This window comes from Phalangium opilio, unplaced genomic scaffold, assembly GCF_054372755.1.
Source record: "Phalangium opilio isolate 3A_F unplaced genomic scaffold, DU_Popi_V2 ptg000003l_1, whole genome shotgun sequence".
NCBI classification, from domain to species: Eukaryota; Metazoa; Arthropoda; class Arachnida; order Opiliones; family Phalangiidae; genus Phalangium; species Phalangium opilio.
The window spans coordinates 12,002,709-12,951,842 of record NW_028324145.1 but is presented as its reverse complement, the minus strand read 5'-3'; the positions used below and the strand labels follow the sequence as shown (position 1 = coordinate 12,951,842).

Genomic DNA, 949,134 nt, shown 5'->3' with positions numbered 1-949,134 from the left:
CACAATTTCAATAGGGTGCTATTTCGCTGGGAAGTTTCATCGTGTTTAGGCTTAGAAGGTGGCACACTCCCGCCTATAAAGCTAATGCATACTCTCCTTGAAATGAACCTCAGAGAAGGATGTATTCCAACAGACAATTTCGACTTGAGCCATCAGCAAAGTTTCTGGTTGCCTTTGGACCATTTTACCAAGTTAGTCAAACGATGCATAGGAATGTGAGGTCGTATTTTTGATCAGAATTGCACCTGATCTTGTTTCGCGACTGTTTTCCAAGGTTGTTGTTGTGTCTTTGATTTCCAACAACAACTTCTACAACTTTATCCTTTTCCACCTTTATACCTTGAATGTCAACAGGAAATTAGAGCTTATACTATGCTCTAATCCTTCAGATCATTTAAGATGTTTACTAGTATTATATATATAGATAATTAGTTGAATAAATGACTTAATCGCTTCCAAAATAATGCGCCTGAATTAATAGGATTCTCTTGTGGGGCAACGTATTCTATTCGTGGACGGTATGTACGTATAAACTGCAATCCGAGCTAAAGTAACCGAAGTTGTCTATAGAGAACATCCTTAGTACGAATCGGGATGTGGGAAGAGATAGTCTAGCTGCGTGGAAATTCCATTTTTAATAAGAAGGAAGCGGAGCATGATAAAGAAATTGGCTTTCCACGCTCCGACGACTAACGGAAAACGTTCTTGACTTTTTCTCCCCATCATAGCTACTACGGATGGCTCTTCAACTTCTCTATCCCATTTTCCTTCATCCTTCTCGATGCTTTCTCGCGAGCTTTTAGCTTTGCCTTTTACACGTTACGCCCAACTTGGCCCTACCCGAAAAACGTCATCGCTGCCCACCCATGTATACTCATTTTCGATTCCCAAAAATTTTATCTTTTCCTCCTGTCACCGGAAAACTTTTATATCTAGGTAGTTTGCCACCTAGTTATCTATAAGCGTTCGCCTCTAAAGGGTGAATACATTGCAAAGGGACTCAGTTACCCTCCTTACCACACTTACCCGACTTAGTAAACGCGTATCTACCTATTGCAGCATCGTACTCGAACACAAAAGTTCATCTTTGGTAGGCCTAAAACCCACGCATTTACTTTGGTGATTCCACTCTTATTCTTTCATCACGCATTTCCCAGTCGTTTAACGAATCAACTAAAGAAAAATCTTCGCTCATATAATCAGAAGATGATGTTTAACTCAAGAACTTACTCTACAAAACTAAATTCTCTCTAGGCCTACATGCTTCAGGTAAAAATGAGTTACACTCTTTACAATGCTTTTAAAGGGATGTTGCGGGATCTATTTCGTTGCGTAAAAACGTCTAAAAAACCCCATACAATTCGTCTATTTTACTTTCCCTTTCGTTTAGTGAAACTTAAGTCTGGAAAGAAGTCAAAAATACGAGTCTAAATGAAGCTGAAAATTGTTGGAATTGCGAGAAACGAGGGTAAGTAAATACGAATAGAGCGTACGTCGTTTCTTTAATTTCCAAAAATTTTTCTCCGGTATAAGAGAACTTTTGGTGCATAACAATCAGCAGGTATAAAGCGGATTAAAACTTCTCGAGGGTACTGGGCGCTATATATTGTAATGGGGATTCGACGCTAAAAATTTCCTCAGCCGATTTTCTAATCAATTCAAAGAATGTTTCGACGCTCAGAAATCTGCACAGGATAAAAATTATGAGCGAGGAACGGAGAGCTCAGTGTTTCATTTTGACTCATCTCGAACGTACAGTATTTTTTTACGAGGAATCTCGACTACAGTCAAAAGAATAATCAAAATTTCCTAAGGAAATATTAGCAGCGTAACAACAGAAGTCCATAATATCAACCGGAATTGCATTTAAAATTGAACGGATAATCAAAACCTCTGTTTATGCGCCATAGTTTTTACCAAATAATTCTAGTTCATTTTAAACATGTACAAAATCAAAGGGGGTCACAAATTGACGTGGATATTGTATATTTCAGACAAGGTTTGTTCAAGAACTTTCTCAATTTGTAAGAGTTTCGTCAACTACTTTGAGATACGTTTCTCAAATGGGGCAATTAACACTTTAGCGTTATGACCTTCACGCGATACTCGGGGCTTGGAACAGTGGTAAAATCTAATCTTGAAAAGCTATAGTGTCTAGACTCCATCGGGCGGCAATCATCGAAGGGAGTGCGTGGGATGGGAGGACGGAGAGGAGTTTTAGTAAGAAGAAAGAAAGGCAAGGTTTGTTTGGAAGCGACGGCTCAACAAGATTAAGTCGAGATTTCCGTTCATTCTTTCTATCGAGTGAGGCCTCGAAATTGCTTCTTCCAGTCAGCGGGAAAATTTTCTTCTCGAACCATCCTCCATTCCTCCTCCTTTACTCGGCAGCGCAACCATTCTCATTGAGCCCGAGCTTAAGTCTAGAGTGTTTCATTTTTACCCTAGCACCTCCTCCCCTAACGTCTTCCGGTTCATCGAGGCGCGAAAACACTAAAAGACGCCCGGCTCTTTCACCCTCAAAAATTAAAAAAAAGAAGGTAAGATCGGAAAAAGGTGAAGAAGGTTCCGATTTTAACGGATTTTTCTTATAACCCGACCTATCCATATCAGCTAGGCTCTCGAAAAAGATTGAACCGAAAGAAAATCCGTAAATGGGCTTATATATTTCTTGACATTCGAGTATCGGAGGGTAGTACATAGACTAAAGAACGTCTGTTACGTGGACGAGTAACTGTTGGTAGCTTATTGTGAAACAAGGCGTAACTGCAATTTTGCCACAGCATGAGACGAGAGTGGTTACTACCAAAAACGGAAAATGCGTCCATATCCACGTGAAAACTTAGAACTAATCATTTCCGAATCAAAATCCAAAGACTCAATCCAAAACATACATAGCAATTAATTTCAGTTTCAATCTAATTAGGTTCGGCACACAAAGCTCCTAACCAAAATCGCGTTATAATTAAATCATAATTAAAATGGGCGTGTCTCTCTTGCGCACTAATTCTAAATATATATAAACGCAACAACAGTCCGCGCGCGCGTTCGAACACTAGAGAGATTGATGAGATAACTCGCTTATAAAGATTCTCACTAATTAATAGAGAAATTAGCCCCCCGGAACCCGTGCTTCGAGTATTACGAATTCCGGAGGAAGTATACCGTATACCACGTTGAAGGTTAGGTATAGAGAAAAGAACTAGACCCATATACAGAAATCTAGCGATATAAAAGACGGAGGAACGATTTCGGGGACATAGAGGACTAAAGGAAAAGCGTGCAAAAGATGAGACCGGAGTGAGTGAGTGAATCAGAGCGAACACACCGGGATGGATAGATAAAAGTATGGAGAAAGAGTAGAAACCGCATCGTATTTCAAGCTGTTGCAAAGAGAGAGAGAGAAAGGGCGCTCGCGGAGCTGTCAAAGAGAAAACTCCAGCAGCACCACGCGCTATTTGGTCCGTACCCGTCAAACAAGCGCCGGTAATTAGCGGAAGATAGAGGTGGAATGGGAGGGGGTGAAACGAAGGAAAATATAGGGGTAAACACGAGGGAAGCTCGCGCATACTGCAGTTTGTAAGGGCGGTTTTAATTAAAATTCCCCCGTTTTCACCCCTTTTATATATATATTGGGGCGACCGCCGTTTCGACCCCAACGTTTACGACATCCTCTTTTATATAAACCAAAAGATCCCATCCTCATCTTTTTTCGGAGCTCATCGAATAGAAAAGGTACTTTCGGCAGGCCGGGGCTAAATCGAGCTTCAATTTGAAAGCTATTTAGAAACTAGGCGACCTAGGTAAAGGAAGAGGAACAGAGAGAGAGAGTCTTAATTGGAAAATCAATCTTGGGGGTGGGAGGAAAAAGGACAAGCGAGCTCCGCCAGCGCTGAAAGAACCCGGTCCCAACATTACCAACTCCCAATAATTTCACCTTCATCGGTTTTTCTTTTGTTTTCCAACAAACTCGTTCGTTCGTTCGTTCCCCAAACCCCGCTCGCCTCGACGACTTTCTCTTTTCCTTAATAGAAAACAGAAACTTCCTCCTCCTCTTCCTTATCCCATACACCCTAACCAACATTGTTCATTTAAACTCCTCTTCCCAGAAGGTATAAGTACGCGTTTATCAATGAAAATTACGGTATTCTATTTCGACAATACGGTGTCGCGTCTGAACTAAACCAAAATAAATTATGCTAAGAATAAAAAAAATTTACAGAACTTTTATAAAGTTTTATCCTGATACTCGCAACTTGAAACCTTTAAGCATCAAAAAATAGATACTATAATGGAGAGGCGGATCAAGTTAAAGTGATTTTACCAAAAAATGTTTCAAGTTTGATGAAATCCTATAAGAACTTCCATCTTTATTTTTTCATCGCTATATAGTGTTGGGTCATATTTTTTTTTTTTTTTGGGTATATAGGCCAGAAAATTGGCTCTTTCTTCTGGGAGATGACACGACTCGAAAGAACTTTAGAGACACAGGGAGAGAAAATGACATATCCTACTTATTTTCTCAATACGCGTCCGAGACGTCCGAACAAAGTTGACACTTGTCCGCGGCGACTTCCCTCCGGGGAGGTAGCGTCAAAAAAGGGAAAAACTCTGGACAAATAAATCTCTCGGACGCGAGCGGACAACCAAACCCTCTCGCTCTCGTCATACCATCGTCGTAGAAGGAGTTTTTCTAGTCGAGAGTGACGCCATATTTATCTCCTATCTTTAACACCCTGGAGTATTAACCCCCACCCCCTTTCCCAGAATCCCTCGAGTCGCGCTTATTAACAAGGACGATGTGTTGAAAACTTTCCATCCCAGCTTTTCCAAAACATTTTTTTTCGGTCACCCTTCGCTTGTCTACACCCGATCGTTTCCTTATTTGACACCTTAGACGCATTTACTTTTAATAAAAATTAAATTCAGGTTTAAATTAATTTACAATAATGCGCAGTACTCAAATTAAATTTACCGTTCGGGACAAGTTGTTATATTTATCCAAGAGTTTAAGAGGAAAAAACATTAAACCCCTTTTGAAAAATTCATAAACAGTAAAACCCCGACACAAAAAAAAAACTAATCAAAAAAGATGAGAGAAAAAAATAAAGAATGACGTCTACAAAGAATTAAAATTACTCGGAAGAAATTAAACTTTTTCCATTATTAATTCTTTCCTTTAAAAAATTAAAGAAGAGAACATCATTACACATTTTTTTTCATCTAGAGGAAAAGCTAACCATGGACGCTGAATTAAACAGGACCAGAATTCACTACGCTTTAAGAATACAAAACATTCAGTTAGAGGGAGGGTAGGCACGGAGTTTTGGGGGAAAAAGGGTCATGGTCCAAAGTCCTTGGTACTACCACTTTATGTTAGGACTTTTTCAAACTCTCTTCAACCCTTAGCATCTAATATACGACCACCATTATGATATTTGTTTGGTGGGCCTTGTACGACAATATTGCCTGATGCGGGGATAAATTTGCAACTTTCCTCGTCCTCTATGGTTCAAAGTCCATGAACCAACCGGAAAAGAAAAAAAAGAATATTCTCTAGACTCCATCCTCCAAAACCAAGTTTATATTCGGCTATAGGAGAAGAGAGGGTATACGCCATGTTTTTGACAAGCTAAATACTACGGAGTTAATACTTCAACATTTTCGTTTAAAAAAGTTGAAAAAGGAAAAGAAAGGAAGAAAAAAATTATAAAATAAAATAAAAATGAGTTTTATTATTTCCTCCGAGGAATCATATTCAATTTCTTTTTTTAACGCGTTGATAAGTTTTTTCTCCTTTCGTTTAAAGCATCTAGATACGCTAGAACCCCCCTCTCATTTTTCCTACCCAAAAGAGAATAACACGGTTATTGAATAGAAGCCCTAGACGTAGACATAGAAGAGTAGATGGGGGAGAACTCCTTTATCTTCTATCTTTTCCTCGACGTAGTTTTCCCGAACTAATTTTGGGATCGCGCGAGCGCGCGAGTCCCCAAAGCTCTTTCTCAACTCTTTTGCCAAATTTTCAAGGGAACTAGGGAATAGTAGATAAAGCGGTTGAGGAATTCCCTTTCCTCGATTTAATCCGTTACATCCAAGAAATAAGATATTCCGACGACCCAACCCATCCTATCTACTAACCAAGAACGGAGGAGGAGGAAAGATGGAGGGAAGAAGTGGAAAAGCGAATTAAAACTAGGAGCGAAAAACTTCCAGATATAGAATTAAGACAATTTTCCATTTCGCGTATCTCGTTTAGGTTATCTGAAAGAGGGGGGGGGGGTGCTTGAATCCCCGAGAGGAGAGCCATCTATCTTTAAAAAGGGGATGGAAAAGGAGGATCAAGAGAAGAGAAAAGCCGTGCAGCTCCGCACGCGCGCCAAAGGGATTCGTGCATGGAAGAAATTAGAAAAATTTTCATTTCACGCGTCATGAAAAGAAAAGATATTAAAGCTTCCTATAACACTCCTCCTCCTCCTTCTAGACGTTTTTTATCTTTCTTTCTTTCTTTTCTAGCCCAGAAGCAAGCTCTTTACGATACGGTTATTAGAAGCAGCAGAAATAAATTAACCCAAAACCCCCCTAAATACTTCCTCCATTAAATACTTACTGATTATAACCAGAATTTAATTTTAATTTTGCGTTAATTTACTTTAAAAAAAGCCTCATAATGAAATATTTTCTTTCATAAAAATAAAATAAAAATTAGACGCTTGAGAGATGAGATGAAGAAGAAAAAAAAAAAGAAACTTTTAGAAATTCATCACAGTCATAAGCGATCCAAACTTCTCTTTAAATAAAACTTGAAAATTTCACAGCGAAAAAATAAAAAATAAATTCCTTTCTCGAATCTTTAGGGAAATACGAAACTAAACTATTATTTTTTTCCCCTCGAATTAAGTAGGTAAATACTTTAAATAGTTTGACAGTTAAAAATGAGTTAAATAAATCATAGCAGCGAGATATAAAACTCTTCTTGATTAATGAGTTATTTAATCCTAAATATATAAAGCTTTTAAAATATAATTCTTAAACTTATCCCAAACTTAAATTAGCGACGTAAATTGGATCGATAAATATATATCTCTTTCCCTTACACCTTAAGGAAGAATTCTAACCCATTAAAAGTATATATATATATAGATATATATATATACAGGCGAGCGTAGGGCAAAAGCAAATAAATCAAAGGCCCAGTCCGAAACGGCTCATTCCGCCTCTTTGAGTGCTCTCTTTCCTTTTATCATCGGACTCACGGGGGTGCTATACTAACCCCCCCTTCAACCATCATCCGGGAAAGGCAATACATTTCAGGTTAAATCTTCAATACGGCGTTACTCTATCATTTCATATAATACATAAGATACAAAAGTAAACACTGAAGTAATAACGAATTGTAAAATGAAGCTGAGACGATCTGTAGCTTCCATCTCATTTTGAGTATCTAGCAACGATGCCCCGCTGAAATTTAGTTCCGAAACGGAGCGGGAAGTACAGGGTGTGGCTGATTATGTTACTTGGGTCAAAATGAGTTAAAAAGTTCCCAAGGTCTGCAACGGAGATATGGGCTCTCAATTATTGATTAGCCCCTAAACATGTGGAGAAATTAGACAGTGTACTCATCCTGAAGTACAATGAAGATTGGTATGTTTACATCAGTCTTTTTGGGGCCCAATCATTGTTTGGGAGCCCATATCTACGTAACTAAATGACATTGTGCCCCCAGCATGTTCTTTGACACTTTCCACACAGTTTGACCCTACGAACGCATCCTTCAATTTAAGACAGCCTTATCATAAACACCCTGTACAGGATTGTTTCTTCTCTCTCAGGGTTGATCTTAGAGACAATTTAGCTCTCCGGGCAAAGAAATCTTTGGGATGCCCAAGCGATCACCGTCGCTTATTAACTTTTCTCCTTTACTAAAAAAAAAGAAGGAGACTCGTTAGGTTTAACGGCTTTGTTAAGCCCAGAACGAAAACGAGGCTAGCTTGCCCTCTACTCGTCCGAGGACGAAAGCTTAGCTTTTATTAGGTATTAAGAGAAAAAGCGGAGCACAGTGGAGAGAAGGGAGGGTGGAAAAATACACACCGTTCCCAACTGGCGATCTTACCGGGAAATCGTGCCTGACCAGAATCGAGCCCCCAAAATGAATCAGAGTATTAGAGAGTAGGATGCGACTGGTCAAGCCGCCTATATCTGGGGAAGGAGACCCAATTCACCCGTGTACAATCTTGTATATATTGCTATATACAGGGTGTTTGTGAAAAGTCCATCAATAATGAAAGGGCGTATTTACTGGGCCATTTTGAGTCGAAAATGTTCTATGACATTTTGCCGTCCGAGCCACGGTTTTCGAGTTATGATTTGAATATTTTAGGGATGACCCCTTCATTAAATTAGCGCTGTCTTAAAATTTCTTAATTAAATTTAAGGGGTCATCCGTAAATTACTCCAATCATAACTTGAAAACAGTGGCCCGGACGGAAAAATGCCATTGAACATTTTCGACTCAAAATGGCCCAATAAACACGCCCTTTCATTATTGATGGACCTTTCAGAAACACCCTGTATACTCTCGTCAGGGGGCCGAACATAAATTACACTTGGTGATATTACTTCAATCAAAATTAATTAAAACTCTTAAAAATAATTATTTTTACCCCTATGACCTCTTTCATAGTACTTATCCCCAAAACGAATCGAGTGACATTACATGGAAAACGTTTTAAACGCGTTCCAAATTTTAATGAATGTTTTAATTTATAGGGCCCAATATTATGAGTTCGCAAAAACAAAAGTAATAAACAAATGAATATTATGACCGAACCCTTTACGTTTTATGATACATAAAAAAATCTGTATTTCTCAGAGAGAGAGAAAGAGAGAAGTATCTTATATGAAAGAATGAGAGAGTGAATATGGTGTTTATACCCTTACGGTACGAGGTAGTAAGAACGGTAAAAAGGAGATGGACGCGGATCCCCTAGATACCAGTGGCCCCTTGGCCCCCTTACGCGGCTAAAAGGACCCTTAATAAAACGTAGACGTGCTCGATGACTACTATATTCCTAACGCCTCATCCTCTCTCTCTCTCTTAACCATCGTACTGGAATATCTCCTCCGAAGTCTATATATATATATATATGGGTTTCGTGGGGATACTTTTATTGCCGCAGTATAAAAAGAACTAATTTTCGCTCGCAATTATTTCGCAGTCTTCGGAAGCAGCGTGTTGGCCTGGCCTTCCTTTTTTCTTTTACGAGCGATAAATTATTATCTGAACCCCTTTTTGATATAAAAGTTTTAATTTAGAATCATTCTCGGGCGTAAACTCGATTTTTACGAGCAGAGGTTATCGTAAAAAAAAGAAGAAGAATGAAGACAATAGAAAGAGGAAAAAAGATATCAAGAGGAAATTGGAAATCGAACCAGAAGAAGCATCGTCGAAAATTCGTTTACATTTCGCAGGTCTTTTTTATTTCTGGCATTAAAAATAAACCTGCCTTTTCTTTTTAAGCACCTTTGATTTTTCTGATAAAACAATTGCCTATTTATGGCCTATAAATTAGGGATATTAACATAAAAAATGTTTGGACTTTTTAAAAAAAACTATATTATACTGCCCCTGGTAGTGCTCTTCTCTAAAACTCCAAGTGTTCAACGGGTAAGTATCAATGTAGGGGCTATTCATTTTATTACGTAGAGTCGAAGCAAGCTTCGAGGTTGTACATTGATTACTCGAATCGTCAATTAGTATCCAATGACCCTGACACGCTTCTAATAATTACTGCATCGGCGTTTTAATTAAGTGATCAATTAATTCCCAAGGTAAAATTGGGAACAAATAAAAGGAGAAACAATAACGTTAAGAACATTAACAAAGAAATAAGTAAAAAGAATTGGGGGAATGTCTAAAGAAAAGAGATTATATTAAAAGGTTCCCATTAAAATAATTAGTGGCGTGCCGCGTTTCTTAACAATTCATTTTGTTCGGCATGAAAAAAGGCGCGGTAATAATCGAAAAGATCACCCTCCCATTTTGGCGGGAAAAATGTATTTCCTAAGAAGTACAAGAGGAAGCGTGTGCCAGCCACACAAGAGGGTCCGACCCGCAACACAAAAAGAGCCCTTTATTTCAATTTTTTATCTTTCAGAAGTACGCGTTAAGCAAGATTATGGCAATTAACTCCCTATTATTCTGGACAACAAAAGACTTTCAATCAAAAGTCCCAAGAATCTTCAGCTGTAAGTTTTTTCCATCGAAAGACAGAGAAATACCTAATTTAAAAGCGAGAGAAAAATAGGTACATTAAGTGACCAAAGATAATTTAATTGCGTAGCGATACTCTTTCTTTAAGAATGTATAAAAGAAAACGATGGTCAAGATGCAGAATGGAGAATGACACGGAAGATCGAGTTATCCCCAATTGACGTCGCGCTTGAGAGACGGGCTTGATTGACCAAGGGTCACTCGGTTTCCCTCTTTATATATAAATGTATATATTTGTATAAAGAATAAGAAAAAAGCTTCACAAATCAAGCTAGGAGTAAAGAAGAGAAAAAAAATGCTGCGAGGAATGGCTGACCATAACCGCCGCGGTACACTTTTACCCAGTAATATATTCCCATGCAGTATTTCTTGTTTATGTTCATCGTTTATCTTTAAGCTAGTAGTTCCTGTATTCTGTTTCGATACAAAGTTTATTCTAATATCGTCACGCAAAAGAAAATTTGCAAAGGAGAGATTCGAAAGAGTTTAGGGGAGTACAAGAAAAAAAAACCGCGGTAATTTCAATATTCAAAAACGTTTAATCACTGGCCGAAGGTTCTAAGGAAGGTCTCATGAATTATGTAAACAAATTAGGCCCGGGGGAATTCGAGCGAAGAAGGAGCTAGTGTGTGTGTGTCCTAACCTCCCAAAACCTTCATCCGAATGACAGATTAGCCGCCCTTCTAGTAAACTCATTTTCCTCCGCAAGCACGAGAGTTAGGGTTAGGGTTAACGAAAATTGAAAACTGGTCCCCACCCTGGTCCAATTTTTAGTCTATATCGGTGTCATTAACTATTCTTTTTGGCATGACCCTTTAAATAAAGAATAAAAAAAAAATAAATGAGATCCAGTTTAAGAAATGAAGGTTAATTACCATACTGATATTAAATACAGTCTAACATCTACAGGAATTCAGGCTGTGATTAATTTATTGAGATGTAACTCCATCTTTCTAGATCTAATTAAGATTCAAAATTATTGATAATTAGAAAGAATAATATTTTAGGAGTAAATTCAGGCCCATCATCTTTATAACCCATCTTAAATCTCTCTCTTACGTGTAAAGAATATTTTTATACCCAAGCTATATCTTTGATGGGTCTTATATTACCACCGAGTCTGCATGGCGGTGCTAAAGTGGGCGCTTTTCTCCAGCTCTCTTCTAATCACGTTAGATGGAGACACTTTCTTCTTCATCTCTCCCCTCCTCCTCCCGTTCTATCCTCTTCCAACCCATTTTGGACCAAACTTATCCCTCCCCGCATCTCTTTTCTCCAGTCTACACTGAAGGAGTCTCATCTCACGAGTCCGCCCACAGAAGGGAAAAATCTCCCGCCAAATTGAATCAAATTTCCAGGTGTCGTTTAACATATCAGCCCAAGCCTGGAAGAGAGTGTAGGTGGATGGGATGGGATGAGAATGGAGAACTATAGCTAAAGTATTACATCCAACCCAAGGAGAAGGAAGCTAAAAAGGATGATGGGAAGGATGCTCTCGGATGAAAAAGGAAAAAAAAATCGCTATCCTTGCAAAAAGAGCGGGAAGATAGGCAGCTTTGGGTAAAAGGGTTGATGTAGAGTAACGAAGGAAGAGGATGGGAGATCTAAATATTTTCGGGATCTTTTCACCTGGAGCGAATGAGGTTTTTTTTACCGACCTATACCTTCTCTCTTCGCCCTACCATTTCTATTTTTTCAAACCACTGAGATTTTGGGGTTCTTTGGCATATTGATTTGAGAAAATTTGGGACGGTCTTAATAAATTTGAGAAAGGAGTAACCAGCATCTTTGAATCAGACCACCTTAATTCGGCTTATTAACTATCAAAACTAGAAGGGCTTTTTGGAATTTGTAACACCAAATTATGCTCTTTTTCTTCTAAAAACCCTTTCCGGCAGTTTCAAGACTTCAAAACTTAAAACAGTATAAATTTATAACTTCATGAGTTTTTAAGTTTGCTGGCTACTCTTGTTTTCCTTTCTTTCACGTTACATGGACGATGGGAAAAAGAGGTGCGTGTGGGGCGAAGATGGGGGATCGTTTAAGACATTCAACTACCTTTCAAGACGGAAGGTTACCTTCTTAATGGAGTCAAAGCTCGTGCCAGGAACAGCGAGAAGAGGAAGACGAGATTTAGGAGTTTAAGAGCTAGCGCGCGAACGCGAATGAATAGAAAAAGAGGCTCGAATAGAGAGAGAGAGAAAGAGAAAAAAGAACCTTGCCTAGAGAAGATAGGCAGGCAAAAGAATACCGGAGGCTGAAGAGAAAGGGATGGGATGGGATAGGAGTGAGAGAGAGAGAGAGAAGCAAAATTGATTGATGAGCTCGTCGTTCGAATATCGATCATCGAAAACTTCCCTGTGTTTTCCAAGCAGTTCCACTTTGATAAGGATTTCCAAAAGTTTGTACGATCGAGAGGGTAGTGGGCCGCGAAGATCGAGTAAAAAGTTCCGAGCAGACGAGATCGTCCATCCAGAGAGAGAACCGAACAGTGCAAGATAAAAATCCCTCCCCCACTTTCCACTTCTCCCAAACATAGTCGAAATTATTCCATCCATATAAAGAAAAGACTTAAAAAGGGTAGCTTGTTCCGTCCCCTCAGTTACGCGAGTTCAAAGTTCAAAGTTTAGCAAAGAAACTGTTCTAGGAATTATTTAAAACAATTTTATCGGACCATCCCCAGCCCAGCATCTTCCAAACTCTAGATCATAAGTTGTGCTCCTATTCAAAGTATTTCTGGAAATTCTTCCATTCTTATGGTCAACTTATGGCAGACTTATCAGGAAACTAATTATATAAAAACCCACTTTTAAACAATTTTAAATATTACAACCAAGTCAGCGCAATTTCTCTTCTGAAGAAAAATTTCTTTAAAGACTCAAACTTCAGGATATCGCTTACACACGCGTTAACTTTCTTCTATCAAATTCTAGCACGGATTACGGTAATAACTTTAAGGGTTACTTCCAGGAAAAGAGGATTCTGAGCCTCACTGGTTTCCTTTTCCTTTTTTTATCCGGCCACAATTTCCTTATATCAACTCTACATTGGGGGGAAGGGGGGGTCCCTTTCCGCCTTCTTATTGATACCCTAACGTATATACATATAAAAAAAATTCCATTTGGGAATTCGAAAAGAGTTTTAGAAAGATAGAGAGAGAGAGAAAGGTTGGAATCATTAATTTCCTTAATGGTTCTTGGTCTGGAGCACCCACTAACACCACCACTGACTATTTCACCCCTATTCGTGGTCCACAAAACCATCTTAAAGACATGGAAATATATTAAATAAAAGTGGCCCAAGTAGAGGTTATATATTCCACGACAATGCTCGATACGGAAAATGTTAGTCCATCGATAACTATTGTTTAATCTACTTTAGTTACTACAAGTATCAAGGGGTCTTTTCGCTGGGTTTAGCACCAGAGAAGGAGCTGAATCGAGGAGGGACACTGGGGGTTTGCATTTCTAATCAATATAGCAAACGGAGCAACGGCGAGGGATGTGCGCTGAAGTGAAACTCTCGACTATCTGAATAATTACCTCGAATAAAAACTTTGGGAACCGGAACCAACCGCGCAAAAGACAAAAAAAAAGGGGAAGAATAAGAAAGCTAGGACATTTACCCACTTACTTCCAGAGAAGAAAAAAATTAAGAATTAAAAGAAGCAAAGGAGAGCTAGAGAGAGAAGAAAAAAATCGGATCCCAATAGGGATTTCAGAGTCACGAAAAGTAGCCGCAAAGAATTAGCGCCTCTGATAAGGCCTTTAATGGAAGAATTCTGAAGTAACTATCCAAGGAGTGTTTAGGTTAGGTTATGGGGTCAAGGCCGAATTTGTAATCCCTAACATTTAAAACTTATCTTACATAATTGTGACTTGGGGCGCTTTATGTAGATCTAAAATACATCCCGATTACATTAGCATTCATCCTCCTTGCTTTTGAGGCATCTAAATCATTGCCATCAAATCGTTTTTAGGAATAAAACTTTTCCCTTTTGCTCGTTCGAGTGTATCGAAGGGCACCGTGGATAAAAAAGTCTGTCGAGGGAGTCAGGGATGTTAATAGCGAGATGGGGGTGGAGAAGGCTAGTTCCTTCTTAATCTTGACCTCGAGCCTTCGACCCTGGAAGGTCAATCCGTCAAATCAACGAGCCGCCAAGCGCCCCTTCTTTTTTTTTCTCTCTCTCTCTAGATCTTTTTCTTTACCATAAAACCCATAGAGGCTTTATTTTTCTGTCCATAGTAACGTGGTATAACTCAACAAGGAAGTCTTTCCGATTGACCGCTTCTTTTCCCTTCTTATCGCTTCAATTCTGGTGGCCACAGTCACTGGTCAATACATAAACTAAAATAGGCCTTTAGATAAAAGACGGTTGTTGAAGAGGAGGAGAAGACTGAAGAAAAGAAAACAGTATACCACCGTGCATTGCGGTCTCTCCACAAATCAAAAGAGCGCGCGCGCCGCGTTATGTTCGATCTTAATCGAATAATCGATTACAGGAATGTATACGGCTTAAGGTGTCGGAATTTGGGACGCGTTCACACATCATCAATGAAATTTATTTCGGATAATCTCACTTATTTCCCCCCAAGTTTCTCCAATGAAGACCAACCCGTCCCATTATGATCCTTAAAAAAGAAGCCCAAGAGCGAAAAGAGAAGGAAAAGAAAGGAAAAAAAAATTTGATCCCACACGTTGGTTTGCTGACCATAAATTAGGTAGTTCCCTAGAAAATAGTCTGCAACACGGAGGAAGGTGGTAGGTAAGTGTGGAAGGGGTAATACAACCACCCAGTCGTTACTTTAGGTTAGCCACAGCCTAACAACTATTAGGCGCACGTAAAAAAATCTCTACGGGCAAAAGTTTCCCGACTACGTTTCTTTACCTTGAAGAAAATATATATACGTTCAAGTAATGATGCTAAATTTACACCAAATGCAATTACGGTAAGAATTGTTATTTTTCACCTTCATGATTTGAATAAAAATTCCAGAGTTGCAAGTAAGAAAATTAGAAAACATTACGAATTCTCACTTTCCAATAGAGAGACAAGTGTTATCGAACATCACCACTTGTTGACAAAGATTATTAGTCTATAGCCTTTTAAACAGGAAATTTCCAAGCAGACCCCTCATTCTTCTAGAACATCATTCATCAGAAAAGATGGTGGAAGAGGAAAAAGAAGACACGAAAAAAGAAAAATTGGATAATTTTTTTTTCTTCATCCCCAAACTCCCTCTTGTTCGAGATACCGAGTTACTGCCCGTGGTGGATGAAAGTGATGCATGGAGAAAGAAAGAAAGAAAGCCAGCCACGCACCGCCAAAAATAGGCCAATTATTTTATTAATTTCAGGCAATATTGTTAGGAAAAAGAGCCAAGGGGGTGAAGGCGAATTTTGGGCAAACTCAACCCTTCCCTCCCTTCTTGGTTGTCTGCGTGGAAGATTCGCAAAACGCCAAGTTCATGAAGTTATCAATCATATTTCACCGAAGGGAGAAAAAAAATAAATGTAGAAAAATAGGGTTAGCTGAATGCTTTTAACCGATGGTTTTTCGAATATACTGAGATGTAGAGAGCAGAAGAAGGTAAAGACTAGTATAACAGCTAAGCCTAGTTCTTCCTTAACCCATATCGTCAATATAATGATCAGATTGAAATTTGGAGATGTAGTTTTCAATCAACGAAGCTATAGTAGACGTATTTATTTATATGTCATCCAATTAATTAACCTTTGCAATTAGAATTGTTTTGGTTTATATTATTTTCTATAGGAAATACAACTGTTGTATTTCCGTTGGATAAAAATTAAGCATCATTCTTTAGAGTGAAAGCCCTTTGGCAATTTAAATTTTCAAAAATCCATCAATCAAAATGAAATCGAAGATTGGAAAGACCCCATAACCAGCAATCCCCCTTACTTGTAAACCAGTTTATATACCAGAAAATGCTATTAAAGGATGAAGCTTTTTCTCCGAAAGGATATACTCTTGACTTAACTTACAAGGGGCATAATCGAACACTCTGAAAGAATAATGATTACAGTGCTGAACAACATAGCTCGTATCGTACGAGGCGTGCATCTTAGAAAAAAATTCACTCTGAGATCCGTTAAGGCCAGATTTGATAGCAAGAAAAGGGTCGAAAAAATGTATACTTATTACGGAAATTATTTTTAACTCAACGATACAATCAGTATATGTAAACGATAACTCGACCCGCGACTCTGTACGTGTTTAGTAAATGAATGAATGATGTAAAAACTAACTTAAGTTAGAGTACAGCCCAAGTACTAAAGCCTTCAACTCTTTTAACTAAATTCACTCGGATAACGGACGTTTCATCTTTTCGTAGCAGAAACTTCCGCCAGAATCAGAAGAGAGTGAAAGAGAGAAAGAAAAAATAAAAATATGGAGTGTGAAGTGAAATAGAAATATTTTAAAAAAGGTTTCGTTCACATTTGAAACCACGGAAAAATTTAGAGCATGTCCTCCTGGTTTCGCTATATAGTCTTTGATCAAGTACGCGTCCAATAACTGGTTTGACTATCTTGGAAATATCCGAATGTCTAACCATTTCCTCAAAAGGGTTTAATTTCAAATGAGAACGCGACCAATTGGTATAGAACGTATACTTTTCCATTCCAAAATTTTTATTTCTTTGGGAGATCCCTTTCCTATTTTCTCTTGGCTCATCAATATGTAATTTATGGAAAAATATCTCGCCATCATCTCCCGGTAAGAAGTGGGGGAATTTTTTGACGTTCATCCCACTTTCCCACGCACCTAACCGTGTTTCTTTTCAAAGTATTTGGGTGGGAGGGAGGTGAAGTGAGGGTAGGCGATTACTGTCTCCTCTAACTCACTCGATTCCTCCCTGACAAACACCGCACCACCTTGGGGCTACAATCTCCTAATGCTTTCTAGATATTGCAAGGTTTTTTTTCTCCTTTACACACCGCCTCTACAACTACTGGCATTTTTATATGGACATCATACGAGGGAGGAAATATCGGAGGCTCAGACTTTTATCATAGAAAATAGTGCGCGGGAATAGAAGGCTGTTGGTACTTCCACGTGTTCAATACTAAAGTTTAACGAAAAAGAGATAAGCCTGTAACCAAAGGGGAACCAAAGAGAGAGTGAAAACCATTCAATGATACACGCGATGCCTGTACCAAGATAGGGTCTCCTATTCCCAGTACGATTGTATGTTGAATATTATTTTTTAAATCCTAGAAAACTCCAACAAGATAGTTTGAACATCAGTGAGATAGGGTTGTTGGAAAATCGTAACAGTGATTTTTGAAATTGACTAACTTAAGTAGATTAACGAAAGATTTTCCTTTCAAATTAAATACAATAATACCACGTGAAAAATATCTATAAAACTATGCCTATTTTATTATACTACACTTAGCACAGTATGGATTTTAAGAAGGGAAAGTTAAGGATATCACTACAACCAATAGCAGCAGTGTAGGACAGGAGACCGAGAAAGGATTTTCTTGGTTATCTTATCCAGTAGATGACAACGGCTTCGTTTAAAAACAAGAGACTGTAGCGAAGATATCCCCTTCTCATTTCGAGAACGTGTCACGAACAGACAATACTTCCAAGTATCCCCATAAACAACCCATCCCGAATACGGAGATAGCCTGAGAACTAACTGAACAGAAGCCTCTTAAAAATATAGTTTTAAACCTTAAACTCTATTCGGCGTAACCCTATGAACGATAAGATAGGACATGGTTGGCAAAAATAAACCAAGATTTATAGGTGAAAAAAAGAAAACGGGGATTGCTATAGGGTATAGAACTTGTAAAGGTACAAAAACTGAAGTTTCTCGTATAGCGCGCCAGTAGTTTACGGGCAGATGTAATCCGTCAAAACTCCGTAAAGATAGACCAACGGTCGAAAAACGGGAAGTACATACTGGGAGGATGGAGAGCGAGAGGGAGAAGGATCTAGAGAAGAAAACGCGTCCATCCTCTTCCCTTTTTCCTTCATTATAAGAATCCCTTCGAGACACCAACTTATAAATCATATTTTTTCTTCTTCTTCATCTTCTTCCCCAAAAACCCACCTCCTCCTCCTCCCTGTTTTTTATAGGCTCCGGGAAGTGTATCTTAACGGAATAGCATCTCCTAAAAGAAAGATGAGGGGAAGAGCAAGAGCAAGCGCCAGAGGAAGGGATGTTGGAAAAGAGATTTTTTTTCTTCTCATGCCACGTTTGTTTAACAGGATTGTAGCAGTAGGTTCAAAGGCTATATAACTTGGAATTGGTTTGGTTAAAGGGGGATAAGTTGATATACGTGGGTTTGGACAAAAAGTAAGTAGAAAAAACTAAATTGTGTTTGATTCAAATTATTGTAGTTAATATGCCTCTCGCGGAACAAATATACCAAGAAGTAGTTCGATTTCGAACCACCTTTATCAAATACCTGAGTGGATTTCCAATCGCTACATCACGTGTCCCTCGATGGAAAACAATACCAACCTCGCTATTGGCTGCATTTCCAAAAAAGACTCACCGAAAAATATGAAATTCTCAATTATTTACTCTCATACCAACCATACTCCGAAGAACTGCAAGCTTCACACCACAAGATACGTGGTTTTGGTTCTAAAAACCACGAAGACACCTTTTTCTTCATTGGTTACGTTTTGGAAGAGCAAAGTACCATACCACCACTAGGATCAGATTTTCTAGTGGCGTAAAAAGTTATCTCATAAGCTGAAGCGTTACACCGAAGGATGTATAACGCATCTACCCTTATTCAATGTTTGTACCCTGAATCTAAGAACGGTATATGGACGTAATTTTTCATCAAAATGATGTTTAAAAATTTTAGGGGGTTAGACGTACGAAACCAGAAATTTTTCAGTCGATTAGCCTCAAAAAACTGTACCGCATTTTTTTTTTGTTACGCGTGTATAATGTAAAATATGGGATATTACGAAAAGATTTATTTAGTATTTTTTTTATAGACAATTCAAACATTATCAATATTATTTTTAATAATGATCCCTAACCCAAAAAAATCTAAAGGAATTAAACGAAGGAAAATTAACCAAAAAAACTAACCCTTATGACACAAAAAATGTCATTTAAACCGGTAAGCTGTACATTAATTAATAACAATTAAGGGAAAAACAACTAAGTATAAACGATTTTTTTACACCCCTAATAACTAAAATTTGTACAATTAAACTTAATTCTCACTTTTTTAAATCACGAAGAAACTTCATTAACTTCGTTGGAGGGGGTAGATAAACGGAAATTTAAATCTTAATAAATTAACCATAAATCATATTATGTTGCGTTCGCCAAAAAAAAAATTAATTTTCTTCCAAATTTCAAAATATTCAACGATCGTTTGACGCGCACATTTCATTCCGAAGACAACAATGTCATATAAATACGTCACTTCCTGTCAGTTCTAGCCCCTCCCCCCAGCGCAAATCATTAATTATAAAAACACTTCATTAGCGTCTACTAAAATTGTAGATAGAAAGTTTGGTAAATTTGAGATTTCGCGTTTTGTAAAAAAAAAAAAAAATCACTTTGTTACGGTCATGTCGTCGTTGAACCGGAAGCGGCATTATCAAATTCCGGTTTGACTATTTGGTACGTTATGAGATATTCGGGGTATGCCTAGAATAAAGTTAGCCCTATTAGAATTTTGGAAAAAAAAAAACGAAAAAAGGAGAGGGTTTAGGAACCATGGATACCACAAAGAAAAGAAGGTAATTTTCGTACTTGTTCGCCTCGATAGACAACGTATTCTGGATAGGACAATCCTCCGACGCTGGGTCTTCCGATAACGGAATGGTGACCCGGAGGTGCGTGAGCCATTTTCATGGCCGAGAACTGGAGGAAACATTTGCCTAAGGCCACTCGGCATAATAGCAGTTGCCTGAGAGTTTAAAAACACCCAAAATACTTAAGTACTTCGTTGGAAAAAATAAATGGATAAAAGGTGCCAAAGGGGTATTCCGTCGAAGCCACGTGATACCAACCAAGTAAACCAACTTTAGTGCGTAAGGATTTCTCAAATATGTGCGTGGAAAAAGAATGAAATTGCTAACTACTATTGGACCACTACTAAGCAAGCAAACAACCAACTAACTGACCAATGGAGACAAGGCATAAAAAATATTGAACAGTTGAACCAACGTCTATAATCGACTTAAATTAGGCCGCAACCATTTTATGTTAGGAAGCAAGGCAAAAAATGGAAACCGATGGATTGGATTGGATTATGGAAGGTTTAGGAGACGATTATTATTGATGGAGATTATTCATTGGTTAGGAAATATGGATGAAAACATCAACACCAATATGCAGTACCAATAGCGAAACATAGCTGGTAAGCTATATCTTCGCGCAAATCAACTAACTACTAGCGTGCACAGTGCAAAAAACAATTCAAAAATAAAATAATATCAACACTCACCGTTGGCAGACGTAACAGGACCGGTCCTTATGACTGGGACATCCAGTTCCACCACCAATTCCATAAACGTACTGGTTACTTTTCGAGGAGTTCTCGGCGAAGTAAATACCTATGAAGGAAAAGAAAAAAAAAATAACAAAAACCATCATCAATAAACAATTTGAAATAAATTCTAAACTTAATGTATTAACTATTATATCACGTATAAATATCTGGGTCAACGAACGAACCACCACCTATAGAAGTCCGTCTACGTACATATTTAGACAAAGTGGTCAAGTTTCTCAATTTTCCACGCTCGAATAATTTCGGGTGCGAGAGAGAGAGAGAGAAATGTTTTAGGAATATTTTACTATGCGCATCGCGTTTTATAATGATCATAGGAGCGAGGCGAAAAATGGGCCAAGAGTTTGTTGGCATGACTGGGGCTTCGAAAGGTCGCCATTAGGCGTGAAACCTCGGAGTTTTAATGGCTTTGGCGGACGGTGAGAGAACTCGTCGATAAACTTTGAACATTAGAGGAAATGTAGGCCTTTTCAGAGAGAGACGTAGCTTTGACTATATTTGCCCAAGCAAACCTATTAGGTTTTAATGAGAAAAGCTCCAGCGTCCATCAAAATCAGAGTGAAAAAACCCCTGATAATAGTAGACCATTCTAATTAAGGTACTGACCACCATCTTTGACAACAATAATATCTCATAGAAGTGCAAAAGATGGACTCAAAACAGCCCAAACACCAGAGACGAGGGAGCCCTAAGAGGTAAAAATGAACTGGTGATGGTGCTTGACGGTAATTAAGACAAGGAGCTCATTGGATGTCTTCCCCTCCTTTCGTCATGCCCTTAAGGCATCCCCGCAAAGGACCGCATCAGCCCGGAGAAGAAGAGAAGCTCGGAGAAAGAAAGAAAGGAAGGAAGGAGGAGAAAGAGGTCTTTTCTTATCTCGAAACGATGAATAATAATTAGGAAAAGCCTGGTCCAACAGTCAGGAAGGAGTTTTAATATTGAATCTTTGCCCTTTACCAGTCTGCATGCTTCCAGTCATTACTTAACACCTAACGCTTTACCAAAGAACTGAGCCTCGAGCAATTAAAAAAAAAAAGGAACTGATCATGATTACGTTCCTTTAGTAGACACGTAAAGCGTGTCTAACGTCAAAACGTGAATTTTCCCCTAAATTTAAGACCAAATAAACACCCAGGAAAATATTTTTAACGAAGGAAAATCCACCACAAGCTTAAGGAAAAATTCAATTAAAACTTTCATCAGGAATAAACTTTTTCGAATCAGTCTCTTGTCGTAAACAAATCCTTAGGCGAATCTTTTTGCTCGGCATTTTCCGAAAGGTCAATCCATCGTTGCACAAATATACGCGTCAAAGAATAGTTTATTCCAGAGAAAGAAGAAAGAAGGAAAAAGATTTAGAGAGAAAAAGGAAAATCGGACAGTGATGTTTTTCCCAGGCTTCTTTTACTATAACTGCCTGCTGCTAGAGTTTCTTCCGATTTGCATTCCGCTATTACACCTGAAAACGGTAGTTTTTCCATCCTCTTTTTTATTCTTATCCCGGAAAAATTCGCTTCCTTCGCTTTTGTCGATAGAAATCGGAAAAAGTGTTGGCGCGAATAAGTGAATAGTTTGCGAAGTTTTTCGCTGTCTGTTCGAGTTATTTGAGCAAATGTGTAAAGGAAACCAGAAAAAGGGAAGAGAAACGAGATTGGTAAATTAACCCAACTGTACATTCGTTCGCATTGGTTTCATTCTGTCGAACACGAATTGAACTAAGGAGGAGGGAAGGCGTGGAATAGAATCCTCGTTATTTAAATAACGTTTCACCCATATACGCACCCCCAAAACGATTTCCTTTTGTCTCCGTTCTCTAAATCTCGGACATTTTTCTTCGCCGTAAAGTCAAGACTATCTACAAAAATCCATTCTATCCGTTTTTCTTGGCGAGATTTCTTTCGGGGTGGCATACTATACTATCTCTACGCCAGAGTCTCCGTCCGCTCTTAAGGAAAAGAAGGAAAAAGGAAAAAGGAAAAAGGGAAGAAAACAGAGGCGTGAATCGGGTGTAAAACAAGGGGGGAGGAAAAGCCCCTTAAATGGACAACCAACGACATCTAACCATACTTTGAGTAAATCAAATAAAATAACTAAAAAATATCGGATCAGATCCAGGTTAGAGAGGTGAAGAAAAAAGATGATCTAAATAAGTTTAAACTTAAATTAACGGAGCATTGAACAGAGATGGGCCTAATTTCGAATATGGTTCCTTCCATAATACACTGATATTTTTCACCAACAAATATGATGTAGTCCTCTTAAGGAACTACAATTTAAAACCACAAAAATATTTTAAGAAAAATTCATCTACATAAAAGGTCCCCGTCTGATTCAAAACAAAAGAACCACATATATTTACAAAAGATATATATAAAACCATACGTATAATAGGTATATGAAAGATAAAATATATAAATCTAGTCCATGCACCGCTTATAATTTAGTTTAGAACAACACGGCTAGAGGGACTATTAGAGAGTTAGGGTAAGGTATTTTATTCCTTGAGGATAATAATAATAATAATGAAAACATCTTTCCGCGCTGAAATAAAAGGAGGAAGCGGAATTGGTACAAGCTTAATGAAGGAAGCACACGTAGGGGAAGTAAGTAGGAGAAGGGAATCGTTATAACTTCAAAACAATAACAAGGACTTCCACGGGGACAAACTTTGGAGGAGTAACCCGAACCTTCCATTTACGTATCGTATACTCCACCATCCCATATTGGGTAAACACGGAACTTAGTTTGCAGCAACTATACAGGAAACGTCGTTGCCCTATACGGCATTGCAAGTACAGGGAGTACATAATCGCGATACTCCTCGCCTTTTGGGACAGTGTCGAGTAAGACCGAAAGGGGTGTACGTGTACCTATGGGAAGCTTGAGTCTAGACAACTGTACACTTTCAGCAAGCTTATACTGAACGAGTGGGGAAACAAGCCGGGAATCCAATTTGAACTCCTTCGCCACATACTCCCGCCGTCTCGCTTTGTTTACGGAGCTCTCACTAGGTGGTTATCGCCAGCTGCGCTACTATATACCACGTACGACAAGTTTCAATCTATCCAATGTGTAAAACGGAATAGAACGGAGAGCTGGACATTCACCAATCCAATGAGGTTCGCCATCAGTCCAGTTATAACTGGACAACGATTTCGGATGGAGACTCTATATACTCATGCCCCAAAAAACCAACAGAAATTGAGGGGAGTTTGCTTATTTTTTGAGGGGCAATGCTTTAAAAAACAGCAAGTATTTAACAGCATTGGATCAGTCGCAAGTAATTCCCCCGAATTCCAAAGTAGAATTGGGTGGTTCAACTATTCGGGACTCTGAATGATACAAACAATAGATTCCCGATTCGATCTATTAAACAACACCAACTTCAATACCCTAGAAACCAAAAGCCCCCTCCCCTCTCACCCTTTCCCTTGGCCATTTTCTCTTTTGACAAAGATTAAAGAAAATAAAACAACTTCGGAAACAAATCCCAAAACTGAATGCAGCCTGCAGCATTGCTTGAAACGGGTAATCTTTCGGTATCGGATAGGAAAGTTAGAATTTGATCAGGAGGGGGGGGGCGGGTGTTATTTTATATATCGATTTCGGATTTCCCCGTAGATTTTTCCCAGCTTAAACTTTGAAAGGAATTTAAGCAAAACCAACTGCCAAATATTTCCAAAAGGAGAGAGATTTATAACGTAACAACAAGCGATACAAAACGCTACACAATACACGGGGACATTTATCGAAATTAGGAAAAAGCGTGGTAGACGCTTGTATCTTGAAGTTAAAGCAGTTTCCACTCCAAGCAAAATCTTCCTTTGCTCAACCCTTTATTACCTTTTCACACACACTTGTTCCCAAGCCCTTAAATATATTCATTCCTCGGTTCTCTTACGGAACATACTAATTTTCCTATCATAATGAACCTCCTACATTTATAGCGTTCTCCTTTATGGCGGTATTCAAACCTTTTAACGACTTTTGTCCAAGGCCTTAAATTATTAAATTCAAACCAGACAATAGAGAGATTAGTGCACTGAAGTTTTAAAAGCCAACTAACGTAATGACGTAAACGAATCCTTTAAAAGCGTACATTTTTTTGGGACCGTCATAAAGAAAACTCTTTAACCATCCTTGGTGAATTTAAGTACGTACATCAGGCGAGGAATTTCGGACACGACAAATCTTATTTAAATTACATATCGTCCTATTCCGGTTGACACAAAATTTAGGTCGAGCTCGGGAAAGATTTTGGGGAGAATAAATCACGCGCGTTGGAGAATTCGAGCAGCTAGCAGCAGCCCAATTTATGTAGGAAGCTTGAAGTCAATACCCAAGCAACGGTATTATAGAGAAACTGGCGCGAAAGAGAGAATGGAAATGGAGTAAGAGTTTAGAGAGTAAATAGAGAAGGCATTAATCATATTTAAAGGCGAATGCCAGTAAATAGGAGAAATGAAGGAGAGGGGAAGAGGAAGAGAAGGGTTTTGGCTAAAGACGGAACGGAATATGATCAAAGACAAAATATGCAAAAGATATATTGAAGCGCATCGCGTATAGTCAACTGAAAAATGCACTTTCGTTTTCCATGACAATTAAATCCGTCAAAACTAGAAACTTTAAAACCCGAGAATTTACAATAATCATCAGAAATTCATAATACTGAAGTTGAAACTATAATCCTCGGGCGAACTTGAACAACGTTTCTCTACAATATTACAAGGTATGGGCTTCCAGAATGACTGACTATACCAAAGAGAGAAGGTACATGCCCTTTCCTAATCCAAAGATACAACGAAATACGCCCACTGAGAAGAGCAGGAAAATTTCCCGCGCCTATACACTTTATCATTTATCCGTTTATCCAGAATTTCCTGGAACGCACCCTATAGTATAACTGCCCCTCTTTGTTGCATACACCCTTACGTTTCTCTTCTCAGGGGAGACTTCCCTACCTCGTTACAAAACGGAAACAAAATTCCGGAGGAGGAAGGGTTGGCGGAACCTCGATCAGAGACAGACAGAGGCATTTTCCTCTTAGTAATTAAGTTAAAGAATGAGCTAAGATGCATAATTATCCCAGGCGTCTATGAGATCTTCAAGACATTCGGGACTGGAATTAAGTTTCGACTTATGACCAATAAAACTTGAGGTGCGCTAACTTAAATAATTTTAAACAGTCCAACATTAGGGTTCATAAAACCCTTGATAAAACGATTTCCCTGAATTTTTAGCCCGACAACTTATTTCCCTGATATTTCCAGGTTTGTACGAGCCCTGGTAACAAACCTTACGAAAAAAAAAACGTTCCCATTCCAATATTTTAAACGCATCCCTTGGAAAAGAAGAACGAGAAAAAAATCTTAGAGAGGGTGCAACACGACAGATTTATAGTCTTAATAAAAAGCCGATCAAAACTTATTTTTCATATTGAAGGAAATACAAATTGGATTCCGAGGTGATGTATTAGAGAGGTATCCAGCCAGAGAAACAGAGAGAGACCCTCCCCCGCTTCACGACCTTTGGTTGGAAATTTTCGACATATTCTCTCCCTCTCTCTTCTCAAAATAAAAAGGTGGAAATATCGAAAGAGAAAAGATTTCTTCCGTTCCAATGAATCGGAAAAGTAGTAAGTGGCTAAAGGCTTAAAAGAGAGCAACCCTTTAGATCTTTAAAGCGGATGAAATATTTGAAAACCAAATAAACCATATTTGAAATTTCTTGTCAAGAAAAGTTAAGGAGGTCCAAAAAGAGTTTCTACCTTATTACTATTCCCAACACGGATTGCGGTGGTTAAATTATTGGGATAAGAGCATTTATTCGCGCCATTTGCCTTGAAGACTAAAAAAAACCATCAGATTTTCGAGGTCTATTTATAACAATTTAAAATAAATTCCCTTAACAAATCAAATGGAAATTTTGCCTGAATTATGACGACTTAAACTCCAAGTAAATATAAAGTTGATAAACTGGAGCTAATCCCCTTAAGTAACGAATCGTGATAATTATAAAGGTTAATTAACAAAATGAATTTATATTGATAACGCGACATATCAAGAAAAACTAATGAAAACCGAAAAGAAAGCAAAAATATAGAGAAAGTAGAGAAAGTTTTAGAGAATATCAAAGAGGTTTCTTTCCATCGTTGCCGCTAGACCCTGAGGTTAAATCACTCTCTCTCTTCTTGGGAAAGGTTTTTTTTCTTCATCCCCCCATTTTTTGCTTTCAAATGACAGTCGGGACCGTATTAAGAGTGACCAGGGACCCATATCTTTAAACAGAAGGAAGGACAGTATGGGACAGTATTCTCAAAATCGGCGCGCACGATAAGATTGTCAATTGAGACAGGACAAACTTCAGCCAGCGACGGAAGAAAAAAATATTCCTTCCTTTTATTTCAAGATAGGCGGTTCCCTGTTGTGACTGATTCGTAGCTGTCAAACGAGGAAACCCAAAAATCTAGATTCATTCTTCTAGAAAGTATAAAAGCGGATATGGGCCAAATGGGATTGAAAGTATGACAGCCTGGGGGTGATGCTCTGCTGGTGGGGGTGGTGGTAGACGAGAATGGAAGTCGTATCAAAGAGAATTATAGAAACTAAGACAAAAAGATCAAGACTCCAGAGGAAGAAGATCAAGTTAGATATTCCAAGCTGATGGCTAAGTCCGGATAAAAAATGGAATAGGATTGGATCAAAAATGTAAAAGAAGAGAGAGAAAGAGCGCCCAGGGGGTTTAAAACGGCTACCGTTAATGGTAACGTAAAAATGAACCGGGGGCACACAGCGTCAAACAATTTTTAACTGACAACATTTCATAGACGTTTTCCCAAAAAATTTACCAAAGTTATTTGGCACAAATTTCTTCCCCCCCCCCCCTCCAAATTAGTTTCAGTTTGCACGCGATCACGTCTTTATCACGTGGTACTACGTCACAAACGCGGCATTCATTGTATTTCTAAATCCCGTATTATTTAATCCGTATTTTTAAACGTCAAACGTTTATTGTGATAAACACCCCCAAAATATACTGTTGATTTCATATCCAAAATAAAATATGCTTCTAGGCCTAATAATGTAAATTGCTTCTTAAAAATAAAAAACCCGCATCATTTCTTTAAAAATGAAAATATGAGATGAGGGCTAATGGCTTCGAGCATTAGCAAGTATTTGTAAGAAAAAAAACCAAAAAAAATCTAATAATTTTTAAAATTTAAAACAAAAGATAGACAAAGCTACAGTACCTAAGATTAATTTTGGAACAAGGAAGGAACGTCTTCAGGGTAATAACAAATAAACGGTGTAAATAACTCACCAGCTCCAAACATTCCGCCAATATAAGCGTGTCGTTCATCGAAGCCCTTCTGTACAATTGCATTAATAAAAGGTGATCCATGGAAAAGCATTCTTTCATTCGCTTGATTATGATTTTCTTCCGACACTTGTCGTCTTCGGTGACAGTAACGCTCCCATAGTTTTCTATTACGAACTTTCTGAATCTGATACAATAAAAAAAAAGAAAAAAAAACCATAATTTAATACTAAAACCTTCCTTCAAACAAAAGTCTAAATCCTTTTCGACCAAACACATTATATTTCAAAGGGTTAAATATTTTTTTCCAAGTCCACAAGCAACTCAATATCAGGGTTAATGTAAATACAAATAAAAAAAGGGTCTAACTCGTGATAGGGGCCCCCGTAAAATTGCTTTGGTTGGCATGTGAACTTCAAGAAGAAGAAAAAAAGAGACAAAATTTTCTTAACGAGTTTTCACTTTAATCAAGAAATCTAGGGTGGGAGTTTGAATGAAAAAAAAAATGCAATCATACGAAAAAAAAACCCCGGATGAAGAGGGGAGGGGGAAATAGTGAAATAAAACTAGCGAAGTAGGAGGAGTTTACGTAGATTAAAGGATGAGAAAATTCATTCCGATTACCAAACAAACTTTTCTTTCCTAGGAAGAATTTGCCCATTATAATCGCCAGAAGAGAGAAAGCCATTCTCTTTCTCTCTCGCTCGATATCCAAAGTACCAAGGGTTAGGTTTAAGAACGGCCGGGGTCTAGTTCTAAGCTTCGGACGTTGCCAGAGGTATACGAAAAAGGGATGAATCTTAGGGAAAAAGAATGATTTGGGGAATTCGAGAGAGAGAAAGAGAAGAGAGAGAGAGAGAGGAAAAAGAAAGAGTATAGTAAGGGATGCGGGGATGAGACGGAATGAGGAAGAAGAGGAGTGAATTTAGCTAGCAGAGAAGAGAGATCAAATGTAATTTCCCGACTTTTTGGAAAGAAAATTGAGGAGAACGGAAAACGAAGGCCGCAAATGCGATTTCACTCCAACAGAATTAAAGCGCCAGAACAAAAAAAAAAAGGGGAAAATTTAACCGAGCCAGTGATTATGCTAAAATTATTGGATGTTGCCTATTCTTAAATTGAAGTTGTTCTAAATACACGCTTCTTTCTCATCTTAAGTTAGCTAAATTTCTTTAGTAACCATGAATGGAAACGTAGTGCAACTGATATAGAACCATTCCCCAAATAATTATGTTTGCGTTCAACTGGTCAATAATCCCAATTTGTTATAAAGATAAGTTAAGTATTTTCTACACCAGATTTACTACCATTTAGACACTTCTACGGAAATTACCATCGACACTCGATGGGTCCTTTGCCTAAAATAAGAGGAGAAGGAAGATGAGAGCGCGAGGGAAGGAAGGAAGGAAAAAAAGGCTACGTGAAGAGACAAACTACAAGCGAAAAAAAAAGGAAAAAAGAAACAAACTGCCCTTCTAAAAATAACCTATAATCCGTTAGTATGGAAAACAAAGGACCTTTCTATAGAGGAACCCCTATGCCTATGCCTATAGTATAGCGTGTTTTCGTATTTAGCGAGAGAGAGGGGGGGGCGAAGTTAGGAGAAGAATAATGCATGGGCCATCCCTATTGGTCCTATAGCGAAAGAAGAGAAAAAGAACGAAAAAATAATGGGAGCTTTTGCATTTTAGAACTTTTAGTACCATTTCGTGAGGCCATAAAGGGAGATGAACGAGCCGCCTTCGACTCGTACCAAACGAGAAAAGAGAGTTTGCCTAAAAAGAATGGACGCCGAGGCCCGTTTGGCTATGATGGGGGGGGGGGGGCTTCTAGTCAGGACATACATAACCTTTACTATAAGGAAAGGGGAAAAAAGGGGTTAACCGGGGGTAGGGGGCCCATCGCTAGCGTGGTCTGGAATGGATAAAAGAGCCCATATATACTGTAAAAAGGAGAATACAAGATTAAGGACAAAAACTAGGACAAACAAATCAAAAAGACAATATTGTACGCGTATCAAGACGATTTCCAATAATTTACAGAATAGCCATACAGCATTATCATAAAATCTTCGGTACTTTTATTGGCCTATTCCTCCGCTCTAAATCAATGCGGGTACCCGGAATTCAGATGGTACTACAACCTTTAAGGCCCTTGGTTTATCCGAAGAACTAAGCCACTCAAACACTACCTAAGTATAATTCCTTAAGAAATATTTCTCAAGAAAAGTTTGAAAAAAAAAAAAATCAAAATGAAATGTTTCTAATAATAAATTTCGAAGTAAAATTTTGCTCGAATGTAAAAATATGCAAATTTAAACGATTCTATTTTAAACTTTTAAACAAATCAAACATATTCCTTCCCTCCTCCTCCATTCAACTACACTCTCCTTGTCTTTTGCTTTTCTTAACATCCAATACCCTTTTGTCAAACGCGAGTGAATAAAATCCGTTAGTCTCGCGTAAAAAAAAGTGCAGCTTTTCTTGTTGAACTAAACTCCAATATTGGTGACGGTGGGAAGTAAAGGAACCCTTGTTATTCGATTTCAGATTCCATTCAAACGTTACAACAATAAAAGGAAAAGAAAAAAGATACGGAAGTGAAAAAGTTACTTCCTTCCGTGGCTTGTCAACGAGAGAGAAGAAAAAAAGGGGATAAAAAAAATTCTTAATACCTTTTAAAAATCTCGTAGTAAAAACTAAGATTAGAAAACTAAAAAAAAAAGAATCCCTAACATTCTACGTTACGTTCTTTTTAATTCAAATTCCATCATTTTAAAAATTCTTTTAATTTCCAAGCGAAAAAGGGGGGGGGGGGAATTGAGCCTTAGGTCTTGAGAAATTCGTGAATTACGGTTTTAAAATATAAGAAAAAATAAATTTCTTACAATTTAAGTTTGTTGACAAATTAATAAACGATAAATTATATCTCGCGTAAATAGCACTCGATTTATAAATTGGATGATCTCAAAGGAAGAACAACATTGCCCAAGCATTTTTAGCTTCAAAGGGCCTATTTTAATCCCTTTTCTCGGAGATGAAAGGCAAAAGAAGAAATATATCCCATCCATTCAAAGGAAAGAAATATAAAATGAGGAAAATAAAATAAAACTAAAAAGGTGTCGATTCTGTCTCTCTCTCTCTCTCTCTCTCTCTCTCTCTCTCTCTCTCTCTCTCTCTCCCACTCCCACTCCCACTCTCCTGTCTCGCTGGTAACAAGATGGAGGACAAAAGAAAAACGAACGGAACGGAGAAATAAAATTTTCGTTAGCGTTTATGGGATCAGCTCGGATATAAACATAAAAGAAGGAAGAGAGAGCGAGAGAGCAAGAGAGAGAGAGAGAGAGGGAGAGAGAGAAGCACCTGTAAGGAAAGAAATATTTCCAACGTGCCTTCTCTTTATCGAAAAAGAAGAACTAGATTTAGCCAATGAGAGAAGAAGCTCGGGATCAAATAGAGGATGAGGAGGAGGAGGAAAGAAGAAGAAAAAAAAGAGACGCTAGCTGTTGGGGAGAGAAAGAAAAGAGACGATGGAAGAAAAGTGGGTGACAAAAAATCCTTTTTAATCCGCTTCAAGGAAGAATTCCCTCCGCCGCCGCATCCTTCCATTCTCCATCCTCCTCATGGCATCGGGGGACAAAAGAAGCTCGGGAGCAGTGATGGAGGGAAGAGAGATTGTTAAACACGCTTAAAGGCAAACTTTTCTCGTGTTTTTAAATTCCGAAGCTATTATACCCCCATCCCCCTGTTCTTCTTCCATCACCTTTCTTCTAGAGAGGGAGAGAGAGAGAGAGAGGCTCTAAAAGTCTCTGCATCTGGTGATCCCATATATTTCCCTCTCCCGTTGTAAGATAAACGTTTCGGTACATCAGGTACCTTCGACTAACGCTCCGGCTGGACCACCACCACCCACCTTTCCCCGCAACTATTGATCCATTTTGCTCATCGGAGCTTGCAACATGAAATATAAAGGGAAATAAGGCCCGGGGGATGGGGATGGGCAGGAAAGGCAAAGCCTTCTTTCGCTCGACCAGGGACGGTATTGGCCATACTATTTTAACTCCCGCACCAGTCAACCTCGTAGTACTAGCTTTTAGATATGATGTCCGAAACAACAAAGTTGGGGTGAAGGTACGAATCAAATCACAAGGAGAGGAGAAAAAAAATCTATCATTTCTTGCGGTACCAGACTACAAATGCAACAGAAAACATTTCCTTCCGTTTATAGCAAATTTCCTAAAGTGATAGTAGGCCTATATTCATTAAAATATGGTTCTGTAATAAAATATTACCAATATCTGAATAATATAGCGGTCAGTAACACTTTAAAAGTGACCATAACGTAAAAACAGCAAATTATTTTCAAACTTCAACATAATGACACTATCCCTTTAATATTACACTAAGAAATCAGCCCTAACGTGTCTAGAATAAAATAACCGAACGATATAAGGCCATCGCATCACCTTTACTAAAGAAATTTAAAAACCTGTGAATTCCAAACATTGTAAAAGGAAAAAGTGTGCTAAAACCAACATATATATATTTAGTCTAGCCATTATTCCTTTGAAAGTTCCTGAATCTTTCTCTAACATACCTATTAAGCGGCTTGGTTTCCCAGGAGAAAAACCAATATTACGTGGATTTTATCTGGCAAAACAAACGGCTCAAAGACTACGGAATACTATTTTCCAAAACACACGCTAGCCAGAAAGAGAGAGAATACATTTCTTCTTTTCTAACCGGAATTTTTCCTTATAACGTTACTTTGAAAATGAAATTCCTGGTATTTTTAAACGGAGGAAGAGAGGGAGGAAGCTTAAGGGGAGGAAGCAGAGAAAATAGAGGAGGAAGTAGGGAAAAGATGGGAAATGTTCCGTTGCATGGGTGCGGGGGTGCTTCTTTTACCAATTTCGTTTCAACTTGGCATTCTTTTCGGTTATCTCCCTCCCATTCTCTCTATATCTCTTTGGACCTTCCTTTTTAATGAAAAGGGATTCGGACCAGAAAAATTTACAAAATTTCCTCTTCTACCCACCCATCTAACATACCAAAAAAAAAAAAAAAAAATTGGTAAAAATATATAAAATACCATCTTAGATTAGAAAAAGCGTGGTTCGAATATCTCAGTGGTATAAAGAACAAAAGAAGTAAAAGAAGAAAAAAAGGTACCATGGGAGGAAAGTTGAGAAACAATTTTTGTTACTAACCGCCATTTAAAAAAAACAAAAAATTCTGGAGGATATTAAAGTTTATGGGTGGAAAACAATTCGTGGAATTTACATTAGCATATTCAAGGTTCTTAAGAAATTTAGAAAAAAATAATTCCATGGTTTAAAAGATACTTATTATTAAAAATTTCTAGGCTTGTCATTTCAAATTGAAGACGTGTTATAACCCTTAAAATAATCTTAACTCGAAGGATTAACAAGGTAAATATTGAGAAATTGCTAAATTCTAAAAATTAATAAAAATTAAACAACGAGTAGGTCTATAATTACTTCAAAATTAATTAGAGCAAACTTGCAGGGAAATCAGCAATGCAAAATAGGAAATTCCCGAGTTCCTGGTGTCCCCCCTCCCCCCCTTTAATTTTCAATGTTTTAAGCTAATAAATTTCAGGTTAGTGGAGGTGAACTTTAATCAATGGATAAACTTGGGCTGATCCTCCAAAACTAACTTTAAACTTGGGATCTAACTAAAGGAGAAGAGGGGGGGAGGAAACACGATAATAGACCTATTTATAACCATAGACGTATATACCTAAACTTAATTGGTTTTGTCGCTAAATTATCTTCCTCTAGAGAGAGAAAGGATGAGATAAAAGAGACGGGGGGGGGGCAAGTTAAACGAATACTTCCAAAACTCTGAAGTAGAGATCTCGGGGCGCACGATGCGATGCGGCTTTAAATTTAAAGGAGAATAGACACGGATGGAATCGAGTTACAGCGGCTTAAAATGTACGCTGTTATTTCAGAAATTAATTTACACTTAACGACAGTTCCCCTTCGAAAATTAAAACGCATTAAGGGAAGAGTGGATTTTAAGGAAAACAAAATTAGTTCGAGATGGAAGAGAGAGCGAGCGAGAGAGCTAGCTCGAGAATGAGCGATTTTAATTTTCATAATAGAGCCAAGCAGCGACTCTTGGAACGTTAATGGCGCGATCTCCATTGGCAAAACCCTTCCCTCACTCTTTCACCTATCGCAGGCCAGTATCCCTAATAAAGAGTTGTAGCGCTAATGAGAGAAGTCCCTTTAGGCTGGAATTAATTACTGCAAAACCCTCCCCGTCTCCTATTTTCCCAATGGCTATTAATTTCCAGAGGGGGTTAAAGGGGGGGGGGTTAAAGCGGTCCTGATTGAAAAAACAAACCCCCCTCCTACATCCCTTCATCCATACATCTATCCATTCCAGCGCAATAGGACTCGTTAACCCTCTCCCAAAGCTCAACAAAGATCGCAACTTTTCCTGGCCCCAAAATGGATCAACATCATTAAAGGACTAATGCGAGCTAAATTTCCATGGGAAACTTCATTAATTACCACCACAGTTTCCAATGTCTGCAAATATCGCTACTACTTTTCCATAAATAAAAACTCGCATTTTCCATGTTTTCCTTGACCCATAGCAACCCAGCAGTAAACATAGGGACTTAGTTTAAATATAAAATTAGCTGCAACGCAACCTTTAGAATGAATGACAATTTCCTATTATGTAGGCGCGAGATCAAAGCACCGCCGAACTCGTATAAGTCAAAGGGAGATGGGATGAGATGAGATGATTCTCATCCAGAAATATCTTAATGACAACCTTTAACGCCATTCTGACCATCGTTACTAATCGATGTTTATGGACTGAGCCATATAGTTCAACGAGCTCTAATGGTAGATTTAGGATCTAGAAATTTAGGCCGATTACACCCGGTTATTGTTCTAAAACTGGCTGTATGCACCGACAAACAGTTAAGGAATAGAATTACCATCCTCTCCTAAAATTGACTAACACTGTCGAGGGGGCAAATGAAACGGTCCTTCGCCTAACCCTTCCATTCCTTAAGTTAATTGTTTAGGGTTTACGATGTAAGTGAGAAAGAGAGCGGGGGGGGGGGGGTCTTCCACTTCGTCAACGCCGATATTATTAGCATATATCGCGACGGTATAGAACTTACTGGGCAAAATCTGAATAACGGTAACGGTGTGTCGCGTAATGGGCACGATTTAAACAAGCCAGCATTTGGGGGGATTATTAAGCGAATCCTCAATAATAGGACTTTGAACAAACGGCAAACGCCTCCCAATATACATATATACATTTCTCGGGCATCGGGCATCGTAAGGATAAGTTGCGTATAATAGGGGCCCGCCAGTTTTAGAAGCGCGCGCCTATGGATTTAACAATGGACTCTTATCCTTTAAGCGAACAAGTGGACACGACATATTTAAAGGAAGTGACACGATCCAACTAAGGACAGACTAGTTCTTTGAGAGGGGAGGATTTCAACTTATATCCGCGAGTAATTATTAATTTATTCACTGGTCACTTCAAATAAATATAATATTATCGTAAGAATGAATAAATTTAACAATAGGTGTTAATAAATATCTCTAAAGCGCATGCATTTAAATTCATCACGACTTTTTCTTTGTCCTAGATAAATTTTCCCATTTGAGAATAGACCATTTCTATGTAACGAAGAGGGAAAGACATAGAGGTGAAACTTTGCCCTCCATTTTGCTTTTTGGCGCATGCACTGTTATCTTTTTGTATCACGAGAGTGGGCAGAGACGCCAAGGTATCAACCCCAATACCGATGGTTGTCTATACCTACCACCGTTTTTTTACGTCTATTTTAGGCCTATTCTCAAACAGATTAAATAGTAGGTACATCGCGCGTCCCATTGTCACGACTAAGACCATGCATTAGACCTAGAAAATAGGCCTAAAGAGCGGGGGGGGGTACGCGTAACGTAACATAACACCAACACCGCTTGCTTAAGCTTAAATAGATTCAGTTAGTTGGGTCGCTTTAGAGAAGTGAAACTGTTCTCGGGGAGTTTAAAGGTAATTTCCTCCAACTAATGGTTAATTCGGGCTGGCGCCCCCCTCCCCCCCGGTAATACCGTAACTCCCTAATACTCGTTAGGGGCTTTCGCCTGGCCACGATTCATTATCTCTTTTATTCAATTAACCAGAAAGTAATTTGAAAGAATGAGCTTCATAATTTAGAAAATTCAGTCATTTTTCAGTGGGGGGGGGGTTCGGAGTTGGTAAGGAGAGCGAGAGCGAGCGAGAGCGAGAGAGAGAGAGAGAGAGAGAGAGAGAGAGAGAGAGAGAGAGAGAGAATCGCAATCAAAGGAGGAATAAAATTTGAATAAAAACGAAAAAGCGTGACGGGCAATGAGCTTAAAAAAAAAAGAAAACCCCCTTTACCTCCTTAGGACTACCATGGATCGTTAAAACACCCCTAAATTTAATAGCTAACATTATAAAGATGAACCATTAATATCGAAACCTAACACACACGAGCGCAACCAACGTTTAAAAGTAAGGAATGAACGCGGCAGAGATTTCTAAATGTCCTTTCCTTCAAGCAAGTAACCCCATCATACTTGAAGGCGGGGTCGGGGAGGGGGGGAGGAACATTGGGAAGGGGACGGGGTTGTTTTGGGGGAACTAATAACCCACTAGAATAGGAAATGAGGCTTGCGCTCACCTTTAAGACGTTATATCTAGTGAAGACTCCTCCAGCGTGCCCGTTGTCTCTATGTTCCCTGATTGTTCCTTGCATCTGGAAGACGTTAAGTCATTACATTAGTTCCTTTGCATGGCCCATGAATTTAAAGCTGCTGGCTGGCTGCTCTATTTAAAACTAGCTGGGGGACGGGCGTAATTTCTACCGCAAAATCTAATGACCGTTTTCCCCTCAATCGCCGCCGCCGCTTTCGTTTCAGAAATAATTATAAATTAACCGGCGTTAAATTAAGGATAAAAAGGGTTATATTTCCTAAACCGCGTGTACAATAATATAATAGGCACTCCTGCTCTTCAAACTACAATTTTATATAATTTTCAGTATTTTTTGGCATAAATTAGGCCTAGTACTATAGAGTAGTGTCGGTAGAGAGGGGAGTAGACTGTTTATCCCTCCCTCTAGGCGCGCTTTTGTAAGAGGGGATACTGTACGCGCCTGGTAGGGGGGGATGACACTGAGCTGGAGCTAGATGTCAGTTCTACGTATGCAAACGTCATACCCTTCTATCTCTTAGCTAAGTGTCATCCCCCCTACCAGGCGCGTACAGTATCCCCTCTTACAAAAGCGCGCCTAGAGGGAGGGATACACAGTCTACTCCCCCCCCTCTACCGACACTACTCTATGGTATGACGTTTGCATAGTAGAACTGACATTACTCTATAGTTTTCACATATTTTAAAATTCATTTTGTTACTGTAGAATTTTTAAATGTTTGGGGATATTCACGGAAAAGAATCGTTTGGTGAACTTTAAACTTTTGAGAAGCGGATATGTTTATTTTGTCATAACCGAGGGGCTACTAACTCGTCGTAATCGCAGAAATTGAACAGTACTAAGAGGTTTACGCGTATAACCATTTAATGACCTACCCTTTATAGGGTTAAATAATCATATGTAACCCTAAACAGCATACACTGAATCTGATAGTGGTTAGTCCCTCGGCCATAACCCATAACCAACAAAAAAGAACCCCCTAAAAGCTGAGTCACGTTTTAAAATTGCAGCACTTTAAAAGCACTCAACTATTATAAAACTGTGGGGGGGGGGGGCTTATAAATTCTTAATTATTCCTTAAACTTCTCCTCTGATTGAAATTTAAAAATTAACAACGAAAAAAAAAGCCCCCAAATTAAAATTAAAAAAAAAAAAAAATCTAAGAAATTCCTCTTAAGCACTTAAAACGCGATCACTTTTTTTAACTAACTTATTCCAGATTAGATTTAGATAACTTGGAAAATTTGTTTAAAATGACAGTAATCTATCATTTTTACAATTAAAAACTTTGAAATCCCAGAAAAAATATTGAAAACAAAGAAAAAAATTGTAATAATTACCTCTTCTTCGACAGCCAAGTACTCTTTGTCATCGAGTAACAAATCAATAAGCACCGTGCCAGCACTTGCAGGCATAAACGAATTTGGAGCTGCAATTACATAAATAATATATCTTAATAAGGGTCTATAAGGCCTACAGCAGCTGCTAGAAACATATTAACTACTAGAAACGCAGAAATTAAATCATGATTAAATATTAACAAACTTACTATAAATTAAAATGGTACTCAACTATACCTCCGTTACTAGAAATACCTCTCAAGGTATCATTACATTTTAACAAAAATATAAAGCTAAAAACTGGCTAAAAATACTCAAACTACGTGGTGAAACTATTAAATAATTAAAATTAACCAAAAATACGGTTAAATAAATCATATAAATTACATTTTTCCCAATTTTTAATTGACAAAATTGGCGAGCCTCTCTTGCCCACCAAAAACCGTTATTTTTAACCCTAACTTGAATTTCTTTAAAATCACGGTTGCCTAGCAACCAGAAAAAGATTGGCCAATCAGAGCGCGCTCTAGTTGTATAGCGTAACAACAATAAGGTCAAGACCAGAATAATACAAAAATTTCTTTTTAAGGCCGTAATTTCGAATGTTTTAAAATGAGAAAATAATAATTTTAATTCGTTATTGTTCTTTAAATATGGGGAATTGTTGGTTGAAAAATAACTACCGAGTCTAATATATGATTTTAGTTACAATATTATCAAAGTTTTCACCCAGCATGTGATAACCCTAGCGAGACGGTGTTTTTTTACCGAACATATGAAAAATATAGGTTCTTATAGGATAAATTCATGAATTATTGGTTTTTATAGGATAAAAATATGAATTATAGGTTTTTATAGGACAATCTCGTAATTATAGGTACATTGGGAACCCTGCACACGTTCCTTCCCACTCTCAACTGCCCAATTAGCGGTCTTATTCCTGATCAGCGCCATCTACCCATAGCGGTGACTTTGAGAACTACTGTAAGCGGCAAGCCAATCAGATGTCGCTAAAATCTGGTGACGTCATTTTTGGTAAGACCCGAGAGTGCCAGTCAGTGACGTCACCAGATTTTAGCGACATCTGATTGGCTTGCCGATTACAGTAGTTCTCAAAGTCGCCGCTATGGGTAGGTGGCGCTGATCAGGATTAAGGCTAATTCAGTTCCCGAAAATCCAATTAAACTTAACTAATTAATTAATTTAACTGAATTAAAATGAAAAGTTCAGAAAGAAACTTACAAGAACAAGAAAAGAGCTTTTCAATTCCTTTAATGAGTTTATGTCGATGTCCATAGGCATTAACGCCAATTTGTTTCAACTCTTCGTGACCCATCTCCGCCAAAATATCCAAAGTGATCTAGAAATAAGTTAAAGAGAAAGAAAAAGGAAAGACAGCTTTAAAAAAAGTTAAAAAACCTTAACTAAATTAAATAATAAACATTAATTAACATTAAAAGCCACCACCACCACAAGAATAATAATAATAAGAATAGTACTAACTTGCTCTTTTTCAAAGAGATCCCGTAACTGATCCAAACCAACGGAGACCAAAAACGACGGAACACTCATATTAGAGTTGACAGTTGGATCAGGGGCTTCATTGGTATCAAAATCTATACATCCATCTCCGTGTTGGGAAGTTCCAATGGGATGGTTAGCGCCAGATGGCATGGAAGGAGGCGAACATCCCATGGGGGAAGTAGGATAACTTAATCGGGTGACGGGTGCACCCGCTGGTGGACTGGAAATTGCTTTCCCGCAATCCGGATTCGGAGAAACGCTCAAGGAAGATGAACCGCTGACCAAACTAAGGGAATTATTGTTCTTCTGGGTACTTAATAGTCCAATGGCCAATGGAATGTCACCGTCTATTTTTAAAGGCGAAAGAGGAGCCAAGGAACTTGGTGAGAGTTGAGATGGAAGGCTATTGAATTAAAAACGAGTTAATTATACTTAAATATTAATGGTTTTAAAGTAATTAATTTATTTACCACGGAGAGGTTAAAGGAGAGGCCGCATTCGCGTTGCTCGCAGTCGCTTTTGTCGCTGGTAGAGATTGAGGCGGCATGGCGTCTGATAACAAACATTTTACATCTTCAGCTGTAGCCAAATCTAAGGGGGTTTGACCTTCGTGATTCTTTGTTGTCGGGTCAGCTCCGTGAGCCAGCTGTGATCGGATTAAACACAAATTGAACAACGTTGAACGCCCGCAGAGACGCGACTCAAGAGCGGAACTTACCAAGAGAGCGCAAAGCTGTGTCCTTCCCTTTTGAGCCGCTTCATGCAGAGGAGTGAATCCCCAACGATCAGTGGCATTGACAACTGTGTTGAATTTAATCAGCAAAGCGGCAATATCCAAATGCTGAGAGGAAATGGGTAGCGAGATTAAACTATTTTCCGTGATGATTCGTCAACATTCCCCGTGACGAATCGTCATCATTCTCCGTGACGAATCGTCATCATTCTCCGTGACGAATCGTCATCATTCCCCGTGACGATTCGTCAACATTCCCCGTGACGAATCGTCAACATTCTCCGTGACGAATCTTCACCATTCTCAATGACGAATCGTCAACATTCTCCGTGACAATTCGTCAACATTCCCCGTGACGATTCGTCAACATTCCCTGTGACGATTCGTCAACATTCCCCGTGACGAATCGTCATCATTCTCCGTGACGAATCGTCATCATTCCCCGTGACGATTCGTCAACATTCCCCGTGACGAATCGTCAACATTCTCCGTGACGAATCTTCACCATTCTCAATGACGATTCGTCAACATTCCCCGTGACGAATCGTCAACATTCTCCGTGACGAATCGTCATCATTCTCCGTGACGAATCGTCATCATTCTCCGTGAAGATTTGTCAACATTCTCCGTGACGAATCGTCATCATTCTCCGTGAAGATTCGTCATCATTCTCCGTGAAGATTTGTCAACATTCTCCGTGACGAATCGTCATCATTCTCCGTGACGAATCGTCATCATTCTCTGTGAAGATTTGTCAACATTCTCCGTGACGAATCGTCATCAATCTCCGTGACGATTCGTCATCATTCTCAATAACAAGAATAAAAAATAAATTACTCCATAAGAAGACGCATTGTGTAAAGGAATGAGTCCCCCTTTATCAATTGCATTAACATCAGCGCCATTTTCCAGAAGAAATTCGGCTACTTCCAAATTATTGTAACCAGCTGGTGACAATAAATCAATTAAGTTAACGTTAATCTAAATTAAATTAACCTTTCAACTTACCAGCTAAATGCAAAGGCGTTGAATTTCTTCCCTGGGAATCCCTGCAATTAATATTCTCTGGTGAAACTAGCTTGACAATTCGGGCTAAATTCCCCTTTTTGGCCGCGTCCAGAAGGGCCGAGTCTCCTTTGAGTAAGTCAGCCACATCCTGGTCACCTTCTCGAACCAAATCCAAGGGCGCGTGTCCGTCTCTATTCTTCTTGGCGGGATCGGCCCCGTGCTTAATAAGTAGTTTCACGATTTCGTACTTCCCTTTTGCCGACGCCTCGTGAAGTGGAGTGAATTTCCAGAGATCGGAGACATTGACATTGGCTCCGTGTTGCACCAGGAGTTCAGCCACGTCGTAATGACCGTAAGAGCAAGCGTTATGAAGCGGAACTAAACCCCTTTAGAATAAAATAAGAGTGAATTAAAGTAAAATGATGAGATTTTTAAAGAAATAAAATGATTATACCCTTTATCTTTAGCGTGAACATCAGCTCCGTGTTGTAACAAGTATTCTACCACACTAACTCTATTATAACCTGCTGCAAAATGTAATGGAGTGGATTGTCTTCCGTCTACATCCCGACAGTTGACAACGTGCGAGTGTGTGGATAAAATTCTCTGTAAAATAAACAGAATATTAACTAGAAATTAAAATTAACTATCATTGAACCTTCCTTACTTTGACTACTTCCAAATCTCCAGCTTTGGCAGCTTCTAGAATTTGATACTCCGCATCAGCAACACCTAATGGCGGATCTAAAACCAAAAAATTAAATTAAATTAAATATACCCCCAATTTAAATTAATTATAATTAGTTTTTGTAAAAAATACCAGAGAGCATTTTTTGAACTCCTTCACTGGCAACTTGGGCGGCGGTGTAACCTTGAAGACTAACGATTGAGGGGTCAACTCCGTAAGAGAGTAAGAGTCTACAAGCTTGGACATTTCCATCCCTGGCGCATCTATGAAGGGCAGTTTGACCTAATCCATCGAGAGCGTTAACTTTGGCTCCGTGTTTAAGAACAACATCCATTATATCAAAATTGGAACGATCAGCGGCTGAATGTAATGGTGTTAGGAACCTTAAGTTAAAACATAATGGAATTAAAATTATTTAAAAATCAAATTAAGATAAATCAAAAATAATTAAATTAAATTATAAGTAATTAATTACTCTTTATTTTTGTCATTAAGATTGGCACCTTTCCGGATTAAAGCTTCAGTTACTTGCTTTCTTTTTGGATAAGGAGATGTCACCGCGCAATGCTATTAAGATAATTGTTAATTAAATTAAATTAAATTGAAATTAAAAAAAAAAACCAATTAAAACTAATTAAATTAACAACGGACCAATGGTGTATCACCACTAAATGGATGTTTAAAATTGACCACGTCTAAGGAAAGATATTTCTTAACTCTTGTTGGGTCAGTTAACCTCGAGGCTTCCAATAAACAATGTCCTTTATATTCATCTATAAATTTAAATTAAATTAAATTAATTAGCACAATTATTTGGTTTTAATTGCGATTAAATTGAATAGAATAGAATAGAAAATGAATAAATAATTTAAAATATTATTTAATTACACTGGAGTCTTTCTTGAAGTTCTCTGGATGGAGCAACATCAACGGCACTTTTGGAGTGACAATTGAGCAAAGTAGGATCAGCGCCGTGACAAAGTAATAGAGAACAAACTTCAACTCGAGATTTAGAGGCAGCCTCGTGAAGAGGAGTAAATTGCCACAAGTCCATGGCATTTACATTAGCTCCGTGTTTAATTAAGAGTTCGGTCACTTCAAAATGACCGTAAGAACAAGCGTTGTGCAGAGGAACCAAACCCCTTTGTTTCATAAAGAAACAAATGAAATTAAAACGAGAGTTTCTTTTCATTAACAATTACATACAAAATCTTAAATCTCACCCTTTATCTTTGGCTCCAACATCAGCTCCGTGTTGCAACAAGAGTTGAACAACTCGAAGTCTATTGTAACCAGCAGCCAGATGTAAAGGAGTTGACTATAAGTTCAAAATAGGCCAAATTTTTAGACCAAATTTAATTAAATAATGATCTTTGCCATTCTTTGGCCTAATTAAGGAATTTTTACCTTTCTGCCATCACTAGCGTGACAATTAACATTAAGGATTGTTAGCAAAGACATTAGTTTTTCTTCATTCCCACTCCTAGCCGCTTCTAATAACTCGTCTTTACGATATTCTCCCGTTAAAACTGTTCTGGCTGAAGGATCAGCCATTTCTAAAGGAGTTTTGTTGTCCGTATTTCTTATTAATGGATCAGCACCATGTTGAAGTAAAACTAAATAATGAAAGACCAATTTTTAAACTACTTTTCATTTTGGGGACAAGAATGACGACTTTGGGTTAAAAGGATGTTAAGGATGTTCACCTATGCAGACATCTATTTTTCCTTTAATGGCTGCTTCATGAAGAGGAGTATAGTTCCAATTATCCCTGGCATTAGGCTGGGCTCCGTGTTTGAGTAACAACTGTACAACTTCAGCGTGTCCAAAAGAGCATGCATTATGAAGGGGAATCAATCCTCCGTCATCTCTCGCGTGTACATTTGCTCCATTTTGTAAAAGATGTTCAACAACATCTCGACGGCCAAATCCTGCAAATATAACAGCAATTATATAATTAGTTTACTGTTACTAAGCGCTATTACCATTGTGTTGTAATTTATTTAACATAAACTAGACCATTTGTCACTATAACCCTACGTACCTAAATGGAAAGTGGAGGATATTGGATAGTGGGGACTTACCCGCTGCAAAATGAAGAGGTGTCGATTTTCTGCCTGCAGTATCACGAGAATTTACGCTGTGAGAGTTGACTAGCTTCTTGACTCTGGCTATGTCCCCATTCCTACAGGCTTCAAATAGCTCCCGTCCAACGATATCGGAAATATCAGCGGTTGGTATGGCGCGTCTTGTAGCCATCATTCATACATATTCGAGTCTTGTTTCTAACCTCATTTACGATCTGTGTACTTGCATTTGGCTTAATTAAATAATAAAAACATTGAAATCATGATTGATTTAAAAAACAGTATATATTAATTCAGTACTTGGCTTCTGTCTTCATGCAATAAGCCAAGGCTTAACGAAATAGAAAAAAGTCAAACTACCTTGGACGAAAGTATACAAATTAAAAATTACCTTTAAAAGCAACTTATAGAGTCTTATTTCATTTTTGAATGATTTATTTTAACAAATTTAATTATTTACGTAAATAATAACCAAAACTCCTTAATTATTAATAAAATGGCGGACTTTACTGCTCCCAATCTCACTCCAACAAAATTACTCCATGCAATTTTGGAAAAAGTGGAGTAATATACATTTAGATACTGGAGTGCATATTGAGTTGAGAAAAGTACCACTAGAGTGGCCTTTCATCGCTAGGATATAAGACCCAACTATTAACTGATCACGCGCTTGTGGCGCCATCCCAGTGCCGCCATAAGACCCACTTAATTATATCACGTGCTTGTGGCGCCATCCCAATGCAACCATAAGATCCACTTAATTATATCACACGCTTGTGGCGCCATCTCAGTGCAACTAAGGGAACTAAAAGAAGAGGCGGGAAATTTGACTGATTTCAAGAATACATGTAAATATAGATTTCTTATCTAGGTTTCGAGATGGCGACACCATCGAGTGATAAAATTGTATTATATCACCCGTTTGTGGCGCCATCCCAGTGCAATTATAAGACCCACTTAATTATATCACGCGCTTGTGGCGCCATCTAAGTGCAACTAAGGTTGACTGATTTCAAAATATAGATTTCTTATCAAGGTTTCTTTATTGCCGTATAAAAAATACACCCTATTTGTATCAGGGCGGCTCCCTCTAGAGACAGGGGAGCTCAGCAATTAAAATATCTAGGCTTCGAGATGGCGACACCATCGCGTGATAAACTTGGTAGCTGTCCGTTCGTCCCAGTGTTTTCTAGCGCCGTATTTCTCTTCCAGGCTCTAGGGTCATGACCTCTTTGATGATAGAAATTACGCAACAACGTACCGCTTGCAGTTTACCATAGCCCCACGTGCGAGTTGTAAATTTAATTTTAATGAAAGAAAACTAAGTTTAATTAAATTAAATTAATATAAATTACACGTAATTAATGAGCCAATCAGCTAAAGTAGGGGGAAGACAATTTTCTATATTCAAACATGTAAAATACGAACATTTAGTAGCCGGAGTTAGTGGCGGTGTAGCTTCAACAATAGTTCTTCACCCTTTAGATCTGTTAAAAATTCGTTTTGCAGGTAAGTTACCCCACTAATTACGCGTATTATTATTACGAGTAACTTAAATTTGCCACAGTTCACGATGGTCAAGTTACAACTCGACCCCAGTACCATAGCATATCAGATGCTGTGAGAAAAATCATCCGTAGCGAAGGTTTTAGTGGCCTTTATAAAGGGGTGACGCCTAATTGTTGGGGTGCCGGAGCGGCATGGGGTTTCTACTTCCTTTTGTGCGTAAAATTACACCATTTTGGTGGTTCCATCATAATCATAATTTAAATTAAATCATTTTAGTTACAATACAATAAAACAATGGATGTTAGAGGACAATGTTCGAGGCTTTTTAGGTCCTAGTCAACACATGCTTGCCGCGGCTGAATCTGGTAAAATATACCTGATGATAACCTTTAAAGAAATATGTAAAAATATTTTTATTTCAGGTGCCATGACATTAATCATAACTAATCCATTATGGGTTGTAAAAACGAGGTTGTGTTTGCAATACATGAATGATAATTCAGTTCCTAGTACTATGAGATATACAGGAATGGTAGATGCTCTGAAGAAAGTTTATAAATATGAAGGTGTTCGCGGCTTGTACAAAGTAATTAAATTATTTCTGTTATTTTTATCACATAAACATTGCATAATTATAATTAACATAAATTTTATCGTTAAAGGGTTTTCTACCCGGTGTTTTTGGGATTTCACACGGAGCCTTACAATTTATGGCTTATGAAGAAATGAAACATAAATATACGCAACATTATGGCTTAGCGAACAATACTAAATTAGTAATATAAGTTAAAATTAAAATTAAGATCTTGACAGAATTAATTAATTAATTAATTAATCTAAATTCACTTTTAGGGAACTTTGGAATATTTGTCATTTGCGGCAGTTTCAAAATTATTTGCGGCTGGCGCTACTTATCCTTATCAAGTTGTCAGAGCTCGTCTACAAGACCAACATAGACAGTACAATGGGATATTAGACGTCATATCCTCCACTTGGAAGTGAGTATGACTCTTTTGTTAATAGACATTAATTAAGTAAGTTAAGGAATTAGTTTACACTTGAAGAGAATTTAGGTGGTAAGAAAATAAGTAAATGTGAAGAAGTTAGTAGTTTTTCTTCTATCTGGACCATATTTTCCACCATTCTTGTAGGTTTGAAGGTCTTAGAGGCTTTTACAAAGGCTTATCAGCCTATTTACTTCATGTCTTGCCCAACATTTGCATCGTCTTCCTCATTTACGAGAAACTTTCTCCCGATAATCTCTCAACAACAAAAAAAACTAAGAAGGAAGCCCTTTCTATTCCCTAACATTTTTCGCGCTGCTTTTAATTAAGTAAATTAATTAATTAGTTTTCCCTCCATTTTCATCGTGTAAATAAAAGAACTATTTATAAAAGTTATGTAAATCAGGAAAAAAAACAAGAATTTCATTTTGTAAATAATATTTGCAGCAATTTATTTTCAAGCACGATGCAAAATATATGCAATATATTCAAATTAGACACGTACTTTAAAATAATAATTTTTAAATTTTTTTGGGGCAAAGTGTTTATTGAAAACGTCTTCCATTTCAAACCCTGACTTTATTTTTTAGTTTTAATCGGAATTAATCGGTAATTAGCCTTATTCCTGATCAGCGCCACCTACCCATAGCGGCGACTTTGAGAACTACCGTAAACGGCAAGCCAATCAGATGTCGCTAAAATCTGGTGACGTCATTTTTGGTAAGACCCGAGACGAGAGTGCCCGGGTAGGTGGCGCTGATCAGGAATAAGGCTAATTAAGAGAGTTAAAGAAAGAAAGAGAGTTAAGAGACATTTTTTTGTCTTGTAGGTTTGAAGGCCTTAAAGGTTTTTACAAAGGCCTAGTTCCCAGCTTGTTACGCGTTGTTCCAACAACGGCAATAACCTTCATTGTTTATGAAAATGTCTCGCATTTTATGTTGACTCGAAATGCAACAACACAATGAAATAAAACATAATTAATGAATGAATTAGCCTTTTTAATTGCTTCTCATTAGATTATGATGATTTAGGGTTAGTCAAGGGTTAGTGAGGCTTTGTTAAAATTAAATATTAAATTAGGTAGGAATACGATACTAGACCTAGGATTTACATTAAATACTCCTTAGATTTTAGTTTTAAAAATTTTTTTTTTCAAGTACAAAAATTAAATTTAATTGGGAAAAACTTTTAGGAATTGTTAAATCAAGTACTTAAGCAGCAATTCTAGTCAATTGTAGGAAGTAAAAAAAGAACACTAATTATTATAATGGCCTTACAAGGATGTATGTCACATTCCCTTAACAATAAATTCATTAATTGTTGATTACGGATGAAATTAAAATTAAATGTTACGCAAAAATAAATTCATTTTAATTTTATATAAAAAAGAAAAAGAAATGAAGCCGCTTTTGCAAAAAAAGTGATCAAAAATATTTGTTTCTTGGATAATATTAATGAATGAATAAAATGAATGATTTTGTTAAAAAGTAATTAATAATTTCACATTATTATTTATTTAATAACATGAAATACAAAATATATTATTAATTATTATAAATCAATAATTATAGATAATTATCCATAATTGAGCATTTTATTTTGGCAGTTAATATTAATTAGAGTAATAGAAATTTATCTTCTTCATCTGTTTCCTCTTTGACTATAATTATGATTAAAAACAGCTTTAATTAATAGGTCTATTTAATTTCTATTTAGGCCTATTTTTTCTTACCAATTTTACCATCTTTAACTAATTTACTCAAATGATGACTAACATTATAAGCAGCAGCTGCGTGCAATTGCGCAGGAGTTTCCTAGGAAGCCAATGAAAATAATTTAACATAACTATTAATTTAATTTAATTTTTTTCCAAGCAATTTAATTAATTAATTTTTTCACGTACCAGGTAGACTAGTTTGACTATATCCATGGCACTCAAAGCTTCATCCTTCTTTAAAACCGCCAAAATCTGTTGTTCTCTTTGCAATCTATGGTCAATATAAGCCTGAATCTTTGGCAAAGGATCATTGATATCCGGTCCGTGACCGGGATAGATTTTAGATGGTTTTAATTCCAGTATTTTGTTAAGGGATAACATATAAGAATGTAGATCTTCAAAGACCTAAAAATGTTCTTGTTAAGTGAATCAAAATCTTTCATGTAATGAAAATTACCGCAGTTCCTTCCCCTAAAATACAGTCTCCGCTGAAAAGAGTGTTTTCTTCTTCCAACAAGACTACCATATGATCAGTTGTATGTCCAGGAGTATGGAAAACCCTATTTTAAGTTAAAACCTCATTCTATCTTTACACCAAAATGTTATTTACTTTAAAGTAGCACCCTCAGTCTTTACGACATCCTCGTTACTAAGATAGTTGTATTCTTTATTGGCTAATTTCTCCTCCGTTTCCTTCCTTGGCAATTTGGAAACCTTGCAATCTTTAAGAGATTTTCGTAGTAGTAACGTATCATCTACACTATTTAAGCTTAATACCTATCTTAAGGCTTGATAAAATATCGGAAATTCCACCAGTGTGATCATGGTGCCAATGAGTGACCAAAATCTCTTGCAATTCAATTTTATTATCCCCCAAAACACGCTGTAAGTTATTAAGGTAATCTGGAACATTTTCATCCCCCGTGTCCAACAATATTCTCCTTTAAATTACATAACGTGATTTTACAATTATTTAATTAATAAGACGCCCCCCCCCTTTTTTTCTGTCCAAGTCTTACTTTGACCCTGTTCCTATTAAATATGTATTTGTTCCTTGAAGGGTCATAGGACCTGGATTGCAACCTAGTAATCTAATTACTTTTTCACTGAGTTTAGAAACAGTGGGAATTTTTGTTGTCATTTTTGAAAAACGTTTGCAAATGCAATGGCAATGTAGCTCGATAACACTCGGTATGGGTCAATAACCCAATTGTAGCAGACGACAGAATTTTAAGTTTCTAATTTTTGCCGCGCGGTACACGTGACTCAAGCGGCAGCTTCAAAACAGACGAATCAACGGGTTCTAGGACCGTTACCATGGTAACGGATTGAATCGGCACCGTTTTGTATTTTTTAACTCGGCAGCGGATGTGAGTTGAATCAAGGAAGCAGTTTATTTTTTAAATATTAGTTTTTTAAGTGAGAAAACTGTTCGTAAGTTTTTTTTAAAATCGTTAAAAAATGTTTACAAATTAACAGAAGTTCATCATGTGGATGGTTGCGGGAGTGAATAAAAAATTGGATGGGTAAAGATTTATGTTTTATTTTCAATTTCGCATGCATATAAGCCTTGTTCACTTTTGAGTTTTGAGCGGTTAAATGAATGCAAGTTTGAAAACTTCAACGGCCAAGTTCTTAAGCCTTGGTTTTTGGATTTACCGCCAATATTTTAGACACAGTTTTGAATATGTGCTTTTAATTGTATTAGTTCATTGTCATTCTTGGCAATTCACAAGTTATTGTAATGCCTTGATCACCTAAGCTGAAAAGTAGACTTCAATATGTTTATTTAAGGGTTGTGCAGTAATTATCAATTATTAATTGGCGCAATCTTGTTTTAATTTCAAAACCACTTACAATCCTATATGTCTGGAAACAGTTCGGGCATATGCGAGTCTATTTACATTTTTATTGGGGAAAAACCCAAACAAACAATTATAATAATAATAAATTTGATATTTGATTTTAATGTTTTAAGTTGTAAACTTGATGGAGGTCACTTTTAATAATAGCATAAATCGGTTATGTACTATAATATTTGGGGGTCTAGTTTGACATGACCTTTTGACCTTCACTAAGCATTTGGCCATTTTGGCGGTGATATTTTGCCATTTTGTGAAAACACCGGGTTGCACCCTTAAAACAGCGTTGTTTTCTTATCTGAAATCGGTAATTTGCTATGAACCATAGAAGGCTGCAATCCAAATTTTGTCACTTCCGGTTTCACTCGAGTTTATGAAACTCTACTGTAGCTGTGTATTGGGAGCACATACGTTTTACGTTCCTAACCTCGTTTGTTTTTATTTTTTACTTGTAAATACAATAACACTATATTGTTTTATCACATGATGATTGTTGGGTGTTGTTATTTACTTATTGACTTTGGAAAAATGTCTTCACTGTTGAAATGAATTACACTGTAAATCCTATAATTAAGAAAACCTAATTACACCCAAGTTTGGCTTACTAGTTTTATGTCGCGCACATCACATTTGAATATAAACCGCGTGTCACTGCATTTTGGTTTAGTTTAGAGGAATGAAAGCTTTGTTTAGTATAGCTTCCTCGCACCGTTTAAATTTAACCCTTTTTCCGTGGAATATTGAACAAAATATTCGTTAAAAATCTCTTAGGCCTCTCGGGGCTTATACGGTCTTAACCGATCGCTATTTGAGCCACTATTTCAAAAATCCCGCTATTAAACATCATCTAATTGGCATGGGATTGGTAATTATTTTAATTATTGTTATTAATTTAACCGAGGAACACTTTGTTCTAAGTTAAAACACACTTTTAGATAAGAAAAGACGGGAGTATTATTCCCGAAAGTGTTTATAGACGTAAACATCAAGATCGTTTACGTAAAAGAGTCGCGAATGAAGCTTTAGCTTCGGCCATTGTTAAAAAAACAATTGACCTTGAAAAACTGAGAAAATCCGAGATTGAAAAATATCTCGATGATTTAGCTAAAGTTGAAACTGTCGAAAGAGTTAGAGTAAGTACCTATAGGTTTCGTTTGAAAAGTTCAGGCTTGTTGAATTTAAATAAAATGGCGGGAATTTAGAGTGCACGTCACAGAAAACGTAACTCGAGCGCTCCCGCCAGATACTCGCAAAATTATCGTCAAAACGAATCGGATAAATCAAACCAACGATTTAAAAGAGGAAAGAGCGCGCCTCCTTCTCGAAGAAAATTGGATAAAAAGGAAACGAAACGAACCACAAAGAAAATTTATTCACCTAGGCCTTACAGCGCGCCTAATTTGAATGTGGAATTTTACGAAGATAATTTCGATGATGTAATTTCATTCATAATTAACGTTCCAGTTGAGAATGACGTCAATTTCTTCCAAGGTTCCTAAAAACGACGATGGGGCCTCGCTTATCAGCGATTCCTCCGAAATATACCAAATTTCAAATTACAAAGCGTCCAGACCTAAATCGGCCCACCCTAGAAAAAGAACGAAACCCAACAACAACGCGACTGTTGGTTCCATTCTGATCCCAATTTGAATCCAATCTAATTTCTTTCAATATTTCTTCTTTCTTACATTTTCCAGTCAAATAATTTCGAAGCTATTGAGAGATACTACGCTCAATCGAGCAACGCTCTCTTGATCAAAGCCGTCTCTCCTTACCTACAACCCTTACTTTCAGTTAGCATGGAAAACGTTTCGAAGAAACGTAAAAATTTTAGCGCCAGAGGTCAAAGATCTCAACCCATTACCATAAGAGATTTGTTGGAATTTAGTAGCGATAACGAGAAATATCAGACTCGTAAAAAGAAAGTGGTCAAGAAAAATAAAGCGCCACTCTCGCATCCACAAGTACAGTGACCATTATTTAAGCCCTTACAGAGAAACCAACACACAGGGGCGGGAGGCTGCCCTCTTAGGTTGACCTCCCCCGCCCCTGTATTGTTTGCTTCTCCTCTGCAAGTTACGGAAGGCCTATTTTACGAAAATAGGCCAAAACAAGAGAAAGGAAAATAAGTTTCTCTCTCTTCATACGAGTTTCCATTACTATTTACTCGCATTTAGAATCTTTCTAACACTAAACGATCCAAAACCCTGTGTTACGTAACACTGAAATACTTGGGTTCAAACCTCCTTCAAAAAATTGACCCTTCCGGTTCAAATAAACGAAGGCGAGAGATAATAGTAAAACAACAACATTGCGGAGGTACTTCTATCCCAATTTACAAAGCCTACCACGTTTCAGGAGGTATATTAAATACCACCCCCGAAAATTTACATACAGGCTTATTTACCTATATGAATCATTGACAGATCTTTTCACGTTTCCTTCACGACGCCATCGTACTTTCACTTTTAGCGTGACGGTATTTGTCGATGGTATTTCTGATTTAAGATTGAGCGCTTGTTGCGAGTATCGCTATCAAATCGGAGCCAAATTGGGCGGGGCTAGAGGACATTTTAGTCTTAATAAGATTGAAGGTGGTTCTCCTTGTATTAAGTACGAATTGCAATTCTTTTTATCGCCGCGAGTTATTACCTAACTGGTAAATTATTATACTAATTAAATAAAGATGTCAAGCTGAAAAACAACTGGGAATCGATAGACCTAAACATCCTCAACCCGTTATAAAACGGAAAGAGGTTGAAGGTCAATCGAGTAATAAAGAGACACCAAAAATGCGGGCTGTTAGCGCCCTTCCACATAAACGAAACATACCACCAGCGTTTCACGCATCTACACCCAATTTATTCTCAATTAAATCCGAAACTCAAAATTCTCCAATGCCTATTGTTGAAGGTAGGCAATTATTTGCCTTTAAAAACGGCGAATTTTTGCATTTGGTTTGAGACTTATTATCTTGATTAAAGATAAACCTATTGTTGAGATTGAAGAAAACTCCACGAAAAATTTGAATGAGAATTTGAGACGTATTAGTCTCGAATCTGAAGTTGAATCTGACAAGGTTAGATTGTGGTTTCTAATTGTTTTTACAAGCCATTCTGTAATTGTTCTGGCTTTTAATTGGCTACCAGCTTTCGGAAAATGATATTTCCGAAGAAGAACAGGAGGAAACTGACAACGATTCTTCGGTTGAAGAGGAAATTATGAATTCCTCTTACATTATTGGTAAATGAGTCGCTGATCATAATTTTTATCAGGATTCGTATTATAAGGGAACGCGTTGCTATTTTCAAAGTTTTTCTTTGATTTTAAAATACTTGAAACATCAGGGCAACCAGATTCGACAAGGGCCGATTCCCCCGAAGACGCTATTCCAGGAGATTACGAAACAGCGGAATTTACGCATGATTTCAGTGAGGAGGAAGATGAGGATGATTTAGAGGAAGATGTCGGTAATGACTTCAAGGACGTTGATGATAATGTCCAAACGAAAGTAGCCGAAAGTGTCCCGAATGAAATCATTAGAGGGAAAACGACCACGGTCGTAATACGACCTGATTCCGCCTTGAATCGAATTAGCCTACCCAAGAGTCATTGGGGCGCTAGAGACCCCAGTTTAGAGCCACCTAGTTATTCATCCGATGATGAAGATTCGAGGAATAGAGAGGGAAAAGTAACCCTCGTCACTGTTGACGTTCACGCCAACCCTAGTCGACCTAATAGTCAATTTGAAAACCCCGCACAGACTATCAACTGACCACGCGAGTCTCAGGGTCATCACTCATTCCCTATTAATCAGAGAAATGTTTTGAAAATAACCCTGATAGAGAGAAGTAATAGATTATTCATTGGTCACTTGTATTTTTTCAATTGCCATTGCCATTGGAGAAATACTGTGAATAAAGGAAAGCCCTATTTTGTTTCTACTCCTCAGTTTCACCCTTTCTCTTCTGTGATATTTTCTTGTTATACAATTTATATTTAACGTAATAAATGTCTGGATTTACACCTGAAACTAATGTATGATCGTCTTAATTATTTATCATTTAAGCAATATCGTTTTTTTTTGAAAAGTAAAAGTTTTGAAATTTTTATTGCGTATATTTTCTACAGTGTATAATAGATTAATATGGGCCCAAAAGTGGAATCCCTAAGTTATATTTACATTTTAAAAGGTTTTTTTAAAGGGTATATTTATGAACTAGAACAGACTAAAGAATAAATTTCTTCGTTTACGACCGTTAATAACTGAGGCTGAGTCGCTGCTAGTAGCGGGACCACCAGCCATTCCACCTGCTGTCGAAAATACCTGTTGAGGGCTTGAAGGAGGGGGTGGTGGTGCCGCAGTAGTTGGGGCACTAGACGGGGCTGGTGCCGCTGTAGTTGGGGCACTAGACGGGGCTGGTGCCGCAGTAGTTGGGGCACTAGACGGGGCTGGTGCCGCAGTAGTTGGGGCACTAGACGGAGCTGGTGCCGCTGTAGTTGGGGCACTAGACGGGGCTGGTGCCGCTGTAGTCGGGGCACTAGACGGGGCTGGTGCCGCTGTAGTTGGGGCACTAGACGGGGCTGGTGCCGCTGTAGTTGGGGCACTAGACGGGGCTGGTGCCGCTGTAGTTGGGGCACTAGACGGGGCTGGTGCCGCTGTAGTTGGGGCACTAGACGGGGCTGGTGCCGCTGTAGTTGGGGCACTAGATGGGGCTGGTGCCGCTGTAGTTGTAGGTGCCGCCGTCGTAGTAGGAGCCGCAGTCGTGGTAGGGGCCGCGGTAGTTGTAGGTGCCGCTGTCGTAGTAGGGGCCGCTGTCGTGGTAGGTGCCGCCGTCGTTGTAGGAGCCGCTGTCGTGGTAGGTGCCGCTGTCGTAGTAGGGGCCGCTGTCGTGGCAGGTGCTGCTGGCGTAGTTGCTGGTGCTGGCGCAAGACTGCCTCCACCACCTCCGTCTGCTCCCGCGGTTGACGCGCCTAAAATGAATCGTTTGATTATCGACAAGTTCATTGGCTAATAGTCCCGAATAAGTTATTATACCATTGGCAGAACTGGAACTTCCAGAACCCTTTCCGGTACCGAAAGCCTATTGAGATTAAAACAAAATATTCAATTTTACCCACAAAATATTAAAGGAAGCTATTAATGTTCTAGAAATGTTTACCGTAACGCCACTACTTTGAACACCTCCTGATCCTTCACCATCTGCTTTGGCAGTAGCTGAATCATCGCGAATGTAATTAAAATTAATTAATCATAATAATTAGTACCGCCATCCTAATGTACATCCTTCTATGTACACCTAAGTTACCACTCGCTTACAAAACTCCCGTATAGATCCTTGTATAGAGTACTAACTACGAACTAAGAGTAGGGCTTTAATTAACATTTTTAATTACCATCTTTGCCAGTAGACGAGGCTGTGCCACTACCATTACCACTACCGGCTTGACCATAAACTGAAAGTATAATAGAATAATTTCAGTAAATCATTACAAATAGTAAATTCCCTTCTTTACTTACCGCTTTCCGACCCCAAAAGGAAAACTCCCATGATCAACAAAGTTAGACGAATAACGTTCATTTTGACAGAGTGTGAGTTTGTTTAACTCGAGAGTTAGCGTTGAATAAAATTAATTCCAAGTTCTCAGAACTATATTATCGCCGAGTTCGTTTAAAGGTATGATAGTTTGTCTTTGGATCGTTTCCCTTTTTATACCTAGAAATTCACCTTTGGAAAGAGTGCTAGTAGGTTGAATACGAAACCTATCATGTAGTTTTTGTCCTTGTTCGATTTTGTCCTCGTTATTACTGAATACATAGCGTGTTAAGTCGAGAAATTGACGGTCGTATCTCATTGCCCCGACCTTTTTGTCAATGACACCATCTCTCTCGCGCTCGTTTTCACTCTCATATACTCCATAAAATAATATCAAATGATTGGAATAAACGCCATAACTTAGATACCTCGATTTGAAACGCCAAGTTTTATAACGTAAGCTTTTGGAAATGTGGAGCACTGAACTCTATTCCTTTTCCATATGAATTTATATCATTTTTGGTCAACTTTAATGAAATATTTCTCAACGAGAAGTATACGCTTTGTTTTGTTGAGTTTAGGTTTGAATCTTAGGAACTTTATTATGTTTAACTATTTCAATATTTATGTTATAGTTCCCACTCGGTTCCACCCTTTCTTTGAGTTTTAATTGTATTATTATCGTCAATATACTTTTCCCCATGCCTTACCATCCCTAAAATCACTTTTTAAATACCCAAGCGTTGAAAATTTAATTAAATCGAAATATTTTAAACTTTAAACTATTAATTTTAATTGATGCGGAAAGTATGAAGTTACATTTTTTATTGTTAAAGCGTAGAGATTTTTAGCGACCAGTAGCAGCAGCTCCATTACCCGCACCGACGCCGGCAGCGGTACCATTGCTTGACGAGCCTCCTCCCACCCCCGAACCTGAACCGGAAGCGGTGCTATTACCATCGGAGACAGCTCCATTACCCATTCCAGCACCTTGAGCGGCTATTATAACGTGAATGTAACAAAAAAGATGGTTAAACGCGGTTATACGTGAAAAATCTTACCGACTAAGGATAATTATTACTGTAAAGAATTATTTGGGGTTGATGCAATGCTTTATAGCATCTTTAAAACTGTTCGGTATGATTTCTATACTGTACATAGTTTTTAGACAAGAAGGATAGATACCATTTACACCGGAAAGCCAGGCTAATTGGCGGACAAAGTTCAGTACCACGTAGCCTGGCTTCCTGGTGTTAAAAGTGTCAATCCTCCTGGTCTGAAAACTATGTGTATGGTGATTTTAGTTTCACTAGACTAGGGTTGCCACTAATTGAAGTATCTTATGGTTCCAAAGTTTATTTCTTACCCGCGTCAGGTCCATTAGCAGTACCTTCCCCTCATCCTGATCCTGATCCTACACCGGCATTGCCTGATCCACCGGTACTGGTTTGGCATTCTCCGTTAACTAAATAAATTAATAGAAAAAATCTTTTAAGTATATTGCTAAACATAATTTAATTGCCGCGGTATTGCGGTTCTTTAACGAAATTGTAAACTTTTACCGAGAGCTTTGCGTAAAAAGATGGCTCCTGCAATAGCCAAAACGATCAGGGTCTTTGAGGAAGTAGAAAGCATAATGGTATCCCTTGAATTCTCGCAGCGTTTTTGATTGATGTATGGCTTGTGATTTAACTATAATATGCTGAATATGTCCTTTTATATTGAAGACTTATTTCTGTCGAATGCGTTGGAAATGTATAGGCATATCGAAATTTCAAACCACCTGTCAAATATAAGACATCACGTTCTCAACTCGCGTCAAGTCTATTTTTCTATTGGCCACTTTTCTAACCAATCACACAGGGTTTCGTAGGTTTTTGGGATGGGTATAGCCAAAAGTAAATTTACTTTTGGTATAGCCTTGACTCTTTCGAAGGTTTTTGGCAACTGAAATGGAAAATTTTTTACGTCTTGTTTTCCAAATACTTCAGAAAACGTGACCAGGTGAAGGTTGCTGTTAGAAATACGCGTCATATGGCGGAATATTTTTAAAATTATCTTTTCATGTTTTTTTACAATCTTAGTTGGAATTATATGACCAATCCAGACAGTACTAACGAATAACAGTATTTGTGTAATTTTATAGTTTAAGAACATGGCATACAGACAGAATGGTTGTAGATTTTAACTGTCTAGGCCTAGACTTATCCAGAACTAAGGGAATATTTCAATATAAATTGTCATATATGTGAGGCAAAATTCTTTCTGTAATTTCTTATAACTCTCCTTGCCCAACTGGGAGCCGTTGAGGTTGTTCCGTGCCACCAACGGACTGTAAGCCTATGATTAAAGCCTGACCAACTTCTCTAGAAATATGGCTAAATTAATAATAAAAATAATTAACAAATAATCCTTCCTCTGAATCTTTTTCAATACTTATGGTATATTTCCGACCCTTTGTTTCACTTTCTCTTTAATTATATGTTATAGGTAGAAAATAGGAATAAGTTTCTTTTTCCCATGTTTCTCCATATCTTCCATTTCTTTTTAAATATCTACCATTTGAAAAAGAATGAAACTGCAAAATATTACGCTTTCACATTTTATTTTTATTGATAAGCAAAGTATGAAGTTACATTTCCTATTGTTAAAGCTTAGATATTTTTAGGGACGCTAACGCCACCTCCACCACCACCTTGACCCGTTGCCATAATGCTACCATTCCCACTTGACCCGCTTCCATTTCCACTACCTGAGCCGGAAGAAGCGCCATCGCCTTGGGTGGCAGCTCCCGTACCTCCTCCACTAGCGGTAGCGTCTATTACCAAGTGAATATAACAAAAAGGTGATTAGAAACGGTTAGGCATGACAAATAGTACCAAAGACAAGGCGAAAAGCGGGTTTCACGATTTTCCCACCCGATTTTCAAAACTGAACAACTTAAATCTATTACTTACTCGCGTTAGTTCCGTTGGATGACGCATCCCCACATCCCGCTCCCGAACCGGCGGTGCCTGTTGTACCGGTACCAGTTTCACAGTCCCCGTTAACTATAAATAAATATATTACGTTAATTTACCATTAACCAATCATGGTATGGCAATTCTTAAACGAAATTTTAAACCTCTTACCAAGAGCTTTGCATAAAAAGATGGCTCCAATAGCCAAGATGATCAGTTTCTTTGACGTAGTAGAAAGCATAATGGTACTCGATGTCTGGCGTTGATTCGGTAGAGTGATTTAACTATGCCGCATATCTCTTTATATAGCGAAAAATTCCTTTATGTAGACTAAATGAATTGGGAAATCATCGTAGGTAGTGTGACTGTAAAGAAGGATCGTCACGTTGCAAACCACGTGTCAAATCGCGTTCCCGGCTCAATTTTTCTATTGGTTGGTAACGGCGACTTTTCTAACCAATAACACTGGGTTTCGGGGGTTTTTCGGATGGATATTTGTTTGGCATAGCCTTGACTCTTTCCAAGGTTTTTGACAGCTGAGATGGAAATTTTTAGATGTTGTGTTTTCCAAGTACTTTAGAAACGTGACGAGTTGTGAAGGTTGCTTATAAAGTTGATATTAGTGTGCGTCATATTGTGAAACATTATTCAAGTCTACTTTCAATTTTTTTTTATGGAAATATAGACGTAAGAAAAACTACGGCTAAAGATTTGCAATATTTGTAAAAACATTTTTAATGTTTTGAGTGAGAAAAATGGTATACAGACAGTAATGCTTATATATTTTAACGACGACCAGCGCTAGCACTACCACCACCTCCTCCGTTTGCTGTAACAATGCCCTTAACAGCCGAAGCACCACCTGACCCTAATCCTCCACCGGATGTACCATTTTTATTGGCAACTCCACCTCCAGCTCCACTACCAACCACCACTACAAAAAGAAAGCTTAAAGTTCAAAGTAGATACTGAAATTATGTTTAGTTTGACCAACCATAATACCTAGGGTTTGTACTTACCGGGCTTTTCTCCATTTGCTGTTCCTAAACCGCATCCCGAACCCCCAGCGGCGTTACCTTTCGTAGATGTACCTGTTGTGCAAGCGCTGTCCACTGAAAATATAATCAAATTAATAGTATTTAACCAGTTGGTTACCAAAAGCTTGCATACTATTATTATACTTACCAAGAGCATGGATTAGTAAAATCGCTACAATATATAGAACGCATAAATTCTTGCCTGCAGTGGAAAACATGGTGGTTGTTTTTGGTTCTCCTAAGGCGCCTTTGGTTGAGATTTAGACAATGTTAGTTTCCAATATGTTTTTCTACTTAGCCGAGCCTCAGTTTTATACACAAAATATTTCTCTTTCGATTGCAATTCTTTCCATCCATAGTAATTAACTTTTATAAATATTTTTTTCACATCTGTTACAAAAATCACGCAATTGTAGGTGTATGACCTAAGATTAACTAGTCTTTCACCTCAACCGTGAAATCATTTGTTTAAAGCGAATGACACAAAAAGAGTGACGTCATTACATTTAATTCTTACTCCAGTTAATGAACTGTAAGCCTATAATTAGAGCGAGACCAATTGTTAGTTCTAGAAATTTCACTTAAATAATGATAACAATTAAAGAAAATATCAACAGGGTGTAACAAAAACACTTTCTTTATGCCTAAGAATTTTATTGCTCAGAAACAAGGTTTTAAAATAATATTTGTTATTCTCAATATTCTACCACCTGTCACCTGAAACACGGGGCAAAACACGTGAATTGCCAACACACGTCCCTGTACCGCTAACTATCGCTCTATCCTTAGCAATATCACGTTGCTTTTCAAGGTTTATTATTGCGTTAGTGAAGCCTGCTGTTATCATATTTTATCAACACGTGATACACGGGCTAAACCCAAAATTTTCTTTGTCAAAACAACCTTGGTTAATTCAATGGTACATGCCAGTTACCTTTGCCTTGGTTTAATTGCCTTTCTCAGGCAAAGTTGAAATAGCGAAAGGAAATTTTGCTTTCTTTGTCGTCGTTTGGCCATACAAAGGGGTTTTTTTATTCTTGGACAAGCTCATTTTCGATTCTTGTCCGAAACCAGGGACTAAATAAATACCATAGGCACGATGAAGGAAAGCTTACGATTCAGTTATATCACGATGATTCGAAATTGTTGTTCATTACTGAAATCTTACAAGAAAATAAAGAGCGCAAAGTTCCTGCTCAAACTGTTGTCCGGTTCCTAAAAGCTCTTGTCCAGACACACTCGCTTATACTTTCAATATTTTATCAAAGTCATTATGTATCTTAGTCTTCTAATGGAAGAATCTTAATGACTATAGGCAAAGCTGCTATTTGAAAGTTTCTTTATTTTCACCGTAAGTCATGCGGCTCGCTCAGTCTCATCTTGATTTTGTACCCAAAATTTATAAGTAAGAGAGAACTCTGTTTTTTCCAAGTTCCTTGATAATTTGCTTCTCTGTGTTGGCTTAAATATTAAAACTTTATTAATAAAAATTTAGGTTTAAAAAGTAAAATTTATTGTTTATGATACATTTCCAAAATACATTGAATAATGTTTTTTTTTTATTTTATATTATATTAAAATGGCTTTGATATATGAACAAGGGAAGGGAGAAAATAGGAAGAATAAAAGATATTTTTATAATATTGAGATTTAAGAGGTCAATTGTTTATTCTTCAGTAGCGCAACCTTGTTGTCTCAATTGGGTTAATAACTCGAGAAGCTTCTGAAAATTCGCTGTGTCTGACGATGCAGTATCAGTTGATGTATTCGAACCACTTTCATCAGTATCGGTTCCCGTTTCACTTGACGCGGGGGTTGTGCTGGAATCCATATCTGTCGACGCTGGGGTGGTCGAAGCCGTTTCTTCACCGGCGGGGGTGGTCGAAGCCATTTCTTCACCGGCGGGGGTGGTCGAAGCCGTTTCTTCACCGGCGGGGGTGGTCGAAGCCATTTCTTCACCGGCGGGGGTGGTCGAAGCCATTTCTTCACCGGCGGGGGTGGTCGAAGCCGTTTCTTCACCGGCGGGGGTGGTCGAAGCCGTTTCTTCACCGGCGGGGGTGGTCGAAGCCGTTTCTTCACCGGCGGGGGTGGTCGAAGCCATTTCTTCACCGGCGGGGGTGGTCGAAGCCGTTTCTTCACCGGCGGGGGTGGTCGAAGCCGTTTCTTCACCGGCGGGGGTGGTCGAAGCCGTTTCTTCACCGGCGGGGGTGGTCGAAGCCGTTTCTTCACCGGCAGGGGTGCTCGAAGCCATTTCTTCACCGGCGGGGGTGGTCGAAGCCATTTCATCACCGGCGGGGGTGGTCGAAGCCATTTCTTCACCGGCAGGGGTGGTCGAAGCCATTTCTTCACCGGCGGGGGTGGTCGAAGCCATTTCATCACCGGCGGGGGTGGTCGAAGCCATTTCTTCACCGGCGGGGGTGGTCGAAGCTGTATCTCCACCAGTTGGCCCGGTGTCGGTGCTGGGGGCACTCGTATCTCCACCGGTTGACCCGGTGTCGGTGCTGCTGGTATCACCTCCAGCTGGCTGTTCGCTGCCTATACTTCCACCTCCACCGCCGCCTCCTTCGCTTTGAGCGGTTCCGTCGTTGGTACTGGCTTGTCCGAATCCTGAACCGGAACCGGAAGATGAAGTTTGCCCACTCGAGGTACCTCCTCCTCCCCCTCCACCTGCGTTAGTGTCTTGGAGAAGGAAAAACAAATATTACCCTCTTCGTAACGTGGATATTTATTAGCATTTTTAACACTTACTCGCGCCAGGTCCACTAGCCATACCCTGCCCACTTCCAGAACCCGAACCTGCCGTACCAGAGCCTTGCGACATTGAAGTTGAGGCTCCTTTAGGCGAAAATACAAAATTGTTTAGATATCCGCTCCAATGTTCCCTTCCGTCCAATGGTTCCGGGAACGTTGAAACTTACCGAAGGCATGGCTCAGCAAGAAAGATCCCAGTAAAAGGGCCAAAAGGCTTTTGGAAGCCATCGAAGTACGCATGGTTCTCGTTTGAATTCTGGTGATGACTGGTTCTGGATGCTGCAAGTTCTTCAAGTGGACTGGATGGGTGGAGGATCCGGTGTGTTCTTTCGTTCCCCGGTATTCCTTATTTATACAATTTGAAGCCGTATTGTCATCAAGGCTTGCCAGAGTATTTTCCAAGGGGAAGGCTGGTTATTTTCGCGATTAACACGTGCATGACACGACTTGCGTCAATGGAAAATCCGTCCGCCATTGGCTGATCTTGGTAGATTTTTCAAAGCCGTGCTCCAATCAAGGTTTTCGAGCAACTGTTTTACGACTAACGTCAAAATCTTCACGTCAACACGTGTATTGGTTTTACGCTTCGAAATATACATTTGCTTCGAACATTTTTCTCATTGCAATGTAGAGGATTCTCGATACATTTATTCCTTTTTAAAATACGCCCTTGTCACATAAATCACCTTGGGGATTAATACCAGTACCGCTTGATATTTTCCATAGAATAAGAGTAAATGATGTCCGTTCTCTGACCAGGGCTAGTGGAGGAAAAGGGAGGGGATAAGGGAGTTATACTGAAAGTTTGAAACTAATTTCTTGTGTAATTATTGTAAGTAGAGTAGAGAATTCAGCGTGGTGAACATACTTTCATCGTTGCTCCTTTAAGTTGGCTGACCGAAAAGTCCGTACGCATGGAGGGTAAAACAACATATAGGGGTATCATTATTTTTTATGAACGCTCAACTTTTATAGGGGTTACCATAGTACCTAGAATGCCTGGAAAAGTCTGAAAATTTGAAAATAAGTGTGAAAGATCAGGGATTAATTGTTTAACGGTGTACTGTGTTTATAATATTTAAAGTTTTTATTATTTATAATCCAATGAATTTCTATAACTCTTAGCTTTTCGAAAATACGTTATTGACAGATGGTAAATGTTTGCTTGTTATTGCTATAACCTCCAAGCCTGGAAGCTACATGATGGCAATCATAACCTTCGTATTTTAATAGCGAACTTATATTATAAATCGACTAAAACACTTTTAGACTTAAATAAACGATGTTTTTTGAATCTGAAATTAAAATTTTTATTGAATATTTCAACGTTTCTGGAATTTAGACTAAGGCAACAAGTTTCATCCTATCCTTCTTGAGCTAATGGAAATAGGCCAAATTTAGACCATTACTTTTACGCCTAAAAATATAAACCTTAAGTCAGGTCGTAGCCTACTTCTTTCTGAGCCTGTCTGCTTGTCGTTAATTGTCTAGTTTCTAATGGAGCAACCAAGGAAGGCCTATACCTATACCGGATGTTTAGACGACCCCCTAGATGACCATCGAAGAGTCATTGGCGCCTATTTAGAGCCGTGCCTTAATAACTCTTCTTTTTTCTTTTGACTCTCTCTCTCTCTGTTTTTAAGCCTTGGTCGAGTGGGGAAAAGCCGAGGAGAAAACTCTGGAAACCTCAATTCTCTTTTTACTGGTCGAGGTTTATTGGAGGATGGGGGGGGGGGACGGCGGTCCTCTTTTCACCTTTTGTCTTTCGATGTCTCTTCATTGTCCATTGGGGGTCGTTTTGCGAACCCCAGAATGTCCCCGCAATCCAAGGGGAACCACGTCCTAACGGAGATACGGGTCTTGGTTGGGTTATAAAGAAAAAGAAGTACCTTGTTTTGTTTTATCGGGGCTGTAGGCATTTCTCATCAACTTTCATTTAACAATGGTATACGCTTCATTTAGCAGAGCCTCCCTTTTAAGAGTAGTTCCGCAACTGTCAAGCTCTCTACCCTTAAAAGACTGGGGCAATTATAATGATTTGCTGGATGCGTTTTTAAAACTATACGTTGAGCGTAATGGCTTGGCTTAAATATTCAGTTTTTGAAATAGAGTTTGAAGCAAACCAAATATCTTCAAGAATTTACTCTAAAAGTTTAAAACTAAACTATGCAAAGCAATTAATTCAAAACAATATTTCTTTAACAATTATTCCTGAATTGTCCCTTAAGCTTTTACAAATAAATATTTTTTAATAGGCATATATTGTTTTCAGCCAACTCTTTAGAAGAATCGTTAAAAATTCGTAACATTCTTATAAATAGTCTTATTTAGACAATACTTGTCATTCTGCGTACAAACCATTAACCAGCTAAGGTTCCTCCTTTCCCACATAAACTTGATTAAGAGGTTTATTTTCCTTTTTTTGGTGTGGGGGGCAGGGGGTATCATCGTAAAAAGATAGGCGTGGTGCCTTATTGCCGGATAAAAAATTGCTTCCACTATATCCCTTCTCATATATAGTTTACCGTTGCGTTGCCTTTTGTAGTCGTGGCGTGGGTCAGCGAGCTATTTGGGCGCGGGAAAGAATCTATTGGCTAGTATTTATAAAGGACCTAATTGAGATGTTGGTAAGCCGTGGTTATACCATGCAGGACCCCGAGTTTATCATTAAATACGACCCTCTATTTATCATCTTAAATATCCCTGGCTAAAAAAAGACAAGTCGAGCTATGATCTCCCCCCGGTTTTTGTCGTATCATGCATGCGAGAAAAACGAGGGCGGAGATGCAAACGTTATTAATTTGCTTTAGAACGAGGGTATGTCAGGTAATTTCTGAATCAAAATGAAACTTGGTAACGTTTTTATTAATGCGCTGAAACCGTAAGAATGTTTTCAACAATCGCTCTTATTTCCATATTTTCTTCTATTTTCACTTTGAACACTGGGAGAATTTTAACTCAAAAAGAGGAAGAACCTCTAGGATAATCATTTTAGACAGACAGTTTAACCTTTAACCTTTTCAAATTGTGGTTTTCATTGCATCATGAACTGATTTTTGCTTGAATTGAGAGAAAGCCGAGAAAAATTGTCTTCCTTTTTCCTTACTAGTAGGCCTATTTTTTAATTGTTACTTAATATAAGTTGATCAACTTCGTCTCTTCAATTGGGATTATTTTTTGGGGAACCAATATGTGTCAAAGATAAACGAATTGGAACCAGGGTAGATTTACACATCTAATATTTGGTGAAAAATTATAACCTCGAAATAATGGTTCCAAGGCGAAACAAAATGATTTATGTAATATACCCATCGATTTTCCTGTCTAGTTCGAAGATTATTATCAATTAATGTAACCTCTTTTCACCTGGTATTCCAATGTTCGATACATTTTTTTTTGCACGCTATGAAATTTGGGAAAATTTTAGGTTAGATGAAACCGTAAGTTAGACGTTGGTGGTTATTGAGAACTCGTGTGGGAAAATCCCAGCAATTATTAGGGATATTGGGTTTTTGGGAAAACTTGGGGAACTTAAAATGATACCGTTTTATCAATCATGAGTATGAAAAAACCTGGAAATATGAGTATTTTCTATAAAATATTTGAAATTGATCATTTTGTAAATGAATTAGCAATATGTCACGTTGAATTTCAACGTGACTCGGCAACGTGCAATTGAAAGCGACTGTTTTTTCGTATATTTCAACGTATTTCATCATACGCCGTTAGACGTACATTCTGTAGATAACATCTTGCCAATAATATATCTATATTTATATTTAACCTTGATTCTAGAACATTCTACACCTTCAAAACCGTTGATGGATCCCTAGGGGAAATCCAAAATCACCTACAGTGAAATAGGGCGTTTTGTCTGAAATACAACAGCAGTTCTATATATCCGTTTTCATGTAGCGGTGTGAACGAGAAATATTTTTAAAACTGCCAGTTTATTCTATGTTAATGTTATGGGAACTTGAAATGTCGGGGCGATACGCCTAGCTGATTTCAAATATCGAAATTTAAGGTGTACTTTTTGGAAAGGGGAGATTGGAAATTCCAAATTGTTCTTTATGTTTATTTTAGACCATTTTTAGTACCAATTGTTTTATGTATGGTATTTTCACGGGCAGTTGGTTTCCGCTGTTAGTAAATATTTTTGTCTTCCTTCCAAGGGCAGTTTTGTGCAGTACAGAAGTACTCCACCAATTATAGCTTACTTCCACAAGTGCAATGAGACCTTACCTTGGTGTACACTTAATTATACCGCGCGTGAAACAGGAAAACAATAACAACTTTATTTCTGCTCCACCAAGTACACAAAATAACCCTCATAATCTAGGCCTAATATCTATTCAAAATTGCATTTAATTTTATGATACGGAGTTTAATTGAAAAATATGAAATATACGAAATATGTATGCTTACATGTGTTACTCTATCAAAAAATAAAACGCTTCAAAGCTCGAACTAATATTTCTATGAACTATTTAGAACTTTAGTCCTTGGGAAACTTTTGAAATAGTACAAAATTATCAACTATTTAATTATAATGATTGCGTTATTATAACCACTTTAAATTATCAAAAAGTATATCATGGTTACCTTTTAAAGAAATAATCTAGCTTGATATTTTAGTAAAGTAAGGCGGGCTGTAGTACGCAATTCGTTTTATGAGAATATTCAAATGAACGGTTAATCCCTAGAAAGAAGTAACCGAGGAAAGGAAGGAAAAAAATATATTCTAGAAAAGGTGGTTGAAAAAAAAAATTTCGGTGAAGGGGGATTGAATCTTTTTAGAGTCTCACTCACTCCTAATGAGTTTGGAGCGAAAACTAATTAACTCTTTGGTTCGGGATAATAATGAAAGCGCGCTTTGGTAAAAGAGCCTAGCCTCTCTCCAGGAGGAAGGGGAGGAGGATGTGGGGAAGTTGAGATTTGGATGGGAGGAGTGGGCCGGAACTTACTTCCCCTGTATGCCTAAGAAAATTCCTACACGTCATAAAGGGGCTTCTTAGGGGAGCTTTAGAAATTAGCCCAACTCACTAGCGCCCCATCAACGGGAGAGAGCCCGAAATCTTTATGGCGTTGGAAGGGATGGGCTATTTCAATAGAAAAACGTTTCTCTTTCAATTTCCCTGTTGAAATACCTTGCCAAAGGTAGACCGAAATTATCGCTAGACTTAAATAGGAAAGGTCTTAGCTGTTCCTTGGGAGAAAAGAGTCGCGTTTCGTAGGATAAAAAAAAAGATCAATTAAAAACCTTTTTCCAGGGCGAGCGATAAAGAATTAAAGGGGGATGAGGATGGGAGAAGGTTTTAGAGGAAGGAGAAGGGAAACGTTTTTATTTTATTTTTTTAATTCTAAATCGGGGGGACTAAAGTTTTAATGACTTGGAAATTAGGCATACTTTTTTAATTTTTATGCTGAAACTGAAAAATATTTCGTTAAGCAAAATTATCACTTGAATTCATCTCCCCCTTGTGGCGTTTTAGAATATTATTGCTTTTTAGGGAAGTTATACTTGGTCTGATACGTCTCAAGTTATAATAGGCCTAATGGAATTGAATTAATGAAGGGAAATTTGGTTAGATAGAATTAAACTCCTTTAGTTATTAAAATACTAAACAATTTTTGATATTTTTGTGATTTCTCGAATTTTTATTTTAAACTGTTGTTATTTACTTTTATGTTTATAAATTTTGCGTTTTTCTTTTGTTTATAGATTATCTTGAGTGTAAACAAGGCATAATACTTCTCCCCCAAGAAACGGTCCTCGTCACGAGTGGAATTAACTTGGATGTGTAAAAGTAAGTTCAAATTTCTTTTTCATATATTTCCTCTTGAAGGAATTATCGTCTACGATATGAATTCGCGACTATTCATTTCGCAATCTCACCCCAAATCTACTTAAAACTCGAACCCGGTGAAACGAAAGGGAGAGATCCCAAATGAAAGGAAAGAATTACTGCAGTTTATTACGTTACGTTATTACAATTAGATAAAGAGTTAAAGAAAAAAATCAACAAAACACTAATTGGTTCGCAGTCGTCTCGAGAACCATTCCAATAGTCCACTTGAAGATCTTCCTTTTGCATTAATCTGTTCGTGAAAAGTTTTCCTTCTCATCATCATCGTTGTTTTTTTTGGGTGCTTGCCCCATCCGGAGCTTCCTTTTCTAAAACGTCTTGGGCTTCTTTTGTGGAGTATTTACATTCGAGGCCAAGTTTAAAGGAGAGACTGCTTAAAAAGGGATGGGGATGATGAAGTTCGCTTTTCTTTTTGGGATGAGGAAGCCGGGAGAAAAGTCTCGAGATGATGAGCTCCCCTTTTTTGCCGAAATTTTGCGCAACTGTCAACCCTTTTCTTTCAAGTTCCGTAGAAAAGCGAGGGAGTCCAGCTTAGAAAGGGCAGAAAATTCTTAAAGTCCTTTTTTCCCCTAACATGGGATGTCTGCTCCGTCCTTGCCACTTGAGTAGCCACGCCTACTCCATCTTTTCAGTAAAGTTTTCATACTGTATTTCACGGGGAAAGGACTGTAACAAACTCCTACGAATTTTAATAGAGTGATTCACTCGTATTTAGTATTAATACTACTACTTAATTTAGAATGCATTCAGAATCTTTCTTCGCAAAGCCAAGGGGAATGAAATAGTTCAATATTCGCAGTAATAACGCTTATTATATTAATAATTTATACATTTTGAATAAGGTATTAAAATTACTCGCAACAGAACTGAAAATTCAACTATAAAAATCAATATTTAACATTCAATAAGGGAAGCTCCCATTTAAAAAAAAATCTGTATAAAAATTTTAAATAATTTGAGCAATCGCTGTACTCTCCGTATGAGATGAACCCTAGATAAGATAGAAGAAGTGGTGAAGAGTTGAGAGGGAATTTTTGGAAACGCGCTAGTCAGTTTTCCACTAATTAAATAAAACGAGGCCAATTAACGAGGAGACCTTTTTCAGGAGCTGCCTTTTTTCATTCCTTCCTTCGCCTCCCTCTCTCTTCTCTTGGTCTCGCATCCGCCTCTCACACACACACTTTATCCTTAAGTCTGTCTAATTAGGGAATCGCGATGAGAACTTCTTCCTCTCTTTCTCTATAGTCTCTCCCGCTCTTCCCAGCAGTCTTTTTAAGTAGAACCCAAACATACCCCATCCGCTTTCCTTTATTTTTAGCCCCCCCCCCCTCCGTCTTTCTTTTCTACCCTTCATCTCCCAAAGAACGAGAGATGACTTCTTTTCTTCTCTCCTAAGGACTCCCCCGGCTTAAGGTTGTATTGAAATTATGAAAAAGGTTTTAGCTACTTCACTTCAAATACCCCGTTTCATCCAAAAAATTCTCCCTCCTTTGGTTTATATCGCGTAATTTATACAGAATGTAGGGATAACGCCTTTGGCACCGGTATTGAATCGAAAATGTCTATAATTTTTCTCTATATCCTAAAGATGGAAAAGTTGCACGAGACCCTTCCTTCCTTATAAGGATGTTTTTACGAAAGTCTCGCGCTAGCCTTAATCTCTCGTGACTTAATGAAAATTATACGAGCTTGCGAAAGTTTTAAGCTAACCGACGTTGGGTTTCAATCAAAATAGTCGATTATATTTCAACCAGAAGAAGAAAGTGGGAGGCTATTTTTAATAAAGAGTCGATTTGTTTAATTCGTGGAAAGTGTTTTAAGTGCTTTTCGTCTTCTTTTTTTCTTTTTGGTTCCCTTATCTGACCCCTCTTTACCCCTTCAACTCTGTTAGGTATACTTTTCTAGTTTCTTTAGCAGCCGCTAATTTTGGCCTTCCGTTTTTCCAACTTATTAAACTAATACGGGATTGGACCCCTTAATGACTCTAGTATTTCCCCAACTCCCTTCTACGGACGGTACCCAGCTTGTTCCGTTGACTTTAACCATGCACCTTTACCTCGTACAATTATGATGATAATTTGACGAAGCTAAGGCTTAATTACTCTATCCTTGTCCAGTTCAGTACCGTATTTAGTAGTTAATAATATTTAACCTAAAAAATACACCTATAGACGAAAACAAAATATTTTTGACCTATAATGTAAAGTAGGAAAATTTTTTTTCAAATTCAAATTTAATTGTGATGAAATCAACTCATTCTAAGTGTAAGTTGTTGTGAAAGGGCGATTGGTAAAAATAGCACAAAATCTTTAACGTATATTGACACGTTATAAATAACTTAAGATTTAAGAGATGACCAGCGCTAAATTGGGGTTAAACAAAATCTAAATGACATATGAGTTCGCCCCCATCCTCTCACTCTCTTTCTCGCAATTAAAATGGATTTCTTATTAGAGGATCGTTCTCGCTCATCAAATATCAGTTTTCGTTTAAGGAAGATGATGGCGTAAGAGAGTTATTGGGGTTACGAAAGAGTTGTACCCCTTCCCCGTAGCGATCCCCCTTTAAAGATGTTCCAGTGGGAGCGTTAGCGTTCGATGTTTTTATTCCTTTTGGATAAATGGCACGAGTTAGCCCCCCCCCCTAATAGAGTGTCATTCGTTTTCCCCTTGATCTGATTTTCATTGTTTCTTTCCTTCTTGATCGTTGACTCGAGCACCGAGATCTCAATTGGGACTTTTGGGAAGTCAAAAAGAATTTTAAAGGACCCTAGCTCTCTTTAAAATTCAAAACCATGCCGTTATTATTCGATTAAACTAATATTTCCCTTCTTGAGTTAGTTTCGAGTCAGTTTTACTTTGCTCCGTTGTTAAAGTCGTATTTACTCTTATTAAGAAACTCGTAGCTATGGTTAATCTACGATTGGAATAGCGTAGTTTGAAAGGGATTTTAGAAAAGAGATGTAATTTCCGACAATTGAAAACAAAAAAGCGTTTATTTTTATTCCGGAAATTTCTTTTTATCATCTTCGAAGAAATTGCTCGTTTTAATTTACATAATGACTTCCATTTATGTACCAAAGTTTATAGATTTTCTTTTGCATTTTGCGTTCTCCCTGATATTTTGGAAAATCGCTTAAAAATCAGTGCTTTCTGATTTAAATGTACTACCCATTTTTTTTTTGCTGGTGAATTTATAGTTTTCTAATTATGTCGGCAAATTATATTCAACGACAAAATTAAAGTTTCGAGTTAGGCTGCTGGCGGGAGTTTCGTTCCTAATTGTTAATTAATGAGGTGAGGGATATTACTTTTAAATTGTTAGCGCGCCGGTATAGAAAGGAGGGGGGTCGATGAGGGCTGATCGAAAATGACCTAAATACGTCACAAGCGGGTAGATGTCTCTAGTACTAATACTTCTTTCGACTGGGTAGGATGGAGGATGGAGAAAATATCATCCCTTCTCTCCTCTCGCGCTTCCTCCCTCCGCTTCTCCTCTTCTTATTCGGACAATCGTTTTTACGCGTCGACGCTTTTGCCTGAAGGGATAGAGAGGAGGGGTCAATGTTGGCAGGCTTTTTTTTTCTCTCTCTCCCACTCCCATCTTGGTTGGGTTCTCTTGCTCAGTCTTCATTGTTTTCTCTTTAGCCTCGGCGATAATAGGAGATCGGCGCGCGTGATGACTGTATCGGTTTTTGGTCGCTACTCTCCTTCTCTTTCTCTTCTCTTCTCTTCTCTTTCCTTCGCAACAAGCGTGTGATAGAGTCTTAGTTGAAAGGAAGTGACACTTGTAGTTTCAGGTTTTTCTAAGACAAAATTTCTCAGGAATTAGGTGATTTTCAAAATTATTTTTAGAAAAATGTTTCAAACGTTTTTTATTCAGATAAATTTTCTAATTTTTTTGTTTAGTTACGTTTAGTTTGATACAAAATTTGATAGCAGTTTGATAAATAAAACTTTATTTACTCAAATTGTGATTTATCCAACCGTATAAGACATGTTTTTGATAATTTAAACTTGGGCACTTCGTAGGAAATTTAGCATAAGTATTTGTTGTTGCATATCCTGTAGCACGGTGCTCTCGCCGGCCGTTAGCTTAATGTAGGACGTTCGCACGGTTGCCAGATAAATAGGGAGACCCTGGCTAACCTCGCAACAAAACGCCCGCAAGAAGGTTCGCTTTAATCTCTCTCCTAATGAATGTTTTCCCCTGATTGGCCTCGACTCAATTACAGAGTGCCCTTTTAAGAGACTCGTCTGAACTACGCTCAATCCTGCTTCCCTACGATTTCTCTCTTTAAAGATTGCTCGTTTATTTTCTTGAAGACTCTTACGGTATACTGTGTCCCTAGTACAGTTATACCGAAACTAATACCACTTGTTTATATATATATATAGCAATGAACATCGAGTTGCTCCATGGTATGACCTCACGTAAGACAAATTTATAGGACCAATTTAGGTTTTTTTATAAAAAGATTGCAGAAGATAAACAACTCTACCACACCAGCTTAACACACCTATTTTCAATGCCATTTTTTTATCATGAGCGTGTTCTAATTTATACATCTTTTTTTAGACCATAGACAAGGTAACAAAAAATAGGCCATGTGACATTTTCCCAAGCTGTAATATTTGTATGCCAAGCTATTTTAGTAAAAGGTTTCAAGGAAAGGTTAGCTACATTTTACATGTACGATCCAAAAAAAAGTCGTAAAGGAAATTAGGGCCTATTTGGTTTTAATATTCAATTTTCGAATTAATGAGGTCCCATTATCTAATTGGTTTAAAACCAAAGAGGAAGTAAAACATTAAGAGAGATCAAATAGCAAAATTTCGTTTATTCCGGAGGCTGAATTTCACGAATTTTATCGCTATTTTTACTACAAATACATCCAGCTTCGGAAAACTTTTTCTCTCTGGGACATTATTCGCCCCCCCCCTTTTAAAACAATGGAAAAATTAAACTTGGAAACTATTTTGGTTGAATAGTCGAGACCATTATCAGCTGGGAATAAATGAAAAGGGAGGGGAATCGCCAGCGCTTTTTGAAAAGTAAGCTTCAAGCGAGCCATTGTTCCTATTTTGCAATAAAAGTTCCAATAGGAAACTAGTGACTACTCGATTGATCATTGTTCGCTTCCCCCTTTAAACCCCCAACGAGCTAAAAACCATTAAAAGAGAGATTTCATACTGATTTTAACTAGCGAAAAATTTCGGATTTCCCTGCCCAAATATCACGCGCGGTGAGGGACGGAAGAGTAGATTTTAATTTTATTGCAACTGCTTCTCTTTTGAAAAATTTCTCTCTAATTTCGTTTCTGTCCCTTTTCCGTAATTCTACTAATTGAGTATATGAATCCATCCCACCGTGGAGGCAATAAATAAGGCTGTTTAACGCATCTTGCACTCCCGGCGTTTGTCTTTTGGTAGAGTTACAATTTTAATGTCATTCAAATTGGGCAGCATATGATTTAGATTTATGTGATCGAGAAGGCAAAGATCTAAGAGTTGTCTGCCAAAAACTAAACTTCTTTGCTTCATTTTTCCAATATTCCGATATAAAAGTCCCTGAAGCCAAACCATCGTAATTTTTCGATAAACGACCTTGATGAACTTGGGGTATTTGGGGGTTACTCTATCAGAAAAATCACTTTTTTAACGAAACTATAGCAAAATGAGAGAGGCAAGCGAGCTAGCGAGCAACCGGAAGTAGTGTTTTATATCCGCTAAATAGGTCCGGGCACCAACGGCGGCCGGAAGTTGAAACAGTTTTCCCGGAGCAGTTTAATAGTTGATCCTCTCTTTCTCTTTCTCTCTTCACGGTGCGCATTTTTAAAGGGCAAGTGTTATGGAAAAATTTACTTCAATTCCAAGGTTTTATAGAGGGCGCCTAGTATCAGAGGCGAAAACTAGGCGAGAGAATGCGAGGAGGAGAAAAAGCCAAACGGAGGGAGCTATTAGATATAACAAGGTCGTTGCTTTCCAATATCGACACTTCGATTAAACGCTTTGGTTGCCGCCGCTCATCTTGAATGAAACAGATGGCGTCACTATCGTCGAAAATGGATCGCATTTTTGCGTGGTGGAAAAGAGAGATGATGTTATATATATTTGGGAATGGAACGACGTAACCGGAGGCTTGGAAATAAGCTCGGAAACGGAGTGTTCTCTGTGATTGGGTCGTATTGCGGATGTTGGTCAAGTGACGCCTTGGAGAGAGAGAGAGAAAATACAATGATGCTTGGAAAAGCTGATAAATAACACCTTTTTTTTAAAAGCCCTCCAGAAAAAAGATAACGAGAAACTTCGCAGAGGGAGAAAAGTTAGATCTAAAGATAGATTTTTTTGTTTTCTTCAAATTCTGTATTTGTTTTGATACTAAGGGGCTTTTTCTATGTTATTTACGCTTATATTTGTATATTAGTAGTTAAAAGGTATTTAGAATCAATTTAGTGCTTCTTAAACACCATATCTTAGCCTTAAATATTGACTTTTCTAATAAAGTTAATATTGGTGTATAGCGGGAAAAACATTTCTACAGGGGCTATGGCAAAATACATTGACTTTTTCCGCCTGTAAGATGGCTTATCCTTAGAACAGCAATGCACGGCAGGTGAAACCCTTTCCAGGCGTTTATTTTAGAAAAATCATATAGGTATATTTTTTTTTAATCTATTTTTCTTCAAGTCGTTTAAATTCAACTCTCGTTACGTAAGCCCCTCGAATTAGTAATTTTAGCAAAAAAAAAATATTAAGTACAAGCATCCTAAAAAGAATTATAAGATCGAAATCGCCGGTTGAATTAACAACAAAGACGAGGAGTTATAGGGTAATGGGGGGGGGGAAAGAAGCCTGGATAACCTGGAGAGATCCATTTAAGAATGGCGGGCACGGTAATTAGGCTTAACGTTCTCACGCGTCCCGAAACGCATTAAAAAGTCATCAATCCTTTTATCATTTCCGTTGGCGCAACGCCCTTTGATGATATAATATATATATACAGTATATACAGTATATATATAACCGAACAACGATGAGTTAAGCCTTGCCACGCAACTCTGAAAGGAAGGAACGGCGTAGAGTACTTAACAAAAAAAAAATTAGACTGACGTCTTCTAAATAAAAATCTCGCGCTCTAGTCTAGTTCATTTCTTTTCTTTTATACTAAAGTTAAAATTATTTGCTCCTTCTTCGCTCTCTTTAAACGGGGCCAGAACCCTCTTTAGTTACTCTTCGCGCTCCGGGGGAAAAGATACAGGGTTTTTCGGGGGGAGGGGAGGGGGATAGGAAATATAAATTGTCAATTCAAACCTCGTTTTCGCGTGTTAAAGGGCGAACCGGAATCGATTGCGCCGCTCCAGAAATTGGCACGCTCTTCTCTACTCTTTTTTCTTCTTTTTTCCTATCCTTTTTCTTGGATTTTCTTTTCTCGCGCGCGCATCCAATAAAAAAGTCTTTATTGGCAATTTCTATGACGTTATGGTGGTGCATAAGGCGCGTTATATAGTTCGTGTCTGTCAATGCTACTACACCTTTTTCATTGGTAGTTTTACTTCAATCAAGGCTTATTGGTTAAATTAATATGACATTTTAGAGTTGTCATGGAGAACGTTTGAAGTCAGGCAATTTTAAAATAGGCCAAAACGTCAATTAATGAAAGAAATAAATGACAATTCTTTTAAGCCGCGTTTACACGGCACAATTTTAAACCGTTTTAGAGCATAGAGTTGCCACAAGTCAGGGAGTACGTTTGAAGTCAGGCAATTTTAAAATAGGTCAAAATGTCAATTAATGAAAGAAATAAAAGGAAATTCTTTTAAGCCCCGTTTACATGGCACAATTTTAAACCGTTTTAAAAAAGTCAAATTAATTTTTTTAATAATAAGTACATTTTCTCATAATTGATCTCTATGATTAACAGCGTAATTTTATATTTCGACGTTTATGTAACTGTTTCAACTTGTCTGGTGGAAACGCGGCTTTAGTCTTTTATCTTTGCGTATTTCAAGATATAATATTAAATACTATACTAATGAAGCGAAGAATAAGGGTCTCTCCGGTTGCATTTATTTTGGGCTTCGAGAGTTAAATGTCGTCCACGTTGCACGACTATTAAAAATAAGCGCCGTCCGTTTATTTCATGGAAATACGAATATTGTTATTATAAATAAATGATGATATTCTAATCTCGTTTTACGTCGGAATAAAAAAAGAAAAAAAGAAAGAAAAAAAAATGGTTTATAACGGGGTATAAAAATTGATACGTCCTTTCACGTTTTCGAAACCTCCCATTTAATAATATCTTGCTTTATAATTATCCTAAAGGACAGGCTATTATTTCGAGATAGTTTTTTTGCGTAGGTATTTTTATTCTTATATACAGAAAACGGTCTCTCTAATTGAGAGATTAGAATTTATATAAAGCGGAATACTCAATTGGGTCATTTTTGTTAAGGGCTTTCATTGCGAAATTTGTAAAATTGTATACTGTAGAAGTACATAATTAGAAGCAAATGAATGATCAACGCAAGTTGTTCATAAACGGTTCAGTGGGTTTGTTCTTTTAGCGGTTTTGAGTGGAATATGTTCTATTACATTTTTCCCTAAGGGCCTCCGAGTGTTTTACTTATGACCCCTTAAATTTTAAGTAAGAAATTGAAAGATAATAGACCTCAAAACAATAACAAATCCACCCGTAAACCTACCAAAATCTAATTAACTTTAATTAGTCCTAATAAATACACTACCAAAAATACTAAACTTCAAATTACAATCTTCTTGTTGTGTTTACAATATAACGAACGATTTAAGGACTAAAATAATTCAACCGACGTGATCTATTTAATTCGATTTCGTAGAATTTCTGTTCGACCCCAACAGAACCAAAATAATAATATCAGTAAAAAGGAAGAAAAAAATAGTTTGTTGGGTAAGGCACGTTCCTCGAAGATATTAAATTCATCGCTGCGAATTTCTCCTTCGTTTAATATCGAAAGGAAGAGGGAATGAATTGAAGAGACGATATTTTTCGATGACGATGCGAGAATCTTCTTCTACGAACTAAGTCGTACTATCATCGTTCTGGTATTACATAAAGAGTGATACCTAGAGAGAGAGAGAGAGAGATTTCAACGTAATCCCGCGAGTCATTAAAGGAGCTAGCGTTTGAGTGGTCACGCGCGCGTGCCATTTTGGCCGAGCAGAACTTTTAGGGGGGTGACTTTTAAGGCCAGAATCGATTCCATCACCATCTTCTTATCCCCTGGTCTCTTCCCTCCCCCTCCCTTAGACACCACGGGGAGCCAACTCATTCCTCCCCCTCCCCCCATCTGCCTCCGTCTCTCTCCATCCTCAGTTCAGTTTCTAGATCGTGATCTAGTCATCAAACGCTTCCAAATAATAATTAAGTAAAAGACCCTAGGCGCTAGCGGAAATTTATTCCCTAAAGGGATGGCGAAACGAAACACAGACCAACTCATCTGATAAGTTGATCTGATTATTTTTGAGTTACTTTTTTTTTTTTTGCTTTCAGTAAGGCCTAATGAATGAGGATTAATTAATTTGGACTGTTATGTAAATGTTTTTAATTGCAGGAAATTTAATTCAGTTGTTGCGATACTCCAAAAGCTATTTTATAATTAAGTGACGCAAAATGTTAGTTTTTTTTCAAAATAATTACGTCAAAAACGGGCTTAAGTCATTCATAATAGACAATAATTACTATGCATTACCAAAGCTCAGGAATCCTTCAATTTGAAAAGGTAGATGAACTTAATCTCAAGAATTTGTTTCACCGTCCCTTTGAATCTGATGATTTAAAGGGAACACACAGGATGGTCATGTGACTCGACAATTATTCCCCCATTTCTGTTTTTTTCATCTTCATACATATATTGATAATTTTCCGCACGATTGCGCAAAACTGATTAATTCCAGTTACGCGGTAAACATTTTTATTTTAGTTTTATCATCATCGTCGTCTACTCTTCCCAATTTATCTACTTCCCCCGCGCGCTAATAACAGCACCAATCCCATTATCTGAACCAAAACTCAATTAAGAGGGAGGCTGAAAAGGAAAATCAAGTGATAATTTTTTTTATCGATTCTTCTAATAATTATAAGACCAATCTGCATAGGAAATACCTCCAAATGAGTTTTAAATTAAAATTAGGTTGAGATTTTATGGATTGTTTGAAATATGCACCTCTGACCAATCGCGTAACGTCCTGCTTTCTTGTTAACAAAATTCTCGTGGCAAGCTCTATATCTCGTGCATTTTTTTAAAAAATCTCGTGCAATTATTATAAAATCTCGCGCTAAATTTCAATTTTTAAATCACTCGGATAGAATCGATTAAAAATCACACTATTTTCCTTTTCAATCTCCCTTTAAGAGAGAAAGGGACAAGACTAAGACTTCAATACTTCGAAATGATTATCCAAAACCCATTTAGGCCAATGCTCTCTTTTTTACAGAATATTTCATAAAATAGTTTTCTTGTTAACCCCTACTTTTACCTAAAATCAACTCTGTGGTTTTCCATAACATCGATATACTATAATATTTATAACTTCCCCCAATAGAATGAACGATTTTTCGATTAGAAACTAATAAAGGTTTTATATTACTCTAGAAGTCAGTAAAGGTTAAGTAAGGTAGCTTTGGCTTTTTTTTATTATGTTACTGTGGAATTCCCGGGGTCGAACGAACAAATCATTCTTTGAATCTATTAAATAAAATTTATAGGAGAGAACTTGAAATAGATTCAAAAATTCTGCGCAAGTTCATAAGTTGAAGTAAATTATTATTTAAAGTTGCATTTAAAATAATTATTTTTCAAAACGCTTCGACCGTATTGAAAATGGTCAATATTGTTAGAACAAAAAAAAATGATTTACTTTAAATTATAAACTTCTGATATCTTTCACGTTATACTTGTAATCAAGTAGAATTTACAATGCTGTATTATTAGTACTCCATTTTATTTTTGTTTAAAATACTTTTATATGGTCATTACGTAACTTTCTACTATATTGAATTTTAAGAGTGGAATGAACTCGTACAGCGTTACGCTCCATTCTGATTATAAAAACCTTATTTTGGAAGGCATCCGGTAAATGGAAGGTAATCCTCGTTCTACTAAAGAGGTTTTTATAATAGGAGAAAGGGGGGGGGGCTCTATTGATTAAGTAATTTTTGAGGAAGCCCAAAGTGTTTAAGCGGTCCTGGTCCCATTCTTGGCGGGTACTATATAATGGAATATTGGCGGGAACCTCCCTAATTTAGGAAGTCATCAAATATTCATAAAATGATCGACGGGCTAACTTTTTTTTTAAAAAAAAAATTAATGTATCCGATATTTTCTATGGAAAAACGTTTATTGTTAACCAGCTAATAGCTTTCGTTGTATGCGCCCTTTTTACACAGTTACTAAATAGAGCGACTTAAAGTTTACTGTTTTTCCCATTTTTAGAGGACTTCTATAAAGATACAGGGTGTTTCTGATAAGTCTGCTGTGTTAATTTCCCAAAGAAGCTCATATTTGAAACCTAAACTTTATAACTACATTAAAATTCTTAGCCTTTTTTTTTTGAGTAGTAAAAAGATTTTTTAAATTGTAAAGACATTATTTATAATAGTATTGGCGCAATTATAAACTTAACTTTAACCTATAACCTTAAAACAAATTGAATAAATTCAGTATATTTATGGATCCGTCCGATAAATTTCCCGGGGTATACCTTATTTAATATATAAACGTTAATATAAATTGCCAGTAATAGGAAAAGTTTTATATTAACTAGGTTGAGCAAAGTAAAACGGTATACATATATGCGTGTATATATGGTTTGCCTTTATATTTCTCGAAAACATTTGACGCCGCGGCATGCAGCCAGCAGTATAGCAGTATAGCAGTCTCTCTTGTACGATTCTTATATAGATTTGAACTCAGTTTCATAAAGTGGTTCAATTTTGTCGGCGTCACGCGAACTTCTAGTTGGGGAAGAGAATTTTCCTCCGCATACTCGTGTTACGATACAGAGGCGAGAGCAACGCTGAACTACACGTTCCCAATTCCACCCCCCCATCCCCCACTTTATTTTATTTCCAACTTCGATATCGTTCTTTAATTAGAGAGCTCGTTTGCGCAATTGCTTTTAGGAAAAGCGTATAACCAGACCCGGACCCGTAATTTAGCCATTATAAATCCATGATAGCCCTTGGAATAAGGCTATTTTGAGGGAATCGAGGACCAAAAGGGACTAGGCCTAAAGGGAGAAAATTGAGAGGAGGAGAGAAAAGAGGTACAAAATCGCGTGCGTTAACTTAATCGTCTAATCGAAATTTTTTTAGTTTAACTTATACTTTAATATATAGTAAAACACGTCATATATGGGAGTTATAAATTTTTGTAAATTACTTGTTTGCTGTTCGAGTATACGTATTCTAAAAGGGTAGTTTAAAGAGATAGTATAATATAAAAGCGTATGCTTTGAACGAATTTTGTTTATCATTAGATTCACCTTGGGCTAAGGTTGTTTTGATTTGATGTTTGTTAGAAATTGGTATACCAACAACGAACGAATGTCCGTTTGAACGAAGGCAAAGGTCGAACGTAATGTGCACGGCGTTCAGTAGGTCTCTAAGACCCGCGGCAAGGCAAGCTTGTCAGGCAAGAATGTATTTCCCTTGATTGAAATAGAATGAGAAATGGTGGGGGGGGGGGTAGGTAGGTGGATTAGTACGCACTGCCTTTTGTTTAATCGATACGTGGCGTCAGAGCTAGTTGGTTGCATTAATAAGATGGAAGGGGGGGGGGTCGAATGCGTTCCGTTTGTCGACCGAGTCTTGTTAGGCCATATAATATTATAAAGAGAGAAAAGAGAAGAGAGGAGAAACGTCGAGATATTAACGCTAACTAGAGAGAAGTAGGGAGTTAAAGAGTTTTAGTTACTGCATAGGAGAAAGGATCGAAATTACCTCTGAATAGATTCTCCCTGAACACGCGTGGTTAACGCGCCGTGCCGCCAGACTCGTTTCGATTTATATTACTTTTTATTCCCTCACTTCAGTTTAAAAATTAAATCCATATCCTATTTATGCTACCGCCGCCTGCTTCCACTTCCCGTCGTTTTGCTACAGTTAACTTATCGAGGTGACTGCCGCCTATTAAAATTATGAAGGCCAAGCTTGAGATTAAAAACTAATTACTTTCGAATTTGGCGCTAGAAATCAATATTTCTTCCATACAAACGCGCGTTGTAACTTCTACCCCTGGTAGTTGTTTTTATGGATATATACTTGGACTTTTAGGACAGCCGACTTTACGGGGAACAAGCTCTGCTGATAGACTAATACAATACGGAATTATTAATCAGAATTTAAGGAGCGTATTTAATGGCAAGATTCCTTGAATTAAAATTAAACACCCTTCCAAAACTTGGGGGAAAGAAAACGAAAAACTTAATTCCTTTTTAGTTTAAATAATCCAATTCAATCTTATTGGGACAACCGGGTTCGCGTTAATCTTTCCCAAGTCCGATTAATTCCTAGAAAGGAATGAAGGGGGGGGGGAGTGAAATTAAACCTCACGAACCTTCTGCGATTGTTTAATTGAAAAGGACATTTATATCTGAGTTGTACTCACTGTCCGTTCGCCGTTCGACCGTATAAATGGAATTTAAACTTTAAACTAGTGAAAAATTTATTAGCTTCCCTAAAGAGGGGGAAACGCTATATGAGTTAGAAAAAAAGAAAGAAAGGGAATTGGATCAACGGGGGGTCGGAATATTTGAACTTTTAATTAAAAGAGAGCGAGAAGCGTTTTAAAACATTAACGCCTTAAATTATCGTTTAGCTTGGCGGCCTCCCTTAATTAGATAACCGAGCTTTTAAACGAGGGGATGTGATTCGATTCGACCGTCGGCTAGCTTTGAACCATAGACTATTTCTGTTAAAGATTATTTCATACCCTTTTTAACACAAAGGGTAATACCCTCGTTAAAAGCGGGGACTTATTTTGAACGGGAATTCAATCGAAATGGGCTATATCATTCGATGCTCTTTATTCGAGCGGACGTTTATTTTCGCTAGATCTTTTCTCCATGGAGAACGTAGATACTGGAAGAATCTATCTGGATATACTCCTCTTTTTCCGAAACAAACTTGTTTGAAACAAAACCAATTCCGTCGGGGGGAGGGGAGGGGGTCATATCCCTGCCGCCTTTCCTATACTTCATCCCTCCCTCGTGTAAAAGGCATTGAAGTCTCTAATTTAACGCGCCTTCTATATACGACTTCTCGGCTCAATTCCTCGCTCAAACCATGGCTCTCCTTTCACCCACCGCTTTCCCTCTCTTGTTTTCGATACAACTAGTGTTAAAAGGTGGATTTAAACGAAGTAAGAACCTTCAAGTTTTCTTAGCCTATTTTCTAAGAGAATGATTCACTACCTAGGTCACAATGTCCGCTGCTCAATCGTCCGTACAACTTTTACTTCTGTTTTGTATGTTTTTGGGTTCACGCCACTTCGAAGCATTTAAACGTTTATCACTAGCTCCTTCACTCTATCAGCTATTTTCTCTCTTTGCTTTGGGTACTCCGGATCCTATAGGAAAAGCTATCTTTCCCCCTTCCCCTCCTCTCTCTCTAGCTCGCGCGGTTTCTACTTTAAGTCCGATTGGCGGGAAATGTCTCGTTTTCTTGTTGGCGAGCGTAATCTCGAATCGATTTGGCGGTCCACGAGAAAGAGAAGCTGGCGCGCGCTTTTGGCGTAACTCGGTGTTAAGGGACGTGTAGCTCGTGCTTAGTTAACAAAGAGAAGCCTAGGCTCGCGCGCACCGACGATAAAAGAAGGGATCTTAACGGATGGAGAGAAAGAGAGGATGTAGAGGGGATGACGTTCATTGTCGCCAAGCGCGTTTCTAAGCACGCTCCAGCTACCTCCATCTCGCTTTTCCACCCGCGCGACCACAATGGGAACGAGATATTTTTTTTAGAAAATGGCACCGAGGAAATAGTGCCTAAGCTTTTGAGAGTTTGAAGGTAGAGAGAGAGAGGGAGAGAGTACGAAGCGATCCTTCGCTATTTATCGGAAGTTGATGACGACGTTATTCCCTTGTTTGAAATTCTCTAGCTTAAAACCATCCCACTCCATCCTCTCTCGACTTCCACCTCTCCGCGTTTCCTCGAAACGTTTCCGAATAGCTATTCTCATCCGTATATACGTCATCTATAGACAAGCAATTCCTTCGCGGTAGTAACCGATCTGCTAATAGAAAATGGAGATCTATTTTTAGACTTTAAACCTGAATTTAATTAACGAATAATTGTTTTATTATTGGAGTTTAAGTTGTCTGAAATTAGACGTTAGGGATTGAACTATTTCATACACAATAATCAAATGACATTTTTCGTACTCGATAGCTTAAGATCTTTATTTCGATTTAAACGCAGTTTGATAACAACTCTTTTCCCCCCCCCCTTCAACAAAAATTATCTTCTCGATTAATCATCATCAGTTGTTGATCCGTGTATACGTTGAGTTTGAATTAGTTTTTCGTTATTGATTTAGCCGTTCCGATTTCCAGATATACTTTTTGGCTCTCTTTTGCCAATAGAATCAATCTTTCAGATCTCTTCTCTTTTCTCTGTCTCTCTTGAGTTCTAACTTCTAGAAGGTACTGTACAACGGTAGAGATGGTGGAAGAGGGGGAAAGAGGCGTCGAAATGGCGCTTTTCCTAGACAAGCAATGATGAGAGATGGACTCTAGATACGGGGCCAATTTTAGTACATCCCATCTCCCGTCTTCATCTCCATCCTCCTTCGTAAAGCCCTACAGGGATAGGATTCCGGGGAGATGGATTTGCCAACTTTTCTCGGTATCTCGAATCTTTTGTAGTTTGGGACAACCTTCTCTTTCTCGAGGACTTAGCCAGAGTTGTTTTTTTTTGTCTTCCTACGTTTAGCTTTCTCCTTTCTTTTATACGCTTCGCGTGACCATTCCGAACCACGGATCCGCGGTATATTATCAATAAGGAAGAAAAAAAAGAAGGTTAAGGGTCAAGTTACATTATAGTCTAACTAAAAATAGATCAGTTATTCTTGTTTTGCCTAATATTTTTCTGTGTCATTTTATCAATAGATTATTTTCCAATGATGCCATCCATGTTTTTTTTATCCTTTATATAGGTTTTAATTTGGACTTTAAAAACAGTTATGTTTTAGCTATAATCTCCAATACTTAATTACTTGGAAAGATCAATTTTAGCCGTGATTTACGGACAAAGTTAGTTGTTTATAAGCTGTATATGACTGGTTTGAATTTGAGATAGCGTTTTGGCGCTGCATTTAATCCCGCTATTCAGTTTGATCTAGTTTAGGTATCGTACAGTATTTAATGACGAATCCCGAATAGCCGATAAACTGGAAGTTCATTGATTGGCAAAGTCAGTGCGGCGATTGGGACGCTATTTCAATTATTTAGAGACAATCGTTAGATATTTCCTCCCCGCGCCAATACGTAACCCCATTTCCCCTCCGCCGCTTTAAGTTTAAGACCGGCATCTAGTTCGGTAACTAAAGCTAACTGGACGTATAGTTTGACTCGGACGTTTGGTAATTCTCCGTCTCCTATTAGCCTCGATTCTCAACTCCATTAACGGCCTACTCCATCTTCGCCGCTTCCCATATCCTTTCCCTCCGGGCTATACTCAGACGATGGTCTATGGGCTAATTTAGGACGCGATCCCGTCGCCATTTTCTCGCTAAGAGACGGGTATAACAAACTTGGAACCCAAGTCTCACTCTCCTTTTATCTCTCCATCTATTTTAATAGATAGAGTTAACTAGGATAGAGAAGAGACTGTCCTAGTACGTGCTGGGATGTATAGCCGCAATCCCCGGGATGCCTGCATGCCCTGGAACTACTCTACTCCTTGATTTCCTTTTTCGAGAGTTCTTCAGCAATTGATGATGATATATCAAAGGGATGTTTGTGATTGGTACTGCGTAGTAGCCATATCACGCCTTTTGAAAGTCGAATATTTCAAATGAGAATCATAGTTATTCCACGTTTCATCTTGGAGCGTTTGTTTGTTAGTATAAATTAGTTCTTAGCTTACTCTCTTGACTCTGAAAGGTTCTGGCACTTTTTCTTAAAATAATTTCTTTAATTACGCTCGAACTTCGTTTAAACGCGTCATTATTCCCCGCTTGTCATTATCATCTCATTGGAGAAGGAGTATCACGCAGCATCTTCCAGAACCGGACGGACCTTTTCCTCAGTTGAGCTGCCTCCCACTATCCTTCTACCATACCATACCATCCGCATCTCAGTTTTATTCCTTTTGGTCGCTCTCTCTCTCTCTCTCTCCTCCGAGTCCTCTCGATCAAGGGACAAGGAATGGGCGGTTCGCGGGATGATAGACCCAAAGTTTATCCCCATCCTGATCCCCCTTTCCCCCAGCAGCGGCAGCGTCATTTCGTAGAGAAGGGTCTGACTGACGTTTATATATATTAGATAGAACCATAGAACATTGAATCCTTGCCGCGGCCCCGATTTTAAACTTATAGGATTCTGACATATTGGAAAAGGCGAACCGGACGGGTACAGTTTATATAGAATCCATTTTCAATAGCTTCGTCGCGAACCGACAAAGATGAAGGAAGGACGGACTTGGGCACGCAACCGTCCCTCTTACCAAGGATTTATAAAATGCTTTACGACGGGAAACTAATAATTCAAATACGTCCATTATAAGCTTTAATAACCTAATAATGGTTTCGGGTCTAAATTATCTCGGGATGTTTATATTTTCCCCGCGTCATATTAAAATTAAGGGAAGATGAAAGAGATCCGAAAATTAATTACAAATCCGAATAAATAATGAATTTATTCAGTTGTTCCGTGTAAGTGCATTTAGAAACTAAGCTCTGATTAAAGCAAAATCTTAGTTAAAAGCCAGCGAGGTTATCCAAAAAATGTTACCCGAAGGTTGATAAAAATAAAATATAACCATATTAAAACATTCTTACACCCACGACTGCAGACGATTTGGCCTATTTTTGACCTAATACTTAGAATAACAACACATTAATTTGTAGATGTATTTTTTTCCTTTTCGTTTAGATTAGAAAACTCTTGATTTGAAGCGAGTTTCTAGTAGTAATTTCTCGAGCCTCAAAAGAGCTAGCTCGAATCCTTTAGGCCATAACCGTGAGGCGAAATGGGTAATAGAAAGAAGCGTTATTGCCCGCAGCCTTTGAAGGCGCCTGGCTATCTTTTTTTACTAGATGTGACCAGGAAACTGGACCGGGTGATTCGAGGTATAGAGTATATGGGTTTATATATCGGAGGAAGTTGGGATCAGTCTAGACTGCTTCGTATTCGATGGTCATAACCGTTTCTATCACAGTCAGCGGGACGAGGTAGGGGGCACATAATATAGGCCGACTGTAATGGGAGGAATATAGATCAGGGATTGCCAAAGACCCCCCAAATACCCGGCTCACTCCCTTCCGTAACGAATCAGTTCAATGCGATAAAATTGTAACTCTCGTTTTCCACGAATACCCAATAAAAAGATTTGAGGCTTTTAAAATAAATAATTCTGAAACTAAATGGAAAAGTGATGTTGCTTTAGATTTAAACAGAAAAACCGCTCTGTTGAATTATGTTAAAGTGTGCTAATAATATTTAATTATTGGTAGTTAACGCGCTACCAATTTTTTAAGAAACCATCTCGATAAGTTGAAGTATTGGTATTTTTTTAAGAACTTAAAGTCGAAGGCTCGTATGTTTTTTCACGCGTAATTCTTCAGACACCAAAAATGAAATAATTTTGACTTGCAATCTTTTTACACAATGGTTAGTGGATATAGGCTTCTGTCAATAACAGGGAGAAACGTCTCCACGCGCGTGTCGTCCAATGCCTGCCGGGAATGATTGCGCTACGGCCAACTTTGTCCGAACGTTTCTCCAACTGCATCTTCAATCCCCCTTTCAGTCCCGCCGCCTTTTAGCCTTTCCATCTTCCAGAGAGGAGAGGAGAGGTAGAGAGCGGGGTCTTTGGGATTAGAGACTCCAGCTCCGACTTTATGCCCCCATCCTCTCGCGCCTCCCTCTTCTCCGTTCTCCGTTTTCTCCTCTCCATGCAGCATCTAGCAGAGCGCTTAGATTCTCGGTCGTATTACTGGAGCGACAATTTAACCTGATGGCTAGGATCGAAACGATAGGATATAGGCGCTCGTGGCATGGCGTAACTATTTAGGGGGCTCCGTTCGCGCTTCGAATAACACTCCATCACTTTGTGACGCGACGAATATAGATTAACCGGCTAAGGGAACATTTGCGGGCTATTGATCCCAAAGTCTTTTGTTTGTAGCGCCGAATAAATCCGCGCCATCCCCTCGCTCCCTCCCTCCCTCCCCTCTTGTCAAGCCCTTATAACGAGGCTTCCAATTATTAAATTCCAGGAAGGCTTGCTGGCGCTTCGACGTGTTTTTATAGCTCCTATTAGTTTTTACCTATTAAGACTTGTTCCTTCATTACAATTTAACTATCATATTCTATTCTAAATTCTGTATTTCTGGAATTTTATTTAGCACATAATCTTTTATGTTAAGTTTCACTCTCCACGCATTGTTGTCGTACCGTGAAAATTAAATACTGGTAGTAAAAATAAGTCGTAAATGCGAACAAGTTATCGATATATTATCTTTTTCTTCCTTCTTAAGAGTAAGCACGCGGAGGTGGGAGGGGGGGGGGTTGTATAGTCAAACGTCGGGCCTAGAAAAAGGGAACGCTTAACTTTTTGTCATCCCTTCTTTTTTCTACCGTATATGTCCTCCATATACACTCTTTTTTTCATGGGGGAGGGCATTCTATCCGTTTTCCTTTCGGCCAATAAAGCTAGGAATCATCCTTCGCTTCTCCTATAGAGTTCCCCCATCTTCCTCTTCCATCCTCTTCCACGTGAAGGGGAAAAAAGGGTGCTTGGATATCCAGCAGTCGACAAGCGATGGGGGTCGCGGGGAAAAAAACTCTGCACGGCTAGCAATTGCGAGAAGGACTCGCTATGGCGGCCGCGCTCTATTTTGGTATCGAGGACCTATATTAAGGGATATATTCCATTCCCTTCTCCTACATCCATCCAACGACTCTCTCTCTCTCGTATAAGTCCAAAGAGATCTTACCCTCTCTCCCTCTCTCTCTCTCTCTCTCTCTCTCTCTCTCTCTCTCTACCATCGCCCCCATTTTTGTTCCCTTAAAGATGAAAACTAGAGAGAAGGGATCTAGGAGTTGTGTCCTCAGGGGAAAATAAGATAGAGATGGAGCTAGCTGCGAGAAAAAAAAGAAGTCAAAAAACCTTTTGGATCGCTCGGTGCATGCTGCTTGCTTCGCGACCGAACGAAATGTCAGGGCCCGTGGAAAAAAGATTTTCCCCCGATTTTCGACTCTATTTGAGGAAATACGTGTCCTTACGTGGAAGAGTGTAATTTCGTTCAAAATTCGAATATAATGGCTGCCGTATGGTTTTAGGAAGTATACTTTGTATTTTGTAACGCGTGTCCAAATATACCTTAAAACCTTAATGTTACTGGTAGGGGGTTTAAAAATATTTTTGCTTATTTATACCTTGTAGAAATGTCTTTCGTTTCTGACCGCGTTACAATATTTAAAACCCTTCTGACTCGCTCGCTGAGTGTAACTAAAGGGAAACTTTTTTGTATCAGTATATTTCCAACCCAGCTTTCTATACTAAATATTTCACATTTATGGCGCGAGTTATGTCGTTGCGTTTATATAGACCAAATACGCATTCTCCCTGGGAAAAAGTAATATTAATAATAGAAATGTGTTATGAAACATCTTCAAATATTTATTTTGCTAAGTAATTCCGGAGAGATTTGAAAGTAAAGCTTGATTATGAAACAGATATTAATGAGTTTTATCTATGCTGAGGTTGGAAAGTCTTATTTCGGTTTTTGTCAATTTCTTTTAAACTTGAACTTCCGGTGAATATTCTAGTCTATTTAGAGTAAAAAGAAATAATTCATTTTCTATTTTGCAAAAAAACGTATTTAATCTGGTGACAAATCGAAATGTGGGGATCGTCCCTGTAAGAGTTTATTGGTTGGATCTCGAGAGGTTAGATTGTACGTTAGAGGAAGAGAGAGAGAGAAAAAAACGAAGAAAAACGCTTTTTATAGCGGCGTATTAGAGGGTCAAAACGGAGTCGCGACTGCGGAGCATCTATAGTCCAGGGGATGGAAGAAGCTGCGCTGCCTGAAGGATTTTATCCGCCGCCCCACTTTCCTTTCCCTGCCATCCTCATCCCTCGTTCATCCTCAATACTCGGCATTTTGGTCCTCATTCGCCTCCCGTTTTTCTCTGGCAGCCTCTTCTTTCATCTCTGCTATTTTTTTTCCAAGGGATGGAAGAGGATGCGGAGACGGGTAAAGAGCGGGGCATTCGCGTCTCAATAAAATCGGGACGCGGAAATCAACTCCTCCCTGGACGCGAGTTCAATTTGCGGCGGGGCGGAAACGTTGGAGGGCAAAAGCGACTCTCTTTCCTCCCCGACGTTTTTCTCTCTCCATCCCTCAGCCTCTTCCAACATCCAAGCTTCTTTTTTTTCTTTCTTTCTCCGGCTCTAACTTTTTTCCTCGGTGTTACCTCCTTTTCCCCCCTGTTTTGTACGAGTCACCGGCAGCCCCTGAAGCGTCTAGTGACGGTGTGTGTGGAGAGGAAGAGGAAGGTAAAATTGCGGGAGGAGGGAAGTGAAGCGAGTGGTACCTTAACTTCCAGGGATTAGGGATGAGGGGATGTGAAAGAAAATAAATTAGAACTTAATGTTTTTATCTTGAGACTAAGGGGTATTTGTAAGGGGTATTTTAAGGTTTAAAACGTGGGTTTTTAAGTTTCGATAAAGGAATTTTATGAATAACGTTTTGCCATGAAAACACGCCTGTAAGTGGGCTTGCCTAAAAGTCAAAGTGTATTGCGGTGAAGCAAAATTAGGGCGCTTGTTTACATTTGTTGCCCGGGATCTTATTACATTTACCGAAAGCTAAAAATACTTTAGTCCATCGCAACTTGCCCTAATTTTAGACACGTTTATTTTATATTGGAGAGTTCTTTAGTAAGGATCCCCTATTACTTTTTAGGGCGTTAGTAACCCGCGAGTGCCCGATTTTGAGGGTCCAAGCCTCAATTCTCTTCTTCGTTGATTCCTTTCCTACCCTTTCCTCTTCCATCCTGGCCACTAGCTCTTTCGGATCCGTTTGCTCTCTCGATCTCTCGGCTGGTTCCCCCCTCTTAGAATCCTCATCCCTATCATCTCGCTCCCTTTTTCGTTCCCCCCCCCAGTCCGTTCTATCCGTGTATGAAAGCTTAAAGGGCTTTACTTCGCTATCTTTAATACTGGTCGCTCTCGAAGTCTACTCTCCGATCTCTCTCTCTCTCTCTCTCGCACGATTTCAATTCTTTTTCCTTCTTTTTATCTCGATTCCGACTCTCCCCATCCTCCTTTTCACATATATTTTTTTAGCTCAAACTGTAGAAAAGGGAAGGGAGATTTTTTCTTTAGCTTAGGATTTTTGCAATCCCACGACTACATTCCCCAAAATTCAATCGGAGTTTGCCAAACCTTGAATGAAACACTTCAATTGGGAGATATCAAACTTAACTTAAATCTTAGGCGAGCTAGTGTTAGTGCGGTTTTTACTGTTGAAGTGGATATACAAATGTTTATACGTAGATGAAAATCAGAAGATCCAAATACTTCTATTCAGTTTAACTTTAGTGTTTTCCCTCTGTCCCAAATTCATTCCGAGTCGTTCCACTTCGTTTCAATTCGATATCTATCGCATGATCGCCAATTTAGGTCTACTCCATTGAATCTAAGCCTTGGTGAATACTCTACACTAGAAATGTATGATTTTACTTTACTTTTTTCACTGCCAGTTAGAAACCAATGGAACAACCTCGGTAGTAGAGTAAAGAGTGAGTCTAGGCCTACATTAGTTTTTGGAGTGAGCCTTCTTTCTCCGTCTTTCTCTTTTTATTTTCCACTTAATATAATATGTTATGTTGCTTCTTTGGTGTGTCGCTTACTCGCTTTCGCTCGGTTTGAGAAGAAGACTGGACGGCTAGTTCAGTAGCGAAGGAGGAAATCTATCTAGAGCGAAAAGAGGTTATACGGAAGGAGGGGAAAGTATTAGATAGATCTTTTTTCAAACCCTCCCCTCTCTCTCCTCTCTCTTTGCTTATTCTTCCACTTTCTCTTTAGTTCTAAGTACCCGCAATTTGTGCCGTCGACATCTATATTCTTGGATCCTTCTAGAGACCCGAATTTATTCAATTCAATCCAGAATATTAAATAAAATTATAATATGTCGTTGAAATTAATTATCTGGTTAAAATTATCATGCCTTTAGGGCATACTTAATTCTGTTGTGGTCTCAAACGTGTACTTAAGTATTCATTCGACAACTGAATCAATTCAAGCCCTATTATATTTGGGGCATCGTTGTTTAACAAAATTTGTTTTATTGATTCTGATTGTTTTATATTCCGAGTTTGAAGTAGGGCGGATTTTATTTTGCTTTGTCGTGTAGGATTTTTGGTGGAGATAGCTTAAATTTGTGTCGAAATCTTAAATCGATAGGTGTTAAATTATCTTGAATTATATTAAATTCCGTTTTAATATAAAGATATTTATAAATGAAACCCTGTATAATCGACACAATTTTAATTGAAGATGAAGCTCTAGATTCTCTTTTAATATTTCGGTGCTAAATCGTGTTTAAATTCATTTTCAAACATCAAACGGGATATTTTCAAATTGAAATAAAATTAAATTTCTAAGCTTCATTGAGAAAATTCTTAAATACTCTGAAGAGTGCGGACCTTTTATCGCCGATTCCATGGGGTTTGATAATTAAACCGGTAAATCGTTAATTAGGTGTGGATTCATCATTGAAATCTCCTTTTAGAAAACCTAAAAAAACCCAGACACCGCAATGGCAGTTAAAGAAAAATTATCCCAAGAGTTTAAAAACTCTTTTCTAAGAAAAAGTTCTTAAAACCTATAAATGTAAACAAGAAAAATCTTGAAAATTTCTTTTGAAGTCATTTTATTAAAAGAAGAAGAAATTTTTAAAGATGCGTAGGATAGTTTTTCGAGAAACGTCTCTTTATGATGAGATATTTTATAAAAGAAAAAGGCCCGGTGGTGGTTTTTCACTTCTCTCTCCCACCCATAAATCTACGCCCATTTTCTTCAAGTATACTCTCGCGCGCCACTTCAACTTAAAAACTATAGACCTTTTCTTGGGTGGAACGCTCTTTTAAGCACGATTTTCTTAGCTGTTGGCCCTTTTTTTCTCTCCCTCCACTCTCGTAGAGCGTTCCAACCGATGAATTCTTTTCAAACAAGCCTACTGTGAAGTAAAAAGGAATTGAGGAAGCTGAGGAGATGTTAGGCTAAGCGGTCTCTCTTTTCCACAATCTCCAGAATGGCGGTAGAAAATGTCCAAAAGCACGTTTTTGGTCGCGTCTTTTTTTTTCTTCTCTTCTTCTCTTCTCTTTTTGATTCTTTCCATCCTCGATCCGCAGCCTCTTCCACGCATCTCGATCCGCTGTCTCTTTTATTTCTCATTCCTTCCCTGCCTCTTTCTTCTTCCTCTTTCCCTCCCCCTCCCCAGCACATTGCATTCAGAATGAAATGGATGGAATCGAGAAAACTACATACTGGGGGATTTTATACTTGTATTTTTTCTTCTTTTATGGTCAAGTTAACTGCTCACCGCGGACTTCCAATTTTTGTCCTCCTATTCCTGTTTATTTCAAGGTAAAGTGTAAGATCTACCCTTTTTTTTCTTTTAAGTAAATGGGATTTTAGTACTTTTTAATCGTATGGATAAAGAGATAAAGGATAAACTCCCAAGTAGAGATGGTTTTTGACATCCAAATAATATGTTCGATCTCTAATTTACTTTCGTCACGGATTGAAAATAACTTACTTTAGTTAAACAATAAAGGTTTAAAATAACAGCTGCAAAACTTTAAACATCTTCCTCCTCCGAGTTGGATGTTTCAGAGACGATCTCTCTTTGGATGACAAAGTTACAAATGATGGAGAACCTAAGGATATAAAAAAGGAAAAACAGCGTGCTTTTCTTCTTTCTAGCGCTCTTTATTCGATGCCAAATTAGTTTGTCGTTGAATCCTTACCAACGTACCCCTATTCCACTCTGTTCCGTTTTTTGAAATAGAACTACTCGATTGAGGAGCTTCATTCTCCATCGTGACATTGCTTTTTTAAACGCGAATTCCCGTTTAAGGATGCGGGGGAATAAGTCCGGATCGAGAAGTGGTAGATTTATTTCAAAAAACGGAGGATCTTTTTCTCCTCTCTCATTCTCCTATAGAATGATCCCGTTGCCATGACAACGATGGATGTGCTCGTATTTATATCTTTGATTCTTTTAAAACGGAAAAATTGATTTTTTTTATTCCGCCGCGCGCGTTTTTCTACTTTGTGGCGTAGGTAAAATAATAAGAATAAATATGACAATTGATAAAACGGAATGGGTAACGCTATATCCATATTACTCCTTGGTGTGTTAGTTGTACTTCACCAGAAGGGGTCGTATGATACGGCGCAAATTAAATGCGTATTGAAGAACAAGGAAGATCCGAGTATACTTTATACTTACCCAATTTTCGCGTTATGTTTACTTAGTTGGGGGTTGGGAATACACGATATGCTTATAGAGAATTATAGAAATGATTTATATAGCGTCTGTTATGATTGCTTTTTAATGTTGACCAAAAACATATAGCTATCAATCTATTTTATATAATAATATATTCAATATACTCTCACTCAATGACGACTCCATTTGTTTTTGTTATTTTTTTCTTGTTTGTTTTTTACCATTTGTATTTATCTTACAGAACGTGTTTTCGCGCCACTTTATCCTTTCTTTTCTTCGCTTTAAAGTTCTTTTACCCTTTCTCGTATCATCCGGAAGAATGAGTTTATTTAAGGAAAAAGGAAATATAATTCAATCCATTAATTAACTTACGATTAATTAAAAGGATCACTATAATAAGCCATTAAATAAATTATAATATTTTAAATAATTTTAAGAATATTGAATTTATATATTTTTTTTCTTCTTTTAACTTTCGTGAAAGCCATGGCAGAAAGTTCAAATTTAATTTTAATTTTTAATTAATATAATTAAGAGGAAGAAATACCATATCGGAAATTAAAAAAACACAAAGTTTAACTTCTCTTCCCTGAACCATTCTCACCTACTAATAAATATTTTTCTTGTTGAAATTTTTGTTTTAAAATAGGATATATATACATTTTATAATAACTTTTATTTAAAAAAAACGTTTTATACCCTGTTTAGGTCTACTTTATAGGTCAGATCTGTCTCTCTCTCTCTCTACCCATAAAATGAAACATTCTTTCTGCTAAGCTCTAGAAAAAAAACTCCACGAATTTAACATTTCGCGATACGATTATTGGCCTAAAAAGAGACAAAAGTCACGAATACGTCGTAGCTTGGACTCCATAATTTTTTTGTCGTCACATTTTTAGAGTAGCAGTTTCAATTTTTAAAAGCAAACTCATTTCCGACATATTAATTAATAATTTACAAAGCGTTTATTCCCATCGCTAAGCCTAACGACGAAATGAACTCTTAACCCTTATCACTATTTTAATTTGACCAAATCCATCGAGTCCGAGATTCTAGAATTATTTTTCATTTTCACCCCACTAACAATTGTTTATCAGACTATTCTGAATTTGTTTTGTTTTTTCTTTCTCGGGTTTAATGGATTGTTTTTATATTAGGGTCACTTTGGGGGTCACTGTTCTCCGGTTGCGTCCGCGGGTGCATCGTCTGTTTCCATGGGTATTGTCGCGTTTTGCGATTCCGAATTATTTTCCCCTTCTGTCCTAGCGTCGGAATCCTTATCTTCGATCTCGTTATCTTCTCCGTCTTCATCTTCCACCGTTCTTTCCATCTTTTCCGCCACCGTCGCGTTTCTGTCTAGCTCCATTTCCGCGTCCTCCGCGGAGGAATCTTCGACACAATCCCCGGCTAACTCCGTCCCATCCCTATCTTGATTGTTAAAATCCGTCGTATTTCCTTGACTTTCCTCCGGCGGTTTACTTGCTACTCTCGATTCTAATGTTTTTTCCGTCTCCCCATTCGCCCCAGTGTAAACCGAAGTTGTCCCGAGTGACCCGGAAGCCCGTTCAACCACCTTTTCCAAATTATTGGTGGGATTGTCGCCCGAATATGGTTGCTGCGAAGGTCGATTTGTTTCATCACCGTTATCGTTTAGTTTGACCAGTAACGAAGTCATTGTTGGGGTGGCCATATTACTGTTGTTGTTTGGGGGGGTTGTTGGGTTTATTCCGGTGGGGTTAGGAGTGGGATTTTTGGCTGTTACCCCGCTTTTGGATCCCTTTGACGAGGACCCACTCTTGGAGCCGCTTTTGGTCGTCGATTTGTCCGTGTTGGTCACTTTGTGCTCGGCCGCCTCCGCGTTCGTTATGCCGTCTTGCTTTTTCCATTTTGTACGACGGTTTTGAAACCAGATCTTGACCTGTAGAATTAGAAATTTGATAGGATTAATTATGGATTAAAATATAAATAACTATTTAATAATTTGTTTGTACTAATTGGTATTTTTTTTGTTTGTTTACTTTCAGACGATTGACATCTTAAAAAATTGTACCTCTCAATTCAAAATTACTGTATGCCGAATAGAGCACGAGGTAAGTTATTAATTAAAAATAATTGAGAAATGTGCTTGGTGATCTGCACCGATTAAAATGGTTTGAACTGGGTATTATTCATCAGTCACTCAGTTAAACCCTACTGGAGTAAACCTATGAATTACTATATTTAAATCTAACCCATACATAAATTTGTTTGAAGATTCAATTTTAACCCCGAAACATTTTTACTTTTTTTGTGTGTGTGCTTTGCCCCGTCTCATTTCCGAACAAAGCGGGGGGGGGGGATCGAGTCAGGGACTCGGATTTTTATACGCTTTTGAAAGCTCCTTTCAATGAAAAATTTAGAGCACGCGCCTTCCCAGTAATAAATGCTTGGCGCGCCTCCCCCAATATCATTTTCTGTTTAAGTTAGGAGTAAAAGCTTCGGCACGTTCGAGCTGAATCGACAATTTTTTTCTTCTTTCTTCTTCACCCTCTTTCGGATAATAATAAGGATGGCTAAAGCGATACCCTAGCCGCCCACGCGCCAGACTTGTAATACCCATGGCACGCGCCTATTTTCCCAGAAAAACCTCCTCTGATATAGTCTCTCTGCCATGCGCGAACTCGGCCCCTTAGATACCTTGAAGCCACACTCTGTTTATCATTTTCTTACGAGGCGCAGTAACAAACCCCAAACTTTAGCAAATATGTGACCCGAGATAAATGGATGCCTAACAACTAAATTAATCTTATAGCTCACTTTATGATAAAAGATAACAACATATATTTTAAGGAGTTATATATATGGACACTAAATAGGTTTAGCGTAGGTTGCGATGATACAAAGGGCTCTTATTTGACCTTTGGTGGTTCATTAAATATAAGTCACAAAGCCAGTGCCCTGTCCCTCAATTTTTTTTATATTTATTTTTATCTAACAAACAACGTGACCAAATTAGACCATAAAATAGTGGTGTATATATACGCCACAATGGCGGTACAATAAAGAATTATCGAATAGAAACGTCATGCCCTTTCGGATATCCCAGCGAGTATTCTTTAAAAGATCAGAACGGGGGAACGAATGAAGATAAAAATCGTTTTATTTCTGCGTGGTGCGGTCGCTAGCTGAGACCTTAATAGAGAATCCGCGGGGCCCGCTTCCTTATACAAAAGAGAGAGGAAAAATCTAGAAAGGAAGAATAGGACAATAGACCAGAGAAGAGAGCGAGCGAGAGAGAGAGAAGAAAAAGAGAATATAAGCAATTTCTTTTCGGTGTAGGGCGAAAACAGTCTGGGGGTGATCAGGCCGCAACAACTTTTAACGAGTGTGGATAGTATGGTGGTGGTGCGGCTACCTCGAACCAATTGGAAACGATCCACTCCATTCTTCTCGCTCCGAACACTCTTTTTTTCTATTCGCCTCTTCCCCAAAACCTTCTATATATACGTCGCGTCTTTATCGGCTAGCTATGGCGCACTTTGCTTTTATCGTCCGACTTTCTCTATTTCTCTCTTCTCCTCAGTAAACCTAAAGATTCCAGCCTCCTTTGCCCTTTTCCTTCTTCTTTCCAACGGTACTCGGGCCTCGGTCCAATTGCGTGTGACAGGTGGTGATGCTAAATTTTTGGCAAAGTGGTACTAAATTAAATTAAGAACTTCCCGTTGAAGCAATAGGTACGATCCAATCAAAGCTCACGTGAAATTCAAAACACGTGATTTTTAATTTTATTCCTTTCCCCTTTCAGTAAAAATCTAGAAGCATTTAGTTTGATTTTCAATGATCTCTAATTAGTTTTGATTGATTAATTGAGATCCTTTCTGTAATTGTTGATAAACGTTAATTCAATCACTTCATGGAAGGTTAACATTATCATTGGCATTCCATCACTAGATCTTTGAGAATAAAGGACTGAATTGTAGGGGGTGAAAATAGCTGGCCTCTCGGTAATTTGCGCTCGACCCCGATCAAAATATATCGCTCTCTCTCTCCCCCCTTTCGCGATCCCGCCTTTTCTTTTTCTCCGCCGGTTAGCTCCATTTTTTTTCCCCTGCTCTCTATTCTTCCAGCTCTAGTCCTATATATATACTTTTCCGCTAGAAGTTTTTCTCTCTCCGCTACTTAGAAGCTTTAGCTTTTTCGAGTATCCGACGGAGGAAGGAGAGGATCGAGGAGGAAGTAGGAAGTGGGAGACCAATTGAACGCTTACGCTTTTGCTCCGAGAAATCGACAAGAGGTCTATATAGGTATAATAGAGTAGAGCTTCAATTTCAGCCCTAGAATGCCGTGATAAAAATACTTCCTCCTTAGCGCGTATTTGTTTCAGAAAAAAACTGTAGTACTGTAGGGATTTCTTGTTTATCTGTTGCAAACTTGAGTTGAGGTGTAACAGGCTTATGGTGTGCGAATGAGACCAATGAAAGAGAATAGATTTTATATGGTTCAACATCCTCACTTGTCACTAAAGGTAGTAATACTTTAAAAATGTTGTATTACTGTTAATTTTCTTGTTGGTTTTTTAATTATGTTTACTGTGGTTAATTTTCCCCCTAAAAATAAGATAATTAATTTAAAACAAATTCTAAATTTCAATCTGTAATTAATGTCGCAAACCCTTTAACAAACTATATCCTATATACCCCTAAAAAATTTAGTTGGCCACCAATACGGATGGTGGCGTTTGGGAGAGGTATCGCTTTGGGCGAACGTTGTGTCCGGGACATTATCTTTATCTTAGAATCGCCGCCTTATTATAGGACCCCGATGGGACTTGACTTCCTCCCTCATTCTTTGCCTCTCTCTTCTCTTAACTTACTCTCATTTACTCTTTACTCGGAGGCCGTGTTTTTTCTTCTTCTTCTCAGTAACCCTTTCCTATGCCGTCATTCTTCTGTTTTGCCAAAGAGAGAGAGAGAAAGGTTTTCTCTATTGGGAGCGAATGAGCTCGCGATTAAAGGGTCTCTGGGATCGTTTTTCTTTCCTCGCTCAATCCTCCCTCTCCTTACTCCCAAGGAAGAAGAGAGAAAGAGTTGGTGGTGGTATATGTAGGCCTAGATCGAAGAAGAGTTAAGAAAACGGTGAGAATCATTTAACAAGACCGCCGTCGCCTCAACGGACTAATTAGGCCTAAGGGTTAAGAAGAACAGAACCAGATCTTATACTACCCGCTCCTTTGTTATAGTGTAAAACTAGATCTTTCTACCAAGCTCCTTAACACAATAAAATCTTGAATCCACTCCCCATCCACCCAATCTCCTTCCTTTCGAGGAATTTAAATTTTCAAGGAAAAGTATCACTATATTAGAATTTTTCAATTTGCCCCTGGTGGGTGGCTGACCGAAAAGTCCTGGTGTATTGAGTTGAAGCTAAACCAGTAGGGGCTTAAAACTAGAATTTTTTGTTTTTTCTTTACCAATTTATTCTTAAAAATAAATATTTAAGATTTTCAATGAAAATAAATTACCCCTAGATGATTAAGATTATATTTTGGTGTTAATTGGTGTAGTTTACGAAGGCGTAAATTATTTTTAGTAAAATCAAGAAAGAAAGATAGGAACTTTACCATAGAATTTATTGGGGATTTTTATTTTTTTCCTGGAAATCTTTTAAATTAGGGTTAGCAAGTATTACTTTTTATTCTGAAATTTAAAATCGATATGTTCTAGAGAGGGAATGAAGGGGGGAAGCTCTAAAAACGTCACCATTTTTCCCCTGGCGTCGACATGTCGTCGGTAACTTAGTTTTCCCCAGGTGATATTCCTTCTCACTCTCAATTCCTTTTTAAACCCTTTTTTCCAGAACAAAAAAACCTCCCCTTACTTTTCTAGTATTACCAGGATATCTCCCGCAAAACTAAAATGTGGGGAAGGGGGTTCTTTGAAGCGCGATGAAGTTAACGGGGTTTGCGTACTTTTTTATACCATCTTGAGATACGACCAAAGTGGAAGCCCGCATAAAGCATTTTAAATTAGATTTAAATAGTATCATCACGCCTTTTGTGTACAGTATAAATTCCCTGCTGAAACGTTATATAACAGGAAGGGAGATTTTTACTCTTAACGCTTTAATTACGTTGCACGTGCCCGCGCGCGTTTCTCCTCGTGCTTTTTTTATTGCGATGGATGTTTGGTGTGTCATTCTTAGTTTGCAATACGGATAATGCTATCATCCCTTCTAAATCTACCTTCGTATATCGACTACTAGAGGCGCACCATGCATTACAACTTACTGTAATCTGGTTATGAAATTAATAGATCTTTCCTTTTCTAGTTCAATTAAAGACCGCGTGGGGGAGCCGCGCAGTATAAATTTTTTTCATCCTATATGAATTGCTTGAATGAGATCTAGTTTCCCATCCTCTATTTCGGTTAATGTTAAATTCGGCTACAGGGACCTAGGCCTTCAATTCTTTATCTACAAGGGAATATAATTCGCTTTTACTAGCATTCGCCCTCTTTCTACGAATTCGGCTAATTTGCGTGGACAACCTTTACCACAAGAAACGAGGGATTTTCAGAGTCGATCCCAAAATTTTCGAGAGGCAAATCACTCCCTTCATCTTTATTAAACAGATTGCTTTTATTGAATAACGTAAATGAAGAATAAATCGAGAGTGAAACGCCCCTTGGAGCTGGGCCTTACCGGGAATCGATATTTAATTACGTAATAACCGCGTTCCCTTGATTTATTCCCAAAACTGGAATGCCCTGAAGAGTACAGCGGGATAGAAAATGCTTGGGATTCGAAAGGGATGGATGGATTTGGGGGTAGGGGAAATTTATATTATCAGAAAATGATCTTTTATATTTCGTTTCGCCCGCGTTTTCAAATTTGGAAACGATTAGGAAGCTAACTAACAGCCATTATAATAATAATAATCCGCATCATAAACAATTCCTCGTTTTCAATGTTTTTTTTTAATTACAAATTTTAAAAGAGAATTAAGAAATGATTATAGTTTATGTTAAATGGAAAAATTTATTATTTGAACCCTTGACCTTTATGCGGGCGTAGACTATAACCTTTTTATTATTACCCCTGTCTTTGAAATCTATGGTATACCACCTTAAAAATAAATATGGCTTCAAGTTAAATATCATTTATTCTGACTGCGAAACTTTTGAAATATATTAATTGTTCTTTTCTCTCTATGACTCTCGAAGCAGCCATTACCCAGTAAGTCAAACATAAACTATAAAGTCAAAATAGTTCTCTCGTATTTGGGGCGAGTAAACATCGGGTTTAAGAAGGAAATATATTCTACGTAAAGAGTTCAACTTCTAATATAAATTAAAACACGAAAACGCGCGGAAATTGCAGTTGAGATTCGGCGTTAACCGCGAACTTAATTAATGTTTATTCAATTTCGGGTATATACGTTGGAAGCCGGCCGTCAGCTACAAGACGAATGATTGTTAAAACGAGCCGCTTTTACTAAATCATTAATCTTCTCGCTCCCCCCCCCCTCCCGAAGAAGTTAGCCCCGTACGTTTCACTCTCGGTTAGTTAAGAATACCCAGAAGCAAAAAGAGAAAATAGAAAAACAGCCCCTAATGGTTGCTCTTCGTCGCCTAACACGCGAGAATACTGTTCGAGCGCTTTTACAGGCGCGACATGCGCAATCGCTACAAATACTAAGCCTTAAAAAAATACGTGATCGGCCTTGTCAATTACTTTTTAAATTAAGATATATTCATGTAAATGAGTTTACATTGCCGTAATAGTCACGCTACACTGTTTTTCCAGACCAATAGACGTTAATCAAAGCTAATCTACTCCAATTTCGAATTGAATTTTAAATTAAATGGTTAATGGCAGTAACTTTATTTATAACTGAAATAATTTAAACTAAAGATAGGCTGTACTTCTCGTATACTTTAATATTTGCTTCCTTCCAAACACAACCTGTTTTTAATTTTTAACAACTCTTAAAACTCAAATGAACACACACACATTCAGGCCCAAAAATGTTCAATTAGCAATTGACATAGAATTTAGACAGAAGAGAGGGCTAGTCATTAAAATGCCCCGGTGCTATACACGCATGCAGGAACCGACCGAGCTTTGATATATATATAAAATAAAATAAAAATAAATAGTTAATTAAGCGAAAGTAGCCCTAGCTTGATGACGATGGTTTAAAGAGAACGAGGCGTAAAAGGGGTAAAAGGGTATACGTTGGTGGTATTATATTAATAAGGCTCGCTCCACGATTGAAATTGGCTAGGGCTATAAAAGAACCATTAAGGCCGTCGGCTAGCTAGCTAGCCCGCCAAAATGAGCCAGGCTCCGCTAGGGCGCGTATATACTGTTTGCGCGCGCTAGCGTCTCGAGATCCTCCGCTCGTGCCCTGCCCTCCTGCCCACCCTCGGGCCCCACCACGTGCCTCATTTCCCTTTCTCCTTTCAGTCTTTTCTCCTCGCGCAACCGGGGCTCTTTTAATCTGCGAGGCATAAGCGCTGAGCTGTCTGCGCTCCAAACGAGACCGATGTTAAAAGAGCTTGCCACTGGAATAGCTAGTCTTGAAAGAAAAAGGCTTAGTGGATATTGGAATGTGTTTTACCAGTAAAGATGAATACAGTCACTCTTTAGGCGGAGGAACGGGTTTATACCTGGATTCTTCTCTTCCCCTAATATTTGTTAATTCATTCAACACTCGCGAATGAGGGTCAAAAAGAGATTAGGCGTCTCTTCTCTTTCCTGAATGGTCCGTACTGTGGGAGGGGAATGGAGCTTACGTCAACGTGTTTTGGAAAAGGACTAGCTCTAGTACTTGCCCTAGATAATGTTCATTAAGCCGTGCAGTACAATGAAACTCGCTCATACACCTTTGAGTAGGTTAAATTGGGAACACTAATGAAGTAAACCGAAATTATAAAATGCTCTTAATCTTTTCATGGGAATTACTATTGTTGATCATGACACATATAATTTGTTCTTATACACCTGGGTTGAAATCATCTATTGAAAAATGTTACGCGATGCTTGCTTTAACGTCTGGTTAATATATTTCCGCTTCAGACGCGTATGGAATACTGTGACTGACACAGACTTTCGGTTGTAAGTCCGACCGATTTCGACATTCGAGCTTTTACATAAAATCCCTCACTCTTTTTCTTTCGCCCTCTCTCGGAAAACCAAGTTAAGTTGAGATCGTATAGAACAGAAGCGTTTATTGGTCGAATAACACGCTATAAAGCTTCATCCACCATCATCAAAGCTATAATCGGTTACAACCTACGAAAGGACAATCTTCCGCAATGAAAAACGCCTTCCAATACCGACATTTCAGGTCTATTTTAGGGTGTAAACGAGTGTCGTATTTTCACTCCATACTAACCCTCCGTAAAGTCGGCTATTCAGGATAAGTTGCCTTCCTAATATTGAAGCTTCCTGTATTTATCGGAGGGATACTTATTTCATTCCGAGAGTACAATACGTTGAACGTTACACTCTGTAACATCCGAGTGTAAATATATTAGGGTACAACTTTGTGCCTGTTACAAACTAAAGGCGAAATAAACTAGCCTATCCGTTGCCGAAATTGTTGGGGAAGTAAAGCGGAAAGAGGGATAGACTTATATAGCCAATTTTCAAGTGGAATTTACAATACAGGGGAATGGTAAAGCAGTATACAAGAAATACCTTCGATTCCGCTTATGTTTACCTTTCTACGCGCTAGGCATTCCGTATGGAATCAACTTGGGGGATTTTTCTCTCCGGTTACTCGCTGGTTGGGTGGAAAACGAAGTTGGGTTTGTCAGAAAGGTTCGTTGTACGTTTGGGAGAAGGGATTGCGCTATTTGGGGTAAAAGCTGATCGGAGTGTAACCTTCCTCTTTCTGCTTTTGGCGGGATTAAGAGCCCCGTGTAGGCTTAATGGTCCTTCTCGAACTACTACTAGTTAGGCCTAGCTCCATAGTCGCCGACGTCCATCGTATTTGCTCTAACTTATTCCCTAGCTCGTATTACTTACTGCACCCCGAGCTTAGTTCTAATGAACGACCTGCAGAGGAAAACCAAAGGCGGAACCGAATAACAACTCCCTCTTAAATTTATTTCTAAACCAATGACCATTAAAGAAATTCAGTCTATTTTACATCAATTTAAACCGCATCCATATCGGGAATAAAACTCTTATATATATATAAAGAACTTTTAAACCTTCAATTAGTTATAAAGAAAATCAATTTCCTTTTTAAGCTTATACTACCCTAAATGGTTGGAAGATATTCCAATATACCGTTTGAAAAACCGTTAGTGGAGCGCAGTCAAGTTCTTTTATACGTACATAATAGGTTGGCACCGAGTACTTAGTTCTCGGTCGCTTGAACTGATAAAATATTCACGAAGTCCCTCCTCTTTAAAAACTATCTAAAGTAAAAAAAAAAGAAAAAACGCTTCTTAAAATAATGGGGGTTAGCGATCCGAGCTCGGAAGTTTCTAAGTTCAGGCGCCAATATAATACATCTTCCCTTTTACACCTGTCGACACCAATTAAAGCGTTAATCCCACCCCCACAGAGTGCGCGCTTCACTCACTTTTTCGTCCAGGCATCGATTTTCTTTTTTTCTTTTTTGGGAAGGAAATTTTTAAGGCGTAATTGTCAAGACTTTAATAGAAGCGGAGTTTAGGCTAACCGATGCCTTCTTTAATAGGAAGCGGGTTTTGGGATTAAAGACCCTACGAACAACGTTTCAAGTCAAGATTGCAACACTAAGGCTCATTTTTAGCGGAGTAATACTTTGCTTTGCTTGGGCTATTTAACCGCGGAGTATATTGCACGTGCCCTTTTTCAACGAGACGCGACGGGAGATGGCCCACCCACCCGTAAGAGAAGCTTATAGGAAGTTGGGGATATATATTGTCAATCAGTATTACTTAAGGATTGGGAATTCAAATTACAAAGACTCCCTTGCCTTTATTAGCGGTGTAAAGTGACATTGATTTGTAGTTATGAAAAAAAAAGAGGAAGAAATTTTCATCCCGTGGCTAGCTAGCTAGCTTCAAAGTGAAATTTTTCCCTCCACTTCTCCCCTAATCGCTTTTGTATTAAAACTGGCGGGCTTGTGGAAGCTGTACGTTAGATTGGGGAAACTAGGATGGGAAAGAGGGATAGGAAGAGGAAGGAGAGAGTCATAATTTTATCAACCCTATATCCCCGTTTTCTGTCCTTTCTCATTTTTGGCGGAGAGGATTCGCCTTCATTAGCATAACTCTGAAAGGATACTCCCCGCCTACTTTTCATTCAAGTCTGTTCTCTTCTCTTCTCTTCCTCTCTCAACTCTACCCCCCCTCCCCGTCCGCCTTTTGCTCCCATTTCCGAAGTTTTTTTTATTATTATTTAAAACCATTCATGGCGATGCTTCCTTTATTTTTATCCGTAGATGTGGTAGTCGTACTATGTTTGAAAGCGTTTTGTTAAGTATATTAGAACAAGACTGATTTTCTATAATGTTAAATATGTTTATTTTTTTAACTTAATCAAAAGTATTTTCTCTTAAAATTGCGCGATTGTTTGTAAGAAATTCGTCCCAGTTTTTACCATTTCATTTTTTAGAATATTTTTAATGCCCCTGGAAGTTAGCTTCTCTAAAAGTCCAGATGTATTGAGAAAAGCCTAACTCGCAGGCCCCTCCATATTCCATTACAATCTTTTATAATCATTTTCTATAATGTTAAATATATATATTTTTATTTTCAACTAAATTTTAAATATTTTACTCTAAAAATTGCATTGTTATTTGAAAGAAATTCATCCTAGTTTTTCTTTTTTCGAATATTTTGAATGCCCCTGGAAGTTAGCTTCTCTAAAAGTCAAGATGTATTGTGGAAAGCCCTACTCTCAGGCGCTTCCAAAAAATATGAACTTTAATTTTAGATTCTTAAGTTGATGGACAAAATTACTCTCATATAACGCGTATGAACTATAAGTGGATTGAAATCCAGAGTGCAGTTTCCTCCGAGTCTTGACCATTCTTGTTTCTAATTCCCAAAAGCGCTGTCATCTTTCTCTCTCTCCCTCTCCTTTTTTATTCTTTATTTCTTTTTGTCAATCCCTTCCTCTTTCATCCCCGGGTTTTTTTATTTCTTTCCAAGCGGTAGTTTGCTCGAGCCAAATCACTGTCTCCGTTTGCCTTCTATCTCTTTCTCCCGCGGTCTCTCCTCTCCTCCACTCTCTCTCTCTCTCTTTCGCTCTCCCTCTCGTTCTCGACAAATTCGAAATAGTTATAAAAGCTACGCAGTCCCGTTCTAAATTTAGAAATAGCATTTGGAACGTCAGTCTTGGACTAATTTCGAGCGTAAGGGAATATCGCATCGGCAAAAACTAAAAATGAAATAAGATGAAAAAAAAGGTACTCGGGAGAAAAATAGCCAAATTAGCGACTCCATCAGTATTAAAGATAATGTTTCCTACTTAAATATAGCTATAAGTCTTGAAAAAAGGTTCAAGAACTTTATTCTTTAAGTACCTTTGTCAATAAAAACATTGAATTTATTACTAGGCCTACAACATGCCAATATGGTATTGAAAAGTTGATCGAAACTCTGTCGTGAGTGAGATTTCATCCATAATGTATAGGGATGGAATTAATTCGTTCATTTCTCCACGCATAAACATTCGGAAATTCCACATCCTTCCAAAATTAACATCATCTCCTGCGCATATACATCTTTCGAGAAGAGGGGGGGAGAGACTATAAAATGGAGTAGTGTAGAAAAACCATCTCTTTTGAATTCGCCGACGCATGGTGAAGTATATTAGCCAATACTGAGAAACGAAAGCGACTATAAAATCCTAAAAGTAGCGACTAAAAGATGTGGGAGGAAGATGGAAAACTCGCGCCAGAGGAGAAGGAGGAAAGGGAAGGGATTGTAAGAGGCTGGAAAAAAAGACTATACCGGAATGGATGGGAAGCTCTTCTCTCTCTCTCTCTCTTCTCTCTAACTCTCTCTTGGAAATGTAAATAAACGATTAAAGCAAGAGGGGGAACTTGTTTATTATCCGGAGAGTGGTGCTGCGCCACCGCTACTATACTCGGTTATTTGGGATCAGTGTTTATCTTCTAATTCTTTTTGATGCTAACTCTTAATCGGTAGCTTTTTTATCTTCCCCGTCTCTATATAAGCAGTCTCTTTACAGAAAGTGATGTAACGGATTACTATCTCTCCTTTTTTTAAGTCAAATTGAACCGTTGAATGATGATATTTATTTAAAATAAATATTACGAGTCACTAGACTGTAAATTAATTAAATTAGTTAATTGACTCGTGAATTAAACAACTTGATAAAAGTTTGTAGTAAAGCAATTTAACAAATTCTTCTTAAAAACTTTAGAACTACGATAGAGTATGATACGTACAACGTTCTGATATTTTTCAAAGTGCAAAATCTAGAAACATTTTGTCCTTATATAGCCTAACATTGGCACGCAGTAAAAGGGGTGCGTGTCGATTTTGGCTCAATCGATTTAGGCCTTTGAGAGGGAAGTGAAATCCGTCTTTAAGCCTTTTTACTCGTATAACAGGAGCGGCGGAAAAGATGGCCCTATTACTCGGCCGACATTCGTCTTTCTTCGCATCCCAGTCCTATATCATCATCTTAGTTTCTTTTCCTTTCCCCTTTCTCCATCCATAGTGTACGCTCCGCTTCACCCATCAATCCGAGCGTGCTGTACGTTACCAAATCTATATAGTTAAGGCATCAGGCCTAATAGCTTTCACCGTATAGTTCACTCTTGCGCTACGCACGTTCAAAATGTTGCCTCGCGTCCATAACGTAATAGTCGCAATTCGCTCCTTGACTGTCGATCGACGCTCTATTCCCGGCCGAATACATCTCCGGAGAGAGAGAGAGAGCGAGAGCGTAAGAGCCATTCCCTATAGGGACTAGAGTATAGTTTGAAGATTCAGCTCAACGTACCATTTCAACGATACGCCTGAAACGTCTCGCATCTTACCCTCTCTCCTATTAAAATCCTGCTTAAATCAGTGGCAGTATGGCGCCACCTTGGAATGGTTGATCGGAATAAGGGCAATATCGAATGGACCGTTTCTATGGTGGTATATCCGCGCCTTTGATATCGGTATCCCGTTATGAAATGTCGATGAGTTTCAATGTAAACCTCGTACTTACGGAGGTTTCCATAGAAACGGTACGTTTTAGGGATGAGTGTGGGCGCGATGAGGAGGAAACGAGAACACGCCATGGGAGTCTACCGATCAAATGGGGATATATAACGGAGATGGAATAGTGATGGTGATGGTTTACTGAAAGTCAACGCGTCTTTGGGTCGTATCAATTCGGACTTGGAAGGGTCCCTCCGCCTTTTACAACGCTGTCAAGTAACGTGGAATGAGGTAAATCGACTCGCGACCGATATTGGCGCCAAATTAGCTGTCGGCTGCCCCCGATTCCCAAGTTTCTTACTTACCCCCTTTCCCGCTCCATCCCTTCTTTAGATTGCGAGATTTCACTTATGCACGCGACAAAGTAAAGTAGGCCTACGCCCCAGACTGCTTTTCTTCATTTAATATGAAAAGAGAAGGGTATTAAATGAACTAAAACTATACTCACTCCTCCTCCTCCATTAACTTAATCGTATTATACTTACCGAGGAATATCCGCTTGTTAAGTATTGCGTAACCGAAATTGACCTTAGCTAGAACGATTTTCCCTGGAAATTTGCCTTCTTTTTTTTTATCAATTTAGGAGAAAAATATGCTCCTTTGATTTAATAGATCGTAATTCACCCTTATTAATGTCTTCGGTTCAGTTCAGATCAGATCTTCTCGCGAAAAAGAAATGGGACTAGTAGCAGATCACGATAGCATACGGTACAGCAATTTTTAAAATCGTTGTACGAAATGAACTGAACTGAACCATGGTGTAAGTTTTAAACTGCCGATTTTACTTCACAAAGAAGTCCTTTTTTATCTGAGCGAAACCTTGTCAATTGAGCCCCCATTTTGGTAAGCTCAGTCCTTCGGTAAACGTTAAACCCCTGCACTCAAAGATGTTCCAATATAGTTGATCTCTTTTTTCAAGATGTGTATATATATATATATATATACATATATGTACGCGAGTATATCTATTTCATCGAGCAGTATAGTTACTAGTCCTCTTTCCCATTCATATCGCGATGTTTCCATCTCCATCTCTGTCTCCATCTTCCTTCTTTGCTCAGATGCTCTAGTCAATTTCATCTCGGTCTTCCCAAACGTGCACCCACCACCATACACCATCTTTAAAAGCGAGGAATGGAAGTTGAGCTCGCGGATCTGGCTAAAGAAGCCCTACACCATCCCAAGAGAAACTAAAAAGGGAGGGTTTGTCAGAGGTTGGGAAAACGAAAAAAATCTGGATGCTGGAAGAAAGTTGGGAGGGAAGAAAAAGGGGGGATCCAGAAGAAGAGAGACATCCCGTTAACTCGAAACGCGAAGTGGTCGGGAAAAGATGTTCTACAGTAAGAAGAGGATTTTCGGGATAGAAAAAGATGCCACCATCCATTCCCTCATCCCTCTCTCTCTCTCTCTTCCTCTCTCCGCATCCTTTCCCTAGGCCTATATAGATTCGTTTTATAAGCGAGGAGGAAATAAAAAGGCGACCTTTTTTTACTCGGCAGTTTATACGACGAGAGTTAGCTAGATAGAAGGAGGGAACTATATCTTGGAAAAGTTCAAATGATGTCTCGCTGCTGAATTTAAGATTTGAATTCTGTTATATATATTTTTTTGTCGAGATGACTCTGTACGATAAGAATTCGCCTAGTTGGCGTTTATAACGGTTGCGGGGGCGTTCTTTATGATAGATATACTGAAAGCTATAAAGTCTCGTTCACATTCAAAATAATATTCAGAATATAATTACTCTCTTTGCACTTTTTTTACCGAAGAAAAGATTACAAAACCGGAGGTTTCGTAAGAATTATGCGGGTGTTTTGTACAAGAGCCCTTAAAAAACCAAGTAGCGGGGGACGTGGAATAGGGGAAAAACAAATGAGTTTGTAGTTAAACTCTTCAAATACCTTTTAAACGAAAAACTAAGTCAGGCAGCTAGCTATCTTCTCTAGAGAGATTTGCTCTGCGTTTTTTTTTCTAGTCGCTTTTTTTGGTAGGACTTTTTCTCCGTCCTTTTTACGTCGTAAATCTACTCGGTACGTTTAACAAATTTGATGCAGTGAAATGAAGTAGTAATGTTATATAAGGAACATTTCTAAAATTCACTGGTTTGAGCTTTGAAACGTATTTGCTCAATTTGATTGAATGGACTGAAGAGTTTCCTTTTTTTTCTCCTTCTTTCGAATGACGATGGCAATGAGGTTAAGCTATTTCTCTCTTCTTCGTCTCACTCTCTTCTCTCTTTTTTTTTTTACGGCCTCTTGGGCCTCCGAAATTGTTTACTCAAAAGCCCCGATTCGGATTATTGGAAGATACTGCAGGAGTTCTTTTTCTTCTTGGTGGTTTTTTCTCCCCAATCGTCCTATACCCTTCCTAGCAACAGCTAACTCGTGTTTTATACACACTATTTGACCCTTTCTTAGCTCGAGACTCGAATGAGTTTATTTAAAGAAACATTAGGAATGGAGAATGCTTCACAAATGGACTTGCAACCAAAGAAAAATTTAGGCTGCTATTAGACCCGATTTTAATATCAGTATAAAAAATAATTAACTGAAGGTTACCGAGAGTTTAAAGTGAAAGATTAAATAAAAATTAAACTGGAAAGCTAGTTTTAAAGGTTTTCAACTCGCCCGTGATTCAACAAAATACGAGAGTATAATTATCATCTTTGTATTCCAATGAATAGATCTGAAATAGAGGGAAAGCCCTAGCACCTTTTTGGCAAGCAAAGTAGAGTAGCGACTCTACATCTTTATACAAATTAACATTTCCTCTGATGAGAAGGGATGAAGATGGGGAGGGGAGGGAGACGAGTGGAAGATGCTGCGGGATCGTCTTAATTAAAGAGACGAATAAATCTTAAGAGCTTTGGAATCCAAAGTCGTTTTGGCTGGCTGCGTATTAACAGCACCACCACCATCCCTCGGCTTCCGCGTATCCGTCCTTTTAAAATTATCTTCGTTGCTTTGACGGTGGGCAATTTCCCTATCCGCGACTTTTCCAACAGGAAACGAGTAAACGACCGCCTCTATATATTACAACTGCGGGATTTTCTTCTTTGTAAAAAAAGGAAATTTCTTTTACGCAATCAACAGTGTCTCGCTCTCTTTAACTTGCACGGAATTATAACCGGCAGCGCGCCATGCACTACCGATAAATACGCAAAATAGAATAACAGCGTCGAGAATATTTCAATTTTGCCATCTCTCGTCTAAACATTCCCAAAGGAATTAACGCTAGTGAATTTAATAAAATTAAAATAATTAATTTGAGCTTGACACTCGAGCCCCGAATTACTTTAGACTCGTCTCGTGGCGGCAGCGGAATGCGGGGCGGGGATTCGCTCTTTAATAGACTGTATAGTCGGTAATTTAAATGGAGATCTAAATTTAGTTTCTCCATTTCTATTCCGAAACTAAATTCCTAAGTGGGCTTAAAGAATCTTCCACGAAGGATGAAGTCTCAGTCCGACTAGAGATTTTAGTCCAAATGTTTTTTTTTCTCTCTTCTTTCATAGCTCGAATATTATTTATATATCATCTTTAGGCTTAAGAAAGTGTGTAAGACTCCATCAGAAAACATCTCAGTTCTCCAGAGAGATGAAGAAGGAAGAAGGGTCTATTTATATTTTTATAAATGACGCCGCTAAACGATTGAGGCCATACGTATAACCGCGCGCGCTTATACTTACTGCCAGTAAAGTAATAAGCGTTTCTAAGTATTATAGCCATTAAAACGATTAGCGCCCTTAAATGAAGGGCGGTTTCGGTCTCTGTGATCTAAAGAGATGGAGCTGATAGATAAGGAAAATATCCTCAGCTCCGTCTTTCCTCGGAATACTTCCCTTCTAAATAGTTAAAGGGCGCGCAGCTATTTCTCTAAGGGAGCTTTGTATTCCGACTGTTAAACCGTATACATTCGGGGCTCATTTCGATGCCGCGCTGCTTTTAAATCCCTTTCACTGTATACAAGTTCTTTAATTAGAAAGTTAAAAGTATACGTATTAGTACCTATAACAACCATTATTATAATTAAATAAATTTCCTATTATAATTCAATTTACGATTTATATTTTAAATTTTACTATTTGAAAAGTAGAATTTCTATTGGGTAGACCAAGGACGTTGTAGGCCAATTAAATCGACACCACCTAATTATCATTTCAAAACGTTTGGTGCAAACAAAACCCAGACCCGCGGCTTAGATATGTCAGTAATAAACAGGTCGTCGTTTAAAACTGGCTGGTTTTCTCTTAAACACGGCGCAAATCGCTTTAACGTACACCTTTTTGTAAACGTCGAGGCGTTGGATACCTTTAACGTGTTATAAATACGCTAATATCGTGCTAGGCTAGCTGGAGAGCTATTAGGGAAACGAGCTGCAGGAGGAAGAGGTGCTTTGGGAGAAAGGAGAATTTAAGCGAGCATTTGGCAGCAGCGATAGGATTGTTGGAGGTAGAAGGCTAACTAAAGAGTAAGAAGGAGCGAGGCGCTTTTCTCGGAGCGAAAGACGAATGACTCTATAAGCGGTGCGGCGACTGGAATTTTTTTCTTCGTCTGAGAATGTTGATGAGTTAAAAACTGTGCCGACCTTTTCTCCATTCTCTACCGTTTCTTTAAAGTTCACTCGCAATCGCTTCGAAAACTCAATTCAAATTCAGACCTGAATTGAATAATTGCGAAAGGGGGAAAATATTTTGCATTTTTACGAATTTTATTGGGGAAACGATGCAAATGTGAAATTATTTTGGCATACAAATTAATAACCCTGTTTCGAATTTATTTTTTTTTTCTAAATTATGAAGTGTCACTGTTACCTAAGGACGCTCAAAGAACCAAGTCTAATTCAACTCATCAGTTTCGAATTCCATTTCGGTTTGTCACCAAAAATCAACCAATAGGTAAGCGATAACCTTACGTAACCTTTGTCAATTAAACGTCACACGTATAGTTAAGCATAAGTAAGTTTAGTGACTGTTAACAACTGTCGCTATCACATTGAAACCCATCAACAACTCATTCATCCCGAAATTCCTTGATATAATTCGCAACAAACAAGTCATCAGTCCTGATGCGAGCGTAAATCGTTCTTCAACGTAAATCTTTTGTGTTTTATCCCATGATGCGACGACTACTTAGGAGGAGTGTCCGAGGGACAAATTGCCGTTTCATTTATATTAATCGTTTCGCGACCTTAGCATCTTCTTAACTTAGCTGATATTTTCCAACTACATCAATCTCTTTTTTGCCTGCAGAGGCGTTTATGGCTTTTAAAATCCCCGAGAGAGAGATGACTCGGATAAAAAAATTAGACTCGTGATATTTCCTAGTAGAAACGATTACCCATACATCAAGTTAGCTATTTTTAAACGCCATTCCAGTTAGAAGACATTTCGAGTTTGTTTCATTTGGATTGAGCAACGCGAATGAAGCTACGATGCCATGATACTAATATCTTAGACAGCAATATCTAATTTCTAAATATTTGACTGACATTTCAAAAATAGATTAATCAGAAAATGATAGTATCGAAAGCATTAAATGGTTCTAAACATCTTCTATTATTTACAACTTTGGATTAATTTGCTACTGTTGTGAGAGGTTTAGGAGCGAATGTTTTTTTTTTTTCATCTTCTCTTTCGAGACATAGCTACAGTCGTCTTTGACTCTTGTTGTATATTTGCCGTTAAGTCGAGTGTTTTTATGTAAGCGAGTTTTTATCTCGCTATTTGTGGAAGCGGAACGAAATTTTACAAATGATGGTTGATGTAGCGTCGTTAGGAAGTCATTTAAGCTTGAAACTATTCCTTCCTCCGCCCCAAATTCGCGGTGCGCTTCGCTTTTCGGTTATTTCGAGGGCTAGAAAGGTTTTTGGGAAAACCTCATTTAGCTTTCAAGGTTTGTTAGAGGGAAATATCAAATAGGACTGCTTCCGAAATCCCGCAAATATATATATACCCTTGGATACCGTGACGCGATGTTTCCGACCATCGCAAATAGGCCATCTACGGCCCACAAAATGGTGGCAGTTATATTTATTGGCCTACACCGTTTGTCACTTTTGGTTGAGTATCCATTTGGTAATAGATTTAGTTAAGAAAATATTTCTTACCTGCGTTTCCGTAACATTGAGTAATTTGGCCATGTCCGCTCGTTCGCTGGAGGACAAGTACTTTTTGATTTCGAACTGTTTTTCCAACTCGAATATTTGACGGCCCGTGAAGGTTGTCCTGGCCTTCTTCTTCTTGGCCTTTTCGGCGGCCGCTGCAGCAGCCGCGGCGGCGGCCGAGTTGGGTGAAACATTCCCATCAACCACCGCCGTTCCAGGGACACCACCGGCTCCGATGCTAGAATTACTGTTTTCACTGCAGATGGACGGCACTCCGCTGCTCCCTGCCCCGAGTGTGGCTGACCCAACACCACCATTTTGGTGTAAAGATGTTGGCTGGACGTGGGCTGGCGGTGGTTGAACGGGTCTCTGGAGTCCAGTTACCGAATTGGGGTTGTTCGGGTTGATAGGATCTGGAACCAAGGGTGTGGCGCCGCTTAGGCCGTTTTGATTCAAGGCAATGACTGGGGAAACTTTCTCCTTTTTTCGTTTCGTCCCTTTTGGCCGCTCTGTTCCTGCAAGAAATTAAAAAGAAATATTTAAATATCTCTTTCTGGGGAAACAGCTCATCTGCAAAGTTATTTATCCCAAGTATGCGCTTAATATTCTGGATTTTGTTATTCCTTGACCTATAGTCTATCCCATAAATCAGTTTTCCGTATCTTCCTGCATAGATAATGCAATGCTAAGCCAAAGTTCAAATTGGCCTACTTTGACCAATTAACTAAAACATTGCGAACATCAATTATTCAAGAAGTCTAAACTTATAAATAGGTCACGCTTCAGTCGCTCTCTATTAAGGACAATGCTTTAAAAGATTTTTCTGATTTTTGCGTTAAAGAACTTCAAGTTCTCAGACTTCAATAAGAAAGGAAAGAATACGCAACAAACGACGAGACCTCGTTTATTACTTCTTTATAAATCATTAATTTTCTTCCATTTCCTTTTCTCTCTCTCTCTCATTCTTTTCTTTGGCGTCCGGGAAGGACCTAAAGGCTAGTTTCGCGACTAGAGAAATTATTCCCATCTCGTTGTTGCTTGCTTTCTCTTTCTCCTTTGTTGAAAAAGAATGAAAGAACCGCGACTTTTCGACCGACCATCTTCCCGAGAAAATATAAAAGCTGCAGCGGAAAGCGGGATCGAAAGGTGGCACTGCTTGGTTTCCCAACAAAATGGAATGGATAGAAGGATTTGATACGCCTTGGGATTGACGATAGGGACGGAGAATCATTGTTAACATCTGTGTCTTTGGCGTCACAAAAGCTCGAGGATATTTAGCCTTATATCTACCCCTCTATATATAGCGGCTTCTATGGCCTTTAGCGATTGCTTTTGAGCCTTCCATCCTATTCGATTTCTTATCCACCAACTCGGACCATCTCCCATCAAGTTCATCTCCTTTAAAGAGATCTCTTAAGCACGTTCTAGTTTTAAGATGTTGGGACTATTTTCCATGCCATGGTGTCTAATTTTGAACCCATTCTATATACATTTATTGTTAATTGTCATTAAGAGTAATCCACGTGGGTATGTCCAAGAAAGATATATTAATGAGTTTGGTCGTGAAATATCTAATATTCTTCCATTGTGTCCTGCTCAAGATAGAGTGAACTCTATGAGCGGAATGAACTCAAATTCTCTTTTCCGATCTCGAGGTAGTACCCCCTAGTATCCATTGCCCCGTTTTATAAATGCCGGCCCTTCTCTGTTATATCGAGTCCGTTTGATCACGGTTGAACGATTTCAATCGCTCCCGCTTTGTTCCATCTATCCTCAGCGCGTTTCATCCCCCTCTCGCTCCCGAGCTTCCCTTCTTTCTTCATCCTCGTCCTCCCATCGCTTTTCCGCCGTTTGTCCTCCGCATCCATCCCTCTCTTTCTCTCATCATTCTTTTCTGTTTCTCGGCTAACTTCCTCTCCTTCTAAGGTTACAGAGGGGCTTTTGGGCCCCTATGGGCTCTAGTCGTCGTCGCCCGATAATCAACTACCCTTTTATCGAAACGCTCCAGTTCGAATTTCATGGCCCGGGAACTAATTTGCTCTTATGTCTAACTGGTTAACTCGTTTAAATCGCGTAATTGATGTATCATGGAGTTTTAATCGTTCTTCTTGATTGAAGTTTTCGCCCCTACGCCTACAATACGCTATCATTTTCAGCAGTACCAATATATGACCACTGAAAACACTCTAAAGACCAAGAAGTTTTATTTTGGTCAGGTTGTACGGTGTCTAAATTTAGATAAGTACGTCTTAATATGGTATGAACGGATCCCCGGCCCGAGTACCTTGGTCAAAATGAAATATTAAAACAGGGGGTTCATTCTCTTTATATTAGACAAGGCTTAACCAATAACACACAGTATCGAGTATATTGTAAAAGACGTATGGAAGGAAGATGAGTTTTATTATATACGTGGAAACAACAAGCCGAGAATGTTGTCTTAAATGCTTAGTAGATGGCTCGGCTTCCGACTTTTATTTCCCGTCTTTTGTCCTCCTTTCTCTATAGTCCTCTATAGTCTATCGAAATGATGGGGAGTTACTCTCTCTTCACTCGCTTCGGGATTTACGAATTCCCAAAGTCGGAAATATTGTTGTGTACCGTCTCTTTCCTTTCGTAGGAATCAAGTCTAGCGTATACGGTGATTCGGGGTTTCATTGTATAGTTGTTTAACCAATTACCTCGTGAATATTGACTTTACAAAGAAAGTGAAACGGTTTTCTCACTAGATATGCATGGAGGAGTTACACGTCTCTCTAATGATCAAGTTGTATCTCTAACTATAAGAACCATACTAATCCTACCGTCGTTCTAAGATGACGTAGGAAATTTTGCAAAATTCACGAGACTATTTATATCTCTTCTCTTCATCCACAGTTCAGTGAATTTTGAGAGTAAAATACTTGGGTGGTTATAATTCGGTTTTATTTCATCTCCCCCGCACCCATTCTCCCCCTCCCTAAGGAGGACCATTTTCACTCGTGAAACAGCTTCAATTTTGGTTTCCGAGATCTTGGGATTTTGAGCTGCGTATATAGATAAAGGGGATGGTGGCTGCTCAATGGCTGGGATTTGAGGGGAGGGATTTTGAGCCTGGATTAAATGGTCGCGTATCCGGCGATTTAGATCGCAATCGTTTGAGCTTCCTCATCCATGCCGCGACTTTTCCCGCCAAGAACAAACCGTTTCCCGCTACTATTGTAAGACGTAAACTTAAGTTTATAGCGCGTTTGATAATAAAATGTAATAAGAAATTTGTAATAGGGGTTGAAAACACATAAGTATCTTTTGATTTCATATTTCTAACGATTCAATTTGGGACACCAAATATAGACCACGTTCCTTGACGACTCTTTAATCCTCCTAACGTGGTATTTGATGTAGTATTTTTATACCACAATCTACAGGGTATTTATTTCTATATCGCAGCTACTCTTTCGTATATATATATAGAAAGCTATAGAATGAAGCGTAAATAGCCCTCGCGCTTATCTGGTCAGTTCCGTCTAATGGTTTATACTCGCTTTACCCTGATTTTTTAGTTTTATACTATAGAAATGTTACAGCTAGCTATATAGGAAAGATTGGTTGGTCATCTTTACTGGTGTAGGGCATTTTAGACCCCGCCGACGGCAACGGAGACCCATAACGGAAATGACATTGTCATTTCCGCTTCTCTTTAACGCGTTTTCTAACTCTCCCCGTTGCTATAACACCAAAAGATAGGATTCTGTCCATACAAGTATGACATAATCCTAAAAAACAAGTTTCGTCTAGTTTGAGAAGTTAAAAATTCTAAATTCCATTCCAGACTTTCAACCAATTTTGAGGAACTGAAATAAATTTTTAAATAGTCCCAAAGGTGGCTTGCTACCTTTAAATTATACGTAATTCCTATAATAGTATACTTTATTTCTTTTGAAGTCCTAGATAATTTTACAAAATGTTTCGAATCTCTGTTCTTGAAGTTTTCGGTTAATTTTATCAACATTTTCTTTTAATTCGAAGTTTGGTCTTTGAATCATCCCTTCGCTGACTTTTAAATTGGGAAAGAAGATGTTAGAAAGTTTAGAATGGGAAAGGGGAAACGAGGACAGATCAATTTAATGGATTTTAGAAAGAATTTAAAAATCGCGTCTCGCCAATTACGTTTTGCGCGAGGAAACATTTTTTATTTCACTTCCTACAATCTAAAACCTTTTTTCTTTCCGAGTGTCATACCCGAATAGAGTTAAGTACATTCCACTTTATTATCTATCCAATTTACCCCCCTTTTCTGTCAATTCGGCGTATCTCCATGGACGAACCGTTCTTTTATTTTTCATATTATTTTGTTCTTTTCATCGAGAATGGGAAGAAAAGAGTTTAGAGAGTTCGCCCAATTTCTAAGCAAGTTTTCAACAGCGTCAGAACCTTCTTTCTCCTATTTTGAAGCCCGAGTTTTACCTTTTTAATCGCGGAATCCTTAGAAAGAAACGAACTTTAAGCATCGAAGGTTGGAATGGGGCCAATAAACTGTTAAGAAGTCAATTGCTACAAAAAGAAGAAGCTCGGTTATCTTTTCGGCGAGAGCCAACTTCGAAATAAAGCCATCTCATTTTTATTTTATTTTATTTTTTTTTCTTCTTCTCTTCTTCTTAGCTTAGCTGTCTCTGTTCGGCCGTATTTCTCTTTTTTTTCTTCTCTCCTAGCTCTCTTTTCGAATTGAGAAGTGGGATTGTAGGAGGCTGGGGATGGAAGATGCTGAGGATTGGAGACGCGAAGGGAAGAAGCCTAATTTTTTTATTCCCCCAATTTTTTCAATTTCTTTTCTTTTTATTCTCCGAGAAACTCTGGCTGGCAGTTTACGTTGATGTTTCCTTTGCTTTTTCCTCCTTCCTCATCCCTCTCTTTTATTTTCTTCTTTTTCCAAGCTTCGAGCTTAAATCTTTGGGCACCGTTTTGCCTCGTAAACGTTGAATCTAATCGTTTCTTGAAAGCCGAAACTTTCTCTTTTCGCTCCGAGAATGGGAGGGAGGATGATAAAAAATGATAAGGAGATACTGTATAAAGGGATGAGGAAGATGCTGAGGGAGGAAGATGGATAAAAGCCACCATCATCCTTTTTTCTTTTTTCTTTTCCACTAGAAGCCGATGGATATACAGGGTGTTTCTGATAAAGTAAAGGGTGTTTTCTGAGTGAAAAGTCTTAATAGCCAGCCACAGGGCGTAAATTTTGAGAGCAGTCAGTAATAATAAATTCCGTTGCATATTTTAACATGTTGCTTGTTTAACCCTTAAGACCTTTAGAGGACGATAAGTTCTGATGGTTATCTCACTCGTAACTTTTATTTATTTCTTTTTCTTCCTTCTGAAAGCTTTATTTTCTAAATCGTCCCAACATTTTTTGGCAAAGCGCCTCAATTTAAGGCGAACAATCGTAGCTCGTCGAAGATTCCTCATACACCCTTTTTTCCCATTTCTTCTTTTTTGACTCCCCGAGTCGTGTTAGTGTTAGTGTTAGTAGCTGTCTAGCTATATACTTTTCATGGCTGTCTAAAACTCTACGAGAAACTGGCTCGAAATATAAAAGAAAAAGTACTATTTACTCGAATTATTGCCCGAGATATTTTCTTTTCCCTGTTATCCCTTATTTTCCAGAGAAACTTTTAAAGAAACGGCTCTATGTAGGGAAAGTGACTTCCTCTGACATCAGAGAATTCGGAGAGATATATCTTGTTTTTTTTTTCCTCCAAAGGACATTACTTACGCTATAGAGCGTCGAACGTGAATCCTAATAATAGGAGTCTACTCTTATAGAGAGAGAAAGAGCGAAATTGATTGTACAGCGATGTCGATTTATCGACTATACTCTATACAGGGTGTTTTTGAAAGGTCCATCACAAATTAAGGAGCGTGATTATTGGACCAAACTGAGTGAAACGTATCAAAGAACATGGGGTCTACAACATTTAGTTTCGGAGATATGGCCCCCCAAACATTTGCCCCAAAAACGAAAAAATATCCCAAAATGTGGAGTAAGGGTTATTGCTATTACCCAACTTGTTTCGAAGTCATAGAGAATTTCAATAGCCTTGAATTTGAGAAACACTAATGTAACTTTAGATAGCAGAAGGGTATAAATGGGTAGAAGTACGCGTACGGCGGTAATGTTAAACTAATACCAAGTGTCATAGTGTTTTAACATTTCTCAGCACCCAGTAAAATGGTTGCGATTGAAGGTTGAGTTTGTTCATTACGTTAGTGTTTGATGTGTCACAGAGAAAACGCCATGATACGATCCCAATGTAAATGTATTTTTTATTAGTTCTTCATTCTTAATCTGTAACAAATAACTACTACAAGAATTGTTCGAAGTGTTCACCACCCGCGTTAAGGCAAACTTGAACACGCCTTACAAACGATTCCCTAACACGTTGCAAAATGCCTGGAGTATCGCGAATAGTTTGACAGGCATTAACGATTCGTCGACGAAGCTCTTCCACATCAGGTACTTCACTCTGATAAACTATGTCCTTCAAGTGGCCCCAAAGGTAGAAATCGCACGGGTTAAGGTCGGGTGATCGAGCAGGCCATTTCACGGGTCCACCTCGACCTATCCACCGAAAAGAGAACGTCGCGTTAAGGTGAGCTCGGACAGCGAGACTGAAATGTGGTGGTGCACCGTCATGCATGAACTACATTCTGCGCACCAAACCTAAGGGCACGTCGTCAAGTAATTCCGGTAAAACGTCTTGTAAGAATTGTAGGTACGCCTCACCGTTTAACCTGGGCTGTAGAAAATAAGATCCAATTAAATTGTCACCTACAATACCGCACCACACGTTTAAACTAAATTGTACTTGGTGAGATTTAACGAGCGTTGCGTGAGGGTTTCTTTGGGACCATTGATGCTTATTATGCAGGTTAATAATACCATCTTGCGAAAAATTAGCTTCGTCTGTGACTAACAGACTACGCGGGAAATCAATGGCGTTTATCAATGCGTCGTGGGTAGTCCGCGGAATTCAAACCTTGAACCTTTTGAAAATGGTAAGAATGAAACTGGTGACTTTTGAGGATTTTCCACACGAGCACGTGACCAACGCCTAATCGCTTACTCACCTGGCGGGTACTTGCTTCTGGTTCGTCCTCGAAAATAGTAAGGACTTCGTCTTCTACGGCCTCTGGGACTTCTTGCCCTCTAGGTTGAGGTCCACCATTTTACTGGGTGCTGAGAAATCTTAAAACACTATGACACTTGGCATTAGCTTTACATTACCGCCGTACGCGTACTTCTACCCATTTATACCCTTCTGCTATCTAAAGTTACAGTAGTGTTTCTCAAATTCAAGGCTATTGAAATTGTCTATGACTTCGAAACAAGTTGAGTAATGGCAATAACCCTTACTCCACATTTTGGGATATTTTCTCGTTTTTGGGGCAAATGTTTGGGGGGCCATATCTCCGAAACTAAATGTTGTAGACCCCATGTTCTTTGGTACTTTCCGCTCAGTTTGGTCCCATAAACACGCCCCTTAATTTGTGATGGACTTTTCAGAAACACCCTGTATAAGCTTTAACCCTTTTGTTATATTTTTAGAGATGTAGTTTAAATTGGGTTGAAAATGTTTAAGAGATGGAGTTCAGCATCTATAGTTAAATGGTTTGACTATGCTACAAAGTGGTAGTTATACTTCCGGTTGGAAAACGTTTGTTTGTAGCTTCGTCGGTTGTACAGGAACAGTTATATTCCCTTTAACAATGTTTACAAATTAACTAAGATTTCTACTTAAATCATAGACATTCAACAAAAGTTTAAAATTGATAAATTAAGCATCTTAAGCGTCTATAATCTCATATCACACTTTTCCAACGAAACTATGACCTGATACAACTGAAGTATCTCTTTTAAAACTTGGGAAGAGGAACTTAACGGAATTATATCCACTTTATAAAAACTAAATAAATAAATGAGTATTAAAGGCAGGCGGCCATCTCTGAAACGAGTCCGCATCACTTGACTCCTCCAGAGCTTTTGACAATTTCATTGTTGAAAGATAAAATAAAGAAGGTATATCCTAAAAGGGTGCGAGAAAAGAACTTTATAGGGTTATAAAAGAAGGTACTCACACTTTTATAAAAAATACATCGTGGAATAGGCGCTATTTTTTTTTTTTACTAAAAAAGGTTATGATGGGATATTATTTTACTCCTCTTCAGAAAAAGCGCGTCTGCTAAAGAGAGCAAAAATAAATGGGATGCTGAGGGATGAGGATGATGGGGAGATTGAGAGAGAGAGAGAGAGGGGGGGAGAGAGAGAGACGGTCGAGGACGCAATTAGTAACAGTGTGTCGAATAACGCCATGCCTCTCAAATAAAGAGGAAGAAAAATAGGACATCCATCGGATAATAAAACCTAGCCTACTTTTTATCTTCATCTTCGACATTTAAGTTTCGAAACGTCAGTGAGGTGTTTTTTTTTGTTATTGTGTTTTGAACTAGGCTATTTTATTTAAAACTGTGAATCATTCTTAATTTAGAAGATTCAGTTATAACTTTATGCGGTTGATTCATACAAAATGACTTTTACGTGTGTCTATATTTAAATCTACCTAGACAGCGTTTATACGGCCTTAGAACACTATTTAAAATGGTTTTTTTTTTCAACCCTTTAGATTTAAATGAGAGAGTAAAAACTAAAAAAAAGTTCTAAACGTTGTAGAGTAGAAAGAAAATTAAGCGAATCTCTTGTCAGTTTGTTACGAGCTAAAACCTGATTAATTATTCAGAGTTTCGCATCTCAAAATGAGGCAAATGAACCCCTTTTTTTTCGTCCGACTGTGGTGTAGTTTAGAAACCTATGGAATTGGCTCGTAGAAAAATGGCGCGCTTAACAAAAAAAAAATAAAAATGGCGGGAAAAGGAAGACAATAGTCTGGCGATGTAACGTCTCCAGGCGCGCGCTATCTCGATGGAACATTTGCCACCTTTTTTTCACGCGCGGTGGGGAAACAAAGGCCAGGTTTTCACTGAAGCGCGTGCCACGGGTCGAAATAACACACACACAGTGACAAAGCAAAAAAAAAAAAAAAGGCGGGAATTCCAGAGGGGAAACAGAAGTCTCACTATTTTACAACGGAGCGAGCTAGCGAGAGCCTCAATGTATATTTAGAGTTTCTGGCTTTTAAAAACAAAATTCTATCCGCCCGAGCTACTAGTCTTTTTTACCACACAAGAGATCGTAGAAAAATCAAGATTATAAAGCAAAAAGGCCATTTCTAGAAGTAAATCCTTGGCTTTCCCAACATACGTAATTAAAGTACAATGAAACAAATCACTTATGATAATCATAACTGTCAGGAGAATTTAACACAACACAATTTTAAATGTTCTTTCAACTGTTGCAATGGTTTAGTTTTAAACGGTTATTCCATGGTGTCCTTCGAGACACTTTTGAAAGCCTGCCGGAAGTGTTCTACATCAATTAATGAGTTTTCTTTGTTGATTTTAAGAAAAGAATAGGCTTACACTCGTTATATAACCTTACTATCTAAAACAAGAGATGGTGATATAGAAGAAAAGAAGGCTCCGGGTAAAGTTTTTCTTCTTCTCTGCTCTTCTTATTTTTGGGGTTGCCAATGTTATTGTTCAGGATGGAGGGGACTGATCTCCAACTAAAAAAGAAAAAACCTCCCACGATTGACAACTTAAAGGGAGGTCGTTACTCGGGCTGCCCCTTTACTAGTTCAATTTGCACTCTAGTGTGTCGCCATGGATCTGGGAAGATCATTCCTGCCTTTGGGAACGATGTTAAGTAGTATGGTTTTCCCGGTATAGGTTTGCTTTTAGGCCTAGCACCTGTCATTCGACGCCAGCCCCGTAGGACGGGTGGGAATTGAGGTTGAAGCAGCTAGCGAAGGGAGACGATAGTCTGCTGCGAGAAGAATGTATCCCTAACCCTAACGGAGCAATAGAGCTAGAGCTAGAAGAGAGGGAAGGATTTTTTTTTGGGTCCATTCTTTCCACTTTGTTGGGTAAAAATGTCAAAGCTTCTTCTTTGCAATGCCGTAAAACGTTACTACGCTCCAAAGATTGTCGATTAGTAAACACTATCGAGTTACCTTGTGTCAGTTAAGAAGACTTAATTAAAGTACGACTAGAATAGGTATTAATTTCAGTTGTAGTTTACACTAAATAGGTCGTTAAGTTGCAGACGACGCGATATTCTGATCTACAGTTTATTTGAGCTAAATGCCCCAGTTAATTGTTCCCGAGGAAGAACAAAAACTCGCAATATTTCCCCGCCTATAATCCCGTTCTACCCGCTGCACATTCCTGTTCAGGGCAAAGCCGACTACCAGGCGTTTCCAATTAGAAGATGTCTTTAAAGGTTTCAAAGGCTCTAAACCAAAGCAAACTTTACCGTATGACTAATGTGTTAAAAAATAGTTTATTCCTTCCCCCCTCCTCGGTTATTTTATATCTATAAGTATATAGCTTAAGTATATGATCTATAAAAACCTTTTTGGTTTGAGGGAGGTCGAATAATCTCTGTTGGTTTCTTTCAAAACGGGCGAAATAAGCCGTGTGCGTCAAAAGTGGATGAGTTAGAAAACCTGCGTGCGGGCGGCCGGGTGGCCTCTCCCTTCCTTAAGCTGGTCCACCCGGCTAACAATAACCACCCTGTTAACCAATAACGAACTACATCGTACTTTTCCCTTAATTCGTCCGCGTTCCTTGAACGAAACTTTACCAGTGGGTGGCAAAAATATGGGATTCAGTCTTACCCACGACGACAACGACTTTGTTCGTCCCAACCGGAGTTTGCTTTTAAACTTAAAACGAAAACCAGCTACATTTATAGGTGATTATATTACTGAAACGATATTGACGGAGTTAGCTTTCTTAGTTAAGCAATCTCGGGATGAAACGGATTCAAGCGTCCCCTCCGGAAAGGAAAAAGGGAAAAAGGAAGAGAATCGAGGGATCACGGAGAGCAGCGGAGAAACTGAGAGAGAGAGAAAAAGCTGCTGTGTTATATGGGAGAATCATAGGGGAAGGGAGAGGAAAAAAAAATACTCGGAGCAGCCTGTACCGCCCTGGTGTAGATCTGGAGTAAGCTCGGGGCGAATATCGTGAGGAGGATGAATGTGGGTGGTAAGTCTTTTGAGGAAAACCAAAACGGGAAAATATTGGTTCGCCGTTTCGCTTATAAGGGGGTCATCTCGAAACCCATAAAAATATGGGCAGTCATATAAGAAAAAGAACTCTTCTCCCTTCATCCTCTCTCCATCCTCCCACTCACTCCTTCCAAACTTTTCGATACGGATCTAATAAGGATGTTGCGAAATTGCTTGTACCTGAAATATATTTAACAGTACCTTTTTGTGTTGCTATGGTCTGTGGTTATTAATTGTAAAAGGATGCTATAGACAATATTAGGAAAATAAGTGTTCTTAAATACTATAATATATGTAGGCCTAGATTCCGGATATTTGGATGACAAGATAAACAAACACAAGGAGACGAGTAGTTGTTCTTCAAATAACAATTAGTGATATTTTTAAACCAACCATCAATGAAATGAATCAACTTTGTTTACTTTGGATAAACCTTTAGGCACGTACAAATTGGCAATCGTAAAAACTCAAACGTTATCTATTTAGTTTCAAAAATAACTCGGCTATTAATGAATCAAAAATTCCATCTCACACTTAACCACAAACTTAACTTAACCGAATGGTTTCAATCAAACGGTAGAAATGTTTTTTCTTTCTTTTTTTTTCCTCGCAAACAACTCATCGCTTTCGCGGGTCACGCATTCTTTAGGAAAGTTCCCTGTCACCTTTTTTGTGTTGGGAACAACGTCTCCCAATTCATTCCCTTCCATCTCCCTTCTCTACTTCCAGTCCCCCCCCCACCCATTTCAATCTCTCTCTTTTTTTTCCTTCCCGTCACTTTTCCCCTCTTTTCCATGCCTCCATCCATCTACCTCTCCTGGTATATATCCTCTATGTGTGTGTATGTGTGTGTGTGTGTGTCTCTGCTCTCCTCTCCCATCTCTCTCTCTCTTTCCCCCGTCTCTTCCGATCATTCTTCCCAGCGTTTGCTTTTGAGTGACAGGTGCAAATTTGAACGAGCCGGATGTGGGTAACGAATATTCCTCGCGCGTTGCCGCACGAGCTATCTTCTATTCCCCCCTCCCCCATCCACACCCCCACTTCTCAAAATACATAAATTTACTTCATTCTATCAGGAGTATTGTTATTGGTTTTTCTTCTTGACTCTGGCGTTGTTGCATATTCAACAACTTACAAAAGATATAAACAACACTTTCGATGGATTCAACTTACCCAAATTTGTATTTAAGTGGGACTATTTCATAGTATCTGTACTTACGACTCTACCCTACTTCATGAAACGATATTATCCTAAAGGTTTTCCCATGACTTTATTTGCTATGAATCATCAAGGTGCAAAAGTAATAATTACAAGTTTGAGTAACTTCAATATTCGTTAGATAATTTGATGAATTCATTCGTAAACCTTTTTCCCGCCCTTTCAGCTCGCGTTTCTCCATATTCTATTCTTCTGGCTGGCGAGCTCGTGCTCGCAAATCCCCCCAACATCACATAGACTATACGTATTACGGCGCTCGAGCTGTGTAAGCGAAAATACGTTACGTACGTTTTCCTTCTTTCCAAATGTATGTGGTAGTGCGGGTCTTATCACGTTCCTATAACCACTATGCACCGTAGTTGCGGTAAATTTTATTGTTCCAATCAAAAAGCAACTCCCGTTATCAATTCGTATTTGGGTGCCCGCTTAGTCTATAAAGGGGAAGCTGTTAGTAAATGGGTCTCAGTGTTATAAATACCGTCAGCTCTATAGGAGAAAAAGACTTTACCCTCGTCCCCTCTTTTACCGTAATTCATTAGGGTATATTCCGTCGATCTGATTGGAGGGTTGGTTTCACATTTCCTATTCTTTCGTTGTCGGTCCATTAGATTCCATTTCCACCCTTTTCCCCTTTCATAACCTCCGTTTTTAAAGGGATATTGAAAGGCATAATGGGTTCTATGGATAATTTTTAGTTTAAAATGTAATTTCTATTACCCCTTAATGCTTCATTCTCTATTTAGTAATAATTTAAAAAAATAACATGTAAAAGAAAGGGGAAACCAATGATTATCGTATAACAAAAGGAGTCAATTTCAGATATTAAATTCAACGCGGTTATTTTTAGCTGAAAAAATTGGAATAAAAACGTTACGCGTTATATTTCTTTAGGACCAAGGCTTAGGAAACGAGTTTTACCGACTCCGACTCCCCAAGGTAACAATCTACTTATAAACGAATTAAGGTAAAAATGTTCGTATAGGGGAACGAAAAATAAAGCGTATACAGGGTGTTTGTGAAAGGTCTATCAATAATGAAAGGGCGTATTTATTGGGCCATTTTGAGTCGAAAATGTTCTATGACATTTTGCCGTCCGAGCCACTGTTTTCAAGTTATGATTGGAGTAATTTACGGATGACCCCTTAAATTTAATTAAGAAATTGAAAGACAGCGCTAATTTAATGAAGGGGTCATCCCTAAAATATTCAAATCATAACTCGAAAACCGTGGCTCGGACGGCAAAATGTCATAGAACATTTTCGACTCAAAATGGCCCAATAAATACGCTCTTTCATTATTGATGGACTTTTCACAAACACCCTGTATAGTATAATATTTCGACCATTGTCGGGGAGCTAAGAGCTAGCTAGGGCCATTCCAACGAAAGCGGTAATGTTTTCCCCATGCCACCAAAGGCCTTGTACGCTCGTCTCGTGGTGTGTGTGATTCTGTCAAAACGAGCTACGCTAAGCCTAACGTCTCTAAATTATACATTTGGAATGGAGAAAACCATAGAAACCTATTATATCGCGTGCGAGCAAAATTTTACGCGCTAAAACTTTTGGCGCGAGACCCTTCTGTAATAACACATACCAAATCCACCGCTACCACCACTACCACCACCTCGTTTATGAATGTTTAAAAATGGGGAGAAAAGTACCGTGGAATTATTATATGCCATTCCATATATTCTTTATTCATTTTTTAAGGGTTAAAGAGAAGGTAAAACAATTGTAGTAGAGCGTGGGATGTTTTATTACATAATACTAACTTAGCCTTAAATATTATTCAGTACACCTTTAAGGTAAAGTTTTTATTTTATTTCGGGATTTAAACATAAAATATCCTTTACGATAAAAAATATTTATATATAAATAATGCGCTTAAAAAGACCAATATAGAAACTAGGTTCGTTTCGTAACGTTTCTGGTGTATAAATTTGAAAGAAAGAAAAATAAGTTTTCGGCGAAATTTCTTATGGATAAGCAGTTTTTTTATATTAGGTAAAATATTCTTATTTTCTATATAGCTAAGGTAAAAACAAAAGGTCATCCGGTCCCTTGGGAAGAATCCTAACGGCGAATAAGGGAAAATATAAATAGATAACCTCGTTGGAAAAGAGAGCTTAAACGTATAAAGAGATCTGCATTGCTCGCGGCGGTAAGACCCAACCTCTCGTATTATTATATATATATATATATATATATATGAAAAAAAACCTAAATATATATATATTTCTCTCCGGCTTCTCTCTCCTCTTTCTCTTCCTAGCTTCCCCTTCAATATTTTTCCATCGCTTTCGCAGCTGGATATAGAGGGAGAGAGAACGGCGCGCGCTCGCTTTTTGGTCTATTTTTGTAGACCAACCATTTCTATACTGGCTCTCGCGCGCGCGAGCGTTTTTCTCTACTTCTCTTTCAGCCCTGAACTTAGCTGCGAGGAGTATAGTCCATTTATTGGGTCACGTTCTTCTCCGGAGCATCACGCGCTGCTACGTTCTGGCCGGATTTTCGCTTTCTCTCTATTATTGGCACGCACGAGAACTTTCCCGCCTTTTCCCCCTTCCTATATACCCAACCGTCTCGCGCTCGCTTCATCCTATATTTTCCCTACTTGGAAATTGCGTGCGTAAAAGAGCTCGAGCTCCGCTGGAAGGATGGGAAAGAAACTAGAGACGCTCCTCGTGAAGGGAAGCCTACTATACATTATATAGCTAGCTCCTTTTTTTATTTCATCTTTCGTAAGCCATTCTGGGGGTGCGTATATTCCGCTCGTATATCGCTTCTGGGCTGCTAAAGAAACTCAATTCGACGGTGCTGCCCACACCGACACCGTTTTCTAACGTTTCTATTATACTTCTTTTTCATCCCATTTTCGACCAAGTCGAGCCGCCGTTGATGATGCTAAAACGTTACGTTGCACCAAAGTGCTATAAAGATGATTTTCTGATTGACTGGTTCTAAATATTTATTCAGAACTTTACTAAGGACGTTCAGATGCTTTGTCAATTTGAACTTGAAATTATAAAATAGTTTATTTATTTTGTCACAATTGAAATTAAATCGAATTACCACTTCTCAATATTACACCATCAACACTCGTTTATGAATTTCACCTTCTTCATCCACCACATTTAGGAATAAAGCTTCCTCGATTTTTGGGTTTCTTCTTTTTCTTATGCCCAGCCAAGTTATCCCTCTCGACGAAAAGACGAGACCTTCATCCAATAGACGTTGAATTATTTATTTATATATATCTATCGCGTATCCCAGCTCTTATCCTTGGTATTCTTCTCCAACCACAGTTTACAATTGTATTAAAACTATGATAAATGTTCCGAAGCCATTTTAAGGCGATATAACTCTGACTATGGAGCATATTACGACTGGAATTAAACGTGAAATACGCTCACCAAAAAGCTTATATTCAACGAACCGACTATCCATAATATTGTACTTTTTTTGGTTCTCGCTTATTATAAGATAGAGAGAGAATAAGCGGTTGAAAAATCTGTATGCTTTTTTATACTCAAACTTGACTTTTTAAAAAGAAATATGGAGTGAGTCGGAATTTGCCGAAGGAAATACGATAACAGATTGAGAGTATATTACCCTCTTTAGTATTCGAGCTTTAATTTGTTTTTAAACAATGAAATTTCTTTAAAATTCTGATTTATTATGATTTTTCTACATTGCCCCTAACTCGAAACTTCTCCGCTTAACATTTGGACTTTTAGAGAAGCCAACTTCCAGGGGTAAAAAAATACCAAAATCGAAATTTTCAGAGAAATAAATTATTTTATACTAATTATACAAATAAATATACCATAAGTTAATGAATATTCTTCATAAGTATGACATAAGTTGTAAAATATTATTTTCGAAATTTATCAATTGCAAACTGGGGTTGAAAAACCTTTTCCTCCGCATATCGCAGGCAAGGTTGAATTTGAAAATTTTTATCCAATTCTTTCCTCCCAAGTTTTCCTCCATTTTGCCCGCAACGACCGATAGACCTTTTCGACGAAATTTTACTTTTTTTACAGCAAAGCTCCCATATTTGAAACGCGTTTAAATAAATAAAGGCAATGGCGATTTCGCGCTAATATTTGAGTGAAATGATGGATACAGATTCACCGTAGGGTTTCCGCATTGCTATAGGATATGCGTTGCCGCTTCTTATGGACCGTTATTTTTTATATATTCATAGACATTGCCCATTCAGCCAACTTATTTATTCAGGTGGAAACTTTTTTAAGATACACTTTTATTCGTTCGTTCCTCTTCTAGCTGTTTCAGATTCCTCTTTTTCTTTATTTCTTCTTCCGCTTCTTTTTAGTTCGTTCCAAGAGATCTTTTCTCTCAAAAACCATCCCTATTTTTATTATTATTCTAAAAAGTATACCCTATAGTTTTTATTCCATCTTCGTTTATGCAATGTTTCATAGAATTGGAAAGAATGTATTAATAAAATGGTGATAGATTATACATTTATTTTTCAATCCTTAAGGCGTTTATATACGAGATACTATTGCCGAATATGTTAATTACAAACTCTCATTTTAAGTAATTAATAATTTGGTCCAACCTCGTTTTGCTTGACACGATATTACGTAGAATACTAATCCAGATTTGTACTAAATCTATTATTTAACCCTTTTCCTAAGCCCATTGAAATAAGGCTATTTTTAGCGCGGCATTTAGCTTTGAGAATTTTTAAACAATCGTTTTATGTGAAAAACGAGGGTACTTTTTCACCGCGCCATTTAAGAAAATGAGGGTATAAATAGTCTTTTTATCGTTCCCTCGTTCTTAGATTAGATTAATCATTCAACACACGAGAGAACCCGCTAACTGTGTTTAGATTTCGCTTAAGAAGTTGTCGCTGTTTTGGGGGTCCAACCTTAGAAGACAAACCAGACCAGAGCGCGCAATCTTGACTTAAAAGTTTAGAGTAGATAAAGATACGCCAAGAGCTTCTCTAAAATAAAGAAAAGAATAAAACTTATTTGCTCGCTCGTAAAGCTATACGACGACAACTTAGTCTCTCTTACTTTCTCTCTCTCTCTCTCTCTGTTCCGTAATCCCATTAAACGAGTCTTTAAAATAAAGAACAATTCTCAAGAGGCATTAACTCTCTCAGTACCTCTCTCTTTCTCTCTTTACTCTTGCTCAAAAACCTCAGCTCTTCTTCCCCCCCCCCAAAGAAAGTGATGTAAAAGCAAGAAGCTATATACAGTTGTATTGTAGTTATTTCACGATAAAAACCGTAATAATAATGTTACCTTTAATTATTAAAATCATCCATTAATATATTGTTATATTTAACAAGCTCTCTATCAGGTCCGTGTTGTTGTTTTTTCCTTCAATGGTTTTTATTATTTTTCGCCGCAGTGCATGGTTTGTTTCGTTCCCAAGGATAATCTGATATTCTATATAGTCGTTGTAATAAAGATGTCCGCTTCAGAATAAAGTCGCTTGCAGGCAAGTTATCCCATCTAAACAACGGGAGAAGTATATATACGCCGTCGGGAAGAGAAGCTAGGGATTTTGAGGGGTTTGTTAGAAAACGTGCCAAGAGCACCGAGGAAGGATTTGCGCCAACTCGAGGATGGCAAGAACATACTAAAGCAGAGGAGAGGAGAGAGAGAGCTGTATATATGGTGCTGTAGTCAAAGGATTTTTATATCCTTAAAAAGCCTTTTATAAAAAGCTGCTCCTATTTTTGCTACAGATATATAGGCTTTTTGGAATTGTCGCTCTTGCCCACGCCGACATTTTTTTTTTCGTAATGTTTAGGTCTAGCTTATTCTTACTGATAGCAACTAGTGGTCAAGTTCCCATTTGGTCAGTTATTCAAAATGACCAGAGAAGTTAATTGGCTTCAATTATTATTTATTAAAGACAGAAATGGAAGAAACCAAAGCTGTAACTGAGTATGGTAGTTTAAGTCTTAGAGGCTAAAGTGTTTTTGGTTTTCAAATGTGAACCAAACTTATATCTATTTTGAATGCATGCTTTAACAACCCAGTTACTCTGTTACTTTTGTATATCGGCGACGCGCACGGCAAAGCTCGCTTTCCGTAGACTTTTTCTTCTTCTCCTCCTCCTTCATCCTCAGCCTCTTTCAATCCCTTTATCTCTCACCCCCTCCCTCCCACGCTCACTCAATCCCATATAGATATTCTGGCGCGTCTGCAGTACTGGCTCCTCTCTCTCTCTCCTTATTATAAGCCCTCTATTTTTTTACGCACTCTTTTTTCCGGACTTAAACGACGGGCCCGTAGAACCCACGCGGTCCAACGAAAGAAGATAGCCGATTTAACGGGAGCGAGAGAGGATCTTCAACTTACAAGCCTTATAGGCCGTTTCCGTATGGTAAAGAGGCCATTAGGCGCGCCAAAAAAAGGATGGGGTCATCAAAAGCGAACTATTTTCGCGGGAAAAGCAAAAACAATATCTCTCTCTCTCTCTCGCACGCGTTTTCACGAGAAGAACATCGGAAGGATATATGAATCCCGATCCCTTAGTTACTACCCTTATTCCGTTATCGACTGTTTTGATTCGGAGAAGGCGCCGCTTCGTGCTAGACTTTGATAAGGCAATCATTTTTTTAAAATGAGAAATGCTTTGTCGTTGCGTCGAAAAGGTCTATACTTTTTTTTCCCACTGATCTCGCGCGTGTATCCCACCCAACTCCCTCTCTGATGCATTTCTCAAGTGGTTTCAAGCACGCGCCCCCGATTTTGCGCGCTTTTCTTCCTTCTTTCCCGCTCTCTTATTGCTCGAGCAAAAAATCGGATCTTTTCTCTTGAAGAAATCTTTTATTTTTTTCTCTTTCTCTTTTCGGTCTTCTACTTTATTATTTCGTTTCCTTCTTTTCCTCAATTCAAGACGAGATTTCAGTTAAGCGGAAATGGTCCTCCCCTGATACGTTGAGGCGCTTTGACTATAACGGCGGAGATTTAACTTCAAACTCGCTAACGCGGCCACGTGAGATACGAATGTTTTCTTTCCATTTGCTGGCGCGTAACTGTAACCAAATAGAGAATTCAACAACCTTAAGCCTAATCCCCCTTGAATATAATACTAGTTTTATCTTGTAAACAGTATCAAAGTATGCCTGACGTAAATTGTTTTACGCGTATTGAATATTCAAATTGAGACGCGGGAAAAGAGGACTCTAATGGGCGTCCCTTATTTCTTTCGTCGAATCGTATTTTTTTTTCTTTCTTTATTTCTTTCTTTTTCCCTAAATTTTTATTTTTTGTTACTAGGATCCTTTCTGTTCGTTAAATCGTGAATTTGAATTTGTTCCTCTTTTAAGAAGGAGGGGGGGGTATACTATACTGCCCCGAGCCTAACACGAAATATTTTCCTTTTTATATTTTCTTGGTCCGCTCGATTGAGTCTTCCTTTTTATGGTTAGATAAATGAAAAGAGCCGGGATTGTAGCCAAGGAGTTTAGGGATCATATATACCGTTTACATTCCCATGTGAATTTTATAAGGCAAGAAACATTTTTTGTACAATAAAGAAAATAAGGTGTACGCTTTGTTTGAAATTCACCTTGAAGAAGATAAATATTAATGGGGGAAAAATTGTATCTGTTGAGTGCCTTGGTTCAAATTTAACTCTCATTTGATAATAGCTCAAACGTATCACATTCAATCCTGAAACATTTTTTCCTTAATTTAATAGTAGGCAATCTGTAATCAAGATCGCGTCAAATTCTTTATGGTCAGTCCCTCATCTATGTTGAAAATGGGCTATCCTATTTCTCTGTAATCGTAGTCGCTGTACACCTAAGCCATATAACCTCCATTTATGCCTCTCCATTCCCTATCCCCAACACGCCTAGCTTCGAGTCGCTCTCTGGGATAACGCGAAAGAGTTCTCTCTCTTTCTCTCCCATCCTCATCCCTGGGTATCTTTCTCCTCGCGCTCTGCTCTTCAGCTATATTCCCGCATCTCTCTCTCTCTCTCTCGCTCTTGCGCTTCTTCCATCTCTTTGGCAGTCGGGCCAGCGTCCTCGTCGTTTTAGGATGGTTTGCACGTGCTCTAAATCTCTACCTCCTGAGAGAAACTCTTACTCCTCCCTCCCTCCCTCCCTCTCTGACTGGGTGATCAATAGCCTTTTAGTCCGGCAATGGAAGAGGGAGAGAGAGAGTACTTCCTAAAGATGGATGTAGCAAAGAGATAGATCAATGTCGTCATATATGATGATGGTTTATTGGAAGGGATGTTTAGAGGATTATTATCGTGCTTTGATACTCTAAAGGTTTATAATTTTAATCTGATATTATAAATACTATTTCCTTTCAATTTCCAACTTAAAATCTCAAGAATTTTATAAATGAAATTATATATAGCAGTTCATCCCATCCTTAATGCCAATGTAGGTTTAAGTAACGTTTAATTACTACGCGTGTTTAGTATTAAATATGTTGAATTCCCATCTTGTGTAGCGTCAGAAAAAAGGGGCTGGGAGTCCTGTAGAAAGGGGGGGGTGAATTATCCCATGGGGGTTGCTCCCCTTCATAGTGGGAAAGAGGGAAAGTGGTAGCAAACTAGTCGGATGAAGGGAATGGAGCGGAGTTTGAAGCTCAGTAATTACAAGGCGTTAGCTGAAATGGCGCGCACAGCTCTGGGAAAAGGGATCAGAAAACGGGCTGTAGACCCAACGACCAGCCATATAGCGAGATTAGAAGTAGTATAGTTCAAAGTTACCATTCAAAACTAATATTTGGGAGGGATATTAGGCTTTTAATACAAATGGGAAATTTCAATATCCTCAAACTTATCTACTTTTTGGAAGGGTTCAGGGGCTAGGGTGCTTGCTGCTCTCGGGAGGAAGCTTGTGAAGGAAACTATTTCCACTCTATTTCGATACTCTTTAATGTTTAAGCTGACGAAATTTGAAATTTCATTCCTCGATCCACGCATGCATTTCCTCCCATTCATTTTATTAAGAAGCTAGCTATATGACCTGATCCCTGATTTTCAGTTTCCTTCGGTAAATAAGGTTCACTAGGAAACGAGTCGACCCTTAGGCTCAGGGAAAATTCAAACAATTTTGTAATATTAACTAACTACAGTCAGTTGACCCCAATATAACAGTTAATAAACTTTAATATTTTGAATATATTAGCCTATATTCGCGAAATTGCAATATTTTCCTATTTATGCCCTTTAATATTGGTTTCTATCTGAACAGCGATGCAATGAGAGAAGCGAACATCCTGTAATTGTTATCTTTAAATTTTCAAATGCATTAATTTTTAAATTATCTTATTAAGTACATTAGCGAGAAGAAAAAAAAATAATAAGCGATATCCGTTATTTCAAATGTTTATAAATTCAGCGAAGGTTATGACGTCTGTACACCCTTATTTTCATTTCTAAATAATCATTGATTAATAGCTGCTGGTAGGAACAGTTTCAAATTAAACGTAAGCAACCTCTACTCTATACATCCGATCCGTGTTTAAAATAAAACTAATTTTTGGCATGAGTAGGGGGGGTGGAAATCGACGCCATGTGGGCTCTCAGAAACAAAACAATTAAAACGATTAGCGATAAAATTAACCCGTATTCGTAGACTCAACTACTCCACAACTGAGATAATATACACACAAGGGCCTCTCTTTTTTTTTCAATTTTACAACAAAGTAGGCTACTTAAGAGTTAGATTTCGTGCAGACCTTTAGTTAGTGTATAAAACCGAGTTTAAAAAAATTAGAAAAGTGGTTTTAAATCAAAAGTTTTATTTCTAACTCATCGAACCAAATTAACTGGAGGTTCTTAAATTTATTTTAAGCCTTGTGTTTCATCAGGAATTATTATATTTAAACGACACAAGTATAAACATTAGTTAACTAGTACTTTGAGACTAAAATGTTAATATTCTTGACTTTAATGTTGAGATTTGAATATTCTTTCGAGGGATTCTGGGAAATGAATCACGGTCTTTGGAGGAAGCTGGTTTCTACATATAATTTTAGCTTTATCTACTTCCGATACAGTAAGACTTCTTTTCCAAAAATGAGTACAATAATAATCGCAAAGGAAAAAAAGTCCTTTATATTTTTCCGAAATAAGAGGTTCTCTTTTCAAAGGATCCTTTATTCCAAAGCTAGTGGTTCTCTCCAGAAAAAAAATTAGGGAAAAAAATAGCAGACGATTTTCTTCTCCTCCTCCCCCTTCCTCTTTCATAGGGTTTTTTATTCTCGTCGGCTCAGCGAAACAAAAGATCGTTTCAAATTCCTATTTCAATAATATACACACACGGAGCTTGCTGTTAGGGATTTCTCCATAGAAACGAGAGGGGCTAACCGGAGTAAGAGACTCTAATATCCATTTCGCCGTCCATTTAAATGAGGGAGAGCGCATGCGTCAGGGTTTCCTATTACCCGTGGAATATCCTATTCTCGGGTATCGTTGTTCTCTGTTCGCCAAAAACGCTTTGTTTGGCTGCCTTGTTAAATGTCGCTCTATAATATCAGAACTTTTCGCGCCGAAAAGAAAAGAACTCGGTGCAAAAGGGATGTTGAAATTCGTTTGGTTCTTTTTAAATGCTTTGCCAAGATTATAATGTTAGAGTTCGAGAGTATTGTTTGAGAAATTATTTTCTAAGAGGTCTATTTTTATAAGGTATTATTTTATTTTTTGATTAGCTCTAATTCTAAGAAGCTATCTTCATTTAAATTAGTTCTAATTTTTAGAAGAATTTTTCCTGTTAAAAGTAGATCTAATTTTAGGACCCCTTTACAACTAATATTAGGAGTTACTTCCCAGAATAGGTCTGTCTAATTGGGTCGAAGGTTTTTTGACCATATTTTTTTTTTCCTTTTTTTATAATACAGGGTTTAAATAGTTAAAAAAATAATAATATTAGTTCTTTTGGAATTTTCAGTAGGCATAAATTTAGAAAGAATATATGGCTATTTTTAAAAACCTCTTTTCCAATATTCCATGCAAGAAATGATCCGAGTCCTTTCGAAAAGTATAGGAGCTCTTTAGAGTTATTGAGGCTTTAATCTTTGTACAGATAATTAACAAGAGAAGAGGCAAATCCCCTTTTATTGTATTACAGAATCGTTTTAAAACCGTTTGCAGTTTCCTTAATTTGGCTTCCCTTTAAAACTCGGTAAAGATTTCGGCGGCGAAATGTAGTTTTCCTCCGCTGGCCAATCCACTCCTCCCTATTCGTGGTCTTTCGCCACGCACCCCCTCGGGACTCGTTAAATTCCCATCAAGTTAAAGAGAACGCGTGCGAGCCATGCAGCTTCGGCTTAAACTTCCAGCGGATCCAGCCAAATTTCTGTACCAGAAAACCCTCTGTTTTACCGTAAAGCTCGGAATATATACCTTTTCCGTAAGGGGAACGCTTATAAAATGTCTCCTAACTATATAGGAAACTCTACAGTATAAAGAGTGTTATTTTCATATTTTTCTTTTCTTCTGGAGCTCATTTTTAACGCCGTTTTAAAGAATTTTTTTTTTTATTATTATTTTTATAAAGATCCATTTAGAAAAATATTACAGTCCAAAGCTTTTTATATAAAAACACTAGCTTTGATAGGCGGTAAATAAAGGATTTCTTATATTATATATATGCCTTAATCGCTTGTTTTCTAGCGCCTTAAAGTTTGCGGAGGTGGTAATCTCTTTTTTTTTCTATACCCAGAAAGGACTCTTTTAAAAGGTGTATGAGTTATAAACACTCCGTTTTTGTTTTTCCATTTTTATATTTTTTTTTTTTATATTTCGCCTGTGCATGACTCTTTTTCGCGCCCTTTTTCAAATCTCGCGCGGGCGTATGACTGTTACGGGGTATGGCCCTAAGTTATGTTAGTATTTGGGGGCGAAACAAAGCGAAAAACCTCTACCATAAACGTTATTAAAGCTTAAATGAGACTATTCAATCAATTAAAATTATAGAAAAGTATATTTTAGGGTAATTCTTAACTCAAAATATAACATACATTGTTTATGCCAATCCATTTTCAAATTGATTAAATACTCCATGGTTTTAGACGTAAATTAATAGGTCATTTACCTTTACCAGTGCATCGTTTAAAAGTAAAATAAAATTAATGGTTATCACTGATCGTAACAACAACATCCAAATTGATTAAATACTCCATGGTTTGACATATAAATTAAATTAATAGGACATATACCGGTGTCGCTTTCAAACCAAAACAAATCGTTTAGGCGTGCAGGAAATATATTTCTAAATAATATCGGTAAGGGCAAGCAAGATCAAAACGAAAAGGTTAAATTTGCAATAACGAATTAAAAGCCCATTTAACATTTGTCGTAAATACAGTTTAAGAGAGGTATATAGTCAGCTGGCTCCATTTGTCCCAAGGCTATAATTCGAATCTTTATTTTCAAGCCTAAGTACACGTATACATACATACACGTAGCTTCCTGGCCGCTTATATTAGCTCTAGAGCTAGCGGGGGTAATCAATGAAAGCATTACTGCATTAGCCATTATAGTTAGAACCACGTTAACGCGGGAATTGCGAGAGAGAGAGAGAGAGAAGGCGGGATCGAATGGATATATCCCAATTTCGAAGGAGAGGATGTTTTTCTAAGGGTCGTTTATGATCAATAAAGCGCCTGATTAATTCGGTCACGTACGGACCTACCAGGGTCAAAATAAAATGCTTGTTGTCCCCCCCCCCACTTCCTCCTCTTGGCCGAAATATCTCCTGTGCAATTGTGAACCGCCCCTTATGCTGGCAATCAATTTATGTAACTGCAATTTACGTAGACTAAACGATTTAACGCACTTATATAACCTTAATTTCTAACTTATTTATGGAATTATTGAAGCATTTTATGGAAGGTATATAGGAAGAAATGAGGTATAACTAAAGATTATGGAATGTTTTGCGATGATTAATTTAAACGGTATTTTATTTAATATTTTAAATAGCTCATTTGCTTCATAAAACACTATATAAAATTATTTAAAGGGTGTATACAAGTATAAGTGTGCCGTTGGTTATTACTTTAAGAAGCAACGCGTCATGTTTATTCCACATTTTCTTTTAGATTAGCTTCATACTCCCTTTAAAATTACATTTATAATTCGAGAAAAAAAAACCAAAAGAGAGATTAGCGAAAATTTTCTAACGTTAGTACAAATTACGCAACTAAATAATTGTAAAGTTAAAAGTAGCAGTATATAAAATGATTCGAACAAGCAAAATTTAAATGAAAAATGTCACGCAAATTTGTCTTTAAATCCTTAAATGTCCTAAACAGCTGAAAACACTTTTGGATACAAAATCAAAATTCCATATCCGTAATATTCATTTTTTTCTTCTTCTTTCTTCTCTTTTCACCTTTTGAAGCAATTTCTGTTATTCCGCTATAATTAGGGGGGCTTAATAGTAACTGACACTCCCCTCCCCCTTTAAAGGTATTTCCCCTTTTCCAAAAATGTATAAAGAAAAAAAGCGTACTTATCATCAGTTATAGGGGATAAAAATAATATATATTTCCGCCTTCCTCGTTAAGGTCCAGAAATATAGCGCTCCGGATCAAAAACAAGCTAATGTCCAGCAGGGTGTATGGTCATTTTAATGGGATGAGGTGGACCCCGAGATACGTAGGCGGGGCTAATTTCTTCCGTGTTAACAATGAAAAGCTCTTTTTCACATTGCTGCCTCGCTCGCTCGCTAGCTCGGAATACTTCACTCTTAAATCATAAATGATAAAGAGATACCATTCTGTATACAACGAGGGGTAATTTTCACTCTGATATATCATTTCTCTTTTTCTTTTTATTTGAAATCACCCCGTCACTCTTTCCATATAAATTACTTTTAGAGTGTTGGAAAGAAGGTTCATTTCGTGAATAATAAGTTGCATTGTAAGGTTAGTTTGATTTTCGTTTGAAAATTGACCAGAATTTTGCGAAATTTGAAAATTGGATTTATGGAGAGGAATTGAAATATATATTTAATTACGTTTTTATCTCGTTTATAACCCGGTAATTTTTTTAATATTAAGCCAATTAGTAACGCAGAATTTGGTTAATTTAATTAACTAATTCCAATTTATTGTTTATAAAAAAAACCCTATGTTAAAAGTTGCTCAAATTTATCCAAATATCACCGTATTTTCTGACCCAAGTCCCGTCAGACCATGTTGTTTACCAATTTTAAATAATAATAATACTCAATTTAAAAAATCCTAAAGGTAAACAGTATATCCATTTGACTGGGATGTACCCTTTAACCCCTTGTTATTCATAATTAAGCGTTGATTTTACATTATTATAATCTGGCCTTGCATGTCCTTTTCCGCGTGGTTTTGCTAGCAACGAGCAAGTATGAAGGGGTCAGTCAGGCTATCATTGTCTCGGAAACGCTCCATGATGGATAATAAACTCACTTCCCCCTTTAATATGTAATAAGGGATAAGACTCTGCTCCAATTGGGGGCGAGTCGGGAGAAAGGAGCTGTTTATTTCCGCGTCGTCCATTTGCTCCAAAACCTAATCGCTAAGATAATTTCCACTGACAGATTCCTTCGTAAAGGGGGGGGAGAAGAGACCGAATTGAGAGACGTGACGTCGTCCATTCCCTTATATTAATTGTCCGACGTTAACGTGACCAGTTGGTCGCCACCATTTCGGTCAAATTAGGCGACTAGATAGACAAATTAAGGTGAAACAGAAGGGGGAGGCAGCGATAGTATACGTGGAACGGATTTTAATAGGAGGGATAATGGGGCAAGATGGGGGGGGAGAAAATTCTAACTAGCCCAATATAGGTTGTCATGGCAACTCGATTTTGGCGCGAGGTATGGTATGTATATGTATACGTGTTCTCATATGGATAGCACGCGCTCTAGTAGCACGCGCTCTTCAACTGCGACTAGCTTCATTCTAGAATATCAATTTAGACGTCAAAGATACGCTCAGAATCGTATGAACGCCTGTGATAATGATAAATTTCAACGATGTATACTAATTGTTATAAAAGGGTATAGTGTTTATAATGATTTCCTGACTTACGGTGTCATAAACACTAATTACTTTTTCAAATAGATGCTAATAAAAATAGAATACTTCGATATAATTTAACAATAACACTCTGGGTATTTGATATAGTGCGTCTCGAGGTAGCTAGCTAGCTAGGCAGCGAATGTCGGGAATATCGGGAGAGCATTGGTGGTGCGGGCTAGCGAAGTCAATATTGTATCTGTTCCGAGATAATTACGGGGTTTACGCCTTAATATATGGCATGGATCGCGGCCCATAAACGCAATAACGATCCTTTACTTAATCCGGGCCTCCGACAACGAGCTACGTACGACTTTAGTTCCCCTCCCCCCTTTTATTCAAAACCCCCCCTCTCTCTCTTCGGTGTCGAGGGGATATGGCAAAAACACATTAGCGACTAAATACTAAACATTTAACGCCACCGCTATGACTATACACTACGATACCAGTATGCCTGCTCCATATATACGGAAGTATACCAGATAATTGGATCCCGGATACCCCCTTCCTCCCCCCAGGGTCGCTTTAAAAGCTTACCTATATAATATTCTCAGATTATCCAATGCCTCTTACCCTAAAATGAATATCGGGTCTAATCCCTTCATGTTATCACAGAATTAATTTATGTTAGATAATTGTGAATATGTTGAGTGAATTAATAATACTTCACAGAATTTTTGAAGTTTAAAATTTTTTTCAACGTTAGGTTTTTCGTGACACTATCCCTTTAAAATAAGTCTTTATTTATACCTTAAAATATTTTTGTCGTCTTGTAAAGTATTTTATAAGTAATCACTGAACTATATTAAACCAAAGTTAAACTTTTTTCATAATTTTTAACATGTTTATAAATGGTCTCCAGTGAAATTCAAAACTGTCAGTAAAATAATAGCTACGTTATTAACTTCTAGTTGATCTACAAACGATAGAACGACAGGAACTCAATCGATATTTCAAATTTCTCCTAAACGTTTTTCGCCCCCCTTGAGAGAAAAGTTGTTTCCATTTTGTGTTTTATATTTCCGAAAAGGCGGAGTTATTGAGTTATTCATATACTAATTCCGTGATAGCAGTCCCTTCCTTCGCCTGTATAAAATTCAACTGGTAAATTATGTCCGTTGCCATTTCAATTCGTAGTCAATACTTCGATATAGTTTGCGTAAAAACTGTTTTCTGTATTTTCTATCTGTGATTTCTTTCCTAAAGAGAAAAGGAAACCGATAAATAATTGGCTGTAGTTCAACGTCTCACCCTAAGGTTTTACCGTAGATCCGAACTACTGATGGTTGTTATACTTCGTAATTGAAATTATATACGGTTCACGCGTTTGTCTTTGGTACGCTTTCCCGTTGAGACGTTACAGTCCAATGACAAAATCACGCAAAAATTCGATAGGGGAGGTTTGAGCTAAATGGAACAGTGATTAGGTTGGACCCAGCAGATTTTAGGCCTACATGTCCTTATATATCGTATCATTGGACAAAACGCGATCACCCAATATGTTTGTAGACGCTTTAAGAGGCTATGAACCTCTTTGGGTTTGTTTACATTCACAGGTTTGAATATGAACTATAAATAAACGAAAGTTAAAGAATTTCTTATTCATGGGTTCAAAGGTTGTTGGTTATAAAATCGCTCCTTCGTCACTTGACGCTCAGTAATTCTCAAAGATTAATACCAAAGAGAAATAGAATTAATAGAAAGTGTCCAGTATGATTTTATATCACTTGTCTCGTTATAAAATTAAAAAACAACACGTGCTTCGTTGAATTGTCAACTTGGCGACTCCATTACCTTCTGAGATTGGCATGAACTCTTGTAACGGAGCAAGGGGGACCGATAAAACTTTTATATTTGGTCATATAGAACAAAAAAGGGGGAAGAATGTTGAGAAGTAGCTATAGCTATAGGGGCTCTGGAAGCTGGATGGATGACACGAGAAATATAGTTAGTCTATAAGGTGGATGGGGCACGCTGTCGGAGTTAGGCTTGGGAGAGGCAATTGAGGGTCGGTTACCCTTAGCAACAGGCGCTCACTTGGTCTAGCTGAGTCACCACCGTTTTAAGGAGTAAAGCCCTCTCTTTTGGGTGCAGGCGTCACGAGTGAAGTGACGTACGGCGTGGTGCTGCTGATGCTGGCTGCCATGGATGGCTCACCCCCACCCTTTTCTCTAGTTAGTTTCCTTTGTGTCGCGGCTACTCGCGCCCATATCAGGGTGGCTTCCCCGTAAAATTTAACGAATCTCGCGCTCTTTCGGCCCACTTTTTGCCCGAAAAGCGCGCGCCAACGAAAGAGCACGTGGGGGAAGGAGACGAAGCCCGCGAGAAGTGATGTCATTCCCGACTTTTCTAATTTCCACTCACCTTATCAATCCGAAGATGCAACGCGCCCAAAGACATCCCCCGTCTTTCAAAAACGATTAAATCTACCTTTACACTTAGAGCATACTTCGATTGACTCGGACTATTACTTAATCTCCAATGTCAGTGTTGATACGTAGTAGTCCATAATTTGAAGTAAAATCTTTAGCAAACTTCTGACTTGTAATGTTGACTTGTCTCTCGGTTTTATTAATGACGGAATTAATTCGCTGCCTTTGTCTTTACTGCGTAATGAAATAGTAATGAGGTATAGGTCCGAGATGAGTGCGATGAAAAAGGAACTCTGCTACTAGTAGTTCGTTATTTTTAACAGCGGGGGGACAACGAATTAAACCAAGCGAATCTGGAATTTTCGGGGTGGGGGAGAAAAGGGCGCGAATTATTGGCATTGAAGCGTACGTGTTCCCGCCTGATTTTACTCTATATTCGACCAACGACTTAGTAACAGTTGACGCCTGCGCACATTCTACGAATACTAATTTTGTTCAAGTTGATTTATAGTTAAATTTATAATTTCCGAAATTCATGGAATTTTCACGGACTATCTTAAATTATTAACACTGTTAGATGTAAAATAACAGATGAATGTAAACGATGCCAAATAGATCATTAGACACTTTTAAATGTAAATAGACGAAATTAGACCTTTGTTTTGGCCTTAAGAAACGTTTTGATCTATTGAGTCTTGATTTAGTTAAAATATGTCGCGATAAACTGTAATATTTTCCAATTACTAAATACAATAATTACTTTTATTTATTTCAGATTTGAGCTGAACATTCTAATCTAAATCAAAATCAAACAAAGCTATCCATAAAGAAAACCACGATGCACGGTAAGTCAAAACTAATTATTAAATACCGGTGTATTTATACAGTATAAGAAACTCTTTGAACATATACATAAGAACCTCGCTACATGATTGAAAATCAAACACACGTTATACAACTGGTATTAAACCAAACCAGTTCGTAAACAATAGCTTAATAAATACGGAATGGTTGCTAATAAAAAATAAAAATCCCTGGCTATTATGAGCCCATCAAAAGTTAAATCCAAATCAAAAGCGAAGCGCTCGGCCAAACCCTAATCTTAATGAACAATATACAGTAGTAGTTCAATCCATATATATATATATATAATAAATAAAAATCCTGCATGCGGCTATTTAACGAAGTGACAAGATATATTTAGAAACACTTTTGTACTTTCTCCTTCTTCATCTTCTGTATATCGGAATCAATCAATCGTTAAGACGACGTTTAAAAGAATCTAATTTAAAGAGGAGCCCATATAGAGAGAGGCAGCAAGCAGGCGTCTTGCTTGCCTTTTCACAAACGATCATTTGATAGGTGTTCGCCCTCTCTTAAGAGATATAAAGTTGAAGAGTGAAGAGAGAGAGAGAGAAATTCTTCGAAACCATCCATTTCCATCTAATCCCTCACCCTTAGAGATGAAAAAAAAAAGAACTCTATCAACTTTGATTTGGAACTGCTTAAGTTTTTTTTTATCAGGTCTCAAAAATCTAGATCCAATATTAAGAGGAAAAGATAGTCTAGCTCTATAAATATCGGCCTTAATAAAAACTAGCCGCCCCGATCTGGATTCCCTGTTTTTTATATATCTTAGCTAACTCAGTTGGTTCATTTCTCTTTTTTTTTTCTTTCCTATACCGGCCGTCTGTCAATTACACTAAAATCATTTAAAAGCTCGTACATTAACTCCCTTTACTTCTTATTTTTTTGAGCTTCCCGACTTGGTTTTCAAGGGAAGATGAAACCATGAATTCATATATCCAATTAGGCGGGCGCTCTCCTGTTTATAATTTTAACTTCTCCAGTTATAATTAATATTTAAACTATGTTTATAATATCACGGAGGTTTTAATTAGGCTTATTATTCCATTCCGTAATTAAGGGCTTAGTTATCTATAATTAAGTCTTGAATTACGTCTAAAAATAGTAAATAATGTTTACATTTTAAGTCACGTTTCCATATTAAAACTTTTAGGGGCGGAATGGATTTTAGACTTAACTACGTAACAACACGTAAAACCCAGACCAGTTTAGCGTCACTTTAAACATATTTTCCGCAAAGTTAAGAAGGAAAAAAATGAGGGGAGGGGAACGTGTTAGGGTATTTCTTTTTGGGCAATTCTCGTCCTCGCCTAGAAGAGAGAAATTACATTGGCCGATCCAGTGTTTATAAAAACCGCTTTAGATGACTTCCTATATGTTTTATTCTTAAAGAGTGTTAAGTCTGCGAAATAGAGAGAAAGAGAGAGAGAGGGGTATGGTATGTATGTAAGTATATATGATGTAAGTAGGTAGGCTTTTCTCTCTCTCTCTCTCGGCTCGCGCGCGGGCGCTCGCTTTAAAAGAGACTAATAGCTAGTGGCGCCAGACTCCTTGACAGGACCCTAGTAGCCCCACCACTAGCTGAGCTCAGTCAGCTCGCTCTGTATGTCTTTTAAAAAGGAGGAGACGGACGTCTATTTAACTTTGTTGGCTTCTAATACACGGGCGGACCGACGGGTGCGTGGTGGTGCGAAAGCGACGTCATGATGCGGGAGAAACTATACTATTCCAAAAGTATTATATTCAAACCCCTATAATACATCAGCTGCAAATCCCTATAACGTCCCAATGGCTGACTTTTATACCCTCAAAAAAAGAACGCGCTCAGGGCACGCTTAAAACATTGCCTTACTTCCCATCTATAACTCGTTCTAAACCTAAAGTTCTTGTCCAGTGTCGCCAGTCTGCTACAAACAAGAACCGCTTGATTTCCTTGGTTACTGCGCCATCTTGAAAAACTGTTTACTTGTATGACGTAAATAAACAGGTTCATAGTTTAGGTGCAACTTTTTCAATTCATTTAATACTGGTCAAAATATACCTCTGATTTTTGCGTTTTCACTAAGAAATTTAAAGGGAATATCGTCTCAAATAGAAGCTGGCGTTTCACTTCTAAAACTGAAAGGGTTAAGTAACCAAAATATTTCGTTATGTAAGAGCCTTTTATACGCGTTACAGGAAAATATTATTTTACGTAATTAGTTCACCCCTTTAACACCAAATCAGGTTTCTCTAATCTCAAAGTTGTTCGCATTTGGGAAATTGGTAAAGACTTTCGAGTATACCGTTTGCTGACCCATTATAACGAAACAAAGAATTGTTTTGGCGAATTTCTTGACTTATTCCCGAGAAAGTCGACTGTGAGAGAAAGAACCCAAGTTCCCATGCAGCTCCAAAATGGAAAACTCTCTCTCTCTTCTCTTTTCTCCGCAGTTCCAAGCTTTTCCCGGAAGAATTCCGACTTTGAATTCGATCATTCAGTTCCCAGCAGCACCCTCTTCGTAGAAACTAGGCCGGCCAGAATTACCGTAACGTTTTAGAGCTCGAATCTTTCGCGAATTCTTTGCGATCCTTTTTTTCTTCTTTCCGTTTTGTAATAAATCTAAGACCTAGCGGATAAAGGACTAAAAGCTATAAATCTCTACTGTCGCCAGTGCGAACGGATCTCTCGGATATATTTTATTTTTTTTTTCTTTATTTTATATTTATTTTTTAAACTCTCCGGGAATCTGTTTTTCTGGGTATCCACCCAAAAGGCGAGCTATACAGCGCCTATATGATGATGCTAGTGACCCCGTACGAGCTCTGACCCCCGCAGATATCGTTTGCCCCTTTTACCGCCTATATCTTATTGACGTTTAAGTGGTAATGTATATTTTTAACGGAAGTGGCTATGCAAATTAGATTTGAGTGCATATATCGCGGTAGAATTGTCGGTATTCAATTTATAATTTATTATTAACACATTTTCTACAAGCGCAAAGATATTACCCCAATTCTCCTAGACAATGTATACCGATTCACCTTCGTCCTCATTACGAAACATTTACACTTTCCCATAATTTAACATAAACATTCTTTCATACTTTTTAAAGGCCACGCGCGCCAAGTATAATGACATAGCGTGCGTCTATTTTTCTTTTTTTTTTCTTTTTAAATCTTATGTATGTATGTATACTTGGGTAATACTTGTACGCTTATTATTTTTGTAGTATATACATGCCACCCTCGCGCGTCTTTTCAAAAAAGATTGCGTCTTGCTCTTGTATGTACAGTAATATTTGGCGGGATAAAATGAGCGCGTGTCTCCTCAACTTTGGTGCATGCTTTTTCTATTAAAGAAGAAAAAAACAACCTCGTGTGTGTATAGGGTATAAAGAAACAAATTTCGGTTGCCCCCTTCTCTTCATCAGGCGTAAGTTTTTTTTTTCATATGCATGTTTATTGCTGTAAAAAACGCGCCTCTGCCCATTTCAATAGGAGGCGTACTTAAACATTGCAACTATAGTGGGTAACAAAATAAAGACAACGAGTTTTTCCCATTACACGCGATTTAAAACCATATTATCAGCGTATAAGCTATACCAGAGATATTACACAAAACTTTTGTAGAATAAATTAGTATTTTAAATTCTGAGCCGTTTCGCCGCGACTATAACCTATGAACCATTCCCCGTAAGATTGGAGAAATGTTTTCGTATCTTAAACGTTGGTTTCAATAATTGACCTATGAACCCTTTTGGGGAATTTATCATATACGTAACCCTTTCACGCTTTAGTCTGGGAAATTTATTAATATTACTAAAATTCTCTTGGTAAAGAATAATGAAATTTAGCTCGCGAGTTAAATCTTTCCGTTTTAACCGCGGCGGAATCAGTGACGACTTCATCGGGCGTAAAAGAGAGCTTCTCTTTTCAAAATCTTCGCAAGTAATAAACCCGCCTTGGAATAGCGTGCTTAACTTAATTGGGATTTTCTTTCTTTCTTTCTTTCTTTTCTCCATTTTTACTTATCTCGTAATCTCTTAATTTTCACGAGATAATTGAAAAATAAGCAGCACAAAATTAAAATTAAAATTAAACGATGTTAAGGTCACCAGTTCTTTGTTAAAATATTATAATTTTACTACAAACATTTCTATTTAGTTGTTAATATAATTTTGCTTCGTATTATTTACAAAATCATGTATGTCCTAGACCGAAATCGCCGTCAAATTTTCGTTGTCAAAGTATGTAAAACTTAACTGGTTTTTAGAAACAAAAGTACCTACGATTAAAGATTACGAATATTTCTTTGGGAGTCTTTAGGGTGGATACCGTTTAAGAATAATAATAATAATACATAGGCTTTTTGGCGTAAAGACTCGGGCGCGAGGCGGATAGCCCTTAAACGTAAATATAACGATAAGAATAGGAAAGGGAGATTTTAAAAGGCTTTGAAATTAAATAGAAAAGGGCTATCACATCATTCTTTACCTTTTAAAGTTATACAATCTGTAAAGTCGGTAAAAAGCAATAACGGGCTTTGGGTTCGAGCTTCCCACGTGAGGTAAATTTGAAATCAAAAGAACATCATTCTTTTATCGCGCGCGAGCTTCAAGGGGAGAAATTTATCAAATGGTCGGATACTTTCTGCCCAAACATTGCGAATTTAAAATATAGTATACTGAAATTACAAAGTATCCGACCTCTTGTATATCATTCTATACTCGTTTAACTTATAGCTTGAACTATTATATCGGGGAACCGATTGATTTATAAGCGGGTCAATAGGGACTCCGAAGCAAGCAAGCACGCACGTGGGCTATAAGGGCAAGGCGGGATCGAGATTTTGGCGGGAATCAATTTTGCTTGGGCACTTTTATATTGGCGTTTTTACCCTAACCCCCCCTTTCCCCCTTCAACCATTCTATAATATTATATTGGTTCAGTTCGTGTCAGCCCCGAAAACAATAACGGTTTCTTAATAGTTAAACAATAGCCCCGCTGCGGCGGAACCCGAATCTCCGGGAGCGAGCGTGTTATGAAACCCAAAATATGGAGGCAGCTTTTTGGTTATGAGCTATGATTTTAATGTTGCCTGAAGAGACATCCAAAACAAGTATAAATTTCACCGTTCATTGATTTATATGTAATGTTATATGTATTTTGCCGCGATTGCGGAACTGATAGGCTTAAAGTTGTCGCTTATCTTGTTAGCAATTCAATTTCGTAATCACTTCATAACGGTGAAATTTTGCGTAATCTTGTAAATATTGATTCTTAATAATCATTAGCCCAGATAACTTACGCGTCGCTACTAAATTTCATACTCTTATTTAACATAATTACGTTTGAAACAATAACATTAACAATTTAATTGATAACCAAAATATAATAGTCAAAATCATGCAAAAAATTGTTCATAACTGAAGTTTGAAAAAACAAAACAAAATTTGAAAACTTATGAAAACGAATATGATAAAGGTAGTTTATTATTTACCTTTGGCGTTGGGAGCGTGTATGAGTCCAGGCTGGTTAACGACGTTGTTGGATGGCGCGTGAACGACGGCGGGACTTCCGACGACGCTCGCGGATTTGTTAGCTGTTTTTAGTGAGAAATCGGCCACGACGGGCTGCGGATCGTTCGTGGTTCCGACTTGATGATGAAGTCCATGATGATTGTTTCCCTGATGGGGATAAACTGGCGAAGACGAGGACGAGGATGGCGGAGGGGTTTCGGCCACGGGTGAACCGTAAGGCGATGACCCCTGAGGCGCCGGGTGCGCTACCCGACGAGAAGGTACCACGGATACCGCCGGATTCCTCGTACCCCCGACGTGTTGGACAGATTTAGACTGATGATGGAGTAAACTGGGTATCTGATGGTGCGCTCCGCTGTACGGGCGACAATGTTGTACCGGGGGCGCTTCGAATCCTCCACTACGGTGCAAAGAGGGTGGCGTGTCCGGCGTCCGAACCGGGGTCGGAGAAGGCGTACTCGTCGACACCGGCGTTAAACTCGGACTCAGTTCCGAATTGCGATGGTGATGATTGTAATAATGTCCCGCCTCATTGTCCGGCGAGACGACGGACCTTTTTGTGTCCTGGCACGATAGGTTCAAAGGTTGCGGACTATCGATAGGTTGAGGTATCGTCCGAGGGTCGTTGGGTGGTAGGTAGTGTCTGTCACGCGCCGCGCGTGGCACCACGTGATGAAAAGACGACGATGATGTCGAATCGTGAACTTCGTACGAGCGCGAATAGTCCTGGTCAACACTGTCTTCGTGGGAGCCTTCACCTTCGTAACTCGAACCGTTAATCGCGGTCGTCAACTGGGGTGGAGGGGGCGAACTATACGAAGGCGAAGTACAACAACTGTTGCTTCGGTTATGGTTGTTGTTGTTGTTGATATTATTGTTGTTGTTTAAATTGTTCCTCAAACCCAAGATGTCCAGTATAAAGTGAGGGGTTGGTTGTTTGGGTGGTTTACCGTACACGTGGGGATGCCACGTTCGAAATTCCCCGGTCGCGTTGGCGTCCATTCCAGCCAATAAGGGTAAGGTCGGAGTGGTTGAATTGATGCCCTGATTAGTCTGCGGACTTTGGGCGCTGTTGGGGGTGGCCGGACTGGGGCGATGACCTTCGTGGGCGTTTTGGGTATGCGGATGGGGTTGGGGATGCATCATGGTGTCCGGAGAATTGAGATGTCCATATGGTTTGGTACGCTCGTCCAATTAATAGCGTAACGAGTTAAGGTTATCCGCCCATTTTAAATTAGAATTTGGCCTTAATGAAGACGTGGCTATAGGCTAGCGGTCGGCTCGACTTGTCTCGTTATCGGCATGGAAATCTCTGGGCATAAAGAGCTCGTGGTCCGAGCAATTTTGCTTGGCGCGCGGACGGCTGGCTCTCTTTGGTTTTAGCGGTTCGATACGATCCAGCGATTTCGCTCCTGAGTGGCGCGCGCGCGCGCGTTCTAGGATCTCGCGGTCCCTTGTTTACTAGTCGATCGCCGTTTAGGAGCGGACGAAGAGAGATTCCGCTCGGAGAAACCTGTTAAAAGAGACTTTTAAAGGGATCTCCTAATAGCGCGCGCCGTTTCAGACTGCTGCTTCACTCGCCTCGTTTCTCGGCTCGAGAACGCGCGGCGGAAGGAGAGAAGCTAGAAGAGACTGCTCTGGCTCGCCAGCCGACAATTCACTGACTGCCTAGCCTTTTCTCTCGCTCTCTCTCACACACACACTGCTCCTCTGTGGTATAAACGGCGGATCACTCCCTCCGTTCTCTCGTCTTAGCCAGGCGGCCAGCGAGCTCTTAAAGGGGTTCTCCATAAATCAGAAAACCGTTTTCTCTCTCTCTCTTCCCATTCTCGCCAGATCCTCTTTGCTCTTAAACGCCAGCGAATCTTCCTAAAACGATTGATAGCTCGTTTATTTTGGGCGCAGACTTTAATAGACCTTTTCGATTCAATTCGCGCGCTGCCCTCTCCATTTTGGATACTTAAATATAAATAAAATGTTTAATTAGAGATACGTAATAGGTATTGTTAAAGGTGCTAGCTTAAAGTTAATAGCGTTTGCTAAAAATGAAAGCCTGATTGCTTAATAAAACTGTAAATGTTGGAATCCGATACAACTGGAAACTCCGATGTTTACTAAAATAATTTTCACATAAAACTTGTTGAAACTGTATAAAATTTAGAGTTTACTAATTTTTCAAATTTACAAAAAAATTGTTTAAAACTTTATATCGCAATTGGACGGACTTTTTCCTTTTTAAGTAATTCAGATGAGGAATTGCGGCGTAAATACCCGTTTTCGAAGTTTACGCGATTTGTTAAAAAGTGATACATCGATTCTTTGGTCACAAAAAGGAAAAACGACCCTAGGATGATGGTCCCTAAAAGGGGGGGGGAGTAAAAGGGGATAGGAATCAAGCGATGGGGGATTCAATATAGATGGTAACGTACGTACGTACATATATATAGGGATGGATGCGTTTGGCAAGTATACAACGCCAGTCCCGAGCAGAAAAGCGTCTACGCGAAAGGCAGACACTGTCGGAGCGATCTCTCTCCTGTCCTCTCCTCCGCTCTCTCTCTCTCCTTTCTGCAGGGATCCCTAGGACCGAGGATGATGGGAAGACTAGTATATAGGGATGAAAGCGTGTTGGGAACGCCAACTGCGCAACAGTACTCTCGCTATAGAAATGGGAGGAAATTTAGCGCTAGAAAGACGTAACTTGAAATTACCTTGTTTTAAGATAAATGAATCGGAGTTCTCATTGACAGTAGATCAATCTTAAATCGTGTTTGCAACTCGAGAATTATCGCCCTATCATTCTGTCAAGTTAGCATTTTACAAGTTTTCAAATTACATTTCCCTTCGGAGAGAGGTTTCCAAGGGACACGAGAAGTAGTATCTGTTCTTATCAGCTTTATAATTTCAACCTAATTCAATGTATTTGGTTTGTTCTGTTCTTGTAATGAAGAATCAAAAATAGCTCGAAATTTATGATGACACTATAACGCGTGTGAACCATCATTTTGTCCAGGAGATACTTACCTAGACTGATGAGTTTAACGATTTAAAATCTCGAAGATACGACATTGTGATCCTAAAAACACTAAGAAACGAAAGAGATGGAAGAGGCTGGTAAGAGCGTTTTGGGGAGAATAGGATTGAGGGGAAAAAGGGGGAAGAGAGAGTCGCCACGTTCCTCTTTCTCTCTCTCTCTCTCTTCTCATCCCGTTTTGAGTGAACGAAATTGAAGCGGGGACGCGACTGAGAAGGGATGCTGTGTGGGAGGAAAATCGGGAAGAAGCTGAAGAGAAAGCTCGGGATGGGGATAAAGATGGAGGGGGGAGGCGATTCCTAGGGGGGAAGGAAAGGAAACAACGAGGAGCGAAGAAATAGAGTCGGGTAGCTTTATATAAGGGCCGCGGGATACGAAAAGATAGATTGGGAAAAGCTAGTAATAGGGATGATAGTTGTAAGGATGCTGGGAAGAGAGGAGGAGGATGTGGATGAAACAGCGCATGCCCCGTCCTTCTCGAGAGAAAACCCCCGGTGGATAGAGAGACGCAATTACGGCGAATTAAACGGCTCGCAGTCTTATACGGCCGCTTCGGCTACCGATACACCGATACCCTATATTCCGTCCTGACGTTACTCGACACTATGGTCAAAGGGGTAAAATGGATTTTACTCTGTCGTTATCAATGACAGTTGATTTCTGGGCTTCGTATAGCGAAAAGGGTTGTACGAGATGAAGAGAAAAGGGATCAAGATTGGAGAATGGATGTGTTTAAAGAAGTTTCCTTATAAGATAATAGACCTTTTCGATAGAGATACGAGTTGGCTCGTGATTGCCTTTGATCTGTTTGAATACGTTCCTTAGCGGATAGTCTAAATGGGCGGGCTCAAGGTTTACATTGAATTGCTCCAAACGCCTACTCGGAAGAGATAATAGACTATTTTTATTGAACGCTCAAGCATGTCTCGCTTTACCCTGATGTAAACCTTTTCACTTTTAACCAACTTAGTTCTTTGAAACGTAGCTCGAAATGGTCGGTTTATTGGTAGGTAAGGTCGAGAGAGAGAGAGAGGGGGAATGTTAGGCCCTCTAGCGAATAAGCGTTGTTCTAACTGATGGCACGGAATGAATTGTTTCCTTTTGTAAACAATTACGGAGTCAATTTGTGCAAAGACTTACTCGGCGCACGCTTGAGACGTTTAAAACTAACTCGCGAGGTTAGGAATTAGGGAACAAGGGTACGGGAAAGAGCTGCGAATCGGTTTCATTTGCTGGAACCGTCTACTACACACTCGCCGCCGCTGTTTCGAATTTATTTCCACAGTAGTTAAAGGAGTTAACGAAGAGAAATAACGTTTCTGCCTGAACTGAACGAGGAAAGCTGGCTATAGCCAAAATTTGGAAATTCCCTTTTGCCCATGCATATACTGTAAATTCTGTGTAACTTTTATTCCTCCGCTCGTTGCCCGAGATTGGGTTGAGAGAGAAGCTAGTGCCAGCGAGAATTGAACTGAGCTAGCTGACTGGGGCATGTATGGGGCGCCCCCGCTTTCCCATTTCTCCGGGGAGAAAACTTGATTTAAAATCCGACTACTTTTCCCGCCGTTTTCTACTATTTCCCGCTCTTTTCTCTACACACAGAGAGACCCTCATTCCGCGTTATTTCGTCCTCCCCTCGTGCAAAGAGCGCGTCAGGGAGCTATAAAGGTTTATATATTTAAATGCTCTTTATTCCGCGAACTATATATACGCCCTGCCCTGCCTTACATTGCCTATACGCGCTTGCAGCTCTTATTAACTTCCCCGAAAATGAATAACTGCGGGGAAATTACTTTTACTCTAAGCTTAGATCGTTTTAAAACTGCTCCAACTGCATGCCATACGAACTGGGCTGGTGGAAATTTTGCCTTAGTTCATGGAATTTCAGTTGGAGAAATTCAGGGTTAGCAATCGTGGAAGACAAGTAAAAATTATTACACGGAAAATAATGATGGTATTAATTAAAATGATGATCAGTAGTTGGTTGTATTTAAACATACATAAGTTTTAATATCATTGTCGTTTAAGATATGATACCGACTTTGATAGTTTTGATTTTAGTTTATTAATTTTATTTAACTTATTTTGAAAATTACAAAGAACTACAATCAGAGTCCTTTGATAGTTTTGATTTGATATAACTATTTTCATATTCTGTTTACTATTTTGAAAAAAATTACAACGAACTACAATCAAAGTCCTTAATTTACGCTTGAAATATCAAAGAGAAACTATATAATTAGTTTATTTTATAAAAGAAAAATAATAACACTTTTTCCATAAAAATGTTCAAATCTTAATCCACCTGTATTTCCTTTGTTTTTTATATTTATATAGATAAATTCAGCTGGATCTTTATACTGTGGACCTTCCTCCAAAATTATGAAAAAAAAACCCCATCCATGGCCACCTGTACTACAACAACACCCTACGGAAAACGGGTAAGTCCATATTTTTATTATTAAACATTATTATCCGGATCGTTTCTTGGTTGGATGTGCATGTATCCTCTTTTTTTGGGGAGTATATACGAAACTTGTTACGCTGTTAAAGATTATATTCGAAGTGCACGATTTTGTTTCGGGTCCGCGTAAAGAGAGACCGGGGGATGTGAAAAAGGAACTACGGATAGATTAAGGGCTAACTTTGACCAGCATAAAAGGGAGGAGGGTATTATACGTGGATCGAGAAGATACAATTTTATGATCGTGGTTTTGAAATTTGCCGGATTCATGATCCTACCACCAATTTCTTAAGTTAATTGAAAATTACAAGTATCTTTTTTTTTCTTAAATTATTTTTCGCGTTTAACGTTTTGACCCGCTGGTAACGATAAGATTTAATTTTTATTATTTTCACGCTTTTTTTTTCTTGCCCCCAAAAAGGGAGTGATCGCGATTTTCTCTCCATCGCGTGCATGCGTTTAGTTTTTAATGAGGATTTTGAATAATTGGCTTCTAATTACCGAGGTTACAAAATATAATTTAGAATTAATTTTTTTCTTTCTTCGTTAAAGGGTTAGCTTTTCGTCTAGGGCAAACTCTAGGCTTAGTATCGTACATTATTTAAAATTTAGAAATCGGTAATTTAGTTTTGAATGTAAAATGCAATTTTGAGGATATTATTTATTGACAAGGACTTCTTAAATTTTTCGATTCTATACTCCTTGCTTATCAATTGATTGATTTACTCTGATCATAGTTAAACACCCAAACATTCCTAAACCTTCAAAACTTTTGAGTATTTGATGGGCTGTTAAATTTACTCTTTTTCTTGTGGCTTCCTTTTTATTTGGCGAGCGTAATTTTAAGTTGATGGTCACCCGGGCCATCCATCCAATTTTTTTTTTGCCTTTCTTTCTTCCCCCCTTTTTTTCTGCTCTCTCGGAGCTTCCGTGTGTAGAATCCGGGTTAGATTCCGTAACAGCTCGCCGCATCGAGCGTCGAATCCAAAATTCCGTCCCACCCTTTATACCATTTTTTAAACCCCTTAAAAATAAAACGTTTCCTTGGTTTATTTACTCCTGAAAGAAATGGAGGAAGTGAACTAAGAGATTGTTTATTTTTGGAGTAAAAAGGTTAGGGAAGTAATGGGAAATTATCAAGGGAAAATACGGGAATTTGTCAAGGGGAAATCAGCGGAATTTATCAGGGAAAATCACAGGAAATTATCAGTGGAAAATAACGGGATATGATGAGTGGAAAATTACGTGAAATGATCAGGGAAAATCAAGGGAAATGGTCCAGAAAAGTCTAATGAAATTATCAGGGAAAATCATGGGAAATGATCAATGGAAAATAACGGAAAATGACCTGGGGAAATAACGTGAAATGATCAGGGAAAATCACGGGAAATGGCCATAAAATTTGAATCTGAATTTTGTTTTTTGTCTTTCCAAAGGGAGTTAAGTTGCTCTTTGAATCTTGTTTGATTTTTTTTCCGTCGCGTTTTCGTTTTAATCCCATTCGATCCTCTTTTGCCAGCTTCACAATTTTTGTAAGAGGCTTTCTCCGATTTCTTTTCCTTTGGAAGGTTAACCGGGCGCGCTTACCGACACCCGACTCGAAGTATTTGCTCCATTCCCTTACCCCCTCCCTTCCCCCCTTCCTTTATATAAAGTATGGTACTTAGGAGATTTTTTTCTTTTTACAAAATATCCTCTACACCGCACCAATGTGTTTCTTCAACTCTTCATCTTTCATTGGGGGATTTCTCTTCTCCCTTTGCCACCCTCCTCCTCCTCCCCCTCTTATCCTAGCTCTCAAATTCTCGTGTTTAAGTTTTAGTACGTGTGTAGGCAACTATATTGAAAGACTTAAGCCTCCGAAGGGGGATCCTAGAGGGGGGTACTGGGAAAAAAAGCTTAAAAAAAGTCCTCTAGAACTTAAACGCACGCTTTTAATGGACGGACTTTCCAGCCCATTTATCAGGTTTAGTTTACACTCGTTTTCACAAATTAGCGAATCTTTTTCAAGAGGCCTTCCTTGTTGTTGCCTTTGTTGTAGTATAAGACCGAAATTACAGCTTTAATTATCAAGTTCGTAAGTTTGAATTAATTTTGATGAGATAATAATTCAGGGTTTTTAGTATTTACATTAGGTTAAATACTCAAGTCTACTACAAAAATTAGTTATTTAAATTTAATAAATTAATTGTAATTCAGTTCAATCTTGATCTTCTCTAGTTCTGTATGGGTTTGAATTTGAAATACCTTGGGTATATACGAACGGGATCTTTTTTCGAAACGCGAAAAAATATAAACGCAATAATCCAACGTAAAAATGTGGTCCGAAATTGGCGCGCTGGTCGTCACGAGCGATATCGTGAGTGTTGGGTCCTCCGCCCGTGAGAAGCGCACGCGCTCACTCTAGCTATTACAGTGCAACAGCGTTTATAGTAAACAAGATGGCCCAAGGGCTGGGCCTTAATAGTAATTTTACACGGCTCACGTGACCCCCCCCGTATAGTTGACAACTAAAAACATTTCTGAAACACAATCGTGTATCCCTTTAATTTCTAATAACGTCACATTTCAAATAATATTAATGAAACTAAATTGTGAACCCCACTAAAGTATAATTTTTAAAAACCATACGAATCAAATAATGTATTTAAACAAAATCCTGGATCCCCTAAACCAGAAATCACTATGACCGTAAGGCGTCCCCTCTATTTTACGAAACCTAACCTAACCATCCAGCATAATCTCTGATGTATCACGCGCACAAAGTGCAGTAGTGCACGAAAATTATCATCTTGTTTCCCTTCACTCAAAAAAGCCCGCGAGATTTAAACTACCTTTCTTTCCTCTCTCTCCGAGCGGGATGCCCCCTCTCCCTCTTCCCCCTCTCACTAATACACGGCTCACGTGACCCCCCGTATAGTTGATTTCCAATAAATCGTACAACTAAAAACATTTCTGAAACACAATCGTGTATCCCTTTAATTTCTAATAACGTCACATTTCAAATAATATTAATGAAACTAAATTGTGCACCCCACTAAAGTATAATTTTTAAAAACCATACGAATCAAATAATGTATTTAAACAAAATCCTGCATCCCCTAAACCAGAAATCACTATGACCGTAAAGCGTCCCCTCTATTTTACGAAACCTAACCTAACCATCCAGCATAATCTCTGATGTATCACGCGCACAAAGTGCAGTAGTGCACGAAAATTATCATCTTGTTTCCCGCGAGATTTAAACTACCTTTCTTTCCTCTCTCTCCGAGCGGGATGCCCCCTCTCCCTCTTCCCCCTCTCACTAATATACCAGGCAGGCAGTTCTCTCTCTACGCGGAGCTTCGTATCGCCACCGCGTACGCTAGCGATCTCTCTCTCTCATCGTAAGCGTACGTTTCGCGGACGCGACCGGTTTCCCTCTCTCTCTCATCGTAAGCGTTCGTTTCGCGGACGCGTCCGGGACAGGGACAGGGACAGGGACAGGGGTTTTGGTGCCGTTTCTTAAATTTTACCGTAATTAAAATTACGTGTAAAATTAAAAAGGGCGCGGAATGGCTCGCGTTCAATCACGAGAAAACGAAATTGGCTGCGCAGACCCTTCTCGTGAAACACGCCGCGCGCCTAATTTCTCTATTTTACCCTCCCAAGAGAATCCACTTTTTTTTTCGAGGCTAAAAAGATTTAGGAAACGCTGCCTAGATATCTCCGCAGTTAGCCCTTTTTAAAAATGGCGCTAGGGCCAGTTTTATTCTTAATTGATTCGATTCGAGACGACAGCTTTGGCGCCATTTGTCAGATTTAGGCGCGAGAGGCAAAGGGATGGAGATGAGAGTTTAATTTTTAATTTCACGAATTTTTCAGAACATCGTGCAATTTTAAATTATAGCTATCTATGTGGGTAGACACTGAGATAACATAACCTAGGGATAATACAGATTGGATTTTGAATATATTTTTATATTGGGGTATTTAATTTATTAACCAAAAATTAGTAATTGTACTGGCAGTATAAAAATTAGCAAATTTTTTTTCTTATCATTTCGATTATTGTGAAATTTTATAATTTGACGCGGTTTAAGTGGTTTGGAATTCCCTTAACGCTCATGGTTAATTTTTTTTCATTTAGAAAACCCAATTTGAAATATACAATTTTTAGAATAACTTTGTACGTAAAAAAAATAGAAGATAGATTCCATATTAATTTTAAGGGTATAGATTAGCTTTAACAGTACGGAATTCTCCAATTGAAATGAGTGCTAAATAAAAGGGGGCCAATGCTTTACAGATGGCACAAACACACACGCGTCTGCCATGCCTAGGAAATTACCCGTATAGAATTATCGAATTAAAAAACTGAAAAGAGTAAAAGAGAGCGAGAGAAAAAAATTCCCCGCACCCTGTCAAAAAGCGATCAAGAACAATTTTTATTCAAACATTTTTTCTTTCTTTCTTTGCCACTCTGTTAAAACTATAATCTATAGCCTTTTTAAGTTCATAATTCCGAGTAAAGAAAAAAAAATAGTTTTTAAGAAAGTGTAATCAATTAACAGGGGCATCTGGCGAAGTATATACAGAGGGTAAGGTCAAAGGGTAGAGAGAAAAATAGTGGGTGGAAGCTAAAGAGAAGGAGTTTAAATGACTAATGAGATAGGCCTGTTCATCTACCGACAAATGTTAGAAACCCCCCCCCCCCCTCTTCAGATAAGGTTTTAGACTAAGGAATAACTTCAAAAGTAAACTTTGCTCAATCGTGGGGGTTTGCCCCTGGTGGTAGGCTGACCGAAAAGTCACCGTGTACAACTATGAAGCGATACTACAAGGGGTTTAGGGAAAAAATAGGCCATTTTCGTCTACTGATTGATTTTATTTAAATACGTGGTCCAAATGCCTTGCAATTTTTAACATCCCTTGATAAATTTGTCTATCAGTGGCATTTATGATGGTTTTAAAATACCAATGAATTGAAAATAAAAGGGACATTATAAAGAGATACGATAAATATTAAAAACAATCCTTCGGCTTAAAACTTTTGGATTATTTTACTAATTATTAAATTTCCTTTGCTATAAAAGCGTATTAAATTACTAAAATATATTTTCTCTTTAAGTTTATATACAGTCGCTAATGAGATATTTTAAAAATAATTGAATAAATTTTAAACTGACACCGTTATGAAATATGATTAGAGAAAATATTCAAAGCCGCGATGATCTTCCCCATCCTTTATTTTAAAAGTAGCCAAATTATCAAGAGCTAATTATCGAAAGAGAGAAGTCAAATCATCTCCGTTCGCTCGCGGCATCCGTAACTAATTCGATCCTATATACTAGCTAAGGGAGAGAGAGAGAGAGAGAGAGAGAGAGAGAGAGAGAGAGAGAGAGAGAGAGAGAGAGAGAGAGAGAGAGAGAGAGCAGCTCTTTTGGGGGATGGCCACCATCGAGTTTATTTGAGAAAAGGAGAGAGGCTATAAGTTAGGGAACGCTATCGGGATTTTAAGTATTCTTGCCGAGTATCCCCGGTTTTCGTTAATTAGACCTGCCTGCTACGTATCCTTATTAATCAAAACGCGTCTTGGATTTAACCAAGACCTAAAAAGTATCGATAAGAACAAGGTTAATCACTTGACTGAATGCGCAGATATTGAAACTTTTTTTTTAATTAAAACTTACATGCTTAAGAAAGTATGTTCCATCACCCTATTCCATTGAATAAACTTACTTTACTGGTAGTAAATTTTTTCCCTCTCAATAATTTGAAAAATTTACTTATCTCGGGTTTTCGAGCACAATTCCATTCCCCGAAAACATTTTATAACTACATTTATTATCACTTTTAAGAGAGTACGTGTATGACATTGTGTCGTTAATAGCTTGCTAACATATCCCCTTTCATGCCCTGAACGCTCCATAGTGAAACCTTTTGTTAATTTTAGTGCAAATTTCAACAATGGCAGCACATTCAACATGGACGTTATGATTTTTACTCTTGGTTAAACTGACTTATGTTAATAGACCACTTCGACATGGAAAGACACGGGGGTAAAACTTTGCCTTCCATCTCGCTCGAGTGAGTCGAGTCGATGGAAATATCATAAATAGAGCAGAGACGGCGAGGGGTCAAACCCCCCCCCCCCTCCCATATGTCCCGATACTAAGGATTGACATCTCTTTTTTACGTAAAAAGGGTCTATAGCAACGGTACGACAGACAATGGTCAAACGGTTCTGCCATGGCGTTTCTATGGTTCGCAAGCAGTAGGGGCGTGCATGATATTCGTTATTTTTTTGATTTTCTTTGTTGTAATTGTTAAGTTAAGCGTGGTCGTAGCCTGAAAATTATGACTTGGTTATTTTGAAAAATAGCCCGCGTTCACCGAGTCGCGTGATCAACGACGCTGTGGCTCGACTCTGCTACTTAGTCTGTATATCTTCAGGAACAAGGATAATGCATTAACGGTTTTTAAAGGAATATGGGATTTTTAAACTTGTCGCTGCGAATCTTCCTATGGTAAATGTTGTATTTCTAGTAGCCCCAGAGACTTCTGGTAGCACTCTTTATGCATTTGGTAGAACAGTTTTATAGAAATTGAAATGGTAGAAGATATTTATAAAATAACATTTGTTCGAATATTTAAACTTCAATTTGGTCTAATTATTTCGTAGTTGTCCTATTTCAAGGCGAGGAGTGCTCTCAAAAACAATTACTATTTGCTGACGAATACCTTAAAAAGTAATTCACACAGAATTCTCGAGCAGCTTAACGCGTAATTGAGTGGGCTACTGCCTTGGTGACGAGGCCAGCGAAAGACAAGGCATGAGAATGGCACAAGGCGTACTTCTATCAAGGGGGGCATACAACTATACATCCTCCTTGTTCGTATCGGGCGCAGCAGAAGCTAAAGCAGACTACCCTAAATCGTTTTGTCATTGTTACGTGTAGTTACTAGTTATAAGGTATTTTTCCACACGAAAACTCTTAAAAGTGATAATAAATGTAGTTATAAAATGTTTTCGGGGAATGGAATTGTGCTCGAAAACCCGAGATAAGTAAATTTTTCAAATTATTGAGAGGGAAAAAATTTACTACCAGTAAAGTAAGTTTATTCAATGGAATAGGGTGATGGAACATACTTTCTTAAGCATGTAAGTTTTAATTAAAAAAAAAGTTTCAATATCTGCGCATTCAGTCAAGTGATTAACCTTGTTCTTATCGATACTTTTTAGGTCTTGGTTAAATCCAAGACGCGTTTTGATTAATATCTGTTACTTCGGTCTTAATTTTTATTAATTTTGCGTACATGTGGTGGTAAATTTATTTCAGTGCTCATTCCCGCATGCTGCAGAAAAGGAAATAGTTTGTCATTCAATAGTAGCTAATAGGACGTCACATCAATATTTTTAATCTTAATTTGAGCTGATGAAGTAAGATATACGAGGGTGTGATGTCATGACAAAGATTGACTATTTGTGATGAACCCAGACCAGAATATACCAGTTGCTTTCAGGCAAATTTTGAACCCCATTTCCAATGTCATTGTGTCAACAACATCTTATTCAGAACGGATATTTCTCTTAACCTTTACACAAGATTCAACATATAGAATACCATCTTTTGTGGTGCTCTAACTTTAACCTAATTTAAGAAAATAAAATGGTAAATTTTTTTGTTAAAAATGACATGATTAAATAAGACAACTAGCAATAATTTGGCAATATAATATTTTGTAGTATTTTGGAAAAGATGGCAATTTCATAATAACTTGATATACAATAACAGGAATACATTTAGCCATTCAGTTTTAATGCAAAGGGCCCCTCCTTTGGCGCGTCTTAAAAAGATTTTCTCTTCTGTATAGTGTGGTAGTTTGGCATATTTTAATTTTAGCTATGTCCTTAAGTACAATCTTAATTGGATTTAGCCATTGGGATAGATGATAAATGATTAGCCAGCGTACTAGGGGAGTCTGGCAATGGAACTGTGCTTAGATTTATCATTGAATATAGGAAATACCAGGACCAACAAATTATTTACTAGTATTTATGAAACTAATGGTAACTATTTTACCTTTGATAAATAAAGTCAAATGAGAGTTACAGTAGTTTATTGATGACAAAAGTTAGGGTTAATAATATTATTTATTTTATATAATAGTTAAAATATAAATTGTAATTTTTTAAAGTTATGGCTGTTCAGTAATTGCTTTAAGAATATTTTGGTTCAACTTTTTGTTAAGGTTTAAACACGCATGATTATTTTATTGGAATGTGCTAAAGATTTATTTTAAAAACACATTTGGATTGATAATTGCTACGTTTATTTATAGCACGCAATTTGGAATTGAATTTCCCTGGTTGTTATTTATTTATGGTATTCATTATAATTATTTTCCAGTAAATAAAAATTTTGTTTTCACGTTCAAAGCTAATAGTTGCGTTTTTTTTTTAAGGGTTTCATTCATAACTTTAGAAAGAAAATTATTTTTGACACCAGAAAGGCTTTTGAGAATAATTAGTGATTGCGTCCTGGCTGGCAAAAAATAGACCTTAACAGGGAAAAGCTATGAATAGCTATAATTAATTTTAACTGAATCTAAAATGTAAGCTTCACTATGAATACATGAGAGGGATTAAAAAAATGTTCAAAGACAGTCATACGTGAAGGTTGGACTTAAAAAGTGTGAAAAGTTCAACATTAACGTTAGAGCACCAATAATCATTTTGTTAATCTCTCAAGTGAATAATTCAATGATGAAAAAATATTTATACACATTTAATCCTAGGACTGTAAAATTGAGAATATATAATAGCCAGAAAAATAGTAAGCATGGGTTTTAATGTTAAATTATTTTAGGTATAAAAAAGGGAAGGGGGAGTTTGTTAAAATACTGCTAATATACTCAAAGATGCTTTTTAAAAAGGGTAGTGATTTGTTGGTGTAGAATCTGCAGTTTAGCTCAGAGAGTTAATGAAGCGTCTTGTATTTCGTTAGTGACATCTTCAATCCAGTTGATTTTTATTTTTTCAATATTTAATACTATTGAACTAAGATGGCGTTAGTGGTTAATGTCATAAATTGGTAGCTTTTTTTGCTGGTTCCATCATGCTTGGTTTTGTTTTATTGATGTAGAGTCTGCAGTTTAGTTCACAGTTAATGAGGAGCCTTGTGCTTCACTATTGAACTAAGATGGCGTTAGTGGTTAATGTCATTAATCGGTAGCTTTTTACTAGCTCCATCGCGCGTGATTTTGTTTTGTTAGCGACGTCTCCAGTCCATTTTATTTTTTTATATATTTTTTACTTTTGAACTCAGATAGCATTACTGCTTAACGTCATTAATTGGCAGCTTTATTTTACTAATTCCATCAAGCTTGTTTTGTTTGGTAAACGTCCGTAAAATAACGTTCATAAGGCGTTTCGATGGAGTCCAAGATGATTATGCGGTTAATCACAGTTGGGTTTTTTAGAGTTACGAGTGAAGTACTTGAGGTTTAATCGGGTGGTGAAGGAGGGGGGATTTGGGGTATTTCACCACCCGCGGACACGGGGTAGTCAGTTCCTGTAGGGTAGGCATGCTGACAAGTCCCTTATTCCCTCAAAACTTTGTCGCCCAGAAGCTTGGCTTACAGGAGTGCGCCCAAACTCCCAACATAGTAAAGTACATAATTTTAGTAACAAACCATTGCTGTTCTAAATTTTAATAACGTTGAAGCAACTTTTGTTCAAAAAAGTTTTTTAGCGAATTCATATCTGTTATGAACTTCTATTGTGTTGATGAACTTGAAGGCAAGGCTTGCCAAGCCGTTGTATAATTATGCAGGGAAACCAAATAATTGACATGTATTGTTAGGCCTTGGTACAGCTTGACGTTCTATAGACACTCGCTCAACCAATACGAAGGTTATTTCTTTGATATCTTTGCTTTTTTTTAATCCAAAGTCGCTCTCATTCTTTGAACACGCCAGTCTAAAGTGTCTGTTGTTTCGGCATAGAAGTTGAATATTTATATTTCTTGATCTGTCTATCGAAGCCTTGTGGTGTTGTTTTTTATAATGATGATGATCATATTTTTAGCTGTGTAGTTTTAACCTTTTATTATACTGGTAAAGGCTATGATGAATTATCTTTCTGTTGAAGCTTAGCAGCTGGCACGTGTTGATACAATACGCTTATAATTGTACGAAAATAGTCTTTAAATTGCATGTTTCAAAGTTGAAAATATGCACTGCTTGTAGCATTTATGTCGAAATAATTTTGTTCTTCGTTATATTAGTTATGTAAAGGGGGGGGAGGGGGAGGAGGCGAAAGAAAACTTTACTATTTACTGGCTATTATATGTTAATTTAAAAATAGATTTTGAGGGTCAATTTTTTAAAATTTTGTTAGGCAACTCTTAGCTTTAAGATTGGAAACAGTGCTGCTAGGACATGAGAATTATTGTTTTGCGCGTGGGTTACCAAAGGGACAATGAAAAGGTTATAAAATTTTGAAGAAAAAAAATTATTCCAAAAGGCTTTGCAAATTCTACCCCTGTTGGTTTTAATCAATGGCACCCGTCACTCAGACTACTCCAGCTGGTGAGAAACACAAAGAGAATATGCAAAACTTCCTGGAATATTAATTGAAAAAAAAAATGTTTTAGTTATTTTATTTACACGGGTAATGTAATATATATATATATTTTTTGGTAACCGCAATTGGGGAAATAATTCTCAAACTTTATAAAAACAAATTCTCCAACAATAGTAGGATATTAGTTAGTGGGACAAATTAATTAGTTCATATGGCCATTAAATAGTTTAAAAATGGATTTTTGTAAGTGGTATTAGATTGGGTCGGGTACACATTATTGATAAGTTATACAAAGAAAAGGTTATATTAATAAATAATATTTAAACACAAAATCTTCGCTACAGGGGGTTGAAATTAAAACAGTATAATATTAGATTAAATTAATTTAGTTCATAAAATCTCGTGGATTTTTTTGGAACGGTTTGAAATTGTTAATGCAAAAAAATTTATAAGCGTCTTAATGTAAAAAAAATATAGCGCGCTTAAAAGAGAAAATATGGTAGTTGCGAAACTGATATTTAGAGAACTCTTCGAATATATTAATTTTAATCAGTATTTATTTAATATTTGGTTACGAGTGTCTAAATCTCAGTTCCAAAAATCTGTTCAATGTTAACTAATAATATGAGTTTGTCTCAATAGTTTCACCAGCTTATTAAAGAATTATATTTAATCACATAGCATTACCAAAAGGAGATGATCTAAAAGGACATAGCTTTCCAGCCTAGGAATGAGGGTATTGTGTGTCAGGTTCTCTCTAACGAACGTCTCATCTCGAGTGTTCCTAAAACTTGATATCCCAAGGCTAGGCCGAATGTATTTACTGTAGAGTAAATGGTAGTTGAACACCCAAAGTTTTTCTCTCCTAACATTTTTTCTCGGCGCCAACTAACATCAGCCGCGGAAAGCTGGGTCTCACTAAAAAAAATTCCACCCCCCTTGCTTGAACTTACTCGGATAAATAAATTAACCCCGCCTGTTTAACTTCACTCTCCACCGCTGTGGAGCGCTGCTTCAAAAGCTCGTTCTCGGTCGTGGCCAATATTTTAGAAATTTTATCTCTCCATTCACGCGAGCTCCGTTGGGAACTTTAAAAAGCTTAACGTCAGAACTTTCAGACCCAGAGGCTACGGCAAAAAATCTTACATAGGAACTTGGTGTAAGATTATTCTACTTGTGGCATTACCAACAGGGGCTACGTTTTTAACTTGTTTTTACATAAAATACCATTGGGGCAAAACTAACACAGAGTATTAAAAACCCTTCACTAGAAAATTTAAAAATTAATGCAAGAATCATCGCCTTTTTTCATAACAATAGCATGGCCCTACAATCCTCCCTCCTCTCCCATTCACGGTTATTATAGTCTGGGCAACATCAAAATTAATCTCTAACCATTGTAAACCTTAAACATGCTCGAGGGCCAACAATCTTACCCAAGCATAAATTACTTAAAAGGGAATATGAAACTATTAGAATATCTTCGACAGATATGATGCTCCTCTCTGGTACGATTATTGAAATTTTAGGCTTTACTCGGGGTAAATTTAATATGGACTTCAGGCACGTTAGTTCCCCTTTAAAGTGTTTAGACTCTTTCCAAGAGCAAAACAGTGACGTCAGTCAAGCTACTGACGAATCTCTCCTTTTTTCTGATCATTGCATCGCTGACCTCGTACCAGCCGTTGTCTTTTCTCACAAAGTTCACATAATGTCCCTCGGCCAACGATTGACCTTTATGAATAATCACCCCTTTAGTTTTAAAGAGAATCTTGCTCAAAGTGACATTTTGATTTTCAAAATTTGATATTTTAGTCGAAATCTTAATTGGTCGACCATCTCTGTAATCGCCCCGTAGAAGGCACAGAAAAACGTACTTTCCGCTGGATATCAATACATCACGCTCTTGTATTGTTGGATTATTACAATAAACGCACCGCATCTCTGTTAATCTCATCCTTTTTTCTAGAGATTTCCAATCAATTTTATCTCGGTTTTCTAGTGGAAGATTGAAAATGTTGCTTTCAACAATATTTTCCGAATTTTGTTCAACTTGACATTTGGGGCATTTGGTAACGTTTCGCGACTTTGACCAAAAAAGTTCTTTTAGAACCTTAGAGTAATCGGCTTCCATTTCTTGGCTTAGTGTCGTCAAGAGGACCATCAAAAATTCACTGGCGTCCTGTTGATCGTTTTGCGTAAAATGATTTCCAACAGCCATTCTCAGTTCCAACCCTTTACGACTGAAACTTCCTTGAGAACTCTCGATGTCGTTTATCGTGTTATGAAGGCACCGTAAAACTGGTTTTTCAACGAACGATCCATTGTAAGACTTAACCAATTCTCTTAATTCCGGCACTAATAAGAGCAGTTGCAAAACGCTATTAGAATAGCACGTTACTTGATCATCGTTAGCTAAACCCTTCAAGGGAAAACTATCCAAACTCTGTTGGGCTTTCCTTTTCTTCTTCGGTGTTTCTTCACATCTCTCTTCCTCGCCTTCTAAAAGGCTTTTAGATAGTGTAGGCGCACTTCTTTTCCCACCTCGCCTTTCTTTCGACTCCGTTATTTTCAAAACAGGCAGATCTGGCCTATATTTTTTGCGAAGCCTGTTATACTCCATTATGGCTCGTCCATCCGCCTTAATTTTAGTCGGATCGAACTGTAATAGATGAAGTCCGGCTAAGGACGTCACTCTCGATAAAGCGACGTACGCCATGCCCGTTCCAAATAAATTCGGACCCAAATCCATAATGGCGCATTTTAAACTCATTCCTTGGCTTTTGTGTATCGTGATAGCGTACGCCAGGATGACGGGAAACTGCGAGCGCTTAACGTAAATGTTTGTCATGAGCAAAAATTTGACGCAAATTTTCTCAACTAAAAAGTCAGTGTTAGCGTCGTCGTTATTCGGTTCGCGATCTACTCTGAGAAAAATGCCAACAACGTTTCCTTGTTCGTCCTTCTTGAATCCAGTTACGAAACCCATCGTACCATTTACAACGCCTTTTTCAAAACTAATATTCCTTCTGACCATTATACGGCAGCCAACGCAAAGAATTAACTCGCTCTCCAAACCGCCAGTTTTGGACGGTTCGTTTTGTAGGCTTTGCAGTCTCCTGAGAATGTTTTTATTCATTTTTTTGCCGTAGTCAGCGAGTCTATCCTGGCAAGGAATGACTTCAACTTTCTCGCCGTTTTTTCGCAGCATTTCACAGTTGAATTTTTCGCACATCGCTAATTTTGGCATCAAACAAATTGGGTGAAACCCTTCATTGGACAGCTTAATGAAAAGATCCATAGCCACCTCGATGTGTTGTCCGTCAGCAACCAATCTACTTTTTAAGGTTGCAACATCAGCTTCGGAAATATTTCCAATTCTAACTCTGCTTAAAATGTCGCCGTAACTTTGGTCGTTGGCTTGTCTAACATTTTGCGTTAGTTCATCGTATTTAAAAAACTTCCAAAGATCACTTCCTCCGATGCAATTGAATCTAAGTCTGGCTTCTTCGGAAGTGATTTTGATAAACGCGGGATTCCCTTGAACCGGAGGCAATTGGAAAAAGTCTCCCAAAACAAGGATAGAGACCACTCCACCAAATGGTTGGTTCATTTCCCAAAATTCGTTCAGTCTCAAGTGAACGTGAGTCAGTAAAACCGATGAGACCATAGAAATTTCATCAATAATTAACAGTTTTAAGTTTCCCAAAGTTTCTTTCATAATGCTCATATTGTCTGAACTCAGGGAATGGTATTCGGCGATACGCCCATGATCTACCGGTAGCATTAGTAATCTGTGTAACGTTACGCCATTAACATTCAGAGCTGCCAAACCCGTTGGCGCGGCAATGGCTACGCTAGCAGGATTTTGAAAGCGACGCCTTACGGCATTGGCGAGAGTGTCTATGAGAAACGATTTCCCAGTGCCACCAGGTCCTGACACAAAAAGGCACTTGTTTCCAGATTTTTCTCCCTTTTGGGAGAAGTGATCCATGATGTTATCATAAATTCTCTTTTGATCCGAGTTTAGTGACGCCACATTGTCAACATCAGCCTCGAAATTCATTTCCATGGCAGCTTCCACATCAGCCATTGCATGCTCGGTTTCGATAACAATTTCTTTCCCTTGCAGAGCATTTTCATCGTCGTCGCTTTCCACATCCGAAATGATGGTTTCTGACTCTTTCGCCTTTTTAGAAGCCTTCCGTTTCTTTTCAACTTCTTTGGAAACAGAGAGCTTCGCGTGATATTCTCTCATTTCTTTTAACACTGAAAGAGAGTTTTCGAAAGCATCGGCGTAGGTTTCAAACTCGCCCAATAACTCAGTTTCGTCACGCCACGGTTTGAACAGGATCAGTAGGGCGTGACAATACTGTTCTTTCTCCTCTATCGGGTCGTGAATAAAGTGCTCTATTATGTACGGCTTAATTCTCTTTCTCATGAAACCCAGATTGTTTTTCAACTGGATTACATTCGCATTTTTCTCGACACCCTCAGAGCGCATCGCATAATCGTAAAACTGACCAAATTCCCGCAAACTTAGATTTTCCAAGCTGTCAGGACGATTCGGATATTTGTCGTCGACGAACCCTTTTAGGCAAGTGTCCTTGCTTTCGGGGTCAGTTTCCCTCAAACGAGCGAGTTCCTTGAAACCTTTCAAAATTCTCGATCGGTTTTCTTTCAAGTTAGTGTTTATAAATTTAGTGCTGTCAGACTTGTTGTAAAGGTCTTGGCCCAGCATCATATCGAGAGCTTCATAAATTCCTATTTGCTTGCACGTCAAAGATTTCAATCTATAGGCAAATAATTTTTTGGACAAACTTTCGTTGCCTAACTCGGCAAAAGTTTGGTCCATGTCAGCCCGGTCTCCCTTTGTCACGTAAGCCGTGACATAGTTTGCCACTATTTCCGATTTGTCAGCGACAAATTGCAAATCCATGTTGGCTTTGGAAGCCAAAAGTAGCGTGGGATTGTAATCATTGATTAAAACTTCGTGCTGTTTTCTCGGCAAGTCGTACAGTCGTTTCTGCACCTTTTTCATTTTACGGTGACGAGTAACTGATCTAACAGAATTCATAGTGGCAATGTTTGTTACGTTTCGAGGGAAACCGTAACGACACACTTTCAATCCTTTTTTAGAATTTTTCACCTTCTTATAACAACTGGAGGTGCATTTGTGAGTTTGGAATTTTTTTACCAGCCGGTGTAGTTCCGGACTTACCGATGCTCTTGGCATCGAACACGTGACGTGTTTTTGCACGTAATCCAAAATAGTCTCGGTCGAAGAAGTTCCAATCTTTGGAGCGTCCTTGGCCCACAAAAGCATATGGTAGTGAGGTAAACCTCGAGATTGGTATTCAACCCTCCAAAAATGATGTTCTATCATGCCAAGAACTGGATTTTGCTTACACAAGACAAAGTTGTTTAACAGCGACCGCACTTTGTTGTGAAAGTGCAAATTGACGCTAAGTGGGTCTAAATTCAACAATTCAGCCACCGTCATCGACTCTACTCCTGGAACGTCTGAATTCACTTTTCTCAAGTGATCGTGCAGTTCCATATCATCGTACTCGGCCGGATTAAAAGTTAAAAGCCAGGTTGGAGGACCGAATTCCCGAATCATCGCTAGAACGTCCCTAAGAACTTTATACCAGTAGTCCTTCGTTCCTCGAATATGACCCAAGAAAGTAGCTAAATTACTCTCAAGTTCTTTATCGCCAGATTCAACTCGATTGAGCAAATTTTCAACACCAATTGGCATGGGTTTTTTAACACGAAGAACGTAGTTCAAACTGCTAGAAATCGCTTTCATTTCGCATTCTTGATAAGAATGGAACAAATAGGCGTAATCTCGTCTAAAAATTGGACTTTTGTTCAAAAGACGGGATAAACGATACTCGGTTTCCGTTATTTTCCCAAATGGTCTATCATCGTGCTTGCCAAAGCGACCCCGAGGGAACAAATGAACGAAGCTCATGTATTCCAGTTTTTTGTCCCAAGTGCTAACCGGCTCGGCCTCGACGCGCTTCATTTGGTAAGCACCCAATAAATCCTTCGGTGGTTGAACGTTCACTGGATGAATAGAGTAATGATCGTACAGATCATTGGCTTCACCCTCAGATAGTTTTCGCAACAAAGCCTCGGGCTGTGTTAGGATTTTGTAGGCGTCGACTGGTGCAAGACTAGACTGATTTTCATCCTGCTTCTGCATGTTCGAAGCGTTTTGGTCAACTTGGACGTCGTGACTACTATCCGCTGGTCCTTCTGTTGGAAGCGCAGCGGAAGCACGTGTCAACGCATCAGATCCATCATTAATTAACGCAAGTGGATCTGTTACGCTCAGTAATTCTTCGGGAGTCAATGAATTTTCATTTCCATCAATTTCTTGCGTGCCACAAATATATTCCTCATTCATTGTCGAAATATCAATGTCTTTGTAAAAAGGGTTTATCTTTTTCAGCACACTGAACGCTTTCAACACTTTTTCCAGGCAAACAACCTGCTGCCAAACCTTTTTGTCCGCTGTGGGAACGCCATTCACCAAGATATGCAGTTCGTGGTTTTTAGGCAACGTCTTGGGAATCATTTTCAAATTTTTTTCCACTGGTATTGGAAGATAAATTACTCTTCCCTTTAAAGCTTTAACAGTACCAAACTTCACGTTCGAATTGGTTTTAGTGCCTAACCGCACCACAGTGTGGAAGGGCTTCACAAGTTGAATTAAAACTTTCTCGAACATGTTTAAATTAGTGACATCTGGCGGAGGATTGTCAACCGCCAAGTTGTTCAAAAAACATCTAATGGGAACTTTACCCTTTCTCAAATCCGTAGCGCAGTAACGACATAGAAGCATGTCCGCTTCTCTAGCGTCCGAATTATTCATTATCCAGCCAGCTCTTAAAATCAGATAGGCCTCGTTATCAAAAACAGCACTGTTAACTAGTTTTTCTACAGCTCTTAAATCAGTTTTTTTCAGTAATCTAAAACAGCAGTCGCAGGGCGTGTCGTGAAACTCGTTGGTGTTTAGCATTGCCCGAGCGAATTGATTCTCGTAAAGACTCAAGATTTCACTTTCATCGAGAGTCGGTCGAGGAGCGTTAATGCTTCCTGTGGGAGCATTATTTTGTTCGTTATTTAAATTTTTCCCACGTGTGGCCAAGATTTTTCTCGACTTCGCCATGACAGTTGTCAGAGAATCGTAATCACCACTTTCAATTTCAGTTGAAATTTTAGTTAACGCGTTGAGCAACGCTTTGATTTGATAGATCTTATTCAGAATACTTCTAATTCCCGAATAATGTGGAGCCAATTCAGCGAAAGAACGCAAATTACTTTGGCACTCTTCGCTATCAGCGCAGTAATAGGTGTGTCCTAGGAACGGAACTATTCTCACCACTATTTCGTCTCCATCTGGTGGTATAAACACGTTTGATTTTTTGCAAAATTCTTTTCTTAATTCGCAAAGGTCCAAATCAGACTCAAAAATTTTAGTCAAAGATTTTTCATTAGCATTGGCAACTGTGTTTATGAAAGCTAGTACTTTTGCAATGGCTCGAGTTCGAACATTACAAATATCACTGCATTCCCAATAAACTGTTTTGGGTTGGGTTTCAATGAACCCATCTTCGTTGATAACTAAATTTGCTTTGGGGTTCTTCTCCTCATTCTCAACAACGTTGAAAAGATTCGTAACAACCCCCGACTCATTAATTTGTAAGACTCGTTCAATGACATGAGTTTTGTCATTGTTTCTTATTTCAACGAAATTTCCCATTTCATCAACAAACAGTTCTTTAGTCGAATTGGAAGCACGGTCTCTCAGAACCTTCCGTACACTACCATCAGAATTCAATTGAAAAATTTTGGTATAGCGTGACTCTTCGTCATTTTTCAGTATTCTGCCATTATTCCCAATTGCATAATAGGTAATTTCATGAAAATAGGCTTCTTTTAGGCTACTGTGAAGCCTTTTCCCACCCACAACTTCCGTCAAATTGTCACAAGTGACTGACCCAATTTCTTTGATTTTTTTGACAAAATCCTTAAATTCGCTAACCATCCCTGATAGTTGGGCGTGGTATGCCGAATACATTTGCCTTTTCAAATGCAATATTTTACCAGCTAACAATTGGCATTTTAGCTTGTAAGAAACAAATTTGGTGCATCTTTTACTAGTCTCACCGTCAAAAGACTTCAATACTGCCAGCCTTTCAGTTAAACGTGTGACTAGAAACCGTTTGTAACTTTCGGCTATAAATTTTTTGTTTTTCGTCTTGAAAATCCCCGCATTAAGGAGTCTTTTCGCAAAGACAAATTTATCCCGTTTGTTTGGTTTTCTATTTTTTGAGCGCAAATTAGCGTCTCCACCTGGCGGCATAGTTCTCTTAGGTTTTTTCCCTGTCTCAAGTAGAGATTTACGCTCCACATAGTTTCTCTTAAACAACGCCTTGTTTTTAAGATAGTACCGTTTACACTTAAGTTTGTTAGTTTTATCATCTTTCAATGATTTACTCTGAACTTGCGATTTTAACTTGGCTTCCGCTCTTCTTTTTTGCATTACTAAGCGCATATATATTTTCTTTTGCTGTTTTCGAGAAACCATTTCGAATATTCGTAAAGAAATATAACACAGTTCTGTATTTTTGAAACAGTTCTTAATTCCACACAGCAATTTTCAACTTGTGTTTGCAAAGAACCCGAATTAGCTATTGCACAAAGAACACCTTTGATCCGGAAAGAAATCCAATATAGCGTTGCACAAAGAACGCTTTGGAACCACAAAGCTATCCGGAAAGAAATCCAATATAGCGTTGCACAAAGAACGCTTTGGAACCACAAAGCTATCCGGAAAGAAATCCAATATAGCGTTGCACAAAGAACGCTTTGGAACCACAAAGCTATCCAATAAAGCGTTGCACAAAGAACACTTTGGAACCACAAAGCTATCCAATAAAGCGTTGCACAAAGAACACTTTGGAACCACAAAGAAGTACAATTATATACACTCTTAAATAAAAACAACATACAGTGAAATGTAATAAAAAGTAATAGGCTTAACGTGAAGGGAAAAAAAGAGTAAAAATTAAACAAGGGAAAAAATGTAAATAATTTAATACAGACGTTGTAAAGTAATGGGACTAATAAAAGCAGCTATTAACCCTTAAAAGATTAATTAGAAATGAAATTAATTGTAAGTCTTAGTAGTAGCAGAGGAAAATGTGTTGGAGAATACGTACCAAAACACCGAAAGGCGCCCGAAAACGTGGCGCTTAACATAAAAAAGGCTTAGTTAAAAAGTCAAAGTTGTGTACAGGACCGAAAATAAGCACAAGAACATTTATAGGCTGGGCCGGAAATAAGCACAGGACACTGGACATTGTCCAATAAAATTTTAAAATGTCCCATAATAGTTTTAAAAACACAGGGCGGCTCCTTTATGGAGCTCAGCATTCACACAAATATTTAAATTTTTAATTATTATTATTATTCCTCTCTTTTATTTAACACTATCAGTGCTTAGCCCACTCGATCACGCGCTCCACGACGGTGGAGTGCGTGATCGAGTGGGCTATAGTCAGTGTCTCAACATTCAAATTTTAAGGAACGAAAGTGAGTTCTATGCCAAAATTTATTTAAGAATTATTTTGTTTTTAATTTGTTTTTAAGCTAAGTCATATATTTAACAACTTAAAAGTTTATTTATATGATCTAGTTTGAAAATTGATAGGGAGCACTTTTTGTTGTTAAATTGTGATTTTTTTAATTCCTTGTTAACCGGCCAAGGCTTAGAAAATGGACAACTGGAAGATAGGCGGTAACGTTTATGTAACAAACAATGGAATTCGAGGTGGACGCGGCGGTCGAGGTGGTAAAGGCGGTCGCGGCGGTCGTGGTGGTCGAGGAGGTGTTGAAAAACGTGGGGGGAGGCGTCCGCGAGTGTGTTACTCGTGTAAAAAACCAGGGCATTTTATAAGGGATTGCCCTGCTCTCAAAGGTACGGGATCCTTTTTATAGAAGCTGTTAGTGTGACCATGGATAAAGAATGCGCGTGAGGAAATTAGTTTTCACGCTATAGAATAGGCAACTCCCTATCTCGAACGACAGCTAATACACCACTTCGACATTCTGTTGTGCGCATGCCCGATGCCCCGCGCTCGAAGCGCCTCAAGGGGAAAGACTGGAAACTGCTCTTTGTTACCCCTACTAGCAAAAGCGCAACCCCACGCGGTTTTTTCCCTGCCCATCTTAATAAGTACTAGTTCGCAGTAGCCCGCTGTGGCGCCCTAGGTAATGTCAAAGTGGTGTATTCTGTATATACTCTGTTACAACATCGGTTGTCAGCAACCGCAAAGCTTGGTCTCTATGTAACGTAGCTTTGTACGTGCTTTCAAGAGACAAAAAACTTCAGGATCTTCAGAATTTAAAATATCCGCGAGTTTTTTAGCTCGAGTGCACGGCCCTCTAGGCCTTATAGCGTTTTCCTTTGGGTCCTCGCGGAGCGCTCCCATGGAGGAATAAAACTTGGAGATCCTATTCTTCAAAACAGTCTTTAACGAAGCTGAAAACTACTACTACCATTTTTATTGCTCCTTGGGAGCGCTCCGCGAGGACCCAAAGGAAAACGCTATTAGCTGGCGATCTTTAAACGGAAGCTCCGACTCCACCTGATCTAACTACAAAAAACTGGCTATATGGCACCAAGCCCTAGCCTTGTCCCGGACCCAGAGCAAAAAAAAAAAAAAAAAAAAAAATAGCCTCAAATACGTGTAAAATTGCCACAGCCTACTGCACGTATTTGAAACTAAGACCTAGAGGTCCGTGCACTCGAGCTAAAGATACTCGCGGATCCTGAAGATCCTGAAGGTTTTCGTCTCTTGACAGCACGTACAAAGCTACGTTACATAGAGACCAAGCTTTGCGGTTGCTGACAACCGATGTTGTAACAGAGTATATACAGAATAGGCTGTCGTCCGAGGCATGGAGTTAATTATTTGCCCTATATGTGTCGTTTAAATATTATAACAAGTTAGAGCCAACTAATCAATATGAACAATTCACTCTTGATACTTCCACGGAGATGTATTTTAAGAAATGATACAACTCCGTGGTTGCAAGACTGGCAGCATAACACTTTTTATCCCGTCCTCTACTCTCTCATGACTAGTTAATTCTAAACACCCGGCCTTTTTCTATCCAAAGTCTAGTCCCTAAACTATATTTAGTTTTCACAAATGGAGGATTTACACCATTTTCGCCAGGAGGCCTGGCTACTTGGAAGACAAAAAGCCCTTTCGCTTTTTTTCTCTACATAGCTCTTTGCCTTCTGGTGTAATGGTATGAATCCTCCATGTGTGTAATAATTGTTAAACCAAATCAATGGCTTAACAAACAAGCAGATAGTCTAAATTCATTAAAGATAGTTAATAGCCTATTTATATTATTGGAAAAGAAAAAAAGGAGGAGAAAACGCCTGAGGGCATGGAGGTCGGTGAGGGGGCGCAACCAAAGCCCCCACAAGATGTCGTCATCGATATCGATGACGATAAAAAGGATGCGCCAGTGACAGTTTAATTTTTATTTTGTAAGTAAGATAAATAATTAAAGTTATTACAAAAATGTGATGAATTATATTAAACCCGGGGCACAGGAAAAAATGTTAACAGTTTTAATGTGTTAGACATGAATACCATATAACATGGTAAAATTTGGGAACAAATATAATTAATGACGAAATATAGATAGTTTTCACACATGGAGAATTCAAACCATTTACTACAGGAGGCCGGGCTACCTGGAGGACAAAAACCTGTCTGCTTTTGTCCTCCAGGTAGCCTGGCTTCCTGGTGTAAATGGTATGAATCCTCCATGTGTGAAAACTATCTATAGTTCCTTAAAGGGAGCCATCGGAGGGTTTGCATTTCCCTCCCGCGGATTTCCGAGCCCTCTTCTAGCTACGAGGGGAGTGAATAGAAAGTATCCCCGCATGGCCACCTAGAACCAGGCTTCTCCCACAGAAAACTGAAACAAAGTTGGACGTGCAGATTCAGCGCCACAAAAGTGCAGCGTCGAAATTTGAAACGAATAGGCAGACTGGCTAGCATACCCTCCGGTGGCTCCCTTTAAGCATAAGGAACTTACATTGGCGCCCTATAAATATGAGCAAAGTATACATAGTTTACACGCAAGGAGGATTCATACCATTTGCACAAGGAGACCACGCAACTTAGAGTGTAAAATAACAGACGATTTGACACTCTAGGTGGCTTGGTCTCCCTGTGTTAATGGTAGGAAGCCTCCATGCTTGTAGTTTCCAAGTTAAATTGGTGGGTTATAGATTAGTAGCCTTATTATGTATTTGTTACTTGCTTTTCTGCCGGTATTGTATAGTTAAATTAATTTTTCTGTGTTCCAATAACATTCTTATTAGAGTATAATTTTGTCATTTTGTTTCATATAGCATCATCACAATTATCTTTTCTCGTTTTTTTTTTATGTAGATTTTTTCTTTTTTTTTATGTAACTAACATAAATAATTTTTTGTAAAAATCATTATTTTCTTTTTTTAAAATCATAACTTCATTACCTAAAAATAATAAATATTTCATTTTTTAAAAATCATAATTTCATTTTGTAAAAATCAATTATTTCATTCCCTAAAAATAATAAATAAAACATTTTGCGAAAATCATTAAAATCCAAATATCACTTTTTATTTATCATTTAAATCTTGTCTATCTGCATGCCATTTTTTAATTCATACAAAGGGGGGGGGGATTTTTCAAGATTTAATGTGTTTTTTAAGTGCCGTTAAAATTCTATTTAATATGTTAAAATTCTATTTAAAATAAAATTAATTTATTTGGTTTGATCCCGGGTGGTAGCACTGAGTTCATCAAACTTGCAACAAACCCTTGTAGAGTAGAACTCTACGGTTGATTGCTGACTTAATGTTTATTACTTCTATGCGACTTAGCTGTGGTACTTATTTGACATAAACCAAAATTAATACCATTTAATTAAGCAAAATAGTGTTATAAACGTCTTTAAAAAACGCAACCTCAAATTCAATCTATACGGTTACAGTTGTGTTGAAATGAGATTTTTGGTAAGGTCAGGTAACGTACATTTGCATCTAAAAAACATTTTTTCCCAATATTTTCAGAATAAATTAATAAATTATTTATAAATTTGCGTTAACAATTTTGTCCACATAATTAATTTCCACACATATCAAAGCAAAATATCTGTTAGGGTTAATTTAACCCGACGGCACTAGATGGTCCTGTAATGGAGTAGTTTATTTCCCCGCAAACCTTGGCAAAATAAACAGTTTTTCTGGAAATCAATAATTTTACAACAGTAGGAACATTGGTTTTTTTAAAACTGAGTTATAAACAGTGACTGGACACGCAAACAATTTAATTATAATTCAATTTTTACCTAATAACAAATGTTGGGCATTAAATACTGATTTCAACATCCCATTATTCGATGTTCAGAAAACTATGTTAACGCTAAAGGTCAATTTTCTCCCCCAAACTGATGCAAGTATTTTATGTTGAAATAAAAGAAAAATACTTTTAGCATTCTAGGAAATTATTTACTTTAATTGATTTACTCACAATAGTCTATTTAGTTAGAAGCCATTGTTTGTTGGTTGGCTCACGTAAAGTGGCATCGTAACAAACTGAGCTTCATCGATCAAACGAACATTTATATTACCACAATTAATAAAACTTGTTAAAAGCGTGTCAATTATAGCACTTCGAGCTAAAATTATAATAAATGAGGACTATTAGCTAACAAAATAAGGTGTGCAGTCATTACTTATTTCATTGGAAAATCACCGTTAAAGGCAGTGCTATTTCTTGTGTTTAATAGTTTACAATGTAAACAAAGATGTTACGTTGGTTGTTCTGTAGTAAGCGTGGCCTTCCATAAAGTATTACCTAATTAAATATTTCAATTATTTGGGTAGAAATGCTATTTTTTAATTAATACAATGGAGATATGGAAATAGCGGTAACGGACTACATTGTTTTTTACCCTGATTTGAGCAAATTAGATAACGGTATCCAGAATTAACTAGCGCTACTGTTACCCATGTTAAAGAGATAAACAAAGCATAAAATCATAGCATAATTACGACTTCGAAGTTAAGAACAGAGGATTTGAGGAAACCTGGGTAATAATAAGCACCGTGCTTGTTTAGCCTTGCTACTAACTGAAATTGTTTTGACCAAGGCTTAGTGAAATGAAATAGATTAATTTACAATAATTTTCAAATTTAATGATAATCCTTACCTTAAGCGTTTAATATTTAAATAATATTAAGTTTTAGCAACTAAAAATACTAAAATTAGACCAAATTACTTTCCAAAAGCTTCATAAAGTTCATAAACGCTATTTAAGGCGACGATTTAGACTCGAGTATTTGATGGCGCCGCCGACTATCGCCGTTTCAACGTCACGGGACTCACGGCGGCTGCGCGGAATTATTAAAGCCGTCTTATCGCGCTCTCTATAGGCCATTTCATCCATAAAGCATTATGAAGAAACTCTCAAATTATTATGAGGCAACTAAACGTTAAAATACCCCAATTTTGGTCGCGCTGATATTTTCTAGTAAATTAGTGTATCCATGATATAAAATCGCAAATCGAGTTATGTTCTAAATGTTATCAAAATTAATACTTAAACTTAATTATTTTCCATGAAAATCGCTTAGCGCCATGAGAAATGTTGTACCTTTCATTTAAGAGCGTTCCCAAAACTAACAAACGTATAGTTTTTCTAACATCGAATTAACCGGACGGTTCTTTTCAAAAAATTTCCCATGTTATTTCTATGGGAAAAATTCCTGTTTTTCATAAAAAGGTGTGAAAAATTTTATGGAAATGAAAACCACCCTTAGCAACTTTATTCTTTATAAAAAAAACTAATGGATGGATCTTTTTGAAATTTTAACCACACATTAAGGGCCCAAATTGTAGTTCTGGGGTATATTTTCAAAACAGTTAACGTAATACAAAAAAAGTTACATCCAATCAAAAAACCACCCTTATACATTAAGGGCAGTATGAAGTCTTATCTAAGAGAGCTACCGCTCTCTCAGAATTTGCCTTTAACGTATATACCTTATCCTCTTAACGAGCCAAACCTTTAACTTAATGCCTGATAGACCTATCAAAAGGAAAAGGGGTGCTGCACGCGCCACCATTACGCGGGAAAACCATTTTCCCGCCTTTACCCCCCCCCACGTGTATACACACATATATATATATATATATATACATTTTTTTTCCCATCATTAGAAATAAATTAAATCGAAATTATCAATCAGCAGTCATAAAATGAATTGGACCCTGTAAAACAATAGTTAATAGATTAATATCACCCTAATTGGCAACGATTCAGTTCAATTAAATACCTTAATTTATGTTGTGTACCAATCCATTTAATTTATATTACAAAAAAGAAGTCTGAGTTTGATAATTTCGGTTTAATTTACATATATATCTTGGATGAGAAGCTCGAGCTCTTTCATCCGTAAAATCACGAGCATCCTCCGCGCCCCCAATGGAATATCCTTCTCCTATTTTTTTTTACGTAACATATTTTTATGTCGATTATAATGCGCGAGCTTGAAGCAACCACGCTCCCTGTATCATTTAATTTTTTTTTTTCTTGGAGGAATTTTTTTTCCCTCGTCTGAAGGAATGACTCGAACATTTCTTTTTTTTTTTACTTAACAATTTTACTGGTAAAGCAACGTAACGATTGCCGCTCACTTCTAGACAAGCATTAGCGGGATCGCACGTGCGTGTAATAATGCTTAAAATAAAATAAGAAGAAAAAAGAAAGAAACAATAAATGACCACGGAGAAATAACGAAATAAAAAGTATACACCAATTTTGATAGCGGGCTTCAGCTTCGGTATAAAGCTTGGAAAAAAGGATGGGGAGTTATAACTGGCGCTATCTTTTTACCTTAATTGTTTCCTTTCCTACCATTTCATTTTTAAAGTTGTTCTTTTTTATTCTTTGAAGGGGAGGTCTTGTTTATATTTGAAACTATTAATCGGTTCAAATTTTGAAATTTATTTAAAATTGTCCAGAGTCTGACTAAGACTTAGTCTTAACTGATAATACTGACCCCATAGAATTGAAGGTCTGTAACGAGGGAATATGGTGTTTAAAATTATAAATTATAAAAAAATTTTGTTATTTATTTTTCAAATGTAAATGCGAACAAGCCTCAAAAGGAATTCCTGGTGCAGGTACATACCGGACCTTCTGAATTATAGAAAAGGCTATAATTTAACGTTTTACGCGTAATAGCTTTAAGCGGTGGCGCATTTTGGAGGAGGGATCACAACGGGGAAAACATTTAAAACTGTAGAAATAAAATTATTCCCTTTTTTTTGGTATTAGAAATAAGGAGAAAGGTTGGCTGCTTTGTACGGTCCGTTGCTTCGACTTCTCAAAACGTTACACGGCGATTTAGCCAGCAGTTCTGAACCCAATTAAGGAGCTAGCTGTTTAAAAATGCCCCCCCCCCCTACCCACCCGCCCGCCTATAGCATATAGATTCTTTATTTTACGCTATAAGTAAATTTCCTCGTATTAATTTACGATCGTGTTTAAGTTACCAAACAGTAGACCCGCCTGTAAGCGAAATATTTTTGTCGTAATTAGCCATAAATATACAGTGCCCGCCTTTAACTACGGTTCAATCTTAGGTTGAAAAGAATGTAAACTTAATCATTGTAGATTTAGTCTTTATAAAACCCGTTGGTTTTTTAATCGCTTTGAGAAATCTATACTCTTGTTACTAATTAAAATGATTGATACGGGGGTTCATTTTTTCTTTTTTTTTGTAAACACCTTCGGGGGCTGACTCGAAAAAAGGAAACCGATTCCTTCAATTAACGAAAGAGGACCCTGTTAAATATCTTAATAGAAATGCCACGGTGTAATTTTTTCCCCCTTAAATTCTCTTATCTGCATGATTATGATTATGTGAAGAACTAGTGTGTTTTTTTTTTTTAATTTTTATCGTGTTTTCTAAGTCGAAGGTCAAACTGGTTTTAATTTCGTTAAAGAAAGAGTGAAATAATATTATATCGTTTACCATTAGCTGCCACCATGGAGAAATATCAAAGGAGACATAGATGCGTTTAATGCAATTTTAAAGTAACTTCAGTCTCACTCCAATAAAATTACTCCATGGAAAATAAAAATGGAAAATAGCATTAATTGCAAAATATGGAATGCGGTACAAAAAGTGTTGTATCACGTGACACAAATAATATTAATCAATCTACCACGTGATATCCTGATTTTATCAATTTAAATCGATTTGAAATTGGTTAATTGTACGCTTATTCATTTCATTCTCACTTTAAGGGTGTATGTTATTTTGTTGCGTTGCATTTTAAAACTGTGGGTAGCTTATACTTCAAAGTCGCGGCTTTAAAGAGTAAAATTTTGACAATAATCGTGTTTACTAACCGCCCTAAAACAGGTTTTTAATGTTTTTTTAAAAAGACAAAACCTTTTAAATACGGCCGCTGTTCTCTTGTTATTAAGTCTCGACTTAAAATGACTCCCGAATACATCATTTTTTTAAATAAAGAGGCCGCTTAGAGAATATAGTTAAATCAAATTTTCTTTTTTTTTTTTGTAAATTCTTGTTTCAAGTATAATTGCTACTGGGAGATATTCTCTTGGTGGTTTTCCTTGGGCATTATTTTTTTCATGAAAAAACTTTATTATTTTCAACTCTATCTCAGCCGGATATTGGGCAGCCTCGTGTTGTTCGGGATAATGAATAAGTAGAAGAAAATAACAGGCGGTAGCCGCGATCTTCTACTCGATCGTGAATCGTGATTAACTAATTACGCTTCTTTACTCTAAAATTCCCCCCGAGTTACACATACACATGCGCAGCAGCACCGCCGTAATATAGTTTACGTAATATCTATCTAGGTTTTCCCCCTTGAGTGTAATAACTACAAACAATATCGAGCTCGTACTCTTAAAACTCGATTGGATTCTTGTCAGGGGTCAATCGACCGGCCTCTTACGAAACGAGTCGCCCGGTCAACTCGTGAACCTTAAAAGATATACGCTTATATATAGTTGACTATATACTTTGTAAAGAGAAAGAAGAAGCTAGGGGTATATATTGAATTTTTGAGTAGAAACGTTTATTTATTTATTTATTTTTTCTTTCGCGTATCTTAGACTACATTTGATAAGATTTAACGAAAGAATGCTCTATTTATTTTGTCTAGAACAAGGTTTTAGAGCAGAAATGGACCTCGGAACTAGTAAATTGATGAGTTACTGGTTCTAAGGCTTCACTCTCTATTTGTCCCAAAATTAATTTGAATCATGAAAAAGCAATTTTCATCTTTCTTTCTTTTCTTTTTAATATATAGACTATAATGGTCTAACTATAAATTATTAGTTAGTATATTAAACTCCGCGGGCGTATAGTTGATTCAGGTGGGGGCACCCACCCGTATTTCGATGACCGATTAATTTTGGGTCTATACATTAAAAGGCAATTTAGCACGTCAGCTGGCCTCAGAAACCATAAACCAAAATTCTTCACTCTTTAAACGCCTCTTCTAACCATCATCCATCTCGAACAGCCTTACATAGGGGATATAATACATGGAGGGAGGGGGGTAAAAATACGCCTGCCCCATCACCCGACTCTTGAGCTTCCCCTACGAGGACCACTGCAGTGCATGGGCCGTCACGGTCTTTCACCCCAGCAGCTCTAGCATCCCTTGATATTTATTGTGTTGGGAAATATTTCCGCCATCCGCTCTCCTTGTTTACGAGATCGTTCTCTTCTCTTTACGAGAGAAGCTCAGGATGAGGATGAGGATGCTGGGGATGAAGAGAAAATCCTGGTTTACTCTCTCTTCTCTGGCGGCGGCGGCGGCTTCGCGTTTGTCCGTTATTTCAAATTAGGCTGCTGCCGTCGGTATTAACGCGTCGTTAAATTAAGCCCGCAACATCTCATTTTAAAAGCGCACTCTATACTCTTGTTTTGGCTATTTAGTTTCTCTATTAGAGGGAAAGACCAATGAACAGATTAATTATTTAGGAATTTATTTTACAAGTTACAAAATAAGGGATTGCGCGTTGTGAAATAACGGATTGCGGGTTACAATTAAAATAAGGAATTGCGAGTTACAAAATAAGGATTGCAGGAACCAAAATAAGGAAATGCGGGTTACAAAATAAGGATTTCGAGTTACTAAATAAGGATTGCAGGAACCAAAATAAGGAAATGCGAGTTACAAAATAAGTTATTGCAGGTTACAAAATAAGGAATTTCGGGTTACAATATAAGGAATTCTTATTATGACTTTAAACCGATTGAAACATTTTCTTGCACCTGGTGTTAAGCAAAATAAAGATTGGGGATTTCTTTTTTTATATATTGTTCGGTAGCTAGCCACGATTGACCAACCAAAACCGGTCAATATCTTTAAACATAAAAAAAAATTGTTAAAAATCGAAGTAAGATTTCGTTATTGGCTCTTTAAAGCTTAATTCGTTTTCTCGCTACCGTAACAAAATCGTTTCGCTCGCTCTCTCTTAAAAATCGAGCTCCATCAAACTAATAGTTTCCCTCTAGGTTCAAGTCGTTTGTAAAAAAAATTTAAAGAAAACCTTTCAGGGTGGGTTTTACAGGCTGCAATAGATGATTTTTTATGTATTACATGAAAACGGAACGGGCGCAGGCAAAAGCGTGATTTAGCTACCGCGTTCGAAAGCGCCCGGAATCCATTCGTTCTAACTTCGGATATTGGACACGAATTATCGTGATCGACTCCCTATAAATTCTATATATTCCTCCCCCCTCCCTTCTACCCATGTTACTCCGTATTTCAGAACAGGCCAATTTTGAAAATTATTCCAAACTACCTGATAGAAGTTTATAATTTGAAGAAGGAAATTATTTCCACCTTAAATAACGTTCAATTTAACATAAAAATTTGTGGTTTCAAGTTGAACGAAGCATTCTTAGGAATAATCTTTGTTATATTATCATTATTTGACTTGGAGTAATTTATTAAGGTTGCTAAATTTATTTCCTAACTACAAATGAGGAATTTTGGTCAATACCTAACCTTTTTTTCTTTACTTATTAATTTGGCGTGATTTTCAATAATTATTTTTAAACGTTTTGCTTTCCCTCCCTCAATCCTCGATGCCAGCGGCGGCTTGCAGCTCTTATTTTTAATTTTTAAGATACATTATTGGCGCGTGAGTTCTCTTTAAACCGTTCTTATTTCGGACCTTTTTCAATAAAAATCTAAATCTCCCATACGCAGCGTGCAGCTCGTCCTTTTGAATTGGAAATACTCGATCCCTTCGGGGCACTTTTCAATCCCTTCCTGTTACGATGGTATATAAAGAGGGAAATCAGCTTTTACGTAAATAGTAACGAGTGCTAGCGAACATTTTTCCACTTGCTTAAATTCGAATTGCGCCTGCCGCAATACCAAATCGAACGCTACGCTGTTTAGGCAAATCTGCGTAGGTAGCGGATGTTTATAAAGTTATTTTGGGTTCTAGAGATTAATTTTAAAGGATTCTTGTTACTTTCAAGAGAAGTGGCTCAAAATATCTTTAGGCACTTATTGTTTTTAACCTTATATGTCCAGAATTAAATACTTCGGTTCGTTTAACTTAGTTTCTATTTGAATATAATTTATGCTTAGATGACTAATTCACTTCCTTTTTTGGTCCTCGCACTCTTATTGCCTTCCATAAATTAGTATATATCTATTGAGCGACAAAGAAGCGGCCACCAAACCAGGCCCCACCATGGTCCCTTCCAAATGTCCCTACTAGCTCCCACCTCCGTAATTCTCCCGTCGAAATTAAAACGTTGCCTCCTGATTTAAGCGAAAAGCGAGAGCGGGAAAATTTTGCTCCGGCAACCTTTAACGTCCAAAAGCGAGAGAGAGAGAGAGAGCTATATGTTGTCCTCCGACCATGTCACGAGATTGAATTTTGCCAGGGGCTGGTAATAAGGAATATTTTTCCCTGTTTTCCCACCTTTTAATGTCTTCCTCGGTATTCAGTTTAATATCGTGAATAGAACCATCAGAGAAGTCTCCGTAATTAGCGCTAAAGTCCCGTCACTCGCTCGCTTATACAATAGAGTCCGCGCTCCGCTTCCTTTCTCAGTTCTGGGAAGAAAAAAAAGAGAAAATGTTAGATTGTTATTTTCCATATTGGCTACGGAACGAGTCTACGGAAACAACCAGGCTTGCACGCGCCTTCCAAAGCGGAAAAATGAGGCGGCAAGAAGAACGACGGACGGAATTGCCTAGAAGAGTCGTACGTCCCATTCTTTTAAGCGATTCTCTCTCTCCCTCTCCCTCTCTCTCCCTCTCTCTCTCTCTCTCTCTCTCTCTCTCTCTCTCTCTCTCTCTCTCTCTCTCTCTTTTATTTCCCAAATATTCCTCCTCGTGGCGTTATTTCCTAAACTTCCAAAGACAATTGCAGAAAGCCGCTTCAATGTAAAAATGCATTAAGTTGAATCCACGATGTTCATTTTTGATTATCTTTCAATTTTCTCCACTGGAAATCTCTAAAAAGGGAAATTACAACATTATGACCCCAAAACGAATTTTAGTTTTCCATCCTTTGGCGAAACCCTCTTCTCTTTTCTAATTCTTTTTCCGTTTTGTGGAGGTCGCCTCGAACGTCGAGAGTCGAATTCTCGGCACGCGCTAGATTTTAATCCAAAACGAGAAACATTTGCATAATATGATAATATCAAGACCCTTCACCCTCTTATACCTTTCCTTGCCTCAATTGTTTAAGGGGGGGGGTCGCGGTGGAAAGTAAAGTCGAGGAGATATGGACTGCATCGCTTCTATTAAACCTTATTTCCTAATATAGGTACGAAGTCGGTTTTCGTGAATCACTGAATATCAGGGTGGGGGGAGGGGGGGCAAGGTAGAGGGGAACTCATTCGAAGGAATTTTGACGAGCGGGAATGTCGCCGCGGACGCTATGCATCGAAGAACGTTTTGTTTATTTATGAGGAAAACGCCGGGATAACTAATTAAACGGTGGATGCCTCTCAAATCCCTCCCCCATCCACCCACCCACGCACCAGTCTATTCTATCTTCATCAAGACGTATAGTTGTTAATGATATATTTTGGTGAAGTTAGTGGTACGTTCTGCCATGAGATTTTTGAATTCCAGGAAATTTTAATATTCTTTTTATACCAACTTTAATATTAATCTGAGCTGTACAAACATAGCATCATTTTATTTGCTTATACCTAAGTCGAAATATGTTCTCAAATTACGTTTCAAGTATTTTAATTAGCTTTTTTTAGTACATAGTTCTGTGAAATTTGAACATATTTTCGAAGCTAATTCAGGTCTATCAAATTAGCCTGACATGAAATTATATCATTTCAAATTTCCCAGAATTTTTTAAAAAAAGGGGTTGGTATGACCAAAGTAAAAGTACATGGGTCGAAAATTTTCTTTCGCATTTTCTCTAAGGGTCCACCGTTTTTGAGTTATATTTAGTGTGTTTTACTGATGATAGCATTCTAAATATCACCTCTCTGACGTTGGATATCATCACCGAGTTGGTCGCAGTCGCAATCTCGTTGGAACGCTTCATCTTCTTCATTATTAGCTGTTAGATATTCAGACGTCAATTACGGTATAGACGAAGCGGCGCAACGCGTTCGTTCCCAATAATCTTAAACCGAAAAGCTGATTTCTATCGCATCCCGTTCATGTGGTAAAATTGAATTTTATACTTATCGACCCTAGCCAATGGTCGCCCGCCGTGATTTTAAACAATGGAAATAATTAAAGGCGTTACGTCTTACTAAACTCCACCCCACCCCTCCTCCCAAATTCTCCACTCCTCCTCCTCCAACTCCGAAAGGGTTTATTTAATTGATCGTTTCATTATAATCGACGATAATAGAAGCGTAGAAGCGCCACCACACTGAATTGTTATCCCTTTTCAGCTTGCGTATACCCCCTCTTTAATTCTTATTCAACTCCCCCATCCTTGTTACGAAATCAACTAATAACGATTTCGATTGACTTTGAGATAAAAATTTATTTGCAAGATGAACACAAAGTGACGCTCTAGTTTAATTTAGATAAAGTTGACGTAATTATAGGCAACTCGAAACAATTATTTAAATAATATACAATTTCAAACGTTAATTTGAACTATTTTCTAAACGAACTGAATGTCGTTATTATATTATTGATATAATAAATACTTTGAAAAAAGCGACGCGAATTGTTTAGCCACCATATATGTCTAAATCCAGTTTAGCTGAACCTTTATATTTTTGACTTATACCGAACCATATGAGCATCCTTTCTTCCATCTCCATCTATATTATCTTCTTTTTTTCTCTCTCGACTCTCTCCGGCCCTGTACGTTACTCTTTATACCTCTCATGGTTCGTGGAAAAGAAACATAGAGAACCAAAGCACCAAGAGGTGGAACACTAAGATAAAATCACCCCATTTTGTAAGGTGATTGGAATTAAATAAGATTCTCTTTGAAGGGGAAAGTGTTCATCACCTCGAGAGAGAGAGAGCGGGTTAGGTTATATATAAAAAGACTTTATAAAGTAAAAAGAGTAAGTCGACACAAAAAGGGGGTCAACTCGAACGATGCCCGCCGGGGGAAAAAGGATACCAAAAAAGGATAGAAGATGAGGGAGGATGAGGATGCGGAGGAAGGAGTGACACACGATCCTGGTGATCGATGGTTATTGCTCTTTTTTTTTCTTCTCGTTGTCGATCCCGGGTGCGCAAACAATATCACCCGACCGAGCCTTGATAGAGAGAGACAGCGCCCGAACCGACCATCCAATGAACGACAGATCTTACCGTACCGTATAACCTGAAAATTCTGAAAGTAAGGATGCTGGGGGATGAGGAAGAAAGGGATGAAAAGATACGAGTGTACGTTAAAACCACTAAACCCCCTTTTTTCGCGTTCACCTTTTATAAAGTTAAAGGAGCTTTAAACCTTGCTTGATGTTAGCTGAATATACCCAAGGTTGTTTTCGTGATTGTGGTGCAAAAGAGGGATCATAGCTATTTTGGGATTGTTTTATAAGCGGAAGGAATATTTAAAGGGGTAATGAAATGTTTGTACAGACGTCAATTTTAATTATGTTGGAAGGGAAGTTGCAAACCACAATTGGATGGATTTGGGATGATCGGTATGACGGTATCTCTCAACGATAGGTATTTTGGGGAATAAGAAGCACTGAGAGAAATTTCTGTAGTTTGAACAGAAGTATTTTACAGTATTGAAATGTAAAAAATATTAACGGAGTTTTTCTGCAGAAATAGAAACACAGTAAAATCGTTTCTACTATTTTACGGAAAACATCTGTATATTTCACTGATTGAACTGGTATTTCTAATTCTAACTGTAAAAATTACACATTCGTTTCTGTAATTTTGGATTCTCAGTTTTGATCGGTGAATTCCACAGAAATGTTTTACAGGGTGACTGCTCGATAGGCATTGCAGGCATTTACTGTATATTTTACAAAAAATATTTTATAGAAGTATCTGTGAAAAATACAGCTTTACTTATTTGATTGGTAAAACAGATGCATTCTGTAAATTTTGCAAAAAAATTACACAGAATGACTGTTTTGTAGGTATTGCAGATATTTTCTGTACCTTCATGGTATTATCTGTTAGTTTTAGTCCGAAATTGTGAATATGACAGATTTGCGTATTTGACTGGTAAAACAGATGCCGTTTGTAAATTTTACAGATATTGTGCTACCATTACTTTGTTAACGTTACTAGCAAACTGTGAAAACTACAGTTTATTGGCGATTAAACAAGCAAAGTATGTTCTATGTATAATTTTCAGATACGTGTGTTACCGGAAACCTTTAATAATGTTCAAAACTGCAAAAACTAAAAGATTTGATTCTTTAATGTTTCATTCACTTTTTCCCCCAAATTTTACGGTATCTATTTTGGGAAAATTACAGGTAAACCCATATAATTTCTACATTAATTTTGACAGACTATTTTCTGTAATTTTTAATTGCTCCCACTTCTTTAACCAATGGTGAACTCAAAAATAATCGACCTCTGTTTGACAGTAAAAATACTAGACCTAATTTTAAAATAGCTCCTATCATTTATGGTTTAACTAATATATAATTTTCGAGTTGCAAATCTTCAAATTCCACCTTGTCGGTTTATGTGTAATAAATATAGCTTTGTGAACGGGTATAGCTTTTAAATATAAAGTCTAAACCCAAAGTTTCGACGAGATGCAAATCAATGCATATAATTGAAGTAACAGGTGAAAAATGCATCATTTTTTAGTCAATTTAATTTTTTAACTCATCGTGTAGGGGACTAGACTATACATTTTTGGTTCATGAGATGTTTATATTTAGAGTGCATTTTCTATAAGATTTAGTAAATATTCTACAAATTAGTAAATTTTTATATTAGCCCATTTGGTCCCGAGAGATAAAGTGTAAGAACTTAATAATGCTAAAAAACGAGTGCACGTGGATTCGAGAGAGAGTTCACCGGCCCCCACCTTTAGAATGGAAAATAACCGCAACCCCAGGAGGGGGAAATTCTTTGGAAAAAACTAGGAGGCTCCGCTGGGTCAAGAGAGAGACTTTAACCCTTTTTTGTCACTTCCCTCTGGGCTACAAAGTTTCCATTGTGCGCGGTCGAGTTCGGGTTTTTTTGGACAGGTTCGATATCTACGGTCTCCACGCGGGTAATGCAGGTGTGGTTCTTAGAGCCAGAAATGAAACACGACTTACTGAGTATTATATTACCTCGTTTACCAGCGCCCATTAAGTGAGATTCCACAATTTGAACAAGTAAGTTAAATACATTTCAGCATTATGTATGATAAATGATCTAGTTATAAAAGGTGAATTTTGCTGTTTATTTTTAATAGAAGACAATTGAAAATCCATAAATCGGTTACTTATCTTTGGAGTTAAATAAACAGTTTTTCTTTAAAAATAAGGAGATAAAGCCTAGATCATTTATATATTGAATTTATTATAGAACCAAAACGCAAATTTATGTTTATGTTTGTTTACAGACTATGATTAATATAGAAATACCACCTTGATTATTGCGTCATAACGAGTGCCAACTAAACAAGTAAGTTATACATATTTGCATTGTTTATATTAAAATAGACCCTAATATTGCAACCCCTTGGCCAGATAGGTTTTTCTTTACTTTTTACGGAAATTCAAATGCCTCTTAAAAAATATCAGCCATTATTGCCTTACATTGGCCCTTAAAGGGAGAATGAAATAGTCAGAACAGGTCAAGTGAAAGTCTAGGAAGCTGAAACCAAAATTTTTTGTCCGTCTTCAAAATGTCGTGAATTATTACACCTAACAACGAGAATTTTACCGTTCTTTGGATTGTATTTCGTTTTAAATATCGAGTATCCAGAAAAAGCGAGCACAGATAAGGAATTAATCCAAAGGTATAAAATCGTCTTTCTCATATTTTCCCCTTATTGTGTATTGAAATCCATGTTAATATAGTTTTTAAAAAGGTAGAAAACCAAAAATCTCACATTGAAAACCTGTTTTTCTGCAAGATTTCTCTTTTTTGGCACTCAGAGTTTGTAGTTAAAAGCTGTTGTTAATTTAATATTAATCATTTAATTATTTTTCCTTTAGATGCACCGCGAAGATTAACCCAGAAAATCGCAAAGGGTGTAAGTCCAAAAATTATGTTTTTGATTAAAAAATATTTTCGAGTTTGGCTGGCTTTGAAGGATTTTAAAGTCATTGTAATTTTTAAAAGTTTGGCCTTTACTTTTATTAAAATTTTGCATATATTAAAAAAAAAATTAATTTATAAAATAATGAATCGTTATCAAAGGGAACTCGTTTTCAAAAATGACTTTTACCGAAATTCACGGAATCAATGAATAAGTTCCCACATCACAGGATATAATCAGGCTACAATCGGTATGTCTTTAATTCTTTGGGTGTAATGTTCTTAGATAAAAATTTTGAATTTTATAGCCCTACAAGTAATAAAAACAATGTTTCTGCAAATATTGGAGACATTAATCTTGCATTGAATGATGCAAATTGAGTTAACGTGCAAAACAGTGATTTTGATCTGACATTTCTGTGAAATTTACAGGTTCAACACTGAATAATTCTGTTAAATATATCATATCATCTGTTTAAAGTACTGATATTGAACGCACCCCAAAAAAGTAATATACAAATGTTTCTGTAAAATCATCAGATTTTTAACACCAATAAAACGATGGACTTTACACGGGTTTCTGTAATTATTACACATTTTAAAAGCTGACATATACTGTTATTTCTGAAAAAACCACAGACATTAGTTTTAGATCAGAACAGTTATTTCTGAGAATTTTACAGATTTTGAAAGCAGATCTATACAGTTATTTCTGTAAAAACCACAGTACTTAATTCCACATAAAAACAGTTATATCTGTAAATAATGCAGATTTTCAAAACCGATCTACACAGTTATTTCTGTAAAAACCACAGACCATTATTTCAGATCAAAACAGTTTTTCTGTAAGAATTACAGATTTTCAATACAGATCAAAACTGTTGCATTCATAGTTATTTCTGTAAAAACTACAGAATATGGTTACAGTTTTAACTTGTAAAATTGACATAAAAACTTCTGTTTTGGAGAAAAACGAATAACCTATAATTTTTACAGAACCGTTCTGAAAATCGAGAAAACCGTAGTTGCTGTTATTTTTACTGATATTTTCTGGCATCACGTGCTGCCAGAAGTTTTCTGTTTTTTTCACTGAACATATTTTTCTCAGTGAGGGTTGGAAGGTATACTCCTGCAACTTCAGAACACCTTTACGCTTACCATTAAGATGCACGCGCCTCCCGAACTGATTTGAAAACGATTTTTTTCTTTATTTCTGGAAGAGGAGAGAAAAAAAGATGCGAGGAATCCTTTATGATGAACAAAATAAGAATAAGGGAATGAAATACGTATTTCTATCTTTAGCATCCCAGCTCAATCTATATTTTCCCCTTCGTCCATCTTTTTCCATTTCTATTATCCCTAACTCCTCCCTGCGTACCTTCTCTGGCCGCCTTCCCTTCCCACCCATCAGCAACGCGATACTCTATATGGTGGTATCGTAGTATATAGTTGCTTATAACTGGATCGTTTCGACGTATACCCCCAGCATCCGCCAAAGCGTATACTTGGAAAGAGGAGAATAGGATAGAGAGATGAAGGTATAGTTGAAGAGGATGGAGGAAAACACGGAGGAGAAAGATGGAATGTATAGGAGAGAGGATAAATAGGGAAGATTCTGTCCGACTACTGTTTCCTCCGCGCTTGGTCGAATTTTTCCGGGAGTTTTCTCTTCTCTTTTCTCTCTTCATCCCGCGCTATCCGAGTTTCATATTCTCATTGCCAACGAAGCGTGTGATGTACCTCGCGCTCCGTGGAATCTCATACCATCCTCTTCCTCCTCCTCATCCTTTCCCCAACCACCCTTCAGCTTTCCCTAAAGTCCATTCGCGACGAAAAATGCAATTGAAGGATTGTACTCCCCATTCTTGTTTACCCATTTTACGTATTTTCTTCCATTCGTTAAATTATAAAGATGTTTTAAGTCTAGAAAGATATTCCGTAAACAGACACGTAACACTACGGAAGTTAGCTTAATGTATACTTCTTTCTATTATTCAGCGTTTTCACTTCATTAAAGCGGTTAACGCGTATATTGTAAGAATAGTTTTAGATGAGTGTTACGCTTGGCTATTGGCGATGAGAGTGTGTCAATTTTACTTGATACCGTTACCAAAGTTACGGGGACCTTCTTACACGATGGTTAACGGTCTTAGGGGAAATTGTGAAAAGGTTCTGCGCTGAACCTACTCGCCCTTTAATAATCTAACGTTATTACTTCAAAAGACTTTTAAAACTCGGTTTTGAATATCGCTTTATTCATCTATTTGCCGTCTGCGTTCTTATTGTTATTTTCTCTAAACTATATTTTAATATTTAGTGTACCTTGTACGCTATTAACAGATCAGATATACCTATTATTTCTCAGAACGAAATATTATGGAACGTTAAAGCTAGTATAATTAAAGGCTACTTAATTTTAGTCCAAAAACCAGAAAATTATTCTAATAATTAATTAGGTATACGTCTTAAGTTTCTTCAGTTAAAAATGTCTGTAATTAAAAGTTGTCTTTTGAAAATCTGGGTTTGAAACCAAATAGAATAACTTTTACGCTTGTAATGAATGATTAAACCATGATATTTAATTTAGATAAATTAGAAAACTCAAAATTATATAAAAGGTATAACGTAATATCCAGTTTTATAATATAAATTCTTCTTTAACCCGCTTAACAAAGGGGAATACCTCTCAAATTGTATTTTCCAAGTATCCCATTCCATTTCCCTAACTTTCATTTGATTCACTATTGAACCGCGAACGCAACTCTAGTAAAAGGAGAGGACAGGGCCCACCGGTGGTAAGCCGAGTTTCGATATAAGAGCGAGATTAAAATAATAATAATACGTAAAAGTCCCGTCATCCTCGTTTATTAGAGGCCTGCCCTCTTTCGTCTCTCTCTCTCTCTCTCTCTCTCTCTCTCTCTCTCTCTCTCTCTCTCTCTCTCTCTCTCTCTCTCTCTCTCTCTCTCTCTCTCTCTCTCTCTCTCTCTCTCTCTCTCTCTCTCTCTCTCTCTCTCTCTCTCTCTCTCTCTCTCTCTCTCTCTCTCTCTCTCTCTCTCTCTCTCTCTCTCTCTCTCTCTCTCTCTCTCTCTCTCTGTGTGTGTAACTTACTAGAGTAGCCCTGGAGTGAGTCATGACTGTTAGGGCCCCAGACATTGCATCCCCTTCCAACTTTTAGAATCAAAAGTGCTCGGGGTGAGAAGGAGAGTAGGGATGATTTAGAAAAGGATCCGAGAAACTTTTCATAGAGAATGAGGTAGAGATCTACAGAGAACGGATAATAAGGGCGGGAAGATCTTTCCGCTCGTGCAGTGTTTAAAAGAGATAGAAATGAGAAAAGGGTGGTGAGCCTCATGGTTTCTCCGCTGTATACTCCGCCGCAGTCCGGATATCTCAATTTCCCCGCCAATAATACACGCTCTTCCATCTACCGGAGATATTAACGTCATCACTTTTAACTCAACCTTAGGATCTCGAGTTTTACCTTCGTTCAACTTCAAAATGAAAATCTGAATTAAGATAAAACACACACAGATCTTAGACAAATAATACTTATATTAGGACGCGAGTGGTTATTTTTCTTATACTGTTATGGGTAGCCCCTGTGGAACGTGCGATCCGCAATACATTCGCGTTCAGGGAAAGGCCCAAGAACAGGCGGTTTAAGGGCAAGGGTTTTTTTTTACTTTTAAACAGTCCACGTGGAATAGTTTGTCTTTCAACGGTGACACAAAGAAGCCACTCCTTCCCGCCTTCCGTAATATTACTCTTCTCCCAGTTGAATAACGAAACGAAGTAGGAGAAAAGTAGAAAAGGGAGCTAGACAGATACAGCGTTTCAAATCTTAGGCATTGCTAGCTACGAATGCGTTTTAATTGAATTTGCTGTCATAGATTCCTAGTTTCGCCCCCTTAAAGAGTTTCCCTTTCTGGTACCCTTTTCCTACTCTTAAAATTGGATGGAAAATAAGGCGGGAGAAGAGAGAGAGAGAGAGAGAGAGAGAGAGAGAGAGAGAGAGAGAGAGAGAGAGAGAGAGAGAGAGAGAGAGAGAGAGAGAGAGAGAGAGAGAGAGAGAGAAAGCGCGCCAAATAGAAGAAGGGGTAAAAGTGGTCCAGGCGGATGGAGCGAAGATCGGAACTCGTTTTCGACGCGGGGTAGTATAGAGAGATGAAGGAAAAGAGGTAAGAACGTAGTTTCTGGGGAGGGAGGAGGGAAGGAAGGGGGGAAAACAGCTTGGCCGTGAAGCGTCGCTTTTAAAAGCTTCTCTTAATTAAGGCACCCGAAATGGAAGTCTTTTGTTTTATAGGGATGAAGGTCTTTGCTAGCTGCTAGCCGCGTGCTTGCTTAGCTCTCTTTACATATATTCGAATAAGGAAAAGGGCGGGAAAGCGACGGGGGGGAGTGAGATATAGGCTTATACATCGGAGAGTAGAAAAGAGCGCGTGGTGTTTGGCGGGGAAATCGCGCGAAGCCGGCTGTCGCGAGCTAAAACCTCCCCCATCCCACCCCACAACTCTCTACTGGCCTTATAATACCCGAGCTCGCGCGATATTTAAAGAGAACTAGGAAAAGGGACACGGGGTAGGATGGGGGAGGGGTCTGGTCGCCTGCCCGTGACAAGCCCTGACAATTGCGCCGCGCGCGCGAGCTGCGGAATAGCTCGCGCTCGCTCGCTTATTCTCTGTTTATAAGCGAGAGTCAGCGCGAGCTTTAAATGGGAGGAAGAAAACGCCAGGGGCGAGTTTCCGAAAACTCCGTTTCAAAGTTTCAAAGCTACAGACCCTCGTGTAAACGCTAGCCATAGCTATTACTGAACTGCAGCGCAAATGTGTACACAGAAGGAAACGAAACGAGAAACTATCAAAAGGACTTCTTAAATATTGCGACACGTATTTCATCCTAAATCAGATAAGCTAGTCTAATTCAAAAATATATCCCCATTTGTGATATATCCATCGCCAGATAATACCTCTAAGACGAAGAGGTTGTGGATTATACGCCAACGATTGAATACAACTTCGAATTAACCGACTAAACTGAGGCATCCGAAAGAGAAAGCTAGGTTTCGCAACAATAAAAGAGGCAAAAGCGAGGGGATCCGAAAGTATAAAAGATTGGTAAAGGAGGATAGAGGGGACGATAATCATCAGCTTCCTCACCCCCCCCCTTGTTTTCCCTTTGATATCGTATCAAGTCACTTAACAGCACTGTCAAAGGCCAGATGACCCTTAATAATCCCTAATAACCATTCCCTAGTCAGATTGATACCGATATACATTTAAGGAAATAGAAAGTCTCCCCCTTTTAGTTTTAGTCAGAGACATATTCGTTACAGCAACACTTTCTAGGGATTATGTCTAGATCCGCGATTCATTTTTGGAGAGAGAGAAAGAATTTCTCCTCCCACTTACGAGTTAAGAACGCAGATGTGGATGGGACGACGCGGGCTTAAGATTTTTTTTTTGAAAAACGCCGAGAAAGGGGGAAGATGAGAACTCTAATTAAAAATTGACTCAATCGATAAGGAAAAGGAAGGAATATAAGCTAAAGCGTACAAAGATTTCAATCCCCTCGGAAACATAAAAGAATAGGCCTTTATAGAAAGTTCTAAAGGAATTATGGGTACTTGTCCCCTCTTGTAGTTCAAACTGAGTCAGTTCAGTTCAGCCAGTTTTGTGTTATAAAAAACACGAACTGGAGGCAAGATTTGGAGAGATAAAGCCGACTGATAAAATGGTGGGCTTTTTTTAACGCGTTTGTTCTTCGTTTGTGTTTATCTACTTTAAGCCAGCAAATCTTATTCATATTTTGCCGAACTATTCTAATGTTGATATTTGATACTCGTATGAATTTATAATGATTAGATCTAACGTAAAGTATATTTATTTAAGAATTTTGATCTAAGCCTTGGTTGTTGAGTTTAGTGACGTCACTTCCGAGAGAATTTTGGTGACGTATGGCTGTTATAATGCGCAGGCGCGGCGGGACAAATCAACAAGGTGCGCAAGCCGTAAAAACTTTCTATAAAGGCCTATTCTTTGACGTTTTCTCTTGAACGACCAAAAAGACTCAAACTCCCTTTAGTCTCTTCTCTTCCTCAAAACTTTAGCTATCATCATTCGCCTAGAATTTCTTTAAGGAACAAAGATACGGATCCTAAACGTCATCAAGTTTCTTATTAAAAATTAGAAGTTTTCAACACTAGGGAAAAGCCAACATATAGGGTTAGAAAGGCTAATGTATTTCCTACCTGCCCCTGTAGAAATGTTTAACCCGCAATACACCAGCATCAAAAATATTTTATTTTTCCAATTTGTTTATTTATATAAAAAGTGAATTTATTTCAAACTTAAAATAACGCTCGTTGGTTTAAAAGTTTAAAAGAACTATAGACATAATTTATAACCATTTCAAGATGAAATATTTTAAAAACATTTAACTTTTGTATACACAAACTTAACGGAGCTCGAAAGGGCCCTTAACGACGAGGTTTACTTTCATAAAACCACGTTGTCTAGCTTTTAATTTTCAAGATACACTCTTAAATACTGCTTAGAACTTCCCACCGTATCTTCCCGTAGTCATCGTAGACTCAATTTTCTCAAGCGGGAGACGTAGTATAACAAAACTGGGTGGAAAAGGGGTCATTTATAATTTCGAAAACTGAATTTCTAAAACCGGCCGGGGCTTCCCTTTATTTATACCTTAGACCTTACAAACTCGGGAAACAGGGGGAGAGAAGTTAGGCTTAATTGCCGCTTAATAATATAACAAGCTTCTCTTTAATATATTATCTCGTGGCGTGGCCCATCGCTATGAAATTAAACTTTCTTCCGCAATAATTCATTCCTTCCGCTCGCCCAACTTAAAAGTTGATATTGAATATTTAATGACCGAGGGCGATTTCCGCGCGATCCCCCTCCTGTCTTCAATCCCCCCCTTTTCCATTGTTTTCGGACATCTTCACATTTCCAACCCTTTCCCGCTTTCTCCTTCAACGCCAAAGTCCCTTTTCCGATCATCTCCCTTAGCGCTGGCGCTCCTAGAGACCAAAATCCGTGGCACGTTCGCTTTGGCGCGAGCGACAACGAGCTAGCTGGTATTAAGGTTAAAAGGGTTGGGGGATTGGAGATGGTTGGCGGGAAACTTACGCGCCAATCCGCTATTAGCATAGTGGATGAGCTTAATTAAGGGACAAGCACGGTCCGAGAGAGACGAACGCGGCTAAAGCAAACTTTCGCTTCCCCCTTCTACCCTCATCTCCCACACCGATTTCCCGCCTTGGCAGGCTTTGTATGGGTATATCGTCTTAAAGCTATACCTCTTCAGCCTTCAACCCTGTTTCTGAGCGTATATATTCTCTTCTAGTGTCTTGGCGATTAGGGTTAGAGTGTGGGGGTTGTAGGAGAGAGAGGAAAGCTGGACCAATCTAGTATTAGTAAGACCTCTTCCACCCACTCCCATCTTTCCAATCGAAGGCCTATTATCTTAGCTTTTCCGACTCGGTTTGACCGAGCTTTCTAATCTAAAAGAGATTCGAGGCACCCACTAAGTCCTCCTACAAATGAGGCCACGAGTGACTATGTTCTGTTTGTTTCGAAGTGCCGGGTACAACCAGAGTTTGGTCACCGTGATTAGTTGTATAACTGAACGTCTCAATTCAACCCGAAGGAACATTGGGACAGAGTCTTAATTAGCAATGCGATAGAGGAAGAAGCTACCTTAATATATAGTTAATGGTGCATTACGCGCAAAATTTTGTTTAAAAAACCGTAAACTTTCTTTGAATATAAAAAATTGGCAAGATTAAGTCATAGTAAAATAATAATGAGTTTTAAATTATAAATTAAACTGATTGTTGATTTTGTTAATTTCTCCACTTCTTAAAAACGTAACATATTCGTTTGTCTTAAGTAATGAGCCCTTTCCTTTCCTTTTCTCGGATAGATCTCAATAAATTCGTAGAGATACATTTCGGAAGCGAGTGGAGGGGAAGTCGGGGGATGCGCGAATTACGATTGAGAAAAGTCATCGGTCCGGAAAAGTTGGGTTGGGTTGGGCGACGCGAGTTCGGTAGGGCTAGGTTGGGCGGGAATTCTTCCCGCGCCCAATTTCACGGCGCCAATGGACGCGCGTGCGGTGGCGAAAAACGAATCGGCGCGTGTTTAATACGTCCACACGCGGCTGCGGAAAATATATAGTGTTCTATCATCAAGCTCTATCATTCAGTTCCAAATCGCGCGCTTCCCTTGTTTATAGATCTCTTCGTAATACGCGTGAGCGAGAAGACAATACCGCACCAGCGGTTTATATTTCGATGATGGGACACCGCCCCAACCCCACCACACCCCTTCTCTTTCAACATTTTGTCTCTGTCCCCTTTTGCCGCCGCAAAACTGTCGGCGCTGATGCGCGTCAACGAATCCCTTGTTAATGGGACTCGCTTTTCCCTATACCCATACCCTCTTGTTCTACCGTCTCGTTTATGCGTGAAATTTTCAGATAGATGCTAAAGGATTCTAGCTTGGGGGTTTAGTTCGCATACGCCATTACGCCCTTCTTAATCCATTTCTGAAAGGTACATTAGAATGCCCCAGTGTTTTAGTTTTTAAACAGATCACGGATAAGCTCGAGGAAAATCCAAAGATATAGAACAGAAATTTCTTTTGAAAATTGTTGTAGTTGTTGCTACTTCTTTAGGTTACACGAAACAAGACAAAGAGCAATAACAAACTCCAATTCAATTGACAAGTTACCGTATTCTATAACTTCAACTAAATAACTTAATTAACCCTGGTAAAGTAGGATATGTACTTTGAGAAAATGCTTAATCTTCATAAATCAGTCTTGTCCTACTCGGGACTATCGAGTCATTCATTGAAATATGGCAGAAACTTGTTGGACATTATTACAACACGATGCGCGTCTGTCATAGGAAAGAGTGCGTCAAATTTTGACATTGGAGCTGCCGGTTCATTTTAATCCCCGCTCGCGCGCCTTGACAATGGTGCGGGTCTTAATGCAGCCTATTTACTTCGAACGTAGGTATATATCTTCTCCTAAGAGATTGGCGCGACACACCTGAATGCCCAACACCAACTTCGCCCACCCAAAATTGCCCAATCGATGAGAAGGAGCGGAGCAAAGTCTCCCCTTGTTGTTGGAACCAAAGTCCCGCTTGCTAGTTCATCAAAAGTGACTGCTTATAAATTACTTCCCCATCCACGCGTCTCTCTCTCTCTCTCTCTCGCTCTCTCCTCTAACAATCCTCGCGCAGTTCTCGGTTGAGGGAAAATGAGGATGACGAGAATAATCGGTGCTTGGGTAACCGCAAATGGCCGCACCACGCGTGTCTCGTATCCTTTAAGACAATACTTAGAACGTTGTTACTTTCGACTCGTTGACCGCCCATCATTTGGAGTTCTGGACATGGTATAAATTATTCGCGTTACGTAATTATTTTAATTGAACTTTAAAATGAATTATATAGCGAAAAATAGAAATGTTTCAACCTTATGCTGTCCGCGTATTGTTTCAATTTAAAATCCAGAAAATAGGTTAAACCAAGCTTGAAAATCGGTTTTAAATATTCTTATTTTCAATTATTAAAGACGTAAAGATGTTTAAAATTTATTACGTTCGATTTTCCACGTTATTATCATATATTTCCAACGCTGTTTGGCATTCCGGCGCCTATTTTTAGCTTCTCTCCTTTTATATTTAAAAGGAGTGAGTTATTATATGGAGAGAAACACGCGGATTAAAGCCGACGCGCTGGAGGGGGGGGGTGGCAGAGAAGGGAAAGGGGGGGACGGACCATCCTTATTGGCAATAATTAGCCGGGGCCCCATTATCGACCCCAATTTGCCAAGCAGCGAGAAGAATCGCGTTTTCCTAAAACGCTTAGACGAACTCGAGAATCGTTAATAATTTTAGTTAAAAGGGGCCACGAGAAAACGGGTTAAAAATTGCCCTAGCAAGTAATGATGTTAAATTTGGAAGATAGGTTTATTTTATCCTATATAGGCCTATATGTCTTCGTTTTAGATTGGAAACTTTTAACATGCCTTAACCTTACTACACTTCACGTTAGCTCGTTTTGAAGCTTTGAAAAATCGCGCCCAAGCTGCCTCATAGGCCTGTACGTTCATAGTGACATCTGACGGGGAATTACTTTAAGTAATTAACGACGGTTATTGAAATTAAACAACTACTTAAAAATTGAACATTATCACTTGATTAAGTATAAAAATTTTGCTTTGACCGAGCTAGAACTTCTCTATTAATCACGAATTAAAGCAGCGTAATTGCTGATTTATGTAAAATTTATTTCGCCCTTTCTAACAATTACGAACACAACACACCACCGTAAATAGAATATTTCCTCCCATTCTCCTCCTATTTCGCCGCGGCTCTTCATTCTATCCGCACTGGCCTTTTAATTATTCTCCTTGAATTATATTTCCTAGGAACGATTGGCCGCGCCGCTAGTTAGAGAGAGAGAATCTAAATTGGAAGATGGGAAGCGCGGGCCGCGAAGGAGGAAAGACTCTAATAATAACGTTATAATCGAGAGACAAACCTAAGGGTTTAGGGTTAACGGGTGGATGGATAAACTGTTGTTGGCCAAGTTTGGGTTTAGGAGATGTTGACTGGCGCGCGAGGATGCCAAGTGTGTTTACGCCAACTTGATGTTTATCCCTTACCTCCCAAAATCCCCTCTTGTTACTACCTATACAAATGTTTAATGTTAGTAATAAAGACCGTCAACTTCGGCGCAAAGACCACTTATCGCCTAAACCGACCTATAAGAAGAACCAGTCAAAAATAAAAATCCCATATCACCCATAAACTTTACAATTTTCCACCCAGGTCTCCTGAAAAATTCGAAATTTTAAATATGGTAGTCTCAAATTCAAATTATCCTTTAAATATAAAATGTATAACCTATAATCTCGTATATAAATTTTTTACAAAAATTCCTACTACCTACAAGCTGTAGAAAGATCATCCCATCTCTAGTTTCATCTCTTTCAAAAAACCTTCCGTTAAAAACTACCTCTACAGTATGAAGCTCCTATTACAGTAGGCTACCCCCAATTTTTTCCCCCCTTCTTCACGAAATTATTATGAATCTGACGGCTCCTTGTCAATGAGTTAAGGCCGTAATTTATGATAAAATTTAATTTCAATTTAAGTTGCGTTTAAATTGTCGTTTATGATCTCAATTTTGAAGCAAAATACGCGTAAAGAGTCCAGGAATGTGGCACGACATAATTTAGAGTCGAACTTTTAGATTAGTTTAGGAAAAAGTCGTGTTTTTTAGCCATATCGTAGTATACGATAGGCTCTTAGTTTGACCCGAGCCGTAGTAACAGTAGTAACAGTAGTGGCCGGAGTTTTCGCTATCGTTATCGTCAGAATTTAGCTTAAAATGAACTTTATATTACCACAACCCACCCATAGGGGTAACTGGGCTCGGTTAGAAATTTAATTTTAATTAAAATTTTTTTGAGATCGCAGTCGGGATTTGAACCCGGGTCGCTCACGTAGTAGCCGGAAATTCTACCACTGAGCTATAGAGACTTGATTGAAACCCCGAGTTTTTTATTATTTATTTTTATCTCTAAAATGTCAGGGTGATGTGGGGTGGGGTGCCTCTTAATCTGTGGGGTCGGATACTTTTGAATTTTTATCTGTGGGGTCGGATACTTATGAATTTGTATGTTTGGGGTTTTTATATTTATTTCCTTTTTATTTATGTGCTAATTAAATAGATAACGATTTTCCCCGTTTCATGTGTTTCGTTCTCGTTCGGTAGCTATTCGGTAGCTATCGTCATCTATGTTATGTTTGACTGGAACGTTTTGGCGGTTAATTCAAATGTGGGTTTAGATAGAGCTAACATAGTGTTAAATGAGCGTTATGCGTTTGATCATTTTAGCATTGCTAAAGGTAATTCGAGGGGATAATCACTAAATGCGTAATCACTATAACTAAACTTTCTCTTTCAAAAGTTTCTGGGCATAAGTCCTTGTTTGAAATTTATAAGATGCGATAAGTGTGCATCGGCATAAGTCTATGTTGTAAACTCATCGAGGGGATTATCACTAAAAACTATCTGTTCTTCGATTCGCCGGAATATTAGAATTACAGCATAAGTAAATTTATACGGTTATAATTTAATCACTGTTTAGACTTTAGAGTAGGGAATCGAGGGGCTATTCACTCTGATTTTATGCACGGTAAATCATTTAAGCATTGAAAAAGATAGCGCTATTCACTCATTAGGGTAAGGTATAGAGGGGTTATCCACTCATTAGGGTAGGGTATAGAGGGGCTATTCACTCGTACGATATGGCTACTATTACGAGCCCTTGGGCCGTCTTGTTTTATTTCTGAAGTGATGCGTTAGGCTTAGCAAAGCGAAGCATCGAAGCTCGGAAGTTTCGCCCAGGACCGCCTGGGACGGGGTGGGTGATCGCCCCTCCGGTTTCTTCATCGCCGGTCTTTTTTTTCTACGCGCCAACCATAGAGAAACAGCGCGGAGATAACTTCTTTTTATCAGTGAGCCCCGTGTTTAATTTTAATTATCAAATTAGATTAAATATACATAATATTATAATATTAAATAATAATAAATGGTTGTTAATAAATTAATAATCATATATTAATTGCATTTAATTCTTAGGTAACCTGAACCGGACGGATGAGTGAGTGGATGACTCGAGAAAATTTCTTAAGCCTTGGACTACGACGGAACATTCGGAATATGGCGGAAAAGATGAACTACGAGGGAAAAGTTGGACTACGATGGAAATTCAAGGGTCTTTGCTGAAATGTAAGTTTTTTAATTTATTTACTAGTTTTTTTTTGGGGGATTTTTTTTGCGTGTTGCTATTTATTGTCAAGCATACATAATCATATCGTTATACCATAAACCACGTCATCGTGCATCAATATCCATCCTTATAAACTTAATCAAGGTTGAAGTTAGGCGCTTTTTGCAGTCAAGTAGGGAATGTTTAATGTTAGTAATAACGAGGAAAGTGTCACATTAAGAGATGAGAAGTGTTAACTCCCTCCCGCCATATACTAAGAGGCAAATTAAGAGTCGTTCGTCAGTTGAAATCTACCCCCCCCCCCCCGCTTATTAAACGAATGCCTAATAATAATAGCAGATACGTTTATTAGTCCTAACTCTTGACGTATTCCGCGCCTTTGGAGTTATTGGGGTGATGAATTTCTAACCCTTTTCTACAATCTCATCGCGTTCCCTCGTTGTAGATGAGATTATTTCCCTTAAAATAATACGCGTTATTGCCGGCAGATGTCACCCTAGATATTTGCGCTTAGAGCTAGGCCTTATATCCACTCCCACAGCTGACGTAGTTCCACCCCCCAGCCTATAAGCATCAGGCGCCATCTAGTGTATTTTCGCGGTACTATTTAAGCTTTTACTACCGCCTTAACCACCTCGTGTATTAAGGCGCGTTTGAAACATCCTTATCGTGGAACGTAGGCTTGTCTTTCCACCTTCACCTTGTCCGGCGTCTCTTTAGTAGCTCTTTGCGCAGTTAATAAGTATATTAGCCAAGCTAAATCGGCTATTGGATCGAAGGCAGCTAGGGCCTCTAGGCCTTCCCCCCCCCCATTAGTAGGATATCGATTACCACCCCCTCGCAACCCACCCACCCGCTTGGTCCTTTCTATTGGGCTGCAGCGACCTTAGGATTGCTTTGTAAATGTTATCGAGTGACGTCTAGTGTATTATCGCTGGCGTTACCCGACCAATAATATCGGTGTTAATTAAGGCGATACGCTCTGACGAGTTTATCGCCGCCTAAACTCGCTAAAACTACTACGTAGTAACTATATAACCGATTAAATACGAAAAGACCCTGCAAAGAAAATTAACTAATCGTAATTTGATTTTAACGCGAAATTTATTTAACTTAATTAAGAAGAATAGTGCGCGAAATATTATTGAGTAGATGAAACGTTACTTACTTACTTCCAAGTTTAATTTACTTCCCCCGTAAATAGAAACAAAAAAAAAAAAAAAAAAAAATTCCGGGAACATATTTTTTTAAAGAATTTCTATGAATTGTTTTATTTGATCGTGGCCATAAACGTTGGGGCGCTTATAGTTTAGGCGAAAACTATTTATATTCATAAGAGGATCGTATAGACCCTAGCAGGCCTGAAAGATGAGAAATGGAAAGTAGACTTTGACGAATTAGAGGTCACGTGGGAAAAGCCTTACAATAGAGTGGTGGCTACAGTTTAGCGCTAGATCGACGAGAGTATGATGCGCCCGCGTATAGCGTATATAGGGAAGAGAAGTGCTGCTGGTGGTGGTGGGTCAAGTGTCAGCTTGAATGTGATGGATGACCCCGTTATTTTTTGGGCATTTTTGACGAGACCTGGCCATTCCGCGATAACGTCAGACTCTTTTTAGGCGCCGTCACGTTTATTTTTCCCGCTCTTTTTCTCGCCACGAGATGATTTTTCTAGCCCACCCACGCGTGAATGGGATATTTTGTTAAAAGGCGCGATTCGAGCTCGCGCTGAATTTTTGAAGGGCGTGATATTTTTTCGTAGTTCTAACCCGTGACAAACGTGGTGACAATGCCCAAAAATGCTTAAAGATATAACAATATTTGGTGAAGCCATTATTTGGCGGCAGGAAAGTACCTCTCTTTTGGACGGACGGTCAATGGCGTTAGCTTGTTTAACTTCCTCTCTCTCTCTTTCCCGTTTAAAAATGCATTCTTCTCTTTTTCTTTCCCCGGGATTTTCTCTTCACTGTGAAAAACTAGATACCCATGTAATGTAGTTTTTATTGACCCACCCGAGATGCGAGAGACCAACCTGCGGGCTAAACCGCGTATGGCTCTTCTCTCCTTCCGCGATATCTTACCATGCACTTCCTCGATTCGTTTAGTTCCTATCATCATCGTCTTTCTCACCTTCAAGAGAGAGTGAACGAAAAATGACAAGTTAATTCAGGGTCGAGAAGATCTCTTTCGCTATAGTTATCTTTCTCTACCTCATCCTCCCTTTAAATTGGGTTTTAGCTCCAGCTTCCGAAGTTTACGCGTTTCGCCCAAGGAAATTCTCCTGTTTATAATTAAATGGAAGGAAAATCTTAAGATAATTTTATAAGGTAATCATTCCCAAACAAAGAATTGGGCTATCGATGCCCTTCCAAGACGATTTAGTCTATCAATATCGTATCGATAATATGAGAACACCAATTTTCTACTCTTTTTGGTTAGGTTTAGCCCCGATTTAATCTACTTTTTCTTTGTGGATTTAAATAGTTGATTAACAGTCAGTTCTAAAACTCCAGACAGACTGGTGTAAAGATTGAGTTTCAGTTCGGCTTCCTTGGTTTTCCTTGTAGGCTAATAAAGATCTAGTAACTACCTCTTAACTCTTTCGCTCCTTCATCCCTCATCCTTTGGCTCTTAGTTTTCGTTTTATCCCTCTGATCGTAACTTTCCTCTCTCATCTTGAAGTTAGTTTTTAATTCAAATAAGATTTAGTCGAACGGTACGCATTTGTAAATGTATCTGCTGTGTAGTGGTTATCTCACTCGCTTCATACGCGGAAGGCCCCAGGTTCGAGACCACGTGGGTACGGAGAAATTCTTTTAAGGTCGTTAGTTTAAATTCACAACTAAATTGGCTCAAAGAGGTTCCAACATCGTGTATCATGGCTCAGTTGGTAGAGCCCTTGAATGCCAATGCCTAAAAGATCAATCTTCGAAGTTGGTTAGTGCCCGAAGTGGTCAGTATCCCTCAGTGGATCAGTACTCGAAGTGGTCAGTATCCCTCAGTGGATCAGTACTCGAAGTGGTCAGTATCCCTCAGTGGATCAATACTCGAAGTGGTCAGTATCCCTCAGTGGATCAATACTCGAAGTGGTCAGTATCCCTCAGTGGATCAATACTCGAAGTGGTCAGTATCCCTCAGTGGATCAATACTCGAAGTGGTCAGTATCCCTCAGTGGATCAGTACTCGTGGTCAGTGCCCGATGAAGTCGTGTCTTATGAAGGTTCGTGCTCAGATACCGTAGTTATTTTTTATAGTTTGTTTTTAATTCAAATAAGATTTAGTCAAACGGTGCGCATTTGCATATGTATCTGCTGTGTAGTGGTTATCTCACCCGCTTCATACGCGGAAGGCCCCAGGGTCGAGACCACGTGGGTGCGGAGAAATTCTTTTAAGCTCGTTAGTTTAAATTCACAACTAAATTAGCTCAAAGAGGTTCCAACATCGTGTATCATGGCTCAGTTGGTAGAGCCGTTGAATGCCAATACCTAAAAGATCAATCTTCGAAGGTGGTCAGTGCCCAAAGTGTTTAGTATCCCACAGTGGATCAGTACCCGAAGTGGTCAGTGCCCGGTGAAGTCGTGTCTAATGAAGGTTCGTGCTAAAATACCGTAGTTGTTTTTTTATAGTTTGAGCCTCACTTTTAGCTTAGTCCAGCCATCAAAAGAGCGTCCACTAAAAATGAACCCCCGCTTGAAGTGGTTTGGAATCGTAGCCACTATAGCGCCATCTAAAGTTAAAATAATGAAATGTCTCGCAAGATGTTTATTAACTGCATTTTAATTACGGTGAAATCAGTAGGGTTAGCCATATTTGTCAAATAAGCAATCACATGATCACCTATTTAATCGGTAGTCAGGTAATCAGGCCTCATACGCAGACAGTGAAAAATTCACGTAGGCAAGATTGATTGTTACGCAATTTTCAATCACCTAAAACGTGTATCACCATTCCTCCATTAGTTTCGTTTTTCTAGACGACGAATATCGCTCAGTATCTTTAGTATGTATCACTGTCCAGGAAGTTAGTTTTTCCCAGGGTATCGACTCGAGTGTTTGCTGACTCGTCGCTAATGGAATAAAAAAGAGAGAACGAGAGGAGAGTGGCGACTTCAACCTCTCTCATTCATCCTTAATAATGGGGAAGATGGGGATGAAGGTGGAACGAATAAAAACAGATCCCTATATATATATTCAGGGTTCCTACAAACCTGGAAAACTCGGGGAAATAAATAGTTGACAAAAACACAGGGAAAACTCAGGGATTATTAGTAAAATTCAGGGAAATCAGGGTTAATCTTGTGAGGTTTGAGTAAGTTTGCTCTGAAGGGGTTGCTTCATCTATAACAAAAACACTCCCGTTGTTATTATTACTCCATATATGTGGGAAAAACATGGAAAACTCATGCGCGTATTTACTTTTAGTTTAATGTAATTATTATTCTGATGTTTAGCTAAATTTTAGGAATTTTATTTCAATTTCAGATTTTTTCTTTTTGACCGAATGACGTCACGATGGACATTTTCTTGGAAGGATGACTGACGTTTGGCCATCAACGAGGGATCAAGGTTTAGGCGGTCTAGTGCACGACTGAGCTGCACGGAGGATCGCGGGAACCAAAACGTACTATTCTAAACATTTAAAATGACGTCACTATGGTTCCCGAACGCGTTAGTTTTTCGCGGTATTTTTATATCGGGTTGCGTGAACTTTGACTTTTGTGGTGCGGTTACATTTGAACTTATCTCCAATCTACGAGTCCTTCGGGATGCCGAAAATAGTGGGTGAGTACATAAGTACATAAGCAAACAAAGTCAGAGCGCCGCGTCCCTTAGACCCTTTCCCAGCTGTCAGGCCAATTTTAACTATAGCGAGCAGTGCCAAAATGTTGCGCGCGCATTAACAAATTTTCAGGTCAAAGCGCAGCGTCCCATAGTCCCTTTCCCTATAACGCGCACATCTGGAAGTCACGTGATCAGCATGTCATCTAGAAGAGGCTGATCAAGTTCATCGCAGTACTACCTGGAGGATGGCGTAAAACCTACAAACTGTCAATCGTGAACTTACTATTGAACGTCAAAATGCGTCCGAAACTGTTAAAAACAAAATAGACACTTTTAAGTCGCGTCGCGGGTTTAGTTTTTAAAAGCAAGTTTAGATTTGTGAACTTTTCGCGTTCGTTTTTGAGTCACATTTTTCACCGTCTTTGGATTCGATCGTCGTTAAAATGTAAGTACCTGTTTTATTATAAGGTGTTTTTTGTCGCTCGCTTTGTTACGTCCTTGTGCTTTTTGCGTTATTTAGTTATTAATGACGTCGGACATCGAAGCCCCGCCTATGATAAATGTAGTATAGACTGTACAGCGTGTTTCAGTGCAGGAATTTGTAAAATAGATGATGCGTCAGTAATAGGTTATAGGGATTTCATTATGTTTATCAAACCACGCGTCGAGCAATTCAAAAATAAAGGTCGAAGGTCATCGAGTGGACTATGCTTAGCACCTAAACGTTGTTAGGGATTTTCAATTAAATAATTTTATGATTCGTCCCAATTTAAACCATGAGTAAGCTATCATTACAGCACTTTAAAATCATGCCTACCATTATCCAAAGTTGAAGTAAAATCTAAAACAAACTTAGTTCCTTATAGAGGTTTGATTTCGGTCTACGCTCAGTTAGACAGAGTCGAAATAGCTTCTTTGTTGGTTGGGGGTCATGTCTCCCGCTGTTTCTTCGGTCCGTTTAAAGTTTTCGCCTTAATGAGTGGGTGGTGTCCATCTACGTTGTCTAGTTAGTCAAGGTTTCCTTAGACCTTATCGATTGACTTTTAAAGTAAAAGAATTTTACCTTCCAAGCTTTAGGGAAATGTTTGGACTTCATCCCGAGTATGCTTCAATGTTTAAGCTCCCTGACGAAATTAATCACTGGGGTTGGTTAGCTTCTTTTTCGCTGCTAGAAACCCCTAACTCGCAATTGTAAAAGAGAACTATTACTCTTTCCTGCAAGCCTTGAAAAGACGCGCGTCTCCTAAGTAACCAAGGATGACGTTTACTCTGTAGTACCTTGGAGATGTAATTCTGGGTTTTATTAAAATGTTCAAATTTCGTTCGGTGCACTTACAGGCGGTTCGACCAGTAATTCGTAAATATTTCCCCTCAACAACTTTTTAATTAATCAAATCATAATTTTGCGACAAACTCGCTATAGACGCACGTATTAAAATCCCGGGTACTATATAGGGTTAAGTACTTCATCCTTGGACTGAATGACAAGTTTTAAAAGTTTTCTCGTAGTTTTCTACTGACGTGTACGCCTATATAGGTATAGCCACCACCGCATTGGGGGGTTCTCCGAATCTTTTTATTTCTGTACCGTCTTTTCTCTCTATTCAATTAGATTCATTTCACCAGCTGCCGTTTTTGATATCTCTCATTCTGTTTGGCTTTCTCTTTTCTCTCTTTCTCTCGCATCATTTCAGTATACTTGGAGCGAATTAAGTTAGGAGAAACGTCCACGATTTCGCATGCAGTTAGGCTATCCGTTTAAACAACGACTTTTCTTCTTTTAAAAACCTCGAAAACTCCTTGCTTAAATTCATCACGATTTTAGGCGCGTTACTAACGTCTCTTGATGAGCGAAAATTTCACTAAAAAGAATTATAAGCGGTGATGTATATAGCGTTTTAACTGCGCGATGATAAAATGTCAAATTTTTCTCTCTCTCGCTCTCTTTCAGTAATTTCCGGAAAAATCTTCACCCTCCATATTTTCCTGGCAAATAATTTTCCAATTGGGATATTAGCGTTAGTTTGACACTTGGCCCCCTCCCCTCCTTCTTTATTAGCAGTACCCAGGTTTTAACCCTTCCACTCTCTCTCTCTCTCTCTGATGCCCCTCATTTTGAAACTATTGCCGAAAGAGATGATGTGTAATTAGTTTCTAATACCCGCGTCTCTCTCATATTTAATCTTTATGCCCTGATACGCGATGCTTTTCGAGTTTTAATTACGTAAGGGGTTATTTTAGGGGCCGCGGGGTACTTGTATGTCCCCCCTCGCAAATTGACGGCAAGCAAATACCCCTGAAAATTAATTTTTACATCCCTGAAGTTTTATTTGTTTGTTATTTTCGGAAGTTGATTCGTTTCAAAGTTATAGGAAATGCTAAAGATTTTACGCTTTTTCTTTGGGTAAAAATTCTGTTATATCTTAGTCGCGAAGTTAAAATGACTTCCATTTGATTTACTTTCGGTGTTTACGTATATTTTTCGGGATTTTGTGACATTTGGGACTCGTATTGGTATTATTGTACATTGTTTGAATTCAATTTATCCCGGGTTTTGTGGGTACAAGTCAGACTTTTAAAAATAACTCTTAGGTCAAGCTTCAACTTAAAACAAAATCTGTAGAAAAATAATCTCTTGACGTTTTATTTCGTTAAAAATTAAAAGAGTTTTCCGACTTTTCGGATTTACAAAATAATTTATTAAACAATATCAACTCCCCCTTCTTTTTTGGCGGTCCATCCAATCTGTTAGTGTCAATACGTATAATGGCAGGGAGTAAGTAATATAGGAGTCGCATCGACACACCTTTTTCCTTAAGTACTCCTTTTACGAGGGCAGACGGGAAAGACTTGTAGCTTTAATCTTTAACGTAAATTTTTTAAGGTTTCTTCCTGCTGGAAAAAAAACATACATTTCCCAATAGAAATCTAATCTTTCCGAAAACTTCCCCGAAAACGTGAACTCTAGAAATCCGATCAATGCCTTATGCTAAGCTACCAAATCGGTCATAGGTCAAAGTTTAACGCGATATTTTATGGGTTTTTCCGCTGCTATATCCGATTTATATCGAGTTAACAATTTCAATTGAACCTTGCTTGGCGAATTTCGTAAAAAAAATTATTTTAATTCATTTCAGTGTCCCTTTAGAAAAAGTATAAAATTAAATATTTAGAATATTGAATTATTTCTCGTAATTACCCCCTATTATCCAATTATTAGCGTTTTTCCCGGTGTAAAAATGCGAGAGACGAAAAATGATGATAATATTTCCATCCCCTCACCCGGGTTTCTGTTTTCTGCATCTCAACAAAGTAATCTTAGAAAATTCGTTAAGACGTTTTAAGGGCAGAATTAGGTTTTATACATTTTGCCATTAAGCCCCTTTTTGGGAGCTGCACGGCAAGAAGATAGTTTTCCTTCATTTTTTATAAGAAGAAGCCGATTAGGCAACATCTTCGTTCCTTCTTAACTAATTCCCACCTCTTTTTTTCTCTCTTTCAGTCTCTCTCTCTCTCTCTCTTTGCTCTGTATCTTTTCCCAACTATACTTTGCTGCGAGCTCTTGAAGCGTTCCGTTTTTGATGGAAATTGTTTTTGCTCTATCTCTCTCTTATCGGCCATTTAGGACCTTCCTTCTCTAGCCTAAAGATCGTTAATTTTTTTTTCCTTCTCTTTCACCCTATTCCTTCATTCATTCTTTGTCTCAGTTCTCACACAATTTCCTCCACCGAAGAGTATTTAAAGGGTATTAAGATGTGATAGTGTTTAATTTGAGTGAAGTGGAACATTAAGTTAGAGTGAAATAATTACTGTTTTAATCGTTTGTTGCGTAACACCGTAATGTTGTTTCCAATTATTTTTTGCTACTTCTTAAAATTCTTTACCTGAACCTTAGACTCGCCTTTGGTTATAGTAGAGCGGTGAATGAATTTCTGATATAATTAAAGCATTTTTGAGCGTTGCTCGGTTTCAATCCCCGGCGCATTTTTGGGGGTCCTTTTTTGATGAGGGAGAAAATGAAGAGTAGGCTGGGATGTGGGGGAGTAAGAGAATGAAGCTTTTCGATAAGGAACAGATCCCTGGCTCCCAATTCGCTACTTAAAAGGCTGACTCGCTCGGGGGGGTACCTTCTTTTAAACGCCCAAAAACTTTCTTAATCAGCGACTAATTAAATTTTAGCTAAGAGATACGCGTCGGAAGCACACTTAGAAAAGGCCGACCGAGAGAGAAAGAAAAAAATAATAATTCTAGTGACCCTCTTAATTTGATTGTTTGCTAGCGTTATTGCCAAAAGCTTCCATATTTTTTTTTCTTTTTTTGAAACCCTTCGCTTAGGGGTATGATAAATGTTATTTCAAAAGGGTTGTAACTTTCGATTATGTAATGTAATTTTATTGAGAATTGATTTTTAATCGTTAATCAACGCCTTTCAAAATGCTTTACCCTCTAAACGACCGAGTTTTAGGAAAAGCCATCTTGCAGGCGTTTTGTAGCCCATGTATTATCTACCTGCCCCTGTAAAAATGTTTATCCCACGGTGCAGCCGAGTTTTAGGAAAAGCCATCTTGCAGGCGTTTCGTAGCCCATGTATTATCTACCTGCCCCTGTAGAAATGTTTATCCCGCTTAGCAGCGGCGTTCAAGGAAAAGCCATATTGTATGGTGGAGAAAAAAGATAGCTTTGAAACGGCCTGGTTGCCTATTTATGAGTTTGTGGTTTGTCGACTGGCTCCACTATTACTGAGTCTATAATAGAAGGGAGGCATACGTGATTTGGGGGTGAAATAGGCGGATAGAGGTCGCCAATTGAAGCCCTAATATTGTTGTTGCGTCGATTGGGGGAAGACTTTCAATCTCGGAAAGAACCCAAAGCTTTTCGCTAAAACGGTGTACGATCGCCTTCCTTCCACTACTATTAGCCATTACTTCCAACCAATAAAACAATACGACAAAGATGTAACGAAATAAATTCTCCCACCCATTCTGAACCGGGCTTAATTTCGCAATTGAATATTTCACATAATCGTAAGTGACTTGGACCGGTCCTAAATTTCCATTGAAAATCCTGTTTTTTTTTCTTAAAAAAAATCTAAAAAGGTTAGGCTTTGCATTTCAACTTATTTTTGGTTAATTTCCATAATGATTTTGCTGCTCTTACGTTAGTCTAAATTGTTTTTCTGGGCATTTTATCCTCCCTTTTGAATAGCGTAACCTTACACCCCTCTACAAAATACAGTATTTTCCCCTTTTTCCTGTAACGGAGTGGGCCTAAAAATCGTCGAAAACTATAAGAAGAGAAGCTATTAATCAATGGTAGTTAACGAATGGGGAAAGAGAGAAGCCTAAGCCGTAAGCTATATCGGCGCCACCCACGAATCAGGGGCCAGACTGCGCTCTGTAACCTTCTAAAGTCGCCTGATAGTCTATACCTTTCCTCCTAAACGACTCCGTAGAACTCTAAATTAATTCCAGCATGAAAAAAAATATTTATCGTTCGGATAAACGGTCAAGTCATAATTATAAAAACTAGCAAAAATAAGATTCAAGAATTTACTAAAATTAATGATAATATGATTTAATTTTGAATGGAACTAGAAATATTATTTTTTTTAGTTATAATCTTAGTATTATTTTTATTAAATAACCCTTTTACGTTTTTACTCAATATTCCGTGCAAATACGACTTTAAATATACAGTATACAAATCGCCCCTTCCAAAATTTCTAAAAAAAAGAACAAAAAACTTTCGTGACTTTACTAGCTAATTAGTCATGACATTTAACTAACCTTCTCCCCCCTCCCTCCTTCCCTCTCTCTCTTATAAAACTCCCAAAAGATTAATTACGACCCCGAGTTTTAATACCTTTTATAAAATTCGGCTATTTCTCGTTAACTTTTACGACGCATTAAAGCGAGAAAAAGGAGAAGATAGCTCTCTCCTTCTCTACTCGAAAGAAAAACCGAAAGAGAAAAGACGAAGCTTGAGGTATAAAAAAATAAAATAACAAAATTCGGGGAATCTTAGAACTATACTCCTAGGCTGAATATTGAATGAACCATTTTTGTCAGGGTCCCGCGCTAGATTTTGGCCTACTTTGAGCTCATTAATTTATTAATTTTGGTAAAGGTTGTCCCGATATAGCGTCTCGCTTATATGAACTAAGACTATATGGATGAAGGCTAAGAGATCCTAGAAAGAAAAGAAAAGAAAAGAAAAGAAATATTATCTTAGGCCCGAAGAATGATAAAGATCCTCAGTCATAGATATTGGAAATACGACTAATTCTTAATCATACTTGGATAACAAATTAGCAACTACCAAAACTTTAGAGAACATGTTCCAAATTGATCTGGTAGATATGTCCATTTACTGATCATATCTATGATTTTGTATGGTATAGCGAGAGTGGATTGTTGCTGGCACAAAAAAAGAAGAGCCATAAACACAATGTGCTAGCGAATAATGTCGGCTATTGGTCGTTAGGGTGCGCCACAGTTTCCCTTAACGAGCCCACAATGCCACTAAAAACGCTAAAACAAAACATTAACGGCAACCAGGGTAGAGTGAAACTAGTAACGGAAAAAACAATACCAGTATAAACCCCCTCTGAAATGGAGTCCTAACACTAATATCAAGGGTCACTTTAAGTTCGTTCAGCGATTGTTAATAACATTTGGTACAATAACATGATTTCAAATGGGGAATTTCGTAAAATCCTAATTATGTAAACATATTAAACGAGGTTAGAGTTCAGACAGTTCAGTCGAAAGAAAAACAATCACGTGACCAAAAGACTATAATTGCACCGCCATTATCTCTTAAATTGGCTCGTGACTGTATCGTTTCTGACCGGGAGGTATAATAATATTCTTTCCTTAATTTTCGACGAGGTTCTTTCGCGTTAACTTACTTACTCCTATCGTCACTTGGGAGCGCTCTCAAAGGGGGAACGGCCCCTTTTCTGGCCATTCTTTTATAGTCAGGGGACATTGGAGGCTACCACGCGAATGTTTTGATTAAGGGTTTAATTAGGTCCCCGTTATTTTTGCAGCTAGGAACAGAGAGAGAGAGAGAGAGAGAGAGAGAGAATTAGGATCCCCTCCCCAGAATGGCGAAAGTTCTTAATAGAAAAAAGGGGGCTATATAGTTTTGACCCTTTTCTATCTTCTTCTATACTGTGGTGCGCCGTGTATGGTGGGGGGGGGGGCTATAAAGGGAAGTGTAGAGAGGCTATCAAGGCGCGGATATATGAAAGGAGGATCACTCGCTTATTGGGAAATCCATCTCTATACGAGGTCTTGTTGCGGAAAGCTCTTAAGTAAACATTTCTTCTCTTCTTTTTCTTCTGCTCGCTCGTCCTCTCCTCATCTCGTATCTTCTAAGAGAAAGACCAGAAGACTGTGAATGGGAGTAAAATTAGTTTAGGACCACTTTCTCTGGCGCTTAATACAACCTTCTAGCATCTTTGTAATGCTTCCTCAATATTGAACTGGGATTTAGGAATTCATAAACGTCAGACGCTAAGGCCTGCCTTTAGAGCTTATCTCTCTATTCTCCAAAGCTGCTTGTCTATCGCGGAAGCTTTTGGAGAGAAAGTAGATGTAAAATGTATACTTGAGATCCAATTCTAGTTAGGGGTGCTGCTGCAGTGCTGGTCTTTGAAATCCATTCTAAATTAGCGCTCATCTCTCCATCTCTTCTCCAAAGCTTCATTTACTCTTTGCAGTACTAAAACATCTAATCTCGTAGTTCACGAACCCTTTACTTCGATAATTGGACGTCTGGAGCCCGTGATCGTTCTCGTTCTTGCACGCGCTACGTCGTGGAAAAGAATGAAATGTGATGGTAGACTAGTAGTAGACATCCCTAGGATGAAGACTTTATTACGAAAAAGGAGAAGGAAGAGGAGGTCGGATGAAATGGGGTGTAGGCGGGGGATGAAGGGGGATGGGGGCGGAAGAAATAATAAAGAGAGCGAGAGGAAAGAATTAGGATCGTCCCACGAGAATTGTTATTGTAAGAAAAGAATGGAGCCGAACCGCCGAGTCGAGCGCCTGTATGGATGATGGGAGGAAAGAATAGGGGATGGTGGGGGAGGGGTAGTCTTTCTCTAATTAGCTAAAAGACGAAATTGAAATAAAAGTTCTTCTTTTAAGCGAAAGGGGGCGATGGATATCCTCGGAAGAATGTTAGAAAGGGGAGAACGAAATGAAACGAGTTTGGGGAGAAAAAATTCCTTACGCAAATAATACTCCGGCTATACCGAGAAAGGGTTAAATTTTTCAAACGCGAGGTAATGACGAGAGTATACTCCTATTTTTTTTATTTCTCCTTTATTACTTATTTAAATGAAGGGTCGTGCGAGAAAAACTTTATTTGCTCAGCCTCTCGTTGTCCTAGCTCCCCCCTCTCCAGCTTCATTTTTAGGCAGGGTTAGAGATAGTAAAATCTAGGTTTATTCAAATGATTTTTAAGTAATTGTAATCTATATTTCGTGATTAATATTATTAATTGGGTTCCATGGCTATTTACATCACAGTAAGGTTTGAGGTTCAGAAACTGCTAGGATTTTTTGAGTATGTAAGGTCCATTTTCTCATCTTTTTAATTATACTAAATACTTGAAGTTACAACAGTCAGGACCCCAGTAAATGGTCCGCAATTTTCTCTTCGTAGGATTGACATTTTCTCCAATGTTACATGTTCCTCCTAGTCAAAGCAAACTGCGCATGATTTAGGCGCGTTTGAGAGTAGAAGCTCTAGTTGGGGTAAAGAAGGATGCGCCATCTAAGCATTACAAATAGAGTTTCTTAACTTTTAATTTCAGTTTCATTAAATTTAAGTTAGAAATTATGGTTTAAGGTCTTTGAAATTTACAATAAATATTTTATGTTACTTTGAAACGAAAGATAGATTAAATTTTAATCGCCTTTGATCAAATTAATCGCTATCGATTTATTTTTTAATCGTTGATTTATTGGGAAAATTTAATTTAAAATTACTCTTGGATAAATTAGAAAACATTATTTTTTAATATGTAATTACATTTAACCCAGAACCCATTAAACATGTTTGCTGAATTTAAGTATGGAGTTTACGTAATAGATGGCGCTAGATCCTCTTTCCCTCAACATTTCCCGCCTAATCGAATCTCAGCAAAAGAAGTCTATACAAGGTCTAGGGGATATGGGTGACATCAACACCAAGAACCCATAATAACACCCGAGAACGTGAGCCAAAGTTATCTTTGAAGGTTCTCAGTTCTTAAATAGGTTCTTGATGACTAAAACATTTTCTGTAATTAGCACAAAATGAAAACTTCTAGATTTGAAAAAAAAAACCTAAAAACAATTCGGGCATTTTAAGTAAATTACGTATAAAGTTCATTAACTTAGGAATGATGACGTTGACATCAGTTAGTGTTGAGATCATTTAGCTTTAATGTTTTATCCTGGTTTTTAACACCCCTTTGAACCCCTTAGGCCAAACGCATTATGACTAAAAAGAACGAGTCCCTAAGATAAGAAAAAACATTCGTTTCCATTTATTATGCCGCATGGTGAAATATGTTATTAATAATTAAAATTGCTCACGGTAATATTTTTAAACGCGATTCGTTTGAACTCTGGGTTGTGATATGTAACTTAAAGGGGTATTCCCAGCTGAAACTTTAATAGTTTTTTTTATTATTATATGAAATATCAAGCTCTGCATGACCGCGTTTAGTTTGCAAATTATGGATAATTTAGAATTGGATAACGTTAGCTTACCAGTAGTAAAGATTACTTAATTAAATTTATAAATATTTTCAATTAAAAAGGAGCGAGACTTATCAGCCAATCAGAATTATCGATCTAGTCTTAGACCAGGCGTCATCATAAATAATTCTCATATTTCCATAAATTAGGGATACTTTTCCACTTGCCAATTTGTAATATTATTTACGACTAAATCGAGTACATCTTTCGTCTCTTATTTTTCCTTTAAAGATAATTTATTTCTTTTTTATTATTTAGAACTAATTTTTTTATTTTAACTTACCTTACGTACGTTTTCAACTTCTAAGTTTCCTTACGAAATAAAAGAAATTCAATTACACGCTTCAGGGGTGGCATTGGGTGGTCCGGACTTCAATTCCACCAGATCAAATCTTACTCGATTCTGAAGCCAAGGGCGGATATTTCATTCAGAAAGATACAGGGATGATGTGGGACTCGAAGTGAAAAATAATGCATATAAGCGAGCGCGGGCGAAATTTCATTTTAAAAAGAAAAAATTAAGTATTTTTTTGACACGAATTAGAAAAATTGAAATACGAAATAATCCTGCAATCGTATATATATATCTTAATTCTTGCACAAAAAGGAGGGTGGTAGGTATGTTCTTTGAGTCAAAAATGTTCCGTAACATTTTACCCTAAGCGACACCTTTATCAAGTTATGATTGGGCACTGTTTAAATTTAGTTCATTTTTAATCTTCGATTCTGATTTAATTTCTCTACTAGCGCCTGAATATCCCTAAAAAAGGGAACCATCTAGATTTGTCGTCTGCTTAGGTTTCCCTACCCTGTTACAGGGCTTAAATTATTTCCAAGAATAATTAGTAATTTCTCGGAATTTAATTTAACTTTCCCCGAAAGTTATTTAAATTAGCTAGAAGATTAGATCAGATCAGAATAAAAAAAAGTAATGTTTCTTGTCATCCTCTTTCTATAAATCGTTATATCAAGTTTATTGGGAGGGTTTTAACTTAGAGTTGGCCGGGGAGACTCCCGAAAAGTTATTTTTTATCTTTGGTCGTATCTCGGTGTTGGGCCACCTTATCATTTTCACACCTGTCGCCGCTGGTGGGCCGTTGCCGATGCTAGAACGTGCCTTGTAATCAAATTTGGCCCGCCGTCGCTCCCATTTTCAAAAAGGTCTCGCTTCGAGTTCGGATTCGCGACTCTACCAGTAATATACACCCCCTCTATCTTCTTTAACATTGCTATTCTATCCCAAAGAAATTCTTTAGCGGGCCATGAGAACTTTGCTGCTTAGAAAACAACCCCAAAAAAAACCATTTCTTGTTTCCCTTAGAAGGGTCGATTACCCCCTTTTATTTCTTCATTTTTAACTTATTTTTTTTCTCCCTTTATTTGAGAAACCTCTCATCGCGCGTAATATCTCGCTGTTATGATGATTCTTTAATTAAAACACTTTTATTAAAATTGTGGTCAGTTGAATACAAATTAAAATAGATTAGCCCTGGAAGATTTGAAATACCTTTGAAAATTTGTTTGTTTCGTATCAAAGGATAAACGAGACGTCGGTGGGGCAAATATATAGCAGACGACGCGATGTATAGGGTCTGTGCTGGTGACGTCACTAAGGGTCAGACTAGTTTTGTCTCGTAATTGTTCGTAACCTCGGAATTACCAAAAATGTATATGACTTTGATGTGTTCAAATATACACCTTTTAGTTCCAAACCATTATTGGGAAATTATATGAGGAACTCGCGTTGATAACTTCCGAGTTTATTTACTTCCGTTATTACGATACCCTTCCCTCCAGCGCTAATTAAGGATTTTTGGAATGAATACTTGTTTGTATGAGAAACGAGGTATTTTTATATCAACTTAATAATATACTTCTGGGTTATTATTATTATTTTTAAATCTATACGAGTAGGGAGGGTTTTCCCATGTTTATTTCAATTATTTGCGTAGGATGAAATGTTAAATTAATTACATACATATATCAGGTTTAAAAGAGCTTGACTCGAGTTTTCGTAGATGGCGATAAGGAAACGTTGAAGCTTTAAAGTTCCCAGAAAATGGTCGATGTTGGTATCGATTTTTCAGTTGTAATTTTAATTTTACTCCCTGGCAAGCCGCTCAAAGAGTAGAGAGACATGGAGTATTGTTATTTTATATGGAAACGTAACTACAAGGAAATATTTTGAGAAAATAAAATAGATTCTCAAAATATGTACATATGTATATATATAAACAATGAAATTTCGAAATTGAATTTTCAAAATTCATCCAATATATCATTAATTTTTTTTATATATTTATAATGAACAAATTACACGGCGCAATAATTTCTCTAAAACTAACGTATTAAATCCATATTTAATAACAGCTCCAAATTGTTACAGTTAATTAGAAAATACTAATGAATATCTTTGATATTTTCAAATAACATTTTTCTTTTCATTCATCTTTCTCTTATACGATGATTTGTATAGTAAATTACCTTACTGCTAAACCTAATGCGTTTACTATAGTATTCTGGCTAATTTGCCACGCACTCTTAATTCTCTAATAAACTGCGAGCTAAAGCGGATGCGTTAATACCTATAGTTGTCGATGCGCAACCAATATTTGTTAGAAATATATTCCGTGGGATCAGATTCAATGTCTTTTAACGCTTTACTTGCGACATAATAAAAATATACCATTTCAGGGTTAAGCATGCAATTCTGGAAAAATCACGAGACAAGTTCATGATCGAATTCAGGCGGAACGCACGTTGTAGTTGTAGGCCTTGCTTAGAGCGCGCTTCAAAAACCATTTGGCGCTAGATCATATTGACTGGTAATAGACGATGTAAATTACAGGGCCTGAAATGCCGCTCACACTCAATAGGTTTAAAACTCTATGGTGTTAAACTTATAACGAAATTCACCCGCATGCATGTATAAATGCAATAGCGGAAGAAATCAAGGCAATTTACGAATAACGGGTGGTCTAAGCATACCTATACGAAATAACTCAATTTTCTTACCAATGCAATAATGGAATTTAAGCTTAATGTTTAAAAATATAGTGATGAGGAAAGGTTTGAAATACTTTGATGATTGCAGTCTGTGCATGGGGTTTTTTATTTTTTATTTTTCATTATTGTTATACGTCTATATTTAGGCTATAGTGTTTTATCATCATTATTATTTTTAATTAAATTAAAGTAATGTAGACGTGTATGTATGTTGCCTTAATGATATCTTGATCGTTCTGTTTTCGAGCTTCGCTAACCGAAAAACAGACTAAAATTGCGTGTGGCTATGTTAAAAATATCACACAAGGTATAAGTAATATTAATCAAGTTAAGTTCAAGAAAATCGAGAATGCAAAATCGAGGGAATGACTATGTATACATTTTCCAATATTTTTGACGAACAATATATCTATACAAATTTAGTATATCCGCGTCTAAAACTTAGCTGAGTTGTTGATGACGCGTATGACTTAAAAAAGTGTTATATCATATACGGATAAGACACGAAACCTCGTTAATATAAGTATATAGATGTTCCTTGTTTGTAATATATGCGGGGACATTTCATTTTTTTTTTTTGAACGCGCTGATTGAAATTCCTCCTCCGGAGAAAGGGAATGATTCTTTTTCTAACTCACTCAGCCTCTCTCTCTCTCTCTCTCTCTCTCTCTCTCACTCGCTCTCTCGTCAGATGAAGAAGGTTTGTTGTTAGAGAAAGGGCTCGTTTAGTTTCTAATAAGGAGCGGGCAAGAAAATTCATTCTTTCGTTACCGGATCGGAAAGAAGAAGAAGAAGAAAAAAGAGAGAGAGAGCTCGCTAAGAAGTCTTAACTCTTAAAGAGCGAAAGGCGACGCTCTGCAGACGTCGAGTCGCCCTTCTACCCGCTCTCGTTTTTCGGGAGTTCGCCGACGCGTGACCCCCATCAGCTCACCATCCCGACCGAGGCCCGAGTCATGCCAAAATTCATCCTCATAGCGTCCCTGTCCCCTATCCCGAATAGCAGCTACAACAAAAAAAAATAAATGATATATTCTCCCCTAATTCGCCGCATCTTCTCGAAGAGCGCGAGATTTTCCGCGTGGAACCTTTATAGATGAAAAACTAATGAAAATCATCTGGGATGAGAGAGGAGAGAAGGATCATGACTTTCGGCCAAGGATGAGGATGCTGGCTGCGTGCTTAGAGAGAGAAGGTTACAAATCCCGTGGGGTCGGATAGGCGACTCGTATAATATTAGCAATTTATTTTGGGGAAAAGTCGAGAGGCCACCATTGAATGGTCGGCCATAAGAGGTTCAATCGCCTTTGAAGAAGAAAATCCATGTGTCTAATATCATTCCTACATTTTCTTTCTTAAATCGGGATGCGTCTGTCCATCCCCTCACTTCCATCCTTTTAACGTGATGGCGTTTTTAGCACGGCGTTGATGACTTCGTTTAGACACGGCCTCTCGTTCCAATCATCCTCTTCCCCCATAAACAATTTTTACGCAACATTCGAGCTAATTCCTTTTCTCCTTATTCTGGATTGCGCTGTTTAAGAAGCTATTGGCTCGGTCTTAGGCTAGGCGATTGTTTTCCCCAAACCTTGTATTGGAATGGTCTATTTGAGTATAGTAGATAGTAGATGCTCGCTGGGCGCTCACCGAGACGGTTTCTGGCGCCAGTGGGTCCCGATCAGCCACCGAATAACCGGGGTGATGTCCTTCCCTATAGCTCCCACGACACTCTTTACCATGCAGTACTATACGCGTCGATTGATTTGTTTGATCTTTTAAACGTTTCTCCACGACGTTTTCTTCCGGCCTCGAATAAGGTTCGATTTTCAAAGAGGATAACCGCGACTCGCAATATGCGAGCCCAGAATCTAAGCAGTCATCCAATTACCAGTTTGACCCCCGTATATAGTTCTTCTTTTGACCTCGTCTGTCCTTCCAAAAACATTAATAGACCTGTGTGAGGTCCAGTAAAGAGTAAATAATTTACTCTTTTTATTCATGATTCAAACAAATATGACAATTTTTAGGAAATATGTATAATTTTTGGAATCGAGTCTGAATACATACATTACTTTAAAATATTCATTTTCATGAAAATGTCTCGTGACGTTCTATAAATAAATTTACCAAATCGGAGCGGGCCTAATTTTAAAGACATTGTATATAAATAAATTGTTTTAAGTTGATTGTTGAAGAGGTTAACGATTCCAGATAAGGAATCTCGAATTATTATTTTTCTTTTTTTTATTTCTCGGAGCGAGTACCTCATTAGATTGGATAACTTAGAGAAGAATAAAGACTATGGAGTCTTTAAAACAATACAACAGGCAGTGCATGGTGTCTATCGCGAGCTATAGCAGCTCGGTCTTGCTTCTAATTGGAGGGGAACACGCAAAAAGAGCTAACCTTTTCGGTGATAATAATATAAAGAAGCCAGATAGATATATAGATGGCGCCTTTCAACTAATAACAGCGTCCGACGCTTAAAATATATATATTATAAGAATATGTAACTGAAGGAGATTAAACCGAAGTTCAGATTAAATGAAAAATTCAGGATCTATAATAGGTACCTTTACTGTATACCAAAGGGTAAAATCAAAATAGGTAATTTAGTAGTAACAATTACGGTTATTTATTGGTAAAAATTACGGTAATTTCTCAAATATATTAGCGCCCCTAGGAAAGGGGAATAAGTTCTAAAGTTAATTTTGATAGCCTTTGTTTAATCTACTTCTATTTTTTACACTATATCTTATATATCAAAAATGTATAATTTATAATATAAAAACTTTACCCTCCCTCTTAGTTGTAGTTTGCGTGCAAAAAGTCGCTGAAATTAGTTAGATGAAAAGGCGCCGCCAAGACCCACCAGAAAATCTAGAGGTCCCCCTAGGAAAAAAAACGTCATTTCATTATTAACATGGGGATAAAATATTCCATTGCTTCTCTCTCTCTTCTCAAAAATTATTGGTAGCTGTAAAATTTAATGATAAAACGGGGCCAATATAAATTAATCGAATAGTTTGCCCCGTATGATTCATATTTTTGTGGTTTTAGAGCGTTATGTTCTTCACCCTTGAGTCAACGGATTAATTTAACATATTTGGCAAAGTATATTCAACAGATAAACAGTGATACGCTTTTTTCATCAGGCGATTAATACTGTTAATTTAATTTTTTTTTTAATTTGGAATATATTTTGTTTAAAGAACCCAAAAATTAAATCAAAATATTTAAATAAGTGATACAAAATGATGAGTTTTCCTTTATTGAAGTCATGGACTTGAGTTAGATTAGTAGAAATATTTGAAAATTAGATACACATCTTCTGTTAAAGTTCAAAAAACATTTTTGCTCAACTCTAAATGCTTAGAAAATCCTGAAATTCGATTGGAATATGGCACTTAGTAAACAGTCATTGTACTTTGTCTAATTAACAAAATTCATTACAAAATCCAGACAAATTTCTTTACGAAAACTAAGAAAAAAAAGAGAGGGAAAATTCCTTTTGAGCGAATGAAAAACGTTCGGCAAATTTTAGGGGGCAAGGGGGAAAGGAGAATGGAATTAACCTTGGAGAATTACAGTACTGGTAAAGTAAACGAGCACCGTAATTAGAGGACTCACGCGCGCTCTTTTCAGGCCCTAATTAGCAAGAAACCCAGAAATTGATATTTACATTTACGTAATAGTCTAAAAGAAAATTAATCCGGCATCACTCTCGGGCGCCAACCGAACCCGGGAAAAATGAATTCTGGGAAAAGAAAAAAACGCGCGCCAAAAGACCGCCCATCGCGCGCTCGAATCCCATCAACAAACCGCCCCCGCACACTCTTAAAACCATCCTTCGTCTCCTCCGCTCCATCCGAGTTAAGAAAACCTTATAGAGAACTCGCCTTGTTTTTTGCCAACGCCACGCTCAGGCACGCGCCAATTAGCTTTATTAATTAGCGAAACGTTTTTCGTAAACACTGCAGTATACGCGAAATGACTCCGCAGCCAAGAAACAATTAACGTATATAAGACTGCGCAGACTTAAGAGTTAAAACCTAATTAATGTTTTTTTCGCCCAGAAATGCGAAATAATATTTCGTAAGAGGGAATTTAAAAAATGTCAAGAAGATTCGGAGAAGTTGGTCAGTCAAGTATACATGAACATGGTTTTAACTTTGTAGATTTTTCGGACCAATTTTTGGGGAGATACAGATTGGTTGGTAAAGTTCTTTCTTAACAAGGGTTGTTCGTTGTTCGCGACTTAACCATGGGCCGGGACTATCGAGACTCGAAACTTTGCCATATCTTTACACCCGGAATTGACAAGCGGCGGTAGAGTTTGATCCTAGCTACATGTAGCATCCAGGGAGGGTATTTTGGTTTTGTAGACCAGATAGACCTAAAGATGGAGATGAATCGGGGGTGTCAGTGAATAGCTCGTTTGTTTTCAATCGCGCGGGGAATCGCTGTAATATATATTGGTAATATCTTGACACTGCCATGGCATGGTCCTCGTCAAAATTGAAAGGTACCTAGAAAGAGAAACTAGATCATCCTTGGATTAATATGACCTTTGACCCTGAAATACCTCCTTCTGGAAATCAGTGAAACATAATTACGTAATTAGTAACGTTTATCTTCAAAGAGATGAAGTGACACTCGCGTAAAGACTCATTTAACATCTTGAGATTATCAATGAATTTGATAATAGAAATTAAGTTTTGTAGCGGGTCTGTTAATTTTTTAGATAGAAAGTATATGTATGGATGGGAGAATTAGATGCATGGGGGGGAGGGGATGTATAGGTGTGTATAAAAACAGATTAAGAGAGATTAGGTTAAACGAGCTGCGAGCGAGGGATTTTATTTTCGTCTTGAAAAGTCGTTTCTCCGAATGTCAAATTAAGAGTTCGTCAGCGGGGAATTTTCCAGAGGCGCTTTTTCTTGGGCGCGCGACAGCTCGCGCTGTTCGTTCCTCGCTGCCGCCGAACAATTTTAAAAATAAACCGTATCTCCCTCTCGACTAATTCCTCGACAGCCATTTGTTAAAAGATTCTGAGCGAAACGCCGGAAAGACAGCTATTTAGAATCCGACCAAGAGGCCATCCAGAAACTAGAGTACTTCCCAGCTAATTCTCTATTTAAAAACTCTTCTTCTCAGTATACTAAAGTCGAAATTAATTATTTAGATTAAATGACGCGCGCGCGTTGAATCCCTTGAAAAATACAGGGACGATATTCTGTAGAAAAACGTCATGGCCAATTGAAGATAGACTCGGAAGAGCTAAGATACACCCTGTATACTTGACTCCATCTCCGAGAACAACCTAGTTTCGTTTTTCTTGGTTTCCTTACACGCGTTTTATCAGGAAAGACAGCGAAAGACTAGTTCGCGCGTGTGTGTCTGTGTACATACGTTTTTTCCCTTTTTCTTTCTTGTGGATTTTAATCTTTTTGGCAAAGCGAGGGATGTTTTTAGTTTCGGTTCGCTCTTTCGCTGCGGGTGATGCTAGGGAGCTTTTTATCAGGGAAGGGATCATCATCCAGTCATCCGCTTCATCAGCATCCATCTATCCTCTACCGCCACCTCTCTAGAAGAGTCAGAGTGGAGTTTCTTCTTCCCCGCGCATCTTTTCGCTCTTGAGCTTCTTTTTCTTCCTCCATCTTCCTTCTATCGTTCTTATCAGAGACGATGAGCCGACGAGACTCGCTCGCTCGTGTTTATTTTTAGATTTAACACATGTCACATTTGTGTTTTCCTATAATTCCACTTTGAATATATATATAAATATACAAAAAATATATAATGATTATATTTTAAAAATATTATAATTTAAGGGGAGGTACGATTGAGATTGACGCGGTTAAATTATTCCGCAATTCGATTGTCAGTAAGAGAAATGACTGTTTTTATGCTAAATTTCACCCAATTAAATTTTTTTTAAACTAGATCATATCGTTATATTTTTTTCTTTGAAATACGAGGCGGCTCATTGGCGAGCTGTGTTCCGGGTAAATTTATTCGACAACAGAGAGACACAGAGAGAGAGGATACTTCTTAATAATTACTTTCGAAGTACCAACTGAATTAATATAGTTTTAATAATGAAATGTTCTGGAAACTATAGCTATAGTCGTTACCCTTTGTAAATTATACATTTTTGAAAAAACTTAAAGGGGGGATAATTAGGAAACAGATGGCCCTTTTCGTATAATTAATGAAATGAATAATGAGGAACAATTAACTCTTAATGTATTTAGATTTAATTTTAATCTCCTTTAACTTACCGGCAAATAAATGACGCGTTCAACAATGATTTAATTATGCTAAGTTTAACCTTTAACTTCCTGTTTAAGTCAAATCAGGTTAGGAAGGGTTAAGGAAGCTCAAGATGTCAGGCAGCCAGAACGTCTCCGGCGCAAAAGTCGGCGGCAAGGTTACTGATGGGGGTTTGAAGCTAATTTGTTGACGTTTTAAAACGTAAAGAGCGCTATAGAAGATTGAGGTGGTGTTAGATATCAATGCAGTTTCGCCGCACCGAGAGAAAAAAACGGGAGTCGCAAGCCGTCCATGTTTTGTGACATGTCTAATTTCTGAGCAATCCGTCTCCAGGGCCTTTCGCCCGCCGTACGCGGTTATGGGCGGACGGGAAGGAGGTGGGATCATGGGTAACGTCTCATCCCCGGTTATTAAGAGCAAAAACCCAAACAAAATATCGTTTTTAGTTACTCTGATATTTTTTCCCGTTTACCACCATGCGTAGTTGGTTCTAAGCGATGATGCAGGGTCGTACTGGAAGGAAATCTGTCGGGAATTGGAAGCTAGGCGACGGTCGTCGTCGGCGGGTTCTTTTGAGTCTTCGTGTCGTTGTCGTGTCTTGGCAACGGGAACGGGACCAACATCAGTTCCCGGGATCTTCTTTCTCCTTCGGGACAGGAGGATACCCGCCCCTCCGCCATGTCTCTCAATATCCAGTCGCACCCGCCCAATTCACTTCATCTTTTCGCCGAAATCTACAATACACGTGACTGTTTGCCGCACTTGCGTGATGTCGTACTAACTTAGTGAAATCTTAGCGTTGGTGAAGTTGCATGGGTTGTCATCCTGTTCTGGGATAAAACTATGCTGCACACCAATTTCACTAAAAGTGTACGACATATGTACACGTCTCGAGATATACTGGGATGAACTGTGTAGGGATGTAAACTTTACTAGTGACATATCCAGGGTTAAGAGTTCGCCAATATACGACGGGAGAGAGTCAAGAAACTGAAAGATGGCGGCTTTTAGTCTCATCATCGTTGACCCCAGATGACCCCTCGTTTTTCAAACTCCCCTTCCCCCATAAGCTTCGAATGTTTGATACAATTTCGTATAAATGAAGACTCTTTGATCGGTCTTTGAAACTGGAGTCTTTTGCAAGCTTGTCAGAAAAATCAGTTCGTCTTTCTAAATTATTTTCAAGGAATTATATTATTAGCCTCGGGGTTGACTAACAATTTTAATCTAATTAGCACGGCTAATTAGGGAGCGAAAAAATTTGTCATTTCCGTATGGAATTATAAACACTCGAGAATTAACAATTAAGGAAAAAGTTATTTTATTAAATTTTTTATGGTTAAACCGCTTTGAATAAAATTATCCGCCTTATTATTAATTCTAAAATTATCCTCATTAAAAATTAACCTTTTGACGTTAATTTTTTCTTTTTTTTTTTCGCTATCAAGATCGGGAAGTATTTTATTTTTTTATAATAAAATCAATTTTCCATCTAAGTCTTTGTAGGGTTAATAAATTATAATTTGGTATCCTTAATTATAAATCGGATAAAAATGTCATAAAATTCAACGTATAGTTAATCATTTTAAACCATTTTGTTTCCATATTTCCTTTTAAATATCTCTTTAACTATATCGTTTTTAAAAACAATCAAAACGATGCAGTATTTTTCATGACGGTTTCAAACGACCTTCTAGTTAGCGGAGCTAAATGATATGGATGCAGTATAAACAGTAAACAGATATTTCCTTGTTTGCCAATCAGGAATTCAAGTTGAATATATAATTTGAATAATTTTCAGGTTTAATTTTCGTAAACGTCTTTTTCGCGTGTTATCCCTTAAATGCAGTCTTTGAAGGAACGTATTTGTATCATGATCAGGCCTTATTTTTCCCAATTCGCGGTCTTACCTAGAGTGAATATTATTTAGGCGTTATTAGCATTATTACATAATCATTATATTAAATATATACGCCGTACTTAATTCAGTTTTGGGCGGGTCGCGTATAGTTTTTTAAATAGGTCTCGTTCGGATTTGTAAATCGGTTTTCATTTTCGTCGTTGTTGTTCTGAGGTTTTTGCTAATGTAAATTTTTTTCCGTGTTCAACGTGTGAGGTTTGATACGCTCATGAAAACCAAATTAAATCGACTTTAAGAGGAAATCAATTTTTTCTTTTATTATTTTCTTTCAAGTTGATTATACTTATATGTATGTAAACCGTAAACTTTAGAATACAAATGGGATTCTTATATACATAGATTTTAAACAAATACTATAATCGTGAAGTACAATGAATGAAAGACACGCCATTCCCACCGCGTGTACTGTAGATATATACAATTTAACCTGCACGCGAAATATTTTGTTTGCGAAAAGATTATATGAATTTGAAGTTTTTAGATATTATAAAGTAACTGGATACTTCGCTAAATATTCAAGTAGACTTAATCTTAATTTTTAAATTGAACATTTTATCAATATTTCTTTTCATAAAAATAAAAATTCACTTTGAATTTAGCGTAAAATTTTAATTTTTTTACTATAAATATTGGAATATTTTACACAAACATTTTCTCAAGTGTCCAACCCCTCCGTATGAGTCTAGAAAACTACAAATTATTTTAGTATTAAATATTTGAAAGTGGTGGTCCAAATCTTCACAATGCGAAATTGAAAAAAAATTCTACACCACGTGATTTTGTCGCCTTAAAAATAAATTTTTTTTGTGAAATGTGAGGTTTGAACATTTTATAAACCCGTGATTTTGACGCCTGGTAGTTATAAAACTAACGTTAATGCGAATATTAACACGCGTGAATTCACGTTGCAACAATTTTAACGTCTTGACGATAAAGGTCACGACGAAAGGTCATCTCGCATTGAGAACTACCTTAATGTCTCTTGACCCGGGTATGACCCCGTTCTTTATACTTTAATGATTATCTTGTACAAAGATTTACAAAGTGTTTGTCCATTATTACCGCGATTTTGTAGTTTTCCCATAGGTGTTTGAATGGGAATTTGAAATTTGTAAAACGTGTTCGTCTGTCTACACGCGTTAGATTATATATTGAAATCGTGAAGAAATCTTTGTAAATATTTTCTACAAGCTAATAATTAAGTGAAAATCACAAATTGTTTGGTGGAATTTTGGTCAACAATGCGAGTAATCAAAAACTCGTTGAAAATTTCATTTTTGTGTTACAAAATTCAACATAATCGTGTGATGATCTAATATTTTTGATACTTGCCTCTATTGTTTCACCGTAGCCCTAGCAATTCCCCCAAATCTTTTCGAGTAAAATTTGACCTTTAATTTTAAACTAACCCTTAAAAATCTCTATTTAAAAAATCAAAATTATAAAAAAAAATATTTCAAATCTCAATTTCTCTTCACAAAGTAATTTGACGCTTCATGGAATGTTCTCTGCGATATTACTGTAGTGATAGAAAGATCAACCGTCCTTATCGGTAATTGAGTTTTCCGACAATCTTTATAAAGAAATGGTTTTTCGATTAAGTGAGAAAACTTAATTTTCTATGGCATAAAAAAATGTAGAGAAAAAACTACAATTTCATGGTTTAAGAATTTTCTTAACAGATCTATATTACCTTTGAAGTAAAATTTAAACTAAGAAAAAAATCGTCAACGTCCGCTAAGGATAACTTAAATTTAAATCTCAAACTTAATTATTATGAAGAACTTAATAATCCCTTTCATTTTGGAAGAAATATTAATTTTTCTTAAGGCGAATTTGTTAGATTTTAGAATTTACAAAATAGAAGAATAAGTTAATGTATTCATTTCATGTTTGTAGAATACATCTACAAACCGGATTGTAAACATTTAAGGTGCGGGCATTTTTGAAACCAGTGGTAAATCAAAGAATTGAGCGCCTATAACTTCCTTAACCTTTAACCCGGAGCTGCACAATTTAGTTACTAGACACAAGAGTCATTTAGAACGAGTTACCTCTCTCTTTACAAAACCAAACAATCCCATAAATGCTCGTAACTAACCTTTGAACCGCGTTTTTAAAAACTTAAAACGAGAACGGAAACCGAAAAACAACATTTTCAAATTGAATCAGGGAAAAATATTTACAAAGTATGTCATTTATGTAAAAATCAAACAAAAAAGATAATTTTGGGAATTTATAAATGGCGCCACCCTTGTTGACGCCATACCATTTCTTCCGTATTACCTGAACTGTAAATATTACTTCATCTTATAAACTTCTGACAAAATTGAATCGCCGCGAGTTTGAAAAAGTAAAAAAGGTCCGGTGTATACTTTAATAATACGTTAGCGTTTGAAAACTCAATTCCAATAATGAGTGGTTGGACCTGATGTACGAACGTACGTACGCCTGTATCCACATAAACATCGACGGATGCCTCCTTCTATAGACAAATTATAACAGTGTAACTATATAAACCTATAGAAAAACGTATATACATATATATATTTCCCTTCTACACTCTTCAGGGCGATAATAATATAATAATAATAAAATATATAGAAAAGACACACACATACACAACATTCAATTTGACGAAATTGAACAAACGCCATCAACCATACACGCGAAATAGGATACGTATTATCTTCTCTTCTTTTTCCTTTCCTCTGTGTCAATTCGTAATTTTCAATTTTCTTCCCGTGAGGTCCTTCCACCCTGAAGGCCCACCAGCCCGCCGTAACTCGGCTCGGACTCTACCCCAATATTCTCCATACGCCCACTATGCAACACATTTTTTATATCTACTTCAAGTCTTCAACGTAGCTTATGGAAACAGAATTTTGTTTGTGGTCTGCATGACTTAGGACTGACTTTATGTTTGAAGTTTTGAACCCAAACCAATATTAGTTAAAGAACAAGGCGATTCCTTTACTAAACTGGTTAAGAAGACATTGGGTGCATAAAAAGGTTAATTACAATCTCTATGAGATTTAATTAACATTATGACTCGAGGTTAGCACACGTAGATATTACCATTCTCCTAATCGTATTTGGTTCTTGTTTTGTTTTCCGTTATTAAAGGTTGACACCCACTACGAAAACGAATATTGAATATGGTAATGGATGTATCTATCTCATTAAATATTGATATCTTCCTATATGGGATTGGTTTTGGTTTTAATTGAAATTGAGGTCTTTTTTTTTTTCCTATGGGAGGGTATTGCGTTTTTTCTCGCGAAAAAAAGAGTTGTTACAACATAGTTTGAATTTATAGTTAATTTCATCAACTTGGGGGTTGTTCCCGTGGTTTTAATATCCTTAATATCGTCTTCTAATCAAATTATTTTTCGTAGAACTATTGATAGACTTTTATGATACTTTACCCGATGCGATAACAAATTTAAAACTAATTTTAAATTGAACTTTAGTAGTACTTTACGGAAATTATTATAAACAAGAGATTTAGGTTACGTGGTTCTGAGAATCATTCGTAAATTTCCTCTCCATAACGCTATAGTTTAAAAAAAAATATGAAAATAAGGTCCTTTATTAGCATGTATACGATAACGAATCAACCGAAAGTCGTTTCATATTCGTTCGTATTGTAATTTGACCCTTTGGGAAATATCCTCATTTTCAAATCGGGTAAACAATGTTTTGAGGAAATTCGACCTTTTTGATACGACGGTATGGCTAAATGTTAGGGATGTGCAATAGCCTGGTTTTTTTTAATTTAATCTAATCGGCCTCTTTCTTAATTGATTATAATTAACGCACGAATAAAATTAATTTTGTCAAATTTTCGCGCACACCCCTATTGTACCATGGTATAAGAAAGCTAATTAAAAATCCAGTAAATCCCCGGTTGGTTGATACGATAGAGAAATTGGATTGCGCGTAATGAAAAAAAAATGTCGGGATGGCGCAAATTACCTGGGCCGGCGGCTAGATCAAAGAAGATGTTTCTTTTTTCTTCTTCTTCTTATATTCAAAAAAGCGGGTATCCCCCTTAGCTGGTCTATCTTTTCTCTACCTAATAATGTATCTTTAAAGAACGTTTCTTGGTCATTTTTCGCAGTCGCTTTCTTCATTGGCTATTAATATTTCGGCAATAAAGAACTTAATAATAAGACTTATCCTTCGCGAGTTGATATTTAGGCCTAGGCGAAGCGCTTTTCCTACCCCCCCCCTACCAAAAAAATAAGAAAATTGTATAATGAAAATACAATTTTTTATCGTATAAGCTGCTGGGAATAAATTGAGCTTCGCTTCACTAATGAGTTTTCGCCCCCTCCCCTTCTTATTTTCTCTTAAAATTTCTTCCTTTTCAAATATTTTTTTATTATTATTATTAGGCTTAGGAACTATTGATATGTACAGCCCTATTTACATGCCAGTACAGTTTTCAGTTTTGTGAAGTTCATATATATTACCAGCTTAATCAAATAGAGGGTATGTATGACGTCACGAAAGAGCTAGATTTCTTCGAATTACGATGCGACGTGTTTATTATTATGATAACGTATTATTTAACGCCAAAAATAAAATACCTGAAACTTAAATCAATTTTAGATTCATGCCATGAGAGTAGAAGAAAAATAATTATTTCTCCGTACTAATTAAGTTTAAATTTTATAGTATTAACTGGTATCGTTTAATGTTAAATACCTTTTTCCTTATATCGTATTGAGTTATTTAAGTAATTAAAATCCTGATGGTGGTGGCTGTTTATGTAATTATCCCGCCGTGGGGTGGTAATTTAAGTGTATCGTAAATATTGTTTCCTAGAAAAATAAGAGGACGTCTATTTATTATTTGTTGTCTCATTATCTATTCGAGTTAGCCTGCCATGTAAAACTATGGACAACGACGTGGGGTGGGACGCAATGTGAGACGACACTCCAATGAGTTTATCTATACCAGGAAAGAAAAATGAATCCAAAATGAGCTCCGTTCGTACTCTTATTTCTTTATTTTTTAAAAATATATGAAGCTCTCCCGGGTTTCGGCACCAATATTTGAGAATTTAAACCCAGCTTTTCCCAAATAGACAGAGCCCAAATTAGTATGTTTTACAATGGAAATACGTAATTACGTAGCGTTTTGGGCTCTTTATATTTTGCAAAACGTTAGCCGAATGCTAGTGCGAACGGACACTGGTGGACAAATTCAGGTAGATTTAGGGATGGTTTTATAATAGGAAGAATATATCGAATGAGAACCGGTTTTCTATTAGGCTGGCGTTTTGTGGCGGGAGGGAGGGTTGTCAGTGAGCGCGGCAATCTCTTTTTAATTAAAGGAGCTGGCTGGTTGTTCGGCATCCTTTCATGTCCGCTTCGTCTTCTTCTTCGATTGTTTCTTCTTCGGAATGTAATTTATTAAGGGTGGGCGCTGCTGCTCCTGCCGCGACTACCTCGTATATTATTACGTCTTTCAAATAGGCCAAAATTTGTCGGGTGTTCTAGCTATAACGCCATAAAAACGCGTCGCGTTTCTCGCCTCGATCTTACGTAACCTGACTATATATAAAAGCCCGTAGCTTCTCCTAATTGCCCAGTCCTTCTCTTCTCCCTCCTTCGTTAGTGCCAAAACACAGTATCTCCCAGGTTTCTGAAAATAGAAATAATTTCATTGTCAGAACGGAAAAAATTAATTTTAGAGCTTTTAATCAAGACCTAAAATGCGGAGGGTTTGAAAATTAAAATTTTTAAGTTTTTCTACAAAATTTAAAAGGTCTTTTTTGTTAGAATATGCGAGCAATTGCAGTATAAACAACGCAAATAAGAGTTGAGATTGGAAGGATAGATAGTTTTCACCAAAGTTGCTTCAGAAAATTCCTCCACCTCTCTCTCTCGGCTTAAACCTCGGTACAGTGTTGTCAGACCATTCTGTGAGTCAAGTATTTTTAAGTACTGATTGAAACTGAACTGCCATAGGCTTTATCTTGACTTACCAACCGTCTGGCAACACTAGTGGAAAGGCAGAAAGCCCTTCTTTTTCTTCGCTAGAGGATATAAGAGTGTGTTCGTGACCGGCGTACCGGATGAGTCGGCTTTCACTAATTATTCAAATGAAAAGCGAAAAATAATGATCTAGCGAGCAAAGCGGCCGGTTAATGAAAGAAAGGCGTTCGCCATTCCGCGCCGTGGTGCAGCCTGCCGTGGTTTATCCCTGCAACTAACGTTTGTTACGGTTTTACCAAGGAATGCGCTACCGTTTTCGAACTTAAGAGCGCCTTGGGGCTTGATAAGAAAAAAGCGCTGCTTGAACGATAAAATTTAACCCTCCATTTTTCATTAGAACAATTATAGTGATTTAAAGATGGCCGCTATACCACTGCACTTTTGTTTTTTGTTTGTTTCTTTTTAGTGTACTTTAAATTGAGATACACGTCATCCGGAAATGATCATTATGATATCCGATTTTTATCTTGATTTACTTTAACAATTGTTATTTATAAATAAGCTTACGTTGAGGGATTAAATTGTCAAGGGATAATCGTTGTTGTTAAGATAAGAGCGGGCTGTTCCCCCCCCCATCCACCTTGGTCTCTTTTTAAAATAACGAGACAGTTAAATTAAGTTGAACCGCGCTGTCGCTTATACCACCAGCCTAAAAAGACCATTAAATCTTTCTTCGAGAAAATTGAAGGGAAATTTTAAAGTGAGGATGAAGTCAGTACGAAATTCATCCAAGAATTTTGCATATCTTCAAAGAAACCATAACTATCTTTCATTTTACGACGAAGTTTACAACCTCCCAAGGAATTCGATTTCAACCAATAGGTTAGCTTTCTTTCCCAGCAAACTTAAGTTCAACTTCATTTGTTTTTTCAATTATTACGCAGTATTTTCGTAGCACTTCATCTTCTCTTTCTTTGCCAAAATCTTAAATACGCGCCACCTATCGCGAAATTGAGGCGTATATCTTTTTAGGAGTATGCGTGGATATATTATAATGGGACAGGAGTGGAATTGGTGAGTGGGTTTCGCTTTTAATGAGTCGCGATGGGACGGTTTTTTCTCTTCTTCTCTCTAAGCTAGGCCTTAGACGCGAAAAGGTCATCGGCAATTTCTCCACCACTTTCAAAAATATGTGAAAGAGAAGATGACGCCGGGATCTTTCTTTCTCATCCCATTTCTGAAAAAGCGCGAGCGCGCGCGTGATTATCCTCCCCACGTGCCGGAAATTGAGGATGCCACCTAAGAAAAGATGGCGGGAAGAAAGACGCGCGCGCATGGAGGTAAACCATCCTCCGTTCAAGCCAAGAAAGGGAATGAAGAGAAAGGCATACACGTGTTTATTACTCGCATACCTTCTCGGGACTTTTACCTTATTCACCTATTTTCCCTGAACGTCTTTACAAGTATGGCGGTATCTTCAAAGAAACATCGCGTCTATTTAGCGTTCCCGATCACGTCCCCATCTTATCTTTTTGCGCTCTCACTCTCTTAAGGTGTAAAGAAAGAACCCTATTTCCCTTCTTTTCAACTGTTGCCATAGTAAATGGCTGAAATTCCCGCGTAATATTCCTTAAAAATCTCTAGAAAAAACGCCAAAACTACTTGGTTAGTAGGCGAGTCTCCTCCTAAAGATAGGGCCGCGTGTTTAAATTTTGAAATTTTCCGCGTTCACTCATGGGCCAAACATTTTTTTACCCAAGCCCATAGCTGGAAGACTCTCTCGCAAAGGTTAAAATGAGATTGAATTTTTATTAGCTGTTTAAAAATATATAATCAGGGAGGAAAATGACTTTATCTAGCCGCGGTGACCACCTAACGAGTATAAGCTAAGTTTCAATTTGAATGAAATTGCTATACTGGTAAAAAAGAAAAAAAAAAAAAAAGAGAAAATAGAGAATTATTGAAAATTTTGGTCTTTAGACGGAATACGAAAGTTTTAAGGAACGATTTTGATCGTAAACATTTGATTATTTAATAATCTTTGCGAAACGCTCTAGAATACACTGAGAAAAAGTAGTTCGAGAATATTCTGACTTCATCTGTTTACAGGAAATAGCGTAATTAGGGTAGAATTAAGTTCATCTTGTTTTTCCTCTTCTACTTCACCATCTGTTGACACCTAACGACTGTTTTTCATCTTCGCAAATATGTCTCAACACCCATGGGTGCGATAATTATTTTGTTTTACCCAGAAGATCCGCCGCTTATAAGGTGTCATCTTCAAATTAGACTCGGGTAATAGCGTTTCCTAGTCCTATAAAGACATTCTGGGGCCTCTGCATGCGGTAACGCTCCATTTTTGGGTAATTCTGTCCCTTTTTTTATTTTTCACTGCCGGTCTGCGAAGAAAGCGTAATTTCAAGCTAATTTGAGCCATTTCGGACAATGAAAGCCTGACTAATTCGCTGATTAGAAACAGACTCGCGTGTTTCACTGATGGCCCACGTTATTCCTAAGTTGATTCCACGAAGCGGTGCGGTGCGGAGGTTACAGGGAAGAACCGAAACTTTTTCATCTGTTAGAAAAATAATATTCTTACATTTTTTTTTATTTTTGGCGGGAAAGAACACGTGCGTGCATAAGATTGAGAAGTTGCGCGTCGTCTTCATCAATGCCGATTCGATACGGTCCTTGCTTGGGCTCATAGGTCTTTCCATATATTTTCTTACTAGTTAGTCCCTGTTTAAAGTCTGATTGGTTTTTCTAAAGAACACTCCCTTTTCTTTAGCATCCCACGCCAAGTGCCTAAATTTACCCATCTCAAGCATTTATTTACCAAGAAAAATACCTTAAAGCTTGCTATAGTCAATTACCGTCTTAAAATCCAATTGGTTGCTAAGATTTATAGAATATTTTGAAGCCAGTCGCCCAAATAACTCGAAACTGAGTGCTGGTGTTACACGTCGTTTACTCTACTTGAATATTTCGGAATCGAAATTCCAGCACCCTTTTTTTTCCTTCCCGTCTCCAGAGTGAAACGGAATACATTCTTTTAAAGTAAGCGATGTTTCAACCGCGATAAATATCTAGAAGGGAAATATACGCCTCCTTGGGCATGCTCCCGAAATTACTCCTCATGCTGCAGCATCTCGAGAACATTCAGCATCTTCCGTTTATCTTATCTCTCTGTCTCTCTTAGTTTTCCCTCCACTGCAGTGTTAAAACCAGAGTGTAACTAACGAATTAAACTATATCCACGTTCGTTACTAACCCGATAGATGGAGTTCTTAGAGATAAGACGTCGCTTCGCCTTTTCTTTTCGTCCGTCTTGAGAATTTCTGTGAAAGTCTGAGCATACGCTTGCAGGCAATGGCATATCCGGTGTATCTATTCCCCGCTAAAGGAATCGTATTACGTCAATCTGATGTTTCAAAATGAGTGCCGAAGTTTGCTTATTTTTGGTTGAATGTTAACTGTTAATAATGGGTGAACCTTCGAAATTGAACTGAATTAGTTTCTTAATTATTTTCATTTGCAACGTCCTATTCGGAATTCTTTCATTCGTAACGACTATCGACTTTCTATTCCAGAAGTACAGTTTTCTCTGATCATATTTGTATATATTCCCATAGTTTAATATTAAATCTCGGGTGCTGGTACGTAATTAGACCCCTAGTGGTGGATGGTATAAGTATATAACTAGAACCATGCAGGGCAGGAGGCCTGGTTGATTATATTAAGGAGATCCGCGAAGTCTACATTAGTTTCATTAGTCGATAATTGCATACGAGCTTTAGGCCTTGGCCTCCTCGTAATTAATAGCCAGCGGGGCGAGATCAGCAATATATATGTATATATATACGTAGGTTTTGTTAGTGTTACTATCTCTCGCTTGTTTGAGTCGTCGTTTCTACGCGGGGGTCTTCGAGTTAACATATGCTCGAGTGTAACCCCTACGACATAAGCTTCTCGATTCCTAGCTCGAACCTAACACTATAATGACTTAACAGTTTGTTAGACAAAGTCAACGGTACACGGTATTTGAGAAGATGCTAGTCGAAAGAGCATATAGGATGGGGAAAGGAGCGGGGGTTTCAGCTTATCCAGTCTCCAACGATCCGTCCTCTCTCTCTCTCTCTCTCTCTCTCTCTCTCTCTCTGGTGTACGTATCTCGTTTCAAACTATCCTCTTTCCTCTATACTCCGCAGCCTCTTATCGACCATGATCCCATTCTCCCAACTCTCTCTCTCTCATCTCGATCTTCTCTAGCCAATCTTATTACATTCTGGAACTCAGTTAAGCCTAGGTTAGGGTCTTTGAGAAAATGTTGCTTGGTTTCTGGAATCAGCCAAGGCGGCCCTGATGGGATTTAAGGAGGAGAATTTCGATGGGGTGTTTAGGTTCGGGGAATGTTCTAGAGGATGATGGGGGGAACCGCAATAATTTTACCCCCATCCTCCTTACTTGGTTATGGTTATCCCTGATACTCCCTCTCTCTTGTTTCTACTAATGAGTCTCGGTTAATACCAAAGGTGGTGGGTGCATGGGTACAAGCTGAAGGGGAATACCGGTGTAAGATTGCGGGAAAAGTTTTCTATATATTTATAAATTTATGCAAAACTATTGAAAATTCGCTCTGGAGTATTTTTAAGGTATAAATTTCCAAGGCCTTGTTCACACCGCCAGTTATCTAATTCTAGTCGCCAAAAATACCTTCCTACTAAACATGGGGAAACTTGTCTGTAGGGGTTTTAAAAATTTCCCAAAATATTAGACCTATTTCAAGCTCTACTGAGAATTAAAAATACTTAAACTGAAAGCTATTAAAATTCCGGCTAGATATCATGCGGGTTTTTAATTAGAATAAAGATCTATTAAGGTTTTTGGTACAGCACGAAAAGAAAGAAAGAAAGAAAGTCGCTACCGTCGCAGAGTCACTACCGGAAATACGATTTAATGAGTGCTAATAAATTTTCGCGTCGAATCGCTTCCGAATGAAAGAAGGTCTTTCAAGATTTCTATGGGATTCTCCCCAGGAGATCATCTTTGAGAGGTCTCTCTCTCTCTCCGTGAGATGTAGAGGGCATGCTTAGAAGAAAAAGAGAGCGTGCGAATCGTGGTCCAATTACTACTTCTGCCTTTTTAAAAAGAAGATAAGCTAAGCCTTGGTCTTGGTCTCGTGTGCCAACTCAACAAACGTAATATTCCGGCTGTCTCGAGTCCGAACAATCGTCCTCAATGTTTCTTTCAAAGCTCTTTCTGCGCCCCTCGGATTCTCTCGTTACAAACTATTTGGAATTAGGCTTAGCCGCATAGGATGCTACGAGAAGAGGAGGCTGAAGAGGACTAAGAGAGAAGGATCTAGAGATGATTGAAGAAAAAGTGTACGAGGCGCACTTTTAACGCGGCACCCGCTATACTGTATACATACATGTGAATCTTAAAGGGAGGGTCAAATGTAGAACTCTATATCGAGAACCATGAAGTCCAACGGGAACAATTTTAGGATATATTTGAGCTATCATATTTGAAACTAAATATCTGCATTTGATTATATTATACCATTATTTCTACCAAATGAAAGCGAATTTTCAGTAATAGACGCCTTAAATTTTGCAATCAACAATATTGGCTACAGTGTTGAACTTTCGATATTGCTTGAATGAACTTGTGTTTGGAATTTTTTTATTTCAAAATTAACGAATGCATAAATTCTATCGATGCACTCTCTCTTTAACTCTGAACCTTTCTTTTCCTTCGCTGAAATCAAAACACGTGCTTGGCGTGTTCAACATATGAAGAGCTTAACAATGCTTGCAGTTCTTAAGTACTGTTTGGCCAAGTTCCTTCCCCTCAGATCCCCCCTCTTATTCCTTCCATCTTCTAGTTTCTTAAGTTTCTACGAATGTGCGGGAAAAAAATAGCTCTTTACCCTCTTGAGTCTTGCCGCCATCAGCAGCCACAAGGTAATGGTATACACCGTATATATCGTCGACATATACTAAGCCTAGCTCTAATTGCTAAGAATATTTTAGATCTTAGTTTAAGAAGAGCGAGAGAACGAGAGAGATCCGCGCTTGTTCATTCTTCTTTTTCTATATACTTTGCCCTCTTAGCGAGATAAAATTTCGTCTGAATCTTGCGTAAGAGAAACACTTTCATTCGGACGAAGTTGATTAACTTTGAAATATTAAAATATATTTTAACTAATAATGTATCTTTTACCTATAAGAGATTCTTTACTGTATTAAGTTAATTAACTAATATTCTGATTTTAACTGCACCCCAAAAGAGCTGGACAAAAACAGTATGCTAATTAGGTAAAATTGGAATATATTACGCAAGACGTTACCTTCAATAACTTTCAGGGTTCATCTACTTTTGGCGCGAAGTAAAAAGATCAGAGACGTTAATTCTTTTTCGCTTTGATCTTATATCGAATTCATCTCTTTCTTTACGCTTAATTGTGAGGTAAATTAGTCTGGATCGCAGTTTGCGTTTACTGTCAAGTTACTAATGTTGGGAACATAAATAGAGAAGCGTTATATTAAGGGGATAGTTCTAACTAGGAATCGCGTGGTTGCCCACGGATTTTCCTATGTTAATAAATTGAAAACAAGGCCACTCTCTGTGTACGAAGTGAGTGTAGTATACTCCGTACCGTTTCTTTCGCCCGCTGCTTGCTTTGCTCGTTTCCTCGCTATATGGCGCCCTTTTAGAATTTCATAGCCGCAATCTCTATGTTTGACTTGCAACCTTCTTACGAATCGAATTCGACATGGAACGTTGTGTTTGAGCATGGGAAACTTTTGCCTTTCTAACACTGAAAATGTGTAAACGTAGCCTTATCTAGAGTACGTTCTCACGGTGATATTCCGCCTTGCTAGAGACCAACTGAAATTCCGCTGAATTCTACACGGACACGACTATATATTTGTACAATTTCCAAATTTGTTTAAACTCAATACTATAAATTTGAAAAATCACAGCGCCGTTATCTGATTGCAATTTTAACATAATTCAAATTCAGACTTCGACTATGGTATATTTTCTAGTTGAAAATTATTTTAGTATTCAAGGGGGGAGATATATTAAAGAGATTCGTATGTATAGTTAAGTGTATAAGAGTTCTTAATTCGGAGAGACGAAGAGCTTGCTTTCTTTTCATCAAGACCGACGCCGTGTGGTATGCTGTGCCGACGTTTTTATTATACTGCAGCTAGGAAAGAAAAGGAAGCTTGTTGTTTCGAAGCTTTTGCTTATGACTTAGCTTTTAAGAACTGATGGCAAACAACTTTTAATGAATATTAATGAGGCGAGCCCTATTTAACCTCCCTTGACGTGGACGCGACGGCCCAAAACGCCTCCAAACACCCCCGAAACGTTACTCTTTCGTTTCTTTTTTAACCACAACGCATCTCGTATAATATGATGCGCGCATGCACTATGACATTTTTAACGTTGCCAAGATAGGCCTATATCAATGCTGACATCATGGGAAAATTATTACATTACAATTTTTATTTTCTCGTGAATTAATGACTTGGGTATCAGTTACGTCTTGAGTATAGTTTGGCCCTGGACATTTTTGCCTTGATATATTTAAAAACCCTCCAGCCTTTGGCTGATGTCACCTTTACGCATCATAGTAGGTCTGACCCAGCACGGACTTCTATTTTTCTTTATTATTTGAAATAAATTAGTAATTTCGAGCATACACCTATATATTGTAGGAAAATAAGAAAATTATATATTTCGTCTGTGCATGTGGAAATACGGTGGTTAATTCTCAATTTCTCGCTTGAAATACTCGATTCGAAGAATTAAACAATTTTCTTATAATTATAACGTATTAAAAAACACATATTATTATTTCCATTCGTTTGTTAATAGCAAAGGTGTGTCCGGAAATGAATTAAAGAGCATGGATTCAATTCATTGTAAGTCCAAAATTAATGATAAACGTTAAACGTGACTTTTTCTAATTTAACATATGTATAGTTGACAGACAGCGTAGCTAAAATGATACAGTAAATTTAAGAGTGATTAGCCCCTCGACTATGATGAACTTCTTTAGAAATAAACTTCGAATATCTAAAAATAATTCGCGAATTGGTAATCAATACGCACTTATCGAAAAAGGAAATCTAACTTATTGAAATTACAGTTAATATTAGGGTTGGTTTGGAAAATGACAGCTTTCGCGTCAGATATTCCCCAAACATATTTTAATGTTAGGTTAAATACGATATCTGGGTGGTCGCTACACGTGTTTTTTATATTTCCTAGTATATACTCTCTCCCGTCTTTCTACATCGACAGTTAAATTGAATTGTCTGGAAAAGGAAACACATTTTTCCAAAAGCTCTTTGTTTTTCATTTATACGATATGACGTTCAAATAGCTTTCTCTTATTGGTTTTTCTATTAAAGCCGTCTGCTCTCTTTGATTGGGCCACTTTTAGACCAATCCTCTAACGGCGCCCCAGCTAAAATAATCGATTTTTACTTCCGTTCCCCTCCTTCCTCCCCCCGTTGACGTTTCGTATATCCCCCTTCCGCCACCGGACACCCCCGACAAACTTCCACATACTCATTTCCCCTTGTCCTATAATCTAAACTTCTGTTTCCAGATTACCCCACCATTTTTTTTGGAAATTAGGACTTCAATTTTGCCCCTCAAACTGCAATGAGAAAAGTTATGTTGAAAAAAACGAGTCTAGAAAATTTGGCTCCACTATAAGCTAACTAACTTGCACCCCAAACCAAGCTCAACCTATAACTAAAAGATTAAAATCTCCTGGAAATTTATTTAGTTAACGTTTCCTGTTTTGTTCCGTTTGCCGAAACGTTTTGTCTTTTTTTAACAATTAGTGTTATTTAGAGGAAAGTTTGATTTAGTTTTGAAAATTTTTTCTTGGGTCAACTATAATTCGTAAAGGTTTCATCGTTAATTTAGATTAATTACAATAAAAATTGTACCCGGAACTTCAAAAAATGTTTTTAATTTTTATACCACGACGTAAGCGTGTACGAAATAATTTTTCATCGTGAATTAATTAAGGTACATGAGCAACGACCTTCAAACATATTCATTACGTCAATTTTCCTAAATCAAACTTATAATTATCCCAAACCCTTTTGATACATCCCTAGTAATTACGATAGCTGCATCATTAATTTTTATTTAATATATTATAAAAAAAACAGTGATTCATTAATAATTCTATAAGATGTAAAACGAACCAGTAAATTTTTATTCAGCTTCAATTCTTCCCCATTTTAACCACAAATTAAACTAAAATACCTACGTTCCTATTGAAAACATTTAACAGGATAAATTACGATATAAATTACTGATTTTAAGATATATTTTTTTCTAGTTCATAAAAAGGTTTCTGCACGGTAAAATTTAAGCGTTGAAAAAATTTAAGAGAAGGGGGCTTAGTTAAGTAATTTCTTTACGGCCAATTAAGTTTTCTCGCGGTATTTTCCTTGAAAATGAGTTACTCCATATTTTTGCGCCTTTATACCCCTGAGTTAACACCGTATCATTTACACCCCTAAATGTATCAGAAGCCCAAGAAGACACAAATACCAAAAAGAGCTATGTGTGTATGCATGATGACTGCAATAAAACATTTTTTGGGGTCCCTTAAAGGGGCATGGGACACGAGAACACCCTTTGCCCTTGGGAATTTCCTGCTGCTAGATTTATATAGTTACAATATATTATATTCCGAAATATTTCTGGCGCCTGGACCAAAAAAAGTGTACGCTTTTATGCTAACAAAGTACAATTTGTTGTCAACCTTGTAGGATTATTACAATATATAAATTCGGCGTTGTAATGACTTTTATCACGTCAACAATCGATCTATAAACATTCGATATTCATGATAAAATTTCAAATATTAGTGTAACCAAAAACAACAGTGCAAAAAATGTGTCTTTCGCACTCTTTTTGAGGTTAATATTTCTTAAACATATTTTCCCTCATTTTTTTAACTGAGCTTGAGACATTCGAGAAGACTAGCTGCGAAGACGCGGCGGCGATGCCAATTGCCACTTGGGTAATTGCTGGCCTCTTAGAATTGAGGAGAATTAGAGAGAAGGGGGATGGTTTTTCGGAGCTTAATTTATGTAAACAACGTCGTAGAAAGAGAGAGAGTGTAAGGAGATTTAAATTAATTTTTTTTAATAAAGTAATATATAGATTGGGGTTGTATTATATTCATGACGGTTTAGAATTAACCCACGTGGTGGTTGATAGTCTCCCTACAAAGGTTTTAATAAAAGCCCGGGTAACCGCTAAGTTTTCACTATTGGGACTTGCGGGGTAGATATAAATTGTCTAGGGGATGATTTTGTTTGATTAATAGATATAGTGAGAGAAATAACTAAGAAGTTTTAGGGTTGCCAAATAACATAAAATTTTAATACTAAGGATTAGCATACTCAAATAAACAAAACTAACGTACGTACGTGTCTAAAAAATATACACATGGTATTACTCGAACCTTAAGGATCCGGAGTAAACAAATATAAAATAATGGTAATAAGTGATAATTAAGAAAATAATAAAATAAACCCGCGAACGGGGAGGTACTCAATGTTTTTTGGAGTTGAGAGTCATCTCTACGGTTTTGTCCACGTTTTGGCCCATGACGCATCCTAGGTTTTATTTACGCGCACCAAGAGATAATTTCCCGCGCACAGAAAGATATTTTCGCGCATCAATAGAGGTTTCTCGCGCACAAAAAGATAATTAAATTAATCTTTTAAAATAGAGGGTTTTCGTCTATTTCCCATCGACGCGGGACGGTACGTAACTCGGACTGGCGGGTATACGGCGCGAGAGCCCAACGGACGAAGTCCGGGGCTTGGTTTTAACGTAGAATTAACTTAGAAAGCATAGTTTGACCATCGTCGCGAGACTGCGCTTGGTTCTGACCTTCGTCCTTCGCGTCCAAAAAGAGAATCTCTTCTAAATAGTTTTTTCGGCCTGGTCCCTTTTTGGGTTCTCGTCCTCTGGGCCTTTCCATTCCATTGACCTCATGAACTCTTTCTTGACTTCGTGCGTCATGGGTTTATTTTCGCGTACGTCAGAGGTCAAAGATTTACCTCTTTTAAAATTATGTTTACACCTTTTCAAGAGTGCAGGTGTTTTCTTAAACTTACATCTATACAAAGTGGTTCAGGTTTGGCAACCCTATTTTCTAGTTATTATAATGGGCAGGTATTGATAAACGGGGGAGAGAGGGGTAAAGTTTAAGGAACTACTGCCGTAGTATCCCAATAGATGAACTGCGGAACAAATGGGTAACCTCTGCAGCAGGTCAACCACGCCCGTTGAGTAAAAGAATTCAATAGATATTGTTCAGCTTAAGATCCCAAACGACCAGCATCAGGGACCCCGTGACTAAACAATACTATTGGAGTTCTTTGAGCTTTAAATTTAACTTATGGAATTTAAGAATAGTGTTTTTGAAATAATTTGAGTGCGTGAATTTTGAATTTGGAAGAATTTTAAGTCATACCAACATGAATATTTATTAAATTTGGAAAGTAATTAATTTGGACGTTACACTCTCCCCCCACTGAAAGTCCATGTCCTCATGAGACTCAATGTTAACGCATAATTAAAGGGGAAAATTTTGAATAAGTAAAGAAAAACAATTGTGAAATAATCATAAAGAGCTCAATATATTTACATGGTACCAGAAAAATTTATACAAGGTCAAAAATAAAATTGGGACTGATGTCCTAGAGAGAGATATACTGGACTCACCGATCACGCCATAGCGCAACCGTCCAGAAAAAAAAATTAGTCCGCTCTGGGTTTGGGACCTCTTGAGGGCAAAAATATATTGGGACAAAAAAATTAAGGCCGCTCTGGGTTTGGGAACCTCTTGAGGGCAAAAATATATTGGGACAAAAAAAACTAAGGCCGCTCTGGGTTTGGGAACCTCTTGAGGGCAAAAAGATATTGGGAAATATACCTTAACAAGTCTTAATGACTTACAAAAAAAAACTACCTGGGGCAGGGGCTATTCAATTGCGATTGACCCTCCCAGTCGTACCTCTTGGCCTTAGATTATGACCTCCGTAGGGCTTGGGATCTGTGGCATTTGTACTAGAGATATCGGAGTCGACAATATTGTCGGCTAAATCTGACTCTTGTAAGACAAGGTCATTGCGAGCCACACAGGGCTTCAAGTCTCGTATGTGGTACGTGCCTTTTAATGGTCGACCTCTTTGGGTTTCCAACCGATAAGTGAGGCTTGATAGCTTTTGCTTTATTATAAATGGGCCATCATAACGAGGGGCTAATTTCGCAGAAAATGCATCTGGGGCACTAGAGAGATAATGTGATTTCTTATAAACAAGGTCGCCTACTTCAAACTCGATGTCCCTATGACGCTTATCGTAGGCCGCCTTCTGAGAGGCTTGGGCCTTACGTATATTTTCTTGCGCAAATTTAAGGGCGTCCTGAATTTTTGATTGAATAGTTAACCCGTATACTTTTGAGGTTTCCCCGTTATCGTAATAATCAGGGTCTTGTTGAGAGAGAGGGGTCGCGGCTGTTTTCAGTTCTCGACCAAACATGAGATAGGCCGGGGTGAACCCGGTGGTATCTTGGACCGCGGATCGTATAGCCATTGCGAATTGCTGTAGGCCACGATCCCAGTTTTGTTGGTTACCAGATATATATGAAGAAATCATTGTCCCTATTGTTCGATTAAATCGTTCCGTAGGATTCGATTGGGGAGAATAAACCGAGGTACATCGGTGTTTAACTTGGAGTTTTGCAAAGACGTCTTCAAATAAGTTGCTTATGAATTGACTCCCATTATCACTGACTACCGTATCCGGTAGTCCGTACCTTGTAAAAACGTCGTCCACCAAATGGCGAACAATAGGTGGGGTCGTAGCTTTCCGAAGCGGGAAGATTTCCACCCATTTAGAGAGGTAGTCTGTCACCACTAAAATATACTTAAATCCGCTTTTTGAGCGGGGGAACGGACCTTTAAGGTCGAGAGAAATAACTGACCAGGGGGTTCCTATTTCACTAGATTTCATTAATCCTGGGGGTGCCTGGTTAGGAGCTTTTCGTGTTTGACAAATTGGACAAGAACGCACGTAATTGACAATGTCTAATGTCATTCTGTCCCACGTATACTGGCTTTGAATTCGGCGGAGGGTTTTCTTAATACCAAAATGTCCAGAGGACGGGATATCATGACTGATATGTAAGAGCCGAGCCTTAAGGGCGGAGGGAAGGAGGATTTTAAAATTATCCCATCCATATAAGTCAATTGTGCCAGTGTCTTTATATAAAATATCGTTTCTTATGTCGCATTGAGGAGCCAGTTGCTCCACTTTGGCACGAATGTCACTATCCTGTGGTATTTCATTGTTCTCTAAATATCTAATTAACGGGCCTAGTTTTGCGTCGGCGCGCTGGGCGTCTATCAGCTCTTGGTTGTCAAATTTAACTAGGCGCGGGGGCGCGTCATTTGCGGCTAGGGCAGAAATATGACCTTCTTCTAGGCTTTCGGGGATTCTAGATAGGGTGTCAGCTACAACATTGCTGCTGCCTGGTACGTGAAAAATACTAAAATCAAAAACCTGTAAGCGCGCGTTCCAACGGGCAAATTTCCCAGTTGGATCAGGAGCTTTGTGAAGCCATTTCAACGCGCTGTTGTCTGTATAAAGATCGAAGTGGGTACCCTCTATATAGGGCCTAAAAGTTTCAACGGCGAATAACACTCCCAGTGCCTCGCGTTCTACGGCAGAATATTTCCTTTCCGTGTCATTTAAGGACGTGCTTGCATATTGTATGACGCACTTTTGTCCATTAATCTTTTGGCTAAGGACAGCTCCTAAACCAACGTTAGACGCGTCAGTATGTATAGAGAATGGGTAGTTATAATCGGGTGTACAAAGTATTGGGGCTGAACCAAGTTTAGCTTTCAAGATATTAAAGGCGGTTTCTTGCGCCGTGGTCCACTCCCATTTTGCATCTTTTCTTAATAAACTATTTAAGGGGTTTGCAACTTTTGCGAAGTTTTCGACGAATCTCCTATAGTAAGAAGCCATACCTAAGAAGCGCCGCAGTTGACGGACGTTCTTAGGGGCTGGAAAACTGCGAATAGTCTCAGTTTTGTCGGGGTCTACACTTATTCCTGATTCAGACACAATGTGTCCTAAAATCTTGGCTTCAGTCTGACAAAAATTGGTTTTGGAAGCTTTGATTGTTAATCCGGCTTTTAATAGTCGGTCGAATACTTCGCCTAAAGTTTGTAGGTGGCTTTCAAAATCGGAAGAAGCGATTATAAGATCGTCAAGATAAGCGCACACACCACGTTCCGAAAGGTCTAAAAATAATGCGTTTACCATTCGTTGGAACGTAGCGGGAGCGTTCGTCAAGCCGAACATTAACACCTTTGGGCGAAAAAGTCCTTTATGCGTAACGAACGCGGCCATATCTCGATGCGCTTCATGCAGCGGAACCTGCCAATAGCCGGCGCGCATGTCAAGGGTCGTTATAAATTTTGGATTATGCAACGATTCCAAAATATCGTCAATTCTGGGCAATGGGTACACATCTCTACGTGTAACCTGGTTTAATTTGCGATAGTCAATGCAAAGTCTGGATCCCCCATCCTTTTTAGGAATGATTATAATTGGGCTAGCCCAGGGACCATTAGCGGGCTCGACGATATCTTGTTCAAGCATTTCATTTATTGTTTCTTCAATTAAAATACGCTTAGGAGGGGATACGCGATAAGGGGGCGCAGAAATTGGCCTACTGTCAGTTAAGTCTATATAATGTTCGACGGAGGAGGTTCTTCCAGGTACCGTAGAAAATATTTGTTTATATTGCTCCACTAGATTTTCTAGAGCATGTTTTTGATCAGATGGCAAATTTGCCGTTTTAAGAGCCTGAGAAATACCTTCCTCGTCGATTAAATGCTTAGGATCGTGATAAACTTGTTCCTCAAGGAGTAAACTATTTATGGCGGCTAGTCTACAAACACTACCATGACTAAAAGCTGCGAAGCCCTGTTGAAACGAGGACCGCTGGTTTAACGAATCGCTAAAATAGTAGCTATTAGTCCCATAATCGACTATCATACCTAATTGGTTAAGAATATCTTTTCCTAAAATGCATGGGTACTTTAAATTAGAAACGTATACAGCTTGAAATTCAATCTGCTTTCTTGGGAGACAAAATGGAAGCTTAACTGCTCCTTGTGTAGCTAAGAGACTGCCGTCAGGTTGGTGCAAGGCCAACAAGCCGGTAGTCAGGGTAGGGTATCCTAATCCTTCCAATATCGGTTGTAAATCAGTATTCAAAATTGTATGGGTGGAACCTGGGTCAATCAAAGCCAAACACGGTAAGGTTCCTAAAAATATGTCAAGGAAATCTTGAGATTCCTTGGGAAAATTCCCTGAATCCAAGGATGGCTCCGTGTTGGCGAGGGTTGTACTATTTAAGGACGAGCAGGCGGACCTCCCACCCTGGGGGCGGCCGCCTCTAGCGAGTTTCCCGAACTAGAAGAGTTCGTGGGGGCTGTTGAATTTTGGGTATGATTAGGCTGGTGATTGCCATTGTTTAAAGGTCTTGAGGGATACCTATTTGGGCACCCTGGACTGAGATGCCCCTCTCTTCCACAAAGGTGGCAAGTGGGAACAAAACGTCTTTGGGTATTTTGATTTGAAAAGGTTTGGTTGGTTTGTTGAGGTCTGGTATTGTTTCCAGTTACTTGATTATTAGGATTAACTGAGGGCCTTGAATTCCCTCTGTTTACATTTTGACTTGCATTGTGAGAAATAGAATTATTTTGGGCCACTCTAGTGTCTACTACCTTAACTTCGCTACGCTTTTGTTTGTTTAAGGACCTTTCAATACATGCTGCATCATCTAATAAATCCCTAAGCGTGTCGAAAGTTTTTGTTTCTAGATATGGCTTAATATCCTCACGAAGGTTTTGAAAAACTTTTTTAATTTGTTTCCTCTCTGGTAAGGGTTTAATTAGTTGGCTAAATAATTTTAATTGGGCTTCCGCGTACTCGTGGACTGTTTCATGGGCCCTATGAATTCTGTCGCTAATTTTGCTTTTGACGTGTTCGTCATTTTCACGTCTTTCGAACCTAGTTCTAAGAGCGTTTTCAATTGGGCAAAATTAACAAAATCAGGCTGCGAGAAAAACCACTCTTGGGCCGGACCAGTTAGAAGAGTCGGGACCCATTGTTGTACAAATACGGTTTCCGGTATATTATACGTTTGCCGCATTTGGTTTACCCTTCTAAGAAACATTTTTGGGCCGGGATCCGTAGGATTCCCGGAATAGGTAGGCGCTGGCAGCGGGTTCGAATACATAAAGGGCATAGTAGGGGGACAATACGCAGGTGGATTTTGCGCGGGCGCGCTCATGCTGGGCCCTATTGTATTGTTCGAAAAACTACTCGTTGCGGTTGAAGGAGCGAAATTAAACTGAGGGGCATTGACTGTTGAGCCTGAATTAGGTAATTGCGTCATATTCCCTTGGCTAAGAGGTATTGGCGGTGCAGTACTTTGCACTTGAGATCCCATATTGGGGTGGTTAGCAGCAACTGCAGAAAACGTGTTTGGTGGTGTTTGATTTACCACTGGAGGAGCTAAATTGGTGTTTTGCAAGGTGGCTAATTGTGTTTGGACTTGCTGATATTGCAGAGATAAAAATGATAATTGGTTCATTATCTGCGTCAAAACATCACCTGGTACAGTTACGGGAGCTGAGCTCGTAGAAACTAAGGGGGCGCTTGGAACAGAGTTAGGCCCTTGGTTAGTGGTTACAGTACCGGCGGGAATTTGAAGATTAGGGGCATTGTTGTTAACACCTGTGGGTGCGATATTCCCTGTGGGTGCGATATTCGCAGAGCTCGTGGGGTTTCCCAAGTTAAACCCTGGTAAAATAGGATTGTGGACGCTAGGGGGTTGCGTTGTGGGAGAGCTAGCACGGGACGAACTATTACTGTTAGTGGCCATGTTTACGTTTCTAGTACTCTTACGAGAAATAGTTCGCTTTTTGGGTAGATATTTTGGTAAAGTTTCACGTCTTTCTAGACGTGCTTTGCGTAATTTATTGCAATAAACTATATATTTGGGATCTGGCTTATTACTCATTAGATAAAAACACTAGGTAAAAATTTAGTCACTAAAAGATTTGCTAAAAGAGAAAATGCGGTCTCTATTCCAAAAATGGGCAAAGAAAGCTAAAAACAATGAGAGAGGTGTGAGACTTTTTATCCTGGGATGGCCAAAAACGCAATTTAAGCGAGATAAATAAAAACAACTGGGTTTGAGAGAGAAAAATACTGCACAATTGTGCTTAACTGGCAAACCATGGATATATTTAGGTACTCTAACACTCTAACACTACTTCACAGATAGAATTTAGTAATTAAAAATGGAACAAATAGGTTCATTAACTTCGTTTAACATTGAAATATCCCGGACGGACCCCCAATTTGTAAGGAGATTTAAATTAATTTTTTTTAATAAAGTAATATATAGATTGGGGTTGTATTATATTCATGACGGTTTAGAATTAACCCACGTGGTGGTTGATAGTCTCCCTACAAAGGTTTTAATAAAAGCCCGGGTAACCGCTAAGTTTTCACTATTGGGACTTGCGGGGTAGATATAAATTGTCTAGGGGATGATTTTGTTTGATTAATAGATATAGTGAGAGAAATAACTAAGAAGTTTTAGGGTTGCCAAATAACATAAAATTTTAATACTAAGGATTAGCATACTCAAATAAACAAAACTAACGTACGTACGTGTCTAAAAAATATACACATGGTATTACTCGAACCTTAAGGATCCGGAGTAAACAAATATAAAATAATGGTAATAAGTGATAATTAAGAAAATAATAAAATAAACCCGCGAACGGGGAGGTACTCAATGTTTTTTGGAGTTGAGAGTCATCTCTACGGTTTTGTCCACGTTTTGGCCCATGACGCATCCTAGGTTTTATTTACGCGCACCAAGAGATAATTTCCCGCGCACAGAAAGATATTTTCGCGCATCAATAGAGGTTTCTCGCGCACAAAAAGATAATTAAATTAATCTTTTAAAATAGAGGGTTTTCGTCTATTTCCCATCGACGCGGGACGGTACGTAACTCGGACTGGCGGGTATACGGCGCGAGAGCCCAACGGACGAAGTCCGGGGCTTGGTTTTAACGTAGAATTAACTTAGAAAGCATAGTTTGACCATCGTCGCGAGACTGCGCTTGGTTCTGACCTTCGTCCTTCGCGTCCAAAAAGAGAATCTCTTCTAAATAGTTTTTTCGGCCTGGTCCCTTTTTGGGTTCTCGTCCTCTGGGCCTTTCCATTCCATTGACCTCATGAACTCTTTCTTGACTTCGTGCGTCATGGGTTTATTTTCGCGTACGTCAGAGGTCAAAGATTTACCTCTTTTAAAATTATGTTTACACCTTTTCAAGAGTGCAGGTGTTTTCTTAAACTTACATCTATACAAAGTGGTTCAGGTTTGGCAACCCTATTTTCTAGTTATTATAATGGGCAGGTATTGATAAACGGGGGAGAGAGGGGTAAAGTTTAAGGAACTACTGCCGTAGTATCCCAATAGATGAACTGCGGAACAAATGGGTAACCTCTGCAGCAGGTCAACCACGCCCGTTGAGTAAAAGAATTCAATAGATATTGTTCAGCTTAAGATCCCAAACGACCAGCATCAGGGACCCCGTGACTAAACAATACTATTGGAGTTCTTTGAGCTTTAAATTTAACTTATGGAATTTAAGAATAGTGTTTTTGAAATAATTTGAGTGCGTGAATTTTGAATTTGGAAGAATTTTAAGTCATACCAACATGAATATTTATTAAATTTGGAAAGTAATTAATTTGGACGTTACAAGAGACGATGCTTTGCTTAAAGGTTGAGGGGCGGGACACGGGGGGGGGGCGAAACTAAGACCGAGAAGTTATCTAAGCAAGCCATGAGGGTAATTAGCTTTAGCTTTCGAACGACCTCGGTGCGGCAACGGCCAACGCGGGGGAGTTGTTGAAGAAAAGTTTGGTTTTCTTTTCCTTTTTTTTTGTTCTTGCGTTTTCAAAGATTCTTTAGCAAGAACAAAAAAGAAAAAAAAAATGGCAACGAAAATTAGTTTGAAAAGAAGAAGAGTGATGCGTGCACTGAGCCTTTAACGAAACGCCCTTTTTTAAAACGTAGAAAATGAGAATTTAGTTTCGGTCCTATAGTTTATAATTGTATGCCGGGGTTAAAATGTATATATATGTATAAATAAAAATTTTCTCTACCTACGTAACCCTTATTAAGCTTAGCCCACTTGTACCCATTTTAGTTTAACAAGACAGCAACTGATCATATTTGGCAAAGAAAAAAAAACAGTATTTTTCAAGATTGGATAATTAGACAATAATTTACTCTGAACTTTTTTCATGCTTTCTATAATGCAAATTAACCGCGTTGTGAATTGCGAAGGATTTTCAATTAACTGATCAAGCCATAACTAAGCATGTTAAAAATTCACCTATTTGTTACTAGACTAATTAGGCTTTCGTATCTCATCAAAATCCAGTTGATTCTATTTTTTCCCCCATCAGCATCAGAACTGAAAAATAACCATGTCATCCTTTCATTCCTTTGAATAAATGGCCGCCGCCATTTTTGCCTTTAACATCTGGTTAATTTCATCTGAAATTTCCTCCCTCTTAAGCGGAGAACTAATTAGGCCCTTCGTTAGATGTTTCGAGTCGATATCGGTAAACGAATTCTCGGCGCGTAGCGAGGCACGAATTTTACGTCGACTGCTTATACGTTGGCCTACGACGCGGCTGCTCACCGATTAGACTTAAACCAAGGCCCATTGAAAGCTTTGGGAAAAACGGAAATCCATGCACCTTCTGGCTAAATTTTCCATCTTTCGTAACGTTAAACCTTGACGTAAAAGTTAGGCAATCTACACCCTAACTAATTCTCCTTTGAGGAAAAGAGCGTGGAAGAGCCAGCGGGATGGGATGGGATGCAGTGAAGGAGATGGAGAGGGGGTGAAGAAAAGACTCATTACAAAAACTAGCTGAGAATGGAATGCCGAAGAAGGGGCGATGTTAGACTTGAGGGAGGATAGGAGACTGCATGGAAGATGGAGAGAAGAGGAAGATGAAAGGTTTTTTTTGTGTCCCGTTTAGGAGCAAACTATGCAGGGAGTCATCCATCAGAACAGCGCGCCTTGGGGTTTCTACGTAGCTAAGCCTAACCAAGGCCTAACTCGAGAGTAACTCTCACGCATCCGGGCATCCAAGAAGCGAGTTTCATTCAAATGAAGCGATTTATGCGCCGTTTTTAGCGGGCCAACCTCATTTTGCTCCTCCTCCCTCGTCATCTTTCGCGACATCATTTTTGCTTTCTCCATATACTCTCATACATTTGGCTTTTTAAAAGGAATGATGAAATGCCTTAGTAAAGGACGGTTTAAGTAAATTAAGAAGTACATATTGTATTCCAAAAATCCATCGTAATTGAAGTAAAAGTAGATTTTAGGCAACCGATTATGGAAAGGAAATAACTGTATCGTAAATTTTGATTACCGTTTCATTAGCTCTTTGATAAATCTCTGTGTACATTTATATATCTGAAGCTAGTTTCGGTCGTCAGCTGCCTACTGCTATAGGGATGTGGATGAGGCGCGCTTAGCTTTTTAGTTCCGCGCTATATGGCAGAGCTCATCTTATCCCGGCCGCACTTGGGAATCTATTTTTTGTCTCAGTAACTTGGAAGGGCGACACTCCGTGACGCGGGAAGTGCCACTAAATTTTGGCAACTTTTTTCGCCTCGACGATGATCCGGCCCCGTAACACCAACCTCCTCCTCCTTCAAAACTAACATCTTTTCCGCGTATAGAGTATTTTATAATTCATCTTTCAATATAATACCATTGGCAAAACATAGTATTTACTAACCCAATTACACTTTTGGGTAAGATATTTGGTACAATTATCACGTAGGTAATGTTAGTGGTCATGTTTAAGTATATGACAAATGTTTTTTCCTAAATGACTTGTACGATACGATGTCTGCAGCTGCGTTTTGTACCTGCATGGGGTCGCGCGAAATATTATCATTTGCCTTATGAATAAAAATATTATAGCATTGTTTAACTATTTAACAAAATTGTCGACGATGAAATGGTTTTTGTCACGTATCTCTTTAAAGAGAACACGAAATGCACTGGGTAACGAAAGCCACTAGGTAATTACTCGTTGCTATAGTATAAACAGATCATAATCCCTTTATAACTGAAAGATGATCTTGGAAATTAAGAAATGTAAAACTTCGTCGAGATGATGCTGATCGAGTTACGATTTAATTTTTGACGAAACACAAATGGTATATTAAGGCTTCTTAACAACAGTAAGACTAATTATCGGAGTTGTAAACACGACCGGGTGTTAAAGAGTGCTTAATTACCTTAGCTATTTATCCTCGAGAAACTTTGAGCCATTGGAATTGCGTGTCTCCTCCTAATTCAAACTTTTTAAAAGCAAGGACATTTTTTGTTTCGTGCATATATGAGTACACGCATGGAATAGCTAGGTATTTAGAGTAAAATAAACCCGAAATTTTCAAAACTATATGAATTGTTATTGGAATGTGGGTCCTGCGCAAGCAGACGACGCGTTTATTTGGGCTTGGTTTCCGAGGAGGGATGCCAGAAGTGTCGCGATGACTTTTAAATTATCCTACTTTTGTTTGTATCCGTTGAAGCGACTCAAGATGTCAACCTCTTCTAGTTTCCCGCCTTCGCTTATATAAAAAAAGGGCCAAGCGACATTAGCGCGTGCGAAAATGCTAAAAATAATGACGGAACCCCGGCGTAAAAAATTATCCCGCCAGGATTTTTTCAAGTGGAGAATTGATCACTGACAAGTATACTCCACCGTATCTTTATTTCTATCTCGAAGAATGCGGAATACACGGTTTCCCGCCTTGTAACGCGGTTGATTCTCAACTTGAAAAAAAAAATAACGAAAGATGTTCGTCGCATCTTGACTGGCAGACTAATGTTTCGGGCGACGATGTCGTTCTGTTTTTCGCCTATGTATATATACAGGGGGTCATGGTCAAATTGGAAGCGGAACGCCTCTGGAACTGCAAAGTTGACTTTACTTATTACTACGCCAAAACAGACTCGAGGCAACCGTAGTAGACTGGCCCCAATTTCTACTTTCTAGGCATATACTTCCCATGTTTTTCTTTTTGCCATTTCACGATGATGCTCCGTAGAATTTTCATATCAACATGGTTTTATCATAAAAAAAACTTCATACTTTTTGCCACTGAAGGTTTAGCGAGCCCATGCGGTAATTCGAGCTAATTAAGAGTATTGAATAAAATACATTAACCCATGCCTTGCCGTATTTTTAAACTGATTTATGCGAATTTTAGTAAATTTATTCGGGTTTTTTATGTTCTTGATAGTAAATAGACATTTCGGCAAGTTAAATTTCTTTTTCTTCAATCTAATTTTCGCGGAGCTATTTTTAAAATTCTCTCGCTCGACTTAAGTGATTTACGGTTGGCTCCGAGCGTGCCAAACTCAATTTGTTTCTCTTCTACTACAAAATCATCCAAATCTTCTTTTTTTCCGTAATTTAAAGAGAGATTTTTCCCGGGCTAAATCTTTTTGGTTTTGTTTCGGAGGTCTAGCTATAGCTTTCAAGCACTCAATTATACATTTTATAAACCAACCGTATGTCGACTCGAATTGCTAGAGAGCATGCAGCCTTAGCTTAGCTATAGGCGAGACTCTGAGGCCAAACACTATCTAGAAGCTAATATCCTCGCCGAGTTTTGTAACCGCGGGCTAACACCGTTAAAAACACTAATATAACATTCGAGTCTCCGATGTATAACGAATTCAAAGCGAAGCAGTCTCGGCTCTCAGCCAAAATTATAATGTATATACACTCTCGTGTACTTTTACCTTTTAATACTGCGAATTTTATCAGTTTTAACAAGAATATTGAAAAGTATAAACCTTGTTCCACAGTTCTGTTTATTTTGGAGAAATTCCAAAATACTGCGTGTAAATAGACTTAGTTGCGTGTTTTTTGTTTTCAGTAAACACCTTGTTTATTCTTCAATTTAACACCAGGAAAACATGGCTTAATTTGAAAATATTCTTTCCGAAGAGATAGGTTATAATTTTATAATGTAAAATGTTACTTTTTCGAAGCCTAATTGCTTTCAAATTAGGCCTCTTTCATGCTGTTGTTTTCACTTAAGAGTTCATGCATAAAATCCCAAACTCAATTCAAATATGCGTACATAATACCAGAAAGTATCAAAAACCTTTTCGAAATCGTCTAAAATATAAATTTTTCCTTAATAATTTTTATTTAATCATTTATTTACATGCAGTGTATACGTGTCTTCTAAATTCCACTTTAATATACAAAGGTCACTAAACACGTTCTGTTCTCCTCAACCAAGGGTCGTCTTTTATTAGTCATTAGTAGGAGGTGACTAGCTATACCTTACTGGCTGGACATTACGCGTTATTGACTCGTGTGTGTCGTTGTCCGTTACGGCTAGCGAATGGACCGGACCACCGGATATTAGAAGCACTTTATCAGCGAGTTTAGTCCTCACCATGTACCTATAGTAATAATCCTCCACACTATATAGCTGCTCTTAAACCCAAATAGCCGTTCGCTGCATGTATAAAACTCTTTGGCCATTAAAAATATTTATGTGTCGCTACGGGTCGCAGCTAACTATAATACTGTAACAGTTATATATTATAGCCAGCTTATATTCGCTTTATTTATAATATAAAAGCCCATGCAGTAGTTGCGTGGCCGTAATTAGTGAAGCCCCTAACTAAATTCGTAAGTAAGGGGGATTAATCCCCATAAAGCGCGGCGAAAACTCCCTGGTCCATTCTTTTAACGTTTAACTTGTATAACGATCGACAGGGGGCACTACCTACTTTAGGAGGCTATAATGAGGTGCATATATTGAACATTACACGGTACTAAACCTTATGGTCATTTTGGGGTAGGGCCCATTTTTTATACATTATCTTATAGGTCATGAATAATTAAAATTAAAATTAAAATTGTACTTAGCACATATCGTATACTGAATCTCTGATATTTATGCGTGGAATACAAATTAGTGTTAACCAATATCAAGCTTCTATCTTAACTGCACTTTGGTATACTAGCTTGACACAAACCTATCGAGCTGGACATTACGGTTCAGTCATAACGGCTTATAATGAATATTGGACTTTGGTTTCATTGCCCTTTGTTTCAGATCAATGTTTAGACCTATTTACTCTAATGGAAATATATATAAATTTTTGGTTACAATGCGAACCGGCCTGTGGGGTCATTAATAGCAGGAGCTGACCAAAATGACCATCGAGAATGAATTCTCTTAAAGCGTCCCCTTGAGAGACGGACGGGGGGGTAGCTTTCCCTTATACTCATTTACTCCTACATTGGTCCCATTTATTTCCTTGACCGTTGTCCGAGTAAGGCCCTATTAATCTCCTAAACGCGACCCGAGGGACCCGGCAGCGGCGGGTCAGCGGCCATAAGACCCCCTATATATCCGGTCCAAACAATTGGCCACTTTTTTACGCCGAAAATAAAAATCCCCCTAGTCGCGCGGTAAATCCGCTTCTTGTACATGGAGTAAATTTCACCTCGAAGTTATACCACAGATGAAAGGCAAATTCCATAAAAATCCAGTTAGGTTAGGAAAACGCTAAAAGAGCCTTGACTGTAATTGAATCTTACGGGGTGAATGGTATTATATTTTGTTTGCCCATCGTATAACACGGGATAGCCAGTGTCCAGTCTGTCCTGGATGACGATAGGAAATAATAAGGATGAGGGAACCCGACGCTATTCGTCTCTATTAAGTGAGATACCCCAACACGTAATTTCTTGCTTGGGATTATTGGAAACCATTAACCTTTGCCTTATAATGAAAATACCAGTATATAGCTATTTACCATCGTGATACCTCGAAACTATCAATATCTTTAAAGTTCTCTAACGTTTTGCCAAGTTTAAAATAGTATTTATTTATTCCATCCATCTGTAGGACAGGAAAAACAATTTACAGGCGCTATGGGATTTAACATGGATGGATTGCGCCTGTAGAAATGTTTACCCTGCCGAACACCACTATGCTTTAAATTGTATTATTTTATGAAATATGCCTGCTCGTAGCAAATAAATTGCGACTTAAACTTACATTTATATAATAGACTTATGTTGATATTCACGCGCGATAAAGGTTATCAGGGCACACGTGTATGTCCTCAAAATCTGTTGATAAACCGCGGGGGAAGCTGAGCGTATTAATATAACACATAGAGAGAAATATGTATAATAACCAAGCTTAAGATGGGCAACAATGTTTTCAACACGTGTCGTCGTTTTGACTCGTAGCATATGCTTAGATATTTGATCGGATGGGGATACGATCCCTCTCCGGTTTACGCTGGAGATGAGAGGAAGATGAGGGATGCGGAGCGGGATCGAACGAAGATGGCGAGAAGAGGAGAGAGAGAGAGCAAGGGGGCCCCCGCATGCGCGCTTCTCCGCATTTTCCGCGGCAATGCTTCCATGATATTCCCGCCTCAATTTTGCCCGCGTTCTTGCCTCGTGACGTTTGATGCGTAACCGGTGTGGGTATTAGTACGCGCCAATAACCCGCACTCGCACCGACCTCAGAAAAAAAATGAATCAGAAACACAATGCGAAGAGTGGCACTCCATAAAATGTTTTATACTTCATAGATTGAAATTATTTTGTTCATGTATGAATGTGATAATTTAAATTTGGGTGAACTTTTTTTAGAGATCGAGTATACCTTTCCTTCCCTCTTTATGCAAATTAAAGCTGATATATCGATTCATTTTGAAAAGTTATTTCCAATCAAATAATTTCAGAGAAGCTCTGAAGTGAACTAAATTTTCCATCATTTAGAAACATACTTTTTTATTATTTAACTGCTTACTAAGTCAATGCTTTATGTGGTTAATTTTATTTATTACATTAATTTGTGTTAAAAAATTAATGTCAAATATGTTATAAATCGTATAGTTTTTAACGGTTTCCTTTTTCTTTTAGGAAGACGTTTTTTCAATTCAACTCGGACCAGGATGAATGGAGACGTTTATAGGATTTGGGTAAGCGTCAAATTTTTCCATCATAAGGGGGGCTTCTTTTAAGATAAGTCGGGTGGTCTATATAATATCAAAGGTGGTCTTGGGAAAAGAACTTGGCTGAAAAAATGTACGAGCGTCTTTTGCTCGCAGCATGGGCCATTTTTTTTTCTTCTTCTGTACTTAGGGGTCAAGCTCGCATCGCGTCCAGGGGCGTGGAAACGGAACTATGCCGTTTCCTCATCCATCTAAATTCTAAGGACACTATATACAATAGTATACCGTGCCAACGTTACATAAAAAATATTTCGCGTTTCGCCAGACCGCGCTTCTACATATAATATTGCATTCCTATTTTTATAAATCTCTTTTAGGCTTATATTTTAAAATAATTCCCTTTTCCAGTATAAGGTGCCCCATGAAACCCCACTTAAGTTAAGGTTACGTGTATAATTTTGGTTTCTTCCTGCCGCTTTAAGAGTATATAGTGTTTAACTAAATATACTAAAGAACTTATATATATTTGTTCCAAATATATATCATTATTACTTCATTTAGGAAGAGTTTTCCATAAATGCGAAAACTAATTTCTGAGTAATTATGAAAAACATTATTCGGGTGGGAAAAATTTGTTTTTGTGCCTTCTTATTTCTCATATCATCGACAAAATTGGAAAATTATTAAGTCAGGCATATTTAGCCTCGTAAACTGTAGCGGTCGCGGCGTCAGAGGCAATTACGAAGTTCGTATGTCATTAGGCAAGGCGAAATTTAATGAGGTTTGTTATTTACCATCTGAGCAAATGAGTGGCTGCTCGTATAGAAGGAGGAGAGATGGTAGTGGTGGGTGGTTTTCAGCCTTCGAACCACGATAATACTGTATAATATATTCGTTCTCATTTAATCGTTGATTTCGTGCTATAATGGCATCAACGATTTCCGTTTTGCATCAACTATCCGCGGGCATATACGTAAACAACCGATTTTCTAGACCTATAACCGCGACATTACCCAATATCGACCATGGCATAATTGGCTCTGTGAAATATGTATATACCGTATTTCTTTTTTTTTTTTTATGTCAATATTGAACTTTCGCCTTATGAACTAATCTTAGGGTTGAAGAAAAATAATAATCTTTACCTTATGATTGAGTCTTTATCGATAATGCGAATCGAACTTAAGGATGACTGCAATTACTGGCTTTGCTATTTAAAAAGTCAATCGATAATTTTTCATCCCCGATACTGATTACTGAAAAGCATTTTCGCCGCGATATCATTTTTCTTACCTCGAAATAATTGGTTTTGAGGATGAGAAAATCATGGAGGCAGGTAAGGAGGGACGGTGCACTCTCTAGCGTGGGTACCCGGGAGCCACCGCGTTTTTCCGTTAAATATTACTAGATGGCGCCACGCGATAACGTAATTGTTTTTTGGCCTTCCTTCCACCACCGCCACCACCACTAGGGTAACTACGTTTCACCTTTTTAACGATATTTCATTGCCTCTCCCTTAATCTCCTTATAGCTCGGTATCTTTTGGCGGTGGCACCCCGACATATTTCGACCCCCTTTTTAATTCGTTAGGTAAAAGGGGGATGATAGATTTGGCTTTTCGCAGTCCGCTTTCGTTTACTACTTACCTCGGAATATATATCGTGACGTTTACGTAATTTTCCGGCCGCTGACACCGTCCCACCGACCAATCGGCAGCCTCCGTTCGAGGGACGCCTTCTTTTCCACAAAGGAGAGTCCGCGAAGCCCGAGTAGTTACAACTCGGCGTTTGCTGTATCCCTACAAACTTGGTAAACGAGGAGAGACGCGATACTAACTGAGGCAACTTGGGTTCTCGGAGAGAATCCTCCAGAACCTTTCCGGGTGTGGGGATACTAGGTTTCAGCCTCTTCCTTTTAGGCGCCACCCATTTCGGCCATTTCGAACCCACCCAATTCATCCCCTTAATTTCACCCTCCCCGTGGTTGGTAATCACCCAACCTCCCTATCAACGAAATTTCACCCCCTTTTCGTTCCCCCTGACGACATTTCTGTTGGGTTTTTTCGTTTATCGTGGCTTCGAGTTTAGGCTGACTTCGGTAGTGAGCCAACTTAGCACCGCCGTTTTTTCTCGTTGCCAGCACTAGGCACTCAGGCCTTCGAAGAACTTGGTACGTCTTTAGCTCAGGCATTCGCTTCATCGCTAAACAAGTTCTCCCCCTAAATTTAAGTCCACCTTCGAGCAGTCCCCCTTCCGTACCTCTCCTTTTGTTCGGTTTGTAGCATCCCCTTCATTCTTTTCGCAACGATACAATCCTTCGAAGCCCCTCTGCCTCGTTGTCGGCATTCTACAAAGCTCCGTCGTCCCCCCCCCCTTATTCGCCGCTAACTAAAACCCCCCTTCTCTGGCCGAGGCGGTGTCCAGCCCACACGAGGTTGTTTTGACCGTTTTTTATCCATCAAGTTTTTGCTAACTTCTGTCGCGCTTGGCAACGTCTCAGGCGCGTGAGGTCTTGGGGTAATACGCGTACGCTGGCGTTTTTGCGGCTGAAGAGGTACGAGGACTCGTGTCAAGCGTTGACAGTAGCGGTCCATAACTCAAACCAGAGCGCCTCGTTTGCCACTAGCAACACTCGAGCGCGCTCTCGCGATCGACGTCCGGGACTTCGACCGGTGGTTAAGCCTAGTTGTTGTTACATCGCGTTAACTTCTCCGTGGACAAGCCTCGGTTCAGGACGCCGCTCGCCTCCGAGCTCATGTTATCCGTTGACTTCGGTTTATTTCGACGGAAAATATTCAAAGAGTAAAATCGCACCGAGTTGATTGAGTCTCCAAACACGCGGTAAGTTTCCAAATCCTCGTCTCTCGAGGGAGCGAATCGCTTTTATTTTCTTGACCATTTATTAATGGACCCTAGAAGCGAATTGCCTCTTAAACCTAAAATAAATATTGCTGGCAACGTTATACTGACTCGTTATTAATATTTTCTAGATTCGAAGACTAGTACCATTTGGTGCGATATTGATATTTAGAGATTGTTCGAAGGAAACTTTGCAATTTTCGTTGTCGCGCGCGAAAGATCGAGGAGGTTGGGAGGGGGGTTGTCATGACCCCCGTTCCAAACCGACACTGAGTCCCGGTCTCTCGAGTATGTCAGCGTCTTCCCCTACGAGGTCGCCTTCCGCTTCCCCCTCCTCCCGGCAATCGGGATCCCTCTCGTCGCCTTGTTGCGCCGACGAAGTTCCTACCGACCGACAGAACATGAGTCCCCGGTCATCGGCCGGGTCTACCGCGGGACTCCGCTTGGTCCGAGACGATAATAGAACTCCTTCTCCGGGCCAAGCGTCTGGGGGCCATCGCGTCAGGGGTCCCGAACGAGCCTCGACCCCTCGCGACCTCGGAGAACTCGAAGACGAGGACGAAGACGTCCGAATGAGCGAGGACGAGGAAGACGAGATTGACGTCACGTCCACCGCGGACGATAATACCACTTCCGGTTCTTGCGGATTGACCCCTTCGGCCGGTGATTGCTCCAGCTCGCTGGACGACGAATATTTCAAGCCCATAAAGAAACTTTGCATGGTGCAACCCAGAATGAGGGCCCCGGTGGTCCCTCCGCCACCACCCCCGCCTTCGGGACCAGGGGGACCGGCCACCACCAAACCCTTGACTTCCTTCTTCATCAAAGACATTTTGAGCCACAAACCGCCGTCAACGACGCGATGTAGAACGAACAATCACCATCACGCTAGCCATAACGGCAATCACCATCACGTTTCGGCGGCCGTAGCGGCTGCCGTCGCTGCTCACGCGGCCGCCGCTGCAGCGGCGGAACCGCGAGGAATCGTTCGACCCTGGGACTGCGGAAGCTCCTCTTTGGGACGACGGAGGCCTCGCTCGGCCGACGACGATTCCAGGTCGGAGAAATCCGCCGAGAGCGATTCTCCCGAGAGTCCCGCTGGCTCTTTGACGCTCAACGGCGCCGCGGGTGGTGGTGGTGGTGGCCACGGTGGAAACGCCGGCAATGCCAACTCCTCGCCTCTGGACGCTCTCTTTGAGATGACCAGTAAAGCCTTCGAAGGCCTGGAAGCCAACGAAAAGAGCTCAGGTAAGAAAAAATACAATACATTACTGCCCCCAAAAACAATCCCTCGTGCACTGTTGATGTACAAACAAACACGTGTGAGCCGCAAAATATACCTACTAGATAAGTATTAGTATACGCTGGAGTAGTGATTCTGTAGGTTGGTCGTTTAAGTTATAACGCCATCATCAAAAGTCCATTTTCTTGGCGTATCGCACGCTTGTATCTTCAGAGAAGGAGAGACTCTCTTCTCCATAATATTGAAATCTTACCATTTCTCTGTACGTAATAACAATGATAAAGAGAGATAGAATATAGAGAAGACCTTCGCGATAAAGCGTTAAAGACCTCCATTTACCTTTAAATATTTCCTTAAGTACCCTTTAAATCCCTTGTTTAAGAGCGCAAATGTAGAGACATAAATATAACTATTCACGAATTTTCAATTGTATCATCTCGTGATGTTTCAAACCCCAAAATGTTATATTTGGAAAAGAGGAAAACTTATTAGGGTAAATGTTTAATAACCATAGCTTCATATCCTTACCTACACTTAAATTTATTACTCCTAGTCGATAAATTTAGCTAGAATGAATATTCAGAAATTCCTCTTAATTTGAATATTAAACGTGTAGAAACACCTTTTTAAATTTTGCTTCCTTTAAATTAAAAGGTTTTGCAAATTTTTGCAATGATAAAACTTTTTAAGAAACCTTTCTAGCCCTTAAAGCAATTATCAGAGCATTTTAGCCCCAATTATATCGTAATTATAATTTAGAATTTAATAATATGAATTTCAAAATATATTTCATTAGATAATTACGTCAGTAAATTTTAAGCTTGGCCAGTATTTAAAAATTATAACTGTATAGAATTTAATTCGTAATTTCACGGTTCATTTGACGATATGGGAAGTCCATTATATACGGAAATATTTTTAATTTCCAAAGTTCTAACTTCTCCGCGCTACAGTCATGAATGCCGTGTGTAACCAAAATTAAAAACCCACGAGGATTTTTTCAGGTTAAAATCAGATAAATTAACTTTAAATTTACATTTTTCCAATTTACCAATAAAAATATATAGTAAAACCAAATCCCATGAATATGAATATTTAGAAGCGTGTCAAATTGGCCAATTACAAATCACGCGCGAGTCATTTACTCCCCCCCCTTGATTTACTAATTGAATATAGTAATTTTATCCACGAATATGATTTTTAGAAATGCTTTTTAACTCTCACCTTTAGTTTTAATCATACGCGCATCAATGAACTTAAACTAATATTTTAAAACTCTTAGAAGAATTAAATCAATTCCTGTAACCCCCTTGGTACATTACCAAATAATTAGGCCCCATCTTCGTTCTTGTAGATGGAGATATTAAATCAGCCGTTTCTACGTAAGACGTGTTCAACCTTGATCTCGCCTTTGCTAAGGTTAAACGACATTCAAAGTTCCATTTACGTAAAAGGCAGTAGTATATCGCTTACTAAGCTAACGTCGAAAAGGCCTATTAGTTTCTTCTCCTCCAGACTTAAGCGTGCAAAAGAGTGAGTGAGTCAGGGAGAAAGAGAGAGTGATACAGTCGGACATGGTAAATAGAAAAGCGAAAACACGGGGGTCGTGCGACTATATTTACACGCCAATTATTTGTACAAACCGAATTTTAAGAAAATAATTCAATGAATTAAAATGTTCATGCAACCTTCTCCCCCTTTTTAAGATGTAAGGGCACATAGTCTTGTTTACAAAGAGCGTATAAAATACACCGCGCGACTCTAACGGCTTGACTGATTTTCATATGTTTAAAAATTTCGAACCGTGTTATAAATTTCGGTTTTCAAATGTTTATATATTGTCGTACATAAAGGATTTGCACACTTCGTGATCACATTCTTAAGGAATATATATCCAAGCAAATTTGCTTAAATTTATCCACGCGAAATTTAAATTAAGTATTAAATTTGAGAATAATGCACTCTTGAGTGAAAGCATTTAAATTAGGGTTGAACATTTTAAATATTAAATTGGTTTAAAGAAATATAGGAAAAATACAATCTGAAGAAATTAGTATAAATCAGGGTAGCCTTCGACACAGCAAACTTTTGCCTTTGACGCATGCAGTTATGCCTTAGAGAAAGCATGCAGGCTCTTTGAATGTCCTTAAAACTGCTATCCTTCCGTTAGTGATGACGTTACTTTACTCTTTAAACATGTCAGCTGACCATTTCAAGGAAGTAACTATCACTTAAATGACAAACACTCCTTGTCATTACTCTATCGTGGTGTTGAAGATATCTTGTTCCGCTCTACGTATCCTTTTCTATCGACGCTACACTTAAAAAACCCGAGAGTGTCCTCGTATGTGTGGCTAAAAACAGTTATTTGACCCCAAACGCCCCTTTTCCGAAACCATCCTTATAATCTTTGAGTTCCCTACTTGAACCTGTCGACACTTTCAGACATGGAGTGCCGCTTGCACAGAACGGAGATGTTTTCGTTATAGCTGCAGGAAACTGCGTCTTACTGCTCTTTCAAAATATAGACCTAGTTGAAGAGTATATTGCAATTTGCACCGTCCATTTGTCCCCTTGGTACGGTTGCTTCAATGTCCCGCTGAGAAATAGAACAGCTCGAACTGTTCAGACCCCGTGACCTTTGCTGCTATGAAAGGCAGTAAGTACTAAGGGCCATCCAACGCTGTTACACAGGGATATGGATAAATCACTAGAGCCCTCGATAGGGGGTTGGTTAACTTGATTGTGCACGTCATACCGGAAGTAGAGATACACACTTAAATAATCCAATATTCGTTTTTCTATAATTAATCAAAATTTATTTTTAATAATATAATCTTCAAAACTCAAATTAGCTTGTAACAAGTTTTACATCTGATAATATAAACATCGTACAGTTAGAATTCCCCCTAATAAGCCTTTTTTTAACATAACATAACGAAACGTGATAAGGTGACACGTAACGTGTCGTGTAGACAAGGCGACAAGACAATAGCGAAATAAATTTTCAACACGCTCTCTCCTAGTCTAGGCCTAGCTTTCAGTTTTGATCAAGTTTAAAAACATTGATTATTTTTTTATATGTGTCCGTTAATTTGGTTGACGAAGGATAGGCGATGCGTGAATAAGCCGGGTTCGAGTTAGTGGTCGGTAATTTAGCTCGTCAAACTTTGATTTGACATATTTCAAAGGGGAGGGTCATCAACTTAAGGGGAGGAAGTGTCCGTGTTAGGCTATAAAAGGAATGAAACCTCGAAGTTAAAGGGAGTTTCCTCTTGTATAATTATGACGCTTGATGAGTGAATGGCAAAAATTATCAATAACACCCTTTTTCCCGCGTCTTGTAGCTAGCTTTACGTATACACAGGCTACCATATTGCAAAGTAGCTAAAAAGTGGCGGCAACCATATAAAAAAAATTATTTTATTTTTTATTTAATATTTTTTATCAAATTAAAATGCGCTCTTCTTTTGAAATGTAATGACTAGTTTGGAAGATTTTTGACGATTTCCGTGTCTAACTCTCGAATACATTTACGAGCCAGTGTTAATATCGAATTTTGAAAAATATGAAGAAGTATTTCATGAGACAAAACTTTTTTTACATAGAATTTAATGATAACCCAACCAACGTCTTTAGTGACTTTCACCATAAACGCTTTGACTTGGAGAATGGAGAGTATATTCTTTCACGAAACATTAATGTCAATTAAGAATTTTAATTGTTGAACGAATTAAACTTCTTCTTAAGTTATCACGAGAATGTGTTTGTCACGGGTATACACGAGGTAGCTTTTGGTAATTATTGTCACAGTCAAGTTGGCCGTGCGGCTTCACGCGTGGGAATCGCAGTTTCCTCGACGCACGGCCAATTAAGCTCGCCTGGACTGACCAAGCGTGAAGCGTTTCGGAGCTTATGCTCAGCACGGCCTGCGAGCCTGCAGCACCGTAGATTGTCGGCTCTTTTTATCTTCTCCTTCGTCTCCTCCAAACGATATAAAAGGACCCCCACTTAATATTAACAACTCTCTACCCCCCTCTTTCAATCTTTATATAATATAACTTAAAAAGGGCCCAAATTGGCCAGGCCAGCGTAATCCGCTAAGATCGTATCGACATAGCTATAGCGCCAATCGAATGATAGCTTTCGTTTTCTGTGCCAGAGTGTTCCACCTTCCCCCTGCATCTTGGATATCTTATTCGTTAAAGGATAGATTATTTTTCTTCTCATTTCTTTTCACGGTGCGGAGTGATGACGATCTTGAATGACGCGATGAAAAAATGATGAAATTAATCATCTTATAGCGAAACAAAACACTTCGCACATCGTGGATTCGTTTCCGCCGGCCCAACTTCTTCTTCTTCGTCTTTCTTTTCATTTACTGTTTCCTCTCCCCGGCCTTCATTTTTGACTTTTAATCATTCTTTTTAAAACCCAAATGTTACAGCGCTGCCTTCTTTTTTTTCTTTCTTGGCTAGGGACTGAGTTGCGCCAAATTGAATTGACTTTGCTCAGGGTTGCTACTGTATCTGGAAAGGTCGGAGGTTTTTAAAATGTATCGGGGAAACGTTAGAGAAAATCATTTTAAAAGTCAAGGAATCTGCGTTGTCTAATATATTTCAGACCGTTCAAGCAGTGCATTGATAAGACGTAGTCGGTTCTAAGCAGACTTCATCTTCCTTATCTAGTAAAATATCTCAACAGCCGTCTTGTAGCCTTGCCTACTCTTAGCAAATTGAAATGGCAACATTTTCGTTGTCGTAAGCGCCCGGGTCGAGACTCTAGAGCTGTTTAACTTACATGCCCTGCTTATTGTCATTCGCTCCCAGTGCTGTAGGATTTTTTTCTTCTACCCTCTTCACCCATCTTCCCCTTGGAAAAGAGAGACGATTGAGAGAATGTTTGTTGTCCTAGCAGTTTTCTCCCCGCTTATACAACCAAGGTACAACTGATGCGCCATCGCTTACATCTCGCTCCCCCCTTAGCTAAACTTGTTTATTTTCCAAAGATGGGACCCGCGAACTTAGGGGTGGGGGCACGCTTTTGGTACAACCCTTATACCAAGATTAGTTTGCCTACTAGAGAAAGCTGAGGCGGATGAATCTCTTGTGCTAAACATAGTATGTAATCGATGAAAACCGCGCTTGAACAGTAGAGTATTTATATACGCGTTTCGTTTAGCGTAACGGATCAACGATGACGTGATATATCGCGCGCCACCACGAGACCCGTGCTTAAAAAATAAGGAATATTTGCAACACGTGCTAAAACGTATTGATAGGCTAATCCCCAATGGCCACGCGCGAGAAAACACGTGTTTATTAAAATACCGATAGACCATTTTGATACTAAGCACGCGCGGTACATCTCTAATTAAAATTAAGCGTGTACCGAAGCCAGGCGGGAACTTACTCCAGTTGTTTCGTTAAATTCGTCTATCTGTTGAGTTATTTAGCGCCGTACAATTTCGGTTCAATGTAACGGATTGTTTATGTTGCAAGTTTTTTTGAATTGACGCGTTTCTTTTTTCTGTTTCGTGTCTAACTACTTAAATAGCAGCCTACACGGACGGGTTAGGTATAATGAGTAGAAAGAGATCTATCATGCTCACACCGTTCTGAATCTCAATTATACACCGTTCTTCTTACATAATAACGCTTATACAGCTAACGTCGCGATGTTGAGGTTCAAGGTGTTTAATATTATGAAAAGATATTAGCCTGTCTTTTTTACTCCCCACTCCCAGTCCGTGTGGGAAGAATGCATGGCCATACCCAAAGAGTTACAACTTTTTAAAGGTATTCTGAAATGTTTCAAGTATTAGATGTTCTGAATTTGAAGGGATAGATATATTTCAAGAAGAACTTTGCCTAATTTAAAAGTTTTCACTATGATAAGTGTAAAAAAAATGGAAGTTCAAACGCCACACAAGATACAATGTAAAAAAAATTTAACTAATAGATTTCGAGTTCGGCTGCAATATTAGCATTTTCTTTTTACTTTCTTTAATTATTTAATTTTCGAGTTTCACAATTCGTTTTTAAAAATCCCCAATAAAAAAATTAACGCTTTACAATTTTTTTTTAAACTAGATTTCTCATAACTCGAAGAAAAATGTTCTGATATAAACGTGGGTTAGTCGAAACGTTTTTTGCAGGAACATTTCTCGATCGTATACTAACTTCTAAGGTACCGGTATATAGACGCGTAATTATAAGCTGTAGGGGTGTATAGTCGTCCCACACTCTAATGTTGAAAAACCATAGACTAACAACGCGTACCAGCAACTTGGTATAGAGAGTTTTGCAAAATGCAAACGCGTACGAGAAGGTTGATAATATACACGCGTCAAGGCAGGTTATACCCGTCCGTCGTTCACGTTCAAACGTTAAAAGAGGGAGGGTTTACTTGGTCGACTAACAGAGTGTACCAACACCTCGGTAAACTCGTACGTGAACGTTGGTAAAATGCACACGTCAAGGTACTGTGTGCCGACGTTCGCGTTACAAGGGTCTCCTTCGACGCGAACAGTTACTTCTTCCTGTCTAGGTTAGTTTAGTCTATGGTAGAGTTTTCCACGTTAAAATTAAGTACATATCACATAGTATAGAGAAAAAGTGGTTGAAGAATTATTATTACAAGGTGGCTTCCATGGCTGCACGTACTTGAATGTAGTAATTGAATTGTCTCGTTTTAATTTCCTAATTACGCGTGACATAACAGATGACCAGTTGGGGAGAAATTTAAGCAAGCACACCCATCAGTAAAAGAAATAAGCGCGCTGCGCCCATTTTTCGCGCGTCATATAACCATGGCACCCGTACGCTTTTCCCCATAGAGTTAGGGCGAAGGAAAAGAGAAGGAATGCTGTTAGTCGAGATAACCGTCATTTGGCCCTATTACACTACTCATTCGCTACCAATTACTTTGAACGTAATTAGGAACGTGTTTTTTTCGTTGCAAAATGAGTGTTTATTTTTGAATAATTCCCCGTTTAAAAACTAGTGACATTAGCCCTGGAGAATTTAAATAATTTATGACGTGTCGGTTTTTTTAACTCTAAAATTAAGGGAGATTGAAGCATTGTTCTTCATTTTTAATTGAAATAACTTTAAATATAATGAATATTTCAATTTGAAATTATTTATCCATCTCTAATAATATTAAAAATGATAAAAACAATTACAATCACGTTTTCTTATAAAAGCCCACACCTTAAGCCTTATTGCCACGGAGATGACGTCATTGGGTTAAGGTTTCCAATGCAGTTGCTATAGCCCGATGACGTCATCTGCTTCATTAACATTGAGACGTCATTTAATTAAATGATAACAAACACAAATATTTTGAACTTTAAAGCAAAAAAAAAGTTCGAAAACTGAAAATTCAGAATCCAATTTTGATTGAGGCGTGAAAAATATCAAATTCAAAGGTTATTTAGAGACTTGACTGGAATTTGATGACTTTTTTTCAGAGGCTTAATTTACATCGTCGCTTCAGGCGTAACCTCTGTATTAACGAGCTAGCAATATATTTAGTAGAATGAAAAAAATATTACGTCGAAAATTTATAATTTGGCGTCAAAAATATCGTAAATTTTTAACAGAGTAGTCAGACTAACTTGAAAGTACGTTGTTAAGTTAACCGTCAGTTAGGTTATCATCTATTACAGTCGCTCAAGTTAACTTGTACTCGCTAAGTAGGATACGCTTGTCTAATTAAGACGTACCCGAGGCGACGGTCCATCAGTATTTTATCTATAGATTATTTCAATCGAAACTCGCGAAATATTTCACGCTTGCCTTTAACAGTATTAAATATAATTAAACATTCATTCAATACGCACGCGCGGCATACCTTACGAAAGGCTAGACTCCACGCGACATATTTTGAAATAAAATTGCACTAGATATTTTCTCGAGGACCGATTCGCGTGACAGATCAAAGCTAAGCAAAAAAATGTGTAATTCTGAACCAAGAAAAAAAGAAAAAAAAATAGGACTTTTTTATATTAAATTCAATATAATAATAAATATTTTTCTCGCACGAATTAATATTCGACAGTAATACTTAAATTGGAACATTGATGGTGATTTAAACGATTCAGAAACGCACCCATTTAATGCCGTTAAATTAAGGTGAACTGTCGTAATTTGTTAAATTCTTTGGATATAATTGTGTAGATAATTATGGGCGTTGTAAAAAAACCTCTTTCCCCATGCCAAGGGTAGTAATTAAATTTTACGACGAATTAAAATTTAATTTCTTGATTAAAAATTATAATTTATAGAATAGCTAGATCTATACCTCTAATTTCTTTGTAGAATTTTTATTTTTAATAATGGGGACAGATTTATAGTTAATTATATAGGTTTAGAAATAAGGAATATAATTAGTTTAATTTAATTTATCCTGTACTTTTAAAATAATCTTAATTCAATTTATTTTTTAATTACGACAAGTCTCTATTGAAATATAATTGTTTCTTTTATTATTCTTCGAGATGCTCTCTTTAAAATATATAGATAAAGGATCAATTAACTAAATTATTTATTATTTTAGCACTAATAGTAATAGTAATAGCAAGTTATTTTTGTTGAGAATTCGAAACGATTAGCTATAGGGCATCGCATCATCCATGGTTAGTTAGAAGTTCAGGGCATCGCGGATTCAATCGGCAAATCAATTGTTACATTGCAGAAGCAGGCGGACACGAAGTATACCCCTACCCCTACCATACTCTCTCGCATCCTTTTATAGCGGTAAACCGAGAAGGGATCAATAACCAAGAATTTCCCATCCGTTCTTTAGTAGCTAGAGAAGATCGGGCGCGCAGCGAAGCGTCCAGTAGTGGGGCAGGCGCGTTGTAAATAGTGACTTCCCATTCTCACATTGTAAATCAAAATAATATATAAATTTTTGTTATTTTATAAAATTTATAATTGCGCTTAAAAATATTAAGTTTAATCATAAGTTCATGATATATGTTCCCCATAAGTTTGTCACTGGTTAAAAATTGGAGCTTGTCATGAAGTGACGTTGGTAGTAGATTCGAGGTAAAACGACGCCTGGTGAAGCGCTGTCAAAGGCTTAATAGCTCACTTGTCGCTTACGAACTAGCTCGAGCTGTAAGTCTATACTTATTGAACATATCTTATAAACTTATGGTTTAATGAAATGTTAAATTAACCTCGAAATTAATTATGGGAAAAACTAAAAAATATATTTACTGAGGTACCAATTGAATTCCAGTTAGGCTGTGATGAAATACTTCTTTCTAATTGAGAGAATGAATTGATAAAGATTGAGGAGGGTGTTTCATTGTCCCTTTAAAGATATTAGAAGTTTTAGGAGGTCGTCAGCGATGGTAATAACAAGTTGGCGAGTGTGAATTTTGTTGGGCCCGAGGCGTAATAAGACGTTTCATCCCAGCAAAGCTCGACTGCAGTGGCGGCGGCGGCGTCTTTTGAATGGATCTTCGCGTGATGTCAGACGCTCGTTAGAAAAGAATATATATTTCCCGAATATATAACTTTTATACCAATCTACACCTATAAGCTCTTATAAGCCGATTGCCCTGAACTCGAGACAGATGTCTAAGCGGAGTCGTTTAAGCTCCGAAAACGGAAATCATTCTACTGTACAATTGTTACATAGAAAAAAATTGATTTCTATTTAAAAATCGCTTAATTCTGCGCATGGGATTGCTTACAATAATATACCGTAGGGAAGGGGCTGTAGAAACAGAAGCGGTTTCAGAATTTAAGTGATAAATTATTAAATATTATTATTATTATTCTAGGATAAAAAAATAACCTTTAAAATTTAAATATTTCATATTTTACCCTCTCGAACTTTAAAAGGATTTAAATAAATCTTTGTCTGGTAAACTAACTGAAAATTAAATCTTTTTGAGACATAATAGATATTTAAATAAAATAAAAAATGTACTCGGTATAGCTCAGACGTTTAGGGAAATGTAAAATTTTCTATGGTTTTTTTTCTCTTTTCATTTTGTTGAACAAGAAAAAAAAATCAAAGTTAATATTATGAGCGATCAAGCGTGAATGCGTGATTTGCTTCTTATAGAGTTAGTAGAGCCATTATATCAAAGTATAACCTATAACGAGAATTAATTTTAGTTACTAAGAATATTTGGACTGTAACGTGCTTCGTCACGTTGGTCTGCTTAATCTTTTGCAATCTTAAATTCGCTGCATATTCTTAGTAACACGAATGAGTTCTTACATGCCAATAACGTCAATGGGGTAATTTGTTTTATATTGGTACGTGTATACGAAAAAAAATTTCTTTTTGCTAAATGGCGCCGACTAAATGCGGGCGCCGCCTCACGGTTAATTTAGTTCAGGGCAAATTGGCCGATGAAAAATGTGGTTTTAAATGTTTTGCTCCATATTGACAGTTTATTGGCGTATGCTTACGAAATATTATAGGACGAGAAATTAAATTGGGAAAAGCACATCGAAAGAGAATTAAAAAAAAACACACACATATATATATATATAATTAATTTTATTTAAAAAATGAATTTTGTCCGGTTGACAAGTACAGATACTATAATTGCAATAGAGCTATGTCACGAGTTTAGCTTTGGCAGTAGGCGCCGGCCATGTTTGGTGACGTCGCATTAAGGCTTCTGAGATAGCTATATTGCACGTGACAAATTTGTGAAGATAGAAAACCTTATTAAGCTATATATAAATTTTATTTAGAGTTAAATACTTGGATGAAAAAGGGTCTTTAGTATTTAAAAAGGTAATTCCGTGGATAGGTAAATTCAATTCCTTAAATACCGGTATGGTATCGTTTTATATATATATATATATATATTTTCCTCATAAATATTTAACGCGGTATAACTCCAACTCACGACCTCCCTCCAATTCCGCACAATTCGAGTTTGCGTGTAGAGGATACAAAAAAAGTCTAAATTTTTCTATTATATCATGGTTTGGCGCGCGAGGCTCTTCCATCAGAGTGCTGTCATTGCCCATTCCATTGTAGAACCTCGAATCTCTTTCATCTTAGCGCCACCATACCTGAGCCAGGTATATAAAAATATATATAGGAACCCCCCCTTACCTACCAAATTGTTTTCATCCCCTACCTAATAGGTGTTAAGAATAGGGGGTTTGGGAAAGACCTAATCTACCGGAGAAAGGCCATACTACCTCGCGTAAGGACTATGAAATCTTACCTTTGTTAGTGTGGTAAACTTAGAATGGAATTTAGTACATTTATATCGGAAGAAGCTGATTTTTAGCTTGAAATTCAACACCTGCAAGAGACGAATTCATGCGAGTTCAAATTGACTATTTCGGTAACGGTGTTCCTAAGTGACGGTCCTCTAACCATTATTAAAGAACTCCTGGTTAAAGGACTATACATTGAAAATAGGTTTAGGAAGTGATATGTAATGGTTATATCCTCAAGTACTTGGGACCCGTTTGTATATAGAATTGCGTTTGAAAAACCCTTTGAAACTTAATTTCTACTCGAAAAAATTATAGTAATTTATCTCCAAGTGATGGTCTTTCTATTCAAATTTTAATTTTATGCCAGAATGTCTCCAATTAACGGTTCTTTATCATAAGATTAATTCTTCGAGAGCCCACAGTTGGAAAACTGGCTTGTTATTCTACTATTTTTGATTCGGAATTGCAGGGAAAAATGAGTAAATGAGGGTTTTACTATAAAACATCTTGCGCTGGTTGTAGAGTTGCTGGTTTCCTGGACCGCTTACGATAATTCCTCTTAGTGTTTTCGGGCTTGAACTCGGATAAATCTTCTAGCTATTAATCGAGAAAGATGAATGAGTATTTTTAGGGGGTCATAAGAGGACAAGCGGGGTTAATAATATTCTCCCAAGTTATATCTTCCCCATTTTCATCTTTATGATTTAAGTGTAGGAGGAAATCTTACCTATCCAAGAACGTAAATTAATTTTCATATTATTTTTTTTTATATTACCTTTAACCCAAAAAGAAAACCCTCGTGTTTTCAATTTGTCTAGCAGGTTGAGACTTGTTTATTATTATGATGGGATTAAGTATTTAACAAGAAACGTAGCTTCAAATCGCGTTTATATATATATAGTAAATTCAGTTATATTATAGGTTATTTAAATTGCTAGAAGAAATAGAATTTAATACAATACAATAGTAATGAGGTTTCTTCTTCAGTCTATACATGCACCTGTCTATTTATCATTTGTTTAACTGCTCATTAAAAAATTATATTTAAAAAACAAAGAAAATTATTCAGTTAAGGACACGCCTTGTGAGACAAAATATTTAACTTCGACTTTCAAGATTTGAAATGAATTTTATTATCTCGTGAAAGAATTTATATACTAAAAATTTCTTTAGGAAAAAAAAGAGAATAAAAGTACCTGGCGTGTTCAAACCTCAATTGAAAACGCATTAGACTAAAACCGCCTTAAAATCCAATATTATCACGTGCTAAAACGCGCGCCACAAAAGTTATTTAAAAATTGCACGCGAAATTTATTCATCTGTTTATCTGTTGTCTGCGTAGACAGATAAGTCACGAAGAGACCGACGCTGCTAAGGGGCGGGAATAGATTTAAATATTGACCCGATGGGGCGGTTATTTAACCGAAGACAAAAGCCCGAGGGAATATCACCTCCTAAACGTATATTATAGAAATGATAGAAGTTAAATTTAACGATTTAGAAATGAAAAAATATAAAAAACAATCCAATGTCGCCTCGAGCCTTAATTATATCTTTGAAACAATTCATCTTATATATATATATATATATATATATATATATATATATATATATTCATTTTTATTTTCTTTAATAAGCTAATCAAATTTTAGGTGTCATTAATGACGATTAAATGGTCCACGCCATGAACCATTAAAATCTAAGAAACATGGAAAAAGCGTCACCCGTTTAAATAACTTAAATTATCATTAATTGGACAATCGTCATTAAGACAGCCTTTTTCTAACACCCGCGCCGCATATCGTAGTTCTAATTTAAAGAAGAAAAAGATTACCGCCAACAAAGAAAATGATCCGATCAAGTCGTCGGAATACTTTAAAGTTTTAGTTTTAAAATTAAATGTTAATCAAACCTTAAAGAAAAAGAAAAATATCTCACGAGGCGTTAAATAAAAATTTATCATAAATTTATAATTGAAGATGACACCCTTAAAGAAATATTTTTTATATATATAAATGAATTAACGATTTAAGTTTTTAAGAATGCTTAATAATAAAATCCGGATCCAATGACACGAATGACTTTAAAGCGTTAAACTAGATTGAGAAATTTTTAATTGAAGAAACTCACGTAAGAAAGCTATCAGTATTTAGTCACTTGATCGAATTCCATCGGGGGGGGGGGGTTTGTTACTAAATTATTAGATTAAGTATATAGCTTCGATTAATTTTATTGATTGATCATTTAAGAACATAAATTAAACCTAAGAATATTGAAATTCTAATACCAGATCTTATTTAGTTTCTTGGGGTTTGACCAATTAGGTAATTCCGGAAGTTGCTTGTCTATATTAGATCCAAGAAAACCCTGATGGAGTTGAAACACAAACTGTTTATACCAGCTTCACCCTTATTGCCTCGTAAACAACGGACACTCACAACCGCAAAACATGAAGTCGATTCATCACCCCAATATTAAAAATAAATAATTAGAGCGATATGCCAAAAGACATACATTAAAAAGAAATGTCTCTTTAGTCATGTCCCAAAAAATGAAAAACATCGACCGATAAACATAAAGCAGACATACTGCATCAGCGCGGCAATAAGTATAATTGATGACTCAAAGGGGGCAGAAAAGAAACACACATTCATTTAGGTTAACAAAAAATATATATCGTCAGTAGTACTTATGTCGCCAGTATATACCGACAAGTCTTCACTATATAAAGGCATTGTAATTGGATATCGTATATACGAAAGACCATTTTGCATTTTCTTATTTTAATTAATAAGAAAATCGTGGGAAATAATATTAAACCAAACTATATGGGTTCAGGCTCTCGAGGAACAGAGAGAGAGAGAAATAAAACTGGTTTATTTGCCGCCCTATAATATATACCACTGGTAATAACATCGTATACGCTACTAAATGGCCGAATGTCATCGGTATGGAGCTATACCCAGAACGAGCCGCCTCGTTAGAAACAATATGGCCATACCACTGACCAGTCCCAGAATTCTCTATAGAAAATGGTACCAACGCGTGCATTTTCTATCCAGGTAAAAAATACATTAAGTCTGGTTTAAAAACGCCATGCAAACTAATAACATTATCGACTATATAATTTATACGGTCGGCTCTCTTTCAAATTCATAAACTATAGATAGAAATGCGTTTAATTCTACCACGAATATTGACTTGAAAAAGATCGTTGTCGAAATGATTTATTCACGAATTGAAAATTGAAATACCTAAGACTCGTACCTTTTTCACCACTAGTAAACATTCGAGGTGAATTTTAATTTTTTCATGATGTATAGCCAAATAGGTAGAAATTTAGCCCCAAAAAGGTGTCGGCCTTAGGGAGGGTAGGGAAACGTAACAGGGGTTTTGATGGGGGGTAAAATAATGCCCGAGGCGATTTTAATTCGTACACTTTCAGTTAATACTGTTGAAGGTTGTAATACCTCGATTTACTTCAAACTTTATCTCCTCTTTCCTCGCGTATATTCATTCGGGACTGGGATCTTCCCTCGTTCTTCGAATTAATCATTTTCTTAGCTAGAAAGTAATCAGGCTCTGATAATTTTCCCTCGTATTGCGTGATTTTATAGCGCCTTATTATATAATACTCGGTATAAAACTCCTAAACTACAAAGGAAAGCCGACATCCACAGAAATACTAAAAAGAGGAGGGCAATATTTAGGCCTAGGGCCATTTTATGACCCCCAAGAATCCCTCCTTAATAGACTTTATTAAGTAAGACGAGGACGATTAGAGACTTCAGAAGACCCGCACCCGAAGTCTATTGTCTTCAACGGTAATAAGCCTAGTAAATCATTAAACAATTTATATTTTTTTTGCCTAGAATTTGTTTGCACGCAGGACTACACAACATTTGACCTTTACCCTTTTGCTTACCTTATATCAGACCCTATACCTAGGCGCCTTTTGGTTACACTATCTGTGAGAAAAGAGAGACCATCTTTAAATTTGATAACCATTTATTTTACTTTAAGTTATGGACCTCCGAATCCCCTTAGTAATTCCTCTCTTGCTGAATTGACTCGTCGGAGTATGGTATATACTTATTAAGGAATTCATTAGCGGTAGTAATGAACACCTCTTGAGCGTCGTCGATCGACCACGCGTTCTCGCGTCCCCCCCCTTCCCATAATAGCGAGGCCCCCCCTTTTTTTTAACTAATTCGTCTTCCCCAAAAACTCTAGATGAACATTTTCATTTATTTCTTCTGCTAGCTTCTTATATGGTATTCATTTTTAATTTTATATTGAAATAACAATAATCTATTTCTACCTTTCAGAGGTAATGAAATGTGACCTAAAGTAGGCCCAGATGTCCTATAAATGTTGCTCTATTTGATCTCTTTTTAACTAGCTGTTTTTATGATGTTTTAAAGTTGGTTTTATAGCAAAAGTATGTCCAATATTTTCTGATCTTGAACAACAACAATTCAGCTCGTAAGGTATTCAAATAGCGTAGTTAGGCCTTGGTTAGGCTTAGGCAAAAACGTCAAAAAAATGACTTCATTATCTCTCTCATAAATAAGGCAAGTTAACTAGAGTCGATTATCATAAATGTACGATAAAAAAAAAAGAGAAACAACATAATATACATAGGCCTACGGCATACTAAAAGGATATATAGTAACACCTTTACCCTTACTCACCATATATTGCCTAAATCACGTGTATTTCATCACTCACGTCCCCCCAGAAATATGAATAAATGACTGAATTAAATGACAATAGAATCAAACAAGGAAAGCCGTAGAAGCGGGGGATGCAATACATAGGGGGGAAGGAAGAGTTAGTGTGTAAGCAAGAGTGGCTGATATAATTGGCTTTGCAACACTGAACGCTCAAAAATATATACATATATATATTTTTAACATATTCGGCACCGAAGTAAGCCAGCTATTATAAAATTTGAATTTTCTCAACTAGAAAATTTTTATTTTTGGCAGTTTGAACTTAGCTCCATTATGATTCGACCTCTGGTGCCATTCTAGGGGTCACCCCGGGTCAAGGCATTTTAAAATTAATCTCTGAATAAAATAAGTTCAAAAAGGTCATTCAAATTCCGCTATCTAATCTTAGAGTTACTTCTGTGCCGAATTTTGAGAACAACCTACCTATCTCGCATGACTTTAGGTTTTTGGTGTTAAAAATATTATGCTAGCACGCGTGGTGTGTTGCGTACGACTAGCTCTCTCTCTAACCGTGTCTATTCCCTCATCGAGTTTATAAATCATTCCTAAATGACGGCTACAGCCTCTATAACGTTAACATAGTCCGCAAAATAAATGTCACCCCCTTTTCATACATCAATTTTGTATATAAATAAAAAAAATCTATAAAATTCGACGTTTCACGATCAGAATGCTGCATGTTCTCTTAAATAAAGACATCAGTTTTGAATTTGAAATATTTTTCGAAAAAGAGCAGGTAAAATAGCCGGTTAGAGAGAATTGAGAGTACAAATTCCATGATAAAAAATTAAAAACCAAAGCTCCTTTAAGTTTCGACTCCTTTTCGTAAAATTCTCTCTACTAACACTGAAGCCTCCATGCATTATGGCAATTTATCGTTAACCTCTGTCTTTTTTTTTTAAATGCATGATCTTCCACGATTAGGCTATTTCACCTTCTCTTTAATTTTCATATTTACTCGCAGTAAACTCTAAATGAAACAAACTAGATATTTCATCGAACCGTTTGCATTTTTTTGTCGCAACGATTGAAAAGAATTGGGGGGGGGGTTAGAAATTAAGCTCCGTTAAGGCTATTATAACTTATCCACAAACCGGATACGCGTCAAATAAGTCAAATGTGACAAATAAATGGTAGACACGCCTCCCCGTCAGAGACAATTTAAGTTGAAACTTGATTTTTTAAAGCCTATATAGGTACAACCATACATTGGATTAAGAAGCCACGACCAAACCTATTTTATGGATTATTTTAAGAAAGAATTCTTTTTGGTCTCGCGACAATAGCTTCGCGCGACATATATATTTTTTATATTTTTGCAAGGGGTTGGATAAACGTAAAAAGTTCTGTATTATTTGCGAAACTTTTTCACTAGAATTGAAGAAACTGTCCAACACCTTAATATGTTTTCTTTTCTATGTGCCTGTCTATAACGTTTATATATACGTTATTAATTTATAAACGTCAAATAATCTATCAATTTTAGTTAATACCCTCGTTCAACATTACTTATTTTCAGTTTTTCATTTATTATTCTTTATAGTAATGCCAACTTTGCCGTTCTCCGCATGTAGTGAGTGTTGTTAATGTTTCAGAATTATTATATGAAAGATTGTAAAAATATACCCGTCAGTTTAGACCTAGTTTACAAGTTAAATATATTAGAAATAATCACCAAGTTTGAATGAAAGGGTTAAACTTGTTTTATTTAGTCCCTATTAAAATTAGAATAAGGTAATGTTATTTTAAATAAATTCAATCATTAATTGTAACGTCAATTTGTCAAATATGAGAAGAAGGCGATTTTCGCAATCACTTCATACTCTCATTAAAGGTGAAAACCACGCTTATATTAATGATTTTTATTTTTAAATCCTTCTTCTCTAATTCAGTTTCCTTTAGCAATTAATTCAAAATATAAAATCACCATTAAGGATATCTAGTTTGAACACGCAAATAAGCTTATGTTAATGTGGATTTGCGATGAATAATTTTGTGAAAGTCTATTGGCACACGCGTCATGCGCAAACACCTTTAAAACTAAACGAGTATAATAACAGGTGCCTTTAGAGCAAACGAAAAAAAGTCATACTCTTATTTTGACTCTACTAAACCAACCCACTTTGTAATTGTAACGGTGTTGAAGGGCTGTCAACCTATCAACTTCCAATGAATTTATCGAAGGGGAATTACATAATAAAGCCAAGTCTTCATATTTCAAAAATGAATAAAAATAAAACTAGCTATTAAATGAATACAGGCCATAATTTTATTTTTATTATTTTTTTTTTTAAATGAAAGGAGACAAGAGTTTAAATTAATCAAAGATTTTAACGTTCAAATCGTATTACATTACATAAAAAAAGAAAGAAAAAAAAGAAAAACCACCATGAGGCCCTCGTTACATTACGTTTCCTCTCTCGTTCCTAGTTTTTCAATTAGACTTTACGTAATTTATTTTAGTTTTTACGAGACGGGCATTTTTATGTCATTTTTGCTTTGCCGTTATTTAGAAGAGGCACGGAGCCTTATTTAGACATTGACGCTGGGACGGTTAAAGATAAAGGTCTGCCATTAGTTTATAAAAAGCAATTTCTCGCAACGCGTTACGTTATTAGCAGCAGTTTCGCTTTTATGAAAAGAGAAACTTCCCACCTCTGCCCGCCGCCGCCGTCATATATTTTTTTTATATTATTATTATAATATATTTATTCGTAAACCGGTCGTTCGCTTTTTTTTTGCACTTTGAAAGCTCGCCAGGGGTCAAACATAAAGTATCTTAAAATTGATTTAAATCGCCTTGAAATTAAACTGATGGACGATAAAATAATTGAAATCTGTGACGTACAATTATACTCATCATAAGCCTTCTCAAGCCAGAACAAGAGCTGAAGGAATTACCTGTAAATAAAGTCTCTAATGAGAATCCAAATTTTATTCAAAATTGGGCCTATTACGTCATCATTTTATAGACGATCCCCCCTCTTTTTGCGCTATGTCCGTTGTCGATGTTGTAAGGCTCCGCGCGACTGACTGGACTAAGAGAGTGAGAGAAAAGCATGGTAAATGATTTGCACCTCTCGCGTTTAATTATACAGCGGCGCGTCTAGAATCCCGCGTCACGCGCGTTTTCAGTCCGCTTTCGAAGCCATGGCCATTTTTACAGCGTGGCTTAGTTCGTACACTACACGTTAAACGCCTGATCTTTTTTGCCCCCCCCCTCTCTTCTTCCTCCAACTACGTAGGCTTTGGGTTTTGCCCCTTGGGCAGTCCGGATGTGTCGACCCCCCCGTTCTTACCGGGCGGCGGTTCCTTTGATGTTGGCCGCTCCCGGTCCATCCAGGTAATAGAGGGGAAAACTGTAGAACCGAATGTGAAAGGGAGAAATAGAGAAAATTTTCAGCGGCTATCATTAGAACGGTAGGGAGCGCCCTGCGCGCTGAAATATACCAAACTTATGTCCATTCCTAGACGTTTTACCAATCTATCTCGAAACTAACGACTTGCTTGAAATGAAATAGCCATTGTTAAAAAGTAGGCGATTTAGGCCAAAATTTGGTCTACTTGTATATTTCGTTCGTATACAGACGTCAATTCTATAATGGCCGATTAACATTGGGATGGGCTAGTTGACCGGACCTTCTAACCCCTCGAGGCTAATTCATTCGTAGCTGCAAGGTGGCCTTGCAAATTTGTTTGGATCATGGAAGTAGGCTCGTAAGAGTCACGTGACCTCAACCTAAAGAAAGAAACGCTTCAAGCTTGTCTTCCCTTGGTCTATTGGTGTCAAAGGTTAACTAGATTTAGGACATTATAGATATCAATAGTCGAATAGCTAGTTTTGTGTTTTTATTTAATTACGCAATCAAAACTGGAAAATTTTAAATGGTGCCGAAACCCGGGAATTTCATAGACAGTTCAACCGGAATCCATAATGCATCAAATATATCTGGTATACATTGAGGACTTCAAAATTAACATATTTAAATCCCCGGGCATGCATGGGCTTTATTTAACGAACAGTATATAATTTAACATAATTTTAAATATAAACTTGAACGGACTAATTTCATATAGCACTCGGCTCTGTTACAAGAAGAGATTTAAAACAATTATCTATAATGGGCTCGCCATTAGGAACAGGGAAATTAAGAAAGTCCCTTCGTTTTCCCCTTTAGTTATCTATAGCTTACGTAGTGTTGGCTTAATTGCCTCTTTCCCCCCTCCCTTCCTCCCTTCCCTGGAAGGCATTTTAAAATTACCCCGTTAATTTTATTAATAAAAATTAGTGTTTGCAGTTAAAACGCGCTTTTGTATTACGAAATATAATAATTTCTCGAGGACTCGGGGTCGCGCCTTTTAATAGACTAAACCTCTGCTTGGATAATTTAATAACAGAGACAGTAGTGCAGCGGTGGCGCTCGAGACGAGACTTCCTAGTTCTAAATAACTACGCGGGAAAAGACTGAAAGCGCGCGCTAGCTCGTTCCTAATTACTCGGTGGTGGTTTCTCATTATAAGTCGTCGAAAGAGGCGGGAGGGAGGGAGGGATGCCTACAGACTGGGAGAACAGAAAAGGCGGGAAAAGTTTAAGTTTAGGAGCGCGCGCTCTCTCCGAGTCTCTCTCTTTCTCTCTCTCTTGCATCCAAGCCTTCCATTATCATTAGCGAATGGCTTCGACCGATACATTATTTAAATTAAGCAGATTGGGGATATCCTAAAGCTCGCTAAAAGAGGGACGGGGGAAGAGAGGTCGGGGAAAAGCTTATTTCGTTAATTTTACTGCATGGGAAAGCCACTAGAGTTATATTTCGTTTGTGCAAGTTTGGAGAGATTTTAAAATGGAAAAGAGCTAGGCCCCTATATAATAACTAATGAATTTAAAGGAAAAGTGAATGAATACGGTTATAATGAATTGGTATTAGCACTGGTTTTAATTTGAAATTAGTTTTAGCAGTTTCCATACCACCTTTAGGTTAGATTAGGTTAGGTATTGCGTTACTTTAACAGGGATATCGTTAGAAAAGATAATAAAATTACCGAAAATCATCAGATTTTAAACAAACTAGTTTAACCATTCCTTTATAACTAGGGAAATATTTTCACCCATTAAAATTTGTTGGCTCCCTGAATAGTCTGTCATTTTGCTTTTGATTCTATATTCCCCCGTTTTCCAGCGCGTTTTCCCGCGCTTTTAAGGGGGGGGAGAAGATTTCCCAAAATTGTAATCTACCATTTCAATTTTATTTATTTTTAAATTTTTAACAAAATTTCAAAACGGTGGAAGACATGGAAATGAATTTTAAAACCATAGAAGGGAGGGGGGCAAATAGGAGGCTCTCTTATAGCCATAAAGGTTAAATCATTTTATGGCTTATATGATCCCTTTTGCGGAAGCCGTGAAGCTTTGAGATGATTTACACTCGTCTATCTAATGGTAATGACTCGTTCTCCACCCCTCTCTCCCCGTCCCCTACTTCGTGTTCTTCTTCCATTCTCCTCTCCTTCACTCGAGGCCTTCCTTTTCAAACATCAACTTTGCTATGCGCTGAAACAGCGGTATTACTGAAGCTCGTGTCAAGACATTTGCCTATCGATTACCCTAACCCCGCTTAAAACCTTGTAAAGTATCTCCGAGGCAAGTAGAGTTAGCAATAAAGGTAAAACTACACTCACGTTATCTCAATTCTAGGTGTAGAAGTTTCAAGTTATAAGCGAGTAACTTGAGAAGTTTTAGTATTTGAAGCATTTTTCTAATGATAATAAAAATACGTTCGAAGGGGCAATTGATAATACACGCACTCTTGGGCGGCTTCTCCCTGAGCACTGGTGTGCGGCAGGGTAAACATTTCTACAGGCGTACCAACCTAATGTTAATTCCCATAGCCCCTGCAGATGTCTTTCCTGTCGTTCACTAACGTATTTTTTCTTATGTTTGTTTGAAAATTGAGTTAAGGTTTTTTCTTAATCTTATAAAACTACTGTAGTAAAACAGTTTTGCCTTTGAATAGCTTAGCAAACTGAGCATGAAATCTTCTAAGGAGAAGGAGAAGATATCCTTGTTTAAAGAGATGAGGGGGGTTGGAATAAAATGCCCCCAAAACATACCCCCCCCCCCTCCGTTTTACATCGTTTATTTGATAAGACTTTTGGACCCTGGAGATGAGATGGAATGTACCGCGCACGCTCCACACCATTCTTCCAAATCCTATCCGCCCGCAAAATTTCTCCAAGCGCGTTAAATCCTTACGCCTGCGCAGTTACGGATTTAAAAAGGGAGGGGGGGGGGTCCAGGCGGTACTCAGCGTCAACTAGAGTAGAAAAGGCCCTCAGAATTAATCGCCCGCTCATATATCGCGGCCCGAAATCCTTTTAAACTGGCGTGTAACTCTGTAACCTACACTCTAGTACCAGGCTAGTCTAGGACGATCCGTAAGCCTTGGTCTTCCAACTCTTCTCTACTGTACAATGAGCCTCCATTACCGATGGGGCTTCATTCTTGGCGTTCCGGGTTTAATTGGGTTTCCCGCGCTTTCCCCCTGCTATCCCCCCCTCTCTCTAACTCTTATCCGCACTAAGGTCCTCCTAAAAGTCGATTTTTCCGCCAGCCTCTAGCTTTCTCTTAGAAATCGACTCCTAGCTTAGCTGTGCACGCTCCTGAGTTCTCCTTTGGAAAAAGGGCTCTCTCTCACGTACAAGACTAGACGGACGCTCGTGTAGGCTCTCTCGCGGGTTTTCTTCCGCGTGGATGAATCTTGTTGAAAAGTCGCGTGGTGAGAGAAAGTAGATTCGATTTAGTCCAACATCCTTCTTCACTCCTCCTTCTCCTAGACTTCTTTATCCGAAGATGGGAACCTTCGTCTGTCCACGGATGGCGCTTCTTCACAAGCTTACTTTAGTTTCTGGACTTCTTGGTGGTATCTGGCGCGAGCACTGGGCTAATGGGGAAGGCGGGAAAAGAATCTCGGACGCGGAAAATGGCGCGAAAAAGTATCGCCTGGCTTGATAGCCGACCGGGGATCAAAAGAGGAAGGGTCGTTTAAAGTGGATAGATCATGGTGGTGGGTCCAACGCGTCCGCTCTCTCACTCTCTCTCTATTCAACCGCCGTGTTATTTTTTGAGGCCCGTTTTACTCGGACGGGGTAATGTTACGTAACAAAATGGTGCCAGAGAAGAAAAAAAAAGAATGATGGAACGCCATCTATTGTCCGAGTTTTCTAGCGTCACTAGAGTTCCACCGGAGCGTGTAACGAACGGTCCCAGTGTTAGTCTAGAGTAATTCTAGTGTAAAGAGGGTGGAGGTTTTAGCCCTTATATAGCACCTGCGTTATACCACTCATCATAATTTATAATATGCCTACTCTCAAAAGCATAAATAGTTTTCCAAGGGGGAGGGCCACCACGAATTTGAAACTCAGCTGCTTGCAATTTTTTGTTATTTATTTTTAAACTTAACCAAGTTACGTGATAGGAAATTTTATTTTTCTATTTACAACTTTGATATTAAATTAAAAAAATAAATAAAAAATGATTGCAGCCTTATTATAAGTAATTGGTCTAAAATAGACCAAACCGTTAAATTATTTACCCTATTTCCACCGGAGTAAAGCAGTTGAGCCTAACTTTTTTTGAAGTTTTCGGGATTTAAAATTCCAGACACGACTTGAAAAGGGAGGGAAACCTTGGACTTTTTCAATTAAACAAAGTTAAGAGTCTAATTTCCGATTAAAACCCTTGATAATGTGTATAGTTAGGATGGAGTATATAACTCGAAGTAAAACTGCCAAAAATCTTACTTACAATAGCTGATAAATCCGCAATGTTACGTCAGTTTATCAGCTTCTGATATGATAAAAACGATTGGAATGTTTTCAAACGAATCTCCTTAATAGAGCTTTGGTCTCTCTCTTTTTGAGAAGAGGAGCAAGAGCATTCGGGGATCGTTATTATAAGGGGTGTTGAGAGGAAGGGTGGGGGGAGATTCATCCCAAACCTTTGCTCCCTCCCTCCATCCCTCTCTCCATCAACCCTCTTGTCTGGGGTCTATCGAAATTCGTTTCGGGTCTCGTAGCTTTTCATCGACCCTCGATCCTATAAAAGGTTTTTAGTAAAAGGGGATAAACTCTGGGATGCTTGTATAGTGCATCGGCGGGATAAAAAAGGCGCATTTTTGCGCGTGATTTTCTGTCGCGAGACTACACGTGACTGAGCAATGAGTGGCGGGAAAAAGACTTTTTCTTTCTTAGCCGATCAAGTAACTTTTTCTGAAAGGGCGCGCGCGCGCGATTGCGAATTGGTTTTGAAAAGCGTAACAAAGGATGGTATCCAATATTTTGATGGTAGTCGATACCCCTGGCCTTTACTTACGGTTGACACGTTTAAAATTGCAGCGTTGCGAAAGGCGGAAATGATATTGCGCTCTTTTAAAAGTTAAATACTCCATAAAGTCGAGGTGGATATGACACAATGGAGGTAGGGCTATGCCAATAAAAAAAACTTTATAGATTTATAGCTGGTAACGATATACCATGCGAGAAGGTGATTTCTTTATGGACCACTTCAACTCTAGCTCTGAGCAATCTCGTAGTTACTTTTCACAGAGTATAATGTTGGGTCTTTGGTGAAACCGCGCACGATTTCGCGTCGGAATGGTCTAGCTATAGGAAAGAGAGAAAGTTTTAAAAAGAAATCGTTTAAAGAGGGAAAAGAGAAGACCGTGTACCGTCGGAGGAACACGTACAATGAGTTTGGCTCGCCAAAATTAGCCGAGCAGGCGCGAGGCGAGTGAGCGAGTAAAACGTTGGTTTCAATGAGGGGATTCGCACGTGCGGAATGAGGGCCCTCTTTTTTCCGCCACCTAAGCCTAAACTAAAGCCAGTGTGCTCAACCGATCGAAGTTACGCGAGAACACACTTCTAAAAGAGTGGCTGGGGCTAAAAATGACCCTAAATTGCCTTTTTCCAATGATGTATAGCGTCCGCTTTTTCCCTAAATTCGACTACAACTTTTCAATCATCCCTTTCTAGCGCGGGAAATATTTCCACCACATATTTTGGAATGGAAATTGTTATTATTTGCTTAAGTTTAGGTTAAAATCTGAAACTCCCTTCCTAATCACGTGGTGTTACTATAAACAACTGTTAACGCGCGCGAAATTTAAAATAAGGCTTAAATAATTTGCAAAACACGTGACATAATCTCACGAGACGAATTTTTAAAGCGCACGAGAAATTTCAAAAATATAGACGAGGCTTAAGGAATTGATTATTTAATCTTTGACAAAATCGCGTGCTAATAGTTTCCAATTCGATTAAAAGACGCGTTGAAAATACCCGTACACTCAGAACTTCAATTTTCATAAATTGAGTCATATTCCTTCTATTAGGGCTACGAAATCTACAGACCATATAGATAATAGATAGATCTGGAGCCTATGAATAATGTAACCGTATAATTTAAGTGTTTCATGAACAAAAAAATTTAAATGATACTAGTGGCGTCTTTATGGATCGGTTTAGGCTATACACCATTAGCCTACACACGCGGGTTTTCGAAATTTCCAAGTATATTAAACAGATAAATAGACAGGCCGCTTACATGTATAGAGATACTGTCATTTTGTATGTTCTTTTTAAGTTTCTCTGACCAAAGCTCGTGGAGTTGAAATCACGTTAGATTGAACTATCCATGAATATTCATTCCATGTAACTTTAAAAGAGAAATTGTATAGCAAACGTTAGCTTATCCGTGCAATATTCCAGCTAAAGTTTTCGTTAATTCAAGTGGACTCGCTTTCTTTTAATGATCAGCGTATAGAACCTTTATTTATTTATTTTTATATGTATTTGTTTTAATGATGTTTCGGACATATAGCTAAACATTCAACGCTTATAAGTGTTACTGGTAGGAGTGCCTTGGGCAAGCCTATTTATCATTAAGGTATATAGTTAAATATTAATGATTTTTGTATGTACCACCGTTATTAAAACCAAAAAATGGAAGACACCGCCTTGAATCCAAGCTAGCATATAGTTTTTTATTTATTTATTAAATTTAATGTTGCGTGTTATGGGCTGGATATTCTTGATTATTTAACAAATAACGGATTTGAGATTTATTTTGAGTTAATGCCAAAATCGATAATGAATGTGGGAAGGTTTCGCCCTTTGCTTAGATTTGTGATTTTAATTAAAAATTGAAATAAAACAAATGGCAGCGGTGTTATAAAACGCGATAGCTCTATTTCGTCTTAGCATGGTAACCTTGTTTAACGCAATAAAAGCTGCTGTCAGATATGTTACTTTTAGTAATTTTAGCTCTGCAAGACTTTTAACAGTTACGTGTAACCCTTTACAATGAGTAATTACCCTCTCTAGCTATACCTTAAAATGCATGCATGCATAATGAAGAGCCCATATCTAAACTCGACAATCAACGCCATATACGTTTTTTATTACAAAACTGTGTTACTTTGTAAAGTATATTATCAACAAAACGTTTTGTCTGTAGCAAAAGTATTTTTAATGTTCTTTTTTTCCAACATCGTAATCCTGAATTTTAGCCAATGTTTCTGAATAATTAATATGAACACCTCAGAATATAACCATATTTTTCTTCCCTTTAATTTACAACGGATTCAGGTTGTATCTCCCGCGCGTCAAAGATTAAAAATTCATTGCTGATTTACGACGATTTTGTTGGTAAAACTATACCTTATATAACCCGCATGTAGTCTTGTTGTATTTACAATACGCACAGTATAATATATATTTTTTTCGTATTTTATTTGAGAATTTGTTTCGCTTGGAAAACCGATATAATTAAAAGCGAAAACCAGCCTAAAGCTCGTAAAGTACTCAAGGGGAGGGTCCCCTCTGTATTTTTCAATTACACCTTGGCATAGAAAGACCGTACGTGTTTATTGAACACTATGAATAGCGTAACAGTGTTAAGTACATATTCAATACCTGTTCTGGGAACTTCAAATAACAGAATTAGGTTGAAATTTTGGCATAAATTTAAGTTTTAAAAACGTGCAGTGTTATTTTTGGCGCCTTGTTATTGGCTCGCGAATTAAAATCTTGAAAGGAACCTAAATTCCATAGAAAACAGGTTAAAATAGAGACACTTTTCAAAATTGTAATTAGGTTTAAGTTTTTTTCGTTAATATTCTGCCATATAAGTATAACTCAAGATCTGCAATTAAATCTCTTAAATAGCTGCGTAATTTCAAGTTAAATTTTCACCATAAGTTCATAAGATATGTTCCCCATAAGTTTGTCACCGGTTACAAACTGGAGCTTGTCATGAAGTGATTGAAGTAGGTCATAGCGACGCCTATTGAGGCTCTGTCAAAGGCTTAGCTAAATAGGAAGATGGAAGTCCTGCAAAATTAACCACCGAGTGTAGTACTTCAATTCTCGCTTCCGTCGTTCTCGAACTGTAAGTCTCTAACATTACAAAGTATAGGTAGTGTCATACTTATGGTAGGAACATATCTTATAAACTTATGGTTATCGCGTTACTCGTGGCAACACCTTAATGTCGTTTTGGCACAGCTCCGAGTGTAATTCCGCCCTGGAATCATTATTTATTAGTTAACTAAACTAAAACCCATAAGAGAAGCAGCTCGCTCATGCAGGTAGCGTTGATCCGTGCGCTCTCCCGGCGTCCAGGCGGGGATTCCCCGTCGAGTTGCTCAACTACCGAGTGCTCGGCAGATCGACTCGTTCCTAAAGAGCTTCCTGAATCCCGCGACCTGGAAATATTAAATATTTCACAGAATATACGATCCAGTCTGTTTTGCAAGATATTAATAGTGGGGAAACGGTTTACGATTATGGTATGCAGTTACCTTGGCGTCTAGTCTATGTATATATACATATTTTTTTAGGTCTATAATGCGAATGTAACTCTAGTTAAAGGTTCGAGAATAATTCTTTCCTGCCATGGAACCATATTTCTATTTCTATAATGTTGTTTTCCCGCAGCTCACCCTAAATTAAGCTTCATTATCATTTCAAAAAGGCCTAATTTTATACGCTCAAGTCACGATAGCTAAGGTTATGTTTATGTGTATAAAGTGCGCGCTTTAAAGGGTTTAGTTTTGAAAACTATATATGGTAATGATTTTAAAACGGTATAATGTAAGTTGTGTTTGGCTAACCTCTCTGTATATTGACAACATAAACGTTTGAATGTAGAATCAATCATCAAAATTGTATCCTTATTTTTTAAAGAATTGTTTGAATGGGAATTAAACCTTCGAAAGCTATTTATAAAAACATTATTTTTCATGGGTTGTTTTGGTATATAGGGGCCTTTGTTATGTTTACGTGAGAAATATATCCTTAACCTAACGTAGTGTTTTATAAATTTAAAGTAGCCCGTTTCATTACTATTATTTTCTCTTCAAAGGACTCTTTATCTATCAGGAGAGAAAATAGATTTAAAAAACGCGTAACACTCCACCACATTATCGTCTTTAAAATGCTTAGTGCAGCGCAGGGTATAATGTTGCCAGGACAAGTTTTTTACTCGAATCTTTTTGGAGAAATCTCGGATGATGTTGAAATTTTCATCCTCTCTCTTTTTTGGAAGATTAGGCGTTTTATGTACCGCCAAAACACATGCCTGACGTGCGAAGACAACAATTGATGTAAGATAGGGCCAGATTGCGTGGACCCCCATAGTTATCGAGTTAAGACCATCCTAGCTTTTAGTATACCATCTGAAAGGGAGGGGTGACACTGGGGTCATAGTATGCCGAGCGATCAATTCTTTTTTTTTCTGTATATAGTCGAGCTTGCTGAAATTCGCCAAACTATATACGAGAAAAAAAAAATGTATTTTTTATAACAAGAATTCAGTCAAGTATGGTTTTCTTTTGCAAAGGGAGAGTAAAGAAGAATTTTTTGATCAATAGATAAAAAGGTTGCTGGTTTCGATAAATAACTTTGGATAAAATATTTCTGTTTATGGCGAGTTGGCAAATATTTGTTTATAAAAAGTTGAAAAATATATATTTCTGTTAAGGCTAGTTAAAAGCTGGAAGACTGCAGTGAGAAGAGCTTAGTATTTATTTCACTCTCTCTTTAATCACTGGAGACGAATTTCCTTTTCTTCCTTCTTCCAAGTTCTCGATGTAAACTACATGAATCTCAGATCATCTTATCCTTAAATAGGCGTAGGTATATTATGAACTGCAATCTATGGTTGTTGTTGTTACTAGATTGGTTCTCTTTTTTCATACATATTTTTTGTCGGCCCATGCGTTATAGATAGATTATTATAGGCTTAGCTCGTTATAGGAAGAACTTGTCACGATCTATTAAAGACGGTTGCAGCCGCATTATCTTTTCTTTCTTGCAAAAGATCACCTACATCTTATCCCCCTTTACCTTGATAATACAAGATGTTCAGACACTAGAGAGTAGAGTGACGACGGCATGTTTAACACCGCACATAAACCATTCTTCTCTCCTCAATCGTGATGAGCTATTTTTATTATTACAAGCTTCCACGATACCACTACTTTAAAAAACCTAATTCTTTCCATTTAGCTAGTAGCTCTTTGGCCACGTATACACTGACTCTGGTGTACGTATCTCACCTCGTTTCAAATATTTGTCTTGGCAGTTAAGATTAAAATGATTAGTTAAAGGTATAAAGAGTATAGCAGACGACGCAATTCTTTTTTTTCTTTCAAGCCTGCGAAAGAACCAACGATATAGAACTAAACATTATGTCGTGTGTAAATATTAATTATATTTATTCAAGTATATATATATGTATATGGATTTCACACGTTTCCTGTCAAAATTTCTGACACCTAATCGATCATGATCAGTCGATGGAAGGTCGTTATATACTTTACACCTTGCGTTAGTAAAACAAAGTTTGTTAAAAATTCAATTTAACTGATTGCCTCAGCTCAGCTGAACTGGGTATGCTGTCTTGGTTTCAACTGCAAGGACAATTGAAAAGAAAATTTATTAACTAAAGCTAGGCAGGCTTATAACAATCAATTACCACACGTAATATTAATATTTTAACGAAAGCTGATTTTGATTTTGATTTTAGTTGGCCGCTTCTAATGTCGAGTTTATATAATAAACATGGGAATTTAAAATCTTCCCTTCGTAAGTATACGATTTCAATTAGATTTAGAAATGGGCGCGAAGTTCTAGTTGAAAAACGCTTAGCGCCAGACAAATTATAGCGTAGGCTTTCCGCGTGAAGATCTCTTTCTTGGGAGTGAAATTTCCTTCAAAAAGGTAACGAGGCTTTGGCGTTTTGGGACTATTTTCGGCCCCAACCAACGCGATATGTATGTATTCACCGCGATGCCAGGCGATTTTCGATCCGTCAAAAGTTTGGACCTTACATAAATCCCGAGCCGAGCTGCCTGCATGTTAGAGGAGAAGAAAATCCTTCACGCTATACTGCGGACGTTCACGATTTGACGGGTATTCCCGAAATGGCGGACTGGTTTATAGGATAAAAACTGTTATTAGACGTTGGACGCCATTTTGGTGACAATTTAGTCCTGAAAAAATAGAATAGAAACTAAAATAAAATTTAGAGTCGACGATACAAGGTGGCTATTAGAGAAGGCGCGGCGTCCTTTAACGTCGTCAAACCAAGCGTATCTTTTAAATAACTCGAATTTAAATTAATTTTCCCACTTCAATAGCGAGCCGGCCGGTCCTCCGATTGATGATTTGGAAAACATTTCTCGTATTTTTTATTTTATTTCTTTTTTATAAATATATTTCTGCTAATTTTTCTTTCATTGAAGTTTACGTTGTTTTTGAATTAACGATTTATTACTTTTTATGTGGCGGGATAATTAATCGGTTAGTTTCGCCGCGCGTGCAAAAAAAGAAACACGCGTGTAATCTTTAAAACCGATCCGATTGGATAAATATTTAATGACCCGTTTAGTGGTTTTTGCATTTATTAGACGTCGTCGTCGTCATTATCAACACGTTGAAAAATTAAAGCTGTCAGTCCTGATAAGTATTAATTTAGTTCACGACCTGATGTTTCTATAAGACGAATGGATCGAGGTTTATAAAATTGATCGCGACGTTGTTGTGTTTTTGCGACACAGACTCCGATATTACGGAATTATATTGGGTTGATGACTCTAATTTTATTTAGCAAAACGAAAGTTACCCAAGGATATTTTTGAACTATTTTTTTTTCTCGTTTCGCAATGAAATACTGTATAACTGACCGTTTGACCAATTCAAAGCCATTATTATTACTGTATTGCATTTGGCATCGTGGCTTCAACGCGTTTGATCTGTCCTTATTTTGTAAACTGCTCATGAACACATGAAAGAACAAGTTGAGGAATCGTATATTTATTTGAGGCAACAGATATAGCTTACGAATTACAAATAAGCCGAATCAATGCAATGCCTGGAAGCGAAGCACGTTTTTCACCCTTATGCTAAATCTCACCTGCTTAAATTAACGTTTGTAAAATTAATAAAAAAAAAAGAAAAGGATCCTAACCTAACGTGTACACACACATATCTAAAATCGACGATATTCCATAGACATCTTTATTATTATTCGAGGAGGTTTGTTCAAAAGGTCGATAGCACCACGTGTGCATGCATGTTGGGATGGCGCACGCCCGCCGTCTTATGAGTAATGGTCCTCTCTTTAAAGAAATAAGAAAAAATAAGCACGCTTTTCTAACGCGTTAGAGGATTAAGACATACGTACGTACACCCAGCTGTTTTTCTCAAACAACGATAAGAAACCTTTTGGTCGAGGCCCGCGCTTCAAAAGTTTAAAATGTTTTGTATTAAATAAGAAGATGACGCCAGTTTTTTAAGAGCATTAAACGAGCAGCGAGCATGAAAAGGACAGTTTTCTTAAACGCGTGATTTATGAAGTGTCTTAGCCACAAGACGCAAACGCGATTGTCCCGGATTTAGACTTAAAGTCATCTTGGAGAAGAATAGAGCATCCAATGCATGCTGGAGAAGGGGGAACGAAACGTCTCTTAACACTGAACAGATTAATTTTTTTATCCGATTCGCCACGAGGTCGCGTGCACGTAGTTTTCCGTGTAAATTGTTAGATGAAAAGGTCCGATGGAAAGAATGCATGATCCAAGTTGTATAGTGAAATAGAAACTATCACAAATAGCTTGCAGCCATGAGCAACGGTGTAGGTATAAGATGCGGTCAGTCCTCAACCTGCGAAGAAAGTTAAAGTCGTTTTCTCTTGATCTGTCTTTAAGGAAAGGTCTATAAACGTTTCTGGATTATTTTAACCACATCATTGCCTATCGCTAAACAAATACAATTTAACTTACCTTGCAATGTCTCTAAATATAACCTACTCATTGGTAAAATCCATTTAAATCCTGTAACACACACAATTTGTGTAAGAATCTAGCCATAGAATCCCCCCGGCGTCTGTCACCACCGGATTAGTCGATAAATCGTTAGGTAATCCCGCAGACTGGCAGTACCTATGGCGAGCGCCATCCTAGGAAGACGAACGAGCGGGGGAAAGAAATCTGGCGCGAGAAATTTTGATAGCCACTGAGAAATATGGCTCTTAACGCTATTTCGTTTTTTTTATTATTAAACGTGTATCTAAGATTGGCGGTCTCTTTGATATAAAGAACTCTGTAGCGTATACCTGGGATTGAAGCGAAAACCTGTTTTACATTTTTTTTAACTTCACTTCTCCACGCGGCCTGTTATACGTCATTCTTTATATTCAGCAAGAAAATGGTGATTTCTCCGTCGCGCGACGACTTTTTTTGGGTTAAAAGATGCTCGCCCGCATATACTGGTACCTTTTTTGGGTAGCATTTGCAGTCGTGGCGGCGATATATTTGCCAATAATTAGGTGTTACTATTTTCTCTACGAGGTCGCGCTGTTCGTCTCTGTCGAAATGGATTTTGTCACCTGAGACACTAGACGGTGCTCAGCCGCACCGGACTTAGAGACATAACTGACATTTTTTTGTTAAATATTGAGGTTAACCCGCCCGCATTGACATTATATTCAAGGTTGATTACCTGTAACTTTGAAACGGTATTGTTTTGACATTTAGAAATAGAAATAGTTTTAGGTGTTTTGGGGAGACGCGAAGTTTTTCAAATTTCACTCCAATTTTAATACTCCTTGCTTAAACCTAAATATTCATTGTAAAATGGCTATGAATTCTCTCTTTAATCAAAACTCTCGCATTCATATAAACCAGTCCCAATTATAAGGCGCGTCTGTATAATAATAATAATAATAATGTATGATAAAAAGCATCGTGCGCATGATTTATTTATCTTTTGCAAGAAACCTTGATTTTTGCTTAACAAAGAGTATATAAGCGAGTTAGGAAGTGTAGGAGGGAGGAAGTTGGCTCCATTGAGTACTAGCTATTCAGAAAGAGAAAAACTTGACGGTATATGCATGGAGATTCTCATTAAAAAGTCATCTTTTGATAAAGAGAGGAGAACAAGACTGGAAAGCCAAGAAGATGTGAGAGTTACTTAGGATTAAGGATGATATTCTTTTAAGCTCCCAAAGCCACCGTAATCGTGCCTTGTAAATTGCTAAATTAGTATATCATAAACTGTGATAATCTCAGCAAGAGATTAAGCTAAATCTTGTTTACATAATGAAATCCATGATCCTAGAGCCACCTTTCTACTTCAAAACATCTTCTCAGATACTGACGTAGCATCCATTATTTATCTACATTTGTTGCACATTGAAAAGTTGGAATTCTTCGAGTATCGCTTCAATCATATGATATGAGAATTATGTTCAATGGTTAAAATGGGGGTGTTCACTCTTTGTTGCCACTTCTCAACTATTTTAACACATTCACTACCTCGCCTTTCATTACGAGATAAGTGTAACTCCCATACAGTGCTGGCGTGCTATGCTAAAAGATGCCATGCAAGTGATGAGATGCCTCCTGAAGAAATGAGAAGAGGGCTCATCTCATCATCTCGGGTGACTCCGCCAATGGAATTCAACAACCGATGATGGGAAATTTTTCTACACCACCTTAAGAAGGACGGGGAAATATTTAGGGAGTTTGATATAAAAAAATTAATATCAGAATAAAGATGGGGGTTTATTCTCTCTCCAGAGAGAGAGAGGAGAGAGAGAGAGCTAAGCTCGTCATCCCAGGAGAGACTGCGCTGGGAGTTTTGGGGGTGGGGTGAAGGGGGGGGGGGTCTTACGACGCTTGACCCCTCCGGGCGATAGTTACCAGCCACCTCGGGTGTAACTAATTAACGGAGCGGTCTTTCTTTGAGCCTCCGACCGACGAAACTTTTTGATAAAAGCCGCCGACTTTGGCGAGAAGAAATGTTTTTACGGAATTTTCGCCTAACTTGAAGAATACAGAGGATTCTTAGATTTTTATACCGTAGAATACAAAGTATACCAACGTAAAGTTATCAGATGCCCCTTGCAAAGCTCCAGTATAATGGTTGTTAGAGACGATTAACTCTTAATATCGTGTTAATTTGTTTCTTTAAAAAGACATTACGTAGTGTTCTTGCCTCGTTCCTTCCTCTCGGATCGAGCTCGAGTTATTCTTTATAACGAATTAAAGAGATGGAGATGGAGAGGAGGGTAGGGGGGGTTTCCCCATTTTGGAATTAGGCTATAGCAAGGAGTTTTAGATGAGGTGGTGAAACTGAGGCCTTTAATTATGACTGACGTATTATACGCGCTCTCTTTTAGTAAGTAGTAAGAAAATGTGGGCGCTGCACCCATTAAGTCGTTTTGCGAGATATGGTTCAGCCTGATTGCCATGTTCCCCATATGACGGACTTTGTGCCATAATGGCGATCGGCTATAGTAGCTTACAATTACACTTGGTAATGAATGATCATAGAAATTCTGAGGTTTAATTTTTGTTATTGCAAATAATCTACGCTATGTTTATCTACGTGACAGTTTGTACGTTTTCCTGATGGAATTATATGGAGGGCAAATGTTTGCTAAATGAGCAACTATGTACTATAAGTATATAGTTATAGAATTATTTTTGTATTCAAAATATATTAAGTATAACTTCCGCGTATTTACTTAACATTGTGTTGGGTTAGTACCAAAGGTCAATACCTACGGGAGATAAGGATTGATAAGATATAGACCTTTGGTGCTACCGAACATATAAAAAGAGAGTGTAACGCTGCAGGCGGCGAGTCTTGATTTAGTCACAATAAAGTTAACATTGTCAACCAACATGGTGTCAGAAGTCGGGTACGCGGAAACTTAACGTTCTCGCGTTTTTAACCCATACCTAAGTTCGGAATTATACCTGCCGCCACGAATATGGCTGCCTCCAGTGTACCGGCGCCTAAGCCTGTAGAATGTGCCGTGGATGCCGCCGAGAATTTTGCCACCTTTCAAGAAGCTTTTGCTGACTACCGGATTGCCACGGGCCTCAACACAAAAACGGATGCCGTTCAGGTTGCAACACTTCGCTCATTACTGGGAGACGAATGTCGGAAGGTACTCAAAACTCTAAATCTCTCAGCCGAATCTCAATCCACTACTGAGGGTATCCTTACCGCCTTAACCAACCACTTTACGTCGAGAAAAAACACGCTTTACCCCAGATTCTTGTTCCGTGCCGCTACGCAACAACCCTCCGAAACAATGGATCAATTTTACATCCGACTGAGAACTCTAGTCAAGGCTTGCAAGTATCGAAGTACTGAAATGGAAAACGACCTTGTCACCGATCAACTTGTTCTCGGTAGCCGCGATAAACAGACGAGGGCTGAACTCTTTCGAGCAGCCGATCTACCAACATTGACCGAAGCACTGGATGCACTACGAATCAGCGAAAGCGCCAACACCGAATTAAAACATGTCGAAGCGGAAAACACACACGCGTCATCCGAATCAGACAACATAAATTACGTACATCACCGACCACGGGCCCAAAGTTTGCCGTATCGACGTCCAGGTCATCAATACAAACGATATCCATCAACGAGAAGCAATTTTCGACATCGATCAAACTCCATCGAGAGTTCTTCTTGTCAGTACTGTGGAACACAGCATTCAAGGGGAAGCTCCTGTCCCGCTTATGGGCAACGTTGCAACTTCTGCCAACGTCTTCACCATTTCGAATCCGTTTGTCGGACGAAGGGACGACGATCAGTCAACTGTCTCGAAGACCACCAGCTGCGTCAGTCACCTGAAAGCGCATACAACGACCAAGAGCTTCTCCACTACGTACAAGAGCCAGTGTTGTCTGGTCACCATCAACTTGCCACAACGAGCCACGATAACCGGACGGAAGAAAATCGATACGATTCAGAAGAACTGTTTCACATAGAGGACATATCCCTCGGTTTAAAGAAACCTTGTTCGAACGATGAAGTGCATGCCGTGCAGACACAGGGCACCCGAAGAAAACTCTTCTGCGACCTTCAGATCCACGAGGTGAACCGACAGCCCCAAACGCTACACTGCCAGCTTGATACTGGGGCCACATGCAACGTAATGAATCTGGCCGTCTTTCAAACTATTCAGCGCACTTCATCGGTATTCACCCCGACATCGTCCAAAGGCCTTACACTGTATGACAACTCAGTCATGCACCTTGTTGGAGAAACCACACTAACATGTTCCGTGGGGGAAAGGAAACAAAACCTGAATTTCAAAATCATCGAAGGGCCTCATAAACCGCCGCTGCTTTCAGCGACAACCTGTGTGGAGCTGGGACTAATTACGGTCAATGAGGTCTGTCACGTAGATGTACAGTCACGAGAGTCATCGATCATGACACAAGCCGCGATGACGGGCAGATCAATAATAACCGAGTACATTGACGTATTCGAAGGTCTGGGTGAATTTCCGGGAGTCTATACGATTGAAATTGATAAGTCAGTGCCACCGGTTCAACACTTGCCACGCCGAGTGCCAGTCGCTCTTTTAAATCCTCTCAAGCAAAAATTGGACGAATTGGAAAGCAGAGGAATCATAGCCAAAGTAACAACACCTACGGACTGGATCAGTAGTCTTGTGATAGTACAAAAGAAGCAGAAGACAAAGATTCCTGGTGGACAAGCCAAGAACTCGATAAGAATATGTATAGACCCTAAGGATCTAAATAAAGCCATCAAACGGGCAAAATATCCAATGCCAGTTTTGGACGACATCTTACCAAGCCTAACAAATGCTAAAGTGTTCTCAGTACTGGACGCCAAAGACGGATTTTATCAGATTCGGTTGTCGGAGGAAAGTTCTTACCTCACCACATTTTGGACACCGTTTGGACGATTCCGATACCTACGTATGCCGTTCGGAATATCGTCCGCGCCTGAGGAGTTCCAACGGCAAGTGCTGGAACTACTAGAAGGCCTACGAGGCGTATACGACATCCACGACGATATCCTAGTCGTAGGGTGTGGATCATCCATCGAAGATGCAATAACCGATCATCACCGGAACTTGAAAGCCTTACTGGCCCGAGCCAGGGAGCGGAAGTTGAAACTAAATAAAGATAAAGTGCGCCTAGCACTTACGACTGTCACGTACATGGGCCATCAAATCACCCAGAGTGGAATCAAACCAGACCCCGCAAAAATTCAAGCGATTGTCGAGATGCCGGCACCGAAGGACAAAAAAGCCCTCCAGAGGTTTTTGGGAAGCGTCAATTACGTTAGTCGTTTCCTCCCAGCGATGTCCACTGTAAGTGAGCCGCTCAGACAACTGCTAGAGAAGGACACGTTGTTTGCCTGGCAGGGTAGGCAAGAGTCTTCGTTCAAACAACTGAAGAAGATGTTAACGGAAGCACCAATTTTAGCGTATTACAATAACGGAACGGATGTCACGATTCAATGCGATGCTTCGGAATCGGGCCTAGGAGCCGTACTGTTGCAAGAAGGCCGTCCAGTGGCTTATGCCTCCAGAGCTTTGACGTCGAGCGAAACAAACTACGCTCAAATAGAAAAGGAATGTCTCGGAATAGTGTTCGCCTGTGGCCGCTTTGAACATTACATAGGAGGCTGTAACAGAGTAGTAGTTGAAACGGACCACAAGCCTTTGATACCCATATTTACGAAACCACTACGTTTAGCGCCCAAGCGTCTGCAACGGATGTTATTACAACTACAGTCACGAAGCTTACACGTCCAATACAAACCGGGGCCAACTCTTCACATAGCGGATATGCTAAGTCGAAGTTTTCTGCCATACACGGGTCAATCGCAATCTCCAAACATTGACATTTACAACGTGGAAGAAGAAAATTTTCAAGATATAGCCTCTGTAGAGCCAGAACGGTATTTGCCTGTAAGCTCCACCACACTGGAAGAGATACGAGCCGCTACGCAGAAAGATGACGTTCTACAGAAGCTCAAACAAGTCATCCTAAAAGGTTGGCCACAGGGACAAAAGGAACTTCCCGTCGAACTGCGATGTTTCTGGCACACAAGAGACGAGTATACAACTGATCAAGGAATCCTGTATAAAGGGCAAAGACTGATAGTTCCGGAAGCCGTTAGACAAACCATTTTGGAAAGACTCCACTACAGTCACCTGGGCTCAGCTGCGACCATTAGGAAAGCACGAGAAACCGTTTACTGGCCGGGAATCGAGAAGGAGATTGAAAACTATGTAGGCCGATGTAGCCCTTGCCAAACATTCTTAACGAAGCAGTATCGAGAACCACTGAAACCTTTCGAAATTCCAACACTCCCATGGCAAATGGTAGCGCAAGACATATTTACACTAAACGACGTCAACTATCTGGTCACCGTCGACTACTACAGTGGTTTCTGGGAACTCGACATCCTGAAAAACATGACGGCCGCGACATTAGTCAACAACACCAGAGCTCATTTTGCTAGACACGGCGTCCCACAGGTGTTGATAACCGATAATGGAACGAACTTCGTCGGAAAAGAATATGCGGATTTCGCCGCAAAATGGGGTTTCATTCACGTAACAACGTCCCCGTACCATAGTAAATCTAATGGGAAAGCAGAATCAACTGTCAAAATAGTGAAAAACCTTCTTAAGAAGGTCGAATTCGCGAAACAAGATGTAATGTTAGCGATTCTGGTATGGAGAAATACGCCGCAAAAAGACGGATCGACGCCAGCACAGAAGCTTTTTTCACGCCAAGTAAAAACACCAATACCAATGGCTCCAGAAAAACTACAACCAGCCGTCATAAGGAACGTCTCCCGAGTCATAGCGGAAAGACAGAGGAACATGAAGCGTTGGTATGACAAGGGCACACGAGCATTGCCAACGATTACAAAAGGTCAAAGTGTCAAAATGGATCCAAGGAAACGGCATACACCATGGATAACTGCCACCTGCGAAGCTAAAGTTGGATCCAGGTCCTATCTTCTACGAACAGACAAAGGGTCTATTTTTAGACGAAACCGCCAAGACATTCGGATTGCCAAGTCACCTGTTCAGTCGATACAACTAAAAGACCAAAATGAACCGAACCGGAGTCACATAAGGAATCCATACTATGGATTTAGACCAAGAACAGTTTTAAGCAACTATCGACGAGCCACATATCCCAAAAACCCAGTCTTTGATCCCGACGTTCGAGCAAATGTTCCTGACGACCAAGTCACTTTCCCTGAGGTTCGAGTTAATATTCCTGACAACCAAACCATTGATCCTGACGTTCGAGTTGATGACCAAATCACTGACCCCATTGTTCGAATCAATGTATCTGACGATGCCGCCCATCCTCATGGCCAAACCAATTTGCCAGATGACAGTCATGACTGTCCTAGGACGGAGATGGACAAGCAGCTGGCAGAGTCGGCCACCGAAACAAGACATTGTCTCCGGGACCGTAATAAAATCAAGTTACCCCAAAGGTATCAAGGAGGGACGGCAGAATATGAAAAGTGGACTTTTAAGAAAACTAAAATGTAGTGGACTTTCGGTGTTATAAATGTATACTATTTTGATTTGAAGTTTTAACTATAATGCTAATGTTACGTTAATTGAAATAATACTATGTTAGTTTAGTTGAAGTAATCCTGCTTTAGTTGCATTTTTAATAATTTTGGATTAACTAAATTTAAATGTTTTGCTTGTATCAATGTTAGTTAAGCAAAGAGTTTTATTATAAAAAAGGGAGATGTTGGGTTAGTACCAAAGGTCAATACCTACGGGAGTCTTTTGTAAAAGGAGATTTAGGTTGGGGAGAAATTTTTGGAGGATCAGGAGTTGAAAAATTTTTATGTTTATGGGGGGGTGTTTTTCAGCGAATATATTATAATACTCTATTTGTTCAAATTCTTTTACTTTTATTAGGTTTAATTTTTTTATTAAGTTTTTATTTAAGAAGGATTGATAAGATATAGACCTTTGGTGCTACCGAACATATAAAAAGAGAGTGTAACGCTGCAGGCGGCGAGTCTTGATTTAGTCACAATAAAGTTAACATTGTCAACCAACACATTGAAAGAAACATCCCATTTTATATCAAACAATTTAACTATTCACATTAATTTGTATCAGATGATGGGATGTACCATACGTAGACCATTAAAGTTCGATTCTCATTTTAAAATAATTTGGTTTGAAGAAGTGCAGATTTCGTGAGAATAGCTACACATGGATCACAGTCAGTGTTTGTCTATAATCGGAGCTCTCACGACCGAATCACCGCTACCTTTTTTTTTTTTTTCAAACTCAAAAATCCCGTGAGATTACCGTCAGCTTACCGTTTCAAGGTAACTACTATTACGAGGAAAAAAAACCGCGAGGTTTTTTTTCTTTTTCGGGTCTACAAGAGCATGTTGTAAGCGATAGATGCGGCATGGACCGCGTTACAATTAAAGATCACGCCTGATTTAGTTTGGCCGCTTTCCCAAGGGACTTCACTCGTAATTTCCAAAGTTATCGGTATATATACATTCTCACGCGTTAAATCGTGCAGCCTCGTTAAACCCCAAGTGTAAATAAAAGTAAAATGCCCCGGTCTTTTTAAGCTTTTTATCTGAATTATTGAAACAACTACCTAATTAATGGGATGCACAATGTGGTGTTATCTCTACGGGGCACTTAGCATTGACCAATCACTACTCCAGAAAATACTAATACTTCAAATATAGTTCTTGACATACCCTTTCCTTTATCCCTTGAATCAATTGAAATAAACCATGGATCGAACCAAACCGTTTGTACATCAACCACCACGAGTGTTGAAGCCCTTATCAACCCTGTTATTAAACGTGTGCAAAAATGTTTAATGTTTGATTTTGTTTGCTGTATAGACGGTAGCCGAGATCATTTGAACTTGTTTAGCAATCGACAACAGCCAAAGAAGAAGCGAAAAAGTCGCACGGCATTTACGAATCATCAAATCTTTGAATTGGAGAAGAGATTCCTGTACCAAAAGTATTTATCTCCCGCCGATCGGGACGAGATCGCGCAGTCTCTGGGACTGACCAACGCGCAGGTCATTACTTGGTTTCAGAACCGGCGAGCCAAGTTGAAACGGGACATGGAAGAGTTGAAGAAGGACGTTGACGCCACGACCAAAGTGGTGCACACGACCCTTCAAGTGCCCGCCATTCTCGAGAACATCCAAGACCTCAGCCTGCTCAAAAAGGACACTCCTCCACCGCATTTGCAGCTACATAAAGCCAAACAGATATGAACGAAATTAAATTAAATAATTCAAATTTCATCATTTGACTCTCGGACTACTACAAGAGGCAATATTTATACAAAATGATTATAAACACTCTGAATTGAATTGAAGAAGTTCATCAGATTACGTGTCGAATCCTCCCCCCCCCCCTCTCCTTGCGAAGGACAACTTTTCTCCCTAGGTAAAATGATCGGAATTTTTTTAGAATACTCATGATTTAATATAACTGATAAATTTGATCATATTACGGTCTTTTAATCGTGATTATAACTTATATCCCAGTTAAATTATGAATTAAATAATTAATAGGAAATTTTAAATCGTGATTAACCACGATTAAGTTACGATTAATCGGATTAAATCCCGATTTAAAATTAATATTAAAATATGAAATTTTGATAAATTCGTTCAGTTTTACACGCGGAGAATTTTGTCCTTTGTCCCGAACCAAGCCTATCATCGCCATCACAAACCAACAACCCAGAAAATTTGTGAGAAACAAACTGATATTCAATTTGCGAATCAAGAAAATGTTCAAAGAAAAATGAAAATGTTTATTATTTTTAACCTCAATGGAATAAAAAACGAAACCGCTTGCTGCTGCCGAAAACATTTTCTACGAGTCAAGATCCAAGATCTTAAAAAGACAAGAAATGAATGAGAAGCTTTTGTTCTTGGCTTCTTTGAGGAGAAGTTTTGAATATAAACTTTATATGTAAAAAAAATAATCTGAAGAAAAACAAAATTGAACTTTGCGCTCCGAAATAAAATGAAAATGGTTGCGAATGATGGGAGGGCCTATTTTTAATTTACACTGTGATATTTTAATTGAAGTTATTATTATAATATAGGTCAAAGTTGGTTTTATTTCTTTCATAATTTCAGTTCGCAATATTTACCGTTGAATACTCGTTTAAACGAAAATGGTATTAAAAATAGTTAAAACATTTCTCGTATTAAGAAAGTTATATACCGTCGTTCTGATTAATTGGAATGCAATTAAAATACTAAGAATTCTTCTCAAACGAAGTAAATTTCTTAATATTTAAACACACCACTAAATGAAATTGGTGATTGTCAAGTGCCCTTGCGCATGCGCGTAACCTATAACTCATTAAACTATACTCTTTTAGCGGCTGGACTAAAATTCCTATTGAAAACCACCGAATTTTAATTGTAATTTTAGTCCAAGACTTATGAAATTTGAACAAGACCCAATTTTAATTTTCCAACTACGACGAATGACAATCTATTTTTGTATATAACAAATTAGTTATCAACGGTACTCCTTTTTAATTTTTAAGTATAATTAATTATTATTTATTAGTAACCTCGTAATTAGAGGAAACAAAAAAATCTACATACAACCAATATCACTTGAGATTTTTTTTTAAATTTTGGTTTAAGTATTAATTCCCCATAATTGTCTCTAATTAAGAAATTAATTAGCGCCAAAGATTATAATTTGGGGAAATATGGTTCGGTGCCCGCCATCTTGTAGCCAATACAGTGATGGAATAAAAAACTATGAGAAATATACATTACATAGCGTGCAATATAAGCAAATTGTGTAAATAATAAAGAAAATGAAATGAAACTAAACTAAACCAGCCCCTTATATATTCCCCCTCCCCTTCTCTCCTCCCCCCCCCCCGCCTTGAGGTCGACAAACAAAAAGGTATAGATAATGTTTCCTTTCGTATTTCTTATCTAAACCTTTTTATTTACAAAAAGAAATTTAACATTGCGAAAACGACAGGTGAAGTTAATTACGATTAAGAATGATCATTTATCATTTATTTAACTTGTGATCGTCAGTAAGGAAATTATACATTGAATCAAATGATATTATTTTAATTTTCTTACTCCCGTTTTACTTTTAATTGGACTAAAATCTTTCCCTGTATTTTTAATTAAACTTATATATCTTTGTGCGGCCCGGCGAATTTTATTTTAAAAACATGTAAATACTTTGTAAGATAGTTAAATACAAATTAAAAAAAATACCGAAAATTAAAAGTTCTTTTTTTTTTCAAAATCGAAAATTAAAATTTTTTTGCAAATCGAATTATTTATTTATTTTTATTATTATTCAGAATTGCAATATTATAGTTATAGTTTAAATTCATAAACTATACTACCATTATGAATTCATTCCATAGAAAGTTTTATTTAATTTTTTTTATAAGCTTACTGAATCGCTTACGTGAACCTTTGTTTCATGAGTCATTGTATCCAAGATCGTTTCCCCCTTTTCAAAGCCCTCTGTTTTATGCATATTTAGTAATTTTTCGTTTAACGATGCGTTATGTTCAGTCGCGGCATATTCGCGATCGAGCTTGATTCCTCGTACATTTACGCTACGGACCAAGGGTTAGGGGTTTTCAATTCTAGTTATTAAGTGTTTTAATTTAAATTTGTGTCCGAAATAGGATATTGGTGCGTATTTATGAAGACCTAAGACACGGAATTAACAAAAGGATTTGGTGGAACACTATTCACGCTTCTAGATCAACTTGAAAATAAAATCATGAATGGATTTCACTACAAGTAAGTCTAGTTTTTATTATAATTAATCAACATTAAGTTAAGTTAGATATTATATAATTTCAAACTTGCAAAATTGCAAGTTTTGACGCGAAACATTACTAAATAATAAATATACAATCTTAAAGTAGAGAAAATGCATGCTCATCCACTACTACTTCTATGACCATGAAACGTGTCACGTGACCAAAGTAGATATAAATACGTCACTCTCAAGGAGAAAAGCTTACAAACCCCTTTATAAATACATCCATTGTTATTTTAATTGCTAAGCAATTAACTAAGGTAAAAAATAGAGCCAACCCCATAATGTCTGAAGTATACCACGACGGTGGCGCCCTCATTCTGTATAAATGAGGAACTATTATAATTTCTCCTTCCTCTCTCTCACTCGCTCCTGAGAGAGTAAATTTTAATTTGGGGGGCGGAGAGAAAAAGGGGAAGTCGAAAGTAGAAAGCCGACCCACCATTTTGCCTCGCCTGCAAAAAAAAAACGAATTAACTTCGGTCGCAAGCAGCATTATATTACGGAATTTCCGAGATATTATTTTTTGTCGTCTTTTCAAGAATTTTACGAGCTAAGGAATTAAGTATTGCTTTTCGGGGAAAAAAGGCTACGAAAAATAATGGTATTTTAAACGAGGTCAACATTTTTTGTTCCCCTAAAGTGCGGAGCTTAACGTAATTAGTACTTGGTTGAAAGAAAATTATTAAGCTCGCTAGCGGCTATGCTAATTGGATTGTTTTCATAATTCATTTAGAGCGTAATTATCATTAGTGTTAGGCTTTAATTTGCTATTTTATTCCGAGATTTTTATCTGAAATTAAGGTCATTGTTGCATTAGTGAATTAATGCTCAAATTAAACGTAATTAACGCGGGCATAAATTTAGTTTAACAAAATTATACGAAATTCTTTTGGAGCGATATGGCCGTGTAGGTATGACGTTTAGCTACGTCATCATAAATGTTACACCCTAAAATGGTGGCCATGCAAAGCTAAAAAGTGATAATATGCAATTGCAAATCCACTGAAAATGAAAATTGCAGTGTTAAATAGGTAATGCGTAATAGGTAATAGATTGGAGATGGAGCTAGAATTTTAACCCCTTTAAAATCCCTGGAAGTAAGGACCCCTTAACCAAGTTGTGGCCCTAAGACTAGTCAACACGAATCTAAACTGGTCGAATCAACTCATACTTCTAACATATCTCGTGTAAAACCGAATTAGGCTTAACGCTAAGCCTCTGTCTTTCTTAACGCTTTTAAAAGTGGGTGGCAAAAGATTTGAAAAATAAATCAAGTAGGCCTAGGTACAGGTAGAAGAACGCGGAGAAGAATTTAAGTATTTATTCCCGTGTATTTCCAATTAGTTTTGCCTCGTAAAAGTGAATTTCAGCCTGCACTAAGAAATATTTCAACTTTTAACGCCTTTAAGATGTTGTGTTATTGCTTAACTTAACTGGCGTCTTATATAGAAGAGGGAGCTGGAATCAACCAGTTACAGGGGCCCCTTTTTTACCTCACAAGACGATCGGTAGGGGGCGAGCCGAGCGACCGAACCAGTTGGTTCAAAACCAAAAACGCGCCATAGCCAAAAGGAAACAATAAATTTACTAGTAATTAAAATGACCTTTTGCAACTCTATATAAGACCCGAAAAAAGATATAAAAAAATTCTTCGAATTTCGCTGGAGGGATCATTCTCGCTTCTGCTAATAATCCGCAGATTTTTTTAATTGTTTTTAAACGTCCCTGCAATTTCGTGCGGTGAATTTTTACTGCTAATACATATTACGGTCGGCTATAGGTGAAACAAGTTGAGAATGGCATTAAAAATGTCTAGAATAATTCGATATCCATCTTGGTGCCATAGTTTTGGGTAGTGTTAGGATTTTATTTAAAGGGGCTGACAAGTTTAAAATTTTAACTAAATTTTTGATTTCATTATCCCTTTAAAACAAAATTCAATAATTTCAACAATTTAAGGTATATAAACCAAAGAATCCGTCTCGTTCTGATTCAGTAGAATTTAAATTATTATTACACAAGAAATAATTACGGTTTTTGATATGATACGAGTATTAGAAAAATGTTTCTCGTGACATTCATTTTTATGACGCTGCATTCGGCGGAAATGGCCCCGGGGGGGATGGAATGGGTTAGGGGGGGTTAGCTTATGAGAGCAATGTTAAGGGTGTCTGTTTCGGGGGTAATAACGGGTTATAATAATTCTCCATCTCCTTTACACACTCTCGTGGTCTCCTTAGCCCATCATGAAAGGAGCCGACAATCTCCAAAGGTGCTAAAGGGGCGTGTAAGAAACTAGGGCCTGCGGATCGAGGTGGCTCTCTTAAAACCCCTACTAAATCCCCCTCGTAAAAAAATATCCTCTAATGGCGTACCAGTCATTTTCTCCTAGACCTTTAATACACCCTGACGTAAACCATTGCCATTAGTCTGGATCGCGTATCAAAGTTACCTCGTAGTATCGCGTAACTGGGGGAACACTTACCGGGGACCTTTTGTTAGTCTCAGGTTTAAGATGAAAACGTATAGAATTTTGAATAAATTCTTAAAACTTAAAGAAGGGGGTATTCTGGATGCGTGTAATCTGGGCAGAAGAAGAGTCTATACTAAATCGTGATCGTTTTAACAAAGAGATGCCGACGCTTGCCTTTAAATTTAGCTCTAGCTCGCTTCGTTGGCATGCGCATTAACGTTACGTTAAAACAGGGGAAACCGACCGACCACCGTGCCGTGCACCCCTTTCAGTTTTACTTGTACTATTACAGACGTTAGAATGCCTACCACTCGCTCAGCAGCTCTCGTGCTAACTGCGCTTCAGAAACAATAAGACCATGTTAATCCATTGGAGATGATGTTTACCAACATTTTGGTTAATTACTCGGTCGCTGATCGTTGTAACCCCAAGTTTTTAGTATCCTTTGGAAAGTGGAGAAATAGTACTATAACATACTCAAAGGGCTTCCCTGTATCTCTTACAGAACAGCAGTTAAAAGGTTTTAATCACACGTAGAGGACTTTTATTCGAAGTTGACATTCAATAAGTTGGACCCTTGAATTACCATTACATGCCTTAACAAAATAAGCAATGATACTGCGCATTCATCGGAATTGATAAGAGAAATATTTTTACAATTAGTCTTTCCGATCACGTATTTATGACTTCAAGTTTCGTTATGTCTAATTTGCATATATCATTGGGACGTGACTTGATTTTATCCTAATTTTATTATACTCTGTATATCCATGTTGGGTATAGTTTCTGCTAGGCGCCACCTTCCACCTCTTTGTGTTATAATAGTAATTGGAATAATACCACCCATTGAAGCGTATTTGAGCAGTCAGCTGACATGGGCGGCCCCTGCAGGAAGTTTTATATTAATCGCTGCAAGGAGTATCTATGTCCTCCCTTTTTAACACAATGCCCAAATTTAAATCATTTGTAAGACATCTCCTAAAACATAAAAGAAAATAATAACGACCAAAATGATTAAAGCGTGCGAAATTGAGAATGCTTAAACGAATTAGTTACGGACCGAGTATTATGGTTTTCACGTACCGTACGACTTAGAAATAGAACATGAATACATTTTTCCAAGAACACGTAACAACATTCTTTGTTTGTTAAGGTCGCCAAAGGAGCTCAGGTTGCTTCAAAATACACTCCTTGATCATTTTTGTTCAAAACGTTCAAATTTAATAATACATTTAATTCGTCAAAATTTAAATTACTTTGTATCGGTATCTCCGGACGATTTTAATTGGGCGATTGCAAAAATATTACGAAATCAGTTTCAATTTTCATCGAGGTATCGTTAAATTTCGTTTCTACGTGACTGTAATTAATGTTTTCAATATAAGGAAAGGGTTAAATACGCTTCAGTGGGTCACGAAAATTAATTATGTTGCCTGGAATATTTAAATTATGAAAGTTACAAAAAAAATATTAACCATAAATTTCAACAACATCGCGCGGTGCTAGTTTAATCGCTAACGATGTAGATTTTGCATGTTTCTTTGATCTCTGTAATGTTTCTTGAAATACTCGTTTTGAATGTGGTGCTGGACAATATTTAAAATTTTTACCGTATCGGTTTCCGGCATCTTTCGTAAGATTTCATATAAGATTTTGGGGTTAAAATATCCGACACCTCGATTTTAAGTATGTCATAGCCAGCCAGATCTGCGTCCGAGATAACACCAATTAATTCCGACCTCTTAATCGACTTTATAATTTATTTCAATGAAAAATTAATCAAATCCTACTTAATTTCTCCCTTTCAACCTGATTTTAATTTAATTATTTCTATATAAAAAAAAAGATATTTAATTCAATATCGCTAGTCCAAAAAAAAGGAAATTAGAATTTCTATTGATACGCAAATTTCGTATCAATACGTGTTTAATTTTTGAGGTTAATTTTAATTAGACGTCGTAATTAAGATATATTTTTTCCTCAACTTATACGGCTAAATAGCTCCTGTAAATTTTTAATAATTATATTATTTCATTTTGAATTTAAATTTAATACCATTTTAAGTATATACCTTATCAAATTACCTCAATTCAGGATATGTTTAAGTACTTTAAATGTACATAAGATTCGTGACTTTCAATTACAAAAACAATTTAACGTTCTCGTTTCCTTAAGCCATTTATTATACTAAGATATATATTTAAAAAATATTTGCGGTTATTACTAGTGGCCGTCTCTAACATCTGGCCCGTTAAATAGGAGGGCAGCAAACATTATAGCTATATAGATGTCTTAATTTCGAATAGGCATACCGTCATTTAGACAGTTCCTTCGTAGCTATCCCAGAATCCATCGCGGTGTATGGAAGTCCTTGTGGAAAAATCTTTCTAATGGAGTTTTCATTTATTATACACCAAAAGAAGGTGATTTTTTTCTCGCGTACAACATTGATATTCATGACGATAGCCTTTCACTCTATGTAACCGGACAAAGCGAATGAAATTAGTTTTAGGCCTAACTTCAAAAAGGAAAACGCCGCCGTAACGTAGACCTTTTAGGATAGGGAGGGGGGAAGGTAGATCTTCTATAACCCGCAATTAACGTCCATCGATTCTCGCGCACGTCTCCTTGGTATATATATAGTATAGTATCTTCAGAGTGGCAGCTAGCAAATTCAACCACAGCCAGCTAGAGCTATGGCTAGCTATAGCTATAAGGCCATTTTCTCTACGAGATCTCTGACAGGCGTAAAAAAGAAACTCCATTTACTTTGGCCCATTATATATTAGTTAAAAAATGGCAGTAATTCCTCTCCTTCACATGGGATGCTAGAGATCTTACACGCCTCCCCGCCTATTTGCCGCTGCCAAACCCGAGTTCCTTCAATTTCTCAAGGAATATTCTGCCGAAATACATCCTTTGGAGATGCGTTTTATCAAGGATGTGAAGTGAGGTGTACTTATAGTGAATATCAGCCTGGAAATAGGCCTAGACATGCGGGATAAATGTACTTCGGAAAAAATATATAGAGATGCTGGATCGAATTAGCTAAAGTTGAATGGTAGAATTCATGGGAGAATGAATTGGGTTCTTGTTGGGAAGGCTATATGGCGTCCCCCTCTCGCCTCACTACTATACGTCTTGTATGTCATTATAAGACAAATTCGAGTTTCGCCGTGGGAAAAGCGGCCGTAATTGATTTGTCAAATGATTCGGAAAGAGATAGCCCTAATTAGGCCGCTTTTAGTCTCAATTTAAGAAGTTTTGGCAAGGCCCTAGCTGGATCCTCCGCGGCACGCTGCGTGCCACTTTCCTTGTACACTATATAGCGTGGGTAAGGAGAAGGAAATCTAGAAGGTTGTACGAGGAGAGCTCACGTTCTCGCCCTTTGCCATTATGGGCTGATCGCTCATTTCTTGGCACATCTTTCTTTTCGCTTCTTAAAATGCACGGGCACCTCTGCAGAGACAGGAGGAGATATGTGTGCCAATGACGTCCGTCTAAAGAATAATCGAATCAAATTAGTCCCCCCTAATTAAATTCCTATATAGAAATTGAATGATATGTATAAATTTTTTAGAATTCATAATTAATATATTTTCTTTCAATGTCATGAGTCAGGAGACTTACGCGCATGCTCAGTAACTATAGTCGAGACGAGTTCGTATTTATAAAATTATTTATTTAGCCTAAATCTGCTGTGGGTTATCTTAAGAGTAAATTTAAATTTAGATATTTTTATTATTGTAAAATCACGAACTCCAGAATTCTCGAATTTAAAACTATTCGTGATTTATGACCGCACGAGCTTAAGTAAGTTCTCAACTCAAACTCTATAGCTAGATATCAATTTGAGGAGTTGCTCGCGGTCAATTTCTGGAGTATAGAGGTAAAGTATAAGGGGAGACCCATGCATGGCATGCAGGGTGTATATGACTACAGCCAGGTATAAGCCTAACCTTTTAAGGTGGGCGGAGTGGATTTTTGGAAAAGAGCAGCTGATGGACGACCATCTATTTAAGTGCCGTAATAAAGTGTTCTCTTTTTCGACTATATATACCTATAACCATACGCCTTCGACAGACACTGTACATGGTATCAGTGCAGGTTTGTTCCTTCTCTATATGAGCGCAGGGTTTTTGCAGATATAATCAATCAGCTCCAAATAACAGAGGAGGAGCTGAAGGGGTCTTGATTTTCCCTGCCCCCCTCCCCTCACTCCATTTTGATTCCTGGTTACTTACAATACTGCATCACGCGGGGGTCACGAACAAAATCGAATGAGAAATTGGTACCGAGGTTAGAGGTGATTGTAATGAACTTTAGGAAGGACCCCCTGGTATTTTTACGTGAAATCCTGACACCGGGGAGGTATAGGGAGAGAGAGAGGCCTGATCAGGGACAGGTGAGAAGATCAAAAAAAGATGAAGAAGAGGATCTAGAGAAATATGAGTCGGGACATTTTGATCCCCACCATATCTCCCTGGGTGGCGAATTATTATTTGAGGCCACCTTTTTTATCTATTGATCTGTTTTATTATGTCTCAATTCAATTCAATTCCCGTTGTAAATTGAAACTTATGAACCGAAAGTAACTATAGATGAGCTTGATATACTTCAACCCTTAGGGACCAAAGCCAGTCTTGGTAAATCAAAAACCCTTAACCCTTAATAAGTAATTTGCATCGTCTGCTATTTTTTAAGTTCCTGGCGTCGCTGCTAGATACGCTGTTCGTAATACTGAAGCGGTGAATTTTTATTGAGCAACTTATATTTAACCTTTGAACTTTGGTCTTTATCCGCGTGTCAAATTTGAATAAATCGGCCATTTTAATTATCATAATATACTCTCCCTTGGCGTCCGCTTACTTGGAAAATTACTCTTTAATTAATCAAGCTAAAGCTTAACGTCTTTTCGTAAATAGTTCCCTTAATTAATAAAGGCTAAAAGCGTCGTTGAAGTCAGAAAAAAAATTAATACACTCTGCTTATATGTATATATTCAAGCCTCTCTTTCAATCAATAAAGAGTTAAATACACCGTAATTAATTCACGTAAAGTCACGCAAAGATCTGAGATATTACCTCTCTCTCTCTCTCTCTCTCCAGTGCGCCATTTCAGATAAACCTTAAGGCGGAGCTACGTCCAACCAAATTATAATGTTAGGCAATCGGGACTCTTCATATAAGAAGAAATATATTAATCCAAAGTTTCATCAAAACATTCTTGAACCTTACTAACAGCAAAGACAACCGGTGTTACATTTTTATTAATTTTTAGGCCGCCATTTTACAAGATGGCGGTGGATTGCTAAAATCTTTCTTAGTGCGTACCTATACTACTTAAGAACAACGTCCCTGCTAAATTTTAGCCTTCTAGGTAAAGTGGTTTGGACTGACGAGTTGATTATCATCATCTTCTTCAAGGAAGTAATGGTAACTTTGGGGAAGGAAGTATTTGGTAACTTTGGGGTTAATTCATTTCTGATATGACCATTTTTAAAATACATTTTCTTCTCATTGATGAGCTTCATATTCTGGTCGTTTAATCGCGTCGGCATTAGTCGGAATAAAAAAGAAAGAAATTTATGTATATAATAAACGGTCGGTTAAGTTACTTAGGTATATAATTTAAAAGGACTTCGTGCCGCGCGTCCCCAAAAGAAATTGCCATAAATATTATTTCTTTATATCTGGAAGGGAGCGAACTCGTACTCTGCTATTAAAATCACCTCTCTCATTCCTTTTTCGTAACTTTGATTCTATCCAGTTTTGGGTCCGCGACGTCTCTATCTTACGTAAGGAGACGAGTGATGAGAACGTTTTGATTGTTTAATTTAATTTTTTGTTTTTAATTCTGATCCGAATTCTAGGTCATTTTCCAAATTGAAACCATTAGCGGAGAGACAATGAACATTGTCCAATTGAATTATTATATTTAAAAAGTATTTAACTATAATTGAACAAATTTTTTTTATTTCGAGGTAACATTTTTGTTCAGCAGTCAGTTTAGAGGTGTTTCGGTGTAATTTAGAATCCTTAATGTTTTATCTCGAGGTTTTCAGCGGAGACACGAATCTGTGTTCGATATATTAGCTACATGTCCAAATTCTCTTCCAATATGCCACCCGCAAGCGATAGATGTTAAATTTGAGTCATATACTGGGAAAAAGCATTTAGTTTGGAACTTTTCAGGGTCACGAGTTTCACACTGCACTTCTCACCCTGTTGACAATTTAGTTGTTACATGAAGATGCTGGGAAAATTGTTTCCATCGTCATTGCAGGTTGTTTTTCTTTAAAGAGAGTGTCATAAATTTAACAAAGATTAAAGAAAATCGTTCAAAAAGCCGCGTTTGTCCCAAAATAGCGCCAAATTTCTAGGAAGTAGTGCTTTGGAAAGCGTCGACATTGCTTTAGTAAAGATAACAATGACCGTTCCTAACAGTGACGCACGTGCAGATTTTTTAACAACGTTCAAACTCCATGAGAATCGGAAGATAAAATGTTTAACTCCTAAAACTAATGTTTGAAAGAACGTTTTCCCGAAAGCTTTTCACACAACCATAAAACTCTATTACCAAACGAACGAAATCCCTCGTGTCCCCTATAGCTTGTAACTAGCCTTCGATAAATAGGACTATACGTATTTCGAAAGTTTCTCAAAAGTGAGCCATAAGACTGTTCCATTTATTTACCAATATTTTGAGAATATTTATAACCGATTTTCTCTAAAAAAGAAGTCCATGGCTACTTCAATCTATCTTACCATTAGGTTTCCATAGACTATTTCGTCAGTATAATCGAGCTTTTTCACGTTTTGCTTAACATGCTTGCGAAACAAATTTATACATCACCAAAACTGGCTTCTTTAGACCTAACGTTTTCCAAGCTACCGTGATTTTCCTTTGTTTTGTTTTCTGGTTCGCATTGGGGAAGTTGAGGCACCCACCACCATTCAAGATCCCTTAATGGTGGTAAGACCTTTTAGGAAATAGAGGTCAGAGAGCTCTTCTACGGAGGGATATCCTATTAAGTCATTACCCGAATAGAGTAATTTCTCAAGTTTCCCCGGCCTTACCACGCATGTGGCTCAGCTAGGGACGCTATAGCGAGGGAACGCGCTCGCGTTAAAAATGCTTAATTGGCTGATAGGAATCGAATCTGGGTTCCTTAATCCTCTAGGTGGAGCTAAATTTGGCAGCTGTTGCGACCGCGATATAGAAGTTTCCCGCCAGCACCTTTTTTCCCGCGCGTTTCCTTGGCCCCTCGTGCGAAAAGAAGTTGCCATCGATACCCCGGGGCACCCCAATCAGGGAGAAAACAGTTCAGGGTGAGAGAGAGACCACCCGAGTGGTGGTGGTGCGGCACCCCTGTAATATAAGTTCCTTTGTAATAACCTAAACTGTTTCCTCGTAAATTTCGTAAATTGTTGTTGCAGGCGGAAAAAATACGTCATTTCTTTTCGTTTTGTTGTTATTTTAATCCTCCTTCTTTGGACGCGAGAGGACAATTAAGTGGATATTAATTCAGACCCTACACACGTTTGTTTTGACTTGTGTCCCAATGTTTTCAGATCTGATCAAACTGAAATGATTAATCGTAAACTCGAGAGTATTTATAAAATTACACTTTTTGTTATGTGGATACGTGAATAATACGATGACTCTTTGTTTCATTTGATATCTATATAGACAACTGTTGATCCCATAAGTCTAGAACGATTTAGGCCTAATACTTTGTTGAGATTTTTCATTATTTAAATTAAACGCGTCACCTTTCTTTTACTTTAATGGACTGGCAAATGGTATAAACCAACTGATAATGGTCATTCAAGATCAAAATTACTAACACTAACACCGTAAAGTACACTTTTACTAATGATGCGGTTAATGGGGGCTTTCCTAATTTAACATATTTCAACTATCACTTATTAGATAAAACCTTAGATACGAGGGAAAAAAATGTAGCTCCAGATGCAAAGTACCTCATTGGGCAACGATTACATATATAAACATATACGATATCCGTGTTTAAAATCATAAGTTTTGATCTTTAGTAAAAATACTATGATTTTAATCGTAAAAAAAATGGTATTATAAAAAATAGTGGGTGTATCCTGAGTGCGCCGCGGAGCGATCTCTAATGGTCTTTCCCTCTTATTAAAATGGCCAAGCAGTTGGCATAATGGGAATTAAAAGGTCCCGCAGAATGTCAGGCTGCCAAATTGAGGGTTGGTACGTGAAGGCGGGCTATACCTACCTCCTCACGCCCTACCTCCTGCCCACCTACTCAATAAAAGCAGGTAAAAAAAGAGAGAAACGAATGGCGTGTCCGAAGCACGCTCAACTACCCTTATCGTTATAAAAAATAATAAAAGGGTCCAGCTCCAGTGGCCGGGGAACTGTATAGGATATACACCATCTAGCGACGGGAACACGCAGCGTCACGCGAAACGATAATTAAATTCGTTTTCCCCCTCAAGAACAATTTATTCTTCCACCCCACCGCCCTTTTAAGACTCCTTTATACAAGTAACTTTTACTCGACGACTCTACGTTTCAACACGATGGCGTATAGTCTTTTGGCACGCCACTATATCGCTGCTACCAAGCTCTTGACAATATACCAAGCGCAGCTCGGAGCCAAATGTTGGTATTGTTTAAATATCGTGTATTTTATATAACCATGTTGATCCAGCGGACGTTTGAGACGCAAATGGATGTCGCTAAGGACATGGTGACGTTAGTAACAAGAGGCCATCTCGCTCGCATTTCATAAGTATCATAGCTATAACGATTCTCTGTCCCTGTACGTCTTCTATCTATGTTGATCTAACATTGCTTAACTTGTAGAGAAGAACGACCCTTAAACCATGGTGACGTGAAAAAAGGGTTACCATGCACTTCTCATAGGTATCATCGTGGTTCCATTAGGCTTCATGCGAAGTTTCTTTTTTCCTAAAAGTTAGAACGATTGAACTGAAATGAACTGAACTTAACAATGGAAGAAATTGTAAACGATATCATGTGTCCAAATATTCGAAAGACTTCAGTTATTAATTGAGCTACGTCATTTTTGCATTGACTATTGGGTACATGGGAACATTTCGTGTTTGTAAAAGCCTTAACCCGAGTCTAGTGAATCGCGTGATGCATTCTGCTTATATTCATTCTCCTTGGCATGCTAACGACCTAAATTGTATTACATTCCCGATATCGGCTCGTTTTATCTTCCGCCACTTTATTATAAAAAGGAGTCAAATTATTTTTCTCTATCCGCGTACGGCTTCTAACGAGATTCTAGTTGAACATTTTAACAACATGCCTAAATACTTAAATCATTTTCGTTAACGGGGAAACTTAATTCGTATACCGATATGAATCTTTGCCTTGCCAAAGATCAAGGTCCCTGGATGGATGGTTAATTTCCTTTCAATGTTTTCTAGCGGATAATCTTCTAATCTATATCTAACCTTTTTTTTTTGAAAGGAGAAGGCGGGGAGAGGAGGAGGGTAATTTAAGGGGATGAAGCGGAAAGAACCGTAATTTAGTTAATTACCGACCGGGAAGGAGCTAGGCTCTATTTTTTAGTGTTTAGTCGAGCGATTATTCTCGCTTTAAATCGGCTTTCGTTTAATGTTCCATCGTATTTTTTTTTCTTTCATTGTGCATGGGCCTCGTTATTTGCATATTAAGAGATTTCAAGGGGACCGCCCTATCAATAAAATTGCGAACAATAACTAGAGTATATACTTGGGAATTTTTGAACTCCAATGAATATTGTTGCATTGCCACAAAGTGCACTCACATGTCCACTTTTACCACCAAGTTGTTTATATTCAATAATTATATGCACTTCATTTATTTATACGTCTAATGACGCTATCTTTAATATTTTAAAAACTGTAGGACGGACTAGGCTATAATACGCTCCTTATTGAACCCAAGTTTATTTGTTTCCAATCTGCAGCGGTGATCTCATTTCGTGACTCAATAAATACAACAGTATAAAAAACTAAATGAAAGAGCGTAAAAAAATGTTTAGCTTTCAAATTCAAATGTATACATATAGGGTATAATTTATTATCAACAATAATAATTCGAATTTCAACATCATCATGCGAGGATTTTCGGAGGGAAAGATATTAAAAAAAATGTTTGCCCAAAAAGCTATATAAAACTACGTAGAATTCACAAATGGATTTTCAAGGTTTTATAAATGAAACTGTTAATTTTCGTATTTTTCCGGAATACATTAAAACATGTTCGTACTCGAACCGGTAATGAAGGGAGAGTCGGGTTGTTGATAGATATGTCATTGAAGTAACGATATCTCCGGGTTAAAATTGAATTCCCGTTTGAGACACAAACGATTCGTAAAAGTCAATTCGAGTAACTGGGAGAAGGACCAACCCACTACACCGTAAATACCTAAAGTCAATTATTGGAACCCATGCAATTCAACGAAATGTTTAGATAAAAAAATAAAACTTACAAGAGAGATTGGGAACTAGAGCCTTAAATACGTTAAGGCGACTTTACATCGTTACCAAAGCTTTCAAGACGTTTACTTCACTATATAACTAATGTTAAACGACTTGGTTAACTTGTGTATACTTATTCCCTAATGCCCGTTAACGATTATTCCACTGGGAAGTTTGAATATATATATTTCTGCTTTTTTTTAGCTTAGATTATCGTGGCTGCGTTGAAGTATATTATAAGCTGCCATATATAGTGGTGAGACTTGAGGCGTGCAATAAGGAGTAGCGCGTCGCCTATTTAATGTATCTAATATGCAAATTACGGAGCCCGTAATCGTTTTCCTTTTCTACTGCCTATTACGGTCCCGACACAACATATATTACGGGCTAAGTGTGGGGGAGGCCCGAATCGCTCAAAACGAACCAGCTAGCCATGCACCTATTCCTGTTTTCATAATAAAATATTTCTTTCGATCACCCATGCCCCTTTTTTTCCCCTTCTCCCCTTTTTTGGCCGGACGTCACTGGTCAACGCCTTCTACTAATATATCACGGGGTTACTTAGTTGAATCGATATTCAAAGTTAGCCTGGTTTTATTTTTATTATTATTCTAAAGATGTGTACCAAATATTCTTGTATTTATGTTGGTTTAGATGCAACATTTTATGTTCGGACTATTATTTGTTAACGCTATATTACACGTTGTGTCCAGTGTGCTATGTTTTCTGCGCGAGCTGTAAATATCACGAATGCTGCATGGTTTATATAAAACAGTAACAGTATATTCCCTGCAGAATTGAAAGTATACATTTGCACACGTGTATTTGCGTAAATTGTAAAAGCATTCTGGATAATGGAAGAGATCTCGCGCGCGCGTACGTCACGTGTCTGTCGATCTCGTGCTCGCCTTTCAGTCCTTTAAAGGGAGATTGATAGTTTTTGGCGCGCGAAGAGTCTATTTAACATGAATATTTGAAGATGTTAGAAGGGTTGGGTCTTAAAGATATTGCCTATGGAGTGTTAGTGTTACGCTGGTTGTATTTGATTGGTCAGTGACGTCTGCGGGTAAAAAGAGGTCTTCCATTGCAGTGCGCGGGTTATACGGGCCTATGTTGCACCCTAGCTCGCCCACTTTACACGGCGTTTTAAACGCTAGACACGCGATTTCGTATTCCGCGTGGTGTTTGTATCTCGGTTGCTAAGGAAACGGAGACTCAAAATTCACGCTCCGAAGAATAATCATCCATAGGTTCTCCACCCCCAAAAATTGCTATACATACATGACGTTGACTATAAATAGGCCCTATAGGCCTTCACAATTCATTTATTAAGATTACCGCATGCCTTTTCAGTTAGTTTTATTTATTTCTAAATAGGTTTTACGGATTTTTCATTCATAATGATTACGGAATTGATGTAGCAGCTTTTGCATTTAATGTAATAATTCAAGGCTGCCTTGATCCTATTTACGGCTGACAAGATCTTACTTAAAGGAATAGCGACGTGATTTAAAAATGATCTCAAATCTAAAGAAAACCTTACTTTTTTGAGAGTTTAAACTCTTCTGATTCCTAAAATATGCTTAATAAATATTTAATTATGAGGGAAAACACAGAAAAAACACTTTGAAAACTTGAAATTTTGGGGACAAAGGCAAATTTGCGGAGAAGATTTTTGGCGGGTTTTTCTCCTTGATACGTCACTCACGGCATCTCGCGGAAAAGCCAAGCGCGAGGCTCCCGAGTCTACTAATGCGGCGCGCGCGCGAATCTGAATAAATTAGGCTTAACGCGGCGCGGCGACACTAACAGGCGCGTCACGTGAGCGACATCCAGAGTGAAAATTTCTCCTCACTACGTCATCAAACGAAACAAAATTTCAACTAGGCCTTTTCCAAACACAAAACTTTGATTGCAATTTAATAAATTGCTACGAAACCAAATAAAAAAGTAAACATATCATAATAAATTAGATTTTTCAGGGATTTTTTTCGCATTTTAAGTTTGAGGATGACGAAAATTATGTCACTAACACTTTAAGATACATTTTCTAAAGAGGGGAGGTTATAATTTTACGGGCGGTATTCAATGTAAATAAGCTCCGAGAAAAGAAAGTACTTGAAAAATTTGAGCCCCGGATTCATTTCGGATTCCAACTCCGATGAAAACAATCACCGCCGAGTTCCATCCATAGTTTGGTTTTACTATTCAAGAAAACGGGCTGGGTTTGAAAGAAGCTGGGACTCTCGAAATAATCTTGAATAGCTGCTGCGCCCGCTTACGAAATGCCCTCGGGCGCTCGCTTCTCTTGGAGGTGTTGCCTCCTAGAACTTTCTTTTCTAAACTTGGATAATCGTTTCTTCTTTAAAGATGCCGCCAATTTCTTTCCCCTTCTTACTTCCCTCCCCCCTTTTCTTCAAGACCCGGGGATGAGAAGTAAAATTGTTTTATCACCGTGAACGATTTGAACTTGGTGATACAGCCTTTGTAGACGAACCCTGGGTTCTCTGATACTGATTTTAATTTGAAGTCTTGAATGCGCTATAACCTCCTATCTTTATTTTTTTGGACACGATGATTGTGTAAGTGCAGGTTATACAATGTATCGACCTCATGCTTATCCAAGCCTCCACCTGAATGCTCCCATTCCAATATCTTATCCAAGCCTCCTTCTCCTAAAATCTCTCATTCCCATAGCTTATCCAAGCCTCCTCCTCTTCAATTCTCTCATTCCCATAACTAACTTATCCAAGCCTCCTCCTCTTCAAATTTCTCATTCCCATAACTAACTTATCCAATCCTCCTCCTCTTCAAATCTCTCATTCCCATAGCTTATCCAAACCTCCTCCTCCTCTTCAAATCTCTCATTCCCATAGCTTATCCAAACCTCCTCCTGCTCTTCAAATCTCTCATTCCCATAACTAACTTATCCAAGCCTCCTCCTCTTCAAATCTCTCATTCCCATGGCTTATCCAAACCTCCTCCTGCTCTTCAAATCCCTCATTCCCATAGCTAACTTATCCAAGCCTCCTCCTCCTCCTCCTAAAATCTCTCATTCCCATAGCTTATCCAAATCAATCACTTAGTCTTTTCTCAACACCTTCTGACTTAAAGCATTTCTGCACAATTGGACAACCGTATTTTCTCCCATAGCGATACTGGCGCAAGCCAAGTGAAGACGAAGAACTTTCTTATAGGAAAGATAAGAAATAGGTATGGGGGGGGGGTGTTATGGGGCGGGCGGTAGCTCTCGCGGCGAGGTGTAAAAATCGGTGTTTTGCCCTGCCATCTGGCAATTCGTAGCCCTCCTATTAAGCGTTGCCGCTCTCTAATAAACTACTCCGGCGCTAAACTTCGCCGTCAAAACTTGACCCTCGGGCAATAAGCGGCTCCTCTGATCGCCCGAGTTTTCTTTTTCTTGCCCCTTCTTCTATCAGGGGCAAGCGAGAGATTGGGGTGGGGAGTCGCGGATCGAGGAGCGAGCCAGCTATACTCGGATTATTTCCTCGTATATTTATCCCAGCCGTGCATGCTCCTATAATATACAGGATAGGTATGAACGATCCCGGCAATCATATCGCCGCTTTATATTATACATTTTTTTTTAACTTCATAAACATTTCTTTAAAAGACCTGTTTAAGAATTTATTTTTTTGGATATTCATCTTTAAAGAGAGAGTGAAAGCTTCTTGGATCTTCCAATTTATGGATAAAATTGAGGAGAAATGTACAAAACCAGCAAAAATGGAAAAAATTAAGCTCCCTTCCTCTGTACTGTCCTAGAATTTAACTTAGAAAACCGATTTTCTACAGGAAGAATTTTAGTATCATTGAAAGTTCTATACGCCAATTTCTTTCCCATGACATTTGACTTATCGTCGTCTGCTTTTTTCCTCCCAATGAATTTCGTCTTCAAATCTCTAGACCTAAAAATAGCTAATACAGCGCCTGTAGAAATGTTTCAACCTCTGAACACCAAAGTCCACGGAGAAGCCAACGTTTAGGCTGGTCTACTATTAACGATATTGCACCAAAATAACTTATTTCATCCTCACTTTTAAGAATATAACGAAAACTGTATAATACTTAGGTACACGAAAGATGGTTGGGATATCTTTCAGAGGAGCCCAGTCTTTAAAGAAGTTTATCTCGGTTTATCCGTCGATCCCTTGTTGGAGAAAATTGTATTATACAATTCAGATCTCTCTTAAGACTTCTTACATACAACTTTGCGAAGGGGAGGGGTTCCATTCCGGGGGGATGGGGTATATTATTATATACTATACAGGTAATAATATTTCCAAGATATTATATGGATGCCTTCCCCCTCGTACTCCCTCCCCCCTTTTCTACTCATTTTTGATGGGAGAAATATTTGATTGAAGGGCCAACTTCTTAATTGACTTCTTTTAGGCAATCGCTTTCTTTTTCCTTGACATTTTTAACATTTTAACGATACTCGATACTTGCCAAGGTCTTTTGAAGTTACGCTTTATTAGGGAGTTGTCAAAAACAAATTAAGAAATCTAACCAGGATCCACTTATGACTTTGGAAATTATTCTACGCATGTCATTCAAGAGCTGTGGCTGCCGTGTTATTAAAATATTATAAATTTCTTTAAATTTTAAATTACCTTTTCGTCCACCTGGACTCCTAAAAAAGAAATATTATTAAATGCCAAGCGAGCGAACCTTAAAATGAGTTTTGGTTCTTAGATACGTGGAAAACCATGGTAGAAAATATTATACGTGTTTTGTTTTTATAAAGATTATAAATTTACAAAATAATTTAGTATTTCTCGCCAAATATTAATGTTTAATTTTTTAAATTTTATGAAATATTCGTGAAAAATAATAATATTTATGGATTATATTAGAAAATTCACTTGAAAATACAGCAATATTATGGATAGGCTCCTATTACTTAACACCCTAGAGTATATTTAAATATTTCTTCATTTAGTTATTTTTCAAACTGTATTTATAATATTTTTAATAACTGTTAATCTCGGTATAGCGAGACTATTTAATCTTAGAAACACGAATGTTAACGCGGTTAACGAGGTAAAGCCTAAACCATAGCTCGTTAATGGTAGTTAGTATAATCTATTATTAGTAAACAGTAAAACCCGTATATAAAATATAAGCGGATTATCTAGGGAACGTGATCGCAATTTCAAACGTGAAATCGTATAGCAGAAACTGAACATTCGCCTTTAAGAGCGTGGTAGCTAATAAGGTTTATTTAATTCGTATATATATTTTGTTCCTCGAATTGGAAACAATATTGTACGTTATAACTACAATAGCGGTGAAAATTAATTCCCCCTTCATTACCTATTAGTTCAAATACCTTAAACTTTTGCTCACGCGCGAAAATGTTTTGTCACGCACAATATGACTTCGGCATACCAATGAATAAATATAATATAAAATTTATTCCTTCTTATAAAATAGAGTAGGCTTGAGTATTAATGTCGCTAAGCCTAACTGCGCAACTTCCGCGACTGCGCCAAAATACTCTACAGTGTATCGCGCGGCTCGGTCCCAATAATTTCTGAAATTACAAGGCGGCTTTAGAGCTCTTCACTTTAAACGGATTATTCATTGGGAAATAAACAGGCGAGAGACGCTTTTTTCTTCTACTCTCCTATGTAACCGGATTTAAAAGTTCTCATTTCATGTTATTTATTTTTTTTTTTTATTTAACACTACGCGATCAATTACCAGCCAATGAATAGAAAGCCAAGTGTCGAAGACGTACTCGCGTACTGGCCATTTCTTCGACATTTTTTAGGCGCCCGGAAAAGTTCACGCTAATTTTTGTGCCTTTTTTTGGTACACACTATTTGGCCCCGTAATAGCCAATAGTCTTTCATATTTATACATTCTTAAAGGGACAATGAAGCGATTAAAAAAGGGGTCTTCGAAAGACATGGAGGGATAAAGTGCCGGGTCATTTCAATTTCCCTTTACTAGAATTCTTAAAGGGATACTGAAACAAATTAAAAAAATTGCCATTGCAGCTTTATATTCAAGGAGTGTGTATGCTACTTGTAATACCCCTCTAGATATTGGTGGACTTAAGTTTATTGAAAATAATAGGGGTGCTTTCATATTCCCTTTACGAGATCCCCGTACACTTGAGAATCGCTATGGCTACGTTAAGTTATGAAAAAATTAGCCTATTATAATTCGGTCCGAAAAGAATCCGTCAAAAAAGTGTTTTCTTTTTTCTTCATCTTAGCTTTTTCTTGTATAAAAAGCTTTTCATGGAGCGAATCTCGCTGCTTCCTTCCAAGTCTTCTGACTTTATTTCTTTACGGGTTCACAGTGCTGGCGGTCGGCGCCTTTGTAGTTGAAGTGTTCGCTGACAGAGGGAGCCCTTTGTAGCTTTTCTTATTTCGTGTTGAGGGCGGGAGATGCGGTTTTTTTTTCTTCTTCTTCTCCTTCTTCCATCTTTCTTTAGGCTGGAGAGTTCGAATCTTTCTTTTCATAACGTTCTTCATTCTTTCTACCTTCCCCCCTTTCAATCTTACACCCCCGCAGTCCCACTCTGGACCACTTTGATTCAAAATCCAAGTTTTGAAGACGTATCTCATCTACCCTTGACCATACCCCTAAATTGAGAGAAGTGATATGTAGCGTTAAAGTTGGGGATGAACTGGCTCGGATTTTAGATCGAATTTGCCCTTACTAATTTTAGGGTTTTTTTTTAACTTTTCCATCTCCAGAAGTTCGTGTAGCTAAGATGCGGGTACTTTGGTTTGGTTTCTGTATCACTTTGAGAGTTCAATTGGTGTATAGCTTTGCCACACGTTTCTTAAATGATAGGTTAAGTAAATATGAAGCAGGCTTGCGTTTTATGGAATTATCCCGAATGGGATGAAACTAGTTTAGGTTAGACTAAAGTTTCGTTCCCATACGTCATTTTCTTAATTAAGTGGTTTTTTGGTGGGCCACCAACATTTTTTCCACTTTTCTTTAAATCGGGGTTTCATGGTTTCAATCTTTAAATTTTTTAACAAATTGAATTCCGCCTAAGGGGTAACCTTTGACCTCAAATATCTCAATCCATACATAGAAGTTTTTGAAATCGAACTTCTTAATCTCTGATACAGATCTTTAAAATTTCTTTAACCTAAAATTAATCGGTTAAGCTAAGCTGTGTTGACCTTTCACCCCTTAGTAAAATCGCTCCGAATGGTTTTTCCTCTTTTTTTTTTAGTTTTTGGCTATTACTAAAATTAACCACAAATATATTAGCTGGTGCTCTGGAATAATTTCAAAAGAAAATTATATTTATAAAATTAAAAAAATAGAACCACTTTTTAAGCGAACCATTACAACAATTAAAATAATTAAATCCTTAATATAAATTTAATGGTAATTGCGTATACTTTACCTTGATGAGGAGGGGGGAGAGAATCTAACCAAGGCTATACGTATTGTTAAAATACATCATTTTCAACCGCAGACTGTAGTAAACTCGGTGGCAGGATCATCAATTGTCTTTGAATGTCTGGTCCGGACCACTCCCACCTTTTGGCAGCGTTATTATTTTTAAAAAAAGCGCTGGGTCCTTAGTATAGGTACGAAGCTGCGCAATAATTTATACCGCAATAAGTCACGCCTACGCGTTCTTGCTGGGCGGTAGGTAGTTCAGGGTGGAAATGAAATTTCGCGTGATAACGCGTTTCGGGGCATTTATTCGAACACGACAGTTTCGGTAATCGGGCCTGGCCGCTTCGTGAAAACTTCGACTTAAGCCCAAGCTGACCCCAACTATTTATAACATCCGTTTTAAGAAACAAAAGAAATGGTGGTGGTACTTAGGGAGGGGGGTGTGGGGTGTAATTAGACACGCCTCTATTAATGACAAGTATTGACGAAGTGTCAATTAGCGTAGAGCGTCTTGTTTTCCAGAGAATCTCTCCCTTCTGTTCTAATAAACAATTAAGTTTTGAGGGATGAACTTATTACCTTTAATAGTGATACCCTTAAGAAAGCGATAACTTCGATATAATTTAACATTACCTATTAATTGCGTAATATTTGGATATAGCGCTCGTCATTAAGCTAGCTGATGAACGAACAAAACGAGGGACCATTCGGGGACGGAGCTTGGTTTCGAATGTTAATGTCAAAATGGCCTTTTATGACCTCTCTCGGAGCTGCTTCGTCTACAGCCCAGTAAATTAGCGCTAAGTGGCTGTACTTAATTTCCTTTCCTTGGAAACATGGCTGGCTGGCGTTGCGGGCGGCAGTAGATTTGACTCTGAGCTCGACCCCGGGGCCAGCCGGGATTGGACTATTCTCGGCGGCGGCGTTTATTTTCAGTTATATTAATGGCTCTTGAATGGTCGTTACTCGGTGGAATATTAATTCGACTTTGGTTCCAGCGCAGCGGACCTCGTTTCCGTTTTTTTTTTTTCAGGCCTGTTTTATTACTCTCACTGCCCAAAATAGTTCCTAACCATGAAGTTTCATTTATAAAAATCTAACATTAAAATAATTACTTAGCGTTTTGAGTTACATTTGCTTTGTTCCCCTTCTTCGTTTGCTCCTTGAGAAAATGATTGTCATAAAAGGTGTGGTATAGCGCTAAGTACTAATAGTGCTTTGTATAGGGAAATGGTTTTCAATATCTTAAGAAACGTTTTCTTCTGACGAATATTATAGGCTTATAGTTACGTTGTTTTAGTATAAATTTGAGTAAGAGTAGGCTTAGATTATTTTCTGTTGTAAACGTATTTAAATGGACGTGTTTGTTTTGAATTTTATTTGAACTTTATTCTGATATTACGTCCATAAATGTAAATAGACTGTTTTGAAGGCATAAGTATAGATCTGTTTGTTTGTTCCATTGAAATGGAATAGTCATTTGTAAAACCAGAAGTGGTATGATACTAGAAGTATTGAGCTAACCAAATTCTTCACTCGGCATTAGTGAAAAGACTTGATAAAACACACAAACGGTTGGCCCTCTAGTGGCGGTTTCAGAATTTTCCCTCCAAAACGTGAGACGCTCGCGGTGGTAGACGGCCGAACTAGATTCAAGGAGCCGGGTCCGTGTTCTGCGGCTTTAGGTTGAGGGGAAGGGGGTGGGAAATGTTTTTGGAACTCGACCAATTTTTCTCTCTCTAGTTTTAGCTCGTGGGAAGCGGCATAAAATCCTCAAATTTGTTCACTAGTGCCAGGATCTATTACCAATGCTAGAGCCCTTCACTTCTAGTCTCATACCACTTCTGGTAAAACTAATGTCCATTATATTTATATATAGATACAAATTTAAATAATGTTTCATTTTGTACCGCTACAAACTACAATGTATTTTGCAAAATTTCTAGCAAAAACAATAGGCCTTTTCAAAAAGTCCCCTATACAAAATATGTAGCCGGGGGAAAAAGCAGAGATGGAAGGCATTTTTTCCCTCCCTAATTTCTGCGCGCGCACCTGTGAAACGTCATTTTTAAAATCGCCTATTCCTAAGTATGAGCGGCTTGCCCAGCTCAGGATTCCCTCGGGGTGCTAGTGCCATGCTAGTGCTAACGATCGAACCTTTGAGACTATGTCGCTCTCTGTCGGTCTACTTCGAAAGCTTTCAATGAAACGGTCATACCGACATCTATAAGTAAAATTTAGCTCAGTATTAGATGTAATTAACTCTTAATTACATCTTATACTAGGTTATAATTATAAACTTGACCCGGCTAGAATTTTTCAAAGAGGAAAATTATATATCAAATCGATATCTATTTTTTATGCCCGATCGATTTTGAAGTAACTAGCACCATCTAAAACAGTTCAATTTAGAGTATTTAAATTAGTTGGTTAATTTATTTAACCCCTTAAAATTAAGTTAGGCCCACAGAAATTTAAGTATCAAGGAAAATGTTTATTTGAAATAGGAATGTTTAATTCGTATAATTTTTTACTTTTAAACTTGGTGGCAGGTTTTACATAGTCTTAATTGTTTAAGAGAAGCGGGTCGATTTTAAGATTATGCTAAGGAGATTTAATGAGAAAATACGGGAAAAGATTAAAGAGAAAGAAAGAGAGAGGGAAAAAAATACTTGGGCGCCAAATTACTCTAACGTTTTTCCTTTGATGTTTTTATAATCGCGTAGTAAAATTTTAATGGCGTTATTAACTGCCGTAATTTATTGAGGTTCAAACTTTGATCGTAATGGTATTAACCCTTCAAGTATTTTCGTCTTTAAATAAGCTATAAAGAATCAGTTGAATTTGAAAGAGGTAAAGAGCGTATGTGGGAAGATAATCTATGCAAAATTGGGTAGCCCCTGTAGAAGTGTTCCACCCGCTGCACACCGGTGTTCAGGGAGAAGCTGGCTTCCAGGGGCATAACTATTATTAACATAAGGGTTGGATTTGTTTTTGGAAATTTTGAACATCATATCATAAATGGTTTTCAAGCTCTCTGTGTAAATTCTTCTCTAGTTGGATAAATGAACTAACCACAAGCTCATTTTTTAATCCATAATTCTGAATTTTATTTTAAAATCCATGAAAATAAATCTGACCCCAATATTTCCTTCAAAAATCCCCAGTCAAATACTGAAAATGTTGGAACCTCCAGTCATGGAAATGTACGTAACAGGAGAGGTAGAGAAAACCCAGAAACCTAGTGATTGCTCGCATCCAGGAGGAGCGAGACTGGTCTCAATATATTTCTCGCGTATTTTTTTAAGGCCACAGTCGCTCGCAACACTGTCAGTGTCCTCAGTTTCTCTCTCTGGACGGTTGCTTGGAAACTAAAGATCCCAGGAAGGTCTCTAGGAGGGAATGGGTAGTTGCGACGGTGGTGGCAGCGGGGCAAAGGCAACGTAACGTTCTCTAGTGTTCGAACGAAGGAAGGCGTAGCGCGGCCTGCTATTACGTTACGGATATATGCCTCTTTATAATCTATACTTGGAAATAGCGGCGAGGGGTTTTTGAGTTTGCGCAGTTTGCTCTTCTCTCTGGAAAAGGCTCCGCGCGTTTCTCGACATATTCTCGGATTTAACGCGAACCTCGACACCAGGCTTTTCGGAAAACTCCCTCGCCAAATAATTATATTTTTCTCTCGCGTAATATCTATCGGACGAGTCGCGAAAACGTCTCCACGTTCAAATCACCGAGTAATCGAAATAGTGCGAATAATTCAATCATTCCAATGTTACCATCGTGAACGAAAAGAAAAATCTTCAATTTTTACTACGCATTTTTAATAAAATAGTTTTCGACCATCATCCTTCGAAGTTTTGATATCAATTATTTTTTAATACTGAATTAAAACTCTCCCCCGTCCCCCCAGTTTTAGTAGATTTAGGAAATTCGTTTTATTATGTATAACTCGTCGGATATCAAAGCGTTTCCTAGTTTAAAAAATGCCACGAAAATGATCAGCGAATCTCGCAATCTCCGGGTTGCTCGTTCAAAATGGTGCTTTTCACGAGGCAGTTAAGACTACTCATTTCGACCCTTAATTATTTCCCTAAAAACTGTTTGTTAATTAAACGAACGACAATGTACGACCTCGAACACTGCGCTTAAATTATCTACAATATAAAACGACTTCTTTCCGGAACTGTATCTTAAAGTGGAATTTGGATTTTGTGGAAAAGGAACGGTACGTTTGTTGGTATTATAGTCTTTGAGGAATAATCGAAGGAAAAAAAGCGCGGGAAAAATCAGTGTGGTTGTTTGACGGAGTCTAAGCCTAAGCCGCGGTGCGGCGGGTTCCGTGTCCTGGAGCTGTGGGACGGGACGGGGACAAGGCTTAGGTCGTAATGCCCGTTTCAACTAGGATCGTGGTGTTTTGGTCAGACTCTGTCGGAAGAGAGAATTCGAGGAACGGGGCTCGCGCGTCGGTCCACGCGGGACGAGATTCTCATCAGTGAGAAAAGAGGCGGATAGATCCGGCGGCCGGTGGCGGAGCGAGGGCGGTCAGGCATCACGGAGGAGGACGTTTCCAGAAAAAGATTCGCCGTCGGACGCTACTCGAAGACGACGGGGAAACCGGCCTTACCACCCGGAAAAGGATGGAAATGGTGCGCGACGCGCGTCAAACGGATTAACGCGTCAAGCGCGAATGGCGATCGGAAAGTCGCGGAAGCCAAAACGGAGAGAGAGAATTCCAATTACTACGATTCTATAACTTCTCCTCCTTTCTAACTCTTAACACGAAGATACCAGCGAAAGGTTCGGACTCGCGCGAAATTCAGCGTTTTTAATTTTGCATCACGCGCGCCGGGATAGTCTTTGCCGCCGCGGGCTCAACATAGCGGTCCGACTATCCATTTAGATTGACGTCAATCATATATTCGAATCGCCGTTCTAATCAGGTCGTGGTTTCAAAATTGAGAGGGTCGTGGTTCGAATTCGTAGCCAGGAAAAGATCGTTCCTGAGCGAGTTCAGATGGCGTCTTCGAGAGGAGGCGATTCGGGTTCGGCTCCTTCCGGAAGCAGCAACGTCGCCGCCTCCGCCGGGGGAGGGGAGCGAGGAGGAGGGGGTGGGGGCCCCGCCACGGCGCCCGGCGTCGGAGGGGCCCGAGTCAAGAGCTTCGCCTTCACCAAGATGCCCGAACGACACGAGGACCACGAAGGTAAAGCAAACACAATCCTTCTGATCCGTCTATAGACGGAGAATCTTTTGATGGCTAGCTCATAAACCCAAATTAATCCCTCCAAATTGAGTCTCTCTAAACATACTGCCAGGTAAATAAATAAGCCAGTAAACCTGCCGGTCACAACTGCGTCAGTTGCAGTGGCAAAAACTATGTACTTGTCTATAATGGGCTATGTTGGGCAGTCACTAGTCTTGCCCAAGATTATCTCAAATTAAGCGTTGTGGGTTGGATGAGAAAGACAAAGCTCAGAAACCTGGTTAATATTCTCTGCAACTACATTCCTTCGTAGCCATTCCTATAAAGTATTTGAAGCCATAATTAAGTCGAATAATCGTTAATGGTTTTTAACGATAATTTTCTTTAATCTGCTTAAGATGGGTGCGCGCCACCGTGGTAAAAAGAGTAATCTGTCTCGTTTATCCGTCAAGTGTCCCGTATAGTTTTGCTCTAAGGTTGTTTTAGGTGTCACTTGGCTTCTTGCCTATATACCCCCTCAACAACATCCAAGCAGTCTCGTGAGCTCGTTCTTTCTCCCAGGGAACTCTCTCTCTCACACAGTCTTTGTATCATACTCCCGTCGTTGTAGCTCTTTTAGCTTAGGTTAACTGCCATGAAAAGGCTTCTTTTAGTGTCTCCCTTCTTCTTCTACAGTCTCACTTTATTCACGGGCTATTCTTTATATTTTTCTTCTTTCTTTTTTGGCTGCTGCCTCATCCACTCTGAAAGAGCGCGGCGCCACGCGAGACTTGAGAATCTAAATTGAAAATTTTGCTAGCGTGAAATATCCCAAATCGCGTCTAACGTAACGCTCACGACATTTTGACGGCCAAGAATGTGTCATCTTCTTTAAGAAGATATACCCCACCTTGAAGCCTTTCTTAAAAAATAGCATCTTTGGCATAATCCCTTTTAACTTTATAAATTATTTAAGAAGATCAGGTGAAGGTGATAATTCACCTCACGTTATGAACTTCTGAAGTGTAATATTTTACGACCCTAGGTAATCTTTAAATTAGGTGTACTATACACGTAATAAAATTTAAATATACAATTAGTATACCCAAGCCCGCGTGTGTTAGTAATAATAATTTTGGGCGTAAACCCTTTAATTAGTTTTAAATTAGGTCTGGCGTCGAGTTGATGACCAAAATTTCGGAGTTTGGTAATTGTTTAATAAGTATACGAGTATTGGTAATGTGCAGCGGGATATGGCGTTGTCCACCTTAATTTGTCCAAGCTGTCTGTCCTAGATCCGTGTGTGGTCAAAATTAAGTCCAAGCACCCCTCCCTTTAATTAGAAAAGTTTCAATTTGGGGTGTTATAGGTGTGAGAGATACCGTTTCTTTCTTGTTCAATTTCATTTCAACTCCCATGTTCTATAGCGCACAGGGAAAATACAACTGGGGTCACACCATACCATAGGGTCCTAGATTAGCTATAGATATAATACCCACTAAGGTTGGTTGTGTTTTTTTCTTCTTTAGAAGTTCATAACCTAAAGTTTATTATCGCGTATCAGAGAGAGAGAGAGAGATACTTCAGGTTGATTTCTTTCCTGCAGCGACTGTTATTTCTTTCGAATTAAGGACTTCGGTCATTCCTTATACGACCATACTGAAAGGGTTAGGATATATTGGAAAGGAAAAAAGAGTGGTGGTGGTGGTGGGATATATAGTTTGAAGTCTCTCGAGGGAAACCACGTACTCAATTTAGTAGATTAAAAACTCGAACGTAAACGAATTTGCTTGACGGTATTATGACCTCAGAACGCGCGACCTCGCGCGCCAAAGTCCCAGACAAAAGAACGCGTCCGCCCCCGCGCTAATAAAATAAGAAAAAAAATTAGGCTTAACGAAAATAAAGAAAACTCCGTGGCAATTTTAGTTTGCGCCACGGCTTAAAAGGGGGCCCCCATTCGATTATTAGATCACGAGGCGATGAGTCGGGTAGGATAAAGGGAATATTACACTATTAGTGAGAGTACAGAATCGAGTTATATTCACTCTACGTTCGCCTCGCGCCCAGCAACTCCGATGCGTTCCGTTATTGATTGTAAACAGAACTAGAAACGATCAGTTGAGAAACAGCCGGCGATAAAATATGAAATATAGACAAAGTTAATTAAGATTAATTCAATTAAAACGCCCATTCGTAATTAATTAATTTCCACCATATATACACAGTAGAGCTTATACACCAAAGTTTTGCAAAGTCACGTCCAAATGGTATTATATATAGTAAAGGAATAGTAAATAGCTTTAGGCCCCAACGCCAAAACTCAAATTGTGATGAATTGAAATACATCTTATTCTGACAGCTTAAACCAATAAGTTTTATAGGCTTTACTTTATAATTTCCAATTTTAATCTTTAATAATACGCAAACATTTGAAAGGCAAATATTTTAAATCGTGTTCCCTAACGTCGAAAACTCTACTTGGTACACGTATTAGACTGTTTACTCTATCGTGGGTTGATTCGAAAACATGTATATATATATATATAAATATATTTTAATATATCAAAGATGCCGAATTTATAATATATTATTATAGACAACGGCGGAGTATGTCGTATTCAAATAAAATGAAAAATAGCCAAAGGGCGAAATGATAAAATCGAGTATAAGATAAAGAAATTTTGTTAAACCTTCGAGATGAATACGTGGTGGTACAGTACAAATCGGAAGTAGATAAACTCGAAGTTATCGATCTATTTTAATTGATTAGAGATTGCTAGCAAAATCATACCTAATCGTAAAATAGGATAGGATGAACGAATACTAATATATTAATATTTTTGAATACACTTTGCGTTAATATACTTCTTCTACAAATCGATAAACGAAGTTGTATTAAGACCCGTCTTGTTATTCCTGGGTTGTCTGCCGATGGGCAATTGGCGGGCTTCTATCGAGTCGAGCGTGTATAACATAAGGTTATATTCCAACCAAGAGTCTATAATATTTTCGAATAGCGTACCTACGTACCTGGCTAGCTCCGTGCCCTGGAACGACTACTAAATAGCTCCGCGCGCGCTAACAATCTTCCGAGAGGTCGGTCCGGCCTTGCTAACATTTTTATCGACTTTTAGTGGGGAAAAGGGGAAGGCCAAGGGAGGAAAAGACTCTTATATATCCATAGCAGGTTTGCCAAAGAAAACAGTTTGCACCCTTGCTCGCAATAACCCCCCCTCCTCTCTCTCTCTTCTCCGCGAATAAAGCCTTTTAAACTCTCATCCATTCTCGATAGCCTCACGATATTGTTATTCCTATTTATTTCTTTTTCGTTTTGAGCGCTTATTTCCCACGACTCTCTAGCTAATGCTCATTGTTTAGAGGAAACGTTTGCTTACGTTTACATGCATATTTGATTGACCCAATATTCACCTGTACACTTTCACGACATGTACTAACTGTACAGGGTGTTTAAAAAAGGGATGATTCTATGGGAAATCAATTTTGAACCGAAAATGTAACTTATGACCGATTTTCGCCATAAGCAATACCGTAAACAAGTTATGAATTTAGTGTTTTGTGGATTACCCCTTAAATTAAAATAAGAAACTCATAAAGGCAATGCTAATTTAATTAAGGGGCATCCTTAAAACACTCTAGGTGGCCGCTAGGGTAAAATGTTCTAGAACACCCTGTAAATTCCATACCTTTACCAAATTGCCAGTGCAAAGTAATTTGATATCGTGGACAAGTCAGGGAATTTCTTATTGGTTCGATAATTTTTGTAGTAAAATAATATCATGAACTAATATATTTATAAGTTATTTTTATAGACTTAAAGTAGTTTTCTACATTTACCCTAAACTGAACTGAACTTAACTTTATTTAAATACTAAACCACGTTAAATTTTTTTTACCCCTTTAATCCCTTATAGCGTAATTATAGATTTTCTTTTCCTCAAGGCAATGGTACTTAGCTCAAATAATAAAAATACCCAATGTTGATGTTTGTATCACACGCAATTTTTTATATATGTTATAATTCTTATTTTTAGTAAAAGAAAGGTAAAAGTTCCTAAGTCTTTATATATATATAAAAAAGGAATGTTAAGTCTATATATTTAACGTGTGGTCCTTAATAAACGAACCAAAATATTTGCGGACCCCGCCTTGAAAACGCCATAAAACCATTACAATATCCTAAATTACCTAAATAATTTTTTGTGTGTGTCTGTATACACAATCATGCATTACGTCGCCATAATAATATATTAAACTATGGTGGTCAGATGTTAAGAATATTCTAAGAAATATTTTATCAACTCTACATCTACCAAAACGTGTATATTATATTAACTCAAAGTTATCAAAAATTAATATACAATTTTCCTCATTCCGACACCCCCCCCCCTCTTGTACAAAACGTACAATATCTTTCATACGTTCTCAGTTCTTAAATTGGTAACTTCAACTTAATATACTTTTGCTAAAGGTAATGAGGTTCCGTGGTAAAATTTGCCCCACCATGTTTAATATATTAACGAAAAAAAAACATTCGAAATAAGAACGCACGTTGTAATTAAGAGTGCAGCGTGATTAACCTTGGGGATGAAAAAGTTCACGTATCCCCCCACGTTTAAATTAAATAAAAAATGTAGAAAGGTGGGTGGGTGGTCCAAATTGTAATTATCACAAAAACTCCCGCAGTTTCATTTAGATTATAACTTTATTTGCTAATGAGAGAGAGAGAGGAATAAAAAGAATAAAAAAAGGATAATTCAGCTGCAGCCAAAGGCCCTTTTTGGAAACCGAAACAAACTTCGCGACTATTTATCGTTACTTATCCTTAGCCCATATATATTTTTTTTCTTCGTGCAAAATTAATAGGGCTCTGTTTTTTATTCTCAGCCAATAAGCCGCCTTTTATTGATCCGTTGCTAGGAAGAAGGAGACTCCGTTTTAATTGGTTCGCTAGTGTATCTTGCCTTTATGTTTTTACGCGCCATTTAGGCTTTGAAATCGCCATAGTCGTTAAAGGCAATGCGAACTTAATTTTTTCTTTTCTAAATGGTTATAGTTTATTTTATTTTTAATTATTTTTGGTGTATTGCACGGAAATAGTGAAACACTTTTACAGGGGCTATGGGATTTAACATTATGTTTTTGCGCCTGTAGAAATGTTTAACCCGCAATACACCAATGCGCGCAGGAGAAGCCGTACTTTGACTGCGTGTATATTCAATTGCCCCTGCGAATCATAATGCGCCGATATCCTAATACAAAATGTTTGGATTTTTTTTAAATTATAATGCTTTATGGAAAAATCGGGAGAAAACTCAGTTCACTATCCCTTCAAAGTTAGGCGTCCTTTAAGATATTATCCGAAAATATAAAAAATAAATTACAGTTTATGAGTAATACTCTGTTGGGTGGGTGTTGGACGCGGCTAAAAAGAGTTAAGTAATTTTCTCGGGCCATCAGTTGGCCTTCGTATTAAGAGTGCTTTTTTAGAGGACGAAGAGATGGAATGGGAGGATGAAAGATGCGGCGGGAGCGTTAAACTAGACGCTCCAAAGAAAGATAGAGGGATGAGGTCGGTGGGCGGGGGTCCAGCATCGATCTCGTCACTATAGTTATCTCTGGCGACCATCGCCATTCGTGGAGAGGTTTCCCGCGACGCGCCACCTGCCGCTATCCCTAATACTCGACTCGTTGTTTGCTAACCCTAACTCGCTGACGTTTCTCTCCATCCTTTCCTCTTCTCTCCTCTCCTCTCTCTACGCTCTCAGGACGACAAAATGCTCATTTCCAACTCATTCCTTTTTCTATACTATATCCCTGGTATATCTTTATGCCTGAAATTAGTAAATTTTCACACGAGTATGGGACTACTAAAATTAGACCAAATTTAGTTAAATTTATTTTGAAATTATAATTATTTTTTCCTTGGAAAAATGTTCCTTTTGAAAAGAAAAAAATTCATTTAGTTCGGGCTTTGTATACGCGTAAATATTCATTGTAGATATGAATTAACTCTTATCACTCGTATCTCTTTCTGGCTCTCGTCTCTAATGGCAAACGGCTGAACAACATCAAAAAAGCATTCGTCATCTTTCCCAACTCCCCACACTGACTACGTCCCTGCACATCTGCCGATTCCACAGAGACGGAAAAAGTTTCTATCCGCATACTCTCTCTCTCTCTCTCTCTCTCTCTCTCTCTCTCTCTCTCTCTCTCTCTCTCTCTCTCTCTCCTCTGAAAATTTTGATGGGTTATTTTGGAGAGTAGACTGGCATTGACGCCTATAGACTGTGGATAGGTATAATCACCTGACTCGAAGAGCTGTGTTTGGCAGACTTAAATCAAACTTTCACTTTAGTGACGAGTGACAACGGGGGGTATTTTACATTTCAACCTGTGAAAACGGTATCGTTCCTTTCAACCGAATTCCCAATGGACCGAAATCCCATTCGACCGAATATCCCGCAATGATTTTAGATTTCCCGCCCAATGGCTATATTCCCGATGGACCGAAATCCCAATCGTCCGAATATGCCCCTAAAAAATACATGAATATAACTTGAAACACTGCAGACGTCAGCGATTCGGTGGTGTAGTGGATACGAAGTTGGACTGCGAAGCGATAGGTTGTTGGTTCGAATCTCCGAAAGGTATGTTAATAATATTAACAGTAAATGTTTCGTGATGCTAATTAAAACGCTCACTTTCATTCCTTTCAAGGCAAGAGATATATAGAATTAATAAACAAATTGTGCTTAAAATGAAGTGCAGTCTTAATGGTAGTTCCATCAATGTCTTTAAATTTTAAATTAAAATTTTAATATTTTGGTTTCGGGTGGGTTAGGTTAGGTTAGGTTAGGTTAGCTTAGGTTAGGTTAGCTTAGCTTAGGTTAGCTTAGGTTAGGTTAGGTTAGGTTAGGTTAGGTTAGGTTAGGTTAGGTTAGCTTAGGTTAGGTTAGGTTAGGTTAGCTTAGGTTAGGTTAGGTTAGGTTAGGTTAGGTTAGCTTAGGTTAGGTTAGGTTAGGTTAGGTTAGCTTAGGTTCCAATAAAACGTTGACACCTTTTCCAAAATATGCTCCTTTTAATTAGCTACCACCTTTTGCAAAATATTCTCCCATTAAATAGCTACCACCTTTTCCAAAACATTCTCTTATTAATTAGCTGCCACCTTTTCCAAAAGATTTTCCTATTAAATAGCTCCCACCTTTTTCAAAATATTCTCCTATTAATTAGCTACCACCTTTTTCAAAACATTCTCCTATTAATTAGCTGCAACCTTTTCCAAAACATTCTCCTACTAATTAGCTGCCACATTTTCCAAAATATTCTCCTTTTAATTAGCTACCACCTTTTCTAAAATATTCTCCTATTAATTATCTGCCACCTTTTCCAAAAGATTTTCCTATTAATTAGCTGCCACCTTTTCCAAAATATTCTCCTATTAATTTGCTGCCACCTTTTCCAAAATATTCTCCTATTAATTAGCTGCCACCTTTTCCAAAATATTCTCCAATTAATTATCTGACATCTTTTCCAAAATATTTCTATTATTGCTAATAAATTGTTTTAATACTCATATAAATAATCTTTTTACCTCCAAACAAGGTTGGGTTGGGTTAGGTTAGGTTAGGTTAGGTTACGTTTGGTTAGGTTAGGTTAGGTTAGGTTAGGTTAGGCTAGGGTAGGTGAGGTGAGGAGTGCAGTAATACATTTTCAACTCACATTTATTTTAACAATAATAAGTTTTGAAATTAAAAATATATTTAATGCAAAACCACACAGTATGTCTTCTTCCAGTTCAATAGAATTTTGGTCCAATGGGACTATAATAAAATCGCACCTTTGGCTACGTTCGATCGAATGGGACCCCAAAAAAAACCCCCTTCTGTCGAATGGGAATTCGGTTCAATGGGACGAAAGCGTGAAAACTTACTAAAATAAGCGATGAAAGGCCTGGTTCGATTCGAATGCTATTTTTAAAGTTATTCGATATACTTGGCTAGCATATATTTATCTCACTAAGTCTCCATCGGTGAATGGATAGAGATAAAAAACCCTAGTGCATGTAGCACCTAGGACAAATATTCCGTGTGCTCCAATTGCATTATTTGCCGTGTTATTTTAACATTTAGCTCGCCTTTCCCCGTTCTACCATGATGTCTACAAAGTAGACCGTAAAATGCCATTTTAACCGCATCAGTGCGGATTGGGCTGTAGGACAAACGATCAGCGTCGGAAGCTCCCGCTTTTAATTGCTTGGGTAGCTCGCATAATGAGTCAATCCCCATTTGCCTGAAAGATAAGAGAACGGGACCATATCTCATTAATGATTTCTAGACCTTTTTTTTTTAAATGTCGCGGCGACCACCTGTCATTTAAAATACCAAAGCCATTTGACAAGATGGATGCTTAATTGACCTGTTTAAATGACCAATTAAAGTGGAACGAAGTAGTTGAACCATGGCGTTAGGTAGAACTGAACTGAATTGAAAAATAATTACAAGGACCCATACGAAATATATCTAATACGTATACCATAAGTCTATAAGATATATATGTAAGATAAGTATGACACTTCAATTATGCTAAAACTCCTGTAGCTATGCTCCAACTGCTTGCAATAATGTTTGCTAACTGAGAACAAATTTATGTCGCAGACTGAAAAAATATTTTTTTTTCTTAGGGTAAGATTTAATATAAGGGTTAATGTTTCACCCGCTAAGCATTAACAAAGAAAGGTCATTCTATTCACGAATTTGAAGGTTAACGGACTAAAACATTTCTTTCTTTTTTATTCGCGTCTAATGGCGCATTATTATTTTTTTTATCTAAAAGAAGGATGCAAAAGTTTGAAAACGTCTTCTCTTATGGAGGCTGAGTCTCGGTTCGCTCGAGCAATTAATTCTACCATCCTGCATGCTCTCTTTCGTTCTTTTTTAAGTCAAAATGGTTCGGACTATTCTTTTTTAAAAAGGGATAGTGAAATAGAGTTCAGATAAAGGGATGGTGAAATGGCATTCATTTAACATCTACCCTTTGAATATTGATGATTATGGCATCAAGGTTTCTTGAAATAACTATTAATAATTAATACAGGCTTAGAAACGTCTATTTCTACGTTCACAAGGTACGAGCGGTATCATTTTGAAATCGCAGAACCTACGCAAAGCCATTTAGTCTAGCTCTTATCGCTTTTAGACCAAATTCACTGATTAGATACGTTTTGTATCTATCCGCTAGAAACTGGACTTATCACTCTTGTCATACTGAAGGCTTTTAGCATTAGTAATAATCTGTTGAATAAACCGTGAAGCTTTACCATTCAGCACCACCTGAGACAGAATGGAATTAATTAGGCTTAACGATTACTCCCCTTAAAAATGGAGCCTTCGTTTAGAAATGAACGTTTCATTCACCCTTGGTATGGGTTTGAATTAGGGTCTTTTTCCTCGCCTAGCCAGCTTATCGGAGGAAAAATATTGGGGCCTTAATGTAGCCGGGTCCATAGGGGCAACGGGGCGAAACGGCGAAAGGGCCCCCATTCCGGGGGGCACCCGGACACGGTTAGTTTTTAAAGGCAACTGCACGCGTAAGATTTAAGTTTAGCGTTGGGCAAATTTCCGGCCAGGCCCATGCAGCTCGAGAAGAAAAATTCTTTGACCAAAAAGGAGCTTGTTAATGAGGCGCCTAGCTCGCGAGCCCAATGCTTATATGAGGCTTATGAATTGGAACGTTAACAATGTTTGTGGAAACTCGACCATTAGTCTAGCTAGGCTCGGCCGCGCGCCCACTTTGGGGTTGACGAAATGGGCCTAATTTCTAATTATAATGTTAAATAACCCCGCGAATGAACGCTACGATGAACAAGCTTTATTATGACAATTCTTAACTTAACCACTGCAAAACAAGGCCTAAAACGTGTCGTAAAAGCCTTATTACAGGCAATGTATTTGTCAGGTTCACCGCGGTTTATGAAAAAGGGGAGTTTGTAAATCAATGTTTGACATAAATGTTGTGGAATTTCATATTGGTTTGGGAAGTACAATATCATGAATGAATACCAATTTGACAAAGTAGAGAGAACACGCATTGTGTTACTTCATGTAATATACACCTGATAGTGTTCCTTATACCGAATTCATCGCAATTCCTAATAAATATGTAAATGATCCGAGTAAATATCAAGTATGATAAATAGGATATGAAACTGTAATATAATACGGTAACGAAATCTAATTATAAAATGTGTATCAGTCTTTGTTTACATCCCTCTTCTCCTTCTAGACTAAACGCGCGTAATGCGTGTGTCGAGAAGATTATAAAGGGAGCCCCGATGGTGGTGCAGTGTTGTTGGTTTGAGCCTAAAATTTATGATTCAATTTTCATTCGTTACAACGGTGCGCACGGCACTCCACTACAGAATGCCAAACGCGTGCGAATAAGCTTACTGTTTTCTCCTTTAATTACAAACGTAGAATGGAGTCAGGGAGAGTTCGCAAAGCGAGAGAAATACCTCCCTTATTTCCGTCGAATCAAGTGGGTAGTTACAGAAGGGAGTCTCTTGATGTGAACACATTCGCGGTATTCACTTGTTTTTTTCGTGTTATTTTGTAATTCAACACAAATGGAAAGTGTAATTTCTCTCTTACCATGCTGAAGACCAAGACCGCTTAGATAATCTGTTTTTCACTCTAGAAAAGATGGAGAAGTGTGATTTTACTAGAAATATTTTGACCAAGGCCTAAATAGTAGAGTTTTAATGGGACAGGGAATTTAAGATGTCAGAGAATTAGGGAAAATTTCAACGTTGCACGTATAGTTTTGAATTTTCATCGGATATTTACCCAAATCAAATACGTGCGCCTATTTATTACTTCGATTAATAAACCTCTAGTGGAATTAAGGTTTTGTTCCTGATTTTTGGGTCATTCAACAGTTTGATAAGAGTATGTATACAGTGAGTAGGAAACCCGGGAAATGTGGGTGGTGGAAAAGAGAGAGAGAGTTCGGTGCGCGCAATCCCATTTTAATTCTTGCCCACCTCCGTTTACCATCCATGTTTTAATTTATTCTTTCGTTTAAACGGCTTTCCCTTATTCCGCTGCTGGCTTCGCGTGTCTACGCGCTTGAATCTCTTACTAAGCGGGGGAGGAACGGTGAAACCTTTTCCCGACCGACCACGTCCCGACCATTTTTTAGCCCCAAAAGTAAAACGCACCTAGAGAAACCCCAGCCAGATATGTGTAGAATATATTCCAGGCCACGATCGCGGGAACTTATCCTTCCTAGCTCCCCAAATTAATTAACGGTTCCTTCCCACCCACTCATCCACCACCGAGACTTAGAGAAAGTAAATAAGGCTCGTTTTCAATTAGTTACAAACACTCCAAGGACTAGCTCGCTTGGAACCATTTTTAAGACGTTTTGATGAAAACATTAAATGATAAATTGGGTTATAAAATTCATTAAACGTTTCATTCTAACGTGAAGTTGATTAACTATAACAAAGAGTCTAGATAATCTCTAGGGAGACAATGTTTTCTGATATTTCGTCTCTAAGTCTGTTAAAATTCGCTGTAGTTGGTTTGAAGGGGTGCTTTTTGTTTCAACTTCCTTTACTCGTGTATTTAAATATTCATTGGATAAATTGGTAAAGTCCCGCTTTCGCTTTAGCGGAATGGACGAAACCATTCCCGCCAAATCTTTATCCTTCGCTTGGTAGGATGGGTGCTGCTGGATGTTTAAATCTTGGAAGAAGAAACTCGATCGAGTAAAGGTTACGTTGACTCTATTTCCTCAACCTTCCCCTTACTACGCTATAGATCCATTACCAGAGAATTCGCCGTAGAGGGAGTAGAAATAGCCAGGAACAACAACAAAAAAAAATTCTTTCCTCCCGGGCAAGCCAAGGCCTAGCCTCCCATGTTTCCTGGGTTCTTTTGAGCCTCTATACTCTAGGCTATGCCTCGGTGTCTCTCGAGCGAGGCCTATGTTTACATTTTGCGCCCGTATCCCTAACGTTATAACGAAGTACAGAGCCTCCACTTCCGAATAGTTACGAGAAAGAGTAGAAATAGAGAGAAGGAGGAATGGGGGTGGGGAGGGGGTAGAAAAGAGTGTAACCCGTAGCAACGTGACGTCACCAGTCGATATTCACCCCAACTAGAGTTTTCCTACGCTTTAGAATACTACACGGTTGGCTAGGGTACACTAGGGCACGTTAGGGCAACCTAGGGCTTTTGGGAGCATCAGAGCCGCACTCGCCCGTTTCTATCGGTTCATCCTGGATCCTCTTTCTCCACTTTTCTAGTATCACTCGTAGAAAGAACAAAGAAAAAGAGTAGTAGGCAATCGTTTCTAAATTTCAATTCAAAACAAGCTTCAAATTGTTTCGTAACTCTTCGAATTTCAAGTGTTACATAATTAATTTGGTGTTTTACTACCAACGTATTTACTTTATAATTAAACTAATTAACGGAGTAACCTCCCACATGCATCAAAATAAAATAAAAATTCCTCTTAACATTAGCGACTTCTTTCCTCTACTCTTTCTGTTTTGGATTTCCTTTATTTTTTTGTTTTAGTTAGGAAAGGCTAGGGATGTTTCCTTACGGATATTTCAATGGTGAGAGAAGACCAGCGGCTTCCTTAGACTAGAGTCCCTGAAGCGCCGTTGGTCTTGGCGCCCCAAGTTTTTTCTTTCCTTCTTCTTCTCTTTACTAGATATAGTTGTTAAAAATTCCACCACCTAGCTTCCAGTGTTCTGGTCAGACTCTGGATTCCAGCAAGTAGCAATGAACAAGAATTGTAATTGTGTAAAATTGTCGTACCGCTAATTTTCGCTTTTATACTAGAGAGGTTAAGAAATTCGAAAATGTCAACTGTGAAATTTACCTAACATTCTTTTCTTAACCTTACTATTTTAAAGGTATTTTTTTCAAAGGAAAGAAATGCAGAAACGCACTAAGGCAATCCCAAAAAAAAAGGTTTTTTCTTCCAATCCTTGATTTTCGTAGCGGATTTGGTTGCCGTAGAAAGGAACGAAAATTCGATTTACCAAGTTTTTCCATTTTCATTCAATTTTCAAATATAGAATATAGGCCTATAGGCTGTATATTTTTGTGACAATATTTTCCCGTATTTTGTATTCGGAAGGCGTAACTATATTTACTTCAGAAACAAAAAGTTTAAAATAGTAAAGTAATATTTTAAAAAAATAATAAAACATAAATTTAAATATTCCGAAAAGGCCTGCATGGAATTGTAAATGATGACCTTATGTGTTGGGGATCCTTAATAAATTTCAATCGGGGTTGAATTGTTGATAATTAATCAAGGATTCTCGAAACCCCTTTTCCATCCTCCTCCTCCTGCTCTTGAGCTTCCAAAAGTTCCGCGTTCAATGTGTAGAGGTTTGGAGCCGGAGATATTTTATCCGTTATATCGGAAACAATATTGGAGTCGATCCTTTTAAATCCCAGGTCTAATAGGCTGGCCGGCCGCGTCAAAGGCCCTCGCACCCTCCCTCTCTGATCGCTCGCTCGAGTGCGCGGAGCTCTAGAACTAGGTTGAACTGTTTATTTATAATCGAATCCCCCGACTATGCTGGGCAGCTCCTTCGATAAGAGTTTATGGATAGCCGGAGAAATGAAGGGCAAATGATCCAAAATTATACAAAACCTAGGCCTAGTTTTCGCGCGCTTCTCACGTGATATAACCTATAATCTTGTTTAGAGTTTCACTTAAAATCTAGCAGTACAGTAAATGAAGTATTAGAATATATGTTGAAGTAATTTTTTCTTCCTAACGAGTCAGTTCAAACCTTTTAAGAATATTGAACTGGTTATTTTCGTGAAGGTATAAGGCAACCTAAAATAATTAGGCCATTATGCGGTACGTGTTTGAATACATTCATAACAGCGAGTCTTAGCTTTGAATAAAATTAGGCTTAAGTAAACCCTCATGGTTCTGTTCCCGAATTTTCTCCAGATTCTTTCTATATGCCCGTATACTTTTACGGTATATTTTAAATGGAAATTTAAGGGTAGTCATTAGTCTCGGCATTCAACGTTGCTCCAAACACAATAGCTGCTTATTTAAACTGTTGCTCCGCTTTACGTTCGAAGCATGGCCGGTGTTTTAGGGTTAGCGAGTGAAAGAAGAGAGAGAGAGAGAAAGAGGAAGTTGGTCTAGCTGGCCAGGAAATCGACCCGTCGATGGAAGCCCCTACCTCATAATCGTTTTACCGATAGACCCCCGCAATAGGAAACGTTGTTGAAAACACTTCTGAAGCTCAAAAGAGGTATATAGAAAAAGGAGTGAAAATTGGAGTAGCATCTCGCCCCAACCTCTCTCTCTCTCTCTCCTTAGTTTTCTTTCACACTTCAGTTCCTCAATTATATCTCAGTGGCACACAAATCCAAGTAAATCATTATTCGAAACCACGTGTTTGTGACGTGAATTATGCCCATGCCCAACCAATATCGATAACACCGAAATTTCCCAACAATTTAAGAGAATTTATATCAAACCCCTTTCTCCGTACGCTGTATAGCTCATTTTCAACTTCCGTTTATTATTAATTTGAATCCTTCTTAAAAGGTCGGAAACAAAGGTGGAGTTATGGGGTCTAGTATTAGGAAGTGCTTTTTCTTCGTTTCCGAATTTTTTTATTCTTTTACAATTCCGCCCACTCTAAGGGCGTGAATTATTACTACCGGAACAAGTACAAGCCCCCATGGAGTACGTGTATGTTTGCTCAATGGATTTATTACGCGTTTAAACCTTGAAAGAGATCGTATTTTAAACAGAACGGTGATACTTTCGCGGTTTTTTTTTGGGCAAACGTCAATTTAAATTAATTTATTTTCTTTGGGACAGTTTATAAACGTTTATTGAATCGTAGTTTTAATAATGGTTGAATAACTGTGTCTCTGCAATGACAATGGTATTCCACTAAGGAATTTAGCAAAAATCAATCACTTTACAAAGATCAGGCATTCCTCTTTCAGTAGAACAACGTTTATTCTCCTCAAATTGTAATAAATAAACATTTTTAACGTAATATTAGTTTTTTGGCTCGACCGAGCGTTGAAATCAGCGGGGAAAACGTTCACACTCGCGTCAAGTTATAATTTACGACCTTACGGAAAAGTTTCTAATTTGTTCACGGGACTTTAAACGCGTATGTTAATGGCGAGTGAGCATTAGCTTCGAATATGTGAAAACGCTAAAGGTTTTTTTATTCCAAACCCTAAATTTGGCATCTGCTCTTTTCTGATAACTCGAGCCTCTAAAATAGAATGAGAAAAAAAAGAGTCACGTGGGCAGATGGGCACGAGAAACATTCCAATTCTAAAATTGCGCGCGCGCAAAAATGTAATCATATATTCCAAGGACTAAAAATGATAGCGAAAAGCGCTGTTGTCAACAAATTGTGGTTACATTTCGGTTACCAACTTTTTTTCTTTTTACGTAACCCAAGCCAAAAATTATTAGATTTACGAGATGCATTTTAGAATCGTGGATGGAAGGTAAATAAAATTAGGTTTAACTACCGAGAGGCGATAAGAGATTTTTGGAAAGATGGTTATGATGGTGACGATGATGGAATGAGGGTTGCTTTTGCCGAGATGAGGATAACGTTTGCTTAAAGCCATCTCTTTATAGACCAAAATAGAAGCGCGGGATGTTGGTTAGATGAGAGGGATCGAGGAAGGAGAGAGTTAAAGAGTCATTAAACGCGGCGGTTTTTTGGGGATGACGAAAACGTTTTCCAATAAGCGATTATTTTAACAGTTTTGCCGCATAATTTTCTTTTTATTTTTATACTCAAAATGTGTTTTTAATTAATCAACATAAGCAAATAGGCTCAAGGGTTATCAGGCTATAAAAGTCTACCTTATAGATAAGAAAAAGCATGCAACCCTTTACCTTATCTTCCATCCTTTCATAATATTTCTGGATCGAAATGAACTTTGACTTCACTCAAATAGCTGTTCAAATTTCCAATGATAACTTGATGCTTCATCCCAACAACGTTCCTAAAATTCTTAGCTGGTTTCTGTAACTGTTTCATTTAACGATCCGATGAAAGAAGCCAGACTAGGCTAGGATGGGAATTAGATGTCTACCTATATAGGTTTATCGTTACGATTTAGGCAAATCTGCATGCGGCGAAGAAAAACCAGGAATCCATCTCGAAAAAATCCGAAATGTTGCGTTGAAGTCTAGGGGACAGACGCCAATATTTGACAGGTGTCACGGGTTATTTAGAGTAGATCTTTCTCCCTTCACCAACCTCTAAACACAATATACGTAAGGGTTTTTTTCTGGTGGCCCAAGTTTCGTGGGTATATAACGGCGGCCGGTGATGCCAGAACTTCCTTCCGAACCATTACCCCGATTCAAATTCTGCTGAAGCTTACAGGGAATTTGCGAACCAGAACTCTTTCATACGCAGACGAGTCTAGTGCAGTAACAGCTCATTTCAGGCTGGGTTTGCCATTCACCTTATGGTATTTTATCCTGATTAACCTATATATTTGTTACAAACAGAAGGTGAAATTTAGTTCCGATATCGTGCATGAGCACTTTAAAAAGGAATTCCCATCCACGTGGGTTGAGTGTACGATGGTCGTTGGTCTCAAAGCCTCAGAATCAGGACTAATTGAGAGTATTGTTGAGGCTCCAATTTGAAATAACAATTACGTATAGTTTCTTCAAGGTAAAAAAACCTCGGAGCACATCACTCAACCATATCATTTATTAATCCTGAACGTAACATAGTAAATTCTTCACCAAAAACCCAATTTTTTTTATAAATTTTTGAGCTTTTTAACTTACAGGATACTCACAAAGTGTTTTTCTTCTTCTTCTTCTTCTTCTTTTTCTTCACTTTTTAAGCGGGTCCATTGTTCGCCTGTTTTACTTTTTGTGGGCGCTAACAGGGCCAAAGAGAGGGCATCCCCTGTTAAAAGCACTCACCCCCTTTATTCCCCCCCCCACTATTTTTGGCGGGAGATTAATGGCTGTAGACTAGTTTTGTCGGCTTCCAAAGAATGACTGACCTATTTCTTTTCTTAACCTTTATCCCCCAAAAGAAATTTAAAAACACTTTAGATATAGGAGAATATCTCATTTGTAATTCATCAGAGCATATGTCAGCTTGACGGTCTTCAATTTTAACGTAGTTTTAACGCAATAACTGATTGGTTAACGAAGTCAGTAGAAATTTTGTATCATTTTATAACTTAGGTTTAATATATTTTTTTGATTTCATTGAGTTAGAAAGAAAATGAAGAAAAACTGTCTTAATTAAAGGAAAAGGCTGTTTTTTTTTATTTTTTTCGCCCTTTCATATTCCGTTCCTAGAAACATTATTTTTTCAGTAGAAACAAACCCCAAGATCCCCAAGCCCCGGAAAAGAACCTTTCTATCGATTTCCGGCTTCTTTTATTACGCCTTCAAACTACACAGTCACTTCTACGAATCTAGGGCCGCAAACCAAACGTAAACCTACTTTTTTTCCCCCTCACTAAAATAAGTGGTATCCATCCAAGCCTTTTTCCTTTCTCTTGCAGAACTCGCTAGCTTAGAATCAGTCCTTAACTTTAATAATTAACACACTGATTTTAACGTGGTCTCTGGTTTTAATTTCTATTCGGTATTTTACGTCCCATTAGTTGTTTTTCCAAAAAAAAAAATCAATTGTTAATCTTTGATAAGTGATATCGAAAGAGAACAGGGACAGCGGAATGGAATGAATGAAAAGTTTCATGTCCCGTGTCCTCTGGGACATAGAAGCGAGTGGGAGGGGGGGGGGTTGGCAACCTGTTGGGAATGGCGCGAATATAATATATGGATCTTGTCCTTGTGAAAGTCGTTTCTCTCTCCCTCCTTCTTTTGAAACACGTGTAAAGATCGGATAAAAGGCGGATTCTTGACCCCTCGTTTTTCCGATTTTTCTCCTGGAGCTCCCATTTTCAGACCTCTTTCATACCTCTTTTAGTCCATCAGTCTACTGACTATCTTCGTTGCTCTGCAACTCCATTTCTCTTTCATGTCGCCGCGCGGATTCCCTTCGATCTGTTTTCTCCGTGTGAGAAACACTCTAGTTTTAGTTGTATTTCAAATTCCGTGGGGACGTCAAGGGAAATTTAGTACTTAGTTAATTAATGCGAGGTTATTAAAGAACTGGTTGTGTTAGTAAGCTTGTCGTATCGTTGGTTTTTGCAGCGAAACTTTAACCCTTATTGCAATTCGTATTCAAAAGTTGAGATAATTTATGATTTATTCATTTCCTCGCTCCAATTTTAGTCTAATTTAGTTTTAATCAAATTAACTATGTTCTTATTTCCTTCAAGTCCCATTTCCGCCTAACAAAAGACCTATAGTTAACCAAGCAATTGTGTACTAAACATTTTTATCGTTCTGTCGACCCAGTTAGGCCTAACAATATTCACGAAAGTATACAAAACGCAAAACAAGGTCCCAACCAACTAATCTAGCGCTAAGCCCCTAATTAGTGCCAGGAGTGCCCAACTAGCAAGGATATCTAAATAGTTTTTTCATATATGGGCACTAACTCCCATGGCAGGCGTACTTATACTCTGTCTTAGAATAGACCAAATCTTTCCTCTCCAATCCCCTGCACCATGCACGAGTAATCTTTCCTCTCCAATCCCCTGCACCATGCACGAGTAATAAGTATCTCTTGATCATCAGCAGGCCCTCATTTGCTCTGGCTATCTATCGGTGGTGGTTACGGAATATATCCTAAATTGCTTGGCCCTTTCTCCATCCTCCTGCGTATCTTCCATAGTCTCTCTCTCTATCATCATCCTTTGCCGGCGTCGCTTTCACGATTATCGTTATAAGGGGGTTGTGCAAGCCCAAAACGGATTTTGGCTGCGCTGAGGTTTTTTTTCTTCTTCCTCCTCAGTTGCTGCTTCCTTTTCCGCGGTATTTCGTGATAAATGGGGACACTCGATCGCCCCCCCCCTCGTGCAACTCCTTATCGCCAACCCACTTCACTGATGATCCTTCAACTTTGACCTCTTTTTGGGGGGAAATGGTATAGTGAAGGGTTTCCGACTGATTGCTTATAGATATGTCCCCAAAATCCTTCCGCCAAATTACAGGTATACGGCAACCTGAAAACCCAAGGGTTTAGTGTGGAATTTTTCCCTTATAGTTAGGGTTAGTTAGCTAGTTATGAAATTGCAAATTGTTTTGATGTCTGATTAGAATATTAAATTTTCAGACAAGACTTAATTACTTATTGCCCATCATAATTTTAATTTTTCTATTTATTTTACGTCGTAATTTCGTAATTAATGACCATTATTTAGTAGTCTGACGTTTAAAATTAACTCAATCAATCAATGTCCGAATCAGTTATCGGTTCTCGCCCCTCTTAAAAATCTAAACAAAGTCTAGCGTAATTAGGATTACGGATAAATTAATGTGCTATAGCGATACACAAACCGGAATATTTTACAAAAATAATTAAGGTACATTTATAGTCTTAAGCCTCGGTTGATACAACTAAAACAAAGGGCCGCCGCCGCCGCGTGACACTGTTCATTTGAACTAAACATTACCGGAAACTGTTCCATTTCTGTAAAAGGATTCTTTTTGCTGGGAAGTTTTTAAAAGGAGGTGAAATGTTGCAATTTACTACATTGCTCCATATAAGCCTAAATTGCCGTTTATACTTCAATATATCCCAATGCTTCTACTTCTTCAGGAACGCGTGTTCACTTTCCATTTGTGACCGCACAGCGCGGACGGCTTTCCAAAGCTTTTATTTCAGATTGCCTTATTTCCGCCCCCCCCTCCCCTGAAAAGCCAAAAGGAAAAAAAAACTGCATTCCGGTTGCCTTATTCTTAAATATTTGATACCATAACCCATGAACAAGGCCCTCTTTCGTAATAAAACTAGTATAGTTACGTGTCACTCTTGGGATGCATCAAATTTCCTAGCTTAAATAGAAGTGTTTTCTAAAAGAAATTTGATACATTCCGAGGATGTCACTCTCTAACGTTAACCTGGATATTTAGTTTACTTTGAAAAGACGCAACTCGGTACTCTGTAGCTAGCGACTCAGTTCTCCAATTTCTCAACCAACATATAATTTTTTTTTCTAAGCAAAAATATTTCAACAATTTTAAGAATTTTGACTTTGATACGGAGAGCGGGTTTTAAATTGTTAATTCCACTTAGTTATTTTTTGCGTTTCTTAGCTTAATTGTTGCTGTTTTATTCTTGGGACATTTAAAAGGAAATTAATTGGATGTTAAAGAGAAGATGAACATTTTTCAGAAATATTCAGATTATAGGCCTACAGTTTAATATAGTTCATTTATTTATTTTATTATATTCCAAAACATTATTTATTGTTTAAATTTCGGGTTTTTAAGAAAATGCAATAATTTCTCTAAATCGATCAACGATTAGGACTGACTTCCCTTGATCCCTGGTCATTATTTCGACTCTACCACGCGAGATCAGGGATTTCGGGAATCGGGATCTCAAGAGACAGCGAAGAAGGAAAAAAATAGTGATCTTCTCCTTGGGTTTAAGCGAAGCTCGCCCTTGCAACGGAAAAATATCTCGCGATGGTCTCTGTGGGTTTGATCCCATCACGTTGCGATTCCGATTTCCTAATCGATATATTTCGCTGCCCGCGTCCCTTAGTGACTGTAGGAGTTAGGGTTAGGAGAGAATTTACTCCGAAGCATGCGGCAAACTAAAGTGTTAGTCTTCGACGTGTGCGTTGTCTGGCGTGGCAACGGCCTTCGAAGGACTCTCTAGACTCACCAATGACGTAGACATAAGAGTCCTTGTGGTCCTCTTAAAACCTACACATCCCCCGCTCCAAAAAAGAAACCCCGACAATATTTGAATAGCTGACTATAGTACCAGAAGTAAACAATCCTCTGGTTTTTGGGCCACGAAACACTTTTGATAACTTCCGTTGCCTTATAGTACAAAGTTAAATCCACGAAAGGTTTTATAGTTTTTATCCATAAGCTATCATCCGGCCTTTATTAACGGTTTTGGCTTATTCTATCGGTAAATTGCAGTCCATGCTATGACGCGATTCTCCGAAAGTGGAAAAGGTAACTCATACATAATCCATCTTTATCCAGCATTCATGATGTATATGGAAGTTGAGATAGCTGTTAGGAATATCCCTCTAAATACATTCGTTCATCCATGATATAATCGGCTTAGAACTTTCTTCGCTTAAAGGATTTTCTTTTGCGATAAATCTGATATTAATTTTTAAGTAGAAATCCCCAAAAGTTCTGAAATGATAAAAATAAAAATTGAACCATTTTCGAAATAAATACTTTATGAAAGACACGGATGTATTGGCGCGTGACGTCAAAGGACCTATGACCTTAGTTACTGTAGGCCTATATGAAATGGGAAAGTTTTGATTCTCTCTTATAAGTTTTTGGAAGGAACGATATACGAAACACGCCTTGTCATATTTTTGTACGCCTGCCGGAAGTGGTTATAGTAACTTCCGGTATCTATGATGAAATCTGATGTCTTCTAGTTCCGTTCCGTTCCATTCCGTGTGTCATTCGCATCCCAGTCGGCTCACTAATGGTCAAGAGAATGTTTTTGCAATTTGTTTTCTATTACAAATTGACCAAGTTATGGAATGAACATATATAAACTCTGGATTTTAGTTTATAGAAAATTCTTTATATATTTTATATATAAATTTCTTATATTTTTTGTTCCGATAAGAGTTGGAAATCCCTTCCATAAAGGTTGATAGGTATTTCGTATATTTATCTTTAAAAATGACCCAGACTGTCTAGCCCTATTATGGCTGTATAATGGCGTGCTATGTCCATACTAAGAGTAGTATTTTACCAGAACCTTTCGTGCAAGTAAAAAGGTACCCAACCCATTACTTAAACATTTTTGTTAGAAGGTAGAACACCCCTAAAAATAAAATGTCCCTTAAAATCCCGTTATATGGATGGAGATAAAGGCTAAACCCTTCCCATCATCCCATCCTATCTCTTTCACCCTCTTTTAGGCATTTTGACTGCAACGCCCAAATTCCCTTATAACTAAATTGTTCAAGACGCCCAGGAATATATATACCAGAATTGTATAATCCACCCTAAAATGACCTGGGCAATATCTTCAGGAATAATTCAATATTCTTTTGTTAAAAGAATTAATTCAAGCATACAACCTTAACTTATAAAAAAAAACCCAATAAACTTAAAACGACTTATATATAACCAAGCGTCTATAGAGAATATACCTCCAACTTTGACCCTGTACACTCTTAGATCATAGTTGAAACTAAACACGTCTGACGTATGCGTGAATGATAAATAACAATGTAACATTCAAAACGGTTAAAAAAATGCCTCCGCCAGCTATCTCCCATTCATCTGAAAAATAAATTCATTAGTTGGAATGGACTTAAAGGCGCTCTGGATTTTCTTTCATACAAGGAAAAACCAACCAAAAAGAGATTGTTTCCATTTTCTCGATCGATTCCTTTCGGCCGAACAGAATCGTAAATTTCTCGATTCGGTGCCCTTCCTTTCTTTCTCTTTCTTCTTCTTCTTCTTCTTCTCTCCGAATATATTGCCGTCCCAAAGGCAGACAAGGGGAGCTTGAGACCAACCAGACCCCTCGGAACCCAAAAAAAGAATATTTCTAACCCTTTTTTCTATTCTTGAGGGAGTTTTGATACGAAGCCTTTGTGGGAAATAGTACGCGCGAGACCCGATGGTGATAAAAATTCTCGTGCAATGAAAAGAAGACTGGAGTTATATTTTAAGAAGAAATCGATTCTTCGACAATGTTTTGTCTACTTAAACTTACTTATTCGATATGCCCCCGCCCGCAATTGACGCGAAAGATATTTTAATGTCTTTGGAATTATACGTCTCACGAATGAACGGGTAAGGGGTTAAGAGTTAATTTGATTTTTGAAGAGAAAATCCAATTTTTCCATATCCAAGTGCATGCGCCTTTATGTCGGCTTGTTCTCCCAACACTGGTAAACTGCGAATGAGTGAAACAACCGAAAATCATTGAACCTTGATAAATATTTAAAGGACGCAATTCCGAATCCTTTTTTCAGGAATTTGTTTCTGAATTTAAAACACGAGTGAAGTTGAACTATACGTCACACTCCGGTTACTATCAGCGACAAGTAAAGGGTTGTTTCGATATAGACACGCGAGTAACTAACTAGAAGATGAATAGACGTTAAGGCTTAGTGTACAAAGAGCATCATCCCCTGACTCCTGTCTCTAACCTAACCGACAGTATAATATGTCTGTATCAGCGATCTTTAGGCGCGAGAGAGAGGAACTATATCTACTTCCCCTTATCTACCTACCTATAGTCGAGATAGGTTTTTTCTTCGTCTTTCTTCCGTGTGTCTAAAGGAGAAGCTTCTCCTAGCGTTCCTAGTTTCTTCTCCTTCCCAGTTTACGCTTTAAGGGTTTAGCGAAAGAGAGGAGGGGGAAGGTAAGGTGGAGAACGGAGATGGCAGCGCGAGATTGTCTGACGTGTGAGGGTCGAGAGAGAGCTCTCTGGTGCGAGGGACACTATTCTCGCACCCGCGTCGGTTTTGGATGATGTCCAAGAAAAATAATCCCGTCTGATTCTTTCTTTTTTATCCCCCCCCCCCTTCGGATCTTCTTGCTTTAAGACTCGGCTGGTTTCGTTTCATCTCGTCCGTATATTCGCGGGGAGAACGCAGCTCCTCTATTCTTTCTTTCTCTTTAGAAATAAAGGATTTGAAGTCGCATTCTTCAAATATGTTGGTATAGTTAGACCATTCACTAAAACAACGCGAGTGTTCCGCTCATTTGAAACTCGGCGTCTGGATAAGATTAGGGCGCAATGACCTCTCGGCTCGGGTCAACGATGAAATTGGCTATATTTGACCACAGGTCATAATTAAAAATGTTCCAACACTTCTCATTTTAATCGCCATTGCACTATTTCTTTAGTAGGCCTAAAAGCAATTAAATTTGGCGTAAATCCGACTGACCAAATTAAACTTTAGAGTTACAGTGTTACGCGGTTACCTTCTTTCTAGTTGAACGAACCAAATTTCGTAATAGGAAATAACTGGAATTCCACTGAACCGCCTTTCTTATTTATTTCCACACACGATGGTTGTCGGAATTTCTTCTTTTTAGCACGGATTTTTATCTATACCACCACCACCACTACCGGTATTGCTTTGTTTCCTCACACTGTTTTCTTGTAGAACAAAAAAGATACGATCGCTTTATTTTTAGGCTTAGATCTTTCGACGTTGCGCTAGAAACTAAAACTTTTTTCGTTAGTTTTTATTTTCTGTGAAACCGTAAAGTTCGGAGACCCCCCGCTGATTTAAAACCGGAAGTGACGAAAAGCGCTGCTTAAGAGTAAGTCATTGAATACGGCATGGGATTGGGTTGGGTTGGGTTGGGAGAGGCGCCGTATTTACGCTTAGTACAAAAATCGCTGGTGTGAAAGTACCACGTCGTTTAAATTTCCTCCTTAGAAATATACAGTCGTGAAAATTTTCTATCTGTATTCGGGTTTGCCTTTTTTCTTTCTAGAAAATGGGTAAGATTATTTATTTAATTTAATTAATTAATTATTATTATTTCACGATTGAAAAGAATTTCTGGGATGAATTAACTGAAGGTAAATGAGTTTTCTTCTTGGTGCAAAATATTAACCTTAATAATTGACCTTAAACTTAATTAATGGTAAAGGTAAATTAGTTTTCTTCTTGGTGCAAAATGTTAACCCTAATAATTGACCTTAAACTGAGTGAAATTGAAATAATTAAATTCACTCCGTGGGGAATGGCACTGACTTTTAATAGGCGTAATCGGCATGAAGGTGAAGCTAGGATGAAAAATAAGAAATGATAAAAAGGGTGGTTTCCTTCTATGGTTTTGTCGGGACGCTATAAAATAAAACTTGCGTCTAATATTACGTTTCAATGTGTCGTGCAAGCCAAGATGACAATGGGCGGCGCAAAATGTCGTGTTGGCATTATGGACGACACTCGCTCAAACCCTTTCTCGTGACAACCTCAAAACGAGAATAAAAAGTTCGGACGCAAAGTGTTGTTATACCCAAAACCCATCAAACCCAAACAAAGTTGTCAAAGCCATCTTCAACCCTCATAAAAAACCTACAACATCAGTTCTTAGGTGTTGACAAAGATAGTAAAATATTTCTGAAGAAATCCAATTTTAAAATGTATACGTTTAATTAACCTAATATCAATCTGAAACAAGGACAGCATTTTTTAATTAAACCCACTACACCGTACTAATTACAAACAGGAAATTATCCGGAATTAACATTTGTTTCAAGAAGTTGGAAATTTAAATGACACAATTTCGAATTAAGTATGCGGTTTACATTTGTTAAACAGGTAATTTTCCGACACATATTTATTTAATCCTCTTGTACATCAAGAAACCTACAAACCCTAGCAATCCCAAGATGATAAAAAACTGGGAGGGGTTCCCCGGATACGGATATGTTGTCGCGAGAGAGAGAGCGAGCGGGGCCGTGGTCCCTGGAAAAATCGGGTACAGGTCTATCTGACTGCGAGTCTCTCTCACCTGGATGCTTTTCTCGCTACGCACGAAGGTGAAGTTAGCTCTATCGATCCGAAAACTCCCTTTACCTTTTATCCCTGAAAACGCCGAGTCCAAAACGAGTTCCGAGGGATGGAGAGAAAGAGACTCTCTCAAAGTTTACCAAAACTGAGGGTAGAAGATGCGCTGGAAAGAACGGTTTATTACATAGCCTTAAACAATTTACCTGTTATTGGAGATACTACGAGCTACGAAGAAATATGTCAAACTGAGTGTTCCCTAATTACCGTGACCCATACCAAGTAGAAACTTCAACCTGATTAACCTTATTGAATTCAGACCGAGTTGGATTTTTACTTCAAATAATGAACTGTCGTTGTTTCCAGTTTGGTTTGCAGTCTGTGGAGACACTGGATTCTTTCCCCCCAATTGCTATATTAGAAAAGTTAATGGTAGAACGAGACCCTAGTGGCCGAGCGCTAATCATCTCGCGGCCGGCGGTGACCAGTTCAATGAGGCCTAACCTCTATTCCCGCCTTTTCCTAGGCTCAATTGAGCGAGTTTAGCGCGCGCGCTTTTAAACTACACTCTCGCGAATTCTTAAAATACTTCCGCCGTTTCAACTTTCGTCTAAGTTTTGAAGAGTTTTGTAGCTACATAAAGTTGAATCTCTAAAAATCTCTTCGGAACGTTTGTGGGAACGAAATTACAAATGACAATTATATAACCACATCATAATGACTGTTAGCGTATCTTAAAGCACTGCACAATTAAGACTGCAATGTTTAAATACGATATTAATTGCGATTATCTCCAAAATCCCCAAAAAAAACAAACATACCGTGTTTCTTTTTTCAAACTACAATAATCAATAATCATAACGTAGATAATGAGTCAATTCAATTTTACACCATTTGAAAATGAAGGCGTCTTAATAGAGTCCATTAGTGGAGGAGAAACGATTATATATAAGGAAAAATATAGCATTCATATTTAATTGGCCCAGAAACCCCTAATCTTGGCACGTTTTCCTAATGATGAAATATTTATGAATAACGCGGTATGCATGGTATCGTGCGGTGACCACCCTAGCATCAAAATATTCACCTGAGACCCTTGCCAATACCTCATAAACCTTCCCCGGTTCCCTTCTTCTACTCGCGAGTATAAACTGACCACGAAAATATATATAGAAAATACACCTAGAAATTGCTCTAGTCTCGATATTACGACAAGGTTATTCGAAGTATGAAAGGAAGGTTGCCGATGCTCTTAGTTTTGGATAAATTTAAACCAACTATGTATAACTTGACCTTCCAGGAATCTAATTCCCACAGTATTCTAAATAATCCTTTATTTCCACCGCGCACTTAATCATCCTTAGCTGCCAGACAGATTAATCACCGTAGTACGTCCTTTGCGTAGAAGGTATTAAACTTATTACATGTGTCAAGTTTGTGGCTGTTCTCTTGTCTTAAAGTCTAGACGAAAGTTTACTTCCGGTGAAGCAACACTGGGTGTCCAACCTCCGCATTGGTCACTCTATTAACCTTGATTCCGCCGTTAGTTTTCTTCCCTGCCCAACTTTCGCCTCTGACCGCCGCTTCTTATTTTCCAGCCATTGGAACTTTAATAACCCCCTTTTTGAAGATTTATGAGAGAATAACTGTACTCGGAGTGAGAGCGAGTTGTAGGTTGGCTCAGCTTTTCTTGATATTCCCTCTAGAGTTAGCTGAACTTAATGACCCCCGAGGGCGGGGTCCTTTACACCGCGCGGCCGGCGCACCACGCCAAATGACACCAAATCTTTTTAAGAAAACTTTCTTACATTATTGATTGTTGAGAGAAGCAAAGATTCCTTAGAACTAGGAGCCGCTGCATGGTTGAGAAAGACCACAGACCTATATTTGTAAAACTAGGAGATTGAACGTTGCTTGCGGAAAATGCTTTAACTTAACGGAATACGTAATTTGTTAGTGGTAAACAAAGTCGGGAGAGCGAGAGAGAGAGAGAGAGAGAGAGAGAGAGAGAGAGAGAGAGAGAGAGAGAGAGAGAGAGAGAGAGAGAGAGAGAGAGAGAGAGAGAAATGTGTATGTAGAGGTATTATAGACTAAACATAAGGGGGCCAGTGATTAACGGCCTTTAAATCGCGAAATTCATTAGACTGAACTTGTACTCGTTCCGTATCATTCCTTCCTTGGTGAATAAACTTTCTTAAGAACTTTCAATCTCGGATTAGAAACCGGAACGCGTGTCTATCTCAGTTTATACCTTAAGGAATTTGACTTACTGGTGTTTGGTTACATTTTGGCGGATTTAAATATAAGGAAATATATTTTTGCCGCGCTGAGACTAAGTTTAAAACGAATATTATTACCAAAAGCAAATAGGATGAAATGCCAATAGTAGTAGTGCATGTTTACGACGTACTCCGAGTCTTATATAACTTATTTGGTCGACCAATCAACGCTCTACTTTGATATTACGTTATCTTAAAGTAGTGCAATGTAATTATTTTTGCCTCAGTTTTCGTCTACTCAAAATTGGCTAAATATAATATATCCTCCTCTCTTTCAACCAAAAATCTAATAGAATTTCGAAATTAATTCTTTTAAACCTTTAGAATTTTATTCAAATTTTGCGTTTTGCGCTAACCCATACGAAAAAATGGGAATGCTTCCGGTATCGTGACAAAGAATGTAAAAAATTCGTCGTGTAACGCTTATTCGCTATGGCATTTTCATAGAGCGTGGAATTCAATTCGAGATATAATACTACATTTGAGAGAGACATATAAAGAAAAAGAACGTACAGCAAGTAAAAATGTCTCAAAAATTTCTGTTAAGCCTATATCTTTTTTAACAAAAACAAATATCATGGCTAACAAAAATGTATAAACTATGGTTTTTCATACAGAGCTTCTACTGTCTGTCTGCTATACAGGGTGTTTGTGAAAAGTCCATCAATAATGAAAGGGCGTATTTATTGGGCCATTTTGAGTCGAAAATGTTCTATGACATTTTGCCGTCCGAGCCACGGTTTTCGAGTTATGATTTGAATATTTTAGGGATGACCCCTTCATTAAATTAGCGCTGTCTTTCAATTTCTTAATTAAATTTAAGGGGTCATCCGTAAATTACTCCAATCATAACTTGAAAACAGTGGCCCAAACGGAAAAATGTCATAGAACATTTTCGACTCAAAATGGCCCAATAAATACGCCCTTTCATTATTGATGGACCTTTCACAAACACCCTGTATATGAAAACTGTGATTTTTCTTTTAAATCTTTTAAAGATACGTCTCAGTATGAATATTCATTTGTACGTTGTTTATTATTCTTAGTTAATATCTAAACCGCGGTTAATGTTCTGTGGTGCTACGAATGCATTCTTGAAAACAGGTCAAATATTTTCCAGTTGGTAATAGCGTGGGAGCTTAGCGTAGTGTTTTTCATCTCTCTCTCTCTCAACCACGTTTATCCCGAACCATTTTAAATATATCTTTAATACTGCCCCGAGTTGAAGGCGAAATTGCAGTCGCGTCTGGTAAATAAAGTCCATAACTTCGCTTATCTGAAAAACTTGGGATATACACTATTTCTTTCCGCTCATCCTATTCGTGCTCTTGGAACATTTATTTCCAGGATTTTTTAGAGATGGAGAAAGACTCGGGTCATTTCAGTTTAAGAATGCCGTAGGTTGTGTTGTTATACGCCATTATGCGTTTTAGTAAGCGGTTACTCTTTTGAAGTATATAGTATATTAAGATTGGGACGAACCGTATTTTGCATTCAGTCACGGTGGAATTATTTCTCCGTGTCTGAGCTATATTCCGGTATACGTGATGTCATTAAAATGGTTTATTTCTTTGTAGGGTTTTTTATAGTAGTCTGGGATGCATCACCAATAATGCATACGTAAAGCCGTGTTCGGTTTGAATTATTTCACATATAGAGTTTACAAAAAATAGATCTTCTCCATTTGAAAAATTAATCCTTTTTACACCTTTAATATCAAGAATTTTTTCGATCCTATTAATAAATTATTAAAGCAAAAGTATTAGGTACATATTTTTAGCTCTCTCTCTCTCTCTCGCTCGCTCTCTCGCTCTCTCTCTCTCGCTCTCTCTCTCTCTCTCACTCTCTCTTAAAATATGTCGAGTGGCTTCTACCGGGGGGAGGGGGGGGGTTTCGGGAGTAAGAGGACCTAGCGCGAGGTCAGGGCTAAAAATTATTTTTAGAAAACCAAAAAATGTATCATCCCTGCGGAGCGAAGGATGAAGAAAGTAAGAAAAGAGCGTGGTGGTGCACGGGGATCGGAGAGTGGAGATATTTGGGGGAAGGATGAGGGGTGGACATTTTTGATAAATCGCCGTATATAGGGAGGCTAGTCGACGCTCGCGTCCTTGCACTTCCAGCATCCCCCCCCCCCCCGCGACCAGACGACGACTCAGAGTCGCGAGGGATGGGATGATGGAGGAAGATGGGGAATGAAGAAGCGAGGGAGGCAATTAAAGTTTTCCTAATTCGAAAACTAGTTACATTAAGGCAGAAGTTAATAACGTGAAGTAAGTCATTCGGGTCTCAAAATAATTTCCCTCATATACTATTTACTTTCTTATCCAAACTTATTTTATGTAATGGACTTTTGAGTAATACTGCGTAACATACTTTAGAAACGCGTGTACCCTCTTTTTGCCTTCGTTTTCTTTTTAAGGTTAGGCTACAGAGTATATACGCGCCCTTTGGACGAAGATCAAAATTAAAAGAGAGTGTTAAAAACCCGCGACCTTAAACTTCTTTAGAATCATAACTCCCTCCAGACATCCACAGTTGGCCGACTTAGAGATAAATAACCTAGCTGATATGTACCGATGGCATATTTGCAAATAGATAACTTTTTACTTTTAAACGTATCTTTTCCAAAGTAATTACGAGGGCAATTATTTCATTAGATTTAGTGAATTTTAAATCAACAGACAATAATATGTACTGCACATTTTTGTACAATACGTCATTATATGAATCATAAGGTTATCATAGTCGTTGTAAGTTTGGTTGAAAGTTTATTTCATACGAGAATGCATGTGTAGAGAGGTGTAATTTTTCATAGATAAGCGCGTTCCTGGTGGTAGAAACCATTGCCTACTATGACACTATCTGTACCCATGCATAACCCATCTCGGCAAGGATGCAAATCACAGCAGCTCATTTTCTCTATACTATGTTGCGAACTTTATTCTTTTTATTTTCTCGTTACACACTAACGATACGCCAAGGCCTATAAACTTAGTGGCATTCCTGCTGGCTGGCTGCATGGCGAGTGTATAAAGCCTTAACGGCGCCGCATATTTTAAAGTTAAGTTTATTTGGACACCACCACCATCACCAAAAAGAAACAGTTTACAAAATAAATCCTTGGTAAAAATCAGGAGAAGGCTTAACAGGCAGGCAGGCCTATAGCTATTCCGTATAGTAAACTAGGCTCGTTTGCGTCGAAAACACGCCACACCTTGTTTTATAGCGGCCCATAAAAAGTCGGTGGGAACGGGTTCAAGCAACGAGGAAAGATATATATATGAAACGGGCTCGTCATCGATTATACAGTCAATTCATTTTTTATTCTCTTTTTGCCTTGAAAAAGAAAACAGCTCGAGAGAGAGAAGGAAAAATCGATAAGAAAAATGTTTTTGTAATGCGCCCAAGAAATGCTTTCCCTGTTATACTTTCTTCTTTTCGTTCATCAGTGAACTGATAAATAGCGTAACCCCCAACAAAACTACTTGCGCGAAAACATTTCATCAATGAGTTAGGAATGGGACTTAAGTTTACTATGAGTATTAAAGTAGAAAGCGCGACACATTCTGCGCTATTGAAGAAAATGATTTAGTCCCATTTCCCCCCCAAAATAGTTCTTCCAAACGCTACTTATCCCAATCCCAGTTTACCCAAAATTATTTCTCCCAATAATTTTTAACCCAATTATTTATTTCTCTCAAAATTAAAATCGTATACAATTTACTATTCTAAATTAAAACCAAATTTCCGAAAATGGGTATCTTATCTTCGTCGCCTTCGTTGAATAACAGAAAATTATGCTCAGATATAGTCCTTGTCCACTGACCGACGAGTTCGATAGCTCCACGAGTTAATGGGTTGTTAATATTATTTTCAGCACGTTTCCGATATAAAGATGACTCGCACTGATAATGACTAGGGAAAGCTTGACGAACTATATCTTCATTCTCGGCTCCATTAATTGACTCTGCCCGAACTTCACTGTGAATCTGTTGAATCATGGAGATTAATAATAATATTGCTAATACAGGCAAAAACAGTTCATACCTCCAAAACAGATTTCAATGGGTTGTCCGCGACTTCTTTCTCCAACTTCTGTAGGACCCGTTTTTTCGCAACTTCCAAATGATTAACTCCATGGTTATGCTGGTTTTTCACATAAAGAATAGTCTGATCATCGCTACCTGCCGTAACCTTGCACTCGCTAAAAGGGCAACGCCAGTATTTTCTACCATTATCGGTGTTCTTCAACATCATCGTTTGCCCACCAATAACCGGAACAAGTCCATCCTTCGAGGTTCTAACCCACTCCATGACGAAATCAAACACGAATACAACAATCGCACATTTGTAACCCCATTATATACGAAAACTAAAAAGATTAATTAATCTAATCATTTTTTGTGCCCTTCTAAAAAATTTACAAATTTTTAACTCAAGAAATAAAAAAGAAAGGTATAATTATTTTATACTTAAAAAACGCTAGATTTAGAAAGTTTTTGGGTTAAGTGAGAATTGGGAGAAATGGTTTTGGGTTAATTGGGATAGCCAAGACGTTCTCATTATCAATCTTTCTTTGAGGGAATACCAAGATAAGTGACATAGAGTGTGTTGGAAAAGTTAGCTAAAGAATATTGTCCCAGTGTGGTGGCGGATAATATGTTGAATTACCACATTTCGAACATTTGTTGACTTCGCATTTAATCTTCTTCCTGTTTTGTGTAAGGATGGAGAGGCAGCGCGAAAAGACACTCTTTCGATTTTCTTGAAATATTCTTTCTTTTTTCTTCTGTTGGACTTGTGGATAGTATAGCCTCTATAGAATTGGATTTTTCATTCGTCTTGAAGATGAGTAGTAGGCTGGCGACCAGGGCCGGTTTCGCCCCTCTCTTTATTCGCTCGTTCGATGAAATATTTTTACAAGAATTTTCTCTAGCCGATTTTTGAAATACGTTTTTACAAGCCAAGCAAAGAATGGCTCTCTAGAGAGTTCAAGTTTTTCTCATCTATTTCTGGATATATAGATTCGAGAGGAAACAAGGTGCCCCTTCCTAAACACTCTGTAAACATCGAGTGGTATCGCTTCGATTTGAAAGGATTCTTCTTGGATGATTTTGGCGGGAAATTTAGCGTGAAATGGGGGTCAAGTAGATATCCTCGGATTATTGGCTGGTCCAACTGTGACGTTTATCCCTTAGCAATTTTTTTCGGTAGTTACGTAGAGTGAATGAATACATTGCGTTATGATGTTATTTACGCTTAGTATTTTTTGAATTATGAAAAGGGGAGATTTGTTTTATTGTATACATCAAGATATATTTATATTTTCGTTGCATTGTCCCTTTAAAGCGGAATTTTCGGCCCAAAAACCAAGAGTTAATATTAGCGTTGTTTCGTCGTCCGTGATAAAATGCCGCCCCTTCGTTTTCTGGGGACTTAATCCATTTGAGAGACTCGCAAATCCCTCGTGATTAGGATAAAGGCGTAACACCGCCTTATTTATAAAGAAAATGAAGCCAGCAAGCGCGAGGAGGCCATCTCCTTTTTCCCGCTTTTCTCCGAAGCTCGCGCTATCTTTTGGCGGGAATCAAGCGCTTAATTCTAATTTACTGTCGCGTGGAAACGAGGCGTTCTTCGTTGGGGTCTTTTCCCGCTCTTTTCCCCTCCTAACACTCTGACAAGAAGCCCATTAAAAGTCTTGTCTGAGAAATAAGTTAACTCTCAAATGTCCAAAAGCAAACTCTATAATACGGGAGAGGAGACGACGGGTAGATGCGGTGTGTAAAATGGGAGACGAAATAACCTTTTTATCTCCGGTTTATCTAACGGATAACGGTTTCCGAGTTTTCATCCCTTATTATCTTACGTGACTCTGCCAATTTAAAAACCATTTTCAAAGTGATCGACTCAAAACTTAAAAGGGGTGCTGAAAGTGTCTCAAATCAAAGCTCAAGTACACATTACGTTGGCTTTTCCCTGAACACCGGAACGAAGCGGGTGAAACACTTTTACAGGCGCAGCCCTGATTTTTCCTTTCTGGTAAAAAATAAATGTGATCCCTGCAGGCTGGTTGGGTTAGTTCTTGAGTTACGACTAAAGCTGGAAACATATTTATTTCTTGCAACGTCTGGACATGTTCCGTGTTTAATCGAGCAGAGTTAATCCGTTATTAAGTGATTTATGGAGAAATAGTAAGCAACCAACCGTGATTGAATTGAAAGTGAAGTAGAAATGGACAGACACATTTGTTTCCATCATTAGCCACCCGGAAACTTTTTTTCGTTCCTCTAGTCAGATTAATGTTCAAACGTAAATAATAATTTTCAAGTAACTTATGATAACAAGTTAGCCCTAGAAATACTTAAATTACAATTTAACTGATGAAGGTTTTGGTTCCCAACCTCATCTCGCTCTGATTTTATATTTTTTCTTAACCCTAATTATTATTAAAACTCCATCTTTAATTTATTAGAGGTTTCCTCATTCTCAACTACTAGTGTATTCTATCTCTTTGGTTTTAGTGGGGGGGGAGGGGGTAGTAGCTATTGATTGGATGCTGGCGTCAAACAGACGGCTACTCTCATTTGTCATTGGTTCTTTTTTTAACATACGCGAGGAAAAGATCAATTTCGATCTTTTGTTTGGTACTTTCCCGCCGCTGTCTATAGTCACGTGATCTTTTTATTATACTTATAGACATCAAAAAGTAAAAATAAAAGAGGGAGGAATATAAAGAGGTGTTTGAGGTCGAAAAGACTAAAATAAGGTTGTGTCCTGGCGCAACAGGCGCGTGTTAACGCTGTCAAGTGACACGATGAAGCTCCGGGGAGAGCGGCGTGTTGTTTGACTTTTTATTTTAGAGTGGTTATGGACGTAACGCGAATTTTGTTGTCCGCTGTTTTTGAATCGTAAAAATACTCAATCCCCCTTCTCCGTAAGCGATAAATTATTCATAGAAATGAATGGTAGTACCAGCCAGGTCTATTTCAAAGTATAATGCTTTCTTGTTCATGGACGAATGATAGAGTCGCGCAGCTTATGCGTCCTCAGCGGGATTATGTCGTTGGAGGGTTGGGTAGATTCGTGTTTTCGGTATACAATGTGTTCTTTTATTATTACGTAACACTTAGAAAGCAACAAAAATTGATCAGTGTAGGAAAGAGGGAGATAGAAATGGGTTATAACCTATTGCTTCTATGCTGGTAGACGTATTACGCGATGCAACATGGCTAATGAATCAATTTACTTCCGTGTTTGTATGAAGGCGAGCTAAAATGTTAGGTCTGTTTAGGGAGACTCGATGTCCTATTTGTTGCACTTTTGCACACAATTTGTATAATATTTGAATGTATTGCGTATCACGAATGGTGGCCCTCGGCCTACTGACCTACTTGCAGTCTGCCCTTTACTTTCAGAGTCGGTGGCTATCGTCAAGATGAGCCCAAGGAAGGGCGACGAAGAAGACGTTACGCAGCCTTCACCGAGAGAGGTCAAGAACATCAAATACTGGGTCACCAAAAGTGAGTACGCTACCTATCTACCCGATCTCTCTCTCGTATATGCTTCTCTATAAGCTTAAGCCCGTGACATTCAATATACTGTAGACTATGGTATGGACTAGGATAAGGCTTAACTTTTACCAAAGGGATTTTCCCCTATGCACGCGGGCTTACGTGCCAACCGGGATTGAGAAGCCAGATTTGATTAAATAAGGGATTATTTTTACCTATATAGACTATATAATCTTCAGGCTTGGATTAAATTAGGTTTAGGGACGCCCTATATCGAGGATTATATTTCTATTATTTCAAGGACAGCTTGCAAAAATTCTATCGAAATTTGACGAGGTATTTCGCGTTCTTTTTCAGTCGGCACAGTCTTCCGAAGAGTTAGACAGGTCAAGAAGCGGAGGAAAAGTAGTTTTGGATCAGGATTTTCATCGTTAGGTGAGTCCATCGTCTAAAATGATTTAGTTTGTCATGGTTTGGAGTGTTTTACTTATCCGAGGTAATTAAGTGTCCATCGCTAAAAACTATTAAGAATATTGCGTGGGAGAGTTTTGTAACTTTGCGTTGACGAACTTGTTTGAACATTTATCGAGAAGTACTAATAATATCTCGATTTTAAGTACGTTCATCTTCCGATCTAACTTTGACAAAAAGGATATAAAGTAAGAAAAATTATGGCTCCGTAATGGCGCCAAGTATTGATAACCCCCTTATTGAAAAGGAGGGGGGGTTAGGACATCGATATCAGAAAGGAGCCAATAAGAATCATTGAAATCTTCGATACAATTGATGTTGTCGGTCCATCTAAGCTATACGCCAAAAAGCTAATCGGCAATTTTGTTTCTTTATTTTTTGGCGCCGTCTGCCTTTTCTTTTGGGCCGGGGAGTCTAAATGACAAGTTGTTTCGTAACTGTTGTCGACCTTTGTCGGGGATTAACAAAAGCCCTCGTTCACAAAGTCGTTCGTCGTTTTCTATATGAAACTTCCTTCTCCTCTGACAATCCTCCTCCTTCGCTCCTCATCCACCTGCCCGAGTGCTTCTCCGTTCGCGATGCGATGATGGGCCGCGCGACTCGCGTTCAACTTGATTCAAGGACAAGAAGGGAAAGGCTAAAAATAGCTTTCGCCAATCGATGACATTATATCAAAGATGTTTAGAGCTCGGAGGAGAGTAAGACAGTCGCGATGATGATTTCTCCTTACCACTCACTGACAGACATCATCCTTAACCCGATGTTGCTCGATCCGATCGCTTTCAACTTCCAGTTATTGCCTTTTGATTCGAAATAATCGAGCATATATATCTAAGATAAAGTATATTCCAGTTTTTAGGTTATTTGACAATCCTTTGTAGATCAGTGGTTCGCTCGGTTCGTTCGATGGAAGGTTTAGATTTCCGTATTGTTTCCTTCCCTTATGTAAAGGGTTATTTTTTTTATACTTCTACTTCTCTTCCCGAAAGGAAATAGATCCGTAATCTATCGATTTCCAATTTCAATGTTAATGGAAATAGGTTCGGGTGATTTCCATGATGTGAATCTGCTTTCTGTTTTTTTTATATACGAAATTGGCGATACTATTACGGATATAATAAATTGCGTTTTAAAGAGAAGAGATTCCAAATTGATTCGGAAGGCGAGTTCCCTTTCTCCTCTTTCTACGTCCAATTTTAGATAGAACTACCTAGTTTTTTTTCTTCTCTCTTCTTTACTTCTCACCCTTCTTCGCTTCCATTGATCAATCTTTCACCCTCCTCATTCTCCTCCTTTCGACAACTTTTCCAAACCTTTTTATTGAAAGATATATCTATTCTTAAGTCGGGTGCATGCCTAGCTAACCAAGTCCCTATATACACCCTTTCTTAAAGCGATTTTCCTTTCGAACCACGCTTTCATCATCCATCGGCTTAGGCCTAAAACGGAAGTACACAACTTAAAGTCAAACATCCGTTAAATCAATTTTATACACCGGAAGTGGCTTTAGGATTGATAATTACTTACACGCGAAATCCATTATCGTTGTGACGGATCCATTTTCTTCAACTTCTGACCATTATTTTTCCAATCTTTACCCCAATTTTTTTGTTAAGCCTAACGTACTACTCTGAATCCTTTTCCCCTACACTCCCACCCCTGCTCCTTTCATCGTAAGATCCATCCAAAGCAAAGTTAGTCTTCGGTAAATATTTTAGTTCCGGAAGACGTAGCTGAGCGTCAAAAAAAGACAAACTCAGTTTTCAGATATATTTTGCTTTTCAAGCTGTAAGTGTGATTCACCGGTAAACATTTGAGTTACTAAAGTTCAATGTCTCTATTTGCGCAACGACTTTCGTTTTCTTAAATAATATCTAAGACTTTTTGGGAAGGAAGAATGAGGAAACCCTTAAAGTGGGCGAAGTAACTCTTTGAAGTATAGAAGTTAGGTGTTTTTACAAAACCTTAATATCATGATTGGTCTGGAAGGTGGGGGGGGGGGAGGTCCTTTGACAAGTGTCTACGCACTTCTCTGATGTTTACACTTAATTTAATCACTCAAGGTGAGAGAGTAATGAAGATAATCCCATTCACTTCCCTTAAATTGAACATAACTGTCCCAAACTACCGTATAGTGTTTTTGTAAAAAGAAACAGTACCACACGCTTGGCTTAGGAAATTTATCGACTCTTTATCTCTATGGGAGAAAACGTATGTTCTTCTGCCAGTCTTCTTTTAATCGATAGATGGCGGATGGAGAGTGTACGTACACTTTGCTCACGACCGTCGCTCCTATTGTTACGTAACAACTGGTGTAAAAATGTCATTTGAGTCTTTTTTTCCCGCCTTCACCCCGGTCGTTGGAGTTTCTCCATTCCTATCTGCTACCCTTTTCCAGTAACGGCACTGAAGATAACACTCCAAACTCTAATGGCTTCGAATGCTTCTCTCTCTCTCTCTCTCTCTCTCTCTCTCTCTCTCTCTCTCTCTCTCTCTCTCTCGCGTCCATACCGACCACATTTTTTTGTTGCTAGAATTTTTACCTTCTTTTTCCGGTTTTCCTTCCTACATCTTCCAATTCGAGGGGGGGTGGGAGAGAGAGAAACTCTTTGCTTATTTCTGTTATTCTATTTTTGGGAATTGGAATTGCGATAAGAACTTTATTATTTCATAGGGGCAACATCAGAAATTCCGTCAGCCTAGCCTCAATATATATCATTTTGCTCTGGCTTCGTTGTTTTTGTGCCTTTTTACGGGATTTCTTTTTTTGTTCGCGCGTACTTTCTAGTTGAGATGGTTGAGAATCCTGGGTATTTAAAATGAAATACTGTTACCAGAATCATTTGGAATGCTTGCTTTTCTTACCAACTTCAGAAACCGAAAGAGAATTTTAAACAATTAGCAGTTCGAATCTTAATTAAGTTACACCTTGCTTCCAGTTTTATCTGAAGTTCAATAACAATCTCATCTATAGAGAATCTTCGCTTTGTTTCTCGTGCCCCTCCCCCATTTTCTTTTTCATCTTATGTTGTCGACGTCATTGCATCTTTGTTATCTTTATCGAGGAGAAAGTGTAGTATTTTTTCTACCATCTTCCTCGAGTCGCGCGAGGCAAGCGAGCGATGCAATCGTTTAAGAGCTGGATAGACTGCAATAAAAAATAAGAGAGAAGGGATAGCGAACCATTGTCGAAATTATATATATATAATGGTTGCAGAACCTCGAAATAATAGTTTTCTTTCCCCCAGTTTTTACGTTAACGTTACACCATTATCGATCAAAAAGATTTAAAGTTTTAATATCGTGGCTTTCATTTTCTTTGAAAAGTTTCCCCTATTTAGAAAAGTATAAGGCCTATCAATTTGTCAACACCGCCAGGAAAATTTGCGTAATCAATACACGCGCGCTTTTAAGCAATTTCCTGCGACCAGACGTCGCTGCTTTCTTAGCAAATTCCACGTAAAATTCGAGCGAGTTTGTCCCTAACCTTCCTTTAGTTTATTTCTTACTTAAAATATTAGTACGAAGAAACCCGAGGAGCAGAGTGAAATATCGCAATCTTAAAATAGCCCATAGAAATTCTCAAAGAAATTTTATTTATTTATTTCTAGAAAAGCAATCCATTTAGACTAAATTTTTTATCGCTATTTACGACGTGAGACTTTGAGAAAAAAAAAATAAGAAAATAATCGTATATCAAAAGAAATCTCATATTTTATATATGAGGCTTAATATAAAATATCCACATTTTATTTTGGGTAAGATACATATTATATAATTCGTCGTATTTGCCTCCGTCAGACCGAAATATATATCAAAGTTAAGTTTTTTTATTTATGCTAATTTCTAGAGGAATATTAAATTATGTTTTGCAGCTTTGGGCTGTTATAATATTTATTTTCTATTACTTGAGACGAATGTAAACTCGGTAAAATAGGACTTCAATTCTTTTTTCGTTTAAAAGTTGTTTGCATGACGTAGGGAAATTAGAAATTGTCAATTTTGTTTGTTTTTTGGTTTTTTATTTCGTGTTATTGACGTTTAATTCAAATTATTCCAATCTATTTTCGTTGAAATCCCTGGGATAAGTCCCTGAATTTACGAAACTGAGTTTGTAATCAATAAATGGATTGCTTTTTACGGCATCGATCGGAAAACTTAGCTGAATAGCGCCACCGCGTGTTTTAACCGAAATTAAATATAATTCAATACTTCAATTAAATTTAACCGTAAATATTAACGCCCAATTATACTAATTAAGGTAATTAATAGTAATGTTTAGTTCAGTTTATTTAAATAGTTAAACCAAGCGTAACGCTTCAACACTAATTTAACCATTTTAAAATACGTGAAATTAAACTAACAAAATTTTTAAGTAATGAATTTACAAAATTTAAGGCACGTAATTAAATATGAATTTAGTTTATATTTTTAACGACCGCTAGACGGTGCTTCTTCCCTATCTTACCATATGATAAATCCACTTTCCTTAACCCAATCGATTTCTTAAGACTGTTGCTGGAAAAACTAACCTCGCGCTCCTGCTCAAAGTTCACGTCAAATTTTAAACATATCCAAGAGTTATCCATTCAATTTTAACGTCGCAATAAAAGATTTACAATAAGTATTTATTCCCCAATGGCTACGTCATAAGACAGTTACGTGCCATTCTAAATTCTTCATGTACCCAAACTTTATACTCCCTTTACTAAACAGAACTCGCTTAAGCTCGAGTTGGTATAGCTAAAATCAGAATTTATCTACTTCGGCGTACGTAGGCTTTAGGTTAATCTACTTTTGATTTTTATTGATTTGAAATCTCTATTTTCATCCACTGAGAGGAAACTTGAAAAGAAAACATTCTGTTGATGACAATAGAGCTGAAGAAACTCTCTTAGTAGTAGTAGTACGCTTACTTAAGTAATAGCTAATAATAACACGAAACTAAAATGCTAACGTTGTGGTTTCGAACAAAATCAATCGATGATCCAAGAGAAAAGTGAATTTATTAAATTCCTTCGCAAATATTGACCTCGCTCCCTTAAATTAAACGTATGTTTCAAAGATCTACAGTATAATATAATTGTAGGTCAAATCTAAGCCATACTTATTACTTCATCGTAGCCTTAGTTACGGTTCAATATTAATGTGAAAATTTAACGAATTCCCAATAAAACTCCAGAAATAAAGTCCGGTTCGATTATATCAAGAAATGGAGATAAAAAGGGACCACTATTTCTAGGATAGATAAAAAGCGGGAATAAAAAAACACGTGAAAGGCGGGACCCTTCACTTCCCGTACTCTAAAAAAAACTTTTGTCCAATCTTGGAATGGTCCAGGATTATTACCGATTACCAGGAGTTTTCTTAAATTCTAAACGTATATTAAGATTGAATGAATCTATATCAAATCCTATTAAGACTCTAGTTCCATTACTCTTTTAAGAACATCCTTAAACAACTTACGCTGAACTTAATAGAGCGGTTCATCTTTTAAATTCACGTTGAACATTGTTTTCCCAACTTATTTCTTCTTATTTTTCTTTTATAATAAAACGGGCGCCGTCGTATAAGTTTGAAAAATTAAGCCTATTTTTGAATTTCGAGATTTCGCGCGCTTAAACAATTCACGTGATTAGTGGCGCGTGATGAAGAACTTTCTAGCAGATTTCGCAAAACTATAGACTTATACATACAACCTTTTTGTATCCTTCCGCCTTATTAAAAGAGTCACAATGGATAGTTCAGATCGTATCTCCATGACGACAGAAAGGGGATTGTCCAAAAAGTTTTTTTTCTCTCTCTCCCTTTCTCTCTTAAGCTTTCTTCCCCTATACTTTCTTTCTCGTTGATAGTCTGTTATGTACCACTTTTATTATTAATAGAGATCCGGGTGAGGAGAGCCACGCCCTTTTTCTAATGCACTATATAGTACGAAATAGAACACACACCAAAAAAAAAAAAAAAAAAAGAATTAGGCCTAGCTGGCTAGCGAGCCGCCAACCAAGGCTTAGGACTTTAGAAGTTCCCCCAACCGGATATCCTCTTTACCACCAGGATAATATTATTTTTCGCTCGGGGGTTCTTAAGGCGCGGTATTACGTAATGGTCGGATGACTGTTGCTTCTATGGCTTGAACTACTTAATTTATTAATTATTCCGAAGTGGGTCACGTCACCTTCGTTTTGATTCCCCGTTGAAAGTTGACTTTAAGTACGGAGCTTTGAACCCCTGCGCCTGGAAGTGGGCTGGCCGAAAAGTCCAAGTGTAAAGCGGTGAAACTCGCTTGTAGGCGTGTACCCTAAAAATAATATTTCGAAAAAAAATAATTCTCAATCAAATTAAATCAACAAACGATATTTTTTTTTAATTAATACCTTAATTTAAAATGGTTTGTTATATAGAAAACATAGGCTTAATTAAGTCAAACTTTAAAAGTCACTTTAACATTTTTAAAAATAAGTGTTTCGCAGTTAATATAAGGTACTTTCTACTATACCATATAGTTTCCTTTTATTATTTTCTGGGTTAATTCTTGCAAAGCGACCTTCAAAAATATGTGAAGTGTTCTATATGAGAGTGTCAGCAATTTTGATCAATTGGATTTGGGATTTTTCTGGTATCCCCATCGTGTTGCAAGGCAACAAACCTATTTTGACATATTTCCTAGCAGGCCGGGCTATTCTGTCTCTCGTAATACAGCGATTTGAAAGGGAAGAAAGAGACCGTGGGGTGGGGGGGCAAGGGGGAGGAGCGGAACTTCACTTAGTGTGGGTGGAATATTGACCGGTGGCTCTCTCGCTATTAATCACTTGGCCAGCGACTTTTCCTACCTATGTAACGATCGTATAAATATGTTTTGTTCGCGAAAGGTCCCGCTTTTACCCTATAAAAGGGTTGTCAAGGTAACGACAACCTCGCTCGCGCACCCCACCATACAAGTACGAAACCCCGAGAGTTCAGTTTTGGCGCGAAAAAAAAAATTGCGTATCAACCTTGTACAGTACCTATAATAGTATTAATAACCTTACGATATAAACTAACTATTCAACTGTTTGCAATCTGAACTTGGTCTGAATAATAGTTAAATTATTTTATAACTTTTTTGAAAATAGCAGTTGGAAAATGATTTCAAATGGGGGGTTTATTTTTTGGGTGAAAGTTTTACTTGAGCGTTTTTAATTCCATTATTGAGTCCTGATAACGCGCCTGCTCCGTAACCTAAATAAGCGAGCAACTTGAAGCGAGAACAATTGCTCAATCTCCTTAATATATGCATTAACTTTTATCGAAAGCCATGCATTTTCTCTCTCTTATAGCTTAGCTGATTTCCTAACCCTAATCCAATTGCAAATGATATTGAACTTTTTTCTTCCGATATAACAGTTTTAATATCAAGGCGCGCGCGAGCGTTTTCCCGCGCAATCCCATTTCATTTTCTATCGCGCGCGCGTGGGAGGAGGAGGGACGTTCACCCCCCCCCCTTTTTTTTCCTGCGGTGCGGAAAGTTCATTTCTAAATCCCTCCGTCCGTCAGTCGGATTCAACCCTGCATAGAGTGAAGTTTCTCTCATCTTGTTTTTAATAAAAGAGCTGGGGAAAAAAAGCAGAGAGAGAGAGTGACATAAGCCTTTGTCCATAGTCACATCGAGGAAGCGGAGTTCTGTATGACTCTTCTAGGGGTGATATGGGATACGAAGCTAGTACTCCCTCAACTCTCACGTTATACGCACGTCCATGGAGAGAATAGCTTCCGCTTTTGATAGGACAACTGGAGAAGTTGGGTGTTGAGAAAAAAAATGAAATACAGGCTTAGGCTTAGCTGTTCGTGAGTAAGGCCCCGGTTTCAACTCGAAGTTTGGCGTCTGTTTTCGCGCGTTTTATGCCAGATCTACTCTTGGTACTAAGAGAAGAAAATGAAAGCAAAGTAATGCAAAGGGTGAACCCGCTTATAATTGCATCTGTGACGTAGAAGAGTTTCTGACGACGCTATACTCAATTACCCTGACCGGGGCCTGATAGGGCTCGAGACTGAAGTCGAGGCGCTGCTGTCGTAGATTTTATTGGGGAGAATATTCGGTCTCCTCAACACTACAGTGATTGAATAGCGGCGAGGCCGAGCCTGAGAGGAGAAGAGAAGAGAATTTAGCGTGTTCCGCTCCCGTAAGGCCAAGAAATAAGGCCCCCGAAGAAAGAAACCTTAGGTATATAGCAGCAGCGTCGCAACAAGTGGTTCCTTTTGCCTCCGATACCTTGTTACCTTCTTCGATATTTTTTTTGGGAAGTTCTACTTCGACACCTTCTTTCGCGTTTAACAGCGTGTTAATAGCCAGTCGGTTCTGCTTTTGGCACCTTTCCTAATTGTTCCCGCTGGCGGATTTAAACGTCCAAAAATTCAAAATCAAGGAGCAGTCTCGTAATTGTAAAGCGTGGTAATCGAATAGCCATAAAAATGAAGGCGGTTAGGTCAAAATCGCTTCAAAAGTTATGATTCTCTAAATGGAATTGTCGATGATGGTGACACGATGGAATACTTATTTATAAATACTGTAGTTTCAAGGTAAGCTTACGTCCGTATCGTAACGTTGACGTCACTTTTATACCATTAGACAGAAAAGATCTAAAATGTGATCAGTTCTACTTCGTAAACTTTCTATCAAAATTTTATGAACTTTTGTTAAGAAGAGACGATTAAAAATATTAGAAATACCTTTGTTTTTGGTATTTTATCAAAAACAACGCTTTACGTACCGTGATACTTATCCTTTAAAGTTAGCAAAAATCGATAAACAATATTCTTGGAAGAAATCATTAACTTTTGACTTAATTTTTGGGGTTTTTTCCCCTCAAAGTTCCGGATGAGAATCGTAAAAATTGAGATTTTTTTCCCTTAGCCTCGGGAAATGAAGTTTCTAAAGCGCAGTTGGTATTTTGTCGGTCGACCAGCGCGGTCATTTGAGTCACGCGTCTTCGAGAGGAAGTGAAAGCGCGTGCAGTTTTACAACTCGCGACGTCCGGGATCGCGAATTGTGGTGTGTCGACGTACAACTACTACAGGGCGAGGCTGGCGCGAGTAAATCGCCTCCGGCTAGAACGTCGGTGACCACGGAGTCCCGTCAAAGTCGCGGGTCCGTAAGCCTAATTCCCGTTGGTCCCGGCCGCCGCTTTAACCCTCCTCGTTCACCATGTACGGTATGGTGTCCTCGCACTCGACGGCCCCGACCAAGTCCATCCGGCCGTACAACCTATCGAACGTTCATTCGAGTAACGTTAACCAGCCTTCAGTTAGTGCCTCGAAACAATCTTCATCCGGTGGTGAACGTGGTGGTAAAAACGCCTCATCTTCCTCGGTGGCCCAATCCAACCTTAACAGACACATTTCCATTCGCGGTAGACTTTGGAAGTACTTACGGGGAGCCTGGTCCGGGATTAAGGAACCCGAATGTAAGAATTTCCTTTATAGTTTATCAGCTTCCCTTTTTAAAGGGAGTAACTATATCGTTTAAGCTATTTACACTCTGATACCCTTAAAGCTAAAGCTACTACTACCGATACGCGCTGGTTTACATTTACTTATAATAGTTCTGTTTACGACTTTGAGTCAGCCCAAGTATAGGGAACATGTAAGGTTTTTGTATCGAAGGTTAAAATATACCATTTGAAAGGTTTCGGATTATATCGGCCAAGTCTAAACACGCGAAACTACTTGATGCAGTCCAATAATTTTGGGTGGCAACTTTAACTCGCCAGTCTCTTTCTGATTATTTTTTTTTAGAAAAAAAAACATAATGCATATAGCGTGTTTAAAATTATACGCGTAAGTACCAAAACGCCAAGGTTTAGTTAGGCACATTGTTTCGAATGCTTTTAAAAATCCAATAACTCTAGTATAACTCGTTATAGAGGTTAAGTATATCCTTTTCTAAGAATTACGTCTATTTTTGTTCGGTTATCGTTAAGTTTTGTTATGAAAGAAGGCGATAGTTTTCTTAGCAAGTCATGTTTCAAAACCCTATCTTTTATTGACATTTTATTATTTCTCAAAATAATACAACAATCACCAATGGCGGACACGAGGAAGTCGGCACCTACAGGTTAAAATGTCTGATTGGTGTTATATTCCCTTAAATTTTGTCGCCCAGAAGCTTGGCTTACAAGAGTGCGCCACAGTGCGCCACACTCCTGTTAAATTATGTGTGAATAATATTAATATTGTGTTCTGTTTCAAATTTAAACCTCTATCCCAAGTTCCTGAAATCAAGTACCTAACTCTGTCCCATTTCCCCCAAAATAGTTCTCCCAAACGCTACTTATCCCAGTTTACCCAAAATTATTTCTCCCAATGATTTTTAACCCAAATATTTATTTCTCCCAAAATTAAAATAAGTATCGTATACATTTTTACTATTCAAAATTAAAACCAAATTTCCGAAAATGAGTATCTTATCTTCGTCGCCTTCGTTGAATAACAGAAAATTACGCTCAGATGTAGTCCTTGTCCACTGACCGACGAGTTCGATAGCTCCACGAGTTAATGGGTTGTTAGGATGATTTTCAGCACGTTTCCGATTTAAAGATGACTCGCACTGATAATGACTAGGGAAAGCTTGACGAACTATATCTTCATTCTCGGCTCCATTAATTGACTCTGCCCGAACTTCACTGTGAATCTGTTGAATCATGGAGATTAATACAGGCAAAAACAGTTCATACCTCCAAAACAGATTTCAATGGGTTGTCCGCGACTTCTTTCTTCAACTTCTTGAGGACCCGTTTTTTCGCAACTTCCAAATGATTAATTCCATGGTAATGCTGGTTTTTCGCTTAAAAGAATAGTCTGATCATCGCTACCTGCCGTAACCTTGCACTCGCTAAAAGGGCAACGCCAGTATTCTTCAACATCATCGTTCGCCCACCAATAACCGGAACAAGTCGATCCTTCGAGGTTCTAACCCACTCCTGTGACGAAATCAAACACGAATACAACAATCGCATGTTTGTAACCCCATTATATACGAAAACTAAAAAGATTAATTAGTCTAATCATTTTTTGCGCCCTTCTAAAAAATTTACAAATTTTTAACGGTTTTACACTTAAGAATCACAAAAGAAAGGTATAATCATTTTATACTTAAAAAACGCTAGATTTAGAAAGTTTTTGGGTTAAGTGGCAATTGGGAGAAACGCGTTTCGTTTAAATGGGAACCAAAATATTTTTGAGTTAAGTGAGAATTGGGAGAAATGGTTTTGGGTTAATTGGGAGCATACCCTTGAAACATTTCTTGTTCTTTAAGAAAACCTTGAATTTTACCAAAAATAGATAGCCAAATCCAATATTAGCAATGTAAAGCCGCACCACCAAAATCCCACCACGTTAAGAAGGTCTTAAACGCTTTCAGAACCTTTCCACCACAATGATTAATCCAAAAGACGACACCGGTGTACTTTTAGATGACAGGCAGGAATAATAAAAAAATATATATATAAAATGAGAGAGGTGTTATGAAGGAGTTAACGGGGTTTTTACACTTTTTTCCCAAAAGTTCTTCTAAGAAAAATTGATCATCGATATACTATACGTATATAAGAGCTTTGGGATGAAGTTGGGGGTGTCCTTTTATTACTGAGCAATAGAGTGTGTCCCAATGGTAAAGTTCAACGTGTCTAAAGGTAAAAACGCCTTTGGGATATGTTAGGGTTAACTGTTCATTACCAGTGAGATAGTTGATCCCCGGGGGCCCACATTGTTCAAGATTAACAAAGGATAGGGACAGCGGTAAATAAGGCGAGCGTGACTCCGCATCAACCTAAGCGATTTTTCAACCCTTAGTTTCTACCAAAGTCAAAGGTAGCTTAAGCCTATTTCTTAATGAGCTTCCCTGGCTTTCGCTAAGCTAAAATCTCAATATGAAACAAAAACACTATAGACCATTTCAGGCCCATACGCGAGCTACCTTTCCTTAGCGTCTAACTTTAAACTCTGTTCATAGAGGGGCGCGATTCAGCTCGAACCTTTCGTAGAAAAAGCTCATCCCTAAGAGAATTAAGGAGGTCATGGATAGAAAAAATATATATCTATAAAGGATGACTTTTTTTGTGTGTGTGTGGAAGCTTAAGTTGGTGAGCCGGGAAGACTCAGACATAGGGGCGCCCCCTAACGATATCTCCCCCTTGTACGAGGCTCTTTTCATAGCTGGACAATTCTGGGGACACTTTTTTTTTCGGGATAGCTCAACTTGTTGATTGAGTCCCGGGACGAGTTCTTACTCGGAGAGAAAATTTATAGGTTTATAGATAGAGACTTTTATATTTAGGAGAAGCAATCGGCAATCGGCCCGAAATGACTGAAATAAAATGATGCTATATTTCTGGGATAAGAAATGTATCCCCTGTTTATGGGGAGGTGAAATTAATGTTTTCTACAAAAGGGTAGAGCTCTTGTGTATTGAGGATATTTACATTACATATTTTTGTTTTTGTTAATTTGTGTTATTGTACTCTTTCTCTAACTCCCAATGTAGTTCTTAGTGTTGTTGGTGCAACGCTGCGAGTTTTAATTTAGGTTTAACATTATAAGGTGTTATTTATGCCAATCTCTGTAGCCAATCACGAGCGAGGGGAGATTAAGATTTCTTGTTTATTTTAAGCTAAACTTTATTTAAGAAAATCGAAAAAGGCCTGCACTTTGTATATTGAGGTCCTCAGTCGTAAAAGTGACGGAAACCAAAACCACCATATATATATATTTATGGCAAGAAACGAAAAATGCAACACCCCCCCCCCTTTGCAGTATATATTTGCATTAGAATTTATGTATCCCTGTTGAAATTCAAATGAGAAAAATTCTGAAAATATATTACAAATTTTGACCCGATGTAACTTAGGTCTCGGCCTTTTTCACGCCCCCTTTTTGACGCCTATGACGTATGAACACGCGAAACTAATTATACGTAAAACCACTGCTGAAAAATTGTGAGTTTATCGCTCCATTAACTCATCAAATACTAAACTATATAATTTACTTTTCGTGATACTTATCATTTAATATTAAAATGAGGTTTCAAAGGTTAATCGGTGTTAAACTCTTATTTCATTTTCTAAATTGCTTTAGATCAAGAGGACTAGACAGCCTTTCTGCTATTTTTATATCATTAAATTTTCTTGTTTATTTTTCGTTTCGTTTCGTTTTGCTCACGTAACTGAATGGTATTGTTTTCACCATTGCTCGGGGTGGGTCAGATTGTATCGTCCAAACTCAACTCTGGAACCTGTCATTTTGGTTTTTCTCCAAAAAAAATTGCATTTTTGGTTGTTACACCCTTAATGATTTTAGGTCACGTAATATAAATTCCATTCACAGTTTCATATGTAATATATGTAGAAAGAGCTACATAGAGACGCGGAAAAAACGTTACTAAACACTTTCTTTACCCGGCCTGCCTTTCTGTATATTATCTTTGACCTCGTATTTAAGGGCAGCGCGTCCATAAGCTTTCTTGTCGTTCCCATGGTAACCTCGACGCTAATAATATCCCCGCACCTCTTATATACCAATATTAATTCAGAAAGAACGTATAACGTATCTGGGTAATTCTAGAATTGATTCGTAATGAGATTATTGTAGTTAATTTTAATTATATTTCTTAATAAACAGGTACTCTGGTTATCAGAGACACCTTGACATACCTCGTAACACTTTTTCAAAAAGCCAAGACATCAGAATCTTATCTTTAAAAAGGCCGGGTCCCCCCTAGCAAGGTTCAAGTAATTGGCATACGTAAGTGCTTACTTGATAGGTATAAACTGCAAGGTGATGATGGGTACGCGTTGGTGTGGGTGGAATAATACAATTTAGCGTAACTGGCGATGGACATAGTCAGCGATAATTTTGAATGAGGGTAACATCTTCAAGGTTCTCGGGGAGTAAGAAAATGGGACTGCTGCTGAGCAAGAATAAACGCAACCGTCAGGTGAAATCGTTCGCTCCGCTTTGGATGAACCAAAAAATATTTCATAGGGATATTTGACGTGAACTTCAAAGTCTTCCACAATTAGTATACAATTAGCTTAACCGAGAACCCGTATAAGACATCTTTGGTTTGCCTTAGAACTGTTTTACTTTGAGTTCTAGTTGACGTACTCTCGCTATATGTAAAACGGAACTTCCAATTTTAAGCTCATTATCGACTTTACTCTATGAATTTTTAATTGTCTACGCCGGATCTTAGTTCCAGATAATCTAAGGGTCTTCTATAACGTTCCCAATCCCCGCAATTGGCTTTTGAACAATGTTCGGTCAAAACCTAGATTTCTCTTCCCACCATCGGTGAAATTGTGTCCAAGTTTTTTAGGTTCGCTGGTGAAAATTTGGGTATTTCTACTCTTTAATCATTTCTAGTTTAATCCCGGTTTGTATTTTGATTTAAGACAAAGTTAGGTAAGATCTTGGTGCGTTATTAATCGCGGCGAAGAAACAATGTTAAAAGCTTGAGGAGCTGCTGTTTATTTAATTGGCGATACTAATCTTCGCGAGAGTGCGTTTTGAGGAGTGTTCTAATTAAACGATCTCTAGACAACGTATCAAACAAACTCTTTTGTGACGCGGTCTCTCATCTCACCCCATGAAGAACTTTGCCAAGTTTATGTCATGTGGAAAGACAACTAACCTTTCTCTGTTAAAGAAGAAAACCCTTTAAAAAAAAAACCTCCCAGCTCGTTATTACCACCCCAACTTTCTCATCAATTCCTGAAATTTGCGAGAGGCGAATTACTCTGTATACACATGGCAGCTTTCGGGAATACGTTTCATAACTATAATCGTGAGATTTCAATTTATATTATTTACTCCAGTCCATTTTTTCCGTTGAAGTTGATAGTAAACAGGGCAAGTATCAGAATACCTGAAACAACAAAATTTCAAGTCATGTTTTTCTCGATTCAACCATTTTTAACATATCTTAGTTGGTGAATTATTTATGTTTACTTTAAGGAATGACCAAATCCTACGTTAGGTGAATAACAAATTTAATTGGTCACTCCTAAGTTATTATCTCCTGAAAAATACTATGGTAATTAAACGAACAAACAATAACAAAAAATTCTGTTAAGTTAGAAACTGACCTCGTTAAACTAAACTTAGTGGTTGCCTTGTCCTTTGTCCGGAGTACATTAGACTCGTGAAATATCTCAACCACAGCCTTCTTAAGTATAGTTTTTTTTCTTTCTTGCTTATAATTACGAAATACCCTTATACTAGTTTGTGTTTTTCGGGATTTGTTCCAAGAAGCTTTTTAGCATAGATGAAGGGAAAAATTCTGTACACTACATAAGCAATATATATACTAAAGGATAAAGGACCAGTCCTAAATTTGGCGCTTGTTCAAAATCGCTAACGTTATACTTCGTAGCCTCATTTCTTAATAAAACACTAAGAGACGAAGGTCGGTAGAATCTAGTTCTTTCATTCGCTCCATCCAGTACAAGTACCAAAACCTAGGAGGGCTTCCTTAACTTACAAACTTTTAAACTATAACCGAGTCGATTGTTATCGTGGCGTGGAAGACGGTTACGGAACAGCCTGTTTAGATTCTCTCCGATTTTCTTTAAAGAGGTCGTACGTCGGTACTGCGAGATAAGAATTAAATTCATCTGCCCTAAAATAATTTTTAATTCAGTCTTTGAGCTAGTCACATCGGGACGCGTTCCTTAATCAGTGTAAAACCGTGGGTTATCGCGTCCTAACGTTACCGAATCAGTTCCGCTAGTCGCGGCGTCCTAAACCTAATTTTGATTAAAAGATTGGGTTGGAATCTTTTTTTTTAAAGAAAAACGTGGATATAGCTAGTAAGATCGTATCGGCTTCTCGAAGATTGTACGTTATTTGACTCGAGAACTATGCAAACGGTCAGGACTACCGCGGGTTCGGGTGGAGGAGGACTTGGAAGGACAGGCAAGAAAGGTGTCTTTTATATTTTTGTTGGTTTGCGGTTTTAGAAATGTACCAAGTTACAGCCAAGTTAAAAAAAGAAACCAAACTTTGGTCTTATAGTTTTTGTGGATAATTTGGTCAATTCTAAGGTTGTGGCTAACGGTAGGTTAAGCCCCAGGTATTATTTGGGAATTTACTATCAGGCTTAAGTATCGCGACTTCATTTTTTTATTGTTTCACCAGCCTTTCAATTCCGAAGAAGTTAAGTATTTAAGTACGTTTTGTACGTACTATTTCTGGCCAAAAACTTTGTATTGGCGAGGATATGGGGGGGGGAGTCTTTGTGAATATATTTAATATAATTGTGGGCGACGATGTCTTTCTCCCCAAATGATACCACGTGACACGCATTCCTAGGCCAAAATGCGTGTCGTAGGTCTTAAATATAGACACAGAAGGCTCCGGCGCTCTTTGGAATGTCTCTTCTTGAAAAGCCATCTCTACTACTCGCCGAATGATGGTGCGAACATCATAAACAACCTACTTTTCTTAACTTTCAAACAAACCTTAGTGCCATTACCTCTTTCGCTCCCTTCGGAATTCATCCTTATTCTTTATACGTATATATATAGATCCTTCCGAGATGATGGGAGCGCCTACGCCCTCCTTCTAGGGTTGGGGGAAATCTTTATTAAAAATCGTACAAAGATTCCCCGACCGGATTCCTAAAAATTCTTTCCCTCGCTGAGGCTTAGTCATAAGGCAAAGTTCAAAAGGCTTAACCCTAACCGACATTTGAAAGGATATGAGGCCTAATTTTTTTCATTACTCTAAGACAAGAATATTAAAGCTTATAAGACCACCCTTCAATAGCCAATCATTTCGGTTTGAGCCCCTCAAGGAACCGAAATTAAACTTTGCCGCAATGTTTCTCTTTGGTTATTAAGATTATAACCTTTTACAAGAACACGCGGGCATAAAGTTAGTTCATTAGTGCTATTTGGGGGTGGGGGCTCGCTTTAGTGACAACAAGAATCATTATTTCAAAAAATTGTTTGCTCAGTCAAGGGGTGTACCTCAACTTCAGTATGATTTTCTGTACTTTTCCCGCGTTAATTACGACGCTTAATGATAAATTTTTCTTTTTTTTCTTCTCGTAATTAGCGGAATGCGATATTGATGAGATGACGGGGGACACAGTCCACTATAAGCCCGAAGCGATCGACACGCTCTGCGAGTTGACTAAATTCAACAAGAGAGAGTTGCAGTTGATGTACCGCGGCTTCAAACAGGAGTGTCCGTCCGGGATGGTAAGAGAAGATACCTTTAAAGGTATTTACGCCCAGTTCTTCCCACGTGGCGCCGATACCAGTCAGTACGCTCATTTTGTATTCAACACATTCGACCAAGATCACACCGGTGGCATCACCTTCACGGTAAGCGAAAAAAAATGTCTTATATCTTACTTCGTACCCCGGTCTGACGGTTAAGTACTGGCGTCCAGGACTTCGTAATAGGAATGTCCGTGTTGGCGCGTGGCAGTCTTCAAGAGAAACTCCGTTGGGCTTTCAACTTGTACGACATAAACGGCGACGGTTTCATCACCAAGGACGAAATGACCCGAATAGTGATGGCGATCTACGACATCGTGGGCAGGACGTGCGAACCAATAGTTGAAGAGAATACGACGAGGGACCACGTTGAAAGGGTCTTCCAGGTAAGAAACTCGTCATTCCACTCTTCGTACGGAACCTGAATAAGTCAGGGATTTGGAAAATGTGGGAGTAAGTCAAGGATTAGAATTTTTTCTTACAAAGTTATGGAAAGGTCAGGGATTTAGTTTGGTATATCAAACCATGATTGTTTCGAGCAATGCTAAAAAATGGGCTGCAAGTGTTATCATGAAGTGGGCTCTGGTAAACACCTTAAAATGGTCCCAGGGATATTCGGAAAATTTGGTCAGAGATAAGCTGGAGAGGTCAAGGATTTTCAATATAGAAATTTCTCGATCACAAATATTTTACTGTCCCGACAGAAATTGGACCTCAACAAAGACGGAGTAGTGACCATTGACGAATTCCTGGATTCTTGTTCCAGGGTAAGTAACAAATACTTTGTCCCGTTTAACCCCCGAATTAACCATGGTTTAATTCTAATTAATGGACCTGGTTAATTCTATCTAATTCACTGGTAGGATGAAAACATTAAGCACTCAATGACGGTTTTCAACACCGAGTTGTGACTGGTGGTCATCTTCTCTTGACGTCGAGTAGCCCAATCGAGAAAAAGGGGGTACGAGGGGTCCGAGGACCCCCGTTTCCCCCCGCGCGGACTACCCCCCCCCTCCCCGAGAACTCCCAACGACGCGATAGAAAAGTAATCCCGTGAGATTTCCTACTTTTTCGCTAAGTAATCACTATAAAACAAAATGGCCGCCTCATTTTTAGATAAAAACATAAACTAATCCAACTTAAACAAAATATTTAAAAACCAAAAAAAAGGTGCTGCTGAGAAGAGGCGCGAAAAACATTTCGTTCACCCCCCAATTAATCTAAGGACTAATGAAAACGACTCGTAATTAACAATTTCTGCCTAATTTTAATAATTCTCTATTCATTAATTCATTCATTCATTCCCGGCTGTAAAAAATTTAGGCTTCAAGGGTTTTCTAAAAGTTCAGACGTGAAAATTTTTCAGCTTTTTTTTTTTTCTAAGTTTTTTGGGTTAATTACCGGTGGTAATAATTACTTTAAAGGACGTTAATTAATAAGGAAAAGGAAAGGCGTCGCGTATACATCCCTGAAATTCGAAATCAACCAAAAACGCGAGTGCCAAATTGAAAAAATAGTGGCGAAATTGCGAAAAATAACGATTCGAGCCAAGGGAAAAATGAATTTGCAAAAATAGTCGCGACAACAAACACTGAAAATAAACTTTTAAAAGTTGAATTCCAAAAAAAAAAAAAAAAAATGCACACAACGACGACTAATTAAGTACAACATATTATTAAAAATCCCTTCATTAACCCCTTCACTTTAATTAACTCTTTTTTATTATTATTCTTAATGAAAGAATTAACCGAAAAGTATTATAAATTATAAGTGAGAGAGAATAAGCATTTCTGAACTATTTTAATCTTCGAAACAAGAAACGTTCGAAATTTAATGAAAACGGTGAAAATTTTTCATTCACTGTTTCAATCGCGGTGAAATTTTGCTGAAAAAGGGGAAACCAAAAAAATTCCAACAAAAAAAAAAAACACGGAAAAAGAACTTTGAAAATAATATATAAATGAAAATCAATCAAATTTAACTTCACAGTAGGCCTAGCTATTTAAAATAATTAAAAATATTTCGCGCGCTTTCGACTACAAGATAAACTTTTAAGCGAGATACTCGACAACCTACAAAAAAAAATTAAAAATAAAAGATCGTAAAATACAAAAATCGAAATTAATAAGTCAAAATACAAAATGGCTAAAAAATAAATAAATAAATAAATAATTTAGGTTTCTCTCGCGTAATTTTAGTAATACCGATGAAATAAAACAAAATACGACGAAAAATTCGTGAAAAAAAAGGTGTTATTATAAAATCGGGGAACGATTTTTCTAGGAATTCTAATATTCCGATTTCTTATATAAAAAAAATATGGTCTTTTTTCCTACTTTTGTTACTGAACTGATAAATTATTTAATAATTAAATGAAACTTTCCGCGTTTTAACCTAAACATGAAAAAAAGGAAACAATCAATTAACCGATTAAATAATTTCTTCGTGGCAATTTTTTCTAAAGAAAAAGAGAAACAAATACGATGATTTACAAGCAATGTTTTTTTTTTTTTTAAAAAAGCAAAAGCCAATCTTAACGCGAAACAGAAAACAATAATGTATATAAGATACTTAAAATTATTTATTTTTAGGGGTATTAAAAAAAAAGAAAAGAAAGAAAAGGGATATAATTCGGTTTGATATTGACGAAGTTGGTTGATTAATATTGCCTTGAAATTGGTATTTAAAATTCAAAAATACCAAAGTCAATACAATAATTACTACGAGCCTCTATGCAATATCAAACGGAATTTCAATTTGGTTTTGTTTTAATTTTCAAAATGAATTGCCTAATATTAGAAGCATCAGGAAAGGTAATTAAAAACTCTTAATATTATTAGTCTGGGGTTCAGATATTAAGGTAAGAAAATATTTAAAAATTTGTTTAAAATCTTGTACAAGTCTCAAATATTGGTTTTAAAATCCGTAGAAACATCAATGTTTTTGTTTAAAATCTAGTACAAATCTTTATCTAAAATCTGTTTAAAATCCTGTTAAAAAATGTCTAAAATCTGTTTAAAGTCTTAAATAATCTCTAAGCTTGAATCCGAGCACTAGAGAACGTGGCGAATTACTAATTGAAAATGCATTTTAATTACTTTACTAACGAGCAGTAATTAAACTAAATTAAACGTACCGAATATCTGACCCCTGGACTAAAATATAGTGAAAATTTTTAACTGTAAACAAAAGTAAAATTGTTCATTCAGAAGTAATTTGATACTAACTAGAAATTACGAAAAAAAAAAAAAAAAAAAAAATAGGCGAATGTCATTCGGTCATGGAAAATTAACAACCAAAATATATCTGGTTATATAACTTTACTTCTGATTAAAATTAAAATATAGCTAATAGCGATATCGCTTACTAAAACTAAAAAAAAAAATCTAAATTCAATCATAAACCAAAATAGATAACAATAAAGGTGTTTTTTCGGATGCAAACCGTAAAATGTTTTACTAAACATAATTTGATTGTAAAATAGGTAAATAATATAAAAATAAAATACCAAAAAACAGTTAAAATAATTCAAATTAACTCTTAATAAGAGAGAAAATAAATTTAAAAACAAAAAAGTTAAAATACTCGAGAATAAGCTATTATAAGAATCGTTAGAATACAAGAAATAAAAACAAGTTTAAAATTTAAAAAAAAAATAAATAAAAAACCCCCAAAAAATTAAATTATACCAAAATAATTCCCTTATTAATACTAAGAACCAACCCAAAGATGGCGCTCCTAAAATAATTAGATAAAATCTACTAAACTTAAATACCCAACTCCCATCTAGGAAACTGCGCCCTCTTCTCGAACCCCCCCCCCCACCCCTTCAGAAAATAAAAAAACCAAATCTTTACTCGATATTGCGCAATCGATAAATATATATAACTCTATTAAAATTATAATAATATCTATAGATTTGACTCTTCTTTAATAAATGAAAAAAATAATAAATAATTCAGAGAAGAATTAATTAAAATAAATAAACAAGAAAAATAATAATACCCCATTGATTGAAAATAGGGAATATGTTTAGAAGTTGTCGGGGAGCGTTCCGAATGAAGAGTTTTAATGCCTTGGACAAAAATTTTGAAATATCTAGATAACCCTAATTAAGTTAATTACAATTTAAAAAACAGGAAAAAAAATCATTTTAAATTATAACAAATTCAATTTAAATATTTAGGTAAAATGTTTCTTAGTTCTCAAAGTCCGTCACTCGTAATTAACGAACCAAGAACATATATAAGATCTGAGAATCTTAATTAGCTTTCCATAAGTTCACACTTTAGGCAATATGGCGACGACGGTGCGTGAGGGATCCAACCAGAACCAGAAAATAGTGTGGGGGAGGGGAATAGCCCAACTCTTATCTTTGAACGTACGTTCTCGGGTCTTAAATAGGTTCTTAATTCAACCAAAGGTTAACTAGAACGATGCACTTTTTAATGGCGGCACTTCTATTGCCATACTTTGTTTTGATTATGGCTTTGGTTCGACAGTTCATTGGTTATTTCAAATGAGCTGTCAAAGCCAAGCAATGGTCAAAGACACGTAGACCCTTGAAGTGCCGCCGGCAGTTGCCATTTTTCTATTTAGTGACGAAATGACGAATTAATAAACGGGAATTGGAAAAAAAAAAAAGGAAATTTTCTAAATCTCTAGTTTAAATTAAATTGAAAAATAGGTTAAAATGTTTTATTTAAAGACACGAAAGATGGATGGCGTGGAACACTTTTTGAAACGCGTCACTGATGTTTTCCAATTGGATTCTCGCCTTCCCCATACATTTACGCGTCTCTAGAAAACTTAATAGACTAATTCTAGCATAAACCACTAATTATTAAAGTCTGTACGATAGATTTAATGAAGATTTAAAGTTTTAATTAACGTTTAAATATAAATCTGTAAATGCAAACAAACTTAATCCAAAGCAAAAAAACCTTCGATTAATTTTTAAAAAGTGGTGGGTTCGAAATTGAAAAAAAAAAAAAAAAAAAAGAAAATAAGAAACCACTCAGCCTAAAACGTTTGGAAAGAAATAAGCTAATTTCTTCTCTATATAAATAAATATAAAATAAAAATAAAAAATGCTCAAAAAACGTTTTTCACACGTCATTCGGTTAAAAATCGCGTAACTTTTTTCAGTTTGAAAAAAAAAAAAGAGTATAATACAATTCATTTCATTTGTTTGTTTTCTGGTTGTTTTTTTAAAAATACGAAAACTTTAAAAACAAAAATACCCCATAAAAAATAAAATGTTATTTGTAAATATTTTTTTCTTTAAAAATCGACAAACTCGACTAAAACTGTTGATACGGAGAGAACGTTCTCTAGAAAATAATCTTGACTTTAGGAGGTTTTTGTCATTAAATGGGGACGTGATATAAAATTTTACGACAATAATAAAAATATTGTTCCATGTTTCTGACCGTTTTCTTTCATTTTTAAAAAACTATCTAAGCTAACGACGGGTGTTGCCCGGCAAACCGAAAAGAGTTTCCTGTTTGTGTAGACACTATCAAAAGTTCATTATTACTATTAAGTCATAAAGTATACTTCACTCAATGGAGCTTTAATATGGACCAACCCGTCTTGTTTAATCTCATCTGCCGTAACTGCTGGACCAGCTTCTGTAAAGTATGCCATTTATTGATTTTTATGATGTTTTATGGTGTGTTTACGCTGTTATACTGTTTTTTTTGTGTTTTAGTATAAGTAAGAGTTTCAGTTTTAGTTTGAACTGTGTGTTTTATTGTAGTTTCTGTGCGTTTTATTGTAGTTTTTGTGCGTTTTATTGTAGTTTCTGTGCGTTTTATTGTAGTTCTTGTGTGTTTTATTGTAGTTTCTGTGCGTTTTATTGTAGTTTCTGTGCGTTTTATTGAAGTTTTTGTGTGTTTTATTGTAGTTTCTGTGCGTTTTATTGTAGTTTCTGTGCGTTTTATTGTGGTTTCTGTGCGTTTTATTGTGGTTTCTGTGTGTTTTATTGTAGTTTTTGTGTGTTTTATTGTAGTTTTTGTGTGTTTTATTGTAGTTTCTGTGCTTTTTATTGCAGTTTTTGTGTTTTATTGTAGTTTTTGTGTTTTATTGTAGTTTCTGTGTGTTTTATTGTATTAACCCAAAAACTTTCTAAATCTAGCGTTTTTTAAGTATAAAATAATTATACCTTTCTTTTGTGATTCTTAAGTGTATAACCGTTAAAAATTTGTAAATTTTTCAGAAGGGCGCAAAAAATGATTAGACTAATTAATCTTTTTAGTTTTCGTATATAATGGGGTTACAAACATGCGATTGTTGTATTCGTGTTTGATTTCGTCACTAGCAAGATGGAGTGCAGGGTTAGAACCGCGAAGGATCGACTTATTCGGGTTATTGGTGGGCGAACGATGATGTTGAAGAACACCGCTAAATAGTCTGGTGATGATCAGACTATTCCTAATGCGAAAAACCAGCATAACCATGGAGTTAATCATATGGAAGTTGCGAAAAAAACGGATCCTACAGAAGTTGAAGAAAGAAGTCGCGGACAACCCATTGAAATCTGTTTTGGAGGTATGAACTGTTTTTGCCTGTATTAATCTCCATGATTCAACAGATTCACAGTGAAGTTCGGGCAGAGTCAATTAATGGAGCCGAGAATGAAGATATAGTTCGTCAAGCTTTCCCTAGTCATTATCAGTGCGAGTCATCTTTAAATCGGAAACGTGCTGAAAATCATCCTAACAACCCATTAACTCGTGGAGCTATCGAACTCGTCGGTCAGTGGACAAGGACTATATCTGAGCATAATTTTCTGTTATTCAACGCAGGCGACGAAGATAAGATACTCATTTTCGGAACTGATCGGATGGTTGGGAGAATCTGTTCTGCTCAACGCGTATGCGTGGATGGAACATTCAAAGCTTCACCGGCACTATTTTATCAACTCTTTACATTGCACTGTCTCGACGATCTTGAGAACAAACGGAATATTCTAAGAGAACAATTGGACACCGGCGCTAAAACACCCGAAGAGTTTTTGGAGGCAATAAAATTTGGTTTTAATTTAGAATAGTAAAATGTATACGATACTTATTTTAATTTTGTGAGAAATAAATATTTGGGTTAAAAATCATTGGGAGAAATAATTTTGGGTAAACTGGCATTGGGATAAGTAGCGTTTGGGAGAACTATTTTGGGGGAAATGGGGCTAAATCAAATAGTTCCCTCATCATTACTCTATTAGTGCTGAACTATTTGGCAAGACGCGCTCGTGTATTTTGTGTCCCACCCTAAGACGAGGTTTGTGGTTTGATTGCTGGGGATTTAGTGCCGAACAATTATAGAATTCATCTTACGTTTAGATGAGCGGGAAAGCAAACCAAAAGGGTGAGCCTTTGAAGAATGACATTTACATACACCTTCTGCCATGGCCCTCCCTCTCCAAAATGGTTACGTGAGAGGTACTTAAAACAGTACTTACAGTATTTACCATTTTGAACAGATGACTACGAATTGCCACTTTGTTGATCTGAAGGAGCCACACGTTGATTAAGAAAAATTTGCATCACTGTAAAAAAATAATAATTTTTAAGTTCAAAAAATTCTTTTAAATCCAAAAATATTTCTAATTATCTGAAAATAACAACCTAATTTTGCTACATTTTTATTCAGAATTAGTGTATCTAACTATTATTTACGCTATTCAACATTTAATCGCGATCCACCTTCTTGGCTTCTTCCCATTCGCCGGAAGTTAGGCTTATCTCGGAATTCGTGGAGGAGGGTGACGGGAAGAAATTCGTCTGTCGTCTGGCCTTTGTAACAGACGATTTTCTTCCGTTACTCCCCTCCACGAATCCTGAGATAAGCCTAACTTCCGGCGAATGGGAATAAGGTGGATTAAAAGCTATTTTAAGTGCTCAATGTAATGTTAGATTGAAAAAAAAAAATTATTCCAAAAATATTTCTAAATATTCGAAAATAGTTACCTAATTTTGCTCTATTTCTATTCATAACCAGTTAATCAAACTATTATTTAAGTGATCCAACAATTAATTGCAATAGGGACTTGGCAGTACTACGTCATGCAACGTCAGGCTACCTTCCACTAGTGCTAAAAAACATACCAGGAGGAGGGGCTTATATAGCTTTCATTCTGTTAAAAAAACATACCATAATGGCGCTGGGGGCGGAGTTAAGCCTGAATTGCCAAGTCCCTATTAAACCCGATTTCAATTGCTTAATTAGATGATAGGGCTACAATTCTTTAGCGCAATTCCTTAAGCCTAGTTTTGAAAGTGTAAAAACCGTTTAATATGCGTGAATAGTTGCGCAGAAAGCTAACTTTCGTTCAAGTGTTCGGAAAAATATTCTACCCCCTCCATCTACCGGCGAATGTTGATTGATTCTCGAGACTCGACTTGGAGTTTGAGACTGTTTGACCCTGAGAAGGACGGTGATAGAGGAAAGTTAATTCGAACTTTAAATTTGCGAGTTTTAATTGTAAAGCTACATTCTACGATGGTTCGTCTTACCAGATTGTTGATGGGTAATTATACATATTAGTTACATTTTGATTATAATACCTAGAATTTTTGTATATTGTTTGTCGATTTGACCAAGGCTTACGTAGAGTACTATCTAGAATTAGTAAAATAGTAAATAATTGTTGATATATTAATTAACGCGTCACTTTAGGCCCCTCGCCTTTAAAAAAGTGGATGTATAACATGGCAGGATTCAACAAATACGGTAAAAGCGATATTAAAACGCATCTTTTAACAGGGACAAGATTTTAACGGATAAATTTACCCTATAAACAGGCCTAATGCACGATGATTGCCTGTATGAAAACGAGATTGTAGAAAAAGCCTTGAAACGCGTTCCTGCCAAACTAATTGACGAACGAAACTTTCGTATGACTCGCGCGTTTCAATTAAGTTTAAGTCACAGTATCTTACCCAAAGAGCAATGGACAAAATACGAAGAGGCAAGTTTGATAAAAACTATTAAATTGAAAGAAAAACACTAATCTTACCATCATTACAGGATGTCCGATATTTGCAGCCATATATCGAACAAGTTCAGAAAGAATTGGAAGAAAAAGCTAAATGGGAAGCTACACACAATTAAATCAATCAATAGATAAAAAGTTTCACTGTATTATGTATGTTATAATAAATTAAAGATAGTTATATCGTAATATTGTAATTTATTTTCATTTTTTCACGGCTATTTTAACACTTGGCATCAATAATCACATTTACTAGGATTGGAGTGTTTTTTATTAAAAAAAAATTGTTCTCTGATCCAAGATTAAAAGGAAATTAACCCGGGAAATGTCTTTAATAATTAAAATTTTACACTGGGGGGGGGAAGGGGGACAACTTAAAAACTATACGCATTTATATGCACTTTTCCATCAGGATTACCAATTTGTAGTCTTTTAATGTGATTATAGATTTTGAGGGCGGGTCCTAATCTTAATGACATTCCCGTCAATACATCGGAACGTTTCATTAATAACAATGACTTTCCATCAATTTCCTACCCATGAAAATGAAAACCAAAAAGTTATTCCGTAACTTTCAGCCTGACTTTCTGTCCGTAACTTTTACCTGATCCCGAAATATGGCAGCTTGTTCGGGGAATCCAATCTCAAACAAAAATTTATAGACATCCTCCATTGACCAATCTTTGGCATCAGGAACCGTTTGTGGATAGCCTATTTGTTTGGACACGTCATTTGACGATGTCCCTCGTGAAAGGAGAGACTTTGAATCAGAATCGTTGCTTTCCACCGAAGCTGGTGAATCGCACGGAGTTGGAAGACCAGACAATACCGTGCTTGGAGCATTCTCTTTAGAGAAAAAATTCAACCAGAGCTCCAAGAAGAACGTTACTTACGCTTACTACTCTTCTTACCTTTAGCTTGAGCTTGAGCTTGAGCTTGATCTAAGGCTTTACTTCTACAACTAGTAAGATTTTCAGATTTTTCCAAACCACCAGATACTCTGGGTTGATGAGGCTGATCGAAGCATTGAAAACAAACCCATTTCCCTTGAGGTTTCTCGACAATTTTAGGTTTGTGACAACTCATATGGTATCCTTTATCGCAAGAATCGCAAAACAACATGCATTCACCATCTTCAGCATCCTCGCAAACGGTACAAATTTTACAATCCATACACTGCCAAGCGTATAAACGAGATTTTCTGGCTAATTCCGGGCTATAATCCATGCACGTAGGATGGGCTAAGAGTAACATTTTTAAATTATATTTAAATTGGATATTTAAGTTTTAAATCTTACCTTTCGCGTTGCAATCTTTACAGATTAAAAGGTCTTCTTGTACTCCCGAAGGGTTTGAGGATGCTGGCATCAAACAATAATCACATTTTATGATCTCTTCTTCTACGATAATTGGGTCGGGTTCGTCAATGCAATCTAAAGACGGCAAACTCGAAGTTTCGAGGAAATCAGGACCATGGTACTTCTTAAATCTCTGTTAATTTTTTTTAGTACTAATTAATATTTATTTCCTAAACTTAAAAATACTAAAAAAAAAAAAAAAAAATAACCTTTCTAGGCTGGCAATTAGGCCTAGGCATATTATAAAGTTACTACTTTAAAAACAGGATCAAAATAAATATTTCACGCAATCAATTTAATTATGTATCAATTTCTAGTTAATTAAGATAAATATTAACTACATTACTCTATATAGAAATTTATATTATACCTCGCTAAATGTATATATTTTTTTTATTTCGTAATTTCAAAATCTAACGCCAGGTGGCGGCCCATAACCAAGGAAGTTGACATTTGGCGCCAAATATAATTACGGACGCGCGCGCGCGCCCCACTTCCCGCCATTTTTGAAGCCAAGGCTTAGTACTAATCTTAAAACTGGCTATTTTCACGTCTAATTAAACTTTTTAAGCCTAATTTTCCTTACCTTTCTTTGACTAGGCGGACGAGCACGTTTTTTGAGGTAGTCTTCGGATAAATGCGGCTTTTTACTTTGGCTGAAGATGTGAGGTATCATCCACTTGCGCGTAACCGCCTTAGAAAATTGAAAATTCTTTTTAGCCTTAGCTTTTTTTCTCTTGGTAGGAATTTTCTTCGGTTTCAAATCAGCCATTTCAACTTGACTTTGTTTCGGTTCTACTAGAGGTATTTGTAGATTTGGCGGTGAACTTTGAACTACGTTAATATCTAAACCTGAACCAGTTGAACTTCGCGACAGATTCTGAAAAGTTTTGTTTCATAAGATCAAATTCTCTCGCGCGCATCTTCTTCCGTTGATCCCGGAGTTTTTTACCTCGTCATTTGAGGATGTAAGGTAACAATTGGTGGTTTTAGCATTTGTGGTGGTATAATTTCCGTTACTTAGGCGGCGAATTCGATTTCCATAGTCCACTTCCTGGTCCAAGGCTTCCTTCAAATTCCTACGGTTCAGTAGGGTGGTAACGCTGTACTTCATTGATTGAAGTTCGATGCTACTTAAAGAAGCTCCAGTCTCTTCCTCTAAACCATCTAAATATTTCCAAAACCCTTTGTTTTAAACTGAAAAAGTCGCTAGGAAACCTATTTAATATAACCGGGCCAAGGCTTAGCGTCTTACAATTGTTTTTGTTGTTAGCGATTGCCTCTTGGACTAGGTTTTCTAATGTACCAGAAACGTCGCTAGAAACGACCATTTGTGATTCGGAAGACATTACTCTTCGTGAAATGTCGGCATTCCGATAGCTAGCGCTTCCTTTGTAATCAACCTTGATAATATCTTCCGATTTTATCAATTTTTCCAAGTATTGTTTTACTTGCTTCTCATCAAATCCGCACCTACAATTTTTTTTTTTTTTCGGAAAACTTGAGTGCCACATTCTTGCGCAGCGTGAAAATTTTCGTCATTCCCACCCTATGCCATAGATCTTATAGGTCTTTTGTAGACCACCGAGGGGCAAAATGACATAAGTACGCCCTTTGCTAGCGAGATAGCGTGGAACAAACTAAGTACTAGGGGTTCCGTGGGGATAGCCACAAATTTCGTATGTTGGTCGGGTTTGTGGATTTGACAAAACGTGGAAATGCATTTCAGGGGTATTTTGACGAATAAGTAAATGAAAAAAAAAACACCACTCACGGCCTATGGGTCACGTGACTTGTTTTTAAAGGGGCGAACAATCACTAACGCTATAATAAGCAATTTTACTGGCTTCCATTTTTACTCTAATTATCATTACTTAGGACATACGCGATTTTACCACAGTAACTAATTAATTTAACTCTCAGACTTACCGCCTTTCCAAAAAGTTCGATATATTGTTGAAATTTGGTCTTGATTTTCTTCTTCTGATCGTTTCGATGGCGTTCAGAAATTCCACCTTTACGTCCAAATTTGGATTCATCTTATTACTTATCTTACTAAGTTAAAATATTAAAAGCGTGATAACACCCCACGCGGTTCCGGGAGTTTTGAGTCTGGTCCGGTCGCGGGACCCCTTGAATAGTGGAAGACTCGAAGCGGGAGGAGAGTGGAAGGTATGGCAAGCAACGTCGGCAGCGTGACAAGGCCTAAACGATAAAAGTCGCGCGGCGACCGGCCGACGAAAGTACGAATTTCATTCAAAGCCGATAGAAACTTCTAAATTTGCGAAATATTAATGCAAAATTCGATAAAACGATAACGTTCGTTAAAATTTATCCTTTTTCCTCGCGAAAATTGTGATTAAACAGATTTTTCTGTTAAAAAAACGCCCGCGAAAACTAAACTTTTTCCTCCCTACGGTCCTTCCCGTCGAGCGTGAAGGCGGCAAAGTTGCAAACTTTACGCGCGGATTTTTTTTCTCATTTCGCACGCGGTCTGAAAAATCCTTTCCGCGCATGCTCTAAAAACACTGGGTATAAATTTTAACCGATGGCAATGAAACGCTTCAACGCGCCTTCCGTTCTACTCTCAAGTATCGTTGATATCGTTGATAAAACTGCCTAGAAATTAAATATATTTATATAATTTTCTCTTTCCGGATGTCCTCGAGTAAAAACGATTAAGTATGGTCCTTGAAATTAATTAAGTTACCATTTAAAACTGAGAAGGAAGTCCCAAAAGGACCAAAACCGATAAAACGCTAATCTCAAAACAATTAAAACGTCATATCCGATTTGAACCAGATAAAATTATAATATCGTTTCCACTCGCCTTAAAAAACTAGAAAAAAATTCTTTCGATTTATTATTTCTTCAATTCTAACGCTTAAACTACGATTTTAGTAAACGGGTAATCATTGAAAGGCTATGTCCGATTCGGAGAGCGAAGAAAAGGAGCAAATGGTCATTCAGTCCATAGAAATGATGACCAAGAGAAAGGGTCAACCGGGAATTATACGAATTTGTCGTTTCGCGCGTAGGAAATTCAGATATCCGTATAAACTAACTCGACGACTGGTCAAGAAATTGGTCCTCGATGGAAAGATTGTGAAAGAAAACCTTCTGGGTAAGTTAGATCAATTCCATTTAGGCCTAGCACGATGATAACGCTTAATTTAGGTGAGGATTGCTACAGAACCGCTATAAAACTTCGCGTCACTAAAGTCTCGCCCCACCAAAATGACCTTGGAGAAACTCCGGATGAATATAAAGTGGTTCCACCAGTGATTCCTTCGCAAGTGGTCGATTCGGAAGCCACAGACCAGCAGACCCGAGAGCCAACGATTTTGCCCAATATTTACGAGGACGAGGCTATGTCCGCCACCATTGATCGGGATAACATTCCCACGTCGTGTTTGTTGGAATACTCGATGGCTTTAAAAGATTGTACGGGTGAAACTGATCCCTTTGAGGACCGGTACCCGGAAGATTGGAACCAATATCGGGAAGCCGTAGCGGCCAGTTTGATAAATTTAGGTGATGGACGCGACTTTTTTGACGTTGCTCGCTTCGACCAGCCGGATGGACTGTTTCGCTTCATACCAGAGGCATTCTTCCCTCTCGAAATGTGCAAGGATTTAAGGGTGAGAATCTTATAACTAATCGCACCGAGGGGCCACTCACTCAGCGTATAATTGTGACTGTGCTTAAATGATTACGCGTAATCCGTAATTGGTGCACAGCGACTCTGAGAGTGATTAGCCCCTCGAATCACACCCGTATTGACCCCAGCCGGTCCTGTTAAAATAACAAAGTCCACGCTTCAACGTGAATTTATTCGTATACACCCCTGAAAAATGGGACTCTTTTAACGTTAACTTTGAGTAGAAAAACACGTGGCGATTTAAAAACCCTACAATTTGGCGCTTTAAAGATTTTGCGAGTTTAAGGCGGAGCCATTTAGAAATAAGGCGCGTGACGGGGCGGGGACACGGTTCTAAGTAAACGTAGTATAAAACTAGAAATAATACGCTTCTGCTTTTGATAAAACGCTGAGAGAGAGAGAGGGAGCGACAACGCTAGCTAGCCGCGTGCCGTGCTGTTTTCGTCACGTTGTCTTTGTATCTTTGCAAAACAGCATTATGGGAAATATTTAGTTAAGTACTGATATCAAATTCGGGAGTTTTCCGAATGGGAAATAGTTAACTAATAAAAATAATCGTCACAATTTAAAAAAAACTAAACATTCAACATTATATAATAGCGCGCTACCCTATGCAAAGCTCAAAATTGAAAAAAACTCGTTTCACGAGCAAGGTAAAGGCTTTCTATATTACAGAATTAATTTTCGACTCTTTTATTTTAATTAGAATTAAAGTTGGGGAAGGCGAAGAAATATCGATATTTTCAAAAGAATCGATCTTTTTCGCCTTAAATCGAGACGCGTACGTAGATTACTTCAGCCAACACCTCTCCCATAAATTATTTGACCCAAATAATCGTTTTTGAACGTTTTGCAATGCAGATGTCAGGGTATTCGCGTAATATTCGCGTATTTGAATCAATTCAAATCAAATCATAATAACAAGCGTGGTAATAAAATTACGCGACTATATTTATAAGCAAATAATAAGAGATCTACACGTCAACATTATGAGCTTTTGATATAAACCAATGATCGCTACACCAATTACATTAACACCATCGAGGCCTATAACCCTTTAGCTCCAAAATGATAGAAAACGTACCCTATACCGTTTAGTATCAAGAGTAGATGTTAGATTATTGGTGATACCTAAGATAAAAAGTGGGCGTTTCCTACTTACGCCCTCCCTTCATCTTTGGTGACGCTTCTTTGAAATCTTTTGTAGCGCCCAAAAAGGGGTAAATACGCGTCTACGTTAGAAAGAGGAGAAAGTTGTAATAAATTCCCGAATGAAGAAGAGAATAATTTAAACGTAGATGAAGAAGAAAAATGCGATTTTTGTCAGAAAGGAAATTCATCCAATAAGATTGGAGAACCGGAAGATTTGCTGAAATGCAAAGATTGCCACGCGAAAGGTAGTGTCGAGAAAATCCTGATCTAATAAAGATTTTTAAGTACTTTTTTACGATTGGTTTTCGTTTTGATTCAATAAGCCCACCCTACATGCATGGATTACGGACCAGAGTTGGCAATTAGATCTCGATTGTCCCCGTGGCAATGCATCAACTGCAAAACATGCACAGTGTGTGGAGATTCGGGAAATCCAGTAAGTACGCGTGGCAAAGAAAAACACGTTCGCGCAAAAAATAAGAACTTAAAAAAAATTGCAGGAAACGATGCTCTTTTGCGACTGTTGCGATAAAGGTTATCACATGACGTGTCATACCCCAAAGGTTATGGAACAACCTATAGGTAAAGAACTTGTCGCTTTAAAGGGAGGAGGACTTACAAGTACTTAATAAGTCATTGACGATTGCCAGGTAAATGGGCTTGTCAATCATGTACCACGGAACTCTCACTATCCCAAGAAACGATTACGCAAGTTGAGGGAAATGTCACGGTAAAACATTTAACCACGGACACGAACCCCAGCGTTACGAATAAGAAAAGAAACATCGAAGAAGACGATGAACAGTGTCTTACACCTGATGGGTAAGCCAATAATAATAACAACCACCACTCTTTTGTAGCATAAAAACCCCCGTGGGTGGTATGGTGATTTATGTATGGGTTCTACAGATTCTTAGAAAACTATCCTCACGTCATTCCTGACGCTACAAATTGGTCCGTCAAGGACGTTGAGAGATTTATAGCCAAAGTCGGATTCCCCGAACAAGCTACCATCTTCAGGGAGCAAGTAATTATCTAATTACTTTTTATAGGTTTAATTAAAGGTCAAGAAACTAAAAAATGTTTTCAAAGGAAATAGATGGTAAATCTCTATTGCTTTTGAAACGCAGTGACGTTCTCACCGCCCTTTCATTAAGATTAGGACCAGCCCTTAAAATCTACAAACACGTTGAACGATTGCAGTTATTTTTGGGCTCTGGTTTACAAACGTGATTATCATATAATTTTGTGATATATATTCTTTAAAATTTTGTATATACATTATGTCCTCTCCCAAATCAACTGTGCCATAACGAGCGTAATGGCACCTTTGTAGCCCTAGCGATAATCAACGCTATTTGGGTACCAAAGAAATGAAAACTTAATCATAAACATTTCAAGCCTTAATTGTTAAAAGAAAATAAAACGAAGAGTTATTAAAAATAAAGAGTACCTGATATTGATCGTTAGATATTGCAAAAAATAAATAATAATTATTTACTTAAAAAAAAATGTTATATAACATTGTTATAGCACAGTGCCTTGTATAAAATGTTAAATATTCAGAAATAAAATAAATCAATTCATCACCTACTTATATTTATTAACAAAGGGTAATTTTACGCGTATTCCTTGATCAAATAGATATAAAACGGTTAAGCTTATTACCAGTAAGTAAGTGTACAGTATAAAAATGGCCACGTACTCTCCTACCATTAAAGTATTTACGGATATGTTGATTAAACCAGTTAAAATATTAGCGAGTAAAAAATAAAATAGACCATTTTGGTTTATGGCCCGAAATAATTTCGAGTCATTACCAGTTAAATGATGGCTTACGTAATGAAATGCTAAATGAAAACTACCAAGGGAAATCTGAAAGAAAGGAAGGAAGGAAGGAAGGATAGGTACTTGGTACTTATTTAAAAGTGGGGGGGGGGGGCTTGTCAATATTCTTACCATCCAAAGAACGTATCCAAGATTGACTAATCTTCTGGATACTGGTTGGATGTAATAATGGGCTCCGTACATTAACAAATGGCAAGAAAAGCCCAAAAACATCAAAAGGGATACGTTCTTCCATTGGGAAATTCCGTTTTTCATTCTATCGTGGAATTACAACCCAGATTGAAAACCGTAATCGCACTAAGTTAATAACGCGAGCTAAAAGATTCGCAAAACTCCTTGAAAAGTCATTAGGAGATACCAGTACTTATTCTAGAACTGGACAAAGCCACAGCATAAGTTTATAAGATATGTTCCATAAGTATGTCACTACCCATACTTCGTAATGTTAGAGGCTTAATGAGAGCTAGTCCAAGAACGACGTGAGAATTGACTACACTCGGTTTTGCAGTCCATCCTCCTCTTTAGTCTGTACTAAGCCTTTGACAAGGCCTCACTACGCGTCGCTTTACAAGAATCTATGACGTTTCACCTACGTCACTTCATGACAAGCTCTCATTAACGAGTGACACACTATTTATAAACTTATGGCCACAGTAATAGGCTAAAATATTAGACTAAGAGAGGATTTTGAAGTCAATTAGCTCGCGCTAATTAAAAAAATATATATTTATACCTCTGATGAATCAGGGTTCCTAAATTAATTCCAATAAGATACAGGCTGACATATCCAATTAAAGATATTAAACCCTCTTTATTCGCGATTATTATATTTTCCCTATTCTCATTAATAATATAATTAGTCAAACCAAAGTTTAGGCTTAACTGATATATTAAAATTAAAATGAAGGAAAATAAAATAGACGAAAATGTTGAGCAATATTGCTTCACTTTAGCTCCAATTATCTAGAATTGAATGGTAAATTTAGGGGATTTTATAACCCGTGGGGTTACAATTCATACCCTAGTAAAGGCCATGGTCAGGAAAAAATTCCAGTGACTTCCGTATTCGGAGACATGTTTCTGATAGTTAATCATTTCAACTAATAGTGCCCTAACAATTCCGATGATTAGAACAGGCAAGGAGTTGATAATCTCTCTTTTCATAACTCCTTTGGACAAAAGTGGTGTGTCTACCCTAGCTTCTTTAGCTACTATTCCAGCAGTTAAAATAAACGCTCCTACACCAGCGTCCATATAACCCCAACCATATAGTTCTGTTTTAGCTAAACGACGTGGGTAAACTAGGAAGTCAACGGCTAATATTGATACGGCAGTATCAAGTAATAAATGGCTTCGATAATTGGTTAAAAACTGAAGATACGATGAAGATCTTAAATTAATAATAACGAGTAAGGTTTATATTTCACGTACTAAACGCTCGACTTAAACTTACTCCTTTTCCGGTAGTAAATTAGGGACTTTGAATGTTATTTTTAACAAAACAAGTAGAATGATTATGATTAATATTAAATACATCAAATAATCACTTAGAATAGTTGAGGTAAGTAATATTGGAATGACAACTAACGTAGATTCCAGAATATTAAATCCCCTATGATAATTTTTATTTAAATTAACGGTAATTCCATGCCATTTAGATAAATTTTAATATTCACCAAGATCCGGTTTCTATTCCTTGCCTCGTTTTCTTTGGAGCACGTGTTGTTGGCTTCCGTACACATTTCTGACCGAGGCTTAAAACTGACGTTGTCAACAACGTTACGCAACTTATAAACAATATTTCTTCCGCACTCGTACCGCTTAAATTACTAACTGATTGTTCTTTTAACTTTTTATATTCGTTATCCATTATTAAATATAATTCAAATGTAATAACTTTACTTAAATTTAATTAACTGACACGCCGATAAAAGCACATCGACCACACACGAAACTGTAATTTGACATTATGTTATGTCGTCTGCTACTCGCGGGAAAACTGAGACCATAGAGTAGAGTGGTCTTCCATCCGCGCTTGTAACGCCATCTCGGTGCAACTCAATGACCGGTTATAGTACTTATGCGCAGCCTTACTCTATGCGCCGGTAAAGTTTGTAAACAGAAAACGCACGTGGTTAAATAAATGGCGGGAAATGTTAATTGTCAATTTCATATTATTTTATAAATAAAACTACATTAACTAGAATTTCAGTTTCATTTTAAAATGGATAAGGTACCTATAATTGACGTAAACAATGAGAATTTATCTCAGTTATACCCAAGTATATTATACGCTATTAAGACGTCTAGTTTTATAGCTATAGATTTGGTAAACGTTTAATTTAATTTGCATTTAAATGTTCACTGACTAAAATTGTCATTTAATTTCAGGAATTAAGTGGAATTGGTGATCGAAAGAAGATAATGGCAAAGTAAAAACCCATCAATTGATGTAGAAACTCACAAAAATTCATTAAATTCAATCTATAGGTCCCTTGAGGATCGTTTTAACGCATTAGTTGAAGTTGCGAAAACCAGAGCTATCCTATCAATCGGCATATCATGTTACACTCTGAGAAATAATGATATAAATGACGAGAAAGTTAAAAAATTCATGGTTCAAACCTTCAACCTTTTAGTACTATGTTCAGAAGATTACGTTGTTGAACCTGATTCATTGGGTTTCTTAGTTAGTCATGGGTTTGACTTCAACCGACAGTATTCTTCAGGCTTACCTTATTACCGTGGGAATGATAAGGTGATTTTTAGCTTTCATTAATCATTTATACTGTACTCTTATCACATTTCTTTCACAGACACAAAAAGGAGAGGATACAGCTTCAGTTAGAAATCTTTTGAGTGAAATTTTAAAATCACATCACCCTGTTGTTCTTCATAACGGTCTCGTGGATCTGATATTTCTCTATCACAATCTTTACGCCGATGTACCTACCGCGCTTTCCACTTTTTTGGCAGACACGGCGGAAATGTTTACAGGCGGAATCTATGATACAAAATATTTCTCAGAATTTAAAGCCAGAATTCCCGCCTCCTATTTGGAATATGTCTTTAGGAAACAGTTAATTAATCTAAAAACTAAATGAAGAATTAGTTCTTAACTTTAATCGAAACAAATTATGATTTCCAGACAACGAATCAACTCCGAGAATCAAACCAATGGAAAAGAATTCGTACACCTTCAATTTCCAAACTATCCTAAAAAAATTGATGTTGAATATCGTAACTGTTCAGTCAGAAAGAAAAAGTACACTGTGGAAAGTTCCGCTGTTTGTCAAAATTACGCGGTACTAAAAATATATTATTAACTTACCAATTAGCCTTATTCCTGATCAGCGCCACCTACCCATAGCGGCGACTTTGAGAACTACTGTAAGCGGCAAGCCAATCAGATGTCGCTAAAATCTGGTGACGTCATTTTTGGTAAGACCCGAGAGTGCCAGTCAGTGACGTCACCAGATTTTAGCGACATCTGATTGGCTTGCCGCTTACAGTAGTTCTCAAAGTCGCCGCTATGGGTAGGTGGCGCTGATCAGGAATAAGGCTAATTTACTAATCAAGGCGTGATAATTAATCTTAATCTAACTTAACAGACATTTGGTTGGTGTAGCAAAAGCAAAACATGCGCGTTGTCTCATGATATTGATGTTATTCTTGATGCTGAGGCTACAAAACAAATGAGAAAGAGAAAACGGAATAAATCAGAGGCGGAAAAAACTATTACCACCGAAGATACGCCAATTCCACTTGAACAAGATTTGGAAATTCCCGAAGAGAAAGAAATAATTCAACCTCCAGGAGGACATAGAGCCGGTTATGACGCTTTCATGACTGGTTTCTCCTTCGCTACTTTCTGGCTTAAGTTCAAAGACGCTGAAGACAGTATAGAAATTGCTGAAGAGAAGAATAAAGTCTTTCTATGCGGGAAAGATCATCCTTTACTAATAATGAAAAGCCAGTTTAGTAAAAACAGTTCCGAACACGCTAAAAAATGGCGTAAATTGTGTACAGCTTGAATATTTTGAACAATAAATAAATATTTGTCTTACTTCTCCGCAGTCATTTTCAATAAACAAGAAAAAATAAAACAAACAATAGATTAGAAGACAAAAATTGTAAAAAGGAGTTTTATTTTTTAATGAGTCTTGGTTGGCGTTTTACAAATTTTTATTCATTCCTTTGGAACACCTTGACAACTCGGAAAACACTTAGTAGTTTTTTTCTTTAGTAAAAAATTAACTTAAGGAACATTTTAATAAGACCACAAACGAAAGAATGAATGAAAGAACAATATAAAAAAAAAACAAAAGCCGCATGCGCAGATTAAAATGCACTTTCATTTATATACAGCTAGAAAGCTCTCTAGCGTCACGTTTGTTAAAAATGGCTCCTCTCTTCAACATTTCAAAATATTTTGGTTTGTTTAACTTCTCAAACAATCGAAAAACACCATTTACTACTTTATGGAATTTGTGGTCGATTTGTTTGTTTGTTTGTTTGTTTAGAAAAAGTATTAAAGAAAGAAAAAAAGAAAAAACATGTTAACGGGACAAGAATGACAATGACGGGGTTTGTAAAAAAAATAGGATTTTCAGTTCACTTTATGTACAGTCAGAAAGAATCTTAATCTTTCTTTTGCTTTACGAAAAAATGGGTTTTCGGGATTTAAAAAGTGAGTGACCTAAGAGGCGTTAACCTCCACAGTTGACGCTTCCATTTTTTGTTCCCCATTCATTTTGTTACCATTAGTTATTTGTTCGGGTACAACATTGTCTACGTCAGATTTTGACTTCTTAATCTCATCCTTGGAATCATTTCCAACATCCTCTTCGGGTTTCCTCTGATTTAAATAAATTTAAAAAAGGGTTAGAAGAAGAAACTTAACCTTAGCGAATATTAAATTAGGCTAAAAAGTAAATAGTACTAATTTGTAAGTTTGTATTTAATAATGTTTAATTTACTCTAAGGTTTAACAATAACTAATAATTATATTTTACTAAGATAGAGGAGAGTTCAAAGTTCATGCAAAAGCTTTATCTAAATTAGAATGTATAAACAATTACTTTTCTTTTGACTAAATGCGAAACATCGGAAGTTGGTTTGCTGGGAGAAGCTTGAATTGAGGTAGAAACATCTCCACCAGAATCACCACTCAAATTCTAAATTAACAAATTTTAACATATATTTAACTTTAATTATAATTATTAAATTAAGGCGCAGGTGTTGACGACCTCTTTTTTAAAATGAGCTAGCGCCTCTTCTTTCATGGCTTCGGTAGTAGTTTTCTTCATATCTTCCGTATCTTCAATTTTGGTTTTAATATCGGGTATGAGAGCTTCTAATTCTTCAATTTCTCTTTTGGCAATATCAAGAGGATCTTCAACCATGGAATCATTATCTCCCTCCGAGGTCTCTTTCTTTCCTCTTTCGATAATTTGTCTACAATTGGCAATTCTCTCTTCCAAAACTCTAATGGCATTAGTGAAATGTTCGACAGCGTTGTCAAATTGGTTATCTAATGAAAATGCTAATCCTAATTGGTAATACCTATAAAAAAATAATTAAAAACCCATTATAATAATTCTAAATTAAATTAATTAATCTTATTGAAGAATATTAATTACGTTTCAGCCACTGTTCTATCATCAGTTGTCAAAATCTTCTTTTGGATATCGAGACAAGAGTTGAGATCTTCAATGGCTTGGGTATAATTTTCGGACTCTATACTGACTTCTCCCAATTTAAGTAATACTTCGGCGGATTGTAGCTTCAACTTATCATCCTTATCAGCCTGTCTATCAAAAATGACTTTGGCCAATTCTAATACTTCCCAAGCTAATTGCAAGTTGGTTACTTCATCCTATTAAATCGAAACAAGTTTGTAAATTGAGTTAACTCAACAATTTCATCTCTGGTTATTATTAATTTACTTCTTTTTCTTTGGTTTCGGAAGGTCCAGAATCAGAAGGTCCGGCAGCTTCATCATCATCAGCTACAGCTTCTTCATCTTGAGACTTTTCATCAATACTTTCACTTTCATCTCCGTCTCCGTCTGAAATAATGGTTTATTTTCAACTTAAATTATTTTAAAAAGTTAAACATTTAAAAGTAAGTGTTTAGTAAAAAGGGGAATGGGTAGATTGATTGATCAAAAGGTAAAGGGAGTGCGTAGCCAAGCTGTGCCAAACTGATCAAAAAAAGGGAGAAGAATCAATTTAAAACAAGTGCCAGTGCTAATAAAACGGAAATGAAAAAGAGAGAGTGAGAATTAGAATTAGCCGAAACTAACCTTGATCCTCTCCTTGCGTCTTACTTTCAGGGAGAGATGTTTCAATTTCCATTGGTTCTTCGTCTTGGGCAATTTTAGTATCATTCTCTTTAGTTTGAGCTGAATCGGAGGAACTTTGAGCCTTTGGAAGGTTAGTTTCAGTTTCCATCTTGCAGGAACCTTTTTCTTTGGCGTCAGTTTCAGCATTAGTGGAAATTTTGGCATCTTTGGAATCATTATCATCTTTCTTGGAATTAGGAAGACTATGGGTGCCACTAGGAACTTTCATTTCAGATTTGGCATCGTCAATGTCTTTAGGAATGTTTTCTTCGAGCTTTGGCACAGATTTATCATCTTTGGTTGTACTTTCAACTTCAAGTACTTCCATTTCTTCAACATCAGTCTTGACATCTTTCTTGTCATCAGAATCTCCAGCAGGAATGTTCTTAGCATCAGATTTGGAATTATCTTCAGACTTTGCTTCGCCTTTATTAGTAGTAACTTCAGTTAGATTGGAATCAGCGGATTTTTCTTCATCAGATTTGAGATCAGAAGTGGGTTTCTTCTCCGTATCAGGTTTGAGATCAGATGAGGGCTTTTCCTCATCAGGTTTGGGTTTATCTTCATCAGATTTGAGATCAGATGCAGGCTCTCCATCAGTTTTGGGTTTCTCTTCATCAGATTTAAGCTCTTCTTTCTCAGGTTTGGGTTTTTCTTCATCAGATTTAAGCTCTTCTTTCTCAGGTTCAGGCTTATCTCCATCAGATTTGGGTTTTTCTTCATCAGTTTTGATATCAGATGCGGGTTTTTCTCCATCAGAAGTGGGCTTTTCTCCATCAGAAGTGGGCTTTTCTTCATCAGGTTTGATATCAGAGACTAATTTTTCCTCAGACTTGAGATCAGATGTGGGTTTTTCATCATTGGTTTCTTCAGATGAGAGCTTTTCTTCAGATTTAATATCAGATCCAGGTTTTTCTTCAGGTTTAATATCAGATGCAAGTACGATATCAGACACTGGTTTTTCTTCCTCAGATTTGATATCAGAAGCGGGTTTCTCATCATCAGATTTGAGATCAGTAGTAGGTTTTTCTCCATCAGGTTTCTCATCCATTTGGACCTCCGATTTATCTTTGGACTTTTGAGCTTCAGAATTCTGGGGCTTCTCATCCTCAGTTTTATCTTTGGAAGGTTGACCTTCAACCTCATCTAATTTCTCAATGTCATCCTGAGATTCAGCTTTCTTGGGCATAATTGGAATGTCTTTAGAGTCGGTAGAGGTAGTTTCTATCTCCGTGGATTCAGTTTTGCTATTAGAGAGATTGGAAGCTGATCCGTTAACTTCTAAATTTCCAGACTTGTCTCCCTTCAACTCTGTCATTTTCTTCTCCAATTCGCAAGCATTTTCTAAGAGAGCTTCTCCAACTTGTTGTATGATCAGCTCACGTTCCTCACCTACTTTTCCAAAGCAAAAAATAAAAGCGTATCCCATGCGTAACGATAGATTTGCCCCCAAAAACGTAAAATAAATCTACACCAAGCCTACGCTATGACTAAACTAACTGTGAAGGGGGTAAAAACTAACAAAATAAAGCGTTTAATATAAAGTTAGTTGCAAAAGACCAGGTTTAGCAAAGGGTTTATGTGTTAATCAGCAAAACACGGACCGCTTTCGTCACCTGTCACATTATCAGGGTTTTCTACTTGATCATCGGAGTCTTTAGAATCTTTGTCATCACTTTCAGCCTCTTCTTCATCCTCATCTTCTTCAGATTCAACTAAAATATTAAAAACATTAAAAAAATCCAGGTTGCCTATAAACTAAAGTCCAATATACCTCCTTGTAAGGCATGCCCTAAAACTCCAGTTTCCATTCTCGATAACTCCAATAAAGCCTTGCCATAATGTAAGTAAGGATCACCGCACTCTTTGGCTGTTTCTCCATAATGATCAGCGAAAAGTTTGCAAGCTTTTTCTAAACTACTGACAGCTGAGACGTAATCTTGAACGAGCATGTGTCTTTTACCCTGAACAAGATGGTTTACCGCTTCGGAAATATCACTAAAATAAAAATGTAGGAAATCTCACAAAGAGAGTAAGACAATGAAAATTGGGGCCTGAAAAATTTATATTTCACGACTTGTCATTAAAAATACCAAGTAACGGGTTTAACTCTATTCCTCCCGATATCAAAAAAGACGAGACGAGACTGGCAGTAGGCCATTTTGGTCAAAATTTCAGAGGCCATGCTGACCAGTGGAAACGCACTTCAACACTTTAAAAGTTCAAAGGCTAAGTATTTACCCTTGTTTGGTAGCTGTTTTCGTTGTTTCCTCCGTAACTTCCATCGCTTCTGTAGCAGCCATGATAACGAATTTACAATAATTTTAATTTAATTTCAAAAAGGCGCGAGAATAAACGTTTTAAAACAAAGCGCGCCAAGTGAAAATGCCTCGCGTAACGTTCCCACGTTCAAAAGCGAACCTACTCTGTAACGCCGGTTGCCCAGGCCGGTGGGTAAATCTATGAGAAAATAAAGAAAGCGGCGCGCTTAAGCCCCCTCACTTTCACAATATCATCCAAAACCGAAAGAGTGACGTCACATCCCAAAAGTCGCGAAATTGTCTATTATTTTTTTAAATAGCGATAGAATATATATTTTTTGTGACAACTAAACTTTTTTAAATTTATAAAATAATATTAATATGGAAAAATTTCTAATTTTAAATCTACATTTTAATTTTAGACATGACAATAAACGTAATAAACCTACTAAAAACTCTAAAAATGACCGGAACAGCGGGATTATTTGGAAGGAAAAGTACCAACTTTACTACTATACGATAGGCCTTTCCTTCCGCCGTGGTTAGCAGCGTGTTCCTCGTGTTTGATAGTGAGGTGTAAATCGATTTACCTATCAAAGAAATTGTAAAAAAGGTAATTAATTTTTTGTAATTACTATAAATTTTTATTGTTTAGACATATTTGGGTTTGAGAATGTGAAAACTTTGCGAATTAAACATTAATTTCTTTAAAAAACTAAAGTTTCCTTAAGCCTAACGCGGTGCACCACACGCCTTTGGATTTGATCCAAGGCCTTTGACAAAATCATAAGATTGGGCCTAGGACTACAAAGAAAATTAAGAAACAAAAAAAGATAGGCCTAATTAATTTGTCTTGGCAATTATAATTGATAATTACAGTCATAGAGTGAAACCGGTTCTTTATAAGAAAACGTTTCGCGTTAGTTTCTTCAAGAAGTTTATTAACATTTTACAGTCCTATTCATTTACATTAAACCCTTTGTTCGTAGTCTCCCACATTCTAAACCAACAATGAATGCTGAAAAATTAACCAAACTTCAACAACAAGTCAGGATTGGCGGAAAGGTAAGATAAGGCTTGACTAATTAAGAAAAACAACTGTTATTAGTTATTAATTATTACTTATATTATTTAGGGTACAGCCAGGAGAAAGAAGAAAGTTGTCCACCGTACAGCCACCACAGATGACAAAAAATTACAGAGTTCTCTGAAAAAATTAGCCGTCAACAATATCCCTGGTATCGAAGAAGTAAGATACTTAAATAAATCCATAGAGACACACACCCTAATTTAACAATACCATTTAATTTAAATTAAATTAAATTACAAGGTCAACATGATCAAAGATGACGGAACTGTCATTCACTTCAATAACCCCAAAGTTCAAGCTTCCTTACCAGCCAACACCTTTGCCATTACGGGCCATGCAGAATCCAAACGTAATAAACTTAAACTTTTAACTCAAAAAATGAATAATTAAACTAAACTTTTAATTTAAAATCTAGAAATCACAGACATGTTACCTGGCATCTTAAATCAACTGGGAACAGAAAGCTTAACACATCTGAAGCGATTAGCCAGTGTACATAGTGCAGCTGGAATTTCTGGAGATCAGCCTCATACCATTTTTGAAGATGATGATGATGTCCCAGGTTTGTTTTCCCCCCCCCTCCCCATCCCTTATTATCCCTCCTATCATCTGTTTAATTAAAGCTCCCTAATTAATGATACCAACTTAAAATATTACAGATTTAGTGGAGAACTTTGATGAACCATCTAAAGCTGAAGGAGTTTAAAAGAAAATTGCGAGTGCAATAAAAAAATAAAAAAAAAACTAAGACTGCGAATTACAATTTGAATTTTTGAAGACCTAAAAAGAAAAATTGTTAAATAATTGTAAAACAACCAAACTCGCAATTGTGTATAGTTAAAAAAATAATAATAATAAAAGAAAAAGAAAAATAAAATTTGTTGGTGCAACATTTACATTTTGTACGCGTGAAAAAAGTTTTTCTGAAAAAAAAAAGAATAATTATAATTAAATCTAATTGTTGACTACATTTTTTTTTGTTTGTTTTTGTTTTTTTTAGGCATTGTTTTCTTTCCCTCCGTTTTTTCCAATTCAAATTGTTGCTTTAAGTTTTTCCTTAATAAATAATTAAAAATTGAATGTAAAATAAAGATTAACTACATTAAATCTGAACCACAAATTGAACTGATTTCTTAAACATATCTCTAGCAACGCAACTTTAAAAACTCATTCAGGACGCCTAAGAACTTGTTTATTCTGTCAAAAACCCATTTAAGTCTCCCAAGAACTCATCTACACAACCTAAACAGGTCTTTGTGTATCAAGAACCCATTTAAGTCTCCCAAGAACGTCTTTCTATAACAAGAACCCATTTAAGTCTCCCAAGAACGTCTTTCTGTAACAAGAACCCATTTAAGTCTCCCAAGAACGTCTTTCTATAACAAGAACCCATTTAAGTCTCCCAAGAACGTCTTTGTGTATCAAGAACCCATTTAAGTCTCCCAAGAACGTCTTTCTATAACAAGAACCCATTTAAGTCTCCCAAGAACGTCTTTCTATAACAAGAACACATTTGAGTCTCCCAAGAACGTCTTTCTGTAACAAGAACCCATTTAAGTCTCCCAAGAACGTCTTTCTGTAACAAGAACCCATTTAAGTCTCCCAAGAACGTCTTTCTGTAACAAGAACCCATTTAAGTCTCCCAAGAACGTCTTTGTGTAACAAGAACCCATTTACACAACCTAAGAACCCATTTAAGCCACTTTAGAACTTCCTTAAAGCAAAGGACAACTGAAATGTATTTCCCAAAGCCAGGTTTTATCTTATTTGAGACTTCCACATTTTTACAATTACAAATGGTGCATATTTCATTTCACAAAGGTCATAATAATAGTTAAACATATTAATTAATAAAAATAGACAGATCAGAAATAAATTGATGGAGTTTGTTATAACATCACCCTATCACAGTAAAAAAAAATTTATCAAGCTTATCACAAATGAAGAATGCAGAAAAGTTACAAATAGAACGTATTAATTTCTTTTCTAAAAATTTTAACTACAAGTGGTCAAAAATTTGGCAGACTTTTCTCTATTGGTTGTTGTTGATCTGGTCAGATTAAAATGCAGTATCAATTTTAAACTTTTATAGTTTATTTTAGTACTACTACATGGCTTCCTCCATCGCGTATCGTAGTATGATAAAACTATCATTGATCCTTTCTATTACATCATTAAGTCTATTTTTTTTTTAATTGGGAAAGGGAGGGGGGGGGGGAGAAATAATTAATAATTAGAAATATCATATTGGTTGGAAAAAGTTACAGTACGGTTTAATTAACAACAAGTCCTTACCGCTTTTTAAGTTCCTTAACTTCCATTGGTCCCTCAATAAAATTGGGTTGGTCAATTACAATCTGTTTTGCCAAATGCAGCTTAGCAGTCTGTAATGTTATAAAATTTTAAATTTCTAAACCTCCATTTTACTTTAAATTATTCATTTAATTATGAAATAAATAGGCGGGAATGCAAAATAAAGTGAATTGAAATTGCATTAATTCAAGATGATTAAACTATAAAAAATATTGCATTCATATTTGCCCAAAAAAAATAATAAAGACTAACAATAAACTAAACTAAGTGGTTCCTTTTATAAATTGACTGGGAATTCAAATAGACATAAATTTAGTTTAATATTGTATAAAACTAAACATTGCACTCTTAATTGCAACAACAAAAAATATACCCCCATATAATCAATGGCCTCTATTGAATCAAAGGCTATTTGATATTACACTTCAATCAAATCAGTATTTTTATCACTAGAAGTTGCGCAATTTAAATTTAAGCTTAAAGGGTTAGAGACACATTCATGAAAAAAAAGAAAAAACTTCACTTTATCTTAAGAGGAACTTTTGAAGCACATTGTTTAATGAATGATATAAAAAATGTGTCTGTATCCCTTTAAAATAAACCGGATTTCTTCCTAGAGCTGATAATTTTGTAAATAGTACTAGCTGTAATCTTATCATAGGACATAGGTGTGTATTTGATATATTGGTGTTAAAAACCTCAATATAGAATATTAGTGACTAATTTTAATCACCCTGATAAAAATAAAAATAAAAATACAATTTCAGTTCTTAATCTTTTGGGGCAATGGAAATTTCCTAGAGTATGTCCCATCCCTATTGCAAGAGCGTTAACAAGTTGTAATAATAATTACCAATTCTAATTTGAGTTTCTCATCCTCTTGAATTTGTAATAGAACATCAGCCAGTTCAGGCTGTTTAAATTCCGTTCTAAGTCTTTTCTCCAAAACAATTACATCTTGGGAAACTCTCTTAAATTCTTGCGTCAATTCGTGGACTAATTTACGAAATCTAATGAAGTCATAGTTGGGGGTTGTCTTGAGGTAGATTTTATGGCCCCTGATTTATACAAAGATGCAAGAAGAATATTACTCAGAGAGGCCTAAAAAAGGGGACACGGAGATTTGTTCTGTTCAAGTCTCTCAAAATTATTTCAACCTTGGAAATTAAAAAAAAAAATACAGGGTACTGGTAGTCGTGGTTGTAGTCTAGTCTAGCATCAAAGGGATTGTATTTCACGATGAAAGTTTTGGAAAACTTTCTCAGTGTTAACTTCAAACAATTTTGTTTTGAAATTCGATTTAAAATTAAAACAATAATTGTTTGAGTTCACTATCATTGATGACATTCTCTTATGTCAAAACATAAAAGTTCAAAATATCTTTGAAAATTAAATTAAACAATTTTTATTACAATAATTTGAAGAAAAAAAACGTGTTGAAGAACTAATTTTGAAACAAAAAATAATAATATTTCGTAATTATCAAGGATTCTGGTAATTAGTACTTAGCACCTCCCAGTGAGTCAAGGTTTTCTTGAATACACGTTTTGAACAGGTACTAATTAAGGACTGGGGAAGCTAAAACTTAAGCTAACTAGATTTTTTATATATATATATACATATATATATAAAACGAAACAACCATTGCAAGGCTGGATATAAGCTTTACTTAAAATTATACTTGTACACTAGCAAGGGCTGGACTTGCCTTGCTAGTAAAATGCAAATGTCAATGAACTCTACCCTAGCATTAGCCCTTTTTTTATGCTAGCTCATTTATTAAAGCCGAGAATAACTTATATATTGAAATTAGCCTCTAGCTAAGGATATAAGATTAAAGAAAATTATTTCATTGCGCGTTTTAAAATCTATCTGTTAATAAATGTTTTGTAAAAAGACACATGACCCATTTAGACTCAATGGCATTATTTAGGCAAAATTGTATACCTCTATCAGGTTTTAAGCGTGAACATTAAGTAGGTTTACCCAAACATACAGCCTCTAGGCCTATATTCAAATTGGGGTTTGTAGAATAAAATATAACACAAAATTCCCGTATTAAAGTATATCAATTACAATTGATTAAATTGTATATTAAGGGTTACATATGGTTACCATCATAAGCCTTGTAATTTGTAAGCCCGTATGATTTTAAGGTAAATTTAGTGAATTTTAATGGGAGAAATAATGAACTATGCTTAATTTTCTAAACATAAAATTAAAATAAGAAATATACTTACTCTTCTAGCATTCTATAAGTGTAAGCTCTCTCAGTTTCCAGAGCGCAAAATTTCTTTAATAGTCCATAAGTGTCAAAAACAGTTTCAGCCTAAAAGAAATTTAATAAATTTAAATTAAATTAATACGCTATTAATTAAATACGATCTCTAAGCCATTTGAGTTTTGCGGAAAAGCGAAGCTTTCAGCTCCATTTCTTAGAACAAAAGCGTGCATGCAGCCAAGGCTTACTACTAAATCACTAATTAAACTAGTAAAATTATAGAAATTATTACCATTTTGGTCAAATTGTTGTTGGAAATTAGTGTTCTAACTATGGAAATTTAACTGGAATGAACTGAACTCGACTAATTACTCTAATTGAGCTTAAGACCACGACTGTTTTCTTAGTAAGACAATTCCTCCATCAGCTGCAAAGCCAAAATGAACGAGTTTCTGGGAAAGCCTGCCTTGTATAGTATAATGAGGTCGTCATACGTCAAATTAACTTGACAACGTGGCTAGACCGGTACATTCGTTCATAGGCCGCCAGAGAGCGTTTGCCATCCTAGTGACAACCAATCAGATCTTCCTCCATTTAGGCGGGAAATTTAAATACCCTTAGCAGCGTGTTTCGAGTTTTCGACGCGCAAATTCCGATTTATTTTATAAATAGTTGTAAAACAATGCAAAAGGAAATATTTTTAGGAATTCTCTATATTTCACCAGACAAACAATGTCAGATACACTTCTTTTTTAAATACACAACATTCATAAAAAGTTCGCTTTATGTCCAACACTGACTATATTAATAATAATCAATCAACAACTTTTTAACAATAAAATCCAGTTTGATAATTCTTCAAGCACCAATATTAAAAAAAATGTTGAAGAAAATTATAATAAACGAATAAGAAACACTGTAAAAAAAATTATTCGATAAATATAAAGAGCTGCACCTGGATTCTTTTTCTTTGCTTTCTCATTTTTTATTTACAATTTTCTTTTTTAAAGAGGAAGAAAGCGAGAAATTTTGGTTTTTTTTTTTCAAATTTAACTATCGAGAATATTTACAGTTTCGACGCTTAAACGTAAAACAAATTAGTATTTACACATTTAATTCACTAAAGACTAACCAAAAGTCGGTTGCGAACGTAAAAGGGTTAAAGAATCCACTAATAAACCGCGTTTTCAGTGTCATAACTAATACCTTTCAATCCCGCAACTAACTAAATATAAACCATTATATTTAATTGATGGAAAAACTTAATTGGAACTAAAAATTTTAAGAAATTAACCCAAAATGGATAATCGCGTGTTTTCTTACCACGTGTTTTCATTATTTTGTTTAGAACTATACATTTTATTAAATATATACAGATTAGGAAACAAATTCGATCCTTTCCACAGTGTTTTATACGCAAAATATCGTTCTCTCCCACTCTCTCTTCCTCATTCCTTCTGTTTCCGATCATTCTATAATGAACCACCCCAAAAACGTTTTCCGCTAATAATATAACTTCCTTCTTAATTATCATTTTGTTTTTAATACGAGACAAATTTATATTTTCAAAAATTTGTTTTGGCTTAGTTGTATTTTGTTTTTTTCTTCGATATACATTAAAAATTTAATTGTTTAACACTGAATATTAGTTCGTAATTTACTTTAAAAAATTAAACACTTTTAAACGTAAAAGAAAAAAAAAGAAAAAAAGGTACAATTTGTTTTGTCTTTCGTTAGCCAATCATGATCGCGATAATGTAACAACTTTTTCTATAAATATTATTTACTCGTAGAAGATTATTTACGTTTCTTTTTTAAACAAAAAGAGTTCTATAATAGCATTAGGGACTATGGCAACCCAAAAACAAAGTTAAAATAGATCGTTTAGTACGCGCGGGACTGTTTCTATATACATATGGTATATAAAAAAATAAGCGATAGAAAAAATAAAAATTGCGTCATAGCAAAATAAATCAGATACTGAAAAACGAGAATAGTTATTGGGTAAACTAAATTAATTAATTAACTAACGTATATTAAGTAAACTATATTTCAGAAAATATCAATTCTAATTGACGTTGTTCAACCCACACTGTAGAATTAGAACTATTTTGTACCGCAACTAGTTAATCGTAAGAAAAGTATACTTAAATTATTTTAAAAGTTAATGTAGTTTATAAAAAGTATAAAAACAACTACGCAAAAATTTAACTACAGCATAATTGAGAAAGAAAAAACCCATCAAAACTTTCAAAAGTGTAAAAATGATGTTTGGGTTACGCGATTAATTAGGATTAGGGCTTTGAGAGACAGATCTTTAAAGGTTATGAAATTAACGTTAGGCTATGGAAAATAAATTTTGACGGTTGCCAAAAATGTATATTTAATATTATTTACTATTTATAAAACTGTTAGTTAAATGTCGTACTATTTGAAGGGGATATTAATTTCATTAGCTATATTAATTAGCATAAATCCTTTTTAATAAATTTATAAAGACCAAAACTCACTTTAAACTTGAAAGTACCTTTTACAATTCACTAATCCTTATATTGGTAATAATCCCGAACTATTTATCACGAATTATTACCGCCGCTTTTACCATCCGTACCAGATCCTCTCCCGCTTTGTTTGGATGACTGTTGCCCCACGGGTTGAGGCACTCCGTCAGTTAAGCTATCTTTCTTCTGGTTCGAAGGCGGAGCTTCGCTTTTGGAACTTTTAGAGGTTCCGGCATGGTCTCTTTTCTTATCAGATCTAACGGTGCAAACCACCAAGGTGGTTGAAACTTGTACGCTAGCGGGTGGCGATTCGATGTCAGTTGGGGTTGATAAATCTGATAAATTGGAGGAATCGGTCACTTCGTCAAAACCTCCTCCACCTCCTCCCGACCCAGTAACAGCCGTAAATGCCGAGTTATCACTAGCACTAAGTTTAATTTTCGAGCTTTCTTTAGAAGTCTTTAACATTGATGATAATTTAGTCGCGGCTGAGGTACTAGTGGAAGAGCTAGAGTTTACCGAACTATAGCTTTTCTTTTTTTCCAGTTTGTCCTTAACTTCCGCGGAATTCTTACCAGAAGGCGATTGCTGAGATTTGGCGGAACTAGCGGGGTTTTTTTCCGAAACGTTTAGGGATGGATTAATGGTGGCAGTCGGAAGCATGGTAGAATCCATCGAAGATGAAGAGCTAGACGTTGATGACGACGCTGTAGAATTATTAATCGAATTGATGGAACTATCCATTTTGTCGCTTATTGACAAAGGTTCGCTATTTATGGCACTGGACCTTTTATGTTCTTTCTCCGTGACGGGAGTCGATTTTGAAAGTGGGGAAGAAGATAAATTTGATAATGACGAACTCGGGGAGGGAGAAGAAGACTTGCGTCCCTCAGCGGCTTTACAAATAATGGACAACGGTTTAAAAAGCTTGGAACTAGTTTTCAAAGCCATAATATTCATGGCTTGAGACGGAGTCGACCCGGAAACTGAATGAGACCTGCTCGTAGTTGAAGGGGAAGAGGTAAGGGCTAAGGGAGAAGCTTGACCGGCGTAAGACTCTCTTTTACATTTATTCTCCGCCGATTTAGGATGTAACCTATCCGGGGATAATGCCCGCCTCAATAAAGGAGATCCAGGCTCGGCACTTTTAGGCCTCATGAAGGATTTCTTTGATGAACTTGACGGTGTTAAAGTTCCAGCCGAAGCTCCTTTAAGAATGGGGAAAGATTGGGTCATTTGAGAGCTCCCAGGGTGATGAACTAACGGGAAAGCCAGTGGAGACGGGGAGCGAGTAGGAGACGTCGATGGCAAAGGGGAAGGGGACGGTGTACGCGCCAGGGGAGAGAGTGGAATGTGTCCCACAGACTTTCTTCTTGGAGACCTAAATGTTTGAGCTAGTTTATGTTTCAGACCATGTAGAGTGCTCGGTCTTTGAAAGTGTGGCATGTGAGTTGACCCAGCTGGTGAATTTGGAACGCTAGAACCGGGGGAACTACTCTGTGACGAATTCCCTGGTGAATGAGACGATTCGGAAGGAGAACAAAGCCTGGCTGCTGTAGGAGGTGATCGCGGACTTTTCGTTCTAGTTGGTGAACCTGGTAAACTGTCTTTGCTCGTAGAACCCAAAGTACGACTTAAGGATTGCAAACTTCGACTGGGAGTCAGGCAAGGTGGAGACCCGGAAGAACTGGCTAACTGCTGCATTTCCGCGCTGGCTCTTTTACTGCTCAGTCTTCTCAAGAGAGAGGCTCGTCTCTTCTTATCAGAATCCCTTTTGGATTGAGCTCCCGCTAATCTACGATGTCTCGAAAGTGGTCTCTTGGCCATTTTACTTAGGGATGGGTTGCGTTTCCGACCTCCCGTTTTGATGGTAGTACTTTCCAAAGGCGTTGTTCTAATATTAATTCGATCACCACCCGACAGGACCAACTGAAGAACTTGAGGGTGAAGCAGTCCTTGAACAGGCTCGCCATTTATGTGCGTGATTAAGTCACCCGGTCTCAAACCAGCTTCAAAAGCGGGACTGCTCGTTTCCACAGCCTTGAGAGAAAGTTTAAACAATTATTAATTAAACTAGGGCACTTGATTATCAAATAATAACAGCGCTTCACTTACCATAACAAGATGTTGAACAGTGTAGACATCAGTGTCACCAAAATAAACCCTAATGGCTCTTATTGTGAAGCCAAATCCTCTAGGTCCTCTTCGTATGATGATTGGCGGTTTTAATTGAGTTACGAGAGGATTCAATTCCCGACTAGGAGAAGTGTCTCTCGAGCTTGTACTAGAACCACCGGGAGAATTCAAAGGTTGAGGCGCCCTATCTTCCGCCGGAATGATTAAAGAGAGTCCCGAAGCCGACGCTGATTTAATTACTGATCTGTTCCTGACTCCCGCTGGAAGGATACTTATTCTAGTTGCCAGGGATGGCGTCGTTTCTTGACTGGACCGTCCACTACTAGTTCCGCTACTACTGCTGCTAACTGGGGTAAAACTACCACTAACAACGGTGGTCGATGAACTTTTCCTTTCTTGCTTTTGCCTAAAAGAGAACCCAAAGAATGTTATAATTTTTAAATGGAATTAACTTTCCCGCGATTGTCAACTTACTTGTTATATTCTCTTTCATCTACGGGTGATAACTCTTTATGCTGTTCGGTTGGTGTCCCCAAATAAGGCGTCGTTGCCAAATAGGAAGCCCTTTCATCCTCCATACTTATAGAGAATCGAGGCAGAACGTCTTTAACGGGTGGTCGCCTTCTGCGCGTAATTTGTGGCGAAACTTCTTCAGACTCGGTTTGAGAACTATCGGGAGTCGATTGAGCGGCGGGTCCTTGTTTGATCAATCGGCCGCTATCAATGGACGTGAAAGGATCTTTCAAACCTCCACTACCACTACCACCGCCACCGCTATCTTCCGGCGTTTCTGACAAACTTCCCATCCTTGGCAAGGGACTATCGGAATGCTCCGACTGAAGAGAGTCATTACGAGTGAAACTCATTTTACGATGCGCTTCTTCCTTGGCTAACTGCTTAAAGAAAAACGTTAAACACGATGCTCAAAGAAAATTTAACGCGTCTTTAAAATATACAATCGAAATCTTACTCTTAGCATGTTTTCCTCTTCGAGTTCTTTCTCAACTCGCGAATAGACCTTCCTATAACGCGGAGAACAAGATGAAAAACTTCCAAAAATGGAACTATCATCGGTATCTTCCAATTCCGAATCGTCAATCTCGTGATTGTAACGTTCAATTCGAGCTAAACAATGAGATACAGGATGTCACACGCGCGTAACAATAGGTTAAAAATAACTATAATAGTATACACTTACTATCAAAATAACTAGTATCTTCATCATTTTCCAAATCAGGAACGAACTCGGCCTTTTGCCTGAGCAAGGAATCCCAATCAATATCATGGAAGAAGGGGTGATCCTTGATTTCGTGAGGTCCTCCTGTTCCTAATCTCTCAATCGGATGATATTTTAACAATCCAGTAATTAGATCCTTCGCGTCTTCAGGCACCGGCCATTCTTCTTCATCTGGCCACTCAATTTCCGCGTCTAAATAAACAAATTACGCGTAAGAGTAAGAGTAAGATACAATCAAATCACAGAGACACTGTTTTATTAACAAACTTACCATTGACAACGTGACTAAAAAGTTCTTCGGGTGTTTCTCCAAAGAAAGGAACGCAACCAATTAGGAATTGATATAAAATGATCCCCATGGACCACCAATCAACGGGTTTTCCTGTAATTATAAATGAGTAATTAAGATAATTAATACGATAATAATAATGGTAATTTATTTTTCTACTAACCATAGCCTTGTCTAAGGATCACTTCCGGAGCAATGTACTCTGGAGTTCCGTAGATTTGCTTGTCTGTAAATTGCTTAGTTTCTCTATCTAAATATCCTTCGTACAGATTTGTCGCCACTGTTATAAAATTACGCGATTAAAAACCATAATTAACATTAATTAAATCCAAGTATGTCTTACAGTTCATTAGTCCAACTTTAGAGAGTCCAAAATCAGTAAGTTTTATGTGTCCCATGCCAGTAATCAGAAGACTAATTAAAGTATAATATAGATTAAATTACACTTTGAAATAATATAAACATTAAGTCTCCGAGTCTTACTTGTCAGGTTTCAAATCTCTATGAACTATTCCGTAACTATGTAGATATTCCACAGCCAAAATTGTTTCGGCAAAATAGAATTTGGACATATCAACTGGTAAAGGACCCATATTCTTCAGCAGCGTGGCGCAATCTCCTCCTTCAACGTACTCCATCACTAAACACAGATGTTTCTGAATAAAAAAAGTAAAAACTGTTCGTCACGTTCAATTCCCAATTAGTCCCAAAAACAAAATTAACGAACCTTTGTCTCAAAACTGCAGAACATACTAACAACAAAAGGATTATCGGTAAAACTAAGAATATCCCTTTCAGCAAAAACTTGCTCCATTTGATTTCTTAGCACCAAATTTTGTTTGTTAATTTTTTTCATAGCGTAACGTTGGTAAGTTTCTCGATGACGAACTAAATATACAGCCCTGCGCGTATCATTAATTAAATTTACATTAAACATAAATAAAGATACGTATAAATAGAAACTACAAATTCCATACCCATAAGCACCATTACTGATGAGTTTTATGTTGTCAAAATCATCTTCGCAAGGCTGTTTAGTTTTAGAATGCGTTTGATTCTCCTAAAACAACAAAAAAGAAGAAGAAGAAGAAGAAGAAAGAGTTAAGTCAAGGTTAAGCTGTCACTTTTCCCCAACTGTAAACAAGTGTAGTTAATCAGTTTAAGAAGAAAATGTCAGAAAACGTTACTTACTTCCGATTTATCTTCACCGCCTTCTTGTTGTTCCGAATCTGCCAAAAGTCCTTCGCAAGATAGTTCTAAAACGTCAAGAAACGCGGCGCGGTTATAGTTAACAAACACGAACTAGAGCCAAATATATTTTTCGTAGCTAATGACGAATAAGATAGATAGACACAAAGAAATGAAATGTTTGTAAAAACCTTCTAAAGGATCACGGTTTAATCCCAATTTGGCAATGATATATTGTGGGATATCAGCCGTGGCTCCTTGCGTAATCTTAGCTTGTCCTTCCGCTTCTTCTAGTAGTCTATAAAACTCTTCAGGGTCAAACTCCTAAAAATAGACGTAAGAAACAGTTAGAATATAGGCCTAGTGGTGGATATCAGTCTAAAAGTAGCTTACCAAGCATTCGAGAAGACGCGCGGGTCTCGAAATGATGACTAAAAGTCTCTTGACTAGTTTCCTTAGATAACCAGCGGCTTCGGGAGACTTTTCACGACACTCTAGCACCAATTTCTCTAAGCTTTCGGACATTTCGTGAAAATAATCCAAAGTAATTAATTGATCTTGAGACTTTTGAAGGCAGTCCCGAGCTAATTCTACGATTTGATGATGGGCAAAGCGAGCTACGGCGTCCGACGCTTGATTATGATCAATGTCTTTGTTTTCCAGTACAAATCTATCTAGTCTTTCTTCCATTTGTTGCGTCGCCTTTGAAATTTAAACTCATCAGACTAAAATACTTAAAACTCTTATAAAGCCTCGCTCGAAAATACCTTTGGAAATCTTTCTTTATAAACACTATTCATCATAATTATTTCGCTGTCAATACCAGGAGATCGCATCGGGCTACTAAAAAAATTAAGATAAAATTAAAATCGTTAAACTAATAAGGTTATATTAAAAAAAATTATAATTATAATCTGTGAAACGGGTACACCCAATATATGTGCGGAACTATATATAACAAACAGACGTCAAATATTTTATTGTACAAAAAAAAATCAACCTAAACCATTTAAAAATAACGTGAAAAATTATAAAACTTTGAAAAAACTTCGGAAAAACCCCGGAAAAACCCCAATAAACACCCGGAAAAACCCCAATAAACACCCGGAAAAACCCCAATAAACACTCTGAAATAATTGAAGGGATCATATACGTCATCATATGTCACAATAATATTCACTTAAATACCTTCACAAATAACAAATTCTTTGAACAAAACGACTTTCACGCTAATTATACATAATTTTCAGACGTGCATTGCAATTTTTAAAAAGAAAAATCGCAATTAAACGAAAAAAAATAAATAAATAAAAAATTACATGCAATTTCTGAAAATTCAACATTGGTTAAATGGTGTTATTGTTTAAAGATCGGTACCAAAACAGATTAAGGGAGTGTGTTATAGTTATATTAATTATGTTATATATTAAAGGAAAAGATTAGCCTTACTCTAATGGAGCAAGACAGAGCCAAGCCAGGCTGTTGCCATTGATTTTCGAAACCCCAAAATTGTGAAGAAGCACGAGAGAGAGAAAAAGAGAAGAAAAATATGGCCAGAAGATTCAAAACAGGCAAAAAAGGAGCCAAAAAATATATAAAAAGAAAATAATTGTTAAAAAATATAAAAATAAATAATAAACATTCCTATATCAGTACGCGCGTTGTTAGTGGTTAGTTAAACAAAATTAAATTAAATTAAAATACAAATTAAAATTTGGGGTGGGCGTAAAGAAGATTAAAATTAAAATAATACGAAAGCCCCCTTTTTGATGGACAAACTAACGAAAATTGCGTCACGTGACTCTATATCTAAGTACGTCTTCTTTAAAAAATTAACTATATTTAAAGTTTTCTACCGAGACACTCAAAATAGAAACTAAGTGGTGAGAAAACGAAAGAAAACGAAAAAACATTTTCTACCTCAAACTTCTGGACCTGGGCCTAATGAGGGGTGATTTTCTTCCTTCAACCTCGCTAGCTTCCAAACCAGGATTACTTTCATTGCTGCTGAATTGTTTGACGGCGTTATTAGCTTGATTAGTCGAGGCGGCGTTGGCGGAATGAGGAAAACTTCCGCAAGTGGCGAGCGGTGAGGCACCCAACGAGGCGAGGTCGGAGGTGGCCTGGTGGGGTAGAGGATGGAGGCGCTCTTGTGAGGAACATTGAGACTGACAAAATATTAAGAAAAGAAAGAAAAAAAAAACAATATTGTGATTTTTGTAAAAATTAAAAAGCGGGGGACGGTGCTAATTTAAAGTGCAATTAATTTTAACAATTAACTCTCGTATCTTTGATATTAACTTAGAATTAACTTTTCAGGTTGTGTAGGACGAAATAATAAATATCAGCCAATATTTTTTTAAAAAAATAATAAATTAATTAAAGAATAAAGAAATTAACACTAACAGAAACGTTTGAACTTCCTGGTGTATTCGTCCCATAACCAGAAGAAGGTAGTGAGGCGACGGACCACCTTCTACCATCCCCTCTTTTGATACCAGAAGCAACGAAAGCAAAGTGTTGACTGGGTGACATGTTTCTTGGACTGTCAAGCGGGCTACCTGAAATTGTAAAGGTATACAGCGTGTCAGTACCTATTTTATTTGTCCCAAAAACCTGTTTCAACAAAGAAAAAATAAATGTAATTATTGTTTAATTACCTTGGGAAATAGGTGAATGGCATCGGGGATGTGTTGGCGAAGTGTTGCAAATTAAACTTTTTCGAGCCGAGCACCGACTATAATTTGTAATTAACAATATTGTGATTAATAGACTTAATTAAGATTGCATAATTTGAAGAAACTTTCTAAGGCGGTGCCCCTTAAAGTTATCTTCACCCTAAGTGCCTCTCAAATAAAAATAATATAGAAATAGCAGCTACTGCCTATAACTGTATCGGCTCTATACGAATATAAAATGGAGTGCCAATACCCCATAAAATAAACTACATTAGCGGAGAAGATATCTTTCGGTATAAAACGAATTAAAATTAAATATTAGAGCAATTTCTTACCTTCCCCTTCTTGATATGCTTAGTTCTTTCTGCAAAAAAACATAATTAAATAACAATTAACACTCGCAAAATAAAAAATAACGCGATAAAACAAAACATGGATCGAATGTTATTACAATTACTACAACACTAAGTAATATCTAAAATATAAGAGGGCAAGACCTAAGAGACGCTGGTCTCACCTTGAGCTGCGAAACGGGTGAATACCCAAAGGGCAACGCTAAGGTCAAACTGCGCTTCCTGAGTACACTTTCACTGGCGCTTCGCCGAATTCCTCCGGGTTGTACGCCCACATCGACGCTCAGTAGGTGACTACTATCACCGGAGGTAGAATTCGTCGAGTTTGACGACGTGGTCATCGCGTGATTGGGACGATTCACGTCGACCTCCCGTGGCGGTTGAGCTTGGCTTGCCAAGACCGCCGACAGACGAGACACGCGATCATCCGCCTCCATAATTATCCTCGACCCCAATCCCGAGGGTCGCTCGGCAAAATATACTTCGATTTCCGATAGACGTAATGTATTCCTCTCTTTCTTTACAAGAAATCATCGACGTGCGCGACCATGGTGCAGTTCGGCCCATCAATACTACGGCCGTCTTCCGATTCCCAACTTCCGTCCATCTTTAATACTCCCCCGCAGAGATAATCCGCGTAGGGCAAAACCCTAAACTTCATCACCAACTTCTTTCCGTTTCACGAATAACGCCGGTCGGACGAACTAAATACGAGAGATAACCTTCTTACCAACGAAAGGGTGGATGAAACTCCTAAAGCCATTCGTTTAAAACGATACTCAATTGTCAAAACTTTATGGTTTCACCCTCCCTTAAGAAACCGAACGCGTTAAGGAGAGTAAAATTTTTGGCTCGGATATCGAAAATCAATATATTAAAAGATCTTTTTTTATTATTTTTCACACCCATATCTACTTAAGTCTAGCCTGAAGCGGGGTCATAGTATCCGTTATAAATTACGATGGTTACTGATTGGAAGTGACGCGATATTGGTTCAATAAACTAACTAAGACCCCCAAAGAGCGGGCGGAAATCAGTAACGGCATTACTAACGCCTAACAACTAGAAGTCTGACAACATGATTATCGACAACGCAACGTATTATATGTCACGTCTCTCGTAGAAGCAGCCCAGGAATTTAAAACCACCTATCACGGGAACAAGGATAAAACGCCAGAATGGCAAGTCAAACTTAATGTTAATAGGTTACTTCTGGTAAAGGATAAAAAATGAAAAACTTGGTCGGATATCCTTGACCCAAACGAGATCCTGAAATAATTAATCGGGCGACAGAAAAGTGTACGGAGAGGCGCGCGAGCCCAAAAGAAAAACCGATACCGATATTATCACGCTTTCATCAAGGCCTGATGTCTAGTATACACACTATCTCTTGTCAAAATTTATATATTTGACACACGGTTGAGGGGACACGGAGAACGAAAATACTCCCGGACAATGTCACGTTTCTCTCAAAAGCATTCTTCTCCTCAGTGTTTTTATTTCTGGCCAGCCAAAGGCCAAGCGAGTGAGTATATACGCTCAACAACACTGGTGGGGAAAATCGGGCTATTGATTAGCTAGCCAAGTTGGAAGGAAACAAGGTTGGGAAGACCGCCTTCTACTATGGCAGAAACACTGTTTCAGTGCGAGTGACAACTTGGAAACTTCGAGTCATTATAAATGACATTTATTTATAGTTTTATTTTCGCTCATTTTAACTTACTGGTCAGGGACAAGTTAAATGTATGGAATCGTGCTGATTTTGGTTTAAAAAACACAAAGCAAAATATTCTTAAATTAGACTATGTATTTGCCTATTTGGTACAGTTTCTCCATTCAAACGAATTTCCAGGTCTTTCCTTTATTCGACATTCTTCGGAGGCCTTCAGGGACACATTTTGAAATGGATAAAATAATTTCTAGTTTCTATACAGCTTGTTCCGTAACAAACAAGAGTGATTTTATTCGGGACACCAAAATCTAATAAACTTCCAACTAAAAGACAAGCTTTATCTTTCAATAGGAGAAGAAAAAACCCTTTCTCTCTCTCTCTCTCTCTCTCTTCTCTCTCGTCATGCTCTGATCTCTCCTCTATAACACAATCTTAACAACATTTTCCTCTTCTCTGAAGCTAAGTATATATAACTTTTATCTGGCTCTTCTTTTATTGGGTTCATCTTTTATCGGAAGAAGCATTTTCTTTAAACAGGAAAAAAAAAAATAATAATGTGGGAAGTGATGGATATCTATATACAGGATAAAAAAAATAACGGAGCATATCTCTAGTTCCTCTATAACGCCCACGCATAGAGGTACCGTTTCCCCTCCGTCTACGTCAGACGTAAATAAACACGAAGTAATCAAAACAAACACCTTTCTTCAATAAAAGTCCCTAAGTAAAAATCTCAGGGCTTATCGTTACTACTTCACGACTGATCTACTTTCAAAATAATCTATTGTTTAGGTCCGTAGTACATTCTTCATCCTCTTAAACGCGAGAGAAGAAGCAAGACCGATTAAGTTTTCAATCGATAATCAATATAATTATCATGGTAGAGAAACCGCGAGCGTTAAAGTTAAGTTACTGGAGTATTGGCGCCTTTTCTTTATAAAGACTCTACAAACTCTGATATTGAACCCATGGCCTTCAAGAATTAGTCTTAACGATGGTATATTGCTTGAAGAATCTCAAGAATTTTTTATACCCCAAAAAGAGGCGCGAGAAAAATTACCCTAGGAAGAATTTATCATATAAAATTTCAGTCGCTCATGAAGCATAGCTTGCCAATGTATGACTATCAAGCTGTTTGTGTAAACAGGCGTATTGTTTATTGTCAATAGACGTTCGGAGCTACTGACAGTCTCTTCTTGGTCAGGATTATGGCATAAAAAAGGTTTTTTATTTCTCTTCTACACCTAACTTTAAGATAAATTCAAAGAAAAAACGATAAAGAGCTATTAATTTCTTTGGGTGTGAGTGGATGGATTATTAACGAACTAGAAAACACGCGATTTTATCTGATAAAGCGTGCTTCCACCTTGTAAAGTTCTAATTCCAGCAAAAAAAAGGGCCCTGCCCTTTATTTTTAAAGATGGAGGTTCGGAGATAAAATTGTTTTAGTGGTTTTAGTGTCGCCTATAAACATTAGAAACTGACGGCTTTTACGATCAAGGGGAAACTTTCGAAGCTGATAAGGCCCTTTAAGTGGTCATCCTTATTCTTTTCTAATACTGCAATTTATCCATGGTATCGACCAACCCATAGGGAGAAATGACCTCTAGCAGTAACCGATAAAACACACTGGGCAGGCTAAATAAAATTACAAATTCATCCTCAACCCCATAAACCTCCGCTCCCCTTAATCAAGGGCATACGGACGTACTTTACTCTCGTTTGACGTAACAGTAATTCCCGCATATCGGGAGCGGATTAAAAGGCGGGGGTGGATAAATGAAAAATATCCTCCTTGGCAACGAGCGTGCGGGGTTAATTTCCCGCTCTTTGCTAGACGCCGGGCTTATTTCATAGATATCCCAAATTTATACAACAAAAAACTAAAACCTCCCATGTTTCCGCTTACACATAGTACTATAAATACGTGATTACGATATCTATGAAGTTTACTTAACCTCCCCCACGTAGTCTCGCGCCACGAGATAAAGACGAACCTCGGAAACGTTAGTCTGTCGTCATGGCAACGAAGAGAAGCTCGGGAGGATGAAGGCGCGAGCTGAGAGCGCGCGCGCTTTACTATCTTATACCCGCCCAAAGTAAAGAGTAGAAATTAATAGGGGGCACTTTCCATTATATTCCGGAAGGGTAAGGAGCTTAGAGTTCTAAATTACGATTTTTAAAAGTCCAATAATGTCTGAGTGAACGATTTAATTTTGAGGTTAATAATCGGTCCACGGAAAATTTAAAAAAAAAAACGTTTCATTTATTCAAAGAGCGTACTCCAAATTAAGCGGAAAGGATAATATCTTATGGGGCGAAATTCCGGTTATTTTTCTTTAAAGGGAATTTAAAATTAGTCAGTTTATAACCCCCTTTTCCGGTTGGTTCGGTAGTACTCGGAATTTAATTGAGGTAAAAAAAAATAAATCGTAGACTGAAACACCAGAAGCTTACGGAACTTCTGCCGAATTTACGTATTGGTAAAAAAAAATTCCAACTCTAACCTTCAAGAACACTCTTCAAAGAGTAACTCCCAGGAAAAATACGATTTTTTTAGGGCAAATATCGATATATTAGTCCTATTCGCCTCTTGAGCCTCTCTTCCATCAGTTAGACGGGAAAAAATGCAGCGAAGAACAAATTTGGTAGACGAGATTTGGTTATTCCATGCATTGCCAATCTCCCCGTGTTTCAGGATTTTTCTCAATACCAGTTTAGACCGTAGTTCGAAGCTACCTTCCATTAAAACAACAACGGTAAAATTAACAGTACGTTCGCCTTGGCGCGTGGTACCATCTCAGAGTAAAACTCTCCATAGCACTGGGAAAGCGGGGTTACCATGACAACGCTTTTTTACGAAGAGACGCGAGAGGAGGATCGGAGGACGCAAAGAGAGATGGGGGACGAGTTCGTTCATTTAAATTGAACCAATACGTGCACTGAAGAAATGATGTATTTTCTAGCTATCTTCCCTGACCTTAACTCTACTGACTCAAAGAAGTTGAACAATTTTTGTGTGGGAATCGAAAGCTAGGAGCGACATATTTTGAAGATGAGGAAGAGCCGTTTCTCCTTCTCTTTTCGCACGTCTCTTCCTCTAACCTCCCTCCCTCTCTCGGGTTCGGGTTCAGCTTCACCCTCTCAGAGAGGATGATGTCGGAAGAAAAACAGTATCCTAGATTGGGTGAAATATTTTCCCGCGTTTGATCTCGGGAGCTAAGAATTTATCTGTCCCCCTTCTTCCCCCCCACCCTTCCTTGTATAAAAATAAAATTTGACGAGCGGAACAAATAAACACAGAGAAGGAAGGAATTTCCCCCCAAAAACTTTTGTTGTCGTGTTTTTCTTTCTTTAAGTGCATAATGTACTTTTATGACGTGAAAACCTTGAAATACCTAAATAAGCCCAGCCTGCAAACATCATTGTATAGTTAGATACGTCTCTAAAGATAACTAATAGTCAATTCATTAGAATTCAGAAATTGTCACGTTAAAAATTACTTCAAAAAACCACTCCTTTCAATCACTAAACAAAATATTGGATAAGTTTTTTGTTTGTGTTAACTTATCTTCAAGAACATGAAATTTATTGAATTAACTAGGACTTTTTCTCAACAGGGAAAATAGGCCTACACTCGGGCCTAATTTTCCTTGAATTTCGTTGTAACATTCACGATCCATGACGTAACGAAAAATGAACAAAATCTCGGTTTACATAAATAAGTAAGGAAGTTATTAAAAAAAATATATGAAAATCAAATTAAGAGCGACTGGAGAGCAGCAGTCTGGGCCTAGTTCGTGCAGGAGGAACAAGGTCTTTGGATTAAAAAGGTTAGACTGCGGTACGAGTATATCTTAAGGAGTCAAAAATAAAACTTAGTGAGTACGACTCGCATCTCACTCACACACACACAAGAGAAGAGAAAGAAAACTAATTAAAATCAACGGGGAATAAATCTTGAATGAGTTTCATTATGCTCAAGGAGAGAGCCCTGATGTCTAAATGTTAATGTAAACCCAAAGTATAGTAGCTCGAAGTTACTAAAAATATTTCAGTTTAAAACATATTTGGAACTCTGTGACGCTACATATCTTTTACATTTCAAATTAATTTATTTCTTCTTGCAAAGTTATATATATATATAAAAAAATAACCGCAAACTGCGCTCCAGGTACGGGTTACCTTGAATCATGTATTATTAATTGTTGGAAATTAACATTAGACTTGGTAATTCCACATAGCTTTATCTTCAGTGCAAACTAACAAACGTTTGAAACTCGTATTCCACGCGCTTAAACTATGTTTAATATTATAATTTAGCTACATATATAATTTATGCAAAAAGATAACGGTCCAATCGTTTATCTAGTTAAGAAAAAATAAATTAAAAAGCACGTGTGAATTATTCATAATTCTCGTGCGTTGGGGGAGGTTGATTTTTTTTATTATAATTTCTTTCTAAAGGATTATTTTGTATTTTGTCATTTGAATAAAAAGTAATAAATTTGGTTGTGGTCGATAATAAATATTTCTACGTTTTGAGGCCTTCGGATTATTGACGTACAATCTTCAAGGTGGAATGATTAATGATGGAATGAATTTACGATATTGTTTAAATGACGTATTTTTAGCGTGTAAGAAAAAAACTTTACTACCGCTTACAGGAAGCGAGGTATCTATCTGAATATTTTGAATTAATATCCCTTGCTATATAGTTTTACAGACGAGGTCGTAAATTAGCATACAATCAAGGTACATTTTAAAAATATACACAATAACTAGTTTATCAACAATATAATGGCAATTTAATCAAATGACATCGATTTTCTCGCGTTTTCCCAAGTAGGTTTTTATAATAACGATCATTAAACATTCCTAACCCGTTACGCTAAAAAAACCTCCCTCGCACTATAAAAATAATAAAAGTCAATTATTTCAAATCTTGAAAAACAAGTTTTTTTTTTCAAACAAGGGCTAACTTTTTTGACCAGTAAATAAATTGCGGTCCACCAAACCCAACACCGCAGTCTTTAAAAAAAAAACCTTTACAGCGTCATTAAGAGTTTGAAGTTACGTCACGGCCACAATAATTACCCCAAAAACCCTTCAGGGGCCCCCCTTCTCCAAAAAGTGTTTTAATAAAGAAAGAAGTGAAATAGAAAACCACCCAGAATTTTTCCTATAGAGTATTTCGATGTTTGGCACGTGCGAATTTAAATTCCGTTTTACTACGAATAAGATTGGCAATGTACCCTAAAGGCAAACGCGTTATAGCTCGAGTTATCTAGTGGAATGGTATATCATAACATTTCGCTAAATTGGTTTGACCGCTCATGCTTACTCCATAGAGATATTGATATAAATCTTTAACTATAGAATAAATGTTGCAATAGGCCAGTTTTTGGCCTACAAAATTAAAAAAAAGATAGTCTATAGTATCCGTCAAGTAACGTTAAGTTTTCTCCGAGGATTCCATAACCCAAAATAATGCGCTAGGGTCTAAAAATAATTTCAGAGAGTTGGAAAAGAAAAAATAAAGAAAGCGTTTTTTGAAAAGCATGTTACTGGGAGATAAGTTAGTTATAGGTCGACCCTATTTTTCCTTGAGCAAATTCACGCTTTAACGAGTTAAGTTTTATTAAAAGGCATCACACGCCTCCCTAGTAAAGTTGCCAAAAGCTTAAAAATCAGTAGACACACACGTAATAACTATCTAGGGGTGTAATTGAGAGAATTCGTGACGTTGTAATTATATTTAAAAGGGGTTTTAAAACGTATCCTATTTATTTGATAAGAAAGCCATGTAGTCGGGTCGTGGAAAAAATCTTACACCTAATTTCACGTGTCAAGGATAATTCAAAACATACTATACTTTAGAGTATCTACACTTTTAACATTATTTTTTAAAACCATTCTCTATGTATTTACATTCTAAGTACTAATATTGGTTCAGATTGACTTCCCTTCCGTGCAAGGCTTGTGATTTTTAATGGTATCGCTTCCCATTGAACAAGTTTTACCGTTTTTCGTTTTAGGAAACCCAAGAGGATAGAGGTTTGCCCTTTTGCCCTTTCTAAACGATTAACCGATAGGCAATCAGGATAAAATGGTTGAAATTGACCACAAGGAGGTCAAGCGAGTTTCGAGTTACACTGTATTCCAAGCCAAAACTTCTAATCGATTTTGATTAACTCTCCATTAACAGTTACGGTAAATAAACTACCGCAAATTCAAAATACGAATTCGTACGAAAAGGGAAACTAACCTTTTCCGCACAAACAGAGGATCAAAACAAATCTTTCAATCGATCGGTAAATGTAAAAACTCTGAAATTCCTCTCAGAGGTTTCGAATCTTCAATCCATAAATGTGGAGAACGTCTATGAGCGGAGAATCCGAACCGGGAAACGTGAAACGTGGGAAACTGTAGGATGAACTCTAACGAGGTCTATTTTGAACGGCGGGAATGATAGGGACACATATTTAGCGTTCGCGCGCGCAACCTTTTAGGATTTGTGAAACGAGTGTAGTGGAAACTACAGTGCCTCCGGCTAAGCCTAAACCCTAAGTTGTACTACGGAAACTAACGAAAAACGTCACTGGATAGACCGGGCCGCGTTGGAAAGACACGTCTCTACACTGACTCTATATTTCGTACTCTGCTAGGCTAGCTGCTAGCTAACTGCAAAAGCGAGAGTCGCGTAACTTGCGCGCGCTCACGCTACGTCGGAGTTGAAATTCTTATCCGAACGAAAAAGCGGGAAAAAAAGAATAAAGGGGTCTCCCCCGAAAACTAACCAAGCGCGAAAAAAGAACCGGGGACATGCGGAGAAAGAGAAATTGTAGGGGTCGCTATCCAGGAGTATACGCGCTAACGTTAGCGATATTGCCTTCCAGAGAACTGCACGTGATCAATATACAGTCTGCGGAATCCACGAGAGTACCCGAGACTCTGGTCTCTGGATAGAATTCGGGAAGAGGAGAGTAGTAACGACAAGTACACCCCCGCGCCAAGGATTAACGTGGACCGTTCGTAAAGTTCCACTTTCATCGATAGATTCTGATTTAAGCCGTGTAACGCTAAGGGGGCTGTACGCGAGAGGGTGCCTCTGAAATCTCTGAACAGACCCCTTTCCCCAATCAAACATAATACCTTTACCCTGAGAAAGTAGACCATCTATATAATTCCTGATAGATCTAGACTAGAGTTTGGCCTAAAAACCGAAAAGAAAGATTGCGACCCAATTATTAACAATAAATTGGTTCCCACTCAACTTCTGCCTATACCTCGATAAAGAAACTTGAAGATAAGAAATAATTAATATTTATTCCGGTAAAAATATTCAGGTACGAGTTGAGAGGGTGATATCACCGGGGTACTTTGAATAACAGACAAAAATAACCCGTAGAGAGCCACTCCGCTATTATGTAAAAAAAGGCTAAAACTGATATGATCATAATTACTCAGACTCTACAATGTTCAAAAGAAACGCTGATAATTCGAGAGAAAACGCCCTCGTGATCTTAATCTAGACGTGGGATGATTTAGGATTGATCCCTCTGGTTCTTTAAACGCTTCACCCCCATCACGCGAAGGCGATGGAAGATGCGGAGGAAGATGGGATCTTCCACCCCATAGTCATTTCGTTAATAAAGGTTCATAAATGAAATGATATAGCTATAGTTCCGGGCTCTGTGGAATACCACGTATGAAATCACTCTCTGGAAGATATTTACGAGCATCGCAGTACGTAGTGGGTTTTAAGCTAGCTAAAGAGAGGATGAGGTACACGATTTTAAGGAATCATTCGGAACCTGCAATTTAGGATCGCAGTTCTAGGCGTTTCATCTACACTTTAAGATACAGAAAAAAAAGTGAAACTAGAGAAGATCAATGGAAAGAATTTACACTATGGTGTATTAACATCTGTTCTAAACCGGATATGACGCGGTTAATGGCCGTGTTTTCATCAGAGAGGAATAGTTATCATATTCTGTAATTATACTATCTTAGCCAATTGATTAGCAAATCACTCAGAAAAATTACTACGAGACAGCTCTGTGCTAAGAGGATATACTATAGAAATTCTTCAGCTTCCAATGGTGAATTTTCATATGAAATTTCAACGTTAGAAAGGAATTCCCGTACCTTGTCAACAGTAACAGCTGGTTTAGTATAGAAAACCCAAGTTGAACCGAAATAAATCGGAAGGGGGTTATTCTTCGGGCTAGCTAGCAAAAGCAGCCTTGTCTGAATATTAATGTATGGCGCAGGTATAGGGAGAGAAATAACGGAGGTGCAGAGGGGGGAGTCAAAAGACGCGGAATAGTAGATGGCCGAAAGGCGTTGTTCGATAAAAATGAAAAATAGCGCCACCATTCGGGTTAAAGAGGAAACACCCAAGAGCCGCATCCTTTTCCATAGCAGTAAGGACGTTCCAAACGCGAGCTTAACGTATCAGGAAAGAAAATTTTACACTTTAGCTTTGGCTTTGTTGGATCTTCAAGGTGGTGGTACTGGATATGGGTGTGGGTGTGGGAAAATATTGACGTATAGCGTCAAAATGACGTCACAATTGCTCAATATTAAGAAGGTAGTAATTTAGATTTCCAGAACTTGAAATCTTATAAGTGCAAATGGGTTTTTATTTTTCTTTGGGATGTTCATCGTTTAATTTTTTAAATTTAACGATCTTCCATACTAGATTTTAGCCAATTAAATTTCTTCTCAAGCGCAAGTAGCTCGAAACGAGTAAATTTAAGGATAGGTAATCCAAAATCTATCGGCACGAGGGGCCGCCAAAAAATCGGGGCGTCGAAGCGGAAAGCGAAACTCTTTTTTAAAAAGAGCATGTCGACCTAAATTGGCGTTCGCCTAAATCGAGAGTTCATTTAAAAAGAAAAAGATAAAACGTATCACCGTATCGGTATTCGGTATAAATAAAAGGTTCCAGCCAATTTCTACTCCCGTTACTTTGTCCCCAAATGGAAGAAGAAGAAGATTCAATAAGAAAAATCGTGTCCTTTTTGACAACAAAAAATAAAAAAAAAACCCTTAATTTCTTCTACCTACCTCAATTTAAAATTGAATTGAAATATATTTCCTTAAATTACTAGTGTACTTACTACACGGTGCATTTGAATTAAATCCCCATAAAATAAAATGAAACGACTTCAACATTTCCTTGTAGGTTTAGCGCGTTCTTAAGGAAAATTAAAGTTCAAAACACGCCTCATTTAATTTTGTAAATAACAACCTTATTACGGGAATTATTTGAAAACAAAGATTTTATATTTCTATTAATGAATTTGAATAAATCATTAACATTGCTTTATCGTATAGATTATGAAGTTCTACAAGGTAGGCGAAATTCAATAAATTTGGGAAATATTTAAATGGTTATTTTACGTTTAAGCTTTCCTGTCAAATAATTTGAGGATAAATCTAGCTTACTCATTTGATTATTTACCATTTTTTCAAAACATAACTATAACAACCTCGAGGGTTTATTGGGTACAAATTCCCAACTGAATCACATTATAATAATAAAGCACCTTAGTCATAACTCATAAAAACGAGATACCCTGGAGAGACTTTAAAATCGAGCCCATAAAATATTATCTTATTTCGAAAAATATTTTTAATATCATTTACTAAGTTTAAGAGAGATAGGTCAAAGGTTGGAAAATTGAAACTTCAGAAAAAAAAAGAAAAAAATGTTAAAGTGCGTAGCTTGCAAACAACATCTATCTCATGTTTACTCAGCTTATCTCGATTAAACTTAAAATATGTTTCACGATGAAATTGATCCCAAACGGATAACCTAATACATCACTAAGCACGAGGAGTAAAAAAAATGCGGGAAAAAACAGGATGTGGAGGGCTCGAGCGCGCGAAAAATTATATACCAACAACTATAAATGAAAGTTCATAAGTTGAAGTAGGTCAAAGTCCCCCTCTGATGTTTTAATCATCCTTTAGAGGGCGGAACTCACTTGAACCGCAATAATTTGAACTCGAGGTGTCACAAGGGAGGGGTCATATATATTTAATCTCCCTAAAAATGTGAGAAAGTTGGTGACGTTTCGTCATTGGGTTTGCAAATGTATGGAATAAGACACCCTCTAGAGTGTTAGTAACAGTCAGTAGGGGAAGAAAGTTTTCTTAATTTAAAACGCGAGTTGAGAAAATATTTATCTAAGAGGTATTAGCCGCTAGCTGCGAGTGAGAACCGAGCCAGCTTCGTTTATATCTCGTGTGAAACGATCGAACGAAAAGCTCCAAAGCAAATATTTTCCTTGGAATTAAAAGTAGCAGCATCGATTTTAATGAAACAGCGCCACCGTCAGGTGTATTTTAGTATGTAAAAAAACAATGTCTACTCATTTGCATAAACACTCGATAACAGCGTAACGTATTTGCCCTTAACTATAGCTTGAAAAGGGTAATAACGAAGAAGGGTTATCAATTAACAAATGACCAAAAATTATCCAACCAATAAATTCTCATAATTTCCACGAACGTTTTGATTAAATTAAACAAGGGAATATTTCCTAATACAGTGCTCTTGTTGATTAGTATCTGTTATTTAGTTTTGGCGCATTTTTGCATTTACTAAAAACGCAGGCTGTCAATCGATAAGTCGATAATACCACAGAATCCAATCTTAGAATGGGTAAATCCCCTTCGAGAAAACCCTATTTTATAAAAGTTAAACTCGGGCTCATTCTAAGTCTGGAATCCTTCATCGATCCTCAAAGAAGAAGTTAACTCAAACCGGCGCAAAGTTCCACCGAGCGGCCAAAATTTCTTTACCAATCCAAATATCAATTATAGATTATTTTTCTCGATGCACGAAATTACTACACACATTATCGAAATCTCCAGATAAAAATAGAAATTCTCTTTAGCAACTAGATAATTTGTATAAGCACTACTTGCTTATTTACAAGACGGTTTTTTTATCTTTTCCTGTTTTGTTAAAACATCACTCAGTCAATCGATAATACGAAACAAGATTCGCGTAATCTCAATGCTCATATTGTTATTATTAGTCAAGTAAAAGTTGAGAGGGGGAAAACATTACCGTAGTTACCGAATAAAGCTTTCGATAATCTCAATTGAGGATAAACTTTTCGCGAGTTTTTCATCAATAGTAATAGTAAAAAACATTCGATCCATTTTCGAGTACGATTTCAAATAACGATATAAAGATAAAATGGACTTACCATACTCGCGGAGAGCGATGGTGCCGATTGTCCCAAGACCGAACTTCGCATTCGAACTAAATTGGATGTTTCAGATGACCCTATTTAACGACAATAAAAGAAAAAGAAACTAGTTAGTTAACTTTTAAAGTCCAAAGAAGAAAATGCACGGCGAGAACAATTGGAAATAAATATTATAAACATCTTATAGGCCCAAGTTATTTGATACTAACGATAATTTAAACTGTTAAAATACTCTGACGTCGGTAGGCGTATCGTTTACGGGTATTTTAAAATACAAAGCACGAACTAAACGAATTATTAAATGTCGTTAACTATTAATATACTAATTTCGGAAATTCCTATTAACCTATTAGAGTTAGAAGTAAGTTCAATTGATACTGACCTTGTCCAGTGACCCCAGCAGCTGCCGATGGGTTAGTCATCATCAAATGACCGTAGCAAGCGGAACCGGAAGAAGGTGAAGAAAAAGCGGCGAAACTCTCTCTCCGTTTCTTCAAATCCTCGGAGCACTGTCGCGAAAATTGTCCCCGCGTCTTCCGGAATAATTGTACAAGAGGCAGATCATCGTGATGAGGATGATGATGGTGATGGTGACTGGACAAAAGGTGCGTAGAGTCGCTATGGTGCAAAAGGGAGCGTCGAGGCGAAACGGGGGTCATCCCGGGCAAAGGCGAAGACGGGTTGACCGCTGAAGCTCCGCTTGGCGGATAAGGATGGTGCTGTATCGAGGATCCAGAGGGCGGAGGAACTCCCGCCGAGGACAGAGAAGAGAGAGTTTGATGATACTGATGATGGTGGTGATGGTGATGATGGTGCGCCGGTTGGTGTTGTTGCTCCGACTAAAATTATACGTGAAATTGCTATTGGATGACCCGTTAACCAAGTCACACCTTCAAAGAATACAGTTACTTAACAAAAGGGTCATGATAAATTGGCTCGATGTTTTTAAATAATTTAAATTTAAATTGTATAGAAAATCAAATATATTCTAAGAATTTAAAACTGTGGTAATCAAAATTGTTCACCTAAATTATACGCTATTACCATAAATTTTACGTAATTTACCGAAATTTATATATCATTATGAGAATCAGAAAAAAATAAAATATGAACAAAAATATATTTTACCAGACATATTCCTACATTCTACCAAATAAATCAAACTAAAGAATTTAAAAACTTACCAGCGGCCATTCGTCAATCTTAAAATCTAAGGGCAAATTCAACCTCGCGATTTTTCGCTCGCGTTTCATATTAATTAAGAACTTTGTCTTGCGACCTTCGGGAGGCAAACTAAGCATTGATATGAATCATCGTTGGATTTCTTACCTATAACGATAAAAAAGAGAGAGAAGCAAAAATTAGTTAGATAAATAAAAATCAACTGTCATAAAACTTATCTAATCTTAGTAGACCTATTACGAAAAAAATTAATTAACCGGCATAAAATAAATTGGCCCCTCACTAAAACGTTTCAAAAGAGTACTCCAAAATTATTCCCACAATTTAAGCTTCTTAACTTTTATCATTGAACAAAAAACTGACGATTTATATGGTTTCACGTAATGTACCGTCGCAAAAACATAAACATGCCCTAAACCAAAGACGACTCAAGATCCATTGACGTCGTTTTCGGGATATCATCTCTCAATGTAAATATTTATCAGTTTTAAATATTAATACGGGGTAATTTAGATTAGAAAAACATATCGGTTTAAACAGAATATTTTATTACTTGGTGTATGGAAAATTTTCTCCATCGTGATTAAAACCGTTTCTAATTTACGTAGAAATTCGTGCTTAACGACAAAGCCAACTTCACACAAATAGAAAAAAATCGAAGTCGTGTTTTTTTCAGTACGAAAACAATTGAACTTCTGAATTTTCAAACTATAGAATTGGTTGGACTTTCATTTGATTAAAACTGAAGAAAACAATACCGTTATCATCTTGAAATATGATAAATTATCGTTGAGATTTTCCCTTTAAGTATATCTTAAACATAGCGAAACCTCCAACGATTTGAGAAATAGGAAAAGGCAATCTTAAAATAGAGCTTCACCGAATGAGCGAAGAATTTCGACCAGTCGACAAATTTTCCAGCGAGTGAGAGAGAGAAAGAGAGAGTGAGAGAAAAGAGGGAGTAAAAACAACACAAAACAACCCAAACCCATTGTTATACACACTCCACCGCAACAACATAAGTGAGGAAGATAATCAAGGCATTAAGCTCCCCACTCCGTTAATAAAGGTATTAGGTCAAAAGAAAACACAGAACATCCCCCCTTGAGATTTCGATACCTAGATAAACAAAAGTCCCCCCCCCCCTGTCCTGTTTCAACCTTGCATCGACCTAGATTTCGCGAAGGTTCCCTTAGAAACTTGGCTCCTTTTAGGATTGCAACGAAAGTCTATAGAAACGCATGGTGCGCTTGTACTAAACACCCAAAAGCTAAAGAACTAAGTGTCGGGTAACAAACAACGCGTTCTTGGAGAAAGTAACAACTTTCGAAAGAATGTATTGTATAAAACAATTAACAAAACGGCTTTGTATGAATTATAGAGTGCGGATTTTAGCAAATGGATCATTTCTGAAAGAAACCCAGCCTCCCGTATAACAAAAGATGGGGCTTACGCTACGATCCAATTAACAGTTTAAACTTAGTAGTAAAGATTAATCTCCAGTTCCACGAAATTACGCCTGACTTAAAGAGGGCACGTCATTCTCATTTCTTTCCGGAATCAATTTAAAAATTCCTACAAAACTCATCTCCGATTACATAACGTCCCCTAATTCATTTTAAACAATACCAAATTGGATATGTTTCACCGGCTTCGTGGAATCACGCAGTTCACTGACTTTTCCTGACATATTGCAAATCTCAGGAAGAAAATCGTGTCAGTGGATCCTATCTAAGACCTGGTTCACTCTCGCTCACTCTGGGATCGCGTAGCAAAAGAGAGATAAAGAGAGAGATCAAGAGAGGGGCCTGATTTGACCCGGTAACACACTTTCCTCTATTTCGGGGTGATAGGAGAGGAGACTAATAATCCTTTTCCGCGAGCTCAACGCGGTTTAGGTTAGGGATCGGATAAAATGTCACGGAGAGATCTTTCTTTCTTTTAGCTTGTGTGTGTTTGTATGCGCCTTTATCCATCACGTCGTTGTGTTTATGTAAAAGCACAGGCAGCGTACCATGTTTGAATGACAGGGCGAAAGTTTATCTCTACCTCTTTTTTTTGTAAGGTAAATATTATAACGGTGTGGTCGAAAAATTGTCGAGACATCAAGGACGGTGAATTTGTTTTGACATAAGTATTATAATATGTCCCGAGTTAAATTAGGTCGAAATGCCATGCCATACCCTCATCAACCGATTCAAATGGGAAACAAACTGGTTAGTGATGCGATTGGTGAGGTCTATTGGACTTTTGTGACAAAGTACGTAATTTTAAAGAGAGGGAAGTTCATTTTCTCCAAATTACACTAATCTATTTAAATAATCAAGGCCTAAAGAGTTTTTAATCAGACTGAGGCACGTCTGAATAATAAAATAATTATTTCAAAATGAATAAAAAGAATTAAAAATTTCCAATCAACTATTTCAGGCGATTATATAACAGATGAAAATTATTATCGGTTGAGCGGCCCTGGGGGCTGACGGGGTGTCTGTTCTTGAACGCTTTAAAACTATTTAATTGGAGTCAATGTTTAAATAAATTGTAGTCGATTTTATATTACGTTTCAAACTAGGTTATCGGAAAATAAAAAAATTGTTTTCAAACCCCAATTTCACCCAGTCAGACTTCTTCTGTAAATTTTAGAAAAATGTTTATAGAATCAATACGTTTATTTCTCTTACCGATACGGTAGATTGATTTTAACAAGTTCTTAAAAGGATTCTCAAAGCCTAAATAGATGCTAATGCTAATCCTAGCCTGGGTGTTTAGAAAAACATATTATTATTGGATTGAAACCGAAAGGGGAAAGGGGGATGATACCAACAATTATTACAAAATATACGATCACCGTATAAACAAAACTTTCCTTGTAATTTTTTTATTTCATTTAATAAATTTATGGCAAAAGGCCTAAAGGCGTATTTAACCGTTCAAATTTGGGTTTCACGATTGGTGTTAGACACAGTCCGGGATTACTAATCATACGTACAGTTCAAGGACCCTAGATACACGCGATATTACATGTTTCTAAGCGTATAAACAGTACCAGACTATTGACTAAATTGAAAGAAAACTATTATTCCAAACACTTCATTCATTTCTTAAAGAAATTATTCATAGTTCAAATTGAAACCTCAGCCCTTAGCTTTCTGACCCACGTGACATATCATCCCAGTTAATACGCAAGACATACCGGTTCAGAAATACATCAGGTTCACCTTCACTGTAGAAGAAACCGTACCGGACAGAAGTATAACGAATTTCTTACGAAACATTTTAAAGTTACTAGTAAACACTCCGCCGATGTTTAAGACAGACCGTACAAAAATTATCCACATACTGAAAAATTCAGACCAACTAATACCTATTACTAATCATAATTAGAACCACCAAATTGCCTAAACATCAATTTCAAAATCAGACATGAAATACACTTACCAAAATGGTGCCACATAAATTTATATCATCCGAAATTAATTCCAAACTAAGCTTAAATATTAATTGGCGTCAACATGCCGGCCGTTTTAACCACAAATTAAAAAAAATTGGGATCGTATGACACGAAATTTACTCTTCAAGAAAGCTGAACCGTCATTCAGCAAAAACAGCGGACTGAAAACGGCAACCAGCACACTCACGCGCTTGGCAAGAAGAAAAAGAACTAAAATAGTTCGATAAGATATTTATTCGAAACAGAACTTTAGATCCCACAATCGCAACCGAATGTCATAACACGATAACGCGCGATATAAAAATAAAGAACAACATAAAAGCGTTTTTATCCTCGCTTGATTCTCCACAGTTTCCAAAACCTCGAATCAGAAGGAAGAGAAAGCGATATAGCGTTTTCTAGAGCACCGAGAGCGCGGTGTAAGGGACAAACACCACTAAAGATCCTTTGCTAGAACTGAATCAACAGCGGAAAACTTATAAGAGATCTCCCTTTCTCAATAAGTGCAGCGAAGAAAGCACCGAAGCCAACTTCTTACAACGACGACGATCTTGGCTAAGCCTATCTTCTATAGTCTTAGGGGTTAATTTCAGTTCTCTTTGAGAGCGAGAGGAAGAAGATTGAATGGTTATACAAGCCTTGTTAATGGTCTTAGGAGACACGGTGACAGTAACTTCCAGTGTATATATATATTTTCATCTAAGCTTAACTTTGGAAGAAGCGCTACAGACCAGGGGAAAAATCAAGCAAGCCTATAAAAGGATCTGGCCCTCGTCCCTACCATTTTTTGGCAAAGGTTCTAATATAAACTGTACGGAACAGAACGGTGGTGGTACGTACACTGCGGCAGAAAAGAGGTATTGGTTTTGCTAGACTAACGGGCAGACCCCGAGATGACTTCCAAGTGGAAGGTATACGGTAATAGCTCTCTTCCTATCTGAAGATAGGGAACAATGAATCAATATTATTGTAAATGTACAAACAACGTATTAAATAGTCGAGTACATTGTTAACTATTAAATATTTACGTAATTGTGTCTATAGGGGATTGATACAAACATAAAACTTATCTAAATTAATTAGTAAAAACCCTATGTTATCTGAGAGCCTTGCCTGGAATAGATCAATACAGAAACCCCCATTTTCCAACGTAAACTTTTGCATTTTAAATGCAAGGCAATTGCAATTCATCGTTGTTATTTTGTACGCAATCATGTCGTTTCGATTTCCAACAAATTTCAATAGAAAATTCGCAATAAATTTCCATTTCGTATTGACAACTAAAGCTAAATTGCCAACTCCGAGCATGGTAAAAGTTTGTTTACATCTACGCAGCTATACCAACTAAAATAAACTGAATAATATTAAACGAGACCATATAGTTTGGATCATATTTATAGCGTATCATATTGAATAAGAGAGCGGTATATAGCAAAGCCCTTTACATTTTTTTCTTCTATTATTGGATCAAACCCAGAAAACAACTCCGGGAGTGAGTGAGAGAGAGAAAGAGCCTTGGCGGTTAATTCCGGGTTAAAGACCGACGCCAAGCGTACTGCGGAAAAAACATTGAACGCGAGCGACATTGGGAATGGGACTTGCTTAATCACGAGGTTTCGTTATATTGGCTTTTTTATACTCTGCCCTACGCTGTTTCCGATTCGCAGAGAGACCAAGGACCCAAATCATCATTGTTACCACACGGACTCTAAATAGGTTCAGCGTCACGAGGATTTGTCAATTCCGAGGAACTTCCAAACTCTCATCCCACCACCATTTTAACGATGACGTTCTTAGAGACACATTTTCTGGCTTACAAATAATGATTGATTAGATGGTACTTCGCTGCTGCTCCATTGTCAGTGTATCGGAGATTAATTAGTTTTTTTTTACTAAAAGAACTCCGTGCACTGAAAGACTTCAAATAAAGATTTAGATTTCACTGGTGACTTAAAATTGGACACCGTGTTGTCATCAGCAGCTTCTATTGTTGTTGGCTGGCTTACCCAACAAGGACCTTGGAAAACCCTTTTTAACGCCTACCGCGAGGTCTTGGGTTTCAGGAGTACGATAAAAAATTGTATGTTTAGCAATTTAAGTAATACCAATAGTCCAGCAAACTTTGAATAAATTTGAAACCAAATTTAATCTATTGACACATTAAACTGCAATCCCAGAACGAGACAGTCACTATAAAAATTGACCATATCAGAAAAAAATTTAAAAGATAATTTTCGGAAATAAGCCGATGGCTTTCAACATCAACCACGATCTTATCCGGGTAACCCTATAGCTAGCTCCTAATCGAAAATATATAGCAATAAAATGAAAGGGGATAAATTGGTAAGCCGAGATGAGTGGCAGATTAAAATAGCCACTGAGACAGTCCACTCTCGAAGGTTGGCCAAACCACTTAAAGAGCTACTACCTACATTGAATGGTGTCGGACACTTCCTAAAAAAGAACTATTTATAGTCTCTTCAATATTCCTTGCTAGAAAATAACCAAATGTCCGACAACCCGCATGGTTTGAGCCTAAAATCAGTGCACAGGCGTACATGGTATTATCGAGTTTTCCATTTCCAGGTTCGGGGAGACTGTAATTCCTTTACTTGTCGACGGGGGCGCTTCTCTTATAAATATATAGGCAGCTAAGCAAAACCCTAGGGGAAAATGGCGTAACCAACGTCATTTTTAAAAGCCTTTTATAATTAGTTTTCGTTTTGGGAGAGAGAGAGCGGGCCTTTTAAGCGAACCCAGCACGCTCAACGCCCGCCCGAACTCTTGCAAGTTGCAACAAGGCATCTTTTCCTAATAGCTCCTATTTTTTGTCGAGGGCCGGATAACCCCGAATGAGCAAGCCAAACTGCAATTCTTTCTCTCTTTGTGAAAATTGAAAAAACGTTTTTCTTTTCTTCCTAAATTTATTACGAAGCCTTTCTTTGAAGGATGAATTTTTTTTTTAATTCTCCCACAACTTATTCTCGAGAAATTAAAATTAATGGCCGCTAACACACAGTCTCTTGAGAATGTTGCTTGCGGAAGTTCATTTTCGGTACTGATTTTTCCAAGTCCCCGAATTTTATTTAGGGCTGAAGATCTTAACTTAGAAGATCAGCCGCATTCTTGACCATTCTACCTGTAGGGAAAAAAATTATTGCGGATACACTGCTAAAGTGATGAAAAATTGTAGGCCAATCGTGAAAAATCGGAACTACGCGCGGTACTTGTGGGTTCTGGATTAGACAGTGGAGAGAAACCCCCTTACCACGGAGAGTTCCTTACTATAAACTCAGGCGAGACATAACCCTTAAGTTTGTATTTGAACGTCTAGAGTACTTAGTTAATATTTCTAATGGAGTATATTTATGATAGAGAAGGACTGACATTGTAGTCTGGTACGTAACACCGGTAAACTGTCTGGGAAAGAGATATGGGACCAAATTCTGTCTGGGACCCAAGGGTCATTAGTAAACTTACTAATGAGGGTAAGCCTCGTCTCGACACAGACCAACTGATAAAATTTTAAATGAAGAAGGAATGTTTCGCGCTAAAACCATGCACATCTATAGTCGAATCACACACACACACACACACACACCACCCCACTTTATGGTCTTAACATAAACACAACCTTGACTAAACATACACAATTCCCGGATCGACGGCTGGGCTTTATACCTTAGTAACTCTAATGGCGTTCATCAATGACGTCAAAGACGAGTGGTTGTACTTTTTAGAGCAATTTGGATTCAACAGCACGCGCCAATAAACACACTGGCCTTTGACTTAAAAATAGTAGCGCGAGATGTACACTATAAGTTACGTTAAAAGATCTTCAGAGACGGTCACGTGCACATAAGGGTCAAATTTGATACTTGGCACGCGCAAAGTAAAACACGAATGGTCGACTATAGAACTCGGCTTCAAACACAAGATAGAATGCTTCAAGATTTGACAAACAGTCCTATTTCATGAAAGAGCTTTCTCTTCGACAGAACCAAACAACGGGGAAAGTAATGAGCAATAAAACAAATAAATAGTCGTCTGAATAAACGAACAAACTTTAGTTTACAGACAGTCTTTCTTTTCGGGGGAAAACTGTTTAAACTTTCTGACTCTTAAAAGTTTTCACTTGGTATATCTGTTGTCGATTGCTTCCATCGAAACACCTCTTTCCCAATTTAAGCAAATACTCCGCATTAGGGCAATCAATGCATGCCTAATTACATACACTCAATAACTAAGAGGTAAGAGAGAATTTTCTCACCCATCGTCAGAATTATTATTCCTAACCCAACAGTACATGGCAGCTTGCCTTAATTCCACCTCTCTCAGAGCAGCGCGGCTCAAGCCAATAGCAATTGCCAATCTGGTAAATTAAATTAAACATTTTCCCTCCGATATCCGGAATATAGAGTTAAAACAGGGTTCGTCTCATGAAGATAATATCTTATTAGTTAAGGCCGGGAACCCAAGAAAACTCTGGAACCTTACGAATAGTTCATGTTTCCACGATCTCATATTGGTAGCCTAGAACGTTATCACGTTTAAAATTGTTCTTGGTTAAGCTTAACTTCAACCGTGTCCCGGATACTAACACGGTACAATACGCTTGAGACGAACTAAAATTTATCGTAATTAGAGTCCTTGGCACGGACGGACGGTTGTAGTTTACAAAATTTTGAGTGCCTATTTCGTGATTTAAATTTCAAAGGGTACTATGACCAGCTGCAGAGCTCCCCTCCAACTCTACATCGCACTCTAGCTACCAACTCCTTTCTATACACGCCCAACAACCAACTTCATCTCGAGGGTTGATTTAACGAAGCCCAGTGGTGTTCAATGGGGATAACCAAGGATAACTTACATAATATAAGAGTAAGAAGTATACTAACCCAAAGTTATCATCAATGATTTCAATACATTATACCGCTAATTCCCCGACACGCATTGGGACGACCTTTAATAATAACTTCCGTAGTTTGTTTCCTACAGGGATTTTTCTTAATCCAATCAGCGGATGAAAAGAATCTCTCGAATGACTGATTAAAAGAAGGACCAGGCTTCTTTATCCAAAATTCTCGAACTGATAAATGCCTTCAGTGCACTCAGTTCTTCGCGTAATCTCGAGTATGGGAGACGGTCGCCGCGGTGAAGGATGCCAGGCTATTATTTCCCCCTTCAGTTATATAGCGCGTTTAACAATAGATAGAAGATTGTACAGTTTCCAATTTCCCTCGCATATGGGACATTTATTGCAAAGATAAATAATGTCATCATCAATATTTAAGGCGACACTTAAGGACGGTTACAAACGATGAAATATTGCGTTAAGGTTTGAAGGGAAATGATGAGGAAAACATAACAGAAAATAATAAAGTTTTTACGAAATTGGATGGATAAATTTCATGTATTGCGTATCCAATAATGTAAGGATACTTTTACAATTATTATAACTAGGGAAACAGAAATAGTTAAAAACAGTAGTCAATATTCTCAAGCTTTCTTCACTCTCATCGTTAGTTTTAATCGTTTTAAAAACCTTGAGACCAATAAAAACAGGACCATGAACATAAAAAGGACACATTGTAATTCAATTCCAACCTGAGTTGAAGACGGCGACTCATCATCAACACTGACAATCCTAACCCTCATGGTCAAACCTCGCCTTCTCATAATGACCGGTAAGTCTTCCTCGTAAATAGTCGATTCAACTTGACCACCGGCACAGCGAACAACAGTGGGACTTCCAGAAGTAGTAAAATGCGTCGAAGTCAAACCACCACTATCCAGGGAATTGTCCGAACTATCCGAATATCTTAAGGAATCGCCGCTGGACGTACTGTCCGCGCTTGAACTTTGAAACATGATTGAAACGTTCCTCGATTGTCGAAGGTATACGTGTACTTTTAACTGTTTCCACCGCCTCAAACTTTACAGAGTGAAGAAATGAAAAAGGGGGTTACCGGAACATTTCTATAATTAAGTTTTAAGGTAGATGATTGCGAAGATTTTACAAAATCAGGCCGAGTTTCTTGAAAAGTAAATAACTAGAAGCCGAGCTATCTAAACTACGCCAGCGAGCACCTAGGAAACGGAATCAAGCCAGCCAAAAGCGGAATAAAACAGACTACTATCTGAAAGACTAAGAAGCGTCTACTATAGTGAGCGCAGGAACTTCTAGAGGATTAGGAAGATCGTTCTTCCCCATCGCACGCAGCGCGTGCATGGAAAGACGTGTTCGCGCAGACGCCATCCACAAGTGGGATCATAGATAGAGGATAGCGTTAAGGCTAGCCCCCGGATAGAGACAACGATGGTTTAATGTGGACCATACACATACCATGCCATAGTCCGTGCGGATAACGCGATGGGCAGAGCCAACAGAGGGGGCGCGAACTACAAAAAGCAACTAGCGGAAATGGGATCATTTCTTGCATCCCTGGAAACTCTGCCTTGCCTGCCAGAAGAGAGTTCATGGTATACAGTATAAAAAAAAGAAAGACAAAAGAAAAACTCTTAACGTCCGTGCTTTTTTACCTGGAGCCATCTTCATCTTCAGATGTAAATAAACTGAAGGAAGCGTTTTCCCTGAAGTCATAATAAGATTTCATTCAAGTACTAGGCTAGAACATTTCGACGGTAAACAGCCATGGATATCTGATCTGAGACGGATTTATACACTTCAGAATATGAGCATCTACCACGGCTTACAACTTTGGAGTTATTACAGAAGTAGCTTGCTGGAAAATGGGAAAACGGTGCGACCAACCAGGTACACAGACCCGGCGAGTAATATCCAAAAAAAAAAACCGGATGTTAGGGCTAAGGTCTTCCCTTATTCTTTTTAACCCAAAAATTGAGCAACAGCGAGAACTCTAGCTTGAGAAAGTAAGCGAGCGAGTCTGGAAACTTTATTCCCCAATTTAATTTTGCAATAAGATAGACGCTACGTTCCTTTGGCAATCCACTTGGATACGTGAGCTTAGGGGGGTCTAGGTTACGAATAGGTTCGGATATACTGGGGATGAAACAGCGATACCGAGGACTACTCGGGAGTTATCTTTCCCCGGTGAATTACGATGGAAGACGGCAACGTGCTCTTTGATTGAATGAAAATGTCTGCGTGGGACTCCCAGAAAACTAGCTGCATGCTGCATGTGGCCCTTATACAAAACTTAATCCAATTGATCTAGCCCTGTCACAAACACTAAGATACACCAGAAACTGTATATATACGAAAAGAACAGCGGCGTAAGGGGATTTTCAAACAGTTTCCTTACACCATGAGCCTATCTTTGACCATGGTCAAAGATAATATATTTTCACTTGGTGTTCTTGCGTCCCCGCTAACTTCAAAACAATGAAAATCGAAACGGAGAAAGATTTACGCGTAATAATGTCTATTCTTCCTAATTTTGACTCTGAAATGTGGACAAACTTTGTCAACTCGGCGCTCAGTAAATTAAAACTGGGGAACTCTAAAAAATTTGGTTAATACAAACGAAACCTTTCACATAATAATAATTATAATAATAATAATAATAATAATATGTCGTTCACAGCCTGCTCCCTGTATAGTTAAGCCTTTTTGACCTTTAAATGTCAATCGAATTCGATTAATATCTCGGGCATATGTTGGAGAGGGGGGAATTAGATAATAGAGATGTCCATAAGGATGTGAGAGCACGAGCCTATGTCTATAAGAGAATCAAGGATCGAAAGCAATTTTCCGAATAAAACGATGTACGAGGGGGGTTGGGACGAAGGAGATTGCTCGCGGGGTAACTAGGGATCATAGGAAGACGAGGATGAGGAAAATTATATCAAGAAATAGATAAGGAAGAGCAAGAGGAAGAGAGAGAAAAGATCACGTTTTTCGTGGAACGCGTCGATTCCAAAACTTCTCGGAGAATCATCCATCCCCTACTCTCCATCCTCTCTTTCTCTCTCAATTTCTTGGCAATTCAATACGCGAGCATCTTGACACACGGCACGTGAGGTTTTTTACAGGAGCGGAAAATGAGATCCGAATTTCAATTCGTCTTATATATATATATATATATATATATATAGAATACTTTACAAGCCAGTGATATCCTTAAATATTTTACAAGTAGACAAGAGAAGATGTCATTTACATACAAGACGCGGATTACACCTTTTAAATAAAAGATTACTAAACCCATTGCGCTGCAAAAAAATACAGCAAAGTAAGCGATAAAAGTTTGAAGGAAAAAAATGAGGCAAAAAATATTAAACTAGACACTCGGGAAATCCTCCCTGCAACCTCACGTAAAAGACTAGATCCTCAAAAGATGAGTCCAAAGTAGGCCTATAACGAAAGAGAAAAAAGTTTATGAAATATACCAACCAAGAGATATCTTTGGTCCGAACTCCGAACTGAGAAAAAGTCCAGAAACACAAATGGACAAGTTGGGAATAGATATAAACAAAAGTATAATAACTCAAAGTAAATCGCAACAGCCTGAAACCATTTCCTTCGTCATAGCAAACTTAGCCAGGGTTCATTTGAAAACTTCACGCCATGAAGACGGATAAGTTTATTTCCTTTCATGTTCGGAAAACGTAGGAGGAAATGAGCTAACTTTCCAAAGAAGAAGACCAAGAGAAGATCTCGGACCTTTCTCGTACGCAGACTGCGGGGCAATCTCTACGGAGTAAGAAGGTACTTGCGCATAGCCTACAACCGAAAGAAGTCTTAAATTATTAAAGACGAGAAAACCATAACGGGGTTTGCAGCAGCTTCCTTCCATTTTCAAGAGTAAGTCGTAAAAACCAAGGTGAAAAACTAAAGTATTTTATATCAGTTCAAATATTCCTCAGAAAAACAAACTAAGAAAATCAGTAAACGCATTTGTAACCAAGGAAGACAGACATAGGGTAGTCAAGAACACGTATCAATACATTGGAAAACATTATAAAGAGTGTTGAACACTCCCGTGTATCTAAGGAATGTTGCCAAGATCAAAAAGACATAAAGAAAACTCTTACAGTTCCTCCCAAATAAACTTAAACCTTGAATGTTTCATTACGACGAAAACTTTCTCATAAAAAAAACCCATGGAATCTCTGGAGGCAAGAAGAGTCAGTCACTTCTCATTCGTAAGAAAAAGGTGCCCCGAAGCGACTACACACTTTTAGCAGTATATCACTGAAAATCTAAGAGATCTTCCCCTTCAAGAGATATAACCTTTACTACAGTATAAACCAATAATAATAGGCTTCTAATAACTTCGAAATCATCTACTTCTAACGCCAAGCAGAGATGGGAGTGGTCTCTACTCACATATTCGAAAGATTGTACGGGTAGAATTCCATATATTATAATGGAGATCCTCGAAATAGTTGCGTATATTTCCTCTTACTAAGTCGAAATTTGTGAATAAATTAAGGGTAATGATGAATTATCAATAGTATTAGAATAATTAACAGGCTCGTCACGTTAACATCGGAACTTGCCAAATCGAAATGGAGCTATTTTAATGATACCTAAAGTTCATTACACAATTAAAAAAAAAAATAATAATAAATCAATTTAGTAGCTAGCTAGGTAGGCAATAAGCTACAATAACAATTATCTTGTACTATTAACTTCCCTTGGATTATTTGAGAATTAAAACTAGAAAAAGAATATCTTGATTAAAAAGTCACTGACGAAGAGAGAGAGAGAAGAGAAAAAAACCGAACGCGGGGCAATAATGAACCCATAGGAAATTAGAATGAAACGAGGTTGGTGCACCCTTAAAGTAATTAAGTTAAAGACTATGGTTGTGGGAGTATAGTAATGGAACAGCAGTAAGTTACCAACCGCTAGCTTAGGGTTAAAGAGGATGAAGGGTTATAGTTGTTAAGTACAAAGAGCGCCGAGAAGGAATCGAGGAGGCGGAAACTTTAGTACTTAATTAAATCCTCGTGGCTTTAGCCTCCCTTTTCTTTTCACACGCCTGTAAGGTTTCTCGCGCGCAGTACACGAGCGCGCGTGGAGGCAAAAAGAAAGAATAAAAGGAGAGACGCCGTTGCCATGGTTACCGTGATACGGGATTAAGGAAGAAGAAGACGAAGAAAAATAATCCCCCAAAAGTTGGAATGGATGTTGTCACCGAGGCTTTTTCAAAAGTAAAAGAAAAAAAAAAAGGATGGAAAGGTTTTTGAACGAAGATGATTAGCTAGAGCTTCCGCTTCATCCACGATGGTTTTGAATTTTTAAAACGTTTCAAGCTAGCCTAGACCCATCCAAAATATTAAAATATTTTCTACGAGCATCAACCTTTACCTTAATTGGAAGTTTTTGAACTTTTAAGGTGTCTCTCAACTCTAAGTCGATAATTAGCTAAAATGTACTATCCCTCTAATTTAAATGGCATAAAGTGACGTGAAGTAGCCTTGGTAAGCCACCATTCACGTCATCGACGTCCTTGCAAATTAGAAATTAATCTAATTAATATTTTGAACTACGTCAATACGAGAAAACATAAAATTCCGCAGAAACGCGATGGAAAACTAATGCAACTGTGGAAACTCATTAAAAATTCAAACTTTGGCAATATATAAAATGAGTTTTGAAATGAAATTACTAAAATATTTACAATATTTTTCATATATATGTTTTAAATTTACAATAAAACTGAAAATGGTTTGAAATTGCCCTCAATCTATGCCTTAAAATAACTTCAGTATTGGTTTGATTGCCTAAAATATTTAAAACTTTTTTCAATAAGTTATACAGTAAAGCCAGACTGTAAACCTTTACTTATTGTAAAACTAATTTAATATTAAAAGTGTACCCTAATCACTTTTCTTATCCCTTAGTTCCCTCGTTAAATCGTAAAATGTCTAGCCGAAAATAAAAAGGAAAAGCTTTCAGCTATTCTGAGGTAGCCAGGGGCCTTCCTTACAAAACAGAGAAGATAATAAAGAACAAAAAGAAAAGAAAAACGCAATCTTCCCAGAGTTGAAATACCTTTCGAAAGAGCAAGCCCTTTAAATAATGAATCATTTACCATTACCTTTCCCAACCTGAGAGCTAGTACCTGGGCTAAAGCTTAGCGAGCAATGGATTTCAATCAGAACAGCGGGGAAGGAAGGAGCAATGTACCAAAATGAACGAAATTTCCAAAGGAAATCAAATTTTCAGAGAAAACAGGTATGGGAAGATTGCAGAATCTGAAACTGGGGTTGAGGTTGGTAGGGCGGTGAATGGAGGAGTTAAGGGCGAACAACATTTCAGGGTCCTGAAAAAGGGGCATTAAATTCATTCCCTCCATTTCGTTACCAACGTATAGACTCTTCTACAAAGAGCAGGGCTTAGCGAGACTTTTGAAATTTATTCCCAACATTAAACTAACCGTTTCTCTACCCAGTCTTCGCTACCAAGGTCTAGGATGTAACTATAAGATTGTTTACTAGAACGGATTCAATTGAATTGAAGGACAGAAAATAACGTCAGCGTTCGATTCATAGACCTTTTCGACGTGTGGTTAATACATTGCCGTCTCTGCGCACTCTCATGATACAAAAAGCGAGATGGAAAGCTATAGCTCTTATTTACATCGAAATGGTCTATAGCAGGGATAAATTTATTTTGAATGAAAGGTCAAGTTTGTTTACCGAAGTAGATTGCGATAGATTGGAAAATTTCGCAACCCATTATCTCGAAGCATTTCGGAACTAAAACTTCAATCATCCGAACTAGACCATCGTACTAAAGCTTGTACATCTTTATGATAATACCGGATAATTTAATAAACTACCATTTAAACTAATTACGGGAGGGGGAGGGGTTTATCTCTAACCGCCAAACATTACTAAATTATACTTAACTCTTAAAACTTGTAATTCTCCTCCTTAATGGAAGCTCTAAGGAAGAAAGGAAAACAAATGCAGGAAGGATAAATTCGCAGCGCGAGATTGAGAGCTAAGATCTTGCTTGATCTGGTTGTCATAGCAACAATCCTTTGTTCAGGTACTGTTCTACAAAGCACCGTCGCAAATTGCATCCCTGGCACATAAAAAGAAACTCTACAGGTGCTCCTTCCCCCACGATAGAAACCAAGAGAGCCAAAAAAAAAAAAAAAAAAAGAATCCTTTATATCCGAATCAAAAGTAGACTAAGCCCCGAGGTCATGAATTTTGGGGTGCGATCAGCCATGCCATTATAGACCTATCGTTACGCGGCTGTGGAGTGTGGTACGCGAGGGAGAGGAAGACGAATTAAGAGTGACTGACCACAGTGTGTGTGGTCATCAATCAGACGCGTGGGAAAGGCAGGAAATTAAGGGAGACCAAGCTGTTTATCAAATAAAAAAATGTAATATGTTTTCCGTGAGATAGTCTCTTAAGCTCATACATAAAGCCAAGGGTATCGTAAAATTTCAGGAATGTGGTTAATATATTTTTACGGTGAATTTATACGTCAAATTTGGGGGTCCCAACCAACGTAATTAAGCTTACGATCGGGGTTGAAAAAAAAAAAAGTTGGGACCCTTTTTAAACGATTTAGTGGTCAGTAAACCGAACAGTACTTATCGTAAAAAATACAGCTGGGCACGTGTTTATTTTAGGGGCTTTTTTTGGCAACTAAATAAGCTTCGAGATGGAAGCCTCTTTCTATTCTAAACGGTTTCTTTGAGTAAGATTAATTAAAGGGATACTCAAACGCTAAGCGAGCGATTAAGTTCCTTCTTTAACCAAATGAGCTCGAGTTTGTACGAGGATAAGAATCATGCTCCACTTCCAAGAACTCAAGGACAGTGATAGAAAAATTCACTCGGAGCGCGTCTAATGAAACTAATTCATTCCACTACTCAATTAAAACTAGTCATAACATATTTTTATCATTCGTCACGGTGACTAAGGTTTTCGAGTACCCTCTCTTTCGCCTTCTCTTCATTATATTCATCATAACACAACCCGCTCTACAGCTTAAATCCATTCGAATCTAGCACATATCATATCCCACTACGAGCAACGATAATATAAATATCGTTACAATTTCAATCGTCCCGAGAAATGGGTTGACTTTAAGCCTAATTAGGGTTAACTTTTGGCCCCAGCTCCATTTGAAATTAATTACTAGGTCGAACATTTACGGTAATTATAACGCCGGAATCCCTACAAATTATAGCAACAGAAACAAGTTTGAAAAAAAAAACTTACAAATCCATTTTGAAAATTGAAATTCTATATATATCGCCAACATGCAGTACTTTATAATATACTTTAGGAAACGTTTTAAAAATACGTCAGAACCTTTAGACCGATTGCAATTTTATGCAAATGGTCCAGCCGTCGAAATTTTATATCACATAAAATTCGTAATTTAGTCAAATCATTAATTCCTTTCGAAAAAATATTAATTTAATCAGAAGTAAATTAACCCCGAAGCTATAGTAAAATATGTCTCTCGTAATACCTCTCTTTTATTAGCTTGGGGCATTTAATCTATATCTATATAAATCAAAGTCCTGACTGACTGACTGACTGACTGACTGACTGACAGACTGACTGATAATCAACGCCCAGCCCAAACCGCTTGCCCTAGAAGGCTGAAAATTTGCAGGAACGTTACTCATAATTAGTAGGCGCGTACTAAGAAAGATTTTTCCAATCCGCCGCCATCTTAAAAAATGGCGCCCAGAAATGTAAAAAATCTTCTCTATGCAATTAAGTACGCGCGTTTCAACCGATTTCACAAATATTTAGTACACTGGTTTGCTTTAACCTTAAGACGGGCTTAATGGTCTTTCGGGTTCGAGTTTTCGCCATCTTTTAAAATGGCGCCCAGAAATGTAAGAAAATATTCTCTATGCAATAAAGTCCGCGCGTTTCAACCTATTTCACAAATATTTAGTACAATGGTTTCCTTTAACCTATAGAGACGGGCTGAATGGTATTTTGGGTTCAATTTGTTGCCATCTTTTTAAATGGCGTCCAAAAACTTAAAAACCCTTCTTTATGGAATAATGTCCGCGTGAAAAGTAATAAAAAGTATCCCGACGGGCTGACGGACTGTGCCGAGTGCCTTCGCTCCTAGGGTGCTAAAAAAATATTAGTCATCAGTAAAATCTACACATTCTTTATATCATTTTAGATGAAAGTTCTTATTACACGCGAGCGACGCCGCGGGTAACGGCTAGTAATAATATAGTTTAAAATCAACTTCCAGTAAAATTAAATAGGTTAGGCTCAAATGAAATTTTCGATTTCAAACTTTTAACAAAACTCGACGTTGCACCTTTGACACCGCTCTCATTTTTTTCTTTTTAAAAACTATTAACAATTAAAAGACAATATCGCCAACGGCGTACGCAGAAAAGGGTATATTACAGGGGCTTTCGAACAAAATGGTTACGTTCCACATATAACATGGTCAAAACTCATTAGTACCGACTAAAAAAGATGGTACACCTCCTACTTAGGCTATAGAGTCCTAGACTTATTTTAGTCGTCGTCGCAGTCTTGCGCCAAAGGCCTTTTAAAGTACTTTTAAACACGCCTTACCTTTAATAATTTCAAACGAAAGATACCTGCAGCACGATAGGACAGCTTTGATATCTATCTCCAGCTCGCGAAACAACCAGTTAAACTAGATATCGTTCTCTCAGAATTTTAAAAAGGTTCGCGTGGTTACGAGTTAACGTTGCTACGCGGTTTTTACGGATATCAATAATGGTAAGGGTACACTGTCTCCCCAAATATTTCGAAAAAATAAAAAATAACTCCGTCGTATGCAGCGACCCTAAGACGCCAAAAACGCGCGCGCGAGATATAATTAAGTTATTGGATTGAATTTCAATCAGATCTATTCGGAGGAATTTCAAAGATATTGGGCGGGATATCAGAACTATGGTTTATTTATTGGTTCCCAGATAAAGCGAAATATTGGCACCCAAAAATAGTTTCAAGATAATGATCAACACCAATATGTAAATACTTCAAGAATGTTATTCGAAGATGGGTTGGGTTGTTTTCAAAAGATTTAAGATAATACTTGTTTAAATGGTTTGGGTACAAGGAATTAAAATTATATTTCAGATAACCCCGAGATGACCTTATGAAATTGCGCACCCTCAATTACTGGCCTACAGATTTATCTCGCCACTGGTCATGACGTCACTCACCCAGTATTACTGACACAACAGTGTCTTACCATCACTAAAACCCAAACCGACTAGTATTTTCCCTTGGTCCTAAGATTGACCAGCCCCAAACACCAAAGCCTACCCTAAACTAGACAAAAACAAGAGAAATTTCATCTACCTGAGTATCCTTGTCCAGACTCTTGGCCAAATGTACGACGCTCATAATCCTGGCACGGACATCCGGACTCTTGACTCCGTAGTTCCTGATGAGATCCGTATCAGTCAGGGCCCGGAATTGATCAAAGGGTAGATCGGAAGGCACCACTCCGGCCAAACACGTCATGGAGGCCACATTGACGTTGTTGTTGTTATTATTGTTGCTGCTACAACCGCTACTGGTGCTATCCCCGCTGGATGACGTCGAGGAAGCCAAGAAATTGTAGCGGGCTCTTTCGGCAACAAAGGCTCCCACGGTGGCCGGTAACGTCGATGTCGTGGCCAGAGCCGAGATACCTCGTGGCGGGTTAACGGGAACCGTCGCCGAGCGAGTAATGAAGGCCTCGCGACGTGAACGACGTAAATTGGCACCACCATCGCCTTGGCTATTTTGGCTCATTGATTCCCCGTTGAGATTCTTATTACGTTTTTAATTAATCCACAATCACCGAACGCATCGCGTTAATCTGTTAACGACGAAATTACCATATTTAATTAAGATTCCAACCATGATTAACGACAGGAATATCTTTAATTTTTCTAAGAGTAAGTTCCGATCGAAACTTCCTACGTATTCTTTAAACTTAGCTAGAGCGTGGAGGAAGTACAAAAAAAAGGAATATCTAAATTACCACTACACGACACGACACGCTCTGGGGTTTATTGTTCAGCTGGTAAGCTGTGTGTCCGCGTTCAACGTTCAAACAATAATAATGAAAGAGGCAAGAAAGAAAAAAAAATCATGGAGAAAACGACCAATTTTTTTTGCAACGATAACATAAAATGACCTCATTCCGTATACCACTTTTCATGATTTGAGAAAAACATCTCCAGCTAGTAAAAAAAATTTCCTTTCTATACCTCCTGTTTAAAAAGAATTCCAGTTAGCCAGCCCTTTTTCCTATTGGTTGAAAAAAAAAAAACATTTCCTCTTGGTTGAACCTAAATTTCGCAAGATTTCCAATTGTAAGAAAGTTGGAAATATTCTCCCCCTTTAATTGAAATAATTTCACACGCGTTTTTCCTAAACACCCTTGTTATTTAATTAAAGATTAAGGTTTTAATTAATTTCACAATTAAAACTTCAACTTGGACGTGGCAAGAACACTAGTTAGTCGCGATACCCTAGTTCATAATATTTTCATAAGGGTTTAACCGCGCGACTCGTAAAAGAAAAACTCGGAGAGAATTATCATAATATTTGAAGTTTAAAAAGTTATTTTGAAGGATACGAAGGTCACGGTATAGTTGTCAAGATTCTAAAGGGCCAGTTACAAAACTGTCAAGCTCTCTAAAAATTCCTATATTCGCGCAAAAATAAATACCTCCTAATCAATTCCTGCAATATAAATTTTTAATACAACCCCGGCTTTGAAATTTAAATTCACGATATCATCGTATCGTGATATTACACCTTTAAGATATTGCTAGGCCTAATTTAATCTATAAAAAAACTCTTAAAAACCTGCATGAGAAAGTCCTTGGAAAAAGGCGAGAAAAATATTTTAGACAACTACACGGATCGTATGATTAAATAAAAAAATAAACCAATTACCAATCTCATACCTTTTTCCAATAATTTTATCAGATGGACGGACGTAAAATTGATAGTTTAAAATTAATAGCGTGACGTTATCAAACTTTCAAAGGCGGAAAGAATTGAACCTTAACCTATCACGTAATTAAGTCTATAATCATTAATTGGCTTCCATAATTAAAAATTAACCAGCATTGAAGAGCGCGAGTCGTTTAAAATCCACCAAAGCGTGGGGTCTTAATCCCCCTCCTACTATGAGCAAATACTTTCTATGATGACTAGCCCGGACTGCTCAACGCTAGCCTCTTTGGCGACTTCTCTCTTCATCTGCCGGACCAAGGGGGTTTGCGGGTAAAGGGTGCCAAGTAAAAATCGATTAACAGGGAGTATTGATATTGCCTACACTGGAACTGAATGCGCCTAGCTCGTAACTTAGTGAGGAAAGGAGTACCCGCTTGGAAGAAATAACTTAGGGAGGTTGGACGTTAGCTTTTAGTCTTTTCTTAGAAATTTCTGGAGAAGCGCAGTTGTGACGTCAGTTCTCCCCAAAATTAAGCGCGTAAGTCAATAAAAGGGGTACCCTACACTTGTTTATTTTTCTCTAAACTAAAATCTTTTGAGAGCTTGGGTTCAAACCTAATGAAATATCAACAACAACTTCATACATTATTTTATCCAAGAAGAAGCCATTCTTTAACGACAGCTTAACTGCTTGATACTACACCCTCTATGCTTATTACGCTATTATTCATCCTTTTTATCAAAGCCATTTTATAGAGAAAATAGATGCTTATTTTATTGCCTCTACATTGATTTGTCCCTGTATATGGTTTGTTATTTAGATATAAAGGTTTTTGCCAATACCCAGTACATAGTAGGCCTACTTGCTCTCTTTATGGGTCATAATAATTTTTGCCACTATTGTTTTAAGTCAATTTAATGGACTTATGATTGGATGCATTAACTTATCTATTATAATTTAAAATTGTTTCATAACAAAAAAAGTTAAATACCAAAAACTCATGCATTTAGATATTTAATTTTAATATCCCGATTTATAAGTAAGAAGAAATGGATTTTAATAGAGGTCATTGATTTGAATTGGACAATGACATTAGCTAATGACAAACGTTTTAAGAAAATCTTACAAGCCCCTGGGGAACAGAAAGGTTAATGTTCCACCCCCTTAATAAAATAACAAAGACAGATTCGCCTTTAGAATTATAATTTAAATTCAAATTAACTTAACTGAGACCATAAATGAAAAAATATTGAAACTTACCCACTAATTTCCATCTCCTTAATTTGATAATAATTTAATTCCATTGTTGTCACTAAAATTTTGTTATGTTGACAAAAGATGACGAATCCTTGCTAAGCCTAGGCTTCAAATATACCGTAATTTTGTTTGGCGACTTAGCCGGTTGTAAATTTAAAACACCCGTTTATAAACGCGATAAAGATGTAAACAACATTATATAAACATTAATGAACAAATTTAACAAGATAATTTTACCCGAACATTTTAAAAACCCGGGAAAACCAACAGACCAACGTGTACCGTCGTCGCCTAAAAACTTTTAATGGCGTTTCTCACATATGGATTTTCCTCTGTCAGCCACTGATAGGGCTTTTCGATAAACACGCCTTCACGCTTTGAACAAGGCCTTTACTTTTAAAAATAGAAGCGTTGTCAAAGCTAAGAAGGGGTGTCTCTCAATCCTTTGGTCGATAAGGACTATCCGCTATGAGGTAATAGGGGGTGAAAACGCGCGTAAAAGGGGGAACACGTGGTCAAATGCAAATAATGCATTTATTGCGCGAGTTGTGGCTGGGGACTCGGCACGCGTTTGAAGTCTCCAAGTATTTTTCAAAGCGCGGAAATGTCTTAAATGCAACTAATTTTATTTTTAATTGTAGTTTAATTAACCCTCGACCTATCAGTCATCTGATAACCCGAATTTCCTTATTTCCAGCTAGCGGAGAGAGTGGAAAACCATCATTTAGGCCATTATTGCCTATAATGAGTGTGCCTAATTTTAACAGGTCATCTAATAAATATCGCTGGGTCAACCAAAATTTTCAAAAACCAATGGATCAAGATAGATTAGTTTGGGTCGATTTAGAAATGACTGGTTTGGATATTGAAGTCTGCCACATTATAGGTTTGTAAACATGTTAGATAAAGTGTAGTGTGTCAAAATTGGACAAAGCATCACCATTAATTTATTTTTTTTATTTTTAGAAATAGCGTGTATTATCACAGACGGTCAACTTAATATAATAGAAGAAGGTCCCAACATAGTAATCCACCAACCTGACGAAGTTCTTGAATCCATGAATGAATGGTGTGTAGATCACCATGGCAAATCAGGATTGACGGAAGCCTCTAGGAAGAGTTCAGTATCACTCAAAGCAGCCGAAATGGAGGTCTTATCCTTTGTTCGGAAGCATACTCCGGCTAAAAAATGTCCTTTAGCTGGTAACACGGTCCACGCTGATAAAGAATTTCTGGTAAAATATATGCCTGACCTTATGGAGCACCTCCACTATAGAATTGTTGATGTCAGTACTGTCAAAGAACTTTGTCGAAGATGGTATCCAGCTGAATATAAAGACGCCTTTACAAAAAAATCATCTCATAGAGCTTTAGATGATATCAAAGAGAGCATAGAAGAATTAAAGCATTATAGAAAAACTATATTTAAATAGTTAAATATAGTTAAGAACAAAATTTAGGATTAAACCGGTGTAAATTCAAAATTTGGTGTTAAACATTTTTCTCCCTTATTTTTTATTAATTAAAAGTGTCAAGAAAAAAATGTTTTAACTCGGCGTCCTCCCTGAAACTCTTATTATGAATAAAATGTGCCTAAATAAAAATTCTGTAAAAGTTACGCAAAAAGGTTTTATACAATACAAGCCTTGGACTATTTACAATTACAACAAAATAATAATAAAAAACAAATGAAATTTTGATGAGAAAAACGTGTTAAAATGATTTTTTTTTTCTTTTTTCACAATTATTAAAGAAGAAACACATTTTTTCTTTAAATTACTCAATATTAGTTACTTTAGTCACGGAAAAGAGTTGACAAATTCATTTCATTTATGTCAATAATCTAAAAATTTCAATTTCATCTCGAGAAATTCATTATTCAAATGATCAAAAAAAAAAAAAAAATGTTTGAGAAGGTTTTTAAACGGGCATTTTTTTTATGAAATGTAAAATGTTTTAATACCCTTTTTCGCCTTTTCTATATAAATAATTATAATTATACTCACGCAATTTCCTTAAAAAAAGAAAATTCAATAATTCAACTATTACTTCACGATAAGTTTTTAGTCTTACACACGTTTAAAATTAAAATCCAGCCGAGCATTAGAACAAATTTTATCATCAGTTTATACATAAATTAAGAAACCCTCTACAAGCTTAGTTGATGGAACCGGAGCTAAGCGTCAAATAATAATAATAATAAAATAGTCAATTGGAAGGGAAGGTTATAAAGAACCACATTTCGACCATCCACCCATTATTGCCTCTTTGATTACGGGAGCTCTTGTTGGAAGCGATAAATTACAATCACTGGTATTACCTTTCGTTAAAAAGACCTCTCTGCCATTTAAATTCATCAACTATGGCTTAGAAAATTGTCAAATTTTATCGGTTTCGCGTTTACGTTAACGTTAACTTCAGTGTCAACAACTTAGCCGGAGGGGTAATTCATTTTTTTTTTTTTTTTTACAATTTTAACTTTTTCAGTTGCAAATTTTTTATAATTGATAAAGGTTATTAATTAGTTTCGTGAATGATAAATTTCCAAAGGGGGGTGGGGCCTAGTCCATATTTTAATAAACGCAAAAATTTAGACGCGAAAGTGTCATTTCATTTCAATGTTTTTTAAACTCTAACGCGGGAGGAAGCATCGATCAATCTCACCTATTTAATTTTAGGTGAAAGTACAAAAGAAACCGTGATTTCATGAAGAAAAAAATTACAATTGATGATTAAATTTAACAATACAATTAATTATCTAACAGGATTATTTATGGAGAGTGTAAATATTCCGACGGGGGGGGGGAAAGGGGTAATTATTTGGTTTTTCGTAAGTGTCTTTACATATTACCGTTTATGTTTAATGTTTCTCTTATTTTTGTTGGCTGACTTTGGGCTGCGTTTCTTAACTGAAAATTCTTCTCGAAAGAAATCAGTGTGTCGACAATCAGTCGCTTTAGACTGCAAAGATTTTATTTCACATTCATCTTTTAGTAACCTTGGGTGCATTAGATAAACATTCATTAAATAAAGTGTGTGTAGCGTGTCGAAATAATTAAAGCGTTTCAAATATTAATATTACATCGTTACTAGGTACATGGCCATTTGGTTTTTATCAACAGTCGCTTAGTAAAAGAACGGCAGACTACTTACTACTTTGGTTTGAATCCTTTTAGGAATTTTTTCTTTCTGGCTGTAAAATTCTTCTCTTTGTAATTGTTTTTCATTTCCGTCTTCAAATTCCACCTAAAACAAGTTTATTTCCATAAAATTAAATCTAATTTAATTGAAAGTGTGACCGCAAGGCGTACAGTGTAGGTAATTTCTTCTCTAGCTCCTTTGTAAATGGCTTTGTAAATTTTGTTGTCGGTCCATCTGACTTTAATGCAATCACCAATTCTTATTGGTTTCTTATTTTTGTTTTTCTTCCCACGATCCTAATTAAAAATATTATAAAACAAATTTGAAATTTACATTTCAGAAAATAAGAATTGAGAGAAAACTCACGACAATATCAACTTCGAGAAGATTTTCGCTGTAAGAACCATCTTCAAAATCGACTGAGATCAATTTGACTTTCTCGATAGAAAGTACATCGCACAAATAATATCTTCCATTATGATTTTTGGCCAAAACTTGGTCTCCAACTTCAACGGGACATAAATTTCTCTTCTCCTAAGTTCGGTTAAAGAAAATTGATCGAAAACAAACACAAACATAAAGAAATGACCCTAAATTAAGTTCAGAAAGTGGAAATTACGTCATTTAAGGCTGGATTAGGATGTTTGGTGCAATGAATACTGATTGTGGCGGGCCAATCAGCCAATTTAAAAGTAACTCCAGCCGCGTGACCACACGTGACGTGAAAAGCTTGATAACATTTCCCCATGGTACACTGAATACATATCTTTCTTCTACCACCGGCTGGTGGGATATAGATTTGATTGCAAAACATGCAAATCTACGTAAAAAAAATTCCGCTCTGTTGAATTTAAAAGAGCCTAAAAACACTTAAAACTAATTAAATATAATTACGAGGCTTTGCTGTTTAGATGAAATATTAGCCATATCAATGGGGCCTTTCTTTAAAACGTCAATAAATAACAAATTTGGGGTCAAAACGGCGCAAAGGACGTGTACCCAAAGTCCCACTTGATTGGCTCTTTTCAAAGCGCCCGCTTTTAAAGGGCATAGAGCGCATTTCTATAAAGATTTTTGTTTTTTTTTTAATCAACTGTCCGTCTTAACCTTCTTTTAAACTCTTATACTAACAGCGTCAGTGTCATCTTCGTCACATCTATCACATAACCAGGAATTATCATCCGGTATATTGGAGACGCCATAGCAAACCGCGTGAACGCAAACTTTGCAATGAAAGCATTGTAATAAGGGTGAATTGCCCATGGAATCTGAAAATCCAGAGCCATCAAAGAGGGGCGCGGTTGGTTCAACCTTTTTCTCGGCAAATAACGACTCGGGCATCAGCACCGGACTATTCTGGGGTAATTTAGAGGCTAAGGAACTATCAGGGACCTGCAAAACACGCGCTATGAGTTTTGCGAAAAAACTATGAAAAAAATTATAGTTTTTCTTACAGAAAAAGGTTTAAAAACACTGCAAACTGAGCAATAAGGAGGAACCATGGCTCTTTTCGCGTTAAAGGATCTAATTTTCTCAAAAGAGCAATTTTTATGTTGCCATATACTATTTAGAGGTAAAGCCCATTCCGGGATGTTATCATTGGCTCCATCATCAACATCCTCAGTTTCACTGGCGGATGTAACGGTCTCGTCGCTATCAATAACTGATTCGGAAGTATGTTCCGCGGAAGCCCCACCATTATTATCCGAAGAATTTGTACTACAATTAAGCGAAGAAGGGGCTTTCGCGTGTCTTTGGGTTGTTGGAAAACGTCTATTTTGAATCCAAGGAGGTGTAGGATTAGCCTTTCTTGTTGGACTGATATCTCGAGGAAAATCGGGATTTTTAGAAGCCTATAATTAAAAATTACGGGAGAATCCAAAAATAATGAAATATAAAACAAAATTTACAGCAAAAAAATTTTTTGTTAAAAGCCAATGATTAACAAACAAAACCTTTCCTTTTTCAATTCAATTAAATTAAATTAAATTAAATTAAAAATCCCAATTTTTCCGAGTTAGGGTTTAGTTCCAATTATAATAATAATAATAATAATAATAAGAGACCCAAACTGTGACTCTCAGTTTCACTAAATGAAGTTTATTCTCCATAAATGAGTCACACTTTTCAGGGGAAAATAAATAATTCATTAATAAGATATACACAAAACTGAGAAAGAGCTAATTTCACTCTGTATTATAAATTTATAAACAATTAAGTTAAATTCTTAGTTAATTATATTAAAATTTTAGGGAGGTTTTGTTTGAGATCAAAGACATTTTAACAACAAAAATGACTAAAATAAATAAAACAAGTTTTAAACAACATTTGAAAGAACCGTCACATTTTCACACAGAGAATTGTTGAAGTTTCACGCGCAAATACAATTTTTACGACTCGTAGTTTGAAGTAATTATTGGTAGCTTGAACCAATAATTAAAAATAGAGGGTGTTAAAGAGGCATACCTTATCCAATGGATTATCTTGCATTTGATTATTATAAACAGCTTGATTATAAATGTAGCTGGGAGCCTGATGAGTTTCAACAAGATAATTCTTCGAACTTGACGTGGTAGTTTGGTTTAAACTCCTTTTCCTTTCTTCTTCCAAGAGACACTCCGTTAACGAGGGTTTACTATCATTTTGTTTCGGGTCGGTGGATGATGAGTTCCCAACTGCTTTGGCAGCCGCTTCCCCTAAAGAAATTACGTCAGAACAAGCTTGGCTGGGTGGCAAATGATCACTTCCAGCGGTAATTATACTATTACCACTTTGTTGTAGATCAACTGTAGGATAAGGTATACCTTTGGAGACTGTTAGAGGATTATAGCGATGATTTCCCGCGGACTGTGGTGTGGCACTGGGTGCTGGGTAAAAAATCATGGTAGTTGAAGACAGATTAGTAGCAGTAGTAGTAGAAGATGGAATTCGTTGCGCCATACTGGCAGAATTCACTCTGGCGCTCTCCGACTTCATTCTGCACTGATTTTGAAAAACCATGGTGGCTTTCTTGCACTTTTCAATGGCCGCGTGTTGAAGTGGGAAAAGAGACGAGTTAGAGTTTCTCTTTTCATATTCCGGATTGACCTTTTGTCCTTGATGACGCGCGTATTCTAGTTTCATATTTTCCACTTGACTATGCTCACTACCGGAGTTTTGTTTGCTGATGATCAATTTTAAAGGTCCTTCTTGGCTAACCAATGAGCTGTAACCGCGTTCTTTCGCGAGTTCACCGCGATTACTAGCCACCACCAAATTACCAGCGGTATTGTTTATAATCTGTTCATCTCCCGCGAAAAATGGTTGTAAAGTAGGGGGATAATTTCCATTCAATTGGTCAGCCCCTTTTTTAATATTGTCCAGGGCAATGATACAATCATTCATATCTAAAGGCGACGTTGTAACCTTTTGTTCTTCATTGGCGACACTTAAAGTCGCGCCACCATTGTCCTCCAGTTTGTATTTTTTGGCAGAATTACCAAACTCGGACTCTCCTAACTCCTTACTCTTGCGTTTTTTCTTCTTCGGTCTATTTAAACCCCCAAAGACGTCATCATCCGCGTAAACTTCAGTGTCACTGGAACCCCCACTTCCCGATTCACTATCACTGCTGTCACTCTCGTCAGAACTGGAATCCTCGGAATCTGAACAATTAACATCTTCCAATCCTTCACTGACTGGATGTCTTTTGGAACCCGATAACTGGTTTTCAAGTTGACTATACTGTCTTTTGCCTTCCCTAAAATACAAACAAACCGTAAAATAATTATTAGCCATCTCTAAATCCGACTTAAAAACGTTGTAATCAAGAACTAAAACTGACGATCTATAGAATGAAAGTTCCGCTTTTGAAGGTGGAGGCGCGGGTGTTGATCTTGAAGGATCCTCGGGATGATACCCATTATCCTTCCCTATCCTCCATAAAGCGTATCTATCAGGCTGAAACGTTTTTACAAAAACGTCCATGCCAATTTTGACCCCATCTTTGCGACACGTGCACTAAAATGCAAACAAACGGTCAAAAATAAATGATTACCACTCGGAGTTTGACTAATTTTACTTGTAAAGCTCTTTTTCCATATTCCACCCATCTAACAGAAGCAAAATTTGTGGACTCGGCGCAATTGAATCCGTGGTTAAAACCAGCGTGATATCCAAATGGAAAGGTAATCATAAACTCTCCAGGTTCTTGGGTAATTTTGTTAAAAGGGATTGAATACTGTCTTAGAATTTGGGGGGAAATGAGGGTCATTTTGTGTCTTAAAAATGCGGCACAGTCTTGAAAACTTCCCGGGAAAAAGCCTAACAAACAAATTATAGTTTAATGAAATATTTCAACTCGTTAATTAATCCATTAAGAATACCAGTGGCTAATCTTTCTAATCTTCTTCCGTGTTCAGGCGGGATCGCGTACCATGATTTAGGAGCGCCAAAATGAAGGTAATTGATACTGTAGAGATCCATATCCTCAGTGTGCCAAGGGAATGTGGTTTTCCACATCCCAAAATAGAGATACGCGGTGTTAACTCCTTCAATTTTGATGCCATAATCACTGCCAACCATATCAAGAATGGTATTAAGGTTGTTAATGTTAAACTCCTAAGGGGGGAAAATGTATTCATTGGTATAAAAGAAGTTATGGAATTAAACACTCGTAATAGAGCAAGAGGAGTTTACTTTGACACCAGGATCGTATAAACTTCCAGAGACATCAGCACCGTAAATTGGAGGGTTGAAACAAATATTCTTCCAATATTTTCTTTCTAGGTCTTCATAGTCAAAATGTTCCGGAGTTCTATACCTATTAGTCTCTGCTAATTTCTTAAAATCCGCGACTTTCATTGATTTCTTTTGCATATTGAACTGCTGATACAACCCTTGCCTCCCATGAACTACTTGTTCAATGGGGGCAGGGATGGTTACGTCAATATTATCATAACCACTTTTACGTGGAACCCACTCTTTTGGAGGAATAACCTAAGATAATAATTATAATTGGTCTAATCATTAAGGTCCTTTAGAAATAAATAATTTATTCTATAATACCTTAGCTAAACCAGCTTTATGAGCCCCCATTGACTCCATTTTCTCTATATACCCTGAAAAGTCTTTCATTTCTTCGTATGTTGGCCTGAAGACCATAATACGCGGTACACCACCAGTGCTTGAACCCATTTTCACTCTCAAATTTCAAGAATTTAAATCGTTTCCCAAACTATCAATAAAATAAAAATATTCAAGTTCCAATCAATGCCATTAAAGTTTTCCAGTCCCTTTAGTTTATAGAGGTTTCTGTCAATGGTCAACATGCCCTGGCAAGACCCCTTCCCTCATCAATAAACAACACATTGGCTTTAGTCCATAAGGTCACTTAGGCCTAAGATTGCATCACTCTCAAATTTCAAGAATTTAAACAGTTTCCCAAACTATCAATAAAACAAATATTCAAGTTCCAATCAATGCCATTAAAATTTTCCAGTCCCTTTAGTTTATAGAGGTTTCTGTCAATGGTCAACATGCCCTGGCAAGAAACTTGACCCTCAATGACCCCTTCCCTCATCAATAAACAACACATTGGCTTTAGTCCATAAGGTCACTTAGGCCTAAGATCGCATCACTCTCAAATTTCAAGAATTTAAACAGTTTCCCAAACTATCAATAAAACAAAAATTCAAGTTCCAATCAATGCCATTAAAATTTTCCAGTCCCTTTAGTTTATAGAGTTTCTGTCAACATGCCCTGGCAAGAAACTTGGCCCTCAATGACCCCTTCCCTCATCAATAAACAACACATTGGCTTTAGTCCTTAAGGTCACTTAGGCCTAAGATTGCATCTTTATTTATGGAAACTGAATTATACAAATTAATTCATAATATTTGTAACGTAATATACATTGCTGTGTACTAAGTCAAACACGACGTTCCTCAAGACATCACCTAACAAGTTCGCATTTTAGGCCTACTGACCTACTGTTATTATTAAAAACAGGTTTTGTCAACAAATTTAACTAAGTATTGAGAATGATTTTATGAATTTAATTTAAAAACCAATATTATGTGCTAATCAAATTCGATCGGCATGACTAAACAAAACCAAAGCGCCTCCCCTCAAAAACAGAAGGGGAAAAAAACCTCCCAAAACAAAACTCCGCCATTGCCCCTCTCGGTTTTTGCACGTAGGTCAAAACCGAACCCCAAACAAGTCCCGAACTGAAATACTGACCAAGGCCTAACAACTACGATACTTTGCAACCGTTAAAAACCCTTTATTACCAAAATTTCGCGGATAAGGATGCAAATTTTGAAATATTTACTCACGCAAGTAGACGAATCTCTCACAAATTTAGTTGTCTTTGCTTAAATTTCGTTATGATATCAATTTTCATCATGAGGCCTAAAACTTCGGGATAAAAATTACACACAGGAAAAATGAACTACTCCTCTCCTCGAGTAGCGCGTCACTTAAACGTCACGTGATTTAAAGAGACCAATGACGTCACCGGAAAGCTAACCAATAGTAAAAGTTGGCGCTCAAATTCAATTTTAAGAAAAACCACGTGTTTATTTATTTACATATTAAAACATATTCCCGTTTGAAGAGCATTGGTCATAACATTAAAAAACTAAAAATTAAAAAAATGACATTAATTTCTTCTTAAAGCGTAATTAACATCATCTACACTAACATTAAGCCTAATTCTTTGAAGTATATCTCCTTTTCCATGTTCAATTAAGAGAATGCTAAGACTATGAAGTCTGGCTAATAATTCCGACACTTGGGAATGATTTAAGGTTTTAACCTCGTTAACGCGACAAAAATCTACAAATTGATTATAAACTGGTCCAAAGGTTGATTCTTCCAATCCGGTTCTTAGAAATTCCGCCACAATAGCTTGTAAAAGAGTCTTTTCGCACGAGGAAGCCGATCTAATGGCCAGAATTTTGGGCGCGCAAAACATTTCTTGGAAAGCTTTATCAACGTGCGATAACTCCAACATTTTATTATCACTACTAGCTAATTCTTTGGCCCTTTTCCAAATTTCTAAGGCTCTTCTAGCGTCCCCAGAAACTGCGGCAACTTTTCTGGAAACCAGTTGTATGGCATCAGGATTGTACTTGACTTTTTCTTTCTCCATGGTACTTTTTACAATCTCTTGTAATTGTTGATGATTATAAGGATGAAACGTTTTTCTCGTTAAACCCTAAAATATAAAATAATTAAAAACAGAAGTTGACCTTTTTCAATTTTAACAGATTTTAATAAATAAAATATATTGACCAATCGACTCGAAACTCTATTCATCATTAATCTTTCGGGCAAATCCATGGTATTTGCAATGGCCAAGACAATCAGCTTGGAATTGATCATATTGGGCCAATCAAAAAGGGAATACATCACGTCTTGTCGTTTTGTCCAAAGTAAATCAAGTTCATCTATAACCATAACAATGGCTTCCCCGGAATTAGCGAAGGTCTTTTGAATAATTTGTAAAGCTTGATCAGGGCTGGCTTTTTTTCCCGTTAACTGCTTTAAGATTTGAACGTAGCATTGATGAGGGGCGGTCAAATTCATGGCGTTCACTTCCACAAGTTTAAATTCGGGTATAAGTTTGCTATCAACTTTCTCTCTCAGATAGTTTAGAACTCTTCTAATGGAAGCTGTTTTCCCTGTCCCTGGGACACCCGATATGTACATACAGCTGTGAAAAAAAGGGGAGAAACACTTGGATTAAATTAAATGGTGAAAGATGTCTTAGAACTAACTAGTAACTAGTACTAACCCTCCAGTTTCCTCAACAAGTTTCCCTTCAATAAATGAATAAATATCATCAAACTCCGTTTCCCGACAAGGAAGATAATTTGGTGTTATATTGAGTTTCTTTTTTGGAGTTTTTGTGGCGGTTCTAAAAAGAAGACAAATTTAGATTCCATAGTTGAATAATGTCATTAATTATATTTTACTTTTTAACTGGAGATGCTGCAGCTGCAAGACGTTTAGTTCTAGAAGCCTTAGAGTTATTTGGTTGTTTTATTTCATCTTCAGATGTTTCAGAATCAATAACGACTCTGCCCTTCTTTTTTGTCAAGATGAAACTAGATTTCTCTTTGTCTTTGAGTATCTTTAGCGGAGTTACAACTGGCGTCTTTTTAGGAGGAGAAATCTGTTTGACAGGAGTTTGAGCAGCTTTCTTTGAAGGGGTGGCTTTGACTGGAGTTTGAGCGACTTTCTTTGAAGGGGTGGCTTTGACTGGCGTTCTTAGGTTCCTAGAAGGATTAAGAGAAATAAGTTTGACAGTGCCACTTGAAGAGACAGACTTTTCTGAGTGGTGATCATCATCTGAAAATCAATTAATGAAGATTTATTTTGATTTAATTAAAATCACTTTATAATTAATGTTACCGGAAGAATCTTCATCAAATAGTAAATGACTAATTTCATCAGGTTTCTGAGTTAGGTTTGTTAGCCTCGTATTTCTACGTTTAGGTTTATCTAAACTTTCTATCAAGGAAAATACAACTATGAATTTATTATGATTCTACGATATTTCAATTAAAACTAAAGTTTACCTAAGAACTCCTTGTCAGAAGATGAACTTTCACTATCATATTTTAGGGATTTTACCGGTGTCTTTCTAGTTTTACGTGTTTTAGAAGGTTTTGAGACTTTAATATTTTTGGCATTAGGTTTTTGGACGCTTTTCCCTTTACGTTTCAATGTAAAATCATCATCAGATGAAAAGTCATTTTCTTCATCCAAGAATTTGGAGTTTTTGGAAGTACTTCTAAGAGATTTCTTTACATTGTTCAGCTTTTCTTTAACTTGAGAAGCCCCATTGACCTTCTTAGTAATTTTTCCCATATTAGGAGATTGGTAACCCTTAACTGGTTTTATATTTGCAGTGCCATTATATATCCAACGGCAGAAAAAAACAGGGTTTCCATCAGCATCCCGGGTATCAAGGAACATACTACCATTTAAATGATGATCTATTAATATAACCTATAAAATAATTTGGATGAATTGACGCGAGTTTAAATTATTCGCGATGGATGTCTTACGGAACATTTAGCAAAAATGGTTTCTACATCAATAACATTGTCATGGTTTCTATGGTCTTGAAGTAATTCCTGTTCGTAATCCGCATCTATCTGAATGCCCCAAATAACCACGTATAAGGTGTTTGACAACAAAAAGGCTTTAATCGAGACTAACCACTAGTTTTTGATGACTTTCACAAATATCTGTCAATCTAGAGTACCATTGTACTTCCGCGAAACACTCTGCCTCATCAGAATCCTTGAAATCCCCGTCTAAAGAACTTTATTGAATTATATTCACCTTTTTTTAACCCCTAAACTTAGCGGTTGAATTTTACCTCTTTCAAATAGCTTTTTAACACGAGCAATGTAACAAAAGTCTACACTTTCTGGCTGACCAGAATCATCATTTCTAACAAGAACATAATCGTCTACATTGACTGTCAGTTTTAATTCTAAATTGTTGTATCCCCTTTAAACAAATAAACAAAGTTAGTTACACATATGACATATATGCAAAAATGACAATTTTTCGTCAATGTGGCCAGATTACCAAGGCTTAAATATCTTTGTACATGCTTAATAAAAGGCTTAACAATAACAATAAGTTTACTTACGCGTAATTAGTTTCTTTACTTCTTCTGTCAATTTTATAACTCTTACCTATCCAACTTATGGGCTTATGAATTAAAACCATTATAATTTTTCCAAAATTTACATTTAATTGAGGTTAAAAACTTAAAATTAAGAGGGAATTGAACCGTCCATATGCGTTTGTTGCGGGAAGAAAAATGTCAATTTTGGCGGGAAAAATAACCAATTAGAAAGTGATTTAAAAGACCACGTGGATTATTTTCGTCTGCTTCCTTGAGCACGTGTATCCAAAGGTGGTGACGTTAAGTGAGATCTATTTGATGATATTTTAAGTTAATTTTCGATTTTAAATCAAATGAAGATGACTGAAAGTGAGAATTCCGATGCTGAGTTTCAATCGGACGTCGACTCAGACAGTGATACTGAGGTAAATATATTAAAGTACCTAGTTTAAATGAAATTTTTTGTTAAGCCTACATTTTTCTAGCTTCAAAACGCATTTCAAAGAGGTGATCTCAAGCCGGGATTACACGCGTTAGTTCCTTTAATAAAAAAAGAACATATTAATGATGTGGTAAGTTTAAACTACGGTAAATAAAGAAAACATTAACTTAATGAATTATTTAAATAGGATGGAATGAAGCAAAAACTTTCCCAGTTCAAAAATACACTTGATTGGAATGAAAGGTTAGATTTGACTAACAAGCCAGTCCCCGCAGCTTTACACAATACCACGGAACTTGGAGATTTAGAGGTTAAAATAACCAAGAAAGGGAAACCAATTAACGAAGAAGATGATGTACATAATGACTTCAAAAGAGAAATGATGTTTTATCGGCAAGCACAAGCTGCTGTTCTTCAAGGAATTCCCAAATTACACAAGCTTGGAATAACTACAAAAAGGCCGGAAGATTATTTTGCTCAGATGGCCAAATCCGATGAACACATGCAAAAGATCAGAGAGACTTTGCTGAGCAAAGAAAAAGCTCTCGAAAGATCTGAAAAAGCTAAAAAATTAAGAGAGTTAAAGAAATATGGTAAACAGATACAAAGGGAAGTCTTGCAACAACGACAGAAAGAAAAGAAACAAATGATGGACTCTGTTAAGAAATATAAAAAGGGTATAAAATATAAAAGGCCCAATAATTTAGGGGATATTAATTATTAATGATTTTAAATTTTAGGACAGAAAGATTCGTTAGATTTTGCTGATGCTAACAAAAATCCCAAAGGAAACAAAAAGAAAATGGATAATAAGAATAAAAACAGGTTAATAAATGATCTTTTCAATTTTAAAGGGTTTGTAAAATAATAAATAATACTTTACATCCAATTTAGCAAATCTAATTTGAAGAGGGAACATAAAGTAAGCAAGTACGGATATGGAGGCCAGAAAAAGAGAACCAAGTATAACACGGCTGAAAGTGCCGCTGATGTATCATCAACCTTTAGAAAAGGAAAATCAAAAGGAAATGGACCATCAAAAGTAATTTAATAATAATAATTTATAATATTTATAATTAAAAATTAATCATTTCTTTTCAGAATCGACCGGGAAAAGCCAGAAGACAAAAAATGGTTAATCGAAAACGACGATAATTATTCTAAAATTGTATTTTTCTCAATAATAAATATGCTAATTTGTAAAAAAAAAGTGTCTCTTCCTTATTTTATTTTCATATTAACAGACTGACAAATAGCGCTATACTCATAAGCCCTCTTACTAAAGTTCTTTAACCTTCGGTAGGCCTAATGACGTTTCTCCGGGCCAACCAATCAGAAGCCCGCATTAAATTATTGTTCTGCTTTTCAAAACAAATCGAATAAGCAGTTTTTTAGGCTTAAAACTTCCTTCGTAAAATCGTAACGTAACCTTTTTTAGATTCAAAAAACAGTTGGGGTGTTGTCTATTGTTCTTTAAAAAAATTTGAAGATTAATTAATCAACGGCCGCTTTTTAAATTCAAAATTATCGAGAACACATGGTAAGTTTTCCATATAATCAAGATAAAGTGTGTAAAATAAAATTAAAGAAATGGAACGCGAGTTGGAGTGATTGATAGTTATCAGGAAGGGATGATGAGGAGAGTTGATAAGGTTGGGAAGTGGGAAACTCAAAACAGTTAACTAGGGAATTGGGATCAAGAAGTTTTATCAACTTTTAGAGTTATTATTCCCTTTTTTTGAACAACTTACACTTATTTAGTGTTAGCCCCTCTAAAATATGATAAACCAAGAATATGAAAAACGGCTTTTAAGGCAACAAAATGGACAATTCAGTCCTCCACCGGCATTGGTATGTTTATATTACAAAATATTACTGACATACGGATAGATTTGCGTAAAATTCGGTTACTTTAAGCAGCAGGAATCTCATTCCCATCCTGTAACACCATTCAGTTCCCCAAATAAAGAAAAATATGGTGATCGTTTCATACCCAGTAGAGCTGGTGCTAATTGGCAGGTTAATTTCTCCATGATCCAAGTAAATTGGATTATTCAATTATAATAACCCTTTAGCTGATAATATTAACGCTATATTTAACTTAGGACAATGCCAAAACCTCCCTACAAACTAAAAAAGCAAAAGACGCTAGTTCTGATAGTGGAAAAGATGGTGTGGCGTATTCTTGTTTGTTAAGAAATGAACTATTAGGTGCCAGCATTGAAGATGCTAAAGTATATAAAAAAATTGCAAAATAATTAGACATAAACTTATTTTTACAAGTAACGGATTAAATGTTTCTGTCAGGAACAGAGTGAAGAAAAGAAAATATTTTCACCTTCAGAAGGTCGAAATCTCTTCCATGTAAGATTTATAATCGTATAATTTAGTCTAATTTAATTTAATTAATAATTATTTCTAAAGTATCAAGTTCACCATAATAACAATCTGAATGAGCCGTCTTCCCCATATTCCTTATCACCAGTTAGCAGTAAAAGTCAAAAATTATTAAGATCACCCAGAAAAGTAAATGTTATTTAATGTTAAATTACATTATTGTAATATTATTTTAACAATTAATTAATTAAAAAAAAAGGCAGCTAGAAAAATATCCAAAATCCCTTTCAAAGTTTTGGATGCTCCCGAGCTCCAAGATGATTTTTACCTAAATTTGGTTGATTGGTCATCCACAAATGTCCTCAGTGTTGGTTTAGGCACTTGCGTCTATCTCTGGAGTGCCTGTACCTCCCAGGTGACGCGTCTGTGTGATTTATCATCAGATAGTGACTCTGTAACCTCAGTTTCATGGGCTGAAAGGGTAATATACGGTTGAAATTTAATAGCCATTAATTTATTTTTAATTTTAAATAAAATTTGTCTTGACCCAGGGTCATTTAGTGGCAGTTGGCACTCATAAAGGTTACGTTCAAGTTTGGGATGTAACGGTAAACAAGAGTATATCAGTTTTAGAAGGTCATTCAGCTAGAGTCGGGGCTTTAGCCTGGAATGGAGATATTTTATCATCTGGGAGTAGAGACAGATTAATTTTACAAAGAGATGTTAGAACACCTTGCGTTGTACCTGAAAGAAAATTAGTTGGACATCGACAAGAAGTATATAATAATTACTTTTTTTTAACAATTTCCGTTAGTTTAGCTAAGTAATTTGAATTGTTCAAATTAATAGGTTTGTGGATTGAAATGGTCTCCCGATAACCAACATCTCGCGTCGGGTGGCAATGATAATAAACTCTTTGTTTGGAATTTGAGCAACTTATCACCCGCTCAAACCTATACTGAACACATAGCAGCTGTCAAAGCCATCGCTTGGTCCCCTCACCATCATGGACTCTTAGCGAGTGGTGGGGGAACCGCGGACAGATGTATTCGTTTTTGGAATACCCTTACTGGACAACCAATGCAATGCGTCGATACCGGGTCCCAAGTTTGCAACCTAGCCTGGTCAAAACACGCTTCAGAGTTGGTTAGCACTCACGGGTATTCTCAGAATCAAATTTTAGTTTGGAAATATCCATCCTTGACTCAAGTGGCCAAATTAACTGGTCATTCCTATAGAGTACTCTATTTGGTAAGAGAATTATGAAGACTTTTTTTAAAGAAGTTGTAGGTTGATTGTACCACTTGTTTCAATTCAAGGCAATGTCACCTGATGGGGAATCAATTGTAACCGGTGCCGGAGATGAAACGCTTCGTTTTTGGAATGTTTTCAGTAAAGCTCGCTCGCAGAAAGAGGCAAAATCAGCCCTGAATCTTTTTACAAGCATACGTTAAATTGAAACCACGGAAAAATTAAAATATACAAGTCTTAGAGGACAACAATTATCGGGAGCTATATTTTTTTATATTCTCTCTTCTCTTCTTTTTTTTTTTTTGTGGCTTCAAACTGAACTCTTGTTTGGATTTTTTTATCATTTAATTCGTATCCAATAACTATTGTGTAAGCCAAGAAAAAAAATTAGCTGTAGGACTCTTTTATATACGAAATTTTTGGTGTATAATGTGACCCCTCTGACCCCCCCAACACTAAATCACACTTTAACAGCCTTTCCCTCAAAAAACAAAAGGACACTTCTTTTGTTAACACGCAAAATAAATAAAAATTGGTATCAAAAAGACTTTGTTCATTTTCTTTTTACATTTTTTTAAGTATTTATTAACAGAAACATTTCCCCCCATAAACTTTGACCTTTGAATATAGTGGAATGTGGATTAATAATGGCTGCTCGATTGGGCCTTGGCTAAATATATATATATATTCACATTTTTCACCAAGGTTACTTAATTTTTTACATTATTATAATTAGTTTATAAAGTATTATGAACTAATTATAATAAATTTCCATATTATACTACGGGATGCCTTTGTTGACATTTCCTCTTAGAGGTCAGAACATGGCGCTCCTAAGCCTAATCAGAAGAAGTCCTGTTCCCTGTATGATATTGATGGAGACATTTTTCTCCGAGTAGTGTTTCATCTTTATTATTAATTGAATTAATTATTGGTCTTAATTAGGTTTAAATAGAAGTGTGTCTTCTACATTTTTGGTCAAAAGGGTCCGGAAGAAGTATCGTTATATTTACACAAACACAGGGGGGGGGGGGGGGCTAGAAAATATGACTTAATGTTTTAATACCCGTTTATGGTAGTAAAACACCCAAACAAAAAAGGAATGTTAATTAAACTCAAAAAGATTAATTGACCAAATCTAATGTTTTTTTTTTCAAAATTAATAAAACAAAATGGCGGAAAGTAAATGATGGCACATAATCAGGGTTGGTTATAATCTATAATACGCACAGGGGAAGGGGAGGGAATATATATATTGGTGATGTATATATACAATTTTTCTTTCAAATCTTTTACAAATATTAATATAACTGGCAATTACCAAAACAAATAATCATTCACTCCCAAAAATTCATAAAACGGACTTCCATCAATCACGTGATTTACTTTTAGGGCGCGCTTTTTGAATCGATCGCCGACACGTGGTAGTTACAACGGTAACTTCTCCACGATATTGGTCGAAAAAAAAAACATGGCTGAAAATTCGTAGCAATAAACGCCATTCGAGTTCAATTTTCACCTAAAATTAGGCTTAGTTACTCTGAGAGATAAGAGTAACAACACTTTACCTTTAGGCCGCCCGCTTATCCTAAGCCTATCTTGATCTCTCATAACCTTAACTTAAGCCTAATCTCCAAAAACGCAATAAGGTCAATTAGTTGATAAAATTAAAAATTGCCTAATAATATTTTGAGCATTAAGGCGAAAGTTAATTAAATATAATTAAATTTAGCGCCTTGTAGTTTTAGAATCGACCTGATTCAAGCGAGAGTTTTTTTTTTTTTAATTTGCACAACTCTTTGGACCGGTCAAGTTCATAGTCTTATTTTGTTCAGTGTTTCAACCATCTAAATGTTCATTTTTTTAAAGGTATAGCTTAACTTTCTATTTTTCAGAAACTTACTATTTGTTATTAGCGTTTTCCGGGTTGTTATAATCTACATAGACCCTGACAACTTCACCCGAATAGCGCCGCTGATGGGGCATGAAGTAAAAATCAGGGGTCAGTTCAAGTTCGGGTTTTCTACCCGAGCGAGCCGACCTATCGTGAGTGGCGTACGCGTTGGAGTATCCCGAAAAATTGGACATTCCGTCGCTTCTTTTCGAGCCTCTCTCGAATGTGGCGCTGGGCGGGTATCCGTTTAAGGGAGGCATGGGTCGACCATGATGATGGGACTTATGACCGTTGCTTTTACCGTTAGTATGATGCCCGCTTTCCAAAGCTCCACCGGACATGGCTTTGGCCGTACCATTACCGTTAGGAACCGAACTGACCGAATGCTTACTGGGTTTACCATCTTCATCCCTCATCGCGAAGTTTTCGTAACTGTAATTGCTACTAGCGGTTGCCGAGTAGTCCTTCCAGTGAGAGTTTGCGATTAACTTCTCCTGTAATCAGTAATGGTACCATACAACGAGAATTTCAATAAAATGACCAAAGAGGTACAACTGTACTATAGGACTTACGTTTTTAACAACATTTTTTCGTATGGCACGATCTCGGTGCAACATGCAACTGGCTTGGATTAGAACTAACAAACCCAGGGCGCAAACACCACCGATTATGATATATATCTTGATTTGTTCGTCGGTTAGTCCGGCAGTTTTGATTTCTGAGATGAAATTTAATATCAATCCAGAAGTCCTCTAAAAATCTCGTTCGATATTCCGGAAATATTATTAGGCATGATCTTACCATCATCAATTGGGACCTCGTTGGATATTCCTTCGCTTCCAGAAATGGATGACACCACGAGATAGGCGGGATCTACGTCAATGTTTCCGATCTTTCCACTTCCAACTGTGTCATTCAGAGTTTCTTTAATCAAGGTTTCCATTTGTTGGGTGACCAAATCGAGTTCGCGGGCGTCTTTGACTGGAATGTCCGAATCAATCATAACGATGTTAATATTCGCGAAGATAGTGTCTGTGTCTTTAGCTGGTCTAGTGAGTTCGATTCCCCTGATGCCTTTGTATCCTTCCAATTGACTAAGGGCGGCGTTAACGTCCTCGGCTAACTTTTTCCTGATCTTCTGGTAATCTTGGGGAACTTCCGAAGATTCCTTGAGTTTGGCCAACTTCAATCTCACTTGGAATTCAGCTTCGGGTAGAAGCGGTAAGCTGGTGGTCGTGGTAGTTGGCGCGGGTCTCGTTCTGGGCGCTAGGGTTGTATACCTTCTAATTGGAGTAGTGGTATCTAGCGCGGGTGGTTCGGGAACGGGAATTCCTGGAGATGGCTTTGGTTCTGGCGCCGCAGCGTGTACAGTTTCTGTTAAAGTAATTATTTAATACAAATATGGCAAAAATGGTGGGTGGGAGTAGATTGAAAATTATTAAATTACCTTTAGGGTGGCAACTTTTAATGCATATTTTATCTTCGGAAACCATGGGTGTCGCTTCGTGTTTACGGATTTTCTTATTGACCGCGTTAAAGACACCTCCCTTGATTGGGTAGACCAGGTAAAGACATTCCGAGTCGGTGAATTGCAAGTCGCCATTGGTGTCGCCAGTAATTCGTTTACGAACAAAGGACAAAGTTGTGATACCATCTTCTTTTTTACCAGTTCGATTTACGATATTTTGTGCCGTGTCCAAAATGGGCGCTGAGTAGCTTTGCAACCATCTAAATGTATTTGAACGAAGAATAATGTCACCTTAAGCCCACAACTAAATTCTTAGTATGGACTTACGTATCCATGATGAAAGGGCGTCCATTTTCATCAACCCACCCTAAAATGGCATCGGTCTCAACCATGGCTTTGTTCTTGGAGAAACCAATGCCTGTCCATTTGTTAAAGTTACTGGAACTGATGGTGAACTTGATGGCGTCGTACTTATCAACGTATTCCCAGTGTGCCATGTAAATACAAGCGGTACCAAAACAACCATTTGGATGTTTGAATTCTCCCTTGCAGTAGGCAGTGGCGTCAGGTTCGGGTTCCGCGTTCGGTATTGGTTCTGCTTTTGGATGGGGTTCTGGTTCGGCTACACCCTTCTCACCAGGACAGGAATTTACGCAGACTTTCTGAGATGATATTTTGGGAGTTTCAATGTGAACGCCGATTCGTTTACTGACGGCGTTGTAACTTCCGCCAGTTACGGGAAAGAAGAAATAGAGACAATCGCTGTCCGTGAAGTGGAGATCGTGGTCAAAATCGGCATTCAGACGTTTTCGCACAAATCTAAGCGTGGTAATGCCGTCTTTACGTTCACCAGATATATTATAGACGTCTTGACTAGCGTCCAAAGACGGAGCGGTGTAGGCACTTATAAACCTGTAAAACCGACAAGAGACACCTTGATAAGCCTCAACTTAAATCAAATTTAGAAACTATTAAATATTTCGTACGTGTCATAGACTGCGATGCGACCAACAGGATCAACCCATCCAATGACCGCGTCACTTTTAGCCTGTTTACAAAATATGTTTTAGGTTTTACCCGTCTTCGGAAGCACTGTATATAAATGGTTTATTAGAGACTTCTTACCATTCTGTCATCTTTGGAGAAAGCGATACCAGTCCAGCGATCAGCGTGTTGAGATTGCACCACAAACGAAATTTCATCCGTCTTCTGTATGTATCTCCAAGTTGCTGAATAGACACAATCTGCTCCTGAACAAGATGGTGGGTAGTAGAAAGCTCCGGAGCACGGAGTGATCGTATCTCTTCCTTTCGTTGGATCTTCTACAGAGTGATAAGGTACATTCCGCATTAGCTCATTTGTTTACGTGGAACTATATTATCATTAAAACAACGCTCACCGAAGAAGTTAATGGTTGTCTTTCCTCTTTGATTTCCGTGTCCGTGGTACTTGAGCTCATCAGGTCGGTAAAAGTCGGGGATTTTAGCTTTGCCAGCTTCAAGTCCCGTTGTAGGACGATGGAAGTATTTTCCAGGTTCTTGTCCTCTAGCCCAAATTAAATGCATAGGGCCATCAACGATACTGTGATCTGTTAACTCAGTAGCTGCACAAAAGCGAAAGAACAATAAAATATCATACTCATTGTTTAAAAATATTTTGCACGCTTGACAATGAATTATTACCAATCAGTTTCTTTCGGAAGAGAATAGTAGTCACCCCATCAACTTCCACAGCCACAGCGGCGGTCAAGTCATCTCCTCCTCCATAGTAAGAATCAACTTTAGGCGTTGATCGATCGCGAGTGTAATAATCGAGTACTCTTCCTACTCCGCCTCTTGCCGTCCCAATAACGATATCTGTGCAATCCATTGCGTGAAAATCAGCCTTTGGCGTGTACGGGGATTTGGGAGGGTACACAGTAGATGTCTCGCCGAGTTTCCGAGCCGCGGACGGGTCCCTCGTCCCAGGTTCTGGTTCAGGTTCTGGATCAGCTTTTGGATGGTGGGGCTCAGGCTCTGGCTCAGATTTAGGGTGGTGAGGTTCTCCCGCGGGTTCCGGTTCCGATTTAGGGTGAGGTTCTCCCGTGGGTTCAGGTTCCGATTTTGGATGAGGTTCTCCCGTGGGTTCCGGTTCCGATTTAGGATGTGGCTCTCCAGTGGGTTCTGGTTCCGATTTAGGATGAGGCTCTCCCGTAGGTTCTGGCTCCGATTTAGGATGTGGCTCTCCCGTAGGTTCTGGCTCCGATTTAGGATGTGGCTCTCCAGTGGGTTCTGGTTCCGATTTAGGATGAGGCTCTCCCGTAGGTTCCGGTTCCGACTTTGGATGAGGTTCACCCGTTGGTTCCGGTTCTGATTTAGGGTGGTGAGGTTCTCCCGTTGGTTCCGGCTCAGATTTAGGATGAGGTTCTCCCGTTGGTTCCGGCTCAGATTTAGGGTGGTGAGATTCTCCCGTGGGTTCTGGTTCTGACTTAGGATGAGGTTCTCCAGTGGGTTCCGGTTCCGATTTTGGATGAGGTTCTCCCGTCGGTTCAGGTTCAGCCGAAGGTTCACTATTTGGTTCAGGTTCCGATTTTGGATGAGGTTCTCCCGTGGGTTCAGGTTCAGCCGAAGGTTCACTAGTGGGTTCAGGTTCCGATTTTGGATGAGGTTCTCCCGTGGGTTCAGGCTCAGCCGAAGGTTCACTAGTGGGTTCGGGTTCCGATTTTGGATGAGGTTCTCCCGTGGGTTCAGGTTCGGCCGAAGGTTCACTAGTGGGTTCAGGTTCGGCCGAGGGTTCGCTAGTTGGTTCAGGTTCCGATTTTGGATGAGGTTCTCCGGTGGGCTCGGGTTCAGCCGAAGGTTCACTAGTGGGTTCAGGTTCCGATTTTGGGTGAGGTTCTCCCGTGGGTTCAGGCTCGGCAGAAGGCTCGCTGGTTGGTTCAGGTTCGGCAGTAGAGTCGTACGTATCTGCCTGCCTTCTATTCCTCGCGACTCCATTACCGGAAGTTAAGGAATTAGTATAGAAAGAGGCTTTCTTAGGAACTACAACGGGGAAAGCTTTGCAAGCGGAAGTCATTCCTTGCGGTCTCCAGCCTAGGGCACCGTAACTGGAACCTTTGATTTTCATGATAGTTTCCATTTCTTGCGTTTCCTAATTACGAGGGAGGGGAAGGAACGGATAAATTTCTAACTCCCCCAAATTTAATCATCTTCGTTAAACATACTTTAAGTATCTTCCAATAAAGGGTCAATTCGGCCGAAAGAGCCCTTTTAGAGTAAGTTTTCAGATCAACGTCAACTGACTTAACCGAGGACTCTAACGTTTGGTAATAAACATTTTTCGTTACGGTTTTGATTCTTACAAATCACGGGTCGCGAATAATTAACATTTAACTATCTAATCACCTTTGGAACATTTATCACCGAACCAACCGGGTTGACAGTAACATTGCATTTTGGGGTAAGTTGTCGCGTCGACATTGACGCATTGCCCGTGAGGTCCGCAGTCGGAATCCTGCCAACATTCGTCTAGACACGTAAACCCCCGAGATTAGATTATCAACAGTAATAAAATGAGAAAACTTTAATTCGTTTTTCGCCCTTAAAAGTTCAATTACCTTTGTATTGGCAGATATTTCCCGAATATAATCTTTGGCAATCGCAACGTTCCTCTTTCAGTGACCCGTGTCCGGAGCATATACTCGTCAAATCCATAGCTGCGTGATTTTACAAGTTAAAGGGGGGAATTAAAGGATGAAGTCGACCTCGTTTTAATCAAAATTAAATCGTAATAAACATAACGCGAGGGGGATATAATATTAATGCGTATTTACGAGGCACAATGTCGACATCGGCGCAACTCCAAAAGAGGTAAGTCTGACCCCATTCTTGAGCTTGTCGAACTAGACGAAGGGTACATTCTTTACAGGTCAAATCGCCAGGAAACGTCACCGTGTAACTTTGCGCACTGAAAAACAATGGAAACGAATCTGTAGAACACGCGTCATTCCATTTTTTATTTACCGATTGTTAATTAAGATCGTGATTCAACCAACTGAAATAATTTCATTTCAAATCTATAACAGTTTATATCAAACAGAACGGTGCTTACCGAGTAGCTAAAACACGATATTCCGTTAAACCTTAAGCCGAATGAGTTTTACACGCAAATTAATACGTTCTTTCAGAATTATTAAGTACGCGAATGATGATAACAGAACTGGTTTCATTATTTGGCACCATCAATTAGTTTAATCAATATAATTAGAGGGTTTCGTAACTCTTGCCCCCATAAAAAGATGACTGATTGAGGATGTTAAGGTTAACGAGACATCCTTCCTACCGGAATACGAAGGTCACCCCTAAGCAACCGCGTCCTCCTCTCCCCTTGACACCCATTGTTCTATAGATACAAACTCGGGGAGCAATTGTTAATTTTCTAATTATGTTCGATAGAAGGAGGGTTAAACTCTAAAGTCAGACGTTTTTTTGGGGGAGAACGAGTCAAGCGTTAAAATACTTCTTCCTTTTTCTAGTCATCCCTTCTTTCCCTTGACATTTATACTTCGACGGAATACAAAGCCAAAATAAATATAAAAAAAAATGCACCCGGCGTCGCATTCAAAAAGAATGATCCTTGAATAGGAACAAAAGGTGAAGACGAGCTTGAAATTTGCTAGTTACGTGTGCAGTTTTTCTTTTGCCAGCTAATGCTTTAAAAAGTTAGGGGTTTCCTTTTTTGTTGGGGACCACTCTAACAGAACGGAGAGGAAGTTGATGATAAAGGGGTTTACCACCTTCACGTAATCAATTTTACAACGACAAAATGTTGGTCTGTTAGTAACGGTTCATCTATAAGTTGCTGTTGGAAGTTAGCATAATGGCGCGAAAGTGTGAACATTTACTCAAAATAAGATGCAAAATGTGTGGCAATGCTAACTAATGTCGACTTTCTCGTGGGTATACAATCGATTGATTATATCTAATGTAAATATTCCTAGAAGTTAAATATTTCGATTGAATAGAAAGGCGCAGTTTTCCCCCCTCTCGGCCACCGAAGTAAAAATGTAAACGTATATAGTGAAATTCTTGTTTAATGATAGTTATAGGGATTTGGCCGAAGCCAGCTTGGAAACTGGGTCTACCATTTGGAAGGAATAAAAAGTGGGAGGTTTTCGCCCTTGAGCGAACACAGCCTGCCAAGATATAGCCAAGCACATTACGAAAGCGAAGGACTTTCTCTCTACATAGCGGGCCATTTTGCCGACAACAACTGGTTTCACTAAAAAACGAAATAATATACTTAAACAGATAGTATAGATACACTGGCAATTTCCTTCCAAAATAGATAGACCATTTTCGTATAAATTTGGCACGTGGTTTCCATTACGCATATTATTATTTCCTTGCAGTTACCAAAGGAAACCATTTGGTTTTCCGCGACTTGAACGGAAAAGGTTGATATGACGAGACATAATCTTTTCATTATAATACTGGTATTTTCCCCCAAAATGAATGGTAATAATGCTTTGTTAACGGCCTATCTATGTAAGAGAACGCGCCTTAGGGTGCATATGCATTCTCGGCGAGGGGAGTAAACTTCATTTTTGTTGGATTAATGTTATTTTAATTAATATCATTATTATCAAGACGTCAATTTTGAAAAACAAATGCACACCCTCTTTGATGGTTTCGAGGAACCTCCGAGTTCCATAAAGGGCAAGGGTTACCAAAAGAAACATTTGAAGAGTCCCCCCCCCCTCAACTTAAATAAAATGACTTTACTTAAGTCCAATATTTTTAATTATTATGTAATAACGTTTTTCTTTCACTCTCGCTCGCTTCGCTTAAACGCCCCTTACTTACTATTGAAGGGTTTGGTCTTGTTTAAAGAAAGGTTTTGACTTTATTCCATAGAATAGCGAGGTCCTTGAAGTACTTAGGCAGATAGAGGTCATTATTAAGTCCATATAGAAAGCGGGGGATTTACTAAAAGGACAACACCTTTATTTTATTTGACCGAAGTAAAAAAAAAAACTACCCAAAACTACCCCCCTTTTTTTGAACAGCGAAATGTATATATAAGAAGCGATTCATTTTACCCACTTTTCCAAAGAGTCTTTAGCTCAATATCGCCCTTAAAAATATTCTTAAGGCGTGATTTCTTTAAAAAAATTATTTCCAAAAACTTTCCTTTATACGTCGGCCCACCGATTTCGAATTTCAAATTGTTCTTTTAAGGGAAGGTTTTAACCGTTCTGGTTTTCCATTATTTTGCCAAAAAAATATCTAGAACTCAAAAAGAAGGTCCGATTCATTGCGAGAAAAATTTAAAAAAATAAAAAATGGAGTATATTTCTTTAAAAGGAAGAAACTACAATAGGTACAACCCAACCGGAAGTTTCCGTCATAAGTATGTTTTCTATTTTAAGAAACTAATAAGGTCAAAGCCGGCAACCATATTTTTTGATTTACGTTTAAAAATGTTTGTCCCGGGTTTCGGCACCGGAACTATTTCACCAAGTAAAAAACAGAAGAAAAAACTATGATTTTAAGCCCAATCGTTGAACGTTCTCATTACCTAAATGGGTTCTTGCATATAATAATATACATAAATATGAATTTCAAATTAAAATCTTCTTTAGTTGACTTTGACTTTCAAAAGGAATATGATTCGATTGCAAATACTTGAAATTTCAAGGTTAGGCATTGAGTTACACGTGGTGGTGGTGGTGGAGTTTTGAACAGCGGGGTTTCATAGTGTACTAATGAATATCTTAAATGAAACTTACGTGCTATCATCGAGTCCAATATATTTGGCGCTAACTGTGGTAGGCGTCAAGTCGAGAAGGTGATTTTCCTCGGCATCCAACAGTTCGAGTTTGAATCCTCCCTGGAGAGAAAAGCACACACAAAAATACCTTTAAGCTTTTGCTTTCGATACGTGTCTTAAGATTAAGTCAGGCAGGTAGTCGGGAAAAACAGTGGAGAACCCGGGCCAGAGGACGGTTGATGCACTTTGCCCGCGTCGCCACGTATTTCTCGGGGTGCATCCGTCTTCCCGAATTAATGATAATTAGCGAATCAGTTCGCTTCCCACTTTTTTTCCAATTAAGAAACCACGCGACGCTTTAATTAAGCTTAACCCAAGTTCATCCCACGCTAAATACGCATTGAGCGCGAGTATAGATTAAGTATTAAGTGATCTAAACAAATTTTGCACTCTCATATTGGGATAGATTATAAGCCAAGGAAATAATTAAATCGAGTTAATTATATCCTGGTTCAGTTCAATTCTGGGATTACTAAGCGCTTCCAATTAACATAGGGATAATTAAAAATCAGAGAGACAATAAACAAACTTACTCTATGAGGATATGCCAAATGCCACGTGACGTTGACTTGGGCTCCTTGCGGAAGTGACGTTCTAAATCCTCCTAAAAAATAAAAATAAATAATTTGTGGTTAAAGAATGAAATTTTAAAGGCAAAACAAGTAAAGATAATTTATTATGGGTTTAATCTTTAAAAGATTCATGATTTTCGATGAGGAAGGGTATTTGGAGAAGTAACACCATTATATTTTAGACGAAAAACTCGGGGAAATAATTTTTTTCCGTCTTTATCAAAATAACAAATGATGATAAAAACAATCAAATTGAACCAGAAATTCCAATAAAAGATTACGATCTGTTTTAGAAGAATATCGCTTTGAAATCTTCAAAAAAAAAAAAATATTTTTAGAATTTTTTTTAAACTTAAATTTTAAATTATATAAATTCCTTTCCAATATCGCATAAACAAATAAATCTATTTAACCGATTCAGAACACTGATATTGCTCACTAAATTCTATCAACGTATTTCTTTAACACCTCCTAATTTAAATTTTATTTTAATTTATATTTCCAACTGCGAAACGATATTTCATTAGTCATTAATGATAAGTTTCAAGTAATTTTTGAAATAAAAAAACGATATATCTTGGAATGTATATAAAGTAATGTTTTTCTCCACTCCTTCGCCGCGGTATATATTTAATAGTAATAACCTTTTTTGGTAAAAAAAGGGGGGAAGGGGTTAGCGTAGGACAGGTATAAGTGAAACTATTTAATTAAAAGTCGGTGCGGTTTAGTAGAAATAAGGAGGAGGAATTTACGAGTTCGAAATTCCTTTTGGCGAAAAACTAGTTTACAAGTGGAGATACATGTTTAAAAAGCTAATTTGCGTAAGACTGTGTTTTGGAAAATCACTTTACAAATAGGGAACAACTCCTTCGTAAATAATATTATATTATTGCAAAATAAAAACAAGATAACTTGAATAATTAAAAAGTTAGAACAGTTGTTGTTTTGGAAACTTTAAAGAATACTTATGCCCCTATTTATAAAAAATTAATAAAAACCTTAATTAGGTTAGAAAAAGTTAAGTGATAGTTGACTAAATGTTTATTCGCCCTAAATATAACACCACGCTTTCATAAAAACGTCTTAAAAGTCGCGTTTCACCTGCCCTTTAAATATATTAAGGCTTTTAATTAAGGAAATTGAAATAGCACATTCTCAAGGTTAAGTTTTAATAAATCCAAATATTGAAAACGCAAGTTATGAACGCAATGTTTTCAAAAATTTTAAAAGTGGAAACGCCCAATTACATCTAGTAAGAAAAAAAATTCTTCACAATATACTTTAAAAGTAAAACTTGAATTAAACATAATACATTCCACACCGTACGTTTTATATTGTATAATAATTTCTAAATCTCTATTTTCCATTTTTCACCACTTTCAAATCTCATTTCACGGATAAGAAAATCACCCTTGAGTCTAGAAGTTTATAAATTTCGTGGAACATGACGCGGCAATAACTCGAGAGAGAGCGAAAAAAATAATATTACAAGATCATTTGTAATAAATAAATTTATCTTAGTATCAAAACCATTATCACAGGTGACGTCACACGGATGAAGGAATATCAGCGAGGTCCTTTTACTAACGTAATAAAAAATTAAATGCGTAATTGTTGTCTCGACGCTAAATTGTAACCCGTTATTACATGTTCGACCTTGAATTGACCTTAGGAAATCATAAAGCGTATACCAGTTAATTTAATGTGCTTTTTAACATAGTTAATAGACGCGTTTTCAAGCATTTACGCGTTATGAAAATGAGCTGTTGGTGTTAGGCTGAATTTATTTATTAAGTTAAATATTGACTAATAAAGTTTAATATGATTCTTTGTTGTTCGGTGCAATGTAATGTTTACAAGGACTACCTTGAATTTAACTAAATAGAACGTAAATAAACAAATTTTTGATTTAATATAAATTGATACGCGTGTATAGGTTTAGGTCGAATATATTCAACGACAAAATTTAAGAAACCAAATAAGGAAGTTTTCACTTTTTACCTTGGATCTATGCTTGGATAATTTCATAAATAAAATTTGACTTTTTAAGCTTTTTTTTTCTGCTAACTTAAACAAGTATCAAAATTATTTTTTATTTACTCTTAATCGTGGGAAAAATGTAAAATGCAAACCGCGCAATTTCATAGGTAATTAATATAGTTAAGACACGGAAGAGAAGTTTGTCTAAACGCCAATGCCGTTATATAATTTAATTGAGATTAAAACATAGCAATTTTTAAGCACTTATAAAGATAAGCAAAGCGTAACGAGATAAATTATATTAACAGTTTTTATGAATGTTAACTTAATAAAATAGGATTTAATTATTAAAATTTTGATTATTTTGAACACGTATCCTCAAGTATTCATCACCTCTATTTAATTCATTTCAAGTAAATTAGAGTTATGGCACTAAAAAATTTATTAATTATTAAACATAATATAGCTTCTATTAAATTCCTCATATTTTTATTCCCTAAATAAAATTCAGGCTCTAAACCGTTGCTAAAATACCGCTAAAACTAATTTCGAAGTCTGATCGTTTCGCCTCGCTTGATCTGGTTTATAATTCGGCAGCCAAAGATGATATTAAGAAAGTTCTGATTAAACACTCGATAAAAAGGCAAAGCGCCTCTTCGCAAAATATTATTTTTTTTTATTAAACCTTCACGCTTTTCCCTAAAAATAACGGTTTTAAAATAAAAAAAAATATATCTTAAATATAAAACCATAAACCGCATTGACGCTTCAGGAGGTGAAAAATTTTCATCTTTTATCTATAACTTTACACTCTAAATACTTTCAAGTTTCATCTTCATATTAAAGTGGGCGCTCTACTTTAGTTTCGTAACCAAAAGGAAAATATAATTTAATATTTCTTCATTTTAATTCATTTATTTCACGAATATTCGTCACGCAAATTTATCTAAGCAATGAACTCGATCTTAACATCAGTTTTGACACTAAAATTATAAAGTTTCTTCAATGTTCAAGTGACATGTACAGAAATGCAATAACCTGCCTTTTCATATTTTTGCTAAAAGTTTCATGGGATGTTTGAACTAATTCATAACAAATCGCGGGTGCCGTTTCGGGTTATTTTCGGGAAAATTATTGGGATTAAAATTAAAATGGGAACGAATTGATTCGAGCATGGTTTTTCTTTCATCTCGTATGGTTTAATTCTTAATTCAGTAAACACATGGGCCATTTCGATCGATTGATTTCTCGCCTAATCTTTACCTTATTAATATTTAAACAATAAAAAAAGAACCGCATTACCAGATCATAGCTCAAGCGAAACTAGAAATTCAAATACTCAAGATGAAGAATTTTAACGTATGAAGTTCAATTTTGTGGTTAAACATCGCTTCGTTCGTAAATGGGACGCGGCTAAAATATTCAAACAAACACGCGAGCTAATCTAGATTGATTATGTTTATTAAACAAGTAAATAAACAATCGAAAAATCTATATGGGTAGGTCAAGGCTGGTTTTTCGAAATTATGTAAATGAAGATATGATATTATTATTCAAGCAATATTTGTCTTGTTGTTTTAAAATATGTTTAAAGACTGGATGCGAAAAGTAAGAGATTGTAAAGGTACAATCAAATCCTGGATAGGGGAACACCGAACATTTCGGTGGGTGTTTTAAAGGTATAACCTTTTTTCTTAACGAAGCCCGTATAATTTTCTATACATATACTCAAATCTACTGTCACTAAACTCAGGTAAACACTTCTATCTTATCTTACTTAGTCCTTAGTAACCTTTTACTTCGACAAACACGAATGCAAAAATGAAGAAAGAAAAAAAGATATTTTAAGAAGAAATCAGTTATTTTAAAAATTCCTTAGGTAACTCAACTTTACCATTAGCAAAGATTGCCAAAAAAGAACCGGTCCTTTACTTGTTTTGGCGCGAGGTTTTCTTAGTTTTTTTTATGAGATAGAACAAGCCAGCATGGGAGCTACTCGTAATGAGCCAGCCAAAAGTTTTCTTAGTTTTTTTAAATGAAAAAAAAAAAAAAATATATATATTTTCTTTAGGAATTCCTGTCGATAATAACAGCCGTTAGTTAACTACACCATGCGTAACGTTTCTCTTTGGTGTGGAGAGCTAGATCGAGCTGGTAAAATAGTGGTAAAATATCAAGCAACGTTCGGCCAAACCCTTTTTAGAAAACCGATTTCTCCAAGCGAGATTCAATGGGGCGAATCAACAGTTTAACTCGAATCGTGATTAGAAGTTAATCATTTAAAAGTATCTGATAGAAAAATTTAGTTTTTGGGAGATCAAACCACACTTTATATAAAACTGATTTCCACGCTTCCATGATTTCAATCACCTCTGACTTAAAATAAGTCAGTCAGAATCGTTTCAATACTTCAAGATTGATCCCAAAATGTCAGTGGTCAACAGAGTGAATCAGAATAGCATCGCTTACAGTCTAAAAACCTACATTGAAGTTCATTGGTTCCTGGTCTATTTTTGACCATCTGCTCTATAAATATACGCGGTCCATTTTAAAGTCATCTTCAATAGGAAAGTCTGTAAAAGACTTTCTGACCATATAACTAGAGTTGAGTAACCGTTTTGAGTCTCAAAGTTCGCTCGTCTGAAACCAGCTAACACTAACTAAACGTATAGTTCAATTTCGTTTTGTTATTAAGTTTTTCTAGGGTCAGTCCGGTTAAAATAAAGGTTATAGAACAGAGAGAGAATCAGACTGTTCCTTCGAGTTATAGCCTTCTGATAATCAGACGCTGTAGCCTATAGCCATTCCTACATCAAAACAATATTTCACGACTCTTGGTTGAATGTTGAGGTACATTTGATCACGCGTAGGGAGGAGAAATGAAATAGATTGGCAAAAACTTGAAAATCAAGATACGGCACCATATATTTTCTCTCTCTCTCCAACATTTTATTTTTTTGATTTCCGATATCGATAACTTTAAAATAATTTTTTATCGAGTGTGTGTACATGGAACTGCGGACAGCTCAACACCAATAACAAATCAGTCTGTTTCAATCGAGGCGGGAAAGAAGGGCCAGGAAACACGATTTCGTCATTGAATATGTCAAATTAAAAACAGTTTCTTATATAAATTAGTTTATTCATTGGGCCCAAAAAAAGTGAAAACCACGATATGATTGATAGAGGAAAGAAAACACGAGCGAATTTTATCTTATTTATGTGAAAGAAATATTTTGTAACATTTTCTAGGGCCTACATATTTTTTCCTAAAATTGATTTTCAATCAACTTTGTACAGAGTAAATAAAGAATGAATGAGCTCGTATTTGCCACGAAAAGCACATATTAAACATAAGAACACTGGAAAAGTTAGTAGCTTTCGTTTATCCCTTGTTTTAACTCGTAAATTAATTAATATAATTAAAGAATAACTATATATTTTTTTTTTGTTGTTTAACTTTTCAAAATATTATTAGTATAATATTAAGGAACGTATTCTTAAATATCGTTTCACTTTCCCTTCAGTACATAACTGATTAATAACAAAATAAAATAGCGGATACGCAAATAGCTCAACAAGTACACATTTCTCCCTCTCTTTCCCAGCTGCTGCATTCCAGAATCCAGACAAAATAATTTGTTTCCTCAATAAATTAAAATTGAAACCTACATCCTACTATGCCTAGTTTTCGTAAAAGTAATATAAAAAGAAATGGAAAATCGTGTAACGGATATTACCTTTTTCCTGGTACAATTTAAAAATTGCTTAAAAATAACCCATATAGGTAATTTTCTGCATGGCAATATACCAAAATACAATTTGAAAATAAGATGACGTCACAAAAATTTAGGCGCCACCGCATGAAGTTAGTTAGGGTCACGACCTCCTCTACGCGTACGTGTCCTTAAATCAAACGAAGATGAGCTGGCTCTACCCTTTCTCTACAAAAGAAAACTCCTAAAAACACCTACTCTCTAGTCTCTACTTTTTCTCGTTAGGCCTAATCTGACTAGCTAAGTCTAAACGCGTTTTTCAAAAATATTTGCGCAATAATTTCATATTATTCGTTATTCGGTTAAAGGGGCAATTAAGACAAAAACAAATCTAGTTTTCGTTCAGTTGATGCGGGAATTTAAATAAAACGATTTGAGATAATTAAGTAGCGTTCCTGAGATTTGTCCTTTAAAATAATAATCGACCATAAAAGATAAAAATCTAAATAAGAATTAGTTTCTACCTAAATGAATTCTTTTAAAAAGAGGCCTTCGGTTTTTGAACGAGAGAAAAAATTAAGGGAATAAAAGTAAGAAATTTAACGGCAATGGAATTTATTTTTGCGGGATATTCATCATTGATGCGTGTACTGTATACACTTCGTGGAAGTTGTAGTGTAGTGTAGTGTAGTGGGGTTGGCGATTTGATTGGAGGGAGCAATAAGTACGATCTTCTCAATGTGGGTCAAGGCCCGTGAAAGGAGGCGATTCTAATTATCAAAGCGGATGCATCGTGCCAAAGTAAAAAGCAACCAACGACCAGCACCACGAGAAACGGAGGGACGCTGATCGAATATCATCATCACGCAATACCAAATTAAGGTTCGTCTCAATCAAAAGATTCAACGGTAAACATATTTGGAAATGAAAAAATAATAGCTTGACCCAGCAGCAGTTGATTTAAGTTTCATATTGACCCTTTTCTTATCGATCACAACAAAATATTTAGCTTTTCAAATCTGGTTAAACGCAAGCTTACATACTATACAGAAATAAATAAAATATTATTCAGTATTTTGAGGTTACCGAAGGAGTGTTTTCAAAAATGGAAAGCTAGCTCACAAACTGGAAGTTAGAAAAGCTACTAACTAAAAATACCTAATATTTATTTAAAATTATACCGTTCTATAACAATTAACGTTTTTGAGGTAATTCAATAGTTTTTAAACAAATTAAGACATTTTTCCGGTGAAATTCCGTTGGTATCGACATAGTCCACTAATTTCGTCTTAGAGTCAGACTCATAAGCTACCTAACCTAAGGTGAATTAAAATTCAATATTTTGGCTTGTATCCAGTACTGAAGTGTCTGATGGTACGAACTATTTTATACTTTGAAGGGGCCTCGGAAAAAGGGCACCTGGAATTGGTGGTGTAAACCTCTTCAACGCAACTATTTTCTTTTTCTAATATTTTAGACGTTAAGAGAAAGCGAAATGTCTCGGTGTAGAAGCAAGCGCCTTTCACTAGAGCTACAACACGCACGCCAGTTACATAAAAGGGGCCCCGCGGTGTAATTTACTTCAAGTAATAAAATTCTTAAAAAGTTTCCGCTAAGATTTTTTTATTTTTTTCTCTCTCTCTCTCTCTCCCTTAATTCTTCGTGCAACTATGCGCCATGATTTCGGATTACTAACTAACGATGGAGGCCCCTAACTATACATTTTTGAGCTTGGATAAAAACGTTTGGAGAAAAGATTTAAGAAATCTAATAGATTAAAAGGGGTTCAAAGTTAACTTTATTGCACGTTTCAAACGGTTTAAATTTATATCTACGTTCACAAATTTGCGATTGAGTTTAGGGGGCCCTAATTAGGCGAAAAAATGAAGACTTTGATTCGCAGTAGGACGATCTCCGAGTTTCCAAGATAGTACGTAATAATTTAGACTACATTTCTCTATTAAACTTAATGAATCGAGGACATCGTTTGAGATCTCAAACCTGATTCAGAAACATCCGCGCAAACTAATCGTGGGAATAAACATGAACGAATGAAGTTTTCCCAAAACTATCTCACGTAACTTTTAGACGAAATCAACCGTAGTGTTGTTTTTAAGCTCTATTGTAAAACCGTGTCTAGGCTATACCCATCAAGCGTAAATAAACTAAGTCACATATAATTTGTTTATCATAAAACAAGCGCGGTAAAGCTAATAATTTAAATCAGAAAAGAAAACAAGAAAGTGCATGCATCCCCCATGAGGAGGCTGAGCTCATTTGAATAATTCAGTCATTTGTAAAATAATTTTTATCGTCATCCTTATATGTTAGGGCATAGAAAAGCAAGCAATACATATTTTTCAAACTAGGAGGATGGATACAATTTACACCAGGAGTCGAGGCTACCCTTGGTATTTATGCCTGCAACTTGTCAGCCAAGTATCGTGGCCTCCCGGTGTAAATGGTATCAATCCTCTTAGCCTGAAAACTATATCTAACTCGGGTGCATCAGTTCACTTTTCTTGTCCGCTCCATTATTCTTCTTCGCATGATTTCCCCTTGGATCCCCATGCAGTATTGAAGGAAGCGCGGGAAATAAAAGAGTAGATAGATCTTCTATAGTTAACTCGAGTCTAAAGAAGGAAGAATGGGCGCTATTTTATAGAGGCCGGATGTTTACTGAACATCCAACAATGCAGGGGTTCATCCAAATTTGCAATGAAGATCTAAACACACACTTGTTTAAAAGATTAGTAGAGTCATCTTAAAACAGCGGGTTTACAACAATTAAAACAACATCAAAACATTTACCTATATTTGGGTTTCAATTTTCAATGCGATGGAATCGAGGGGCTTACCACTCCAGAATCTCTGTACACCGATTACGGATTAGGGGTAATCATTTAAGCACACTATCAAGGGTAAGAAACTTAAAGATTACGGGTAATCCCTTTAGCACAGTCAAAGGTACTGTGGTGTACACCGATTACTCTAAGTGACTGACCCCTCGGATGGAAGCTAAACAATATCCACTAATAAAATTGTTAAGAGCAATGCGTGTCACAATATACTTTTAAATTATAATTAGGGAACAATTCCAAGGAATCCTTATTATTCTTTAGGTTTATATTCCATCAATTTCGAAACTTGAGAAGGTATCTCCGATGGCAAAATGAGAGGATGGGAGTTCAGTGGTCTCTATATACACTCCGGGTCAAAAGGTCAGCCCCGTTTTCTCGGTTACGTCGTCGGAGGAGTAAAGAGAGACGAAAAATCACATCCTCCTATATAGGGGGGACTCGAACCCCAACCGGCTTGTATATTTATACTATAGCACCAAAGACAAAATAATAGGTTGTTGAAGCTCCATATATACAGCCATTGCATATCTTACGTCTAATATACCTCAGGGGCAGATTCCATATATTAAAACAATCAGAAGCAAATTAAACTAAGGTTATAAGAATTATCACGATCTGGGAAGGCACTATCTAAGTTAATGTCAGGTGGTTTTTTTAGTCACTTTTTTTGCATGATAACTTTCGGTAATTACACTTTTCCCACATATTTCAAATTTCATAAGCCAGGAATTTTATACTCTGATTTTTTTCTCTTTATTTATCTACCTACCTAAGAGTAATTTGCTCTTAACGAGGAGAAATATATATATACGGAACCGGGATGTATATTATGTATATATTAACAGTTTTAAGGGGAACATCATATTTAAACGAATTTATTATTATAGCAACTTCTTTCGAGTTTTGATGAGCGGTAAATGGACTTGTTTTTTGGGGACGACGGTCAGGGAAATAATAAGACGTATTTATAACTAAATTTAAGTGTGTCGTGAAAAATAAAATACTTGACATTTTTGTGTATCATTAAAAGGACCGCTTGCCTCGAAAAATAATGAAATAAATAAAAATTAAAATTAAAATCAAGGTCCAATTTTGATATTAGGTCATTTGTAACTCTATGGACACCCATGGACCGTTTGCGTTGAAAATATAATAAAAAACGTGTCAAATTGTAAAACAAAAAATATAGATTGTTTTTTTTTATTATTATTATTAAAGGAAGTAGAGTTTAAAATTTTTCTAATAAGAAAATTTTAAATTGTTTTTTTAAGAAATTTTGACCAATCACGGAACTGACCCCGTCCCTTTCTTTATAAAGCTCACCTCGCGTAGCGCGATTTTTGACAGATGAGAAAATGAAAAGGTTGTCAAACCCTCCTAGACACGTAGAATAATAATAATAAAATTATATATTTTTATTTTATAAAGGAAAGTAAGGGTGGAAAAATGTATTTTTGGAAAAGCTTTTTCTGCCCACCGAAATAATTTGAAGCCGGTAAAAAAGTTTCAAATATTCAAACACTAATCGACTTTTCATCTTGATATCGCGATTAAATTTTGCTTCCGGCGTTAGATAATAAAGTAAACATGCAAACACGGCGTTCAAAACTGAACCCAAGACTACTGATCAAATGCCACGATTTCAAATTTTGAAACAGGCATACTTTCAAAACAGAACACGATAGTACTCAATACAATTACGAGTCTCTTTCGCGCCTAAATACTTTTAATAAAAATACGTGACACCATTTTCAAATACGCCTTTTCATTTACTTTAAATTTAAAAACAAATTGATTTTCAAAAGGTTTATTCAAATGAGAGGGTAAAAACCCAGTAAATATTGGCTATTTACCTGTAAAATAACTGTGGTTGTCAGAAGGAGTGAGAGAGAGAGAGAGAGGGTCAATGGGACGAAATACGTCAGATATAAACCACTTCACTAGACTCGCTTAAAAGGACCTTCGTAAACTACCTACACAAAGCTTCGAGTACGGAAATAAGCCTTTGGTAATGTTTTAAGAGTCTACGTGTGTAGGTATTTTACGTAGCCAAGGTATTTGTGTGGGTTTTTGATGGAAAAAACCTTCTGACCGTTATGAGTAATTTATAATTATAGTACTTTAAGACGTACCCCGTTATAAAAGAAGAAAAAATACCGCTCTAATAAAAAGATTGATGATTTCAAGGCACTCGGAAGAAGTGACGACGCTCGCCAAGCTACCTTTTCAATTCCGTAATTTTAAGTTTGACCCAGTGTGTGTTTGTTTGACACGGCCCGGTAGCTCAACGATGAAAAATGGTTCTTTCTATAATGGTGCAAAAATTTTAAAGATGCTTTGAAAGAAACTAATTAAGTAATGAGTCTTTAAAAAGAACGTAATTAACCTTAATAACATCCGTAACTAAAGTTATTTACCGTTCTCAAAAAAATACTTTTATATAACGATACATTTAAATTTAATAACATCCTGAAGAGACTCCATGGTTAGGGGGAAGGAAAATGTGTATACTACGCGTGTCTATAAATCGATTCAACCTGACAAGTAAAATAGATCTATAATTTGATATAACAGTTATAAAATTGTAGGCACTTTCAAAAGATGTATATCTTTATCAGGCGGCCACAAATCATCTACCATTTCTTAACAATTCCGCACACAGAGTACAATGAAAAGTGTTTGACAACAAAAAGGTGCCATACACGTCAGTAAACTCAGTTTCTTTCCCATCCATACATGAATTTCATTTTAAGAAAAAGGGGGATGCTCAAGCTAGGGTTATCTGCTCGAATACCTCCCGCGCCGCAACTCAGCCAACGACGTTCTAAAGACTGAACATTTTGACAATGTCAGTTCAAAAAGGAATTTGGTTTAACGAAAGAATGGACACTCTTTTGTTCATTTCTTCATATATCCAAGAATATTTTCACTTCCCCAAGGGACTTGGTAGCTTGATTATACCTGTTTGAGACCAGCATGAGTCTCGTACAATATTCATTGTGGAATTAAACGAATTCATGCGATACCGGTAAAGAATAGCTTAAAAGAACACCCAAAGAATAGAAAAACCGTCGGTAAAACGGAAGGAGAGATTGTATTTTGGACCCCTTTTGTGTTACCGTTAATAAATTCAAAAAAAAAATAAAGTCTTATTAAGTTTCTTTTAAAACCTTTTCTCACCTTTTGGCATACCGCACGGTGCTTTGGTACGACCATTGTCTAAAAAGTCGAGATCGTACTTTCTAGCCGGCGGAAACGTCAGAGCGACATGAGATTGAGCTCGTTTCACCAACAAAACACAAAGCAACAATAAACACGTCGAAATAATTGTGGTCCGTAAAGGGTTATCCATTTTTGGTTTATCACCGCGATACCAGTCAAACACCTAACTATTAATAAATTAAAAAAGAAAATCCGTTTTCACACCATCCGAGTAGCACAACTAACAATAATTAAACTTATTAAACCATTTTGATTGATAAAACTGCGTTAAATATTAAGCGCGACGTTATGGGTTCAATTTTGACCCCTTTTTCAACAACGTTAGGCTTAAGAATTTACCTACGATTTGAAATTCGATCACGAGTCGGATCAGAGAAAAATCACGTATAAATATTTTACAACGTTCTATCGAGGTAACTTCTATAAGCTATCTAAGACGGTACCCGGCGTCGTGCCAGTAGAAAGTTGGTTGCTTGGTATACGTCTGGAACAAGTACACCCCAAAACCCGTAATGCATTGCTTGCCAGAGTGGCGCATACACCGTTTCTTGGACCCCCCCTCCTAAAGTTTATCCCCACCAAGGTTTCAATAATAAAAAAAACCTCCCAAAGGTACAGCCGTTGCTTGCTTTACCTGTAGAAAATATTTTCTTTTCCCTGTTCGTAAGTGTTCCCCCGAAAACTTTCAAGCCACGGACGCCGGACGGGGAAGCCAAGTCAAGCGAAACACTTACGGGCGCCGCTAAGAATTTACTTAGAACGAGTAAGAATTTAAAGCTTCCCCCCCCCCTTTGTACGAAGAAGTAAGAAAAAACTTTCTTAAGAAAGTTCCGAATCGGATCTTATCATGCCAGAAAACGTTTTCTCAAGCGCAAGGTTTCGAATGAAAGAATTAAACATTACCAAAGCAGTGTTTTAAGTTGTTGAACTAAACTTTGTACGGCTTGAAATTTATTTAAAGTGATAGTTAAATAAGTAAATAAATTATTTCTAAGGGGAATTATACCGATAATGTTTTTAGTTAAACTGATAATTTAATTCAAGTAATTCAAAACTAAATAATACTTGAAAAAAAGATTTAAAAAAAAATAAAATGTTTATACTAACAATTATTGTTAATTATTTTTCCACGCCTAATCTTTGGTGGCCAATCAAAACGAAACTGTAGAAAAAGACTAATTTAAATATCCCTTTAATAGAAAACGAGTTTAGTTGAAAATAGAGGTTTACTATACAACTTTTTTGCTTCAAGGTGCGTGCGCACGCGTCCTTTGGAAAAGTGTTTCACTGACCCTTCAAACCCTAAACGCAAAACTGCAGTATCTCCTTAGCATTAACCGGACTGAGAAACGTCGTATTTGCAATACATGTAACGAAATGTTGAGTCTATATACCTGTTACCCGTTTCAGGAAGAGGGAAGCTTGTCCTAGACTTGTTGTAGTTAAGCTAGAAGTTGAGACAGGTTTCGTGGAATAATTTTTTAAAAAATTTTCTTCAAGAAAGAGGGCCAAGTTACTCCTAAGGCGTTTCGGGATTAAAATCGAGTTATAAAGAGAGCTATAAGCTATCGAAAAAAAGGGGTTCAGGGGATGGATAAAAAGGGTCGGTTCTTATCGAAAACGCGGAGAATGCGATCCGACAAGTTCTAATTTCTCGATGGCCGCCGCTCACTCACTACCAACTGCGCCCGAGGCGAATACGATTCATTCGCTTTCCAGAAAAATCAAAAGAAAATGAAATTTTTTTCATTATACCTATCTAATCACCAATGCAACCTTTTTCATTTTACTCGGACGCGGAATTCACATTTTCCTCTCCCTCTCTTTCTTCTAATCCCAGATGATGTCAAACTTGTTCGCCTAAAAACTACTTTTCTTTCGTAATTTTATTTTTACGCAGTATTTTTAACTATAAGGTTCGTCAAATTGACCCATGATATTGCAAAGGATTTTTTGACATTAATTGGATATGAATGATGATTGTATTACGTCATTTAATTCAAATGACAACACCGTTAGGTTGCTTCATAATCTTGAAGTATTTCGAGCTTTTTATTGCGAGTGTTATATAACGTGTTGATAAATAAAACTTAATGAAGATTTTAAGTATATGCATTTAGGTTAAGTACACCTTTAAGTTTTAAATTCCTTTTTGCTAACAAAATAAGTAAATCAAGGATTATACGGGTTGTACCTACATATAATAATAAAATTAAATATTTTTCTTATTACAAAATTTGTCATGAAATAAAAATCCAATACCCAACAACTTAAAAGGTCGTGTGTGAATCACGATCGTGTTTTTCAACCTCGTCACGCGTATTTATTATTTCAAGTATTTCATTTTTTTTCTAGGTCTAAAAGATATTTTCTAAATTCTTGGTAATTCATTTAATATCGAAGGTTATAGCATTTACAAATAATTATTGTTCCCCTTCCCATTAATTTAAAATAACTATTTCATTGAGATAAATTAGTTTTAAGGCGAGATAATTATGAAATATAAATTTCTAACGAACTAGTTTGATTATAACCTTTCAAATAAATTTGAAAAACCTTCCCTAATACCTTTAAGAAACAATGATTTCATCATTGATTCCGTATCAGTTTGAAAATACCGGTTTTGTAAATACGTAACTCCGGAATTTCCGAAATAAAAAATAATAGTTTTATCTCTTGCAATAAACTAAGTTAATCATAGCTCATTGGAGCCATCTTAGAGGCGAAATTTTTTAAGAAAATTGTAAGAATACAGTAAAGGAACAAGAACGCAGGCGCCACCTCGAGTCAGTGTTGCCAAAAATTCAAACGAACACTTTTCCTTATTTTTCTAAAGCCCTGCAAAGAAAACAACCCAAAGGAATTCGTTCATGTTTTTCTGTCTTTCTAATCACGGTTGAGTTCTTGACTATGCTTTTCTTTCTATGTCATTCCCACAAATTAAAAAATAATTATAATTATACGATCAGGGCTAAGCCTTTAATTACTTTCATCAGGTGTACCTTAATCCAGACTTGACCCGGTGAACTTTGAAATACTTCCCCCTTGGTTTGATCACCGGAATTTTCTTGTTTTTGTTTTTTCTTTCAATAAATTATTGATAGGCAGTGTCACGTGACACAATCTATTATTTATATTATGTTTTTTGCCATGTACTGTGCACGCGACATTTGTTTCTTCAAAATTTGAGTGTTATTCCTGTGTTTTATTTAAATATTTGGGAAACTAACAAATAAACAAAGCAATAAAGCTCAATTTGGTTTATGATAAACTTTGTCGTAACAAATTAAATTTAACTCTTAGTAACAACATAATTAATCAAATCTAGACATAAAGTTAGCCCCAAACCTTTAGATTAATTAGTTTAATTATGGTTTAAATTCGGGGATAGATAAAGGATGGCGATATTAAACTCAAAACTGTTTCGCAGTCTAGTCATTTCGATCGAAGTTTCGGTATATAATAGGAAATAGACTAAACAGCGTAGCTTAGAATGTCCTAACGGGTCGATAAAGGGCCGTAGAGCGTTCTTAAGGCATTTATAGATCGAGACCCCTCGTAATTTCTTCGTCGAAAAGGTGGTCACGCGCGCGCCAGTCGCTAGTGACTAGTCGCAAAAAAGATCCTTACTGCTCCGGAACCGCGTAGTCGCTCTCGTAGCGGACAAAACGGGGACAATAAAACCTTCTTCGGGAGTACCGTTGGAAAAGAACTAAGGATTTACCAAGGGATACCAGAGAGAGATAGAAAGTTCAAGCAATCTGGAGTTTGGGTAGGGTAGGAACGTATTCCAACTCAAAATACTGAAAAAATTGTGTCTGGAATGGTTGTTGGTGTCATGCGGCGAGAAGAGGAAATACGTTGGACTGAGTAGCGAACAGCGACGAGGTAGTAATACAGTCGTTACCAACTCGACCTCGTCGCAACTGGCTTCCAGAAGTTGGAGATCATTCCGGAAGGGTCAAGATAGCGCCGGCGGAAGAGGAGGAGGAGGATCGCCCAAGGATACGCTAGACCATCAGCCCAACAAGGCAACCAGCGTCATGGCCGAAGAAGTTTGCTCCGATAGACAGCTGCCACATATCCAAAGGGATTCCCTACTCAAGGTAAACATTCCTTTTCGACTATAATCCTAGAGATAATCCCGAACGCGGAAATTCTTAGACGACGCTAAACATAGTATTCCCCTAGCCGTTGTAAAACATAATTCAGTAACGATGAAAAATCGGGTTATCAAAATTTTAGAAGATTTTATGTGATAAATATTTCAAAATTTCCTGATTCGTGCTGGAATCGATTAACAGGCAACATTACCATAGTCATGACATGACTTGGTCATTGATTTTTTTTTCTCAATTTCACGGAGAAGGGGGGGGGCGAGATTTCATTCATGGTATATCCGATTCTGAACCTTAGGAATATCAATACTATCTGTAACTACAAGTATTTCCTAAAAAATAAATGTCTCACTTCCTTACTAAAGGGATCAAAATTAGTCAGACAATACATATTGGTCCTTTAGATAATTATTAACAATCTCGTTCCCAATTTTCACTTGACTATAATATACCGAGTTTCGTATAACACCAGCTTATTAATTTCCCGAAAACACTTCAAACCCGGAAGAGTTAGTGAACCATCTTCCGATTTTGCAAAACGTTGAACTAATCCCTTAAATGGAAGGAGGTCATTGCTTTGATCAAACTTATTTCCCCGGCTCGACCAATCCTTCAAATTATTAATGATAAAACGGGAGGAAGAGAAGATACAATGGGAGGAAAAGGTAGACTATACGGAACGGGGGAAAACCAAAAGAGAGACCCGTTGCCTCCTGAATCGAAGCCGACATTCAATTTCTTCCGCTAGGGGTCCTTATACTAGTTTCAAGGAAGAATGATCACCGAGGAAAAATAATGAAAAAGAAGTAAGAGAGGGGGCTGACCCATCCCTTAAAAAAAGCTGTCCAATCTATAAAATTGATAGGAAAAGACGGCACCGAGACACCTTTTTCCGAGAAATGCCCTTTCAACCCTAACTACTCAACCCACCTTACCCGCCAAAAACGTCACGAGCTTCATTTATCACTCTAGATCCTCGTCAAAAAAAACTACTTCCGAATTTATTTTTCAGACAAATTTCTTAACTTAACAATTAAATCTATTCAAAATAATAAAAGAAAAAAGTAATCCGAGATTTAAATTATTTAAATCTATTAAGCGCCTATACGGTGGCTTCTCCCAGAGCACCGGTGCGTAGAGTGATAAACATTTCTACAGGGGCTCATAGAAAAAGCATGTAGTACCGAACCCCTGTAAGATGGCTTCCCCGTGCAGCTCGAAACTTTTTTAAATTTTCAGAGCGCCAGAGGCGTTAGATGAGAGTGTCACGTGGTAAATATATTCAAAGGTTATTAAACCGAATCTAGGCCTAGTTAAAATATTTATAAATGTTCTTTAAAGGGTTCTACCTACGCGTGAGTTGAGTCTATTTTTTATTCAGTCCCCTTAAAGTAAACGTAGCCGTTAATTTTAGTCTGTTTTCTTACTTTGACGTTCTTATAACCAACCGTTCGATATGTCGTGTTTGACATTTGTAAAAGCAACGGTCTGATGACGCAAACCGAGACCGACACACCAACGATACCGAGCGTTAAATGTAAACAGGAAATACGTTTACAATAAGATCATTCCCGTCAATTTTTGTAATAAGAGATATACTCCCAGAAAATAGTGTTAAAAGGATATGAGAAAAATAACAGGGCGAAGAAAAAACCATTTCCACCCTGATCGTCAAATGGTAAACAGTCAGCCAGATCCCCTTTTCCTATATATATAAACTTGTACAGAGCGCAAATATCGATTTGGTGAATTTTGGCGGTCTGCTCTAGCCTCTAGGTGGTCAACGACACCTTGCACTATTAACAGGTATAACCACGACTCTCTCAAGCTTCAATACCGCTTCCCAGCGACATTGTCTTCCCAGTATAACGATTCGTTCGTAACCCACAAGTGCCAAATACCAAGATTTCTATACCAGTCTTTCTAACACCCTGGATCGTCTTTACTTCACTCATCTTTAGGGTTAGTGGTGAAAATTGGAGAGGTTGGATACTTACTGCCGCTCTTAAAGCTAAATACAAACGAGATCTGACTAAGGCGAAGCCGCGTTTCCAACCCCTCAAGCGAGATCCTACTCGGAACACTTTGAAATTCAACGAGTGAGAACCATTAAGAAAGCTATGGACTATTTTGATTGAAGGCCCTCCCGCGTCAGCTTCGTTCGCATTTACCCAATTTACTCGGGCGCGTTAACCCTATTAGATAACGGAAACTTTTCCAAAAGAATAAAATAAGTCTAGAGTTTTTATTTCAAGCTGAATTTGCAGTAAGATCAAAGCTAGGAATGCCTAGACGTGTTAGGTTTAAAAAGTGCTTCTTCATCTTGAACAGTACGAGTGGATGAATAGACACGCTATCTTAGAGGAGTTCTTTTTGGAAACGAGATGTTCTCTAAACCCTGAATTTCAAATAGGGTTTCCTAGAAGGTTTCTTTGGCCTTGCTTTCTTTAAGGCTGTCTACATGTTGGTTGAAGGACGAATTGAGAGGAAGAGCTAACAGCGTTTCGAGCGGAAGTATTTCATCATCACTTTGCCTCACCATCGTCTCTTCTGCCCCGGAGCTAAGAGGTAGAATGATAGAAAACCGTCCAATGACGTCATACTTCTTCCCCTCCCACTGTCGCGCTTTTATCAATTCCGGAGAGGCCCTTCCATAACCCAAATTTGTAATAAAATAAGGAAATAGAAGTAGATAAACCCGACGTAATAAAATCCCATAGTTATAAATAAGACCAGCAAAGACATACAATATTTTGCGAATTTTTCAAAATTTCTCTCCCCCATAAAATGACTTTGATATACTAGAATACTAATCCCCTTATCGTCCTTTTTGTATCGACAAAAATAGCCCAGTTTTCATATTTTTACAAAGAAAGCATGGTTTCGATGGCTTGACAAAATAGTAGACAAAAATTTGCTTATTATGTAGACTTAAAAAAAATGTAACCGAGTTTCCTGGATATGGTTGCTAAAAAGGAAATGAAAATAAAAGTATTTTTGGATGAAAAATGAATGTCCTCCGTTTAAGAGCTTTCGCGTATCGAGTCCCGCCGGATGCCTTGGTCCCATTTTAAGAATTCAGTTCAGAGTAAAAAATATAAGCCTTTAAAGCCATGAAAGTGTTCAAAGCAACTCGTTTCGAGATGGGAGATACTTAATCCCAGACTGAATATACTTTACTAAAGAAAGGTTTACTTCCCGATCGAAATCCGCCCACGCAAAAAGGAGTATTCCGATTCATATGCGAAAATATAGGTCAAACGACACGATTTTAGGTCAAACTAATTTCCTTTTAGCGAAGCTTTCACTTAATAATAGTCACGCCTACGATAAGTATGCGAAAAGGAAGAAGTTTCGCTCAGTAACAGTTTGATATGCAACGATAAGCAATTCTACCTTGGCATTTTAGAGCCTTGATCTCAGTGATATATATTTTTTAAATAAGGCAAAGCACAACAATTAATTAATAATTGCACTTTATGGCAAACCGAACTGGGACTCGAGGGAGGGACGGATGTGTCTCCACCTACACAGCATGCACTCTTCCCCTTTGACCTAATTTCATTTCTATTCAAATTAGAAACGCGGGGGGGGGGCGAATGTGGGGGAGGTGAGGAGTGAAAACGATTAAATAGAAAATAATTACGATTGACAAGCGAGCTGGGATATTTATGGTTTGGTATTATTGGATCATTCGATTGAGTAAAAAAAGATAAGCTTAGCCAACAAGAAGTTGAGAGAGAGAGAGAGAGAGAGCGCAAAAAGCCAAACCTAATCCTCTTATCACTTGGGACTAATAAATAGAAGAGTAGCTAGGGGGGGGCTGGCAGTTACGATGAGGAGATAAAATACTTAAGGCCTACCCTTCCCTTAGTTCTAGTTTCAAAATGACTGAAAACTCCATATTGTCGAAGTACAAACTTATATATGTATATCGGTGGAGAAAGCAGTTGTTTTTTGTATATAAAGGTCACACTTAAAGAAATTAATGGCAGGCGTGAGGTCAAAGGTCGCAAGAAATAACTTCTTAATTTTCTGGTTATTTTTAGAATTAAAAATGATAAACAACTTCATATTAATCTAGCATTATCGAGTGGAATCACCATTCTCAAGTTTCTTTCGGGTTTTTTTTTTATACTATCTCGCTTAGCCTTTCCAGATTCCCATGATCCTTTTCGCTGGAAATTTATTCTTCTTTCTAGGGGTCAGACAGTCACTCCCCTGTCGCTCATTCATTCCCGAGTTGAAAAGCTTTGCCCGAATTCTGACCCCTCCATCCCCCTTGTCCTCCATCCATCGACTCACTAAAGCCATTCTTTCGTTTTCCGAAACTGAACTCATTAATCAGAGTCTTTTTACATCGAAGCTGACTCGTCATTTACCACCCGTTGTGCTTCGCCGAAATTTAATTGGATCCAGTAGATGAAAGGGGGGGTGGAAAAACACAGACGCTATATCCCCCCGCCAGTCAAAATTGGTTATTAATAATTTCTGGTTTGCTTCTGATTTTGCGGGATTAATTTTAAAATAATTATTTATGTATAAAGACAGGTCTAGGGCTAAACCCAAAGGAATAATTTTAGAAAGTAATTTAACGGTGGTGGTTTGTCTAACTGTGTTTGTGGTCTTCCGCGTGAAGTAGTATTATTGGAGTGATAAGTTAATCAGACCAATTTCTCCATGCTTTGTTTATGATTCAACAACAACAGCTAATGACGTTAGCAATAAACATAAAATCAAAACTTTTGTAAATAAAATGTTGATACGATAATTTAGCAAATTTAACGAGAAACAAAAATCATACTGAACTGATTAAGTAAGTCTAAGCACGTCACGTTTCGATATAAAACTGGGTGGGGTTGACACAGGGTTGAACTGTGGGTCAAGGCCACGTGAATTCATGCTATTTTTCAGTTGGCAAGGTACAGGGTTTAAGGTTTGAAAAATCCCTTAGCTATGAACAATTTTATAACGTTAATGGAACGTAGAGAGCGGCAACATCTGTATAGTAGGAGGTTCTCCTAGTACTCCTACGACGTTCCAAGGGCACGCGAAGAGAAATTTACCTCGCAAAGGTATCTGTTGTTATAGCCGTTACCTAGCAGCTCGGATAATGCAGACACTCTGTTTTAGAAATTTCACTCCCACAAATAAATAAATAAAAAATATTACTACTCGAGTAGCCGACAGTCGTTGCCACACCCCTAACGAAATCTTTCTAAAATAATTCACAATCAAGAGAATCGAAAAATCGTTCCCTAGCAACGTCGCAGAAACTCTTTTATCTGAGCTGAGGTGAAATTCCTCAATTATCTGTTAATAATCACTTTGTTTCTGATATACTTATATAAGTACTTTTAAACATTGGTTTTAAATATTCCTTTGTACCCAAGTATTATCTTATTGGGAAGGGTAAAAATCACTGTATTGGTTAGAAGCTATAATGGCTTCAATTATCTAACCCACCCTAAATTCAAACGACAATGCGATGAAATTGCCAACAGCCGTAGGTTAAGTATAGATTTTTCCCAAGAAATTTGTAACCTAATACGAAAAGAGACATCCTACGCTTTCACCTATTTTCAAGGAACATTTGATTTCTTGGAATTTCCCCTTTGAAGACTGAGCAGATTCAGGAAGGAAGCTATATACGGTATCACATCGCTTTAGGCCTTTATCCCAAAAAGGGATAAATAACCCAATTTCCTATGGGGATCTTTTCGGATATATTTTTATGTAAGAATGGTTGTTTTTTTGTTGGAGAAAAAAACATATCAGGCGCATTTCTTCATTTCTAAACGCATTTCTTCGTTCTGGGCTCCATTCATCCTATTAAAAGGATTTTTCTTAACAACTGTAACCGAGAAGCCCCTCTGATACAAATTAATTGGATTTTAGGGAGATCCTTACATTTCCTATCTTTCCTTAAATAAACAATTTTTGCTCCTCTCTAGCAAAAGAAAAACATGGAAAATATTGTGACAACCGAATCAATATCTTCAAAAGCATCAAATCCTTCTTTAAAATTAACAAAACTGAAGTTATCAAATAAATTATCGCTTTATCAATTAAACCCTCGTGTAAAATCATCATTCCTTAACTTTACGATAATCAGCTTCTGGATACGGTGATATTAAGGGGGATACATGCAAAACGTAAACACGATAAATACAACGACCATAAACTTGTACTTTAAAACAACATGAAGAACACCGGCTGCGAGAACTTAGATGTCAAGGATCAAAAACAAAAGATTAGGAAACTACAAAGTATACCTGCTTAAAGTCACGCCATAAAGTTTCAGAAAAACCCATTAAGGTTCAAGGTCGCTTTTATACTTATTGATTAAAGCAGAGCGGGGGAAAACTTGAGTCATTCTCTTGCGCCACTACAAAGGCGCGTCAATTGTCATGTCGATAAGACTGGTTTTACTTTTTATTACTCCTTACGCATCGATTGATTTTAGACCGAAATATAATAACTAATAGTTTATGCGGTATATGGATGAAGTAATGTTTTCCCTATGGGCAAAAACGGATTTATGGGGTAAGAACGTCGGATCGTAGCTTTAGCCTCTAGTACCATCCTCGCATACTTTATTGAGAAACTTCGTCTGCTTATATTTTGACTCCACCCACAAATTCGATCTCTAGAAGTAGCTATATACAGAATTTGTGGGTGGAGTCAAAATATAAGCAGACGAAGTTTCTCAATAAAGTATGCGAGGATGGGGAGTAAATTCGCTAACTCCGACGTTCTTATCCCATAAATCCGTTTTTGCTATGGGACTTAAATTCAATAGAAATGTTTAATTTTTACTACGGAGCGTGAATTCGTTCTCACGCGAATCGGCCGTCGGCCGTCGGCGACACCGAGACGGGAATAACTTAAAACAAATACCAAAATAACGCAAAATAACACTCACCATAATTTTGATTGCACGCTATGAAAGTTTCTGAAAAGAAAAAATAACAATATTTTAAACTTTGCGGTTTAATTTCATTTCACATTAGAAAATAATAGAAAGATTAATGTAATCATTTTTTCTAGCTGATTTACTACAGAATTCACACCCTTAACACCAAAATCTAGTTTACACTCTGAAACGTTTCTAAATTCACCCTGTCCGTCAGTCAGTAAGATTTTTACACCCGAATCTCATTCCAATAATACATTCATAGGACAATACGATACCACATAGGATGTATTATTAAGTGTCAGTCAAGTAGCTTTAGAAAGAAAGACATTACTTGAGCCTCGAGTATTGTCCAAAATTCTCTTCCAACTGGCTGTAAGCCTTGGGTTCTTATAAAAAGAATAGAAAAAAGGTTTGCGGCAAATAAATTATTCATGTGAACGTCCAAAAAGCGGCGGTGAAAAGAAATATAAATAAAAATCTTTTGGGAGGAGCTTTACAAGGCGCGAAAATGAGAAAATATATTTCCCAAAAGCGCCTGGATTTCCTTACTGTTTTAAGTTAAAATATCCTGGCAGAAAGGCGCAAAAACATGAATTCATTTATTTCAACCATTAATATATATATATAGACGTTTCTTTATTCTATATTTTTGACCCCTGTGATTTACCTCACCACCACTCCTTTCGTGACCCAGATTGTATTTATAGATAAAAATAAAAAACAGGAATATTTTTCTTTGTTGAGTATTCTTAATAGACAGCTAATTTATTCATGACAAAACTATACACCCCAAGTGCATATGCCGGGTTACGAACTGGAAAAACATCAAGACAACAATTTTAAGGGATTACCAAAATGTCTAAACTAATTTAGCCTCGTTCAACAACGAAAAATTTTCGTTTAAGCCTAAAATGACTTTCCTTAAACATTATTGATTTAAAAAGCGATTTGTTCAAGACCCAACGTTAATTTAGAAAACACCAGCCTGCAAAACCCAAAATTGCCTCGGTTATAATTCATTTTAACCTAACCGAGGCGCATAAATTACAAAAACCAAAACCAAACAAAAAAGAAAAACCTCCTTGCTTTCAAAATACTTAAAAAAAAATAAATAAAAAATTTCTTAAGCCTAACTCTAAGGAAGAAGTAAAGTAAAAAAATCAATTTGCATATTAGGTAAAAACGTGACTGCTAGAAAAGGATCGTAATCTCGTGGAAAAGAGCTCGAACTCGGGGGAGAGCCGCGCGTGCAGGCTAAAGATTCGGGAAAAAGAAATAGGTAGAATTTTCGCTTCCTTCTTGGGAGCGGAGCACGAGGTCTCCACCCCTCGAGCTAACCCTAACAGTATTGGAAGCTCCTCCGGCGTTGCCATGGGAACCGTTTCCCTTAGTAACGTCCTACAAGTCATTACGAGCTAGAGTAGTCATTCATTCGTAATTTGCAATACGCGCAAAGCTACGATAGGGTAGATATTGATAATTTGAAGTAGCAAAGTCTAGTTTCGGTATCACCAGGCACTCTAAATGCTATTTTTGGGTGGTTATATCGTTTTTTAAAAACTTGAATATAGAGATAAACTGACAGAAGTACTAAGTCGTTGAAATTATCTTCAATGCAGTCTATCACTTTGAGTTAGTTAAACACTAACTTCTTTGTATGTCGGGTATATTTTAAAACAAGAGTAGTTTTATGGGAAACAGTCCGCTATATATTTTCCCTAATTTGGGAAAGAAACGAAACTGAAGAATCAATTCTTAAGATATGGTAGGCATCTATTATTATTATTAATAAACTTCCATGTTATTAATCAGAAAATCGGCAAGACAATCTCACAAGGCCAGGAGGGAGGAAGACCTAAAGGACACATTTTCCAACGTTTTTCTTTTGTCCCCGACAGAGTAATTTAATTTTTTCGGTTCGTTTACTCCCTTTTCCTGACAGCGAAATGGGTTCGAGGGAAACATTTATTGCCCTAACTATATTTTACAGGAAGTAAACTCTAGTTCCTAAAATTTAAAACTAGTAAGAACATTGCGAGAGCTTGCAGGTATCATTTTAATTAGCATAAACACTAACCCGCCAAATAATTAATAGAGAGGGTACTTTATCATACTGCGCTGAAATTACAGTGGTACTCGCGATAAGTTTATATAAATTCTCTAAAGGAAGTTCTACGAAAGGCAGGGCACGAGATAGCTCAAATTTTACGTTGATTCGGTCTATGAAGATTCTCGAGATACAAATGACCGTTGGCTGTTTTGTCGGGAGACGCGAGTAATGATCTCTTAAAGTGAGCGGAAATGACATCGTGGGACTCAAGGGGTTTCTGAGAATTATGGGGGAAAGGAAGACAAATTCTATGAAATCATGAATTTATTCATCTTGGAAATGAATATTCAAAAGACGGAGAGAAAAGGTTTTAGTTATAAACCTAGTAGAGATCTTCTCTTTACTTAAAAGTTAAACATTCTAGTGACAATAAAATAAATTATTATCAATCTAGCATTCCCGGGCGCCACTTTTCAATCCGACTTAATTACATTCTCCCTGGACTAGAAATTAAATGCACTTCTAGACTAATTTCGATGATTCAGTGACTTGAAATTTAACTTTTAAAAGGTGCGCGAAAGCTAAATTGAGACGAGCTTAAACTTAAAGTGGCGAGGTGGTAGAAATTTCGAATAATAATTACATTAAGTACATTTAAAATTCTTAAAATAAAACCTTTGAGATGTCGGTTGGAAGCCTACATACAGGGGCAAACCCTGCCATGCATTTCCTACCAGCGCCTGTAGAAATGCTAACCCGCAATACACCGAAGTATACATTTCGGGGAATAAATATGGCTTTGCGAATTTTATATTATTTCAGAGTCCATTATCGGTTCGCGATCCTTTGACCAAGCTAGGATGTGCCTTCGCCACTCATTTACACGTGAGTACGTCTCGGCCAGTGGCCGCCCTGGCTTCCTTCACGCAAAAGTTCTCGAGAAGTTCCGGATTAGGCGGAGGAGGATCTTCCAACTCCGGGGGTGGAGGTGGTTCGGCTAGTCTGCATCATTTGGGCTCAACAACCGTCGACAAGTCAACGTGCTTACCAAGCATCGCCGTTCAAAAGATTCCCTTCGGTCGTCTTGGACAAAGCGACAGGGGAGAGCGTGGGATTCTAGGGGGTTCTAGCAACGCAGTCAACAACAATGACCAGCACGATTCCCCTTCGAACCATGGAGGAAATTACGCGGCATCGTTACCAGTCTTGCAAAACAAAACTAGCCAACAAATAAGCCGGTTAACGCCATCGGCAAGTTCCGCTTCTCAGAACAATTACAGCCAATCCGCCAGTCAGTATAGTCAAAATCACAGCACAGCGGTAACCGTTTATAATTCGGGGAGCGGCTCTAACTTGGAACCACCAAACGCGTTAGGTACATAACTAAGATTATTTTGGGGTATAATCTAAATGGTCTCATTTCTGGTCAAATTGGGCGAGTAGAGAAAATAATCCCTTCTGAGTCAGCGGGAAATAACACGGTTTCCTACAGAGATTTTTCTCGTAAGGCAATAAAAGAAATCCATACGAAAGCTAAAACGTCCAGCCCTATTTATAGTTACATACTAATTTCATTTATTTAGTCGACGAGAGTTGTGTATATAATACTGTCCAAGAGTCAGTAGAGGGATTTGACAGCCTAATACGAGACAAAATTTGATTAGAAACGAGCCCAATTAGTTAATTGTTTAATAGCAATTAAACAAAACGTGTTAAAACTCTCCCACGCAGGGAGTCACGTACATTTGCTATCAAATATTAGAGAAAGTCAGGGAAGCAGATCGTCCGGGTCCGACGGAGAATACGCGGCCAGTCTATACGGTAGCAGCCATCACGCCTCGCCAACCTTAGAGAGGTCAATTACCAAACACGACCCTTACGGAAGAAGATTGCCTTTATCTCCCTCGGGTAAACGACATCCTAATATCTATATATTTTCCCTCATAAACCCTTTCATTTTGATACCTTACCCTCCCCCCTCCGAGTACTGTGAGGAAAGGATTTAATACTTAAGATTATATTGACTATCTCAGAGGTTATCAAGTATTACGGCAGTCGTCTCAACTCGTACGAGAGGAACGAAGTAAACCAATACAAACAAATTTGGTACCTAGGCCTCGAAGCAACCAAAATAGAGGGAGAAATTGGAGGCAATCAAAACAGCGGCTACGACGATGAGAATGGCTCTTACATAAAAGTAATTTATTTAAACATTTTCTCTTTAACATAAGGGCATTAACCGAGATTACACTTTACGCGGCTACGTTCGCATCTACCCCAGAGAGATATTGAAAGGCTCTGAAACATTAGTAAAAGAAACGCTCATGGTTTTTTTATAATAAATGCGAGGTATATTTGAAAGTAGAGCAAACACTAAAGGGTCTTATCGTCGTGACTTAACCCCAAAAAACCAAGCCTCTCAAAGACTATAGAGGCTGGAATGTTGGTCGCTTAGGGAATATAACGTTCGCGAAAAATGGGAAGTTGAGTCACGTTGTTTCCATCGATTTTCCAATAGATAGAAACGGTCAATAACTCGAAATAAAATACTATCGCGAAGATATTGTGGTAATAGAAAAACAATAACTTAAATCATTCTTTCGGTAACAGGTGCTACACGATCATATCGCTTTTCGCTACGAGATCTTGGAGGTCATAGGTAAAGGTTCATTCGGCCAAGTTATCAGAGCTCTCGATCATAAAACCAACCAGCAAGTGGCCCTTAAAATCATCCGCAATAAAAAGAGGTCAGGATACTTTGCCATAATACTCCGGTTTTTAAAAGTATACCCAAAAACAAACCGTTTCCCCATGAAAAAGACGTACGGGTTAAGCCCCACTCATAAACTCTTTTATCTCACGACTTGAACTCTCGTAACAAGTCAGAGTTCACTTCATTCCAAGCTTGACATTACTGTCAAGCGAAACGTGTCTAGAATATATATAAGAAAAGTAGGACGAATTTAAACGGCTGTATAATTTCTTATCCACGTTCGTTCGTTTCTTGACCAAAGTCTCTTTCCGCTTGAGGTCATAAAAAAGAAAAAAAAAACGTTCCAAAGTAAGAGAGCTAGAACGTGCTTTAGAAGCAACGTCCGGTCACTTGATTAAACCCTATTAAATCAAAACCACCAACTTCCGAAATGGGAATGTACTAGAATATGTTCCGGTAAACGAACGGAACTAGTTGTACTTTGGATATTCACGCTGGTATAACTCGAGGCACATGTTAATTAAAGAATATTACACTCAACAACACTGTCAAGTCACGAATAACCTAGACGCTAGACATTGTTTGAAGCGATACTTTCGCTTTAAATGAATCATTGGTTTGGGTATAAAGGGCGTCTCCTATACGCTACATTTAAAAGGAAAAACTTTGACCCCTTCCTAGCGGTTATAGGAAGTGTTATTGCCCTTTTTAGTTTTGATAGAAGTCTGGATGGAATTTTTCATTTCTAGAGCTGTCTCAATTATATTAAACTAAATCTATCTTTAGCCGGTGTTATATTGCTTTAGGGGATTATTTTTTATATTCTTTTGAGTAAACAGTTATAACAGCTTTATCAACAACATTTTCCAGTTATTATTTTTTTTAACTATATTATTTTACGTGGGTACTTTTAGGTTTCATCAACAAGCGTTGGTTGAAGTGAAGATATTGGAACACATTACTAAAAAAGATAAAGAAAATCAACACAACGTGATTCACATGCTCGAATACTTTTACTTCAGAAACCATCTTTGCATCACGTTCGAGCTCATGGGGTAAGATTGTTAAAAAAAAATAAATATCAAGTTATTCTTAAGAGTTATTGGCGATATTTTTTATATATTGATATAGAATGAACCTCTACGAATTGATCAAGAAAAATAATTATCAGGGCTTTAGTTTGGGTCTGATTAGACGCATTTCCTTCGCGCTAGTTCAATGTTTACGACTTTTAGCCAGGGAACAGATCATCCACTGTGATCTCAAACCCGTAAGTGAATTTATATTACGCTTGAAGGATGAGTCTGTTTAAGGGGTACGATAAGAAGCTGCTAAACTTTATGCTTTCTTAAACTCTTTATTTCTAGGAAAACATTTTACTAAAACACCGAGGCAGCAGTTCCATTAAAGTGATAGACTTCGGCAGTTCTTGTTTCGCCCATCAAAGAGTTTACACCTACATTCAATCTCGATTTTACAGATCCCCGGAGGTATTTTTGTACTCTCAGCAAATTGTAGGCGATGTACGCCTCGATTAACAAAAAGGAAAAAAATCGTTTTCCCCTAATAGGTTATATTGGGTCTTCCATACAACACGGCGATAGACATGTGGAGTTTGGGTTGTATCTTGGCGGAATTATACACTGGTTTCCCGCTTTTTCCGGGTGAAAATGAAGCGGACCAATTGGCTTGCATAATGGAGATTCTGGGGGCTCCTTCGGCCGCCGTTTTAGAAGTTGCTTCCAGGAGAAGACTCTTCTTCGGTAAGCTTAATTGATTTTTCCTACGCACATACGCGAGCGAGCCGCGACTTCGGAAGGGTTTTTCGTTTTTAGAAGCTAATTTATGCAAGCGGTCCTTTTAACTCGCGCCTCAAAAGTTAACCGTAGCGTAAAAATTTAGAGGACATCCTAGACTGGCTTACCCCCTTCTCAAATATGGATGGTACTCAAGATTTTTAACGCTTGGTCTACTTTGGGTCGTAGGTAGAATTATAAGTAACAAAATAAGAATAAGTATGACACTTTCAATACAATTCTTAACGAAGTTTTGTTACCTTGTTATAGATAGGGGTTTAGCGGGACAACATGGGGATAGGCTAATTCCGGGGGAGTACAACGTTCAAAACCATATTGTTCAACTTTTTCTAATCTTACTACGGATGATTTTGTTGTTAAACCCATCTTATTGACTCAAACTCTTTAGACTCTAAAGGCAACCCAAGAACTCTAACGAACAGCAAAGGGAAAAAACGTAAACTGGGATGCAAAACCGTCATGGTCGCGGTCGGATGCAACGACGAAGATTTCGTTGATTTTCTCAGCCGATGCTTGGAGTAAAATATAATTCAAATTACAATTAGAACCTTGTTTAACTAACACGTACAATTCATATTTATTAAATTTAGCTGGAACCCGAATCTCAGAATGACCCCGGAAGAGGCGCACAAGCATCGATGGTTAGCGGGTTACAACAAAACGGATGGAACATCTCAAAAGATGCCAAAATCCATTCAACCATCTAGGGATTGCGATCCTGGTATGGAACCGAGAGTTTTCTCTGAATTTTTGGCAACTAACATTACATTCTGCGGTTTTTTTTATTCCGATTTCGCAGATCAATATCAAAAATCAATGTACAAAGTTTATAAAGGGAACAAAACTGGTGGAAATAAACGGAAGGAAGGAACTGCCAGCAGCCGGAAACCTTCCGCCGCTCCTTCCATAACTAGCAAACTTTCCTCCGACGATGGACGTAAGTTTTTACCGTAACCAATACCCTGACACAAATAAATTCTAAACCACATTCGTCTGATTTTCTCATTGACAGCTTGTCGAAGAACGGACAGCGAGAATGCTATTCTAATGGGTAGCAGAGCGACAGCGGCTAGCGAAGCTTTCGAAGATTCGGGGACTTTTTTACCCAGGATTCTTTGACGCAACTTAAGCGAGTGATTCGTAGCAAATTCGACAAAGTTCGAGATTTAAATAATTGGAGACATTTGTTCTCGTTAAAATAGCTAAATCAAAACACGGGATAAACGCGAAACAATATTAACAGCACCCCAACGCGAGCAAAATGAGAGAGTACAGTTTGAAAACAAAATCCTGCAAAATTGCGGAACGATTAAAAATTAGACCTAACGTCATGAAGCGATGGAATTATCCGTGTTCAACATTAAAACATAAAAAAATGGCGCGTGATGGGGAAATAGTTTTAAAAATTTAAAACTTTAAAAGCAAAATTTCTTAGAAAGATAAAAAAATTTCTTTCCAAGTTTAACCAATTTACTAATGAAAGATTATTAAAAAAATCTTTAAATAATTCGGTTTCCATCAATGTTATTTTACTAGATTTGTAGGTAAAATTATTACGATAAACAGACAAACAAACCTAATTGTAAAAAAAGTACACTAAAAAGTATGGCTAGACGAACTATTTTAGTAAAATTAATAATTAAATAAAATGGTACTCACTGTACTTGGCAACGCTGATAATTATTTGGTTGGTAAATTCTTGAATATCGGTATTTTGCGTTTTACCCTAAAAAAAAAAACAAAGAAAATAAAAAATTTCTTTTTTTAATAAAACTGTGATGTAAATTTTACTGTGATGACAATATAATGTCGTTCTTAATGAACAGCGTAAAACAACAAAAAAAATACAAATTTGTATAAAATAATTAACGAGTATACTTAATATTTATTATTTTAAAACTATTGAAATACGCCTAGTTTTAAACATTTGTTTCGAATGAATTGTGGAGAATTTATTAGGGCGCTTTCTATGTCTTGTATAATCAAAAAGAAAAAACATGTTTCGGGTTAATTTACTTTACGTAAATCTTTAATTGAAAATCAAGTAGGAGTTTAGCTAACGGGGATATAAAAGCCAAAGGAAAAAAACAACCATTAAATTAATTTCTTGGTCAACTAAATGGGTTTTTATATTCCCATTTCAAACGTGCCTTTGGTTTGCTCCGAGTATAAAAAAACAACAACAAAAAAAAAAACAAAATTTAAGAAGAAAAACAAGAATTGATGTAAATAGAAAATCTCCCACCCAGAGCATTCTTTTAAACAAAATTAACTAATAATAATAATTAATAATAAAAATGAAATTCCAGACTTTTAAAAAAAGTTGTTTATTCTTTCTTTTCAAAAATAATTGTCAACAACAACAACAACAACACACGATATAAAATTTTACAATAAAGTTGCGCTTGGACTTTTAAAAACAGTCAAGGGACTGGAAAGATTCAATCAGATCTCCAGTTGACCAGTCCCTTTACAATACCCGAGTATCTAAAAATATAATTTAAATTTGGTTTTCTAAAAAGTTATCGCGGAGGTAATTGCGTCTGAGATTCAACATCGGCATTTTTTTCGAACAAAAGTTCGTTCGTTTCTATGGCATCTTCACATTGATTGGCCTCTTTCGATTTTGGTGTTAAAAACAGCGAATTTGTTGGTTTCAAAGTAGCCCGTTCCGACTGCGGATCAACGATTAAAGAAGGCGCGGACGTTTGTCTTTTCAGAGTCGACGACTGATTAAAACTCAAAATTGACCCCAAGAACTTTTTAAAATTGTTTCCAGTATTCTTCGCCGCCGCACCTTCCCTATTTTTCTCGGCCACATTTTGAGATTTCAAACTTTCCAAGGAATTATTAAGTCTTTTAGCGTTTTCAGACTCGGAACTATCGCTTTGGCTTTGCCCCACGATGGCGTCTATCCTTTCCTGAACTAACTTGGCATTAAGTCGTTGATCCTCATTGGGGGATCTAAAACCCGTATCGGTAAAATCACTGTCCGACATAACAATGGGGAAGAACTCGGCTTCGCTACAGCTATCCGGCATCGGATTTAAAGGGATTATCGGTTCGTGATCGGGCAACAAAGCCGCTAATCCAACGTAAGTCGGATAAGAAAACGGTATCGCCGCGTAAGGAGACCAACCGGTTAAAGGTGGCGTTGTGACGTAGCCAGGATGTTGGGGCAATATTTGACCAGGTACCGCGAACCCGTTAACTTTAGGAACTGTTATTTTTGGTGGCGCGAAAATGTTTGGCGATATTAAAGGTTTACCGTCACTACCGACGCGTAAACTGTTCTCCGCCATACCGTGAGTAAATGGAGGTATGATTAGAGGTTGTCTTTGCACCAGGGGACGCGCGATAGGAAAAACCAACGCGGTAGGTGGGCGAAAATATACATTGGGTTCGTTAACCACTAAGTCACCGGTACTGGTTGATTTTGTGACTTTATTAACAGTACTGCGACAATTTTTTTTGGGTAAACGATTATTAGAGTTATTGATAGTCGTCGCGCTGCTTTGTTGAGACGTGTCACTACCCCTTCGACCTATTAAAAGCCACGGGGAGATTCGTTTATTTCCGCGTATGAATCGCTCTCGCTCTTTTCTAGTTTTGCGTCGACGTTGACGCGCTAATTCTTGCGCGTGCGCGGTGGCTGTCGCTATCCATTCTTTCTCGCTCATTTGCATACTGTTTTGAGAGTCCATCGAATGACGTCTACCAGTAAAAGACGCCAATGGAATTGGACATTGACTTATGTCTAATGTTTTAAAAGAGTTTCGAGAGAAATCGCAAAGAAGAAAAAAAGGATAGGTCATCAGGACAAAAGAATAACCATGGAAGAACAGTAAACATACCAGATGTGGAAGAATATCGCCTTAAACCTAAAGGTCCACTACCAGAAATGGCACCTCTCCTTACCAGAAATTTTGGTAATGCAGCGGCCCATGTTGAAGAGGGTGCTCTGGAAGCCAAACTATTGACTTCCAAATTCATACCCACTGGGTCTTCGTGGGTACTATCATAGCTCAAAGAAAGTTGGCCATGACTAAAGTTTTGACGCTGCGCAAAAGCCTGCATTTAAAAAGTAATTCGAAGTCAAGAATCGCGTAGGGGATGGGGGGGGGGTGGACAACGCGTCCCAAATATCAATATTGACCTGAGCTATCATTTTATGACGTTTCAACTTCATTGGTTCATTGATTTCGTGACTGCAAACCCTAATGACGAACCTTCTCCATGCGGAGAAAGTTGCGCCAGTCCATATCCATGAAGAAACCGCGATACCAGAACCAAACATGGCGAGTAGTTGCAAATGAACTAAGAGTAAGTTAGGCTGAAGTTTGTATCGACACGGGACGCTATCAGGATCGCCACTATGAACTGACTGGCAACTGCGCGCGCAATTTTTTACAGAACTATAGATCATTTTTCGACAAAATTGGAAGACAGTAATCCTTACACAACATAATCAAGCAAGGAAGACTTTAGCTTATCCTGTTGCAAATAATCCCAAACGTAACAAACTACGGAGCTGATAACCGCGGCCGATATAAACAAAATAAACAAGCCTAATCGAACAATCATGTTTTTGATTCGACCTCGAACTCTGTGACTCATGACGTCATTTCCACCAAACTTAACTTTCACAAGAGTTACAAAACCTACAAAAGATTCTCGAATTAAATTTTCTAGAACGGATATTCAAAACTGCAATAATGTTTTACTAATTTTCCTTGAAAGGCAGCAAATTATAAAACCCGTTTAAGTAATTAACTAATTAATGGCGAAATTAAAGTTTGTTTCTTTACCTCTGACTAGAAAAAAAGTGCCTCCTAACCAATTGAGAGACAATGGTATGATCAGGAAGAATAATCTGGTTAACTTATTGTTATAACCAACAAAACAAATACCATAAACAGAGTCACTATCAACCTACGATTAAAAACATTCATTTCATGACACGTTTTCAGTGATTTCTCTTTACGGTTCATAGAAGTACCTCTTTCATAGCCATAATGGCAATGGTCAACACAAACGGGACACACCAGGCTCCCAAATGAAAGTAAGCGGACTTATTTTCCACTACTTTTCTAGGTACTCCGACGGATCTAAAGCTAAAGTCCCACGCGTAGGACAACAAGACGAACCAAATAGACGCGGCAATCATAAAATAGTATATCAGGATAAAGACTGTCACGCAAGAAAGAGTTTCCCCCGAACTGGGTTGACTATTTCGAGCTGTTCCATCTCCGTGACAAACTAAATCATTCCTGGCTTCAGGGGTGAATTGAGCTAGCCACCCAATGCAAGCCATTAAATAACAACCATTGATGTAAAAGATGATAACAGCTGGATACCGGCGAGAATTCCTCCAGTCAATTAAAAATGTCAGCTTCGATGTGACGAAAAAGTTGACATTATTACACATCAAAATTCAGTTTCCAACCCTAGAAAGACATTCTTACCACCGAGAGTAAATTAAAACTAAGACACAATGATCCAATAATTGCGATAAATGAATGAATTTGTTTGTGTTGTTCCAATGACACCAAAGGATTATAACATTGGACTCCACAGCCATCAATGGCTGAAAACCAATTTGCACTTTGGTCAGTTTCAACCAAGGGTTTTTGACAACTAGCAGTGTTATTAAACTTAACATCTTTCATGTCATGCTAGAAAAGGATTAAATATATTAATCCCTGTCAACATTTGGGTGGAACCCCAAAAAGATGATTGTACACACTTTACAATTGGATGGAAACAAGGCTTCGTTATCACACCTCAGAAATTCAGGCCATCCACCTCCCATTTCTATTATTCTACAAGGGACCCTTGTTTTTCTACATAATTCAATTGGAGGTAATACCAAAGCATTGTCCTCACAGCGAGGTAGGTGAATGGCGCAAAGTAATACTTGTAACACTGCCCAACATTTGGGGACTTTTTTCAAACTTATCCAATTTTGAAGTTTGGCCTAAAATTTAATAAGATACTGGAACTTTGAATTCAAAATTCCAACCAGGTGACCTTTCAAATATTTACCTCAATATCATCAATTGAAGTTCCATTTACCAATGAGAAAGAGGTCAATTTATAAGGTAATTTAGCACCCAAACAGGTACTTCTTGTTAAGGGTTGACATTTAGTCGGTTTCACACAATGACCCTGTAGTTTCTCATCAGCGGTAAAATGGCCAGCACCACGAATACTTGGTTTCATAATTGAAAAATGAAGCGGGGCATCTACCTCACCATTTAAATTAGGTAGACTAGCAATAATATGGGGTCTATCGTACAATTTTCCATTTATTTTAGTCTCTCTCCGTTCTTCAAAAGTTGATGATATATTATTTGAAGTTATGGATAACGCGGAAGACATCAATGTCATTAGGAGAAGTACTGATGTAGGGATACAATCCATCTTAATGCATCAACAAGGATGGTTTTAAACATAACCATAATCAGACAAACTAATAAATATTTCGATGCGAGTATGAGCGCTAGATTTTTATTTTCGCCTTTAGCCAAACTTTAGACCACCCACAAAGAAACACATGTATATGTACGGGGAATTATAGGGGGAAAAAACAGGGGGGAGATGCAGCGAGACCTCACAGGCTCACGCATTACGACCAAGGCTTAGATTTATCTTTGTCTTTGTATTTAAACAAACTTCGTTTCACACGTTCAAATTAATTAATACCTTTGAAAAGAATTGTATACCATTCCGTTGCTTCAATGTAAATAACCTCAACAATAAATAATTTAAAACGACAATTATATTGAAGTATAATCCTACTTAATTAAAAATTCCAACTCAAATTTGGTACGCGACCACCGCACGTCACGTGTAGTTATTTTGTTTTCGGACTATCAAGCCTTATAATCCTTGCCCGTCACTCCTCCAGGTTGCCTCAATGGCTTCATACTCCTTGTTACCCCGCCCATAGGAAAAAACCCCGAACCGTTTTCCCAATCCCATTCCTCCAAAAAAAACCATAAATATCACTTCGAAGGCTGACATATAAATGACTCCACTCTCAATCATTTCGACACAACCAAAATCAGCCCATGACAAATCCCTTTAACCCACAAAATCCAAAATTTTCCTAATTTCACCACCCTATCCCCCTACTCATACAATAGCAGACGACTAGCAGGCCGCTCTGACGGCACGAACCTGTGCGGTTGCTTTATTGCGCCGTCTACGGTTTTTATTATTACCAAGGCTTAGCGTCAAATTGATGATGCACTTTGGAAAACTTAGCATTTGCTAGTTAATAAGTTAATGATACTTACATTTGATATTCCTCAGGCCTACGCACTTTTGTTATAATTTCAAAGTATCAGACACTAAATTAACATGGGCTAATGGTTATCCAAGTGACCGGCTACGCGTGACATTTTCAAAACGAATTTATGACGGCACCTGTCAAAAATAGTATGATAGGATAATTAAATTACGTAATTTGTTTTTAAGCCAATAATATAGCACCCCTAGGGGGAAACGCAGTATGATTTTAAAGGCCAAATTATACTACAGTCGCCGCTCACCGTTTGTTTACATTTTTAGTGACACCGTGTCATTTATTCTGGCTTCAAATTATGTTTAAGTTAATAAATTAAACTGAAAATGTTTAAGTTGGAGTCATACATAACTCCGTTACTTCTGGGATACGTTGACAAATATATTAAGAACTTAAAATCCGAAGATTTTCAAGTAAGTTTGAAAATTCTACCGTTACAAGCTTCAAAGACCGTTTTGGAAAACAAAACATTGCTATTTAATTTTAATTCTAGCTTTCTCTATGGGGTGGTGACGCCGTTTTTACGAATTTAGACCTAAGACTCGACGTTTTAGAGGATGAATTTAGATTACCATTTACCTTTACTAATGGACACATCCACGAGCTTAGAATTCACGTTCCTTGGACCAAACTCGGGTCCGAACCAATTGTGATAACCATAGAAACGATAGAATGTGTACTAACTTTGAAAGGGGACAGCGATTCCGATGGTACGAAAAACCAGAAACTTACCCAAGAAATCGTTTTAAAACGTAAGCGAAAATCAGAAACCCCCGAAGCTCCTCCTGGATATGTTCAAGGTTTCATAAATCGGATTCTTAGTAATATTTCTATCGTCTGTAATAATTTGATATTAAAATACGTCGAGGATGACATTGTATTATCGCTCAACATTAAATCGGCCGAAATGTACAATGTAAATAACAGCTGGGAAAGAGCTTTTACCGAATTAAACGCTCAAAATCCAGTTCTGAGAAGAGTGATTAATATGCTAGACTTAACCATGTGTTTGGACAAGAGAAACGCTAGCGGTATCATCGAAGTTTATCAGGATCCTTTATTATTCCGTTGTTCAGCTTGGTGTAGATTACACAGTGTGTATGAAAATCCCCATTCGAAATTAGTGACTACGACTCGCGTCAGTGTATTTTGCGAACAATTGGACTTTTCCATAACGGATCAACAACTTCCAATGCTCTTCAGGTTGATTCAACTTTGCCTGGCGTTAATTTCGGGAGAAATTAATACTGAACATAAAGCCTCAAATTCAACTACAAACGATAAGGATGAGAAATGTATATAAAATTTACATGGTTTAAGAACCATGGATAAAGAATGCGCGCCACGGAATTTGTTTTCACGCTATAGGATAGGCAACTCCCTATCTCCGATGGCAGCTTATTGTTCCAGCTTTGGTTGTCACCACGCGCGAAGCTAGGCCTGTATCTTTGAGCGTGCTGACAAGAGACGAATGAAATATTCATTTTCAGGGTTTAAATCTCGAGATTTTAGATCGTGAACATTGATATTTCTTCTTCGTCTCTTGTCAGCACGACCAAGCCTACGTTACATACAGACCTAGGTTTGTGTGTGCTGAAAACCGAATAAGAAATAAGAATGAGCTGCTGTCGGAGATAGGGAGTTGCCTATCCTGTAGCGTGAATACAAATTTCTTCGCGCGCATTCTTTATCCAAATATGAACCCTGTAAAAATTATATTTCTCTTTTGAGGTAAGCTAAATATTTACGTTTGTTTTACAGTAAGAGGAGAAGATGAGTATGAGGGTGAGATGTCTCAATCTGGGTGGGGATCATGGGCTTGGTCGTACGTCCCACAAATCTTGCCGGTTTGGGATGAAAACGGTGAAGAAGGGGAGGAGGGAAATTACCAAAGATCGTTAGCGTCTCATATCTTTCAATTCAGACTTTTAATTGAAAGAACTAGTCTAGTTTTCAAAGTAAAGAGAAACAAAACTGAAATCAAAAACTAGGTTTTTTTCTCGTTAATTTAATTTAAATTAAATTATAATAAACTTTTAGAGAAGCGAAACGGCAACTCAACCAACCAAATTAGCTTTCCATAGTATCGCTTTATCAAGACTCTATGGGACGTCAATATGCCTTACCTTACAGGGGAATAGATTTGTAAATTCTCAGTTAGGAATTACGGCGGCTGAAGTGACAAATATGGATACTTGCATTTGTGGGGGATGCCAAACGCAAGAAAATGTACTGCTTAAATTAATGCCAGATTGCAACGCGTCATTTCTAAAATTAATCTCCTCGATACTATAGGACAAGGTCTATTTTCAATCGGGTGTTATGCCAGGCGATGGTCATACCTTTAGCTTCTTAACCGCGTCACTATTCGATCCACTGTCAGCTGAAAATTGTTCTAACGCGACTCAAGATATAATTGTTGAATGGGAAAAACATTTGGATTATTTGACCGAAGCGGTCATGAATGAGAGATACCCTTCTATCGCCTTTGATTTTCTATACGATATAGAGATACCTCCGGAATGGACGGGTATATCATCAAAATATATAAAATAATCCATGTTTTTCCTTTAATTAACGTACTTACTTCAATTAAGATAAAAGTTCGGACTTTACCGCAACATTTTTGGAGTCCAGTAACTGGCGCGAAAGATCTCTTTGTCGCGTAGTTATAGGAAAATCGTGTATCAACGCTTCTAGCAGTTTAATACATTTAATTCGATACGTAATTAATTGCGGAATGGATCACGATTACGCCCCTTATACTTCCACGCAACAAGGTGCTAAAAATATACCTCTAAAATAAAATTACGCCTAAAATAATTTGGATTAATTATATTAGGCAACGCTACTAAAGCGATAAATTATTCCGAAGAAGATATTCAAGCTCTTAGAGAGTTTGTTCCCATAAGAAATATTCACGTAATATGGCACCAACCCCTAATTAGAATACAAATGGCCGATCATCATTGTTTGGCTATTTCAAATAAACATTTGAAAAAGCAAAAGAGCCGAAAAATATTGGTAAAGAATTAATAAGAAAAAGTTGAAATGAAATCATTGTATCTAAAAAGTAAAAACAAACAATATATGTATTATAATAGAAAGAAGCTTCTCCTAAAATTCCGCTACTTTTGAGCGCGTCTATGATTGAAATTCAGCTATCGGAAGCTTTCTATCCTCAAAGACTAAACGGAATATCCTCAAACGTTGAAAATATATCCGGGGAATTGGTTCAACATTGTTATAATCATACCAACGCCAAGGTTCTATTAATTAATGAAAATTCATTAAAGAAACTAATTAATAAAACGAATTTCTTCATTAGATATTTAACCTAGAAGTTTTGCTTCACGCAAAACCTCAACTACCAATCGTTATAATTCCACCATTCAGTCTAGCCGCGTACAAAAAAACTAACCCTTTCCCGCAATTTTGGAAAAAACATCAATCCTTCATTTTATCGGAGATATTTTTCGAATTTGATCAATGGAATATTCGAGTCACTAAATCGCGAGCCATGTACTTAGGTTGTTTAATATACTCGTGGTTACATGACGCGCCCGTCGTCACTTCTTTAGTGTCTACCCTCTTGGCTGACATTGGAAATAGGGGTGCGTTCTATTAAGCACAATTCAATTAATAGAATTGTTTTATAAATTAATTGTAAATCAATTATTTAGGAAGGGCTTTAATAGGTCTAAATATTTCGGGGTTAAATTTTCATCATACTGAGACGCAGTCATCATTGTCCTATAAGGGATATCTGACATCGTTGAAAGTTACTTTGGATAATGAAGGTTTTACTAAAGATATATATCTAACTTTCGAGTCAGTCAGCTAAGATTTTCTCAATATCTGTCTATAGAAATTAAAACTACCTTATTCAACGCACCTGAAGACATTAGCTTACTGTCCAATTCGTCAACGGTCCAACCCAGTAACTCCGTAGCTCTTGAAATTGATCCTCTTCCGTTTATTTCGATAATTTGTCAACTACCGAAAGAAAAAATGGATTGTTATCAGGAACCCACAATACTAGTCTTCAAAATGCAAGGTTTCGTTTTAAATTTCGAACCTGACATTCTGTCCTGGTTAGAAATGTCTTTGGGTGATATTTTTGTCGACGCTCCATCCGCTGAACCCGTAGTACAATGTAAATTAATAAGGATTTAGTAATTTGACCCTGAGCGACTTATAAAAATAAAATATTTATAGCCATGAGTTCAGCGGCCAGTTCCCATTCCAACGAAATGTCAAGTACCTATTCCTTAGGAAGAACAGTGTCCGCCAATACTTTGGCACCAATTAACGCCAAAAAATCGGCGGAAGAAGAAACGTTTTCGAGTATCTTAGTTAAATGGTTCAATATCTTTAAACGCGCCACAGTTCAAGTACTTTTTAAATCTTAAAATATTAATTAGTGTCAATCAACTTTGACTACAGCGTCGTATCTATTCGTAGGTTGATATAGAAAACGGGTGCATTTTATGCCCGACTCTAACTTGGCTTCAAAATCCGGAGTCTTTGAATGAAGGTATTTTAAGCCATTGGATGCGATATGTTAAATCTGTCCAAGTCTCGGCCTTAATAATAAATACACCGAGATTAAAGATAGCTAGTCACGGAAGTGTGTCACTTTTTGAACCAGATATTCCTTATGTGGTAGAGAATCCCGATGGTATGGGCTATTTACTTCTGGTATGGCAACGCGTACCAATACTTGTCCTATATAAAACTTCATTTCTATCAGATCTAGTGAAATTTCCATGGAGTTTAAAGTTCCTCAACTTTTACGTATCTACATTAGGACTTGACGGAAAAAACTACCAATATCTTTTAAGGCCAGCTAATGCGTCGTTAACCTTAGCCATAACGGACGCCGTCTCTCAGTTGTCCTTTTGCATTCATTTGGACTTGGAATCCCTATATCTTTCAGTGGCCAAAGACCAGATTATCGTCGTAACTTACATCATAGACCAAGCTTTAAATTGCGCTCATCAGAGTATCAGTACTTTCTCGGAGTTGTCCCGAGCGATGGATAATCAAAATGGTTCCAACGCGACTCATAATTGGAACGTCTTACCAACGACTTACGAGGCCCCTCACGAAGGTTCGCGGAAGGAAGAACCTTTGATGTCCCCCGTTTCTGAATATCACTCGGCCATCGACGAATGTCAAGCATCGGCCATTAAACTAACTATGTGGTTGCAATGCACCCTTCCCAAAGTGGGTATTAGTTTATTTTCAAATGGCAACGAGACTCTTCTGAAACTAGAAGCGGAAGAAGTGACGGCTTCTTTAGATATTCAAGACGTTTTCATAAAGGGGAAGGCTAAAGTTACAACCTTCGCTATTAACAGCTATCAAAAAAGGTACGTACTGTTTGAAAGGCAAGTAGGGTACAATTGCAAGCGGCAATTTCAAAGTTTGTACCGAAATTTAGTTGCGCGGAAGGTGAGGTTTGGAAACCTGGTTTATTCGAAGGCGTTATTTTATCTGTCGGTGATAAAATAACTCGCAACACGAGTGTCCCTTCGCATTTGGCTCATAACGGACATTCGTCCGAACAACATCTAAATGGCAATCAGAAAAACGCCTCTTTCTTATCTTTAACGTATACTAGAGTATTAAATTCTAGCGTGGAGAAATTTTGGGCTAAGAAATTAAAAGATCTACCGTTCGATTCCAAAAACGCTTCGAAAGAAAGCGTCCATCACGTTTTAGAGAATAAACCAAAATATATAAGCGAATTCGACGTTAAAATGGATCAATTTGATCTGTTGCTATGGATACCTTTGATCTCGTCCGTGACTGATATTCTGTCTCCCGTCAAAACACTTTCAAATAACTCTTTCCTCGTATCTTACTCAAACACTGGCGATTTTCAAAAAGGCAATAGTCTAACCTATCAACTTAACGTTCAAAATCTACCCCTGGTTTACCTTCAAATGGGTGGAATGAGAGTTTTCCTCCCAAGCACGACGGAAGACATTTCCACTCGTCCTATTGATACGAGTATCGTGCAAATTGGAAAAATTGTTTTGTCACCTCAAGCCGAGAATACCTTACCGAGAATATTGTTGAACGACACCTTTTATAAAGCCGCTGAGAAAGCGGGGACATTAGGGGTTCCGGGTTCTCTAGTCGAAGACCGTCAGTACCAATTGGACTTAAGAAAGATTAGTCTAACCGGCGCGTCATGGAAAGAAATAAGGGAACGTAGTAAAATATCGCGTAATGTACCGTTGTCAATGAATACAGGCGCGTCAAACCTGATTTTGGGGCAAAATCCGGCCGTCGAATGGAATAAGCGAGGTATTGCCTTAGCCGAAGGGGACGAAGACCAGGCGGTAACGCTTCAACCTATAATAATGGCCTTTGACTTAAGAGTCGTGGCCGCACCCGCAATAATTTGCGTCGCTAATAAAAATACCGCCATACAAGACGTACAGGTATGCGGACACTCGTTGGAGTTGAACGCCGTCACCGACGTCAATATTTACTTCAGTTTCCAACAAATGGCATTGATTTCCGACATAATAAAAGATAATTTAAGTAAAGGAAGCGGTTATTTCGGGGATAATCTAAACGCGACGCAATCGGCAACTAAATCTAGTAAGGTTAACGCGCCAACTACCAAAGATAGTGGTATTGAAAGCGAAGTTGCCGATTTGGCTTTCGCCTCCGTTTTGACTGGGTCCTTGATGACTGATACGGAAAATTCTGATAAGCAGGTTCCCGTAGAGATCTTATTAACCGCGAATAAAGTCGCTGTAATGGTTTTTCTTAACGAGTCGGATTTGACGCGTAAAATGAAGGTAATGTGCGTCAACAAGAGGAAAGTCCATCGAAGAAATAAATGCGGGTCGAATAAAGCCCTTCACCAGCAACTATCACCTTTGCAAGAAGATAGGCTTTCGAATATAAAACGGAAGAAACCACCTAGATGCAATAAGAAAAACTTCAAACCGGACATACCACCATCAAATGAATCGAGCCCCGAGCGACTAATACAATCTTCGAGTACCAGAAAACGCAAAAAGTCTACCACAACTATCGCGGATAGTTCCGAAGATGGATACGAAGGCTCAAACGATTCGAGTTCCAGTTGTCATCAAAAATTTCAGATTGAAACTGAACCGGGTACTTCGGAAAATGCGGAAATATCAAGCAATACTTCCGCTAGAATTCATCCGTTTTTATACATGGTATTTTCTCAACCGCACACATTTATATCGTGGCACGCTGCTAGCCAAAAACTTCAAGTATCCTGCTTTGATTTAAGCGTTAAAAGTGGAAGACACAATTATTTCATTGATGGTACGTTGTACGAATGAAGGATAATTAGTACAAAATCCTTCTTCACATTACCTTCTTTGATCATTTAGTTTCGGGCCCCGTCTATTGCCCATTACCAAGCCACTTCCCCGTTCCGTGGTTAGAAACAAAACCAGGGGACACTAACCCCAAAACGGGGATACCACCGCCCCTTGTAACCATAACTATAAAAGATTTCGTTCTAAATCCAGGTAAGCCAAGCTCCGTTCCCACTAGCAAAGCCCGTCACTATAACCTCTCGTTTAACCTTAATTTTCTTACAGCTGAAATAAGTTTAAGCATAGAACGTCCGACCCTATTACATTTTAGTCTAAACAGATGGGACCAACTAAACGCGGTGACTCATAGCGCTAAGAGTCTTTTTAGTACCGCTAACTTTGAAACCGAACCGGTTGAAGATAAAACAGGGGCGACTGTTCAACCGGAAGATAGTGTTAAAAGCGTCATGCGAATAGTAAAACGCGTCAATGTATCTACAATTCAAATAGCCCTTATCGCGGATGGTCCGCCCAGCTTGTTGGAACAATTCGCGTTTTCAGTTAGCAGTTTTGAGAATAAGAGCGAAGTTGTTATGGATAAAGCGGGGAAACATTGGAACAGCGACTTTAAAATAATGGACTTTCAGTTAAAAATTAACAGCGGTAGTTGTCAAAGCCGGCATATAATCGGACCCCATACATTAACAATGGCGTACAAAATTTCATGGCCGAGTTGGAACGAGATGGAATTTTGTAACCCGATTTCGAGAATAAACATTCATTCGGGACCACTTTTCGTCACGATTGCCCCAAAGCAATTAACAGCCTTAAAATCATTTATAAATTTTTGGATGACCTTTAACGACGTAAATATATAATTTGAGAATGTTTAACTAGGCCTACATTAAACTAACTTTAACTAACCCGTATTTTAGACTGTCCCTGGTAAAGATGCGGAAACTGAAGCAGAGCGTCAACCCGCTCCTATTCCTGCTTCCAAAAGGAAAGATTCCGTTTGTCTAAAGACTAATGATGATATTAGAAACGGTTCTTTCAAATTTGTCCATGATTGGGGTAAGTTATGTCAATCCCTTTGTACAGCAAGATTAAACTAATAATTATTTAGATGGTTACGGGCAACTACCCGAACCGGGTGAGGTTGTATTTGGTAAAGATCCAAGCACCGAAAAACAGGGTACAATGACGTGGTGTTACTCCCAACCACGCGTAATAACTAAAGTAGATGTATACCCAGTGCCTTTAAAACCATTGGAAGATCCTCAGTACGAGGACCAATCAGGATTCGAAGAAGTATATGAAACCCTTAACTATTCATTAGTAATTAGTAACACTGGGTCAATAATTAATATTACGCTATAGGAAATCGACTGCAGCCTTCAATATTACGATTACCAAAAACAAACTTTCCTAAACTACCAGCATTTTAAATTAGTCGAAAGTTGTTCGCAGAGTTTAGAATTGCCCTTTGTTGCCCCTGATACGGTTCACGAAATTGCTTGCACAGATATATGGAGGGTTACCCTAAAATGCGACGAGTAAGTTAGATACGTACTTACATGAAAGTGGTAAGTGTACAGTTGAGGAATTTTACTGGAATTAAATTTTCCTTAGCCCCGAGACGGAAAATCTTCCAATCCTACCAAACGTCTTGGCAGCTTGCATGCGAGTAGATTCCCTATTTGACCCCTATTATATCCCGACCTTAAAAATATCCCTCGATATGGATATGGCTCAATTTACATTCTGTAATCACTTCAAAAACGGGAGCGTCCCAGATTCGCTATTCCCTTACGAATTAGACGAACAACTTGCCCCTGATCAGGAATTTATGGTGGTTAATTTGGACAGTGGAAAGTTAACTTTTAGTAATTGGTCAAATAAAAAGGTTACCGAGGTAAGTACAGCTTGCGCTGAGTGTTTTACTAGAATAGTTTCAACACACGGTGGTTTCTTTTGAAGGCAAGTTGTAGTTTCGGTTGTCAGTTGGTAGACTACAGAAATTTGACTTTGCAACCTTTAATTGATCCGGTTGATATTCACGGTCAAATTATATTTACAAATCATCACAAAAAGGTTTTAAGCTCAGTCTAATGCAAATGAATTAGCTCTTACAAAACTGATACGTTTACTACGCTTTGTAGCGCGATGTAATTGAAACTGAACTAAATATCCATCCGTGTTACGTTCGAATTGGGCAAAGTGCAATTCACACGCTAAATATTGCGGCGCAAGCTTGGACTCAAGTTTTAAATGTACGAAAGATTTTGATAGTTCTGTCGCGCTATTTCTGAACGTTATATTTTATATTCAATTAGAGTAACTGGCAAAAACAGAGTTGCAAGCAAATTATTCCCAATTATTACGTAGTTTGTAACAATACGCAAGAAAATATAAGATTTGGACAGGTTGGAACTGAAGAATCAATATTGCTAACCAGTAACCAACTTCACGCGTATAGTTGGCGTACCCATAAAGCCCAACAAGTAATTCAAGCTTGTAAACAAAATTATTAAATTGTACCCTAAATGTTCTATAAATATCTTCGTCAGATGCTAAGAGTTTGTCTCGAAAGTATGCACTGGAAATGGTGCGAACCTTTTAGCATTGACACCGAAGGTGTTAAAGTTAGGGTCATGGAATGTAAAGGTCAGAGTTTGACTTTAGTTTTGAGGATTCAGAAGATAAATAATGTACAGAAGCAGGTAACAATATATAAGTACTTTTTAAACGCAAAATTATTAACGAAGTTAGCTTTCCAGGTGATTGTAACTGGTCAGATCTTCGTGACTAATAGGTTAGATTTCCCTTTCGACGTCCGACTATTTAATCAACGCACAACGGCATCGCCACTAGCTTCCGAATGTCGTTTACCCCAGTCACCTTCTGACTTAGCCGCGTTATCGACCCTTCCCGCGTTTTTGTTACATTCCAACGGAAATCCAACGGCAAATGTCCAGATTAGGCAACAAGTAGTTGACGCGCCATGGTCGGAATATATTCCACTAATGGGCAAGAAAGCGAAAAAACACCAAATAATTGAGGTACAACGATATAAGTGCGCGTGTGTCCCAATTATTTCGATTGTAACTTAATTCACTTATAGATCCCTGGTCATAAAACCGTCAAGATCTGGTGTCATATACTTAGCCAAGAAATATTGCCTTACGTTACTATATACTACGTTGTCCTGGCTCCATTATACGTTCTTAGGAACCACCTTTCAACTCCCGTTTTGGTGCACATTGAGAAATCAAACGCGGAATTACCCGTGAAAGAAATTATCGAAATTAGTGGCCGAGGTAAAGATTACCTAATCTCTTCTAGTCTTATTTTGGACAACAGCTCAACTGAGAAACCAAGCGGCAATGGTGCCCATCTTTTGTTTCAATTGGCCGCGGGAATGGAGACGTCCAGTCCGGCTATCGAACTATCCGATCCCGAAAATGATGAAGGAGAAATTGAGGAGAGTAAAAGCGAACCTCTAGAAGATGTCTGTTTTAATTGGTTGCCGATTGAACCTTACGTCTGGCCTTACGACGACCACGAGAAAGAATGGTAAGTCAATTTGTGTTGGAACGTTTTACACGGTCCTCTATTATCACGAACTCAACAGTGACCTGAAGAAACTGCTACGAAGAAACGTTCTCTGTCAATACGAACCTCCAACGCTAACACTAAACGCCACTGAAGTGCCCAACACAGTTTTGAACGTAAGTACCTCGTACTTGTAATAATAATAATTCTTCAACTCTTTAATTGTTTCGCAGGTCAGCTTCTATAAACCATGGCCAAAAATCAACACTGTCTTAGTAGACATTAAACCGTGGGCTTTATTGGTGAATAGATCAAAAACGGATCTATTTCTTAAAGATCCATCGGGACACGAATGGTTTTTAGCGAAAGACAGTGTTTTAACCCCTCCACTTTTACAACATCCTTTCACAATCGGCTTGGAAATAGACGCTCAAATTTTCTACTCGCGAAGTATGAGAATTGTCGAAGCCCTTAATGAAGATGAGGAAGAAACGAAAGGCGGACAAGATTTAATTTTGTTACCGAAAAGCGTCACGCCAATTTCAATATGGATTACGTTCCTTAAAAAAGTAACGTCGACACGTGACATCGTGTATCGAGGATACGTGCTAAGTATTTGTTATATTTAGGTTTGCACATTGCTGGTTGATATTCAAGTTAGAGAAAAAGTATACATAATCTCTATTAGACCACACGTCTACATTTCAAATTGCTCGACTAAACATTTGAACCTAATATCCTTCATTAGTCCTAATTCTGTAAGAATAACTAACAATTAATGTTCTGGCGGGACACGCCATCTTAGTTGACAATTTTATTTAGGTTCCGGTACGCAACAGCGACGAAATCTCTCAAGATCTCGCACCCAAGCAAGACACTTTGTCATCAATATTACTATGGGACTGCGCCAGTCCATTGGACACGAACATAAACTATAACTACTGCTTATCATTTTCGATTAACGAAAATAGCTCAGCCACCAACAAAAATGTCTTCAGTAGCCCTATTTTGATCTCTTCTTTGAAACAAGTGTCCAGTTTCAGAAGAACAGTGTCTTTGTCAAGTGGACAAGGACTTTCGCTTCCTTTTATTTTAAGCTTCCATTGGAAATCGGACTCTCTTTACATCGTTGTTAGAAATGACTTGAGCCCTTTTCTCTGTCTTCATAATTATACAAACACTTCTCTAAATTATGGTCAAAGTTTGGATACGTTCGCAGTTGGAGAAGGTAATTATATTCTTTAGTAAATACTTTGGGTTAGAAGCCGAACTAACTTTATCACAGTTAAAGTTTTGGAGGAAACCTCCGAATTTTATCCACCACCTAAAATCGAATCTGGAGAGGTGGCATTTTACACTTTCCCTCAAATCAACGGTTCCTTTCCCTCTATGCCAAATAAACTACCGACTCTGCATTTGAGTAAAACGCAATCGGAAATGCGAGAATCTAAGAGGAGTAAAGAAAAATCCCTAGCGTGGTGTTCCCCGATTGATATCACGGAGGAAGTTGATCATTTCGCGCACATACCCGATGTTGGTGATGTCAGAGTGCACAAAGAAAAGGTTGGACATACGATGCACGTCTTTTTGGAGTCGGTTAATAGGTTCGTATTATCATTCATCGCGACGCTAAGCGAAACTATTACGTTTTGCGTAATGTTTAATATCTATAGAATTGAAGTTTCGGCCAAGGAAATAAGAAGCCGAATCGGTAGTCCGTGTAAACCAGTTCGACAAATGTCCGACGTGAAACCAATTCCAAAGTTGAGTAAAGAATCTTCTAAGATCGAGTTACCATCTTCCCCTAAACAAGCCTTCAATATTGAGCTTCCAAAACCCACTTTAGCGAAGAAACAAGCTGTGGTTTTCGTCTCGCTCTTAGCCAATCATTTTTGCGGCATAATATGCGATGACGTGTCTTCCCCTCAGCAATCGAGAGAATTATTGAGAATTTCAGTCGATAGATTGTGCTTGTTACAAAGACCGTCGGAAATATCCCCCAGTCGAATTTCGAGCTACAGCGTATCGAAACAAGACATCACTTTATGCGTGGGAAGTATACAAATTGACAACCAACTCGCGCACGGTTCCGATTCCAACAGCGATTACGATTTCAATGTACTTTTGGTTCCCGAAAACCAAAAACCAGTCGTTCTTTCGACGCCAAAGGATATATCTACACTGAGTTACATCGCCAAATGCACCGAATCGTCTTTCGTTACCATACACGTAGCTTTAGCGCGGATTCATTCGAAACACGAAACTGAAACGACGGTCGTGATAGAAAAGTTGACCATTGATGTAAAACCCGTGGCCTTATACCTAGAAGACACCTTGTATTACCAAATGATTCAACTGTTAGCCAAAACCGAGTTCCTTCACTTTTACGCAACACCTAACGCGATGATTTCAAATGGAAACAAGATTCCAAAAACAATCTTGACTCTATGCGAGGCCCTTTCCCAACCACTACCAATTGTCCAATTGGAAGTCAAACCAATGACAGTTTTGCTTAGCTTACACGCCTCTTTGAAACTATTCCTGGCGATAGATCACTCTCCCTTGAGTTTCAAAACGTTTCAAAATAAGTACCTCTTCACAACCAGCTACGAATTGGGGCAACGTTTAACCGTACATTATTTGACGGGAGCTTTGCTGCGAGCGGGATGGGTCGTTGGATCATTGGATTTATTGGGAAACCCAGCGGGATTGGCCCGTGCCTTGAGCATGGGTGTTTCGGACATGGTCTTGTTGCCATACAGAGGAATACTACAAGGTCCTTGGGCTTTTCTGGCGGGAATGTCACACGGAACCATTTCATTCTTGAGACAAATATCGTCGGGAACCGTCACCTCCGTTACTAACATGGCTAGTAGCATTTCGAGAAACATGGATAAGCTATCATTGGATGAGGAACACTTAAAAAGGCAGAAGCTAATGAGACGTCAAAGTGTGGATGGATTAACCAGCGGAATTTTGCAAGGATTGAGTGGATTTGGAATAAGTGTACTGGGTATGTTCAACAATTGTTTACAAAGACTACTATATTGATTGAATTTCTTCTCTTTGAATAATCAGGGGCGGTGGCGGGTCTAATTGACCAACCACTGCAAGCGGTTATCTCTGAAAAAGTATCATCGTCAAGTGGGGCCACGTATCTTTTCAGAGCGGCGACGGGAATTGTTGGAGGGACTGGTAAAGGACTTGTGGGAATGGTAGTTAAACCTATTGGAGGCGCTGCGGAATTTATTTCCCAAACTGGACAAGGTTCGAATGTTAACTAGTAATAATCATACTCTTTCTGAAATCTTTGAAGTACTTAACCTATCAAATTATTAGGATTACTGCAAGGAGTTGGTTGGCAAATTCAACCAAATCCTCGATATCTTCCCATCAATTCCAACTTGGCCGCTTTTGCTAATACGCATCTTAAGTATTCCAGAAAGTTGTTGCATAGTTCTCTAAGTAAGGAAGCTCTATTTTTCTTGGAAGCGACTCACGTGACATCAATGGGGCATAGAGTATCGGATGTTTTGGTTTTGACGCCTCAAGTAATTATACAAAGTCTGATTTGACGTAAGTTTCCCCACTATTTAACCTTAATTCTTTTATAGGTTCTTTGCGTTGTCAACAAAGAGGAGGATAAGCAAGAACAAACATTCGCGTTAACGGAAATTGATTGCTTATCATGTCCAACTGACAACAGCCTAATTTTTATCACTCTGAAACCAATACAAGAAAGCGTCATGCCGGAGGTAAGTTGCGCATTTGGAAAATTTTATCTTAAGATTAATTACTGGCGTGCTTAGGTTGATAAGGAAACAAACGATCGCGTAGCCGATTACGTCAATAAGATATCATCAGAACTCGGACACGCAATTACGGAGCAACGCGACCCTGGAGGCCAAATATACGATACTGGGGTCATTTGGCGCGATGCTTACCAATTTTGCGTCTATCCTAAATTAAGGGATTATTTTCTAACCATTTTTCAAATTGAGCAGTTCAAAGCTATGGGGAAACGTTATCCCTAAGCTAGTCTATAATATTTAGGCCTAAATTGTATATTTTTCTTGTGGAATTTGATGTTGATGATGAATTGTAAGAATTATTTAAATTACTTGAATTAAACAAAGATGAAGGTTTATTTTGTACCATTGATTTAAATGGCGAATATGTCTGTGTCATTAAGTAAGTTTGAAATGGATTCTTTGACTAATTCCCGATTATGCATTGATGGTAAGTTTGAGTGCGAGTTTTCAACGTTTTTCGCCATGGAATTGTCTGGTTTTTTCGTACCAGCGGCAACGTTTGGCCTTTTTCTCTTTCGATTTGTCGAAGTTACCTCTTTAGAGATTGACGAGATCTTTTTGGGTTTATATCCATCATACCCAGGATATTTGCTGTTTTTTAACACTGCAAATAAATTAAAATTAAATACGCTCTTGATTTCTTATAAATTAAATGGCAAAGCTCGATAACTTACCCGAAACGATACTTAAATCACCATCAGATGGATTAGATATGTCACTAACTGAAGATGTAGCGGGACGTGGCCTTTTGCGCGTATTTGTTGTATTTGTATTATCACTATCTGTACCTGTATTCGTCTTCTTCGGCCGTCTTTTCTGCGCATTTCTTTTTTGACTAGGTTTCGTAATGAGGGAATCGATTAAACTATCGGGTGTAGTTGCTCGCGATTCGAATGGGGCGGTTGAGTTAGAATGATCTGAATATAATGATGAATTGCAATCCCAGTTTTTCACGAATAAATTCTCTTCAAACCGACTATCCTTAATAATTGAAGAGGCGTTGATGATGTCTTCCGAAGGCATAGATGATGTTAAACTATCACTACATTGCCGAACTTTGTCTTCGTTTCTTATATTAGGTTGTGTTTTATCCCAAAACATTACGTGCACTTCCGAACCTTCAACTTCAAAACTGCCTTTCTCAAAACTAACTGGGTCAGAGTTCAAATCATCGCAGCGAAGTAATTTTTCACCTATTCATTAAAATATAGAAATAGATTAGATAATAAATAAATCTATCTAAAGTAGTCAGTCCACTATCTTACTAGAAGTATCTCTGATCCACGTTACGAAATGGTTAGGACACTTTTTGTACTGTATTATGGCGGACACCTTGTAAGTGGCGTCTTTAGTGGTAAAATCATAACTGGCGATATTTTGAAGGGAAAGCCCTTGCTCAAATTGTAAGGCTAAGACCGATGGAAACTCAACAAATTTGAGATACCGACTCTGCATTTCTTTACCACATTTCGAGCAACTAACATACATTGACGCTCTATCTGGTAACGAAAATGATCCGGACACATTTGTAAATGTCTGTAAAGTTTTTCGTTTCCTGTAAAATAGGCGTTAGTAAATACCATTATAGCCTAGAAGAATGAATATACGCGGAATATTAAGAATATTTTACCGCTCGACTTTCTTAAAGCCACATTTTTCGCAAATTGTTTCCCAGCGATGTTTAAAATCAAAGAGAGACGAAAGGGTTTTGTCCATGGAAACTAACGCCCATAATACGAACCAAGGATTGTCAAGATCTCCGAGTTTCTGCTTCATTTTAGGTTTTAACAAAGTGAAAAGTTGGTCTCTTAATGATCGTAAAGTTTCGCTTATAAGTTCCGGATTCGTACCTTCGCTGTTAAGCAAGGCCACGCATTCGTCAAAGCCCAGAATTAATTTGTTCAAAAACGATTCGCGCATTGAACCAAAGACATAGTTTCGAATGCCATTGTTATGAACTATCACGCACATTATAGCGTGTAACCAGCAAAGGTTCTTTTCATTTCTCCAAAATGGATATTTAAAGCAACATTCGTTTGTCGATTTTTCAACAGGGTTTATCAATTGTTTAGGTAACTGGACATCATTCGGCCTCAATGGGTCAGCATCTCCACTTTTTAAAGTCTCTTCGTGGATTGCATTGTTAGATGCAAGGTGTTTTTCGACCGGTTCTGTAGTATTTCCTGATAATTTGGCATTTTCAAAGTCTAAAACTTCAATGTTTTTGGATTTTTTACATTCTTCGGGTGTTTTTTCAACAGGTTGACAATAGGTAATCGGCGGTTCAATACTATCGTAGTCAAATAACTTAACACTATCAGAAGGAATATTTTCCGCGGGTTGTATGGTCGATTTTGGCAATTGGTCATCGCCAAATCCGAAAAATGACAGATCTTCGGAATCTAGAGTCGCATTTTCACCAACAAGGGTTAACCCTGATAATATATCGTCTAGTTCCTTGTCAACTGTCTTTTCCACGAGATCAATTTGATTTTTAGGTTCAACCGTATTTACACTTTGTTTCACAGTGACACTGTCTTTTAACTTTTTCCGTTTTCCTTTTGGTTTGAAAGCTATTTGTTGTACATTAACAATGAGGAATCCCTCCTCTGATTGCAGAATATTGCACTATTTCAAACACATTGAAATTCAAAATAAACATCTTCAAAAAAAAAATGAGACGCGAGTAATGACCAAACATTTAAAATCTACAGAAGCCATAAAACGTCAAGCAACTTTGCAATTGGGATAAAAGCAAAAATGGGTTAAGATAATGCTGTGAAATAAGTAAAATATGCAATCAAAGCGCAGCTGCGAAAGAGAAAATTGTTTCTAGTCCAATAGTAATTTCATATCATCCAGAGAAACCAACTACAGGGTTTAAATAGGGTTCCAAAATGCCTCTAAATGGCATCTAAAAAACCATTTTTCGTAATTACTCGGCCCCGTTTGCTGCGACCCCAAGTACTTTTTAGTATCGTTGGAAAGGGGACATACTTAAAAGACTTCGACGCAACTGCAGTGTTAAATAATATAATAACGATAGTGATACGCTACCATAAATAACATAATACCAATAAGTGATACACTAATATAAGTAGCATAATAACAATAAGTGTCACACTAATATAAGTAGCATAATAAAAAATAAGTGATACACTAATATAAGTAACATAATACCAATAAGAGAGCCACTACTATAAGTACCATAATAGCAGTAAGTGAGACTACCATAAATAACATAATAATAGTAAGTGATACACTATGGAGGGTATGTATATTGTATATAGTTCATGTTGGAACCCTTTTAAAATAACAGAAACAAAGAGTTCCACGCAATAGGGAACTATGTTTAGAGTATATTGTTATTTAAAGTACTTGAACCACAATGTTATTCAGAGCAATTAAACCATATTATTATTTAGCGTGCTTAAATCATAATGTTATTTAGGGTGATTTAACCATAAGGTGCTTAAACCATAATGCATAAACACATAACAGCAAATAATTTAAATTCGTAATTACGATACATAGTATTCAGACAAGGAGGATTGATACTATTTACACCAGGAGGTCAATCTAGTTGGTGGACTAAGTGCAATACCAAGTAGCCTCGACACCTAGTGTAAATGGTATCAATCCTCCTAGTCTGAAAACTATACAGTAACTATAACCATAACAAAGGGTACTAGAAACTATAAAATACCATATCGCATAGCTATCGCTAAAGGGGTTTTTCGCCCTCCCCCAGTGTTACCAGATCATTGATGAGGCTGGTGAAAGCCCCTAGGGCAACTGTTCAGTTTGAATCAGTACTTGACGAACTTAGCTCCCAAAGGACCTGACAACACTGAGGGGGGGTGGAATTTTCTTTAGCCCCTTTAGAGAAAACTATCTAAACTAATGTAATTATCCACTGACAGCTCCGATTTACAATAGCCATAGTAGAAACAATTAATATTGGAATGTAAGAAATGATATATCATACCTCCTCATTGACGCAGAGAAGTACAGCTTCGTCAAAATTGATGAGATAAGGTTTTAATTTCCTGGTTTCTCCTTTCTTCGCACAATGAGTACAAAATTTGGCCATGTTCATCTGAGATGACATTTGGAAAGTAGTAAAATTTCTGCACGTGCGACGACCGGGCACGGCACACCCGGCGAGGCCGAGTCCCGAGCCGTCGGCGGGACCCGGAAACTTTTAGCCAAGGCTTAAGAAGACAATGAATGATTTACGAAGTTCGGTAGACCATTTACTCTTGGGTCTCTAATTAATCCATTTTAAATCCGATAATATTGACGAATGTTTTCAAAGCTAATCTTATTTTCACAATTTACGTACAAAATGAAATTGATTCACCATTAACTATTAACATTTTTATTGTCAACCGTCTCCGATTGCAAGCGTGCGCTTGAACTTCGACTTTCTGCCGTTATGCGTCGCTGCTGTCGTAACCGCCCCCCCCCGTCAAAATTGTAAGAATTCTTGAGCAATTACGTCAGAATTCTAAGCTTTTTTCTTCTGCCGCTAAGAAATCTTAATTTTTAATCAACACACCATGATAATAATAAAACAAATCCTTTTCTTTATGAATGATGATATTTATGTTTCGTAACATTATGCCTATTAAGAGCATATTTATAACATGTTTTATAATGACATTTGTCACAAATGAATTTTTTCTCTCCATGAACCTTTAGATGTTCATTTAAGTGCTGTTTCATTCTAAATACTTTGTCACAAAAGCTGCAATTAAATTGATCAGTGTGGCATTTAAAATGTCTATTTAAACTGGCTTTAGACCCAAAATTCTTATCGCAAATATCACAGATAAAAAGGGGTTTTTCATTCTTATTTTCATCAGGAACTGGGCTAGTTTTTAAATTATTTTGAGGCTTATGATTAGTAATTATTAATTTCTCAGATTGACTATGTTGATTAAATTGGAATTTGGAAGAACTTTCATTAGTCTGTTGAAGGGAATTAAAATCGAGTCTTTTTTTTGAAATTGCGTCACTACTTGAAACCATTTCACGTATTTTAGTTGGTTTTGAATCTAAGTAGGGTGAAATGGTATCATTCATTGATGAATAATCTGAATGTATAAAGAATCCAAATTCACTTTCCCCATTCTTTATGGGTAACTGAGAAGCTGCCCATAGATTGACATCGTGTGATATACAATCTAACTGATCAGGCATTGTTTGTAAAGGGGATGGCGATCTAGAATGTAAATCAGCAAACTCCAAAGCAGCCTGAATTTCAGAATCAATTTTTTTCCGTCTTCTTCTTGCTTCTTGAAGTCGTCTCTCAGCTTCCCGATACTGAGGATTCAATCTCTTCATCTGTATCCTCTGACGCTGTTTTAATTTTTCTCGTTCCCTAAATTGAGGATCAGAACGTAGTGATCTCATTTTATTACGTTGCCATTCATTCTCTCGTTTTTTGAAACTGAAATCTTGACGTTTAACCCTCATCCTCATGTTTTGTTTTTCACGTTGACATTCTTTTCCTCTTAACCTAAGTAAACTCTGGCTTAGGTTTCCTTCATCTTCCTTTAGTATTGTTTCAACAGGAAGGAACTCTGGAGAATGGTCTACAATTGATGGTAGCTTCATCATTCTAATACCTTGCCTCCTTGACAAACTCGAACGTCAGTTACGTCACTCACTTTACCTAATTCTATTTCCTTTCCTAACCCTAATGACAGTTGACCAAGGCTTAACATTAAAACTTCACCCAAGCCTTTGCATCAAAAAAATCATGAAACATTTGAGCCTAATTTGATAATTTAGGAATGAAGATACAAAAGGACACTATTTTTTTCATTTCCAACAATAAAATTTAAATCCCCAAACATTAAAACCCTAGAACTGAAGAACAGTGCACACAACACCACAATTACTCAACCTCAGACTCAGAGCTCAGTCAAGTAGTCACTGTCACACACCACCAGTGAGTGACAGAGTCACTTAATCACTATGAACTAATTAAAAATATTCATTAGATGATGATCATTGAAATATTTTATTATTTTAATAACACTAACACAGGCCATTTTGTTTTATTTTGATGATTGATTTAAATAGCGGGGAAGCCCTTACTAAAAATTGGCCAGTTTTCTATATTTCTTTTTCTAAAGATAGTTAACTTGTTAGTTATTAATTCAATAAAGAATAAATAAACACTGGGTAGCTCAAATAAATTAATTAATTAATTACTTAATAAAAAATGCTTTTAGGAATATAACTACATTCGAAAATTTGTTTACAATTTATAGATGGAATCTAATCTATCCATTTAAATGAATGATTTAAAACACACACCAAAGTGCGTAAAGACAATACCAAAAAGTCTAAAAACATTTTTATTTTTTTATCTAGATGGTTGTAACTGTGCTACCGCTTGCGTTCACCCTTTTGGGTTCTTTTCTTTTCTTTATCTTTTCTATCTTGTTGCTGTTGTTTTTGCTTTTCACGATTAAGTTTATCTTGAGCTTTCTTTTTCTCATGTTCTCCCTTTGATTTCTCTCGTTTTTCTCTTTCAGCATTAGAAACAGTTTCCGCGTTAGTATTACGGCTCACTGAGGGTATAAAATTGCGCTCATTTGATTAAGAATAATAGACTGACAAAATACAAATCTTACGTAAACCATTGGTAGCCCCATCATGGCCACCAGGATCATCATCTTCGTATTCATCTTCTCCATCTGATATTTGACCATATTGATTAAGAATAACTTGACGCAAATGCTTTTCTTCCGAAGTTAGTTGTTGGCTTTCGCATACAACAGATTTAGCTTGTTCCTCCATAATTCTGCTTAATTTGGCATCCAAATCTCCGAGAGATGTTTCTAAAAACATACTAATTAGCCTTCAACAGTTCAGTTACTAACAAAATAGGTACAAACCAGCCGTATTAACATTAGCTTTAGATAACTTATTAAACTGGATTAAAATTTCGTCAAATAGTTGGTCATTTCCAATATCCTAAAGAGATAAAATAATTGACACTTCGACTTGTGTTGTGAGAAGATGAGAAGACTTTTTAACATTAAGATTGACCAAGGCTTAACATTGATGGCCTATAATTGGGCTTTTACAATTACCTCATCAAAAATTCCTTGCAAAGCGTCACGTTTTTCAATTTCTGTTTCATCCCCATCTAAAATGCTTTGAATATACGAACCGAATATGTCAGGATCAACGTTTAAACTCTTCAATTTATCAGAGAGCCACGCTTCGAACGACACAGCCGCCATAGCAAAAATTTCAAAAGACCGATTGATGAAGCAGACGACTTTGTTAAATTAATTATCAAAAAAGGGCTGTAAATAAACTTATAACTTTCTCCAAACAAAGGCGCGAATTTCAAAACAGAATTCTACATGTGCTATTTATTTATTGCAAATAAAACTCATTCGAAATATGATAATTTGTAATCAATTTTGACAGAAATCTTTCCGAAACTAAATGGTAGTTTCTGGTTCTGACATTATGAATAATTTATTCCAATTCAATTGCTTCATATTTTTCCGAAATTCCATTACTTAATTTCACCGTTTTGCTGCTCTTTTTCTTTCTATTTTTGGCACACATTGCTCCAATTGCAATTAAAGTAAATGTTCCAAAAAATCCCGCAGCCCAAGCAGCTACGGTGCTAGAAAATCCTGCAGAGTTCACGGGTTTTTGGTGTGATTCTGCAAGTTTTCCAGGTTCATTTGAATTTGAAAGCATAGGAGAATGTTGTAAACCAGTCATATTTGAATTGACCTTATAAAAAAACCTCGGGCTTAAATCTGTTACATTCTTCTCAGTTTCTCGCTCAATATCACCACTTCCTTCACTTTCTTCCGTAAAAATACCCAAACGATCTTGATTTACTTCATTAAATTCCTCATCTCCTAATTTAAAGACTTCATCTCCTTTTTGTTTGTAATCTTGACTCTTAACATCAATCAATTTATTGTCTTTGGTTTTGTTATTCGATGAAATTATTTCTTGAACATCTTTTGGTTCATTTTCAATGGCAGAAAATGAACCAAGATCATTTTTAACGTGAAGAACCAATTCTTTATCATGACCCGTTAAGGGAACGCAATCAACATCATCATTTTCTTTCGCATTTGATTCACCTAAAACCTCTTTTCTGTTGATACACAAGATATTTGAGACTGGCGCCTCTTTAGCATCATTGTTAGGTAATGTTACGTCAGTTTTAACGTCCGAATTTGTCGGATTAGAAGAACCCAAGGTTACAAAAAGCGCAATGAAAAATATTCTAGAGAAACCTGAGAAGGAAAGGAATTTCAGACTATTTCTATTCAAACTATAAATTTAATTTCATACCCATATTAAAATGCATATATTACATATATTTGAATTAATAAACATGAAGAGCTTAGTTTTTATTGAAGCGGATTAGAGGGATTTCATTAAAGTTTTCCGACTTTATAGTTAATCACGCCTAAATCTCTTGACTATAGTTCTTCAAAGGTAAAACTTCAAGTACCGAGCGCCTAGTTTCTACAATATCATTATCGGAATGCACGTACCAAATGAACCCCACCTAAAGATGCGTCTTCTATTTCAAAATAACAAAGATAAGATAACAAGGATCACAGGTGTGACCATGTGAGGGTCCTTGAAGGAGCAATAGAGTCGTCAGAATTGTTTAGAAGAAGATTGAAGTTGAAGTTTTTGTTGAAAAATAAAGTTTTAAAGAATCAAACTTAAATAATTTATTTTATTCATTTATTTATTACAAATATAAATTAAGCTTCAACTTGAAGCGCAATGGCTTTCTTCAATAAATCGCACATTATTACGTAAATTGGAGTGAATTCTTTTTCATTATGTTGTTTCACCATCTGAGCGTAGGCGTCTAATGTCGACCTAATTAAAGCTAAACGTTTGTTTTCAGACTGATTTTTATCCAACCATTTAGAATAGTAATCTATTGTCCAATCAGAAGCCTTGAGAAGTGAAATAAATTACGTTTTAAAGGATATACGTTCAGCGTATGACCTACAATTACCTGATGGGGAGATTTGAGCTGATTGGGTCCGCGTGAAAATAAAAAGTTAAGAATAATGGAATAGGGTACGATGTCACCAACAACCGGGGAAGACGCGATATGTTGAGGAGTTTGAAATAAAAGTGGTCGAAATGATCTTAACATCCTATAAGGTTTTCCCAAATCGCCCAGCTTGTCACAAATGGGTGCCAATGCCATTTCCATCTGGGCCATGTCAGCTGCCAACTTCATTTTACCTTTCTCTTCTAATGGTCGAATTAAACTGGCGTGACGAACAAATAACTCAATGGCCCTGCTGGCTAAATCATGGAGACTATAGACAAATTTAATTAAAGTCTAGTTAATAATCTCTCGACAATTATTAACTAACTTCTTTTGAACAATGGGATGGTTTGGATATAGAAGGAAGTAATTCTTGTGGCATCTGTCGATAAATGATTGAAGTTCTCTCATGTAAGCCGAGCAAGGTTGTTCCATTCCTTTTAATGTATTCTCGGAAGAGTTTAGTTTCCTAAATAATTCATTAAAATTAAATACTCGAGGGATAGACGTTAAAAGTAAGTTTTATAAATTACCCAGAGAAATCTTCTTGATGCATTGTCATTATAATAGCCTCAATTGACTTGGTAACCGCATTCAAAAGTGGTTTGACCAATTCTTCAATTTGATTTTCAACCGCTGACATTGATGTTACTATTCTCTCTCTAGCCGGTGAAGTAGGGGCCATGTCACTGTCCAAAAACTGTAACCCTTTTTTTAATCAATGAAGAAGTTACGATAACAACCCTGCAGTTTAATCTTTACCGCCAGCATTTTGCAATGAAATAGAGTCAAAATATGAACCACTTTCGCAATAAGAATTTGACTAGGTTTAGGAGAATCAATAACTTGAACAGCATCTTCGTCAATAACAACCAATTTCCCGCATTTTTCAGTTAAAAGTTGAACAGTTTGGGCGATATTCCTTGAAATTCCGTCACTGAGAATAGGGTCGAAGTTGGCTAACACGGATTCTCTCGATATTGTATCAACAATAGCTTCTAGGTCTTTAGTTTCTGATGATATATCTTGAACTGGACTAGATGGGTCCAATTGCAGGAAGGCTAAATTGACTTTATCCAAAAGAGTAGAACTGGATCGCCTCAAATATGACGTTTCAAAGACGGATAAAGTGGATCTTAACTGTTTTTCAGGACTGAATCAAGAGTTCAATAAATCTTATTTTTCAGCTCGGTTTAAGACTGGAATATAATTATTTACTCAAAGTGTCCAGTGGAATGCTTTGAAAAAATAATTGGACATGAAGGGTCAGTGTTATTTGCCCCTAATTGCTGTAGTCTTTTCCATAATTCCAAATACAAACGAAGAAGTTTTGGAAATTGGCCTTCAAAGGCTTGGGAAACAAAGCTAGAATCTTTTGTAATTAAAAGAAAACAAAAAAACACTTGTGTCTAATATATTTTTTCTCTCTCTTAAGATCAGGTTGTATATTTTACTTTTGGCTGCCTTTGAAAGGGTTTCAGTCAAGATTTTAGTGACCACAGTCCAAAATGATAACATTAAATTTGGTACTCCATTCTAGAATCATCGGACATTTTAATTATTTGGTGATTATCATTTTAACCCGTTTTTCATCAATTAATGAAGAGCAAACCTTGACAAGTTCATCCGCAAATAAAACATGCGAAACTGGATCCCGTTTTTTACTAAGAATCTTTTGCAAGTGTTGCATCTAACGAAACAATTCATCAAGTTCTATAAACGTAGCTCCAATCCGCCATTTTATACCTGACAACAAGCTAAGTAAATATCTTCCGTCATTTTCTCTACATTATTCCAAAATGTGGCTCTCAATTGGGCTGTTGTCCCAACAGTAGGCATGGATGCCCCTCCAGGACCAGGACCAGGGGTTCCTATATTTTTTCCCACTGCTACTTTTTGACTTATATTGATTTGATTGACGTCTAAAGCATTTTCTACATCATCTCTCAATTTATTTGTGGTTTGAGCCACAACATTTTGGACAGTAGGAACCAAAACTTGAAGGTTATAAAAAACTTGAAGAGAAGTGCCTAAAACATTTGGATCCTGTAAAAGTTTACATTCTAACTTCAAATTGGGCCAAGGAAGAGATAAAATTAAAACACGTCGATCCACACACCAAATTTTTAATTCCTTTCAAAAGCAAAACTTGAGCTTCCTTCTCAACTTCAATTCTGGACTCTTTGATCATTCTTAGATCTTTTTCTAATATCTTAATGACCGTTAAGTTCATACTACCATCAATGATGTAATCAAGTTCGTGAAGGCACTGAGCCGCTTTAGTTATGTTCTGACCCCTATCCCCTTTTAAATTATCTTGTAGACGCTGACTGAGTTGTAAAACTCTACTGATCCTTCTAAGCAAATCACAGGCTTCTTGAAGCTTTGATAATGTGCTAGTTTGATTAGCAACCCTATCAAAAGGTTCAGCTACCTTGGCTTGAAGTCTAAATACCCAAATTTTTAATAAAAGGGGGCGAGGATTAACCCAATGTCAAGGCAAGTCTATACCTCTCCGCTGTTGACATAAGGGTTTGAATCCTGCTTTGAATCATTTGCAGCAAGCTTTCGAGTGTCTCTATTTCTGTAGCTTGCGATAATAGATCTTCGTGATGATGAGATACCTGATCATGTAACTCTTTGTCTAATAGAGTGATTCCGGTTTGAAGTTTAGCCAACTGTTCATTGACAGCAACCATTTGTATGGCTGTTGATGCCAGAGCTTTGACATCCACATTGTCATCAAGAAATCTTTTGAAAACATCTATAAACAAACTTGAATCTATCAAACAAACTAACCATTCTTTGCAATTGTGAAAGCTTAGATTATTTTTATAATTAAAAAATGGTTTTTTTTTTTGGAGTTAGTCAAGATATGAGCCAAGGCTTACCGTCAGTTGTGAACTGTTGCAAAACTGAGGAAATGTTTTCACACGCCATAATTCGAATCACATAAATTAATATTTAAACTTACAATTAACTTTAACTGCCTGATATATAGTACTAGAACAATTCCGTGTCAGGAAAACCAAAAAACAAAATCACTGCGCCCAGTGAACTGTGGCAGCCATTACCAATCCAATCTTACGACCTTTGACCCCATAGCCGTAACCACTAATCCTTCCTGAGAGTTTTTGAAGCTGGTAATTCTTTAATTTAATATGGTTATTCTTAATTTAAATAACAATAATTGTTTTTACCTTCAATTAAACTACTGTGTTTATATTTTTTCGTAGCTGTCATATCAATAGGGCTCAGTTAGACCTGTTTATAAAATGGCTTCTACATCAAGCCTGATCTCACCGCTGATGCGCCATGGATTACTATTTAAATCATTAAGGACTCAAAATATGTTTAATTTTCCTTGTAAACAAGTTCAAGGTATTGACAGGAAACCCTGCCATTGAAGTCTAAAGAAATTTCAGTGTTTCTTTTACGTTCAGGAATTATTTTAACAAGGGCCAAATCATCTTGGCATCGAGTAGCGGCAGTTTGTTTGGAAAGAAAACCAATTATCAGTCAGCCAATGAATAAATTAGAAAAAGAATATTGGGAAATGTTACAGAAAAAGGAAGTCGAATCTAGTTTACTTAGTGATCACGAGATTAGGCATAAGGAAGATTTGTAAGCATATTTTTCAACACTATGGCCTATTAGAAAATATTATAATTGCTTTTAATTAATTAATTCAGGTTAAGAGCTGAAAGAATTAAAAATGACGAGGCTGACGCGACGGAAATAGAAAAGGCCAGCAAAGTCACTGCCCAAGATGAAGAGGATATGTATACTGAAGAATTAAATAAATTTACACCAGCTTCCCGCATAACTGGTATTATCAATGATAATTCCTTCACTAGTAGATAATAATTTTCATTTTAAACTTTTTCCCCTCAGATGATAATCCAACTTCCATCGATAGACAATTAGAAAAATCATTAGTATTAGTAATTAAAGAAAAATTAGGAAAAAATAATCATTGGATTTTGCCACAAGCCATTCATAAGGAAGGGGAAACACTCCGAGAAACGGCTGAAAGAGCTTTAGGAGAAATCGCGGGTCCTGGTTTAAAAGTTTGTTTTATGGGCAATGCACCAGTGGGCTATTATAAATATAAATACCCCAAATCCGCGCGAACAGAGGAGGAAATCTTTGGAGCCAAGGTGAAATTTTGGGTGGAACCTTTGATGAAATTGAAATTAAAAATAAATCGCATTAAACTTTTGAAATTACTAGGTATTCTTCTTCAAGGCAAGGCACATTAAAGGAAATGTTTCTTTAACGGATGAAAAAACTCAGAAAAGCAAGGAATTCAAGTGGTTAACGCAATCGGAATTGCCTACTCATCTACAGAAAGAATATTGCAAAGCTGTAGAAAGTTTTTTAATCGGAGAAAGTCAAGTTGAAGGAAATTTAACGATTGAAAAACCGGAGATTTCCCAAGATAATAACGGGATTATAATTAGAGCTATTCAAAAATCTAATTAAATCTAGTATTACTAATTAGTAATTATACAAGATTTTAAACAACTTCTCAAATACTGTAGTCATTCATTAAAAATGGTTGAAAGATTGAAAAATGGAAGATGTTTTTTTTTTTTGCATTTAATATTGCTGAAAAAAAGGCAGTTTTTTTTTATATTTTTAACAAAGTTAGAAAATGTTTCTTATATATATCTTAGACGTCAACTTTGGCATATCCTTTATCAATCAAACACTGTCCGATATATATATCTTCTTTAGTAGACGTGTCAATTAAGGTCAAACTGAGTTCGTATCCGCCCAACTCCAAGGATTTATCAACAACTTTTGATTCAATAATGGACACGAATTCCTTATCATTAACCAATTCTTGAAAATAATCAATGTGTTCGATCGAATAGTCGTAGCTTAAAGGAGAGACTCCTGAAAGAAGATAAAAACGCCATTAAAAAGAATTTAAATTAAACGGGTTAAATTAATACTACCATGTAGTTTCGCTTTAATAGCTTGGAATGGCAAGGTTCGGAACCTTTTCCACAACTGTTGAATACAACTAACTGGAACTTGAACGAATTCTCCGTAATCGACCAAGTAGGCGACAACCTATAATTCGCGTCATTCAGTAACTGTTAAATATAGTTAAAATGTAATTTAACTTACTATTACGGGTTCCATTGAATGAATTTGAGTCACCCATCCGCGGTACCAATTGTCGTCTTTATGTTTAATAGCGTAAAATTTACGCGAATTTAAAAGACACATTTCAAAATCCAAGACATTTTCTTCGGTGTTATAAAATTGCTGCATTTCGTGGAATAGAAATGAGAATTCTTTTCGTTCCTTACGCGATTGAACCTGTTAAGAACTCGAGTTAAAGAAAAGGTGGTAAAGATTTTAAAATCAGGATAGTTATTTACAAAGAACAGATTAGGTTTAGCCGCCCATAAAACAACAACGTCAAAGATTTCCCCAACTTCGGGTGTTTCCACGGGAATTAAGGGTGGTCCATCCAAATCAATATCACCAGAACCATCAATAGGTGATTGAAGTAAATTAAGTGACTGGAATTTACTGCTCAAGACGCTGAAATATCAAGATAATTATCGAGACAATTATGAAAATCGGTATAAAATAGTTACCTCGTGTAGGAACTGCTAGTGTCTGTCAATGCAATGTTAGGCTTCTTTGTATCGAAAGTGGAACCAGTTGAACTAGAGTTGGATCGTTTGAATATAGGCCCGACTGCATCAACCTCGGATTCGTTGCTGAAAATTTATTACATTAGACTTTTCTTCTAACCGCAAACAAAATAGAATTTAATACTCGAAAAGATCCGGGGTTAAAGCTAGTGTTTGATTCAAAGAGATCAATTCCTCTTGATCATTCCTCTTAAAGAGCTGAACTTGAGGAATAATTTGATTCGTGGCCAAACTCGATGGAATCACCTTAATTTCCGCGATATAAGTTAGAGAAAACTTAATGTCTATTCAAAGACAATTCCTAGCTAGTACTCGCGTGACTAGTATACCTTAATTGACAACAATTGGTTGGGAGAAACCATTTCCAGAAGTTTATTACTGGTTCTCACTGTCCATTTCAAGAATGAAACTGTAGGGACATCGTGCAATTGGCAACTAATAACCTGATGGACAATTAATTTTTAATGATTTAAATTAATTAACGCTTCTATATCCTTATATTACTTGCGAAGGAAATTTCAATAAAACGTCAGACACCCCAGTTATTTCAACTAGACTGGACAATGGAATGTTCTGAACAATTCCATAATCAATAAAGTTGACCGTAACCTTAAATATTAAGCGTAATTAAAATAGAAACCCCTTAATTTAATTATTTGGGCCTAAATGGTTACCGCGTTAAGAGGTTTAACTTTAGGAAGTTCGAGTACGAGACATCTGCACCATCGACCTTCGACTCCTTTGGCCATGTACATGTTTCCCACTAAAATGGTTTCTATAGATACTTTACCTAAGTTTTCCTTTAAATGATAATGAGATTAATTTCTTCGAAACGCGCGTTAATTAATCCGATCAGGTTCTATTACTTTAAAATAACCAGCGAGGTCTCGAATAAGAACATCTAAAATGGACAATCCATTCATATTTGTTCTTAAAGAAATATCTCCCGAATTGTTGACGTGACTTAAGTAGCCCTCGCAAATGGGGATAGTCTTTAATCAACGGATTAAAAATTAAATTAAATCAAATCAAGCACGAGCGGGTTTATTATAATTTAAATTACGGTGGGTAATGTTGGCTTCAAGGTAACATTTAGAGCGTAATCTAAAAGATCTTTGTTCAAATTGACATCATCGTCGGTAGATGTATCATAAAGGATCAAAGATGGATTATCTCCATCGCGACTCTTAACTTCAGCCACGAGTGTTTTGTACGAGACCAGTTCAATTAGTCTTTCCGTTAAGTTTTCGTCATCGGCAAGATATTCAATGCCGGTTAACTGGCAAGATATTGCCTATTACAAGCAGTTTTATTTAGCTTGACTGAAAAGCGTTTTTAACTACCGAAGCCTTATGGCATTGTCAAAATCTGACCTGAAAAGGTACATCCAAGAACTTTCTATGAAGCTCTCTAAGTTGCGAAACGTGAACTCTATCAACATCTCCGTGATCGGGAAAGAAGCAATCGACCCCTTCACCTTCAATATGAAACACCTGCACCCTATGCCAAGTATTTTCTTCGTAAAAAGCGTAATATTCGCCTACAACAACTTCCAAAAGTGGGTAGTAGTTTCGCAAATTGTAATACTGCTCCATTTTATTTGATAATTCTTCAAATTCTTGCTGTAAATGATAAAATAATTCTCGTTTTAAATAAGAGAGACCCAATTATTCTTATACTCACGGAATAATCAACTAGTCTAATATAAACGTTCATGGTATTAACTACGTGAGAAACGTAGACTTCCCATTGGTCATCTTCGGGTAAAGGTATTTCGTAAAGGGGTGGAGATGTTTCGAGAGAAGAATTTGGTCTATTATCAGACGGAGTCGATCGATCCTATAAAACAGGAACTGTCAATCGCGTTTCAAAGACGCTTTTAACACGTTTTCACCAACCCCTAAACTGGTGGGACTAGCCGTTCCAGATGTTAAAGGATAAAGAATGTAACGAAAGACTTCTCCTTCACCAGTGACGCTATCAACCTTCTTACAAATCTTCCGTTCTTTTACGATATCAAGCCAATGAGAAGGAAGCGACTCTTTATGGTTTTCTTGATATTTCCTTTGGACATTTAAGTGGATAATTCCATTTCTTTTTGGCGCTATGATCTTTATATTCAATAATTATTAGTGATCGGACAATAGGATATTTCCGATAAATCTCAACCTCGCCAATCCTTTCCATCATGATCTTTATGTCATTTTCCGTTTGATGAGGAGCAATAGGCAAATCTTCAAATGGATCCACTAATTCAAAGGAATACGTACCGTTAGTTTCCAATTACAAATGGCTCAACTTTAAAATGGACCTTACTCTGGTCCAATTTGAGCTCTTCAACAGCTTTTCTAGCCGCCTCTTCATCCGCCTCTTCCGGGGTCGGCTTTTCGTCAGGATAAGACTGAAATTTGTAATCTGCCAAAGTCAACGTGGACAGGTACATTGTCAATGGCTTTTGTTTGGGTCTTTTCATGACGTGGGGGAAGGTTTTAAAGTGAGCGACAATTCCCTTCTTTCTCGCGTAGTTTTCAATCATTTGAACAAAGGTTTCCGGTTTTGGAACGGGTGTAATTGGTTCGGGAGATAATCTCGTATCTGGGGAGATGACTGTCGCATCTGGCGAGATTACTCTATTAGGAACGGTTATGGAAAAGTTCTTAAAAGTGTGTGGAGATGGAGAGTAGCTAAAGTCATGGGGGGAAAGAGGTTCGCTCCAAGTTGGTGAACAGGGAGATAATGGTTTGGCCAAATTTTCATATTGTTGCGGCGTTTGTTGAACATATTGGGCTTCATTCGCCGCTTGTTGTTTGAGCTTCGCAAAAGCTGTTTGAGAATTTCCAATTTTTTTAGTATCACAGTTTGCTGCTGAAGTTTGTCGATGTTCTTTGCCATTAGTCATTGGTATTTCTTGTTTTCGAGGTTCCGTCTTAAAACCACCATTGACCAAACCAGATTGTCCGCTGGTTGTCGGCTCCTCGTTACTCTGCTGACTTTTAAAACGAGGAGGTGGTTCGTAATGGTTGTGATTGGTCGCGGCTTGCTGCCTTTGAGTTTGAGGATTACGGTTGGAAGGTTGATAGTACGACTATTAAAACGGTAATTTTTATTGCAAGTAGTTGTTTTTCAATTTTAATTCGGAAAATTACTCGGTTGTTTGAGGGGTTAAAGGAAGACCCTCTTCGATTAGGTGGATATCTCTGACCATTATTAAAAGAGTGAGAGCTCTTCCTATAGGGTATCAAATTGTTGCTGGGTGAAGTCCTAACTCTTCTGCGATTTGACTGGTAAAATGTTACGGCAAATTAAACCAGCTCTTTTCTAATCGAGACCCACACTATATTACCTTCCTTGGTTTAGCAGCTTTTGTTCTTGACACCAAAGACGAAATGTGCTGGGTTTTTTCTTCCGTTACAACAACGCAAAAGGTCTCACCATTGTAGTTTCTAAATTTGAAATAAGTTAATCCCCCGAAGCGCTTAAATAAAACGAATATCGAGTAGAACATTTCTAAACCTCTTCAAATAGACAGTATCAGGCATGGAACGCAAAAGATCCTCAATTGTTCGGTAACCGAATTTTTTGAAGTCTATATCGTGCCCCATGAACGAACGATAGTCGCCTAAAGTTACCAAAAACGTCGGTGTAAATATATTAACCTTTGAAGATTTCAAATCAAACTAGGCAAGCTCACTATTTAAACTTCTGATTGACATTCCATCTTTGCCTTTTGGTAATAATACAGATCTTATTAATTTTAACAGCTCCGCTCTATCTTTATCAATATCTCCTTTGGCCGAGGCCATTTTGAATTTCTTTAGCTCTATTCACTAGTATTTAGTAAGTAGTTTACTATTTCCTATAGGAAAAAATTAAGAGCATGCATAAATTTTCGCGACACCTCTTGATACTGTAATTACAAGGTTCAGAGTTAAATGACTTTGATAACTTCCGGTTTAGCTAATCAATACAAGTTTCAATTATCATACTAATTTTACTTCAACTTTATACCCTAAAAACAACATCCTGTATTTATAGACTCTATGCAAAATCAGGTACTATTTTGGTCAAAGTTCAATAACGAAGTATAATAAACATACAAAATGATATCAAGGCGTATAGGCTGAAGATGTTTTATATTTTTTATATTCTCATAATGAATATATTTATACAGTTACACAAATTAGACTTTAACCTTGTTAATTGCTATGGAAAAAAAATATAGACGATTCCAATATTATATAGGTCTACATCTTTTGGAAAAGCAATTTCCCTGAGATTTCCAGGTTTTTCCCCATGTATTCCCCCGAGTTTTCCACGTTTTTTTGGTCATATACGGAGTATCCTGCGGAGCGAATGTTTAAAACATTTTGCTTAATAACTCGGCCGCTGTTTGCTGTAACCCCAAGTTTTTAGTGTCGTTGGGAAGGGGACAAATTGGACTATAACATACTCGAAGGACATCGCTGTATCTCTAATAGAAACAGAGTTACGAGCCTCCGAAGTTAAAGAACATTTATTCTTAATTACTTGGCCTCTGTTTGCAAACTTCATGAAACCATCCAAATTTCCCCGAATTTGACAAAAAAAATCTGAATTTCCCGGAGTTTTTTGTCAACTATTTATTTCCCCGAGTTTTCCAGGTTTGTATGAACCCTGATGAAGTTTTTTGGCACTTTATTTTATGACCTTCCCATAGAGTCAAACGCGGGAAGGTACAACTTCCCTACAGTACTTCCTACATTAAAAATAAGCCTAAGGGCTGAATATTCACCAAGAAAACCCGTTTTCTTTTAGTTAGGTGGGGACTACTTTACCACACATTAAATGTGTTTGCATTTGTGTTGTCAGATCTTTCGATCTCTACTAGATATACAAGCGATAAAATCTAGATTATTTGAAGACTGAAAAGGAAGGCGCCTATAATAGGTCAAGTTTCCCTTATCTCAACCTTCCAAATAGTTCAAAGTTAACTTGGAAATTGACGATTTAGTGTTAAAGTATGGTTATAGTAAGTCAGGTACTTTCCCAGTTTACGTTCTCTCAGTCTTTATGACTGACTGCGGGGAGTCTCCAATTCTTTAAAAATTGTTAAGGAAGTAGAACTGGATCACAATGAAGAATGGTTACTTCTCACCAGAAGTAAATCATTTTGAAGTAAAAAACGGTTTTTCGTAAAGAAAATCGTTTTGAAGTAAAAAAAAAGATCTGTTTTTCAAAACAAAATCATAAAATAGAATGGTTACTTCTCACCAGAAGTAAATCATTTTGAAGTAAAAAAATACTGTTTTTCAAAGCAAAATCGTAAAATCATTTTGAAGTAAAAAAAATACTGTTTTTCAAAATCAAATCGTAAAATCATTTTGAAGTAAAAAAAATACTGTTTTTCAAAATCAAATCGTAAAATCATTTTGAAGTAAAAAAAATACTGTTTTTCAAAATAAAATCGTAAAATTATTTTGAAGTAAAATAATACTGTTTCCCAAAACAAAATAATTTTGAAGTAAAAATAATACTGTTTCCCAAAACAAAATAATTTTGAAGTAAAAATAATACTGTTTCCCAAAACAAAATAATTTTGAAGTAAAAATAATACTGTTTCCCAAAACAAAATAATTTTGAAGTAAAAATAATACTGTTTCCCAAAACAAAATAATTTTGAAGTAAAAATAATACTGTTTCCCAAAACAAAATAATTTTGAAGTAAAAATAATACTGTTTCCCAAAACAAAATCATAAAATCATTTTGAAGTAAAAATAATACTGTTTCACTTAAATCAACATAGAGTTAAATTTGCTTTTACCTAGCAAGGTAAATCAACAATTAACTTATGCTAGGAAATAAAGAGAGCCCCAGAGAAGGGCACAATGGGGACACTGCCTCTATCATATAGAAAAACTTGCCAAAAAAACAGATTTTCTTTTCTTTTCAAACATTATGGGAGGATGTGAGTTCTAATCTAGAAGGGCAACATTACCCTAGGATGCCAGTTCTTATCTAGAAGGGCCTACTGGCCCTCTAGAGAGTCTATAATATAGGACTGGTGGCCACAATAAATCTTAAACTAATAACTTCTTGACACTGATGGCGCCCTTTAACCTAGGGACTCAAGGTCTCAAGATGTCACGCTTTGATATGGAAAAAATGACCCTTTCAAAACAAGTTTACAGATCAAGTACTCCTTAGCTCTGCCTTCCAAGTTAACTTGGTAATTGACGTTTCAGTTAGAGAATGGTTATAGTAATAAAATGGGGGGGGATAAAATGGTTTTTTCATGCCCCACTATTGGGGTGTTTTTGTTTGCAAATGATGTACGGCCCATTGGCCCCAACAGGTGGTGACATCTCCTTGGAATTACTTATACATGTTATGCAATGTGGTCATATTTTATGTCACATGGACGGCTCCAACCTAATGTCCACATTGAACATTCGTGGTTAGTCTAAGTTAGTTCTAGTTGGCTTGATTAGTACTACTGAAACAATAGCGAGATATGGTGCCACAAAGGGAACTTCTTTCTGCCCCTGTTTACCGTTTTTTAAGAGGATTCTTGCGATTTCTAATAATTTTTGCTTATTATACTAGCTTCTAAAATAACCCCAAAAAAGTCGTTGGACAATTTGTGTTATAACATATAAAATATGTTGACAAAGGCCCACAACAGAATTTAAGTTGTGACTTCACTTGAGATGAGACGTATAGCAAATGGCCATTAAAATAACTAGTTATTTTTATCGCGCGTGACAATTTACAAACTTTGGACCGTTATAAACAGGCTAATTACTTATATTTCAAAGTAATTATAGAATTAATATCAAATCAATCAAGACTTACCTACAAAAATGAATGTGTCGAATTCGCACTCGCAGCCTAGGCTGTAGACTGTGGTAGGTAGTTTCCTTGTATGATACAAGTTCCTCGCTCCGCTCTGCGGGGCACAACGGTTCAAACGCGAAAAGCCGAAAAATCCGACGTTCCCGTTCCCTAACCTTGAACTCCCCCGAAGTTCTAGTTTCAGGTTGAGATTGAGAATAATTTTAGCAGAAGGGGAAAGAAAATTACTTACTCTCCCCAAAATTAGTGACGTGCCTCAGAGGAATTTTCCAAGGAGTAATTTTACCGATGTAAATGATGAGCTAGGTCTCCTAAAAGTTTGCTCCATGGTGATAGTTTCTACCAGCCAATGGGAATTGGAGAAAGGAAAAATAATAATTCATCCCTTACGCGTCGTCTGCTCAGCAAAGGCTTAAGTCGCTCAGGCACCCAGCGGGATATTTAAATTGAAATCAATCAACCATGTTTGGCTTTCAACGTGCGAAACTTGTAAGTATTAATCTTGAATTTAATTAACCATCGACAATTAATAACAATCCTGTATAGATTACGAATGTTTTAAGTCCATTAATAAAGCGACAAATGAGTGAAACTAAGAGATTAGAAACTATAGAGAAAAGTAAATTTAAGAAGCCATGTGGTCCATTTAAAAATTTCATTCATTAATAATTTTAAATTCTTACTAGGTGTTAATAAAGTCACGCTTCTGGGAAGAGTTGGCATTGATCCTCAGCTACGTGGATCTGAATCCACTCCAGTAGTTGTTTTCTCAGTTGCTACAAACACTAATTATAAACAGAGTGAATCTGGTTTGTTCTTTTTAGTTTTAAATAATACTATTGACGCAAAATTTATTAAATTAAATGGTGTTTTTAGGCGAAATTAGTCAAAAAACAGACTGGCATAGAATTAGCATATTCAAACCTTATCTTAGAAATACTGTCTACCAATTTTTGAAGAAAGGGTAATTGACTTTGCAATCAGTAACTTCTAATCCTACATAAAACACTTTTAAATCTTTCATACACATTATAGGCATAGAGTTTACATTGACGGTAGAATCATGTATGGAGAAATTAAAGATGTTAAAGGAATTACTCACATTACAACCACAATAGTTGCAGGTATAGACCCCCCCCCTCCATTAAGCCTATTTACTTTAACTAGAATTAAAATATTAATTAAATTAACCTTTTCCAGAGGATGTAATCTTTTTAGGAACAAACCAGAAGCCAGAGACGAATGTTGATGAATTTGAAATTGAAGATCAAAAATAAATAAATTAAATAATTATTTTGAAAAATTCTGTAAAACTTAATTTTACATTAATTAATTAATAATAAAAATTCTTGTTTTTGGATCAAAATTCAACTGATGTTTTTGTGTTTTTTTTACTGACAAAACTTCAACATGACAGGTTGGGTACAAAAATTGCCTACCTTCATTTATTTATTTTTTTTTTTTTAAATTTTTGATCATTTTTTTTTCTGAGAAAATATTTTTTTTTTTTATCTTTTACGAGAGAAAAATTTATTTTTCTTTTCAACTTTTTCACAACCTATTTATATAATTAACAATAAACATTAACAAGATTGTAGTCCTACCAAGATTGCACTTAAAAACCTCCTGAAATTATCTACGGAATTGATAAATTTATCAATTTCTCACGTGTTGTCTTTTAACTTTTTTTTTTTTTAAAGTGCTACATCTTTTTTTTTTTTGACGTATGTAACAAAATAACAAATGGAAATTAATTAAGCCAATTAAAATTAATTACTCTTGAACTATTCTTTTATGAAAGACTTTAGCTTTGATTGTTTCTTGTTTTTCTTGGAACGCAATCAATTCAAATGGAATAATTGTTTTTCACGTAGCTGCACCAGTTATGTCAATGGGTTTGAAATTTTTTTTTTCTTTTGGATTACTTAATTTTGCAAAAATGTTAAGTTAAAACGCAACTAATTCTATAATTTTTCTTTTGGCAAACTAATATGTGATACTAATTAGACTAATTAAAAGTCTAAACGCGATAACGACACAAAAAAATAAAATGGGATTAAAAAAAAAGGAAATAATATATGCTATAACTTGGAAAAATAAAATGATTCATATGATTAACAAATATATCCCATCACCCCAACATAATGAATGAATATTATATAAATACAGTTTTGTTATAAACAAATGAAAGAATATTTTGCTACTACTACGCAGCAAAATGTCCAAACAAACAACACAAAAATAAGTAGATTAACCTAAAAGTTGCTACATAAGCATCAATTTATAGAATTCAATCCTTATTGGCACCCATATATCGTCTGCTTGCTCTAATATTAATAACCAAGGCTTAAACCTAAGTCTACCTATTTGGGTAACCAAGGCTTAAACCTAAGTCTACCTATTTGGGTAACCAAGGCTTAAACCTAAGTCTACCGATTTGGGTAACCAAGGCTTAAACCTAAGCCTACCGATTTGGGTCCAAGTCAATCTCATATATCGTCTGCTTGCTCTAATGTTAATAACCAAGGCTTAAAATCAACCCTAACGCGATAATTGGGTCCAGTCAGTGAGGACAAGAGTTTTCCCCAAATTAATTTATTTGTAGAATGAAAATTAACGATTAAAATATGATATTAATAAAAATAGACTATATAATATTTGATTGGAATGTTAACTAAAATTTCTGATATATTTAAACCATACTCCCTTACATTAAATTTGCATAAAAACAAGTGAATATTCTTCCCTAGATTAAACCTAACCTAAGGAGGATTGTGACCATAAATTGCCAAAGATAACAAAGATATTGCAGGATGAAACATATTAGCAGTTTAGCACCATTAAAGCGTAAAAAAATATAAGTTGCTTGTTAAATATTCTGGAATGATGCTGGCTCATCAAAATGATAACAACAACAACCTATTTCATGGTAGACAGAATTATCAAAATGAATGATTAAAACGTTTCACCATCAGCTGTCCATTCGTCTTTGATACTCATGTCCAAGGAAGGTATACTCATGTCCAGGGCACTCTCCGTTTCATTAGAGGACATTATACTATTATTATTGTTCGTTCTGCTACTATTGTTGTTGTTGTTGTTGTTGTTGTTAGTATTGGTGGGACTGTTGCTTATTTTCCCTAACAAACTTCGTTGCTTGCAATTGCGTAATTCACTGGGATGCCTCAAAAACCTTTAATTAGAAAAATATTAGTAAACAAAGGCTTAACTAACAAAGTCTTAAGCCTTGGCAAACAAAAATTGCGTGATCTGTGGGGCAGCAGGGCTGGAAATAAGGAAAATGTCTTATAGGATACTTGTCCAGTACCCATACCCTTTGACCTGAAAATTCTCTAGATAAATAAATATTATTGCAAAAAGTGTCCCATCAAAACGTCCAGTGACCCCCTTAGTTTTTTAAAAATAATTATGGGACATTTTTATAAAATTTATTGGACAATGCCCAGTGTTTCCTGCGCTTATTTCCAGCCCTGATGAGGGGTTGAAAAGAATATCTCACCTATAACAATGCCTTTCACCAGGTTCTTTTTGCAAAATTTTCACCCTGTAATAGTATCTTAATGCTCGGGACATTTTGTCAAAGTTCATATTTAAATGATTCTTTTGCATTCCCCACAAATAGGCCAGCTGATGGGGGTCGACAATTTTGAAGATTCCCTTGGATTTCTCCTTCCAAGCTATACAACTTTTATATTTCTGGCTCGCGTCATTCAAAAGCTGCTGAAGAAAATCCCATAAAAGCCTGACACCTGAAAAAATAATTGATTGTTAATTAATTATTCAATCTTTAAGCAAAAACTAATTAAATCACTTTTTTCTTGGGGAACTTCTTGACGAGTTTGATTATTATTGATATTATTTGTATTCAAAAGGTTTTTGACGCGTCCCTGGGCAATTGGTAATAGTTCTTTTTGTAAATTGGTATTGCTAGTATCCTCTTCTTCATCGGAATGGTTTTCCAATGATATATGAGATCTTTCCTTAGCTCCATCAGGCACTTGGCCATCTACACTCGGTGCTGGACTTAGTATCACTGTGCTATCTACATCACCGCCACTTTCAGCCCCCACAGAGTTTGGGGAAGCGGAGGCGTTACTCATATTACAACCATTGTCTTGTAGGACATAGCCTATACTGTGGAGATCACTACTGACTGACCGTGGCCAATAACGGTTTAATGCGCTGCCTGTAATTGTACAACTTGGTCATTGAACGAAGATGAATGGAAGATATAAATCTTACCCCTACTGTTTGCTGCCGCAGCTGCTTGTCCTAGTAAGATGTTTGACACATTGGGAGTGACGTTAGGCACTAATTTATGAAGTAAAATATGGAGGGTATTGTATAGTACATCACCGGCTCTGGGAACTCTGTCTTTGAAGTCTGATTTTGTCAAGAGGCACAGAGCTTTACCTTAAAATTGCAGAAACAACATTAACATTAATGATTCCAACAAAAATGTTACAACTTACCATTCATATGGAAGTTTTCTAAATCTATTGGAGGTAGTGAAAACTGTTGAACACACCATTGTAACCATACACATACTTGTGAATGACACCATTTTCTGGGGTCGGAAGCTACAAGGTAGTTACATTTAGTGGCTATCTTGTAAGTTGAAACTGGACTATTAATTATCCGTCACTTACGAAGGTTTGGGGGTAAATAATTCTGAATCTCTGAACTAGCCAATTCCACCATATCACAGCCCGAGTTCGCGGTGGTCAGAGGGTACATGGCTGGAAAAGCTCGCCATGGATTTAAAGCCGCTGATCCAGTGTGATCTAAATCCATTATGATTTAATAATCCTCTCTCCCAGGGAAATTCAAATTAATCATGGGTGACTAATTTGCGACGCGGTATTTCATTCCTAAATAAAAACGAGACAACAATATAAACTATTAATTTAGAATTAAAAACTTAATTAAATGACTAACGCGAGACAAAGAATGAATGAAGAAGCCAGTCATGCCAATAAGAGAGAGAGCGCGGAGCAGAGGAACCACCAAGTAGCGTCCAGTTTCAAGAATTTCAGATGAGATCTTACCTACCTATGCATTGACGATACGGCGTAGTGGTACCAAGGGGAGAGGAGAGATTAATTGGGAAAAAGTCTATGTTCCCTTAAGGAAAATTCATTTTAAATTAAGTAGAAGCGGCAGTATCGTAATATCCCTCATCAAAACGTAGAGACCAAGGCCTAACTGGTGCCGTCTTTCGATCCGAAGCCCCCTTTGACAGGAAGTTTCCTCCTACCCCCATTTAAAGGGAGAGTAAAATGGAAACACGCACTTGTCTTTTGATCACCTTGGGGTAAAACGAGGCGCTCAATTGCTTTCAAGTTATTTGGTAGTTTCAGACCTTATTTAGGTTGATTAATGAATGAATTGTTGATAAACATGACGAGGTTGAACAGAACTGTTGTCTTTTCTTGTTGTGACCCCTTATTGATTTGCAAGTATTCTAGCATGTATACGAGCAGACAGACCAATCTCGTAAATTGTTTCAGAAAGCACCGACTTATATAATTATTACAGCCTATCTTTAAATTATTTTGTAACCTTGCCGGCGGCTATCATAAAAGTACCACTGGTCCAAAAAGGGGAACCGAATTTGGGGGTTACGCGTAACGGGAGGAGGGTAGAGAGAGAGAGAGTAGACCATCATTTAGAGGCCCCCGAGGGAATGAATAAAGCTGGAAGGTAGGCAACGGTGTCCGTATTTTAATTTCCTTTGCAAAACGGAAACATACCGATACCTCTTAAGAACGGGCACATTTTTTATATACTTTCACATAGTCACGGCTGCGGTAAATCCCGTCTTTTATCAAAAAACAAAACCGGAAAAGGACATTATACCCATATCCGCTGTAGAAGGAAAACAAAAAATCAACATCCGCGAGAATAAAAGGGGGAAATTATTGGGGGTCAAAGTGTGGAATTTGTTCGCCAACTTCTACTTCTCTCAGTAAAGGAGATAGGAGGGTCCGACTTCCCGCCAAATCTCTAACTTCGAAGATTGCAAATCTAATGTCGCGTACCATAGGTTTTAAGATGTTTTCCATAAGTGTGACAGTCAAAGCGTATCTTCTAAACTTAAGCTATCACTAAATCCCTACAAACTAAAGAGAGTTTGCACTCCATGGTTTCTTCTGGTACATCCTAATAAAGGGAAAGGCAGAGAGGTGCCTCTTCTCAATTGTATTTGTTTCTGAAGTTGTACTATATTCTCTAGCATGATTTTAAATATTCGAAATCAATCAAATTTGACCCAGAAATTGATACTACTACTATCTAAATAAAATTAATCTAAAGATTTAAGATTAAACGCACCATCCATTATGGCTTTAGATTTGGGAACAACTTGTTCCTTCCATATAAAAGATGGGCGTTACCAGTTACCGTCTCTTCGTCATGTTAAAAAAAGGTTTCCGAAAATGCAGGGGGAAATAATTATCCGGCGAAAATACTTTCCTCGAAAAAAAGAGAAAGGGGCTTCTATAATAACCCGGTGATATTATAAGAGGATGTTTGAGGCAAAAAAATATTATCAAGGTCAAGAACGAGACACCAGAATCTCTTGGTATCTTTTCCTCCCTGCCAATTTATTTCCCCTTCGTTTTATATTTATATAAAAAAAATACCATCCTAACTTCGCCATAGCGAGGAAAATTATGAAATGTAACGTAATTAAGGATTTAAAATTAAAACCATCATTAAATATCTATTTCTATACAAATTAAAATTAAAAGAGTAAAACTTTCGACCTATATTTTCAACTATCAAAACACTACTACTATGTTACTTGGGGGCAGCGAAAAAAAGAACATAAATCAAGAAACGAAGTGGGTTATTCTATCAGAAAACCACTTTGGCAAAAAGGTGTTTCTTCTAATTTACATTCCAAATTATTCAAAGAAAGTTGTAATAAATGATGGAAAACTTGCCTTTTTATATGGGTCTCCGTGTTAAAGTTCCTTTGGCGAAAGTAAAAGTCGCGTTTGAGTCTCGAGCGACGCGAAAAGCAATCGTCCGAAATGCCAGTCGGCCAATCAAAACTTTTCAGTATTTTACTTCCTCTTAAAATGAAGCTTTTTTTTTTGTCGGGTCTGTAGATGTATGTCACTTTGGCCCTTTTACCAAGTCATTATTTCCTGCTTCTATCCGTTACGCGACTCCTTAGTTCTCGAATTTAGGCCTATCTAGAAAGATTGGGGAGAGTGGATAGAGGTTCAGCAGCCAATAAACGCCAGAGATAAAGCGGCCTCGCAACTTCCGATTTCATATTTTAGACAATCTTGGCGTTGAAAACACGATCCAGTTCCTACAAACCTAATTAAGTCGATCTACCATATCCAATTCGCCCGGTTATCAAATTATCGATTTCGTATTTGGCGCGAAAGGGGCGCTGCAGTCAATATCTGTCACGTGGTTTTATTCCCGCCCAATTTGAATGGTTTAAACTCACGTGCTTCTGTTTTGGCGCGTTTTACCGCTTCCATTTTCCATAAAAGGTGTTTTATTGGCTTAAATGTTAAGTAAAAAAGGTTGATAAATTTCTGTTTGTAATAATTTATAATTAATGCATCGGAATATATATAAAATATTCATTTAACCATCTTAAATATTTTTGTACATTATTTACAAGTTTATATAAAAATTTAAAGCTACTTCTTGCATTAAAATATATTTAAAAACTGTCTATTTTTCCTCTTTGTTCATAAGAATATTTAATACGGGTATGATATCACCAATTAAACTAGAATTAATGGCGTGACACTGTCACGCTTTAATTGTTCATCAATATGACCTTTCGATTGAATTAAGCCTAACAAGTGTAAACTCTTAACCAATACTTTAACGTATTTTACTATATCTTCTTGACTTAACATTTTTGTACAAACCGGGTTCAGGGTGTGACGGGTATTTTTTTACCTCTCCGTCTCACTCTCGGTCCCATGACCTTCTTGCTCTTTGACACAAAGTTCTGAAGAAAAAAAACAAAGAAAAAATATGGTCTGAAGTTAAAACAAATTAAAGCGTGTAGACAAAAATATTCCATAGTGACCGAATTAACTGAGCAATATCATTTAATCCATAACTACCGCCTTACCATAAGACCCTTGCTCATAAAATAGGGGTTTTGGACTCCATCATTTCGCTGGCAGTCCTCGCAGAAGCATAAGAATAAGGTATCTATGGCCATCTAAATAAAAAGTTCAAAATTTTTACGCGATGGTCACCCAATTAACATAAAATAAAATATCAAAAATACGCGAGAGAGATATACCTCGTAAACTCCCATGAAACAATGAGAAATGAGGAGCGCGAAGACGCAAGCGATGCTAATTGGAACCCATATGTAATTCAAGCCTTCTTTGTCCTTGACGAACTGGTAACCCACGAAGCCAGTAGCCACGGCCACGCCGACTTTACCCAAGAGAAGGACAAAGTCACCGACCGAACTAATAGCGGCCACTCGAAGGACGTTGTTGGTCAAGATATGCAAGGCTTCTTGGGCCCCTTTGCAAAAAGAATAACCGTAGATGGCTATCTCGATGAAAGCGTTTCGATTAAGATAGATTAGGAACTTTTCGAAACACCAAAGGCAGCACTGGCAACATTTGAGCAAGAAGGAGCAAGATTCGTGGTAACGATTTAGCCTAAACAATTATGACGTACCCAAACATTAGGGGCTAACGTTTCTGAGATAAAGAGTAAGGTCGCGACTTACTGTCTCTCCAGCCATTTAAAGAGAGCTCGAATGAATTTGACTAAAGCGATTAAGAGTGACCCAAGGGCCACCGATCCCAAATGATATCGGATCAAATAATAAGTCGACCTGGTGATTGGATACTCCAAATCATCTTTGTTCCTACGGGTATTATAAGGAGTTGATTCTTAAGTATGTCTAGGTGTTAGAGTAAGCTTATATAAAGTACGTTAGGCTTACCGAGTAAAGAACCAAGACGCAACGGCTCCGGCTATGATGATATGTTGGCAACTTATAATAAATTGCGTAATCCACAGTAGAGCGAATAAGTGGTACCATTGTATTCCCTGATAAAATTGAGAGAGCGTGAAGGTCACCTCGTACGTCGAGTTATCGACTTTAAAGTCGTGAGCGGTCAATATGTACGAGTACCCGATGACCCATCCACCAAACACAATGAACAAGGCGATGAAAGTCTGAAGTAGTACACGTGTGTTCTTAGTATAATAATAAATAAATTATAAATATATTCTATTAACCCATATTGGCTGAAGGATCAACATAGGCATAGCACCAATGGCTTTACCAGCTTCCCGAAATAAAACGGCGACCTGCATTTGTAATTATAAATTAAATAATTCCCTTTATTTGTAACACTATAAGATTTAAGCGTACCAATTGTATCCTTGACCGCATTATTATCACGATTAGAAAATAAATAATCTAAGAGAAAAAGGGGGTGGGGTTAAAGAATGTTTAAAGGAATGAAACACTGACGAAAATACAAATACTGACCGTTACAATGGAGCCGGCGATGGCCCCAGCGAACCATTGTTTCATCTGAGAATCCTTATTTTCAATCTTGACTGTCCCGTCGTCTCTGACCACACCATTCTTGAGCATTAGCCAAGTGTACCACATGAAAGAGGTGCCGGCCAAACAGGCGAAGAAAATACCCAATAGGACAGTCCATATAATTACTCCGGCCAAGAACCTCAACAGGATAAGCAACAAGCACGCCAAACCGAAGGCAGATAGACACGTGTACAAGATCTCTCTCCAACAGAGAGTGATGTCCGAACCCATCTCCTGGTGCGTCCAAAAACGAATTAATACAACAATAATAAAAATAGACGCGCATGTTTATAACACTAACGTCAAAGAAAGTCTTGGTGACATTAAAGTACCGCAGAAGTAATGTGACGTGAGGTTCCCGTGGTATACAACGCCAAAGTGCCGATGTTCTAAACAAATTAATTTTATTTAAATAAAACTCAACTAAACACGTCAAACTTCATTGACATACTGAAAATCAGGTTGAGGACATTCTTCTACGCACTGTCGGCGACTGACGTTTTCCGTTTTGACGATGGTAAAATCCATCAACAAAAATCTGCGTCGTACCATAGAATGATCAGATATCAGTTTCTTAACTCGTGAATAGAATCATATTTTAAAACCTTACGGAAACTGAGTTTTGTTCATTCCAGATTTTTCCGCACCTTCTAACTTAACGTTATTCATTCCGCAGATATTTCCGTAATCATCGTAACCACGTATTAATCTGAATGGATTTCCTTTCATGACGGCTATCGTTAAGACGTACGCCTAAACGCGGTAGATTTTAGACCCATGTTGCTAAGAAAGTAAAATAATCCGAAGTTCTTACCAGATAACTGCAGAAGGCGGCAAAGAGAAGTAAGAAGAGAACATCCCGGCAACCCCTGTCTCGAACGGGGCCGTCAAATTCAAATTCTGGCGGTCCTCGTTCGTCACTCTGCGATAAATTTAATACATGTTCAAAAAGCTGTCTCCAATTAACTATTAATTACTTTCAGAGAAATCAACACACAGGGGGGTTATTTCCCTCTTGCCAAGAGGCTACGCTAGACGGAGCCCGAGTTCACTACACGCGGGACTCAGCTTCTTGGCGCGAGGAAAATAACCCAAGAAGAAGGATCGCTTCTCTTTCCGAAATTAATAAAATAGTCTATAAACAAGAACTAGACCGAGACTAACTTTGGCCGAATGTACCCTGTTTCCTCCACCGCAACATCCCATCGCCCACTACTTCTTATATCTGTCGGAAAACTAAATCAAGTTTTCATGCTAGCTGCTGTCTTCGCGATTGTCCAGCAGAGTAGACGACAATTCTTCCCTACAAGAAATAAAATGAAATTATATAGATGGTTAATAAATAATACCAAAATTATATGGGTTTTTCGAGCTATGATGATTGATAAAGATATTGTTTCCGGGTTATATTCTCTCACGAAACCTTCGAAGCTCAAGTTTTCAAACGAAAGGAGGTTTTAGTTATAGAGAAATCTGCTCCAGATTTGATTTTTTATTATGCAGGTGGGGTCTTACGTTCATATCGGATATCCGGTCAGTGTCCGTCATTTCTTTTGGAAAACTAACTGACTTAGATCAAATATTTCTTTATTCTACTTCACTACAAGCACATGTAAGTCCCGTAAGTGAAATTTAAACACAAGTAACACCAACGCGTTAGGAGACTATCTTGACGCCGGAGAAAGTCTCCAGCCTGTACATAAACCACCTACATCTTACCAAAACAATTTGGAACAAAATGGGATGGGCTTCTACTTAAGTCTCGAGGGAACATCGTACCTCTTGTTTTTTTATCTTAGAACAATAGATTTTTTTAGCGCGTAACAAAAGAGTATGAGCGATGAAATATCTTTTCATCACGCGAAAAGAAAGGTGTATCTGTTTTTATAAACGTCTCGTGACACCTAATATATTTTCCCACGAGCGATACGGTACTATCAAAGCCTTATATCTGCCGATACTACAAAGCCATATAATAAAGACACTTGCCGTTAATAGGGTATAGAGAACGGTAATTAAGATATACCTATCAAATCGGGATTACTAAATCAATCTCGTGTATCGTTAGTCTTCTTACTTTTTTTTCAATCGTAACTTTAGGACATTCACCTCTTGATTATAGTTATTAAGTAAGGCTCAAAAAGATTAATAGTTGGTCACACTTTGATGCTCGATTCCGCGACTCAAATATCGGGATTGTAATAAAAGCAAAAATCATAACAAAACTTATGACTTACTGAAAATCGTGAAAGTTGCGGTTATAACTTTGTTTACCTTAAGTTCGGCTTTATTGTCACGCCTTTAAATTAATCATAATATTGTTTCTGAACAATATTAATCACGAATTGCGCGGAAAACATTAATATTCTTTGCACAACAATTTACTTTTCGTGGTTGTACAAACACCCTGGCTTCGGAAGCTCAAATATCACGGACTAGAGTTATAAGGAAATGAAAAATACTTTTTAATTCCGTCTGACGTTTCGTTTTTCTGTCTTTTGTTTTACCCTCGTTAAAAAACCAGGCTTATGATTGGTCGATAAAAAACGGCGCTTGCGTACAAGGTTCTTAAATGTACTCCTAACAAGTTTAAAGGGCTCTGGTAGTACTTAATTTAAATTGAATAACTGTTTGTGTATGTGTATGTTTATAAACTGAAAACCCACGCGCTCCAATTAAATTTGCCTTTAAAATTAATTTGGTTAAATTTATAAGATGGTTTATTTTATAGCTAGGTGAAAAGGAAAGAATAATTATAGAGGAATTTACAAGGATGTAAATTAAACAAAACTAAATTAATCACGAATGCTAAATTTTGGGAAAAGAAATTAATTACCCATGTTTTTGTGTTCAGGATGATTTTGGGATTTTCCTAATTAATTCCCCACAGCCTATAATAAAAGATTAAGACCAAAATGAATCATATTTTAGGGAAGTATCCATCCCCTCAACTCGAATATTAACTCTATAGTAAACTTGAACTTAATTTAGAAATCCCCTATGAAAAATTCCGTGTGTCATTTTACAAATTCCAAAATGTCAATAGCAATTTAAGAAACCAAAAATAAATTGTTTTTCCCAAAAACTAGGGCCCCTACTTACATTTATAAATAAAATATATCTTAGAGAAAAAATTCAAGCCGGTTTACCTCGTTTTTTTTATTGTACGTACTAAACGAGGAAAATCCATATAAAAAATTAGGTATTTTTTATGTCGAAGATACAATATGGTAATATTATTACATGGGTCAGTGATTCTCACAAGGCCAGGGGAAAAAACTAAGTATAAGAAAATGTAAAACTATATAACTTGAACTTGAATTGCATTAGTTACGTTAAAACTATTACTTTAACTATTTATTATCCGTGAATAATCAAGCGTAAGGTTAAAATTTGTTAACTGGGAGATTAAACGCTAATTAAAGGGTATTTCAAATAACGTTTTAGTTAGCACCTTTCTCAAAATACGTGTCTTTTTACCAAGGAAACGTTTGACATCATTATAACGTCAGCTAAAACCTATCCCAAACTTCTGGAGAAAGTAATGGAAACAGCTAGAAGCTGCGCAAGAGCGAAGGTTAAATCAAACGTTAAAGACGATTGATTATTCATTGATCAACGCCCAATTTTCTCCAAGAATTAACGTGATATCTATAAAATATATGGAAGCCCCGTTCGCATTGCGACTCGTTATACGTCACAAAGTATAATCTCCCAACAAACGTTGACCTCCCTCTACACAACAGCTCGCGCCCATCAAATGTCAACATCACCGATGTGCTGGCTGTGATATACAGCTGTTTTTAGTTAATTATATGCCAGGGGAAACCTTAAATTGCGAAAATAAAATATTTTTAGTTTTCAAACTTTTCATCCTGTCGCCAATATGAACTCGGTCTCCATGACTAACTTACTAAGGGTTATCATTGGGATGCACCGATAACCTCTCGGTTCTCGTATGTTAAAAAGAATCATGGGCTAGCTAGCTCAATATTCATGAGAGGAAGGTATATATTCATGAAACGCCTCAAAATAACAGAAATTCAGGTGAAATCAAGATGAACTCACTTGAAATCATGCCAGAATTAAATTCAAAAACGTCTTTTGAAGCCAAAGTCAGGCGCGCACATTTTTCCGAATTTAAGTAGATTAACTTTGAAAACAATCGAATAAGCTACTTAATTGTTAAAGATCAATTTCGTCAACTCAATATATTAATATTATTAACTAAGACCGTCTTAATTACGCGAGGAAATTAGAACCGTCCGAGAGTAGGGTAAGGTCTGATGTATCTACTAAACTCAGCTGATACGTTTAAAGGTAATCAAATGAAAGAATGAAAGTCATTTGCCGTTCCCTAACCTGCATATTCACCGGAAACCTTTACAGATCGTGCTTCTACACGTCTACCTGGATAAACACCACTCCAAAATGTACCCAAGTACTCCGACACGTCGCGGTTGAAAGAAAGAAAGCTTTTTCAAAATTCTTTCGACCTTCTTCATTGAGATTATTGGGGAATACATACAGTGGCCTAGAAATCAAATCGCCCGAAGCCCCGTGTACTTATGTTATACATACATACGTCACCCCACAACAGTATTTCGTTTATTTACTGCTAGTTACCCACCCACCTGTTGCTAGATCTCGTAAAGCCAGCCCAGTCCCGGTCGGGACGCCAAATCGTCACGTCCTCGACATTATAAACACGTTCTATTCTTTAACATCCTGTTCTAGAGAATGCCGGTTGAGTTTTATATCAAAAAACTCGATTTATTTGGCAAACTGGGACGGCTCTAGTGTTTTCCCTATGTATACCTGTTTGACTCGAAGATACGGGTTCATATTTTTAAGAAACTATTATTGGTAGAAATGAATATATTCCTAACCCACTGACAGTCAAAAATTCAAAAGACTTGACCCCTATGTTTGAGTGACAGTTATAACAATACGTTTTATGCCAAAATTTCTTAAGGATGCTTCGCTGTAGATGGGGGAATTTTTTTTTTCTAGGGGAAACGGGGTTGGAAAGTTTTTATTAACAACCATTTGGTGTTTAAAATTCGGTTGGTTCTACCTTAGCATGGGTTCCTTGCTCCTTCCTTCTACAAAGTAACAAAAGCTACTTTTGACATATAACAAGTTGGGTGGCTGATATCACCTTGCATACAAAATAATAATAATATTCCAATAAATCAAACTCACCTAATTTCAAGGTTAGTCAATAAAATTAGGAGGGTATAAGAGTTTTTAATTGGGTAAGGTTGATTAATATAAAATTCAACGCGGGTATACGGTAGATGATTGTAGTTATTTGTAAACAACTAGAACACGAGCGTCTAAAAATCTCCCGCGCGTTTTTATCCGAAATCCTAACTGATAGGACGATGAGGTAATGATTGCGTGCTCTTCTAAAAATGGACAATATCGCGATTGAAATCAAAATGAGCGTCCGGGAACAATGAGTTCACTTTAATAATAGACGAGCGTCCTGCAGTGAGAAAATGCACCCCACGGGACCACCACAAACATAATCACCATCGAGCGTAAAATTATTATTATTATTATTGCCTACCAATTTCGAGCTAAAATTGGATTTTTGCGCGTAACTTGGCAATGAAGGCAATATTAGCGATTGACTCATCATTTCAAGCTAGTTTCGTCAGCTATGGCTGTATCGAAGTGTAGATCGTTCAACTTAGGCTAAGGTACAGTCACTTATGTATAAATGCGACAGCTGGGTTGAGAATCGCGCAATCAAAGAGTCAATAACAGTACGTTTGCGTTTAAACGGTGTTATTATAGGAGAGTGAATAGGGAATCTATAAATTTTTCCTAAGAATATTCAGTCATTTAAATACTTGCGGAGAAAGCAATGCACGTGGGCTGGAGGTCACCCTATTATGTTACTTCTCAAGCCCCAAGATGCAACGATAGAAGGAGCCCGGGTTCACTAGACCCGGCCCGGGTAGGTAGCCCCCTGTGGAGCTTGCTTCTCTTTTGACATTAATGGAATGTCTATTACAATGAGAAACCCGCAGAGCCCGAAAATGTTCCGAGAAATGAAAGGGACAGTTTTGGGAGGTATGGAAGAGATTCAAGAGACTGCGTTACACTTGGTTATTCAAGGAAAAATTTAATATATTCATGAGCGAGCTTTTGTTTCTCTCATGAAAGTTCTAAGAACTGACTGGTGTTTAGGGAATATGGGAATAGAGACGCGACGCCTCGCATCGGCAATTTTCATTTAAATATTTAACTAAACGACATTCAATATGCGGTAGCTAGATGACTAAGCCGAAATGTTAATTTCTAAAACAATACGTTTAGTCGAATAAACCGAATTTACATGCAAGGAACGCTTCCAACTTAGTAGTTTATAACACACCTGTACATGACATAAAGCACCTGCGTGTACACGGAATTACTAACAAAAGAAACTAATTACTGAAACATTGTTATCGCGTCAGTCTAAGTTTTCTTCGCAATAAACCCCGGTTATAAGTCAAAACAAAATCCATATATATTAAAAACATTCACGATATTCGATTACCCTTATCTAAATTATCAATTAAGCAAATATTTAAATAAGTTTTGAACAAAATAACGTACTTTGGCGAGGAGCGTCGAAAGCGTCGCTCTCATGGTAACAATTATTGCTTAATGCTGTTGAAGTTGGTTGGTTAGGGGATTTGTTGGAAAAAGAATGCTAGCAACCCTTTCGCCGGAAGGATTTCTCTTGTTAGAAAAGAGAAAAGTCATTATATCGAGCGTATAGCCAACCCGCAAAGGTATAGTAGTTGTACACATGCAGTCTGTCCAGTAGAAAAATATGAAAAAATGTATATTAAAACTTCGGAGTGGGTCACGCGAAATTCAGGTACTGGACAACTGAAACCCCCGCCTGGACACAAGGCCACTGCCATGGAAGGACGTTGAGCCGCTTCGATTTATTTTTCTAGGAGGTCAGCTACAAGTATACCGAAGGCTCCTCCGATATGTCTATCAAACTGGACACAAAATTGACGAGCGTGTGATAAATGTAACATTTTTATAAGGGTAGCTAAATTTAACTTCGAATTAAACCTGGACAGTTCTAGACTCGATTGAGGGAGAAATAAGTATTCCTAATAATTTCACTCATGGTCACACTCAAAGACGAGGGGTCATTCACTAAACATAACTCAAGAATCTCCGTGAGATTTCGCCATTTGTCTAAACATTTGATATTATCACTCGCTTATAAACTTCGCACACATACTAACGTATTGATTAGTTAAATAAACCTACTGACGTACTTATTTCCATTGCGAGTTTCAAAAGTGACGCGAACTTGGTTGACGGTGGCATTCTTATCGATTCCAGACTATTGTTTGTTCCAATCGCGCCCTTGAAATTAAATCTGTCATCGTAGAACTTGTCTTCAAATATTATAATAAATCGTTCAGTTCTTATATATTCTTCATTTAAATATTATTCCATATTTTTCCATCAACTCGAAAAGTTGTTTCTTACATGATCAGGAAAATCCAGTTTAGATTAATTAAAATAACTCCACCTAATGAAACCCTAGTATAATTTCATTAAACTTGATTGACCAATCAAATATTTGAGAAACACTTTTGGCGGGAAATACGTCGAAGAAGCGCCTATTTGTTTCCGGTTCCAAACGCGAACTAAAAGTAGGAAGTGAAAGGTTTAATTTTTATGGCGCGTCGTGGTCAGTCCACGCGGTTTTGTTAATTCAGGGACTATCTAAGCGTCGTGATTACTAATAACCGTTGCCAATAGCAACCGAGTGTCCAGTGACCCAAATTTGGGTACATTTTCTCTCGCATTTTCTATTGTGTAAGTCCGGTGAAAGCTACTGAAAGGTGGTACCGACAGTTACTATATAATGTAAATCCGAGGGAAATCGATTCACCCCGAGTTTGACCAAGTTCAGAGTCGAGGTTAAGAGTACATTTACTTCCGCGTGGGACAAAAAAAATTAGGATTTCATAAACGTTCAGTGACTTCGGTCGTTAAAGGACAGACGCGAGCTATTCGATATAAAAGGGGTTAGCTTTGGGGGATGGATTCGAAGTTCGAACACGTGGCAGCTGTTTAAAAGGTGGTGTCGCGTGTGTCCTTCGAGAGTTATATCTCTGGGAAAACCCGGGAAAGCTCAGATACCTTGATTTCAAATTCGAAGCTGATTTTTACAATATTGCAAAGTGTAATATTATTCTAACTTTCGAAGGTATACGGAACCCACATACGGGTTGAGATCAACCCACCCAGAGGGGGAAAAACCGAGATCGCGTTGTACACTAAAGCCTAACTCTTTATTTGAAAGTTCTTAGAACTTATATGTGTTTTTTGGGTACAGGTTAAAGGTGGAGTCCACTTAAAGAGCGTTCTTCCCCGGAAACACGGAATGGAACTTAGAGGAAGACCATTGTTTTATTTCCGAAAAATTAAAGGATGATGTTTTCTCTTGGACAATGTTTTGATAAATTGATATTTAATTCACATAATCCCTAAATTGTATTAATATTTCATTGTATAAACTATTGGGAAATAAAGTTCAGTGAACTTTTGGCTTTTAATTAGTCTAATGAAAGAAATATATAGGCATATAGGCAAGGAATTGTAAATTTTTATCGCGATTTAATGAAACGTAAATTTTGGCCGAAATCGTAAAATTTAAATTTACTAGGGGTCAAAGGGCAGAGTTTTGTAGCAAAGCACGCTGTTATAAATAGATTATTAACAACAACACATTTCTGTACTGGGTTTTCTATTAATTCAATAACAAGAATTGTCAAGACTCAAGAGCAGAGTTTCGGAAAACCCTTCTAAGAAGTAGAAAAGCAAAAATATTGGCCGCATGTTTGTCGATTCCCTTTGCCAAATAAAAAAACCCTTTCTTTATCATTTAGCGTAAACCCTTTAACAATGGTATAGTAAACCTCACTATTTTTCAAGTTTACCCCCACCCCATTGTATGCCCACGTCACTTAGAAAAACAGGTGGACATTTCAACTCCTCTTTCTTTGAATGCAAAAACACCTGAAGAAGCTATTATCTGGTACAAAAGAGTGCCCAATCCCTTCTCAATGACCTGAACTTTCACCTTTCCTATCTATTTCAAGTAAAGGGTGGGTTATAGAAGAAGAGGACGGTCAGGATCAGGACCTTTCCAACGAGCCACCTTTGATCCAATAGAAATGGGGGAGGGGGAGAGAATAGGTGAAAGGTTTAGTTGTAATTTTTGAGAACATTTACTGATGGTCATTTCTGCTCTTCGTCATTTCATTTGGGGCCTGGATTTTGGTCAGGTCACCACGAGCCTCGAGGAATTTCAGTTTCGTTGGTTCTTCGGGTAATAAGTAGCGAATCTCGAAGGACTTTACCACCGCCAGACTTGGAATATTTTCCCGGACTTGTGCTTTTTATCATCACTTGGACATTGGATTTTAGTATGGTTCGCGCGCGTACTAACGGAGTTTAATTTGTGCCTTTGGATAATAATTATCGGAGTTCTAAGGACTTATCCAGGATGGAACGAATCAAACGTTCCTTCAGCAAAAAAAGTAAAAGAGAAGCGGCAAAACAGGTATGTTTATTCTTTAAATAACTTCTAATTAACGCAACCTAGAGTTTAAATTTAAAAATTAATATCTTTGTGGGAAGTAAAACGATTTTTGCGGTAATTTTCCAAAAAGCAATCTACCCTTTTGATCAATAATAGATTAGTGGCACTCCATGTTATTTCCCAATAGAGCTTAATACGGTCAAAGGTAGGGGGGCTGCCATTACTCTATAATTAAATTTCCATATATTATTCGCACTTTTGGGGAGCTTGACATAATTAGCTCAATCAGTTTGCGATTTTTTCGCCTTGAAAAAAGGTTTCAAAGGTGTAAAAACCCATGTCGGACGCGAACCACATTGGTCAACGTTTTCCGAAGGCGCGAACGTTTGGGGTTCGCTCGAGTCGACCACGGGGACCAACGTTGGGGGTGGGGGAGGGGAGTGAAAAGTACGAGCTAAGCGGTGCCGCAAAACTCCACTGTCCACCATTTTTTTTTCTTTCTTTCTTTGAATTTGGGGGCTTTGAACGATTGGTTTTACCCCAAAGATAAATTTTTCCGAAGGAAAAAAAGTCCTTCAAGAATAAGCAAATAGTACAAAATCTGGTGCAATTATAATACATATATAAAACTATATATATATGAATATTAAATAGAACTAAATAAAACTATATGAATATTAATTAGAACTAAATAAAACTATATGAATATTAATTAGAACTAAAGTTCTTGAACAGTTTGGAAGCGACCAAACGTTTTCGTGGGGAAAAAACTTTTACCAAAAGTTAATAATATTACATACATGTATGTAATATTATTAACTTTTGCTTTTACTTGACCATTTGTGAATGATTTTAATTTGACAAAAGTAACGATTTGACTTAACATTATCTAGCTGGAACCCGTTAAATTCGATTCCGTGGTCATTTACGAAAATGGCATTGATGACCCCTCGGAATATTACCGAATCAGGGCGAGCGATCTAACTTTGGATAAACACAACGCTGTCGAACGAGAGGCAGCTGTGGACGAAGACTATTGCCCTAGAACACCCGAGTTCGTCCACACCATGCGGCCTTTATCAACGATCCCCGAAGTCACGGACACGGACGAGTCCGACGCGTCGTTTTCGGATCCATCCGAAATACCAAAGGAGAATCAAAATCGAGACACTTTGGAAAACACCGATAAGGAGTCGTTACTGAGTTCGCCAGAGCTTCACCGGGACACTTCGGAAACCAGCGATCGGGGTGGTTCGGAAACCAGCGATCGGGGTGCTTCGGAAACCACCGATAGGGACGCTTCGGAAATCACCGACCGGGACGCTTCGGAAATCATCGATCGGGACGCTTCGGAAATCATCGATCGGGACGCTTCGGAAATCACCGACCGGGACGCTTCGGAAATCACCGACCGGGACGCTTCGGAAATCATCGATCGGGACGCTTCGGAAATCACCGACCGGGACGCTTCGGAAATCACCGACCGGGACGCTTCGGAAATCATCGATCGGGACGCTTCGGAAATCATCGATCGGGACGCTTCGGAAATCATCGATCGGGACGCTTCGGAAATCATCGATCGGGACGCTTCGGAAATCACCGACCGGGACGCTTGGCAAATCACAGACTGGGACGCTAGGCAAAACACCGATCAGGAAGCTTTGCAAAACACCGACCGGGACACTTTGGAAAATACCGATAAGGAGCCGTTACCGAGCCCGCCAGAGCTTCATGTCCCAGCCGAAAATATGCACAGTGACGACAGTAAACAATCTTCACCAGAGGGCCGTCGAACCGTTAGGTTCGCCGAGAACGTTCAAGAATTACTACCACCACCGAGGAATTCGAAAAAGGTCAGTCTTTCTCTCTTGTTTTTGGGTTCGGGATAAAGTATATCAATACGAAAAGGCGCGACTAGATTGACCAAACTACCGACATTGTCCGACCACCTGTTTACGTTCACTTTACGACTCGTTTGTACTACAGCTTGAAACATTTTTTATTTCAGAAGGACCGTCAGCGAAGGGGTGCGGATATGAACGGTTTAGAAAACAGGCATGGGGCAGAGGGGGCGGCCAACAATAAATCCCAAACGGTCCCCATGTCGACGAAAAAACATCGTCGCCGGTCGGAGGAGAGCGGAAGCGATGACGAAATCACGGAAATCGGTAGTAGACACTATGACTTTAACGTGCATGAAGTCGTTAGGAAGGCCACGCTGGTTCGTTTATCTTCACTGAACATTTCGCTTTCCGAGTTGGAGTCGAGGATGGAAGAGGTAAGTCTTCTTTCTTAGATTCCGGTCCAAAAACTTTAAATCTCTTAATCTTATTCCAGGTGGAACGTGAACGGCGGTTGGTTAGGGTTTTGAACCGTTTGGAAAACCAGCGTAGACTAGAGGAGGCGGAAAATGAGAGGTCAGAAAGGGCCCGTATGTCGCTGAAAAGACAGCTTTACCGAGCCGAGGAGAGCAGAAATGATACCAATGACGATAGCTTGAGAAAAGCCAGCAAGTTGGCCAAGATCGCTCGTGAAGCTTCACCCAGTATTTCGCCCTCCGATATGAACTTGAAAAAGGTAGATCTTTCTTTTTTAGTTTTCGATCCAAATTTGCAAGTAAACTGGCCTATTTTTTACTAACTTTGAAACATTTGATCTTATTTCAGGAGGAACGTGAACGGCGGCGGGTTAAGATTTCGAAAGCTTTGGAAAACCAACGTAGACTAGAGGAGGCGGAAAAGGAGATGTCCCAAAGGGTCCGTATGCCGCCAATAAGACAACCTTACCGAGCGGAGGAGAGCAGAAATGATACCCATAATGATGACTTGAGAAGAGCCAGAGAGTCGGCCGAGATCCCTCGTGAAGCTACACCGAGTATTTCGCCCTCGGAAAAGGTAAGTCTTTCTTTCTTAGTTTCCGGGTTCTGGATGAAGTGTTTGGTCCAAAATTTCGCAAAAATCGGCCTCTTTCTGAGAATGGTCGTTCAACCGTTTACTATACTATACATCCGCGTATACTCACATTAAATATTTTTTATAATATTCCAGAAGAAAGATCGGAACGAATGGTTTAGTCGTTTAGAGTTCATTTTGTGCTGCGTTGCCCTTTCGGTAGGCATTGGAAATGTTTGGAGGTTTCCATTCTTGGCCTACAGCAACGGAGGGGCCGCCTTCCTTTTCGCGTACGTCATCCTACTTGTTCTTGTTGGAAAGCCAATGTACCACTTGGAACTCGCTTGGGGTCAATTTTGCCGATCGGGACCAGTCGACGTCTTTGGATGCTGCTCGATAGGAAAGGGAATTGGTTACGCCATGGTCGTGGTAGCGTTTCTGGTCTCCGTCTATTACAACGTCATCGTATCCTACTGCATTTTCTACTTGGGACACACCTTTATGGCGGATCTACCTTGGGTTGGATGTGACCATTGGTGGCTCAAGGATAACTCTACTTGCTACGATCGTCAGTCTGGACTGGTAAGTTAAAAGACTGCTCTTTTACTCTAAATTAATTGTTCCTTAAATTAAAAAAAAAATTATTGCAGCCTCACTGTAATGAATTTGACGCTATTACCGCCTTCAACGACACCATGTCCAATGTCAATGTCACGCATCAGGCCGCGAATTGCACTAACGCAACCCTTCATACTTCAGCCGAATTGTTCTGGGAGTAAGTATTGTTAACTAGATTCTAGAGATCATTTTTAAATACCACTTTACTTACTAAATTTACTTTGCTGTCATTCCTAGACGGTATGTTCTGGACATTTCCGACGGACTTGAGTTCATGGGAGGAATCCATTATGGTCTAATGATCTGTTTGGCCATTGCTTGGATTATGACGTACAGCTGCGTTTACAAGAGTGTCAGATCTTCCGGGAAAGTCGTTTACTTCACGGCCGCGTTACAATCCTTGATTCTTCTCATATTGATCGTTCGGGGAGTGACTCTGGAAGGAGCTTCTAAAGGATTAGAGTACTTTTTTATTCCGGAATGGAAGAAGCTCTTAGATTTCGAGGTATGACTCATATAACGAGTGTGATAAAATGTAATTACTAATTATATCATCCAATTAGGTTTGGCACAAAGCGGCTGAGCAACTTTTCTTCTCTTTGAGCGTTTCCATGGGAAGTCTCTACGTGTATGGCAGTTTCAACAAGTCCGGAAAGCATATTGCCTGGTAATAATACATCATTGATTGTTCAATTCTCTCGGGGTTTTAATCTATTTTTTTCTCAACTTTCCAGGGACGCTAGTATTATCAGTTACATTGATTTCATCACGAGTATCTTGGCATCCATCGTAATTTTCTCCGTACTTGGTAACATGTCTGTCGAACTCGGAATTCCCATTGAAAAAGTAGCCCATCAAGGTACGAAAACTTTAAATTTGCTACGTTCAAAAGAATGACTTATAAACTAATTTTTCTTTATTTTTAGGTCAAGGTTTGGCGTTTGTGACGTTTCCCGAAGCCCTCAGTAGACTATGGTGTCCTCAAATCTGGAGCGCATTGTTCTTTTTCATGTTATTGCTTCTAGGATTGGACAGTGAAGTAAGTGTCATGGCGTATTTGGCGTTAGGAATAAGAACTAACAAGTGTTTTTATTACATTGAACAGTTTGCCATGTTGGAAGTGATTTTGACAACCATTTTGGACAAACTTCCACGTATGAAGGAGCACAGAACTAAGCTGGCCTTGGTTATTTGCGGGATATGCTTCATCAGCGGATTATTTTGCGTCATGAGGGTATGTATTTAAGAAAACCTCGTTCGCGTAAGGTTCAAATAAAATCTAAGAACCGTTTATCAATTTTCAGAACGGGCAGTACGTCCTAAATTTGTTGGATACATACGGAGGAGGATTCAGCGTCATTTTCATCTCCCTTTTCGAAATAATGTCTCTAATGTGGGGTTACGGACTAAGAAAAGTGGGAAAGGATTTGAGGAAGTCAACGGGTAGCCGTCCATCTTATTTTTGGCAAACATGTTGGGTAGCAATCACACCAGCTACACTTTTGGTAATTATAACCACGTGTAGTTTTATTTGAGTCGAACAAACATTTATATTTTTCCTTTTCGTTTACGACAGTTCATTTGCGCTTGGACTCTCTGGGACACGAAACCCTTAATATACGGAAGCGACTACGTTTATCCATTCTGGGGCAAATTAATCGGCTGGGGTTTCGTAATGTGTAGCGTTGGACTTATTCCTATTATGGCTCTGATTGAACTTTGGCGTCACAGATCGGTAAGTAATTTAAATCGTGCGCTAAGACGAGCCAATAGGCTTTAACGTAATTTCTAAATTTAGAACATCAAGAAGGCTTTTAGTCCGGATGAAGATTTCAGGGCTCTATGGAAAGAAAGGCACGGATTGAACTTATTTCCGGATGAAGAAAACCCAACTCATTTCGTAAATGGGAACTCTGGGAATAACGTGATATACTACGATGAAAATGACGTATTGGACGATTCATTTGACAATCACATATCGCCTTGTGCCAATGGTAGAGCTTCCCTCGTCGAGCTCTATTGGGAGGGGGTTGAAACCCCTCCCTCATTCCAAAATTCATTCCCAATTTATTATTAAGTTTGGTCTAAATCGTGCTGCATCATTATAATCGTTATACATCGCGCTCCAACAACGTCATCGTCATAAATCTTACGCTCCAACAACGTCATCGTCATAAATCTCGCGCTCCAACAACGTCATCGTCATAAATCTCGCGCTCCAACAACGTCATCGTCATAAATCTCGCGCTCCAACATCGTCATCATCCTAAATATCGCGCTTCAACATTTGTCAACGTCATTGTTCTCGTGCTGCAATATTAGCGTCGTCCTAAATCGCAATTTCCTATTAGTTAACCTTTAATGGTTACAGCAATAACTCATTAAATTCGTTAAAGAATTCTAATGGGTCAATTTTAAACGCAATATTTTTGTATCAAATTTTTCGTGCAATGTATTGGCAACCAATGCCCCTTTTCTAATCATTTTCATTAATAAACTTTTGGAATTTTAAAATGTTTCATTTTATTAAAAAAAAATTTTAAATCTATAGAAAAAGGAGCCAAACACGTGGCTCTTCCTTATTCAAAATTTCCCGCCTAAAAGATAAAAACCCACCTTTTCTCAATATTTTTGCGCCATCTATCGACAAACCTTGATAGTAATCCTGGTCCAACTCCGCAAAATAAAATAAATTATTTCCTTAATCCGTCGTTTACACTTAGAAAAGAAATGAAATTTCATATAAAAAATTTAATGAATTGCTACACATTTTGGGGGTTTTAGAATAATCACAATATTGGCCATTTACCCACAAACTAAGCCAACATAAAAAATATAATAACTAGGCCTATTTAGGATTTTTTTTTTAATTATTTTGAATTCTAAAACCCACAGGAAAAAAAATGAACCACTTTTTTGGGTTTGGCGAGACATTCAACAATAATAAGGTTAATAAAAATCCTTCAATGATTGCGTATCATAAAAAAAAAACAAAAATACAGAAATAAGTAAAGAAATATAAAAAAAAAATAATAATAATATTAAGGAAGTTCCATTTCATTGGAAGTGGATTGTTGGGCAACATTAGAAGAATGTGGAGGAGGACTTAGATGATGGTTAGCGGAAGATACAGTTTCTCCAGAAGTAGTTGGCATTTCAAAAATTTTATTCCCATTTCTAGCTCCCAGAATTTTCAAGTAATTAGCGGGAACTAGCCCAGTTTGAGCTCCATCAACCGAAGCCAGTAGCCAACCACGAATTTTGGGTTGAAGGGCTGTTTTTTTATTTATTTCAAATAAAAAACAAAACACGTATCCCCTCTTTAGTTTATACCGCAATATGACACCCAGGGAAGAAATATTTGTACCTTTGGGGGCCAAGACAACTTTTTGTCCAGATCTAAAAGAAAGTTCCTTAGGAGTTTCCCCCTGAAAATCATATTTAGCCACCGCTTCATAATGGTTGTCTTCCCCTGTTTTCCATTTATCTAAGAAAGAGGTATTATGGGTGCTGGTTAAAAGGATAATTAATAAATGCATACCAGAGGCTTTAACAGGGTCAACTGCGGATAAGAGTTTCCATATTAGCCAAGGAGCTCCCAAAACAACTCCAAAGAACATCATAATTGGCCAGGAAGAACGTGATCTCTTTAAATCAAGTTCATCCAAGTTTTCAGTTGCGGCTTTAGCAGCTGCTGACCATGCTCCTTCAGAGGCAGGGTTAACCCGACTTAAACCTATTTAATATTAAGTTGCTTTTAACACTAAAATATAAACTAAATTTAAAATTGAGTAATAATACATGCCTAAAAGGTACAGAGCTTTCCTAAACAACCAGTGTAACGTTCTAACTAAAGCTAATGTCGATAAAATTTGAGCCAAATGATTTTTCAGTCTGGAAAAATGATCGGCTACTCCAATCACGGCTCTAAATGAACTATAAACAGCGTGATACGTCGATTCTAACATCATGCTAACGGAACCAAAAGCTTGTACTATAGATTCTATGGATTGGAATGCCTGCCGCGAACTTTCTTCAGCCATTCTGAAGAAATTATCACCACCACCAACTGCGCCACTTCCGTAATAGTCACTCACTCCTCCAGCCCCATACCCCAGTCTATTTCCGTACATTGAATAAGGGGAGTAACCGCTGCCATACATTGGACTCGAATAACTATAAGGTGAATAGGAATTAAATCCCGAATAACCGAGTCCATTTCCTAAACCACCGTATCTATTCATAGCTGGATTGTTCATAGCTTGCTGTTGCTCTGGTCTAGGGGGTAAAGGAGGAGCCGCTTGACAATGCTGAGATGTAGAACCCCCATTCGCGTCTCCTCCGCTAGTATTGTTATTATTTGGAATTTGATTTCCAGTTGATTGGAAAGCCAAATGACTTCCTGGTCCAACACCCAGTCTATTGGCAAAATCGGGATTCCTGAAGCGTAAAAGTCACTTAGATAGGCTTAATATCGATTAAATTAATTTTCACGTTGAGTCATACCAGTTTCCAGGGAAAATATTTGCCGGAAAACCCGTATTGCGATTCATATTCTGTCTATTTACTAGGCTATTCCAAGCCCTTTGAGGGGGACTCATTTCTACCTAAGCCTTGGTTAAATTTTTGATGAATTGCGAAATTCGCGATTTTGTCTTTGCCAACCAACATACAACTTTCTTACATCGTTGATAATACTACAAAATTAATTTAAAATACTCTCAACTTTCCTAAAAATTAATGGTTAATATTCCTGCTAGTCGTGAGGTGGTAGAATGTAGATCTAACTGAAACTAGCCAGCTACGCACTCTCCCTAAGCAAATAGGTCAAAAGGCGTCATAAACCACGTGGTTCATGCATTTATGTTTAATAGTTTTCCTCAATTAATTTCCCAATATAAGAAAAACCCAATGCAATAACTTTCACCAGTCAAGGATAATAAATCAATTTAAGAATGTTTATTTTTTTCCTTATTTTCACTTTGAACAGGAAATCTTTTCATGCCTATTTGGTGTGTCACGTGATAAAATAAGCGCTAAATTCAAATCGAATATCCGGAAGAATTTTTTTTCCACTTATATAATTGAAGCGTTTTCTTTTAAAATAAGCGTATGAAGTTCGAAAGCGACTTAAAAATATTGGCCCACATAATTCTCAAAACACCTCTGTTCTTTTGAATCTAAATTTAGTCTGAGGCATATTATTTATAGATTCAACCTCTATCTTTAATGTTGAGAGTAACGTTATAGAGGAGCTCTACAGTAATCGGGAAAGCTTTTAGCGGATTTTTATTAGATAATAGATAGAATTATATAATTATAAATAGCTAGACATGCAAAAGAAAACAATTTCTGACGTTTTAGATAGGACCCAAATATTAGCTCAACAAGCGATAAATAAATTACAAAATTTCGCCAAAACTAATTGTAAGATTGGAATTTCATTATAATACGCGTTAATGAACTATATATTGAGTTAATTTTATAGATAAATGGATATCAGGTGTCGATCCGAAAATAAGATATTCTGTGATAGCCGCTATTATAATAGGAGGAACAATTATTGTAATTCGGAAAAGAAGATCAAGAAAAGTACCTCAAGATGTACAACTAGATTATTTAATGAGAGGAGTAATTGCAACGGGGTTTCAAGGCATAAAAGTAAATTATTCGTAAATAATATAATACCGCTTTAGACGTCCATAATGTTTTTCTTCATTTTAGAGCCTAAAAACCAGCGATACTATAATAAAACCGCAGAAAATCGCTCCTAACGAAGTTATAATTGAAGTAAAAGCCGCTTCTATAGACTCTGTTGATATAAGAATTCTCCACAACAAGTTATCAACTTCTAGCTACTCAACCAAAAATATTAAGGTTGTATCTTCATTAATTGATTTCGAAACTGATATTTTTTAATTAGCCAGGATTTAATTGTTATCACGTTTAATTAGAGTTTAGTGGATGATATAGTTCTGATACCGGGGAGAGACTGCGCCGGAATTATTCGAGAAGTGGGGGAAGAAGTGCAAGCGCTCAAACCAGATGATGAGGTAATGAACACAATTAAATTAATTATACAATATTAGCAATTTTGATTACTAATTAGGTTTGGGCATTCTCGCCTCCCTGGGAATGCGGTTTAATGCGAGATTTCGCGGTAGTTTGCGAGGATCAAGTTGCGATAAAACCGAAAAATATCGATTTCGAAAACGCGAGTAGCATACCATACGCTGCCTTGTTAACCTGGAATGCCCTAGTTAATCAGGCAAATTTAAATCCTGAAACGGCTAAAAACAAGAGGTACCAAGCTCCAGGGATCACGCGTAAAGGACGTCGCGCTACAAGAATAATGTGTATTATAATTTAAGGGTCCTAATTCACTTGGGAAGCTATTCAATCGGGGCTATAGGTATTCAATTAGCCAAATTATGGGGAGCCCATGTTACCACAACCGTGCCGACTATGGGATTGCCTTTAGTACGATATTTGGGTGCCGATGACGTCATAGTTTATTCCGTTATAGACTTTGAAGGGGAACTTCTAGCCAGGAAAAAGTATTGCTATTTTATTTAATGTTTTGACTATTTAGGCCCACTAACATTCCTTTTCTAAAACTCGTGTCAGGTTTGATGTGGTTTTCAACACAGCCGGCTCAATTTTACACGACTTATCTGTTTCTATTTGCGCGGAAAATGGTTTTGTGGTATCAGCAGTAGCGCCTTTCCCTAAAAATTTGGTAGAGAAAGGTCCCTTTTATAATTTATTCAACAAAACGTGGCTTAGAACCAAAACGGAGCTATTTCAGGTATGCAATTTAATTAAAACCACGCCTAAATGATAGGCCTATTTAATTATAAAATACTTCCAGATTTTCTCCAATGGATCAGCCGCCGAGAGATGGGAAAATTTAACTTTTGATAAAAATATTTTAGACCAAATAAAGGAGCTAATGGAGAAAGGGAAGATTCAGCCTATTGTGGAAGAGGTATTTCCTTTCCAATTTGCCATCAAAGCATTTGAAAGGGTATCTAGTGGAGATACAGTTGGTCGTACTGTCATAAAATTTTAAACACAATACATAATTCAATGACAAAAGATGACAGAAACTTCGCTATTAGATGTCATAAGCTTAAGTTATGTATAAATAGCGCGGTGCCTAACGTCGTTTCTGTAATTCTACTCTTTTCCGGACTCCGGAAGGAGAAACCGGAAGAGAAAAGAAGCTCAAGAGCAAAATGATCCTCAACAAGATCTCTTTCCCCATCCCCCCCTAAGCCTACATGACGTCACGTCACGCAAAGAAAATATACGCCAGGGGCGTGTATCTTCTTTGCGTCACGTGATTGTCGTGTAATTTTTTGACAAGTCGGTTGACGAATGACGAGGTTATTCAACCGCCTAAGCTGTTATTAATTAATAATTAGTGGCCAAATCATAGTTATTTTCGAAAAATATATAATTTTTTAGATAAAATCATCAAAGATTTATTTGTTTGTAAGTGATCTTAAATAAATTATTTTTAGCTTATTCATTATTTTGGGATAAAATTTAAGTGGTTTCTGCTAAGCCTTGGCACCAAAGAAGCGTAGTGCCGTAGTTTACTTTTTTTGGGATTATTATTATGGGTTCATTTTCATTAAATCACCGAAAAATGCGTGATTTTAGTCAACAAAATATTATTAACGATCAGGAGGATAGTAACGAAGATACGGGTAAGCTTTTAAGTACTCTAATAACTCTGAAACTTACATTCCTTTTAGATTAACAAAACAACAAGGAAGTTAACAAACTGTGTTGAGTGAATTTGTGAATAATCTGTAAAATGCAACCTCAACGACGAAGTAAACCTAGTAATACACCTCCCCCACAATATCCGCCAAATTATAATTATGGACAACAACCCTATCCTTATGATTATGACCCTGCATATGCTTCCCAAGCTAGTCAACCTTACGGAATGGCCTACCCCCAAGGTTAGTTGTTGAGATACAATAATTTAATTCCCTTGAACATTAGTCACTTCAGTAACATACTAAATAGACTAATCCACCCCCCTGTCGAGTCATTATAGTCCAATTACTTCTTCAAGGTATGCCCCAATGGCCCCAACAAACTCCTCCAGGTTACGGAGGCCCACCACCCGGACCCCAAGGAAATTATATGGGTCAACAATTTGTTAATGACCAAATGGCTGCAATGGCCATGCAATATGGTCAAGTTTTGGCTGGACAAGGGAAAGAGATGGTTCAGCAAAAGATGGGAAAATACGTTTCATTCTTTGCCAGCCTTAAATATTATTTCGCAGTAGATACCGCTTATGTTGCCAAAAAAATTGGTCTTTTGTTTTTCCCTTTTGCTCACAAGGTGAATCCACAAATTACCATCTTATTAAATAGATTGATTAGGGTTTCATTTTAAATTTAATTTAAAATTTAATTTAATTTAAATTTAAGGATTTTGCTGTTCATTTTAATCAAGAAGAACCTGTGGCTCCCCGTTATGATGTGAATGCCCCTGATCTTTATATCCCAGGTACAAATCTAGTTCCTTATCAATATCCCCTTGAGTAATTAAATTAATTACTTAAAATTTCTTATAGCCATGGCATTTGTTACGTATATATTAACTGCTGGATATTTACTTGGTCTACAGAATAAGTTGGTTCCTCCAACATTAAATTATGCAATAAAAATTAAAAATTCACCTCTTTTTTTAGATTTAGCCCCGAACAACTCGGAAAACAAGCCAGTTCAGCTCTAGGTTGGGTGGCTTTGGAAATCATAATAGTTTTACTTACTCATTACGTATTGAGTGTATCCTCATCTTCCCTAAAATTACTGGACATTGTGGCATTTTGCACTTACAAATTCACTTGGTAAACAGTGCAACCCCCCCCCCACCCCAATTAAATAAAATAATGTTTAATTAATATATTTAAATTAGCATAATTGCTGCTCTACTTGTAAGCCTTCCATTGGGATCTTTGGGATATTTGAGTGTACTAATCTACTCAACATGTTCATTAGGATTCTTCTTGGTAAAATTAAAATTTCAACCATTACTAAAAGAAAAGTTACGTTAACGTGAAACTTTTTTAGATGAGAACCTTGAGAGTGGCCATGTTGACTAAAGCGGCGGATTATGCTGGAGGAAATAAAAGAACTCTGTATTTGGTGGGGTTGGTTTGCGTGTGCCAACCCCTTATGATGTACTGGTTGACGTATCACTTAGTGTATATGAAAGCCATTGAATGAAAAATGCATGCTATTGTTGAGGAGATAATTAATTAAAATTGGTTTTCTAAAAATATTAAAAACACATGGCCTATTTCTGTAAAACTGATTATTATATTGAGCATCAAAATATAATTTATTTGCAATTACAAAATGCGTAACATTGTGTTGATTTATTCCCCCCCCCCCTGATTTATCAAAAAAAAAAAAAAAAACTCCCTTTGCCTAACTATTACCGAGCCTTACTGGGTTTGCAGGGAAGAAAATTAATTTAGTTGTTAACTAGGATATCTAAATCTAATTAAAACATTTTGCTACATATTTTATAGCAAAGGGTTTGATAAAAGTCGCGTAATTTTTATATTAACCCCCCTAATTCTAATTGAAAGAACGTAAGATTTATACAAACTGGAGTAGCACGATACTGGCCAGGTCTTAGTGCGCAGTCCGTCCTCTATATTTTTCAACCGCGTCTCTTCTGGCGTCTGGTACCAGTTGATTCCTAACTCCTCCTAAAACGTTGCTGGTCGCTTCCGTCGCTAAAATAATCGGCTTAACAACCATAGGTGGGATTTGTCTCAAAACTCCGCCAACTGCACCAGGCATTCCTTTATGATCGTGTTCTTCAGAGGCAACCCTAACTATGGTTCTTGCCGTATCCCCGATACCCTGTTCAGTTAATAATAAATAGAGTGAATAAACTTCTTTGTCTTTGGGGGGCGGGGACGAACAAAAAAGTGTATGGTCACCTCGCGGACAACGTGGTACGCGTACGCCACCCCTTCCCTGATATCCAAAGGTTCCGAACTCAAATGCCATTTCTTTTGAACCGTTTGACTCCTTGATTTCACGCTGGGTCCGGGTGAAACCATGTCGTAGGCGAATTCAGCGGCTCCTTGGATGATTAAAACCATTCGACTCGTTAATTCCAAGAAGGCCATAGCTGTTGAAGTGGTAAAGGAATTGGCCCCGCGTTGAATTCCTCTCATAATGCGACCATCCTTGCGATATTGCTCAATTGGTAACCAAATTAAGTCCCTGACGCCTTGGACTTCCAAGTAATTACAAAGGTTACGAGATATATAAAGTATAAATTTTAGGTAATAAACCTACAGAGTTGAACAAAAGAGTACATAGGACCCAAACCACCCAAAAGACTCGGCAGCTGATTTTTCTTGATGTCTTGTAACCATTCATTAATGACATAAGCTAATAGACGATCGAATCCTAAAAGTCTACGGGACAAAAATGTCTTATTTATTTAAAAACAATTTGAAATTAAATTAAAATAATTATATTGACAGTGACACGCACCCGTGTCTGAAGGTGACGCGTCTAAGAATAATTTTTGATTTGTTGAGTTGACCTAATCCCATCAAAAGTCCAGCTAACGCGCCTTGTTCCATGTCAACTCTTTTACCCTGATAATCTAACTGAATTGGCACATCAGGTGAGAATACGAAAGACCTACAAGTAATTTAATCGTGTTATTTAAACTAAATAAATAGGTGGAATACCGGATAATACCTAAAGTAAATGGGAGGTGACGTTCGACTACAAGAAGACGCGTCTGATAAGTCGGTTAACGTCGAATTTGATAAAGGTTCTTTCCCAGCGTAATTTGACTGAATTATAGGGTCGTCAGGGGCGATGTTGGTTTGAATCGGGACATTTTCGTCCATTTGATCCAAGCTAGCGTCAGACGCGTACAATTTCCCAAAAAATCCACAAATAAACAATAATGTATCCTAAAGAGGCGACTCGGTTAATTTATACTAAAATTAATCAACAATTATAATATTGTTAATTAATTTACTTGATCTATATTCAATCGCAATGGTTTTAGAGACACTCTAAGGGAACATTCCGATTTTGGGATACTAGGATCTGGCCTAACATGAACCGCTTTGATAAGGAGCTAAACACGGAATTAAAATTTGATTGAAACCATCCACCGTGTATCAATTTAAACAATTAAAATTTACCATATTAGCGTGCGTTTGCCTAGGAAGAGCTTCGGAAGAAAACTGATAAAGGAACTTATTAATTTCCGACGAGGCTAAACGATCTCTAATTTCTATATCCTGAATGAGTAGAACTTGACGTGAATCGTAATCTCCCTTTTCGGGGTAAACGTCGTATTGAAACCTCATCTAGAAAAGTTAAATCGTCGTCCCAAATATGCCTCGACTCGAAAAACGCTATGTTCTTAATTACTTTGTTCATTTGTAATTCAACAACAACATCGTGGGACCTGCCAATGCCACCCATCCCGGGTTGAGGACTTCTACACCTAATTTCTGGAGAGGCGCAATCATTCTGAACCGAATTAATATTGGTCCAGATTGATTCGTGATTAGAGATTTTCTTAAAGTCGCTTCCCTGATTTTTCAAATTTAGCGTAACTTTGTGTTTCGGTGACGAAGAAAGGCTAGGATTGTTTGAACTCCTACAGTTTCGCGACCACCAACTTATAAGTAAGCTTAACCAATTAAAACTTACCTATCATCATTATCACCCGAGACGATTCTGGTCCTTTTTTGGACTTTTTCTTTCTCGGGTTTACTTTCGAACGTTTGAAAGTCGCATCCTCCGTAAAGATGCCATACTAAAGACATTTCTCTTAAGGTATATTTTCTAACGGGTTTGGGATAATGGGGAGGAGGTTTAAGTTGATCCGAGCGTCCGATAGGTTTGGCAAAATGGTTTTCTATCACGTTGAATGGTTCGTGTGAAAGAAGTCTTACTTGGGACTCTCCACTTGGAGGCTATAACAATCTTAATATTACAAATAACCGTAATTAGAATTATACGTTTAAAATTACAATAATTCCGCTTCCTAAGTCTTCTTCCAATATACAAAATTCGTCCGAGGAGTGGCTCATATTCTGAAAAGAATTGTTATCGTCCAGGTATGGAGGATTGGTTTCCACGGTCGCGATTTCCGGTTCTTTGCATTCCTCACTCTCTTCAACTTCGATGGAACTCTCTGCCAATTACGTACTTAACAATTAGACGGCGATTAAATTTACCGGTGTCCTCTGTCCAATTATATACCAGATATATTGTCCAGACTTTCTTGCATCGCTTCTTCCATCAACCTATTGACCAGGGTGTCGGGTTCGTTATCGTAAGAACCATTGTAAACCAGGGAATAAGGTTCTTCGGAGGCGTCGAAAAATGTGTCCCCGGTACTTAAAAGATCCCCATCCGCCGCAAAATACGTTATTAGTTCTTGTAAAGCTCTACAAGAATCCGCGCAAGTGTGAATGTGCACGCAGTTATTTGTGGCTCTCAGATCGTGAATTGGTTGGGAAGAATCTTTCCCGTCGGACATACGAAGCGAAATATCGAAAAGACCAGTATCCAAAACATTGACGTAGTCTTAAAAAAGGTCATCGCGCGATTAATTCCTCTAATATTAAATTAAACAATAATTAAATTACTTTTAAGATCAACCATTTCCGTGTCAGTTTTGTTTGAAATGTAAATTAAAAGTTCTTCCGAAATAATTCTAAGTGGATGAAGAAAAACGCGTCATGGTAAGACGTCAACTACCGATGAATGTTCCACCGTTCTTACCTTAGCAAAGATGTTGTAGATTGAGCGGCTAAATTACTCGAGATACTAAAATTATTAACAGTGGCCAAAGCTCGAAGAGGGATGTATAAAGGTCGATAGTCAACCGCGCAAGTATTCAAGTGCAAATGAAGTTCAGTCACAATAGGAGGAGGAACGTAACCCACAACGGGATGGTTAGAAACGTCAAAGAAGTTAATGAACTGGCTCAACCAACTCTGGGACATGGAGGACATTCTGTGACGTAAAGTGGCTTCTTGTAAACCCACAGCGACTTTAAACGTCTGGAAAGATTATCTTATAAGACGCTGATTCGATTCGGGGACAATTAGAATTAAAAGCAAGACGCTAACTTTTAATCCTTGGTTGGGATCGATTCCCGTTCGTATAACTAAAGAAAGAAGGTCTATTTGTTCACTAGAAGACTGCAAAGAGTTTGGAGGGAGTATGTGTGGGTCTGATCGGTATAAAGTCTTATTCAAATGTGCGGGAGAATATAAAACGGCTGGTTTTAATTTCTTCAATGGAGATTTTAGAACACAACCTACAGGAGAACATAAATGGACTCATTAACGCGAACTCTTAATTGACGTTGGTATTAAATTACCATTGTGAAAAAGGACACCCTGGTTTAAGTTTAGGCATGAAAAAGCGAGATTTGGGTCGCCATTGTAATAAGTTACGAAGAAAAATGACCCGTCTTCAACGTTAATTTGAAATTCACCCTGATAATCCTCGGAATCATTTTCCTACGCGAAATGTTTCCGTTAACTTTAAGAAGAAAGCTAATTAAGTAGGCCAAAGGAAAGATCCGCTAATACCAACCTCAGCTTTCGTACAAAAATTTAAAATTCCCTGTCCAATAGAGACATTAATGGCCATTTTGCTTTGAGCTTGAACGTAGGATGGAAAAATGTTTTTACTGGCTTTGAAACCACCTAGTTGCGTTTGCGCGGGATCCATAACCGAATAATAATTCCCACCCGTCCCACCGTCATCGGAATCCGAACTAGAATCGTACTGCGCCCCCGATTTGCAAACCGAGAACGCCTCAAAGTACGAGCTCTCTTTCAGTAAACTATTCTTAACGCGATATCCGTCAAAGTAAACCGATTCGTTGGTCCCGACGGGTTTAGGAGCCGCGGGTTCCCATAAAGCTAAATCATTCGATATTCGGTTATAAAGAATTTCGTAAAAGTTCTTGCTTGGCAAGATTAAGTTAAGCGTCGGAAGACTGATGTCAAAAGTCATGACGCAGTTTGACATTGATTTCTCAATGAATTCTGACATTCTTTCTTTGTCAGCCGGCATGACCACTTGGTCGGTATCACCACCGACGCTAGAGAATTTGTTACTTCCTTCCGGAGAGGAACGGTCGTAGACTATTTTTCTAGAGGCAAAGGGGGATAAGGGGGTCGTGTGCATTTGGTGCAGATACATTGAATGCATCGACGTGGCCATCTGAAGGTCGTCGAGGTCATCTTCTAAGACGTTTGTTTCTAATACCGACGGAGTTTTAGCTTGAGTTATTTTAAGCACCAATCTAATAGTAATTAGTGAAAACGAAATCAACGTTAACATTAAGGGATGTGGGGCGGAAATCATACCTAGGCCAATCAAACCCATGTTCAGTCGAATTTTTGTCAGCCCTGGGATCGACTGAAATTCTCGCGAAAGAAATGGGAATTTCCGAAGGCTTCATTTGAAGAAGTCCTGCGCGCGCATTTTAAATTTAACTGTTATACTTTGTTCGCAGTAAACGTTAGGGCAAACGTTTACCATGAGCGTCTTTACACTGTAATTCGTATTTCGATTCCTTAGCGTCATTATTCCATACATTTGACAGAGTAACGTCAGTCATTTCTATAATCAAAGTTTCGTCGCGTAGATTTTTCTTCCACCATGGCATTCGTTCCAAACTGTTCAATGGTCTCAAGTCCGGAACTGGGAACCTAAAGCAAGGCGCTATTTTAACATTCCAAATGAACACGGAATGGCGTGATAACTTTAATACCGGATATTTAACTCCACAAATGGACTAGAGAGATTAATATCCATTCGATCGGCTGTCAGATTCCTATCTTCGTCCTGAATGGTTTTTAATTACAATTTAAGAAGGAATTGTCGCACTTTGTCCATCAATACCGACTTACCAATAATTTCGGATTAAAGGCAGACTGAGAAAGATCAAATTTCGAAGTGCTCGACTGCGATTTAAATAAATAATGTAATCTATCGACGATCGTGATGTCAACTTCGCTTTGAACTGGTCCCAATTGTAAAGATAGCGAAGATGACGGTTCTCGAAAAGTTTGACTCGAGTTGGTCTTTTTAAAGTACTTCAGTCTCAAAGAAGGTTCGTTACAATAAGGTAAAGAGGAGTCTTTGGTGTAAGGCAGAGCACCCGAAAATTTTAGCAACTACATCGTGGGAGACAATAACAACACGATCACTTCCAACGCGTCAGGAAGAAAAACTTAACAAAATGAAATGCGCACCTCAGTGTACGTTGGCACTACATTATCCTCGAATAAACTACTATTTAACTTGTCCATTAAACATTCAAACAGTTCAATATCGGCTATCGTTAAAGAAGTAGACAAGGCGCTCCCTGAAGCCATTGTCTTACGATTTCCTTCAATTACTAAGGGAGCCGCCATGAAACTATAGGAATAACAGCGTGGTCAATGCTTCATTGACGCTTCAAAGCTTCATTTACAAATTAATACCGAATATGGTTTTCTCCGCAAATATTCGTTATTTTGCTTTTCATTTCGATAAAATCTTTCAGGGAATCTCCAGTATTAAGAAGTGAAATTAGTTCATCAAAGAATTTCTCCGAAACTGAGCTCGGTTTTGTTGAAGGGAGTTCCTGACTAGTTTTTGAAAAACTTTTAGACGTCGGTCTAAGGTCTTCGTGCAATATAACGACGCATAAACTACTACAACTCATACGAAATCTAACTTCCGATGTTGAAGAATCATCTAAAAGTTCTTGGACTTATATAGTCCGAGAACAACGGGTAATTAAAAACACCGCTGACAAGGTTCCAGTACTTTAATTTATACCTTTGGTTCTTGTTGGACGGCTATACAAGCTAGATGGTTTCCCCGTGGAACCAGACTCATTCAAATCCCTACTCTCAAATGACGAATCAAGATCGCAACTGGCCGAGGTTTTACTAGCAAACATGGTACTAGTTCCTCTGGCCGGTTGAAAATCTTCTTCGGAATCATCTAAAGAATGAGTCGACCATCCCTGAGGTTGTTGTAATGACCTTCTATTCAAGACCGTGGACTGAGTCAAATGTTTTTGAAGTTCTTGTTCGACTAGAGTAAAATCCGCCAACCCCATTGGTTTATTAATGCTAGGATTTCGGTATTTTTGAATCCCGCCTAGAAATGACAGTGTAAGTCATTTCAAATAGAACTCGAAACCCAACTAATGGTTATTACTCGGAGAATGAAGGCTGTTGAATATATCCAAGAGTAAATGTATTTGACGCGGACAAAGATAGAGTGGGAATGGACCCAAGTTGATTTCAACTTCAGCCTGAGGTCCAGGGATATTGTCATCCTGTTTCAATTTTAACCTAACTTCTTGATGATCTACTAGTTTGGTAATCAACACCAAATCACAATTTTCTTCACCATCTTCCTCGGAAGGTGGTTTTGTATCCTGTTTCATTGAAACGGGTGACGAATCACTCTCCAGAATTCCTGGAGAGATATCACCACTATTATTGGGAGTCTTGGGGTCGGATGAACATTGAGACCGCCACATTTGACTTTTGTTAGAATACTCGTCAGTGTATAAAGACACCCCGTCAAGACGAAATTTTTTGGTGGCAAATGCCACAGGATGATAGACATGCTCTTGAGAAATTTCTTCTGGAATTGAAGTTTCTTCTATTCCCGCTTCATCAAAGTACTCGAGACTAAACACGCGTTTAAACCCATTAACTACTATTCCCAAGGCGTGTACATAGTTTTCAGACTAGGATGATTGATACCATTTAGACCAGGAGACAAGGCTACTTGATGGACAAAGTGCAGTACCAAGTAGCTTGGTCTCCTGTTGTAAATGGTATCAATCTTCCTAGTCTGAAAACTACGCGTTGCAATTTGATTTCTAACCGTTTAATTCTTATCTCAAGAGCCGTCCCTGTATTTCCAGGTTTCAAAACTTGCTCCAAACGTATTACAGTATCGGTAAATGTTACTTTTATCCTCCGAAATACTAACAATTGTGTAGAAACATTACATTGCAATTTAAAAATAGCCCTCGCTAAATATCTACAGACTGAAAACACACCAGTATCAATTGTTTGAGCAAAAAGCTCAAGAGCTTCAAATGGTTGACCAGCATCAATCTCTTTTTCATCTTCAGAGGTTCTTTCTTTCATAAACTCTTCAGCTAATTGGAGACTACTTACCATACTACCCCATAGGGACCCCGTTGATGAGACTAAATCGTTAAACGCTGTTAGACCCAAAGGATCAAACCAAAAACTTCAATACAAAGAAACCCCACCACTTTGAGATCTAGGCTTCGGTTGCAATGTGAGCATTAATCCATGAACCTCAACTACACTACTTTCACTCAGTAAGGAGGACCATGGTATAGAAACTGAAATAGATCCGATAAATCCATCCACAATTTCGATTGGAAGTTGGTACTTTTCACCAGCTTCGTTGAGAGCCTGAGGTTCGCGATTAACAAGTACACGAAAATTCAACCCAAGTCGCGAGAGACGCGTGCAAAACTAAGTTTCTGAAACTTACCTGGACATCCAAATAGACATCGTTGATTTTGCCAGTTCCACTGTATAAATTTACACTAAGTTGATCTAATGACAGTTTTTCTTGAAGAAACTGCCCGAGATACCTTTGAAGAAGGTAACGACAAGCGCGTTTGTTCAACGCGTCTGACCATGGAAAATACCACGGCATTTCACAATCTTTTGTTCAATTTAAAATACACTAATTAACGCGTAAAAATTTTCAATCTAAGCGTTTTAAAACAATAAAAAGCCATTAATTGCTTTTTAACAATTAACACCCATTACAAATTCCAATTCACAATCACAATCACAATTTCACAAATACACAATATTAGGCAACAAAGGAAGCTGGTTAAGCCTTGGTCAAAAGTTGCAACTTTTCAAGAGCACATTTGTGTGTGCGCAGCAAGTACCAGCTGATGTTTTGGTTTGATGAAAGGGGTACTAAAAGTTATTTCTTTCCCCTGTCTGCGCCATTGAAGCAGTCTGTGGCAAAGAAAGGATGGGGCAAAAAAAACTGTCTATAGTTGTTCCCCCTTAAAATAAAAAGTGGGGAAGAAAATAAAACATTTACTCGGCCCACCCTCCCTGGCTTCAATATCCTTTCAACCTATACAACTCCACCCCTCCCTCCCTAGCATGAGTCAGCTGATAGTATAGACCATTTTAGTGGAAAACGATAGCCATAGTTTGACAGCTTTTTAAGTACTATTCAAACAGGAAATTAAGCCATGCTAATATAAAATAGAAAAGGCCTAAAAAACAGCCGCGGGCCTCTCTCTAGACGTGACACGTCCCCCCGGGCCCCTACCGGTCGCGTCGAACGTGTAAACTAGACCTTAGCGGAAAAGTGCGTCATTCTTATCTTCTTCGCGGTGTAGGCGAGGCGGCACGCTTGAAAGTTACGTGATTAAATTGCTTAAAATTTTAATTAAGTTAAATTCGGATAGTCCTCTATAATGGCAAATAAAGAATTCGATATTTGCGTATTTGGGGCAACTGGTGTCACTGGCAAATACGTTGTCAAAGAATTGCGTAAATGTGTAGGAAGTGATAAGTCTATAAAATGGGCTGTGGCCGGCCGGAATGAGCAGAAAGTTAAAGATATTCTAAATGAATGCGGTAATTAACATAATAAAATAATGAATTTTACTATTTATGAATTATCAAAAACCCTTTTTTCTCAGGTGAAGAATTTAAAGACGTGCCAATCATTATTGCCGATGTCAAGAATGAAAAATCTTTGGCTGATATGTGCAAACGTTCCAAAATCATTTTGAACACAGTTGGACCGGTTTGTGATGAATTATTTCCTTATTAAAAGGCGTAGTTAATAATTAATTTTGTTTCTTTTTAAAATTATAGTATAGGCATTTTGGGGAGCAAGTGGTTAAGGCTTGTGTTGAAAATGGCTCTCATCATTTGGATGTTAGCGGTGAACCTCAATTTTTAGAGGGAATGCAATTGAAATACCATAAAGCCGCGCAAGAGGCTGGGGTTTACATAATTGGTGCTTGTGGAATGGACAGTATTCCGTGTGATATGGGAGTTCAGTTCTTGAAACAAAACTTCAATGGTAAAAACAAGGAAAAAAATAGGAATTAACCTAAATTTGGCTATTTTAACATTTAAATATTTTTATTTCCCTTTAGGAGACCTTAACTCTGTTGAAACCTACATGTCTGTTAAAACAGGGCCTAAAGTAATTTTTTACCACGCTTCATTTAATTTCCTCGTGATTTAAATATATATCTTTGTATTGTAGGGTTATAATGTTAATCTAGGAACTTGGCAATCGGCAATTCATGGCCTGGCACACTTTGGGGAACTTAAGGGTCTCCGTAAAGAATTAACCGCGGAAATTTACCCTAAAGGATTGCCAAAACTTTCCCCAAAATTAAAGCACAGGGGTCTATTGTTCAACAGTGAAAATGTTAATTCCTGGTGTTTCCCATTCATGGGAAGTGATAAATCCATCACAATTCGATCTCAAATGTCCAATTATGATATTTACAATGAAAGACCGGTACATTTTTCACGTGTAAAAGTTCCTTCCTTTAGATGATATTAATACTTATTTTAATTTTAGGTCCATATCCAAACTTATTTCAAAGTTCCAGGCCTCATGGCTGCATTTGTTATGGCCTTTTTTGCTTCCATTTTTGGAATATTAACCAAATTTGAATTTGGACGTAAATTACTGACAAATGTAAGACTGTATTGCAGTCTTAAAAAGGCCCTCTTAACTAATATTTAACTTTTCATTTAGTACCCTGGTTTTTTCTCTATGGGATTGTTTAAAGAAGGCGGTCCTACTGAAGAACAAGTATGATTAAACCAAATTTCTTAATTTAATTCTTTAATTAATTATTTGGTTTGATTTCAGATGAAAGATTGCAAGTTTTATCTGGAGTTATTTGGGGAAGGATGGTCTGAAAAACTTAGTGGTCCAACTGAAGAACATACTGATAAACCAAATAAGAAAATATCCGCCAAAGTTTCTGGCCCAGGTAAAGATTTAGGAGGAAATTATAAAATTTCCTCGGGAAAATTTAATAATTTAACTTAATTCTTTTGTTTTCTTTAGATCCTGGTTACAATTTAACCTCATTAACTTTGGTGCAATCTGGATTGACTCTTTTGAGAGAAACTGACAAATTACCATTAAAGTATAAACCTAATTACTTATTTAAGTAATTAATTTCGAGCTAATTATGTAACTTTTTCCATAGGGGAGGAGTGTTGACCACAGCCACAGCTTTCAAAAACACCAATTTGATTGAAAACTTGACCAAAGCTGGTCTTGAATTCAAAATAACTTCCGAGTAGATCAAAAAGTATTTTTAACTGCAAGAACATAGTTAGCAAAATAGTGGCATGGTTGTGAAGTTTTGATATTTTTCGCTTATTTTTGTACGCAATATAACAAAATTGGACCAATTACTTAAATGGATTGCTGCAATATTAATATTATACCGTATTATTGTACTAGTTTAGAAAACTCATTAATACTTCTAAGATAATCAAAGAAAAGTGTTTAGTTTTTGTACTTGAAAGTTTGTAATAAAAAACTTGATTTCCCAAATGGAAATTTGTCTATTGAATTGTTGATTCAAGATAATTTATATTTCACGTTGGTACGCATCATCCCTAACAGACCAGACCCTTCAAGTGCCTGACTAAGTTAAGAGTTTTAATCTAATCAGAATTATATTTAGACCTAACTCGAGTCTTTAGAGTTCAAGGTCAGACTATTAATTAAAAATGAGGAAAAGTTTATAGTTAAAACTGGGGAAATTTGGCAAATACTGTTGAGGATTTTAATTCTGACCACTCCATGACAAACCATGGACTGTTTAAATACTGACCACTATGACCCCGAGCCTACACACCTGTAAAATTAAATATCATACCATTTCAACATTTCATAATCAAAGAAAATCCACTTTTAATAATTTTTTACCAACTGTTGATATTTAAACAAATATCTCAAGATTAATATTTATTTACACATTTATTGTTAATCATTAATTGTTCCCACTGATTTTGTCCCCTCCCCCCCATTCAAATAATAATTTAAGTGGAAAATGCTTCGGGTGGAATTACTCCTTGAGCCTTCAAAAACAAACAAACAAACATTGCGTCAAACTCAATAAACAACCCTAAAGTAAAAAATAAATATCTTAGTTAATTTAATACCTTTAAGTCATTAAAAATCTTAATGGCTTGCTGCAAGTTCCACTCATTTTCCTCTAAACATCTGGTAGCATAGGGCAAATTCATCCCTGAAGCTCGAATCATTTGCAGAACTAAAGCCTGCTTCTCCTCATCCGAATTTGTCATAGATGATCCTGGATTTGTCGTTGTTGGGACAACCTCGTGTGTAGATTTGTCTTTATAAGTTTTAACTTGTTCCGAACTGGCAGTTCCGATGTATAACGTGTCGTTTATTATCAAAATACTATTGAAGAAATAGGGTTAAAACTGGTTTCTAAGACTTAAGTACTGAGGAATTTACCGTTGTTCAGGAGCAGGGACTACAATAAATGTTCTGGCAAAGTTCAGAAGTGGCGGTCTGTTTTGATTGACTAAATTTAATTTAAAGGGTTAATTAAAGATTAATTAAGATAATTTGGGATGAAAAACTTAGGGATTAAAACTACCTTCTCTAAAAACTCCCATCACGGTGAACATCATGAAAGCTTCCTATAATATTTGGACTGATTAAAACTTGGAAATTAATTTAAAATTTTAAAAATCTTACAGATGCGTAAGCAACATCAACAGTCATGGACGTGGCGTCATGCGCAGTCGGTGGTAAATCATTTAAAGTAGCAACGATGCTAACTTTCCCTTGTTTCAAATTCGTGTATTTTGATTCCGAGTCTTTGTGCATTTTCAAGATATTTCTGCTTTTACCGAGATATTTTTGCAAGGCATTAGAATAGGAACCTTGTCTAATTAAAAGTAAAATATTAATTAGGTTTAACTTATTGTTTTTCTTTAGTAATTAATTAATTACTTGTTAGTTTTATAAACTGATAAGGAAAAGAAGGCGTCATCGTGATAGGCATCCAGCAAATTTTGCCTATTGTTTGAATCGTAACAAAAAAAGAAACTTTCCAAGAAAGATAAAACGATGCCTTTAACTCCTTCATTTGGAAAATGACTCGGCTACAAATGAAAGAAATAATTACGAGTCAGTTTTGTAAATGAATTTTTTTTTTCACTCGTAAAAACTTCTTACAAGTGTTTTTGGAACCACTGTTGATAAACCCAAATCAAAGACAATAGGTGGCGGCAAATCTAAACCATCCTAATAATAATAATAATAGTAAACCTCTTAGATTAATTATTTAAACAAACTTAAAGGTAAATTAAACTATTACCAATTTGACCACATTGGGCATCCTATCTCGGATTGCGCTGAAATTGTATTTTGATGTACAAAGCAACTTGTTAAGATAAGAAACTAAGTGAACTCGGAAAAATAATAGTAAAAGTTTCGTAAAAGATGAAAGGACAAAGGTGACTCATTTTCCATCTCTCAACGCTAATAAAGGTCATTAGAATAAGCTTAAGACGTTAAAGGAGTTTTGGCGTTTTTACTCTTAAATATATTTAAAATGGCTGAAATACTATAGAAAGAAACGTAAGTAGAACTTCTTTGACCATTATAAGGCGGGGATTATTATATTTGAGCAAAATTTTAGTGTAGAAAACTTAAGATGGCCCTAATATACATTGTCAAGTTGTTCGGGGGAAATTAAGTGAAATTTCACACCTAAACTTTGCTCTAAAGAAAGATTTGGCATTTAGTCACGGTTGCTAAAGATGTTTCCATCACTCCTTAATTGCGATAAAACGTTGGTGCGCTCCGTTTTAATTCGGTTTACGCTCTAGTTGTAGTTCACAGGTGGCTTTATGCCAGAACAGAAGCCAGTATGTAGTTTGTGTAAATGTTGGGTTAGTCAGTATAGAAACATCCGGCCCATCTGAGCCACTTGGATCTATCAACCCCAAAAGGGTTATATAATCATCAAGGAGGCAATCAGATACAAGAGCAAACGGATGCACTGACAACCATACAATCTTGAAGACAGTAGCCACATTTCCTTCTTCTTTTCATTGACGTCAACAGAGAGTTTTGATCTAATTTGGTGATACATGGACAGTAGTTCCATTGGAAGAGATTTTTGTTGGGAGTTTGACGGAACAACCAGACTTATTTTTGCTCAGGTTACAAGCGTTGCTTAGGCAGAATTTTACACTTCCAGTCATTAAGGGGAAGGGCCAAGATCCCTTTAAACTTTTTACACTCATTTTCACTCAAATTTAATTGCTAATTAAAAAATATGAGGGTTTGTCAAAGAGATTCAACATTTTTCCTTCCTTTTTTAAAAGTATTTCAGTTTGTAACATTTTTGATTTTAAAATGTAACATTTTAGGCCTAAGTATTTTTGTTTATTCTATTCCTCTGTCTATGATCTTAACTCAAAAAGAACCAAAATATATTAATATATTGGGAAGGGGAGACTTTGTCACGTAACTTTTGGTTCTTGGCTGTCAAGAGATATTTCCTTGATGAGGGAGCCGGGTCCAACTGTCCTCCAAAGCGAGCAACTTTTCTCCCCGAAGAAAGAAGACAGCTCCCTCGCCAGAAGGGAAGGGAAGTAGTACCATTTACCTGATATAGCTATCCTTATCTTTAAACACGTCACAAACCAAGTTGCCATCCAAAATCAACTCAGTCACACTGTTGAAACCTTTCAAGGAATCCAGCTCAGTAATGTTTTTAAACTACAATTAAATAATCAATTAATCAATTAATCAATTAATAATCAATAAAATAATTAAAAACTATAAAAAAAAACATCGTACAGAATTGTTTTTCAGGTTCAGGGACTTCAAACCCGTACAAACTGATTTCAAATCAGACAAGGCATTGATATTATAAAGTCTATTGCTAGACAAATCAAGGCCTTCTAATTGAGGAATATTTTCCTTGATAACTTTAACAGCAGTTTCAAAAACTCTATGCCGGTTTAATGGTAAAAATAGTCCTTGGCCTTTAAGGTCTAAAAGTTCAAAACAGAGAGAGAGAGTAATATTAAAGCTTTGAGGTCTTTAAAATCAAACGCAAAATTGACTATCAGGACAATGGTCTACCAGGATCATTGTGGAAATTGCTCAGGTCCAATAGACTCATCTCAACATTGAATCTCTTATTCATGCAAAGCTTCATGTTTTCAACAGCTTCACTATTCAAATCCAATATTGGAGGTGCGGAGGGATTAACCATGACAATCATCTTTGTACCATTAGGAGTGGTGATTCTTTTATTGGAACCTCTTAAAGAACGTTCAGCTTCCGGGTTATCAACGTAAAAAACTGCGGCATTTGAGTCAAAACCAAACTGAAAGTGGTGAAAGAATTAACAACAACTATTTACAAAAGATATTTAAAACAACAACAACAAAGACTTACATTGATTGGGACAAATGGAACGGTAGAAATTCCCTGAAGATTACTCAGTACAAAATCTTTTCCAAGTTTCCTTCCAAAAGGAACATGGACTTTAAACCATCTCCCTTCATTTTTATCCCCTCTGTCATCTCTTCCGTGTTTGTTTCTCCTCCTATCATTTTTTCTTCTCGCTCTCCCATCTCTGGCTCTATTTGCTCTGTACGGGTCACTATTACAGTAATTAGTTTTGGTTCTACCTTGTTTTCATTAATGACATAGTGAACTCACTATCTTCCATGTCCACCACCACCACCTCTAGGTGAGGGTGCTCTGGATGGAAAACTTCTAATGCTGCCTCCACCACTGTGACCACTGAAAGGTACTTCAGCCCTTCTAGCGGCTCCGTAGGAAGACAAAGCTTCATCTAAGACAAGATTCCCAAAATATTAGATATGGTTATGTTCATTATTGTAGGGTTGGCAACCATAAGACCATGAAGCCATAAAAGCACCCCATTCTAAGATCTCATTAAGTCTAATAGAGTAAAAGGCAAGAAATATACATTGTTTTAAGACTAGGAGGATTGATACCATTTTCACAAAGAGATCAGGCTACTCAGAGGATGATGTGTAGTACAAGGAAATAGGCCTCCTGGTGTATATGGTATCAATTCTCCTAGTCTGTTTTCTATAAAAATGAGTAGCACACTATGTTTGTTTAGGGACTTTAGACTTTAAACTAACTAAAACTTGAGGGGAAACTTTTGTTGCCAACCCCTGATTATAAAATAATCATTTAAACTAACTTAAACCTACCATAATCAGTTGGGGTAAAGTTTCTAAATGGTGGTACATAAAGATCTAATTTAAATAATAATAAATTGTTATACTTAATTAAAATTTATCGCACAGCTAAATAAAATTAACTTACTTCTAGGATTCTTTCTGTTCGCTGCAAAATTCCAAAAATAAAATAAACAAAAGTTACATTTTTCATATTTTCTAGGTTAAGCCTTGGCTTAATTTTAACAACGAGGCCGAGGGTGACGTCAAGAAGAAAAAACTATCAAAGTCCTTAAACAAAGACTCGAAAACTTAACGACAACATATATAAAAACTTACAATTCTTATATCCAGCCATAGTATTTATATTTTTTCAGAAAATTAAGAAATTATTGATAATTTACTCGATAAATTATAAGTTTATAACACGATACACGTTAAAAATGGACGCCCTCGCGTTACCAAATTTTTCTTTACCGTGACGTCAGTCACGTCACGTAATTGAGAAAAAAACCATTGAGTTGAAAAAATTACCACTAGAGTGGTCTTCCTGTTCCATCCGCTAGGATATAACTTAACCCCAATAGGCAGGTTATTGAGGTTAAGGCAAAGGCTACTCTAGTGGTAATTTTCTCAACTCAATGGAAAAAACGTCACCGTCACGTGATCTCAGGAGGAGGAGAAATAACTCTTCAGCCAATCCTATGACTTAACAGATTGCAACTTCTATTGCGTAAACATTATTCCGGAAGTTATCTAAAGTGTCTATTCTAACAAAAAAATGTATCTATAAATTTTTGGGATTCCATACTAAAACAAGGGAAAATGCATTAATATGTAAATTAATAACTTGTGGAATAGCGAACTAGGAAGATACGTGTCCCACAACTAACAGTACTCAGAATGTCGCCCAAGGCTTTTATCTTTGATCCTTCAAGTGGTAATTTGATTTTTCCTCTTTCCCCCTTTTATTTTAAGTAAAATTAGATCATTAATTTAGCGAATAAATTATTAATAAACGAACTAGTTGCTTATAGTTAAATAAAACCTTAATTTAAAAAATATTTAACAGATAGATAACCAAACATAAGACACCATATTTTAAAGCACTTGCCTTGGTTAATTGGTTTATGTAAATTACATATATGGCTATATTTTTTTCATAAAGGGTTTCCTTGTTTCAAATTGAACATTTTATAGAGTACATTCATGGATTTTAAATATCAATCACCTAATCTAATTAAAAAATAACATTTTCAGCCTTTCAATGATCGCCAGAAGACGTAGAAGAAATGACTCAGTGACAGAGACTCTCGTAGAATCCCCGTCTTCAAATTCTTACAGATCACCTGGTCAATCTAACAGTAACTCGTCTTCTATTAACGGTAAATCTCCAAACCCAGCAAATCTTCTGGGTCAGGAAATGACGTGTCAAGACAGAACAAATGAATTCCTCTCAACAGTGAAGTCAATGCAAGGAAGACAACTCGTAAGTAGATGTGTCTGGTCACTTTTCATCCAAGAATATTTGATTTGAGACCAGTTTTTTAGGGGAATGGAGTTGTACCAGTAACGAGAAATAACAGGGGAAGGGACTTACAACAATGGAATGAATTCACAAATATAGCAAAGTAAACGTCTAAGTCTTCATAGTTGCCAAGTACTTTTTTTTTTAGGTATTAAATGATATTCCTTTTAGGACAATTGGAAAGGACATAGCAAATACTTTCACTAAATTAGAAAAATTAACATATTGTGAGAAAATTTATTAGTTTTTACAACAAAGTGACTTCGAGCTAACTCTCGTAACATTATCGTTGTAGTGGCCAAAAAGAAAGGAATATTTGATGATAAACCAATTGAAATTCAAGAACTAACTTATATTATAAAACAAGATATTGGCAGTTTAAACAAACAAATAGCGCAATTGCAACAACTCTCGAGATCCAGAAATTACCAAAATGGTAAACACATGCAATCTCATTCAAATTCCGTTGTGGTTTCTTTACAGGTAAAAAAGAAAAAAGCTAAAAATCTTGACTTTTCTGGAGAGAAAATTGAAATAATTTCAATTTTTGTTTGTTTTAGTCAAAGTTGGCTTCCATTTCAAATGATTTCAAACAAGTTTTGGAAGTTAGAACAGAGGTTTGAAACGCACCGAGTCTCGAATGAAGGCTGAATTAACATTTTGAAAACATTTACAGAATCTGAAACACCAAAAATCCAGACAAGAACATTTCACGCAAGGCAGTGTTTCAACAGCATTGCCTCCTTCGGCAATGTCTGGAAGACGAGCGGGTTCAGTTTTATTAGCTGATGAAAAAGCCAGTACCAGTTCGGCATCGGGGGATTTTGCTATTAACATGGATGAACTGCATCAGGGGCCAATGTACCAACAGCAACTTCAACTAATTGACGAACAGGATTCCTATATTCAAAGCCGGACTGATACGATGCAAAATATTGAAGCTACCATCGTGGAATTGGGATCCATTTTCCAACAATTGGCTCATATGGTTAAAGAGCAAGAGGAAATGGTTCAAAGGTATTATTCAAGGACTCGTCTTCGGTTGAAGAAGATTGTATACTAATTGCTATTCTTCTTTTAATACAGAATTGATAGTAATGTGGAAGACACGCAAATGAATGTGGAAGCCGCTCATACTGAAATATTAAAATACTTCCAATCAGTCACGTCAAATCGGTGGTTGATGATTAAGATATTTGGAATCTTGATAGTATTCTTCATTATATTTGTCGTATTTGTAGCTTAAACTTTGATGATTATAGTCTTTTTAAGTTAAATTAAATATTATTATTATTTGAAATTGATTTTGGGGGGGGGGGGGAAATGCTTCGATACTGTCCAGTTGTTCAATTCCCACTGTCTGACCAATTATACCTTTTAAGATTAAAGTTAATAGTACATTATTTGGCCTAAGCTTGGTTTTACAAAAGCACTAGCAGTATTGAAGTAAAACTCCGTCAGTTACTGCGTGAATTCACATCCGGAATTTGTATAAATTATGTAAACAAAATGAAATAATCTTTGTATAACGATTAGCGAGTCTCTTTTCCTAAAAGAAATATTATAAAATGACAAGAAAAAAGAAAAAACAATTGAAATGTACATAATATTTAAATGACTAATACGTACTGTACAGAATAAATGAAGAATTAATTAATTACTTAATGAAAAAAACAAGGTGCTAAATTTAAAGTTTCATATCACTACTTTTTCTTTTCCTTTTCGTCATCTGATGAGTCGCTGCTACTGCCGCTGCTATCATCATTCACCTACAATTATACAAGTACATTTTAAGATGACGCCGCGTTTTTAATGACCAGTGAAGGCTTGACAATGCCTTGTTTCTCATTCGAGTCATTTCTATGAGAGTAAAGGCACCCCGCGTTATCGCCTTATACATACATCCTAAGGCAGGATTCGGGAAATGCCATTACTCTGTCTGTCGAGTTGTTTGCCAATTTGAAATATATTTTCAAAATAAGAGGATGACGGATAGCAGCCATCATAGACCATAGATTTCATTCGAATATTCCGTATTATTTTCTTAACCAAGGTTGATTTTACCTTAGATTCTTTACTAGGGACTTCAAAGGGGACGTCTCGTCCTTTTGACGTCAGGGCTTTTGCTAAATCAGTCAAGGTCCCTCGGTAGATTTCAACAGGCGACGACGCGTCCTTCGCCTCTTCTAATTTTTTAAGAGCTTCATCCAATTTGTCTCCTCTAACTACAAATTAAAAAAACACCTCGTAATTATGTTAAAAACTAATTAAATATAATTATTAATGTTTACCTAAAACATCAATAAGCGTGCTATAAGCTAATCCTTTACTTGGCGATAACAAATTAGTCTCATTAACTACATTAACTAATTTCTCGGCTAAAACCAAGTTGGATTCTTTCCTAATTCGAGTTCTAATATGATTGAACATTAAGTTTTCCTTAATTTCGGGATAAGAACTCATAAGTTGGTCCGCTTTTTCAAAATTTCCTTTTGTCATGTACGATTGCCAAACCATGTTCATGGGAATGGGAAAGTTTTCTTCTTTAAGGAATCTATCAGCCAAACTAACGACTATAAAATAGTATTATTGTAGGCGTAAATCTTAGTTAAAACTTAAAAGTCTATAATTTGTAGATCTAATTACTTCTGTCTTCCAGTTCGGGTCTTTTATCTAATAAGGCTAATATCGCTCCTGAAGGAAACGCCTCTTTATCCAAAGATTTCTCTAATTTTTCAAGGAATTTAACAGCTTGACCCCTAAGGAAATTAAAGATAATTAGTTTAATTACATAAATACAACTAGGACATTATAGAGGAACGAGATACTAACTTGTTTATATAAGCGTTACAAAGTATATTATCAAAGGAGACTATTTTAATCATTTCAGGTTGTAGATAAGGTCTGAGACTTTCTAAGCCGTTAATGTTTCCTTCCCTGGCCAATGCGAGAATGAGGTAGCGCAAAACGGTCTTTGAAAGTTTGTTGTTTTCAGCGTACATGTCCTCGGTAATTCTTAAAGCCTCTGTAATGAAAAGAACAATATTTACTTAACTGATAAGTGAAGTTACAACATTATTATTACCTTTTACGTTCCGTTGCTGAATGCATAATTCAACTAAATGCGTCAAATCATCCTCGTTTATCTTTTCACCCGATGTCTTAAGTCTTTGAAAAAAATAAAATAGAATGTTCAGAGCTACTTAAAAAGTAATTAAAGATCACGAACTCACTTATTTTTAATTTCTAGGGAATTTTCTAAATTTTTCTGAGCAATTGCTTTTGCCAAATCACTGGAGGACGTCACGTCCGACGTTGAAGGTAATTGGAAAGGTACGGGTTCATTGTTTTTGGTTAAAAACTCCGCCAAAAGCTTCATGGTTTTCAAGGAAGGTTGAATATCTTCTTCTTGCATCGAAGTCCAAACTCCCTTAGCTTTAGCCATATTTTCTTCTTTGACTAGAACGCGGGAAACGAGTTAATTAACTTAACTTAGCGCGATTAAATCTAAAAACAAAATTGTCTACTCACTGAATCCTTTCAAGAGGTTATAATACATCATGTCGCGATCAATATCAAACAAATCTTTAGTAATGATGACTAGTTGTTCCAAATCGTTTACTTTGTTTTTTTCAACTAAATTATTGCATATTTTATCGAGTCTGTTGTTGTAGGCTCTTAGACCAGGAGTCTGTAATACAAAGACGAAATTATAAAGGGAACCTCCCGGCCTAAATTGAAATGGTCCGCCCTAAATTAGAGCGTCCTGGCTAAACTGGAACGTCCCGCCCTAAATTAGATCGGCCAGCCCTGAAATGGAACGCCCCGCCCTAAATTGGATCGGCCCGCCCTCAAATGTAACGCCCCGTCCTAAAATGAAACGGCCCGCCCTCAAATGGAACGCCCCGTCCTAAAATGAAACGGCCCGCCCTAAATTGGATCGCCCAGCATTAAAATGGAACGGCCCGCCCTAAATTGGATCGGCCCGCCCTCAAATGGAACGCCCCGTCCTAAAATGAAACGGCCCGCCCTAAATTGGATCTCCCAGCCTTTAGATGGAACGCCCCGCCCTAAATTGGATCGGCCCACCCTAAATTGAAACGGTCCGCCCTAAATTAGAGCGTCCCGGGCTAAATTGGATCGGCCCGCCTTAAATTGGTTCGGCCCGCCCTAAATCGGTTCGGCCCGCCCTGAAATGAAACGTCCCGCCCTAAATTGGATCGGCCCGCCCTGAAATGAAACGTCCTGCCCTAAATTGGATCGGCCCGCCCTTAAAATAGAATACCCCCACTCTTGACTAAAACTGTTGACCCTAGAAACAAATTAAAAATGAACTAGTTACTTCTAGTATCTTTTTGGCTTGCTTAATACGATCGCATTCTATAAAACAACAAGCCAAATCATAAAGAACATTGACTTCCCCGTGAATTTCATTCGCGATATCCACAACTGAAACAACATAAAAAGAATAAATGAAACAATTTCTAAAATTCCGTTTAAGTTTTTATTATTAATAAGTTACCTTTCTGCAAATTCTCAGTATCTTCAATCTTAATTAAATGAACAAAAATTTCATTTTTCCAAGGCGTTTGTTTGTAATTGGAAGCGGCCATTTCATATTCTTTAAGAGCTCTGTCATAATCTTCCCTACATAATTGAAATTTAATTTATACATTATTAGACGAAATTAATTACTGAATGTATATCATTAACTAACTTAATCAGGCAAGCTTTAATCTTGACACCGAGTATGACGTTGTTCGGTTTACAATAACCATATCTGATGACCGCTAAATCAAATAACCTATTGGTCAAATCAATATCTCCTTTATCAGCGGCTGCTGATAAAAGTCTATAGACATTCCTGACAAGAAAATCTCCCTTTTCAGATGAACTAAATTTTTCATATTGTTTCGTTAACAGTTCAATGGCTTCTTCAACCATGTTTTCCTTGACCATTAACGCGCATAAATTGATAATTTTATGATCGTCTACTTTAAAATTTGCGTCTGATTGTTCCCTATGGACGATTTTAAAGATTACAATTTAAATATTCCGGTCAACACGCGGGCTTTTCGGGTTTTAATTACAGTAATTTATGGTGTTGTAACGCTTCTTTCAAATTATTAGCGCTAACAAATAACTCCATTAATGTTGAATGCATTGCCGCTGTATAGACAAAGTTTTCTTGGTCCAATTCTTGTTTAATTTGCAAGGCACGTTCGACATTCTACACCCAACCAAAATAAATAATTAAAGTCGCCCAAATAAATCGAAATAATTAAGTTCATACTCTTAGTCTGCAATGCAAAAGTAATAGACGACGTAAAACTCCACGAACATTCATTCCTTTGCTCTATTGAAAGATGAAATAAAAAATACTTAATAAGGAAAAATTTGATTAAATTATATACAAAAAATTACTCTAAGTTCTTGAAGATGATTTTCAAGCTCTTCAACATTCATGTCTTTCTATTATCATAAATTAATCAAAATAACTTGATCAAATTAGCCTTATTCCTGATCAGCGCCACCTACCCATAGCGGCGACTTTGAGAACTACTGTAATCAGCAAGCCAATCAGATATCGCTAAAATCTGGTGACGTCATTTTTGGTAAGACCCCGAGAGTGCCCGTCAGTGACGTCATCACATTTTAGCGACATCTGATTTGCTTGCCGTTTACAGTAGTTCTCAAAGTCGCCGCTATGGGTAGGTGGCGCTGATCAGGAATAAGGCTAATTAAGTACAAGATTTGAAATATTTATATTTCTTACAGGATGAACATTAAAGATTGAGGAGGAAGGCGAGGATGAGGATTCACTCTGACTGGGAATATTTTTTATATCATCGGAGGCCAAATTCTCCAGAATCTACATTAAATTAAAATTAACTTTCTCTAATCTATTAAAAAAAGTAAGTAGCCTTACAGGAATAATATCATCAGTTATTTTATTTAATCTCCTTAAACTATCCAAAGCGGAGTAAGAGATTTGAAGATTCTAAAATAATAAATAGGCTTGTTAATTTAATTTAATTTAATTAACTTAATTTTCAATATAATTAAATATAATATTAATATACCTTTTCTAACATTGCATTTAGACAGGATTTAAAATTAGCAGCGTTAAACTGTCTTTCATTAGAAGAGTAATCCATTAAAAATTGGCCACACCAATCTAAAGGAATTAATATTAATTTAAATCAATTAATTAATGATGAAATAAGAGGGAGGGGGGGTTAAATAACAATTAATTCTTGCCTCCTCTAAGGGCCTGATCAGATCCAACTTCAGGATTATCTTTTAAATGCTGCAATATCTATTAAAAATTAAAATGATATTTTTTAATTAATATAAGTCAATAAAATAAATATTAAATCACATTATAAACCTTAATAATTGGTTGAACATCCTCAAATCCTCTCAAACCAATTGATAATGACCTTGTAGTGACCGAGGGATTAAGACGAACCGGATATTCTTCCACTAAATAATAATAAAACTAATTAATTAAATTAATCCTGATTCGCAATCTTAAATAGATCATTATTATATCTTACATATCTTAACAGCTTCACTCGCTTTACCATTAACTAAATAAAAGGCAACTAAAGGGTTGACTATGGTTCCCACCGTTTGTCCCAGATCCTGAAAGATAATCTTATTTCAGTATCTCTCGTAGATTTGTCAAGGGTATTGATTTAAAACTACTTTAATTCTTTGAATGACAATGTTAGGGTCTGATGTAGTTATTTTTGGTAAAACATAGTCCAAGTAAGTGTCGTAACTAGGTGGACATCCCATTTCACACATGGTTTTCAAGATTTCATACACTTGTTGTTCCCCTTCTTTTGCCTTTTCTATTAAAATCGGCCAAAAGTAGTGATTTCTAATTGGAAAACCTTTGGATGCCATAGCTTGGATGAATAATAAAGCGTGGGCGGGTTTTTTATATCTTAATGCCATTTCCGTGGCTTTGGTAATGGCATCATCATTTAATTTCAGTTCCTCAAGTTTGTTGCAATATTGGAGAACCAAATCAGCGGGCTAAATTCATTTAAAAGTTGTTTACTTAAAAAATAAACGCTAGAAAAGTTTAAATAGGCATCTAACCCGGCCAGCTTTGACCATCTGTCTTATAAGAAAATGTCCAGCAGGAGTTAAACTTCCATCCCGAAGAGTAGAACGTGGCATGGTCAGCAGAATCTTAAAAGCTACTTCATCCTGACTATCATTAATCAACTCTAAACTAACATTGATGCATTCTTGGTTGTAGCCAAGATTTTTCTTGACTCTATCAATAATCGCGTCTACTTTGTCACTGTGACCAGAAATAGCCAATTCCCGGACTATGTTTAGATAATCTCTGTCAGTTAGAAAAACATCATTTTTCTCTGCTTCATCTAAACATTGGTTGATGGCATCTAGATCTCCTTTAAGAGCGTAACCGCGAGCTAATGCAAAATATGTGTCAGAACTTGGGTCAAGTTTAGAATTTTTCATAACTTCAATTATATCTTTGGCCCCATTCATATCACTGCAAACAAGTAAACCTTAAATAAGAATGTTTTCCCATTTATACAAGGCAATTCCTTAAGTTTTTATTACTTGGCTTTTGCATGGCCATAAATCAACTCATTAAAAACCATTTCATTCACAGCAATCTCTTTCTCCTTCATGAACTCCAGGATTTTACTACACATAAAACAAAAGAGTTCAATGTTACATCTATATGAACCGTGCTATAATGAGTTTGTATCTACCTGGCACCGTCAATATCTCCCTTTTGACAATAACCCCCAATTAATCGTTGGTATGTCACCCTATTTGGTTCAATCCCCTTTTGTTCCATATTGGAAAGAAAATCAATAGGGGAGAATGGTTGCTCATTCTCGAGATAGACCTTTAAGAGTGCATTATAATGGCTGACATCTAAAGGACAACCAATTTCTTGCAAAGTCTTCCAGATCTTATCACATATTTCTATTCTCATAGATTTGGGCTCTTCAGGTAGTAAAGATCCGCAAGCTCTTATAATTAATAAACCCTGAGTGCTTGTAGCCCTCTTTTGATCTTGAATCTTTTTACAAATGTTTTCAATGTCAATTTTAGACAACCGTCCCGTTCTCCTGACATCTAAGTCTAATTTGAAGATAGCTTTGTCTAATTCATTCCCATCATCGAGATTTCGACTAGAGAATGGTTGTCTAGAGCGATTAAATCTCCCTTCTTCTTCAATAACATTGGCAGAAGCTTGTTGGATAAACCGGATACAACTGCATCTTGTAACACTGTAAAGTTTCCATTAATAACAATTGTAGGCTTATTTATGAATAACTAACAAGCAATCTTACTCTGTGAGGTGCTTAAAACTGGAATTATTGCATTTGTGATTCAGTGGGTTTGTAAAAGTTCTTGGTAGGCAATGGGTCAAGCTTCTGGAAGGCCTGCTGCATCCTTGTTGCATAAGATCTAGCAAAGGCTTAGCGTAAGATGTTTTAAGAGCATTTCTCACAAAGTTCTTCGACTTTAACATTAAAGCCATTTTATATATGTGATAAGTAGCGAGAGTTACAATTATAACAAAGTTAGTTAATGATTATTTTACGATTAAATTATATAATTTAACATCAAACTTTTGGGCAACGCGTGGGACAAGACCGGCTTAAGAGGTTACGTAAAAGGTGACCTCCAGCGAAAATGCGAAATTTAAAAAATTGTAAGCAGACGACGAGCAAGTGACAAGTAGGCTTAGCAAATTTTATGAAATTAGCAATTAATTTAAATATTAGCACGTGCTAATTATATGATTTCATTAAATAAATACGCGTATTTATCTTAATGGCGGCAGAGTTATTTAGTCTTAAATGTTTATGGTCTTTCTCCTGCTGTTTTTTGCTTTCTGTGACTTATGTTGGAAGCCTATACATATGGGGCACTTGCGATAATCGGTATAATTAAAGTTAATTTTGATTAATTAACAAACTATTATTGTTAAATCAACATAAATGTGTCTAGAAACCATCCCGACACGGTGAAAAAAAGATGTTTTAGTGTTTTTATAATATCACTCCTATCACCATGGTTTGTTGTAATAGGCAAAGATTCATCTTATTTTGGAGAAAATACCTCTTTATTAACTCTAATGGGGATTAAATTTGACGGATTAATTAGCGCTATATTTTTGCCATTATTTCTAACAATGGTAAACTAATTCTCCTTCAAACCATAATTTAAAGACTTAAAATTAAAAAGTAGACATTTACAGTTATTATTTATGGGTCCTCTATTCCTCCATTATTTAGATGGAGTTTATGGGACTTTTCTAAGTAAGTTCCTTAGTTAAAGATTAAAGGTTAATCTAATTTCTATAATTAATTTCAGATAAAAATTATTGGAAAAATAATTTGAAAAATTTGTTATGGCTCAGAAATCACTTGGTGGTGAGTTTTTTGTGTGTGTGTGTATTTAGTGGCGATTTTTTTCGAATATTTAATGAGTAATTTTTAAATGAGGTTGAATAATTAACTAGTTTTATCATTGAGTCGGCATTGGTTTCATTTATTAATTAAGACAGACACTCTTACTTATATCATAAGCCGCCCGTTAAATGTATAGAAATGTAGATGGCGCCAAATAAAATCTCGCCGGGAATTTTAAATTTTATTATTCCACGTGACAGGCGCCATTTTCGGAGGAATTTACGTTTCGTGCCTGTATGTTGCCTATTTTAGTGCCTTGTTTTGGCGTCAAATCGTCGATATTCATATGTCCTTTGTTTTTTGGAATAGGTACTCATATATATTTAAATATAAAATTAAATTTAAGTATTTTTTAATTGAACTAAAAAATGAATCCTTTTAGCTCATCTCCATCATTTGATAGAAAGGCTTGAAAACAAGTGTAAATTTAAGCAGGCCATTTTAATTTCTCGTTAGTTAATTTTTTAATTCTTATTCCTGGTTAGCTGAATTAGGCTTATCACTTTGTATAAAATAGGTGGACCAAAAATAAGCCTAATTCTACTAGTCACGAACGACAAAATCCGATTGTTAAGCCTTGTCCCTTAAAGACGCATTATTTTACTATTCAGTTTTTCAATTCTTCTATACAACGATTTTTGGAATGTATTCTACGTATTTGTTTCTTCGAACAGGTAACCCTTTGACCTTTTGACCTTGAGAGTTTAAGCTGTAATTTAGTTGGAAAAATAGCGCGAAACATCGATAATTAAGCACTAGATAATTAATTAATTGTAACTTCCCACGCGTAATTAGGGCATTTTACGGCGTCGTTCGTGGCCCACGCCTTTTGTAATTACATGGGCTTCCCCGATTTCGGAGAAGTTTTTAACTACCGTCAACCGATGAAAACCGTCATCCAATTGGTCTTTATCCTGGGATTATCCTCTTGGATCTTCCTATTGCCGTCTTTGACGGAGCCTTGGCTGTATCGTAACAATATTTATTGGCGCGGGTAATAGGCTGATAAATAGGCTATTTTATACAATAATATTTAGATGAATCATAACATGAGCTTAAAGATGAACTTATATGGATGGTACTAGATAATCTATGACAAAGTATTAGTTCTTACTAATAGTTAAATTTTTATAAATTAGTGAAAGAAATATCTTCCTAAACTCTGTACTGTAGTGTAGAATAGGTCTAATGAAATTGTAGATGCCAGAGTATAGACTAAGACGCGTACATCAGCGAATAAATAAAATATTCAACCTTCCTGGTGCAAAGAACGTTTTCTGGTTTCATTTATATCGCCAAAAATTATAGTTCAAATAATTGTAAATCAATTAAAAAGTTATTTTTTCTCAAATTTGTGTCATTTTTTTCCTCAATTTATTATTTTGGAGGGCATCCAATAAAAATATGGTACTCGCTCAATAGACCGCGGTAATGTAATTAAAGTTCTAATATCATTATAGAATTCCGCAGTTGCTATATGCCCTAAAAATCAATAACTATTGAGATTGTTGACTTGATATTGAGAATGAAGGGTTTGTTTACACTAAGATAAAATATTATTAAAATATAGTTTCGGGCACATAATCATTTATGTGGAAATATTAACCACTGCCACTACGTAACTTCTACTTCCCGAATGAGTAATAATTGCGAAAACATCGTTTCACGCCTCTTTAAGGATAACGGATGTGTGGGACTGCAGATAAGGTTTGTCCAAAATCTGGAACAAAAACCTTGAAATCTTCAGTACGCTTCGATTACTCGTAACAGTATGGACGACCATTCCTTTTATGTCGATATTTTGATGCGATCCGTCTTTAACGAGTCTGAAATCGATGGAACAACTAATTCTATTGATTCCGATGAAACTCTAAACCTAACTAATACGACTACGTCTACCGAATCTCCACCGTCAATATTTCACGTTTACCCACAAGGACTTCTTGAATTTGCAGCAACCAGTTGCGTCCTATTCATTATCATTGGGGTTCCCGGTAACCTTTTGACGGTCATCGCGTTACTTAAGACGCCAAGGTTAAGAAACGCCACTACCGCGTTCATCGTCAATTTATGTTTGGCAGATGCCTTTTTCTGCGTTTCAAGTTTACCACTGGCCGCCTCAACTTTCCTGAGAAAGGAATGGGTACACGGAGAGTTCATGTGCGTAGTCTTTCCAATGATTCGGTACACCAATGTCGCGGTATCCTTGTTTACGGTACTGGCCATTACCATCAATCGGTACGTGTTGATCTGCCATCCGACAAAGTACCACAAGATCTACACCAAGTGTAACATGGTATTTTATTTGATATTTTTATGGGTAATTTCCGTGGCTTTGTTGTTTCCGACTTTGATCGGAGTTTGGGGTCGATTCGGCTATGATCCTGCCGTGGGTACTTGTTCTATCGTCAAGGTCAATGGCAAGTCGTCCAAGACGTTCATCTACATTTTGTGTTTCGCGTTGCCAACTACGGTTTTCTTGACGTGTTACGCGCGAATATTTTGCGTCGTCCGTAAATCGTCCAAGAACTTTCAGCCATCCGATCCCAGGGCCACGAGCCAACAGAAAGACTTGAGGTTGCTGAAAATCGTCGCGGTCATTTATGGTACCTTCGTTTTATGCTTCGTGCCCGTGGCTGTTGTCAAGATCCTGATGAAGGAGAACGATTTACCAGTTATGAATGTCTTCGGATATTTGGGCGTTTTTGTCAGCGCTTGTTTGAACCCCATAATTTACGTCGCTATGAGTAAAGAATACAGAAAAGCTTACGCCAATCTATTGACTTGTTCGAAATCCAAATAAAAACTCGCGTTCGAGTGAAAAATAATTCTGTAACTATTATTTGTATTGAAATATGAAACCAGGTGACAATGTTAGATTTTAATATGTACATAAACCAGAAAAACATTGCAATTAAACATAATTCCGTAAAATGACCTTTGATCCTTTTTTCATTCGAAAACTTATAGGAATTTCTTTACCAACACAATAGGTGCGGCTTCATCAAAGGCTAACACCAACTATATACATATCATAAGTCATAGGTTTTTGTAATTTTAGGTTTGAAAAATCGAGCGAGAAAGTTTTGAAAACTCGAGTTTATTGCCCGGGAAGAATGGTTCAACTTTCCAGTATATTTTACTAGGTCTAAATAGTTTTTCTTTCCGTCAGGCTTTTGAAAGGATTTCAAATTATATTTTATCGTCACCGTAAAAGCTATTCGAGTTCTCTTTTTTACCATGATGAGGTACCAAAGAGAAGACCGTCCTGGCACCGGCTCCCCCGGAACTATTATCGTGGGTATTTCCAACGGAAGCGCTGACACGGCCGTAACGACCACGCAAGATGGTGGCTTTGTAAGCTTGTCGGTATTGTTTGTTCGTTAATCCGTAGATAATAGGATTAATGCAGGCGCTCATGAAAATCAGGATGTAGCCCACGATGTGAAGCGAAGGGTATGAAACGTTTTTGTCCATGACCTGCCAAGAGCGAACGTAAGCGGGGAAAGAGAGATACATTCAACTTTTGTTGTTCAATTAGGAACCCGGGCAAAACAATATACCCCCCTATAGTCGAGTTCGTGAGAAAGCGAAACTAACTTTTACTTTTACATTAATCATACTAAGTTTAAAGCGCTTAAAAAGTCTGGCTTCCCCAATCTCGCAATTCCAACTTATTTTAAGACATTAACAAATATGTCAAAGAGAAATTATTCCTGGACCTTATCATTATTATGTCTAGGCTTCGGAAAAGGGAAAACCTTATATAATTTTTAACGCCACCAGCTTCGAGCCAATTATCGCTATCAGATCAACACCGTACGATGTGTATCAATCTAAACTACTACCACTACCAAAGGCGCGAAAACCAAGATCAATTTACGCGCGAATTCTACACTTGAAACTGATTAATTTATTATAAGAAATTAATCGAAGCAATAAATATCCTTTCAACGTCCCAATTTCGCCTATCAAATTTAGGATCGAATTTCCTAGTGATATTGTAGGAAATACACTTTCTCTAATGGACGGATTGCGACAAGAAAATACAGACCCAATTAAAATTAGACTTAGTCCATAAACTGAAGTAAAAGTTTCGTCGCAAATAACAATGGCGTCAAACCATTTCTTTGGGTTGGGAATTTCCATGAATAAACAAAATTGAATACCTTGACGATGGTTATGGGCAGGTAACAGACAACGAAGGAACAGAATATGATCAAGACCATCCTAGTGACTCTCCATTCCTCGCGACGTCTTTTCATTTCGACGACGTCTCTAGATCCTTTCCCCGAGCCCATTTTGGGAAAGTGTTTACTACCCGGGATCGTGGTTTGAGGTACGTCCAAGTGAGTGGACCCACCGTGTCTTTGCATTCTTCTCTGGCTCTGTTTGACGGCCCAAAAGATGCGAGCGTAGCAAACGACGATGGCCACACACGGCAGCAGGAAACCAAAGACGAAAAGAAAGGTCTTGGCCGATTTTCCACCCTCCTCCAAGATGGAACAATTCAGTATCTTGGGATCGTAGCCGAATTTCCCCCAAATTCCCATTAAGGTGGGAATCAAGAGACAAACGGAAAAGACCCAGATGACAACTATCATGGTCACGATGTACTTGGGTTGATATATCTTGGGGTAGGCGCGCGGATGAACGATAAGAACGTATCTATTCAGAGTGATCGCCGTGATGGACATCAGGGATAAACCGACATTGACGTAACGCAAAAAGGGACATAAGGTGCATAAAATATCGCCGTGTATCCAGGCTTGATTGATAAACCTTTGAAATTGGGAAGGTGAAAGGTCAGGCTATATAAACCGATATAAGGTGACCAAACGAGTCGAATATCAAAATATGATTCGACGTTAGTCACCAATATCTTGTCAACTCTAAAAAATAAATCATTAGCGCAATTACCTGGACGCGCTAAAAGGTAAGTTGAGGACGCAAAACAAGAAATCAGCAACGCACAAACTGGTAATGAAGGCCGCGGTCGCGCTGGCTCTGACCCTCGGGCATCTCGCTAGGGCAACGATGGTCAGCAGGTTACCTACCACGCCGACCACTATAAAAACAATGGTGCAAAAAGCCGCAAAGTACAAGAGTCCCTTATTATCCGCGATGGAAGCCAGCGGTGGGTCCAACGTCGTCGATACATGTCCATCCATAGTACACTCGTGCCGAATAAAACTTCCAATTAAATAACGACGTTCCCGAAAAGTCACTTCATCAAGATCTTGTCACGAAAACCAATTTGTCACTCTTCTTCAAGTTCTGACATGACAAGATGGGTGGGTCATCGAATTTTTGGTAACATAACTCGCGAGACTTTTCGCATGTCGCCTCTAGAAGAGAATATGATCTTTGCAAAGATGATCCAAGGGGTTCAGAGATGGAAAAAACGTAGGAGAGAAGTTCTCGCCTACCCAAGAGAGAGAGCGCGTCAACGTTTCGAAAAACAGTCGACCACTTTAATGAATTATATTATTTTTTTTTATTTCGGTCTTCCTCCTTGCTCTCTTTCTCTCTCTCCCTACCACTCTCTAGTTTTCGTCACTACTGAGTAGAGATTTTGATCCCGCGGAAAGAAATATGAAAAGCTTTTTCCGAAGCTTGTTAAAAAGGTTAGTGGAAGATGTTATCCGCAAATTGCCAAGGACGGATAACGTCTATAGACCTTTACAGGTTTAGGTTTGAGCGACAGGATAGTATGGCTTTCTATGGAGAAAAAGCATTTCTATTCGCGTATCTCCCAGATTTAAGTTCAAAAGGTTCATTTTTCTTAGGTTGTTAACTTATTGAAAACAAATTTTTTTATTGAGTAGTTTGTATCGCGAAGTTTTCGAACTTTAACACTGAGATCTTACCAAGAAAAACCTCTACGCGTACCAAGTTAAGGGTACCATAGTACGAGAAACGGGGAATTTAAAATAACGCGGGACTCCTAAGTCCCAAGATTGGATAGATATGTCGCGCCTTCATTGAAGTTTAATTTTTAAACAGATAAACTTCCTTGTGGTTTTACAAACATAAGGGTTTAAATACAACTTTATAAATAAATTATTAACAGAGTTGAAAGTTCAGTAGCATTTCTATAAATTATTTTTTTTTTTACCCATGACAAAATAATCCCCAGGGTTTACTTAGAAACCTTCGTTATCTAGAACGGGATTTTTTTTTTTATACATAAACTTTCAAAACTCAGACATGAAATGTGTTTTTCCATTGAAAGTACACTAGGATCAGAGGAGCTTCTTTAGAGAGACGACGGCAAACTGTTTTTACCGCGAAAACAAACCCAGATAAAGAGGAGTTCCTTTATTTCAAGGAAGGGATTAGTTGCGACAACTCATGATGATATAACGCGACGGGGGCGCGAAAAATATCGCAGCAGCAGCAAAGACAAGGGAGGGATAGCTACTAGAAAACAATAAAACGTCCCCAAACTTCCCGGACTCTTTTAATTCAATAATTAGAGCGTCCGTTGCTACTAAACAAGTAGTTCCCGATTCCCCAAGTGATGATGCGCGCACCCAGTAAGGCTTATTCGCTATTTTGGCCTAATTTTTGTAGGAGGTGACGACAGACAAACACACGAACAATGTAAGACACCCACTTCAATACCCTATGACTCGCAACAAGAGGGAAGGGGAGGAAGTGAAGACAATAGGATGGGAAACCATCCCGCCTTTGCTAATAATTTTTTTTTTTATGTTCTATAATTTCAAGGCCTCTTCTTTTTCAGCAACACCACTGGTAGGAAAAAAATTGTAGGCTAATATACGAGACACTGGGAATGGGAAATAATAATTATATTTTAAATTATACCTGGGACATTTTTTTACCAATGATACAACACTTTCATAATAATGATAAAATGACACTGGTTACAATAAAAATTTATCTTATAATAGTAATTAAATATTAAATTTAGTGCTTCTTAATTAATAACCACTTTATTTTTATAAAAGAAATTCAATAAAAAATCATTTATAAAGCAAATCATCAAAATGATTAAACTTTATCTTTATTATTATGTTTTTCAAAAAAAAAAAAAAAAGGGGCGCCAAAACCAAAGAGAGCTAATGATTGGTGGAAATATTTACACCCCCCCCTCCTGTCCCATTCTATTTTGCATGGAGTAATTTTATGGGAGTGGAAAAAGAAAGTGTTCTTAGCGCTCCCTGGTGGCAAAAGTAGCAACTAACGAAAAGCGACATTAAAATACTAAAATAAAAAAGTATTTCAATAATTTTTTTATGACCTTGGATTGTCAATTAAAATTTTAAAGAGGACTCCCCAAATAATAATTATAAGGGATTACCTGTTTTTATAGACAAGTGGCAACACAATAACTTATATGTAGTAAGAAAAGAGACCCAACAATAACATAAGGACAGCTTTCCAGTCCATTAATAATAATAATTAATAATTAATAATTTCAGATATTTTACGGGTGGTACCAATAATTTTGGTACAATTGCTGATAGGATTGATTATTTATAAATAAAAGCGCGGACCAGTTACTATTTTAGTATGATATGATTCTACTTAAAATAGTCTAAGCAGTCCTTGCTAGAACATGCCCAAGAATCCCAACCCAACTTTTACAACAATTCCCATTAAAATACCACTAGTTTAAAATTAATTTACCTCTGATTAGACAAATCTGTTGTTACAATTGTCAATTCAAATCAAATTTATGTACACGTCCCCTTTGCTCTCCCATCCCAATTCTTTTTGGATACACTAATTGTAAAACATCACCTGGCACTAGCATTGTTGGTCCCTTGATCAGCACCGATATCTCTCTGAAAATGTCCCAGAATGTTGGAAGACGTGGCATCCAATGACTCGGAATGGGGCGTGTCCCCTCCACTAGAAGCCGGTTGAGGGGAAGGAGGTGGCGGGGGTGGTGGGTTAGAAGTCATTGAATCACTCTCCAGACCAGAGACGCTATTGGAACTCCCACCATAACCGAGGCCTTGGTATTTTGCCCTCACACAGGCCATTAAGGGATTGAGGATACCTTGACCATTAGGGCCAAGACCGTGACCCGGTTCCCAACCCATGGACCTCAGCATTAGGCTTCCAATGTTGTTCTCGGGTAAGGGGAAATTACCATCAGCTAGAATTATTCAATTAAAATCACAAATTATTTTTTTTTCTTTTTGCTGGTATTTTAATTTAATTATATTAATTAAATTATTAATTACTCGATGTTCCCATTGGTGGCATGCGTTTTCTTCTTTTAATGTCACTTAGGGACACTTTGCAATAATTAGAGTCTTCATTCACTGATTGTGTTGTTTTTCTGTTACAAAATGTTTTTTTTTGTTAAATATTTCATTAAAAATTTAATTACTAATTACTTTGATTGAAGTAATTAGTAAATACTAGTAATTACCTAGTTTTAATTAGAGTAATAATTTTATTAGGATTTTGAGTATCTTTGTGAACTTCCAAGGCATAGAGTGTGGCCAAATGATTTAATTGTTCATCATCAGACTGTTGTAAATTCTCCAACTTGAGTCTGGAAAGGTTTTTAATTGCGTTAATTAAATTAAGTAAATTAATTCCTAATTATTCCTACTTACTCATTTAATAAAGGATCTTGCATAAATTTGCTGATCTTTTCATTAATTGATGACATAACGGAAAAAGATGGTCTCTGTAAATAGATAAACAATTTTTTCCAACTTTCTATCATAAAAATTTTAATTTAAAATGAATAAATTAAATTTAAATTACCATTTCCCCCAGTCGTCTCCGTCCAGACCTTATTTCCCTTCCAACTCCAGACATGTATCTGGTGACACTGTCTTGGTAGGCATCTTGGGCTTCTTTAGACATGTGTTGAAAAGTGTTATTGAGAATACTTTGGAAAGTGGCATCCATTCCATCGATAGTTCCATCTTCCCACCAAGGATTTATGCTAGGAATTCCGCAAGTGGGTCCTCCCTCGTGAAAGAAGTCACTGTGCTCATCATCAGCTAAATTTTATAATTATTTTCCAATCATTATTAAAATCTAAACTTTGGCAACCAAAAAAAGTAAAAAGCCCATTAATTAACTTACCCTCCCTCCCTTCATCATTAGTAAAGAGTCCTCCGTCACTCTCTGAACTACTTAAACTGCTGCTACTTCCCTCCCTAAGAAAATAGATCAATTTTAGACCCGATTTGACCTTGACCTTAAACGTATAAGAACCTTACATATGACTTTTTCCTCTCTGGGAATCGTCACACTCCATATGCCTGTCTGAATCGCAGTAAACTGAAATTCCGGGTAAGGGTGTTTTAAATTCGTGATGAACTTCGTGTCTGGTGCATTCCAAGCTCCTTTCCCTCATACTTCTTTTCCTTTTGCCACATATTGTAGCCGATTCTCTTTTTACCGTGGCCATGCCGCAAATATTTTCAATATCCAAGATTCTAGAGTGTCTTCCTTTACATTTCATGGCTCTGACGCTTTTCATCTTTCTAGGTTTAGGAGAAACTGAGACTAAGGGTTTGACGCAAGAGGAAGCCTCGTTAGAAGAGGTGGGAATGATGGGTTGAGGATCAACAGCCATTCTTTTAAACTTCCTTTTTCTTCTTTTAAACATTGGAAGAAAATTTTCATTGACAGAATCAGATTCAACCAAGCTGATCCCGCAGTGTCTCCATGATAATAAATGATTTTTGTTTTGACCAACTAACTCGTCAGAATCTGTTTGAGCGTGGGAGTTTCCCACTGATATTTCCATGTGACATCTCATACGATCATCCAAGCTTGATTCGGAATCTTCACTGACTGCGCTTGACTTTGGGAGATTTCCCAAGGTGGTAGAATTTGTGGCTTTTGGTCTACGTTTCCAAGACTTGCCTTTCTTGGGTTTTCCGCCGCTTCGACTAGCTGTTTCATCAAGGGCATTACTTAAATCATGAACAAGTTCGTCCATGTTATCATAGTCATAAGGTGTCAAAACCCGAAGTCTCTGAATCCCTTGTATGATCAGCCTTTCCATTAGTAATGCTAAAAAACATACGCGTTAGTAGGCTTAAATATCTTTCATTCATTTAATTATAATAGACATAAAATTATAATAGACATAATTAAAATTAATGGCTTAAAAATTACTTGGATTCATTAGGTTCCTTTAAAGTAATAGACTAAAATACGCATTTTCCAATTACATTGAAGAGTTTTGATAGTTTTTCGTACCTGGTGAGAAATAATTGGTTTATATCTTCGCAAAAAACTGATAATTACGTTTAAAAAACATTTTAATTAATTAATACTTGATAATTAAACATTAAGCCTAACTAGCCAAGGCCCACGCGATAAAAAGACAACCCGACAGTTTAGGCTTAAATTTAAAACATTTTTTATTAACTTACAGGCTAAGAAACGGGATGCCTTTCGCCAATACTATTTTAAAAGCGGTTTAAAAAACAAATTTCATCATAATAACAGTTAAAAAATAAATAATTTCAATTTAAATTAGGTTTTAAAATTAAAGATATCCGATCGCAATCGCGTTAAAAATGGCTCCGCGAAGATAGCGTACAAATCCAAGTATTCATAAATTGAAAGCCGAGAATGGGGTACTTAAAGGCAAACTCCATTGAGTGGGTGGCTATCATTACTTCCAAAACCCGTTTGTTCCAAAGCTCATTGCTTCCAAAGCCCGTTGCTTCCAAAGATCGTTGCTTCCTAAGGTCGTTTCTTCCAAAATATAGTAAGAAACATAGGATTTGTAGTAGGAAAATAGTTTAAGCTCCACCCAAATCTCCCGGTGCGTGGACAAATCTCCCGGTGCGTAGACATCTCCCGGTGCGTGGACAAATCTCCCGTTGCGTGGACAAATCTCCCGGTGCGTGGACATCTCCCGTTGCGTGGACAAATCTCCCGGTGCGTGGACAAATCTCCCGGTGCGTGGACAAATATCCCGGTGCGTGGACAAATATCCCGTTGCGTGGACAAATCTCCCGTTGCGTGGACAAATCTCCCGTTGCGTGGACAAATCTCCCGGTGCGTGCACAAATCTCCCGGTGCGTGGACATCTCCCGGTGCGTGGACAAATCTCCCGTTGCGTGGACAAATCTCCCGTTGCGTGGACAAATCTCCCGGTGCGTGGACAAATCTCCCGGTGCGTGGACATCTCCCGGTGCGTGGACATCTCCCGGTGCGTGGACAAATCTCCCGGTGCGTGGACAAATCTCCCGGTGCGTGGACATATCTCCCGGTGCGTGGACATCTCCCGGTGCGTGGACAAATCTCCCGTTGCGTGGACAAATCTCCCGTTGCGTGGACAAATCTCCCGGTGCGTGGACAAATCTCCCGGTGCGTGGACATCTCCCGGTGCGTGGACATCTCCCGGTGCGTGGACAAATCTCCCGGTGCGTGGACAAATCTCCCGGTGCGTGGACAAATCTCCCGGTGCGTGGACAAATCTCCCGGTGCGTGGACAAATCTCCCGGTGCGTGGACAAATCTCCCGTTGCGTGGACAAATCTCCCGTTGCGTGGACAAATCTCCCGTTGCGTGGACAAATCTCCCGTTGCGTGGACAAATCTCCCGGTGCGTGGACAAATCTCCCGTTGCGTGGACAAATCTCCCGGTGCGTGGACAAATATCCCGGTGCATGGACAAATATCCCGGTGCGTGGACAAATATCCCGGTGCGTGGACAAATATCCCGGTGCGTGGACAAATATCCCGGTGCGTGGACAAATCTCCCGGTGCGTGGACAAATCTCCCGTTGCGTGGACAAATCTCCCGTTGCGTGGACAAATCTCCCGGTGCGTGGACAAATCTCCCGTTGCGTGGACAAATCTCCCGTTGCGTGGACAAATCTCCCGGTGCGTGGACAAATCTCCCGGTGCGTGGACAAATATCCCGGTGCGTGGACAAATCTCCCGTTGCGTGGACAAATCTCCCGGTGCGTGGACAAATATCCCGGTGCGTGGACAAATCTCCCGGTGCGTGGACATTTCTCTCGGTAGGGCGCGAAATATTAAACGCCGTTATAAATAGCGTTTGTATAAAATTATATTACGTCTGTAACTCGTGTTCGTAATTGTTAGCAATTATTCCTATCGTTATTAAGCACAAAATATGTCATCTCCAGTTTACATTAATGATAAACGGCATAATTTTATAAGATATGTTACGTAAGTATGGCACTTCTCATAAGTAACAGTTGTGCTGGTTAATCCAGGAGGACAGTGTCGTTATATAATTTAGTTTGTCAAATAATTTTCATGTTTACATCACAGATTCTCTCAATGTAACCACGTTAGAAACGGAGGGTTTCGTTGTTTGCTATTTCAACAGTCCACATTGCCGTTTGTTTATTGTTTTAAAATAATTGCTATGAATTGTATAGGTATTTAATTTAATTACTGGTATTCAAGCTAAACTATAGAATAACATCATTCATTAACATATTGTATAGATAATCTTTATGTTACCACAAACCTAGCACAGGATATGATAAAAATTGAACGCAAGTTCATTTCAACGTAATTAAGTGTAATTAACGTGAAATTAAAGCAAATTATACATTTTTTTTGGATGAAAACTCAGATAACTCTTAAATGATGTTCTTGATTAAGATTTTATGTACCCAAGCCGTTGGTAAAGCCCCATGTTTTCTTTTTCACACTTAAGCTAATTTAAATTATCTCCAAAGTACCTTAATAGGCGCGAAATTCAAAACTTAAGCGTAAAATGAGAATGGAAAACTCCACTATATTTGCAATTAAGGTGTAGTATACATTTAAACTCATTTTATAACCTAAATGTACACTGCCAAAACACAGTCCTACGTAATTTTAACTCAATTAAATATAATTAACGTAAAATTAAACCAAAATATACATTTTTTGGATAAAAGCTAAAATAAAATAAACTCTTCAATTATGATTAAAACTATATACCCAAGCCATTGGTAAAGCCCAAAATTTTCTATTTCACACACTTAATAACCTCATCCTCCTATTTAATATCCTCTCCGATCCCACCAACCTTACTTTGAAGCTAATCATTCCTCATTTCACTCTCGAAAACTATTCATTAAACGTCCACGACTAAACGTCGTTAAACAGTAATTTTTTGCCGGGTTGTTCCCTTATGGAATTCCCTTCCCAATGATATTATAAATTCGCCCTCTGTAAAATCATTTAAATTTAAGCTAAACAACCACCTCTCGAATATGTAACTGTTTTTAACCCTGATGTATACTTTAATTTATATTTTTAATATGGCCCATACCTACCAACTACGTCACTGTTTTTCTCGATACTATTATAGTATAATTTAAATATGCCTCAAGGAGCTGTTATGGCCTGTTTCCTATTTCACTTTCAAATTAATGATCATAATAATGGTCGTTAAAATACATCAAAAGCGCATACATAGGGTAATTGCAATTAAAGTTAATATTTTATTGAAACTTGTATTATAATCTAAATCCACACTAGATAAACATGATAAGCCGCTAAATTAGACTTAATCAAGTATAATTAATGTGAAATTACCCCAAAACACGAATGTTTTGGGTAAATTCATGGATACCTTGTAATTAAACTAACAAATTAAAATTAAAATTACACTTATATTTCACCCAGCCTCCATTTTCCTGTTTAATTCTTACGACTAATTAAATTGTCATTTAAAAGCCTTTTTCCCATTTTTAAAAGAGAGCCATTGAAAAGGCGCGATATCTAAAAGTTTTGGGGCAAAATAGTGATTGTTCCGCAAAAGTCAAACAGTCACTCCTCTAAAGTTTGCAGTTAAGGAGAATTTCTTGTTCAAACACGTATAATAAACTGAAATAACACTAGTAAAAGAAGATAAGCCGTTAATTTCAACTAAAATAACCATATTTATCGTGAAATTAATCGAAAACAACAGGTTTATTTTTGGGTAACTATAGATAACCCTTAACTGAAATAACAAAATAAGATTAAAGTACGCGAGTTGTTCTTTCGGCCTAAATGTTTTCCTATTCAGAACTTCCCCACTTTCCTTCGCGATCTTGGGGGCAAACCACATAGAGAAATTTTTATTAAAACATAGGTTTACAGGTTTATTTTCAGCGGTATTATGATTCACTTTAATGGTAGCAACAAGAAGAACACATTTTTTCAAGAAAAAAGATACGAAGCTTTGTATTATGGATAAACTTTGAAACTACCTCTACTAATCATGAATGATAGTGTTCCAACATCCATTTAAAATTTGAATTTAACCTGAAAATATAGACTAATCTAGGAAAAAAATTAGGAATTACCAACCTTCGCGAACCATGAACGAGTGTTACAATTAACGTCCGTTGAAGATTTGAATTTAACCTGTAAATATAGACTAATCTAGGAAAATAATTAGAAATTAATTACCAACCTTCGCGATCCATGAACGAGTGTTCCAACGTCCGTTGAAGATTTGAATTTAACCTGTAAATATAGACTAATCTAGGAAAATAATTAGGAATTACCAACCTTCGCGAACCATGAACGAGTGTTTCAACGTCGGTTGAAGATTTGAATTTAACCTGTAAATATAGACTAATCTAGGAAAATAATTAGGAATTACCAACCTTCGCGAACCATGAACGAGTGTTTCAACGTCCGGTGAAGATTTGAATTTAACCTGTAAATATAGACTAATCTAGGAAAATAATTAGGAATTACCAACCTTCGCGAACCATGAACGAGTGTTACAATTAACGTCCGTTGAAGATTTGAATTTAACCTGTAAATATAGACTAATCTAGGAAAATAATTAGGAATTACCAACCTTCGCGAACCATGAACGAGAGTTTCAACGTCCGTTGAAGATTTGAATTTAACATGTAAATATAGACTAATCTAGGAAAATAATTAGGAATTAATTACCAACCTTCGCGAACCATGAACGAGTGTTCCAACGTCCGTTGAAGATTTGAATTTAACCTGTAAATATAGACTAATCTAGGAAAATAATTAGGAATTACCAACCTTCGCGAACCATGAACGAGAGTTTCAACGTCCGTTGAAGATTTGAATTTAACATGTAAATATAGACTAATCTAGGAAAATAATTAGGAATTAATTACCAACCTTCGCGAACCATGAACGAGTGTTCCAACGTCCGTTGAAGATTTGAATTTAACCTGTAAATATAGACTAATCTAGGAAAATAATTAGGAATTACCAACCTTCGCGAACCATGAACGAGTGTTTCAACGTCGGTTGAAGATTTGAATTTAACCTGTAAATATAGACTAATCTAGGAAAATAATTAGGAATTACCAACCTTCGCGAACCATGAACGAGTGTTTCAACGTCGGTTGAAGATTTGAATTTAACCTGTAAATATAGACTAATCTAGGAAAATAATTAGGAATTACCAACCTTCGCGAACCATGAACGAGTGTTACAATTAACGTCCGTTGAAGATTTGAATTTAACCTGTAAATATAGACTAATCTAGGAAAATAATTAGGAATTACCAACCTTCGCGAACCATGAACGAGTGTTTCAACGTCGGTTGAAGATTTGAATTTAACCTGTAAATATAGACTAATCTAGGAAAATAATTAGGAATTACCAACCTTCGCGAACCATGAACGAGTGTTACAATTAACGTCCGTTGAAGATTTGAATTTAACCTGTAAATATAGACTAATCTAGGAAAATAATTAGGAATTACCAACCTTCGCGAACCATGAACGAGTGTTACAATTAACGTCCGTTGAAGATTTGAATTTAACCTGTAAATATAGACTAATCTAGGAAAATAATTAGGAATTACCAACCTTCGCGAACCATGAACGAGTGTTACAATTAACGTCCGTTGAAGATTTGAATTTAACCTGTAAATATAGACTAATCTAGGAAAATAATTAGGAATTACCAACCTTCGCGAACCATGAACGAGTGTTTCAACGTCGGTTGAAGATTTGAATTTAACCTGTAAATATAGACTAATCTAGGAAAATAATTAGGAATTAATTACCAACCTTCGCGATCCATGAACGAGTGTTTCAACGTCGACCAAGCACAACTGGCAACCATCCGACTTTTTCATATACTTCGGGCTTTGTGACTGAGTCTGAGAATGGAGCATGAATCCCTTACAGCAATCCCTAGGACGCATCCTTTCCCCCATTTTCGGCGTTATTACACATTTTTCCTAACAACGAAAAATGTGTAATAATGCCGAAAATGTGTAATAACGCCGAAAATGTGTAATAACGCCGAAAATGGGGGAAAGGATGAGGCGTCATAGAGTTTGATGTATGACTTGTTATTTTCATGCCCCTCTCACTTAAGGCGAATATTTCTTAACTGAATATAATTCAAAACACATTATTAAGCGATAATAATTAGTTTAATTAATTTTAACCTCGGTTTTTTGGGCGGGATATTGTTGATATTGTTTCAAAATGTAGGATATAGTTATAATTGTAATTTTTAGACCGTTAGAATGGTTTTCACGTTTTATTTAATTAGGCTTATATTAATTAATAAGATATTTATTTTGCAGTAGTTTAAGCTAATGAATCGAGTGTCGATATGAAAATAGTATGAAATTAAGTAGGTGAAAAAATATCATTGTACGACTTCAAAATAAATTTTCATTTCGACTTCCTGACCCTAAAATTAGTGAGGAAAATATTTTTTCTTCTTAAATTACTTTCATTACGAGACGTAATTAACGAAAAACGTAAAAATTAAATCCAGCGAATCGTAACCTTGCAAACCGTTAACGTATGAAGTATTTACGGGTGTAACACTAGGTTGAAAGCTGAAATCGAAGACCACTTTTACAAAATTTAGTTTTTCGGTTATTTTTGGTTTCAAATTGTAATTACCTTAATTACTTAAGGAAGTGCATCAACTATGAATGTTTAATTATGCAATTAAACGTCCAAAAAGACAGCTTATACCACCAGTTAATATTTCGTCTTTCAAACATATTTTTGGCATTAAAATAGCAATAAATTTAAATGAAACTATCCGATTCTGACGTAAAAAACTGTTAGTAATCGAATAAAAGTAATCGCAAGATCCTAATACTAGCGGTTGATTAGTTGTTCCACTGATTACGGTGATCCCGATTTTTAAGTTCAACCTAACTGATTTAAATTCTACTTTTGATCGATTCCTGCATGGTGTCCCCATGTTTTTACTGCCATTTTGAAGAACTTGAAAAGCCCTATTCGCCTGATTCTGGTCCAACTACTGACTCTATCTTAAAGCGGTTAATTGCATTGAATTCGGTGTTAAAAACTATACAAATTAGCGTCAAGATATTTTCAAAATATTCATATAATTGGCAAAATTCGATTTCCAGCTTTCGGCGATCGGTGGTCGATAGTTCGGAAATTGCTAGTCCTACGCTCTCGAAAGTGAAATTAATCTGATTTTTCAAACTTGAATTAAACTTTTATTAACAATCTATTAAATTTAATAAAGGGCGAAATTGAAATTAAAAAATCATTAGCAAAAATCAAAACACTGCAAGAAACAAAACTAACAAACAAACAATAGTAAAAATTCATTTTAAATTACACTGGTGACTGATAACAAAAATCAAAACTGAATTGATTTTATACTTTAAACCACGTATAGTAGAAATGATAGGCTTTACAATTAAAAAAATAGTAAATACTGAATTAATAAATAAATTGGAGAGCCACACTAGAGCTTGCTCGGTAGAAGTGCGCAAACTGAAGTTTACAATGCTTTGAGGGAGCCAGGGAGGCCAGAGACTGTATCATTTAATCTCGCTTCACAGTTAGGTTGAACTTAAAAATGGGGATCACCCTAATTAGTGGAACAACTAATCAACCGCTAGTATTAGGATCTTGCGATTACTTTTATTCGATTACTAACAGTTTTTTACGTCAGAATCGGATAGTTTCATTTAAATTTTTTGCTATTTTAGTGCCAAAAATATGTTTGAAAGACGAAATATTAACTGGTATAAGCTGTCTTTTTGGACGTTTAATTACATAAATAATTAACTGTTAATTGTGGAGATCTGAAATTAACACCATTGGGATCAGAAGACTCGAAGTATTCAGTGTTGATGCATTTCCTTAAACAATTAAGCTAATTACAATTAGAAACCAAAAATAACCGAAAAACGAAATTTTGTAAAAGTGGTCTTCGACTTCAGCTTTCATCCTAGTGTTACACCCGTAAATACTTCATACGTTTGCAAGGTTAAGTTTCGCTGGATTTAATTTTTACGTTTTTTGTTTTACGTCTCGTAATTAAAGTAATTTAAGAGGAAAAAAACTATTTTCTCTGACTAATTTTGGGGTCAGGAATTCGAAGAAACATTTTTTCAAAGTCGTACAATGATATTTCTCGCCTACTTAATTTTATAGTATTTTGCATATCGCCATTCGATTCATTAGCTTAAACTACTGCAAAATAAATATCCTATTAATAAATATGAAAGAATGAATGCGTTTATTTTGAAATCCTATAATACAACATGACGAAGTCACTTTTTAAGGTAGTACAGGATTATTTATACAGGTATAAATCATTTCACCCTAAATTTATAAACAAAAATTAAAATACAAAAATAAAAGTATATAAAAATAAAATAAAATTAGAAATTACAATGGTTCACAGATCTTATCCCTTTTGTTTTTGATATCATTCTAATATAAATCGTTAATTGTATTGGAAACTCTAAGGTTTTTATACTGGTGTTTAAAATGTTGTATATGCGGATCAAATATATTTAAATCATCAAAGTATGGGAGTTCCTTATAGCCGTATTTTGCATTCGAGTCATGGGGCCCAAAAGTAATATTTGTGAAATGCCTATTTTAAAAACTCTGAGTTACGAAATTTCTTACATGGTACCTTAAATCTAACCCTCTCCATCAATTGTTTACAGTCAATATGGTTTGTAATTAGTTTCAATAAAAAACTTAAGTCTAGAAAGGTGAAACGATTTTTGATGGTTGCCAGATTTTGGCCTTTTAAAATTTTTAAGAAGTCATACTGCCCACTTTTAAAAAACTTCTCATATAGCAGCTGAATAAACTTCCGTTGGATACGTTCTATTGTAAGTAGGAGATATTTACTACACCCTGTCCATATTTTGGAAGTATATTCAACTTTAGAGCGTATTAGTGTCATATAGAGTTTTTTAAAAACATTTTCGGACTTCAGGCCTGTAGCAACTTTTAAGATGGCATTCAGGCACTTTTGACAGTTACTCTTAACACTCGAGACATGAAGATTAAAGTCTAATTAAAATAAGTGAGGGTGAAAAACCGTTCTAACGGTCTTAAAATCACAATTATAACTCCATACTACACTATAAAACGTAATTAACAATAGTCAGCCCAAAAAAAACCCTAGGTTAAAATTAATTAAACTAACTTTTAACGCCTAATAATCATAATGTGTTTTGAATTATAGTCAGTTAAGAAAACTTCGCCTTTAGTAAGAAGGGGGCATGAAAATAACCAGTCTTACGGCAATATCTGTAGCGCTTCCTCCTTTCCCCACATTTTTCGGCGTTATTACAGATTTTTCCTAACCGCGAAAAATGTGTAATAACGCCGAAAAATCTGTAATAACCCCGAAAAATGGGGGAAAGGATGGCGGCTCATAGGGATTGCTGTATGACTGGTTTGCATGGCCCCCTCGCACTAAAGGCGAAGATTACTCTTAACTGACTATAATTCAAAACACATTACCTATAAGGCGTTAAAAATTAGTTTAATTAATTTTAACCTAGGTTTTTTGGCGGCATATTGTTAATTATGTTTTAATGTGTAGTATAGAGTTATAATTGTGATTTTTAGACCGTTAGAACGGTTTTTCACTTTTACTTATTTTAATTAGGCTTATATTAATTAATAATTAGTAGGATATTTATTTTGGGGTAGTTTTTGCAACCTTTAGTTTTTCCAATTCAAATTTTCAATATTAATTTACTTCGTTGTTTTCTTTTATAAAAGGACTGCTACTTCATGGATTTTTAAAATATTTATTTATAACTTTAAAATAATGGGAGCTTTCGGACCGTGGTCCTTCTTCAGCCGATACAATTTCTAATTTAATTTCCTATCTCTTTTATTAATTACATTTTTGCACCATAATGTACCCTAGTTTTTTCTCTGATTTATTTTTTAATTTTTTATTTTTTATTTAATTTTGAATACCCCCCCCACCCGTTTATGTTTACATTTCCCTTATATAAATTTAACTCCCCTCTATCCCTTTTTAAAAATCCATGAAGTAGCAGTCCTTTTATAAAAGAAAACAACGAAGTTTAGATCAACCATGGAACGAAAATTTAACATATACGACAATATTAATTTAATTTACTAAGAAACAGTACAATTTAAAATCAAAAATTTATAAAAATTTACTTCATATTAGGGATGCACCGATATATAGGCCTATCTTTTTCATATCGGTATCGGCCAATATTGGCTCCATGCAAACCGATATTTCCGGGGAAACTTGACAAGATATAAGGTATACTCAATGAATACTAATTGAAACACATCACACAAATTTATTCCCACAATTTAACATTTCCCTTTAAAAATGCAAGGTTTTCCACAATCTCAGTTTTATCCCGTGGTTCACGACTATGAGAAAGTAATTTCCCTAGTTTTTCATACCTCCCACAAACAATCCTCAACGGCCATAAATGAAGAGGAAGTATATTAAAAAAATTAAATATTATGTAAAAGTAAGAGGGTAGTGTTACAGATATCTATATTGCACATGACACGCGTTGAACTTTTAAAAAACATTTAAATACTATATCCACAAGGGCCATGAATGACACCAAATCTGTGCCTTAAAACGCGGACATCAGCAAGAATGACCCTTTCACGGATTATCACGTAAATGATCACGAACCTTATGTCCAATTTCAATTAGCGTAAATTGAAATATAAGCAACTTTGGTTTTGTTCTATCAGAGGTGGTTCCGATTCGGACAAACTCGCAACTATTCAAGGTTCTAATGTACATTGACCTTTTAGAAAATATTTAAATATTATATCCTCAACCGCCATAAATTAATTAAAAAAAATTAAATATTATATAAAAGTAAGAGGGTACTGTTCCTGATATCTATATTGCACGTCACACTATAGAATGGTACAAGATGCTTTTGCAAATCTATTTAGTAGAGAAACAATATTTTAAAAATTGAAATATAAGCAACTTTGGTTTTGTTCTATCAGAGGTGGTTTTGGCGAACTTCGGAAGTCGTCTTTGGCTTAGTTAATGGTCTGGGCTTGAAAATTGTTGGAACAATACTTTTCTTAAAGCAATTACAATGTTATAAATGCACTAAAATAGTTTATGGTTTTTGTTAAACGAAACTATTTTATACATAATTAATGATTATTGCTGTATTTTTAATGAAAATAGTCATCACTTTAATAATTGCAGTTTTTAATTCTACTATTCATACACCAATTATTGTTGTTAGTAATAATTGAAAACAAGTAAGAACACGAGTTACAGACATTTTTAATATACATGTATTTTATGAATACTACATTTCACATTTAGTGCTTTATATTAAACTCAGTACGAATCAAAGCGAAGAGGGGAGGCGGTAAAAAAAGTCATTCTTTGAGTAACTTCTATAATTTGTAAATATCACAAAAATAATTGAACTGTTTTTAAATCGTACCTTTTTGAAACGTTATGATTGATTATACCTGTAAAAAAACAAAGCAGATCGGATGTTGTTAACATGGAAAATATAACGTTTAAAAAAAGTCAGTCTTTGAGTAACTTCTATAATTTGTAAATATCACAAAAATAATTGGTGAACTGTTTTTAAATCGTACCTTTTTGAAAATTAATAAATGATTAGAACTGTAAAAAACATAAAAAACAAAGAAAATATTACGTTTAAAAAAAACTGTCATTCTTTGAGTAACTTCTATAATTTTGAAACATCACAAAAATAATTGGAGAATTTCATTTAAAATCGTACCTTTTTGAAACGTAATAAATGATTATAACTTTAAAAAAACATAAGGCATATCGGATGTTGTTAACAAGGAAAATATTACGTTTGAAGAAACTGTCATTCTTTGAGTAACTTCTATAATTTTGAAATATCACAAAAATAATTGGTGAATATTTTTTCAAACCCAACCTTTAGGAAACGTAATAAATTATTATAACTATAAAAAACATAAAGCAGATCCGACGTTAAAATTTCATTCTTTGAGTAACTTCTATAATTATGAAATAGCACAAAAATAATTCGTGAAAATGTATTTTGTTATAAAATCCTTACCTTTTCAAACACTTCATGGGATTAGGAGATTCAGCTTTTAAGATTTAATTGCCCAAAAGTTAACGATTTTTAGGATGAAAATTAAAAATTATTTTAGGATAAAAAAAGGAATCGGGCTTTTAGAACATTTCATCATGCTTTAAACTTGATGGAAATATTTTAATATGGTAAGTAAGCTAAAATTTCATTTCTTTAAGCAAATAGTCATAAAATTAATAATTACAGTTTTTAATGTTACTATTCAAACAACATTTATCGTTATTATGATAATAATAATAATAATTGCCAACAATCAGGAACATTGATATTAAGAAAGCATTTAATATTTCGCGCTTTAATCTTGGTATGAATAAAGTAAAGGTGGCGCCATCCTCTTAAACCTTCTTCAACAAAAAACCCTCAAAGTTTTAAACGTATAGATTTGTCCACGCAACGGGAGATTTGTCCACGCACCGGGAGATTTGTCCACGCAACGGGAGATTTGTCCACGCACCGGGAGATTTGTCCACGCACCGGGATATTTGTCCACGCAACGGGAGATTTGTCCACGCACCGGGAGATGTCCACGCACCGGGAGATTTGTCCACGCACCGGGAGATTTGTCCACGCACCGGGAGATTTGTCCACGCACCGGGAGATTTGTCCACGCAACGGGAGATTTGTCCACGCAACGGGAGATGTCCACGCACCGGGAGATGTCCACGCACCGGGAGATTTGTCCACGCACCGGGAGATTTGTCCACGCAACGGGAGATTTGTCCACGCAACGGAAGATTTGTCCACGCACCGGGAGATGTCCACGCAACGGGAGATTTGTCCACGCACCGGGAGATGTCCACGCACCGGGAGATTTGTCCACGCACCGGGAGATTTGTCCACGCAACGGGAGATTTGTCCACGCAACGGGAGATTTGTCCACGCAACGGAAGATTTGTCCACGCACCGGGAGATGTCCACGCAACGGGAGATTTGTCCACGCACCGGGAGATGTCCACGCACCGGGAGATTTGTCCACGCACCGGGAGATTTGTCCACGCACCGGGAGATTTGTCCACGCAACGGGAGATTTGTCCACGCACCGGGAGATTTGTCCACGCACCGGGAGATTTGTCCACGCAACGGGAGATTTGTCCACGCACTGGGAGATGTCCACGCAACGGGAGATTTGTCCACGCACCGGGAGATTTGTCCACGCAACGGGAGATTTGTCCACGCACCGGGAGATTTGTCCACGCAACGGGAGATGTCCACGCACCGGGAGATTTGTCCACGCACCGGGAGATGTCCACGCACCGGGAGATTTGTCCACGCAACGGGAGATTTGTCCACGCAACGGGAGATTTGTCCACGCAACGGGAGATTTGTCCACGCAACGGGAGATTTGTCCACGCAACGGGAGATTTGTCCACGCACTGGGAGATGTCCACGCAACGGGAGATTTGTCCACGCAACGGGAGATTTGTCCACGCAACGGGAGATTTGTCCACGCAAGGGGAGATATGTCCACGCAACGGGAGATTTGTCCACGCACCGGGAGATGTCCACGCACCGGGAGATTTGTCCACGCAACGGGAGATTTGTCCACGCAACGGGAGATTTGTCCACGCAGCGGGAGATATGTCCACGCAACGGGAGATTTGTCCACGCACCGGGAGATTTGTCCACGCACCGGGAGATTTGTCCACGCAACGGGAGATTTGTCCACGCAACGGGAGATTTGTCCACGCACCGGGAGATTTGTCCACGCACCGGGAGATATCCACGCACCGGGAGATTTGTCCACGCAACGGGAGATTTGTCCACGCAACGGGAGATTTGTCCACGCACCGGGAGATTTGTCCACGCACCGGAAGATTTGTCCAGGCACCGGGAGATGTCCACGCACCGGGAGATTTGTCCACGCACCGGGAGATGTCCACGCACCGGGAGATTTGTCCACGCACCGGGAGATTTGGGTGGGGCATTTCTTAGGAGTTTTCCTACTACCATATGTTTCTAACCAATCATATTGCAGGGGGCGTCATTTTGGAAGTAACGATCCAGCCAGCCGGCTCGTTACTTCCAAATGGTTTTGGCTTTGGAAGAAACGGTCTTTGGAAGTAATGGGCTTTGACCCATTGAGTTCAGAACATATATCCTTCTAGAGTTCTATTTGGATATCGGGTTTTCGCGCTCGCGCGACCATCGTTTTTGAAATTATGGGACGGACGGACAACTTTATCATTAGGTGGTGGCGCCATCTATTTCAGTTAAAAACACATATTTGTTACTATGGCGTCTGCTATAATTTCTCAATATAGATAGGAAATGTTTAGAAACCGCTATGATAATGGAAGTAAATTGCTAGATTCGAGTAAAAACAGAGAAGGAACTGCATTAACCGATAGTATATGTATTTTTGAGCTTTCGTGATAGTCAACTTGACAAAAATGATCACCGCAAATGTCTTTTTTTGGAGTCCATTCAATTCCATTAATGGCCTGACACCATTGTTTTGGTAATTCCGAATTTTTTGTAGGGAATCTTAATGGTACAGTTCAAAAAGGGTTGAACTATCTGAATATTTATTAATTTTCTATACGTAAACACTTATGTCACAAAACATATTTATTTCTACCAGTGTTGACACACTTTTCTACTGAGCATTTTCGACCCATTTTAAAATTTAATACATTTTCACATTATGTGTTACTTTAATAACTAATAACATATAATTCCCAAGTAAAAACACGCATTTAATAAGAAATTGATCAATATTATATTTACTAAATATCAAATTTTATTTATTAGGCTCCACTTACTGTTTTTCAATTACCTAACTTTCATATTTCGCGCTTTACTTCTTCCTAAGCCTAATTTTCAAACTCAAGCTGCGGCGATTTTGCGGGGCGCTTTCCCGCAAAATCGTGGGAAATTCTTTTAAGCTTCTCATGTAAGGCGACAGATGGCGCTAACGACTAATGATAAAGTAATGAAATTCGACGAATCGAGTACGCGAGGAGGAAATTCAACAAAAACTCTAGAAATAAATATATTAGAACTCAATGGCAAACTCGATCAAACCGAAAAACGATTGAGTTGGCCTTGGCCATGTAGGAAAATTCCCTGGCGGGGGGTTTATGCCGTGTCAAATGATGTCCGTCTCCCATACTAACACGCAATTAATAATTAATTACGAAATAATAATTAATTACGAAATCGTTTTAAATTTAGTTTTATTTTACGACAAAAAAATCACAATTTTTATTGAACACATTAGCAAAAATGTTGAGGAATTTTTAGGCCAATAAAAGCAAAAATAAAATAAAGTTATGAAAAATGAAAAAAAAAAAAAAATAATAATATAAATTTTGATTTTATTATAATAATTCTAAATTTAAGTTAACTACTTAACTCCAAACTAAAGTGATTTAAAAAAAAAGTTTTTTTCTTAGCAAATAGGCATTGATATCGCGTAATCCCTTGAAAACTATCTATAACTTTTCTCCTTGCAGATTTATCAGATATGTCATGTCATTTATCAGGCCTATAATACCTATCTAGTAGTGAAAGTGTAAAAATATATTTCTCGAGATTGATTCCTCCCTCCCTCCAATTAGTATCTTAATTAATTAAATTTAACACCTGGTGACTTTGCCATCAACTTCCTTTTCATCACTTTTCTTATCCTGATCGTTACTTTGAGTTGGAATGCTCGGACTAAACCCCGTAGCTCCTATCATGTTGGAACTCGAAGACGCTTGATGAGATAAAAATGCTAAGTTAGAGGCCTTAACGCGACTGATAGAGGAAACGGCGGAAGCTAACAGAGTTGGACACGGACTGATGCACGGTGTTGAACATCTAGAGTTGGTTAAATCACACTGATCTAATAAATATAGAAGCTCTTTCGTTGTGGGACCTCCGCTTATATTGGAAGCTAAACCAAAAAAGATAATTAACATTACAAAGTCGCTCGAAGATTATTTTAAAATAAAACAAAACTAATATACTTGTTTCATTTTTAGCGGCTAAATCTAAGGCAGTTGTCAAATCCCACATCTACAAATAAGTTTTAAAATTTTAATTATAATTAATCTGCCCCCAATTAGCCTTATTCCTGATCAGCGCCACCTACCCATAGCGGCGACTTTGAGAACTACTGTAAGCGGCAAGCCAATCAGATGTCGCTAAAATCTGGTGACGTCACTGACTGGCACTCTCGGGTCTTACCAAAAATGACGTCACCAGATTTTAGCGACATCTGATTGGCTTGCCGCTTACAGTAGTTCTCAAAGTCGCCGCTATGGGTAGATGGCGCTGATCAGGAATAAGGCTAATTAGAAAATCTGCGGTTAAAACTAAGTTAAGTGGTTTGTTAAAACCATAATTACTTGAATGGATCCATTGCTATGTCCTGTAAAAAGATATCGTCTAGGTCTTGAACCCATTCTATTTGATCCTTCACATTCGTGAACAAAAAAAGCCGTAACTGTAGTTGTATCAACTGATTTGATAACGCAAATCCTAATTAATAAAAGAAGGAAGTATTTAATTTTCCCTAAACAACCCCCCCCCCTTTTGTTTCCCCCTACCTTTTTCCCGTAGACGCGTAACGTATATAAAGTTGATCAGTTTCAGGAACTACTTTTTGAATAAATATTTGTTCATCATCTTGTTCCCCGAATGGCCCGCTATCATTTCCGGCGGAATAACTAAAACTGGGTTCCACATCTTCTAAGGAAACTATTTTGAAAGAAGCCAGGGGTGTGGAACCCGGTTGAGTTGATATCATCCCCCTAAACCTCGTAACACTCCAAGTTCTAACGTGATTATACTCGCAACAAACTAGAATTAAATAAATTGTAATGCCTTAAAAATAAATAAATAAATAAATGATATTTAATCCATTTATTTCACCAGAAATGAGATATTTCTCCGATAGCATGACTTTAGTTACTGGACTTCTGTGAACTGTGAAAGTTTGGAACAATTGGGGACCGTGACCCACAGTTTCGGGATGTTGAACTATAACTCTGACAGTTCCCGCGCTAGTTCCATAAGCAATTTCTATCCAATTGCCGCAAAGACTAGTTTTGGGGGTTAAATAAACACTAATGGCGGTGATTATGTCTTGAGAAGGATCCCTATAAAGTTCCGTTACTAATAAATCATTATCCTTCATACGTAATGGAAATTTTTGCATATCTAATTAAGGGAATAAGTAAATTACTAATTAATTAAGTTTAATTGGTTAATTTAATTTTATTATCTAACCAATGTAATAAATGGAGCCATTATTGCAACCCAATAAAAGAAAGGAACCAGCAGTATCAAAACTAGCAATAGGAACAACATCTTGCACCTTTTAAATAATATATACAACAATATGAATTAATCTAATTAATTACTTAATTTCTGGGGATTAATGAATACCTGCCAGTGCATTGACATAGAATGCCATACCCCAACCTTTCCAGTATGACTCAAGGCAACTAATTGACTACCAATAAAAAATAAACTATCTACAGGAACATGAAGGTTGAAAGTTCCTAATTTTATAAAGGAAATATTTAAATTTAAATTATTGGCTCTAAACTATACAGAATCTACCAGTTTTTTTTAACTAATACTAACCTATATCTGATTTAACAGCTTCTTCACCAATTCCCCATAGCCTAACTTGATGTCCATAAGACGCAGCGAGCATTTTAGTAACTTTACTATTATTCTCCGATTGATTTCCCAAAACCTTTGCATTAAGAGCTATTCTTTCAATTGGTGTTTCAATATAAGGGCTCAAGAAGGCCAACTGCCACCCTGAAGAATCTTTCAACCTAATTATTATTTTTCTCAATCAATTTAACGCTTTCCAGTTGGCATAGTGACCAAAGTCCAAACCTGTAACAAGCTATATAATGGGCAAAAGCAACTGCTACCCAATTTTGATGTCCTCTAATTACCCTGACCCTTAGAGGATCAGTCCAACCATTGTTAACTTGGCTTTGTCCTGATAAGAACAATCCCAAGTCTCCGCGAATTCCTTTAGTCAAATCCGCGGAGGAATTCCTAGAATGTCTCATATCCAGAGATGAGGTTCTAGAGTGACCCCTAACAGGGTTTCTTAAATCCGAAGAGCTTCTTGATAATGAGCCAAGTGGTGATCTCAAATCAAATGAAGGATTACGAGAATGACTGGTTGATGGAGGGGGAGGGTGTACAGTTGGGATATCTGGCATGACCCTGAAAACTGTTCCTGGACGGGCTTCCGATGACTGAGACTGGGTTGAAGATGTTGAATTAACACTTTCAGGGGCACTGCTTTTACCATTCAATGACATTGTATTGTTTGATGACGGTGATTGAGATGAACCACTCAGAGATTCTAGGGCACTTCTGGTAATTGTCGTATTTCCTACTTCCTTTTTGTCTAAGTTACTTCTAGCTATTGGGTCACAAAGAGGAATACCCGCTGCTGGGAGATATCCGTGAAAGAGGACATCTCCACATGAGGAATAGTGTAAATCTTCACACAAAATTAATCTTTTCACTGTAAAATGTTTTTGGAGAAAAACATTATTTACAAGAACCAAGGAATTTTAATGGCTTTATTACCAAGAGGAGCAATGCCATAAAATTCAGCTTCATGACGTAGAACACTGGGATCTACTTCACGAAGATCTATTTCCTTGGTTCTCATAAAGTTTAGAATGACACTAAACAATCTTGGATCTCTATCAATAAAAATCGCTCCACGATCATCCTTTAGAGTTGATATTCTCCCGCTTAACATGCTTCATTATAAAATTGACGCTTTAGTTTAAGGAAAGGTTAACGGTTGACAAGGGCATACCTGGTAAAAAATGAGTCTGGTACCCATGTCAATGTTTGTTTTGACGTGGCAAACTGAGTTCCCCCCACATTAAGATTAACTATATCACTTGGAACAAGGGACGAGGATTGTGCCATCACAATTAATTGATTTAATACGATAAGGTAATTAATTTATCACAGATAGTTGAACTCTGACAAAAACCAGGGCATAAGGGGTCAGACATTTACCATTTTAGAGGAAGGTATAGAAATGAGCCATTATTTTAAACAATAAGTCTTATAATTTTTATTGAAATTTTATGGTTTCAACGTATATCTATTTAAGAAAATATTTATTTAATCTTACCTCAAATTTTCGGTCAAATCTTATTTGCTATGTAAGTGTCCGACCCCTCAACTTGGCACCACCCCAAAATATAAGCCTCGGTTATTGATAATTAGCGTATGCGTATTTTTAATTTCAACAATAATTATATTATTATATAATAAGGTAAATTATAGGGCTTTCCAAGATTATGTATTTGATTAAATATTAACTTTAAAGCGTTCGAATTAAATGCAATTAATATAAAATGAAGCCATGTCAAAACTCAAACTCGCTTCCGTGGTGACTTATAAGCAGACGACATACTCGGTTCTTTAAATGACGTTTATACCAATCTACTACCATGGAGTAGTATTACAGAAGGTTTAGCTATAATGTAAAGCACTTTTAAGAGTATACAAGTTTTCCTCCAATAAAACTACTCCATGGAAAGTATAAGAGATGAAGTGAGACACAGTCACGGGTCATATGGTAACCAAGGAAACCTGGAACAGAATAAGCTTTACTTTCTTATCACCCATTTAAGAAAAGTTCCTGCATTTCAACGTTCCGAGCCTTCATTCTAAATACCTTGGAAATATCAGGTGCCCGATCCGAGCGATAACCATTGATACATCGTTACTTCACTCCTTCAGTTTTGGTTGTGTAATGCTTCTATCCAACGTAATCACTGGACTCCGTTTACCGACTCGTTCAATTTGCGTAATTATCAAAATTATTATTATAATTAACTTATAAACCGTCGAAAATGCACGAAGCGTATGAAGCGATTGCTATTTTGAATAAACTGCCACTTCAAATTGAGTCCATCGCTGCCTTTGAGGACTATCTTATATTGGGAACAAAGCAAGGACATTTGTTAATATATAGCATGACAGCTAGCTATGAAAGCAATGGCAGAATGAAATGTGACGTGAAACTCTTGCGTTCCAATAAATGTTTCGCCAAAAAACCAATAACCCAGATTAAAGTAGTCCCTGAAGTAGGAATTCTGCTAGTTTTGTGTGACTCCGGTATCACAGTCCATGATTTGAGGCAGTTTAGTTTTCCCCTGATTACCGTCCTCGGTAAAACCAAAAATGCCCACTTATTTGTCGTTGACATTCAAAAGCAAGAATCTCTTACTGGAGGAGTGCAATATTTCATCAGATTGTGCGTAGCCATTAAGAGGAAACTGCAGTTTTATTACTGGAAAAACAGGGAGTTTTTAGACCTAACAAATGACCTGGGTCTCTCAGATATTCCCAGAGCTTTATCATGGTGTGGCGAATCCGTTTGCGTTGGATTTAGACTAGAATATACGTTAATTAAAGTCAATACTGGGGAACTGAAAGAACTATTCCCTACTGGTAAACAATGGGAACCAGTTGTTTGTCGCCTAAACGCCTCTAACTTAGCTTTGGGAAAAGATGAGCAAACCATATTCATAGATTCCGATGGAAATCCTACTCTTAAATACGCCGTACCATGGGGCGAAATTCCTTTAGCTTTAGAATTCGATCAACCCTACTTGTTAGGGGTCTTACCTTCTTCTATAGAAGTAAGAACTACCGAACCCCGCCTCTTGATTCAAAACATTCCCCTACCCAAAGTTCGCTACATAACTTATTGCAAAAGAGGAAGTATATTTGTGGCCTCCAACAGCGACGTTTGGTGTTTGTTTTCCGTTGAAATTCAACAGCAAATATCCAAACTTATAAACGAAAAGCAGTTTGAATTAGCTCTGCACCTTTCCAACATCATTGACAATTCCAACGAGGAAAAACAGAAGCTAGTTCAAAGAATTCAAAACATGTACGCCTTTGATCTATTCTGCAAAAGGAAGTTCAAAGAAGCCATGGATATATTTCTCAAATTGGGGACTGATCCATCTCAAGTCATTGGATTATTTCCCGACCTGTTACCCGATGATTATAGAAACAGTATAGAGTATCCTGATGCCCTTCCACCTTTACAAGGAGAGGAATTAGAGCAGGGACTTTCCTCTTTAATAGAGTACATGATGGAGATTAGAAACATCGCTAATAAGGACAATCCAGCGTCAGTTATACCCCTAACCGCTATTGTTGAGGGACAGAAAACGATCAAATCCAAGAAGCATCTGTTACAAATAATAGACACGACTCTGTTAAAATGCTACTTGAAAGTCAATGACGCTTTGGTCGCGTCATTACTGCGGTTGTCCGATAATTACTGCCACGTGGAAGAATGCGAGAGGGCGCTGAAGAGAAACCAAAGATACAGCGAATTGATTATCCTCTATCAATATAAAGGACTTCACAAAAAGGCCTTGGAATTACTATACAAGCAGTCGAAAAAACCCGAATCCCAACTAAAGGGACCGTCGAAAACAATTCAGTACTTGCAACACTTGGGTAAAGATCATATGGATTTGATCTTTGAGTTTTCGGAATGGGTTATTAAAGAATATCCCGAAGATGGGATTAAAATTTTCACGGAAGATTTGCCCGAAACAGAGGGTTTACCGAGACAAGACGTCCTTCAACATCTTTCGGAAAAAAATCCATCTTTGGTTATACCCTATTTGGAACACGTTGTCGAAAATTGGAACGACGATTCGATCATCCTTCACAACACCTTAGTTCGTATGTACTGTGATAAAATCCAAAAGCTATACTCCGCTCTTAATTCGCCGACGGCCGATGAAAATTCGGAAACTCTACAAAGTATCCCCAGTCAGTTACAAGAAGCGAGAAAGTGCTTAACCGCGTTTTTGGAAAACCCATCGTCAAGATACACAGCCGAAACGTTCCCCGCTTTGTTATTAAATATAGGACTATACGAAGAAGCCGCCATTGTCATGGGCCGATTAGGACGTCACGAAGATGTTCTAGCCATTTACACGCTTTACCTCAGAAATAATCAAAAGGCTGAAAATTATTGCTTGAAAGTTTACGAAAAGGATAAGATGGGGAAGCAGGATGTCTTCGTTTTTCTATTGAAAGCTTATTTAAACCCCGGTTCTCTCAGTTTAAACTTTTCGCGAGCGATGCCCAAAGGAGAGTACAATAAAAATCCCGATGTGGTCATGGCATTGAAGATCTTAAAGGAACACGCGACAAAAATTGATCCCGAGAAAGCCTTACATCTTCTTCCCAGCAACGTTAGTTCGATCAACTCTCGTAAGTTCGCGATAATATCAAGTACATTACCTTTTTTTGTTACTTTTAGGTCAAAATCAAGGAGATTCAAGAATTCCTGGAATTAGTTCTACAAGAACGATACGTTGAACAACACAATATAAGAGTTCTTCGAAATCTTCATTTAGGCGAACACCTTCAAGTCTTTTCGAGAAAATTCGAGTCCCAATCTTGGAAGTTAACCTTAACTGATATGGACGTTTGCTGGGTTTGCCAGAAAAGAATTAGTAAAAGCGCTTTCGCTCGCTTTCCCAATGGAATTATCGTGCATTATAGTTGCAAAGATAAATATAGTCAAGCTCAATAAATACTTAATCACTTTCAATATGTTTTAGGTCACTTAATTTTTCTTTTTTATGTACTCTTTATCTTCATTTGGTAATGAAACGAATTGAGAAAAAAAAAATATGTATAAAATTAAACATGTAAACAAAAAAAAAAAAGTATTCTGTTTACTAAACATTGTATAACAGATCCCGGAAATGACGTTTTACCCGTTTTAAGATTGTAATTCACGTCTGCAATTTGGTTTTTTTATTATTATTTTGTAATATCACGATAAAACGAATCATTTTTACTCGTATATAACTCCTATCTAAGTCAAAAATGATATTCAATAATTTATAAATGAAATATTCTAATTACATTGCGGCTATTTCAATTTGTTTTAAGCTTTACCTACAGTTAAATTAGAATTTGAATTTTTCTTTTTTTACAACACAATTAAGATGAAAACAATTATTAAGTTAAATAAATATTGTTACAAACTTGGGAGGAGGCTGTAATACTATCATTGGTTATCCATCGTCGAAATATTCCTCATCTTCGAAATAATTCATATCTCCATCTTCGTCACCTCTGTGATGACCCAGAAGTTCAGCCACGCTTAAAGGAGCGTCTTCTTTTACTTCCTCTTCCTCTTCTATTTCCTCTTCTTCGTCTTCCTCGGCTTTAATTCAAATTAAAGATTATTCAATATAATTTTGAAATGGTATTCTATTAACAAACCCGTAATAGGAACTGGTGTCGCTGGTTTTTCTTCAATTTGTTCTTTGGGTTCGTCCTTTTTAATTAATTTCGGAGACTTCTCATCCGAGAAAGAGTTCTTCCGTTTGTTGCTATTAACGGGAGAAAGGCGCAATGTTTAGCAATTGCGTCGCGGATAGTTTTCGCAAAAGCGTACTTATGGAATGAAAGAATTGAAGACATAATATTGGTAATAGCAGCGGGAGGCGCGCCGCCAACTGGACTTTTGGCAGTCCTAGACGAAGGTCTCGAAGGAACTTTAGGTGTTTTAAAAACTTCTTCCGTGGTGGAAGAAGTTTCACCTCTAATATCCGAAGTTTTTAAAGACTTCAAGACATCGTAGTTAATTTTGCTTGAGATTTTTTTCTCCTGTAACATTTTTTCTATGGCTTCCCCAGCCGTGTTTGCTTGAATATTGCCCTTCTTCCTGGTCTGTCTTTTCCTCTATAAAGTTCCCAAAGTTGTAGGGTATATAATTATTATTAGAATTATTTGTAGGACCTTTTTTGTTTCGGGTTTGTTAGCATTTTCTTCGGCTTCCCTAGCCTTCTTTTCTTCCTTAACTAAATTAAATCCGAGTTAATCAACTACTCGTCGTGACTCGAGTGTAACTAACGAAAGCACCTTTTAATTCCGCTAAATATTCAGCGTGGACTTTGGTCCATAGTTGCGTTTTCGCTTCAATTTCATTCTCGGACATAATATACTTATCAAGCTCCTCGTCATCTATTCCAGTTAAATCTAGTTCACCATCCCCTTCTTGTATTTCTATTTACCAAATACAATGACATCCTTTGTAATCGTTGTTGGTTCTTTAACCAAAGCTATATGGCGGTCTATACCTGAATTTGTGTTGACCCTCATACACTCCTCAATTGACTCCTTTAACCCCAAACTAGCCGCGGTCGGCGCTAATCCTTTTCTTCTATGAGTTTCCGCTTGTCCAACAATTTCGGGATTATCAACATCCTCGTCATTTTCAATAACTCTAATGATAGGACTGTTTCGTCCGGAACTGTTACCGTCTTGCGGTAATAAAATGCTTTCCATCGCGTCTTCGTCAGAAACGTTCTTTGAGGGTTGATCAGGATGTAAGAATTCGTTGATCGATTCGACTGTTTCATCTATAATAAACTGTTCCGTAACTTGTTCCTCCTCAACTGGTTCCAACGTTTCCGTCTCGCTGGACGTTGACGCGGCAGCCAACTTAGAATATGGACCACTTATTTTCTTTTTCTTGCGTTCTTCGAGAGCTTTCTCAATGTGATTTTGAAGATCTTGGATTTCTTGAGTCGTTTCTGGTGTTTCTTCGGCTTGTAATTCTTTGTGCTTGCGTCTGGCTTCTTTAAAACATGGCGGATCTTGTTCTTCCTCCAAATCAATAGCCATAAATTCATCCATGGTCAATTCTCCGGAAGGAGTGTCCCCGAATTCGAGTAACCTTTTTCTTAAAGTAGTTTCGCAAACTTTCACGACTTTAATTATGTCTTTTATGGTTCGATTGAAATCGTGCATTCTGGCAGCCATTATAAGGGCTACGTCAACGCGCGCAATGATAGATTTTCACTTTTTGACAACTTCTAAAATTATTTAATGCTATAAAAACCACGTACCCGCTCCACAAAGACCAGAAGGTCTACGTCCGGTATGAATCCAATCTCGTTTCATTCTTTGAACTAAACGGTGAGCAGTCATGGAGACTTCGTGAGTTTTATCTCCAAATTCCAAACGATGAGCAAAACGAACTATATAGATGCATGGATCTGAAGTTTAAAAACATTCAAAAGATTTTATAAAGAGACCGCTTGAAAACTCTAAAATACTAAAGTACAGTATGGAAGATGAAAAATGGCAATTCAATAATATCGCGCGCATTGTTTATCAGCTTTTGAATTTGGCGCGTTGAAAGGTTCCGTATAAAGTCAGGAGATGGCAATAGCAGTCTGGCCATTTCCCGCCACGAGAGAAGGGAAAGGAAAGGGGGGATGCGTATTACGTCAACAACTCAAGAAAAATAATCGCACCAAAAATGGAGGACGATGTTATTTAAAAGCGGGATGTTTTAATCTAAATATTGTTGTTCTAAAAACAATCGGTTTTCGGCAATATTTCCCAACAGCTTGCGCGCTACGATATAACCTATTATTATGACCGCTAAAATGAACAAAAGGCGCGAAGAACTAAATGGAATGACCAACAGCAAATCATGGATGCTTAGTAAGTAGTACTTCCCTAAAAAGGGCTTCGTCGTCCGTTCGCTATCATGATCTACGTTTTCCTACTTTCATTTCTTATCAAATATATCTTATTCCTTAATACTTTAGAACGGTTTTTAATGAAAATTAGGCCTAGTAAGCGATATTTAAATTAGTTTGATCAAGTTTTATATACTCCGTCGCGAAAGAAATAAACAGGGTTAGGTTAGGCATGGGAACATCTACGTCACTACTTGTTTACCAAATTTACATGGGGGGGGGGGGTTCATCCCCATCTTGGTATTTAAAGGTGGGAAAATTGGTCTAAAGATTTATTACTTCCTGTCATTTCAAGCCATGATAATTCCGTGGGTGACAGTCGCATCATGAAATGATCACTGCCGATAAAGGGGGGGGGGGAGGGGAATTATAATTGGAATTTTGGATATTGAAGGTCCTAATGTTTTAACATATGATATCTCCCAAAATTATTTTTAAACACGTGATCTTATAGTTGCAGGCAATATACAAGTTAAAAATAATATTTTTCTGATGATAAAATCGGCTATAAAAATGAAAAAACGTATTTCAAATACTAATTTTCAAAAATTGAGGGAAAATTTCTTTGTTCCATCATAAAGTCAAGGCTAATTGATTCTTTACCGCGTTCAGTTATCAGTTTGTATAGACGACATTAGCCTTCAATGAGAGATAGAAAAGAAATTTTCCAAAGCGTCACGAATTGAATAGTAAATAGTAAACATCTTATCAATTTAATTTTGGGATTAGAAAAAAAGGCAGACGCGTCATTTAAACACAAATTCTATCCAACATTAAGACTGATAAAATTACAGTCCTACCGCGCTGAGCATTTTTAACTTTCACCCAAAATAATATGCGTAAACACAAATAAAAAAATATTCTATTATGATACTTAGAAACCAATAAAATAAAATAAAAAAAAATATTAGTCGGCGGGCGCTAAGGGGCTCTCATTCGTCCTACTTAAAAACATTTTTTCTCGAAACCCGTTTCCTAAAAAGCCAAAACGAATCTTTCAAAAAGTGTTGCGGAATAGTTTAGATTATAAATTTACGTTCAATGGCGCGGATCGTGTAAAAGTTTTGTCCCTTCCATGTATTTCCAACAAATAGACGGAGGTATGTTACCTAACCTTTATAAATTTGAATTGAAGTTTATCATCCCATTTTAAACCTTGTTTTAAAATATTCTGGGTACTTCAAGTGACTTATAAATAATTATTGGGACTTGTATTATTGACTCGAACGCGCGTGCACCTTGGCGTTTTCTCAAATCGGTCAAAGTTCATTGGCCGATTTTTTTTTTTTTCGATTTAAAAGGCGGTGTATAATAAACTCGTACCACCGCGGTTAACAATGAGTATAGTGAGCCAAGTTTGTTGGGGAGTATCTCAAATACCAGAGGAAATATTTGAATTTTCTTGAGAGGAACATGAATATTTAATCTATTCTTGACAATCTTCGGTTTAAAATGATTACACTACGTACTAACTTACTTAAAAACCAGTTCGTTTTGGTATAAGTAACGCAATAACCAAAAGTATGACTGTTTACAGTTTACAATAGATTATAAATTTTGATTGGAAAATTAAACAGCCCCTGCGCGTTGGTTTCTCTACATGTATTTAATGAAATGGTCTATCGGAGTAAAACCCGTAACACTATAACAATCGTTTAAAGTTTCGTCACAAAAAAGAACTAGACACATTTCCTGATGTATTATTACTTATTCAAAAGGAGTTTATAGTTCTTTGAATTTTCTTGTCAAAAGACAGAAAGTAATCCATTCATTTTTAATGGCTGGAATTATCAATAAAGATTTTTCGAAATTGATAAAATTCCTTTGAAAACCGTAATTGGACCCAAAAATGTTTCCCAAATTTCCCATGAAGGGGGAGGGGGGGGGGTTAAAAATCCCTTTTTGAAGTAAATGGTAACACCGTACAACAAGCTACACGGCCTTCGCTGAAACAAGTATTTAATGAAACTGCATTTAAAGACAATCTAGAGAAGAAAAAATTCCTTTTTTTTCTACGAGGGTCTCTGGGCCAAGACGTTTTTGCAACCCCCCTCTTCCAAAATTTAGAGCTACCCTCCCCGCGCATTAAAGTCACCTAGGCAAGACTGGTTCTATACACATATTAGAAGAAGTTTATAGCTACCATGGGTACTTGGTATAGGCATTCTTAATCGGACATTCGGTGTAAGAGGGGATATAAAATTTAGTAGGGTCCAGCAACGCGAGGAAAGAAGCGGTGGTGGCTACGTAAACGTTTTTGCATAAATGTGGTAAAAATACGGTTCATTATCGCCGTGCCAATGTGGGATATACCTTTAGAGCTCTTCGTAGAAATCATTGCTTGTGAGTAAATTATGTCTCATTTTCATCTTAGAGTAATTGTCAGCTTAGGTGAAAATTTTCCATTGGAAAGTTTTCGGTAACAATAGATGTTTGTCGAGGCTACTATTTCGGTTTGTTATTGAAGAGGAGGGGGGGAAAAAGCTGCCAGATTTCTAGCGGTTTCTTTATCTTTTAAAAGTTAACTCTAATGATAATTTATACTGAACTGTCAAAGATACAGTGTCGTTCGATAGCCCTCTCAGTTGGTTGTCTCGTTAATAACGAGCCTGTTTTTGGGTTCTATCACTCCATAAGCACGTGAATTGTATTTATTTATTGCAATTTTAATAATTAGTTTCCTTCATGGAAAGTTTTTTTGATTATTGTCACGTGGGGGTAACGGTTAAGAGCACATGGATCGCGTTGGATCCACCAGGGACTTGATTTAAAATTATTTAATACAATCACGTTTAAAAATAATTGCGTAGCTTAGTTGGTTAGTGCATGTGTCCTTCTAGAATAAAACCCGGGGGTCGCGAGTTCGATTCCCCGTTAACGTTTTGTACATATGTTTTGAATTATTGGCTTCGAAATCAAAATCGAATTAATTTCCGGCAGACAGTGGCACATGCCAAGAAAATCGCCATGATGCGGTAATATTATCTGTCATTGTTCAACCTTTATATTCGACACGGTTGTAAAAGACCGGTATCGTCGTAATATTACAGACATTGCGCGTTTTAAAAATGAGGACATCTGATAGGTAGTCGTACAAGAGGGGCCACAACACAAGCGCAAAAAAAAGGCGTAGTAACCGATTTTATTTGAACGAAAGCGTCCAGAAAAATCCAGTTTTTTGTTCAAGTTCAGAACAAGCGTTCGCGAAATTAAAATGAGGAAAAAATAACAATAATCACGAGGGATAATTAATTTTGTTATTTTTCCCCCAGGTTCCTCCTCGGGCGCCCTTTTACCTAATTGTGGCAGTCCTCAAGACAGTCCCCCCGTTCTTCAACACGTGCTTCAATGCACGTGTGCCCTGGGAAGTCCACCGCCATACAAGAGCATCGCCTCTGGACACGGACCGGCCATACTAGGAGCTACGGGAACGGGAGGGACCAACGGAGGTAACGGGTCCTCTCGGGCTCTGTTAGGCTCTTCCGGAGAACTGGATTCCCCCAACGGGACAAGCTCTAACCTATCCCTGGCCTTGACCGGCCCCAGCCAGACGCTGGACAGCAATTGGCAAGCCGGGAAAGGAACAGTCCGGGAACGTAACGCCGCCATGTTCAACAACGAACTCATGTCCGACGTCCGGTTTTTAGTGGGACCTAAAGGGGCGGCCCAACGTATTCCGGCCCATAAGTACGTCTTGGCCACCGGAAGTTCCGTATTTTACGCCATGTTCTATGGAGGGTTGGCCGAGGACAATAAATCTGACATTGAAATACCCGATGTGGAACCCGCCGCATTTCTAACCTTACTCAGGTAACTTTTAATTATTTCAAGGTGTTGGTTTTCTCGGATTAACAGGAAGGGCCCCAGGTTTTTGCAAAGTTTTTTCCTTATCCCGAAGGTTTAGTTAATATCAATCAACGTCATAAAAGGTAATTATACTCAAGGTATGACTAGGATACCCATTTTCCCTGTCCATTAAGAGGTCGCACCATATTTTTGGTACACGCTGCCCTTGGCTGATACTGTGGTTAAACCCTTGCAAAAACCTGGGCACTACTTAAAATTTGTCATTGAAAATAATAACGTCTTAATAAGAAGGCGGAAGTAAAATTTTAAATAAGGGAAGTAAAGTTTCAAAGAGAAAAAATAAATAAATAAAATAAATAGCTTCTCTACTCGGGGTAGGTCTTTCGACAGCTGAGAAAGTTTACCGTGTTAGGTCAACTACATTTGAATAGGCTCTTATCTCTTTCTTTTACGATCAAAACGAGTTTCTTGACGTGAAAAAAACCGGAACGCCTTAGAATGAATAAGTTTGGTTGTATCTTAGAGCCTATAGTACACTTCTCAACCGCTCCGCTCCCCCCCCCAATTACCCCTGGGGGGCGATCGGTATCTCTTCCCTGATAAAACGGAGGTCGCCTTTCTTATTGTCAATTTTTGAGACGAGCGTGAAGAAAGAAGATAGTGGGTGGGATGAATGAAACGATTTGAAAGGACTTGAAATATTTACACTACTTTGTGAAAATTGAAACTCCCTATTGGTTAGTTGAAAGGTTAATTTTAAGGGCGTTAAGGATTACACGCGCCACGCTCGAAGCGACAATAGACATACATAAATGGGTTTGGGAATAGCAAGCAAAGCACCTTTCTAGAATCGCCGTTTCAACCTATCAGACAGCTAAATCTATATAGATAGATTTGGCTCTGGGGACTCTACGATAACGCCAGTTCTTTATTAACAGGTACTTGTACTGTGACGACATCAATTTGGAAGCGGACACGGTGCTGGCGACTCTTTACGCCGCCAAGAAGTACCTGGTTCCGCATTTGGCGCGCGCTTGCGTCTCTTTTTTAGAGACAAGCCTGACGGCTAAGAACGCCTGCGTTCTTCTGAGCCAAAGCCGTCTGTTCGAGGAACCGGAACTTATGCAGCGATGCTGGGAGGTGATCGACGCCCAGGCCGAACTGGCTCTCAACAGCGAAGGATTCGTGGACATTGACTACCACACCTTGCTACTCATCTTGGGTCGCGAGACCCTCAACGCCAAGGAGATAACGCTTTTCCAGGCGGCAGTTAATTGGGCAGCGGCTGAATGCGGACGCCGAAACGACACGGAACCAACGCCGGAGAATAAACGAGCCGCCTTATCTAAAGCCCTCTACTCCATCAGGTTACCGGCCATGTCTCTGGAGGAGTTCGCTAATACCGCCGCGCAGTCGGGGATATTAACCTTAAGGGAGACGACTGACGTATTTCTTCATTTTACCGCCACCAACAAGAAGATAACGGTACCGTTTCCGTCTAAACCTAGAACCGGATTGAAAGCCCAAGTCTGTCATCGTTTTCAGTCATCGGCCTATCGTAGTAACCAGTGGAGATATCGAGGACGTTGCGATAGTATTCAATTCTGCGTGGATAAACGCATTTTTATGGTTGGTTTTGGGCTGTACGGTTCAAGCAACGGGGCGGCGGATTACAATGTCAAGATAGAGTTGAAGAGGATGGGAAAAATCTTGGCCGAGAATAATACCAAATTCTTTTCGGACGGATCGAGTAATACCTTTCACGTTTATTTCGAGCATCCCATTCAAATCGAGGCTGATACTTATTATACCGCCAGCGCTATCTTAGATGGGGGTGAACTGAGTTATTTCGGACAGGAAGGCATGAGCGAGGCTACCTTAGGTTGCGTCACTTTTCAGTTTCAGTGCTCTTCCGATAGCACTAACGGTACTGGAGTGCAAGGAGGGCAAATACCCGAACTTATATTTTACGGTCCGTCGCCCGAAGTGTAGATAGTTAATGGGGGACATTCGGACATTCCTCAAAGCTCTTAAAATTCATAATTTCGCGAGCGTAGATACGTTAAAAGTAATAGTGTTTGAACCAGTCTTGTTTTGGTCCAATATAATAATTTTTATAATGAAACGCAAATTGAGCTGATTCTTTGAATTTCTGTACGCACTTTTAATAGTAAAATTTTTTTTAGCTCCGACTTAATTAAATACCGCTAATTGTGGCAACAATAATTTAGCTACACTTAAATCAGTATACCGGGTGTAGTTTCACCGTAAAATCATAATTGTTTGGACCAATTAAACGCTCGTGTTAAATATTAATCTAACAGAAAGAATATTAATGTTTGCAATTCGACTTATACCCGATCCACGCGTCACGATGTTGAAAGAAACTAACGAACGTGGATCTTAAATAAGGCCAATTATTTGTACCTTTTTCAAGCCTATCATAGAGCGAGGTTAAGAGATATATTGGAGGGTTAATTTCATACCCTTTGACCCTAAAAGTGAATCTCAAATATAAACTCGTCATTTATGGGTTTGGCATTTGATTCAAGAAAAAAAGAAAAAAAATCGCAAAACGAGACATCGAAACTTTTAGGAATACAAATTTTCATCCCGCAAAGGTGCTACTATAGTAAGGACTGATCTTATAAATAGGTTTCGCAAGGGGGAGTTATTTGTAGTCTTTAAGCGGCTGAAATTCCCGTTTTTCCAAGCCACTTAAAGACTATAATTCGCCCCGACTTCTCCCCGCCAAAAAAAAATATTCGCGACCCCCTTGCGTAGCCTATGTATTGAAAAAAAAAAATGTGTTCAAAGACTGTATATAATATATGAAGTTTTTTGGTTCCTATTACGACATTATGAGAATGAAAGAAAGAAGGGAGTCACTTAGTTCAAGCTACATAGACAGCTTTAAATGTTTGCTAAAGTAAACGCCTGCACGGCTGTTTTACCCATGCAAGGTTTTTTGGCATTTGCCACAATATCTTTCTAAATTTTAAGAGTTGTGTAAATAAATGTAACTGGTGTAAAAAAACGCAATAAAAAGGCTATACGCTACAAATTGTATAAAATTTTCACCTAAAGTGATTGTATGCCTACCTTTTAGAGCCTTGCAAAAGATCGAACCATTCCCTTCACATTCAAGAATATTGGAAAATGAAACTTACCGATAAATGGAATGTTGAGGCAAAGAGCAGCTGATAAATGAAGGTAAGTTCTACCGAGTTCATACACATTGACCTACAATTAAAAGCGGGTAATGTAGCTTAATGAACATTGCAATGAAATGAAGTGAAACATTTATAGGCTATAGAAACACGTTTTACCTGAACTATATCACTCAAATCTAGAAGGAAATGAGGAGTTCCTTCAATTCTGCAGACCATGTAGACGCAAGCCGCTATGACGTGGGTACTTTTACGTCCTCTTGTTAAATGCTTCGTCAAAGCCATTTTGTAAAAGTTGTAGGCCATATCAATGCAATGCTGGTTCAGCCTCAATTGCTCTGCCATTTGTACTATCCTTCTTCTAGCTTTTTGAAGAGTTAACTGGCGAGATTCTTTGCCCAATCCATGCTGAAATCCTAAATTAAGTCCACCAGTAGACTGGCCTTCCGAAGATACCATCTGACCCACGGCTCTTGATCCTCCATGGCTCCCTTCTTCAAACTGAACCTCGGATACTATGATATTCGCTTCAAGCACTGAACCACAGTTGGTACAAACTGAATCACCCCGAGCGGTATCAGTGTCTATTTCACTACAACCACAATGTTGGCAAGTTTTCTTAGGCATGATAGTTTAATTATGAATTAATCCAAGCCGAAAAATTAACTTATTTAGATGATGAAATCGCACTGTTCAATGTTCACACAACAAACACATGCATCAATTTTTCACAGTAACATTCGGATAATTTAGGTTTCCTAAAAACTAATTATACATTTGCTAACTAAATTTAAACGGAGTAATCATTTAGTTAATAAACATTAAACAAGCGTTCACGAAATCATATCCTTCAATTAGATTCTAAAAAGAATCACGCTCTCTCAACGTGTCAAGTAAAGTAGCAGACGAAAAACTAATTGCAGAAATCCTGCCTCTGTGAGAAAACCATGCATGGAGGTATGATTAGAGGATAGGCAACGTATCTTATTACATTGACTTGACCAAGGAGGCGATATTCCTTTTCTTAATTGGAAGGCAGAGTCTCACCTTCAGTGAGTGACTCAGGAAGTCTGGCCTTTTTTAGGGAGCGTTTAAGTTCGAAAATTGTCATATTTATCTGAATTGTGGTTGAAATTTTAACTGTTTTACCCATATTTAACCCATTTTTCGATTAAGAAGCGAGAGAAATTGTTTAATAATGCCTGAAACAACCAAAGATGCCAACGTTGTCAAGATTGCTGTGGAAATGTCAGATCAAAATCCGCAACTTATTTTGTTCGACCAAAAACGCCCTTTAGCGGCTATAATTCAAGATCTTTGCTCGGCTTGGGGCTTGAGCGAACCTGATCAATTTGCCCTGCAATTTTCAGACAGTGCTTTGAACTATATCACTGAAAAAAATCGTAACGATGTCAAGAATGGAAGCATCTTAAGGCTAGATTATTCCCCAACCAAAACAGCCCAAGAAATTCTACAAAAACTGAATTTTGGAACGACTGAAGAGAAACTATCCCCTCTAAAGAGATTATCGAAGTTATCCGCTGATTATACATTTGCTCTGGAGTTCATAAACAAACAGGGACTAAGCCTGTTAGTCAGCATGGTGGAAGGAGGAACACTAAGTGGACCCCATTTAGCTTACACTTTAAAGTCCTTTGTGGAACTGATGGATCATGGAATGGTTTCTTGGGACATTCTAGAACCCAAATTCATTGGCAAAATTGCTAACCAAGTCAACAGTTTCAACGCTAACACTGAGGGTCAGATTCTACAAGAATCCTTGGTTATCCTGGAGTCTCTGGTCCTCAATAGTTCCAGCAAATGTTCCTTAGTTGAACAGGAAGTTACCCTTCCAAATTTGATCATGCATTTGCAGTCTTCAATTCCGGAGATTCAAAAGAACGCGATTGCTTTGATCAACGCGCTTTTCTTAAAGGCAGATGGTTCAAAAAGAAAGGGCATATCAGGCACATTGTCTTCCAGACACATCAGGAATGTAATCTTAACGAACATCATTCAAAAGGAGCATTTTGGAACAGAAATGGCTCATCAATTATACGTCCTTCAAACGCTTCTCCTCAATTTAATTGAAGAGAAAATGACCACTAAAGTTGACCCTCAAGACCCTGATGTCAGAGAAAAGATCTTGGAGCTCAGAAAGATTGCCTTTGACACCGATAATGAAGTTCCAGCCACCACTTCAGTCAGGAAAACTGGAGGATACGCCAAGGATTATAAAAAACTGGGCTTCAACAATGTTGTCAACCCTGCTGAAGATTTTGCAGACACTCCACCTGGAATTTTAGCTTTGGACAACATGATTTACTTTGCTCGGAACCATCCTGATAACTATACCAAAGTTGTTTTGGAAAATTCCTGCAGGGCTGATGAACACGAATGCCCCTTTGGTCGGACTAGTATCGAACTAACAAAGCTCTTGTGCGAGATATTGAAGATTGGGGAACCACCAACTGAGCAGGGGAAGGCCTTCTACCCTATGTTCTTCACTCACGATCATCCCTTTGAAGAATTCTTTTGCATTTGCATTATGCTTCTCAATAAGACATGGAAAGAAATGAGAGCCACAACTGAAGATTTCATTAAAGTTTTCAGCGTTGTTAAAGAGCAAATTACAAGAGCTCTCAATGCCGATAGTCCTCCACCAACTTTAGAGAAGTTTAGAATGAAACTAGCCATGTTGACCTATGGAGAGATTATGAATTTGTGGTCTCAGGAAAGGTCAAACCGCGAAGAATGGGAGTCTCAAGCTCTACCCATTGTGGAATTGAGAGAACAGATAACTGGAGAAATCATGGATTTGATTCACCAACAAAGACTGCATTATCTTTGCGAAGGAAAGATGTTCACTAAGTATTCCAGCAAGGGACAAAGAATCAAGGACAAGTTCTGGTATTGCCGACTTTCACCAAATCACAAGTCATTCCATTATGGAGATTGTGATGAAAATAACGTTCCCTCATTGGAAGAACTTCCACACAAACTTCCCATTGTGGAAATTAAAGCCTTGGTTACTGGGAAAGAATGTCCTCACATGAAGGATGTTAAGAGGACCAAATCAACTTTTTCATTAGCATTTTCATTGATTCCTGATTCTGATCAGGAACCATTGAATTTCGTGGCACCAAGTGAAAAGGATTTTGAGTATTGGTGTGATGGAATTAACGCCATTTTGGGAAACAAGATGACTAGCAAAGAAGCCAAGAATGATTTGGAGACTTTAATCAGCATGGATATTAAACTGCGTCTATTGGACACGGAAGGAGTTGATATTCCTCAAGAACCTCCGACTATTCCAAAAGAACCATCAAATTATGATTTTTATTACGATTTCAAATAATAAAACAGACCAAAGAGTTTTTTTTAATCATTTTTATTTTATTGAATGTCGATTTTATGTAGTACAAGGTTATTTAATAAATACATCTTTATATCCAGACCGAAACTAATTTGATTAGTTAGTTTGATTTCACCTGAAAATTAAATTAAACATTCCTCGTGATTAAATTAAAGTCATCAAATTCCTTAAAAACTAATGAAATATGAAATATTAAATAAAAATTATAACATCAGGGGGTTTTTATCATCAAAATTACTCAGTAGCAGAACTGACAATAATGTACTCATCATATTAAGAAGAAATTAACAACTACATTAAATATAATTTTAAATTAATTACCATTCTAAGCTTCAGTTTTCTGCACAGAACTAGAAGCTTGTTCATCACTATTTTTAGAATCCTATGAAAAAAAATTCTCTTTAATTGGATGGAAGTTTCATACCTTAAGGTTAACTGATGATTAAGTTAATCAGAATATTTAAATATCGACATAATATCTTAAGAAGCAGAACTGACAAATATAATTTATCATCATGTAACTTGTTAACTAATATTAATTTTATAAATCCTTGAAATACATATACATTACCTTAGGTTTTGTTGATTCAAGTTGAATGGTTACTGGTCCATCATTTTGAATGTTAACTTGCATATAAGCTCCAAATTTGCCATCTGTAATTAATTAATTAAGAAATTAGTTTGTTAGTTAAAACTTGAATTATCATTTGTGGTAATTAATAATTCTATTTTAAAATAAATATTAATCAGAGTTTTGGTTATCAACATAAAACCTTCAGTAGCAGAACTGACAAAACTATATTCATCATCTCAAATTATGTTTAAAAGTAGATTATTAACATTTCTTACCTTTTATAAGATCAGGAACGTAAGCGGCTTTGAGCTGTTTCAAAAACTCATCATAGAATTTCCTAGATTCCTCAGGAGTCATTGCTTGGTGAAAATCAGGCTTATTTCCTTTTAAAACGGAATATAACGTGAACTGCAAAGGAAACATTTGTGAGTTACACCATCATTAGAGCCTCTTATGTTAATATATCATAAGATACATTACCTTCATACCTGACTTATGCAAAGAATCTCATATTTTTGATCCTTGACGCTTTTACTCCATCTTTTCCCATACTCGTCATCATAAATTCTTACATTCAGAATTTTTCTAACTCTAGGAACGCGTAATGTACAACAAGACTATCAGACATTTTGGTCTTCAGGAATCAGGAAGAACAGGCTTTGCAACGTTTGCCATCATTTTTACATGTATTCTATGTCCTTGGCAGCGTCGTCTCGACTTATTCCGATTAAAACGCATATTCCTTTTCCAATTGAGTTAATTATTTCGCCATCAACTGTAATTAAAATAAAATTCAGTCTGGAAAATAATTAGGCCGGGCCGGGGCAACAACGAGGACCAAGGCTTAAGTTTTACAAATGACCGATCTTAAAACCACGATATTACTATAATTACTTTAAATATTTTAAAAATAATATACCTGATACGCTGGCTTTGGCTACTCTCTGAATTACAGCTTTCATTTCAATTTTAAAACTCTTTCAAACAAATGATTAAATTAGATTTAATTTCACATGCGTGCGAGCCTACGAGAGCGAGAGCAAGAGAAAGAGTAGACAGTAGACTTCTCATCAGGGATGCCAGATTGAAAACCTTCAACCCGCCAAAATCAAATTGGAAACAAGCCCAAAAAACCGCCAATCGGTATTTCGAAAAAAAAAACCCAAAAACTGCCTAAGATCTAGGCTATTCAGCCCAAAAACAAGCCAAAAATTTATCGTGAAAATTTGAAATTAGTTTTTCTTTTAGAAATTTCAATGCATATTCTATACTGACACCATTTTTAAAACCTAAGACAAAATGAAACCATTTTATTTAATCATGAATTGACGAATTATAAGCCGCTCAAAAGGTTTTACAGCACCATTTGTCAGTTTTTTTGGGCATTCTAATGATCTTCGCCTATTGGCGGTATTTTAAGTACAAAAAGCCAAAGAAAAACCCCGACAAGCCCAATTTCCAGCCAACAGCCAACCCGTTTATTTCCAGCCAATATTTTTTAGAAGAAGCCCAATTGGCGGCTTTCCAGCCCAATATGGCATCCCTGCTTCTCATTCACAAATCACAATCACCCAACAAGTGCTGCCAGACTCCAGACGCCAGTGCAATAGTGTAACCTAGGAGGATATATTCAGGACGGGAGTGGGTATGCCAGTTTTTTTTTTGCGTGGGTACATAAATTAAAGTCAGTCTATTTTTAACCAATATTTTTATTAGTCATTTTTAGTATCAAAACTAATTGTTACTGGTCCATCATTTTCAATTAAGACTTGTCTGTAAACACCAAATTTTCCATCTATTTAAGAGTAAAATAAAGTTTATAATTTAAAGTTTCCCTTTCATAGGTGATCATAGTGACCTTTTATAAAACCTGGGCTGTGTTGGGTCTTTAATTTATTTAAAACTTCTCCAAAGAGTGCTTCAGACTCTTTGTTGTTCATGGCTTTATTTAAATTAGGAACATTTCCCTTAAATTCCGCGTATAAAGTGAACTGAATAAATTACATATTTTTAATTATATTATCATAATTAGTTAATCATTTTAGAGGGCCCGGGCCTACCTGGCTAACACATAAGATTTCAAAATTTTTATCTTTTACACTTGCATTCCATTTTTGCCCAGAATCATCATCAAATACTTTCAAATTAACTATATGATTTACACTAATAATATTACTATATCAGTAATAATTAATTAAGCTAAGATTAAAAATTAACATACAGGTCATCTACATCATTACTGGTATCACCCTTAGACATCCCCACAAACACGCAAAGCCCATTTTGAATCGAACAAATTAATTCCTCATTAACTTAATTAAAAATATTAACGATTTAATATTGGAAGCCCTAATGACATAACATTTTACAACTTACCAATTACACTGGCTTTTCTAACCTTTTGAATTAAAGCTCTCATTCTAAAAGTAACTCACTAATGTTTAAATAATCTTAAGTCACACATAAATAAATAGAAGTGTCGCGTATATTTAATTAATTATTTAATTATCAGACCGCCCACCCGTCAAGAAGTTTTACCAACTTCCTAGATATTACCTAACTTTAGCAGACAAACTCAAAATTTCCCGGTTAAACCGGTTTTGACTTGGAACCCGCATGACCCCGAAACGAGTCACGTGGTCAATTGAGTTGACAAAATTACCACTAGAGTGGCCTTTGCCTATTGGGGTACGTGGGACACTTTTGAAAACATTGGGACGGACGGACAGCTACCAAGTTTATCACGCGATGGTGTCGCCATCTCGAAGCGATGGATAAGAAATGTATAATACATGTATTCTTGAAATCAGTCAAATTTCCCGCCTTTTCATTTAGTTCCCTTGATTGCACCTGGATGACGCCACAAGCGCGTGATATAGTTAATTGGGTCTTCCCGCCTTTTATTTTAGTTTCTTTAGTTGCACCGGGATGGCGCCACAAGCGCGTGATATAGTTGATTAAAAAATGGCTTCTTCCATTGATCTTGAGGAAGAAGATGCGGCCTTTCAAATCGAAAATCGTCCTAAAATGAGGTTTGAGGAGCGTGATTTTAACGAAGAAAAGTTCCAAGATGATAATTTCGTAACTGTCACTTCTATTGATCAAGTAAATCAATACTTAATTAGTATGTTGGTGCCGAATTTGCACTTATGCCTTTGCCTCTCAACAGGAAAAAGTGGAGAATGATTGTGAACAGCTCTATAAATATGTTAAAAATTTGGTCGAAGTTGATCCACTGTATGTTAATTAGAGGTTTACAATTTTTAATTAACGAAATTAAGCCAATTTATTTAAACTACAGGTGTCCATCTCTTAAAAGAGAGAAACATTTAACCTTTTTAAAACGTGGTCTCTCAACCATGCCTGAATCTTACCAGGTTCATCCCCATTTATTTAATTTAAAATTAATGTCAGTTATTTACTATAATCATTGTCATTAAAATTATATTGTAATTAGTGCCTAGATGCCAGTAGACCTTGGTTATGTTATTGGATTCTTCATAGTATTGAGCTTTTAAATGATGAAATTCCAGATGAAGTTAAATCAAAGTACCTTAACTCTCTTAATTTTAATTTGCCCCAATTAAATTCAATATTTTAATGTGCTTAAATAATAATTTAGTATAGTAAAATTTCTCAATAAATGCCAAAGTCCAGATGGAGGATTTGGAGGTGGTCCTTTACAAATAGCTCATTTAGCCCCAACTTACGCAGCTGTCAATGCTCTATGTATTTTAGGCACTGAAGAAGCTTATAATTCCATTAACAGGTCCTTATTTTATGTAATTATTCGGTTCTACCCCGAAATGGCTAGTCTTAGTGTCTGTAGACCAAGAATTATGGTAGCTAAGCCTTGGCATTTATTTGAATAGTAAGCAGACGATTTTTGGTAGCCATTAAATGGCTAGTCTAGAGCACGGAGCTTCTATTAAGCCTTGGCATTTATTTGAATAGTAAGCAGACGATTTTTGGTAGCCATTATGGGGTAAAATTGTTAATTTTAAGTAAAATTCCAGGGTAGCGGCTGTAATTTTAATTCTTTTAAATTTAGAAAAGGACTATACAATTTTTTGAGTCAATTAAAACAACCGGATGGTTCATTTCTTATGCACCATAATGGAGAAGTTGATATTAGAGGAGTTTATTGCGCTTTGTCCGTGGCCAGTTTAACAAATATATTTACACCAGAGTTATTTGAAGGAACAGCTGATTGGATAGCTAGTTGTCAAACTTACGAAGGTGGATTTGGTGGTGTACCTGGTTTAGAAGCTCACGGAGGGTATTCATTTTGCGGGTTTGCCGCTCTAGTTATATTAGGGGCTGAACCAAAAATCAATGTAGCTCAGTTATTGGTGAGATTTAAAGTACAATTTTAGGTTTACCCTGTTTAAACTAATCACGTTTAATCGCAGCATTGGTTAGCTAATAAACAAATGCGTTACGAAGGTGGATTTCAAGGGAGAACTAATAAATTAGTTGATGGTTGTTACTCTTTTTGGCAAGGGGGAACTTTCCCACTTTTACATAGATATTTATCTACAACTGGTAATATTTCCCTTCAGGGTTTAATTTAAGCCTTGTAATTAGCCTTATTCCTGATCAGCGCCATCTACCCATAGCGGTGACTTTGAGAACTACTGTAAGCGGCAAGCCAATCAGATGTCGCTAAAATCTGGTGACGTCATTTTTGGTAAGACCCGAGAGTGCCAGTCAGTGACGTCACCAGATTTTGGCGACATCTGATTGGCTTGCCGCTTACAGTAGTTCTCAAAGTCGCCGCTATGGGTAGGTGGCGCTGATCAGGAATAAGGCTAATTTTGGGATAATTAACATAATCTTCAATTTAATGTTTTAGAAATAGGAAAAGAAATTTTAAGCATGGAAAGATGGTTATTTGACCAAACTGCTTTGCAGGAATATCTCTTAGTTTGTTGCCAAAGTCATAGCGGAGGTTTATTAGATAAACCTGGGAAGTAAGTTGGGAAAGTTAATTAATTACAAAAGTAATTAATTAATGATTGTAATTTCTTAATTAACAGATATAGAGATTACTATCATACTTGCTACACTTTGAGTGGTCTTTCAGTTGCCCAACATTTTACATTTGGTGCCATTGAAAATGATCTAGTCATTGGAAACCCTACTAACGAATTGGTTTGTTAATTAATTGATTTATTAATTAATCTATTAATTAATCAATTTTTAAAATAAGTTATTAATTTTTTTTTGTTTTTTTAATTAGTGTCCAACACACCCAATTTATAATATTGGATTAGAAGCGGCTTTAAATGCCCATAACTATTTCCAAAGTTTACCCTCTGAACAATTTTCTGCTCAAAATGGACCTTTTAATAAAAATAATTAGTTTTAAATTCCATTTTTTTTTAAATTAAAATTTAAAAATTATATTTAAAGGCCACTTTTTGCTATAACCAGTTTAAAAATTAAAATAAATTTAAATTTAAATAAAATGACTCGTATTTTAACTATATATAGAATGAAGACGAATATTTAAAATTAAAAAAAAAACCAAATGTTTTGATCACTAATCAGCTTTTTCCAGGATTTGCCAAAAGTTTAATTAGAAAGTAACTAATTACTAAAACACAATCAGTATGGTAGGCTTAAGCCTAGCACTGGTAAGGTTACAGTACTTAAATTTTACATTTTGAAGGTAAAAATAAACAAAACTTTTTGCATTTATTATAATATTTAGAAATTGTGTATCAAAATTTAAAAAATAAGCCACCCGTCTTTGTGATAATGCTATTTAATATTTATAACATTTATTGCCAGAAATAAATATTTTTTAAACAATACAGATTGGTCTAATTTACTAATTTACCTAAAATAATTAGCCTTATTCCTGATCAGCGCCACCTACCCATAGCGGCGACTTTGAGAACTACTGTAATCGGCAAGCCAATCAGAAGTCGCTAAAATCTGGTGACGTCACTGACGGGCACTCTCGGGGTCTTACCAAAAATGACGTCACCAGATTTTAGCGACATCTGGTTGGCTTGCCGCTTATAGTAGTTCTCAAAGTCGCCGCTATGGGTAGGTGGCGCTGATCAGGAATAAGGCTAATTACGGGAATAAATTATAAAAGTGTTCTCGTCTTTATTTCCCGCCACAAATTAGGAATTCAAATTTCCCGCCAAAAATCAGTAATGCACCTTCAAAACAAAAAAAGAAAAAAAAATTTTCCCCGCGAAAAATAAAAGGCGGACTCCGATTGGCTGAATAAAAATTTGCCGCCAAAATTAACCCTAAACACCCGATGAGTTAGAGATGGACTGCTGGTGAGTAATTTATAATTATCATTAATTATAATTTTGAAACTTAACAAAAACTAGTGGTGGATAATCTATGAGATTGTTTACTGTTTGTTTAGATAATATAGAACTGATAATTGTGACTAATTTGTTATAAAAGGTTCAAATAATTATAGCGTATGAAGGGCCCTATGCAATATGACATTTGTAGCCCCATTGTTTCTCCTCTATGAAAAACTATACTATTGTCTTAGCCTTATATAACTTTTTGGTCATTTTCCTATTTGTCCTTTGATGATGATGTAACGTTTTATTTGTTTAAGACGGGGTTAAAGCTAGCCTAGAAGATGGCCCATTAGAGGATATTTTTAAATCGAAATAGTTTTTCAATGAATTCTCTATGTAGACAATAGGAAAATAGGCCAATTTGAGGTTATGTTAGTAAAGTGGAAAATATGCCATATATAAATCGTTTAATCATCATTTATTATATAAATTATAAATCACACTTCAAAGGAATATTTTCTGCGTAACGTTAGGGAAGGGTGTCAAGTCATATCTACAAGCTCCTAACGTACTTGTAGAATTTTGGACCATATAAATGATATAATATATATTACATCATTTGTTTTCCAGCAGATGGCACTCTATTTGTACTGAATTACTTTTCAAATGTCGCTTTTGTGACGTAGGCTGGCAACTTTTCCAACTGATTTTCATCCCTCCCGCCGGATTTCATCTCCCTTCTCCGGAGATCCAAAGACACCGCTTTACTTTGTGCCGTGTGTACGTTCGACGTTCGTTTTTGAAAGAGAAAAAAAAATTATCGTCGCGAAAACGGTTCAAGTCGCGATTCGGTTGGATTTTGCTCTGTCAAAAAAGGATTTCAAAACTGTTCCAGGATTATGAAACACTAGGAATACTTTCGGACAACAATCCGTGAGTACTAATTTACGGTTACATTTTGATTTTTAAGGATCATTTTGGGGGAAAGTGAATTTTTGTTAACCTCCGTCAAATAACCGACCAAGGCTTAGTGAAATGCCCGGAACTCTCTAACTTCCCGCCGGGAATGTGTAAGCCTACATATCGGCGCCGTCATTTTTGAATCAAAAAGTTTTTGTAGTAACTTTGTAGTCGTGTTTGCTGCATTTTTACCCTAAATTTCAGTGGTTGGTTGGGATTTAGAGGTAACGTAAAGTAGGCCTAGGTTTTACGTCGTAATTGCGCAACCGTTTGCGACAACACGTTTCCCATGAAAACTTCAAAAACTTAACCCGTTTTAAAAATTATAAAATATGAAAATTCCGAGACTACCTTAGTGATATTTAATTACGGAAAGATAAGTTTGAAACCTTGATAAATTGGGGAACTACGTCATAATTAGTTTGTTCACGTAATACATCTTATCAGAATGATTGTGATAGCATTTATTAATCATAGTCATTTCTGATTTATTCTGGAGATATTTTAATATTTACTATAGATAATTTAAGGAGGGAAGTTGGGTTAGTGGGCGTTTTTCTTGCTCTCCGGGGCAAAGGACTTTTAGAAAGTAAAAAGTTGATGGCTTCCAGGGGCAGAAATCTTTTCCTTTTTGAAATGAAACGGCATTTTTTTGGGGGAAAGGATGAAATGGTGTCTTGAAGAAAGCCCCCCCCCCTTCCCCAAATTGAACAGTACCGTTCATTTAAAGGGTGCTGAAGTCTATATTTAGGCAATCAGCCACCCGTATTAAAACTTAGCTGGCAAATGTTTCGTCGGGTTTCCCGTTTTGAGATTTGCCCCGCGTAATTTTAATAGCCAGTTATCGCGGCTTCCGAAAGTGCAACTTATTTAGGAAATAGGAATTAGTCTTTCCTTTCACCCTTGAAGATTCAATTTCTTCCTGAAAAGATACCGAGCTAGAGTTGATTGAAATTATAATAAATTGAAAAAGTCACGTGTTCTTGCGTCATATTTAGAGGAAACATAACGTGGGAAATTTGGTTTCGGTTTGACACGTGTCAAGGTTAAATTAGACCTAAAAATGACCTAAAAAAAGGATGTTTCGCGGTTGTAACTAATTGGAATTGAAATCTTTCGAGAAATGTTTTTCTATACAAAACTAAAAAATCGTGAATTGTAAACGTGATGAAGTCAGATGTATGTTGTTACGGTTGTAAAAAGGTTAGCGTAACGAATCCTTAAGTTTAATTACTTCTGCTATTCTAACTCAAACACGTATTTCTGTAGTGACACTCCGTGTTATCCTAGTATAGACTTTAATATAGGCGAAGGTAGATGCTGCCAGTACTCTGTATTACGTAAAACTCCCTGTTTGATGGGCCCCTTAAACACTCCTCGGTTTTGACTTTCCATAAGGTTTCCAATCATTTACTTTTAGTTCTTGAAACTCGTTTTATTATTATCAAACCAAACACGTAATAGTAGTTAAATATTATTATAAAATGGTGTATATATATATAAATTGTGGACGTGGGGTCTAACACTTGCCCGAACCTCGTCGTGTTTTAAAAATATAAATGAAATTTTCCAACCTCTTTATGGACCCTGGTAAGGTTGACCCTTGACCCAAGCATCTTTGTAATTAATCAAATCCTACATTAATTATAAATTTTCATGGGGTAATCTAGGAGAATCATCTATTTTGATGAAATTTCAATGATATTAAATTCAGGAAAACTCGCGTTAATATCTCCACCTTTTTTCTCTCTCTTAACTTAACCCCTGGCGCTGGTATTAAGTGGTATAAAGGGGCATTTTCTTGGTAGCGGCGTGGTAAAGGGGGTTTTGTATATAAAGAAAAACCTTGTTGAGCTTCGACTTCATCCCAACAAACGCCCCCACTGTTTATATTAGAAAGAAGGCAGTGCCTTTTATTTTTTTATTTTCCCCTTAGCAACTTCTTAAATTCTTGTAAGAGGCCCTCTTTGGGATTACTAAGATGGTAACCCTTGAAATAAAAAAAAAAAATAGTTCAGTTTAATTCACGCTTTTCTCGGGGTCTAAAGGTTTCTTCTTGAAACAAAGTGGCCATCAGGGCGAAAACCCCATTAGAATTAAAAGGGAAAGACATTGTTTCTGAATTTTGTGTTATGACATTTGGGAAATTTTCAGTTTTTTTCTTCTTTAAGTTCAAGTATTATATAAACGTATACGGATACGCCTAGGAATTATAAAATTGTTTCAAGTGATAAAAAGGTTTTAAAAGTAAAGGCAGAAATTAGGCTTAAAGTTTGAGTGACGTCGAAAGACCTATTTCTCGCAAAGCTACTATACCCTTTTATGGATATAATTATTAGACTATTCTCATTTTCATTTGGAAGATTAAATTCATATCGGTCATAATTAGGCTTAACCTTTTTTAGGTCTAATTGCATTTTTTAACTATGTCAGTCTGTCCATTTTCTAAACCAACCGGATAATGCATCTGTTCTGTTCCGTTCCGTATCAATAACCTTTTCACGCGACAAATTGAAACCCTAAATTTTCTTCTATACTCATTTATTATTAGTTATTACCAGATTTTTAATAGGCCAGATACGTAATAGGAGAGCTTGTTATTTAATAATCGAACGAACATTCGTCCAAAAAACTATGGCTTCCTTCCATCAGCTATTATACACTCTGTACCATGACTAATATGAACCCAACGTTTCTCAATATAAAATATATTTTCCCCCTCTATTCCATAACAATAGAAGATTGGTTGGGGGGGGGGGGTAATACTGAATCCCCCCGCCCCGGCAAGCAAAAATAATTGATTTTTGGGAATTGGGAATCGGAACACAGACCCCCCGGGGGGGGAGAAATAAACACGTGAAGCGTGCGTGAATAAAAACAATGTTTACCCAAATTTTACTTTATTTATATATATATATATATATTTAAATTAAATGAAACAAATTTGGGTAAACTTTTATGGATATATTTTAATGTTATTAATTTTATTAGAATAAGGTAATTAGTTATGCCGTTATGCTTTTAATTTTATGTCGATAACGACGCGTTGTTCCTTTCTAATTTGGTTATTTTTAGCATTTGATTGTTTAATGTTGATATTAAGCAATCCCGGATCGTTAGAAGGAAAAATTTAAATATTAACTGGCAGTTTTTGCCTGTTTCCTTCCTTAGAAATTAGTCGGTAAATTTCAAGGTCTTTAGAAATCTACATTAGTTAAACAATACCTGGAAATTTTAGACGGAGTTGTATGTACAACTTTCGGTTGCAAAATGAGGATTCAGGATTCATTCAATCCTTGATTTTTTTATTTACAATATGAGTGGGTCAGGTTTCGCTTCCCAATTTTAATTGGACCGATTTGTATGGTCAGAGTGACCCAGACTATTGGCCTTTTTTCTTCTTAGTCCGCTTTGAGATAAATTGAAAATATTGGGATTCCAAAAGATTTTTCATTTTTCATCATTAAACCCAAGAACCCATATAAAACCCCTAGGAACGTACGAATAGCCAGCCATTTTATTTAGGTTTCCATGAGCTCATATACTTATGCAGCATGCTTGTTATATACAAGACCTTCAGAGGAAAGGTGCCCTTATGTTCTTCCGAAAATTCATGTCTAGTCGAGCTATCATTGGAATTCCCCAATTTCCCGTCTAAAAACAGACACGTTTTTGTTTTTGTTTCGTTCGACAATATGGCCTCTTCTCTTGACTGTCTGCGACTCGCTTCTTGTTTTGCTTTGCACGCGATAACCATAATGACCTTTGACCTTCGTTCCTAAAGTAGAGAAATAAGTATCATATTAGCACGTGCTCTGTTTTTTCAAATCTCGCGCCAACGAAAGATTTAATATTCATTATTTTGCCAATAGACAATTTTTTTTTTTGGAACAAAGGAAACTATGTTTTAATCGTTATTTCGGCTTATGTTTAGTGAGTGTACGTCTACTTAGAGCTAGGGTACTTGTACCATCCGTCGCCTCGGGGGCTCTGACTCATCTAATTTCGGCTTCCCAGGGGGACGACTCCGCTCGATTTAGCAGTTTAGTTTAGAGGACAGAAGGGCATGATCCCATCCGGCCCCCTTTTTTGATGATGAGGATAAAAATTTGGGATCTTCTTTCGTAACCCCATCTACATAATATACATCCTTTAAAGGGAACGTGAAATAATTTATTTCTTTGAATCTTAAATAATTATTATAGTTAATTTTAATTAAGTTCCGGTTTGTGGAGGGTAGACCATAGGCGCCTTTGTGATTCAAAGTTTCAATGCAATATGATTTTGAAGCGTGTAAAATGAAATTATACTATTCACTGGGGTTTTTTTTTCTGTGTTATTTTTGAGATTAGGAGAAACCACTGAAGACTTGGTTGGTACCACCGGGTGGTGTAGTTTTTCGAATTATGTTTTAAATTTTTTATTTTGCTCAATACGACCACGTTCGGACACAAGGTCGTATTTTTCGGCCAATTCGTGAGAAAGTGAAGTAGATTCTGATCTCTCTTCATGTTTTTAGCGGGTTTTACTTCAATTTCACTGGGATGGGCGTATTTTCATAAAAAAGAACAATAATTTCTGAAATAATTTCGTTTAAAACCAAAAAAAACGGGGAATTTTTGAGATACCTCTATAGGCATTAATAAAATTACCATTTTTAACGTAAAATTTTATAGCTAAAATATTCAAAAATGGCTAGATATTATTCGAAGGCGTGTTCTTTATGAATTTATTCATTAACTAAAAAGGCTAAGAGTAAGTCATTCATTGTTCGTTCTTAGTTAATTAACCCATAACGTAAATACTATCAGTAAATACCAACTTCTTGTATTGTTTTCATATATACATAGTTTTGTTTTTGGGCGGGAAATATATAGGAGTTACGCTCGTGCTAATTTCCCGTCTCGCGCAATATTTGTTTATAGACCTAATCGATAACGGGTTAGCGCGTGCAAATTTGGTTCTAATTTATAGCATCAATCCTTATAATTTTAAACGCATTGTGAAAGGCTGGGTTTTTAATCTGATCGAAATGGTCTATCGAAGCTCGCGACTATATTTTTCTTTCTTTCTTCTTTATATTAACTTATTGCAATTAGCCCGATACTCATTAAAAGTTAGGCTTATACGTTTATTCTACAATTGTACGATGTAGAATAGTTTTCATTTTGATATTGTATAACCTATTTTATTTCTAGAGAGGGGAGTTTAGATTAGTTTCGTATGCAAATAGGTCTCGACTCAATTTTTTTTTTTTTTTTTAATTTTAATGATAGGTTGTAGCCCCGTCGCTCGATCATAATGATTCGAATCAACTTCAAGATCGAATTTAATTCATCCGAGATATAGTTTGCAGCTTTGTCTTTTATCCTCCCCCTCTCTCAATCGCGGTCTCTTTTGTTCTTTATAATTTTATGGATCTTTTCCGAAAGTATTTGGGACAGATTTATACGTTTTTTTAGGAATGCCCCCTATTGCTTGAAAATCATCAATATTTTATGGAAAGTTTAGGTATGAAGTAAAGAGATTGGAATTATGGATAAATTAGTTGCGAGTTAAGATCATGGAGTTTTATAGTGTATCTTGCCATAGATACTATGTTCTGACAGAAAATGCGGGAGTAAATACGAAGGGTACTAGAGGCAATGACCTTTAACCCGAGAGCTACCCATTAGCTTCCATATGGTTGAAATACCTGGTATTTTAAACTATTATTTTTAAAATTAAAAATATAATATTTATCGTGACTTTACTTTAGTTGAAGAATCAGGTTCGGAATTCGCAATATTTTCTCACGGTAAATTTACCTTACCTTCCATTACTTTATTGTTAATGGGGCGATATTGTAAGTTAGCATCTCTATTATATTAAACGCCTAACATACGTATAGACACGAAATCCCGGGTTAAGTTTTGTTCAAGTTTTTCTTTTTCGTTTCGCTATATATCGTATTCAGATAAGGTAGATAATTTATTCCGTTACCGTATTCCCCTCCTTACACGAGATATCTGTGTAGTATAATCTCTCAGATTATAGTTTTGTGTGTTCATGGGGTTGTTGTGATTTCCAAAAGTCAGGTTTTGAGATTTTTTTTAAAAAAAATTTTTATATAGATCTGACAACTTTGATATAAACAATGAATGTAATGCCATTCCCCCCAGATTATAGCCGGTCAAATTTAAGTGGGTTAAATTATTTAGATGGATACCATACCTCCCACTAATTATTATTATTATTTTTGGTGCTGGTTTTAGAGTATTATTATAGGACCAGTGCCTTCTTTATTTTATTGTAAGATGCACCTTTATCAGATTTTATCATTTTATGTAAAATTAGGGTTGGGTAATTTGTAATTGGGTTTGATCGAGTTGGGATAAATACTTTTTAATTATGCCACGGAATAATTAAGGACATTTAGGTACTGAAATGCACATCGTAAAAGTTAGGGGGCTGGACCAAATTCAACTAATTAAAAGAAATCGCGAAGTTTTTTTTTGGTTTTTGTTTCTCAAGGTTTAAAATGTAATATATCTCTAAGGTGTTTCTTTTTTTTTTTTTAATTTGGTAAAAGATATTCTAAAAGGTCATCGATGTACGTGACATGTCGCCTTGAAATATATCTAATAGACTAGTGGCAGCTTATAGTTTTGAGGATATTAATTAAATTGTAGAAATATTTGAGGGGCGATATTGGTTTTAATATCATCTCGCAATTGGTGTCTTAATTGAATAATTAATCGGGTTTTTATTTAGTTAAATTGGGCAATATGGGATGTAAATTAAGTCAACGCGAGTGTCTAACGAAGAAGGGAAATAGCTCTAATGTTAATTAACCTCTTTGGCCAAAATATTTGATATAAAAACGAAAAATCACTGATACAGAATAGAGAATTTTTTAATGTACATCATTAAATTGAAGGCGGTTATCTTCGAGAGTACATGTACAAACTTTTTGGGATTTTTCACAGCTCCCTCTGTCATTGCACCATCATATAATACCACCCCTTTTATTTTATGGCCCCGTCTTAATTACTTTTCCCGCTCTCAGGCACTTAGCAGCCTCTTAGGAACACGTGGTGGTGATACTTGCACCACAGCCCATAGTACTTGGTAGTTATGGACTGTATATGGCTTTGACTTTTTATTGTAAGTTTGTCTTATGAGAGTGGAACTTTTTCTTATCGCGTTTGCGCGTTTTATGCTGGCGCCGATTACGAATGCGTCAGAACTTTCAGTTGATTAGTCGGCGAATGAAACGAGGGAGGAAAAATATTTGAAATTTCAAATAGCAGTCGAGGGAAATAGTTTGTCGGTTGTAAGTCTTGTACTTGTACTCTTGTGGTAGTAATCGCAACGTTTCTTTTTTCCGCGAAAGAAGTCTTTAGTTTTGTACAATCGTGTGTGAACGCCCTTTTTAACGATTTTTCTGATCTTTTTGACTCTTTCTTTTGTAAATACCGTACGGTGATTATTATCGTTTAGTTGAGGTATAAGTTTTGGGTTAATTGCGATTTCAAAAGTGTATTATTTATTGAGGTAAGAGTTATCGAATTCATCTTTTTTATATATTTCATTTCCGGCGCTTGATTTGAAAGTATAGAAACAATGGGGAAGCGGGTTTAGTTAAAATTATGATTAATTAGACGTAGTTAAAGTGGGTTAATTTTGATTACGTAACTGTTAGTGGTTAGGTATTTAGGACCAGTTGTTATTATAGATGAATTTTGGCGCGATTTGGTAATTTATGCGAGACTCATTTGTTACCTTTAACCTTTCTAGTGTCTAAGCCGTTAAAAATTGTTCTACCTATTTTAAAATTATATATATATAGATCCCATTATCAATAACCGTCCAATCGGCTTTCGTTATTAATAAACCGTTTTGAATTCAAAATTCAAATATTCCGGCCGCCTTAAAGACTAGCACCCCCCTCGGGCGAATAATTAGTTTAAGCAGAAAACCGTAACGTCGAAAATATTCCTTCAAATTTTTGTTCTTAGCAGACGGCGCACCCCGTTCTTTCTTTCTCTTTATTGGAAAAATACGTAATTTATTTTTTATTGAATTGTTAAAGAGCTTGGCTAAAGAGTTTAAAACATTTTTAGAAAATTATGAATTATGGTTAGGTAACCTTATTCTGACCTATACCCGAGGGGGAAGACACTTGAGAACTCAGGTGTACAATATGACTTGAACTCAATGTACTGTCAAAGCTGAACATCTGAGTTCCAAAGGATTTGAACTCGATGCACTGTCAAAGCTGAACTCTTTTGAACTCAGGTGTACACAGAGATCTAGAGCGTCTACCCCCTCGCCTATACCGCCTGCTTTACCTATATAAATTTTTACGAGGTGTTTAGTCCCGTCCAATTTCTGGTTTCTCTTAAAATTAATTAAAATGGTTATATTTTTCCAGCACTTTGGGTTTTATTATTCGTTTTTAGACATAATTGAAGTTTTTTTTATTATTATTAAAAAAAACCACTATTATTAAAGTCAACTCATTATCTTTTAATGATTAGAGCAAATCACATACGCGAGTCTATCATATGATATTCCTTTTAAAATGCTGTAAATATATATTCCAGGGTGACTCTCTCTCTTCAATTGTTAATTAGTCTTTCTTTCGCACCACTTCTTAAATGTTTAAAAGGCTTAATGATATTTTTCTTCTAATTTTCACGGAGCATTTTTTTTTTATTTAAAAATATTTTTTAATGAGATCTCGCTCCATATGGGGGTTACTGGTTATACGTACGTTTTCACCTGCCACTAAAAATAGAACCCCTACAAGCTCTTTAAAACCTTTTAACTAGAATGTTGTTATATTGATTGATTGTTCGGGTTCGTTAAAAATATATTTAAATATTTTTATTTTATTTTTTTAATATCTAATATATATTTTTACAAAACTTATTATATAGTGATCTAATTATTTCGGGTTGTTTGAAAGATGGGCTGGGCTCTTTCTCTCTCACTCCTTTTCAATGTTTTCTCGTTGTTCTTTAAAATATTTAGGATGAAGGTAACAGTTGTCATCAGTTTTTAGATCTGGAATACGAAACAAGTGCTAGGCTAATAGGATGTGAAATTAAGGTTATGCCATGTTTTCTGTAATTATTTTTTCATTTCAAAAGTTAAGGTTTTTCTTGTCGTCGGTTTTTTTTTTTCGGGGTTGGTATAATTATCATAATATTTTTAAGTTTATAATATATTAACAATGTTTATCTTTGTACGAAAAAAAAACAAAATAAGCGTTGGTTTATTACTTTTTAGTTCGCGAATGACGTCATTGTCACGTGGGAGTAATCATAATGTTTCCCGCCATTTTAGTATTAGTAAAATCCGTATTTGATTAGGTTGTTTTTTACGACTTTCTTTTTGCCATTTTAAGAGTAACTTATGATTTTTTTATTTTTCTGCGATGCTATGTTAGTTTTAGCGAATGATATGTTGTAACGAAAGATTCGAACCGCCGGGTTCATGGTCATTATTCCTAGCTCAATCTGCTCGAAAGTCCGTGAAATTCGGTCCACCTCCTTTTGCTCCGAGTCAGCGAGCAATGGACCCCCTAATCACGATCATTCTCTCTCTATATATTGCATCGACGGACTACGCTTCCATACGTTTTACGTCACGTGACTCATTCTAGATAGACCAGGCTGAACTTAGGTTAGGGATTGGACAACGCTTATGTCGAAGCTTCCCCTGATCCCTCTTGTTTCTGTGGAGATTTAATTTGTATCAACGTTATAGCCTCGCATGAATGTATCGCATTGCATTAATATGAAGCGAAGAGTGGTTTTCTCTCTCGTAAGCCTTGGCTGCGTTGTTACCTTAATTCAGTAAATATTCTTCGGGATAATCTAATACATTCTTGAGACAAGGTTCGGGGGAAAGTGACGTATTCCAAGTTAGCAACATTACATTACCCGCATCGTAAACTGTTATACCGTAATCTCGCTAGAGTATTTCTCGACATAATCTATATCCTAGGTAAAAAAGTACGACACTCCCTTTTGTATAGTATAACTCGCGCTTGCTTTACTTGTTCGATGTACCTAGGCATGTGGTTTGGTTTTTACCCGTGTTTTTCTGCCACAGGAAAGTTTGAAGTTCCCACCCTGCCCCACTCTAATCTAATCCTAATGGGCTTCGTTCGGATTGGGACAATTTTGACAGGTGCATTATAGGGTAGTGTAGATCTATGCATTTCGATTATTAGTAAGTTCACGCGTGTCATCCAGTGAGAACGTTTCCGTAATGCACGCGCTAGCTACAATCTCGTGGCGCGAGAACATGGATTTTAAACTTTAATTTTAGTAGGCCTAGTGTAGACCAATGATTTTAGTCACGACGTAGACCTATCACGTGATTGCGCTATTAGGCCTAGCACGTGAATTATTAAAACACTTTCGAAAAAAATTCCAGTTGATTAAAATAGAAAAAAAGATTGAAGAATAGTGTTTTTCCAAGGTATAGTGTTGAATATAAGGAGCTTGTATTCATTTGAACTTAAAATATTGATGAATCGACATCTTTCCCTTATATGATAAGGTGCGGGTATGACTTAATACCTTAATATCTTTCCGGGTTCAACAAAATCTCTTAACAAGCTTACTTAACACGATCTGGCTGCCTTCCAATGACATTATGGAGACATACAGACTGATGGGTGACAATATTTCAAAAAATAAAAAGGTTCTTCCTGAATGGCGATGTATGTACTATAGCTGTGGGAAAGGAACACCCTTAACCAAGCCCCCTGGTTATATTACGCGAACTCACGAATTACAACGATGACTGCGGGTTTCAATTGAATTGGAGTTTTTACAGGACAGAGTAAGGGTGTAGGTTGAGGAGGAAATCAAATGGAAGAACTAGTGAGTGAATTTGGTAACGGAACTCTAGTCATGAACTTCTCGGAAGTTAACTTTTATGGGTTTTGGTTGGATTGAATCGCGTGTAACCATTCAGTTAAAATTCTCTTGGCGAATTAAGACTCGAGGGCCTCTCTCTTTGCTTGTCATGTCGGGAAAACAATAGAGCCGTATAAACTCCATTAATAATAATCTTGGAATTTTAGAAGGGGGGCCTCTTTAGTGAAATTAAGAAAATACTTAACCGGTTTTAATGATTGTGTTTGGGTTGTTGTTACGGTGGTATTGTGTTTCGACTCGGATATTATACGTCCCTTGACCCCTGTTTAAACGAATACGATTTTTCTTATAATAGTAAATAGCAGGTAAAATTTAAAGCGATGTTTGGTAATTTTAACAGGGATATGGCGTAGTGGTTATCACGCTTGCTTCGTGCGCCGTAGGCCCCGGGTTCAAATCCCACCAGTGATGTTTTTTTATTATTCTTTCTTTTCTTCATGATAGTGTATTTGTAATTAAGTAAGGTTAAGTCAGATCGTATGTAGTTGTTTGTATCTACTGTAATCAAATCCGATATGGGCACAAAAATCTCGGGTTCGATTCCTGGCGGTTCTACAGTGTTCCAAAAATACTTGTCAGTCTTTCTGCATGGCGCTGACTTAAAATGTATTCTTTTTTGTTTCTAATGTGTTTTGTTATGTCTAGTCGAGTATAAGCTTTCACAGATTTCAAAGCTGTTAATGTTTTACAAATTGCAGACCCCTCTCTCTCTATTTCCCACTGGAAATTCTAATAATAGTAATTGTTGATATTAGAAAGTCTGAAACAAAATTCGGTAATAATAATAATATTCTCTTTCTCTCTCTCGGCGCTTGTGTCAACACGTGAAGCAAATACTGATCCGAGTATAAATAACAGCGAAGGAGTGGATTGGATTTAAATAACTTGGATCGGGGAAAGACGAGGAGGGGCGCGTGTCGTTTGCCTCACCTCTGATGCCTGTCTGTCAAAATGATTTTTATATCGTTGTCGGTATAGTAGATAATACGCGTATATAGTTTTTTAGGAGCGGCGGGAGGGAGTAGGCGTGCATGCGATTCCTACGTCTATTTATCATGCTTTCTGACACAATTGGTCTCTAACATAATTGCCAGCCAGGTAAACCCTCCCACCTTCCCAACTCGCGTGCACGACCGTCGCTAGCAGTTACTAGGTCTCCGGGTCTAGGGCTATCGATTATTTCCCAGCTCGTGAACGACCTTATACCCAAGGTCTATAGAGTTGCCGCTTCGCTAATATACCTACTTTATACATATCGTTTTAACGTTCGTACCCTTCCTTTAATGGCGGGAAAGTCGTACACGTGCTTCTTTAGAATTAGAAGACCAGACTGCACGTGAAATGGTTTTTAAGCTATTATAAATCTTCCTTCAATAAAAAAATCAAAATTATGTATGTTATTCTTGCCTACTGGAGAGTTAAATCGAAATGAGAGCGAAATTTTAAAAGTTTTTGGTATATCTCTTCCTGAATCTCGTCGAAGATTATCTGTTCTTCTTTCTGCACCTTTCCTTCGCAATAAAATATATTTTTTTAATTAAGAAGTGACAGATACAGATTTTACTGGATCTAATGAGAAGGATCACCACTTTTCTAAAACTAGCAGAATTCGGGACACAACCATTTGTGTTGGCGGAAGGGAAAGCCGCCTTCATTTTAAACTTAATTATAAATATATAGAAAATGTTAGGAAAATTTCGCTATGTTTCTTTTCATCTTATCCAATGATATCTTTATTTTTCTTCTATACTTGGATCTGGGGCCCACGTAAAACTCGCAAACTTGTAGGTTATATATCTGTTACGATCTTTTTGGCAAACGGAGCCAGTTAATTTCTTTCTCGTAACGCTCTAAGGGGCATTCACATTGTTATAATTGTATTCTTTCTTATTATACCGAGTTGGTTGGCGGTGTGTCTCAAATTTAAGAGATTAATTTAACCGTCGTCTTGATGAGTCATGGCTGATGATTTTTAATTGAATAGAGAGTAATGTCCTTCCTTATTATAATTCCTTCTTCCTTAAACCCCCAAACGTTTAATTAAAAGGACCACTCAACTTTAAGACAGACGTAGATTAAACCGAAGTAGTAATTAAAAAATATTATTTTTTTCTTTCTTTTCTTTCACGCTTGATATCGTGGGTAGGTAACTTATTCCCACCAATTTTATGTTAATTAGGGTAATATTAAGAGGCGTTTAAGGGTTGTATCTAATCCGTATTTAAATGTCAGTTAATGATTTTAGGTTTAAATTGAAAACTTTATAATTTTTCGAGTTATAAATTAAGACCCGAGGAAATTAAGTGAGCTGCGGTTTAATCTACTTTTATTTGATGAGTCTAGACTCCTTTATAATAAAATTTCACACGATACCGAATTTCTAAATAATTTCGTCCGCCCACTACACCGTGAATCATTAATTACCAAATTTATTAAGATTGAAAATGGAAAGACTCGATGAAAAAAAAAATTAAAAAACCTTAACCGCTTCTGACTTATTTCTAACTTTAGAATCATTTAATTGTGATTTAAGAAAATTGTAAAATAACATCATTATCCACGCCGAAAATATATTAATGTTGAAGATGCGGAGGAGTTCGGATTTGGGTTAAAATATTAATTAATTTTAATAAAATACATAATTTTAATCGTTTTTCTTAAATCTAGATTAAGGTAAAATTAAATTTGAAAGTGGTGGGATGAAAATAAAAAAAAAAATAGAGGGTACAACGAACAAACCGTCTGGAGAAATCCATTTTCAAGGTTTATTATAAATGTCTTGAATTCATTTAAAATTTCCAAAAGTCCTATTTTGGAATCTTTTGTTATATTTTGAATGATATAATTTTGCAGACAGAAATATATTACTTGTAGTAAATACTTCTTTTGAATCACAGTTATTGAAATTTTGAGCCAGTCTCTCCCAAACAATAATTTACCATGAATTTATTTATGACAGCATGAATATCCAAATGAAATTTTATTTATATCGGATTCGAAGATGAAATTAATTGTCTTTATACTTCATAAATGTATCCATTTACTATTTTAATTTAAGGGGGAGGGGGGCGTTCCATTAAGGTTTTTTTCAACAGAGTATCGCTGATTACTCGAGTCACGTGAACACTCTATTACCAAACAGATGTTTTAGGCGACATCCCCAGTGGAATACCGATATTGTTTTTTTTTTGTCATTTAGGCTTAGACTCTTTAGTGCTACTGCGCTGGTTCGGGTTTGAAAGAATGGAACCCATTGTCACCATTATAATTTATGTCACCCTTATCCCCTCGGTCGGTTCGCATCTATCCAGAATTTAGCGTGTTTAGAACGCATTTTCCACAAAACCTTGAAATTATTCACATGCATAGAGACTTTCCTTCCCCTTACCTTTAATGCACCGGTAAATATACCTGGCGTTTTCCTATTATATTATATTTTCCGTATTTTCATTATATTATTAATCCCGAAATTAGCATAAAATCTCACTTTCTACCTTTGCGTCGTTCAAACTATGAACGAAGGTTACGACTGATGCTTGTTTACCCAGTCATATTACCATATGGAAATGGCACCTAATGTTTTCTTTCCACTGTTATACTAGAGTTCTCTTAGTTAATCTGCCATTAGCGAATGCCCACCCATATTTGTCTTGGAGTTAAAACTTAGCGCGTGCTTGTGAAAATTAATATATTTTTTTTTTTCTACCTAAATTGTTGTTTGCTATTTGGGTAGGTTTAAGGTATTCGGGAAAATACATACTTACTTTGAGTATGTTATAGGCCTAGTTTATTTCCATTCCAACGACACTATAAATACTTGGGTTCCTTCTAAACAGGACTTGAAAATACTCAAGATAACGGTGTTCTTCTAAAGTTCAAAGGTTGCAATTTTTTTTAAAAAAAAATATCCTTTTCTAAAATATTACAATATCTAAAATTGAAAATTAAAAGTTGCTTTTAATTACCTCCGGTGAATTTGTTATTCGCACGAATTGGAAACCGCCAAGGCGTTAAAGATTTTAAATTAGGCAGCACCCTGATATTTATTTCGGGCTCTCTTTCTCACTCTCTCTATAACGGACTTCAACTAATAAATCCTTGACCCATTTCTACGCGACAGTCCACACAACTGCAAAACTATATCGACATTTTTTTCTTCTTCTGTAATGCACTTTAGCTTGGGGACATACCTTTTCCTAACTAAATTCGGAGGGCGACTTTGATCCTAATTCCAACGGCGCCTTAGTGTTACAGCCTTGGAAATAGATTCTTATCAATTCCTATATTATGAGGTTGGAGGACTGTTTTGTATTGTTAAGGTCCGTTATTGGTTTTACTGTTAAGCGAAATGGAAGACTTCTGTAAAATACCTTTTGTTTTAACAATAGTGAAACGTAGTTGTAATTAGATCACGTTGAAATGTTTACAAGTGTTATGTAGGAAGAACAGAAAATACACCCATGAGGATCATAGGTTTATAACAATAAGGCTGAAACGTGTGTGAGTACGCGGGAACTGCTGTTAGAAAGTAGATTAATGTTCAGCGTCGCGTATTAGGAGATTTCCCAGAGTTCCTCGCGATGGCATTCAAGGCTGAGGCTAAATTATATTACGTATCGAGGTTGGTTTTGTTATAAAAGAGATTTATGCTCTCAGCCTGTAAGGTTACTCTAATGGGTGCATGCAGACTTATGGTTGTAAACTTGCGCTAATACCCATCCCTTTAACTAAAGATCTTTTCATTTATTTCTCGCCGTACGTGGAACTATTTATTAGCGGATGAGAAATGTTAATTTTCTTTATTTAAGAGATATTTCTAGGTCACGTGTTTAATTATTAATAAGATGGTATTAAGAAGTTGATTGTTCGCCCCGGACATCAATGAAGTGAATCCTTTTCTGTTTAATTATTAATTTCGCTCTTGGAGATCCAACACCCTTTGTTGTTGTTATTGTTGTCTTAAACACGCCGCCGAAATGAATTAAGAATTCATTAATAAATTTTATTAAAGTAGTTGTAAACGCCAGCGTATGTTTTTAGGCTAATTTGAAGAACTTTTGAAAGGCTTTGTTGTCTGTTGAAAGGTGTTGTTCCGTTATACGATGGCCCATCGTGTTTTTTATGGGCGTTAACGTAAATATAGTGGACCGGTATAATTTATAATTTAATTTTAGTACTTAAATTAAGAGTATCGCGTTGAAACAGACCAGAGAGGTTCGCTTGAAATATGTTGAGGTAAAGACATCTTGGAATTAAATTAGGGAACATTTTTTGAAACTTGTTAATTTGATTTTCCAGTGGTAGTTAATTCTACAGGGCCGGTAGGCCCTTGTAGATATGACTTGATACTCTTTTGTAACGTTAAAGCAAAATTCACATGCTTTTACCATTTTTCCTATGGAGATTAACATGGGGTTTTTCGTGATATTTAGCCACCTCTAACTGAAAAACTAGAGCGAAGTTACTTTTCGGAATACTCTTAATTTAACAATTATGTATTCAAGGTGTGCTATCGGCTAGTTTAATTTAAATCAATTAACTCTAAGTATGTTAATTTTAGTTAATTCTGAAAGTACGTCAAAATTACTTTTGAGTCAGACTATCTAGCAGTAGACGCTGACAGATTACTTTACTATTTCATCCGAGCTTGAGCACCTTTATATGTATTTTCTAATTAACTGTAGCACCCTTAATAAGAAATAGGTCGTTATCAGGTCGAATTTTCGTCTAGAAAAGTAATTCAGGTAAATAATTACAGTTAACAGAGGTTTTTATATCATTTAAAGTAAGTTTTTGAACGTTCTTTACGGCCAAGGCTTAAGTTGTATTTTAGTTTGTCTATGTAATATAGTATTTATATAGTCTTTCCCCTTTCAAGATAAAAAAAGCTCATTTCCAGCTCTGTATTCCAAAAATACGCAGTCTGCTTCGTTTCCTGCTACAAACAAATATATGAGGACTGAGGTATACAGGGTTTCATTATTTGTTAATCTCACCAAAATGCTACTAATTGTGAAGGTGTGTGATATATTTCCTTAAACTAAACCAATGTAGAGGAATTTCCATGTTTACATCAGCACAGATTCTCTCAACGTAACCACGTTGGAAACGGAGAGTTACGTATGAGGTATACTGGGTTTCATTATTTGTTAATGGTTTAGAAATCAACGGTAGTGTTTTCACCCTGTGAAGAATTCAACTTCAAAATATTACAGGAAAGATCACAAAATGTTCAATGTGGTTTCCTACGGCAGTTAAAAGAGTGGTGTATAGGTTACTGGTTAGCGCAGTTCACTCAACATTCTCATTTGAGGACAGGTATACGCGGTTTCATTATTTGTTAATCTCACTAAAATGCTACTAATTGTGAAGGTGTGTGATATAATTCCTTAAAACTAAACCAATGTAGAGGACCAGATTATTCGTTAAAACAATTTTGGTCCTATTGAATCAGTTATACTGTGATGTTACGTTATCATTTTATAAACTATTTGTTACCAACAGTGGATTGTTTAATTCATAAGTAACAGTGGTGCTGGTTAATCCAGGAGGACAGTGTCGTTATATAATTTAATTAGTCAAATAATTTTCATGTTTACATCACAGATTCTCTCAACGTAACCACGTTAGAAACGGAGGGTTACGTTGTTTGCTATTTCCACAGTCCACGTTGCCGTTTGTTTATTGGTTTAAATTGCTATGAATTGTATAGGTATTTGATTTAATTACTGGTATTCAAGCTAAACTATAGAATAACATCATTCATTAACATATTGTATAGACAATCTTTACCACAAACCTAGCACAGGATATGATAAAAATTTAACGCAATGTGTTGGAAATAATAAAAAACTCCTCTAAACATTAGAGTTAAGGTGAATTATTTATTAAAAGTCATTTTATAAGCTTAATGAGCACTGACGACAAGTTAATTTCAACGTAATTAAGTGTAATTAACGTGAAATTAAACCCCGAATGTACATTTTTTTTGGATGAAAACTCAGATAACTCTTAAATGATGTCCTTGATTAAGATTGTATCTAACCAAGCCGTTGGTAAAGCCCCATGTTTTCTCTTTCACACTTAAGCTAATTTAAATTATCTCGAAAGCACCTTAATAGGCGCGAAATTCAAAAGTTTAGGGTAAAATAAGAATCGAAAACTCCACTAAAAATTGCAATTAAGGTGAAGTATACATTTAAACTCATTTTATAGCCTAAATGTACAGGTAATATCCTATTGGATAGAATCCCGTTGGATCGAATTCAAATTTCTAAAATTGTAGCCAAATTTAAAACAATTTATAGCCCAAAGAGCGATTTTCTACTGAATGGGAATATTTAAATGGAAGAGCTTTCGACTGAATGGGATGGGTTTACACATATAAAATCATAGCGTTTTCCTTGAGTTGCCGGGCTCCAGTAGCGCAATGGATAAAGTGATTTGGATGATCGAAGAAGTTAAGCAGCATCGAGCGCCGTCAGTACTTGGGAGGGAGATCTCTTAATGGTAAGGTTAGATTACGTTAGGTAAGGTTAGGTTAGGGTTAGACAATTTCCAAAAATGGAAGTTATTTTCTGAAATTTATTGAAGAATGTTATTGGTGAACACATATTATTTGCTGCAGTATCAAGAAGTTTAATAAGAAAATCAATTTTATTTTTAGGTTAGGTTAGGTTAGGTTTGGTCAGGTTAGGTTAGGTTAGGTTAGGTTAGGTTAGGTTAGGTTAGTTTAGGTTAGGTTAGGTTTGGTTAGGTTAGGTTTGGTTAGGTTAGGTTAGGTTAGGTTAGGTTTGGTTAGGTTTGGTTAGGTCAGGTTAGGTTAGGTTTGGTTAGGTTAGGTCAGGTTAGGTTAGGTTAGGTTAGGTTAGGTTAGGTTAGGTTAGGTTAGGTTTGGTTTGGTTTGGTTTGGTTAGGTTAGGTTAGGTTTGGTTTGGTTAGGTTAGGTTTGGTTAGGTTAGGTTAGGTTTGGTTAGGTTTGGTTATGTTAGGTTAGGTTAGGTTAGGTTAGTTTAGGTTAGGTTAGGTTAGGTTAGGTTAGTAATATTTTATAAATCATTTAACAATGTTACGCCTTTTCCAAAATATTGATGTTTAGCTTCATTGACTTCTCAAATAATATGCCTTTTCCAAAACATTACTTCTATGTTAGGTTAGGTTTGGTTAAATTAGGTTAGTAATAATTTATAAATCATTTAACAATGTTACGCCTTTTCCAAAATATTGAAATTTAGCTTCATTGACTTCTCCAAAAATATGCCTTTTCCAAAACATTACTGTTATATTAGGTTACGTTTGGTTTAGTATTTTCTGCAATAACAAGAAGTTTAATAGGAAAATCAATAGAAAAATAGGATTGAAAGGAAAATTCATGATTGGAAAACCGCCCAAATTGCGGTATTCGGTCTAATGGGATTCGGTCGAACGAGACATTCGATCCAATGGGATTCGACCCAATGGTAGACAATCAATGTACACTGCCAAAACACAATCCTACGTTAATTTTAACTCAATTAAATATAATTAACGTGAAATTAAACCAAAATATACATTTTTGGATAAAAGCTCAAATAACTTTTAAATAAACTGTTTAAACTACCCAAAAGTTTAGGGTACCATAATGATGAATATATGGCAAAAATATTAAACTGCACTAAACATTGCAAATAGGGTAAAAAATTCAAATAAATTTTAAGCTTAATCCACTCTCACGAACCACGCTCAAATTAAGATTAAAACATCACAAGTTTTTCGTACAGCCACAGTAGTTTCCTATTTCACTTTCAAATTAATCTAAATGATCATTAAAATACATCAAAAGCGCATACATTAAAATTTTAGGGTAATTGCAATTTAAGTTAATATTTTATTGAAACTTTTATTATAAAATAAATCCACACAAGATAAACAAGATAAGCCGTTAAATTAAACTCAATCAAGTATAATTAACCTAAGAAAACATTAACATGTACAAAAATGGGCCAAGCCTCGCTTCGTGCCCTCTCCGCCCTAAAAAGTTCTGAGATCCCATGTAGAGCCAAGTCTGCCTTTTGTTCTCATTCAATCGCCAATTGAACAATTATGTTATAAATTAAGTCCTTTTCCTAATTAATAACCAATCTTCTTTGACTCTATCATTATTATACATCTTTGTTCGTATCAAAAAGATCGTGACTTGGCAATCGCAAGTAAGTAATATTAAAAGGAAGTCACTAAATCGTTTATGGTCGAGGGGATATGTACAAGTTTATAAGATGAGTCATGCACAACCCTATGTACAAATTATATGGTGAGTTATGCATAACCCTATTTACAAGTTTATAAGGCGAGTTATGCATAACCTTATGTACACCTGCGCTTGCCAAGTCACGATATTTTTGATACGAACAAAGATGTATAATAGCTATAGCAACCACGGTGTTCTACACAGCGCTTCAAATTATTGTATAACTTTGAGAAAGAATAGGTAGGCTAAAGACATTTTTTCTTTGCGTTTTTACTATTTTCTACGATTTACGAAAAGAGAAAAATGTATGCTAAACTAGAAATGGCACCTTATAGAATCGTGGCCACTGTATCCCACGAGTATTGAAATGGTCAGGCATTAATTCTCAGGTTCATGCGGACCCCTTCGTAACTTTATAGTGCGTGCGAGATACTGTATAGCCTTTCATTGATGAGTGCTGAACAACATTGAAGTACTGCAAAATAATTTTTGCTCTTGTATGAGTTTGGAAAGAGGTTAAGGTGGCTCAAAGTTGTTTACACAAGTGCAAAATTTTTTACACAACTTTCTCTACCAGTGTGGGATTTTGCCCCCGCTCCAGTAAAAACGTTGGCACGCCCCTGTGTATAATAATGATAGAGTCAAAGAATATTGGTTATTAATTAGGAAAAGTACTTAATTTATAACATAATTGTTCAATTGGCGATTGAATGAGACCAAAAGGCAGACTTGGCTCTACATGGGATTTCAGAACTTTTACGGCGGAGAGGGCACGAAGCGAGGCTTGGCCCATTTTTGTACATGTTAATGTTTTTCTTAGGATCTCACTTCTTTTTGTAGACCCTCTCGTTATACTTCGGTAGTTATATTAAAACAAGACCCTCTCGTGGTACTTCGTTTGCCAATATAATCGCTAACGTTTGTCCATATTTACGCTGAATTACCCCTTTCGACCCGCAGAGAATATGCAATAAAGATTGTACGCGATATCCTAATAAAAGAATGTAGCATCAGTTACGACACATTTCTATTAAACTACTACTCCTATTAGCTTTAATATATATTTAACTTTCGGTTAACTTTGGACCATTACGTCCTTTCATCAAGAACACACACTATTTCTGTTGAAAAGACGGCAGCGGCATCTAGTTTTAAAATAAAGAACTAAAGAACAATTTTATAAAAAATTCGGGATGTTTTAATTTTTCTGTGCTTTATAAAATAAATGAAAACTAAATCCTGAATTTTAAGTTTCTATCTCCTCTAGAAGTACCTTAGAATTTTGATGATCGGTGAGTGAGTGAGTGAGTGACAAAATAAGGTAAATTTCACCTGCGATATTTCGAAAAGCATATAGGGTAGGAACTTGAAATTTGGAAACAATAGCTAGGATTGACAGTCCTCGCGGCAAGCAAAATTTCAGACTTTCACCTATACCCATCACGAAGTTACAGTGGGCTTAAAAGTGCCACGAGTTGCTTCGAGAAAAGGATGTCAGTGCTCGACTTGGCTGGGAGCACGGCAGTGCTCCCAGAATGTGAAAGATTCGTGTTTTGGGTAAATTCATGGATACCTTATAATTAAACTAACAAATCTTTCACCCAGCCTCCATTTTCCTGTTTAATTCTTACGATTAATTAAATTGTCATTTAAAAGCTTTTTTCCCCATTTTGAAAAGAGAGCCATTGAAAAGGCGTGATATTTAAAAGTTTTGGGGCAAAGTAGTGATTGTTCTGCAAGAGTCAAACAGTCACTCCTCTAAAGTTTGCAGAATTTCTTGTTCAAACTCGTATAATAAACTGAAATAACACTAGTAAAAGAAGATAAGCCGTTAATTTCAACTTAATGATCATATTTAATTAAAATTAATCGAAAACAACAGGTTTTTTTGGGTAACTATAGATAACCCTTAACTGAAATAACAAAATAAGATTAAACTACGCCAGTTGTTCTTTCAGCCTAAATGTTTTCCTATTTAACACTAAAATTAATTACATTATCACTATAATGCATTAATAGGCTCCAAACACAAAATTTTAGGGTAAGGAATGTGTCAAAATGAAACTTTTCCATTTAAATTTTAATATATCATTAGCATAGTTCGCCAAATCACCAGCAACAATTTAATCTGGCAACATTCAATGTAATAATGTTGCCAATAAAACAAGGGCGTCTTGCCCATAACTAAGCCATATCACTAGCCATCTCTCGCTATCCCTAATTCAATAAATTTTCTTCTACTGAAATACCACCTAGCATACCAGTCAAGTGGGGGGAGCAACAGAAAATTTTAAAGCACAGTCTTACGATAAGTCTTGGAATTTGGGCCTCAAATTACAAACTCTAATCGAATCCGTTTGGTACACATCAACGTCAACGTAAATGTTCAATGTGATTACCATTGTGGTGCAGGCACTCTTCATCTGTCCATGTCTTTCAATTACTTTACAAGCAACGAACTCATGACGCAGGAAGTCCAAGTAAATGCCTTCAGAGATTTTCTTATCAAGAAAAAGGGTCCGATAATTTGGTTTCCAAGAATGCCCTCCCAAAAATGCACGTTATGAAGGTTTAAGGTACCATCCTTAAATAGCCTCGTCAGAGAACAGTACCTTTCTAAAAATAATGGATCGGCTTCAATTAGTTCACGCAAAGGTTTTGCCGTTTTGGGTAATCCTCGTAAACATCATGTTCAATTTTCCCTGGTTTGAATACACTGGCATTTTGCTAAAAGACGAGACTAACTAATTAAATTCGGTCCTAACTGCTACGTAACGACGATTAGTTTTCACTACGGCCTTTTTTCTCGGTTCCTCAGACAACTCGGACCTTCTGCTTCAAAGTCATTCCCAAAGAAACCTTTATGTTTTCTTTATTTTGTTCATAGTTTAAGGTTAGGGGGCCGACCTTTATTACAATGGTTTCTTTTTTCGGTATTTGTGCCTTTTTAACAGGCGTATTGTTAAAATTGTAACACTACAGAAATTGTATTTCAAATGGGACCGGCAATACCGCAACGCTGAGCCGAAAAACTGGATGGTAATTGTTTGGACCTATAGGGTCAGGACATTGGAGGACCAAACATACCGTGGTGTCACGTGTCGAATGTTAAAGCGACCTTCACCACTATACATACTATGACCTGCTGCTCAAGCTGACAATCTTTGAAAACTCAACTTTGAGGAACTTCCGGTCTTTTTAGATATAAAGGGGCTTTCAGTGTCGCTAAGTAGTAGAATTACAGTAGTTGGTCTCGTTTCCTAGCAAAATGCCAACTTATTCTAACCAGGAAAAATTGGGCAGCAAGTTTATTTTGGGTGAAGGTCGCGGTAACATTCAACCATAGAGAATTTTACACATGTGTAAAATTCTCTCTGGTTCAACTAAAGGTAGTGCTTTATGCCGAACGGTCTCCACACCGACATTTGGGTGCGAGGACTTTCGTCATTTCGATAGTGCAAGATCGTGAACGTAGAAGAGACTGTATAGTCTGTAATGAGGATACAGACTTTGACATCGTAGAAAGTTTTGAAGCCAATCTCATGCTTGTAGTAGAGCGGTGGAACAAGAAGTTGCACTAAGCCATTCTACTGTTCGTGCCAGTTTACAAGGGCATTACTACAGGCATAATCATATCCCCCTACATCAAGCCTTAACGGACGAGAAGTACCTAAGACGGCAATACCATTAGTCTTGCCATGCGTCATGAGTTTAGTGGTTGCAAATGTAATGCAAGACACGGACAGTCATCTGGAAGAGTGCCTCAACCACAATGGTAGACACTTCGAATATTTACGTTGAGTTGTTTACTAAACAGTTTAGAGGTTGCAATTTGAGGCCCAGGTTCTAAGACTAATCGTAGGACTGTGCTTTAAAATATTTTGTTGCATTCACGCATATTCTCCTGTATTCTTTGTGTATCTTGCCACTCGTTGTCACTTAAATACAATAAAACATGAATTCTAAACATTTATTTACACCCTGTATAATTTAGCACGACATCACCCGTTGGCAGTATTGGAGGTTGTACATAAAGGAAGCTGTTGGTCTGATCTCGACAACACTGTATATGTATACAGTGTACGAAACAAATATTTTTCTTCCATATTTCAAATACCGTCGTTTTTAAACTTTTCATAAATAAAGTACAACACAATATGCTTATATAGACATCGTCTTCAAGCTCTTCTACTCATGATGCATTTCCTCAAAAATTCTCATTGATATATGTTTAGAGTGTACACAACAAATAAAAAAATTTATTCTACATTTCAAATACTGTCATTTTTGAACTAACTTCATATATAAAGTACAACATTATATGCTTTTCGAAAACTATGTTATTGGATATGAGTTCATATAATTAACTATACTTAAGTACTTCTTTAAGCTATTAGAAATAGATCAACCCCAAATGTATGTCGGTACAAAAAACATGAAATTATTCAAATTTTAATTACATTAAGACTGAAGGGACAGATATTATAAAAAAACGTCTTGGTTTGGACCAAGGCCGAAAAAACAAACGATATGTCTGAGGTTTATCAGTTGACTGAAGTTTCAGATATTGCAATTTCTTTTTAAATTACTTTTATTCCTTTAATCCTTAATCAATATTTAATTCAATCAACTTATTTTTACTGTTAATCGATCTATTCCCTCTAAATTAATTTCAAAAATTACATATCTACGCTTTTTCAAGAATAATTCCATTTTCCGAAAACATTTTATCATGAAATTAATTATTTTGAAGGGATTTCGTGTCGATGATTACTAAGTTGGAAGCACAGTTTTAATTCTTGTTGCCTTGACAAATTTTCAAGTTTGCACCAAAAAAGTTTAAATCTGTTGTAAGTTGCTGGGAAGACTGATGTCAAGAAATTATGATAAAGAATTTATTTTGCTCAAACTAATTTATAAACTTATGTTGTCTACTTAAGACAAAGCAACAACCTCGGTCCTGTCTTGTTTCTTTTAGTAGGTAGCTCTCCTTTTATGCACTGGAAAAATATGATATCGGTGTAAATATAACCAAAGGAAAGGTAAAGTTTACATAAAAAGAAATACTTCTCAGTTCCGATGACTTGTTATTTCCTGAAGAAATAAAATGGTTGAACACATCATACCTTACCAGAACTGCCATGGACCGATCGTACACAAATTACATAAGGAGAAACTAAAACACTGGGGCGATGCCGCCATTGGGGTCTTCTCCCTCTCGCCTAGAAGCACCGCTAGAGGCAGTGCGAGTTGACTTTCCTCCCGCCTGTAGTGAACTTTGGCACCGTCTGACGATGGCCCTTGGTGCAAGGAAGAATACCCCAATGGTCTCCTCGCCCCTGTGTGTTTTCGGAAATGGTCTCTACGCCTGATAAAATCATTCCGCGTAATACGTAACCGGTGTACGTTGGCGTTACTTGTACAGTACAAGTAACGCCAACAATGTAGTAAGGGGTGATGACGTTCCAAATCTAGATTGAGTTATGGCCAAGAAGCTTTGAAGTTCGGAGAGGGAAACTGCAGTGCAACCTTTCCTTCATAGTCGCGACAAAAAAATGTAACATTTCGATATTCGAAGTTAAATGTATAAATTCGCGTCCCCAATATATGCATCCACTATCAAATATTTACATTTTCCTTTCGAGTTATATCAAAGATCGCTTGCTCTTTTTAGACACTTCGTATAATATTTCAAATATTCAATATTCGTCACCCAACACGTACTCCCTTCAAAATAATTAATTTCATGATAAAATGTTTTCGGAAAATGGAATTATTCTTGAAAAAGCGTAGATATGTAATTTTTGAAATTAATTTAGAGGGAATAGATCGATTAACAGTAAAAATAAGTTGATTGAATTAAATATTGATTAAGGATTAAAGGAATAAAAGTAATTTAAAAAGAAATTGCAATATCTGAAACTTCAGTCAACTGATAAACCTCAGACATATCGTTTGTTTTTTCGGCCTTGGTCCAAACCAAGACGTTTTTTTATAATTAACCAGGAAGTATAATGAAGTATTTTCTTTATTTTACCAAATCCGGTATATAAATTTAAAATTTATTTAATTGCAGGATGTTAATGTTTTAATTGCGATTTCTAGCGCCTTCCACAATTAATATCTCACTAATTACAAACACTAAAAAAAGGTTTGGTAGCTTTATTTTGAAAAATGACTGAACCCTTTATGCTAATTATCTTAGATAATATTTTGAACTGGCCTACTGCTCTAAAAAAGTATTTATACCAGACTGTGAGAAAATCTCAAAATCCCACTTAAGGTACTTTTTTTAAGGAGGTGTTAAAGTCTGCACTCGTGTTAATGCAAATTAGATTTCTGGCTTAATAATAGACTCAATTGTATATAGGCATTCCCAAGCCCCTTTTTCTTTACAGGCGCGAGAGGGGTCAAAGTTCATAAGCGCTGTTTATGGGTATATCAAAGTGTTAGATCAGCAAACGCTCGGTTAAGCAAACTGAATCTCATTAAATTGTTTAATCTCAATTCTATTATAAAGTGAAGTCATTGTATATAGCAGAGAGAAATTTAAATTTAATATTTGCGCGCCTTATTCGTTGCTTTAGTTTGCTATCTTATTATATATCATGCTAGACTGACTTTGCTATAATTGTATCTTATATTTTTTTTAATAACGAATTCTGGGGCCTCCATATACAAATCTGTGGAATATTATTTACTTTAACGAGTTAATTTCATTAGTATATGAATATTATCCGTTAGAATGACCACGATTATACTATGGGTATCTTAAATAAATTCTCTTAAATAATTTTTGCGATTTTTCTCGAGGAGAATTTCATAAATTCTTGTTTATTATTTACGTTTCATAGTTGGAGAGCTAGATATATTTATTTATTATGAGTTTGCGTTTCTGTTTGGCATTTGGTTCATGTCTCGCGTATTGCACCGTGTTTTTAGGACCGGTCTTTCAAAATTATAATGAAATACAATAATTTTTCGAGAGCTTTTTTTCTAAAACAATATATTTAATCTTGGGTCAACTCTTGCTTAAATCTAGACCTATATGGAAAGAAAGAAAGAAAGAATGGCATGGGAAAATTGACTAAACCTATATTTATTTCTTGAAGTTTTCATTCTTGTTTAGTAACGTTTTATATACAGTGCGTGCTGTAGCGTTGTTTCAATGGTTCTCTTATAATTGGGAGAAGTTAACTACTAGGGCCTATAGTGGATTTTGGTTTTGCTGGATTTCTTTTTTACGTACAGGTACCTCTAGTTTATTGTTTATAAAGTTTGAACGCGTTTTGTTCATTGACGTTTTACTATGGTTTTAGTGGTGGTGTTAGTGGAATCTGGGTTAACCTTATCTGTATTACGATTATTTTATACAATCGATGGCTGCATCCCGAGGTTTTTGAATTTTTGATAATAGTTAACGAGGTATTGTATTTTGGAAAGTTTTCATTTACAGTGATAAGAAGTTAGTATTGGGTTACGTCACGTGTGTATTCGAATTTCTTTACTTTTAAGATAGAAAACAAATGTTGGTGTAAACTTGTAATTGCAGTCAAGGTATTGTTATTTCAGTCTTCGTTAAACACCGGAATTCTTTTTAATTTTAATTAATTTAACCCTAATTTTATACCTTAATTAAATATCTGATCAATGACGAGTTTAAATCCCAAAGTATCCCGCCTTAATGACAATTTAAATTTCCAATAATTGATCATTACTATTAATTCTAATTACTAACTACGGGGCTCAATAACCTTTCCTGTGTTAATAATAGTAAGCAATTTTTTTAAAGAGGTCGCTTATAAGTTATAAATGACGTTAGGGTTAGGCGGGCGCGTTACACCCTCGTCTTCCTTCATTATGGCAAAATATAACTTTTAGTTCAAAATCGATTAAAAAATAGGTCGGATATACCCTTACCAAACCCTAAAAAAGCATACACTATATACTCTATGAAGAAGAGCACACTTTTTAGGCGGGTCTCCCGTGTCCAATAGAAATATTGAACTATATATTTTACTACCGGGGGGATGGGGGGGGGGAGATCATCCAAGGACGGTCCGGTGTGGTCCACTCTCGAAACAATATATCACAATATAATTTTTTTTCTGTTGTCAAACGTGCCCGGAATGTTTTCGGGTTCTTACGTAGATTATATAGCTTCCCTGCGTATTTAATGACCATAACGAGGTTTGTGGTAGCCGAAGGGTCCGCGTCCCCAAAGGCCATGGAAGATACACCACCACCATTAAGATGCCATTAGTGAAATCAAAATCCTCCTATCTGCTTAAATAACGAGATTAAACGGTTATTCCTTACTCTGTTTTGCTTGCTGCATGGTCCGTGGTATAGTTGAGAGTAACTCTTGCTGGGTTGCTTGGTACATTCATTCATTTCAAAGGAGCTAGGTCCAACATGTATTTGTTCAGTGTGTAGCTAAGCTTTCTGGACTTCATTTAGTTGAATTATTACTCCCGTTTTGATGAGACTTGTAATTAAGCAAAGCGATGAAGCTACTTTTTTTATTTATTTATTTATTTTAGTTAGGTTAGGTTTAGCTAATCAATATGTTGGTATTGATTGATATTAATTACCCTTTGTTATATTGCAAACTCGTAACAAGGCATAGGAAATGCTAATTTTTGGGTAAATCTTTAAGTATGCGCGCACTTTGACCTTTTTTCAGAATCCATGAATAGTCGCAATAATATTTCTGTAGGCTGAGACTTTTAAAACACTTCTTTTTGCCCTGACATTTGTGAAAGTGACAAATACGTTTCCGTTTCCTGTTTAGTCGTCAAGAAATTTAGTAAATCATGCATGCATGCCTGCTGTGAGAGGCATGGCAAAAAAAAATACCGTATTTTTTCGGGTCGAAATATATAGCATTAGGTTCTTATAAGTGATACCACGACGAGGTTCACGCCCCCATCCCTCAATATAGAAATAGACAGTTAATTCCCACGTAAGTGTCACTTTTTATTTTAGGTCTAACCCTCCTGAAAGTAAATTTTCGATCAAATTAGAAACTCAAATTAGTTTCGAGAGAGGCCCACGTCAAACTTACCATGATGTAACTTAAACTGTGACTGTGGTAATTCGAGTACCACATAAAGATAGTTCGGTACAAAGCGAGAAACTTTATAAAAAAATCTTAAACTGGACCACGATTTTCATTTCAGTTTGATTTTGCTCCCATTTTAAAGAAAGAGCAATTTGAGTAATTGAGTTTTTTAAAATGTAACGGATTTCACCCGTTCCTTAAATTAGAATTGTTGTAGCCACGCTTATTTACATTTATTTCTATAAATCTATATTTCAAATTCAACGGCGAAGGCGGCATGATTTCTTTGAAGGTATCTCTCCCTAAAGATTTCCTAAAGAAAAAAAAACACATCGTCTTAATCTCAAAGACATAATCGATGGTTTTCAGTTTAAGCTCGTGCGAAATAGATTGAGTTTTAAGATTATTGCCAAAATTGGCGTATACCCTTGATCCCAATCGTTCCCCCGAATGATTTATACCTATCATTGTAATAATAATAAATATAACAGCTACCACGTGTCAGAAGTATGTTAAACCGAAGTTATTAAAAATAAAAATTTGTCCCAACTATATTTAGAATAATTAATTAAGGTAGAAATGCCAAAAAACGTATTAATTTAGAGTCACTTAGAATCGTCGATTTTATAGTGACTAAATAATTTCGATGCCTGGGCCCCGGCAACTGAAGAGGTCAAAGTTCAGCAATATTTAAGGAGTTACTTAATAAATAAATAGGATATAAAATTACTTTAGTTAAATCAACTTCGGATGTCTTTGTATACCTCTTTCCACATTATTATTATTAATATTATTCTTAATTTTATGTTGGCCCGTTTCCCCAAATTTTAAATTTCACTTAAAAATCAGAATCCAAATTCGAAATCGATGTTTCGTTGGTATAGCCATTTGCTGGGTTTAGGTTTTCTACTTTATTATTTATTTATTTTTCTTTTTTTTTGTCGTGTTATTGTTAGGTTGAATTTAGGACTAGGCCATCGATAACGATTGAGTGATCAAATTCAGAGAATCTTTCTATCATAAAAGCTTAAACCAAATAGAAATTATATACGTAACCCTTTAACGCGATACAACTTTAGTAATTTTGAGCTGATTTTTTTCCCTATATAAGCTACGGAAAGTAATTTGGGTAAATCCATTATTTCTTCCGTTCTATTGTAAAGTTTAGAATTTAGAAAAAAATACTGTTTATTATAATGTTAAGGGAATCTTCTCGCCCCACTAAAGGCGATCGTGCGGAACGCGCTTCTTTTGCCGGATTTCTTCTTTTAACTTCATTCGCCACGACGAAATAGAAAATAAAATTGCTAGTTTTACCATTTTCGGTGTTATTCTTATGTACGTTTACTTAAGTTCACGTTTAACGAAGTCTCTCATACAATAATAATCTCTATTTTCTCCGGCTTCTACTGTATATATTTGAAGTATTCATTCGATTTAAATTACAATATATAGTTAATTACTTTTAATTTAATAATATTACCACTTTTTATCACTAGAAATTCTTTAAATTTTTACTAATATCCTTGCAGTTTTTAGGGAAATTGTTTTACTGGAAATTTGGCAGTCTCCCTGAAATTACAAATTATTTATGTTTGTAAGGAGAAAATATTTATTAGCTAAATACATTATAGCCCTTTAAAACGTGAAAAAAGGGTTGGGAATTCCAGACTAAAATCAATTAACGATGTAAGGAATTTCAGTATTTCACGTCAGCGCTGGGGATTGCGTCTTGAATCGTAATTATAATTCAATACCGGTTTGAGCGTCAAGTTAATCCGCCTTATTTTGATACCAAACATCGTTCTTTTTATTATAAATCACCATTATAAAAGGTCGGAGTTTAAATTGGTTGGAAATTAATCTATCATTGTTTTTTTTTCTTATTTTTCCTCCTTAACACTGTTTTGGCGTTTTTGGGTTCTCTCTCGCGAAGGTCACGGGTATTTTTTTGTTGCCCGGCCTCTTGACGTAGGTGGTCCAATGTATAATAATATTCGGGTGGAATATAATATCTGGTATATGAAAAGAAAAATTAACTTATTAGGTGAAGCGACGCCTTCCTTGAGATCGAAAACGCGTCAACTGTTAAAGAAGTATCATTTTACAACAATAGGGTGTTTTGGGAAGATTTCAAAATGATGTTAACGCCTCTAGAAACAAGCGATCATCCCTGCATCAACTTTGACCTCACGCGGACGGGAGTTGTTTTGTTAGGGATGACACGGGTCAGGGAAAACCTAGAGGAGAAGTCAGGGAATTTAAATATAGGTCAAATTGGTCAAGGGTATTTCAATTTAGTAGGGTTTTAAGAAAATTGTACGTTCCAGCGTATATGCTTTAAACATATAATATTCTTTAAAATATAAACTGTTAATAACAATGATAATCAAGTTTTGGGTCTAAAAACAGAGGCAATTGCGGGAAAACAGTTATATTTAATCTGTAAACTTTGTGGCAATTCCATTAATATCTTTCCCCGCATGCAATTAAAGTGATATAAGAAACGTTTAAGATAAACGTTTTTTAACGTCTCTTCATTTGTGGGGTCGTTTCGGCTCTTTTAATTACTACAATGAATTCAATCCCCTTCATACGTCTATTTTAGCTCCCAGAATTTCTGGCGACAAAAGGTTTTCTTTTTTCTCATCTCTTGATCCCTAAAATCACGATAAAAGAAAAATAACTGCCGCGCTCCGTGAAATTTCTCCTCTTTCAACCGTAATAATTCGGATCTTCTCAGACGTGAGAATTGCTGGTAACTAAATTCACTGGCTCGGATATAACGGATGATGTTTCTCCCCCTAAAGAATAAACTATAAATAAAATGATCCTCTCTTCTTATTAGGGTTTTTTTGTGCCCCATGCTTCAAAAATGGCTGTTTCAGCGCCGTTAGATACGGTTTCAAGTTAAAATTTGAAACAGCCAGGCTAGTGGGGATATCTTGAATTTGTTTAATTTTCACGTGAATTTTGAGCTTAAAACAATCTATACAGTGAAGAATGAGATATAACAGACATCGCATTCTTGAAATATTGAATATATTCGTGTGAAAGTTTGAATTTCCTAGCCTATATAGCGTTAAAACCCAGTTTTTCAAGTTAAATCAATTTTCTGTACCCCAATGGAGTATTTTGATATTACCAACGTTCAACCTTTAACTAGGCTTCGATTTTTTAAGTTTTCAACGTGCGCAAATCTGGACACGATCTTATATCAAAATGGTTCACGAGACTTGCAGTGTAGCTCGTGACATGTTTTTTTAGTGGGTGGCCCGCTTATTTCCCTTCGACAATTCACTTTGTACATTGTACTCTCCATGACCACCACGACTTTGGTAGACTGTCGGCACTCGATGTTACTTTCTAACGGATCCTTATACGGTTCGGGGGTAGGCAGCTGCCAACACTCGATGTCTATTCCTATTTGACACGTTCTTACTCTCAATGAGGTGGACGATATAATGTAGGCCAGCATCCCTCCAAAAAAACTATTATTTTTATTATGATTTCTTCAAGTTGACGCCCGTTTCCTCGTCTTTGGGAACAATTTTTAAAAATTGAAATTTTTGTTTCACTCTTGTTGGTATCTTTATAAAGAAAAATAAGAGCCAGACTGTGGTATTTAATTATAAAGTATACTTACCGAGTTTTTTTAGCTACAATTGTTTAAATATGATGGTCAAGATAATACGTCCCAGACTTGTTTTTGGTATACCGTTTTCTTTAAATGGAATTTCTAAATTTAGGTCTCTTGTGGCGTTGTGGGTTTCTAATTTATTTTCGTTTATATTTAAGGGTTTATCCCTGTCTGTCTGTCTTTATAGAAACACCAAAATGTTTTTTTAAAGGTTTCTTAATAGAGCTATATCTTGCCAGAAACTTGAAATTTAATTTTCAGAGTTAGGATGGTTGTTGATAATTGGGTGTTTATTAACAGCGCCTTTCATAGGGTTGCCTAAGTATGCCCAAAAATTTTGACCACAAATTGTAGGGGTTTTTCAAAACGTTGCCAATGGCAACCCCTGATAACCCGAATTTTAAAATACAATCTGAATTTAGGGTGAGATTCCATCGCATCTTCAAGGTGGGTTTGAACCTTTAATTGAATTAAATCCACTACGAATCTTATGTGTGGGATTTACTATCATTTCTCATTGGATTATCTAAAGCACCCCGTTGGCAGGTTTCGAGGGGCCCTTCACTTAGCGTAATCCGTGTACACGACTGTACTAAAAGGTTAACGTGTAATCTTTAAGTTTCCTACCCTCGACAGTGCTTAAATGATTACTCGGAGAGTGATTAGCCCCTCGGCAGGTTTAAATAATGATCAAATAAGAAAAGGCAGCTTTTATTATTAATGTATTCTGGTGCGTTTTCTCATCACCATAAATCTTGTTTACCCTTAAACTAGTTTCCTTTGGGGATTTATTTAATGTTTACCAATCTGGTATGTAGGTGACTATACCATATCGCGCCTATTACCGAATACCGATGACCTTTCGTCGTAATTTATGTATTTACAAAGATAGCCCGGATCAAAATACCCAATATAACCTCCTCGTCCATTGTAATCAAATTTTAATTTAGTAAATTGGGACTTTAAAGGTTACTGTGTTTATTTAATAATCGGTTCGTATATACTTGTTATTCTTGATATTATAATTTTTTTTTCTTAAATGATAAATGTTATAGTGAATAGTGACATATAAAGTAAGGCGTAGAATTAAATATTCTTTTAAATTTAATGCCAAATTTAGCCTCCTTTTTAAAATTAATCGTGTAGCGTATTTAATTAAAACTCATGGATGGTTTATTGAGCTTAAGGTTTTACTATTATATTATTTCTTTTATTTTTGAATAAATTATTTTTAGAGGCTATACAGGATTAAATTTCCTGGCGTTGATTGAAAAGTTTTATCGAGACACGTGTCTGGCAGGTGTTCGGTAATTTATTCAATTCTTTATTTTAGTTTTTAAAGTAATATTGCGTTTTACTAATGTCTTAAAGCGTTATACTACGCTTATTAAACATATTTTTCAGACAAGGATGATTGATACCATTTATAGCAGGAGGCGAGGATATTTAGTACTGCACCTTTTCCCCCAGGTAGCCTGGCCTCCTGGTGCAAATGGTATCAATCCTCCTTGTCTGAAAACTATATATACGATTTTACTGGAATTATATGGGTTTTTTTTGGGTGGAGTAACTCGTAATAAATATATATTGAAGGGAAGTACCTGACTGGATTAGAATTGAGGCCCTTTCAATACCAAAACTTTTAACTTTATATTTTACCAACGTGAACAAAAAGAATTATTTATTACAGCAGACTGCGGGGGTAGATTTGATTAAAAATAAACCTTTGGAAAGAAAATAATAAAATTTCGTAATAGATTCACGTTATCTCGATTGAACCATTTAAATACCGAAATTTAGAGGAAGTTAGGCGTGTTTCTTCTTTTTAGCAACGGTTCTTAGGTCTTTAATTTATTAACTAACACCTTCGTACGAGTAATTTTCCTCTCGTTTTACTTCTATTTTGTTACTTTCACGTCTTGAAATAATCACAATTATTTTTTAGAGTTATAGCACGTGCTTGTAACTAATATTTCCCGCCATTTCTGTTTTGTTTTGGTCTGTGGGTGAAATATGAGATAGGGTAAATACTTTTAAAACCGCAAAATCGCCCTCTGGCAATCACAAAAATTTTAAATACCTTTCAATTAAAGGATATTTAATTTTTAATTAATATTTAAACCCAAATATTTTGTGGGTTTTTTCCCCTTAGATAACCATGTTTGTTTTAAGGAAATTTGTTATTGTTATTTGGAACAAATAATTTGCGGTGTATTTATTTATTTTTTTTTGCTTACCGCAATTTTCTTAATTATGATACTCTAAATTGATAATTTTAGTAATTACCCATTTGACATCTCTTATAGTCTAAATAATCCTGACACTGACAGTTGTTTTTTTCTAATACAACTTAACTTTAATGACAACAAATGTCCCCGCCTTACTACTTAATAATTCGAATCAACCTTTTGGCAAACTTGTCTGTTAAAGAGCTTAAAATTTGAAATTTTCCTTTTTTTCTTTGTTGTAAATAAATTCGGTTATAAATTTGAGAAGTTTAATATAGAAAATATATAGAAGTTTGGGCAAAAACCGGTAACCCACCCCTGAAAATTTTGAGATTGAGAGATGAACCAACCAAACCAGCCAACTGTCCAACCACAAACGAAAACAGGAGCTTAGAAACTTAAACTTTTCCTAGAACGAGAGAGAGAGAGAGAGATAAATTCAGAATTAAAAGGAGTTTTTAAGAAAAGAAAAGAAAAGGGAACGTCGGTATAAATATTTTCAACCCCAAAAATGTTTTGGCCTACTTATCTTCAACAGCTCGTTTGACGTTTGCCGCTGCTGCCACCATTCTCTATCGTCATTGGTTGATTTAAATCGCCCCCGCATGTTCAGATCTTAAATGTTTACTTCCCAGCATTGATCCCTCCATCATCCTATGGACTCTGGAGATGGGATCAACACCGCTCTCCTCTCTTCTCTCCAACCCCCCCCCCCCCAACCTTCTTTGCTACTTAAATTTTGGCGCGCTTAAAAATTGCGGGAATTATTTTAATAAGTATGGTCCACTCTTAGAAGTCGGACGCGCGTTTTAACCTGAGTTTGTTATAGGTTGTTCCTTTAGGTTTTGGATGGTGCATCACTGTATCTTTGAGCGTGTTTGTTTATTTGTTTATTTTGGGAGTTAATTGCGAGCTTAATATTGTGATTCATTGGAAATTTATTTGTGATATTGAAGTGTGATGGTTGATACCTTTGTTGGGATTTATTGCTATGTTGAGGTACGTAATTTTGATTGATTTATTCAGGTGATTTTATTCAAAATTAAATGTTGGTTTAATTGGGTAGTAATCTAGAATTTAACTAAAATACTTTTTTTGTTATTTTAAGTTTTATTTATTTATTATAATGAGCACAGTCGTAAACATTTCATTTCATTTGAAAATTCATGGATTTTTTAAAATTTATAAATTCATGGGTATAGAATAACCCTAATAAATTAAAGATCTTAATGATTTCAAAAGAAAATATTCATTCATCGTAAATTAAGTGTTTATACTTATAGAAATACAAATCCAGTTTATGAAATGTTTTGACATATTATGAAAAAGAAATAAACCGCTTAAGAGATTCTAAGATAATTTTTAAAATAAAGAAGCTGTTTATAGAAATATCGAGATGAATTCAAAATAAAGTCGATATACGAATCGATTGAATCTCAATAGAAAATATTGTTAAATAAATAAAAAGTTGATATCCTCGAAATATAGTATAACCGGCCTCGTGATATGAAGTACCTCTTATAGCATCTTTTAATTTTTTTCTTTCTTTTTAATAAAAAATTCTCATAAATAATAAATAAAAATTTAGGAAGAAGTTTAATGACCTTATATTTGGTGAGAAATTAAAAATGATAAGACAACAACACCCTTTGTTTTTAAATATAAATATAAATGCAATATGGAAATTATTAAGTGGCATCCCGTAATTAACGAATAGATTTCTTTCATTTTAATCAATTTAATTATATCCGCTGCCGTAATTAATTATTTAATATTATTTATGGACGTAGGGCCTATTAGAAGGGGATTTTTATTTTAGTATCCGTCTAAGGCTGTACTGAATGATGCCTGCGTTTTGAAACGAAACAGTCCATACGCCGGTCACCGCGTTATTAATATGACATATTTGATAAAGACTTTATTGTTAAGTTTAGACCATTCCGAGCTGGGATAAAGAGAGAGAGAACTAAAAGGGAAGCCATAATTTATATTTGTTTCATTTCCCGGGAGTCGGGACATCGTCAGTCAGTTAGACATTCGTTTCTTTCATTTAATGTTTGGATCATTGACCCGGCCGGTTCAGATCAAATACACTGGCGCTCGCCATTTTATAATGGTCACCGGAACCTTATCAGATTGGATTTATATCTAACGTTTTTCATCTTTCAACGCGCTCTAATGATTATTTTCGTTTCGGGCATGCTTGACCATCGTCCCTTGCTTAAAAACATTCCCTTACTCACTTTCTTCGCTTTTGATATCAGACGTCAGTAACTTTGAAGTGAAATGATTCCCATTTCTATAAATTCTGATTATTTTTGAACTAATACCAAATTTTTCTTTAATTTTTTTATTCTTTTTTTTTTTGGGACTTTAATAATGAAAATTATGGTAGTCCAACTATGTGAAAATAATTAATAATTCCAAAATTAAAAGCCTTAATTTTATTCTTAAACTTCGAGTTATGGTCTAAAACGTAATGCCTAAAGATTATGCTACAAAAAATGATTTCTTTTTAGCTTTGTAAGATGAAAATAAGATGAAATTAGCTGCGGGTCATAAATTCCTAAGCGTCTTCTTCTCCGTTACGGTATTCGCGAATAAATTATGAATGAAAACAGGCTTATACCGTCTATTCTACAAACCTTCAACTGTATTAACACTTTACTTGCAAACAACCGAGCAGCCTATAAATAAAAGTTATTACTTTGGAGTAAATTATTATTATCCGTCGGTAACCAAGCAAAAAAATGCCGGCACCTTTATTACAGATTACCGTTTAACCCACCTGATGTGATGTGGTTATATATATATTTATTTCTTAAACAAATTTCCCATAAGTTATTTTATAAAGTATTAAGGTCGGTGTTACGTTTTTTCTCACGTCCATCATATTCCGTTTTGTTTAGCAAATGTCAGGGACTGACGTTTCTTATTTTTTATCCTGGATATTTGAAACAAAGACTGGCTATTGTTAGAAACCTTTTATATTATATTCAATGTATTAGTTCCGAACCCCAGTTCAAACGTTTATTTATAACCCGTTTTGTTTTGTGGTTGAAACAACAAATAAGATGTCATGGGAAAACCCATATCCGTTTGATTTGAACTTAAATCTACTAGGATTTTATTTTAATACGTTCTAAATAATACATTTAATTATTACTCGATATGGTCAGTTCACTTCTGTTTACGAGAATCTATGACCTTTAACCTACGACACTTCATGACAAGCTCCAGTTTGTAACCAAAGACAAACTTAGGGAGCATATCTTATGAACTTTTGCTATCCATCATTTGCGAATTCATTAACGGAGCTAATTTCAGCGAAAGTATTCCAATTATTTGCTCGATTTAGCTCAAGGGACTAATTTTCTTTCTCCCCTGTTATTATAACTTCCAATAACGAAGTCGCTTGTGTTTTAGTGATTTGCCCTGGCTGTCTATGGGGAAAATTAAATACTTGCAAAACCTGCCTTCTCTTCCTATTTCGTGGTGCCGTTTTAATTTAACGCCCAGTATCTAGGCTAGTCCTTCAATAGTATTATTATTATTACATATTTTCTCGGCTCATTGTCGAGTTTTTATTTCTTATCGGATGAACACCACGTGACCGGCTTTAGACCACGTGAAAAATAAAATTAATTTATTATCACCGATAGATCATTTCTATCAAAGGCACGAGGATAATGATTGTATAACTTTACTTCTATTAAAATGACACGGTTGTTAAAGTTGCTCGTGATTTTACCTGAAATGGTCTATAACGGGAGAATTGTTGGCTCGATGAGGGGGTCCAGTTTTTATAATAGCGGCTATTCGGGTTTAATATTTTTTTTCTTTTCCTGAATAAGAAGCATTATTATATTATATAATTCTTTCTTCTATTGCTATAATCAACTTATACCGTTTAATCTTAATAACTCTATAATCTAATAAAATATGACAGTAAGATATTTTAAAAATAGCACCCCTAAAATCAATTAACTTTTTTTTATTATAAAGCGAATTTTAAAAATAACCCGTTTAGGGGTGTACCCATACCTAATTTTTTTAATTAATCTGGATTATATTTTATTTAATGTTCAATAATATTACTACTAATAATAATATGACATATTGAAGGTTGTAGACCACCCTAGAAGAGTAAGCGGTTTAAAAATATTGCCTTAATTTTATTATAAAAGTATTATTTTTATTTAAGAAATTCTCGAGTTGCTTGCTTCTATGGAATGGAACTATTTTTAAAATGAATACAATGTGGTTTGTATTAAAAATTCTATTAAGTTTCTGCTAAGAAATATATTACTTAAAAATTTGTATTTCTTATCCAAACCACGCTGTTTTAGTAGATTTTGTAGGTCAAAATTACTCTTGAAAATTTTTCATTTAAACAAAGCTCAATATAAAAGATAAAAAAAAAACGGATTTCCAATTATCCGTATATATAACCTACATTTTACGCTCACTCGTTAAATAGTTAAGAAAAGCTTGACTTTTGAAATTTTGAAAATTTCAAAATCACGACTAAGTATAGCACAAAAAGTTTCTCGAGTCTTGATTCTTGAAATTTACTTTTGAATTTAATAAATAAATAAACAAATGTGTTCTTGTTAAGTTTTAAGACTTAGGGATAAAGAAATGAAGTGCGAACTAAACTTTGTTTCCCACGATACCGCAAAAGTTTGTAAATAAAGCGCTAGGTTATTATTGTAAACAGCTCTTAACATTTGAACTCTACGTATAACTCGGGAGGTTGCGAATTTTCACCGGCGCGGATTTGTTCTCGTAACCTTTAAACCGTATATACTGTATTTTGAATTTGAATGGATGGCTACGTAATATTGTTAGTAACGTGTTTTCTGTTTTGAATTTTATTTCGTTCAAACTTTACAAGAATGTTCCACGAAAATAATAATAATAACGTGGAAAGTCTAGAATCGTTAGATTATTTACGAAGGACGCGGTTCGATGACCCCCAAAAATTCTGGTGACCTCTCCTATACCACCTTAGGTCAGTTTCTTCCGAAAACTTCTATAATAGACGAGGGTGCATCTAGTTACGTTATTTTTTTTTTTTGGGAGTCATATAATACTTGGAATTCCACGCATCAAGTCGTTAAGAAATAAGTTTCAATGTCAGAAACGGTCAGTTTCTCCATTCAGTAACCGGTTTTTCTAGGAGGAATTTGTCCCTTCTTACGTTGAATACTATTTCTACCGAAATTAGCCCTTGTATCACTCCGCAAAACTACTTCTTTTTCATGAAAATATTAACGTAAACACTAATATTGATACAAAAAAACCATATTTGAGTAAACCGAGACGTTTCAAACCAAGTCCACTTACAATGTTATTGCCCTTTTCCCAAAACTATATCTTAAAACATCAATTTCTCCCCTAGAATATTTACTAAATATTCTTAGACACATTATTGTTATCTTTCGTCGTGCATGTTACATCCCCGTTTGGTAACTTATAGTAATTGAGACTCTAGACAAAGTGAATTACAAATTACCCTTTTTGTCCAAAAACCTTTTTTTTTTCATAACTGGAAATATACGTAGTCTTTTATTCAAACATCGCCCCCTCCCTATTGTTAAGATTGTTAACTTGGTTTCGTAACCTTCTTGGAATGGTTTGTTTAATTTATCAACCTGGACTGGTTTTAAATGGTATGTTTGCGTCTTTTCAAGAGTGCAAGAAAGTTAGGTACATTATTTCCCATCCATTTCGGAGCGCTGGAAGGTTAAGAACGGGGATTAGTACCACCTCGCCTTATTTGCGTTACTCCCTTCTTGATATTTATCTCATTTTACATTTTCACGATATTAGCTGTAGCATAAGTTTATAAGAAGTGTTCCATAAGTATGACACTACCTTTACTTCGTCATGCTAGAGACTTACAGCTCGAGCTAGTTATAGCGAGAATTGAAGTCCTATTTAGTCTGTACTAAGCCTCACCAGGTGTCGCTTTATAAAAATCTATGACGTTTCACCTACGACACTTCATCACAAGCTCTCAGTGACCAGTGACAAACTTATGGTATGGATTATAGCTTATGAACTTATGCCTTAATGTATCCGTAAATAGAGGCATCAATAATTCGTTATGCGCCATTTAGGAGGTAATATAGTTTGATATTTTCAATTGTTAAAAGTGATTTTGAGAAACGTAGTCCACCTTGCCTCTAAACGAAACCAAAATATTTATGTAAGGGTTCAAAGCCCCTTTGATAACTATACTTGTTTTGAAATTTAAGTGTGGTAAAGTGAAATACTGTCTCGTCGTCGATTCGTGGATGGATAATAGGTTATTAGGCTTTGTAAAGTTGTAAGGAAAATAACAACCCAGATGTTTCATTTTATTTTAAATCCATTGTTCGTTGGGTGTCTGTCTGTCTGGCTTGTCTGTCTTATTTGACGTGTACGTTCCCTACGTGTTTAAGAATTGGCGGCACGCGGAAGAAGCCCAGATAGAATATTTCACCGTTTTTGCATGGTCCTATCTTCTCTACTCACGAATGAACGTTTAATACATAAATTACCCTACTATACCAACTAGTTTACTAGTGTAGTATTTCAAACAGAGTGTTCTATCCTACACTAATTCAGGGTTGCCAAAGATAAGAACAGAGAATTAATAAGTATTCTGTTAAAATTGAAATTAACAACATTTGGATCTAAAGTTATTTAATAAATTAAAATAATTAGAGAAACCTGAAATAATAATCTGGTTTAATTTTAATCCGCGCGTAACTTTTGTGTCAACGCTGATATAAATCTGTTAGCTTTCATACTCGCTGTAAATTGGAATTGAGATGAATTATAAGAAAAACAAAAGCTGTTCGTCTCCTCCTACACCTAAGAAGAGATGGTCATCTTCTCCTTAAGAAAGTGTGTTTTTGGAACAATTTTGCTCTCTCTAGAAGTTTAATCGTTTTTGAAAGGTTATCGTCGAGATTTTTACCTTCTTTTGTTATTATAAATAGAAGCCCACCAAGTTTAGAATAAAAGATAATAATTTTTACGCTTCTTTCTTAAGTTCTAACATTTTATTTTTATTTAAGCACGTTTCGTGACTACTGATACTGATACCTTACCGCCGCTCTAAATTGTCTAGGTGTAGTCTCTCTCTAGCTCCACGTAGATTTATTTATAAGATGACTCTGGGTGTAAGAAAAATTAAATAATAAGCAACGTTCTGTCATTTTGAAGGAAGGAGTATCACGCCAACCTTGGCTCGTGTTCTCTCTCTCTCTCTACTACAAATTTAAATTTATTCATAAAGAAAAAAAACTTATACTATAATTTCATTCATCAAAAAATTTGTTTTTTTATAAATTTTTCTTCCTTGATGGTAAAAACAAACGTTTTTTCTAAATAAAAGTGGATCAAGGTTTTCTTTGCCAAGTCTGGGACTGAGAATAGTGGGTTTTTAATTAGATAATTGTTAGAAGTATATTATACCCGAAGTAATTGTTAGAAGTATATTATACCCGAAGTAATTGTTAGAAGTATATATACCCGAAGTAATTGTTAGAAGTATATTATACCCGAAGTAATTGTTAGAAGTATATTATACCCGAAGTAATTGTTAGAAGTATATTATACCCGAAGTAATTGTTAGAAGTATATTATACCCGAAGTAATTGTTAGAAGTATATTATACCCGAAGTAATTATCAGAAGTTAATTAGGGATGAAGTAAAATTTTACGGCCAAAAGTTGGTAAACAATCAGGGGCATTCGACAAACGTGGTCTATAGAGCTACTTCAAGTATTTAACTTCTGTAAATTATTATTTATTAATTATATTTCGTTATTACATTAATTGCTAAGTAAAGTTCAGAGAACAAACTATAGAGTTTTGCAACGAAGGCAAGTTTCAGCTAGTTTATTTTATATTAGTGTAGTGTAACCTAATTTTAATTACTTTCTGGTCCACTAAACACAAATCGAAGCGGTGAAATTTTATCCGTTCTTATCGTTGTATTTGAATTATTTTAACTTTGGTTCTTTCTGATTCGAACGCGTATTGTCGTTCTTGTGTTTTTTTAAATTAACATTTCGTAAACTAAAATGTTGCTATTCCTGTTCTTGTTACAGGTTTCGGACAAACGAAACAGGCGCGTTCTCCGAGGAGCGCTCGGAAGACGACGCCATGTCCCCCGGAAATTTCCGGAAAGGAGGCAGAGACCCTCGCTTTCATCCCTAAAGAGAAATAACAACAACTATATTTACTGCCACAATAATAATAAAAATCAACAACCGAAAGAAAACAAGACAACAACAACACCATCGCAACATAACTACCTGACTAATACAAACTCGATTTACGTAACGTAAGCAATAAACCATCACTTATTTATTTCTCGGGGTATTTGTGCGTTAATTAAGGGTTTTCTTGTTAATTTGTCAGATATAACGAGAAAGCGGATAAGACATTTTCCAGCTCAAGCCTTCTTGTTAATCAAAAGAAATCTCGAGAATTTAAAAATCAAAATCATAACGCATCATTATTACTTCTATTATTTATCAAGAACGCCAAATCGAATAATTTCGACAAGTTTGGCGATTATCGTGACCTTTACTTCCAAGATTGTAGTATCTCGTTGAGTTTCTTCACTGGCCAATGGCTGGACCCACTTTTTCTTCGACGGAAGCTGTCGGTCGCGGCCACCGCGTTTTGTTTAACTTATTTCCAATTGACTGTGCCAAATGATTTCTCTTCGGTGGCGAGTCTTACTTGTTTGAATCAAAATTTTCCAGTCTTTAGTGCCAAATTCACCAATAATAATATGGGGTCCAAGAGAGAAAGCCCCACTAAACTTGATAGGGAGAGCCCTATAAAGATTAAAGGTAAGTTCATTTTGAACTATCAAAAGTGAAATCTGTAGGAATTTACTTAAAAAACCCGTTTGGATAGGTCAAGGGTGGGTTACAATATTTTGGCGCCAAAAAAGTGGCGCGTGGTTTTTAGTTTAAATAAAATTTTATGAATGTGAAATTCCAACAGCAGTGAATTCTTCCATGTTTGGCGCCAAAAAATATTGGCGCGTGAATTTAGTTTTCTTTATCAAATTAGGCTTAATGATTCGACAGTTTTAAAGAAATTTCTAGAACCATCAATAAAAGTTGTATTCGTTTTTCGGTCAGTTTCCAAACCTCTTATGCGTTGAAACAAACCAATAATCTCTTTCTGAAGATCTAAATTTTGCCCATTGCAAAACTTCTTCGATTACCAAAAATTGGAAATACATGTCCCTTGAATAAAGACGCGTTCCCACTTCGCTTTAAAGTATTTTTGACGTTGATCTTTGTTAAACAACAAACAAAGTTTCAAGTCAAGGATGCAATAATGCGATCGCAACTAGTATAACACTCGTCTGTCAGCGCAGGAAATAACTATCCATAGTGCTGATAAGGCCCATAGAAATCCCCCTCTGGAATGGTACACTATATAGACTGATAAGAAACGGTTTAAGTACCGAAATGTGAATTTCAAACTTCGTTTATCAGTTTTAAATCCTTCAAATTTTCCAAGAGACGTTTTTTTGGGGTTCAAAATTTTTAATTGAGAGCCTAGAAAAAAATGTTTGCGCAGTTTCGTAGTTTAAAGAAATAATTGTAAGATACACGAATTGTGTTGTAAAACAAGGACTCGTACGCTTTTCTAGCCAAGATGTCGAGTCCCAGCCATTTGTCCCCATCTCAGAGCGGATCAGAGTCGAAAGAAACGTTAAAGGCTAGTTTCAGCAGCCTTATGAAACATTTGGAGCCCTTTTCTCCGTCTTGCCGCGACGCAAGACCGGATGAGAAGTCAACTCCCTTGAAATCTCAGATTTTCTCCTCCAAGACTCAATTGTCATCATCCTCTCGCTTACCTTTAGAGAGTTTAACCAACAATGTCCCCATAATGGAAAGAGTTCGAACACCAGTTAGATCATGTCCCTCTGTCGGCAGGGATGATTATTGGGAACCATTTCGCTCCCATTATAATTACCTGATGGACGAAGGACTTATTGATACTTGTCGCGTAAGTTTCTTTTACTAATTTAAAGTTAAGTTTAATCGTTGTTGTTAATTGAGATAATTGTGAAATTTGTAGGAAGCGAATGATGAGCTGAGTTGGGAGGATGAAGGAGTGAGTCAAGCCTGCTATTGGTCCTTTACCGAGTTCATTCAGAAGTTTAACGAACTTCACGATGCTCTGCACAACCTACAATCTGACATCGTCTCCGCCTCGGAGTTGGAACCAAATAAAGAAAGTGCCGATATTAGAAAGGTATGTTTATTGTTTATCTGTTCTTCAAAAGGTTTCAGACAACGATCTCAAGTTTTGTTAAAATGTATTTAATATTTGTTATTATTTATTAAATTTCTAGAGTGTTTTCGAAAAACTGCAGTTAGTGGTCTTTGGATACAAATCTTTCAAAGAACAAGCTCAACAGTTGGGTCGTCGATATCCTGACATGAAAGATGAAATAAATCGACGCGTGAATCTCCTGGGGAATAAGTGGGAAGCGGTAGAGCAAGCTTTTAATCCCCATCAACCATCCATCCCCAAGGAAGAGGGAGTTTTTCAAGGTACGCGCGAAAATAATCCTAAATTTGCCTATATTTGCGCGATTTTCCCTTCAAATTTAAAGGGAAAAGGCTTAGCTACCGTTAGCAGAAAGCGCGGGACCACGTGGCATGCTCTTTTTTGAATTTCGCGCCAAAAAGTCGATACTAGCGCCATCTATCAGGTGTTAGGTACACTATGTTTAGAAAATATTGAAAAAATGCGATGCTAGCGCCATCTATTAGTGATAATATCGTTAATAGCTAACTTAATTCATCGATTAGAAATATTTTTATTTCAACCTCGTATAGTTTTAAATAAGTTTTACCGGGATAGTTAAAAATAATTTAATTACAATTTATTAATATTGATTAATTAAAATTGGATACTGTACGAAGGTAGCGCCATCTAGGTTAAGTCTAACTCACTTTTTTGCATTTTCTCTCCAGAGATCGCGCATGAGATGCGATGTTTGCGCCGTTGGCTTAAGGAACTTGAAAGTCGGCTTCACCCCTTAACAATCTGCCCCAGCTGGACTCTGGAGGAGTTGGAGGAAAAGTACAAAGAACAACAGGTAGGGAGTGCTACGATATTTATTTGCATGTTTGTTTGTTTGTTTATTTGTTTGTATTAGCGTGCGTTTGTTTATTTTGTTATTATTTTGGGGGCAAAAGTGTTTTGGGGCATTTGGGCGCGAAATTATGCTCTGGGACACGATTTGGGAACAATGTCTCAAGAGTATTTTTACCTACGTATCTTTAGGCCTATTGGGGACAATATTTTATAATTGGTTGAATTATTTTCTACCATATTTTGAACAAATCTAATTATAATCAATTTCGTAACTGGTTGCATCACGCAGTATAAAGGTACGGGAACTATTAAACCGCAATTACGGTGACAAATTAGTTCAATTTCGCAATAGAAAACTCCGGTATATAGTTTTCTAACACCGTAAAACGTTTACTGTCTAAAATACCGATGAAAATACGATTTTTTCGACATTATAGTTTTTTTGGGGGGGGGGGGACTTGGGAAATGGCTTAACGCGTTTTAAGTAACCTTGATCCCGACACAGAGAAATCTCGTTTTTATTTTATTATTATTATCCTTTTTATGAGTAAATTGCAGGGTTGATATTATTATTTTTTTATATATATCTCCGTATTTTATAAATATATTTTTGGTTGGCGCGTTAACGCCTGCCATTAAATATTTAATCGCTATTTAATGTAACGAGAGCTTTCAATGTCGAAGCGTGAATCGAGAATCGCTGGCGAAACGTACACGCAATTTTGGCATCCTTTATCGTTACGTACTTAGTTTGTACTTAGTTTCAACAATGACTCGCCTATATAATACTATTGCGAACAAGGCGCGCGCTTTTAAGTTTCGCCGACTGTAGCCTGTTTGCAGCCTTGACCAATTTTATTTTCTCCACTTTCTTCAACATTAATTTAATAACGAAAATTATTGGGTTCTATTCGGTAACCAAAATTATAATGCAATTTATCGCTCCGGAGATTCCGCTTTTTTTTCTTTCTTTTTGAAGAATTTGTAGTTTTTAGTAAGAATTTTGGGGAATTTCAAATCTTACACGAAACGCGTCTAGCACCAGACTATAGGTTCAAATTTTAGGGTTGAATGCGTAGATTTCAAGCTAGGAGGATTGATACCATTTACAATAGGAGGCCGGGTTATTTAGTGGTGCATTTTGTCCGCCAAGTAGTCTGGCCTCTCTAGGTGTAAATAGTATCACTTCTCCTAGTCTGAAAACTATGTACAAATTTTTCCAGACACAGAAAAACACTTAAAATAAGGAATTTTCGAATTTAAACCTCATATGCAACGTTAAATAAGGTACGATTAAGGTTTCTGATTTTCGCCTGCGCGTTAGGCCTCACTGCGAGGCTAATTATGACGTAATGTCGTACTTGGAGTGTGATTGGTTGGCGTAGAGTAATATATTAGATATTCAGGAGACATAATCTCATAACTTGAGTTTCGTTTTGACGCGTTCCAAATTCCATCGCGATGTTTTAAACATATTTAATTTAGAATCGAGGAAAGATTTGATTTTAAATATTATAATATTCAATTTTGATTCGGGAACAAACGTTAAGATAAGCCCGGGGATGTAAAACATTATAAGCCAAATGCCGCTATTCGTTATTGTTATACAACGTATATTGATCAAGTTGACATTAATTCTCGACATCTTTAATCAGATTATTAAATTCTAAGATAAAAAGGGGATATTTTGTGTATAATCAGGGATAGATAGACTTTTTTAAGACGGAATAAACAATGTTTGGCCTTTACTTCAGTCCGACTCATAGACGAGTATGTAGTCCCTTCCTTCAACACGTAACCAAAAAATTAAATTATCTTATTGGCTCACAAAAACTACGTATTGGTGACGTTGCTGACGGGGAGGGCCAAAAATACGTAATTCCTGTTTACCTCTGTGACTCTGTCGCCATGACTACGACCCCTCTTGCGTTGTACCATAGCCCACTCGATCACGCGCGTCACGACGCAAGCTGCTCGCGCTATAGCTATAGAGCGCGGATCGAGTGGGCTATGGTTGTACAGATAAGCGTCTTCACAGGGGTTCAAAATGGAGCCGTCTAAATGCGAGGGTCCAGGTAATTATTCGGGAATTGTTTTTAATAGCAATTAAGAAGGTTGTTAGTGAATTTGGTGCCGGTGTTTTGGATTTGGAATACATCTGTAAAGGTGAAAAGTGTTCGCTAATTCTTTCTTAAGCCAATAATTTCTACTATCCTCATGATTTTGTAAACGAATTTGATGAAGTTAACCAAGGCTTAGTGAATGGTCAGGAGATTTGTGAGCTTAGTGTTTGTTTAAAACCTGTTCGTGCTGTAATATATATGAAGACTTTTACTCAATTCTAACTCACTTTTAATTTTCTTGGGTCTTCCCCGTTTTTTTTCAGTTGCAAGCCCTATGTCTTATGTAACTTCCATTTTTAAACAATGTTATTTCAAAAATTACAATCCGAGCCCATTCCAACTTGGCAGACGAATGAGCAGACGACGGGCAGACGACGTTTACTTGACCCGGATATACATACAACGTCATAACGAAAATAAGACCCGCCTCTTCTTTCATACCCCTCCGTCACGGGTAAGGGGGTCGTGGACTAGGACGCGCACCCGAATAACCCTGTTACCCATTCCGTCTTAAAAAAGTCTATCTATCCCTGGTATAATATAAAATTTATCCGTTTTGTTCCAGACTAGGCCTAAATAGGATTAGAGATTAGCATAAATAATTTGATACAAGATGAAACTATTTTTTATTTTCAAGGATAGATTATAATTTATATTCCTATTGAACGCTCTACTTTCCCCTTTGCGTTATTATCAGACATTTCTGTTCGTTCTAGTTTTATAGTTAGATTATTAACGAGTGCCCATTTTGATATTTTCCGTGAGATGTCTAAAATCGTATCGTAATTAGGTTCCGCTCAATAAAACATCCCCTTTCGTTGTTATTATTATAAAGAAACATTACATGATTCGAAATAATGGAAGAAAAGGATGCGACCATTTCTTTTTTATTTTGACAGTAGAAAGTTTTATGTTTAAATGTTTGTTTATTCGAGCGTGGTTTTCCTTTAGGTATTGTTTGTTTTTACGGACTAAATGAGTCTGACAAGCTATCAAATAGAATTAAGCTATTTTTTCAATCTAGTTGAATGATTGAAGTAGGGGGTCCTGAAATTGGTCTGAGTATTTCGGTGTTATTTATTATTTTACTATTTTCACGAGTTGATTTCGTGATAGGTATACTAGATTTCACTTTTTTGAGGAAGATATTGTCTTAATTCGTGACCTTTATTCGACGATGATGATGCCCGTGAAGTAAATTATCATAATTAATTGCTTTACTAGCTCGCCAGCCCCAATATGGTACGTTGGTATATAGGAGAGTGGAATACGAAATTATAATAAAATTGTTTCGATCCGTTTCTTTCCTCGTTCGATCGATTTGTTTGAACACCTGTTTCTTTATTTTTAACTTTGTCTACCTGAACTACGATATTGAAAAATGCTTGGAGATATTGGGGAAATTAGTTTTTGTTAATTAGTTTTGTAGGGACAAGTGAATTAGTACTGACTTATTTTGTTTCAAATTATGGACTTTTGAGGGTGGATTATTCTTACTTGTTTGCTTCAAATTCTGATCGTTTCGGTGGGGTTTTCTTTTTTCATATTTAGAATTTACCAAAGCTAAGGGTAGGGGAAATACTTTACCCCATAGATATAATCAGGTTGTAGTCTGAAGAGTGTATGGGATCACCTTTCATTCACCCATATCTTACGATTTTCCCCCTGGTCCTGTTTATCACAATTTCGGGGTTTTTTTTGAACCCCACTTTATATTTTGGGGGCAGGGTTTACCATTCAAGGGTTCCCTTTCCCCGGAAAAGCAACAGCTGCGCATGCTCCAAACTTATTTTCATCGCTTTATGTTCGAAAGGACCAGACCGGCGGGCCAGGCGCCAGCTATGGGCTATAGTATTTCCAGGGAGTCAGGGACCAGGTTGTTGGAACGCGTAGTTTTTATACCCCAGACGGTATTACTGTAAAATTTTCCCGCGCAAATGTGAGAGTAAACAACTGCCATGTTTATTGCGATCTAATCGAAGCCTAGTGTTGGGTATGTCTTTTAAATAGCATGACGATAAAACTTTATTAATTATCTAAGTCTTCTACGAAACGGACTGGTGAACTTTGTCTTAAAATAATTTATTTTAGTGTAATGAAAATAGTGTAAATACTACCTTTATTTAGTAATGTTATCAGTTCAGTTCAAACTTTAGTCCCCCCTCTATTGACTGGCATCTCTAAGTTATTAAGTAATTAAAAACACGGTGTATCTTTTTTCCATTTAATTTTTTTCTTATTTTCAAAATTTATTTCTTAGCCTTTAGAAATTATTTTTCCCCAAAAATAAAAATGAGGTTGAAATCTTTTATACGTTATAGTTGAAAGGTCATTAGTTGAATCGCTATGGAAATATTTTATACTATTTTAGAGGAAGAGACACAAACAGCAGCGGCGTAGAGGTGATAATGGGAATTTTGACCCCAAAGGTTATTTAAACGTGGACGTTTTATAAGTCCCGAATTTTCCCGCTGAAACATCTTTCTTATTACTAATTCTTAACCCCTTCGTAAGCGATCTAAATAGTTACAAAAGCGAGAAAGAGAGAGAAAAATATTATTTAGGCAAGCCCCATAAAGGAAGGAGTTAGAATTATTATTTTTCGTTATGGCTTCTAAACTTCAGAGTTCTTGACCGCGGCTAATTGTAACGTCACGATTATTTCTTAACGCGGATATCTTCTTACACCGAAGTGTATCGTCTCTGATATTTCATCTCGAGAATACCTTATAGTCAAACCTATCTATAGATAAAAATGTTCGTAAGAATTAATGTGGTTTTTGAAGATTCGAAATGACATGGACCTCTTTTTTTAGTATTCTTAATTTTTCAAGAGCATAGTAATTGAACCGCGATTGAACTAAGATAAGGATTCGTCTCAATCGTGATAAAATTGTGGCTTTTCGGCCAAAACAATTAATAGTACACCCACATATATTCATTTTGAATATTTGCGTTTTTTTTTATTGCAACTTGCTTGATTTTGAGGTCAGTGTAACCGGATCTATATTGCAAATAGCCTGCGCCTGAGTTGATGACGCAAAGTGGACGTGGCTGCGTCTAATCTTTATTACTATTTTATTTTATTTTTTGTAGTGAGGTAATCGATATTTTTAGTACTGTTTAAAGGCAAGCACGAACTTGCTACGCGTTTATATCGAAACAGGTCCATCTCCAGAATCCGAACATTTAAATATATATTCATCTTGTCATTAGCGTATCTTAAATTTGATAGACGTTGAAATTGGAACGCTATTTTTATAATTTTTAGGCAAAGAAAAGCCCTTGGGCGTATTGATGATTGTCTATTATTTTTTTTTCTCAACTTATCCCCCGTAGTTTGATTAATTGCTTTTACAGAAGTTGATTAACCGTAAGAATCGTATCATTATCACGCGCGGACCTAATTTTTCACGATAGAATTTAATAATTTTGAGTTATTCGTGTTCGGACAATAGTGTAGAATTCCCAAAGGCGTAATATTAATAGCTATTCTTTATATTATATAGTTTTATGTCTTTGGGGCACTTGAAATTACTTTTCTATTTATTATTTATGAATTAGTGTTTTACGCGTTGTTAAATGAAGTGGGAGTCCACTTAATAATATGCCAGAAGCTATTTTATCTTTCGACCAAATTAGAAATAAAAAAAAAAACTCGCTTCTATAATAAGCAACTCTGGATTTATTATTATTATGGCATGAAACTGTAAAATGTTTTCTTCCTTTATGATTTTAAGATGTTGTTTAATATTACGAATATTTTTGCGTGCGTTCACGTTATCAATCTAAATTATCTTAGAACTAATAGTAGTTTAAATTATCTTTTAAGCCTTGGGGGGGGGTTTAAAAGGGTTAAACGATCCCATTTCGAAAATTATGGATGGCACTTTTTATGTTTTATCACTCATTGCAGATATGATTATTGACGTACTCAAATTTAACCCTAATCTCCCATGAATACACAATCATTATGATTAATCTTACCTCTTTTAAAATTGATCCACTTTGTTTTATTCTCTGGAAAATAATTTATGACAATCAAATTATCATTAATTTAAAATTAAGTGCCTTTTACGCTGTCAATGTATATATGACTCTAAATGATGTATAAAAAAAATTAAATAGGCATACAATTCATATTTAGAAGTTACGTAAAAATTCACGTTTATAGCCCATTATTTAGATACCTGTAAATATCAGGGGTTTTTTTTTAAGCTTTTAAACTAAAATAGCTTCCGTATTGGTTTGGTTTAAACGATGGTACAGAGGACCCTCATTCACATTTATTTTTTTATTTTTTTCAAGTTAACAATGTCACTCTAGACCATTATCAAAGCTAAACGTAACCATTTAAACCATAAAGATCAATCTAAGCTTTAAACTGATTCGTAGGACAGTAGGTACTTAACAACTTCTCTTATTTCTTTGCACCAATGACCGCGAGTGATTACGTACAACTTCGCAAGCCCGTTGAAACCGTAACCAAAAAATGTTGAAAACGCCCTCGCAAATGGCGTATGGGTCAGGTTTGGACTAAAACTCGACCCCTCTCTCTGGTTGGCGATTGAGCCTATACAAAGCCAAAACCGGAAGTAGAAAGTACTTAAGGGCCTCAACTGTTGTTTAAAAAAAGGGGGGAGAGGAAATGACCACTTTAGTCACGTGCTAAACTTGTCACAATGCGACGCCTATATAAAGTTGACTGAATATTTTTTTTTAAATTAAAAATCTAAACTACAGACTTTAATGTAGATGTTTTATCTTGAGAAATTGTACTTTGGGACCCTAGTTACTTGAGAAAATATAGACAGGTATCAAAAAGTAATTAAGGATAAAGATCTTTTGTGTAATGGCCCTTTACGTACACGGAGGAGGAAACCAAGAAGCTGATATTATCCTTAAAAAGGGTTTAAGATAACTAATCTCTAGGTAGTAGATACTAGAGTTTAGTTTATCGTTAACACGTTGCAATTTATTTTAAAATATTACATTTCGTGCGTATTTAAGACCTGCACTTGGGAGTTATAGTTATTAAGCCAAAGGGAACCACACCTACATTCATTTTCATGTCAGCTGAAGCCCAAAATATCACGCTGCCATTATTGGTGTACTTGTTACAATGTAAAATATGATTTTCTACACGATTCGTAGGGAGAGATACGTCAAAAATTGACTGGAAACCCCATTTAACGTGTATACATGATTATATCAACTTGGTTTGGTGGTGTTTAAAGGTGTTAAGGTGTTTTTTATTTCGCCCAGTAGTTCATTAAACAAATGGCAATCATATTTAGACAGGGCAGGTTTAGTTAGGGAGTAGTGTAACCGAAGCCAATAATTTGGAGTTCTGTTATGGACTTTTAGGGGGTTTACCCAAGAACTATCGTGAATAGACTAATCTATTAATTACAGAAGATAAGCAAACATGACAGGTCACCTTCTTGGGTTATTTCCCTCGGGCCAAGAAGAACCGCTAGAGGCAGCGCGAACTCAACCTCTCCCCTGTGTGTTGGTTTTTCTGCGAGTAAATAATGAAATGGTCTATTATTACCGCGTTATGGACTTCTGGTTTCGGGTTCTGGTAAAAACCGGTTAAAAATAACACCATTTCATATATATATATTGGGAGATCCGAGACGCGGGGGAATTGGTACCCAACGGGCGTGGTGGACCAAAAAAAAACCGCGTCAAGGGACTCGGTTTGCTCTGCCGTAATCAAACATACACGGAGTCATAAGTTAGGCTTCATTTAACATACTAGTACTTACACAGACCTTACGTAACTGTGCATGGAAATAGAAGTCCGTGACTTTTCTCGGTTGTTCGACATTAGGACGTCGATACGAATATTTAAAAGTAACACTGTACCATTAGAATAACCTACGAAACAGCTAAAATAGACCTGAGTTAAATTACAAGGCTCCCCCGCCTTTATCCCTGTTGTAATCTTACGACGTGAAAGTAGACCGACCTTCGACTGATATAGGTGAATATAATTGGAAGCGCAACAGCCGAGCACGCGTTACGCGTTTTCAGGGTTTTAGAATACCCCGTAACGATCTTACTTGGGTACTTTAATAATGTGTGAGTAATTATACTTCCCGCCTTCGCAAATACTGAAAAGACACATTGTGTTACGAATCGACCGGCGCAAATCATCGACCGATCAGTGTCTCTAGTAACTTATAAACAAAAGAAGCCCCAAATCATGGGCACACGAGTTAAAGATTCTCAATGGGGTATTGATTGTTGATACACAACTAATTCTGGGTTGCCTGGAATACCTGGAAAATTCATTGAATTTGAAAAGAAAATCTGCATGGGGGTAACCTTGTAAATAATTTTTTAAAGTAGTTGATTCAATATTATAATAACAACGTAAAAAGTTGAAAGCATAAATGTTCTCGCTTTGGTGGAAACTCAATCCACTTTAAAAGTAAGATTAATGATAGTTAGGCACGCGATTAAATATGTGTTTGACAATAGTGGTAGTGGTATTACGGTATTGTCATTATAACAGCAGGGACATTGGGGAGGAGTTCTTCTTATGACGACATTAATGCGTGTGTGTGTTGGCAGTATTGACCCATTGCGAAATGTTTCGTTTCAAAATGAACCCAAGTGAATATGGAACCTAGGCTAGCTTGAATTGGACGCTGTACGTCACGTTCGAAGCTATAGTTGTGGGACAATAAACCCTTTTTTTTACTTCAGTGTATTGTTTCGTTCAAGGGCACGCGAGGAAGGTTTGGTTAGGCGTATGAATACATTGTGATTAAAGTAGTGTTAGGTTTCAAACTGGGGTAATGTCAATAAAAGAAACGAGTCACGGAATAAAAAACTAAGTCGTAATTAAGTGAAATTAATGAGATATTTAAACTGTATTCCCACAAATTATACATTAAGTTCTCTGATTAAAATGATTTAAATCTGGTTCGGAATATTATTAGTGTACGCGAAATCCAGGTTACCTTGTTGTATACTACTTATCTCCAGACAATACTATTTATTACGACTCTCGCGAATTATAATTCGAAGTTCCCACGTAATTTTGGCCCAGGTATTTCCGCGTTATTCAAATTTCATCTCTGAACGTAATAGCATCTCATTTTGGGCCATGTATTCGGAGATTATAGATGATGGAAGGTATATTTGTAGATGAATAATCCGATAGAGTGATCTAGGCCAGCCCCTATACTTACTTAACGCCTTGTACATACGTTCATGGACCCCTTCATCGATAATTTTTCGATATCTCATCGAAGCACTCCCGCATTTTTGAATTTTTTTGAAATTATATAAATACATATTTTTATTATTTTCGGGGGTTAATACGTTTTGAACCCGTGATTCACGAATAGCGAATAATACACAATGTATAATATAGTAATGGCTGTTGGGTATTGTTATTAAAATTGGTTCTGTAGGTTTTAGGTCTAAAAAAGAAATAGCAATTTAAATCGTGATAATCATCAACAATTTCTTCTTTCGCGCAACTAAATAATGCATCCTGATTTTTATTTATAAACGATTTTTAGTTTTCTTTCTTTTTGTTGGCGATCGTGATATTGTTGTTTAACAATAAAACGCCTTGGTTATTTCATATAATTTTTTGTTCTCTCTAAGCGGAATTTATTTTGCAGTAAATATGAACCGCAAATGTGTTTTGGTAAATTTTGAGGGGTCCAATATTTAGGAGTTTAGACGCTTTACGAGATATAGCAACACTGCAATTCGAAATAATTCTTTGGCTTATTTTGCAGTTGCGAATTTTCAGTTTGAATAACACGGAATATCGTCCGACCCCTCGGTAAATGTCGATAGTGGAAAATATTTTAAATTACGTATTTAGAGATTTTTCTTTATGTTGAAAATTGTTAATGGGTGCGACTAGCAGACCTACTTTAGTTTTATTTATTATTATTATTATTTTTTTTAGCTTTCTTTTACGAAAAGGGATTTAATCTTTCAGTCTTAGATGGTATTTATCTTTATTCGAGTTACGCGTTGAGATTTGTATCGTGGGTATTGCAAATTCCGATTGGTATCGAATATGTTTTAATTCTAAGGGAGACAATGGCCGTTTCCAGGTCGTGTTTCTTGTAATCATAGTAATATTTAAGAGGAAAACGAAACTTGACCTTTTAGCCCAAAGGTTACGAGCAATTTTCCCAACTTTGTTTGGAAAAGTTGGCTAATGTTTATTCGACACTCTAGGAAATGAAATATTTTGAATAGATTAGGTTTATGTTTAGTGTTATTATTGTTGTTGACGCTTTTAATTTCTGTTACGATATACAAACTATAAATAATTTACGGTAAAGCTAGCTAGGGTAGTATTTATATTTTTGGCAACACGCCTACCGTATTTCCCGCGCTCCTATGTTTTATTTTGGATAATTACAAGTTACGAGAAGAATTTTTATTTCTTCCCCAGAGCAAAATTTAATTATCAGAATGGTTGAAATAAATTGAAATTATAATTATTATTTATTATCGTATAAGCAGGCGTTAAAATGGAACAATCCAGTTGCATTATTTAGTGGTTATTTTTGGATGGTAAAATTATTTTGTAGAATATTTATTACGTTTTGCATATTTGTCAGAAATCTATTAATTTGAAGTAAGGTTCAGTTCTCTACGAAGCATTTGATTATTGATACCTTAGATTGGTCGTTGGTACGATCATAGCCCCTGTACACCTGTTCTCTGTAGCCCATTATTGTCTTGAAGGGACCAGCTTTATTTATCGAGTCTGGTCCTCTGGGAGAAAAGATTGACACCGATTTAAATGATGCTTAATTTGGCATAGACCTCTATTTACCGCGGCCGAGACACAAAACGGGTATACACTAGCTCCGTTAAGGGTTCAAACTTGGAATAATTCCAACAACTCTATATTATTATATTAGAAGAATGAATTTAAGGCCGTTAACCTCTGAAATACAACAACGTCCGTCCCCTGCTTAGACGAAGATGAGGGGTTCTTGAGTAAAAGACAACAAACGCCTCCTTTTTTTTACTTCGTAATTAGTAGCCACGTGTTTGTATCGATTCCGGTATTGTAGAGGGACACAATAGGATCCCGGCTTTTCAAAGAGAAACCGATAATATTTGTCCTCTCTAAAAATCCTGGGTTAGTTAGAGAGGTTCAGTAATGTCGACTAGGTTCTTAGGGGTAATATAACCCGCCTCTTCGATGGGAAAAAGAGGGTAGACAACTCTCAAGAGCGCAGGCGCCAAAACGCGAGATGGAAGGAAAGGTTTTACCCCCGTGTCTTTCCCCTTTAGTTACATTAAAGAGGCTTGTACGTAGCCATGAACATCAATGTTTATATTCTTAACCTCTCTGTCGTTATATTTATTTTGAGCTATCCCTAAAATGACCCATCGACTGATTTATATATGTGTATTATAAATATCATTACCGTTATTCGATTGCTCTATTGAATGACATCCGCGTTTACTTTGCGGCGCTCTATTCTGGAACCGGTCCGTATTTCTAGGGTATTTTTTTTAATAGTTTTAAATGAAGATATTTTATAATCAAGCCCCTCGTTCAATTTTAAGTATTCCTGAAACGTTTTTTTTTGCGGTTTTAAAACTCCCACGATACGGAAGCGAAAATTGTTGTCGCTATTATATCAAGTATAAAAAAATATATATTTCTTTTGTATCTTGAACCAGCGTTAAAATTTAAAGAAAAGGAAAATAAAAAACAGATTTTTGGCGCCACGAATTACCGCGCTCGAGATATTAACGTTATTCGCAATTATAACTTGGCCCCCTAAATTGGCGCGTTATAGAAATTATAGAGATGTGTACCTCTAAACGTTGTTAATTACACATTTATTTCAATATGTGGTCTGTCTGTCTTAGAAGGTTTTAAGACATAGTAATTTCGTATAAAAATTGTTTTCAGACTAGGAGGATTCATACCATTTCCACAAGGAGGCCTGGCTTCTGCAGACGCCACCATGGAGTGTAACACCTGAAGCCTTGTATCCTTGTGTAAATGGTATTAATTCTCCTAGTCTGTAAACTGTGTATAAAGGCGAGGGGCTGGCCATAAATGTATTTCCGACATGATTCACGCTTTAAAAATATCGTAAAACAGTTTTAATAATATCTTTCCATGCATTGACACTACGTACTTATGGTATTGGCCATCAGAAAATCATTATCTAACAATCAGTTTTTCTATTACTACTAGATAATAGTTATAAGTTACCTGTATTAAATGGTCTACAAAACCTGTTGAACCGTAAAGGGAAATAAAATGATACACCTTTACACCATGACCTCTCTAATTTTTTAACCCCATAATAGCTTGTCGACGTGATTACAAAATAATTATATTTAAGAGAACCGTTTAGTAATTCGAATAAAAATTTATTTTTTCCGTAAGCCAAAAATATATAGGCCTAAATATTTTCTTTCTTTTTTTTGAAACCCAAAGCGCTTTTAAAAAATGGATGTAGTGAAGGTGTTACGTGTTTTAATCGCATTTCATCATTATGGGAATATAGCCTAAAAGCGTTAACACCCTCCCCCCTTTTCCATCGCTACTTATGCGCGATGACCATGTTAATGCAGTTCAAGCTTGATTACACGGCTTTTATGTCGAAGACCACTTCAATTCCCGTATTACCCTATATATCGCGGACAAACGGTTGAACGTATGTATAGGAAATCGGCGTCCCGAAACCTGGTAAATTGTGGTAGTAATAATACGATGTGGACAGAACAGTATCGCGTCCCCCAGGAATAGGCGTGTATGTATGAAAAAGACGTACAAAATGCGAGGGAGGGAGCAAAAGGCCAACGCTATACGCGAAATCTTACACTGGCACGCGAGAATGGATTTAATAAAGCGATCGATATTTGTATTTCGGGTGACTAAACTCTATTAGATACTAGTTAAATTTTTATCCGCAGTTTCAACCAGGGTTTAAAGTTAGGAGCTAATACGTATGTACTATGGTAAAGGTGCCCATAGGGTTAACTTTTAAATTATAAAACATGCGTAGTAACAAAGAGTGGTTATTCCAATTAAAGTTATGTAAATTATTTATTAAGACTTTTTGAAGCAACAACAAGAACAAAAATTTTAAGAACAAAAATTAAGTAATGTTAAAACCAATAAAAATATCTCAAAAACGTTTCACAGTAGGGAAAACGTGGTCGTTTCCCCCCCGTGGCCTGCGATTCTTTGATCATTTAAGTAGTCAACGACGACCTCAGCTTTTTTCCTGAGTAGTAAATTTACCCTGCAAACGGGTACGTCCCTCTTTCTCTTAATTTGAAGTACCTGTTTAAAGAACAAAATATATAGATATGAGAATCAGAGAATTGAAATTACATATCTACGGATACCACGCTGGAGAGATTCTGGGGAGGTTTATTTACTATCTTGTATTCACTTACTCTGCCATAAGGTTTGAACCATTTTTTAACGTCAACATTTTTGATGGTATAATCAAAATTTTTAACAACAATGACTGCTGGGTACTTGGCCGGTGAAGAATTCATGTTGATACGAGACTCAGGTCGTGAACTGAAGAAAATAGGGATTGCAGTTTACTTATACACCCGCCGGATTAGTTTTTTAACCTGATGAAACGGTTGTTTAATCCACTGAAGTCTGTTTTTTTACTGCTGTAAGCTGCTAAACACCAAAGAGGATATAAAGAGAAGGAGTCGAAACTAAGAGCCCTCGCCTTGAATATTTTAATCTCGACAGTGGCGTATCTAGGGGTGGGTGGGAGCTGAATTTTGCTCGCCAGATCACTGAAAATTTTATATTTTAATTAGGCGTATTTCCAAACCAAAGTATTCAATATGCGTAAATCTCCTAATTTTTAAAAGTTTTTTTAAGTGAGAAAAATGGAAAGAATTAGTTAACAAGGCGGTTGTAAATTTCGATATATGAATAGAAATTCGTGAGGATTTAGGCATAGCTATGGATCCTCTATGTCAGGAGAGAAGTCACTGTTTAGTCTTAACCATCGTGACGGATGGGCGACCGTGCACATTTTCGGATCCCCGATGGCGCAAAGATTCTAAGGGTTTCTAGCTAACTGCAGGCCACGCGGCGCAGTTCTAGCGAAATGAAGGTAAACAATGCAGGATTTCCTTCAGAGGGATTTGAAATTTGGAAAGGAAAAAAAGTCACTATTGTTTATCTTCAGTTCCTTAGAACCACATTGCACTCCGTTCAGTTAGCTAGAACCCCTGCCACAAAGATTCAATCTTCGTCTAAGGCACGTTGTAAGGATCAGTACCCCAAATGAGGTCGCCCTTAGAGAAGTTCTTACTCAAATCGAGGTTTTTATTTTTTTTTATAGTTTTTATTTCAAATTTGATCTAGTCAAACGATCCGCACGTGTGTATGTAACTACGGTATAGTGGTTATTAGTCCAGGGTTCATAAAAACCTGGAAAACTCAAAATAAATAGTTGACGAAAAAACCTCAGTTAAAATTAGAATTTCTCGTAAAATTCAGGGAAATTTGTGAGCTTTGGGAAAGTTTGCTCTGAAAGGGATTGCTTCATTTATGAAAAAACACTCGTGTTCTTATTTCTCCATGGTGAAAAAAAAACCCTGTTAAGCTCGGGAATATCAGTTGTATGAACCCGCTGTTATTTCAAATAAGATTTGGTCAAACGCTCATCACGTGTACATACATGTTCCCATAGGGTTAACTTTGATACAAGTAGATTATCACTTTGATATCCTTTCGGAAATAGGGGTTTTCTGTTTTGAGTAATCGCTGTGTTTGAACTATTATTTTAAGTTTTAAAACATCATTTGGAATAACAAGTACCTAGTGGATATTCTAATTCAACTTATCTGAATTCTTAAATGACTTTTTGAAACGAAAAATTGTTAAATTACGCCCTTCGTGGATGTACCTTTCTTGGCCCATGTTCTAAGTTAATATTGCAATATGGAACGAGAAGGGCTCCGAATTATTAAGTGGCTTACAAGTACTTCTAGCGAGTTTTATACTTAATGGGCCAGATTTTGTAATTAGGTGGAAAGATAGGAAACCTCTATTATTTCAATGCAATAATCAGTTCATTTAATTAACCTAAAACAATAAAGTTCACATAAAACATAAATTTTTTTAAAGAAGTATAATTCCACATAAAATTTTAAGTTTCTTTTTTTAAAGAAGAAATTTCACAAAAATATTAAATTTTTTTTAAAGAAGTAAATTTCACAAAAATATTAAATTTTTTTTAAAGAAGTAAATTTCACAAAAATATTAAATTTTTTTTAAAGAAGTAAATTTCACAAAAATATTAAATTTTTTTTAAAGAAGTAAATTTCACAAAAATATTAAATTTTTTTTAAAGAAGTAAATTTCACAAAAATATTAAATTTTTTTTAAAGAAGTAAATTTCACAAAAATATTAAATTTTTTTTAAAGAAGTAAATTTCACAAAAATATTAAATTTTTTTTAAAGAAGTAAATTTCACAAAAATATTAAATTTTTTTTAAAGAAGTAAATTTCACAAAAATATTAAATTTTTTTTAAAGAAGTAAATTTCACAAAAATATTAAATTTTTTTTAAAGAAGTAAATTTCACAAAAATATTAAATTTTTTTTAAAGAAGTAAATTTCACAAAAATATTAATTTTTTTTAAAGAAGTAAATTTCACAAAAATATTAATTTTTTTTAAAGAAGTAAATTTCACAAAAATATTAAATTTTTTTTAAAGAAGTAAATTTCACAAAAATATTAAATTTTTTTTAAAGAAGTAAATTTCACAAAAATATTAAATTTTTTTTAAAGAAGTAAATTTCACAAAAATATTAAATTGTTTTAAAGAAGTAAATTTCACAAAAATATTAAATTGTTTTAAAGAAGTAAATTTCACAAAAATATTAAATTGTTTTAAAGAAGTAAATTTCACAAAAATATTAAATTTTTTAAAGAAGTAAATTTCACAAAAATATTAAATTTTTTAAAGAAGTAAATTTCACAAAAATATTAAATTTTTTAAAGAAGTAAATTTCACAAAAATATTAAATTTTTTAAAGAAGTAAATTTCACATAAAATATTAAATTTTTTAAAGAAGTAGATTAAAAAACTAATTCGAGGCGTTAAAAACTATTTCGACGGGGGTATAACTAAGCTGCAATCCCTAGTTTATTCACTTCTCTCGTTTCTTCCACGCAAAATGAATTTTGACTCAAGCTCTGAGGATTTAAATCTGCAACTCAGTACTACTTCCGATGAGGAGGTTGAACCAACAAACGCGGTAAGTTAAAAGGAGGTTTAATGACATATTGCAATTGGGGACATTGGAGGTCCACGCGGCGGAGGTCCACGCGGCGGAGGTCCACGCGACGGAAGTCCAAGCGACGGAAGTCCACTCGGCAGAACTTCGACGCCCGCTTCTAGCGGCGGACGTTCGACGGCCTCTTCAACATATAAACATTCAGACGGAATTGGAGTAAAAAACTTAGACTTCACGATCTCAAACAGGGAACTAAAGCAATGGTTCAAGCCCTTTGGGCCGGTAAGTGAATACTTGTTTGTTAATAAACCTCTCCAGAATCTCTCGGCGTGGTCAAATTTTCCACACTCCGATTCTCATATATTTTTTCATTTCTTTAAACAGATACATCGAATTAAGAGAAAAAGAAACGTTCCAGCGTGTAAAATTTTCTTTCAACGAAGAGAAAATGCAACAGCCGCCTTTAACCATTTAAGCAAAATAAAAATACAAGGATATCAAGGAAAAAGGACTAAATTTTACCTTCTGGGCGACGTTGCCGTGAAGAAGCGGAAGCTCACGAGCTTCATCAATACAACCCGCGGAAGGTCTCGAAGCAGCGGCCGGCACCCCGAGGAAGCTCGCGAAGGAGCAGCATCGCGAGGAAGGGCGAAACCCGGCGTAGAAGCGGAACCCGACGAAGGAATAGCTCACAAAACACGAGAGGACTTAAGAAAGCGTTAATAACCAAGACTAAGGTCGTGAACTGAAGAGAATATGGATTGCAGCTTTAAGTAGTTTTTTATCCGGCCGAAGTAGTTTTTTAATCCGCCGAAGCGTCGGGGTTTTTGATTTTTAATTTTTTTTTGTCCCGCTGTAAGCTGCTAAACACCAAAGATGATATAAAGAGGAGTCGAAACTAACATTTTTCGCCTTGAATATTTTAATCTCGACAGTGGCGTATCTAGGGCTGGGGTGGGAGAGGTATTTTCCTCGCCAGATGACTGAAATTTTAATTTTTTAGCTAGGCATATTTCCAAACCAAAGTATTCAATATGCGTAAATCTCCTAATTTTTAAAAGTTTTTTTAAGTGAGAAAAATGGAAAGAATTAGTTAACAAGGCGGTGGTAAAGTTCAATATAGAAATTCGTGAGGATTTAGGCATAGCTATCTATGGCAGGAGAGAAGTCACATATAATATTTAGGGTAGTGACGTCCAATTCAGAACACTTTTTTAAAATTACATAATATAGCGTATTTTTGGCAATTGCAGATATTATTTGTGTTTGTAGACCTGTAGATCGAACCTTTGCGCATATTTTAAGCCCCTTTTCATCTTTCTAATGTAATTATTAAGCGAGAAAATAGGTTTTTCCCAAACTTTGTAGTTACGTCGTATTCGGAACAATTGCATCTAATTCGGAACTAGGTTGGTTTTAATCCGGAACAGGGGGGTTTTAATTCGGAACAGGGGGTTTTTAACTGGTAAAGGGTGGTTTTAATTGGTAAAGGGTGGTTTCAAATCCGAGCAGGGTTGTTTTAATTTGGTAAACAGGCTAAGAAAACAGAAAACTCACTTTCAAAGAGGTTAATAAATATAAATATTTAGAGGCCGCGAAATAGCGGTGGAAATACCGCGTTTTGGCGCGAAGCGAAAGAATAGTCTGCTATTGGTGTTATACAGTCTTTAAAAGTTTGGTCTTGTACTTAACGATGTTCACGATTACCATAAATATAGGTTAGGATGAGTTTAGTACAAGTAATCAAGAGGGCAAGCGGTGTATTTTTCATCATTCCGAATTAGACGTAATGGGCATATTTTTTTGATTAGGAATTGTGAGTGAAATATCTTTTCTACCATATTCCCAATGGTCATAAATTGTAGCTAAAGAGTGGTACTTTCGTTTGAAATCAGGTGACTGAGCGTACCTTTCCTCAGTCGTTCTCGAAACCTTATTTGCTGAGGCCATGGCAGTGACATTCCCTAAAATTTCCATTAATTTAATATGCTTAATTTGGGTACTCTGCTAATTATTGTCGTATCTTCTCGGGATGTTTTCCTACAATCTCGGGATGATTTTTAATGGATTCGCGATGAATGATTGATATTTTAGGCCTCGTTTTCTCCGAATTGAAGCCCCCAAAACAAATCTAAGCCGATTTTTAAAAAAGTGTACTGAATTAGACATGTTCCGAATTAGACGTCGCCACCCTATTTAAATATTATTTTTTTGAATTTTGTTCAAACGCTCACTTAGCACGCGTTTTGATCTAATAATGACTTTGTTACCTTGGAAACAGCATTAACTTTATTTCGAGTCATTATTACTTAAATCTTTTAAGAAGAGATATAGAGGCCGTATACTTAGACAAGTCGTGATGTTCTTAAATCATTAAAAATCACCCAATAATGAATGAATGAACTGATTTCTCTCTTCAGATTAATGCGTTTTCCTTTTTCTTTTTGTGTGAGAGAGGAAAATAATCGAGAAAGAAGCTGTTTCTTTATGTTTTATAATAATAATTCGGGGGCGAGCTCTGGCCGCCGCCATGAAATTAACAATTCCGATCGTGCGAGAAAATAAACGTCTTATCTGAAAATTGGGAAGAAAATATATAGCTAGAATACATAAACTACTTTGCACGATTCACGCGATTACGATACGCGAGTGAGTTTCCAGTTTAAATGCGGTAGCTAATTTCCAATTATTTCCCTATATATATATATACAGTCTAGCTTAGCCTTTATGGGTCGAAACTATCTGAGAAAATGTAATTTAAAACTTATCTATAACCAAATTTGTTATAGAGGTATGGCAAAGATTATGTTTTCCAGGTATAAGTGTCTATGTGCGAATAATGTGATATGCCGTTAATATATATTTATGTAAAAAAACTGATAAGCAGTTTGAGGGTATAATCTATGCAGTGCCCCCCCCCCCGGGCAAAAAACTCTATAGACCTTGCTTTCATTAGTTTTATGGTAATATTACAGTACTGTTACACAGATGTGTAGCTCTAAGCCTTTTTGTTTTCTTTAAAAAAATATATATATTCAGTTTCAATCTTAAATTAGATAATTTTTCTTAGAAATGTATCCGGGATTAGGTTCGTATTGGGGTTGTAAATCAAAATTTGTTGTTCACCCGGAGATTTCTACGTGTTTAAAGCTAAAATACCCTTGATAAGTTGATTGGTTATACATAAGTTCATAAGATTTGTTACTTAAGTTTGTCACTGGTCACTGAGAGGTTGTGATGTAGTGACGTAGGTCATAGATTCGAGGTAAAGCGACGCCTGGTGAGACGCTGTCAAAGGCTTAGTAATGCAGACTAAATAGGAAGATGGAAGTCCTGCAAAATTAACGACCGAGTGTAGTCAATTCTCGCTTGTTGTTCTCGAACTAGCTACGAAGTATTGGTAGTGTCATACTTATGAAACATATCTTATAAACTTATGTTTAAACTTATAAAGGGTCGTTGGCATTGCATTCTATCTACCACCACTACGTAATACATAAGAAGAATAAAAAAATAATAAAAAACATTTTGAAAGAGTCTTGTTTTACATGACAGGCTGTATTCATTTTCACGATGTAAAGATTGAACCACGCGCTGTTGTAGAAAGAATTTCACTCTTCGCGTTCACGATCCTATGTTATGGTAATGCCATTTCAACCGCAGACTGCGGTAAAACGAACGTGGTCTCTATGTTAAATAACTTCTTAATTTTACCATCAAACCTATTGCAGTTTGAATTTGATTTTTTATTTTTTTCTGGAGAAATCTTTTCAATCGTTTTATAGAATTTATTTTTCGTCTTGTGGAAAGGTTGCGTGGCTTCCTGAACCAGGGAACGCGTTCTGAGCTTATGACCATGGGGGAATAGATTGCTTTGATGTAACGTGATACAATATAAGCGTGTTGCTTTTCCAAATGACGCAATCTGCTATAAAAAGAAAGTGATTGTTATTAAATGATGGTGGGGAGGAAAATGGCCTTAGTTAAATTGTTGAGAGGAAAAGGTAAGGGTACAAATGAATTACAGGTACAAATGAGCTAACCAAAACCGGATGTACATTAATCAAAAGTTATATATTTTTCATACCATTCTTAATTATTATGAGACCAAACTTCGAATCATCATTTGGTACCCGCTAAGTTCAAATTATTGGAAGGTTAAACAAGGTCAGGAAAGTCAGGAAATTTTAAAATGGGTTTACAATGACATTTCCTCCATTCAGTCCATTGTGTTTGGATCTATGTTTGGAGGGACCAAACTCCGGTTCTATAAGAGATACGAGAATTTCCTTTGAGTATGTTATGGTCCCACTTCTTAGCTTTACAACGGTGCTAAACACTCGGGGTTACAACAGTCAGGGACCGAGTAATTAAGCTAATCATTGACATGTTAATGAGGTTTAAATCAAATCAGGGAAAATAGACAACCAACTTATGTTCAAAGTTCTTTCGGCTCGGAATGTTGTAACTTTGGATAGAAATGAAGGTATATCTTGGTAAATCGCTAACGATCAATTTTCGGACATGCCTTGTTTTTTTGATGTTATACGAGCAGGTGTTAGATTAATACTCCTCGACCGTTCAATTACTATCGATCAGGATTTGGATTAAATTCTTTCACTCTGTCGCGGTAAATAGAAGTAATTAAGAGAAAGTTACAAAGGAGAGATACGGGGATGGTAAAACAATATATATTCCACCCCCTCATAAGACTACTCCGTTAAATAAATCTAATTGCTTAAACAGAGTAGAACCAATTTATTCCGGAAAAATACCTTTCGCTCGCACCTGCCCTTGCAACTTTTTAACGAATGCAGAAATTATAGTTACTATATAGACGAAAAAATCAAAGAACACAAAATCGTGCAAGAGCAATAATGAATAAAGATCCGGCGTTACTTTGTAAAAGGAATGAAAAATTAATTTTTAGGGTTCTTCAATTTTTAAACTTTAGAAAAACTATCTCTCTCCCAAGGTAAAGTTGTTAGAAATTATTTCTTTTCAAATTTAACCGCTAATTAGCTTTGTTCGATAATGATTTTTTTGTTTAATTAAATTTCCTCGCGTGGGATTTGACCACGAGACCGTGAAATATTATATCGTTTCGAGTTTAGCAAAAGTATTTTTTTTTATTCTTAAATTAATGATTCGTGTGTTATGATCTTGAACTTAAAGCGAAATAGGCAGAGTGACGTCATAAGATAGTTTTATATAACTATGTATTAGACTTACTAGATCACTTTTCACTATTTTTATCACAAACTTGAGAAAAGATACGCTTTCAAGCGATGATTTCTCGCGATTTCTATTGTTTTATTGCTTTTTGATGTTTGCATGTCCACTTTTTTTTGTCAGCTTTAGTAATGAGGCGTGTCGTTCTAAACTTACCTTACTTAACTACTTAGCTTGGTAAGGCGTGGCATCTCTCTATCCTGGAGGAATAGAACTAGTTTGGTTTGGGTTTAAAACCCTTCAAAAGCATCACAGGATACGTATGATTTTACTTGTTGTAAAATTTCTCAATATGTTAGTATGATACCGCCCACTTAAGATGACTGTCTACACGGTGGTCTGGCATCTCTGGATCATAGACAGTAATGACAGATTATTTTTAAATTTTTTTATTTTTACGTAATGTATAAAAATAAGAAAGGATGAATTTCATCCGGACCTCTCTCTGTTCGTGGGAAATTTGAGATCTTAAATTTCGCGTCAGATTTGTGGTGTATATTAGACTATTTCGATTCCGGGCGCTGGCCATTTCGTTTCTTAGCTTGGGTGGTTTTAAAACAGCGCAACTGTTACAGGCGCGTTATAGCTTGCGCAAATTTGGCTGGTCTATATTTTAGGGGTTAGGGAAAGTTGTTTTTGTTTCTATCTTTCTCTCTCTCTGTTCTGTAGATAATGAATCAAAATCCATTGATTGATTTACACTTCCCGATATCATCCGTCATATTGCCCTAATTCGAATCCAGCTATTGTTTCAGGGTTTTTAATTTTTATCACACCTGGAATAGTTTTTCGCGAGGATATCCTGTGGAATTGTAATTTTTATTGTTATTTCAGGTATAAATTCGGCTTAAATGTTTCTGTAGTGAAGAATTCGAAACATCTGTCCCAAAAAAACTATATTAAATTTATATATAAAAGTAGTTTTATTTTTTAAATGAAGGGGTTCATGTCCTCTTGTAGTTTGTTGAGCTTCTGTTTATTAGAGGATGGGTACGCCGAATATTTGGAGTTTTCTTTTAATTGTAATTAGTTAAGGAATAGTTAGCAACGTCAAATTTATATTTATTTATTTATTTATTTTTAAAAAATAATAATAGTTTTTCGCCAAATCCAATTGTGCAATTGTTAACCTATTCGGTATTGATCTTTCTGTTGAAAAACAACGTTTTTCTTAAGCGTTTAACCGATTTTAACGATCGCGGAGGTTTCTTGACGTCATGTTTCTTTATTTTAAAATAGATTCTCCTTAGCTTTCCGTTGACATCCAATATAAGCCATTTAGGAGTTGCAGTACCTCTGTACGAATTTTCTCGAGTCTCTTAAAGCTGACAATTTTGAATGGTGACGTTTTAACTTTGCTTGTCGAGCACTCGAAGAAGCCATATACCTAATTTCCTCTCTTCAGTTGTATCCGTATCACTTCGTTAGTCCGTTAGTTACAAAAGCCATATTTCATTTTTTTTTATCCCTTCTGCTCGATAACGAAGTCCTTTTTATCAAACGATGGGGGATTTTGGCGCCCTACGCTTCGTAGGGGGACCCTAATCTTTGTTTTTTCACTTGTACCTTTTTTTCAAGGGCCACCTTACCTTCTACTACCCTCTATGGTGATTAGACTGAAGAGAGGGTAAACTTGGGGATAAAATTAGGTAGTAGAGTTTGCCAATAGATTACGGTGTATTTTTGGAATCTATAACTAAGTAGGCCTAGTAGACCAAAATACTTGCGCTATATCCTGTTGCAATGACAAATGAGTTTTATTTCACACAGTTTTACCATATTTTAAATAAACATTATGAAATATTAATAATTTGCGGGAAAATGAGCTTTTGAAGAAATGCACCGACGATGATTTTTAAAAATTTTACCGGAACTTATTAAGTTGATGCAAAATTACGTAGGAGTTAGTTACGCAAATAATTGTAACCTTTGAAATCCCTCACAAACAACGAATTTTGTATTATAAATGCGGTCACTTCTGGGGTGTCCCTGTATTCTTTCTCTCTTATTGTTAAATGTTAATGAGGGTTTTACCTAGCTGGTGTAAGTCTCAAAACCATGATGTCTTTTAGAATGAATATAATTCTACCTAAATACCCAAAGAGATGGGAGGGACACTTGAAAAATAAATTAAATTACTCGAAATTCCAAGCTTTCTTAAGTCGATCCACTCGTAAAAACAGCTTTGGTGAGTTTCCCACCCCTCTTAATTACCTATACTGGTTTTGTTTGACCAAAAATCTCGCCCGAACTTTGCCCTATTAAAGGAAACAACAACAATGCTATAATTTCTTAAAGAAAGGTGTAGCTACGCCAAAGATTCCTCGAATAATAACAGCCACTAGCGATTTTCATTGTGTCTCGCGCTTACCTGTCACGTATCAATGTAAACTTAGACCACTAGTAAAGGCTGGAAGGACCTTTCTAACTTAATTCTCGTAGCCTCCGGTAACGGTGACTCACGAATTACTTTTAAAGTACAGGTAGACGCGGGTAGAATTCTAAAAGAACAACTATTTCACAAAAGCCGCGTTGCCGCGTAATACCTCCACCACCGCTTCAGCCGGGAGGGTAGGAAGTGTATATAGAAAAATACTTAATAACTCAGGTGTGACGCTAACTGTGACGTATTCACTATAGAAGCCTCGGTGGATTTGACTTTGGCTTTTGGCTGGTCTAGCTCTTTTAATAGAGAAGCAACTCGGCTGTTGTTGGGTTAGCTAGCTCGCGGGCCGTATTCGTGCCGTGGAACAGAACCATTTTAATACCGGCTTCAGAAGTCGAGTCGAGTGTGTACGAGTGTATTCAATTGTTTATGGCGGTTACAACACCGCTATTTTAAACTAAAACTGCTCGAAAACCAAATCGAAAACGAACATTTTAAACGAAAATAATCGAACATTTTAAATTATTATTATTTATCTTGGATTTCAAACTTCTTTGAATTTGCTGTTTACTGGTGTATTTACAAACAAACATTCGGAAGATTTGCTGGTATATTTTTCTATTTGTTTTTAGGTGAGTTATAGAATATTTTAACTATTTACTACGCGATTAGTGGTTGGTTTATGTGTTTATTTTTTTAATATTTTGGAAAGCCGTTGCGTTTAATGCAATGGGCGCTAAGCCTTGTTTTGAATATTATAAATATCACGTGTTTTGTGAATACATTAATAGTCTTTAAGCCTTTTTTATGATTAAAAAGTGCAACTCTAGGTAGAATTAACTGTATTTGTAAAGCGCTTCAAACGTGTATTTCAATGGAATGGAATTTTATTTGAATTTATACAAAACAGACACCGGTTTTTCGCGGTTTCCGATTTCTATTCAGTTCAATTCACGTACACACATTTTATTATATATATATATACGATTCGACCCAAATAATATATATTTTTATATAAAAAACATCAGAATCAAATTTCAGGATATTGTTAGTTGGGAAAATAGGAATATTTCAGGTTTTTTTTTAATATCGATTAGAATTGAGGATGGCAGAGTCCAAGCCCCGACTTTATTCAGGGTCTATTGACATTAATATGAACTGCCATTTCACCAAGTATTTTTTTTTTTTTTGTTTCTTTTGGAAAAAGGTTTAAAAAGGCGTACATCCGTTCATTTAAATATACGCGTATCATTTTACCTTCGAAGAGAAAGTTTTTTTCTATTAGGTTTACGGTTATTTAGTGTCACGGTTTACGCCCATATTAACTGGTTTCAAAATTGTCGATATTTTATAAAGATTTACGTACTATATGGTTATTATAAACGATGCGAATTATTAGTTTGATTGGGTTAGAATTTTAGAGGAATTTTTGAATTTTTTTTAAACTTGGTATTTCTATTCCTTTAAAAAATATAATAGACCATTTTGATCGAACGATGGCATGCATGGTCTGGGGTACTACCTTCATTGATATTATATTATTTTTGAAAATGATAAGCTGGCTGGCGTATAGGCGGGAAAGATCACGCGCTCGCCTTCAATCAAAAACGCTTATTTTCTACCCCTTTGCGCTTCATTCGTTCAATTGAATGACTCGCTGGCCTTGTTTATGAAATGTATAGTACAATGTCGTGATAAATTTAATTCTGAGCAATAAGCCATTTGGAAACAAGAATAGTTGTTGTTGTTCTTGAGAGAATTGTTGAAATTGAAAACAATGAAAAATAAAAAAGTGAAAAAAAACCTTCGATTTTTCTATAACAAAGATTTAATTGTATTTGAAGATGTCTGTCTGACTGAGGTTATTAAGGACCATACAGAGATATGGCGTCACGTCGCGACGTAAGAATCGTCTGCTAGGAATTACTCTCGTGGGACGGAATATTCTTGTATTGTTATATTATTCTCTGGGAAAAACCCCGAAATTTACCTAAATATATATTAATTTTAGCCCCAAAACCCACAAAAAACCTTTAAAAATACATTACAGTAGAAGGTCCATCGCCCCTCATCAAGGATTTTAGGGGTTTTATTTCAACAAGTCGGGAATTATCTCAAGCGAAACTTAAGCGACGCGCCCTTTACAGTCAAAACAGAAAATTCCTAAATTACTTTGACAACACGGCATATAATATTATTACCTCACCGCCTGTCCCTTTTCATTTCCGTCAAAATATGATTTGAATACATATTACGGGGAAAATGACATTAACCAATCAAAACCCCTTTTTAATTAAATTAAATATTTTGGTGTATAAATACTACTTAACTGTGAAAGCTACCAGACCATTTTACGATGTCCATTTTTCCCTATGCTATTTATTTAGTTTCCTCAGAAGTAGATAAATCCAAAGTTTTATTCATAAACAATTTCGAAATTCTATTCAGATTAATATATTTAAGCGAATGCATTTAATAACTTCGGATTCCAATCAATTAACGTATAGATCGCAGAGGGACGCAAATACACAAAAAGGCACTATGGAATTAATTTTAGGATTTCGTATTAGTTGGCACTGTTGGTTAGGATACCCGGTAACCCATTAAGGCTTTGTTCTTAATGAAAGGTAACTTTGGGTAGGTAAGAATCATTTGCATAAATCGGATTGATTGTACTTGACGGATAAGTCAGCTGCCTTTTTTGGCGCGAAAATGTCTGTCCGAGGTTAGCGTTGATGTTTAATGAGCCGTTTATTTTAGAGCTAGCCGCGTGTACCGCCATGTTTTTTTTATAAATATATATAAACTTTGGTTACTGGTTAGTGGTTTTTATGCCTGAAATAAATAAAAAATAAATAATATAAAGCTCGAAACGGGTTTTGGGGATATTACTTCTTTTGGGATATAGTATTATTCACACCAAAAAAAATATAATGTATATGTATATACCGTAGCCTCTTCTTGGCCTAAGGCGATTTTATATATCTAAGACTTAAGTCGTCTCAAGACGTTTCTTGGGATCCGCAAGGTTTAAGAGGGCTTCATTTTTTTTTGGTTATTTTTCATTGAGAATGGAATAAAAGTTACATAAGAGACTTGTAGCGGAATCTCTTGAAGATGCTGGATAACCAAGAATGATAAACGGGTTTCCCTAAAAAGTTTTTAAATAAAATTACAATTAAGAGTTAAATTTAGAATATGATGACATATACTTTTAGTTTACTTGGAGTTACCGGGAGTTACTTATCACAAAATTCAAGCGATAAATGTTGGGGATCTTTTTTTGTAAATATTATCCTAACAACAAATTATTTATTTATTCTACAAAAGCTTAAGATCTTTTAATATTTGCATCTATTTACGTAACATTCAAACGAAAAAACTCACAGTTTAGTTGTTATTCATGTAAAGATTTATCTAATTGCTTGATATTAGAATTTTTAATTTTTATATTTCGTTTTAAAGATTGATTTGATTCAAGTTTTTAATTCAGTTCCCTCAGTCGTTAATATTCTAGTTTAAGGGGGTTAATTTTTTTTATCCGATGAGTTTTCTCTTCTCAATCAGTTTGATCTTGATGAGTGCAACCCGTTCCACGTCGCCTAAGGCCTACAGGTAGCTATCATGGGTGCACTGGAAAAATAATATAATTTCTTTATTGATAATATAATAATTGTCTCTTTTAAACTTTTGATAAGAAACAATGGGGGTTAATACACGTCTCTAAAACTAGTTTTGTAATTCTTATTTAAAGTTAATTTAGTTTAATTACAACCTACGAAGGAATTATTCGGAAAGAGAATAGCTTTTCCGTATGTAATTGTAATTACTCTGATTTTTTTTTTTTATACCTTTCTCTGTTACACAATTTGCTGGTCACGCTAAGTTGAATCATACGTTGTTGCTTATAGCATTACAGTCTTACAATGGTTACGTTTTTCTATGGGGAAATTAGCTGTTTTGGTCCTTTCTTAGGTTTAAACTTCCTATAAAAGCGCCCCGTCGTTTAGCTCCAAGGCGTTTTCGGTTTTTTTTTTTAAGAAAAATTATTAAACGCTTATTTTAGCGCATCCTTTTTTTTAATTCGACTTTTAATGAAAATGGTTTCGAACTTTCATCGCGAAATTAACTTGATTATTACAAGAAATTAAAAAAAAAACTTTTATTTTTTTTTTTAATTTCTGTTTTAATACAGAATTATAATTAGGGTTTTAACGATGTAAGTTGAATTTATGTAAGGAAAACTCTATAATTTATGAAAATGACAGTTTAATAGAGTGGATTACATTTAAATTGTCCGTATTTAAAAAACTGGTCCACTTAAATAACGGCTTTTGTTGTCGAAATGACCCCAAATACTTCCATGTTATGATCTTGAAAACAATGAAAATAAATTCAACTCGGTTTAAACTAGCTCAGTTTTAAGAAACAAAATGTATAATTTTATACATTGTTACGGTTTAATCTCAAAATACAATTCGGCCCTTTGTACCTTAAAGTTTTTCTTGTATAGTTTTCATTTCTATATCTATTCAGGCGTGTAAAAGGCAAGTGTATATTATAGTATATTTGTTACAAAATGCATGTTTTTAAAATGTGTGTCACTGATTTCTTTAATTTTTAAACGTAACGTTTTATTTTAGCAGAGCAAAGTGTTTTATATAAAAAAAATCTTTGTATAAAAATAAGTTTTAACACTTAACTTCTCAGGGCTAATGTTTAAACGTTTAAAATTAAATCTTGGCGGTTTTTACCTTACGAAATATGCTTCGGGTAATTCGTTATAATGCGGAATAATTACATTTCGAGAGGGCCTCTTCAAATTACAACGTCCGCCTAAAGTGTATTCTCAAGCTTAATTTAGCCTTTTTCACTTGAAAATTATTTAATTTTGGCCCCGAATTAGAACTCTTAACTGCAGCCTAGTGCAATACTGTTTTTTCCTTTTTCTTCTTCAAATTGAGGTCTGTGTTTGTACACTGCTGTACAGGCGTTGCGGGTTTAATAGGTTATTATCTATGAACGGGTAATGCAAAATAACCCTTACGTTTTTATCAGGATGTGAGTCACGGATAACTAATATATCGACGAGTGGGGCCTTAGTAACTAGGGAATTTATTAAAAAATTTTTTAGCTTAGCTGGATGTAGTGTACTTGTATATTTAATATTCACTTGAGGTTTAGGAGAGGCCGTAATTTTTCTAACACCTGTTGTTTCTCCAGGGGGACAACGACACTAATATCTTACTAAATACGTTTCAATCATTTTGATTAAAATAATAATAATAATAAAAGTTTATTGATGTTTCCATAGAAGAGTCAGATCGACGCTTCTAACGTTCCTAAATTTCGTAATGCTACTTGGGTATAGTTTGAAAAAGGCGCGAGAAAATTGACCTCACGCGCGTTTTAAAAGGTCAATTGGGTTATTAAACTGGCGCGTGACAATTTGTTAAAAGGAAAGAATATATATGTATGTATGTGTGTGTGAAAGAGCGGGGATGGGTCAACTCTATTGACTGCAATTCATATTTAATTCAGTTTAAATTTTACTCGAGGGCTAAGGATATTTTATCGTATCAGGAAAACTATTTTTCGTGTCCCACACCGTCCGTCATTCCTCTTCCATTTTTTCTTTAATTTCTTTGTCTCGTTGCGCACGTATTTATACACACGTATAGAAAAATAATCTGAACTAGAAAGTATTTTTTGCTTTTTAGGTTATCTGTCACACTTTCTAACGATTTTAACCGAGTGATTTAGGTCATACGGTTTACAATATGGAATTTGTATAAACGCTAACTTGTGTCTGAGTGTACTATGTAACGCCTCTTTAGTTGGATGGTAAAATATGTTTGATTTATAAATTGTAAGGTCTATTCTAGTTAAAGGCTGAGTGAAAGACGAACAACATCCCGAACTTGAACCTCCAAAAGATAGATAATTAAACTCTAGCGTTTCATCCTCTATTTATATTACTATATTTTCACGATAAATTTATTTTTTGAGGGTTTAAAGGTCGTTTTGATTTGGTATGGCGTCTTAACACTGACACGGGGTCGGCCGTGAATATATACCATCCCATATTTTACGTTTTTACCTCTCCGTGTGACGTAGTCCAGGAGAGGTTCTGTAACGGCCGTGTCTGTGTGTCTGTCTGTCTGTCTGTGTGTCTGTCTGTCTGTCTGTCCGTTGTTACACCCACGTGACCGCGTTCGCAGTTTGCGTATCGGAGCAAACGTGTTCGCCATTTCCGAACTGCTTTCACAGTCACGGAAATGGCTCCTCTACTTGAGTTCTCACACCACCATCTTCTGGTCTTTGTCCATCCCACACGGCCACCAGTCTGTACATACTGGCTTCTAATCACCACCATCTTCTGGTCTATGTCCATCCCACACGGACACCAGTCTGTACATACTGGCTTCTAATCACCACCATCTTCTGGTCTTCGTCCATTCGACTTGGACAGCAGTCTGTACATACTGGCTTCCAATCACCACCATCTTCTGTTCTTTGTCAATCCCACATTGACACCAGTCTGCACTTACACTGGCTTCTAACACCACCATCCACTGGTCTTCCGTCTATTCCACATTGACACCAATCTGTATCATTGGCTTCTACTCCATTATCATCGTTTGGTTTTAGGATATACGCGGCGATCAGCTAGGGTTACGAGAAACGTCTAGCCTCCCTAAGGTGGGATCGCCACCAAAGGTTTTCGCAATTGCGCTTTTTCCTTACTATTATAATGGAAACGAATCGTATATATACCCCAAAATTTGAATAAAGCGGGCAAGAGGGGTACCCTTCACTTTAAACGTCAATATTAGCAAAGTTTGAGATGATAATAGGTATAACTTTATTTTAAACGATTTAACTATTATTAATGTTAATTATTGAAGATTAAAATAATTAAAAATAATTATATTTATTTAAATATTAAAGATAAACCTCTCGTGCAAAGAGAGAGATTATCATTGCCTCCTATATCTACCAAGGCCCGTGCATGCGATATATTTCCTTCATTGCCTCCTATATCTATGAAGGCCCGTGCATTGTGATATATTTCATTCATTGCCTCCTATATCTATCAAGGCGCGTGCATTGTGATATATTTCATTCATTGCCTCCTATATCTATCAAGGCCCGTGCATTGCGATATATTTTTCAAAACAACAACAAAAATGGGAAGCTCCTCTCAGAAACATAATAATTTCTTTTCTCTGTATATGAAATGAAAATATGGATAATATTGCGCTCCTTCTTTAATGGTATGAATCCTTGCCTGTCTATTAATATTTTACGTAGGAGTAATACGTTTTTAGCGAAGTCTAGAGAGGATAAACATAAGCGATATTGTTTCGGAAAAAAAATACTGCTTCCACTAATGGGTTTATACTCCTTGTTACTGTTGTATAAAGTAATCATGATAAAAGCTTAAAAAATTACGAGAGGACAGACCTTTTTATCCTCTTGTTTTATTCTTAATAAGAATATAAAACATTTATTTTGTATCAAAAAATATTTTTTGGTGCTAAGATTGCTTTAAAAAATCCAAACGGTTAGGCATTGGTAAAAAAGACAAATGATATTTTTCAAATCTAATGAGATAACACCCACCTAGTTGAAAATTGCCCTTTTTTATCCGCGGGAGCCATTCTTAATGAGAATTTCGATGCTAGTAGGTTGTCAATTAAACTACCGGTATATTATTGTTGTTGGAAATTGGACATTAAGTCAAATTTAGTGGTTGTATAGGGCCAGCAGGTTTTTGCCGCTTCTTTTTGTGAGTATTTGATTTTTGTATGTAAAATGGAGGAAGATAATGTTGAGAGTAAGGATGAAATGAGGAAGCGCAAAGCGCGGGAAAGGATGAGGGCAAAAAGGTCGACGTTTTCATTGGATACTTAAGTTTATATAATCTTCTCGACACGGAGAGGTAATATTTTGGTTTTCCCAACTTGTTTAAGTAATATTATATCTCATAATCCGGCCCCACTCATCATCATCACAAGTCGTGCTCCATGACCCCCGAAATTTTTTTTTTCATATTTCAGTTTTCCATTTGCCATCCCATGGCCATTAACACCTAGTTATTTAGAGAAGCGTCATTTGAAAGTATCACGACTCTTAAATGAATAAAAGTCGGGAGAAAAATAGGAAAATTTTTAACCCATTCCCACGTAACCGCGTTGTTTTGTTTTAGGTTGGGTTACTTTAAAGTCGTGCTAATTCACCATCATTGAATTGAAAACAAAATGGAAGTTATTTAGCGCGTGGAAAGGCGCGAAACCGCCTATGATGTCACGAGAAAATGTGGTAAAAAGGCGGGACACCCTTATTGTAACCCTGAAAGAAAAAAAATTATTCTTTTTGGTGAAAATGATAGGCGCGTGTTGGGGCCAATGGAAAACCCATTGGACACGCGTGATTCACGCTTTTTTTAGCTGGTGAAAAAACGCATCCTCCCATATGGGAAAGGGCCAATAATGTGGCGTCAGATCATCATAACCCCTGCAAAAGAAAATTTTACCAAAACGGAATATAATATTTTCCCATCTTAATACGTGACACTATCATTTGCGGCTCAAAATTGCTGTTTAATTAAATGATATTTTATGGGCGTAAATCCCTATTCTAATCCCTAAAGGCTTCGCTTCTCATCTCGGTTTCTAACTTTATATTTTACTGGTAGAATAACGTATCTTTGGTTTAAAATAAACCTAGGAAATAAACCCTTTTTGCTTTAAGGTATTTTAATATTCAAGGTGAATTCATTTACTATAGGATGACGTCACATTCACAATAAGCGGGTATTATAACCCTTTGATTTTAGAATAATTTGGTCTTAAGGCGACCGTGAAGCCGAATCGAATGGAGAATTTTTCGGTTTAATTATTTCGAATTATTCGTGTAGATTAAGGATACTCTAATTAGGTAGCGCACCTGTAATGTAAAGTCTCGTGCCTTATGCAAATTAGACCGGGGAAAAAATATTATCTTGAAATTCATTAAAAGGTATATATCTAAGTTCATGGTTAACTTGTTTAAAATTGTACTTTGTAATTAAGAATTGCCGTCTGTGTAGTTTAATTGGGCATTATGTGGGTTGATAATGCTCGTATCTAGTCACCCATAGCTAGTAATTACCAGTAAAATTATTGTTTTATTTTGTATATTTCATTTCGAAATCGTAATTACGAATAATTCCTTCCCCTGCATAGAGATTACTACCTATAAATATTTTGAATATATTTAATCCCGAAGCTGTCATGATAAATTCTGGTGCATTGACGTGACGTGCCGTGACGTCATCCGGTGCGCTGGACTTTACATAGAGGCAATGATCCCCCATGTATTTTTTTAGAACGGAAGTTTTTGTCTAATTATCCCTCCGGTTTAAAATATTTCTGCTTGGATTGTTTTGTTCTCAACGGTTGAGACTCGAGTATCAGACTCCCTTATCACAGGGGGGACTGTCTGTTTGTGTTGTGCACGTTTCAAAAATGTATGATTTATATTTTCGTGTGAAGTAGGCCTAATAGTAGATCGTGAAAACAGACAAAGTTTTATGCAGGACCGTAGTATTTGTTATCATAATGTCGCGTGATACTTAATCATAATTAAGGACTTCTATTAATAATAATAATCGACCTTTTGATTGACCTACGTGGCTTTTTTGGGCTTTAGCTTTGACAGAAGGAAATATTGGTAAACATCGTACGCTGTCTAAGACGTGTATTGAAATAGCGCGTGAGAAAAATTATAGAAGCATATAATTATTATTTAGAAGTTATCAATTACGCATTGTTTATGAAAGGAAACCACTTGATTACTTCGCGTTTATCGTCATCGCGCTAGATAAAATCGATTTGACTGTCAAGTTGAGTATTATTATTTTTGAATCCTAATTTACTAACACGCTATTATTATTATTTTTTGGGGGAGCCATTGTTTACCATAATCATTCGTTCGACCCATAAAATTTGAAAACTAAACCATTAATTAGAGTAATTATTGACGGCTTAATTTGTTTTTAATAAGACAGAAGCGTCGTCGTAAAAGGTGTTGGAAGTTAACAGGATATTCGGATCGAAATTTAAATTTTTGTATATTTTTGAGGTCATGGCAATCATAGACAGACTCTAGAGAAGAATAAGCCTTAAGGGTCTTGGATTCGGTCTAGACCTTAAGACTATTTCTAAAATTAAACACCACGTTTAATTCAAATTAGAGCCTATAACTTCGCACCCCCGTAGTTAATTCGGTCGATTTATCCCAAGGGGGTTTTTTTTTTTTTTTAATAAACGTCGAGGTTTTTCGCGGCCGAAATTTATAATCGCAAAATCCCGGGGCTATTCCAAGGAACTTAGCAATGCATCTTTCAACTTTCAATATCGCAAAATCCCGCTGCGGGTTTTTGCATGGTTTTCTCCGAACCCCCATGTATTTTTGGCTACCCTACTGAGTTATATTTTTATTCGCTCTATTCATTGTTAACAATTTTTCTACGCTATTTAATATATTATACTTTTTTTTTTTTTGGAGGTAAAATGTACATTTATATGGGCCGAAAATACGGGTATTTCAGTACGTATAACCTTGCTTGCACTTGGTCAGGGTCAGTTTACTAAATCCAGTTCCTATGTCTGGGGTTTTGGGTGTACAGCGTCCATAATTTTGTAATCTTGAGTGACAACCATATTTTATAAGTTCTCAAGAGGAGTTCTTGAGTAGATTCCTATTTATAATTGATTAAACTAAATTTTGAGAACTCCTTAACGGTGGACTCCATGAATTAGAGATGCTCTTGAAAAATTATGCACCCATTTCTAGACATTTCTTTTATAACATCTAACTTACCATGTAATTTAGATAAGTGTGTTAAGTTCAAGAAATATATTGCAAACAAAATTGACTTTGAGGTTTCTTTTAGTTAAAAAGCGATAATATCAGACCTTATATGTCTGCAAAAATACTGGGGAGTGTTTAAATCCATTGTTTCAAGTTTAATGCCCGGTTGTCAGCGACGCTCTCGCTATAAAAGGGGCCCCCAACATAACTAAATCGGAAAGGGCGTTGAAAGTTCAAATAATACACGGAATTGTACAGTAGACAAAAACGAGGATGCAGTGCACCCATCCTATCCTATGCAGTCTCTGAGTCTGTTATGGAATGATGTAAAAAGAATTGTGGTTTCCAAAGGAAGTCCCTCGCGTTTTCTTGTATTAGGGTGCATTGCGAGGGCGTCCACCTACTCGAGACAGAGATAGTTTGTCAGGACATTTTTGAATCTCCATCCGTTTTACTTCTTTAGACCAAGTACAAAACGTCCAATTCGATCAGGGGCCCAACATCTTTCCCCGAAGGAGATTTTTTTTTTTATCTTTTTTCATTTTCAGTCATACCAATTTTTTTTTCTTTAAATTTCTGGAGATTTTCATTTTATTTATTATTTTTTTAGTCTGATTTTTATTTTTGCCCACCTATGCGGTTAATACCTCCCATTGAGTCCCTTATCTATCTTGGACCCCATATCGAGACCCCCTAGATTATTTATTGAAGATTTAAAAAAAAAAAAGATTGGAGATGAGAATGTAGAGATGGGTATTTTTTTATCAACTCTATAAGCTTCCTGTAGGAACGTCAGGTACGCGTTTGTTTCGGACTCTGAGCTAGGAGTATGCTGGTTGGGTTGGCGTTGTCAAAATAATTTAAGGTAAATTACTAGATTAGCGAACAGCCTATTGGAATAAGCCGCCATGTTACAAGATGGCCGCCAATTTATAATAATTAATAATGGAATCCAAAAACATTGGGCCAAAATGGCATTTCAAAATATCATTTCTTCTCGCTCTAGATGTAGCTCCTTATAACTCAGTTCATTTATTTCTAGACCACCCAGAAATTTGTTATATTGTTCAATTCGTATGCTCTTTATTCAGGGAAATTTTCTTTATAATTTTATTTATTGAATTGATGCGTTGCGAAGCTTGATTTGTAGCGCCTTTTAGCACCTCTTTTATAAATAGATAAAAAAATAACACTTTTCAAAATATCAATATCGTTTGCATTCGAAGGAGAAAAATGGCCTCGTTCTCTCTTCTAAAGTTCTAATACATGTTCCATATTCTCATTTTATTTTATAATTTATATTCTCACGCTTGTTTTTCCTTCTTTAAAACATGCTGAATTATTATATGAAAGAAGGGGAAACTTTTATTTTTAATTTTTTTAAGAATTTGAAATAATTTTAATAAGTTTTAAATTGAATGCAAATAACCAACCCTAAAGGGGTTTCATTCTCTGCTATGTTTTTCTTCGTTTTCAAGAAACGAAGGAGTATATTTTGGCAACAAAATTATGATTGGAATAGAAGTTAATGTCGTGTTGCCCGTCTTAATTTTTTTCATTTTAAACAAAGGAGCAAGAGTTTATTTTTAATCGCCAGTACCCTGCAAAAAGATTTCAGTAATTTTGTTTTTATGATGAATTTTTATGAAGAAAAATTTAAAATTCATACGTTATACGATTGCTTCCTGGATTTCTTAGTTAAAATTCTAAATTAGTCTTAAAATTTCGTGAACTACTCGTAGTTTATATCTTTGCATCTTGTAATTTATGCGGCTATGCAAAAACCGGGAAGCTATTTTTTTTATCTTGGATCTAAAAAGGTTCCTTTTGTATTTCGCTTCAAAAACAAAGGATTTCTATTTTGTGAATTTTTTATAAACATCGCATTAACTTCATTTAAAATAGTCATTTCCTCCGCACTATTTAACTGTAGATGATGAACCATTTCGACCAGTTTCTCTTTTATTATATTGGTATATGTTAATAAGACTTAAAGTATATTGAAATGAAGGTACGGTACATCTACGCTCGAACATTTCTTTGAAATAGTCTATGAATATTATTTAAGATGAACCGCTTTAATTTAAATTTCATTCAAAATTTGCAAACGAAATCCGCCATCGAAATAGCACGTGGCATTTTGCGCGTGCGCCAGAGTTGAACTCTGCTCCATATTTCGTTCCTTTAAAATTTAAATTCTTTTTGTAATGACTGTTATTACTTCAAAGAGTTGTTACTTCTTCGCGGAAAAAATGCATATTTTAGGGACCAATTTTCTTTTCTTTTTAATAGTAATTCAGTTTCTGAAGCTATTTAGTGGTGAAAACTTTCCTTTGGCGACGTACAATGGAACTTCGTATTAAGTTACACAAAGGCCCTCATTGTTTCGCTATAGAAACTTTATATTATAGCATCAGTCGTTTTGGCGAATTTTGACTTTGACAGGTTGTAGGTCGAGCCCTAGAAAAATGTACGCTCTATTGAAATATATTGTTATTTTAGCCAGTAAATAGAAAGGAATTGAGCCAGTGTAACTCGTTTCTGCAGGATTATGGTAAACGTTGATTAAACGAAAGTTATCCAAGATAACTTGTCAAGTTAGGCCTTAGAAACAACGTTGTCTTTTGGTTGAATTTACTAATGCCGAATTATTTTTTTATTCTTTTTTTAACTTCGAGTTAATTCACTTCTAGTTATTCTTAAATGCTCGATTACGGTAACGTTACGTGATATTATGTAAATTTGGGTCTGGTATGACATGTAAAGTTTAGCCGGGCTTAATTCCTATTTTAAAATGGGCGTTTTATGTTTTAAATTGTCGGGGTAGGTTTTTTTAATATTTAAAATTAGCGACGCCCCGATTTTTGGCAAAGATTTGAATAAGGAATGATTAATGATACACACCCAAGTATAAGAAATCATCTTTAATTCCTCGTTTAAACTCGGCAACCTTCAAAGAACTGAGGAAAGCTTCGGTAAATAGGTACAGAAACTAAATTGAAAAATACTCCTCCTTCTCCTTGTAAATATTTAATTGAATTTTTAGAAACGTTTTTATAATTTTAAATACCGTGTGATCTAATTATAATAACTTACTTTCCCTCTCTGATTTTTATTTTTTTTGCGGAAAATTAAAAATTATTTAATTTAAAATTTAATTAACGCGTCCCATTTATTTCTTTCAACCGTTAAAATCAATTAATTTTCTCACACCTCGATGTAAAAACAAAAAGAAACAGCCGTAATTATAATTAAGATTGACAATTATTATCGACCTACTCTTTAAGTCTAAAAAATCATTAAAAGAAAATAATCTTTTTGAAATTAAATTTTTCTTCAAAATTTTCATTCTTTTCCGCGATTGCTTGATTCCCAACTTATCTTTTGTTGCTGAATATACGGAAGTCATTTTGGTGGCCGTGGTTTTTTGGAAAACTTCATTTACAATTAATTTCAAAAAGACATATTTCCAAAAAATGCATATGCGTGTGGAACGTTAGGTTAATTTTTTATCCAATTATTTAAAAAAAACCTTTAACGTGGTTACGCCTCGACGCATTTTGTATCGGAAATTGAATTCCCCCAATATTCATTCAATTAATGATAAAGCTTTATTCTCCTGATTTATGGCAACAAATGCTGAAAAAAATAAACATTAGCAAAATTTATCCTATATTTGTAAGTTCAAAAAGTTTGAAAATTATTTTGAAATTTTTTCGCTGTTGACGACACCACAATAATTGTACAACAAATAACTAGTTATTGCTATAGTGTAGGTTTAGGTATTTATTATCCCCTATCATTTGACGGTTGTAGAAAAATACCTATTTTAAACTAAGGCAAGTAAATCCGTGTTGAATGAGAAGAACAAGAACGCCTTGGGTGCGGTGTTTCTCACCCTCGTCGTTGAGGGTCCCGCGGGCCTTTTTCCACGCCAAAGTCGCGTCTCGAAAACCCAAATTTATGTATTTAAAGAATAAGGTCTTGACTTACCAACGGGTGGCATTTTTCCGATATTACTTAGAACTCTAATAGTAACCGCTCGTGAAAATTTTTTTCCAGTTTCTTTCGGTTTTATTTACAACAAGTTGAATCTTCAACACATCTTTACAAAAGTTGTTCTTAAAAATTTCAGAAATTTTATTAACTTCAAAAAAGTGACAATAGTAGCAAATATCCGAGCTTAAATGTAAATTTTGAAAAAAATTTAAAAGTCAAAGTTTTTTATTTGTGAAGTAAAGTTGGATGGGTGGTTTCTTCTTAAGTATAATATACTTCTCAAAGACTTATATAATCGGCTTTACCACAATGCACGGAGTTTTATTTAAAGAGCCGCAATGCAATACGGACGTGATCTCGCGAATAAATGTCGATTTTAAAACCATTTGAAAAAAGAACTAAAAAAGGGAATACCGTCGGCCGATGTCTAAAAATTCCCCGAGTTAAGACATTAATTTTAATTTCAGTTTGAATTTGTAACGCGTACGAATGTAGGCTAAAAGTTAAAACGCTTTCTACCCGGACTAAATTAAAGTTTAAAATTTGGAAATGGAAATATAGAAATAAGGACAATACGGAAGAGAGCAATTGTTTGCTATAAGCTTTTAGAGTTTTTTTTTCTTTTCTTTAATAGTTTCTGTATTTCACCCCCGAGATTTTACCACGGTCAAGCTTGGTCTCTGAGCTATTTCTTAAATGGTAACGCTGTCAATTCGACACGAAATGGTTTATAAAACTACTGTTTGCGGTTTGTCTATCGTAACATAAGACGCCGCGGCGAAATGACCCCATCACGAAGTTTATCTTCCCGAACATTTTTTTTGTCATTACAAACTTTGATAGAGATTTCTTCCAAGTCTGGAGCGCGCTACCTAGCATTGCATACGCATCAGCGGCTACTGCATTTGTAATAAATATAAACTCTGTAGGAATTTACTCCGGTAACGGGTTCGATTAGACTCACGAATTCGTTCCTGTTTTTGTGTTTGGGTTTTTTTCTTCTGCAGTATAAATGAAGTTTTTAGCCTCCTTTTAGCATGATGAGTCTTTATAGGTTTTAGGTCTAGCTTAAGTTAACTATTAGCGCGTTAGTCTTCTCTTTTGTTTGTTGGGAACATTAATGTTCAGGCGTTAAATCGTATTAACCCAGATTCACTGTGGTAAAATCTTTTTATATGTTTGTTGGGTTTTCTTGGCGATCACGAGCTGAAATTCGTCATACCGACTACCGGGTGTAACCAAAATATCCTAGTATTCTTTTTAAAGTCTTCAAGTAATTTTATAATGCCTTAAGTAAAATACTATTATACTTCTATATATAATATACGAGATTAATTGGATTTAATTTGCACCGTGATCGCTATTCCAAAAAACAAAACAACGAGTCTTTAACCAGGTTTATAGGTGTTGTTTGGGTATATTTTATTTTTCTTGGCCCAAAATAGATTCTTAATTATAGAATCTATAGTTATCATGATTTCAATAGTTCATATTTTTGTTCAATACCCAACAACATCTGTTGTTTTCTTCTAACAATATATCCATAACATATCCTTATCCTTTTTAAGGATACAACAGTCACGTGACTGGGCAGTTAGCCAGCCATACGTGCACGTGGGAGTTATACAGTATAGGGTGGCGTCTAATGAAGTCTCTGTGGCTTGGCTAGAATCTGTGGTGTTGGTGGTCCGATCCGATTTCGGAGAAGGACGTAGCGGAGATCTTTGGCGGGGGAGGATGGAAAAAAGGAGACCAGGTGGGATCGAGGAGAACCGGGATCTAGAGAGAGGGGGGAGGGAGGGAGGGACGTTAAAAATGAGGCATACATCCATCCAGGGGGAACGGGAAGTCTCAGGGAGAAAGAGTGGTTTTATTAGCGCCCCCTGAATTATATCCCGAAACCGAGGAGTTCTCGGTGTTCTTTTTCAATCGCCATCCAAACTCTAAAGGTCCGTGTACCATATTCCATTTCTCTTTCAACCGCAGATCTTGCAAAAGGAAATCGAATCGAGAGGAAAGTTCGTCTCGTCCTTGCTCAAACTCTGCGATCGCTTAGGAGAAGGCGAAGTAACTGGTCTTATCGGCGGACATCCGAGGGACAACTCGAGACATCGTCAGGCCGAAGGAGCTCGGGCTCAACAGGATGGTGGCCAAGAAGTTAATGGTCAGGTCGGTCTTGACCAGCGCGAAACTGAACGTGGTGGATCTTTGAAGGGTGAAACCAAAGGGGATGTTCCTCCGACTGTACGAGAACGGCAGCTGCAATCCTGGGACGCCGAGAGGATACGACGTCTGGCCACTAATCTAGAGAAACGCTGGCACGCCATCTGGCTACGATCTCTCGAGTGGCAGTGCATCATAGAAGAACTTATTCAGAAGTATCGTTCGGTAAGTACTATTCGCTTTTAATTCCCTTTCACGCTAGAGTGGGCACGCGCCCGTGTTAACGCGCTTACAAAGAGGACACAGTTGATTCACCAATTAAATCATTAAGGCTAGCTACGGACGTGAGTTTACGCGATGCTCGGGGTAATTGTTCAATGGTAGTTCTAGTTCCATTACGTTCTTTGACTCGTCTCTAAGGGATATAGTGTGTTTTTTGTGTAGTTTCAAAATATATTATGTATTGGCTAACGCGGGCCACGAGCTCGCACCCAACTTCGATTGAATTGGTCCGTTACTATATTTGTAGTATGTATTGTATTCGGACCATTGTTTCATTTTTCAATTGTTTCGAATCAATTGATTGTGAAGGTCAGAGGTAATTATTTTTTATTTTTTTGAGAACGTGATCTTTTGGCAAGGGAAAGAAAAACAAAAATGGGACTAGCTCTATTTTCAATTTTCTCAAACATCCATTATAATTTAAGGATGAAAAGTAAAATTAATTTTCTCTTATCAAATTTTAAATTGCCGTAATTAAACTCCACTAAATTACTTTCAAGTTTGAAAGAATATAAAACCCAGTTTTTAGCCACATCGCATATAATTTTTTTTAAAGTAATATTCTGTATAATTGCACCAAAATGTTGTTATAATCGAAACCGTAACGTTTCCTTTAAATTTCCCTTTTTTAAATCGATATTATCGTTATAAACAAAAATAGCTCAAAGATTCTGTTTGTAAGAACCACTCGGTCTCATCCCAGGTGCGATTAGATTTTTTTTAGATATAGGTATATAACTTTCGAACATTATTTTTTTTTTCTCCCAGAAAAATCATTATTTTTAAACCTAAGATCATTATCTCCAAGGTATATACATGGAACTAACTAACGCGTTAGTTAGTTCCATGGTATATATGTCTATTCTTAGTATTTAGAAGAAGAAAAAAAATTGAAATATCTTCGTTGGCCTCTCGTTTTTAACGTTTATAATTGGAATTGAGGGGAGAGAAGTAGGTGAAATTAGTTCTGGATATCTAGATTAATTGGTAATAAGGTTATTACGTGCATGCTGGGAAAAAATGGACCTTTTCGAGTGAAATGTGGGTGCCGCATCCTTGAAGTCTAACTACAAAGTAATCATTTAAAAATTATACCTTGACGAAAGGCGGGCGCGTGATTGCACGCGCCTTCAATCAAAATGGTTTATATTTCGACTTTTGCACGCGCTTTTCGGAAGACACGCGGAAGTATACGGGACGCGCGTTTCTGATAAAAGGTCAAGAGTGATGGACGACCGCTTTTTCATCCTCATCCCCAAAAAGCTCACTCGTTTCTTTCACGCCCACCCTTAAAGATAACCCACTGAGCAAAACGACGTATCTCTTCACCGTTTAACATTAAGTTATATCGAATTTGGCCTATTTTAAAAACACACATCCATCTCAGATAGTCCGCCGAACCTCTTTAAGAAGGGCTTGTTAATAATTAATATGCAATTTTTTCCGGGCTTGTCTGACTCGGTATTTATCTTCCAAAGCCAAATTTGAATCGCTTATAACAAAAAAAATGCGCTTTGTAATTACTAAATTCTTGGAGACCTAAAAAGGAGGCGAAATCGTGGATTGAATTATTATGGAATAGCGAGTACCTTTAACGGAACGGAACTTGTTCCCGCGTTGATGGGAAGATTGTTTATTTCGTCAATTGGCAAGTGGGTCAACGATTTTGTCCGGCGTTAATTTATTCTCGAGATTGACCCAACTACGAGTAGCCTAGTAAATATGATTGGGATTTGTAATTTAACTTGTCATAGTTTAAAATATTGGCATAAAAATTGTGACGCAATTTACGATATAGATTAGATTATTGAGTGTTAATTATATCAGTTTAATAGATGGATGAGTTACTAATCATTTGTTTATATAGGAAGTCAGTGTAGGAATCTAATTATTACGCTGTTTTATTTTTTATTGTTCAGGGTAAAATTTCCAGCACTCGCGTCTTGGATTATAGTTATAGTGGGGACGAACCTTTGCACAAATTTCCTCGTCTAAGCGGCGGCGCCTACGACAGTCCCCAACCTAGATCGTCGGCCGTCCGGCCCAAGATGACCGATTCCCCGTCGAACCCCAACTCTTTAGACCCCAATCTCTTAGAAGTCGCCCCTTCCCCAACATTCTCCTCTTCTTCGGACCCTTCCGGAGAAATTTCCCGACAGCAACTCGGCTCCTTGACCACGGACCGAGGCATCATGGTGGGAACGACTGGTATCGCGCAGTTGAAAGCCGAGTGCGGCGGTTCTTTTGGTCGCTTCGAAATCATTCAGGATGTGGGTTACTCCAGCGAAAGTTCCACTCAACTCAGCAACGACGAGAGGTCAGAATTCGTCCGCGTCTACAGCTATAGCCCCGCTGACAACGGAAAGGCCATGATCACCGAATACAAGTTTATCGAAGGAACTGATAAGATGGTTAAAGTGAATAACGGTGATTCAAAGGTTAGTTGACCCGTCACGATGACTTCCTGAAGGCAGTAATGACTTCAAATGAAACATCCCGTTTATTTGTCTTTGAAGGACCAATTAGATGGAGACATTCCATCGTCGACCTTGGGTATGAACGTGGCCACCATGGATTGGCAATTCACCTCCGAGGAAGACGAATTGTACGAAAAGCATTCCGATTTCAAGCGGGATTCGGACACCTTCGATTCCCCGCGTAGATCTCAACCCCTTCATACTTCCTCGCCGGTCAAAAGGGACATGTACTTGCCCCTAAGATCCGTTCTGGAGGACGACAGCGACGAGATGTCCGACGACGAAGAATGGTTGAATCAGCATTCGAGACGCGAAGACGATAGCGAGTTGGAAGTGACGTTGGTTTCAAACCAATCGCGAGAAGAACACAGCCAAGATGATCAAAGGAACAACGGTACCGCTGACGAGTTGGACGGTGGTCATTACATCCCGAGTGAGGTCAAAAAATTGGTGGTTAAAGCCGATCTCATGATACGCGAGGAGTCCAGGAAACGCTCAGCCGATTCCACCACTCAGATACCAGGAGGTAAGAGACGTTTTTCGAAAGTTTATCTAACTTGATACAGAAGCGTTGAATAGAACGTTACGTCAAGTATTACGTAGCGAGTTAAGGACCGAGAGACAAGGCGCGCAATGAAAAGGGGAAGATTTCCGATTCTAAAAATAAAGATATGGGTTGAAACGTAAAGGGATGTCACTAGTCTTAACATTTTATAAAAATTTCTTTGCCACTTCGGAGTGAGATCTCAGACCCCACTGACTATTCTTCGCGTTTCCCTTTTTACGGAAGTTGCAATTCATTACGAAAGAATATTGTTACAGTATCAGTTTCTCGCTTCCGCCGGTTTTAAAACGTTTCCGTATTTATCCCTAAAACAGATCAACAATTGAGTTTCGCTAAAAGCGGTAAGGAGACGAGTTTGAAAAGTTTGCGGGTGAAAGAATGGCTTAGAGACTGTCACCCGAGCGTCGATGAGGTGGTCAGCGGCTTGGACTCGACCGTGGAGGAAGAGGCAACACGCGAATGGCCGAATGTCTCGGTCAAAAGAAATAACAACAATAAGAAGAAACCAGTCGGAGTAGTCGTGGATTCATCGTGCGACGCGAGTGGAGAGTACACGACTAATGATTCGGAAAGTGATAACTCTAGCAGCGCTGAAGAAAGCCAGGTTAGTAACGTTTATTTACCTACCAATAACGATGTCATTTTCAGATGAAAAGTTCACAGTTTCTTAGCTATTGTTTATGGAATTAAAAAGTGTACGCTCTCGTGTGAAAATATCCATCTTTGTTAATCTATTTTAGAGTCAGGGTGATGAAGTGAACGAAAGCTTAGCCCTTAGTCGATCCGGAACTGGGTCCGTCGAAACTGTCGTCCCATTGGGAAGGATCGAAGATCAGAGTCGAGATGGTACGGTCGCGTCCACCCCGAGAGTCGTATTAAGAAGCAAGAAACGCGGTTCCCGACACGGTGGAGATCGACCTTGGAGCGTTACCGAATTGCACCAGTTGACCAGTCAGTTGGCCGCCTCTCCCTTCTCAACCTCGGAAGGAGCGCTCAATACCCTCATTCATTCATCATCTTCGTCCAGCGTTCGAACTAAATTGCTCAGGTAAACACATCGACTCTCTTCTTCAAAGTTCATTCTCCTTACGCGAGTATTTACTTATCAAACCCGGCTCCCACGCGAAACGTTTTCTTCCCCCCCCCCCCAGTTTGTTTTTGGGAATAAAAAATCTTAAACTATGTTTATAAAACGTGAGAAGAATTAAGCTCAAAATGTTATTACTATGATTAATAAGGTGGAAATTTATCAAATTGGACAGTTGAATGTATATGTACGAAAGGGTTTTACGAACCCAGCACTCCTCTGAGTTCTATAACCCGCTTATTATTGTACCTATAACATCGCAGCCGCCGGAAATTATACTAGTAATTTATCATTTTCTAACTCAATTGCTTTCGGAATTTTCAACTTTGTATCCAATTTATGACTAGTTAGTTTTTTTTTATTGCATTGTTCGAATTGACAAGATGTTATATACTTAAACATTGGTGATGGCGCGCCGCTAGCAAGAGGGGGTAATTGTCTGAAGTGCGTGAAGGATTTTAAGGTCATTGCAGTTAAGAAAATTGCAAAGATTTCCTTAGTTTAATTGTATAATATCGCGGATGGGTCATAAGGTCACCGAATTTATTTCTGGCGCCAAGAAGGGTTCAGGATGCTCAACCCTCTTCAGTGGAAGAATGGTTTCTTTAAACTGCCAATTTTTGAGCATCTCGCGTGCCCGAATTGTGCCTTTAAGTTAACAAATCTTGCAATCTGCAACAGTTAGTTAAACTTGAAAAATTTTATCGTTTTGTTGACCAGAGGATCATCTTTACCGAAATACCGAAAATCGTCCCAATCTTCGGCTTCGGCGCTCTCCCATCAACAACTTCCGTCGACTTCCTCTTCGTATCAAACTCTACCCCTGCGAAGAACCAGACGTCATCGAAGTCGCGGGAGTCTCCATCTTTCTCCCACCTCCCCTCAAGCCCCGTCTAACATCGGAGGAGGAATTGTTAATCCCTCAAAGACTGCTACCTCCTCGGGATCAGGTTTAACTCCTCCGGGAACAACCAGTACTGCCACCACAACCGATTCCGGGTCCGAAGGACCTTCCCCTCCTTCTGGTGGACTGTCCCACCCTCATAGTAATCAACAGGTTAGTTAATTTTAAATAATTAATATTCGAAAGCTAAACAGATCGTGAATTTATACATTTCAACCATGAATTTCGGTTTTTTGGTAACTTCGGTTTAAACCACTTTCGCCCACCCGTATTGTTCAAATTGAACCATTTTATTATTTTTTTTTTAAAATTTGAACTTTTGTTAGGTAGACTTCTTTTATAAAAATATTTTTAAAACAATCTAGGGAGTTGGTTTGATTTATAACTTGACTATAGAAACTCGCTTTAGTTTCACGAAGCGCCCTGTACGCCTACGGGTTAAGTTTCTACAGGAAAAAAGATTTACAACTCGTTTTTTGGGGGTTTTGCCTTCTTTTTATGTACAGAGCCTCTCGGGTTCAGATTCGGCTCAACTTTCGTCCGCTGGAGGAGTCACTTCGAACAGTAAGAATTCGGGTGGATCGTCCGAAAGCAAATCGAGTGGTAGGCGAAGATCCTCACTCGGACGCAAAAAAACTTCGCCCAGAACATCTGTATTGGGACTTGAAAGAGTAAGTTTGCATGGCCCCTTATCTTTGAAGTTGTTGGTCATCTTTGGGATTGAATAATTATTTAAACAAAAGACTTATAGTCATGTCCGAGTTTGAAGGGTATAGTTTTAAAACTGAAGCCGCGTTTACAAGAGACACTATGAAAGGCCTAACCCATTTTCAAGAATATTTTAATCTTTATTTGTTCTTCAAGATGTTAATGTTTCTACTCTCAATTTCAAAGGTTAAAGAAATCCCTATCATCGAATCCAAACTCATTCCCGCCACTGCATCCGCTCAAGCGACTGAGGACCAGAGTTCCGTTTCTGACCAAGTGTGGGACGGCTACGAGGTAAGCGTCATCGTAACCTTGTTGTCGCCGGTGACCTCATCTTTCGTCATATGGTCTGAGACATTCTTTTTTCCCATCCAACTCAAATGTAGGATCCGCCTTATTGGAGCGAACCCTATTCGGAGCAGACAGCCGACGAAGACCAAGTGAAACGATTGCTTAATTTCGGAGACGATTATCGAGCCTTTATCGGGAGCCATTCTGACACGTCATCGTCCGCGGGAGGATTCAAAAAGAGCGAAGGATCGATATTACCCTCCTCTTTCAGGGGACGCGGTGGAACCATCACTTCCCAGGTATGTTACATTACGTGTGTCCATCCATTAGGAGATAGGGGATGCGATAGGTTTTGAGGGATGCTCTTTCTGATGAGAGTGCTTTGTGGCGCTTTGTTTGCTTTAGGATTATCAGGACGACAGTGATTCCGATTCGGACGTTGAAGAGTTGCAGCATGTCATGGCTGAAAGTTTGAGAGCTCTTCAGTTTGCCCAAAATACCATATGTCAACAGAAGAATGCTCCTTTACCACCTTCTGATTGCGTAAGTACTTTTAAGTGTTTATTTTTCTTTTTTAAATATTGGCATAGGCTTAATAAAAAGGTTTGGGGCACTAAATTAACCTCGAGTGTGTAGGGGAGGTTTGAATCGGACATTAGGGTCAAGTAGGTTTTTAAGTGTTTAATTGAAACGAGGTTTAAATTAAATTATAAGTAATTAAGTTATATTGTAGAAATAATTTATTGGAAGTGTTTGTAGTTCATAGATTGCAATTTATTTTAAATTTTAAACCAAAATTTTATATTAAATGTTTCTTAATTTAGTTCGTGGGAGAAGGTATAGATGGCGTGTTAAACTTAGGCTAATCCTTCTCCCCCTTTTTGCTTTCGTATGAGGAAGTTGATATGTTATTAAGTGGGTGTCTATCTAGAAAAACTAGTATGGCTGCGAGCCAACGGATTAATCTCTATGACGCAGTTATCCACGGAGATAATTTACACCTGTTCGGTTTTTTAAGATTAACATTACGTGGTGGTCACGAAATGGTGGTTTAAAATTTGTGATAAGATAGAAGTTATGCCTTGAAAAATTTGATTTAACTGATGGAACCCATGGTAAAGATGAACTTCATAGGTCACTGTGACATTTCGTCACAAAGGTCAGTTTTATTAAATAATTTAAGGGGTCAAACAGCGACTGAAACGCTAAGTGATAACTCATAAGGTTTAGGAAATGGATGGGGGCGTTTTATTATTAATTACTGCAATGTTATCAAAGTCCCTTAGTTAAACTAATTAGCTAATTGTGGATCATTTATTCATAATTTTGAAACTCAGGCGCCACAATAAGGTTTCAAAATATGCCGCCTCTTTCGGTTGGCGCTAGTTAGTGGTTTGTTGTGGGGGTCATCGATAAAGAACACTCACTAAGGGTTTTCGTGGGATGGGGTCTTCCATAAACTTTTGGTTTATTTCTGATTATGTTTAATCGTTTTTCACGATTAATCGTGAAGATGGTTGGCAAACTAGGGCTATGAATTCATTGTAAATTAAGTCAAACATAATCGATTAGTCACCCCTTAAACTCGTGACGGGATAGCCTTGAAATACTTCTTTTAAACTTGAGTATCTAAGGTTCTAAGCAAGGCTTTTCTCTAGTTTCTAATTATGCAAATGATGATTTTGTCGATTTGGGTTAAGGTAGATGTAATGTTTTGCGTGATGACGTGATAGTGACGTTTTTTTTTACGTTTTTCTTCAATAGGCGGAATTGTTGGCTTCTTGCCAAACTAACCTCAAGTGCCTTCAGGTCATCGCGGAACACCTGGACACCGGACTGGCTCTGAGGAATCTGACTTCAGACGATTTTGTCCATTTGCAAAGTAAGACTTTGAGGATATTTTTGTCTTAGTCATGATGTGGCTTAACACCATAACCACTGAAAAGAATTTTTGGGGATTTTTATCTCCCGCGCTTTTGGCGTGACGTAAGCAGTTTTTAAAAATAGACTTTTGCTTTAGGAGCGCGGGAACTTGTGGTAGATGCTTAGTTTCTAGGAATTTGTCTCTAGAAAGATGTTATTGCTCAGGATATTTATTATTAAGGGAATGTTTAGGATAAACAAGTGTTTTTGAAGTCGTTAGGTTGTATATTTTGGAAAATCGACATTAGTTATGGATATAAATATGACGTAAGTGATGATTAATGTGGATTGAAGTAAAGGTATATTTTTCCTTTAACTCGGATTTCATTAGGAAGATGTGGAAATTGTTGTTGAAATTTTCATTAAGTTTATTTTATTCAAGAGTTAATAACGCATTTTAATTGAATATTATTCCTGGTTTGTAATGTTTTATTCATAAATATTAAATTTTTGTAAATTTTTTTTTCAGGTTTAATAAGTGGCTGGGAAATGCTTCAGTCGACTGTCCTTTCTAGCCAGACCAACGGCCAACAGTACAAAGACGTCAGATTGGAAATGGCTGAATTACGTGATAAGATGTCCGAGTTAGCCCTGGTGGCTTCAGCTGATCATAAACCGTTTGCTGATGTCGCTGAATTGGAAAAAAGAATCGAAACCCTTCAGGTAAAAGATAATTTAAATTTCGATATTTTACGAACGGCCCCTTAGTTTTTCTGACATATTAGTTCTACCACCTTATGATAGGTGGCGCCAGGCATCCTAGGGAAATGTATAAGGCTCCTATAATCTTTGTCGGTTTAACTTGAGAGTAGGTGAACAGGCTCGGAAAGCCGTCGGTTGGGTTATCACTATAGTCAAGTTCAATTGACTAATAGAAAATCCCTCCGTAAAGCTTTGCGCGTGCGCCGTAAATAATAACGGTTAAAATTTCAAAATTAATTACGTCACTAATAGACTAGTTTGCAACACGCGAGTGAAGCTCTTTTGTTTCGTCGACTATGGCGTTAGGCTCAAAGTTTTAATTATATATTTAGGGTTAATTTAATAGTGATTATGAATTATTAGGCTTCGTTATTGACTCTACAAGATACTAAAGCGATTCTGCTGGCTGTAAACTTGAAAGTTCATCGTTTGTTGACCGATGCCAAGCTAACGATATCCAGTTTGAAAGATGAAGTTACGGATCTCTACGGAAGATGGGACGATGTATATGAACAGTGAGTGATAATTATTTTTATAAATTAATTATAATTCGTGATTTTTTGTATGAATTAAAAATCGGTCTTTTAATTATTGAAAATTTTTAACCATGGATTAAATGCGTAATCCAAGTTTTGATGGGGTTGTAGACTGATTAGGGTATCACTGTAGATTGTAGACCAAGGCCCAAACATGTCTAGTATTGCCTGGCCTGAATAATTAGGCTTATTTGGGGAGGGGGGGGATTTTTTTTTCACGTGACCTTCAGAGGAGAGTTCTAGACTTATTTCTGAAATAATGCGAACTTAGGCGATACAAAATGTCAAAAATAATAGAAATTTGAAATGAATTACACCTGTGAATTATATTTTTGTCAGTGTTAGTACACCTCTTATAAAATATGACAAAAATCCCCACAATTTATCATTAATACCCCTTATTTTTTGCGTTAAACTAAACTAGCAAAGGTCCCTGGTGTATAGCTAGCTAGCTTTGGGGGGTTAGTTTTGAGGAAGGCATTGGCGCGTATCCCTTATAATGGGGTACTTTTCCTCCGAGAATGGGAATTCAAAATCCCTCTGGATCTTGATCGGCATGGAAATGGCCTAATTATCGCGTACTTCTTTTTACCACCGAGATGTGCCTGCGCCCTATGACGAATGCTATGCCAGAGACCCTGTGCTTTGCTTGCTTTCATAGGGTCTTTCTTTCTTGCTTTAGATAAAAAATAAAATTCAAATATCGTCGTCAGTTTTGATAATGGCCTTTCTTTTTTCTTAAACGAATAAATCACCCCCAAAATGTTTCAAAGGGATTATACCCCGACTGTTATTTAAAGTTTTCAGTTTTCGCCACTTGGCAGTTTAGTTTTTTATATAAAAACTGTCTCGTTTTCATAAGTTAGTGGGGTTAAGATGTGGCCACGTTTTAGTTGCATATTATTCATCAAATGCGGTGATTTAAGATCACCTATTCTGTAGTTTTTCCCTTAAATATGATTATGTTGCATCTCAAAAGTGTTGCTGAGGTTTTAATTGCGTTTTAAAAATGCAAATCCCTGAAAAATTTCCCTAGCTCTATCTGTAAGGGTATTTTGACGAGATAACTATAGGAAGAATAACCCTAAGGGCCAGGAAACTGTTAAAAGATAGAGGATGAGCGACCCCGTATTTTTTTCCTTTCTATAACTCAGCGGGTTGTCGGATTCCTCTTGTTGAAGGGTTTAAGGGCAAGCAGGCAGGTAAGGCAAAGCACCCTTTTGCCTTTTTAAACAGTTTTGACGCGTGCACAAATTGTGAAATACGAATGCAAAATAGCTTCCGCCAGGCAGTATTTTCTCCTCTCTCTCTCGTCTCTCTTTTTCGAGAATATATGACCGGAAAACCCTTTTTACCTTCATTTTACCGCCTAACTTCTTTATTCTTTACTGCTTTCTTGCCCCCCCCCCTATACATTTTCTTTAGTTACGGTATGGTAATATTTTATACCCCTCCCCCCCCCCCGACTACTTCGCTAACAGCTACTGAATAACACTGTACCATTTGTTTAAATAATTTATTGGATTTGGTTGAAATTTTACACTCTTACGTGAAAAATGTGCGCACTTCAAAAACTAGCTGCTCTTGAAGTTGCCAAACTTAAAGCGTGGAAACGTTTAGGATTTGATAACAGGTCTAAACTCTTGTAATCCAAAGATTAGTAAGCGTGTATTTATGCCCCCCCCCCCGTTTATTTTTAACATCGGAAAAGCCCAAAGTTATTTAAAAAATAAACCCCACTTCAAGGACCTCGATCAACTCTTCAGATCTAAACACTCCTTTGAGTCATATACTTAAGATGTATCAATAGTTTATATTATTAAATCCCGAATTGAGAAGGAAAAAATCGTCTGTCGTTATATAACTCCAATCATAATGATTTAAAGATAAGGCATTAAGGCAGTTTGTGGAGCTAACACTTCCAGTAGAGTAATTCCCAAATTCCTAGTTGCGCCGACTGCTTAGACAAATGGAAGTTTACTGATCCCATTTTTATGGCCTATTAGGGTTAGTGTCCCGTCTTATTCTTTCACTCGGTGGTCCCTGGCACTTCATCCTGAGGAGATATGATGATGATAAAACTGTGGAGGCGTCGATAGACTATGAAAATAGGCCTACCAATTGAGCTATATAACTAAACCATGCCCTGGCTGCTAAACCACTATGGACCATTTCCGTCAAAGGCACGCGCGAATCTCGTATCCTCGTTCGTCAGAGACTAGACGTTCGTTACTCGAAGTAAAACGCCAGGAAGTGACTTGAATTAAAGCAATGAAAGTATCCCTATTCCCACGGCGAAATATTGACCTACTGAGTAGTGGTTACCACTTGGTTAAGGTGGTTTTTATCTACCAAATAAAAAAAGGTCTGATTGCGCAAGGCGGGGGTGGGTTAGTTTAGGCCCGGGTTATCTCTTTCGGGTATCTTCCCGATTTCTCTCTCTCTCTCTCTCTCTCTCTCCTCATCCCGTTTAGATTTATCCCTGACGTATTCGCTCGCTAGCCCACGTGGGTGGAAAGCGAGAGGAGAGAGAGGTTAGGCAAGGTTAGCCATCCGCACGTTTCGGACATTAAGGATGCGGAGACTTTTCTCTCTTTCCTCTTCCTGCTCTTTTCTGTTCTGTAGTAATTCCGGAACGTCTCTCTCTCTCTCCTCTTTCTCTCTCTCTCTCTCTCCGCCCCCAAGCTCCTCTAGCAGGGTTTTATTTACTGTTTATGTCTGAAATGTTTATGACCATGGGTAGCGGGAGAAGGTTTTATTGGGGATTTTTGAATAATTGAACACGTTGTAGGGTCTTAATCAAATTACTGATTCTTTCCTTCCCTCCTTCTCCCTTCCCCCACGGGAGAGCGGAGTTGCTATTCAGGGAGGATTTTTGGAGTTCTCAGTTTTGGGTTGAATTTTAGGCGAAATTTGTTATAGTTTTCTTATTTTTTTTTTTTTAGTTTCATATTTTAAAAGTTAATTACAATTTTCGTGGCTATGTAATTATTTCGATTGAACCTTTGTTGTTTGACGCCAGATAATTAATTTCAATTTATCTTTTAATTTCAATCCCAGTATTAATAATTAAGTCGTTTTTGCTTTCTTTCTTTCTTTCAGTCGAGTTCGTTCTTTTAATTAAATTTGCGGTTTCTAAAGATTATTTTTTTTTTTTTTTTTTTTCGATTAATTTCAGAAGCGGCGCCAAATTGAGCGAATTGCAAGAAGCTCACGGTACCTGGCAGCGATTTAATCAAAATCGGCAGAAACTTTTTGACCTTTTGAACCGAGAGGAAAATTCCGACGACCAAGAGGTATCTTAACTTTTTTTTTTTTTTAATTTTTCTTAAGATGCAGGGAAATTTATATTTTTTTATTTTCGTTCTTCTTCTTTTCTGGGCGACTTGATTTATTTGCCGTTTAGTATCGGTGTGGTAATAACTTATCTCGTGGAAAAATCGTGATGTTAGGGGGGCCTTTAGCTTGAGATTCCCCCCTAAAATGTTGTTAAACCCACCTTTTTAATGGGAAAACAAGATTTTTTTTTTTTTTTTTTAGTTTGTAATTTGGGGTTAAATTTTGTAAATTAAAGTTGTCCTTATTCGTAATTTTTTTCATTTTAAACAATTTGGTACAGAGTTAATGTTTTTCAAAGATATATACTTAAGTCCGGGTATCGTTAATCAAAATAATGGTATTATTATTTTAATTTGACAAAATTTGAAATTATTATAATTATTTTAAACTTTTTTTTTTTTTTTTTTAAATGATCGGGCTTAAGATTATTTGCTAAATAGGAATAGTTAATTTTACACTGCTAGTTTATGATGGGTCAAAATTTAAAAGGAGGCCTGTGGTTGGTTGGTTTGGGTACTTACACTGTTGGAAGTGAAATTTCTCACCTGCACCATTAGTTATTTTACAAAGCCCTATTTATGCAAATTACCGTCTTTCATCTTTTGTGTCGAGGGGACATAATAGAGCACTCGACCTCTGCTCGTTGACCTTTTTTTTTTTACCTTTAGAAATCGGTTTCTTTTCAGGGGTTCTTAAGTGCCCCCCCCCCCAACTCATCCTTTTCTACTTACAATTCAAAGCGGCCCGGTCAAAATTCTTTCAAAATAATTGTGGGAACTTCACTTGAAGTGTATAAAAGCTACCCCTTTTTTATTTTAAACAAATGTATCGAAAAATAGGCCTAAATAGGCTAAATTTTGTTAAATTTTCCAAAAATGTGGGAAAACAAATTATTAAATTATTACGTTTGACCCTTTGTGTTGTTTATCTTTTTAATTAGAATGCTGATGGAGGAAGTGACCCTTATAGAAAACTGGCCGAAAGGTCGAGCAAGGCGAACGAGGCCCAAGAATTGGTTATTGGTTTACACCAAGATTCTAAAACCTTGGAACCGTTCTTTGGTACATCTGGTAAATTATGGGCCGATATCTCGAAGAATCTGAAAGAATTGGGACTAAGAGTTAATAAACTGCAACAAGACGTAGCCATGGCTTGCCGCCGACAGAGCGTCGTGGAGCAACCACCTACCACTACCGAACTGGGTTCTAGTTTTGCGTAAGTACCCAAAAACCATTTTATTTTTTACCCTGCACGCTTTCCATATGTCACATTGCTTGCTTCCAGCATGGGTTTCACTGAAGTTTGTGGTTTATCGCGGTATTCGGGATATATTTTAGTCTTTGGGATGTTTTAGGGGGATTTTAACTCGCAATTGTAGGGCATACTTACCCAAGGACCATGTTGTCAGTTGAGTCTAGGCTAAACTACACTATACCGCCCAAAATTCTCTCAGTCTCGTGACACCCGCATTATATTTTGGATAAGATTATGATACTGTCGAAGGTACCGTCCGCCATTAGTCTTTATTTAATATATAGGTTATCAAAGTCGTATATTACTCGATAGAGTCGGGAATTCCTTCTCCTGATTGACAAGAAGGGATTTTTGCCCCGATTTATTATTATTGCCTGATAACGTTACCTTATAGGAAAACTATCCAAAGTTTAGTAGTGTATTAACCCGAAATTAACGATTACCGCCAATATGGCGGCGCGAAAACCCGCGAGGTTTTCTCTTACTAATGTTTTTTTAGTTGTTGGGATGGTTTGGGATGAATGTTATTAGCTTCGGTTTAGTTTACTTTTGATATTGGTAAATGTGGATTATATACCGCGTTTCCCCCTTACGTTTCGAATTCTTTCGAATGTTGTCTCTGTAGAAACCGGTATTAGATAAAACTTTGATGGGGAAAACGAAGAAAGAATTAAAACAGTGGGAATCGAATTCGAATCATGCTGGAGCCTTTATATATTTTTACTACTTTAGATTATAGTGAAATAAATAAGGCCCGACTTAACTCTTAACTCGACGCAGCCTTTTATCTTAATGACGTTGATAAAAATTTAGGGAAAATAAATATATACTTCCCAAATCCCTTGGATTAAATTCAATAGTATATATCGAGGAAGTTTTTGAGCGCTTATAAGATATTTATTAGTTTTAGATATCGAAAGGTTTATTTAGATTATTTTCAAGAAAGGTTTTTTCAATTTTTTCAAGTTGAGGAATGCGGTTTGTAATTTAGTGATTTCTTGGGATTCGTATTTAATTTTGGTTTTACGTGAAGTTATTTCATTGTAATACGAATATTGAACCATTTCAAGAATTAGCGAATCCACGTGATTTCGATCGAGAGTTTGATATTTGAATGTTAGTTTTGATGAGATAACGAAGTTATTCGGTTCCCAATGAAGGATAAATGTCCGTAGCAGCACCATCCATCCCTTCTTTACAGGAAGGTGTAGAAAAGGGGTGTTTTCGTCTGGGAGTTGAGGGGTTAAAAGAGGCCGGTTAATGGGGATAGGAAATGGCACGTTATCGGCCACCGGAAACGACCTCTCTTCTCTTATTTCACCCAACTGCAAGCTGCTAGATCTAGCCATTGCCTTAGAACAGTCTTAGCAGGAGCAGACGCGGCCATGGGTTCTTTTTTTTTAGCCTTCTGCTAACCCCTGGCGATAAATTCGTTAGGTATTACCTTTAGATTTAAAGGAAGGTTGTACGCGTTGCATGGAAACGACCCGTTTAAGGGTCCCCGTTATCGCCTTCGGAACCCATCACTTTCCGATTGAGAAGCCCATTCTACACCCCCCCTTAACTTTTTGATTTGTAGATCTTTCAGGGCTGATTTCAACCATAGGGGGTATTTTATCCGTGTCCCGCCTTCATACACCCCAACAGTTTTAGTTATAGTCTTTATAAACATTGATTGCCCCTTACCCCATTGGGGTTCGTACAGTTAGGGACGGGTATTTATTATCTATAGACTGTAGGTAGCCTTGTCTGAAACATTGGTTAGGCATAACTGTTAAACTGATTGAAGCGTGCATATCTGCATTAGTTTTGTTGGGATTTTTGGGGAAAATTTAATGGTCTCACTGTTTGGGTAAACATATTTTTTATCAAAAATAGATGTTTAGTAATGTTGCGCTACATAATTTGCTTTGCAATGCGTTGGTGTTTAAGAATTTGCCTTTGTTTATTGCGATTCCATTAACCCTACTTTGCGTTGCGTAGGTTTATATTTGCAAAAATAACAATCATATCAATACTAGCGGAAGTCTATAATACTAATACTCAAGATAGTTTTTAGAACACGGTGCTAATATATATATGGGAGCACGCATGAATTGGTTTTTATTGGTTGTTGTGGTGGTTACACTGGTTTGGTTCCTTACCCCCCAAATTCCTTCACATGTTTCTCTACCATAATTCCATCCAAGATCACATGTTCCTTTTCCATAATTCCATCCAAGATCACGTGTTCCTTTTCCATAATTCCATCCAAGATCACGTGTTCCTTTCCATAATTCCATCCAAGATCACGTGTTCCTTTCCATAATTCCATCCAAGATCACGTGTTCCTTTCCATAATTCCATCCAAGATCACGTGTTCCTTTCCATAATTCCATCCAAGATCACGTGTTCCTTTCCATAATTCCATCCAAGATCACGTGTTCCTTTTCCATAATTCCATCCAAGAACACGTGTTCCTCTACCATAATTCCATCCAAGAACACGTGTTCCTCTACCATAATTCCATCCAAGAACACGTGTTCCTCTACCATAATTCCATCCAAGGTCTCATTTTCCACGGTGTTCATTTGCGTAGTTTCAGTTTCGGTGGTAGTGGTAGTAGTAGTTTGGTTGCTTGTCGGTGGTTTACCATATTTCCATACAAACCAGCACGCTTTTTTCCGCACGCATCCACGGTTTCCACACCCTCAAAATCAAATCATGATTTTTAATGCCATTGATTTTACTGTGTGTTAACGGTAACAGGACCCAGTCAACTGACTCCAGTTGCTCTAGCGGCGATGCCACAATAAGCGTCGTCGAATGCCGTTCCAGAGACTCTCCGAACCAATCTTTGGTGGGCGAAATACCATCGGCCCGTGTGTCCCCTCAACCCAAACCTCCGAAAGAGGTTCTGGGTGAATCAGAGTCCTATTTGCGCGTGCCCGACGAAGAGGTCGTCCTTGTTAAGAACGAGGTGTCGTCCTCCTTGCCCGTGGCGACCCCGGTAACGTCTGACCCCGTTCCGAGACGACCTCGTAGGTCTAGGTTCTGGAGAGTGGTGCGAGCGGCCATACCCATTCAAATGGCGTTGGTCTTGCTCTATTGTTTAGCCTGGTTGTTGGAACCTCACTGCTGCGACGTTTTGAATAACATGAACTTTTCGTTCACGCCAACCTTGCGTTACATCCGAGGTCCACCTCCAGTTTGAGAACTTGGTTTTTTGAATGAAGTCGCATAGGTTTTTCGTTTTTTTTTTGGTTAGTTTATATCCGGCATGGTACTCGGGGCCGCAAAATGGCCCGGTCCATTGCAGGATTTTTCTATTTAAGTGTAAGCGTTCTAATGTTAGTTGCTGGAATGATGAACTTTCCAAGATCAAGCAACTTCAACAACCGGGAAAAAGCCGCGCACGTGGGAATTAAAAAACACGTGTTTTTTCTTTAAAAAAAAAAACCCGCGGAAACGCGCGCGCCAATTCCATACACGCGCGAAATGCTGCATGCTTATTTATGTGTTACGTCAGCGCGCGAATTGACGAATGTTTAGGCCCTATAATATCAAGTGTTTAGGCCAATAGCGCCTATTTTATATAGCCCAATAAGAGCAGTTTATATAAATCAGATCGGAGCGCAAATAAACGATAAATAAATAAACAAACCGTCCAAATTTATGGCTATTAATTAGTTTTTATCGATTGAATTGAAGAATCGGAGGATTGTAAAACGATAATTATCGATTTTTTTTTAATGTAAGATCTGAAACCTTATGTTTGTTTATTTGCGCCGAAGCTCGATCGGTTCGTGAAGCTTTATTTAGCGCGATTTTTTTTTAAATAACGATAGATGTTTAATTAAGCACTTAAAATAAAAACGTGTGTGAATCACGTGGTTGCCCATCGTGTAATTGTTCAAGTGCTACACAACGCGATTAAGCGAAAATTTTAAACTAAAATAGTTTAAATTAAATAACGGCACTGGGTGTTAATCGTACGTTAATTAGAACAAAAGCAATAATTAATCGCTGTTAGATAATTTTTGTTTTTCGTTTTAAGTCCGAAAGTTTACCTTTTTTTTTAAAGGTATTTAATTTTCTTTTCTTTCTTTTTGTTTTTTTAATTTTTTAAGTTCGTAAACATGTTTGTAAGTATCGTCTTATCTCTACATAATCTTTTTTGACATTTGTACTTATTTATTTTTTAGTTTTTTTTTTCTTTTTGTTTTTTTTTAATTACTCCTGTTTTTGGTCAAAATTTACGTTATTTTTACGTTTAAAAAAAACCAAAACTTGGGTTGACCAGAGAATCAAAGCATATCAAATCGTCTTTATTATTTTTTAATGAAAGAAAAAAAAATACGACCAATTTAATCGTAAGTAATCGTACCCCTTTCTTTTAATTTTTATTATCCCCCACCCCCCAACTTTTTAATTAAGCTAATATTGTAGCTGTAGATACGCAGATTGCAAATTTTATAAGTTAACGCAAGCTTGAAATTTCCGCAAAAAAATTGCCTTAAAAATTGCGAGAAAAAAAACTAATATATAATAATAATAATCGGGAAAATTATTTTTAAAATAATTGCAAAACATTTTTTTGCGAAAATTTAAAAAGTATACCTCAGTACATCCTATGGATTTAATTAGGGCGTTAATTAGAAATTTTTCAAATTTTTTAAATGGCTCGTATTAATTGCGTTAATTGCATGATTAAAAACGCGTAAATTAAATGGCTTTTTGCGCCGCCGCGTTACGTTGCAGAGATTTATAACAATTGAAAGGTATAATTTTTATGCCTAAAAAAAAATATAGAAACTAATAGATTTTGTCCATATTGGATGCGTCATTACGAAACAAATTATGATACAAATAACTATATTTTTTTACTCGTTACATAAGAAAAAAAATTGAAATAAGGATTAATTTCCTTGTTTAAAAAAAAAACAAAAACATTTAAACACAAAGTAAACAACGTGCGCTGCCGTCTTTTTTAAACAATACCAAAACAAACAAACAAATATCCATTGAAAGAAAAAAATGGTTTTTTAATAATCTTAATATATTTAGAGAACGTTTGGAATATCCCGTAGCCGCACAAAACTTGAAAATCGTAGTTTTTTTTTAAGGTGTTCTATTCGTGTTCAGAATATCTAGTCCTCTACCCTACCCTACCCTACCCTTGTAAAAGTTTGAAATTTGCAGCACGGCATGGCAGTTAATAAATAAGAGTAACCAATATAAGGTGTATTTTGATGGTATAGAAATAATGGGGGAAAAATTAGAAATATTATTATCCAAGTTTTGAGGTTACAAGGTAAGATCTTGCGCGAAATATCTGAATTTGTATGTTGTGTAAGTGACTTTGAATATCCACCAAATAATAATAATAAAAGAAACGTACGTTTTCAAGCTTAAAAAAAAAATCCGAGGGGTTTTTTCTGCTCATGTTCATGCAGGGAGGACTTCTTACTGATGCTAGTAAGAAGTCTTAACTCTTGAAAAAGTTAAAACGTGTCATATTTATAAAAAAGACCAATTGAAAGATAAATTTGACACGGTAGTAGTGTTTTAATCACAAAAAAACACGTGTAGAAACTGAAGTATCATCTCAAAATTCAATTTAAGCAAGTATATTCGTTTTCGTACATCTGTGCGCCTACTGACTTTACAGATAACTTGTTTCAGTGTTTGTGGACTCAATTGCATTCACGTGTGTATATACATTCTATATTTCTCTTGAATTTCTATTTTATTATTTATTTTTTATTTTTGGAAGGGGGGTGGACGTCAAATTAAGGGTTGAAATCATTAAAGGTCCCTTAATTAATATCGTAATAGATTACGCCATTTAATTCTCTTTTTTTTTAATCCATTAGTTAGTCATTTATTATCGTTACAATATATGAAGAGAAAATCTTTAAAAATTTTAATAATAGCAATTTAATTTTTTTTTTTTTTGAAACATCGTAGAAAATAATCTTCTATACCATTTTCGGTGTGTGTCTTAAAACTGGTAGAGTACCAAACCTTATTTTTTATATTTTCTCCTCTTACTTTTTCTTTCATACGGGGTTTCAAGAAATTAAGAGTGTTTCTTCTTGATTAATTGTTTTACGTTGGGACAGAGTATCATCTTTTTTCTTCTTTCTTCACTAATATAAAAAATGTATAACCACTCCCTTTTATAGAGTATAATGCCCCTCGGGTTATACTTGGCAAAACCGTAGAATCAAAATGTTTTTTCAAAAAGGTATTATGATCATTTGGGCCCTTAACTTGAGTATCTTCTTTTTTCTTCCCCTTAACTAGAAGTACATTTATTGAAGTTTATAGAAATGATAGAGTTACCCTAAAATTTGTCATGTGACTATAAATAAAGATATGTGTCCACGTGCCATGCCTAATTATATCACGTCAAGTTATAAACTTTTACGTAATTATCTTTTAGCGTGCAAGAATTATATTCCATACTCCTCATCATTGAAATTATGTTCCTTTTAATATCACCAAAAGAAGGTTTTTTGGGGGAGATGGGGGGGGGAATAGTTACCTGGCTTGGTGGTTGTTAAAGAGGTGGTATAAATTCGATGGAGGTAAAATTTGCATATTACGCAGCCAACGCCTGGCCATTTTGGCTCATTATGCAATCGTGTTTATATGCTAATGAAGTCCCGGCTACGGAGAGCTCCACCTTTTTGCTTGGGTAATGAGCCAACGGCGTTCTTTGCCGCCGCGCCAACTAGAAACTAAATGAATTCCCGCTTCAACGGATAAATTGCACGCCTTTTTCCCATTTATTTTTGGCGTAACCCCCCACTTCCCCCCTCTTTTTAGCCTACTTGATACCCCCCCCTTTAAGTCTATAAATTCCAGGGACAAAAACACTAGAATTATTTTTCCCTCGTATAACTTAATAGTGGGAGGAGTTATATGGTTTTGTTCGTAACCTATGGGTATATGGTTTGGTTGACTTGTCATTTTTAAAACGCAATATACTGCTATTTATTTGTCCATGCAAGTTTTGCGATTGAAGGTAGATGGGGTGTTTACCTGATATTCCTTGTTTCATAGGTTTGGCTTAATTCAGCTGGGTAGGGTTGAAGTTTTAATCAGAAGTCAATTAGGCGAAGTTGTTAACTGTCATGACAGGAGATGATTTCGCAATCTTGATATTTATCGAATTAAATGTTTAAAATTCTTAAGTATGCTTAGAGAAGGCTTATAGTGGAAGTTCGTAGCAGTCTGCTTATTTTAATTTTATCATAATTACTCTTTTAGTGACATTTATATCTTGTCACACGTACTTTTGTCGCGGTACCTTATTGAATTTTCAGCGGCGTGTATTGAATTTATTTATCTATCGCGTAGCGTGGGCGGTTGGTTATTATTTTATTTTTATTTTTCTGTTCGCTATGACTAGACGTCTGGAAATTTGGATAAGGTTGTTGTTTTCTTGTCAAGTTTGATGTCATTTAAATAACGATAACGATGCTAATTATGTTTTCCGTAACGATCAATGGATCGTAAACTTATAGATTAAGAATATGGGAATTAATAAAACAATATGGAAAAGTATTTATACTCTTCTGTAGTGTGACCCTGGGGTCAGGGTACGCTTAAAGGTCAGGAGAAAAATTGCGGGAAATCTGAATCGGAGCAGTTTTTATACCCCTTTCCTTAGTATGACAAGTTTTAAGTTATATTAATCGAATGAAGAAGAATATTATTTGGGTGTATTGTATTAATTTTATATTTATATATATATAAATTGTTCCCGCGCATGCGTCGTGTTTCAAATATTCGGGGCACGTTCTTCTTTTTAAAGTATAACTTTTTTGTTAGTGGCGGTTGGTTATATAATGATAGAAATATGCCCCATCCAATGTTTTTTTTTCTTTCTTTCTTTTAGTAAGGGGAGGGTTGTTGAATTTAGTTTTATAGATTTCAAAAAAACCAGAGTTGAAATAAAATGAAAGTTTCTCAGGCTGAAACTTACCCTTTCTCCTCCCTCCCCGTTTGTTCTTGAATCCAAAGTCTCAACTTAATTCATTCGCTTTGGGTTTTTGAACATTTTTTTTTCTTTTAAATTAAATTGATTATATTAACCCTTTTGTTTGACTTGTATAAAGAATATGTTAGTATATACAATTGGTTGGGAATCGTACAAAAGGCAAGTTTTTATATTCACTTTATATAAATTATAATTTTCCACTCTAGGTGGTCTCGTATAGTGGCTATCTAATTAATTAGTCCGGAAAATTGTTTAACCGTTTCGCCAAACGCGTTTCGTTTCTTGCCTCCCTTATATTTATAACCCAGAAGATATAATTTTGAAGGCGAGAATTGACAATTATTACTCAATATATTTTTGTTGAAATTTCTCTTAAATTTATTTAGGGAATTTTATTATTATTATTTATTTTAATTTTAATATTTATCTTTTTCTATACTTAAAAAAAGATAAATAATAATAATAATTATTGTAACGTTTCCCGCGACTCTAAAAGCTAAGCACGCTTATTTAACTTACAGAGAACAATTGCTTAGGTTAGGTCCGGCATTCTTGAACCTGACAAAGAAGCTATAGGCCTAAATGGGGAGTTTCTATCTATTATTCAGTTTAGTTAAAAGAAAAGGCTAAATTTCTTCTCCCTTTTTTCTATACTCATTATTTTAAACTCGCCGATCATTTATATCCTTAAAGTTTGGTAATACCCGTCCACCACCACTACCGTGAATTCATTCGATACCATTACGAATGGTCAGCGAGAAATTTAAGGGTTTCTTGGGGAGTAAGAATAGAAGTTAAGGTCATTTCGACAATATTCGAGTTAGAATTAAATAATTTCATTGTAATAGAACCGAAAGAGAATAGAGAGAAGAGGTTATTTCGTAAATGCTTCGGAACATTTCTTTCTTTTCTCCGCCCCATTTAATTATACTTTGGGTTAAAAGATTTATCGTTCTTGGTCTACCTTCCTTAATTCTTTCTTTAGCATGGGATATTCCTCCCTGCCTACCTACCCCCTTTCCATTTTTATTATATATAGGTGTAATTGGTCAGTTTTTGGCCCGAGACAATTACGGTGTCAAAAATAAAATGGGTGGCCGAAAATTAATGTCCTTTTCCGGGGCCCTAGCTCAAAAAAACTGAATGCATGCAGAAGAATAGAAAAAAAATATATATTCCAATTTATAGAGTAATAGCGGCATTTTACTCTTAGCTAAGGTATGTTCTATAGAAGATATAACACAGTGCCATTAGTTTCTAAGATTTTTTTAGGGTAAGACGCGACTGAAGTTAAAAGGCAGGATATGGGATATTCTGGGGTATATTCGTTAACCGTAATGATAAGGTTTTTTCAATGGTGCAATTTATTACTGGCCCCGGGGCGGGTCACTTAAGCACTTTAATAATACAACCGGTTTTTTTATTTAAGTTTTTAGCCCTTTTTTTCTCTAATTTATTTTTTTTTTCACGATCTCGTTTCCGTCGCTCACGAAAATTAATCGAGCTATTGAGAGAAATCTTTAAGGTTCGTCTCATTTTTAAATTTCATTGGGTATGAAGTTACACCGGTATTTCTGGAGTATTTTATACGAGTGTAGATTAAAAGTGAGATTAAATATATATTGCGTAATTTCGGACAATCAACGTAATATATATATAAAAAAATAAAACCTGAGAGCGGGGGCCAGCACGAAATCCTTGGTATGTCCATGGTATGTGGACTGGTGGTGTAATTTTCTAAAAACGTTGGTCATATTTCTTTCCGGACGTCAGGTTTATTCTTGACTCGAGTAGCACGGCTCGTTGAATGCCCAATTTTTCATAAGGAATTATTTTTTTATATTTTGCAAATTGTAATATTAACTTACCCCAATTATATAACTAAAACTTATATTTTTGAGAAATTGTGTCTATGTAGCAGTAATTTTACTTCTGCCCCTGAGTCCCTCAAAGTGGGGTCCCCTCCTTTTTGTAATCAGTTATAGAAGAGGTCCCCATGCATATTTGGACTGCAATTCGATTATTTATACCATACGGAAATACCTTTTTTATTATTTTTTAATTGAAGTATAAATATTCACGTCGTGTTACGGATTACTATATTGAAATTTATAGTTTAAAATTTATTAAAGTGTGGGACTGAACGACGAGTTTTAAATAAAGGTTTAGGATTTTTATTCCTTCAACGAAAAAGGGAAGGGAGTTTGAAAAAGGACCACTCGATTGATATTCCGAAAGCAAACCGAACCGAGGAGCGAATTCGCTCGCTCGCACGCGTGCAGTCCCAATGGCGGAAGAAATTAATAACGCTTTCCTTGGGTTTAAGGCCAAAGTTCCAAACAGAATGGGATCTACTTCAATTTGTCACTTCTTTCGAAGCCCCGCTCGCTTTTTCTCAGCTTCCCCATCCTGAAAGATACCGCCCGTCTTACTTGACAGCGCTGTTGAATTTAGGGGTTACCATGATGACGCTCTTATCCAAGTGTAAGCCAAGATTGTAGAGTACTTCTTTTTTTTTTCCCAGTTGTCCCACCGGACGGTTTCTGTCTTCATCCACCCATGGACCCCCAGCGCGCCAACAAAAAAAACCCAAGCATATACTTGAGAAATTGGTTCCTACTTACGTAGTCTCGCAGGTGTAGGTCCTGTCTTAAGTGTTAGTTTTTTTTAAAAAAATTACCTTTTAAATATGATTGTAATAAGTTACTTTAAAGGGAGAGTGGACAAATGTGCGTCTTGTACATGGATCCCCATAGACAATAAGTATATAGCTATTAAGATGGCATACCTTTCCTTTAAATCCTTAAAACTATCAGAGAGTCTTAAGTGACGAAAGGTACCGCCTATTTTCGACAACTATAGTTCTAACCCCGAAGCCCTTTCTAGTTGTTGACCCTTAACCTTAGCAGATGATAAATACGTGTAGACCAATCAGCGCCTGCCACGTTGAAATTTCGGTATCTCGCACGTTGATTCTTTTAAGAAGTGTACGTGATCAACCGAGCAATAATGAAACGAGAGAGAAAAAAAAAAGACAATTTTTATCGCCCCATTGTTGTTTCAACAAAGTAACGTACTTAAGTGTACTTACCTAACTACTATTTTAATTAGCGACTGTTTGAAAGCGGGTTTTTCTTTTTTTCCTATCGTATTTGCCTCCTACCCTTGAAACGTTAAACGCTTTAGTCTTTACTATTGTTAGTTTTATATTAGCCTCGTTCTAAGGATAAAATTATCTCGCTCGAAAGCTGCTCTAACAATGACGTCCTATATCTAGCAAAAAATGCATTAATCTTTCGATAATTACGATATCATTTATGGCAGAGAAGGAAAGGGTTATTATAATTACGAAGAGGAAGTTTAAGGAAATTTTAGGATATACCAAATTATCGCTGATAGAAACGGCAATAAATCTTTTAAATTATTCCGAAATTAAAATAAATTTATGAAAAGGCCCGGCTTTTGTCTGTCTGGTAGTAACGTTTCATCAGGAGCTGAAATTTATTACGTATAGTGTTTGATTTATTTACTTCCTTTTAATTTTTGAGGATTTTTTGTACTTTAGATTATGAGTTTCTGATTTGTAGGATTTGAACTCTGGATGAAATGTTTTAGCGGTTTTCGCGTGGGCATATTTTTTTATTTTTTATTTGAAATCTTTTAAGGGTAAATTTTTTCGTGCCTCATTGGGGCCCCTTTAAATAAATGTCATTTCAACCTTATCAACTTAAATAAGTTCCCCAATTTTAGCTTTTCACTAGGATTAGAAATATTTTAGTTCCTATAGAAAAAAGAATAAGAAAATAACAAAATACGCTCTTTCTAGGTTAGTTGCGCGATTAAAACTAAGAAATCTCTTGGTTTGACACGTACCACTCACCAAATTTGGATTACAACCTAGTTAGGGCTACATGATCAAATTAAATAGCAACAGTAAATTAAATATATCCCTACCTGATAAAGCTGTTAGGTTCTTTTTGGTCCAATCGTTTAATATTGGTGGTATGCCATCTAATTTGAATTTTTTAAAATGAAAATTATTTTAGTTATAAAGTTTTAAAATTCAGTTACAAAGGTTTTTTAATCGTCAAGTTTTCGACCACCCATTTAGTGAAAATCATCTTTCTCAATTAGCGTATAGTTTTGTAACGTAATTTTATAATTCTAAAGATTTTTTATTTATTTTGGAATTTGAGAAAATATTTTATGATTAATAGTTGTTTTTGGAAACTGGCCCTTTCTTTTTTTCTATTTTGTTTTTTCGTCCCAAAATTAATGAATTCTAATCACGGTTTATTTGAAGGACGCCGAAAACTAGTTTTTCTTCCCCCTCCCCTATTGCGCTCTTAAGAATTTTATCATGCTCGCGGAAGAGTCTGGAAAGCAATAAAATATCGAAATTATTTTGTCACACTTATATTCCCCGATATCCCTTTCGATATTTTAAAAAATAAATATATTTTTCTAAAATTAGAAGTAAATTATTTCGAAGGTGTATTCGTATAAGCTGTCTTGAAGTTTAAGACTCGAATCATTCTTAGAGAAGGACAGTTGAAAACCTCGAGGTTATTATTATTATTATTTTTTTAATTTGACGTTTATGAATTATGTCAGTATTTTTTACGGATAATTGGACTTCAATTATCGACATTTTTGAAAAATATTTGGCGATTAAATATCGCGATAATATTCGAAGGACTCTATTATTGCTTTTATATTCAAATTTTTCCTCTTAAATGTTCTCGTATGTTTTGAGTTTTACGCGCGACAGCTTTTAAACGTTTTTATTTTTCTTCCTCCCTAAAACCATCCCACTTAAAATTTTGTTATCCAATCGCCTAATCTATAGAAGTATATCTATAATAAACGAATTAAAATCGACTCCATATCGTTCAGTTTTAAGGTTTTGTTAAGGGTGTTTTTCCATTGGCGAATTGGCCAATCGCGTTAGAGTAATTTATCATTTTTTGATTGACGATAATTAATGGTTTTCATGATGGATTTGACAGCTGGGTTACAACTGGTGTTCTTTTTTTTTCTTTTTGAGGCAAATTTTGATTGTTTATCGTAATTTCTTCACTGTATCATGATCATATAGATTTGAAAAACAATTTTCCTGTTTTTTTTTTACTTTGAAGTGCAAATTTCTCCTTAATAATTGCACTGTTATTCTAATTAGTCGAGGTATTAATTTTCGAAGGTCCTATATTAAATTTTTTAATTCATTAAGATTCCAATAGTTAAACCTTGAAATAGCTATTAAATTTGATGCAAAATTTGCATAAAACGTGCCCTATTAGCATGGTTAGAAAATTAACTTGTCAATTGTCGAACATGAATAATACTCAAATACTGGTTTTTGCTGAAACGTAAGTTAAAAATCTGGAGTTCCAAAACGCTTATTTGCGGCAAGTAATTACCGTCTAACGCAAAATGTTTCAAATTTTTATTAAGGTAACTTTACCTTAGTATTGTAGCAAAGTTAAATTCGAATTGAAAAGTCTTTTAATAAGGAACATTTCACTTATTTATAACCTTGAATCTGCATTGCAAATGAAGTTTAAATTATGATGGATCATATGACAAACATTTTAACATTATAACGTTTTCTTATTTCGTGGTTTTTATTCATCTTTTTAATTTCAAAAATAGAAAGTAATTGCTTTAAAATTTCAATTTCAAATGAGGGTGATGAATTCTTTATTTCGAAATATCTCTCGTACAGTCTCGTTATTATGTCTGAACAATACGCCTTAAGGCTTTATCACCCTTTATATGTTAAACGGAATTAAACTTGATACTTTATAACAGTTCATTAAAGAAACATTACGCGTACATATCTATTCAAAGCCCGTCGCTCACCAATTGTGGCTATTTTTTTAAGTGAAACTAGTTGACCTTAGCGAGTCCGGTGGTTATACCGAGCTATTATCCCACTGACCACTGGTCACAAATACACGTCTCGCGCGGCCATTATAGTCGGTAAATACGTAATTAAACCCGAAAAAATTGTACTCAATTCCAATACGTGTGCGTCGGGCCATAGGCGATGTAACTTCTTATAAAACCGTCTGGAAATTTGTCTGGGTACTCTACATAAAAATAATCCGTGTTTAGAACTCCTACGAAGAATCAGTCTTGAAATGGTTAGATTTTATCATAGAAATTGACGATTTTGTCATGGAATTTTAGATCATACCTAGGCTGATGCCTTGCAATTTACAAGTTGCTTCTTTCGTGGTCCAAGTGATGATAATGCCTTTTGGCTATTTTTTAATTACACACGCGGGTATTTTAGGCAAGGGTTGAACTGCTTTGGGCATGATGATGGAACTTTCTTGACAAATTTTCAGACTCATCTTCAATTTAGTTTTCGATTTCGTATAAGTCGGGTCGAGGAGGGAATTAGATTTGATATCATTTTTGACCTTTTTCAGTTTTTTGATTATATAAAGTTAGTTTAAAATCCTTTTCGAAGACAAGTCAAGTATGGTTCTGTTATTGAATTACACGCGTGAACCTGAGGAAGTAGTTGTCTGGATACTTAACAACTTTAATTTTATTAAAACGTCGCCTCGTGGTAATTTTAAATATCGTATAGTGAGAATCTCTCGCTACCTTTGGGAAATAACCTAAATATGGTATGTCACGTGGTATTTTACTTTTAGTTACTATGAGCCGTCTATAATCTATCTATATGTCTAATATTTTTAGGGTTACTTGTGTAACGAGGAGTGGGATAATTTTTTTTGTTAGCATTAATTTCTTGTATAAATTTTGATTTTTTGATATTTTTGGGTAAGTGTCCGACCACCCATTACGTACTTTATGTCGGATGAAATTAACTTAGCACGTTTAGCTAGATAATCGGCACGCTTTCATTGTAGCACGATGTATAATAATATAAGAAATAATATAGTCAACGTTATAAATATTTTTTGGGTAATTCACGAAGTTAACCCGGGTTTTTGGCCGCCGAAGTAAAAAAAAAATCACGCGTTGAAAACAACGTGTTTTATTTCCCTTGGATTTTTCAAAATAATCTTACGAAAATTTTCGTACATAAAGATGTAATACGTTATTTTTGCATATTTTTGTCTCACGTTTTTTACCAATAACAAATTTTCAAATCCTCCCTCGTGTCAGGGTGAGAAAAAGTTTTTAACTTATCCATAAATTAATAGAGATCCTTTTTTTTATCACGTGATACATCGTAAGATGAGGGTCACAACTTCTAGAATTTAGTTAATCCTTCATGAATACTGAACTGTTGTTTCAAGGCAACGTTTCATTGTTACTAGTATAGCTTAGTTTTGAATTGAAAGTTTGACATGGTCACAGATTCCCTTTAATACAGACTAAATATTGTCGATTCTAGTCTACTTTTCTACAACAATCGTACTCGTATAATTTTTCATATATTACATTAATTAAAAAAGTGTGTGGGAAATACGAACGTGTTGTCATCTTATACTAACAACAGTTTGCAAATGCCCCCAAGGCCCATCTCATTTAATTTTTTTTTTTTTTACTTTTCCAACGAGATAGCTTCGTGGCACGAAAGGAAGCCCCCTTATCAATAAGATTTTTTTATTTCCATCCACGTTTCATTAAATTTCGAAATTACTATAGGTATATCTGAACCGCAATATGGCCACAGGTTCGCTACGTTTTGACGTAAAAAAAAACAAAACCTTACTTTGAATTTTAACACTAATTCGAGCTGACAGCTAGTCACTATTTCGAAACGTGATCGAAAATAGAGTCTAAGTACCGTCCGTATTTGTACGAAAATCAGATAAGCTTTATCTATAGGATTGCGTGAATGAAAAGTCGTCATGCTATAGCTTGTGTGTGTGGTGTGTGTCCTTCTGCCCTAGACTTATTTTTTTTAAATAAATATAATATGGTGGGATTTGTGATAAGACTCTTTCTTTTTTCATATTTAATTAAGACGACTTAATCCGAAAAACGTATTTCCTGTCTCGATAAAAGGCGTTTTTGGAGATTGAAAAATGTTCTGAAATAATTCGTTATGTAAAAGTAGTACTAGAAGTGTATTTATGCACTGGTGAAACGTTTGAAATTGACTGGGGTGGTCTCCCTAAATATTACCTATAGATTTTTCAAACCTTCAATATATATTTTCTTTTTATTTAAATGTGATTTCTGACGAAGGTGATAACTATTTTTCGGAACGTTGTCCAGTCCAGAACATGAAAGAGACTGGTTCAAGGGCTAGTTCTCGCATTGGAAATAAATACACGCTAATTTTGCTGTTTTAAAAATTAACTAAAGTTGATAATCACGTTATTATGACCATTTTAAAATGACTTGGAGGCAAATTGAGGGCCTCTTTTTTGTTTTTTGGCTTGTTAGCTGTGTAGTATTCAAGGGCAAAGTATTTATTTCTATTCTGGTGTCTGGATTTTTGCGACAATTCTTGAATATTGATTGAATAATTTTTTAAATTACACTGATGTTTGTAAAATGTGCTTGGGAAAGTGTTTTAACACTTTCAGCCATATAAGGCCCGTAACTCTTCAATGACTATTTTCTAAGGGGGTTTTTGGGATTGTGGTAAGGTTCGTAGGTCAATTTCCCAAGTGTGAAACGTCTTTGTGGGTTAAAATGTTTGGGACTTCCCGAGTCCCATAGCTTAGATTTCGCTCAGGATGTTTTAGTTCCCTTTTTTCCCCATAGAGAAAGGAATATGTTTATTTTATCCTTGGAAGGATCAAAAATCGATGATCGAATTCGCGGCACGTATCGTCTAAGAAAGCGCAACCGTGTTTTTTCTCTCTTTAACCTCTCAAACGTGCTCTTCGAAGCCCAAGTGAGAAGAACCCCCGTGACCCCCTCGATGATGCTTTCTTTCAACATGTTACCCAACTACTGACACGCGCCCCTCGTCCCTAGAAATTACTCTATTTCGTCATGTTCGTCCCACTCCCAAAATTAGACCAGAAACACCGTGTTTTTTAGAATATTTCAAGTTCATAATTTGGTGTGTTCAGTTACAAAAGCCAGGGATTATATAACGGACTCTAGGCTCCTAAATTAGAAAAAAAATAATATTTCGATAAAGATTTTAGAAGAATTAATACTGCAATGGAATATTATTATAATATACTGGACCCTTGACCAATCTTTTTAAAATAATATCGAATATATAAATTTAAATGTTGTTCTACGATATGCATTTTCTGAATTCACGTGATACCGATCTCACAGGGCTAAATTTGTTTTTAGCGTCAGGTGAAGGTCAATTTTTGTCTGCGCCATTTTTTTATTATTATTTTTACGTACTAATTACTCTCATTTATAAAAAAATATTTAGGGTTAGATTTTGTCAAATTTTATAAAGATATCGCCCCTGAGGCCGTGTAATATCGTGTTCTTGAAAATGCATATGCAACAGTCCATAAAACCGAAGGTTGAAATACCGCGATATTTAAACGTTTTCGTCTGTAACAATTTTTGAATTTAAACTAAAAGTAATTTTGTTACTGGAATTAATAGGAGGGTTTTTTTTATAGTCTCATTATTTTTTCTTATTTAAATATGTCTACCAAACTTCGAGATGTTTTTCAATATAGGGTGTGATCATTTTTTCTTTCTTTCTGGATTTAAGTAATTATTTTCTTATATAAGACCCGCGCTACGACGAAATTTTCCACGCTACCAGCTTATTGAATGTTGATCTACATTGATAGGGTAATAATAATAAAACAATAATTGTAAGATTATATAATTCCTCGAAGTTGTAAGTCCTTGAGCTTATTTACCATGACAAACGTAGGTTAGGTATACAGCTCCTGTTTATTTATGACGCTGTTCACCTTGAAAACATAAACATTTATAAACGTACATTAGATTTATTTCTGTCATTATCTTTAATTACCATATATTTATTTTGATAAACCAACTTTTTGGCCCGGATTATTGTCGACCCTTTTTTGCAATCTGATCCTCGTTAATATAGCTCCGCCCTGGATACGCGATGTTACCCGTTTATCGAGTTTTTGTTTACTTGTTTTTCATGATTACCCATCGGCCTGTTCCGCTTTGAAATGGCAGGCTACGTTGTTTACTGAAAAAGTTTAAAAGAATTAAGGGAAATATTTTAAATTTTGGGGATCCGTGACGCGTTTCTTCTACGGCCAAAAGTTCAACTACCCCCTTCTAATTTTTTTATCGTTAAAACTGTTTTTGAAATACGCGGAAACTTAATGAGAATTTGCCTCGATCGCTTCTTGATACAATTTTTCAAGTTGTCGCCCAAAACCGAAACTTAAATATATACCCGAATTTTTGAAATTGATGTAGCCTATCCATTTTTTTATTATTTTTCACGCGGACATTATTTTATAAAGAAGGGTTTTAAGTTTTTGGCCGCCATTTAAAAAGATGGCAACAAATTGAACCCGAAAGACCATTCAACCCGTTTAGGTTAAAGGAAACCAGTGTACTAAATATTTGCGAAATCGGTTGAAACGCGCGAGACTTTGTTGCACAGAGAAGATTTTTTACATTTCTGGGCACCATTTTTTAAGATGGCGGCGGATTGGAAAAATCTTTCTTAGTACGGGTCTACTACTTATGAGTAACGTTCCTGCAAATTTTCAGCCTTCTAGGGCAAGCGGTTTGGGCTGGGCGTTGATTATCAGTCAGTCAGTCGGGACTTTTATTTATATAGATATAGATTTCAACTCGTTTTAGTAACCATTGATTATATTAATGAAGGTTTACAGTAATCAATATCGATATCTCATTTTTGTGGGGGGGGGGGAACAATTATTAGAAAAATTCTGCAGGGTTTAACTGTTTCCATTTGCGCGCAATAGACAATTTCGATGAAAATTTACAGTGTAAACGGGAATGACTTCCATCTCGCTTTTTGGAGTCTGCGCTGTAGGCTTTTGGTATCACGAGAGCGCGCGGCTGACTGTGATATCAAGTGATAATTACTTTCGTAGTTAGATGCAGAGTCCTTAGCAAAAATAAGTGTCCATAATCTGTTAGCGTATTCGTGACCATGTGTCGGGTGTTAGTTTTTCCGCATCTTAGAACAATGTGTATATCTCATTTTTTATTGTTATTTTCTTGATAAGAATTTTTAATATGACTAAGATCAAATTTTTCCTGCCAGGGGTGGACGGTGGTAGGGTCGCCTTTGAACTTCAAATACACGCTGAAGGATAATTGTTCCCTTACCCTTCTATACTTTGAACACGAAAACTGTATTTTGAAATCCGGCTTCTGTCGCCCGTCGCCATATCAATAAGAATAGATTTCCCGAAGAACTAACTTTATTCCCGTACAAACGCGCTTAGTAAAACTGCGCTTTCTTCCTACGAGATTTAACGTAACGAATTCGTGCGCCTTATTGTCCCCTGTTTTATCAAAATGCGATTGAACAGAACGAATGATTCGTGCATAGCGTGATGGTAAACGTTTATGCGTAGTTTTTGCTCTCTACAAATTGTTCGCGGCTTTCGTATTATCAAATGCTGTTTTTTTGTCTTATGGCTGAGATGAGATGCCAGCTAGCAACTTTCGTTCGGCAAGTGTAAGATATAAATTGAACTAAAATAAGCATCGGACCAATTACGATGCCACGTCGACTATCTCCCTTAAATAGGCCTCAACAATACCTACCTGTTAGTATAAGTATTTGAAATTTATAAATAGATTAGCGGTTAGCGCGAACCAAAGCTTTGCTTGCTCTGACACGAATAGGGAGCGATGGCTTAGTTAGCTCGGATGGGGAATGGGATGCGAGCAGTTTCCTCTCTGGCAGCCATTTTCCGATGACTCTATCGGTTGCTAAGCCTAAATTCGACTATTGTTTTAGGGTCAATAGGGCGTGGGGTAAATATATTTTATATTGAATTTGCAATGCCACTTACTTTTAATGTATCAGAGTTCAAAAAGCGGATGATTCGTCGACCTATCCAGGATTGTACCCAGATTTCTTTAGTGTACGGTTTCCACGCGCTACGTCTACAAGGGCTACGTGTAAGAAAAATAGAGAAAAACAATTAATTTGACTTCTGATTGTACTACAAAGTCAAATGTCGAAAACACTTGTAATGCTGATTTCTGATTGGTTCCCAAATATCTACCCCTCCCCCATTTCCCCCACGTTCACGAGTGCGGAGTTCATTGTTTTAATGTCCCACCTTATTCGAGGCTTTGCGTCTATGTATAAGTCCGCGGAACCTTTGGCTCCGTTGCATTTTACTCTGGGATTGACTTTTGGGTTTTTCCATGGAAAATACAATTCACGTGACACCCAAGTGATATCTAAAAATACTTTAGGGAGGCCATATTAGGTCTATGCTCGGAATACGCGATGGGAGTCTTACTTGTAGCGCGGCCATAATCTGGCTTAGTCAGTAAATGAGTGTACGAGGAATCCCAACTTAAGTCCTCCATGATTGATTTTAAGCAATCTTGGCGTCCGTCATTTCGTGTCGACGGACTCCTTGAACCCCGGACTCCCCCCCCCCATTACCGTATCAGTCCTATTGCGGAATTTTCCAAGATTTTCACAACCCTGGCGGTTTATAGGGGTCAGTAGGAGTATTTTCAGTACGTCTTGACTCGCAACTTGTATTTCCTATAGATTTGGGCCTAAATCAAAGGAATTGTAGCTAGGGGCCCAAAGCCCTCGTCGTACTTTAGACTCGCACTTTGCCACTACTCAAGTCTTTCGTCTTACAGTCGTAGTTCCCAGATATTTTATATATCATTTTCCAATATGGCCTCTGTGAACGTGGTCACTTCCTTTCGGTGCGCTAAGAGCTAAAATTATTGTCATCTGCCTATTAATTGAAGGTAAGGGGTGTATACGTTTTACGTCATTCGTACGTGACCCGTGGTTAGTAATGTCTTTGGATTATGTAAAGTTGAAACGAACGTGTTCCACTTTGAATTATTTGGAGTTTCAATTTAATTACCATATGGTTTCGCCCCTGATTTTGCCACGTTAGCGTCATTTATTTATTAAAATTTATAATTTTGTCCAAGGTCTTTACCAGTCGCAATTACTTGGAACTAGTTCGCAGTACGCTCTCTTAACGGCTCGTTTCGAACGTTACTTGAGGTAAGCGCATATCGTAATCCTTCTCCAAAGAGACGGTTACTAAGAGTAAATGAGCTATAGCATTATGTAACTAAATTTGTGAATAGGTCTAAACATTATCATCGGTAGTTCCCCATTTCTCGCAATAACGGCGCTGTATATTGGCCCAAAAAAAATGTGTTTATTGGAGCTAACCAGTTTGGACTACTAAGTCTTGACTTTCCAAGTTTTTTTCATTGTGTTTCCAATGGGACTTGCTCAGTCCATATCTTTAGCGTTGGTCGTTGGTGACTCTACTAGTCGATAGGAAGTTGGATGGAGATCCGTAGATCATCCAGCTGCGCAAACGCGTGCGCGGTGGGTGGAGTGAATACTTATCGTTGAGTTGCGTCTTTCTAAAAAATAGTTCTGGTCAGAAATGAGCGATGCTTTTACCCTGAAAAAGGTTCATAGTTGTTTGTCTGGCCCCATCTTTGCTCCGTGTATAGAAATCGTAACAGCTTGCTCAATCGGAACGTTTAAGTAAACATGCCGAATAAGCTTAGGGTTCAACTGTAAAAGAAAAGGGCCTTTTCTAGTACTTGTTATTAAGCTGAGTCAAATGGATTCCAAGAAGTCGAATAAAGACTTAGTAATCCTGTTTATGTTTTCAAAATATCAATTCTTGATTCTTGTACCTCGATGGGTGACTAATGTAGTTACTTATCGGAGTTCGATACAGAAAGCCCGTTGCGAATCCACTTATCTGTTATTGAATCATTAAGTTGGTATATAGTTTATACAGTAGCGTGAAGCGACAGAGCGCCTCGTCGTCAAGATTTGAATCCTGACGCGGTGTTGGTATCTTCGCCGATTTATTGTGTCTGAAGTGTTATTTCCCTTTTTGCCCCTTAGTTAAAACCAGATAGAGCCGGAAAAGGTAGATTTCAGGATTGCAAGTACAGTACATTTTATTACTCTTCAATATTTCATATATTTTTATGACATTTATCGCGAGTCAATAACAAATCCTTATAAAAAAAATTAGATGTTTTACTCTCCCTTTAAATAAACAGCGTAATGTTTTCGTAAACACCTCTATCATGTTAAAGATCATATACCATCGTTTTCATCCATAAGTTTAGCAACTTAACAAAATTTTGATATACTTTTCTTCTCATTATGGACTAGAAAAATGAATTTTATACCTATATAGGATTGGTGTCGATAAAAATAGGTATTATTAAATACAAAGGGGTGCCAAACGTATCCCGATCATTTTAGGCCAACTTCTCACCACCGTCTAAGATTCTTAAAGGGGGGGATGATTTGATTTTAGCGGCAGGCATCATGGCGCACGGCGAGCGATTTTGCACTTGAAACGTGCTCCCAATGTTTTGTTATATTATATCGTATCTTGTAGGCGCTCGGCACGCCGTAAGATAGCCCTCCCTCCGCACGTTCGCTTTACGTGATATGGAATGCCAAAAGATTTTTACTCCACCAATATTTCCCGCCAGATTATAAACACTTTTTGATCGGAAATTCATCGGCAGTCTCTAATCGTCCCAGGAGAAACGCTCCGCCAGAATTTTCAACAAAATCCACACGCCTCGCACCCTAATCTCTACCCAATCTTACTCGGCATGGATTTACGCGTTGAACGAGCCCACTTTTGCCCCTAACGTCGCTGACATGTCGGTCGGTATTGGCCCCAGTGATCTCATTTGGTCAACACCTCCCTAATTTTCATTCAATCCTTGGATTTTTTTTCTTTTTCACCTTTTTCGAGCTTTAAGCTACGTAATAGTTATCGCTAACCACATCGAAACATGCTTACTGCTTAAATTTGTTTTTTTTTCTTTAATAATTTGGTTTTAAAATCGAATGGAAGGGCGTTTTGATGTAATTATTGATCAGGTTGCGATGGTTTTCAATTTATAACGGATTTCCTTATTTTTACCGTTGAAGATTGAAAACTTCGAGATTTTAGATTTAGACGTAGGAGAATTTTGCTAACCACACTTTTGAAGATCAAAAATTAAAAATAAAATTTAATACCAAGGCGTTATTTTAATCGCAACAATTCACTCATTAGCGCCAATAGTATTAGGTTAAATCATATATAAAATTATTATGCCTACGATCCCTCAGTTCGAAATAAATAAATAAATAAATAAATAAACGATATATTTTGGAAAACTTTCAATTGCATGGGAGAGAATTTTGGATTCTTAGTGGTAAATTCCCATATTGAGTACGATAAATCGTTTTGTTTTGCGCGTATGATTTAGAAAATTATCTGTCCGCATACTACACCCATAAATGGGTTGTTTACGATCTAGACTTTCAATATAAACTATGATATTCTTTATATTTCGAATTATCAATTACAGAACGTTCAATAATAACTATTTATCAAGGAATTACACAAATATATTTACGTTATTATTAGCTTGTTTCTGTATTTGAAACAAAATTGATTGTTTAGTTTTGAAGTGTGTAACATAAAGGATATTTTGCGCACAAAGGGTAATGACTGACCGCCGGTGAGAAAGTTCTATCTCTTCTGCCAGCAGCTGTATTTGAAATCGTCCCTTATCAATGCCCATATCGCGATCATTTCTGGGTATTTATAAAAATTCAAGATTACAAAATTGGGGGCTCATGTTCAATTGCTTTTAAGGCGATGACTGTGAAAACTGAATCTTTATTATTTTTTTTTCCGTCACAATCTTGAAAAGTTCGTTAGTTTCCATGAACTAACGGGGTTTAATCAGTGGAAATAGCCACGTAGCGTTTCTTCTTAGGGTGAGACGAGCTAAAAGGGGGTACTCGTGGTATACGTGGCCTTGCGAAATTCGAGGGAAGACATTTTTCGTATCATCATTGTGGTTACGAAGCATATCGTCTTTGTACTGAGAAATGTACTCTAGCTTTTAATCGATTTGAACATTCCAACAATAGTGACGTACGCCTGAGTCACGTGTTAATTCAAGTAAAGATTCGCGTAGTCTTTAATCAAAGACTTAAATATATACATTAATATTTTTATGTATATATTTTAGAGTTGATACTTTAAAACTACCGTTTCTCGGAATTTGATAGTCTATATAATCTGTTTCTATTTTTTTCTTTTCTTTAGAAACCAAACTTAAATCGATCCTCTTTCTTAGAAATATAGCTTTTTTATTCTAGTGCAGGCACTCGTAAATAACATAATCTTTCTAAGTATGAAAGAATTACGAATATAATCTCTGAGACTTTAGACCAACAAACAAACAAACAAACCCGTCAATAATAGCATATGCAAACTGGCTGAAAGTATTCGAAAACCTTATCGCGCGGTGTTAGTAAAACTTACGGAGTTATATCGCTTTCTGAGAAAAAACGGGCACGCCTAAAAATTCCAAGATTGAGAAATCATCAAAAATTATTGTTGTAAATTAAAGGCCCTCTTTGGGGATACTTTAGAAATTTAGTTACGAATAAAAATACGTAAAAATGAATAAAATACATCATCACCTGATAATTTAGGCTCCACTCCTTAAAATATAAAAAAAACAACCCGGTGAATTTGAAGAAACGAAATGAAAAATATAGGTGGAGTATGATGTAGCCCGTACCGTTTCGAGGATCCGCTTGCGTTTTTCTTTAGCTCGACAAGTATCCGATTTAAAGAAGTTACTCCCCGAACGTCCCACGAATGCATGGGTGCAAGCCGACGTCATAAGAGCGTGTGATAAGCCTCGTCGTTTGATAAAAAAAATATTATTGTTGGAACTCCTCCAATAATGGAAAAAATAACCTACTAATATGTTATCGTTTTTTAACTTGTCACATGTTTTTTAAGTTGTACATATATACCAAAGTTTAACAATGAAAAAGGGCATTCGGTCCGATGGCGGTCTTATCTTAATAAAGTTGTTTTGGTTGTTACCTCTTGCGTTCTCTCTCTCCCCATGAGCCGTTACAACAGTGGTGTCAGAAGTGGGATGTCGTTTTCCGGTCTTCGGGAATAGTCGCGTTACGGTTTTTCGGGTAAAGTCGCGATACTGATTCCGCAAACATGCCGAAGCAGGAAAGCGGATCCTCCGAGGCCTCCTCCTCGTCCGCTCTGGGAGACGTGTTGAACGCGTTTATGCAGCAGCAAATAGCGTCCCAGAAGCAGAACCAAAGGATCATCGACCTTCTACTCCAGAAAACAGGTCCCGCCGGTCCGTCAAGCTCGACTCCAGCATCCACATCCACGATAGCTTGCCTTGACATTCCAATCTTCGAGCCTGATGAACACGATGGCGACAAATTGGAACAATGGCTGAAGAGATTTGACTATCTCGTGGATATTAGTGTCCCAAATCTGACCGACGTTGCCAAAGTCAAGTATCTGGTCTCGAAACTGTCTAACGAAGCCTTCAGCGAGTATTATCGGTCCTGTATGCCCAAAGAGCCAACGGACTACTCGTATGCAACGACAGTAGAGAACCTCAAGAAACTTTTCGGGAAGAAACAGACACTCTTCATAGAAAGATTCAACCTAATGCGGATCCAGCGTCACTTGGATGAAGATTATGGCCCGTATTTCAACCGCGTTAAACTACTTCTAAAGCGCTTCAATTTCTCCGATTTGACCGAAGATCAATTCGGAATTCTGGTTTCCCTATGTGGATTGTCCAGACCAGAAGACGAATCCATACGAACCAGAATCCTGCAACGGTTAAATACCGAGGCCAACATTGAACTCAAGAATGTCATTGACGAAGTCCTGACCATCGTCGCTACGAAGACTGAACAGACGGTTTTCCAAGCAAAGGCCACGCCGATCAACAGCTTCCGTCGTCGGAAGACATCTGTACGGCATCCTTCCAGATCTCCCGAGAAGCGGAGAGCCAAGTCATCTCAAAGATCTTCGAAACCGCCGCCATACGCCTGTTTTCGATGCGGAGAGATGCACTGGGTCAGGGAATGCCCGCACGCTAAGACTGAATGCCATAAATGCTCGCGAACAGGTCACGTCGCTAGTCAATGCGAAAATCAGAAACGAGTATCCGGACACCGGAAACCTGACAGAAGCCAGATAAATACAGTCAGTCTGAATTCCATGCGACCTTCGAAACTCATAACGGGGGAATTCTTGGTTAACGACGTTCCCGTAGTTTTCTACTTGGACAGTGGAGCGGAAGGCAACATTATCAATGAGGCGACTTACGAACGAATTGGTAAGCCGAAGTTAACCCCCTGCAGCGAGCAAGGAGTGCTATTCGATGGATCAAGCACTACATTCCTTGGGAAAGCAACGGCAAAATTTAAACTGGGACCAGCTGAAATTCAACACGACTTCTACTTGGCAAAAGACGGATCCCTAAACCTACTGGGAGTGGAAACCCTGGATTTCTTCGGTCTGCTGGATAGCTTACGACAATGCTCCCGACTCGGTACTCAAGCCATCAATCTCTGTACCGCCTCACCTGGAACGCCTCAAAGATTAAGAGAAGCAGACTGCATTGCGACGCTGAAGGATGAGTTCCCGGATGTCTTTGAGGACGGTTTGGGGCTGTGTACCAAAGCCAAAGCTCGCCTTACTCTCAAACCCGGAAGCACTCCAGTATACCGTAGAGCCAGGCCAGTTCCGTTTGCCGCCCGCAAAACTATCGAAATGGAGATCAAACGCCTGGAAGAGTCAAATGTCCTGAAAGCCGTCGAGCACACTGATTGGGCAGCACCAATCGTAAGCGTAAGGAAACCTAACGGCACTACCCGTCTTTGCGCAGATTTTTCCACCGGCTTGAATGAGACCATAGAACTCAATCAACACCCATTACCGCTGCCGGAAGACATATTTGCGACGCTCAACGGGGGAAAACTTTTCTCCCAATTGGATCTATCTGAAGCATACTTACAAGTAGAACTGGACGACGATTCTAAACCGCTTTGTACCATTTCCACTCATCTGGGAAACTTCCAATATCAGAGACTTCCGTTTGGGGTGAAATCCGCTCCGGGGATTTTCCAAACCATAATGGACCAAATGCTTGCTGGACTTGAATTCGCAACAGCTTACCTCGATGATATAATCATTGTCAGCCGTAACTTCGAAGATCACCCGCAACACCTCAAAGAAGTACTCTCCCGCATTAAAGACTATGGATTCCGCCTTCGCCTCGAGAAATGTAAACTATTCATGACACAAATAAAATATCTGGGATTCATTATCGATAGCGCTGGTCGACGACCCGACCCCGAGAAGATCAAGGCTATTGTCCACATGCCAGCACCAGTTGACCTGCCAACATTACGTTCATTTTTGGGAATGGTGAACTATTACCAGGTTTTCGTTAATAATATGCGTTTCATGAGACAACCACTGGACGAATTATTGGAATCCAAACGGACTTGGTCTTGGACACCTAAATGTCAGCACGCTTTCGAGGAACTGAAGATGACGCTTCAATCAGATCTCCTTTTAACGCATTATGATCCTACACTGGACATCATTGTCGCTGCTGATGCCTCCGATTATGGACTTGGGGCGGTCTTCCAACATCGCATGCCAGATGGGTCAATTCAAGCTGTAGCTCATGTATCACGGGCATTGACCCCTGCGGAAAAGAACTATAGCCAAATCGAGAAGGAAGGTCTCGCGCTTACCTTCGCGGTCAAGAAGTTTCATAAAATGCTCTATGGGCGCCGCTTTACTCTGCTCACGGATCATAAACCGCTGTTAGCAATCTTTGGAAGCAAGAAAGGCATACCGGTCCATACGGCTAACCGTCTCCAACGCTGGGCACTCATTCTTATCGCCTATGACTTCAAGATAGAATACCGCAAGACTACCTCTTTCGGGCAGGCCGACGCCCTGTCCAGACTTATCTCGTCACATTCCTCTCCGGACGACGACATCGTACTCGCAAGTCTCCAAGTCACAGACGATGTGAAGGCCATAGTCCGACAGCTTCCAGTCACTTTCCAAGACATTCAATCCTCTGCTCAGGCGGATCCAGTCTTACAGAAGGTCGTCGGGTATATTCGGAATGGGTGGCCGACATTAAAGAATATCCGAGCGACACCTGAGGCAACCACCCTCGAACAATTCCACAGAAGGAAGGACCTGCTTACTATCGAGCAGGGTTGTGTGCTTCTACAGAATAGAGTGGTAATACCTTACCCCTTACGAGCAACAGTCCTGAAACTACTTCACCGAGGACATCCTGGAACCAGTAGGATGAAATCTTTGGCTCGCGCTCACGCCTACTGGCCTTTTCTGGACGCTCAAATTGAAGACTTCGTGAAGAAATGTTCCAAATGTCGCTCTGCAGCAAAGTTGCCTGTCAAGACTCTGTTGCATTCCTGGCCGAAAGCCGTGAAGCCCTGGCAGAGGATACACATCGACTACGCCGGTCCCCATAACGACCACCAGTATCTTATAGTCGTCGATGCCTATAGCAAGTATCCCGAGATTTTCGACATGAAAACCACCACGTCATCCGCCACCATATCCGTCCTGAATAACCTTTTCGCACGCTATGGTTATCCGGAAGTACTGGTGAGCGATAACGGAACCCAGTTTACTTCACACGACTTCGCCTCGTTCTGTTCCCGCAAAGGAATCCAGCATATCTTCTCCCCGCCCTACCATCCACAATCCAATGGGCAGGCGGAACGTTTCGTGGACACCTTCAAGAGGGCATTAGAAAAACTCAAGGGCGAAGGAGATGTCCCGTATATGCTAGACGTCTTCCTACTGTCCTATCGCTCAACCCCTAACTACAGTATAGACCAGAAAAGCCCTGCAGAACTCTTCTTGGGCCGAACACTTCGTACCGAGCTAGACCTTCTACATCCTCCGGCCTCTTCGTCATCAGAGCGCAATCCAACCATGGAGCGACAATTCAACCGTCATCATGGGGCTCGACGACGCACCTTCAAAGTCGGAGACCTAGTCTATGCTCGGCAACACCAGTCAAAGACGTGGTATCCAGGAAGAATTCAAACGGTCAAAGGCGTAGTTTATGATGTTCTTATGGATGATGCCACTAACAAGAAGTTCCATGCCAACCAACTTTACCACCGTCTGGACAACGATCCCTACTCCGTATTCATGGACACATTCGATCTACCCATCCCTGACCGAAGAGTAAATCCCGATCGAGTTCCTGCTGGGACCACAGTGCCCGCTCCCGAACGCCATGTACGGTTCAACATACCAGACGCAGACTCCGAGGATGAGGGAGTACGGCGGTCCGGACGAGTAAAGAAGATACCCGAGCGCATCAGTATGGATCCCCGCCAGAAGTCCTACGATTTTACTTAAAAGGGGAGGTGTTGGAACTCCTCCAATAATGGAAAAAATAACCTACTAATATGTTATCGTTTTTTAACTTGTCACATGTTTTTTAAGTTGTACATATATACCAAAGTTTAACAATGAAAAAGGGCATTCGGTCCGATGGCGGTCTTATCTTAATAAAGTTGTTTTGGTTGTTACCTCTTGCGTTCTCTCTCTCCCCATGAGCCGTTACAACAATTATTCCCCAAATATAAAATATTTTTGGTTATTTGGAGGAACTAACTTGGGAGGTTTGCGAAATTTATGGTTCATATTCAGTGAAATTGAGAGCAGGCATATGTTGTACTGATATCACAACTCCCAGACTAATATTTTAGCTCATATGGTGCAATATTTAAATCCGTAGAATAAAAGTTTAGCCATATAGCGCAATATTTCAATCCATAGAATAAAGGTTTAGCCATATAGCGCAATATTTCAATCCATAGAATAAAAGTTTAGCCATATAGCGCAATATTTCAATCCATAGAATAAAAGTTTAGCCATATAGCGCAATATTTCAATCCATAGAATAAAAGTTTAGCCATATAGCGCAATATTTTAGCCCCGATAGTGCAATATTTTAGCCCCTATAGCGCAATATTTTAGCCCCTATAGCGCAATATTTTAGCCCCGATAGTGCAATATTTTAGCCCCGATAGTTCAATATTTTAGCCCCGATAGTGCAATATTTTAGCCCCGATAACGCAATATTTTAGCCCCTATAGCGCAATATTTTAGCCCCTATATCGCAATATTTTAGCCCCTATAGCGCAATATTTTAGCCCCTATAGCGCAATATTTCATAATTCATTTAAAGTTCCCGAGTTATTTAACTCCAAGTTACGCAGCGAAAATACTGCAGCGAAAGGGATGTTATGTTGTATGATATAGCGGTTCTGAAAATGATTCTGGACTTTTGTATAGGCAATGAAGCGCGGCAAGCACCTATCATTATGAACTATATATCACTATGACGTGCGGCCCAAAATTATAATACCTATAGACGCTTAGCTTCTATATTTTCAACCTATACGCGGCAAATTCTTAGTATAAAATGCCCCGGGCATTGAAACGATGTATTTATAATGAAACGGAAAAAGGTAATCTAGCGGCTGCTGCGGCCCATGCCCCGGCTATTATTTTCTTTTAAACGTTTCGCTCTTTCTCTCTCTCTCTCTCTCTCTGAGAAGATTTTATTCGGTATGGATCCCCCTCTAACTAGGTTTACCCCGGCCTCTCTCTATAGTCGACTTCTAGAATTTCTAGACTGATTAATCGCTTCCCACTTGATGCCCGAAACTTGATTCCAATTTCAAACTATTATCAGTATTATTGCGCCAATATTGACCACCATAAGTTTTTGGGACTTTTCATTTTCATTTCGTTTGTATACTGTGTGGGATTCAATGTTTTACGTTTTGTCTTGTGAATTGTTAAGAGAAATACGTAACAAAGCCGGCCTGGCCTCCCAACTTCTTTCTTATTGTTTCGCCTGTAGTCAAACGAAGGCGGACTAAATAAAGGGGCAAAAAAGAAGTAACTAAAATCACGAGGTCTCAGGGACGATAGCGTCAGCCAATCAAACGCCGTAACGCGGCCGGCTTTACATTTTTTTATAAGGATCTACCTGGTAATTAAAAGACACCATCCCAGGTATAGGGTGTACATTAAAAAAGACTGAGAAAGATAATGGTAACAGAAAGAAATGTTTGTAGAAGTTGTGATAACCGAAATTCAACCACACGCCTTAAGAAAATTTCAGAATTTATTTTAAAATTTTGATAATTCATGAGACAAATTTAGCGTTTGACATGGTTTTGTAAATTTTTATTTAAAAATGTTCTCCGTAAGAGCACTCTCTTCCACCGTGAGCTTCTAATAACTTCGTTTACATTTACTTCCGATGGGGATGTGGATGATGATGATGAAAAAATTATTTCTCCTCTAGCTCTCTCTCTCTCTCTCCGCAGTAATTATCTCTGAGAGAGTATAACTGAAAATTGCTCCCTTATTTAATGGCGTTGGTTAAAAAAGGTCCCTTTTTTATTTGATAACTCCTAACACGATACTCGTTTAATTAGACACAATGCCATTTAATTTCTGGTAACTTTGAAATCCGTTCTTAATCGTATTTTTATGGAAATAGTCAACTTTTTTTTTGTCACTCAAGCATCATTTTGACGAATTCAATGATTGGTGGTGTCTGTACTATGACGCGGCACCCAAATATTCGTTTCACGTTTTGCGCTATTTTTTAACGCGTTTCTGTGTTTCGCTAATTGAAGAGGTTGTATAAGTATACACGTGATTTGATTACCGTTCTATATTTATTTTTCAATGAAGAATGCTTTTTATTCTTGTCATATTTTATTCTTTTCTTTTTGTGATCACGTTTACAATTATTTTGTGGTTCGGCCAAATTTTTAATTGAATTCGGTTTTTGTTTACTCACGTTTGGATTGGATTATAGTTTGTGCAGATCTAATGAGTGAATTAAGAATTTTTTGGTCTCGAATATTCGCTTGTTTTTCTTGGGGAATTTGAGAATTATTGGCATGTTTTTATCGGGTAATTTGAAACTATTATTGGCAGGTTTTTATCGGGGGATTTGAGAATATTCTTAGCATGTTTTTATCGGGGAATTTGAGAATATTCGCATGTTTTTATCGGAGAATTTGAGAATTACTCGCATGTTTTTATCGGGGAATTTGAGAATTACTCGCATGTTTTTCTAGGGGAATTTGAGAATATTATTCGCATGTTTTTCGACGAATATTAAAGCTTGAATTTTGTTATCCTTATTTTATGCCCTGACGAAGAAGCCTGGCACTGTTAAAAAGGGGAAAGCACTAGAATTTCAATAATTATATAGTCGCGAATTTTGACACTTAACCTTAATAGAAGTTCTAGCGTCCGTCTAGACTGGTTTGTTTGGTAAGGGAAAAAAGCATGTACCATCCATACTGTATTTTTAGAAAAAGGATTATCTTCCTCCATACGATTCCGCCAATGTGGGCGTTTCAAACTAACCATTGTTTCTTCTATACCTGGATATTTTTTCGTTATACACGAAAGGGGTTCGACGTAATATTATACAAAAGGCTTAACTTAATGGGGACGCGTGCTCCGACGTAATAATGAAAGGTTTCCTCCCGATCTGAACCAATGAAAACCTTTGGGAGGAGGAGAAATTATGATTTTTCGCCTTTTATTTATTCGCGTCAAATATTTTCTGCCCTTACCGACCCCCCCCCCCAACTCACCTGGCTGTTTCGTTTCATAGAGTTACGTCATTAGGGTTTATTCACCCAGGGGCTACCATTCAAATATATTATGTCGCAACGCCCCTGAAAATATATTTTGCCGTAAGACTCGTTTTGTAAAACCTGTTCACACGATGCGTCAAAGAGGAGGAGCGTTCTAATGACGTCATAAATATGTCCAACATGATTCAAAGTCATGTCTTCCCTGGGAAAATGTTGGTTTCAATAGAGAAATTTATGTATTACGCACAGACGGGCTAATCGGCCAATAAACGTCAAAATGCAATTCTAGAATGAACCAGAAAGAAACCCGAATCCCCTAACATCACAATTGGTCAGTTTTGATTTTCTTGGAAGGGTATGCTCATTTCAAGTGATCTGAATTGATTTGAATTGAGCAAAGCCAACAACCATACGCTGCCACCAAACAGCACCCCTTTAGGGATATATTGAAAGATATCCAAGGTATGAATGACATCGTGTTACAGTTACGGTGCGTTTCTGCTACAGAGCAGTTCTTGGGTAAGGTAACAGGATTGATTATCGTGTGAACGGGGCTTAACTTTGGATCTCAACGCCGCCTTCTCTGGGATCGCGGACCGTCGTTAAATCATAACGATGAATTAATAATCTTCCACAACACAGAGAGAGGGGGGAGTTAGCGGCTATCATTTCATTCGTATTGCAGTCCTGGAAATTCGAATCCCGAACGCGGCGTGTTCCCATATATTTTTCAGCCTCCCCCCCGTTTTTAATATTAGCCCCTTGTCTGTCCGTCCTCTATAGAGGAGAACCTTCGTAGGCGAGGCTTGAGTTCCTTTGACGCGTGGTGGGAAAAGGATGAGCTATAAGCCAAACCCACTTAATTGGCCTCGGCGCTTTTTTTAATCCAGGCAAAAGCCGCGCTCCAAGAGCCAAACGTATTCCACGAAGGTTTTTTTTTTTTTTTTTTTTTTGTTTGTTTTAGTATTAGGAAAGCTGTCAGAAATATCTAGTCCCCGTGAAGCAAACCGGCAATTTTAATAATCAGACGATATAGTATTAAAAGCAACGTGTTTTCAAAATGGCCGCGACACGCTCGTTGTAGTCTAGCTGCGTCTAGAGTAACTCGCCGCCCGCTCACCTATTGGATTGGCTAACCGCAAAAACCTCAGAAGCACACTTCTTAAATCCTAGATTTGTTCCTTGAGGAAATTAAGTTTCATAGGATAGTTCGTAGTCTGTGGTTTGTTAAAACTTACTTCTTGGACTAATTATTTCACGGACATTGTACGCGTGCAAGACGCCGGGAAAGGTATGGAACAAATAAACTTATTTGCTGTTTGTTTATGAATATTATATTTATTTTTTTGGTTTGGTTATTTTGTCTGCAAATGATGGTTTATAATGATATAATTTAGCTTAAAACGCGGGGTAGCAAGAAATGTTGTTGACAATTACATTAGAATTGCTGTGAATGTTAAAATGTCAATTGGTTAGGTTGAAATACACCTATTTTGATATCGCACTTGCGTCGTCTAGTTTTAAAGGTCACTTTGATGTTGTCATAACAAATGAGTAGATATTTTCGGAATTGCCATCATTTAGAGGACATAGTTAATATTGGTCCTTGCTTTGGCAATATGGATACGAAACAAACCACAACTTTTGATAAACACGATTTAAAATTTAATTCCTTTAAAAGTTTTTAGCAACTTCTTAAAATTAAGGGCAATGCAGGCATGGCATGGTTAAACCGCGTTTCACGAAATGTAGATCTAATCACGAGGGTAATTACCTCGATAAGAACTTGTGGGTTTGGAAAATGTGGTAACCCCTTATATGCCTTTATATTTAAACCAGCAAGGCGGCTACTCCCTGCAATTACCCAAATAGTTTTAAATAATTGCACGCTGGCCGGCAAATTACCCCCTTATATTATTAAATAGCTTCTATATCAAAAATGTTTTCGCTAAAAATTAAATACCAATTTTGTTAAAAAGGAACAAATTAGATATCACGTAAAATATCTTCATTTCTTTCAAGAATATTGAATTATAGTGATGTGTACTTCAGTGATTAAACATTTGTTAAAGGGTACATTGTTAAGGATATTCATGAATCGACGAGAGGTGTAATATAAAACCGTAGGCGTAGGTTTTATATTTCTTTATTATAATTAAATATATCTTAAAGAAGACCTTCTTCTGAATATCGCCTCGGCAAAAGAAAAAAGGGTAATTTTGGATGGCCAAAAATATCCTCCAATTTTTTTTTTTTTTTTTTGGGAGGTGTGGTGGCCAAAATACGCCAGCGCGTTAATGACTTCGGGCTACCCCTGATAAGGACTAATGGCATTTGCCAACATTCCACGTTATCAAATACAATACATATTTAAAATGTAGTGCCATTTCTGGACTGCCGCACGCTCACCCACCAGAACCTTTTAGTTTTTTCTTTTTTTTTACGCTTTTTCGTGCGAAGGAAAAATTCGTGAGTTCAAAGGTTAAGAGCGAAATTGCCCAGAATAGCTAAACGCGTTATATAGCTATGTACATTTAAAGGGAAGGACTTTGAGTTTCTGAAAGAAATATTTTTTTGGTGATGGAAGGTGTACGAACCAAGTGGTTTTTGTACGAAGGGATAATTTGCATATTACGTATTCTTTTGTTCGGTTTAACTCTACCTATATCCGCGAAAATTTACGAATTAGCATTTTAAATACATTATAAGCTAAAATGTTTTCTATATAGAAAATTTTGAAGGTATCGCCCCTTTGCCATTTTCGGCTATTAAACATGAAACTGGCGACAAAAATGTGGCGAATTATCACGGTTAATCTTGCCTGTAATGTAACTAACGCTATAAGTTTTGAGCGTATTTGTTTCTGAAGTCTTAATATTAATTATGAAGTATTTTTTAATAGGAAGCCACTTGTGGAGAAATAATTGAGAATAGATGGCCCACCACGTTTAACGAGGAATTTTTCCAAAAATTGGATCGACTCACTTTGTACATCTCCGCTTACTCCGAATGAAATACAATTTTATCGGTATGTGAAATTTTGTATTTTTTAAATTTCTTAATGTTAAATAGCAAAATTCCTCGCTATTTAAAAAAACATCCATATATGAGATGTTGCTTATCATTTAATCTATAATGAGTTCCAATTTCAATTTCCACGACGCTATGATAAGGAGGTATACGAAATATCGTTCCAAGAACAATTTGAATATTTTTTAGACTAATTTATTTCGTTGTAAGGCAAATTCTTCTTCGAAAATTTCCCAATTCTGGGAATAATTATTCCGACTATTAGACTCTCGTATTACTCTTCAGAAATTTCTCTATTCCGTGGTCGATTAGAAAAGAGAAATGGGCGTGAATCAGTCGAGATAAAATTAATTGAAAGTTTATTAATTGAGTTCCTGAAATAGAGGGTTGTAAAGATGCCTGAAGAACCCCGTGCACCGCCCGTGGATCGCTGTCCACAACCTTGACCCCATCTCTAAGTCGCAGTAATTTTCATTTAGGGAACACGGTGTAATATTAAGGAAGAACGGCGAGACTTATTCAGTTACTGGTAACATCGTTTAATGGTCTAAACAAACTACAATTCGGGGTAGGTTGCCCGTCGTTTATATAGTTGGCTGTTATCAGCTCTTATCTATTTAGGTCTGGCCTTTGTCCTAATTTACATAAAGTTATGATCTATTTATAAGTTAACTGTTTACATAAGTCTATGTTATCCATAAGTCTATATCATATATATAACATCTTCCTTTTTCCATTTTAATTGTATCCGGCTTGATATCGCTGAGGCGGCTTGGTTTCTCTTCGGGGTCTTGTATTTGGTTGGATGACCGTTGTGTTCGGGAATGGTGGCGTCGCATTCGGGAATGGTGTCGGCCGTATGTGGTGTGTTGGTGGTACGGTCATTTGAGGTTGATGTTGAGTTGTGGCGATTCCGGGGGTATTACTGTTTTGGTTGTCTCTCGTTTCCCTCCGGTATATAGTTCGTCGCGTTGTTGTGGCTTGACTGGAGCTTGCTCTGTGCGGGATCCTGGGTTTCTTAGGTGACGTCTGGCTGGTTGAACTGGTTCTCGGCATTTGAGGTGTAGTGTGGGCGACTGGGCGAAGGTGATGCCTGGTGCGGCGCAGGACTTGGTTGTCCTCCGTGCGAATGATGTATGACTGTGGTTCCGGTGCTTTGGATTCCACGGTGGCTTTTCCCCAATTTCGCGGCCCTTTGTAGTGGTATACTCTGGTCCCTTGGGTTAGGTTGGCTGGTTGTGGTTGACGTGCCACTCTCTGGGATTGAACCATTTTGTGTTGTCTTTCTTGCAAGGCTGACTGGATATTTTTTGTAGGGAAGCGGGGTCGTAAGGCTTCCGTTGTCGATGTTAGCGGGGTTCGGATTCGGCGGCCCATGAGCATTTCCGCCGGGGACGGAAGCAATCCTATCGGAGTGGCCCTGTACTCCATTAGCACCTGCTGGAGGTTTTTACCGTCATGTTGGGACTTGATCAGCATATTCTTCAACGTCTGAACAGTTCGCTCCGCGAGACCATTAGATTGGGGGTGATGCGGGCTTGATGTGACGTGGCGTACGCCCCATTCACGTAGGAAATCGCTGAACGCACTTGCGTTGTAGGGAGGGCCATTATCCGATATCAGAGTCTGTGGTGCTCCGTGGCGTGCAAAGTGTGCCATCAGGAACTTTACGACTGCTTCTGTGTTGGTCGTGCCCATTTCTTGCGCCTCTACGAATTTGGAGAAGTAGTCGACTAAGATGATGATTTTAGTTCCGTCTACGTGGCATATGTCCGTTGCTACAACTTCCCACGGTCGATGGGGTATGGGATGTGGAGTTAATGGTGACGGAATGTTGGCTCGTTCACGTCGTTGGCAAGTGTCGCACTGCTTTATGTGATTTATTAGGTCCTCTCTCATCTGGGGCCAGTATACGTGCAAACGGGCTTTCGCTATGCAGGCGTTTGTCCCTTGATGGGCTGAGTGAATTTCTCTCAGGAAATGGTTTCGCTGGCTCGGCGGAATGTAAAGGCACCCGCCTCTGTAGATTAACCCTTGGCTCTCGTGTAGTTCTTCTTTTACGGACCAAAATGGTCGAAGGGCGGGTTGCAATTTGTTATACGCTTGTGGCCATCCCAGTCGGATGTGATGGAGGAGTGTTTGCGAGGTTGTGTCCGTCGCGTTTGCCTGCTTGATGGTTCTGATCTTGTCGTCTGAGAGTGCCGTGGTGGTGGAGTGTAACATCACTGCTGGTCCTTCCAAGTAGGGGGTATTGATGTCCGTTTCGCGTCTCGGTGCCCGGGACAGGGCGTCTGCAGCATGCAGTTGGGATCCTGGCGTGTACCTCAGATGTAGGTTGTATCTTGACAGCTTCAAAACTAGGCGCTGGAGCCTTGGGGATAGTAAGTGCAGTGGTTTTTTGATGATGGCTATTAATGGCCGGTGATCCGTTTCTACCGTGAAACTTGTTCCGACCACGTAGTAGTGATATCGCTCGCAGGCGTATACTATTCCCAGTAGTTCCCTTTCGATTGGTGCGTAGTTGCATTGGGTTGGCGTGAATGACGTTGATGCGTATTCGATGGGTTTATTCCTCTGCATTAGAACGGCTCCGACGCCAATCTTGCTGCTGTCCACGGAAATCAGGCTTGGTTCCTTTGGATTATAGAATGCAAGAACCGGGGCTGTCGTGATAAGTCGTTTCAAGTTGTTGAATGTGCCTTCCGCGTTTTCGTCCCATACGAAGGTGGTGTTTTTCTTTAATAATGCGCGTAATGGTGCAGCCTCTGTTGAGTGTTGCGGTACGAATTTGGCCAAGAAATTCACCATTCCCAGGAATCGCTGGAGTTCGGTTCGATCTGATGGTGATGGAATGGCTTGAATGGCCTGCGTCTTGGTGGGCGCGATTTCTAGTCCTTGGGGCGATATTGTGAGTCCAAGGTATGTGATCTTCGTGACCGCTAGCTGCATCTTTGTTGAACTAAATGTAAGGCCGTTCTGCCGAGCTAAGTGGAGGATTCGTACCAAGGCCCTGTTATGCTGATTTTTGGTTGTCGCTATGAGGAAATCGTCCGTAGAAATGTGCGTATTTGGATTCTGCGATGGTGGGTATATTGTGTGCATTATGCGCTGGAAGATTGATGAGGAGGTGCATATGCCTAGGGCAAGACGAACGAATCGGAATCTCCCAAATGGTGTCGCAAACGTGCACAAGTATGAACTCGCCTCGTCTAGCTCGACTTGCCAGAATGCGCTTTGGGCATCGAGAACTGTGAAAACTTCGGCTCCGTGGAGGTTTGCGAAGATTTCTTGGGCCGTTGGGGTTGGGTATGGTTCCTGCCGGATTGCTGGGTTTAACTTCCTTGGGTCGATACAGATGCGTACTGGTATTGGTTTGTGGTCTTGCCTTATCACAACCATTGGGTGGACCCAGTCCGTGGGCTCCGTTACTGGTACAATGATGCCGAGTGTCTGGAGGCGTTGTAGTTCCTTTGCAACAGGCTGCTGGAGAGCGTGGGGTATCTGGCGAGGAGCGCTAATTGACGGAGTTGCGTTTGGTTTCAGAAGGATCTTATGCTTGCCTGGTAGTTTGCCGATTCTATCAAATACGTCGTTGTATTGGTGGACGATCTCGTCAGGAGTCATTTGGTCTATAATATGGGGCGGAGGGATTGGTCCTTGTATGCGTCGATGCAGGGGCTCGGGTTTCGTTGAGTGGACGGTGTCAATACTTGTGATGGTGCGAGGCGGTGTTGATGTGGGATATGATGAACTGGACTTCACTGCTTGCTTTGGTGGTAGCGGTAGATTCGTTACACGTGTAATCAGTCCGAGGTCGACTGTAGCGTCGGCGCCAAGGATGGGAACCGACGGATGTGGCGTGACGTAGAAACACTGTGTTGACGTTGTTGCGAAGGACGCACATTGCACGTATATTACGCCTATGATTTCGATGCAGTGGCCTGAATATGCTTTAACGGCGTATGGTGGTTTATGCAGTGTAGGTTTGATGGGAAAACGGTTGTATATTCCGCGGTGGATGATATTCACCTGAGAGCCCGTGTCAAGTTTCATGCGTACTGGAAAATTCGCTAGGTAGATTGTATCGAACCACTCGTTGGCCTGGGCTGGGGTTGCACTCATGTCGTGGCAATGGAGGGTAAGAGCGTCGCAGTATGGTGAGAGGTTCATGTCATGCTCGTAGTGTAATGGAGACGAGGTGGCATCTTCTTGGTCGTGGGCGCTGTAATCGTCTTGTGACTCACCGTGATATGGTGTGCTGTGCGTATGGAGTGTGACCTCGTTGAGACCTCTAGATCGGCAGGACGAGGCCCAATGCCCTATGCGTGAGCATTTGTGGCAGCGTGCTTCTTGGGCTGGACAACGGGCGCGGTGATGGTGAGCCGTGCCACAATTTCTACAGCGTGAGGTTTGTTGGGACTGTGTTTCTGGGAGCGGGCGTATGTGACGTCGCTGATTGTGGGCTGTAGGACCATCGCGTCGCGTTTGGTAAGTGTCGTGATTGAGTTGGTGCGAAGGAAGACGCTGGAATGTTGTGCCGCGATGTCGATAGCTGCTGGCTCCGTGTTGTTGCGGGCGCTGTTGACGGTGATTCGCGCTGTAGATGGCGTCGATTGTGTTAATTGCGGACTGGTCGCTATTCTGTGAAACCGTTATGGCTGTGGCATGCTGTGCTGCTGCTTCGGTGGCCTGACAGACGGCTATGGCTTGGTCGAGCGTGAGGTGTCTATTGGCTAAGAGTTCTTTCCGGAGGTTTTCGTTTCTTATACCGATGACTATTTGGGTACAGATTAATGATGACGTGAGGTCACCGAATTCGCATGTGGCGGCTTTGGTTTTGATGTCCGTGATGTAGGATCCGAGTGTCTGGTGCTGACTTTGCTTGGTCGTGAAAAACGTGTATCGGGCCGCTATGAGATTTTTGTATGGTGCGTAATGGGCGTCAAATGCTGCATAGATCCGATCGAGGGTTATGGCCGGCGGATCTGGTATCTGGAGGGTGTTGTACACGCGTCGTCCGGCGGGACCAAGGATGTGCTGAAAGATCGCTATTTGGACGGCAGGCGACTCGTCGCTCAATTTGGCTGCTAGGGCGTAGATCTTGAAAGCATCACGGTATTCTGTCCAGTCCGTTGCGGGATTACTGGAACTTGGGTTAAATGGCTCCGGGCTTTTGAAAGATGTTGACGACACCCCACTTCTGACACCATGTAATATTAAGGAAGAACGGCGAGACTTATTCAGTTACTGGTAACATCGTTTAATGGTCTAAACAAACTACAATTCGGGGTAGGTTGCCCGTCGTTTATATAGTTGGCTGTTATCAGCTCTTATCTATTTAGGTCTGGCCTTTGTCCTAATTTACATAAAGTTATGATCTATTTATAAGTTAACTGTTTACATAAGTCTATGTTATCCATAAGTCTATATCATATATATAACACACGGGTTCATGCAGTTGACGCGATATAAAAATTTGTAGCGACCTTAAGTTTACCTATCAAGGGGCTTAATTATAAATGCTGGCGATTTCTCGTATAGCGAAGCAGCTGATTCCGAAACATCATCAATTTCTTCGCGATCATTTTTCTCCAAGATTTGAAGGAAATATTGATTACTTATTTATGGGCTTCCCTCTTTTTTTGAACTTAATTTTGCACGAAACATTTCGATTACTTAAGTTAAGATAACACGATGCGAGTAGTGAAAAATAATTGAAAGAAACTGTCTTACCTGAGATTCTTAATCCAGTGATAATTTGAAATAACACACAAACACACATCGTTACGTAGAACGCGTATCCATGGCTTTAACTTCTTTGGGACAGGGAGAGTTCTAGAAAAAAACTCTTGGAAACAACTTTCCCTCGAATGTAAGGTAGTTCTTTTTAAACTTCTCTTTCAATTACAGGGAATAACAAGGGTCTTTAAGGGTCCCTGTTTCGAAAGAGCTACGGCAATTCTTATCATAAGAGGAATTTTTCTTTTAAAAGGTTTTGCCCATTAGTTTTATCTTCGTTTCTCCTTTTAATTTTACTTTTTGATATTTATTTCTTCGACCTTACGAAATCAACATTTTTTTTTAAATTTTATTTATCTTTCCTTTTTGGTAAGATTAATATCAGATCATGTTTTTGAAAAAAACTTTAAAAAGAAATTCTTAATTTTAGCTACCGTAGGTGAAATTAGTAAATGCACATGATTGCGTCATTCGCTGAGTTATTTTTATATATACGGGCTTGTTTATCCATTCTATAAATTTTTCCGTCCTATATTGTTTTGGGCTTAAAGAGCGATAGATAGAAACAAACAAACAAAAACACAAAGATAATATTTTGAGTGTGTGCGGAGTGTGTGCGATGTATCACGCATTAAACTTGGTACATTTTGTAATATGTAGAATTTCTTCGAGAACTAGAATTGACTAATCCATGTCGATTTATAGTCTGCTCTGTACATTTGATATAACTGGGCCCATAACTGTGTTAAATTATTTTTACTGAACTTATTAAGTTAGGCTTAGTGATAGAATTGCCCGCAAATGGTTTTTATTTAAAATTCCACGAACACGAAATAATAACAATTGTGGCATGGGGAATAAGCCTTTTATGGTCTAAAATAAAAATATGCCCGCTAGGGGTCTTGGTTTTTAAATACGTAGCAACCCATCGATGGTTGGTTACTAATGAAACTAAGATTCGTGCGATAGTTTAATTTGGATTCTGGTTATTTTTTATTTAACGCGATCCTCATCTCATCATCGAATTCGGCTCTTTTGCTACGTGAAGAGAATATCTCCGGAACAGATTGGCCCATCTTAGGCTTTAGAGCATGAACCCCTCTAATAGGGTCTCCCCTCCTTAATAGCCCACGCCAAATTAATACCTTACATTTTTGTCGAATTGAAAATTGTATAATTTTCCAAATGCCTCGGCTTTATCGTGTCAATCGCGATGTTCCAGGAAAGGCTAGTTATTCTCAATACGCGAATTGGGTTTCGAGGCTGTAGACGTCTCGGAGTGACTCGGTATTTATAAATGTTATACTTTCAAGGTAACTCATTCGTCCATATTCGGTTTTTGACGCTTGATGGACGTTAAGAATAATGTATAATAGATGGCGATTTAATTTCAATATTCAATGAGATCTCGCCCCATTTCGGTCGCTGAATCGATTCAATAGGGGTCCGTCCCTGCACCTTTAGGGCTGTTTCTCATTAAAACAGCGACTCTTCTTTAAAATTTGGCCATGGGAAAGTTTTAGAACATTAATTCCCTTTAGACCACTCCCCTCATTAAGATATTTTTTTGTTCGAAATTGGATTGCCGTCGGGCCCATTTTGTTCGCATTGAAATAATTGTAGCTCGTTTAATTTCAACTATACCATAAGCTGTAACGTGAGTGCTGTTAGGTTAGGTATACCAGTTGGTCAGTCACTGCCATGGACATTTGCTGTTCCAAGTTACTGTATTTATATTTATTTTTCACTGCATTATGTGACCTTCAACTTTATTGAATAACTCTAAAAATTAAAGGAACCCATGCTTATCAGAATTTGGTAAACCTTCCAAGGTTAAGAGGATTGGCGAGTTGAAAGAAAACCCACCAGTTTATGCGCGACAGTTGGCCGTATAGCGGCATTTGTTATATATCGTAGAACCTTTAGAGAGTTAGAGAGGTACCCACTTTCTGTCACCGGTAGATACGTCAAAACGTGTTGTCATCAGAGAGCAATGGCGCCTTCCGCACCCGTTTCAGGTGAACTATTTTTTTTTAAACTGGAACCAACGTCCCTTGACACTGGTACGAAAACCTACCTAGACCCGGTCCTATCATAGTAACCATTCTAACGCGAAACTAATCGCGATTATACGAGCAGAGCCCTGTGAAATATAAAAGCGATCGTTCGTCAAACGATAGAAAACTTAGATAAGAAGCCGTCACGAAGGAGACATCCAGAGTTCTAAGTAGTGTAGATGCACCATTCCGATTTTAATGTGGAGCTATAGCTACCCGTGGTTTTAACCTATTGTAACTCGCTGAATTTAAGGAATGTTTCTAAGGTACGACTTATTTTTCTATCGAAATAGTCTGAAAGGAATATTTCTCTTTACTGATTAGGAAAGGAAACTTTATCGGTAGAAAACCAACAGTTGTGATCTCACGTAGGCCTTAGACGATACGCTTTCCCCTGTTTTTAAAGGTAGATAGATGAGTTTAACCCTATACTCCAAGGTAGAAAAGATCCCTATCTGAAGACTGGTTGCAACTTAAAACCGATGAAGTTTTTAACGAGAATAGATAGAAGTATTTTAGACAAGCATGTGCTATTGAGGCTTTTTAACCCAATCACGTAGTATCTATCATTCCGACCGTAACACTCGTGGTTAAAGAAATCGTAACTTAAACCAGTTAGCATTTCTCCAAATTATTAATACATTTATTGAAAAAAGAACTGAAACGTTGATCCGAGAATTTGTAAAAATAGGGTTACAATATTGGTGGGATTGAAATAATTTGAACTCAAAGGTCGATGTAGTTATGGTTCAGATGATACTAGTATGTCGAATATGACAAAAATATCTTCATTTGTTCTGTTTGTTTGTGAATTTATATGCTAGGTCTCCATGGAATTAAATGAATAGGGTAATGTCGTTCAAAATGCTGAATTCGTAAACAATATACGCTTTAGGTTCGTCTGTTCACTTCAGTTGAGTTGTTGTCTGGGAAAAACAGAACATGAATTATTCAGAATGGATGATGATGATGATGACACTCGTCCCCGTTGCGTATAGGAGACTTTCGGGTTACGTATACGCGTGACCTTTTAGGGAAATAAGGATCAACGAAGGTATACTAATTTAGTATACGCGCGGCCTATTTTAATTTCGCTAAATTGCGTTCACAATGGGGTTTGGTTGGTCGGGTCAGGCAACCCTCCAAAGGGGTTAAACCCCAACAGCGACTCTTTCCTAATTGGAATTTGACGATCCGGTTATGCGCGTGTCCTGTTTAAAATGTCCAATGAGAGAGAGAGAGACCCCTTAAGTTGCTGGATCGAAGTTTTTCATTATGATAATCCCGTCCCACCCTTTGAACACCAGCGTCAAACTGAAGTTAACAAAGGCTTCGATCTTACCTTACCAACTAGTATCCAGATTCAGTGACGTAGACGTTATATCCCGTAATGCCTATAATTATCCAATCTCTTAACATTCTGTTAACTTTGAGTTAATTTATTTCCTGAAAAAAGGTAATATTATTCGAATGGTTACCATGGTAACCGGACACCGGGACTAACACGCGAATGTCGGAAACCATTAAGGTAAAAATGGAAGTATATATACGTCCACTCCCGGTTAGGTTTTTGATGTTTGTCCGTAATATGGGGCATGGTTCTATATGTTTTTTTCTTCTTTATACCACGGAGCATGCTCTGAAGCGTCTGCGTCTAGCTAGTATTATTTTCTTGGACATTTTCCTTCGTAGACATTTTTATAAATGATTTCTGCTTGGCACGCCACGCGATTCGAGTTACCTTCGTGTATGGGGAAGCAAAGAAAAAAAGAATGTTACCACCGGTAATCACCCGATGACTTTGTAATCTCTCCCATATTCCAATTTCCGTTATTAACTTATTTTTTGGCCTGGGATCGCGAGTTGGCCTTGTAAAAGTTATTTTTCTGACTCGTGTCCGTGGTGTAGGTGGGTCCTCTCAAAAGTACTTGCGCAGTTAAAGTATTGATCACTATGCAGTTTATTTGGCGCCAAAGAGTTCATGTGGTTTTCACCAATTTTTCTTGGCACCAATGGCTGTACACCCAAATAGTTTTTATCCTATGACCATTTCCACGTTTTATATTGTCCAGGACACGATAATGTTTCGAATATCGTACCAATTTTACAGCCTGTTGTCCACGAAACAACATTATTCGAGTACATATTTTCTTGACCACATCTCACTAGAACTCAAGTGACTGTTCCGCTGTATTTGCAAGCGTATGAACCAATTCGAACGCAACCCAAACGATTAAGATGACTTTAAGGTTGGGTTTCAGGTAGAAGGGGAAGGGGGGGGAGAGCTTGGTAACCATTAGATATTCTTATTTCTTAGGCCTGATATGAAGAATATTGTTCTATGCCTTAGGCAGTCCATTAAACGTGTTTTATTTTTTTCTTCTTTCTATTCTGGCACGATCATTTCTGTATAAAAGTCATTTAATACATTGGATGTTAGCATGCGAGCCGAAATTATTCCTTAGCTATAAAAAGGGGGAGGTCACCTGTACCCGAAGAAGAAAAAAGACCATTATGCTTAATGTTAATGGGATAGGGGAGGCCACTCTGGACTCGCACCGCCAATCAAATTTTCATTCCGTACATCTATAGTGTAAGATTATAAAAGAATAACCACTTATATCAGACTGTCGGGAGATAAATGTTGAGAAAGTTTTGTCGCCCGTTGAAAATCGATTAAACGGAATTTACTTACGCGTGTACTTATGTTACGAATTTGGTAGTCTTAAACCCTTTTTCTTACCAACGCTGTGACAGTGTACTCCGAAGCTTTGAAGAAACACGATTTGTCACAAACATTAAAAATCAAAGTTAGAATTCAGGCCCGCAATTTCGTTATACAGTGGACATTTTTTCACAAACTTTAATGCGTCAAATTACTTCACTGCGTCAGCGTTTTCAACAAGGTACATGTGCATTAATTCTTAATTTAGTCCATTTTCGCCTATAATAAACTCTTTTCTGCAAGGTCAATTATTTAGACACGGTGGGTAGAAAATATCACTTTCTCACGGCGAATCGAGTACTTCTTTTTAGTGGAGGAGGGGGAGACGTTTCAAGTCACGTGACCACTCCTTTTTAATAGTGCTGTGCGAGTACTCAATAAGACTCGATCGAGTCGAGTACTCGGCTCGATACTCGGTAAGAGATTTTCCGAGACTCGAAAAAGTTTCGAGTATCAAACCAAGGCTCGATAAATACTCGAACCTGCTTTTGGAAGACCTTTAACTTTGAAAATGGGATGTAGTAGCTTTAAAAAATCTACTAAAAAGTCACTGTTATTGGTTATCAGACTCGAGTTAGTGCTGAATGGGTAGTTTAGATCATAATGCCAGTGTAATGTGGTAGGGTAGTAGCTCCTAGCTGGTTCAATAGTGGAAGTAAAAGTAATAAAATACAATGTTGACTATTGTTTTTATTTTTTTTATTTTTTTTTTATGTTCAGCTTAGTAATTTTCGTTTGGGACTTTGTTTGTTAAATTTAAAGGGAAGAAGACTAATACCGTCTGGGAATTGTTTGAAGTAGTTGTCGATTGTCAAAATTACGGCTCGATACTCGATAAGGGAAAATTTCAACGCTCGAGACTCGACTCGAAACCAAAAATTCAAGGCTCGCACAGCCCTACAGTTTTTAAATTAGACCATGTATTCTACTTCAGTTTTGACTCACAGCCAATTCAAAATACGCTCAAGTTTCAATGTAGATGCGTCGATCGGTTTTGTTTTGAGCTCGAGTTGTGCAGTCACGTTCAAATGTTGTTGCCCCGGAATTAATACTTTATGGTGATTAAAATTACGAATAGAAACAAGCTGGATTTAATTTAATTATGGATGAGTGACGAAGGGTGAGTGATTAAAATCTTTTTTAATGAAGGGATTAAATGAATTAGTAGAAAAATCCGTTGAGGCTATAATATTTTGTAACTTCTTAGTTTTTAAGTGTATTTAGAAACAGAGTATATTTTTGTATTTATATTATGAACGCCTGCATGCTTATGTAATCATCGAAGCAAAACAGAAAAATTTGACAGTTGTTTAAAATTCAACGTATTCGGGGAAGGTAACATTTTTCTCTCGATTTGAAATTGAGTCACCTATGCTAATAACCCTGTTTTCAAGACAACTGTTTCGCCCAATATACGTGTAGTTCTATATCTCTAGTTAATTACGCAACGTGATGTACCGTAATTGTCCGTTTTTTTAGCGCGATAGTATAGTTTTGAGGATGGGCAATCCGTGACTATATCCCGAATCTGGATGGATTAGACAATACCGATTCAATTCGCGAGCGATGCTTTTACAGGGTTTTGATACATTTTAAATTTAGGTATTGTTCATCACGAGGAAAGGTTAACGGGAATCTGTAACGAAATGGCGCCTCGGATTTAGTATCACGAATATCGAATGAATCTCAATTTGCCATCTTGCCCCGTCTGACAGGGGGAGTGGTTTTCATCGTGGCTCGCACGAAACATTAACTTTTATCGATGACTCCAAATTGCTATCTGTACCTCGCGTTTCCTTGGGTTTCAAACCATAAGGTCGGTGCCAAACCAACCAAAAGGGTCTGAAATTCGAAGCAATCGAGGGATCGGTTACCACGCACTTGGTCTCGAAATCCCAAATTCGATCTTTGAATGATATCAGATGTCAAGTTATCGAATGTTCAACCACAAAGTCAGTCAAGAGGCAACTCTTAAGATGTTGTTAAACACAATCTTCACGAAGGAAATCATCTAATGTCCAACCTCTTCCTCGTGTCGTGATCGCCTAGCTCTTCTAAAATTATAGACAAATTTGGTTCACCTTATAGCATCTGTGGATCCTTTCTGAAAATCAATAGCCCCCTGTATGCATGCGTGTACGCGGGATTACCATTTTGATTTTAACCATTTTAAGTCTTATTCGTGAACATTGGAGCGGTTAGAACCTCCCCTCGTTATTATTTATATAAATCTCCAACATCTGCTATCCATGATACCAGACGAGAACTCTTGAAAATTATATAGAAGACGAATCGTCATTGTAAGGAATCAAAATCTGATGACTCTCTAGACGGGGAATTAAACATTTATAAGGTTGAAGAGCTAGTGTAATTATGACTTTAATTCCGATGTCTCATCCGCTCACGATTCTTATCTTTTTGAGCAAACTCCTCCCATCACAGATTGAATACCTCGCAACATGACGGGGTGTCTTGTCTCCAAAATGCCTAGCGTAAAAAAGACAAATTAATTTTAACAAGTTAGTTTGTTAATTTTTCGGAAACTTTAACTCGTACTGAAAACCTGTTTTTTTTTAAGGGAAGGGGGTAGGGAACTCGGTTGAAGTAATTGAAATGTTACTTCTTTTAAAGGACACTTGAATATGTTCGAGTGATTTTGATTGAGTACTTAGTCTTGATCACTTAATTTTGATCGTAATCTATTTGGAGGAGTTACTTAAAAATGATGTTTTGAATGTTACAGACCATAGATAAGTTACGGGGGCCCCTCTCCTAATGATTGTTTTTCACCTTTCATTATTTTCTATTACCTTTTGTCAATTGCTCTCTTCCCTCCCCTCCCCCCTACGGCATGACATCACGGCGGCCACGTGATTGTACTTTGAATATAAACAAACGTGTCGGAGCGCGTAAAAGTGTTTTTACAAGTTCTTCCAAATGAAAATGATTGTCAGGCTGAGGAATTCACGTATAGACTGTTACGTTCGCTCACGTTTCTCCAACTTGCGCGCTACAATCGTAGAAATATTCGTACAAATACTTATCGCATTCGTGCCCTCGTGTATTACGGTATATTGTCTAATGTAACTGAATACTAAACAGTTTAAACGCAATGTCGAGTATGCTACGGACGATTTTTTGCGGTTTGATTTAGCGTAAATAATACTATCATACCGTTTGTATAAGGTTAACGCGAAGTTTTCAACGCTTCATTTTGAATTATGAGGCTATACTTTATTTTTTATTATTCAAATGTAATATAGAGTTTTGTGATTTTTGTCCTACCTGTAGTAAATTAATTTATACCCCTATCTAGAAGGTGCCAACAACCACACGTGTTACTGCATGCACGTACCCGTATCTGTTTATTTAGAAAGACAATATGGGTTTGATTACTTCGGGTTAATCTATACGATGGTGTGTAGCGTAGATGTTCAGTACACGCGGTGATATACCGAGTTGTTTTAACGAAATTGGTGTCATTGATGAGCTCGAGGTTAGAAACGTGCGTTCACGCGCGCTCAATACGATAGACTGCGTGTATCTAAAAGATGGATAAAAAGGACCCCGCGGCCTCCGAATGTGCTGCATGGGTACGAGGGCCACCTTTTCACCCGCACATATTTTAATTTCAAACCAGTACACGCTTCTTAATACTCGTCGTATTTAACGGCGTGTTTTCAAACTTTAGGGCCTAGTGATATGGTAACCGTTACGCTAGTTAGATTTTAACACTTGTTCATCAAGGTACTATAGAACCGTATGTTTTCCTTTAGTCACGAACTTCTATACTTGGATCAAATATCATTTTGCAATACAATAATTGAATTTCCTTTTGTGAGTCATTACGCACAATTCTTTTAAATTTCGGAAAACTTATATTAATGTTAAAAATATGTCTAGTGTTCTGTTTACGCCAAAAAAGAGTTGGGTATATGCCGCAATCTGAGTCAGATCAGATTTATATAGATATAAGGGGATTTTTACCCTGTTAAAACGCCAACTTCATTCCGATTAAGATTAATTTAAGGTTAGTGGAATAATTTTTTTCTAAACTTATCTGAAATATTTCGATATTTTTACAAAACATTTTTGCATTTTTGTTTTTTTCCCACTCAAACACTTAAGTATGAATATAAAACCAATATGTTTTTCTTCTCTAGTTTTTTTTTTTTTTTTACCGAGTATTATCGTGAATTCTTTTTGAATTGATTCAGTTTTATTTTATTGCAAAATACAAAAAGGAACTCTGAATTGACAAAGACATTTTTAATCTTCTATAAACGATTTTCAAAGAAAATAATTTTTGTTCGTAATTAATTACGTATTCGCGCTTGGATCTTCGAAAGCGACAACGCCTTTTTTTTTGGCTGTTAAACATGACCACACGCAGACTATTTTCACTTTCACCAAAATTTAGGCTTAACTAAAATCCTTGTCCCTTTGGGTATACACCTCGAAAGAAACTTCTTTCTTTTCTTTTAATTTTTTTTTAAACATTTTAATGAAGGATTTTAAGGGTGGCCTTTTTTTCGAACAAAACTGAAAACTTGAACATCATATGGGCGTATTTTTAACTTTTTAGAAAGAAAAAAAACCCTAATATACCTTAACTCGATTTAAAATATTAGAAAAACAAAAAAAGTATGGTTTTTCTTCTTCTTTCTTTTCCTAATTTTTATGTAACTGCTTAGAAAACATACGGTTTGATTGAGCTAAGCGTGTATGACCTTCAACGCATGGAGAAGTATGCTTCAATCTATTGTATTGTCATGCTAATTAAATTGAGCACTACGTTGTCTGAAGGGACTACAACGGAATTTTTTGGGGGAATTTCGTAATACCTCTGTTCTGTTATGATTAACGATTTTTTTCTCTTTTCCCCCAACACAAGTTTACGTATATTGATAGACTTTGAGGGGTGAGTTTTGGGTTCCTTTGGTGTAAAGAAAAATGTAGTATCGTGTCCAGGTAAATGAAGATTGAGCCTTAAAAGTTATCAAAAGTTTACTTGTAGAAGAGAATTATATAAAGTAAAATATTCATTGCTGTAACCTTTTACTTTAGGTTACGAACTTCTTCGGCTTAATTTACTTCTGGATAGACCTTTTTTTTTGAGAGGGGGGAGGGCCATCTTCGCAACACCTTTTGTAGTGATTTTTATCCATGTATGATTAAAGAGAGTCAGGGGGAGTGGTCGTAGATTTTAAGTTAAAAATCCCGAAAGCATAGTTTTTTAACCGCAGTATTTTTTATCTGATAAGAAAAGATGAAAGGAAATTAATGGATGGATTTAACCAGGGAAACTAAAGGCTGAAAATGTTTTACTATATCTTAATAACAAAAACCAGCTTTTAAATTATTAATTTTTAATTATATTGGCTTCATTAGGAAATTTCTTAGTAGCCCTCCTAAGCTGTTTAGGTGTTTTAAAAAGAGTTAAACCAGCTAAATTATGAGTTTGCCATTTTAAAATTTGTCTTTCTTAAAATATATTATATTTTAATGAAAATATTTTTTGATGTCCGTAAAATCTTTTAGTTCATATTTAAAGAGATTGAATCGTTAAGAAACGATGAGGCCCCGTCAATCTGATTAAGTCTTACGCCTGGAGAAACGTTTCTTTCTTTTTAGGCCTATGTACGGGTACTCTTCTTAAATTTATGCCTATTTAATATATCCGAGAAATGAGATGGCTAGACGAGAGAGAGAGCCCCATAGGTATACGACTTATTTTTAAGTTATTCTGACAGAAATTTGGCCGCGCGCTATAGCTCATATCTATATGTACTCTTAATTCTAAAACGTCCTTCTGATGGAGTGCCTTCGCTCCTCCTATCCACGGGCATGCATCTTTAACCGAAAGCGAAATTAAATTGCACCATGGTATAAATTTATATTAAAAAAGGAAAAGTCACGAAATTTTTTACGTTTACTCGTAAAAAGAATATCTCTGTTTATTCTAAATAATTCCAATAATTATTGAGATTCTATGTTAATTTTTATTGTAATGTAAAACTTTTCAGTTGACGTGTACTTCACATTATACTTTCCCATATTTTTTATTTTTTTGTATTTATTAAATACAATACAGTACGTAAAGATTGTGCCGCGTTCTGTTTAAATTGAGTTATCTGTTCTTTCGAAGAACGAATTGAGCGTATTGAGTTCGAGACATTTTGGGTACTTAATTTTCGAGCAAATTCCGGTGACACTTTGCCTTTAAAATGATATACGAAAAATTCGAAACTTAAGCCTCGGTTTATTATTATTCAGCTATTCATTTTTAGCTCGAGGGGAAATAATTTTTACATTTTATATATATTAGAGAGGATATGTATGTATACTATATTCGACCCACCCCTCCGGACGAGGGAGGGAACCTTGGCGGTTTTTTGAAATAAAAGGTACCAAATTAGGGGTTACGTTACTTTATAAAAAAAGGTATAGCTAGACTCTGCTGCTATAGAGCGAGCGAGCGAGAGGGGAACCCCGAAATTCGAGAATCGCGTGATACCTTATTGTAAGCTAACATGCTCTAATATTTTGGCGAATAAGAAGAAAGAATTCCGTAATAACGTTGAAGGAGTCGGCCAAATATTTTAATATAATAATACTCGAGTATAACTATACAGTATATACTACCCACTATGTTTCGGAATGAGTCTATAGTCGCGGTGTTGTTACTTGGGTCTATTATAAGACGACTCCTTCGTAACTTTGTGAGTATGGTTTTTGCTGTAGCTTAATGTTAACCCTGTCACTTCCACAGTCTCTCAATTTGCTCCTGATTTTCACATTCAATACCCTACAAACCTTATCTAATAATCCTCTGGTGCACAATATTTAGGTTGAAAAATCTCTCGTAGGTGTGCAGCCTGATAATGGTAGATATTAACTGCAATACATATATTTTTGCTATTATTTGTTTGTTAAAATCCTGTTGGTTTATTGCTGCATGTTGCAGAGCGAGAATTTATTATCTATTTTTTCATTTTCATCTATTACCTTTTATATTAGCAGTAGATTTGTTTGTTTTTAGTTGATTAGTTGCAAGTGTTTAGAGCCTCAAAGTGCATTCCTAATTAAGAAAGGGGTATCCTAGAGAATTCAAGAAAAACCGCGGAAGAAACGAAAGTCGAATAGAAAGAGGGTCACGTGATGTTATTTGAAAATTCGGGTCGATAGTGAAATTTCAAATTTCTTTCCTAATATAAATTCCATAGGAAGGCCTGCCGTGTTGTGGTTTTTGTCTAGTGAAAAAAAAAGAAAGAATTATTTCCCCCAACAAATTTATTAATAATCGCGAACTGGAAGGAAACAAACCCATAGACAGTATATGTAGAACAAGGAGGAGAAGGAGGAGGAGGCAGTGGAGAAACGAAGTTCATCTCACGTACTTGTCGGGTGAAGCGTGTTGGGAATTTTACTCGATTAAAGTCCGAGGTGCAGAAAAAATGGAGGTAGTGCGTATGCGTATGTGTGTGTACACACTCGGGATGATCCCAGGGAACGAAGAAGGCCCCCGGAATACGTGCGTCCCAAAACGGGCCAAACTAAAACCGACAAAACCTGCACGGTTGCCGAACCGAACCGAACCCAGAGACGCTCGCCACCGCGCTAGCCCGCGATAACCATCGCTCACGACGCAAAGCGCTACTCAAAAAGAATACTACTACTACTACTACCCGAAAAGTAGGCAGTCAGATGTACATCAATAGAAGTTTATCCTTTTAAGCATATAGATTAAACAGTTAAGTTATAGGCTAGCTTCCTTATCCTTACTCGCGCTATTCATGTATCAAAAACTGGTATATATTACAATGGAAGGACAGAGGTGTCCAACTCCAACACTCCGTTGTGAAGGGTTTCATACCGTTTCTAATTATCCTCCATGCAAAAATGTTCCTTCATATTTCTCCATTCTTTTTACTTCAAATTCTGGACTTTCCTTCAATAGGTAGAATGGTATAGTCCTTATATAGCTAGCGGGGTTCGACGTGATCCTACGTGTGTCATGACACCTACGAGACTTATACTGGCGCGGACGAGGACTTATAGCCGCATCGTCGTATACTCGGATTGCATAGTTTATTAGTCGCTAATACGTGATCTTAACTCCGAACCCGGGCGCTGCCATCGGAATGCCCCGATACTTCTTCTTCCCAAATACAACACTGCAGGGGAGGCCCTCCAAATAACGATAGTGTATTCGAGACCAACGTATACGTTATCAAAATTCCCAGGACGAAATCTTGCGGCGAAAAAAAACCTTCGCGACGTTTTTTCGGTCGGTCCCTAGCTTCGTACGCCGAACGTAATACCAAACATGGCCGCTGTAATTTTAATTAAAAAAAAACAACGCCTTATTTTTACACCGGCCGGCCGGCCGGGCTTCTGCTTTTAATCCACGCGCTTCCCTGAAATACGTGATATTACGAAATAAGGCGGGGATAAAATAGCTAGACCTAGTACGCGCGTATAATAAAAGTTAACCGTTCATCCGGATTTAAGAGCTAAAACCATGCCTAGGTATAGTCAAGGGGAGGGATTTATAAAAAATAACATTAGTACGTTATCTCGTGCCGTTATTAACTTATTATTCCTCGTGGCAACCAAACACGCTTTTTTTTTTTTAACAAAGTAAGCCCCCGTATTAAAAATTTGCACTAATTATTTCGCTCAGATCTTTATCTCACGCGTTTTCTATCATTTTGCTAATTTTAGATTATATTTACAACAATAGAAATTAATAGCATTATTTTAATAAATAAATATTTTACTAATTTAAAAGATAATCAGCGTACTGTGTAGAGAACCGGTTTATATTATTTAGTCCCGTTGCGTTATTATTCCTTAATATTCCTATAATTGATAGTGATATGTTTATGACTTTGTTTGGTAAACTTTATCGAAAAGGATGTAAAGGTTGTTTTCACTGCATTACAGCAATGCTCGACTGAATTACATTTTGCAGGGGCTATGGGAAATAACATTAGGGCCGTACGCCTGTAGAAATGTTTACCCTGCCGCGCACCAATGCTCTATTGAACAATTTGAACAATTTTTTCCTTACAAACTTTTTAATATTTTCATTATATTTTTATTTTTATCTGGTTTCATTATGTAAAATTTTTGATGTACTACTACTTATAACTTGTGAGCAGATTCTTTTGCTCCTCCCTGTTCTAAAAGGGATCTCTTTGAGAAAGTCAATAAACATTCATTCATTCATTCTATTAGGAAGATACCCTGTAGTAAAACAAATTGTATTTTACCAAATTTGGATATTCAAATTAACGCTGAATCCTTTAGAGGTTTATATTGATTTTCAGACGCTATTTTTTTATTATTTAAAATTAAATATTCATGATTGTGAAATTTAAACTCGTGTGCATTTTTAACTGCCTTACGCACTTTCTCGTAATTATATTAAGGCTCAGGTGCAATCAGAAGCCACTGGTTTTAGGATATAAGAGTGCTGTAATCGATATATTCTTTTTTTGAATTTTCCACTGGCTGGAATAATTTGGAAATTTGGTACATGTATCGCGGCTAGCATTAGTCGATTGGGGTTGTTCTCTGGGATGTTTATGGCCACACGCGCCCACACTCGCCCTGTACGGCTCTCTTGGGTGCACCCGGAGCACGTAGGGACGGATGGCTGTGAATCTATCTATACTTCCCACGGATCGAAATAGAGAAAGGTGAATCCTTACCAAATGTCTTTGCTACGCTCTCTCACTCCTTCCATCCCCCGCTATCCCTTATCATCGCTTCGTAGTAAAACTTCTTTCAAACACGCGGCCGTGGTGGTGAAATACGATAGGTCAGTATCCCCTTGCTTTTTGAAACTAAAAAGGGATAGGCAGACTTCTTGGCTAGCCCGATCAGCCAAAAGTATTTTATAAATCTTTTGATATGAAATCTCTGGAGCACAAGTGCATATTTATTTATTTTTTTTTTTTTTTAATATTCTAAAACTAAATTACTTTAATTTTATAATTCAGAATATTTAAATTATAAATGGAGTAATTATAATAATAACAAGGTATAAGAAAATTGTCGTTTAGATCATTTGGTGCCAAATTAAATTAAACGCCATCGCGACAATTTTAGGAGCTGGCAGAAGTACAATAACGCGAAGTTGTGAAACTATTTAGTGCACCAGTTTTACCTTAGTATACCTCAGGGGGATGGGCTGTAAGAAATTTGTTGTGTAGGTTACCAACTTGAATCTCACTTCGCTGTAGTTCCTAGCTCACCTTCTGTTATTTCTATATACCTTTGGTATGACTAACTTCGGAGTTAAATATCTTCGTCTAGCCTCTTCGACCCTAAATTGGCAATATTAATTTTATTAATAGTATTTAACTGCTTGAAAACTAATGGAGGATATAAAAACTTCCTCGTTCTTAAAACGATATTTTAAACGCGAAAATCTACCAAAGATCTAAGGCAGGGACTTTATATTTTAAATTCAATTGCTATAACATTATTACTCATTTCCAACGAGGTAGATTTTGCGTTTGCGCTTTAAGCCGTATACGAAATCTTTTTCACTCCGTAATTTAGTAACATTAGGTAGATTTGGAAAGGCTATATAATTACACCACCACGAGTGGAATGCGTTTAAAAAGATAATAAGGTTGGGATCAAATATGGCAAATTTAAAACATGACTCGAGAAAAAATTAAAATTCAGAAAACGATTTTGGGATGAAGGGGGCCAATTGATTTCTTTTCCATTCCGTACATATTTTTTTCTTTCTCTTTGAATCTCTTTTCTTTTCTTTTTATTTTTTATATAAATAAAATTGGCTGCGCGCGCATCTAAGCCCCGGGCACCATCGCATGGACTTTAAAATTCTAAAGAGGACCAGAATAAGTAATTTTTCCGACCGGTCCACCATATAAAGAGTGACTAAATCAAATTTATAGAATAGTCGAAAATAAAATATATATGAAATTTTCTGTTAAAACAATGCAGTTGAATATTCCACTGTGCCAAAAGGCGGGGGAGTAACAGCGCCGGAGTAGGTAGTCTTTATATCATCCCGTGGTACGTCTGACGATCACGTAGATGGAAAATACGTTTTCTCTCTTCTTTCTCCGGGATATACCTTCATGCATTTAACATGCGAAGCCATTTTTTTGGGCTCTTGGTTTTGGCTTCCATCGGATGATTAGGCCTACCTTTTAGTCATGACCCTCTCCTCTTCCTTCTGAACCTTCCATCTTCATCTCTCTTCTCTTTGCTGCGATGCGAATATAAAATAAAAACGTACCTACCTACGATTCCTCTTGAGCTTCCCTAGTAGCTGTGGCGCTCATCTTTGATGTGGGGGGTTTTGTGGAAGTCGCGTGCTAACGGTCTCTCCGCGTGCTCACTTTTCAGGATGACTTTTATCCCCCCTCTCTTCCCCCTCCCCCTGCACGCGGTCCATGGAAGATGCTGCATGGGCGCGTGACTACTCTACGAAAACGCTAAACGTCAACCAATTGCTCTATTGTGTTCCATCCCGCACGTTCGCGCTACCTCGCTCCCAGGGATTGTGATGGAAGATGCTGCGCTTCTCTCTATTTAGGAATTCTATTTCGGATCGTGTTTAGATCTATGGCGCCCACTCTGTAGTGTAGATATGGTTAACGAATGAGATAGGCTAAAAATATCTCGACCCCCTTGTTCCTTAGTGGAGCCTTGAGTCGTAGGAAGTTGTTTTTAATTATCTTTCTTGATTAATCAAATAAAATTAACAATTTTTAAGCGTCGATTTAAACTTCTTTGTACTTTCCTAACTTTTCCACTGTTTTGGATTGTGTTTATTATTTTTCTAAGTTCTCGAATATCTGTCAACAAACAAGGTTTTTCTTTGTATTTTACTACTTTTTTTGTTTGTTTAATCAAGAGTTCAGGGAAAATTCTATTTATTTTAAATTTTATACGACGTTTTTAAGGGTTATTTTAGTTACTTTTTTTAATAAATAATAAAAGCATATACCCCTACTTGAAGATAAAAAACACTTGGTAATTTCAGTTTTGGAGAAACTATATGGGCTAGGTGGTATTATGAATTATAAAATTATAATTTTTAAAATACAAATAGTTACGATTTTGTTTAATTTTAATAATAGAAGTAAAATAATTATATTTTAATTGTCTTTAACAGGTCAAATATTGGGAATAATCTTTGCCAATCGAAGCCTTTGAAAGAAAATCGAATTTTGAGAATATAGTCAATATCGACTAAGGTGCTCCGAAAGGCGTAGTGTTCGACTTGAATGTCGTCGCGTCCATTTGGGAAACGGTCGTCTGGCGAGATTCGTCGAGTGTAGGAAAAGTCGGAAGAGGAGAACTCGTAAGAGAAGCGGGAAAGGGAGGAGGAGGAGGAGGTGTGTTTCCCAGAGAAATCGTCGTCGGAAAAAAAGGGGGTGAAACTTTCCCGAAAACGTAGAAATTGAAGAGAGGCGGAGAGGACGGACTTGTCGGTTTTTGATCTGGCGCTGCTGCTATAACCAAGCCATAGCCAAGCGCCAGGCAAAAAGACGCCGCGCGTGACTTCACCCTTACTACTCGGTAGTCGAGAGAATTTCCACGACGTCCGAACTGGATCCCCGAAACTCTTGGCGCAACGCGAGTCGTCCCTCGTCCTTCGCCGGCTTCGCACCTAGCTTCCTTTCGTTCGGGACTGGTAACTAAGGGCGCCCGCCTTACCATTACGTCAAAGGCGAGACGACTCGCCCCCTCTATCGGGAATCGCGCCAACTAAAAGAGAACCGAACCAGGGTCGTGACCGAATCCGTGTTCCAGGGAAGTTACGTAAAACGTTGTTGGGTCTTCTCCTGTTTTCGAGCCAGGAAAGTGACGGCTTCTTCCGAGTAGTTTTTCGGCCTTTCTCGCGCTGTACTTCTCGGCAGCGTCGGCGGACGGTCTCACGGTGGCGGATCCCGGCGGTTTCTTGCATCGGCTACAGCGGCCTTTCGTCGGAGGACCATCGTCGAGTAGCCTGGGAAGGCACGCGGGCTCGCACCCTCATCACCAGCGAGTCCCGCCGCCGCCACCCTGCCCCGTCGTGCCCCTGACCCATCCGCCACTTTGCCAATGTTGCTATAACCCGGCCGAAGCAGCCGTTGCCGCCGCTGCCTGCGCCGGTATGCAACCGGTCGAAGGTTACGGGGCTCTGCCCATGGATCTACACGTCTCGCCTCAGGGATATCATCCCTACTACAGGTAAGCTTATCCTTTTAAAACTTTTCATTTTTCATCCCTCGCCCTTAAAAAGTAATATGCCATCCGCCCTATCGTATCTCGCTTGTTGGGGGAACTTACTTTCTTCCGCTCTCTTAGTTTCTACGTTTAAAGATTTAGAATTTCCCAGACTGGATCGACAGGTACGGGCGGGGTCTAGTTACCAGTCTATTAATAGATCAGGTTCCCTCGCTCGGGAAGGTAACCGATTTTTAAGAACTATTAATCATGAATCAGGCTCGAACGATATTTGTCGAATATTCCCAAACACCCTCCATTTATCTTTCAAACCATACGATTATTTATTATTTCTGGTACAGGGAGCCAATCGGTCCATGAGCTAGCTTCGAAAGTGGCGCAATTAGGCGCATGGCTTTTTTTTTGTAAATTTTAATTCAGATTAGACTGAAATCCGATTAAGTGGTTTAGCAATATTGAAAAAAAAAAAGTTTAAACCCCTTTGAACGACGAAAGATAAATCTTTAAATCTCGTGAATAATCTAATCTTAACTTGGGTATGAAAGGCTTAAAGAAGAGTGCAGGGAAATCTCTTAGCTCTAATGAAAAACCGAGAAACACAGAGTTCCCTCAGTTGGAATTATTCAATCCTCGCATACCAATAGGCTAACTCTAGCTCCTCTTGTATTCTTTTTTAAACCACATTATGCTCCCTGCAAAACCTCAAGTTCCCCAAGGGCCCTGGAACAGAAAAAATATACTGAATCGTGATAATTGGTTTAGCACTAGCTGGCGAGCTGCTTTAGAAATCCTTTGATGAATCCTCCTGAAAACTCGTGATTGTAAAAAAAAATTCTAGAGAAAAATAGAAAATCTGGTCGATGAACTAATCCGAAGCAATTACAGAAAGGTTTAAGTAGAATAACAGATTAAACCAAAGTTGTAGTTTAACCCTCTCGACTATAGATATGTATGGGTGATATGCTTTACACCAGGAGTTAATTAGATTAGGAGTAAGAAACTGCACGGAAAAGGTGCTGGGGATCTTGTTACAAAGTTCAAGAAAAGGGATGGAGTTGTCAAATACCACTTTCTGGACTATCCACTCCTATGCTTCTTACTCTTTGTCGATTTACTCTTGCTTCTACCTAACGTGAAATTCATCATTTAGGTAATGTTTTTCACGGTGTATTCTCTTAATTGCTTAAGAATTAATCGTAATATTTAGGATTTATGACGTTGGGTTCATTGAGAGTTAGATCGCCGCGAGTATAATCAGTTTTTGGGCGACGTGTACGTCGTATCAATAGATCTGATTATCCGTTGAGCACGCCCGTCTATTAGCTATTTTCGAACCGAACATTTTTGCGCGCGTGCAAATCTATATGGTTGGCCCACTTTTAGTAGAACGTACGTTACGGCGCATGCGTGAAAGATTAATAGCTTGTCAGTTTTAAGTATGGTCGAAGACTAGAAGCGCGTGAGACGAATCGAAAAGGTCGATCGGTTTCGAGTTCGAATTTCGGGAATTGGCTTCGGTCACGTTCCTTCCGGATTTAACTTTTATTTATAGGATTAGAATCATTAGATCAACTTAAGACAAATTAATGGGCTACCCGTTTTACGTAAGAAGATTGCCTATACATACAACGGTCGTCGGTTTCTCTTTGTTCTGTTTACTTTATTGAGTAAATCTAAATCTTGTCTTTTAGGCTTAGCAATAAGTAAAGAGTTATAGCTCGGTCTTGATAGGTTTTGTATTCCAAGCTGGGGAAAGGTTTTGAATGTATTTTTTTAGGCAATATCGATCTTAAATTAACGATATAATGTTGATCGATAAATCAAATTGATCAAAATAATAATAATAATAATAACGCACTTTACGTGAATGGATGCTGTATAGTGGAAATATATCTGTTAACCTTTATACTCTACCCATTCTGGTCGCCATTTTCCAAGATAACTTCTGATTTAAATCAAAAATTGAATTCTATAAATAACGTGCTTGGAAATTTTCAGTTAAATTGGATGGTTGTTATTGACATTGGTTTTTGACTCGTAAACACCCGCTTGTTTACTTTGTCCTAATTTTCCAAGGACGTTGGCAACCAAAAACTATACTTGTACAGTCTCGTTGGCACGACTAAATGCTGTGTAGACTTAAAATCGACTATACTTCTCAAAATGGTCCCATATTCATAGAAAAACATTCGTTTTAACCGCGTTCAGATTATACAGTCGGTAAACAGGTTTTTTTTAAAATGCTCAAAACGAAACAAAATATCTTAACTCTCCTTCGCATCTTCTCTTCGGTTTTTCGGCGAAGGACGAGCCATTAAAATTGTGTATTCTTTTTATTTACCGCTTTAAATTATCCGTAGTTATATCTCAAGGGAAACAAAACACGTTTTTGGAAAGTTAGAAATTGACGTTATCAATAAACGAGTATAGCGTCTGCCGCCGTCCGTATACGTCTCTATAGTCAGATCGCGTGTATTACTTAAGAACGCCGAGTTTAAACCGCGGAGAGAAATATTTCAAAGTCCCATTCCATGTTGTACCATCCGGAGAATATCAACTACCACCATCCACCGTGTTTCGTGAATTGAAATAATAATCGTTGCCCTGCATGGAAGACAGCTTCGGAAAAAGGGTGTCTTTGAACAGGAATAATAGAGAGAGAACGCGCGCCGGCTTTGCTGGAAGACAGTAGCAGACGTCACGTTTCCAAAATTGGTTGGCGAACGTGTAAGCGGGACCCTAGCTCTCTTTCCTTATAATATGGACCATTTCTACGTAAGACGCGCGCGAATTCCTACATAGTTTTCACCAACCTTTTCCAAAATTAAGAATATTGACAAAGTGAGACCCGGTCAAAATTGTTCCTAACATCGGATGAAGGACTATTTCGACGCGAGACACGTTTTTTTGGTGTACGTATCAAGTTGCCTGAGAAAGCTAACCCGAAAGTATTTTCGGAGTTAAGCGCGTTGTCCGATGAAAATAGTCTATTTGGACGGATGAGTATAAGGCATTATAGCGGTAGCTCTTGGGCTTCGGGACGGCTATAGGTTAGATTTAGACCAAAAACGAAAGAAAAGAGGATAGGTTTTATGCTGATCACGAGTTATACGAAGCGATCTAACGAGTCCGAAAAGATAAAACGAGTTGGCTGAAGATTTTAACACCCGCGCACGCCGTGGCCCCAACTCGCCGCGCGCGTCCTAGGACTCGGGTCTTTTATATTACACACGTATTGAGAAGACAACTTTGAGAAGAAGGTAAAAGAGGCTCTCTTCTATTGGCGTAGCGCGTGACCCGAGGAAAGACACGTTCGCGCCATCGGGATATATAGGGGTCAAAGTCAAGATGGCGGCGGCAAACTGCTAGATGGAAGCTTAAAACCCCAGGAACTATATACTCACCCGCTATAACTCTGTTGCGCGTTCAGCTTCGCAGTTTTATTCCGGCCGTGAGTGTGTACCCGAACAGACGCCCCTCAAACGCGCTGAAACTGAAACCTTGCTGGCTCCCAAAAAAGGAATGTGAACTAATATAATGGTCCTTCCATTGGAAATCAAGTTTTTATCATCGAATCTGTGACTGGGGCTATACATCATTGGATTGCCAAACGCATAAGTACCGAAGCTTTTTATTATCAGTATGATATTTTTGCTTAGAATTAGATTGTTCACAGTAACGGTGTTGTTTACAATATCCGTTCCGCACGTGTTTTTACTCTATCCGTCATGTTTGATCACGTGGTAAAGCGCGCGCCGTGATAATACAATGATAGCCATTCACAAGTTCGACAAGCCTGAAATTGTATTTCAGTAAATATTCAAAATGTATTTGTCATTGGTCTTGAGTTCAACTTATAAGTATTCATGAAACTCAGGAATAGTTGACTCTTGTGGTCAAAGAGTACGTCTGTATGCGTGACTCCATTTGAATTTGTTTAGGCAAGTGAAGCGTTATAAGTAGATGGAGTAAATGTCGCCAAAAACCACCAATATTATAATACGTATCCTTCCTTTTAGCGTATATTAATTTCGGGCGAGTTCGGAACCTATACTTTTAATGATTAATTCCGCCCTAACCGTATCCCGAATTAATGTCATGGCCCTAAACCCCATTTGGGAATGGATATTGTCCCTTGATCGTTCATTTAACGGCCTTTGTTTTTAGACTTCCCAAATGACCCTTTTTTTTTGGACTTTGGAACATTTCATTTCAAATCCTAAGCCTTGGCAATTCTTTTGGCTTGTGCTGTTATTTGAAGGTGCGTGGAGTTACAGGCTAAAATGGGTTAAAGACTAGTTTTCAAACAACTTCAGGTTTCACTATCTTTAAATTTGAAAACAGAATGTCGATTTAGTGGTTGTTAATGATAAGTCGTAGACGAGTTAGAAGGCGTATAAAATTCCATTGCGTTTTTCCGGTTTAATATCATTAAAAGACATTCCTTTTGGAAATGGTTTAAAAAACGACTTTAATCATATTTTTTAAAATAACCTAAAGGACGCCATTAGGGTTTCAAATTTCTTCAGTTCCATTTATTAGTAATAATTATACGGTTATAGGAGAATTTTTGCCAATATTAAGTTAGCGCTGGGGCCAATTAAAGCCGACATTAAATTACTTTTCTTTCCCATCATTTTGATTTATTATACATTCTTCTTCTTCTGCTTCTATAGTCAATCTTAACGTCTCCTCCGAAACTTCGTCCAAGGCCCCGGCCGCTTAGATAATCTGCTTGGCATTGGAAATCCAATGAAATGAATTAAGGAAGCTGGAACCAACGCGAGAGGGGGGGGGGTAAGAAGATGTACTTGTGCCATCAAAGGGATGATATCACTAAATTTACTAAGCCTAATTTAATACTCTGTTGGACGTTTTGTGGACATTTTCCTATAGCTTGACAACTGAATAAATAATCCTCTTTAGCCAATAGTTTCACTTTTGACAGACGTACGTTCTAGTTAATTCTGTTTTGTCAGGGATATTTTATTTGTATCATTATTTTTCGTTAAATATCTTTATTTCTGTCTAAAGGTATTTTATCGAAGGGTATTTTTCAGGGAATCTCCTATTTATATCGAAGGGTATTTTTCAGGGTATCTCCTATTTATATCGAAGGGTATTTTTCAGGGTATCTCCTATTTATATCCAAGGGTATTTTTCAGGGAATCTCCTATTTATATCCGAGGGTATTTTTCAGGGAATCTCCTATTTATATTCGAGGCTATTTTTCAGGGAATCTCCTATTTATATCCGAGGGTATTTTTCAGGGAATCTCCTATTTATATTCGAGGCTATTTTTCAGGGAATCTCCTATTTATATCCGAGGGTATTTTTCAAAAAAATTCCTGCAGTTTTCACTTCTAAATTTGCTTCAATCCGAGCGCACGCGCAACACATTCCCTTGAAGTTAATTCCACTTATATAAGTAGCTTATTTAATGCGTAGAAAATTTCTTCATGACTGAGTGACTCGCTACCAGGTTGAAAATATATAGAAACAAATGCTCCGGCGTGATAATATAGCCCAGTAATATTCCCCGGTCGACCGATGCGATGGGCAGGTGAAATTGGGGGACCCCTTATAGGTAGATACACCTTCCCAAACCCTAGATCTCTCTCTCTCTCTCTCTCTCTCTCTCTCTCTCTCTCTCTCTCTCTCTCTCTCTCTCTCTCTCTCTCTCTCTCTCTCTCTCTCTCTCTCTCTCTCTCTCTCTCTCTCACCCGGGCCGATCCGATAAACGGTGCATATCACGACGAGTAAAAGAAGGGAAAGGAAAGAATCCGGGAGCCCACAACGCTTTTATAGCTTCATCCCCATCAAAGTGATCAAACGCCAAGGCTCAGGGCCGGAAGCTTGTGTCATTTATCATTTAGTGTAGGCCCTGAAACTGTAGTGGGCAGGGATAATAATTTGTATCTGCAACTATATATCAGCAGTTTGTACTAAGAGTAAGAATTTTCTCTCTATTTTGAAACTGGATGTGAAGCTTCTATATCTTACCCTTTCAATTAAAGTTAGGAGATGAAATTATGAAAATAAATAGATTTTATCAGCAATTATTAATTAATTCGGACAAGTACACTATGCGCCCAAGTTCAAGAATTTATCAAGGCCTATATAATAATAAATGAAAACAAAGTAGGAGAAATAGTTTTAGAGAAAAAAAAGCATTTAATAGACTAGCTCCATTTTATTCCCAGAGCCGCCGAAAAATATATTTGACCCCTATGTCTGTAACACTAATGGTTTTCATATATATATTAATTTTAATTTTGTATTTTTGATTAACATTTTAATTTGAAATGGAATATATATCATCCAATGTTTTGGGCTACAGATAAGAAAGTTTTTGAAGCTTCATTTATTAAACCCCTTCAGGGTGTTTTTTATAATTATATTAGAATTAAAAGTAAATATTTACAAAGACAGAAGTATATAACGTGATGAAAGAAGTTCAGTTGCGTCTTAGATCATGCCTTTTCCATAAATATTTTGTTTTCATTGCAGCCAAAAGGCAATGTGAATTGCGCGTTATCAACGCCCTCCTTAATATTATTTCACTTTCTGTTTTCTATATTTGCTTTTGCTAACACTGCATAAATCCAAAAAAAATCTCAAGAATATTTAACTATTCATTAATTAGTAAACTGCGAGAAGTTTAATTTTTACCACGCATACTTGACACGTTAATCTTCACGATTAAACGTAATACACGATGAAAGAGTTTTCACGCCGAAAACTTAATCCGCGATACGCGTTTGAAATACGTAAACGCGATAATGACGTATAACCGATAACGAATCGTAATATCACGTATGAACTTCGTTTGTTACGTGCGGATTTTTGTTCCCTTTTTTATTTTGTTTACTAAATTGATAGAGCAGGCATTGGTTTATATAACGAACTAAGTATTTAGCCTCGGGCATTCAAAAATAGCTGCTCGGCGTTTCAAGACGTGAGTTTCATGTTAAAAAAATAATCACGGCCTTGGCAAGCTTTTCACGCTATAGACTCACGTAGACAGCGTGCTTTTTGTTGGTTCCAGTTAGACGTTATAAAAAATAGCAAATACCTATTTATTCATATATATATTCAAATGATATTTTAATCTTAGTTTATAAATTCCTTCAATTATTTAACTTAATGATGAACCAGTTTGACTCAGACGTTTATATGGCGTTTAATTTAGTTCTACAGACTTAAGATTTAAATATATATAGATCATTAGGCAACTAATGATGTCTTTAATCGTTTATATTATGTTAAATTTAGAACACTTCTGTGACCGATTGGACAAGGCTTAACACGCATACTTCGGCATTAGAATTATTTTTTTGGTTTGATTTTTAAAGAATTTTATAATTTTTTTTGGAAAGTTGAAAAAATTGCATCCAAAAAATGGAAACCCCGCTAATCAAACTCAACCACGCAGGCGCTAATTCGATAATTGCTAAGTTATTTAATATCCCTTGATTCCTGCCTTAAAACCGAGTTATCTTATCACTTTAACCTTAAAAGGAATTTAATTTCCGCCTGGGGTAGCTAGCGATAATTTTGAATTTTTTTCACTTATTAATTTGGGTACAGAAACTCAAGGTTTAACTCGTGATAATTTTTTATACATAAATTTCTTTAATATAAAATTCTTACCCCTTATATGGCCATTTTTTTTCTTTATTCTCTCGATTCCACCGTCGAATCTAGGTTAGCTATATTGCAAATTACAAAATTTAATACCCATTATTTTATTTTTTTACAAGAAAAACAACCCTGGCCCCCGCAAAATTAGGGGTACGAGAAACTTTATCGAAAATTCGCCATTGCCCCTTTCACATTCGATTAAAAAAATATTACTTTGAACTCGTCCCTAATAGATATAAGGTATTTAGGAAAAAAATAAATTGCAAAATATACAACGTCTCTCCTTAAAACAGGTTTTCCTAAAAATTACTTATTAGTATTTAGTAAAGAATTTAAAGTTAAGTTTACGTTAATTTGTTTAATGATTTCTAAAATAAGAAAAAAATATTCTAAAAATTTCGAAGATATTTTCGTTTTGATTTTCAGCTTTCGTTTCAAGAGATAAGAATTTTTTAAAGGTATTAAAATTTAAAGTTAGACCATCAGGTATAACCAGGGGGGCCAAGTGTACCTTTTATACTACCTTTTAACGATGATCGTAAAAAACCTAAGTCCCCAGAAAGCTCCACAGCTTCCATCAGCTTGAACGATTTTTTAAGTTCCCACCGGTTTTAGGCTATAGTCATTTGAAAGATAATAATAAGCTCCTAAACCTAAAGATTGTTTATGTTGTCGTTAAATTTCGATCCGTAATTTATCGAGCGAAAACTTTAGATTTATTATACTATGGAAAAGGAAACGATTTTCGTATATGCGCCACAAAAGAAATACTTTCTTTTCTTCATTAACATTCTTATCTTCGACCTTGAATTAAGAAGAAGAAATGCTAAATTTATTTCATTTAGAAATATTCCTATACACCCCTAATTATTTTTTTCTTTTTGGTATAGACGTGTCTAGATAATTTTTATAGTTAAATGTATAGAATTAATTAGCGTATTTATTAGTGGAGTTTTTTAATTCAAGTAGTAGTACAGGTGTTCCATTACGTTTCGACTTAAAATTAATTTTTCATAAACCCCATTGTACTTTGTATTGTACCTTTTGCAACACCCCCTGTACACTTTTAACATCAATTTAAAGGTGTTCAAATTTATTCAATTACGTGCCTCTATCACCTTTAAGTTCGTTGACAGAAGTTAAAAACCTTTGAAAATAATTTCTACCTAACTTATTGTCTTGGTACGTTATATAATGTATTGGTTTTGGATTACAATATTTTGAGCGATGACTTCCCGGGCGGGCTACTTTTTACCACACCTTTTTTAAAAATCCAACCAATTGGAATTGAACAAGTCGGCGTCCTTTTTTTTATACCGAATTTATTAAAATATGAGTGTGTATGTGTGGAGAAGAAAGAACTAGAGAGAGAAAAAAATCGTTAGGTAATAGCCCGATTCGCTTTACCTGCCTGCATGCCTTACCTTGCTTGGGGCCATAAGAAAAATACACCTGGTGGAGTGTTGGGGACTAAGGAACGATTTAGAAAAAAAATATCCACTCTTAATAGACGTTTTGGGAAATTTGTAAGTCCAAAAATATTTATTTCTTAATGTTTAAAAGAAAAAATTAGTATCAAATTTTGGAAGTTCATTTATTTTGACCAAGGCTTAGTGAAAATTGGTACGAAACTGGCGTTTCTTTCTTCTTTTTTTTCAATGTTTAACTGTGGTTTTGCCGTACATTTCAAAATTTCCTGACTATTCCAGGTATTCCCTGACAGTCTAAAGTCATTTAACTGACCTTGCACACAAGTGATAATAATATTGGGTTTTTTAAAAATGACCATAAACTTAAAACTATATTAGTACATGGTAGTATACTACTATAAGAAAATGATCGAATCATTATAAAATTCCATGAATTTTCCAGGATTTCCTGATACTGTGGCAACCCCATAACCGCCTTAACCGACATATATTTCAGAAATTTAAGTGAAAAAATAGTCTTGGTTGAATTATAACCGGCATTATGCCATTTTAGGGCGTGGGCTTGAAAACTATTTCATATCCAGTACGTTCCAACAGTACGCTCGCCGTGTGGTTGGGGCCCGGGCCTCTTTTGATAGAATACGTAAATAATTGCGTGCGAAAAGAAATGAAAACACTGCCCATTGAAGAAGATTCGGCCGTAATATATGGACGCCCTATTCGGGCTTGGGTCGAAACTTCAAACCAGTATACACTGTCTCATTTTTTTCTACGCGTATGGACTGATATGACTTTGAAATAATTAAGAGTGCATGCGTAAGAGATTCTATAGCGTTAGTAATTTATTATCTCTTAGCTAAGGGAGTAAGTACTTGGGCACGAACGGCTTGGGGCTCTCTTTCTCTTTAGATGAGTATCAAGTTTTTCAAAAAATATCAACTTATCATAATAGAACTTAAAAACTTATCAGCAGTATTTCACGCGCTGTAGGTGATAATCCTATAGAATCACGTAGCACTTGGTAATTAAAATCTTTAAGAAGATTAGCCCGTCACGTGGTCATTTTTCCCGCACGTGTAATTTGATAAAACGGCTCATTTAGGTTAGGGTACTGTTTCCACTCCGTCTTTATTTAAACTCCTTGTGATATTTTTTTTTTCTTCTCCCGAAGGTCTTACTAAGGCTTATTTTGGATCCACCTTACCCATCCATGCCCCCTTCTTCTTATAGGGGATAAAATCATTAAATAAAAATACCTCTACATTTTTTTTGGAGAAAGTAAAAAAAGAAAAATAACTTAAGTAATCCTATATATAAGAAGTATAGAAAGCCAAGCCTCGTTTATCGTCCGAAGATAATATCGTTAATAGCCGTTGCGTGGTCCCTCTACCATAGTACCTACCTCTCACGGTCAAAGATAGATCTAGAGATCTGTTTTCACTTCTTCCAAGTAGATTTCCAAGTTTCCTGTAATATATTAAAAGGAAAAAAAGAAATCCAGGTTTTTTTTAATTTTTTTTGTCAAAGACAAGAATTGCACCTCCGACTAAAACCAAATTCACAGCGTTTTTAATTTAAAATTTTTTGAAAGTATTTTGACCGCGACTTTGTCAGTTATCGTGTTAAGAGTGAGTTATTTTTATCATATGTTAAAAGTAGAATTTCTACACCTTGATTAATCTTAATTGTGGGAGAGAATTTAAAAGGGGATTTTTCAAGGGAATGTTTGGGGCAAAAACCCTCGTTTTCCTAGCCGATTTTGAACCGTTTAGTTATTTAATTAACTCAAAATGAGTCCCGCTAGGTTGTATATTTTATTTAAAATTCAATCTGGCTCTGAAGAAGAATTAATTCGAATTCTTGAATTTCTTGGAAGTTGAATTGTCGGGTGCGAACGGGATCTCTAAGATAGTTTTCTTATTGCCTTGCCTTTTTTATTTTCTTTTAGCTTCTCCATTTAAAGAACATTTGTTTTCTCAGTGGCACCATCTTTTTAGATTATGCGAAGTTAATCCATTCAAACTATGTTAATTAAACTCATTATTTTATCCTACCAAATGATATGTGTAATTGCGCCGAAAACGTCTTAATTTTTATTATAACAATATGCTTGTAATATAATATTCATATTAAACCCTTAAAAATTTATTTATACGGTTACTTTTGGGTGACGGAATACCTGGGGATTTTTTAAACTATAATTAACATTCATTAAAAATTAAATAAACGTAAAAAAACTCAATATGAAACATCTTTGGTTGATGATAGTTCACGCTATGTTTGATAGAGGGCGCCGTCGTTCTTTGGGGGAAACTTGTATCGAACTCCGGTAGGCGCGTCACAGCCTTACATTTATGGGAACCAAAAACCGCCTCTATGTTATATTGCTTAATGTTTTCATTTAGTTTTCTATTTATCTTAATTTGTCATTTGGGATACGAGATTTGCATATGTATTTATTAGATAAAACTAATCTATATAAATATAAAATAAATAGAATTAATATTAATTTATTAATTAATGCGTTGGCCTTAAATGGAAGGTATTAATATATTTATTTCGCTTTGTAATATTAATCTCCCCCGTTGATCTTAATTACGTTTAAATATTCCATAAAGGAAATGTTACGATAAGGTATTAAAATATCGTAACGAATTTATTAATGTATTATTATACATATGATGGGTTGCAGCATTTTATTATGGTCTTCTAACCCGCTCAAACACTGTGCCTCATTTTTACCATTTCACGCTTTGAATATTTCTCTAATTAGAAGTTCTTAGGTTGAAGTTAAACTTCCCAAACACAAAGAATAATGCCTAAAAAAGAGTTGCCCACAATTCGGTACTTTTTCTCTGGTACTTGTGTAATTTAAATGGTCTAAATACTGAGGTCACAAACTCTCCGTGTAAAAAGTAGCCTAAGACATGAGATCCTCGCTTTTTTGTGGTTATCTTGTCTGTTGAAAAATATGTTAAACTGGAAAACAATTTACAGGGGCTATGGGATTTAACACAGGGACTTTCCGCCTGTAGAAATGTTTACCCTGCAGCGCAGTAATGTCTATAGATGAAGCAAATGTGTTTACAGGGGTATATGGGCTATTACCATAGAGATTATAATATAAAAATATTCTAAGCTATAAGGTACCGATCTAAATGGTCTCTTCTAAGTGTTTTCGGTCTGTTTAAGGTGTTGAACGCTTTACAGTCAGAAACCCCTTGAATTTGAAAAAATTACGGACTTACCTTAATTAGAATAGATCAGTTTTTCTTCGTATTATTGCTTAAATTGGGAGTTTCCGCGACTTTCTTTGGTAGCTAAGTTGTAAGCGGGCTTGTGACAAATTTTTCGTTTCAAATTATATATTTACAAGTACTTTGGTAAATAAACCCGTGTGCCGAGATGGCCTTGTTTAAATGTCTCCATTTTAACCTTTCAGTTCAGTCTATATGTACATTTATTTATAGTTAAATGTTATATAAATCCTGTACAGTATACAGGTATGTCCTGTACAGTATACAGGTATGTAATATTCGTAGGATATATTTTTCCCGTCGACTTAGCTCCGCCTAATAAGTTTTAATGCGCGCATCTAAATTCCATATTGTAAGACTTAAGTACCTGAACTCACGCGAGTCCTCGACCAATGGGTGCCTTTGGGTCTTTTCGACTTTCTACAGGTGCGCGACTCCCCGTGAAATTATAATAAAAAAGGGACATTGATGGAGTATGCGCGCCCTGGAAATATGTAAAGAGACGTCCAACTTCCAACTCCTCCCTTCTCTAGTTGTGGAGTCGCTTATTTCGAAAGCCGGGAAATTATCATTATGCAAAGGCCTAGGTTTTAGCTGGCGGTATTTTTTTTCCCCGCGTTTTGCATGAATGCGCGCGCGCTGGCGTGAAGAGTCCGACCCCGCACGCTCACGTGCAGCCCTGTCCCCTTCTATTTATTTAGCCCGCCAATAAACACTCCTCTTTCACTTGATTGATTTTGATGAATCGAGTGTAACGTAGTATATACCCCTCCACCGCATGCATGCACCAAGATTGATACGCGGTATTTCATCCCAACGTCTCTTCTATTTATTAATTCAATGTATACCGAACACTCTTCTTAAGATTGTTTGTTTGCGCTAGCGGCCAAAGTACTTGTATTGGTGGAAGTTTTTATAATGACGCCATCTAGCTGGTACTGGATGAATTCGCTGAATGAGCAAGTAGCTTTTGTTTATTTAAATTCTCACCAAGGGTCATTCGGGTTTAAGTTTAGTTATTTTGATTGGTATGTTTATATGTTTTGTAGTTGGTATGATGAGGTGGAAAATAAGGGTTTGAGATATATTTCTTAACCTTTCAATTTCAAATAACGTGAAGGTTTCGGTTCTCTGTTACTTGTTTGCTCAAGGTGGGGTCATCTTAGCTAGCGTACTTAGTAATAAAAGGGTTTCTACTTTGGGTATGCTTTGTGAGACTAGAAATGGCGCGAGGTTTTGTGGGATATGGGCTGCTTAACTGCACTTTTTAGCATCGTGCCTGTAAGTAGTCATTCGCTGTCGTTCAGGGTCTTGGTTTCCCACAAGATTTTTCTCGACCCTTATCTCTACAATTTAAATATCATTTGATATTTCTATTATCAAAAGGGAAAGATTCTATAAGCTATACACTCAATCTGACGTTATAGAAGATGATAACCCGCCGAAATTCTCCTATTTCGAAGAGAAGCGTGTAAGATTTTTTAAAATATACTCGGCGTGAAACTTTTTAAGATAGGGTGTGAACCCTCTTTCGTAATTCTCTCTCGTATAGTTAAACCATGGAGTAAATAATTAAAGGAACGTGTATCAGAGCTTCCTAAGAACTTTTATTAATTCAAAAATTGTAACGGTAATCACGTGGCTGTCAAGATAGGGGATGAGAAGAAGTACTAAACTCGTGTTGAAATTCGGATCTTTTGGTCTAATTCCGAGAAAGACTAACTATAAGAAAAGAAAGCTTTCTTTAGAATCCCAAAGTTAATTTCTCCAAGGCAAAAACCACCTGAAGAGAAACTCACGGTGCGAGGGAATGTTAGCACGCGCTCTCTCCCTTCTCCTCGAGATATTGCGATGAAAGTGCCTGTACGCCCACGCGCTACAAAAATCTCCCGCCAAAACGGTAAAGAAGGGGAGACGCTCTCCCATCTCGACGCCATGCTCTCCAGCATCTTATCATCATCCCACTCACTATGGCTTTTTTCATTCATTCATTTTTTTGTTTAAAGGCCCCGGAACCATCCTTTTTTTTATAAATAGACTTAACCTGCCGTGAAAAAAGCGTATGCTACGCTGTTTTTTACTTCTTCTCGCCTAATTATATCTCCTTAAAACGTTTTAGATCTTTATCATAAATTTATTTTTTTTTCATCCATTCAAGAATTTTTTTTACAAATTTCTTCGTGATTTTATTTAACTATAGAGATTTAAATTTTTTCAAACGCGCGTAAAAGGGAGGCGCGGTTAATTTGTACGTGATGTTTTTGGAATTTTTCACGTTTAATTATTAAGGGCATCCCTTATCTTTATTAAAGGAAGTGGGTGGGAAATTTGGGATCGAAGGTGGAGAGAGATATGGTTAAGTTATATTATGTTATATTCCTTCCACCATGTTTTTAATTTTTTTATTGAATAGAATTGATCCAAATATATCAAAATATATTCTAGAAGGTGCACAAAATTTTTTTACCTTTGACACCGAACCATTATTACGATTGGTTAGTTATATCAAACCACCATAATTTAGTCTATTCCATCTTGAATTCTGTCTATGTAATAAACGCTTTGAAAAATTTTGGGAAAACCCTTTTGTGTTGCGAAGCATTCATTTTGAGTGAACAAAAATTTAAATAATGGGGGGGGGGGTGCTATGACGTTAGCGCATTTGAAATTATACGTTTGTATGTTTTATGATAAATGATATGTAGAGTCGCCATCGCGCACCACGCTGTCTCCTTCCGCCGCGCGAGAATGCGGATTTTAGGTTTCTAAAGATGCATGGCCGTTTGTATTTCTTCAGGGTCGAGAGATCCGCTTAATGAAGATATGTTTTGAATAATTTCGTTCCCTCTTTGATAATACTTATTTGTTTCGAGTTTTTTTTTTATTTATTGTTTTATTGCGGAATTTTGATGGACTTTTGTTTTTTTTTTTATATTTTTTGGAGGTAGTTTCGACATAATGATGTCTACATTTGGTACTTGTTTAAGATTCAACGCCGATTGTTACTTGTTTCATTAGAGATTCTTGTTTTACACGTGTTGTTAGAAGCCTATTACTCAAAGTAAAGCGCGGAGTAATCAACTTCTTAAGAAATAATATTGTTAGTGGGATTATCAAATTTAAAGCTCGGATTTCATTGTTAAGATTATATTTGTACATATTTCAAATACGTGTACACAGTTTAACAAAATATTGGAGATAAATTGCCATAAAATCCCATCCGTTCCTTTTTTTTTTTTTTTATCAAATTTTAATTTTATCTATGCCTAATATTCAGTTTTAGAAGAACTATATATTTTTAGCTTTTCAACCTATTTCAAGATTGTAAATCTCTTATACCTTTTATCATAATTTGATCTCGTATTAAATATATTAAAGAGTTGGGGAGGAATTCAATACCCAGGGTATATAATTAAGATTAAAATCTCTGACCGACTCGTTTTAAAAACTTTACGAAATTATATATCCCTCAAGAATGAAAGGTATAAAACTCTTATACCTTTTTAGAAAAATCCGCCTATGTCACGTGACCATAAGGCTCTAGATACAGTTAAAATATATTATTAAATATAAATTTAATTTGAAACAGAACCACCACCCATTTTATATTTAGTGAAAAAAGGGCGACGTGTGTGAGATATGACCCCTTTTATACTGTAAAAATGTCAGGAAATTTCTATCAGAATTTTAGGTGAATTTATTGAATATTTTTATGAATATTGGATCGTCAACTTAGACCCTGTTTCGAGGCATCTTTAATATTAAACCGCGAACTATTCTTGGATAAATTTAATAGATTCTGTAGGTCTTGACGTTACCTAAGTGACAACGTAGAAAAATATTGAGGTTAGGCGTGTATACCCGAAATTTAAATTATTTATTTCAAATCTCCTCTTTTAAAAACCTTTGGCATGCGCCTCTTATTTTCTTTGAATTAATTTCCTCTGGGCTCATACTGAGTTGGATCAAGAAACCCTCTCTGGGTGTAATCTTTTTCAAAAGCATTCCACCGGTAGGAAAAGCTTTTAAAATCCACCGTAATGTGGCTCTGATAAGCGGCATTTTGACCTTTTTCCATCTGGGGGTCGAGGGTAACTTAAATTCGAAAGATTGTTGAAATCTCAGTCTCGAGAGAGAGAGACAGAAAAAAAAAGAAAAACAGGTAAAAACTATACTTCACTTCAATTACAGTCTACCACGACTACTTTTACTTCTGTTATCGTTTTACATTGAGAAACAATCCGCTGTTAGCATCGTACGCTTTGCAAAGTATTATTGAACGAAACTATAGTGATGATGTCTGCGCGTGTGCTTGGAATTGAAAAGATGTAGCACGCGCGTATTTTCGAGGACCACTTCGGGTAATCTCTAGCCTAGCTTTCTTAAACACTTTTTTAAAGTTTTTAGTATTGCATTGTGGAAAGGGGGGTGTATCGTACTCGGTGTTATAATAGAAACGGCGAGTCACTTCGGCCTATGGCTAAACTTAAGTAATAACGTGTATCTTACGCGGTGTATAGGGGTATTTGGAAAAAAGGATAATTCTAATTCCAAGAGAGTAAGTTCTTCAGAGTCCTCTTAAGACGACACGGTGATCCATCAAAATGGACTTTTATTTTCGACTACTGGACTTTTCTTTAAGCTCCTCCGTTTCTTTCGTTAGGCTTAGTGAAAGGAGATTATGGTTTACTGGCAATCGCGAAACTGCTTCTGTAGTTTGGTTGTTTTACAATTGACAGAAGTCGTAGAGCGTAGATGTGCAGTGATGAATTCTGTTCTTTCGTGAATATTCCAGTGTCTGATGTGAGCTTTAGGAATTGCGCTATGTTATGCATTAACGCGTTGATTTATTATTGATGAAGTTTCGAAATTGAGTGGAATTATTCAACAATACGAAGCCAAATTATGGAAGTAACGTTTCGGGAATAGCAGCGCACCGTGCAAATTTCAGTTGTATACTGGTACCTCGATGACTGTTTAAGCTTCGCGAAGCTTCTGTTTCGTTCCCAAACATCCATTATACCGCAGGTAATTGTGACGAAAACTTCCAAACTTCAGTCTTATGCTGGTATTATTAAATTTTATTAATTACGACGTACGGTCAAGGACTCAAGGTTACTTGTCTCGATGAATGTTTATTATACAAGCCCGCACTATTGGGAGGAGGTAATCAATTCCTTATCATCATTAACTTATGTCAGAATTTTATGAAAAACAATTATGTTTTGCTTATATTTACTATTAATTCGAAGTGAAGTTGTTGAAGTTACCCCAAAGTAGGTTAGATAGACAGAGATATGTTAGTTACCAAACACAATTATTTTAGTGTCTGATAGGTGAAAAAGGGCCATGGCTGATTGAATTACTTAAACCTACCTCTTAACAAATTTAATAGATGTTAAGGAAAACTGGCCAACGCTATTGTTAAACGTTAGAACTTCCTCTCGTGTTCCTTCATGGAAACTGTACAATGAAGTTAATTGCTACCAAATCAAAACATCTTAATCCTTCTTTATACATTTAAGAGTTGACAGGCTTGTATATACACGCACCTCTTAAAAAATAATTTTGAAACATTATTTGATAAGGCGTAAAATCTGATCTTAACAAAATCCCTTGACGCACGTCAAAATAATTTTTTTCCACCGTCTGCGTCTCAAAGAAAGAAAGAAAGAAATACGCAAAGCCCTCCAGTATAAGTTTTAACCGCCAAATATCTATAACTTAAAGTAAATAAGCTAAGATTTGAATTCGAAATTAGAGAAATAAATAAACGTACAATGCTTTGAACTGAATGCGAATGTTATGAATATATCTTACCTCGAGTTATTCACTTTCGATTTAAGTCGGGTGAAAAATGATTGCGCGGGGTCAGTCTATTTGTTGGAAACAAATAAGTATTTTTTTCTTTCTTTCTTTGGTCTTAAAATGATAGCTTTTCATTTTGATCTTCATCCGATGGCGTATTTATTTCCTCGAGGGACGTGGACGGTGAAAAATGATCATGCCGTTATAGGGGTTTACTTTAGTATTTTTTTAACACTCTCTCTCCGTTGAATCTTCTTTACCTGGATACCTACCTACCTACCTTTTTAATACCGCGTCTTTTTGCTAGAGCTCCCTTTATGAACCTGTTATCCGCTCTCGCCGCTCGTTCCTCCAAAATCATCGTTTAAAGTTGAAGTCTTGAAGTTTTCTTGACAGGAGTTGCTATCTCGAATTTCGCTACTCCGGGTCTGGGTAGGGCCCCGCCACGGGGCATTCATTGTTTGTTATTAGACCATTTCATCGCGTTAAAACTATGCCCTTTGACTATACGGATGATTTTATACGCTGGAAGTTTGGTTTTTAATCGTATCCGATTTGGTCTATACGTTGATGTCACTAGACGTTTTTTACCGATTTCCTTTTATACTTATAAATTTCGAAATTTTTGCGTTCGCCATAGCCGTGGATTAGATAGCTTCGAATTTATATTGAAATGGCGCACCTACCTGGTCTCTAGCGTAAATGCTCGTTGAGGCGATGTGTGTATGGGCTTGGTCTTTCGTACCCCCCCCTCTAACCCCCCTTGGCGGATGGGGTGCTAGTTCTAGACGTTATTACGGAGTGGGCCAGAATTTTAGTTAGGTTAGTCCTAAACTTCCCCACCCTTTTCGGAGGGGTTCTTTCTCTATACAACCCACACAGGTAGGACGCCCCCTATCGGTGATGAGGCGAGATAGCGATTTATATAGTTTTTCTTCACTACGAGATTCCACATTTTTCCAAGGCCGGTCAGGAGTCCCTTTTATTTTATATATACTTTTTTTATTATTATTTCTTAAGACTGTCTCTTGTTTTAAGAAAAATCACTAGCATTTACCAAGGTGAAGTCGCGTTTGGGAGTCTTGGTAGCACACCCCCCTTATTGCTTACGTTGTCGTTGAATACCGTCTGTAATACAGTTTTGCTTGCCACAAATCGGATGCAGTGTAGTATGCTAAAAAGTGCCGGGAATTATATGAAACGCGCGGTTTTTTAGAGGTACGTTTGAAATTAGGATTATTTTAATTTTTTTATTACGTAATTATGGGAATTATTTAGAATATTCGACGTGTTCGTAAATTTATAAATATATTGTAAGCTTTCGTTAGTTTCGTCTGCTTGGAAATTTTCATCTGTAGGTACTGTTGTCTGAAATGAAACTTCCAACTCGTCTCTAAGACGTGAGAACTGAGAAATCATATTGCTATTAGCGTTTATCATTAGATTTGGTTTATGAAATACAATATATACTAATGATTTTGTACTAAATCATCATTAATTGAAATTTATGCGTGAATATCCTTTTTTTTATTTATTTTTTTATTTCATCTGAATGCCCGGGGTTACCATCAGTCTTATCGTCCCGCGTTCTCTCTCATCTCAATTCGAAATAGTATAATGATAAAAGTTTAATGGATATGAAATATGTTTCATATTCTTTCATAGACCCGGAGTTAGGTATTATCAGCTGCATTTATTTCGATAAAAAGGATTGCGTTAGTTAAGAACGCGTTAAAGACTATTAAAGTTCGGTTTTAAAATAATAATATCGAAATATCATTTCTTAAATTATAATCGAGTATCACGTGACACCAATTTATTTTTTCGTCATTTGCATAATTCCATACAATTCGAAATCATCTCGACACCCATTTTTAATAAATCATTTTACGCCTCGGTTATTTCAATTCTATGAATCTTTGTTGGTATTATTATATGATTATAATAACAATTATAATTTTAATAGTCTGCAGGAATCTCCCAACACTTAAAAATTATATCGTTTCGTTTTTCGGTTGTCACTTTGCTCCGTTCCACCTTGATCGATGGTCTTTTCCTTCGCGCCCATGTGCCTGTGTAAAAGTTTGCTTGCTTTTCAGCCCGTGGGCTTTTGAGCTCCATATTATTTATTTCTTTTTTTTGCCCGTTCCGCTTACGTTCTTTTTTTCCTGCTTAACTTAATCATTAAAATTGAAAGACAGACTTGGTATTTGACTCTAAACATTAGTCATCCGTATACGGGTATCGTCATAAACCAAACTAGGCCAAGTTTAGTTCCTAAAGGCCTTGATCTTGATTAAAAATCTTTAGTAATGATACTTTTGGAAAAGTGAAACAAACCGAGGCTTCGCTGTTTTAAATCGTACACGCGCTTTCGGGAATAAATTAACTGTTTTTAATTATTATAGTATTTCGATTGGATATTATTGTTTTGAATCTGTTTCTTTGCTCTCTTACAATTTTCTAAAATGTACCTTGCCTGTGAACTCGACTAGCTACTTTCCGTTTGGCTTAACGCTATGTTTACAAACCGCAGTGAACCCGAATTTTAGGCAGATAAATTTTGAATCATAACCACAACTTATTGCGTAAACCTTTTAATGAAATCAAAATACATTTAAACTTGATACATTAGCTAGTACCCGTTTAAAAGACTATTTATAGCGCTGAAGTTAAACTGATTTGTAAATATTTCAATAGAAAAATTTGTAAACTCAGCTTAGCTATCTTAGTTCCAAATTGTATATAGTTTAGTACAGTTACAATAGAGGATACTGACTAGAACCAATAACACATATCTTGACCACCCTGGATCAAATATACCCCATCGTATTTATAGTTATATTAAAATATCAATCAATAACTCAAACCTTTAGGTATCATACTAGAAAAAAAAATGAATTATGCAAGCGCGTTTGTAATCGTTTTCTACATTGCAATTTTTTTCACTGGTGATGGGAGTCCATACTTGGTGACCGCCGCCATTGTCTTTTTGGCTTTATTTTCTCTGATGATGACGTAACCCGAAAAAAAATGACTTATACATTATTTACTCAAAAATCAAGATTGTTATTTGATTAACGTTTCGTTTTCTCGTCGTAACGCTTATGTTGAATGACGCGACTTGGCCAATTTTACCGCAACGTTTCATACGCGTACGCGAACGTATAGCTAGCTAGCTAACCATCTTATTTTCGTTTTTACCAAAATTAACAAACATTTGATTTGACTCGAGGTTATCAATTTATAAATATACTAAAATGCAAAAATACTAGTAATATTTAGAAATCTCGCTACTACATGTAATCCATAATATTCAACCTCGCTTTAGGGTTAGCTTTACCGTGTCAAAAAACTTCATTGAAATATCCTTAAGACCTTGTTTGAAGTCCGTGAAACAGTATTTCTCCGTTAGTTAGGGTTAGGTCCAAATATTAACCGAAATGGAGACGGTAGATCGGCGTGCGCGCGTCTAGGCCCGAAGTTTAACGTTATCAAATGGATTTTCTCTTTTTACCTGACCATGCACATGCATCGAGTCCTCGCGAGTCGCGTTCGATCGAGTCGGCTCGTACAAAATTTATTCCGATCATTTTTCATATCGTGAGGGTTCTTTTTTTTCCTTCTTCTTCACGGCGCTCGATCTCTTCGGGTGTAGTCAAGAGTCAAGGAAAGATAGTTTGATTTCGGCGTCGGGCCTGCGGGCAAAGGGCCGGACGAGAGCCACCTGCTCGATGATCCGGATTCCTCAGGACCAGAACTAGCCTTCTTCTTCTAAGTCAGAGTGCTGGATATCAAAGCCCCATAGCCAAAATATTTTTCTAATTCGAAGCGATAGCGAGAGGGAGATGGGTAGAATTAAAGTCAAAGTCAAAGCCAAGCCAGACCCATCTCGTTTAAAAATTCACTGCACGATACTCAACGGAATTAATGGATTAGGTCCATTTTATATCTAAAAGGGGGACCAACTATAATTGGGTTTTAGAAATCTTGAAAACTTTCTTTTGGAAATAATGAAATAATCTTGAGAAATATTTTGTTGTTGACTTTATTGTTTATTTTGGTTTCGTTTTGTTTATTTACAGAAAAGGAGTACAGGACGAAGGACCGGCGCAAGTAGCTGTTCATTCACGGTAAGAAATACTTTTTTCTTTTAATGTCTCGCATTGTTTATTTCTGGGTTTGAAAAGTATATTGTTTCGTCGCTTATATACTCTTTGTTCGTTTCGAGGTTTCTACTCTTCATTATGTTGTATTTTCTACTGGGCTAATTTAAATTTCACTATGAACTAATCTCTGTTGGTCTATGGGATTAGGATTAGGGTTGTTTTGGCGCTCCGTTGATTGGGACAAACCTTAAGGTTGTTTATCGGCAACAAATCTTGGAGTTTATTTATTTCTCATTATTTTGAAAAGCCCTCTCAGTCTTTGGGACAAAATTGGTTTATTGCCTATAAATATTTCGCGAATCGATCCTCGATCCTGGGTTGTTTGGACCCCACTCTACCCAAACGTATTGTCATTCGTGACTCTTAATACATTGTATGGAATCCGTTTTCTGTTGATGGCAACGCGACATTCATCAAGGTTTTGTGATTGTTAGTTACATAACGTCCTTCGGGTGAAAACACTCTTATTATCTCTCCTTCAAGGGAAAAAAAAATAATAACCCGTCAAAATAGTAAGCATATATATATATTCGAAGCCTGAATAATTTGACGAAACTCGTTTCTGCTCCGTCGGAGGAAAAAGTTGCAAAACCGTGACCAAAAACAAAAATAATTTATTTAAGAAAAATCTTCTTCAATACGTAACGTTTTACGCCTCATTTATCGTTTTTATAACCAAATTGCAATTTTAATCTTCCCTTGATGGCAATTAATAGACATGTAATCAAAGAGTGATTTTTAAATGATTTAAAAACTCTTGTTTACAAATGAAAGACCGAGGCTTAAGAACTTTGTTTACGTCATGAAGTATGACGCGTTATTCAATTGAAAAAAAGGGGGTCTTACACGTATTTAGCCATATAACCTGATTCGCTCGTGCTCGCAAAATTGCGCCTTTGGATGGTATACGTACGTGCTTTTGGTTTGCATCACGTGATATTCATCGACGAAGAATACTAATCAGTGTGTTACGCGCGTGTACCGCTAACTACACTTTGTATACGTATATACATTCTTTCGTAACATTCGTAATTTAATTTGAACACGTGTAAAATTACTCCCAAATATCAACATTAAATCACTTATGAGCGGTTTATCGTTTATGTTTTGGACTTGCATGGTTGTACGCATTCTAGCACGCCTGAATTTGAATGCCGGTTTCGATGTAAACAAATATTATTTTGGACCCACTATACTTCGTCCGAAATTAACGCGTTAATTAATATTAATTATTTAATTTTCGACCCAAAATGCAAGAAGGAAATTATAGCTCATTGTTGATTTTTTTTAGCTAGAGTATAGTTTTAAAGTACCTTGGTGATTTTATGTAGGGGGGGAGGAAACGTACTAATTCCCCTATATTAAGAAAAGACCTCCCCTTTTTTTAAAGAATCTCTAATTTTAACTTTTAATTTTCCTTTCCCCACCAAAAAATAATTTAATTTGAATTTTTCGCCCATACTTGGACGGTATTTAATGTTATGGCCGCGAAATCACCTCTGAATTCTCTCTCTTTGAGAAAAGGCTAAATGGAGAAAGTCATTAACTAAAAAGAAGAGAATATTTGGGGGGTTTCGTCACCCCCCCCCACCTCAGAGAGAGAGGGGGGAAAGGGGGGCCGAGCAACCTTAGTCACCCCTTAGTCCGAACGTGATAACCCAACTTGTTGTTGCCTAGACACAACCTAGCGTTTACTTTCGCCAACACCCCCTTTTTACTAAAAAAAAACGGCTTTTATACATTACTGACTAGGTAGCCTATTGCATTCTGCTTGCTCAAAAACAAAAGGTATTTTTCCCCCTCAATTTTTAAGCCTTGGTCATATCCCGGCGTACCCGAGTTTAATCTGCCGCGTTATAGAAAATCGCCAAAGTTGATTTTTCCTCGTTTTGAAAGCGAAGCGCTCAGGTAACCTACCTACCTTTTACATCGAACCGCGCACCGTTCCCCGCGTGTAAAATTATACCATACCACCGTGAAAAAATCAGCCGCCGAGGCTTAATGACTCTTGGAACTTTTAATTCATCGATTTTGTTTCATTCGAGAGATTCGCTCGCGCTTTTTTGGTTTTCCACTATAAATATCTTTACATTGAATCAGGCATACGATAAAGTAAGACGCGTTGAAGCCATCGGTCCTCCAAACGCCAGACATAACGGGTCCGGCCGGATAGGCGCGCGTTACCAGGACCAAACGGGACACACACAACGAACGATATTACAAACTTGATTCTTCTGTCCGATAGAACGGAACCTTTGTGGTAATGTTGACGGCCAATACGACGCGTTCGACGGCCGCTTAGTTCGCGTCGCGTACAGTTTTCGGAAGTTGGACAGTTTGAACTATATTTGAGGTGGACATCGTGAAATGCGTGAGTACCTTGGGTTAACCTTAAGGTCCTTTGTGGGTTTCCTTGGTACCAGTTTCCATGCACGTGCACTAGGGTCACACCTATCCGAAATTGGCGCGTAAGTTTCAACCGGTATGATCCTAAGCCTCTGCTTTCGACAGACTCGATGCTCTTTACCTTACCTACCTGAGTTAGCCCGCGAATCAACCGGCCGGCACGCGTGAAGGTTTTACGTAACCGTTCAATTTTGTTTATAAAATTATTAACCTTTTTGATTTTTTTTTTCTTCTGTAAGAAAACTGGTTAAGGGCTTCGTATCACTCAACGTCTCGTAACACGACTGAATGTTCTCTGTGTAGAGTTTACTAAGGTCGTCTTTCCGGCTTTTGATAGTTTATAAATTTATAATTTAGTTTTTTTAATTCACCACCTGCTCTGGTTATGGTCTCTCTTTTTTTTTTTCTTTTCGCTTCATCCGTAGCTCTTTCTGTAAAAACTGGGCGAGGACTTATTTAGCATTTTAATACAATTCGTTTGCCCCTATATCATTTTATCCTCGTGATTACGGGGTAAGGAAACTCAAATTTGCTAGGTGGTATAGTGTTTATTAGAAAGATCACTTTTACACTCGCAAATAAGACGCGCTCTTTTTTCTCTTCCTTCCCTTTTTCTTGTATCGCGAATTTGCGCTTCTAACCTATTATCCAGTATGGTACGCCCAGCTCAGTATTTACATATTTTGTTAATAATTTAATTGGACATAGCGCGATTTAAGTCGAATTTAGTTTAATGTCTAAATTTGAGTGTTTTCCAAGTTATTACGCGCCCAAAAAACATTGGAAACTTAAACTTTGGGAATATTCAGGTTTGTGAATGTAAATGTTGTTTCTGCTGTTGTCTTTGAGTGGAATTTATAGACGCTGTCCAGTAATGTCTCACGTGACAATCAGTGGCCAAAATTTCGGTAATTGTGACACTTAAGTTATTTTATAATTGACTCCGATTAGCATTCAAGTTATTAGTAATTTTAATGTTTAAAAAAATGCTCGAGAAATTTCATAATTATTACAAAATTACCATGCTTGTTGGTCAAAATAACAACCTATATAATTAATTCGCAAAGGCCGTCGAATGTTGTAATATTATTTCAACTGCCATTCGCTACAAGCTGTCATTTTAGTAACTGTTAGTAAACCATCGAAATACGTGTCCCTACTTAAATATCAAATGGAAGTAAAAACAAATTAAGTTTTTTTTATTCATCCGAGCAGACAGCGCGTTGGTTTTAAGAGAAAAAATCGTCTATTTAAAATTCAAGGAACGTCACATTTACATTGGGTATCCCAAATCCTACTGGCTTTTGTCATTAAACTATAAGCGAGTGTGTTGTGCTATACGTAACATTCGACGCGTGCACGAAGCGGTATTTTAATTTTTCAATTAAACGTAAAAATTTCAATCATTAACTCTTTATTCAAATATTAGTAAATTTACCAGTAATTAACATAATAATGAAACAACGTAAAAGTATTTTTAGAACTTAATTGGCACTTTTTATTCAGTTTTTAAGGGAGATACTTAATTTTCTTTTTCGTTATTTTATATTATGATTCCGTAATTTGTATTGCGAGCACACACACATCCTTATTTGCATCAAATTATTTAAATTGAAATGAACTAAAGTTAATTTTATATTTTGCCTGGCGTATACTAACTTACTTAAATGTAGGGAAATTACAGGGGAAAATACAGAGCGTTTAATACACTTAAAGTTTTGAAACATTACACGTAATTATCGCGATTAAACATTTTATAACTCGCTAATAGACGCTGGCAATTAATTTCAATGTTTAAAATCAACTTAAAGGTCGGCTTAGTGTTTAGGAGCGCCCTATTTATGTCTGTCTATTTCTGTACCATTGAGTTAACATTACCAGACGGTTCACCTCAAATATAGTGAGACGATACCTTTACTAAGACACCAAATTTGATTAAGCATTGGGTGTAAAATTAAAATTTTCAATCTTACCGTGCGGTGTAGGTGGAATATAGGTTAGGGTAGAAAGTAGGAGGACTTCATTTCTCTTACTTGTTGTATAAAAAAAGCCTTAAGAACAACTACGCCTTAGCAAGGGCTCAGAATTTAAGTAAATTAACTGAAAGTTAGCAAATTTCAATCAAGTAAACTCACCATGGAAGGTTGTTGGAAATTTCCTGGAGAAATGCTTGAAAATTGACACGGGAATTCATAATATGGTCCATGAAAACGTGAATCTAAATGCAGTATGGCATTACTATCAAGTGATAACTTTGTGTTAGTGTACCACGCTTATTTTGCATCCGGTTTAAGTCTATCAATCAAGAACACTCCAGTCTTGGAAAAAATTTACCCCGGGACCGTAGAACTTTGGCAAATTATATGGATCTCCATTAGCCGTCTTCATCATTTGCAGTCCAATAGTAAAAAAAGCAAAACTTGTGCAACATAATCTCGGGGATGATGCTAGCATCTTTCTACGCGCGTGTGATAGTGGGAAGGTCTCCCTTAATATCCCAAGTACATACTTATTTCTTTTCTTCTTGTACAATATTAACCTTGGTTTCTCTATACTAGACAAGTCTCGATCGGATTTCTTCTTGTTGTATATTTCAAAATCCCTTAACTATACGCTTGGCGATAGGCGATGAATCATTTTGTTTCGTTTTGATATTTGTAAGATCTTGAATTTCGTGGGAAGGGTGTTGTTGTAAGCCAGCCATGGCCATGGGTAATCTTCAAAACTAGTTTGAAGCATTCGATTTGGTAGGAGTATAATGTAAATGATAGCCAAGTTGAGTTCAGGGGCTCGGGAAGATAATGGAAGTGTTCTTTGAATTCAATTACCTGTTTCTGTAAACGTATTACAATTGGAAATGATTGAATGCGTGATGACGGGTGGTGCAATACAATATGCAATATCAATCAAAGGAGGAATAACAGACAATGACGCAATTGCGTTTTCTCAAGCTTCTGCAATTGCCGAACTATTTATAGAGCTCTCTCAAACGAAAATAATTAGGGAATAATTTTAAATCTACTTTAGATGGCGTTTATCTTCAACATTTCAAAATTGTGTTTTTCTCCCCGGTAAAATAATCCGGGCCTTGTTTATGACTTAGTTCTTCAGTGAACCGAAAATATGTATGTAGAAAGATTAGGATACGAGCTCAAAAAAGGTATTTTCCGGTGCGGAATATGGTGGTATCTTTGGAAGGATGGAAGAAGCTACGAAGATTGTTCAATATGATTAGGTTGTCGGTATACGAAGTTACGGGCACGCAGACTCGCCAGTACGGCAGGCGGTAGACGAGCGACCACCCGTGGAATGTGTTTATTTAGAAAGGCGCGCAATTTAGAAATTTACTGGTCAATCTATCTCCTCGTGTTTCAGACGTATAGTACCTGAAACGGCCGATGTCTATTTATTTATTTTTACCGATTGAAAGTCTGTAGGTCAGTGTGTAATGATGACTAAATTTATCTTGGACGCCACTATCCTATTGGTTCTCATTACTATAGTCTAATCTTAACCGTTAAGTAGTCATTTAAAATTAGAGAAAATCGGCCCTGGTGTAGAAGTCCAAGTCAAAACATGACCTATGGTAGTTAGTTACCCTTCTAGAAAATAAAACATTATTCTTTTTCACAGCGGGGATGTTTTCAATATAGATTAACTTTTCTTTTATAATATTTACCGTTCAAAAATATCAGTACATCCTTTATCCATTCCTCATTCTGAGACTTAAAAAGATTCAGGGCCATATTTTGATCAATCTCCAGGCCCCATTTTACCTACATACCTGCAAAAAACGTACGCTGTTGCAGGTAGCTATAGCCCAGGCCAATATTTTAAATTTGACAATAATCGAGAATGGAGCCGTGGGCCCGCGCTTCTCAAAAATCAGCGGGGGTCCTAGTCTAGCTCGCTCAGACGTTTTTGCTTTTTATGAGAAAAAGGTTTTCCTATTTATTGGAATATTTAATTTATTACCGCTAGTTTACCCCAAACAAGATTAGAGTCCGTTGCTTACTTTAAAATAGTATGTTTTCGCTTTTAAATAAACCTCCTTTCAGCAAAAAGAAATTTCAGATTAAACGAAACATTTATAATTAGTGAAATTTAGTTGTTAATTTTCTAGGAATTATTTAAATAGGACCAAGAGTCCCTAATTTTGGAATTATAATGCCCGAATAATTTAGAATTTAATGTATCCACTCTTTCTAACTGTATTCCACAAATGTAAACAAAGGACCAAGGCTTATATCATGATCTTCCACTTTCATTCCAAACTTTAAAGGAAGGAATATGTGAAAGTGAAACCGGTTTTAACAGTGAATTTATTAGTAGGAAATACATCAGCTGCTTTTAATTTACTTTTATCCTCAATTTAATTGCGAAGTTAAGTCGCTTTTTAAATATCGACATTACAGTTCGAATACCCCGAGTTCGAACCTCCTAAACTCATCGGAATTGGTTTGTATTGACGAACATACGGCGGAATGATCCTCCGTGGCAAACTACATTCACAAAAAGTAGTATTAAACGTATCTCTTCCTCCAAGAGGATGAAATATACCCCTACTTTAAAAGTTAGAACCCCTCAATCTCGTATGCCCTTACTGAGTGCGTATAGGGAGTGTCTAAGGGTCGAATGTAGCTATTTTCAACCTCTTTGCCAAGGCCTAGTATTAAAGCTAATAGGATTCCCATTTACGGCCTGATCTATTTTAATACATATATACTTTGGGACTAAAATGGGCGAGTTTTCTTTTAAATTATATTCTAACTTACGAAAAAATGAAATATCTACACCATTTCTTTTTTTCAAGGGTAATATAATATATTTTAAGAGGAGGGTAATGCTGTAACGCTCTTCTTTTGAAAGTATATAGTCGCTGTCCGGGTCCTTGATTACCCAATTCGTTATATTAATGAGTCATTAGGCGTATCAAGAGCGTAGATCTCTATATTATACGTATTATATAAAATTAGAAGTAAATTAATCCGTAGTTATTAAATTAACTAGCGAAATATCCTCTGATTTCTGTAACTGCGGAAACTGATTAATAATCAAATTTGTTAGGGTGAAAACAGAGATAGTGTTTAAGATAGTGTTTTAACTTTGGGGTAATTTACTTCCGATGGAATGATCTAATACACATCTATATGGTCTCCGTGTAATGCTCTTGCAAAGCATTCTTATTCAATTCAAATTTGAATATTTTTTTTCTATTCAAGGGATGGTGCGATGGGATCCCATTTGATGGGGTCGAGATAAAGAATTTATGATCTCTATGAATTAATGAGCTATAGAGAAATTGTAAAAATTAGCTATACTATACGCTATGCCTTATCGTAAAATTGTTATTCGCGATATCACGTTTTTGAATATTTCTTATTTCGATATTAGAGGTCGTGTACCTTTTTTTGATTATTATTATTTTCTTCTTCGTTTAATCAAAGCTGGTTTTAATTAAGTTAAAAAGAAATTGGATGGACTAGTAATGTCGTTCATTATAACAGTTTGCGAAATCAATATTTGGTGCAATACGAAGGTAATGAAACTTTAAGTGCAATATGTTTTTATATATTTTTATATATTGCAGAAATATGAAATTATTTCTACATGAAAAAAAAGTTACGAAACCATAGGTGTTTACGAACACCGACCGCTTATCAAAACTTCCTTATTTTGCAATTAGACACTCTTGCAGCGTCCGAGTGTTTGCATTAACTATTGTCTTGTCAAATAATCTGATAAGGAAACTTCATAATTTACGAAAGAATTAAAATTAAATTATTAAATATATTGTGGAATTAAAAAAGGAGGTAATATTAATTATTACTCTCTCCAAATTAAGAAATATCATTACCAGTACGCGAAGAATTTCAACAGTCAGAATGGGCTTTGTTTGTTTGTCTTATCGCTCTTAAAAAGCCATCTATCTTTTGTTTCTTTTCCGTAACTAAGCCTAGACGACAATGGCCGTGGAATATTGAAAACGATGATCATTCGATGATTACAGTTGATAAGAGGGATACACGTTTCTATTTCATTTAATCTGTTGAAGTATATAAACTCGAGATTACAATTTTATATCATATTTGGGGATATTAGGTGTTCTTTGCAATTCAGTTGTTCTGTTTCAGTGGAAAAAAATGTTTTCTCCTCATCTGCTATCCTTAAATTACGAAAGATAAACAGACTGCTCCAACTGCAGTCCGATGTCCATTTCAAATAATCAATTTTAATTAATAAACTGATCCACTAATAATTTTCCAACTGGTCCAATCTTTAGAGATGCAATCTTAAGCCTTAGAAAGATCAATTAATGCCGACTAAGTAACATTTTCTGTATGGTAACGTCGGGATAATCCATTCCTGATACATGGTGTTTACAATGGAATGCGCTTGAAGAGATTGTTAACCTTGGAATGCTGGGAAGGGAGTGCTGCCGCGGCTATAGCTTAACTTCTCCGCCATTCCTGGAAGAAATCGCTAAGAACTGAATCGATCTTCCACGAAGCTTTGCTTTGCTTTTTTTATTTAACTAAAGGAAATACTTTGTTATGATGGCTGCGATGGAACCGAAAAATAAAAAATTCTTTCGCCAATTTTCGTTAATCCGTCATCATCTTTAAAACTTTCTTGAAACATTTCTCGAGAAAACTATCAGATATCGCCTGAGATTTCTCTCTTAAGGTTTTCTTTGCTCGTGCAATTTTAATATAAATCGGATACACCCATGGAATAAATCTATTATATTTATCGAATCAATTTTATTTGTCGAAATATGTTTTATACACGTGTATCTAGCTGAACCGTCATGGAGATTTAAATGCAAATTAGGGGAGTCTGGTTTTAGCAATTATTCAATGCAAAGAATATGATGTAGTACTTCGTGGATTACATATATATTTGATGTTTGGCAAAATTGTTCTTAAATGTATCGTGTATTTATATGCCAATATCCTTTTATAAGTAGTTCTCAAGCATTTTTTTTTTCAACTTCAGTTCATGAAGTTCTGTTGAAACATGGTACATCTCACGTCGCTTTATAATCCTGTCATATTTTAACTTGAATTAATCCGTAACTAAAATTTCAACACGCGATCAAATTGAAAATAGTAAACAGCAGTTAGCCTTCGTGCATTCAAATTTATTATTCGAAATATAAATTTTAAAAAAAATATGATATTTTTTTATATTATTTAAATTAAATAATACGAAACAAACTATCATTCTTTCATGCATGGTTAATCGTATTCCGATATGGGTTTGTTTGTTGTACAGTTTCGTGATTTTTTATGAATAGATGTTTTCGATTAAGTTATTTCGAAAATAATGGGGCTTAACCCTTTTCGTATCCGTGGAATCTATTTATTTTGTTATTTTTTGACAAACAAGAAATTTAGATGCACGAATATCACGCTTCACGATATACGTATGCAAAAAATATGCTTGGCGTTTTAAATTGGCGAAATATACTTGTACTCCTTTAAACGCACGCTTGATTTTTTTGCATATGGTTTCCCAGCATGCAATTCACCAAAACACAATCAATAAAGTTGACGTTCTAATTGGGCATCCACCTTTTTTTAGTAAAATGTAAAATCAAAATAATTTTTTTTTTCGTCTCTAACCAACCAAACTCGTTAAATTTTTAAAACTAAATCTAGAATCAAGAAAAAAATAAATAAAATAAGATAGTCCAAAGTAAATAAGTTTAAGTAGGCCATGAAAATTAATTAATTTTACTTATTTTTCCACGAGTTATAGACTTCATCTAAAACCTACAAACATTGAAATTATAACCAAGAAAAAAAAACGCGCAACTTTCCCGCCACTTCCTTCCTATGATTTTACGTCACGATAATAAGTGTTGGAACCTTGTTTTTTTTTTTAATTAATACTTGGACCTATTTAATCAACTGTATACGCGATCAGTGGTCCTTTATAGGGAATTTCTACGGAGTTGGACCCCACCTCGCTGGTCAAGATACCAACTTTACTATCAGGTTATTCGTTATCTTTGTTTTTACACAAATTGGGGGCCCACCCTTAAGTAAAAATCTAGATCCTTGAAAAGCCGCCATAGTTCTCCGTAAGATTTTGTTCCAAGTTTTAATTGCAGTTTAGAGAAAGATACCGCGGTTTAATACTCAATATTAAATCTAATGAGCATAAAAAGTAGTCCGTGTAAACCGGAACATACATACTTTCGTAGTTAAATTTTAACACGTTTTAAACCTAAATCCATGGAAACCTTATTCACGTTGAAATAACGTGTAGAATTACTTTTTGTTCAGTGCGATTTTACAATGAAAACTTTTGGGGTTTTTGAGTTTTTATGTTTTTGGCGGTCTAATAGTGTTTGGATATAAGGTTTCCGTCGTCGACACGGTATTAAAACTGCTTTGAAACTATCAGACATTAATTAGCCTCATCGATCAACTTAGGATTGGAAAAAAAAAAATAAAAAATGAAAAAATAGGAACCGCCCTTAGTTATTCCTTTGCTTGTAGAATTTTAGCTCTATTGTTTTAGAGCTTAGAGCTACTACTATAACGTTGCAGTTGCACCTGGGTATCGTTCGTTCGCGAACTCTTATAGCCTATCAACCTTCTTTTCACGCTGAAAAGCTTTTTTAAATGCTTTTCGTGATCAGGGGAGAAAAGTGAAATACATAGTTTTTTTCAGCCACCGTGTATTTACGAAAATTTTCAATTTAGGCTTAGGTTTCGTAAACGGTGTTTCGCGTTTCGATCGCGCGGCTAATTACGTATTTGGAAGACGTTGGTTTATAAAGTTTTTTTTCTCTAAGAGATGTAGGTTTATACTTTGTATAGTTATAATAGAGTGGGGGGAGGGAGGGGGCAGAGAATGCCTATCGGGTATTGATTTTAAATAGTGCATGGCACTCATTATCCGTTTAAAAAACGTTTTGTAATTTTAGAATATCCGGGGGCTTCCGGATAGACGCCCCGACAGCTCCGCCTTTTCGCTTCGGGTGAGTTTGATTTTATTTTTTGGTTTTGACCCCCAACATTTGTTTATAAATATATTTACAAATATTCTTAATATAAACAATCGATTTGGGATTGTTTATTAAGATCGCGTTGTCGATTGGAAAACCTAACTAGTGTTGTTTAGGGTGAATCGATAGCTTTAGAGGGCAATTTTAAATACGTTCATTGCATACGTTGGTGTAGTCGAAATTCAATTTAAAGCCGTATGAAAAATCAGCCTTGTCTTACCGTAACAAAATCAATTCGTTTGCTGATTTTAAAATTATGAAATATAGATTGAAATTTAAATTATTTAAGTCTTCTAACGTTTAACTAAAATTTGATCGACAATTTTAGGAAAAATTCTTCGATTTTTTTAAAGACTTTTTCACTTGAACTTAACTAAACACTCGTTAATGCCTGGTTCACGTTTTTTACTAGAGAAAAAAGGGAACACACACACTAAAAGACATTTTTCATATATTTAGAAATATGACTTTAAGAGTTATAAATAGCCAAAACCATTCCTGGTGGTAATAGATTAAAATCAATTTTCGTTTTCTCTATTTATTTGGGCGATTTTTTTTTTTCGATTAGCCAAAAAAGCTAAAGTAAAAAAATTTCTTCTTCTTTTTAAAGAGAAAAATATGTATTTTTAACGCCTTTCTGACTTCGTAATAATTATAAGCAAATTGCTTATAACGAGAAACAATTTTTCATACGAGAAAATCCTTGACTCAAAGTACATTTATCCTAGCTTAGCCCATAGGAGAGAGAGAGAGAGAGAGAGAGAGAGACCCGTAACTCTGGTCTGGTCTGGGAAAAGTGAAATTAATTTTTTTGCGGCCATTACTCATAAAAACCGTTTGGCCTCGCTTATACGTCTTTCACGGCGGCGGCATCGGCATCGGCTTAATGTAATTTAAAGGGCGAAAGACGAGGAGAGAAAGGAGAGCTTATTTCATCCCAAGATGAAGAAGGGAAACTTATACCTAGACGCGCGTTAATTCTCTTTTCTCAAGTCGTGCTCATGCTGCGGAGTTTGAATCTTAAGATAAAATAACCCTAAATGGAATGAATGCATTATGAACTAAAGGCTCTTAACCGATTGGTCAAGGACCTAATAATTGATCGGCTGAATTTGAATTTGTGAACTGGTTAATTCGGATTGGCATCTAACCATACAACGACATAGACAAAATACTATTACGTCTCAAGTCCATGGGAGCGAGTTTCCATAGCTATTCTTTAAACTTTGGCAGTTTACTTTTAAGACATTTTAAAAATACTCCTGAATGTATGTAAAATTTCGGGGTTGATACTCCCCCTATTTATGCGGGTAGGTATTTTATATCCCTGTTCAGCATGCTGAAAAAAAAATTTATCTCTTCCCAAATTTTTTCATACATAACGCGGTGTAACTTCCGCCGCGTTTCGTTTAATTAAATCTAATTTTCGTAAAGGCCCTCTTTCGTTTTCCCCTTTCGTTTTTCCGAACGAAATCCAGCTGAACCCCTAAAAGCTCGCGCCAAAATGAAAGGGGAATAAAGAAGAAAAAAAAAATTAAATCCATCGTCTGCTCCTTAGGATCAGAACCAGAAATATTTTTTTTTCTCTGCCGAGTTTCGGGGGAGAGTTGCGCGCGTGATTAGACTTCTAGACTCCTTGGCCGCGTAACCGTGCTTGAACATTTTGCACTAAATAGATTCACCAACAAGAGATATGCCCTGCTATACTTTTTACACTGTTTTCAAGCCCTGTTGTTCAGGAAGCAAAGGCGATACGTATGTTGAAATTTCCTTCGCTGATGTTCAACAGGAGAGTTTTCGTACTTATGGGACTCTTTGTGTTGTATGTTAATCCGCCTCGGCCTTCTCTAGATTGTAAACTCATTTTGAACCAAAGTATATATGAAGCTATTCAACTTAGCTTCGTGGATACGTTTTAGAATCCTCTTGTTTTAAAGTTGAATTTTTTTAAACAGAAACCCGGCGTTTCTTGACATTGAGAAATTGACGACTTACAACTCCCCGCAGTTGAAAAATGAGCCGGGGATTCTCCGTGTTAAAATTTTTAAATTTTCAAGCGTAGATTTTACCATGTTTCAAAGCTGAAACCCTGGTTCAAAACCTTTCCCCATCTACAAGCGTGGTGTCCAACTTCAGTTTAAGATAAATGCTCGCCGTGAAAATATTAACCAGTCTCAGTTTCATCTACAACTGTATAAAAACAATAGAAACGATGCGTTTTTTTCATTGAAATCTTGAGAAATCTCTCGAACAACTTTAAACAATCCTCGGCGTAATGTTGGGCCATTACTTAACGTAAAGGCGGCCGTCGTAATTTCACCAAAAAGGTCCATATGTCTTACAAATGAAGTGAAGAAGATTGGTTTACCCAAGATATTCTCAATTTGTAGAACGATTTAGTGTTATGTACGAAATTGGTTTACGTGGTCTACAGACTACACGCTTTTTGTTATGCATTAAAAATACGTGCCCTTTATCTTTTTAGCTGAAGTAAAGAGGCATAAGTTAAGGATCATTAAGTCTTCATTAAGTATCGCCAATTTCCCTCATATTTTTCGAGCCAAATCATGGTATAGGCATTTCGAGCGCCTAGAGGAAATTGTGCCTAATGTTCTGTATAGAGTTTGAGGTAGAGACTTATCGTCTTAGTCTTATGATAATAACGGTATAGTTGTGGAAAGGTTTAATCATGGTTTGCTTTGAAATGAAGATGAGTTGTAAGGGGATGATAGGAGATGTACGCTTTCACTTAAAGAGGGGATGAGATGGAAGAGGTTGCTGCTTGAGGTTTCGCGCTTTCTACTGAAATGGGGGTCGAAATGGATAGAAACAAAAAAGAAATATTATATTTTTGTGGGTTCTTTCACTTGAGGTGGTAGATATTCCTTGTTAACTCACTTGAACCATTACCGACCCAGCAAGTCGAAGAGATGGCAGACGATTTCTTCAACTCCGGCATGGCTAGTTTTTGCGTTACTTTTAACTTGTGACCCGTAAGATGGTTTCTATGACGCGCTTACAGATCTAGTCGTGTATATACGGGAATAGGAATAGATGCTGAAACTAAACGCGTTTATTATTGTTAAATACTTTAAATCAGTTTCGTTAATTACACCCTGAAGGTAAGAACTGGTTGTTTATAAATATCGTTTATGGAATGTTTGGAAATCATTTTCCTCGTGAAATTTTAGTTCTATGATATTTAAATCCATATTGTTAGTTTAGCTTGATTTGTATTTCAACTTGAATCCAATCCATAGCTTTTCTTTCTATGTTGCTAACGCGTATTACTTGAAAATAACTTGCAAATGCGTGTCAAAGCAAACAAAACATTAGATTCCAAACCTCTTCTGATTGGTTGTTTTTCTGGAAAAGAATTGATTTCCAATATCTGTTCTTTCTTTATTTCTTTCTTTCCTAAAAGAAAAAAAATTTCGTATATTGGTTTCATTTCGTGTTATATAGGATAGATTTGGCCGAGGGGGTAACCGCTGCAATTTATACATAATTTGAGGATCTTGAAAATTTATCAAATTTCATATACTAGAAAATTATGTCTGAAGAAATTTCAAAAACTATATACTAATATATTTTTAAATCGTAATACAGGTAAACATTTGTGATTTTTCCCCTAGTGATTATCCCCTCGTAATATTAATGTAAACGTATAGCTCGTGGTGCGTGATTAGCGAGTGTAATCAATCACTTATTAGAAACACGTACCCTCGTTAATATTCATAAATTTTTCTAGCATGCCTATATAAGCAAACCAATGAATTATTATTAAATATTTTGCTGAAATGTTTGCGGTAAAAAGAATGGTTGATATTTGAAAACCGTTTCCGAAATTTTGAAATTTATTCAATAATCGTGATTATTAACTTGAATTTTTTTATCGAAGTCACGAATAATTAGCCGTTAAATTAATTTAGTCAATAATTATTTAGTAAATTAAACAGGGCAAGATGGGAATGTGAATTATTGAAGAGTCAATAGCTTAATCAGCCCTTATTCCATTAATAAAAAAAATGTCTCAGTGGACAAAGACTAGAAAATGTAAAAAATAAGAGAACTGAAGTACCAGATATAATCTTTCTGCTATAGAAGAAAATACAGTTTGGCACTTACAGTAAGTCATTTTCGTAAAATTGCAACAGTAATTTTTTGAATGAATGCCACGCGCAAACGTACACGACACGTGTTTTTTACACAGCCCCATATTTGAGTCTTGCATTTCGGTGAGGAATTTTTCAATCAACATAAACAATGAATCTCGATTAGTATAGTGGAGGGTTTAATACATTCAAGCAATAAGCAGGAATTTAAAGTTAGAAACGCCTCGTGTTATTTCTTACTACAAGGAAATAATCCCGCATATACACCCTTTGTTAGTTTGAAATAACACCCCAAAAGTTGTTTGCTTCATAAGAGATACAACCGCAGTTTACTCTCAGTCTTACTTATCCTTATGGCGTTTATCATTACGAATTAATTGGCAGCCCAGCTTTGACTTGTATGTAAATTACAATTGAAGAGATATACGGTAGGCTAAACCAACCACCCTGTTTTTAATATATTGCCGTTGAATACACCTTAAAACCATCATATTTCTATCTGTATGTAATAAATTAGTTTCACACTATTTCGTTATAACCCACGTTTAATTTGGTTATTTCCCTCCCCCCTTATAAAATAATGGTAATCCGAAGTAAATTAAGATTTTGAAGTCTATATTAATAACATTGACTGATCCCTTAGCGTAGAATTCTTGTATTCCAGCATGACCTTTACTATAAAACTGTTCATTTACTTCAAGTATAATATACTTCTGAACATATTTGCCACAAAAATCTATTACCACACGTGGTTTTAATTTAAGAACTTCCGGCTATTGAAGTAACAGATTTTTTTATTAATATTTTCCCTTATTATGATGGATTTCGAAAATTTATCTTTGAAAATTCTCTTTAATTATTTTCAAAATGTCCTCGTGAACTTTTAATTTTCTGGCAGTTTTTTTCTTCTCTTTTTTGACAGTCTTAGGGTATCGCCTAAGTAATATATAGACAAGAGGGAGGGGGGTTATATCGGTCACTTCAAAGGGACACGATACAACTTCAAAACGGACACCTCCTTTTAGGTATAGCTAGGGCCAGTTCAATTTTGGGAGTACAAACAGGTTATTAAGGGGAAATTTATCCCAGCCTTACCTGCCATAACCGTGTGACAAATCAGTTGTCTAAACTTCATAGGTGGCGTTAATTAAGGTTTTTTTTAATTTATTCAGAGGGGTTGTACCTTGGTAATTAATCTGACAGTGAAGGAAAATCGGTTAAAAATCATTGGCGATTGGTTTGAAAATATTTTAATTTAGGCGTTAAATCAACCCCTTTTTAGTTCTAAATTAACTTAAATCGGATTTAGATTAAAGACGACACGCCGCTTAATTAAAAGACACGCGAAGAAGTAATTATTTTCAGTTCAAAATCTTGTTTAATTCTGGAATAATTAAGTTCATTAATAATATTTTATTAAATACTCGCCCACATCTGCGTTAATTAAATTTAAAATTATTCTCTATGTTGAAATAAATATTATTTCAAAATCAAGTCAAGTTTTCTCGAAATGGCGATTTCAAAATGGCGCCTGTCTGACCAACCGTGGGATTTATGGACATCAACGAAAGGAGCTTTTGCATTTTAGAAACACTATATTGTTTTATCGATTTTTCCCTTGCAATTCGGGGGTTTGCCCGGTTGCATTTATGGATATTATTATAATATTAAAGAATAATACGAAATATCAAAGCTTGGGGCCCCCTCTATATCAAGGCAGCGGAAATGGGAAGGCTTGGCTGCTTTAGCTAATTATTAGTTTCACAAAGGCGGTTCTTAATGTACTTTCTCGACCAATGAAAAAAGATCCTTTTCTTACCTCCAATATTTTTCCCCGTCCATATTTCGACTTAATAGCATCGGGTCGCCGTAATTAATGAAGTAAAATGGATTTAATAACTCGTTTAATAAAAATATCTCCATTCGGATTCGTTCATTTCAAATTCCCCCTTTTTCTTAGACGTTGTATCTGAAGATATATTACCATATTCAAACATTAGTATAATCATTTAGCGCCTTGGATTGCGGTAAAATTGTTACTGAAATAAAATCCCAAAAAAAAAAAAATAAAAAATAAAAATCGTAGTTGAGCATTTTAGTATAACTTTAAAGATGAAAAAAAAAAATTAAATAAATTCAAATTTGAATCTATTTATATTTATCAGTTGGATTTTCGTCATTCTATTTTATATTAACTTTTTATTAGAGCCGAATTTGGCATCATTTAACGGTGACTATTTGTTTAAACCGTGCATTTTTATGGAGATTTTAAGTAAATTTAAAAATTTGCATTTTTTCGTACCATGTCTAACGATTTTAACGGTGCTTTTGGACCCTATTAATATACTTTGATTTGAAATAATTTTTGAAAACTGGAAGGCCTTGAAGATTGCGTGGAGCTTCAGGTTTTTTTAAACCACTAATGATTCTAATGCAAAGAAACTTATTTGAACATGGACGGAAGAACGATTCGAAGCGGTGCATTGTAAAAATCGTTAGGGAAATAAGACTTCGGAAGTACAACTTAATCTTAGAGAGCTTCTCTTCCTCTGGGTTAGAGTTGAAGACGCGCTGAAAGTTGAGATTATCAGATTTATGGAGATATCGGACTGAATGGTCGTTTTATTTTTGTACTCTTGTACGGTGTGAGTCGCTATTCAAAATTGTCAAAGCACTAGTTATTTCAATGCCACCAAGTTCACTTTTGTGCCAAAGTTTTGGAGCGATCTTATGCATTTTTCAGTGCCATTTTTACCAATCTACAATCTCTCAATAATTCTCATCTAATTAGGAAAGGTGGGTCTACTAGAACTTATTAAAAACATCCACGATTATTTTAAAGTAGACAATCTTAATTAAACATTAGAGGAATGAATTGGTGTTTTAAAATATGCTCTGAATTACTCTGGAATAATTAAGACATGGAATTAAATAATTTAAGAATATTGTGGAGATCATTCTGTAGGATGGGATGACTCCTCACTAGATTTAAAAGCAAACTTCCGTTCTAAAAGGCTCAGCGTGCACTTTAATTCCTTGTTTCGGTTCCTTCTCTCTCTCTCTTAACTAGACACAATGTTTTGCTATACAGTATTACGTATCGCTACGCGCATCTGCAATGGGATAGATAGCTTCAGTGCATGCTTGGTCCTAGGCATTCGGAAACAGAGAAAAGATGAGGATTTTCCCCTTTTTAATCGGATTTGCGCAGCATGGGCCTCTGCTCCTTTAGTAATGTGTACAGTTCAAATCCTCTCTAGCTTCCTTCTGCATGATTGGAATAACTAACTGGAAATTAAAGCCCAGAGCGCGTGGTTTACGCGTTCGTACCAACCAAGCTGAACTTGTTCATTACCAAGAGCGAGATCTATGGGCCGTTTTAGTTGTAAGCGAGAGCCAGCTTTTGACATTGCCCGGATGATGGAAGGGTGCTCGGTTGGTACTCCATGCGAGGCCAACTTGGTTGGAAAGGCCCCTAGAAATGATGGTGTACGTGGAACGTTTGGAACGTTATCCGTAGGACGCGTTCCCCTTTCGGAATGATTCTTAATTGCTGATTCCTTACAGCGATCACGTCCGCGGCGTCTGTTTCTGGCTCAACGGTCTCTCGGGATCTTCTCCCGGTGCTTTATTTCCTTCTCCGCTTTAAGCTAGTTTAAATACAAGTCGTATTTAACTTTAACGTCTATGTTTACCTAACCAAACTAACTCGGAATTTCGAGGAAAACCTTGCACGCAGTCCCTAACTAATTTAACTGCATACTATACAGAATATCCCAAAACTAAAGGTATAGATCTTCATCCTTGTTGTAAAGGGATGAAGAAAGAAGGTTTGATGGAATTGCATGGTGGTTCTGTTTTAGCTCACCTTTTTCGATAATTACCAATGGCGGATGTACCAACTACCGAGATGTTTTCATTTCGATCTGGCAGATTTATAGCTTTGTTTTTCTTTGAGTTTATTCTGGCGTTCTGTGTTGAAGAAATATAAGGAAAACGAATAAACGTTTACCCTTGAAACCAATGTTTTAATTACGTTTCCCCGGTTGAAGTCGATAAATAATCGGCGGTGGCTCTCCGTATAAGGAACGCGTCCATCTCGGTACCTGTCAGACATCTGTTCGAGTCTCGCGCATCGGGGCAAGCTAACTTTTTGACTTGTTGTAGCGTAGACCTAGGTACGTGAACATTCCTCGAGAGGGTCTCTCGACCATTATTCAGGCTATTAGGAGAGGGTATATGGTTCTCGGCACGGGGTCTAGCTCTTCTCCTCAGGTCTGCGTGCCTCGCTCCCTTTCCATCCGTGACTACATTCACCCACTATCGGGTCCCTCATTCCTCTCGACCCTGAAGAGGCGCAGCGCGGCGTCCAGAATCGATCAGGTTAATATATAGTTTCGGTAAACCCATGTCCTACCACTAACCTTTAAATCAACGCTTGTAATAGAGGTTACCAGGGGTACCTCGGCTCGTGTGTGTAGCGTAAACGAGGCGAAAAACCCATTCGATCCACTCATTGTTTGGACTATCCGCGGTGAAAAATTGCCACTATCATGCATAGTTACAGAACGGAGTTGAGTTGCAAGCAAAATGATAAACTTAATGAACTTCTTTTGTCCATCTATAATTACTCTAAGCTTGTTGCCCAGTAGTTAAAGAAACATGACGTACAGTTTAGTCACGTGATTATTAGACCAACTAAGTTGACATGACCTCATCATGACTGTTGTATAATTTCGAGCGATAGGTTTCTTCTCGTGATTGTGGTACTGACTGGTCTTGGAAACGCAAATTAGATTAGAGTCAGACTCGGTGGTTTTTAGTTTAAAAATGGCTTTAGTCAGTGACCCATTGATATCTAGTGGTACCATATGCGCCACTCGTTGATTCAGTACTTAAAACTAGCGGTGGTTTTTTTGAGCGAGAGGATATTGAAGCAACAGATTTCTCCTTTTGAGGTGGTGGAGGTTTGGGCAGTCGACCCCCTACTTCGGGGATAAGGCCCGGTGAATTATCGACATTGGCGCACTCCGAATACATACATCCATATACAGAGACCGCGGGGTTCTAATGTTCCCGTTAAAATATGCGTGGAAATGGCCATCTCCCCGTAAGGCAATGCTTGCGTAGAGCCCATTTCAATCAGAGTAGAGTTTACGCGTAATTTTAGGTAGTGCTACGCGACTATTACAGATAGCTGACGTGTATCTTAATACGCGGTGCATTTCGCGGTTGGGTTGTTGGCGTAGAGCAGCACTGGGGTTATGGGGTCCATGAGGGGAATGTAACTCCGGACCGCTTCTACGGAAGACTGTGCGAGATGGTTTCCGAACTTCGTGTAGTCCAGTTAGTTTCGTGGCGCTTGAAGTTGCCAAGGATTTAGCTCTAAATTGGTCCATGGGTGGAATGTTTGACGCGTTCTTATGTCGAAGGTTATGGCGCACGCTCACCCATCCCACTTTTAGAATGAGTCTCCTTTCAACTTTTACATCCCCAGGGTTCGTGTCAAACTCTAATAACTGAGCTTTAATCATTCCCTCGTCCCTAGCTGGCCATTTATGCTAATTTAAGACGTTATGGTTTAGATGTTACAATTTTTAATTTAGGCTTTCAATGTTGAAATTGGGAGTTCAGTGTCCTTTCTATTCCATGTTTATTGAATGATGCGTTTTAATTTCGTTATGTTTTTGTTGGTTCAGCTGTTTCCGCCTCCGTATGTGCATTAATTGCGGAGTTGTCTTTACGTTGTAATAAATCATAGATTGTTTGTAATTTGTACAGCGGGGCTTCGTAATCAAACTTAGTTTAATGATGATTACTGTTGGCACGATATTTAAATTACCAAAACAAATTGATTACATCTACCGTTTATTTACGTGGAGAAGGAAACGTACCAGATTAATTTTAATAGAATTATATATTAATCATGGTTATTTAATTGCAATTGCCAATTAATTAAAATTTTAAAATGGCAATAAGTTCTCAGTATTTAAATTTTTCCATATGTGAAATGGTGAAATTCTCCAAGGAAAAATTTAAATCGTTGCTCTTAATAAAATTTGAGGAGGATAAGATGGGGGAGACTTCCAATTCTTTACCACGTATAGAACCAACATTTAAAGGGAGACTGGGAGCCCATTGTCACGTTCAAAGCCAGGGTGTCGGTTGTACGTGCACTTGGACAAATAGCTTCAAATGGCGGTACGGCCAAAGGCACTCTAGCCAGGCCTTTGCTTAAAAAATAAAACCGAACAAAAAGATCTGGAAATCGGGGAAAATGTTACATTAGGAATGCAAACTCGAATTGAAGTAGTAGTAACCATCGGTTCTGTTCATGTACTTCGAGACAATGCTTTCGTAGGTATGGAAGGCCAATTTTATGCTACTGGTTTTTCGCATTACAACCTTGACGCCATTGATTCAAATAAGATGAACAGAGCTGAACTCGAGAGGGTGGGCGTACGTACAAAATCCCAGAAATTCGAATTCAAACCGTAGGGCCAATTTTATATCCGAAATAGACCTAACTTTCCTTTTCTAGAATTCAGTTGTCATTTAAATTTTAAAAACGCATATGGCACGCGGGAGCATCATCGCTATTTGATGGAGAGAGTACGACCCCCGCCGTCTAACTTATGTCTAATTTCAATCGCAGTTTGCCCCGTTTTACAATTGCAATGGCTTGCGTTGTAGTTTAGCTTGTATCGCATTCTCCATGAGGCAATAGGTTGGTCTATTTTGCATAGAAAAGAACTTTCTTGAACCCACCGTGTTAAAAGCTGGCTAGAGGGCACCCCGACCCAACCTTTTGACTATAAATAGATGATAACATAAAGAGGGATACGGTGAATAAACAAATTTGATGGTAGGGAGATCATGTGACCGTGGGTGCGCAGTGCACCCCAATACTTGGATATTTTAAAATTTCGGAGTTTGTTTGATGGTATCTTGAATTCCTCGCGAGATGAATGCTTCGACAAACCTATGGGAATATCATAAACAGTTTTAACAAAATGTTTTTTCTATTAACTACACTCAAAGATTTAAAAACTGTATTTGATAAAATGTTGGAAGGACATGCATACAAAACCAGGCTGCTCTGAGTTGGGTCTTCAATCAAGAGATTACTTCCGAAATAACAAGATTAAAAGTGGTTGGCAATTGGATTATTTTTCCAAAATCAAAAGGAAAAAAATAATCATTTATATAATTTGTAGGAGACTTGTATTAAATTTGTATTGAGCAACTTGTAGGAAATTGCGCCATAGCACTGCTGCGGTGGTGTATTTATGGCGTGTAAGTCAAGCAGACTCGATATCGTTTCCAGTTTTGTTATCTCCAAAAACTAATTTTCCCTAGTGACATTTCGTTCGCCAAGTACGTTTGATACCTCTATATAGTCGCAATCCCACCACTACTGTCCCAATTTATTAAGAACACTCCGGTTTCTTTGCTTTATTTCCTTCTCACGTGAAAAACAATCTATTCTATTAGCAACTTGGAATGGTTAAGTGACAATTTTTGGTCTATTACTGTTGACGCCGAAATAGAATTGGAAAAACTGTAGAAACAAAGCTCAGATTTGATATTGCTAAGGTGCTAACCATATACTGATTTACGAAAGAGATATTGTAAGATATTTAACCCAAAAACCTTAACGTCCATGGTTTCAGAGAAGTAAGAAAAAAGGTATTTCAACCTGACAAATGAAGAGTTATTAGCGAGATTGTAGTACGCCCTTGAAGACTCGAGCATGGAGGATTTTTTAAAAGAAATTTAAACCCCTAAAGCACGGATATGTAAGGGGATGGGGAGAGTGGGCCGCTCGGGTCAGGTCTATGAATGCCAAAAAGATTTATCAAATTTGTCCATCTAACTCGGTTCGATGATCAGCCCAACCTACGGTTGATCCACACTGCGGTTTAAGCTTTTAGATTCTTGTTTCTTTGAAAAATGATGGTAAAATTAGCGCTTGATGGATACGTTACCGGTATTTAGCCCTTGGAAGTTGAGTTTTTCATGACCAGAAGCGACAAGTACTTAAGACTCAAATATCCAAGTACGTGCATGCGCTTAGAATAATTATACAAACGGTTTGCTGAAAGATCCAACCGACTTTTGCAAGCTTGTGGACTGTAATGTAATAGTTCTTCGTTTGCCCCTTGGTGACACTCCCAAGAAGACACCAAAGCAATAGGGACTAGTATAGTCCAAAACTTTGTAATACGCCTCAACTTTGGCTCTTTTGTCAAGTGTGCTTCAAGCTGTTGTCCTGGGAGCAAACATCGTCTCTCTTCTTGCTGGGAATAGATCAAGAGTAATGTCCAAATAATAGGATAGGTCTCGCTATCCCATTATTTTTTTTTCTTTCTTTTTGCTTTTGTCCGTGGCTTGCTCCAGGGACCTCCATATATACTAACATCTGACCGCTCTCACGGGGCATCCTTGTAGATATTGAATCTTTCCCTGTATAGAAAAGTGAACATTTAAAACGTTCGTAACTTGATCGATGATTCGAGTTCTTGACTTTGGAGATCTTTTAATAAATTACAATCTAGTTTTTTTTTTGTTTTTTTTTTTTGCAAACCCATCTAGTAATTTGAGACAATATATTAAAAAATAAAATAATAAAAAACGGCGGTGTGGAATTTTGAAAACAGAAATACATCACCTGATGTAAATTATTCCATCTCAATTTAGATAGGACAGTATTAAGTACTTTTAAATGATAGGTAACACAGCGAAATTTATTTCACTTTTAAATATTTACAAATGGAATTTTCCTCAAGTTGAATGATCATAGACGTGTGTAACGTTTGAACTTCGAATAATGGATTTTTATTTTAATGATTATGATCGGGTTTATCGGTTCGTTTTTTTCGTGTGAGAGAGAGATGGAGGTTTCTTTCTCTTATGGTTTTAAGTTTAATTAACATAATGAAATATATCTATAGCTTCAAAAAATCCCTATTTCGCTATATAAATCAACAAGAAATAAATGTTTTTGTGGGGGTTCTTTTGACTCGTCATTAAAAACTAGTTTCGGCCGATCATTTTCCAAAGGTATCCAATTATTTATCCGAACTTGTACCTGTAAGTTCCCCCCTGACGGAGAAAGAGTCGAAAATATATTTTTATGACTTGTCAAAAGTGGGAAGGAGGAATATTCAAGATTATTCTACCCTAATCAATAAACAATGGCCGCCATATTTTTTTCTTTTTCATAGCAAGCCGTGCACCCGAAATTTCTTTTCCTCAATTTAATTTGATGTATTGGACTGGGGTTTATATTTATTTAAACTCGAATGACTTGGAGAATTTGTAATTAATTTTCTCTCTTTTTCTTTTTTGTCTTTGCAGGTAAGACAATTTTTTATATATTCTTGAATCTCTTCCAAAGCGTAAGTAATGCGAATTTAATTTTTTATGGTTAAAATTTATGGTAATAACGTTTAACTATGGTTAAAAACGTTTAATTGCCATAGTGGTTAATTAAGTATTTTGCTTAATTGAAAGAGTTAAGTGCGGCAAACTATCCATACCAATATTCTAATTTAGACTTGCTAAATATAATGATCATTATCTTCAAATTTTATATTAAGCATATGATTATAAGTAGGAATCTCAAATGCAAAAAAAATTTAACTACCGAGTTTTAAAAAAGCTGGGTTGAAAGTTATCCAAAGATTTGGCTAATCCCTTTGCGGGGATATTTTGCGGTTGATCCTTACGAGATATTGGCGCGAAGCTAAGCTTCTTCAGTCTGGCCCAATGTTATAGCTACAACCGAGTGATGAATGTAACGACAAGTCGAAATGGACACAAGCCCGTCGTATAGGGCCATTTTGAACCCCGCGGTTTTCAGGATAGAAATGGCATTATCCCGTATTCCCTTTCCGTATATTTTTTTTATATCTGCCTATAATTCCCAGATTTCCTTTTCATCCGACTTAAAAATAAGAAATGTATCTCGGTGGGGACACATGGTATAAGCAGCCTGACCCATTGAGAGAGAGGGTAGGGCGCAAATATCATTGGGGACTCTTACGATTTTTATGGACACCCATCAAAAATGATGGAAGGATACTAAGCCCGTAGCTTATATCGGAGACCAACACCTTTGGGTTCTTACGTATTGTCAACTATGGACGAATGACGCTGGGTGCCAGTTCTCGAATTGCATGACGCAATTGGGTGGGTATAAATGACCCCTCAAGTTTCGTAATCTTAAAAATTTGCCTCTGGTTTTCCGTTACCCATTTCAAAGGCTTAACGAGTTTTAAAGTCGTTTTATGATTATCCCATTTTTATAGCTCGACTCCATTTTACGAGGTATCCGTATGTTAAGGTATACCGCGTCCATTTAGGGTTGTTTACCTTAGTATTCAAAAATCGTCGTGAGATTTTTGATTTTATAAGTTATTGCCTCCATCTTAAACTTATTTCATCGTTTCTAAAGTCCGTGAAATAATAGTCCTGAATAAACTTGGATCATTGATTCTAAGTAATTCGAAAGCTATAAAGTTTAAGATAATGACAGCCATTTCCTTCTACTGGGGGTCTCCAGCCAGCATTGTCTTGTCGATCAAAAATGATTTATTCAAAATTTAATTCTTCCCTTAAAACTATCCACCGCTTAATGTCACGTCATGTCCGCTTTTTTTTTCTAAATACCTAAACCTATTGTCAAATTAATTTCGTCTGAATATTTTGACATTCAGTGTCGGTTGCGTCTGGTCCCCCTCCCTAAAATTATCCATCAATAGTTGTACCTAGAAGGTTATAGGAATACTGGTTCTTTCAAATCAAAATGGCCGTGGAGACAAACCTACTGAACTTAAATCTAACAGGAAAGGAAAAAGTTTTTTTAACTTTTCCAATATTCCTGTATGGAGCTCTACCATTTTTTTCTTTACTCTAGATAGTTATAAGGATTTAGCGGTTCTTTATTTTCAACATTGACCTTTTCTTACCCGTAAGGTCATTCATTCTCTTTTCTTCACGTGGTATGGGGTCTCAACTAAATCTGGAAAAATCTTTTCTTTTCTTAAACTAAAACTCTTAAATCTTAGATAGGTTTATTTTTTTTCTTGGTTCCTTCTTTTAAAACTTAAAATGTATTTCATGTTGTAAATTTACGTTCAAGCTTGGCCCACTTTTTTTTGTAGCCCTCCTCACTTCGTGGTCCACCTAGTTATTGTCATCGCGGCTTTCGAGCGACTTATCACTCGAAATAGACGTAAATTATCCCGAAGTTCTCAAAACTGCAATTTGATTCTAAACGTACCATAATACAGTGAGGTTCAATTTTCTCAAAGTTACCTAACATTTAATAATTTTGTGGTACTCAACTTCGGGCTGGCTGCTTAAGAAGGAGGGCTAAAAAAGATAGAGCTTTAACAAGGGGGGAGGTATTTTATCCGGGCTGCACGGAATCAGTAAGGGTCATCTATTTAAGAGAAAAAAGACTTTCTAAGTCTTCTTTAGAGACTATTCGGTTTAGTCGGTTAAAAAATCACGTGAGTCGGACATTTTTACCAATCGTTCGTGCACATGCACCATCGCACACACGTCACAAACTCGGCCTGTCAATTTTCGTTATCCGAGAAATTTTTGAAAACTGTAGAAAAATATAAAAGTAAATACATTTAAGTGTACGTTTAATCTGCCTAGGAAAAGTTTTCTAATTAAAGTACTTCAAACGTCATCCCAGGTATTTGGCGGATGCAAGTGTGTTTTCGTTACGTAACTGTGGGTTAACGTAAATAAGGTTTTGATTTTTGGTGGATTTGTATCCTTGCGCTGTTTCGATGTAAGTGAATTCATTTAATTTTCCTAATTTTGTTGGAAAATACGCATTGCCCTGTCGAAAGATGTAGGCCTAGTATATATTTTATGACGTCAATCGATGTTATGACACATGCACGTTTCGCAACGTGGCGGTAACTGAAGTTCATGAACATTGATATAGGAATAGCGAAAGATACAGTTTTTGATGTAGGTAGAGGACCTCTTGAAACAATACGGTAACTGGCCCTGAATTTTAATGGCGCGTATATAGCTTATCGAGAGAGTTGTACGTAATCATTTTGATTAGGATTGCGGACCACGTCGTTTCAAACGGTAGCGCGTCCGTCCTTCGTGAATTACCGTTACCGTTCCGGCTAAATTGAAATCCATCGGACGCGTGGTCGTGATTTTGGAATCAGGCGCCTATAGCTCGTTCCCAACCACCAACGTTGGCCAAGGCTAAAACTCAATCAAGGAAAGCGGCCCGCTTAAAGCTACTATCCGCTTTTGCTTGGTTAAGAGGCGAGCCATGAAGCGGAATTAGCCGCCGATAAAACCTTAAAAATTCTTCCCCTGATAGGGACTTATCGGAACTGATGGACGGATCACGCGTCTATCGATGGACCTTTTCGATCAAAAGCTTCCTTGGCTTTCGTCAGCTTGTCGGGTTTTCGAAGATGGAGCTTTATTAAAGGCAGGCTCAAATTAGCGCGTGCCACTGTAGTCTTTACCTATATATGTAGCGCGTGTTTTAAGCACCGTACCACGCTACTCTATCGTTGCTCTGTAGAGCAATCCCAGGGCACACTTGGTGGAGTGTTTTAGCCGTATAGTTTTTACGATCCCGTGGATTTAGAGTGACTTTGGAGCGCAGCGCGAGATTCTCGCGCGTTTAACTTCATTTATTGTTAAATCCCTTCCATAAGGCTTAAAACGATATCGAGATTCGCGATTTAAGGTTGAATTAAGTTAATACTGGGAACGAGACTTAGCCCCTAAGCTCGGGATTGGAATTACCTTCCTTTTAGGCTTTGGTCGCATTCCACGGGTACTTTGGGAAGTTTGGTTTTATTGACCTTTTACTGGATCAAAGAGGCTTAAAAGTTTTACGCTGGAGGGAATAGGATCGATGCTTAAAATAACAGGCGTTGAACTGCGTGCTGAGCTTATTTTAAAAGCTTGGCACCCATAAGCGGACCCGTTAAAAGAGTGTAAAGCCCTCGTCCTGACGTACAGTTTAGATTTTGACGGGGGTTTTCTGTTTTTAATAATGCTAAGTGCACAGTACTGACTCAATACCCGACCGTTGTTGTTTTGTTCACCCCTTTCTTTGAGATTCTGGCAGGCGTCTGAAACCGGGGAATAAGTTTTCAACAAATAACTTGCAGAAATTAAACTGCCAAGTTATGAGCCTGTAAAGCAACTTACCGTTAATTCCTTTTTTATCTACGATCATGGCCGGATGTTTTTAAACGAGAAAAATATTTTTTTCTGCTTCTCCTTCTCCGAGTCCTTCTCTAAGATAACCGAATTTATTTTTCCCGACGTGGATTTCGATGGGGGAATATTTTTTTGCGGGTATGGAGTTCCCTTTGTACAAACAAGAAAAAAAAAAATAAAAAAAAATACCCAAGCAGATCCTCCCAAAATTAAGGTTCGTCCTTAGAATTTTAACTCTACCGTCTTGTAGTGCAGAGGGAATTCCATGGAACGCTCGAACTTCGCTGCTTCTAGTTCAAAAGGATAATTTGGATTCTGGCCAGGCGTCTTATACCTCGATGGGACGAACGTGCTTCTTCCCTTTCTCCATCCTGAATATAGTCTCTTAGAACCTTGTTAGTTGCAAAGATCCTTCATCATGATCTATAATGATATGTGGAAAGATACCTTTAGATGGTGACCCCAAATTGAACCCTAACCTAAGCCAGGGGTTAACCTAAATACAAACCTATCCAAAGCTATCACACCATAAACACAGACCTTAATACATGATATAAGATTTTTAAATATTGTAAATAATAGAATTTTGCTGCCTTCCAAGTTGATCATAGACTATGTTATTTTCCCTCGACGCCGGTTTCAGGAGGCTAGCTGTCCCTTACAATTCGTTCTTAGCATTCCTAATGGTACTTCTCTTTCTCTTCTTCTTATACTTCGTCTTGGGTCCAAGCTATCTCCAGGATGGTGACCCGTGCTGGGCATACAGATAGTCTCGCTTTAACCTATACCGGTATATATTTATTTTAAAATAAAAAAATCCAAAAAAAGAGGAAGAAGCCCCCTTTTCGGTGTTTGGATGGCTGATTTTGTCGTTTTTCCTTCTGGGAGATATACAAGGTCCTTCACTATACGATTACTTTCTTTTACCGGGCCTTTTTCTTCTAAATTCAACGTTTGTTATTTTGCCTGTCCCAAGTTTCCTTATTTAATTTTGTTTCACGAGAAAAAACGGAGATAACTTTAATCAAGTTTAATCTCGAGGGGGAAGAAGTCTCGTGATGGCGTTCGAAACAGATCACGTGATATGACTCTCAGTTTTTAAAGCGCGCGGAATTTATAAAAATTCAAAAACCAAGGCTTAAGGATTAAATTTATGTTAAAAAAAAAGTCAAAACTTGGTTTAAAAACTTTGTTATGTTCGTGCGCGTTGTATTATAGCCGGGCTATATTTTTTGTACTGGTTATTCAATATTTATCATAATATTCCCAAAACCAATATTATACATCAAAAACTTAAGGGGTCCTGCAGACTATTGACGTGACGTCATAGTGGTAAAATATTGTAATTGGTTTTTGTGGCTGGATAAATCCAGAAGTTTGCTATAGTAAGGGCCTAGGGTAGAGAGAGAAACGGCGTTGGCACGTCAAAGATTATCAAATGACTGATGATTCGGACCATATAGAGCGACCGTGGTCGGGGAGGAGGCACTTTTGTTTTGGTACGACCGTTGTCATAACAACGCCGAACCCGCAGACTTCCCCAATCCATTCCTTCATTAGTTCGTGTCACTTTGAGATTGCGTTGAAGGCCCACGTCTAAGCTAGCACCATCTTACGCTTATTAGCGGTGAATACAGAAGTGGTATGGAAATGCGAGAAACTTTTATGGAAAAGCCCGGGACTGACCATTAGGGTTTTGGGCAGGACTTTAATCGGATGCAACCTTAGATGCGGTGAAAGTGTCTCATTACGAAAGCCAGGCTTTCATTGTGAAATAAGAATCATTAGAAGGTTGTAACGGAATATCGATAAACATGGGCAAATGAAAAAAAAACCCTTTTCATCAATATACTGCCATGAAATGTACGTCGCCGCGCACCAAATATTATATCATATGCATCCTCTCCGTTGAATTAACACTGGACTTCTTAGTCCACAATCTAGAGGGTTATAACTCTAATTCTATTAGAGATACACGAAAGTCCTTAGACTATATTATAGTCCTATTTCTTCTATTTCCAACAGTACTAAATATTTGGGGTAACAACAATCAGGGTCCGAGTAATTAAGCAAAATATTCATAAGCATTCTCTCCGTGGGTTCAAAAGTAAATAATTAATTGGTCAAGGGTTTATTATAGCGAGTTAAAGTCTTAATTTGTTTGAAACTATCACTTAAAATTTAAATCTAGCTCGTGACCCATTTGCACCAATAAGAATATACTAATTTATACAGCGCCAGGAATTTTATTTTAATTGTGGAAAAATTAACCATCTGTTCTATTTAACGAGCGATTTAATAATAATGAGCCTTATTTAAATTTTAAGAGGGGAGTTATTAGCTATTTAATTCTTCAAGTTCGATTGAGACTAATTATTGAAGAGACGGTGCCGCCATTATGCGCTCAAATAAATGATTCCCAGATTGAAACGAAAGAACTAATTCTTTCTTTCGTGTCTTGCGCCTGAAATATTTCCAATGTTCCAAAAGGGGGTGAATTGAGACCCTGTCCTTTTAGCTAAAGGGGCGGTAGTGATTACCACCCCGAAAAGATAATTATAATGATTAAAACCGAGTGGGAATGAGAAAGATTTTACAATTAACTCTTAAGGGGGGGGGGTACAATCGCAGTATTTAAATGTTGTACTTCTTCGTGACGAGACTTGATTTTTCTTTTTAATGAAACGTTAATGGCGTCAAAATCAACTCCTATTTAAATTAAACTTAGAAATACAATTTTGGAGGTTCTGCCAGATGTTTTTAATACCCCCGTCCCTAAAAAGCAATTGATTTTTTTTAAATTTGCGTTTTTCTCGTGATTAAGTTCTCTTTTATCGTGATCACTTTATTTAATTTTTTTTCACATTAGTGACAATAATAATTATTTAAATTAAATTGAAAAATATTTAATTTTCTATATGAATAATTAGCGTTACGATACCAAAATTGCGAATTTTTGATTTTTCTCGTATAGTTAAGAAGAATAATTTTTCTTACCTCACTAAATGTACTTTCGAAACACCTTACCGGTTATGTCGACTTAAAAGAAAATGAAATTGACGCATTTATTATATTTATTACGAAATTATACCGGGTATATATAATAAACCTATCCCCTTATGGTGTATTATTATTCAATTCATCGTGTTATGTAGCGGCAGTCTGAAACTATTATTGGTACGCGGACAATTGCCGCTATAGGGAACATTAGAAATCATTAAGTTGTAGCCGCGCGGCCATGTACGTTGGGCTTCGCTATATAGCGGACATTACGTAAGTACTCGATAAAGGGAAGGGGATAGGTCATTTAGCAATTAGGGATATTCCTAATGATGCCAAATACCTTCCTGGTTGCGCCCCATTCTTGCCACCTTCGAACCCCTCGCAACCCAAGCCTAATCAATTCCAGACCCCATTTAGATATTCTGATTTTTTATTTCTCCCTCCCTAAAATCATCATTGACCTTTCGTCTAAAGGTCATATCCTATTTCAAACGACCTTATTGGTCCACTAAAGGTTTATTTACTACGCAAAATTTGAAGTATTATGATAAGTTTTCCCATGAACTCAAATGCACTGACGATATGTTAAATTTTTAATTAAAATCTACCCAATATTTAAATCTTTACAAAATTCTGATTTGGTGCTAAAAAACTGTAATATTTCAATTGCCCGCCTGTTTTATGATTTTTATATATTTTGGAAAAAAATAGTTCGCCGTTGAGGTACTAGGTGGCGGTAGAAGAGCTTGTTTCGACTTCAGTTAAAGAGAGAGTGAAAGTAACTTTCAATTGAGTTTTTGAGTTTTTTTTCTTCTGTTTTTAGTATTTAATTCTTGGTTGCTTATTTGAAGAAAAAAAGTCTTTCCTAGTGAATACTTGCAATTTAAACAGTAAAGTCCGAACAGAGATGAATTAAACATATCAGTTAGTCGGTCGAGTCTACTATATATATAGATTTTTAGTGGACTCAAAAAAAAAATAAATTATTTTTAAGTTCACTCTCTCTTTAATAACTTTTTCCCAGACCGTGTGATTTTGATTTTAGAATTAAAACATAATTAATTTAAATATTCAAAGGCGAGTCATTTAATGATGGCACTTAATTTTATAATTAGGCATTTAAAAATTGCGTCTCATCGAGCGATTTGTTTATTATTTATCATTCATATTTATCATCATCTCTCGAGTTAATTATGCAAATTATTGAGGTTTCCTTTTTGGAGATGTGACGATAACTTCGGGGCTCAATTAAATATAATACCTCTTAATTAATATCACCCTTTTTTATGGTGGCTGGTTGTTTTTATTGATTTTCCTTATTTACCCTAATGTTTATTATATGCTAATCACCTTTAATATATTCGTATCTAGTGGGAATTGCTCTGAGCTAAATGAGCGTGTGTTGCACTTTTTTATGCCGCCTCGTTTGTTCTGCAACGTTAATCTTAAGTTAAATAAATAAATAAATAAATAAATAAATAACCAGGGGGATGTGATTAATGGTATCACGGTTGGTGTCTGTACATTTTAGAAGATACCATCGTCTGCTTTTTTTAGATGCTCCTTTTAGTAAATTTTTTTAGAATAGGTTTAGATTAAAGTTCACTATACGGTCCTAGTTTAGATTGAGATGATATCAATTTACCAAAGAATATTCAACAAAAACCAAACTAGTAGGCGTTCGATATTCATGGAGAAAAATGATTAAATTCATTGTTTTTCATCACGTAAGGCTTGTTATGGATAAAAAAAAATAGAAACACATATTCTATTTAAAAAGATCGATAGGTCTGGCCCTTGTTATGTTTGTTCGTAACGTTGAAACTGTAGCTCTGGTAAAATCCATAGAGTAGGCTTAATCACTTGGCAGTTTTATTTACAGAACATATCCCGTCAAGATATATTTTTCATTGTTTATCACAAACTACTTTATCAGTGTCCAATCAGAATTTTTCTAGTCTTTGAAAAGTTGACCCTCTACCTCCAACTGACCTAGGCTACTTTGACTTCATGGGGGATTTTTATTTCCGACTTCCGTGCTTGGGTCACTCGACATAAATAAAGTACTCAATAGCGTCACGGGCTCCGTAACGCTAACAATCATTTGTTTAAAGGTAAAACGGGCCTCGTTAGGCTTAGCGCTCCTGGCGTCAATACCGCCCCTTTTGGCTTGGACTTTATATGTATATATATCTCTCTTTTTAATAGTTAGTTTAGCATGACTAGAGCAATTACCAGAGTCCAAAAGCAACGTTAAGGGGCATTAAACATTTAACCCCCCCCCCTAAAAACAATTTAAATTGCTTCATATTAATGGAAAGTGGAGTAAAGACACATTAAAGTACAATAATATAAATTGATTCGTAAATGAATTTATAATTAGTTAAACGATCGATCAAAATTCATTTGATTCTTCATAAACCATTTATGAGGTTTTTATGAAAAGGTTATATAACGTATCACGTGTTTTTTAACCGCGTAAAAAAGTCAAGATTTCAACACTGTCTCCTGTACAAACAAAAACCTTCGATACACTTCAGATAGACTATTTGCATCGAAGTCTAATTTATTCTCGAACTTGCCCTAGACTATCCTAATTTCGAAGCTCCTAAAACTATTGAACTTGATCTAAATCGAAAAGGTCTAAGGTGGGCCATAATTTCAGCAAGCAACTAGAGTATAGCGACATACCTACCACTGTCTTATCACTTCTGTTCGGCAGTGACACATAAGGGGCTTGGTTAGTTGTCAGTATGCGAAAAGCTCGTTAACTGCATGCGCGGAGGATTCATTAGACAAATACGTGGTGGGTAGAGGAGGTTGGTGCATGGGGTCGCGTGACGACTAACTATCTTGCCATTTGAATATATTGAATACGACGACAAGAAGAAGGGGGGGGGGAAACATAGAACACCTCTTCCCGCCCCTATAGTTAACTCGGACTACTGCCCCAATTATCATTAACTATACGTTTAAGCTTTCCAAATTTAATGATTGTAGGGAAAGATTAAAGTCGCGTCACGCGTGTTTATACCATCAAGCAGACGACAGAGACCCATTTTAAGCCCTGGTCAACTGCTGATAGTTTAAAAATGTTGGTTAGATTAGGTTTAGAAGGACAGAATTATTGCATAAATGCTAAAATACTGAGACCCGTTACGTAAGAAACGAATTACTTTTCACAATTTATTTACTTTAAACATCTATTTTGTTCTTGACTCTGTCAATATTTTCGCGCTGCAATGTTTTAGTTTCAAAATGCGCATACCTCAATTTCCGTTGTGAGTCGGCCTATAAACAGTTCTGAAAACCTACGAGTAAAACGATATAATCATAGGATATTATTTGTTTAATAGTAATGAATTTTTACATTTTTGATATACGGCAATTGGAGTCCGTGGTAATATTAAAGATCGCGTGCGAAGTCGGTTATTTTCTGCTAGGTAGAGGCAGGACCGAGTCCTCAATTTTATGGCTGATATCATTCGAAAGTCGAACGCCCGACTGAAAGCACCAGTCCAACTTCTTTTTGCGTAAACACCACGAGGGGTTTTCCTTTTTTTCGGAAAAACCGCATTAGTTTCAATTTCTGTAATTGTGGTTCGCGAGTAAAAACTGAACTATTGTTAATTGTATAACGTGTAGTTTTCACGACAAAGTTTCTAGTTCGTTCTGCCGACGATATGTCGCCAAATATAAAGTGTGTAAGGTTTTACAACCGTCTCGTGATCGACCGTTTAAACGTGATCTGGAATCGAAAATCTTCGCTGACCGCTTGACCGATGTTTAACGAAAATCATGATTCGAGACTTGAAGTAGGAACAGTTTTCGCTTCCCCTAATTAGTATTTCGATCTTGTTTCTATAGTTTGTATATCCGCTTAAAGCTTCGTTGTAAGGCTTTGTACTAATTAAGTGGCACGGGATCTCTTAACTATGATTAAAAAAAAAAGAAACCAGCTAATTAAATCTTAACTAGAAAAAGATATAATAAAACGGAATAATACCTTTCGAAGACACTATTAACGGGGAGACAGGGATACCAGGTGCCTTGTAATTATAAATTTCACATTTTATGTATGGTTAATTAATCGAAATTAGTTAACAAGGAATTATTTCTCTCCTTGGGAACAGCGTTGAAATTTTTATTTCTTCTATTTCCTTCAATATTTATGATAATTAGGTAATTAATGAACATTAACGTTATTATTACACGAATTTTCAATTGGAGAGTGTCCAGCATAATTTATTGTTAATTAAGAAGGCTATTACTTGAAGTTCTCGCGTCCTCATTATAAAACAATGCATGGACCATGTGTTATTATAGCTTTTCTAACTGACCCTAGCCTAGAGTCGCTGAGGTTGTCAGTAAGTCAGAGCTCGTGGCGACAAAAGAATCATGAATTCTTGAAAACTGCCTTATCATCTGCTCTCGCTTCTTGTGTCTTCTCGTGCAAGAACCTCTTAACCCTTTCTATACTTCATATTACGCGTTTCCCTTGTTCCGTTGGTTACTATTGTTCAATGCCATTGGTAGATTTTTAGATTTTGTCGGTAAATTTTATTTTTTCGCAAGTTCCTCTGTCCTTTGTTAATAAAATTGCACGGAACATTAAACCTAGGTATACATAATCCACCGATGTTACTTTGCAAAGGCTCTTTATTCAAACATTTATTCGAAAAAGGCCTCGAAGGTAAAAAAAAACTTTATATCTTCGCCTCTAGAGGGTGAAATTTTGGGGTCGGATTTAGTTCGTCCCTCCCTGTTACGTATATATAAATATATGGCTATATATTTTTACCACTCCTTATTTTATGGCCAAATATCACGAATATATATTTTCTCTCTGTTGCCTTTGACGCAATTTACCTTTACTCTGGATTTTTATTTACGAAGGTCCAATTCTCTTGCCTGGCCTGTTTCTAATGAAGTGCTAGGTCACCCCAGTGGCCACCGCGCGCTGACCAACGCGAAACATATTGCTTCTTGCACGGGAAACGATCCGTTTTAGGTTTCACAGGAAAAGGGGAATTCTTAGTAAGACCTGGGGGTTAACTTTACTGACATCTTAATCTGGGATAAGTTATGGAATAGCAAGGAGGATATGTGACAGTAGTAGAAACGTTGGGAGCACTTAAAAAAGTTTAATTTACGCCAGGTATAATGATCACGTGACAAACAATTCAACAGCGTTGGTGGTCACAACCAGATCAGGGGGAACACTTTTTTTAATAGTAATACCGGATGTCGTGAACAGTTGATCCATGTCCGGATAATGACAATGTGGATTTTTTTAATTCCCCCTCCCCCTTTCAACCGATTCGTGATTCCCCCTTGTTTCCCCCCTCCGGTTTTTGGCCCCTCATTCGGTTAGGTAATTATTACAATGAGATAATGATTTATTTCTTTTTGAGATGACACAAGGAAAGAAAACGTTACCGGGATTCTGCAGCTATCCGATAAATTAGATTCGAATCGTTTGACGAGAAAATTGTTTCGGATTTCTATTTTTTTTTACACGCATTTATAAATGTGAGATTATCATAAAGAAATCATCAAGGGATGTTATTTAACTATTTTTAGAATAGAAGTGTTTGTAAATGCCGATAAAATCATAAGAATCTTTTTATTAGGCTAAAAATAGACGTAAGGCGTTTCTACTTGTTTTCAAGGTTGTATTTTAAATACCTTATGTTTACCGGTTTCTTAGAAGTTAAAAAGTGAATTAGAAGAATTGATAATTGTTCGTGATTTCACTGTCCCTTAATCATAGGTTCTCTAAATTGGCTGTCAATTTCGTAAGCATTCAAATTTTTCCATCCCATTTTTCTGAATGGAAATTGCCTATTTTTAAATGAAAGGGTTATTTTCTCACCCTTTTAATTAAACATTCTCCTCTCCTTTAATGGGCACGAAGGGAAATGAAGGTTTAACAGACAATTTTTGACGTTAAAAAAAATAATAATAATATGGGAAACCGTTAAAATCGTGTTGACAAGTTCGCTTCTTCGGGAACAACACCTGCTCAATATATTTTTTAAACCCTGGAATATGTAGGTGCTATAGGGTTTATTGATCTGATATTTAAACACACTAACTCGTCCTGAGCTCTCAGGGGCCCTCTGAAATTAACCAAAAAGTACCGATTCCAAAATAAACCTCAAACCTTTATTTCCACAGTCTTACCAACTGTCTCTGATAATGGCGTAGAAAATCATGTATTAATTTGATTAATTAGAACTGAAGCAAAAACCGCTAGTATAGGAAATTAAATTTTACAAGGTTTTTAACTTGACTTGTCGCTCTTGTTAAAAACCAAATTGTTCTTAAGCTCGAATGCAGGCGCGCTTTTCCATTTGACGGCTATTGAAGGTTTCATCCTCGGTAATTGAAAATTACTGAAATTTAAAAGATACATAGACAGGCCCGGGGTCCCCTACCAAAAAGCCAAAATAAAAAAAAAGGACCAACTAGTCTGAATACATCTGCGTGCTTTTAGGCATAACGATGATACATTGGATGTCTGTCTGGCGTTCGCCATCCTTCGTCTTTTAAATACTGGGGCCTTTCCGCGACGTTCAAAATCCTATACTTAAGTCTTTTGTACCATTGTAGTTTGTTTAGTGGATAGTAAAAAAAATAACATTGGGATCATCTTCGTATACACGGATAAATCCATCCATAATAGTGTAGAAGTTCAATCTTTCGCGACAGATGTAAATGCGCTGCTGCAAAGTTATAGGCTCCCTCTGCAGTATACTATTTGATCATCCATTTTGGAACCATTTCCTTTAGGTCCTCTCCTTTCCCTAGCTTGGGCAATTACCGTAATTCTGTAAAACGTAGCCCCAAGACATTTTAGCATCCCCTATTCCAGCTGAGCTCGCCAAATTACGGGTGTGGATGGAATCGAAACGTTTCTCTACATGTGAAGCGATTCATAATATCTTAAAGAATCTGATGCTGAAACGAAAAAAAAAATGCCTAAAAAAAGTAGATTTTTTATTATCAAATCTAATCGGGTTTATATTAAATTGATGTTTTACCTAAATATCCGGTTTCTTAATTTGAGAGGTTAACAAACGATGCCGCCTTAGAATTAATCCAACCTTGGAAGGGGTGTAGTTTAACATGTTTTCTTCTTACTATACGGAGATGTTTTCAATCTTTCTAAGACAGAATACAACTATAGTTGCCTTGAAAAATAAGGTGCCCCTTGGTTGTACGTATCCGTTGCAAATGATATTATAATAGATTAAAACTGATTAATTTATAAATTTAGTGAGTAAATGTTAAAGTTTTGGCTTCAATATTGTAATCGGTCTCTAAGAGAGAGAATGGCATTCACGATGCAGTCAGTGTTAAGGCGCTAATTAGTGGAATTGTTTCTAATTTGCCTAACCCGTAGACCTATATCGCGTTGTCGGGACGCGTGTTGAAACGTTTAACGGGTTCGCCATACCCTCTAACTCCTATGAACCCGGTGAAGCTAAATGGCGTATAGCTAGACCTAGCTAGCTTTTGGTTAGAACTTACAACGTATCGTTTGTTTTTTTGCTGCTCATTCGGCGCCACGCTATCTCGAAGGAACGATTTTGGAATACCAAATAAGCGAGCAGCGTCTCTTTCGAGCTCTCTCGCTCTTTCATTCATAACTATTGGTAAAAGAAAACTGTAAAAAAAGAGACCTCCTTCCTATTAAGATAGATTGTACGTATTATAACATTACGTAACATGGGTGGTCCTCCCCCAATTCCCTTTTTTCTCTCCTAATACCAATTACGGTGGTGACACATTCGTCAAAAAATACGTCATTCGCGTCATCACGAAGCTCATTGGTTTACTAGCCGCGTGGAGCGAGTGACGTGAATTCAAATGGGATCAACAGTTAGCGTTCGAAACTAAACAAATTACCATGCCCAGTCCGGTATGAGAAGATAAGGGTCACTTCTGAGTTAGTTATATTACTTATGATACGCGTATCGGTTGAAACGTTTAATTAAGATTTGAGTTAATGATAATATCGTGAATATTTGATTGGTATATCCGTTCAATTTTGCGTAGACATATTTAAACAATGGCATGAACGCGTGTTAAATCAAAATGATTATTCTTGAACCTGAACAAAATATAATGAAAAATTTTCGCATGATTGCTTTTGGTGGTTGTGGTGGTAATTCGAGTCTAGTTATAAACTCCTTATGTCTCGCTGCTTGGCTTCGGGTAGACTAATTATCTATCGGAAACTCACAGGTGTTCCGCTCAGGTTTTTTCTCTTTCTTTTTATTTCCTATATATCCGCAACGTGTATTATATTATATTATTTTTAATCACGTGACTCTTGTACGTTGAAAATTTTTAGCGTCCCAAGTTTTGTTCCCTCATCTAAATCATTCTCCATTAAATTTTTTTTTATTTGAAATCATCGATCATTTTGGGGTTTATATCTTGAAACAAAGAACGAAACACTGAAGCGAGAGAACTCAGTGCGAACGAGACCCTTAAAAGTTTTGTTACCAGCTTTCCAGGATAGCTTATAATTATTTAGCCTTACCTTTTGAATTAATTGCGATTAAACTTATAATAATACTTATTACTTAATAGAATTGTTTCTATTAAATATTAAGAACAATAAAATATTACAAAGTAAAATATATACATGTATATATTTTTTGTTTTTCAAGTAGCGGAGTTGTTAGAAAATTATAAATTTCGTAATAAACAAAGTACAGGACTCAGGAGACAATAACTTAAATTTTATGACCCATTAAAAATATTTAGTACCGTAATGGCGGGAAAAAAATAAGGTAGAGGAACGTTTTCGCGCAAAAACAGAAAGACTGTAACTATATTACACATGGTTGTCATTATGTTTCCTTGAAATAATATTAATTGGTTTATTTTTTTATTTTGTTTTCGTAATTATCTTATTATAGGGGTTTATTTCTCGTTCTCTTGCGGTTAAATTGTTACTATTATGAATGTATTCGGTTTTCCCATGCAAGTTTTAAATCAGATTGAGGTATGCCGTTAATATCGCCACAATACTAGAAAATTCATGAGATAATTTAATAAATTCTCGCGTTGAAACACGATATACTTGGATCGATTATGTTCGAATCAGCCCTGGGCTCTCACAATCCTTTTTTTAAAAAAAAAAAAACTTAATTGACCACCTATTGATAAATCAAAATTATTATCTATAAATTGTTATGAAGTAGAAAACCGGGGTATTATGTTATTGATGTTTCAAATTTTTGTTAGATTTTTTTTTGAATACTTAAGTTTTGTTTAATTCACTTCTGTTTTTCCTACCCCGGGGTTTAATTTAACTTAATTCTAAATGAGCTCCGTCTCTAGGGTACGTATTTTTCTAAAAAGTATTATAGAATTTAAGAAATACAATCAAATTCTGCCCCGCTTTTATAAAATTACATTACGAGATAAGTTGGAATTAAGTTTTGGAACTAAGGAATCAAACTTAAAACTACGCTTTTAAATTGTATTGTTAATAGGTTTGGCTTTAGTATTAGCTTATGTTGAAAATGACCTTAATGAGCATCTCACCATCCATGTCTTCCTTATAATTCAAGGCTATAAAAAACTAAATAAACCCCGTTATATTACGTAATTAGCTTGCCTGGGGTGACGTCATTATTACGAAATATTTATGAAAAATACACGTTTTTATCTTCAATTTGAGATTAGCCGAGTCGAGATGAAATTATAGAAAATTATAAATTTTATTGCGTAATATTATGGTACCAAGGTTAAACTAACTATATTTTTACGAAAACACATAAATCCAGACCCTTAGGGTTTTTAAATCGTTTTTAAATCTATAATTTCTATTTTGGGAAGTCAATTTTACACAAAAATTATTTCTTGAGTGAGAAACATTTGTGGAATTGAGAATGGAAGGTCAATTTGCCATCTTCATCAATTCACTCTTTCGTTGTTAGGCCTAGTTTCCCCCCAGCGGCAACCTCCGGAAACGAATGTCCGGAGTATACCTATCAATATTATCCCTGCTTCTTTGTGGACCATCCCTAAAGTTTTACTAAACTATAGGGATTCAAATTGTCGCGTTGATTGATTATTTGGTGCAATTCAGATATCCCTATGACTAGACTTAGTTCTTTGTGGGTCTTAAAACAATACAAGATTTATCGACGATCCCTATGAAATTCCCCATGGACTTTCCCTGGCCCTTAGATCCAGTTCCGGTCGTATTCTAGGGTCATCTTCCGTTCCTAAAATTTCCACCAATTGCCAATTCGTCCCTCGTCCAATTCTTTGATTGAACTGAGGGCCTGGGTTTGGGGTAACGCTGACTTAGGTTTGTGTATTTTAGAAGAAGTTCCTAAATACTCTGTTAGGCCTTATCATAGATAGTTACGTATGTTTTTTTTTTGTTAACTTTATCCTCAATTTTGCATCGCATGATGGCTTCCCCTTATCCTAATGTCGATGTAATCGCTAAAGAAAAGTCTTTGTATGAAATTTCTAACTCGTTATTAAATCACCTTTTTCAATATATGGGCGGGAACGAAAGTTTTGGTTAAAATTTTATAAATATTTATGACCCACGATTTCATCGTTAGAAACAGCGTAAGAGTCACGGACAATTAAGTCTCGTATAGATAGAGAAAAGTTAGGACTCTTTTTCGTTAGTAATGTAAAGTTAAATTACTCTATTTTTGTTACCGTAACTATAGTAACTTCATCCGCCAGTTAGGGGTTATTTTTAGAACGAAATCTACTGCTTTGGATAATTTTAATTTTAAGTTTTCATAAAATTACTATGTATATGAAGTTTCAAGTTCAGTGAATTTCATTTTAGATAAAATGTTTTTTTTGGTAAGATAATTTACACTTAATTGAAAGGTATGAATAGTAACCATGATTTTTTTCTTCCCCATTAGAAAAAAATTGTCCCAAACGGACCCCCAAAAGTAAAAACCCCTTAAGCTATAATATATATAGACACACACACCGATCTCCCCATCCATAATTTAGCTCATTTTGAGGGGGGGGAGTTGATAAAACTTATAATTACACGGAAATATTTTCGAGATACGGCACCTAATGTAATTTATACTTATCAATATACGCTATTAAAAAGGAACCGTATGCCTTTACTCTATTCCAATCGTTTTTGTAAAAATGCTTTTTTTTTTTTTTTTTGGTGTATAAAATATTTTTATAATCTGCCGCGGGTCCTAGCTAGCTAGGTCTATACCTTGAACTTGGAATTTTTATTTTTGGAAGGTGATCTTAGAAATCGGGGAAGGCTTGCTAGCTTCTTCAGGAATTAACACAATGCTGTTGAAACTATTGCCTTCCTACGCTGAAACGTGCGTCAAAGTCTCTGTTGCATTTCTTAACCTTAATTATTAAATATAATTCTTGAACTTACGGAATGGGTTCAAATAAGAGTTATTAACAGAGTTGTTATCCATTTAATTTCTTCTTATACATTGTAACATTTAATTTTAGTTTTTCTTAAAGAAAAATCAGATTACACTCTGTTCTTCTAAGTTCCATGGGGCTATTGTATCGTATCAATTTTATTTTGAACGTGTCCGCATGCTGGCAATGAATAGAATAGAATCTTAATTACGTATCGTCATTCCCCTGCATGCCTTTAATTAGACCTCGTTATCCGTCATTTATTGTTATTTTATTCCTGGATATCTTTTAGAGACTTTTTTTCACGTTCCTTTCTATGGGAACCTTCCTTTAAAGTGTCACGCCTCGTTAGCTTGGAGAAGAGGAGCCTCTTTACTCCGTCTTCTTCCGCGCACGCGCTCCGTGTTATTCCGTCATAGCGCGTGCGTCTCTCCAGAACTGGAATTCATTCGGGATGCGGTGCACGTTTTCCAGCCTCCGACTCGGTTCGAGATGCGCAGCCTCGGAGAAAGTTAGCCCTATGCTTCTCTAGAGTCCCAGGCAGGCCTAACTCGATCAGTTTTCTTCAGTTTTTAAAACGAAATAAATAAGGTGGTTTTTATTTTCCTCTAGACTCCGTTGACAACGTGTCTAAAATTTTCACTGCTTCGCGAGCTTCAAATTTGAATTAATATCATTAGATTAGGGTGAATTAATTAACATAATTAGAGAATATCATATAATTATCGTTTCAGTTTAATATAATAATACACATTAAATTCAAGTGAAAATATTTCACCTAAATACCTTACCACTACTTCTGATCTGTAAGATAAAGCGACCCGGTTAAATATCTGTTCCCTCAATTCATTTCTCGCGTGTTTTACAAGCTACATTACGCGTTATGCTAATTTGAAATTGCATGCCACTAATACCCGATCGTAACTTTTACCCGATCACGCTTTCAAACTGAAACTGCGAACCAGATAAAAATTAGGGGATTAAATACCATCTGTTTTATTTGAATTATTTTTCATTTAATCCGTGAACAACAAACTTTTCAACACTTTATTCATTATGAACGATTCGGGTCCAAAGAGGTTATACATTCGTTTTAAGGAAATATAAATTCCTTAAAAGAAACCACCCACCACGATTTCGGTAAAGATGGATGCGTGGCTATCCAATTTCTTAAAATGAAACTCAATTTAATTCTTCTGTTTTATATAAAATCACGATTAAGGAAAATAATAATAATAATAATTCCATAGATCAATGTTTGAAAACTAGTAAAACGGGATTTTTGGATTTTGGCAAAAATGATTTACGAGATGTAAAAAGCGTGTCGGATCAAGCCGCCTTCGACTATGGGTAAGAGGAGGCGCTCTTTAATAACTTATACCGTCAATTTGAAGGTGGCTCTCGTAGATATTCGGAACTAGAAGTAAAATATTTTAGCAACCTCTGGGTACTCGCGTGGTTCGAATGTTTTCTGCTAGAAGATACTACATTTTCATTTTGGACAACTGAAATCTTTGGTCATTTCAAAGCTGCTCTTTGTGTTAAGACGTGATAGAACCATTAAGGTGAACCACATCGCCATGTTGGTGCATTACACACTTTACTTCCGCTTATTTACTTCCGGTGTTAGTGAGGGCCACAGTGACTCAGAAATGACAGGAACCCTAAGCCCTCTTAAATCTCAGTCACCGCGGTTTTTTTTTTCTCTCCATCGTCGGTTTCCGCCTTATAAAGCTCTCTAGACACCTCCTCGGGTCCCCGCGTCCTCTACATTTATAAAAGGGACGCTTGACCGTGAAATTATGAGACCAGTATAGCCCAGTAGTAGTTTCTCGACACTTCTAATAATGTTATTGTGTTTTCCACATAATAAATACGTCCTATAACATATTTTTATCATGATGGCAGTTTTTGTCCTCCTCATGATGAACGCCTCGTAATAAAGAAGGGGTGAACCGACGACGTTAATCCGACAGGGGTCGCGTGAACCCCGCTGACCTTTGCAACCCCCTGGAATTGATCGGAAGTAAAAGCCTATCTCGACTTAACCTCGCGCGGCTCTAGCTGGAGCTGGTTCTTCCCCTCGAATTTTCGTCTACTCTGCTACATTCTAAATTAAGCGGAAGCTGGGGTATATAGAAGAAGGAAAGGATGGGCCCCTGGGCCCCCGAAATTCCTAGGGAAGGGGTGAATTAATCCGCGAAAGACCCTTCTACCGCAACCCTTTTGTATCCTTTTATACTGAGTGTTGAAAGGGGCCAAGTGAGTTTTTGGGGTTATCTAAATTGGTTTCCAATGCCGATAAAGAGCTAGGGGTGCTGCGTAGCTATTCTGTTAAGCCTTTGTGTATAACACACACATTGGCGTTCACATCACTGCGACGTTACTGAGTTTGGATCCAACGCCGATGGATTGTTGCTAGTGCGAACGTTGCTTAAATCGTGACTGTATTCTGACACTGAACGGCACCGTGGTCTGATTTGATATACATACCCAGAAGGCGTTGCGATGCATTATTGTTTGATTAAGGACGGTCTTAATTTTGGCAGCGTATCCCTCTCTTCGACTCTTTCCTCGTTTTTACAACCCCCATTGGCTGTTATTTTACTTGAGTTATCGAAACACGTACATTTTTACGTGAATACGCAATATTATTCAAACTATGTTACGAACGCGCGGTGCGTGCCCTCGGGGAATCCCAGCAATGATATAATTCTATCTTCTACCTCTACATGTTTTTTGTCCCCCTGTCCTATAAGATCGCGGGCAACTCTTTCTCAATTCCGTCCGTGCCCTGTGTGTGTGTGTGTGTGTGTCTTAATTACACGTTTTTAGGGGTCGATGTGTCTGTCGAAATTTTCTTTTTGGCGGCGGCGTGGGGAGAGACACTAATTTTGTCATTTGCACGTTTACCAAATTTTTTTTATTAAATTAAAAACCTATAACTTGAAGGAAATAATTTTCGACGTTATCTGTACATGAAAATATATAAGTATAAAGTAGAAATACAATTTTTCATCTCTCGCATCCCTGGAAGTGGAAAAACTTATAGGGGTTCGAAGATGAAACGTGCTACTCGCTCCAGTTGCATCTCCCATGTTAACGTAACCAGCCTAACCTTGGAGCGGGTTATGACTTGAATGAGACACTCGTATCTCCATGCTCTTGGAGCGGGGTAACGTTGTCGCCGAGTATAATGTCCCTTTGAGCTTTTTCTTTTACTGGTGTCCGTACGTGATGAGCAAAATCGAGTGTCGAATCAAAAACAGCTCGAGCGGAAATTTCTCTTTGCTGGACGCAAACCCTCTTTCATTTCTGCTCACGCCTCTCTGCTCGTTTTCTTTCTTTCATTTTCTATTTTTTAAGGAGCACTTTGGGAAGGGACTGGCCGCGTTGGTCAACCCGTCTATTTCTTTACCTTAAAGAGACCAGGGATCGATATTTGAACCAAAATATTATTTTAGAAAGTTATAGTCAAAATGCATTTAAATATAAAACTTGTAGGAAAGTAAATGAAGACACGTGTTAACTTCGCACGCTGGATGATTTATTGTAAAAATTATTCAATTAAATCTAAGACGAAATACCTATAAAGGAGCAAGGAAATTTGAAAGAAAATAAACCCTTTTTTTTGTAGTAGTATAGGATTTGAAAACAGACTCGGGTTTTATGGAAAAAGAAAAACTATGTGAGGAATACGAAATTACGCGGTTTGAAAGCCTACGTGATCTCCATTCTCAAATAAGCGACCAAGGATTTAACAAATTGTTAATAAACTGTTTTTTAAATATAATATAAAAAGGAGGGTATGTTCTTCCTATAGGTGAGTGAGTTAGGGTGTAAAAGGCTTACTTGTAGTACAGCTTGGTACGGGTCTCATTCGTCCCGCCCTTTTCTCTCACGATAACTCTCGTGCTGTTTTTTTTTTATTCATTCCACCATCCTTGTTATTAAATCTAGGGAATCTAAATAAGAGCCGAACGTTGCGTATCATGTATTACGTCAGGCCTAACTACTCTTTGATTTTGTCATATGATTGTCGTCTTCTGAAGTAGAGTAACTCAAAAGTTATAAAATGACCGCAACGGATTATTGATAACTTTAGGTTAATTAATACATAGTTTTCCACCTGTTAATCAAGCTAATGCTTCGTGGATATAAAATGCCCTCTTCAAATTTATAAATTTGGAAGAAATAATGCTTTGTTATTAGACATAAAATTTCATTCCTTTGAAATATCTCTTCTTGATTTTATTGCGGAACTAAAACGGGATAAAAGGCGTCTAAGAAACGTTATACGGAAAAGATGCGCGTGTAAAGGGTTGAACAGATCGACCTATCAAAATGCAGAGACCGTTCAACCCCTTTAACTCCCCCCCCCATCCTTTTCATTCTTCCATCGCCACATTACCAAACACCACAACCCGAAGCGAACTCTTCCGCAATGTCTATCTAGCTCCATTCTATAAACAAACGATACTAGCTAGGGTGGTGTATATAATAGGGTGGGCGGCAAGAGCTCTCCCTGGAGGGTGCCCGGCGCTAAGTAGCACGCTCTTCTAGATCCCGCTAGAATCGCGCCCAGTTTCAGTAGAGAGGAGAGAGAGAATTGTAGGTTCAGCGCACGACCTTCCAAGACGAGTAGCGCGTGCGTCAGATCTAGTTCGGAACCGCTACCTTTTCCGATATTCCACTCTCTACTATACTCTTCTCTTCTCTCTCTGCTCGGATCTCCCGCTTCTTCCTACTCCTTCCGCTTCTCTCTCTAGTCCGCTCTTTTCTCCGTTCCTCTCTTTACACCAGCCTGCAGGCTCGGAGCTGGCCGCGCTCGGATTCAGGACTGCCAGATAAAACGACCTAAAAGCCTGAAAATCAAAAGAGAGAAGGGGGTTAAAGGAAGGGGAGGAAACGGAGAGAGAGAAAGAAAAGGAAGAAAATAGTCGGAGCTGTTTATTTAGGCTTAACTACGCCCGCCTCGAGTTCGTGACGCGAGAACTGAAGGGAACCGAGTGGGGGAGACGAGAAAAACACGTTCGCGCTCGTCGCGTTTTCGTTTCGTTGCTCGACGATTTTTAAAAGCAGCACCGGTACCGTTGTTCAGCCAAAACTCTTCCGGACTGCCGGATCGGCTTGCGGGACTTTCGTGGAGCGTTCGAGCCAAATTGGTCGTTTTATAAAAGCTACGCACGTGTTGGTCGCGAGTTAGCTCCGTGTGCCGCCGCGTATAGTTCTTTTTTTACTCTACTAAAACTGGGAAGGACTTTGGTCCTCCGATGTTGATGCTTCGAGCTCATCCGCACCACACGCATCATTTTGCCGAACCTCTCTTGGGCGTCGGGCCACCACCGGGTTCCCTCGAAGGTGCCGGGGGTCATCCTCACTCGACCACCGGTCATTCGGGTCTTCCTCCGCCCCAGTCTCCCGGACCACCCGGTTCTGGTCATTCCCCCTCCGCCTTGGCTCTCGCTTCGCATTCTACCGGTGGTCTAGAACTCTTGGGTCACCATCATCAAACCTACGGGAATAATCAGGCGCCTTTCACTCACTCATGGTCAGTACTCGATGCCTAATTTGTATGCTTGGTGAATATTACGAATAATGTATTGTACGTCTTAGAGTTACTTGTGGATATGTTGATAGCTTCAGGGCTGGCGCTGTAAATTATAGTGGCAAACGTTTAATTTGAATATGAGTTTTATTTCTATTCCATTTCTGACGTTGGTTAAAATTTACAACTCATTCAAAATTCATAACGCGTCTTTGCTTTGCCCAAATTTCGCCTCTTTTAATATCTAATGAAAAAAAATTCCAATATCAAATTGCACCATGCACATTCCGAGTTAGGACGATTTAAAAATATCGCGATGTTTCCGCTCCGTTAAAAATACAACCTCTTTGTATTTTAAATTATTATTTAAACGTAGATGTCACGGAATTGTATTTTATATTAATTTGTATAGCGGTTAGTTAAATCGTTTTACGTAATGTAGGAAGGGGGGGGGGGTCGAAGCAGGAACGTAGGTATGTAGCGCTTCTAGAGCAATGGGGCTCGAAACTGCTTCTCTCTTCTTTTTTAGCAACAATGATGTTGGGAACCGCCAAGGGGCGGAATACATTATTGGTGCAGCGCCACTCGGTTAGTACCGAGCGATTCTATCAGACCTTTTTTCTCGCTTACGCGATTAAATACTCGTCCGCCTCCAGACCATAAATGAGGCCCCTTTCCACCAATTTCATCTCAAACTCCTCATTTTTTTGTTTCCCGAAGATCCCTTCGGCAAATTTTCAAATTCGAATTAGAGAAATATCGTTCCAATTTCATCAAATACGCGACCTTTCGACTCTTTCTTAAATTATATCATTGAACTTCAACCCCCTCGAGCTCCGGTCTTCTTTTACTTCGCGTAATGGAATTCCGATGGCCGCGCTATTCCCCAACAGGCTGTTTATATTCTGGACAGGGTTCGAATATATCGAAGGGTCATTTCGGCCTTTTTCTCGTCGTTAGGACAGATGTCCGGTCGCGATTAGACGGACCCTCGTTCCAAGTCGATCTCTTTTTCAAAGGGGACCCTGGGCAAATTGACCCCAGGGAGTTTTTTGACCCTCTCTCTTTAAGGTTTTCCGCCTTTTTTTATTTTCCCCAATTTAGACAATTCGGAGCCCCAATAAAGACTCGATTCGGTCCCGAATCTATCTAATAAATATTCAATTCGCTACGTTTTATTGCCCCCCCCCCCTCCTTTTTTCTTCTCAGCTTACACTAGAAAATCGCTGGTAATTTTGAGAGAACATCGAAACTAGATTGAATTGAACCGTATTCAAAGGCTATTTCTTTATTTATGAATTATATCCCAGCACAAGAACGTTTGGAACTCGCTAAACGATTTAATAATACGTGCGTTACAAGTTCTGTATTTTGAATTGAAATCTTAAAGCCCCTGTAGAGATGTTTCACCCGCTACACTCCGGAGTTCAGGGCAAAGCGCTCTACCAGGAGACTGGAATAAAACTAAATATTATTGTATATTAATGTAAACACATTAATATACAATTAGCGTCCCCTTTTAAACACTTAATGAAAAGGTATGAATCGGTAATATATTTTATTTTTAACAATCATTATCATAAATTATTTCAATAGTATAACCCTTTGAAGAAATTACACCTTGCATTATAATCGAGTCATCCTAAAGTCGTTAAATATAACAGTTTAGACTTAACATACATTAAAGATCAAATCATCCTTTGGTCTCTTCAATATACTATATTAAGCGAAATATAGTTGATAAAAATATTAAATGATCCGCTCTCGTATAATGATGAAATTCCTTCATTTTTCATCGCGACTCTTAAGAGTTATATAACCGGTTTTTCTGTTATAGAGATTTCGATACTTTATATAGAAAGTTGCGAATAGTAAAAGAAATGAGAGGGTTTCAATGTTACTAATGTATTATGCTAGATAGAGCTGGTTTCACGCTTGGCAGACCCTCCATCATGATGTACATTTATAGTTATTATATAAACAGAAGCAAATTATATGAAAATAAGTATAAGTGGGGTTTTTTACTTAGCGTAGCTCTTACTGTGGAAAATTGTGGCGTAAAACTGTCGTCAATAGAAGCGTTTTGATGTTGCTATCACGTGGAACGTTTGATAACTTTGTGCTAAACTACTTTTGTTGTAAATAATTCTAATAATTTTTGTATCTCTACGAAAATTAGTCCCCACGGCGATCTTCCAATCTTTACTATATATTTTTATGCCAGCTACCCCCCTCCGCAACCAACCAAATTGTAATTAGAATCGTTAGCAACTAGACCCACTATATACTATCATTTTGGTCCGAGCTAAAATTCTGTCGAAAAACTCGACGCTTTAAAATAGGAAAAAACCCGAGTTTTGTTTTGATATTAAAATTTACTCGTTTGGGTAACAGATGTATTTGTCGGTGCAGCACGCTATTCTAAATAGGTTTATTACTATTTTTTTAATTAATTCTAGTAATTAATACATAAATAGTGTAACAGGATGTAAAGAAAGAAACATTTTAATTTAATATGCTCGGAATTGTATCCGTTTTTGGAAAAACATGATAATGTGGAGCTAGAGATTTCCGTGGGCAGTTTTTTTTTCAAGGTTATGATTAAGCTCTTGAAATTATACCCCATTAATGTACAATATGCATTACAATTATTTATACATTGTACTTCTTAAGGTCAATGGTACGATATGATACAGAGCCTCAAATTCCTCCCATTTTTGTCGTCACCCTCGGGCGAGGGGAGGACTTGATTGGTTTATAGGAATATATGGATATCAGTTTCGCAATAGAGTCACCCCCTTTATATCTATAGATAGAAAAGGGGTTCTCCCCCCTCTCTAGGGTGCGCTTTTTTTGCCCAATTATGCAAATTTGCAAGAAGGGAACGACATTGAAAAAGAACGAAGGAGAGTTTGGACCTAGAGCCACAGGCTTCAAAAAAACCCTCGCAGACTCGGAGAGAGATGACACTAGGGAGGCTTTTGAATGTACCCTAATGGAAATGGAATAACAATGAACTCGATGGACCTCTAGAATTGGATGGTACTAGAATTCTGTTCAAGAACCCAGGCGCAACCTCGATATTTTTAGGGAATCTCTTCGTGGATATTCTGTTAGCAGGGACTAGTAAATGAATTCTGGTTGCGCCTCGTGACATTGTCAATAATATGATCAATTTATATAGCCAAGGCTTAAGAAACTTTCAGTCCCTGTGGTAAATAGAGGGTCCATTTACTGTTGATTCAGCGACGGCTTTAGAGAACGATAGGACGAGTGTTTTGGTGTGGGGTTCAAGGCGTCTATCGGTGTGTTTTAAAACGGTTCCTGGACTTGATGGTTGAGTAGCCCCTGTCTCGGACGGACCATCGAGGACTTATCGAGGGTCGGGGACCCCTTGATTGGACCATTGTCTACTTTTAATGTAAATTCCAAACGGGAATCTTATTTGAGTTGGTTAGATCGCGCGGACCCTGCTTGGTTCTGTTTATTTTTCGTACATACTCGGTCGTGCAAATTGACCAAGTTGTCCTTCTATTTGGGTTGTGGGGAAATTTTGGCCATTCTTGTCTGAACTGTTGAAAATATAGACTTCGACTCTAAGAAGTTTTACTTGGAAACTGCAATACGGCTAAACATAGGGATTTTGAAATGAAACCAATTTTAGAAAAGTAATTAAGAGTATACCAAACTCCATATGGTGCGAATGTACTTTTTAGTATCCATTTTCAAACCGCGACTACCTGAGACAATACGGTAATATTATTAGGAGACAAATTTTGAAGCGAACATCTGGAACATAAATCATTGTGAAAAAAAGGTGACAGATGAAGTACTTTCAAACAATTGACGTGTAGAAGTATATTTCGTGACTTTATTACATTATTTTCCTCTCTCTCTACAATATCCCTTAACATCGCGTCGGGAATACCAGTACCGTCCTGTTCATTATAAAGCAATATAGCTCCAAGGGGAAAGGATCGAGGAAAACCGCAAAACGAGGAAAAAACGCGCGCAAAAATATCCGAACCTTAAACTAATATTTAATAATAAAAAAATACAAAAAACCACGCCTACCGTTAGTTTCATCACCCAATAGTAACACCGTGTTTAACAATACGTAAAGAAAATATGATATAATAACAGGCTCGTTTAATGTGAAATTCTCGAATAGAAATTTAAGATCTACAAGAATCGCGTTATCTCTTCACGCGACGAGGAAGAGTTCGCTTCGTGAATGGGCTTTTGAAAATAATTATAAGTATTGGACGGGTAAACCAAGCGTGTTAAGTAATTGTTGTAATACCAGTGTGATTTGAGAAACCCACGAAGGACAATAATAGTTATCTGAAAGAAATGTACAGAATTATTTCAACGGTGAAATATCAAGATTGAACGACGTTTTTTATGTATTATTATTATGATTTTTACTTGAGTAGCAATTAGGATGGTTAATCGTGATTGTCCACGAAGTAACGTTGAAAAAACTGCACGTGAAATCGAGGACGGTTGCGTTCGCTGTGCTGGTTGGTTCGGTTTATACTTGTGGTGCTCGGTACGGTATACAGAATTTTAGTTGATGTCAAAAGGGAATTAACAGAAGTAAATGCGCTTGTTACGTTCTGATCCAAGATAGAACGACAGCCTCGCGCTTGTGCTGTGGGTACTCTAGAGTATAGTGGCTCTTGCGCACGCGTAGTGAACGCCATTGTTAACCCTTTCTGCCCAATACTAAAATTTGTCTGGAGGACTTGAAAATATTTTGCATCTTTGTTTTACTTTAAGAAACATACTTCGATAGAACCTTACCTTTTTCTCTCTTTGATAATTATTTTCTTGACTAGATGATTATGATTCATAGGAGTCAGTGGGCGCTTTACGGTGTAAAGAAAACCCTAAAAAAACATAACCGATAGGAACTGTCCGTGACTCATCGGTTTGTGTCCACGAAACATCATCGACCGCCCATTTTCATCGAAACGTTTTTTTCGTAGATTCGGGATAATAATTAAGGGCAATTTATTTAAAATTTTCGTATATAAACAATGAATGTATGGCATCGCTCGATCATTTTACACGGTTCGCCTCATCTCGGTTTTGGTTACTCGTTTTAACCGCGCCCCTTTAAGCGCTACCTGTTACTGTTAGCAACGTGAAAATAACAACAACCACCAGAAGTAAATGAACCGAAGTTACCGGAGAGGGCAAAATTTGTATAATGCGTTTTCCATAACGTGGGGGTAGTAAAAATCAAGGTAGCTGTACCTCTACCTGAATCGTCTCGAAATTTAACGCTGGCACCAAAGACCATAGTTACAGCTTAGTTACAAATCCGCGCAATATCGTTAGTATGAATAAATAGTCGTTGTTTTGAGAAATAGGCGTCTGCTTCTATCTTAGGAGCCTAGGCCCTAGGCTTACGTTCGATAATGGATGCAAACATTAGGGATGATCTTTTGAAATACCTTTCAAATATTAATCGACCATTTGTGACTTCAAGTCGGGAAAGATTTATTGAAATTCTAAAGTCAGACATTGGACAAAAGTATGTTAAAAGTCTTCTTATCCTACTCGAAAAGTTTTTCAAAGAGTGTGAACCTCTCCCCAAAAGAATCTTCCGAGGGAAAAAGTCGCCATTTTTAAAAACTTTAACTAATTCCCGGAAAATCCGGTTACTCGAACATTGGCCGCTTGGTGGCGTTTTCAAAATTGTTGTGACTCGAAAGAGTAGAGGAGCGAGACTATCGTCGGGGTTGAAATATGGGGGTTTGTGAGGAACTTGTGCTTAATGAATAAACAATAGGACTCCGGTAACTTCGGTTCATTTACTTCTGCAACCACTAATGACGCGCCCGGGTGGTCCAACTGTGTTAATTTAGTGTTAATTAAAGTAGTTCAAGCGACACCTTGTTGCCTGCATTAAACATTAACTCTTTATACCAGATTAGTCCTAAATTAGGAACTACAAGTGATGTTTTTTCATGTGTTCAATTACTTACCCAATTTACATAAATGGGTGAGTTTCGTACGATCTTTCTTGAAATCCATGGAATGGTGTTGGTACATGAGAGAATCCTTTAACGGTCTTCTTGGTGACAGTGTCTCTTCAGCTCTCATTTGCGTCCAGTTGTCTTACTTTTACGTAACGCGTAGAGATATATTGGACCACGCGGTTATCCCTGTCCCAGGCTTATGTAGTTTTGAAGCGAATGAACAAAGGGGCATTTTGTAGTGAGCGGGGTGATAGTTGCCGGGAGATCGTCTGTTGTTCCTCATTAAGTAGAGTGCTCGACCCGAATCACCCCCTTCCTCATTAGACTATCGATCACTGTATCATAGAACTCGCCGTCGCTTCTTTTTTATATCCCTAAATGGCAAGTTTCCCTTTTTTATAATTAATCGCTAACAATGCTTCAGTTTGTTTCCGAAATTGCCAGAGAGTTAATTAAGTATAAGCAGAAACTCTGTCTCCCTATGATCGGCTTGTACTTCATGGTAACGTAAACGAGCTTGTTCTACGACTACGTTTTCACCTATACACTTAAAGGAGAAGGTCAATTAGAATGAGCCTCGAATAATTCCGTCATAAGTTCGTAAGATTTGTTCCATACATAAGTTTGTCACTGGTTACAAACTGGAGCTTGTCATGAAGTGACGTAGGTCATAGATTCCCGTAAAGCGACGCCTGGTGAGGCGCTGTCAAAGGTGTAGTACAAACGAAAAAGGAAGATGGAAGTATACTTATGGAACATATCTTATAAACTTATGATATTATTCGTGGACTTTTTCTCTATTTTGGACGAACTTAATTATTTCAGTCAGTCCATCTAGTTTCAGTTCAAATTAAGTGTTCATAGAGATGTGCTCGATCCCTTCTGCATGCGGATTTCACATTGTCTCGTTTTATTTTGTTGGACCTAAAAGACTATAGGGTTGGTTTTAAGAGCTGCATGGGCGTGCTGGTTGGGTATTAAGCGGCCATTTAAGCTGATTGCCGTATAAAATGACCTTTCTGTCGGATTAACGTCCACGCGCTCGCGCTCGAGCTTCCATCGAGAAGAGAGAAAGTGATATCCCACTGTCGACAGGGAGAGAAAGTCTAGAACCTAATCAGGGTTAATGGAGTGTGTGTGTCCTATAGATGAGTCTGTGTTTAAAAGGGGATGACGTGAAAAGAATCGCTTGCCTTCCTTCCACAAAGGGAAAACTGTCGCTAGGTTTTCATTAAGTCCTTTTTTATTGTTTTTATACGTGCAATATTTAAGGATTTGATAGGAGAAAGCTCCACGTTTTCATTTCTTTTACAAAGTAGTAGAAAAAAATTACATTACGTAGTTCAACTTCTAATTGGAATGTTCAGAAACCTTGAACTTTGAAAATAAACGTGACGCTCTAGCTAGAGTTCAGAGTGCCCACGTAGTAACTGATCCCTCTGCTAAGCATATAGTCTTGTCCTTCTAAAGTAACTGGCTAGTCAGTCGGCCAACGCAGTGTAACGTTAAAGGGGGATACATTTTTAATGCGGCGCAGAGTGGTAATTCGGATCGCACGCCCGGAGAGATTCATGATTGCGAGCGCTTGACCATTTCTCCATTTGGAAAACGGGATAAATGGTCTTCTCTCCCCTCTCTCTCTTTCATCCGTAGGTAATTGCGTCCCTCCGTAGACCTATTCGGTTTTACTTTTCGGCTGCGTGGAACAAGTCAGTCCAAAAGGCAATACCCAAGGTCCTTCCCTTAGCTTCTCATTCCCTCCGGAACACCGGGTCGCGCGGTGGAACTCCATAAATCTAAGCTGGAAAAAGGGGGTCCGAACCAGTCTATATACACCTGAGGAATGGTCAGTAGTCACTCTGCTAAGTGGCCCGTGATTAAGGGTGCGTGCATGGTAGTCGAGCCCAACTGCTTTCAGTAGAGCCAGGATTTGGACCCCCGCAAAAATGATTATCCCAACTAAACATTTCCTACCTCGTAAAAACGACTACTACTAAAGCTAGAAGAGCGACGTACTCAGTAACGTTTAGTACCATCAAAGAATGATCCCATCCTCGTTTTATTAGCTCGATTATTTTAACGTGACTGGATTTAGCGTCGCCGCTTTACCCTTACGGTCGTCCCAGCCCACTTGGAAATGTCCCCTCGAGTCTTTCTTAACGAATATTGTCACCAATACCGAAGGAAAGATTTTTCAGGTTACTCTGATACGATTGCCAATGGCAGGTAATGGATAACTAGATTCGAAAAGGGGGTTGGAAAAATGGGCCGTTATGATAATTAAAGTTTTATAAGAACCCATTAACCTTGACAAATTAGCACGCCATTTCTGATTCATACAGGAAAATATTCGCCAATAGTTGTTTGTAAACGTTAATCATTTTTTTCTCGACCATTTGGATATAGCTAGAGCTAGAGATAGGAGGAAATTATGAAATCTATTAAATCCGTTAGCTGCTGCTGTAATTAACTGTAATTTTAGGTTTGTACATATATTTTAATTATCATAATGATTTAAGGTACATCATTTGATGGAATATTTATTCTATACACTTGTAGGGTTTGAATCATTGAATTTGAGATTAGAAATAGGCTGTGAAATCTTCACAATTTGACGATCTTTTGTTGAAATATTTTATTTTTACCAATTGTAAGCTATAACCATTTGAGTTACAAACAAAGATTGAACAAAATCCCCATAGAACAATCAATATTGTAAAGCAAAATCCAGACCTGTTCAATGATTGCATTTTCCAAGCGGTGTACTTAAGAGGCCAGTCAATGTTTTTTGAGGAATTTTTGGAAATTAGGAACTCGTATGATCGCACCCATGTAATGATGATGATGATACCGGTTGGGAGTCAAGGGGCGTAACACTATTACAACCATTAACGCACCCGCCAAGTTGCTAAACTCTATATTTTCGCACCTCGTATGTTTTTTGTCTATAAAGTGAACTGCCCCTCGTACTGTACGGCCCTCAAATTTTTTGGCTAATGATCTATCTAAGGTCCTGTTCCACGTGTATCATAAAATTATTTAGACGCAACATGAGATCGAAATTTGAGCATTTTTATTTACCCGCGAGCGTCGCTCGGTTCAAGTTTCAAAACGGATATACTCTATCTGTTGTTATTTGAGTTAGGTTTAGCAATATCGGACCTAGACATCTGTCTGCGCTTCATGTGGTATGACCAAACAGTCTCGGACATACAATACCAATATAACCTGTGAAAAAAAACCGACGCTATGTCATTTTTCCCCAATGGTCAAAGCCCTAGTTGGGCCTAGTTATAGACTTTACGTCTATTGTCGAGATTACGTTTGAAAGCCCATTTAAGGAGGACTTTCGGAAAAATGGACGGTGAGCGAGAACGACAACGCCGATCTGACCATGGTAAATAATACGCTTTTGTTCAACCTACTTGAGTCAAAACTAGCGAAGCTGGCGCGTATGAATGTACAATGTTAAATGACATTTCTTCATTGCGTGAAACTAGTTGAACAATGAGTCATGAAATTCCACCGAGAATGTTGAACTATATATTTTGAACGGAAAACGTAGTTATATCTCGAGCTTCTACTAAGTCCAGTTCAATATTCATGGAAAATATTAGCGCAATACTCTTAGTTGAGAGTAATGTAGCGGTACATAGGCTTTGGCAATAAAGAGCAAAATAGAGCACCCGCTTTTTGATATAAGAAAAATGATAGATCTATCCTGTATGGGGATTAGATAAGGTCCGGGTGGTCAGTTGACCGTTCTGTTTTTTAGTCAGGGTGTTGATATTGGGGTGGACGTTTCTGCCCCGTCTATCTTGGCCTTCAGTATTGGTTTAGGTTATTGTAAAGGCCTTTCTATCGTATATACGGTGTAGGTGGACAACCCGTGGTGTTGAGGATTTAGTTTCTCATTTCATTCCAAATATTTTGTGGGTTTTGATAAATTTATTTTTGATTGGGTTAAAATTCACTATATTTTTGATTTACTGGTGAATAATATTGAGGATAATAAAACTGACCATTTCCATCTAAGCGGAATACGAGGTCTAAATTGGGTTAACTATGGTAGAGATATTGATTGTTTCGCTATTTGAAAATGGGAAGAACAATAATTTGACTTGGTCAACGATGTAGACCATGACGTCACATCACGCGATTTCTTTTGTAGTTGCATTATTGGTTAGAATTTTTTCAGATATCTTGAAACAACCATCGATTAAACACTTTGAGAATATAGAAAACCATTCTGACTTCACGACTTCCTCCGTTATAAAAAAACCCCTTGTCCGAGAAAAACCAGTGAGGATTTTATTGTATGAAAGCTGTTTTTGAACGTACGGGTAGTTCGTGACCGTGGTCAGTCCAGGCGGATAAGGTTGGCTCAAGATCATAAAAATGCCGCCCGCTACTTTTTAGTTTAGTCCCGGGGATAGAAATGGTCTGCGGGGGATCTTTTGGCTATAGCATCCCTGATGCTGCAGCCGGATTTCTCCTCAGCCTCTGCGAATCCCAACGGGGATATCCTCCTCATCTTCGGGCATCGCTTGATGGAGAAGAGAGAAGAGAGAGGAGAGAGAAGGAGAGAGGAGAAATATCCCAGCAAGAAATGAAAATCTAATGAAAAAAAGAAGTTTGAAATGAAAAGTGGAAAGTTCATAGTCCCGCACGCTCTCTCTTAAACTCCGAAGATGCCGATCGTAAAATTGGACTGCTCCCCTAAGACGCGCTTTTTTCTGTAGCTCCAGTTATTCCCCCATCTTGAAAAATAGTTGATAAAGGTTCCCTTCTGGATGAAATTACTTACTAGAGTGGATCAGCAGTTAGAAACTCACCCACTCCTCGAGCGCGGGTGGTCAAATAATGATAATAATGAAAAAAATATAACCAAGAGTTTTGGGATCACGATCTTCGGTTATCTGTTTTTTGGAGAGAAAATATGGGTTAGGAAAAAATTATCTCAAATTAAGTTACGTTTGTACAGGGAGTATAAACGTAGACTGTGGAGTGGATGCTATTACAGCTATCTTTGGGAAATTTTAGTTAATTATAGTTTGTATGAAGATTCTTGTCCTGTATAGCTGCATGGGAATTCAAAGTGAAATTAATTATTAAACTTGTTATGGAAACTTTCGCAAGACATTTGATTATTAGGTATTCCGGTAGCTTTCGTTGTATTCCGTGAAACACCATTCAGTATTATGTTATTGTATATTGTCCACTACGTGTCCAAGCAATTAGGAAACATGTCAGACCCTTGATTACTCGGAAGAGTAGGTCCAGAAACAAAATGATACCGCCGTTGCATGGGGTTGTCCAAGTTTCGGAATCACCACCGAACCAAACCAAGCTTGGTCCATCGGAGAATTCTATAGTTAAGGTTAGCAGATTGGACTGCGTGGTAAGCAGCTCGATCGAGGTGCTTGCTATGCTGGGGCAGAATTGCACGTCGTCTCCAAGATCCCGCGGGGTTTGTGTCCGAAGCTCGATCGGACGGCATTTGCAGTAGCGTCTCTATACGGTGTCATAATGAAATTGCTAGAAACAGCAGCCGCGAATTATTCGTGGGCACTGTGACTGTACATGGATGGCCGTAAGACGAAGCCGCTAAAACCATAGAAGCAAATTATAAAAGTTATCAAAACCCTTTAAGTACAAATTATATTTTGCTGAGAAACTATACTGGATAATTATGATTGTGTTTTATAATGATGAAGGCTATGTTTACATCTTCGTTAACTTCCGGTGTTCATTTACTTCTGGTCCTAGGGAGGAAAAAAAAGTTGGTTGGTTTTTAGTTATAAGGCACGCGCTTTGCGGGAAAGTAAATCGCCAGGGAGCGGGCGACCTTTAGCGCGGCTACAAAGCGAGTTAGGGTCCAAGAGAGGTTCCGCGCTGACTAGCCAGAGACCCAGGACCACCCTAGGGACTGGACCAAGGAAATTTAGAACGTCAGACACCATGCCTGCACTCTTGATGGGGAAAATGGAGGTGTTGAACACCCCCCCCCCTCCTTTTAGCACCCAAGGAATAGAAATAATAGGAAATTTTTATTTTTTTGCGCCGGACCAAGTTACTATGGGAAGGTAGAAATAAGATCCCACAAGCAGCGGGACCAAGTCCCAGGCCTCATTTTTTTCGGACCCCAATTGAGTCTGACTGACTTCGGGCTATTTTCGTCAACGGAATTGCCAATATAGATGGAACCTTGCAATATTGCCAAATATAGTTTTACCTTCTTGTTCTTAAATCGCATTCGATGTCCCTTCACTTTTTTTACATTAGCTATTTATTTGAAAATTGAGCCTCCAGTCTTTTGAGGTTACAACCAAGACTATATTTTAAGTATTTGAAAAAAATAAAATAACCAAAACTTATTTTCAATCGAGAATAATTTTTCTTAAATATAATTAAAGCAATTTAACAATATCGTGATTTGAATCGCAATCGGTCCTTTTTATATAATATCGAGTTATTAAATGATCATCATTTGCATTTGAAATAAAATAAAAATAAATGTTTATAAACTATATAGCCTCTAAACTGTAAAAAATAACTTTATTTTGTATAGTTTGTCGCAACTTAATGAGGCAGATCAATTTCCGATCGTGATAAAAAATATCCTCTTTTTTTAAATTAAATTTATTCGTATAGCCACATTCGCTTATAGCTGCTAAGTAACGTTCTATGATAGGGTATATTTTAAATAAGCGCATAATTTAACGCGTCAAAGCATTAAACTATTCGCTTGAGGAAGAACTTTTTAATATATATTTTTTTAAATGGAAAATATAGGGGTGATAATAATTTTTCTATCTCTCTCTTTCGGATTTATCATTTTAGCATTCTGGAGATGCGGAAGGAGAAAAGTCGCGACGCGGCCCGATCTCGGCGCGGCAAAGAAAATTACGAGTTCTACGAACTGGCCAAAATGTTGCCGTTACCGGCGGCCATCACTACCCAACTGGACAAGGCTTCGATCATTCGCTTGACCATCAGTTACCTCAGGTTGAGAGATTTCTCGGCGCACGGAGATCCGCCATGGAGCAGAGATTCGCCACCACCAAAGTCACTAAAAAGTAAGTTTTGCTGTTTTTTTTTTAAATTAATATTTCGGTATAGGCAAATCAATTTAATTTAGAAATAGATTTTCGTAATGAATTCGCGAATTGTGTAAAATTTTACAACCATGAAATATTACTTAAGATACCGAAATGAACATGATGTTACAGTCCATTTCAAGCAGAAAATACAACAATGCCTCCTCAAGCAAAGGTAGGCGTCGCTCGAGAAGTGTTCTATTTCTATAGTATTAATGTTTGTGATTTTCGTTTATATTTGGGTTTTGTATACGTTGTATACTCTGGGTGGAATGGACTTATTAATTCAGAATATTATAATATTATAATATTATTACTGGCCAGCTTTAAGAGGGGTTTTAAATACGCGTTGCGCAACTTATTTTGAAACAAGCAATTTGGAGGCATTTTTTCCGAACTTTTCAATGCCGTTTTGAGATAATGAATTGAGAATTTTTAAAATAACACTCTAAGGTTATAAAAAAATTATATTTCTCGCTTGATAAATGTTTCCCCCTAGTCTTGAATTAAGTATAAGGGTGGTCCAATTGTGAGAGAGACTTGTTTATAAGCGGAAAAACAAACATTTCCAACCCCTTTTGGCGTGTCGAAGGATAAAGTTGCCAAGCGGATCCAAAAGGGGTTGGAACATTTTAAACACGTCCAGTTAGCCTAAAATTTGCCAAAGCGGATCGGGCCTTGCGAATGTTAGTTATATCTTGAATTGAATGTCGCTTCACTGCAGACTCAAAACGTATATCGTTTTCGTTACTATTGTATTAATTTCTCAATTTAATAACGATAAATCATCTTTTAAACGAGTCGAAAAACGTTTTCTCGTGCTTTGGGGCGTAACACGCGTTCTCTTAAGTGCATGCTGATGTAGAAGTACGCGTTTCTGTATTCTGGTCAGACAAACTAATATTAGGTTTGTATACTCGAGTCTGGTTCCCCATACGAATTTTTCGGGAATTGAATCTAAAGTTGAAACTCAGTATTTATTATATCCTCCGAAAGAAAATGAAAAAAAAATCTCGTTTCATTTGACATTGATGAATTATATCGAAATAGTTGTCAACTTCATTTAATGTTTGATCACGCCCCTTTCACTAAAAACATGTTTTTAGTCATTTTTCTTAACGTATTTTTATTTGAGTTAAGTCAATAATAATTTTAATAGGTTTTCGTAACGGGCTATTACACAAGATTATTAAAATTATTTTTAAAACAAGAAATATTACGATTTACGTAATTTTAATATCTACGTGTGTACACTATACGCGATTTGTTTTCAAGCGTTTTGAAAAGGCCTAACAATATGTCGATAAGTGTAAACGGGGCTTTAATGTAACCCTAAACCAACACCACCACCCATGAGTGAAATAGTAGCTTTAAAATACCTCAGGGTCAGGGTTGCGAAAATATTTATATATAAGTATTTATAAATGGACTTAAAATACTTAGTAATTAAGGCGTCCCATTGAAATTCAACATTTTTCCTGGTTAGAATATTTTATACATTGGTAATTATTTAATGTGGGACAATTACTAGCCTTGAGGCATAACGGCTTAGATGAAAAAAAAATCCTTAAAATTTTTTTTTAAAATTGAGAGAAACAAAACCTTGGATTTGTTTTCGTGCAGTTTAAACAGTTGCGTATAAAATAGCTATAAATTTTTATTACTTAATTACGTTTAATATCCAAAGGCTTAACCCAATTCTCAAAGTATCGGTCGTAGCAAATATTGAAATTAACTGAATCTACAGTATAACTAGAGGCTAATTTCCCATATCGTTTCACCCTGGTCTGCAATTTATTATTCCATAATGGATGGGGCTTTTGATAAATTTACCTTTCGTATTATAGTAACGATTTAAATTCGTATTATTTCCTTTTCAATAAATAGAAGAACGAATGATATTATAAAATTGGCAATCATCTAAAAAGTATACTCGAAAAACAGCTTTCCTCATCCCTAGCTCCCATTCTTTCATGGGCTTCTTCCCATCCTTTAAAGCGCGTCGCTCCGCATCCCAAAACCAGAAAAAATAAGAGAGGAGAGGAGATCGGATCGGGCGCGAGATTCGTTTTGAATAAAAGAACGTGACCCGGGCGCCAAAAACCGCAAAGATGCAGCGCCAATACGACACCGCGCGCGCACGTGTATTTTTCCCGCCAATTCTACCTATCGACCATTTCGATTAGAGTCAAAGGCAATGACGTTTCCAACTTTCGTAATATTAACTTAGTCAAAGCATGGAAAGCGGGTTTCTCGCGCTAAACCTGAGCGGTTTTAATACCCACCCTTAGAAGGTGGAATGACACGCGCGTACGTAACCTTTCCGACTTTAAACCTAAACGAGTTAGATTTGGTGGGCTCTCGCTTCGAGTTTAATGGAAATGCCTTGCCTGTAGATGGATCGCCTGGGTATAATTTTTTTTGGAGAGAAGCTTTTCATCCAAATTCTTTTCTCTCGAAATTTGGGCGGAAATGGAATCTCTCTCTCTCTCAAATAATCCCGATGAATTTCTTTTATATCAAAGTGGTTTCTTCTGTTCCATTCCTCGCCTTGCTTTTTAAGGGGGTGTTGCAAAAATAAGGAGATTCAAATCCTAGCTTTCCGAGGTTTTCATTGAAAGTGCATTTCGAAAATGGGGAATGGATACCCGAATTGAATTAGTAATTTATTTTTTCTTTTTCAAAAATAGGGGAAATCACTTTTGTTTAGTTAAGGTAATTTGTTTTTGTTTTGGATATCAGGGTAGTTGGTTAATAGAAAAATCAAATTTTACATATTTTTTTATGGTATCTTTTTGAAACGAGAGCAAGATGTCATTAAACGACCTCGCTGTTTTATGGTCCAATTAACTTGTTTTTGTAAAATTTAACCAGCCTTTACTTATGGGTTTTATATTTTAATAAATTAAAAAAAAGGTTAACGAGTTATTATATCTGCTGAAGTGAGACTCGTTTTGCTTTAATGGAGTAATAAAAGTGAATAGAATGAAGTCTTCGACAAGCTGAGGATGGATGGAAACGCTCGGTTGATGGGGAAAGGATTATTTCAGTATGCACATCTCTTGAATACTAATTTCAAAATTAAATTACAAATTTTTATAAGAAAAACCATTAGAGGGGAAAAGATACGTGATTGTGCACCAAGTTCCGTGTAACTACGTACTTTTCTTTAAGTTTGGTAAGAAACTATACCAGCCTTTGGTTGAACTCGCGCGCAGAACTGATTGTAGGTCTTCGTAACCATGCAAAATTTGCAGTTATTTCGGTCTATAAATTTTAGAGGTTGAATGATCTCACGTACGACCTGAAAAAAAGAAAAATGTGGTGAAATTAGAAAGACAAACGAAACGTCTTAAAGTGACCATGATAAAACGTGGTCACCACCAATTCTAGACACGGTATATGTCACAACTCTCCGTATACTCGGTCAATCTCAATTCTAGGGGAGTTAAAACCAACCGTTAGATGAGTGTGTACACACAACGGTGCTGAATGTATACACTGATCCGCACCTGGTCCTGGTTTGGGTTTTGAACCTGTTTCGGTGCGGAACCGGACCGTAAATCAAATCATACGGTGGTTCGCTTTGACAATACTTTTTTTATTTTATTCCTTGCCGAATTTGTACCACATTCGATCACTCTTGAAAGGGGACTTAATTTTACATTGGAATATATGGTTTATATTCCTTTCAAAGGTTGCGAATTAGTTTAGGGTCCAGATCATACCTTTACTGTCTCGAGACCAATCCAACATTCGCGTTTAAAGAAGTAACGCAGAAGAAACTAAGGAGGTTTGAACTGAAGGCCCTTACTTAAAGAACATTTAGCTTAAGGTCAGCTGGTATCTTACCAGCTGTTGAATCATGTTTTGATAGAGGAGGTTTTCACCACAGTTTACAAACTTCTCTCGCGAAAAATAGTAGAAACCCAAACATTTTAGAAGGCTAACTAACCTTCATACGTATTGCGGCACTCCCAACGGATAAATTTGGGGGTTCTCCCCCGCAATTTAAAGGCGTCCCTTTCCTATAATCCAATTTCCAAGAAAATATATCGGGAGAGACCGAATCGAATATACGCGATGATGAGGGACCCTGTTCTATTGTCCGATGCAACCCACCATATATACGGTGCTTCGAATTGTGATGGTGACGCTTTTGCGCCCGACGTGGTGGTGGTGGTGGCTCGGGTGCGTTCTACGAGGGACAGAAGGTCTGTCCCAAATGACATTAAGGAGACGCTAAGTGATATCTAAATCCGCGGATGCTTTCCTTCCTTTTTCCTTGGCTCTCTTTTTTTTTCTTCTTTTCGGAAGAAGGCCATAGACTGGCCATTTCCGTCCTGACCCCTCTGCCGCGATGCTACTCATGAATAATTCAAGAGAACTATGCCTCTGTCCTAGACAAAAGCAGCTCATTTGTACCCGGCCGGGTGACAATCGACCGCGTGCAGGTTGACGCCATTCCCTATTGTCTTTGTATGTACTTGGATTTCCAAAATATCTTTGGAAACTTGACCTACCATAGGTCCCTATTTCGAAATTATTTAACAAATTTCTGTTTCTAAGTAAAATTACTTTGAGAACGTGCAGGGACACGTATTTTGACGATGTCTTAGGCTAGCTTGGAGCGAAAATGTTTATTTTCTATTTGGATTATTGCAATTTCCTAGATCTCTTATACATATTGAATGGGCGCATCATATTATCGTTAATACTTGGATCGGGCTGGGGGTTTTGCCCGCGTCTGGGGTGTCGGAAATTCTTCTATCCCAACACCGAGCTCGTAAAAAAGATTATACCCCGAATCTGGTCATTGCCGACTCGAATTTGCGTTGGACTATGCCAATAAAAGACTAGGGCCATCCTGTCCTAGCCTTACGCGAGGCTAAAGTCGTAACAATATTGAAACCTCGTAACCTTGCGCGTGAGTTTTGGTAAAAAATAGCCCATCTGAGTTAGATCGCTTCTGCCAGCGCCGGATTTAGGCCAATCATCGAATTCCCCCAACGATGGTTCGATCTATACGCTCTTCTGGCTAAAAAATAGTGAGAGTGGTACGTAGTAGCGGCGGCGGCGAAATGGATAGCGGTAATGGGCCCCCGGGCTCTATCGCTCTAGGTGTGGTAATGTCAATATTGATGTAAGCTACGTTATAGGAACCCTGCTTGAGCAATACCACGTATTGAAGAGAGGTATAGGGAGTGAGATGCCATTTAGGAGAAATATATAGTGATCGGTTGGGATACCCAGAAAGCTGATTCTTCTGATGAACGCATCATCCGGAAGTGGATTAAGCTTTAAAAAAAAGAGAGAGAGGGAAGAGAGATGATGAGAGTATAGGGATGGGTTTATCCCGACACTTCCATCGGGGAAGTAAAGCTTAACGCGCCGGAAGTAGCGTAACTCCCTTCCGTAGTATACTTTAAGTTACTTAAATCTTCCAAAGACCTTTTTATTTGCCGCTCATTTCTTTTTGCGTTCTTGCAAGTTGCGAGTTAGTTAAATAATTGTCACTAATTCAGATGAATTAACCGAGAAATTTGGGTATAGACAATCGATGGAAGTGCCACTATGCAGCCAAGTTCAAAAATGACCTCATTTGACCTCCTATAGCTCCTTCTTGGCGGTATTTAGAAAAGGTTTTAATTAAGACATAAAATTTATTTCTCATGCCAGTAAAATTTATCTTCCATGAGAAACCCTTAAAGATAAGAGAAAATTTTTAACATCTTAATTAGAAAAAGTTCCTGAAGCTGTAATATGCTGGCTATATACCATAATTGCAAATTAACTATAGACACGTGGTGCAGTTTAAATCCAATCAACCGGGGTTAATTTCTTTTTCTTTTTTTTTTTAGCCAAAAATATATTTAATTTTACCTATAGCATGGAAGGGTCGGAGAAAGTGGGAAATTTATAGCACGGAAAATACCTTAACAGGCCGTAACATATTTTGGGGGCGAAGTCTACGCCTTTTATGTCACCCTTAAATCATGTCTAGGACTACGGAGATTTGTTACATCATGCAGGGCGAAAGCAATTTTCTCTCCGTGGGTTGTTTTGAAAATTATGGCCCTATAGCTATAGCTATAGCTATAACGTCTTCTATACGTAACGTTTATTATAAACCGACAGTAATAATTCTTTTCAAGGTATATCATCAAACCGAGTACATAAATATTATTTTCTTTTAAATCTTGCTGCGGTATTATAGGTTAACCCACCCTCTGTAGTATTTAAATAGCTGCGAGAACCTTGGTTACTTTTTACGCAATTTCCCTGGTAACTCGGGGATAACTTCATTTTCGTATATTTGCATTTTTTAAATCGTAGAAGTTGATTAACCTAAAGTATTATAATTCTTTCATTAATTGAGGTTTTTGGCTCTTATATTTAGAGGGTCATAACACAGGGAAGTCCTTTGAGTATGTTATAGCCCTCTTTCCCCCCTTTATAAGGGTACTAAATACTTGGAGTCTCTTCTGTATGTAGAACAGCGGTTTCTTCTTACTTCTAAATGCGAACTTCTTAGCCCAAGTCTTATTTTCTGGTCAAAGCATTGTTATTTATTACCCACGAATTTAACCTTTTTCAAACTCGAATCCCTCGGAGAGAGAGAGAGTCACGAAAATGTTTCAAAATTTTTAAACGGCGGGAAAAATCGTGAAAATTAAGTTTTCCAAAAAAATATATACATTCTCGTTTACCTTGAGCGATCAATATATTATTTCAAGTCAATCTTGATTTATTGAATTTCATTTTAATTGCCAGACGCTTTCCAACGACTTTAAAAATTCGACGTAATCTTGATGGATTTCTTTATGATGTCTTCAAAAATTTCGGTCTATAGACCTAGATATTTTTTTTTAACATTTTTTCAAACTATGCAAATTCGTGTCCAAGATAAATTTCCAAATTTTCAAACTTTGAAAATAATGAATTTGAATGTCGCGTGATGTCAGTCTTCGAAACGGAAAACTTTTTAATTTATACGTAATATATATTTCAAATCTAATTTACATTAAACATATTTCATAAATTAAAGTTGATAAATGGGAAAATTGCACCACTTAAAACTGGGGAATAATTTTGAGGGGCATGTTTATGTTGAAAGAAATATATTTCACAATGCAGATAACACACCACCCAAAGGAAAATTGGTTAGAAATAATGTCTCGTAATTATTTTTAATTGAATATTCAGCTAGGAAAGTTGAGAAATTTAGTGTCTAAATGTTTCCGTAATTTTTAATGCAATTTCCATGATTTCATAAATAGAGCAAGTATTAAAGACCGCTCCCGTTTTTCCTTAACTTGTTATTGTATCAAAAAAATAGGAGAGAAAAAAAAAACGGCTTAAATAACAATAAAAGAGCGACAGATTTGATGCGTTAAATTATCATAAATTATTCGTAAAAAGGATGGTAGTACCCAATCAAAGTTACGCGAGATTTTGGTCGCGTCCGCGATTTGAAATGGACCATTTACCGTGAAAAAAAAATATTAGAATTCTGATCATGTCCAGTTTCTCCAGAGCGACTTTCGGTCGAGATGTTTCGAATTTTTTTCCCCTTGCAAGCGAATAAAAATTTGAAATAGGTCTAACCCTGGATAAAGAACACCCTAAATGTAACTTATTTCGGGGGGGGGGGGGGAAATAGCCTTGCCAAAATTCGCATTGTTCAAAATTCTGGTCGTTGAACCACTTCAAGACGTAATGTACAAAAACGTTCCAAAACGGTTAGCTAAACTAGGACTTGGGCGTCCGAAGAAAGAAATCTTGATGACCGGGTCTAGCCATTCGAGGGGACAACACGCGCCAAGTCTTAAGCCCGAGGTGGAACGTGAGCTCCAAACTTGATGACATTGCTTCTGGGTCTAATGGGACGTGCGAGAATGGGAGAAATATTTTCACCGTGAAACTGTACCGTACAAACGCTAAGAATGTCTTATCGTATTTAGGAATGTGTATAATTATAACCAAATTATATTAGCTAGAATCATAATTAAACTTCAATTGACGCAAGCTGTTGTAAATACTGGTCTACTACAAGCTTATCAGAATTACACTTTGTCCATGTTGCACGGTTGATAGAAATCGTAGTTTGTACTTGGAATCTCTGCCAAAGTTAAACCTAACCTACAGCTTTCGTCGTTTGAAACACACTAGGCTTATCTGTAGCATCATTCTTTGGTAAACTCTCACCGTGAAATGTATCGTAAGGGAAGGATAGTGTAATGGTAAATGGTGTTATGCCTAAAAAACGTGGTCGACGCGAAATGGTCGTCTCAAGAAGGCCCACCACGTATTTTCTAGATGAAGCCCGACCCCCAATTGTAATTCAGCTTGAGGACGAGGGCTTCTTCGTCTAATATTTCATGGATAGCCTTTCCTTGTACTTTGTGTGTGTGCGCGGCTAAGACTTGTTTTCTTATTTCAACCGCGTATTGTACAACCATCGGGAGCCCTTAGATTAATATAAATACAATACCGGTATGGGATTCTTCGCCATTCGAGCATTATGTAAGGTGAAGTGGCCTTTGGGTCCAAGCTCTTAGCTGCCCTCTCTAAACGAATGTTCACTTTATCTCAAATTGACAGCCACTTGGTCCACGGGTCACATTTTTGGGCTCCTCATCTCTCTTTTCCCGCGCTGAACTCATCATTTTTTCGATCCTCTATTTTATACTTTTACTTTATGGGAAAGTAGATAAACTGTAGAAGTTATCAAATTATCTTTGTAATGAAACCAATGTCTACACATTAGGGACAAACCCCGCAATATTTGAAGTGAATAAATCAATGCAAAAAAACTATGGCCTATTGTAGACATATGGAGGGCGTTTGCTGAGCTCCGCTTTAACGAAAAAATCTCGCATCCATTCTTCGGTTGCGACGGAGCGGAAAAATTCGGAAATAGAAAAGGTCCGAAAGAAGCTTATCTTAATGGTACACCTAAGAGTTGTCGCCTCTTTTAGTTTTTTCGGCAAAAACAAAATGACAAAGTTTTTGATGCAGAAAAAATTACATTAGTTCTATGTCGATTAGTGTTTCGACTCGCCTAGTCGGTTAGACCGACTATTTATTTCATTTCTTACGGAGGTAGACCTCCCTTAGGCTATTTACACCGTAATAACATTTTGTTTATTCAAACTCAAATCATCGTTTATTTATGTAAATTTAAACGCTACTTTCGTTAAAATATACAAGAGTTAACTTTCGTTATCCCACGAATATTTTAAACATTCTTGTTAGTCATAATAAGCCCGGCTTCCAAAATTAAATCTCTGGATTGATATATTTGAGGTGAAAGGTCACGTCGCTCGTATCTGGCATTTTACGCTGATAAACAATTGCGTTGTTGTTACTCCATTTGTAAATTGTTTCTGTAAGCGGTATTGAATATTCAAGGAAATTTTAATATATTCATCGTGTAATCAGTTACGCACTAAGATTTAAATGCATTTCAAAAGTAGTTTTTAAGCCTGTCTGCGGGTGGAGCCCATTGAAACCTCTAATTTTCAATTACGTTATCCGCAGCTTATCACTTCATACGCTTCAAAACACAACCCTTTCACCGTATAAACATCATTTAAAACTATTATGACACATCTAATGTTTATTTAATGATGGTTGTCGGAATTAATTTATTTTTAAAAACGAGACATATAATTTCATTAAATTATATTATCATTCTTTTTTTTTAATTTTATTTTAGTAGCGTCCGGAATTTTTAATTGTTTATGTTTGGTCTATAGTAGTGGCACCCATTAGCGTTGGTCGTCTTGGACAATTAGTAGAAGTTACATTAGGTGCCGGTATTAAGGTGGATATATTACAAAGTCATTATGATAATGATGTATTCGGATACGTCCTCGTAATTATTATATGTTTAAGTTCAATTCTATTTGTTATTATATGGCCTTCGGTTAAAATTAGAGGACTATTCAAGGATATCGGGATCCACGCGACTATAATTATCTTCATTATATAATTTATGATAATCAGATTGATGTATTTTTAATGTTGTATATTAATATAATTTAATTCCAAGTGAGAATGCCATCTTCCATGGCACTACTCAAATCTGGCGTTCTTATACTTGACGTGTTTTTCTCAATAACTACTGGGCCGATTTACATAAAATTTTAAACTCTGTTATATAGGGTTAGTCATGTTACGTGTAGTGTCAAATCTTTTTGAAGATTTGAAAAACTTTCCCACTAATCTACTCCAAAAACTGTTTGTAGAAACCCACCCCGTGGTAATCTACTGATACCACAGCGCTCACTAATAAACTTACTTAGCCGCACACGCTGTAGGCAAAGTTCATTTGAGCATGCACTAATTTGGGAAGGACTCGTGAAAGGGTTGAAAGACGCCGACATACCAAACAACATTGGGACATTTTAGGGTTCCGTAATGGAAGGGGTTCTTTTGGTTTTGACGATAGCCGACGGTCACTCCCATGGGGAATTTTGCGTGTCCCAGTCCCTTACCCAACTCTATCTAATCAGACTACTCTCGATATCTTTCCATCCATTTAATCCACTCCGCCGCTATCAGTTAATTACATCTGCGGGAAGGAAGATGAAAAAGTGTTATCTTAATTAAGGTTATCTTAAATTATGATCCACCAGCAGGGAAATTAAGTAGAAATTGAAAATCTGTAATTATAGAGCTTACCCCTGTAGAAGTATTTCAACCGCTTTACATCGCAGTTTAGTAAGAAAGCCGACTTCCAGGCGCGAAATTGAAGTTTTTTCCAAGCGCATGATTTTTCAAATATTAACATTTTTAAACCGATCCGATTACTTTGGAAATAAATAAAGTCTGCCCCCATAATCTTTCGAGGTCTGTCTTTGGTATTTTTCACGGATGATTTTGTATAGGCTTCCATGGGTTTACTGTAAGGTTTTACACCTAAAGCCGCGGTAAAAATTGTTCGCTTCCTTTATTTCGGACCTAAAATCTCTTCGCCAAAATCCCATAAGCTACAGCCGTCGCGAAAACGCGTGGGGAGAACGGACGATTTTACTATAAAGGCGTTTAGCTCTCCATCCTCCCGATAATATTTAACCCCGTCTATCCTTCCAATTCCCAAAAGTAAACCAACGTGCACAAAGGCTCGCGTAATGGTTGAGACTCGTACCCACCAAGCGTCCATGACGCTACATCCAAATGAGTAAACGATGGATCTTCTCTTCCTTTTTTTACGGGCAATACAGTGTAGCGTATAGCGGGGGTTAGGTCTACAATTGGTGGACTCCGGGGATCGTCTATAAATGCGTGTTTTCTATCCGTCTATAACCTACGTAACGTATGGTATTCTTTGTGGAAAAAGGGATGGAGACTGACGTCGTGATCCCTGATCGGGAGGAGGTTTATGCAAATGAAGAACACGGTCATAAATTGATAGCGCCGGTTTCGCCTTTTGACGTTCGTGGTGTACACGCTCGAACCGCGCAGCGTAAAAAATCGGGGAAAAGTCGAAGGAACAGAAGGAACCCTAATATTTTCACCATTGTGGTTTTTTTTCCTTTTTCCTTTTTGCCAGGAATGCTATAGCGGATTTATAGCGGGACTAGTTTGTAAGTCTCCCACACCAAAGTATAGGTAGATTGTTTGAGGAGGAATAGGGAATGACGCCCAAATGGTACCAGATCATGCTCTTTAAGCCTACACTTTATGAAGACCAACTCCTTTGCAAATTTTATTTCACAATGTTACCACGAGTTTAATGCAGAAAAAGCTAAGAATCAGATCTTGTGGACTCGCGCGAGAGGACGCTAGGCAATTTTTCTTGAAATTAGCCATCGTAACGCGTCTCTATTCGTATTTTATTTGTCTGTTATAAGCTTCAACTGTATTGACACGGTAATCGCGAACGCTTAGGCAAAACAGTTTACGCTTTCTGATGTGGATTTTTGGCCTTTTTTCCATAAAAAAGTATACATTCAGCCTGGAAAACGGGGGTGTCTATTCCGCTACATTATTTTAATATTTTTTCGCTCCTGAGAATCGGAAACGATGTGTCACACTGGGATCTATGGATCCGCAACCCATCCCTATATCTATATACATATTTTATTTTCTGTGGAAATTATTAGATTTTTGAAGGGAAATATTTCCCAGTACACCTATTGAATATTTTACACTATCATTGATAGTATACATTTGAAATATTTAAATTGGTATTTTTTTTTCCTTTTTATTTTTTTAGGTGGTCCTATGAGAAACAGATCGATTGCTATGGAAATATTCGAGCAACACCAAGGCACACACATTCTACAGGTATTTGAAACTATATTTCGTCTATTTTTGGGTTATTAAAGTTATAAGTTAATTTATGCATATCTGATGTTTGTAGACGTTATTTCTAGAACGTAATTAAACCATAATATATTTTTTTAATTGCTAGTCCCTGGATGGTTTCGCATTTTCACTGGGTTCAGATGGCAGGTTCCTTTATATCTCTGAAACAGTGTCGATATATCTGGGCCTTTCTCAGGTTGGTACCCACTTAAATATCTACTGATCTCGCCTAATATATTCTAAGTTAAATCTTTCCAGAATAGGGGTTACGGTTCTAACCTTTAAATATATATAATTACGATTGAAGAAAACCAGTTTTATTACTAGTATTTCAATACCTTTTAAGACTGTACTTGAAATATGGGTGGTTATATAAGATTGATTATTGGGCCCCGCAGCTGTAAGGCTCTTTTTAGAAGAATTATTTTATAAACTGTTTCAGTCAATATATTGAATATAATGATAACTGATCGGTATTTTTTAAAGGTGATCTAGGCCTAATTTCTCAATGTCAACTCCTTTTATTTTATTTTATAGCAGAAACTTCCTTATTATAATCAATTTCAAATTTTATTTAAATTTATTGTTATAACTAGAAGGCAGAAGTAGATTATTACGACGTTATACCAAATATTTCTTTAACTCCTTTCGTGTTTCATATGCCGAAATACATTATGCCCGATTAGATTAATATACACCTCGAATTTCATTTACTTTTGCTATTGCTATATCATGATTAATAGCAATTTTGAATATTCTCGAGTTAAGTAAGACATGATACATGGATATCACGTCCGTCTCTTCGTTTCCTTCACGGTAAACTTAACACGAAAAGGACGTTAATGATTATTGGAGGGTGGGGTAAGGGACGGTTGACTATGTACGCTTCATTTAACTACCATCTTGAGTTGTTTTTTTCTTTTTCTTATTTCAAGACGATACGATATACTTTACTGCCAAAACTCATCCGTAAATCATGTCATTTTGCATGGTAGAGTTTTCAGATAACAATTTAACTCTGTTGCATAGATGTACTATGACATTCTTAGTTAGTACTAATTGGTGTCGTTGGACTTTAATAGTTTAAATTAAAATTCAATAATAAATCTCACTTATTTCTTGCCGGGTGTATTTTAAGGTGGAGATGACGGGAAGTAGCGTATTCGATTACACGCATCAACAAGACCACGCCGAAGTGGCCGAACAACTGGGCATTAACTTGAATCAAAGTAACCAGTCTCTATCTTCCCCCGGTTCTGGTGGTTCAGACGATGGATCCACGGGTGGTCCTTCGACGCCTACTGGTAATGTTGACCCTTTAATCAATTTGACCCACGGAGAAGTTGACCCTATAACTGGTTACGTCTATAGCACCTACGATGCAACTTAGCACAAATTCGTCTTACAAGGGTTTTGAAAGGGCGTTTTGCGTTCGTATGAAATCGACGCTGACAAAAAGAGGGTGTCATTTCAAATCCTCGGGATACAGAGTAAGATTTCTGTTTTCAATCTAGCCCAATGGAAATACGTTAGGCATAAATTTAAATATTTAACTTTTTAAATAGGTACTTCTAGTTTTATGTCACTGTAGGCCACAGTATACCTTTTCGCACAATCGTAAACAACCCCCGCAATTGGTGGGCGTGGTCGCGTTGGCCATCGCTTTACCCCCACCTTCCGTCAACGAAGTTCGTCTAGAAAGCGATATGTTCGTTTTAAGATTAAACTTTGATTTTAGAATAGCGCATTGCGAACCTAGGTAACTAATTGTATTTTCACGAGAGACGAAAAGAACGGTTTAACTTAAGTGTTGCCAATTTGCAGGGTATCCGATTTATTAGATTATACGCCCGAAGAATTAACGGGTAAAAATATGTACACATTATGTTACGGACAAGACGTACAAAAGCTAAGGAAGTGCCATACTGATCGTGAGTTGGTTGTATATGAATGTATTTAGTTAGTTTTAATTTTAATTTTAATTTTACTTCGTCGTAGTCATGCATAAAGGCCAGGTAATGAGTGGTTATTACAGAATCATCAACAAAAACGGCGGTTACACGTGGATCCAAACGTGCGCCACCGTTATCTGCAATTCTAAAAATTCCGAAGAACAAAGCATCATATGCGTCAACTACGTTCTAAGGTGAATAGATCAGTTTTAAGTTACTCATTCTTCAACTTGGAAAGGGGAAATAATTTGTGGTTGATCGTTGTTCTTTAGCGGAATAGAGTACAAAAATTGCGTGATGGACTGCAGTCAATTGAGGCGAACGAATGACCTGAAACCCGACGACCAAAACAATTCGGAGCGCCAAGATTCTTCGCCCGACAAGGACGGTGAGCGACAAGTTGTTCTTAATGATATTAAGGAAGAAACGATGAGATTTGTAGGCTTAAACATTGGGGCTTATATAGACCAACGCTTCGGTTTCTAAGAGACCGGTTTCTCCCCACAGGAGATCCCCCGCCCAAAGACGCCGAAAACAAAAGATCGACTCGGGCGAAAGAGAATAATCACGCCGCCAACGGAGGAGACGGACACGTTCAAGAGAGGTCGAAGAAAAGGCACGACAGTATGAGGTTACCCACTGTAAGTTTAAAACCCATCGAGTCAACGCGTAACTCAAGGCCGTGCTAGATACCTAAAAATTCGTTTTCATTTCAGGAGGTCTGTCGAACCACGGATACCAACGCCATCTCTATTTGTAGAGAAAACTCTTCCCCCAACTCGAAACCCTTGGAAATCGCCATCGACCCTTTACCATTTGGCCCCACCGCGACTGCCGTGGCTCCGAACGAAAAACCGGGACGTGGACACCATCATGGCATGTCGCGAAAATTGGACAGTCGCAAAAGAAAAAGCCATTCCGAAGCGGCATCTTCGGCGTCATCCTCTTCGACTGTGGCGGCCGACGCCATGGGTCAGAGCCCACCACCAACCAAGACCCGACCACCTAGCGACTCTAGTCTGACGCCGAGTCCCTTAAGCGGAACCGGAAATCGGTACGCTACGGGAAACTCGGCTCCCGCATCGATCGAAGGTAAAGCGAGTCCCTCGGCGTGTTCGGCGACGAACAGCGACGGTGGCGCTTCGTGCAGCCCGAGATCCACGAGGGGGAAAACCGAGGAAGAGGGATCGACAACGAGCGAACGGAACGGCGCGTCTCGTCACTGGAAACGTCCCTCTTCGACTGGTAGCTCTTACGGATCGAACGAGGCGGGTGCCATGTCAGTGCGCGACCTAGAGGATGTTATGAACAAGCATTTACCCGTCGCGAATACCGGGGAAGGAGGTTCGGAGGGTGGTGGCATCAGCTCCAAGGCGCATCAAGCGCGCGGGGCCACTATTCAATGGATAGGCGGGACGCAACCCGCCACTCTTCCAGCCTCCTCCTTCTTGCGTCAGCTTTACGTAAATCGTGAATCAGTTATACGGTCGGGTTCGCACGTCAGCCGGCCGACAACCTACTATTCGGACACGGTACAAGGCACATTGCCGACCCCTCCTGGGAGCGGAGGGGGCGGCTCTTCGGTGGGTGGTGCCTTAGGGAACAGCCCAGTAGGAGGTGCCGACGTGGGAGGGACTTACGTCGATCAACCTCAATTTAAAGCCGGGTCGGCAACGGGAGAACCGTACGGACTAGTTCAAGCTTATTCCGTGGCGTCTATGGCGCCATCTTCGGCTTATATGGACACTTACAGTGCCATGACGCCACCCGCTTCGGTTTCACCGAGAGAGAAGTTTCACGCCGCGATTAGCGACACGGCGACATTTAGCGAAGCCGCTTCGGCAGCCGCCGCGGCGGCCATTCCTCATATGAGACATTACGCTGAGGGATTGCCACATTTACCTTTAAAACCTCAGGTGTTTGTTCATCCTGGCTCCCTGGAAGCCACTTACGGACATCCTCAAGCTAGTTTGGCCGAACAGCAGTCTCTATACTCTCATCACGCTAGTAGTTTTCACTTGTATCATCCGGGCGCGGGTCCCAAACCAACGCACCATCCTCATCACACCCCCAACGGATCCTGGTACCCTCAGTCAAATTCCTAAAAAAAAAAAAGGAAACACTATAATTAGTCTCGAGTCATCATTTTGACCGTCTAACCTTTCGATTTAGCACAGTTTCCTTAGAATTGTGTTATGTAATTAATATTTAAGGATTTAAAGTAGTATTTCCAGACTCAAGTGATTGTCTAGTGATATCATGCATCGATCAGTAACGCCCACTTTGCGTGGGCGGTTCGTTCTGGATCCGACTTTGGTGATAAGTATATCGGGGGTTTAATTAAATACCGTGTCATCATCCTGACATCGTTTACCCCACACAGATGGCGCCATTAGCTTGTCCCTTGTCCCTTCAAGAGAGAATCGATAACGCGTTTTCCCCTGTTTTTAAAAATTTAAATCAAAGTTATATAGAGCGAGGTTTTTGCGGAAGAAGATTGTAAATATACGACTATAGTTAAATAAAGTGTGTCCTTCCTCTCGATGTTCTCAATATATATATATATAAATAAAACGGCTTTCTATAAAGCTACAGTCTAGACGTCTATGCTAAAGTTGAGTCGCCCCCCCCTCCCTCCTCTGATACAAATCGATTAAATTGGTAAAAACAAATATTTAATGAAATCCCAGAGTCACTGACGTTCAAAATTTCAAAAGAAACCCCAATCAACGTGATACGTAACGCGTTAATTAATTAAATTAATTAATATAATCGTTCGATTCGTGGTAAATAGATGGCGCTTGGTACGGAACGGGGCTCGGTCGATAAAGGGACGTTGAAACGATGTAGGTTTATAATATATCTTCCGTTCAAAATTTCAAAAAAAAACCCCAATCAACGTGATACGTAACGCGTTAATTAATTAAATTAATTAATATAATCGTTCGATTCGTCGTAAATAGATGGCGCTTGGTACGGAACTCGGTCGATACTCGATATAGGCACGTTGAAATGATGTAGGTTTATAATATATCTTCCGTATTATAAACTTATGTTTGAAAATAAAATAAAATTAATAAACGCTACAAAATTTTACAAATCAAAATAAATAATTAATTAAACGTAAAATTCTAGATTTAATTTTGATTGAGTGTTATGGTAAAATTATGTCTCAGTTCCCGGTGGATGATATGTATTATAGAATATATTAAGATGGAAAATCGTTAATTTGAACAATAGTTACGCCTAATTATACAGTATAAATATGGGAAACCCTCGGATGGATTAATCGTAATTTTGAGGGGTTTTTTTGGCTAACTTATAATTATTAATTAATTAATTAATTAATTAATTGAAGAGATTTTTAACGAGCTTCGATAAAAGAGATTAAGTTTATTATTATTATTATTATTTGTAGAATAAAATTGGGGAAAGAAATGAGAAACCTACAAAGATAAAATAAATAAATAAATAAATAAATGTTTTGTGATATTAGAAAGAAAAAAATGTTTAGAATAAGTATAGGCTCCTCCTATATAATTTTTATATTTTTTTTTAACGTTATTATATAGATTTTAAAGCAATTAATAAAATACCCGGTTTAAGTCGTCGTGATGGTATTTAAAGAAAATTAAATTACCTTAAATTTTAATTTAATTTAATCTAATCTATTATCTCTTGAATTTAGTAATTAAGGAATTGGAAAGGGATTTAATTTAAAATTGAGACCAAATACTAAATATTAATTATAATAATTATTATTACAGTTATGAAAGGGGAATCTCTTAGTAACTATAGATCTGAAATAAGTTTAATAATAATAAAAAAAAATGAAAAATAGTTTTAACACAGTTAAATAGTATCAAGAAGTTATATCTAGTATCTCAGAGAGAAGGTATAAATTCGTCAGATTTCCAGCTTTATCTCCAGTCCAAACGTAACGTAGGTCCGGAGTCAATCCCCGTCTCTAAATTACAACCAGCAATCATCTCATTGGTTCTTGAAAACTCACGTCAGCGCGACGACGCGAGTGACGAAAATTACAGTCATATATTCCGACTGAGGAGAGGCAGCGAAATAGCCCGGCGCCTCCTTTTACGTCCCCCCCTTGTATTTTGAAAGGGGGACTGGGACTATGGCCTCGCGCGAATACAAAGGCATCTTATACCTTCTCTCTGAGATACTGATATAACTTCTTGATAGTATTAAATAATAATGGTAAACCTATTTTTTTATTTGATTTGGTCGCATTTTTAATCATTCCCATTATACAATTCTTAAATACTAATTCTCTAAATTTTATCTCATTTCTTTACTAACTTCCAAAACGTATTAAAACTCGGGCATATTTACGGCAACAATAACTCAGAACTTCTAAACCTAACCTAACCTTCTTCGTGTCATTGTACAGATTTTGTTTAAAAGATAAAAGAAAGGATAGAAATATGAAATTAATTAATTTATTTAAAATAAAACAAAAATAGGTTTTTGAGTTATCACTTATCATCAGCCAATCTTTTATTAATAATTAAAAATTTTCAATTTATTTGAAAAAAAAAATTAAATTGGTTGTGATCAGTTATATCTCCCCTTCCAAATATAATATAGGTCTAATTTTAATTAAAATATAGTTTAAAATGAAAAGCTCAAAACATGGATGGCGTTTGAGCCACGTGACGTCACTTTCTGAAAACAAAACCAATCGATATTGTGGCTTGTTCTCATTCGGAATTTATAAGAAAAATTTTCCGTTTACTTATTTTTTTTAACAAAAAGGAATTTATTTTGCTCAAACTAGAAGGGGCTCTCTTCCCTCAATCCTCTGTTATTTGTAAATCTTGTTTTTATTGTATTGTTTGTTTTTGTGTAGTCGAACTACAATGTACAAGAAACGAAATTAGAAACAAAAAAAAAAAAAAGAAAATACGAAAAAAGAAAAACCACTGAGATAAAAAAAATATATTTGATTTTGTTGCAACATTTTTCCCATTTCTTATTTTTAATTTTGATTTCGTTTTCATTTACAGTTTTTGCGGGAAAAATCGTATGTTTTGATGCGGAAGATTGGTACGATAGTTCTATATTTTCTTTGGTACAACGCACCAATTGGTAAGGGACCCTAAAGGTTTGTCATTTCATTTTCAAAGTCTCAACATAGGCCTGATTGTTGAGAGACAATTTTTATTGATCTGATTCCAGAGTTAAATGTATCCCGTAAGTTTGGTCCCCAAAGAGTTTCCCCAACCATACTCGGAATACATTCATTCATCCCCTGAATATTCAACTGTATTATATAGAAAGAAGATTGGTAGTAAGTAGACCTAGTGTTAGTGTTGTTGTACTGTACATAGATATCAGGAAAGGGAAGACTGGGGTTGTAATAGATAGGGTAGAATTTGAAGGAGTCGCGAGACCACGCTCGAGTGACTTTTGGGAAAAGGGTAGAGAGCAGCAGACAGACATCCTCCATTCAAAGTTAGGCCCGTTCAACGCTAAGCCTAACCATGGCGGCGACAAGGAAGTTTTGAAACTCAACCGACCGTATTAAATAGTAATGCGAACCGTAAGAGCCAATAAAATGAAAACAAGACGGTCCATGGATCCGTCCATAATACCACCCATACCCTTCCAAGGCACTGATTATTTACTTCCGGCGCGAATAGCTTATAGATTTGAAAAATTCATTAAGCCTTGGACCCTTGGTTTGAATTTTCGAACTGCACGTGGCGCTTTAACGATTGATATCACGTGATTAGTGAAGAAATAACATCTTTAACTGACTTTTACTTTTGAACGCGGTGACGTTTAGTTCAAATTAAATCAATATGGCGGCGAATGGATTTCTATATGTATATTATTATAACCATCTTATCTGTTAAGTCGCTCCTAATGTTTAGTGGACCCTTTCGTCCCCGCGGTTTTTAATAGCGCCAAACGCTGTAGGAGACAAGAGTAATTATTTGCGCTGTCGCTGCTGGAAAAGAGTCCCTCAGCGGGTGTGTGTCATTTCCTCTCAGTTCTGACTCCCTTAATTCAGGGGGACCAGAAAATTCCGCACTATTCAAAAAACAAAAGTTTTAGCGCCGCGTGGCATCGCTAATTTTTACTACCAATCACCAGTACACGAATAACGGAAGAACTTAATAGCCCTTAAACTAAAGAACAATGCCTTAGGAAAAAAGACAAACTTGAGGACGTCAGGAGAAGTGCCAACTGTAGGTTTGAAATGACCAAGAAGATCTCGTTGCGAGTGGTATACTTTTGACCTCTCGGTCCAAGTCAAACTTAAGTACTGTACAAGACGGAGACGCTGCCATTTTAAAGTGACAATAATTGGTGAATCTGACGTTTTTAGACATTAGCCAAGTTATATTTGTAATTGGAATAGTTGGTCTTTTCTTTTAGCTTCACGGCTATTTAAACTAACTACTCCAAAATCGTCGTGTCCCGCAGAGTCCATTTGATCTTTTTCCTCCTCCTTGATGGTGTAGGGTTTCCTTGGCTATACTAATCGAGAGTCCATACCCGCTAAAAAGACAATTGGCTTCTTTTTTCCCCTTTTTATCCGAGGGGCTTTTTAAGAAAATTTCCCTCTGTGATGACGACAGTAGCTTTTCATTCCAATCAAGTCCCTTATTTCCAATTACGAGGGAGAGAGTTCAACCCCTTATTTGGGGGGCTTCGAATGACAAAACTCGAGTCGGGGGCTTTTTCCAAGTGAATTGCCCCCCAACCCCTCATCCCCTTCACCCGTTTTACCAAATTTTCCTTTTCTTATCTCGTAATTTAATTGGAAAAACTTTATACCCTAGGGAGTACACAAACCTCTAGCAGGCTTCCGAAGTATTTTTTAAAATCTAAAAACCGCGCTTGTGCCGGATGCCGAGATATTGTTTCCAATATCGCAACCTTTTGACCTCAGTGACATTTAGAGGGGAGGGGGTGGGGACTCGAGTGAGATTTTTCTCGATATGGCTTTGAGGAAATTTTTATTTCGCTGTCAAGAAAATTTTTGACAGCTTGGATCCTATAGCTTTATTAAAAACGATGATGTTTTATAAAACATCTGTGTTCAATTTACAGCTATATACCCATTTTCTCAGCGAAAGTGTTACGCTCTTTATTGTAGAGATCTTTTCACCATGCTGTAGAGGTAGGTATATTTCAAATCCGTAATGTCGTAATAATTGTAGTGGAATCTATAAGTATCTCAAATTCAAATCTTAAAGCCCATAATTTAGCTGAAGGTATATATATTTTGAAATATTAGACATAAAACTGGTCTATTTTTAGTCAAGCAATTTATTCTTGTCAGTAAGATTATCAGCCCGGGAGCTTAAAATAATGATGTTCTCTTTCATATATATATATATAAAAAAGGGGGGTACGAAAGCAAATTGTATAAATTTTAGTAGACTGAACTTTTTTTTAACATAAAGCTTAGTTCGTGGCATTGGCCATGGGTGATAGCGACTCCTATAGCAATAAATCGAAGCGATAAAAAATAAGGGCACAGCGAAAAAGAAGAGCGAGAGCGCGTGGAAAAAGGGTGTTCGAAGCTTCTAATTTGAGCTTCTTCAAGATCGAGGAAAAAGAGAGAGAAAAGGCTCGAGGCTCTAGCAGTAAATTATATTCATCGGAGGGTAGAGAAGCGAGATAACTAAGAACGGGCCAGGAAAACGCGAGAAAAGGGCGCCAGAGGGGTCACGGTGCAACTACGCGAAGGGAAAGCCCGAGTTAAGGAGTATCTTAAATATAGAAAGTCCTGCCTCTGGCGTCA

At 37.2% G+C, this 949,134-nt stretch overlaps 69 protein-coding genes, 7 long non-coding RNA genes and 3 other non-coding genes across 163 annotated transcripts; 36 read left to right on the top strand and 43 right to left on the bottom strand.

The window, feature by feature from the left end:
* Positions 1 to 19,226: 19,226 nt before the first annotated feature.
* On the bottom strand, positions 19,227 to 44,796 carry Tnks (tankyrase). Its single transcript, XM_089841356.1, has 23 exons — positions 44,634 to 44,796; positions 44,240 to 44,475; positions 43,862 to 44,086; positions 43,563 to 43,771; positions 43,379 to 43,473; positions 43,044 to 43,297; positions 42,807 to 42,928; positions 42,631 to 42,722; positions 42,288 to 42,538; positions 42,135 to 42,211; positions 41,922 to 42,073; positions 41,468 to 41,853; positions 41,297 to 41,406; positions 40,445 to 40,567; positions 40,197 to 40,372; positions 39,706 to 40,129; positions 39,445 to 39,562; positions 38,203 to 38,291; positions 36,830 to 36,904; positions 28,118 to 28,301; positions 20,732 to 20,840; positions 20,035 to 20,191; positions 19,227 to 19,929 (listed from the first exon to the last, which is right to left on the bottom strand). Exons 2-23 carry the CDS (start codon positions 44,415 to 44,417, stop codon positions 19,849 to 19,851), a joined length of 3,687 nt encoding a protein of 1,228 aa, XP_089697482.1. The 5' UTR covers positions 44,418 to 44,475; positions 44,634 to 44,796; the 3' UTR covers positions 19,227 to 19,848.
* A 193-nt stretch (positions 44,797 to 44,989) lies between these two features.
* LOC149717946 (solute carrier family 25 member 32) lies at positions 44,990 to 47,744 on the top strand. Of its 3 annotated transcripts, XM_089841555.1 has the most exons (9): positions 44,990 to 45,090; positions 45,455 to 45,751; positions 45,810 to 45,963; positions 46,028 to 46,116; positions 46,174 to 46,337; positions 46,414 to 46,527; positions 46,604 to 46,749; positions 46,903 to 47,364; positions 47,585 to 47,744. In XM_089841555.1, exons 2-8 carry the CDS (start codon positions 45,607 to 45,609, stop codon positions 47,057 to 47,059), a joined length of 969 nt encoding a protein of 322 aa, XP_089697681.1. In that variant the 5' UTR covers positions 44,990 to 45,090; positions 45,455 to 45,606; the 3' UTR covers positions 47,060 to 47,364; positions 47,585 to 47,744. The 3 variants fall into 3 exon arrangements, with proteins under 3 accessions (XP_089697681.1, XP_089697674.1, XP_089697687.1); XM_089841548.1 differs by lacking the exon at positions 44,990 to 45,090 and having other exon boundaries at positions 45,426 to 45,751; XM_089841561.1 differs by lacking the exons at positions 44,990 to 45,090; positions 46,903 to 47,364 and having other exon boundaries at positions 45,429 to 45,751.
* A 506-nt stretch (positions 47,745 to 48,250) lies between these two features.
* LOC149717945 (endoribonuclease LACTB2) lies at positions 48,251 to 49,699 on the bottom strand. Its single transcript, XM_089841584.1, has 7 exons — positions 49,492 to 49,699; positions 49,250 to 49,413; positions 49,083 to 49,194; positions 48,930 to 49,032; positions 48,659 to 48,877; positions 48,488 to 48,569; positions 48,251 to 48,415 (listed from the first exon to the last, which is right to left on the bottom strand). Exons 1-7 carry the CDS (start codon positions 49,611 to 49,613, stop codon positions 48,372 to 48,374), a joined length of 846 nt encoding a protein of 281 aa, XP_089697710.1. The 5' UTR covers positions 49,614 to 49,699; the 3' UTR covers positions 48,251 to 48,371.
* On the top strand, positions 49,664 to 96,308 carry LOC149717940 (uncharacterized). The gene is made up of 3 exons (XR_016368281.1): positions 49,664 to 49,998; positions 68,345 to 68,429; positions 96,243 to 96,308. It is a non-coding gene; the product is annotated as an uncharacterized LOC149717940 (long non-coding RNA).
* On the top strand, positions 50,616 to 52,114 carry LOC149717944 (uncharacterized). Its single transcript, XM_089841614.1, has 4 exons — positions 50,616 to 51,199; positions 51,270 to 51,467; positions 51,537 to 51,770; positions 51,826 to 52,114. Exons 1-4 carry the CDS (start codon positions 51,191 to 51,193, stop codon positions 51,982 to 51,984), a joined length of 600 nt encoding a protein of 199 aa, XP_089697740.1. The 5' UTR covers positions 50,616 to 51,190; the 3' UTR covers positions 51,985 to 52,114.
* On the top strand, positions 52,005 to 54,225 carry LOC149717943 (uncharacterized). Its single transcript, XM_089841453.1, has 7 exons — positions 52,005 to 52,298; positions 52,512 to 52,695; positions 52,761 to 52,947; positions 53,021 to 53,247; positions 53,319 to 53,413; positions 53,484 to 53,577; positions 53,682 to 54,225. The coding sequence occupies exons 1-7, from the start codon at positions 52,134 to 52,136 to the stop codon at positions 54,107 to 54,109; spliced, it is 1,380 nt and encodes a 459-aa protein (XP_089697579.1). The 5' UTR covers positions 52,005 to 52,133; the 3' UTR covers positions 54,110 to 54,225.
* Positions 58,471 to 59,072, bottom strand: LOC149717942 (uncharacterized). Its single transcript, XM_089834562.1, has 3 exons — positions 59,003 to 59,072; positions 58,829 to 58,921; positions 58,471 to 58,689 (listed from the first exon to the last, which is right to left on the bottom strand). The coding sequence occupies exons 1-3, from the start codon at positions 59,070 to 59,072 to the stop codon at positions 58,526 to 58,528; spliced, it is 327 nt and encodes a 108-aa protein (XP_089690688.1). The 3' UTR covers positions 58,471 to 58,525.
* Positions 59,596 to 60,135, bottom strand: LOC149717941 (uncharacterized). Its single transcript, XM_089834582.1, has 3 exons — positions 60,017 to 60,135; positions 59,851 to 59,943; positions 59,596 to 59,765 (listed from the first exon to the last, which is right to left on the bottom strand). Exons 1-3 carry the CDS (start codon positions 60,084 to 60,086, stop codon positions 59,617 to 59,619), a joined length of 312 nt encoding a protein of 103 aa, XP_089690708.1. The 5' UTR covers positions 60,087 to 60,135; the 3' UTR covers positions 59,596 to 59,616.
* Positions 94,318 to 152,588, bottom strand: LOC149717939 (uncharacterized). The gene is made up of 3 exons (XM_089841386.1): positions 150,619 to 152,588; positions 114,492 to 115,003; positions 94,318 to 96,136 (listed from the first exon to the last, which is right to left on the bottom strand). Exons 1-3 carry the CDS (start codon positions 151,802 to 151,804, stop codon positions 95,390 to 95,392), a joined length of 2,445 nt encoding a protein of 814 aa, XP_089697512.1. The 5' UTR covers positions 151,805 to 152,588; the 3' UTR covers positions 94,318 to 95,389.
* On the top strand, positions 113,176 to 396,709 carry LOC149717930 (Kv channel-interacting protein 4-like). Of its 8 annotated transcripts, XM_089841516.1 has the most exons (13): positions 113,176 to 113,280; positions 145,045 to 145,114; positions 156,030 to 156,133; positions 206,213 to 206,362; positions 210,845 to 211,589; positions 264,248 to 264,306; positions 312,420 to 312,537; positions 373,441 to 373,563; positions 373,912 to 373,989; positions 391,117 to 391,388; positions 391,457 to 391,669; positions 391,988 to 392,050; positions 392,147 to 396,709. In XM_089841516.1, exons 7-13 carry the CDS (start codon positions 312,522 to 312,524, stop codon positions 392,192 to 392,194), a joined length of 813 nt encoding a protein of 270 aa, XP_089697642.1. In that variant the 5' UTR covers positions 113,176 to 113,280; positions 145,045 to 145,114; positions 156,030 to 156,133; positions 206,213 to 206,362; positions 210,845 to 211,589; positions 264,248 to 264,306; positions 312,420 to 312,521; the 3' UTR covers positions 392,195 to 396,709. The 8 variants fall into 8 exon arrangements, with proteins under 8 accessions (XP_089697642.1, XP_089697659.1, XP_089697650.1 ...); XM_089841524.1 differs by lacking the exons at positions 113,176 to 113,280; positions 145,045 to 145,114; positions 156,030 to 156,133 and adding an exon at positions 205,526 to 206,088 and having other exon boundaries at positions 210,845 to 211,144; positions 211,275 to 211,589; XM_089841533.1 differs by lacking the exons at positions 113,176 to 113,280; positions 145,045 to 145,114; positions 156,030 to 156,133 and adding an exon at positions 205,525 to 206,088 and having other exon boundaries at positions 373,459 to 373,563.
* LOC149717938 (uncharacterized) lies at positions 161,720 to 164,581 on the top strand. The gene is made up of 2 exons (XR_016368154.1): positions 161,720 to 163,811; positions 163,886 to 164,581. It is a non-coding gene; the product is annotated as an uncharacterized LOC149717938 (long non-coding RNA).
* Positions 164,243 to 175,978, bottom strand: LOC149717937 (uncharacterized). 2 transcript variants are annotated; one of them, XM_089841344.1, is made up of 2 exons: positions 175,963 to 175,978; positions 164,243 to 175,885 (listed from the first exon to the last, which is right to left on the bottom strand). In XM_089841344.1, exon 2 carries the CDS (start codon positions 175,326 to 175,328, stop codon positions 168,315 to 168,317), a length of 7,014 nt encoding a protein of 2,337 aa, XP_089697470.1. In that variant the 5' UTR covers positions 175,329 to 175,885; positions 175,963 to 175,978; the 3' UTR covers positions 164,243 to 168,314. The 2 variants fall into 2 exon arrangements, with proteins under 2 accessions (XP_089697470.1, XP_089697471.1); XM_089841345.1 differs by lacking the exon at positions 175,963 to 175,978 and having other exon boundaries at positions 168,856 to 169,027; positions 169,128 to 175,950.
* LOC149717936 (uncharacterized) lies at positions 176,055 to 178,506 on the top strand. Its single transcript, XM_089841346.1, has 3 exons — positions 176,055 to 176,335; positions 176,510 to 176,720; positions 178,176 to 178,506. The coding sequence occupies exons 2-3, from the start codon at positions 176,519 to 176,521 to the stop codon at positions 178,295 to 178,297; spliced, it is 324 nt and encodes a 107-aa protein (XP_089697472.1). The 5' UTR covers positions 176,055 to 176,335; positions 176,510 to 176,518; the 3' UTR covers positions 178,298 to 178,506.
* On the bottom strand, positions 179,414 to 181,741 carry LOC149717935 (uncharacterized). 5 transcript variants are annotated; one of them, XR_016368153.1, is made up of 5 exons: positions 181,031 to 181,736; positions 180,574 to 180,971; positions 180,349 to 180,496; positions 180,167 to 180,265; positions 179,414 to 180,061 (listed from the first exon to the last, which is right to left on the bottom strand). It is a non-coding gene; the product is annotated as an uncharacterized LOC149717935 (long non-coding RNA). The 5 variants fall into 5 exon arrangements; XR_016368150.1 differs by having other exon boundaries at positions 180,574 to 180,950; positions 181,031 to 181,734; XR_016368152.1 differs by having other exon boundaries at positions 180,554 to 181,741.
* LOC149717934 (uncharacterized) lies at positions 219,551 to 266,316 on the bottom strand. 12 transcript variants are annotated; one of them, XR_016368259.1, is made up of 5 exons: positions 265,573 to 265,912; positions 265,425 to 265,489; positions 221,185 to 237,756; positions 220,737 to 221,124; positions 219,551 to 220,658 (listed from the first exon to the last, which is right to left on the bottom strand). XR_016368259.1 is itself a non-coding variant. In XM_089841677.1 (5 exons), exons 1-3 carry the CDS (start codon positions 266,235 to 266,237, stop codon positions 241,245 to 241,247), a joined length of 453 nt encoding a protein of 150 aa, XP_089697803.1. In that variant the 5' UTR covers positions 266,238 to 266,316; the 3' UTR covers positions 232,329 to 237,756; positions 240,649 to 240,854; positions 240,923 to 241,244. The 12 variants fall into 12 exon arrangements, 10 of the variants coding, with proteins under 10 accessions (XP_089697803.1, XP_089697798.1, XP_089697770.1 ...); XM_089841677.1 differs by lacking the exons at positions 219,551 to 220,658; positions 220,737 to 221,124; positions 265,425 to 265,489; positions 265,573 to 265,912 and adding exons at positions 240,649 to 240,854; positions 240,923 to 241,259; positions 241,321 to 241,446; positions 265,926 to 266,316 and having other exon boundaries at positions 232,329 to 237,756; XR_016368260.1 differs by lacking the exon at positions 265,425 to 265,489.
* LOC149717933 (uncharacterized) lies at positions 266,438 to 312,050 on the top strand. The gene is made up of 3 exons (XM_089841455.1): positions 266,438 to 267,119; positions 267,269 to 268,385; positions 309,608 to 312,050. Exons 2-3 carry the CDS (start codon positions 267,428 to 267,430, stop codon positions 309,991 to 309,993), a joined length of 1,344 nt encoding a protein of 447 aa, XP_089697581.1. The 5' UTR covers positions 266,438 to 267,119; positions 267,269 to 267,427; the 3' UTR covers positions 309,994 to 312,050.
* LOC149717932 (uncharacterized) lies at positions 360,956 to 362,788 on the bottom strand. Its single transcript, XR_016368283.1, has 3 exons — positions 362,221 to 362,788; positions 361,524 to 362,147; positions 360,956 to 361,183 (listed from the first exon to the last, which is right to left on the bottom strand). It is a non-coding gene; the product is annotated as an uncharacterized LOC149717932 (long non-coding RNA).
* LOC149717931 (uncharacterized) lies at positions 369,445 to 373,444 on the bottom strand. 2 transcript variants are annotated; one of them, XM_089841635.1, is made up of 3 exons: positions 370,715 to 373,444; positions 370,091 to 370,247; positions 369,445 to 370,032 (listed from the first exon to the last, which is right to left on the bottom strand). In XM_089841635.1, the coding sequence occupies exons 1-3, from the start codon at positions 370,741 to 370,743 to the stop codon at positions 369,772 to 369,774; spliced, it is 447 nt and encodes a 148-aa protein (XP_089697761.1). In that variant the 5' UTR covers positions 370,744 to 373,444; the 3' UTR covers positions 369,445 to 369,771. The 2 variants fall into 2 exon arrangements, with proteins under 2 accessions (XP_089697761.1, XP_089697755.1); XM_089841629.1 differs by having other exon boundaries at positions 369,455 to 370,032; positions 370,091 to 370,415.
* A 1,026-nt stretch (positions 396,710 to 397,735) lies between the features above and the next one.
* LOC149717929 (uncharacterized) lies at positions 397,736 to 398,395 on the top strand. Its single transcript, XM_089841622.1, has 2 exons — positions 397,736 to 397,835; positions 397,879 to 398,395. Exons 1-2 carry the CDS (start codon positions 397,743 to 397,745, stop codon positions 398,335 to 398,337), a joined length of 552 nt encoding a protein of 183 aa, XP_089697748.1. The 5' UTR covers positions 397,736 to 397,742; the 3' UTR covers positions 398,338 to 398,395.
* Positions 398,396 to 399,698: 1,303 nt separating this feature from the next.
* LOC149717928 (cytochrome b-c1 complex subunit 7-like) lies at positions 399,699 to 400,467 on the top strand. The gene is made up of 4 exons (XM_089841715.1): positions 399,699 to 399,813; positions 399,963 to 400,016; positions 400,088 to 400,254; positions 400,314 to 400,467. Exons 1-4 carry the CDS (start codon positions 399,786 to 399,788, stop codon positions 400,395 to 400,397), a joined length of 333 nt encoding a protein of 110 aa, XP_089697841.1. The 5' UTR covers positions 399,699 to 399,785; the 3' UTR covers positions 400,398 to 400,467.
* Positions 400,409 to 403,705, bottom strand: LOC149717927 (uncharacterized). Of its 2 annotated transcripts, none has more exons than XM_089841413.1 (8): positions 403,566 to 403,705; positions 402,892 to 403,109; positions 402,589 to 402,803; positions 402,223 to 402,516; positions 401,577 to 401,769; positions 401,190 to 401,519; positions 400,883 to 401,124; positions 400,409 to 400,811 (listed from the first exon to the last, which is right to left on the bottom strand). In XM_089841413.1, exons 1-8 carry the CDS (start codon positions 403,673 to 403,675, stop codon positions 400,653 to 400,655), a joined length of 1,761 nt encoding a protein of 586 aa, XP_089697539.1. In that variant the 5' UTR covers positions 403,676 to 403,705; the 3' UTR covers positions 400,409 to 400,652. The 2 variants fall into 2 exon arrangements, with proteins under 2 accessions (XP_089697539.1, XP_089697542.1); XM_089841416.1 differs by having other exon boundaries at positions 400,883 to 401,130; positions 401,208 to 401,519.
* An 856-nt stretch (positions 403,706 to 404,561) lies between these two features.
* Positions 404,562 to 408,038, top strand: LOC149717926 (uncharacterized). Its single transcript, XM_089841423.1, has 8 exons — positions 404,562 to 404,760; positions 404,814 to 405,277; positions 406,505 to 406,694; positions 406,773 to 406,885; positions 406,950 to 407,031; positions 407,100 to 407,271; positions 407,359 to 407,476; positions 407,542 to 408,038. Exons 1-8 carry the CDS (start codon positions 404,562 to 404,564, stop codon positions 407,680 to 407,682), a joined length of 1,479 nt encoding a protein of 492 aa, XP_089697549.1. The 3' UTR covers positions 407,683 to 408,038.
* On the bottom strand, positions 408,032 to 410,287 carry LOC149717925 (uncharacterized). The gene is made up of 6 exons (XM_089841452.1): positions 409,974 to 410,287; positions 409,751 to 409,909; positions 409,318 to 409,687; positions 409,031 to 409,260; positions 408,409 to 408,553; positions 408,032 to 408,324 (listed from the first exon to the last, which is right to left on the bottom strand). Exons 1-6 carry the CDS (start codon positions 410,165 to 410,167, stop codon positions 408,040 to 408,042), a joined length of 1,383 nt encoding a protein of 460 aa, XP_089697578.1. The 5' UTR covers positions 410,168 to 410,287; the 3' UTR covers positions 408,032 to 408,039.
* Positions 410,288 to 410,368: 81 nt separating this feature from the next.
* Positions 410,369 to 412,810, top strand: LOC149717924 (target of EGR1 protein 1-like). The gene is made up of 6 exons (XM_089841480.1): positions 410,369 to 410,626; positions 410,689 to 410,729; positions 410,788 to 411,055; positions 411,114 to 411,376; positions 411,446 to 411,602; positions 411,909 to 412,810. The coding sequence occupies exons 1-6, from the start codon at positions 410,522 to 410,524 to the stop codon at positions 412,329 to 412,331; spliced, it is 1,257 nt and encodes a 418-aa protein (XP_089697606.1). The 5' UTR covers positions 410,369 to 410,521; the 3' UTR covers positions 412,332 to 412,810.
* Positions 412,415 to 417,123, bottom strand: LOC149717923 (uncharacterized). 3 transcript variants are annotated; one of them, XM_089841375.1, is made up of 9 exons: positions 416,885 to 417,123; positions 416,418 to 416,641; positions 416,248 to 416,358; positions 414,629 to 416,035; positions 414,246 to 414,367; positions 413,940 to 414,175; positions 413,547 to 413,862; positions 413,379 to 413,474; positions 412,415 to 413,155 (listed from the first exon to the last, which is right to left on the bottom strand). In XM_089841375.1, exons 1-9 carry the CDS (start codon positions 416,944 to 416,946, stop codon positions 412,997 to 412,999), a joined length of 2,733 nt encoding a protein of 910 aa, XP_089697501.1. In that variant the 5' UTR covers positions 416,947 to 417,123; the 3' UTR covers positions 412,415 to 412,996. The 3 variants fall into 3 exon arrangements, with proteins under 3 accessions (XP_089697501.1, XP_089697492.1, XP_089697496.1); XM_089841366.1 differs by having other exon boundaries at positions 414,605 to 416,035; positions 416,885 to 417,122; XM_089841370.1 differs by having other exon boundaries at positions 414,605 to 416,035; positions 416,260 to 416,358; positions 416,885 to 417,121.
* A 243-nt stretch (positions 417,124 to 417,366) lies between these two features.
* LOC149717922 (transcription factor BTF3 homolog 4-like) lies at positions 417,367 to 419,114 on the top strand. Its single transcript, XM_089841694.1, has 6 exons — positions 417,367 to 417,517; positions 417,894 to 417,969; positions 418,040 to 418,153; positions 418,235 to 418,343; positions 418,410 to 418,556; positions 418,654 to 419,114. Exons 2-6 carry the CDS (start codon positions 417,916 to 417,918, stop codon positions 418,698 to 418,700), a joined length of 471 nt encoding a protein of 156 aa, XP_089697820.1. The 5' UTR covers positions 417,367 to 417,517; positions 417,894 to 417,915; the 3' UTR covers positions 418,701 to 419,114.
* A 617-nt stretch (positions 419,115 to 419,731) lies between these two features.
* Positions 419,732 to 422,980, bottom strand: LOC149717921 (required for excision 1-B domain-containing protein-like). Its single transcript, XM_089841701.1, has 5 exons — positions 422,821 to 422,980; positions 422,548 to 422,636; positions 421,161 to 421,365; positions 420,290 to 420,378; positions 419,732 to 420,174 (listed from the first exon to the last, which is right to left on the bottom strand). Exons 1-5 carry the CDS (start codon positions 422,821 to 422,823, stop codon positions 420,102 to 420,104), a joined length of 459 nt encoding a protein of 152 aa, XP_089697827.1. The 5' UTR covers positions 422,824 to 422,980; the 3' UTR covers positions 419,732 to 420,101.
* A 243-nt stretch (positions 422,981 to 423,223) lies between these two features.
* Positions 423,224 to 468,888, bottom strand: dop (microtubule-associated serine/threonine (MAST) protein kinase dop). Of its 5 annotated transcripts, none has more exons than XM_089841350.1 (24): positions 468,592 to 468,888; positions 465,735 to 466,239; positions 446,199 to 446,655; positions 445,814 to 445,893; positions 432,893 to 432,921; positions 432,540 to 432,616; positions 432,286 to 432,440; positions 431,800 to 432,002; positions 431,329 to 431,358; positions 430,647 to 430,722; positions 430,273 to 430,581; positions 430,071 to 430,203; positions 429,883 to 429,947; positions 429,669 to 429,751; positions 429,419 to 429,593; positions 429,175 to 429,347; positions 429,035 to 429,105; positions 428,855 to 428,971; positions 428,674 to 428,784; positions 428,364 to 428,594; positions 428,136 to 428,290; positions 427,640 to 428,058; positions 427,145 to 427,571; positions 423,224 to 427,069 (listed from the first exon to the last, which is right to left on the bottom strand). In XM_089841350.1, the coding sequence occupies exons 2-24, from the start codon at positions 466,170 to 466,172 to the stop codon at positions 425,105 to 425,107; spliced, it is 5,979 nt and encodes a 1,992-aa protein (XP_089697476.1). In that variant the 5' UTR covers positions 466,173 to 466,239; positions 468,592 to 468,888; the 3' UTR covers positions 423,224 to 425,104. The 5 variants fall into 5 exon arrangements, with proteins under 5 accessions (XP_089697476.1, XP_089697474.1, XP_089697477.1 ...); XM_089841348.1 differs by having other exon boundaries at positions 431,800 to 432,047; positions 468,592 to 468,887; XM_089841351.1 differs by lacking the exons at positions 465,735 to 466,239; positions 468,592 to 468,888 and adding exons at positions 447,001 to 447,145; positions 450,437 to 450,840 and having other exon boundaries at positions 431,800 to 432,047.
* A 33-nt stretch (positions 468,889 to 468,921) lies between these two features.
* LOC149717919 (oligoribonuclease, mitochondrial) lies at positions 468,922 to 470,297 on the top strand. 2 transcript variants are annotated; one of them, XM_089841593.1, is made up of 3 exons: positions 468,922 to 469,061; positions 469,286 to 469,474; positions 469,555 to 470,297. In XM_089841593.1, the coding sequence occupies exons 2-3, from the start codon at positions 469,333 to 469,335 to the stop codon at positions 470,019 to 470,021; spliced, it is 609 nt and encodes a 202-aa protein (XP_089697719.1). In that variant the 5' UTR covers positions 468,922 to 469,061; positions 469,286 to 469,332; the 3' UTR covers positions 470,022 to 470,297. The 2 variants fall into 2 exon arrangements, with proteins under 2 accessions (XP_089697719.1, XP_089697716.1); XM_089841590.1 differs by lacking the exon at positions 468,922 to 469,061 and having other exon boundaries at positions 469,093 to 469,474.
* LOC149717918 (lysine-specific demethylase 4A-like) lies at positions 470,204 to 478,194 on the bottom strand. Of its 2 annotated transcripts, none has more exons than XM_089841355.1 (16): positions 478,047 to 478,194; positions 476,776 to 476,944; positions 476,407 to 476,706; positions 476,094 to 476,328; positions 475,790 to 476,031; positions 475,553 to 475,728; positions 474,534 to 475,468; positions 474,196 to 474,425; positions 473,184 to 473,582; positions 472,861 to 473,121; positions 472,624 to 472,791; positions 472,349 to 472,549; positions 472,096 to 472,263; positions 471,900 to 472,025; positions 471,742 to 471,834; positions 470,204 to 471,586 (listed from the first exon to the last, which is right to left on the bottom strand). In XM_089841355.1, the coding sequence occupies exons 2-16, from the start codon at positions 476,902 to 476,904 to the stop codon at positions 471,572 to 471,574; spliced, it is 3,678 nt and encodes a 1,225-aa protein (XP_089697481.1). In that variant the 5' UTR covers positions 476,905 to 476,944; positions 478,047 to 478,194; the 3' UTR covers positions 470,204 to 471,571. The 2 variants fall into 2 exon arrangements, with proteins under 2 accessions (XP_089697481.1, XP_089697480.1); XM_089841354.1 differs by having other exon boundaries at positions 470,204 to 471,549; positions 478,047 to 478,193.
* Positions 478,195 to 478,264: 70 nt separating this feature from the next.
* On the bottom strand, positions 478,265 to 481,576 carry Orc1 (origin recognition complex subunit 1). Its single transcript, XM_089841390.1, has 10 exons — positions 481,385 to 481,576; positions 481,106 to 481,239; positions 480,943 to 481,040; positions 480,789 to 480,878; positions 480,297 to 480,729; positions 480,130 to 480,228; positions 479,691 to 480,066; positions 479,510 to 479,632; positions 479,008 to 479,428; positions 478,265 to 478,930 (listed from the first exon to the last, which is right to left on the bottom strand). The coding sequence occupies exons 1-10, from the start codon at positions 481,462 to 481,464 to the stop codon at positions 478,373 to 478,375; spliced, it is 2,412 nt and encodes an 803-aa protein (XP_089697516.1). The 5' UTR covers positions 481,465 to 481,576; the 3' UTR covers positions 478,265 to 478,372.
* Positions 481,577 to 481,620: 44 nt separating this feature from the next.
* On the top strand, positions 481,621 to 483,015 carry LOC149717916 (putative rRNA-processing protein EBP2). Its single transcript, XM_089841575.1, has 6 exons — positions 481,621 to 481,788; positions 481,849 to 481,935; positions 481,993 to 482,482; positions 482,546 to 482,630; positions 482,700 to 482,847; positions 482,907 to 483,015. The coding sequence occupies exons 1-6, from the start codon at positions 481,717 to 481,719 to the stop codon at positions 482,958 to 482,960; spliced, it is 936 nt and encodes a 311-aa protein (XP_089697701.1). The 5' UTR covers positions 481,621 to 481,716; the 3' UTR covers positions 482,961 to 483,015.
* A 159-nt stretch (positions 483,016 to 483,174) lies between these two features.
* fzr (fizzy and cell division cycle 20 related) lies at positions 483,175 to 485,940 on the top strand. Of its 5 annotated transcripts, none has more exons than XM_089841440.1 (10): positions 483,175 to 483,345; positions 483,567 to 483,656; positions 483,723 to 483,824; positions 483,911 to 484,039; positions 484,113 to 484,169; positions 484,230 to 484,331; positions 484,402 to 484,623; positions 484,694 to 484,918; positions 484,992 to 485,393; positions 485,462 to 485,940. In XM_089841440.1, the coding sequence occupies exons 2-10, from the start codon at positions 483,585 to 483,587 to the stop codon at positions 485,594 to 485,596; spliced, it is 1,446 nt and encodes a 481-aa protein (XP_089697566.1). In that variant the 5' UTR covers positions 483,175 to 483,345; positions 483,567 to 483,584; the 3' UTR covers positions 485,597 to 485,940. The 5 variants fall into 5 exon arrangements, with proteins under 5 accessions (XP_089697566.1, XP_089697572.1, XP_089697552.1 ...); XM_089841446.1 differs by having other exon boundaries at positions 483,176 to 483,345; positions 483,726 to 483,824; XM_089841426.1 differs by having other exon boundaries at positions 483,177 to 483,345; positions 483,723 to 483,845.
* A 1-nt stretch (position 485,941) lies between these two features.
* Positions 485,942 to 532,583, bottom strand: LOC149717912 (uncharacterized). Its single transcript, XM_089836725.1, has 19 exons — positions 532,475 to 532,583; positions 532,239 to 532,330; positions 527,193 to 527,259; positions 518,960 to 518,989; positions 496,099 to 496,169; positions 495,525 to 495,625; positions 492,567 to 492,700; positions 492,351 to 492,449; positions 492,139 to 492,261; positions 491,958 to 492,049; positions 490,438 to 491,884; positions 490,155 to 490,358; positions 489,881 to 490,077; positions 489,742 to 489,803; positions 489,083 to 489,667; positions 488,735 to 489,015; positions 488,089 to 488,661; positions 487,860 to 488,005; positions 485,942 to 487,781 (listed from the first exon to the last, which is right to left on the bottom strand). The coding sequence occupies exons 1-19, from the start codon at positions 532,581 to 532,583 to the stop codon at positions 487,296 to 487,298; spliced, it is 4,899 nt and encodes a 1,632-aa protein (XP_089692851.1). The 3' UTR covers positions 485,942 to 487,295.
* On the top strand, positions 511,550 to 527,384 carry LOC149717914 (dual specificity tyrosine-phosphorylation-regulated kinase 4-like). 2 transcript variants are annotated; one of them, XM_089841398.1, is made up of 13 exons: positions 511,550 to 512,022; positions 521,826 to 522,378; positions 522,735 to 522,911; positions 523,037 to 523,200; positions 523,614 to 523,750; positions 524,631 to 524,771; positions 524,848 to 524,986; positions 525,084 to 525,206; positions 525,287 to 525,479; positions 525,922 to 526,051; positions 526,124 to 526,254; positions 526,333 to 526,470; positions 526,546 to 527,384. In XM_089841398.1, exons 1-13 carry the CDS (start codon positions 511,960 to 511,962, stop codon positions 526,650 to 526,652), a joined length of 2,196 nt encoding a protein of 731 aa, XP_089697524.1. In that variant the 5' UTR covers positions 511,550 to 511,959; the 3' UTR covers positions 526,653 to 527,384. The 2 variants fall into 2 exon arrangements, with proteins under 2 accessions (XP_089697524.1, XP_089697530.1); XM_089841404.1 differs by lacking the exon at positions 511,550 to 512,022 and adding an exon at positions 520,579 to 520,718.
* smo (smoothened, frizzled class receptor) lies at positions 527,845 to 532,376 on the bottom strand. Its single transcript, XM_089841361.1, has 9 exons — positions 531,579 to 532,376; positions 531,280 to 531,510; positions 530,999 to 531,208; positions 530,533 to 530,925; positions 530,342 to 530,465; positions 529,993 to 530,194; positions 529,690 to 529,924; positions 529,388 to 529,604; positions 527,845 to 529,290 (listed from the first exon to the last, which is right to left on the bottom strand). Exons 1-9 carry the CDS (start codon positions 531,954 to 531,956, stop codon positions 528,056 to 528,058), a joined length of 3,225 nt encoding a protein of 1,074 aa, XP_089697487.1. The 5' UTR covers positions 531,957 to 532,376; the 3' UTR covers positions 527,845 to 528,055.
* A 183-nt stretch (positions 532,584 to 532,766) lies between the features above and the next one.
* Positions 532,767 to 547,863, top strand: Vps13B (vacuolar protein sorting 13B). Its single transcript, XM_089841347.1, has 37 exons — positions 532,767 to 533,255; positions 533,336 to 534,137; positions 534,604 to 534,800; positions 534,883 to 535,071; positions 535,138 to 535,372; positions 535,440 to 535,622; positions 535,685 to 535,866; positions 535,947 to 536,108; positions 536,171 to 536,456; positions 536,526 to 536,642; positions 536,711 to 536,998; positions 537,061 to 537,236; positions 537,307 to 537,523; positions 537,596 to 538,217; positions 538,289 to 540,165; positions 540,234 to 540,374; positions 540,447 to 541,027; positions 541,097 to 541,235; positions 541,288 to 541,472; positions 541,542 to 541,717; positions 541,794 to 542,076; positions 542,142 to 542,255; positions 542,324 to 542,434; positions 542,498 to 542,665; positions 542,732 to 542,884; positions 542,942 to 543,223; positions 543,286 to 543,737; positions 543,796 to 543,892; positions 543,950 to 544,285; positions 544,346 to 544,474; positions 544,539 to 544,944; positions 545,002 to 545,320; positions 545,390 to 546,729; positions 546,795 to 546,983; positions 547,056 to 547,267; positions 547,331 to 547,471; positions 547,526 to 547,863. Exons 1-37 carry the CDS (start codon positions 533,169 to 533,171, stop codon positions 547,748 to 547,750), a joined length of 11,799 nt encoding a protein of 3,932 aa, XP_089697473.1. The 5' UTR covers positions 532,767 to 533,168; the 3' UTR covers positions 547,751 to 547,863.
* Positions 547,843 to 551,966, bottom strand: LOC149717910 (uncharacterized). Its single transcript, XM_089841410.1, has 5 exons — positions 551,517 to 551,966; positions 549,159 to 550,156; positions 548,794 to 549,083; positions 548,203 to 548,721; positions 547,843 to 548,132 (listed from the first exon to the last, which is right to left on the bottom strand). The coding sequence occupies exons 1-5, from the start codon at positions 551,637 to 551,639 to the stop codon at positions 547,879 to 547,881; spliced, it is 2,184 nt and encodes a 727-aa protein (XP_089697536.1). The 5' UTR covers positions 551,640 to 551,966; the 3' UTR covers positions 547,843 to 547,878.
* Positions 551,967 to 552,096: 130 nt separating this feature from the next.
* On the bottom strand, positions 552,097 to 553,442 carry LOC149717909 (uncharacterized). The gene has a single exon (XM_089841488.1). It carries the CDS (start codon positions 553,151 to 553,153, stop codon positions 552,119 to 552,121), a length of 1,035 nt encoding a protein of 344 aa, XP_089697614.1. The 5' UTR covers positions 553,154 to 553,442; the 3' UTR covers positions 552,097 to 552,118.
* Positions 553,443 to 553,540: 98 nt separating this feature from the next.
* LOC149717908 (coiled-coil domain-containing protein 43-like) lies at positions 553,541 to 554,819 on the bottom strand. The gene is made up of 4 exons (XM_089841608.1): positions 554,641 to 554,819; positions 554,443 to 554,521; positions 554,179 to 554,385; positions 553,541 to 554,115 (listed from the first exon to the last, which is right to left on the bottom strand). The coding sequence occupies exons 1-4, from the start codon at positions 554,791 to 554,793 to the stop codon at positions 553,931 to 553,933; spliced, it is 624 nt and encodes a 207-aa protein (XP_089697734.1). The 5' UTR covers positions 554,794 to 554,819; the 3' UTR covers positions 553,541 to 553,930.
* Positions 554,815 to 556,107, bottom strand: LOC149717907 (uncharacterized). Its single transcript, XM_089841599.1, has 2 exons — positions 555,881 to 556,107; positions 554,815 to 555,822 (listed from the first exon to the last, which is right to left on the bottom strand). Exons 1-2 carry the CDS (start codon positions 555,894 to 555,896, stop codon positions 555,038 to 555,040), a joined length of 801 nt encoding a protein of 266 aa, XP_089697725.1. The 5' UTR covers positions 555,897 to 556,107; the 3' UTR covers positions 554,815 to 555,037.
* Positions 556,108 to 556,257: 150 nt separating this feature from the next.
* fws (Conserved oligomeric Golgi complex subunit 5 four way stop) lies at positions 556,258 to 559,640 on the bottom strand. Its single transcript, XM_089841381.1, has 12 exons — positions 559,502 to 559,640; positions 559,122 to 559,374; positions 558,730 to 559,057; positions 558,357 to 558,656; positions 558,223 to 558,300; positions 558,065 to 558,146; positions 557,829 to 557,982; positions 557,373 to 557,763; positions 557,144 to 557,310; positions 556,939 to 557,079; positions 556,569 to 556,881; positions 556,258 to 556,506 (listed from the first exon to the last, which is right to left on the bottom strand). Exons 1-12 carry the CDS (start codon positions 559,548 to 559,550, stop codon positions 556,306 to 556,308), a joined length of 2,457 nt encoding a protein of 818 aa, XP_089697507.1. The 5' UTR covers positions 559,551 to 559,640; the 3' UTR covers positions 556,258 to 556,305.
* Positions 559,641 to 559,850: 210 nt separating this feature from the next.
* On the top strand, positions 559,851 to 561,192 carry mRpL46 (mitochondrial ribosomal protein L46). The gene is made up of 5 exons (XM_089841567.1): positions 559,851 to 559,991; positions 560,054 to 560,234; positions 560,303 to 560,439; positions 560,505 to 560,770; positions 560,844 to 561,192. The coding sequence occupies exons 1-5, from the start codon at positions 559,886 to 559,888 to the stop codon at positions 561,093 to 561,095; spliced, it is 942 nt and encodes a 313-aa protein (XP_089697693.1). The 5' UTR covers positions 559,851 to 559,885; the 3' UTR covers positions 561,096 to 561,192.
* Positions 560,974 to 569,269, bottom strand: tapas (tudor domain-containing protein 7 tapas). 3 transcript variants are annotated; one of them, XM_089841357.1, is made up of 21 exons: positions 569,121 to 569,269; positions 565,980 to 566,144; positions 565,802 to 565,907; positions 565,632 to 565,731; positions 565,435 to 565,569; positions 564,605 to 565,373; positions 564,458 to 564,537; positions 564,187 to 564,399; positions 563,972 to 564,127; positions 563,662 to 563,910; positions 563,352 to 563,582; positions 563,155 to 563,280; positions 562,963 to 563,088; positions 562,793 to 562,897; positions 562,618 to 562,731; positions 562,413 to 562,534; positions 562,229 to 562,354; positions 562,007 to 562,172; positions 561,750 to 561,944; positions 561,575 to 561,692; positions 560,974 to 561,512 (listed from the first exon to the last, which is right to left on the bottom strand). In XM_089841357.1, exons 2-21 carry the CDS (start codon positions 566,089 to 566,091, stop codon positions 561,286 to 561,288), a joined length of 3,576 nt encoding a protein of 1,191 aa, XP_089697483.1. In that variant the 5' UTR covers positions 566,092 to 566,144; positions 569,121 to 569,269; the 3' UTR covers positions 560,974 to 561,285. The 3 variants fall into 3 exon arrangements, with proteins under 3 accessions (XP_089697483.1, XP_089697485.1, XP_089697484.1); XM_089841359.1 differs by having other exon boundaries at positions 562,007 to 562,160; XM_089841358.1 differs by having other exon boundaries at positions 569,125 to 569,268.
* A 166-nt stretch (positions 569,270 to 569,435) lies between these two features.
* On the top strand, positions 569,436 to 570,491 carry mtSSB (mitochondrial single stranded DNA-binding protein). The gene is made up of 6 exons (XM_089841685.1): positions 569,436 to 569,609; positions 569,667 to 569,739; positions 569,807 to 569,929; positions 569,997 to 570,084; positions 570,156 to 570,244; positions 570,321 to 570,491. Exons 1-6 carry the CDS (start codon positions 569,583 to 569,585, stop codon positions 570,395 to 570,397), a joined length of 477 nt encoding a protein of 158 aa, XP_089697811.1. The 5' UTR covers positions 569,436 to 569,582; the 3' UTR covers positions 570,398 to 570,491.
* aop (ETS variant transcription factor anterior open) lies at positions 570,487 to 576,237 on the bottom strand. 5 transcript variants are annotated; one of them, XR_016368217.1, is made up of 8 exons: positions 574,080 to 574,208; positions 573,791 to 574,012; positions 573,614 to 573,721; positions 573,384 to 573,554; positions 572,953 to 573,327; positions 572,641 to 572,890; positions 571,554 to 572,313; positions 570,487 to 571,518 (listed from the first exon to the last, which is right to left on the bottom strand). XR_016368217.1 is itself a non-coding variant. In XM_089841473.1 (7 exons), exons 2-7 carry the CDS (start codon positions 573,933 to 573,935, stop codon positions 572,076 to 572,078), a joined length of 1,287 nt encoding a protein of 428 aa, XP_089697599.1. In that variant the 5' UTR covers positions 573,936 to 574,012; positions 576,089 to 576,237; the 3' UTR covers positions 570,487 to 572,075. The 5 variants fall into 5 exon arrangements, 4 of the variants coding, with proteins under 4 accessions (XP_089697599.1, XP_089697595.1, XP_089697589.1 ...); XM_089841473.1 differs by lacking the exon at positions 574,080 to 574,208 and adding an exon at positions 576,089 to 576,237 and having other exon boundaries at positions 570,487 to 572,313; XM_089841469.1 differs by having other exon boundaries at positions 570,487 to 572,313; positions 574,190 to 574,631.
* A 537-nt stretch (positions 576,238 to 576,774) lies between these two features.
* Positions 576,775 to 583,415, bottom strand: LOC149717901 (choline transporter-like protein 1). 2 transcript variants are annotated; one of them, XM_089841330.1, is made up of 14 exons: positions 582,778 to 583,415; positions 579,874 to 580,012; positions 579,524 to 579,631; positions 579,320 to 579,462; positions 579,161 to 579,247; positions 579,011 to 579,098; positions 578,650 to 578,943; positions 578,530 to 578,577; positions 578,394 to 578,465; positions 578,095 to 578,330; positions 577,876 to 578,016; positions 577,432 to 577,804; positions 577,255 to 577,347; positions 576,775 to 577,128 (listed from the first exon to the last, which is right to left on the bottom strand). In XM_089841330.1, the coding sequence occupies exons 2-14, from the start codon at positions 579,913 to 579,915 to the stop codon at positions 577,051 to 577,053; spliced, it is 1,803 nt and encodes a 600-aa protein (XP_089697456.1). In that variant the 5' UTR covers positions 579,916 to 580,012; positions 582,778 to 583,415; the 3' UTR covers positions 576,775 to 577,050. The 2 variants fall into 2 exon arrangements, with proteins under 2 accessions (XP_089697456.1, XP_089697457.1); XM_089841331.1 differs by lacking the exon at positions 582,778 to 583,415 and having other exon boundaries at positions 579,874 to 581,075.
* Positions 583,416 to 588,025: 4,610 nt separating this feature from the next.
* On the top strand, positions 588,026 to 590,682 carry LOC149717900 (uncharacterized). The gene is made up of 4 exons (XM_089836713.1): positions 588,026 to 588,310; positions 589,183 to 590,142; positions 590,298 to 590,567; positions 590,653 to 590,682. Exons 1-4 carry the CDS (start codon positions 588,254 to 588,256, stop codon positions 590,680 to 590,682), a joined length of 1,317 nt encoding a protein of 438 aa, XP_089692839.1. The 5' UTR covers positions 588,026 to 588,253.
* LOC149717899 (sodium- and chloride-dependent GABA transporter 2-like) lies at positions 590,632 to 593,912 on the top strand. The gene is made up of 12 exons (XM_089841327.1): positions 590,632 to 590,866; positions 590,956 to 591,183; positions 591,337 to 591,762; positions 591,831 to 591,955; positions 592,036 to 592,303; positions 592,362 to 592,465; positions 592,533 to 592,657; positions 592,725 to 592,837; positions 592,904 to 593,032; positions 593,103 to 593,303; positions 593,375 to 593,533; positions 593,597 to 593,912. The coding sequence occupies exons 1-12, from the start codon at positions 590,723 to 590,725 to the stop codon at positions 593,873 to 593,875; spliced, it is 2,301 nt and encodes a 766-aa protein (XP_089697453.1). The 5' UTR covers positions 590,632 to 590,722; the 3' UTR covers positions 593,876 to 593,912.
* Positions 593,913 to 594,534: 622 nt separating this feature from the next.
* Positions 594,535 to 596,597, bottom strand: Pex13 (peroxisomal biogenesis factor 13). Its single transcript, XM_089841332.1, has 5 exons — positions 596,305 to 596,597; positions 595,604 to 596,238; positions 595,340 to 595,534; positions 595,166 to 595,285; positions 594,535 to 595,072 (listed from the first exon to the last, which is right to left on the bottom strand). The coding sequence occupies exons 1-5, from the start codon at positions 596,397 to 596,399 to the stop codon at positions 594,840 to 594,842; spliced, it is 1,278 nt and encodes a 425-aa protein (XP_089697458.1). The 5' UTR covers positions 596,400 to 596,597; the 3' UTR covers positions 594,535 to 594,839.
* Positions 596,598 to 596,858: 261 nt separating this feature from the next.
* Positions 596,859 to 599,096, top strand: LOC149717897 (NAD(P)H oxidoreductase RTN4IP1, mitochondrial-like). Of its 2 annotated transcripts, none has more exons than XM_089841342.1 (6): positions 596,859 to 597,675; positions 597,760 to 597,851; positions 597,908 to 598,101; positions 598,170 to 598,355; positions 598,426 to 598,606; positions 598,670 to 599,096. In XM_089841342.1, exons 3-6 carry the CDS (start codon positions 597,944 to 597,946, stop codon positions 598,868 to 598,870), a joined length of 726 nt encoding a protein of 241 aa, XP_089697468.1. In that variant the 5' UTR covers positions 596,859 to 597,675; positions 597,760 to 597,851; positions 597,908 to 597,943; the 3' UTR covers positions 598,871 to 599,096. The 2 variants fall into 2 exon arrangements, with proteins under 2 accessions (XP_089697468.1, XP_089697467.1); XM_089841341.1 differs by having other exon boundaries at positions 597,753 to 597,851.
* Positions 599,097 to 599,561: 465 nt separating this feature from the next.
* On the bottom strand, positions 599,562 to 609,844 carry Atg2 (Autophagy-related 2). Its single transcript, XM_089841324.1, has 28 exons — positions 609,399 to 609,844; positions 609,148 to 609,316; positions 608,929 to 609,081; positions 608,751 to 608,853; positions 608,070 to 608,551; positions 607,683 to 608,009; positions 607,343 to 607,613; positions 607,112 to 607,277; positions 606,767 to 607,033; positions 606,628 to 606,701; positions 606,393 to 606,565; positions 606,221 to 606,326; positions 605,439 to 606,156; positions 605,221 to 605,362; positions 604,967 to 605,157; positions 604,617 to 604,897; positions 604,481 to 604,548; positions 604,092 to 604,418; positions 603,860 to 604,023; positions 603,537 to 603,802; positions 603,252 to 603,465; positions 603,020 to 603,187; positions 602,851 to 602,952; positions 602,562 to 602,782; positions 602,349 to 602,501; positions 602,148 to 602,269; positions 601,784 to 602,085; positions 599,562 to 601,703 (listed from the first exon to the last, which is right to left on the bottom strand). Exons 1-28 carry the CDS (start codon positions 609,564 to 609,566, stop codon positions 601,470 to 601,472), a joined length of 6,132 nt encoding a protein of 2,043 aa, XP_089697450.1. The 5' UTR covers positions 609,567 to 609,844; the 3' UTR covers positions 599,562 to 601,469.
* Yif1 (Yip1d-interacting factor 1) lies at positions 599,624 to 601,188 on the top strand. Its single transcript, XM_089841339.1, has 7 exons — positions 599,624 to 599,774; positions 599,891 to 600,165; positions 600,255 to 600,333; positions 600,401 to 600,458; positions 600,518 to 600,676; positions 600,745 to 600,838; positions 600,900 to 601,188. The coding sequence occupies exons 1-7, from the start codon at positions 599,624 to 599,626 to the stop codon at positions 601,053 to 601,055; spliced, it is 972 nt and encodes a 323-aa protein (XP_089697465.1). The 3' UTR covers positions 601,056 to 601,188.
* Positions 609,845 to 610,202: 358 nt separating the features above from the next.
* LOC149717894 (saccharopine dehydrogenase-like oxidoreductase) lies at positions 610,203 to 612,488 on the top strand. Its single transcript, XM_089841333.1, has 10 exons — positions 610,203 to 610,519; positions 610,585 to 610,691; positions 610,763 to 610,973; positions 611,050 to 611,099; positions 611,163 to 611,423; positions 611,487 to 611,606; positions 611,667 to 611,723; positions 611,784 to 611,907; positions 611,985 to 612,066; positions 612,130 to 612,488. The coding sequence occupies exons 1-10, from the start codon at positions 610,357 to 610,359 to the stop codon at positions 612,224 to 612,226; spliced, it is 1,272 nt and encodes a 423-aa protein (XP_089697459.1). The 5' UTR covers positions 610,203 to 610,356; the 3' UTR covers positions 612,227 to 612,488.
* Positions 612,489 to 612,820: 332 nt separating this feature from the next.
* On the bottom strand, positions 612,821 to 617,641 carry LOC149717893 (nuclear RNA export factor 1-like). Of its 2 annotated transcripts, XM_089841328.1 has the most exons (16): positions 617,486 to 617,641; positions 617,295 to 617,315; positions 617,180 to 617,224; positions 616,653 to 616,788; positions 616,386 to 616,593; positions 616,068 to 616,314; positions 615,780 to 615,976; positions 615,586 to 615,698; positions 614,287 to 614,323; positions 614,145 to 614,213; positions 613,920 to 614,071; positions 613,662 to 613,854; positions 613,561 to 613,603; positions 613,416 to 613,485; positions 613,097 to 613,358; positions 612,821 to 613,012 (listed from the first exon to the last, which is right to left on the bottom strand). In XM_089841328.1, exons 1-16 carry the CDS (start codon positions 617,502 to 617,504, stop codon positions 612,974 to 612,976), a joined length of 1,851 nt encoding a protein of 616 aa, XP_089697454.1. In that variant the 5' UTR covers positions 617,505 to 617,641; the 3' UTR covers positions 612,821 to 612,973. The 2 variants fall into 2 exon arrangements, with proteins under 2 accessions (XP_089697454.1, XP_089697455.1); XM_089841329.1 differs by lacking the exon at positions 617,180 to 617,224.
* A 267-nt stretch (positions 617,642 to 617,908) lies between these two features.
* Positions 617,909 to 620,334, top strand: Syx5 (syntaxin 5). Of its 2 annotated transcripts, none has more exons than XM_089841335.1 (8): positions 617,909 to 618,086; positions 618,407 to 618,635; positions 618,698 to 618,777; positions 618,846 to 618,901; positions 618,970 to 619,157; positions 619,235 to 619,291; positions 619,351 to 619,691; positions 619,761 to 620,334. In XM_089841335.1, the coding sequence occupies exons 2-8, from the start codon at positions 618,414 to 618,416 to the stop codon at positions 619,918 to 619,920; spliced, it is 1,104 nt and encodes a 367-aa protein (XP_089697461.1). In that variant the 5' UTR covers positions 617,909 to 618,086; positions 618,407 to 618,413; the 3' UTR covers positions 619,921 to 620,334. The 2 variants fall into 2 exon arrangements, with proteins under 2 accessions (XP_089697461.1, XP_089697462.1); XM_089841336.1 differs by lacking the exon at positions 617,909 to 618,086 and adding an exon at positions 618,128 to 618,278.
* Positions 620,267 to 627,367, bottom strand: bsf (bicoid stability factor). Its single transcript, XM_089841326.1, has 25 exons — positions 627,029 to 627,367; positions 626,438 to 626,965; positions 626,283 to 626,369; positions 625,788 to 626,211; positions 625,386 to 625,721; positions 625,235 to 625,322; positions 625,066 to 625,160; positions 624,936 to 624,993; positions 624,758 to 624,852; positions 624,604 to 624,675; positions 624,451 to 624,546; positions 624,099 to 624,146; positions 623,968 to 624,030; positions 623,765 to 623,904; positions 623,392 to 623,694; positions 623,197 to 623,321; positions 623,017 to 623,123; positions 622,206 to 622,365; positions 621,908 to 622,133; positions 621,760 to 621,842; positions 621,507 to 621,699; positions 621,321 to 621,433; positions 620,966 to 621,247; positions 620,739 to 620,899; positions 620,267 to 620,443 (listed from the first exon to the last, which is right to left on the bottom strand). Exons 1-25 carry the CDS (start codon positions 627,217 to 627,219, stop codon positions 620,378 to 620,380), a joined length of 4,140 nt encoding a protein of 1,379 aa, XP_089697452.1. The 5' UTR covers positions 627,220 to 627,367; the 3' UTR covers positions 620,267 to 620,377.
* An 18-nt stretch (positions 627,368 to 627,385) lies between these two features.
* Positions 627,386 to 629,507, top strand: Sras (Ras converting CAAX endopeptidase Sras). The gene is made up of 8 exons (XM_089841340.1): positions 627,386 to 627,625; positions 627,693 to 627,879; positions 627,943 to 628,003; positions 628,059 to 628,117; positions 628,357 to 628,465; positions 628,539 to 628,607; positions 628,768 to 628,830; positions 628,952 to 629,507. Exons 1-8 carry the CDS (start codon positions 627,516 to 627,518, stop codon positions 629,152 to 629,154), a joined length of 861 nt encoding a protein of 286 aa, XP_089697466.1. The 5' UTR covers positions 627,386 to 627,515; the 3' UTR covers positions 629,155 to 629,507.
* Positions 629,508 to 629,673: 166 nt separating this feature from the next.
* LOC149717889 (G protein-coupled receptor moody-like) lies at positions 629,674 to 630,959 on the top strand. Its single transcript, XM_089841338.1, has one exon. The coding sequence runs from the start codon at positions 629,928 to 629,930 to the stop codon at positions 630,957 to 630,959; it is 1,032 nt and encodes a 343-aa protein (XP_089697464.1). The 5' UTR covers positions 629,674 to 629,927.
* A 63-nt stretch (positions 630,960 to 631,022) lies between these two features.
* Positions 631,023 to 633,874, bottom strand: moody (G-protein coupled receptor moody). The gene is made up of 3 exons (XM_089841334.1): positions 633,077 to 633,874; positions 632,326 to 632,938; positions 631,023 to 631,636 (listed from the first exon to the last, which is right to left on the bottom strand). The coding sequence occupies exons 1-3, from the start codon at positions 633,325 to 633,327 to the stop codon at positions 631,349 to 631,351; spliced, it is 1,152 nt and encodes a 383-aa protein (XP_089697460.1). The 5' UTR covers positions 633,328 to 633,874; the 3' UTR covers positions 631,023 to 631,348.
* Positions 633,875 to 634,955: 1,081 nt separating this feature from the next.
* LOC149717887 (G patch domain-containing protein 2) lies at positions 634,956 to 638,720 on the bottom strand. 2 transcript variants are annotated; one of them, XM_089841307.1, is made up of 10 exons: positions 638,542 to 638,720; positions 638,282 to 638,365; positions 637,861 to 638,176; positions 637,375 to 637,755; positions 637,238 to 637,311; positions 636,911 to 637,152; positions 636,757 to 636,830; positions 636,567 to 636,692; positions 636,376 to 636,473; positions 634,956 to 636,287 (listed from the first exon to the last, which is right to left on the bottom strand). In XM_089841307.1, exons 2-10 carry the CDS (start codon positions 638,289 to 638,291, stop codon positions 635,923 to 635,925), a joined length of 1,686 nt encoding a protein of 561 aa, XP_089697433.1. In that variant the 5' UTR covers positions 638,292 to 638,365; positions 638,542 to 638,720; the 3' UTR covers positions 634,956 to 635,922. The 2 variants fall into 2 exon arrangements, with proteins under 2 accessions (XP_089697433.1, XP_089697430.1); XM_089841304.1 differs by having other exon boundaries at positions 637,375 to 638,176; positions 638,542 to 638,719.
* A 23-nt stretch (positions 638,721 to 638,743) lies between these two features.
* Positions 638,744 to 641,768, top strand: LOC149717886 (uncharacterized). The gene is made up of 3 exons (XM_089836706.1): positions 638,744 to 638,758; positions 638,968 to 640,315; positions 640,421 to 641,768. Exons 1-2 carry the CDS (start codon positions 638,744 to 638,746, stop codon positions 640,219 to 640,221), a joined length of 1,269 nt encoding a protein of 422 aa, XP_089692832.1. The 3' UTR covers positions 640,222 to 640,315; positions 640,421 to 641,768.
* Positions 641,769 to 653,645: 11,877 nt separating this feature from the next.
* Positions 653,646 to 658,276, bottom strand: LOC149717885 (SH3KBP1-binding protein 1). 2 transcript variants are annotated; one of them, XM_089841281.1, is made up of 13 exons: positions 658,156 to 658,276; positions 657,607 to 658,070; positions 657,280 to 657,451; positions 657,042 to 657,220; positions 656,328 to 656,976; positions 656,064 to 656,263; positions 655,863 to 655,978; positions 655,704 to 655,791; positions 655,347 to 655,634; positions 655,022 to 655,274; positions 654,821 to 654,953; positions 654,440 to 654,488; positions 653,646 to 654,366 (listed from the first exon to the last, which is right to left on the bottom strand). In XM_089841281.1, the coding sequence occupies exons 3-13, from the start codon at positions 657,393 to 657,395 to the stop codon at positions 654,065 to 654,067; spliced, it is 2,373 nt and encodes a 790-aa protein (XP_089697407.1). In that variant the 5' UTR covers positions 657,396 to 657,451; positions 657,607 to 658,070; positions 658,156 to 658,276; the 3' UTR covers positions 653,646 to 654,064. The 2 variants fall into 2 exon arrangements, with proteins under 2 accessions (XP_089697407.1, XP_089697411.1); XM_089841285.1 differs by lacking the exon at positions 658,156 to 658,276 and having other exon boundaries at positions 657,280 to 658,029.
* A 57-nt stretch (positions 658,277 to 658,333) lies between these two features.
* On the top strand, positions 658,334 to 661,520 carry Vps39 (vacuolar protein sorting 39). The gene is made up of 2 exons (XM_089841278.1): positions 658,334 to 660,709; positions 660,778 to 661,520. Exons 1-2 carry the CDS (start codon positions 658,334 to 658,336, stop codon positions 661,051 to 661,053), a joined length of 2,652 nt encoding a protein of 883 aa, XP_089697404.1. The 3' UTR covers positions 661,054 to 661,520.
* On the bottom strand, positions 661,258 to 671,922 carry Brf (Brf RNA polymerase III subunit). The gene is made up of 9 exons (XM_089841296.1): positions 671,164 to 671,922; positions 671,005 to 671,077; positions 663,386 to 663,535; positions 662,615 to 663,307; positions 662,397 to 662,540; positions 662,274 to 662,335; positions 661,930 to 662,216; positions 661,755 to 661,864; positions 661,258 to 661,695 (listed from the first exon to the last, which is right to left on the bottom strand). The coding sequence occupies exons 1-9, from the start codon at positions 671,629 to 671,631 to the stop codon at positions 661,544 to 661,546; spliced, it is 2,139 nt and encodes a 712-aa protein (XP_089697422.1). The 5' UTR covers positions 671,632 to 671,922; the 3' UTR covers positions 661,258 to 661,543.
* On the top strand, positions 663,758 to 670,898 carry lute (BTB/POZ domain containing protein 3 lute). 2 transcript variants are annotated; one of them, XM_089841316.1, is made up of 3 exons: positions 663,758 to 663,989; positions 667,300 to 667,837; positions 668,773 to 670,898. In XM_089841316.1, exons 1-3 carry the CDS (start codon positions 663,920 to 663,922, stop codon positions 669,824 to 669,826), a joined length of 1,662 nt encoding a protein of 553 aa, XP_089697442.1. In that variant the 5' UTR covers positions 663,758 to 663,919; the 3' UTR covers positions 669,827 to 670,898. The 2 variants fall into 2 exon arrangements, with proteins under 2 accessions (XP_089697442.1, XP_089697443.1); XM_089841317.1 differs by lacking the exon at positions 663,758 to 663,989 and adding an exon at positions 665,000 to 665,127.
* Positions 671,923 to 672,017: 95 nt separating the features above from the next.
* Positions 672,018 to 674,467, top strand: Ced-12 (engulfment and cell motility Ced-12). Its single transcript, XM_089841289.1, has one exon. It carries the CDS (start codon positions 672,203 to 672,205, stop codon positions 674,360 to 674,362), a length of 2,160 nt encoding a protein of 719 aa, XP_089697415.1. The 5' UTR covers positions 672,018 to 672,202; the 3' UTR covers positions 674,363 to 674,467.
* Positions 674,380 to 676,031, bottom strand: LOC149717877 (D-aminoacyl-tRNA deacylase 1-like). Of its 4 annotated transcripts, XM_089841318.1 has the most exons (7): positions 675,874 to 676,031; positions 675,639 to 675,729; positions 675,443 to 675,545; positions 675,230 to 675,362; positions 674,952 to 675,034; positions 674,702 to 674,762; positions 674,380 to 674,495 (listed from the first exon to the last, which is right to left on the bottom strand). In XM_089841318.1, the coding sequence occupies exons 1-6, from the start codon at positions 675,914 to 675,916 to the stop codon at positions 674,706 to 674,708; spliced, it is 510 nt and encodes a 169-aa protein (XP_089697444.1). In that variant the 5' UTR covers positions 675,917 to 676,031; the 3' UTR covers positions 674,380 to 674,495; positions 674,702 to 674,705. The 4 variants fall into 4 exon arrangements, with proteins under 4 accessions (XP_089697444.1, XP_089697446.1, XP_089697445.1 ...); XM_089841320.1 differs by lacking the exon at positions 675,874 to 676,031 and having other exon boundaries at positions 675,435 to 675,545; positions 675,639 to 675,685; XM_089841319.1 differs by lacking the exons at positions 675,639 to 675,729; positions 675,874 to 676,031 and having other exon boundaries at positions 675,435 to 675,631.
* Positions 674,589 to 674,657, bottom strand: LOC149717880 (small nucleolar RNA snR61/Z1/Z11). The gene has a single exon (XR_016368489.1). It is a non-coding gene; the product is annotated as a small nucleolar RNA snR61/Z1/Z11 (small nucleolar RNA).
* Positions 674,829 to 674,902, bottom strand: LOC149717879 (small nucleolar RNA snR61/Z1/Z11). Its single transcript, XR_016368490.1, has one exon. It is a non-coding gene; the product is annotated as a small nucleolar RNA snR61/Z1/Z11 (small nucleolar RNA).
* On the bottom strand, positions 675,124 to 675,194 carry LOC149717878 (small nucleolar RNA snR61/Z1/Z11). The gene has a single exon (XR_016368488.1). It is a non-coding gene; the product is annotated as a small nucleolar RNA snR61/Z1/Z11 (small nucleolar RNA).
* A 612-nt stretch (positions 676,032 to 676,643) lies between the features above and the next one.
* LOC149717876 (D-aminoacyl-tRNA deacylase-like) lies at positions 676,644 to 677,587 on the bottom strand. Of its 2 annotated transcripts, none has more exons than XM_089841322.1 (5): positions 677,331 to 677,587; positions 677,176 to 677,266; positions 677,015 to 677,129; positions 676,813 to 676,945; positions 676,644 to 676,749 (listed from the first exon to the last, which is right to left on the bottom strand). In XM_089841322.1, exons 1-5 carry the CDS (start codon positions 677,371 to 677,373, stop codon positions 676,667 to 676,669), a joined length of 465 nt encoding a protein of 154 aa, XP_089697448.1. In that variant the 5' UTR covers positions 677,374 to 677,587; the 3' UTR covers positions 676,644 to 676,666. The 2 variants fall into 2 exon arrangements, with proteins under 2 accessions (XP_089697448.1, XP_089697449.1); XM_089841323.1 differs by having other exon boundaries at positions 677,015 to 677,117; positions 677,331 to 677,581.
* A 271-nt stretch (positions 677,588 to 677,858) lies between these two features.
* On the top strand, positions 677,859 to 680,775 carry Fntb (Farnesyl transferase beta subunit). Its single transcript, XM_089841053.1, has 10 exons — positions 677,859 to 678,059; positions 678,124 to 678,191; positions 678,256 to 678,331; positions 678,412 to 678,503; positions 678,577 to 678,723; positions 679,006 to 679,306; positions 679,367 to 679,499; positions 679,810 to 679,927; positions 679,994 to 680,108; positions 680,197 to 680,775. The coding sequence occupies exons 1-10, from the start codon at positions 677,919 to 677,921 to the stop codon at positions 680,317 to 680,319; spliced, it is 1,314 nt and encodes a 437-aa protein (XP_089697179.1). The 5' UTR covers positions 677,859 to 677,918; the 3' UTR covers positions 680,320 to 680,775.
* A 1,230-nt stretch (positions 680,776 to 682,005) lies between these two features.
* Positions 682,006 to 788,175, top strand: klar (klarsicht). Its single transcript, XM_089840972.1, has 23 exons — positions 682,006 to 682,168; positions 725,402 to 725,637; positions 725,715 to 726,154; positions 726,973 to 727,331; positions 727,404 to 727,580; positions 727,681 to 727,882; positions 728,309 to 728,433; positions 769,274 to 769,675; positions 771,652 to 772,170; positions 772,249 to 772,735; positions 773,089 to 773,378; positions 773,515 to 773,822; positions 774,582 to 774,918; positions 775,272 to 775,436; positions 775,660 to 775,767; positions 775,860 to 776,063; positions 776,170 to 776,307; positions 777,529 to 777,646; positions 778,157 to 778,350; positions 778,753 to 778,904; positions 782,104 to 782,221; positions 783,205 to 783,479; positions 786,267 to 788,175. Exons 3-23 carry the CDS (start codon positions 726,094 to 726,096, stop codon positions 786,709 to 786,711), a joined length of 5,184 nt encoding a protein of 1,727 aa, XP_089697098.1. The 5' UTR covers positions 682,006 to 682,168; positions 725,402 to 725,637; positions 725,715 to 726,093; the 3' UTR covers positions 786,712 to 788,175.
* Positions 698,960 to 700,134, top strand: LOC149717874 (uncharacterized). Its single transcript, XR_016367927.1, has 3 exons — positions 698,960 to 699,099; positions 699,190 to 699,262; positions 699,351 to 700,134. It is a non-coding gene; the product is annotated as an uncharacterized LOC149717874 (long non-coding RNA).
* Positions 788,176 to 788,435: 260 nt separating the features above from the next.
* Positions 788,436 to 826,822, bottom strand: LOC149717872 (uncharacterized). 16 transcript variants are annotated; one of them, XM_089841182.1, is made up of 9 exons: positions 808,204 to 808,332; positions 808,103 to 808,123; positions 807,942 to 807,977; positions 804,794 to 807,804; positions 803,421 to 803,523; positions 801,438 to 801,601; positions 801,297 to 801,350; positions 797,708 to 801,212; positions 788,436 to 797,600 (listed from the first exon to the last, which is right to left on the bottom strand). In XM_089841182.1, the coding sequence occupies exons 1-4, from the start codon at positions 808,306 to 808,308 to the stop codon at positions 807,772 to 807,774; spliced, it is 195 nt and encodes a 64-aa protein (XP_089697308.1). In that variant the 5' UTR covers positions 808,309 to 808,332; the 3' UTR covers positions 788,436 to 797,600; positions 797,708 to 801,212; positions 801,297 to 801,350; positions 801,438 to 801,601; positions 803,421 to 803,523; positions 804,794 to 807,771. The 16 variants fall into 16 exon arrangements, 12 of the variants coding, with proteins under 12 accessions (XP_089697308.1, XP_089697304.1, XP_089697292.1 ...); XM_089841178.1 differs by having other exon boundaries at positions 804,794 to 807,554; XM_089841166.1 differs by having other exon boundaries at positions 804,794 to 807,495.
* trh (PAS domain-containing protein trachealess) lies at positions 804,212 to 946,335 on the top strand. Of its 9 annotated transcripts, XM_089840997.1 has the most exons (18): positions 804,212 to 804,351; positions 804,544 to 804,619; positions 819,075 to 819,200; positions 841,893 to 842,953; positions 865,175 to 865,222; positions 876,606 to 876,659; positions 926,828 to 927,063; positions 927,191 to 927,259; positions 939,311 to 939,381; positions 939,509 to 939,598; positions 940,541 to 940,706; positions 940,774 to 940,892; positions 940,968 to 941,161; positions 941,227 to 941,333; positions 941,401 to 941,548; positions 941,627 to 941,742; positions 941,862 to 941,995; positions 942,071 to 946,335. In XM_089840997.1, exons 4-18 carry the CDS (start codon positions 842,877 to 842,879, stop codon positions 943,457 to 943,459), a joined length of 3,018 nt encoding a protein of 1,005 aa, XP_089697123.1. In that variant the 5' UTR covers positions 804,212 to 804,351; positions 804,544 to 804,619; positions 819,075 to 819,200; positions 841,893 to 842,876; the 3' UTR covers positions 943,460 to 946,335. The 9 variants fall into 9 exon arrangements, with proteins under 9 accessions (XP_089697123.1, XP_089697127.1, XP_089697146.1 ...); XM_089841020.1 differs by lacking the exons at positions 804,212 to 804,351; positions 804,544 to 804,619; positions 819,075 to 819,200; positions 841,893 to 842,953 and adding an exon at positions 862,175 to 862,307; XM_089841001.1 differs by lacking the exons at positions 804,212 to 804,351; positions 804,544 to 804,619; positions 819,075 to 819,200; positions 841,893 to 842,953; positions 876,606 to 876,659 and adding an exon at positions 845,992 to 846,568.
* On the bottom strand, positions 857,395 to 862,032 carry LOC149717871 (uncharacterized). 4 transcript variants are annotated; one of them, XR_016368069.1, is made up of 3 exons: positions 861,362 to 862,032; positions 860,658 to 860,744; positions 857,395 to 860,434 (listed from the first exon to the last, which is right to left on the bottom strand). It is a non-coding gene; the product is annotated as an uncharacterized LOC149717871 (long non-coding RNA). The 4 variants fall into 4 exon arrangements; XR_016368063.1 differs by having other exon boundaries at positions 857,395 to 860,346; XR_016368076.1 differs by having other exon boundaries at positions 857,395 to 860,835.
* LOC149717870 (uncharacterized) lies at positions 917,840 to 919,994 on the bottom strand. 2 transcript variants are annotated; one of them, XR_016368081.1, is made up of 3 exons: positions 918,801 to 919,994; positions 918,423 to 918,733; positions 917,840 to 918,338 (listed from the first exon to the last, which is right to left on the bottom strand). It is a non-coding gene; the product is annotated as an uncharacterized LOC149717870 (long non-coding RNA). The 2 variants fall into 2 exon arrangements; XR_016368080.1 differs by having other exon boundaries at positions 918,423 to 919,994.
* Positions 946,336 to 949,134: the final 2,799 nt, after the last annotated feature.

Bases quoted from the DNA above. Each gene is read 5' to 3' on its own strand.
- LOC149717925 (XM_089841452.1), bottom strand. From the start codon at position 410,167: ATGGATAACGAATATAAAAAGTTAAAAGAACAATCAGTTAGTAATTTA. The intron at 409,688-409,750 runs GTAAGTTTAAGT...TATTAATTTAAG, and splicing joins AATTTACTACCGGAAAAGGA to ATCTTCATCGTATCTTCAGT. The intron at 408,325-408,408 runs GTAAGAATATTG...CCTTTCTTTCAG, and splicing joins TTGGATACGTTCTTTGGATG to ATTTCCCTTGGTAGTTTTCA.
- LOC149717914 (XM_089841398.1), top strand. From the start codon at position 511,960: ATGGCCGAAGAAGTTTGCTCCGATAGACAGCTGCCACATATCCAAAGG. The intron at 526,052-526,123 runs GTAAAATATAAT...TATTAAATTTAG, and splicing joins TTTCTCAGCCGATGCTTGGA to CTGGAACCCGAATCTCAGAA. The intron at 526,255-526,332 runs GTATGGAACCGA...CCGATTTCGCAG, and splicing joins ATCTAGGGATTGCGATCCTG to ATCAATATCAAAAATCAATG.
- Pex13 (XM_089841332.1), bottom strand. From the start codon at position 596,399: ATGAGTCCCCCTCAAAGGGCTTGGAATAGCCTAGTAAATAGACAGAAT. The intron at 595,286-595,339 runs GTATGCATTTAT...CCTCTTTCTTAG, and splicing joins TGACCCTGTTAAAGCCTCTG to ATAAATGGAAAACAGGGGAA. The intron at 595,073-595,165 runs GTACAAATATTT...ATAAAAAAACAG, and splicing joins AGTTGTCTTGGCCCCCAAAG to CCCTTCAACCCAAAATTCGT.
- LOC149717923 (XM_089841366.1), bottom strand. From the start codon at position 416,946: ATGGCTGCTACAGAAGCGATGGAAGTTACGGAGGAAACAACGAAAACA. The intron at 416,642-416,884 runs GTAAATACTTAG...TTTTTATTTTAG, and splicing joins AAAACAGCTACCAAACAAGG to TGATATTTCCGAAGCGGTAA. The intron at 413,863-413,939 runs GTAATTAATATT...ATTTTTTTATAG, and splicing joins GATAGAACAGTGGCTGAAAC to GTATTACCAATTAGGATTAG.
- LOC149717901 (XM_089841330.1), bottom strand. From the start codon at position 579,915: ATGGGATGTTGCGGTGGAGGAAACAGGGTACATTCGGCCAAA. The intron at 578,466-578,529 runs GTACGCTTAAAT...TTACAAATGCAG, and splicing joins TGCGGTCAAGGATACAATTG to GTCGCCGTTTTATTTCGGGA. The intron at 577,805-577,875 runs GTAAGTCGCGAC...ATAATTGTTTAG, and splicing joins TTTAAATGGCTGGAGAGACA to GCTAAATCGTTACCACGAAT.
- LOC149717930 (XM_089841495.1), top strand. From the start codon at position 337,941: ATGGCGTCTTCGAGAGGAGGCGATTCGGGTTCGGCTCCTTCCGGAAGC. The intron at 373,564-373,911 runs GTGAGTACGCTA...GTTCTTTTTCAG, and splicing joins CAAATACTGGGTCACCAAAA to TCGGCACAGTCTTCCGAAGA. The intron at 391,389-391,456 runs GTAAGCGAAAAA...ACTGGCGTCCAG, and splicing joins CCGGTGGCATCACCTTCACG to GACTTCGTAATAGGAATGTC.
- LOC149717946 (XM_089841555.1), top strand. From the start codon at position 45,607: ATGAGCCAATCAGCTAAAGTAGGGGGAAGACAATTTTCTATATTCAAA. The intron at 46,338-46,413 runs GTAATTAAATTA...TTATCGTTAAAG, and splicing joins GTGTTCGCGGCTTGTACAAA to GGTTTTCTACCCGGTGTTTT. The intron at 46,750-46,902 runs GTGAGTATGACT...CCATTCTTGTAG, and splicing joins GTCATATCCTCCACTTGGAA to GTTTGAAGGTCTTAGAGGCT.
- LOC149717927 (XM_089841413.1), bottom strand. From the start codon at position 403,675: ATGAATCCAAATTTGGACGTAAAGGTGGAATTTCTGAACGCCATCGAA. The intron at 402,804-402,891 runs GTAAGACGCTAA...GGAAATATTTAG, and splicing joins CGCTAACAACAAAAACAATT to ATGGTTTAGAGGAAGAGACT. The intron at 400,812-400,882 runs GTAAAAGTTACG...TTTCATGGGTAG, and splicing joins CTGCCATATTTCGGGATCAG to GAAATTGATGGAAAGTCATT.
- LOC149717916 (XM_089841575.1), top strand. From the start codon at position 481,717: ATGAAGATGACTGAAAGTGAGAATTCCGATGCTGAGTTTCAATCGGAC. The intron at 481,789-481,848 runs GTAAATATATTA...ACATTTTTCTAG, and splicing joins ACTCAGACAGTGATACTGAG to CTTCAAAACGCATTTCAAAG. The intron at 482,631-482,699 runs GTTAATAAATGA...CATCCAATTTAG, and splicing joins GATAATAAGAATAAAAACAG to CAAATCTAATTTGAAGAGGG.
- LOC149717939 (XM_089841386.1), bottom strand. From the start codon at position 151,804: ATGATGCATCCCCAACCCCATCCGCATACCCAAAACGCCCACGAAGGT. The intron at 115,004-150,618 runs GTAAATAATAAA...AATTTCTTGCAG, and splicing joins ACACGCTCCCAACGCCAAAG to GAACAGAGCGGCCAAAAGGG. The intron at 96,137-114,491 runs GTAAGAAATATT...CTAATTCTACAG, and splicing joins TCAATGTTACGGAAACGCAG to GTCAAGATCTGGTTTCAAAA.
- LOC149717924 (XM_089841480.1), top strand. From the start codon at position 410,522: ATGGATAAGGTACCTATAATTGACGTAAACAATGAGAATTTATCTCAG. The intron at 410,730-410,787 runs GTAAAAACCCAT...TTCAATCTATAG, and splicing joins CGAAAGAAGATAATGGCAAA to GTCCCTTGAGGATCGTTTTA. The intron at 411,377-411,445 runs GTTAATTAATCT...TATGATTTCCAG, and splicing joins GAATATGTCTTTAGGAAACA to ACAACGAATCAACTCCGAGA.
- LOC149717908 (XM_089841608.1), bottom strand. From the start codon at position 554,793: ATGGCGGCTGTGTCGTTCGAAGCGTGGCTCTCTGATAAATTGAAGAGT. The intron at 554,386-554,442 runs GTTTGTACCTAT...GTATGTTTTTAG, and splicing joins AGCTAATGTTAATACGGCTG to AAACATCTCTCGGAGATTTG. The intron at 554,116-554,178 runs GTAAGATTTGTA...TTATACCCTCAG, and splicing joins TGGGGCTACCAATGGTTTAC to TGAGCCGTAATACTAACGCG.
- LOC149717899 (XM_089841327.1), top strand. From the start codon at position 590,723: ATGTCGCTGAAAAGACAGCTTTACCGAGCCGAGGAGAGCAGAAATGAT. The intron at 592,658-592,724 runs GTACGAAAACTT...CTTTATTTTTAG, and splicing joins TGAAAAAGTAGCCCATCAAG to GTCAAGGTTTGGCGTTTGTG. The intron at 593,033-593,102 runs GTATGTATTTAA...ATCAATTTTCAG, and splicing joins GATTATTTTGCGTCATGAGG to AACGGGCAGTACGTCCTAAA.
- Fntb (XM_089841053.1), top strand. From the start codon at position 677,919: ATGGCTTCTTCCATTGATCTTGAGGAAGAAGATGCGGCCTTTCAAATC. The intron at 679,928-679,993 runs GTAAGTTGGGAA...CTTAATTAACAG, and splicing joins TTATTAGATAAACCTGGGAA to ATATAGAGATTACTATCATA. The intron at 680,109-680,196 runs GTTTGTTAATTA...TTTTTTAATTAG, and splicing joins GAAACCCTACTAACGAATTG to TGTCCAACACACCCAATTTA.
- tapas (XM_089841357.1), bottom strand. From the start codon at position 566,091: ATGGCCTCGGCCAAAGGAGATATTGATAAAGATAGAGCGGAGCTGTTA. The intron at 563,911-563,971 runs GTGAGTATAAGA...TATCATTTACAG, and splicing joins TTAGACTAGTTGATTATTCC to CAAGAATTTGAAGAATTATC. The intron at 562,535-562,617 runs GTATACTAGTCA...GCGGAAATTAAG, and splicing joins ACCAATTGTTGTCAATTAAG to GTGATTCCATCGAGTTTGGC.
- dop (XM_089841348.1), bottom strand. From the start codon at position 466,172: ATGAGCCAAAATAGCCAAGGCGATGGTGGTGCCAATTTACGTCGTTCA. The intron at 432,617-432,892 runs GTAAGAAATTGC...TACAAATTATAG, and splicing joins AGCATATCAAGAAGGGGAAG to TCGGTGCTCGGCTCGAAAAA. The intron at 427,070-427,144 runs GTAAGTGAAGCG...CTTTCTCTCAAG, and splicing joins CTGTTCAACATCTTGTTATG to GCTGTGGAAACGAGCAGTCC.
- Vps13B (XM_089841347.1), top strand. From the start codon at position 533,169: ATGTTTAAGTTGGAGTCATACATAACTCCGTTACTTCTGGGATACGTT. The intron at 541,028-541,096 runs GTAAATATATAA...CCCGTATTTTAG, and splicing joins TTTGGATGACCTTTAACGAC to ACTGTCCCTGGTAAAGATGC. The intron at 542,666-542,731 runs GTAATTCAAGCT...TATCTTCGTCAG, and splicing joins GTACCCATAAAGCCCAACAA to ATGCTAAGAGTTTGTCTCGA.
- LOC149717942 (XM_089834562.1), bottom strand. From the start codon at position 59,072: ATGCTTTCTACTACGTCAAAGAAACTGATCATCTTGGCTATTGGAGCC. The intron at 58,922-59,002 runs GTAAGAGGTTTA...ATTTATTTATAG, and splicing joins CTTTTTATGCAAAGCTCTTG to TTAACGGGGACTGTGAAACT. The intron at 58,690-58,828 runs GTAAGTAATAGA...ACTTGGTAATAG, and splicing joins ATCCAACGGAACTAACGCGA to ACGCTACCGCTAGTGGAGGA.
- LOC149717887 (XM_089841304.1), bottom strand. The intron at 637,153-637,237 runs GTAAGTTAATTA...TATAAAATTTAG, and splicing joins TAATGATGAAGGGAGGGAGG to CTGATGATGAGCACAGTGAC. The intron at 636,288-636,375 runs GTAATTAATAAT...GAATAATTCTAG, and splicing joins GCCACCAATGGGAACATCGA to CTGATGGTAATTTCCCCTTA.
- Orc1 (XM_089841390.1), bottom strand. From the start codon at position 481,464: ATGGTTTTAATTCATAAGCCCATAAGTTGGATAGGTAAGAGTTATAAA. The intron at 481,041-481,105 runs GTAAAATTCAAC...AAAGTTCTTTAG, and splicing joins TAAAAAGCTATTTGAAAGAG to ACGGGGATTTCAAGGATTCT. The intron at 478,931-479,007 runs GTCAATATATTT...TTTATATTTTAG, and splicing joins ATAGAGTTTCGAGTCGATTG to GGTTTAACGAGAAAAACGTT.
- LOC149717910 (XM_089841410.1), bottom strand. From the start codon at position 551,639: ATGTCATCTCAGATGAACATGGCCAAATTTTGTACTCATTGTGCGAAG. The intron at 548,722-548,793 runs GTAAGATAGTGG...TTTAATGAATAG, and splicing joins GTGGATCAGAGATACTTCTA to GTGAAAAATTACTTCGCTGC. The intron at 548,133-548,202 runs GTAAGTTATCGA...ATTTATTTGCAG, and splicing joins TGATTTAAGTATCGTTTCGG to TGTTAAAAAACAGCAAATAT.
- mtSSB (XM_089841685.1), top strand. From the start codon at position 569,583: ATGTTTGGCTTTCAACGTGCGAAACTT. The intron at 569,740-569,806 runs GTAAATTTAAGA...AATTCTTACTAG, and splicing joins ATTAGAAACTATAGAGAAAA to GTGTTAATAAAGTCACGCTT. The intron at 570,245-570,320 runs GTATAGACCCCC...AACCTTTTCCAG, and splicing joins TACAACCACAATAGTTGCAG to AGGATGTAATCTTTTTAGGA.
- LOC149717926 (XM_089841423.1), top strand. From the start codon at position 404,562: ATGTCCGATTCGGAGAGCGAAGAAAAGGAGCAAATGGTCATTCAGTCC. The intron at 405,278-406,504 runs GTGAGAATCTTA...AATCTTTTGTAG, and splicing joins AAATGTGCAAGGATTTAAGG to CGCCCAAAAAGGGGTAAATA. The intron at 407,032-407,099 runs GTAAAGAACTTG...GACGATTGCCAG, and splicing joins GGTTATGGAACAACCTATAG to GTAAATGGGCTTGTCAATCA.
- LOC149717885 (XM_089841281.1), bottom strand. From the start codon at position 657,395: ATGGCACAATCCTCGTCCCTTGTTCCAAGTGATATAGTTAATCTTAAT. The intron at 656,977-657,041 runs GTAATAAAGCCA...AACATTTTACAG, and splicing joins TTATGGCATTGCTCCTCTTG to TGAAAAGATTAATTTTGTGT. The intron at 656,264-656,327 runs GTTTGGACTTTG...AATAATAATTAG, and splicing joins CATTATATAGCTTGTTACAG to GTTGAAAGATTCTTCAGGGT.
- LOC149717931 (XM_089841629.1), bottom strand. From the start codon at position 370,357: ATGGAGTGGGTTAGAACCTCGAAGGATGGACTTGTTCCGGTTATTGGT. The intron at 370,033-370,090 runs GTATGAACTGTT...ATGATTCAACAG, and splicing joins CATTGAAATCTGTTTTGGAG to ATTCACAGTGAAGTTCGGGC.
- LOC149717922 (XM_089841694.1), top strand. From the start codon at position 417,916: ATGAATGCTGAAAAATTAACCAAACTTCAACAACAAGTCAGGATTGGC. The intron at 417,970-418,039 runs GTAAGATAAGGC...TATATTATTTAG, and splicing joins AAGTCAGGATTGGCGGAAAG to GGTACAGCCAGGAGAAAGAA. The intron at 418,344-418,409 runs GTAATAAACTTA...TTTAAAATCTAG, and splicing joins GGGCCATGCAGAATCCAAAC to AAATCACAGACATGTTACCT.
- LOC149717897 (XM_089841342.1), top strand. From the start codon at position 597,944: ATGCGAGATTTCGCGGTAGTTTGCGAGGATCAAGTTGCGATAAAACCG. The intron at 598,102-598,169 runs GTACCAAGCTCC...TTATAATTTAAG, and splicing joins GAAACGGCTAAAAACAAGAG to GGTCCTAATTCACTTGGGAA. The intron at 598,607-598,669 runs GTATGCAATTTA...AAATACTTCCAG, and splicing joins CCAAAACGGAGCTATTTCAG to ATTTTCTCCAATGGATCAGC.
- LOC149717929 (XM_089841622.1), top strand. From the start codon at position 397,743: ATGGAGTTAATCATATGGAAGTTGCGAAAAAAACGGATCCTACAGAAG. The intron at 397,836-397,878 runs GTATGAACTGTT...ATGATTCAACAG, and splicing joins CATTGAAATCTGTTTTGGAG to ATTCACAGTGAAGTTCGGGC.
- lute (XM_089841316.1), top strand. From the start codon at position 663,920: ATGACCGCTAAAATGAACAAAAGGCGCGAAGAACTAAATGGAATGACC. The intron at 663,990-667,299 runs GTAAGTAGTACT...TTTTTCCCCCAG, and splicing joins CAGCAAATCATGGATGCTTA to GTTCCTCCTCGGGCGCCCTT. The intron at 667,838-668,772 runs GTAACTTTTAAT...CTTTATTAACAG, and splicing joins GCATTTCTAACCTTACTCAG to GTACTTGTACTGTGACGACA.
- LOC149717943 (XM_089841453.1), top strand. From the start codon at position 52,134: ATGGAAAACGTTTCGAAGAAACGTAAAAATTTTAGCGCCAGAGGTCAA. The intron at 53,414-53,483 runs GTTAGATTGTGG...ATTGGCTACCAG, and splicing joins CTGAAGTTGAATCTGACAAG to CTTTCGGAAAATGATATTTC. The intron at 53,578-53,681 runs GTAAATGAGTCG...TTGAAACATCAG, and splicing joins GAATTCCTCTTACATTATTG to GGCAACCAGATTCGACAAGG.
- LOC149717933 (XM_089841455.1), top strand. From the start codon at position 267,428: ATGTCAGCGTCTTCCCCTACGAGGTCGCCTTCCGCTTCCCCCTCCTCC. The intron at 268,386-309,607 runs GTAAGAAAAAAT...TTTGCTGTATAG, and splicing joins AGCCAACGAAAAGAGCTCAG to ACGGTAGCCGAGATCATTTG.
- Atg2 (XM_089841324.1), bottom strand. From the start codon at position 609,566: ATGCCGTGGTATTTTCCATGGTCAGACGCGTTGAACAAACGCGCTTGT. The intron at 604,549-604,616 runs GTAAGAACGGTG...TCATCCACTTAG, and splicing joins TCTACAACATCTTTGCTAAG to AATTATTTCGGAAGAACTTT. The intron at 602,086-602,147 runs GTAGGTTTATTA...ATTACTTGGAAG, and splicing joins GTACTCTTTTGTTCAACTCT to TCCAAGGCGTCAGGGACTTA.
- LOC149717944 (XM_089841614.1), top strand. The intron at 51,468-51,536 runs GTAAGTACCTAT...GCGGGAATTTAG, and splicing joins AAACTGTCGAAAGAGTTAGA to AGTGCACGTCACAGAAAACG. The intron at 51,771-51,825 runs GTAATTTCATTC...ATTTCTTCCAAG, and splicing joins ACGAAGATAATTTCGATGAT to GTTCCTAAAAACGACGATGG.
- LOC149717900 (XM_089836713.1), top strand. From the start codon at position 588,254: ATGGAACGAATCAAACGTTCCTTCAGCAAAAAAAGTAAAAGAGAAGCG. The intron at 588,311-589,182 runs GTATGTTTATTC...AACATTATCTAG, and splicing joins AAAGAGAAGCGGCAAAACAG to CTGGAACCCGTTAAATTCGA. The intron at 590,143-590,297 runs GTCAGTCTTTCT...TTTTTATTTCAG, and splicing joins CACCGAGGAATTCGAAAAAG to AAGGACCGTCAGCGAAGGGG.
- bsf (XM_089841326.1), bottom strand. From the start codon at position 627,219: ATGGCTTTAATGTTAAAGTCGAAGAACTTTGTGAGAAATGCTCTTAAA. The intron at 622,366-623,016 runs GTAACTAGTTCA...TTTGTATTACAG, and splicing joins AAGCCAAAAAGATACTAGAA to ACTCCTGGTCTAAGAGCCTA. The intron at 622,134-622,205 runs GTGAGTAGACAA...CCCGCGTTCTAG, and splicing joins TAACCTCTTGAAAGGATTCA to TCAAAGAAGAAAATATGGCT.
- klar (XM_089840972.1), top strand. From the start codon at position 726,094: ATGGGGTCCAAGAGAGAAAGCCCCACTAAACTTGATAGGGAGAGCCCT. The intron at 727,332-727,403 runs GTAAGTTTCTTT...TGAAATTTGTAG, and splicing joins GACTTATTGATACTTGTCGC to GAAGCGAATGATGAGCTGAG. The intron at 727,883-728,308 runs GTACGCGCGAAA...TTTTCTCTCCAG, and splicing joins GGAAGAGGGAGTTTTTCAAG to AGATCGCGCATGAGATGCGA.
- trh (XM_089840983.1), top strand. From the start codon at position 913,720: ATGTTGATGCTTCGAGCTCATCCGCACCACACGCATCATTTTGCCGAA. The intron at 941,162-941,226 runs GTAACTAATTGT...GCCAATTTGCAG, and splicing joins ATAGCGCATTGCGAACCTAG to GGTATCCGATTTATTAGATT. The intron at 941,996-942,070 runs GTAAGTTTAAAA...TTTTCATTTCAG, and splicing joins ACAGTATGAGGTTACCCACT to GAGGTCTGTCGAACCACGGA.
- LOC149717934 (XM_089841637.1), bottom strand. From the start codon at position 266,237: ATGAATTGGGTGGGTTCGAAATGGCCGAAATGGGTGGCGCCTAAAAGG. The intron at 237,757-265,925 runs GTAAGTAGTAAA...TTCTATTTTCAG, and splicing joins GTCACGATATATATTCCGAG to AAACCTGGGAGATACTGTGT.
- Yif1 (XM_089841339.1), top strand. From the start codon at position 599,624: ATGCAACCTCAACGACGAAGTAAACCTAGTAATACACCTCCCCCACAA. The intron at 599,775-599,890 runs GTTAGTTGTTGA...TACTTCTTCAAG, and splicing joins CGGAATGGCCTACCCCCAAG to GTATGCCCCAATGGCCCCAA. The intron at 600,459-600,517 runs GTTGGTTCCTCC...CTCTTTTTTTAG, and splicing joins TTACTTGGTCTACAGAATAA to ATTTAGCCCCGAACAACTCG.
- LOC149717912 (XM_089836725.1), bottom strand. From the start codon at position 532,583: ATGATTGAGAGTGGAGTCATTTATATGTCAGCCTTCGAAGTGATATTT. The intron at 495,626-496,098 runs GTAAGTTTGTTT...TTTTCTCTCCAG, and splicing joins ATTTGGCATATCCTCATAGA to GGAGGATTCAAACTCGAACT. The intron at 489,668-489,741 runs GTACGAAATATT...TCGGTTTTACAG, and splicing joins CGCATCGCAGTCTATGACAC to GTTTATAAGTGCCTACACCG.
- LOC149717937 (XM_089841344.1), bottom strand. From the start codon at position 175,328: ATGGTTTCTCGAAAACAGCAAAAGAAAATATATATGCGCTTAGTAATG.
- moody (XM_089841334.1), bottom strand. From the start codon at position 633,327: ATGGATGGACATGTATCGACGACGTTGGACCCACCGCTGGCTTCCATC. The intron at 632,939-633,076 runs GTAATTGCGCTA...CCAATTTCAAAG, and splicing joins TTACCTTTTAGCGCGTCCAG to GTTTATCAATCAAGCCTGGA. The intron at 631,637-632,325 runs GTATTCAATTTT...CGCTCTTGGCAG, and splicing joins TGCCCATAACCATCGTCAAG to GTCATGGACAAAAACGTTTC.
- LOC149717872 (XM_089841161.1), bottom strand. From the start codon at position 803,949: ATGGAGGACTTAAGTTGGGATTCCTCGTACACTCATTTACTGACTAAG. The intron at 803,524-803,693 runs GTGGGACATTAA...TCTTACACGTAG, and splicing joins GACGCAAAGCCTCGAATAAG to CCCTTGTAGACGTAGCGCGT. The intron at 803,354-803,420 runs GTAAGTGGCATT...CTAAAACAATAG, and splicing joins TGAACTCTGATACATTAAAA to TCGAATTTAGGCTTAGCAAC.
- LOC149717936 (XM_089841346.1), top strand. From the start codon at position 176,519: ATGGACAACTGGAAGATAGGCGGTAACGTTTATGTAACAAACAATGGA. The intron at 176,721-178,175 runs GTACGGGATCCT...TTATTGGAAAAG, and splicing joins GGATTGCCCTGCTCTCAAAG to AAAAAAAGGAGGAGAAAACG.
- LOC149717889 (XM_089841338.1), top strand. From the start codon at position 629,928: ATGGACGACCATTCCTTTTATGTCGATATTTTGATGCGATCCGTCTTT.
- LOC149717918 (XM_089841354.1), bottom strand. From the start codon at position 476,904: ATGGGTTCAAGCACTGGTGGTGTACCGCGTATTATGGTCTTCAGGCCA. The intron at 472,026-472,095 runs GTGAGTTTTCTC...ATTTTTAATTAG, and splicing joins TTCTCGAAGTTGATATTGTC to GATCGTGGGAAGAAAAACAA. The intron at 471,835-471,899 runs GTACGCCTTGCG...AACTTGTTTTAG, and splicing joins GAGAAGAAATTACCTACACT to GTGGAATTTGAAGACGGAAA.
- Brf (XM_089841296.1), bottom strand. From the start codon at position 671,631: ATGCCTAAGAAAACTTGCCAACATTGTGGTTGTAGTGAAATAGACACT. The intron at 663,536-671,004 runs GTAAGTTTCATT...TTTAAACTTCAG, and splicing joins CCTCAACATTCCATTTATCG to ATCCATGCATCTATATAGTT. The intron at 662,336-662,396 runs GTGCTTTCGTTA...GATTTAATTTAG, and splicing joins ATATTTAGCGGAATTAAAAG to TTAAGGAAGAAAAGAAGGCT.
- LOC149717921 (XM_089841701.1), bottom strand. The intron at 421,366-422,547 runs GTAAGTATATTT...TGTATAAATCAG, and splicing joins ACTTATAGAATGCTAGAAGA to GGGCCATAAAATCTACCTCA. The intron at 420,175-420,289 runs GTAAGGACTTGT...AAAAAAAAATAG, and splicing joins GTTAAGGAACTTAAAAAGCG to ACTTAATGATGTAATAGAAA.
- mRpL46 (XM_089841567.1), top strand. From the start codon at position 559,886: ATGGCTTCTACATCAAGCCTGATCTCACCGCTGATGCGCCATGGATTA. The intron at 559,992-560,053 runs GTATTGACAGGA...TTTTACGTTCAG, and splicing joins TCCTTGTAAACAAGTTCAAG to GAATTATTTTAACAAGGGCC. The intron at 560,235-560,302 runs GTAAGCATATTT...TAATTAATTCAG, and splicing joins ATTAGGCATAAGGAAGATTT to GTTAAGAGCTGAAAGAATTA.
- LOC149717941 (XM_089834582.1), bottom strand. From the start codon at position 60,086: ATGTTTTCCACTGCAGGCAAGAATTTATGCGTTCTATATATTGTAGCG. The intron at 59,944-60,016 runs GTAAGTATAATA...TTATATTTTCAG, and splicing joins TTTACTAATCCATGCTCTTG to TGGACAGCGCTTGCACAACA. The intron at 59,766-59,850 runs GTAAGTACAAAC...TTCTTTTTGTAG, and splicing joins AGCAAATGGAGAAAAGCCCG to TGGTGGTTGGTAGTGGAGCT.
- aop (XM_089841473.1), bottom strand. From the start codon at position 573,935: ATGGATTTAGATCACACTGGATCAGCGGCTTTAAATCCATGGCGAGCT. The intron at 573,555-573,613 runs GTAAGTTGTAAC...TGCAATTTTAAG, and splicing joins AGAAAACTTCCATATGAATG to GTAAAGCTCTGTGCCTCTTG. The intron at 572,314-572,640 runs GTGAGATATTCT...TTCTAATTAAAG, and splicing joins GGTGAAAGGCATTGTTATAG to GTTTTTGAGGCATCCCAGTG.
- Tnks (XM_089841356.1), bottom strand. From the start codon at position 44,417: ATGATGGCTACAAGACGCGCCATACCAACCGCTGATATTTCCGATATC. The intron at 40,373-40,444 runs GTAAGTTCCGCT...ATCCGATCACAG, and splicing joins CACAGCTTTGCGCTCTCTTG to CTGGCTCACGGAGCTGACCC. The intron at 20,841-28,117 runs GTGAGTTATTTA...TTTCCTTCATAG, and splicing joins TGGCGGAATGTTTGGAGCTG to GTATTTACTTCGCCGAGAAC.
- LOC149717945 (XM_089841584.1), bottom strand. From the start codon at position 49,613: ATGACAACAAAAATTCCCACTGTTTCTAAACTCAGTGAAAAAGTAATT. The intron at 49,414-49,491 runs GTAAGACTTGGA...TGTAATTTAAAG, and splicing joins TTAATAGGAACAGGGTCAAA to GAGAATATTGTTGGACACGG. The intron at 48,570-48,658 runs GTACGTGAAAAA...TTGGCTTCCTAG, and splicing joins TAGTCAAACTAGTCTACCTG to GAAACTCCTGCGCAATTGCA.
- LOC149717877 (XM_089841318.1), bottom strand. From the start codon at position 675,916: ATGAAAGCTGTAATTCAGAGAGTAGCCAAAGCCAGCGTATCAG. The intron at 675,730-675,873 runs GTATATTATTTT...TTTTAATTACAG, and splicing joins AGCCAAAGCCAGCGTATCAG to TTGATGGCGAAATAATTAAC. The intron at 675,035-675,229 runs GTAAGAAATGTT...AATTAATTACAG, and splicing joins CGTTCCTGATCTTATAAAAG to ATGGCAAATTTGGAGCTTAT.
- fzr (XM_089841426.1), top strand. From the start codon at position 483,585: ATGATAAACCAAGAATATGAAAAACGGCTTTTAAGGCAACAAAATGGA. The intron at 484,170-484,229 runs GTAAGATTTATA...TTATTTCTAAAG, and splicing joins AAGGTCGAAATCTCTTCCAT to TATCAAGTTCACCATAATAA. The intron at 485,394-485,461 runs GTAAGAGAATTA...TTTCAATTCAAG, and splicing joins CCTATAGAGTACTCTATTTG to GCAATGTCACCTGATGGGGA.
- Vps39 (XM_089841278.1), top strand. From the start codon at position 658,334: ATGCACGAAGCGTATGAAGCGATTGCTATTTTGAATAAACTGCCACTT. The intron at 660,710-660,777 runs GTTAGTTCGATC...TGTTACTTTTAG, and splicing joins TACATCTTCTTCCCAGCAAC to GTCAAAATCAAGGAGATTCA.
- Syx5 (XM_089841335.1), top strand. From the start codon at position 618,414: ATGATCGCCAGAAGACGTAGAAGAAATGACTCAGTGACAGAGACTCTC. The intron at 619,158-619,234 runs GTAAAAAAGAAA...TGTTTGTTTTAG, and splicing joins CCGTTGTGGTTTCTTTACAG to TCAAAGTTGGCTTCCATTTC. The intron at 619,692-619,760 runs GTATTATTCAAG...CTTTTAATACAG, and splicing joins CAAGAGGAAATGGTTCAAAG to AATTGATAGTAATGTGGAAG.
- LOC149717909 (XM_089841488.1), bottom strand. From the start codon at position 553,153: ATGATGAAGCTACCATCAATTGTAGACCATTCTCCAGAGTTCCTTCCT.
- LOC149717893 (XM_089841328.1), bottom strand. The intron at 616,789-617,179 runs GTAGGTTTAAGT...ATCTTGTCTTAG, and splicing joins CTTTACCCCAACTGATTATG to ATGAAGCTTTGTCTTCCTAC. The intron at 613,855-613,919 runs GTAATTAATTAA...ACTTTTAATTAG, and splicing joins TCAGTTTATAAAACTAACAA to ACAAGGTTCCTATTCTAATG.
- LOC149717894 (XM_089841333.1), top strand. From the start codon at position 610,357: ATGGCAAATAAAGAATTCGATATTTGCGTATTTGGGGCAACTGGTGTC. The intron at 610,974-611,049 runs GTAAAAACAAGG...ATTTCCCTTTAG, and splicing joins CTTGAAACAAAACTTCAATG to GAGACCTTAACTCTGTTGAA. The intron at 611,424-611,486 runs GTACATTTTTCA...TTTTAATTTTAG, and splicing joins ATATTTACAATGAAAGACCG to GTCCATATCCAAACTTATTT.
- LOC149717928 (XM_089841715.1), top strand. From the start codon at position 399,786: ATGGTTCGTCTTACCAGATTGTTGATGG. The intron at 399,814-399,962 runs GTAATTATACAT...GCGTCACTTTAG, and splicing joins TCTTACCAGATTGTTGATGG to GCCCCTCGCCTTTAAAAAAG. The intron at 400,255-400,313 runs GCAAGTTTGATA...CCATCATTACAG, and splicing joins AATGGACAAAATACGAAGAG to GATGTCCGATATTTGCAGCC.
- LOC149717876 (XM_089841322.1), bottom strand. From the start codon at position 677,373: ATGAGAGCTTTAATTCAAAAGGTTAGAAAAGCCAGTGTAATTG. The intron at 677,267-677,330 runs GTAAGTTGTAAA...TTTTTAATTAAG, and splicing joins TAGAAAAGCCAGTGTAATTG to TTAATGAGGAATTAATTTGT. The intron at 677,130-677,175 runs GTATGTTAATTT...TTACTGATATAG, and splicing joins AGTAATGATGTAGATGACCT to TAATATTATTAGTGTAAATC.
- Sras (XM_089841340.1), top strand. From the start codon at position 627,516: ATGGCGGCAGAGTTATTTAGTCTTAAATGTTTATGGTCTTTCTCCTGC. The intron at 628,608-628,767 runs GTTAGTTAATTT...TTTACTATTCAG, and splicing joins GCAGGCCATTTTAATTTCTC to TTTTTCAATTCTTCTATACA. The intron at 628,831-628,951 runs GTAACCCTTTGA...ACGCGTAATTAG, and splicing joins GTATTTGTTTCTTCGAACAG to GGCATTTTACGGCGTCGTTC.
- LOC149717919 (XM_089841590.1), top strand. From the start codon at position 469,108: ATGCAAATAATGCATTTATTGCGCGAGTTGTGGCTGGGGACTCGGCAC. The intron at 469,475-469,554 runs GTTTGTAAACAT...TTTTATTTTTAG, and splicing joins TGAAGTCTGCCACATTATAG to AAATAGCGTGTATTATCACA.
- smo (XM_089841361.1), bottom strand. From the start codon at position 531,956: ATGGATTGTATCCCTACATCAGTACTTCTCCTAATGACATTGATGTCT. The intron at 531,511-531,578 runs GTAAATATTTGA...ATTAAATTTTAG, and splicing joins CTTCAATTGATGATATTGAG to GCCAAACTTCAAAATTGGAT. The intron at 529,291-529,387 runs GTATGTTTACTG...TTAAAACATTAG, and splicing joins GCGATATTCTTCCACATCTG to ACATAAGTCAATGTCCAATT.
- Ced-12 (XM_089841289.1), top strand. From the start codon at position 672,203: ATGCCTGAAACAACCAAAGATGCCAACGTTGTCAAGATTGCTGTGGAA.
- fws (XM_089841381.1), bottom strand. From the start codon at position 559,550: ATGGCGTGTGAAAACATTTCCTCAGTTTTGCAACAGTTCACAACTGAC. The intron at 558,301-558,356 runs GTATAAAATGGC...TTGTTTCGTTAG, and splicing joins TTTACTTAGCTTGTTGTCAG to ATGCAACACTTGCAAAAGAT. The intron at 556,507-556,568 runs GTAATTGTAGGT...TCACTTCTCAAG, and splicing joins AGCTCAAATCTCCCCATCAG to GCTTCTGATTGGACAATAGA.